We start from the raw sequence: 1,153,433 nt of genomic DNA, 5'->3' as shown, positions 1-1,153,433 counted from the left end.
AGTAGAAAGAACCCGTTTACCCAGATGCACACTTCCTAGCACAGACTTGTCACTGCAGCGAAAATCATATAAACAAAGATGTGGGCAACAAGTTTTTTGGAAATGTTCCTATCTCTTCTATGCCTTTAGTTACACATGGATGGAAATGTTTGAGGCAACTTACAGCGTCAAACCATTACCAGGATGGATTCTCCTTTTTGAACATGGAATGAAAGGTTAAGCAATAAGAAATTTGGCAAGTCTTCTCGGCCAATCTCCTTCAACAATCTGTTTCAAAAGGCCTTTCGTTGTCTATGCTCTGCTTTCAACTCACCACTTGTTTGCAAGTGAAGACACACAATTGTGAGAGTTGAGATAAGGTTCCTGCTGTGTGCACCTTCCTCAAAGTCAACTGAGGTAAAAAAAAAAAACAGAAACAATACTGTCTGTCAATCTGAGGTGCTGCAGACCAGTGACACAGAGGCAGCTGTGCCCAGGCAGCAGAGATTTAATTTAGAACTAGGAGCACTTAGAGAAATGTTAAGCAGTCTTCCTGAGTCACAAATTGTTTTCTCTGAAATGATCCAACAAAATACTTTGTATCCTTAACTGTGGCTTTTTAGACCCTTTACCCAGCAACCTAAGTGCTTTGGGTATGTTACAACAGCAAATTGACAGGTACTACACACCTTTAAAGACTTTTAAATATCAAATCACTTCCACAAGACCAGCTCCAAAGCTTTTATGCAAACACTTCAGAATGTGTGTGTTTAGTGTGGCAGACACAGTGCTATCACTTGGTTTGAGAATACCAATGTAATTTCCTCCCTTCCGAGTGTATGCTTTAGACATAGATGGTTCACATAAATGTTTGTGGAAGGCTTGGTTCCTGAGCAATAACATACTGGAGAGTAGTCAGTTGGTGCATCATCGCTTGTGGCATTTATGGCTAAATCAAAACTGCTGAGCTGAGCAGTGGTTTCCGTTCTGTGTAGTGTAATAATGCAGATGCAGAAGACAACCACCGCCTAAAAATCATCCTCACGCTGGTCTCCAGGGACACACATTCATTTTCCATAGGTATGACTCGGCATCATGGTAGAACTTGTAGACATTTATTAATTCAAAGAAAACATATATGTGTATATGTGTGTGTATGTGTATATGTGTATTTTATGATACAACTAGCTTTTAAATGAGTTGATACAATGGACTGATCAAGATAAAATTATTTAGGAGCCTCTCTGTGAGTTCCAAGTTCATTTACAGTTACAAGTGTAAAGCCTAATTAACCTTAATTGATGGGAATCCTATCATTATACATAGGCTGTGCTTCTGCGCTTTCTGAAGGCCTGACAGCCAGAGCTGTGTAGGTGTAGGGTATAATGCTACCGCATTGTCAAAACCCCAGCAGGATAAACTGAGATCACGGAATTGACATCAATCCCAACTGAGCAAACAGAGTTGAGTCTAAGAAAAGTCTGAATTGTGACTAAATCTGTTACTTCCCAGCCCTATTTTCATCAACCCAAGCCCACCCCCAAATTACTCAGGATTTGAGACTATCATTTTTTTTATGTTAAGCTCTGACATCTCACTCTTAACTGGTTCTTTCCCATCAGCAAATAAGTGCCTACATTTCTCTCCCGTAAAATACTAAAATTCATAAATGTGAATTTTTGTATTGACTTCCTATGTCTTCTAGCAAATATTGGATCACTTTCTTCACAACAAAACATCTCCAAAGGCATTTCTATAGTTCCTGAATACATATCATTTCCTCCCAATCGCTCCTCAGTCCAGTGACCTTTGTGTGGTAAATCCAAAAAGTATTTTTAGTACCTATCTTTCTATATATCGCTTTGATATCTATCCTTGATAGTCACACCCCCCCATTTTTCCCTTTTATTGCAAGCCCTCCTGCCCTCAGCTTCCATAATTTCCAAGTTCCCTAAAGCGAGTCATTCCTGCTCTGTATCTTTTATGTGATCCAACTTCTCTGCCAGATCTTTAAATATCGGCTTGGTCTGGATTCTTTGCTTTTTAGATATAATAATACCCCCTCAGGTGATATCATTTATATTGACTTAATTTAGACTTTGATCATTACTCTACAATAATCTTATCAATTTATATCTCAAGCTCTAGGTGTTTTTCTGAGCACAATTTAACACCTCTAAAAGATGTTTAAAGATACCTCAGAAGCTGTCATCAATAAATCAACAAACAAGTGTTGGCGAGGATGTGGAGAAAAGGGAACCCTCATGCACTGTTGGTGGAATGCAGACTGGTACAGCCACTATAGAAAGCAGCATAGAATTACCACAGAAAATTAAAAATGGACTTGCCTTGCCTGGCTGGTGTGGCTCAGTGGTTGAGTGTCGACCCATGCATGAAGAGGTCACAGGTTCGATTCCTGGTCAGGGCATATGCCCACGTTATGGGCCTGATCCCCAGTGGGGGGCATGCAGGAGGTGGCCAATCGATGTTCTCTTTCATTGATGTTTCTCTCGCCCTTTCACTTCCTCTCTATCTGTCTCTAAAGAATCAATAAAGAAAAAAATTTTAAAAAAAGAAAAAAAATTTTAAAAAAGAAAGAAAGACTTGCCTTACCCAGAAATTTTATTTCTGGAAATTTATCTAAAGAAACTCAAAACACCAGTTCGAAAGAATATATCCACCCCTATGTTCACTGCAGCATTATTTACAATAGCCAAGATTTGGAAGCTGCCCAAGTGTCCGTCAGTAGATATAAAAAATATATCTGTGGTACATTTACACAATGGAATACTACTAAGCCATTAAACAAAAATTTCACCCTTTGCGACAGCATAGATGGACCTGTGAAATAAGCCAGTCAGAGAAAAATAAGTACTATATGCTTTCACTCAGAATATAATGAATGAACTGAACTTACAAGCAAAATAAAGACAGATTCACAGGGAGCAGGCTGACAGCTGTGCTGGGGGCTTCAGGTAGGCTGGCTGGATGGGTGAGCGAAGGGATTCAGCAGAAAAGAAAAAACAAGAGAGAAAAAACTCATGGACACCAACAACCCATGTGGTGATTGTCAGAGGGAGGGGAGGGGGATGGGGAGGAGGGTATGAGGGGAATAGTGGTGATGGAAGACTTGACCTCGGGTGGTAAATATAAAATACAGTTACAGATGATGTGTTGTGGATTTGTGAACCCGAGGTTTATATAATTTTGTTAACCAGTGTCACCCCAATAAGTTCAATAGAAAGAAAAAAAGAATACCTCAGAACTACACCAAACTCATGACCTGCCGCACCCCTACCTCCATCACCAGTACCCGTAATTGCACTCTAATCTTCTTTCCTGTCTTATTGAATGGTATCACTTCATTAAGTTGCATGCACCAAATATTTAAGCATTGTACATAACACACCCTGCCTTATTTCTTAAACAACTCAACATCTAATTTGGTTAATTTTTGACTAGAGAAATAGATCCACTTCTTCCTACCTCTACCAAATCTTGCCTGGTCTCTCTGCCCTCGCTCTTTTTTTATTGAATTTATTAGAATGAGACTGGTTAACAAAATTATACATGTTTCAGGTGCACAATTCTACAACACATCACCTGTACACTGTACTGTGCGTTGACCACCCCAAGTGAAAGCCCACCATCACCATTCTGCCCTCTTTGCCTCCCTCCAGTCCATTCTCCATTTTGCAACCAGGATGATATTTTCAAAATGCAAGTTCAATAACGTCATCCTTGGCTGACAACCCTTCAGGGGGTTTCAGTTAGTTTGTAAAACATCTTTTCCATCTTCTAAAACGCCATTCTCTCCATTCCCTCTCTCAGCATCCCCAGTTGCTGTCTGTTCTCCAGGCATGTTAACCTTCTTCCACACCCTCCAGAAGACACGTTTCCTCCTTCCAGAGGACAGGCTGCTCCCCTAACCGAAGTGCTCTTCACCAAGACACATCATTGTCACTATTGAATTCTCACTCAACTGTTATATCTTAGTGCATACCTCAGTTAGTTTCATATATCACTTATATCGCTTTTTTTTTGTTTGTTTGTTTTTTATCCTCACCCGAGGACATTTTTCCATTTTTTGTACAGATAGAGTGGGAGGGAGAGAGAGAAAGAGAGAGAGAGAGAGGGAAACATCAATGTGAAAGGGACACATCGAGTGACTGCCACCGCACGATCAACCAGGGCCGGGGACAAACTGCAACCGAGGTACATGCCCTTAGCGGGAACCGAACCCGGGTCTCTCCAGACCGCAGGCCGACGCTCCAACCACTGAGCCAAACCGGCCAGGGCTTATATCACTTTTTAAAACTAAATCTTCCCAGCACAGACCAAGCTTTATGGTACCCTGACCTTCCTTTCAAGGCAATTCTCAGAGTTGTGATTTTAAACTGTCCCTACAACCCCTTTACTGCCTAAAACATATTGTAAATGAAAACATAAATAATTAATCAATTAATGAGTACCAGGTACTGAGGTGGCAATAGAAATTTTAAGATAAATGACTCCTAGTTTCTGCTCTCCTTGCTAATGGGAAAGTAACCTAGGCAAATAATTAAAGGCATAATGCAGCATGATATTTTAATAAGAAAATGCACCAGACAAGTGTGTGGACAGGAAGATCCAATTATTTCTATCTGGAAGGAAGAATTCAAGAGGCTTCAAAGGAAAGCTGGAGTTTGCGCCAAACTTTGAAGGATGATCCAGAGTTTGTGAGGTAAAGACACTAAAAAAAAAAAAAGGATGTCCTGGGCAAACAACATAAACAAAGTCAAAAAGGTACTGGCCTGCATGTCAGGCCAACGGACTTAGCATAAATGCTTCAGGAGGTCCAGAACATGAAGGGTAGGGAACGGAATGAGGCAAAGAGCTGGACTGGGATAAAATTTCCAGGATATAAAACTATATGCAAAGAACTTCAGATCACACTTTTCCTGAACACAGTAGGCTCCCTTTCTCTCCCTTTCTCCTTTGGGAGATATGAGGTACTCGCTACACCCCCCAAATAATGGGTAATAATGTAGAGAGTAGAGTGGAGAGAGGTAGCAGTATAAGAGTCAGAGAGACCAACAGATACTTATTACAATCATCCAGTGGAGTTGTATGTAATTCGAGTGGCAAAAATAGAATGTTGAGAGACTTTTGAAGGTGTGATCGATATAATCTGGTGACCAACTGGAATGTGCCGCAGTAATATAATTTTTTTTAAAAAAGGGAGACGAAAGATGTCTCACTTGGGTGGCAGTGGATTACAAGAGCACTTACTGAGACAAGGGAAAAAACGCACTGTGTAGATGAACACCACATTTTCCTGCCTTTGTGGAGCATGCAGTCTAAACAAAGAAAGACATGGTACCACTACCTCTACCATGATAACAACATGCAGGAAATCCTTATTTGTCTTCGCAGCTGGAGAGAGAGGGCATCTGAACAAGAGCCCATCATTTGTTCAAGAAATATTTTAATGAATCAGCGTAGAGTCTGTGCTGACAACTAGAATTTGCAGAATGGAGAACTAACTACATGGGATTTTAATCCACCACAGGACGGAAACCGAGGCAATTGGGGGGGTTGGAGAAAGACTGAAACAGAGGGAGACAAAATGACTGGCACCAAAGGAGAGATGGCCAGTGGGTATCGGGCAGTGAAATATTTGTGTTATGTGTGGGGTAGAACTCTTCCTCTGTCTGTCTTATAAAGTCTTCCAAAACTTTCGCATGTCTTTCTAATGCCTTCTTTGAAAGGAATGCAGAGGGGTGCCCAGGGTTTTCTCATTCTTGATGCATGGAAAAATCAAAGGACAGCTATGTGTGGGTTGCACTGGAATTTAAAAGCCTTATAAAGAGTATAAAACAATTCATAGAACCATAGCAGCGTAGGAGGATAAAGCTCCTGTTTGAGACTTTCTGATCTGGAAGAGGACTTTCCATGGAAAAGGGTAAAGCACGAGGAAAGGCATAACATGGTAAGTAATCTGAGATGATTAATGATGGAAAGGGTGAAAGAGGAGAGTAGTGGGAAATAAATAAAATAATAATTTCAGACCAAAATTTTCAGTTCAAATGTAGAGTCTACATTCAATCTTTCCCAGTAGCACTTAAGAGCAGATTTACACTACTGCTATCTAGTTCCTATAAACATTTTACCCTGATTTCTTAAAAAATTGCACAAGCAATAAAATGATGACCACATATGAGGCAAACAGAAGTTCATCAGGCCTCATGACTCTATTGTTGAAAAAAAAAAAGGTTTGAACTTGCAAAAATCTCATAAATATACCACTAAAGAAAATTATAAGACAGTGCAAGAAGATACAACCATATACATGAGATCATCGTGCCCTCATTGCATGGACAACAGCACTAATTACTTCCTGTAATATTTTCATAAAGAAAGTCATGTGCTTGCTAAAAAATCAATGCTTAATAATTAAAAGATAGGCTGCCTCTTAGCCGAGGCATATGCAGTAGGAGTTGTAGTAAGAGTATTTGCAATTGTGGATTTCCTCTCCCTTCACTCAGATTTGTGGCTAATGCTGGTGTCTGCTTAGACTTCCAGCTCAGGGCCAGAGTGCGGTCTCATTCACCTCACCGGGGAGATGAGCAAATATGCATGACCAATCCTGTAAAGCTCTTTAAAAAGACATAAAGATTTGTATCATTACATTTCCATTATTCCTTAACAATTATTAAAACAAAAGAATGCCTACTGTAAATGGCTCAGTGGACCTTGTGTTTCCTTCCTCTGCATCTGTAATGAATCGAACAGATTTTACATTTTCAACAAATCAATTGCCTATCCCCTAACCTATGTTATTGTTCACTTAGAGAAGATGAAACATTTACTCTTTTGGGCAAGGTATGATGACACATTGAATAAATTCAGGGTTTTCATGCAAAGTATTCATTGACTCTAGTGAAACAGAAACATACCACTAAATATTAAAGTTAAATTAGCCAAAGAATTCATTATTTAAAAAATTCTGTTTCTCACAGTTTAATTTTAAAGCCCGAGATTATGAGCACATCTATAGTTCTTTCTGCATACAAAACAGATTTAAGGGAAAAGCATTGTTCTATCCACAATTCTCTCAAAAATAAATCTCTTTAGCTCTTTTTCTAGACATCGAAAAGAATGTTGTTACTATTTCCTCTTCTCTATAGCCTGGCACAGGACCTCCTGGCCACTGTAAGCATTTTGACAGTTACAACACATTGAATCTAGAGCCATTCAAACCTCCTTGGTGAAAGTGACTTAGGTAATTACGTAGGAATGTTTCTCCCAAATTTCCTTTTGGACCTTCTCTAGCTCACACTAAGATAAGTTGTCCTTTAGACTCATTTTACTAACATTACTTAACCATGTTAAGGAAAATCACTTTCAGAAAGAATTGGTTCAACCTACCAACCCTGTGGGAAGTCATTTAGTGTGCCTGTCAGACCAGGCGAATCCTGGTTTGTTAAGTGCCTGTGGCCTAGTTTAAAACCTGAACACAATGAAAACAAACCACACCCCCATTACTAAATGTATTGCTGTCCCGAGACTGGCTAGCTCAAGTACCTGGGAGATAAATGGGAAGCTCACAACCCTTACCAACCCTTAATTTATCCTACAGTTAGAGCCAGACACTTGCAAAGACCACATGAAAAAATAATAATGAAACCTTCTTGAATGATGATTGGTTATCCCTGCTGCTATTTTTAATTCTCTTTATAAACTTATTTTTATTGCTATATCAAGATTTATGACTTCCAAGCAAAAATATATCTAACATTAAATGGCAGTGCTGTATTAAAAAAAAAAAAAAGCACTATAGCCTGGTTCACAGTGAGGCTGCATTAGTTCAGCAAATCTATCCAAGCACAAATCTTGATGTTTTGATGTGGCGCCCTATTTCTCAGTAGTAATATGTCAGTTCTCGTTAGGTACATAATAAAGTTTATTGCAAGACCTTTTAAGTCAGCAACCATTTTGACATAACCTGATATCAGGAGGAACAGCTGTTGCAAAGAAGTGATTCTCAAAGAAAATATAGATGTAATCAACCACTATTGAAGAAGAAAAAATTATAATATAAAAAATTTAGCAGACATAAATTTCCCTGTGTTTGGGGGTAGTTGGTTAACTATTCCAATTTCACAAATATTAGTAAGTGTCCGAATATAATCACCCATGTTCTATTAGCTAATGTTCCTTCAATCCCTCCTCCCACCACCTTCTGTAACACATTTTTGCAGTCATCCAAAATTCAGTGAAAATATTAACACACATTTTATTTATCACACCAAAAGCAAAATTGTGAAAAATTAAATAAAACTTAAAAGAGAGCTAGATGCAAAAGACTTTAACTTCAGAATCATAGTTTCTGGTGTTTGTTTTAAAAAAAGGTTTCTATCCTAACACCCTTAACTACATAGGTCCCTAAATATGTTTAAATAAATATAGCAAAAGACCATTAAATCACACAAACTATTATGAAAAATGTCCCACAAAAGACAAAAGTATAGGATTAAATGAAGATGGAAGGAGAGACCAAGGAGACATCACAAGTTATCTTCATAAAAACAATTGTGTTCACTGGTCTTTAATAAATATCAATATTTGTAATTATTTTTAAGTGTATACAATATAAAAATAGCACTTAAATCATAACTCTAAAAAGACTACTATGCATAAGCCAAGCAGAAAAAGACAAATACCACATGATCTCACTTATATACGGAATATAATGAACATAACAGTCTGAGGAATACAGTAGACCCAGAAACATGGAAGTAGGGCACAGACTGACATCCCTCAGAAGAGGGGTTGGGGGGGGGTGGGAAGAGATAAACCACAGAACTTATATGCATGTATGCATGACCAATGGACATGGACAACTAAGCCGGGGACAGGGCGGGGGTGGGGTGGGGAGGGGGGTGCCAATGGGGTAAAAAAGGTGAAATATCTGTAACCAAAAAATAAATAAAAAATTTAAAAAAAAAGACTACTATGCAAATAATTCTTACAAACTCTTTTTGTTATTTAAATTGAATGTAGTTTCTTCCTGACAAGTTTTTTTCAATTTGTGCCAGGCACTCTTATCAAATCAAACATGAATAGCTACCTTTAGTGTATCTTTTTTTTTTTTTTTTTAATTTTTTTCTTTATTGATTTTAGAGAGAGGAAGGGAGAGAGGGAGATAGATAGAAACATCGATCATCGATTGGCCACCTCCTGCATGCCCACCATTGAGGATCGGGCCCACAACCTGGGTATGCACCCTGACTGGGAATGGAACTGGCGACCTCTCAGTCCATGGGTCAATGTTCAACCTGTGAGTCACGCCGCCTGGGCTAGTGTATCTTATTTTATGTAAGATTAGGTAGAATATATTAATATGAGATGTACCAGAAAAAGAAAAAAAAAAAACTGCATTTGCTGAAATGGGCACACATGTGTGAATTAATTTATTGTGAATAAGAAGTCAGAACACCCAAAAATATTAGTCTGGTACCAATTATCAGTATAGGCTAAATAGATCACACAAGAAACCAGACAGCACCATCAGGAAGGGAAACTGTTCTCCTTGGCTAGTAACATTGTGTTGGAAACAGACATAGCAAAGCATTTTTACAGACATGAAGATACTGTCATACTCTAACAAAGACAGCATTGTAATTATGGCTGTTTTGTTTAATGCTTTTAATCTTTTTTAGGATTTTAATCTTTTGGTCTGTGCTGTCAAAATTATATTAGAAAGTTGAGTCAAACATAAACTAGTTGAGCATCATAGTAGTCACTGAGTAAAATATTTGTGTTTCTTCAACAACCACGAATAACTATTAAAAATTATCTCAATGGGTATCACTGTTCAGAAGATGTCTAACTCTCTACACCCAGGGAAATTTGACCATCCCTCTTTCTATCACATTCGAACTTCCTCCACAGAACATAGCACTTTATTGCACATCTTTATAAAGTTGTCTTATTTCACATGCCGTAATCATCTGGAGGGTGAGGACCTTGTCTTATGTAGCTTGGTACCCACTATGGCACATAACTGGATGTCCTAAATAAGAAATTTGTATTTCAATTTAATTTTTTTAATCCTCACCTGAGGTTATGTTAGTTTGTTTTTTAATTGATTTTTAGAGACAGAGGAAGGGGGAGAGAGAGAAACATTGATTGGTTGCCTCCCATATGCGACCTGACCAAGGATTGAACCCACAACCTAGGAATGTGCCCTGATCAGGAATCTAACCTGCAACCTTTTGCTATACCAGACAATGCTCCAATCAACTGAGCCACCCAGCCAAGGACTAAATCTAATTTTTAAATAACCAAAATGAGAAAAAGAAATAAAACCAGGATTTTACCAATATTTGTTTTGAAAAAAATCAAAGTTTGATTTTGTTGTTGCTGTTAATCCTCACCTGAGGATATTTTTCCATTGATTTTTAGATAGAGTGGAAGGGGAGGAGGAAGAGAGAGAGAGAAACATAGAAGTGAGAGAGGCTCATTGATTGGTTCCCTCTCATATGACCAGACTGGGGCTCATCAGTTGAACCCATGACCCTTCAGTACATGGTCCGATGTTATAACCACTGAGAAAAACCAACCAGGGCAAAGTTTGATCTTTAAATATGATCTTTTTCACTAGTATTTCTATAGTTCTAATAGTTAATATTGCAAAGCCTGTACCTTTAAATTCTGCCTGTATAATTAGCTCTCAGCAAGACACAGAACAAGTCACTCAACCTCTCTATCCCTTAGTTGTAAAAATGTTTCTAATTTTCTTTGGATGAAGGATAGGAGAAACCAACTATGAAGTAAATTATAATATAAAAGTTTATATAAAGATTAATGGGGAAGCCTGGCCAGTGTGGCTCAGTGGTTGAGTGTTGACCCGTGTACCAGGAGGTCACTGGTTTGATTCCTGGTCAGGGCGCATGCCCAGGTTATAGGTCTTATCCCCAGTAGGGGCATGCAGGAGGAGGCCAACCAATGTTCTCTCTCATCGATGTTTCTATCTCTCTTTCCCTCTCCTTTCTTCTCTCTTCAAAATCAATAAAGAAAAAAAGATTAGTAGGGAAGACTGATTTATTAAAAGCTATTATAATGAAATAAAATAACTCTGAATTCAACAGCAACTTATATTAGAAACAAAGCAGCTGCAGAAACAACTTTGAAGTTATATTAAATGCTATGTATCCTGAGAGCAGATCATCATTTGTATTTATTCTTGTAGCACCTGAATACATTTCTGAGATTACCTGTCTAATATGTCCTATGTTGTAATAATTAATAAATCATTGAAGTTATAAAGCTTATTTATTTTAAAATCCACAACTCTTAAATAAGACAATGAATTTATAAGCTAATAGAGTGATATTATTCAAAGTGAGATATATTTGGAGAGCTATAAAAAAAACAAGGTTCTGTGAGTTGCAAAGATTCTTTTGTCTGAAGACATCTTTTGTCCCTACCTTTTTATTTTGAAAAATAGTAAGCTTATGTAAAAATAGGAATCCTTTTATCTAGATTCATCAGTTGTTCATATTTTATCATAGTACTTTTTGTCTACACCACACACACGCATACACACACACACACACACAAACTTAAAAAAAAATTTCTTTTGCCTGAATCACTTGAAAGTAAGCCACACATACCATAATATTCACCTCTAAATACTGAATGACACCACTTTGTAAGTCCTAAGAAGCAAAAAACAAAGACTTTCTCCTACATAGTCACAATACCATTATCACACTCAAGAAACAAAACATTGATACAACAATAATAGCTAATATATATTTCTCAAATTATATGTGGAGAAAGATCAGTATTTCTTATGTTCAATCAATTGAGGAGCAATAGTTTAGCAAAATAAAATAAAAATGAGTTACTTAAAATTGAACAAGCACTTATATACCACAACAATGTGAAATTACTATAGAATTTTCTAATCGTTTACTCTCAATTTTGTTCTAAACTCTTTGTGGAACAATAAATATCAATTCACTGATTGGCACTGAGCTAAGGACCACACTTTGAGTAGCACTATTATGATACTGAGTAAATATTCAAATGTCCATAATTACTCAGCTAGTTACATTTATGATGTGAGCCATTCAAAAATCATCTTTTTATTCTCCTTTAATTACTAAAAGAGGCACTTCCTCTTTTTTCTTTTTTTGACTTTTATGACACTGACCTTTTTGAAGAATCCAGGCCAGTTGATTTGTAGAATGCCCCATAGTATGGTTTTGTTTGGAGTTACCTTATGATTATTTTTACTTTAAACTCTTTGGGTTGAAATATTATAATAGGTGAGTCTGTGCTCTTTCTTGTACATGATATTTAGAGGCATTTAATATTGGTTTGTCCCATTATGACATGTTACTTATATGAGTCTTTTCAAAGTAATTATTATATTCTAGATAAAGATGATAATTTTTAATTCTATCAATTTATTTATTAGTTGACATTCTTCTGTGAAGAAGACCTTTTCTTTGCCCCTCCAGCTCTTTATTTGGGGGGAAGTATTTCTGTGAACTCATAGATTCTTTAATTGTTTGTAATTTAATATGCTATATCCATTCTCACCATAATCCATTTTGAATTCAAATTGTTTGAAAATTGGCTGGTGAGAATTTCTTCAGGCCAGATCCTGTGTCGTAACATGTCCCCATAAAATGTGAGCACGTCCTCACTTTCTGATGGAATAAGGTATTCTATGTTTACTATGTTCTGTTTCTTCACCAAACCAAGAGCAAATCATTTCCACAATAACACCTGGTTTCTCTGAATAGTGGATGATATTTAGAAACCAATATCTGGGTATTAGGTGTGCTCATTACTATTGGATATTATACTTTTCAGGTAAGTACAAAGGAGCTGACGTGTTTTGTTTTGGTTTTTAATTCTCCTCTTACCATCTCAACCAGCACACACAAAAAATTGTTCACACATGGAAAAACTCAGTATGAATTCTTTTAGAAAATATTTTCTAGTGAGAACATTCTTGAATTAAAATGTAATTTGCTTTAAACATTTCAACACTTATAACTAGAGCTACATTGCTATACCTTTTAGAGGAAAAGTTTATTATGCATAAAGATAAAGATATAAAATATTGTTTAGATCTTTTCAAAAGTGCTATTTGCACACTTTCAAATGTCCCCAATGAGATGTAATGAATCTCTCCCTACAGTCTTAATAGGATGTTGTTTCTTAATATCCCATGATATATATTTTTATATATGTATATAAAACACTGTGTTTTATACTGTGAATATTAGTGGCTACTGCTCATCCAACATCTTACTAAATTTGAACCTTTGAAAAACATGTGTACTTAATTTCTCAAAGGATCTATTTTCTACCTGGAAATAGAAATAAGATTGTTTCTTTATAGGATTGATGAAAAGGATTGAATTTTCATAGAAAGACCTAACAAATTGAGATCTTAAGTCAATCAAAACTAGGGAAAATATTAAAAATCTGTTAGTGGTAATTTGCAGAAACCAAAAATGTTTAGAATCCTGAGAATGCAGGATTCAATCAAGGTCAACCTTTTTAAGCATAAGGCAGAAAACACATTTACATTTCTTGTCAAGTTAAGACATTTAGGCCTATTCATTAAGATATTTAAATATCCAAAGAGATTTTTTAAAATGAAGAATCTAATAAAGTGATCAGCTTGGGAAAACTGGCAGACTTCCATGATTTCATCAAGACAGCAGCTAAATTGGAGTTTTGTGTTACTTGACCACCAGACTCTTGAAATATGAAGCCTGGGACATGGTTTTTATTAATAAAAAATACGGAGTACAGTGTGGGACAATTAGTGAGTCTAAAGAACACCCTGGACGTCTGAAACCCCAGGCCACAGAGAGGCCAAGTTCTCACACAGTAGGAAACCGCAGCTACTGAGACAGTTATTTTCTTCCTGGAAGTAAACATCTTTCAAAAGGGATACATTTGGTATTAAATGTGGGCATGTTTAAAATTAAACACAGTGGAGGTCCTACTTTCAGTTCCAACATGGGAAGAGATTGGAATTTGTCACTCTTATTCTTAGAAAAAGACATCTGGACAAATTCCAAAGTAATTACTTTTTTTGAACTTACAAGAGAACTAAGGTTGTTGGACAAACTGCCATCCTGAAATCTGGAGAGACAAGTGCATCTAGAAAAACGCATCAACCAGAATCTACATGCCTGCGTCAAAGGCCAGTGGAGCCGTAAACTGGTGGGACCACTTAAAGGGTCCTTTTAACAGATCGCTGGAGTGTGGACTGGATGAAGACAGAAACTCCTGGTGGCCATAGTCCTAGGAGGGCATCCCTACTCCCTTGGAATCCACCTCCAGGAACTCCACCAGGTTCTCAAGGTGTTTTGAGGCTCTGGTCGTGGGAGAGAAAGGGTGATATTATAAAACAGGCCTTAAACTTTCTCCACATGAAGGCTAGTCTCCAGGGAAAAGAACCTGGACAAAGCAGAATGCTGAAAGTTTACCCCTGCTGGGAGAAAGAAATTCCTCCCATTTCATCTCCCTTTAGCCTTCTAGTCTCTGTCCAGTGGAGAGAAACATGGCCCATAAGGGAGAAGGCTGCGAAGGCTGCAGTGAGCACGGGGCTGTGGGGGTGAAGTGACACAGCCAAGGCACGAGCTCAGTCAACACTGAGATTCAATCAGCTTTAGCCTAAGGCGGGCAGAATAAAGAAATGTTAAAAATTAGAGCAGACATCACTAAAATTGAAAATAGAAAACCAATTGAAAAAAAAACTTCTTTGAAAAGATAAGTATAATTAATAAACCATTACCTATGCTAACCAAGACAGTAGAGAGAATACAGGGTTACCTATATTAGAAATTTAAAAAATATTCTAAGTGGATGTTAAAATCACAATATAAATAAATTTAGGACCACAAATTTTATCATTAGTCAAAACGGACCACTTCTTTTAAGATACACAAACTATCAAGAACCCCTCACACAAAAATAGGTAATCTGAATAGGTTCATATCTATTAAAGGTATAAAATCAGTCATCAGTGACATTCCAAAAGAGGAAACTTCAAACCCAGATGTTTTCACTCATGAGTTCAATTAAACATTTGATGGAGAAATAATATCAAGTCTTCACAATCAGTTCCAGAAAATAGAAGCAGTATAAATCCTCCCTAACTCACTCTATGAGGCCAGCATTACTTCAATACAAAACCAGATTAAAACATTATAAGAAGCTACTCTCTAAAATCAATGAAGAAGGATGGCGGTGGGCAGGACTCCAGGGAGGGTGAGTGTGTAAGAGAGTGGGTGAGTGTGTGAGAGAGTGTGAGTGGACTTGACAGTGGATGACCAAACCCGAGCAGTGCAGAGATGCAGAGCAGAAGGTTCCTGTGCTGTGGACGGAGCAGCCAGCTACCTCTGTAAGCGGCTTTTCAGGGTGCTTCTCCCTGTGCCGCAGGGAGGTCCCATCATTTTGGAAGATCCTGGGTCTTCCCTGGGAGGAGGCAGTGGGAGTGGCTGGGGCCCAGCAACCTGAGCCCACCAGTACACCTGGCACCATCAAACAAGTGGACACACTGTGTTAAAACAGAACTGAGCACAGTAGTGGAGCTCCCAAGGTGCCAGTCGCTGAAGCCGAGGACAGCCAGGAGCCCAGCATCATCTCCCACAGTAGCAGCTTTATCAGAGTCGAGATATACCCCCAGCAACAGAGGATGGGGAGCAGACATCCATCCCCAGGCAACAGAAGCACAGACCAGCAGTTGAGACCCATCACCAAAAACTACAGCAAAAGCTGAGCAGAAGTTGAGCCCCCTGGGGCAGCAGCACTCCCCAGCTCTCAGCTGCAGGACCTGAGGCTCCACAGAGGTCAGTGTGGTACAGTAGCTCAAAAGAGCAGTGGGAAGCCAGAGCCCAAGAGAGACTGGTGTGATCCAGCTGCCCGCCCGCAGGACCTACACAGTGCGGGGGCACCAGCGAGGCCTGTGTGACGCAGCAGGGACTGTGTGATCCAGTTACCCTTGGGACCTGCAGGATGCCGAAGCACCAGACAGGCCTGTGCTACCCACCCAGCAGGGACTGTGCAATCTAGTTACCCTCGAACCTGCACGGTGTAGGGGCACCAGAGAGGCCTGTGCAACCCAGCTTCCCACAAGATAGGCTTGAAGGATGAGAAAATGGAGGCAGAGTGAATGGAAGTTACACAGACTATCTCCCAGGACCAAACAGGAATTACAACTAAAATAAAGACAAATCCTCGCAGCAGGACAGGACGATTTAACCAGGGACACTGGTAGGATTGGAGGAGGCATGAGAGGTTGGCAGGCTAGGAGCCCACGGACAGCAGCAGTCTTAGCTGTGAGCAGCACCCTGAGGAATAAAGACCAAGCTAGCTCCACAGTGCAGAGAACCAAGAAGAGCGCTAAAATAGCCACAGCCACTCACCTGTGGCTATGACACTGGGAGGGCAGACAGGGTAGGAACTCTGTGGGGACACCTGGGATGTAGAGGGCACTCAAACTTTTTGCTGAGTTGCAGCCACAAAGGACAGTGGACAGTGTGCTCCATACTAGAGCTGTGGGGAAAAGCAGTAGTACCCCCCATCCCCAGGAGATTTAGCCTTTCCCAAGTAAGGCAAAGAAATACAAATTGAGGCTCATTAACAACCAGCATCTATACCACCCTCTGGAAATCCTCTTATGCAGAACTCCAGGGCTACATTCCCAGGCACTGGGTAACTAAGACTACCAGTCTCCAGGCAAAAACTAGAGGATAACTGAACCTTTCCTAGGCTTGAAAATCTACCCAAGAAAGTAAGACTTGACAGTGGCTCATCCTAATCCAACAGAGGGAGCCATAAACAGCAGAATACCAACACGCACAGGGAAAATTTGGCAGGCTCCAAAACCCACTGAGATAGCCAAAATGGTGAAACAAAGAAACAAATCCCAAATGCAAGAACAAGAGAACTCTATCAAAGATGGGATTAATGAAATGCAGTTACGCAAATTTTCAGAGGTAGAATTCAGAGCCATGATCTTGAGGAAGCTCAACAGCATGAGTAAGGACATCAGCACCATGAGTAAAGATATAGAAACATTGAAAACCAACCAAGTGGAAATGAAGAATGACATAGCAGAAATAAAGAACACATTGGAAGGACTAACCAGCAGAGTAGAGGAAGCTGAGGTCTGGATCAGTGAATTAGAAGACAGGATAGAAAAATCAACCAACCAGAAAACCAAAAGGAAAAAAACAATTAAAAAACTGGAAGATAGCTTAAGAGAACTGTGGGACAACTGGAAACGTAATAATATTCCCATCATAGGAGTCCCAGAAGAGGAAGAAAATGGGTAAGAGTTAGAGAATATATTTGAAGAAACAGTGACAGAAAACTTTCCTAATTTGATGAAGGAAGAAGGCATTCAAGTTCAAGAAGCACAGAGAGCCCCAAGTAAGAAGAACCCAAACAGGCCCACACCAAGACACATAGTAATTAAAATGCAAAAAATTAAAGACCGAGAGAATCCTAAAGGCAGCAAGAGATAAACAACAGGTTACCTACAAAGGAAATCCCATAAGGCTCTCAGATGACTTCTCAACAGAAACACTACAGGCCAGAAGGAAATGGCATGAAGTAATCAAAGTCATGAAAAACAAGAATCTGAATCCAAGACTACTCATTCCAGCAAGGCTATCATTCAAAATAGAAGGTCAAATAAAGAGCTGCCAAGACAAAAAAAAAAAAAGGCTAAGAGAATATATTAACACCACACCAGCACTGCAAGAAATGTTAAAAGGACTGCTGTGATTAGTAGAAGAAATAGGAGAAAAAATATAACCACACTAAACAAAAATGGCAATAAATAAGTAAATATCAATTATCACCTTAAATGCGAATGGTTTGAATGCTCTGATAAAAGGACACAGAATAGCTGACTGGATAAAAAAGCATGACTCACATATATGTTGTTTACAAGATACCCACCTCACAATAAAAGACTCACATAGGTTGGAAAGTGAAGGGATGGAAAAAATCTTTCAAGCAAATAGAAGGGTAAAAACAGCTGGGGTAGCAATACTCATATCTGATAAAGTAGATTTCAAAATGAAGGCCATAACTAGAGACAAAGAAGGCCACTACATAATATTGAAAGGATCTATCCAACAGAAAGATATAACCTTGGTAAACATATATGCACCCAACACAGGGGCACCAACATATATTAAAAATCTTCCAAAGGACTTTAAAGGATAAATCAACAGCAATACAATCATAGCAGGGGACTTCAACACTCCACTAACATCACTGGATAGATCTTCTACACAAAAAATTAATAAGGAAACACAGACTCTAAATGAAGCACTAGATCAAATCAATTTAATAGATATCTACAGAGAATTACACCCCAAAACTGCAAAATTCACATTCTTCTCAAGTGCACATAAGACATTCTCACAGATAGACAACATGTTAGGGCACAAACTAAGTCTCTACAAATTCAAGAAGATTGAAATTATATCAAGCACCTTCTCAGATCACAATGGCATGAAACTGGAAATCAATTGCAACAAGAACATGCAAAGACATTTAAAAACATGGAGGCTAAATAGCATGTTATTGAACAATGAATGGGTTACCATGGAGATCAAGGAAGAAATTAAAAACTCCCTGGAAACCAGTGATATTGAACACACAACAAAACAATATCTATGGGATGCAGCAAAAGCAGTTATGAGAGGGAAGTTCATAGCACTACAGCCCTACCTCAAGAAACAAGAAAAATTTTTAATAGAATATCTAACCTTAGAACTTAAAGAACTAGAAAGCAAACAAAAAGAAAACCCCAGAGCAACTAGAAGGAAAAAATTAGTAAGAGATCAGAGCAGAAATAAATGACATGCAGACCAAAAAAACAAATCAAAGCATCAATGAAACAAAGAGCTGGTTCTTTGAAAAGATAAACAAGATTGATGGACCCTTAGCTCGACTCACCAAGAAACAAAGAGAAAGAACCTAAATACACAAAATCAGAAATGAAAGAGGAGAAATAATAACTGACACCACAGAAATACAAAGGATCACTAGCAAATATTATAAACAACAGGACGGCAAAAATTTCAACAATCTAAGCAAAATGGACAACTTTCTAGAAACACATAGTCTCTTAAAACTTAACCAGGAAGAGATAGAAAACTTGAACAGACCAATAAGAACAAAAGAAATTGAAGATGTCATCAAGACTCTCCCAGCAAACTAAAACCCAGGCCCGGATGGCTTCATGGGGGAGTTTTACCGAACATTCAAAGAAGAACTAACACCCATTCTCCTCAAACTAGTTTAAAAAATTCAAGAAGAATTCTACCGACTTCCAAACTCGTTTTATAATGCCAGCATAATTCTAATTCCAAAACCAGAAAGACACTACAAAGAAAGAAAACTACAGGCAAATATCCCTGATGAACATAGATGCCAAAATCCTGAACAAAACACCAGCAAATCAGATCAAGCAATACATCAAAAAAATTATTCACCATGACCAAGTGGGATTCATCCCATGGATGCAAGGCTTGTATAATATTCACAAATCAATAAATGTGATACACCACATAAACAAAATGAAAGATAAAAACCATATGATCATATCAATAGAGCTCAAAAAGCATTCAACAAAATCCAGCATCCATTTCTGATAAAAACGCTCATCAGTGTGGGAATAGAGGCATCATATCTCGACATAATACAGGCATTATATGAAAGACCTACAGCCAACATCATACTCAATGGGCAAAAACTAAAAGCATTTCCCTTAAGAACAGGAACAAGGCAAGGATGCCCACTTTTGCCACTCTTATTTAACATAGTACTGGAAGTCTTAGCTACAGCAATCAGACAAGAAAAAAAAAAAAAAGACATCCAAATTACAAAGTAGGAAGTGAAACTGTCAGTATTCGCAGATGACACGATACTATACGTAGAAAAGACTCCTTCAAAAATTTGCTAGACATAATAAATGAATTTGGCAAAGTAGCAGAATACAAAATTAACATCAAGAAATTGATGGCATTCTTATACACCAATGATGAACTCACAGAGAGAGAAACAAAATAACAATCCCATTTATTATTGCGGTTAAAAAATTAAGATACGTAGAAATGAGCTTAACCAAAGAAATAAAGGACCTATTTACAGAAAACTACAGGTCATTAAAAAAAGAAATAGAGGAAGATATAAAAATGTGGACACACATATCTTGTTAATGGATTGGAAGAATTAACATCATTAAAATGTCCATATTACCCCAAGCAATCTATAGATTCAATGCAATCCCCATCTAAATACTAACGAGATACTTCACAGAACTAGAACAAATACTTCAAAAGTTTACACAAAACCAAAAAAAGACCTCAAATAGCCACAGCAATCTTGAAAAAGAAGAACAAATTTGGAGGGATCACATTACCAGATTTCAGGTTATACTACAAAGCCACTGTAATCAAAACAGACTGGTACTGGCACAAAAACAGGCACAAGAATAAATTCAAAATGAATAAAAGACTTAAATGTGACTCATGAATCCATAAAAATTCTGGAAAAAAATGTAGGCAACAAAATTTTAGACATCATATGCAGCAGAATTTTCACTGATACATCACCTATGGCAACAGAAACATCAGAGAAAATGAACACATGTGACTACATCAAACTCAAAAGCTTCTGCACAGCAAAAGAAACAACCACCAAAATGGAAAGGCAACCCACTCTATGAGAGAGCATCATTGCCAATGATACATCAGATAAGGGGTTCATTTCCAATATATAGAGAGTGCTTATACAGCTCAATGAAAGGAAGACAAAGAACCCAATTAAAAAATGGGCAGAGGAACTAAATAGACTCCTCTCCAAATAGGACATACAAATGGCTAAGAGACAAATGAAGAAATGCTCCACATGACTAATCATCAGAGAGATGCAAATTAAAACAACAATGAGGTATCACCTTACACCTGTCAGAATGGCTGCCATCAACAAATCATCAAACAACAAGTGTTGGGGAGGGTGTGGAAAAAAGGGGACTCTAGTGCACTGCTGGTGGGAATGCAGACTGGTGCTGCCACTATGGAAAACAATATGGTGTTACCTCAAAAAATTTACAATTGAACTTCCATTTGACCCAGTGATCCCACTTCTAGGAATATACCCTAAGATGCCTGAAACACCAATCAGAAAGAATATATGTACCGTAATGTCCATAGCAGAACGATTTACAATATCTAAGATCTGTAACAGCCCTAATGTCCATCAGTAGACGAATGGATAAGAACGTTGTGGTACATATACACAATGGAGTACTATGCAGCTGAAAGGAAGAAAGATCTCTTATCCTTTGAGATGACATGGAGGGACTTGGAGAGTATTATCCTAAGCGAAACAAGACAAGCAGAGAAAGACAAATATCACATGATCTCACTTATTTGTGGAATATAATGAACATAACAGTCTGAGGAACAGGGTAGTCCCAGAGATGTGGAAGTGGTGTACAGACTGACAAACCCCAGAATGGGGGGTGGGGGGGAGAGATAAACCACAGAACTTATATGCATGTATGCATGAACAATGGACATGGACAACAAAGCTGGGGACAGTGTCGGAGGGTGGAGGAGGGGGGTATCACTGAGAAAAAAGGAGAAATATCTGTAACAAAAATAAATTAATGAATTAAATTAAAAAATTATCAAATAATTTAAAAAGTTAAAAAAATAAAATAAATGATGAAAAGAATTTTAAATAGTAGAAGTGCTAGTCAAACAGGAACCCTTAAAAACAATTTTTTGCTTGTAAAAATGTCTACATTTCTAGTTTAAACATTTTTTTTCCTTTATTGATTTTAAAAAGAAAGGGAAGGAGAGGCAGAGAGACATAGAAACATCGATGAGAGAACATTGACTGCCCGCCTCCTGCATGCCGCCCATTGGGGATCAGGCCCACAACCTGGGCATGTGCTCTGCCCAGGAATCTAACTGGCAACCTCTTGGTGCATGGGTTGATTCTCAACCACTTAGTCACCCCAGCTGGGTAGGGTGTAGCATACTTTTCTTATATTAAATAATCAGCAGAGAACAAAGTAAAAATTTTCCATAATCATTATTCAGTAATAGCTTCTTCTATTAACATTTTGTTAGATATATATCCAAGTTTTAGTGCACACTCTTTTTTTCAACCACGAATGAGATTATATTATACACAGTAGTTTGTAACCTACTTACCATATTCTGCTGACTTTTCCTGCACACCATCATTCTATATTGCTATAAGGTATGCAATGGATAAAAAGAATCATAATTTGATTATTTTACTGAGGGAAATTTGAAATGCTTCCAATTTTTGCTATTATAAACAAAGTTACAATAAAAATAAATAAACAGATAGATAGATGATAGATAGATAGATAGATAGATAGATAGATAGATAGATAGATAGATAAAACATTATAAGAAGATCCTGGCTGGGTAGCTCAGCTAGTTGGAGCATTGTCCTGATAGACCAAGGTTGCAGGTTTAATCTCTGTTTGGGGCACCTATATGAAACAACCAATGAATGCATAAATAAGTAGAGCAACAAATCCATCACTCTCTCTCTCTTCCCCTTCCTCTCTCTCTCTCTCTCTGAAATCAATAATAATAAAAAACAATTATAAGAAAAGGCAAATACAGACCAGTATTTCCCATGAACAGAAAAACTCCTCAAGAAAGTATTAGCAAATCAATCCCAACAATATATATAAAGAGTTATATACCATTACCAAGCGGGATTTATTCCAGGTATGCAAGGCTAGTTTAACATTCGAAAGCCAATGTAATCTACATATTAATAGGATAGAGAAGAAAAATCTTGTGATCATATCAATTAATGCAGGGTAAAACACTTGACAAAATCCAACACCCATTCATGATAAAAAATACTCAGCAAACTATAAATAGATGAAAACACCTCCAATGTGATAAAAACCATCTACAAAAACTCTACAGCTAAAATAATACTTAAGGGTGAGGAACTGGATACTTTCCTCCTAAGACTGGGAAAAAGCAAGAATGTCTTTTTAATTCTCATTTCTCTAATAATTAGTAATTTTAAACATATTTTCATGTGTTTATTTGCCATTTATGTCTTCTTCAGTGAAATGTTCCATTCTGTTGCCCACTTTCTAATGGGATTGCTTGTTTTGTTGATGAGCTATTTCATGGGGTATTTTTTGTTATTGTTTTGAGCTTTTGTGCGGTTTTTTCCTTTGCTTTTGAGTTTAAAGTTCTTATATATATTCTAAATGTGAGTTCTTTGCCAAATAGATGACTTGAAAATATTTTCTCCCACTTGATAGCTTGTTTTTTTATTGTAATAATAGGGTCTTTCGTAGAGCAAAGTTTTTTAATTTTAATGAAGTCCAATTTATTGATGTTTTTTATGGATTGTGCTTTTGGTGTCACGTCTAAGAAGCTGTCACCTAACACTAAGCAATAAAGATTTTCTACTGTGTTATCTTCTAAAACATTTTTAGTTTATCTTTTACATTTAGGTCATAATAACCCATTTTGAGGTCAGTTTTGCATAACTTGTGAACTTAGCTGAAGAATCTTTTTTTGGATATTGATGTTCCTACACCATTTGTTAAAAAGTCTAATCTTTCTCCTTTGTAAAACAACAAACAACAACAACAACAACAACAAAACCCTGTAATTTCAATTTAACATGTGTAAACTTAATAATTAACTTTCCATTGAAAACCACAAGTCCCAAGCCATTATATGGCATATTGGAATATTTAAGAGAACTTAGTTTCACCTTATTTATCAGTTTAATTGTTTGAGTTAAAGAATATTGGGAAAGAGGAGTACTTTTTTCTACTTTTCCTTTTTATATTATCTTGTTTTCTGTTTTCTTTTTTCAGCGTTTTAGACACCTTTTGTCCTACTGAAAATAGGAACTGTATATATGTATTTAAGGTATACAACTTGATGTTTCGATTTTTAAGAACGTCAAAGGTTTCATTTGTTAGACAATTACTGTATTTTTAAAGGAAATCAATCATTTGAAATGTATAAATTCAATTTAAAATGTTGAAAAATAATTAACTAAAAGTGTAGGTGATATTATTAAAAGGTCTCTCAAAAGTAATTGCTAAATTTCTAGATATATCAATGTAATAATGATTTATACAAGCTGTATGTATATACTTAAAGATGAAGTATGTCTCTTGAATTATAAGTTTAGTAACTGAATAATAATTTTTAAAAGACAAAGTAACATATATTAAAATAACATAAAAATTATGGCAATATCAAATTCTGGAGATGATGCAGAGAAACTAAATCCTTCATACATTGCTATTGATAATGTAAAATGATACAACTACTCTGGAGATCAGTTCAGCAGTTTCTTACAAAACTAAGTATGTGTTTATCCTACAATGCAGCAATTCCACTCTTGGGTATTTATCTGAGAGAAGTGAAAACATATGGTCATAAAAAAACTCGCAGACAAATGCTTTTAGCAGATTTATTTGTAGTAGTTAAAAACTGAAAACAATCCAAATATTCTTCAGCAGGTGAATGGTTAACAAATTGTGATATAGCTATACCATGGAATACTATACAACAGTAAAATAGAAATGAACTATTGATAGATCCTACAACCTGGATGAATCTCAAAGGAATTATGCTATGTAAAAACCAGCCAATCTTAAAAGACAGCCCTGGCTGGTTTTGCTCAGCAGTATAGAACGTCAACCTGTGGACCAACGGGTCAAGGGTTCGAATCCAGTCAAGGGCACATGTCTCAGTTGTGGTTCGTCCCGACCCTGGTCAGGGTTGTGCAGGAGGCAACCAGTCCATGTATCCCTCTCACATCAATGTTTCTCTCTATCTCCTTTTCCCTCCCTCTCTTTCCCTCCCACTCCATCTGAAGATAAATAGAAAAAAACATATATCCTCAGGTGATGATTAAAAAAAAAGATTACATAAAGTTTCATTCATGAAATATTATTGAAATGACAAAATTATGGAGGTAGAGAACAGATTAATGGTTGCCATGAATTTGAGACTGATGGAATGAGAAGAAAGGGATGTGGTATGCCTAAAAAAAGGAAGCATGAAGAGTCCTTATAAGGCTGGGACTGTCTGTATTGTGACATGGTGGTAGTCACACAATCTACACACATGATACAACTGCATAGAACTAAATATATACATGCAAATGAGTGCATGCAAAACTTGTAAAATTTGAATAAGATTGATCGATTGTATCAGTGTTGATATCCTGGTTGTCTTACAGAACTCTAGATTTGCAAGGTGTTAACACTGTGAAGACAGGTGTTAAAACAAGAAGATAGGTGAAGGGTACCTAGAACTTCTGCATTATTCATTACAACTGCACATGAATTCGACAATTGAATTTCTAAAAACATAATTTAAAAAAGAGTAAATATATAAATAGTCCCTTATTTTACATTCACAAAAATATTTTGGGGCATCAAAAATACCTTACACTATCATAAAGATAAATAGAAATTGTTTAGAAACATGGATGAAAATACAGTATGCACTTAATAGATTGTATCTGCTTGCTGCTATTGCTATCACCATTATTATCATTAACTCAACATTAACTCAAATGCCTGATAGGTTTTCTGTAAATCTCTTCATGGCTAACTTCCTTACTTTATTTAGATATCTGAGAATTCTACCACAGAAAACATCACTTCTTTGACCAACCTGTCTCAAATAACCCTTCCCTATCTTTCCACCCTTTATTGCTCCCCACTACATTCCTTTCTTCTGATATATTTTATTCGTAGCACTTATTATCTTAAGAAGTATTGCATATATATGTGATTGATTGTTCATTCTTGACCCCCCCTTCTCCCTCCAAGGGCAAGCTGTAGGAGAAGGGTTTCATCTGTGTTTGTTCATTGTGCCATGCCCACTTCTTACAAAGTGTCTGACATGATAAAGGCTCTGGAACTACTTATTTAATAACTAAGTAAACAGTGTAATAAACCGATGAGTGAATGTTGACATTAAATTTAATGATGCAAAGATTAATTTTTCTCTCTAGTGTAAGTGATAGTTTCTGATGTGTGAGAAGGCTAGAGAAGATGTCTTAGAAATCTCTTTTCAAATGTTTTATTAAAATACTCATAAAAACTATTTTGATAAGAATTTTCTATGCACTCAACAACAACAACTCAAGGAAATGTGGAGTTCTTCTGGGGTTTGCCACAGTTCTCCCCATGCCTTATGCATGAGTCAGGACCCCTTTTGGAACCTGCTCTCTCAATTCCACTCCTTTTTCCCCTAGCTATTCAAGCTAACTAGTTTATGGAGTTCCAACTCTGAGGGTGAAAGTTCAGTTGCCTCAGACCCAATTTGCATTTTGCCTTCAGGTTTCATACAGAGTCTCTTACTTGATGTTTCTTTTTGCCTCTTTATACATGAACTCTGGAATTCATCAAGCTGCATACGTGTAAGTTTTCCCCTTTTTTTCTCCTCAGGATATCCACAAGTCTCTTTCTGTCTCCTGGAAAGAAGAAATAGCATTAAGAAATATCTACTGTACACCACCACTGGTTTAGAGGTGATACACACTAACTCTCTTTCTGCTTCAGCTCATAAAGGAACATCCTGTCACCCAGGTCCACTGTGAAATGATTTACAGCAACCCTCCCAATAAATCCATGTGTCTTCCTCTTCATTCAAGGATAAGCACGTAGAAAAAAATTTGCATAAGACCTGCAAGAGAAAGCAAATACCTATGTATTGAGTATTCTGAAAATGTTATATAAGTTTCAAGATGTAAGATGAGCTGAGGCTCCAACAGACAGTTTCCAGATAGCAAAGTTAAAGTAAAATAACTCCTACTTCAAATTACGCAGGGTGTGCAATGGTATGCAGGAAAACCCATCCTGTGACTCCTGGTGACCTTAAGCATATCAAAAGCTCTCAGAGAGGGATTTGGGGAGACTGTTGAGGAATACTATAAAATAGAAGGTACCCAAAAATAATGTCAATGTGATACTACCGGGAGTTGGCTCCCATCCTCTACCTAGCTCTCCATTCTCAAAATGGAGAGATGGGTAGTACATGAACGATTTCTGTTCATTTGTGACAGCATAGGGTCAGTTTTATATGATGTACGTTTCACTGTCATCACTTGATCTTAGCCAAAAGGCCGAGAAGCGATAAGTTTCACTGTCTTTACATCCTTAACAAAGATACTGTTTTTCATTAAACCCATAACAACACGACCTCACACACTTTATACATTTGAAATCTGGAACTGAAACACCCATTGCACACATTACAAGAGAAGAAAGACAACTTGGACTATCTACCAAGGCCACCAATTTAAGTCACAGAATCAAGCAGTACTTTCCTGTGCTCTCAATCTCTTCCTCCACTTAACCCCAGGCAGAGTGAAAAGCAGCTCATGAGCACAGGAAGAGGCCCCCATCTTCCACATTATGGGCCTCCAGACCAACGCAGGTTCAAGCTCCAGGAGGGAAGCCACAAAAATAAAGAGTTCCAATTATACAGAATTAGACATTGCAATTATTTAACTGAGACAGTGTCTGTGACTTGAAGTTTCTGTAGGACTGTGTCTTGAGCCTGCTGGAGTTTTCTTCCAGGAGCAGGAGAAGTTTACCTTGACTGAATGTGCAATGCAAGAAAATAAAATTGCCTTATGATCAAAATCCAGGCATCATGCCTATTCAACATACTGGCCACATATACATAATTTAATTTTCTCCTCACAGCATCTTTGAAAAGTAGGCATGTGACTCGTGCGACTGTGAAGGATGCACACTCAGAAGGCCCTCTGCTGCGTTTGACGCTCTGTTCTTGCTGGTCTGAAATTCTTAATAACTTTGGAACAAGGGAACCACATTTTCATTTTGCACTGAATCGCACAAATTATGTAATTGGTCCAGCAAAGAGATTTAAGGATAATGTCCATGTTCAACTTCTTGCCCTAGATTGAAGTCCTATGGTTTTAATTTTTTTTTAAATTGTTATACTGTATACATGCTTTATGCAATTTCCTGCATGTGTTTTATATTAAACCGTTTTTAAATGTTCAAAATAAATCTTTCTCCAGAAATAAATTTATGCTAAGAAATGGGAAAATATTTCATTTCTGACTTATGTTCTCAATGAGATATAAAAGCATGCTCCTATCAAATAGATAACAATCAAGAAAAGAATAAATCTAAATTTTTAAAACTTAACAATTGTAATGAAATTTCTATTGAAAGCACTAAATACACTTTGTGCAGCAGAAAAATAAATTTTCAAGATGAAAATAAGCTTGAGGTGTAATGTACAATTCAGAATGAGTACATATAAAAGTGAGAGAAGCCAATTGAAATGGAGGTTAAATGATAGATTTAAATTACAAATAATGGTCATCTCCAAAGAAGAAAAAAGAAATAGATCACAGTCAATTATAATAAAGAAATCTTTCCAGAATAGAAAAGAACCTGACACCAAGAGAAACTAAGAAGTATCATTGTGCTCATGCAAATTAAGCAATGTATTCCCTATTAACTTTATTATTTGAATTCCAATAAAATAAAAGTTACCTTGAAAACTTTGAGACTGGAAATAATGCATTCTTCCAAACATGAATGTATAATCAGAAAAGTTTCATTTGCTTGTTTGTTTTTCTGCTGAAAACAATGGGAAAATGTCTAAGTTTTGGCAGTGGGGGGAGAGAGGTGATACGATAGAAACTTAGCAGCCAGTCAGTGTGGCATCCATGGCTAGGAGCAGAATGGCAGCCTCAGAGCTATATTGTACTCAAATGCTTCTGTGAAAATATTACTTTAGCCTGGCCAGTGTGGCTCAGTGGATTGAGCAGCGTCCCCTGGACTGAGAGGTCTCAGTTCAATTCCTGGTCAGGGCACATGCCCGGGTTGCAGGCTCGATCCCCAGTAGTGGGAGTGCAGGAGGCAACTGATCAATGTTTCTCTCTCACATGTTGTTTCTCTCTCTCTCTCTAAAAAAAAAAAGAAAAAAAAATATATATAACTATATTACTATATTGTCCACTGGAAAATGAAAATAAATTTAAAACTTTATCATTGGAAAGTCATGGTAGAATAGAAAAGAACTAGCAGTAACTAACTAGTAAGAGAAAAAAACTTCAGAAATCACTTAAAATTATTAGGAGAAAGGTTGATGCTGATAAGTCTAAAATAATTGGTGTAATTATGGCAATTAACATAGGATACAAATGATAAAATATGCATTATTAAAAAACTTGTTTTTCCTTAAAGAGTAGGGTTTGCAACTCCAGGTTAACTTAATGAAAAGTACATAAATAAGTTAAGGAGGAGACACAGCAATAGTACCATATGGAAAATAAACTGGAGTGAAATTGTAATTTGCTGTTTTCATAAGGGCATCACAAATACATTAAGAAATCTGTTAAATTTGGCACAAATGCAGCTAAAATAAAATTCTCCATTTTCCAAATTATTCTAAAAGATAAATACATACAGAACATTTTGTGTGCAATAGAATACAAAAATTTAAAAGAAACATCTTGGTGAAAAGAGACATAATACCAACACAAGTCAGAGCCAGAAAAACAATTAGAATCAATTATAATAAAGTTAAATTTAAAATTAACCATGGGGTTTGAATGAAAATATACTCCAAACATTGAAATAGGATTAAATGACTATTCTTTCCAAGGAAATACAGTAGAAAATATAAGACAATCTGAAAAATTCTTTATTTTATTTTTTAATTTTTTTTTTCCTTTATTGATTTGAGAGAGAGAGGAAGTGAGAGGGAGAGAAAGATGAAAACATCAATGAGAGAGAACATTGACTGGCCGCCTCCTGCATGCCCCCCACTGGGGATCAGGCCCACAACCTGGGCATGTGTCCTGACTGGGAATCGAACCTGTGACCTCTTGGTGCATGGGTCGACATTCAACCATTGAGCCACACCGGCCAGACCTGGGAAATTTTTTAAAAACTATAATAACAGCTCAATCTTCTTGATGAACATGGGCTCTATAATTAGAAATAAAGTCATAGGGAACAGAGGAGAATCAAATACACAAAGCCCTAGATTGTTTTCTCTCCCTTTTGAACTACTTCATGGGAAGAACAGGCAGATATCAGCCACTACATTCCAAGGGTCTCTTTTTCTAAAAAAGTCTCTTCTGGACTAGAACACGTGCGGTCCCTCATCGGTACATGAATGTTCCCCGGCCCTCGGCCTGAGAACATTGGGCAGAGCTTCCCTCTGCTGCCTGGGAGCCACTGTGCCCCGAGGGCCCTCCATCCTGCCTACGTGAACAGGGAGATGCGGGACAATCTGCCTGTGCTAGAAAATATCCTCCCGTAAGCCCCGTGTTAAACATATCCTAATTTGCTAGCAATGTCGTCCATGATTGCTTTGCGCAATAAGGCTAGAAGCCCACAATTTATTATGCCAAAGGGCATTCATCTGAAGAGTGAAAAGTAGATTCAGTTTATAAAATTGATTAACACCGTATGTCACATAAAAAGGATAAATAAGACAAATTTGGATTATCCATTTAATGGGGTGGCAAAGTGGCACTTGATAACATATTATACCCATTTATATTTAAAACCCTTTAGAAAAGACAAGAAGGATGAGTTTGGAGTGTTTATTTCTAAACAACGTCTAAGAAGCTACTCAATGGGGAAAGTGCTAGTCTTTTACTTGCAAATCAGTACCAAAGGAAATTAGATTTTTATCTAATACAAAACTAATAATATTTAAGTAATTCTTATCAATCTCATAATTTATGAACCCCAAATAAATGAAACCATAAAGGCAAGAAGCCGGGACTGTTTCTGTCTGTTGCAGAAGTCATGATGTAGAAGCACCAGAAAAGCAACCAATTGAAAAATGGGATTCATAAAGGAAATTCAGCAAAGCAAAAGACTTAAAAATAGATGCAGGGAACATCAATTCCAATTCTATATGCCAAATTCAAGAATTCCCATTAGAAATAGCAACAAAAACTTAAGTAGAAATTATGCAAATGAGAAAAGTGAGTGATCTATAGGTATAAACTGTTTTAAAAATTTTTTTATATCTGTATCTAAGAAAAGAAGTATATCCATTATTCCTTTATATTTCTCAATAGTATTAGGATTTTAAATCTTCCAAAATTAATCCGAGGTTTCATGCAACTAGAATAAAAATGTAATGAGATCCATTTTAAATACTAAAGAAATAATTGAAATTCCATCTTTTAGAAACCAGGTAAAAACATCTGTGAAATTTTTCAAAAGAAAAATAGCAAGCCAGATACTTAAAATAAATTATATAGTTACAGTAATTAAAACACTGGTCTACTTGTCTACATGTAAGCACACTGAGTACTGCAACAGAGAAGGTGATGGAAAAGAAATTATATTACACATACAATTTTTAAAAAATAACAAATCAAGAAATGATAAAAGGATCATTCAATAAAGATCTAAAGAGGGAGGGGAATTTATGCATATCTTCAGTTCATACTGTACAACATAATTCATTTCTGATGAATCAAAATGTTAATTTTTAGTTAAAAAAACAACACATTAACCTCAATACTTATCCATTTTGAAAGAGGTTGATTTTCTAATTAAAGAAACATACAAAAAAGAGGAAATAATCTTATAATTAACTCCATAAAAATAAAAACTCTTGCATGTGAAAAAGTTAATAGAAACATTTTTATGTAAAAAAGTTAATAAAAACTAAAGTAAACAAAAGACTGAGTTCAAATAAAAGGCAATATCTTCATAAAGTTTATTATTGTTTTAATTGCTATTTATTGAATAACTACTGAGGTCAGCACTTTCTTACATGTTTACTGAACAGCTGTAATTCTACCCTGGTGCTTTTGGAATACTGTTTCATCATTTTACCATGTTTCTGTTAGTCTTAATATTTTTCTAGTCATTTCACATTTTGGAAAAGTATTTTTAATAAAAAATCAAGCATACTACACTTTTATTCTACAAAATTAATTTTAAAAGCACCAAGCCCCACTAGTTATCAAAGAAATGCAAGACAAAGTCACAATGAAAAGCATTTACCTGCCTTGCCTATTAAATTGACTTTTTTTTTTTTTAAAGAAAAGGTAACCCCCTAAAATTGGCTTCAGTAAAATAAAAATATTCTCTCTTTCATATTTAGTATCAGTGGAGGTTGGAATTACAATTAGGAGAGCAATTTATAGTTATAAACAATACTTATAAATTGCCAGAAAAAAATAACAATAAATCCATATTCTAAAAGCAGTCAAACGACTTTAAAATATGAAAAAGGCTGTTTAAAAAAATGTCTAAAGAGCCAATAGCACAGGAATAAGAAAGCAAATTATGGCACTCATACAAAGGAACTCAGTGCTATCATTAAGATGATGATTATGAAGATCACATAACAGCATGGAAATACTTAGGATAATTTTATCATAGGAAAACACAAATGCAAAGTGGAAAATGATACAAATAGTAGCAAAAGAACAAAATGGAAAGAAATGCACTAAATCAATTAACTAGTAGTTCATTTTGAACCAATGAAAAGAAAATCTAGTTTCTTTAAATGACGAGCAGTCTCTACTCGGTAATTAAAAGTCCCCAGTCCGATGTGTTAATGCACACTACACATTCCTCCCTCCCCCAGCTGGGCTGAGACCTGGAGGCTGGGGAGGAGGAAGGATTTCTTATCGCTATTTCCTGCTCCTCCTTCCCAGATTGCTAACAGGATTTAAGGCTCCTCTTGACAATGACATGCCCTCACCCTCTGAAGTGGTCCTCTTAGGTAGAACTTTTTAAAAAATAGACTTGATGTTTTAGAGCAGTTTAAGACTCAGACAAATTGAGAGGGAAGGTACAGAGTTCCAGTATCTCCTCTCCCACAGACATGCAAAACCTCCCCCGTTATGAATACCTACACTGACAATCATATAACCCAGAGTCCATACTGGGGACAGAAAGAGGCCACATGCTAACCTGACAAGCTCAGGGAAGGCCTGTGAGGCGTCCTTGCAAAATCAAAGACCTAAAGTAACCACAAAGGATGGTCTGAAATTAAAACTTTTTAACTAAAAGCAGATTGTGACAGGTAGTCACATCCTCGGCCGGCATCTTCCCTGACATAAGTCAATCTTTACCTTCACTTAGCCTGTCTGTTGTCTTTTCGTATCTATGATAACATGTCTTTGGAATGTCAAAGTACTTTTCCTTTTTCCGGACCCCTCAGAGTACAGGCACCACTCTGCAGAGACCACAGATCCCCGCATTGTTATTGAGTTAATTGTTGACTGTGAACTATCTTATACCCACCTATGTAAAGGTGTATGTGTCTATCATTTTACTTTTCACCTAATCCAGAGGTTTTCCCACTCTGCTTTCTCCCACCTCCCTAATCTATCACCAGTGGATTTCATGTAACCCCCGCATGTCTTCTATTTTGACTGTAATGTATAAAATAAGATGCAAAACTAATATTCTCTGGAGCGTTATCTCAATCTGTTGAGATTTTGCTTTCTGGCAGCTGACATCAGTTTTGGCTCAAAGAAACTCACAAAAATTCTTCACAGGTTTGAATGTGTCTTATGTTGATGATACGTTCCATTCAGTTCACTTTTGCTATTGTACATTCTATGAGTTTGGGAAAATGTATTATCACAGGTACCCACCATTGTAGTATTATATTAAGTAGTTTCACTGCCCTAAACATATTCTGTGCTCCACCTCGTCATATCTAACACCTGGTTAGGGAGCATTTTAACCAGTTCTTTCTCCCCTGTGGCCCTGTGTGGCCCAATGGAAATGCACACCCATCCTTTTTCCACAGGGACTGCGGTAACCAAAAGAGGCACTCGACTCCCTCCGCCTCCCTCTTGGGCTTAGATGAGAACTGAAGAGAGCCACCTAGGACACCCTGAGCTCCTAGAAGCCTACCTCTCTGGGATTGACAGGGAGGAGGCAGCAGTCTCTCCCCTCCCCTGGAGATATAGAGCCACACCTGTGTGGTGTCTCTCATCAAAATCACCTTCTCTCTTTCCGTTTTATTCACCCTCTTACATTCTTAAAATGGAAGATCCTAAAGGGCCTGACAGATTCTAAATGACCATTGTTATTTCCATGGTTAAAAATAAATTTATAAATAATAAAAACAAGAAAAAATAATTCATTCAAGAATCACAATGCCAAGATCCTTCTTCAACCCCTACTACTTATATGCCTTGATCGGTGTCTTTGAACTCATTGAGCTTATTTCCTCATCGGTAATAAGGGTAATACATAATAGTCAGTCTGTCTCTTCCATAGGAATTATAATAAACATAGAATTTGTTACTAGATGTTATAACATAAGCTACTCTTATTGCAACAGACTATTTCATAAACACAACTATTCCTATGTATTCTGTTTTCTTCTCTATACCTGTGAATTGCTTTGCTGTTCTAATTGGGGGAATGGTCAGAAGTGAAATAATCAGAAGTGAAAACCAAAGTCAAAATTTAATGTTACAACTTATTCATTAGACTTATCAAATTATCCACCAAGCATAAAACAAACAAAAACAAACAAACCCTGTTAATATTTGAGCAAAATTACAGCTTGTGGGAATTTTTTTTTTTAACCTCAATCAGTAAAATAAGATGTAAAGCCTCGGGAAATAAAGGCATGTTAAAGCTTTCTTTGAATAAGCACAAAAGACCTATATGTTGCTGGGTTTAGACACTTTAAAATCTGGTAAAATAAGTTTAGTGTTGAAAGAAACATTTTGTTGAAGATTACTGCTTTTATTTAGATTCAGATGAAATTGTTTACTTAAATTAGACAATCATTAATAATTAAAATGCTTTAAAATTAATAGTTCTTTAATTCATTTAATTTCATCAATTTCTTTCTTAAGAGTAATATCTCTGCAATTTTTATCAGTGGCAATTTATATGCACATTAGTAAGAATGATAATGGCAGCACTTCGTTCTAGGTTTTCCTAGGACGATTCCTTCAAACTGGGAATCCTTGAATTCAACCCAGTGAGGGAAGCGGAGAACAGAAGGAGTGGCAAAGGCTGCCCCCTGCTGGCTAACCCTGCACTTACTTTTCCTTATCATCCCTCTTCCCCCTATCTCCCTCTGCTCCCTAATAGATTTCCTCTAGGTATGAATATGATAATTCTTCCCTAAGGAAGGACCTCCTTCTGAAAGAATCTTTAATGCATTGAAAAGCAAAAGTTTGGGGGCAGAGGGACCTCTGGAATTCCTTGCCTATTCAAACCTCACGGGTGCTTTTCTGCTCTCCTAGCAGAGGGTCCATCCTGCTAAGCAAATGGACTTGCCTTGCTCAGCAGCATTCAGTCACACAGCATCACCCTGCCTTTCCGGCCAGCACTCTCACCTCCACAGCTTAAATATGAGTAAACACAGCATAATAAAACCAAGCAGCATTTTAATGTAGATTAAAATAAAGCAATATTTAAAGCCAATAATGGCACACCCTAAAGAAAGAATACTCCTTACATATTTTCTAATGGGAAAATTATATATATGTACATATACATATATGCACACATATATATATGCATATATCTTTTGAAGATACACATATCTTCAGAAATACATTAATAAAATAATTTTGAAATGTGAGTTGTTAAATTAAATAACTATAGGATTAATAATGAAGTGTGATATTTCAACAGAACATGGAAAAGTCTGTTTTGCAAAATTATATAATATTAATTTTAAACGTTGTCCAGAATCACCCTCATATCTTGTATGCAAGCACCCTGAGTGATAAAGTGACTTGTCCAAAGGACTTTGCAAAATCAGAACGAGAGGTATGTGTGTGTATGTTTTACCTAGGATCACACACCTCTTAGGTTTTGTTATAAAGCTTAATGGAACATATTTGTTGAAATTATTAACCTAAGACCTTACTGGGTCCAAAGTAACCAATACAAATCAAAAGAGATGATCAAGAGAAGGAGAGAAACTGTCAGCATCCCTGTACTGTTGACCCTATATTCCCCATATCATAACTGGTGACTTCATCTTGGTCCCTTCACTCCCTCAGGGTCCACTGCTCAGAAAATTGACATGAACTAGTGGGCCCCACACCCCCCTCAAGTGACAGTACCAGCTGTTTCTGCCATATTATTCACCTAATTGTTAAGTGTGGTTTACTGTTTCACTCTCCGCCCCTCACCCACTGTATCCCCAAATTCTGGCTAAGCAGATAGGTCACGGCCACTGTATTTTGGGATTGCCAAAACAAAGCTATCCAGATTCTGCTGAGAAATGATAAACCTCAGCTACAGAGTGGTGGTCCAACTGCCATTTCTGTAAATATTCAACTTCTTAGAGTGCTTGAGCCATGGGCTGCCTAAGCTTCCTGAGTGCCAGTGGGTAAAGGGCCACTGTGCTTTCTGCCCACACATTGCTATTCTACCCAGAAATTAAGATCACTTCTAGTACCTCCAGCTAGGGATTCTACTAAAAGGAAACTTTGGGTCCAGAGGGAGATTAATCTTCAGATACTGAGGAGAAGTTCAAGTCTCCCAGGGCAGTCTGAACTTCCCTGTTGATACAGGAGACATCGCCCAACACAGTACAGAGGCCTGATGAAGGGCTAATGCCCAGAGGGACTGTAAATGCATCGGCTCAGGATTCTACACTGAGTCTTTTCCCCGGGCCCCCCCAATCCTCCCCCTCCTACCCATCTTCCTCTCAGCCCTGGAGCCCAAGGAATAGTCTGACAGACGAACATTAACAAATTCCTTTGCTTAACTAAGTTTTTCATAGGATGATAATACAAAATTAAAATTCATGAGTAATAAACAGACATTTTAAGTAAATATTTTTCCATTTATATGTCAGATATGTTTTGAAATCCCTTTCGTTATTTACTTATGTATTCAGAAATTATGTACAAATATGTAAAATTATACATTGGGCAAACTAAGAGCAATTAAAAATACAACTATACCTGCATTTAATGTGTCACTATGGGAAGTAGAGGAACTCATATCTTAGGAGCTGGAACAGCCTGCCTGAGTTCACACACCAGCTCTACTGTTTGCTTGCACTTTGACCTGGGCAAGCTATTTAACTTACCTGAACCTGGTTGTTCTCATGTGTTATGTGCATAAAAAAATGTTTAGCACCCCACTTGACACAGTGTGAGCACTTTATAAATGTGTATACTACATTCCTAAAAGAAGATGATAGAGGAGGGTATTTCAATTAGAAAGAAAAGGTCGTAAGAAAACAATCCAAATGTCCTTCAACAAGAGAGTGATATAAAAAAAAAACAACTGCAACATCATACCATGGAGTACTACTCAGCAATGAAGAAGAATAAACTCTTGATATACACAACAATTAGAAAGATCTCAAGGGAGTAATACCTTCATGAAGCACCAATGAGGCCTTTCTAAGAGGGTAGGGGAGGGAAAGGGAGTAAAGTGTCTTTGGGTATAAAACGCAGCACAGGAGCTCCTTGTGATGCAGATGTTCTGTCTTGACTATGGTGGTGGTCACATAAATCTGCAGATGTGATAAAATTGCAGAGAACTAAATACACACATATGCACACAAATGAGTACATATAAAATGGATAAATCTGAATAATTATACATTGCATCAATGTCAGTTCCCTGGTTATGATCTTACAGTTATATAAGATGTCACCTTGGGGGGACTGAGTGAAAGGTCCATGGAATCTCCCTGTATATTATTTTGCATAACTGCATGTGAATCTACAGTTATCTCTTTAAAAACATTAAGAAAAATAACAATGCTGAAATAATTTTCTGGGGGGTTCTATAATTAAGTCATTCTGCCTTTGGTCTTTACTTGTTCAAGAAGGACACCTGAGAAAAATCTCCAAAAAATAAAAAAAATAATAATAATTATATTTGTAAAAAAATGTTTTTTTTAAAGTTATTGAAAATCCTTTAAAAATGTAAGCTTAGAATTGATAGACATATAATTTTCCAACTAGGTTTTTCCTTTGAAAAGAAAGGAGTAAAATTAGACATCCATTGACAATTTACTTTCAATCTATAAACTCGGTGTTTAGTGCTGACCTTTCTGATTTTCAGCAACCAAATAAAAAACTAGCTCATCCTGGACTCCTACAATCCAGGAGGAGTCTGAGATCAATTGTGCCTAGGTGCTCTACACACACACACACACACACACACACACACGCGGGTGCACACATGTACGCTCATGAACAAATAAAGGAAAGACAGCCAGAAGTGAGTAGGAAATGGGGCAGGAAACAGAGACATTTTGTTTGCAGATGTCTTTCCTGCCCTGTCCACCTGGTTTACTTACAGTGTCAGATATTTCTTCTACGGTCCTCACTTCCCCAAGTTATTTACCAGATTCTAAGACGAGGTTACCTAAGTCACCAGGGAAGGAAATGCTGACTGCTGGTGTTTACCTGAGTCACACAGGCCAGGCTCAATCAATGTATTTATAGTCCTGCATGTATTCTAGAGGGTCTGGCATTTGTCTCAATGCACTATTTTTTTTTGCATTATTAAATCTTCATTGATTTGTTTACAAGTTTTCCATCTCATCTATGACTCGCAAAAATTCTCTGTATTTCCTCAGCCTCCAGGAAGTCATTGATTCAAGCAACCATAGACAGGCTGGTGTTATAAATTCTCAAAGCCCCAACTGCCAACATCAGATTGCAATAAAATATTATGTACATCATAGTTGTACAGAAACTGTGAAGTTAGTTTAAAAAAATATTACTCTACGAAATATCAACTTTCAATTAGTGGAATTCAAATTATTTGTTAATACAGAGCTTTTTAAACTACTTGAGTTGAAGAACCAATTATAGACGGATACATCTGTACAATTCAATACAAATAAATTATTGGAAAAAGAAAAAGAAAAAGAAAAAACATGAAGACATAAGAAATACAACCCCCAAATTTTATTAAATGATAAAGAATTACTATATCAAATTGAGTTGAAGAACCAATTATAGACAGATACATCTGTACAATTCAATACAAATAAATTATTAGAAAAAAAACCATGAAGACATAAGAAATACAACCCCCAAATTTTATTAAATGATAAAGAATTACTATATCAAATTGCTGTAAAAAATTCTAAACACTTGCCCTGGCCGGTTTGGCTTAGCAGTTAGAGCACTGGCCTGAAAGACCAAAGAGTCTCAGGTTCTAGTCCAGTCAAGGGCATGTACCTCAGTTGTGGTTTGGTCCTTGGCCCTTGTCAGGGTCCTATAGGAGGCAACCAGTTGATGTGTCCCTCTCACATCGATGTTTCTCTCCCTCTTTCTCTCTCTTCTCTTTCTCCCCCCCCCACTCTGTCTGAAGATAAATGGAAAAATATTCTTGAGTGAGGATTAAAAAAAAATTCTATACACTTAACTCTCAATTTTTATACAAATTTCAGTATAAGTAGCTCATGAGCTGCCACTAGTGCACCAACCACATTTTGAGTAGCACTGAACTAAAGGACATCGTGTCATCTGCCATCCTTTCTCACTTCCTTAATCCTGGTCAATACTTGCTTTAAACCACCCTCTCCACTTTCTTTTCTCTGTTGCTGCTCTTGGCAGAGAAAGCCCCTGAGTCTACATGGTCCTCCACCTGCCTCACTTAAAAAACAAAATTAAAATGGGCAAGGCCAAATTTATTAAGCCTATTTGGCCTTTACTTTCTCAAGACTTAAAAGGACCCTGTAAGGTAAGAATTTTCTCAGGGAAATCAAAGTAAGTCAACTTGTAAGTAGCAAGACAAAAAAAAATCTTGATTATTATTTCAAAATGTGAATGTTCTCTGAATCACTTCTTTCTCCTACTGTAATGTTCTGAGATTATTGTGCGTATGCAAAGCGCTTTGGTAGGTAGTTATCTGCATTTTCTAATATAAAGCACTCAGTATATATTTTTAGATTTCCTTCCATTGCTATTTAATTATTTATGTGTATGTTTCTTTTCTCCCCCAAAGTGAGCATATTCTCTTTGAAGGTAGAGTTTGTCACTGTTTATATCTTCCACAGCATCTAGCACAGAACATAGATCAACATTCCATAAATATGGAATAAGGAAAACTAGGATCAGTTCTCTTATTGTTAGTTGAAACCTTACAGTGCATGATATAATATTTTTCAGAGAATAGATATAATACTTGGAAGTGAAAGGAATAGTACTTTCAATACAGAAATAAAAATATGACAACATAATTTTAACTCTCTTGGATTATTAAAAAGGTCTTAGAAACCAGTTTTTATTGTGTTGGCAAAATATATGTAAGAAAGAGGTTTATAGCTATTGGCTTTTTCCATCATCTGGATCATTGCAGTTATTTAGCAAAGTTTTTGAAGGCCCCTAAAGACAGGGCTGAATTTACCCCTGGTTAATAGAGACCTTTAGTCAATAACAAGAAGACCCCAGCTGTTTGACCAACCTCAAGAAGTGATGGATGACCCAAGATGGATGGTTTTCCAACGTACACTGCCATCTTGGACTTGCTTCTAGGTTGACAGATCCCGACATCTGCTTTAAACGCATTCTGCTTTTTATTGTGCCGAAGCCTCTTTAAACATTGCCTATGCGCACTGAAGCTTTTTCAAACAAATCAGAGCTTTTCATATCTCTAAAGCAGCTGTAAGGACTTTATATTTTCACAAAGGGAATAAAAGATGGAGTCTCTAAAGAATGGCTTATGGGAGTCTTTGGACTTACAAATAAAATGTCTTAATAAGCTTATTCATGTAAACAAAATAATGGGAAATTATAAAAACCCTGAAAATAATTTATTTTCTTGACCAGTATAATTATACAAATGGATTCTGTCTACTACTGTGGAGAAGAAAAATGAAAATAACAATAATTTTCTAAATCTCACATATTAGAAAATTATACTTAGGTTCCTAAGTAAGGCTCTAGGCACAATTTTAAAGGATCACGTTGACATATATTTATATAATTTTATTTTTTCTGCTAGTGTTCTAAGCAAACTTTAAAGTGCCAAACTGTAATATATACAAAGATGAGAGATAAGGTTGTTGAAAATCATGATAAACCTGTTCATCTTGATAATAGCCTCTTCATACATACTGAGTCCTGAGTAATCAATGAACATATATTTTGCTAGGTATTTAATTATAGGACATATTTAATCTTTACTCATAATATAGCTGGGAACAATTTTTGATATATTAACATAGTGAATTATTTTATTGATAAAACCATCCTCATTATTCGACCAATATTAATATGCTTCAGCAATAATTGACCATTAAATTTTATATTTTTGATGGGAATGGGAAACTTCTCAGTACATGACACATATATTCAGGAAATGTAAACATTTGAATTGATAACATAAAAATTTCTTTTAAGGCTCAACTAGTATTTGTAGACCATATAATGGTTAGCTATCCCTTTATCAGATCCAGATGTAGCTCTTTCAGAGATACATGTAGCATTATTTGATTCTGTTTCTTATTACATGGAAGTAGATACCTTGTGGCTAACTGGTACCCAATGGGTTTTCATAAGCATTTATCAACTGAATGACTAAATCAATGAATCAACGAATGAATGAACAAATAAATGAGTAAAGAGGTGAATAAATAACTAAATAAAAATACAAATAAAACTATGCCTGCCCTGGCCATTCTGATTCAGTGGTTAGAGCATTGATTTCCAGTCAAGGGCACGTACTTGGGTTGCAGGTTCCATCCAAGGACCTGGTCAGGGCTCCTTCCAGAGGCAACCGATTGATGTGCCTCTCTCACGTCAATATTCTCTCTCTCCCTCTTTCTCTCTCTCTCTCTCTCTCTCTCTCTCTCTCTCTCTCTCTCTCTCCTTCAGTTTTCTCATAAGTAGATAATAAGAGCATCTACCCATAAGCTTACCAAGAGAATTAAATAAGAACATACATGCAATGTGTTCAAGAAATGCCAGCTATTATTATAACAGAGCATCTATACTCTTCTGCTGAAAAACAGACATTCTAAAATTACATGGATGTTTCCAGGATCACTTGCCCTAAATTTGATCTGTGAATTAAGTACTTTCCTTTTTTAAATGTAATGTGGATCACAATTTTGTATTTAATTCTTGTTCTAGCCTTATTTTAGTCATGTTTATGGAGGGTGAGGGTGGAAGAACTATATGGAATAAACATCCCTTCCTTGAAAAACATGAGTCATTTATTCTGTATGGCAAGAATTCCGGCTTAGACACCCTTTCATTTGCCCTTTGCTTCTTCTTGCCATTCCCCCTCCCGCCCCCACCTTTTAATTTCTCCCCTTCCTGAAGGTTCTTGTGACCTCATGATGTTACTTCAATATAAAACAAGGAGATTAAAAGTAATTGTCACTAAAGTATTAAAGGGACATCATACCTCCCACAACATTTACATTTTAAAAGAGGGTTTTCTGTAATAGTCATGTTTAACATATTGCCTAAGTCTTGGCTAGTGACAGTTCAGTCACTGTGGTATCAGTTGCACGACAGAGAGAGGTAGGCTCGGGCTGCATCAGGCCGAGTACACCTTTGACAAAAGGCAAGAAAAGGGAACCTGAAAACGATGGACTAGAAAGTCATATCAACAGCAACGTAATAAAACAGGCCCAACGAGAGGAAATTTGTGACAATCGAGGATGATAGAATCATGTGCCATAAGCAGCATGGTTTTATAAAGAGCAAATCATGCCCGACACAATCAATAGCTCTTTTCAGCAGAATAACAAAATTAGAGGATGAAGGGAATCAGGTAAATGTTGCCATTTGCACTATCACAATGCATTTAAAATGGTCCCTGCGAGTATTAAATTCAACTGTAGATAAAACTGATTCAGCTATGAATGCTTTCTAAAAAGGCCTGAAAAAAATGCAAAATGTCATAGATAATGACAATGCAGGCCATTGTGGTGTGCTAGAGTTAATAAAGCTCATTCACAGCATTTCCTGAACTGATGAAAGGGGAAAAGTATATCAGAATTGTGTATAACACGCTTAGTGAATAACACATTTCATGGAACGCAATTAGGTGGATTTTAAAATACAATAGATCATCTAAAAGGAGCCTAGGTGATATCCCTGCAACAACCATCTCTTGACTCAAATACAACAGACTGAGCTGAGGGAAAAGCCCTCAGGACCAAGCATCAAGAAATCCTGGGTTGTGTGTTTGTTCATCGTCCCTAATTGCAGCCTTCCCTGACTCATTTGCTGTCTGGGCTTCGTTCCCACCCCGACTTTAAGACTTAATATGATATGACAGGAGCCTGATCGTGCCCACTGAATACATTGGCTTTTTGACCAGAACTTAATGGGACAAGTCTATAGACAGTTTTTCAACTCTGACACTCCTGTTCTTACTTAGCTAAGAACAAATGTAATCTCAGCCTTGGTTCAAAGACGCTTTCTTGGCCTGTAGTATGATCAGAGAAACAGAAGGAAGGGGGTGGAGGGTAATAAATAACAACAGAACAATGAAACACGAGTAATAATACAAATTTATAGAATGTTCTAGAATAACTCTTTTTTTTTTTTAAAGAGAGAGATTGTCAGAGAACTGGGTAAACTTTCCAAAGAGGCCACATTTGAATGGGGACCTGAAGGCCAGGAAGAGTAGGAGTGGGAATGAAGGTCGGTGCCACATAAACAGCAGGCACAGGAACTCTCCTCCCGGGTGTAATGAGAATAACTCCCACTCAGTCTAGCTCACAGTGCTGCTTTGAAGAGCAGATAGAATGACACACGTGACAGAATTTTGTAAAACATGATATAAATATTAAAGATTTAAATTGCATTACGAGCAGTTCCAAATTGCTTTGAAATGAAATTACCTGTAGGATAAAATCAGAGAGAGACTTAAGCCCAACATGAGCTTAAACAGAGCAGCAGCAGCAGCAGCATCACCCAGCTTTAGACCTCTCTAACTCTGCTTCTAAGGCACAAGTAGGGTAGGGCGATGCCCCATGCAGGGCAGAGGCTGGGCTTTGTTGTGGGTACACATACTCCAAAACAGAGCATGACTCACATGTGTGGGATGTGAAACCTCCTACAGATCAGCATGGATTTGCAGGCAGCAGCTGCCACTCACCTCCTCTGCAGTTATGTTCACCTCGAAGAGGGATGTCTCAGTGTATCTTCCTCTGCAGTTATGTTCACCTCGAAGAGGATGTCTCAGTGTATCTTCTTCTGCAGTTATTTCACCGTGAGGAGGGGAATCTCAGTGTATCTTCCTCTGCAGTTATTTCACCGTGAGGAGGGGAATCTCAGTGTATCTTCCTCTGCAGTTATTTCACCGTGAGGAGGGGAATCTCAGTGTATCTTCCTCTGCAGTTATTTCACCGTGAGGAGGGGAATCTCAGTGTATCTTCCTCTGCAGTTATTTCACCGTGAAGAGGGGAGTCTCAGTGTATCTTCCTCTGCAGTTATTTCACCGTGAAGAGGATGTCTCAGTGTATCTTCCTCTGCAGTTATGTTCACCTCGAAGAGGGATGTCTCAGTGTATCTTCCTCTGCAGTTATGTTCACCTCGAAGAGGATGTCTCAGTGTATCTTCCTCTGCAGTTATTTCACCATGAAGAGGGGAGTCTCAGTGTATCTTCCTCTGCAGTTATTTCACCGTGAAGAGGGGAGTCTCAGTGTATCTTCCTCTGCAGTTATTTCACCGTGAAGAGGGGAGTCTCAGTGTATCCTCCTTTGCGGTTATGTTCACTGCTCAGTGTTCCTATTGTTCAAGCTTAAGATCTCAGAATCACCTTTAACACCTTCACTAGGTGCTGTGATTTTTATTGTAACTCATCATGTTTTTTTTACTTATCTTTTCATTTCCTTTCATGCCAGCACCAACAAATCTACCTCCTTACTCGAACAGTTACAAGGTTCCCTACCTGGGGCTTCCATCAAACTATTGAGTGTCTCTCCCTCCTCCAGTTCATCTTCCATATCAACTTAGTGTATAAAATATTGCTTTTGTCCTCTTTCATTCTTATTAAAATTCATCAGCAACTCTCCATTGTTTACATCAGTGATTCTCAAACTTCACGGGCATGAAAATCATGTCTGATATTTGTTTAAAATGCAGATTCTAGTATGCTCTGTTGTATTCTGATTCAATACTGATGGTTCCTAGATTCTTTGTTTTTTAGCACACGAAAATTTGGTGTGAGTTCTATTAAGTGCTTTGAGAACAGTCCTAAGAATAGAGATCAGCTATTCTTAGGATATATGTCAGAATGCTAAATACCTGTTATCAAGTGTCATTAAGAGCCATTTATACATAATCACTTTATTGAGATATGATTATCAAAAATAGGAATATCATATATAAACTGTATATGTGCATAATGCATATCAATCTATCTTTTTATCTATCTACATTAATACATAGTACTATATAAATAAAGTTTCTGCTCCCCAAAGGGCTACTAACTGGTCCAAGAATATCTGTTGAAATGGCTCAAATTTAAAAATAAAAGATGCTAAATCTGGATAGTCATTTTCAAAGGGAGCTTGATTCATGGTCCTAAAACCTTACAGTTTAAATAAGTCTCAAAAAAATAACCTTTTGCCAGGAAAAGAGGGTTGTCTTCCTGAGGAGAGTTAAGTAATAAAATAACTTCTTATTTCCCCTTTTCTCCACAAGGTGAGGTTAGTAGGAATCAAACATTTAACTTACATCATCACACTCCACCCACCTGCCCCCAAACTGGAGACTGGTACCTATCTTTTTTCTGAAAGTAGCAAAGTGACCAAGCAGAAAATGTGCTCAATGTGGCCAGAAAAAAATCAGAAGAGAGTGAAACCGAGAGACACGCTACACAGAAACAGTTTACATTCCCAGAAAATAGCACTCAAGTATTCATGACGTTGACATGAGTCAAAAGGATGCCACATTTGGTAATTGGGAATACATCAACTTTCTAGTCACCAAAGAGAGTGATAAAAGCTTAGAAGCAAGAGGTTTTAAGTGGAGCAAAAGTAGGGTTACAGTTCTTCGTATGGGAAATAAGACAATAAATAAATAATAATACAAAAATTAACTCTGTGTTTTGTGTACTCACAACCTACTTTTGCCCCATCCTGTGTAGTCATCTGTGGAGAAAAGGGGAGAAAGACTGTGTCTGAAAGAGGTCACCAGACCAGTGAACTGAACCACCAAAGTCCTCAAGAAACCACCAAATGAACCCAATGAAAGATCTAGCATTTGGAGGCCTGCAGTCCAGAAAGGACCAACAGCTACACTGGGTAGACAACTGTATGGCAATCCCTGGAATAGACTGTCCCCTTCTCCATTCAGTGCCTGGGGCTGAGAGAAGCCTGTCCCTCTCTCTGGCCATCAGTTTTGAAAAACTTAATCTTCTCCAAAGTTGTATAGAACCTCTGCTCTGCCTGTTGGAGAGAAGGCATCAAAATGGAGAGTGGATAATAATATCTGAAGCTGACTGATCCACACTAGAAATCCTAAAGTGTTATGGAACTATAGTAACATTTATCAGAAGGTATGAAAATACAGTTAACTGGCAACTTTAGACATCTGTTTATGATAGTCTACTTTAAAAAAGGGGAGCACAAGATAAATTAAGGTAAAGCAAATATAATTCCCAAGTGCATATTAATAATTCTTTTCATTTTTGAATTATAATAAGTGCAGCATAGCCCAAAGAAATATGTTTTGGATTGGAACCAAAAACTTGATTCTAGCACCAACCAAAATATTTTTAAACTAGGTGAGTGATAGAAACATGATGCACCATAATTCTATATCTGTGAATTAAGTGTAGTAATTATTGCAGTACTCAACAAAAATAGGCCATAGAAACAAGTAAGATGTGTTATCACTCATAGTATTATTAGACTTTCCAAGTTCATTGTTCAACTCTCAGTTTTTGATAGATATATTAGAAGTAAAAATTCCATATAACACCAACTCTTATTTGACTACAGTAGTCCCTATTGCAGTTAATCCGTTCCAGACTCTATCAGTTGCACCTGGTGTTGAAGGATTCCTGGGGTGCTCGAATACATAGCCCTACAGTCCATACGTACAGTAATTTTAACTTTAATTGTAATACAGGGGTGTATAATTGACTCAGACAACTGAGCATGCACTGTATCATTTTCACTGTCTCAATCAATTTTTTAATGAATATATTTGGAAAAAAAACGCAATAGAGTGAAGCCGCGAAAGTCGAAGCACAAAGTGGCGAGGGACGACTGTAATTGAAAGTTTTTGCCAAGATCATCTCTTTCACAATGTTTTGGGGTGCTCATCTGAAACTGAAATCTAAAATTGATCACCCCAATGAATGAATTAAACTGTATGTTTTCTACATTTCCCTTCAGTTCTTAAGATTTCGTGATTCTCTTTTCCCTTTACTGTTGGAACAACTTGTATTAAAACAAGGATGAGCCTAGTCTAATTTTAGTTCCCTACCAGAACTGTTGAGAAGTAATATAATCAAATGGGAGCAGAAATCTATAAGGAGGAGACATAAGAGGCAAAAAGTTTAAAAGAAACAGATTGAAAAATCAGCTAAAGGAATAACCAAGAGTTAACTTTCTTTTCATCTTAGTCAATACAGTATTCTATTAGATATATTTCACGGACTGATTGGATTGCCTAAAACAAACAAAACCTTTGAGAATGATTACAGTTGAAGCTAAAATGTTTGTGGATAATGAGACAGGAGGTAAATGTCACCTTCTGATTCAGATACTATAGGAAGGGATCCGTAGTCTGAACTAAGATAACTGAAAACATTCACATTACCTGCTGAGAGCTTACCTGTCTAGAGAGGAAGAGTTCCTAGGAGTCAGTTTCTTGGCAACCTGGTGCCATGGTGTTCTCCACTTTTTACTGTTCCAGCAGATTGGGCTGAAGCATTGCTGCAACACATTATAACAATACAGCCCAATCCAGTGTTTGTGATATTATTCCATTCCCAGCAACTTAGTGTCTCTTGATTCATGGATAGATACTGGGTTATAAACAACTGGTATCACAAGGATTTTGATTTTGTCCATAAACACTAAATTGCCTATGTATGTAACCTAAATATCAAAGATAATGAAGAGACTGCTAAAGTAAGCAGTCAGGAAACAAGGGAGGCCAAAGAGAATTTCACATCAGAAACCTATTCACTTTCCCACCGAGGCCAAAGTAACCACGAATCATTTTAATTAATCTGCCATAAAATGTCACAGCCTAAATGAGTTCAAAGGATTTCAATTCAATCCATAGTACATCACAATACCACCAGAAACTAGAGTCAATGCCACAGCCTTAAATTTGAGAGACATGCAGATAAGAAGACAGGTGTGTGCATAAAAGAATAAAGTATAGTAGAAACCAATTACAGCAAAGTCATTTTTCTTCCATAAGAAAAAATTTTATTATAAAAAGAAAAATCACTACAATGAAGGGGACTGTGATTTCTCTAATAACTGAAGTATCTACATACTTTTCTTGATGAAATGAATTTCACTAAAGGTGAAGCATAAATTGTCCAGCTTGCCATGAATATTATAGTTCTGCTAAGAATTGTCCCACCTGCACTGAAAGATATATTCAGTACCTTGTGTCCTAAACAATCCAATGTAATTAATGGGGCACTTATAATTAATATGATGTTTTCATAGCTAAGATTAAATATGCAGATGGTTACAAAAGTCTGGGGTATATCTGGTTCCAAAATAAGAACCTGACAAAGCCTCTCTTTCTTGATTTGTTACTTAAATATTTGACAGGGTACAGAGATCTAGTATGTAATTTTGCAGGTGAACATCACCACCCATCTAGTCCTACTGTGGATAGCTTTATATTTCAGATCCACAGTACTTTTTCTACCCTCAGCACATTACTTTAGGTGGCAGCTGAACACTTAGGCACAGCAAAGATGTATTATTAGCAAAAAAAACCTGGCTTATTATTCAATTATCAATGGCTGATTGAACTCTCGAAGTCGACTAAGTATGGCTTTGATAGGTATGCAGCAGTTCTCAGAATGTTTTAAAATAGTAATATCACAAAATGAAGCTTTTCTGGATGATTTTTGTATTTGCTAAGTTGTATCTGTCTTTTTCGCATTGAATGTAACTAAGACCATAGTGTGTCCAAATGGACTTTAGGCTTTTGATATTTCAGGAGTGCTGATTCATTGTGTCTAAAATACAAAATAGATAAGGGAGGAAAATCTGCATTTGTTCCTTTTAATTAAAAAATGTGTCAGACAATACATTTTAGATAGTATTGAACTCAATAATAGGTTTATTATCACTACCATGAACTCAACTCAACATTGCTTGTGTGATCTTGGGAAAGTTTTCCCATTTTGGTTATAGAGACAGTGATAATGATCTTTCATAATATTTTCTAATGATTAAGTATGTCAGAGAGCCTAATACAGTTCCAGACCTAAAGCAGACATTCGTTGTGTTGGGTTTCTTTCCACTTTGAGTAAATATTTTCTTTTTTGTTTTTTACTTCATTCATCTTCTACTCATTTTCTTTCTTCCTTCCTAAAAATAAGGGTTTTCCTTTCATATCCTTAGATCCCAACACATTTAGAATATATAATTATCTAACAATAAGTACTTATCGAACACATCAATACAATATTGAGAATACAAAACGTGACCACTTCACAGTAAGGATCCCAGAGCCTTACTCTGATTTGATCTGTGTTTCCAGGTTTCATTTAATTTGAGAATCTCTTCCTGGCAAAAGAGACTAAAGATAGTTTTATTTGCAACCAAGAAAGTCTTCTATATTTTCTCTAAATTTTATTTTCAACTGGCCAAATTTTTTTTAGCTCATTTTTTTCTTTTTCTTTTTTTTTTTTTTTTATGAATTTTTATTTATTTTTTTGTTACAGATATTTTACCTTTTTACCCCATTGGCACCCCCCCCCTCCACCCTGTCCCCGGCTTAGTTGTCCATGTCCATTGGTCATGCATACATGCATATAAGTTCTGAGGTTTATCTCTTCCCACCCCCCCACACCCCATCCCCTCTTCTGAGGGATGTCAGTCTGTGCCCTACTTCCATGTGTCTGGGTCTACTGTATTCCTCAGACTGTTATGTTCATTATATTCCGTATATAAGTGAGATCATGTGGTATTTGTCTTTTTCTGCTTGGCTTCTTTCACTTAGGATAATACTTTCCAGGTCCCTCCATGTCGTCTCAAAGGATAAGAGATCTTTCTTTCTTACCGCTGCATAGTACTCCATTGTGTATATGTACCACAGCTTTTTGATCCATTCGTCTACTGGTAGACACTTGGGCTGTTTCCAGATCTTAGCTATTGTAAATAGTGCTGCTATGAACATGGGGGTACATATATTCTTCCTGATTGGTGTTTCAGGCTTCTTAGGGTATATTCCCAACAGTGGGATCACTGGGTCAAATGGAAGTTCAATTTTTAATTTTTTGAGGTAGCACCATATTGTTTTCCATAGCGGCTGCACCAGTCTGCATTCCCACCAGCAGTGTATTAGAGTTCCCTTTTCTCCACACCCTCGCCAACACTTGTTGTTTGATGATTTGTTGATGGCGGCCATTCTGACAGGTGTGAGGTGATACCTCATTGTTGTTTTAATTTGCATCTCTCGGATGATTAGTGATGTTGAGCATTTCTTCATATGTCTCTTGGCCATTTGTATGTCCTGTTTGGAGAGGTGTCTATTCAGCTCCTCTGCCCATTTTTTAATTAGGTTCTTTGTCTTCCTTTTGTGGAGTTGTATGAGCTCTCTGTATATATTGGAAATTAACCCCTTATCTGATACATCATTGGCAATGATGTTCTCCCATACAGTGGGTTGCCTTTCCATTTTGATGATCGTTTCTTTTGCTGTGCAGAAGCTTTTTAGTTTGATGTAGTCCCATGTGTTCATTTTCTCCTTTATTTCTGTTGCCTTAGGTGATGTATCAGTGAAAATTCTGCTCCGTATGATGTCCGAAATTTTGTTGCCTACATTTTCTTCTAGAATTTTTATGGATTCACGGGTCACATTTAAGTCTTTTATCCATTTTGAGTTTATTTTTGTGTATGGTGTAAGTTGATAGTCGAGTTTCATTTTTTTGCATGTAGCTGTCCAATTTTCCCAACACCATTTATTAAAGAGGCTGTCTTTACTCCACTGTATGCTCTTGCCACCTTTGTCAAATATTAATTGAGCGTATTGCCTTGGGTCCATTTCTGGGTTTTCAGTTCTGTTCCACTGGTCTATATGCCTGTTCTTGTGCCAGTACCAGGCTGTTTTGGTTACAGTCGCTTTGTAGTATAACCTGATATCTGGTAATGTGATCCCTCCAACTTTGTTTTTCTTTTTCAACATTGCTGTGGCTATTCGGGGTCTTTTTTGGTTCCATATGAACTTTTGAAGTATTTGTTCTAGTTCTATGAAATATGTCGTTGGTATTTTGATGGGGATTGCATTGAATCTATAGATTGCTTTGGGTAGTATGGACATTTTAATTATGTTAATTCTTCCAATCCATGAACAGGGTATGTTCTTCCACTTTTTTATATCTTCCTCTATTTCTTTTTTCAATGACCTGTAGTTTTCTGCAAATAGGTCCTTTACTTCTTTGGTTAAGTTTATTCCTAGGTATCGTAATTTTTTTGGAGCGATGGTAAATGGGATTGTTTTTTCAGTTTCTCTTTCTGTGAGTTCATCATTGATGTACAAGAATGCCGTCGATTTCTTGACGTTAATTTTGTATCCTGCTACTTTGCCAAATTCATTTATTAAGTCTAATAGATTTTTGATGGAGTCTTTAGGGTTTTCTATGTACAATATCATGTCATCTGCAAATAATGACAGTTTCACTTCCTCCTTTCCAATTTGGATCCCTTTTATTTTTTCTTCATGTCGGATTGCTGTGGCTAAGACTTCCAGTACAATGTTAAACAAGAGTGGCGAAAGTGGACATCCCTGTCTTGTTCCTGTTCTTAATGGAAATGTTTTTAGTTTCTGTCCATTGAGTATGATGTTGGCTGTAGGTCTTTCATATATGGCCTTTATTATGTCGAGATATGATCCCTCTATTCCTACATTGCCGAGCATTTTTATCAGAAATGGATGCTGGATTTTGTCAAATGCTTTTTCAGCATCTATTGATATGATCATGTGGTTTTTATTCTTCATTTTGTTTATGTGGTGTATCACGTTTATTGATTTGCGAATATTGTACCAGCCTTGCATCCCTGGAATGAATCCCACTTGGTCATGGTGAATAATTTTTTTGATGTATTTCTGGATCCGATTTGCTAGTATTTTGTTCAGGATTTTGGCATCTATGTTCATCAGGGATATTGGCCTGTAGTTTTCTTTCTTCGTAGTGTCTTTTTCTGGTTTTGGAATTAGAATTATGCTGGCCTCATAGAACGTGTTTGGAAGTCTTCCTTCTTCTTGAATTTTTTGAAATAGTTTGAGGAGAATGGGTGTTAGTTCTTTTTTGAATGTTCGGTAAAACTCCCCCGTGAAACCATCTGGGCCTGGGCTTTTGTTTGCTGGGAGAGTCTTGATTACCTCTTCAATTTCCTTAGTTGTTATTGGTCTGTTCAAGTTTTCTATCTCTTCCGGGAATAGTTTTGGGAGACTGTGTGTTTCTAGAAATTTGTCCATTTCGCTGAGATTGTCGAATTTGTTGCCATATAGTTGTTCATAGTAGTTGTTAACGATCTTTTGTATTTCCGTGGTGTTGGTTGTTACTTCTCCTCTTTCATTTCTGACTTTGTGTATTTGGGTTCTCTCTCTTTGTTTCTTGGTGAGTCTAGCTAAGGGTCCATCAATCTTGTTTATCTTTTCGAAAAACCAGCTCTTTGTTTCATTGATCCTTTGAATTGTTTTTTTGGTCTCTATGTCATTTATTTCTGCTCTGATCTTTACTATTTCCTTCCTTCTACTTGCTCTGGGGTTTTCTTTTTATTTGCTTTCTAATTCTTTAAGTTGTGAGGTTAGACAGTCAATTAGAAATTTTTCTTGTTTTTTGAGGTAGGCCTCTAGTGCTATGAACTTCCCTCTCAGAACTGCTTTCGCTGCATCCCATAGATTTTGTGTTGTTGTGTGTTCATTTTCATTGGTTTCCAGGAAGTTTTTGATTTCTTCCTTGATCTCCTCGGTGACCCATTCATTGTTTAATAACATGCTATTTAGCCTCCATGTGTTGAAATGTCTTTGCATGTTCTTGTTGCAATTGATTTCTAGTTTCATGCCATTGTGATCTGAGAAGATGCTTGATATGATTTCAATCTTCTTGAACTTGTAGAGATTTAGTTTGTGTCCTATCATGTGGTCTATCTTTGAGAATGTCCCATGTGCACTTGAGGAGAAGGTGAATTCTGTAGTTTTGTGGTGTAATTCTCTGTAGATATCTATTAAATCCATTTGGTCTAGTGCTTCATTTAGAGTCTCTGTTTCCTTGCTAATTTTTTGCCTAGAGGATCTATCCAGTGCTGTCAACGGGGTGTTGAAGTCCCCTGCTATGATTGTATTGTTGTCGATTTCTCCTTGGAAGTCCTCCAGAAGATTTTTAATATATTTTGGTGCTCCTATATTGGGTGCATATATGTTTATCAAGGTTATATCTTCCTGTTGGATAGATCCTTTCAATATTATGTAGTGGCCGTCTTTGTCTCTAGTTATGGTCTTCATTTTGAAATCTATTTTATCAGATATGAAAATTGCTACCCCAGCTTTTTTTTGCTTTCCATTTGCTTGGAAAACTTTTTTCCATCCCTTCACTTTCAACCTATGTGAGTCTTTTGTTGAGAGATGGGTCTCTTGTAAACAACATATAGATGAGTCATGCTTTCTTATCCAATCAGCTACTCTGTGTCTCTTTATGGGAGCATTCAATCCATTTACGTTTAAGGTGATTATTGATATGTACTTATTTATTGCCATTTTTGTTTAGTGTGGTTCTATTTTTGTTCCCATTTCTACTGCTAATTACAGCAGTCCTTTTAACATTTCTTGCAGTGCTGGCTTGGTGCTAATGTATTCCCTTAGCTTTTTTTTGTCTGGGAAGCTCTTTATTTGATCTTCTATTTTGAATGATAGCCTTGCTGGGTAGAGTAGTCTTGGATTCAGATTCTTGTTTTTCATGACTTTGATTACTTCATGCCATTCCCTTCTGGCCTGTAGTGTTTCTTGTGAGAAGTCAGCTGAGAGCCTTATGGGGTTCCCTTTGTAGGTAACCTGTTGCTTATCTCTTGCTGCTTTTAGGATTCTCTCTTTGTCTTTAATTTGTGGCATTTTAATTACTCTGTGTCTTGGTGTGGGCCTGTTTGGGTTCTTCTTACTTGGGACTCTCTGTGCTTCTTGAACTTGAATGCCTTCTTCCTTCACCAAATTAGGGAAGTTTTCTCTCACTATTTTTTTGAATATATTCTCTATCCCTTGCTCCTTTTCTTCTTCTTCGGGGACTCCTATGATGCGAATATTATTACGTTTCCAGTTGTCCCATAGTTCTCTTAAGCTGTCTTCCTGTTTTTTAACAGTTTTTTCCTTTTGTTTTTCTGATTGGTTGATTTTTTCTACCCTGTCTTCTAATTCACTGATCCGGTCCTCAGCTTCCCCTACTCTGCTTTTTAAACCTTCCAATGTGTTTTTCATTTCGGATATGTCATTTTTTATCTCTTCTTGTTGGTTTTTAATTTCCATTTGGCTTATTTTCAGTGTCTCTATGTCCTTACTCATGCTGTTCAGCTTCCTCAAGATCATGGCTCTGAATTCTAGCTCCGTTAACATGCCTAATTGCTCCACATTGATCTCATCTTCGGTGGAGGTGGTTTGCTCTTTCATTTGGCTTCTGTTTCTGTGTTTCACCATTTTAGCTATCACTCTGGGCTTTGGAGCCTGTCAAGTTCTCCCTGTGGGTGTTGGTGTTCTGCTGTTTGTGGCTCCCTCTCCTGTGTTTAGATGAGCGAGGGAGGACCCGCGTTGAACAACACCACTGTCAAGTCTTACTTTCCTGGTTAAAGCTGCCAGCCCAGGAAACGTACTGTTATTCTCTAGCTTTTTGCCTGGAAGCTAGCAGTCTAGGTTAATTGATGAGTTTTGGGTTGTCAGTTGATTGAAAAACTCCCTCTGGTGCTCAGCCAACGGGCTTTCACGAGGGTGGGGCAGATGCTGGTCCTTAGTGAGCCTCAATTAACACTTCAATGGCCCACAGGGTGGGGTTGGATCTCTGAGGGAGGGGCTGCTGCCTCTCCCCAGAGCCCTGGGAAGAAGCAATGTGGCCACCGTCCTGAGTGGCTGCACTCAGCCAAAGCTCCGAGAGCCCTCCAAACCCCGAGTGTCCCGACACAGTTCCAGTCCAGTCTGCCCTCCCTCTGCCGGAGCCCAAGGTGAGTGGCTGTGGCTGTTTTAGCCTCTGTCCCGGCTGTGCTGTGGGGCCGCCTGGGAGTGTAACCCGCGGGCGCCGCTTATAGCTAAGACCGCTGCCGAGCTGCCGACCGTGGGCTCCCAGCCCCGTCTCGCGCCTTCGCAAGCCTACCGGGATGGAGTCGGTGTCCCTCGTTGTATGGTCCTCGCAAGCTGCTTTTCTGTTGGTTTTTCCCGTCGATTTGTCTGTGTTATAGTTGTAATTCCAGTTTGGTTCTGGGAGACGGTCTGTGTAGCTCCGTTCACTCCGCCGCCATTTTTTCACCTCCTCATTTTTTTCTTTAGGTTACCTTATCATATGCAGCTAAGAGCAACAACATGACAGGTTCAACATTTGTCTGGAAATCATCTTGATCAAGTTTAAACACATGATAAATAGTATATATATTCCAAATTACCGCAGGCCACAATTTTAGCAAATATTTTGCGCTTGCATTACAAGGGTCATAATTTTTTTCAACTTCCTTATACCATTTTGTTGTAAATCAATACAACGTATTTTGGGATTTTGTTATGCCAACATTCTACTTCTAGGTATCAGTTTCCATATCACAAATTGCTGCATGTAAAGCACTTCAAAACATAGTAACTGAAAACAGCAACTATTCATTACTTCCACAAGTCTATGGGTGGCTGAGCATTTCTGCCACTCTAGTGTAGGCGTAGCTGAAATCACTCATGCATCTGCAGTCAGCTGGTGGGTTGCCTGGTCTATGATGAACCCATCTGGCACAGCTCAAGTGTCCTCCACCCCATGGCTTTCATAGTCTCTGAGTGGCTAGCTTGGGCTTGTTCTCATGGTGGCCACTGGATTACAGAGGGAGAGTGAAATGTGCAAGGCCTCATGAGGCCCAGGCTCAGAACTCACTTCTGCTATATTTTATTGCCCAAAGAAAATCAAAAAGCCAATCCAGCCCTGGCCGGTTTGGCTCGGCGGTTAGAGCGTCGGCCTGCAGGCCTGAGAGACCCGAGTTTGGTTCCCGCTAAGAGCGCGTACCTCGGCTGCAGTTTGTCCCCGGCCCTGGTCGGTTGTGCAGGTGGCAGCCACTCGATGTTTCCCTTTCACATCGATGTTTCCCTCTCTCTCTCTGTTCCTCTCTCTTCCCCCAACTCTACCTGAACAAAAAATGGAGAAATGTCCTCGGGTGAGGATAAAAAAAAAGCCAATCCATATACAAGAGACGGTGTCGGGTGGAGAATGCGGTGGATGTCAAAGATTCTGGGAAGATGGCAGAGGAGGAAGAGCCAGGAGTCTGTCTAGACAACAACTTCACTGGCAGAATCTGACTGATATAACTCTTTTTTAATTCTGAGTTCTGTTAAAGGCTCACAACTTCAGGAGAAAGGCAGAGAGGGTAAATTGTGGTTCATTTTGGTCAATTTCAGCTCTTAGGACGCTAGTAGTACCCACCTACCCCCAGCCATGTGGCATATATCTCTACACATGTTCCTGAAGCACCTTGCTCACAGCTTGTGAGAGCTAGGGTGAGAAATGTGAAAAGGAAATGAGCAAAACAATTCCATTTCTAATAGCATAACAAAAAATAAAATACTTAGGAATTACCCAAGGTTGTAAAAGACATACAATGATGCCCTGGCAGGTTTGGCTTAGTCGTTAGAGTGTCGGCCCATGGACCAAAGAGTCGTGGATTTGATTCCGGTCAACAGCACGTACCTCTGCTGTGGTTTGGCCCTGGCCCTGGTGGGGGTGAGTGTGGAAGGCAACCAGTCGATGTGTCTCTCTCACATCGATGTTTCTCTCTTTCTCCCTCTCTCTCTCTCTATCCCCCTCCCTCCCACTCTATCTGAAGATAAATAGAAAATTTTCTTTGGGTAAGGATTAAAAAAAAAAGAAGACATACAACGAAAACTAAAAAACAGAAAGAAATTAAGAGATAAACAAATGGACAGATGTTCCAGGTTCATAAATTGAAAGGTTTAATATTGTTAAAATGTCAGTATTACCTAAAGTGATCTAAAAATTCAGTACAATCTTTACCAAAAGCCCAATGACTTTTTGTAGAAATAGAAAAATCCATCCTAAAATTTAAATAGCCAGAACAGTCTTGAAGAAAAAGAACAAAATGGGAAGACTCCTGATTTTAAAACTTACTACAAAGCTACGGCAATGAAAATAGTGTGGTACTAGTATAAAGGCAGTCATATAGACCAATGGAATAAAGTAGAGAGCCCAGGAAAGAACAAAAAAATTCTAACATACAAGGCCAAATGATTTTTGACAAGGGTGCCAAGACCTTTTAATGGGGACAGCAGTCCTTTCAACAAATGGTGCTGGGAAATGGGATAGACACATGCAAAATAATGAAGTTAGACCCTGATCTACTAACATCATATACAAAAAATACCGCATAATTGATCAAGGACCTAAATGTAAGACTGTAAAACTTTTAGGAGAGAACAGAGTACAAAAGCTTCACAACACTGGCTTTGGCAATGATTGTTTTTGGATATGACTCCAAAGTAAGGAAACAAAAGAAAAAAATAGACAAATTGGACTTCATCAAATTAAAAAATTTAATCATAAGGCACCATCCACAGAATAAAAACACAACCCACAAAATGAGGGAAAATATTTTCGAATCATGTATTTCATAAGGGATTTATATCCAGAATATAGAGAGAACTGAAATTCAACAAAGGAAAACATCCCAGTTCAAAAATAGCCAAGTGACTTCAAACAACATTTTTCCTGGAAGATATACAAATGGCCAATAAACCCATGAAAAGACACTAGGAAAGTGCAAATCAAAACTACAGAGGTATGACTTCATACTTATTAGGATGGCTATTATTTTTAAAATGCATAAAATAGCCCAGTCAGTGTGGCAAAGTTGGTTGAGCATCATCCCATGGACTGAGGGACCCTGGTGCATGCTTGTGTTCGGGCTTGATCCCCAGTAGGGGGCATGCAGGAGGCAGCCAGTCAATGTTTCTCTCTCACATTGATGTTTCCATATCTCTCACCCTTTCTCTCTCTCTAAAAAATAAAAAATAATAATTTTTTTTTTTTAAGCAGAAAATAGCAAGCATTGGGAGGATGTGGAGAAACTGGAACCCTTGTGCACTATATGTGGGAATGTAAAATGGTACAGCCACTGGGCAAAACAGTGTGGTAGTTTTTCAAAAAATTAAAAATGGTATAACCATGTACTCAGTGATGCCAATTCTGTGTACATACCCAAAACAACTGAAAACAGGATCTCAAAGAGATCTTTATGTAGACATGTTCATGGCAGCATGATTCACAGTATTTAAAACATGGAGGTAACCTACATGTCCACCAGTAGATGAATGAATGAACAAAATGTGGTACATACACACAATAGAACATTATTCAGCCTTAAAAAGGAAGCAAATTCTGCAAAATGCTACAACATGGATGAACTCGGAGAACATTATGTTAAGGATTATAAGCCAGTCACCAGAAGATAAAAACTGTATGATTCCATTTATAGGTGGTATTTAGAGTAGGCAAAATAATAAAGACAAAAAACATAATGGTGGATCACAGGGGGCAGTGAGAGGGGAGAATGGGGAGCAATTGTTCAATAAGTATAGAGTTTGTTTTACAAGATAAAAAGAGTCATGGCAATGAATGGTGGAGATCACCGCACAAGATGAGTCCATCTTACATCACTGAACTGTGCCTTTAAAAACGATTAAGGTGGTAAATTTTATGTTACCTATTTTAACATAATTTTCAAAAGAGGTAGGGAAAGGATTCCACCTATTGTTAGAAAAATCTGAGAAGTCCCAGCACTCCCTCCTAGCCGAAGGACACAGCCCACAGACAATTCCCCAACTCCACTGCCTTCCCCAATCCTCTGCCTACCCAATGGGGGTAAGGAGAGGGTGGAGACGGGGAAACTGGAGTCTATGAGGACCGTGTTGACAATTATTGGGAATAGTGACAGATTCAGAGCTTGTGGAAAGCAGACCCAATTTTGGTGTTTTGTTTTAAACAATGCATTTCATTAGCATTCTTTGGACTCTGTAGGATAGAATTGCCAATTCTGAAGCAAAGGGAATATTCTCACTCTACACCCTATTGTTATAGTTTTAGTATATCATTCAACTTGATTGGGTAGATAAAGTTGTAATTTATTTTTGTGTATCACACAGACTTCTGGAAGGGTTAAGGACCAGAACTCAAGGGCGCACAGCTGGGAAGAGGCTGAGCTCACAACCAAACCCAAGTTATCTGATTTCAGGCAAGCAGCTCCATCATTTCTACATTCCACTCGAAGGGTGTGAGATTGGCAGTCAGGCTGGGAGGAAGAACTAGCATTGGTTTCTGAAAGCTGCATTTGCATAGCACTTAACATGAGATTTTTTAAAATAATCATAAAACCTCAACTGTCCAACTAAAAACATGGATGGAGGAGTTGTTAAAAGTCACGAAGAGAGCCCGGCCAGTGTTGCTCAGTGATTGAGCATCGACCCATGCACCAAGAGGTCGTCTGTTTGTTTCCAGGACAGGGCACATGTGCATATTGTGGGCCGATCCCCAGTGGGGAGCATGCAGGAGGCGGCCAATCAATGTTCTCTCTCAATGTTTCTGTCTATCCCTCTCCTTTCTCTCCCTGTAAAATCAATAAATTTTTAAAAATTATAAAGAGAGCTAATCACCACCTCCTCTCATCAAGCTAATACTTGGCAATGCCTTTGAGACAAATCTAGTGCTGTTCCCACTATGCAGCCTTCCTCCCCCTGCAGTGGGTGATATTGTGTCCTCCAAAAATAGGTGTTGATGTCTTAAACCCTGGGACTTGTAAATGTGACCTTATTTGGATATAGGATCTTTACAGATGTAATCAAATTAAGATAAAGTCATACTGGATAATGGTGGACACATTCAATATCTCGTGTCCTTATAAGAAGAAAAAAATTTTGGCACAAAGAGACACACGGGGACGTGTGACGACAGAGGAAGAGATAGAAGTGATTCCTCTGCAAGACTAGGATTGCCCGCAAACACCAGAAGCTGGGAGGCTGACAGAAAGGATCACCCTCAGACCTTCACAGAGAGCAGTAGACACCTTGATTTCAAACGTCTATCCTCCAGAACTGTGAGACAACAAACTTCTGTTGTTTTAAGTCGCCCTGTTTGTCGTCATTTGTTATAGTAGCCTTAGGGTATACCTTTCAACTTCTTCCAAATTTTTACAGATTCTTTCATGATAAATACTCCAGTGCACCCCTTGTATAATCAGATGCAGAGGAAAAGAGAGGCACACAGGTCAGCACTTTATATTTCTTAGAATGAAGAAGACGCGTGACAAGGAATCAGAGGAACAAAAAGCCTTTGCTTTAGACTATTGTTTTTTCTCCCTAATTCTCACAAAGGCCATCCCCTCACCCCCCACTTGAAGCTAATCTCAAATCTTCCAGCACAATTTTATGTGACCTTTACTTAAAGAACACCTCTGCTAGGCTCCCAGGCAACTGACTTTGTTCCAGCCCCGTGGGCTGTTGCAAAAGGCAGGTTTCACCGTGTTCCTTTCATTGTTCTGCTTGGGAATCTAAAACCTGTTCCCTCTAAAAAAAAAACCAACCTGAAAGTGTCAAGCAAGGCAATCGCAGAACCTATTTCATACGTGTTTGAGGTAAAAAGATGCAGGGAAGAAAAAGAAGAGAAGAAAATAGTCTGTTTATCTGAAAACTGTGTTTTTTCATGCTAAGGACTACATTTACAGAGCCAATTCATCACATCCACCAATAAAGTGGAAGCGAAGCATGTTTCTTCCACACAGGTTTTGACGCAGAAAGTGAGTATTTTATTGGCACTGGGTAATTTAAACTCACATAGTGGTGTCTGGAGTATATTAGCAGCACACCATGCAAAGACTAGATTGTTCGACAATTGGTGTACCAGAGGAAAGCAGTCCAACATAATTCAAGAAAAAGGCAAGAGCAAGAAGCGTGGGGAAGTCGCTTTATGTCAGACAAATATAGCTGTCATAAAGAGGATACTGATAAAACTTAAGGAACCTGGCAGTCAGTTTGCTAAATACTGGTGTATATGGCAGAGTTGTAGGCAATTCTGGAAATACTGATCCTACCACACATACACAACTGAACCCTCCTCAAATAATCTGTTGGATTCATTCTTCCTATTTTTCTTCATCTCTGTTATAACAGCATGCAATGGACACACACACACACACACACACAGGTATGTGCATATTTATTGCAATGAAAAACAAGGTTATTGTGGTTAAAAGTGTTGGCTCTTGTCTTTCTGGATTTGAATCCTAGGTTTATCATTTACTGCTGTGCAAACTTTATGTGTAAAATAGAGATGATATAGTTTATATCTCATATGTACTATTGTGATAAGCATTGAATAAGATAATGCATGAAAAATGCAGCCCAAGACACAGAATAAGTGGTTATTAAATGTCAGATATCATCATCACTATTATTATATGCATGCTTGTTATCAGTGGATGTCAATTCAACTAGAAGTATCTATAGGTTAGTATATACACTTAAGTGTTTATGAGCTTAAGGTAGGTTTGAAATTTGGGGAAATTATATGAATTTTTCCTTGAAAACACTGAATGCTGGTGAGGATATGAAGCAACAGGAACTCTCATTCTTTGCTAGTGGGAGTGCAAAATGGTACAGCCACTTCGGAAGACAGTTTGGTGGTTTCTTACAAAATTAAACATACTCTTACCATATGATCTGGCTGTACTACTTTTTAGTATTCACAAAAAATACATGAAAATGTATGCTCTCACAAAAAGACATGAAAATGTACGTGGATGTTTACAGCAGTTTCATTCACAATTGCAAAACTTGGAAGCAACCAAGATGTCCTTCAGTAGGTAAATGAATAAATAAACTGTGCTACATCCAGACAATGCAATATTGTTTGTTACAAAGAAGAAATGAGCTATCAAGACATGAAAAGACATGGAGGAGACTTAAGTGCATATTATTAAATGAAAGAAGCCAATCTGAAAAGGCTATGCGCCATATGTCTTCAACTACTATATACAACATTCTGGAAAACACAAAAGCATAGAGACAGTCAATGATTAGTGGTTGCCAGGGAGAGAGGCACAGGGATAAAGGGGCCCGACCACAGGAGATTTTTATGGCAATAAACTACTCTGTATGATACTGTAACAATGGATGTATGTCATCACATATTTGTCTGGACCCTGAGAATTCATGACACCAAGAGTGAACTCTAAAGTAAGCTGTGAAATTAGGGTGATGATAAAGTTTCAGTGTTGTTCATCAGTGTTAACAAATGTCCACTCTGGTGGGAGATGTCAGTCCTGGGGGAGGCTACGCATGTGTGAGGGCAGTTATGGGAAATCTCTGTATTTTCCATTCAATTTTGCTTTGAAAGTAAAACTCAGGAAAATGTCTCAGAGCCCAAATTTAATCAAACGGCCAATTAAATAGCAGAGAAAATCTGCTCAGTATTGACAAATCCTGTCACCTCGTCAACATGAATAAAACAGCATTGTCTCATCTACCCATTTAAGGACCATTTTATTCACATCGTGATGGATGGAATAACAAGTTAAAGGCAAAAGTTACCTAAAGACAAAGGTGTTGAGGGAGAGTAACAAATAGGTCACTGTTTTTACGGCATTACAGGTGGTACAGAGACACTAGGGCTGAGACAAACCCCAGCTTCCACTCCCTGACCTGCAGTAGAATCACCGGACTTCTCGGAGCCTCACAGGGCTGGTTGACTTTCATAGCAACTAGAAGCCAAGGTCTACAAGTGAGCAACTGCATGTTAAAGTGCTTTCTAATACTCATCAAAACTAGAAAATAATAGCATAGATCCTTATTAATCTCATTGTCACACATCACCTTAATATGGGGTAGAAAATAAATAAAACTAAAAATTCCTGTCAAGAAAGTTGTACTCTCCACTCCAGCCCATGGAAAGAAAGCCAATGAAGAAATGGTAACACGTGAGATGATCCAAGTGGTGTTTTGATGAGTTGTTGTTGCAGGTATGTATGGCCTTATTTTTATTGGGTCATATTTTTCTTCTTGTGAGTCAGAAGAGATCAGAAATAAAGCCTTACAGAATGTTTTTTCTTCTTGGAATTTACTACAGAAAAAATACATTAAAAAAACAACTTGTAGCATTTATAAACATGATTTTCTAACTATCAAGTCAGGCTTGTAGTGCCACAAATGAAGACCTGTACAAGAAGATGGTTGTTAAAACCTATCAGAAATGAATATTTTTTTCATGCAATAATGTTTGGCTTTGTTTTTAAAGTAACATTATACTTTTTCTGTTGATATTAGTGCACTACTCCTGCCCTCTGTCATAACTTCTCCCTGTGTGGTACATCCTACTATAGTTCAAAATAGTTTCTGCCTCTACCTGTACATTGATCACAGATTATAATTAAGTTTGTCTCTGTGATTTTCTTTGACCAAGAAAATGTAAATGAATGTGACATATGTTACTTCCAAATAGAAGCTATTAAGCCTTCACATAGTTCCACCATCTTCTCTTTCCTGACTTCCCAGGGAGAATGAAATCATAAAAGTTTCCATACTCCTAAGAAAAAAACTGTTCTGAAGCCATGTAAACAGGGAAACACCAGAATTCCTGACATACATTTAATCAGTCAATGGCAGTTCTACAGGCACAGTGATCAGTGGCACCTGCTCAGAAACATCAGACCAGCAGTGACAATTTTGCTTCTTGAAGTCATCCAGCAGGGAGTGGACTTGTGAAAGAAACATTCTCTGAGTGTCCCTCAGTCAGCAGCACCCTCCCAGGAGTGTCCACGCTGCCACAGCGCTGTCGGCACACCGCCATCCTGAAAGTCGCCCAGCCCCCAAGTCCCTTCCTTCCCAAAAGCTCTAAAAAAGGTTTCTTGCTTTCCTCAAAGAGTGTACACCTGAACCACACAGCTCTTCTGCAGTTACATAAGCAATAAATTCAATGTTAAGATTTGTATTTCAGATATAGAGTGATGGTCTCATCCTTTGACACATGAAATAAAAAAAAAAAAAAAGACCAGAGAAGGGCTACTCTGCCCATTTTGGTCCCTAATGAAGAGAATGTAGAGCAGAGCCACAGCGGACCCACACTGGACAAATATCACGAGAGAGCCGTTATTGGTGTAAGCCACTGAGATATCCAGGTGGTCAGTAAACAGAATGACTTAGACTACCCTGAATGATAGGGGCTGTAAGTATGAGTCGTGGCTACAGGAAATGACATGGAAGCTGTTGACATTTACCTCCCGACTCACCCCCACCATGAAGGATGAGTTTCCTCCTATGAAATCAGATGTCTTTTCCCTCATCTACTATGATCTGTATAATATCCACATTGCAGTGCAACATTTATTTTGAAATTTTATTTTATTTTATTACTTCATTAGAAAATTATTTTTTCTGTCAAATACATGATTTTAAAAGTTTTCTCCTGTGCAAGAAGACTTTGCCAAAAAAGTAACAACAATATGAATAAAAACTATACAGCAATATAAAGACAGGGCAACAAAAGAAATAATAGACTTCATAATACTTTATCTGGCCATACATTTTCAATTCTTAAGCAATTTCCCCCAAAAGACTCTGTATTAAGTTTTAAAATGAAAACAAATAAGGAAATTAAATTTGTCTTTAAAACATGTTAAACTTGCCCTGGCCGGTTTGGCTCAGCAGTTAGAGCGTCGGCCTGCAGTCCAGAGAGACCTGGGTTCGGTTCCCACTAAGGGCAGTTGCAGTTTGTCCCCAGCCCTGGTTGGGTCATATGCGTGGCAACCACTTGATGTGTCCCTTTCACGTCGATGTTTCTCTCTCTCTCTCTCTCTCTCTCTCTCTCTCTCTCTCTCTGTCTCTCTCTCTCTCTCCTCCCATTCTATCTACACAAGAAATGAAGAAAAAAAAAAACATGTTAAACTTTACTAGAAAGCATCTATTAGGAAGGGAAATATCATGTCTATATTTGCATCTCATCTGATATATGATTATTTTCAAATTTTGGTTTTATCTCATGGTATTCATTTTTTTAAATCTCCACCTGAGGATCACAGAATTCAGTTTGAAGGACAGTTAATCATAACAATTCAATTATCATAGAAACCCACTGAGTCATTTAACAAATATATGACAAGACCACAATTTATGTAAAATACAGGATAAACTGCTGTTAGTTTTTTTCAAAATAAATAAGACACAGAACTTACCTTCAGACCTACACATAGAAAGAAGAAAATTTAATGTATAATCATAATAAAACATGAACCTAATAAATGTCATCAGAGAGACAGAAATAAAATGTTATGCAAGATCTTAAGGATGAGAAATAGCAATTGAGAAAAATCAAAGAAGGACCATGGAGCAGATGCACTGAAACTGGGCCTTGAGCCCAGCTGGTGTGGCTCAGTGGTTGAGTGTTGACCCACCAAGAGGTTGCCAGTTCGATTCCCAGTCAGGGCACATGCCCAGGTTGTGGGCCCGATCCCCAGTGGGGGGCATGCAGCCAATCAATGGTCTCTCTCATCAATGTTTCCATCTCTTGCTCCCTCTCCCTTCCTCTCTCTCTAAAAATTAATTTAAAAAAATATACAATAAAAAAGAAAAAGAGCCCTGGCCAGTTTTGCTCAGTGGTTAGAGCATCAGCCTGCAGACCAGAGAGATCCAGGTTTGGTTGCCACTAAGGACACATACCTCGGTTGCGGTCTGTCCCTGGCCCCGGTTGGGGTCATGTGGGTGGCAACCAGTCAATGTGTCTCTCTCCCACTCTATCTGAAGATGAATGCTAAAATGTCCTCAGGTGAAGATTTCAAAAAAAACTGGGCCTTGAAATACAGGCAGGAAATACATACACGAGTCTGACTCGAATCCATACAAGCAAAGCAGAATCACTCACCCCTTTCTCATTGCTCTGATCTAGCAAGACAGCCCTCTTCCCCCGTCACGTGACTCATCCTTCCCCGATGTGTGTGAACAGTACTCTCTGAGACTGGGCTGGGGGGAAAGAGGCAGGTTCCATTTTAGGGTCTGCTCTCATTTCCCCCACTCACTTAGGCAGCATAATTTAATCCAACTACTCAAAAACAAGTCATCGTAAATTAGAGATTCCAAAGCATACTGGTCATTGGAAATTAATTCAAGATCTATACAGCTCTCTGAATTGTTGGCCTATGAGGGCCCAGCCTTGTCAATACCTTGAGTCAGAATCTTTCTCTAAGTAGACTACCTTCCTATATTTTATTTTTTTCTATATGGGTCAGAGCTTTAATCCAAAGCACTGAACTCCGGCCAGAGTGGTGAAAATTGTTAGTTAAGTAAATTTGATGGAGCAGCCGACTGATAAGGTTTGATTACAAGCCTCATAATTCACTGGGAAAAATTCATTAGTCGACATTTTCCCTGACACTCCCTTCCTGGTGACAGTCAAAGCACAGTTCTACAGGCCTTTCCTCCAATTACTTTTCTCACTTGAGAAATTCTGGGATGAAGGGATTAAAAGAAAAGCTAATCTTTTACCCCATATCTCAACTACAAACGTGGTAAAAACATGATTCAGGAAAAATCCCTGAAGTCATGATGAAATGTATAGCAGCACAAAAGCCACCTGAACCTTTTATTTTTTTGCAAAACAAAGACCTTAAAAAAACTCTCCTATTTAATTTTATTAAGCAATGTTAAAAGGCAATAGACTTCTAGCATACACAGGAATATAGTACATATATCATTTATATGCAGTTTTGCATAAATGATTTTTTTTCAGATTAATAGAATCAGAACTTTATGGTACTTTCAGAAAATCCCCACTTAACTCTAAGAATAGCCCTATAAAATAATAAAACTTAGGCTCAAATATGAAGTCTTTGCCATTTTACAGACATTCCTCAAACCTCTGACTTGGTGGAGTTAATATTATTGCCATCATTATTACTTAAAATAAATGGGGTAATGGCCATTTCCTGAGAAAAACAATAAATTAGCTAAGTGAGCCCATGAACAAAAATGTAGCTAAAGTCCCAATGTTTTAAAAAAGTGTTTTTGTAGGTTCCCTGGCTAAAAAAAGTCATTGAAACCAGCAGCCACTTTCCAGAAAGAGACAAACGCAGCCACTTCGTTCTCCACATCAGCTTTGCTGTTGGGCCAGCCCAGCAGGACAAAGACTGGCAATGACTCGAAGACCTCGGCCACAGAGCGAGACGCACCAGATGCCCCAGTTCACTAGTGGACAAGAGGTCACTTTCCACTCGTTTCCTCACCTAAAAATGGGAATCAAATCTCGCCCTAGAACTGCTCAAGCATCATGTTCAAGAATACACGTAGAAGTTCTCTGAAAACTATAAAACGTAAGAGGTCACTATTACACACTTTTATAAAGTCTGCATGAACTTGAGTTCCCTTATACGTGGCTCAGTGGCTAACCCCATGGATAAGTACTTCTAGACCACCTTGACATTGACCTTCCTGCCCCTACCCTCTCTTTTTCCCATCTTCCTGCCTGTAAAACTGAGTTGATCCCCACTAGTCAGTAATATCTCTGAAACACATAAATGTTTTAAAAGTTCTCTAAGAGACTCAGAGCAAACAGCAGACTGAAAATTCAAAGTGCTAGTAAGATTTTCATGACACTAAAGTATTACCACATCTCTCTGGAATTTGTAGGGCTTTTCTGTCCTTAGGATACAAGCAGAATAAATTGGCTATGGGTTACTGGGTCCTCGAGAACAGTTCCAAACAGCCCAAAATGCACACAGGCTGGGGCCAACACTGGATACTGAGCCTCAGAATTCTATTACAAGGTTGTTGGATGAGGATGTTTTTCCTACATACATAATGAATAAATTATTTCAGTCTTCCTGGCTGTTTTGAAATGAGACAGACCCTTAAACTTGCGGTAAGCAATTACTAAAAAACTGACAATCGGCACCAATAAAAAGATTCAGAATGGCCCCTTCTATAGCCGGGTACACTTAAGTGTGGAGGGAGGAGAAACTAATCTATGTTTCAATTAGTTCCCAGTGACTCCAGCAAGCTTCCATGGATTAATCAAATTCTGGCTTTTAGGGGGAAGGATTTACTTAAAATCAAATTGATCTGTTGTTCTCAGATTATCACTGGTAAATCTATATTTACTCTGCTTTAGGGCTTCTGAAGAGTAATAAATTGTCACCGCTCTGCAGTCTGCCTGAGTCTCAAGTCACACTTGAAATGAGTTTAATATTTAGAGCTCCTTCCAAAAGTACTGTTGCTTGCAGACAGTCGTAAACTTTCCAACAACAACAACAACAAAAACACAACAATCGTAGAGGCAAGATTTCATGAAGGCAGAGCCAGGTTGTAAATTTTCCTCTTGACTTTTGGGGACAAGAAAGTCAGTTTTACCACATGAAAGCAAAATTCAAATGAAAAGAGGGTGAGAGGTGAGGGCGGGGTGTACATACATGTGCGCGTGTGTGCGTGCGTATGCATGTGTGTGCATGTGTGTGTGTGTGTCGCAGAGGTCGGGATGGCATCTGACTGCTCTCTAAAGTCATATTTTGAGCCACTGTCATTCCCACTTAGAGGAGCATTTTCCCCAGACTCTGCCTTTCCCTTCCTTTGATGGACACTGACAACAGCCCCTTTGTTCGGAATAGAGTCTGCACGTGTCGCTTAGAAAAGCGTGCACATGCCTTTGTCTCCTTATCATCTCCAGGATTGTTGTTCTTTGTCCATCCTAGGATAAAAGCTCTGACAAATCTGATGTTTAAATACAGATTCTTGTATTTAAAGAGCAGCAGCATGGCTCTTCCGACCCAGAGAACTGGACGGCTCATTTGACATATCAAAAGAACCTTTGGGAGTGCAAGGGGTTAACCCAGTCTGACAGCCAAGCCAGGGGAAAGGAGGTGACTCCCAGATGCCAGTGCTAGCAAAATTAATCCTGGAGCTTAGCATCTGGATGCTTCACCTGCCAGGCGGGCCCCAGTAGGTCTTTTTCATCACTGGGCCAGATTAAAAGAGAATGATGAGCAGAAACAGTTCTGCACTACCAGTGACAAGAAGGAAAAAACGTCCTCCACTGAGAACAAACCTCCTGATTGCCCCCAGGTACTGATGTCCTGGAAACAGTGGACAGCAGCTCTGTGTTCTGTCCAGACACCACCTGAGCTGTCTGGCTGCTGGAGAAACACTCGGGAACATTGGGAGCCACGGGGTAGGGCAGACTGAACAAGTCCGAGCTGCTTTCAGGGTGCCACCTGTCAAGTTCTCACCTGAGCCGACAGGATTTTTAAGTGTGTTCTTTGTTTTTAGGCTGCTGGCAAATTTGTGAAGAACCTCTAACCCCCTGCCTTGTTTGTTTTGCACTTAACAGAAAATCAGACGTTTCCAAATCCATGTGTCCCCTTGATCTTTTTGTCTCGAGAAAAATTGTAAACTCCAGACTCCTCTTGTCTTCATAGGTGGCTCTCTTTATATTAAAAGACCAAGTATTTTTAACATGTATTAAATATTAGAAATACAGCTCTATTATCGGGGAATTGGCCAGAGCTGGACAAAAAGTGCTGCCCCCCAATCTGGATGCACGTGCTATGGGAGAGCAGAGGGCTGGGAAAGCAGGAAGGAGGGCCAGCGGTCCAGACCTCATTTGCAGGGCAAGAACCTCAAAGAAATAATGAGCTCCCAGGAGAGGTGGAGTTCTGATGTAGGGAATTGAATCCTTTTCCAACGCTTTCATAAGATGTATTTTTCTTTCTACGGCCAGATAAAGGTCCTTGTGGCATGGAGGAGAAGAAAGAAGGAAGAAGGTGGAGGCATTTGATTAAAAAAATGGAGGGGAATGATTTAGTGTTTTGCTTAGGTTTCAAGTAAGATTTCCTTCTAAAGTACCATGAGCAGTTTCAACAGTAAACATGTCTGTGAGTTCAAGAATAAACCTGGATGGAGATATGTATTCCCAAGAGCTGTTACTGGGGACAATATCATTCTCTTTAGCAAACACAGCTAAAAGCAGGTGGCCAAATAGGGCTTTCTAAATTAGATCTCTGAATATGAAACCATATTTTCCAAGCTTATGAGCTAATATTTTTTACAAATGGAATATCTAAACACTAATGTAAATTTCTTGAATTTGAGTGTGTCCTCTGAAAAAGAAATTTGGCAAGCCAAATTCCAAGTCTCAGATTCGTGTTCTCATAGCAAGATAGAATAATTATTTCTAAATGTGAATGTCAGAATCCTTATAACTGGTTGAATCTCAGCATGGTTAGTTGACTCTTCTACAGAAGTGACTTTTTAAAAAATCAACCTGTTCTTTGAGGAAATGACACCCTCCTCAACTTCTTCCCTCCTGCTCATTCCTACATGCAATTATTTTATCATTTTGGAAACTGTCCCAGTATGTCTTCTGAACAGCATGTTTTAAAGGTCAATAAAACCAAATTTAGAGAGGTCCTAACTAAAGTTTTGTTGACAATAGTTTTATTTCTTATAGGATCGACTACATACAGGGAAGCATTTGATGGAAGATTTCAAATATGGCAGAAGGTGAAGACTAAATAAAATAAGGGTCCTAGTTGCAAGCCATGGTTAGTTAGACAAAATTTTTGAGTTTCTATTTTCCCTTTTTGTGAAATAGATGAAATAGTTATAATACTTCATGACATATCTCTCTCGTTATGTCCTACAATGAGATACTCTTGAAAATGCAAAAAGTGATACAAATCTGTATTCCTATTAGGAATTAGTAATAACTAATGACAGTAAATATAAATAAGCAAGGCTTTTTTTTTTTTTTTTTTTTTTGAGGAAAAAAATGCTAGGTCTGGGGCAGGAGACACCTAGGAGATGTCTATTCTGGTGTGGCCATATGAGTTGATAAAATATTGAAATAATTCTCCACTGACTGATTAATTGCCACTTGCTCTAGTCCCTCGAGTGTCTCAGCACCCCCCTGAGATCTCCCAGGGCTCCATGTGAGTCAGAAATCACAGGACTAAGATTGGCAGGATCATGCTAAGGCCAGTGCCAGCCTTACCAGCACTTGACCTTTGTGTCTGCCTCATTGGAAACATTTCTGACCAACAAGGGTAGATCCCAGCTCCTTGCTTGCAGCTTACTTCCTGGTGTACCCAGAGTCATATTGCCAACATCTGCATATGTTCCTGTGATCAAATGGAATCACTCTTTCTACCCACTGCAAGATAATTCCCAGAAATACAAAAATGTAGCCAGAATGGGAAGTTTATCAAAATGTAATGCTCAACCTCAGGGGCATTAATTCAGATGTAGACAAGGTCTGAGCCTAAAGATCTGTGAGCAGTGACAAGGTTGTTGATTATTTATTCACTGTCTTTGGCAAAGGAATAACTAAAGATTGCTTCAATTACCCAGGAATTTACTCTCCAACTCACAGCAATAGAATGCAGTTAAACCAGGAAAGAGGTCCTCCAACACCAGCTGAACCATATTACAGAAAGGACATCTAAACACTAGGAATTTTATAGACTTGAAACACCAATAACACTTGCTTCTGGTTTAAAATCTGAGACAGCTCCAACAGCTAGCAAATGGACAGTGAGGCTAACGCAGGTGAAGCACCAGCACTGTTTGAAGACAAATATTATAGTAGGACACACTGCTCATTCAAGAAAAGAAAACAACCAAATCAAGCATGCTACGTATGAAAATCATTGCCCTTTAAAAAAAAAAGAGAGAGGATGTAACTTATAAAAATGCAAAAGAAAAACCATACTTTTGGGAAAAAGATCTACTATAGGAAATAGTAAAATACTAGATTCTTTTTAGCAGGAATCTGATTTTTATTCCCAATGAAATTGAAGAAAGCATGGACTTTGTGAAATAATATAGTGTTAACATTTAGATAGAATGGGAACTGACTGGATCAGGGAGCTTGATTTTTAAAAAGAAGAAAAGACTGTAATAATAAAAAAAACTGCAATAAAATGAAATTATTCTTTTAATATGTCTTTATTAAGAGCAAGAAAATCTCAGGATAAAAAGATAAACAATATATCAGAATCAATATTATAGAAAATTAAGTCAGTCCAATAGGCAACAAACTTAAGAAGCACTTCAAGAATGCAGGAAGTGCCGATTCACAAACTGGCTCCCACACACAGAGGGCAAAGAAAGGCTACAAAAAAAAGAAGCAGGTCCCTCCAGATTGGTAGGTGGCAGTTGTAATAAACAAAGGAACATGCAAAGCTTATCCTGGGCAACCACAAGATGAGTAGATCTCAGCCCTGGCCGGTTTGGCTCAGCGGTTAGAGCGTTGGCCTGCGGTCTGGAGAGACCCGGGTTCGGTTCCCGCTAAGGGCACGTACTTCGGTTGCAGTTTGTCCCCGGCCCTGGTCGGTCGTGTGGGTGGCAGCCACTCGATGTGTCCCTTTCACGTCGATGTTTCTCTCTCTCTCTCTCCCCCTCCCACTCTATCTGTACAAAAATTGCAAAAATGTCCTCAGGTGAGGATAAAAAAAAAAAAAAATAAAAAAATAAAAAAAAAAAAGATGAGTAGATCTCTGCACTAGCATGCCAGAATCTAAAAAGTTTGCAGTAGCCTTACCTGGGTTTGGTCATGCATTCAGTCCAGATGGTCTCAACACCACATTGCTCTCTCAAGGCTGCATCCTTGCAAATGGCTCCCACTGTAGAAACAGTAGGAAGAGCAAGAGTGTGCATTTCAAGGACGGGGAGCCTACATTACTCAGATCTAACTCTCTGGTCAGTTGAGGGTCATGGCCTCTTATGAGTACCTCCAACAGAAAGGCAAGAGAAGAAAAAGTATATCAGTAAAATGGAGAACAGAAAATAAAGATATAAGAAATGGATCATTGCCCTGGCTGGTTTGGCTCAGTAGTTAGAGCATTGACCCACAAACCAGAGAGGCCCACGTTTGGTTCCCACTAAGAGCACGTACCTCTGTTGCAGTTTGTTCCCAGACCTGATTATGGTCATCTGGGTGGCAACCCCTCAATGTGTCTCTCTCACATCGATGTTTCTCTCTCTCTCGTCCTCCCTCTATTCCTGAAGACGAAATCAAAAATGTCCTCAGGTGAGGATAAAAAAAGAGAAATAGATCCCTGGCCGGTTTGGCTCAGTGGTTAGAGCATCAGCCTGAGGTCCAGAGAGACCTGGGTTCGGTTCCCGCTAAGGGCACGTACCTTGGTTTCAGTTTGTCCCCGGCCCTGGTTGGTCATGCGGGTGGCAGCCATCCGATGTGTCCTTTTCACATCAATGTTTCTTTCTCTCTCTCCCTCCCACTCTATCTGAACAAAAAATGGAAAAATGTCCTCAGGTGAGGATTAAAAAAAAGAAAGAGAAATGGATAATTGATTTCTTGAAAAAAATAAATAAATAAAACACAACAATTATGAAATAATAAATAATAAATTATATAAAAGAGTAAAGCTTTCCCAACCAAGTAAAATGTTCTTATGTTTATCCAATAGAGTAAAACATCCCTAATCTTTTTTCTAAGTTATACAAGGGAACCTAGGAAACATCTCAAGAAAGACCTGAGGTCTTAGAGCAAAAGGCTTACCAATTTTTCATCACATTCTGGTGGAGTTATGAGTTTTCAAAAAAAAAAAAAAAAAGCCAATCATGCAATCCTAAGGCTGAGGACAAGACATACAGGATTTACCTCTCAGAAGAAAACTTCTGAAGCTGGCCCTGGGCTTCTCTACAGTATTAAAAGCTATGGGTTTTTTTGTTTGTTTGTTTTGTTTTTAAAAAGGTAAAACAAAACAACTTAATTATTTTGAAAAAGGAAAGAATTGCCACCAAACCCTGTGCTCAGCCAAGTTATCATTCAAGTGATATGACAGGAGAAAATTATTCTTTGTAATGTATAAGCTTACAAAGGATAACTCCTAGAGTTTATCCTGCAAACATTAACTGCCAAAAGATGAACCAAAATGAGAGCCAAGAAGTGAGCCTGTGGTATTAAGGGAGGCACTGAACTCACTCAGATGTGATAATAATTGTAAAACAAAAAATATATAAAAAATAATTTAGAAAGAATAACTACATGAAGTTAATATGCATTATTTTAACAATATCCATTCATTCAGAAGTCCCAGATCACATGAAAGAAACCTATGAAAGAATATGGGTAAAAAAGTAGGCACTTGGTGTAGCAGGAGGATTTCTGGTTCATTGACACTGATAATCTGCAGAATGTATGTTCGAATAGGCCATTTTTAAATTTTAAAACTAACTTCTAAAATATTCTTCTCAGGAATTTTTTCTTCCCAATTATAAAGCAAAATAAAAGTTAAAATGAACACATCACATGACAAAAAGATCAAAGAAAATTGTAAAAGAAGCAAAACATACAAACTACAAAATATAAAAATCTCCAAACGTAATGACAAAATCTAACATAACCTTTGTAAACACTTCTGTTAAAGTTAACTCTTACAAAACAGATCCTAGCAATAATAAGCCTTCCCAAAACAAAATAACAGAGAAATATTAAAAATAATATTTAGACAAAATGCAGCAGTCAAGCCCAAGGGGAAAAAAAGCCAGATTATTTTAATAACAGAAAAGTAGCCTTCAACAAAAACTAAAATATGCACAATCTTTTATTGGTATGAAGATACAATCTATAGTAATGATACTAAAGTAATAAATAACTACACTGTATAATAAAATATAAATTATATGAAGCAAAAACTATTCAAAATACAATGAGAAATAAATGGAAACAACAAGAGGTAGAGATTTTAATGCAATATTAATATACTTTAATATGTAAATAAGATTACAATTATATTAAAATATCCTAAACACTTCATATTTAACATATTTATATTGAACTCTATATGGAAGACAGAATACATACACTTTTTTTCAAGTGTCCAAAGAGCTTTTGCAAAAATAGTTAATATATAACTTATTAAAAAAGGTATAAATAAACAATCAAAAATTCAAGAAATTCCATGGTACACATTTTTTGAAACTAATACAAAAAATTTAAAAACCTACTAATTAACATTTAAATGTTAAACAAAAATGTCAACTGTTTCAAAAATGTATTAACCTCATAAATAGCATATATGAAAAAAATGAAAATAACAATTAGAGTCAAAATGTAAAGTACTATCAAATTACACACCAAACACCTGGAAAGTGGCCAAAGTTACTTAAAACACTATTGTTTTTATGTTAAATGATTTGCTATTTTAAAAAGCAGAGAGCCCTGGCTGGTTTGGCTCAGCTGTTGGAGTGTTGGCCCGCAGTCCAGAGAGACCCAGTTTGGTTCAGTTTCCCTGGGCTGCAGTTTGTCCCCGGCCCTGGTTGGGTTGTGTGGGAGGCAGCCACTCGATGTGTCCCTTTCACATCGATGTTTCTCTCTCTCTCTTCCTCTCTCTCCCTCCCACTCTATCTGAACAAAAACTGGAAAAATGTCCTCAGGTGAGAATAAAAATAAATAAATAAAAAATAAAAAAGCAAAGAAAGAAAGGAGAAAATATTAACTAAATCTTTAATTCTAAAAATTGGAGAGGAAGAACAGCAAAAAAAAATTAAAACAGTAGAAACAAATTCTTTTTTAAATGTAGACGTTAGCAATTAAAAAAAAAGTTAAAACAGAATTAATTAATCTAAAAAGTAGTTTTTAAAAAATTAATCAACTAAATTAATTTTTCAGAAAAAAGTTTTAAATAAAATTCTAATACACAAATTTAGAATGAGAAATTGTACACTGTACAATAGAGACATAATTAAAATTAATACCATATATTAAACCTATGCTGAAGCTCTGAAAATATCAATGAAACATGCATTTTTTCCTAAAAAAAAAATTAATTTTAAAATTGACCCTGAAGAGATAGAAATCATGAAAGGAATTTAAAATATAATTAGTGAATCACTCAGCCAAAATGTGCCAAATTAAAACAAGATATCATACTATATAAACCCCTCTGGTAAATATAAATACACAATTAGCTTTCCAGTTTATTTTAAAATTTTTTGCATAATCTTAACAACTAAATATAAAAATAGGCAAAATAGAAATTTAGGTCAACCTTACCTAGACATACACATATAAAAATTTTAAGTAAAATTTTACTTTATACTTTAAAAATTGTTCACTATTAATTCAAGATTTTTTATAATATAGTAAAAGCTTATTTTATATTGAAAAATCTGTTAAGACATCAAATAATTGAAAAGAAAAAAATAGTTATCAAAAGTTACCTCAGGGGTAACCAAAAAATGGCGGCGGAGTGAACAGAGCTACACAGACCGTCTCCCAGAACCAAACTGGAATTACAACTATAACACAGACAAATCAACGGGAAAAAGCAACAGAAAAGCAGCTTGTGAGGACCATACAACGAGGGACACTGATTCCATCCCGGTAGGCTTGCGAAGGCACGAGACGGGGCTGGGAGCCCACGGTCGGCAGCTCGGCAGCGGCCTCAGCTGGGAGCAGCGCCCACAGGTTACACTCGCAGGTGGCTCCACAGCGCAGAGCCGGACAGAGGCTGAAACAGCCACAGCCACTCACCTTGGGCTCTGGCAGAGGGAGGGCGGACTGGACTGGAACTGTGTGGGGACACTCGGGGTTTGGAGGGCGCTCAGAGCTTTGGCTGAGTGCAGCCACTCAGGACAGTGGCCACATTGCTCCTTCCCAGAGCTCTGAGGAGAGGCAGCAGCCCCTCCCTCGGAGATCCAACCCCACCCTGTGGGCCATTGAAGTGCTAATTGAGGCTCACTAACAACCAGCATCTGCCCCACCCTCCTGAAAGCCCCTTGGCTGAGCACCAGAGGGAGTTTTTCAGTCAACTGACAACCCAAAACTGATCAATTAACCTAGACTGCTAGCCTCCAGGCAAAAAGCTAGAGGATAACAGTACGTTTCCTGGGCTGGCAACTTTAACCAGGAAAGTAAGACTTGACAGTGGTGTTCAACGCGGGTCCTCCCTCGCTCATCTAAACACAGGAGAAGGAGCCACAAACAGCAGAACACCAACACCCACAGGGAGAACTTGACAGGCTCCAAAGCCCACAGTGATAGCCAAAATGGTGAAACACAGAAACAGAAGCCAAATGAAAGAGCAAGACACCTCCACCGAAGATGAGATCAATGTGGAGCAATTAGGCATGTTAACAGAGCTAGAATTCAGAGCCATGATCTTGAGGAAGCTGAACAGCATGAGTAAGGACATAGAGACACTGAAAATAAGCCAAATGGAAATTAAAAACCAACAAGAAGAGATAAAAAATGACATATCCGAAATGAAAAACACATTGGAAGGTTTAAAAAGCAGAGTAGGGGAAGCTGAGGACCGGATCAGTGAATTAGAAGACAGGGTAGAAAAAAATCAACCAATCAGAAAAACAAAAGGAAAAAACTATTAAAAAACAGGAAGACAGCTTAAGAGAACTATGGGACAACTGGAAACGTAATAATATTCACATCATAGGAGTCCCCAAAGAAGAAGAAAATGAGCAAGGGATAGAGAATATATTCAAAAAAATAGTGAGAGAAAACTTCCCTAATTTGGTGAAGGAAGAAGGCATTCAAGTTCAAGAAGCACAGAGAGTCCCAAGTAAGAAGAACCCAAACAGGCCCACACCAAGACACAGAGTAATTAAAATGCCACAAATTAAAGACAAAGAGAGAATCCTAAAAGCAGCAAGAGATAAGCAACAGGTTACCGACAAAGGGAACCCCATAAGGCTCTCAGCTGACTTCTCACAAGAAACACTACAGGCCAGAAGAGAATGGCATGAAGTAATCAAAGTCATGAAAAACAAGAATCTGAATCCAAGACTACTCTACCCAGCAAGGCTATCATTGAAAATAGAAGATCAAATAAAGAGCTTCCCAGACAAAAAAAAGGCTAAGGGAATACATTAGCACCAAACCAGCACTGCAAGAAATGTTAAAAGGACTGCTGTAATTAGCAGTAGAAATGGGAAGAAAAATAGAACCACACTAAACAAAAATGGCAATAAATAAGTACATATCAATAATCACCTTAAACGTAAATGGATTGAATGCTCCCATAAAGAGACACAGAGTAGCTGATTGGATAAGAAAGCATGACTCATCTATATGTTGTTTACAAGAGACCCACCTCTCAACAAAAGACTCACATAGGTTGAAAGTGAAGGGATGGAAAAAAATTTTCCAAGCAAATGGAAAGCAAAAAAAAGCTGGGGTAGCAATTCTCATATCTGATAAAATAGATTTCAAAATGAAGACCATAACTAGAGACAAAGACGGCCACTACATAATATTGAAAGGATCTATCCAACAGGAAGATATAACCTTGATAAACATATATGCACTCAATATAGGAGGACCAAAATATATTAAAAATCTTCTGGAGGACTTCCAGGGAGAAATCGACAACAATACAATCATAGCAGGGGACTTCAACACCCCGTTGACAGCACTGGATAGATCCTCTAGGCAAAAAATTAGCAAGGAAACAGAGACTCTAAATGAAGCACTAGACCAAATGGATTTAATAGATATCTACAGAGAATTACACCCCAAAACTACAGAATTCACCTTCTCCTCAAGTGCACATGGGACATTCTCAAAGATAGACCACATGATAGGACACAAACTAAATCTCTACAAGTTCAAGAAGATTGAAATCATATCAAGCATCTTCTCAGATCACAATGGCATAAAACTAGAAATCAATTGCAACAAGAACATGCAAAGACATTTCAACACATGGAGGCTAAATAGCATGTTATTAAACAATGAATGGGTCACCGAGGAGATCAAGGAAGAAATTAAAAACTTCCTGGAAACCAATGAAAATGAACACACAACAACACAAAATCTATGGGATGCAGCGAAAGCAGTTCTGAGAGGGAAGTTCATAGCACTACAGGCCTACCTCAAAAAACAGGAAAAATTTCTAATTGACTGTCTAACCTCACAACTTAAAGAATTAGAAAGCAAACAAAAAGAAAACCCCAGAGCAAGTAGAAGGAAGGAAATAGTAAAGATCAGAGCAGAAATAAATGACATAGAGACCAAAAAAACAATTCAAAGGATCAATGAAACAAAGAGCTGGTTTTTCGAAAAGATAAACAAGATTGATGGACCCTTAGCTAGACTCACTAAGAAACAAAGAGAGAGAACCCAAATAAAACAAAATCAGAAATGAAAGAGGAGAAGTAACAACCAACACCACGGAAATACAAAAGATCGTTAACAACTACTATGAACAACTATATGGCACCAAATTTGACAATCTAAGCGAAATGGACAAATTTCTAGAAACACACAGTCTCCCAAAACTATTCCCGGAAGAGATAGAAAACTTGAACAGACCAATAACACCTAAGGAAATTGAAGAGGTAATCAAGACTCTCCCAGCAAACAAAAGCCCAGGCCCAGATGGTTTCATGGGGGAGTTTTACCGAACATTCAAAAAAGAACTAACACCCATTCTCCTCAAACTATTTCAAAAAATTCAAGAAGGAAGACTTCCAAACACGTTCTATGAGGCCAGCATAATTCTAATTCCAAAACCAGATAAAGACACTACGAAGAAAGAAAACTATAGGCCAATATCCCTGATGAACATAGACGCCAAAATCCTGAACAAAATATTAGCAAATCGGATCCAGAAATACATCAAAAAAATTATTCACCATGACCAAGTGGGATTCATTCCGAGGATGCAAGGCTGGTACAATATTCGCAAATCAATAAACGTGATACACCACATAAACAAAATGAAGAATAAAAACCACATGATCATATCAATAGATGCTGAAAAAGCATTCGACAAAATCCAGCATCCATTTCTGATAAAAACACTCAGCAATGTGGGAATAGAGGGATCATATCTCAACATAATAAAGGCCATATATGAAAGACCTACAGCCAACATCATACTCAATGGACAGAAACTAAAAACATTTCCATTAAGAACAGGAACAAGACAGGGATGTCCACTTTCGCCACTCTTATTTAACATTGTACTGGAAGTCTTAGCCACAGCAATCAGACATGAAGCAAAAATAAAAGGGATCCAAATTGGAAAGGAGGAAGTGAAACTGTCATTATTTGCAGATGACATGATATTGTACATAGAAAACCCTCAAGACTCCATCAAAAATTTATTAGACTTAATAAATGAATTTGGCAAAGTAGCAGGATACAAAAATTAACGTCAAGAAATCGATGGCATTCTTGTACATCAATGATGAACTCACAGAAAGAGAAACTGAAAAAACAATCCCATTCACCATCGCTCCAAAAAAATTACGATACCTAGGAATAAACTTAACCAAAGAAGTAAAGGACCTATTTGCAGAAAACTACAGGTCATTGAAAAAAGAAATAGAGGAAGATATAAAGAAGTGGAAGCACATACCCTGTTCATGGATAGGAAGAATTAACATCATTAAAATGTCCATATTACCCAAAGCAATCTATAGCTTCAATGCAATCCCCATCAAAATACCAATGACATATTTCATAGAACTAGAACAAATACTTCAAAAGTTCATACGGAACCAAAAAAGACCCCGAATAGCCACAGCAATCTTGAAAAAGAATAACAAAGTAGGTGGGATCACAATACCAGATATCAGGTTATACTACAAAGCGACTGTAACCAAAACAGCCTGGTACTGGCACAAGAACAGGCATATAGACCAGTGGAACAGAACTGAAAACCCAGAAATGGACCCAAGGCAATACGCTCAATTAATATTTGACAAAGGTGGCAAGAGCATACAGTGGAGTAAAGACAGCCTCTTTAATAAATGGTGTTGGGAAAATTGGACAGCTACATGCAAAAAAATGAAACTAGACCATCAACTTACACCATACACCAAAATAAACTCAAAATGGATAAAAGACTTAAATGTGACCCGTGAATCCATAAAAATCCTAGAAGAAAATGTAGGCAACAAAATTTCGGACATCATACGGAGCAGAATTTTCACTGATACATCACCTAAGGCAACAGAAATAAAGGAGAAAATGAACACATGGGACTACATCAAACTAAAAAGCTTCTGCACAGCAAAAGAAACAACCATCAAAATGGAAAGGCAACCCACTGTATGGGAGAACATCATTGCCAATGATGTATCAGATAAGGGGTTAATTTCCAATATATATAGAGTGCTCATACAACTCCACAAAAGGAAGACAAAGAACCCAATTAAAAAATGGGCAGAGGAGCTGAATAGACACCTCTCCAAACAGGACATAGAAATGGCCAAGAGACATATGAAGAAATGCTCAACATCACTAAACATCAGAGAGATGCAAATTAAAACAACAATGAGGTATCACCTCACACCTGTCAGAATGGCCGCCATCAACAAAGCAACAAACAACAAGTGTTGGCGAGGGTGTGGAGAAAAGGGGACTCTAATACACTGTTGGTGGGAATGCAGACTGGTGCAGCCGCTATGGAAAACAATATGGTGCTACCTCAAAAAATTAAAAATTGAACTTCCATTTGACCCAGTGATCCCACTGCTGGGAATATACCCTAAGAAGCCTGAAACACCAATCACGAAGAATATATGTACCCCCATGTTCATAGCAGCACTATTTACAATAGCTAAGATCTGGAAACAGCCCAAGTGTCCACCAGTAGACGAATGAATAAAAAAGCAGTGGTACATATACACAATGGAGTACTATGCAGCGGTAAGAAAGAAAGATCTCTTATCCTTTGAGACGACATGGAGGGACCTGGAAAGTATTATCCTAAGTGAAAGAAGCCAAGCAGAAAAAGACAAATACCACATGATCTCACTTATATACGGAATATAATGAACATAACAGTCTGAGGAATACAGTAGACCCAGACACATGGAAGTAGGGCACAGACTGACATCCCTCAGAAGAGGGGATGGGGGGTGGGGGGGTGGGAAGAGGTAAACCACAGAACTTATAAGCATGACCAATGGACATGGACAACTAAGCTGGGGACAGGGTGGAGGGGGGGTGGGGTGGGGGGTGCCAATGGGGTAAAAAGGTAAAATATCTGTAACAAAAAAATAAATAAAAATTCATAAAAAAAAAAGTTACCTCAATACATAATAAAATGAATTTGAAAAAATTCTACATATATCCCCACATAGTAAGAAAAGAAGAAAAGGAAGGAGGAGGAGGAGGAGGAGGAGGAGGAGGAGGAGGAGTCCCCAGATCTAGAAAATCTCCAAAAGATCACAGAATTTTAGAGGACTCTGATACAAATTTGCTATGTTGTGGCACTACATATGGCTGCATTTTGAACTGAGACCAAATGACAACTGCAGAACCGCTCTATTTCATCAGCTGAAATTACTTGATTCAAACCAGAATCCTCATTCATAGCCACACAAAACTCTATCTTTATAAAGGCTTATTGTGGTAACACACATGGTTTGCTGCCTAAACCCCCCTCCATGGAAGAACTTGTTACCCAGATGCTTGGAGTGCTATAATCTGACAGCCTTCAGTTCTCAGACAGTTAGGGATTATCTCAACTGCAGAGAACAGCCCCATCCAATGTCACACCTTTCCTGAGATGGCCCACATTTAATGCAGGACTATAAAGTGCTGGAGTATAAAGGACCCAGCTCTGGATGGCTCTGAAGGCTGCTCTTGCCCTGGAGTTCCTTTGGGTTCAGCTACAGTAACCATTGGGACTATATTGTAGCACAGTGTCTTCCTCAGCCAAATCCTGCTTTCTTTCCTTTTATTTCACAGGGGTTTATCCCAAGATGCTCCTTAATAAACATCCTTCAAGCTAAAGTCTATCTCAGATCCATTCCCTAAGAACCCAAACTACAACATTAGAACATAATAGGGTTATCTTATTCGGTGTCTGGCCCTAATATTTGGGCCATTTCAGGGGTAGAGATCATTCTGGAGAATGAGTAAAGATTCTACTTTTGATGCATTGCTCTGAGCTTCAGTTTCTCATCTGTAAAATGGAGAAATCTAAGGGATTTCTAAGACCCCACATTACAAGATTTCCAAATATATATTAAGGATTTTAATAGTTATACACCCACTTAACTAATTTTCCAAACAACATAATAATATAATCACTCAGTGAAAACAGTCAAGTAGTTTGAGAATGAACATAGAATAGTTATTTAAGGAGCCAAAAGAATTAGTAGTGGTAATGAACATTATCTTCATTCATTCATCTACCAACTTATTTATTCATTAAGCCCTTATTCTGCACTATTATGTGATATGTTATAAAATTAGTGAGACATGGCCCCTACCCTCATGAAGAAAATGGATACCTAAAATACCATAACACTAACCTACTAAAATCATAAGGTTAGCAATAGAGTGCAGTGAGTTCTGTTCCACCATGGAAGAATACACTCAGCGCTAGCCGAGGGGCACAGAAATTGAAAGGGGTCCAGGAGGAAGAGATAATATATATAAAGACACAATCTCAAAAGCAAACAGGATGTTTGGAGAACACTACAAGTGGCTTAGTGTCTGAAGAGAGGGTCAGGATCAAAATCAGTAAGGATTAGGGAATCGGTTCAGGGGTCCAGTAGAGCAGTGGTAGCTGTGCGTCCTAGAGCCACCCTACTCTCCTCACATGTCCCCACTGTGATTCTCTAGACGTGGTGCGTGGACACGGAATCTGCAAGCCAGGTTGATAGGGTTGATTTGTAGATGGAGTCCACAAATGATACTTCAAGAAACACTGGAACCTTGGCGGGGTGGCTTAGCTGGTTGGAATGGCATCCCATGCACCAAAGGGTCATGTGTTTGATTTCCAGTCAGGGCACATGCCCGGGTTGCAGGTTTGATCCTTGGTCATGGTGGTACAGGTGATACCATTGTAATGAACCCAGTCATTAAATAACAGAAAGGAGCAAAGGGAAGCCCAGATTTTATACCTATGCCATTTGTGCAGCTTTGCCAGCTGCAAAGCCACCTATCCATTCCCCACAATTGATTGGGGAGGGGACTGAACGGGGTGGAGAGTTTAGAGATATGCCCAATAAAGTCTGGTGACATAGGAAAGGTACTTGCCTGTCACTCACACCTGAGAACAGGTCATTGGCCAGAGTAGGTGTGGCCACTGTAAATGTGGGAAGATTTGAAATACATAAGCTCCTGAACAAAAGAGTTCCCTCTCTTGCTTTCTTGTGCACTGGACTCCTGGCTCTCTTGTTGAAGGAGGTATGTTCCACGCGATTTGCCCACATGGCCCATAGCCACATGGAACCCACACACAATGGACTAATAACCTACAACCAGTCTGATGCTAAACCAGACACAACTCCACCATGGAAAGGAAACTCTGGACACTGGCTTTGCTTCTAGCTCTGCTAAAGCTCCAGCTGCACATCTTCCAAGACTGGTTTAAGGGAAATGGGATTTTGCAAACCCAGAGATATAATTCCACACAAATAAAGCTTCTGCCACATCTCATCCTCCTGTGGGGGCCTCCAGAAATGCTTATTCCTAGAACCCCACTCCCACTAGCATTGGAGAAAGGTCATTTCTCAGATAACACAGGGAGGCAAATGATCGATGTCTCTCTCTCTCTCTCTCTCTCTCTCTCTCTCTCTCCTCTCTAAAATCATATCCTCGGGAGAGGATTGAAAAAGAAGAAAAGAAACACTAGAAGTGCCTATATATTTCAATATTCCTGGAATAGCCTCACTTTTTACTTATTAACCCAGCATAATTAGCAATGATCTCACCATTTACCCTCAGATGTGTCCTTGTTTGATGGATAAAGGAGTAAAGTTAGTCTAGTCATATGTGTGTGCTATGGAGGTGCCCCCAGGATCACAGAGAAGGTCAAAGGATAATGAGTGGTCTAAGGCAGAGAGGCCTGTGCCCCTTCCTCTGATCTGGTTATATCTATGTTATTCATTGGGCCTTTTCTACAGAATAAGTTCTAGTACTTAAAAATGGAAATGAAATGGAAAATTATTGAGTGGTTTTAACATGCACTGACATGGTCCGATGGATGATGACTTGACGGAGACAGATCATTTGTTAGCTGTATAGACTATGAAGTAGGAGTATGGGCAATCAAAACAGACAGCTATTCAGCTGTCTAATGGAGGATCAATGGCGGCCCTAATTAATGAAATGAGAGGATGGGGAATAGCTGAGAAATTTCAAAATTGTCATGTCTTGGTAATTAGTTTTATGAGGGTGGGGTGAAAACTGTGGATAAGTTACGGATGACTCCCATGTGAACAGACGTCAGGAAAGAAGCGACCCCGGGATACATTGTGTGAATGTTCTGTATTTTAAGAGCTTAGGAAAATCTTCTACAAAGGTCAAAGAGGATTTAGTGAGAAAGGCCAAATCTCTTGCCTACATATACAATAATAACAGCATTTGATTCCATTTATAAAAATGTTCTATTTCATTAAACTTTACTAAGCATTTTTAGATTGTCAGACTATATCCAAAAAATAAAATTTTAATGCTCTGATCCAGAATTTCAATGGAGTCAAAAGTTACTAGTGTTACATATATAAGTGTTTAATCATAATTCTAAACCAGACGAACTCAGGATTTGGGGACTGAATATCATAATATTTTGAGGGGTGCCTTTTAAAAAACAGAATACCAAATTGGGTATAAAAATCTATTTTTACTTAGAAAAGAAAAATATAAATTGCAAGTTTTAAAAATACCACAAGCAAACCTAGAAAATATAAGATAATATTTTTATTAATTACCTGCGTAACCTATCCCTATAATATTTTCCCTTATAATTGGCTATATACTCTTTGATCACTTCTTCATAAGATAAGATTTTATGCCATTTTCTATTGTAGGGTTTCTCACATTTAGCAATGTTGTCGCAATTGACATTTCAAGCTGGGTAATTTTGGGGAGAGCAGGAGGACAGAAAGGGGGAAGCCGGCCCTGGCCGGTTTGGCTCAGCGGTTAGAGCGTCAGCCTGCGGTACAGAGAGACCCGGGTTCGGTTCCCACTAAGGGCACGTACCTCGGTTGCAGTTTGTCCCCGGCCCTGGTTGGTCGTGCGGGTGGCAGCCACTCAATGTGTCCCTTCACATCCATGTTTCGATGTTTCTCTCTCTCTTTCTTCCTCTCTCTCCCTCCAGCTCTATCTGAACAAAAAATGGAAAAATGTCCTCGGCCGAGGATTTAAAAAAAAAAAGGGGGGGGGGGAGCCGGCTCTCTTATGCATTGTAGGAATTTTCATCACCTCTCCAGCACCTACTCACTAGATGTTCCTAGCACCACCACCCCCACCCCCCACCCCCCATTGTGACCATTAAACATGTCTCCAGATATTATCAAATATTCCTTCTAAGGAAAGAATTAGGCCCAGTTGAGAATCACTGTTCTATAGAAAGAACAGAACGATAGTGTCTTAGTCTGCCCAGGCTGCCATAACAAAATACTACAGAAAATACTGGCTAGGAAACTAGACTGGCTGTCTTAACAGAAAGTTTTTTCTCACAATTCTGGAGGCTGGGAAGTCCAAGGTCAAGATTCTGGCAGGATTCTCTTCTGTGTCTGTGTCCTCATGTGGCAAGGGGGTAGAGATGGGTGAGCAAGCTCGCCAGTGTCTCTTATGAGAACACTAATCCTATCAACCCATTCTTAGGACCTCGTTTTATTCTGATCATCTTCTCGTAGGCTGTATCTCCAATTTGCAGCCACATGCTACAACATGCAAGTTTAGGCTGGGGACGGGGGGGACACACTTCAATCCATAGCAAGCAAATACTTCTTTTTCTCGAGTACGATTGTTCAAAAAATTGTGGGGTTTCTTTAGTATTCTTAAAAAGTTTCTATAAGCTTTACAACTCCTTATTGGTAATATGTAAAATGTTCGGATTGTTGTCATGCTTTAGATAATATCAAGTTTCTTTCATAAGTGGTCTATAAGATTATAGTACATTGCAAGTTTCCTGGAACAACAATTGGCTGTAATTACTCTTTGAATTAACGACACTGTTTACCAGTTTGTCACAGCCGTCCTCATTGCAGCGGCATATTATGAATTTGTTACTGTTGCCAATGTGAGTGTTTCATGTCACATCAGCAAAAAATTAATAAGAAATATGCACAGGTCTAGCCGGGCACAGCTCCTTCAGACAGGAGAACGAGCATAAGCAAAGGTCTGCCCCGGAAACGACACAGTGTTTGGATAGCGTCTAATACATAGGTAGGGCGGCAGTAAATGAGAACATTAGCAAAATGCTCCGTGTCAGGAGAGGAGGGGAGAAACATTGTCGAATGCTGACAAGTGGCCGAGATATAGTGGACCAAATCTGAGTGAAGGAATCAAAGGTTGGTGGATGGACCACTAGGCATATGAGAGGCAATGTAGTACAGTGTGAAAATCATTAACATCACTGTCAGCCAAACCTCAGTCCAGACAAAGGTCAGACACACGCTAGCTTGTGACACCTTCCACTTTGTCAGTTCATGTCCTTGGAGAGGCAAACACCCGGCTGGAATTAGATGTGTAAGAGATTTATTGAGGGAGATATCTGTGGAAGATAAAGAAGAAGGGGTACAGAAATATAGAGAACTTTTCAAACATGAAGAAGATCTGATACTTGTGAAAGGAATGAGGGAAGGAAGGAGAATTGGGTGGGAGAGACCTCAGACTGCAGTGCAACTCTGAGAAATCCTCACGCAGAGGTTACCCACGCTGCACTGGGCAGGCATGCCCCACTCCAGAACTCCTGCCAAGCTCAGCCACTGGCTGAGAGCAGCCTAGGGGGAGCGTGGCCTTGGCATTATGCTGCAATGGATCTGAAGGTGTAGCAGCTGGAGGAAGTGTGCCAACATGTTCTCTTGAAGGGACATCTGAGCTGAGCAACTTCAAGGCTGCCCCACTAGCCATGGCTTACTTCTAGAAGTGACTGGTAAACACACAAATCCATTCCAACACACCCAAACTAGATATCTCATTAACATTCTTCTTAGCCATATCCAAAAAAATGTCCTGGCCCTCTCCAGTGCCACCAGGCAAGAATAGAAATGTGACAGAGTGGAAATTGGAGTGAAAGTCATAGTGGTTTTCACTGGCTACGATTGAAATATCTTACCTTTGCAAATTTATAGAATCGTATGTCTATGTGAACACAATGATGGAGTCCGTGAGAGGATATTGGAAGGGGCCTATGCAAATGAAGACCCTGAAAGTTAAGATTCTTTAAATTCACATAAATCTACTCTTTCTAGAGATAGTAATGATGGAGACCTAGTCCGATTCCTAAATCCTAAAGCTCTCGGGTAACTAAAACTAGGATAGAATGAGTAGACCTTTGAAAATAGCAAAGCTGTCCCCTCCCTGTATAATCACCGAGTTCAGTGGGACAAGGGAGCTCTTATTTTTCAACTTGGGCCAGAGTCGATCTGCAAGGGTCCAATTCAAAGGCGAAGGGAGTTCAAGGTGGGGGCAGTTGTCAGTGTGAGGTGCATGCCAGCTCCTGATAAGGGACATCCCTATGGAACACAGTAAAACAAAAGAGATCAAAAGTGGGATCCAAAGCAGGAGAAAGGGCTGGCAGGGTCCAAAAGAGGAAGCCAGAGTGCTGGTCAATAGTTATGGCTAGCCTCTTCCTCTGTGACTTAAGGGAGAGGTAGAGGCTTGTGGAGAACACCAGGAAGCCAGACCTCCGAGTCAGCTGACTGACGTGATTGGTGCACAGAGAAAACGAGCAAGCTAGACTGTGAATTCACTATCCCCAGAGGTCACTGGTGGGGCAGGAGCTGCAGAAACAGTATCCCAAGTTACCCATTGCCTCAGGAATTGAGCACAGGAAGACAGGCCTTTATTACCCACGCGCAGGCAGAACAGGGCAAGGAAGACAGGTAATGAATGGAAAATTACATCCATGCTGGGCAAGAGCCTCTATAAGGCATCCAAGCCTCCGAGTTCTTCACGTTCGAACCGCCATCTCCAAGCTGTCAAGACGCTAATAAAAAGAAAACCTAGCCAGGATGAGACCCTGCGAGGCATGGAAGAAAAGGGTTACCAGGGGAGAATAAAAACAACTATACTGTGTGTACACTCGCACATGCACCTCACTGGTACTAAATGAGATGCATGCAAGCCAGAAAATTATTTGGAGGAGAGATCAAGAGAAAAAAGCAGCATAATAAGAGAGAAATAGCACTGGGTTCCTCAGGAGGGTCACAGCCAAGTGGCCCTTTGCAATTATAGCATTTGTATAAAATCCAGGTTGAAGAAGCAAAACTGGCACATCTTAAAGTTTAAAAATCATTCTTCAGTCGAGTTCATTTGCTCCCCAGGTTTCCGGCTATGGGTCTTGTGTTTCCCCTAAAAAAAAATAATTTAGAAACTCTGAGTGGGCAGGAGGAATTAGGGCTTCTCTCTAGCTATAAATTATGTATCACCTTATTTCACTCTCTCTTTACCTTCATTGGGATGTTTCCAAATTGACAAAGAAACCTATTTACTGTTAATTGATTACCACTCTAAATTCATTGAGATTGCAGCAGTAACAAGCATCTCAAGTAGTTCAGCTGAGATTAGCTGTATCCCATCACAGGAGAGGAGGCAAATGTGGCTACGGCAGGTTCTCCTCCCTGACAGTGGACTTCCAATTGCAAGTGCACATGCTCCGAAATTCAATCTGACACTCTTAGTTTGTCTGAAGGACACGCTGACACGCAGAACTTCATCTTTGCAGCGCAAATGACGGTCAGTGGGAATTAAGTCAGGGAAAAAGAATCCTTACTTGTTCTATTATGTGTAAAAACTTACTAAAAATAGATAAGAATGCTTGATAACGTGTCTGTTGATAGCACTGGAAAAGGTTTTCCGTTTTATTCAATTCCCCAAATACAATAAGCATTACATTTTAAAGCAAATAAAATAAATGCAGCAGATCTAGGGTGATATGGGAAAAAGAGAAAATTCTACACACAAAAAAAATAAGCTCGAAGCAGACATTTTATTTCATAATATTTTTGCCAGAAATGAGTTGTTCATAATATTATCCAGTTAATAGTGAGGTTTTACTGTCGAAATTGCTTTCCCCTAAAATTGGAAATATTTCTTATCAAAGCCAAAGGTAATTATAAGAAAGCCTGATGTCAGCGGTTTATAAGAGTCATCAAAAAAATAGTTAAAATTAATATACTTAAGATTTTTGACTCAATCTACAAGAATGACAAGCTATACGACAAAAATTAACAATAATTTATTCATTCAACAAATATAACTTGAATTTCTAATTTGAGTCAGGCATTATTCTAAGCATAAGCAAATCTGAGAAAAAGCTCCTGGACCTCATGAATTACACAAGCAAGACGGGATGGAGGGGTGTGTGAGAAAACAATATACCTGCCATGCTAAGCAGGAACAAATGCTATGGAGAAAGGAGAGCTGAAGTATGGGGAGAGTGTTGCCATTTTACAAGGAGTGGTCAAGAAAGACTTTCTGACAAGGTGATATTTTAGCAGAAATGTTAAGCACGTGTAGAAAGAATCTCTTGTCTGTTTGGAGAAGACAGTTTTATGCAGAAAGAATAGCATGTTCAAAAGTCCTGAGATGACAGTTTGTTAGCATGTTTGAGGAATTAAAGGTGACCAGTGTGGCTAGAGCCAAGGGGGTGTGGGAGGAAAGCTGGCCATGATGCCAGAGTTCAGATCAAGCAGGACAAAGGATCTTACATTGTAAATGGACCAGTCTGGCTCCTCTGAAGAGAATGGGAACAAGGAGGAAAAGAGAAGGGGTGAGGGGGAGACTACTGAGGTTAATGAAGTGGTCCCTGCAAAAGATGTTCTTGGGAGGTGATCGTGAAGGGTGCAGCAATTCAAAGCTGGGACTGATATACATCTGGATGTCAACTTCCAAAGAGAAAGAAGAGTCAAGGATATATGAAGTTCGTGTCCTAAAGGCACAATTTGTTAAGAAGGAAAATACTATAAAGGAAGGTGCACAGATTTGAGGCAGAGAAATTAAGAGTTCTATTTTGGTCATATCAAAACTGAGATGACCAAATTAGATATCCAAACAAATGTGTGTGTGTGTGTGTGTGTGTGTGTGTGCGCGCGCGCACACGCGCCTTTCGCTGGTCATATTACCGAGTCATTGCGGCTGCTAGTACAAATTGAATCTGAATCACAGATTCTTAAAAAAATTCTGAGGAGGAGAAGCCTGGGGCACTCAGATGACTGAAGACTATTGAACTGAAGTAACTAAAATGCCACTAGCTGAATGATCTCAAGGTGTCAGAAACCTTTCGGAGACTCAGAAGTCTATCATCTCTAAAATAAAGAAGTAGGGCTCAATTCCATGAGTAAATGACTTAGTTCTTCCACATTCAAAGAGGAGATAAATCCTCCCAAACAATTTCCTTCTCAAACCAGAGGATATAATTCCTCCTTAACGGATAGAGCCCTGTGGGGGGAGCGGGGAGGCAGGATTTTCTAGATGATGCTAATTTTCTCCCTTGGAGATCAAGACTTGGTTTAAGGCCTAGGAGTTAAAGTTCAGAAAGGCCTGCCTTTGAAGAGTGGTACAAGAAGAGGAAGAAATGCCCAATGAGACCCAGCAAGTCCCAATCCTGGCCTTCTGGCAGGAGCTCCATAACCTCGCTCGGATCTCCAAGACTTTATTGAAGTGTCTTATTTATAAAAGAAACCAAACAGCACTTTTATCAAGAGTTGCTGGGAAGATATAATAAAGAATTTGAAATCATGTAACTTGGTATATAACAAGGGTCAACGGAGATCTAGAATATACTTGTGATTTAGAATATACATGTGATTTGGAACATACTCTGGTTGTTAGTTCCAGCTTTACTATTCCTATGCCCCCACTACACTCCACAACGTGAGGGGAGCTGGACAAGAACCAAGTCCTTTAGCATCAGGATTTGATTAGTTCAGGGAGTTGAATGAGTGAGCTCTAAATGATACGAATTAATTTACACAGTAGGGAAGCCAAAAGAACTACATTTCTAGCATCTACTATATGCAAGGTATTTTGTAAACATTGCTTGAATTAATCTCCATAACAAACATAACAAGGTAAATATTTTCATCCTATTCTCTAAATAAGGATTCCGAGGCTCTGAAAGGTTAAGTAATTCAAGCAACTCACACAGGATCGTGCAACCACTAATTGTTTCTCAGACACGCTTGATTCGGAAACCTCACATCACTCCATCACTTTGTCTCCCTCACGCTGCTCCGCACCCTGCCTCAGTTGCCTAGCGCTGTTTTGAAACGTGATGGTGAAACCAGGTCTCTAGACTAAGAATAGCCTGCGAACATGACCTGTCTAGACTTTTGCCTGTCTGTGCCTCTCTGTTCTCTAAGTCCCACCTGCCACTGTGCTCTGTCTGTCCCTGAGTTTTTATGATCAAAGCCCCTCTGTAAAACAATGTTATTCTTGATCAGTCACCTAAGTACGTCTCCAGCCAGCAGCCTGGTCTACAAATCTAGCTAGTGATCTCCTTTGCGTTTGTTATTCAACTTCGTAGAAACTTAAAGTCATCTTAAAGTTTTCCCTCTCAGTCACTCCTTACATCCATCACCAAGTTCTGTTGTTTCTATATCCAAAATATCTTTTCAATCCTTCTACTTTAATTTTTGTAATGATCCTCCTCCTCCAGGTCACCAATCACCTCTCACCAGGAGTTCTGCCATCGCTCCCTTACATTCTCCCTATTTCTCTCTTCCCCAACCCCAAACTATTCTCCACACAACAAAGTAAGATTTTTAAAACAGAAAGTAATTATGCGCCTTCCCCTTCCCTTAAAATAACTTCCGGAGTTGCCCACCACACTTTCAATATAATCCCTACCCTGTGTTTAGGTAACCTACACTCCCCACAAGCCTGCGGGACCTGGCTCTCTGTCACCCCCACTCTCCATGCACCAGCCATGGTGGCCTCCTTTCATTTCCAGAAGAAGCAAAGCTCCTTTCCCTCTGCGATGACACACTGCTTCCCCTCCTGCTCCAGTGCCCCGCTCCGCTCCTTCTGATCCTCCAGCCTCTGCCTTGTTACACTCACCTCCTGCTTTACGAGAAGTCACAATCTGCGATTACATATGGTTGGCTGACATGAGGAAGGAGAAGAGCCTTCCGGTGGAGGAAAGAGCAAATGCAACCACGTGCAAGGACTATAATCTGAAGTGGGAAAGAGCTCTGTGTATGAGAAACTGGAGGAAAACCTTTTAAAAGACAGCCTTTCTGTCTCCCTGCAAGACTGCAGACCCTGTCCATGGAGCCAGGACCATATCTGTCTTATTCCCCAATGCCCCAAGACTGATACACATAGTGCCTGATACACAGAGTTACCCGGTACACACGCGGGACACGACATATCGCCTTGGAAATCAAGTGTAACAGTCACTCTGGACATTACTGATTAGTTCTTAGTGGCCTAATCTCTTTTTCTCAACACCACAAAAAATATATTGCATTTTCCATAGAAACTTGTTTCTAACTACCTCACATACACATGGTTTATTTGTAGTCACTGATGCTTATCTGTGCATAATTTTGTTATCTTGGTTTAGACTTATCTGTCATTTAATGAATCCGTGACTCAATCCTCATCTCTACTGTGCTTCTCCCTCCATTTTGTCATCCATTGGCCATGGGATGATCTGAAATGTCATGTGGCCTCATTTTGAATGACATGTCACTCATACAAAAAAGTAGGCATTTTGGCTTCTTTGTCTGCTACCCTGAAGAAGGCCTTATCAATATTTTATCAACATTTACTGATGGTGTGATAAAAAAAAAAAACATAGCACCTAATAAGACTGACTTTTTATTTAATAAAACTTATTTCTAAAGGTTTGCATTTATTCAACCTAAAATGACTTATACAATAATATTTGCATTCATTTCCAAAAAGCCTCGGTAAGGACATATTACAAAGTGGTAAATAACACATTTTAGAATTATGCTAAATTAAGAAGAAATCCAGTCTGACTATTAAATAAGTTATTATTTCACATATATCTTCAGTGCTGCACGGAAGATATTATTACCCAAGTTTTACAAAAGAGAAAATTTAGGCTCACTAAGAGTAGGAAAATATTTCAGTGCCACAGAGGTAGTAAGTGGCAGAACCACCACTATAATCACAAACGAGTCAGTTTAATAAATGAAGATCGTTTTCAAGAAATTGTGTTTATGGGACCAGAAAGTAAGTAATGATATCTAGTTTTGAAAATGATCAGATTCATCATCCATCACTGCACTAATGCTGCAGAAAAACAACTCCAATATCTCAGTGGCTTAGTGCAATGACCATTTGTAATTTCATGGGTCTATGTGTCAACCACAGTTAGGTTGGTCTTGGCTGAGTTTCACGTAGATACCTCTGGGCTTCACCAGACTGCAGCTGAGGGTTAAATTAAGGTCTCTACATTTCTTCATCATTCTGAGGCAAGGACTACCTGGGCACGTGGCAGAAACACAAAAGACCAAACCCAGTGGCGGCACAGTTAAAGCTTGTGCTCGCTTTCACATTTCACTAGTGAAAGCAAGTCATGTGGTCAGGTCCAAAGTTAGGCAGGCAAGGAGTTATAGTCTCACCTAGCAGAATGTGTGAGCTACTACAAAATTACATACTAAAGGACATGAATGTATGAACCTGTAAAACAATGAGAGTGAAGAATTGGGAACAATTATACATGAAGAGAGCGAAGACTTGGGAATAATTATCCAATTATACATTATACTTCCAGCTTTTGAGTTCAAGAAGCAATCTTGGAGCTAAAATGAACAAATTAGATAAACCCTTTTAGTTCATTGACAGTAATGCTTATTCTGAGATGTGTGTTTTTATCAGAACTTAAAGATAAGCATATATAACCGTTTTGAGAATATTATGAAACAGAATATATCAAAATTAGAAGCTAGAAGTTCCAAAACTCCTATATAAAAAGAAAAATTAGCCCTGGCCAGTTTGGCTCAGCAGTTAGAGCGTCGGCCCGTGGACCAGATAGTTCGGGTTCAGTTCCCACTAAGGGCATGTATCTCAGCTGCAGTTTGTCCCTGGCACCAGTTGGGGTCATGTGGGTGGCAGCCAGTCATTGTGTCTCTCTCATGTCAATGTTTCTCTCTCTCTCTCTCTCTTCCTCCCTCTCTCCATCCTGCCCTATCTGAAAATAAATGAAAAAAGATGTCCTCAGATGAGGATTAAAAAAAAAGAAAAATTAATAGCAAGAATCACTTTTAAACATGTAATATCAATAGCCATTTACTACTAAAATTTATGATAAGGTGTCAGTTTATTTGTCTCACACGTAAGATGATATTAAAGATCAATGCAAAAATAATAAGATGCTATTTAATAAGATGGGCTAGAAGAACGTGTTCAATTTCATGAGTATAGAAAAGGCTGGAGAGATCCACGATGGCAACAGAGCAGGTGGATTACACTCACATCTCCCAGGACCAAATGGGAATTACAACCAAAATATAGAGCAAGCAACCTGAATAACCAGCTGAAGAGAAGGCTTATAACCAAAGATTTACAGAAAAAGCCACATCAAGACTGGTAGGAAGGGCAGAGACATGAAAAGGGCTGGCCCTGCTCCCACAGGCAGCAGCTGAGATTCTGGAGGAATAACTCAGCTGCAAAGGTTCTCCCTGCCCAGCCCAGAATACAAGAGCCGGGAAGAGGCACCCACAAGACATCTGGCTGTAAATAAGACACAGACACCCTCTTAAAGGGCCAGTGCACAAGATCCCATTCACAGCCACTCACCCTGGGCTCTGGCAGAGGGAGGGCAGAGCAGACAAGAGTCAAGTGAGGAAAGGCTGGGGTTTGTGGCTCCTAGGAGAGGGCTAAAGGAATACCCCCAGGATTCTTACACTAAGTTACTATCCCAACTGCAGGCACCATCTTTCTTGGAGGATGGGGGAAAGCAACAGCTCCCACTGTGGATCTACTGTAGCTCCACCCTGCGGAGCTTGTGCACTGCTGAGGAGGCAGCTGCCTGGGCCACAGGGTAGAGCTCTGGGCAGACTGAGCGGTTGTCAGAGGCTGAGCTGTGTGGCTTTGGGGCAGGGGCTATTCCCCACACTAGCTCATGAACCTGGAGCTTCCCCTTCATGGGAAATTTGCTAACCCATCCTCCAGGCTCCTGGTGGTCCTGCCCTGCTGAGGTCTGGGCAGAACTGGGAGAGACAGAGTTGTGTGGCCCTGGGGCAGAGTCACTCCCTGCACATTCCCCAAAGCCTGACCAACACCTCTGCTGCACGGAAGACCCACTTGCCCCATCCTTGTGACCACCACCACCACCCCCGCACTACTGAGATCAGGCTCCTGGCAGAATCAGGGACAAAGGGGGTTGTTTGGCTCCAGGATGAAGGCCACTTTTCCCTTGCCTGCCACACTGTTGCAGAACCCTCCCTTAACAAGGCAGTACATTGGAAACACAAGACCCAGCGATTTCACTAATGGGAATAGAGCCAAAGAACTCTGAAACACTAATTCAAAAAAATGTATGCACCCCTATGTTCATTGTAGCTTTACCTACAATAGCCAAGATTTGGCAGCAGCCCAAGTGCCCATCAGTAGATGAGTGAATATAAAAGTTGTGGTACAGCCTGGCCAGTGTGGCTCAGTGGTTGTGCATCAATCAACCCATGCACCAAGAGGTCGCCAGTTTAATTCCCGGTCAGAACACATGCCCAGGTTGTGGGCCTGATCTCCAGTGCAGACCATGCAGGAAGCAGCCAATTGATGTTCTCTCTCATCGATGTATCTGTCTCTCTCTCCCTTTTCCTTCCTCTCTTTCTTTAATATCAATTAAGAAAAAAAAAATCTGTGGTACGTTTACACCATGAAATTCTACTCAGCCATAAAAAGAAGGAAACCTTACCACAGATGGGCCTGGAGAATGTTCTGCTAAGTGAATTAAGTCAGTCAGGGCAAGATAAGTATAATATGATTTTACTTACATGTGGAATCTAGCAATCAAAACTAAAAAAAATAGAAACAGACTCATATATACCAAGCACAGACTAACAGCTATCAGAGGGACAGAGTATTGGGGTGAAAAAAAGGTAAAGGCATTAAGCAAAGAAAAAAATCATACACACACAAAACAGTATGGTGATTACCCGAGGGAAAAGGGGTTGAAGAGAGGTAAAAGAGGCTGAAAGGGGGTAAATGGTGATGGAAGGAGGCTTAACTTGAGTGATGAACATATAGTACAATTACAGATAACTATTAAAAAAGGAATTGTCTCAAAAAAACAAAAACAAAAGGCTAGAAAATATCTTGATAAAGTTATTCCTGTTACAGTGTCTCTGAAAAAAGTAAGAAAGCTACTATACAGGATGATTAAAGATCTTGGATAAAAATTTTAAATGCTAGAAATGAACTGAGAAAGAAGAAAACACAAATACAAAATCACTCAATTACTATCTTAGGGCAATTTTGTAATTTTATAAAAGTGGAACCATATCAATGATTCTTTAACAAACAAATATTAAGTTTTCTTTTAATAGCTTTTTCTTTTTTTTAAGTATGTTTTTATTTATTTTTTTAGAGAAATAGGAAGGGAGAGAGATAGAAACATCAATCACCTGCCTCCTGCACACCCCCTACTGAATATTGAACCTACAACCCATGCATATGCCCTGACCAGAAATCAAACCAAGACCTCTCAGTCCATGGGATGGCACTCAATCCACTGAGCCACACTGGCCAGATTGAATAGCTTTTTCTTGGGGCAAAAAATAAAAATTCAACTAACAGGAATGCTGAACTATTTATTTTTTTCTTTACCACAGATATATTTATATTTTAAATATTAAGAAATTATGGAGAGATTCCAAAATGGCAGTGGAGTAAATAGGAGCTACACAGAACATCTCCCAGGAACAAACTAGAATTACAACTAAAATAAGGACAAATTGTTGGGTAAAAGCAACAGAAAGGCAGCTTGCGAGGACCATATAACCAGAGACACTGAATAGACCCTGATAGAATTGCGAAGGTGCCAGAGGGGCACTGGGAGCCCATGGACAGCACTGGTCTTAGCTGTGAGCAGCACCCTCAGGGTTAACCTCCCAAGCCCACTCCACAGCATAGTGCTGGGACAGAGCACTAAAATAGCCATAACCACTCACATTGGGCTCCAACACAGGGAGGGCAGACTGGACTGGACCTGTGTGGGGACACTGGAAATTTGGAGGGTGCTCAGAGCTTTTGCTGAGTTGCACCCACACAGGACAGTGGTCATCTTACTCCTTCCCAAAGCTGGGGAGAGGCAGCAGCCCTTCCCTCGGATATTCAACCCCACCTAGTAGAGCATTGAAATGCAAATTGAGGCTCATTAACAACGAGCACCTGCCCCACTCTCAAGAAATCCCCTTACACTGATCACCTAAAGGAGCTTTTCATTCAACTGAGACCCCAAGGCTCTTCAAGTAACCTTGACTAATAGCCTCCAGGCAAAAAGCTAGAGGATAACTGAATCTATCCTGGGCTTGCAACTCTAACCAGGAAAGTAAGACTTGACAGTGGAGTCTAACGTAGGTCCTCCCACGATCATCCAAACCCAGTAGAGGAAACCACAAACAGCAGAACACCAACACACCCACAAGGAAAATTTGGCAGGCTCCAGAGCCCACTGAGATTGCCAAAATGGTGAAACAAAGAAACAAATTGCAAATGAAAGAACAAAAGACCTCTACCAAAGATGAGATAAATGAGGTGCAGTTAAGCAAGTTAACAGAGCTAGAATTCAGAGCCATGATCTTGAGGAAGCTCAATAGCATGAGTAAGAACATCAACACCATGAGTAAAGACATAGAAACATTGAAAATCAACCAACTGGAAATGAAAAATCACCAAGAAGAAATGAAAAATGACATAGCAGAAATAAAAAACACATTAGAAAGACTAACTGGCAAAGTAGAGAAAGCTGAGGACCAGATCAGTGATTTAGAAGACAGGGTAGAAAAAAATCAACTAATCAGAAAACCAAAAGGAAAAAACACTTAAAAAACCAGAAGACAGTTTAAGAGAACTGTGGGACAACTAGAAATGTAATAATAATCACATCATAGGAGTCCTCGAAGATGAATGAGCAAGGGTTAGAGAATATATTTAAAGAAATAGTGACAGAAAATTTCTCTAATTTGGTGAAGGAAGAAGGCATTTAAGTTCAAGAAGCACAGAGAGTCCTGGCCGGTTTGGCTCAATGGTAGAGCATCGGCCTGTGGTCCAGAGACACCCGGGTTTGGTTCCTGCTAAGGGCATGTACCTCGACTGCAGTTTGTCCCCGGCCCTGGTTGGTTGTGCGGGTGGTGACCACTCGATGTGTCCCTTTCACATCGATGTTTCTCTCTCTCTCTCTCTGTTCCTCTCTCTCCCTCCCACTCTACCTGAACAAAGAATGGAAAAATGTCCTCGGGTGAAGATGATAAAAAAAAAAAAAAAAGAAGAAGCACAGAGAGCCACAAGTAAAAAAATTCAAGGAGGCCCACACCAAGACACATAGTAATTAAAATGCCAAAATTTAAAGAGAGAGAGAATACTAAAGGCAGCAAGAGATATGCAAAAGGTTACCTGCAAAGAAACCCAGAAGTCTCTTAGCTGACTTCTCAACAGAAACACTACAGGTCAGAAGGGAATGGCATAAAGTAATCGAGGCCATGAAAAACAAGAATCTGAATCCAAGACTACTCTACCCAGGTAGGCTATCATTCAAAATAGAAGGTCAAATAAAGAGCTACCCACACCAAAATAAAAAAGGCTAAGGGAATACATTATCACCAAACCAGCACCGCAATAAATGTTAAAAGGTCTACTGTAATTAGCAGAAAAAATAGGAAAAAAAATAGAACCACACTAAACAAAAATGGCAATAAATAAGTACATATCAATTATCACCTTAAATGTAAATGGATTGAATGCTCTGTTAAAAACACACAGAGTAGCTGACTGGATAAGAAAGCATGACTCATCTATATGTTGTTTACAAGAGACCCACCTCACAACAAAAGACTAACATAGATTGAAAGTGAAAGGATAGAAAAAAATCTTCCAAGCAAACAGAAAAGAAAAAAAAGCTAGGGTAGCAATACACATATCTGATAAAGTAGATTTCAAAAGGAAGGCCATAACTAGAGACAAAGAAGGCCACTACATAATATTGAGAGGATCTACCCAACAGGAAGATATAACCCTGGTAAACAAATATGCACCCAATATAGAAGCACTAACATATATTAAAAATCTTCTGAAGGACTTCAAAGGAGAAATTGACAGCAATACAATCATAGAAGGGGACTTCAACACCTCGCTGACATCACTAGATAGATCCTCTAGACAAAAAATTAGCAAAGAAACAGAGACTCTAAATGAAGCACTAGACCTAATGGATTTAATAGATATCTACAGAGAATTACACCCCAAAACTATAGAAATCAGATTCTTCTCAAGTGCGCATGGGACATTCTCAAAGTTAGACCACATGTTAGGACACAAATTAAGTCTCTACAAATTCAAGAAGATTGAAATCTTATCAAGTGTTTTCTCAGATTACAATAGCACGAAACTAAATATCAATTGCAACAAGAACATGCAAAGACATTTGAACACATGGAGGCTAAATAGCATGTAATTAAACTGAATTACCAAGGAGATCATGGAAGTAATTAAAATCTTCCTGGAAACCAATGAAAATGAACACACAACTACACAAAACCTATGGGACATAGCAAAAGCAGTTCTGAGAGGGAAGTTCATAGCACTACAGGCCTACCTCAAGAAACAAGAAAAATTTCTAATAGATTATCTAACCTCACAACCTAAAGAACTAGAAAGCAAACAAAAAGAAAACCCCAGAGCAAGTAGAAGAAAGGAAATAGTAAAGATCAGAGCAGAAATAATTGACATAGAAACCAAAAAAAGACAAAAAAACAAACAAACAACAATTCAAAGGATCAATGAAACAAAGAGCTGGTTTTTCAAAAAGATAAACAAGATTGATGGACCCTTAGCTAGACTCACCAAGAAACAAAGAGAGAGAACCCAAATACACAACATCAGAAATGAAAGAGGAGAAGTAACAACTGATACCACAGAAATACAAAGGATTGTTAACAAATACTATGAACAACTATATGGCAACAAATTTGACAATCTAAGTGAAACGGACAAATTTCTAGAAACTCATCGTCTCCCAAAACTGGATCATAAAGTGATTGAAAACTTGAACAGACCAATAACAACTAAGGAAATTGAAGAGGTAATCAAGAGTCTCCCAGCAAACAAAAGCCCAGGCCCAGACAGCTTCACAAGGGAGTTTTACCAAACATTCAAAGAAGAACTAAGATCCATTTTCCTCAAACTATTTCAAAAAATTCAAGAAGAAGGAAGACTTCCAAACTCATTTTATGAGGCCAGCATAATTCTAATTCCAAAACCAGAAAAAGACACTACAAAGAAAGAAAACTACAGGCCAATATCCCTGATGGACATAGATGCCAAAACCTGAACAAAATACTACCAAATCGGACCAGCAATACATCAAAAATATTATTCACCATGACCACGTGTGATTCATCCCAAGGATGCAAGGATGGTACAGTATTTGCAAATCAATAAACGTGATACACCACATAAACAAAATGAAGAATAAAAACCGCATGATTATATCAGTAGATGCTGAAAAAGCATTCGACAAAATCCAGCATCCATTTCTGATAAAAACACTCAGCAATCTGGGGATAGAGGGATCATATCTAGACATAATAAAGGCCATATATGAAAGACCAACAGCCGACATCTTACTCAATGGGCAAATACTAAAAGCATTTCCCTTAAGAATAAGAAAAAGACAGGATGCCCACTTTCGCCACTCTTATTTAACATACAACTGGAAGTCTTAGCCACAGAAATTAGACATGAAGAAAAAATAAAAGGGATCCAAATTGGAAAGGAAGAAGTGAAACTGTCATTATTTGCAGATGACGTATTATACATAGAAAACCCTAAAGACTCCATCAAAATTTACTGGACTTGATGAATGCATTTGGCAAAGTAGCAGGATACAAAATTAATGTCAAGAAATTGATAGCATTCTTATACACCAATGACGAAGTCACAGAAAGAGAAACTAAAAAAACAATCCCATTTACCATTGTAGCAAAAACATTAAGATACCGAGGAATAAACTTAACCAAAGAATTAAAGGACCTATTTGCAGAAAACTACAACACATTGGGAAAAAAAATAGAGGAAGATATAAAAAAGTGAAAGCACATACCTTGTTCATGGATTGGAAGAATTAACATCATTAAAATGTCCATACTACCCAAAGCAATCTATAAATTCAATGCAATCCCCATCAAAATACCAATTACATATTTCACAGAATTAGAATACATACTTCAAAAGTTCACATGGAACCAAAAAAGACCCCGAATATCCACAACAATTTTGAAAAAGGACAAAGTAGGTGGAATCACAATACCGAATATCAGGTTATACTACAAAGCTACTGTAATCAAAACAGCCTGAAACTGGCACAAGAACTGGCATATAGACCAGTGGAATCGAACAGAGAACCCAGAAATGGACCCAAGACAATATGTTCAATTAATATTCGACAAAGAAGGCAAGAGCATACAATGGAGTAAAGACAGCATCTTTAATAAATGGTGTTGGGAAAACTGGATAGCCACATGCAAAAAAAAAAGAAACTAGACCATCAACTTACATCATACACAAGCGTAAACTCAAAGTGGATAAATAACTTAAATGTGACCCGTGAATCAACAAAAATCCTAGAAGAAAATGTAGGCAACAAAATTTTGGACGTCATACGCAGCAGAATTTTTACTGATACATCACCTAAGGCAACAGAAACAAAGGAGCAAATAAACACATGGGACTACATCAAACCCAAAAGCTTCTGTCCAGCAAAAGAAACAACCACCAAAATGGACAGGGAACCCACTGTATGGGAGAGCATAATTGCCAATGATACAGGAGTTAATTTCCAAAATATATAGAGTAATCATACAACTCAACAAAAGGAGGACAAAGAACCCAATTAAAAAATGGGCAGAGGAACTAAATAGACTCCTCTCCAAACAGGACACACAAATAGCCAAGAAACATATGAAGAAATGCTCAACATCACTAATCATCAGAGAGATGCAAATTAAAACAACAATGAGGTATCACCTCACACCTCAGAATGGCCACCATCAACAAATCATCAAACTATAAGTGTTGGCGAGGGTGTGGAGTAAAGGGGACTCTAGTACACTGCTGGTGGGAATGCAGACTGGTGCAGCCACTATGGAAAACACTGTGGTGTTGCCTCAAAAAATTAAAAATTGAATTTCCATTTGACCCAGTGATCTCACTTCTAGGAATATACCCTTAGAAGCCTGAAACATCAATCAGAAAGAATATATGTCCCCTCATGTTCATAGCAGCACTATTTACAATAGCTAAGATCTAGAAACAGCCCAAGTGTCCATTAGTAGATGAATGTTTAAAAAAGCAGTGGTACATATACACAGTGGAGTACTACACAGCTGTAAGAAAGAAAGATCTCTTATCCTTTGAGATTAAATGGAGGGACCTGGAAAGTATTATCCTAAGTGAAACAAGCCAAGCAGAAAACGACAAATACCACATGATCTCTCTTATTTGTGGAATATAATGAACATAACAGCCTGAGGAATAGGGTAGACCCAGAGACGGAGAAGTAGGGTACAGACTGACAACCCTAATAAGAGGGGGTGGTGGGAGGAGGGAAGAGATAAACCACAGAACTTATATGCATGTATGCATAACTAATGGACACGGACAACAAAGCCGAGAACGGGGTGGGGGGTGATGGGGAGGAGAGTGTCAATGGGGAAAAAGTATGAGAAACATCTGTAACAAAAATAAATTAATAAAAATAAAATAAAATAATTTAAAAATTGAAGAAAAAGAAATTCTAAATTTTTAAGAGGTGGAATCACTGTGCTATTTACCAATTGTTGAGCTTAGAAGTATATACCAATGCCCTGCTATAAAAGACAGAGAAATTAGTTTACTTCCAATTATTTCCCTCTCCTGACTTTTAGAAATTGTGTTCAATTACTTTGTTATGATTTAGAACACTTACATTTTCCTACCACCTCTCCCACTTGCTCAAGCCAGCCGTGATGACCCTCTTATTATTCCATATCCCTCCAAGATCATTCCTGCCTCAGGTTCCTTTTATTTATTCATTTCTTCTCCTGGCACATTCTGCCCCCAAATATTTGCCAGGCCGGCATCTTTTTGTCAGTTAGGTCTCAGTTCAAATGTCACCCATCAGAGAGGCCTCCCTGACCACCAATCCTCAAGATACTCAACATAGCACCCTGTTTTATTTTCTTTAGAGCATTTATCACAATCAGAAAGTCCCTTGTTCAGCACTTTATTTTCTGTCTTTCCACACCATCATGCAAATTCCATGACAGCAGAAATGATTTGTTTACCACTGCTATTGAGGGCTGTGACACTTTTGAGGAAATCTGTACTTTTCTCTGGATTGCAAAAGACATGTCAGGTCTCAGCAAACTCTCTTGTCTCAAGCTAGGCATCAAGATTTTGGGAGTTATACTTAATATTTTGCAGATTGGGGATGTTTTTCTATCCTCATTACACTGATGACAGTTTTTAAAGAGTTTACCTCTGTTTTCTTGTTGATTCCTGGCAATTTGCATTCTGCATGCACAGTAAATATTTTACTGTATTTGTGTAAGACTGAACTTAAAAGGCAGAGATGATGACGAAAGCTAAGCAGTGTGAACCACCACTGCCATGTGAGTTATAGATGCCATTGAGAGTCTAATAAAAGACACATCCCCTTCCCCCCATAAAAAAATAATAATAATAGGCAGACCTTTATTGGCAGACTTGTAAATGCAGTCCGCTACAGCCTATTCACAGACTCCTTTGAGAACCACGGATCACATATAAGAAACCCTGACTAAACGTGAATTTTAGGTCAGATTTCTCCACATCACCATTTTGAACCTCTCTCTTGCCATATACATAATAACATTTTTAAATCTAAATTATTTAAGCCAAAATAAATTCTGCCACACCCCACCAGGAATTATACATCTAATAATATCTATAACAATATGTTACTATTGGTAAAGTGTTAAGAACAGAGCCTGACACTTTTTGACCACTATATAAGTTTTTGACAAATATATTAAACAAATAAAACCATTTTAAAATAACCTTCACCCTTTTCTTAGCTGCTAAAGACATAGTAATATTACCTGGCATAATTAGTAGTGAAAAATATCATAGGCCCTGGTAACTATATTCCAAATGCCTAACATTAGTGGAAAAAAGAGCATGAACTAAGCTGACACAGAGCCACAGAGTGGTGGTGGTGGTGGTGGTGGTGGCGAGGAAGGGTTATGGCTCCGATGTCAAGGAGGAGCAACTCAGGCAGTAACTACCTAGATGTTTCTAAACCTTTCCAGTTCCCCAAGAGCAGGAGCTTCTGCATTTCTCAGTCCAGGGTCTCTGATTTCTTAGCTTTTCTTCCAAGCATCCATGATCATAGTGAGTACCATGGTCGCACGGAGATGAGGTAGGTACATTGATATTATAAAAGTAAGTGGTCAGCAGGACAAGGCCACCCTCTTATAGAGGCAACCTCATTAACCTATTTACATAAAAGTAGTATTCTTCTCATGAAGTACATACTTGTGGGACAAAAACCTTCAAAATTACTACCAGACTTTCCCCAAAGTGGAAGTAGTTAGGTGCCCCCCATTAAACATGTATATGTTTTTTTAAAATAATTATAATGCAACTACCATAAGGTAAAGGTCTTATTGCCCAGGCAACCAGGAATGGGGTAGCTCTTGTGAACAGGGCAACATTAATCAGGAACTTGAACTCCCTCTGGCCAGTCTCTCTTATTATTGACTACCCTCACACTTGGATTAAAGTACAGCTGAGTTATTTCTCTCCTAGTCTTGTTTCTTGTTCCACAGAGTCTGGATGACCTGCAGAGTTGTCCCTCTGACAGACCCTTCTTCCTCAACATCTCTCTACTTTTAAGAAATTTTAAAAATGTTATTCCACCCCCACCCCACCCCCACAAGCTCACTGTTGAGTTTCATCTTTAAAAAAAATTGCTTGGTTCACCTTTTTCACCTTGTATAACCACTATTAGAATATATTATTCTTGAAGAATAATGACACTCTATTATAATTCTCATACAATACTATATAAAATATCAAAACTTACAATTTCTTCTAAATCTACCCAGTGACATTCCCTTAAACTAACACCATTGCTGGATACAGAAGCACAGTTTTTGACCACTGTCGATAGATTTGCTCCTTTTCTTTGTTATGCTGTTTTCCACAGGCAAAAACCCCTGCAGCTTCTTCCAAGATGAGTGCATGTATCCCAGGTGACAGTCAAACTTTGACCATACCACCCAAACCAAAGGAGTCTTTTCTGTATATCCCTCAATCATGAGCATCTCATGTCCCCATGTGCCTACCCAGCCTTCTTACTGTCAGTCATTCAGAGTCACTGCACTAACACACAATAGACATAAATGGGATTTTTGTTGCCAAATGCACTAGAACTGGATTTTGCCTCAACCCAGTTTCCCCTTTAGCCCAGCTTTACACAAAACATTGGACCTCAATAATCCAGTCCAGAAAATCCATTTGACATTCTGCAACACTGTCAATCTCAATACAAGTGGTGCTCACACTACTAGTAGAAGACAAAATTATGTAGAAGAAGCCATCATGTTTAGTTACACACGAAACTCAGCAATGACCACACACACCATCCACCATATGTACATGTACTTCCTACATTCACAAAGACCCTACTAAAATATTGCAAAACCATATAGCTAAGACAGAGCCTTCATTTTCAATGGCATGTCCTACTCTGTTTATTCTTTCAGATCATCTGTTTGCTACCATTTTTATTCAATCAACACAGAAAACTAATGTGAGTATAAATGTACTCAGCCATGAAAAATAAATGCCCAACAGCCAATGTGGATTATGTATTAAGATGTGGGTTACATCAAGGCAGGTTATTTCTGTAGGGACTTCATCCCCACAAATCCTCTAGCATACATGGTGTTGCACAACAGATTGCTCTGTCAGGGCTTCTGCCTCTGAATTCCAGGTGTGCTCGATTTTGCATCTGCCTCTTCACAAATGCATCAGACTTGAACGGCAAACCATATGGCTTCCCTTACTGGACCTACTTTCGATTACAACTATGCACAAATTACAGTACAGAGGCTGTGCCACCTGAAAATGCCAAGAGTGAGTGGTGTTGGGTTGGGTGTGCAGAGTAACTCAACATGAATTTACAGCAGCTCTGAATTTATTTTCTGTTGCTTCCCAACTGACTCTGATCTATGGTATCTGGATAACAAATGTGCACATTTAGAATATTCTGTTCAGTTACAGCTATGTGCTAGGATTCAAAGAAGTTACAAATAGCCCTAAGTCCAAATACAGTAGTAACATGCAGTAATGGTGTCATTATCGGGCAATAATTCTATGCCTATCACTGAATCCCACTGGCAATAAAAATGATAGCCTGTAGCAAAATGGTCACTAACAGACGCTAGCAAGGGGTTAGCAAATTTCACTTAGTGCTATGATTGTATCTTCAATTAGCTTTGTGTGTAAATGTGAGTCCTTGTGCGTGTGTGTGTGTGTGTGTGTCGGTGTAAAAGTCCTAATGATACAGTTTGAATGCATGTGCCTGGCCACTAGTTCCCTGGCAAAGAAAAATTAAGTAAAACAAAACAGGAATGTTCATTTTTTAGAATCGTTTCCTGCTGTTGTCAGCCAACAAGTTATCATGAAGTGTGTTTTCACTGCAAGCGCTTCTTTTTATAACACAACCGTGGATCTCCAAACATTCCCTCAGGACAAGATGCTTCTCGAGCAGGGAACTCTCTGAAAGCCAAAAACACTGAAATGTTTCTATATAGTCCCTCAAGAAATGGAAAAGTGTTCAGAGAAGAAGATCTACTAGAAATGTTCAAGCAAGGAGAGAACAAAAATGTTTTAACCCTGCATATTCATGGAGCCTTTTGTTGAGATTGTTGATACATCCCTTTTCATCAAGAACTTACCATAAATACTGCTTGAGGCAATCTCAGATTATAAAGGTTTTCTTACTCAAGAAAAACAAAAATTTATGCTGCCTCATGGGCACTTTTATAAATTCTTTGTTTATTTTGCAAATAGCAAAATGTTGACAGAGAAAAATTGTAAAACATAGCCACAAATTAACATTATTTAACAACATTCAACCCCAAACTAATATGATGATTAACAAAAGGTTACAAACATTCAATACAAAAAGAAGCAAGAGACCTGGAAATTCAAAATTGGACCAAAGCTAGCACTCCTGGAAATGTTATTGTGCTGCTTATGTTTTTGTTTTCTTCAATTACATTCTACATTCAATTTTGCTTTGTATTGTTTTCAGGTGTACGGCATGGTGGTTAGACAATCATATACTTAACAAAGTGCTCCCATGATATTTCCAGTACCACACATAGTTATCACAATATCATTGACTATATTGCCTATGCTGTATATTACATCCCATGGCTTTTTAACTGCCAATCTGTACATCTCAATCCCTTCACCCTTTTCACTCAGTCTCCCAACCCCCTCCCCTCTGGCACCATCAATCTGTTCTGTGTATCTTTGAGTTTGTTTCTGTTTTATTTGTTCATTTATATTGTTCTTTAAATTTCACAGTGAAATCATATGGTATCTGTTTTCTCTGACTGTTAATCTAAGATTCAAAGTCATCTGAAGTTAAAAGCTTAGTCCTAAGCAAAGCAACAAATAACAGCTCCAAAGTTCACTCAGATCACTTGGCTTTCTCTGTTTCTCTTTACTTCCTAGTGTGTCGTGAGGTTGGCTGTATTTCAATGTTATTTACTTGTTATCAATTTAGGCAATTAATTCTACTGTCAAGAGCATCATATGCTTTCTTTCTTTGGGCCAATTGTATTGATTTAGTTTTTTCTTATTGGCAGATAAATTCAGCTTATATAACAGCAATTACCAAAGGGAACATTAACAAGATCCACAAGATATAAGGAGCTTGTTTAAGCCTCCTGGACTATTCTTAAAATATGACATTAAGACTATTTTTTAAATGTATGCAAAACAAAAATCTTACTGGCCTCACCTTGTTAATCTTGAATGCAATGTCACAATTCACAGTCTATAGGTATAGTATAACTTTAATAAGCACAGATTGTACCTTTATTAGAGCACCCAAATTTTTTTTAAATAACCACTTACATTGGAGGATCAAGGCTTGAGAGAAATTTATGACTCTCACCCAGGTAAAGTTGTAAGGGTCAGCAGTGCTAGTACTTCTGAAACTGGAAAGCACATAGAGTATTGCTTTGTGACAGGGTGAGATTTTCTCAGTATTAATCGATTCTATTTTTCTGCCTTACCTCTTGCAAATTTACTAATTATTATTAATTGTGCAGAAATAGACTGAACAGAATAGACTCTGACCATAGTGGTGATCAGAAAATAATGACTTAAACTAAAGGTCAAAAGAAGAAATTTGCTATTATGTTCATAATAATGGGTATTATTAAAGGTATTAACTATTAGCTCGTTTGCATTTGATAAGTGAGTGTTTACACCATGACTTAATATTAACCCATTCTAAAATTGCTAAATTTACCATTTATTTACCTGAGCAATTGTCTCTTTATTCACCTAGTTGTTTGAGAAGTCCTTCTAGCACTAGAACAAATAATCCAAAAATGTGTATAAAAACACAAAAGACTCCAAATAGCCACAGAAATCTTGAAAAAGAAAAACAAAATGGGAGGTATGCCACCACCTGATATCAAACTATACAACAAGGTCATAGTAATCAAAACAGCACAGTACTGACATAAAAATAGACAAATAGATTAATGGAACCAAATAGAGAGCTCAGAAATAAACTCACACCCATACAACCAGTTAATCTATGACACAGAAAGCAAGAATGTACAGTAGTATAAAGAAAGTCTATTCAATAAATGGTGTTGGGAAAATTGGACAAATACATGCAAGAAAAATAATAAAACTAGACTACCTTCTTGGATTATACATAAAAATAAACTCAAAATGGATTAAAAACTTAAATATAAGACCTGAAACCATATAACTCCTAGAAGAAAACACAGGCAGTAAAATCTTGGCTATTTCTCTTAGCAATATTTTTTTCTGATATATTTTCTTGGACAAAAGAAAAAATAAACAAATGAGACTACATCAAACTAAAAAGTTTTTTTCACAGGAATAAAAATTATCAATAAAATGAAAAGACAACCTACTGAATGGGAAGAAGATACATCTGATAAGGGGTTAATATCCAAAATTTATAAAGAACACAGACAACTCAGCACCAGAAAAACAAACAACCCAATGAAATAGTGGGCAGAAGACCTGAATAGCCACTTCTCCAAAGAATACAAACAGATGGACATATGAGAAGTTGCTCAACATCACTACTCTTCAGAGGAATGCAGATCAAAACCACAATGTCAGATTGGCTTTCATCAGTAAATCAAGAAACAACAACTGTTGGTAAAGATGTGGAGAAAGGGAACTCCTGTGGATTGTTGGTAAGAATGCTGATTGGTGTAACCACTATGGAAGAGTGTGAAGTTTTCTGAAACAATTAAAAATGGAATTGCCTTATGACCCAGTGATTCTACTTGAATATACCCAAAGAACCCCAAAACACAAATTTGAAAGAATATATTCACTCCCATGTTCATTGCAGCATTATATATTTACAATAGCCAGTATACGAGAGCAACCCAAGTGCCTATCAATAGGCAAATTGATTAAAACAAAACAAACAAACAAAAAAACCCTGTGGTACCTATATACAATGAAATAAAATCTTATCATTTGCAACAGTATGGATGAACATAAAGGGTATTATGTTAAGTGAAATAAGTCAGACGGAGAAAGGCAAATGCCGTATGATTTCACCCATATATGGAATCTAAAGAAAAAATAGAGAAATAAAATAGAAACAAACTCATAGATACAAAGAACAGATTGACAGTGGATGGAGGGGAGGAGGGTTTAAGGGCTGGGTGTGGCTATGGCCCCAAGTTTACACAATAAGATATAAACAGAAGTCAAATGACAACTGTGAATTTTTTTTCAAAGTCAGCTGTACAGTTGATGGGTTGGGAAATTGTACATCTGAAACCTGTATGATTTTGTTAACCACTGCCACCCCAATAAGTTCAGTTAAAAGGAAAAAAATGCTAATGCTCACCTTTTACCCTGTTTTTATTTGTTTCTTCTTCTGGAATGCTGATGTGATGACAGAAGCTGGACTAACCCTTCTAGACGATGAGGTGACTGTGTGAACGGAAGACACAAATAGGAACATGCCTCCTGGTGCCATACCAGCCCTGAACTGCTGGACCTTGATGTGAAAATAAGTATATTTCTGTATTGTCTAAGCTAGTGTTAATTTTTGTTTTATTCTGTTTTGTTTGTTTTACCTTTAAGAGCTGAACTAATCTTTTCCAAGGTGTGCTGACAGCCATGACCCCTGAAACTTCTGATAATTAGTTATTTTGATAGGCCTCGAGCGAGTAGCTGGCTCCTGTTTAGGAAAAGTAGCCAGGCTTACAAAAGTGTCCTTCCATCAATTATCTCCACCTTCCAAGGAAATGCATCTACCAGACTGCACTTCTAGGCTCTCTCTTTCATTGACTAATTCTGGTAAGAAACTGACTTGCACTGGCCATTTATCTATTAGGTGGAGTTGACTTGGGGAGGGTCACTGTTCATTCATGACCCAGTCTCTTGGCTCTATCTACCTGAAAATGATGGACATTTGCTGTTAACCTCCAAGCTACCAGGAAAGAATAAGGTAAGTCAGGTTCCTCCACCCTGCTTCTGCAACTGGGTAGATTAATTTAATATAGTGAGTTTGGAAGACAAAAACCCATTTTGGCAAAGCCAAACCCAATTCTGTAATTGCATGAAATGTGAATAGAGCAGTGGTATGAACCCCATTCTGCCCTGTTTGTGACTGTTACCAATTTAGACAGAGCCTTGAGAGAGGTGAGAGATGAGACTACCCCTGTAATGATATGCTGAGCTTCTCACAGTGTAGCAGTACAGGGTCAAATAAAAAACCTAAGGGACCTTTCATTCTCAAGTTTTATACATTTGTCTTATGATTCTATAGAAATTTCATAGAAAGAACATATTCATTTTTCTTCTTCTTCTTTGGGCCTGTGGTTTTAAAATACAGTAAAACAACACATAAAAGCATCATCAGTCCATATGTTAGTGACCTGAACTTGAGCACAAGCACCATGAAATATTACCATTTTCTATCCACTGAGCAGTGTCTGCGATGATGTTGAGAGGAACGTAATGCCCAGGGAAACAAGGGCAGGACTCCAGACAATTGGCAGTTTTTGGAAACATTGATAAAAGTTCTTAGATGTTCCCAACAAATGTTCCAGGGAACAAGCCTTACATAGCCAAGGGCAGTTAGATGTTTTCATGTCTCAGTAAATGGGGAATGAGGCCTGGACCATTGCACCAGTATCATCCTAACCTATGTTGCAGCCTGCGGCAAAAGGGAGAAAGCAGTTACTATCCTTGTGCTGTTTTATTTAAAAATTTAGCCCTGGCCGGATCGTCTCAACAGTTAGAGTATCAGCCCATGGACCAGAGTCATGGGTTGGATTCCTGGTCAAGGGCACATACCTCAGTTGTGGGTTCAATCCCTGGCCCTTGTCGGGTTACGTGGGAGGCAACCAATCCATGTGTGTCTCTCATATCTATGTTTTTCTCTCTCTCCCTTCCTCCTTCCCATTCTATCTAAAAAAATCAATGAAGGAATATAAACAAAACAAGCTGATGAACAAAATACACCCAGAGACATAGAAGTAGGGTTCAGACTGACAAACTTCAGGGTGGGGGAGGGAAGAGACAAACCACAGAACTTATATGCATGTATGCATAACCATGAACATAGACAACAATGCTGGGGATGGGGTTGGGGGGGAGTGGAAGGAGGGTGTCAATGGGGGAAAAACTACAAACATCTGTAACAAAAATAAATTAATAATAAAAAAAATTTTAAATCAATGGAAAAACATCCTCAAGTGAGGATTAAAAATCAATAAATAAAATTGTAATATTTTGTTCATCATAGACTTCTTGTGCTGATTTTTAATTAAATAATGCATTAAAATACTATTTATCTGGATTGCCAAGTATTTTAGCTTCACTTTAAATGTGGTATCCAAGACAAAGTGTATGAGGATAAAAAATTGGTCTTGGGGGTTTTCCACCTAGCCGTGGCTCCGCTTTCTCAAGTCTAGCACTGGCTCGCTCTGTGGCTTCTACCATGTTCATCTGCATTTCTGGCCCTTAGCACATCTGAAATGTTATACCAGCTGATGCTTCATTGCTTCACGTATCACTGGAAAAGCCTGTGCCATGCATGCTCCCTGAATAGTTGCCTTTGAATGACATCAAACAGTCTTGTTGTTGTCCTCAAAAACACAGACTCCCTCCCTTCACCTGGCAGGTTCATAAGCATTGGTCAAACCATCCCTGAGGTAGCAGCCACATCGTCACATCAACAAGGTACAAATCAGGTCACTAGTCAATGGTAAATTCATTGGCTGGATTTTTCTTCCTCTCAGAAAGGTGTATAGAACTACTAAAGCCTGCAGATACTTAATAAGAACCAGCATCTGTGCTTTGCCTGCTTTAAATTACACAGCTTCATCCTAGGGCTTCTTACATGCACTGATCCTTAAAGCATAGCCACAACAAAGCCTGGGCTGACATTTTTCTTCACCTCTGGCAACTGCTCAATGTTCTGTCTTATTTTATTTGGCTTTATTACTTGGCTGTTGGTTGGCCACCCTAAACGACCAGCCTGCAGCGACCGCAAACACGGTTTCCTTCCACGTGACCTGTGAGACCATTCTATCGATCCCCACACCCTCTGCTTTTTGGGGAGCACTAAGATGGGATGAGCTCCTTTCAAGGAGCCACACACAAACACTGACATGTACATGCCTCCTCCCAGGACGGATTCTGTCTGGACTGTTGAGATTCTTGCCAAAGAACAATGGGTAGCTTTGGGGATAAAAGCGTTTCCTAAATGTAAGATTACGCCTGGTAATAACCTCACGATGTTCGAAGTATCTCACAATTGCTGCCTGGTGGTGATTATAGGGTAGGCGCAGTGTGCTTAGTGGAAAGGTCCAGATTAGGCCTGGGAGGGAGGTAAGATGTCTGGCAGGACTGACATGCAATGAAAGATTTTAAAATCCTGCTTTCTCCAGCTTGACAATGAGCATAGTTAGAAAGGAACTTAATTGCACCATTTAAGATTAGGAAAGGTACGGGAGGAACAAAGTTATCAATCCCAAGCTTAAAATGCCATCGCACAATATGAGAACGAGTACTTATATGAATGGCGCAGCAAGAAAATTTAAAAACCAATAAAATGAAATACTTCTGCACACAGTGGAATTCAGTGCTGCAGGAGATCAGACTCAAATGCGGTAGCTGTATTTTAAAAGGAGGCTGAATAATTTTATGACCACTATAAAAGAAGAGACAGGCTTAAATTGCTGCAGGAGGTTAGAAATGAGGAAAAACGTCATAACTACAAAGGCGGTAAGACCCAGGAGTGGGCACAATCAGAGTATTTTGATTTGCCACATTTTTTTAGCTTCACCAGGATTTGTCCCTCTTATTAGCCAAAGCGGGAACCTGCTCAAGCCCACGACCTTTTGTTTTGGTCTGTGTCGTTCTACCATCTTTTGTTTTTCATTACCAAGGCATCTATCATGAACTCTCTGGTGATCCTATCCCTGAAATCCATGCCCACCAAAGTGATGGGCCAGATGCTGCTTACTTTGCACACAAATTCCTGAAACCTACTTATGCCTTCACTCCCTCCTCCACTTCAAATCACATTACAGCCCGGAGGAGTTACTGGGAGCAGACTCCAAACTGCACACAGAAATTCCATTAGATTTCAAATCAGTTGCCTTAACCTCTTATGCACCACAGACCACAATAATTTATCAGACCTTGCCAGTTGTACCACATTCTACCTCTCCCGGTTAGCTAACAATATGCCACTAGATAAATTAGGATTTTCATTCTGTTGTCTGTTCATTGCTTCACACTCTCCCCTCGATCATTTCTGGGTGGCAGTGACCCAACATAATCCCTTTCATTCGAGTAGCATTTAACAAGCTATAGTACATGTCTCTATGTACATCATGGATAATCACAGAAGATCACTATAGAAGTCAGGGTAGAGCAGACACTAATATCTCACTTTGAAAAATGAAAAATCAAGTCTCATTTCTGCTCACATGCTTGTATGTTTTGATTCCTGGTCCTTTTCAATATATAAGATGAGTTACTATAGCTAAGTAAACTGGTCATTTTATACACAAATCCCCCTCCTTTTTCTGCCACTTTACTTAAATGTCTACCACATATAGAATGATCTGCCTTTTCTTTCTAATTGTCTTAGCTCCTAGAATGCTACTGATTCCATAAAAACAACCTTTATTCACTTAAAATAATCTCATACCCTCAAGCAATGATTCCTAATACACACATTTCCCTAGGACTCTTTCCCTAGTCTTATGAAAAAGTATGTTCACATCCTTAAAATACCAAGGAATAGATAAAGTGAGTAAAATCCACAAGGTTACTCATTTTTATGCCTCACAAATTCTGCATCATCTTCCAGATGAGCGTTCATATTTTCATTCATTTTTTTTTCAAAAAATATTTAATTGCCTTCTATGTGCCCAGGCACTGAGAATATGTAGCAGAGAATAAGACTAACATTTCTGCCTTTGTTGAGTGTAGATTTTTGTGGGAAAGATAGACAGTAAACAACGTAACCAAGAAATTTATAGAGTTGTTAGATAGTCTAAAACATATAAATTTAGTAAAGATGGAAAGAAGTGTCAAGATGGAGGCAAGGAGATGGAGTTTAGATAAAGTGGTTTATTTAGATAAAGTGGTTATGTAAGGCTTCACTGAGAAAATGACTTGAGTGAAAATCAAGTAAAACAAAAGGGCTAGACATATGAATATTTGAGAAAAGACCATTCCAGATAAAGAAACAGCAAGTGCAAAGGCCCCGAGGTGGAGCTGTGCCTGTGTGTTTTAAGCAACAACAAAGAAGCCTATGTGATCAGAGTGGAATGAATGAAGACAATAGTGGGTGGTAGGAAGTAAAGTCAGAGAGGTGCCTGGATAACAATATAGAGCCCGGTGGGAGGCAGAGAGCCATGTGGGCAGAGAATGACAAGAACTAACTTATACTCTATAAGATCTATGGCTGCTTAGTTTAAAATAGTCCAAAAGGGGCAAGAGCAGAAGCAGAAAGATCAGTTAGGAGTCTATTGCCTTAATCTAGATAAGTGACTCGGGAGTTGTAATGAAGGTGAATGAGGTGAATTTAGGATATATTTTGAAAGGTAGAATCAGTAGAATTAGTGACAAATCATATGTAGAGTGCCAGGGAATGAGAAGGATTAAGGATAACACCAAGATTTTGGCCAAAGAAAGAAGGTAGGTAAATTTTCTATTAATAAAAATAAGAAAGACTTTTATACAAACAGATTTAGCAGTGAGGGAATATCAGCAGATCTATTTGGGAAGTGTTAAATGTGTGATGTTTATTAAACATCTCCATGGAACATCGAGTAAGCATTGCATATATGGAATATTTTAATGCATCTGAATATTGAATTTCTTAAAGAAGACATAAATATAGACATCATAAGTATGTTGATGGTATTTAAAATTATAAAACAGGATGAGATACCCTTGGGGGTGGGGGGAATGAATAGAAACAAGACAAGTTTAAGTGGGCCCTAGCACATTCCAAAATTTAGAAACTGGAGAGACAAAGAACATGGTAAAGATGTGTTTAGAACAGTAAACGGAAAGTTAGTAAATGTGTTGTCTTAGAAGTCAAGTGAAGAAAGTATTGCAAGATTATCTATGCAAGTGCTTCTGATAGGACAAGTAAAATGAAATCTGAGAAATAATCTTTAGACTTAGCAATAAGGAAATCATAGATGACCCTGATAAGCCTGGTTTCAGTGACATAGTGGGGCTGAAGGATGATCTGAGGGAGTTAAAAGAGAAAAAGAAAAAGAGTTACTGAAAATTGGAAGCCAGCAAACATAGATAACTCAAAAAAAAATGGGAAGATAACTAAAGGAGGAGGTGGGGTCAAGAGAGGGTATTTTTCTACTATTGGAAAAATTGTTTATAAGTATGTTTATAAGTTAATAAGTGAGCTAATCCAATAGAGTGGGAAATTGGTTAGCTAGAAAAGACAGGAAAAAATGGCTGGCATGTTGTCACAGAAGGACGAGGTCCCATCATTCATGAAGTTCTTGGCCTTAGCCAAGAATATCAAGTTCATTTACAGTCAAAGAGAAGGTAGAGAATATGGGTTAAGATGAAGATAGGCAATGAGGACATGGGGAAGTTTTTTCCGACTGCTTTCATTTTACCAGGGTAGAAAGTGGGGTTGTCAGGTGAGAGGGTGGGGTAGGGGAAGCTTCGGAGGATGGAAAGCACTAATGTAGAAGACTGGGAGAAGGTGTAGATTGGTAGGATGGCTGGCAGCATGAAGGTCTGCCTTGAAAGTAATGATCATGTGTTTGAAATGAAACCAATTATTTCGATGGTGCATTTTGTCACATTATGTCAGTTGCTGGGTTCAATCACAGAGATACTCAGATAGCTTATTTTAACGAAGGATCTGATTAAGCCAAGTGGATATAACAAAGGGAAATAGGACAAGGGAGTTTAGAGCATTTGCCATCAAAATAATATAATAATTAACTACAAATTATATGCATGAGAAGGGATTGGGAGAGGAGGTTAGGGACAGGGAAAATGAGATAGAAAAGGGAGTGTGATTGAAAAATTGTTGCAATCGACAAAATTGAGGGAGTAAGATGGGAAAGTGAGGATGCATGATAATCAGTTAATGGGATGTTTGAAATTGAAGAAACAGATGTGTATATGGGTAATTTAAAAACTCAAGATTATGGCTGAGGTCCAGTGAAGGCCAAGAAACTGAAAATTCAGAGTACTGACATGATCCTATACATGGATTTAGAAATCACTAAGATGTGACATGAGTAGTACTGGAGTGAGGAGCCATAAGCTAAAATCAAGGGATGACCGGCTGGCTACCCAAAGAGACAGATGGAGCTGTGGATGGTTGCAACAAGGGTGTATTGAATGATACTGCAGTCTCATGACAGAGGAGTAAAAAATAAGTGGTTTTAGGGAAGAGGAGGGTAAGAAGAAGAATCTGGAAGTTGTCAAAAGGAGAGAATTGTTGGTATGTTGTCACAGAAGGATGAGGTCCAATCAGTCATGGCGTTCTTGGCCTTAGCCAGGAATATCAAGTTAATTTACAGTCAAGTGAAGAAGCTGACCAATCCACCATTCTACAAGCACCAAGCACCGTGGAGGGGACACTGCCATGTTTGAGGGACCCCCAGGGGAAAGAACACCATCCCAGGAAAACAGGGCTTTAGTTAGACGAAAAGGGAAAGGAGCTTCCACAGAAGATGTTGAGGACATGGGGAGATTTATGCAAATCGACACTTGGTTTTAGAAAAGTTAAAATGGTTCGGGAAGCGAAAAGTAAGCAATGGGAAAGAGTGTGGAGTGATTTGGGTTCCTGGGCTTCTTTCAGCAACTGACTTGAACTGGCGTCAAGTGTATGAAGGGAGTACTTCTCAGGGCTCCACGCAATACAGTGGGTGTGAGCTCTCTCCTTTCGGAGGGGTTCTCATTCAGGCAAGTGAGCTCTTGCGCAGGAATTAAAGAGTTCTAGATTCCTAATGACAGAAACATGGAAAATTGCAGAGGGACAGTAGTATTCCTAAGACACAGCTACTCGCCTACACTCTGCTGCTGTGAGCCTGCGGAGAAGTGACTATCCCGAGCCCTCTGGCTCCTTCTTGACTTCTGTCAACAAGCCCTCTGGGCTGCAGAGACTGCCAAGGCAATACTGATGGCCCCTCCTGTCTCCACCTCCCTCTGCAGTGAAAGCCAAGGTCCTCCAAAGAAAGTAAAACCCTTCAGGAGGCTTAGGGAGTGTTTTAAAGGAAACCTTAATTATATACATCTGTTCTGTTAAAAAAAAAAGATATATGAAATATTTACCAAAAAAACAGTTTTCGAAGGAGGAAATATTGTGAGGCCCAGAGCCAGTGACACAGATGAATTTGGATTTCTACCCTGATATGGCTCCTTTGGTTATGAAAATGCCCTCTGAGAGTTAACACATGAAGCTCAACCTGAGGAAACTGGAGATAGCAGAAAACTCCTGAATGTCTCTCAGATAGGGTTGTTGAAAAACTAAAGATGACCAATTAAATTTGGATTTTAGGTAAACTATGAATGATTTTTTTAGGATAAGTATGTCCCATGCAATATTTTTATTTACTATACTTTTATTTGCTATATTTTACAATCTTATCCCTAAAGGAATCTTAGAAAATCAACAGAGATGGGCAATGGCTAGCCCTGGTCTGTCTTAGAGTGACAAACTTTGTGTGACTGTACCTCAGAAATAGAGGAAGGTTCTGAAGCCCCCTTCTCCCAACTTCCTCGTTCTAGGTTTCCCACGTCATCAACTGATGATGAAAAGAAACACAGAAAGCTGAAATAAGCCAACAGTCAACTAAGGTGTGCTTTCTGTACTTTGCCCCATGCACTCCATCATTCCCTGTATTCCTACAATTGTACACAATGGCTTAAGAAATGGAGATCTGGCAACCATCAGAAGGTGCTGTCAGATTTGTGGTTATCAGAGGCAGGTGGGGCATAGGTAAATTGGGTGAAAGTGGTCCAAAGGTGCAAACTTCCAGTTACATGGCAAATAACTTTTGGGGATGTGATGTACAACATGATGGCAATAGTTAACAACACTGTACTGTACATTTGAAAGTTGCTAATGCAGTAGATCTTAAAAGTTCTCATCACAAGGAAAAACATTGTAATTATGTGAGCTAATGGATGTTAACTAAACTCACTGTGTTAATTTGATTGATGATAGATAGATAGATAGATAGATAGATAGATAGATAATTGATAGATAGATAGATAGATAGATAGATAGATAGATAGATAGATAGATATATCATTGTTGTTCTGCCCTGGCTGCTTTGGCTCAACAGTTAGAGTATCAGCCCAAGGACCAAAGAGTCAAGGGTTTGATTCCCGATCAAGGGCACATTCTGCAGTTACAGGAGGCAACCAATCGATCTGTCTCTCTCATATCAAAGTCTCTCTCTCTCTCTCTCTCTCTCTCTCTCTCTCTCTCTATCTATCAAAAAATCAGTGGAAAAATATCTTTAGGTGAAGATAAAAAATAAAATAATAACAAAATAAACTATCAATTACATCTCAATTAAACTGAAAAAATAAACAAAGAAGGTGATGTCTAAAAGATTCCATAAGCATGAGACAAAAAGGAGACACCCTCAGGGACGGTCCCTGGGACAATCCCCCCACCCTTTTCCCTTGTGACCTTCCCTGCTGGGTCTCTGGCATAGCCCTAGATAAATACATGGCCTACATATTTTCTCTCTAATAGGCATTGAAGAAAAAGGAAAGATGAAAGATGGAAGAAATTTTTTCTAATGAAATGTTTTAAAATTCCTAATTTAAATATAAAGAACTTTAAAAAATACATGAAGCCTGCCACTTGTGTTTCTCTTTATTTAGAACAAAGATGATGCTCCCTGATTGCTGAAGGTCAGCAGTCGCCAGAGCACACCTGTGTCATAGACATAAGATGAGTCCAATGGGTGGTTGAAACTTGAAAGAAATGCAGTATATTAAAATCTACCATCAATCCAGTAGGGAAGAGCCAGCTGGATAAATCAGAATAGAGCTCAAATAATCACTCTATATGAACCTTCACAGTTATCCACATCCCTATCTCAAAAGCTAACACATTTCATGCTCTTTCTCATATTTAAATCTAGATAAGTAAATTTCCAATATCCTTTGAGGATGCAGCTGTTGTTTAACACCGTGATTTCATATTTATACCGCTCCCCTCATCATAGGATCTTAGATCATTTTACCAGCATAATTCAATATTAATAACCATTTTTTAAAATAAAAAAAACAATAATTTCAGCTACATTATTCTACTGGGCAACTAGTCAGGATCACATTTATTTTCCTGGGCATTTGGAAGCTGTTACTTTATCCTCAATGAGAAAAAACAACCAAATCTTCTGGTCCCCCAAAGGAAAGGCCAGCCAACAGGACAAAAGAGTGATATTTCCAAACAAACTATACTTGGGGGAACAGCTAGAAAACCATTTTGTATATTCCCAGAAAGGGGAAATGGCTTTGGAAAAGTGATGACAAACTATGACAACATTTATATAGGAAAGAAAACCAAGAGATTAGGCGACTTGTATAAATTTATATTTTTAGATTAATGTGGCAACTCCCCCAAAAGGTGACTATAAAAAAATCAACTTGGAAATGTGTTTTCCTTATGGAAGAATGATTGCACGCAGTCTCCTCTGTGAGCCCTGATCCTAGAACATGTTCCCCTCTCCCTGCAACCCCACACCTCACTCTACCCCACAAGGCAGCCAGGATGGTATTTGCATCACTGATACCTGATGTCTGATGCAGGGAATATTTGTTCCTAGAACCCCCCAGCAACCCCTTCTCATCTCACTGGATAAATCCGATCCCTCTTTATTTTTTTCACCTACACACCATTTACATGATTCCTTCTCCAGCCAGCTTCTCGGGCATGTACATATCCTTTTTCCCAGTCTTTAAATACAGGGCCATAAATAATGGGGCTTTGGCACAAAGTCCTAGTTCCTGAATCAGGGAATGACCTCTGAAAATGCATTGAAAATTGATGAAGAAAGGGGAGAAAGAACTCCAGGGGGGAAATGAGCAAGTGTGCAGATTCTGACCTGTAACTGATACTCAGTCCGGTGTGTGAAGATGAGCCATGAAACTTGGCAGAGTCTCACCAAATGCTAACAATGATTGTGAAGCAGTTCGGATAACTAGGATAGCTGTCTCATTAAATGACACTGTGCACGTCAAGCCCTTATAGCACAGTTTATTTTGGTTCATTTGCAGATTGAAATCTGGGTATTGCATCATTTCTCCCATTTTAAAAAGAAATCTCTTTTCGAAAGTTTGTTTTCTTTCCTTTATTTATTTTTTAATCATCCACACATCAAAAAGCATGTCATTTGTTCAAATCAGGTCACAAAGCTGAAGAAGCAACATGCTGGGAAGCACACTGAACACTGGACACGATCAGACACTGTGGGATTACTTAAGTTGCTCCAGAAAGAAACTGCATTTTCATGTCACAGTGGTCTAAGACGGATTTGGAACAAGACAAAGCAAGTAATAAGGATGTTTGTTGAATGTCATGAATCCTACTAAATCAATTAGTTGCTAAGACAGAAGAAGATTTTCTCTACCCTCTACCTCGCCCCCAGTGTTACAAAGGCCACCCGCTCTCAGGCCCAGGGGACTGGAGTGCTTGGCCAGCATTTAGCTGCTGCCGGAGGCTCATATATGGAAAATTACTCCGATTGTGACAGTGCAAGTTCAGATGGTGAGCATCATCGACGATACTGAACCTCTCTACTGTAATTCAGAGAAAGGCCCAAGTGTTTATCCTATTCTAAAGACACAATTAGCTGAGGTTTTTATCTCCACATCTGAAGAGTCTAAATCAGACAAGTGCCCAGTGAGCATCTCCGGCCAAGTAAAGGAGAATGCATTCCCACACTGGGCTGCTTTCTTTTTCTTTCCATTAACTGACTTTTTGAATAGGCAGCAATTAATCACTCTCCTCTGCCTACAAAGAAAATTAGAGTTTTGTACGCTAATGTGATGGGTATTTAGAGTAAAGAATCATCAACATAGGCAGCATCTTTAACATTAAAAAAAGAGCTTAGACAAAGTGTAGTGACCAAGCAATTTTCTATCTCCATAAAAAGGGTAATTTTAGCACAAATAATTTGTAAAAACAAGAAGGTTATTTAATCATCATTGGAGGGCTTAGAAGTACAAACAAATATTTTGTGAGTGATTTCATACATAAGACAAGTGCAAAGAACATACAGGGTGTTGTCCATTAGTTTTACTATGAAAGGCTATACTTAATCCAAGCATTCTTCCATCACACTGGATCTTTATGATGCTTTGTTTTGGAATTTAATTTAAAGATGAGAATGTATTCACTTACTAAATATTTGTCCCTTAAGGCTGAATGTGATTTTTGAAAACTTCCAAAATTTGTGTGGAAATTTGTTCTTCAAGTCTAATGAATGAGAGCCCCCAAAGTGACCACACTGAAATCAACACTCCTCAATGAATAGCATGTTTATCATATCCACTTAGTTAAGCAACATGTATTGACTGAGACATTACCATGTGCAAGTTTCCAAGATGGAGAGATACAAACAAGAATACACATGCACCCTCCCCATTAAGTTGTTTCAAGTCTACTGGGGAGAGAAAAATAGGTACTTGGACAATTACAGAACTCCTTAAAGGATTTATAAACAGAGTGCTCTGATAGTAACTACACAGCAATGATTAACTCCAACTAAACTGAACTATGAAAGGGTTGGTGGTGAAAGTTGGATTTGGGCTGGGAGTTGAGATGAGTAGGACTTCAACAGGGGAAATCAGTGAAAGATAGGAAAGGAAGTATTTGTTAAACAAATGTGATAACAAAACCACAGTACACAGGAAATGCAGAGCATAATTATGGTACTTCAGGTATCCTGTTGTGAGTATGTCAGAGTTACTTATAAAATATGAGACTAGGAAAGTAGAAAAGTTGGCACCAAGAAAGGTACATCTGCAACAAGTCCTCTAAATGTGTCCTTTCCAAGAGTTTGTTAACTAATGTTGACTCTTTGCATGCTCATATATACTTTAGAATTGTCTTATCAAGTTGCCCTGCCCAACTGTGAAACTTTGATTGGATGTTTAACATTCTAAATTATTTTGAAGAGATTTGACATTTTTACAATATTGTATTTTTCAGTCTATAAACACATGAACTGTCTTTCCCTTTATGTAGCTTTTCTTTAATTCTCCAGTAATATTTTATATCTTGTGCCTCAAGATTTTGCACATTTTAAAATATGTGTTTCTAGGTATTTCATTGTCTGATGCTATAATCAGGTAACTTTCTGAAAAATATATACTCTAACTAGATGACAGCATATAGAAATATAAGTAATCTGTAAATTTTAACCCTTGATACTGCAAATTTATTAAAATCACTTATTATTTCTAGTAAAGAAAAAAAAAGAAATGTACAATGGGATAGGGCCTTCGAAAGCATCCACTCTCCTGCTTTAAAGATGAAGAAACAAAAAGTATTTGTAAGGTCACAAAAATAACTAGGTCCAGGCAGAACTGAACTCAAATCTTCTGCCACTGAAACCAATTTCCTCTGCTCCACTCCATGTGCATGCTGACATCTCACTGTAGAAGGTGGCTCTTGTAAGCAGTAATGCGTTTCATATGATCAGATATGCATACACTAAAGAATACTCTGAAAGCAGTGAGAAGAAGCTGGGAAGAGAAAACCTGGTTTAAAAGCCTCTGCAGTCATCTGAGTTGGAAATAATGGAAGCCTGAACCAGAACTGTGATAACTGAAATAGAAATGAAGTGATGGACTCAAGTGTCATTTCAAGGATGAAATTGCTGCAACTTGGTGATGAGAGAGAGGAAAGAATTACAGATGATGATCAAGCTTTAGAGCCAGAGTGAAGGTGGATGTTACACCATCACCTGAGGAAGGAAAAGAGATGAAGAAAAAACCCAGAGGGATAAAATAGTTAACTCTGTACTTTCCTACCTGGGTGAAGAGGACTCAATCTCTCATTAGAAGCTGGAACCCAAAACTCTGCTCCAAGTTTATGGACCTGAGAGAATACATGCAAGGATCAGTGGCAGGTGGGGCCAAAACACCAACTTGATTAATGCCTTGATGAGGAGCACAACAAAAAGTAAGCTTGGGGCAATGTACTAGAGATGTACCAAGAGAACTTCAAATTTTTAGCGCAAATCAAGTGGGAAACAGAGCGATATATCTACAGAGCAGACCATGAGTCAATTTCCCAGTCAGCATTAAGGGCAACTTCACAACCTAGACGGAGACAGGATGCAGAGCCGAACCCCTCCCCATAAGAACAGATAGAGAAAAGGGAGGTCTTCTGTTTGTTTCTTGTGTTTGAAGACAGTAGCTCCACCCCATATTATATCCTTGTCCAATGGGTATCAAACTCTGATCCTGTTAAATTACCAATCCTCTCCCTCAAAGGAAACAGAGAAAGAAAGGCAGCAGCTTTCTTCCCACCATGCACCTGCAAAAAGCCAAACTTCTGCCAAAGTAAAAAGAACAGAAATCTTCCTTGTTCTCTGTCTTAAGTCAGAAACTTGGGAATCACCTTCTCCCATAACAGTCAACCAGTCGTCAAGTCCCATCAATTTTCAATTCTATCTCCTGAAAGCAACACAGCTCTGTTTCCACTTGCCCATCTCCATTGGTATTTTCTTCATATCTCCTCTAGACCAGTGCAGTCGAATCTCCCAAAGGATGTCTTACTCTCTGACTTTACCACCTTCCACTTCATTCTTTACAATGCTGAGAGATACTAAAATGCAATGTAATCACACTCTCCTCTCATTTAAAACTCCCCATGTGCTCCCAGTCAGCTCCAGGATAATATCCAAAAACTTGTCAGTGTTGAATTTATCAAAATTATTTGTTGTCTTTCTATCCTACTAAATTTGGCATTCTTTTATTGCAGGAACGTTTTCTACTTTATTTGTGTATTGGCAATGCCTGGCAATTAATCTAAGTATTCAAAAATATATTTTGACCTGTACAAAACTCTTCCACATCTGAATCTGCCTACTTCTCCAACTTTGTGTCCTGTCTCTCATAGCCCCTCCCATCCCTGCCTAACTTTCATGTACGTTCTAATTTTAGGTACACCAAGTTATTCACATGTGTTTGAGTATTTTTTGCTCTTTCTCCTCACTTTTGTACACTGTCTTTGAAGCTATTTTCTGTTTCTCTTTTCCAGCTAAATATATTTTCTATATATTACCTATATTTCAAAATAACAGCTCATGTCTCCTTTCCTCCAAATAGCCTTTCCTCCTCTTTATCGTTTCTTCTCATCCCATCACTGGGCCCAGACTGGGTAGAAGAGTCTTCACATAGCATCTATGCATATCTCTGACACTACATTTATGAAACTTATTTTTAATAGTAATTTATTTTCTTTCCATATTAACACGAAGTTCAATCAGGGTGGGCATGGGTCTTTATGTCTGGAAGTAGGATTCAGTAAATGAAGAAAAAAAGATAAAAGAAAAGAAGGAAGGAAGGAAGCAAGAAAGAGGGAGAGAAAGGGAGAAAGGAAGGAAGGAAAAGAGCAGAGAGAAATAAACAGAAAGAAAACTCAGTATTTTACATATTACATTTCTCAACAAAACAGTCATTGAGAAATGTCCAATAGATTCACAGCGTGGAGTGGACAGAAGGTCTCCCTGAGCATCTATTCTTCTGTCTTCTTGCTAATTATTTGTTTTACTAGACCTTCAGAAATAATTCAATACCTACAAGGTTCATTCTAAATTGTACTTTAAGTTGTTAGGAGAAAGAATAAAAACAAATCCTCTAGAAAAAGCCGTGTTTTTATTAAATATTTAACTTTATTCACTTTGGGTTAAGGCCTGTGGGGTTATGCAAGTCAGAAAAGGTCTACAATTAAAAGGTGAAACTATACAAAGAAAGTACGGTCAAATTTGATTATGTTTATAAAGTATTTTATAATTTCCTATCACTGAAAGAGTCTAATATAATGTCTGGTTGCTGCCTTCTCCCCAGGCAATTGCATTTCATGGTCATGGTCAAAATCATGAAGTACAACATTCCAAAAATTCACCTATTGTTTTTTTTTCTCTGATGACATTCAAAAGCCCTTCAAAAAATTCTTATGGGAATAAATAAAAATATAATCTTTTAAAAAGAAAACCATTATAGTTCATTAAGTTAAAAGCTGGAAGAAGAGCTTTAGGTGATAACAGATATTTATTAAGACCAATTTAGAGCAATACAAAAGTAAGTTGTAAGACAATAAGAAGTTTTATTCTGTAAAGGTTTACTGTTAGCACCTTTTAGAAGAAAGCAGAATAAAGGAAATTAAGGTTCTTCTCAGTGATGGCAAATGTGTAAGGAAGCTGCCAGCACTTCCACTCGGCATCTTCTTTGTCTTTTCCTCATTTGTTCTCAGTTACATGGAAAATCTATTTGATTAGGGCTCTTCATTTAGTCGATAAGTCTTTAATGAATGCCTATATATGAACATAATAATTAAGAAAACATATCCATTGCCTTGAAGCTTAGCAGGTAGATTTAAAATCAGTGATAAAGTCAATATGTGATGAAGGGCTAAGTTGAGGAAGCAGGTGAAAAGAAAAAATAGCTGATCTGGAAGACAGGACTTTAGTGAGGACTTCCAGGTGAAGGTCATTGCTAAACTGAGTTAATCTAGCAAAAGAGGGCAGCAGAACAATGGGAAGGAGTCAAAGAACAGAGAGGCTTTTTCCATCTCAGGGAAGAGCCTCTGTAAAAGCAAGAAAATGCATGTTTGGAAGGTGTTTACAAACATTTCAGTATCTTATAACATAGACTGTAATGAAAGAAGAGCTAAGAAATGAGGTTGAAAAGACAAACAGCAAGATCATGAAAAGTCTGATAGGACAAGGTAGAAGTTTGGAATGAATCCTGAGAGCTGTGGGTTGTCTGAAGAGTTTTAATTACATAGGCTGGATTTTAGAAAAACCACAAGATATTAGTGTGAAAAGAGATAAGACTGAAGACAGCCTGGAAATTGTTCCAATAACCTAGATAAGAGGTGATGATGGCTTAACCCAAGAGAGTCATACTGGTGTGAAAAGGAGTGGATAAATTGGAATGCTATTAAGGAGTATTTGATATGTAGGTGTGAGAATTTTAAAAGGAAGAAATTCCACCCTGGCCAGTTTGGCTCAGAGGTTGGAGAGTTTGCGTGCAGACCAGAGAGTCTCGGGTTCGGTTCCTGCTAAGGGCACATACCTCAGTTGCAGTTTGTCCCCAGCCCCAGTTGGGGTTTACGGGTGGCAACCAGTTGATGTGTCTCTCTCACATTGATGTTTCTCTCTCTCTCTTGCTCTCTCTCTCCCTCCTGCTGTATCTGAAGATAAATGCAAAAATGTCCTCAGGTGAGGATAAAAAAATAAAAAATAAATAAAAGGAAGAAATCCTCTCCAAGTTCTTTGTACCATGTCTTTTTTTTTTTAAACATAATCTATGAAACCTAAGCACTTATAGTGGCTAACATCCTATGAAGTTACCCAAGGTAGCTGTGTGGATTGCATCTAGTTATCTATATTACTGGTAGGGAGAAAAGAAATTTCCTGTACAATTAATATACATTTTTTATTACTCTAGAAAAGTGGAATATGCAACATTATATCCAAGTTTTTAATAAAAAAATACTTGAAAAGATAAGAACAATGACTGAAGTTATCACCTATATAAATTAGTAGTAGTTTATAAACCATACACAAATGCCTCCAGGATCTGATGTGTTTCTAAATGTAGTGTTCCAGTTTCTACTCAAAACAAAAAAAGTTTCCATTATTTCATATGAGTTTACAACCAATGATTGTTTATTGGAACCTACACTTCAAACTTCATATCTAATAATAAGCTGTTGGAATTTTATCCTCCAAAATCTGAGAATAGATTAAAATTCTTTTTACATCTGCAAGAAATTTATACAGAAAGTTTAGTTTCTGATTGAGACTTCTCAGCCAAAGATAAATGTAAGCAAATTTCAAAATGTTTCAAGTATCATCTATTCTTTTTACTATGTCAACCATGAGACAAAAAAAAAACAACTCTGTGACTTGATCAGAGAACAATACTGAAAATTACACATACCACCCTGATAAGTGTCCGAATGAAAGCAACATAGACTTCTGAGAAAAATAAATGCCATAGGGTATTAAAAATATCGTATGTAACAAGAAAGAAGAAGAGGCAAGGCAGTTGTTAATAAAAAAAAACAAACCCGCCCTGGTCAGTTTGGCTCAGCGGTTAGAGCGTTCGCCTGCGGTCCAGAGAGACCCGGGTTCGGTTCCCGCTAAGGGCATGTACCTCGGTTGCAGTTTGTCCCTGGCCCTGGTTGGTCGTGCGGGTGGCAGCCACTCGATGTGTCCCTTTCACATCGATGTTTCCCTCTCTCTCTCTTCCTCTCTCTCCTTCCCACTCTGTCTGTACAAAGGATGGAAAAATGTCCTCGGGTGAGGAAAAAAAACAAAAACAAAACAAAACAAACCCACAGCTCTGGCCAGTTTAGCTCAGTGGTTAGAGCGTCGGCCTGCAGTCCAGAGAGACCCAAGTTCAGTTCTCTCTCTCTTCCTCTCTCTCTCTCCTACTCTAGCTGAACAAAAAATGTCCTCGGGTGAGGATAAAAAAAAAAAGAGAGAGAAACCCCCACATAACAAACTAACTCATATATAACACTCAAGGAAATGTATTCTTTCTCGTTTCCTTTTCTGAATGGTCAAAAACACAAGTGCAGCCCTGGCCGGTTTGGCTCAGCAGTCAGAGTGGATTCGATTCTGGTCAAGACCACGTACCTCAGTTGCAGTTCAGTCTCCAGCTCTGATCTGAGTAGTGTGAGAGGCAACCACTGATGTGTCTCTCTCACACTGATATTTCTCTCTCTCCCTCCCACTCTGTCTGAAAATAAAAGAAGAAGTATCCTCGGGTGAGGATTAAAAAAAAAATACAAATCCAGTAAATGCATGTGATAGGTTTGGTCTTGGAAAAACAATATCCTAACATTTCAACCCTTGATTATAACCCAGAAGATAAGTGGCCAAACCAGAAAATTCTCTGTCCATTTACCACAAAACTGCGTAACACAAGGACTATTTTAAGTTTCTCTGCTAGTGTTCATTGTCACTACAGCTCTAAAGAAAGAAATTGCCTTAAATTTTTTAGATGAAACTGGAAAAAAAAAGAAAGAAATTGTAGATAGGTTAGAAGTTAGACAATTACCCCCTTTGACCTAGCACCCTACCTTGGATGAATGTTACCTTATGTGAAAAGAGCAACTTTGCAGATGTGATTAAGTTAAAGACCTTGAGATGGGAAGATGATCCTGGATTATCCCAGTGGGCCCTAAATACAATCATAGAGAAAGATTTACTACAGAAGAGGAAATGGTGATATGACCACAGAGGCAGAGAATGCAGTGATGTGGCCACAAGCCAAGGATCCCTGGAGTCACCAGAAGCTGAAAAAGAGAAGTAACAGATTCTCCCCTGGAACCTTCAGACGGAAATGGTCTTCCAACATCTTGATTTCAACCCAGTGATACTGATTACATCTTGATTTCAACCCAGTAATACTGATTTTGAACGTCCGGCCTCCAGAATTGTGAGAGAATTAATTTCTCCCATTTTAAGACACCAAGGTGGTGGTAACTTATTACAGCAGCCACAGATGCCTTGGGTAAAGCAGGGGGTAGAGAAATGTCTCATGACTTGCTTTGCGATTCAGCAATTCTACTCATTGAACTCACAGCCTTGGGCATGTAACCTCACAGAAGTTGAGCTTTAAGGCTTTAACTCAAAACAGCTGAACACAGGCAGTCTCCTGTGTACCCTTCTGTGGAATTCAGAAATTCAGCCTTCTGTGGAATCAGAACAGCCAAGCCCCACTCAATAACAGAGCTAGGTGCTGGGTAAGAGACTGCATCCCTGTCCATGCATTTACGGCTGCCAGTTGCCCCTGCAACCATTCTGGTAGCGCGTCAGTGTGTATGCCTCACCAGAGGGAGAAATCACAGGCCAAGTGTGGAGGGATGGGAAGGCTTCCTGAGAAGGTCCTCTTCTCTCGGGCCCAGCATTCATAAGCAATGTGACTTTGGGCAACTTGCTAACCTACTTCACAACAGTGTCACAGGGCAGCTTTGCAATTAATTCGGAAATGCCCTTTGGCCCACAAAAAATCCATTCAGCCTGTGAGATTTGTATCTCCCAGAGCTCCTGATTTGCATACCAGGAACCTCTCTGCCAAGGAAACAGGCGTCTGCCTGCAGTAAGTACAGGGGCAGAGTTCTCTTATAAACACTGGTTCCCTGCAAGGTCCAAATAACAACAAAAGGAAGGAAGAGGGAGACAATTATATCTGTTTCAGTCCCATTGACTAAATCCTATTTGACGTATTCTGATTCCATCTGCAAGCAGGTATACAGGCGTTCGTTTCCTTGGACACTGTGAGGCTAGGCAAATTGCGTTCAGATGCTTTTGGATCCTCAGGAAAAGGGCATTGTCTAAATCCAGGGAACTATTACGTGAAAGGGACAGCGCCTTTATCTCCCAGTCTTAATAAAGAACTGAGCATGAGTCCCATCAGACTGCTAGTTCAGACACCAAATTGACCCCTCTGGGAGCTGGGAAAGTCTCCGTCTCCTTCCGCCTTCTCTAGCGGCAATAAAAGAGCGCACGCTGAGGATTAACTAAAGTTCACAGACTGCCTTGAAGAGAAAAGTCTTGATTTAAGCGCTGAAAATTTATATTAGTAGAGGGGAAAGACTAGAAAATGGCAAAAGGAATGGAAAGTTATCATGAGAAATATAAATTGAAGCAAGGCTAAGGGAAAGATGAGAGGTCAGACGCAACAGGGTAGAAAGTAGGAAAGGTTGCCCCCCCAAAAGACTTCCTCCATGTGTGTTGGTTTGGGCATGCTCCCCAAGCCCTAAAGGGAAGCATATTCTTTAGGCAACAAAAGAATAACAATTCCAAGTAGAGAAAAGAGAGAAAGCAGCAATATAATACCAGGGAATAAGGAACAAAAAAGAGGACAAAGAAGAGAGGTTAAGGGAAGAGCCAAGAGCTGATAAAATAATAAGGAATGAAATTCCTAGAATCTATAGCAGGAGTTAGGAGAAGCGCCCTTTAGTCCCCAATTTATTTTATTTTATTTTTTGATTGATTTGAGAGACAGAGAAAGAAAGAAACATCAGGTACCTGAGTTGGTTAGAGCATTACCCAATGCTCCAGGATTGCAGTATGATCCCTGGTCAAAGCACATACAAGAGGCAACCAATGAATGCATAAATAGGTAGTCCCTAATTTATTTTAAAGTCAAGAATTGTTGCCTTGATTTTTTTAAAATCAGAGCTAACCCGTGCTATCAGCTTCCTGCTACAAAAACTAAATGGAAATATGGTATAGCCTCTTGGCATGTGGCAAAAATAAATATTTTGCTCACATTCAGAATTCCTAATATAAAATATGCTGACCACCAAAGCTGTATTTGCAAACAAAAAAGCAATTTGGCAGAATTCGTTTAAAAAGTTGAATGCAATTAAATTGTTTTCCAGACTCTTAGAGTCAATAAAATGGTTAGTTTTGTGTGTGTGTTTATCTGTTTGTTTGTTTATTTGCTTTAAATCTAAATCACACAAGCTTTACATAGATGTAGCTGAAAAGGGAGTCTACAATACATTTTAAAGTTCATCTAAATTGTTAGAGGCAAAGGTTGTTTTGGTTTTATAGAGAGACAATTCCAAAAGCCATCTCACAATTTTGTAAAAACCATGGCCCAAATCCATCAGATAATAGTTGTATCTCTCTTTGTGCTGTGAGGTATAATAGGGAGTGGAGAGAAAAGTGACAAAATTGGACTGCTCTAATTTCCCCAGCTCCTGTATGAGCAGATGTCAGGTTCCATGCCTGCTCTGTAGTGCTCTGTTACTTCAGGAGCACTCAGTTCTTGTCACCTTCAAATGGCTGATTAAACCATATTGCCTGTGTAGCATTTTAAGATATAAACATCTCATCTTTTAAATAGATGAGATGGACAGAGGCATTAATTATAATCCATTTAAGAAATAAGGAGCAGCCCGGCCAGTGTGGCTCAGTGGATTGAGCATTATCCCATGGACTGAAAGGTCCCAGTTCAATTCCAAGTCAGGACACATGCTGGGGTTGCAGGCTTGATCCCCAGTAGGGGACATGCATGAGGCAGCTGATTGATGTTTCTCTCTCATCAATATTTCTACCTTTTACCTTTCCTCTCTCCCTCTAAAAAAAAAAAATCAATAAAAAATATATTTTAAAGAAAAAAAGAAAGAAAGGGGATTTATTAATTAGGAATTACAAAACCGAAAAACATGGAAGTATCACAGAAACCAGCAACCTCCCTTAGGCCTGGAAATCAAGGGGAGATGTTGGGAATATTAAATTTAGGGCTGCATTGTCCAACATGGTAGTCACCAGTCACATTTGGCTTTTGAGCATTTGTAATGTCACTAATCTGAACTGAGATATGCAGAAATTGTAAAATACTAGATTTCAAAGACAAAATATGAAAAGTAAAATACCTCAATCATTTTTGTATTGATTACATGTTAAAATGATAATATTCTGGATAGTGTGGGTTAAATAACCTATTTATTTCACCTAGTTCTGTTTTATTTTTATAGTATGACTACTAGAAAACTTAAATGTTATATGACCTGTATTATTTTTCTATTGGACAGTGCTGGCTTACAGACTTGGAAGAAGGCTCGCTTGGGGCCAGGACCCAGCCTTTTGAGAAGGGTGCTGCAGGACGATGCTGGCGTGTGTGAGAGAGAATGGTGAGTCTGGTTGTGGGACTGTGAATATCAGCAAATTGGGGTCAGTTGCCACTGGAGCACCTGTCCCTGGAAGGTGAAGAAGTAGTGCTGTGGTGATGGCAACAAGGACAAGAGAAAACACTGGAAGTCTTTTTCTTCTCCCGCCTTGCAGTTTCCTTCCATTGCCCTCAATAGGCAAAGAGGGATCTAACTCTAAGGGAGAAATGTGATCTTCAGGGTCCCAGCCCCAGCTGTACAGAGCAGAATATAGAAAGGTGAGTTTCCAGCCATAAGAAAAGATGAAATACTGCCATTTCAAACAACAGGGATGGATCTTGAGAGTATCATGCTAAGGGAGATACATCAGACAGAAAAGTCAACAACCATACGATTTCCCTCTTATGTGAGATATAAAACTGAAAGCAACAAATGAACAAACAAGACAAGCAAACAAACAAATAAAATCGCATAGACACAGACAACAATTTGGTGGCTACCAGAGGAAAAGGGGGTGGAGTTGGGATTAAAGGGTGTCAATATGTGGTGACAGAAGGAGATTTGACTTTGGGTGGTGGGCATACAGTAGAATTATACACTTAAACCTATGTAATTTTACTAACTAATGCCACTCCAATAAATTTAATAAAAAATGATGAGTTTGATGTTGAAAGGCAAATAACTTAACCAGCACATACACACACACACGCACACACACACACATATACTTGTTGGCTGTCGGGCATGGTTTTAGATATTAGGGATGCCACCATGAACCAAAGTCCCTGTCTTTATACAGCTTTCATTCTAATGAGACAAGGCAAACAATAAACAGATACATAAACAAGATAATTCCAGAGAGTGATAAATGTTATGCAATTAAGAAAACAAAGTCATAGATTAGAGGGTGACAAGATGAGAGGATGAGGTTGGGCACGGCTTTAGATAATGATAGCAGCAAATGCCTTTCTGAGATGATATTTGAACTAAGGTCTGAATGAAGGATTGGAGAAGGCAGGAGAAGAAAGAGGGAGCATTCCAAGACTGAAGGAATAAAACATGCAAAATCTCTGAAAGACGAATGATCTGGAATTTTAGCTGAATCCTAATTGTAAGGAGGAAAGACGCTAACAGATGATTAAGACTGGATCATGTAGGGTCCCTGTAAATCATGGTTAAGTAATATGGATTTTAATTTAATTGCTATGGGAACCACTGTAGGATTTTAAGCAGGAAAGTGGTATGATTTGATTTGCATTTGTAAAAGGTCATTCTGGCTGCTGTGTAGAGGAATGGATTCTAGAGGGCATATGAGGGAGACCAGGAAATTACTGGTATACCCAGGTAAAAATGATGATGCCTGGGACTGTGGTTGAAGCAGTGGAAATGGTGAAAAGTGACTCAATACCCATTGAGATTGGGATAATTCATGTAATTTATCTGAGTAAATTTTCCAAATAGCGAACATACTTTAAACACAAAAATCATTTGAAAATATTCTCATTACTTTTCATGCAAGTGATTCAAAATTTTACAAAATATTTCTTGAACTTCTTCTACAGAACATTCCAACCAAATTTACAAACTGTTATTTTGACTCGGGGTCTGATTCTCCATTTTCACCTGTCATCTGACACATTCTCTGTCAATTTCTTGACTTCCTCAACTCCAATTACTCTCACTGCATATGTTAAAACTCTGCTTGTTTTGAGGCAAATCTTTATTAGAGTTAAAGATGATTTTCCAGATAATCTAATCCACACATTGACTATGCCATTCAAATAGAAGCTGCACCTGCCTAGCTCGGGTCATTATCTGCTGCCCCAGCCTGTCCATAAAGCCTGTGTTTACCAAGGCCCTCATTTAACCAAAATTATCTTTGCTTCTGAAACATCAGTCATATTTAGCTGCTGTGACCAACCAAGGTCAAAGTCAACATGATCCATACTTGCTAAAACTAAGTAACTAATCATTCAAACAACCTTACCTCTATATTACTTTAAATCCCAACTTCTAGTCCTTGTCTATTTTCAATGTTCACAGTCAATTCAGAAAAAATGCTGGGTTTTGAAAGGGCCAAGAAATGACCTTCTTTTCTTTCTCTCCCTAGATCTGAACAGAACTAGAAATTAAAGTATCTGTTACTGATGGATTTAAACTAGAAACTGTGGCTTGGATTTAAGACCACATGGCTTTTTAAATATGTCCTTCTGAACTGAACTGAACCTAACAAACTATAAACCTACCCTCTTCAATGAAATAGTGAAGGTGGAAATCAAATTAAAGAATAATGAAAAGCAAATAGAAGGTGAAGAAGTAGAGATAGAAAACAAGACTTGATAGTTCACAAAGTTGGGCAATGAAGAGGAATGGAAAAATTGAGCAGTAGTTGATGGGGATGTCAGATCAATGGAAGTCTCTGCTTTAATACAGAAAGTTGTGGAACATGTTTACATATGCATAGGGATAATCAAGGAAAGAGGGAAAGACTAAGGATGTCAGAAAAGGTGATTGAGAGTCAGTGGATGGGATTCAGAGCACCAGTAGAACTGACCTCCACAGTAACAGGTGGGAACATAACAGAGATGGGGGCAAATTACTTAGGTTCTTAGATTTAGTTCTAGGCAGATGGAGTTTTTATTCTGTTTTCTATTTTCTAAATGAAAAAAATGAAATGAGGTATCAGCTAAGAATGAGAAGGTGGGAGGTGTGAAGAGAGAGAAATTTTGAAATTAAAATCTTGCTGGGATACATATTTACTGAAGGAAAGAATTTCTGAGTAGTGCTGAAGGTCCATTTGAGGTGCGTGGTAATTTAAACCCAGTCATGTAACTTCCTCCAGCAATAGTCAGATACTCAGGGATACCCCAAGAAAAAGCTGGGTATGTGATCTCAAGTAAATATCGAATATTGCAGGGTCCAGATGGAGGAGAAAAAGAAAACTAAAGGAGTCAAAGGCATTTGCAAGAGCATGATTATATTAATTTATTCAGCAATAATCATCAAAATTCTAATATATGGCAAGAAGCAGTCAAAAATACCAGCTGAGCCCTGGCCAGTTTGGCTCAGCGGTTAGAGCGTCGGCCTGCGGTCCGGAGAGACCAGGGTTTGGTTCCTGCTAAGGGCACATACCTCTGTTGCAGTTTGTCCCCGGCCCTGGTTGGTCGTGTGGGTGGCAACCACTTGATGTGTCCCTTTCACGTCGATGTCTCTCTCTCTCTCTCTCTCTCTCTCTCTCTCTCTCTCTCTCTCTCTCCCTCCCTTCCCCTCCCACTCTATCTGAACAAAATATCAAAAAAAATTTCCTCGGGTGAGGATAAAAAAATAAAAAATGCCAGCTGAGATAGGAAGATATAGATACAGGCCACTATCTAGAGGTTGTACCAAAACTAGGTGCACATTTACATTTTTTCTTTAACCCATTTCTCTCTCTCTCTCTCTCTCTCTCTCTCTTTCTCTCTCTCAACCCCCCTCCCTTGCCACACACATACATTCTTTCTCTCTCTCTTTTTTTTATTTTTCTTGGAAAACAAACAATAAATGATAACATATATTTAGTACTTACCATGTAACAGGTACTATTCTAGGCACTTTCTTAAACAATTATCGATTCTCCTTATATCAATGCTATAAGAAAATCACTATTAGCCTCATTTTCAGATAAAAAAGAATATAAAGATATTAAGCAACTTATACAGATAACCACACCACATTCTAAACTACAGGCTGTAGAGCCCCTTGCTTCCACAAGTTAAGTCTTCAATACTTGGGGGGAAAAGAGAATATTTTTCATTAAAACATTTAAAATTTCTGATTTTCACTTTTACAACAAAATAACTTGTCCATTATCTGGAGATCCTTTTGAAAGAAATAAGAACTTCAAACTCTATTCTAAAATTGACTGAAATTATTATTCCAAGTTATCTAACTTTGAAAATCAAACGGTCTTGCCTATCCAAGTAATTATTTTGAAACACTCTTGTAGGTGATACATGTTGCAGAAAATATTTATGCTTTACCTAATATTTTCTACTTAAGAGAAGCCATGTGAACTTCTAAATCTGGGTCTGAAAAATAAACAGAAGTTTCCTCCTTAACTCCTCTTCCTTCCTTCCTTATTAATCAAACCAAGATAATTGTTCTGCCCTAGAAAACATCCAGTGACTAACAGATACTATTGTTGTTTTTTCCCTAAGAGAAACAAGACTTAAAACGGTATCCCATCCTATTCATCAAAAATCACAAAATTAGCAAGGAATGAGAGAACTCAAAATTTAAAACAAAGGTTGTGTAGGGGTGAAGGTTACTCACATTTTTAAAGCAAAAAATTTGGCAGGGAAGTGGGCAGTGTTCCCTTATTCCCTTGTTATCTAGAAAAACAAACGATTCTTAAACATGAATCATACAGAAGGCCCTTTGACTAGTTATATTTTTCAAAACTGCATTTTATCTGAATATAATCAACTATCACTATCTGAAAAGACAAATTCAGGTTATACAAACATAAAAAATGCACCATGCTTCCCGAACAGCAAAACTGATTGGTCATGCATGACATTTAGCCAGGTTTGGTAATCGCTATCATTTGTTGAGAATTTACTACATTTTAAGACAGAGGTTCTTAATCTTGGTTACACAGTAGAGTCACTGGAGACATTTTCTTTTAACTTTTTATTTTGAATTAATTTTAGACTCAGTTGCAGAAATAGTACAGAGAGTGCTCATATATCCCTCCCCTCCTTCCTACAACATCAGCCCCTTACATAGTACCGGGATCAAAACCAGGAAATTAACACTGGCACAATACTATTGACCAAATTAAAGACCCTATTCAAATTTTACCAATTTGCCTACTCATGTCCTTTTTTTAAAATTCAGGATTCCATTTAATTGGCATTTCTTCTTAGCCTTTTCTCATCTATGATATTTCTTCAGTCCTCTTTTGTCTTTCATAACTTTGATCCTTTTGAAGAGTACGAATCAATTATTTCATAGACTATTCTTCAATTTGGGTTTGTCTGGTGTTTTCTCATGGTCAGAATGAACGCATTTTTGTATGAATATTATAGAAGTGGTGTACTCTTTTCAATGCATTATATCAAGAAGTTCATAATACCAGTGTCTTATTCCTGGTGACACTAACTTTCATAACTTGATTATAGTCTGATCTTCTGGGTGTCTTTACTGTAAAGTTATTATTTTTCCCTTAATAATTAATACCTTAATACTTGAAAACTATAAAAAAAACTATAAAAAACTTGAAAAAATGTTTCTTAAACATTTTTACTAATTTTAACATCCATCAATAGGTCTTGTATAAAACGATTGTTACTGTGGTGTATTTGTCTGATAATAAGTTTCTATTTTTATATTTCCTTGTACATGTATTAATTGGAATTTAAAATGCTACTACCTAGGCCCCACCACAGACCAAGTAAATGAAAATTTACTAAGCATAATTACCCCTCATTCACCCAATATGACTAAAAATTAGGTATTATCCATTTTGAAATATGAATAAATTGATATTTGGAATGGCACAATAACAGCTTTTCATAGTAAGTATTGAAGCCAAGACGAAAACTCTGAGCTGCTTTTCTCCAAAATTCATGCGTTTTCCACTCTCCCATCCTCCCTCCTTTGAAATTCAATTTATTGTCCCCAGTGTCCAAAGTTGCCCTATTTAAAATCAACTCTTTCGACTAACTGCAGTCACCTGTACTTCTAGCCTAGATTTGTCCAGGTTTAGACATTTTTTCTTTCGACATCTACCTTTCTAAAGAGTAGCAAACAGAGATGCCAACCATTATTTGTCTTCCCCTGGGGAATAGATTGCTGCAGAACAATATGTTGGTGAAAGAAAAGGGTATATTATATACACATCAAATCATTTAGGTATTTCGGCTAATAGGCAACCTTTTTAAAGGCATGTAATCCAAATACTCTCTGAGGGAGTTAAGCTCCTCAGGCACTGAAACATTAAACTGTATACACAGAGTGATTAAGAGCCCAGCTTTGAAGCCAGGTAGACCTGAGTTATAGTCCAGCAAACCACTAAATTACCTTGAATCATTTTTTAACCTCTTTATGATTTGAATGGCTAGTTGATAAAGTGCAAATGTTAATACCAATTACACAAACTTCTTATGAGGTTTTAATGCACTCTTAGCACAAAGGTGTAAGCAATCAATAACTGAGCTTAAAAAAAAAACAAAAATCCCATAACTAAATTGCCTAACATCTGACAAGAGATCATTGTTTTTAAGGGAGTTTTTGGAGAAAAAAAAAAGAGTGAGGTAATTATGAAGGGTGTAGTGGGCACATATAAGGTTTTGGAACTGCCAGAGGGTGCATAAGGACCTGTGGAGAAAGGGATGGAGGAAATGGAGAGTTGAACTCTCACCCTGACTGATTCCTTGTGGTGGCAATCATCAAGCAGAGAGCAAGGTTGAAGGACCACCCAGTGGCAGAGTCTCTGCAGCTGTCCATCTGTAATGGCAAGCAGCTAAACCATCATGGAAATGTAGAGAAGAGTTTTCCTGGAATGCCTTTCAGGAAGGATACTATATGTGCAATTGAGATAAGATTTGTCTAGCCTGGCAGGTGTGCCTCAGTGGTTGTGTGTCAACCCATGCAGCAAGAGGTCATCAGTTCGATTCCCAGTCAGGGCACATGCCCAGGTTGTGGGCAAAATCTCCAGCTGGGGACAATGCAAGAGGTGGCCAATCGATGTTCTCTCTCATTAATGAGTTTCCATCTCTCCCTACCTCTCCCTTTCTCTCTAAAAATCAATAAAGAGAGGGAAATGGCTGTGGAGTGAATGGAAGCTACACAGACCATCTCCCAGAAACAAACTGGAATTACAACAAAAATAAAGACAAATCGTCAGGAAAAGGCAACCAAAAAGCAGCTTGGAGGACCACATAACCAGGGACACTGACTCAATCCTGGTAGGCTTGCAGAGACACGAGGGGGGCTGGGAGCCCAAAGTCGGCAGTGGCCTAGGCTGGATGCTGCGGCCTCAGCTGGGAGCTGCGGTGGCCTTGGATGCGAACTGCGGCCTCGGCCGGGAGCGATGGACTTAGCTGGGTGCGGCGCCCATGGGTTAAACTCCAAAGCTACTCCACAGGACAACCTGAGGGAGTTTTTCATTCAACTCAGAAACCAAGGTACTTCAGGTGACCTCTACAAATAGCCTCCAGGCAAAAAGCTAGAAGATAACTGGACCATTACCTGGGCTAGCAACTCTAACCAGAAAAGTAAGACTTGACAGTTGTGTTTAATGTGGGTACTCTGTGCCTCATCCAAACCCAGGAGAGGGAGCCACAAACAGCAGAACACCAACACCCATAGGGAAAATTTGGCAGCCTCCAAAGCCCACTGTAATAGCCGAAATGGTGAAACAAAGAAACAAAAGCCAAATAAAAGAACCAGAGACCTCTATCAAAGATGAGATAAATGAGGTGCAGTTAAGCAAGTTAACAGAACTAGAATTCAGAGCCATGATCTTGAGAAGTTCAACAGCATGTGTAAGGACATGAGCACCATGAGTAAAGACATAGAAATGCTGAGAATGAACCAGTTGGAAACTAAAAACCACCAAGGAGAAATGAAGAATGACATCTCAGAAATAAAGAACACATTGGAAGGTCTAAATAGCAGAGTAGAGGAAGCTGAGGACCGGATCAATGATTTAGAAGATACGGTAGAAAAAACCAACCAGTCAGAAAATCAAAAGGCGTAAACAATTAAAAAACAGGAAGACAGCTTAAGAGAACTGTGGGACAACTGGAAACATAATAACATTCGCATCATAGGAGTCCCCGAAGAAGAAGAAAATGAGCAAGGGTTAGAGAATATATTTGAAAATATAGTGACAGAAAACTTTCCTAATTTGGTGAAGGAAGAGGCATTCAAGTTCAATAAGCACATAGAGCCCCAATAAGAAGAACCCAAATAGGCCCACACCAAGACACATAATGATCACAGTGCCAAAAATTAAAGACAAAAAGAGAATCCTAAAAGCAGCAAGAGATAAGCAACAGGTTAACTACAAAGGAAACCCCATAAGGCTCTCAGCTGACTTCTCAACAAAAACACTACAAGCCAGAAGGGAATGGCATGATGTAATCAAGGTCATGAAAAACAAGAATCTGAATCCAAGACTACTCTACCCAGGTAGGCTATCATTCAAAATAGATGGTCAAATAAAGAGCTTCCCAGACAAAAAAAAAAAGGCTAAGGGAATATATTAGCACCAAACCAGCACTGCAAGAAATATTAAAAGGACTACTGTAATTAGCAGGAGAAATAGGAAGAAAAATAGATCCACACTAAACAAAAATGGCAATAAATAAATACATAGCAATAATCACCTTAAATGTAAATGCATTGAATGCTCCCATAAAAAGACACACAGTAGCTGATTGGATAAGAAAGCATGACTCATCTATAGGTTGTTTACAAGACTACCTCACAACAAAAGACACACATAGGTTGAAAGTGAAGGGATAGAAAAAAATCTTCCAAGCAAACAGAAAGGAAAAAAAAGCTGGAGGAGCAATACTCATATCTGATGAATTAGATTTCAAAATGAAGGCCATAACTAGAGAAAAAGAAGGCCACTACATAATATTAAAAAGAGCTATCCAACAGGAAGTTATAACCTTGATAAACATATATGCACCCAATATAGGAGCACCAAAATATATCAAAAATCTTCTGGAAGACTTCATAGGAGAAATCGAAAACAATACAATCATAGCAGGGGACTTCAACCCCACACTGACATCACTGGATAGATGCTCTAGACAAAAAATTAGCAAGGAAACAGAGACTCTAAATGAAGCACTAGACCAAATGGATTTAATAGATATCTACAGAGAATTACACCCCAAAACTACAGAATTCACATTCTTCTCCAGTGCACATGGGACATTCTCAAAGATAGACCACATGTTAGGACACAAACTAAGTCTCTACAAGTTCAAGAAGATTGAAATCGTATCAAGCATCTTCTCAGATCACAATGGCATGAAACTAGAAATCAATTGCAACAAGAACATGCAAAGACATTTGAACACATGGAAGATAAATAGAATGGTATTAAATAACGAATGGGTCAATGAGGAGATCAAGGAAGAAATTTAAAACTTCCTGGAATCCAATGAAAATGAACACACAACAACACAAAACCTATGGGATACAGTGAAAGCAGTTCTGAGAGGGAAGTTCATAGCACTACAGGCCTAAGTCAAAAAAGAAGAAAAATCTCTAATAGACTACCTAACCTCACAACTTAAAGAACTGGAAAGCAAACAAAAAGAAAACCCCAGAGCAAGTACAAGGAAGGAAGTAGTAAAGATCACAGCAGGAATTAATGACATAGAGTCCAAAAAAACAATTCAAAGGATCAATGAAACAAAGAGCTGGTTTTTTGAAAAGATAAACAAGATTGATGGACCATTAGCTACACTCACCAAGAAACAAAGAGAGAGAACCCAAATAAAACAAAATCAGAAATGAAAGAGGAGAAGTAACAACTGACACCACAGAAATACAAAAGATCGTCAACAACTACTATGAACAATTATATAGCAACAAATTCGACAATCTAAGAGAAATGGACAACTTTCTAGAAACACATAGACTCCCAAAACTGGACCAGGAAGAGATAGAAAACTTGAACAAACCAATAACAACAAAAGAAATTGAAAACGTAATCAAGCCTCTCCCAGCAAACAAAAGCCCAGGCCCGGATGGCTTCACGGGAAAGTTTTACCAAACATTCAAAAAAGAACTAACAAGCATTCTCCTCAAACTATTTCAAAAAATTCAAGAAGAAGGAAGACTTTCAAACTCGTTTTATGAGGCCAGCATAATTCTAATTCCAAAACCAGAAAAAGACATTACAAAGAAAGAATACTACAAGCCAATATCCCTGATGAACAGGACACCAAAATCCTGAACAAAATACTAGCAAATCGGATCCAGCAACACATAGAAAAAATTTATTCAACATGTTGAAGTGGGATTCATCCCAGGGATGCAAGGCTGGTACAATATTTGCAAATCAATAAATGTGATACACCACATAAACAAAATGAAGAATAAAAACCACATGATCATATCAATAGATACCGAAAAAGCCTTCAACAAAATCCAGCATCCGTTTCTGATAAAAACACTCAGCAATGTGGGAATAGAGGGATCATATCTAGCCATAATAAATGCCATATATGAAAGACCTACAGCCAACATTATACTCAATGGGCAGAAACTAAAAGCATTTCCCTTAAAAACAGGAACAAGACAGGGATGCCCACTTTTGCCACTCTTATTTAACATATTACTGAAAGTCTTAGCCACAGCAATCAGACAGGAAGAAAAAATGAAAGGAATCCAAATTGGAAAGGAGGAAGTGAAACTGTTATTATTTGCAGATGACATGATACTATACGTAGAAAACCCCAAAGACTCCATCAAAAATTTACTAGACTTTACTAGACTTAATAAATGAATTTGGCAAAGTAGCAGGATACAAAATTAATGTCAAGAAATTGACAGCATTCTTATACACCAATGATGAACTCACAGAAAGAGAAACTAAGAAAACAATCCCATTTACCATTGCCACAAAAAAAATTAAGATATCTAGGAATAAACTTAACCAAAGAAATAAAGAGGACCTATTCGCAGAAAACTACAGGCCATTGAAAAAAGAAATCGAGGAAGATATAAAAAAAGTGGAAGCACATACCTTGTTCATGGATTGGAAGAATTAACATCATTAAAATGTCCATACTACCCAAAGCAATCTATAGATTCAATGCAATCCCCATCAAAATACCAACGACATATTCACAGAACTAGAACAAATACTTCAAAAGTTCGTATGGAACCAAAAAAGACCTCAAATAGCCACAACAATCTTGAAAAAGAAGGACAAAGTAGGAGGGATCACATTACCAGATTTCAGGTAATACTACAAAGCCTCTGTAATTAAAACAGCCTGGTACTGGCACAAGAACAGGCAGATAGACCAGTGGAACAGAACAGAGAACCAAGAAATGGCAATATGCTCAATTAATATTTGACAAAGGTGGCAAGAGCATACAGTGGAGTAAAGACAGTCTCTTTAATAAATGGTGTTGGGAAAATTGGACAGCTACATGCAAAAAAAATGAAACTGGACCATCAACTTAACACCCTACACAAGAATGATCTCAAAATGGATACAAGACTTAAATGTGACTCATAAATCCATAAAAATCCTAGAAGAAAATGTACGCAACAAAATTTCAGACATCATACGCAGCAGAATTTTCACTGACACATCACCTAAGGCAACAGAAACAAAGGAGGAAATGAACACATGGGACTACATCAAACTAAAAAGCTTTTGCACAGCAAAAGATACAATCATGAAAATGGAGAGGCAGCCCACTGTATGGGAGAGCATAACTGCCAATGATATATCAGATAAGGGGTTAATTTCCAATATATATAGAGTACTCATACAACTCAACAAAAGGAAGACAAAGAACCCAATTAAAAAATGGGCCGAGGAATTAAATAGACACCTCTCCAAACAGGACATACAAATGGCTAAGAGACATATGAAGAAATACTCAACATCACTAATCATCAGAGAGATGCAAATTAAAACAACATTGAGGTATCACCTCACACTTGTCAGAAAGGCCACCATCAACAAATCATCAAACAACAAGTGTTGGTGAGGGTGTGGAGAAAAGGGAACTCCAGTACACTGCTGGTGGGAATGCAGACTGGTGCAGCCAGTATGGAAAACACTGTGGTGTTACCCCAGTGATCCCACTTCTAGGAATATATCCTAAGAAACCTGAAACACCAATCAGAAAGAATATATGTACCCCCTTGTTTGTAGCAGCACTATTTACAACAGCCCAAATGCCCATCAGTAGAACAATGGATAAAAAAAGCAGTGGTACATATACACAATGGAGTACTATGCAGTTGTAAGAAAGAAAGATCTCTTGTCCTTTGAGAAGACATAGTGGGACCTGGAAAGTGTCTTCCTAAGCAAAACAAGCCAAACAAAGAAAGACAAGTATCATATGATCTCACTTATTTGTGGAATATAATGAACATAACAGTCTGAGGAATGGGGTAGTCCCAGAGACGTGGAAGTGGAGTACAGACTGACTATCCCCAGAAGAGGGGATGGGTGGAGAGATAAACCACAGAACTTGTATGCCTGTTTGCATGAACAATGGACAGGGACAACAAAGCTGGGGAGGGGGTGGGAAAAAAAGGGGGGGAGGGGGAATCAGTGGGGGGAAAAGGAGAAACATTTGTAACAAAAATAAATTAATTAAGAAAAAATAAAATAAAATAAAAATCAATAAAGAAAAAAGAATTTAAAAAATAAATAGATTTGTCTTATTTCAGCTATTTCCATATACCTAGTGCCTAGAATACTGCCTAGATATAGTAACTGTTCAATGGAGTTTTTAGATTACTGGATACATAAAAATATTGATAAATGCAAAAGACCAGATTCAGAAGCTTAGCTACTAAAAGAAAGAAAAGTGTGCCCCATTATTTATAGGTTTTCTGTCTTGCTAAGAAGTGTAAACAAATTAGGGTGTGGCACAGATATTTTTTTAGCTCTATAGAGGGAAGCCAAGGGCCCAGCTAGCAGCTGCTCTCTTTGTCTCCCTCTTCTTCATTAAGGGCTCAACTCCTCTTCTAAATACTGAATGAATAAAGAAAAATAATTTTTTAAAGGATGCCACATTATAAACCTGCACAGGAAGTCTGAAAGTCTGCTTGACCTTGGCTATATGTCACCAAAAATTATATCTACTAAGAAAAGCAGTCATTGCTTGTCCAACTATGAAAATGTGAAATCGGGTGCCTGGGGCAAAGTTAGGAAGTCACTTTTTCTCCCTTTCATACTTAATGAGAGCACCCTGGGAAGCGTGCCTGGCTGAAGAACTATTTCCCAACCACAGCTGTAAATAGAGGTGGCCACTGAAAGAGAGGAGAGCTCCAGGGAAATGGTTTGCCACCTGCCCTTCGTAGTCCTGCCTGGAATGAAGATATGATGACTGCAGCTCCAAGAGCCAGCTTGTGATTTTAAGGCTGGTGAACAGAAAAATATAAGGCGACTGGGTCTCTTGTGATTTTCTGGAGTCATACGAGAGCCTATCTTGCGTCTTGATTTGTGTGGGAGAAGAATGTTCATCTCGTTTCAGTGACTGTAGTGAGGTCAGTATCCAAAACAATTTTAGTGCTGTGGCCCCATTAGATGAAGTGTGGGTACAGTTAAACCAGTAGTGACTAAATATGTGTACTTTGGAGGGAAACAAGATGCAAGCAGAAGCTTTAATTGACAGTTTTTGTTATTATTAACAGGACAGAAGAAAATACACTGCACAATTAAAACAAAAATACTTACCTTGAGAGAGAACACTGTTGGCCACTGCAGATTTAAATAACCAGGCTGTACTGCAGCAAGTATTTTTGTCAATAATTGGCACATTTCAATATTGAAAAGAATTATAAATCACCTAGTCCAATTTCCCATGTGATGCTCAGCTCTTCTCTAGATATTTAGGTAGAAGTCATCCAGCTTAGGCTTGGCTACATCGTGCGATGAATAACTCTCTACTTCCCACACCAGCCCATTTTTATCTTTGGACAGTTCTGTAAGTTAGCCTGTTGTTTTTGCATTGAGCTGAAAAATCTGTTTTTCTCTAGTTTCCATCTACTCTATTCTAGTTCTTATGTGTAGAGCTACATTCAATATATCCAAGCCCTGTTTTCAGTGGTAAATCTCCAATGATCACAATTCTCTTGGGACAGTCGCCCTTCCAAATCTTCATGCCACAAAATTATGCTGACCACGTTTCTGAACATGTTAAATCTATTTTCACAGAATCCAGGGGATATGTATGGCTGTACCTACTCTTTTCTTTCCTTGTTATCAGATACCTTGAAAGAATAGGACCATGTTCTCCCTAGTTTTACGTCTATTTTGCCAAAAATATTCTCTTGGTTACTCAAATACAGATACAAAGTAATCATTATTCCCAGATGCTTTCAATAACTCTGGGAGATATATTTTGAAATAAAGCAAATAAAGAACTTGTCATCATCAACAAAGATGTTGTACTATTAGCTGAAAGAGAGTCCCATTATATATCCCCCAATTCTTTAAATCCCCCTTCTTACTATATATTATACCCATGCAACTTGTATGACCTAAATCAGAAATAAATCATTTATTTCTTACATCAGGCAAAATAACATTTAGTACATCTTCACAGTAATATCACATCGGTCCTTTTACCTTTCATTCATACTCCAGTGATCTCTACTAAGTTTCTCTTATGATTTTTGAATTTATGAGCAGGCGTACATGATGTCAACACAGAATACCATTGTAAATTTCTCCACTAAATGAAAGTCTATTTCTATCCAATTGGATCTATTCTCCTATTATCATATTTCAAACAGACCTCACTCACCAAATGTTGTCAACACCAATGAGACATTTACTGTCCTTATGCTATGAAATTCACTTGTCTACCCAGTAAAATCAAATATATTGCGCTCATAGGATGTAATAGTAATTAAAATAAGTGTAATCTAAAATAGTTCTTTTTAGAATAAAACAAATGAAATTAAAATTTAGCTAACTAGCAAGGGCATTGTAAATTTAATCTGAAACAAATCTCTGGTATCTGGGTTTGGTACCTAAGGGCAGACCTGCCCTTAAGGCACTTCTGCAACTTTTTCCTGCTTCAAATTGGTGTTTGTCAAAGAGGCAACATGGAAATGGTCAGTTACCCTATCCCGGGAGAGCAGAAGTCATTTTTCAGGCTGGATTTTTAAGAGTATAAAGCCAGGTTCACAGTTTAGGAGAAACATAGTTTCTCATTCACAATCTGTCTTCCAGCTAAGCTATTCTATTACTGATATGAGGAAAGTACAGAGATTTAAAAAAAAAATAGTTTAAACTTCAAATTCCTCAAACCAATCTGTCAGAAAGGGGCAAAGTCCGACGCTGACATGTTGAAAAGAAGGGAGCGCTGACGATGACCACAGTGGTGCTATCAGTTTTTCACCCCGGAGCTGGCATGGATCAGCAGACGAGAGCTGGGTACTAGCGGTTAGTGCTGGTGATATTAGAGATAGATGTGCCCAGAGAGGCTCAGAGAAGTAGTAACCAGGCAGAGCTTGAAGTTGAGATAAAGCCTCTGCAAGCTCTGGGACTCATGTTATCTTCTGCTAAATGCTATGAGAGATTGTTTTTTAATTACATGTATTTTGAACAAGTCTTTCTTCTGGTCCCAGAAAGCTCCTGCTACAGGCAGAGGAGGAAGAGATGAGTGTTGTCTGTATGTTTACTCATGTCTTGCACTGCCCTTCCCTTTAGCATCCACTTTTCCTTCTCATTAACACAAACTAACAAACACGACATGTTAGACTATGCTACTGAGATACCATTTGGAATTCTCATTCATATGGAATGTAGTAAATAATTACTTAAATTGTACAACTATTATATGGACAGTAACATTCTTATTATTAACTTTATGGATTGGAGTTGATATTCTACATACGAAGTAAGGATAGGTTTCTTTTGTCTTCAAAATCTCCCAAAACTATGAGAGACAATAATACAGACAGTCAAACCTTGGTTCTCAAACATCATCCATCTCAAACAATTTGCTTCTCAATCCAACTACCTTTTCATGCTGATGCCTGTGTGATCAGGCATGCATCTCAGGCCACAGACAAAAAAAAATGTGTGAATATGAGTCAGTTTACTGCTGTTAACATCTCAGGAAATTGTGCTGTGAATATGTTCATGGTTTTTTGTTTGTTTTTGCTTTTGTTGCTGTTCATTATTATTATTAAATTTTCATTTTTACTGCATATTTCATTTCCTTTTGGTTAATTTTCATTTCTGTTTCATGTTTATTTTGTTTTTAAAGTGTTTATTTATAGATTAAACAGTACATTAGACATGTGCTGTATATAAGAAAGGTTAAAATGGAATCATTTGGGGTCTGGAATAAATTAATTTAATTTACATTATTTCTAATGGGAAAAATGATTTGGTTTTTGAACAGCCTTCCAGAACAAATTAAGTTTGAGAACCAAGGTTCCACTACAGAAATACCTAATACATAATCTTTACTGCGGCATGTGCCTGTAGAGATATCTAAAGAGCCCCAGAGGTTTAGATAAAGAAGGAATTAATTCTGAACTTAGAAACACCACAAGCAAAATGGCTATTACACCTTGAATGCTTATGTTTCCCCAAAATTTGTATGTTGAATACCTAATGTCTAATGTGATGGTATCAGAAGTCAGTGCCTTTGGGAGGTGCTTAGGTCATGAGTGAAGCCCTCGCAAATGGGATTAGGCTTTATAAGAAAGGCTCCAGAAAGATCTCTAGCCCTTTCTATTATGTGAGGACAGAGCAAGAAGGCGAGGGGCTATGAACTAGGAAGAGTACCCTCACCAGAGACATCCATGCCGATGCCTTGGTCTTGGGCTTTCCAGCCTCCAAAACAGTGAGAAATGCATTTTTGTTGTTCATAAGTCACCCAGCCTGTGGTATTTTGTTATAGCAGCCCAAACAGACTAAGGCAATGGCTAGTGGTGGAACAACCGCATTCAAACATGACCACAGTTAGCGCTGCTCTCAAGTTTACTGCTGGGCCATAGCCACATCATTTCACTGTGCATTAGTCTCTTCAACCATTAAATGAGAAAGGAAAAACGGCATTCTTGCCCAAAGTGCTCATATCCTCTGGAGATGAATCTGAGATGAACACATCAACAGACAGATCCCAAACCAAGCAAAATCATCACATTGTTCATGGACAGCTTCACAGCCCTCAGCATAGATGGAAGTGTCCCCACCTCCCTCCCAACTTGCCATTCTTTAGGACAGTCCCAGACACCGAAACTGTATCACCAAGCCAGAGTGAATCTAGATGTTCACACACAGCCAGTCTTAGAATAAGGTTAATTTGTGTTAGCAAACTGTCAAATAACCTGTCGTACCTAATTATTTTTCTTTACACATATTTTTTCCCCAATACAGTATAAAATAAATAACTAAACAGGGAGAGAGAAAAAATGTCTCCAGAATTGTGTGATAGCTGAACTTTCAAGGCTACATTTTGGCTAAATGAATAAAAGACTTGCAATTCTGAAAGACTTGTTATTGTTATTGTTTTTCTCTCTCTCTCTCTTTAAAGATACTGCACAGCAATAAAAATCATATAAATTCAAGGGCAAGTGCTTCATTCTTTGTAAACTTGAATCAGTAAGTTGATCCTTTTCACCCAGTATGTTTGCAATGCACAGAGAGATAAAATTTGATAAGTTCCTGGAAACATTACATCAGTACAGTGAGAGGTGTTAATAGAGCTTAGGCACTGAAAATGCATAAAACAAACCAAAAGGCAGAGGAAGCGATGAGGTTCCTATTGTAGTATATAAATTGCATTGTTGAAATGATGATTGATATTATAGTTTCTATTTCAAAAACTCCCTTTATATAACAGATCTATTGTCAAAATTGATAATAATGAAATACTTTCTCAAGAGTATACCTGCCCATAAATTATTTCTATAAAATTGTAGACATGAAAGAGTCATTTGAAATAATGGCATGTCTAAAAATGAGAGGTGGAGAGAGGGATTTAAAGGAAGAAAATGACACCAAAATATATCACCTTAAAATATTTTTTAGATACTCTGTATAAGGTGCTTCAATATAGTCAAAAGGGGCATGCAAGTTTGCATTATTCAGATTTATATAGCACTCCATATTTTTCAAGCATCATCCATGCATGAATTCCTAACAGTGTTCTTCATGGTTTCCAGATCACATATTCAATATTCATTCTCTCTCTCTCTCTCTCTCTCTCTCTCTCTCTCTCTCTCTCCAATAAGAAAATTAAGAAAGAAATGAGTTAAGAAACTTGCCTCAGCTCATACTGAATAAAGACAAGTTCTTGAACATCTAATTTGAGAATTTTCAAATATGATAAAAGGGATCATGTAATGTCCAACTTTTTAAAAAGGAAAGAGAGAGAGAGAGAAAATAAGAAAGATAAACAGGCCTTAGCCAGGGCTTGAACAAAATTTGTTCTTTTTACTTCTATCGGTTACAAAGAACAGAGGGGAATTTAGCTTACTTCAAGTGATAGGGATCACTTTCCGTTTCCAGTCCAACATGTAAAGAACTTGGAAGTTATCACTTCCATCCTCACAACAAGAAAATATCTGAACAAATTGAAAATCAACAGCTCTTCTTAAGTCCATTATAGCATTGAGATCACAGAGCCAGTCGCCATCCCCAAACCTGGAGAGACAAACAAATACAGGGAGTATAGCTTGGTGGGAGGAGAAACCTCGGCTAGAGGCAGCATCCACTAGAAATACCTAAATGGTAACTGACTAATTGCTGAAGAGTAAGAAGGGACTAGCTTGAGAAATAAAAACTCCTGGAGACCCAGCCTTGGGGGTCCTCCCACACTTTCATGAGTTTTATGTCCAGTAGCCCCACAGACTCTTACTGAGAAATCACAGAAAAAAATTACCTCCTGTTTCTAAAAGGGGAGGGGAAAAGTAACCCTTCTGAAATATTTCTGAAGCATTTTGCTCTCCTTAACAAGTACTCCCCTTAGGGAAAACTATTTTACCAGAGGCTACCTGACTTAGAGTTTTCCAGCATCTAACACAACTGAGTGAAGGGAAATACCCAATTCCAGCCCCCTCTGGCCATCTTGTCTCATTGAAGGGTGAAAGTGGACAAAACTTAGACATTATCACAGGACTGCAGAATGATCTCTCATCCTACATGCACGTGTTACCACCACATCGACTGAGCTACTGAACAATAACAGGGAATTACAGCCAAAAAAAAAAAAAAAAACCACAAAACAAACAAACAAATAAAAACTCTGCATGTCTCAGACCTCATTTACAAAGGAGTCTTTAAGGAAACCCAAAGACAGTAGAAAAGAAAATCAAGGACACCACAAAAAAATTTCCCTCTGAAAACTATAGCTAGAGCATATAGTAAACAGAGCCTAATACCTAGCCAGATGAATATAAAACCTCATGCTAACAGTCTCATTATATCGGCTCCTTTCACCCAACACATCATGTCTGGCAAAAAAAAAAAAAAAAAGATAAAACGTGCTATTTGGCAAAAAACACAGTCTGAAGAAAGAGAACAAGCATCAGAACCAGACTCGGATATGGCAGATATTTGAAAATTATCAGACCTGAGACTGCACCATATAAGAAGGTCTTTTATGGTAAAGGGGAACAACATACGAAAACAAATGGGTAATGTAAGCAGAGAGTGGTAACCCTAAGGCAGAATCAAAAGGAAATGCTAGAAATCAAAAACACTGTAACGGAAATGAATAATGCCTTTGAGGAGCTCCTTAGTAGACTGGATGAAGTCAAGGAAAGAATCAGTGAGTTTGAAGATATGTAGAAACTTCTCAAATTTAAAAGCAAACAGATTTTTTTTAAACTAAAAAAAAAAAGGAAAAGGAAAGGGGGAAGGGAGGGCAGGATGAGATAAACCAAAGACCTTCTATGCATATATGCATAACCAATGACACAGACAATGGTGTGGGGAAGGCAGGAGTGGGGAGAGATTGGGGAGGAGGGGATCAATGGGAAAAAATGGGGGGGGGGGCATCTGTAATACATACAACAATAAAAATGAGTTTAAATAAATAAATAAATAAAATACCCCAAACTGTGGGACAAATACAAAGATATAACATACATATACTAGGAATACCAGAACAAATAGAGCGAAAGGAACAGAAGAAATAAAGTGTTAATGGCTGAGAATCTTCAAGTTACGAAGATTTGTTGTGAGAGTACAAGGGGAAATTAGTGAGGGCAGGAAACCATCTTCAGCTGTCAAGAGGAAAGTTTCATGGAGGATTTGAATGCCTTTTGTCCAACTGTAGCAACTCTCCTGGTCACAGAACATAATCTAGCCATCACTATTCTCACAGGTAAATGCTGTACACCTGAGTGGGGTAGTCTGTTTTCTGACAACATTCTTTTTTCTTCTGTACCTAGAGTTCGTTGTTTACATGGCTTCTACCACCTGATACCTGCTGCTGTCTTTCTGTGGGTCTCTTAGCTTTGTGATCAATTTGTTATCTGTGTCCTTCTCTGTATGTCCCTCAATAAGAGAGAATTTGACTGGGTTCATAACCCTCCAGCATGAGCATCATTACTGGACAAAATCCCTTCATCAAACCACCTGACAGGCTGCTGGTCAGCCTGTAAGGTGCCATCTCCTGTTCCAGTCATCTCTGAGCCAAGCAGACAGATCTCATGGTGAAATGAATCAAGAGCAGGATGCCACTTGCTACTTCACCTCAGAAAGGACTATTAACAAGGTTGTCTCTCACTATGTTATGCATTTATCTGAATTATCAGGGATTTTAATAGCAAGTTGCAAAGGGTACTTAATTTCCCAAAGAAAATGGAAACTATGATTCAATGTATTCTTTTCTCCTTGACTTTCATTCATACAATCACCACCACTGATGGGGCGACAGGGAGTATGAAAGGTAACTCTACTCATGACAGTCCCAAGGTAAACGCTAAGGGTCTTTAGAACCAGGACCTGGCTGCCCCTGACTCAGAGAAGTCATAACAGACCAGGGCAGAAAGCAACAAAGAGTACAAAAATTGATCTGACATCCTCAAGATCAGCTATGCACATCCTGGATGATCCTATTCCCTGAGTTATGTCACTGTGTCACATGTCTCAAAATATTTTTGAGTATTATCTACTAAACATGTGGCTGGAAGAAGCAGAGAGGAAAAGATGTTTGTATTAAAACATAGGCGTGTGTGTGTGTGTGTGTGTGTGTGTAAGAGAGACAGAGAGAGAGAGAGAGAGAGAGAGAGAGAGAGAGAGATTCCTCTCAAGAGCACAATATGCTTGAAGAAATATATTTTTCATCTACCTGGTTTTGGTTTATGCTGTTCATTTCTGAAGCAGATAAAATCAACATAGTAAGAAAGCACAGCATTCTATGAGTGCTCATCTTCACTTGAATTTAACTTAAATATGGATGTCTTTTTCACTTGTTTTCAAAGAATCATATTCACCTAGCTTCTCTCTGTACATGTGACACAGCAGTGAGGGAAAGTCACCATGTGCCAGCATCATTCTTTTTAGTTCTTAACTGCGTTTGACCTTTGGGGCACCTTGCTCAGGGAGGAAGAGAGTGCTTTACTCTACTCCACATAAAGGGCTTGTATTCTGTGTGCCAAGGCTACAAGATGGAAGATTAGAACCCTGTTCTTGTTTAACTAATTCTTTCTGGACCTAGCATCAAAAGAGGTGCCATCATGCATCATATCTTCCCTATTATCTTTGTCCTCTGTGCATACCGTTTCTTGGCAAGAGATAGAGTACCACCTTTGGCTTTCCTAGTCGAGATCTATCTTTAAGAAATAGATGTAAAATGTGCAGCAGTACAGCGTTGCCTTTTTGCTAATCTTCTCTGGCCCCATGTCCCCTATATTCTGACTGCTACAAGGCTGTAATAAAAGCATTTTATCCTCATCTGTTCCTTAGGATCATTTTTTTTTTTTAGGGGAGAAGAAACAAGTATTTTCAATACTTTTTACCATAATACCTTTTCCTTACAAAAAAAATGTTGTGGTATCATGGTTCAATTTGAAGAAAATACCAAGATCATTTATTCATTCATTCATTAAATTGTATTCAGTATTTTAAGACTCAGATGGCCTTTATACATGTCTTTGGAAACTTAAAATGGTCAGACCTTTTTTCATGTTATTTATTTTTTTGTTAATCCTCACCCAAGAATATTTTTCCACTGATTTTTAGATAGAGTAGAAGGAAGGGAAGGAAAGAGAGAGAGAGAGAGAGAGAGAAGGAAACATCAATGTGAGAGAGATGCATCGACTGGTTGCCTCAGTGTTGGGGATCGACCCTACAACCCAGATACATGCCCTTCACAGAGAATCAAACCCACGACCCTTTGGTCTGCTAGCTGATGCTATAACCGATGAGCCAGGGTGACACTTTTTCCATTTTATAGATGAAGAAAGTAAGTCACAGAGAGGTTAGATGATTTATCTAAACTAAGAAATGTAGTATAATTGCAAAATGAGGTCATTTTTTCAGTCTGGTTTAGTGATAATCAGGGAAATAATTTCACATTTTCACACAATAGCTACGAATGTTACCATACTTCAGGGTCCTTGATGATTATAAATATATATATACACACATACACACACACTCTCTGAGAGAGATGATATATATATAGAAAGAGATAGATCTATATATATATCATAAATTCATGTAACATAATGCAACTGTTTTTACCTGTGACACATAATTTACTGTGAATTTACACTCAGTTTTCATTGAAAAGATGTTCAAAGTCAACTATATTCTTCACTATCAAAAAAAAAAAAAAAAAAGACTAGACTGTTCACTAAATTAAAAAAGAAAATTGACCAGGCTTGCTTTGTTCCCGCTCCTAGGGGCCTCTCATCCATGAATTAGCATTAATGAAGATGTGAGAGAGTGAACTCCCCATACCTGGAGACTAAAGAAAATGAGACATACATAGAGAGCTTCGTGTACATGCTGCATAACAGTATTTCTGAAGAGTAGTGAATTCTGTATTCAAACAGAGGTCAGCAAATAATTCCAGAGTGCCTGAGAGTTTGATATTTTCTTTTTAAGATGAGCTGCTCTGATGGTTGGAGGTATTCATTTCCCAGCTCCAACACAGTAGTCACATATGCAAACATGAACACAGCCTGCAGTCTCAATATAGATGAATTATTTCTGGCTGCCGGGAACCATGAGTGGGCTATGCTGATTCCATGGTAAACCCCAACCTTCCCTCACTCAGAGACAAAAGAAACACACATAAAACGCTAGTGCCCCAAACCACTGATATTCACATTGAATAGACTTTGCAAATAAAACTCTTTGAATTTACTTCCTATACTAAACATTAAAAACTAAAAAAAGAAATTCAAATATTGTTTTTTTTCACTAGCATATCACAAATGGCTAATTAGAAAAGATTTCTTTTACTAAATGATTTAGTACTTATGTCTGTTTTAACACTTGAAAGGTTACAGCTTCAGGAAAAAAGGAAAGAGCCTTAATTAAAGATTTAATTATTGAATATTCAGCTTTAATTGATGTTGCCCCGTGCTATTATTTTGCATGTTTGTAGATGTGTTATGTGACTCTGTTATCAGAATAACCAAAGAGAGAGACATTGACTACTGAGCCTTAAAAAGCGGGAGGGCTTCTGCCTGATCATATCCAGCCATTTAAGTTCAAGAATCATCTGAAGCGTGGTTTCCATGACAACAAGTCACTAATTGCAAACATAAAATAAAGTAAAAAATCAACCTTCCCTGAATTTGGCAGCTACAATGGATGATGTCTTTTTAAAACAAAAACAAAAACAAAAACAGTGAAATGGCACTTTTCCTTAGGGAAATTTGAAAGTCAATTTCCTGAAACCAAAAAGCCACTCCATTGAGGGATTAACCCTGGTCTGGTGAAGGTGTCAGCCTAAATCTGTCCAGATCTTTCGGGCTGTGATTTTCAACACTTCTGGTAGAGAAAAGGGGAGATGGTTTCGATGAGGAGTGTACAGTTTTTGCATCTTTGAACTACACAGCAGCTTAAAAGAGCTGCTGAGGCAGATGAATGAACCAAAGAAATGCTACCAAATACTGAATTTGAACATCCTTTAGACAAAGTGAGGGAAACACATTAAGAAAAGGTGAGTTAAAGCCTAAAATCGGGCACTTTGCATGGGGTCAGTCATCCGTGCTCAATAGTTAGCAAAGGTTGCTGGTTTCTCTGCCTGGCAGATTTTTAAAAAAAAAAACAAACAAACAAAAAGCAAATCCTTTGAGACTTGGAAACCTGTTCCACCAACACAATGGCACCATTCAAAATTCCCCAGTTTATGAACTGCAGCATATCATTTGTAAAAATTGCTTCAGCCTCAGCTACCTTTCAGCGGCTCTGTAAGTCTACTCACTGGGTCACTGGGAGTGAGCAAGAACATTTTGATAGATTCTGTTTCCATGACGATGAATTAACCAGTGCAAAGGGGGAGGTGTCGAAAGATCTGTATTCTGTAGAATACTCTCAACTGCTTGCCTGTTTTCATTTTTAGCCATTTAGTTCTCGTGGCTCTGTTCCAGGACGCTAATTTGCCAGTAGCTGTTTTTCCTACACAGATTACAGGAGTAATTCATCAGTGAATGTTTCACTCAGTGGTCCCATCTAATGTAAGGAAACATAAAAATGAATTTTTCCAATTATGCCTTTTTGTTTATTTAGGAAGAATCTAGTAAGCTGTTTTCCCCTTTCTTTCCTCACAATCTAGCTTTAGTGTTCTTATTCTCCCTTATTTATTGACCATTACCTTACACAGACTACAACTGCAATTTATAAGATGGTGGGATCCGCTTTTAAATACCAATAAATCCCCCAAAGGCAATGATTTTTGAATTTATGGGACTGAAACCCCAGAGGGGGACATAAAGAGAAAAAGAACCTTAAAACATGTAGGCCTCGCGTGTTACAACGAAACAAAGTGTTTAGGAGAAAAATTAAGAAAGCACTGGAGATTTTCCTAAATTACTTTAAATCAGCTGATTTATATACAATGGAATCAGTTTATGCTATTTCAACATGTATCCACTTCTAGAATTTAATGATAATACTACTATTTCCTTTGGGGGAGAAGGGGGGAAATAAAGTGATTCTTGTGGTTTTATTTTTCAAATGATAAAAAAATAGCAAACAGAACTAATCTATTTACGACAGAAAAAATAATGGATATGCAACTATTTTTCTGAGGTATAAAGTAAGGAAAATGTCTCCTCAAATATGTATTTCCAATCTAGCTTCCGTTTATATCTCAATGAGTAATTAATTTAGTTCATTTTAAAAACTGAGTCCAAATAATGGGTTTCCCACCCCCGTCTTTCTTTTCAGCTAAAACAAGACAAATTCCCAGTTTTCAAGTTTCAACTCTTTCTTCTGCCATTGTGTAGCCAAAAATGTAAAGGATACCTACAGTCTTTTCCAAATTTATTTATCCTCTGCTGAAAGCAGAAAATAATTTTACTGGCAGCTGTTCTAGACTGCCAACAACGAAACCGACCAGATGTCAGGAGAGTTGCAGAAGGTAAAGAAAACCATTTAACATGTATTATACCAAGTTCTGTCCATCAGAACTTCTTTTTAAATTTTTCAATAATTAGTAATGCAATAATATATTTTTCTGTTGAGAGCTGTTCTTCAGGTTTGTATTTGCTCTGAGAGCTTAATTTCTCCATCAAGAACAGAGAACATGCTCCCATTGAACAAAATATGGTAATTTTCTTTTCCTCCCTCTTTAACACATACACATTAATATTTATGCATCTCACAGAATGTCCGTGATTGAAAAATCAAAGTCATTGTTTTAACGAATAACCTCTACTTGTACGGCAGCCGATACCTATAAACCATTTGAAAAGAAAACGATGCCATTCTGAAACCGGTGTGTTGGTAGCCCCAAATCTGTTCATCTTGATTTAAAATCGCGAGGTCAACAGTGTTAGTTGACTGGCTGTGGATAAGGGGAAGTCAGATAAGATTTTTTGTTCACCTGCCATGTGTAACTCCCTCAGCTGCTCATTGGTAACGTGCATGGGTTCTGCTCACAGGGCCACGCTTTCACTCCTAGACCCGAGGTCGCTATGCAGGTGGCTGGCATTCAGTCTACACTGATGTTAATACTGTGAGAGCTCTTGGCCAGCTGTTGTCTGGGAAATAGAGAAGGTACCGTCCACCCAAGAGACGGCTGCCTTCACGCCAACGTGACCCGTGGCTGGCACCGGGCAGTGCTGGAGTCAGCTCGTTAATGCTAATGTCTCCAGTGAGATAGGATAAACAGCGGCTCTCAGTCCTGTAGATCGAGTGTCACAAAAATACTGTCAGGTTCAGTGGCTGATCATTAAAAATGACTACAAATGAGAAGAATAATGGCTTGCCGATCCACCCAAGTCAAGGTTGACATCTTTATGACACTATTTACAACTGCATAGATGTCTTCAGGCAAAGTGAGAGAGACATTTGACAAAGGAAATAATCATGAAACATCCTGAGTTGTGAGTTAAAATTGGTAAAAAAAAAAAACTAGAAACTCCAATAATTTTATTGTATAATACACATTAAATGGTGTATTCAACAAGTATTGCACATGTTATATAGACCACAATACACCTGTTAAAGTTGTTTTTAACATTGACAGAGCATTTCACAAATATCAGGTCAATAACTTTTTTATTAGAGAAAAATATGGAATTTGATTTAATATCTTCTCATTTTTTTAGATAACCTTTGATTTACAGAAAAGTTGCAGACAGTACAGAAAGTTTCTTTATACCCTTCTCTCAGTGTCCCCTAATGTAAACATCTTTCATAACCACAGTACATTAGGACAATAACATTTTAAAAGGCTTATTACTTTATGTATGAGCATAATACATATATAAATACATATCATAAATGTGATCACATTTAAACCACAGTGAAAAGGGATATTGAATGTATATCATAGAACAATATAAAGACTTACAAGGAAACATTTGTTTATAAATCTAAAGAACAGGTGTCTTCTAATATTTCCAAATCTGTTCCTGATAAGTTGTGTGAATAGTTTCTTAATCACACAGCTTTTTAATTTGCTGAGACCTCACGACTTAAATGAAATTTTCAATAAAATTTTTACCAAAGCTAAAAATGTTTATAATATAAAAAACTATTCTTTCTATATCTGTTTTACAACTTTATATTTTTATACCTATGATTTTAAAATGGTGTGTTTAGTATAAACAGTTTAAAGCACATACATGCTTTGATGTTGGAACTTTTTACCATTTTTTCCCCAGAAATAATACTGAGAAGTATAGCTTCAAGGGCAGCATGTTGGAGCAGAGATCTGATCAAATGTCCTGGCTCAGGATCCAACATTCCACTTTCCTACCCTGAATCTAATCCCATTGGCCACACATTGCTACCTATGGAATAAGAAGTGTGTGCCAACATCCAGTCTGATAGCTCGTGATATTTGTCACATGCCAAGAAAACATTTCCTAAAGGATATTCTGTGAATGAAAGCAATAATCCATGCAAGGCTAACTCCCATTTGTAAATCCCATAGAATTTTAACTTTTTGGAGAGATAATTGTTTTAAAAATCCCTTTTAGTAAAATAGATAGCTACCAATTCAGCGAGCTAGCTGACACAGTCAAGCACTCAAGAAATATTTATGGCGTATTCACTATGTCTTTGCCCCAAAGAGTTTAGAGTGTGTGTACAGAAGATCCATAGAGACAGAGTTAGAGAATTTAATCATTATAAAGCAGTGTGGAAAAGTAACTATAGAAAGGCAACGAGAATAATTGTATTGGAGGATTGTGGGAGGGTGGTCTCTAGGGAGAGAACAGTAAGGTTCAATGAAAACTTTCTGAATGAAATTATGGAAAGGCCATTCCATACAAAGAGACCACTGGACAAAAACAGAGGGGTGAAAATCAATGTGTTAGGTATAGACAACCCCGAACAGCTCAGTGTTGGATGAGTGCCCCGTGCAAGGCAGGTGGCAAAAACAAAGAGAAACAGAGACAGAGATAGGCAGGGGCACTTCAAGGACATCTCATAGTCATTGTTAACAACCTGTATGTTTTCTTGTCCTAATGACTTTTTGGGAGGTGAAGGCAGCAATCCTGATGAAAGAGAATGACAGTGACAGCAAATATTTGAGAAGATGATGAACTGAAAATATGTTTAGGAGTAGAGTTATCAGCACCTGGTGATTGATTGGGCATCTTGTGGAGATGAGAGATGGCAAAATTCTACATGATACACAAGCTCTACCTTGAACAAAAGATTGTGATGCCACCCATTAACTAAGAGAGGAGCCAATTTAGGGCGAACATGCTACAGAGTGTTTGTGGAACATTTCTACAGAGGTGCCCAGCTAGTAGCTGACTAGATGAGTCAGAAGCTCGGGGCAAAGACCTAAATTAAAGGCTTAGACTAGAAATCCACTGGTAAATGATGATGTCTGAAATCATAAGACTGGATAAGATTGCTCAAAGAACATAGAAAGTGAGATGAGTTGTGAATTGAAGGCCCAACTCTGGGGCACAATAATCATTTGAGATTAAAAGAAAAGTAGCCAAGAGAGGAAACAGCAAGGAGTTGAGCAGAGGTAGGAGGAGAATCCAGGACACATTAATAACATGGAGCCATAAAAGTAAAAAAAAGCAGCAGAGGGCTCCAGTGAGATTAAGGTGGGAAAATACAAATTAATCTCTCCCTCTGCCTCCCCCTACCTGAATACAAATCTACATCCTTAAACATGTTGCATGCTTTGACTTTTATGCTCAAGCTTTTTCTGTAAATGTGAACAAAATGAAAATGGAGCAATGGTAAACAGAGAAGAAAATTTAGCATTTCTTACAAGCATCTTTAAAAGACAACAGCCGGATCTCCTCTTAGAGAAATCTTTTTTGCGTTAAAAATCAGTAAAACCTGACTTCAGTAACCGGCATTAGGTCTCCTCTAATGCTGAAGTCAATAGCTCCTCTTGTAATGGTGTTATGGTTTAAGTATTGCTTCAGGCCTCTGCGAAACTTGAACATGGGATCAAAGAGATAAAAGTCACCTGGCTATATCACTTTCACTTTAGAGTCTGAAATTCTCAGGCTCTGTACATTCATCCAATGTGTCATTGATTGTTTTTAACAATCTTCTGCATGGTGTGTTTTGGAAGGTGTTTTTTTTTCCTCTTTTAATCTCCCTTCAGGGAAGCTGAAAAAAGCTGCTGGATGTGCATGAGTGTGGACCTGAAATCCTGGAAAGACAGCAAATGTGAGCACACATACAGATATTTTAAGCTATAACAAAATGTTTATGAAATTCTGGGATCCTGGCTTTCAAAATAATTATATATTGAGTGAAGACAGCATGGTATACAAAAGGATTCTAGCCCGGCTGGTGTGGCTCAGGGGACTGAGCGTCCTCCCATGGACTGAGAAGTCCCAATTTGATTCCCAGCCAGGTCACATGCTCGAGTTGCAGGCTCAATCCCCTGTAGAGTGCGTGCAGGAGGCAGCCGATGGATGTTTCTCTCTCACATTGATGTTTCCATCTCTCCCTTCTTTTCTCTCTTTAGAAAAATAATTAATTAATTTTTTTAAAAAAAAAGGAAGTAGCATGGCATAGTGGCGAAAACTGCAAGATTTATCCTCAGGTTGGTGTTCAAATTCTGACTATATCAGTTACTAATTATGTGACTTTGACAAAGTGACTTGACTACTCTGAGTTTCAGGTATATTTCTTATTGAAGAAGGAAAGTCAGATTGGCCACAGAAAATTCTCCCAAACTAAAAATTTTATTTTACTTTATGGTACTATATGCCAAGCACTGTTTTCAAGAGTAAGGATACTATAGTGAACTACCCTCCTGCGGCTTATAATAAAATAGGATAAGTAAAATATCATCTCAGATAGCAATAATCATGCCAGGGAAACAAATTCTGCCTGCGTAAGCTAATAGTGATCAGACAAAAGTGAGAGCTGGTAGGTCCTCTCAGGAGGTGCCATTTGAGGAGAGACCTGAAGGACATGAGTCAGTGATTCATGTGAATATCTGGGGAGGAATTTTCTAAGCAGAGAGAACAGCAAACAAAAAACATCCCAATCTAGATATGTACTCTGGTGAATCTGAGAAAAATCAGGGAGATCTGTGAGCCTGGTGCTCAGTGACTTATGAGTTAAATTTAAAAGATAAGGATTAACTCATACAGGAATAATGCCATGGTAGGATTTTGGATTTTATTTTGTGAAGGGAAGGCCCTGGACATTTTTTCTGAGTAGGGGTGTCATGATAAATTTATGTATTGAGAGGATCACATGGGGTTCTATGTGGAGAAGAGTCTTCACGGAACCAGCAGTAGATCCAGGATGACTGAGCAAAGGTATTTGCAATAGTTCAGGCAAGAGATGGTGGTGGCTTAAAATAGGAAGATGACACTTGGTAGCAGCTACAAGGGTTAGATTCATGCATTTGAAAATAGATTCAACATGGATCAAAAAGCTGTGGTACATATACACAATGGAATACTATGCAGCGGTAAGAAAGAAAGATCTCTTATCCTTTGAGACGACATGGAGGGACCTGGAAAGTATTATCCTAAGTGAAAGAAGCCAAGCAGAAAAAGACAAATACCACATGATCTCACTTATATACGGAATATAATGAACATAACAGTCTGAGGAATACAGTAGACCCAGACACATGGAAGTAGGGCACAGACTGACATCCCTCAGAAGAGGGGATGGGGGTGGGGGGGTGGGAAGAGATTAACCACAGAACTCATATGCATGTATGCATGACCAATGGACATGGACAACTAAGCCGGGGACAGGGTGGAGGGGGGGTGGGGAGGGGGGTGCCAATGGGGTAAAAAGGTAAAATATCTGTAACAAAAAAATAAAAAAATAAAAATAATTAAAAAAAAAAAAGAAAATAGATTCAACATAACTTCATACTGATTGAATGTAAGTTGTGAGAAGGAAAATAAGAATGATTCTAAAGTTTTGGGCAAAGTAACTTGGTGAATAGAAACAATAAGAAACAGGTAAGAAGAAAGGGGAAACTGTAAGAATTTAGTTAGAGATACTAATTACGTATCCATGGTGGGACTATTTGGTAGACCATTGGATATAAAGATATGCATTCAGGAAAGAGATCAAGAATGGATTTTAAAATATGAGCATTATCAAAGAATAAACATGTTTCAGCTATGGGGATAGAGTGAGATTCCTATAGGAGTGTATTAAAATAGAAAAGCAGTCCTGGGTCTGACCGTTAGGGGTCTCCAATATTTAGAGGTTAAGAAGATGAGGAAAATGCAGAAAAACTATGGGAAGGTATCTTATTAGAGTCAAGCAAATAAATTGCTTCAGGAGAGAAGGAATGGTATACTGTCATATACTACAGAGTGGATGAGTGAGATGAGGGCAACATTGACTATTGGCATTGGCATCACAGAGGACATTGGTGACCATGAGAAGAAAAGATTCAATGGACTGAGTTCAAGAAAAAATGAGGAATTCCAAAATGGTGGCAGAGTGAATGGAAGCTACACAGACCGTCTCCCAGGACCAAACTGGAATTACAACTAAAATAAAGACAAATAGCCAGGAAAAAGCAACAGAAAAGCAGCTTGCGAGGACCATATAACCAGGGACACTGAATCGATCTTGGTAGAATTGCAGAGGCGCGAGAGGGGGACTGGGAGCCCACAGAAAGCAGCGGTCTTAGCTGTGAGCAGAGCCCTTGAGGTTAAAATCCCAAGAGGCTCTACAGTGCAGAGCTGGGACAGATGCTAAAATAGCCACAGCCACTCACCTTGGGCTCTGGCAGAGGGAGGGCAGATGGGACTGGAACTATGTGAACACACTCAGGATTTGGAGGGTGCTCAGAGCTTTTGCTGAGTTGTGGCCATGCAGGACTATGGTCATCTTATTCCTTCCCAAGGCTCTGGGGACAGGCAGCGCCCCTCCCTCGATATTCAACCCCACCCAATGGGCCATTGAAATGCAAATTGAGTCACATTAACAACCAGCATCTGCCCCACCCTCAGACAATCCCCAACTCTGAACACCTGAGGGAGTTTTTCATTCAACTGAGAACCCAAGGCTCTTCAAGTAACTGCAACTAATAGCCTCCATGCAAAAAGCTAGAGGATAACTGAACCATTCCTGGGCTTGCAACTCTGCCCAGCAAAGTAAGACTTGACAGTGGTGTTTAACGTGGGTCCTCCCTCGCTCATCCAAACCAAGTAGAGGGAGCCTAAAACAGCAAACAACAACACCCACGGGGAAATTTTGGCAGGATCCAAAGCCCACTGTGATAGCCAAAATGGTGAAACAAAAAAACAAATCCCAAATGAAAGAACAAGAAACCTCTACTGAAGATGAGATAAATAAGGATCAGTTAAGCAAGCTAACAGAGCTAGAATTTAGAGCAATGACCTTGAGGAAGCTCAACAGCATGAGTAAGGACATCAACACCATGAGTAAAGACATAGAAATGTTGAAAATCAACCAACTGGAAATTAAAAACCACCAAGAAGAAATGAAGAATGATATAGCAGAAGTAAAGAACATATTGGAAAGACTAAACAGCAGAGTAGAGGAAGATGAAGACTGGATCAGTGAATTAGAAGACAGGGTAGAAAAAAATCAACCAATCAGAAAACCAAAAAGAAAAAATAATTTAAAAACAGGAACACAGCTTAAGAGAACTGTGGGACAACTGGAAACATAATAATATTTGCATCATAGGAGTCCCTGAAGAAGAAGAAAATGAACAAGGGTTAGAGAATATATTTGAAGAAATAGGGACAGAAAACTTCCCCAATTTGGTGAAAGAAGAAGGCATTCAAGTTCGAGAAGCACAGAGAGCCCAAAGTAAGAAGAACCCAAACAGGCCCACACCAAGACATATAGTAATTAAAATGCCAAAAATTATAGAAAAAGAGAGAATCCTAAAGGCAGCAAGAGATAAGGAACAGGTTATCTACAATGGAACTCCCATAAGGCTCTCAGCTGACTTCTCAACAGAAACACCACAGGACAGAAGGGAATGGCATGAAGTAATCAAGATCATAAAAAAAAAAAAGGATCTGAATCCAAGACTACTTTACCAAGCAAGGTTATTATTCAAATTAGAAGGTCAAATAAAGAGCTTCACAGACCAAAAAAAGGCTAAGGGAATACATTAGAACCAAACCAGCACTGCAAGAAATGTTAAAAGTTCTACTGTAATTAGTAGAAGAAATGGAAAGAAAAATAGAACCACACCAAACAAAAAATGGCAATAAATAAGTACATATCAATAAACTCCTTAAATGTAAATGGTTTGAATGCTCTGATAAAAAGACACAGAGTAGCTGACTGGATAAGAAAGCATGACTCACATATATTATTTTTACAAGACACCCACCTCGCAACAAAAGACTCACACATGTTGAAAGTGAAAGGATGGAAAAAAATCTTTGAAACAAACAGAAAGGAAAAGAAAGCTGGGATAGCAATACTAATATCTGATAAATTAGATTTCAAAATAAAAACCATAACCAGAGACAAAGAAAGCCACTACATAATATTGAAAGGATCTATCCAGCAGGAAGATACAATCTTGGAAAACATATATGCACCCAATATAGAAACACCAACATATATTAAAAATCTTCTGGAGGACTTCAAAGGAGAAATCAACAGCAACACAATCATAGCAGGGGACTTCAACACCCCACTGACATCACTAGATAGTTCCTTTAGACAAAAAAATTAGCAAGGAAACAGAGACTCTAAATGAAGCACTAAACCAAATGGATTTCATAGATATCTACATACAATTACACCACAACACTACAGAAATCACATTTTTCTCAAGTGAACATGGGACATTCTCAAAGACAGACCACATGTTAGAAACAAACAAAATCTCTACAAGTTCAAGAAGATTGAAATCATATCAAGCACCTTCTCAGAATACAATGGCATGAAACTAGAAATCAATTGCAACAAGAACATGCTAAGACATTTGAACACATGGGGGATAAATAGCATGTTATTAAACAATGAATGGGTTACCAATAAGAGCAAGGAAAAAACAAAAACTCCCTGGAAACCAATGAAAATGAACACACAACAGCAAAAAAACACAATGGGATGCAGTGAAAGCAGTTCTGAGTGGGAAGTTCATAGCACTACAGGCCTACCTTAAGAAGCAAGAAGAATCTCTAATAGACTATTTAACCTCACAACTTGAAGAACTAGACAGCAAACAAAAAGAAAACAATAGAGCAAGTTGAAGGAAGGAAATAGTAAAGATCAGAGCAGAAATAAATGGCTTAGAGATAAAAAAAAAAAAAAAAAAAAAAACAATTCAAAGGATCAATGAAAAAAAGAGCTGGTTCTTTGAAAAGATAAACTAGATTGATGGACCCTTAGCTAGACTCACCAAAAAACAAAGAGAGAGAACCCAAATACACAAAATCAGAAGTGAAAGAAGAGAAGTAACAACTAACACCACAGAAATACAAAAGATCATTAACAACTACTATGAACAATTCGTACTATGAACAACTACTATGGCAACAAAATCGACAATCTAAGCAAAATGGACAAATTTCTAGAAACACACAGTCTCCCAAAACTGACCGGAAAGAGATAGAAAACTTGAACAGACCAATAACAACTAAGGAATGTGAAGAGGTAATCAAGATTCTCCCAGCAAATAAAAGCCCAGGCCCGGATGGCTTCCCGGGGGAGTTTTACCGAACATTCAAAGAAGAACAAACACCCATACTCCTCAAACTATATCAAAAAACTCAAGAAGAAGGAGGACTTCCAAACTCGTTTTATGAGGCCGGCATAATTCTAATTCCAAAATCAGAAAAAGACACTACAAAGAAAGAAAACTACAGACCAATATCCCTGATGAACATAGATGTGAAAATCCTGAACAAAATACTACCAAATCGGATCCAGCAATACATCAAAAAAATTATTCACCATGATCAAGTTGGATTCATCCCAGGGATGCAAGACTGGTACAATATACACAAATCAATAAATGTGATACACCACATAAACAAAATGAAAATAAAAAAATATGACCATATCAATAGATGCTGAAAAAAGCATTTGACAAATCAAGCACCCATTTCTGATCAAAACACTCAGCAATCTGGGAATAGAGAAATCATATCTTGACATAATAAAGGCCATATATGAAAGACCTACAGCCAACATTATACTCAGTGGCCAGAAACTAAAAGCATTTCCCTTAACAACAGGAACAAGACAGGTATGCCCACTTCCACCACTCTTATTTAACATAGTACTGGAAGTCTTAGCCACAGCAATCAGACAGGAAGAAAAAATAAAAGGGATCCAAATTGAAAAGGAGGAAGTGAAACTGTCATTATCTGCAGATGACATATTATACATAGAAAACCCTAAAGACCCCATCAAAAATCTACTAGACTTAATAAATGAATTTTGCAATTAGCAGGATATAAAATTAATGTCAAAAAATTGATGGCATTCTTATATACCAATGATGAACTCACAGAAAGAGAAACTGAAAAAAACAACCCGATTTACCATTGCGGCAAAAAAAAATAAGATACCAAGGAAAAAGCTTAACCAAAGAAATAAAGGATCTATTTGCAGAAAACTTCGGGACTTTGAAAAAAGAAATAGAGGAAGACATAAAAAAGTGGGAGCACATACCTTGTTCATGGATTGGAAGAATTAACATCATTAAAATGTCCATATTACCCAAAGCAATCTATAGATTCAATGCAATCCCCATCAAAATACCAATGACATACTTCAGAGAACTAGAACAAATACTTCAAAAGTTCATATGGAACCAAAAGAGACCCCGAATAGCCACAGCAATCTTGAAAAAGAAGGACAAAGTCGGAGGGATCACATTACCAGATTTCAGGTTATACTGCAAAGCCACTGTAATCAAAACAGCCTGGTACTGGCACAAGAACAGGCATATAGACCAGTGGAACAGAACCGAGAACCCAGAAATGGACCCAAGACATTATGCTCAATTAATATTTGACAAAGGAGGCAAGAGCATATAATGGAGTAAAGACAGTCTCTTTAATAAATGGTGTTGGGAAAATTGGACAGCTACATGCAAAAAAAAATGAAACTGCACCATAAACTTACGCCATACACAAAAATAAACTCAAAATAAATAAAAGACGTAAATGTCACCTGTGAATCCATAAAAATCCTAGAAGAAAATGTAGGCAGCAAAATTTAAGACATCATACGCAGCAGAATTTTCACTGATACATCACCTAAGGCAACAGAAACAAAAGAGAAAATGAATCCATGGGACTGCATCAACTCAAAAGCTTCTGCACAGCAAAAGAAACAACCACCAAAATGGAAAGGCAGCCCATTCTATGGGAGAGCATCATTGCCAATGATACATCAGATAAGGGGTTAATTTCCAAAATATATAGAGTACTCATACAACGCAACAAAAGGAAAACAATGAATCCAATTAAAAAATGGGCAAAGGAGCTGAATAGATACCTCTCCAAATGGGACATACAAATGGCCAAGAGACATATGAAGAAATGTTTAACATCACTGATCATCAGAGAGATGCAAATTAAAACAACAATGAGGTATCACCTTACACCTGTCAGAATGGCCTCCATCAACAAATCATTAAACAACACGTGTTGGTGAGGGTGTGGAGAAAAGGGGACTCTAGTACACTGCTGGTGGGAATGCAGACTGGTGCAGCCACTATGGCAAACAATATGGTGTTACCTCAAAAAATTAAAAATTGAATTTCCATTTGACCCAGTGATCCCACTTCTAGGAATATACCCTAAAAAGCCTGAAACACCAATCAGGAAGAATATATGTCTCCCCATGTTCATAGCAGCACTAATTACAATAGCGAAGATCTGGAAACAGCCCAAGTGTCCTTCATTTGATGAATTGATAAAAAAGTAGTGGCACATATACACAATGGAGTACTATGCAGCTGTAAGAAAGAAAGATCTCTTATCCTTTGAGACGCCATGGAGGGACCTGGAAAGTATTATCCTAAGTGAAACAAGCCAAGCAGAGAAAGACAAATACCACATCATCTCACTTATTTGTGGAATATAATGAACCTAACAGTCTGAGGAATAGGGTAGACCCAGAGACGTGGAAGTAGAGTACAGACTGACAACCCTCAGAAGAGGAGGTGGTGGGGGAGGGAAGAGATAAACCACAGAACTTATATGCATGTACGCATAACCGATGGTCATGGACAACAAAGTCAGGGACGGGGTGGCAGGCATGGGGAGGCGGGTGTCAATGGGGTACAAAAGGAGAAACATCTGTAACAAAACTAAAATAAAAAATTTCACAGGAGAAAAAAAATAAATAAAATTTTTTTAAAAAATGAGAAGAGTGGAAGAGAAAATAGAAAAAAATAATTAACAGGTTTTTGTGAAAATTAAATAAGAAACTACATGGGAAGCATGTACCTCAATGTTTGGTACATTTAAAAATGCCAATGAATAGTTATAATTGCTATTTTCATTATTTTTATATAGCCATTGCTAATCATTTAAATATTAACTATATGCACAGACAGACCAAGAGAAATAATTACATATATGTGTGTTTATTTACACATTAATACTTTTAGTAAAAGTATTATCTCATTTTACCTCACAACATTCTCCTGGGGAAAAAATTGAGTTGTGTACATTTTTCTTTGTTTTATAACTAACAAGGCTTAGGCTGATAGCTTATGACCTACCCAAAGTCATATATAAAGCCAAAAATGAAACCAAGATACTAATGACACCTTACTTTTATTTTTTTCCAATGATAAAGAAGTCTATTTATGTCACCAAAGAGAAAATTGTACAATATCAGTAAGAATCTGATGTAAATATCTAACTTGAGTAATGAACACTCAAAATATATTTTTAATTTATAAAATACATACACATGTACTGTTAAACATCTTGCACAATTTGTTCTTTGTGGGCATGGTCAAATTTCCCAACTGACTGAGAAAATATTCTGCCATAAAGACAGATTGAACATATTTCTTCATAGAAATTATGTAAAGAAAGAGAAATGGCAAAACATTCATTTAAGCATACATTTAATGAATCAAAATATATTTTATTGTGCAATTATCCATACTGGGGACTGGGTTAGGTATTCAGGATATAAGAGGAAATAGAATAAGCTTGATTCCTGCTCCCTAGACATCTATAATCTAGTGAGAGATAATAATTAAAGTTGCAATTATTAACTTGTTAAATTATGACAAGTATATACAGGAAAGAAATGGGGAACCACAGCAGAAAAAAAACAAAACAAAACAGAACAACATAATAATTCAGTGTCACTGTATGAAATGACATAAGAAATGTCTGTCATCTATATAAAAGAGATAAGAAAATGTCTGGATCCTTTTGACAAACCAGGTATAATCACTTCCAGAAGTTTGGATGAAAAGAGACTCAAAAGTGACATGCATTCAAAAAGGCGCTTTGGTAATAGGTATGAAAGGGAAATTCTGTTGATTGTCTCTTCAGGAATCCATCTTTCTTGTTTCCAGGTTAATGAAAACAAGGATCAGTGTATTTTTTTTACATTTCCTTGTAAGAGGATACTGAGGCCAAAGGGAAACTTTAAAAGAAATAAGCATCAAACCATTGTGAAAGGCTTCCAAGATGTGTTAGCTGCTCCCAAGAGTCCAAGTAATCAACATGGAACCCTGCTTACTCCTAAGGGTCCAAAGTTTTCCATCCACAAAAGACTAGAGTTTTTTTGGAGCAGCAACCAATCCAAGTCCTTGGTATCTTCTGAGAAGCATGCACTTCCCCATTGATGAGAGAATGGCTGAAATAAATTGTTTGTCAACCTTCAAATCAGTTACTTCACATTCAAGTCATCTTTGTTAGTGACCAAATTAAGCCTTCTTGTTTTTCCAGTTCTCTGATCCCCAAACTGCTGGCTACTTGTTCTCACCAACCCATGCCCACTGTTCCTTTCCTCCCAAACCTTTCAACTGTGTTCTCTGGAATTCCATTCCGATTAACACATCTTCAAACTCTTCCTGAACACTCCATCTTCTACTTGGTTAAAACACAGAGGTTCTAATGTGAGGTCTATGAATTATGTTTCGAGGACTCAAAGATACACTTAAAAAGTTTAATGTTAAAGTTTTTTTCCTGTTATTTTAAAATGTTTCTGTTAAAAATAGTGTTGCTATATTATAAGGATATCTCTTACTACGAAAGTTCTAGGTTGCCTTGTATGTATGATCATGTAACATGCAATCAAATCATCAAAACCAGATTACAATGTCTAGAATTGTTTCCTATTGACAAAAATTAAATGAATGTCTCTGCCTTTTGAGTAAAGAGAACTATCATTGTTTAAGCATAAATTTGCAGAAAACTTTAAAGGAAATAAATTATAAGAATGCTTCCATATAATCTAGTTTTACTTTTATCTTTGAATTGGGGCACGGAAGCCACAATCTTTTTTGTGTTGAAAGCTTTCCATGAATGGAAGCATGAATCTAGCAAATATAAAGGTTTGCCTTGAATTTGTGGACTTTTTTTTTTTAAGGAAAGCATGTAAATTGGAAAGACTGGAACATTGCCAAAAATTAGCTGAACCAGAAATCAAGATCCATCTTTGATTCTTCAATGTCTTTCAGTCTTCTTTCTGCATCTCTTCACTTTCTAGCTCCCATAGATTGAACCCCTAAATATCCCTCAAACCCATCCACTTCTCCTTGTACCCACAGCCATCTTGTTCAAGCCAATATCATCTATTACTACAATTACTGCAATTTTGTCTGTGCCTTTGGTATTACTCCTCGCTAGCCTCAATTTTGCACTCAGCCCAGGTGATTCTTGTATTGCAAGACAAAGAGAAAAAAATCACTGAGATTGTTTTTGAAACTGCAACTATTTGGAAATTCTGGGAGAAAGATGCAGTGGAGGAAAAGCTGTATCGAGGTTGAGAAAAAACAAATAATCGCTTTGTTTATGGAAGACTAAAATTTTTGGAGTTAATTTATACTGTAACCACAAATATCATAAAGTAATGAAGAAGTCTTTTTGTTGACATGCTCTTGTTTGTTTGTTTGTTTGTTTGTTTGTTTGTTTAATGCTAAGTGATGTTAACTTGCTACCTATCTATCCAGAGAACAAAGTTATTCTTTTTTCTTTGAGGTTGGGATTCATGGGTAGTTGAGGTTCATAAAGGAAAGGAATTGGGCCCAGCCGGTGTGGCTCAGTGGTTGAGCATCAGCCCACACACCAAGAGGTCACCAGTTTGATTCCTGGTCAAGGCACATGCCCAGGTTGTGGGCCAAATCCCCAGTGGGGGGCATGCAGGAGGCAGCCAATCGATCTCTCTCATTGATTTTTCTCTCTCTCTCTGCCTCTCCCTTCTTCTGTCTCTAAAAGCAATAATGGGAAAAAATTCTTTTTAAAAAAGAGGAGTTGGGATTAAAGGCTCTGATCCAAGGAAGAACAGATTGCAGATTGTATCAATTTGTGGGATAGAGCCAAGGGAAGTCAGCAAGGATACATAGTGATAGATAATGACAAGTGAGCCGAGTTCCAAGCTTTCTTTTTCTACTCTTATTAAATCCTCTTTTCTACTTTCATGAATCCTCTTGTGAAAGCATCACATATTTAGGCAGTCAGTTTAGTATATCCCTAGAGAAGGAACTAAATAAGCTCTATTAATGCTTGAGACAAAGTAACATGGGGAGACGAGAGCAGCTTGCAAAGTGCCGATGGAAAGACCAGAAGTGTTCATGAGAAGCCTCAAGCAGGAGTTAGGAGCGAGCAGTGAAGGGCAGCAACTGAGAGAAACAGAAACCCTCCTTTTCTGGAGATGCTCAGAGAAAATTTTGTTCTCTGCACAGATAGATGGAACATTTGTTCAACACACTTATATTGTCAGTGCCTAAGACTCTTCTCGGTGCTGTGGATAATAGAAGTGAACCAGACTACCACAGCTCAGGCCTTGTGGAACATAGAGCCCTGTAGAAGAGAAAAAACAAATAAGCAGAAATTATGCCATATGCTAGTAAGAGCCAGGAAGAAAATAAAGCGAGGTGTAGGGGATATTAGCTACTGAGAGAGAACTCAGTGACATTTTATAAAAGGAGAAGAGGGACACCTTGTTAAGAAGATGACATTTGAGCAGAAATCTGAAGGAAGTTGTGAGTGATCAATACAGATGTCTGCAATAATAATGTTCTAAGCAGAGGGAATAAGTGGAAATGATGATGCTGGGGGGGGGGTGCTTGATATTTCTGATAGCATATTGAAGAACAAAGCTCCATGTGTCCATGTGACTCACTGATACCTCCATCAGTATATATTGGTGTCAAATATTGTTTTCCACTGAGAAAGTCACAACTTTATCAGAAATCAAACATAATTGATCAGTTTTTCTGAGGTTTCATCAAGAAAGAAAAGCAAAAGGTGAAATTCTTTATTTTTACATTTGAGTTTTCTGGTTTTCTACAGGACAAAACTTGAAGCATCTGATTAACATTAGAGCAAATATTTCACCTGTTGTTTTGTTTTGTTTTGTTTTGTTTTGTTTTGTTTTGTTTTGTGAGAAAAAGAGAGAAAAGGATAGTCAACTCCAATAACACTTTTTCAGAACAGAGTTTATTCATGATTTGCCTTATTTGGAAGCTGTGTTTGCTCACATTAATGTGATACATCTTTTCACTCAAACTCAAGGTCTATCACTGCAGGAGTATGTACATTTCTGGTCAACCTGATCACTGTTGAAGAGAATGTTGGAGGTAGAGCACTATGTAAATGCAATGTTAATGGCCCTAATCAAGTAACTCAGTTGGTTAGAGCATCATCTTGATATGTCAATGTTCCAGGTTCAATTCCCACTCAGGACACATACAGGAATCATCCAACAACCAATGAATGCATAAATAAGTAGATCAACACTTATATGTCTCTCTTTCTCACTCTCACCCACTTCCTCTCTCTCTCTCAAATCAATCCAATAAAATAATATAATGTTAATTATTTCCACAGTCTAGAATTAAGAATGGCAAAGCTTGAATGTCTCTGCAAGCAGAATGCTGCAAATACCTGGAAATTTAAAATCAAACAAACAAAGCCTTTTTGAACATTATTTCTACTCAAGTGAACTTAAGATCAAAACATGAATTCATTATACTTTTCTTGCTGGCACTGGTAGCATCCATGTCTTGGTCCTTCTTAAAGGTAGTTTCTTTGGTTTGAGTACTACAAAATGATGTTACATGAATTTAATACTCAACATGGAGAATTTGATGGTATCTGTAATTCCCCTCAGAAGCCCACCTTTATCTGACAGTGATCTATGAAAGAATCGATTCCACTTTCTGACTCAACCTTTTGAAGTCAGGGTATTCCATATTTCTTGACATCAAAATAAAGATAAATAATAAGGTAATCTTTGGACAGATGTTTTACACATCAAAGTCTAGTTATATTCCTTCCTTCCTTTCTTCCTTCCTTCCTTCCCTCCCTCTCTCCCTTCCTTCTTCTTACTTTCTCTCCTTTTTTGTGAATAAACCTTGCTTTTTTTTTTTGTGAAGGTTTGCTTTGAAGCACATTAAAATTTACTTTTAAAATCTGCATAACTTGGAATTGTGTCAATTTTTAAGGAAATGACCATTTGTTGTTTGCATGAAAAAGCAAGATTGAAAGATGCAATTATTTGTAGGAATTGATTTTACATTCTGTCTCTGAAAAGAAATCAATTTTCCATTCAATAGAATGCATTATATATAATTTTTGTGCATATGTATGTTTATCTGCAGTTTCCTGGGAACAAATTCTCAAATGCTTTTCAAAGGAATAAAAAAAAAAAAAGTAAAAGCCCACTGTCTTAAACTGAACCCTAGCTCTGCTCTGAAAACATTGCTTCCCCTCCTGCTCTATCCAGTAGAGTCTATTAATTTCCTTAACTTCACAAATCTCAGCATTGGGATATGGTCCCCAGTGCCACATCCAAATGGTTCCTTGCCCCCCATTGTGTAGCATGTTTATCCTCAGCATCACTATCCTCCACCAAATCCCTTTTACAGTTTTTGATTTGCTAAAAACTTCATGACCAAATTCACAGTCTTTCTCTCCATTCAAATACTCCCATATTCCCCAGAGAGTTGAGAGTACAGGTGGACAATAAAAGGGGACTCAAACATTCCTTTATTTTCATATTTTAATTCCCCACCATTCTAGTTCTGCTACCCGCATCCCATGGGTGGGCCCTGTTCCTTTGCCATCACTTGAAACGTTTGTGTCTGATTTCCTAATTTAAACATTAGACTCTAATAGCTGCAACTCCCGTCCTTCTAAGTCATTCACTCAGCTACCTATCCAATACTTGTAGCTGCAAACTAGCCCAACGGTTATAGCAAGGACTCTGGATTCAGAGACTCAAAGCTTAAGAGCAATTGTGCCATGCTCAAAATGTAGGAACATGAGCAAGGTTCTTAATCTCTCTAAACTTCTGCTTTTCTTCTTTTAGAAATAGTAGTTGTTGAGAGGATAATAGAATGCATAATATTTACCATGATGTCGCTGAGGAATTGTGCAAACACAGTACTTTTTATGATGGTTTGACTTTCTCTCTCCAGTCACTCGCACTTCTAATCTTTTTTCTTTATTAACCCACAGGCACACAAAAGAAGGCATATTACTTAGTATGCTATTGTTTGAACAGTGTAGCTGCTCAGAGAATAGTATTGTGAATGGCTGAATAAAGGTATGCTACCATAAATTTAAAGCCTCTAGCCTCTATGAGATGGAGGGTTTCCAGCAAGCTTCATTTCCTAGTTATCTTTCTCCTTTTCTCGAAAGCAGTTAGTATAAGCACTCTCCACCCTTCTCAAACATCACAGCTCACCTCATCACACCTAAATCTAGGGGTTTACCTTTTCTGCTCTCCCCCTCTCCTGACTTTCACTCTCAGCACTGAATCATGCCTGAATCTCTTCTGCCCAAATAAAAACAAAAGTGAAAACAAAACTATCCCTCAAAGTAAACTCCATCTTTTTTCTTGGAGTTATTACTCTCTTTGTCTCCTTTTTCCATAAAAAGTTCTTGAAAGAGTTGTCTAAACTCACAGTCTATATTTTCTCACCTCCCATTTATTCTTCAATACAATTTGCACCCTCACCAGACAATTGAAACTGCTCTTGCCAATGTTACTTGTTGCAAGAGAAGCTTGACATTTTCACAGCAATTGACATTTTGACCTCTAGACAGTTTTCTTGAATGCTTTCTTCCCTTGAGGTTTTTTTTTTTTTAAATAACAGCTTTATTGAGATGTAATTCACATGCCTCGAACTTCATCCTTTTACAGAGTGCAAGTGCAATAGTTTTTTGTATGTTCACAAAGTTGTGCATTAATCACCACTGTCTAATTTCAGAATATCTTATCATCTCCAAAAAAGAAGCCCTGTACCCATTATCCCCTGGCAATCATTAATCTACTCTCTGCCTCTGTGGGTTCACCTATTCTGTTCATTTTATGTAAATGGAATCATATATGTGGACTTTTGTATTAGGCTGCTTTCATTTAGCTTGTTTTGCGGGTTTATCCATATTGTAGCATGTATCAAAACCTAATTCCTTTTTATGGCTAAATAATATCCCATTGCATGGATTTGTCACATATTGCTCATCCATAATCAACTGATGCACACTGAGGTGTTTCCACTTTTTGGCTATTATGGACAATCCTGCAATGAACATTCATATACAAGTTTTCATGTGAACATGTTTTCAATTCTCTTATATACCTACAAGTGGAATTGTTGAGTTATGTGGTCACTCTATAAGCAACTTTTTGAGGAACTGCCAAACTGTTTTTCCAAAGTGGCTACACCAGCAATGTATGGGTTCCAATGTATCCACATTCTTGATCACATTTGCTATTATCCATCTTTTTAATTATAGGCATCCCAATTGGTATGAAGTGGTATGGATTTGCATTTCTCTCATTACTGATAATGTTGAACATCTTTTCATGCTGTTGTTAGCCATTTGTATATCTTCTTTGGAGAAACATCTATTTTCCCTTTCACTTTTACATGATCATATTTTATTGGTTTTCCTATGTAGGATCTTCTTTCTCTGCCCTTCCTTACTTTAAATATTGATGTTTCTTCATTATTCTACTCCAAATTCTGTCCCTGGTGACATCATCCATCCCAGATATTCATTAAAATCTAAAGGTCAAATATGCCCAGATCTCTACTTCCTGTTCAGTCCTCTCTCCAGAGACCCAGATTTGGCTATCTTACTGTCTACTACACATCTTCACCCATGCTCTGTAAACTTCTAAGACTGAACATAGTTAAACCTGAAATTATTGTTCTCTACCTAAACCCTACCCCATTCTTCCCAAGAAGAATGGTCCAACATTCAACAAATGACCCAAGCCAAAATCCTAGCTATCTTCTTCTCTTTACATAATCCTGCACATCTAAAATGTCCAAGTCCACCTTATCCTCTTTCTTAAATTCTTCTCTAAATAGGGTCCTCAAAGCTTTCCCCATTATCAGTGCTCTAAGTCAGTCCTGCTCATTAATTACCTGGACTTAGAACAAAGGCCTCTACTTCTTCCCACCAGTCTCTTCATATCAAACATGTATCCTTTGGCTCACACGCTTCATTATTTCTACTCTGAATTCTTGTGCTCCCTTAACACCATTCAGTGCCTCCTGCCAATATGAGCAGAGGCTGACATGTTTAAGGACTACATTTTTCAACCTACCTTCAATATGGTTTTCCATTCAGAATTTTCAAGCAGAATTATCTTCCAGGTTATAGACTGGAAATAAGTATGATGAAGAGGCAGCTCTTCTAAAAGCATGGGCAGGGAAGCTCATTGGTTATCCAGGTTTCATGGAGATCCTCATGCAAGGGCTCTTAACTTTGGCTGTGCATAAGTCACACCAGGAGAGGTTTTTTTGTTTTAATACTATAACTAGGCCTTGCTTCAGGTCAATTAAATACAGTCTCTGAAGAAGCAGATCAAGCATCAGTACCTTGTAAAGTACTCCAAGTGATTACAATGTCCAGCCAGATTTGCAAAAAAATCACTCAGGTGTCCCCCTACCTGGTCCCTAATTTTATGGTTGCCAAGCAGTAGCTCCAACCTCAGCAGCTTTCCTGAGTGTGGGCAAAGCAGTGTGGTTCTTGAGTAGGAGGTGGTGACCACAAACACAGTAGTCCCTTGGCCAGCCAGCATGGGAATGTGATTTGTGCAATTATTGTCTCTGGAAGCTCAGACTATAGCCAGCTTCTCCAGATCTTCCAACAATTCTGTAAGTTGCTTAATATCCTGTAATAAATCTTTTCCAGCTAAAACTGGCTAGAGATTGTTAAGTTGTATGCTACTGAACCCTGACGAATGCAGCTATCTAAAATTCAAGTCTGACCATGTCACATTCCTGCTTTAAATAATTAAATGGTTCACCCTTGTTCTTACATTAAATCTAAAATGCCTTTCAATGACTTACAAGGTCTTTTGTGATCTGGCACCTGCCTTAGTTAAGACATGTTAGAAATATGTATTTAAAATATTTTAGAAATGCATATTTTCATTAAAAAATTACACATGTGAGGCAGGAGGAAAATGGCGGTGGAGTAAATGGAATCTACACAGACAATCTCCCAGGACCAAACGGGAATTACAACTAAAATAAAGACAAATCTCTGAAAAAAAAGCAACAGAAAAGCAGTGGGACAGGACCATATAACCAGGGACACTGGTAGGATCTGCAGAGGTGCGAGATCTGTGGGCCGGGAGCCCACAGACAGCAGTGGTCTTGGCTGTGAGCAGTACCCTAGGGGATAAAATGCTAACCTTGTTCCACAGCGCAGAGAGCCAGAACAGAGCACTGGTTTGGCTACAGCGACTCACCTGGGGCTCCAGCAGAGGGAGGGCAGACTAGACTGGAACTCTGTGGGGACAACCAGGATTTGGAGGGCACTCAGAGTTTTTGCTGAGTTATGGCAACAAAGGACGGTGCCCAGCTTGCTCCTTCCCAGAGCTGCGAGGATACGTAGCAGCACCTCACTCAGAGATTCCGCCTTTTCCAGGTGAGGCAAAAAAAAATGCAAATTGAAGCTCATTAGCAACCAGCATCTGTCCCACCCACTTAAAATCCTCTTCCAGCAAAACACCAGGGCTACATTCCAAGGCACTGAGTAACTGAGACTACAAGCCTCCAGGAAAAAAGCTAGAAGATAAATGAACCTTTCCTGGGCTGGCAACTCTACCCAGAAAAGTAAGACTTGACAGTGGTGTTTAACGTGGGCCCACCCAGACCCATCCAAACCCAGTAGAGGGAGCCACAAACAGCAGAAAACCAATACCCACAGGGAAAATTTGGCAGGCTCCAAAACCCACTGAAATAGCCAATATGGTGAAACAAAGAAACAAATCCCAAATGAAAGAACATGAGAACTCTATGAAAGATGAGAGCAATGAAATGCAGTTAAGCAAATTATCAGAGGTAGAGTTCAGAGCCATGATCTTGAGGAAGCTCAACGCATGAGTAAGGACATCAGCACCATGAGTAAAGATATAGAAACATTGAAAACCAACCAAGTGGAAATGAGGGATGACATAGCAGAAATAAAGAACACATTGGAAGGACTAACGAGCAGAGTAGAAAAAGCTGAGGACCAGATCAGTGAATAAGAAGACAGGGTAGAAAAATCAACCAATCAGAAAACCAAAAGGAAAAAACAATTAAAAAACAGGAAGACAGCTTAAGAGAACTGTGGACAACTGGAAATGTAAAAACATTTGCATCATAGGAGTTCCCGAAGAGGAAGAAAATGGGCAAGGGTTAGAGAATATATTTGAAGAAATAGTGACAGAAAACTTTTCTAACTTGGTGAAGGAAGAAGGCATTCAAGTTCAAGAAGCACAGAGAGCCCCAAGTAAGAAGAAACCAAATAGGCACACACCAAGACAAATAGTAATTTTTATTTTTGATCCTCACCTGAGGATATTTTTTGCATCTATCCTCTGACAGAGTGGGAAGGAGAGAAGTGGGAAGAGAGAGAGAGAAACATCGATGTGAGAGAGACACATGGAATGGTTGCCACCCACATAACCCCAACGGAGGCAGGGGACAAACTGCAACCGAGGTACATGCCTGTAGTGGGAACTGAACCCAGAACTCTCTGGTCCATGAGCCGATGCTCTAACCACTGAGCAAAACCGGCCAGGGCAAGACACATAGTAATTAAAATGCCAAAAATTAAAGACAAAGAGAGAATACTAAAGGCAGCAAGAGATAAACAAGTTACCTACAAAGGAACCCCCATAAGGCTCTCAGCTGACTTCTCAACAGAAACACTACAGGCCAGAAGGAAGTGGCATGAAGTAATCAAGGTCATGAAAAACAAGGATCTGAATCCAAGACTACTCTATCCAGCAAGGCTATCATTCAAAATAGAAGGTCAAATAAAGAGCTTACCAGGTCAAATAAAGAGATTCCCAGGCAAAAAAAAAGGCTAAGGGAATATATTAACACCAAACCAGCACTGCAAGATATGCTAAAAGGACTGCTATAATTAGTAGAAGAAATAGGAAGAAAAATAGAACCAAACTAAACAAATATGGAAATAAATAAGTACATATCAATTAGCACCTTAAATGTGAATGGTATGAATGCTCAGATAAAAAGACACAGAGTAGCTGACTGGATAAGAAAGCATGACTCACATATATGTTGTTTACAAGAGACCCACCTCACAACAAAAGAAACAAACAAACATAAATAAATAATAGAATAGAATTGACACAGAAAAAAAAGAAAAATTAAACCTGTAAGAATTTATTAAAAGGGAATATTTGAACATATGGGTAAAATAGTGTATATAAATATACATCACTGCATTACTATTGTTTTGAAAACTGTAAACAACTTAGGTATCCATCAATAGGAGTCTAGTAAGAAGTATAATGGTATACTTATATAGTGAAATAATTTCAATTAATTAAATTAATCTCCAGGTGATAGTCTTGAAGTTTTTTAAACTTTATTCTCATTTCTCTATTTTCCCAAGAACATGTGTATGTGAATCAGGGGAAAAAAAAAAAATGAAGACCTTTGCATTTTAGAAGGAAGAATGTTATGGCCTTTCTGGTGGGGAGGAAGTGAAAGAAAATATTGTAAGGGCATAGCTGAACACAAATATCTTGAAGCAGTGTTTATTTGCTTTGCCAACAGGTTAAAAGTAAAAAAGAGCCCTAAACAAAGACATTAAAAGCAGACCTAAGAGAATAAGAAGAAATGATCAATACTTCTGCTATCTCCTTCTGCTTCCTTTGTATCCTTCTTGAATAGCATGTGTTATACCAAGAAGGAAAGCAATTTGGTATCGACGAATGCACATACTAATAAAAAATCATCAAAATATGTTCCCAGTACCAAACATGCAACAGGGACCCTAGCAGGAGCTTTGGACAACAGATAAATAGCACGATGACCTCATAGAGTCTCTGGTCTGGTTTCTTCAATAACCCTGTGTGATGGGAGTTCCTGCATTGCCACTTTACAGGTAGGGAAGTTGAAGCTCTAGAAAATTAAGTTCCTTGTTTAGGTCAGCATTATTCATAAATGCAGGCAAAGTAACTCAACCTGCTTTTTCTATTCTTCTACCTTCTTTTTCTATAGCAGCTTTATTTATTTAAAATTTTATTTTATTGTGGTAAGAACACTGAGATTTACCTCCTAACAAATTTTAGGTGTACAACACATTATTGTTAACCATCAATTCAATGTTGTATGGCAGATCTCATCTTGCCAACTGAAACTTTAATAACTCCTTTTTCCCCCCTCCCCCCAGCCCTTGGCAACCACCTGTCCATGAACTGATTCAGTGAATTTGCCTATAATGTATACCTCATGCAAGTGGAATCATGCAGTGCTTGTTTTTCTGTGACGGGCTTATTATTTCACTTAGCATAATGTTCTCCAGATCCATCCCTGTTGACATATACCGCCGAATTTCCCTGTGCAAGGCTGAAATGAACCACATTTTCTTTATCCATTCATCTGTCAATGGACATTTAGGTTGTTTGCACATCTTGACTCTTTTGAATAGTGCTACAATAAGCATGGGAATGTTAGTATATCTTTAAGATCCAATTTCAATTCTTTTGCATAAGTACTCAGAAGTAGAATTGCTAGGTTATATGGTAGTTCTACTTTTAATTTCTTCAGAAACTTCTATGCTGTTTTCCATGGAAGCTGCATCAGAGGTGAAAGATTTGGGTATTAAAAATTATAAAACATTGATGAGAGAATTTAAAGAAGACACAAACAAATGTTAAGATATTCCATCCCGGTGAGTTGGGAGATTTAATATTGTTACAAAACCTATACTACTGCTCTGGCCGGTTTGGCTCAGCAGTTAGAGCATTGGCCCGCAGACCCAGACAGGCCTGGGTTCGGTTCCTGCTAAGGGCACGTACCTCGGTTTCAGTTTGTCCCCAGCCCCAGGGTCATGTAGATGGTGTCTCTCTCATATTTATGTTTCTCTCTCTCTCTTCCTTCTTCTCTCCCTCCCACTCTATATCTCAAGATGAAGTGCAAAAATGTCCTTGGATGAGGATTAAAAAAAAAACAAAAAACACCCTGGCCAGTTTGGCTCAGCGGTTGGAGTGTCAGCCTGCTGACCAGAGAGTCCCGGGTTTGGTTCCTGCTAGGGGAACATACCAAAAACAAAAAACAAAAAACCCTATACTACCCAAGATCTCAATGGCACTTTTTCAGATATACAAAAAACAGTTCTACAATTCATATGGAACTACAAATAACAAACGAACAAAAAAAACATGACTACCCAAATCTGCTGAGAAAGAGGAACAAAGCTGGAGGTATCACACATCCTTAATTTAAAATTATTACAAAGCTACAGTAACCTGAGCTCTGAAACGCAAATGCACAGAAACATCCCAGATCTCAATGCCAGGTCTACAGGTGGAGGGATGAGGGCGGGGGGATGAGAGAGAGGGATGGGAAGAGCTGAGGGGAGAGAAGAACAAAGCAGGACACTCTCGGGGAATAGCATAAAAACTCAGAGGTCCCATGAATCACATCTAATAAAGGCATCTAATAATTTGAAGATAAATATGCCTGTTATAAGCGAAAATGGTGTTCAACACAGTGTGTGTATGCGCACGTGCATTCGTGCTGAGAGGAGGAAAACTTTCTGTGGGTTCTGAGAAAGACCGTTCTACACAGGGCTGACAAATGTCACTGTCTCCTCTTCCTGCCTATACTGATCACTTGTCATTGAGAAATTCAATGTATAGTAAATTTCTACTTTGAAAATATGAAACTTTTGCAGAAGCAAATAGTAAATATAAAAAAAAATGGGAGTACTGGCCTTCAATTTCTTTCCCTCTCTTACCACCTGCATCTTTTCTCTGGAGGTGACTCTGGGGAACACTGGCATTGTTTCTCCATGTGAGAAGATCCATGCCCAGAGCAGAGCTCCCTTCTCAGTCTTTAAGAAACCATTTAGCCCTGGCCAGTTTGGCTCAGCGGTTAGAGCGTCAGCCTGCGGTCCGGAGAGACCCGGGTTCGGTTCCCGCTAAGGGCACGTACTTTGGTTGCACGTACTTTGTCCCCGGCCCTGGTTGGTCGTGCGGGTGGCAGCCACTCGATGTATCCCTTCACATCGATGTTTCTCTCTCTCTCTCCCTTCCTCTCTCTCCCTCCCACTCTATCTGTACAAAAAATGGAAAAATATCCTCCGGTGAGGATAAAAAAAAAAAAAAAAAAAAACATTTTAAAGAAGTGCACACAGGTTCATCATGGACATGGAAGTTTCTTATAGCATTGCTGATCATTTTTAAATGGAGGTGGGGAGAAGGCCCATGAATAGAAGTGTTCCTGAACAAATCTTCAATCATGAAAGAGCTAGAACTTGGGACAAGAAGCAGTGACCAGTGTGGCTCAGTGGACTGAGTGCCGCTCCATGGGCACGTGCCTGGGTTGCAGGCTCGATCCCCAGTGGGGGACGAGCAGGAAGCTGATCAATGTTGCCTTCTCACATTAATGTTTCTATCTATCTCCCACTTCCTCTTTCTCTAAAAAAATAAAATCAGTAAAAACATTAAATAAATATATTGCCTAAAAGTTTAAATGTAATAACTAATGATATATTTTTTTAAAGAAAAAAAAAAAAAAAAAGGAGGAAGTAGACTTAGAACGAAAATGTTAGAAATGACTCTCTAACCTCCCTTCCTCATTAGGGTTTTGGGAGTTTCTGGGACATGCCTTTTTACCCCAAACAGTTAACAACAGTGCTCTTTACCCCAATCATTAAGGGGAACTGGAAAAAGGAGAGTTCTAGAAGAAGTGCAGTGACAATGCACCAGACAGGGTAAAAAGTAAATGACCCACATGAATTGAAGGAGGCCAACAGAATAAAACCATGCTAGTAATATATTTAAGTTATTTTTGCTACTGCCTCTGATTCAACCCAAAATTTTCATGCTCTCTCCCTTCCTGCTATCACCTCAAAGGCTGGTCTGAAATCAATCATTTGCAGCCTAGTGGGATGTGTTTCAGAGCCCATGTAGATCTGGCTGAATCACTCAGGGGTCTATTCCCAGAAGCTCCTGGACTAGAGAAATACGTATAGCTAAAGTATTTAGTATACTTGTGTAGTGGCATTGCTTTCTGCTGTTTCCACTATTTTAGATATGTTTATTTCAAGTATATGGTTCTCCACTACAAAGGGTCAATTGCGTTTTTGTGGATTAGCATTGCAACACAATAATTTTTTAATTTCGTTCAGTGGGGGGATATGACCCAAATTTCAAAATTATTTAACATCCATAGTTTCAGAAAAGCAATCAGTTTCTAAATGTGCATTGTGTGGATGGAAAATTAGAGATTAAAGCTAGTTAAATGCCACACAGTGCACTTGAAGAGACATACCTGCCTTTGGAGCAGGGGTCTGAGTATCATTGCTGAAGGGAGTGAGAAACCACTGAGGTCATGAGGAAGAGTGACAAAGCCAAAGTCACACTTACAGGAAATCAATTTATTGGTGATGCGGAGAAGGAGCATGAAGGATGGAAGTGGGGGCAAGCAAATTAGAAAGCTCCTGATGTGTGCAAGTCACTAAACTGAATATTCCACACATCTGACCTCTCTTAATCATCATGAAAATACCTTGCCATAGATATTCTGACCTTCTCTTCACAGGTGAGAGACTGGAGGCTCAAGGAAATAGAACGGCTCTCCCAGTATCACATTGCTATTAAACATCACTGCTAATTTGAAGGAAGAGGAGTACAGAACAAATTTATGACTTCCTGGGAAGGAAGATCCATTACTTTGATGATCCTCTCCCTGGAACAGTGCTGCCAATTTGGCTGATCACTGGAAACATCTGCAGTGCTTTTTAGAATACCGAATCCTGCATTCCACACCGGAAGAATTCTGAGGATCGGTCCGGCTTGGGAACCTCTGCTGTCATCCAGATGACCTGCTAGTCATTTTACCGAAAAAGAAACTAAGTCCGAGGGATGATTAATTCAGCATTAGACCTATTAAATGTGAGACGGTGGCAGGGCACCCAGTAGAATCTCTGCATAATTCAGCTGGAGATATGAGAACAGAGCTAGGAAGAAATGTCAGAACTAGAGGAATAAATGTTGGCTTTATCTGCATGGAGGTGATAGTTGGAATCATGAAAGGTCTTCCAGGAAGAAATAGAGGGGGAAATGAACAGAGGCTGAGGGAAGAGCTTTCATAAATATCCACAGAGGTAGAATGGGAGAGGGATGAAACAGGCTGGCATGACTGGGTAGTACTGTATTCAAACAGAAGCAGAACCAGAAAGATAAACTTCCACAGAAGCCAAATGAGAGCAGTGTGATTCTATAATCATCGAGGGTAATATGCACTAGGAAAAAAGTCTGGATTCAATAACTGAGAAGTTACTGGTGAATTCTGAGAGTATTATCTGGGGAGAAGGCAGACAACAGGGAGTTGATGAGGTTAGTGAGAAAAGGAAGGAAGCAGATACAAGATTCAGAGGAGTCTGGCTACGAATGAAGGGAAGAAATAGCAGCATCTAGATCAATAAGGTCAATGGAAGATGTTTTAATTGCTATGTCGTTGGAGTATTGGCCTAACACTAAGTAAGTAGGAAAGCATAATAATTTATTTTAACTGTGAAACAATTTACCCAAACCCAGAAACAGCCACCAAACTTAAGATTCATGGACACTTTTTGTCTGTGTGATTGAAGGAAGTATACTTTATTCTCTGGGAAAAGGTCTGGGTATATGTCCCAGATATGAAAGACTGTACTTCTCCAGAGATGCTGATCAGGGCTCTGCTCCCTGGATGCTGCCCTGGCGAATGAGGCCATCTTGGAATAAAGAGCCCATGCTCCATGCTCTTCTTCCTCCATCAGCTAAACCAGAATTTTGGTGTCTTGTTGGGCCTGGGGTCAGCATATCCAAGACATTGAGAACATATATACTCTCATAGAGCCCTCTTCTTGATGTGTGGTCAGCTGAAATGAGGGAAGATTTTAAATTCAAGTTTAGTTTTTCTTTTTGTTTTCTTTTTTTGTATTTCTTTCGCATCAAACTTTATTATTTTTATTTTCTTGAATTTATTGGGGTTTGTGTTGATGATGGGGTAGGAGAGCTGAAAGTGTCAGGGCTTTAGACCTCTGGATCATGTGCGCCAGTCCAGCTTCCCAGAATGCTTCAAAGTTGAGGTCTGCCCCAAGTCAAGTTAGCAAATATGACAACACTCCCCACCCCACCCCCCTTTCCATTACTTTTTACTTGCATATCTCCCACATTGGGAACAATGACTTTGGTCTGAAATAGAATTCAGATATTACTGATGCCCATTGTGGCCACCCAAAGCCCACCCAATTTCCAAGGCTAGAGTTCTACATGGGAAATCAACACCTGATGTCTATAGCAGAAAAGACAAATCAAGTCAAACTCAACAGGGAAAACTAAGATTCCAATCACATAGAGGCCATATACCAACAACTGCCAACTAACTTTTATTCAATGGCCCCATTTATCAGGGAGAATGGAAAGCACCACATGGGGATGGCATCACTTTCTACTGCCAGACCCTTAAAACTGCCTGAACCCTTCTATCCTCCTCCCCATTTCTCTCCTCTTACTAACAGAATGGTCCTTTCTCCTACTTTAGGTCAATCCATTTACTCACACTTTGAATTTTATCCTTCCTGCCTTCCTATGTACATTTCTCTTTCTTCTAGCATAACTTGTTGATTATGCCTCTTTGTCTTATGTCTTCATCTCCTCCCTCTCAACTGGATCCTTTTTTATTTTTATAACTGCCCAAGCCTCTGTCAAAATATTAAAAACCATCTGTAGGCCACCCCCTCAGGTTACCATCTAACCCTCACCTTCAAAGCCAGATTTCTCAGTACAGAGGTCTGGCCTTATTGGTCTTATGCTGCTATCAGCCTCTCTAACTTTTCCAACAGGCTTTCAGCCCATCACCCCACTGAAGAACACCTTGGTTCTCATTGTGGTCAACCTAACTTGAGCCTGACTCAATTGCAATTTTCATTTTTCATCCTAATTGATCTCTTAGAAATAATCAATGTTGTTAGTCACTCCCTCACTCTAGAAACTCTCATTTCCTGGCCTGAGTAACATGACCTGCATTTTCCTGTTTCATTTTATTAGTTGGTTTATTTCTTCTTAATCTTCCTTCCTGATCTATCTTCCTTACCTTGGTTATTAGTATTTGGTTACTGGTAGCATCATTTCCAAGCCCTTTTCTCTCTCTCTGGAGAGTCAATGACTATCTATATATGTACAAGTGACCCTCATTGTATACATTCACTCTAGTTCTCGCCTCTGGCTTCTAGTCCTAGAAACCTAAATTCCTACTTAAAACTTCTATTAGACTCTCCAAGGTTGTCATGCTCCCAAATGAATCCAAGATCTTCTCTCATTCCAAATCTGGTTTTCTTAGTGTTCCTTCTTTCACTGAATGTCATTTGTACAATGCAGAAGTATGTGTCACATTAAAGACCCACATGTAATTCATGTATAAGCCCTGAGACTTAACCTGACTATTTCTGAAATTCATCTATTTCTCTTCATTCCTGCAGCTATGCTCCCAGAACAAATGACTATCATCTTGCCTTTGCACTACTGTACTTGACCCTTAACTGTTTGCTTACATCTACTCTTGACTCTTTCCAATTGGTTCTCTACAATGCAATCAATGTGATATTTAAAATATATTATCACCCTCTAACTTAACATTCTTTAGTATTTTTCCAAGGCTCTTAAGATCTTACAAGGCCATGGATAACTTGGAACATGCTTACTTCTCCAGCCTCATCTCACACACTCTTCCTTTGATTGCTCAACACAGACTACACCAACCTTTCCATTTTTGCTTACAGTCTTTCTTCTTCCTGGAATAAATCTCTCTCTCTCTCTCTCTCTCTCTCTCTCTCTCTCTCTCACACACACACACACACACACACACACACACACACACACAACTTCTCTTAGTTACTCCACCACACTCTTCCTAAACATTCACATGAACAAATTCTTACAGGAAACCTTCACTAACCTACTCTCCATTTGGCTGTCCCCCCATCCCATTATACCTTCTCATAGCACAATGCACCTTTCCTTTATAAATATTATATATTTATTTGAGTTTATATGACTCTTTTCCTCTCTTGCTATACCGTAAGCTCCCTAAGATAGTATTCCCAACACTAAACAGGGTTTGCTCCATGATAACCACAATTATTTATTGAATTCAATATGCTAAATTTAACCAAGAAGCTATAAACAGGATTAAGGTTAAAGTTCACAAATGAAAGTTAAGGATCACATTGAGGTCAGACTACAGAAGAGGTAGTCCTGGGGTTCTGCAGCACACAGTTAATGCTTCGTAGATGTGCAGGTGAGACAGTCAGCCTCAAAGGAGAGGAGTCAAGGCAGACATCTTGCCATCTCATAGAACTGTTATAAAAATTAAAGTATGTTTGGAAAAGTGTTTTATAAACTTTAATAGCTGTTGTTCATAGATTTTGTTTAAGCCTATATAATTTAATATAAGTTTCATGAAGGCAAAGAAAGTCTTTAATTCACAGTTCTAACCACAGTGCTTAGAAAAATGCCTGATGTATAGTAGATGCTCACTAATGGCTTGTCAATGAATAAAATGATTCTCTCTCATATTAAAATAAGTTAAATTAGTAGAATATTTTGTTGAATGATTGAATCCTATTCTCTGAACTGTTAGGCTGTCCTTAGAGAAATTTGAGTTAAAGGTTCTAAAAAATAAGATAGAGTCATATAAATAAAATGGTTTTTAAAACTTAAGATGGTAGAACACACAAATGATCCCTTCAAGATAAGTTCAAGACCTATGTCCCTAGTTAATTGCTCTTAATTCTTTAAATCAACTTGGGTGTCACCTCCAGAAAGCCTGTCTTGACTCCCAGTGAGAAGTACTCACCACATCCTGAACTTCTCTAGCATTGTAGAATTATCTTTTTCATAGCACGTTTCCTACTGTTTTGAAATTCACATGTCTTTCCTACCAGTCTTTAAGTTCCATTAGGTCAATGAAATTGTCTTATGTTTCTAATGGTTGCTAATTCTAACATAGTATGTGGCACTTAGTAGATGCTAAATAAGTTTTTGTTGAAGTGAACTGAGTTCTTGAAGATTTTCATTGATGGTATCAATTTTATAACCTGATTCACTCATGCATTAGCTTTCAGCTAGTTTTTCAGCTAATCCCTGTTCATACCTGGAAGAAATAATAACATATCATTTTTCATAAAAACTTTTTGGACCACTTTCAAGGAACCAAATGTCATTTTAAAAGAATTCTGATCAATACTAGCTTAAATTAGATATCAGAAAATCCAATGCATACATAAGTGTTTGCAGTATTTATACAAAGCTAAACTCAACAGTTTTGTCCAATTCTTTTCCTTCATTTAGCATGACATTTTAGCTGATATTCCTGAACTGCTGGGAAAAGCAAATGCATTTCTATTAGACTCAGCATTCCCCCTTGAGATTCTGCCAACAGGTGTTTAAGCTTCTTCATTCTATGTACACTTTCCCTACTTGCTCTATTACAAGAACTAGAGTTCTTTATTAAAGAATTTACTGTGATTGCTGTAAAGACTGGATCTACTTAAATAAATAAGGTTCTTCCAGATTACATACAGAATAAAAATGTAAGACCCAACTCTCTCCAGTATTGTATAACGTGTGGTCAATAAACAGAATGCTGGTGTTTTCTTTCCAATATCTTCACTCAGCTCTGAAATTTGGGGAGAGGGATGGTACTCAAGGAACATGTCATTAAATTCAGAAGTCTCCATATTCCAAACACTAAGAAATATCACATTGTAAGAATTTTTCCTTCCAAATCTGACATATCAGCAAGTCCATGTATTCCAGATACTTTCTTTAGTAAACATATAACTTGTATTACCCAACTGTGCAACTGCCATGTATTTTTAATGCAGCACAATTCACAGAGAGCTGTCTTAGAGAAACAAACAGTTGGAAAGTATACAAATGATTTATTTCTCTGAGTAGGCACCTCCCCAGAAGGAAATACACTGCAATATTTTTAAGACCTGTGGTTTATCTTTGGAAAAGAGGAGTAAAGGTAGAATCGTTTTTCTGCAGTCTTAAACTGGCATTCTAGATATATTTGCAAAAATATTTATTCTCATTTTTTTTAAAGTTGGCTTTGCTACATACTAATTTTGAACTCTCCTGATATTGCTTTATTATTTCCCCAAGAATTTTGTATTATATATTGCTAGACACACACACACACACACACACACACACACACACATTTTATTCCCCTGGTTGATTTCAATTGTACTCATTATCTCCCGTTCTTTTTCCTTTCCCACTTTTCTTGCCCCAGCAGAATGAACATTCTAACACGTTTTCTTTGGGGTTAACCAAAAGAACATCCCCAACAATTACTGCTCTGCAGCAGCCCCTGCTGGTAAAAGACATCATCCCATGTATCTGTCTCTTCCTAGCTGTGCTTGTCAAGACTGATGATCAGTTCCCAGCAAACCATGCCACTGTCTAGCTTCAAGCGAACTGCAGGTTCAGCAGACCTGGACCAGGCTGCCTACCGTCTGCAAGGTAACAACTCTTCCTTTCAATGTGGAAAGAAAGCGTCAAAAAAATGCATAATTTTTAGGAGTCTTTTTTTCCAAACTCAAATTGGAGATTTTAGTCAAATTTTCATCAAAAAACAGAAGTCATATTACAGAGATAATAATTCTCCTCACAGCCCCATCAAACCCTCCTAGCTCTATTTTCCCTCCTCATCCTAACTGATACATTTAAAATCCCTTAGCTGATATTCCCTGCTCAGCAAAACAAAAGCCCAACAGAGTGTCAAACAGCCTCCACTAAAGACAGCCTCAGTGGTGAGCCAAACTCCAAGTAAGTGGTATTTTCCCTCCCCCAAAAACCTTCAATTATCTATATCTGTTTATCTGTATCACACCTATCTATATCTATATCGTATTTCTTTATTGTCCTTGTTTCTAGCACACATCAGAAAAAAAGGGATTTGAAATTGTTTGTGACTAAAATGATAAAAAGGAAAACAATACAGCAAAACATAGAGCACCTGAAAATCTTCAGTTGAAGCACAAGTTGTGACATGATGTCAAAGAGGCATTCTTTTCCCAGAGCCGGTGTGGTATTAAATTATGCTGGTGCTGACTGCTCTTCCAAGGACTGCTGATAGATGCTCAGGAGAGGATAATCTTCCTTTCTGGTTGACCTTAAAAGCTGTCTTACCCCAGGCCTTTAAACGTTCAAACGTGAACATAAAACATTTTTACTTTGATCCCAGAAAAAAATAAATTCTCCACCTGTTCTCTTTGGTTGTTGCTTATCATCTGCCCATGTGTGTAGAAAAAATATATGTTCGTATATATAAATAGATGGATGTATAGATATATTAATTCTCGGCTGAAGAATAAATGCATTTATCATTCAAGTTGACAGAGCTAAAGTGGAAAACACCCAAGTGATTGAATTTGTTTTGCTATCCACCCATGAAAATTCCCTGTAGTGGAAAGAAAATAGAGCAGGCAGGTTATAATAATAGAATATATCTATTTTTCCTTGCATTTATCATTATATTTAAGCCAATCTTCCCAAATAGTATGCAATGTATACATTTATAGTAGGGGTACAATTCCTGCAGCACTGAGTTGAGTGGGGAGAAAAGCAGCGGAACTCGTCCACATGGACGTGAGTCATGTAACAGAAAACAAGATGTTGATTGGGAGAAATAAAAGAGACAAGAACAATGGAGGACAGGAAACAGGACACAGAAGACAAACCAATTTAAAGATTGGGCGTATGTGGCTATTTTGGTATCAGGAAATCTATCTTTAAAAGGAAGGGTGAATAACCCTGCAACAATGGGAGATACATTGTGTTTTGTGTGCAATCTCAACAGGAATATGTCTTCAAAAGAGTAACCTTGGGGCTACTTCTAATTCAAATTTGATGCACAGTGTAATTTTATTTAATAGAGAATAATACCACCAGGTGTGCCAGTCACCAAGAATCTATTAACCAAACCAGTGATTCCAGACAGATCTGGTTATAATGGTTTGCTGTCTTCTCACTGAGCAATATCACAGAATGGGCTAACCAGGGCCCCCAAGGCCAGCTATGCATGATTGGTGACAGTAGTGCCTATTTTAGTGAAAGAGAATCATCCAAAGCCTTTTTTATTTTTCTATTTGAAAACCAAAGTTGACCCCAAAAGGCCATCTTGATATTATGACAAAGCAACAAAATCCTGGTTGATCTAGTAGAAACCTCTTAGGCAAAACTGCTAATAGTTGCACCTGTTAAAGAAAATAAAGAAATAAAAACAAAACTATGTTTCCTCAATACAAAAGAAACACTTTCAAGTGTGACAAGGGACTTTGACTTACACAAACCTTGACTTAAAGAATCAGTGTGCAGATGAGAAGCTGTTAAGTCGTCTGACCTTCTTCTGCACTCTATCTGGCAAACACTCACAAAAATACTACCCAAGAAATATCACTCTCATAAAGCAATACAAAAAAGTCGCTAATGTATCACCATATCTGGCAAGGGTAGAATTTATTCATTGTTAATGAATTACCAATAGAAGTATATTTATATGCTTTTGTGCAAAAAAAAGAAAGAGTAAGGTTTCATTATACCAATGGGTATGGACTCCTTTGACAACCTTCTTGGCAGCGATTATAAAAGCAGAATCTTGGGGGGAAATGTCACGAGGGCCCAGCTTATTAAATTCTGTAAATCACAAGGCTTGTCTGTAAATGCCGAGCACTGCAGCTGATTTAGTCGTTGGCCTAGAAACTCTGCTGTTAGGACCATTAAACAGGTCCAGAGTTTAAGTTGCACAGTAAATCATACTCAAAAGAAACAGACAGAAATTTTGCCTCATGTTTTCAGTCTGTAAAGTGCAACCTGGCTGCATGGCCGCAGCCCTTCGAGATGGTATCAGATTTTCAGTGAGGCGTTGAGCCTGTGCACCTGGGACTCTTGTGGAGTTCTGTGCATTTTAATATCAAAAATGGAGGACCAAATAAAACTAGGCTTTTCCTATTTGAAAAATCTTCACAGCTGGAATACATAGAACCAATATTCTTTTTAGGTTATGCCTCTTTCAACAAATAGCTATCGTTAGAAATAGCAAGGGCAATGCAGTTGATTGTTTAAAAATAAAGGGCTGTCATTGTGATATTTTTTTCTTAATAGAAATGCCCATAGCAACTATGACTGAAGGACCCCTTCAGGGGACACAAATAAATGAGGCCATGAAGAGAGCTAAGTCATATGTCAAAGAAACTTGATTCAGTTAATCATTTTTTGTTGTAATTCTGTTGTAAAACTTTCTAAAGCTTTGTTTCTGTTGAGATGTAAACTTTTAGCTGGTAATTTAGAGCCTACTCAGTTATTTAATGATATATTAATGTTTTAAATCAAGTTTTTTTCATACAAGATTACACTTCTGAAAGTTTTTAATGGCCAATTTATCAATAGCTGTTTCATAAAAATTGAGAAAGGAATTCTCTTCTGAAATATAGAGACTAGTGGAAAATAATTTTGAGTATGCAATATATCATTGTGTTTATATTTTGATAAAGCATTATATTCTTTAACTGTTTGCATAGTTATAAAGACATTTAATTTCATATATATATAATTGCCCCCAATTATACTTACATAATCTAGAAGTATGTTTTTAAGTCATCATAAAAAAATGTTTTTAAAAACTATGCAATTCAACATCATTTCTAGGACAGAATCCCACATATGGTAGACACTCGATAAATGTTGGCTGATGAGAAGCACGATTCTGCCCATTCTACAGACTTTGTAAACATAAAATCCTGACTTAGTTTTCCATGATGAAATAGCCTAAGCCAATTGACTTGGGCAATTTATATCTATGAAGCTTACTTCAGGGGGAAAAAAAACTGTCCATCATTTATTGAGCTCTTCCTATTGTTCCCCAAGATTCTGCAAACCTAGTACTTCAAAGTGTAATGCAACAGAACATAGCTTGCTTAAATTTATTATATATTTTCATTTTTTATGTTAAAACGCACAAATCTAGTTTGGAGGATACGATTAAAATGTAGTTTGATATCAATAGGAGGAAAAGGCGGAAGTCAATACTGTGAGAGCTAATAAAGACAAATGTTCTCTGATTCACCAGGGAAGAAATAATGGATGAAAAATTGAATATAATTCAACAGTGTAACACTGTCACCAAAAGGCAAATACTATATTGGATTGCATTAATAGACATATCATGTAAAACAAGCAAGGTAATTTTTCAGCAGTGGCTGTTCTCAACACTATTGGTTAAGACAAAATTAGAAAAGTGCCTGTACTTTGGGGCACAATCATTGCACAAAATGTCACATCAGTTCACATGAGAACAAACCCAAAGAAAAATTAGTTAGTTAATGTAGATGGAGATACATAGGTAGGTAGATACAAGGTTTAAAATACAAGGTTCAAATACAAGGTTTAAAAAACCAGATTAGCTTTCAGGGATTAAAAGAACTAAGTTTATGTCCAGTCTAAAGCAAAGCCACCTGGCCGATGTGGCTCAGGAGGTCACCCATGCACCAGGAGGTCACCAGTTCGATTCCTGGTCAGGGCACATGCCCAGGTTGTGGGCCAATTCCCCGGGGGGCGGGGGGACATGCAGGAGGCGGCCAATCGCTCTCTCATTGATGTTCTCTCTCATCGATGTTTCTCTCTTTTCTCCTGCTCCCTTCCTCTCTCTCTAAAATCAATAAAGAAAAAAAAAATTTTAAAGCAAAGCTAAATAAGAGAGAACATAAGTACTGTAAAACCAATGTATAAAGGGAAAAAATCTAAAAAAAAAGATAGGGACCAGTTGCTTTTATTGGGCAGTGATAGAACCAACAACAGATTCCAATTGTTTTAAACAATGATTTACATTAGATAGACAGGCATGCAATGATTCAATGGTATGTCTGGGATCCTAGTCATTGGATGTATTCAAAATAATCAGTATATTCAGCCTTCAAAAGTGATTTGGATTACCGAGTACATGGTTGAAGACACTGTCAAACACTTACAATTGTTCTGTTGTCTGTATAATATGACATCTAGCCAGATTACCTATGAAAGGAGAAAAATTGAAATAAACAGCTGGGGAAATTTAGCTTGAAGTCATAGACTCCAGGAATCACGGAATCTCTACTTTGTCATAAATAAATGATTTCAGAATTAAAAGGGAAAGTTAGCTAATTTTACTGAGGACATGCTATTTCCTAGCACTGTCCTGTACTTTCTACTTATAACATTTTATTTACTACACAAACAGTCATGAGAGCCATGTACTATTAGCTCCATTTTATAAATGAGAAACGGAGGTACAGGTGTTGCTGGTGGGAGTGGGGTTCTTGTGGTGTGGAAAAGCACTTCCAGGGTCCCACAGGAGAGGATGAGGTCTGGTAGCAAGGTTTATTTAGGAAGCAAAACTAAAGGAGTCTCCAATGTTTCCAATGTCCCATCTCTGTCCCCCATACCTTGGAAAATCAGGGCCAGAATAGAATCAATGCCCAGAGACCCTGTGCCATGTTAAGGGCTGGTCCCAGTCCAGCATTCCACTCGAGTGTCCCAGCTGCAAACCTAGTTTCGCTGCTGACTAAGGCTCCCACCTGGAGCCTGCGATCGCGTCCCGCAGCCCTGGTCTGCTAAGGCCACAAGGCTCTGGAGGGGGAATAGGCGAGCTTGGGGCTAGAGTGGGTCACAAGCAAGAGAAAGGAGAGCTTTGTTCTCCTGATTTCTAACCAGGAGCTTTTTCAAAATAATTAGCTTCCCGAGTTTTCGCAGGCTTGTGTTGTGGTCCACCCTGTGACGAATGATCCCTTTCCAAGGTTAGATGGACAGGCCACTGTGGTCAAGCAGCACCCCCTGTGCTATTTTAGCTTTAGTGCCCATGTCTGCCGACTCCCCCCACCCACCCACACAATCTGCTAGCAGAGTGGGGAAGGGAGGGGTGCTGACCCTCTTGGAGGACAACGCTATGATCCCCGGGGTGTGAGGCTGCAGCTTCCTGGTGATGCAAACAGGCCTCTGCTTCCCAGCTGACCATGCTCAACGAAGTCTGACTGCCCTGCTCTCTTGCCCTGACGTTTAGTAACCAGCTCCTGACGGTAACATAGGGAGGTTAAGTCCTTTCACCCACAGTTAGGATCTTGAACTCTACAGGTCCAACTGTAGGGCATAGTAGGCTTATTCTGTCCTTTAGTTACCTGGAAATATACCACAAAGTTGACTGGAACCAGTAGGATGAGCTAGATGACAGCTTCAGTATCACTATAATTACAATTGGTAACTAAAGAAGCCACCTTTTGATGCAGGAGGAGAAAATTAAACTTGGAATACGGAAAATTTTACATTTAATGAATGACATTAACACCAGAACACATATTGTGAAAGGCTAAAAAAATATTCTCTCAAGAGACTTCCTAAAATTCTAAATAGTTTAGATTTTCATCTTTTGTGATGATATTATGAATTTTTTTCTGAATACAGAGTATTACATTAAATTCTCCTAAACTCTTTTATAGCATATGATTTACATAAATCATAATATTGCATTGGAAACATCACACTAGGGGACTTCTAAGGGAATATTTAATTTCTGTATAATATAGATTAATTTCATTAATAGAGGCAGCTGGCTACATAATCATATCCCCAAATTTTGCATCTCTTGGGTCTCGTTGAAAAAACAGGCAGTCAAAAATGGGAATAGGAAAGTAATCTAGGACGTGGTCATGATTATGACAATTACCTCAATTGTATCACTTTTCATATAAGCATACCAAATGCAGAAACAGTATTCAAAGATGTATTCATGATATAAAAAAAAATGTGTAGCTCCAAAACAGCTCTTGCATTCATGTTGCTGCTTATAAAATCCAATGATTAGAAATAATTTCCTCTTGCCCTTATAGCTTCTAGATATTTTAAATATATTTTGATATTCTGTTTCTCTCTCTCTCTCTCTCTCACTCTCACTCTCTCATTGAAAGCATTTTATTTCTGACCAGGGTAATAATGATCCTAGAGTTGATACAAGACTTCCACTTTCAACTTTGACCTTCATTACCTATTTGAACTTGTGTACAGTAACAGCATTTCCACTGGGGAGGTGGGGGAGAGGGTGTGTCCCTACCTGTGCCTTACTGCTCTTCCCCACTATCTAAGGGTCTTTAAGGGCATGCAGAACAACATCACATGCTTTCATAATTTGTGTATAAAACTGAAAAATAAATGATCATTCCCTTTCTGCTCAATAAATATTTTCATTAAACTCTTACATTGGAGATAAAAGTTTTTGTTTAATACAACTTTCAATTCTCATAAAATACTGGTGAATTTGTGCATTTGACACTAGAGTGGTTTTTCTGGATTCTAGATCCTGGGCCTTTTCCAGAAAAAAAGTAGTACTGTTTATGTAAGACACCAGTTCTTCACTGTTTTTCACTGAATATTCACTAATTTACCAAGCACTGTTCACACCTAGAAAGATCCAGGTCAGGAATGGTTCAAACACTGCGCCTGCGGCTTCCTCACTACATATATAAATGGACAACCCTGTACCTATTTCTGCATGTTTAATGGGAACAGTGTCTGTTATGTTTCAGAATGACTATGAAGGTTGGAGATCAAATCAAATTCCCAAAGCATCTTGCACAGAGCAGATACGTAATACGTGGTGACCTTTAAGATTGTGCTTTTAATCTAATGGAAGCCAAAGAGGAGAGCAAATGAAGACAGTGGATTCTTACACAGAAAACCTGGAAGCTGAGGCTGGAAGAGTCTCCGCCGGGCTCCATTCCCGTGGCCGCCTCTGTGCCCTCAGGACCTGTACAGTGATCAGTGGTGCCAAGAGGACAGGGGCCCAGACCCCACACTTCTTCCATCAGAGAGTCTCAGCATGTATTTATTTGGTGTCCTGGACTTTCAAATAAAATTTTATTTGATAAAATTTTTTTTAGTAAAATAACCTTGGAAGCTACTTGAGACATTTAAAAATCACACAGATTTTTTTTAAATATCTTGAGTTGAAATAATAAAAGATAAAAATGTACAAAAAATTTTTCATTAAGTTCAGGTGTCTCTAATGTTAGAAGGAAAAACATCCTGCATATTTTAAGAGTTAAAGGGATGCAAAATTCTATCAAGAGGTGTCGCCATCTGAGAGAGAACTATAGAATAATCTGACTTTTGGAGTATATGAGTAGCTGTGGCTTTAAGTTATGAAGTCCCTGACACACACAATTTATAGGTCAGTCCATCCTACCCACACCACAGACAAAGCATCAGTTGCTTCCTGACCAGAACTTCTGATCATTCATTTCAGCAGTCAACTGCAAAGGCAACCAAAAACATCATTCTTGAGAAAGCCACCCTAAAGATTGTTTGAGGCAACAAAATTGCACACCAAGAGAAAACACTGTTTAAGCTATGCAGATTTAGAACCGAATATAGGATATTAAGACATTCATTCACTCACTCACTCAAAAGTACCTATTAGTTATATGCTAGGCATTAGGTACTGTTCTGGACACTGTGTATACATCAATGAGCAGAACAGAAAATGTCTCTACCTTTGTAAACTTTGTCTTCTAGTCAACAGATAAATACCATAAACAATATATGAGTAGAGTTGATGGTTCCAGTGCCCTGTTTGCATTTCTTCCACATTTATTGGTTGAGGGCTATGGTAAACAACTACAACTCTGCCTGAACACCTGTAGCACACCCTTCTGACACTCAGTGAAAGTCAGAAATGAGTGTTGACATCCTGAAGACAGCCCTCAATCAGTGACAGGAGAGGTACTGACAGGCACCTACCTCAGCTTCTTCTCCTCTCAGTGGGACGCAATTGATCCTCCGTTGTCCACAGAAAAATGTGTGTAATAACTGACCACTCCCTGACTCACTACCTCACCCACCAACCTGCTCTTCTTGAGGTCACCTCCAAAATAAACCACTTGTACTCAAATGTTGTCTCAGGATCTGATTCTAGGAGAAGGTGTCTGCTTCTTGGCAATAAGTACATTATATAGTGTGTCAAAAGGTGATACTATAAAAAAATTCACAGCACATTAAGAAGAATCCAGATTAGAAGGCAAGGGGCAAGGTGGTGAGAGGCATTTGAACAAAGACTTAAAGGAGATACAAAGATAAACCAGGGGTATGTTCGGAGAGAGCTAATACAGAAGCCCTGAAGCAGGAGTATGCCTGGTGTATGCAGGACTTAAAATTTGTTTTCTTTACTGATATTAAAGAGAGAGAGAGAGAGAGAGAGAGATCGATGAAAGAGAACATCGACTGGTCACCTCCTGTGTGCTCCCCACTGGGGATCAGGCCCACAACCTGGGCATGTGCCCTGACCAGGAAACGAACTGTCCACCTCTTGGTGCATGGGTCGACGCACAACCACTGAGCCACACCGGCCGGGATGTATGCAGGACTTTAAAGGAATCCACTGTGGTTGTAATGGAGTGAGTAAAGGAGGGTATGAAGGATTGTAATAGAGTACATGAAGTAGAATCTGAGATACAAGAGAGGCAACAGTTGTTGGGAGGTATTAAAAATTTTATAAGGTCTTATAAAGACCTTGGATGTTAGTGACATGAAAGGATTTGAGCTGATGAGAGACATACCCTGCCACATTTTAAAAGCTTCTGTTTTTAGTTACTGTGTTGATAAAGGACTATAGGAGGTCAAAAATAAAAGTAGAGAGACCGCCCTGGCCAGTTTGGCTCAGTGGTTAGAGCGTCGGCCTGCGGTCCGGAGAGACCCGGGTTCGGTTCCCGCTAAGGGCACGTACTTCGGTTGCAGTTTGTCCCCGGCCCTGGTTGGTCATGTGGGTGGCAGCCACTCGATGTGTCCCTTCACGTCGATGTTTCTCTCTCTCTCTCCCTTCCTCTCTCTCCCTCCCACTCTGTCTGTACAAAAAATGGAAAAATATCCTCGGGTGAGGATTAAAAAAAAAAAAAAAAAAAAAAAAAGTAGAGAGACCAGTTGGAAATTTATTATAAAAATACAGCCTAGCTGGTGTGGCTCAGTGGTTGAGCATTGATCCATGCACCAAGAGGTCACCGGTTTGATTCCTGGTTGTGGGCTCGATCCCCAGTGGGGGGGGGTGGGGGAGAGGCATGGAGGAAGCAGCCAGTCAATGTTCTTTCTCATCGATGTTTCTATCTCTCTCTCTCTCTTCCGTCCTCCCTCTTCAAAATCAATAAAGAAAAAAAAAAATACATGTAAGAGTCAATCAATGAATAAGTGAATAAAGTTTTGTGTTTACATGCAATGGAATATGATTTGCCCATAAAAAAGCATGAAGAACTGATATATGCTATGACATAAATGAACCTTGAAAATATTATGCAAAGTGAAAAAAGCCAGACACAAAACTTTACATATTCTAGTATTCCATTCATGTGGTATATCCAGAATATCCAAATCCATAAAGACAGAAAGCAGATTAGTGGTTTCCAAGAGTTGAGGGAAAGGAAATCTAGAACAAACTTTTAATAGGTATGGCGTTTTATTTTGAAATGATGAAAATATTTTGAAACTAGACAGAAATGGTGAATGCACAACATAGTGAATATATTAAATACCACTGAATTATTTACTTTAAAATGGTTAATTTTATGTTATATGAATTTCACCTCAGTTTTTAAAAATCTAAATATATATTTACATTCATACACACACACTCACACACACACACACACACACACACACACACACAAGTGATGGTAGTGGTTGGGACCAGAGGGCTAGTGATGAAGGTAATAAGAGTAATAAGATTATAACCCAGGTCAATTTGGATCAGTGATTACAGTGTTGGCCCCAGGACCAAAGGGTATTGAGCTCGATTCCTGGTCAAGGACACTTAACCTGGGTTGCAGGTTCAATCCCTGGCCCTGGCTGAGGTCGTGGAGGAAGCAACTATTCAATGTGTCTCTCTCACATAGGTGTTTCTCTCTCTCTTTCTCTCTTTCTCCCTCCTCCCTTCCACTCTATCTAAAAATCAATTAAAAAAATATTCTTGGGTGAGGATTAAATACAAAAAAGAGTAGTAAGATTCTAGACACATTTTATAGGTAGAGTCAAGAGGATTTCAGAACAAAATGTCAGTGTAAAGAATCAAATATTTCTCTAAAGTTTAGGGCTTGAATAACTCTAAGAATGAAATTGCCATTTATAGATACAAGAAGATTACAATTGGAGCATATTTAAGGTAGAAAATCAAGAATTCAGGTTTGAATGTTAAGTTTGAGATTAATACATTAACTTATTAGACAGTTAAGCGGTCTCTGGGAAGTCCAGCATTAACAGCAAAGATTTAGGCTACAATCAAACTCATTTAATTATTATTTCAGTATCAATAGATCAGTTAATATTTGGTATTTTAAATGTGTTAAGTCTAAAAGAATTCTTCTTATTAGATGAATATTGTAATTCTGAATTAAAATGTGTAACCATAATTTAAATATATTGATGGTTTTAAGTAGAATTTTAGCTTTTATTTAGTATCAGATCATTTAAAAGAACTTACTTTCCCATATTTGTAGTTTTAATTTATTAGAGTCATAAGAAATGATTAAATTATAGACTTGTCAATTATATCAATGACACAGTTAATAAGAAAATATTTAATGTATTGATAAAGTTTAAAAAATGTAAAGGTAAAAAAAAAAAAAATGGCGGTGGAGTGAATGGAGCTACACAGACCATCTCCCAGGACCAAACTGGATTTACAATGAAAATAAAGGCAAATTGTCAGGAAGGGGCAACCGAAGGACACCTTGGAGGACCACATAACCAGGGACACCGACTCAATCCCGGTAGGCTTGCGAAGACGCGAGAGGGGGCCAGGAGACATGGTCCGCAGCGGCCTGGGCTGGGACCAGCGGCCTGGGCTGGGACCTGGGGACTCAGCGGGAAGCTGCACCCTCGGCTGGGACCTGCTGCGGCCTGGGCTGGGACCAGCAGATCTGCTGGGACCAGGGAACTCAGTGGGAAGTTGCTGCCGCCTCAGCTGCGACAACAGCTGAGTCCAGCGAACTCGGCTGCGTGCTAAGTCTTCGGCTGGTGCCACACGGACTTGGCTGGGACCAGGGGACTTGGTGGGAAGCTGCTGCCACCTCGGCTGAGTCACGCTACTGCGGCTGAGTCCTGTGGCTTCAGTTGAGTGCTATGCCCCTGGCTGGTGCCACAGCCATGGCTGCCCTTGGCTGGAAGCAGTGCGCTCGGGTTAAAACTCCCAGGCGTCTCCACGACGCAGAGTCTAGACAGAGGCTTAATTGGCAGCAACCACTCACCTTGGGCTCCGGCAGAGGGAAGGCAGACTGGACTGAAATTGTGTGGGGACATTCGGGTTTTGGAGGGTGCTCAGAGCTTTTGCTGAGTGCAGCCACATAGGACTGTGGTCATCTTACTCTTTCCCAGGGCTCTGGGGAGAGGCGGCAGCCCCTCCCTCAGAAATTCAACTGCACCTGGTGGCCATTGAAATGCTAATTGAGGCCCATTAACAATCAGCAGCTACCCCACCCTCAGGAAATCCTCTTACAGTGAGCACCTGAGGGAGTTTTTCAGGCAACTCAGAAACCAAGGTTGTTCAGGTGACCTCTACTAATAGCCTCCAGGCAAAAAAACGCTAGAGGATAACTACCATTCCCTGGGCTAGCAACAATAACCAGAAAAGCTAAGACTTGACAGTGGTGTTTAAAGTGGGTCCTCCCTGCCTTATCCAAACCCAGGAGAGGGAACCACAAACAGCAGAACACCAACACCCACAGGGAAAATTTGGCAGACTCCAAAGCCCCCTGTGATAGCCAAAATGGTGAAAAACAGAAAGAAAAGCCAAAAGAAAGCACGAGAGACCTCTATCAAAGATGAGATAAATGATGTGCAATTAAACAAGTTAACAGAACTAAAATTTACAACCATGATGTTGAGGAAGCTCAACAGCATGTGTAAGGACATGAGCACCATCAGTAAAGACATAGAAATGTTGAAAATCAACCAGTTGGAAATTAAAAACCACCAAGAAGAAATAAAAAATGACATATCAGAAATGAAAAACACATTGGAAGGTCTAAAAAGCAGAGTAGGGAAAACTGAGGACTGGATCAGTGAATTAGAAGATAGGTTAGAAAAAAAATCAACCAATCAGAAAACCAAAAGGAAAAAACAATTACAAAACAGGTAGACAGCTTAAGAGAACTGTGGGACAACTGGAAACATAATAATATTCACATCATAGCAGTCCCTGAAGAAGAAGAAAATGAGCAAGGGTTAGAGAATATATTCAAAGAAATAATGACAGAAAACTTTCCTAATTTGGTGAAGGAAGAAGGCATTCAAGTTCAAGAAGCACAAAGAGCCCCAAGTAAGAAGAACACAAACAGGCCCACACCAAGACACATAGTAATCAAAATGCCAAAAATTCAAGACAAAGAGAGAATCCTAAAAGCAGCAAGAGATAAGCAACAGGTTACCTACAAAGGAAACCCCATAAGGCTCTCAGCTGTTTTCTCACAAGAAATGCTACAGACCAGAAGGGAATGACATGAAGAAATCAAGGTCATGAAAAACAAAGATCTGAATCCAAGACTACTCTACCCAGCAAGGCTATCATTCAAAATAGAAGGTCAAATAAAGAGCTTCCCAGACAAAAAAAAAGGCTAAGGGAATACATTAGCACCAAACCAGCACTGCAAGAAATGTTAAAAGGACTGCTGTAATTAGCAGGAGAAATGGGAAGAAAAATAGAACCACACTAAACAAAAATGGCAATAAATAAGTACATATTAATAATCACCTTAAATGTAAATGGATTGAATGCTCCCATAAAAAGACACATTCGCTGATTAGATAAGAAAGCATGACTCATCTATATGTTGTTTACAAGAGACCCACCTCAAAACAAAAGACTCACATAGATTGAAAGTGAAGGGATGGAAAAAAATCTTCCAAGCAAATGGAAAGGAAAAAAAAAGCTGAGGTAGCAATACTCATATCTGATAAAATAGATTTCAAAATGAAGGCTATAACTAGAGACAAAGAAGGCCACTACATAATATTGAAAGGATCTGTCCAACAGGAAGATATTACCTTGATAAACATATATGCACTCAATATAGGAGCACCAAAATATATTAAAAATCTTCTGGAGGACTTCAAAGGAGAAATCAATAGCAATACAATTATAACAGGGGACTTCAACACCCCGCTGACATCACTGGATAGATCCTCTACACAAAAATTTAGCATGAAAACAGACTCTAAATGAAGCACTAGACCAAATGGATTTAATAGATATCTACAGAGAATTACACCCCAAAACTACAGAATTCACATTCTTCTCAAGTGAACATGGGACATTCTGAAAGATAGATCACATGTTAGGACACAAACTAAGTCTCTACAAGTTCAAGAAGACTGAAATCATATCAAGCATCTTCTCAGATCACAATGGCATGAAACTAGAAATCAATTGCAAGAACATACAAAGACATTTGAACACATGGAAGCTAAATAGCATGTTATTAAACAATGAATGGGTCACCGAGGAGATCAAGGAAGAAATCAAAAACTTCATGGAAACCAATGAAAATGAAGACACAACAACACAAAATCAATGGAATGTAGCGAAAGCAGCTCTGAGAGCAAAGTTCATATCACTACAGGCCTACATCAAAAACCCGAAAAATCTCTAAAAGGTTATCTAACCTCACAACTTAAATAACTAGAGAGCAAACAAAAAGAAAACCCCACAGCAAGTAGAAGGAAGAAAATAGTAAAGATCAGAGCAGAAATAAATGACAGAGACCAAAAAAACAATTCAAAGGATCAATGAAACAAAGAGTTGGTTTTCGAAAAGATAAACAAGATTGATGGACCCTTAGATAGACTCACCAAGAAACAAAGAGAGAGAACCCAAATACATAAAATCAGAAATGAATGAGGAGAGGTAACAACTGACACCACAGAAATACAAAAGATCATTAACAACTACTATGAACAATTATATGGCAACAAATTCGACAATCTAAGCAAAATGGACAACTTTCTAGAAACACATAGTCTCCCAAAACTGGATCAGGAAGAGACAGAAAACTTGAACAGACCCGTAACAACAGAAGAAACTGAAGATGTAATCAAGACTCTCCCAGCAAACAAAAGCCCAGGCCCAGATGGCTTAACTGGGAAGTTTTACCAAACATTCAAAGAAAAACTAATACGCATTCTCCTCAAACTATTTCAAAAAATTCAAGAAGAAGGAAGACTTTCAAACGTATTTTATGAAGTCAGCATAATTCTAATTCCAAAACCAGAAAAAGACACTACAAAGAAAGAAAACTACAAGCCAATACCCTGATGAACATAGATGCCAAAATCCTGAACAAAATACTAGCAAATCAAATCCAGCAATACACCAAAAAAATTATTCACCATGACCAAGTGGGATTCATCCCAGGGATGCAAGGCTGGTACAATATTCGCAAATCAATAAATGTGATACAACACATAAATAAAACGAAGAATAAAAACCACATGATTATATCAATAGATGCCAAAAAAACCTTCAACAAAATCCAGTATCCATTTCTGATAAAAATGCTCAGCAGTGTGGGAATAGAGGGATCATATCTAGACATAATAAATGCCATATATGAAAGACCTACAGCCCACATCATACTCAATGGGCAAAAATTAAAGCATTTCCCTTAAGAACAGGAACAAGGCAAGGATGCCCACTTTTGCCACTCTTATTTAATATAGTACTGGAAGTCTTAGCCACAGCAATCAGACAGGAAGAAAAAATGAAAGGGATCCAAATTGGAAAGGAAGAAGTGAAATTGTTATTATTTGCAGATGACATGATACTATACGTAGAAAACCCCAAATACTCCATCAAAAGTTTACTAGACTTAATAAATAAATTTGGCAAAGTAGCAGGATACAAAATTAACTTCACAAATTCGATGGCATTCCTATACACCAATGATGAACTCACAGAAAGAGAAACCAAGAAAACAATCCCATTTACCATTGCGGCAAAAAAAATTAAGATACCTAGGAATAAACTTAACCAAAGAAATAAAGGACCTAGTTGCAGAAAACTACAGGTCATTGAAAAAAGAAATAGAGGAAGATATAAAAAAGTGGAAGCACTTTTCATGGATAGGGAGAATTAACATCATTAAAATGTCCATATTACCCAAAGCAATCTATAGATTTAATGCAATCCCCATAAAAATACCAACAGCATACTTCACAGAATTAGAACAAGTACTTCAAAAGTTCATATGGAACCAAAAAAGACCCCAAATAGCCACAGCAATCTTGAAAAGGAAGAACAAAGTTGGAGAGATCACATTACCAGATTTCAGGTTATACTACAAAGCCACTGTAATCAAAACAGCCTGGTACTGGCACAAGAACAAGCATATAGACCATTGGAACAGAACAGGGAACCCAGAAATGGACCCAAGGCAATATGCTCAATTAATATTTGACAAAGGTGGCAAGAGCATACAGTGGAATAAGGACAGCTTCTTTAATAAATGGTGCTGGGAAAATTGGACAGCTACTTGCAGAAAAATGCAACTAGACCATCAACTTACACCCTACACAAGAATAAACTCAAAATAGATAAAAGACTTAAATGTGACTCATGAATCCATAAAAATCCTAGAAGAAAATGTACGCAACAAAATTTCAGACATCATACGCAGCAGATTTTCACTGATACATCACCTAAGGCAATAGAAACAAAGGAGAAAATGAACACATGGGACTACATCAAACTAAAAAGCTTCTGCACAGCAAAAGATACAATCATCAAAACGGAAAGGCTACCCACTGTATGGGAGACCATAATTGCCAATGATATATCAGATAAGTGGTTAATTTCCAATATATATAGAGTGCTCATACAACTCAACGAAAGGAAGACAAAGAACCCAATTAATAAATGGGCAGAGGAACTAAATAGACACCTCTCCAAACAGGACATACAAATGGCTAAGAGACATATGAAGAAATGCTCATCATCACTAATCATCAGAGAGATGCAAATTAAAAAATAATGAGGTATCACCTCACACCTCTCAGAATTGCCGCCATCAACAAATCATCAAACAACAAGTGTGGGCGAGGGTGTGGAGAAAAGGGGACTCTAGTGCACTGCTGGTGGGAATGCAGACTGGTGCAGCCACTATGGAAAACAATATGGTGTTACCTCAAAAAATTAAAAATTGAACTTCCATTTGACCCAGTGATCCCACTTCTAGGAATATACCCTAAGAAGCCTGAAACACCAATCAGAAAGAATATATGTACCCCCATGTTTATAGCAGCACTATTTACAATAGCTAAGATCTGGAAACAGCCCAAGTGTCTATCAGTAGACGAATGGATAAAAAAGCAGTGGTACATATACACAATGGAGTACTACGCAGCTATAAGAAAGAAAGACCTCTTATCCTTTGAGACTACATGGAGGGACCTGGAAAGTATCATCCTAAGTGAAACAAGCCAAACAGAGAAAGACAAGTTTTATATGATCTCACTTATCTGTGGAATATAATGAACATAACAGTCTGAGTAATGGGGTAGTCCCACAGACGTGGAAGTGGGGTACAGACTGACAATCCCCAGAAGAGGAGGTGATAGGGGAGAGATAAACCATAGAACTTATATGCATGTATGCATGAACAGTGGACATGGACAACAAACTGGGGAAAGGGCAGGGAGGGAGGGGAGGGGGGAATCAGTGGGGGGAAAAGGAGAAACATCTGTAACAAAAATTAATTAATAATAAAAAAAAAAATTTAAAGGTGTAGATATACTTGCAAACAGACCCAAATGTTACTCAAACTTTCTTAAATATTATTGTAAACTTATAAACATATAGTAAGTTTTGAAAAGTGAACCAAAAAGCTTAAAGAAGAGTAGGAATTTTAAATCTCTAATTTTAATCAATTCACTATTAGTCTGTAAAAGCAAGTTAACTACTGAATGGTCTTTTTACATACAAAACTGCTCCCAAAGGCATCAACAAACTCACTTAATACCTTGCTCTGATGAAAAATGAAGAGATTAAATGTCTACTATCTAATCAAGCATATTTCTGGAAAACCAGAGAAATCAAATTGCTACTTAAAATTACAAAGCCTACATTTACAGGTATTTCTTGGTATTACTCATGCCTAAGGTGACCTGTGGTTTAATTGTGAGTTATTTTGGAACTCTTGGCATTCTATGTTCAATATCAAGTTATTTAGAAAAATGTTTGGAGGCCCCTCTTGCTAAGGTACTTGATGCCTTTTATTATTGTTGTGGTTGTATTGACTATTCAACACAATGGATACAAGAATCTAATCCAATGTATATATGGCACAATGCTGCTCACTGGGGAGTAACAGAGTTGCCGATATATCCCATGTGTCTCCATCAAGGCTACAGCAGGTACTGTCAGAGAACAGCGGGGAGAATTTACATTTGGAGGTGTAAAAGAAACCACCCTCATTTTTTTTCTAATTCATTACCATATCTGAATAGAAGCCACAAAAATTTTAAATATTGAGAAAAATCAAGAGAAACAAAACTCTGCTGATTAAAACTTTTAAAAAATATTGTGCAGACTTCCGGTCAAGATGGTGGTGTTGGTAAATACAGTATCGCGTCCTCCCACAACCACATTAAAGTTACAACTAAAGTAGAGAAAAAACATCATTCAGAACCGCCTGTAATCAAGCTGAATGGAAGTCCTACAGCTACTGTTTGCCCCACCCTGGTGATTCCCTGAGGCCCCGCCCCACCCAACTTTCAGGCCTACCCAAGCTGTTGCCAGTTGCTTTACCATAGAATTGGCCTGTCTTGGATCCTGCTTAGGTTTTCCTAAATTATCTCAAACAAGCAGCATCTGGTCTCAGCTAGCCTCATACCTCTCGTTAAGTAATACATAGAAATAAACACAGGGAGGCAGCCAAAATGAGGAGACAAAGAAACAGGTCCCAAATGAAAGAACAGAATAAAAACCCCAGGAAAATAACTAAGAGAAATGGAGATAAGCAACTAACAGATGCTGAGTTCAAAACACTGCTTATAAGGATGCTCAATGGATTTAGTGAGAACCTCAGTGAACTTAGTGAGGGCCTCAAGAGCATAAAATCAGACCAGTCAGAAATGAAGGAGGCACTAACTGGAATAAAGAATAATTTACACAGATTCAGTAGTAGAGTAGGTAAAGCCAAGAAGCAAACCATCAATGTGGAATATAAGGAAGCAAAAAACATCCAATCAGAGCAGCAAAAAGAAAAAAGAATCCAAAAAAAATGAGAACAGTGTAAAGAGCCTCTGGGACAACTTCAAGCGTGCCAACATTTGCATCTTGGGGGTGCCAGAAGGAGAAGAGACAGAACAAAAAAGTCGAAAACCTATTTGAAACAATAATGGCAGAAAACTTCCCTAACTTGGTGAAGGAAACAGACATACAAGTCCAGCAAGCACAGAGAGTCCCAAACAAGATGAACCCCAAGAGGCCCTCGCCAAGACACACCATCATCAAAATGCAAAAGGTTCAAGACAAAGAGAGAATCTTAAAAGTAGCAAGAGAAAAGCAGTTAGTTACCTACAAGGGAGTTCCCATAAGATTGTCAGTTGATTCCTCAAAAGAAACTTTGTAGACCAGAAGGGAGTGGCAAGAATTCAGAGTGATGAAACGCAAGAACCTACAACCAAGATTACTCTATCCTGCAAAGCTGTCATTTAGAATCGATGGTCATATAAAGAGTTTTCCATACAAGGAAAAGCTAAAGGAGTTCATCACCACCAAGCAATTATTATATGAAATGTTGAAGGGTTTTCTTGAAGAAAAAGATAAAAAATATGAATAAACAAAATGGCAATGAATATATATATATCTATCGACAATTGAATCTACAAACAAAATGAACAAGCAGAATAGAAACATTTTCATAGATATAGAGAACATTTTGTTGGTTGCCGGATGAGAAGGAGGTGGGGGGAATGGGTGAAAAAAGTGAAGGGATTAAGAAGTACAAATTGGTTGTTAGACTGACAAACCTCAAAGAAAAGGGGGTTTGGGGGTGGGAAGAAATAAACCAAAAAATTTATGTGCATATATACGCATAAGCAATGGACACAGAAAAGGCAGTGTGGGAAAAGGCAGAGGGGGACAGGAGTGGGTAGGAGGGGGTCAAAGGTGGAGAAATGAGGAACATCTGTAATACATTCAACAATAAAGATAAAAAAAATTTTTTTTAATTAAAAAATATTGTGCATAAGTAATACTGAGCTTTATTGGTTTGAAGCCATTTCTAATTTATAGCCTACTCTGAATATGACAAGTGGAGTGTCGTTGTGTTTTTCTTTTAAGGATATTTCTTTTAAGGATCTAAGGCATCTGAAATTCTTAGTTACTCACATAAGCAGAATGTATTTGGGTGGAGTTGATAATGAATTATTTATGAGGCTGGATGGAAGTGAAGTAAGGTAGAGTAGTGACATGAAAGTAGAAAATCAGTGTGAGCAGCTGAAATTTCCAGCCAAGCTTTCTACATTAGTTTAATTCATTGGGTAATTCTTCACATCCTTCCGAATTTTATCTTTTGAGGAAAAATGATTATCACAGAAAAAAAAAATAACATTTAAGAGCTACTTAACCAATGAAAAGTATAACATAAGCTACAAAGCAAGATAACTTATTAAATAATGGTCTAATATGTCATTTCTGGCCCAACCCATTTAAATACTTTATTTGTCTATTTCTGAATCTTTAACTATAAACAGTGTGTTTTTCTCCCTGCAAAAAAAGTTCTTACCAATTTCACAAATTCTTTTTTTCTAAAACTGAAAAAATACCAAAAATGTTTAAAAAAAAAAATCAAAACTTCCCTCAGATTCACTACCCAAGTCAACATTTTACTGTATCCTTTCCAAGCTTTTTTCTGCATGTATAGAAACAGATTTGTGACAGTGAGTTTGAGATCATGTTTTCCCTTAGGTTAGCATTCTTTTCTTCCTGGGGATACTGTATTTGGGGGCATTTTCCCAAATCTATAAACACTAGAAGTGTCACCCAGGCACTGCTATGAGTGGAATAAATCTGTTTCTTCGTTTATCATCCTGTCCAAGGCTCAATTTTCCCAGATGAAGGTGTCTGATTGGGTGAGCTGTCCTTGAAAATGCTGGAGGTAAGAAGAAGGCTCCGGAGTTAGGAGCCTACAAGGATGTTTTGGATCTCTAGAGAGAAAGCAAGCACGTGGCCTTAGCTTCCAGCTGAGTGGGCATGACATGAAGAAGAAGTTCCCTAAAAGGAATCAGGGTGCTCTTAGGAAGAGGGAAATAAATGCTAGACTGCAAGCTCCATGGGGGCAGAAATCTTTAATTTTTTTATTTCCAAATGCTACATATAACTAGTACTTAATAAGTATTTATTATACAAATTGAATTGGGTAGGTGAAGGAAGGAAGGAAGGAAGGAAGGAAGGAAGGAAGGAAGGAAGGAAGGAAGGAAGGAAGGAAGGAGAGGGAGGGAGGGAGGGAGGGAAAAATAAATAAAAGACAAGAGAAAAAAATACAAAGGACTAAATTCAGGGTAAATGTTATCTTAATAAAGGAAGAGTCAAACTTGGTGACACTTTTTCTTTTCAATATGAATACAGAGTGACTTTAAAGCAGTGTAATCAATTTCCTTGGATGGCTTGCATGTTGGCTTTGAAGCCAGTTTTCAAAAGGAAGCTCTAAAATGATCTTAAACAATGGCAGTAATATTGGTGTAATACAAAGCTTCCCTATGGAGGCACTTTAAAGGACTCATTTGGATGTTTAAGTCCTGCAATGTAGGCTTTTAAAAAAAATCATTTGTGATCATACATTGCATATGTGCTATAAACTAATTGGTTAAGGAAAGTAATATAAGGAAATAAGAAAACTAAGAGACAAGCAGGAAGAAAATCACTCCAAACATGGGAGGCTTAATAAAATTTACAGATCAAATGTAATTTTGGAGGACTAAATTATTTTTTATACACATTTGCAAGGCCCACTAAAAGCTATACTAATAGTTACCATATATCTAATACTATGTCTAAGACATGTTACATTAAATTATCTATAATGTTCATAGCGACCACCCTGCTAAATATATATCAATGCTACAAATGTATAGGTATTGAATCTGAAGGTCAGAAAATTTGAATTGCTTAAAACCATGCAGTAACGTAAGACAAAGCCATGATTTGAACCAGTCTGCTCAAGGCCAATCCCTGGGTGTGATACTGAATGCAATACTCTCTAAAAAACAGAAGAAAAATTAAGGCAGTGTTCTCCTCTAAGACACAAATTGATAAGTATATGTATTACTTACCTACATCCAAAATATCCTCACACAAATCATTTAATATATCTTCTAAATGACGCTAAACTCAAGTAAACATTTTATGTTATCAAACCTGTCTTTTAAACCCATTTTACTATTTTAAAAATCTAATTGCAAGGCCAAACATCATGAAACATTACCACATAGATGGAGAGTGATAAACTTCTATCAAATGAAATTAAGTTTTGTTACTTTAGAATTTGATTCACATTTGCACCAAATTCTTATCTTATGGGGAAAAAAGTCTTGTTTTCTCTAATGACCAAGAAATAGGCCTGTAGATACCCCTTGTAAGGACTCCTCCATGGCAGAATATCAGTATGAAAAAGTAATAAAAGAGAGCTCACGAGGATCTAAAAAGTTTATGGAAAGAACAACTTCTTCATAATGAGAGTTTCCAGATCACAAAGTAGAAAGAAGAAATCCAACTATAAATCTATATTCAGAGTACAGCAGGGGAAATAGGATATGAGATCATTTTTGCCTTACTTTTGAGCAGCACAGATCTTATGAACTGAGGTGGAAGCTATTCAATAACATTTATTGTACTGCCTAGTTCAGTGCCTTCCACGGATGGGCAGTCAATAAATCTTATCTGGAGTTGATATGTATGCAGTGATAATCAGTCTACCACAGCACAGCAATTTGGGGGAGAATATTGTCTGTAGTGAGGTTTAGCCTTTTGAAGTAAAATAATAAAAGGCAGAGCAAAGACCAGATGTGAAAGTATTCAAAAAAGAAATTAAGGTTTAGCCAATATTTGCATTAGCACTGGCAATCCAATTCAGAAAAGTAAATGCATTTTCAAAAAAAAAAAAATTGGAAACATATTTTGGTAAATGTAAGGAACAGCATTAAAATTATATGTGATTCTGCCCTCCATCTTCACCAATCAACATGTTTATTATTTAAATAGTAAAGACATAGATGCAGAAAAAAATCTGACCTTCATTTCAGGGCAGAGTAGGATCAATTATACACCAAAATGTTTTTTTTTACCTATGTTTCTTGAATTGTACATATAATAAATTAACAAATTATAAACCCTCTCCCTAGAGCAGTGCTTCTCAACCCTCCTAACGCCGCAACCCTTTAATGCAGTTCCTCATGTTTTGGTGACCCCCAACCATAAAATTACTTTCGTTGCTACTTCGTAACTATAATTTCGCTACTGTTATGTCTTAGGTGACCCCTGTGAAAGGGTCGTTTGACCCCCAAAGGGGTCACGAAGAACAGGTTGAGAACCGCTGCCCTTGAGATTTTCCACACAATAAGTCAAACTAAGTAATTTTATACAGTGATTTAATGCTTTGGTTCAACTACATAAAATAATTTAAGCATAAAAAATGTAGGTTGATTTTCAGTTGAGAATCTTTATTTTTCTAGAATGTATTAAAATCCAGTATCTTATTACACACACATACCCCAAGGCACTCTCTGTGGACACTTAGGTAGGGACATGTAAGCTGGTCTTATGTCTAAGAAAAACACATACACACACACACACACACACACACACACACAAGCAAGCTGTGCTGGCAGTTAATGTAAAAAAAAATCTGTACTTTTTTCATATGAACAATTTATATATTCCATACATTTCGTATGGAATTTTAAAACAATAGAAATTTAAATGATTCTTTTTCTATCTAAAAAAGAACATTAGCTTAGAGAATGACTGTGGAAAAGAATAATTCGAGAAGAAAAGAAAAAAGCTAATGAAGCTATCTATGACAGCATTTCTCTAAAGGTGGCATGTAGACTTATTTCACTCCTTTAACCATCAAGTTATCTTACATGTATGTTTTAGAAGCTGTTAACATATCTTAGACTACAGGATAATAAGGCAAAGTTAAAAATACAAACAACCAAAGCTGAATCTGTCACCTGAACAGTCCATCTCTCACTCGATGTTTGAACGCTCAACAAGAAGAACGCGTCACAGCTGACAGAACATGTTAGAAACCCAGAAAAGAAGAAGTCATTCACTACAAACTTCAGGTGACCCCACCACTAAAATATTTTCCATGTGAAGGTCTAATTTTAGTTTTCTTATACTTGCCCATGTCCTCCTTCCTTTCCATTCATAAACCCAGTTTGCAATTCTATGGCTGGCATAATTCCATCTAACATTTCAGCAGTCAGCTAGGAAGAGTAGCTTTTATACCTGATCTTTCCTTCTAGAGAAACTTGAGAAGAAGAAAACCCAGTCTGTTTAGTTAGCAGAGACAATGGAACCTAAAATACAGATGGTTCTTTTTCACAATTGGAGGGGATGTGTAGAGGATTCAAGCAACAGAAATGTAGGAAGCAAAATGGTCCCAGGAGCAGCCATCAGCCAAACAAGCAGAAAGGATAAACTAAAAATAAGAGTGACTTCCTTTCTCTGGGGGTTCTCACTTGACACAAACTACTCTCTGCGTCCAACTTCATCTCTGAGTTCCTTCTGCAAGGAAGTCTATTGTCACTATTTACACGAACAAAGTTGACAGTAAATCTTCACAAGCAGACAATTGAAACCTTGGCAGCAGGTCACTCTGACAGCTTGGAGAGAACAAAACCAACCTCCACGTTTCACCGAGACCAAGTTCAAATAAATTATGGGGTTTGTTTTTGTGCAAACCTATTGTACTCCACCCAACACCACACACAGAAACACACACCAATTTGTAAATTATGAATTTGTCACACTTTTCTCATTAAGCCTTGTATAAGCACATGTATAAGCACACACACGTGGTAATAGAGAGGGAGAGAAAGCACGATAGCAAAACCCACAGAGAACCCCCCAAAATATAGACATTTATTTTATTCTTTGTAATGTTCAAGTACTTAAAAATTTTATTAAATAAGAATATACCCCACTCAGGACAAAAACAAGTTTCATGTTAGCACTGGCGGGGGGTGGGGGTGGTCTTTCAGACTAGGATTATATATGAACCTGATTGAATGGGTGACAGTATAATAAGTATAAACCAAGCCGTGATCAAATTTAGGAAGGACAAGGTGAAGGCAAGACAAGGCGTCCAGCAAGAACTTATTAAAAATCCACTCTTCATCTATTTAACATTTCTAAGTATTTAGCCACCCCCTAAAGTATTCTAAGTTCAAGCTTTGCTTTCAGTGAGTTCACAGATAACTTTGTGCTGGTGGCCAATATTGTCACATCTGGGGATCAGGCGACAGGAATCAGAAAACCAGGCTGAAGGGAACAGGGAGGAGAGTACCTGGGCGCAGTGATGGAGCCCTCGGGCAGCGGACCCGCTTAGCTCTGCAGAGCCGCGCTCGGCCTGAATTCAGGAGAACTCGCGCATCACAGAGGGGGGACTGAAGCTGACGAAAACCATACACAATCTGGCTTATCTCCCCATCAGCACCCATACCCCCTATATCACCCCATCATCACTCCCATCTTTGTACATTTCTTCTCAAACACCTTATCTTAGTACAAAAAGACTTCTGAGCTCGTTCCTTCTGAACACCACCTGCCATTTCTCTGCTCTCTCTTTGTATCACAGCCAAATTCAGACCTGCCCGTGCAACACGCTCTTTCGTGCTTCCGTGTTTCTACCCGAGCCTCTGTTTGATGAGTTTTCACATATGCGGGCATCGCGCCAACAGCTCAATGTGAATCGCTTATAAGACTCCTGTGAAAAAGCTACAGGGATTATTACTATTTCACACACAAGGAAACAGAGGCTTACTTACCCAATAATTCACAGTCATACATGGACTTGAGGGTCAAAGCCCTGAAATCTGCCTGCAAATTCTATTTCATTAACCATGACACATCCTCTATCTTTTTAACGAAATGATATTCCAAACTTTTCCTTACTCCATAATTTGACTTAGAAGCTGTTCCCTATTTGTCCTAAACAGCGTGCCCATTCCTCTATCACAGTGCATATCATGCCTTCTGCGTTGATTAATTTACTTGATTTTTGTTCCTCCAGCATCTAGAATAAGCCCACAAGCCCCTTATACTCCCTAACGCAGCCCAGTGCCTAGTAGTTGAAAGGTGTTCAATAAAAGTTTGTTGACTCACCCAGGGATAGATAAATGTTATTTGGCTATGAAATTATGGGCAGTGGGAGGATTAAAATATGTTATCTGACTTCCAGTTGTTCTTCTTCTAATGCACCATACTGGCTCCCAGCTAATCATGAATAAATGTCTTAACCCCACCTACCAAGTGCAGTCATGCACTGCTTACCCAGGGGGCTAGGTTCTGAGAAATGCAGGATTGGGCGATTTTGTTGGGCGAACAACTGCAGAGTGTAGGTACACAACGTAGATGGTATAGCCTGCTACTTACCGTAACTGTACTCCGTTTTCATGAGACTGGTGTGCGTAGATTTGTTTACACCAGGACCACTGCGCACACGTGCTAATAGTTGTAACATTTTTTTTTAATTTTTGTAATTCAAGTGCCCGGCTTAAGCTTTGCCAAGGTATGTACTTCAAAGAGGCATTCACTCTGAAGAAGGCTCTCTGAATAAACACATCACCAGCCACATGACTAGGTAAGGAGTGAAGCCGCCTGCCCCCACTGAGCCTCCTTAGACACATTGACTGGTTGCCAACCTCATGACTCCAACCCAGGGCTGGGGACAAATTGCAACCGAGGTAACGTGCCCTAGCGGGAATGAACCCAGGCCTCTCTGGGCCGCAGCCAGCGCTCTAACTGCTGAGCCAAACTGGCCAGGGCCAGTCTTGTATTTTCAATTCACCAATACAGAGTGAGCCTGCAAAACCTTAGGCCCCCACCCTGAACCCCATCAAAAGCAGAACCCCAGATCCATGATCTTTCTCTTTCCACACCTACAACCACACTGTGTGCCTTTGGGTGTCTTGTAGGCTCCAGGCCTGTAAGTAATAAACTTATTTTTTTCAAGGTTTCCTAATGATTATTGCTAATGGATGTCTTGCAATGATCATAAGAGCCAGAAGGGTCACTCCACTTGAAACATTGGTTTAGAACTGAGAGATGTCTAGGGGAATTTCACTGGGTGCGGGTGAGTGCCCCCAGGCATTTCTAGCCAATAGCATTACTATGGATAGGATGAGACAGCACAAAACAGTAATGCGTTGTATGAACACGTTGTTACGACAGCAAGTTACCATGGCTACGACATTATGGCGGCTGTGATAGCTATGAGGTCGTTAGGCAACAGGAATTTTTCAACTCCATTATGATCTTATGGAGCCACCTTCATATGTGTGGTCCATTGTCGACTGAAATATCCTCATGCTGCACATGATTAGAAATAAGATTAATAATTCTGTCATCCTTGCCCTGTCCGGTTTGGCTCAGCAGTTAGAGTGTCGGCCTGTGGACCAGAGTCCCGGGTTCAGTTCCCACTAGGGGCATGTACCTCGGTTGTGGTTTGTCCCCAACCCTGGTAGGGGTTGTGTAGGTGGCATCCAGTTGATGTGTCTCTCTCACATAGATGTTTCTCTCTCTTCCTCCCTCTCTTTCTGAAGATAAATGCAAGAATGTCCTCTAGTGAGGATAAAAAAAAAATTCTGTCATCCTTGAATTAGGATAATGAGAGGACCAGAATTAAAATCTATTATTTCCTGTCTCTGACATACATTAGGAGCTCAACAAGTATTTGTTGAATGAATAAGCCTGGTCCTGGCAGGTAGTTCCTACCTCCGGTGTTCTTTGTTATTTGTAGACGCAGGTTGACACTGAGCATTTTATACTCTAGAACATTGCTACTCAAATTGTGATTTGTGGACCAGCAGGATGGGCATTACCAGAAAGCTAGTTAAAAATGCAGAATCCCAGGTTTCAGCCCAAGTCTACTAAATCAGAATTTGCATTTTATCAAGACCCCCAGTGAAGCCCTACTTTTGAGAAGCACTAGTCTAGAATATATGTTTCATACAAAGATGTGGTTTCCATCCAAGGGTCTTACATTTAAAGTTTTGGAGAAAAAGTATCCCAGTTATAAACTACAGTAGATTAACACCATAAAAACAATGTCAATGCAAAGAAAGGACAGCACTACAGTAAAATAAAAAATAGTGTGGTAAAGTTCTGGTGGGGGGGGCTGGGTGGAGGGGATCAATGGGGGAAAAAGAGGAGACATCTGTAATATGTTCAACAATAATGACAAATTAAATAAATAATAAAATAAAGCAATATTTCAAGGAGTTCTTAGGCAGAGAGCGCAGAGCTTTCAATAAGGGTGCAATCAGCAAAAGGCTGATAGTGAGCTCACTGCCCAGCACACCTACATTTAAATCATAATGAAAACAGCCCTGGCCAGTTTGGCTCAGCGGTTAGAGCGTTGGCCTGCATTCCAGAGAGACCCGGGTTCTGTTCCCACTAAGGGCACGTACCTCGGTTTCAGTTTGTCCCCGGCCCTGGTTGGGTTATGCGGGTGGCAGCCACTCGATGTGTCCCTTTCACGTTGATGTTTTTCTTTCTCTCTCTCTTCCTCTCTCTCCCTCCTGCTCTATCTGAACAAAAAAATAGAAAAAAATGTCCTCGGGTGAGGATAAAAAAAAAAAAATTATAATGAAAACAGACCTCAGCAAAATCCATGCGATTGGCTCCATGTTATAATTCAAAGAGAAGATTTTTATAGTAGACAAAGAAACAGGATCTGGAGGTAAATGGGCTGAGTTCAAATCCCAGCTCAATCACCAACAAGCTCAATGACCTTGGGACATCGGATAGATACCTGGCTTAAACCTCAGTTCTTCTTTGGAAAATGGGACCATAAAGTACCTCACTTACAGAGTTTCTATGAGCCTGAGATGAAACAATGCCTGCAAAGCACTTAGTGGAGCATCTGACACAAGTAAGTGCTCAGTGAAAATAATAATTTTATAATCATTCTTGCAATATGTAAGCAGTTGGCTTATTTTGGCCTGATAGACTTGGTTGGTGGCCTGGATTGACCCACCCCTATATCTACCTCCCCATCCCAAAATGTGGCTGCTTATCTCCAGATCAGAGCCCATAGCTAAGATGCCATTAACCATACCCCCCCCCCCCCCCAATCTTGTATAAAAATGTATGTAGAAGAATCTGGCATATTTCTTAGAAAATGTTTACCATTTTTATCAGAGTTTCAAAGGCATTGTTGACCTCAAGAAGGCTAATAATCACTGTCCTAAATGAGGTGGGGCAGCATGGTTCAGAACATGTAGTCACAACAGACTTGAATTCCAGTCCTGACTTCACAGTTGAGTGATTTCCCTAAAGGTGTCTTTTTTTTTTTTTTTAAGTAGGGATAATAACACTACCTTAATAGTATGTCATGGGGGGAATTGTGTAACTTTCAAATGAGATGCTGTATGAAATGGTACTCTGTCATTGTAAAGAGCTTCCAGATGTTAGCAACAGCTGTCTTTATTAGTGACTTCTCAATTGTCTTCTCCCACAGCAGAATGTACCCACTCTCTCCAAGGAACACTTTTCTCAGGAAACACCCCTTTGAGAGCTACAGGTGAGGCAAGCTGGCCAGGAGGCCTCGGTGCCCATCACTAGTGCCCCTGTAATGTTTACGAGGACCCAGCTGGTTGAGTGTTGGGATAGGGACACAGCAGCAGGAGGACTGGTTACAGAGAAATGTGACTCAGGCAGTAAGAGGTGACAGTGGCGGCTATGGGCGGTTCTACTGTGACCTCTGGACAGATGTCTGAGGCAGGCATGTCTAGATGTCTTCCAGCCGGCTGAACTCTCTTTAGCAATGCACTTCCAGGCCGGCTTCCCAGCAAAAGTTGAGTGGAATACAGAATTCTGAAGTCAAAAGAGTCTGCTCCTTTCATGAAAAGAGGTCAAAACAGAGTAGTATAAAGAGAGGGAGGAAAAAAACATTCTCCACGAGCAGTTCAGGACATAAGCCTGACTTTGAACCTAGACATTTCCACTCTGTAATCAAGTGGATTGTCGGGGAGCCAGACGCATATAGCTGAGGTACAAGTGAAAATGAGACTGTGATGGGTGTGATAACAGCTCCACACCCATGGCACTTCTGTCTCGGGGTACACTTGTGCGTCAGGTGCATCTGCCAGCAGCTTTCTTGCCTTTCAAGCAGGAATCGAGCTGGAAGACGGAATAAAGGGAACTTTCAGGAATTTACATTTTTGTATATGCCAGGACAACAGCGGGATAGCCCCGTGCCAAGGGCACAAAGAAAACTTCAGAGTTTTTATAAGTGTGTTAACAGTCTTCATCATGTGCTTGAACAATCCATTCCAATCAATTCGTCTTTCTCGGCTGGCGTTTCTTTTGAATTAAAAAAGAAGAAGGAAGGCAGCCTCGGTCTTCCCCTTATCGCTTTCAAATCAGAAACAAGGATATTAAATCAGTTCCTGAAGAAGTGACATAGGAAAGCTATTTAAGATTTCAAATTCTTGATGATGTGGAAAAAGAGGGTGATGTTGGGCATTTCCTGCCTCTGTTTAGAATGAAAGCATTGTACGTGTTCTCCCATGACCATATTTAACGGATTTCCTACGTCCTTACATTTGCTCACATTTTCTTCTCTTTGAGCTTTGCTGCTTGAACAGTGCCTGTAATGAGAGGAAACATATTTGTCTTTCATAACTGTCAGAGATGACAGGGAAGCAAAATGGATGTGGGAGGTGTTGTTTGGCTTCTAATTAACGAGGGTTTTCAAGTATTTGTTTAAAGAAAACAAGAAGACATTCAAAGGGTTGGAATCTATTGCCCTTTTCAATGTTTACCTTTAAGGAAAAAAAAAGATAAATTTGTATGTAAAGAAACGACTGTGTGTGCAGTTCAACAGAAATGATAGAGATAGCTAGAAATAAAATATGAAAAAAAATTAAACCATCCAGGTACCATAAAGCAATGCATAGCTGAAGGTGTCTTATTACTTTGTATTATACCTTCTCATTCTGAATAACTACTGTTATAGAATATGAATCATGGATGCTTAATAATAGAAATAACCACAGTCAGATGCCAGATCAAGAAGAAAGATCTGCACTTTGAAAAAAATAACTTTCTTAATGTTCGTGCCACATAAACGTTCAGGGCTTATGCTCTGAAAGGAATCCTGCAGAGGGGAAATATTGAGAAAAACAGTTTTGAGCAAAAGAAGAAGAGGGGGTTGCAAAGCTAGTTATAAGTCTGGCTCTCTCCCAGTCGAAGTAAACGACACTATGAAAGTACAGCCAGGCCTCGCTCTGTGTGTGAATACCACCACACACTGACACCCCTCCTGGTTGCCTGGTAGCAGCTGGCAGAATTCAATGTGCAGTGTGTCCATCCATCAAAAATACCTACTGAAATGTCTAAAGAGAAGAGAGCTCTGAATCACACACCTTAAGAGAATTTTAAAAAACGACTCATTTCTCAAAGACAAAAAGCTAAACATGAAAAGAATATTATCTCTACAAGGTAACTTAGCAACAAATAGAAGGTATTATTATTGCAAAGTGCAATGTATTAATTAACAGTGCAATGTCAAGAAGTAAAGGAATGCCCAGTGATAGTGTTCAGTAAGTACTATAAAAAAAAAAAAAAAAACAGAATACACTTATGATAAGGATGTAGATTCATCTATTTATGCCTTCCTGAAAGAGGGGAGTTTTTAGCTGATGAGAAATTATGGAGAACAGGTGAACGGAATGTGTTGTTCAAAGATACCATATCAGAATGTAATCAGCCACAAGTAACAACAACAAAATAATAGAGAGCAATTCAAATCAATGGAGATTTCTTTGTCTCACACAACAAAAACTCTGGAGATAGGCAGCTACTGGTATTAGTTCTACAGTTTCAAAAGATAAGAGCTGAAATTTCTGTTATTTTCTTGGCCCTCCCTCTTGATCACAAAATGGCTGCTATAGCTCCAGTTATCATAACTTCATTCAAGGCGCGCACACACACACACACGCATGCAAAGGAAGCAAAGAAAGAACAAAGGGAGGACAGAAGGTAGGAGTGGGGAATAAAAGGATGAATAGGTAGGACTCTTGGTGTATGTAGTAAATGGCACTTTTATTAGAAATAGAAGAAGCCTTCCCCAAGTCCATTTCCCCTGTAGGCTTCTTTTTGCATCTCACTGGCCAAAACTGTTTCTCTTGGCCACACAAGGAATCTGATAAGGCGAGCCTTGAGTTTTTCTAGTCTCCAGAATGACTAACAGAAAGAGGTTGGAGAGGCCTGATAATCTACCAAGGGTCAGTGCCTGCCACAATTGGATGGACAAATGAGAGAAAATATAGTTGATGCAGAAATTTATGTGAGGGACTGAAACTATTTGGGTGGTATTTTGAAAGATTTTACAAAGCACACACACACACACACACACACACACACACACACACACAGGAGCCCACAAGCAAAGAAGTAAATTGTGGGTAGCAATAACATCTAGCATGTCTTGTTTACAAAAACATTCACACCTTTATAATACACTTTCACACTTTTATGCACTGGAAAATTTCCACCCGTGAAAGAAGAGCAGCAATCTCTGAAACAGGATTTGGCAGGAATTCGCCATGCTGCCTGAAGTTCTCTGACACAGGTTAAGCAAGAAAAGAGAAACCACTTTCACCAGAGCAAAACTACAAAAATGAGTTATAAGAACAGAATACATTTACTTAGAGAAAACTCCCAGTGTAGCGCCACATTTCACCCTGGCTCTTCTCTGGTCTGTGATCAAACAAGTGACATCTGTTTTATGTAGCACCGAGGCACTTTGTCTTGTTTGTGGATGTTTTATTCATTTGCGTGCACACTCTGCTGGGTACCCATGTCCTGTTACCTGGAGTGGGGGGGATGAAAGGGCCGCTGCTCTCTAGTCAGTGAAGTCTTCCGCGTTGGGTCTCTTCAAGCTCCCTGCAGGGTGATCTAAAGTGTTACTATCCTGATTTGAAAGGTGATCAGTCTGCGGGTTACAGAAATAAAGTTAGGAGGCTGAAAAGGAGCACCTAGTGGAGGAGCAGCCTGGCACTAAACCCAGCCCATGGTATTTCCTGGGCTCCACACTGCCTCCAGAATTTTTTTTTTCTTTTTTTAAAAAATATTTTTTCTCTATTGATTCTAGAAAGAGGAAAGGAGAGAGAAAGAGAGAAACACCGATAAGGGAGAATATTGATTGGCATGTCCTAACTGGGCATCGGGCCCACAACCTGGGCATGTGCCCTGACCGGGAATCGACCTGGAGACCTCTTGGTGCATGGGTCGCCGCTCAACCACTGAGCCACACCGGCCGGGCCTGACTCCAGAATTCTAAGGGACTAGCCAACCACTCCAGCAACTAGCATAACTGCTGAATCATGTTAGATATTGAATAAGCGAATAAAACCAATTCTACTTGAGCCTCCAAAAGGAGAGTAAAAAACCAATGACATACTTTCCACCTCTGAGGACACCAGTTCAGTTTGATTCAAACCATCCTGGTCATCCGCAAGCCTTTCTGTGGCTCAGGGAAAGTAACTACCTTGGACAACCCAGGTGTGTTGGCAAGTCCCTAACTATGTGGAGGACAGGGAGGCGAGAAGGTCCTGTGGAACGAGTGAGGGCTTGAAACCAAACAGTGCTGAGGGCAGCACCTAGTTCTATCTGTTCCAAACCATTGTCCTCAGCCGGCGGGTAGAATGCTCCGAACCTTCTTTCCTCTCGTGTACAGGAGGGTTGTATGCCTACCCGGTCGAGGTAATGTGTAGAAAGCACCTCGTGCACGGGGCTGGTGCTGTACGAGGAGAGCAAACAGCGCGGTGGGAGCCCTCTGTAAGCACCGCGGTCTCACCATGACGACCTCCTTGGGCCCAGGACTTCCCAAAGAAGGATAAAGGAAATGGACCCAACAGGACAGTTCCCCAGGCCCCCGTCAGCCCAGTACAAGGCAACCAATGCTCAGCGCTGCCTGAGAAAAAGCACATTAATATAGTCCCAGGGGTGTCTGAGCACACAGAAATGCAGTAGAGAGAGGGTAGCCATGATTAGAACTGTTTAGAGAATATAAAGATGAAACGGAGACCCAAAAGAACATAAAAACAGAGTGGTCAGGAGGTATGAAGAAAGTCAGAAAAACAAACCGAAAAAAAAAAGATGTGCTTGAAGGATCAAATGTTTCACCATTAAAGAAGTGAGGTTTTAGCGCCTTTTAAAAAGCTTTTGAATATCAAAAAATTATGCTATTACCAACAGTGCAGTGGAGTGGAAATTGCTAGTGGTAACTAGGAATGAGTGGGTAGGCAGGAAAGCCACAGGTGAGCCCAATTTGGGATGGATACAAGGCTCAAACAATGGTTTGGAGGGGACTGTTCTGCGGGACTTGTTCTAGAACACGGTGTCTCAACCTCATCACTATTGATGTTTCGGGCTAGATCATTATTTTGTTGTAGGGGCATTATAGACATTTTAGCAGCATCTCTGGCCTCTACTCACTGGAGGCTGGTAGCCCCTCCTGCCCCCAAGTCACGACCATCAAAAATGTCTTTAGACATTGCCAAATGTCCTTGGGAGCGTGGGATGTGTGGCAAAATCCATCTTGGTCGAAAACCACTGCTTGAATGCAGAGAACTCTGTATGTTTTAAACCACAAGGGAAGAAATATATAAATAGTTTCAATTTTTTGTCATGTCAAGCTTTTCTATTTCATATCAATATTGAGGGAAAGTGCCAAAATTTCAAGTGGTAAACAGAAAAGGGAAAAAATAGCAATAACTGTCAACTTGAGGGGACGGGAATCATCAGCTGTTTGTTTTTATTTTTCTGTGCAATAATAAAAGTAAAGATAACTTTGGGGGAAAGCCTTGGCCTTCACTGTAATTTTATTTCATTTTAGTATTTGATCAACTTAAGAATAAGGAGTCTCTATTTACAAAATAGTAAAGTTCATAATAGTTGGAAAGCAAGTTTCCAGCCAAGGGTTTTGAAAGAATTCGATAGGCTTACAACACCTTTACTGTGTGGATGGAAAGAAGAAATGGATGTGACAAGAAGTCTTTATAGCCTTAGCTTGTCTTCTGGCTTTTTTAGACATGATGCATTTGGACTCTTGCAATGGTTCCTACCTCCCAGCTCTCGTGCAGTATGAAAGCTTTGGCATTCAGTCATGAAATACTGCACCCCAGTTGCTCCTATTTTTTAAAAGATTCTGCAGAGTTGATATTAGTATAGTTTAATGTTTTAGGCAGGAGTTCAAAAAATAAATAACTCAAGCCCATATCTTTACTTAGTCACATATTAAAGAAATATAATTTATAATAAACATCTGCTTTCCACTAATAGAGTAACAGAAGGCAAAGAAAATTGGGCGTGAGAAATGACATACACTCATGCATATATCTAATTAAACCCTAGAAGAATAGCTGAGTGATTTTTTTTTATATCAGTCCAAGAATTAATAACACTCAAGTCAGTGTCAGGTATTATAAAAATGCTATCTTAAATATAATGACCTGGTCCACTGGTAATACCTGTTAAGATCTCTCAGTTTATAGAAAGTTCTTTGAAGTACATGCTGAGGTGATGCTATAGGAAAACAAAGCAACTGGTCAGCTCTGAAGAGTGGGAAATCAATAAAATCGATTATTTGGCATTGTAACCACACCTCTTCAAAAAAGGTGATCACATTTAATTTTCACTTTCCAATTGTTTGCTTTAAATTGCTTTGATAAGAACTTGTAGGAAATTACTACAGAGATTGCTCTGTGTTATCATTACACCAAAATACATAATGCTTATATTTTCTTCTGTCTCTTATCAAATTTGTCCCTGAAGAAATAATGGGTATTTGAAAAAGTAATTGCTGGATAAGGACTTTAATTTTAAAAATAGCCATTAGATTAAAACCAATAAACTATAGTGTAGAGCATGTTGCAAATGAGGTCAAACTCTTGAATTAATTCTGTAATAAGCTGTTTATTTTGGTTTGGTTCCATGACTATAGATTAAAGCTTCAACCCAGGCCAGCCAAATCAAAACCACAGCTGTTAATCCAAAGGGGACTACTCTCTAGTGTTAATGGATCAACTCAAACCTATGACCATTACTGGAAAAACAACTCAAGAGTATATAGATCCTCCCTAAAATATCACCCATTAATGGGGGGGGACCACATATCTTGTTTTTGTGGTTGATCAATAATGCTACTTTCATTTAGGGGGAGAAAAAAATATGTGTGCCATTTTGAATTTCAATAAACAAAGGAAAATTCTACAACTGGCTTGAACTCAACCTGAGATTTTTACTTACCAAGTATCTGTGCCTTTCCATAAATTAGCAAGGCCAATCTGTAGACATGGCCTATAGATTCACAGTTCAGTTATAGTACTGTTATTAAATGAGATTTAAAGTGCAGTTTGCTTAAGTGATAACTCATATTATGGGGTTCTAATTGGAAAGAAAGTTATAATAGGGTAGGAAGATGGAGCATTCATAGTCTACAGAATAAAGTTCCAAATGGCCAACAAAACCTTGACTGAAAACAATGAAAATCAATATTCCATTCCATATTTTCAATACTATAGTGCCAGATATCTGACACCCAAATACTTGAGTCTTTTTAAACTTTTATTTATTGATTTGAGAGAGAGAGAGAGAGAGAGAGAGAAAGGGAAAGAATGAGAGAGAGAGAGAGATTGTTTTTCCACCTATTTATGTATTCATTGGTTGTTTCTTGCATGTGACCTGACCAGGCATCGAACCACAGCCTTGGCATATCAGGATGATGCTCTAACCAACAGAGCTACCCACCCAGGGCCAAAACTTTAGTCTTTTTTTTTTTAATCTTTACCGGAGGACATTTTTGCATTTATCTTGAGATAGAGTAAGAGGGAGAGAGGAAGGAAGAGAGAGAGAAACATCTATGTGAGAGAGACACATCGAGGGGTAGCCACCAACACAACCCCAGCCAGGGCCGGGGACAAACTGCAACCGAGGTACGTGCCCTTAGTGGGAACCGAACCCAGGCCTCTCTGGTCCGCAGGCCAATGCTCTAACAGCTGAGCTAAAACAGCCAAAGCTAAAACTTTCATCTTAAAACAAGCTGACAGAATGCTGAAATGTTACTGATACTAAAACAGTATGTTATGTTTTGAATGCTGCAAAAGGCTGATGATAAAAATAGAAAAGAAGCTTTTCGTGTTGATTAGAAAACATCTTACAGATGACTTCAGTTTTTGATAATTTTGCAAAAAAATGGAAGCCATAGTATCTCATCTCTGAAGTCTTATAGTTGCTCAACCTTCACGTTAATGTTATGAAAATGAGATTAAATAACAAGAACACAGGTTGATATTAAGGATTTCTTTTTTAAAGCAGTCTTAGCATCTATACAGCTTCAACCAAATTTCTCAATTTACTACATTTGCATCTTTCATGCTTACCATAATTGATGTTTAAAATATTTAACTCAAGGCAATAGAAGAGTCTGAAAAGTCAATCTGAGTTTAATATACCTTGTTTATTAAAGCATAAAACTTGAAAATACATTTTCAAAAGCTTATTCAAAGGTATGATTGAAGTAAAGAAACTGAAGTCAGAATGATAGATGGGTAATCACATGGCTGAGGTTCAGCCATGCCCGAAAACCGAGCTGTAACCAAATATTTATAGTTCTTCTATAGAGCTCCTTTTAGTCAAGCTACCTAAATTTGCTCTTTATCTGTATGTCTCAACCTGCCTATGGGTGTAGGTGGGAAGGGATGGGAGCGGATTAATGGAGAGGACATGCCAAAGTGCAAAACTACACATAGTTCCCCTTAAATAGATTCTGACTGTAAGTCAGAGGACGATCCAGAGTAGATCTTTGTAATAAGATCTCAGCCCATGGACAACACTTTGAGGAATGTTGCAGCCTTCTGCATAACATTTGAGAAGTCTTGCTTTGCATCCTTCATACTCTCTTTCCAACTACTCTCACAGACTCCTCCTTCCTTCTTACCACTCCATGGGGTTATCCTTCCAGGTTCTGCCTCCAAAATCTTCTCCTTGCCTCTCTCTCCCACCATTTCCTTTCATTGGACTTGATGCTTTGAATTGTCCTTTACCTCTTGAAACTGCGCTTGCTTGATGTGAAGACTGTAGTTGCCCTGCAGATGCAAAATTCTGCGAAGTATCCTTCCTTCAGCCAACCTGCCACCAGCTGGTGACATTCTTACTTTGAAAAAGGCAGAGTGGTGTCGTACAAAGAACATGGCCATTGGAGTTGGGTGACTGAAATTTGCCTCTTGATGCTGCTGTTTCTGACGGAGGATACATGGAAATTCATTCTATGCTCTGAGCTCCAGTTTCCTCATCTATACAATGATTTAAATAGCATCTACTGCTTAGGGCTTTAGTTTGGGTTAAATGAGATACTGCCTGTCAAAAGAATCTTTGAAAATTATAATTTTCTATTTAGATATTAGACTATTAGATAAAAATATTTGAATATTTTTGCAAAGCAAGTGGAAAATCTGCCAATGGTCATCTTGAAATTCTCATTTCATACAAAAGAAAATAATGAAACATCTAGCTTCTTTTCCATGCAGTGTGAAATGTATAATCCCTTAAGAGTAATTTGGTTCTTTAGACATCAATAATGCCAAATCTTTAATGATCCAGAAACCAACTTTTCTGGCTATTTTCCATTTTTGCACCCCTTCCTGCCTACTGCTGCCCTGTTTTGATGTCCAGCAGGTGGCTCCCACGGACTACATCTCCTAAGCTCCTGCTGGCTGCCTTCTGGGTGGGGCTGGCCAACAGAAGTACCAGCAGAAGATGGTTGGCAGGAGAGAGTCGGGGTATTTCTTCCCTGCTCATTCCATTTCCATGCACATCTGTGGTGGCAACTGTGTCCATTCACTGTGACCACAGTTCCAGTGCTCACTGGGCTTCAGTAGTACCATTTTCTCCCCTCAGCCCCTCGGCCCTGGGTGCGGTGACCATGTCTTCTGGCTTGCAGTCCTCGAGTGGAGCACCTCACCATCCTTCATGAATTCCCCTATGTTTGCAGTCCCCATACCTCTGTACATTATCCTTTTTGAAAGTCTTCTCATTTGAACCATCTAAAGTGAATTCTGTTTCCTGCAGGGACCCTGATAGGTATACCACTATAGCTATAGGCCAACTACATGCATGAAATTTTTGAAGAAGAACATGAATTTTAGTTCACATTTATGATTAGGGTTTTTGGTCATTGTAAATTATTTTCCATTGTCCTATTCTTAGTTATAAGCAGGCATTGTGGCTAATGCTGAATCATTTGCCTGAAGTGGCATGGTAAAAAAAAAAAAAGATTTTTTGCTCTGAAGCTAAATAGAAACACTCTCCTAAAAAAAAATCTCTCTGAATTTTCAGTTTTTAAAATTTTTATTTATTGATGAGAAAGACAGAGAGAGAAATGTCAATTTGTTGTTCCAGTTATTTATACATCCATTGGTTGATTCTTGTATGTGCCCTGACCCAGGATCAAACCCACAACTTTGTAGTATCAGGATGATGCTCCAGCCAACTGAGCTGCGCAGCCAAGGCTGTCTGAAGTTTCTTGTTACCTTGGGGTATTTTGGCTTTGGGGTGTCTTTCCGTTCTTTGTTTAAATGATGCATGACATTTATCCAGTGGAAGGGTGGTCTTGTTTCCTGTGACTGAGGTGGGGTGTGAAATGATTTTTTTAAAAATAAATGTTTATAACTTTTTAATGTTGATTAAACTCCATCAATATTTTTATTGAAAAAAAAATAAAGAAGTTATTAACATTAGAAAATAGGCTATCTTAATTACACAGTAACTTTTTCCCAATGGTTTTCTTAATATTTATATATTAACATCATAATCGCTCAATACAATTTATATAATATGAAGCCATAATTGTGAAAAAAAATTCCATTAAAATATCTCCATCCTCCAGACAGACTCAGCACGCCGGAACGGCTCGCGGGGAGCCAGCTTCAGGATTCCATACGAGGCCAGAAACTGTGGCACGGCCGACCAGGCCAGGTAAGTAATACACCTTTCATAAAAGAGCCAAGCAAATACTCACGGAAACAGGAAAGTCTCTGTAGGGTAAATGTCCACTCAGGCAATTATTAAAATATGGATTATGGAACATTCTCTTTTCTCGTTTTCTCTAGGCTTGCCCTTTTAATAAAAACAAAAGTAAATCAAACATGTGTACACAAAGACACAGAATACCATCTAGCAACTTCAGGTCCGCTGTTTTAATTGACAAACGGTGTATTTTAGAGTTGAGAAATGACATCTTGAGACACCTTCATTCTGTCTGGGTGTCACGGCTGATACTGGCCTGTGTCGGGCATGCTCAGAACAATACGTGCTGTTCTGATGCCTGGATATTATAGGTGCAGCAGTAACTAGCTTGCAGACCTTCAAAGTGCAGGAACGATTTCAACCTTAATAACTCCAGTGGCATTTTTCAATTTTCCAGGCTGCCAGTCAAATGAATGCATGTCTGGGAAGAAGAAGAGACAAGAAAGGGAAAAGATCAGCCTCTGAGATCCATGATATAAACACCATTGGCTAAAATGGATCATGTGTCAGAAAACAAACATGGGTAGCAACAGCCTTCTCAGCACTGAGCACAAATGTTAGAACAAAGATCCTAGTGGAGAAAATGGAGCTTCGGGGTCGCCTGACTGAAATCCACTGGGCATGTTAATCATGCTTGGTTTTGTCTTCCTCTTGGCTGAAAGAAACCCAGCTGTCTCCTCCTGATCTTCAAACTCATTAACCCAAGAGGTGGTTCTTTAAAAACATGCATTGTCTTTCCTAGTGAGAAAGGATTTCAGAAAACGGAAGTGAGCAAACAGAACTCGTGGGACGGCCCCTTCCTCACTTTCCAGCCCTTCCCCAGGTTTCCTTTATCCATCAGGAAATTAGAAACGTTTCTCCAGGAGGTGAAGGACTAATTACAGATAACTCTAAGGAAGCTAAGATGACTTCTATTGCCAAAAGGGCAAAATACAAATAATAGGCAGAAGGAGTTTGCTGGAAAGAGGAAGTCATCGTGCAGATGGCTCCCTCCACTTTGACGTTGCTTCTTGTATTTCCAGCAATCCAACACTTTCAAGTTTTCTTTCAAAGCGAGTCTCGAGCCCGAGCTTTTCCGCGCAGTGCTTCTCCCTGAACGTTTGTGCCAGCGCCGGGCATTCCGGAAATAAGACAAGGCATCACTCATTTCTGGAGGAAGAGTCCTTGAACGTAAGAGGAAAAACTACAGGTCTGCTGGTTCTGTCAGAAAGCACCAGTCAGAGTCCGAGAGTTTTAGAAGTGTCACCAGGACACTGCCAAGGGTTTGCTGACTTCAGGAGCTGCTTAACCTTTCGGATCCTTTTTCATTAGCTTATCTGTTTACCTATTCATTTATTCATTCAAGAAATATGTATCATGTAGGTATTATGTGCAGAATCCTGTGACAGACGCTAAAGAGAAATGAAAGATAAATGCAGTCCCAAAACATATATCTTCCTAAGGCAGAGTCTGCCCCACCTTAAACTAACTCATTTCTTGTCTGCAAGAGTGGTCCACCTGGCCTCCTTTACCCATCCAAACCCTCTCACCCACTCTCTGCACTGCCCCGAAGCCACTGATATTTCCAAATTCGGCTCCCCTGTGACATCCATTATTTGAAACCTTCCCCTTACTACAGGATAAAGACCAACATTTTAACTTTCTTTAACATTTTTTTCTTTATTGATTTTAGAGAGAGGAAGGGGGAGAGAGAGAGATAGAAACATCGATGAGAGAGAACATCGACTGGCTGCCTCCTGCATGTCCCCACTAGGGATCTGACCCACAACCTGGGCATGTGCCCTGACTGGGAATCAACTGGCGACCTCTTGGTGCACGGGTCGGCGCTCAACCACTGAGCCACATGGGCCGGGCAAAGACCAACATTTTTAAATGGTGCACAAGGTCCTAGGAAACCTTGGCTTGGTCTTCATTTTCAGGCTCATTTTGCACCATTCTTCCATTATATGCTGAGCTGCTTCCATTCTGGCTTTATTATTTTTTTAATAAACTTGTAACTTGCCATAATCTCAGATATGCAGAAAAGGTGCATAGAGAATAGAGCGTTCTTGCACACTGCTCACCCAGTTTCAGTTTACTGACCTCCATTACTGTGACATGTTTGTCAAAACTTGGAAAACAACGTTGGTATATTACTGTTAACTGAACTCCATACATTATTCAGATTCCACCAGTTTTTCTATTAGTGTGCTTTTTCTGTTTCCAGATCCAATCACCCTGGCTTTCTGTCAGTGTTCAGTCCCATCATGCAGTCATTATGCATTCCACTGCATTGCTGAACACGTTCGTCTATCCTCACTCTTCCAGCTTAGCCCTCTTTGCTCTGTGGTTTGGACTCATTGTTTAAATCTCGGCTCAAAAGCTACTTCCTTACAGGAGCCTCTCTGAAATCTGAGTCTAGTCTGTGTGCCCTTCCTTTGTAGGAATTTTTTATCATACCCTCTTGATGAGATTACTTAATTTTGTTCCTATATGCAACTAGACTAAGGGCCATGAAAGCAGAAAGCCTGTCTGGTGTTTCTAATCATTGTATCCTCCACGACTTAGCATCGTTAGTGTGTAGTATATAATAGGTACTCAAGGAATGTGTTGGGTTAGTAAATAAATGATGAATAAAAGAGTGAAAGAGAAGAGTTGAGTGATAATAGGAGAAAGCTCGTTACAGAACATTATAATCAGTAATCAGACAATCACAGGGCTTCAGATGAAGATCAAAGTAAGGGATGTAATTAGAGAAAAACTTAAATGAAAATAGAGTGGGACTTTACCTGGACCTTTTACTCATGCGATTAACAATACTGAGTACTTTCTACGTGCTAAGCCCTCAAAGTGTTCATTTTAAGCATGAAAATGATATGATCAGTGTGACGTGTTGTAAAAACAAAGGAGTGATATGGAAGATAGATTGGGACAGAAAGAACCTAGAAATTTTAAAAAGCAGTTAAGGTAATAATCTATCTATCCAAGAAGTACTGAGACCTTAAACTAAGGCACGGGTAGTAAAGATAAGGAAATACTGAGGAGGCTGATTCAACAAGGACTTGGGGGCTCTGAATAATTGAAGACGAAATTCCCAGTAGGTGAAACAGCAACAAGAACGAGGGTTAAAAATTAGCCTGGATATTTGGAATACAGTGAGAATACTCCCATGAAGTAAAGGGCTCATCATAGAAGCAGTGAAATAGAGACTTGGATAGATGAATTCTGCTTTTAAGAAGTCAAGGAGATTAGACTTTATTCTATTAGTGGTGAGTCATTAAGCAATAATGACATGACAAAAGTGAGTATAGAATCGGGAGAATTTAGACAGAGATGCACTGAGAAGCTGCGGATGAAACCCAAGCGCTTGCTGTAGACAGCTACCATCAGAAATATCAAGCAGTGACAGACCTACAGCACTTCCTGAAAGAGGTCCATTTATGAGCACCCAATGTGGTATCTACAGTACCTCATCTTCCATCGCTTTAGTTGATTTCCTTTTTTCGTGGACAAAACATCCTGGAACACTAGTAGATTTGAATATCCATCAATATCCTTGGAGAACCTTTTATATGCCAAGTACATGGAGCATACATAAATTATGAACACATATGATGTGGTCTTTGAACTATTTTTTTTTTTTTTACTCTTATCAGCTTTCAGGAGAAGTCACTATATGTGGTATATATCTGTGGTCATCATCCTACATGATGGCCTCTATGGTCTCCATTGGGTAGCATCCACACATGGTGTAGTTTCCTCCTACCTTGCATCATGCTTGGTCCGTGAGAACAATGACATAAAGCAGAAGTAACGGTTTATCATTTCACAGAGTATATTGTAAAAGATTGCATCTTCTGTCTTGGCTTCCTGTCGCTCTCAGATCACTCGCTCCGGGGGCAAGCCAGCTGCTGTGTCAGGAGGACATTCACACTGCCCCTGAACGGCACCTGTGGTGAGGAAGGGAGGCCTCTGACAACAGCCGGTAGAAACTGGGGCTGCCAGCAACCACATGCAGAGCTTGGAGATGGGTTCTCCAGCTCCCGTCAGGCCTTGATAAGACTGCAGCTATTGCCAGTAGCTTGATTGCAGCTTGAGACCACGAGCCAGAACCACCCAGCTGAGCTGCTCCTGGTTTCCTGCCCCACAAAACCTGTGAGAGATAATAAAGGTTTGTTGTTTCAAACGGCTACATTTGGGGGTAATTTGTTACACAGCGATAGATAACCACAACAACTTCATACTACTAAACATTAAAAATTAGCAAGGACATTATGTTCCCATCTTTGTCCTAGCTGCTAAGAAGTACAAGCCAACCAGGCTGGTGTGGCTCAGTGGTTGAGCGTCGACCCATGCACCAAGAGGTTATTGGATTGATTCCCAGTCAGGGCACATGCCCAGGTTGTGGGTCCAATCCCCAGTGGGGGACATGCAGGAGGCAGCCAATTGATGCTCTCCCTCACTGATGTTTCTATCTCTCTCTCTTCCTCTCTCTCTAAAGTCAATAAAATAAAAAACTTTTTTTAAAGAAGTACAAGCCAAATAATCTTGATTTTGGTTGTTTTTCTCAGTCTAGAGTTCTTAGTTTTTCTTCCTTCCCCCTCCCTTTATTTTTTGTCTTCTAATGATTTGGGTCTCAGTCTACCTACTCACTTATTGTAAAAATCCTTGACATGTTCTTGGAAATAGATGGGAGATAAAAGAATAAAAGGGAAAGGAGTGCACATTAGATGGGATCCCAGCCCCCCTCGGAGAGATCACAATCTCATTGAGATGAAAAGGGAGCAAGGACTGTGTCACAGTCCATTGCAAGTGTTCAGCCACGTAGACATTGCTATTAGAATTCAAAGAAAAGGTAAAAGTTGTGTTATAGGTCAAGTTCCCCAGAACCAAGCCCTGACATAAGATTTGCATTATGAAAGTGCTTTCAAAATAGCTGCTATGGGAATGAGGAAAGCAGGACAGGGAAGGGGAAGAAGTCAAGCTAAGGTAATATTTTATAGTCTTACAGAAGATCCTACATAGAATGTCTGGAATATAAATTAATCCTTCAGAGCTTGTCCAAGAAAGAGGTGATGAGTTACCATACTTCAAACCACTCACTCGTTGGCCAAGAGCCTCAGAAGGACAGGCAGGCTCCAGGCACAACGGCTCTCTGCAGGGCTTCTTGAGCATGCAGACCAGTGGCTGTAGCAGTCTGAGGAAAGTCCTCCAAAAAATGCTGCAGGTGTCTGTTCAGAAGAAAGAGCACACTTAAACCAAGCTAAAGCACACCGAAATGGTGAAGAGATCTGAAGGCATCTGCATAGACTAGCCAAGGTCTGCTCTATTAGGGAAATGTCCATTCAAGGAGATGATTCTTCGCCTAAAAAGGGCCTTTCAGGATATGTAGAATTGGAATAGACATAAAGGTAAAATTGTTTTACAGAATCTAAATGAGACGACTAACCAATTACAAAATTAGCAGAACCTCTCAGGCACTTTAGCATGATTTGATATTTAACTTAGTCTCTTAATTTTATTTCTAATCCCAAGGAGGGTTCTTGAATCCATCTCTTATTTGAGTTATTAAAACATAATCATTTGTCTTTGGAAAAGAGGTAGTGGGAGGTTTAAAATAATCTCACGTGTCTTCCAAACCTCAGCAATGCTATTTTTCATCCATTCTGATTGTAAAATACAAATGCAGCACAAAACCCTGAGCTTGATCTTGAATAAAAAGAAAAACTGGTGGAAAAGGATGAGGCCCACCCAAGTGTTTTAAGATTCCCTCTTCTATTATCAGCATTACTCCCCGGTTGCTGAAATTTGGAAACCATTTTAAGTACAAGCTATTTTATAATCTCTCTCTCTCTCTCTCTCTCTTCTTCTTCTTCTTCTTCTTCTTTTTAGAATTTATCACTGACGAGCAAAGTGTGGTAATAGCTTTCCCTCGCATACGTGCTTTAGGATTTAGTCTAACTTGATCTGAAGTTGAGCATAAAGGTATAAATCATTAAGCCCTTGTTTGCCTGATCAAGAGCCTATCTTTCAGAAAAAGCAGGTATCCAGGGGCTGCCGTTCACAGAAGCTCTATTTTCTGGCTTTCCATCAGGGTTGCAGACACTACTCCCCAGAGATTCATCAACCTCCAAACAAAGATGGAAGGCAGGTCAATGACACCCAGATCTGCAGCTTCAGCAGCTTCTGAAGTTTCTAGCTAGAAAAAAATAAAATAAAATAAAAAAAGAGAGCGTGTGAGTGAAAAAGAAAAATACACATACACACACACACACGCGCGCGCAATCTCAAAGAAACTTTAACAAATGGTCTCAGAATTCATAGGTTACATTCTGCAAAAAAGACTATGAGAACCTATAACAACCAAGTCTCCAGCACTATAGTGATGGACTACCAACCAGCCTATATGGATACTGGTCATTATCGTTTTATTAGTTACACTAGTCCACTTTTGTGTGCTATTCTATCATTTTGACAAAAGGATTTATTCATGATATCTTTTATCATGTTATCATGACTTAAATGTGGAAAAAAACAATACTGAAAGTTCTGTAGTCTGTGACCACTGCCTTCCATTTAAATATTTCTATTTCAATTTGTCCTCAGATAGCCTTGTACTTTGGCAACACCAATTTACATCACAAAATGATAGAATCCCCATCTGTTATAGAAACCACGGCATTGAAGGTTATTGCTCATGTTATAGGTGAGAAAGCTGAGATTCAGAGAGGTTAAATAAACCCACTTAAGGCCACCCGAAGCCTAGAGTAGAAGCCCTGTCTCTATCCAAAGCTGTTCCAGTTATACTACGGTTCAACTAAAAAGGTTACAGACAAATTTAAACTCCAAAGTGATGTAGGAGATTTAAAGACTCTTTCAAGAGTGAAACAAAACACAATGAAACATGGAGAAATGAAAGGCAAAACTCTGTTGATTCAACTCCAGCTGGGACAGGGCCACACAGGGGATGGATGAGGAAGAGCAAGGGGGAGGGGGAGGGGGAGGGGGAGGAGTGGTCAATTTGCAGCAAGGTGGGTAGAGTTAGCTAGAGTTTGGGGCTTCCCTAGATTGGTTAATTTGAAGAATTCCTGTTTCCAGGCTTGGGGCTATCCCAGTAGTCTGGTATTCCGGCCCTGGAGTGATGAGGGTGAGTGCACAGTAGCCCTAATGTGGGAGCATCTTAATGTCAATGGTTGAGTTGTGGACTTAACCAGCTATTCTGAGAAAGAGAATGACCAGCCTTTAGCCATGGCTGTAAATTGGGTGAAGACAGCATCTCCAAAAAATGACATTGCAAGTGCTTATGGATAAACAGTGTTTGACCTATGCCAAATCTCTAACACTCGTAGAAGGAGCTGTGAAAAAGAAAATTGAACAATACCATTAAGAAACAAAAGAGCCCTGGCCGGTTTGGCTCAGCGATTAGAGCGTCCGCCTGCGGTCCGGAGATACCCGGGTTCAGTTCCCGCTAAGGGCATGTACCTCAGTTGCAGTTTGTCCCTGGCCCTGGTTGGTCGTGCAGGTGGCAGCCACTCGATGTGTCCCTTTCACATCGATGTTTTCCTCTCTCTCCCTCCCACTCTGTCTGTACAAAAAATGGAAAAATGTCCTCGAATGAGGATAAAAAAAAAAAAGAAAAGAAACAAAAGAGCAGCCCGGCCAGTGTGGCTCAGTGGTTGAGCGTTGACCCATAGACCAAGAGATTGCCAGTTCAGTTCCCAGTCATGGCACATGCCCAGGTTGTGGACTAAATCCCCACTGGGGGGCATGCAGGAGGCAGTCAATCAGTGTCTTTCTCATCGATGTTTCTATCTCTCTCTCCCTCTCCCTCTAATAATAAAAAGAAAAAAACGAAACAAAACAAAACAAAAGAGCACCCTGGTTGCCCTGGCTCAGCAGTTATAGCGTCGGTCCATGGACCAATGAGTCATGGGTTCAATTCTGATCAAGGGCACGTACCTTGGTTGCAGTTTGTCCCCAGCACTCCTCAGATTGTTTGGGAGGCAACCAGTCAATGTGTCCGTTTCATATCAATGTTTCTCTCTCTCTCTCCCCCCGCCCCCCACTGCCTTCCACTCTATCTGATGGTAAATGGAAAAATATCCTTGGGTGAGGATTTAAAAAGAAGAAGAAAAAAGAGCTGGGGTTGAGCCCCTCTGCCATGATTTTGCTCTGTCACTTTAGGTAAGTGATGTAACTTCCTCTGTACCCCAGGCTCTCCATCCATGCATGGAGAATTCACATAACTTACCTCACAAGATTACTATGGAGATTAAATATAATAATTTACCTCTAACAAATACACTTAGTTCGTATGTTTATATAAAAGAAGATTAAAACAAAGAAATTTTTACCTTAATTGCAGATACCATGCAAATGTAATGATATCAAAATATTTTTAAAGGACCATATTCTTATCACTACATATACATGCAAGCCTAGTTCTCAGGGAGCATCTTTTTCTTACCAAACAGACAGAGATATAAATTTTGGAGTCTTGATATAATAGATCAAGATCAATCCTTCCAATGTGTTATGTTCTATGGCCTCAAAATAATAAACTGCCAAGACAATATCATGCATCATATTAGTGGCAGATTATCCAGGGAAACTCGCAAGGAGAAGAACTCACAGCTCACAGACAGCTGTTAGGTTTCCTGCTTTGTTTTCTCTTCCTGCTTTGAAAAGTCCTGAGTTTTACAGAGTAAGAAAACTCTTAAAATATAATACTCTGGAAAATATATGTTTCATGAAAACACTTCAAATTCTTAGAAACAGAAAATTTCACATTTATCAGGGGTAAACCAAGATAAAAATAAATCCTTATGGATTAGAAGGGCTACTTTGGGGACAAAGATTGATGAGGGGAATCAATAAATGGGAGGGAGCCTGAGCATAAAATATTTAGAATTATTTCCCAGATGTTCAGAACTTCTCAATGATCCTCAGTTCATTTTTTTTTTTTTTTCAGGAATACAGTTCTTTTAATATCAATACAAGAAATTCAAATTGGCCCCACCATTGACTCTTTCCCTCTCTTCCCTTGTCAGAAAGGGGTGGTACAGCAGCTCCCTGAGGAAGGAAAAGGCCTATCTGTTATAACCTTACTTACATTCTGTCACAAGTCTAAAAGGAGTTCCAGGAAGAACTCATACATTCCCACGAGATAGGATTCCGTATGTGTATCCTTTCTCCACTGAAACAAGAACACTAGTGAATGATTCAACTATATAGTTTTTCAGAGCTTTATATAGTATTTTTAAAATGCTTATGAAGCAATGACTCGAACAGTCCATTTTCAGACAGAAATTTCCAGTTGCTACTCACAAATCACAAATAGCTAAGAAGTGCATAAAAGCTCTCGTAAGGTGTTTTCTTGTCTGTGGGGTACCCTTAAAACTCCTGAGAGCCTCTTACTACCCTACCCCAAGTGCATCTATCTCTTACCAGTAAGCTGCCTACAAGAACTTGCCTCTTGTATCAGTGGCCAAAATATGTCACACATCCACCATAAATCAGCCACTGGTGAGGAAAATTGAACAGAAACCTTTGGCTTAAACAAATCCGGGTTTATTGCTGAATCATGTGGAAAGGGAGGGCACTGAACACATCAGGTCCTAAAATGCCAATGGGTAGGAACCCAACAGGGTCTGTTAGCACTGCCATTTCTTGAGCATGGCTCTTAGCATTTAATCCAGCATCTTATTCAATCCTCCAATATCCATGAGGTATTTCTTACTATCCTCATTTAACATTGCAGAAAGGATCACTGAAATGACCAATAGATGAATCATGTGCCCAATGTCACGGAGCCAGAAACTACAGCTAGGTTTGTCTGATTGCAAAATGCCTGCAATTACCCGGCGTGCTGAACTTTGAGCTAAGAATGTCAGCCTCTATCATTTCTGTTGGACTATCACAACGAGTGGCTATTGAATCCTCCATTCGTTTTTCTTGGACGTCCCTGGCAAATAACAGATGAAAGATACTGAGCTCAGACCCGTTTTAGTGATCCCAAATGCAACTCAGTCAAATCCACCGATGTTGACATTGTTCAACAAAACGGCCATACGGAGAAACAGAGAGACCGAGAGGCTTGCCACGAAGTGCTGAGAACAATGGAGATATTAAAAGGCGATACCAAAATACCATTGATTCGCTGGAGAAAATGTTCCTGTTCTGATCCTCACACGCTGATACTACAGATGGACTCGGCTTAGCGGAGGCACGCTCTGTGCTTCAGATGTTTGCTTAAGCAGCACCGGGGTGCTCAGCAATAGTTGCCATGCCAACCAGCCCCGGGACTATATATACATTCATGACCAGGGCTTATTCTTGGAGCTTTGTTACCTCTCTCAAAAGTTTGAATCCCCTATTGCTAAACTGCTTGCATCTGTGCATTACAGACGCTGTTAGGCAGCCTCCTTTCCTCCAGCCGCTGAGAAACCCAAGGGGAGGTTTGCAGCCTGTGCTGAGCCACCTTTGACGTCACAGTATTAGAGTCAGTGACCAGACTGTCCTGAAGATTGGGTCTTTGGATGATAAAGGGCAGTGCCTTTTGTCATCTATTAACTGTCACGTGTGTGCATTTCCACAGAAGTTCTCAGAGGAGAAAAGAAAGCACGCTTTTCAGATGCATGATTATCATGCTTTTTCAATGTCCTTACCGCGTTTTTAATGGGACACATTTCAGAATAGCGTCAGCCCACAAATTTGCCCAATCAATCCACCTCAGGTCTCCTGCTAGAGCGGCATTCAAATAAACCTGTAATGTTGAAAGCTGAACAGAGAAAGCTCTTTAATTACCTTTTCTCCTGTTTATGTTACTTTGATGGCTTTTGTTCAAATGCATCTGAATGTTCAGTCTGTTTATTTTATAATTATTGGATGACTACATGCAGCACTGCCATTTCAATTAGATTTTGATGGCTGATAAAATCATCACTGACAGGGAGTGCACAAATGAATTTGGGAAAACCAGATTAGTGATGTTTGTGTTGTTGCATTTAAATAAAACAAAACGACCTGGTAGCTCTATGATCAAATCTGAAATTTTAGCTATAAAGGAAGAAAATGCAGCTCTGTGAGAAATCAGGTGTTCAACAGAGAAGCTGTTTCCTGTTGAGACATCATTTTAAATCCTAAAGTATGAAGCCACTTCTTCATACAGATTATAAAACCAAAAACAATTATATAATCTCTCCTAACAAGAGGTTTTCAGCTAGACAGATTGCTTTAAAGTAAAAAGAAAAGCAAGGTCTAAATACTGATAATGCATGCTAAATCCATTTAAATTAATAAGGCAGAAAGAACATGGTGATAAAGCTTGAGGGGTTAAGACTTTAAGTTCACCCAAAAGATCAATACCTAGGGAAGGAGAAAACTTGGAAACATTTCCATCTCCAGTCAGCAGCTGAAATGTATATGGCAGATGAGGCAGAGAAGAAACAGACAGGCTGTTTTTTCAGGAACAGACCCTGCTGGAACAGGGCTCAGGCTTGTTTTGTTATCAGTGTAACAACTGTGCGAATGACAATCTTTAAGTGCTAAAATATTTGCAAAAAGTAATAGAAATCTGCTGTTTCTCCCAAGTTGTTAAAGCAAAGCTGGAGAGTTGAAACAAAACAGAACCATGTATAGTCAGCCAAACTGAAGAGAAAGTGACATCCTCCCGGCATGCCCCACCATCCACACTGGGTGTCTGCGCTGGACCACAGCAACACAGCCTCCCCGTTTGGAAGGTGTTGCCCATACAGCTGGCCCGCAGCAGAGCTGGGATGAGGACTCAGGAGTGACTCCAATCTCTTTGCTTCACCATTTGACAAAGGCAGGTTATGTAGTTTGATTTCATCCTGTACAACATTCTCGTATGGAATCGGTCTCCTCTTTGCTGCCCCTCACCCTCCTCCTTCAGCTGAACTTGAGGTCTTCACCAGGAAAGTTCAACCATGGTAGAAGTAAGACAACACCTACGGTCTACATATTCACAGATAATCTGATGTTACATAAAACAAAACCCAGAGTGGTTGGCTATTCTTCTCATCTTTCATTGGCTGTTTTGATAGATAATTCCAGCTCACAACCATATATAGTGCTTTCTGTGTGTCAGGCATGTCTCTAAGTACTTTATAGAGAATAACTCATTTAATCATTACAACCTGAAATGTTGCATACTCTTACTTCCATCACCCCCATCTTACAGATAGGGGGCAAGGGGTCAGAAAGATCTCTCAGCTACTAAATAAAAAAGCCAGATTCTGACCTAGGCAACCTTGCTCCAGAGTCCACACTTGCCTGACAGTACTTACCAGGTTGCGAGGATAACGGAGTGTGCCTAGGATTGTACAGTGTGCACACACACGTGCTGCTCACATCGAATTGCATATCTCTGGCCCACTGAACAGTGAAACAAAATTGCTTTTCTGTTATCTGTTGTTTTTCATGATTATTACTACTGATAATTGGCTTCATAAAAATTGTTTTTAATTGTTAGTAAATGTATAGGATTGCTAACATATTTCTGTCACGACTTTATGAGTAATCTATTTATACCTTGTTTCATAAGTAAATTGCCTATATCCTCGACTTTCACACTAAAGGAGACAGCTCTGTGAAAATAATACCTGCCTATAGCTTTCCATACTGCATTCCAAAAGCCTACAGCATTTCATTATGTCCTCAATGCAAGTCCAAGAAGTAACGTAGGTGTCATTTACTGCACGTGAAAGGGCAAAGAACCAGACATGGGAAAATCAAAGATAATCGTCGGTAGGATAAATTCTGAAAATTACAAGAGGAGGAAGGAAAAACAATGGAAGCAGTGGCCAAAGAAAGTCCAGCTTGCTTACCCATACCAATTGTTGAACAAGTCAGACATGCTGCTAAGATCCTGGGGAGGTTGAAAGGAGGCCTATGATCCAAGAAGTATCAGTCACTGTGCTCTGGACTGCGGAAGGTACATAAAAGGGAGAAACCAAACTTGATCACCTTAAAGAGCTTACACTTTAAAGAAGAGAGAGATGTAGATAAGTCGATATACATAGGCACGAGATTTCACTAAGCTCCATCTTATCGCCCAGTAAATAATTGAAATTTTTTTTTCATCTTCCCACTCTAATAGATGACCATTGTGTGATTAGTGTTAAATAAATTAATAAAATTATTACTGAGAAAAGACTAAATAGCATGATGAAGAACCTTTTTTTTTCTTTATTGATTTTTAGAGAAAGGGGAAGGGAGAGGGAGAGAGATAGAAACATCGATAAGAGAGAACACCAATTGGCTGCCTCCTGCATGCCCCCCACTGGGGATCGGGCCACAACCTGGGCATGTGCCCTGACCAGGAATCGAACTGACCTCTTGGTGCATGGGTCGATGCTCAACCACTGAGCCACACCGGTCGGGCATGATGAAGATTCTTGAAATGGACGGAGAGGACTTTGTTTTGATGAGGAGCACAATGCTGTAGCCTGAGGACCTGGTGTCATCCAGTTGCTGCTGAAAGTGAGAGGTCATTTTAAAGGTTTCCATTGTGTGCACATAGGAAGAGGATCTGAAATGAACAGTGGTGATGGAGTTTGAGAGGAGTATGTTCTTACCCAGCAAGTCTAAGAAGTTAGGAAAAATAAGGACTGTAAACTCTTGGTTTCTTGTTCAGCAGTGAGGCGGGTTAGAGAAAAGGAATGCTTTAACATGATAAAAATTCAATACTGTATTTCAAATATGAAGAAAACTTCCTTTATCGGTTATGATCTTAGTTTTTATACTGACGATAAATGTGGCTTATTCATCAACTCTCCTAATTGACGTCTCCTTCCCTCCATACTCTTCACTAAAACTACACATTTACAGTAACAGAAGAAAACAAAGCAAACCCTCATGTACTGGGCTGGGGCATACATGAGAGAGTTCACTGGAGAAAAGACAGAGAGCTTTTCACATGGTACAAGAGAACCAGACAGACACTCCACCAAAAGTACCCAGAAGCATGCCAAGGGGTTATTTCAAGGGCAGGACTATAATAGAGACTTTTCTGCTTTGAATTTCCATGCCATATGACAGTTGACCTTAACGTAGCCTATAGGTAAATTATCATTCTGAACCTGAGAACACAGAAAAAGTTACACATCTTTTCAGAATTTTGTTATGCACAGATAAACTTTTTTTCATTTTTTATCCCTCACCTGGGGATACCTTTCTATTTATCATCAGATAGAGTAAGAGGGAGGGAGAGAGAGAGACATAGAGAAACATCGATGTGATAGAGCCACATCGACTGGTTTCCTCTTGCATGACCTGACCAAGGCTGGGGACAAACCACAACCAAGGTACGTGCCCGTGGCTGGAATTGAACCCACGAATCATTGGTCCGTGGGCCGATGCTCTAACCGCTAAGCCAAACCGGCCAAGGCATGCACAGATAAACTTTTAAATCTTACTGTTCAGCAGTGTACGGCCTTAAGACAGTATGCCAGTTTCTCTGGGAGTCTGTTTGTTCATCTGTAAAAGATGGGGTTGAATTGGGAAGTGATATAAACTCCAGGGAGATCAGCAAAAACTCTGTGATGCCAAGCACTGGGTCTAGGTGGCCTGTAACACATGTGTCTCACTGGTGTGATTCACTCAAGCTGTTCCTTCATCCTGGGATCAAGGGAGTCCGTCCGGTAAACAAGACCACTGTCCAATACTTAAACACTCAAACACTTATTTTGCCATATTATGACTAGCATTTTGTTTATCAAAAAGCATGCATTTCTGCTTCTCATCAAATACAGTACTTTCTTCACGCTGAATTTTCAGAAAGAAGAAGAATGGAGAATTTTCAGAAGGAAGAAAGATAGCTCATATTCTGTTTCATGTCAGTTTCATCTTTAAAGTCACACGTTCATTTAACATGACATATTGGTAATCACGCTGAAAAATCTGTAGGAAAAAATAAGCAAGTAGTTCGGTTCTCTATCCTCCTACCTCTTCTGTTAGAGGGGAGCATCTCTTCCAGGTCTGAAACCATCACAATCAAAATGCAAGGTCTCACAAACCCACTTTTCAGAGTTTAGAGACTAGCCCTTCTTGAGAGCGTGTTTCTTGCCTCTCCTTCCTGCACTGATTGCTCTGCCTGCAATTTAGGCCCCTCCCTGCTCCATAGTCTTTCCACTCGCTTTGCTTGCTTGGTGTTCTCCCTGCCCTCCACATCTCTCCTGTGATTACCCTGGCCTCTGAGGCTCTCGCCAAGCTGCCTCTGTCACTCTGTCATCCTTCTCTTCTATGCTGGTAACCCTTTCCCTGCCCTCCTCTGCTCCCCGCCACTGCCTGCGTGATCTTCCTGGCCTCTGTATCTCTTCCTATGACCCCTCTCTTTGTTTTCCTCTGAGATTCCTCTGCCCTTGCTGGCTTCCTCAGCTTCCTTTAGAGCTCAGAAAACCTCAAAAGGTTCAGAGATTAATTTTAGTTTGGATAAGCACCCAACCTTGGGACTGCTGACGTCCGTTCTTTACTGGAAATCTTTGGATCTAAAATCTCATGGGGACGGTCTGCCTTATAAAAGTTCAAGCACTTGGAGTTTTATCAAGAGAATAATTTCCGTTCAAACGCTGGCCTTGCTGCTTCTTGTTTTGGGTGAGGCGAAAGAAGTTAGCCACTGTTTCCTGTGTCTAGTTTATGTTCCTTCATTTCACATGGACTACACATGATTAGAAAACCCACTATGCTCAGCACAGAGAGAGGACTCGGGCAAGTATTTTTTATTCATTCAGTACAGATTTATCGAATGCCTACTATGTGCTGGAAAAACAGGGAGTAGACTTCATTTCAATCTCCATCAAAAGCTATAGATTTATTTTCCATAAATACATTTTATAGACTGAATACTTTCTATGACTTTAAACTAGATTGGAAATGCCAAAATGCTATTGCATAGGTCTCCCTATCACTCTGGTTTCACAGTCCAGAATTTAACTTAAAGATTAGATATTGTTATTTACTTCCTGTTACCTTAAAACATGTATTGCTGCCCTGGCCGGTTTGGCTCAGCAGTTAGTGCATTGGTCTGGGCACCGAAGGGTCACGGGTTCGATTCCAGTCAGGGACACATATGTACCTGGGTTGCAAGTTCACTCCTCAGCCCCAGTTAGGTTCATGCAGGAGGCAACCAATTGATATGTCTCTCACATCAGTGTTTCTCTCTATCTCCCTTCCTCCCTCCCTTCCACTCAATCTAAAAACAAATGGAAAAATATCCTCGGGTGAGGATTAAGCAAAAAAAAAAAAAAAAAAAGGAATTGCTATTATCCCTATTACAGAGCAGTTTAGGGGTGTGTTTTTTTTTTTCTTTTTATTGAATCTGTTGGGGTGACTCTGGTTAACAAAATTATACATGTTTCAGGTGGACAGTTCTATAGCACATCATCTGTATACTATACTGTGTATTCACAGTCAAGTCTTTGTCTATCACCATTTATTCCCCCTATACCCTCCACCTCCTCCCCTAGCAATCATCACACTGCTTTTAAATCCAATGTTTTCACTGATTCTTCCTTTCCAGGTCAAGTACAATGTCCAGGATTATGAGTCCATACCATAAAGATTAAAAGATGAACAGTATAGTGAAGGTAATTCTTTTTGCTTGATGTCTCCATCCAATATTTAGTACATTTCTTTGTTCAGCTTTTACTTTCACATTTCTTAGGAAAATTGGAAAACTGAATTTCTATAGTTAACATGAAGCCAGAGTGCATAATTTGAAAGTATTTGAAATGTTGAGTCAAAAGCTAAGCTCTACCTTCTATTCTACTAGAATCTGAGCATTGGTTCTTCATCCCTTTGTTATAGGAGTCCCACACTGAAGGTTCATGGGCCATGTCTGCCAAAAGATGTGTTTTATTTGCCTGTAAAATATTTTGTAAATCTGAACATAGATTCTCTAGCAGACTGACAATCTCTACTTTGTCATACTCACCAGTAATTCTGTTGTTACATATTTGTTCCACTTCACACATTTATATTACTCACCTAGTTCCATAGACATTTGGATTGATGACTCCTAAGTTGAGTATAAAGTTGGGTCCAAGTGGGAGATGAGATATGGAAGGAAATAAACTTTTGATGATAGTTCAGTATATCCTAACAATAGGTTTATTTGAAATGTAGTGAAGAAATGCAAACTTTGGTTAAGGTGCCCTCTCCCACACTTTCCTCATGTGGATGAATAGGTAAAATGAACAAAAGAAAGGAAGCCATTCTCTTTTCTTAAATTCTCAAGAGAGACTTCCACAGTCTTTGGAATGAGTGAAACTGTACACTTAGAAGAATTTGCTTCTTTAATAGACACTAGCAGGAATATGTACTTTCTCCCAAATATGAGGATATTACTTTTCAGTGCTACATTTGGTTCAAGGATCACGAAAATCATATATTATATATTTGTTGTTGTTAATCCTCATCTGAGGATTTTTTTTTTCATTGATTTTTAAAGAAAGTGGCAGAGAGAAAGAGAGAAACATTGATGTGAGATGGATGCACTGGTTGGTTTTCCCCTTCATGCACCTGATCAGGGCTGGGGAATCAAACCTACAACCCAGGTACGTGCCTTTGACCAGAAATCCAACCCAAGACCCTTCAGTGTGGGCAAGAAAATAATATTTATACATAATCCCTTAAACAAAATTGCATAGATTATATAGATCATCTTTTATGGTGTGGTGAGGAAATCCTAGTACAAAAGAGGGGTGTGATTGCAAGGATTTGCCCATGTCCTCAATTCTGGCAGGACTCTACCTATGTGGAAATGTCTAGACTAGAGAGATTACTTCTATGCATGCTCTGTGTAGCCATCTCATTTGAACTCTGTATCAGCATCTTAAATTGTGTGTCTAGTTTGGAAGAGGGCAAGGTACTGAGCCCTTGGGCTGTCCTTTCCCCATACGAGTGTCTTTGTTCACCTAGGAGATCTGGGAAATACTAGATAGTCTATGCTAACAAAGTGACTTACAGTGGGAGCCTTCGTGGTGTCAGTTCAACCTATGGAAGGGCTGGAAGCTAAGGTCAGCCATGTGGATGGTCAACCATGCTTATGGGACTTAGCAAAAAAAAAAAACCTCTGAACTCCGAGGATCGGATAAACTTCCCTGGTTGGCAACACCGTGTGTGTATTGTCATGCATCCTTGTTGAAAGAAACGAGGACTGTTCAACAACTCCTCTGGGAGAGAGCCACTGGCCCACTGGCAGCTCCATGTTCTGTCTCCTGGACCCTGTCCGATGCCACTCTTACCTCTGCTGATTTTTCCTGCGTCCTTTCACTGCAGTAAGCCGTAGCCATGAGTAGAACAGCTTTTCTGAGTTTCATATGTCTGTCTAGGGAATGACTGCACCCTGGGATTGTCTTGAGGATCTCTGAAGTTGCAGTTAATGCCAGAAGTGAGGGTGATCTTGGGGACTTTTGAAATTGCAGGTAGAGAGTGGTAGAGGGAAGGACATCTGTAATTCTCTAAAATTCCTCAATGGCTTTCTGAGAGTTCTATCCCTACAAAGCCGACTATTGTCAGAAGACAGTCTCTTCAGACAGTCAGCCTTTATCCAGCTCAGAGAAAGGGGCCTGAGCATCCAAGAAGGGTAGTCCGAGGTTTTAAGCAACAATAAATGGATTATTCTCCATTTATCCGATCTAAGCTCCACCAAGAGAGAGAAAGGAAAGCCAGCCAACTCACCTCTCATTCATTCTCAGCGTCTTATTCAGTAAATTTTATTAAACTTGCTTCTTATTGTTATCTCATTAAGGAAAAAGATAATTACAATATTAACGTCTTGCTTCCTAACACTTAGTAACGTCACGAGCATTTAACTTCACACTTAAAAGCAATGGGTACCAATGTATCTGACACCTATTATTCAAATGCAAATCTCATAGTGATGCTGAAAACTCAATTTCTTTTTACTTCTGACTACAAAGAACAGATGGCATTTTCAGTGAACTGATCTCAAATTGCCTGTGGGACTGGAGGGGGAAAATGCAGGTATGCGTACAGCTCCACCTTAGAAAGTAACAAATTATATTTGGAAAATTATACATCTAGAGTAATTCCACCCATGATACTAATAACATGTGTCAAACGCTGGAAAAGCTTCTCCAGTTCCTATTGCTTTCTTTCTTAGTATAAGGCTCCAAGCCCTGGAGCAGAAATCTAGGATGCCCAGTGGCACACACCCAGTATCTCTTCCATACAGTAATCACAGGACACACCAGGGGAACACGGGATCGACAAGAGGGTTGCTGCTGTTCCTATTCCAATTGCTTACTGAAAGATTACCAAATACCTGTCACTGTGCTGAGCATAAACATTATGTCTTTTAATCCTCCCTGGAGGGAGAAGATGCTATTCTTCCCATTTCACAGAGATGAGGAATCCAAAGTTTGGAGAGGTTAAGGGACCTATTCAAGATCACAAAGCTAGCAACAGTCACGTCAGCATTCCCCGGCTCTGTTCACCGAAAAAAAAAATGTTTCAATCTCAACAAATTCAGTGTTTTGGTTAATTATAGAGTTTGATTATAGCAATGTATCCTATCTATCATTAATGGGTTGCTAATTTTCAAAGAATTAAAGTCCAGTAAAAGATTCTTAAGACTAGAAGTATTAATGCCCTAGCCAGTTTGGCTCAACGGTGAGAACGTCAGCCCGCCGACCAGAGTCCTGGGTTCGGTTCCTGCTAAGGGCACGTACCTCGGTTGCGGTTTGGCCCCAGCCCTGGTTGGGGTCATGTGGGTGTCAGCCTCTCAATGTATCTCTCTCTCATTGATGTTTTTCTCTCTCTCTCTTCTCCCCTCTCTCCCTCCCGCTTAAAAAAAAAAAAAAAAAGATTCTTAAGACTAAAAGTACTAATTCCCTGACCAGTTTGGCTCAACAGTGAGAGCGTCAGCCTGCGGACCAAAGAGTCATGGGTTTAATTCGGGTCAAGGGCACGTACCTCGGTTGCGGTTCAGTCCCCAGCCCTCGTCAGGATCGTGCAAGAGGCACCCAACTGATGTCTCTCTCTCACCTCAATGTTTCTCTCCCACCCCCCCATCACTCCCCACTCTATCTGAGAATAAATGAAAAAACATCCTCGAGTAAGGATTTTTTAAAAAAGACTAAAAGTACTAAAATTATACAGAATCTAATCAAGTTTTTCTTGGATGCTTCCGATGATACTTGAAGCCCTTGTAACGCCTTCGGTGCATCGCCCTGCAGAAGAGTGACTGTGCTAATGAAGTGTAGGTCAGACAAATAACAGATAGATCAGCTTCCACTTACATGTAATCACTACCCTGATTCTCGTAAACACTTTGTTCATGAAGCAGCGATCTACTAACTTTTTTTTCACTTCAAGTTAACAAATCTTGATCTCATGCTTTCTTTTCGCCCAGCCCTGCGGTAAGCTCTGGGCAGCAGTAACAAGTGTGATCTAATTCCTGTCCTTAAGGAGGACACATTCTGACTTTGGAACACTGCATTATCCCCCTTGCGGCAGAATGACCTTGTCAATATTTAATTGGCTGTAAGTGGAATATTAACAGCAGCAGATCTACATTGAAAAAACTACAACTGGTGTGCCCGCTGACGAGATCAAGTGACTACCTCTTCTCTCCTCTCTTTCATGGCATTTTTTTTTTAATAAGCTATAATTACCTCGCATGTCATCCAAGCTGTTTTTTTGGAACTCTCCACCATACACACATACACTCCCACACTTTGGTAAATCAATCCTTTGGGGGTGGTGTTTGTGGTGTTACCTGGCATCTGTCACTGGTCCATATTCACAGAGATTTGCAAACATCTCCCTCATGACTCTTGGACGGGAACAAAGGGGGAGGAAGGGCGGAGAAGAGCATAACCTTCTCTTTGGCAGATGTCTAGGAAAAGGAGACTCTTTATGAGATCACTGCATCAAAGGGAAGTAAGAAGTTTCCAGGCTGCCAGTCACAAAGCCACCAAAAACTCACTTTTAATGAAAAAAGAAACTGGTAACTCCTGCACTGTTGTAAAATACTTACCAAAGACACCTTCCCTGCTAAGTGCCATTCATTTCGGGAGTGAAATGCTTTAACAGAGACAAATGCTCAGGGCAACTGGGAACCAGAAGTGTGTGGTTCAACTATCCCTAAAGGGGAGTAAAGGTGTCTCTTTCCTTGACAGCTACCCCTCTCAGTGACTGTGCAGTCAGCCCTGTCTGGCACCAGTGAAAATCAGCCTCCCAGCAGATTCTCCGCCATCTATCTGCCTTATGACTACCAGCCTACAGTCAAAACACCTTGAATGCTTCAGATCCGCAACGCTCCCAAGGGTTATCTTTTCACGGCAATTAGAAGATCCATGGAAAGAAAAATCTTTCCTTTACCACTTGGCTTCTATTTCCAAATTTAGTGGAAGAGAACATTCAAAAAACATTACTTCCTGGTTGGTTTGTTTTTTCCTTCCGCTTGGTGCTGTTTTAGTACCCACAGCCAGAAGCCATGGAAGTTGAGGGAGTGACAAATGACCCTCAGAACACTTGGGTTTCCAAAAAATCAGCAGCGATATTATTCAACTGACAAGAAGAAAAAAGAGAAATGAAAACAAACAAAAAAAATAAGCTCAAGTTTTGGCCCTAGGGCTCCACCAGGTATCTGCCAATTTATTCACCCTGAAATCTACAGATTCCCGATTGAAGCATTTTCATTTTTTAAAATGATCTCTTTACTTTGTTGGGATGTTAGTGGTTACTATTTGAAAGTTTTCTTGCACAGAGCTAAAAAGACAGCTAAGATAATGGCTCAAGATCTGTGAGGGAAGTAGAGAAGTTTTAGTCTTGACTCACCTGGATTAGTGGAGTACAGGTCAGTAAACCAAGATCTACTCTTCCTAAATGTATCCATCTTCTATAAGAAAAAAAAAAAAAAAAGTAGGCAAATTTGACTTTTTTTTTTTTCCATTCAAAACACATGACTGGGATGGAATACAACCAAAAGATGTCTTACTAACCCATTTGGTTTCTAGTTATGACCAAAACTAAAAGCCTTGTTCACCAGTTCAGTCCAGAACCTGAAAACTGAGATAATTACTTGGTATCTTTATACATAGTCTAAAAAGTCTTGTGAGCAGTGGTGTGGATGTTAGCAATAGCTTTTTAACATCAGGGTAGTATTGCCCTCCCCACAATGTCCTCTTTCCTGGTGACTCCCTGGTAATTTTTGTCTAGTTCCCATCCTTGAATGATTCCTCTAGGTTTGGATTAATCAACTTCTGAGCCTCTTCAATTCAGATCCACATTAATCAGATTTATAGCTCTACTCATTTTCCTAAGCACATACTTAAAGAGATCATCAGCTCAGATACAAATAATGCCTCTGAACAATTGTATTTTTCTTTTGTCAGTTATAGTTTGCATTCAGTATTATTTTATATTACTTTCAGGGGTACAGCATAGTTGTTAGACAATCATATACTTAACAAACTATTCCCCCTCATATTTCCAGACCCCAGCAGCATACATAGTTATTATAATATTATTGACTATATTCCCTATGCTGAACTTTACATCCCCATGACTATTTTGTAAACTACCAATTTGTATTTCTTAATCCCTTTGATAGGGGGAAGAGCACGTAATAAGAATAGAACCACAGTTGTTTAATGATTATTCACCTTACTGACTATAGATAAGAGGTTTTCTTGTAGACCCTGGGAAACTGGAGGATGAAACAAGGCTGTAAAAAGATAAGACGCCTCAGAGCCCAGATGTATCCATTCACTCAGAAAAGAAAATACATTTTGAGAACAGACCAAGGACAGGATATGCTTTGATTTGGTTGCTGTGCCTGGCCCTGACCCGCCCCTGTCCTGGAGTTTGCCTCAGGAATGCTGATCATTCTCCACTGCCAGGAATGGGCTGAGCTCTCTGTAACATGAAAGATTAGCCACCTTATTATCAGACTTGGAGCTCCTGAAGGCCAGACTGCATATCCTCCCCTCCCCTCCCCTCTTTCCTGTTACAGTCACAGCTCGCAGCTGCACATAGTTATCTTCTCCCTCACCCGTATATACTCAGCCAACTGGCGAGGGGTGTCAGAGCAGAATTCTGAGGATGACCCACTGCTCTCCCCATACTGCCAACATTATTAGAATAAATGCTCAAACATGATTCAATTTGGCTTAAGTAGTGACAGGTGGCCTTGGACCTGTTGTGTCCAATATCACCTTCACCTTTTTCACCCAATCCCCCAAACCCCATGCCCTCCGTATTTAAAAATACATGAAAGGTGAAACAAAAGTTTCCTGGTTAAAGCAGGAATTGGCCTAGTTTCAACCAAAAACATTCACACTATACTACACCTATGTTCCAAGAACAGTTTGTTAATTATTTAAAGATATTTAAAAGTGCAATAAGCCCTGGTCGGTTTGGCTCAGCAGTTGGAGCGTTGGCCTACAGTCCAGAGAGACCCGGGTTTGGTTCCCGTTATGAGCACGTACCTCGGTTGCAGTTTGTCCCTGGCCCTGATTGGGTCATGTGGATGGCAACCACTCGATGTGTCCCTTTCACATCAATGTTTCTCTGTCCCTCTCCCCTTCCCACTCAATCTGAACAAACAATGGAAAAATGGCCCTGGCCGGTTTGGCTCAGCGGTTACAGCGTCGGCCTGCGGTCCTGAGAGACCCGGGTTCGGTTCCCGCTAAGGGCGCGTACCTCGGTTGCAGTTTGTCCCCGGCCCTGGTCGGTTGTGCGGGTGGCAGCCACTTGATGTGTTCCTTTCACATCGATGTTTCTCTCTCTCTCTCTGTTCCTCTCTCTCCCTTCCACTCTACCTGAACAAAAAATGGAAAAATGTCCTCGGGTGAGGATTAAAAAAAAAATTTTTTTTTAAATGGAAAAATGTCTTTGGGCAAGGATAAAAATAAATAAATAAAAATGCAATAGTTATTCTATAGCATCTTAAGATAGATATCAATCTCTTCCATTCAAAATTAAACTTAAATTGACTTTATAATCAATACTTATCTTTTTTTTTGTTTTTTGTTAGATGTTTTTGGAGACAAAGTATTTCTCTATGTTGCAAATAAGAGTCTTAGTTGCATGAAGAATTTCTACTGTCAGAATCTGGATCAAAGAAAGAAGCATGATACATTTTTTTAAAACTGAAAAGTGAGAGAAAGATCTCAAGTATATGGGTTTTACATATCAACTCTCAGTTCAGAGTGCTGGAACAGCAAATGGTGTTTTCCCAGCCTCCAGTTTCCTGTTGCACTTGCTGGGGTTCTCTCATTAGCAGTATCATGAAGCTGGAAGTGAGCTCCATGGAAGGTACTGATGCTTTGAACTCAACAGACTTCTAAAGGGCAAAATTTTACCCCAGGGTTCCAATTAGAACCTTAGACTGATTACTTGCATTTATAGACCTCCTGTCTAAATCTTAGCTTTCCTTATCACTAGATTGATGTTTCTTCGCTAGATGATTGATTGTTGGAGCATTTTGGTAGATCCTCCTCTCTATTGCTTTTGGGAAAGCTCCAATGGCTTTGCTTTAGCAAACAGAGAAAATGCGTGTGAGTGTGAGCTCTAGAGCTAGCCTGCCTCGATTTATAACCAACAGCAAAAATTACCAGTAGTGTCACCTTGAGCAAGGTGCTAATCCTCTCAAAGTCTTAGTTTCTTTACACACTAAATATAAATACTTAACAATACTGGCCTTAAGGAGTTGCTTTGAAGATTAACTAAGCTGCCTAAAACATTACAACACTATATTAAGTACTCAAAATATAGGATATTATAAGTTATTATTATTATATTATTATATAGTACATATGTATATTATTATCTTTTTCTGGTTCACTGGAGTCTCATGAGGTGTAACAGAAATTTTATCATAATCTAACATGCCCTTGAAATATATAATATGTACTCTTTTTGGTACAGAACCTTTAAAGATACAGTATCTGTAGCAAATACTGTAATGCCCTGTTAATATCCTTTTTGTGTGTCTTAGGTTACTTAGTATACAAAAACACCTGCTTGATGCAAGCACTAGAGTGATGAGAAGACCCTCAGCCCATGATCAGGGTCATTCAGGAGCCTCGAGTGTTAAGGCCTCTCAGAATCTTCAACCAATGACGAATGAGGAGTTGATAGATAAATATCACTGCTTCCTTGGTCGTCAGTTGGAATAAATGAGATGTATTCTCACTGCCTTCCAGAGTTCCCTTCAGGGGCTAAGCTCCAGATATCCTCAGAGATACCTGACTCAGAGTGTCTTCATTTCCTTTCTTGATTCACTTTCTCACTCTCCCAATATTTCCTGGGATGACCCCCAAACACATCACTTACACTTGAATTCTTGTCTCAGAGTCAGCTTCTGGTGAATCCAAACCAAGACACCTCTTAATAAATACATTATAGCCATGTTTTCATTCAATGAATGTGGAAACAAATGGTTCCTTTCCGGTTGAGGACCTAGAAAAGTGATTGACTTGTTTTAGAGGCTGTACAGTATGTATATATGTACATTTGTATATCTCCTTCTAATCGAAATCACAGTGGAGCTCAACAAGCCATTCTGCCTTTCTACTCCACCTTGAAAAAGTGTATCCATTTCTCTGAGAGGTTCCTTTACAATATGGGCCTTAGGTCTTCCTCCTCTCTTCCCTTCTTAAGAAATTGACCTCATATCAGCAGCTGGAACCAAACCAGATAGCAGCTTTGCATGGGGGAGGAGGGAAGGAAAAGAAGTAGCACATAGGGTAGTAGAAGCTAAGCAGGATGAGGAGAGTGGAGGGGGCCAGGGTCGAAGGCCTAGAATGACATGTTGGACGCTGAGTACAGCACATCCAGCATGCAGGTCATGGTCTCTAGCTACTATTTGCTACTGAAAGGAACCAGGGCTGATTCCAGAATCGAGGCTGGGAAACTTCAAGATGAGCCTGAAATACCTTATGCCAGAATGAAAAAAACTCTTCAGGTAATGATAGGGATGTGTCAAAAGGGTGCAGAGGCCATCTTGAAAGGACTCCTATAGGTCAAAGCTGGAGCATCAAAAGAAAAAGTATAGTAACAAAGTATAACCATAGAACAAAATAGAAATTAAATGCGATGAAAAACAATATATTTACAAAATTTTAAAGGACCTCCCACACAAAATACTTCTTAATTACAAGGAAGAGGGGGAAGTAACTTTACTGAGAGGACACCTGGCAAATATTACCTTACTCAACTGACCAAACTTAGTATCACTAATAAAGGAACAAATCAAAGTTGTGAAGCAACACCTGATAGGACACAATAGCTTAACCACTGTGCTATTCCTACTGAAGGTATATAACATGAAAATAATCATGAGGAAACATCAGTAAACTAAAAAATTGAGGGATATTCCACAAAAGAGCGGACATTCAAAAAGCTCATAAAAGTTGAGGAAGAACTGAGAAACTTTTCTAAACTGAAGGAGACTAAAAGATAAGATGGCAAAGGGCAGCACTTGATTCTGGCCTGAATTCTTTCTATAATGGACATTATGGGGAAACTTAACTGGGGGTTGAGAATTAGATAGCAGAAATGTTAATTTTCTAGTTTTGATGAATACAATTTTGTTATATTGAAAAAGACTTTGTATATAGGAAATACATGGAAAAGTATCATGTCGGCCACTTACTCTCAAATGGTGCAGGGGAAAAAACCAGGTGTATTTGCCCTACTCTTAAATTTTTTTGTATATTTGAATTTTTTCTAATTTGGTACCTGAAGAAAATACCTACAGATGCTGATATTTCCAGATCACTCCCCCCCACAAAAAAAATCAGTTAACCACTAGAAGACCCCTGTCAACAAGCTCTATCAACAAAACAAAACACAGGTTTCATCAGGATTTCAGTGCCTCACACTGAAGGTAAAATGGTCCACCAATGATCAGCCAACTCTTGAGGAAGGCTGACAAACATGCCAGTACAAGCAAGTAAAGGAAAAACATATTCAAAAGAAAAATATGCAAAGGAAAAAAAGAGCATTGTTGTTGTTGTTTAAACAATGTTTGTGGAGCAATCACAGGGTTGCCACAAAGTGCCCACCTGCAATAGTAGATGTTTTTTGAATGAACTCTTCCATTTTCAGCACAAATTTTTATTTTTCTCATGTGCTTCCGAACATATGCTCTCATGTTAATGGATGAAATTCACTAAAGCAATCTCTAAAAACTGTTCTTGCTTTTTTAAATCCTCACCCAAGGGTATTTTCCATTTATCTTCAGACAAAGTGCAAGGGAAAAAGAAAGAGAGAGAGAGAAACATCACAACCGAGGTATGTACCCTTGACTGGAATGGAACCTGTGACTCTTTGATCTGCAGGCTGACTAACTGCTGAGTCAAACTGGCCGGGGCTTTGAAAACTGTTTTCAAGAGATGTGACGGAGTTGAAAATCATGAATCAAACCCGAGTAGTAGTTTACTACCTAGGCTTTAGAATCAGACAGACTTGGGTCTGAATCATGATCGACCCACCATATTGGATCTTCTCCCTGATTTCGTTTTTCTCATCGGTAAAACAGGGATAATGCCTACCTTCACTGCATAGTGGTGAAGAGTAAATGAGGTCATGTTCATAACTTTGCGTAGCACATAAAAGATCTCATTAAATGGTGCTATTGATAGTATTATTATTCACCATTAGTTTCTCATGATCTCAAGATATATAGGACGTCCTTCTGGAAGAGGCCCTAAGATCATCATTTGTTTCCATCATGTTCTGTCCAAGAATGTCTATGGTGCGTGTCTTCTGATTACTACATTCTATCCACGACATTCATCCCACCAACTAGCACCTATGCCCTGGTTTCCTAGTTATTAAACCATTGTCTTCCAGCATCAAACCTGTATTCTCTGTTCTGTTTGGTAACACTAAGGCTGAGTCTCTAAAATCCTTCCTTCTTATTCACCAGTGGCTCCCTTTTAGTCTGTGCCACAAAGGGGCGTAAGAAGGAGGCCGTTCATTCCTATTTGCAACCTGCTCAGATTTTCGTTTTCTGTTGTTGCTTTACTCTAGCAACCCTTCTTCACCCTGACAGTAGTGGTTTGTGCCAGTGTAGCATAGCAGTTGATACCAGTTCACAACACTTCAAGAACCAACCTCCTCACCCCCCTCAGGGGGCAGCTCTGCAGAGACTCTTCTCCAAGCCACTCAGTGCTAAAATTCCAACCTCTTCTCTTCTCTCTCTTACAGCCTCAGAGTGTTCATTTCTTCAGTAACTATTAACAATAGGTATTGAATAATTCTTTATTTTTACTTCTCTCTGTTAAAATCCCAGATGCATATTTTACCTCCTGACCAGACTCTGAGTGATACACATGGTTGTGCATGTTTCTTAGATTCCTCTTTAGACTATTCCAAAATCCCCTCTGTGAATAATTTTGTACCCAAGTTTAGTCAATTCTTTAACATCCTATTAGTTATGGGCATTTCTAAAGTAACTTTGATCTACATGACTGTTCATGCTAATCAGTGTTCTTGTCAAAGGAACACTTGTTACCACATCTGATCTTTCCATTCATGTCTGCTGGCCCCTCAGAGATAGACCAATTTGCTTGTACTTGGCTGCCACCAACCATTTTCCTTCACTTCTTACCTCCCAGTGAGATCACCTATAACGGTTCTTAACTCTGGCTTGTAGCATAGCAGAGAACATAGCTAAAACCAACCATAGTAGGCAGAGGTATTCAGACCTATGTATGTACCATACCTATATCACTTACTCTGATTCTCCATTTCTGCCATCCCCAGGCCCCTCTAAAGAGGTCATCATTATTTTCCTCAAACATCATTTTCATCTGAGCTCTCCCTTCCTCCAGAATCTACACTGACTCCTTATTGCCTACCAGATCAAGTCAATACTTCTAAGTGAGACCCTGGGTCTCATTAGGATGGTTTCAGCCAATTAGACTGACTATATTTTATAGTCTTGAACAGATTTTTCCATTTTGTAGATCTGATTTTTTTTTTAGGAAAGAACTAGTACTAGAAGTAGATCTACTAGGGAAATGGAATGCCTGGGAAGCTGGTCCATGGCTCAGCCCGTCTCACAGCAAACAGTCTGAAATGTGGTTCACTGGGGAGAGGGCAGACAGGGAGCCAGAGTCTCCATATTACTTGATAGAGACAAAGAGGGAATCCCTCTAGAAATGGAACAAGCTTTTTGGAAGAACTTGAAGTTATCCTCACCCCAGTTACATACTCAGGAGGATCTGCAGGCCAGGAAATCTTTGCTCTCTGACCCTGAGCATTGCTATGCCCCTACATAGAAGGCCATTTATGCACAATAAATTGAATCCTTTGGCTACGATAAAGGAATTGCAATACTTTCCTTGTCTCATTTGGTATTTCCATCAATCACACATACCCAGCAGATAAATTACCACAAAATACTTTTTTTAAATGTCTATTTAATAAATCTATAATGGCTATATTCCCTAATCAAACAATGATACACATTAATTGACTGTATGGTCATTCTTCTGATTTTATTATATGTTATCTATAAGAAAAATTACCTGTGCATAATTTATAGAATTTAAAGAGATGGTTCAGGCTATTTCTATATAACCCTAAATAGCCAGATAAATAACCTACGAAAGGAAAACATTAGGATGTGTAAACATATTTTTTTTTTTTTGGTACGTGCTCCTAGCGGGAACTGAACCCCGGACTCTTTGGTCCACAGGCCGATGCTCCAAACAGCCAGGGCTGGGTAAACATATTTACATATTTTTAGTGTTCCATTTACTTTTTACTTGGTTAATTATAATTTTGCTTTAATGTTAAATATTATGTTTAGGTTTTTCTTATAAGTTGACTTGGTACTAAATTATCCTTATTTTTGATGTGTCTGTCATGACTTTTTAAACATATTTACTGGCATTCATTCCGTTTCAATGTTTCTCCTCAGTTACACTCTTGCCATTTCCTCGATTATGGCTGTTTCATGATTAGGATGTAGCCTATTTCAACTTTTCACTCTCTTCATTTCCCAAGGATTTATGTCCTTAACTTAGGTTGATTTCTTACTTAGTGTTATAAACTTCTCTGATTTCCAAAATCTATAAAAATATGGAGTGCAAAATAAGGGATATAATCAAAAGAAAGTTTCTGTTACCTGATTTCACACGCGCAAAAAAGACGCAGGCTTGATGAACAAGGCAGGAGGGTGGTACAGCCTCTTCAGACCCGTCAGTGGTACACACTCTGAGCTTCACATATGCCTCATTTTGAGCTATTTTTAAATGTTTACTTCTTCCCATGAAATGAAATGAAAAATGTTTACTATTCATATGTCACTGAGACAAGGAGTTGATTCATACTTGAATGTGAAGAACATGCTTCCGTTGATGAATCATCTGGAGGTGGTAAATGTAAGTAGCTATGTCTTTATTTTTGTATAAATGTGCTTTAACTCACACTGCTGGCTGGACTTCGTGTTCAACCTCATTTTCTAGGATGCCCTAAGAAAAATAACTCTCACTTAGAAATAAATAAATATATGACAAACAATGGCACTTATTTCTGTGTATCTCTCTTTGGAACTCATCATACCTCATAGGTTGAATTTAAATACATTTCCTGATGACTAAAATACAATTCATTCCAGAAGTTTGTTGGTACTTGTTCCCCTCTAACACATCTTTGTGCACTTAGAATCAAGTCCAAATTTGTTTACCCTGATCAACAAGGCCCTGTCTGATCTGCCCCCTGTCCGCCCACTCCCATCAACTACTACTCTTTTTTTTTCTTTATTGATTTCAGAAAGAGAGGAAGGGAAAGGGAGAGAGAGAGAAACGTCCATGAGAGAGAACATCAACTGGCTGCCCACTGAGGATCAAGCCCACAACCTGGGCATGTGCCACACCGGCCAGGCCAATTATTACTCCTTTTGCTTAATATATCTGAGCCATACCAGTCCTCATATTACGTGACTGGCAAGGCTCGTTTCTCAGAACCCTTGCATTTGCTATTTCCTCTGCCAGGAAGATTGTTCCCCCAGCTCTTTGAATGGCCAGCTCCTTCTCCTCATTAATGTCTTACCACAAACACCACCTCCTCAGAGACGTCTTCTCTAAACATCCTAACTAATCCCTACTTCATTGCCCTGGACCATAGCATGTATCTGGTATCTGATACATATATCATATATTTACTTGTTGTCTGTCATGGGATGAGTTCTTGGATGGCCTCATTCTCCCCTGGGCCTTCTCCTCCATCCTGACAAAATCTGTCCTTAGAGTATCTCCAGGTCTTTGGTTTCTTCTCCTGCTCTCTGCTTCTCCTGCTCGCTGGAACTGAAGTCTGCCTAAAATCCTAAACTGTTTATGTTTGGCCCTGATCCCTGTCTTTCTCCCACCAGCACCCTCTGACTTAGAACTATGCAGCTCCCTCTACCCTCATGCCTTATTTTCACAGAGGGACCCACCTAAAACTTCTTATCTTTAAGGAATTATTGGTTTTATTGCTATACTCACTATATCAGAATCTTTGGCTCCAACCTAGGAATTTTGATTGAACACTCACCTCCTTCAGGAAGAGGCTGAACAAGAAGACTCTTCTCTTATTCCTAGAGACTATAAGTTCTCTTGATTCCCTAGTATTCCTCGATGCTTGTAAGAACATCATGTCTGGAAATAAATGATTTTCCATTAATCTTATTGGACACCAAACTATGATTCATGTAGCTTAATGCAGATAACACATGGTACAGTGAGATGGTTAATAGCATGAGTCTGGGTTTAATCCAGGCTGTACTATTTATTAGCTGTGTGACACTGCAAACATTTATCAAGTCTCTGAGCCTTATTCTCCTAAGTATAAAATGAGGGTAATAAAGGTATCTTCCTGAAAAGGTTGTGAAACTTCAGTGAGATATGCACAGTGTTTGTATCTGTGCCAGCTATGTTCGCACATGATTTGTGGAGAAGAGAATGATGCCACTCTATGGGTGGTGATGTGTAATGTGTGACAAAATTACATTTTCACTTTTCTTTTGGCCCAGCATGGCACCATCGTGAAAAGAATGACAAGTATCTCCATAAACTGATACAAAGGGATTTCTATGATATATACTAAGTGGAAAAAAGCAGATGCAGAATATTTTATATATATATATATATATATAATCTTTATTATAAGACAGAAATTCAGAAATACATATGTATCTATTTACATATATAGAGACACACATACACGCACATATATACAAACATTATATACCTATACACATATATATTTATTAGTAACCTATTTGCTTATTCTTCTCAAAATAAAAAAATGAAAACAAAGCAGAAACAAATGAAAATGCTTACCCATAGGGGTGGTTGGGAACCCAGAGAAAGGTAGAAATAAAAGTAAGAGTTCTGCCCTGGCCGGTTTGGCTCAGCAGTTAGAGCATCAGCCTGCGGTCCAGAAAGACCCAGGTTTGGTTCCCACTAAGGGCATGTACCTCGGTTGCAGTTTGTCCCTGGCCCTGCGCTCTCTCTCTCTCTCTCTCTCTCTCTCTCTCTCTCTTCCTCTCTTTCCCTCCCACTCTATCTGAACAAAAAATGGAAAAATGTCATCGGGTGAGGTTAAAAAAATAATAATAAATTAATAAAAAAAAAGTGAGAGTTCTCCGAGTAAAACATTTTAATGTCGTTTTGCTTTTTGAGCCATGTAAATGTTTTACATATTTAAAAATCAAATTTAAATGTGAAAGGATTTAGCAAAATCAAACCCCAAAATTGAATGCAAACTGAAACAAAGAAACCTAACCACACATCAACTTGACGATATAACCCTACAGAAAAGTAGTAGGTTTTAAACACAGTAATCGTACCACAGACTAGGTGGAACCTTAGCAGGAAAATGCAAATGGTAGGACTTTTCTAGGGCACCTGTCCTGGAAGCTTCACAAATATTGATGCTGCAATAAGCAAACCAGACAGGTGGGTGCTGCTCCGGATGAATAGATACCAAAGAGACAAGATAACTAAGTATGATATGTGATTCTTCCTTGGATCTTGAGTTCAACAAAAGAATGGCTATAAAGGACATTATTGGGACATTGGGCAGAATTTGGACTGTACGTTACCATATATTGCTACGTCCATGTTAAGTTCTGTGTATATGATCCTGATAGGGTGTCTCTGCTCTTAGAAGATACATGGGGAAGCATTTAGAGATGAACTATTTGGATTCTACATGAAACCTGCTTTCAGAGAGAGAGAGAGAGAACTAATGTGCCACATGTTTATATCACTCTGTCAACTAGTCTGTAGGTTTACAATTTCTCAAAATAAAAGTTCAGAGGTAATCCCCCAAACAAACAAACTGAAAAAGATCTGTGCCTGCTAGCTATTAATGTCTCTGACTCTCCCATTCGGAGAGTCTGTGAGAAGAAGACCCAAAATAAGTACATATGGCTGATAAATAAAAAAGAAACCGTGTGCTGGGATCTATTTGCAGCCTATCGAAGCATGCCAGTTGATACTTATTCGTTTTCCAAAGTGTGTGCCCAAACAAATAAAATTGCCTCCAGTTTCAAAAACGTCAGTGAGACTGTCTGTAAGCTTGCCTGGAAAGAAGCAGTTAAATCTTAGCCTTATTTTACCTTCATATTTAGTGACGTGCCTTGGCAGAAACTCAAAGGGAGTAGAGCTCCAGCCAAACGCTGGGGTAAAACGCAGACGACACTGTGTCTCGCTCTCCTGAATTACGCTGGGGGGCACGCCGCTGCTTCCCACCTGCCCGGCTCCATTGTGGTGGGGGAGCAGCAGGGCAGGAGGCAGAGCCCTGGGGAGTCGGGCCTGTATTATTTCAGATTTTAAATACGGAGAGAGAGACGGACACCTTGCTCCCGGATCAGGGAGTGGGAACTATAATTTACAATAGATGCGGCTCACCTTTTCTGGGGAGCATTTAAAGATCTATAGGACCTTCCTTTTAGATTCCTGATACACAATTGACCTAACAAAACACCTTTAGACACTTCTAAATCATAGACTTTTAAAAAATCTTTTTCCAAGATATATAATATTTGCCCCACAAAATGATGAAATGACAATTTGCCACATACTGGCCTTCTGTATTCGTTTCTTTCTAGGCTTAAAAGCCTATTTCATTTCTATTGCAGGATTCTGTCCAGGTATATACAGACACCCTTTGTAACTGGTTAAAAGCTACAGAAAAGCTCTATTGAAACAAAATGCTGCTCATCTCCTGATGCATGCCAGGAGGAATAAATCCTACAAAAACACCTAACACGCACACACACACACACACACACACACACAGTTCTAGAGTTACTACTGGGTTGCATTAGCTGACAAGGTAGAGATGATTACATTTATAGATTGTTTTTTTTCCTTTTATAGAGGCACAATCTACATGCAGCTGAAGTATTGTGCATTATCACCACTGGAGTTTGAATTCCGCTAATGAGAATTAACAGCAAAAGGAAGGTTTCTTACGAGGCGTTTGGTCTTGGTCCTGTACATGAGCCATAAAATAAAGCAGCTTTGCTTCCTTTTGGGGCCACAGCACTAATTTGCAAATGTATGTACAAATATATTTCAAGATTCCATTTTGGCATCCATAAAGATATTAAAATGCGTATCTCTTTAAAGCATGCACCCTAAGCTAATTATGAAGTTGAAAGCTATTAATACCAAGCTATCATTATAAAATAATACCTTCTATTTGCAGAGTGTTTTCTATACCTCTGTGCTTCAAAGCACAGCCACCAACATAATCTCACTTAATCCTGGGACCTCTGTGAAGTAAATTGTGTGGTTAATCTTTGCATTGTGTAGTTAAAACAACTGAACAAGACATGATCATTCTCAGGACTGAAACTTTATGTCCACCAATTATCAGAATGTAAAAACCCTGACAGAGAAAGACAGAAGAACCAGAGAGGCTCAGTTCTGTCACTTACTAGCTGTGTGACCCTGAACAAATGACCAAACTTCTCTGAGCCTCAATTTCCTCAGCTGCAAAATAAGGGAGATAATACCTCTTAAGGAATTAATAAATTTATAAATAAATTTATAAGAAACAACACTCAAAAAATGATAGCTATTTATTCATTCATGCATTCAACAACTATGTTAGTGTTTCTAGCAGTTGACGAGGAAGACAGTTCTAGAGGAGGCAAGCAATCTAAGTGTACTGTTAAGATACAGTGCCACTATTTACGATAGCTAAGATCTGGAAACAGCCTAAATTTCCATCAGTAGACGAATGGATAAAAAAGCTGCGGTACATATACACAATGGAGTACTATGCAGCTGTAAGAAAAAAAGATCTCTTATCTTTTAAGACGACATGGAGGGACCTAGAAAGTATTATTCTAAGCAAAACAAGCCAAGCAGAGAAACACAAATATCACATGATCTCACTTATTTGTGGAATATAACGAACATAACAGTCTGAGGAACGGGGTAGTCCTGGAAGTGAGGTACAGACTGACAATCCCCTGAAGAGGGGGTGGGGGGAGAGATAAACCACAGAACTTATATGCATGTATGCATGACCAATGGACATAGACAACAAAGCTGGGGACAGGGTTGGGAGGGAGCGAGAGGAGGATGTCAATGGGGGAAAAAGAAGAAACACCTGTAACAAAAATAAATACATTAATTAATTTTTTAAAAAAAGAGACAGTGCCAGCCTCCATGAAGCCCACAGACTTGAAGCACAGCAGACATTTAGATAAACCATTGGAATGTAGTGTGATATTGAGGAAAGCAGTCCAGGGCCAGCATGCACAGCCGTGAAGGTTTTCCCCTGCACAACCTAGGGGGCGACATCTATGTCATGATACAGGTGAGTGATGATACCCCCAGAGTTGTGAACTAGCCCACTTGAGAAGCCATACACAGCAACCCTCATGGCAGCAGAAAAAGTTTGATCAGTTCTTCATAGAGGTGGTATTTAATCTAGGTCATTCCAGGAAACAGAAACAGCGCACGAAACTCTGTGAGATGAGTATTGAATTGTGAGGCCACCATTGCCACAGTAGATGATGTGCGTGTATAACAGAAAAACAAAACTGATAAAAGAGACATGTGGTGAGGGGCTTTGTAAACCATGCCAAATATTTTGTACTTGAGCAAAATAAAGTGCTTTAGTGCAAGTGGGTGATTGCTATATTTGCCACACCTTGTCCACTTCCCAACAGCCCCTAGCTTCCATTTGGAGATAGTTCTGGGGGTTGTCTAATCAGAATAAAATGCAAAAATGTTACTGATGATGCTGAGACAACTGTAGGGGTTGCACTGGGGATAAGGGTGGTGGGGGGCAGCTTTCAAATAAAGCCAACACCCTGGCAGGCAGGCCGGAGAGAGAGGAAGGAACCAGTCTCCTGATAACTGTACTGAAGCCCGGGGCCCAATCTTTTCTAAAGTCCACCTGCTTTGGAACCTTCAGTAATGCAAACCAATGAAATTCTGTTTATCATTTAATCCAATTTTAGTTGTGTTTTCTTTTACTTTTAACCAAAGAATTTTTAACAGTTACAGGTGCCAATAAAAGACTCTAAGCAAAGAAGTAGCATAACTGTATATACATTTTATAAAAATACTGATGGCAGTAACTGTGAAGAAGACATACTGGAAGAGGCCAGAAGTCAGTACAATATAGGCTGTTGCCAAAGTCTAAACAAGAAGGGAAGACACACAAAAAAATAAACTTTATATCCTGAGTTGCAAAATAATTTTTATAATTTGATCTTGTTTTATTTTTGTGCCTATGTGTCATTTCACACTTTAATATATACATACACACACACACACACACACACACACATATACATATATATGTATTCAGACAGAATTTTTTAAAGTGAGAATTGTTAGTTGTATAATTAAAGAAACAACATTTAAGCAAGTATGACCACGTGACATAGTCTGTTGCCTTGAATGGAAAGGAAAAATTAGAAAGACATTTAGAAGTAAATGTATAGAAAACCATCCTTTTAGGAATAGTTCTAGCCCCACCTCCTGCATGACCCTTGTCCAGTATGCTCTTCTTCCTTTTACTTCCTAGCATGCTCATTCTCTGGATAATAAGACTGGATAATCATTCAGTCTTCCCACATTCTGCCTTGTTCTGAGGGTTAACTTTTCATAATTGTATATCCTCCAAATGGTTATAATCTCCAGGAATCTTGGTTTATGCTTTGTTGTAGCTACACTCCTCCTGGCTTGGTGTTTTGTACATAGTCATTATTCAAATACCCGCTGGTTAGCTGAGTGTTCTTCCCAGTACACAGCACTGCCCTCCCTACTTCCTGCTCCCCTACCCAGCCTAGCTCTTGACTTAGCATAGAGAAGTGGGCCTGGAAACCCCCGGAGGGTTGGGAAAACTCTGAACTGCAGTGCTCGAAATACGCTTTCAGGTTCTAGTTTTAGTTCTGCTCTGTGTCACCAAATGGCTTTGGGAAAGTCTCAGCCTCTCTGGGCCTGTTTTTTTTACCTATAAATACTTTCACAGAAATATTTGGAGGAGTCAAAGTAGTCAAAACCTGTGGTGCACAGAAGGAAAAAGTAGGCTGATACAAAAAGATGACACTGGGAAGGAAATCACATGGCAGCTGGATGATAGTTAACGTATCTTCTTGAAAAAGAGCAACTGATGCCCTGGCCAGTTTGGCTCAGGTGTTAGAACATCAGCTCGCAGACTGAAAGGCCATGGGTTTGATTCCCAGTCAAGGGCATATACCTGGGTTGTGGATTTGATCCCCGGCCCCAGTCGGTGTCATGTGGGAGGCAATCAATCAATGTATTCTCTCACATTGATGTTTCTCTCTTTCCCTTCCTCTCTCCCTTCCCTCCCTCCCTTCCCTCCCTCCCTTCCACTCTGTCTAAAAATCAATGGGAAAATATCCTTGGGTAAAGATTTTTTTTAAAAAAAGAAAGAAAGACAAAGTAAAATGGATGAAGACATCCATTTGAGAAAACCAGTAAGACAGGAAGATGTAATTAATGTGACTTTGCACCAGAACCCATGATCCAAGCAAATAAACTATCCTCAAGTAAATAGAACAAATGTAACAAACAGGCTTGATCCAGCTGTGTTTTCAATGTTAAGATCATTTATTCATAAATGTTCAGTGAGTGTATATATTTATAAAACACTGTGGTCAGCCCTGGCCAGTTTGGCTCAGCGGTTAGAGCATCCACCTGCGGTCCGGAGAGACCCGGGTTCAGTTCCCGCTAAGGGCATGTACCTCGGTTGCAGTTTGTCCCCAGCCCTGGTTGGTCGTGCGGGTGGCAGCCACTCGATGTGTCCCTTTCACGTCGATGTTTCTCTCTCTCTCTCTCTCTCTTCCTCTCTCTCCCTCCCACTCTATCTGTACAAAAAAATGGAAAAATGTCCTCGGGTGAGAAAAAAACACACACACTGTGGTCAGTTTTGAGTAGAGAGTTATAAACAAGATAACCATGAATCTTCCCTAATGAAGCTCAAGTTCTAGTGAAGGATAAAAACTAGTAAATAATCAGTGGTGATACAGTATGATGAATGGACTCAGATGGTACCACTCACATCATAGTCAAGGTAATTGGCATCGCTCAAGCACATTTTCACAAACTACGAAGGGAGTGATACTCTAGATAAGAAATATAATGCTTGTTAGGGACTGAATGCTTGTATCTCCCCCAAATTTATATGTGCAACCCAAGCCTCTAATGTAACAGTATTTAGAGATAGAGCCTTTATGAAAGTAATTAAAGTTAAATGAGGTGATAATATTGTCCGCATATGGAAAGACATGAGTGGAAAGAGCTCACTCTCTTTCACTCTGCCCTGTGAGTGCGCAGCAAGAAGGTGGCCATCTAATGAGCCAGGAAGAGTAGCCTCACCAGAAATCCACCTGCGGGCACCTTGATATCAGACTTCCAGGCTCCAGAACTGGGAGAAAATAAATTTCTGTTCTTTAAGCCACCGAGTCCGTGGTGTTTCATTGTGTCAGCCTTAGAAGGCTCATCGGAACACCTAATCCAATCTTAGTTTCATAGAGGTCCTCCCAAGAGAAATAAAGTGTAATCCTATATCCAAAGAATAAGAGTGCACGAGTCAAAGGGAGAGCTGGAAGAGGGGCTCTCAGGGAAGGTGCTGAGTGGAAATTGTTTCCCAGGCAAAGAGAAGAGCAGATGTAAGAAAGAACAAGACACTTTCACACTGAGAGGTCATGAAGTGTTGAGGGCACAGTACATGAAAAGATTAGTCAGGGAGGATTACAATAGGTCTTTCATAAACCTATATGAGAAGTTTGGATTTTACCCTGAGTTTCATAAAAATGCTATAATATTCCTAAAATAGTAAAAGTTAATAATAACTGGATTTATTTGTTCTAACTATCTGGAGGGAAATTTCCACTTTTGAAGCTTTTCAAACATTTTTCTCAGCACCCCTAGCTTGGCCCTCAGTGACATTTGTTTGATCAGTGATGGGTTTAGGCTTTTTCTGAGGATATCATGATCCTCGTCTTACTATAATTCTATGATTACAGATCAGGGTAGCTTGTTGTTGTTGTTGTTGTTGTTGTTTTTAATGATGTCTTACTGACACAGTAAGAGAGCATTTCTCTAAACAATCTATGTAACTCTGCCCTAAAATTCAGGTTTACATTCAGATTGCCTCCTACAACTCAGCTCTTGAATCACCAGACTAGTCAACATGGTGCTGGATTTGTGAAGATCAAGTTTCAACCAATCACTGGCCTCCAGAGCAATTCTGCATATTCTCACAGCTCCTGGAAGCTACATCCTTGGATGAGCATCACCACAGAGGCTTCACATCATTCGTTCTACTGGACGATAATAGCTAGATGTCAGAGTGTGAAATAATGTATTGTTCAGGGATCCACAGAGCCTGTCAGGTCAAGTTCTCCTTTTGGGGGAACTTTGAATTATTTTGTGAACTCCCGTAATAGCACTACACCACATTTGGTCTTCAGGAAAACAGATTTTGAAAACAAGAGTTCATGGACCTTGACAGCCAGGATCTTTAGCTACGTCCTTCCAGCCACCCAAGCACGGGATATAGTAACACTTTGACCCCAGGATCCTTGCTCCACCTCCAAAGTCCTCCCACAACACTATGAACTCACAACTGTTGGGAGTCTGCTGCCTGCTGGGCATACCTTAGTCTCAGCATTTGGGAAAGAGAGCTAGCTCTCCAAAATCTTTAAAATCATTTTCATACTGTCCATTTCTTTCATGTGAATCTGGCTCATAAGAAATACCTCAGTGTGATAAAACTAAGAACTAGACCTATAGAATGTGTAACACCATAACCCAAGCCTCAGATTGACAAGGTGAGCAAACGCCTACCCACACCTGGCGCCATTACTAATTGCAGCTGGCAGCAAGACGTCATTTGGAGGAGAGATGTTTCTGCAACCAATGATCTTTGAGCAGCCTGTTCAGGAGTGCCAGTCTAAGACCTCAACAAGAGAGTCTTCGCAAGAAAGCAAGGAGGCCTTCAACTTGCTTCAGAGACAGAGCCCTGTCATTCAACCTAGCTGAAATTTCAAAGGAAGATCAGATAGTACAGGCCTAGAGGACCAGCTCACTTGAATTCTTTACCATTCTTTGTGTAAAGATTGGACTCCTGCGGTAGCTTTGGTCAAGTCATTGGGTCCACTTTATGTAGAAATAATATTAAACACCTATCTAGCCAGAATAACTATTATCACCTTGAGTACTATTCTTCTAGTACCTCTCTGCTAGGTACTCCTCTTCCTCTGGATCAGCAGATCTAGAGGCAGAGATTTGCAGGCAGTTTTATTGGGGAATGCAGCTCGGACCAACGTGTGCAAGGAAGTGAAGGAAACAGATTTAGGGTAGAGGAAGAAGAACAACTGGGATGTAGTCACACAGAGGTAGATCCTACAGGCAGCTCTTACGCTACTATGGTCCTTTAGAGTTGCCCCAAATTAAGGCATGGGGGCTAGGGCTTTATATTTCTAAATCGGCAGGTTATATTAGGTGAGAGCTGCTCCAGGAGACAGTTATGACCTTGAGCAAGGCAGCTCCCATAGGCAGAAGCAATTTCTGGTGAAGGACTCAATTTTGAGTCTTCAGCAGTGACACTCTCAAAATCTGGGGTATGGGTGTCTCAAACCAGAAAGGGGATATGGGTGGTACCCCACAGCATCCACCATACCCTCTCACTCCAATAATGTGAAGAGCAGCCCCGGGGGTGGAGAGAGTCTGCCTTGGGGTTATTTGGCCACCTTTCTCTCTTGTTAGGTCAGCACACCCCTTTCTTTCCTTCTCCCTCCTAAATTCTGATGGGAATGCTCCAAGGGGACTTCTGTTTCCATTTCAACAAGTGTCTGACTGAGACAAGCAGCTTAGGCCGAGGGTCTTACGGTTTTAAGTTCTGGAGTGCTTTGGTAGGTTTAACTGTATTATGTGTGGGTTTTTTTTTTAAGGTAAATTTCTAATACATGCTTCTAACTTCTCATGCTTGCTTTTAATTGCAAATGCACAGTATTCCAGCTACATTCAGATGGATCAATTTTTTTGCCCACTATCCAAGAAGCCTTCTTTCTAACCATTGTTTTCTATGGGAAAATGTATATTGAGTCCCAAATACTCAGCTCAAAAGAAGTCTTGGAACAGTGCCCAGATGGAGACTGCCACCAGGTAATGGCTGCAATGAGCGCGTTACAACTGTCAAACCCTTCAAACTCACATAAGGAGAGCACCGGCCCACTGCAAGCTGGAGTTGCCTTTTAGCTGTGCCTAGCACAGACTGATGCTGGAGAGCCAAGGTATTGTTTTCATCGATTTTTTTATTTCTTAAAACATAAATCTGTGCCCGGGCTGGTGTTGCTCAGCAGTTAGAGCATCGGCCCTCAGACCAAAGGATCTTGGGTTCGATTCCCAGTCACGGGCACGTACCTGGGGTGCAGGTTTGATCCCTGGCTCCATTCGGATCATGTGGGAGGTAGCCAATCAATGTGTGTCTCTCACCTCAATGTTTCTCTCTTTCTCCCTCCCTTCTACTCTATCTAAGAATTAATGAAAAAATATCTTCAGATGAGGATTGATAAAAATAAATAAATAAGTAAGTAAATCCAGGACTGTGGTAGGCAGTTAGACAGACATGAGCAGAGCAAGAAGGATGGGCCAGGTATAGAAGGTCATCAGGGCAGAAAGCCCTAGGTGCCCAGCAATGGACAAAACTGAGAAAACAGGGACCTCATCCCCAGGGTAACCTTTTCTTCCCCAGCACGTCATTGATCACATCATGTGGGTTAGATGCCCTATTAGAGGGGGAGCAAAGAAAGGGGAGGGAGAATAACCCTTTAGCATTAAGCCCCCAGGACAATAAGACTGACCAGCATCAAATACATGTAGGCCTCAGTTCTGTTTCAACTCCAGGCCCAGAAAAGCAATAAAATCAGACAAGCAACACTATGGTTGACCCGGGGACCAGATGCATTGATGAATGACCCTCTGCCCTGGTGCTGACCAATCAGTAGAGACCACTACTCTGAAAGGACATACCTGGAAAGCTGATAAATAGTCTATTGGGACCCTTCCCTGAGACCTCTGGATAAATACTGGCAGCACTGAGCACCCAGCCTGGCTCGCTCCTGAGCACGCCCACAGCTCTCCCTTCCCCTCCCCCAGGCATGTTTTCCTTGCCCCTCTCTCTCTCCTAAGCTCCAAAGGCCCTTCTTTTGCCTCTGTAACTTGTTTCCTGAGCCCATTTCTTCACGGGCTCACTTCTTCTACTTCTGTGATATTCTAAATAAACTTTTCTCTTGTAGTTTGAGTCTTGGCTCTGAATTCTTTCTTAGCTAGAACACAAGTACCGAGGTTGCTGAACCAAGGTCCTGTCTGACCGCACCAGTCTTACACCTGGAGCCATTTCACCGCCACCAGCACCACACACTCCAAAACAAGGTAGGCTGTTTCAAGAGCGCGCACATTTCAATGGAATCACACTTCATATCTGGAACAAGCAAGCACATTTTGCTTAAGCAGCTCAGCTGTCGTTACAAACAGGATCTGGTCACAGCGTCCTCTCTGCCTAGCTTCATCCCTGTTTACTGGAAAGGAAGCTGGCAGTGACTTAGCCCCCAGTCAGGGACCGGGTCTGAGGCAGGCAGCTGGCGAAAGCAGGGCCTTCCACAGCCTTTGGCTCCCACCCCTGCCTGGACTCCCTCCCAGCAGCCTGAAATACCACATTAACTCTCCTTGGTTCTTTTACCTGTGAAACAGGCTGAAAACAGCCTTTTCCAGAAAGATTCATTTATTGATCAAAGAAAAACCCACCCTCAAGGGGGATTCAGTGCAGTTTCTAAGAAGTGACTTACTTTCTTCCTCAAAGGGATCAGTATTTCTGATGTTTGCAGCCCTCTCCTTCTCCTGACAGCAGTGTTAGCAATCACACCAGCTCTCGCTTGGCACAGTGGCACCACTCAGTAAAGCCCAGTGTAGGAGATGTGCCCAGTGCAATATTGCCAGTTAAATAAGTACTGTTCATTACCTCCCAAAAGTCAAGGAGTTTAAAATCCCGTCAAGGCATCCCAGGAGAGGAAGATTATGTGATTTACATGTGAAAGTACCCCTGCGGTTTGATTTGCATAGCAAAGACTTTGGGGTACAGAAACAAAGGATCACTGTGCATACCAGTAGTGAGATTGGCATAGAGCATTCAGTTTTCCGACTGCACAGCAAACCACCCTGCACCTTGACCACACACATTGAGCTTATAGGATTTGACAATTTCTCATCTACACTGTAAGGAAAGAGGTTGGGGAGTTGAGGTGAGGAATAAGGTTTACTAGGAAGTCTGTCTTGTCTTCTTAAGCACAATAATCAATCTTTTCTTAAATGTCTTCCCTCCTCCCACTACCATTTTGCTTTTTCTGTTTGATATTCATTCTAAGGTGGAAATATTCTGCTTGATATCCTGGGAGAGTCCAGCTACAACCATTTGGAAAACAGGAGAACTCCAGTGAAAGCCCAGTGACTATCTTATTGAAACTTCCTGGGCCCGGTGAGACCTCCCCAGTTCTATCTACAAAAGCACTTTGGTCTCAAGCTCCTGAACTGGCCTCTGGGAATTTATAAAACTAGTTGAGCTTTTCTGTTTTCATGGCCTCCAGTCCTCTTCCAAATGGCCGTTATAGCCATTTACCTGATTGGCCTTCATTGAATGATAATGAGAGATGAACCTGAGCCACGCAGACCTGGTGATTCTGGAGCTCACCTGTCCTATAATGGACACTGATATAGTAGGCAGTTAGACAGATATGTGGAGATTAGCCACGATAGGCCATGTACAAAACATCATCAGGGCAGAAAGCCCCGGGTGCCTAGCAACAGGCAAAACTGAGAAAACAAGTATTGGATGGTGAGCCCTCAACCCAGGCTGACCTTTCCTCTCCTAGTATATCACTGATCATAAGACCTTCCCCTTACCTTTCATCCTCTGGTATATTGCTACTCATATGGTAGAACCCCCTCCTCAACCCCCAGAGAAGAAACAAGGGGGCTGGAAAATAGCCTCATAGGACTACCATTTAAGCCCATGCATGACCAATCTCTTAAGCACTAAACCCTCAGGACAATGAGGTTCTGACCCGAATCAAATAATCTTGGGAACAAAGCCTTAGGTTCTGTTGACCACAGACAAAGAGTTTTGGTCAAACTAGAGATAACATCTAAGTTTCTGTTGTGTTACAACTCTAGGCCCAGAAAAGCAGTAAAACCAGATGCCATGGCTATATCAAGATCAGCTTCACTGACTAATGACACCCTGCCCTGGTGCCAATCAATCTGTAGAGTCCATGACCCTAAAAAGACACACCTGGAAAGCTGATGAATATTCTATTGATATTCCTCCCCTGAGAACTCCCCTAAAATCCCGCTTTTAGAGAACAGAAAAAACTCTTAAAATGAAGGACCCGGTGCATGCTCTCTCACTCTCTTGAACACTGCCCACACTTTTCTTCCCCCCTTTGTTCCCTCAAGATGTGTACCTTGCTTTCTTTCGCAAGTTCCAAGGACCCTTCTTTTGCCTCTATAATTTGTTTCTTAAGCCCATGCAGCCCAGATGGCTCACTTCCTCCACCTCTGTGACCGTCTAAATAAATTTCTTATGACAGAGTTCTTGGCTCTGAATTTTTGTAGGCAAACTCATGAACTGAGGTCTAACTCTGCCATCAACAGAAACTACCTTCAGAAGTCTAGGTTGAAGAGCCAGAGGTCACTGGGTAAACACAGATTCAGAACAAATGGTGTCATTGGTGTTCTCAAGGGGCTTATCTGTCAGTCAAGGGTGCCAGAATGAGTTGTTCTTCTATGCTCATCCACAGTTGATATTTTATGTTCTTAAATGAATCAAACAAGGGCCCTGCCATCAAGGGTTCCCAATCTCTGTGGAAATAAAGAAATGGGAGAATAAAGGAGCAGCTGGGTGGTCAGGGACAGCGTCTTCGAGAAGGAGATGCCTAAGCCAGAACTGAAGGACCTCTAGGAGATATAATTAGGTAGAGCATACTCAAAGCCAAATCGGGTTAGATAGGGTCATATTAACCCTAACCAATTGTCATGCTTGGCCCACGTTTTTGACTCCTTGCAGACTCTTTATTATTTCCTCCTCCTTCCTATCTTTTCTCCACAACACTTAGTAACTTCAGCTATGTTAATGTTACCACAGAGAAACTTCATTTCTTTTTTGTTGTTGTTGTAATCATTCTTATTTTAATATAATTACCAACTGTATAAATTGAATTTAAAAGTATGTAAGATGAATGGACCTAAATTATTAAGAAAATTAAGACTTAAATGTGTAAACTTGAATACATTGAATATTAATTTAAATAAAAATATCTTTAAATAATATCTACCGACAAAACTCAAGTTGGACATTAACTATCTTAAATAATAGCCTATTTTTTGGTGGCTATTCAGGGTCTTTTTTGGTTCCATATGAACTTTTGAAGTATTTGTTCTAGTTCTGTGAAATATGTCGTTGGTATTTTGAGGGGGATTGCATTGAATCTATAGATTGCTTTGGGTAGTATGGACATTTTAATGATGTTAATTCTTCCAATCCATGAACAAGGTATGTGCTTTCACTTTTTTATATCTTCCTCTATTCTTTTGTGCAAAAGGTCCTTTACATCTTTGTTAAGTTTATTCCTAGGTATCTTAATTTTGCCGCGACGGTAAATGAGATCGTTTTTTCAGTTTCTCATTCTGTGAGTTCATCATTGGTGTATAAGAATGCCGTCCAGTGCTTCATTTAGAGTCTCTGTTTCCTTGCTAATTTTTTGTCTAGAGGATCTATCCAGTGATATCAGCGGGGCGTTGAAGTCCCCTGCTATGATTGTATTCTGTTGATTACTCCTTTGCAGTTTTCCAGAACATTTTTAATATATTTTGGTGCTCCTATATTGGGTGCATTTATGTTTATCAAGGTTATATCTTCCTGTTGGATAGATCCTTTCAAGATTATGTAGCGGCCTTCTTTGTCTCTAGTTATGGCCTTCATTTTGAAATCCACTTTATCAGATATGAGTACTGCTACCCCAGCTTTTTTTTTTCTTTCCATTTTCTTGGAAGATTTTTTTCCATCCCTTCGCTTTCAACCTTTGTGAGTCTTTTGTTGTGAGGTGGATCTCTTGTAAACAACATATAGATGAGTCATGCTTTCTTATCCAGTCAGCTACTCTGTGTCCTTTTATCAGAGCATTCAATTCATTTACATTTAAGGTGATTATTGATATGTACTTATTTATTGCCATGTTTGTTTAGTGTGATTCTATTTTTCTTCCTATTTCTTCCACTAATTACAGCAGTCCTTTCAGCATATCTTGCAGTGCTGGTTTGGTGTTAATATATTCCCTTAGCCTTTTTTTTTTTTTTTTCCTGGGAAGCTCTTTATTTGACCTTCTATTTTGAATGATAGCCTTGCTGGGTAGAGTAGTCTTGGATTCAGATCCTTGTTTTTCATGACCTTGATTACTTTATGCCATTCCCTTCTGGCCTATAGTGTTTCTGTTGAGAAGTCAGCTGAGAGCCTTATGGGTTTCCATTGTAGGTAACCTGTTGTTTATTTCTTGTTGCCTTTAGGATTCTCTCTTTGTCTTTAATTTTTGGCATTTTGATTACTATGTGTCTTGGTATGGGCCTGTTTGGGTTCTTCTTACTTGGGGCTCTCTGTGCTTCTTGAACTTGAATGCCTTCTTCCTTCACCAAATTAGGGAAGTTTTCTGTCACTATTCAAATATATTCTCTAACCCTTGCTCATTTTCTTCTTTTTTGGGGACTCCTATGATGAGAACATTATCACGTTTCCAGTTGTCCCACAGTTCTCTTAAGCTGTCTACCTGTTTTTTAATTGTTTTTTCCTTTTGGTTTTCTGATTGGTTGATTTTTTTCTACCCTGTCTTCTAATTCACTGATCCAGTCCTCAGTTTCCTCTACTCTGCTATTTTAGACCTTCCAATGTGTTCTTTATTTCTGATACGTCATTCTTCATTTCTTCTTGGTGGTTTTTAATTTCCAATTGGTTGATTTTCAACATTTCTATGTCTTTACTCATAGTGTTGATGCCCTTACTCATGCTGTTGAGCTTCCTCAAGATCATGGCTCTGAATTCTAGCTCTCTTAACTTGCTTAACCACACCTCATTTATCTCATCTTCAGTAGAGGTCTCTTGTTCTTTCATTTGGGATTTGTTTCTTTGTTTCACCATTTTGGCTATCTCAGTGGGTTTTGGTGCCTGCCAAATTTTCCCTGTGGGTGTTGGTGTTCTGCTGTTTGTGGCTCCCTCTCCTGGGTTTGGATGAGTGTGGGAGGACCCACGTTAAACACCACTGTCAAGTCTTACTTTGCTGGGCAGAGTTGCAAGCCCAGGAATGGTTCAGTTATCCTCTAGCTTTTTGTCTTGAGGCTATTAGTCGTGGGTACTTGAAGAGCCTTGGGTTCTCAATTGAATGAAAAACTCCCTCAGGTGTTCAGTTTAAGGGGATTTCCCGAGGGTGGGGCAGATGCTGATTGGTAAGGAGCCTCAATTTGCATTTAAATAGCCACCAAGTGGGGTTGAATCTCTGAGGGAGGGGCTGCCGCCTCTCCCCAGAGCCTTGGAAAGGAGTAAGATGGCCACATTTCTGCATGGTCACAGCTCAGCAAAAGCTCTGAGCACACTCCAAACCCCGAGTGTCCCCACACAGTTCCAGTCCAGTTGCCCACCCTCTGCCAGAGCCCAAGGTTAATGGCTGTGGCTATTTTAGTGTCTGTCCAAGCTCTGTGCTGTGGAGCCACTTGGGAGTTTAACCCCATGGTGCTGCTCACAGCTAAGACCACTGCCGTCTGTGGGCTCCCAGCCCCGCCCCCCTTGCACCTCTGCAATCCTACCAGGATCGAGTCAGTGTCCCTGGTTATATGGTCCTCACATGCTGCTTTTCTGTTGCTTTTTCCCAAAGATTTGTCTTTATTTTAGTTGTAATTACAATTTGGTCCTGAGAGATGATCTGTGTAGCTTCCATTCACTCCGCCACCATTTTGGAATCCACTTTATTTCTTTAATATGACCTTTCCCCTTTCTTTTTAATTCAAACTGGCTTCACCCAGCACCTTCACTCACCTGCCTCCTTCTCCCTTGCATGTCCACTCCCTTAATCATTAAACCCTCCAGACAATAAAGTTCTGATCAGGAACAAATAATCTTAGGAACAAAGCCTCAAGTCTGTTGACCTCAGAGACAGAGTTTCAGTCAAACTAGAGATAACATCTAGTCCCCAGTTATGTTTTGGCTCCAAGCCCAGAAAAGCAATATCAGTGGGACAAGTAAACCCAGACAAAGCAACCCCATGGCTGACATCGGGACCAAATGCACTGATCAACTCCGACCTTAGCACCAACCAACCAGTAGAGACAATGACTCTGACCAAGACCCTAACTCACCATGAATAAGCACTTCTTCCCTACATAACCCCACTGGAAGCCATGGGGGAGCCAGGTCTTTGAGTAATTTGCTCACTTATGTCTCTGGAGTGGGCCACTTCCGAAAAATAAACCCTTACTATCCTTGCTGTAAGCTCCTGTTCATATGTTATTGGGCTTTGATGCCCACAGGCACACAGACCCCTTTAGTCTGGTAACATTAACATTAAGCAAGTGATAACTTTTTGAGAAATACTCTCAAACTGATACTGTTTCTTTCCTGTGTATCTGGTCCCATTGATAGTGCTTCCTAATTATTCTGAGAATATCTTTTGCTCTCAATCCCCTGTTCCCCTAATGCACTTTCTGAAACACACACACACACCCCAAAAATGTATTTATTTGTATCCTGTTTCTTCCTTCACTCATGTAATATTGACTGAGCAGCACCTAATGAAAAGGACACTGGTTAGGAAATTTGGACAATTGGGTTTATATCCTAACTTTGCCACATCTCTTATCTGAGCAAGTCTCCTAATTTCTCTGCAATCAAGTTTTCTCCTTTCTAGAATGGACTGGATGAGCAAGAACCATTAAGATCTGTTCCAGGCCCAACATAAGAGAAATTGATAAGACAGTCTAATGCACAGTCATATCAGACAAACTAACAACAGGAATGTGGGTCTGAAGGCTAAGGTGAGAGTGTTCCAGAAATCTCACCTGTTTTGTCACTTGTCACTTTAAGAGTTTGTCACTTAACAGCTCTGGGCCAGTCTCTATGCCTTTAAAAGAGGAATATCAACAAATGGGTCTGAGGGCTGTTGGGAGATTTCAATATAGCACTCTAGGGGAACAGCACTTTGCAAATTATAAATATAATTTATAACTAATGTGTTAACTCAGGTGAGATTGAAATTCCAGGTGCTATTAGCAGGATGATGTGGAACAATCCTTTAACTCATTGCTTTTCAGGTTGGCATTGGGGGGGGGGGGGGGGGCAGGGATGAGTTTTGTCCTATCCTCAGGGGACATTTGGCAAAGCTTGAGATGTTTTTGAGTATCACAGCTAGCAGCAGGGGAGAGGTACTCCTGACATTTATAGGAGAGATGCCAGGGATCTGATAAATGTTCTTCAAAACACATGATACTCCCCACAACAAAGAATTACCCTGCTCAATTCTAAACCTAACACTCAAATTTTATCCTAAATAATTGTCTTCCCCAGGGAGAAGACAGGTGCAGTGAGTATGGACCAGCAGTACCCAGTTCCCATGAACACCTACATTTCCAAAGAGTCCTGTGGTCCCGTGACAAAGCTCCAGCCCAAACCAGCCCCCCTCAGAAATTTCATCACCAAGCTCTTAGCTACAGGGATTTGGAAGGAGGCTGTCATGACTAAAATGTACCATAACTGAAAGTGCAGAAAGGTCATAAGCTGGTTAATAATGCTAGAAAATGTGTGCTCTTTTTATTGGGGTGGGGGAGGAAAGTCAGATCCCTGAAACACATTTTCTGTGTATAATTCAGCAATGGGAGCTGGGGGAAAAATGTAGGAAGAACACACAAGCATCAATTTTACTGTGGGGCTGAACTCATTGATGCTGGGCTATCCTATCCCCCACACACAGGAAGTGGGTAGCTCATTCTCTCTGGAAATTTACTAATCTAAAGGTCTGCTATGAACATACGATGCCAGGGGATAATGTATCTGCTATAATTAATATTTCTATTAGTGATTTATTTAAAATAATGTGCGGTCACTAGTCAGGTGTTACAGAGTTTGAGGTGTGAGTTGTTCTGCTGGGTATCCATCAAGCAGTCGCTCTGGAAACACTTCTTGCTATCCAGGCTGAACAGTGAATGTGATTTGGTAAGATGGATAGTGGGTTCAGAGATTCCAACAGCGTTCAACACCTTAGATGGAGAAAAATAAATTATGAGACCAGAAGCTCTTCTTTCTTTTTAAGTAACAATGTTTTGGTCCCAAGAAACTAAATAACGTTGAACACATTTGTATTACTTCTCACCATTGTGCCATCAGGGATGTTACAATAAAGGGGGAGACAGAATTGTAACTAAAGGAAGCTTTCAAGGTAAGAGTGAGGCAGGAAAGTTAGAAGAGGAAACAAAGGCCTCGGGCTCTACTTCTCCCCTTTCCCTCCCTGCTGGAACATCCCGGAGGTCACTTACACCGACCACCTGTTCCCTTGCTCCCCCCTCCCCATGTTCCTGTAGTTGAGACAAAAACCAGTCTCAACCAGATTCAGCAGCCATACTGACTTAAAAGTGACCAAGAGAGCCACTATAATATCTTTATAATAGATTTGCATTGAGGTTTGGGGACCACTCCACCCCCAGAATCGCCATGAAAGTTCTGGGAAGACCAAAACCAGAACTGGACAAGAGGCACGAGGACGAGCCACCAGTGGCAGAAGCTGAGGACCACCCTACCCACCCACCCTTGCCTACGTTTAATAAAAACCACCCACTCAGGCCTCATCGGGGCATCTCATTCTCTGAGGTCAGCCACTCTCACTTTTTGAGTGCATACTTTTTCCATAAATTTACTGTCCTTTGTTAAATTTTTCTGTCTTTTTTTTTTTTTTATCATCCTCACCCGAGGACATTTTTCCATTCTTTGTTCAGGTAGAGTGGGAGGGAGAGAGAGGAACAGAGAGAGAGAGAAACATCGATGTGAAAGGGACACATCGAGTGGTCGCCACCCGCACAACCAACCAGGGCCGGGGACAAACTGCAACCGAGGTACGTGCCCTTAGCAAGAACCGAACCCGGGTCTCTCCGGACCACAGGCCGATGCTCTACTGCTGAGCCAAACCAGCCAGGGCAATTTTTCTGTCTTGATCTTGAATCCTTCCTTGTGGGGTGACAGGAGCTTCCCCAGGTGTTGCCAGCATCAGAACCAGAACTTACAACCTTTGAGTTATTTAAAACTCGTGCCAACAATTCTGACAATGCACCAGTCACCCTCTCTACACTCTCTCCTTACGCTTGACGGTGTCTTATTCCATGTCATGCCAATATGTTCTCCGGAAGGCTTTTTGAATAACAGCAATTTTGTAGGCGAGGGTATTTCAACACTGCATCATTTTGTCGTGACTTGTCATGTTCAGACCAGGTTTCTGGCTGGAGAGTGGTGTTAAGGTCACTGAATCCTGACACCTCTGACCTGAACTGAGAGCTCTTTCCTTTACCCTCTTGACATGCTCGTGGGCGCAGGGGCCGGCGCTGTCCGCTGAGAGGAGAGCTGGGCAGTGGAACCACGTGGTGGAGGCGAAACCCTTGTAAAACACCGAGCAAAGGAGCAGTAATTATAAGGTGAACTAAGGTTACTACGCCTGAGAACTTGCTCAGTGGCATTGACAACACCTTCAGAAACCCAGATTTTGTAGGGCATCGGTAATTGTAGTCTCTTTGAGAAAAAGTAGCTGATTAAGGTATATGCAGATAATATTCCAGATTTTTTCTGTGTCTGAAAATAAATTTAGCACTTTCAAAAATGGCATAAAATCTGGCAGGTCAGCAAAGCACCATTTTGAAATAACTATTACAATGAGCAGAGTGGTGCCTGCAGCCTTTACCCCATTTCAAAAATTGTTCCTATAATTAGGGGATAAAACCTTTTGATAAAACCCTAAGAATAATGTAGGTCATAGAAGAATCCAACTATTTGGGGCCTGCTTTATTCTGTGTACTGCCCCTAATCCTTCCGTGAACTCTGAAATTTAACTAATTAGCACTTTATTGTAATAAATTCTTTACAGTCATTATTCCCCTTTCATCCTCAGACATGTACACACACATGCACATTTTTTCTGTAGAGTTCACTTTTGAGGTTTCTGGTTAAAGACAGCCCCAGCTTCAGAAAGGGTTCCTTGTTTGATGCAGGAGAGGAATAGAAGGGTGAACGGCTCAGGGGGTGTCGTCTCAGAACCTGTAGGTTAGGTTCCTTTAGGATATGTGTGCACGGGAATGGCTGGAGGTAGAAAAAGCAGGATTTTTTCTCTACAGATTTGTATATGTTGAAACAGAAGCAGAAATTCTCCGTAGTGTCTAGGTTGGTGGATCTTAAATAAGTGGCTTAGGAACTTTATCTGGGAAAACAGTATTCCTGGTAGGATCACGGATAGCAGGTGGCATTGTTGGCATGATTGGCACAGAAGAGCCTCAAAACCAAGCCTCTAGGATATCAATCCCCAGAATGACACAGCGCTACAGGGAGAAATGTCATTTTAGTAGAACCAGTGCTTATTCAAAAATATTTCCAGAGGCTATGCATGCTTCAAGGAGTATAGACTAAACATATTTTCTTTCCCATAATGAGGAAAATGCACCAGTCACAGTGCTGGAGCAGCTGGGACAAAGAAAGCTCACCAAGCCCTAGCCGGTTTGGCTCAGTGGTTGGAGTGTCGGCCGGCGGACCAGAGAGTCCCAGGTTCGGTTCCCGCCAGGGGCACGTACCAAAAAAAAAAAAAAAAATTTGCCCTGGCTGGTTTGGCTCAGTGGTTAGAGCGTCGGCCTGCGGTCCTGAGAGACCCGGGTTTGGTTCCCGCTAAGGGCGCGTACCTCGGTTGCAGTTTGTCCCCGGCCCTGGTCGGTTGTGCGGGTGGCAGCCACTCGATGTGTTCCTTTCACATCGATGTTTCTCTCTCTCTCTGTTCCTCTCTCTCCCTCCCACTCTACCTGAACAAAAAATGGAAAAATGTCCTCGGGTGAGGATAAAAAAAAAAAAAAAGAAAGAAAGCTCACCAAGACGTGGGCAAATACTTATAAGGTCCCCAGGCATAGTTTGTGGTCCCTGTTAGAAAGTGAGGGATTCTGGGAGGAGGGTGGCAGCAAATATCCCTATGGTGATTGTCTCAGAACGTGAAGAAAACAATGTCTCTGAAACCAGAGCTTCCCAGGATATGTTGCCTCACACTTGCTTAGGTTTTACATTGAAAATAATGAACTAAGTGAAATAAGCCAATCAGAGAAAGACAAATATCACATGATCTCACTTATTTGTGGAATATCATGACTAAAACAAGCTGATGAACAAAATAGACCCAGAGACATAGTAGTAGGGTCTATTAGTAGTAGGGTAATAGAAGTAGTAGTAGTACACAGATTGACAAACCTCAGAAGGAGAGCTGGGGAAAGGAAGAGATAAATCAAAGAACGTATATGTATGTAAGCATAACCAATGGACATGGACAACAATTTGGCGGGGATCTGGGGTAGGGATAGGGAGGAGGGTGTCAATGGGGGAAAAAGATAAAACATCTGTAACAAAAATAAATTAATAGCCCTGGCCGGTTTGGCTCAGCGGTTAGAGCGTTGGCCTGTGGTCCAGAGAGACCCGGGTTCGGTTCCCGCTAAGGGCATGCACCTCGGTTGCAGTTTGTCCCCGGCCCTGGTCAGTTGTGCGGGTGGCAGCCACTCGATGTGTCCCTTTCATGTCGATGTTTCTCTCTCTCTCTCTCTCTCTCTTCCTCTCTCTCCCTCCCGCTCTGTCTGAAAAAAAAAATTGAAAAATGTCCTCGGGTGAGGATAAAAATAATAAATTAATTAATAAAAAAAAATAATAATAAATTATATGCCATTTGGCACAAAAGCACTTTAAAATAGAATTAAACAAGCTTAATAAACATGAAAGGTCCAAAAGGTATAGAATTAATTGTGTTCCTTTTGCTAGTAACTTATCCTTTGTTTCTCAAACCTGAAATTTTCATATAGGTCAAAAGGAAGACTGTTAACAAAATACCTAACGAATCTATAAATATACATATTCTGGGATAACACTTGTTTACTTTCCTCAGTCCTCACTCTGATATTAAGTCTAAGTGACACCTGTACACTCCTAGTGAAATGTGCAAGATAAAACAATGTTTAATAAATGTCTCAGGCTTATCTGAGAACAGTCACCCTTTTCCACTGCCTTTTCATTTACTGCATTTTTTCACTTAAGGAACGCCATATCTGAACAATTCATTTTAAAAATACACAGAGCTTTGTAGGTGGCTGATCTTAGATGGTGCCCGAGATTCATCTTCGTATCAGGCTTAATCTGTGTGGCCTTCCGGTCCCGACGCCTCCGCAGCCTGGAATGGAAGGTACTCACCTAGGAAACAAAAATGGGTCTTTCAGTTTTCCCAGAAGGTGCATTCTCAGCACGAATGTTTCCATGCATTGTTTCTATCCTGTTGACTATAACCCTATTACCTTAAATGGGAACGGATGTTAGTATGTTGTGAAAGGCTAATCTTCATCTTCGAAATTTTATTTAGATCATTATACATGAATACCTAAAGATAAATACAGGGCTAAAGAACAGAATACAAGAGCATGGAAAAAATTCCGAAATAGCTTATTTTTGCTATGCACTTTATCTTCTGGAAGTCGAAGCAACAAACTTTGCCAAAAATTGATTGGGAATTAATTAGAAAATTCTCTGACCTAAGTCAAATAATAAATTATGAGAACATAAAATTTTTTTTCATACATTGCAAAACTGTACTTTCCTGGTGATATCTGTTTTATTATGCAGCGTTATTTACATTCTTAATGGGTTCTATTCTAATTGACAGCATTTTATATACAATTTTAGTTAAATTCTACTTATAAGGACACTTAGGATTCCCCACATATACAGTTTTATTTTTAAAAATCCAGTCTTGGATACACTGCCCCAGAAGGACTTACCATGCCAAATTTTTGGGGAAGTTAACCAAATAATGGCGCATATTTTTAGTATGAGTAAAGTGAATGATAATGCCATCACAGAGAGACTTTTCCAAGGTTCCAGGGCAAGTGTTCTCCTATGAGGCTGTGGTCTTAGATGTCCACCAAAGGCCGTTCATTATTCAAGGCCAAGAAAGATCAATAAGGCCATAAAGGCAACAGGGTGTGACAATTATTTTGAAAGGACATTGAATTTAGTTACCAAAAACTCGAATGGCCTTCATTAGAGAACATCTGACACGGGAAATTTTAAAGCAAGCTTCAGTAAGAGAAAGCGCCCAGGACAGGCCACACGTTATACTGGCCATCCTGGGCAGGAGTCCATTTTTCTGCCTCGAGACTCGTATCTCAAACCCACCACCCGTAAGATTCCAGCTCAGTACCCCATCACGGTCTTGATTTTTGAGCTCTTAAGAAAAGATTTTGAGACTTGGAATATGTCAAATCATTAAAGAGAAGTTCAGAATGTCATAGTGGGTTGTTGCTATTTAGCCATGCTGTTGTCAGTGTGAGGTAGTGGCAATTCAAATAAAGGCTGAAGGTATTTTTTCTCACCTGCTCTCTGTAGGGACTCATCTATCCAGTAAAAGTACTCATGAAGAACATAAGATAAATATCACAGCAATATTTACATGGTGGAGAATTATGTCAAAGAAGTTGACTTTTTTATAATTAAAAAGAGACCTGAGCTCCGCCAGTGTGGCTCAGTGGTTGAGCATCCACCCATGCACCAAGAGGTCGCCGGTTCAATTCCCAGTCAGGGCACATGCCCAGGTTGTGGGCCAAATCCCCAGTGGGGGGCATGCAGGAGGCGGCCAATTGATGTTCTCTCTCATCGATGTTTTTATCTCTCTTTCCCTCTCCCTTCCTCTCTCTCTTTAAAAAAAAGGGGGGGGCCTGAGATATCTGATACAACTTTCTCATTTTACAGATGAAAATAATAAAATTTGGCGAAGCTGAATGCTTCTTTCTAAGTGCACACAGAAAGGCAGCAGGAGGCTGTTCTGCTGGCAGGAGGAGGGCTTTGGAATTGTACTGCTGGGGTGGGCATTCCATCTCCTCCACCCCCCGGTTATGTGGCCTAGGATGTTTCTCAATCTTCCTTTGCTTCAAATTTTTTAGTCTGTGAAATGGACATAATAATAGGAGAGGGGAAACACTCTTATTCAGTGTAATAAACATCAGTGGAAGTAGTGCTTTATTAAATTATACACTTTTAACCTAAAACATATACCTATCTTTCATGTAGGGCCAAGGTCTTCCCTTTGACTATGGGCCCACCAACTGGGTTTCCAGTTTTCCATGAAGGTTCTATTTCTGCAAAGTAAAGCAAAAAATTATAAAGACACTACGAGACAATCCAAACACAAAATTCTTTTAGATTTTTTTTTTCAATCTCTAAATTTGTTGTTGTTGTCTTACCTGTACCTAATCAACAACATTTATATAAATATATTGAGTCCTTCCAATGTATTCAAGTTAGTTTTATAAAAAGAATGTTTTTTTCCCCTATTGGGATTCTTATGTTACTGAATTGTGTTATATTTAATAAAAATATGTAATTGTGCCCTGGCCGGTTTGGCTCAGCGGTTAGAGCGTTGGCCTGCGGTACAGAGAGACCCGGGTTCGGTTCCCGCTAAGGGCACGTACTTCGGTTGCAGTTTGTCCCCGGCCCTGGTTGGTCATGCCGGTGGCAGCCACTCGATGTGTCCCTTCACATCGATGTTTCTCTCTCTCTCTCTTCCTCTCTCTCCCTCCCGCTCTGTCTGAACAAAAAATGCAAAAATGTCCTCGGGTGAGGATAAAAAAAAAAAAATATGTAATTGTTTTAACAAGTGCAACTGGTATAATCAGATTTCGGTCCAAACAACTCTGACTCTTGATGACATACACCTTGACTTAGATGAGCAAGGGTGAGGGGCTTCCTGGAGATGTGCATAGGTCAGTGGGCCGTGCAGGAGAAATAGGGAAAGCTGAGTGACCTTTTCAATCCTGGTGCTTAAGGAAGCTTCCACTGAAAGCTCCCAGGATAGTATCAACCCATGCCAGCTATTAATATACTAGTTTGGAACTCATTTGTCCTGCTTCTTGTCAGGAGATAGATAGATATTTGTAGATAGATAGTATTATTTTTTCTACACATTTTTTTTTTCACATTGACATTCAAAATTAACTTTGATCCTCTTCTTAGCGTCATTGATAAAAATTACTAGTGGATGAAATTATATTCCCAGTGTTTGTTACAATAGTAAAGAGTGGCGATCGATTCTAGAGTGATGCTAAATATAGTCTCCACAATATATATTATTTTTTAAAATATTTTTCTTTCTCTTTTTTTTCCCACAGTTAAGGTGCATTTTGTCTAAAAGTCAAATGCTATATTACACTGATTCTAATACAGGCCGACTTTATTGCATTTCCCTTTATTGTGCTTCACAGCTGCTGTGATTTTTGCAAATGGAAGGCAAAGCCCTCCACCAGCAAAAAGATTATGGCATGCTTTATCGCAATAATCACTTTATTGTGTGGTCTGGAACCCAACCCACAAGATCTCTGAGGTACGACTGTCTGCATATTTTCCCACACATTAGTATCTTTGAAATCTGGATGTCTTCTTACTATCTATGACATCTTACAATTACGGTGGACCAGGTGGCAGTCGTCACATAATGATGCTGCCTGCAAATGTATACTCCTTCAAGGCACCAACAACAGGATCCTGACATGACAGCAATTTGGAAGAGAATCGCAGAATCCAGAGATCGGTCATTTGAGGCCTGCTGCATCAGCAGTGAGCTCAAAGGCACAGAGACCACTGCTGTAGAGAGTAAAACAAGCACCGACAATTTTGAGTTGAGGTCATTCAAAAAGATTTGCAGTTTTAGGCATAACATACAATTCATTCCACCTATATTTTTGTTTTTCATGTATTCACAGGCATGATGCATGATTTTTTCAATATGACAAATAAATATAAATATCTGTTCATTAATATAATATAAAGATTATAATGATTCCTGACAATAGTGGAGAAACTAGTACCAAAATAGCACCTCCACCATAAACAAGCATAGTAATGGGTCAAATATGAGGCAACTCAATAGCCAGTGTGTTCAGGCATTGGACCACCAGCAGTGTCGGTTGTGACACCTGAGAAAAGGAACTCATTATAGGAGTCTCGTGACTGCTCACCTGTCTAACTGGGGATGAATCCTGAGCTGGAATCCAACTAGAGCATGGCAGTCCATTGGAGCTGAGGAGGCAGAGATCAGAGTCAGGGCAGCTGAAGCAGCTGGAATCTACATAGTCAGGACCCCAGAGATGCAAGCTGCACAGAGAGGGGACCCCAAAAGTTTGAGAGGGGCTTCCCCATGAGTCCTTGGCTGAGGACTATGCTGTGCATGGTCAGATTGAAACCACACAAGGCTTACCAAAGAATGACTACTGCAGGGTTCAACATGGAAAAGAGACGTTAGTAGTCAAGCAGCACTCATTAAAATGTCATTAACGCCTTGGATATTCTCTCAAGGAAACAAGAAGCTGCTTCTTGTAAATAAAGACCATGATCTGCTCCATATCCACCCAAACAAAACCCTGACAAAATCTGCAGAAAGACAAAGTTCAGAGATTTGAGTTTCATCAAATTAGAGGCAGTTAGAAAACATCTAGTCTTTTCAAGTATCTACCTTAGCAAGCATATAACTAAGGCTACGTTTACAAAATGCAAAGTGATCAATTAATAATTGAACTGCCTACTAACAAAATCAAAATCTCTGAGTGTCTACAACGTACTATCAAAATGACTGGGCATACACTAAAATCCATTAAGAAACAAGAAAATGTGAATCATGTTCAGTAAAAAAATTATCAAAAGAAACCATTCCCAAGATGACTCACGTCAAATTTAGCAAATAAAGATTTTAAAGCAACTACTATAAAAATTTTCAAAGAACTAAAGAAAAGTGTAGAGGAAAGTATAGGTGGTTGTAATAAGTGAATAGATAATAAATCTCAGCAAAAATAAATGAATAAAATGTAAACTGCAAAACTGAAAATAAAATAAGCCACATGAGAAAACGAGTTCAACAGCATATTAGAGATGGAGAGAGTTACAGAGTTTGAAGATATATGAAGAGAAATCATTCAACCTCAAAAGCAGAGAAGTCTTAGGTATTAAAATTGGGAAATGAAAAGTAGATGGTAAATATAGATAGAAGAAAGAACAAAAAACAGAACAAAAGGAAGGAATGAAGCAGGGAAGGAAGAGGAAGGGAGGAAGGGAAAAGGGTGTAAAGATTGGAAATAAAAAATGGAGAGGTGGAATTGTCTCTATTTTTAGACACTGTGATTTTCTCTGTATAAAAATCTTAAGGAGTACACAAAAAAAAATCTGAAATTAATAAGTAAATTTGGCTAGATCATGGGGTAAAAGTTGTATACACAAAAATCAATTGTATTTCTATATACTAGAAAAAATATCAGAAAATGAAGCTTAAGATAAATGAATGTATTTAATTTAAAAACTGCAGGATCACAATAAAAATTGCAAAGACTTAACAAGAGAAATTTAAAAAGACTAACTGGAGAGCCCTGGCCAGTGTGGCTCAGGCGGTAGAGTGTCAGCCTTGGGACTTGAGGGGGGAGGAGTCAATTCCCAGCCAAGGGCACATACCTGGGTAGCAGAGTCAATTCCCTACCCCAGTCAGGGTCATGTGAGAGCAACCAATCAATGTATCTCTCTCATATCTATGTTTCTCTCTCCCTCCCTTTTTCCCACTCTCTCTAAAAATCAATGGAAAAATATCCTTGGGTGAGGATTAACCAAAAAAAAAAAAAGACTAACTGGAGAGAGCTATACAATATTACAGGTTCATAACCTGCAAAGATTGATATTAAGATGTCTATTCTCCCTAAATTTGGCCTATAGATTTAAGAAATCCTTGTCAAAATCACAGCAGTAGAAATTAATACTTTCATTTTCATCGATGTCTCTCCTCCCCCTACCTCCATCCTCCCATTCTATCTGAAGATAAATGGAAAAAATATCCTAGGGTGAGGATTTAAAAAAGAAAAATAGATCATAGTAATAGAGTCCAAAAAACATACACACACACACACACACACACACACACACACATATGACCAATGGATTTTTGACAAAAGTTCCAGTGTACTCTAATAACGAAATATATTAATTTCATCAAATGGTGTTGACACCACTAGATATCTATATGAAAAAAAATCTCAACATCAGTCTTACACCATAAACAAAATTAATTTAATATCAATCACGACTGAATATAAAAATAAAAAAACATACAACTTCTGGAAGAAAATATAGGAGAAAGTTTTGTAAACTTGAAATAGGCAAAGATTTCTTAAACAGCATACAAAAAGCACTAACAATAAAAACAATTGATTAGTTGGACTTGATCAAAATTTAAAATCTCTGACAGGGCTGGGATTAGGGTGAGGCAAGCAAAGTCGAATCGGGCAAGTTCAGAGTCAGATTCTGCCTTTATTTAAGTCTGATACTCTGTATTTTGTCCATTGTGATTTTTTACATTAATATCAATTTTTAATATTGAATTAAAATATTACTTAACTTGATTGTTCAGGTTTTTTGGGGTTTTTTTTTTTTTTTTTTTTTTTGGCATTTCTCTATCTTGTGCTTGAGGCATTTGGCTTACTTTTCTCACCCTAGTCCTCGCTCCGATCCCATTCTTGCGAAGTTCTGAACTCTGACCTGAAGCGTGGGACCAGCAGGCTCTGCTTGGGTTCTCCCTTCCTGCTCTGTCCCATGAACATGCTTTTCACTCAGCAAACTAGGACAATTAAAGAAGACGCCTCATTTGTTTTTCTTTTCTCGGGAATCACTATCATGTTCTACCCAGGGTCCAGTGACTGAGCATCCTTTCTCCTATGTTTTGTCTAGTTTTGTGCCCCATCATTCCTGGAAGCAGAGATACTCGCCAGCGCTGTGCAATGTATTTTTATCTCTAGTTTTTGTAGTTTTGACATTTGGTTACAATGATAAGCTCCTTGATATATTTTGACTTATATGTGTTTGGAAGAGAAGGTTATCAAAGTTGTTTTTAAAGTATTATAATCTTTTTATTTTTTTAATTCTCACTCGAGGATATTTTTCCATTGATTTTCCGAGAGAGGGGGAGGGAGGGAAGGAGGCAGATAGAGAGAGAGGGAGAGACCAATGTGAGAGAGCCACACTGATTGGTTGCCTCCCACATGACCCTGACTGGGGCCAGGAATTGAACCTGCAACTGAGGTACGTGCCCTTAACCGGAATTGAACCCATGACTGTTTGGTCTGATGACCAATACTCTAACTGCTGAGGCAAACTAGTCAGGGCTAAAAGTATTATAATCTTTAAATATTGACCATTTATTTTTAGTATGCTGATTTTTTAAATTGATCTTAGAGGAAGGGAAGGAGGTAGAAAGAGAGACAGACAGAGAAAGAAACACCAATATGAGAGAGAGACGTTGATAATAATCAGTTGCCTCACTCATGTGTCCTGACCACAGATAGAACCTGTAACCTGGGTAAGTGCCCTGACCAAGGAATCAAACCCACGAACCGACAGGTGGTAAACGACACTCCAATCAACTGAGCCACACCGGCCAGGGCTATGATGGTTTTTTTAAGTCTAAAGATACTTGGTAATTACTTCTAAAACTACCATGGGAAGTACAGTAAAGTTATATAAAGTGTGCAAGTGTGTGACCCATGACTGTAACACAATTCATGATGAAAGATTCGGGAAGTTGCTGGGTTTCTTGACTGACAATGAAATTATTTCCATCTCAATGATTTGTGGACATATAGTCCATTTGTGTATGAGAGAGACTAGAGATATGGAGAACTTTTAATAAATTCAGTTTACTTTTCTCTTTTGCTACATCAACTTGGAAAGATGTTTTATCTTCACTTCTCAGTCCAGGGATAAGGTGTAAGTTCCAGGAGAATGGACTAGGCTCCGAGGTGGAAGGTCAGTTGCTCTGACTGCAGGTCGCTGGGCTAGAGAATCAGGAGATGGGGTGGAAATGATGAAGAGGCAGAATGAAGGCTCATGTTCATGGCAATGGAGAAACCAGCCACTGTAAGAGGGTTTGGTGTAGAGAGAAAGAGGCCAGAGGCAGCAGCTTCGTACATACTCAGCTTTGAGAGTGGACAGAACACTCTTTTAACCCAACAACTACTGACTCTCCATTAGTGGGCACTTAGATCCTTTGTCCAGAGGAGAGATCCTCTTCATTCTGTTGGAGTCAACAGCATAGCGTACATTTACTAAGAGAGAGCAGTGATCGTCCAACAAAAATAATTTGTATTCATAAACTATGTCCCTAGAGGCATAAGACATTATTCAGATTAGTTTAGATTAAGAAAATTATCTTCTTACTTCCCCTTACTGACCAAACCTAGAATAATAAGCTTTGGCTACTTCTAGTATTGCTGCAGCATGTGTTTATTGCACACAAATGAGAAAGAAACTGCCATTCAACAAGGTATAAAGGCCCATTTATTTTTAAAACAACTCCATGTTCTCTTCTCCCTGCTGAGGCTGACAGCCACCTGCCAATTGTGACACATTTTGTGATATGGACAGAGGAAGCTAGACAAAGATCACCAAATGTTCCCTTCCCAACAAATGGCAAAACATATCATGAAACAGAATCACATAAACCAGTGACCAATGAATGGGTCTGGGCTACGAAAGCAGCCGTATCTCCTCTTTGACAACTGTTTTAAGCTTGGAATGAATTCAGCACTTCCTGCCCCCATGGCTACAGCTGTCTTCCCCCAGGCTATAAACAGAGGGCTCCATGGTGGAATGTTGAGTTTGGAAAAGACTGATACAAGACTCCCAACTTACAGATGAGCTAACCGAGGCCCGCAGAAGCTATATGACTTGCACAAAATCAGCATCTAGTCAGAGATATATTACTCATACATGTATCTAGTTATTATAGTGAGTGATGCCTTTCTTGCTTGCTTTATCTCAGCCACACAGTTTAAGGAGGTCTATTTTTACCCAAACTATGAAATTAGTTTGCAAACATGACAAAGCTCTGGGGCTAAATTCGTAGGCAATTGCTGGAGATAATGCAAAGAAACTTAAAATAATCTGCACTATCAGCTATGTCTTTGCTGCTAGACTCTGTGGTTTGGCTGATGCTGGGTGCTCTGATATCTGGGGCCTAAGTGTTGAAGTCAGACATGACAGACCACTTGGGCTTCTTCACTTGGTGGCAAGAGGATTCCAAAGAAGCAAGAGCAAAAGATGCAAGTCCCCTTGGGTCTCCCACAGCATCCAGTCCAACATATTATTTTGGACAACAAAAGTCAAAGGTCCACACAGATACAAATGATGGAGAAAGGGGGGCTTTGTCTCTTCGTAGGAAGAGCTATGAAGAGTTTGTGACCGTTTTTAAACCATCACTTCTCCATATCTCGGCAGCCTAGTATCTAGTTATAGAAATATATCATAAGTATAAATAGCCACAAGGCATAGCATTACTGAAAGCTAGAATGTGTCAGGCCTGTTTCCAATGCTTTTATATATAGCATCTAACTTAACATTTATTATAATCCTATGAATTATCAGGAGTGAAAATAGGTTTTCTTATCAGAGATGGCTAAATTATAGCACATAAAAGCTTGAGTAATTTGCTTAAGGTTTGAGTGTATTGAAGCAGAATTCAGACCCAAGCAGTGAAATTCTAAATCTCAGTTCCTTGAACTCCACATTTTATACAATGCATAGAAAGGATATTGCACTAGTTGTCCATTGCTGTCACAATATATTGTCACAGACTGAGTGGCTTAAAACAACACAAATTTCTTATCTCCGTGTTATAGTTCAGAATTCTACTTGGGTTGGCTTGGCTGTCTCTGTTTCAGGTTTCACCAAGCCAAAATCAAGCCTGGGCTTTTATTGGGAAGTTCTGGGAAGAATCTGCTTCCTAGCTCATCAGTTGTTGGCAGAATTCAGTTCCTTACAGTTGAAGGCCTGGGGTCTCATTCTCTTGCTGGCTGTTAGCTGGGACCACCTTTAGCTCCTGGAAACCTCTCTCTAGTTCTCGCATGTGGGCCCCTAGATCCCAAAGCCAGCAACGGTGTGTCAAGTCTTTCTGAGACGTGGAATCTCATTTTCCCTTCTGTCACACCTCATCTGCCTTCTCTTCTGCCACTTCTCTCTGACTGCAACCAGAGAGAGTTCTCTGCTTTTGAGGACGCTTGTCATTACATTGAGACCACCAGGGGGTCTGAGATAACCTCCCTATTTTAAGGTCTGTAACTTTAATTATACCTATCAAGTCTCTATTGCCCTGTATTGTAACACATCAGAAATTCCAGGGATTAAGTCATGGACATCTTTGTAGGTCATTTTGCCTACCACAGATATTAAGTACTGTTGGAGTTTAGAGAAAAATGAGATCTTGAGGGCTGGGAGGTTAGAAAGTGTTTGGGGATGTAAAACAAGAACTGGCTTTTAGGAGATGCATAAGAGGTGCTCTTTATGTTGGGAAGGAAGAACTAAATGCCCATCAGGGATGCTACTCCAGTAAATAACAAGAATTGCAAAAGTAAGTACCCATGGGAAAGTATACGGCATTTGTGGTAAATGATAATGATGGATTCATGGAACAATTGGTAGGGGAACAGATTAAGGTCAGCTTGTGGGGAACCATAAATGCCACATAGAGGAATTTGGGTTTTATTCTACAGGCAACAGGAAGTCTTTTTTGTTGTTGTTAATCTTCACCAGAGATTCTTTTTTCAATTGATTTGTAGAGAGAGTGGAAGGGAGGGAGGGAGGGGAAGAGAGAGAGAGAGAGAGAGAGAGAGAGAGAGAGCACAAGAGAGGGAGAGAAACATCAATGTGGGAGAGACCCATTGATTGGTTGCCTCCCACACATGCTCCAACCTGAGCCAGAGATCAATCCTGCAACCCAAGTATGTGTCATTGACCTGGAATCAAACCAGAGACCCTTTGGTGCATGGGCCGATACTCTAACCATTGAGCTACTCCGGTCAGGGCAAGAAGTCATTATTTTTTAGTAAAGAAGTAAAAAACACAATGATCTTCCAGCAAAACAAATGCAATGAGTTATATAAGAAAGAGAGAAGTGAGGAGAACAGGGAGATGGCCAGATACATTGGGGAGCTATTATAATAATCCAGTGGTGCAATAAAAAGGGTGGACAGAAAGGAATAGAAATTGGCAAGAGACCCCAGGAAGAAACAGCTGCACTGTAGGACTGACTGCGTGTTGAGCGTGAAAGAGGAAAATGATCTGAGACCGGGGGTCCGGAGGGACAGGATGGGATCGACTGCAAAGAGAAAGCCTGAGTCAGGTGAAGCATTGAACATGATTCTGCCCTAACAGGGAGCAGTTACAGCTGGCAGCCTGCTCAGCCTTGGTGTCCTGCCATCTTCCCACTTAGGGTGAGAAATGGACTCCCCACAAAGCAGGCACCTTGCCCAAGTCTCCCTGACTTCGAAAACCACAACTCCAGGCACAGAAAAACAGAGACACTTTTCCCTCCTGAAAAGTTCCTTTTAATATTCAGAGTTATTTTCCAAACAGTGGTTTAATTAGTGTTTTTAATTTCTATACTTAATGAAAAATTCACAGCTCCACGGTTGCTTCTGAGAATTCCACGTATAAGGGTGGTGGTGGTGTTTTTTGTTGTTGTTGTTGTTGTTGTTGTTGTTTTCTTCTTTTTGTTTTTTTTCTAAATAAGATTTTTATAGACTCAAAAATCTTCTGAATTTTAATGTTGGGGGCATCTCTGCATCTCAGAACTGATGTATATAATAATAATTTTAAAATCACCAACTATACCACAGTCTGGATTAAGAGATCACTGTCGAAGGCACTTGGTGATAAACATTCTTTGGCAGGTCTGGGATTTATAGGGGCCATCCTCAAAGTGACCATGTAAATGGGGACATATTGACAACCTACCCCTTAAAGGCAGAGCAAAAAGGATTTATATGCTTCAACCACAGCTCCCTTGGGAACTCAACAAGGGCCTTATTTTGTTTCTTTTTTAATAGCTCCTCTTGGGCACTTTATGGACCAGTTCTCTCCTCTCAAGTGTCTGATCCCAAGACATAAATTAATTTTAGATGCACCCTTTATCCATCATGTCTGCTAAGGCAATATTCACTATTTGTTTTGGTTGCCATAGAGATAATTGACTTCCTGCCATGGCAGGAGTCTTGTTTGGGGGTGTAAAGGGGGTTTAGGTCCAGGGATTCTTTAATTTTCACACAGTGAGAAAAGCCATTTCATCAATGGAGCATTTGTAAACATCTCCCACTTTTAACTGGAATTCTTTTTATCACCTTGTGAAAAGTCCCTTTTTATTTTCCATCACTTCCCTTTTTAAGGTTTAACCTTGACTCTTTGAAGTGCTGACTAAAACCACAGCAAAGGGGGTAACAGTCCATTTACTACTGTTTTGTCAGATGGCTGGGCACAGTCTCCCAGCAGAATATTATCTGGAAAAAACAGCCGAAGAACCTGAGAAAATGGTGGACTATAGAATTCTATGCAGGTGGAGGAAGAGGCTACATTTTATCAGAGCAAGGAACACTTGGAATACCAATACGTAAAATCTCTGTCCCGTGACTGGCAGGCGCTGAAGACTGGGTCCCTCTGGGGTTTAGGTACCAGTTCTGATACTGACAAAGGCAATTGTTGGATTCTCCTATAAACTGTTAGAACAGCAACCTGAAAGCTCTTTTCAAGTACAATGAGAAATATGTATTTTTAAAAAATCAGTTTTTAAAACATTTTCTTTTAGGTATATAAATAATAAAATGCTAAAATATATTATACACATTACCTCTTACCTTCCATATTTTGACTACTGCCGATCATGAACATTTTCTTAACAAATTATACAAAGACCTTAAAAGGCATTTTAAAACATAACTACCAGAACGATATCATAGTTGCTGCACTCAACAAATTTGATTTGTGAGAATCATATAAGTTACAGTACGTCTACACATATATTTACAACACCAAAAAATCCCATAGCAGTTATCCACAGAGCTAATATGTTTGCTAAAATATTTTTTTTGTTGCAGATCAGAAAAGCTTTTACCCAAAGAAAAAAATTAAATCAATGATCAGAATAAAAGTCCTAAGGAGCAGTAATAGTGAACAAAACTCTAAGAACCTACTCCAGTTCTTTAAAGTGCACAGCACAAAATCAATTTGCAATGACCCCGAGAAGCAGCCGTCCTCGCCACATGACAACAAAAGAAATAGCGGATGGAAACAAATTAAAGGAGGTTCTTGAAAGTCGTTTGTGCCTTCCCAAGATTTCAGGGCTTTGTGAGCTATGAAACTTTTCAAGGAAGCTCTTAGAATATTTACCAATATCATTATATATTCTTAAGTAATGGCTTTTAGGCTGACCCTAGAAGTTCACGATTCGCTTTCTGGTTCTACTTTCGTTCTCATTATTTGTGTATTTCACAAATGTTTGTTAAAGGTCACAGCATGAACATAGCACTGTACTAGGCAATGGAGGGGAAAATAATAATTGATGCAACCTAGAGAGTCACAGGGTAAGTATAACAGAAGGTGGATAATTGGGTGTATGTGTCCAGAAGAAAAGAAATGCCAGGGAAATCCAAAGTGAAAGGGACGGCTCCGCTCTTCCCCTACTTCCGCTCATTTAACATTAACCATACCCAAAGAGGGAAGGCCCCATGATACATCTGTTCGCTGATGAGAGAGCCACACTTTAACAAGTTGTTGATCTAGAACAGAGGCTAGATTTGACCCCAGCTCTCTCTGATCACTAACCCAAGCACTAAACTACTAACCTATGATGTTTCCTTAGTTCAAGTATTATATTTGGCTTTCATGATGACATCTTAGCTGGACCAGGAAAGATTTTAACAGGTGTAGGAAGGGGAAAAACATTCCAGAGGAGCAAAAGAATACACGAAGGCCCGCGCATGAGGCCCGGGGATGATGCAAATAATAGCTAAATCTTACACAGCACTCACTTGGTGCTGGACGTTATTCTAAGTGCATTCTATATATTGACTTATTGCATCCTCACAGGTCATCCTCATTCTCCCACAACAAGAGGCACTGTTATCATTCCCTCTGTATAAATGAGGAAACTAGGCTCACAGAGATCAAGTAACTTGCCTAAAAGCAAAGCTAGTCAATGGAAGAGAGCACCCACGCCGCGCTCTCGGGCCGGAGCCTCTGCGCCTACGCTCTCCTGACCGGCAATCGCTGCCTCCCCAGAGGCCTGTGCAATGCAGTGGGCAGGGCAAGGCCAGGCAGCTTGTGGCCACGCTGAGAAGGGCCTTCAATCACCTTCTCTAGGCTTTGAGGAGCCTTTTTAAAATTTGTTCTTTCCTTATTTTTTTCTTGAGCAGGGATAAACTAAGTTCAGCTTTGTGCTTTAGAAAGATAACCTTGGAGCAAAAAGGAACATGGATTGGACGGGATAAAAATTGAGGGCACTTTTTAAAAAAATAAAAATATATTTATTAATAATCTTCCACATACATACATACTACCATACCACACACATATACTACACACAAGCACACATACATCCCATACCCCGAACATACACATTAATATGTATATCTCACATACACATACATACATCAAACACACACAGACATACACTCCAAACACATATTCATACATGCATTTTTCATCACAGGCACATACTTATACCATACACATCATATTCAACACTCACATACCACAAGCACACATATGTGCATATACACACATGCCACGCACATGTATATGCATACATGTACACATGCCATACATAAACCACACACACATTCACAGCACATACACACTGACACACACTTACATACTCCTTCCCTGGCTTCTATCATGAGGCGAATGCGCTCAGAAAGGCAGTGCTCACTAAGATCTCCGTATCATTTATTTTCCACTCTCTGAACACACAGTGGGCGTTGTCAGGAATCCGGAGCCTGTAGCAAAGGAATGTTGCAAATCTCCTTTATCTTCTGTTTCTAATGACCTGACATTAAAAAGACTTTTTGTTCTCCAGATTAATTTAGTTCTTTTCTGAGGTCAATTTGCATGCCAAGGAGACCATCTTGAAAGACCTTTACAGGGCCTTGGGCGGCACCGTCCTCCGCTGCTACAAATGACATCCTGGTCACTTATGTCTTAAATGAAGAAAAAAACAATACATTTCATTTGTTACTTAGAAACTGTCTGTGTGGAGCCTGAACAAAGTCAGTGTACAAATTGAGACCGTAATTCTAGCCTGCCACTGAGTATATGTGGACTAAATTATGCAATTTCCTTTAGGTCTAATTTGCTACATGTCTTTGTATAATAGACACACAAGCACAATATTCATCACTTATAGGAATAATACATCTGTATCTAAACAAAATAGAAACATTTATTCTTTAATCAAGAAACGGCCACCTAGATGGTAAATTATATTCATGCCGTGGTTCATGCTTGTCACATTTTTTAAGCCTTCAGGAAATTCTGGTAAGCAAAACATTTTTGAGCACACACGATTTAAGTTTCACTTAGGGACCGTGAAAAATACATTCTTTAGAACTCACACAGGACATTTACAGGAAATATGGTCCATGAGATACAGAGTCTCTGTTCTGAACGGAAGATTACATTTTCATATTTTAAGGTCAAATTACATCAGTTTCTTTCCAGTAAAAAAAAAAAAAAAAGGCATCCTACTAGAATGTTAATATCTTTAAAACCTCTGAGACTCAATATTGTGATCTCTCAGATAATTTACTGAGGGGAGAGTGATGGGCTGCAGCTGTCAGTACCCAGAGTTTTGCTTAAGAGAAATGGATTTCCAGAATAAACCCCCTGCAGGGACAATTCCATCGACCATCCTTCCTTTGGAGAACCTATGTTTAAGGTGGAAGAAAAAAACCCCAACTTGGGTCAACATGGAGCTTTCATCCTTCATTTTAAGTATAGCTAATTTGAGCCACTATGATGACTTAGGACCTTGACCAGTGTATGACTATATGAAATCATTTTATTGAATCAACAACCGAGGTGGTTTCTTTTTGTTTCATTCACTCTCCCCTTTCCATGTTGCCTGCAGAAACTGCATGCAAAACACACTCAGGCCCTGGCCGGTTTGGCTTAGCAGTTAGAACGTCGGCCTGCGGTCCAGGGAGACCCATGTTCGGTTTCCGCTAAGGGCACGTACCTCAGTTGCAGTTTGTCCCCGGCCCTGGTTGGGTCGTGCTGGAGGCACACTTGATGTGTCCCTTTCACGTCAATGTTTCTCTATCCCCACCTCTCTCTTCCTCTCTCTCCCTCCCACTCTATCTGAACAAAAAATAGGAAAATGTCCTCAGGTGAGGATTTAAAAAAAAACAAACATACCCAGTAAACATTTACTGAGCTCTCACTCTGCTCGGTGCATAATGAGACATAAAATTGCAGGAAACTTCATATTTGCCCTCAGTAAGCCTGAAGTCCAACACAAAGGATAAGACACATACAGGAATATCTAAAAACACCAGCACAGTTGCACGGGTGAGCAGGGCGCTGCAAACTACTTTAGGAATGCAGTTTGCAGGAATGCAGAGCTGGCAGAGACCCACCAGACGGCCAGCTAAATAAGACATATGCATAATCCCAACAATGGGCGGTGTGATTCCCATTTCAGGGACATAAAGTTTAAGTCTGTTGAGGGACTTTTGACGGCAGTGGCAGATGTTTGAGACCCTGTGCTGGAAATAGGGAGAGTTAATGACTACAGGTGGTTATCATACCAAAATGACAAACAACAATAACAAAAAGTCCATAAAAACCTGAGTGGCTTCTGTTAGATGTGTTGGCAAACTTTCAAACACTGAACAAGGTTGCTCGTAAATTATCTTCCAAGTTGATTTCCTTTTTCTCTGCATGCTAGTGAAATGCTTTAATGAACATCGCCACCTCCTCAGTGGAATTGGGAGTTAGTGATCTTTGTGAAAAACAGGTGAGGTTGTTGCTCAAGGACGTCCTAGTGTTTCTGCTCAAGAGATACAGCTGTAAACACACAAAGCCCCTGGTGGGTTTGGGACCCATTTTTCGGGTCAGTGGACAGTTTTTCAAGTGGGATTTTGTGGAAGACTCTATCAGAGAGTCCTGGAGCCTCCTTCTGAGCAGTCACACACACCCTTCCTTCGCCCCTTGGCACCTGCAACTAAAATTTCCTGCACAGAATTGCATTCATATCTATAATGGAGAAGAGTCTAATTGGATCAGAGGCATCCCTGACTGCCCACACCTGTCAGAAAAGGCTCCATTGTTAATATTTCCGCTAAAGTCTGAGCAGCCTAGAGCCTGTAGGTTAAGAAAAACCATTATCAAAATTGCCAGCCGACAGAGGAAATAGCAATCTCTACCATTTCTGGAACACCTATCATGTTCCAGAGCCTTACATACATAATAATTCTGTAGGGTTAGCTATTATTATTCCTTTTTTATAGGCTTCCAAAGACTAAATAATTTGCCCAAGGTCACACATACAGCAAGTGGTAAGACTTTCTGAAACCAGACCATTGCTCGTCTCTGTTCTGGGATTGGAAATATAACCACAAGTGAATTATAAATTTCAATTTAAGCAACATAAAAATATGGTAATCAACTAGGTATAGCTATATTAGGCTAACCCTGGAGAAATTAAACAAAACCCTTGGGCAGCCCAGACCATACTATTCTAGGTTGGAAGAGGTCGAGGAAGGGGTTCCCCAAGAGACACCATAATCTTCTCCAAATTATAGAATACCCTGCTCCAGAGACCAGTATTTTGGAGCCCTGCTCAATCTCTCATGAGACAGTAATTTCATAGTCAACAAAAACCTCTCAGAATCCTAAAATGAAGCTTGATGATCTGTCTACTCATACATAGTGCCTACTGAAGTATACTCCATCAAAGTCTGAACCCAAGCAGGTTATAAGTACATGATCTTTCCAATAAGCAGTCAATGCAAAAAGAGAAATTTAAAATCAAACATGGACATTCAAAATTGCTGTGCTATCCTTTGGGAAATAAATGTTTCTTATTCAAAAATGAGTGAAGTCTCATGAGCTTGAAATAGGCTCACACCAACATATTGGGATGAATAGAAGTGAAAGATGAAAAGATCTGTCCTAAAGAATAATCATCTTACACTCTCCTACTACTTAGAACTTCAAATGGAGTGCATCCTAGATTAGGCCAATTTCCCAGCATCTAATACAAAACACCCTCTCATTTCTCCTTTTCTTTTTTCTTTCCCCTTGTGGTGGTCTCTGTGGAGTTGTTCTATTCAAAGAAGGATACGTTATGTGGAATGGAGTGAGATGAAAAAGCAATTAATTCTTTCAATCATGCATTTCACTAATATCTGAGTATCTACTTTGTACACTGCTGGGGATATTATTCAGTCAACATTGGATATAATATTGGATATTATATTAGTCAATACTCCCTGCTCTGGTGGAGCTAACACTCTAGTGAGATAAAAGATGAGAAAAAGGATGAATAAGTAAAATATATTGTGTATTAAATAATAAGTGCTAAGGAAAACAATTAAATCAAGGTAGATGAGAAATGTCTGGGGTGCGATTTTAAGTGAGGTGATGTAATATGGAAGCACATGTAATCCATGCAAAGACTCCAAATTGGCAGCAGTAGCCTAATCCTGGTAGAAAGACCTACTCAGTTGGTATTAGGTTCCCGGGGCTGTAACAAAATGCCACAAACTGGGCAACTTGAAAAACAGAAAGTTATTGTTTCACACATCTTAAGCCTACAAGTCTGAAATCAAGGTGTCCACAGGGCTGATCCCCCTGCAGGCTGTCAGAGAACCTGACCCATGCCTCTCTCCTGGCTTCTGGTAGCTTCAGCGGTCCCTTGGCTTGTAGACAGCGTTCTCCGTGTCTCCACATCATCTTCCCTCTGTGTCCATACGCCTTTTTTTTTTTTATAAGGACACCAGTCATATTGCATTAGGGTCCACCCTAATGACCTACTTCATTTTAATTTGGTCACTGTAAAAATCCTATTTCCATATAAGGTCACATGCACAGGTACTGGGGTTTAAGACTTCAACATGTTTTAGGAGGGACACAATTCAACCCATAAGAGTCGGTGAGTAAGAACTGTTTTTTTTTAAAAATTAAGTCCCGACAATACCACTTGGAGAGCAGAATCATTAAAGGGGTTGATTGCTCTCATCAGGGAATGGTGATGAGGCCTGATTCTATATTTAATAAAGGCTAATTTCAGCCCTACAAACATTCATAATGAATTATTTAAAGTGAGCTGGCATAAATATACCTTACTGAACACAGATGTTGTCTTCTGTTGCTGCTGGATTTGGCTACAGCATGAGAAAGGAATTAGTGATCTCTCAGGGACCAGCGCAGCAGAAAATTGGACAGGCAAAGGTCTCCTTAGCCCACCTGTGGCAACTGCACACACACTGGGCTAGTACCTGTGCAAGTAGCAGCCAGCAGCTCCTCCCCCGCTCCTAATAAGCACATTTTCTTTTCACAAAGGGCAGAGAATATTATCGAGCTAAATTTTTCCCTCTGCCAACAAGTTAGGGCTAATGTGCACCATGTGGATCAAGCTGATCACATAAATTAAGGCTTTAAAGCACACTATCTGAGCATTTCCCAACTGAACATTACTTTTCTGTATAAATTAAAAATGTCTAAGAGGGGGTTTATTAGAAGGAGACTATCAAAGCTTTTTATGCTTTCTCTTTTGATCTATATAATTTTCAAAAAGTGTTAGACATATCATGATTTCTAGCACAACTGGAATTTTAAATCTAAGAATGAGAAGAAAAGAAAGACAAAGAGAAAAGACATGATTTTGAAGCTATGTCTGTTTCACCGCAATTAGTCATTAAGCAGAGGAAATGAATTTTGGTAAAAACCCTGCATTATCTAACACTTTATCGATGAGAAATCTCCAGAAAAAAAACATTTCTAATATCTTCCAACACAAATCTTCCATCTCTTAACCACAGGACTACAAGAAGGTTGTTATTTCCTTTCTTACCGGTTTGGGGAAATGAGAGAAAATTACATCTTTGCATCAGTGATCTTTTTCAAACAATAGTGATTTACATATCAATCTCCTGATTATTAAATATTATCTATGTGATTTTCTACCCCATCTAACAGAAAAAAATTTAATTGCCGATGATATTTTAGCAATACTAAGTAGTTTGAATTTATGTAAAGCCTTGGAGATCTAAGTCCTTTCAAGGGATGCTTGTGGGTCACTGAGCCAGAACAGATCTGAAGTGGTCATTTATATCTGAGCTCTGTCTTGAAGTATGTCAATATTAAAATGTCAATTATTGGGAGACCTTTCCAGTTCTATTCGCTAAGAAGTTAATCCATGTGAGACAAAGGTACAGTGCCTCCTCGGTTTGGGGAGATTAGCAATAGCAAACATATCGTTCATAATGTGTCCAGTTTGGTGGCCATGTAAAGTGGTAGAAGGGCAATTCCAGCACCTTTCCTTGTCCGAATGGGAACTAGGGAGAAGTAAGGGTCCTTTCTTTTGAAAGATTAATCCACCAAGTTACTGGACCGCAGAATATTCAAAAGATAGAGAGGCAGGTATATTAGTTCGCTAGGACTACCCTAACAAAGGGCCACAGACTGCATGGCTCGAACAACAAAAACTTATTCTCCCACAGTGCTGGAAACTGGGAGTCCAAGAGCAAGGTGATGGCAGGGTCAGTTTCCTCTGGAGGTCATAAAGGAAGGGTCTCCCCCAAGCCCTTCCCTTTGGCTTATACATGGCCACCTTCTTGCTGTGTCCTTACATGGTCTTGCCTTTGTGCATACATATCCCTGGTCTCCATCCCTGTGATCTAATCTGTTCTACGAACTTCAACAAAACTGAATAGGGCTCACCCCAAAGCCTTTAACTTAATCACTCAATCACCTCTTTAAAGGCCTTACCTCCAAATACTGTCACACTCTGAGATCCTGTCGGGGGGGGGGGAACCTTAACATAAGAATTATGAAGGTACACAATTCAGCCCATAACAGGAGCAAGGTGTGAACCATCTATTAAGCTCAGTGCTCATAATTCCCCTGTTCGTGAAGTTTTTCACTTTCTCCCGCTTGAAGCATAAATACAGATGCCATTGTATTCAACTGTACAGTTACCTCTGTGCGATCCACCTGAATGGGAGGAGAATTAGCAAAACACGGACAGTGAAGGCAGCACTGCCAGCCCCCCTCCTGCTCTTGAAAGGAAGAGGACATGGTTCTACAAACAATGCCCTGTGAATTACGGAAGTCAACGCTTTAAAAACTTCTGACTAGAATATGGGATCTACTGGTAGATTTCATAGTCTTGCCTAGCAGTGTCTGGTATAATTCAGAGCTATTGGATTAATGCATTTTTAGGTAAGGTGGCAGCCATCATACTCCTTGCTTATATCTCTAAGGGCAGAGATGTGTCATGTGCACTAGATTTCTCCAGTTCCCGGCACGGTTGTAGATACATAGTAATTAGGACCTGTTGGATAAGTGAATATATCTTTTTCTTTAGAGGAAACTCTAGTACTAGCAGGGTCATAGGTGAGGAAAGTTATATGCTTCCAAAATCACTGCCTTTGGCTTTTCTGAGTGATCTGATTCAGATTTTCTGCCCGTTCTAGCTAGAGAAAGGTATTCGATCTTATTGTAAACCATGGTCTATCATTCTTTTGTTGTTTTGTTTTCCTCCCATTGCTCTATACAGTCTAGTTAAGGAGACAACTCTAAACATGATTGACTTCCTATTGATTCAGTTTGCTTCCTGTTAGAGTAGTCTGCATCCCAGTCAGGGGAGGGTCTTCACAGGAGGGCAGCTGTAACGGCACAGGTGCCTTTTATATTTAATATAGCACAGAGTAGTTTCTGCTTCCACTATTTAAATTGTATATTGGAGCCCTGGCCGGTTTATCTCAGCCATTAGAGCATCAGCCTGAGGTCATAGAGACCCGGGTTCGGTTCCCGCCAAAGGCATGTACCTTGGTTGCAGTTTGTTCCTGGCCCTGGTTGGGTCGTGCGGGTGGCGGTCACCCGATGTGTCCCTTTCACGTCGATGTTTCTCTCTTTCTCTTCCTCTCTCTCCCTCCCACACAATCTCAATAAAAAATGGAAAAATGTCCTCAGGCGAGGAAAAAAAAATTTTTTTTAATTGTACATTGGAGCCCAGGCGATGTGGCTCGATGGTTGAGCGTCTACCCACGCACCAAGTGATCACCAGTGGATTCCTGGTCAGGGCACATGCCCAGGTTGAGGGCCAAATCCCCAGTGGGAGGCATGCAGGAGGTGGACAATCAGTGTTCTCTCTCATTGACGTTTCTATGTCTCTCTCCCTCTCCCTTCCTCTCTGTCTAAAAGATCAATAAATAAAAAACATTTTTTAATAAATAAATTGTACACTGGTACAGCCACTATAGAAAACAGTACGAAGATTCATCAAGACATTAAAAATAGAGCTGTCAAAGGACCCCAGCAATACAACTTTGGGTAGTTATTTGAAGAAAGCAAAAACACTAATTCAAAAAGATATATACATCCTGATGTTCATTTATAATAGCTAAGATATGAAAGCAATCTGGGTGCCCATCGATAGATAAATGAATAAAGAAAATATGACATATATATGTACATACATATACATATATATACACATACAATCAAAAAGGAACCAAATATTACCATTTGTGACAATATCAATGGACTTAGAATTATGCTAAGTGAAATAAGTCAGACAGAGAAAGACAAATACCACATGCTCTCAGTTATATGTGGAATCTAAAGAACAAAATAAATCAACAAATAAAACTGAATCAGACGCAAAGAAACAGAGAACGAGGTGATGGCTGCCAAAGGGGAGAGCGGGGTGGGTCAGTGCATGAAAAAAACAAATCTGCATGATCCATTTCATTACATTTCTTGATGAAGTGACCCACACACAAAGTGTCCTCCTAATTGGTGGGTGAACAAGTGCTCACTTGCATCGCGTGACTGAAAGGAGACCGTGTCCACGAGCATTTTTTGTGGTCTATGCAGAGAGTCTGTGTAAAGTCTGAAACCCTGCAGCGTCCTGTTTCCTAGGGTCAGGACTCTGCTGCTCCCCTCATTTGTCAAGTTTCCCAGGAAAAGAAGTGCGGAACAAGCATGAGAGTTGTCTCCCAACCGCAAGAGGAATCTCAGTATCAAGACTGCTTCCCTTCGTCCTCCCCTCCCCCCACTCCTAGAAGTGAAGGTCATTCCTCTTTGCTGGAAGACGGAAGGCCCCTGGCCTGTGGGGTAGCAGGGTGGAGAAGACAGAATAAGCTGCCAAGTTGAAAGCTTGAAGGCTGTTCCTAAAAGCTCCACTCTCATTCTCAGACTGTAGATTATCCAAAGGGAAAATTTAACTCAACCAAAAAATGTGTTCAGCTCCATGAAGCTGCAGATGTTATAAACGGACTCTTTCCTAAAGAGCACCAAACCTTGAACTCTCCCTGCTGGAGAGGAGCCGATCTTCACGGATAACTGTGTATTACTGGACATTAAGAGGGAAGGTGAACTCTGTCCTCTCCTCATAAAATGCTTTTATTTTATTTTGCCTTTTCCCTTCCTCTTCCACCGAGCTCACAATGTTTGTAAGTACCAGCTTCGACTCTGGAGATGGGAAATCTGATGCCGTCAGCACAAGTTGAACAAAATGAAAAGGGAAAAAAACCGACACCCATCTGGACTTCCATATGCTCTGCAGCCAAGAGGCTAATATAATTCCTTGAATGTTCGTTATAAAGCAATGTGATATGGATAACTGCTATGCACTGAGCTTATTTAGACAAGTGTTCTTTCTACTCAATAAACCTTTGAAAGGATTAAAGTACAATCACTCCCAATTATCATCCCATAAGTTCTTCCCTTCCCATCTGAGTTTTGAGCAGACCCTACTATTGGGTCCCTGTTTACACCCGTTTGATTCTCTGTCCACTGAAAAGTGACCGAGTGTAATGAGATGATATGACATTCAGGGAACGCTGAGAAGCTTAATCTGAGAGGCGTGCTGGGTGCATGGCCAGGCAGGGGACTGCTGAGAGATGTCCCAAAGAGACAGCAGCCAGATTGCAAATGACCATATAGGCTATGGTATGGACTTCACCTCTGAGCATCAGGAAGCCTTTGCAGTAACGTGATGATTGTATTTTAAAGAAATAATTCCAGTGACAGTATGTACAGTGTGCGCAAGAAAAGAAAACAGATAAGGAGGGACCCAATTTGGTGAGTTTGCCATGGTCCAGCAGAGAAAGGATGACAGACACACTAAGGCAACCCCAGGAGGGATGGAGAAGAAGAACCAGGTTCAATGTTGTGGTCAGATTTATACACTGGGAAAACTTACTCCTTCTCTTCCAAGAAACAAGGCAAAAGTGAACTCCCTGAGGAATCTTTGGGATTTTTGCAGCCTCAAATAAAAGGGAACGATATTAGGGAGACTTATAGTGTGCTTGTTGGAGAATACTATAAAGAAAGGAGGGGGGGCAGAATCTTAAAGTTATACACCTTCTTTATCTTATAGGAGCACTAGTCATTACTCAGCTTAACATGTAAGTTGCTTCCTTATTGTTTTTAAAAGCCATAGTTTTCTGTATCTTAATTTATTCTTTTTTGCTGAATATAAAAATGCCCTTGATTTCTGTTCCTTTTCATTTTTTCCTAATGCTGCCCGAGATTTTCACCTCGGAAAGCTCCAGTTACAGCCTTGACCACCGGCCTTTAGTACACTTCATAATGAAATTAAAATGCAATGGATTTAAACAATCTAGTCTAAATGTTTCTGGGTCCTCTTTTATAGACATCCTTTAAAGTTGGAGACCATTATAAAAAGGGGGGGGGGGTATTTTGCAAGATATTTTCTCCCTAAAAATTTAGCCCTTATGCTAAAATCTAGTCAAAACTACTGTTACCTGAAAAGAACAGAAAAGACCAGTGACTCAGCATGCAGCATTAGGACGTGAATAGTCATAATATAATTTACGAAGATTGCACGAGGCTAACAGTCTCCACTGTTCTACATTTGGGATAATTGTGTGCTCCAAAGACTTTCACCTGTTAGGACAGAGGGAGCGCTGTTTTGTAGGTCAGCAGGTTCAGGGTCGTCCTTCAGCAGCAACTTCAGAAAAGCCCAGGGTGTGATGGGAGCTGGATGACCGCACCCACCTCAGCAGAGCTTGGTGTGCCGGTGCTCAGGTACCCACAGCCCAGGTCCAGAATCTTAGACCGAGGTAGGTGGAAGAGAGTGTGAGACTTGTTTTGAAAGCGTTAACCATTTTGAAAGGACCGGGTGTGAGATGGGGGAGCGGGTATCACCTTGTATCCTCACTGCAGTTTCATGGGAAGCCTGGACACAAGCTCACTTTGTCAGCAGATGTTTCCTAGTTGTAGCTGTTTTTCTCTCTGTTCTGAAAATGACCAAAGGTTAAAAGAGAACTGTGTTGGTTGGGCCACAAGCTGGAGCCTGTATCCCACTAACGTGGGAGAGACCAGATCAGAAGCCCTCACCTGTTGTCAGGATGGGCTGCGGAGAGACAGCTCTAGGGAAGTAAACAAGCTTGTCAGTTCTCTAAGAGAGCAGCAGACCACCTGTCACTCTACGGCAGAGCACTTAGTTTTTAATTTTATCCCAAAGACATGAAAACAGGCATTCAATACCACCTCTCATTTCTCTTAAGTGACACAATGGAACTGAGATTTTCTGAGTTCCAGGGGGAAAAAAATGTAATCAGAGTAAGTGAAATAAGGAGAAAAAAATTAAGGCAGAAGCATCCAACAGCTGCTCACTCAGGGCCAGGTTTTCAATGAGTCTTCGTAATTGTGTCTGCAAGTCTTTAACGGCAGCTCCCATCTTCACCAGTGTAAGCCCACATTTCAAAAGCAAATTGGATACCTGCATGAACAAGTAGGCAGTTAGGCAGCTAATTGCTGTTTGCAATTCAATTACCTAATTACTGTGGGCAAGTGTAGGGTGTTTGTGCAAGCAAACAGTCCCACCCACAAATATTGCAGGTTTGATTAAGAAGGCTTAGGTGCAAAAATCCATGTTCACTGCTAGTGCTTAATAGGCTCAATAATTTTCCTGGAGAAAAGTCTGCTGAAGCAGATCTCACAAACCTCTCCCCAAGTCAAGAGGAGGCTACCCTGAAACTTTGTCTTTGCTGCTCAAAGTCTGGGAGCTTATTTGCAAGGTGGAATCTCTAGCCCCATTTCACCACTGAATTAAAATCTGTATTATAACAAGATGCCCATGTAATTCGTATGCACCTTTATGTTTGAGAAGCACCTGCTAAAGAGCTACTCAAGAACCCAGGCTGCTGTAAGCTCCAAATTATGTAGAGCTAGCTCTGTGCGGGGGTTGTCCTTGAAGACCTTCCTTTAAAATGAGAGCAAGGCAGGTAGAAGGAGATGACCCACTGTTTTTCAGCCACAATGAATAAGCTTGATGCTTTAAGAGAAATCCTAAATAGGTGATCCTTTCGGAATGAATTCTAAAAATGCTAATACTGAAAGTACTCAGCATGTACCCTAGGAGAGAACAAAGATGAGGTAGTTGGCTACCTCCCTAAAGACTCCACAGCATCCACACATCATTTAAGGAACATTCACCGCTCATCTAGGATCCGTTCCACTGGTGATATTTGTCTCCATCTGGGACTACATGTTCAGCAGCTAAATCACTGGGTGAATGTCCTCAACCAGGACTTTGGGGCCAATTAATCAGTACAGTCTGCCTCCACAGAACCACAGTACAAGAGGACTCTACTTTGGGGTCTCTGCCAATCTCTACAGAGACAGCCCACAGTGATCACAGTGATGCATTTACCCAAACATTTCTGAGAGGATGACTGTGCAGCCTCAGGGAGAGGCATTTTCTACTCCCAAACAGACTGTTTCAACCACCTCATCAATCTCGCTCACTTCGCACGGTGCGGGAACCTGAGCGCAGTGCCATTTTAAGCGAAATGGTGCAGTTTATCTTCATGATATAGAGGAAAAGCACTGTACTGGAATCAGGGACCTGATCCCCCCACTAACCACCTGTGTGGCCTCAGGCATGGCATGTAAGGCTCAGTCTCCTCATCTGTAAAATGAAAAGATTGAATTGGATGGTTTCCTAAGTCCCTTCCACTTCCTACAATAATTTGTCATTTTCCTTCTGCATGTGGGCTCACCGCTCCACGTACACCTCCAGCTACCAAGACACCCCCACATAGCATAGTAGGCCCTCTGGTTCAGGCAACACCCCAGTGTGGGACTTTTCCTCTGTCTCTTATCTCCTACTGTGTAGCTCATCCAACTCAGAGCTTCCTTCAGCTAACTGTCCCATTGGCAAGCTGTAAAATATTAGCAACTGACTGCAATGTATTAACCTCCCCATGGAGTATTTAGATTTGAATAGGAAATTCTTGTCTTAGCACAGAGGACTCAATTTCTAATGATGAAAATTTTAACTTGTTTTCCTAATAAAAAAAACAATGGCATTTTTATAAGTAGTCAGTGCACTGATCATGAGGCTACAAAACACAACTGAAACACAAAAGGATGAACTCACTTGCCCAAAGAGATGTTGCTAGCATTAGAACTAAAATGTCCTGAATCTCAACACTGTAAGGTTCATCTTTTTATTGTTATTATTACAAAGGCAACTGCAGTTTGAAATAAGTGCTGGTCAATCAATATGGTCATTGACTTTGTCTCCCAAAAGGTCAAGCGTAGACAAGATCTCAGACAGAAAACGGATGTCATTTCAGGATTTCTTCTGCAAGGAGAAAGAGAAAGTATTTTTTATAATAATGCTTTATCCAAGATTGTTATCCAAGCTAAAGTTGGTGGCTCTTAAACAAAATCAACCATTCAACAACCCAAAGGGAAAAGTCGTATTGCTGGGACCACAGATTATTACAGGAGACGACGGATCAAGGGAGGGAAGAGGATGCTCATTGGGGTCAACAACTCTGCATGTTTGGATGAGACTAGACTAGATTCTCTCTAAGTGTGTCTCATACTCCAAAAGTTCTTTGAAAAACATGTGCCAGGTGAGAAGAATGAATCAACTCCACAATGAAGTGTAGTAGGACTAAGTAACAGGTCTGACTTGCGGATCCACACGGGCAATGGCACAAGGACAGCATGGAGTGAAGACGTGTTCAGGAGCTCTACTGATTCTGTCCACTAATTCTAATCAAAGTCCCTAATGACTTTGAAAGGGTTCATCGGAATTCAAGCAGAATTAACATATGTTCATTTTAATGTAGAGTGAGGAAAATTAATCTGCTTGGTTAGATCACATCGAGAGTGTTGCACTCTGTTTTTATAGCACATTTGAGAAGCATGTGGACAACTGGCAGTGGCTGGGATGGTGAAGAGACTCTGAGCTTTGTCATGTAAGGAGTGATGAAATGCCTCAGAATATTTAATCCGAGGGGTTAAATAAAGCCGACGTAACCTGATGAATACTTGAAGGGCTATCATTTTCGGGTGGGGTTGGCACTATTTTATGTAGTCCTGGTAAGCGGAGCAGGGCCAGTGCAAAGGAGGGGCCAAGGAGTGACTTCTGAGCCCTCAGGAACACCCACAGGCAGAACGAGTGACCTCAGGAGGTCACTTGTCACAGCACTTCAAGCCTTTCTGTTTGCCCTTCTTTGGAAAAGATCCAAGCATCAGATGACCCTGACCATTCCTACCCAATGAAGAGTCTCTGAAAGCAAGAAAGAAGCTGGGTGAGAAGAGAAAGCCAAGATGAGCAAATGTCAAGTGTTTATTGCTGCTTTAAATGAAATGATTCCTGTCTAGGCAATAGCACTAAATCATTCATTTTTACAGGGGGATATTTTTAGTCTATTTTGTTAACATACTTAGAAGGCACTTCTACAGCTGGAAGACAATTAAGGCACTTTGGATGTCACTGATATAACAAGAGTATTGCCTATTAGTAAGTTATTTTGTTGGTGGTAGTGGTGGTGAGGTACAAATATTTCAAACTTGTTTTCTTTCTTTCTTTCTTTTTTTTTTTTTAATCCTCACCCGAGGATATTTTTCTATCTACCTTCAGATAGAGTGAGTGAGTGTGTGTGTGTGTAAGAAAGAGAGAGAGAGAGAGAAATGTGAGAGACACACACCGATTGGCTGCTTCCCACACAGCCCAAGAGCAAACTGCAACCGAGGTGCATGCCCTTGACCAGAATAGAACCTGTGGCTCTTTGGTTCGTGGGCTGATGCCAAACTGGCCAAAGCAAAAACTCTTTTTCTTTTCTGTACCTAATATGGTCATCCCTAGGTATCTATGGGAGATTGGTTCCAGGACACCCCTATGGATACTAAAATCTGAGGATGTTCAAGTCCTTTATATAAAATGGTATAGAAATTGCATATAGTCTACGCACATCCTCCCATTTCTAATTTACCTAGATCATCTATGGATTACTTATAAAACCTAATACAATGTAAATGTTATATAAATAGATGTCATACTGTATTGTTTATGGATAAACTTTCTGGAATTTTTTTTGTTTAACATTTTGATTGCTATTAGCAGGATCTACAGATGAGGAACCCATGGATACAGAGTGCCAACTGTATGTAAATTCACTCCTTGTGCCTTTGTTAAGGTTGTCATATCTCATTAGCAAATTTTATTTTTACCTGACTGGTTAAAAATGCATCATGATAATGGTCGCTCTTTCGTGAAGAAGAAAGATGTCTTTGCTGTGTATTCATTCTAGCTTTCTTTGTTGCTGCTAGTGTAACTATAACTTATTACGATGTGATTGTCTTCAGTAGGGTGACCATCTGTGTCATTAATACAAATGCAAAACAAAATCTGTTTCTTTTGGCTTCTTTATAACCCCCTCCCAAATCCAGTGATCATTTATTTTGATTTGCCCAAGAGGTATGAACTGTCTCTTAATTTTAAGAATCTCCCTTTTGAGAGTGCTTGAAGTTCACCTTTTCACTATAGACACAAGAAAAATTACTAAAACTCTGGCGATACACATTGTAATCACCTATGCATATGTCCACAGCTATTAATTAGCAAAGGCATTGAAATAATCAAAGAAAAATATTTATAACAGAAAACCATTTCTCTATAGTTTAAAACTATAGTCTGTTTTAAAATTATATCACCCCAATAAAAACCTTGAAACACACAGAAGAAAAGTATGTTCATCTACAAAAGAGTGATCACTTTTTCATAATTAAAACAATAAGCTACTAACTAACCTTTTACTATTTGGAGTAAGGAGCAGTGATGTTTGGACAGTTAAGGGACAAAATGAGGCCCCCATATAATAGAAAGTAAGGACCAGAGACTATAAGAATGTTGGAGAAAGAATACAAAGGAGATGTGAAAACATCAGAAGCCATTTTTACCTCCCTTTCAGTTTTGCCTGGGTTATAGTAAAGCCAATTGCCAAAGAAAATGGTTATGCCAGCTCTTACCTCAGCAGGAGGTGGAAACAGTCAGCTTCTAATAGGAGCCCTGGGCCATTCTGGACCAGTAAGAATAGGAACCTCTTCCCTCTCAAAGGCCTCTAAGGGCCACACGGTCCCTCAGTAACTCTTCAGAGCCTTCCAAGAGAAGTCCATTGATTGACTGGTCTCAGAGAGTTCAATCTATTAACTGATGGGATTCGACACTCATGGCTTCCTCTTGATCACTACTATTTCTCCCAAGTGTCTGACACATGTTAGAAGCCTGGGGAGGAAGCAGGAAAGTCCTCAACAAATAAGCCACGCAACAAAGTTTATTTTCCTAAGTTTCAGAAGCTATTGGCTTTTACTGGGCCTCCTCCCACCAATGATTTACACTTGTTATTTGATTTGATTTCCAGGACACGCCATGAGTTAAGAAGAGCGGATGTCATATTTACCAACTAACAAATAAAGACATTTAGGCAAGGAGAAATCAAGACTACTATTTGTTAGTATCACTCAACTGTGATCAGTCATTAAAAGGCCATATGAAGATGGACAAAACTGGAGTTAGAACCCAGGGGCCCAAATCCCAAATTTAATGCTCTTTGGCCAAATCAACTGCTCTCTCCCAATGCTATTTAATTCCTTTTGAGAGGAAAAGCTACAGCAGTTCCAGGAACCCTCTGTTATGTGTTCTGATGAGTGAAGCCCACAAGAAAGTCAGAATTTGAAAGTTTGGAAGGCAAGTCAACAATTACATGAATTATAATAGACATTCATAGAAGAGGCTGTGGGAGCCCAGTGGAAAAAACTCTTCATTTTGTTGAGGATGTCCAATGCCATAATATTTGAGCTACTTCTTAAAATGCAGGCGTTCCCAAAACAGGAAAGAAGGAAGAAACATTCTGGCAGGAGGAATGGGTAAATAAAGGCACAGAAATATGTCAGCAGGTGGCCTTCTAAAGGAATGGTTACTGATTTAGAGACATTACGTTGGGGCTGGGTTGGGAAGAGGCCTATATGCTTAGGCTAATGAAGTGGGAATTAGCCCTATGAGCCAAGAGAAGCTGTGGAAGGCTTCCCTAGAAATAGTGAGTCAAGACTGTTTCCAGTACCTATTAAGAGCAGAGTACCATATGGCAGACACCTTTCTACTGTCATGCTGACTAGAATTGAAAACAGCAAGGCTCCTTTCGCTTATTCTGACATCACCATTTCACCTCCCCTTCTACACTATCCAGGAGGCATCTAATGTAATTGAACATCCAGAGCAAGTTCTGTGCTTGCAGTGAATGGAGTCATTCATTCTGGCTACAGGATCTTCATTATAATTGCACGGAGTTTTCATTGTGGGCCATATTATAAGGGTGTCCTCAGTGCTGGCACAAGGATAACTGCCTGGTAGAGCCAACTGCAAATGTCGTGTCCAGCTTTTATGCACAAAGTAAATAAGAGCTTCAGAAAAAAATCAGCACCCATTATCATTGTGATTCATCTTCTTCCCATCAGCACCAGGATGTCTCAGATTCCATTGTCTAGTACAAGGTTGAAGGGTAGGGGTTGTCACTGTGGAGTCAGGGGCTCTCCTCTGAGGCTCCAGCCACAGACAGTCACTTTGCATTCTGACAGTCGAGCCAAGGTCTTCCCCAATGAAGGCTGAAAAAGCCTTTATGAAACAGAATAGGAACCCCAGAGCCTACTGCTCCCTGCAGGTATAGAAGCAGGGAACAGGAGAAGCTGACTGTAATTTTCCTTTTCTGCGGTGACAGAGCAAGGAGAATTGTCACGGACATGAAGAGAGAAAACGGGATATCTTTATGCTGAGCTACTAAATTCAATGGCAGCTGAAAACCACAGAAGGTAAGTTCACATAAAACACCATTTGTCATTTCACCTGTATGTTCAAGAACCTCAGGTGTAAGGATGTTTAAAATACAGACTTCTCATCTGTAGACAGAGAGCAATTATCTTACCAGAAACCTTGGGGCTAAACTATGGGGCCCTGAGTGCCTGCCTCTGTGAGGATCCAATCAGAAAAGCAATTTATTGTAGGGATTTGACTTGCAAAGTTGAGGGAGGGAGTAAGTAGACTTTGCAAGATTGAGGTCTTGGCATCTGATGCAGGAGCTTGATGTCTGCAAGGCAGGCACCCCAGGACGGGAAGATGGCTAAAAAGTGGGGAGAGAGAAGCTAGAACCCTTGTAGAGCCTCCCACTGCCTCCTGCAGGAAAAAGATGGATCCTTTGCCAAAGGATAAGCACACACTGGGCCCAAAAGCCAAAGAAGTGGAAAGAGGATGCAGGAGAAGAGGGAGCTGCTGTTGTCCCAGCTGCTTCCTAGACCGATGAGGTTGTGAGCACATGAGCACCAACATGTGTGAGCTACCCCGCCCTAAGCTTCTGAGCTAAAAACAATAATTCAGCTGTAGCTATTACAGCTGTGCCCCCCCCCCCCAAAAAAACTTGTACAAAAATGACTCCTGTGACCCACCTTAATCAAATACAAACAGGGAAGGGAATTCTGCAATTGCAGCCCAGTCTAATCAACATGTTGTGAAAGACCTTTAGAATTAACATCATAACTCTGACTGGAAGGTAGATGGCATGTAGGCATTGTGTTCATTCTTTTTTCTTCTTTCTTTTTTTATTGATTTTTAGAGAGAGAGGAAGGGGGGGAGAGAGAGAGAGAGAAATCAGTGAGAGGGAACATCAGTTAGCCGCCTCCTGCATGCCCTCCACTGGGGATTGGGCCCACAGCCTGGGCATGTACCCTGACCAGGAATCGAACTGGTGACCTCTTGGTGAATAGATCGACACTCAACCACTGAGCCAACCAGCCAGGCTGTGTTCATTCTTAGGGCTGCTGTAACAAAGTACCGCAAACTGGGTAGCTTAAAACAACAGAAATTTGCCCTGGCCAGGTAGTTCGGTTGGTTAGAGCATCGTCCCCATATACCAAGGTTGCAGGTTCAATCCCCGATCAGGGCACATACAAGAATCAACCAATGAGTGCTTAAATAAGTGGGACAACAAATCAATGTTTCTCTCTCTTTCTTCATCTCTCTCTAAAACTTGATCAATAAAGAAAAAACAGAAAGTTATTCTCTCATAGTACTAGAGGCTAGAAATCCAAGTCAAAGTGTCAGTGGAACATGTTTCCTCCGAAGGTCGGTTGAAGCCTTGCTGCATCCAAGGCTGGTGGCTGTCAGCACTCATGTGTGTCCCTCAGCTTGTAGCATCACAGCGCCTATCTCTACCTCTGTCTCTGCATGGCCTTCTTCCTGAGTTTCTGGGGGTCTTCTTATGGGCATGCCATTCAAACTGGATTTAGTGCTCACCCTAATTCAGTATGACCTCATCCTAATGTAACTAATTACATCTGCAAAGGCCTTTTTTCTAAATAAAGTCACATTCTGAGTTTTGCACAGATATACATTTTGTGGGGAACACTATTCAATCTAGTGCAAGTGTCATAAGGGAAAATGTAGACCAGGAAATAAATAGAAATCTTAGAACAGAGGATTCAACCAAGAAAGTAGCAGTTATAAAAGCAGCAGCCTCACTCCAAAGAATTGTGTGTTCGGGAATGTAGTTAGGATTCCAGTTGGCCCCTAAATCTGTTGACCTTAGAATGCAGGCATATCTAAAAAACTGGAAAACATGCATTTACTGTTTTCCCATTTTCTCTCATTCGTTTCCTCATGGGACATGTCATATCCTGTTAGTCAAAAGAGAAAAATTGAAGCTCAGAGAGATTAAATAATATGCCCTCAAGGTTATACATTCAGGAAGCAGTGGGGCTGGAACTTGAATTCAGGACCATCAGTGTCAATAGGACATCTTCTTTTATTACCCGTACTATGGAACAATGAATAATACTTGCTGAAGTGAATAAATATTAACAAACTTCTTCAGGCCATCTCTTCCTCATCTTTCACTGCCTATATTAACCATTGCTTCTTCTCTGAAGACTACCCTAACTTTGCTGAACAACGTGAGTTCCTTCTCTACTCTCTCACTTTTTTTTTAAAGTCACAATTCCACTATTGCACTCATTTTATATTATAGTATATCTGTTTCCTGCCTTATGTGCAGGGACCATGCCTTATCATTGCAGTATCCTGTGCCCAGCCCAGTCCTTGGTACATATTAGAAACACAGACCGAATTGATCAAAGATCTCCAGAGGAGAAGCATCACTTTCTAAAAATTTCCAGAGAGGTTCTGTCTATATACACCCCCAATTGTCTCTCTTATGTCAAGTGAAATACTTTTCCTTCAATACAAATGTCTTACTCCTCTTCTCTTTTCTGAAGACGTATGAAATGCTAGTCTTGAAGACTTCAGAAAAAGTGGCAGGTAATTTTATGTATCTAGTTTTCATTTCCTGGTTAATAGTTTCAATTCCATAAGCTAATTTTATGATAGTTGTTGAAAACCTGTCATCTATACTTACACACACACATAAATACTTTTCATTTCATTTTTGTGTATAGATCATTTCATAACCTAAGGAATCCGGATTCACCCCAGCCATGATTTTTTTTCTATTTCTCCCCATGTGTCGTCTTCCTTTCCTGCTACTTTGTACATACCTTGAGGAACAAGCATCTGCCTTCATAAGACACTCAGTAGCTTCCAGGAAAACAGATCACCATGAAAACCATACCAAAGAGAGGGAAAAGGCAAGGCAGGAGTTACTGGGAGTCACCACCTGACTTGAGACGTCCTGATTCCCCTCGGCCCTTCAGCAACTAAATCCCATCCTTATTTACTTATTTATCTAGTGCCCTTCCATTTGATCAGTCCTGTGTTATCCACAATAGGAGCTACAAAGTCAGAAAGGGCCATGTCTCTTAGCTCATATTTAGCTCTTATTTTCTTAAATGCTTCAGTCCATGCCCAGTGATGTCCTAGGTCCTGGCCACTCACAGTGTGGTCTCCAGACCAGCAACAGCAGCAGCACCCAGGAGCCTGCTAGAAAAGCAGAATTCCTGGCCCTCCACAGACCTAGTATATCAGAATCTACATCTTGACACGTTTTCTGGTTGATTCATAGGTACATTAATTTTTGAGATGCACATCTCGAGATAATTGAAGGCAACTGTGAGTGAGAGGAAATTATCATAGATTGGCATCAGAAGACCTAGGCTGCAATCCTGGATCTGCCGTACAAACCTTGGTTCTCGACGTCTCCCGTCTCAAACAGTTTGGTTCTTAGCCTGGCAAATATTTCATGCTAATATCTGTATGACGATGATCAGTCACATGTCTCTCAGGTGACACATGAAGGAGAGAAGCTCGGAGTGGGAGACTGTTTACTTCACAGCTCAGGAAATTGTGCTGTGAATATTTTTGTTTTTGTTGCTTATTATTATTATTAACTCTTCATTTTTTACTCTACATTTCATGTCCTTTTTGTTTTTAAAGTGTTTATAGATTGAACGATTTCTTAGACATGTGCTGTATTTAAGAAAGATTACAACTGGGTATCATTTTGGGGGGTTTGGAACGAATTCATTCAATTTACATTATTTCTAATGGGGAAAACTGCTTCCGTTTTTTAACAGCCTGTGGAACAAATTAAGTTCGAGAACCGAGGTTCCACTCTATTTCTAACTCTGTGGCTTTGGGGAAAATTACTTGGTATTTCTGACCCTCAATTTCCTCAACGGTATATGTAAACTATAAGGTAACCTATGTGCTATTTGCATCAGATTTTTAAGTCCTACCCACTGAATGAGAATTTCTCAGAGACTTACATTTTTAGCAAGCTTCCCATGTGGTTCTTATGCACATTTTTATTTAAGGATCTCTATGGTCAGTACATACGGGGAACAATATTTTCTGTTTTGACATCACTGCTGGTGATGTGAGGGTCAGTGTCGGTAACACAGTAAGGGAGAGCAGCGATTTGAAAGGTTCGCTTCCCGCCCTGGCCGGTTTGGCTCAGCGGTTAGAGCGTCGGCCTGCGGTACAGAGAGACCTGGGTTCGGTTCCCGCTAAGGGCACGTACTTCGGTTGCAGTTTGTCCCCGGCCCTGGTTGGTCGTGTGGGTGGCAGCCACTCGATGTGTCCCTTCACGTCGATGTTTCTCTCTCTCTCCCCTTCCTCTCTCTCCCTCCCACTCTATCTGTACAAAAAATGGAAAAATATCCTCGGGTGAGGATAAAAAAAAAAAAAAAGAAAAAAGAAAGGTTCGCTTCCCTAGTTGCCACACACACTGTATTTTGTCTTCCTTCCGTGGCCTCCATCGTACATAAAGGTGTGTTCACCTTTCCCGAAACTGAATCATAGCCGCAGGATTGCTCCTTGGGATAACCGTCAAGACTGGCAATCATTCTCAAACATTCTACCAAGACAAAGAAGCATGCTGCCTAGCGAGTTATTATTATTACCAGTGGCTATTTATTGCTTTTCTGATTTGTCTAAGAATACCAGAAAGGTTTCCAGGGAGATGTTGCTTCCCACTTTCTACTTCACAAGATGTTTCCACACCTGGCAGTTAAATAAAGCGCCGAAAGCCAAATGCTTCCTTCTCACTGCTGCGCAAGCTTTCTAGATCAAAGGCATTTCCTCGGCGGTCCTGTACCATGAAGTCGGGGAGAAATATGACGGAAATCGACATCCGGTGGGCCTCTCCCATGTGCCAGGCACGGTTCTAGTTGTTTTCCGACTATTGATTCAGAAAATCCTCCTGTCATCCTAGGAGGCAAAGTCTTTTTCTTGGTTTACAGGTAATATTGAGAAGGAGCACTGAACACATTACATACTGTTTGAATGCAGAGGTTTTATTCTGGGCTTTAATTAATTCATTGGAGTCTCTTACATATATGTACAGTTCATTCACCATCTAATCTCACCCATGATTCTCAGCCTTCCAGAATCACACAACTTCATCATGAAACTGTATTTAGTACTTGCTGTGTTCTCCTGGCCCTTGGTAGGCAGGCTGACCGAAGGTTACACAGGTATAAAGGACGGTAATGCCTGTGGAGACTGCCTCGCTCCTGCCTTAGCGTGAGTTCGTACAAATGAACGTGCTGACACCACGTGAGATGAAACAAGAAAGATGCTATCAGGAGAGGGCTCTGGGAATTTGCAAAGAAAGGAGCCCTGGTATCTGGCTGAGGGGGACAGACAAGGCTTGGAAAGGATCTTAATGTGTCAAGATGGAGGTTTGAGCACTTGCAAAAGAAAAATCAAATAAGCAAAGTTCCAGAAACAAGGCAATTCGGGGTTAATAAAACAAATCGGAGTAGCACCATTTGTTTGCAGCCCAGCAGAGAAGCAGGAGAGACCTGGGAAGAGGAGATGTATCATGGAAAGCCTTGAATGTCAAGCCAAAGAGTGTGTCATATACTCTGAAGGCTTTGGAACAGGAGAGCATTTGATAAGAGCTGCACTTTAAAAGTCCCTGTAGCAGCACCCAGGGTGCTTGGAGGAGAAAAGGAGATGAGATGCTGGGAAGAGGGCCATTGCCACACCAACACTGCTGAATCCGTGAGAGTGGAAAGGTCCCGATTTGATGAACCTTCATAGAGCATATCGCATGCACCTTGCCAGAGACTGAGCATCAGTAGGAAGGAGGGCAGCACACATATTAACAAGAGGTTGGGCTAGGAGGCCACCTGTAATCCTTGATGTCACCCAGAACCACAGTCATACTCTAGTTCTGTTATCTAACCTCTGTGAGTCTGAAACCTTATCTGTAACAAGAGAAAAGTGACATAACAGGGCTGTTGTGAGGATGATTGATTAAACTTGCAAAGTGTCTCGTCCAGAATGCTCCGGGTACCGTGGCTTCCTCCTCTCTCTTTGTCCTTACTCATCCAAGTATGGTACGTGGACCAGCAGCAGAGGCATTACCCAGAAACAGGTGACAAATGTAGACCCTCAGGCCCCACCCAAGTCCTACTGAATCAGAATCTTCATTTTGATATGATTAGCAAAGATTTCAATGCACACTAAAGTTTGGGGAGCATTACCCTGTGTAATTGTCCTGGAATGCTCCCCCTCCAGGTCCCCCAGCTTCTCAGTGACACCTGGGCCTTGACACCCCTATTCTTTCCCTCATGTCCCATTCCCCAAGAAGTGGAGAAAAGAGAAAAATGAAGGAAAAAAAAAAAAAAACATGTTAGAGCCTAGAAGAATATCCTATGACTATAACATAACAACACTACTGTTTTTTCTTTTGTTAAAACTGTCACTAGAAGCCGTTTTAAAAACAGTTCTAAAAAGTGATTGAAGAAAAATGACTTCCAAAGACAAATTCAGTTGGCAGTTTTCCTGCTATGTTTGTGGGGACTGGGGACTGTCTCATTTTGTTGGCACACCTATAGTCAAGCTTTTAGAATGACTGATGAAGAGAAAAGACAGTTGTCTACTGACAGCAGTCATCCAGTGTTATAGGGCAACAAGCAGGACCTGTGGCTGAGAGGGAAGAACCTTTGGTTTTGTGGATAAAGGATCAAACTCAGTCCTGAATGCGTGTGCCGTTGGCCACCGTTCAAACCAGAGTTTTAGGCTCTTGACACCGTGAAGCAAGAACATGGAACCAGATCAAAGGATAGAGAATTCTCCACAAGTAAGCGTTAGTTCAGGCTCTGCCAAGGTAGGCGTTCTCTGCATAACATCCCCAAGCAGGGAAGCTGCTAAACTGGCGAGCCCACAGCTCAAGGCAGCAAAAACAGACAAGCTGACTCCAAGCAGAGAGGACAGCACCGTAATCTCCAAGGTTCATGCTCGCAAAGGTGCATTCAAGATTAGAACATGAGAGCCACGAGAAAAACAGCCCTGGATCAACTCCTTGGAAATTCATCCAACATGAGCCCAGGTCTCCCCACTAGAATCACCCTTAACATACTTCTTAAATCCACCTTGGAATACCTTACTGACTCTCCTCACCCAGAAAAGAATCTGACAGAATATCCCCTGATTTTATTTCAGTACAAATAAGTGAGAAATACACAAATTTTAAAGCATACGCAGTTGACTGGATCATCTGCCACGTTTAACATAATTTCACATTTTTAGCAACAGCCCCATTATAATAGAGAATGAAGAACTAGGGTATGACTAACACTCTTCACTACATCCCAGCTTTTCTGAGTAAATTAAGAGCTACCTTCTGAGTGTCGGTGATGTCAATAATGATAACTAATTCCCATATATTATTCTCTGCCACAGATTAATCTTACAAAATATTACTGTAAAGGTGGTAATTCCCACCTTACAGATGTTGAAACTGAGGCAGAGAGAGATTACTGTCTTGTCCAAGGACACACAGCTGATAAAAGATCAACTTAACTATCCTATTTATATCTTTTTCACCCCAAAGTCCTATCCACTAATTCGCATTGCCTCCACTAAGTCACTTTTCCTTACTGTACCTAGTCTGCTCAACTGTAATATAAGGATGGTCTTCCTTATTCTTTTCTGCCTTGACAATCTTTGATCCTGTGACCTTCAACTTTTCCATTTATGTGATGGTTAATTTTATGTGTCAACTTGGCTAGGTTTCCAATTGTTTGGCTAAAATTAGTCTAGATGATGCAGTGAAGGTATTTTTTAGATGTGATTAACATTTACAGTCAGTTGGCTTTAAGTAAAAGAGATTATCCTCAATAATGTAGGTGGGCTAGTCTAGCCTGTGTGGCTCAGTGGTTGAGCATTGACCCATGCACCAAGAGGTCATTGGTTCGATTCCTGGTCAGAGCACATGCCCAGGTTGTGGGCCCAATCCCCAGTGGGGGACATGCAGGAGGTAGCCAATCGATGTTCTCTCTCATTCATGTTTCTATCTCTCTTTCCCTCTCCCTTCCTCTCTCTCTAAAATCAATAAAGGAAAAAATAATAATAATGTAGGTGGGCTTTATTCAATCAGTTTAAAGCCTTAAGAGAAAACCAAATTTCACAGAGAAAAGTAATTGTGCTGCAAGATTATAACATAGAAACCCTGCCAAGTTTCCAGTCTTCCAGTCTACCCTACTGATTTCAGACTCAAGACTGCAAAATCAGTTCTCACCTGAGTTCCCAGTATAACAGCCCGCCCTATAGAGTTCAGACTTGTCAGCCCCACAGTCTTGGGAGGCAGTTTCTTAAAAGGAAAAAAAAATATATATATATATATATACATATACATATATATGTGTGTGTGTGTGTGTACACACATACACACACACACATTTATTCTTGTTGGTTTTGTTTCTCTGGAGAACATTCAGTGATAACAGTTGATGAGAGATCATTTGTAGATTTTAAATACAGTGTTTTACAATCATTTGTCTTAGTGTACTAAACACAATCAAAGCAGATACACAGAAGAGTGACCTAAGCAACATGGCAGAATTAATCTGCTGGCAGCTTGATCTTGGGCTTCTTAGACTTCAAAACTGTAAGACAGGAATTCCTGTGTTGACACGCCACCCAGTCTGTGGTAATTTGTTACAGTAATCTGGGTAGATTAAGATAAGGGACAAAAGAACTACAAAACAGAAAACAATAAAATGGCAACAGTAATTCCTTCTATATCCATAATTACTTTAAATGTAAATACATTAAACTCCTCAATTAAAATATAGAATAGCTAATAAAATAAAAACCAAAAACAAAATCTAATCCTGTGTTGTCCACGAGACTTGTCCTAGATTTAGCGGCACACGGTCTGACAGCGGCAGAACGGAGAAACACATGCTATGCCAATGGGCGCCGGACAGAGTGCCCATACTTATATCAGACAAAATAGACTTTAAGTCAAAACTATAAAGTGTCTTATCCTTTGAGACGACATGGAGGGACCTCCAGAGTATTATGCTAAGGAAAACAAGCCAATCAGAGAAAGACAAATACCACATGATCTCACTTATTTTTGGAATATAATGAATAAGGTTGGCTGATGAATGAGATAGACCCAGAGACATAGAAAGGAGTATGGTTCAGACTGAGAAACCTCAGAGGAGGGGGGTGGAGGAGGGTGGAAGAGATGAACCAAAGAACTTATATGCATGTATGCATAACCAATGGACATAGACAACAATGCTGGGGGCAGGGTGGAATGGGGAGGAGGGTGTGGAGGAGGATGTCTAGGGGGGGAAAGAAGAAACATCTGTACCAAAAATAAATTAATAAAAAATTAGAAAAAATTATAAAGTGGAAAAAATAAAAAGCTACAGTAATTAAAACAGTATGATACTAGCACAAGACAGACATATAAACCAATGGACTAGAATAGAGAGCCCAGAAATAAACCCATGCATATGCAGGCAACAGATCTTTGACGAGGGTGCCAAGAACACACAATGAAAAATGAATTAATCTCCTCAATAAATGGTATTGAGAAAACTGGATATCCACAGGCCAAAGAATAAAATGGACCCTTATATTTTACCATATGCAAAAACAAACTCAAAATGAGTTAATGACTTCAATTTAAGTCCTAAGACTGAAAATCTTCTAGAAGAAAACACAGGGGAAAGTGTCATGACATTGGTCTTGGCAATGACTTATTGGATATGGCACCTAAAGCCCAGGCAAGAAAGGGGAAAATCAGTGGGACCACGCCAGACAGAAGCTCTGCACAGTGGAGGAAACGGTCAACAGAGTGAAGGGGAAACTTATGGAATGGGAGAGGATGTTGCCAAACTGTATATCTCATAAAGAATTAGTATGCAAAATATCTTACAACGCCTACAACTCAACAGCAAAACAAATCACCTGATTTTAAAATAGGCAAAAGAGTCCTGGAGGTTTGTCTCAGTGGATAGAGCAACAGCTCATGGGCCAAAGAGTCTCAGGTTCAATTCTGGTCAAGGGCATGTACCTTGGTTGCGGTTCAGTCCCTGATTAGGGTCGCAACCAATTGATGTGTCTCTCTCTCTCCCTCTCTCCCTCTCTCCTTCTCTCCCTCTCTCTCTCTCTCCCTCTCTCTCTCTTTCTCTCTTTATCCCCCCTCCCTCCCTCCCACTCTATCTGAAGATAATGGAAAAATGTCCTCAGATGAGGATTAAAAATTAATAATAATAAAAATAAAGAAAATGGGCAAAAGACATAGACATTTCTGCAAAGAAAACGTACAAGTCACCAACAGTTATATGAAAAGATGCTCAACATCACTAATCAGCAAAGAAATGCAAATCAAAACCACAATCAGGTATCACTTTGTACCTATTAGGATGATCATGATAAAAGTAAATAAATAAATAACGGAAAGTTACAGGCATTCATGAGAATGTGGAGAACTTGGAGCCCTTAGGCAATGTTAGGAGGAATGTAAAATGGCACAGCCATTACACAGAACAGTATAGAGGTCATTAAACGCATTAAAAATAGAACTACCGCATGAGGCCGCAGTGCCACTTCTGAATATTTACCCAAAAACTATTGAAATCAGAATCTCCAAGAGATACATGTACTCCCTTCAGTACAGCATTGTTTACAATCACCAAGAGAGAGAAACATAAATGCCCATCGACTAATGACTAGGTTTACATAATGCGACCTATACAGATAATGGAGTAGTATTCAGACTTAAAAAGTGAAGGGATTCTGTCATTTGCTACAACATGGATGAACCTTGAGGACAGTATGCTAATTGAAATAGGCAAGTTCCAAAAGGAGAAATAGTGCACAATTCCATTTATAGGAGGCAAGTTCACTAAGGTAGTGAAACTCATCAAACCAGAAAGCAAATGGTGGCTACCAGGGACAGGTGGGAGGGGAAAGCTGGGAGTTGCAGTTTAATCACATAACCTTTCAGTCATGCAAGGTCACAGGGTCCTGCTGCTCCGCTCTACAATGTTGTGCTTATGGTTACCAACACTGTAAGGTGCGCTTAAAGTGTAGTGAAGAGGTTAAATCTTGTGTGTTTTTTCCTACAACTTCTTAAAAAGTACATACGTTACAATTGAAAAGAAAGCTATGTTAGGAAGGAATTATAAAATATATAATTTTGCTTCTACACCTATGGCCAGCCACAGTCAAAACCATTTTTTGGTTTTGTTAAAAATATATTTTCAAATTTTCCATAGTAACTCCCTCATTATTCTTAGGATGTTTTTCTTTAAGGGTGTCCTAACTCTATTATTTTTCATTTTCTTCTTGTCCTAAATCTAAATGTTTTATTTAGTATTTGTCCATGCCCTTAAGAATCTCCATGTGCCTTTTCTTCCCTGTGCTATAAAACTTCTTAAATGGCTCTGAGACTTTATCATGCTATAAACTAGTAAAATTCCTTGGTATTGACCAGCAGATTGATGATCCTTAAACTTCATTATGAAATAACCAATTTAGTCAGCAAGGTGGTTATCCCGTCAGATTTTATTCTCTTGCCTATACTTTTCACTTCACCTCGCCCTTGCCTCTCAAAATGCCTGAAGTTAGGTTCAATTTACCTGTGCTATCCACGTGTAGCTACTTATATTTAAATTTAAATTAATTACAATTTTGTAACATTGAAACTTCAGTGTCCCGGTCTCCCTGGCTACATTTTCATTGCTCCGTAGCCAGTGTGGCCAGTGGCTACTGAACTGAGCAGTGCAGATCAGACCAGTTTCATCACTGGGGAACGTTCCCTTAGACTGGTATTCTAGGTTCTCCCCTCACCCTCCAAAATCCCCACCCTGGTTGGCATATTAGCAGGACATTAGCCTCTAAGTAAATTTCACTTGTCTCATCTGAAAAGAGAGAACAACATTTCTGACTCAGGAAAGAGAACTGACCCCGATTACCTTTGAGGTTCCTTCCCAGTGTGATAGCCTCGTTTTTATGAATCCACTAAGACTTGACCCTCGGTCAGAAAGATAACTCCATTAGAATAATGTTTCTCTGGAAAAAATCAAATTTGAATTACATCATCTCAACTCACAGCCTCTTTGCCAAGAATATAACCTACTTAAGTATGGGAACTGCATTCTAACCTCACAAATTACTTGCTGGGTCCAATATGGCAGGTGGTACTTACACTGTTTAGTTTTTTGTTTTTTGTTTTTTTCACACCCCAAGAGGCCTTGAAAACACTGTGATAAGAGAACTGGCCTCGCTAGGAAGGGTCAAGCGTTTCTGTAAGACATCTGGGAAGCAGAAAACTCATTTAAAAATGCAAACTACATAGTCCTATAAGTAATTAATTGAGGAACATAAGCTGTATTTGAACTAAAACGGAACCTTTGATTACACCGAATGTCTAGTGGATGATTAATGTATAAAGTGTTTGCTGTTTACTAAACAAGGGATTTGTCTTTTCTTTACCATCTGAGAAATCTTGTTTGAAACACTTAGTTTCAGATTCATGATCATTTCTTTGGCACTTACTGGACTGTTAAATTGAATTCATGCTGTCCTTCCACATTTCCCAGCCTGCTCAGGAAGTATGGGGATGGGAGCTGATGAGCAAGGCCTGGACATGATTCCACATCCATTGTGTTCGTGGTTATTACTGCACGTCAGCCCTGCACACGGCTCTAGCACCAGGACCAAGATAAAGGGTGAACAGTGTTCTCTGCTGCTTGGGCAACTTTCCTTCCACATCTCAAACAGAAATTTCCTAACTTGGGGTATTATATACTTTCACTGAAAACTTTGTTGAGATCATCACTTGATCTCACAAACCCAGATATGTTGGAATGACAATAATTCCCAGCACAAGATATAATAGAAAAGGTATTCATACCACCCTGCCCTCCCTTGATTTCCTGAGCAGGGAAAATGAACTGGGGGAGGGTTGAGTAATTCTCTCCATTCTTTCACTAATCTTCCTGATCTTCTCTTGAACCAACTCAATGTTGTTGTGTTATTCTTGGTTTCTCACCTCATGAAAAATTAGAAATTTATAGGCAAATTCAGGAACCAATGGTTTTTATCCTGATATAAGTAAAATTGTATAAATACATGCTTTTTTTTTTTTTCTCCTAGGAGAAATTAATAGCTTTCATGAGATTTGGAAATGGTAATGATCCCGAAGAGATTAAAAAGTACCAATTTTGGTGGACTAGAAATGTAGTCGTTGGGGAGGGGAAAATCTTCCTTCCTAGTTCCTTAGTCTAGTTTCAGAATTCAATTGACATCAGAACGTTTAACAGGAGAAAATCAAGTTTAATTTTGTCAGTGACCCAGCCAGCAGTTTTTATAGTTTTTAAACAAAGAAACAATAAATTTGTGCAGAATTGACAGGATAAAATAATTTAGCCTTGGGGATTTAGTGAAGAATCTAAGCAGGGTTTGTTTACAGTCTTCTAGGCCCTGAGTTCTTTATCTCTGGTGATAATGATATCTCTTTACCTCCTGGTACAGGGAGGGTACCTTTCATATGAGAGATTTATTTCCTGCTTTCTGGCCAGAAGATGGTCAGGATGTCCTTTTAGCACTAGCTATTTCTTAAGTAACTTTAATTAAAAATACAATCGTCCCTTGTTTATCGAAGTTAATCCATTTCAGACTCTAGCGGTTGCACCTGGTGTTGAAGGATTCCTGGGGTGCTCGAATACATAGGCCTACAGTCCATATGTACAGTAATTTTAATTTTAATTGTAATACAGGGGTGTATAATCAACTCAGACAACCGAGCACAGGCTGTATTTTCACTGTCTCGATCAACTTTTCAATGAATATATTTGAAAAAAACGTGATACAGTGAAGCCGCGAAAGTTGAAGCGCGAAGTAGCGAGGGACGACTATAATCAATATGCCAAAGTGGCATATTTGGGACAGTCTGACTTGAACCCCATCACAGTCAAGTCACCAGTGAGGTTATTGCTTCTGCCACTAGTAGGGGCCAGCCACTGGGTACAATGGAGTGGCCAGATCTCTGCAGGAAGAAGCAGAATTTGAATTCTAAAGCCAAGAGCCCCTCTCTCATCCCCAACTTTTAATACTTGAGAAGTGATCAGTGACATGGATGACAGACTTTACATGCTGAAAGACTGGTGATATGTCAGAAAGTGAGCCGTTAATGACACCCACCACTTTTCGTTGCACGCAATTGATAAACATTCAAGCAATCGATACATATTCTTTTCTTTCTTTTTCCTTTTAAATGTTTTTCTTTATTGATTTTAGAGAGAGAGAAAAGGAGAGGGAGAGATAGAAACATCAATGAGATAGAACATCAATTGGCTGCCTCCTGCATGGCCCCCACTGGGATCAGGCCCACAACCTGGGCATGTGCCCTGACTGGGAATTGAACCAGCAACCTCTTGGTGCATGGGTCGATGCTCAACACTGAACCACAACAGCCAGGATCGATACACATTCTTCCATTTAATATCAGTAATCCTTCAAGTGCGTATGATTTATCCCATTATGGAATGAGAATACTGAGACTTAAATTAGCTCAATAATTTGTTCAAAATAACAAAGCTAACACATTTCAGCCCCAGATTTACAGCCCAGATCACTCCGATTCAAAAAGCTTGTTCATTAATATTGCCCAGCAAGGAATGTCTTTCAATTCTTCTATCATCCCACCTAACACTGAAAAGGTAGCATACCTTATGTATCTTCAGGCAGGGGAAAATAAAGCTAATTTTAGAAGTTAATGAGAAAGGATTAAGGTACTTCCTGTTAGACAGTCAACACTAGCGACTTTCATTAGCAACAATGAAAACCAGCTTGTAGGTTTCACAAAGGAAGCAGCCTCGGCTTCTTTTGTGACTCTCGGCTGGGTTGCCCCTTTAAGAAGCTTAGCCGGCATAGTCACATTCATAGATCCTCTAAATCAGAACCTTTGAAGAAAGATACCCAGGAGCGATCCCTAACTACCAAGGTGTAAGACATACCCTCTCAGGAAAGAACACTGAAGAGGTTTATCTGAATGCCAGTTCAGCTCTTCAAGCAAAAGCCATCTAGAGAAGTGATTTTACACGATTTGTGAATTTTATCCAATTCCAGCAAACTATTGTTGGCACCGTTCTATGCTGGAGTTGTGCAGTATGCTGCAGAGGAAGCAGAGACGTATCGAATGTGACTGCTGTACCCGGGGGTTCACTGTTCATCAGGACAGACAGACACACTCAATATATGTGGTCTGGCAGATACTAGTGAGCTGCAAAATCGCTTTCCAACCAAAATGTAAGTGAGCAGGATAGGGAGAGAGTGATTGTAATGGGTGGGTGGGATAGAGACAATCTGAGAGAGGCTGGTGGAAAGTGTGAGCTCTTTGGGTAAACAAAAGCAAGTAAGACATTGATAGGGACTAATGTCCCAAAAGCATAGAAGAAGAGGGTGTGTGTGTATCTGGGAAGACAATATTAACCTGGAAAGGCCGAAGAGTCAAGTACATCTGGAACACCAAGAATATACAGGGCATTGAGCCTGGGAAGAGGGTCAGAAGTTAAGTGGGCATCCCCTGGGCCCCTGCAACTCAAAGAGGATTCAAAGGAAGAGCGGTCTTGGAAACACCTGAAAACTTGTTAGTCATGCAGAAGCCCACCCACCGCATCAGAATCTTTATTTTTACAAGATCCTCAGGAGATTCATACATACATTATGGTTTCAGAAATACTGCTGAGGACAATGGGAGCCACTGAAGGCTTCTAGGGGAGAGGAGAAATCTGATCTTTGCTGTGCATGGGAGATGCTACTTTACGGAGCAGTATGGAGGGCACACAATACAGCCATTTGATTGATGAGCAGTTATTCAGTACCCACCTTCTTTATAAAAATAGGAACAGTTGTTTTCTGCAATGGTGATTATTAAATGATAGTCCTGTCGTCATAGCTCTATCACATTTGGCTTTCAGGTAACTTGGATATTAATATTTTTTAATGCAGTGTATTCATTGAATGAGAAAATGAAGTTGTTGCCAAAAAGAAACATATGTTTTACTTTAATTCGCTATCTGGAATTTGTAGGATCATGCTATTTGAGTGTTAGATGGTTCCATTTTTTCAGTGCTATCTGAAATCTGCTAGCCGATGACCCTGTGAGATAATGTTCATCAGGCAGGCTCATGGTCCTAATTCCAGAAGAGTGAATAGCAACTCTTACACCCTCTCACATTCCCTAAACACCCATTTTGAGATAGCCAGGATAATTTTCTTCATTTCCTGCCCAGACAGCTGTGGAGTGTCGTAATTCATTGTTAGACAGCTGTAGCAATCCCCTTTAGAAAAGATACATCTTGTCAAGGATGCGGTTTTTCTCAAATATTTAGTTTACTTTTTAAACACTAATGTGCCCACCAGATGTACAAATAGCATAGCCTTAGAAGCCTTAAAGCGAGGCCCCATATCCCTGCCTGGAGGTCAGTGCTGTAAATACCCTCCCCAGGTTGCTTATAATCTCCACTGCTTCAGCGGACAGTCCAACCCACTCCTATTGTACAATCCTCTGGACTTCTGCAAATCACTCCTTTCTAGCTGAGGGAAGCTCAACCCTCTCCTATAAGCAGATAAGAAAATGCCACACATCTAGAAGGTGAGTAGCTTCCCATTTTAATCCTCAATTATCTCCTTTTTCCACATCCATAAAACAGCCTTGCTGTCTTCTGATCTTTACTATGAAACTGGTGAGAGTAGAGGAAGAGCTGAAAGAAGATAAAATCGGTGTGTGTGTGCGCGCGCGCGTGCAAGCACATACACATGCATAGTCGTGTGGGAGGAAGACAGAAACAACCACATAAAAATAGAAAATGACCTCGAATGACAGTGAGGGAGACAGGACTTGGAAGATTTCAGGGAGCAGAGATGATTAAAGTGAGCAGGCATGTCAGGTGAAGGGGAAGAGGTTAGAACACTTAGATAATTCAGAAAACGCTGGACATTAAGTCAAGGGAGGTTTGTTATTATGCCACGTCCTATAATTTAAAAATCGTAATCACAAACAGGACACATATGAGGAAAGCTTTTCTACTGTTAAATGACTTCTTCTACTTTCACAATAACCTCTTATTTGGTACTATTTTAATTTTTTAAGGCACCTTGGAGTTGGCAAAATGGGTCCAGAGACAATTAATGTCTTTCTAGTTTCTTCTGTGAAATTGGTGTTTAATGGCTATGGGGCGAGTTTCTCTAAATAAAAATTCCATTTTCCTCATTTATATTTTAATTATTTAAATTTTGTTTAACAAGTAAAGCTCCTTTCTAAAATCAGCCACAAACTCTCTTCCCTGAGGTAGACAGGAGACCACCTTTGTTCATTGGTGCACCCTGGAAGTCCATGGGAACCAGGCGGCAAAAGTCAACTGGCTCAATGCAGTCAACAGCCTCCCTGGGCCTTTGAACACCTATCACAGATTCGGAGCTTTGCCAGGCAGAGGCTGCAAGAAGACAAGCATAAAGCCCTGTCTCACAAAGATTACATATTATGAGAGAGACAGTCAAGGAAAGGGTAGTTATAACACAGGTTTGTCAGTATAACAGGGGCAGCTACTGATAGGAGGTCAGGAAAAGCTTCTTCACCAATTGGGGAAAAATCCCTCCAAAAGTTCATTGTTCTTAGAAGTTCATTCTCTTGGAGGCTTTTGGTAGACCTGGAAATGCTCAGGCAGAGTCAACCGGCTCTGAAAGCTTGACTAAAGAATGTCAAGTTCAGCCCTGGCTGGTTTGGCTCAGCAGTTGGAGCGTCGGCCTGCGGTCCGGAGAGACCTGGGTTCGGTTCCCGCTAAGGGCACGTACCTCGGTTGCAGTTTGTCCTCGGCCCTGGTTGGTCGTGCGGGTGGTGGCCACTCGATGTGTCCCTTTCGCGTCGATGTTTCTCTCTCTCTCTCTCTTCCTCTCTCTCCCTCCCAGGCTACCTGAACAAAAAAAAAAAAAAAAAAAAAGAATGTCAAGTTCAGTTGTCATAGACATGCACAAGTTGAGTTACCCCAGCACCGCATGCCAAATTCAAAAAGGGGCAAAACCTGTCATCAAGATGACTCCTGTGGCATCATAGAAAGTTCTGTGTACCAAAATGTTGTAGGCAGTTTGTTTATGAGGAAAGACCAGTTAGTCAGGGTTACAGCACCAGCAAGCAGCTTAGAATGAACAAAGACCCCAAACTTAACTGCCCGGGTTTTGAATACTGCTCTCCCATCTACGAGGTATTTGACCTTGGCCTGGCCAGGTGGCTCAGTGGTTTAGAGCATCATCCTGTACAACAAAAGATTGCAGGTTTGATTACCGGTCAGGGCACATATCTAGGTTGAAGTTTTGATCCCTGGTCAGGGTATGTACAGGAGGCAACAGATCGATGTTTCTGTCTAATATTGATATATCAGTTTCTCTCTCTCTCTTTCTTTCTCTCTCCCTTCTTCTCTCTGTTAAACTCAATAAAAACATATTTTCAGATGAGGATTTAAAAAAGACAGAGAGAGATTTAACCTCCTTTAGCTCAACCTCTCTCTATACCACAGTTTCCTCATCTGAAAAATGGGGGCGTTATTAGCACCTACTTCACAGAATTGTTATGAGGAGTAATTTAATTAATTTTGTATATTTTTTAGAATAGTGCTAGCCCTCAGTAAGTGCTTTGAAAAGGTTTTATTAAATAAAAGTCAATATTATGAGCCCCCTATTCAATGTCTATCAAGACAGTGTGGATGAACCATAATTTATTCTAGGTAGTATCTGCTTTTTCTAGGAATGAGATAAACTTTCTATGGGAAAGTTCATCTGAATAAAGCAGCCTTCATGTCTACAAAAAAAGATCTACTCAGATTATATTCAAATAGAATAGCTCCATGTTCCCATTCCCCCACCCCAGTTATAGCATAATGAATGGGTACACCTCCCCAAGGGGCTCTTGCCACAGTGAGTCCCATCATCTCCCCTGTTGCAGGAAATGGATTTTCAGGGAATCCAAGATGGCAGCAGAGCAGGTGGAAGCAACACTCACCTCCTCCCAGGACCAAACTGGAATTACAACTAAAGTATAGAGCAATCAACCTGAATAAACAACTAAAAACTAGCTAAAGATGAGTTTTATAACCAAGGATTTACTAATGAAGCCACATTGAGACTGGCAGGAAGGGCAAAGACGGGAAAAGCCTGGCCCTCCTCCTATGAGCTGCAGCTCAGGTTCTGGACAAATAAGTCATCTGCAGAGGTTCTGTCTGCGAAGCATAGTGTCTCAACCCCAAACCTGGCTCCCACCCAGAGCAGCAGAGCTGGGAAGAGGTACCCACAGTACATTTAGCTGTGAAAATCAGCAGGGATTCTGTCTGCCAAGGAGAGACAAAAGTCTGCTAGAGACATAAGTGCCCTCTTAAAGGACCATTGCACAAAACCTTGTTTTCAGCCACTCACCCTGGGTTCTGGTGAAGGGAGGGCAGAGCAGACTAAAGTCTCATGAGGAGTACGGGGGTGTGTGGCTCTGAACGGACAGATGCCAGGACACTTGTGATCAGTCACTCTCCCACACTGTAGACACAATCTTTCTTGGGTAGAGCACTCCTCTCCATATGGCATTAGCCTGGGGGAAAGCAATAACTCCACACTCTGACTCCCTCTTACCCCACCCTGCAGAGTTTGTGCCCTGTTGAGGAGTCAGCTGCCTGGGCTGGGGTGAGGAGGTCTGGGCAGACTCAGGGGGTGTGAGTATCTGAGTGGTATGGCTATGGGGTGAGGGCTGTTTCACTCACTTTTCTGTGAACCTGTCTGGTACCTTCTCCTCATAGAAGACCCACTCACCCCACTCCCCAGGCTCCTAGAGGCCCCAACCTCCCAACTGCTGGTGGCTTCTCCCTTAGGAGGTCTGTATAGAATCCAGGACAGACTGAGTTGTGTGGCTCTGGGATGGAGACCAGTCCCCCCACCTTCACCCAAGCCTGACCAGCACCTCCCCCTCATGGGAGATCCACTAGCCCCATCCTCCCAACTCTGGTTGCCCCACCCTGCTGAGATCAAGCTCCTGGCAAAATCTGGGACAGACTGAGTTGTATGGCTCTAGGATGGAGGCCATTTTTCTCTCACATACCCGAGCAGAGTAGAGCCCTCCCTTCAAACAGCCAAATCTTGGTCTGTTTGGGCCTGAGAAACTCTGCTGACCTCACCCTGACAATTCCCTGAAACCCCCATTCCACAGCAAAGGTGTGCAGCTAGACTTGGTAGACCCTGGGACATTTGTTGAGTGACTTAGACCCAGCAGTGGCACCGAGTTTGAACCTATATCAATCTGGTGAACACCACATGCCCCTACCTGGTGACTCACTAACAAACTACCTCATGCAACTCAAGCACCACCAGAAACTCTTTCAGTGACTGAGCCCAACAGGCAAATGACAGGCGGAGGCAGGTGGAGATGGATCTTGGGGTACCATAGACATTTTGTTGACCTGTCCCTGGGCCCAGTGCTGGTAAAAGCCACACTCACTGTGCAGTTTGGTCCTTCCTGTACACATCCAGGCCCAGCAGAGACAGCCACAAACTGTGGGTCGCTTATAGTTACAAATAGGTTGCCAGGACCAGTCACAGGCAGTGTTCGATATTGACCTACAGCAGAGTCCCTCCCAAAAGGCCCCAGAACCAACACACCCAGTGGCCAGCTTCAGATAACATCAGAGCAGGGTCCACTAAGCTTCACAAGTGGCACATCCAAAGGAATATCTCCAAAGGCACCAGGCCCTGCTGAGGTGAATTTTGCTTTGTGTGGTTAGCATCTGCATAGCAGCTCATACACTCTGGTCAGAGTTGATCTTCACAGTCATCCAGCCTGAGAATAGATCCAACTCACAAATGGGCCAAGATTCAATTACAACAGGAGGGCCCACATAACACACACAAGGCACATTCCTGGAGCACCCAGCTCAGGTGATCAAGGAAACTATCCTGTAGATCCCACAGAATACCTACTACATAAGGCACCCTACCAAGACTGGGAGTCAGAGCAGATTTATCAAATACATAGAAGCAAACACAAAGAGGTAACCAAAATTTTGAGAGAAATAAACATGCCCCAAATAAAAGAAACTGGAGAAATCTTCTGAAAAATAGTTAAATGAATGAAGGCAAGCAATTTATCAGATATAGAGTTTAAAAGAAATGGTAATAAGGATGCTCAAGGAACTTATTGAGAACTACAACATGAAAAAAAACATAGAGCTCATAAAAAAAAGAACCAGTCAGAAATGAACCACACAATATCTGAAATGTAGAATACACTAGAAGAAAGAAACAACAACAGTAAATTGGATGAAGCAGAGGATCAAATTAGTGATTTGGAAGACAATGTGGAAGAAAACACCCAATCAGAGCAACAAATAGAAAAAATAATTTTAAAAAATGAAGACAGTTTAAGAGACCATCAGGATAATATAAAACATAATAATATTTGTATCATAGAGTTACCAGAAGGAGAAGAGAGAGAGAGCAAGCAATTGAGAACCTATTTGAATAAATAATGACCAAAAACTTCCCTAACCTGGTGAAGGCAAAGAAACACATGAGTCCAGAAAGCACAGAGTGTCCCAAACAAGATGAACCCAAAGAGATCCACACCAAGATACATCATAGTTTAAATGGCAAATGTTAAAGACAAACAGAATGTTAAAATCCACAAGAGAAACATAGTTAACTATGTTTACAAGGGAGTTCCCATAAGGCTGTCAGCTGATTTCTCAACAGAAACATTTCAAGGCAGAAAAGATTGGCATAAAATATTCAAAATGATGGAAACCAAGGACCTACAACAAAGACTACTTTACCCAACAAGGTTATCCTTGTGTGTGTGTGTGTGTGTGTGTGTGTGTTAGGTGCCCCTAGCGGGAACCAAACCCAGGACTCTCTGGTCCACAGGCTGACACTGAACCGCTGAACTAAACTGGCCAGGACAAGTTTATCTTCTTTTTTTGTTTTAATCCTCACCAAGGACATTTTTTTGTTTTTTGTTCAGATAGAGTGGGAGGGAGAGAGAGAGAGAGAGAAACATCAATGTGAAAGGGACACATCGAGTGGTTGCCACCTGCACAACCCAACCAGGGCCGAGGACAAACTGCAACCAAGGTACATGCCCTTAGTGAGAACCAAACTCAGGACTCTCTGGACCGCAGGCCAATGCTCTGACCGCTGAGCCAAACCGGCCAGGGCAAGGTTATCATTTTCACGTGAAGGAGAAATAAAGAGCTTCCAAGACAAGAAGCTAAAGGAGTTCATTACCACAAAACCAGTGTTACAAGAATGTGAAAATGTTTTGGAGAAGAAAGAAGGAGGAGGAGAAGGAGGTAGTGGAGGAGGAGGAGGAGGAGGAGAAGGAAGAAGGGGAAGGAGGGGAAGAAGGGGAAGGAGGGGAAGAGGAAGGAAGAGGAAGAAAGAATTAAATAGAGAAATATATTTAAAAGAATAAAATGGCAATAAATACATACCTATCAATAATCACTTTAAATGTAAATGGATTAAATGTTCCAATCAAAAGACATAGGGTAGCTGAATAGATAAGAAAACAAAACCCGTATATATGCTGTCTACAAGAGACTCTCCTCAGAATGAAAGATATACACAGACTAAAAGTAAAGAGATATAAAAAAGATATTTTATGCAATTAAAAATGAAAAACATCTGGGGTAGCAATACTTGTATCAGACAAAATAGACTTTAAAACAAAGGCGATAGTAAGAACAAAAAAGGATACTACATAATGATAAAGGGAGCAATCTAACAAGAGGATATAACCTTTGCAAACACTTAGACAACCAACATAGGAGTACCTAAATATGTAAAGCAAATGTTTATGGACATAAAGTGTAAGATAGACAGTAATACAGTCATAGCAGGGAATTTTAACACCCCACTGACATCATGGATAGATCTTCCAGAGAGATAATCAACAAAGAAATGGTACCCTTAAATGGCAAACTAGACCAGATGGATTTAATTGATATCTTTAGAGCATTTCACCCCAAAGCAGCAGAATATACATCCTTTTCAAGTGTACATGGGACATTTTCTAAAATAGACCACATGTTAGGACACAAAACAAGTCTCAGTAAATTTCAGAAGATTGAGATGATGTCAAGCATCTTCTCTAATCATAATGGCATGAAACTAGAAAGCAATCACAAGGAAGAAACTGGAAAACACACAAAGACATATTACTAAACATTGAATGGCTTAGCCATGAGATCAAGGAAGAAATCAAAAGATACCTTGACACAAATGAAAATGAGAACACAACCACCTGAAATCTATGAGACACAGTGAAACAGTCTTAAGAGAGGGATTCATACCATTATAGGCCTACCTCGTGATGCGAGAAAAATTTCAAATAAACAATGTAACTTTACGTTTAAAGGAACTAGAAAAAGAACAACAAACAAAGCTCAAAGTGAGTAGAAGGAATAAAATATTGACGATCAGGCCAGAAACAAACAAAATAGAGTCTAGAGAAGAATACAAAAGATCAATGAAACAAATAGCTGATTCTTTAAAAAGATAAACAAGATTGATGAAACTTTAGCCAGACTCATAAAGAAAAAGAGAGGACCTAAAAAAATAAAATCAGAAACAAAAGAGAAAAAATAATAACCAACACCAAAGAAATAAAAAGGTTTATAAGAAAATATTATGAACAACTATATGCCAACAAATAGGACAACCTGAGCTAAATGGATAAATTTCTAGAAACATACCATCTTCCAAAACTAAATCAGGAAAATCAGAGAACCTGAATAGATAGATTACAACTAGTGAAACTGAAGCAGCAAAGAAAAAATACTCCCGGCAAACAAAAGTCCTGGACCAAATGGCTTCATGGGTGAATTTTACCAAACATTCAAAGAAGAACTAACACCTATCCTTCTCAAACTATTTCAAAAAATTCAAGAAGAGGAAAGATTCTCAAGCTCATGTTAGGAAACAAGAATTATCCTAATTCCAAATCCAGAGAAAGGCACTCCAAAGAAAGGAAATTATAGGCCAATATCCCTGATGAACATTTTTGATAAAAACTCTCAGCAAAGTGGGACTAAAGAGCATACCTCAATATGATAAAGGCCATGTATGACAAACCTATAGCCAACATCATACTCAATGGACAAAAATGAAAAGTATTTCATTTAAGAGCAGGAACAAGACAGGGATGTCTGCTTTCACCATTGTTATTCAACATAGTCCTGGAAGTCCTAGCCATTGCAATCAGACAAGAAGAAGAAATAAAAGGCATCCAAAATGGAAAGAAGGAAGTAAAATTCATTATTTGCAGATGACCTGATACTGTATATAGAGTACCCAAAGATTCCACAGAAAAAATCTACCAGAACTGATAATGAATTCAGTAAAGTAGCAGAATATAAAATAAATATTCAGAAATCAGCCATAAAAAAGGAGGAAATCTTACCTTTGGTGACAGCATAGATGGATCCGGAGAGTATTATGCTAAGTGAAATAGGCCAGTCAGAGAAAGACAAGTAACATATATGTGGAATCTAATGAACAAAATAAACTACAAACAAAATAGAAACAGTCTCATAGATACAGAGAACAGACTGACAGCTGTCAGAGGGGAGGAATTTGAGGGTGTGCTTGTTGAAAAAGTAAAGGGATTAAGCAAAGAAAGAAAATACTCAGAAAACAGTATGGTGATTACCAGAGGTAAAGGGGGATGGGAGGAGAGTGAAGAGTGATAGGGGAAATATAAGGTGATGGAAGGAGACTTGACTTGGAGTGATAAACACACAATACAATATATAAATGATGTATTATAGAATTGTACACCTGAGACCTATATAATGTTGTTAAGCAATGTTATCCCAATAAATTCAATAAAAGTTTAAAAATAAAATCAATTACAACTGAAAGGTAAATTTTAACACAGAAACAAATTCAAATTTATCTGCAGTGATATTGGAGAAGTGACAAGAAACTTTTTGAGAACCTCTAGATCAGCAGTTCTCAACCTGGGGGTCATGACCCCTTTGGGGGTTGAATGATCCTTTCACAGGGGTCACCTAAGACCATCGGAAAACAAAATTACAGTTATGAAGTAGCAACGAAAATAATTTTATGGTTGGGGGTCACCAAAACATGAGGAACTGTATTAAAGGGTCATGGCATTAGGAAGGTTGAGAGCCACTGTTCTGAATAATAAACTATCTTTAAAAATAAATGAATATGCCAGGCTGGTGTGGCTCAGTGGTTGAGCATCAACCCATGCATCAAGAGGTCACTGGTTCAATTCCCAGTCAGGGCACATGCCCAAGTTGTGGGCCTGATCCCCAGTGGGGGGCATGCGGGAGATAGCCAATTGATGCTCTCTCCTATTGATGTTTCTATCTCTCTTTCCCTCTCCCTCCCTGTCTCTCTAAAATCAATAAAGAAAAAAAATTAATAAAAATAAATAAATAAATAAATAAAATAGATATTCAACTAAAAGTAAGAGTTAATCCCATATTAAAGAAATAGAGATTCCAGTATCTGATAACAAATTAACACTACACTCTAGTCATATGCTTTTATATATCTCTTCTCTGGAATTCAATATTGAATTTAATTACCTTGATTGGCTTTTTTTTTTCCTTTCTGATTATAAAATTGATTTTCATAAATCTACTTTCTTTATTGTTCTCCACAAAAATTAACAAATTAACAAACAGCCATCCTACTATAGGCCTTTTTTTTTTTTTTTTTTTTTTTTAGTTAATAGATTTTAGAGAGAGAGGAAGGAAGAGGAAAAGAGAGATAGAAACATCGATGAGAGAACATCAATTAGCTGCCTTTTGCATGCCCCCCACTGGGGATCAGGCCCACAACCTGGGCATGTGCCCTGACCAGGAATTGAACCAGTGACTTCTTGGTACATGGGTCAATGCTCAACCACTGGGCCACATCAGCCAGGCTAGGCCATTTATTTTTTAATTTTTCTTTTTTTTTTATCCTCACCCAAGGACATTTTTGCATTTATCTTCAGATAGAGTGGGAAGGAGAGAGGGAGGGAGGGAGGGAGGGAGGGAGGGAGGGAGGGGGAGAGAGAGAGAGAGAGAGAGAGAAACATCTATGTGAGAGAGACACATCAAGGGGTTGCCACCCACACGATCCCAACCAGGGCCGGGGACAAACTGCAACCGAGGTACATGCCCTTAGCGGGAACCGAACCTGGGACTCTCTGGTCCGAGGGCCAACACTCTAACCACTGAGCCAAACCAGTTAGGGATAGGCCATTTATTTTTAAAAAGTAATTACACTTAGGCATACACATTATCGCTATACTGACAGACTTCTACAAAACTAATTTCCCCATCCTCTTATCAGAGGTCTGTACTGAAGCGGCGGCCACAAGAAACTATTAATAAGCTGCCCAGGGCAAGTGAATTCCAGGAAGCGCAGTTGGCTGCCTGTAAGACTTTACACAGACATTCCAAGTCCCAAAAGTCTTTCTTTTCCAAAATTTAATAATTAGCCTTTTCCTTAAGCTCTGGACCAAAAAAAGAAAAGGAAAGGACAAAAGCTTCTTTAGAAGGACATTAGGATTATATTACCCTACTTTGTCAGGCAGCTTAATAAGTGTCCCACTGAGAGGGTCAGAAGCTGGCAGTCCCTCTCAGCCTCACAGCAGATAAAAATTCCACTGATATGTACTTGAGTCTCCGACCTGCAAGTTAACACTCCCTGTTTTTCCAGACAGCCATTCTCCTGAGTACAGGCTGACAATCATGTCAAATGGGGCTGGGACCTGACCACCAGCTTCATTTTCAATTGTGAGTAAAATCAGGATTTGAAGCCAGGTCTCTGAAGATCAGGCGCAATGACATGAACTTGGTCCCCTAATAAATCACAGCTGAAGCTGGTGTTCAGGAGAGCAAATGCTATATGATGCTGCTGGCTAGATGAATTCCATTACGGTCTCGCCTGTCCTCTTCTGCCTCGGCTTAAAACTTTCAAAGAAGTTTAATCAGTTTTCAAAACTCCATGTTTATCCTTTGTTTAAAAGCATTTTTTTTTTTTTACTTTTGTTGTTCTTTTGGGAAATCATCTTCCAGATGGCTTCGGAGGAGGGGGGGTGGTGTGCAGAAAATTATGTATTTTATATTTATTCTGAGGGCTGTGGACTCTCACAGGAGCAAAGTTGAGAGCAAAACTTGTTGTTGTTTTATTGTTAATCCTCACTCAAGGATATTTTTTCATTGATTTTTAGAGAGAGTGGAAGGGAGGGAGGCAGCAAGAGAGAGAGAGAGAGAGAAACATCAATGTGAGAGAGACACATCAACCTGTTGCCTCCAGCATGACCCCAACTGGGTCCAGGGATCAAACCAGCAACCCAGGATATGGATCGCCCTGGCCCCTGTGGCTCAGGTGGTTGGGCACGGTCCCACGCACTGAAAGGCTGAGGACTTATTTTCCAGTAGGGGGCATGCAAGAGGCAGCCAATCAATGTTTCACTCTCACATTGATATTTCTCTCTTTCTCTCCCTCTCCTTTCCTCTCTCTCTAAAAATTAATTTTTAAAAATCTTTTAAAATAAAAAAGTATTATATGTGGATCCAGGAATTCTGAGTGAAGAAAGAAGAAAAAACATTTCAAGTCAGTTTTGAAGAGCAAAATTTACATATCTAGTCATTTTTGAAGTATTTTTAATATTTTATGTTTTCTATATGGAAAGTGTGGAAATAAATAATAATTCCAGAAAATTACAATTTACCTTCTGAATTCAGTTTTAGTGAAGCAGGTGATAATTCAGAAAGCATTATCAGTAAATATCAGAACATCACAGAAATACTGATTCTTTTTTGCCTCTATGTTCTTCTGAGCAAATTTAAAATGGGCCAAATGGTATAAATTCCGCATTTAAACCTACAAAGTACAAATATTTTTTTCTGATTCTTAATGCAACAATGTGTACTCACAAAGAAAAATCAATTTGTCAACCTTGCGTGTACATGACATTTTTCATTTCCACACTTGCTGAAGAGAAATGCAGACAATGTGCACTGTGGAATGAAGTGACATTTGATGAATTGTGATTTTTTTTTTCATTTACCACCTTAGTCACATTTAAAATTTCTATTTCAAATATTTTATGACTAAGCCTTCCCTACGTATTTGAAAACCAACCAGTAAAATTACTTGCAAAGAAGCAAAATGTTCACCTACTCACATCTCTCTTTTAAGCCTGTTGTCAAAATGATGCATCTAATGGCATCAGAAAGCTGAACAAGTAGAAAACACAAGCTCTTTGGGCAATATTTTACAAATTTATCCAAGTTTTTGCTTGCCCTAAACTGACTTCTTTTAACGCCGGACTCATGCCTCTAAGACCCAGTTCCTCCTTAGTTTCATGACCACGTTATGCTAACTGCTGAATTAGAAGTAGTTAGTTTAATTTCACATCATTCAAGGATCAGGTTTATCTTTGAAAGGCATAGTTTGTCATGGATGGTCATGTCTTCTATGTTTTGAATATTCCCTTAGTTATATCTTGCAAATTGAAAAGTGGGTTTGATTGCCTTCCAAGTAGCTTTATTATACGAATAAACCCATTACTCAGCTTCCCTGATGTGGGGGGAACAATAAGGACCTCAATCCATTCTGACTTCAAGTGTTCCACACCCCAGAAAATAAGGGTCTGTTTCAACACCAGGCCTGTGTAACCTCCATGCCAGACCCTGGTCATGACTTCATTTGCTTCTTGAAAAAATGCCCTGCAGGACTGGTCATCGTATTACCATTTTCTAGTTGAAGAAACTGAGACTCAGAGAGCTTCAGAAGAGTCAAGTTCACTTAGCTTTCAGGAATGTAAATCTAAACTATCTGTGTCCAACCTGGATTCCGGCAGCTGAGTCATCTTGCTTCTGTTTCTGGCCACAAGCAAAATACAGCGGTCAAGATCTGAAGGCTGGCTTCAGATTACACCTCTGCCCCTTCCCAGGTGTGGCACTTTGGAAAAAGAATTTAAGCATGAAATAATGTGAGGCTAGAGATGGCCATGTCCCATAAGATGTTTGTGGGGATTAGAAAGTATGTGGAAAGCACTGTGCCCTGGGCTTTCCACACATGTACCTAAGTGTTCACTAACACAGGGGCTGTCAGAGCCCGGCCAGTCCCAAACTGTAAGATACTCCGAGTCACAGAGAGTGTGCTCAAGGCATTCCTAGAGTCAAAATCCAGGTTTTCATTCATCCAGGGCTTTAACAATCCTAATTGATGAAAATACCATTATTAAAAGCTTACCATTGCCAGGCACAGTGATAAGCACCCTTTACACACCATCACCACTGATTCTCACAATCATGCAATGAACTAGAAAGTAACCCTGTGTTGTGGTTGACAAGCCAAGGATTAGCAGTGGTTTTACATGAAGCCAATTAGTTCTACAAAGGAGAACAGATGTGAACCCAGGCGGGCACCAGAGCCTACGCTGTGACTAGAGTTCTGTGAACCACTCCGATTTTCTCTGTGGCGGTGTTGCCGTGAGATGCCTGAATTAAGCTGTTTTGTTTGCTTCTTTCTGTTGGTTACATTAAAGGGATAGAAGGCAAACATTTTTACTCATCTCCTAGGAAATTTGAGGATTGAGATCTCCTTGCCCTCCAAGAAAGGGAAATGAGTGGATCAGTTGCTAAAATGTTGGGTTTTGAGGATGCTGAGCCTACTGTTGGGCAATCCACTGTGCAAGAACAAAAGGAAAACGGGGTGTCCGGAGAGCTGGAATCCCTCTGAGAGAGAAGGGGGACTTTCAGTCCAAAGGAAGTGGCTGGGAAGGAGGAGGTGGATAAGAAGACTTCACAGGGACATGAGCCTCATCCCAGAAAAGTCAACTTCTCAAAGGACAACCCCAAAGGGCCTGGGCGAAAGACAATGAGCAAATGTGGATAAGAGCGGAACCTCCAACTCCAGCTGCCTCGGATCAAAGGGCAATTCCACCATTTACTAGTTCCGTGACATTGACGAGTGACTTCCCCTCCATGCTACTCAATCACTACCTCAGAATTCTCCCCTGTGAAATAGGAAAAATATTCGCATCTACCTTTCGGGGTCTGAGGATGAAACAAGTCGATACCTGTTCAGCCATGAGAACAGTGACTGGCTCATAGTATGTGCTTAGTATTTGTTATTTACACAGTACTTGAGAGCTCTGGCGTTGGGTGGAGCTCTGTCATCCCAGGCCCAAGCAGAAGCCTTTGTCATGGTTTGAACCCCCACCTGTGCTGACACCAGCAGATTCTCCTGTTGGGGCTCAGGAATCATTTATTCCAGAAGAATCCAACAGTGCACTGTGCTCTCCCAGTGGGAACTCCTGACTGGGCCACAGAACCCTGCCCTGCCCCTTCCAAATGCCACAGGAGGGCCACTGTCATTCCAAGATCAGGAAGCCTCTAAGTCAGAATCCAACTGATTCACAACCAGAACCCCAATTCCCCTTCTTTCTGCCTGACCCCATGTATTTCTATTTTGCTCACTTCCTTTATTTGTAAAATAAAAACACCATCCACCTCACAGGATTGTTATGACTAGTAAATAAGACAACAAATAAAAAGCTGCTAGCGTAGTGCCTGATGCGTATTAAGTCATTTTTTAAAAAAATCTTTCCTTTCTTCTTTCCTTGTGCTAAAGACAGCACTTACTAAAACTGTTAAGAAACTAATGGTTTAAGGTAAAAAGCCTAATGAAAAGCAGAGAATTGATTCTATCATTAAGACACTGTGCTGCCTATATCCTATCTATTGATTTAAATCCCCCCCCACAAATGCTTATTTTTCATAATGTAGATGGGTCTGAATGACTTTCATATAGAAATAAAATAAGAAGAAGAATAGTATTAGTCATTAATGATATCTAACCAGATTTATAAGAACATTGGCTTCTGTTTAATAAAAACATCTCTGGTTTTCTCTTTTGGGTACATCTCTTTCTCTTTTTTCCCTAAAAAACAAAATCATAATTTACTCCTGTGTGTTACAAAGAGACTTGCTCTGTAGCATTAAATTCATTTTAGCTCACACCACACAAGGAGGCATTCTGAAGGTGCTTTTTCATTGTTAAATGAACACCTATGTGGCGTTGCCCAAAGTAGAGAAGATAAAGGCACTTTGAGGAATAAAAGCGGAAAAAGCACTAGCCTATACATTAATCAGATTAAATGTATTAGTGGATAGAGATCTGCGATTTGTTTGCTACACCCCCTGTGTGACAACATGATGAAGCTAATGAGGGCAACTCCTGGAGCGGGCCCGTGATTTAAAGGCCGATATGCTAGAAGCACAGGCTCCCTTGAAGTCCCGTTTATGATGCTACACCTAACTCTCGGCAGGACAGCTAATTCCTCACACCAATCAGCCCACTGCGAGAAATGCTGAGGAGGGGAAAAATATCCCTGCTGCACACTTCCCTGTCTTTCCCCGGACGCTAAATCTTCACACAGAAATAATTTGCAAGCACAGCCATCTCGGGGATTCGATGAATTTTCCCGACTACCTCCCTTTGTACCTTCAATCCTAGAGGGGTGCTCCGAGCAGACAGGAAATGTGACCCAGGAGTGTGGCGGCATATTTGTGGCTTGTTTCAGGAAGATGAGTGCCTCTCAGCCTCCTCTGGTTGAACTCACACATTCCACCTTGGAAGAGTTTTGAACAGTCCTGGGATCTTTGTTCTCAGGATGTTGAGTAAACAGCCCTTGGGGACAAAAATAGGCTCTCTGCATAAATCTCTTCAGGGATCCAACAGGCCGTTGATATTCTTCCATCGTGGCTTTTTTTTTTAAATCCTTACTCAAGGATACTTTTATATTTATCTTCAGACAGAGTGGGAGGGAGAGAGGAAGAGAGAGAGAGAAACATCAATGTGAGAGAGACACATTGATTGGTTGCCACCTGTACAACCCCAACTGGGGCCGGGGACCAACCACAACCGAGGTACGTGCCCTTGACCGGAATCGAACCCGGGACTCTTTGGTCTGCAGGCCAACTCTCTAACCACTGGGCCAAACCGGCCAGGCCCCATCTTAGCTTTTTAGGCAGGATTCCTTGTTACCAACCGGTAATCAGTCCTAATCTAGGTTATGCTTCAGGAAGCTATCTCAGTGATCACATGCTGGTTAATAGGGTGAATATGATACATGCACACAGCTCTCAAATTAGTTCTAATTTTTCTCTTTCTGTAGGAAATGTCATTGACAGCATTCTCAAGGAAATAGATGGGAAATATGTGGCTATTCCACACAAATATCTATATGTCATTGGACTTCACCTAAATGAACCCGGACATAGACAATGTATCTGTATTAGCCGATAATAACCCTCACTCATTTCTTTCTTACTGAGATAGGATTTCAGACTAGGGGGTCAGCGATGATGAAACTACAGGGTTTTTGGACTGAAACTGACATCAGGAAGCACAAACATGTGCGCAGCTGCCACTAGCCAATGTGGAAAATGTGGGTGCATCGCCACCCCAGCCCTGAGTGGGTGCAGCCCTGGGGGCCCAGAGCCTGTAGAGCAGAATGGGGGTCTGGACTGCAGACCCGCCTGTGACCCCGGTTGGGTGCTATGTGTTTCACAAGCAGCGCAGTCACAGAAAGCTGCAGCCCTTCCTGTACCCGGCGCCCCTTCCCCAGGGGAATGAAAGAGGCATCAGTGATGGGTTGTTGCTTGTTAATAGGGACTGCCTACAACTGAATCTTTAAAAAAGTGGTCTCTGCCTTGTCCTTGTGGTGATTCAAGTGGGAGTGAAAGGTCCTCCCATCCATGGCATAAAATCAAGCAAAAAAATAATCGCCACATCTCTTGCCAACCTTGTCTCCTTGACTGGGGGAGAATCGCACGCAGAGGGCATGCTCACTTGGCCCCTTGTATCAGCAGCAAACCAGCCTCTACTTCACTGCTAGGTGAATGCATTAGGATATTTATCAACAATGGAAAGCTCTACCTCCTCAATACCCCGATACGCGAGCAGCCTGCATGGGCATGACTGTAGTTTATAACCCAATGTAACATATGGATGATTACATCCACTACACGTTACACGCTACAGGAATGGCTTTAGTTCACAGTCCAATGTCGTGTATGACCGGTTATATTTTTTAAATACATAGGATGAATTTTATCTTTTCAAACGGAAATTCCAACACATTACCCTTCCTAAACAAAACACACAAAAAGGTCCTAACCAGGGAAAAAAATGAAAACCTACCCAAATAATTTTTTGGAACTTCCTCTTTATCTGCTCCATTTCTCTTTCTGCCCCCATCCTCCCGTAGTCTGTTATTGCCAGCGAGTAAACACAAATGCTGAAGCGAGAACAAAAGGGAAACAGAAACATATATTTATGTAAACTTGTATTGATTCAACTAGGAGGAAACCCCACAGCTTTCAAGGTCTGAGTCACAAATCATTATGATCAGAAATGCTGATGTGCTAGGAATGCACAAGTGCTTTTGCTTGTCATCACGGCTCGGGCCTGCTGCAGAAAGAGAGTTAAGCTGGGTAACATTAAACATAGTTTTAAGCCTCCATTTATCAGGTGATATCTTGGAAAAGGGAGGACACCGTGGCCGTGAGTCCAGGCCTGTACCTGTAGCTCCAAGTGCAGTCGCTGACGGACCCACCTTGGGGAAAATCAGAGGGGGGTCACATCACCTTTCCAAACATGAGAAAACTCTGTTCTTCCCAAGATGACCTGAAATGTTCTAATTATTGGTTATTCCCTCTGGTTGGTGATGTAGCCAACAAGCACGTAGAGTTCAGTGAACCCACAAGCGCACAGCTGTTAGCTTTGACTTGTGGCCAAAACTAAAATTGGATCAGAATATACCCAGACAAGTGTAAAGGCTTCTGTTTAAAGTGGCTATTTTCTAAGTCAGATCCACCACTTTGAAACTGAGAGAAATGAATCCTTTTCTAAAATGTCTGAATCAAAGCAAGGTCAGCGTCTTGAAGACAGGATGTCAACAGATTACCCACGCAGGAGCGTCTCCCAGAGAAGGCACCGCCTCATGCCCGCGGGCTGTCCGTAGTCTACCTGCTTTGTTAACCTGTTTTTCTGTTTTGGAAACAACTTTCTGATTTGGGAATGGTGGCTCTGTTTATTTGGTCCGTTCGTGATGCACAACATTGAAGAACCGCACACTGCCGGGAGCCTCGCGAGCCAGCCGGCTGCTGCACGGACCAGGGCCTCGGGCCATTAGCATCAGAGGCTCTCATCTGGCAGGAGGAGGGCAGAAAGAAACAGCAGTCTCACTTTGGGTTTGAGTCAGTGATTCTGCCCTTTGAATTTCCACTAAGAATGACATGAACAAATACCTCACTTTTATAGGAAGCAAAGGGACTGGTAAGAAATAGCTCGTAGGAGAAGCAGGGGGAAAATCACCCTTCCTGTTTCTTACACAAACACTGTGTGCCTGTGCTAATCTGGCAATCTATCTTACAATCACCGCGCAGTGCAGAGCAAGGAAGCAATCCACACAGCAATAGTGCTCCTCTGAGCTTTTCATAGCTTGATGCCTATTGAGGCTGCTTATATTGTACCAGCAGGTGGGTATAAAATAGCAGATTCTGAGCCTACAGAGCAGTGTCCCAGGGTAGAAGAGGAGATGATTTTTTTTCCAGTAGAGTGAATATGCATATCAATGTACCTGGATGGAGAGCTGGTTCCCCGCGAGCTGTCGTCAACAGCAAATCTGTCTGTACTTCCATCTCAAGTGGTCTGTTTCAGCGGTAACAAGGCTTATGGAGCAAGGGTTTGAAAAGCCTGCCTCTCTTGATTCTGGTGCGCTTACAGATCACGTCCGCAGTGCAGACAGCCCTGAGCCTAGTATCAACGTTCGTTCATTCCCAAACTCTCCCTGAACTCTTCACTTCCAGTAACGGTAAAATCACACCAGTTTTAAAGGCCTTTCAATGCCACACATGCAGACATTGTAAGAGCTACACGCGTGACGGGCTGTTCTCAAATACTGTATCGCTAAGGCCATCACCCTCATAATTGGTGTCGACTTCATACCCAGTGGACAGGGATAGTTATCAGAAGCCCATTGAACAAATGGATGGGATGTTTCAAACCTATGAGCATCAAGCCTCTCCCTAAATAACAAGAAGTGACAGCTGAAATAGTGCTTAACTGAATTGGTTTTAAAACGTGAAATGGGTTTTAAAAGTAGCACTGCTGACCTGGCCGGTGGCTCGATTAGTTGGAGCATCATCCTGTACAGCAAAAGGCTGCGGGTTTGAACCCTGGTCAGTCCACATACCTAGGTTGTGGGTTCGATCCCCAATTGGAGCATGTGTGGGAGGCAACCAATCAATGTTTCTCTCTCTCTTCTCTCAATCTTGATCTCAATCTTGCTCTCTCCCTTCCTAGCTTTTTAAAATCAATAAAAACATATCCTTGAGTGAGGATTAAAAAAAGGCAACACTGCCTTGGTACTGGGTGTGAATGAGGCTTAGTATGAAATATCACAGGAGGGGAAATTCCTGTCAAAGCTGCACTCCTGCTTTTTCCCATGTAAAACAACTGCATGGCTCTGGACAGTACTGGAAAGGACTAAGCTGCGTGGGCAGCAGATGGGTGGGTGGCCAAGGCTAAGTGAAACCTAGAGTTTCAGTGAACTTCACAAGCTGCGTATTGAGACTGATGCTTGTAACACTTCCAGGTTGTTGTTTATCAGGTTCTTTGTTACCTACAGTGACCAAGGCACACTGTGCCTGCCACCTTCTTTCCTTCCTTCCCCCAAATAGTATGTTTCCTGCTACTGACTATCTGATTTCTTACCCTCTCTCCACCTGATTCATGACTTTCTTATAATTCCCTAACACTGGGGTCAGCAAACGCTTTCTGTAACAGTCCAGAGAGTAAATAGGCTAAAAGTCTACAAGCATCTAGTCTCTGTCACAACTACTTTGCCATTGTAGCAGGAAGCCAGCCACAGGCAATACACAAATAAATGGGGCAGCTGGGTTCCAATAAATCTTTGTTTACAGAGGTAGGTGGGGGCCAGAGTTAGCCCATAGCCATAGTTTACAGACTCCTTCTCTAAGATAGTTTATCTTGAATAAAGTCAACCCTTGAAATGACTGTGAATTTTCAGTTCTTTTCCCAAATTTTGATAACCTTTTGTGGTAGATTGTTAAAGTAATGCCCACTCGCCCCACCCCACCCCACTCCATTTGTTTATACCTTTCACTATCCGTGCCTGTGGGTATTTTCCTCCCGTACTGACTCTTTTTTTTTTGCATTTATCTTTAGATAGAGTGGGAGGGAGAGAGGGGGGAACACAGAGAGAGAGAGAGAGAGAGAACCATCGATGTGAGAGAGACTCATCGACTGGTCACCACCCACACAACCCCAGCCGGGGCCGGGGACAAACTGCAACTGAGGTACATGCCCTTAGCGGGGACCAAACCCGGGACTCTGGTCCACGGGACAATGCTCTAACCACTGAGCCAAACTGGTCAGGACCATACTGACTCTTAAAGGCTGAATTGAGACCCTCCAAAATTCTATAAAAGTCCCAACTCCCAGTACCTCCAGATGTAACCTTTTTTTTTTTTAATCCTTACCTCAGGACATTTTTCCATTTTTTTTGTTCAGATAGAGTGGGAGGGTGAGAGAGGAAGAGAGAGAGAGAGAGACATCAACATGAAAGGGACACATCGAGTGGCTGCCACCCACACAACCCATCCAGGGCTGGGGACAAACTGCAACTGAGGTACGCACCCTTAGCGGAACCAAACCCGGGTCTCTCTGGACCGCAGGCTGATGCTCTAACCACTGAGCCAAACTGGCAAGGGCCGGATGTGACCATATTTCAAGACAAGGTCTTTACATTAAAATGTGACCACTGGGGTGGAGCTCTGATCCAATGTGATTGGTATCCTTATAAGAAGAAGAGACACAGGGATGCACACATAGAGAAAAGACCATGTGAAGAGGCAGCAAAAGGAAAGTCATCTGCAAGACAGAGAGGCCTCAGAAGAAATCAAACTTGCTCACACCTTGATCTTGAACTTCCAGCCTCCAGAACTGTGAGAAAACAAATTCCTGTTGCTTAATCCACCCAGGTTGTGATGTTTTGTTATGGCAGCCTAGCAAACTAATCCACTGGGCCAAATACGTGACTTGTTTGGGCCAGTGGGCAGTAGCAAATATGACACAAACAGAGGCTTGAAAATTGTCCCTTGCTGCTCTTGAGACCCTGGCCAGCAACCCTGTGAACAAGTCTGGGCTAATCTGCTCGATGGGAAGAAACACATGGCCTGTCATCTCAGCACCCCAGCTGACAAGGTGAACCCCAGAGGCAGCTGCCCAGCTGACACACAGCTGGTCACAAATGCATGAGAGAACCCCACTGAGCTCAACAGAAGAACCACAGAGCCGAGACCGTCCAAATTGCTGACTCATGGAAGAGTGCTGGGGGTTGTTGGTGACACACAATAAGTAACTGCTGTACCTCCTGACCACTTCCCATGTCTTCTCCACCCCACCACTCAGACCGACCCCTTCGTCTCCCGCTCACTGGGCCACTTCAAAGCCGCACTCCATTTTTCAGGCCTTTCATACCCTCTGCACAGCATCTGGTAGTTCAGCCCAGCGCTGTATCCAGCCAGGACACAGCTCTCTACTCGGTGGGTGTGTTCATTTTCTATTGCTGTGATAACAAATTACCACAAACGTAACAGCTCATAACAACACACATTCATCCTCTCACAGTTCTGTAGGCCAGAAGTTTAACATGGGTCTCAGGTTAACATTCAGGCTGTATCAAGGTTCCGGCAGGGCTGTGTTCCTTTACCGGAGCCACTAGGAGAGGCTCTGTTTCCTTGCTCATGCATATTGTGGGCAGAACCCAGGTCCTTTCTGCTTTAGGACTGACATCTCTGTTTCCTTGCTGGCTGTCAGCTAAAGGCTTCTATAGGCCACCCACATGGCATAGTTCATGGTTCCCTTCTTTCATCTTCAACGCCAGCAAAGCAGATTCAAGTTTGCACTTAGGATCTCTCCTGCATCTTCACCTGTTGTCTTTTTCTGACTGCAGTGGGGAGAATGTCCATGTGATTAGCTTGGGCCCACCCTGATCATCCAAGATCATCTCCCCATCTCAAAGTCCATAACCTTCACCATGTCTGCAAAGTCCCTTTTACCATAATCACATAGACTATTTACAGGTTCCGGGAATTAGGGTGTAGACAGTTGGGGGAAGAGGTATCCATTATTCTGCCTACTCCAGTTGGCAGCTTGTAATGAAATTGGAGACTGTAGTTTTTAGCAGTATTTAGTTACAATGAGAATTGTTTTGAAGGCCAAGTCACACTCTCGGTGTAGCCAGCTCCCCACCACAACCACGATCACAGTCTGTCCAGTCCTTCTCCATTGTCTGGAATCACCACTCTTTTTTATTGTAGTCTTCACTCATATCTCTACGTACCCCTCCTTCGGCACAGCACTTCTTCATACTTAGTTGTAAATTAGGGTAGGTGGACTATGAGTCCCTGAATATGAGGTTTTCAAGAGTAGTGTCTGAGATCCCTTTTGTCACTGTCTTGGGCAAATGAACTCTGACAGGTAGTTGTTTTTCTATCCCAACTGCTTCAATCTTGAAGAAGTCGTTAAGCTTACACCTAAGATTGTGTTCAGGAAAAATGCGAGTGTTCTCAGCAATGTCGTCGGTTCCTACTCCTCTCTACTTAGAATTTTGCAAACTGGTTACAGCAGTCTATTAAAGCTACCAGGACCCATTTTATATCAGTTCGGATGACGTCGGCCACAAGTTAAAGGAACCCTGATTGAAACTGGCATACACAATAGGAAAAATTGCTATTTCACATTACAGGAAGCACAGATACAGATCAGACTTCAGGACTAGTTAATGCGGTGGCTCAGAAAAATAACCAAGATCCAAACTGTGTGCTCTCTGCCCCGCCCTTCCTGGTGTCCTCGAGCTGGTGGCGAAGCGTCTGCCATTCTTCCTGGCATCACGTCCAAGTATACCAACTACCAGAGGAAGAGAGATGGTCTCTTCCTGTGTCTCTGTCTTTGTTGTGAGGAAACGTTGTCCTGCGAGTTCCTCAGCAGACATCCCCTCTGGTTTCATCGACAGAACTGACCTAATTTTAAAACAAGACAAGGGAAGGAGAAGAGGTCACTTTCATCAAGCCCTTCCTTGATCACCCTTTGAAAATAGCAACAGTTCCCCGACACTGTCTTCTCGCATTTCCTTCGGTCGCCAACTCTAGCCCAGCCCCAGTCTTGTTTATGTCCTCGGCTTTTATCCCCATATGTTTTGTCTGGTTATTTGTACATTTTCTTTCTACATGCACTATAACATCAACGTATTGTGTGAGGGATTTGGAACTTTTTTATTTACTGAAAACGATTCCTGGCACATAATAGACATCTCTCAATATTTACTAAATAAATGAACAAGGGATACCCCTTGAACCAATCAGACCCTAAGAGCTAGAGGTAAGTTCCCTTCAGTGGGAAGGGCAGGTTACTGAACAAAATTAAGCTTCTGTTAAGAGTAGATGGGGGGCCCTGGCCAGTTTGGTTCAGCGGTTAGAGCGTCGGCCTGCGGTCCTGAGGGACCCGAGTTCGGTTCCCGCTAGGGGCGTGTACCTCGGTTGTAGTTTGTCCTCGGCCTTGGTCAGTTGTGCGGGTGGCAGCCACTCAATGTGTTCCTTTCACATTGATGTTTCTCTCTCTCTCTCTGTTCCTCTCTCTCCCTCCCACTCTACCTGAACAAAAAATAAAAATAAAATAATTTAAATGGTCTTCACTTTATTTAAAAAAAAAAAAAAAAGAGTAGATGGGGGTTGTGAATATTGGACAGTCAACGAACATCTTCATTCTTTTTTTTTTCCTCACCCGAGGACATTTTTGCATTTGTCTCCAGAGCGGGAGGGAGATAGCAAGGAAGAGAGATTGAGAAACATTGATGTGAGAGAGACACATCGCGTGGTTGCCACCCACACAGCCCCAACTGGGGCAGGGGACAAACTGCATCTGAGGCATGTGCCCTTAGTGGGAACCAAACCTGGGACTCTCTGGTCTGTGGGCCAACACTCTAACCACTGAGCCAAACTGGCCAGGGCAACATTTTCATTCTTAGTCCAATTTCCCCACTACCACCACCACTAGTATTGGCCTGGGATTACTTGGAGAAGACAGAGAGTTAGTGTTACCGAATCTTAAAGAGTTTTACTGGTCTCAGGTAATCTTCCAAGGAGTCCTGGAGCAAGGACCAGACATGTAGAAACTTCTCTTCACAGCCTCATCCTTGCTCTCACCCTATCATCACTGCCGGTGGAAGGAAAGGATGGTGATGCTATGAAGTCCAGTGGCTTTATTTAATCCTTTGCTAGTCCTATATTTGTAATCCTTTATATAATTTATCCTCATAATTCTAAGAAAGCAATTTACCTAGAGTTTATTTAATAATAAGAAGGGGGTTTATCTTGTAAATAATCAAGATAATCTAAAGCAATTAGTTGAAGCAATAAATGAAAGCCATTAGGCTGGTGTCTGGCTATTCAGACTACTCTACCTGGGGGAGGCTGAGCAGAGCTTGGAGAAAAGCAGCAGGTGACCATCTTCCTCATAATTAACATCCGAGTTCTGTAGCATAATTTATAATGTTGCTCATCACGTTCTGCTTTCAGAGTTCTGGAGCACCCCAAGGTAGAAGGCACTCGCTCTCTCAGCCTCTCTCGGAGACCCCTCTCTCACAGAGGAGTCAATATATTTATGCAAAGGGGTGCAGATTGGCACCCTGTTTGTGCAGTCCTAGAAACCCCATCCCACTCCCATTCCAAAGGACCTTTCTTTATCCTTGGGAAGAAAACAAGGGGACGATGGGGTGTGTTCATCCCTAATCATGACAGTAGAACGATCCTGCTACCGCCACTATGACCCCACCCCACCCAGGCTCCAGAGTCTTCTTCCTGTTTGAAACTATTCTGCTTAAATTATGCTGGGCTTCCCTCAGTGCACAAGAGTCTCTTAGCCCCTTAGACATTACCCCCCTGAGCCATTGCCATCTGGTCCCTCCTGGGCTCTGCTCCTTCAGGGGACAACTCCCCTTCCCACTTCCCAGCGTGACCAAAGGCAACTTCTGCCCAATTTCCTCTGCGGGATCCCCAAGCTCCATCTTGGAGTTCCTTATGGTCTCCAGGGGCATGACCCTTTATAGGCACGCTCTGAGAAACCCCTAATGATAATCCAATGTTTCATTATTTTCTTAATTGAATTGTTTCATCTTTCGCTGTTAAGAGTTTCTTCAGGTTGCCTCCTGTGTCTTCATAGACTGTACTGTTTATTTCTTTAGCACTTTCTTGAACCCCAAGATGATCCAAGTAAATCTTATATTTCCTTTGCCACACCCCAGGAATCAGTCACCTCTTTATGAAGCTTTGGTTTTTTTTATTAAAGAATAGTGTTTAAAAACCAAGACCTGGGTGCCAGGTATACCCATCGCTCTTATAGTGGCATTGCCTCTGGGTCCTCTCGGCAGACAGAGCTAGGAAGTGCCTGTGTGTACAAACCCATGCATACCTACAAAAATCTATATTTTTGTATCTTTCGAACTGTATGTATATCAAAGTCCATGAGTTTATACTGATATCTCTGATTGCAGGCCAACACCACAGGTTTCATGTTAGCCTTCCCTTTTTCCTTATTTGCAATATCATTGTTCCAATAGTGTGAAACCTAGCTTCCTATCTATTTTATTATCAATTATATTTATTATATAAGTGAATATATAATCTTCTTTGTTCATTGTAGTGTGTGTGTGTGTATGTGTATATATACATATATATATATGTATGTATATATATATATATATATATGTGTGTGTGTATATATATATAATGAAGTGTTTCAAGATTTCTAAATCATGCCCCTGTGAGAGACACATTTACTAACTGGATAACAGTACTTTTATACAGCTATTTTTGTCGTTAGTCTCATAGTACTCAGTCAAAATTCTGTTTTACAAAGTTACTCAGGTTCACTTTTTTGTAGCAATAAGATTCTTGATTCTGAGGGCTTCTTCAAGCAGCAGTATCTCTCTACATTGTCAGGAGACCACCTTAACCATATGCAAATGACCCTAAAGCATTGGGTTTTAACATCATGATCCCTTTTTCCTAGAGGACAGGCACACACAAGCACACCTTTAAGGTTCTACTTTTAGATCCTTCGCCTAAATAAGTGTCAACAATATATTGTGCCAGATCTTTAAATATCTCCTTTACAAGATTAAACCTCTTCATTAAAAAAGGAAAATGGGCTTGACTCTTGTATAGATTGTATTTATGCTTTATTATTTTTCTATACAATACTTTGGGTGCCTGGGGTGATCATTATAAATTTCTTTTTATTACTTTAAATTTGTATTACCCCCTTAAGTGGTATATTGAATTGCTATAGTTCACAACCTCCAGCCATAAAATACAAAGCAATAAAATCTTCTAATTAATGCACACATATGCAAAGTTTGTAATTAAATGCAAAGCTATAATTGGGCCCAGCGCCCCATCTAACAGGAAACAGCACTAGCAATGAACTAGGGTGGGAAAAGAAGAGCTGGAATTCTCAACATTGAAGTCCAGTGGTTCTTTACAGTAATTTAAAGAAAAAAAAAAAAACATTATTCCAGATTTGAGGGAGAAGAAATACCCATAAAACCAGTAAGGAGAAAATCTGTCCCAATTTATCAATACATAGGAGGATAAGTTCTATTATACTCATGACACACTAAGTGGGGGGAGACCACAGCTAATTTATGAGTGTGATCGTAAGGAAATAAGCTCATCTGCTGACTATAAGCTGCCCACGCATATTCCTACGTACAGCCAACACAGGCGTGCACACACCCCTCCACTGCTGGGAGCTTTCAATCTCCGCTGCCTTCTGAGTTTTTGTTCTGCCATTTTCTACATAAATACAGGGTTGGCAAAAGTAGGTTTACAGTTGTTCGTGTGGAAAATAATACAAGAAATAATAATACAAGAATAAACTCTGTGTTTTGATTACCGTACACCTTCTTTTGCCCACCCTGCATTAGGCCTCTTGCTGGAAAGGCAGTTCTATCTTTGCCTACAAGTATTTCCAATGAAAATACCAAATGACCCACACATGCGCTTTTCATAAATAACTTGTTTCCAAATTCTAAAAAATGAATGATAATAGTTTAGGAGTTCTCACTTTTACATGAAAAGGAGAAACCCACATTATTGTGTTGTATTAATTTAAGGACATAACTAGGCAAAGTTGCTTCTTTCCTGGTCTTCTGATTAAACGTGGTCATTCCTTCTACACAGTTATCCAAACCAGAGCCTAGAAATCATCTCATTCCTCACTTTCTCTCTGCACTGAGGCACGTGAATCCATCACCAAGTCCTGTAAGTTCTATCTCCAAAATGCAGCATAAATTCTTCCACACTTTGAGCTACTAGTATCACAATCCCACTCCAACCCACTGTTATCAATTAGCTGGACCACTGCATCTTTTCTTATATTACAGCCAAAGTGAGTGATCTCTTACAAATATAAACTAGTCATACTACTCCTTTGTTTAAAGAAGGTAAAATGCTTCCCATTTTTTGACGGATGATAAGCTATGCTGCCCTGGTCTCTTTTGGGGACCCACCTTGCCCTATACTTCACCTCATTCTCTGAACTCAGGTCTATAATTATCCTTTGATTTCTGGGACGTTTCTTTTCTGCTCAAAGCCTTTACCTGTTCTTCCCATTTTACACCTGGTTAATTCCTACCCATCATTTATATCTCAACTCAAATGTCACTTCCTCTAAGAAATACTCCCTAATTCCCCATATAACAAGGCAGGGTCCCTTGTATCTATTCTTAAAGCACAATAGAATTTTTTTTTCATAGCACTGATCATAGTTGAATTTTTACATTTATTTGGGAAATAATTTAATTACTTATGTTTCTTCCCCCACTGGACTATAAAGAATTGTCTACCTGAGTTCCCTGTAGTATCCATAGCACCAAGTAGAATAAATGCCTGACAGGTGATTAATAAATAATTATTGAATGAATAGTGGATAGAAAGAAAATAGCCTAGATCCTGGCAGAGTAGCTCAGTTGGTCAGAGAGTGTCATCCTGATATGTCAAGGTTGTGGGTTCAATCGCTGGTCAGGGCACATACAAGGATCAGACAATGAATGCATGAATAAATGGAACAACAAATCAATGTTTCTCTCTCTGTCTCTTTCTCCCTTCCTCTCTCTAAAATAAATAAATAAAAATTAAAAATAAATAAGTAAATGCTTTATAAAAAAAAAGAAAAAGAAAGAAATAGCCTGGATATATGGAGCTTTCACTTTTGTCTTCTTTATCAACCATTAACAGCAGGTGGAATAAAAATCTTGTCAGTGCACATGAATCTCCTATTGCGATCCCTTAAGTTCTGCTGAGCTCAAGACAGATGGAAACCCTGCAGCAGCCTCACAGAATGGCTCTCAGATATGACCTGCATACAAAGCAGAGAGTAGGAGACTGCTCCAGGACAGGGAGTCAGCAGCCAGTTGACATCCATAAAATATAAGACTAGCAGCTCTGGCTTTGACCCTCTTAGGTCCAGTAAAACAAGGTAAAGATGTAGAGAAGGGATATGCTAATTTCTTGGAATTATTCCAGAAAATTTGAATATATGACCATTTATCAGCCTCTGTATTACCTGATAGTACGCTGTCATCTTTTCGATCTCAAAGAGCAGGAGACTAAATGTTTCAACATTGATTTTTCTTCTTTCTGCCATTTCCAGGTGACATAATTTTAGTGAGATAAAAAAATAAGGGTAATGCTTTCTGACCCTTTCTTTTCTAGCTCCCACAAAAATATCACATCTCCATGGAACATGGAGGCAGGAGGGTGACTCACCTGGAAAGGAGACATGCCATCTCTGGGAAGGAGTCTAGGGCCAAACATGCCCAGGGTGTGTGTTGAAGGTTTGCCTGCTCTGGACACGAGCAATATGCAGGGACCTGGTCAGGGGTGGGCTGAGCACCATGAAGACTTTCCAGGTGGCAGAATTCTAGGCATCATGTGGTGACTGAGGCATAGACGATGAAAGATGCCAGAGGTAGGATCCAATGCTAAGGAAAGGGATAGTGGGAACCAGGCAAGTAAATCAAGGTCCATGGCCAACCAAGTAGTTTGTAAATTGAGGGAGAAGAGCAACTGAGAAATAAAGAGGATAGGAAGATGACCAGGCCAGCTCTCCCCCTCCCTTATTACAATCCATTGTCCTTGTATCTTATTGTAATTCTATCTGCAGTCTCTTAATAGGTCATTTTCTGGGTTTTTTTTCCCCCCTTGGATGAACCTGCCAAAAAAAATTCCAACCCTAGGTCAATAACCACCTACCTTCCCATTCAAATACCTAGTCTGGTGAGAATGTACCTCAGGAGAAAATTATCCTAATTAATAATTTATGACCCCCCTCTCCTCCAATGTGAGCTCCCAGTGCACCCTGTCGCCTTTCCCAAGATCCCATTCAAAAATGTTAATATCTGAGTAGACTCATTTGAACTGTCTCCTCTCCCATCAGGTACCATTCCCACTTTGACTCTCTGCCAACTGTACCTTCTAGTCTATTCTATTTTATTATTTTATTTATTTTTGTTAATCCTCACCCGAGGATATTTTTTTAATTGATTTTTAGAGAGAGTGGACGAGAGGGCGGAAGGATAGGGGGGGAGAGAGAGAGAGAGAGAGAGATATTAATGTGAGAGAAAGAGAGAGAGAGACATCGATGTGAGAGAGACACATTTATTGGTTATCTCCTGCATGTGCCCCAACTGGGGCCAGGGATTGGACCTGCGACCTTTTGATGTGCTGGCCAGTGCTCTAACCAGTAAGCTACACTGGCCAGGGCTGTACCTTCTATTTTATATAGAGAATAAAAGCCATTGAGCAACAAAGACCTCAACCTCCAACCACGACCCTAGGAACTGAATAGGTGTCTGGATATTTGCTTTTATCCTTCCTACCGCAGAAGAAGTGGTGGCTCTTCTCTCCCAAGGGCTCAGCACCCCCACATGCACAGAGGATCACATTCTATCCACGTCCTCAGAGAACTTGCTCCATCAATTCCATTCCCCCTTCCTTTCCTGTCCTCAACTTCTCCCTTGCTACTTACTCTTAGCAAGTAAGTCTCTCCCTTTTTAAAATAACCAAGTTATCACTTTAATTAAGATTCCTACTTTGTCACCTTCTCCTCACTTGGCACCACTGAAACAACTGTCACCAAACTAACAACAACCTGATGGACACTTGACTGTCATTACGTCACTCACTGCATTTGACTCTCCCGGCCACTTTTTCTTCTCTCGGCTTTTGGGACGCCAATCTCTCCTCTCTTTGTTCCCTCGTAGTATCTTTGCTGACTTCTCTTCTCTTACTCCCTTTCTCTTCTTCTTATATTACATATAAAATCTCATCCACATCAACATTGTCAACCACTTTTAAACAGAACACTTTCAAATAGCAACCACGAGCTTCCCAGTTCCAGACTACCTGTCCAAGTGTCCACTGAGAGTTTCTGTTTGAAAATCCCAAAACCATCTTTAAGTAATCACATTCCAACTTGAATAAATCTGCTTCCTCACAAAAATGCTGTTTTATACATCTTGTGTCTGAAAGCTTCTCAGTTCACCCCTAGTCACCTAAACCAGGAACCTGAGAATCTATCTAGATTCATGCCTATGCATTGTCCTTACACCCAATTAGTCAGCAAATACTAGTGACTCTCCTTTTTAAATATTTCTTAACAGCTCTACTCATGTCTATCTCCACTTTTACTATGGTTAGACTTTCATTGTTCATTTTCTGAAATGTAGCGCCGGACTCCTAACTCACCTCATTGTCTCGACTCTGCTCCCCCTTAAATATATCCTCCAGAGTTCTTCTCCGCTTTTATTCCTTTAAAGACATACTCTAAGGAAAATAACACAACCTCCTAGCATGTCATGCAAATGATTCACAATCTAAAGAACACGATTACTTTCCTGAATAATAAGTATGTTATTTGCATATTAATAATACCTACTGCATAAGGTTTTGGGGAGGCATAAATGAGTTAATACTTATGAAATGTTTAGAAGAGTGTCTCATACAAAGAGAGTGCTCAAGAAATTAGATAATATCCTAATAAGGACTCAATAAATTCTCAGTAAATAAGCTAATGAAACTCAGATACTCAGCAGAAGGTTTGGTGATTTGCATGCCAGGATTGTGTAGGGACATAGAAAGCTTAGTATGTACGACACAGTAGCCTTCAGATGCCACATTAACGGGGAAGGAACTACTACTAATGTGTTGCCAGTGAGAGCCCTCAATGGTTCAAAGACCACATTCCTGGTATTTGCAACCCACATGGGGTAGGCAGAGAGGTTTGGGATAAAAAAAAACACATTAACTGTGAGATCCTTTTGTTTCTTATTTTTATTTCTGTTGGAAATGACTCATTTGCATGTTCTTCTCTGCTTTTTCACTTGTTTGAAATCTTTGCATATAGACGCCTACAGGGTATGGACTGGATTGCACTCCATGGAAACTCAGCTTCTAACTGAAGTTCTCTGGTAACTGATCATGAGAAGATGGTCAAATGATGACAATGAAGATGCTAGTCCCTTCGCCCCGCTATGTTTCGTAAACTTGGTGAATGAGGCTTGGAACCTCAAGGAAGATTTTACATGAAAATACGGTCATTTGGCAGGGTCCCAGGTGGTAGATCCTGTCTTTGAGGCAGCACTGACGTTTTGCCAAGGCCATCTCTGTGCTTTTTCACAACCTGCAGGACATGCCTGAACTTCCATTAATGATCTGTGGTTCTTACTTATCTAAACCAGGCTGCCAAGCTGCTTATGTTAGTCTCCTGTACCGTTTGTGGGCAGTGAGCTTCTCATGTTCCAAACATATCTCTTTCAACTTGAAAGGGGTCACTCTGGGGTACCTGGACGGAATGGAGGAAGCTCCTTTTGAACAACCATGAGATATAATGGCAAACACTTCATGTCCTCCCAAATCTCTCACTGAGGCAGGATACAACCGCAACTTTCAACACAAAGACCACAAACCACTGCCAATAACGAGGAACATGCAGGTGGGCCAAAGTAAGTGTACAGTTGTGAGTGACATTCTTTTCAGTTAATGAAACTATTGTAATAAGTGTAACCTGCATAGCTTTTTCATTCGAACAACTGTATTTTATACTTCAGTAATTATGGTGAGAAAAGTGCATTTAAAAAAAAAAGAGAGAAATGAGCAATTACATTTTAGACATTTTCAGTGTTCTTACTCTTTCCTGTTCTAGGATTCAGAAAGGATTGTGTCACACAATTAATAATCTACCTAAACATATAAAGCAAATAAAAGGTGATTCATGTACAGTACACTGGAAGCCTGGCACAGAGTGACTATAATAAATGGTCATCATTGATGTTATCATTATCATCGTTTTGATCACCATCTCCCCTAGCACACTGAGGATATAACCAGAAAACAGAGCCAACCATAAGCATATCTTTGATTTAGGTGATAGAGCTATAGATAGATATAGATGAAGGGCTTTTGCATTTATCACAACATCACATTTCCTTCGGAGCCCTTTGAGGTAGGGAAGGTAATATAATTATCCTAATTTTACATACAGGGATGCGGGCACTAAAAGAAGTGGATCAACACCCTCCCTCCCCCGTTCCCCCATGGAAGTCAGTAGAAGAAGCGAGCCTGCAATTCTGTCTTTCCGATTCCTAGCTTCTTGAGGTTGAGGAATAGAGATGGTTGGGGGACAGGGATGCAAGGGAGGTGCAGGGATGAGAGACAGTATTTTAGGAAGCTGTTTTCCAGGTTATCTGTGTCCCTCAGAAAGACTGAAAAGTACAGAGCTGTCAAACAAATGCTTTTTATTGTGGGTGTGATGTATATAATTTACCCCTTTACTTTGTTTTCACCCCCCATGAATTAATTGTAAGTAAGCACTAGCCTACATTCATGATTTGTCATTTATTGTACCAGCATAAAAAGTCAGAACACAGCACTATAGTCTACAAAGGCTCAAATTTGTCTTTGAATTTATTATACTTGTTCTGAAGGAGAAGTGAGATTCTGACAAGCATGAGTTGATTTCCCATTATGTTTCCTGGCTTCTTGGCTCAATAAGTAGACTTTCAACAGCGCCAAACATACGTTGACTGCCCTGCATCACCCAAGGTATGCTGGAGGCCTTGGGAGACCATATGTTAGGCATCAGACATGTGTTAAAAAAGAGCTGGTCATATTTCTGAAACGCATTTCCATAGCGTAGCTTCAGCAGTGCTAGAATTAGCCCTGTAACTCAGCATGTTTAATTCATGCTTATTTACATTTGAATCTGTGAACTTTTCCGTGAAGTATTCGCAATCGCACTTCCATTGTAGTAGTCATTCTTGCTGAATTTTTCTGTGCTTTCAACACAAATGTCCGTGTCTTGTGAAATTCCACAGTTGTGCTATTCACTGCCACTTTTCATCCAGCCATGAATCGACATAATTTGATGATAGCTGTACAATTAGGAAAATACCGTGGAGTAGACGTCTTCCACGTGAGCCTAGTGCTAAGCATTATTGTAATGAAGACAGGAAAAAGTCGTGCAGTTGGCAGCCAACCTGAATTCAACAGAACATGAAGTCATTTAGTTGAATCGAAAGTGTTAGCACTGGCCCTGGCTGGTTTAGTTCAGTGGTTAGAGTGACGGCCTTCAGACCGAAGAGTCTCCAGTTCAATTCCCAGTCAAGGGCAGGTATCTGGGTTGCAGGTTTGATCCCTGACCCTGGTCAGGGTCATGCAGAAGGCAGCCAATGGATGTGTCTCTCTCACATCAATGTTTCTCTCTCTTTCCATCTCTCACCCTCCCTTCCTTCCATTCTATCTAAAAAATCAGTGGGAAAATATCCTCAGGTTAGGATTAACAAAAAAAGAAAACAAAACACAAAAAAAGAAAGTGTTAGCCCTGGGTTTTTCTACTTTAGCAATAGAAACTACGTACAGATTAGAGCAGTTTCGGGAAGGACGGCCTCCATAGTTGCTTTTACACAGAGCTGGCAATGCTACCAGATCTACCCAGCATTTCATATCCCCTCAGCCCTCTCTCCAAACCCCGTGTGATTGCCTCCACGTTTCAATCAGGTCCTACGAAGCCCCATGTCAGAAAGTCATAGTGTCACGGCGAAAGAAGTTACAGATTATCTAATGCCTCACATTTATTTTATACATGAGAGACTCAGACCCAAGTCTGGGGCTTATTTATTTATTTACTTTTTAATATCACAGCTGTACAACAACGGACTGGAACTGGAATCAGGTTTCCCAACACCCAGGCCAGGAAATGGTTTCCGCATGTACCAGAGCACATCTCAGCGGTGGCAGCTGAATGTGACATTCCAGCCTGACACTGCTCCTCTGTGAGGAATGGAACACCTAAGGCCCAAGCTGTGTTTCCCTCCCCACCCGGAGACCACCCTGCTACTCTGGCTTTATGCCTGAGAACCTCACCGTGAGAAGGTTCTTCCTTGGATTTAAACCTTTGGGTTCCCATAAAATGGAAATAATGTATTAAATAGCAGAGGCTGGAACCTGAAATGGACCAAGTAATCCTTTGCGTGGATTTAAAGTCAGCAATCAGGGCCTGAATGAATGAGACCAAAAAGAGATGTTTGATGGAGGTAACTGATGCAATGGGAAGAGGGAGAAGACATTGGGCATGGGGAGGAACCATGTGGGTACCTGAAATCTGAAGGTCTGGACACCACACAAGCTTCAGAGGGGCAGAAATGAGGGACTATAATAGGTTGGGAAATGGAGAGGAAGAGACTCTTATAAAAGCATTGGAGCCCTGGCTGGTTTGGTTCAGCGGTTAGAGCGTTGGCCTGCGGTCCAGAGAGACCCGGGTTCGGTTCCTGCTAAGGGCATGTACCTCGGTTGCAGTTTGTCCCCAGCCCTGGTTGGGTTGTGTGGGTGGCAGCCACTCGATGTGTCCCTTTCATGTGGATGTTTCTCCCTCTCTCTCTCTCCCCCTCCCACTCTATCTGAACAAAATATAGAAAAATGTTCAAGGGTGAGGATAAAAAATAAAAATAAAAAAGCATTGGAGTGAGTGATAGCCATATACTGGAACCCATGAATAATGACCAATGACCAATATTTCCTTCTTTGGAGAAAAATATCTGCATGCAGCATTTTCCTTTTTCATTCTTTCCTACTCGGAAAAGATAAGAAAGTTTCTGCTTTCATCTTAAGCACTCTTGCCTAAGGTTTTTTTCTGGGCATATATTACCTGCGGGTAGTCAATTCCTTAGCCAGAATGTTCATGGTTTTAGAAAATCTACTCAGTTCAGACAGCAGGGAGGAAGCTCCAAAATAAACCATCCTCCTCCCATCCTTTCACTTTAATGCTACTTCAAGAGGCCTTCGTCAGTTTTGAAGTCCACAGAATACAGGAAAAAATCGTGAGCCACTAAGTAGCAACACCTCAGCGTCCCTCCCCTTTTTTCTGCCTGCATAATTTAAACCTGCTGGGTGGGCCAAGATGATTGTGGTGACACTGAGGGGCTCTAGGCTCAGTGCCTTGTCCTGCTTGCTTGCTTGCTTTCTCTCTTTCTCTCTTTCTCTTTCTCTCTTTCTTTCCTTTTTTTTCTTTCTTTCCTTCTTTCTTTCTTTCTTTTTCTCTCTCTTTTGTCTTTCTTTCTTTCTCTCTTTCTTTCTTTCTTTTTTTCTACTTGTTTAGTTATTGTTGAAAGTATTACAGATGTCCCCCTTTTGTTCCCATTGACCTCTTCCACCCCACTCCAACCCCTCTCCTGCTTTCCCCACCCTAATGTCTGTGTCCATTGGTTGTGCATATAGGCATATGAGTTCTTTGGTTTATCTCTTCTCACCCCTCCCACTGCCCATCCCTCTGAGGTTTGTCAGTCTGTTCCCTACTTCCATGATTCTGGATCTCTTTCGGTTATCAGCTTATTTTGTTTATTATGTTCCACAAATAAGTGAGATCATGTGGTGCTTGTCTTTCTCTGACTGGCTTACTTCACTTAGCATAATATTCTCCAGGTCCCTCTATGTCATTTCAAAGGGTAAGAGATCTCTCTTTCTTACAGCTGCGTAGTATTCCATTGTGTAATATAACACGACTTTTTATCCACTCATCTGCTGATGGGCACTTGGGCTGTTTCCAAATCTTAGCTATTGTAAATAGCACTGCTATGAACATAGGGGTGCATATATTCTTCCTGATTGGTGTTTCAGGCTTCTTAGGATATATTCAAAGAAGTGGGATCACTGGATCAAATGGCAGTTCCATTTCTAATTTTTTGAGGAAACACCATATTGTTTTCCACAGTGGGTGCAACAGTCTGCATTCCCACTAGCAGTGTGCGAGGGTACTCTTTTCTCCACATTCTTGCCTGCATTTGTTGTTTGACTTTGTGACGGCCACCATTCTGACAGGCATGACTTAATATCTGATAGTCATTTTTATTTGCATCTCTCTGATGATAAGAGATGTTGAGCATTTTTTCATATATCTCCTGACCCTTTGTATGTCCTGTTTGTAGAAGTGTCTATTGAGGTCCTCTGACCATTTTTTAATATGAATACTCTATATATTTTGGATATTAACCCCTTATCCAATGTATTGTTGGCAATATGTTCTCCCAGAGAGTGGGTTCCCTTTTCATTTTGATGCTGGTTTATTTTGCCATGCAGAAGCTTTTTAGTTTTATGTAGTCCCATTTATTAATTCTTTTCTTTGTTTCTCTTACCCTACGTGATGTATCAGTGAAAATTCTACTACATATGATGTCTGAGATTTTTCTGCTTACATTTTCTTCTAGGAATTTTATGCTTTCATGAGATACATTTAAGTATTTTACCCATTTTGAGTTTATTCTTGTATATGGTGGTCTAATTTCATTTGTTTGCATATAGTTATTCAATTTTCCCAGCACCATTTATTGAAGAGACTATCTTTTCTCCATTGTATGCTCTTGCCTCCTTTGTCGAATATTAATTATGTATACTGTCTTGGGTTGATATCTGGGTTCTCTCTTCTGTTTCATTGATCTATATGCCTCTTCTTGTGCCAGTACCAGGCTATTTTGATTATGATGTCTTTGTAGTATAACTTGATATCTGGTATTGTGATCTCCTCCATGCTGTTCTTCTTTTTCAAGATTGCTGTGACTATTTGGGTATTATATGATTCCATATAAACTTTTGGAGTATTTGTTCTAGATCTGTGACATATGCCATTGGTACTTTAATAGGGATTGCACTGAACCTGTAGATTATTTTGAATAGTATGGACATTTTATTGATGTTGATTTTTCCGTGAATATGGAATATGTTTCCACATTTTTATATCCTCCTCTATTTATTTTTTCAATGTCCAGCCGATTTCTGAGAACAGGACTTTTACCTCCTTGGTTAAGTTAATTCCTAGGTTTCTTTCTTTCTTTCTTTCTTTCTTTCTTTCTTTCTTTCTTTCTTTCTTTCTTTCTTTATTGTTGCAACGGTAAGTGGAATTGTTTTTGTTCATTGACATTTCTGAGTGTTCATTATTGGTGCATAAGAATGTCATCAATTTCTGGATGTTAATTTTGTATCCTGCCACTTTGCCAAATTCATTTATTAAATCAAGTAGATTTTTAATAGAGTTTTTAGGGTTTCCTATGTACAATGTCATGTTATCTGCAAATAATGACAGTTTCACTGCCTCCTTTCTGATTTAGATCCCTTTTATTTTTTCTTCTTGTCTAATTGCTGTGGCTAAGACTTCCAGTACTATGTTAAATAAGAGTGGGGAAAGTGGGCATCCCTGTCTTGTTCCTGTTCTTAAGGGAAATGCTTTTAGGTTTTGCCCATTGAGTATGATGTTGGCTGTGGGTTTTTCACATATGGCCTTTATTGTGTTGAGGTATGATCCCTCTATTCCCACATTGCTGAGCATTTTTGTCAGAAATGGGTGCTGGATTTTGTTAAATGCTTTTTTAGCATCTATTGATATGATCATGTGGCTTTTATCTTTCATTTTATGCGGTGTATCACATTTATTGATTTGTAAATATTGTACTGGCCTTGCATCCCTGGGATGAATCCCATTTGGTCATGTGAATAATTTTTTTAATGTATCACTGGATCTGATTTGCTAATATTTTGTTAGGAATTTTGACGTCTATGTTCATCGTGGATGTTGGCCTGTAGTTTTCTTTCTTTGTAGTGTCTTTATATGGTTTCAGAATTAGAATTATGCTGGCCTCATAAAATGAGTTTGGAAGTCTTTCTTCTTCTTGAATTTTTTGGCATAGTCTGAGAAGAAAGGATGTTAGTTCTTCTTCAAATGTTCGGTAAAACTCCCCCATGAAGACATCCAGGCCAAAGCTTTGTTTTTGCTGGTAGTTCATTATTACATCTTCAATTTCGTTAGTTGTTATTGGTTTGTTCAAGTTTTCTGTTGCCTCTAAGTTCAGTTTTGGGAGGTGTGATTCTAGAAATTTGTCCATTTAGCCTAGGTTGTCCAATTTGTTGGAGTACAATTGTTCATAGTATTTTCTAATAATCCTTTGTATGTCTGTGGTGTCAGTTATTATTTCTCCTCTTTTGTTTTTGGTTTTGTTTATTTGGGTTCTCTCTCTTTGTTTCTTGGCAAGTTTGGCTTAAAGTTCATCACTCTTGTTTATCTTTTCAAAGAAACAGCTCTTTGTTTTATTTCTCTTTTGAATTGTTTTGTTGTTGTTGTTTTGTCTCTATGTTGTTTATTTCCACTCTTACCTTTACTATTTCTTTCCTGCTACTTGCTCTGGGTTTTTCTTTTTGTTTACTTTCTAGTTCTTTAAATTGTAGAGTTATATAGTCTATTAGAAGTTTTTCTTGTTTCCTGAGGTGGGCCTGTAGTGCTTGAACTTCCCTCTCAGAACTGCTTTTGCTGCAGCCCATAGCTTTTGTGTTGTCATGTGTTCATTTTTATTTATTTTCAGAAAGTTTTGTATTTCTTCCTTGATCTCCCTGGTAACACATTTATTGTTTAATAACATGTTATTTAGCCTCCATGTGTTTGAATGTTTTTTAGTGTTTTTATTGTATTTATTTTCTAGTTTCATGCCATTGTGATCTGAGAAGATGCTTGATATGATTTCAATCTTCTTGAACTTGTAGAGACTTAGTTTGTGTCCTAACATGTGGTCTCTCTTTGAGAATGTCCCATGTGCACTTGAGAAGAATGTGAATTATGCAGTTTTGGGGTGTAATTCTCTGTAGATATCTATTAAATACATTTGAGCTAGTGCACCATTCTGTTTCCTTGTTAATTTTTTGTCTAGAGGATCAATCAAGTGATGTCAGTGGGGTGTTGAAGTCCCCTGCTATGATTGTATTGCTGTTGATTTCTCCTTTGAAGTCCTCCAGAAGTTTTTAAATATTATTCTGGTGCTTCTATATTGGATGCATATATGTTTACCAAAGTTATATTCTCCTATTGGATAGATTCTTTCAATAGTATGTAGTGACCTTCTTTGTCTCTAGTTATGGCCTTCATTTTGAAGTGTATTTCATCAGATATGATTATTGCTACCCCTCTTGTCCTGCTTTAAATAGTTGAGAATATAATGGGGTAGGCAACTTCCATTGAGAGATAACCCCTCTTGGGACAAGATGTTACATTTACAGGCCACCTTCTGCTGTGTCTAAGTCTACAAATGAGGCACTGTGTCAGTCAATGGGAGTATAGAGAAAAACCCAGAAACAAAGGTCCTATTGTCCAAAACGTCCAACCCAATGAAGGAGAAGGGGCATCTGTGTGGATAGCCAACAATAATATCAAGATAAGTCCATGAGAGAGAAAAGGAGAGGAAGGGAATGCAGAAGAGACCTGAGAGAGAAGTTATAGGATTTCTTTCTTTCAGTAGATGATACCAGTTAAGTGAGCATTGTCTTCTTAGTATAGTGCTACGATTCATATACATTTTCTTATTTGATTGCATGTGACTTTACATTTCCAGGAAAACACTGTAATAATTAATAATTGTCTCCAAAGACTTACCTCTAGGAAAAGTAACTGAGCAAATATACATCACTTAAGGATGGCAAAGGAAAGCCTGTGATTGGACAATTATGAGTCAATGGCAGAAATTCTGACTTATAGCTTTTCCCTCTAGGAACATTACCTGCCATTTCACCATCATGGCTTTGCATGTCTCCTAATATCTGGCACAGCACCCTATTCCTTTGTTGTTTTGACTTGGATTGTAACTTCTTGCATCCTGAGTGACTGCATTTTTGCTATTAGCAGGTGACCAAATTCTTACCCTTCAATTTGTCTGCAACTCAAGTGCCCAACGTGCTTAACTGAACAAGAGCCACCATGGACTTTTGGCTGATTTGTACTAAATAGGTACAGCCATAAAAACACTCCCCTTTCCCTTCACATGCCCAAGAGTTCCTCCATGTGCAGAGTCACCCAAAAGTACAGAGAGCACACATGAAGTAGAGAGATTAGTGAAGCAAAGGTGTCGGGAAGTGGTAGAGGACAAGGAAACAACAGTACTTGTCATGCTGAAGACATTGTCACCCAGGGCTGGCCAAATCTTAGTCTGCCAGCTTTGAAAATGCTGGCCACAACATGCCCTTGGTTTGCCAAGATAAGAGATTCTATTGTAGAACTCTCTCTAGGTTCAGGGAAATGATTATTAACTGTGGTTTCCACAGCCTAGGATTATGCCAGGTGGAACAAAACATGGACTTGAATCTGTTTGATCTGAAATGTCAAATTGGGCCTAAACACTTCCTAGTGCTCTAATAGCTGCTGGGAGAGCCAAGTTCTTGATGCCTTAGACCTTCTGCTCTCAACTCAGCATTTTCTTTTCCATTTCCTCATTAATTAGAATTCTTTGCAAGAGAGAGAATAATTGCTCACTATTATGCGTGCTCAACAGACCATTTTCAAGGCTTTACCCACAACTCAGTGATTAGACCTCAGTCGGCATGCCTTCTGGTAACTCTCACTTAGCCCTTCACACTTGCTGAGTAGACAATAGTCAATCCTGTGGTTCTGAGACTGGGAAAATATTAGGCCTCCTTTCAACTTTAATCTCTGTGCCTACAGAGCTCTGAGCAGGGGACACCAATGATGAGTCTTCCTCCTGGGACCAAAGCAGGATGCAACTCACTTGCATAAAAGAGCCAGAGAAAGTCCTCCAGAGGCACGTGGAAAACAGGCCTGAGCAACACCAGGCCACGTTAGAAAGCGGGGCACAGCCAAACTGGCAACAAGGACCCTCAAGTATGAAGTGGGTTGGTTTGCACAGAGCCAGAGGAGCACGAGGGCATCACCCCTCCAGCGGGGCACTCATGGTGTATGTGCTGTGTGCTGCAGGCTCGACGGTGGCGTGTCTGCCACTCATTGCCATCCGGAGTGCGGCAGTCACGTATGGGAGGTCACTAAACCAACAAAACACACACATTCATTACCTTAGTCTGTCACTTAGCTCTGTCTACATTTTCTGAAATCAGAAGGATTAGTTTCCAAGAGTAAAGAGAATCTGTGTAACTAAGCTCTCAAGGAATAGCAAACATTGTGTAATAAAGAATCTGACTCCATTTGATGTTTGAACTCAGACAGCTTTCAAGCCCCCCACCCCCATCCCACATCAGCGCAAGCTAATAAGTCAACTCTGTGCAGTGAGTTCAAAACCCACACGAGCCACAGTGCTGTCCCAAGATACCTTCCCCTGGACACAGCCTCCTAACCTCAAACTCTTTCTCCTCTCAAGCCATTTTTGGACCAGTTTGAACCTTTCTATTTTCTCCCCAGAGAGCCTCATCACACCCTCAAGTGTAATGTCATCACAACCAAATTTGACCATTGCATTAGAGTGAAATTGATTTTAAAAACTTGACCTGCCCTGGCGGGGTTTGCTCAGTGGTTAGAGCATTGGCCCCCAGACCAATGAGACCTGGCTTTGATTCCGGGCAAGGGCATGTACCTCAGTTGCGGTTCGTCCCTGGCCCTGATGAGGGTCACACAGGAAGCAACCAGTCGATGTGTCTCTCTCACATCGATGTTTCCGTCTCTCTCTTCGTCTCTCCCTCCCTCCTAATCTGTGTAAAGATAAATCTCCTTGGGTGAAGATAAAAAAAAAAAAAAAAAAAAACTTGACCTGGGGAGATTTCCAGATATATTCTTAAGTGCAGAAAACAATTTGTACGACAACGTGGATGGTATGATTTCATTTATATAAAATTATATTTATAATAAACTAAAGCCTAATAAGCCAGGTCATTCCTGGGCAGGGGAGTGGGGAAGGTTGAAAAGTTACCTTCTTGTTTTTTATCTTTGTACATATAGGAGGCAAGTCATTTATCATAGATATATTGGTGTGTTGTCTGTCTAAGGCACTACCAAACATAAATACAATAAAACAAAATAAAATATGAAGTTTAAGGTCTTTTTTTAAAACGGAATTATAAATAGTTTTACTCACCACACAGGCAGAAACTTTATTTTGGGGTCCCCCACATTGATGGGGAAATGAGAAAAAGGGCACTCTCCACATTGCCAGTGAGTCATAAAAAGAAAAAAAAGATACATAAATAATCAAATAATTTGACCTAATTTTTAAATGACCTAACAGTAATTTCATTTCTAGGGATCAATCTTAAGGAACAAATTAGCAATGTGCACAGTAAGCTATATATAAGAACCCCTATCACATTTTTAAAGTGAATATTTATTTCTATCAGTGGAATATATGCACATATTTTAAACATGAAGTAGGTTATAAGGCTTACGGTGAACATAGCTGGCCCCGACCCAATATCCCCTAAGCCTATTCCTTAGCTTCCACCTCTTTTCTCTCTTTGATAGGTTTCTTCTGATGTGTAACTGCACATTTTTATTTTTCAATTACAGTTGCCACAATGCCATATTTTTAAATAGTGTGCTTTTCCTGCTGCTTCTTGATTCATCAGTTTTAGACATTATGTATGAATCTTATTGTTACAGGTGTGGAGACCTCCATCTCTATCTGTTGCTAGGGGGAGTGGGCTTCTTGTGATATTCTAAGAAAATTCCTTTTCTCGGGAGAATGAGATATTGTACAAAGCTTTATTTATGTGGAATTAAAGCCCTGATTTTCCAAGGGCCCCTCTCCCTTTGTCCCGCAATAATGAAGTGCAGCTGTGACTTCAGCATAGCTACAATCAGAGCCAGTGTCAGAGATTCCCTTCCATGTTGGAGCGTGTCCAGTCTAGGATAGTTTGTGTTCCTGCTGCAGTCCATTAATCCACTGTGTGTGGGGTCCACATGGCCTATGGAGGGAACCTGGGCCAGTGCACAGCCAAAGGAACCAGAGAGCCAAGAGCCACAAGAGCAAGCCAAGAAAGAGAGCTCTTTTGTTTGGGGAATTATGTATCCCCAGATTTCCACAGGCTTGCAATTGCCCTGTCCATTCTGGCCAATGATCTCTGTTTCCAGTTTGACTGACAGGTACCTTCCCTAGTCACCATAACTTCACTACACAAATGTCTATCTCCCCTTAGTTAGACCCCTTCTCCCAGTGTCTGTAAGGAATGGGCTGGAGTGTGCACTTGCAGCTTTTGCCGCTTCCTGTAGAAGCTGCCCAAATAACCATGCCTATAATTTGGCCTTCCCTTTGTTCCTTTCCTGTAATTAATAACTAGCTCATTACAATGTCATCAGTGTTATGGTGGCTGAGACTTCAACTCTTCCATGTCATCATCCCCAGTCATCCTTACCTCCTGTCCCCTCTCCTTCCCAATATTGTTAAATCACAATCTTGATTTTCTATTATTATATCTACGCAAATACAGTAAAACCTTTGTATAACAGACTAACATGGGTGAAGGGGCGATCTTTAAAACTTATATGTCCATTACACAATAAAGTAAGTTTTTTCTAATGTGTATGTTAAAAAATTGACAAATTAGTTAGTGTGTCTGTTTTTACTTACATAGATATGTTTGCGGAATTACAGTCACATATGTATGAAAAGTTTAATTTCACAGAAACATTTTCTATATGTATTACTCTAATTTTGAATGTATACTGAGAAGGTCTAGTAAATATGCACATTCACCAGTCACTACGAGTAAACATATGCTCATGCTGGAGTGTGGCTTAGCGCAGGTGGGAACACCAGCCTACACATGTTAAAACTGCTGCAGAAAGTCACTCCACGTGACAACAGAACCAATGTCCACGCATGATGCAGTGTAATCGTGTGCTAATCATTTGCCGAGCATTGTTTACAAGCAGTGACTCTTGGATTCAATTATGTAGACTATAGTTGTAGATAGGTAATTTTTATTTATGCCTGCAATATTACTACAGTGTTTATTTTTCCCAACATATGGCTTATTTGCTAAAATATGTTAAAAATAGGAGACTGAAAATGGTGGCGGAGTGAATGGAAGATACACAGACCATCTCCCAGGACCAAACTGGAATTACAATGAAAATAAAGACAAATCGTCAGAAAAAGGCAACCGAAAAGCAGCTTGGAGGACCATGTAACCAGGGACACTGACTCAATCCTAGTAGGCTTGCGAAGACGCGAGAGGAAACCGGGAGCCCACGGTCTGCAGGGGCCTGGGCTGGGAGCTGCAGTGGCCTCGGCTGGGACCTGCAGCCTTGGCTGGGAACTGCAGCAGCCTTGGCTGGGAACGAGGACTTAACTGGGAGCAGTGCCCACAGCTGGGAGCAGCGCCCTCGGGTTAAAGTCCCAAGCGGCTCCACAGCACAGAGCCGGGACAGAGGCTAAATTAGCAGCAGCCACTCACCTTGGGCTCCGGCAGAGAGAGGGCAGACTGGATTGGAACTGTGTGGGGAAACTCGGGATTTGGAGGGCGCTCAAAGCTTTTGCTGAGTTGCAGCCATGCAGGACTGGGGTCATCTTACTCCTTTCCAGGGCCCTGGGGAGAGGAGGCCTCCCCTCCATCGAAGATTCAACCCCACCCAGTAGCCATTAAAATGCTAATTGAGGACCATTAACAACCAGCATCAGCCCCAACATCGGGAAATCCTCTTACACTGAGCACCTGAGGGAGTTTTTCATTCAACTCAGAAACCCAGGTTCTTTAGGTGACCACTACTAATAGCCTCCAGGCAAAAAAGCTAGAGGATAACTACCATTCCCTGGGCTACAAACTCTAACCAGGAAAGTAAGACTTGACAGTGGTGTTTAAAGTGGGTCCTCCCACATTCATCCAAACCCAAGAGAGGGAGCCACAAACAGCAGAATACCAACACCCACAGGGAAAATTTGGCAGGCTCCAAAGCTCACTGCGATAGCCAAAATGGTGAAACACAGAAACAAAAGCCAAATGAAAGAACAAGAGACCTCTACTGAAGATGAGATAAATGAGGTGCAGTTAAGCAAGTTAACAGAACTAGAATTCAGAGCCATGATCTTGAGGAAGCTCAACAGCATGTGTAAGGACATGAGCACCATGAGTAAAGACATAGAAATGTTGAAAATCAACCAGTTGGAAATTAAAAACCACCAAGAAGAAATGAAGAGTAACATATCAGAAATGAAAAACACATTGGAAAGTCTAAATAGCAGAGTAGAGGAAGCTGAGGACTGGATCAGTGAATTAGAAGATAGGGTAGAAATAATCAACCAATCAGAAAACCAAAAGGAAAAACACAATTAAAAAACAGGAAAACAGCTTAAGAGAACTGTGGGACAACTGGAAACATAATAACATTTGCATCATAGGAGGCCCGGAAGAAGAAGAAAATGAGCAAGGGCTAGAGAACATATCTGAAGACGTAGTGACAGAACACTTCCCTAATTTGGTGAAGGAAGAAGGCATTCAAGTTCAAGAAGCACAGAGTAAGAAGAACCCAAACAGGCCCACACTAAGACACATAGTAATCAAAGTACCAAAAATTAAAGACAAAGAGAGAATCCTAAAAGCAGCAAGAGAGAAGCAACAGGTTACTTACAAAGGAAACCCTATAAGGCCCTCAGCTGACTTCTCAACAGAAACACTACAGGCCAGAAGGGAATGGCGTGAGGTAATCAAGGTCATGAAAAACAAGGATCTGAATTCAAGATGACTCTACCCAGCAAGGCTATCATTCAAAATAGAAGGTCAAATAAAGAGTTTCCCATAAAAAAATAAAAAAAATAAAAAAAAGGCTAAGGGAATATATTAACACCAAACCAGCACTGCAAGATATGCTAAAAGGATTGCTGTAATTAGTAGAAGAAATAGAAAGAAAAATAGAACCACACTAAACAAACATGGCAATAAATAAATACATATCAATAATCTCCTTAAATGTAAATGAATTGAATGCTCTGATAAAAAGACACAAAGTAGCTAACTGGATAAGAAAGCATGACTCATCTATATGTTGTTTACAAGAGACCCACCTCACAACAAAAGACTCACATAGGTTGAAAGTGAAGGGATGGAAAAAATCTTCCAAGCAAACTGAAATGAAAAAAAAAAAAGCTGCAGTGGCAATACTCATATCTGATAAAACAGATTTCAAAATGAAGGCCATAACTAGAGACAAAAAAGGCCATTACATAATATTGAAAGGAACTATCCAACAGATATAACCTTCCATATAGGAAGATATAACCTTGATAAACATATATGCACCCAATATACGAGCACCAAAATATATCAAAAATCTTCTGGAGGACTTCAAAGGAGAAATCGATGGCAATACAATCATAGCAGGGAACTTCAACACCCCGGTTAAGTCACTGGATAGATCCTCTACACAAAAATTTAGCAAGGAAACAGAGACTCTAAATGAAGCACGAGACCAAATGGATTTACTAGATATCTACAGAGAATTACACCCCAAAACTACAGAATTCACATTCTTCTCAAGTGCACATGGGACATTCTCAAAGATAGACCACATGATAGGACACAAACTAAATCTCTACAAGTTCAAGAAGACTTAAATCATATAAAGCATCTTCTCAGATCACAAGGGCATGAAACTAGAAATCAATTGCAACAAAAACATGCAAAGACATTTGAACACATGTAAGCTAAATAGCATGTTATTAAACAATGAATGGATTACCAAAGAGATCAAGGAAGAAATTAAAAACTTCCTGGAAACCAAGGAAAAGGAAGACACAACAACACAAAATCTATGGGATGCAGCGGAAGCAGTTCTGAGAGGGAAGTTCATAGCAATACATGCCTACCTCAAAAACCAAGAAAAATCTCTAATAGACTATTTAACCTCACAACTTAAAGAACTGGAGAGAAAAGAAAAAGAAAACCCCAGAGCACGTAGAAGGAAGGAAATAGTAAAGATCAGAGCAGAAATAAACAACATAGAGTCCAAAAAAACAATTCAAAGGATCAATGAAACAAAGAGCTGGTTTTTCAAAAAGACAAACAAGATTGATGGACCCTTAGCTAGACTCACCAAGAAACAAAGAGAGAGAACCCAAATACACAAAATCAGAAATGAAAGAGGAGAAGTAAAAACTGACACCACAGAAATACAAAAGATTGTTAACAACTACTGTGAACAATTATATGGCAACAAATTTGACAATCTAAGTGAAGTGCGCAAATTTCTAGAAACACGTAGTCTCTCATAACTGGACCAGGAAGAGATAGAAAACTTGAACAGACCAATAGCAACAGAAGAAATTGAATATGTAATCAAGACTCTCCCAGCAAACAAAAGCCCAGGCCCGGATGGCTCACAGGGGAGTTTTACCAAACATTCAAAGAAGAACTAACACCCATTCTCCTCAAACTATTTCAAAAAATTCAAAAAGAAGTAAGACTTCCAAACTCGTTTTATGAAGCCAGCATAATTCTAATTCCAAAACCAGAAAAAGACACTACAAAGAAAGAAAACTACAGGCCAATATCTCTGATGAACATAGATGCCAAAATCCTGAACAAAATACTAGCAAATCAAACCCAGCAATACACCAAAAAAATTATTCACCATGACCAAGTGGAATTCATCTCAGGGATGCAAGGCTGGTACAATACTTGCAAATCAATAAACGTGATACACCACATAAATAAAATGAAGATTAAAAACCACATGATCATATCAATAGATGCCGAAAAAGCCTTCGACAAAATCCAGCATCTATTTTTGAAAAAAACACTCAGCAATGTGGGAATAGAGGGATCATATCTTGACAGAATAGAGGCCATATATGAACGACTTACAGCCAATATCACACTCAATTGGCAAAAACTAAAAGCATTTTTCTTAAGAACAGGAACAAGGCAAGAATGCCCACTTTCACCACTCTTATTTAACATAGTACTGGAAGTCTTAGCCACAGCAATCAGACAGAACGAAAAAATAAAAGGCATCTAAATTGGAAAGGAGGAAATGAAACTGTCATTATTCGCAGATGACATGATACTATACATAGAAAACACCAAAGACTCCATCAAAAATTTACTAGACTTAATAAATGAATTTGAAAAATAGCAGGATACAAAATTAACATCAATAAATTGATGGCATTCTTATACACCAATGATGAACTCATAGAGAAACTAAGAAAACAATCCTATTTACCATTGCGGCAAAAAAATTAAGATACCTAGGAATAAACTTAACCAAAGAAATAAAGGACCTATTCGCAGAAAACTACAGGTCATTGAAAAAAGAAATAGAGGAAGATATAAAAAAGTGGAAGCACATACCCTGTTCATGGATTGGAAGAATTAACATCATTAAAATGTCCATATTACCCAAAGCAATCTATAGATTCAAAGCAATCCCCATCAAAATACCAATGACCTTCTTCACCAAACTAGAACAAATACTTCAAAAGTTCATATGGAACCAAAAAAGACCTCGAATAGCCACAGCAATATTGAAAAAGAAGAACAAAGTTGGAGGGATCACATTTCCAGATTTCAGGTTATACTACAAAGCCACTGTAATCAAAACAGCCTGGTACTGGTACAAGAACAGGGATATAGACCAGTGGAACAGAACAGAGAACCCAGAAATGGACCCAAGGCAATATGCTCAATTAATATTTGACAAAGGTGGCAAGAGCATACAGTGGAGTAAGGACAGCCTCTTTAATAAATGGTGTTGGGAAAATTGGACAGCTACATGCAAAAAAATGAAACTAGACCATCAACTTACACCATACACAGGAATAAACTCAAAACAGATAAAAGACTTAAATGTGACTCATGAATCCATAAAAATCCTAGAAGAAAATGTACACAACAAAATTTCAGACATCATACACAGCAGAATTTTCACTGATATATCACCTAAGGCAATAGAAACAAAGGAGAAAATGAACACATGGGATTACATCAAACTCAAAAGCTTCTGCACAGCGAAAGATACAATCATCAAAACGGAAAGGCTACCCACTGTATGGGAGACCATAATTGCCAATGATATATCAGATAAGGAGTTAATTTCCAATATATATAGCGTACTCATACAACTCAACAAAAGGAAGACAAAGAACCCGATTAAAAAATGGGCAGAGGAACTAAATAGACACCTCTCCAAACAGGATATACAAATGGCTAAGAGACATATGAAGAAATGCTCAACATCACTAATCATCAGAGAGATGCAAATTAAAACAACAATGAGGTATCACCTCACACCTGTCAGAATGGCCGCCATCAACAAATCATCAAACAACAAGTGTTGGCGAGGGTGTGGAGAAAAGGGGACTCCAGTACACTGCTGGTGGGAATGCAGACTGGTGCAGCCACTATGGAAAACAATATGGTGTTACCTCAAAAAATTAAAAATTGAACTTCCATTTGACCCAGTGATCCCACTTCTAGGAATATACCCTAAGAAGTCTGAAACACCAATCAGAAAGAATGTATGTACCCCCATGCTTGTAGCAGCACTATTTACAATAGCTAAGATCTGGAAACAGCCCAAGTGTCCATCAGTAGACGAATGGATAAAAAAGCTGTGGTAGATATATACAATGGAGTACTACACCGGTGTTAAGAAAGAAAGATCTCTTATTCTTTGGGACTACATGGAGGGACCTGGAAAATATTATCCTAAGCGAAACACACCAAACAGAGAAAGACAAGTATCATATGATCTTACTTATTTGTGGAATATAATGAACATAACAGTCTGAGGAATGGGGTAGCCCCAAAGATGTGGAAGTGGGGTACAGACTGACAACCCCCTGAAGAGGGGGTGGTGGGGGAGAGATAAACCACAGAACTTATATACATGTATGCATAAACAATGGACATGGACAACAAAGCTGGGGACAGGGCAGGGAGGGAGGGTAGGGGGGAATCAGTTGTGGGGGGAGAAACATCTGTAACAAAAATAAATTAATTAATTTTAAAAAATAACAGTGAATTAATAACATAAAATAAGCTTTTAATTTCATTACAAGCAAATCTTGATTTAAGCATTTAAAATTGTTCACATATGACATATGGACTGGAAATTTTTTCTGTTCAATCAGATGTTCGTTAAATCAAGGTGTGCAAAATCGAGGATTTACTGTATTGTATTGCATTGAGTCAAAAAGTGTGCTACAATTACTTTTCTTTCTTGTACATTAGTCTTCCTAAAGGTAATCACTGCTTCTTCTTTCCTATGTAAGTCTTGCTACGATTTTCCTAGTGTTTCCTGATGTTTAGCTAGATCAAATCGGCAGTCTCTTCTCCCAGAAACAGGCTAGGGCTTCCCTTTCTTTCTTTTATTTTTGTGTGTTAGATAGAAAAGCTATCTATCCTCTTTCTTTGTTTCCTCTCTACTTTGTTTGCACCTTCCAGCATCCTTCCAGGAAGGAAAACAACAAAGATCCTTTTCTAAAAGTATTTGCATGTCTAGGACATCTTTTATTATTTCTCTTATAATTTTCTCATCTTTTTTTTTTATGTCCCTCTTATTTGCTTGATGTTAGACTTTTCAAATTGGCCTAATTTCCTTTTCTTTCTTCCATTTTCTGCCTCCTTTTGTTCTTGTACTATTTTCTAAGAGTTCCTAAACTTCTTCCTCCAATAGTTTTATTAAATTTTGTATCCTCCGATCGTATTTCTAATTCTAAGGGCTCTTTCTAATCCCTTGCTTTTTTAAACAGACGCGTGTGTTTGTTTTATGGGTGTAGTATCTTTTACGGCTCTGAAGATATTAAATATAGATTTTTGTTTGTTTTCTTTTGCATTGCCTGTTTTTTATAGGTCTCCTATTATTTGTTCGTTTGTTTTTCTCTTGGATGTTGGATGAGTTCCTCAAATACACAGTAATGCTTGGCTGAACATTCACATTTAAGGCTGACGATCCCCAAGTTGCTAATTGGAAGCTCAGGGTTGATGAGTGTGACTTTCCTGCAGCAGAAGTGTGGTGCACGTGGACATGACCTGTCGACCTCTGACCTGAACGGGATGATGTTTAGCTCTGAGATAAACAAGGCTTTTGGTACGAGAGATGTCAGTATCTGGAGATCCCTTTTTGTAGAAGTGTTAGTTTTTCCGAAAATTCTCTAATTCCCTGTGGGATGCCAGGGAATTTGGTGAAGAGGCATCATACACCAGGCTGTTGGCATTCTAGAAAAGTAGGGCAGCGGGGAGACCGCTGAGGATCCCAAAGATGAAGACATTTCAACAGCCCTGCTCTCATCTCGTTGCTCCACCCCCTGCCCCTCCCGCCTTCCGTGGGACCACTGCAAGGACTAACCTAGTGTTACTGTGAGAGGGGAACAAATCGACAGAAGGGGCAGGTGAAATGTACAGCCTGAAGGAACTGTTATGTTACTGAGAGGGTGTGCATGGGGCTGGAGCCTTCTGCAAGACCAGTGTAGTTTATTGACACTTAAGATTTCCTAAAGATGAATCCTACTCTTAGGACTAACTCTGCCAACATAAGGAGATAAAATGTTGTAAGCTGGATAAAAAGTACCAGGCAGCAGCCTCCACAGAGCTATATTGCTCCAATAAATTTTCCTGCTAGCTGGTCTGAAGCTTACTGTTTCTGCGTATTGAATTTCAGCCTATTTTTATAGGCATGCATTCCTGTAAAGACATTTATTACAGAGCTGATTATGAAGAGTAGCTGTAGAAAATGAATTATGCAAAGTAAAGATCTTGTGGTCTTAATAAATATACTTGTTAACAAATATGCAGCAAAGAAACAACAGGCCAAGAGCGGCCACCCTAGAAATGACTGCTTATTATTAGAAGAAATAAACCGTGTCATTTGGTAAACCTATGCAAAATATGTCCTGCAACCCAAGCCGATGATAAATGTTCAGCCCGTGAGGTCTTTACCTTGTGTGACCAACGAGAGGGAATGAAGAGTCTCTCTGCCCTCTTCCTAAACTTTTGGTTCAAGTAAGAATCTTGTCAGGATCAAAGAGAAACTCACCTCTTCAGCTGTCTTGGTACCTTCTTCAAAGGGATCAGGAGAAGCATCCAGAAGGAAAATTCAAAGATGGCTTTGGAATGATCTGCAGGATTTGGGGTGCTTGTTACGTGTATCTCCCACCTTACAGGTGATGATTTCTTACTGTAGCAAACTGAAATGCTGCCTCACTGAGCTTCTCTGAACATGTGAAAAGTTTTATAATGTACAATCCCAGGAATGTAGGATTAGTACAAACTCCAATGGACATTACATAGCAATGCAAACATTTATTAGATACAGTGCCGCATATGTACCCATGCATATATCTACCCATGTCTACCAAAGTCTGTGTGTTATGGCTACCATAGTGTTTAAATTATCCTATAAAAACTCCTCTAGTCCTCAAGATTATAAATAGTTCCCCCTACTGTTATACCTACTTATTTATATGTCCATCTCTCTTCTAGACTCTTAATTAAGAGGGCATGGATGGGGCATCACCCACCATTATATACCCTGCCCAGTGCTTCACAGAGCTGCTTACATAGCAGCTCAAAAACCCGTGCTGTGTGAAGGACTGGCACACAACGTCCTTATCAAAAGCTCCTCACAAAGCTTCACTTCTCACTTGGCTTCTACATCATCTAGGATAAATACAGCGGTAGAAGGGAAGACATAGAGGGGGTAAGGATCAAATCGTCAGATGAATTTGACCCTTTTTATGTATCTAATCCTGTTTTGGGGGAACTCAAAGATTAAAATCACAACTCTACCTAATTAAATGTTTTGAAAGAAACATAAATGGATACAATTACTTTAGCAAACAGTTTAGCACTATCTTTTAAAGTTTAATGAGCGACTTCCGGTCAAGATGGCGGGTAGGTAAACGCGGTATCAAGTCCTCCCACAACCACATCAAAGTTACAACTAAACTACAGAACAACCACCATTCAAAACCGCCTGAAATCAAGCTGAATGGAAGTCCTTCAACTATGGAATTAAAGCAGCAGCCACATCCAGACTGGTAGGAGGGGCGGAGGCGGACAGGCTGGTCCCACACCCACGTGTGGTGGATAAAAATCAGGAGGCTCCCGCGGCTGGGAAGGTCCTTCCTGAGGACTGAGGGGTCCCCGTCCCACACCAGGTGCCCTGCTCAGGGTTCCAGTGCCAGGAAGAGAATCCCCATAACTTCTGGCTGGAAAAACCAGCAGGAACTGAGGCTCAGGGAAGCTGAAGCGGCTGGAGCCCCAGGCAGCTCCTTAAAGGACTCGCGCATGAACTTATCGGACTCTCTCCCTCTAAGCTTGGAGGGGAGGCAGCTCGAGGGGCACCAGAGACATACAGGGAAGAACTGAGCTGTTTGGCACTGGAGCGAGGACTGGAGAGGGGGCTTTCTCCAGGACAGAGGTGCTGTCAGAGGCCTTTGTTCCTTTGGTGAGCCCTGCCCTGGGGCTGCAGACAGTCACCATATCTGGGACTCCAGCAACCTGGCTCACACTGGTAGCCCCGCCCTGGTGACTCCCAGAGGCCCCACCCCACCCTGCCCCACCCAACTTTCAGGCCCACCCAAGCTGTTGCCACTTACTTAATCATAGGATTGGCCTGTCTTGGATCCTGCTTCAGGTTTTCCTAAATTCTTTCAAACGAGCAGCATCTGGTCTCAGCTAGCCCCATACCTCTCGTTAAGTAATACACAGAAACAAACACAAGGAGACAGCCAAAATGAGGAGACAAAGAAACAGGTCCCAAATTAAAGAACAGAACAAAACCCTAGGAAAAGAACTAAGCGAAATGGAGATAAGCAACCTAACAGATGCTGAGTTCAAAATACTGCTTATAAGGATGCTCAATGAACTTAGTGAGAACCTCAGTGAACTTAGGGAGGGCCTCAAGAGCATAAAAAAGGACCAGTTAGAAATCATGGATGCACAGTTAGAATTGAAGGAGGCATTAACTGAAATAAAGAATAATTTACACAGCTTCAATAATAGAGTACGTAAATCCAAGGAGCAAACCATCGATTTGGAATATAAGGAAGCAAAAAAATGCCCAATCAGAACAGCAAAAAGAAAAAAGAATCCAAAAAAATGAGGATAGTGTAAGGAACCTCTGGGACAACTTCAAGCGTGACAACATTCGCATCTTGGGGGTGCCAGAAGGAGAAGAGCGAGAAGAAGAAATCGAAAACCTGTTTGAAACAATAATGGCAGAAAACTTTCCTAACTTGGTGAAGGAAACAGACATACAAATCCAGGAAGTACAGAGAGTCCCAAACAAGATGAACCCCACGAGGCCCTCGCCAATACACATCATCATCAAAATGCAAAAGGTTCAAGACAAAGAGAGAATCTTAAAAGCAGCAAGAGAAAGGCAGCTAGTTACCTACAAGGGAGTTCCCATAAGGCTGTCAGCTGATTTCTCAAAAGAAACTTTGCAGGCCAGAAGGGAGTGGCCAGAAATATTCAGAGTGATGAAAAGCAAGAACCTACAACCAAGATTACTCTATCCTGCAAAGCTGTCATTTAGAATCAATGGCCATATAAAGAGGTTCCCAGACAAGAAAAAGTTAAAGGAGTTCATCACCACCAAAATGTTATTATATGAAACGTTGAAGGGTCTTTTTGAAGAAAAAGATAAAATATATGAACAAACAAAATGGCAATGAATACATATCTATCAACAATGGAATCTACAAATAAAATGAACAGGTAGAACAGAAACATTCTCATAGATACAGAAAACATTTTGTTGGTTGCCAGTTGGGAGGGGGGTTGGGGGAATGGGTGAAAAAGATGAAGAGATTAAGAAGTATAAATGCACTGCTAGACTGAAAAACCTCGAAGGGAAAGGGGTTGGGGGGGTGGGAAGAAATAAACCAAAGAACTTATATGCATAACCAATGGACACAGACAATAGTGTGGGAAAAGGCGGGAGGGGGGCGGTAGTGGGGAGGAGGGGGTCAATGGGGGACAAATGTGGAACATCTGTAATACATTTTACATTCAACAATAAAGATTTTTAAAAATAAATAAATAAAGTTTAATGAGCACAGTCTGCAACCCAGCAAGTCCATTCTCCCACTCTCGGGGAACTCTCACACAGAGGGACATGCACAGAAATGTTTACTGTAGCTTTGTTTAGAACACCTGAGAAATGGGATCACATCATGTCGATTGATAAGGGAATATGGAAATAATGGACTGGTGAGGGAGCAGAAATGAATTAAAGCTATATCCAGCAACAAGGCTGAATCTTAAAACATGTAATGGTTACTATTACATGCAGCTACTATGCTATGGTGCCCAGTTGTTTAGGCTAGAGGTTGCTGTTGAGATACTTTTCAGATGTGATTTAAAATCTATAATCAGTAGACTTTAATGAAAGCAGACTGTCTTCCATAATGTGGGTGGACATCGCCCAATCAGTTGAAGGACTTAAGAGAAAAGATTGAGTTTTTTTGAAGAAGGAATCTTTTTCTTTGTTTGCTTTTTGGTTAAACCTCATCCAAGAATATTTTTCCACTAGTTTTTAGAGAGTGGAAGAGAGGGGGGAGACCGAAAAATGGCGGCGGAGTGAACGGAGCTACACAGACCGTCTTCCAGGACCAAACTGGAATTACAACTATAACACAGACAAATCGACGGGGAAAAGCAACAGAAAAGCAGCTTGCGAGGACCATACAACGAGAGACACTGACTCCATCCCGGTAGGCTTGCGAAGGCGCGAGACGGGGCCGGGGGCCCACGGTCGGCAGCTCGGCAGCAGCCTTAGCTAGGAGCAGCGCCCTCGGGTCACACTCCCAGGCGGCCCCACAGCGCAGCTGGGACAGAGGCTGAAACAGCCACAGCCACTCACCTTGGGCTCCGGCGGAGGGAGGGCAGACAGGACTGGAACTGTGTCGGGACACTCGGGATCTGGAGGGCGCTCAGAGCTTTGGCGGAGTGCAGCCACTCAGGACGGTGGCCGTATTGCTCCTTCCCAGGGTTCTGAGGAGAGGCAGCAGCCCCTCACTCGGAGATCCAACCCCACCCTGTGGGCCATTGAAGTGCTAATTGAGGCTCACTAACAACCAGCATCTGCCCCACCCTCGTGAAAGCCCCTTGGTTGAGCACCAGAGGGAGTTTTTCAATCAACTGACAACCCAAAACTCATCAAGTAACCTAGACTGCTAGCCTCCGGGCAAAATGCTAGAGGATAACAGTACCTTTCCTGGGCTGGCAACTTTAACCAGGAAAGTAAGACTTGACAGTGGTGTTCAACGTGGGTCCTCCCTCGCTCATCTAAACCCAGGAGAGGGAGCCACAAACAGCAGAACACCAACACCCACAGGGAGAACTTGACAGGCTCCAAAGCCCACAGTAATAGCCAAAATGGTGAAAAACAGAAACAGAAGCCAAATGAAAGAGCAAGAGACTCCACTGAAGATGAGATCAATGTGGAGCAATTAGGCATGTTAACAGAGCTAGAATTCAGAGCCATGATCTTGAGGAAGCTGAACAGCATGAGTAAGGACATAGAGACACTGAAAATAAGCCAATTGGAAATTAAAAACCAACAAGAAGAGATAAAAACTGACATATCCGAAATGAAAAACACATTGGAAGGTTTAAAAAGCAGAGTAGGGGAAGCTGAGGACCGGATCAGTGAATTAGAAGACAGGGTAGAAAAAATCAACCAATCAGAAAAACAAAAGGAAAAAACTATTAAAAAACAGGAAGACAGCTTAAGAGAACTATGGGACACCTGGAAACGTAATAATATTCGCATCATAGGAGTCCCCGAAGAAGAAGAAAATGAGCAAGGGATAGAGAGTATATTCAAAAAAATAGTGAGAGAAAACTTCCCTAATTTGGTGAAGGAAGAAGGCATTCAAGTTCAAGAAGCACAGAGAGTCCCAAGTAAGAAGAACCCAAACAGGCCCACACCAAGACACATAGTAATTAAAATGCCACAAATTAAAGACAAAGAGAGAATCCTAAAAGCAGCAAGAGATAAGCAACAGGTTACCTACAAAGGGAACCCCATAAGGCTCTCAGCTGACTTCTCACAAGAAACACTACAGGCCAGAAGAGAATGGCATGAAGTAATCAAAGTCATAAAAAAACAAGAATCTGAATCCAAGACTACTCTACCCAGCAAGACTATCATTCAAAATAGAAGATCAAATAAAGAGCTTCCCAGACAAAAAAAGGCTAAGGGAATACATTAGCACCAAACCAGCACTGCAAGAAATGTTAAAAGGACTGCTGTAATTAGCAGTAGAAATGGAAAGAAAAAGAGAACCACACTAGACAAAAATGGCAATAAATAAGTACATATCAATAATCACCTTAAACGTAAATGGATTGAATGCTCCCATAAAGAGACACAGAGTAGCTGATTGGATAAGAAAGCATGACTCATCTATATGTTGTTTACAAGAGACCCACCTCTCAACAAAAGACTCACATAGGTTGAAAGTGAAGGGATGGAAAAAAATTTTCCAAGCAAATGGAAAGCAAAAAAAAGCTGGGGTAGCAATTCTCATATCTGATAAAATAGATTTCAAAACAAAGACCATAACTAGAGACAAAGACGGCCACTACATAATATTGAAAGGATCTATCCAACAGGAAGATATAACCTTGATAAACATATATGCACCCAATATAAGAGCACCAAAATATATTAAAAATCTTCTGGAGGACTTCCAAGGAGAAATCGACAACAATACAATCATAGCAGGGGACTTCAACACCCCGTTGACGGCACTAGATAGATCCTCTAGGCAAAAAATTAGCAAGGAAACAGAGACTCTAAATGAAGCACTAGACCAAATGGATTTAATAGATATCTACAGAGAATTACACCCCAAAACTACAGAATACACATTCTTCTCAAGTACACATGGGACATTCTCAAAGATAGACCACATGATAGGACACAAACTAAATCTCTACAAGTTCAAGAAGATTGAAATCATATCAAGCATCTTCTCAGATCACAATGGCATGAAACTAGAAATCAATTGCAACAAGAACATGCAAAGACATTTCAACACATGGAGGCTAAATAGCATGTTATTAAACAACGAATGGGTCACCGAGGAGATCAAGGAAGAAATTAAAAACTTCCTGGAAACCAATGAAAATGAACACACAAGAACACAAAATCTATGGGATGCAGCGAAAGCAGTTCTGAGAGGGAAGTTCATAGCACTACAGGCCTACCTCAAAAACCAAGAAAAATTTCTAATTGACTGTCTAACCTCACAACTTAAAGAATTAGAAAGCAAACAAAAAGAAAACCCCAGAGCAAGTAGAAGGAAGGAAATAGTAAAGATCAGAGCAGAAATAAATGACATAGAGACTAAAAAAACAATTCTAAGGATCAATGAAACAAAGAGCTGGTTTTTCGAAAAGATAAACAAGATTGATGGACCCTTAGCTAGACTCACCAAGAAACAAAGAGAGAGAACCCAAATACACAAAATCAGAAATGAAAGAGGAGAAGTAACAACCAACACCATGGAAATACAAAAGATCGTTAACAACTACTATGAACAACTATATGGCAACAAATTCGACAATCTCAGCGAAATGGACAAATTTCTAGAAACACACAGTCTCCCAAAACTATTCCCGGAAGAGATAGAAAACTTGAACAGACCAATAACAACTAAGGAAATTGAAGAGGTAATCAAGACTCTCCCAGCAAACAAAAGCCCAGGCCCAGATGGTTTCACGGGGGAGTTTTACCGAACATTCAAAAAAGAACTAACACCCATTCTCCTCAAACTATTTCAAAAAATTCAAGAAGAAGGAAGACTTCCAAACACGTTCTATGAGGCCAGCATAATTCTAATTCCAAAACCAGAAAAAGACACTACGAAGAAAGAAAACTACAGGCCAATATCCCTGATGAACATAGACGCCAAAATCCTGAACAAAATATTAGCAAATCAGATCCAGAAATACATCAAAAAAATTATTCACCATGACCAAGTGGGATTCATTCCAGAGATGCAAGGCTGGTACAATATTCGCAAATCAATAAACGTGATACACCACATAAACAAAATGAAGAATAAAAACCACATGATCATATCAATAGATGCTGAAAAAGCATTCGACAAAATCCAGCATCCATTTCTGATAAAAATTAAGAACAGGAACAAAACAGGGATGTCCACTTTCACCACTCTTATTTAACATTGTACTGGAAGTCCTAGCCACAGCAATCAGACATGAAGAAAAAATAAAAGGGATCCAAATTGGAAAGGAGGAAGTGAAACTGTCATTATTTGCAGATGACATGATATTGTACATAGAAAACCCTAAAGACTCCATCAAAAATCTATTAGACTTAATAAATGAATTTGGCAAAGTAGCAGGATACAAAATTAACGTCAAGAAATCGACGGCATTCTTGTACATCAATGATGAACTCACAGAAAGAGAAACTGAAAAAACAATCCCATTTACCATCGCTCCAAAAAAATTACGATACCTAGGAATAAACTTAACCAAAGAAGTAAAGGACCTATTTGCAGAAAACTACAGGTCATTGAAAAAAGAAATAGAGGAAGATATAAAAAAGTGGAAGCACATACCCTGTTCATGGATTGGAAGAATTAACATCATTAAAATGTCCATACTACCCAAAGCAATCTATAGATTCAATGCAATCCCCATCAAAATACCAACGACATATTTCATAGAACTAGAACAAATACTTCAAAAGTTCATATGGAACCAAAAAAGACCCCGAATAGCCACAGCAATCTTGAAAAAGAAGAACAAAGTAGGTGGGATCACAATACCAGATATCAGGTTATACTACAAAGCGACTGTAACAAAAACAGCCTGGTACTGGCACAAGAAAAGGCATATAGACCAGTGGAACAGAACTGAAAACCCAGAAATGGACCCAAGGCAATACGCTCAATTAATATTTGACAAAGGTGGCAAGAGCATACAGTGGAGTAAAGACAGCCTCTTTAATAAATGGTGTTGGGAAAATTGGACAGCTACATGCAAAAAAATGAAACTAGACCATCAACTTACACCATACACAAAAATAAACTCAAAATGGATAAAAGACTTAAATGTGACCTGTGAATCCATAAAAATTCTAGAAGAAAATGTAGGCAACAAAATTTCGGACATCATACGGAGCAGAATTTTCACTGATACATCACCTAAGGCAACAGAAATAAAGGAGAAAATGAACACATGGGACTACATCAAACTAAAAAGCTTCTGCACAGCAAAAGAAACAATCATCAAAATGGAAAGGCAACCCACTGTATGGGAGAACATCATTGCCAATGATGTATCAGATAAGGGGTTAATTTCCAATATATATAGAGTGCTCCTACAACTCCACAAAAGGAAGACAAAGAACCCAATTAAAAAATGGGCAGAGGAGCTGAATAGACACCTCTCCAAACAGGACATACAAATGGCCAAGAGACATATGAAGAAATGCTCAACATCACTAATCATCAGAGAGATGCAAATTAAAACAACAATGAGGTATCACCTCACACCTGTCAGAATGGCCGCCATCAACAAATCATCAAACAACAAGTGTTGGCGAGGGTGTGGAGAAAAGGGGTCTCTAATACACTGCTGGTGGGAATGCAGACTGGTGCAGCCACTATGGAAAACAATATGGTGCTACCTCAAAAAATTAAAAATTGAACTTCCATTTGACCCAGTGATCCCACTGCTGGGAATATACCCTAAGAAGCCTGAAACACCAATCAGGAAGAATATATGTACCCCCATGTTCATAGCAGCACTATTTACAATAGCTAAGATCTGGAAACAGCCCAAGTGTCCACCAGTAGACGAATGGATAAAAAAGCTGTGGTACATATACACAATGGAGTACTATGCAGCGGTAAGAAAGAAAGATCTCTTATCCTTTGAGACGACATGGAGGGACCTGGAAAGTATTATCCTAAGTGAAAGAAGCCAAGCAGAAAAAGACAAATACCACATGATCTCACTTATATACAGAATATAATGAACATAACAGTCTGAGGAATACAGTAGACCCAGACACATGGAAGTAGGGCACAGACTGACATCCCTCAGAAGAGGGGATGGGGGGCGGGGAGGGTGGGAAGAGATAAACCACAGAACTTATATGCATGTATGCATGACCAATGGACATGGACAACTAAGCCGGGGACAGGGTGGAGGGGGGGTGGGGTGGGGGTGCCAATGGGGTAAAAAGGTAAAATATCTGTAACAAAAAAATAAATAAAAATTCACTATAAAAAAAAAAAAAGAGAGAGTGGAAGAGAGGGAGGGAGTGAGGGGGGGGGGAGAGAGAGAGAAATATCTATATGATAGAGACACATAGATTGGTTGCCTCTCACATGACCCCAACCAGGGTCAGAGCTGAAACCTGCAACCTAGGCACGTGCCCTTGACCAGGAGTCAAATCCAAGACCCTCTGGTCTGCAGGCCAACGCTATAACTGCTGAGCCAAACCAGCCAGGGCATGAAGAAGGAATTCTGAGACTACAACATAGAAACTCTATCTGAGTTTTCATTCTCAACAAGAAGAAATGTTTAGGGATATATACATATGTGGAAAATTATTGTTTCTATTATCCTCACCCAAAAATATGTTTATTGACTTTTCTAAGGGAGACAGAGAAACATTGATGTGAGAGAAAAACATCAATCAGTTGCCTCTCGTATGCATCGCAATTCGGGTTCAAACCTGTAACCCAGGTATGTACCCTGACCAGGAATCAAACCTACAACCTTTTGGTGTATGGGATGATGCTGCAATCAACTGAGCCACCCAACCAGGGCTGGACAAATTATTTTTACAAAGTAAAGGATAAGCTGCACCTAAGTGAGTTCCCAGTGCCTCTGTGCAGATGTAGGAGCTCAGGCATCTCTTTCTGGGGGGTCTTAATAATATTCTTTAGTTCTTACATAGGATGGCATGCTTATGGGTATCTATATTATATTTTATATGTATATTAAATGTATTTCTTTTATAAAGCAAATATTTTACAATTAAGACTTTTTCAGTAACAAATCTCAGAGGCACCTGTATAAAAGAATATTGTGCGGAGGAGCTCCTTTTGTTGGCTTAGCCACCGTTTCTAACATAAAATATTACTTCCTAGAAGCCTCTCTCTCTGTGTTCCTTTTTCTGTAGTAACACTCTTTCCTCTTTTATCCCGGTCTCACTTGTACTTTTCACAGCTTCTAATCCATTAACCACTCTGACATATGGATTTAAGTGCCCTTCATATTACTCTCTGCTGGACTCAAGTTCTCCAGGTCAGATTTTCCCAGCTCTGTTTCATATTGAGTAGCTTTCCCTGTAACCTTTATTTTCCAGCCGGTCCCCTGGCTGCGGTGCCATCTCCCTCACGCGCGTCCTTCCCGGCCTCTGAACTCCGTCCAGAGAGAGGACAGCATCCGCTGTGGAACCCTTAGGCTCCCATGACGTCTCCTCGGAACCTTGTTCTTTGGGTTAAGTAACTTGGTTTGGTCCAAAGTTTGCACCTGTTCCCCTAAATTTCTTTCCTTTAATTCTCTCTTTGACCTTCTCTAATCCGGCTTTTACCCATTGCGCTCTGCGGAAACACAAAGCTGCCAATTACGTCCTCCTCGGGGGCAAGCCTCCAGGCCCTCTTGCCAGCCTCAGCGCCCGGACCGCGCCGCTGCCTGTGATCTTGAAACCTTTTCTCCTGGAGTCGGTTGGGAACTCCCGAGGCCCGGCAGAAAGCGCCCTTGCCTACAGCGTGGAGGCGCCTGTGCACAGCTGGCCATTGTGCGCACTGCGAAGCAGCTCCGGCAGGAGGGGAGCCGAGACTCCGACTTTCCTTTGAAAGGACTGACGGCACAGGCTGAAGTGAGTGAAGAAGGAAAAGAGCTGCCGACTGATAAGAAAATGCAGAATTTCCTCCAGATCATTGTGGTAGAACTTGATATGACAAATAGTGGTAGAACTTGAAAATTTTGAAAGAATATAAAGTGGGTCCAAAGTTCACGGTAATTAATTCTCTCCGTTTTTGTCCTTGCTTTTTAAGGTTCTGAGCAGCATGTTTGGGTTTTAGTTTTGTAACTAAATATGATAACTAAGTATATCCAGACTTTTTTTTTTTTTTTTTTTTTGAGTGGTTTTTATTTAGGTTTAGAAAGAGCTAGAAAAAAATCATGGCTTCTCTAAAATTATACTTTGAAAAAATAATCTTCCTTTATGACCTTTCCTGTAATTTATTATACTTTAAGATAGGGTGCATTATCTATAATATCGTTGTTTAAATTTGAGTTGATAGTCTGCACCTAGACATTCAAGATAGCCTCTCACAATGCATCTCCAATTAGCACTGTTGATTTATCTCTATGATTTCCTAAACTTTAGCTAAACAAGACTGTTTTCTCCCTTCACTGTCCCACCTCCCTCTCTCTGCTCCTGGAGCTTTCTGGTTTTGTTTGCTTGTGTTTACCCGAGTTAAAGACCCCTTGCTCTCTCATTTTCATTGGTCAAAATGCCTGTCATTATTTGACCAGGGCAGTACACAGTCTATACCCTCTCTGACCTTATTTTCTTTTGCTTTATGTATTTTCTGTATAATTCTTTATCATTTTACTTGGAAATAATTTCAAACTCACAAAAAAAGTTGCAAAAATAATACAGAGCATAATACCCCTTACACAGGCACATAACTTTTAACATTTGCAATATTTGTTGTCTCTTCCTTTCTTGTATGTGTATGTTATGTATAATATTTCTCTCCCGGACTTCTTTAGAGTAGGTTGCATTTATCATGCCCATTTATTCCTCAACATCTCAGTATGTATTTCCTAATAATAAAGCTATGATTTTATGTAACCATAGTACAATTACCAAATTCAAGAAATTCAATATGGCCCTGGCCAGTTTGCCTCAGTGGCTGGAGCATCGGCCTGCAGACCAATGAGTCATGAGTTTGATTCAGGTCAAGGGCATGTACCTTGGTTGTGGTTTGTCCCTGGCCCTGGTTGGAGTCGTGTGGGAGGCAACCAGTCAGTGTGTCTTTCTCACATTGATGTTTCTCTCTCTCTCTCTCTCTCTCTCTCTCTCTTTCTCTCTCTCCCTTCCTCCTTCCCACTCTCTTTGAAGATAAATAGAGAAATACCCTCAGATGAGAATTTAAAAAATTCAATATGAATATGATATATCTTATCTAAGCAGTCCATATTCCAATTTATTAAATTATTCTAATAAAGTCCTCTATCACTTTTTTTTTACCTCCAGGGCAGGATCCAGTCTAAGAGAACATATTGCATTTAGATTACACTTAATCTAAGTCATGTCATTAGTTGTCATCTCATTGCAACTATAAGCAATCTGAAGGTAGTCATATTAGGAACATATAACATCCTGCTCTTCAGCACACTCTTCCCCCTAGATTTAGCATCCGTTGATAATTCTTGCCCAAATAAATAAACATGATAACTGAAAAATTATCATTACTCCATCCACATTTATTTGTCTAAAAGTTCCTTTAAGAAAGATCCCTCCCTCTTCCAGTTTCATTTACTACCAAATTATCAATACAGACTTGTAGATTCCTATTTTATTCAATGGGTCACAGTTCTTATATATTTTGTTGCTTAAAATTGTCCTGGGTATGGCCATGAAAGTCTCTTCAATCTGGCTTCTGTATGCTTCTGTTTAGTCCATGCATTTTTTTAAGTCACTTCCTTACATATTGACACAACAAGATGGTCTAGGCTCATCTTGTACTTTCCCTAAACCACCCCTGCAGCCAGCTCTATTTTAGTACCTGCCATACACCATGCACTCCTCGAGGCTTCATAGATAGGGTGATGAGAAAAACTCAACATTGTCTTTTTCCTAATGGAACTTACAGTCAACTAGGTGGGATGAACATTAATCTTTTTCTTTCCCAGTATCTCACAATCATCCATTCTATCCCTATGTGGTGAAGTACACGAATTTCTCACAAATTGGATTGCATGTTTATTGAATGAGTCTTAAGTTAGTTCCTGGTTATCCCCAAATTCCTCTGTTATCTAAAGTGAGGGCAAGATGATCGTGTAGACCTGTAAGAAGTAACTCTGAGTCTGAAGTTGTCTTCAACCAGCAGAGAAGGTTGCTGCAGAGAGCTCTGTCCTGGGATGGGCGTGCACCTCAGTGTCTCCTGCTCACTGGCTGCAGTACAGACTTGCTGGGCACAAAGCTGGTGGGAAGACTCGCCTGACAAGAACATAGGGCATTGGACTGACACTTTAAGGAGGAGTCAGTAATGCACAGGTCAGATATCTAGCTTAATCACGAACAGTATTGTTGAAAAGCCACAACTTCTTCAGTCTCGTATTATGGGATTCTCCATCAGGCTACCTGTGCTTCAGCCACTATGGCTTCCTTTCCATTCCTGGGAAAAGCCAAGATCCATCTCATTGCAGGATCTCTGTGCTCCTCTCCATACTATCCTCATCTTTCAGATGAAAGGAGCCATCTCTGACCATCCCACCAAGGTCCCTCAGCCTGTTCATTCTTTAAACATGACCGTTAAAGCTTGCAATACAGAACCTGGTGGGGAGCTTGGATTTTTATTCAAGAGCAGTAAATTCTGGAAGAAGAAGGAGGAGGAGGAGACAAAGACAAACAATTATGATGTTTAAGGTAATTGACTATAGATGTACTCTCTCACTTGAGCTAAAAACGTAACAACCTAGATGAAAATGTTAGTACTCCCATCTCTATAGCATAGTAGACTTACTTGCAATCTGAAAACCTAGAAATAAACAAACCATTGCACACAGATACAAAATAAACAAGATGTCCCATGGTGAGGCTTTAAGCAGAACCTCCTGTCTTATTTAGGGATGCAACTTCCTGCTTTGGTCATGCTGTTTGAAAGTATTAGTGTGACTGTTAGGTACACCTCAGGGACTTTTGAGAATGTAATTGACAACATTTAATATAGATGAAATGTGAATGTTTTTCATACCCAGTTGTGCAAAGCTAAATGCACAAGGGCAGGTGACTGAAAAAGTTTGTGTTAGTAATGCTTCATTTCGAAGACCTTTCTCTCCATAACTCTACAAACCTTTATCAGGAAAGTGGTACGAAGCAGCAAAATATCCCAGAAGAAATGTTGTCCTAAAGAAATTTAAGCATCTGAATTTTTGGAACTTAAAATCTTGGGGAAAAAAATGTAATCAACCATTCTGTAAATTAGATGACAAAATAATCAAGTTTCTATTGCTTTATTCACTAACAGATAAAAAAAAAAGTATCTATAATCAAGATTAGAGAGATTTTCTCCCTAAAAATTAATTAATAAAGAAAAAGTTGATGTAAGATGTTTTTAAATTTTTTCAGATTATAAAATTCACATTAAAATTGAGTATGTTAAGTTGAAAAAAGAATAAAATAAATTTGCTACAATCCCATCACCCAATTATACTAATAACTTACTATTTTGACATGCAAATGAGAGAATCGGGGTCAAACTATAAAGAGAATTCTATATTCTGACTTTTATAATTATTTTCTATTTTGAGCATTTCTCCTTGTCATTAAAGAATCTTCAAAACTGTGATTTTAGTGCCTACATGTTATCTTGGCATACACATACACCTGATTTATTCAACAACTTCCTGGTTTGGGGGACACGTAGATTGTTTTCCAATTTTTAGTCAAAATGAATAATGTGGATTTTGATTTTTTTAAAAATGTCAGATTGACTACCTACACGTTAGTCCTCTGCTTCCCCAAATCCTATTAAAATATCAGTAAAAGGGCATTAATCCACAAGGAAAAAGAGAGTTCAAGGGGAGACCTCAGCAAATTAAAGATGGAAGATTTCAATATATTTTTTGAAAGCTAGAAAGAAAATAGAGTAGATTAACTGGTTTAGAAGACAAAAAAAAGCTTGTAGAGAAGGTTCTAATGAGAAGCCAACCAATTGACCCTAGCAAATTCTGAGAGGCTCCACCCTTGGAAACATCTTGCAATTCCTTACCTGTAGATCAACTTTCTTAAACATCCCTCTCTTTGCAATACCCAGTCAAGAATGACAACACATTTCTAACCTGGATCAAGTTAAGAATGAATACATTCTCAAAGGGCCACTTGAAGAAAATGCTAGATCAAGTGGAACCCTTGGTCAGAAGAGAGAATATACTGGTTGGCACTGGTTATTTGCGGAGGATCCTTTAATGGAAAGTTGGAAGTAGAAAGTAGGCACATTCTGTTTTGTGATTTTTCCTTCCTTCACCAATTCTCATTCTCCATCCCTCTGTCCAGTTTCTCATGAGTTCTATTTTGAGTTACAAAGCTCCAATTTGCCTTTTAGGATATTTAATACTTATTCCATGCTACTACTCTCTGATATTCCATTTCAGTAGACCCCATTTCTAAGCCCACTGCTCTCCTTGCATGAAATGTAGGACATATTTTATAATATATTTATAGATAACACATCTCAATTTATTCAGTACATACGTTGAAAATCTTTAAATGTAATTTATTGAGTCATAAGTCAATTTATGTGACTGATAATAGCCCAGCTTGCACTAGTGAGCTTAATAAAAGCTTCTAATGATAGAATACATGGTTCTTATCATGTTCAAATCTGGGTGCTTGGTTTTTGACACTTTTCCTTGGTGTAGATAACACCACGCTTGAAGGCTTTCCAACTCCCTGCTATCACAGCTCTTCTATTACTGCATTTATCACTTCACATTGTAACTGTTTGTTCACAGAACTGTCTCACGCACTAGCCTATGAGATCACTGAGGTCAGAAACTGTACTGCCATCCCTTCATCACATATTTTTGAGCACCTGCTACGTATCACACAGTGTGATAGGAATAGCAAATACAATGATTAGCAAGTTAAACATGATTTATTTAGGCAAACACAGTGTGGTCTGAACCCCAAATTGGTATATTAGTTAGCTGTGACCATAGTCATGTATAACAAGCCACCCCACAACTCAGGAGCTTACAAAAACAAGCATGTGTTCTCCTGACCACGGGTCTGCAGGCTCTCTATAGTTTGTTTGATGTAGGCTGGGTTCCTGTGGGAGGTTCTGCTTCAGGCTGAAGGTTGGCTGGTCCTCTCTCCTCACTGATTTGGGTTCAGGTATAAGATACCTGTGTCCACTCTGGGGCAGAGGTTTCTCAGATCACGTTCTCCTCATGGTGGATCCCTGGCACACAAAATGTCAAATACACTAAATCCATTAGCTTTTCATTGACCAAAGCAAGTCACCCAACCAGGCTCAACATCAGTACAGCAGGAAAGGGGCCATTGTGGGAGGGTACTGCCATGTTACAGAGTCAAGTGTAGATGTATACTTATAATCGTATTTGCAAAATAGTCCAGCCGGTGTGGTTCAGTGGTTGAGCATCGACCCATGCACCAAGAGGTCCCTGGTTTGATTCCCAGTCAGGGTACATGCCCAGGTTGTGGGCCCAATCCCCAGTGGGGAGCATGTAGGAAGCGGCCAATCGATGTTCTTTCTCATTGATGTTTCTATCTCTCTCCCTTCCTCTCTCTCTAAAAATCAATAAATTTTTTAAAAATTGCAAAATATCATTCAATCTACCATTAGTATTTAGTTACAGCTGAGTATCATACTCTCTACTCCTGCTCCTTTTTAATCACTCATCAAGAGTATCATTAACTTATTTAGTATTTCTCTCTCTGCTCTTCTGTAAGCTCCATAAAGCCAGAGATCTTGCCTGGTTTGTTCATAATTATTCACCAAATTATCCATATGCATAGTAAATGCTCAATAAACTAGTTTTGCATTAAATCAAATAAGTAAGAGTCATGCTGGGGAAGTTCAGGGAACTAATAGATCGTGTGGAACAGGGATTCCTCACATTAACTGCTAACTGGGATCACCTGGGGGAACTTGACAAACTCTTTCTGCCTGTGCCTCACCCGGACCAATTAGAGCAGAAACTTCTAGTTTTGACTTCTGAAGCGGAGACGGGCGTGTTTCGGATGCATACCAGGTGATTCTAATATGTAGTTGGGGGATAAGATAGATCACTGATCTGGGGACCGCCTCACTTGGATTTGGCAGTCAGGGGAGACTTGGGGAAGGAAGCGGCATTTAAGCAAAGACGACTCCTCCACTGACAAGTAGGCTTTGGCCTGGCGGGGGGCGGCGGGGGGGCGGCGGGGGGGCGGCGGGGGGCGGCGGGGGGCTGGGAGGTGGCTGGGAGCAGAGATTTTCAGCAGAGGGAAGAGAGCTGCTTCACTGTGGTCTGGATCAGTGAGTGGTGTGAGGTGAGCTAACAAAAGTCGCTCTGGGCAGAAGTCTTAGGTGAAATGACCAGGAACGCTGAGGATTTAGGGGGAAAGCCTTCCCAACCAGGAAACAGAGGTTTCTCCGAAAGGGCTCTGCCCCACCGCAGTAATCCCCCTGGCTGCTTGCCAAGGTGAGGCTTTTGTGAGCGAAGCTCTGCCTGCCTGGAGTCTGGCTGCTGTGGTCGCGGTGCTGGGCTGCCAGCCCTCTCCTGCCGGCGGGACTGTGCAGGGCCATCTAACTTCTCCGGTATGGAGATCGCCCCTCACAACGTTTGTGTGCATGACGACTGCCGAGCTACATTCTAACAGGGGGCCAGCATGCTGTTGTTTCCAGGTACCAAAGTAAGAAATATCACACCAAGAACATTTCGGCTTTTTAAACAATTTCTCTTCAGGACAGACTTCATGCGGTTCAATATGCTCCCAATACAGATCCATATGATGAAGCCATTTCTTTTTTTTCTTCTTTTTTTTATCAATAAAAGCTTGTTGCTCTTGTCAGAATGATGTACTTCCTTGCATTCAATAATGAGAAATGTTTATCCATAATGTTTTATGCCTTGTCTTAACAGGAAGCTTAGAGCTAAACTGGCAGAATTCAGTATTTGCCCGGATTTGCCGTTTAATTCTCTTCCCACCTCTCCCATTTTAATTCTTCACGTTTCTCTGTCACCGTTCCACTCACCACGTGTCTTCGAGGATAATCTACCCGAAATACCTTTTTGAAGCAAGAAGATTACAGATCACCAGGTAAAGTACTCAAAACACACTAGATGCTGAGGCCAGTAAGACTCATTGCCTGGCAGGAATTTTCAGTCTACTAAATATTCGGAGAAGAATTTAGCAAATAAGTATAGTAATAAAAGGCTTATTTTTTAGGCTTCAAATTACTTCGACAATGGGTCTAACGCTAAAAATGTATTTCTATGCATTATATCTTAACATCAAAGTTATAACCTTTTTCTTTTTTTTTTACTTAAAAATTCTTCCGCCCTGGCCGGTTTGGCTCAGCAGTTAGAGCATCGGCCCACAGACCAGAGAGTCCCAGGTTTGATTCCCACTGGGGGCAGTACCTCAGTTGCAGTTTGTCCCCAGCCCCAGTTGGGTTCGTGTGGGTGGCAACCAGATGTGTCTCTCTCACATCGATGTTTCTCTCTTTCTCCCTCTCTCCCTCCCGTTCTATCTGAAGATAAATGCAAAAATGTCCTCCTGTGAGGATAAAAAAGTAAATAAAAAATTCTTCCAACTAGATACAGTATATTCTTTTCTGGAAAGACATATATCTGCGGATATATATATACACGTACATATACACACACACACATATACAAAGGTAGCAGTAGTTAATGTTACCAATATATTATTGTAAATGTTGGCGAATATGAAATGTTACTTGTAGCAGTTCCAATGGGAAGGTATATGGGCACTAACATTGAAATAGTAAATGCATAAATAATTGCTGCCTGCTGCCTTTTGCAGCTTTTCAGAGAAAATAGTAAAATAAGTAAAATCAAGTGATTGTTGAGCCCTGTCATTTTGCAACAAAAATATCTAAGAAGACTGAACACCCAGCTCCAAGGAAGTTATGACTACAGATTCAATAAACTAACAAGTGGAAACTTTCAAAAAAAAAGAAAAATTAGGTCATTCTAGATTCTAACACTAGAGTTGGACTCTAATCTACCTCTTTCTAATAAAAAGAGTAATTTTTTTAAGCCTTTTAAAAAATATTCCACTTCTCAGTTCTACCTACTGAATCCAATTAGCAACTTGATTACCTCATTTTATTAACATCTATTAATCTTGAAAAACATATTCCTGCCAGTCTATTGATCCTTTCTGGTCTGTATTTATAAGGGGGGAAACTTATTTCTATTTACTAACGTGAAACAAAAAAAAGTTTAAGGCAAGACACTCAGCATGGAAAACTCGAGGACGTTTACCCAAATGAGCAGTTACAAAGAGCTGATGCATCCAGATTGCACTGGTAAACGGAGCCATTATCGGCCAGTCAAGAGAGTAAATGCTAATTGTAATGGACTTTTGTCAAAATTATACTTTATCTTAAATTTAATTTCTGATTTATGTCATTCTCCGTAAAGTAATTCTGAAAACTTGAAGCTTATTGTATTTAGTTTCTGCTAATGGGAGGCTGACAAGGTTTAAATAACATTCTGTACTTAGTATTTGAATATCAGGTTCAATATGCCTGTTGGTACATAAGGGACTGATGTTTACTAAGTCAGCCCCCACCTGCCCCAGACTTCCAGTGACATACTCAAAGTATCAGTGAATCAAGATTGACAGGTCTTGACCCCAACCATATTTCTAGAAAACACCACAAACATTTGTCTCCTGAGGCAGTATCCTTTACAGCTGCCTGTAGAAATATTTATAATGCATTGCAGAGTGCCTTGATCATTTTGTTCAACAAGTGCTGTATTTCCCAGATGGGGGAAGAATGAAAGTTCAGGTTGTTTTTATTTGATTACAAGTCTCCAGTGAACTGTTCTATGATTGTTCCTTACACACCCATTCCGATTCCTTGGGACAAACACAGGAACTGCGGGAGTCAGATCAATCACATGGTTTTCAGAAGAAGCTGGAAAGTTTCCGAGCCTCCAGCTTCTATGGGTGTAGAAAAATCCCGCCTGACCCTTCTATCATGTCAGACAATTGCATAACAGAAGCTTGTGCTAAGCACAGCTTTCTCTTTCTCCAATCAATCTCAATCAATCTCTCTCTTCCCTCCCTGGCTTCCTTTCTTATTCTATTTATAACTATCTGGTTGGCATTTACCTTTATAGAAAATTTTGCCTAGATAATTCACACCCTTTGGGGAAAATAAAACTGCAAAATGCCAGGTTCTAAACTAAGACATTTACAGAAGAGAATCGAATAATTTCCTATAGTTATTCTTCTCAGCGTGGTATGGAAATGCATTCAGTAGTCTAATTTTCTTTTTCTTCTCATTGCCAGAATTATTTATTGCTGAAAATTGAGCAGGTGTATTATAGTTATTTTTCTTTTGATTGGTTTAAAAATTCAGTTTGATCGGAATCTTAAAGAAAAAAATTCCCACAGAGTTTAAATGTGGTTGGTTTGCAAAGGCAGCAGAGGGATTTGAAGAGAACAGATCTGATGAAAAAGAAAAAGGTTTTAGCGTTTTTCAACTGACCAGAGTGGAATCAATGAAAAGCAGGAAATCTCAGAAGGACACTGCAACAAAGTAAAAAGGGTTTATAAAAAAATACATGACCATTCTGAGAGTGGTATGGGAAAGGATAAGGTGATACTTTTTATCTGAGATTATAATGAAAAGACCAGCATTACAGATTTGATACCTCTATGGGACTCCAACTTTTCCATACCAAAAATAACTAGACTTCCATTCCTGGCTAAACATTTTGAAAAGATGTGGAATATGGAATTTATATATAGTTTATTACATCGCAGTTTGTGGAAAAACAATGTATAATAAGGATCAGGGTGATGAAGAACAGTCCCCACAAATTCAAAATCTTCATCAGTGAAGATTTCCTAGGCTGTGACTATCTATAGATGTGAAATGAGCAGGTGAGGGCACCATCTATTCATTGTTACTATCTTTGGAGATAGTTCTGCAGTCAGTTCTGTAGCCATGACTATTGTCAACAGCCGGAGTGAATATGAGCAAACAGCAGCATGCCCTGAGGGGGAAACACGGGAAACAGAGGCCAGGCTTTCCCTGCCTCTTAGCTCTTCCGCCCCCAGCCCTGTGATGTGCTATAGAGAGAAGCCCCATAAATTCCCTCTTTGTTTTTTCAGCTTTCAACAGGAATAACAAGATTCATCTATCTACTACCCCACTGGCTTGTTATGACTATCAAATGATATTTTTTAAAAAGGTAAAAGAACTTTAGAAAAGATTTAAAGCACTTAAAAGCATAAGGCATTTGGTAGTATTTGCTGATCAGTAGTGCCAGAGATCATTCTTACATCCGCTTACGGCTCAGATTTCATAGCAATTTATTCCAGAGATACTATTTTTATTATTTTCCAAGCTTCATCTTAACACGTTCCTACTTTCTTTTCTTTTTTGTAATTCCTCACCTGAGAATATTTTTCCACTTATCAGACAGAGTGGGAGGGAGGGAGAGAGAGAGAGAGAGAGAAACATCGACGTGACAGAGCCACACCGACTGGCTGCCTCCCCCACGACCCGACCAGAGTTGGGAACAAACCACAACCCAGGTACATGCCCTAGACCGGAATCGAACCTGAGACTCATTGGTCTGCAGGTCCATGCTCTTACTACTGAGCCAAACCGACCAAGGCAACATGTTCGTACTTTAAAAATAGTAGTTGAGATCGTTTTTGTGGAGACTTGTCTTTTGTTCTTATTTTGCTCTAAATGGGAAAGCCCTATTGGAAAGACTTTGATTTTTTTACAGAGGCAAATTTTAAACCCCTTCTTTTTTTTTTTTTTTTATCCTCACCCGAGGATATTTTTCCATTTTTTGTACAGATAGAATGGGAGGGAGAGAGAGAAACATCGACGTGAAGGGACACATCGAGTGGCTGCCACCAGCACGACCAACCAGGGCCGGGGACAAACTGCAACCGAAGCACGCGCCCTTAGCGGGAACCGAACCCGGGTCTCTCCGGACCGCAGGCCAATGCTCTAACCGCTGAGCCAAACTGGCCAGGGCTTAAACCCCTTCTTAAATACTTCAGTGGTGATAGCAACAACAGTATTAACACTAATTGCATTGATAAAGGCCTTGATTTCCCTAAGGGTTATGTCAAATGCATATTGCAGTTTCAAAAAGATAGAGCCATACTTCCTGGGAAATGCCAGCTGTCCTCAGACAGGTCCCCACCGGGAGGGAGCGCCTTGGTGTGGTTACCAGGGATCTGGGTCATGGGCGTGGAGGTTGGAAATCTAGTGCTCAGTACATCCAGAGGTAATCAGGTCCAGGGACTTCACTCAGACCAACCCAGCTCACAACTCTGATGTTAAGAATTCAGAATGCAAAGTTATTCTTTTACAGTAAAACAAAAACCACTCTCTGGGTAGTTCTGGGTAGAACTGTGTTCACCAGGAGGTTGCTTGATGGGTGTGGAATCAGAGGTTATTGCTAAACTCCGTGGCTACTGTGGTGAAGTCACCAGAGTCCTGTGGGGTGTCTAGGCTGCCCAGGCCAGGTCCTTGGGCTCATGTTTCAGGAAACCCAATCTTCTGGACAGAGCTGAGATGGAAAGTTCATCTGTGCCCCCTTTGACCTGCCATGTTGTGAACCAATCAGCTTTCAGATGAAGCCATTTGTTTTCTTTTGCCACACAAGTACTTTTCCTTTAACTTTAGCATAGGAGACATTCTGTCTCATTAAGGTCATTGGATATCTTTGCTCTGATGTAGTAAATGTGTGTTTCATAGAAACGCGTGGAGGGTAATCTTTCCAGGTTCTTGGGTTGTACTTCACTGGGGCTCTGGATAACATCAGCAGCAATTCTTTTTCACATTTTCCTGAGCTTGTTCTACACTCAGACTGCTGGGTCTTTGAACGTGATTTGGTCTAGAATGCTCACCATACTCAATAAATCTCTATAAAACTTTCAGTACCACTTAAAAGTCTGTTCCTCTGCGCCCCGTGGGTAGGCACAGACCAGTGTTCATTAAAACAGCTTCATCACCAAACTCTTACACTGTAGGGCTTCAGTCGCTTTGCTGGTATAGCCCTTCCCACCAGTGGAGGAAAAAAAGGAATGAGCGTCCTCCTCATTTTGCAAGAGTGACGAAGCAGGAATTCATTTTTAAGGAACCATTCTAATTTCATAGGTCCATAGTAGCTATGGGGCCTCCTCTTGGCTAGGAGGGATTTATTTAATCAAACAACAACAAAGTTGTTGCATTTTTTTTTTAAAGTTGCATATTTAGCAAATAAAAAAACATTGTTGCTAATCACTGTAATACTTTGAGATTCAAGCAACAGCCCCAGCAGGCTACATTTGTAATTGCAGCTAACATTTGCTGAGTGCTTACTAAATCCTAGGCAGGGTATTAAGCATTTTGCATGGATTATTTCATTGAATTCTCAGTGACCTTATGATGTAGGTGGCTTAATTATCTCCATTTTATCAATAGGGAGACTAACAGTAAGAACAGACAGATGGTAGGAGGTAGAGGCAGGACATAAATCTGCTGGTGAAACCTGAAACTGTGGTGACAAAGGAGTATACCATCATCAAAAGTTTTTGTATTTCCCATGATACTTGTCACGATAGTACACCTGCACGATGGATCTAGGTGTTCCAAAATTGCCAAGCAAGATCTGGGCAAAGAGAGTTGGGAATTATGCAAACAGACTTGGTCGATAGAAGAATTGTGACAGGTGTTCCTCAGATCAGCATGGTTCCCAGCAGACAACGTTCTCAGCTGCCACAGAGCCATAAACAGCTCAGGGATCTACTGGTCAGTGCTCTGAGCTGTCCAAGAGAATGTCGCACAACTGGGAAGTATTGAGATTTGAACTAAATAAAAGCTGTTTGTGTCCTACAAAGACATAATTCAAAAAACAATTTTCTTGCTCGGCCAGTGTGGCTCAGTGGATTGAGCATCGTCCCATGGACTGAGAGGTCCTGGTTTGATTCCTGGTCAGGGCACCTGCCTGGGTTTCGGTGACCCCCAGTAGGGGGCGTGCCGGAGGCAGTTGATCAAAGTTTCTCTCCCTTCCTCTCTCTAAAAACATCAATTAAAAACACTTTTTAAAATTGTCTAATATGTTTAAGAACATCCGTTTTCTTATAATTTCCAGAATATTAGATATTTGCTGGTTGTGTATATGCACATTTTTTACTTCCAGGCCTATGTGGTGATATCATTATACCCCTGAGAGCCCAAAAGAGAAAAACTTCTGCCTCACCCAGTACTCACAGTGTTAGATATAGCCATATTGTTTTTCCTTTTAGAAAATCCAAGACAGAGTTTTGATCATTAATGGACCACAATCCCTGAATGTATTACCATATGTTCATTAATAGTATCTTCATATACGACTTGCTCATCCAGAGGAAGCTGTTGTGTAGGTGGATCACTACCAGCTCCCACTCAGCAGGCTCTACTATCTAACCACAACCATTGCTCACAGTATCCTCTCCATTCAAAAACTTGTTTAGCACCTACCACATGCTGACCACTTTCCTGCCAACCCTTATGTTTTAAGTTTTAAAAAGGTACCCAAGCACTGAAAAATCATCTGGTCAGAGTACAAAATTTAGATCCATGCTTAATATGTATATGAAATGTCATTTCATCCAATAAATACTCTGTGTGCTTTGGACAGGGAAGGATATGCCTTTTAGAATCAGAAGGCTCTCAACCTTTGAAACTGGTGATCGTGTCTCTCTTCCTCATCTATCTTTCTCCAAATCTATTTCCAAGTCACTGTCTCTCATCCCTACATACATACACACACTTAATCAAAGCAGATCTGTAGAGAAGCTACTCGAATGGCTACTCCATCATTAGGTTCTATTACTGCACAGCGACTTATGGCTATAATAGGATTTCCCCCACCTTTGATTAATGCTTGTTCAACCACTCTCACTCTTGCCTACCCAAGAAACTTTCCTGGGAGAGGAAACACAATTACACCTTCTTTTACAATGATCCAGCAGAGAAAATGAGATTGCCCAGCACATTCCGGCTTCTGTTCATCCGAGCCTCCTGCTCCCTCTTGAGAAAGGCTGGGAAATGAGCTGCCAGCTACAACATTCTGAAGAGTGTCACAATTACAACTTTTCATTGGTGCTCCTAGTGACAGTACTTCTGACCTAAGACAACTGAGACACACAGATGTACTCCTGAGTCTGCTCATTAGCCTAATGAGGATGGAGTCAGGCATGGAGTTAATTTGACTAATTTAATCAGCATGCCCTTCGATGTGTCTACTGGGAGAACACCAAAGTGACGGAGACAAACACAGAAACACACAGAGGAGAGGAATTTACTGAGCTGTGCCTGTGATTAGGCAAAAGCCACTGTTTGAAAACATAATAGAATCAAAGCTGGAAAAAACCTTAATGATTGCTTAATACAGTCACGTCCTGTTATAAGGTCTAATTAGGTTAAAAAATCATCATAAAAAATTATTGTAAAATGAGTCATACATGGGAAATTATTTTATAAGTTGTAAATGGCTAAGTGTATGCATATATAAAATGTTGTTAAATTTTTACCCAAAACAACATGAAAGGATAATTTAAATAATGGATACATTGTTATATATTTTCATAGAATAAATATGATAAATTTCTCCCTCCCCTCCAAAGAACTCTAATTCTTTTGCTGTGTGGAAATACTTCAAACTAGTCATCTGATGAGGATGCAGTTTGAAATTGTTATAAAATTTTTTTTACCAAATTCGTCCTGTTCTTAAAGATTCTAGAAAAATAAAGCATTGATGAGTATTATTTGATGATGAATATAAATTTTGCTTTTTAGGGACTTCAGTTAATTCTTGGTGCAGATGATTTATGTTTTTGATTAGTGGTTTTGATTTCTCTAAATTTCCACCTTAAAATGAGTGCCATAAAATGTCTATTTAATGTTGGCAGTACTTCTGACAGCATGCCTTGATCTTACAATTGGAGATTAAGCCACAATTACTCATCAGATTCAGTAATTCTAAGAGAGTTGATTGAGGGTTTTTTCTGGACAATGGAATGTCATTTGCATTGATTATTTTATTATATTAATTTTCTCATCACTTTTCCTTTTTTTTTTTTTTTTTCATTTGAACACTATTAAGAAAGTTTTTTCTACAGGCTCGGGCCTAAGGGGATAAAAACTAAAATGAATGTGTTTCTTTAAAAATAAAAGGAAGAACTAAAGAGATTACATGGATACTAAGCCATCTAGCCTATAAATTGGTCCTGTTCTCTTTTTTTTTTTTTTTGATGATACTTTGTGGAATTAAAACAAGATGAAATTTATATTTTGAGGGTAAGTCTTAAAAAATGGACCTTTTGTTATGCCCCTTCTATTTGAATGATCTTGCTGCTGTTCCAACTATCAGACCAGACAATATATAAGGCTCCTTTTCTGTAAGTTTTCTTTTTTTTTTTTTTTCCTTTTTTAATTTTTTATTTATTTTTTTGTTACAGATATTTGACCTTTTTTACCCCATTGGCACCCCCTCCCCATGCCCACCCCGCCCCGCCCCGGCTTAGTTGTCCAAGTCCATTGATCATGCATACATGCATATAAGTTCTGCGGTTTATCTCATCCCACCACCCCACCCCCTCTTCTGAGGGATGTCAGTCTGTGCCCTACTTCTATGTGTCTGGGTCTACTGTATTCCTCAGACTGTTATGTTCATTATATACCGTACATAAGTGAGATCATGTGGTATTTGTCTTTTTCTGCTTGGCTTCTTTCACTTAGGATAATACTTTCCAGGTCCCTCCATGTCGTCTCAAAGGATAAGAGATCTTTCTTTCTTACCGCTGCATAGTACTCCATTGTGTATATGTACCACTGCTTTTTTATCCATTCATCTACTGATGGACACTTGGGCTGTTTCCAGATCTTAGCTATTGTAAATAGCGCTGCTATGAACTTGGGGGTACATATATTCTTCCTGATTGGTACTTCAGGCTTCTTAGGGTATATTCCTAGAAGTGGGATCACAGGGTCAAATGGAAGTTCAATTTTTAATTTTTTGAGGTAACACCATATTGTTTTCCACAGCGGCTGCACCAGTCTGCATTCCCACCAGCCGTGTACTAGAGTCCCCTTTTCTCCACACCCTCGCCAACACTTGTTGTTTGATGATTTGTTGATGGTGGCCATTCTGACAGGTGTGAGGTGATACCTCATTGTTGTTTTAATTTGCATCTCTCTGATGATTAGTGATGTTGAGCATTTCTTCATATGTCTCTTGGCCATTTGTATGTCCAGTTTGGAGAGGTGTCTATTCAGCTCCTCTGCCCATTTTTTAATTGGGTTCTTTGTCTTCCTTTTGTGGAGTTGTATGAGCACTCTATATATATATTGGAAATTAACCCCTTATCTGATACATCATTGGCAATTATGCTCTCCCATAGAGTGGGTTGCTCCATTTTGGTGGTTAATTCTTTTGCTGTGCAGAAGCTTTTTAGTTTGATGTAGTCCCATGTGTTCATTTTTTCCTTTGTTTCTGTTGCCTTAGGTGATGTATCAGTGAAAATTCTACTCCGTATGATGTCCGAAATTTTGTTGCCTACATTTTCTTCAAGAATTTTTATGGATTCACGGGTCACATTTAAGTCTTTTATCCATTTCGAGTTTATTCTTGTGTATGGTGTAAGTTGATGGTCTAGTTTCATTTTTTTGCATGTAGCTGTCCAATTTTCCCAACACCATTTATTAAAGAGGCTGTCTTTACTCCACTGTATGCTCTTGCCACCTTTCTCAAATATTAATTGAGCGTATTGCCTTGGGTCCATTTCTGGGTTTTCAGTTCTGATCCACTGGTCTATATGCCTGTTCTTGTGCCAGTACCAGGCTGTTTGGGTTATAGTCACTTTGTAGTATAACCTGATATCTGGTATTGTGATCCCACCTAGTTTGTTCTTCTTTTTCAAGATTGCTGTGGCTATTTGGGGTCTTTTTTGGTTCCATATGAACTTTTGAAGTATTTGTTCTAGTTCTATGAAATATGTCGTTGGTATTTTGATGGGGATTGCATTGAATCTATAGATTGCTTTGGGTAGTATGGACATTTTAATGATGTTAATTCTTCCAATCCATGAACAGGGTATGTGCTTCCACTTTTTTTATATCTTCCTCTATTTCTTTTTTCAATGACCTGTAGTTTTCTGCAAATAGGTCCTTTACTTCTTTGGTTAAGTTTATTCCTAGGTATTTTAATTTTTTTGGCGCAATAGTAAATGGGATTGTTTTTTCAGTTTCTCTTTCTGTGAGTTCATCATTGGTGTACAAGAATGCCGTCGATTTCTTGATGTTAATTTTGTATCCTGCTACTTTGCCAAATTCGTTTATTAAGTCTAGTAGATTTTTGATGGAGTCTTTAGGGTTTTCTATGTATAATATCATGTCATCTGCAAATAATGACAGTTTCACTTCCTCCTTTCCAATTTGGATCCCTTTTATTTTTTCTTCATGTCTGATTGCTGTTGCTTAGACTTCCAGTACAATGTTAAATAAGAGTGGCGAAAGTGGACATCCCTGTCTTGTTCCTGTTCTTAATGGAAATGTTTTTAGTTTCTGTCCTTTGAGTATGATGTTGGCTGTAGGTCTTTCATATATGGCCTTTATTATGTCGAGATATGATCCCTCTATTCCCACATTGCTGAGCGTTTTTATCAGAAATGGATGCTGGATTTTGTCAAAGGCTTTTTCAGCATCTATTGATATGATCATGTGGTTTTTATTCTTCATTTTGTTTATGTGGTGTATCACATTTATTGATTTGCGAATATTGTACCAGCCTTGCATCCCTGGAATGAATCCCACTTGGTCATGGTGAATAATTTTTTTGATGTATTTCTGGATCCGATTTGCTAATATTTTGTTCAGGATTTTGGCGTCTATGTTCATCTGGGATACTGGCCTGTAGTTTTCTTTCTTCGTAGTGTCTTTTTCTGGTTTTGGAATTAGAATTATGCTGGCCACATAGAACGTGTTTGGAAGTCTTCCTTCTTCTTGAATTTTTTGAAATAGTTTGAAGAGAATGGGTGTTAGTTCTTTTTTGAATGTTTGGTAAAAGTCCCCCGTGACGCCATCTGGGCCTGGGCTTTTGTTTGCTGGGAGATTTTTGATTACCTGTTCAATTTCCTTAGTTGTTATTGGTCTGTTCAAGTTTTCTATCTCTTCCGGGTCTAGTTTTGGGAGTCTGTGTGTTTCTAGAAATTTGTCCATTTTGCTTAGATTGTTGAATTTGTTGCCATATAGTTGTTCATAGTAGTTGTTAACGATCTTTTGTATTTCTGTGGTGTTGGTTGTTAGTTCTCCTCTTTCATTTCTGATTTTGTGTATTTGGGTTCTCTCTCTTTGTTTCTTGGTGAGTCTAGCTAAAGGTCCATCAATCTTGTTTATCTTTTCAAAAAACCAGCTCTTCATTGATCCTTTGAATTGGTTTTTTGGTCTCTATGTCATTTATTTCTGCTCTGATCTTTACTATTTCCTTCCTTCTACGTGCTCTGGGGTTTTCTTTTTGTTTGCTTTCTAATTCTTTAAGTTGTGAGGTTAGACAGTCAATTAGAAATTTTTCTTGTTTTTTGAGGTAGGCCTGTAGTGCTATGAACTTCCCTTTCAGAACTGCTTTCGCTGCATCCCATAGATTTTGTGTTGTTGTGTGTTCATTTTCATTGGTTTCCAGGAATTTTTTAATTTCTTCCTTGATCTCCTCGGTGACCCATTCATTGTTTAATAACATGCTATTTAGCCTCCATGTGTTGAAATCTCTTTGCATGTTCTTGTTGCAATTGATTTGTAGTTTCATGCCATTGTGATCTGAGAAGATGCTTGATATGATTTCAATCTTCTTGAACTTGTAGAGATTTAGTTTGTGTCCTATCATGTAGTCTATCTTTGAGAATGTCCCATGTGCACTTGAGAAGAATATGTATTCTGTAGTTTTGGGGTGGAACTCTCTGTAGATATCTATTAAATCCATTTGGTCTAGTGCTTCATTTAGAGTCTCTGTTTCCTTGCTAATTTTTTGCCTAGAGGATAGATATCCAGTGCTGTCAATGGGGTGTTGAAGTCCCCTGCTATGATCATATTGTTGTCGATTTTTCCTTGGAAGTCCTCCAGAAGATTTTTAATATATTTTGGTGCTCCTATATTGGGTGCATATATGTTTATCAAGGTTGTATCTTCCTGTTGGATAGATCTTTCAATATTATGTAGTAGCCTTCTTTGTCTCTAGTTATGGTCTTTGTTTTGAAATCTATTTTATCAGATATGAGAATTGCTACCCCAGCTTTTTTTTTCCTTTCCATTTGCTTGGAAAATTTTCTTCCATCCCTTCACTTTCAACCTATGTGAGTCTTTTGTTGTGAGGTGGGTCTCTTGTAAACAACATATAGATGAGTCATGCTTTCTTATCCAATCAGCTACTCTGTGTCTCTTTTATGGGAGCATTCAATCCATTTACATTTAAGGTGATTATTGATATGTACTTATTTATTGCCATTTTTGTTTAGGTTCCATTTTTCTTCCCATTTCTACTACTAATTACAGCTGTCCTTTTAACATTTCTTGCAGTGTTGGTTTGGTGCTAATGTATTCCCTTAGCTTTTTTTTTGTCTGGGAAGCTCTTTATTTGACCTTCTATTTTGAATGATAACCTAGCTGGGTAGAGTAGTCTTGGATTCAGATTCTTGTTTTTTTATGACTTTGATTACTTCATGCCATTCCCTTCTGGCCTGTAGTGTTTCTTGTGAGAAGTCAACTGAAAGCCTTATGTGGTTTCCTTTGTAGGTAACCTGTTGCTTATCTCTTGCTGCTTTTAGGATTCTCTCTTTGTCTTTAATTTGTGGCATTTTAATTACTATGTGTCTTGGTATGGGCCTGTTTGGGTTCTTCTTACTTGGGACTCTCTGTGCTTCTTGAACTTGAATGCCTTCTTCCTTCTCCAAATTAGGGAAGTTTTCTGTCACTATTTTTTTGAATATATTCTCTATCCCTTGCTCATTTTCTTCTTCTTCGGGGACTCCTATGATGCGAATATTATTACATTTGCAGTTGTCCCACAGTTCTCTTAAGCTGTCTTCCTGTTTTTTAATAGTTTTTTCCTTTTGTTTTTCTGATTGGTTGATTTTTCCTACCCTGTCCTCTAATTCACTGATCCGGTCCTCAGCTTCCTCTACTCTGCTTTTTAAACCTTCCAATGTGTTTTTCATTTCTGATATGTCATTTTTTATCTCTTCTTGTTGGTTTTTAATTTCCAATTGGCTTATTTTCAGTGTCTCTATGTCCTTACTCATGTTGTTCAGCTTCCTCAAGATCATGGCTCTGAATTCTAGCTCTGTTAACATGCCTAATTTCTCCACATTGATCTCATCTTCGGTGGAGGTGTCTTGCTCTTTCATTTGGCTTCTGTTTCTGTGTTTCACCATTTTGGCTATCACTGTGGGCTTTAGAGCCTGTCAAGTTCTCCCTGTGGGTGTTGGTGTTCTGCTGTTTGTGGCTCCCTCTCCTATGTTTAGATGAGCGAGGGAGGACCCACGTTAAACACCACTGTCAAGTCTTACTTTCCTGGTTAAAGTTGCCAGCCCAGGAAAGGTACTGTTATCCTCTAGTTTTTTGCCTGAGGCTAGCAGTCTAGGTTACTTGATGAGTTTTGGGTTGTCAGTTGATTGAAAAACTCCCTCAGGTGCTCAGCACAAGGGGCTTTCACGAGGGTGGGGCAGATGCTGGTTGTTAGTGAGCCTCAATTAGCACTTCAATGGCCCACAGGGTGGGGTTGGATCTCCTAGGGAGGGGCTGCTCCCTCTCCCCAGAGCCCTGGGAAGGAGCAATGTGGCCACCATCCTGGGTGGCTGGCACTCCACAAATGCTCTGGCTGCCCTACAAATCCCGAGTGTCCCCACACAGTTCCAGTCCAGTCTGCCCTCCCTCTGCCGGAGCCCAAGGTGCGTGGCTGTGGCTGTTTTAGCCTCTGTCCAGACTCTGCACTGTGGAGCCGCCTGGGAGTGTAACCCGAGGGCGCTGCTCCCAGCTAAGGCCACTGCCGAGCTGCCAACCGTGGGCCCCCAACCCCCGTCTCGTGCCTTCGCAAGCCTACCGGGATCGAGTCGGTTTCCCTGGTTATATTGTCCTCGCAAGCTGCTTTTCTGTTGTTTTTTCCCGTCAATTTGTCTGCGTTATAGTTGTAATTCCAGTTTGGTTCTGGGAGACGGTCTGTGTAGCTCCGTTCACTCCACCGCCATTTTTCAATCCTTGACTTGATTCTCTCTGTAAGTTTTCTTAAAACAGCTTTTCTCTCTTTATTTAATTATTGGAGATGTTATGTATACTGGGTGTAAAGTTTATACTCTTGTAAGAGAGAGAGACTAAATAAATAAACATGATTATAAAACATAAGTGCAATACGGGAAAAAAGTGTGCTCAATGAGAGAAGAGAGGGGACAACTTAGTGTACATGTATATGTACATGTATATATATGGGGAGGAGAGCATGGTCAAGGACGGCCTCTCTGAGAAATGTAAAGTATTAGTGCAAGTTTAGACTTGTAGAGGAGGGGGATGATGGACTTGGCAAAAGTAGCAGCATATGCAAACTATCCTGAAGCAGGAAAGACCTTGGTGGGTTCAAGGACACCCACCAAGGTCAGCGCAACTAGAGTCAAGGAGGAAGTGGAACAAGATGAGGCTGGAGAGAAGGCCAGTGTCTAGATCGGAGTAGCTGAGGAACAAATGGGGAGTTAAGATAGGATGGTGGTGGATTGAATGCAGGATTGCATTCCTCTGCTTCCTTCCCAAACCCATTGCAAAATGGCAAACAAAATAATTCTTTTATAAAAGGTATAAACCCCCAAGAACAGAAAGAGATGCAGAGGAGACCTTGATATCAAAACTCTGGAGTCTGCAAAGCACGTGAGCTAATGGCAATCAATTTGTCAAATCTGAGAAAGTCTGAAGTGGGGAACGCTAAGAATTTGCCCAATTTACCAAGTTACCTCTAGAAGAAGGGTACAGGGGAGGCTAAAAACAGAATTGGCGGAAAGTTCATCCAAAGAGCACTTAGACTTTGTAGCAGTCAGAAAAGAATTCAATACAGAGAATTCACAGCTTATAAAACTGTTGGAGGAACTAGAGAGAAGTGCAGGTCAGAGAAAGCCACCACTATTTCTCAGATTTTGTCATCTTTTAGAGATTCAAGAAGCTGCAGGAACTTCAGGAAACCTCCAAAGATGATTGTAGCTTCTGAAACATCATAGCTGGTGATTTGCAAGGAAGTCCTCCGAGGCTGCCGCAAAATCTCATGTTTGCTAAAGTCTACAAAATTGCCCCCAGCTGCCAGAGGGGCAATTTTTCATGCCTTCCAAACTTGTAGGTGTGTCTCTCATTGTCAAACTTAAATCCAGAGCTTGACCAGCAAGTAATTCTAGGGACTTCGTTTCTGGGCTTCTCACTCCCGCAATGCAATCAAGAGCGTAGACAAGTCCTGAGGGCAGGAGGAACAGAGGTTACTGGAGCTGAGTGGCCGTCCACCAGTCAGCACAGAGCCCCTCCCAGATTATCAACAAGAAATATGAAAATCGGAGCCCAAATAAGAACGAGTGAAAAACATGGAAGACAGAGGCTACAAAGGGAAAAAAAAAATGTCGAAAAATAATAAAATTATGATCAACTATTCTCAGAGAGAAAGGAAACTATATTAAAACAAGAACAGAAAGCTATTTTGAGGGGCAGGGGAATTAAAATATGATAGCATAACCAAAGGCTAATGAAAACTTGAGAAAATTGTTACCAAAAAATCCCCAAAATTAGAGTAAGAAGGTTTAAAATAAGAAAAACAGGAGAGGAAAAAATAGAGGATGATTCAAATATTATAAGCTTCAAAAATAAAGAACTTGGGAAGTTATTATGGAGAAAAATAAATTATAGTAAGAATTACATCCCACAAAAGAACACTGTGCTCAACCCAATGAATAAACATGGACCAAGACAACATTAAAACATTAGGGACAAAAATCTTACAAACTTTTAAAAAGGAAACTAAACCCAGGACTTATATCAAGAATTGGGGAACTTTTTCTATAAAAAGCCAGACCGTAAAGGTTTAAAATTTTTAAGGCCATACAATGTCTGTCAAAACTATTCAACTCTGCTGTTGTGGTATGAAACCAGCCATAGACAGAATGTGATAGAATGAGCATGGCTGTGTTTCAATAAAACTTTATTAACAGCCTGACTGAGTAGTTTAGCTGGTTAGAGTGTCATCCAGATATGCCAAATTTGCAGGTTTGATCCCCAGTCAGGACGCATACAAGAATCAACTAATGAATGCATAAATACCTAGAACAACAAATCTATGTTTCTCCCTCTCTCTCTTCCCTTCCTCACTAAGAAAAAAGAAAAAAAAAAAAACATCTTTATTACAGAATAGGCAGTATGCTGGATTTGGCCCATAGGCTATAGTTTGCCCATAGGCAATAGTTTGATGTATATTAAAAAAATCAAGAATGGAAATGACACCAGACTTGCTATAAACAGACTGAAGAATAGATGGCAGTTGCTCAATGTTGGTAAAATTCTGAAGAAAAAATATTTTTAATCTAGAATTCTATTGCCAGTCAAATTATCAAATAAAAATGAGGAGTGAATAAGGTTTGAAAAAACTTGACCTTCCGACTTTGCATTCCCTTTCTCTGGAATCTGACAGTAGGCGTCATCAAAATGAGAAAGAAAATTAACCAGCCAAGGAAACAAATTGATTATTATTCATTCCCAAAGAAAGACAAATTTGTGCAGGAAAAAAATTAATCATTGATCACTGTATGACTCAATTCTGATACTGGCCTCACAGTCACAATAAACACTATATTGATCTAGTCAAATTTATAGAAGAATTACATTGAAAATATGGAGAGAAGGCATAGCAGTGTGTAATACAGCGGTGTTTTAATGGAAAAGAAAGCTAAAACTTTGTCTCCCAAAGTAGGAAATCAAAAGATAATAGATAAAACTTAAATTGTAAAACTAAGGGCTACAAACATTTAATTTAGGTGTTTAGAGGCAAATACTAAACAGATCAATTGCAAAAGTCAAATATGGTTGCTCTTGGATGAGAGGTGGCAGAAATCATTTTAAAAGTCTTATAAAACAGTTTGATTCTTTAAAACTATATGCATGTATAAACTTTAATTAAAAAAAAAATTAAAACTTTGAAAGATTCCAAGATGGCTGCAGAGAAGGTAGAATCTGCACCCACCTGTTTCTGCCCCAAACGAGATTTACAGCTAAATTACTGAGCAATCGACCTGAACAACCAACTGAAGGCTATCTGATCTGAAATATTATAACCAAGGATTAAAGAAGAAGCCACATAGAGACAGGTAAGATGTGTGGAGATGCGGAAAGGGCTAACCCCCAAAACCTGGTGTGGTGGTGGCTGAGAAGCCAGAAAGAGATTGTGGCTACAAAACTTCCTCCTCCTAGGAGCGTGGAGGCTCAACCCCATGCAGGGATCCCCAACCCAGAGCAACAGAGAAGGGAAGAGGAGCTCATGTAGCTCAGTCTTCCTGGGAGACTCAGACTACACCCTTCCAGGCAAAGAGCACTCCTGTAGTTGCTGCACCAGCTTGGGAAGTTCACAGTCCAGACTCAGGTCCTGCAGAGGGATCTGCTGGCTACATACAGTAGTGACTTTAAGGGGCCCTTTTTTTTCTGGGGAGGCTGGTGACAGGGACCCAGACAGTGACTAATGGAAAGGAGGAAGTAAAATTGTCATTTGCAGATGACATAATATTGTACATAGAAAACTCTAAAGACTCCACAAAAAAAAAAAAAAAAAAAAAAAACTACTAGATCAAATACACGAATTTGACAGAGTATCAGGATACAAAACTAGTATTCAGAAATTGGTGAAATTTTTATATCCCAAAAATGAACTGTCAGAAAGAGAAACTAAGAAAACAATCCCATTTACTATTGCAACCAAAAAAGTAAGGTACCTAGGAGTAAATTTAACCAAGGAGGTAAAAGATCTGTACTCACAAAACTAAAGGACATTGAAGAAAGAAATGGAGGAGGATACAAATAAGTGGAAGCATATACCATGTTCATGGATTGGAAGAATTTACATCATCAAAATATCCATACCACCCAAGGCAATCTCTCATAGCAATATTTTGGCTGAAACATCTCCTAGGATGAGGGAAACAAAGGAAAAAATAAATGGTAATACATCAAACTTCTGCACAGCAAAGGAAACCATCAACAAAATGAGAAGAGAACTTGTATGGGAAAACATATTTGCCAATGATACATCTGATAAGGGGTAATTTCAAAATATATAAAGAACTTATACAACTTAAAACAGGAAAACAAACAATCCAGGTAAAAAATGGGCAAAGGCCCTGGCCAACATGGCTTGGTTGGGCATCATGCTGTGCACTAAAAGATTGTCAGTTCGATTCCCGGTTAGGGCACATGCCTGAGTTGTGGGCTCAATCCTCAGTAGAGGGTGTGCAGAAGGCAGCCAATCAATGTTTCACTCTCACATTGATGTTTCTCTATCTCTCTTCCTCTCTCTCTCCTCTCAAAAAAAAAAAAAAAGGCAAAGGACCTGAATAGAAACTTCTCCAAAGAGGACATACAGAGGCCAATAGACATGAAAAAATGCTCGCAGTCACTGATCAACAGAAAGATGCAAATTAAAACCACAGTGAGATATCACTTTACACCTGCCAGAATGGCTACCATCAATAAATCACCAACAACAAGTGCTGGCGAGGATGTCGAGAAAAGGAAACTCTAGTGCACTGTTGGTGGGAATGCAGATTGGTGCAGCCACTGTGGAAAATTTTTTGAGTTTTCTCAAAAAATTAAAAATGGAACTACCTTCGACCCAGCAACACCACTTCTGGGAATATAGCCTAAGAATCCCAAAACACCGTTCTGAAAGAATATATGCATCCCTATGTTCATAGCATTATTTATAATAGCCAGGATGTGGAGACAGCCCAAGTGCCTGTCAGCAGATGAGTTGATAAAACAGTTATGGTACATGTACACAATGGAATAAAAAGAACTCTAAACCTTTTATGACACCATGGGTGGACCTGGAGATTGTTATGCTAAGTGAAGTAAGCCAGTCAGAGAAAGACAAATACTATGTGATCTCACACATATGTGGGATCTAATGCCTAAAATAAACCGACAAAATAGAAACAGAAGCATAGATACATGAAACAGACTGACAGCTGTCAAGGGGGCTGGATGAAAGAAGGTGAAGGGATTAGCCGTAGAACATATATGCATCACCATAGACACAGACAACAGGGTGGTGATGGCCAGAGGGAAGGGGGCTTGGGTCTGGGTGGAGGTGGGCAAAGGCGAGTAAAACGGGGGACATCTGTAATCGTGTCAACAATAAAAATTCTTTTGAAAATAAAATAACTTAAGGATAATGAATAGCTTTCCATCAACAGGAAAATAACCAAATGGCATATTTAACTAATGGATTTTGTGTAGCTCTTAAAGGAATCAGATGGGGCTTTTATGCTTTACGATGAATAAAGCTCAATTATTATGCTGAACAAAAAACAAAAAACGCACAGAAAGAGATACAGAATATGATAGACTTATAAAAATTTTAAAAACATGAACAGCAATACTATATTTTATTTACACACACACGCACTGAGGAATGAGACTTGCCTGTGGAAAATACACAGCCGACGGAGAATGCCGTCACCTCCTGGAGGAAGGACCAGAGATCAGAGCAGTCTAGGAAGTGCTTCCACTCCAGAGGCTTATTTCTCCAAAAATGTCTACTAAGTAAATGAGGTGAACCAGTTGAGTTAGACAAAGCAGAAAGAACTTCGAGGTGAAAGGGAAGGAAAACTTTAAAATCAGAGATCCGTTCCACTTCTGAAAACACTTGTTCCCAGCATGTAGGCTCTTTCTTCCCCTTCCCTCCATTTCGTTTTTGTTGTTTTGTGTGTCGTGTTTGTTTTGTTTTTCCATCAGCATTTCACCATGTTCTTGGGGTGACTATATCTCTCCCCCGTTACAGTCCTACTTGGTCAACCTTCTTGAGAGAGCTTGAGGATTTGTTATATACGAGGCTTCCGTTTCCTTACCTCCCACCCACTTTTTCTTTTAAAGTGTTTTGTTGTTGTTGTTGTTGTTTGTTTTAGTAACAAAGCTCCAGTAGGAGCGATTCTGAGTAAAACATGGTATTATAAATGAAAATTGTTTCCTACCTCAGCCCACCATGCAGTCGAAAGGGGGAGCTAGAGAGCACAGTGCAATTTTATCATTAAACATAGTGAGAAATCAGGACGTAGCTATTTCCAGGATTGGTTCAGGCATGCAAAAAATGTCATCGGGAGCCAGACTCCTACAGTGGCATCCAGGGAGCATTGACTCAGTCCTTAGATTTGTCCCTATGCAGTTCCATGGGAACTGCCACAATCCTAAGTATCTGCTTGAAGAAGAGACAAAGGTGTTTTCTCCCATGAAAATTGTTTTATTACAGAGGGAATCTTTCTTCGTAACTAAAGCAAACATTCTGTCAGGTTAGAGTCACCAGGGTTGAGTCACATGCTCATGTAGGTGCAGAAGGGGTAGAAAAATGAGAATCTGGAATTTTCTGTCTTTAGAGGGGAAGGTGGGTTCTGCCGGCAAGCAAGTGGAAGTTTGTCGTGGCTGTTAGTAGGCAGTCAGCAATGCTTACCACTCACCTTTTGTTCCCTGGAACATCCACTAGAGAGCCCAGCGGATGAAGCCATACTCGGCATAAGCGGCAGCATAAACCACAAGGAGAGGTGGTATTAAATGGAAGTCTCAGTAGTGCCCAGTGGACACAATGGTGCCCGGTGCCCAACAGACTTTTTGAGTCCAGCACAGGGAGGGACCTCAGCTTCACTGTGCAATATGAAAACCGTTATCCACATGTGGCTCTTTAAATTACAGTGAAATAAAATTTAAAATTCCCTTTTATAGTCACAGTAACCACATTTCAGAGTACACCAGTTGCTACGGTATTAGACATTGCAGATCAATAACATCCCCACCTTTACGGAAAGTTTATTGGACAGTGCTGAGCCAGAGCAAGGAAAGAACTGCCTAAGTGACAAGTCCACATTTGTAAGAATAAGATGAAGTTGTAGCTCGTCTGCAGGCATCTCCAGGGATGCCTGGAGCCATGCTACAGAACTGTAGCCCAGACAGCAATGAATACACGAGCTGATGATGTATAATGTGCTGCTTAAAGCCCAAAACTTTCCTGGAGGCACCAGGTACCAGCTTGTCTGCATTGTTTAGTGAAAATGTACAGATTGATGGTCCCCACCTGGTTCACTTGGTCATTCAGCCTGATGTTGGCTGTGTGATCTGTGATGTGTAAAAGGCCTCCATGCAAACTTGTGCCTCTCGTCCCAGAGACGGATCTCTTGTCATGTTGATGGGCCGTGGGCTGAGAGGAAGCACACTCTGTAACTGAGAGAGGACGCTGGAAGCTGCGCCCTGGTGTTCTAGGCCGTGGTGATGTTGCTTTGTGCTTTCTCGCTCTGGTCCTGTATGTTCTTTTCTTGTGATAAATCTTACTGAGTATACCTTGTTAGAGTCCTGCCAGTTATCTGATCCTGGGTGATTGCTGCACCCCATGGTGGCCAGTCTGACTTGGTCATTAACAAACAAAACACCCTCTGGATACTGCTAGAAACAACTAGGTTGGACTTTACAAGGCTTGGGAGGTCCCACACTAGCAGGTATCAGCAAGAAACACCAAGATACATGTAAGATGTTGTTGTTTTTCATTCTTACATGTCAGAAGGAAGTTATAAATGAAGTGATATAGTCTGGCACAAATATAAGATTGTTTGTGTTCAAGTCCTTAGAAGGATAATTTTATTCCCTAGACCTCAATTTTCTCTTCTGTAAAATGGAAAGTGTTGCAGAATTGACATCATAGGACGGCTTCAGGGTTGATTCATATAATACATGTGATAAGTAAGTACAATGCTGAGCATGTCGTAAGAACCCAATAAATGTGATCTCTTATTATTATTCTCTCCAAATAAAGACCTTTATGAAATACAAACACTTTTCTTTTTTATCCTCACCCGAGGACATTTTTGCATTTATCTTCAGATAGAGGGGGAGGGAGAGAGGGAGGAAGAGAAAGAAAGAAACATCAATGTGAGAGAGACACATCGAATGGCTGACACCCACACAGCCCCAGTTGGGGCTGGGGACAAACTGCAACCGAGGTACGTGCCCTTAGTGGGAACTGAACCCAGGACTCTCTGGTCCACGGGCCAATGCTCTAACCACTGAGTCAAACCGGCCCGGGCAAATGCAAACACTTACAACAAACTGAGTAATGGATTGCCTGACAGATCTCAGTGTCTAAGATTTTATTTTTTTTATTTTTTTTTATCCTCACCCGAGGATATTTTTCCATTTTTTGTACAGATAGAGTGGGAGGGAGAGAGAGGAAGGGAGAGAGAGAAACATCGACGTGAAGGGACACATCGAGTGGCTGCCACCCACACGGCCAACCAGGGCCGGGGACAAACTGCAACCGAAGTACGTGCCCTTAGCGGGAACCGAACCCGGGTCTCTCCGACGCTCTAACCGCTGAGCCAAACTGGCCAGGGCTAAGATTTTATTTTATCCAGCAACATTGTCTCACTTTCCACTTTTACGTCTATTTTGTTCTCCTTTAAATTATATCTTACATAAACACACTACATCTGAGTAGCATGCTACTTCTTCTAACTCTAAATAGAGTAATATTTTCATATGCTCTATTGACGAACTTAGCTTTTATTTAAAAATTCTACATTGTTATTCCCTGCATGGCTCTTCCTCAGTAGGAAAATTATGAATGAAATTGTTAGGTCACTAACTCAAATTCCTTCTCCTGGTGATTAATCATGGTTTCTAATCCCAGTGGTAAGCAACGTCTTTCTGGCAGTCTTCTGGTATTAATCCTCCCTTTATAGGGGGATTTTACAGCTAGTAAAGGGTAGAACTGAGGCTCACATCTGATCAGACCCATAGAAGTGTTGAAGCTGTAAGAATATATAGATGATGTGGTTCTTTTGGAGGGGAATATCATTTGTAATCCAAACAAAGAGATTGTGAGGAGACAAAAAATTTAAAGAAATTTATGGAACAATGCTGGAGGAGAGGCACATGTTATACCATCAAAGAACTTGAACTCTTCCTTGCACTTGTCCTCTGCAAGGTTCTTTAAACCACATGAAACCAAAATCCACTCACAATAACTCAAGTAAAAGGGTGATTTATTGCTGGGTGATCTCAAAGAAGACGAGGAAATATGGGTGAGTCTCATGTAAACTAGAATTGGAAAGTGACATGGTGTTAGGGACCGAGACAGGCACTTAATCTCTCCCTTTCATGATGACAAGTTCTCTAATCTCACCTCTCTTCTTCCTCTGAATTCCTCGCCGTCTTACCTGGTCTGCTTGGCATGCATATCTGAACATGGCCCAACACAGACTGACTCTTTTGTTTTTTAAGATTGCTTATTGATTTGAGAGAGAGAGAAAGATTGATATGAGAGTGAAGCATTGATTGGCTGCTTCCTACATGCCCCCTACTGGGGATCAAGCCCGAAACCTGGGCATGTGCCCTGACCAGGAATCGAACCAGCAGCCTTCCAGTGTGTGGGATGATGCCCAACAAACCGGGCCACACTGGCCAGGCCAGCCTGACTCATAACACTAGGTCCGTTACTTTGTCTGACCAGCATTGTGTCTCTCTTCTGTCAGGCAGCACCCTCCTTACCAAATCATCCATCTGCAATATTCGCTTTTGGCTCAGAAACTCATCTGCTGTTCATCGGTTTTGCTGGAGGTTTGTGAGCACCCGGAGTCTAGCGCTGACCTTTGGGGGCTGTAAGCAAGTAAGTACTTCCAAACATATCTTTTATATATATACATGCATCCATGTTAAAAGTTTAAGGACCCTGCGAGGGCGGTCATGTAAGGCTGGGAGGTATGTACCCAGTATGTAGTAGGAACAAGAGCTCCGTCAGCCTCATGGTGGCAGATACTCATGTGGACTGAAGCTCTAGGAAGTCTGCGTAGAGGAGGTAAATGTGAATGGTACCTTAAAGAATGGGTAGGGTGTGACAATGTGGAAGGAAGCTGAAAGGGTGTGAGGTAGGAAATGCTAAGGTGCAGTCAAGGGAAGTAGAGCATTTGAACCAGAGCAGGGTTCCAGAACAGGTGCCATACAAGATAGGGTGGTAAAGGGCAGGTTGTGGGCTCACTGGGGGGGGGGGGGAGTCCTGCAGCCTGTAGTATAGAGAATGGATCTGGTTCTAGAGGCCAATGGGGATAAGACTTGGTTTTAAAATATTTTCTATTTGGGGTCCATGGGGAGAACTTTTGCTATGGGAGCTATTTGAAGAGGGTCGTGCATGGTCCCAGGTTGGAAAAAGAAAAAAGGTAATATAGCATATTCTACTTCTGAGGTCCCATCCTTAGGAAAGTGTAAAGATGAAGACCAAGATTTATGAATCAATATATTCATGGTAGCACTACAAATAACACAAAAACCTGAAAATAATTTAAACACCTAACAGCATGAGATTCATTAATAAATTATGTATATCCAGATGTTGTGTCATTAGAAAGAATGTTCCCAAAGAATATTTAGTGAAGGGGGGGGGGAGCAGAGCTGCACATTGTACAGAAATGTGAAATTCAAGGACAAGGCTAATGTTTATGTATATGGTATTGCCTACAACTTACACCTTTCTTTCAAAATTTTTATAAGTCAATTTCTATTTCTTAAACAGAGGATATTAATCTTATTAACATTTTTGACAAAGATGTATTACAGCAAGCAAACATTTGTATCTGCTATATATGTTAAGATAGATGCTAAGTTGCTGTAACAAAAAGATATAAAAAATGCAATGGCTTGAATAAGACAGAGACTTGTTTCTGTCTTACGCAGTCCTCTGGCTGGTGCAGGCTTGTTGAGTAGCTTCACTTTGCAAGGTCCTTCAGGGAATCCGGTTTCTTACACCTTGGTTCTCCATCTTCCTCTAAGTTGTTGTTTTTTTAACTTCACAATCAAAGCTGAGTCAGTGCTGTGCCCCTGTTCTCATCTACAGGAAGGAGGAAAGAGAGCAACAAGTTCACACAACTTATTTTAAGGATGCGGAGAAAAAGTTGCCCACATCACCTCTGTCCATATTCCACTAGTGACAGTTGGCCGCGTGGTCACACCCAGCTGTAAGGCAAGCTCGGAAGGCGTGTGGGAGGAAGTGCGCTCTGTGACTTAAAGGAGGAGAGAAGAAATACTTGGGGACAATAATCTCTTCCAAATCTGCTAGAACACAGTAGCCCTCAGGAGTCCTTTATTAACTGTTCCCCAAAAGTCCAAGGGTTTTTTGTCCTTATGTCAGCAGTGGAAACTCTGCGATTGGTAGTAGACCAGTCACCTGATTTGTGTGTGTGCCAAGTGACCTTGAGTGGGCTCCTGGTGACCCCATGAATGAGTGACATGCAGTGTCCTGTGCTTAGCAGTCCTGCTCAGCTCCTGGAAACTCATGCCTCTAGCTTCCTTGATGGAGGCAATGCATCTCGTGTTTGATCTTCCTCTTCTCCTGCCACCTTCTATTGCATTATCATCTTTCCCAAAGAACCGTGCCTTCTCATGGGTCCCTGAGGTAGGACAGCTTCTATTTTGTCATGTTTGCCTCCAGCAGTGATGTTTTGGGCTTAATTGGTCTAGGATCTACTTGTTCATCTTTCTGATGGTCCAAGGTATTCATAGCTCTTCCCTAACACCATATTTCAAATGAATCATTTTTTGTTTTTGTTTTTTACCTATCAGCCTCTTTACTGTCCAATTTTCACATTTGTACATAGTAATTGGGAATTAGCCTTGGTCTCTAATGACACTTCATTGCTCTCAGTGAACTTTCCCAATTCTTCCATTGCTGCCCTTTTAAGTTTCTGCCTTCTCCAGATTTATTGGCTTCAGTTTACATCTGAATTGATGACTGATGCAAACTCTTGAACAATTTTAGTGTTTTCATTGTCGATATTGACGTGTATTTCTTCTGTCGTCATGATTTTTTGTCTTCTTGTTTCAACTGCAGTTCTACTTGGGCACTTTTCCCTTTGATTTTCATCAGAAATCATTTCGAGTCTGCTACTTTCAGGCAGTAAAGTGGCGTCATCTGCATATCTTAAGATATTGACATTTCTTCCACCAATTTTCCACTCCTCTTCCTTCTGAGTCTTGTCTAGTTTTTTTGTATGTGTTCTGCATACAGATTAAACAGAGAGGGAGGTGAAATGCACCCTTGCTGACCCCTTTGCCTGGAGGAAACCATTATGTCTCTCCGTATTCTGAACTGACAGTGGTTTCCTGTCCACAACACCAGATACACATCAGGACACTTACGTGCACTGCTCATAGAGCAACTAGATAATCAGATACAGCTAGAGTATAACTCCGATCACTTACAGGTGGGGGAAAGTAACTGTATTCCTCTATTTTCTTTAAATCTATTTAATCTTACCCTAACCCCCAAGCCCTCTGACTGGCAAGACATTCACCCTTGGGTGGCACTGGACTTCTCTCCCGGAGTGCATCAAGGTCTTCTACTGAGTCCTGTCTGTTGTCAGTGCACGTGAGGTGTGGGTCCTCTACATGCCCAAGGGCATCGGGCACCGGAGCATTTCTGAGATGACAGATACTGGACACAGGTCTTACCTCTGGGTTCCCTCTGCCATCAATGTCCTCCCCAGATCTGCAGGCAGGCCCTCCAGATCTGTTTTGACCTTCCCCATTTTGTTTCAGTTTTTTTGTTTTTTTTTTCCTTTATTGATTTTAGAAAGAGAGAAAGGGAGAGGGAGAGAAAGATAGAAACATCGATGAGATAGGACATCAATTGGCCGCCTCCTGCATGCCCCCCACTGGGGATCAGACCCACAACCTGGGCATGTGTCCCGACCAGGAATCGAACAGGTGACCTCTTGGTGCATTGGTTGATGCTCAACCACTGAACCACACCGGCCAGACGACCTTCCCCATTTTGTGTAAACTTCTCTTCTCTCCCTCAGTAATGTTCAGGACAATACTGTGTAAAGCTGAGGTCCAGACTAACATGACACATGACAGAAAATGCCTTAGCCTTAAGCAGCTTTCTGTCTTCCGCCCTGCAAGATGTCTACCTGCTCCAAGTGGAAGAAGAGGGGGAAAAGGCAGACAAACCGCAGACTCACTTGTAGGGACTGTCCTGCCCCCAGCTTGCTGGGTTGTGCACGGCAGGACCAGAGCACACGAGACATGAACTCTCTCTTCTGATTCACAGAACCTTTTCCTTTCTGCTTGGTTCTCAGTTTTTGGTCAGATCTTGGAGAGTTGAAAGGTAGCTAACCTGCATCTAATAACCTGTATCTGTGTCTGAGTTTCTCAAACGTAAGAAAAAAGGAGAGTGGCAAGAAAAAAAAATGTGAAAAAGGGAATGCTTATTTATTTAACTGCTGCACCTACAAAGTTTGCCGTTTAAAAGGAAGGAGCCGGCAGGGTATATAAAGCTTGGCGAGCATTTATTTATTACCCGAGCCTGGGCCAGCAGAGGGGGCGGAGCAGAGTAGGGAGCCTGAGCAGAACAGATAAGAAGAGAGAAGGAGGGAAAATATAAATTCCACCCAAATCCCCACCAGGACAAGACAGTGGGCTGCTTTCTTCAGGCAGCTTTCTACCCACCCACCTCCTGAGAGAATACCTCTCTCTCTCTCTCTCGAATCTCTCTCTCGAATCTCTCTCTCGAATCTCTCTCTCTCTCGAATCTCTCTCTCTCTCGAATCTCTCTCTCTCTCTCCAAATCAGTTTTTTGAGAATCGCATCTCTTATTCCTCAGTTCTTTGCCTGACTTCCCAAATATCAACATTTCAAATTTTTAGAAATATTTGACATTTTTTCCTGTCAATTTAACACAAGCCAGCGATTTTTTTTTTTTTTTAATTTAAGAAAACTCTCTTTAACACAGTGAAAACATGACAAAAAGCAGCCTGTAACCCCGTCTTTGCCGGGGTGCAGGCTGCCTCTTGGCAGATGTTTGGGAGGCCTCGGAGGTGGAGCAGACAAGGAGAGCGTCTTAATAGCCTGTGTCAGGGAAAACTTTCTCTGCATCTTCACTTCGTCCTGCAGATGAAGCCTGGTAGCAACTTTCCAAGATGCTACAATGGACATTCTTACCGTGATCTTGCAGAGACAGCAAATGCTACTTAAATGAAGTTTACAGATAATGCCAAATTAAGAGCTGTTGCTAATACCACTCGAGACAACATAGTAATAAATAAACCTGGTTAAAAATACAGAGAAGAAGAAGAAAAAAAAGGAGGAAAAACAACACGTCTGAGAGCATATTTTCTTTTTTATATAGAGCTTCCAGGACCCTCATAAGGGAACCTAATCTAGGGTAAATATGAAGACTTTGCCTTAAGGAGAGAAGAAATCCCATGTCTTTTTCTCCCCACTCTAATGGAACGGAAGTCAGAAATAATGAAATTGAGCATGGCATTATTTCAGCAATATCAGGACATTTTTTTTTCCCCACAAAAGCCATTAGATCTAAGCAATAGGTGCAAAAAACATGCTTCCAAAACCTTCCATTCTGTGGGGAAGAGGAGAAGTAATGAGAAGGACTGTGCGGTAGTTTGAGAGAAGCATTAGCACATCAGTGAGCAAAGAGCAGGGACTGGGGCTCAGTAGCACCAGCAGAGACCCCTGGGAATGTGTTACCAGCAAGAAGGAAGATTCATGATTTCCAGAACATCTTCCAGTCCTGGAAAAGATGACTCCATTCATATGGGAAATGCTTGCAAAATATCCCTGACCCATTTTCTTAGTGACCTCTAAGAATTCCTTCTCCTGTGAAACAGCAGGTTGGTGGTTACCAGAGGCAGAAGCTGGGGGAAGTGGATAGAGATGGTTAAATGGACAAACTTCCAGTTATACAGTAAATACATTCTGTGCAATATAATGGGCAGCATGGTGAATATGGTTTACAATGTGTACTGTATGGTATATTTTAAAGGTGCTAATAGATCGTACATGTTCTCATTAAAAGCAAAAATATTTGGCCCTGGCCAGTTTGGCTCAACAGCTAGAATGTTGGCCTGAAGACCAAAGAGTCGCAGGTTCAAGTCCGGTCAAGGGCACGTACCTCGGTTGTGGTTAGGTCCCAGTCCTGGTCCGGTCATGCAGGAGGCAACCTGTCGATGTGTCTCTCTCACATCAATGTTTCTCTCTCTCTTCCTCTCTCCCTTCCTCTCCCTTTCTCCCTTCTCTCCCTCCCTCCTACTCTATCTGAAGATAAATGGAAAATTATCCTCAAGTGAGGATTCAAACAAAAAAGAAAAAAAAAATTGTAACTATGTGAAGTGATGGAGGTTAACTAAATTTGGTGTGATCATTTCACCATTTATACATACATTATTATGTTGCACCTCTTAAATGTATATACTGTTATATGTCAATTATATCTCAGTAAAATTGAGGGGAGAAAAGGGACAGAAGAATGGGCTAAGGTTAAGCTTCCAGGAGCAACGCTCATGGAAATGGTCACCATTGCCATCAGCAGCAAAGTCTCTGCCATGTGCAGGTGCTGCCATTCCTGCACCTGCCCTGCCCACGCGGCGTGACCGTGGCTGCCTTCGGCACTCACACCACCGCTGTGCCGGAGTTGGCCAAGCAGCACTGCTGACAGTGTGGCCGCATTCCTGGACAGCCGTAGTCTCCTGTGAGCTGGGTGCCCGCTTCCTCTTGCGTTGCTTTTTGAACCGGTCTCATGTGTCTGTTCAGCGGGACCCAGGTCACTGCCTGTGTTCTCACTGCAAGGGGAGCTGGGGAGAGGGGTGTCATGACTTCCAAATTGGGGTGGCAGGACTCAGGCTGAATATTCTGTCAAACACAGAAAGGGTTTCAAGGGATGCTGGGCATCCGAAACTATGACCAATGTCTACTGGAAGATTTGGCTCCCAAACACTAACATATTTAAGATTAAATAGCAACATATTAAGCAACTATGGAGCACAAAATACTGCCACCTAATAGATATCTTGTGGGAGCCACCTGCCAAAGAGACAAAGTCTGACCTGGCAACTGCCTTCAAGTCCAAATGCAAGGTCTTTAAGTCAGTTCGCTTCCTCCTCCACATCTTGACAATTCCCTCTGGACTGTCTTTAACCTCTACACTATTTTGTACACTTTACTCACTCTGAATAAAATAGGAAGTCTATAGTAGAGAAAGAAATGTTAAATAAAGTGTACAAATATATGCACCAAACAGCAAGGAAGAAATATGAGTAAATGCATCAGTTCTTATTTCTGAACTGGTCACAAGGTTATAGCAGTATTTTTTTTTATTTTCTTCTTCTTCTACACATCTCATGTCTCCATTGTCATAAGCCAGTATCCCAGTAGGTCAGGATTTTTTACCTGTTTGGGAGAACCCAAATTTCATTCTCAAAATGGATAAGCCCTTGGTGATCTTTCCCGTAGAGGGTCACTGTGTTTTTTTTATCTTTATCACTGGATGAGGAAAAACTAGGCGACATCTCAGAGAGTTCCCTGGATTCCATGTAGAATCCTCCCTGTCACCATCATGTAACAACAACCATCAATAACAAGGATCGACCGCCTCAGTTAACATGGGATCCCTATTGTTGCCTGTTTTCCAGAAGCAAGAGGAATACGATGGCCAGGCAGTAATCTCAGCTTCCAACACTTTCGCATCTCCTAACAATAGAAACATTTCTCTCTTGGTTTCTGGCACCCTTAAACCAGGAGAGTCCAAAGACACAAAAAGAGAAAATAAAGGTTGTTGAGGTTATAGGGCTGTAATAGTGAGATATGCCATGCCCACTCCCACCCCCTGGATTTCAGGACCCCTGTTTCCCAGCTATAGGAAAACAGTACCAGATACTGGCCACTGGTTTAGTCAAACCAACGTCATGTAGACTAGCACACAGATTGCACAAGGAGCAGGTACCCAATGCATCTGGAAGTGAGTTTTCAATGGATCATCCCACTGAGATCTCAGGCCACCTGCTTCTGGATGGCAGGGTACACAGTGGAACTGTTAACAGCAAATGGCACCAGATGGTAGACCTCAGTCCTTGAGTTTTGGGTAAGAAAAAATTTGGAGCCAAGTCTCAAATACAAGCAAAAGTTTATTTAGGAAGTCACAGGGGTAGAAGAAGTGAGCCATGGAAGAAGTGAGCCAGCTAGGCTGTATGGGCTCAGGAAATAAGTTACAGAGGTAAAAGAAGGGCTCTTGGAGCTTAGGAGAAAGAAAGCTGAGGTATGCGCCTTGAGGGGAAAAAAGGTGAGGAAATGGGGGCAGGGGAGAGAGAGAGAGGGACAGATAGAGATTGGGAGAGAGAGAGAGAGAACTGAGTTCTTCATCTTAAAAGGTTTTATCTGTTTCCAAAGGTGGGGATTTTAGGGGAGGTCTCAGGGGGTGATCTCAATGGAATATTCATCAGCTTTCCAGGTGTATCCTTTCAGGGTTGTGGACTCTACTGATTGGTCAGTGCAAGGACAAGGGGTCATTAGTAATCACAGCTGGTCCTGATGTCAGCCATGATGTTGTCCCTCCTGGCCCTTGCTGCTTGTCTGGGCCTGGAGATGAAGCACACCAAGACCTAGATGTTATCTCTAGTTTGACCAAAACTCTGTATCTGTGGTCAACAAACCCAAGGCTTTGTTAAGATTATTTGATGCAGGCCAGAACCTCGTGTCCTGAGGGCTTAATGCCTGAAGGAGTGGTAGTGCAAGGGCTTGAATGGGAGTCCCATGAAGCTGTTCTCTGGCCCCCTTGTTCCTCTTCCAAGGGTGTCTACCACATGACTCGTGACAAGCTAGGGGAAGAAAGGCCAGAGGAGGTCCAAACTACATGACCATCAATATGAAAGGTCAGGGGGTCTAAACCGCATGGATGTGGTAGTCAGACAGACACAAGCAGAGCAAGGACAATGGGCCAGGTACAGAAGGTCACCAGGGTGGAAAGCCCTGAGTGCCCAGCAAAGGAAAATTGTAGAGTGGGACCTCGTCCCCAGACTGACCTTTCCTCCCCTAGCATATCACTGGTCGCACGGTTTAGACCCCTGACCTTTCCTCCCTAGAATTAACATCTAGGCCTCAGTTGTATTTCAATTCTAGGCCCAGAAAAGCAGCAAAATTAGACAAGTGGCCCCACGGGTAAACTCGGGCCCAGCCACACTGACTAATGACACCCTGCCCTAGCACCCGCCAATCAATCAATGGAGACCCAATCCTGAAAGAACATACCTGGAAAGCTACTGGATATTCTATTGCGATCTTCCCCTGGGACCTCCCCTAAAATCTCTATTCTTAAAACCCTTGGGACAGAGGACCCAGCATGAATTCCCTCCCAGGAGCATGCCCCATGCTTTTCCCTTCCCCCTCTCCCTCCCTCCCACACACATTACTATTACCTTCCTCACTTCCAGACTCCAAAGGGCCCTTCCTTCATCTCCATAACTTTCCTAAGTTATGGTTTCCTAAGCCAATTTCTTGTACAAATTACTTCTTTTGCTACTGTGATTTTCCAAATAAATGTTCTCTTATCGTTTGGGTCTTGGCTCTGAATTCTTTCTTGGCCAGAACTCAAGTACCGAGGTTGCCGAGCCCAGGTCTGGTCTGACCCCAGGGCTCTAACACCTGGTGCCGTTTCCCCGCTTATAACCTGGTCAGCAATATGCGAGGGAGGAAAGGTCACCCTGAGGGTGAGGTCTCGCTCTGGTTTTGCCTGCTGGGAGGCGCCCAGGGCCTTCCGCCCCTGCAAGCTTCCTCACCTCGCCTATCGTTCCTACCCTGCTGATGCCTCACAGCTACTACAGAACCAGTGACTCCCATGGCATAAGCGCGTTGGTCATGTCTTTTGCTCTGAAATGAATCCTCTCTTCTGTAAGTTCTGGCCCTAGCTCAGGCCTTAGAAAAGGCAATCTCACATGTCTCTGTGGGTGGCCCTTGGGGTCTAGCTCCATGTTGTTCTCTTTACCCTGTTCCAGTCAGTTTGGGGAGTCAGAGAACATGACTCCCAAGATTTCTCAGAATCACACAGCAGTCACAAAGAACTCATTCCAGCCCACAACAGAGTCCTGAGAGACCAGATTCATGGCAGATTCTTTTTTTTTTTTATCCTCACCCGAGGACATTTGTTTTGTTTTTTGTTCAGATAAAGTGGGAGGGAGGGAGAGGAAGAGAGAGAGAGAGAAACATCGACGTGAAAGGGACACATCAAATGGTTGCCACCCGCATGACTCAACCAGGGCTGGGGACAAACTGCAACCGAGGTACATGCCCTTGGCGGGAACCGAACCAGGCCAACGCTCTAACCACTGAGCAACACCGGCCAGGACTCATGGCAGATTCTAACTTCCTTTCTCTCCCTCCTCTTCCCGCCTCCCTCCCACTCCCTCCAGTTATTTCTTATCCCTCTCTCTCTTCTTTTAGCCTTTTTTAGTCTTCTGTTTATTCTCTGCTTTTTTCTTCATCCATCTTCTCCTCATTCTTTCTTCTTCTTTTTAACTTTGCACACTCTTCATTATTTTTATAGTTTCAGTCACCTGCTACCTGACCCAAATGGGGAGACGCCCAGTCCTTACCTAAATTCCCCACGGCAACTTTTGTCCCACTCAATTCTCGGGCATACTATGTCATAGAAAATGTAGCACATGCAGAAATAGAGGGGAAAAAATCTTGAGATTATTACACTTCATTATTCTTCCTAGCGTAAAGACATCAATCTTTCTCATTTGTCTAAAGGTTCAAGCTTTGATTCCTTCAAATCAGGGGAAATGTTTGCAAATTCCCTCATACAATCTTTACAAATTTTCAGGTACAATCTCTATCTGAGATCTTTTTTTTCCCCCCAAATAAAAATCCTCTTTTACATCCATAGTCTTATTAGAAAATTGTGTTTTAACCAAGCACTTGATAAGCTTTTAATCTGTTGCATACTTTCGTTTGTTTTATCATGTTAGATTTAAGCATATATTTTTAAGAACAGTACTTTTAATCGCTTTGGGTATTTTTTCTTGTATCTGTGCTGTTGGGTTATTGTTGTTTTACTCTTTTCTAAGTTGTGTTGACAATTTTTATTTTCTGACTTTGATCTTTAGTAAAAGATCTATGATAAAAGTAATCATTATTTCTGTAATCTGACATCTTTCAAAGCTTTGAAGCCCAGGCTCCAATGTTCTCTATTGACTGTCAAACATCTATTTTTACTAATAATATGGTTTTATGGAAAAGATAAAGAATGGCTTAAAACTTCAGTGAGGATTTTCCAATTGAGTCATAAATGGGGATGTAAAAAAGGAAAAACAATTTATTGCAAATAGCATGGGAGTAGAAATAGTCTAAAATGGAAGGACATTTTCTAAGAATAAAATAAATAGTTGGAACACACACACACATACATAAACATACACATTCTCTCTGGGGTCATGATTTTTTATCTCTTTGGGTCTCGGATCCCTTTAAGAACCTACATAAAGCTATAGAATTTCTCCCCAGAAAGAAACACAGTCATACAAAGTCCATGGATCCCATGTTAAGAACCCGTCTCCAAGAAATAAGATTAGACAATTATTCCCAGTCAAACTACCCTCTTGCCTTTGTTCTGCATCAAACCCCAAGTTGTTGAAACTTAATATTCATCCCGGAGTAGATGTGAAGTCAGGACCACCTGTGGTTTCACATTCTATCCATCACAACAGAGCAGGAAAAGAAAGAGTGAGTGAGGAGAGCGTGAATGGATGCAGGTGCAATCCATCATGGCTGTGACTGTGTACAACCACTGTGGTCCAAAGTTTGGAGAAAGGCATTCCAGTCAGAAGAGAAGGCCTGAGAAAAGGGGGGGTGTGAAGTATCCTGTTGTATGTGGCAAATTACCTGTGTGAAGGGGCAGTGAAGAGGTGGATCTTTCCACGGGGGGGGGGGGGGGGAGGCTGTTATTGTATGTAATGTTTGGCACTTGGACTTAACCTGGTGGAGAGAGGGTTTTGAACAGTAGAGTAACTGTCTGGCTTTGACTGTTAGGGAGATCGCCCTGGCCAAAGTGTGAGGGGTGCATCTGAAGAGAACAAGCCAGAGTGCTGGAGGCAGCAACACCGTGGGAGGTGTTGGCAGAAGTCCAGGACAAAGGTGACCAGAGACTGAAGTAAGGCAGTGATAGTAGACACAGCAAGAGGAGAAAGAGAAAAAGGAAAAAAACAAACAAACTTAAAAACATGCAGGAAAAAAAACCCAGCAGAACTTAGTAATGGAGTGGAGATGAGAGGTGATGTAAATGAAAAAGCCAATGTGCCATCCTTCCCAGGGGACTTACGTTTTATGAGAATTCAAATATAGAATGAATGGCGGTAGCATCCTGGGACCACCCCACTCATGGCTTTGGGTGGTCTTGTGCTGAGGACACAGCGCCAGGACCTTTTGCTTCTACTAAGTGACATCCAAGGCCAAAGTCAAGAAGCAAAAATATTTGGGGGAATGGAGTAAAGAACGGGACTCACAAAGAGATTTATAATCCTACAAACGTCCTTGTAGTCTCCTAAGTCACACACACACTCTCTCTCTGAGCCCAAGAACAGAGTGCCCGCCAGCACCATGCATATACAGTTGTTTGTCCAGGATTCTTGCACCACATCAAATGCACCCACTTGGCCTCCAAATGCCTGAAGTATGTTTTCTTTGATTTCCAAAATACATTCTTTCATGTTGAAAAATTGCTCCTGAAACTGCTTACACTAGTAAAATCACAGCATATGAGTCATAAGCCCAATTCTACTGCACTGAAGTGTGACTCTATTTATAGCTGATATATTTTGGGGGTATTTTCTAACTCCTAGTGAGTTCCTTTTTTCTCTCTCCTTCAGGTCAATGGCAAATGAAAGATAGAAAGAACCAAAAAGGAAAAGTGTGTATGAAAGTAGTCTGAATTAATGATAACTACGTATGGTCATATCAGGGTCCTTCACTTACCTACCTTTTCTCCATCAAGCTCGGACTAGGTGGTGGTGTCAACAGGTGGCTACTGAGGGGGTTTCAGCTTCACCCCACTCCCCTAATAATTTCCATGAATGCTTCCTTTAAGCAATCTATATAAAATCACAAGAAAAATAGAACTAAAACCATGTAATAAGTCTCCCACGTCCCCATCACCAAACAGCTCACTCTTCCTAAACCCCTTGTGGGTGGTTGAATGTCAGCAATTTTACCTGCTTCAATTTCTTTTGTAAATTCTGGAGCCGCTCATGTCCAGAATGTGTCCCTTTCTGAGATCATAGGGAAACAAGAAACCGTCTAAGCCATCCTTTCTGCCAATGTCACCTGCTGTACACCTCGGCAAACCCCCAGTCCCTCCTCCTTATAGTTAGTGTTGGGTTGAAAAAGAAATGACAAGGAATTCAGAAAAACTGAGGGGTTTGCTTCCCTCCTCTAACTTCCCAGGACTGCCCCACCTGGGTCCCAGTGTCTGCACCGGGCAGGATGAGGGGAGAAAATGTTTTCCTCATGCTCGACCTTGGGCTGACACCCAAAGCGCTCTCCTGGTCTCCTAAGAAGTTCCCTCCCTCCTGCATATAGAGGGAAAACACAAATGTTACAAAACGTGGCCACCAAGAGAAAACTAAAAAGTTTAAACTCTGGAGACACCACTGGAAAAATTCATATCTGACTTTAATAATCAATAACTTCTGTTGGCACGCGGCTATCACCGCACCCACGGCACTCCTGCGACTGCGAAACAATCGAGCTATCATTTGTATTTATGTGACCAGGAGGACTTTGTATTTGATGATTTTAAAAGATGCATGGACTCAGCTCTGTTTAATTTTGATATATTGGTCTATTATCTATAAGAGGCCATTGGCTAAATTGTACTATTCACACGAGGGACTATGATGGAAATTTATCAGAATGATAGAGAAATATTCAGATTTCGGTTTTCTTCAACGGTAACATTTGAGACTATAAGCAAATTGTGCTTCCAAACAGCCATCAGAACTGGATTTAAGAGGACCTCATTGTACAACAAATGCATTATTAAAATAGTTTTTTATGCCGCGTTAAAAGAAGCAGCTTGGCAGCTGAGGAAGCAGGAGCGGTTGGGTCTGCAGAATCACAGCAGACAAAGCTGCAGTCTCGCGATCAAATCCAGCCAGCCTGAAGGCCCCTCACACCCACTGAAGGAAATTGGTGTTTCTTAACTAAGCAGAGTTATTTACATGTTTATTTTGTTTCAGTAGTGCTATAGCTGTTTAGCTTCCTCACTGTTAATGCAATCTAGACAGGTCACTTCAGTCCCTGGGCCTTCCTTCATTCAGCATCTATGGATTGAGTGTCTCGGTGTAGTAGTGATTGTGATAGACATGGATTTCCAAAGAAAATACTCATGGTCCACTAAGTGACCACTGCCCTTAGGCATCGGACAGTCTAGAGAGAAAATACATGATATGCTGACTGATGGAACACGCTAGTGTTCCTCTTGAAGGAGGTAAGCAGAGGCAGGGCAATTCCTGATTGCCAGTGGGGATTTCAGTAGGATCAAAGAAAGGTGTTGTGTAAAGCTGAGTCCCAATGAGTACATTTCCCTCTCAATGTCATTGTGACGATATCCTTTTTTTTTTTTAACTCAGCTTTATTGTTGAATATATTACAGATATTCCCCCCGTATTTTCCCCATTGGCCCCCTCCTCTCCAATCCTGCCCCCCTCCTTCCTTCCCCACACTATTGTTGACATCCATTGGTTATGCATATATGCATAGAAGTTCTTTGGTTTATCTCATCCCGCCCTCCCGTCCCCCTTCCCTTTGAGGTTCATCCGTCTAACAATCAATTTGTACTTGTCAATTTCTTTATCTTTTTCACCCAGCCCTCCAGCCCCCACCCATCTGGCAAGCAACAAAAAGTTCTCTGTATCTATGAGTCTGTTTCTGTTCTGCTTGCTCATTTTGTTTGTAGATTCAGTTGTTGATAGATATGTATTAATTGCCATTTTATTGTCCATATTTTTGTTCTTCTCCTTCAAGATGACCCTTCAACATTTCATACAATACTGGTTTGGTGGTGATGAACTTCTTCAGCTTTTTCTTGTCTGGGAAACTCTTGATTTGTCCATCGATTCTAAATGATAGTTTTACAGGATAGAGTGATCTTGGTTGTAGGTCATTGCTTTTCATCACCTTGACTATCTCTTGCTACTCCTTTGTGTTCTGCAAATTTTCATTTGAGAAATCATCTGACAGTCTTATGGGAGCTCCTCTGTAGGTAACGAACTGTTTTTCTCTTGCTGCTTTTAAGATTCTCTCTTTGTATTTAACCTTTGGCATTTTGATGATGATGTGTCTTGGTGTGGACCTCTTTGGGTTCATCTTGTTTGGGACTCTCTATGCTTCCTGGACTTGTATGTTTGTCTCCTTCACCAAGTTTGAGAAGTTTTCTGTCATTATTGTTTCAAATAGGTTTTCAATTTCTTGTTCTGTCTCTTCTCTTCTGGCACCTTTATGATGTGAATGTTGACACACTTGAAGTTGTCCCAGAGGCTGCTTACACTATCCTCATTTTTTTTTTTTCTTTCTTTTTTCTTTTTGCTGTTCTGATTGGGTGTTTTTTTGCTTCCTTATATTCCAAATCGATGGTTTGCCTCTTGGCTTTACCTACTCTACTATTGATTCCCTTTAAATTATTCTTTATTTTAGATAGTGCATCCTTCATTTCTGACTGGTCCTTTTTTATGTTATTGATGTTCTCACAAAGTTCCTTGGAGTTTCTTAAGTTCCTTGAAGGTCTCACTAAGTTACTTGAATGTCTCACCAAGTTCCTTGAGCAACCTTATAACCAGTGTTTTGAACTCTGCATCTGGTTGTATTTGAGTCTTGATTGCTGATGGCAGGTCAATAGGAGGGTTGATCAGCTGCAAGGACTGGCTGTGCCCACTGACCACTGGCCTCTGAGTACCTTGGAGGATCAGCTGTGTAAGGGCCCACCGCACAGAGCAAGATTTACTTCATCAGTGCTCTGGTACCCACTGAGTCCACTCATTGAGTGTGTCACTTGTGGAGGTGGTTGGGTGGTGGTGCTTCGATGTGGTCTGAAGCGGTCCATTGGGTGTGCTGGCTCTGGGGAAAGGTCAACCTCTGCCTGTGATCTATCCAGGGCCACCTGGCATAAGCTAAAAAGTGATCTGCAGATGGCTGCTGCTTGTGCTGGGCTTGGAGGTGCCCAGGAAAAGCCAAGTTGTGAACCAAGGCTGGTTCCTTCTAGTGTCAGGCCTAAGGCTAGGTATGGGGCTCGCTGAGACCAGATTCTGCTTGTTTGAAAGAATTTAGGAAAATCTGACGCAGGATCCAAGACAGGCCAATCCTATGGTAAATCCACTGGAAACAGCTTGGGTGGGCCTAAAAGTTGGGTGGGGCAGGGCCTCAAGGAATCACAAGGGCGGGGCCAACAGTGTGAGCCAGGTTGCTGGAGTCTCAGATATGGCGGCTGTCTGCCGCCCCAGGGAAGGGCTCACCAAAGGAACAAAGGCCTCCGTCTGCATGTCTGTCCAGGAGAAAGCCACCTCTCCAGCCCTCATCCTGAGGCCAAACAGCCCCTCAAGCTGCCTCCCCGCCAAGCTTAGAGAGAGCGAGTCTGAGTAAGTCTGTGCGCAGGCCCTTTAAGAGGAGCTGCCTGGGGCTCCAGAAACCTCAGCCTCCCTCAGCCTCAGATCCCACTGGTTTTACAGCCAGGATTTCTCTTCCTGGCACTGGAAACTTGAGCTGGGCACCTGGTGTGGGAGGGGAACCCCTTACTCCTCAGGGAGAACCTTCCTAGCCGAGGTGTCTCTCCTAATTTTTATCCACCACACGTGGGTGTGGGACCAGCCCGTCCACCTCTGCCCCCCCTACCAGTCTCAATGTGGCTGCTTCTTTAATTTCATAGTTGTAGGACTTCCATTCAGCTCAGTGTCAGGCAGTTCTGAATGATGGTTGTATTCTAGTTTAGTTGTAATTTTGATGTGGTTGTGGGAGGAGGCGATACTGCATTTACCTACACTGCCACCTTGACCAGAAGTCTCGGGACCATATCCTCTTAAGGAGCAGGGTATATGTCTGTGATTGTTTCAAGGCTTGGTATGGGTTTGTAGTAAATTATGCCGGGTTTGATCAGTGACATGCATATTCAGGTTGCTAATCTTGGTGAACCAAGAGAATTCAACTCATTGTAAGCAACAGGAGGGAGTTAAAATGTGTAAGAGTTAGGGTCAGGAGGTCAGGCGCCGACTTTCAGCTCTGCCCCTCCCTGCCTATTGGGGCCTGGAAAAATCACTCTAGTTCTAAGGATCCCTGATGTCTTCTGTTGTGAAGCATTAATTGAATATTTGAAAGTCACTGGAAGCCTACATTTTTATTGCTTAGTGTGAAGCTGAGCATTTGCTCACCTACTCGAACTGGATACCTTTAAATGATGGCAGCTATGGAGTATTTTGTTGCCTTTGTCACAGAGCCAGATGGAGAATCTGCCTGTGCAAGGCCACATAGTTGGGCTGATGAAGTGGATTTTGTTGTCTTTGTGCAATGGATATTGGGAACTAAAGGTCCACCCATTTTGTGGATATACACTGAGCATGTGCCATGGGTCCTGGAACACAATGGAAGCAAGGCAGAGAGACTCCCTTCCTTTCCCTGCAAACATTAGCAGGAAGAGCTTCTGGAATTTAGGTCAAGGAGTTCAAATATCTTCTAGTAGCAGAATGCATAGCGTGCAGCTAGTATCCTTAAACACTACATCTAAAGTGATCTTAGACTCCATAGAGAAGAACTTCCCCATTTTTCATAAGGGGAAACCGACACTGGACATTTAATCTTTCCCAAGTCGCTCAGAGTGCCAGTGATATTTTTCATTTATTTAACAAAGAATTAAGCTATAGACTTTTTTTTTTTTTAGGTACTGGGAAAAAAACAACAGTAAACAAAAAACTCGCAAAGCTTATAGTCTAATGGGAAACACAGACAAGTAAACATGATTTGATAAGCATTATGATCCAGAAACCCATTTGAGAGGCATGTCAGAGAAGGTTTACTTGAGGGAACCAAGTCTAGGCTGGGCTCTAAGGGATGAGTAGGAGGCATGGAGCTAGGACTGGGAATCTGAATTTAGGATTCAACCCCCTTCCACAAGCAAGTACTGTCGTGACCAGCTGGGTCTAGCTGCTCAGTGGGGTTTGGGGAATATTCCTAGAGGAGATTTGCCAGCTGCCAGCCATGTCTGACACAAAGGGTCAGCTAACTACTGAGAATCTTTCTCCGGGTTCATTCTGTCCCGGCTTCCATGGATGTGTGGGGAGAATAATGAGATAGAAGGAGCTTGTCCAGCTGAGCTGAGCAGACCTGGGTTCAATCCCAGCTCTGACAATGACTATGGCTGTGACCCCCGGGCAAAGCCTCTCTGAACCTCATACTTCACAGCTGTGAAGTGGGGGTGGGGGGGAACACCTTCTTAATAAAGTTTTTGAGTCTTTAATAAAATGTGAACATACATCAGCCAGAGCCTCCAGCAGCCAGGCCAACGAAGAGCACACAGAGAGCAACTTGGAAGGGTAGAGCAGCTGTAACACATAGAATCGTAGGCTTCTCGTCAGGGGTGACTCTGACTGTGCAAAGGAGATGGTACATTCAAGGTCTCTAAACACCAAGAAACGGTCTTCTGTTCTGCTTCTCTGCCTTCTTATCATCGATTTAAGTTATCATAAACTTCCTTTTTTTTTAATACATATATAATGTACCACAGTTTGATATTTTTGTTATAATACAGTAATTATTACTCAGTTACCTTAAACTACAAACTAAATAATATATATACAGGGTGGGGTGAAAGTAGGTTTACAGTTGTTCATATGGTAAATAATACAATAATTAATAGTAATGCAAGAATAAATTCTGTTTTGTGTACTCACAACTGTAAACCTACTTTTGCCCCACCCTGCATATAAAACACATTAAACCAGTGCAACAATAACAAAATGATCCAAAATATATAAAACTAAATTATTATAAACTTTCTTCTTGCTTTACCTCAAGTCCATTAAACGATATCTCTTTAAAGCCTTCATCCCAAGCTCATCACTACTATATGCTTACTGAGAAAAGCTCAAAATAAAACTCAATGTTCAGATTTACTGATTAGAATCCATTCACTCAGCTATAACATGTGGAAAGAAACATAATTCCTCTTGTCTTGTTCTCCTAGCATAAATTAATTATAGTTTATTCAAAGGAAATTTTAAAGAAGGGCCTAATCAAATTGTAAATATAGGCTTGGGCATGTTTTAAATAAGAGCATGGAGCACTCCAACTTATTCCCTGCTTCAGAGGGGTCCATGGAGGGTGGAGGGGGCTGATACAATGCCTGCCTGTGGTTTCTAACACATACAATTTTACTCTGGATTTTCAGAAACATTGATGTTGTCAATTCCTTCTTTCCTACTCAAGGATGTTCTCTACCATCAGCTTTCAGTTGCTGATATCTACAGTGTGAATGGTCCCTATCCAATAGATCTTAATTCTAGCTGCGAAGAATCCGAAGGCTTTCTCAAACTGCAGTCCATCTGCAAGTCCTTCTGCCTCCTTTCTTCTCCAAAGCCAGCGTTAGCCACGCAAGTCAGGCTCCTCACATGACAAGGGAAGCACAGGGCAGCGCTGTTAGCCCGGAAAGCGTCATCATGTGATTCCATTCATCCAATCATCGAGCGACCTTCGTGCCTTCAGCTCGTTGCAGACCTTTATCATTGGGCGACTATCCCATGTAACTTGAATGAAGAGAGTCAAAATTTCAGAAATAAGTAAGAGTGCACAAAAAGGAATATATAGTCATTCTCACCAACATGAAACAAGGCAATACTAAGTTTTCGAATTCAGCATGTGCTCTGGTATTTCTCACGACTTCTCGGTTAAGTTTTCACCAAATACACAGACGATCTAACAGTTGTGGGAAGAGGCACACGTCCTAGGTTCTTACTGTCACCTCACTTCTCTGGTTCCCTCTCGCACCCCCACGCCCACATGCTAGAGCAGTGATCTGTACACGGATGGTCAATCTGGGACGCTCACAACCCTAGGAATATATAAAGGCTTTCCAAGCGTCTGGAGATTTCTACGGTTTTGTTTTCTTTAGCATTTTTTAAAAATTGAGATATCATTGACATAACATTATATTAGTTTTAGGCATAAAATATAATGATTCAGTATTTGTATATATTACAAAAGGCTTACAACAGTAAGTCTAGTTACCATACAATGCCATACAAAATTACCCCCAAAAGCCCTGGCCGGTTTGGCTCAGTGGTTAGAGCATTGGCCTGTGGTCCAGAGAGACCCGGGTTCGGTTCCCGCTAAGGGCACGTACCTCGGTTGCAGTGTGTCCCCAGCCCTGGTTGGGTCATGTGGGTGGCAACCACTCGATGTGTCCCTTTCACGTTGATGTCTCTCTCTCTCTCTCTCTCTCCCTCCCTCCCTCCCTCCCTCCCTCCCACTCTATGTGAACAAAATATCGGAAAAAAAAAAAATGTCCTCGGGTAAAGATTTAAAAAAATTACCCCCAAAAAAATTTTCTTGTGATGAGAATTATTAAGATGTACTCTCTTGGCAACTTTAAAATATGCACAATATTATTACTAACATTGATGTGAGAGAGACACATCGACTGGTTGTCACCCATACACCCCCAACCAGGGCTGGAGACAAACTGCAGCTGAGCTACGTGCCCTTAGCGGGAACCGAACCTGGGACTCCGGTCCGCAGGCCGATGCTCTAACTGCTGAGCCAAACCGGCCAGGGCCAGCAAAGCATTATTAACTCTCGTCACCGCGCTGCGGTAGGTTTATGTCTAGATTGCGTCCGCCTCTCCTAGCCACTTCGACGCGGTCCTTCTCTCATCCATCCAATGCCCAGGGGTCCCTTAGCCAGTTTTCAGGTTTCTCGCAGAGGAAGTTTTTCTACCTGGTGCCTGGGGGAGGAGGTGAGCTCAGGATGCTCCTATGTCACCGTCTTGAATCAAACACCCCCTACAGTTTTAAGAATATCAGTTTATAGGTTTTCAAGCTCCACTCATAAGTTTTCCTGAAAAGGGTTTGTCTGAGAGTACACCTGAGTTCATCAAGAGCCTCTTTCTCAATTCACTAAAAATTAACCCTGGCTTCACTCCCCAACCCCAATGTGAACATTGTCAGGGTGCCAAAAAAAAAACAAAAAAGGTGAGAGTACTTCCTTTTATGACTACTCAAGACACTGTAAGCTCTCAGGGCTTCCAGTCATTCCTTCTATTTTATATGACCTGATAAAAATGAAAGTGGGCATTAAAAATGAAAAATGTGGGTCCCTGTATGGATGTTCTAAATGCAGATATACAATAAAGTGGGGCCAGTGGTAATAAAAATAAAAATGAAATAAAGCAGAAGTAACGATAACTTTTGTTTAATGACTTTATTTTTCTATCCCCTGACTACTATCAAATAATTAATTATTCATGAGAGAGAATCTACTGAAAACAAGGCACAAAGAACATCTGTGGAAAATACTGAACACTAAAAATGGTCCCTTTTTATGTATTTAAATGTAAGCACTTCCTTTAAGCTATTCTCAGTGCTCACTATACGGCATGTTATCAGCTGGGAAAAAGCAACTTCCATCAGCCAAAAATAAAGAACCTTCCGTCAGCCAGACAGTATGGGTCAGTGAGGCAGATCTTTTCAATGTAAGTGGAAGGTTTCTGGGACTCCACATTTTTCAAGATAACTTAGATAAAATCCACAGATAAACTCCTGTGTGATTTCTTTCTGGATTTGGTGTGTGTTCTTAAATAAGGTAGTTAAGCCTATTTTATCTAGTCATCCCTTGAAATACTTATTCTAATCTTAATTTTATTTAAAGTTTAACATTTTCACTCCTTATTAATAAAATATAATAGTATGCTAGTTGCCAGACTGATTCAATCGTATACCTAAAAACCAACTTATTGGCACATTTATTTAATTTAAAGTGAAGTTAGAGAGATTTGCAATTCTAGGATAAGATGGAGTCAACACACTTCTCTATATTGCTTCTACTAAGTACAAATAGAAACTCTGGACATTATATAAAAAACAAACAAGACTCAAAAGTGGAGCGAAGAAGGCAGACCAGTGAAGAACCTTGAGGCCTGCAGAAGAGCATAGCAATGAAATTCTGGTTTTCCTGTTTGCCTTACATATCCTGGACTGGGTGTTAAGCCCAACAATCCAGGAACACCAATAAGTACAGGGAAAAAGTTGCCCCAAAAGCCTGCTCTTTCTAACCAAAGGACCAGGAATAGGCTGCCTAGCAAGAGAGAAAAATTTCAGACAATAACTGCCCTTCTCTACCACACAACATGGTAAACACTGAGGCCAGACCCCACCAGCACAGGCCCAGTGGGGAGGTCAGTCTGCCATCTCATCAGGCCGTAAGTTGTGTCTCTCTACTGTCAGAGAACGCTAAGAAGAGAGTCAAGACTTTCACCACCACCCGGTGGTAGGGAGAGCTCCCCGAGGCCCCCTGGGAATCCTAAACGTCCTTCCCTGCCCAACAGTCACGAGGCTTCCTCTCTGGAATGTTAATGGAACCTGGACATCTAACCCCACCTGACAGCAACTGGATAATATTTACCTCCTTCCACCAACATGGTGTCAGAAGAGGTCAACTAAAGGATTTAAATAAAATCCAGAGTCTCATAAAATAAAACCCAAATCTCCCAAATTTGGCAAAAGATATGTCTACATACACAAAAACCTGTACAAACCTTAAATAGAATAAACCCAGACATTCAATTTAACATAATCAAACTTCTGAAAATTAAAGAAAAAATTTGAAAGCAGCCAGAAAGAAACACCTCACCTATAAAGGGGGCTAAGGGTTTTGGGTAGATCTAATGATAAATTTTTCATCAGAAAACATGGAAATCATGAAGAAATGATGAAATGTTCTCTAAGTGCTGTGAAAAAATAAGTATCCAACCAGAATCTTATATATAGCACAAGTATCCTTCAGTAATGAACAGAAAATTAAGACATTCCCTGAAGAAGGAAAGCTAAGAGAACATTGTCACCAGCAACCCTACCTTAAAAGGATTGCTAAAGGAATTTCTTGAAACAAAAAGGAAATGAAAAAAGGAAACAAAATATTGGATCATTATTAAAGGAGAAAGAACAATGGAAAGAATAAGAATGTGTAGATACAATAGGCTTTCTTCTTCGGAGTTTTCTAAAAATGATTTTTGATGATTGAAGCAAAAATAATATTCTCTGATGTAGTTATCCGTGAATGTAGAGGAAATATTTAAGATAATTATAATCCAAATGGGGAAGGGTTAAGGGTAAGTGAGATTCTCCTTCAGTCAATTCACTCAAACTGATCAGATGGAAATAATAGTAGACTGTATAAGTTATGTATATGCAATGTAATACCTAGAGTACACTGGAAAAAAAAAAACTACACAAAGATATACACTCAAAAGCACTACAGATAAATCAAAATAGAATTCTAAAATATATTTATGAAAACATCAGGGAGGCGGAAAACAAAAACAATACATGAATATATATTTCTCATAAGTGACATGGAACTAAACACACACGTTGAACCAAGGTCAGTTTCCGGGTTTTGTTACGTAAGTTATAGCCATTGGGGGAAACTAGGTGAATCGTACTTGAGGTCTCTCTCTACTGGCTTTGCAATTTTCTGGGAATCTATAAAGATCTCAAAATAGGTTTAATTTTTTTTTAATGAAGTCAAACATCTTCTAAAATGAAGTAAGTCTAATTTAGTTGATTTGTTTGACAATGTCTCCTTGCTTTCTAAGTAAACTTTGATGATCATTAAGGAGCTAAATTTTCTACTCTAAGCTTTAAATTTAAAACTATTAAAGCCACATGACAAATAAAAGTATTTTATCAAACATATATTATTGACAAAAGTATAATAGAATTAACAATGTATTTATTTTCCCTCTTCTTTCTGAATGTATATTAGGTTTGGGAAAACAGGGTGTTTATAAATTTAAAGTTAATAGGTACAATTAATTATCATTCAGTAAATCTGATAGAGCCTTGTATACTGTACTTTCCTGAAATTAGAAACTCAAGTTCAAAGAGACAAGGGGAAATTGTAAATGTTTTCTAATTTAACAGTTTAATCATATACTTTTAAATGGGATGATAGTGGATATTAAGTTATTATGGTATTTGGATCCCATTGGATACATTTAAATGAATGATATAATAGTTTCATATTTAAATGCTAGTATTTACAAAATGCTAGAAATTGCATCTTTTGCAATTATTTAAACTTATGATGAAAAATATTTGAAGTCAGTTTTAGAATGTTTGGGAGGGCAAATAGGCAAAAACCATTTGTAGACCATATACATAAGCCCAGCGTCTCCCAGAACAAACCTTTTCTCCCGCTGTCCCAGACCACGGTGGATGCTGACCATCTACTCAGACCACATGGCTACATCGCCACTCACACTGGATTCCTAAGGTTCAACTCCTCTCCTATTTGCACTTCTGTCAAAGTCACTACCCCACCCTTCCTAGAGCCAGCCTGAGAGTCAGTGATTCTGGTATGGAAACAGTAGGCTTTCAATGCCAACCTAAACAGAGTGAATGGGAGGAGTTAGTCAAGGAGGTTTTGTGTCTGAAGGACATTTGACCTAGGACTGCTTCTGACCCATTTGTTCTTTACAAATGTTTAGTTTGCTTTATAAGAAATACTATAAAAATCTTGTATATTCCAGACACACTGCTTCATGCTGGGGGACTATATATATATTTAGTTGGCTTTTAAGAAGCTCAAGCTAATAGATTTCAAACAAATAAATGAAATATAGAAGGTACAATAGTAGAATATACAGAAATACTTTATTTTTATCAAAGCTAAGATCTCATGGCTTATGAAATGTACCATTATTTTATGTTCTATTAAGGAACACTACTTCTGTCTAAATAACACAATGCTTTCTTATCACTTAGAACCTTTATTTTATACTTATTGAAGGAATCTTTTAAACTTATTTACATGTAGCATTTTATCATATTGTATATACATTAAAAGGAAAATGTAAGTAAATAAAGGTGTTCCTGAAACTTCTTTGAATTCAGTTTGTCTTTCTAATATTTTTTTGCATCAGAAATTTTTTTTTTTTTTTTTTTTTTATCCTCACCCGAGGATATTTTTCCATTTTTTGTACAGATAGAGCGGGAGGGAGAGAGAGAGAGAAACATCGACATGAAGGGACACATCGAGTGGCTGCCACCCGCACGACCAACCAGGGCCGGGGACAAACTGCAACCGAAGTACGTGCCCTTAGCGGGAACCGAACCCGGGTCTCTCTGGACCGCAGGCCGACGCTCTAACCGCTGAGCCAAACTGGCCAGGGCAGAAATTTTTATGTCTATGTATTTCAATATAGCATGTGATTTTTTTTACAAGTTATTCATATTTTTTATGCAAGTATCCTCATGTCTTGGTGAAAACCTTTTTTTTTGACCTTATGGAGAAGTTGTCAACAAAAGATTTCAAACAATTAAGACTCATTCATGATCCTTCTTTGAAAGTCTTCCTTAAATAGTCTGTTGACAGAGAGGAGTTGAGTTGTTCAGTCATCCTTCCATAGATAATAACCAGATAATGTCCATGAAATAACATCCATGTGATGACGGCTTCCTGGCCACTAGTGACCATAAGGTATCAGTCATAATAAAAAGCATCTTGATTTCAGAAATACGATGTAGGGGGGAAATACTGTTTTAGAATGATTTGATTTACTATGGTGGCATGAAGGAAAGACTGGTTATTTTCTCTGGGATGATCTGGCTTGATTCTCAGAGAAGGTCGTACCTGAACATGTTTTATGTTTGTTATTTTATGCTGCATAGGCCTCCAGAGGGAGGGGGGAATTGGCAGACAGGAAGCAACAGGGCACACTTTTGTATAAATGAGATAATGAGAGCTTAAGATGATCCTGGAAGTCATAAGGAACCTATATCTCAAAACAGGATGCCTGGACTCTGCTACTATGAGCCACTAAAATATTAAAACAATGTTAAGATTTGACTAAAAAAAAAGATGCTTGAGTTGCCTGGTAAAGGAGATATTTAAGGGATGTATTGCCAGAGAATAAGGAAAACAAGAAAGAGAACTTCTGGTGGTAAAACCAGAGATCATGTGAGTCACTGTTAAGACACTGCAAACCTCCCAGCTGTCCTATACAGAGCCAAAGCAGCATCCACGTCCATGATGCCTTGCAGCCCAGGCTCCAGTGCAGTTCTGAGTAGATGGAAGGGGCAGAGAGAATTTGACCTTTTAGATCTCAACTAAGTCTATCAGAGAAGAGAAAATTATTGCTGAAGCAGATTTCCCCATATTCAACCCAAGCATGTATTGGATACTTACAACCAAGTGAAGAGCTTTTTAAGTGTTCTCCAGTGCGAGGTTAGCATAGGAGCTAGATAAAGTTCTTGTTCTCCAGAAAATAAAGACTCAATTATCACTTGCTGACAGGGAGATAATAGGTAGGTAGGTAGGTCGGTCGGTAGGTAGGTAGGTAGGTATAGAGGACTGGAGGGAGAGAGGGGAGGGAGGGAGGACTTAAAAAAGAACCAATACTTCAAATAGGAGATGCCATTTATACTTTGAAACTTTAAGAGTTTTAATAGATAATACAAGAAGATATCTAAAATAGCTTTATTTCCACACAGGATGAAGTTCTGTTAAATTTCTTTGCCTTCTACATCTTTACCCCATTTTATTCACTCATTGAGGATTAGCATTAGGATTTACTCCATTCTCTCCTCCATTTCCAAGATTCCAGTGTTACATGTTAGTTCTTTTTATATCATTCCATAGGTTCTTGAAGATTCATTCAACTTTTCAATCTTTTTTCTATTCAGACTGAATAATTTTTATTAATTATATCAAGTTTACGAATTTTCATCTGTCATTTACATTCTACTATTAAATCTAATCAGTATTTTTTTTTAAATTTTAGATATTGGATTTTCAGTTCCAGAATATCCAAATTGTTCTTCATTTTCTATGTCTAGATTGCCTATGTTTTTACTTATTGCCAACATTTCCCTTTATGTCCTTAAGGATAGCTAAATAGTTGCTTTAAAATCTGTCTCCTAATTCTTTTTTTATTTTATTTTTTGTTTTTCAGTTTTTGGCGGGGGGGGGGGGTTGTTTTGTTTTGTTTTGTTTTTAATTCCTCATCCAAGGTCATGCTTAGATAGAGGAAAGGAAAGAGCAAAGAAAACAAAAAAAAACATTGATGTGAGAGAGAAACATCAACCGGTTGCCTTCTGTACATGCCCAGGTGGGATACTGAACCCACAGCCCAGATATGTGCTCTGACCAGGAATTGAACCAGCAGCCTTTCAGGGAAGGACGATGCTCAACCACTGAGCCTCTCCAGCTGGGCTCTGTCTCCTAATTCTAACATCTTGCTCTCTTCAGAGTGTATCTTTACTCTTGAGAATCAGTTATCTTTCTGTTTCTTTGAATTTCGAGTTATTTGGGATTGTATCCTCAACATCGAATGTTACGTTTTAGAGACTGATTTTTTTTATAATCCTCTGAAGAGTGCAGCTTTTCTGACTTAGAAAGCAGTTATTTTACTGGACTCAAACTGAACACTGTCTCTTGGGCAACACCTTAAAGTTCAGTTTAGTTCTTTGATCTGTGGCTGGAGCCTGGACCTGTAGGCCTGGTTTGACAGCTAGCCTGGGATTTGGGGCAGAGATGATAACAGGACCTGGAGCGCTCCCTCTCCAACTCTCTGGTATTTTCTCTTCATTTGCCAGTAGCTATGGTTGCCCCCAATTCTGTCCTTTGGTTCTCTAGGCCAGAATATTTGAGAATTTTCTTTCAGAGTTTTAGTAACATCTTGGTGCCAGCGACATCCTGTCCTCAGACTAAATAATATTGAAAAACAAGCAATTCATCTACTTGGTTCCCTTTTTTTAGTGTCAACCCCTCTGTAGGATCTGCCTGCTTTTGTTCACTCTTCAGTGCCTTTAGGTCATTTGTTTTTCTCAATTTTGTCCAGAATTTAGAATTGTTATCAGCAGGAGGTGAGTAAGGTTCAGTAGGAGTTGCTCAACTACACAGGAAGGAAAAGTCAGATTACGACTAATCCTAATTATGATTTGTAATTACTTACTGAGCCTTTGCTCTGTACCAGAACTGTGTCTTAAACAAACAAACAAAAAAACCCATTATCTCATTTAATCCTACGAGAATCCCAGAAGGAAGGGACTGTTGGTATTTACCTGTTACTGTTAAGGAAATGGAAGTTGAAAAAGGCTGGAGGTTACACGCCAGATTCGATCCAAATGTTGTAGAGTCCAAAGTCCACACTCTTAATTTACTCCTTTAAGGAAAAAAATTAGCTTTCACTCCCAAAGGTGCCCTGAGGCACCAAAGACTGCCCTAGGCAGGATTCTTAGTGAAGCCAACTTTAAACTAGATGATTGTAGGTGCTTAAGATTTCCGGTTCTTTCTCACTTGAAGCAGTCAGTCTTTCCCAAATTTGGCTTATCATAAGAATCACCTGAGGGGACTCTCTGGCTACAGATCACAGAGTTTGTAAATTTGTCTCCAGAAGTAGAGGCTGAAAATCCAAATATTTCACAGGGACTCCAGATGATCCAATATTCTTCCCAGTTTGCAAACACTTACTTAGAGCAATGAGCACCTACTACCCAAACACTTGAATCACAATTCTGCATTTCCCGGTATAACTGATAGTATTAAGAAATGCTAATTATTACCTACAGCTTACCTCAGGCCTGGCAGGCTTTTTCTAAGTATTTCCCGGGTATTATCTCCTTTAATCCCCTCACAGACCTGTAGTCCGCACTGTTTTTATGATGCAGTTTACTTCCTTACGCACAGGACCCCTGTTTAAGCAGGCTGACTGGGTCTAGGACCACTCTTGGTCACTGCACTATTCTGTTTCCACTTGTCCGATGTGCCACAACCATTCCTGAAAAGTTCAGGTAAACCTGTGGCCAAGGGGCGCCCTGTCCCAAGGGCCCAAGAATAAAAAGTTTAACTCAGCCTGGAATGAGCCTCTTTTCTCTGTCAGAGCCCATTGAAGCTTTGGCATGCACTTTGGGCAGCTCCAGAAGGTCCTGCTACTTCGATTCCTTTCAGCAGGAAGAGTGCAGAAGAGTAGGAAGCAGCTTGGAGAGCTCCGCCCGCTGATTCACATCACGGTTCTAGTTAAGTCCACACATAGACCGGAGCAGTCCCTGTGCTGGGGGCCAGTGCAGCAGCCGCTGAGGAGTTGACAGTGTAAGGAAGGAGGAAGATGATAAGTAAGAATGTCAGCTATTGCAAATCGACCTACTGACCATATGCACAATTCTTAGGGTCTCTTATAGATTGGAGCCACTAAAGAAGTTTGACGTGGAGAGAGTCAGCTGCTTCCTTACACCACCTTATGCTGAAAGCAAGCCTCAGATCACTAGATGTTTATTAAATAAAAGTTTATTAGCAAAGCAAGTATTTAAAAAAAAAAAAACTTCATGTGACTTCTGTAGACTGGAGAAGGCCTCCAGTCTCTTGCTTTCAGATGCTTTGACCACTAATTTTGCGTGAAAGGCTCCTTTTCTAGGGCAATGCCAAGTTTCCAGAGGCAGGTTTCTGTCACCTTGGTGGCCTGGCTTTGTGGCTACAAACCAGACCTTTTACGTGCAATACCTAAGGGTAGAATCACAAGCCTTGCTGGATTTTTATACCCTATTTATGCCATTTATTAAACATTCATTGTATACTAAGTACTTTAATTTCACCAGTGACAGCTCATTTCTAATATTCCCTACATTAAGCAATAAGCTACCTTTTATGCAAATAGAAACCTATTTCTGATATAAACTATGCTAATTAGAAACAATCTGTTGTTGATGGAGATGTGGATAACAGGAGGCCTGCGAGAGCTGCTCCTGGAGCCTGGTCCTTTCTCATAGAGTGCTGTCTGACCCCTCAGCTGTACTTGATTAGCATACTAGCCGACCATGCCCTGATTGTGCTTTCTAAATTAATCCCTGGGTGTTCGCTTAACCTAAGTTTTACATTCTATAATATGGTAATGCTAAAGAACGTTAAAGAAAATTGTGTTATAGAACGAGAGAGGGTCTCGTCTCCCCAGTTGCTTGTGGGAGTGGGGTTCTCGGGGTACCCCTGGAATAAGCATTTCTGGAGACCTTCATGGGAGGATGAGATATGGTAGAAAGCTTTATTTCCATGGTATTACATCTCTGGGTTTTCAAAGTCCCATTCCTTTGGCCTAGTCATAGAAGAAGTGTAGCTGGGGCTTCAGTAGAGCTAAAATCAGAACCAGTGTCCAGACTTTCCTTTGCATGTTGGAGCCGCATCCATCCAGCATCAGGCTAGCTTAGCGGTGTTTTCCCGCTGCAATGCATTAGTCCAGTCCACTGCACTAGCGGGGCCTACATGGCTGTGGGCCATAGGGGCAAATGCAAGAGAACCAAGAGGGTGTACCCCAAGCAACAAGAAGAGCCCAAGAGAGAAGAGCAACAAGAAAGTGAACTTCTTTGTTTAGAGGATTGTATATTCCCCAGTGTTTGCACTCTTGAAGTGGCCACGCCCACTCTGGCCAACCATCTCTCTCCAGGTTTGACTGACAGCAAGCATGTTCCCTAGTCCCCCCAGCTTTACAGGGCATGCATCTATCTTTTCTGTGCTGGACACCTTCCCCCAGCTCTGCAGAGAATGGGCCAGGGTCCCCTGGGGAGTGTGACATTGCAGCTTCCTGGTGAAGCTGCCCAAATGACATGCATATAATGTTTGGCCTTCCCTTTGCTCCTTTCCTATTATTAATAACTAGCTAATTACAATGGTATCTGTTGCAGACACTGTATCAACAACAAATAAGAAACTCGAAATCATGTTAAGTGCTAGAAAGGAATCCCATACAGGGTGTTCTGGCGCAAATGAGAAGGGAAACCAGTATCCTCTCGCCAGGGCCCCGAGACCAGAGGAAGACAGGTTTCAGGAGCCAGAGATCACTTCTCCTGCTTTCCCATCCATCTTTCTGCCTCAGTTGTCCAGAAGTCTAAGTAGGGCCAAGCAGAGAATGTGTAGGGAGGTGTAGAGAACAGGAATCATCAAAGTGAGTCAGAAGGGACAAATCACTTTAGTGTCAGGATTCAACAGAAAAGCTACCTGCAAACACCCCAACGTGTCCCTTCCTCAGTCATCAGCAGAGGGAGCAGAGTGTCTCAGTGGTGCTCAGACACCTGGACTCCCTCTCCTCGGAGTGCATACAGTTCTAGACCCGAAGAGCCCAGTTCCCCTCACTTACCAACTCCACACTGTTCTAACTGCTGCCTGCTCCTCTGTCTCTCCTAAACATCTTCTTGTCTACTAATACTTCTCTAGGAAAGTGATATCCGTCCGGTCTCATACACTTTCCAACACAACTTCTCATCCGCTTTCTAGTTCCTAAGTGATGACAACTTGTAGATTCTGTTCATTTTTGTGCTTCAATTTATGGGGTGGCGGGGCTTTTTTTTTACAAGAAAAAAAGTTTTATGTTTTGTTTTGCATGCATTATACAGAGAAATCAAGCAATATGTCAAAGAAGAAATAAAGCAAACATTACCTTGAATCCTACAACCCACAGAACCACTGCTAGCAAACTAATTCTTAAATATCTCACTACCAATAAAATATCTTACAACTACATACATTTGTATAATTTTACATAAATAGGACTTCATTATACAGGTTAGCTATATTGTAGCCATAATTTTAACACAACTTTTGGCTTGCTCCCACATTCACATTCTAATATTATCATAAACAAACATGTATACATATATGGAAGAGTTGTCATTTTTTTAAATAAAAACATGCTATATAGTACTCCCTTCATCTTTCTTTTATCACTTAACAACGCATCATGAAAATTTCTCCAAGGCAATAATTTAAATTTTATTTACTTTTTTGTTTATTTTATTTAATTTTGTTAATTTTCACCCAAGGATATTTTCCCTTTAATTTCTAAATAGAGTAGAAGGGAGGGGGAGGGAGGGGAGAGAAGGAAAGAAAGAAACATCAACGCGAGAGAGACACATCGATTGGCTGCCTCCCACACAATCCCAGGGCCAACGACTAACCTGCAACCCAGGCACATGCCCCGGGCTGGGAATCAACCCAGAGACCCCTAAGGCTGTGGGCCAATGCTCTAACCACTGAGAAAAACCAGACAGGGCAAATTTATTTACTTTTTTAAATGTCAGCATAATATTCCATTGTATAGATTACCGGAGTTGAACTGTTTCCTTAAGGATGATCATTCACTTTATTTCTAAAGTTTTATTTTTGCTTTCGTTTTTACTACAAACAATATGTGAATACTTATGAATTTACATATATCCTTTATCGACTGGACACTTTTATTTTTTTTACTATATTTACAGGAAAAAATCTGCAGGCAATTAAGGATTGCTTTAAATTTTTTCCACTACTACAAATAAGACCTCAGCGAACATTCTAGTCTATATCTCTGATTGTTTCCTTAGGTTAAATTCCTAAGAGTTAAATTAATGAATAATGTAGAACATTTTTAAGATTCTTAATGCATAGTGCCAAATTTTCTCTAGCAAGGTTGTGGTTGTAGTCTTTTCAATCTTTCTAGCAGGGTATGAGACAGCTTATTTTATAGTCTCTTCCCTAGTAGACATGATTCTTATCAGATCTTCAGTAACTCTGATTCCTAAGAGTATCCTAATTATAACCATCACTGTGTGTGTCCACATCTCTTGCCAGGTCCTAAAAATGTTTACATTGGGCTGGCAGTTCATTTTTTATTTTTATTTTTTAGGTGGCACTCTTTGTGGAGTATCTTCAATAACTTCTGGAACAAAAGGAACTTTCTTTTACTCCGGGGCAGTTTCACTGTTGCTGATTACAAACTGTATCTCAATGCAGCCTCTAACTTTATCTTTCAAGGTAGACAAATTTTATTTCTTGAGGTTTATAGCACTGATGGATATAAACTACACTGATGGGAATGTCTATTTGACAAAGGACAGGCAATATTAAGCTGGAAGAGGCTTAAAGTCTTTATTTCTTCAAGACCTTTGCTCTTCAAGCACTCTGGAAACTAAGCATCCATGAGAATGCATCTATCTCAATGACTCTCAAACCAAATGTCCATCAGAACCACCAAAAGCGTTTGTTAAAACACCTGTTGATAACCCCCAACCCCAGTTTCTGATTCAGTAGGTCTGGACAGGCTTCAAGAATCGTCATTTCTAACAAGTTCGCAGGTGAAGCTCACGGTGCTTGTTTCATTAGCAACACTTGAGAACCACGGAGCTACCCTACCCTGACCACTTGTTTTGATAATAGAACCGAGTATTTACTAGACCTCACCACAAAGTTCTATTACTTCTCTATAGAATATTCTTCTTTTTATTGGTTCTGTCCTCTGTGACAGGAGAGAAGAGCTGGTCAGCACCTACCTCATTATAACCTCCTTCATCCTTGAAGAAAAATATTACGTTTTCCTCATTTTCTTTTCACCTATCTGCAGCCCTGATTCCCTTAGCCTTTCCTCATAATCATATATCCAACCTGCTCATCATTTTTATTGCTCTTCCTTGAAGTTCATTTTAAATTTCCACTCTGCCCCTACCCTACTCCTGTCCTCACCGGAATTAATAAGAGTTTATGAGGGGAAGGGAATGTGCTAACATAACCCTTGAATGCATAACTTTTGGGGCTCTCCCTATCACTGTGTCTGGCCATGATATTTTCTTTTAAGTAATTTCATAGAAATTGGTGCTCTATGATTTTTTTTTTCCTCAGCTTTGTAGTTTAAAGACATGACTGTTACACAAATAGAAAATAGTGGTCACTCTCTTTATGTTTATTTAAACATAATCAGTTGTATATTTTAGTACAATAAATATGCCTCTCTTTAGTTCACAAATGTTTATTGAACAGCTAGAATATGCCAGGCACCATGAATACCATAGCTAGTGAACGTGGCATTACCTTTGGCCAAGTCAACCTGCTTAGTCAGATCCTAACAGTCTGAGACTATCAGAAATATTTCCACTACTCATCACAGTTGGCTAAAAGATTCAGTATAGCAACCCAAACATCATTTTAGCCTCTTCTGAATCCACTATGATCATACAAGACTGAACCTAGCTGATGGTCAACCTTACATTATCTACAAAGAAGTCAAATTTCTATACCTCACATGAGCTTATTATTAAAAAAGTATCCTTTCTGTGTGTCTTCAGGGTGTGTTCTGAACCGGCATATTCAGTTTCATGCTGTCGTGAGTAGCTCTTATTAGTCACAAAACTATGTCTGAAAAGGTCTTGGTCCTCACATGGGGTAAGGAGAGAGGGGTCTCTTATAAGAACACTAATTCCATTCATGAGAGCTGTACCTTCATGACTTAAGTACCTTGCAAAGGTCCCATGTCCGAATACCATCACATTGGGCATTTTAGCATTGGATTTCATTTTGGAGTTGGGGTGAGAGGGAGCAGGGACAAACCAGCCTGTAGCAGAAACATTTTTTGCAAGTTACCAGATCATTTTCCCGTGCCCTGAACTATTCTGTGCTGTGAGGCAGCAGGAATTGCACGGTGGACCGCACTGTGCGTTCTTGGCTCTCTGCCTGCAGGTTAGGGTACCAGATGGTTCAAGGAGCCAGGTAGCTCTCTTCTGAGGTTAGCTTGCACAGTTGTGTCTGCATACGGGTTGTTTGCTCCTCTTTCCACCAGTTGCTCTGACTGCTGATGAGTGAGTTTTGACTCCTAATGCCCAACAAAATCACTGTGTTGGACCTATCTCACATGGACAACCACACAATATTCTAACATGGGACAAATATGAGTTTTATGGTCGCTTGAGTCTCCTTCCAGGAAAGACCGTGGAAAAGAGAGGGATCTGCAGGCAGTTAGGGACTGGTGGGAGTGCTCTGACCTCACAGTGGGTCCCAGACATCATGGTAGCTGATGCCAGTTGGCGGCTTCTGAGAACTTGAAGAAAATGAGACTTGATTTCCACTGAGAAAGACACACCAGGGCCCCATGTCCTTAGGGGCTGTGCTGATGCTGTCCTTTCTGCTCATTCCTTCCAGACGCACATGGGCCACCCAGCAGGGAAGCGAGGCAGGAAGAGCTCAGCGGTGTTTAAATTTCACACCCTCCAAATGATTTTGAAAATGTATAAACAAATAAAGTGCTAGTGAATGAGATTCAACAGCACAGTAACATAATAACTCACCATCATCGAGCTTAATTTGTACAGGACATTTGTTAATATACCATTTAAAAGTCAAAAGAGTAGGAAATATTATAGGATAATCTCAGTACATTCTGAATAGGCATTTGATAAAAATCAACTCCCATTGATAGAAAGAGAAGATTATTTTCCCATAATGATGAGTACCTATCTCAAGCCAAATGATAATCCCATACTCAGTGGTAAAAAAACAAACAAACAACAACTATAAGCTTTTGCATTAAAATCTGCATTAGAAAAGGATGCCTACTCTGCATGAGCCAACCCTTGTTAGCATCAACTTACCCCTCTTTCCTTCCTATTACTTGCCTCCTCCACCCAGAAAACCCAAGTCCCCTTTCCTCTGCTTAATATAAGATAGTCAAACTTCAGTCATTCAGCCTCTTCCCGGGGTCTCATCTCATCGGTCATCCTATGTGTTTTCTCTTGTTAAATATATATATATTTGTTTGTTTGTTTGTTTGTTTGTTTAATCCTCACCTGAGGATACTTTTTCCATTTATCTTCACATAGAGTGGGAGGGAGGGAGGGACGGGGAGAGAGAGAGAGAGAGAGAGACATCGATGTGAGAGAGACACATCAACTGGTTGCCTTACGCATGACCCTGACCAGGGCTGGGGATAAACCCCAACCAAGGTACGTGACCTTGACCGGAATGGGACCCACGACTCTGGTTCCCAGGCTGACCCTCTAACCATTGAGCCAAACTGGCCAGGCCATGTTTTGGTTTTTTATCAGTGTGGCTCTAGGGGCCCAGCCATTGACCCTAGGAGGGTAAATGAAGTTTTTTCTTCCTAAAAATGAACCTATTAAGTTTACAGAACAATCCTAAGGGAATTATGACTAAATGAAGAGGTTTACTAACTAAACAGAGTACAATTTCAATGTCTTCCAAAATAACATAGCTTGAATACAGTTTCAATTAAAGTAGCCATGAAAAAATGTAAGTTGACAGAAGTAATCCTAAATTTAGTCTGAAAACAGGAAAGACAACACTAGCCAAGACAATCTTGAAAAAGATGAATAATAAAGGAAGTCTTTCTTTAACAGATGTTTAAACCTGCAGAGCTACCGTGATTTTTCAAGTGTCTGATTTTGGAAGAAGATTCAGGTAAAATAATAGAACCACAAATTTATAGTATAAGGAATAAAATATTCAATAAATGATTTGGTGAAATTAGTAATTTAAAAAATAATCCATTTGTAATCTAACTTTATAGATACAGTTTTAAAATTAAACATAATAATATAAATGTTTCTCCAAAGGTTAAAATAGAATTACCCTAAGACCCAGAAACTACACTCTAAGGTATACAAAATAATTAAAATAATTAAAAGCAGTCATCCAAACAAATACTTATATACAAATGTTCATAACAGCACTATTCACAATAGCCAAATGTGCAGCCGTGGATAAATGCATAAACAAAAATACAGTACATCTTGTAATGAAATATTATTCATATAAAGGATTAAAGTAGTTGTACATGTTCCAAGGTGGATGAACCTCAAAAACATTATACTAAGTGAAAGAAGCCAGACAGAAAAGGTCACATATTGTGTGGTTTCATTTATATAAAATATTCAGAATAAGGAAATCCCTAGAGGAAAAAGGTTTCTGGGGCCGGGGCAAGTAGGAAATGAGAAGTGATTTCTTAATGGGGTTGGGGTCTCCTCTGGGAGTGATCAAATGCTTTGGAACTAGCTGGAGGTAATGGTCATACAACACTGTGACTACACAAAAGGTCATTTTCAAATGGTTAATTGAATTATGTAAATGTTACCTCAATACAAATGTAAATAAATAAATAAAATCCCAGAAGAAAATGTGACTGTACATCTGTACATTCTCTAAACTCTGTATTTGGAGAGTTTTCTAACTATAAAAGCATGAAAGAAATGAGGAAAAGACGGACTTTCTGTGAAAACATTTAAAATGTGGTGAGTCAAATTAAATAATAAAACTGTAGGTGCCATACAGACATGATTCTCAAGGGATACAAGAGGCATTATGTCCTTAAGGCAGCCCTTCCCCATTCATAACTCTTCCCTGCTTCTCAACCATGGCTAGGAAAGTCGGCACCTCTTGTTAGCCTGATGTGCAGCCCCAGCTGAAAGAGTATCAGACATGCACATAAAATTGCTGTTTTGCACCTGCCAGCAGCATGAAATCAGCCTTAGTATAGGGTATGAAGACATTATTTATGCCCACAAAGTGCTGAATTTTAAAAAGGAGCAGATCATAGCAAAATTTGTCATAAGTCTTAATTTGGTTAATCTACAAACAGATTTTACTAGATATTTATTTAGATGCTCTGTGCAGATTGCTTTGTTTTATTTTGAAATTAAGTTTTCAGGTTGGCAGAGGAGATTTAAATACTTGAATTTTAGAAAAACAACAGTTTTGTTTGTTTGTTTGTTGTTTTTTGCTTAATATCTTTACCTTTTCTCACCCAGCCCTCTGACCGCTGTCAGTCTGTTCTCTAGCTATGAGTCTGTTTCTATTCTGTTTGCTAGTTTATTTTGATCATGAGTGAAATCATAAGGTACTTGTCTTTCTGTGACTGGCTTATTTCATTTAGCATAATAATTTCCAGGTCTATCCAGATTTCTTTCTTTATTATGGCCACAGTATTCCATGGTATAAATGTACCACAGCTTTTTTATCCACTCATCACTGATGGAAACTTGGGTGCTTCCAAATCTTGGCTATTGTAAATAACACTGCAATGAACATAGGGCTGCATATATGCTTTAGAATTAGTGTTTCAGGTTTCTTTGGGTGATCAGGCAATTCCATTGTTAATTTTTTAAGGCAACTCCATACTGCTTTCTACAGTAGCTGCAGCAGTCTGCATTCCCTGCACAAGGGTCCTCTTTTCGCCACATCCTCATCAACACTTGTTTTTGTTTTGTTTGATTTACTGATGATAGCCATTCTGACTCATGGACACAGACGGCAGCAGAGTGATTACCAGAGGGGAAGGAGGTTGGGAGGAGGTAGAAGAGGGCATTAAGGGGTAAATGGTGATGGAAGGAGACTTGACTTGGGCTGGTGAACACACACTACAATATACAGATGATATATGATAGAACTATACACCTGAAACCTATATAATTTTATTAACTAATGTCACCCCAATAAATTCAATTAAAATTTTTTTAAAAAGGAAGAAAAGCAGCAGCTTTTAACCTTTGTACTTCTCTTTTAAAAGCTAATTAGAAAATTAAATCCAAAAGGACTGATGTAACAATACCAGTCACTTGCTATTTTAGTGTCCTCTTCTGATTAGTCACTGGGATGAGACAGTCAAAGAAATGTTGAAAGATTTTAAAAAATAAGTTAGGAGTTCCACTATCTTTGTTAATATTAGAAACTTTATCGCTTGGAAAATTAAATCTGAACAGAAAAGTATTTTAGATTTTCATATCCCTCGTGGCTAAACGGTTTTTAAGATGTAGTATGCACTTGATCAGTTGGTAAACTTAGGAAATAATTCTTCATTCTGGTGTCAGCTGGAGCTCCAGAGCTGCCCTTATCTCTGTGGGTACCCTGGTATCCTGTGGCACTCACCGCAACCAGCTGGAGACCACTTGGGGGAAAAACACTGCAGCTTTTTTATTACCCCCAGAGGCATTTCCAGCTAAGAACTCTTGAAATGCTCGGGACATTCAAAATTCCCCTTTCCTTCAGCACAAAGTTCCATTACAGCTTTGACCCTTGACCTCTTAAATAACTTTAAAATAGCTCCTGACGCTGAGGTAATCTTTCTTCTCTCTTGTTTCGAATATGCCCAGGATCCTTTGGAATCCCATCCAGATGGAGAAACTGCCAGTGTGTGCCTCCTCTGTGAGTCTCCTGCGACTTAGCAGTCAGCCTCTCCATCTGATGGTCTTTCCCCCAAATACCAGTTGTGTAGAGCACACTTCTGGTCATTGGAATCCTCAAACACAAACAGTTTTTTTTTTCATTCAACAAATATTTTTAAGGGCCTGCTTTGTATTTTGCACTTTTCTAAGCATGGATGAGAAGATAGATTCAGGTCCTGAACTACTTAGGAGAGGCAGACGTGTAAATGAGTAATTTAAATAGTATGCTGTAGACACCAAGCAAGAAGCCCACAGAGGATGTAGATCACAGAGTTGTAATCCGGGGCACAGACGCAGGCTGAAATTCAAATGGTGTCCCCATTTCAGGGTGAAGGGAATGGTTTATTTTTTATGAGAAGGGAAATAATTACATGCACAGAAGAAAGGAATTTCTGCCGGTGTTGAGAACTGTTTTAGCAGTACAGGGCTGTTGACTTTCTAAGGGATGTCCGTAAGTGTCAGCTCCTGTGGTCAAGATGTCGGCTTGCTGTTGGCCTTACAAACACTTGTTTGGAGGACAGGGCTGCTCTGGCCCAGTCCAAAGGGTATTTTGTCCAGTTCAAACATTCCAAAGGTTCCAAGAGTGAGACGGGCGAGCAGTTCTTCTGCATTGGCTGTTCTGGCTCCGTTTCAGAATGGCTGCACTTACATCAACTTTTCACAAGGGGAGGAGAAGCCTACAAAGGCGGGTGGGCTTAATTCTGCCTCGAGGTGTGGGAGTCAGGGATCAAGTGGATCTTGAAAGGTAAATGTGTTTGCATATGGAAGGGGGGAAAGAGGAAAGAGCCTTCCTGACCACGGTAGCTAGCCTCCAAAGACAGTCACCATCGATTCCGTCCCTTCGCGTATGTACATGATGTTTCTCACACCAAGTGTGGGATCTAATTCCCCTATTTTTTAATGTGGGCTGATGCTAGTGACTGACTTCTGACTCGCAGAATATGACAGGGGTACACTGCGTGGCTTCCAGGGTTTGGACAGAAAGTCCATGCCACTTCTCTCTACTCTGTTTGCATGCTTGCTCTCAGCACCATGTTGTGAGAAAGCCCAGGCCACATGGGCAGGCTCATGGGAGAGACACCAAGGGCCCCCAGCTCTCGGCCCTGGCTGAGCTCCCAGCCCTCAGTCACTATGAATTGCCAAACACATGAAACCTTTGCGATGACTCCAGGCCCAGCCACCATTTGACTGCAACCTCATGAGAGAATACAAGCAAGAGCTGAGCTGAGCCCAACCTCTACCACCATGAAAGATAACAGTAGTAAATGACTGTTGTTTTAAGCCACATGTTTTGGGATGGTTTCTAACATAGCAGTAGATAAGTAGAACGCAGACAAAGGAGGAAACCTAAGTACAGGTGCAGGAACACTGAGCAATGGCCTGATTTTCAGCATCACAGGCTCACTAAGGCTGACAAAGTGGATAGGAGGAGGGCATGGCACAGGGCTGCAGGATCAGGGCAGGAGATGGTGACCACTGAGGCACATCACATGGTGTGGATTCCATCCTGTGAGCAATGCAGAAGCCCCTGAACAGGTCTTAGGAAGGGGAGGTTAGGGTGATCATAGCTGAGAAAGACCTTTGAGCATCAGTGTGCTGAAGGCTTGGGCACCTGGAGAATACTACAGTCATCCAGCAGGATAGGGTGAGGGACCTGAGCTCAGGCAGGAGCAGAGGTCATGAAGGGGAGTAAGCAGATTTACCATGCAAAGAAAGATAATCTATAGGATGTGGAGACTGCATTTGAGATTGAGGAGAAGGAGAAATTTTTTTTAAAAAACCCTCATTCATTCATTAAATTCTGATTGAGAACCTACTAAGTACCCAGAATGCTTTTGGGCCCCAAGGATAAAGGAATAAATTAAACATTCTGGAACCTAGTGAGTTTATATTCTAGTGAGAGAAAAACAAATGGGTTTAAGTGAATTTAAGACTCAATTTCCAGTTAATGTCCTTTCTATTATTTCAGCTTCTCATTTATCATTCAGTATATAGGAGAAGTGGACAATTTTCCAAAAAGTAAAATGAACTCCTTAATTTGACATTCTGATGATGAACCATGAAGCAGATTATCTGGGTCATGGAAAGAGTTCGGGACTTATTTTTTGATACTGTTAGACCCCTCATGGAAATGGGGGTCACATGAAGGTCAAAGGGGTTTTCTGGGTTGTTTATTATCGTCTTTGGTCCCAGAGACCATTGCCATGTAGCAAAAAGAAAGCAGGAAAACATGCTTCAGCCAGGAAGGAAGTGCTTCTCATGCGTTTTTCTACAATCAAGTACACATTTGTTATTTCACCAAATATCCACCATTCTGCTTGCTGGGTATGTTCCAGTGAAAAAGGGGGGAAAAATAACTCTCAATTCATTGGACTTCCATTGTGTTAGGGAAGACAGACAATAACTGGTGAAGAAACAACATAATAGCAGTATGTTAATTTCTTATTGCTGCAGTAACAAAACACTCTAAACTTATTGGCTAAAAACAAGGCGGATTTATTATCTTGCCATTCTGGAGAGCAGAGTCTGAGAATGGATCTTACAGGTTACAGAGTGTCAGCAAGACTGTGTTCCTTCTGAGAAGCGGTTTCCTTGCCACCTTGAGGCCACCTGCATTCTTCAGCTCATGGCCCCTTCCCACGATGGCATCACTGCGACCTCTGCTTATCTTGTCATATCTTCTCTGACTTTGATCTTTTTGCCTCCCTCTTATAAAGACTCTTATCTAACCCAGATAATCCCGGACGATCTCCTCATCTCAATATTCTTGATTTATCACATCTGCAAAGTCCCTTTTGCTATTTAAGGTAGCAAACACATGGACAGGTTCTGGGCATTAGGATGTGAACAACTTTAAAGACCATCATTTGGCTGATCACTGTCAAGTACCAGTCACTGCTATTAAGAAATGTAAAGCAGGGTGAGAAGATAAAAACTGTGACTGGGGTGAAAATATGTGAAAAATGAGGTCAGACATTACAGGGGTAAGATGGCAGGGTAGGTAAATGCAGAACTCTCTTACTCAGTAGGGATATCTTGGCTGTGGAGGTCCCTCCTGAGAAGCAAGGGGTCCCAGCCCCACACCAGACCTTCAGCCCAGGGTTCCAGTGCCAGGAAGAGAAATCCCTGCATCTAGGGGTTGTGGCTGAGTGACACGGAGGCTACTGGAGTCCCAGACTCTTCCTCCTAAAGTGTCCACGCTCAGACTCACCCCCACTGAGCTCCAATGTTGGGGCAGCAGCTTGAAAGGACCCTGCGACATATGGGGAGGAATTAACCTCTCTGGCATCAGGGCAAGAGCTAAAGGGGAGCAGCTTTCTCCTAGAAAATAGTCCTGGCAGGGGCCATTGTTCTTTTGCTGACCCCCCCCCCCACACACACACACACACACACACAGCCCACAGGCAGGCACCATATCTGAGTCTCCATCTACCTGGCTCACACTGTTTGCCCCACCCTGGTGATTCCCTGAGACCCCGCCCCACCCAAGCTCTTCCAAGCTGTTTCCAGTGGCTTTTACATATGAATGGTCTGTTTTGGCTCATGCTTCAAACTTTCCTAAAATCTCTCAAACAAGCATCAGCTGGCCTCAGTGTGCCCTGCATCTCTAGCTAAGTGGCCCCAGGTCTGGCACTAGCAGCAGCCCACCTTGGTTCACAGCTTGGCCTCTCATGGGCACCTCCAAGCCCAACACAAATAGCAGCCGTCTGCAGCTCTCTCTGTAGCTTGTACAAGGTGGCCCAAGGCAGGGCACAGTTACTGGCTGACTTGCGCCTCCTGGGAGTCTCCAGAGCCAGTATACCTGGTGGTCAGCTTCAGACCACACCAGATTACAACCCTACCACTGATACGAGTGACATTCTCAAGGGCAGACTCAGCACCAAAGCCCCACTGAAGTAGGTCCTGCTCCGTAGGGTCAGTTCCTACACAGCAGCTCTTTGACTGTAGTTACAGCTTGTCCTCACAGCCGATTGGCCTGGAGGTTAATCCCTCCCAGTGATGCCAACAGCCGTCAAGGCTCAACTGCAACAGGACAGTGCACACAGCCCACACAGGAGTACACCTGGGGTTCCCAGTTCAGGTGACTTGGGAGGCTGAAAATACTGAGCCCTACAGGACGCCTACGACACAAGACCACTCTACCAAGTCCAGGAGACATAGCAGCTCTACCTAATACATACAAACAAACACAGGGAAGTAGCTAAAATGTGTAGATAAAGAAACAATTTGCAAATAAAAGAACAGGAGAAATCTCCAGAAAAAGAGCTAAATGAAATGGAAGCAAGCAAACTACCAGATACAGAGTTCAAAAAAATAGTTGTAAGGATGCTCAAGGAACTTACTGAGAACTTCAAGAAACTTAGTGAGAACATCAACAACATAGAAAGGACCAAGCAGGCCCGGCCAGTGTGGCTCAATGGATTGAGCATCATCCCATGGATTGAGAGATCTCAGTTCAATTCCCAGTCAGGACACATGGCCAGGTTGCAGGTTTGATCCCAAGTTGGGGACATGCAAGAGGCAGTCAACTGATGTATCTCTTTCACATCAGTGTTTCTATCTTTCTCTCCCTTCCCCCTTCTCTCTAAAAAAATCAATAAAAACATAAAAAATAAAAAAGGACCAGTCAGGCTCTGGCCAGTTTTGCTGAGCAGTGGTTAGAGCATCAGCCTGTGACCAAAGGGTCACGGGTTTGATTCTGGTCAAGAGCACATACCTCAGTTGTGGTTTGGTCCCCAGCCCTGGTCAAGGCCCTATAGGAGGCAACCAATCGATGTATCTCTCTCACATTGATGTTTTTTTCCTCCCCATGGCCACCCCACCCTCTCTGACAATAAATGGAAAGAACTCCTCAGGTGAGGATTAAACAAAAAGGGGGATCAGTCAGAAATAAAGGATACCAACTGAAATGAAGAACTGTTCACAAGGAATCAACAGTAGAGTGGTGGACACCGAGAACCAAATCAAAGATTTGAAATATTAGGACGCAAAAAACGCCTAATCAGAACATCAGAAAGAAAAAATAATCTAAAAATATGAAGAAAGTGTAAGGAGATTCTGGGATAACTTCAAGCGTACCAACATTCACATCATGGGGGTGCCAGAAGGAGAACAGAGGGAGCAAGAAATTGAAAACCTATTTGAAAAAATGACAGAAAACTTCCCTTACGTAGAGAAAGAAATAGACATACAAGTTCAGGAAGCACAGAGTCCAAAACAAGATGAATCCAAAGAGGCCCGCATCAAGACAGATCATAATTGAAATGGCAAAGGTTAAAGACAAAGAATCTTAAAAGCATCAAGAGGAAAGCAGTTAGTTACCTACAAGAGAGGGTCCATAAAACTGTCAGCTGATTTCTCAATAGAAATATTGCTGGCCAGAAGGGAGTGGCAAGAAATATTCGAAGTGATGAAAAGTAGAGACCTGCAACCAAGATTACTCTACCCAGAAAAGTGATTATTTAGAATTAAAGTTCAGATAAAGAGCTTCCCAGACAAAAAAAAAAAAGCTAAAGGAGTGCATCACCACAAAACAAATATTACATTAAATGTTAAAGGGTCTTCTATAAGAAGAAGAAGAAGAAGAAGAAGAAGAAAGAGTAAAGATACAAACAATAAAATGGCAATAAATACATATCTATCAGTGATTGATTCTAAAAATCAAAATAAATGAACAAGCAGAATAGAAACAGACTATTAGATACAGAGAACAATTTGATGGTAGCCAGATGGGAGGGAGATTAGGAGGATGGGTGAAAAAAGTGAAGGATTAAGTACAAATTAGTAGTTCTAGTGTAGTCATGGGGATGTACAGTACAGCACAGGGAATATAGTCAATAATATTCTAATAACCATGTATGTTTTCAGATGGGTATGAGATTTTGGAGGATGATCACTTAATATGTTTTATAATGTCTAATCACTGGAGTGTACACCTGAAACTAGTGTAATATTGTATGTGGACTGTAATTGAAAAATAAAAAGTGATTTTATGAAAGAGGTCAAATAGGGAATCTGATTATATAGGTTCTATAAACTGTGATAATGACTCAGGATTTTATTCTCAGGGTGTTGGAAAAACTCTCAAGGAATGACTAGCCAGATAAAGCATGATGTGATTTACCATCTTGAAAGTTCACTTTAGATGCTGTGTGGAGAACAGTTTTAAGGAATTTTATTTGAAAGAGGAACAGAAAAAAAAAGTACCAAAGGACAATGTGTGGTCAAGGGAGATGTTTTGGGTGCTATTGTTTTGACTCATTTGATTACCTAGGAGCTACTTCAGCAAGTCTGGGTGCTGATGAGAATACAGTCGTCCCTCACCACTTCGCGCTTCGACTTTACGGCCTCACTCTATTGCATTTTTTCCAAATATATTCATTAAAAAGTTGATGGAGCCCTGGCCAGTTTGGCTCAGTGGTTGAGCGTCGGCCTGCTGACCAGAGAGTCCTGGGTTCGGTTCCCACTGGGGGCACGTACCACAAAAAAAAAAAAAGGTTGATCGAGACAGTAAAAATGATACATACAGCACACGCTCAGTTGTCTGAGTCAAGTATACACTCCTCTATTACAATTAAATTAAAATTACTGTACATATGGACTGTAGGCCTATGTATTCGAGCACCCCAGGAATCCTTCAATGCCAGGTGCAACCCCACTAGAGTCTGTAATGGATTAACCATGATGAACAAGGGACGGTTGTAGTCTGGTAAAGAAGAGAAATGCATGACACAGGAAGAGAATGGGGTAAAGGCAGAGGCAAAGTTTTTGGCTAGGCAAGAAGGCAATAGGATCCAGTGCCCATGAGGAGGGGTTGATCTTTGATAGAAACACAACATTCTTTCTTTGTTAGCAAGGATAAAGGGAGGGGATGGATTCAGGAAGACTAGTACATTGTACCTATTTCCCTGGTGGAAAAAGAAGCAAGGGCACTGCTACGTGTGGGGTGTTATAGGAGAGAAAAATAAGTGTGACATGTTCAAGAGAGTGAGTGAATGCATTGACTATGGAAATGTTGTAGATTTCCTGGGCAATATTGAAAGTCCCTTGAGACTTATAGTCATTAATAAAGCCAGCTGGGTTGTGTACATACTTTTTCCTTAGTTAGGACCAGCTGCTTGGGATGGAGAATGTGAAAAGCTGGATGTAATCAGGGTTAGAGTTTTGAATGTAAACACAATGGAGAGAGAAGGGGAGAAGGGATCAGATGGTGAGACCAGGGAGCAGTTATGAACATGGACTGTGGCATCCAAGTTGGATAAAGGAGGGAAGTGAGGGCATGGGGCCGTGGTGGACAGAGGTGCAATTGATAGAAGTTCTGGGAGTAAACACTTATTGGTATGGGGGGTTTAGAATAAACAAGCTAGAAAAATAGAAGCTAGTGATCAGAGTGGGATGTCTCAACTTGAGATTTTGGAGGAGATATACTGGGTAACTGAGCATGCTATGAGCTTGGATAACTAAAGTGCAATGGAAGATGAAATCATTGGAGGCAAGGCCATGCTTGTTAATATCCATATGTATATTAAAAACACAAAGGAAGATAACAGGAAACCTTCCAGTAACCCATGCCTAAATTCTTCTACTAACAAAGGCAAAAGATTGGAAGGATGGTAAGTGGTTATTAAAAGGAGTAAAAATAATGTAATCAAAGGCATGGGGGAGGGCAGGGAGAACAGGGGTCTGGAAGAGCGTTACCCGTTAGGCACCCTGGTCCATGGGGTGTTGGGAAAGAAAACAGTCATCGTCTGGGAGAACGGAAGGGCAAGCACGGGCCTTGGGGCTTTCTGTAAGAACCAGAAGATGAAAGGGACTTTGAAGTGAGGATTTAGGGGATTCTGCTGATGATACACCAGGAGCTCTACAGAAGATAGCTGCAAAGTTTAGGGGCTCAGAGGAATGGGAGCTTGGGTCAGGAGAGAACTGACCCAAGAGTCATGCTAATGCTTTCAGAAACTTGAGGTTTTAAAAATATATGTTTTTATTGATTTTAGAAAGAGGGAGGAAGAAGGGAGCAGGAGAGAGAGAGAAACATCAATGAGAGAGAACTATTATCAGCTGCCTCCTGCACGCCCGCTACTGGGGATCGAGCCCACAGCCCAGGCGTGTGCTCTGAGCAGGATTCAAACCAGAGACCTCTCAGTGCCTGGGGCGACGCTCAGTCCACTGAGCCACACTGGCCAGGGTGAGACTTGGGTTTTTTTTGGGCACTGGTCACAAAGGATGTAGGAAATCATGGGGTTAATCTGATGTTCTGTTAAGGCAGAAGTCACCAAGCCCTTTCTGTAAAGAGCCAGAGAGTAAACACTAGGCTTTGTGGAACATAAGCTCTGCACCACCACTGAGCTCTGCCCTTGCAGAGCCAACACCGTCCTGCCACAGACAATGGATACAGACATGCGAGTGGCTGATACGTCCTGGGGACTGTGATTCAGGCAGGCTCAGGGATAAAGCAGGGGCAAGTGGGTGGGAGGCGGGAGAAATAGTATTCTCACTGGCAGTTCATGTTATTCTAGGGCCCTCCATTGTGCCCACAGAGCGAGTGGGGGCGAGGTACTCGCCTCTGTGGCGTTTGGATGTCTGTGGCCCACCCAGACCTTGCTGGAGCCTCTTGGGTTTCAGTGAGAATAGTAGGTAAATGGTGTGGTCATCCTCCAAGACACGAATGATGAAGGAGAGCCATTTTTGAGGGAAAGATGATGACTTTTATTGCTGATGTTTACTTTGATGTATCTGTGAGCCATCCAAGTAGAGATTACCAAGGGTAGGTTAGATGGGACTAGGGAGATAGAAGACGTCTGGATGGAATGTGCACAGGAGGCCTGGTCATTGGGGGAGGGGTAAATGGAAGTCTTGCCCAGGCTCCAGGGGGAGATGATCTCCCTGGGAACATTTAAGGGCAGGCAGGGAGATTCAGATATAGCCCCCCCCCCCCCGAGTCCTGAGGTTTCCAGTTTTATATATTGATAAAAATCAATTCTATGCTTTTCGTATCCCGACCTCATTTAGTGCTGGCTAGGCACTAAGATTCTGAAGAGTATGAAGCAGAAAATTTCCACCAGATTAGATAAATGCACTACTTGCTTGAGGTTGTCTAACCAGGAAATGAGTTCCCGAAAAAGTCGGACTATTGCAGTTTCAGGACAGCGGGACTGATTAATGAGAGGGGGTTGAAATTCCCTCTCCCCTTTTGATGGCTCATTTTTCTGCCCATCATCACCTCTCGAAGAGGACAAAGAGATTAAAAAGGAGGTGATACGTAAATCATTTGACATTGCAGCCAATTAGCAGCTTCTGCGGAGAGAAGTAATGGAAACTGTTGCATCCGTGGGCTCCTCGGGTTGTCTCTCTCTCCGCCCTGAGAATGCGGAGGCAGGGTGAGGTGGTGGAAAAGTGATTTGCACTGGGAATTTGAAGACCTGGACTTGGGGTGGTTTTAGCACAGGCAGGACCTGTGACCGTGGGCTCGTCACTTAAACGCTCTGCGCCCCTGTTCTCACTTGTAAAGCGCCAACTGCCAAACATATGCCAGATACCTTGTGGACTCATTTCGTTTAATAATTTCTGCCTAACACAAGGTTGCTGTGAGAGCCACATAGAAAATGGATAGAAAACATTTTGTAAACCAGAAAGCAATAGACCAACATAAGGCACTGGCTACCACTATATTCATTTGTTTTCAGCGGCTCCGATTGCCATAAAAATAACAGTAGGTTTGCCTGTGCCTAAAAGCCGCATTTTCTCGGTTTAGTTTATTTATTTATTGTGTGTATGTGTGTGTGTGTGTGCGCGCGCGCACGTGCTGCCGTTTTTTTGTGGTTATTGTTTTTAGGTTAAGGAACTAAATCACCCAGTTATTGTTTGTGTTTTATACCAAAACTGCCAAGCTCAGAAAAGGGAAGTTCCAAAGTACTTACATGACCTGAGCCCCAGTCCTTACTCAGTTTGCTGTGACTTTTATAACCCACTGTCGGCTGCTCTTTCTGAAGCTCCCCTAAGCAAAGTAAAGGGTTTGGGAAAGGAATCCACGGGAAGGGGGGGGGGGGGGGGCTCTTTCCGGAACAAGCAGGCTCGGCGTTCGACCAGGATGGCGTTCCTGCGTTATAATTTACACCTGCACGTCATGCACTTCACTCACCACCTCTAATCATTGAGTACTCACCGTGTTCCCCACCGCGCCCTCTCTCTGCACCCCCACTCCTTCCGGTTCCCAACAAGACTGTTGCATTTTGAAAGTTGTTTCCTTGTGGAAAGGAGGCAGGTGGTTTGTAGTTCTTACTTTTGAGCCAAGTGTTTAAACTTTGCACCCAGTGGCCTGTCCAGTCTCCCATGCGGTTTCCACAGGTCCTGTTTACTGGAAATATCATAGGAAGTAATTTGTCCTAGGAAATCATTTTTGCTTAAAGACCTTACAATTCATGAGTCTGTGACTCCCATGTCACCTATTTTCACATAGCAGCTTCCAAGTTTGCTAAGCCGATTGGAGTGGAGACGAATGAGATCGTGGGCAGCCCACCTGATACTTGGAGGGCCTGGTCCGCGTTTGGGGTTCGCTGAAGACAAGGTCATCAGGACGGAGCTAGGAAGGAGTCAGCTTTGTTTCCTGGACGAGAAGTCCACTTCAGTCCTGCTCCTGTTTTGCTTTGTTCTTGCTTGTTGGTTTTTCTCCCCTTGCTGCAAAAAAAGAAATTCCCCCATAGTCCAGTTAGTCTGTCTTAGTATCTATTCTCTAACTTGGGACGGTCCTGGCTTCTTTCCGGAAAACAAGTAAAAAACTTCAGGAACGACAGAGATACCTGAGTGCTTTGCCTGCACGACCCGTTTGGAAATCTAAGCTGAGGACATCCAGGACATCATTTTGTCACAGGGACCTCCTCCGTCTGTGGTGTTTCCGAGTTATTTTCCCTTAGAAAGAAATGATGATAAATAGAGTCGTAGGAGTGTTTGCAACTGCATTTTGTTTGTGGTAAATAATGCATTCCTTTCGATAATATCCCCTCGTAAGCACCCATGTCACCTCACCCAGCCATCTCTACTGCGCAAAACTCCGACTTGGGAGATGACAGATTGGCATCCAAAATGCCCCAATTGTTAGAAAATATTTGATAAAGCTGAAGTCTGCCTCCATGTATTTTTTAGGCATTGGCCAATTTACTCTTTTCATAAATTATTACTGAGCATCTGCTGCATGCTCGGTACTGCTCCAGGTGCTGGTGATAAAACAATTGACGAGCAGCCCTGCCCTCCACAGGACCTTCGCAGATGCTAACAGCAAAGTCAGAATAAAAACCCGGGAGAGAGATTCGTTGGATAAAGTGATGGCTGATCTCAAGAAATAATCTGGACATGGCCAAGGGATTAAAATACATGAGTGATAAACAATCATACTTGGGTTGAGTCAGAGGGGTTTTGTTTTTTTTTTAAATTTTTTTTTCTTTATTGATTTTAGAGAGAGAGGAAGGGAGAGGGAGAGAGAGATAGAAACATTGATGAGGGAGAACACTGAATTGGCCACATCCTGCATGCTCCCCACTGGGGATCTGGCCCACAACCTGGGCATGTGCCCTGATCAGGAATCGAACTGGCGACCTCTTGGTGCAGGGGTGGAAGCTTGACCACTGAGCCACACTGGCCGGAAAGAGCTCTTTTTTTCTGTATTCACCAAAATACAATGACTAGAGAAGTTGAATAATTAATTAAATGTATTTACTCAGATATGAGACGTGTATTATCTGTGTGACGTTCCCTGCCTCGCACAACTTATGGCCCTTCCTTGCCCACTTCTCCTCAGTTTTCCCAGCTGCGAAAATGTCACCGTGTCCACTCAGTTGCCCACACCAGATTGTAGGAGTCATCTTCAAGTCTTCTCTTTCCTTCGACCTCAGACTTCCTCCAACATCTCAGACCCAAACACAGGACCTGGAAACAAACTTGGCCAACTCCAGAACATGCCCGGAAGCCACCCCAGCTTCCAGCATGACAGTCGCTCTCCACATCCAGGACATCATCTCCCAGGGCCCCCCAGTAACGGAGCCCCATTGGTCATCCCTGCGCCTACTCCCCCTTCCAGCGCCAACACATGCCATTCACTCCCGACTCAGTAGCCAGAGTAAACTTTTTAAAAACGGAAACCGGGCTGTGCTGAGTACCAGTGTCAAGTGTCTTCCCCTTGTACATGGAATACAATCCAAACTTCTTGCCCTGGGCTCTGAGGGCACATGTGATCTAGCTTTGCGCTTTCCCTCCAAGCTCAGCTCCTGCTCTCGCAGCCTGCCCTCAACCACACTGGCCTTTCTGAGCCTCATACTCACCGACGTCCTTCCCAACTTGGAGCCTTTATACAGGCGGGTCTGTCTAATCCACACAGCTGCCTCCCTCATCATCCAGGTCACAGCAGGAGTCACATCCTCGGCAGTCTTCGGGATTTCTCCCCCCAGCTCAGATCGTCACCACTTTAACTCTCTGCACCTCTTACACAGTCTGGGGGTTCCCTCTTTATTGTCTTATCTGTCCCCTCTGGAATGAAAGCCCCACATCTGGCTAGTCTGATCCATAACTATACGGCCTAGAACAGGGCTTGAGTCGTACCGAATGCGAACAGATATTTGTGGAATGAGGGATGGGTGTTGGTTAGAAAAGGAGCAGGAAGGAGCAGGGATGAGGAGCTGGCAGGAGAGGAGGTGAGGAGAAAAGGGGAGATGGAGAGATGTGGAGAGACATTGGCAGAGCAGGACGACTGAGAGCTAGAGAGAGAGTGGAGGGTCGAACTACTTTGAGACAGATTCTGAGGACCGAGACAGTTGAGTAGAACAGGAACAGAGAGTGGGGTGGGGAAAGGGCGGCGAGGTGAGGACCGAGGGCAGCACCAGACAGATCCCAGATTGAAATCCAAGCGAAGGAGTTTGTGCCATATCCTGTGGAAGCCAATTAAGGGTTTTAAGCAGGGGAGTGACAGGGGCAGATTTGTGTTTTGGAAAGATCACTACAGCTGCGGTGTGAGGAATGAATTAGAGGAGAGAAGACAGAAGAAAAATGACGTGAACGGAAAGGAATGGCCAATGTGGCAGTTTAAACAAAGGGGAGTCAGAAAGCAGGATTTGGCAGTGCTTTTCCAAGAGGCAGTAAATCTGAGGATCTGAGAATCCTCTGAGAGCGCAGGAAGTGTATAATGGTGGTTAAGAGTCTAGGCTTGGAGACACCCAGACCTGGGTTTAACCTCAGATCTATCACCCTGTAGTTGATGTGCTCTAGTACAAGTGAGCAGTTCTAAGCCACAATTTTCTCTTCTATAAAGTAGGAATAATAATCACAGGCATGTAAACTGCCTGTCTCTCTGCCGGTGATGCATGAGTCATAAGTCAGTATTAGTTCTATTATAATATCATTAGGTGCACTTTGTTATAGGCTTGGAAGATTCTAATAAGTCACCTCGTGACCTGGGTGAACTCCGCCTCAACAGCTTCTACCTTCTTTTAATAGGATTCTCTGCAAATCAAGAAACTCTGATTATTAACTTGACTTCCTACATACCTGATTTATTAGTATCCTGGCTGCCAATAAAGGCATAATTCCCAGTGAATAATAATAAGAATACTGTGTTTACAGTTACTCTCTTTTAAATTTCATTGGGTGAGTCGGTCCCCTGAACTTAATCATCTCAGGGAAAAACCAAATACCAAGAGGTGGGGCCTGCAAGGCTGCAGTCCGGCCCTGGCCCAGTGAGGTCACGCTGGGAGAGTGACCAGCGGGCTGCTCGTGCACCTAGTCACGCTTCTACTTACTATTTCCTGCTTTTCATCCCCTCCCTCCCCCAAATCTTCTCTTAAAAGGTGGACTTGCACATAGAATAAGAACTCGCGAGGGCTCCCTAGGAGTGGAGACCTTCAGATGGATGCGGGGCGGCCCCTGCCCAGACATCTGATGCGTTGTTCTTTGCATCTGCCTTTGGGAGGAGAGGCGACAGCTGCTAGAGACTTAATATTTTTAGAATTGGAACAGGCTCATTTAGAGGTAAATATTTTAAACAGGCCACCCATGCGTTGCATGAACTGCCCCTCATTGTGACATTATTACAAAGACTTCAACCCTTAGGGACTGGAAACCTTTTAACACTCTGTTGAGTCGATGGTCATCCCTCGGTTGATGGTCTGAGTTCTCTTCCCTCGGTGTAGATCAGGCTGCTGAGGCGGGTGATGTTTCAGTCATTTGAATGTCAGTCTAAAAGCCCGGAGATCTCCGCACATCGTCAGAGCCCAGGTCATTCACACTAGTGGGGGTTTCACTTCACAGCCCAGAGCCCTCCCGAGCGGCTGTCATCATGACCCTGAGGCCGCCCTTCACAGCCTCCCGACTCCACTCAACATCCTCTTTCAAGCGAACACAGAGCAGAGGCTGACCTTGTTCCATCAACCGCTGACTCTCACAGACCCAATTAATCTTTGGTTGCCAGTCAGGCTAACTCACATTCTTCCTCGAATACTATGAAATCTCACAGAGGGGACGCTTTTGGCTTCATTTGCTTCCATATGGGCTAAACTGTGGCTGACGTGGAGACAGCTGCCCTGGGGGATCATGGGAAGAGGCCTGCTGGCCGCAGGTGATTTCTTGCCTGAGTGTCTGGGTATGAGCTCTCACCCCTACTCCCTTTCCATTGCTTCTTAGGGCTCATTTCCAAAGATAAGAAATTCCTGGAATAATTCACCACTTGCCTCTGATCAGGGAGTCTGCCCTAAGATGGGTTCCATCAAGGATAATGGGGTGGATAAAAGCACTAAGGAAGGGATTGAGCATCTCCAGATGTATGAGGGCACTGGGTGCCTGCAAGTCGTGGGTGCCCAAGTGAGGGCACAGCATCATTCCGGAGTCACCGTATCTGGGTTTGTTCAAGATGATGGAACTACGTCACCTGGGTGAGATATTGTACCTCTCTGAAGGTATATACATCCAAGAGGTCGAGTGGTGGTCTGTGTGCAGAGGGCTTCCCATGGTGCCTACATGCTACATAGATGTGTTAGAACAGAGACAAGCACCACTCATTGTTAAACCAAACCTTGGCCAGACATAGCTTTGGTCAGGAACACAAAATCATGAATCAGTTGTTATTTCAACAAATACAGGGCAGAGGTCTTAGCGGTCAATAATCAGAACAGTCACAATATATTCCAATTACTGTAGAAAGATAACTGTTGTCTACATGAGATGTTCAGGTGACCACTGACCTGGATTTGATGAGCTTCTCACCCATGAGTAGAATGGAGACTGGCATGTGGGGTGCAAGACCTAATAAGGAAGAAGGTATTGCCCAGAGAGGGAGAAACTCGGGGGTAGGAAAGGTCATTGGTCCAGCACACTTTCCAGTAACAAGAACAACATCTCATCATACCCCCTGGGGTTCTGGGGTCCCAAGCTGTCCATTGTAGTAAATATCGGGGAATATATCTGGGTCTTGTGGTAGGCAGAATATCAGCCCCTACCCACAAATATGTCCAGATCCTAATTCCTGGAAACTGTGACTGTGTTAAATGACATGATAAGGGGAAATGACAACGTGAATGGCATTGAGGTCATTTATCAGCTCACCTGGAGATGGGCAGGATTATCCTGAATTACCCTGGTGGACCCAATTCAGTCCCATAGATCTGTAAAAGGAGCAGAGAAGGTCAGAGCGACAGCATAAGAAGGATGTCACCCACTGATGCTGCCACCGAAGACAGAGGAAGGGGGCCACAGGCAAGAAATGCAGACTACAGGAAGAGTCAAGGACACTCTCTCCTAGAGACCACAGAAGGAACACGGCCCTGCCCATTCCTCAGTAGTTGCCCAGTGAGGCCCACGTTGGACATGCAGTCTACAGAACTGTAAGAGAGTAAATGTGTGTTGTTTTAACCAAAAGCTAAAAGCTTCTCAAGCCCACACCTCACGGTGGCACCCCCGATGCCCAGGGACTGCAGGCATTCGGAAGTTCTCGGGGAGCAGCTGAACACCAAGGAAGAGCGTCCATTCTTGGAAGTCATCGTGAAACCTACCTCAGAGCCCTTCAGACCACGACTTCCGAAGAAGAAGTCAACATTCAGGAGGTTGTCAGGGAGCCGGCGAGGCGGCATTAGGAGAAGGAATTCAGAGACAAAATGTGTGCCCTCTCTCAAGTTTACCTTTGTTGTTCCAGAGAATAGCAGGGATTGAGAAGACTGTCATCTCGCAGCACAACTTGTCGTGTTCAAGATGGAGTAGTGGTATTAATGGAATTGCTTTGCTTTAGTGGGTTTAAGGCAAATCCTTAACATTATTTGCCTGCCGTTTTCTAAATTAAATTTATAAGAAATATTATGTATCCTGCTGTGTAGCGTGAAAGCTGTATTCTTGTAAAGGACTTATAATCATATTAAAAAGCTGGAGGGAGAAGCTTGCTCATGCCATCAAAGTCAAAATAAAAAATAGAGTCTTGCATTGTGCATTTTTATAATGGCATTACCTTTCGGGGTACAGAACGCCACAAAGGGCTCCACTGACAGTGTTGCGTTAATCCTCGGCACATCCCTGGTGGGGAGGTATATTTTTATCTGCGCTCGGCATATGGGAAAACTGAGGCACAGGGAGCCGGCTGCCGGTGAGTTGACAGCCAGCGCGCACCAGACTCCAGGCTCGTGGCCTGAAGACGGTGTGCACCATTCACCAGTCGGCCGTCATCCTTCGAACCTACCTTCCTGCAGGTACAGACATGGCTCCGGGAGGACTTCTGCGTGGCTCCAATTTTATTTTCAAGTTCCTTAAGAAAAAAATCCTATAACTAGATTTTGTTAATTCCACGACATCTGCTTAATATACTTATGAATTTGTCATCTGGCGCTGTGGGATGGAGTGGGAGGGTTCAGAGCGAGGGCATTTTCGCAGTTAGTGGGAAATGCGGATGCTCTGGGGAAAGCCAGACAGGCACACAGTTTGGGGGGCTGTGGCAAAGCTGTGTCGTAAGTTGGGAGCTCCCCACAGGAGCCCGTCCACCAAAAAGCACACATTTCTGAGACCAGGGAATTCCAGCCCTTTCAGGAAGTCATGTTTCTTGGGTACAGAGGTTACTCCCCTTCTTCTGTAGACTTAGATTTTATCTTGGCACTTAAGTCTCTGCCTTGCATGCTCTCAGCTAACTCTGTGCCCCAGGATTGAGTATCTTGAAACTTACAGTCCCTGAAAATCCTACCCCTTCCCTGTGCCCTTGCAGGAGGGGACCCAGATCTCATCTGCTCTGTGATTCCTCGGTTGTGTGTCCCGGAGTGATACACTGATGGCTCGAGCAGCTTACAAACAACGTAGGTAAATAAAATAATGTTTTGAGCCCTGGATGGTTTGGCTCAACAGCTAGCGCATTGGCCTGTGGGCCAAAAGGTCTCAGGTTTGATTCCCAGACAAGGGCATGTACCTGGGTTGCAGGTTCAATCCCCGGTCCTGGTCAGGGTCATGTGGGATACAACCAATCAATGTGTCTCTCACATCGATGTTTCTCCCTCTCTCTCCCTCTCCCTCCCTCCCTTCCTCCTTCCCTTCCACTCTACCTAAAAAATCAATGGAAAAATATCCCCAGGTGAGGATCAACAACAACAATGGTCTGAGCACCTGCTATGTGTGGGCATCAGTCTCTATGTGCCACTCTTGTGGCCTCATTAGAATTAGGCTGCCCAGTCCAGGTCTGACAGGACTTACCTACCTGCATTTGACCACCATATGGTGCTCCCTCCACTCTCCCGGGCTGTATGAGTTCTCCGTGTGTCCTGTGTGCATGGACTCTGCTGCCAGATTCCCTCCCAGCAGTGATATGCTCAGTGTCATAGGCTGTTCGCATCTTCCTTAAATATTTCACCCTGGAGTCTGATAAGTGTGCCCCTATCTCTCTTAACGTAAGAGTTTGCTATCCTCAATAACCTCCAATAAATATATTAAGGATTTTACTTCTAGTTCTTCATCCCGGGAATTTATTAAAAACAGATAGTCAATGTATTTGGGTAATTAATACTGTCTATTCTTTTCCTTCCTGCTCTCATATGCTGTGTGTATCATTAGTGTGTTGCAAAGGCTCAGCTGTTCTATGATCTATTTATACAAGTACTTGATTAACTAGCTACATAGAAGCACGTTTCAGCACAAAGTTTCCATTCTAGGAACAAGACTAACAATGGGGAGATAAGGGGCTTATTCTGCCTGTTCCCTTCTGGACAGTGTAGTCTTAGACAGTGTTGGTTATTCACAGGGTATCTGAAGCCACGTGGAGTGTTTCCCAGACTGGCCGCAGAGCCCCGGTCACGTCCCCTCGCATCACTCCGTTCCAGTAGACTCCGATGGCTTCATGCTGCCGGGCTCTCTGCCTGAGAGTTTCATTCCATTTGCACTAAAGAATCTGAATCTTCAAAAAAAAAAAAAAAAAAAAAAAAATTATTGAAAAGCACGAACCTAGACAAACGTATTTCCCCATCCTGGAGTCCCATCCGTGTCGGTTTCCTATTGCTGCGATAACAAATTGCCACCAACTTGAAGACAACAGAAATTTAGTTTCTCGTAATTCTGGAGGCCGGACTCTAAAATCAAGGTGTCAGCAGGGCCAGGCTCCCTCCAGTCTCTGGGGGGGAGGCTTCCTTGCATCCTTCGGTGTTCGGTGGCTCCGGGCACTCCTTGGTTTTCGGCATCATGATTCCAACGTGCTTCTGTCCTCACGTGGCCTTCTCCACTGCATTTGTCTTTTAGAACACAGTTCTCATTGCATTTAGGGCTCATGCAGATAATCCAGGATGGTCTGATCTTGAGATCTTTAATGATGTCTGCAAAAAAACTTTTTTTTTTCCCCAAATAAGGTCATACTCACCGGTTCTTGGATTTAGGACCTGGACATATTTTGGCGGAAGCCACCATTCAACCTGTTACATCCTCCACAGTGTCTCTGGCCAACAGCATATGGTCACGGCTCCCACTTGTAATGATTAGCAAGTCCTTCCCTCACAGGTGATTCCATTTTGTCTCAACTCTAATTTTATAAAGGTTAGTCTTCATGTTGTACAATACTCTGCCCAAATCAGCTCCCTATAACTTTCCCCCACCAGCCCTGCTTCTGCCTAAGGAGATAGCTAGGGGAAATTCAGTTCCTCTCCAGTGAAACTAATGAACAGGAAACATTATGGGCCAGAGAAATATGGAAGTTTATGAATTCAGAGCTATGTGGACAAGAAATTCAACTGAATTCATTAATTATTTACTGTGTGGACACTGCTCTGAGCTGTGAGTGGATGGTGCAGACGACTCTAAGATGGATAAGGGAGGCCACATGTTACCGTCTAGCGGGGCAACGGGACATGCTCACACAGAACTACATTGCACAGTATTATTCAAATAAGTATAACTCCAGGTCAAAGGCAGTGAAGGTCACACTCAAAAGACTGCCCAGTGGTTTTTCATGAAAAAGGGGGAAAAAATCCCACTCGTAGTACAGTCTTCAAAGCCCCTCCTGGTTGGGTGTGTGCTGCCCTTCAGCCTTGCATGCGGTCCTCCGTGCCCTGGATCGGCACCAGCCACGTTTGCCCACATTCAGTTCCTCGCGCGCCCAGCTCTGTTCTATCCAGGGCCATCCCAGTAGCTCCTCTCTGAGCCCAGAATGTTCTGATCCAATTCTTTGCTCATCGTGTAAGTCTCTGCCTCCAAGAGGACTCTTCTGATTCTCTCTTTTAAAGTAGGTCTATTTTCATATTCTCCTATAGCACCTTTACTTCTCTTCATACCATTCACTGCAGTTTGTAATCAGACACCTCGGTGTGTGATTCTTTATTCCGTGTGGATCTTGGCCATCGGATAGCCAGCTTCATTGGGGCCATTATTTCTCACAGTGCCCCCATGGCCGGGGTTAGAGATGTTCGAGCAAAACGCTCGCCGAACTCATGGTTCCATGAAGAACGAGTGAAGGCGACTGGATCAATGTTTCCCTGAAGAAGAGGACATTTGGGGAGAATGGTGAAGGAATTGCGGAGATGGGCAGGAAAGATCCCAGGAGAGCGAAGAACATAAAAATGTGGAGTTTGCGACTTACTGTTTGGAACGTGGCAAATAATAGAGTTTGGTTTTAACACTTTAAGAAAATGTTCAGGGCAGGGAGCAGTAAGCTTTTTTCCACAAAGGGCTGAAGAGGGACTATTTCGGGCTCTGTAGGCATGTGGCCTCTGCTGTCCCTGCTGAACCCTGCCACTGCGGCGTGAGAGCCGACAGTGTGGCTGTGGCTGTGTTCTAACAACACTGCATCTGCAGAAGCAGGTGCCAGCCCAGATTTGACTCATGGTTTGCAGTTTGCTGGCCCTGGACCCTGGCAGTGATGAGAAGAGTAGAATTAATTGGGGGCGGTGCCTCACCCTTAATGCTAAGCCATGGAGCTGATAGCTTCCTAGAGAAGTAATAGGGAGCCATGGCAAGCTTTTGGAAAAAGAAGGTACGTGATTAAAGTGATTTTTTTAGTGTGATTACTCTGACAGCACCCTGTGGTGAACTACATCAGACAGGAGCATCAGGAGTCTTTGTAACAGTCCAGGTAAGAGACATGAGCCTCACCGGAAAAGGTTGAACGCGAAGAGGTAAGGGGATTTGAAACAAAGCTCTGTTGTTTTCATCCTAGTATCAGAAAATGGAGTAGGGCTAGTCAAGAAGAAATTGAAGGGTAGGAGGAGGACTAGTATTGGCGTTGGAGAGAAATGGTCAGTTGAATTGCCACATGTGCAGCTGATCCGGAGGACATACAGTGGGGTGTCCAACAGACGAGAGAAAACGCGGGATTCAAGGGAAGAATCTGTGTTGTGGATGCAACTTGGGTGACAGGCTGAGAGAGAGGAGAGAGGGAAGTCATGGTGTCCGAGAACAGCCCTTGGAGGTGATCTTCATTGGACAGTGAGTGGAAAAAAGCTTTAGCAAGTGACCTGGGACAGCAGAGGACCCCAGGAGGCCAGAGTCTCAAGAAGGAGAGGTGAAATCAGGCCCCAACAAACCCATCTCCAGACAGCAAACAAAAAGCAAACGTTTGTGGAATGATTAAATATATATATATCCACAACATGGTGCCTTAACTAAAATTAGCCAGAGGGGCTGACCTTAAGGTCGGTGCCGCCCTGTTCTGTTCAGGAAGCCGCATCCCCAGGAGTGGGATAGGAAGGAGACCTGTGTTCTATGTTCTTTCTTTGTCCTGGGCAGGCTCACATACTTCCAGTGACCTGAAAAAATTCAATAATCTGTTCATTGGCTCGAGTCTCTCCCTGAGACTCTGTGATGGGTGATTCATCAGAGCGGCCAGGGCCAGCGCAGGGCACTCTCTGCATTTCCTTCGATGCCCTGATGCCAAAGCACATTCTCGGGACTGAAGGCCAGTGTTTCTATGGGAAACAACGGCTTGCGGTTCACACCCCCTGTTGGCATGTAATAGGGGAGATGATGGAGACGACTGCAATAAGACAGAGGGCTGAGTGCCCAGGGCAGCACATGTCTGTGGCTGGGGGGAAGGCTGTCCTTTGTGTGTTCTCATTGCTATTGTGCTCCCTGGAGGAGTATTCATCCTTCAGCACAAAGGCCCGGGATCCTTCTTGGCCATGGGTAACCTCTGGAGGAAAAATGCCCCTCCACAGAGGGCTGACGAAGGCTGATTTCACTGGGTGTTTCACTTTCCACTCTGGGTTGGAGGCATCTGCCCACAGATGCGTGTGGTTTGCCCAGCAGAGAAATTGGAGGAAGAAGAGAGCTGTGATCCCTAACAACCCTCCTGGAAGGGGCCCAGCTGGTTCTCCCCTGCTGTGCTCTGCATTCTGTCCAGGTGCTCTTGAGTTTGAACTACTGTGTGTAAGTTTCTGTGGATGCTCTTTGTGGGAAGATTTACCGTTTTGCATTTCTTGGAAGAAAAAATAAAAACTTCGGAGGCCTCTTTGGGGATTTTACAATCAGAAAGTAGAAAATTGCATTTCAGAGTTGAAGCTAATGAGAGATCATCCTGTAATAGATGGGATGTAAGCCTGTGTCTGTGGAGCGAGGGGATGGAGGAAGCAATCCGCTTGCTGCTTTTCTCTGTCACCAGAGAAGTTTCGACTTTGCCATCTGACAAGGGAGGTTTGCAGCCTAGAGCACGTCCAACGGAAAGGGAGAATCAACTGTTACCAATTCAGGTAACAAGACACCTGATTTTCACCAAGTCATCTGGATACAGGATAATGAGTCCGTTATTTCTCTAGAATGGCTTTGAATAGAGTTTCTCTGTGAATACATTTCAAATGTTAACAACACTACAGTGTTGCAAATATGAAAGCTACCAGGCCATGAATCCAGCTGTGCTCATCCTCCCCCACTCGCCTCTCCAGATCCATTTTCTGGCTGTCTCTGTGTGGCAGGAGGCGGGCCTTCATGAAGCTTTTTGTTTTCTCGCCTCCATTGGGTTCATCGAATAAGAAGCACCAGTAGATCAGAGGATAAGATGAGAGAAGTCAGGGGACATATCACCCTGCCCCTTTCTACTCCTTCTATTTCCTGCCAGGTTTGGGCGGTGGCTGTGTTCTGCCACAAGATGCCTCTCATGGGCTCCGGACACAGGCTCTCTCCCTTGGCCCTGCAGGCTCCGGAGGGCTAAGGACTCCCCACTGCTTGTCCCTGGGTGATTCTCCATCTCCTGCTGGTTCCCTCACATCCCTGGAAGTAGTCCTTTTATTAACCTCTCTTCAGTGGATACCATTGTAATTAATTAGTTATTAATAACAGGAAAGGAGCAAAGGGAAGGTCAGACATTATAAGCATGTTCCCTGCAAAACACCAGGGGAGGGAACCACATTGGGAAGATAGGCGCATGCCCAGAAAAGTTGGGGAGACATAGGGAATGTATGTGCCTGTCAATCACACCTGGGGACAGAGATGGTTGGCCAGAATGGGCGTGGCCATTGCAGGGGCACAGAGATTTGGAATACATAAGCCCTGAACAAAGGAATTTGCTCTCTTGTGCTCAGCTCTTGTGCTCTTGGGACTCCTGTTCGGGAAGTGCTCTCCTAGTTCCCTTGCAATCGCCCCTGTGGCCCAAGGCCATGAGGACCCCACACACAGTGGACGAATGGATTGCAGCCAGCCTGATGCTGAACAGGCCCGGCTCTAACATGGAAAGGAAAGTCTAGACATTGGCTCTAATTCTGGCCCTATTGAAACCCCAGCTACACTTCTTCTATGACTGGACTAAGGGAAATGGGACTTTGCAAATCCATACTTCAACAGAAATAAAGCTTTCAGCTATACTCCCGTGGGGGGCTCTGGAAATGCTTATTCCAGTGGCTCCCCAAGAAGCCCACTTCCACAAACACCGGGGAAAGAGGAAGCACACTGCTCTGCATTAACACGATGAAACCTTTTAAGGGTGTTTCCTGACTGCTCCCTGAAGGAAACTGCAGCCATATTATTTTAAACTTTTTTTTTTCTTTATTGATCTTAGAGAGAGAGGAAGGGAAAGAGAGAGGGAGAGAGAAGTAGAAACATTGATGAGAGAGAACATCAATTGGCTGCCTCCTGCATGCCCCCCACTGGGGATTGGGCCCACAACCTGGGCATGCGTCCTGACCAGGAATCAAACCAATAACCTCTTGGTGCATGGGTCGACACTAAACCACTGAGCCACACCGGCTGGGCTGCAGCCGTATCTTAATGATATTCTTTGTAAAATATTTAAAGGGTAGTATGGAAATAACCATGTGTCAAAAATTTAACAGGCATATAAGGAAATTTGAAGAAATAATTGTACATTTTGTCAGGAAGAAAAATATTCAAAAATATAGTCAGGAAATTTCTGGAAAAGAACTAAAAGCAAAAGTGATGAATGAGCTCTCAATCTATGATTATCGGACTAACAAACACTGCGCTTCACCAAATGAAACACACTAAGCTAGTGTGAGGGTGGAAGCCAGATCCGTTAAATAATAAAGAGCCCAGAAATCCACACGAAGACATTCCACACTATTTAGGAATGCAGTTTGTGAAAATGGTAGTATTTCTAATCACTAAGGAAAATAATGATTATTTTAATAAAGGGAGTTAGGGTAATTGACCAGCTATTTGTAAGAAATCAAAAAGGTAGAGTCCCAACCTCATTGTTCACATCACAACAAATTATTAAAGATTTTAATGGGGGAAAAAAGTCAAACACGAAAAACATTAGAAGAACACATATTTGAATATTTTAATAATCTTGGAGCAAGTGTATAGGTCTAAGTATGCCAAGAAAATAGAAAATACTGAACGATGCATGATCAATTGTAATGTAAATATAAAATTATACTTCAGAGAATATATATGAGGAAGTAATATTGACAAAACTTTAGTTACTGACAATATTATGGAATAGCCTAAAAATTTTTTCCTGCTGAAAACTACTAAAATGCTGGATAAAATATTTTAAAACTTTTTATATGTATTACTAAACTGGGATAACAAAAAAGGAGTTTGCAGCAGTCAGCATGAGATCAAAGTAGCATCCTGTGAGATACGTGACAATTGAAACAGTTTCACTCTGAGAGTGTTTGTCAGGCCTGGTGACACATATCTTCTCTCTTTGGTGGTTGTACAGGGGAAAGGGGACAAGATAAAACAAAGGCCTGCACTGGGACCCCAAAGATTGTACCTTTATTGTACGGGTGAGTAAGCACTGAGCCCCTATGCATGGAGATCGGGAAACTTGCTGTGGCCACCTGAGCAATGAATGAACAGGTCTATTTCCACTGAATGGAAATATCCTCCCCGGAAGTTTTGCCAGCCTTTCTGGGGCTCTGCAGCCAGAGTTCTGATTATTGGGTGTAGTTGGACCAAGAAACCTCCGGCAGTGGCCCCGGAAAACTGGCAGACGCACGTGCAGATGCTCTCAGACATGCGACATCCCTGAAGGAAACAGCAGGCCTCAAATAACCTTCAGAGAGAATGTTCCAAAGATAGTAAGCTCATAGTAAAAAATAAAGGGAACACGACACCAGAAGCAAGAGCCAGCAGATGCAAACTGGCCAAGTGTTTTAGCTATCAGAATTATCAGATACAAACTATAAAATAACATAATTTGAGATGTAGAGCTAAATACAAGGGAAGCTTAGAAATATGAGAAAGAAATAAGAGACTATCAGAAGCGACCAAGCAGGCTTGGAAAAGAAGCAAATGTATTTCTAAAATGAACCATATAATTGTTAATATTAAAAGCTCAGTGGGTGGGTTAAATGGAAGATTAGACACAGCTGGAGAGAAATTAGTATCCTGGAAGATAGATTGGAAGAAATTTTCCCGAGTATCGCATAAGAGTGTTAAAAAGAACTTTAAAAAGCACGGTTAGGAGACATAGAAGACAGACAAAGTCTTGTACATACCTAATAGGAGTTCCAAAAGATATAAAAGAGAAAAGAAACAATACTCAGTGAGGAAATGGCCAGAATTTTCCAGACTGTGAAGAGACAACGAAGCTCAAATTCAGGAAATTCAATAAATCTTAAAAAAATAAATAAATAAACACAGAGCCATACCTAGATTGGTCATAGTGAAACAGCAGAATCAAAAAGATAAAAACATTTAAAAGCAGTCAATGGGAAAATTGAGATTACCTCTAAAAAAACAGCTGTTAGACTGGCAATCAATGTCTCAATGGCAACAATGTAACTTGTGAAATATCATCACCATTGTGCTGTAAGAACACAGGCAAACATAAAATCTATCTTTCAAGAATGAGAATGCAATAAAGAGAACAATTAAACAAAAATCAAAAGAGTTCACTACCAATAGATTCTCACTAAGAGAAATTCTAACGGTAGATACAAAATGATTTCAGGAGGGTTTGAGATGAAGAAATAAACAGCAAAGATACTGGTAAATATAAGAAAATAGGAAAAAATGGTGTAAACCAGTGATAACAATGTGTAATTGATGGCGTTAAAAAAGACTGATGTAAAATATTGGACCACTTAAGCTTGCAGTTTTTAAGGGTCTTGATGTTACAGTATTTAAGGAGCTTCTGTTATTTGGAAGAATGTGAAATAATAGGGAAAAAAAAATGTTGGTCTTTGCCCTCAGTTTCTGGCATAGAGCTCCTAACCCTTGTAATTACTGAGTGATAGAAGCACCAGGAGCATTTCTTCTTTTAATATTCGGTCAACCTGTCCCCCACACAGGGCAGCTTCTAAAACCCTTGTGGATTCCTAGGTGATGAGAGCACTCCAGGTAGATTTCTGGATAACTCGTGGATGGGGACTAATGGCCGGAAAGACCAAGCCATGATTAGAGGCTTGGAAGATTCGGCCCCAATGCCCCATCCTCCAGAAGAGTGAGAGGGGCTAGAAATGAAGATAACAATTGACCATTCCTATGTGAGAAAACCTCCATATAAAGTCCTAGTAGCTGGGGGTTTGGAGAGCCTTCAGATGACTAACACTTCACACCAGGAGGGTGATGCTCCCCAACTGGTGGGAGCAAGGAGGACCTATGCTCAGGAGTCTCTCAGACCTTGCCCTGTGTGTCTCTTCGTCTGTATCCTTTACCATGTCCTTTACCAGACTGGTTAACCTAAGTGTTTCCTCAAGTCCGGGAGCTGCTCCAGCGAATTAATCAAACCCAAAGGAGGGCGTCTTTGAAACATCTGATTTATAGCAGATCAGAAGCACAGATGACAACTTGGTCTTGCAGATGGCATCTGAGAGAGAGAGAGAGAGAGAGAGAGAGCGCACATGTGTGTGTGTGTGGGGGGGGGGGGGAAGCAGTATTATGGGACAGAGCCCCTAACCTGTGGGATCTGACAGTCTGTGGATAAATAATGTTAGAATGGACTTAAACTATAGGACACCCAGCTGGTGTCTGATTTTTGCTTGTGGTTGTGGGGAGAACTCCACACATTGTGTGACCAGAAGTGTCACGAGGGAAGTGTTCTGTACGAGGAGTAAAGGAGATACACAGGAGAAAAAGTAGCAGGATAGACCTGGGTTTCTCCCTACACGGGAAGGAAAAAAAAACAAGTTTTTTTCATTACAAAGAGTAATAAAAGTAATTCACTTCAGACTTTTACAGTTAAACTGTCAAAATAACTAGGGAAACTACTAAAAGAATAGCGTATAACCTCCAAACTTGTAGAAGAGATAAAGTGTGAAAAGTTGGGGGTGGAGTAAGACTAAAATGCATCGTTTAATATAGATTAATTAAGATTGTTTAAGTGTGATATATATTCATGTATATGGAAAATCCACTAAAAAAAGTGAGAGGACAGTGAACCCAAATTCAGAAAGCCCGTGTCAGGAGGCTGGACACCACGCGTGGCTACTCTGCATGGCCTCCGCCAGCCTGGGGTCAGTGGTGTCATCGCAGGATAGCCCAGAGCAGAGCGCTCCTGGGTACTTGAGGGACAGTTCTCAGCAACACCTTCAGGAACGGAAGGGTCAGTGGTGAAGCTGGAGCCCAGCCGGTGTGGCTCAGTGGCTGAGCATCGACTCAGGCACCAAGAGGTCACTGGTTTGATTCCCGGTCAGGGACATGCCCAGGTTGTGGGCCCGATTCCCCGTGGGGCATGCAGGAGGGCAGCCAGTCGGTGTTCTCTCTCATCAATGTTTCCATCTCTCCAAACAATAAAGAAAAAAAAGATGGAGAAAAACATGGATTAAGAGCCCAGAGCCTCCCCTGGGTTCTCTGGCACCTCTTGTACGTGCTCCTGGAGCCATGAGAAGCAGCCCCCGGCACGCCTGTGACAGCACGTCCACGGCCAGAGACGTGTTACCTCCTATCACAGCATCTCTCAGAGAGAAATAAAGGCACAGGATAGTTCTTTGTCTAAAACAACAACCAGAAAACTAATTTAATTCCCAAGGTGTTAGTAGTGACCTTTAGTGAAATTGGACGTATTTTTTATTTTTTTTATATTTGTATTTATGATATTTACCTAAAGAAACCAGGATAGGTGTAAAAACTAAATGTATCTGACTGAGGAACGCAACAAAGGGAGTTTTCTGTGACCTGAAAAGACTCATGTTTGTATTTCCCTAGATGTTGCCCTGAAAATATATTTTTTTTATGGTTTCTAGTGTTCTGAGTTTCCTAAGGTAGGTTGTGCTTGTAAACTATAAAGGCCCATATATGCTATCTTTATCAGTATTTTTCCTTTGGGTCAGTTAGTATTTAGTAATCATTCTTCCCTTGTGATATTATTTTAATAAAACACTGTGTAATTCATGGTGTCACATAATTCTTTGTCAGCTTATAATAGAGGACCTGTGTGTTGGGCTTTCTGTAATTAATGCATGTAAACTATATCTGTATAGATATATATATAAATTTTTAGGTCTTCTAACTACTATCCTATTTATTATTTTCTCCTTATTGCCCAAACGGCTCCCCCCTCCCCCCTCCCCCCTCCCGTCCCTCCCTCCCCCCCCCCACACACACATGTGTACACACTTCCCAGCTATTTTATTTTCATCGATGGCATCATCATTGTTCCAATTTCTTGGGCCAGGAGACATGTTTTCCCCCTGTCTTGTCTGCATATGACTAACTGTACAATATTAAATTTAAAAACGTTTCTCCAACCCTGGCTTGTTTGGCTCAGTGGTTACACGTCAGCCCGCGGATCAATGAGTCGAGGGTTTGATTCCGGTCAAGGGCACGTACCTTGGTCGCGGTTCATCCCTGGCTGGGTGGGATGCAACCAGTCGATGTGGCTCTATCACATTGACGTTTCTCTTTGTCTCCCTCTCTCCCTCCCTCCCTCCTACTTTATCTGATAATAGGTAGAAAAATATCCTCATATCCTCAAGTCAGAATAAAAAAGAAAAAAATAGTAATAAAATCATTTCTCCAGTAAATAATATTTGTCAAAGTAGAAACGGAGATCAGAGAAGCGGCTGTGGTGAAGACTGTCGGCTTTTCCTTGGGGCCACTGCTGGACTAGGTCTAGCTCTCAGCTTTCCTCACAGAGAGGAGTCTGGTTCTCAGCCGCAGAACCTCAGCACAGTGATGCTGCTCCCAGGCTCCCAGGAAAATCTCTCTTGTCCCCTCTGTTTTCCTTCAGGCTGCCTGCCTCTCACTCTTCCCCACCTTGGGCAACCACGAAGCCACATGCTGAAATGATAGAACTACCACCAGCCTGGGCTCTGAATGGTGGTATGAAGCACTTTGCCCCACGCCAACCTCAAACTCTCCAGAGGAGAGATCTGGGGAGCTGGGAGTAACTGCTCGCTCGCGGAGCCAGGAGCCTTTGGATCCATTGCTTCCATCGTCTTGCCTACTCGAACATAGTGGCAAATTCTCAAGAGCTGCTCATAATGACCTGTGAATGAACATTTTTTCCTCTATTGGCTTTTTCTCAAGTCCTTTTTAGATGAATCCTTAAACACCATGTGGTGTGGCACCCACGAATGTCAGATTTACCTCATTAGTTAGTTTGATCTCCTGGGTGTGAAACTGTCCGTCTTTTCACGCCGCGTTGTCACAGGCAGACGCGGAGGGGACATCTCAGCCCAAAGTGAAGCAGAGCAGTCTCTGCCGCTGGAGCTATTTAGTTGGTTGCCGTTCCAGATGGGAATGTGATCTGGAAGCTGAACCCGCAATCTTAGGAGTGCAAAAATAGCAGCAACCAGTCTTCTGTTTAGAGGAAACCAAAGCTTTACGACGACGAGAGTTACAACAAGGACAACAGAAACAGGAGTGCCATTCTGGAAGAGGCTGCAGAAATTCCCGAAGCGCTCCTGTTCCGGTCACTCCTCCTGAGCCTGTCTGCGCTGCTCCATGGGTGCAGGTGAGCTGTTTATTTACATCCAACACATCTGACTCCAGGAGCTTTGAGAAATTACAGGTATTTTCTAAAGCTTTTCTGGAAGTGGTACTGCGGGCCTTACACATGGTACACTCAGGCAGATGCCTCCAGATACATCACCCACGTCTCCGCCAAATCCCTGCATTGCCGCAAAGACCCTTCTCCCGTGGTGATCACTTTCCATCTCCTCCTCTCTCCTCTCCCTCCTTTTGCTAGTCCCTCTCTCCTTTTCAGTGTGGCTCCTGCTACCCCAGTCTACAGCTTCTCCAGATATTCCACTCTTCCCTCCACTCTTCCCTCCACACCTCAACCTCCATGGACGGACCAGGGAAAGCACCACGGGGCTGGAAGGAGAGAGGCTGTGAATTCTTATGTGTTCATGTTTTGTCCCGATCATAATGATTGGGAAGCTTATCGGACTGTATTGATCACATGATTCTTCTCTTTCTACTGTTTAGGAAGAAGCTATTAGTTTTCCAACAGCCCCATAGCCCTGCACTGAATGAATTGCGAAGGTTTTAGGGAAAGGCAAGGTCCAGCAATTGATGGTAGGCTTTGATCTCTACCAATATCAGTTATTAGTTTTGGGACGCTAATGCTCCAGTTCGTTGACATACGTGGTTGAGAGTCATGTGATTTATTTCCCTCTTAATCAGCACTCTAGCTACAGCGTTCCCAGAAAAGGAGTTCTCTAAGGCTTACCTGTCCTTCACGTGATCTTCAAGGACAGGCCTTTTGCCTGGAGTTTTCCTGAAGCAAAGCAATAGGAGCACCTGCCCAGCTCTTCAAGGTCAGTGGTTCTGCCCACATCCTTGCTCTGCAAACAAAATGATGGTGATGACCTAGCACTGAGATGTCTACATCCCATCAGAACCAGGGCCTGTAGCAGGGTGGCTTCTGTGAGCCCGTGAGAACAGAATAGGAGAGGTCTGACTGTCCTGTTTGGCCCCAAAATAATGCTAGTGATTTTTTTTTTTTTTTTAAACTAGAAAGAGTGGAGACTCTGGCCCAGTCCCTGTTACTTGTGCTGAGCCCCCAGGGACATTCCCTGCCATCTGCCGCCAGGACCAAGGCTGTGGCGAGGCCGGCCTGTGACTGCAGGGTGCAGTCCCGCCAAGAGCCTCCAGGGGACTTGGAGGAGCAGTGCTCAGTGCTCAGGGTCCTGGGGCTGCACAGGATGCCAGAGGGCCAGAGAGGAAGGTCCCAGGGGGAGAGGGAGGGAATGTGGCCCCGGGGCTCTGCTTTTCTTAGCATCTGAGGGTGGGGTGTCTAGGATTTCATGGGTTCACTCTGTTTTGGCAAACTTAAAGCATATCGGTGAAAATTAAGGTGTAGAGAGAAGTGGGGTTACCCAAGTTGTCAGTTATCAAGGTTACCCAGGGCTTTCTAAAAGGGAACTTCATGGACGGGGCTGTCTGGCGTGTTTTTCTGATTGTGTAGCTGGCAATATGTTTATTAGGGATGGATGTCTTGCAATGAAAAGCTTCGTGTCAGGTGCTTACACTGCATTGGACGTATTGAGACCGAAAGTCCCCTGAGCTAGGAGCCCAGAATCCAAGTGCTACATAATCTGCTCGTTTCACCGACAGGAACAAAGGGCCCTGAACTGGAACTTGGGATTCTCAGGGCTGATGTTTTCACTGCCTTTTCATCTGGCCTGAACCCGCGGGTGGCTGGCAGCCCACCTGGCACCTCATTCCCGGGTCCTCTGCCACACATCGCTGCCTACTGGGTCTCTGGTCCCGCTGGAAACTTCAGGCCATCTACCGTCATTTCCTTGGTGACCTTTATAGTTGTCAAACGCGCTTATGATCTTTTTTTTCCCTCCAGTCCTTTACCCCTGGAGTGAAGTAAGGCTACGCATGAATCAACTTGGTTTCCCAGACACTTGGCTTTGAGCGTCTTTTGTGGTTCTTGGCTGTCTAACAGCCACGCGTTCGGGGCTCCCTGCGCTATCAGAGTTCATCGTGCCGGCAGAGGCGCACGGCCTGAGCTCGTGTAGATACAAGTCCAGGCCTGTTCTGGTAGCTTCTCTTGGGCTTACTTGACTTTGGTGAGATCACATTAAAGTTTCATGTGGGCTGGGTGTGTAAATTTGATGTAACATAAATTAGTTGGCCGATCTGTGTATTTTTGCTCTATTGTTAGAAAATTACTGACTCTGAGAAGCTCCGTAGTGGCTATAACCTTGCCTGCATGGATCCTATAGGCAGAACACCGCTGTTAGTGTTTGTCAGGAAAGTATGCATGGAGAAAAACTAAAACAAGAGCAGAGTTCTCTAAAAAATCAGACAATGTGGCTATTTTTACATATTCTTATTTTTCTCCCCATCGTTTCTAGAAAATGTGCATCCCACAGTGGTGTGGGTGATCTAATGGTGTTTGTACCAGTCGTGTTAAAGTGAGAGTCACATGCTTAATCTCAAACTCTGTGATTATTTTCTAAAATAATCACATGAAAGCACATAGTGAAAACGTACCAAGTAGGACGGTGGGGTGCCGGCCTTAAATACCAAGACAATTCAGTGCAGTCTAATTTTTGTCATGATTATTAATAACAAATGTTCACCTTAGAAAACCTGAAATATAGCAATCTTGATATATGTAAAACTAATAAAAACTTGAAGCCTAATGTAACTATATTTTGCTTTTATGAAGAGGAAACAAAACTTAAGGAGGGATGATACCATAAGTAATTATTGGTGATTTGCCTTTTGTAGTTGACTCAGCAAAATTTATATAACTCATGGTCAAATTGAAAAAAGATTCCAACAGTTTAGAAAAATACATGAGTGTGTGTTGCAGAGGAAGGAGTATGCGGGCTAGATTAGTTAGCTCCCCTCAACCTCAGACCTACTCTGTTTCTCCAAATGGAAATTCCGTGCTGATCCCCTCTTCAAAGCCTCTGTACCTGCTGTCCCCTCGACCTGGCCCTGTCTCTGCCGGTTTTTGCTGAAGCCCATCCCTGGGCTTCAACTTAAGTTGCAACCCCGGAGAGCTTCCCGGACTCGCCATCAGCTCAGCGAGCCTCCTGGACTCTCATCCCTAACACCTGTGCTTCCTGTACGACAAGCACACTTCCTCTGTGTTTACCTTCCGGGGTGGGTTATACACCCCTCAAGGGTGGGGACTTTAGATCCCCGGTAGTTAGCATAGCCCCTGGCATTCGTGAATGAATGAGTGTGTGCTAAGGATTGACATCGGAACAGCTTGTGACAAAATCTTGCATCGGATTGCTATTTTACGTACATTAGAAGGACTCAGGTGGAAGGGTTAGAGTTGTCCAAGAATAAACTTAGATTGTTCTCTAATGGATTCTTTGGTCTCCATTCACTGAACAGAGTTTTCATTAATTATTTTCACGGTTCCAGAAGATTGTGTTGAGCGTTACACCACATATCATACAGGACACTGATGCAGTTAACAAAACATAGCCCTTTCTCTTCATGGGCAAAGTAGATCATGGATTTATATGCTGCTAGATATGTGTGCTAAGAATAATGTTGGCAACTTTTATCTTTAGGAGGACTGAACTGTGGGAACAAAATGGATGGACAGATAGAATTCGTATACTGGAATACTTTAGTAATAACACACAAATTGCTATTTATTTGCCTTAAAACCTGCAGTTATTTATTTGTCAGTATTGCTAGTTACAGAATAAAAAAAGCATATACCTATGGGAGGCCAATACTAAGTTCCATTCGTCCACAAAGACTCTCTTAGTTCCGATATAATTGGAACATTACTTGCCTCGTAGACAAATGATGAAATGCAGAAATCTCTCAAAATATGTTATTCCAAAATGCACAGCTTACTACTCATCAAAGGTGTGAACTTGATGAGTGGACTAGTCTCCTAAAAACTTCACACATTCTGAATTTGTTAAAAAAAAACCACACACACACAAAACTCAAATGCACTCAGATTTCTGGATATTTAAAAAGTCTATTTTAAACAAAGTGGTTGTTTGGCAAAAAAAATAAACCTCCTCAGAGTTAGGACTTATGTATGATGCTTCTGTTTCCTCCCGAATTCATGAAGAAAGGAAGGAAGGAGAAAAGGAGGCCAAGGGGAAACAAAAATGATGAACATTGTTATTTTGCAGAGAGGCTAATGGTTGGGGAAGAACTCAGCTCTGGTACACACCATACTTACAGAAATCTCACGAGTCTTCAGCGCACAGAGGTCTTGACAAGCTGTTCATCTGTGCAGGGAGCAGAGGGGGGAGGATGGCCACTCTCACAGGACCGGAGTCCCTGGCAGCTCCTGGTCATTCTGACCAACTCTGGCAGCAGTGTTCACGTTCAAATTTATTCTCCTCAATTTTATATGTATGATTATTTGACAATACCGTACTCAAAGAGAAGTAGTGACAACAGAAATTCAGATTTAAAAAATATTTCTAAAAGTGATCCATTTTCATCTTCGGTATATCGGTATCAGAGGTTCTGGGCACTCGCAGCATTTTGCAACAACCTAATGAAACTGAGTGGGGGGGTCACCTATAAATGCAACTACAAAACTGCCTGCAAAAGCACGGGGCAGGCAACGTGCTTGATCCTTCACCCCGGGGCTTCCCAGGACCCAGTTGAGAATTGTGCAGGGAGCCAGCACGCTTACGATGGTGGGGACTGGGGTTTTGGAATGCCTAGATTTAATCCTGAGGTCACTCTGCTGGCTGTGTGACCGTGTACTTAACCTGTGTGCTCATTAGTTTCTTCACTGGCGTAACGGCTCCAATAGCAACCCCTCTTCATGAGGTTGTTATACACATAAAGTGAAGTAAGACACAGAATGTGCTTAGACCAGTGCCTGGCGTGTGTGTAGCCCGTTACTGAATGTTTTCCGCGCCGATTTCCGTATGCTGGCCATGAGCTGCTTTTCCTCAGACTGCAGCAGCACACCAGATCCTCAGCAGGCGTTCTTCCCCACTCGGCTTTTCCCTCTCCAGACCCCTTCTCTCTAGAATGGGGCTGATTGATTTCCGTTGCAAGACCTGGTGCAGGTACGTGAATAAACCAGGGCAGTTATTGTGTCCCTCAGCAAGACACACAAGCAGAGTGTGTGCTGGCTTGAAGGTGGTAATCCCCAAGGCTAGGGTGCTCACTTATGGTTCCATAAAGTCACAGAACGCAGATTCTAAGAGTGATAAGTCCTTCAGTGTCATGTATACCAACTTTCTACCCGAGCAATAGATCCTTCATTCCTTCCCATCAAACGGAGACTGGCCTCTGCTTGCCTAGGTGACCTGGTGAGGGAGGCTGTGTGATGGGGGAAGGAGGACAAAGGGCAAGGAGACGTGAGGGGCTCATGTCACCCCTCAGATGGAGAATAGGGGCCCTGAATGAGATGACTTCTAATGTCTCTCATAAGACCTTGCTTGGATTCGAAGATGCAATGACTTCATAACTTTGAAGGTCAACCTCTCTCATCAGTGGGCAGTTAAAATGCTTTTCCATATATCCTAGCTCTGCCCACTGGAGAATAAGTTCATGATCTTTTTCTTACAAATCTTCTAAGGATTTAGGGTCGCTGTCCTGTCCTTTGAGTCCTGTCTCCCTCCCAGCCCTCACCGTGGGCCTCCTTTCCTGCACCGCTCAGCAATGCTCCTCGGGTCTCTGGTTCCTTGTTCTGTGTTCACCTACCTGCCTGCACTGTGCGTGGCCTCTGCCCACCACACCCTCGGTCAGGGCACCGCCAGCCCGCTGGTGAGTGAGTAGCTGCTGTGTAGCATCCCATAGTGTATAGAAAAGGAGCCACGTGCCCACATCAATCAGGACATCAAACCCAGGGCCCAGTGGGCTCTCCTGTACTATTTTCTGATGACAGCAGACAGTTCAGGTGAGGCCTGGTGTCTTGTCTCTGAGGTTTGGGAAGGACCACACGCCCAGGTGAACTTCGTGGATGTCGGAGTTCATTCTGGGACGGAGCAGTGGCTGCGGCTGGCCTCTGTAGGGTACCTGCAGTTCCTCAGAACATGCTGTCATCCCCCAGGAGCTGCCTCACCAGCCCCCCCTCGAGCTGTGGGCATGTTCTCCCGGGAGGCTCAGAGCTGCTGTGTCTTAACGCGATGTCTTCCTAGTTCTCACTGCCTCGATCTCCCCCTTCACTTTGTACTCAGAGCTTCGTAAAATCTTTTCCAAGTCGCATCTGGTCTCAACTCCATAAGGGGAGATGGAGAAAAGGGACTTTGGTTCATGCTCCAACCTCGGCATTAAAGGGGCAAGTGTCTCGGCCGGAGGACAGGTGGCTGGTGTTCAGAGGAACCGGGGGAAGGTGTGATTCGGGGTTCAGGTCAATGAGTGAGCACAGGCTCCTTCGGCTGCGGCTCCTCAGTTCCCCGTTAGTAGATTTTCAACCCTTGTAGGACAGATGTAAGGGAAAATGAAATGCAAAGCCTTAGGGAAGTCACCCTTGGCGGTAACCATCCATTCAAAGAATGAAAAGGAGGCTCAGGTACAGAGGAGGAGAAACCATAAGGAGAGCGAAAGCCAGCTTCTCAGAAACAATGTGCCGTATCAAAATCCACTCCCCCCCTGGCGCTGTATGGGGCGTGCCCGAAGGATGCTCCCCCTAGGCGCAGCTGCCCGCCTGACCCGGGCATCTGGTCTCCCCGGGCGTGGCTGCCATTCCCACGGGCCACCCCTCTCTTCCTGCTTCGCTGTGTCCTTGAGGTATGGCCGGTCTTATGTAAGTGGGCTCTCCTTCGCCGCCTCAAACAGAAACTGTTCGGTTTGCCTGGAGAATATGTTAAAAACTCCCTTTCTGGAGGATTCGGGAGCAAGTCCCTGAGAGGCCACTCTCCAGGGACTGCCAGGATGGGGGACTCAGCGTCGAAAAGTGGGTGGTAAACGGCTGCGCTTGGTACGTGCATGTTTCCTGTAACATCGGGGACCCCAGCAGCTACTGAGGAGGGAAGCCGGACACCCCGAGGTCCTTTCGTCTCTGAGACCTTCGGTGTTCAGCTCATAAAATGAGACATAACGTTTGATCAATGGCGGCAGTAAACGTTCTGCAGGAAACGTGGAGCGACTGCCAGGACCCCTGGACCGACATTCTTACAAAGATTTTAAAAGTCAGACTTGTTTTCTCCAGGTCAGCGTCTCTGATGTTGGGGAGAGGCCGTGGAAGGAGGGGGGCAGTGGATACAAGCTGTAACTCAGGAGGGTCAGGCAGGAAGGTCAGGCAGGACAGAATGATATGTGAGGTCACGTTAGAAATTCCACCAGGTTCCTTTGGGAGTCATCAAGGTGCCTAATTCTCGTCCTTGCCAAACATCCTGTAATAGCACGACAAGGTTTTATTTATCATCACAGTCAAATTGGACTCAGGCTCTGGGCAGGTCACAGGTGTGGGGTGGCCGGCACGGCTCAGCATCATCGGATGGCTCTTGTTAGGTCATCGAGGAGGGGAAGGGGGTCGATGTGAGACCCTCCAAAGGCAAGGCCGTGTTTTCTCTGACTGGAGAGGCACCTGTTTGCTTTTATTAGGTAACTATGTAGTTGGTTTTACACTGAGAGGGCCAATTATTTGTGTCTGACAAAAGGGAAGGAAAGAAATAACTTGTTCTAAAAATCAAGCTTCCCTCAGAGATCGGGTACTTTAATGATGGGGTCCAAATTTCTGTTGCCGAATTTTGATGCATTTTATTTTAAATTTATCTTTATTGTTGAAAATATTACAAATGTCACCCCCTTTTCACCCATTGACTCCCTCCTCCCACACCCTCCCCTCCCCCAGAGAGTACTTTATACATACATAGCCTTGAAGTTATTACAAAAGATGTAAATAGACATTTCCATATTATTAGTATATATTCATACCTATTTGCCTTTATAAATGTTACCAAGTGTATTAAGTTAAATATATATATGTATATATCTATGATTAAACTATTGTGTTGTGGGTTTTTTTTGTTTGTTTGTTTGTTTGTTTTGATGCAAAGATAGACCTTTTCCACCACCAGCAGCCAAGTCCGTGAAAAGAAACATTTTGGGGAGAAATGTTTTGGGGAGAAATAATTTGTTGGCACATCCCTATCTGAGGACTTGATCCTTCCCAGGGACTAATTCACCAGAATGCTTGTTTCAGTCTGTTCGATTATTCATTATAGTTTCCACTGCAGGCCTCCTGTTTGACCATCAATTACACCCAGGCAGAGTATTCATAAAATATCAATATTAGATTCTCACTACAGATTCATCTTTAAAATAAAATTTAATCAACCATGCTTCAAAAAGGAGAAAAGGGAAATTTTTAGAAATAGGTTTATAATCCAAATATAACAAGGAATAAAAATGCTAAGAGAAAAATGGAAAGCCACAAATTGTAGATACAATGAAATAAAAAAAAAAATTAAGTGACATCAGAGAGATTACTAAATGCTTCAGAAGGCTGTTACGTAAAAAAAAAAAAAAAAAAAAAATGAATAAGCTGCCCTGAAGAGATAATCCAAAAATTTGGCTTTCAACTCCTTTATCAGAATGCCTTTAAAAGAAAATTAGATTTCAAATATGAAATGTACAATGATGTGGATCTGTGGGAACATGGAGAATGTTGGTGCCGATAATTGTAAGGAGGCACTATCTAGAGCTTTTAAAATATTTTTGTTCAATGGCTGGAGTTTAAAAATGGATAGCAAAAGGGCGGGGGGTGCATCATGTTAAGGTTTCCTGAAAAGAAAAGAAAAACAAGATTCCTTTTAAGTTCTTGCAGTTGGAGATACATGATCTACTTAAGCGACTGGGGACAAAGAGGCCTGTACAGCTAAAGGAATCGAGGACACAGCTCACTTTCCTTCTGCCTCGAAGCCGTTCCCCACCCTGCTTGGACCCTTTGCCTTCTGCCCTTTTCAAAAGGCACAGTTCTGTCCACGAATGTTGAGTTTGTATAGGTTGCGGTTCTGTTATTTTCCTTTGGTGAAGAGGTTTGGCTTCCGTTCTGCAATGCCGTCCAGCCTGGGTGTTGGCAGCCGCACGCTCTGCTAGCAGGAGCGCTGAGAGCAGCCGGTGGCCTTTGGCCCTGGGACACCTCCTGAGAGCACTCCTGACGGCGGCCTGCAGGCTTCCTCTGAGCCATTCACCAGACGAATGACTGCTGAGCCGCCGCCAGCCACCCTGCCTGGATCTCCACACTTTTCATAGTTAATATGAAGAAAAAAATATAGATGCCACTTCTTACAAATTTGTCTATCAAATTAGCAGTTTATTAGGATATAGGACTTTTCAAAAGGTAGTCTGCGTACAGAAGGTTGCCACAGAACGAGTCCCCAAACGCGCTCGCAGGCCACGTGTGCTTACCCGTGAGAGAGAGTTTAATTAATAAGATGAAATATAGCACAGATATGTTATGGCCTGAAAAATGTAGTTTCTAAGTACATAACTAGTCAGCTCAGATCTACGTTGGATTATGATATTTTAAAGTGAGAATGAATCGGCCCAGGAAGTGAAGGCTGTTCAGAGCAGTTTGTCCGAAAACAAATCGTTTTCCCATTAGAGATCATGCAGACTGAGTTCATCCGGTCCAGACCCCGCGGTACTCCCTGTTTTAATCATTCTCAGTTTCCTGTGGTCCTTGTTTCCTGAGCACTTTCACCCCCTTAGCAACATCAGCGCTCTTGGTGGCCCCTTTATGTTTAAACATTATGCTAATCGTCGATTTCACCAGGCCCTCCTCGCCAGCCCGATCTGACACGTAAACACTTCTATCGCACTTCGCAGTTATTTCTTTTTCTTTTTTTTATCCTCACCCAAGAACATTTTTCCATTTTTGTTCAGTTAGAGAAGGAGGAAGGAAAGGAGGGAGAGAGAGAAACATTGATGTGAAAGGGACACATCGAGTGGCTGCCTGCCGCACAGCCCCAACCAAGGTCCGGGATGAATCACAACCGGTGTATGTGCCCTTGATCTGAATCGAACCCGAGACTCATTGATCCGAGGGCCAAGGCGCTAACCACTGACCCAAACCCATCAGGGCTCAGTTATTTCGTTTTTAAGCTCTATTGTTGTTCTCACAACTTTTCTTTTCACTTTGCTGCTATCACTAACCTTCTAGGACCCATGGTGACTTACTTAACAATAATAATAAGCAGCAACAAAAGCAAGAAAACATGAAAATATTCACAGCACAGTTTCCTGAGATGTTGTCAGTGCAGAGTTTAGTGGTGAACTGACTCCTACTCACGCCCTCCCTTTTTTGTTGCCTGACGTGGGTGACTGATCACACAGGTGTCAGCATGAAAGGGTTGTTGGGTCAAGAATCTCAGTGGTTAGAGCATTGGCCTGTGGACCAGAGAGACCTGGGTCCGGTTCTCGCTAAGGGCACGTACCTCAGATGCCATTTGTCCCCGGTCTGGTTGAGGTCGTGCGGGTGGCGGCCAGTTGATGTGTCTCTCTCACATCGATGTTTCTCTCTCTCTCCCCGCCTCTCTCCCTCTCACTATATCTGAAGATAAAAAAAAAAAATTGTCCTCGAGTGAGGATAAAAAAAAAAAAGAAGAATCAAAGTTTTGTTCGACAACTGAGACATTTTTGGGTTTTTTTTGGTACACTCAAATGATAAAGAGTATATATACATATATGATTAGATTGCTTTATTTTTATTTTTCAGAAGCAGGATGTTTTTTATTTTTCCATTTTTCTAAATTTGTTTTCAATTACAGTTGACATATATCATTATATTTGTTTCAGGAGTGTAACACAGTGATTATAAATGTATACAACTTGTGAAGTGTTAACCCTGATAAGTCTAGTACCAGCTGACACCATATATAGTTATTCCAATATTACTGACTATATTCCTTATGCTGTACTTTATTTACATCCCCATGACTACTTTGTAACTACCAATTTGTACTTCTTAAATCCTTCACCCTTTTACCCACCCACTTCCCAACCCTCCCTCCTGTCAGGTGACCATCAATTTATTCTGTGTCTCTGAGTTTGTTTTCTGTTTGTTTATTTTGTATTTTACATTCCAAATATAAGTGGAATCATAAGGTATTTGCCTTTCTCTGCTTGACTTATTTCCCTCAGCATAATACCCTCTAGGTCCATCCATGCTGTCACAAATGGCAAGATTTCCTTCTTTTTATGACTGAGTAATGTTGTATTGCATGTATGTACCATATCGTTTTTTATCCATTCATCTATTGATCACACTTGGGTTGCTTACATATTTTGGCTGCTGTAAATATATCTTTTTGAATTAGTGTTGTGTATGTCTTGGGACAAATACCCAGAAGTATTATTGCTGAGTCATTTTTAATTTTTTGAGGAACCTCTATACTGTTTTCCACTATAGCTGCACCAATTTTCAATCCATCAACAGTGCATGAGGGTTTCCTTTTTTCCACATCCTCACCAACACGTGTTTATTGATTCATTGATGATAGCCGTCCTGACAGACATGAGGTGATAGCTCATTGTGTTTTCAATTTCAATTTCCCTTCTTGTTAGTGATGTTGAGCATCTTTTCATATGTCTATTGGCCATATCTATATCCTCTTTGGAGAAATATCTATTCAGGTCCTCTACTCATTTTATAATTGAATTGGATTTTTGTGTGTTTTTTCTTTTTTTGGTGTTAAATTGCATGAATTCCTTATATTATTTAAATGTTAACCCCTTATCAGATGTATCATTGGCAAATATCTTCCAATCTGTAGGTTTCCTTTGCTGTGCAAAAACTTTACAGTTTGATGTAGTTACATTTATTTTTTCTTTTGTTTCTCTTGTCCAATGAGATATATCAGAAAAACAATATTGCTAAGAGAAGTGTCAGAGATTTAACTGCCTATGTTTTCTTCTAGGAGTTTTACGATTTTGGGTGTTACATTTAAGTCTTTAATCCATTTTAACTTTATTCTTGTATATGGTGCGACAAAGTAGTCTAGTTTCATTTTTTTTACATGTATCTGTCCAGTTTTCCTAACATTATTTATTGGAGAGACTATCTTTACCCTATTATATATTCTTGCCCCCATTGTCATAGATTAATTGACCATATAGGTGTGGGTTTATTTCTGGGCTCTCATTTTGTTTCATTGATCAGTATGTCTGTTTTTATGTCAGTACTATGTTCTTTTGATTACTATAGCCTTGTAGTATATAGCAGCATAATATCTCCAATTTGTTATTCTTTCTCCAGATTGCTTTGGCTCTTTGGATCTTTTGTGGTACCATATAAATTTTAGGATTATTTACTTAATCTAGCTCTGTGAAATATGCCATTTGTATTTTGATAGGGATTGCATTGACTCTACAGAATGCTTTGAGTGGTATGGGCATTTCAATGAGGGTAATTCTTGCTCTCCATGAGCACATTGCGTGCTTCCATACTTGTATCTTCTTCAGCTTCTTTCTTCTCATAGTTTTCCAAGTACAGGCCTTTTATCTTCTTGGTAAAATTTATTTCTAGGTATTTTCTTCTTTTTTGATGCAATTGTAAATGGGGTTGTTTTTATAATTTCTCTGATAGTTTGTTATTGGGGTATAGAAATGCAACCAAGCCATGGCTGGTTTGGTTCAGTGGTTAGTACGTTGGCCTGCAGACCAGAGAGTCACGAGTTTGATTCCTGGTCAAGGGCATGTACCTTGATTACAGGTTTGATTCCCAGCCCTGGTAGGGGTTGTACGGGAGGCAACCAATTTCTGAATATTAATTTTGTATCCTGCTACTTTATTGAACTCATTAACTACTTAAAATATATATTTTTTGGTGGCATCTTTAGGGCTCTCTCTATATAGTATCATGTCATTTGTAAATAAATAAAAGTGATGACAGTGGACATCGTTGATTGTTACTTATTTAAAAAAGCTTTCAAGTTTTTACCAATGAGTATAATATTAGCTGTGGGTTTGTCATATATGGCTGTTATGTTGAGACGTGTCTCTAACTACACTTGGCTGATTTTTTTTTATCATAAATGGATGCTGGATTTGTCAAAATTTTTTTCTGCACCTATTGATACGATCATATGATTTTTATCCTTCATTTTATGTGGCATATCATGATGATTTGTGAATATTAAACAAATTTTGCATACCAGGAATAAATACCACTTGATCATGGTGTAGAATCATTTTAATGTATTGCTGAATTTGTCTTGCTAATATTTTGTTGAGGATTTTTGCATCTATGTTCATCAGGAATAGTCACCTGTAATTCTCTTTTAATAGTGTCTTTGTCTGGTGTTGGTATCAGGTAAAGCTGACCTCATAAAAAGAGCTTGGGAGCTCTCTCCTCTTCAGTTTTTAAAAATAGTTTGAGAAGGATTGGTATTCTTCCTGAATGTTTGGTAATATTCACCTGTGAAGCCCTCTGATCCAGAACATCTGTTTGTTGGGAGTTTTTTTGTTTTTTATTACTGATTTGATTTTGTTAATAGTCTTGGTCTGTTCAGATTTTCTGTCTCTTCCTAATTCAGTCTTGGAAGATTGTATGTTTCCAAAAATTTACCCATTTTTTCCAGGTTGTCCAGTTTGTTGGCAAACAGTGTTTATAGTACTTTCTTATAATCCTTTGTATTTCTGTGGTCTTGGTTGTGACTTCTCTTTCATGTTTGATTTTATCTATTTGGGCCCTCTCTCTTTTTTCCTTGATGAGTCTGACTAAAATTTTATCAATTTTGTTTATCTTTTCAAAGAACCAGCTCTTAGTTTCATTCATCTTTTCTATTTTTTTTTTTTTTTAGACTATTTCATTTATTTCCACTCTGATCTTTATTATTGCCTGCCTCCTACTCACTTTGGGCTTTGTTGTTTGTTCTTTTATAGTTCCTTTCAGTGTAAGATTAGACAGTTTAATATTTTTCTTATTTCTCAAGGTAAGCCTGTATTGCTATAAGTTTTCCTCTTAGGACTGCTTTCGCTGTGTCCAATAAAGTTTGGGTTGTTGTGTTTTCATTTTTATTTTTCTCAAGGTATCTTTTGATTTCATCCTTGATCTCATTGTTAACCCATTCCTTGTTTAGTAGCATGTTATTAGCCTTCATGTATTTGTGTGCTTTTAGTGTTCTTGTAATTGATTTCTCGTTTCATACCACTTGTGACCAGAGAAGATGCTAGATATGATATCAATCTTTAAAAATTTATTAGATTTGTTTTGTGGCCTACACTATGATCTGTTCTGGAAAATGTTCCACGTGCACTGGAAAATAATGTATATTCTGCTGCTTTGGGGTGAAATGTTCTAAGAAATGTCAATTAAACCCACCTGATCTATATGTGTTGTTTAAGGCTGCTGTATCCCCTTTTGAAATTTTGTCTGGATGATCTATCCGTTCATGTCAGTGGGGTGTTCAAGTCCACTACTATGACTGTATTACTGTTGATTTTTTCCTTTATGTTCATCAATAATTGCTTTATATATTTAGGTGCTCCTACACTGGGTGCATAACAGTTTAAAGGGTTGTAATCTCTTGTTGAATTGATCCCTTTTATCATTATAAAATGTACTTCTTTTTTTCTTATTATAGTCTTTGTTTTAAGGTCTATTTTGTCTGATAGAAGTATTACTATCCCAACTCTGTTTTTGTCACTTCTATGTTTATGAAATATCTTTTTCCATCCTTTAAGTCTGTGTGTATCTTTCAATCTGAAGTGGTTCTCTTGTAGGCAAAATTTGTATGGGTCTTGTTTTCTTATCAGTTTAACTACCCTATGTCTTTTGATTGGAGCATTTAATTTATTTACATTTATGGTCATTATTAATGGATATGTAGTTATTGCCATTTTATTAGTATTTTTTAAATCTTTTTGTTCTTCTTAAGTCCTTTTAACATGTCTTATAATACTGGTTTGATGATGACAAACTCCTTTAGACACTTCTTGTCTGGGAAACTCTTTATCTCTACTTCAATTCTATATGATAGCCTTGCTGGGTAGAGTAATCTTGGTTGTAGGTCCTTGCTTTTTATCAGCTGAATATGACTTATAAATCCCTTCTGGCCTGCAAAGTTTCTGCTGAGAAATTAACTGACAGTTATGGGAGCTCCCATGTAGGTAACTAACTGCTTTCCGTTTGCTACTTTTAATATTCTCTCTTTTAACCTTTGGCATCTTAATTATGGTGTGTGTTTGTAGGGGCCTCTTTAGGTGCATCTTGTTTGGGACTCTCTGTACTTCCTAGACTTGTATATCTATTTCATTTACCAGGTTAGGGAAGTTTTCAGACATTATTTTTTTCAAATAGGGTTTCAAACCCTTGCTTTCCTCTTCTCCTTCTGGTATCACCACATTGTCAATGTTATGTTTAGGTACCCTAAACTATCCCCATTTTATTTTATTCCTTTTGCTGTTCAGATTGGCTATTTACCACTACCTTGACTCCCAGATTACTGATTTGATTCTCTGCTTCATCTAATGTGTTGTTAATTCCTGTAATGTATTCTTCATTTCAGTTATTATATATTTTTTTCATTTCTGACAAATTCTTTTTCATAGTTTCTATTTGTTGAAGTTCTCATTGAGTTCATCCATTTTTTCCCTAAGTTCATTGAGCATCTTTATAACCAATGTTTTGAAATCTGTATCTAGTAGAATACTTTTCTCCATTTTGTTTAGTTCATTTTCTGGAGTTTTGTTCCTACTTTTTCATTTGGAACATGTTTTTATTTTTGTTTTCTTCTCATTCGGGATGACTCCCCGTGTCTGTTTCTGGGTATTAGGTAGATTTATGCCTTCCAGTCTTGGCAGAGTGCCTTATGGCGAAGGTGTCCTGTGGGGGCCCACTGGTGCAGTCTCCATGGTCACCTGAGCCAGGTGCTCCAGGAGTGTCTCCTATGCCAGGTGTAGGTGCCCTTCTGTTGTAGTTGAGCTTTGATTGCTGTTGGAATGTCAGTGGGTGGGATTAACACTCAGGCTGACTGGCTGTAAGGGCTGGCAGTGACTACAATCCTTGTAAAATGTTTTAATTGATTTTTTTAGTGAGAGAGACGAAAGGAGAGAGAAATAGAAACATCGATATGAGAGAGAAATATCGATGGGCTGCCTTCTGCATGCCCCTGACCAAGGATCAAGCCCCAGCCCAGGCATGTGTCCTGACCAGGAATCAAACTGAGACCTCTCAGTCCATGGGATGATGCTCAATCCAGTGAGCCACACTGGTCAGGCAGTGGAAATACTATTGTGTGGGGACTCATCCCAAGGAGTGGGAATTCCTTTAACAAGGCAATGGAGCCTGCCAGGTCTGCCCATTGGGTGTGTTTGTGGTGCTGGTTGTTTGTTGCTCTGGTATGGTCTGAAGCTGGCCACTGGGTATGTTAGTTCGGGGCTTCTGAGGAGGGCTCCTTGGAAGGACAAGTTCAGCTGCTGTGTTGCCTGTCCCAGGGTCACCCTGTAGCAGTCACAAAGTGGCTGCAGTTGGTTGCCAGCTATACTGGCTTAAGAGGCACCTAGGAAAGGCTATGCTGCAAACCTAGACTGGCCACACTAGTGGCCGGCTTGGGGCCACTTAGCAAGTGGTACAAGGCATGCCAAGGCCAGCTGCTGCTTGTTTGGGGTTTATGGACCTTTGAGAAAATTTATGAAAGTCTGCAGCACCAGCTGAGTCTGGCCACTTGTGTGGAAATTCACTGAAAGAAGTCTGAGCTAGGTGGGCAAATTGGGTGAGGTGGGGTGTGGGGATCACAATGGCGAGGCAAGCAGTGTTCAAGAGGATCAGTGTCTGCCAGCAGTTCTGTCCTGGAGAGTTGACCTGACCCCTGACCGTCCAGCCCTCACCTGAAACGAAAAAATCCCGTTCCTCCCAGTGTGTTCCTGGTGCTTTTCAAGATGCAGCCCCCGTGCTGGAGATCAGAGGGAGAGTTCATGAGTGAAGGAGTCTATGCTTGGGCCCATCAGCCCCGCAGTGCCCAGGGCCCTGGCAGGACATTGTCTTACTGGGACAGTCCCTGCTGGTTTTCACAGCCAGTCAGTATAGGGGCTCCTCTTCTCGGAACTGATGCCCCAGGCTATGGAGCCAAGTTTGAGGCTGGCACCCCTTGCTCCTTAAGCGGGACGTCCATAGCCGATACCCCTGATTTTTTGTACCAAATAGTCACCTACTGATTCTTAGTCACTACACTGTGGGTGTGGGACCAACCTGCTCCTCCGCTCCACCCCTCCCACCAGTCTCTGTAGGACTTCTTTATGTCCTTAGTTCTAGGAATTCTGTTCAGCTAGTGTGCAGGTGGTCCTCAATGGTTGTTCTATAATTTGGTTGTAATTCTGATGTGGTTGTGAGAAGAGGCGTCCAGCATTTCCTGCTCCACCATCGTGACTAGAAGTCTCTGTTTCCCTTATTTTTAAATTACACAGATTGGGAAAACTTGTTAGCTGCAGGTCTTTGCTCTGGGACAGCTCAGAGATCACTTAGTTGTCTCTGCGTTTTTGCCAAATTCTCTACAGCGGCCTGAGAGAAAGAGGGGGGCCTGGTGGGGGTTTGTCACCAGCCTGGGTAGAACGTCTTCACAAGGGCGCTGAGCTCTGTCCGATGCTTTGAGGTGGCCTTTTATCTGCTAAAGCAAATGAGCAAACTGTTTGCTCAGAAACACAAATTGTACCTATTTGCCCTCAAGTTAAAGGTCATTAATATAGTTTTAATTTCTAGTTGGCTAAAGGAATATTACTAATTTAAAAAGCCTAATTCTATCCTTCTATCCCCTTGTTGAACAGACATTATCAAGGAAATGACAGAAAATGATAGGCTTTTTAGTTGGCACTCACCTGTCAGTGCTTGTGTTTGCTCTTCCTGTCTAGTCTTCCCATTCAGGCCACTCAGAACAGCTCCCGCCAGCGAGTCAGGGGGAGATGTGGGCCCCGACCTGCAGGGGGCAGCCGCTGCGCTGGCCCCAGGCCCTCCTGCTAGAAAGCTGTCCTTCAGGTCCTGCAGACAGATGCTCTGGACGCTGACCGCTCTGATCGGTGACTTCCCTGCCTGCACCCGGGGGGTCTGCCATCTTCACTTTCTCTTATTCGCCAGGCTGCTTCTCCCTGATGGCTGCTTCTCCCTGATGGCCACTCTTCAGCTCCAACCTGGTGTTTACCTCCCACCTGGTGTGCCCAAACTACCTGGTTGAATTTCGGTTGTGTTTCTGAAAAGCCCTCGTCTTTGCACATTCATGTTAAGAACGGATCATCAGACTTCTTTCATTTAACTTCTCTCCTCCCTGTTAAGGTTCCTGTCTGCCTACATGTGGAAATCTCTTTTCTTGAGTTTTAAGAGTTGTGTTCAGGAAAACAGGAGGTGTAATGGGAGGGCAAAACGTACATTTCAGCAATACACACAAGAACAATTTATTGCCACACTGGCTATGGATAACACTGTTCCCCAATGTCTATAAACAGGCCTGGTTCATAGTTCTAATTAATTAACTTTATTAAGTTGGAGCTGAAAGGAGGTGGCAACTTAAACAAGGCAATAAAAAGCAGCGGACCTCGCAGACTCGTTCCATATAACTGCTTTCTAACGGAAGGTAAGAGCCGTCACTCACTTATTGCAGGTAATAAAGCAAAACAGATGCTCAGAGAGACCGCACAGCCCAGTCTGGTTCCAGCTTCTCCACGGGATAGGCTAACGACAAAAAAGAAAGGAGCGACTTGCCCTGGCCAGTTTGGCTCAGCGGTTAGAGCGTCGGCCTGTGGTCCGGAGAGACCCGGGTTCGGTTCCCACTAAGGGCACGTACTTCGGTTGCAGTTTGTCCCCGGCCCTGGTTGGTCGTGCGGGTGGCAGCCACTCGATGTGTCCCTTTCACGTCGATGTTTCTCTCTCTCTCTCCCTTCCTCTCTCTCCCTCCCACTCTATCTGTACAAAAAATGGAAAAGTGTCCTCAGGTGAGGATTAAAAAAAAAAAAAAAAAAAAAGAAAGGAGCGACTTTTCTCATTTAGTGCAAGTACAAGTTTATTTTCTTTGATACAGAATTAATAAAGTTAATTTGATGCCCCAAATGAAGTACAATTGTAACTTCAGCATAAGAAAACTTCCCTTGAAACATGTCTTCAGATCTTTGTTGAAGTTATTGATTGTCGGATCAAACAAACTGCAGTTTCAAGTTTGTTCACAGAAATAACATCGTTACTTGGGAAGTTTCAGTGGCAATTGAAACAGTCATAATGCAGGGGTGCGTGGGGGCAGGGTGCGGTGTGCTCTCAGCAGCACTGTAATGTCATATATGTCCAGCTTACACAAATCTTGTGCATTTTGCAAGAGTGCATACGTTCTTATCACATCATTTTTGGAAATGTGCTGAATGGTCTTACAGTTTTCCTGCAGATCTAATTAACATGAATTCAATGATGGTAGGGGGTTTATCAACCATTTCCTCATAGCTCTGTTATATTCAGTTCTTTGTTCTTGATACTATGCTAGTATCATGTAGATCCCAATTCAGGAGAAATCTGGGCCTATATAAATAAATAATAGATATGTAGCAAGACCTGAGGTTGAAGATTTGACATTCATTAATGTTGGAAATAATAAAGTAAAAATTACAGTTAACTTAGAAGGATGGTATTTTCTTAAGGATACATTGCTGAACACATGGCCACCTACCTGTTCTTTAAAGCATTATGTATAATTTAACCAACAAATATAAAACACATGAATACCAGGTGACCAAAAAACATTGAAGCCATTACAATCTTGAATAAGTCACAACCTCAAGTACATAGAAAAGCACAGCAATCATGTAGTCAGCTTTATTTTTCTAACAGATATCATAATTTAAAATTATATAAAGTAACTTACATAAAAAGCTTTTTTTTTTTTTCCCCAAGTGTTATAGCTCAGAGATGGCTTTATATTTGGCTTAATCATTTTTTTTTTTTTTTTTTACCAGTTTAATTTATAAAGCTCGTAATCTTGCCAGCAGGGCTTCAACTTCAGGAATGGATTCGCTTTTAGAAACAGAGCCAAGAAGTTCCATTTCCTTTTTTCTGTTGCTCTCTGCGTTGCGGGCTTCCTGCTTCCCAGCTGCCTTGATCCTCCCTGCAGACGCGTGAGTGTCTGGATTATAATTAAGCTCCTTGATGACTGCAGTCCTTGTCGAGTTGCAATTGATACTGTGGTGTGGACGTGACCCTTCCGTCAACTGCACTCTCTGATTGTCTGCAGTAAGGGAGAAGCATAAAATGTATCAGTGTGATGAGCAAGGACCATGCAGATTACAAAATATAATTTTAAAATAGTTATTCTTAATAAACAAGTCCTGTTAGATATATTAAACTAACAACATTTAACAGGGAAGACAGATTTAAAATAAACATGCAGAGGTTAAGAATAAACAGAAATATAAACAGTCATTTCATTAGCACTTATGCTTCTTTCATTCTTCTTCTTTGCCTGAAATGCCCATCACTCCGTTATCATCAAAGCTTGCTTCGGTATTTCACTCAGGCCTCTGCTCAAATGCCATGTAAAGAGAGAGAGGTCTTCCCTGACCATCCATCTAAAATGACACTCACTCCTCCCATCACAGTATCTCCTTATCCCCTCATTTTTCCCTGCACTGAACTCAGAACCACGGACGCAACCCATGCTTGTTGATGTGTCCACCCTCTCTCTCTATTAGGATGTGGGCTCTGGGATGGCAGGGACACTGTTCAGAATACTGCTGCCACCTCAGTGGCTAAAATGGCCCTGGAGCAAAGTAGGTGTTCAGTACCGATACACTGGGCGAAGAAATGATTTCCACACTCTATGACCCAAGATAAGCATCAGTTTGAATAATAATGAGATTCAGTTCCTTTTTGAACAAAACCAAGGTGTTTTTTTTTCTTTCTTTTCTTTATTGACATTAGAAAGATAGAGGAAGATAAGGAAGAGAAACATTGATGAGAGAGAACACTGACTGCCCGCCCACAACCGGGGCATGTGCCCTGACCGGGAATCGAACCAGCAACCTCTTGGTGCATGGGTCAACGCTCGACCACTGAGCCACACTGGCAAGGCATGGAGAAAAGTTTTTACAGGAATTTAAAAAGTCAATGATTTTTCTCTAAAAGAAATATTGAATTTGGCAGGCAAATTGTTAAAACTTCCTAGCAAAAGAGAATTGTCATAATTTAATTGTTAAATATATACACATGTATACATACTGACATGCACACACAATTTTATTTTAAAAAAATTATCTTTATTGTTGAAAGGATTACAGATGTCCCCTTTCCCCCCCCCGTTGACGCTCTCCTCCCCCCATATTCACCGCACTATTGTCTATGTCCATATATGCATAAGTTCTTTAGTTTATCTCTTCCTCCCTTCCCCCTGCCCCGTCCCTCTGAGATTCGTCAGTCTGCTCCTTGCTTCCATGTCTCTGGATCTATTTTGTTCATCAGTTTATTATGCTCATTAGATTCCATATATAAGATCATGTGATACTTGTCTCTCTCTGACTGGCTTATTTCACTTAGCATAATACTCCTATTTTCTCTTATTGGTAAGTGGTGACAGCGATGCTCACTTATTAAGGCTGCAAGGAATGAATGCAATAGCTAATGACCAAATGGCACTGGCTGGCTGACTTTCCCAAAGAACACGAGATTTTCCTTTAATTAACTGACTCTCACACTGCACGGTCTTATGAGTGATCTCTCTCATAGGCCTCAAACTGTGAAAAAACAGACACCCTCAATATTCATGTAACCTTGAACGGGGCTTGAAATGGCTTCAACAAACTTGACTTGACATTTAAAGTTTTTTGGTTATTCGCTGAGAGATGTTCCATTACCCCAACAGTAATGACTCCGGAGCACAGGCAGTCACTCATGACAGTGTGTTTTATGTGAGTGCTGAAAATTCCGACCGAAAACAGCTTGTACAGGAGAAGGTGGCTGCTGAGGATATTTACTGCACTGTCACTCCTGGCCAGGGTCTTCCGGTGATGGATGAGCATTTTACACACTTTCCCGGACAACCTCAACACATTTCAGAACTATGATCACCCTTTAGCTGTTGGAAGCAAATACTTTTCCTATCACCTTCTCTATCTTCCTACTCTGAGTGGGTAATTGTTACTCAGAACCAGAAGCTACCAGAGCAGTCCGTGCTCTGGCCTCTAAGGTGCGTGTCCTGACAGTAAAGGGCAGAGTGGACAGGGGTTCCTGTAGGTACATGGCCACACACACTGACTTATTTCCTAGCACCCACCCTTCGTCCCAAAATGTGCTTGAAAACCGCATTGGTTGCAAAGTGCAAATTTTTAGTCAGCTTACTGCTCCTTTACCCAGATGTTCCTGTCTTGTCTTGTCATTTCACTTGTCAGTGACTCTATTATGATGACATCTACAATCACTCAGTTTATTCTGCTACTGGGCAGCTCCAGTCAAACATCTGATGGCAGGGAAGAGATTAAATGGGCCAACATGTGGGTCTATTATATATATATGTTAGCCTGTACCTTCTATGGCTATCAGTTCAACTCCACATGTGACAAAGTCAGAAGAACATGGGATTTTTAAGGTCGATCTCGGTTGAAATCTGAGCTCTACCACTTGGCTTTCAGGGGTTACGTAATCTGTTTGGATTTCAGGGTCTAATAATCAGCCTCACAGAGCAGCTGTGAAAATTAAAGAAGATAATGTGGGTGAAACCTAATTTAAGATACAGTACTTGCCTTTTCCTTCCTCCTTTGAAAGCTTTTCAAGGGAGGCATCTACCACCCGAGACTCAGGGCTTTGTCAGATGCTCCAACCTTTCTGACTCACTGGTGACCATAACAGTCTGGGCTGAAATACCACTTTATTAATGGCTTGTACTTATATAGCACCTTTATTTATAAAGCATTTGTCGCACTTTAAGCATTACCACCCTCATTTTATGGATTGAGAAGTAAAAGCAGGAGGCTAGGTCATCGCTCAGACTTACTTACCACGTAAATCAGTGCCAGAAGTCAAATGCTGTCTGCAGAGATACTGAGGGTATCTTCAAGACATCTGAAAAGCTTTCTGCCAAAGAAAAGTGCTAAGTAATTCAAAGCTAAGTGTCATAATACCAATGTCCTGTACTTAATACCAAAATGCTTTCTTTATACTTGATCTTAGCCCAAAAGCTGAGAAGTGATTTTAAATATACATATATATATGTATGTGTGTGTGTGTGTGTATATATATATATTTTTTCTTTATTGATGTTAGAGAGGAAGGGAGAGGGAAAGAGAGAGAGAACATTGATTGGCTGCCTCCTGCATGCCCCCCACTGGGTATCAGGCCCACAACCTGGGCATGTGCCTGACTGGGAATTGAACCGTTGACCTCTTGGTGTAGGGGCAGACGCTCAATCCATCGAGCCACACCAGCCTGGTCAAGAATTGATTTTCAAAAGGCTTTCTGAACATTTAATCCCCCCCATGACTTTGGAGAGCAGGCACTACACCTGTGCAAACTACCTTAGCACACAGTATGTCCAAGGTCACACACGAACTCCTTCCTTTTCTGGTCTTGCTGAAATTCATGACTATGAACTTCAAGAACAACCATAATCCCACGACAAGCCCCTACTCTACACGCTCCTCCGTTCTCCTAGAGAACTATTTCACATCTCCTCTCTTTCCAAACCCCAGCACGATCTCCTCCACTCCCACTGAACTTGCTCACGAAGCAAAGGGAGAGAAGTGACCGGCACACACACCGCCCCCCTCGGTGAGACCCCGCTCCGCCCAGCCCGAGGATGGCTCACCGTGAGCACCACCCCCCCGCTTCCGTGTATGTCCCAGGACATCCCTCTGCCCAGTTCGCAAAGGCTTCCTTCTTCATGTGACCATGCTCTTCCGCACACAAGTGTGTTGTAGTGACCCAAACCCTGAGAGAGAGAAACATTCTGACCCCACACCCTGCTCCGTCTACTGCTGCAGCTACTGTCTGCAGGGCCAAACCTCAGAACTGCCCTGACCTCCTGTCTCAGTTCCTCTCTTCCCATTTTTCTCTTGAACCCACTCTAATCTTGCTTTTGACCCTTTCTTCTTCTGAGGCCGCTCCTGTCAAGGTCACTAATAGACTGCGAGTTGCTAAAAACAAGGATGTGTCTATCCACTCGGATATTTTGGGCTTCCTTTACCTGACCTATTGCAGAGCCAAGGATGAAATGCCCAGCAGAGCCTGGGTTTTCTTTTGGAAGTTTGCTCTTTGAGCTTCCTCCGAGGCCAAGGTGGGTAACAGTGGGCGGGCTGATGCAGGCAAGGGTGGTCTAGCCTTCTGAGAAAACTCCACAGACAGCTGTGAGCGTGCTTAGGGACAAAGAATAAGAGAAAACCAAGCCGGTATTGAACTCCTCCGTGGTTTCAGGTGGAGAGACTTTCATGAGCAGCAACAGACAAGACGAGATAAAAAGAGGCCATTCCTGAGACCACTGAGGAAATAAAAAAGAGAGCACACATGGGCTTCTTTAACAATGAGCTCACAGCTCTGTGAGAAATTTCTCCAGCCCTCACAATTCTCTCTCAGCATCCCAACAGCCCCATCCAGGTCCCCAGTCATGGGAGATCCACAATGTAGGATGGAGGGACTCACATTTTAAATTGTGAAGCAGAGAAATGAAGTTGGGTTAGAGGCTTCCATCCCACTACAGCTAGAGAAAATGTTTACCATTAGGGGAAAGTCGCTGTTATATAAAAATATTATTGTAATATTGGTTCAAGGCCAGGTGTCTTTTGCTATTACTATTATTATAAAAGTCCCATGTTGGTGGCTTCAATGTGGGCTGAACCAGAGACCCAAATTCCATGTATTTACTGCAATTAAAACGTGCAATTCATTTCTAGAAGGTTCATTTCAAACCTGCAGGAGATGCCACAACCCTGTACATTGGAACGGACTCCATATAGGTGCTCAGAGGCATGAAATCCATTGTAATTTCAGGCCAGTGGGCTTGTCCTTCTCATAAAGAATCAGACAGTTCCATACAAAATGACATACTTTGGACACATGAACTCTTTCAATCAAAGATAGGACTGGGGTATCAAGAAAAAGAGACGCATTTTCTATTTCCCATCAACTCAAAAATATATCAATAGTTTTTAAAATGGAAACTAAAATTATTAAGGCAAAGTAGTATGACAGTTTAACTCTCCAAAGAGAGAAAGTGCTATTATTTTATGAGTGGACTCCAAGGCTGCTATACCCTCACCCCCTCTCCTAAGATGTTACAGCTGATGTCTGTGAAGAGAAGTGTGATCTCCCTAGGTCTACTGCCAATATCCAGGGCCACTGGTGATCGGCAAGGCTCAGCTGATATTTTTAGTACCAGGTCACTACAGGTCACTAAGGGAATCCAATCCACACATCTTGCATTTACATTTCTGTAGAAATAAACAGGGTGAGAATACACGCTATTTTCCTTTAACAGAGAAACACCGCTTATTTCAGCCTATTTCCTACAATGAGTCCTACTAAAAGAATTGGTGCTGGAGTCCTCCCACAGGTTTGGTTTCGTTTCCCTCTGAAAATCCATGGAAAGTTGAATGGCTCTTAAATACAGAGAACTCACTGGACTTAAACATGAGAACAGAAGCCTTAAACTACACCAACTGTTGGATCACACATGGTCTTTGCAGACTATAGACATGGATGACGAAGAAAGGTTAAAAAAAAAAAAAAAAAAAAGAACCAAATAAGACAGAAAACCAGAAAAATTGTTGACAAAAAAAGTAAATATGAATATCCGTGGCTTGGCATCAAATGAGGAAATAGTTCAGCCAACAGTCACGCTTCCTGAGCACCGCCAAGGCCGACAGCCCTGGGGAAAACCCTTTCAGCTGCAGAAATACCAGGTACGATTCAGGAAGCGGCATCATTCCTTTAAGTCAGTATTGATCCCCCATCACATTGTGGTTCTAATGGGCGTGAGCTTCTTAGAAGTGCCAACTCTCAGATGAAATATAAAATTGAGCTCCTGCCTTTTGTGGTCCGTGGTGAGCCGGTGGCAGCTTTGACAGGAGGAAGACACAGCTCTGGTGTCCTCAGCGGACGGCATGGACTCAGTCCTGAACGTTGCTCTCTCCTTACAATCCTTCACCTTTTGCTCCAGACTATTACTTCGACCTACTAAGTAGCTGTTTGTTTCACCCCAGCAATGACTTCACTTTGGTGAGGGGGAAAAAATGACCCATAAATATAATTTTTAAAGCACTACTGGGTCTACATGATAGTAAAGCGTGTGACAAATATATGTTTTTAATCTATGCAATAACGGAAGTTAGTGCCGGCCGCCAGCAGCCCCTCTCCCTGTGGTTTTCCTTACTGTTGATTTACTGATGCTATAAATAACTGTCTTCCCTTAGCTTCATTTTCTGTTTCTTTTCCCGTTTATACTGAGAGTGTGTAAAAATGATAAAAAGAGCAAAAGGGCATTTTGTATACAGTTACCAAGAAACTCTTATTGAACCCATATGTAAAAACAAAACAATTATTTCCCCAATTTGAACAAAACAGACAAAGCAGAGGATGATAAATAAAAGGTATGTGTGGGTCAGCTTTAGCTCAAGCGGTTTCTTCCTCATGGCAGACATCAGTAAACTATCTCTGACTAGAGGAAATACCTGATAATTAGACCGGAACTTTTGCTTTCTTTTTGCAGAGTCATCATACATACAATTCTGTTCAGTCCTGTTCTATATCACTGCCAGTTTGCAGTTTCTTGTGCTGGGCTCCTAACTGACCACAGAGCTAAAAGGAGCTGGGGTGTCCAGGGTGAGTCTAGCCCATTTCCTCCAAAGGGAACAGCAATGTAAACCCTTCCGTTCAACTACTTATCTTTCTGATTTACTTTGTATGACCTGAGTTGAATGCTCTTCTTGGTGTTGGCTTTCCTCTTTCTCACGTTTCTACCCAGTTATCAGCAAATTCTCAGGTGGCTTTCATGCGTACCTCTGTGTTGAAACTGCTCCCTACAAAGTTACCAGACACCTCAAAAATCCTAAACTCAAATGGAATTTACTCATGTCTCATTTTCTCTTGCATTTGCACACTTTATAGAAAGTGTGTAATACAAAATTTGGTTAGTCTTTTTCTGGGAGGCTGCCACTAAACTCTTGGAGTGTCTTTGCTATTCATGGTGGGCCCCTAGAGAGAGTACGGTAATAAGTGAGTAAGGATGGGGAGGGTCCCATCAGAAAGACCAATCATGACTAGATGGTGTGAGGTGGAGATGGAGTTCGATCATGTGGCCCATTAGTCATGCCTCAGTAACAAATTCTCAGTATCAACTCTGGACACCAAGTATCAGGTGAGTTTTCCTGGGTGGTAACACATATTGTCACACACGGATGTCCTGGGGGAGAGGGGCAGTGTATCCTTGAGGACAAGAGAGGCTTCGTGTCTGGGACCCTCCCAGACCTCACCCTACATGTGGTCTCTCTCTGGCTGGTTCTGGCTTGTGTCCTTTCAATATAATAAAGCTGTAATAGTAAGTGCAGTGCTTTCCCGATCTCTTGGAGTCACTGGAGCAAATTCTCAAACCCGAGGAGATAGTAATACCCTGCCCCCAATTTGTAGTCAGCTGATTAAAAGTGAGGGTAGACCGGGAGCCCCCAAACCTGCAGCTCGTGTCCGAAGTAAGGGCAGACTTCAGAGTACTGTGATGGGTGAAAACTTGGCCTAACTCTGGGCAGCTGGTGTCGAGTAATTACAGAATGTTATTCACAACTTTGAATGTCATTACATAATTAATATTAATATATTGCCTGTATATAAGGGTATTCTACAAATGCAAACACTCCTCATACATGCACTCAATTGATTCTGGTGACACCGTGAGAAAGATGACACGCTATGCACCTCGTTTTCCTCCGCTGGAGAAGCAGACCCAACCTCAGGCAGAGCCGAGCCAGCGCCCAGTCCTGGGCCCTGGGTGGAGTGCGCTCGCGGAGAACCACGGCCATGCTCACGCTTCTCCTTTCTGAGGCCCACGTGTCGCCAGCTCCCATCACGCATTCTACCTTCCAAACCCTCCCAGACACGACCCGCTCTCCGCGTGGCCACTTCACCCGTGGCCCCCTCCATTTCTGTCCGCCCTCCGTTCTTTTGCCCGAGATCTCACAGCTGCAGCCATCCTCCCGGGAGGGGGCTCCCACATCTGCACCCCAGCCCGATGGGGGAGCTTCCACACTGCGCCCTCCTCAGCCTCCTGACGCTCTTGTAGCCCAGCACCCAAACTACACATTTTCACACCAAACTTTCACATCCAAAGCAGTTTCCTTTTCATGCTTAAACCAACCATAGCTTCTGTGTACCAGTCCTGCTGTCTGTTACTGACACAGTCTCAGCTCACTCCGCCCTTGTGGCCACCAGTGTGACTTGGCGGCTATTAAGTAGGTATGTCTAAAGGATGCAATTGCCTGTCAGCCGATATGCGACATAGTAAATAACCTGGTAAGTTGATCTGGTGGTATAAGAGGAAGAGGGTGGGAAAAGAACACAGGAATATGGTTTGATATTACAGTGATTAAATAGATACTATATATATGTATCATCCTTATCTATGGAAAACCCTTAACATGTTACTTTTAATTTTTTTCCAACAACCCTAAAAGATAGCTACTAACGCCTCTGCCTAATGCAGAGGGAAGCTGAGGCCACTCTGGGGCAGAGGGTCAGGCTGGCAAACACACACACTGTGAAACAGAGGGCACCTGACATTTGAGAGGTTTAGGGAAAGGCCAATTCCTAGTGTTAATGACTAGGAAATTCTACTGGAAAATAAGCAGCTAAACAAATACTATAGGATCTAAACCTTTTTCCTGAGTCCATTTGTAAGCAGCATCTTTTACTGTGCTTTCATCTATTTTCCTTACTTCCTAATTCAACACTTGTTAGATATTTCCAATGTACAGATGTTTCTTCTGAATGAGTAACATGCTATTTCAACTTCATTTCACTTTGATTCACAGAATCATCAAATGCAGAATCATGCAAACTCAGGACTGGAAAGAGCCTTAGTTACTTGGTAGAACCATCTTTCCGAAGCTTAAACTCCATGTATTCAGCATCCTGTCAAATGGTTGTCTAGCCTAAGTTTCAAGACCTCAAAAGGCAATATATTCCTCCTTTGCACAGCTCTAATACTACTTAAAAGGTTTTTTATTTTATATTTTTCTAGAATTTGTTTCCCTGAAGTATTAGACATTGGTCCTACTCATTTTTCCCATTAGGGCTGGATTGAGTCTAATTCCTCTTCCACTCACCACCCCTTTAACTGTTTAAAGAAATATTACACTCCCCAAATCTTCTCTTTGCCAAGCCAAATAGCCACAATTTCTACAGTGCCTCCTTGAAGTGATGGTTAAGTCAGTTCATTAATTAATTCAATGAGTGGTTAGCCACCAAGCTGGGTGCTGAGTCCTTGAGACATTTAGGGTCTGTCATTTCTGTTAAAAACATGCTAAATCATATTCATTTAGTAGTTTGAAATCCTGGGAAGAACCAAACCCAACTAGTGTATTCAGTACCAGAAAACAGCAGCATTATATGCTGATAGAATCCTTTCGAATTCAACCTTTAAAAAATTCCCATGTACACTTAATACCCGAGTTTGGTTTTCAGTATATGCCTAATAAAAATCTGCTTAAAACAATGTTTATATTCATTAGAGAATTCAAACCTGGGACACATGTGTAATGAAGACCATGTTAAATTCAAATAATTTTATGTATGACTATATACAGAGAAATGTCCCTTTACTTCTCCTAGCTTGTCACTAAATATATATTATGTTAGCCATATCTAAAAGACAGGAACATGTTCAAGGAGTAAGAAAAACTAATACCCATCTAACTCTAATCTAACTTGCTAGATCCTAAGCTCCATGAAGGCAAGGATCTTTCTGTTTTATTCACTGCTGTGTCCTCACATAACATCACTGATAGGTTCTTGACACTGCAACTCTGAGCGAAACACGTGTGGTGAAATGACATATAATGAAACCCTAGGCTAAATGATATAAACAAGGCGTAAGTTCCTAAAGCATATTTCTGGTCACAGAAACACCACAAAACTTCTAAGTAAGAACCAAAACACTTATAATACTGAACATTGAAAAAATGTTAGCTATACACATATTTAAGAAAGACTAATAAAAACAAGGAAGAGAATTGTTTCCTAATCGCTTATTCCAGTTCAGGGTCATGCTGGCCAGAGCTCACCCTGGCAGTTCAGGTCCCAAGGGGGGTGCCTACCCTGGACAAGATGCCCTTCCATCACAGGGCCCCTCACACACTCACACTGGGGCCAGGTAAACACACCCATTCACCTAATGTGCACATCTCTGGGATGTGGGCAGGAACCTGAGTACCTATTAACAAAATCAGTTATTACAGAAGGAAAATGCTTTTCCGACATTAGGTTATTAGCTACACAAAAAACAAGAACAAATGTAATGTTCCAAAATGTAGCATTTCATTGTGATTTTGTTTTATAAAAAGAGGAGGGAACAGTTGTACATTCCTAGGTAACCTGGATTTATAAAGTTTTTGTGAATGGTAAAACAGACAATGGCTAAAGCTAAAAATACAATCTTGAGGTAACTAAAGCTGTAATCAGTAAACTCGCAGCAAACAAAAGCCCAGGCCCAGCCAGCTTCACAGGGGAGTTTTACCAAACATTCAAAGAAGGACTAACACCTATTCTCCCCAAACTATTAAAAAAAAATTCAAGGAGGAGGAAGACTTCCAAGCTCTTTTTATGAGGCCAGCATAATTCTAATTCCAAAACCAGATAAAGACACTACAAAGAAAGAAAACTGTAGGCCAAAATCCCTGATGAACATAGATGCCAAAATCCTCAACAACATATTAGCAAATCAGATCCATCAGTATATTTAAAACATTATTCACCATGACTATGTGGGATTTATCCCAGGGATAGAAAGTTAGTACAATATTTGCAAATCAATAAATGTGATAGACCACATAAACAAAATGAAATATAAAAATCACACAATCCTACCAATAGATGCTGAAAACGCATTTGACAAAATTCAGCACCTATTTCTGAAAAAACAACAACAACAACAACAACAAAACTCAGCAATGTGGGAATAGAGGGATCATATCTCGACATAATAAAGGCCATATATAAAAAACTTACAGCCAATACATTACTCAATGGCAAAAAATAAAAGCATTTCCTGTAAGAAAAGGAACACGACAGGGATGTCTGCTTTCACCACTTTTATTCAACACAGCACTGGAAGTCTAAGCGACAGTGATCAGACAAGAAAAAATACAAGGCATCCAAATTGGAGAGAAAGAAGTGAAATTATCATTATTTGCAGATGACATGATATTGTACATAAAAAACCCTAAAGATTCCACCAAATAATGACTAGATTTAATAAGTGAATTCAGCAAAGTGAATAAGTGAATTCATCCAGAAATTGACTGCATTTTTATACACCAATCATGAACACTCAGAAAAGGAAACTAAAAACAATTTCATTTACCATTGTAACAAAATATTTATGATATTTAGGAATAAACTTAACTAAGGAGGTAAAAGACCCGTTCTCAGAAAACTACAGGACATCAAAAAAAGAAATAGAGGACGACATTAAAAAGTAGAAGCATATGCCATGTTCATGGATTGGAAGAATCAACATCATTAAAATGTCCATACTACCCCAAACAATACCTATTAAAATACCAACAGCATATTTCACAGATCTAGAACAAATACTCCAGAAGTTTATATGGAACCAAAAAAAGACCCTGAATAGTCACAGCAATCTTGAAAAAGATGAACAAAGTTGAAGGGATCACAATATCAGTTATCAGGTTATACTACAAAGCCACTGTAAACAAAACAGCCTGGTAATGGCACAAGAACAGGCATATTGTTCAATGGAACAGAACAGGGGACCCAGAAATCAACCCAAGACATTATGCTCAGTTAATATTTGACAAAGAAGGCAAGAGCGTACAATAGAGTAAAGAGAGTCTCTTCAATAAATGGTGTTGGGAAAATTGGACAGGGACATGAAAAAAGAAAAAAAAAGAAACTAGACCACCAACTTTATCCATACACAAGAATAAACTCAAAATGGACAAAAGTCTTTAAATGTGACTTGTGAAACTGTAAACATCCTAGAAGAAAATGTAGGTAGCAAAATCTCATACATCACATGTAGCAGAATTTTCACCGATACATCACCAAGGGCAAGAGAAACAAAGGAAAAAAATTAAATGAGACTATATTAATTTAAAAAGCTTCTTCATGGCAAAAGAAACCAGCATCAAAATGAAAAGGGGACCCACTATATGGGAGAACATATCTGCCAATGATACATCGAATAAGGGGTTGATATAGAAAATATATAAAGTACTCATACAACTCAACAAAAGGAAGACAGACAATCCAATTAAAAAATGGGCAAAAGACCTAAATAGACACTTCTCCAAAGATAATATACAAATGGCCAAGTAACATAAGAAAAAATGCTCAACGTCACTAATCATCAAAGAGATGCAAATTAAAACAACTATGAGGTATCACCTCATACCTGCAGAATGACCTCAACAAATCATCAAACAACAAGTGCTGGCGAGGGTGTGGAGAAAAGGGTACCCTAGCACAGTGCTGGTGGTACTACAGACTGGTGCAGCCACTATGAAAAACAATATGGTGTTGCCTCAAAAAATTAAAAATAAAACTGCCATTTTAAAAATTTTTTTTATTTTTTATCTTCTAATCATTTTTGTTACAGATGTTTCTCCTTTTCCCCTCACTGATTTCCCCCCTCCCCACCCTGTCCCCAGCTTTGTTGTCCATGTCCATTGTTCATGCATATAAATTCTGTGGTTTATCTCTCCCCCCCACTTCCATGTCTCTGGGATTACCCCATTCCTCAGACTGTTATGTTCATTATATTCCACAAATAAGTGAGATTATATGATACTTGTCTTTCTCTGTTTGGTGTGTTTCGCTTAGGATAATACTTTCCAGGTCCCTCCATGTCGTCTCAAAGGAAAAGAGATCTTTCTTTCTTACCGCTGCATAGTACTCTATTGTGTATATATGTACCACAGCTTTTTTATCCATTCGTCCACTGATGGACATTTGGGCTGTTTCCAGATCTTAACTATTGTAAATAGTGCTGCTACAAACATGGGGGAACATATATTCTTTCTGATTGGTGTGTCAGGCTTCCTGGGGTATGTTCCTAGAAGTGGTATCACTGGGTCAAATGGAAGCTCAATTTTTAATTTTTTGAGGTAACACCATATTGTTTTCCATAGTGGTTGCACCAGTCTGCATTCCCACCAGCAGTGTACTAGAGTCCCCTTTTCTCCACACCCTTGCCAACATTTGTTTGATGATTTGTTGATGGCGGCCATTCTGACAGGTGTGAGGTGATACCTCATTGTTGTTTTAATTTGCATCTCTCTGATGATTAGTGATGATGAGCATTTCTTCGTATGTCTCTTAGCCATTTGTATGTCCTGTTTGAAGAAGTGTCTATTTAGTTCCTCTGCCCATTTTTTTTTTTTTTTTATCCTCACCCGAGGGCATTTTTCCATTTTTTGTACAGATAGAGTGGGAGGGAGAGAGAGAGGAAGAGACAGAGAGAGAGAAACATCAATGTGAAAGGGACACATCGAGTGGCTGCCACCGCACGACCAACCAGGGCTGGGGACAAACTGCAACCGAAGTACGTGCCCTTAGCGGGAACTGAACCCGGGTCTCTCCGGACCACAGGCCGACGCTCTAACGGCTGAGCCAAACCGGCCAGGGCCCTCTGCCCATTTTTTTATTGGGTTCTTTGTCTTCCTTTTGTGGAGTTGTATGAGCATTCTATATATTTTGGAAATTAACCCCTTATCTGATGTATTGTTGGCCATTATGCTCTCCCATACAGTGAGTGGACTGCCTTTCAATTTTGGTGGTTGTTTCTTTTGCTGTGCAGTGAAACTGCCATTTGACCCAGTGATCCCACTACTAGGAATATATTCTAAGAAGCCTGAAACACTAATCAGAAAGAATATATGTACCCCTATGTTCATAGCAGCACTATTTACAATAGCTAAGATCTGGAAACAGCCCAAGTGCCCATCAGTAGATGAGTGGATAGAAAAGCTGTGGCACATATACACATTGGAGTACTATGCAGCTATAAGAAAGAAAGATATCTTACTCTTTGAGATGACAGGGAGTGACCTGGAGAGTATTATGCTAAGCGAAACAAGCCAGTCAGAGAAAGACAAGCACCTAGTGATCTCACTTATTTGTGGAATACAATGAACACAATAAGCTGTCAAACAAATAGATTCAGAGACATGAAAGTAGAGAACAGACTGACAAACCTCAGAGGGAAGGGGGATGGGGCGGGGTGGGAAGAGAAAAACCAAAGAACTTATATGCAAATAGGCATAATCAATGGACACAGACAACAATGTGGTAATAGGAGGGAGGGCAAGGGTGGGGGGGGCATATGTAATCCTTTCAACAGTAAAGACATATATATATATATATAAAATACAGTCGTGAAAGGTGAATGGTAATAATGGCATGCCCACAGTTGCTCCTGTCTCTGTTGGCCACCTAAGCAGAGGAAGACCAGGCTACCATTCTGAGACTCTTCCACTTGTACTTCATAGTTGTATACACACTGTAGTGAGTCAGTGAAAATTAGAAAGCTCTAACATTAAATGTGACTCTCCTCCTTTCCAAAAGGAGATTGGCCTTTATTTCTCGCCATTCTCCTATTCAAATTGGAACCTAGGTGCACAGAGCTGCCACGGTTAGAAGCTAATAGACCTGCCTTTTGGGATTGCTCTATTCACAGCCCAGCAGCATTTTCTTGTACTAAATTGATGGTACCAGGTCTCATTATGAAATCTGAAACTACTTCTAAGATTTTGGTTTTGTATATTTCTAGAAAATGAGTTAAAAAAATAAAAAAGTCTGGCTGGAGTCAAAGCCATTACCTTAAAGCGAGCTGCTCAGGCCAGGACACCACTGCCTCCTGCAGTCAGGCTGAGGGAAGTGAGGGCCTCCCAGGCCTCACTCTGCCACAGACTCTCAGACCACTGGCCTGCTTCCTCTCAAGTACAGTTTTGCATACCATGACCTGGGGTCATAGCCTAGAAGACAAGCTGATCTTTTCTGGGTTTCCCTGAACTCTTTCCCTGCTTAAACTACTAGATACACGACAAAAATATAGCAAACACCCTGAGGATGGATCTTATCCACTCAAAAAGGAGAGAGGGAGCCCTGGCCAGTTTCCTCAGTGGTTAGAGCATCGGCCTGCGGACCAGAGACCCAGGTTCAGTTTCCACTAAGGGCACCTACCTTGGTTGCACGGGATGGAAACCAGTTGGTATGTTTCTCTCACATCAATGTTTCTCTCTCCCCCTCCCACTCTATCTGAAAATGGATGCAAAAATGTCCTCGGGTGAGGATAAAAAAAAAAAAAAGAGAGAGAGAGGGAGAGAGTCGTTTTAAATTTACAAAATAACATTTGTTCTTTTAAAATTCCTTTTGTTATTAAGATTTTAATGTTTCTCTTCCCGCTTTCCCTATAAAGATTTACCACATAATATCTGTAAGAGAAAAATATATGATTTTTAAATCTTGTAAGCAGTTTTCTCCTAAATAAAAAAATAGTAACAAATATAAGTTAAAATAATATGTAGGAAATATAACAATTCATTATATCAGAGAAATGTTTAAAAGGTTTAAGTTATGTTTCCAAAATATGGAAGGAGTATATGAGAATTTAGGGTAAACACGGGTGGGCAAAAAGAGGTTTACAGTTGTTCATACGGAAAAATACAAATGAATAAATGATAACACAAAAATAAACTGTTTCTCATACTCACAACTGTAAACCTATTTTTGCCCCCCCCCAAAACTATTCATTTCTAGAACTAGTATATTTATTTGGGTGCTGGTTGTCGAGTCTGTCTGTGCTCAAACTGCAATATGACTTCTGATGGTTTTGTCTGAGTCAAAGAATATCGATCCACATGTTAAAGGGGAAGTTTTGATTCGTAAAATAAGTCATGCAAAGAGGACCCTTCTTAGAACCTGTTCCCTTTTAGTGAGGAAACTGTAAAAGGAATAGGTCAATGTTACTTCAGTTAGTTTATTGTAAATAAAACACTATGTTTGGTTAACAGGCTGCACTGAGATCTCTGAAAAATTGGTTTCTGCAAACAACTCAGTTTTAATGCAGCCTAGGCCGCGCCCGTGCTTCCGGAGGCCCTACAGACCACAGTCAGGTTGGAACACACATTTCCCTCTTTCTGTTTACTGCTATAGATTCCTGCCTCAGGCTTCTCTATCTGGCCAGCGGGGACTGTTTCCTCAAAGACCTGCTTCTACTCATCTTCCTAGGGCTTTGGAGTACCTCCTGTCTCTATGGTAACATGAAACACAAAGCACTAGAAATGTACCATACAATCAGCAGAAAAGAAAAATTAGAGTGCAGTATTCTTGGTAAGCTAAAGAAGGTGCTGACTGCAGGAAAATGGACAGAGGACAAGATGTTGCAAAAGTCAGTTGTCCATTTCTTGTATATTCTCTTAAAAGAGTTACAGTGTTAACTCAGAAGAAGCCTTAAAGTATATGGAACTTTATAATCTACATGGTATTTGAAATTTAAAAAAATAAATTACTGGGGATCCACAGTAACTGTAAATGTCCAGCAATTTATGGTTAACAAAATTATGGAGATGCAAGTTCTCAGCTGATTAAGATACAAAGTATGTAAAAAATTAAATAACATATTTCAATACAGCTTATGTTAAAGACAAAGGAAATTATGTTACTATCACAGGACACAATGTTCTTTTTTTAAAAAAACTCAACCTTAAGATAATATAAATGTTCTTAGTCTTTTGCAATTTGGGCATCATATAAAATGTAGTGTCTACGTTTATTTAGTTCAGTGGCTCAGTATAATCAGAGAGTTTATGTCCCAAACCCCTAACTTACGATGAATAGATAATATATTTCAAGCACCTAAACTCACAGACAACAATATTGGCTCTGAACTCTGTTCTTTGAGGCAATACCCCAATAATTAGCCTGGAAGAAATTTAGGGGAGCTAATCTTATACACTCACCTGTAGAACTCTATTATTAGGATCTGAGGATTTCTTTCCATAGCCTTAGTTTTTGTCTTTTTGTTTTTAAACTCACCAAATGAGGTGCAGTTATAAGCTCTAGCCACTAGAGGTCAGACACACCTGTCACCAATCATTTAAGTGGCATTACAGTACCTTGAATGACTTCTAGTCACTTAAAAAATATGGAACATAAACGTTATTTTACAACTATTACAATACAATAATAGTATGTTTGCTAATTAATTATTCTTTCCCAAAACTCTTTTGCAATGCTACTCCTTTCTATACATGCTCTCATTTAATTGGAAAAGGAAAGAAATCATTGCAATTAATGGACCCTACAAATTTCCAGTTAATGGAATCCTCCATGACATACAAAGGCCTCTTCTGGAGCAGAACAAAGTGATGTGTTCTGCGGTTTTCCCAAGTCCACTGGAAAATCTAACATTCATGGACCTTCCAATAGGAACCATCTTATTTCTCTAATGGAATTACCTTGTATCTATTTTCTCTTGGATTACACAATCTTCTTACATGTTTATAGCCCCACTTACCACAGTAAAAAATAACTATAATGGGGGGGTTCTTTATCTGTCCAATGAGGTTTACTATGTGACAAACCAAAAATAATGTTAAAAAATTTTTTTTCAACTATGACACAATCCACGAAGATGGAACTCAGAAATAGTATATTCACTTTCTTACCATCTTATTATTACAATTAATAAAGTTACAATTAATACAATAAGGGTCCCCCCATTTAAATTTTTGCTTTATAAATGACTAATAATAAAACAATACCAATGTGTTTGAGCTCTTCTAAGTGCCTTTTACATGAACTTCCATCCAGCCTAAAGGAGTGTGGTTTTTATCTATTGCACAGAGGAGGGAGGGTAGGCTCTGAGGAGGCAAGTTATGGTGAAGTGTGAATTCAAGTCCAAGTCCCCTAATTCAGTTCTGGTCTCCAAACTATACCACTGATATCTGGCTTAAAAGATGAATTATAGATGCTGAAAAGAAGCAGACAGAATTCCTATATTAGCACAAAGGGAACTATGTGATCCTTTATTTTTTACTGATATTATTCCTGACAAATGCCTTAAAGCTGGTTGAGCTCTCTAGTTAAACAGACCAGGAACATATTTTCCAGGGCTTTTGACTGTACCGTATAAAGTACTGCCTATGCTTAAAATGCAATATAACTAGTTATTTATAGAAGCAGCAAAATCCATTACCAAGATTCACTAGTACATTAGAAAACACCAAAAGCTAGTTTGTGATGGTCCCCCGGATGCACAGGGGAAATGTTCCAAGATCCCAAATCACAGACAGTACTGTAGCCTGTGTATACTGTTTTTCTGTACATACATTCCTGTGATAAAGTTTAATTCACAAATTAGGCACAGTAAAAGATTAACAACAATAAAATAGAACAATTATAATAATATACTATGATACACATTATGTGAATGACTCTGGGGCTATTATTAAGGAGAAAATAAGAGTTACTTGAACACAAGCACCGCAGTACTGAGTGAGTCTGGTATCGGAGCCAGCTAAGTGACTGACGTCCCTAGACAGCGAGGCTGCACCGCGCGAGGGAGCGACTCACAGGCAGAGTGGAACGGGGTAGGATTTCACCCCACTACTCACAGTGGCAGGCAATTTAAAACTTAAAAATTATTTTGGAGATATTCCATTTAGTATTTTTTGACTGCAGTTGACCATGGGTAACTGAGACCGTGGATAACTGAAACCACGGAAAACTGTGGGCAAGGTGGCAACTACTGTATTTTGACATTAGACATAAAAACTACATCTTCATTAACACTCTCCAATTTCTACCAAGTAGAGTCCAGTTATAATTTTTTTTTTTAAAAAGAGCTAACCACAAATGCCTCTATCAAGGATACATTTTTAGAGAGAAGATGGAAGAGGAGGAGGAAGGCTACATTTTTAAAATTTTGAGGACATTTCTCTCACTAGTAATCCCTGCTTGAAGAAACTTTTTTTTTTGGAAATGGAGTAATTCCTGAAGCGAAGACATGTTTTAACTGGTTTCATTTCACTCATGCAGTACACTCCATGTGTAATACCACCCCTCTATTCCTGTGGTAATCATTGTGCTAATCTGTGATCCTCCAACCTCCTCAAAGGCTGACTGCTCAAAGGCTGTGCTGCCACTTGCCAGTGTACTTTCTCCCATGCTGAGCACCCTGGTCCACTTAGTGTGGTGTGCTTTGTGTCCCTGCTACATGCTAGAGTTGAGTGACAAGACCATGGATTCCTCAGAGCAGGGTCTGTGTTCTTCTTGGGCCTTGTGGTGTTACAAGCCGTACTTTACACGCAGATGTCATAATCCTAAGAGTCTACAATCAAGAGGGCAGCGACTATATTTAACAATTTCTGGGCATACTGTAGATACGAGCTGGAAAATGAGTTCAGTCACTTCTGCTAAGTGTGTACAGTGCCACGCTGTGGTCAGTGTTGGGACAGAGCAGAGAATGAGCAGACATGGGTCCTGCCTTCAGGAAGCTTACAGTCTAATAACATCACTGTATTTACATCTACAGAGATATCTGCTTATCTTCCCTCCATAACAAGAGAAATGGCAGGGCTGCTCAAAGTGTTTTTAGTAGTCAATTATGCCCCTCTCTCTCTTTTTTGTTAATCTTCACTTGAGGATATTTTTTCCACTGATTTTTAGATGGAGTGGAAGGGAAGAAGGAAGAAACGGGGGACGGGGAGGGAGGTAATATTGATGTCGAGAGAGACACATCCACTGGTTGCCTCCCGCATGAACCCCAACTGGGGCCCAGAATCAAACCTGCAACCCAGGTATATGCCCTTAACTGGGAATCGAACCCGCAATCCTTTGGTGTGCGGGCCAACACTCTTGACCACTGAACCACACTGGCAGGGCATGCCTCTCACTATTTTTTTATTTTTCCATTTTTTGTTCAGATAGAGCGGGAGGGAGAGAGAGGAAGAGAGAGAGAGAAACACTGACATGAAAGGGACACACCGAGTGGCTGCCACCCACATGACCAACCAGGGCAGGGGACAAACCGCAACCGAGGCATGCGCCCCTAGCGGGAACTGAACCCGGGTCTCTCTGGACCACAGGCCGATGCTCTAACCACTGAAAAAACTGGCTAGGGCGCCTCTCACTTTTTAATGCATTACTGGATTTGGTATCAGTCATGGATTTAGAAAAATTAGGATCTATGCCTCTTAAATAATGAACAGACATGCTGAGTCCTGTGGGTGTGTTAGATTAAAACAATGTCTGAGACTGGAGAGGTGTCATTTGTAGCAGCAGATGATGACAGAAGGGAACAACAGTCATCGAAGGTAAAAGGGCCTATTTAGGAATCTTCTAGGGAGAACTAATGAATTAGGCCATAGGGGGACAGGCCGAAAGGCAGGAGACAGGGAGGGAACTATGTAGAAATGCAGGTATGAAGCTGATCGAACCAGGAACAGTTCAAGAAGGATGAATTAGGCAGGATTGGGAGAGTAATGCATGAAGAAAGAAACGGGTCTGTAATCAGAAGCCCTGGATTTGAGACGCTTCTGCCCCAGATGCAGGTGAGAAGAGGGGCCGCCTCCGCTGTTCCGCACTGTGTTCATGTTCTATTACTCTTGTCGCCAGTGTCACATTCCAGGGAGAAGACAGTCTGAATTCATCCTTCTACTGGGCGTCTCTTAAGAGACTGGTGTTCCAGTTTCTACGATCATTCTGAAACCGGTCAAAGAGCTTTGGCACAAGAAGTCCATTCCAGGGAACTGTCCTTAACCCCACCCCATACTCCTGTCGTTCATTCTCCTCCACACCCCGTTCTTTTCCTTCATCACACTTACCATAAGCATAATGTGCTCTTGGTTTTGCTGCTGTGACCACTGGAGAGAACTATGATGATCGCTTTAGGCAAATCAGTCCCTTTAGTGGGAAGCAAGTCTAGCTTTACTCCCCTTCCTTGCTGTCTCTGCAGATTTGGTTCCACTGAGCTAGCTGCCACAGCACCACCTTTTTGTTACCAAGCTCTATGCTCATTGATTTGTTTGTTCTTTGGATTTACATGAAAGGGAATCAAATGCAATTTCTCCTGACTAATCTGGTTAGTTGCTAATGCTACATTTGGGACTACTTAGATCAGGGGTGCTCTATCATGGGGTTAGATTATATCCAAAAGGAAGCACTGTATGGGTTTCTTCTTAGCTCTGTCATTCACATTTCACAGCCTACAGTGATTCTCTTAATCTCTACAGATAGCAGCACCTTTCTTTGTTTGCTGGGGATGATTCAATAAGCTAAACCTACAAAAAATGTGAAGACAAAAACAAGATCTAGGAAAGCTTTTGATGAGTACAGATCACCATGCGAAGGTGAGGCCACCAGGCGAAGGCGAGGCCACCAGGCGAAGGTGAGGCCACCAGGCGAAGGTGAGGTGTGCACACGATGTCCTCTCAGCACACATCTTGAAAGCCGCTGTTTGGGCTCCATTGCTAATGGTTCTGGCAGGTAGATTAGTAACAGACGCTCCAAAAATCATAGAGCTCTGAGTGAAAAACAGAACCATGAATGCTTTTAAGAGTAATTAATCTAGATATCTCTTCTAATGTCAAAATGTAAATAAAAGCAAAAACTTCATTTCTATTATTTTCAATGTAATCTATCACATCAGCCAACAAACTTACACTTACAAGTAGTTATTAAATTCACAGGCAAAGTGATCAATCCAGTGATGTCCATTTATTTGTTAATTTGCTGGGGATAAGGTGGGTGGATATCCAGATTCTGAATATACCTCATGAGAATGGCAGCTGTAATATTTATGAATTACAGGTCTTTGCCATTTAAAACAAATTGATTTCTTTCTCTTAAAGCATGATAACAGCAACACATTTAAAATCAAATGTGAGGATTTCAGGGCATCTAAGATTATTTTTAAAAATTGTGGAAATCTGTTTTTTTTTTGGGCGGGGGGCACACGGGGGTAGAAGAATCTTTTTTCTGAGCCAGAGAAACATTTCACATTTTCCTAAAATGTCGGTGCTTTTCTAAGTGACTTCCTTCTAGTCACAACTTCCAATATCTTAAAAGAGACACATCTGTGACTTTTTTTCAGTAATAACTAATGCATTATGTTCATGAATACACTGGGAATGAGGAAACAAGACTAGGGAGAACCATGGAAATCTCCGGTTAAGGAACGTAAGCCCTCCGGTTCTCCGTGGCCATGCACCGCAGGTCAGAGCAGGTGCTGGTGTGGACCACCACGCCCGCAGCACCCACTCAGCCCTCCTGTGAGGCGGTCACTGCTTATCTCCCTCTGCCGACAAGGAAATTGCTCAGAAGTTAAGTGGCTCGCCCCAGTGGCAGAGCTGAGAGGCAGATGCAGGGTGAAAACTTGGGTGTCCTGTTGCCATATTCTCTCGGTTGCAAACCAGCTGTCTGGCAGAAGGGTGTTCTCTCCTTGGAGAAGAGATAATGCAGAGATGGAAAAGTGGTATTGCTGGTGGTTGTATAGAACAAAAACACACCCAGAATATGTTAGGGCAACAGAAGATCTAAGCAGCTATACGGTTAAAGAGTTTGTAATAACAGTTTGAATGATAAAAATATAAAAAATAAATGTTTATCATACAAAGTCTTATGTGGAATCTCTTTGGGGACTGATACATACGTTGATATTTCTGTGTTTCTCCTTTATTTGGTTTTAATCTGAGATAAATGAAAATCTACATGGAAATTTCAGTCACCAAGAGCTGCAAGTCCCCACACTGAATGTGCCACCACCTGGGCCTGTCTATCAGGCCTTTAGGCTCAGATTCGTGAGTCACAAAATGAACATTTTTCTGAGATCCTTTTCTATTGGAAAGTTCTTTGATTCTATGAAGAAAATAAAATACTAAAAATAATGTGATAAATATTTTCTAGCAGCATCTCCCAGAGGAGGAAAAAGTCGATAAGCCACAGAAAACATGAAGCTCAGCCACTCATCCTTCTGGAGCAGGAGCAGGAGCAGGTGGACCCTCGTTCAGACAGGACGATCACACAGCACCTCTGGCTGGCGATGTGCCCCTGCTCCCCGCCTGACTCCTGCCCGAGTAATGTCACGTCTGCTCGTGAATCTTCTACTGCAAGGATGCGTCACGGAGGATCTTCTACTGCAAGGAACATTCACATCAATGTTCCACTTGAAAAAGAAACAAAAAAGTCAACTCCCAGGTAGGAGCACTAGGGTCTGAACGGACAGGAAGGGAAACGATGGAGCACCTGGAGCTCTTCAGGAGGAAAGTGCTGCTCTTTAGCAAATTCGAGGATATTTTCCCATTAGGATGATGTGAAAAATGTTTTCACTGACAAAACAGGGCATTCGTTTTTAACAAACAGAATATCTGCACTTAACACACTGTCTATTGCTTCTTGGAAACTGTGACTTGAAGCGAAACGATATAAAAATAAACCAATTTTTCCATAAGCTAATTGATATAAGCAAGAGATCAGTTCCTATGGCATATTTCTGGCCACAAAAACATCACCAAACTGCTAAAGTCAGTCCCCAAACATGTCTAATATTAAAATAAAATAAATGTGAGATATACGTACATTAAAAAGATGAACAAAAACATGGCCGTGATTTTGCATCCCACTTACTCCCATCAGGGTCGGGATTGGCTGGAGCCTCACCGAGCAGCTCAGGGCTCCAGGCGGCACCCACCCTGGGCCAGATGCCCTTTCATCACAGGGCCACTCACAGCCACACCCACAGGCACCCCCACTGGTGTGATCCAGACACGCCCATTCACCCAATCGGCACATCTTCGGGATGTGGCAGGAAATCGGAGAACCAGTAGAAAACCCACATGGATGGGAAAACGTGCAAACTCCACAGACAGTGGCCTCAACAGAAAATCTTTTTTTTTCCTCATCAATATTGTAACAGAAGAACGTTGAACAAAACGACATTATTCTAGGACCTGCTGTACTTCTCCTTTGTAGACATTGACTTTGTTGCAGCAAATACCGTGTGTGATTTACTCTGGGCTAGAGGTACAGAAAGTTTTGCAGAAAATAAGAAGCCTTTGCCTGGTTTGTGCCAGAGGTTTGCCACAGTCTGCACACCTAGGGTGAGCACATTCCAAAGCAGGTCCTGGCATCACACATCCTCAGGCGAAACCATGTGCACCAAAGCACTGCAGAAACAGCCTTCAGAAGGGAACGGAGCAGTGGCACAACAATGAAAACATTGCAAAGACCAGAATCTTTCATGATCTTCCACAAGTGATGGTATGAAACACAGTAACAACTGCAGAGCCGTGGGGGTGGTGGGGGGTCCGTGTAAAAGCACCATCTACCTCTGTCTGCTCTCACTTGAGCTTCCCCATAAAGAGTGAGTCTAGACCAAGAGGCAGTATTAAAAACAAAAGGTTAGAGATCATCATGGGACATTAATTATGCAAAAGAAGGCAAACTGAATTTAATCAGAAGCAGCAGACAGGGTGCAGGGAGAATCTCCTCTTTTTGACAGAAGCAGTTAGGAAAACATTTATGGTAATACCGCAGCATCTGCTGATTACAGTCAAAGCTGCAGGACACCAGCGTTAAATCACTGAGCCATCCTGACAGCTCCTGGGTGCTCCAGTCATATCGAACTGCAATTTACAGTGAAATTCATCCAAGTCTGAAAATCAACCATGTTGAAACCAGAGAGAAATAACTTAGTTTGGACTTTCACAAAACTGGGGGTCTAGTATAAGAATCTGTCCTCAAAAATTACATTTTTAAAAAGAACACAGGAATTTCAGATCAATTGATGGTACCTTGTGATCAATCAAGTTTTGAAATTTATAAAAGAAGTAAAAATTTATTAAGTCAAAATATAGAAAATAGAGTTTTAACTCTTTTGACAAAAATTCAGGACAAAATCTGACATCTCTTAGTACTTTCAAGTGATATCTAAAAGATTCAAAGAGTAATTAAGTAGAATAATGATTTTTAAACAATCAACTTGGTTGCTAAGCAAATGTAGGTTAAAGAAAAGCGCAGAGAAATAAAGAACCATAATGCAGTATGATGTTAGGGTGACTGTCCTACGAATGCCCCCAAAGGACATGCAGTAACCTCACCAGGGAACCGCCGACATGGTAACTAAAATAATGAAATTCTATAGCTACTCATACATAAAACTTTCATACTTAGGTGCTTCTGTGGGATTTCTTGTGGTCAAAAACACACTGATGTTCACATTTAAATCTCTAAATGACACAAGCCCAGAGAACAAAAGACTGTGTGAAAGTCTTCTGAGATTAAAATTCACAAAAGTAAATGTCTCCTATGTTATCCAAAATCAACACTGAAGATTTTCTTCCCCCAGTTGCTCTGGGAGTTCAACTGAGTATTATTCATAACATGAGAGATTAAATAAAGAAGGAAACAAAAACTTGAAAATGCTGAATTTTGAAGGAAGCCATTGAAACTGGTCACAGGGGATGGCTTCTATTGCTGCCTTATTCTCAGCTAGATAAACTGTTTAAAATATGCTTGCTACAGTTAATCACTAACACAGGATTCATCTGCAATTTTAAAATCTGATCTTTTAAATTTGATTTCTTTTCCCAAACACATAAAAAATGTCTGCAGACTTCTCTTTATAGACATAACCCATTGATGGTAAAAATGCAACTGGTTAATCAAAACCACTCACAAAAACTAATAAAAACTGAAAAGGTAAAAAAAAAAAAAAAGAATCAGTTGAAAACTTCAACTTAAATAAGTCAATATGCAATTGAATAATGAATCAATGAATGTTTATTGAGCAACTGTACATATAAGCTGCAGATCTAGACACCAGTAAGAAGTGTAAGGTACTGTTGCCGGTCTGAAAGGGACCTTGGCTCACTTTTAGTGCTACGGATGCGCCGAATGGGTGTGCACACTCTGCATGCGGTAGGACTGCAGAGGGGCGAGGTCTACCTAGAAACAGTTGAGGTCAAGGCAGGCTTCACAATGGCACAGTCTCAGTTGAGCTTTGTAGGAACAGCAGGACTTAAGACAATTCAGAAACAATTTCCTATCTAAGGAAAAATCTATGACAAAAGCTCAAAGGTCCCACCCTGTAGATGGATGTATGATTCAGGACAAGCAACACACATGTAGATGAACATAAAGACAGCACATAACATGGATCATGTAATACTAACATTTTTAGCATCAAATTGTGTTGAATTTCACACGGAAGATGTTTTAGTAATGGAGTTGGACCCAATAACAACTGTTTCCATAGATGGAGTGACATGTTTATTCCGTAGTAGGTCCCCTCAGGCCCAGAAGGAAAGCAATGATTGAGGGAGAAACAAATGTGCACCCAGTTACAGCAAGACAAAGGTCCCAAGAACTCAAGACTCTTCCAGAAAAGATTCCTCAAAGGCCACACGTTTTCTGAGGAAGTTTAAGTATCAGGCTGAAAATAAAGAGGGCTGGCTTGGCGGCCTGAAGAGGCATTCCAGTCAGTCTGAGCGGGGCCTGCAGGCCAGCAGGCTGAGCAGGCCACATTCTGACCCTCCCACAGGGAAGGAAGGAAGGAAGGAGGGAAGGAAAGGAGGGAGGGTGGGAGGAAGGAGCGAGGAAACGGGGAAGTGCAGGTGGTGTGGTGAAAACGGATGAAGGAACTAAAATGAGTTGCACTAAAATCAACGTGTTCATGAAGTTTGCAAAGCAGGATGCCAGGGAAGAGGCCAGTAAAGCAATGGCAAGAAGACTTGAGGCAAATCAGAAACGAAAAAATGTCAACCCGTGAAAGAAGAGCGAGCTAAAAGCTGTGAAATGTCGTTGACCGCAGTACTGCCTGCTAGCATCATTTCGGTTCAGTACCTGATTTCCATGCGAACCCTTGCCTTGAAGAATGTATGTAAGCTTGTTCTTATAATCTCTCTGAACCAGAGTGGATTTATTTACATATCCATTTAGGATCCATGCAGCTTTTTTTTGCTGTCTTTTAAAAATTATTAGCTCATAAACATTTGCATATTGGTTTATGGAACTTATTTATGCTCCTCTCTCATATACACACACATACCCCCCCACCATTTTTACTATTGAACTTTTCACTATTGAAAAAAACTGAGTAGTCAAAGGCAAACATGGTGCTTAATCAAGAATCAATTTTGATTAGAAAGTTAGCTGGAGCACGTATCCATTGCACCAGAATCAACTGAGAAATTCTTAGGCTAATTGTGGAGGGAGCATCTCTCTTCATGGGAGAAACCAGAATTCTGAGTAAGGAACAAGACTCTTTTTCTGCAAGTCTGGAAGAAGACACTACGTTAGAGAAGTTAGTTTCTATGCAGATTTTGATGCTGGGAACAAGTTGATTTTAAGGTGGACATATTCAGCAGACTTAGGAAAAAATTTTACCAAGCAGTAAGGATATAAAGTATGCAAATGGAGCTTGAAAGAAACTAATCATAGAAAATTGAATAAATTTAGACCATATTTATTACCCCTCCAGGACATTTTTGATCCCACCAAAGTTACCACTCTGTCGAAATAATGTTAAGTACAGACATTCAGATGAAAAGACCTGGAAGGTCACCTAATCTAAATGTCACTTTGCCCGAGAGGAAACTAAGGCCCAGAAAGATCAATTCACGTCTTCCAGAGCTGTTCGCTGTGGTGCAAGGACAACATGGTGGGTGTCCAGCTCCCAGGCTCTGGGGTCAGGCCAAGTGGGGTGTAAACCCCAACTCTGCTACTTATTTTCACTCCATTAAATGTTCATAATTCAGTTTAATTTTTCTGTGGGTACTTTATTATTTTTTATTTTATTTTATTTTTTTATCCTCACCCAAGGACATTTTTCCATTTTTTGTTCAGATAGAGTGGGAGGGAGAGAGAGGAAGAGAGAGAGAGAGAAACATCGATGTGAAGGGACACATCAAGTGGCTGCCACCCGCACGACCAACCAGGGCTGGGGAAAAACTGCAACCGAGGTACGTGCCCTTAGCGGGAACCAAACCCGGGTCTCTCTGTACCACAGGCCGACGCTCTAACCACTGAGCCAAACTGGCCAGGGCTGTACTTTATATTTTTAATTTTTCTTTATTGTTTAGAGAGAGAGAGAGAGAGGAAAAAGGAGAGAGATAGAAACACTAACGAGAGAAAACATCGATTGGCCGTCTCCTGTATGTCCCCCACTGGGAATTTGTCCCACAACTTGCGTAAGTACGCTGACCAGAAATTGAACTGGCAACTTCTTCTTCTTCTTTTGTTTTTTATCCTCACCCGAGGATATTTTTCCATTTTTTGTACAGATAGAGTGGGAGGGAGAGAGAGGAAGGGAGAGAGAGAGAGAAACATCGACGTGAAGGGACACATCGAGTGGCTGCCACCCGCACGACCAACCAGGGCCAACCAGGGCCGGGGACAAACTGCAACCGAAGTACGTGCCCTTAGCGGGAACCGAACCTGGGTCTCTCCAGACCGCAGGCCGACGCTCTAACCGCTGAGCCAAACTAGCCAGGGCGAACTGGCAACTTCTTGGTGCATGGGTTTGGCCATACGGGCTGGGCTCTGTGGGTACTTTAAACCATCATACACATTGCGTTTGTATAGCACTCTATAGGTCTCAATGTGTAATTATACCTATTACCTCATTTTTTCTTCAGGGGAGCAGGCAAGAAATGCCAAGTTGAGGGGGACATGTAGAAACTCAGGCATAGTAAAGTCAAGTGATTCATAAGGCAGGTCAGTGACAAAGCTTGGTCTACCGCCAGTGATCTTGCTCTTGCTGCTCCATCACGTTATGCCGGCACATTGGTACAATTGGCCCTGGATTGCAGTTTCTATACAGAAGAGGAATTGTATTTACTTAATGTAATGAAAACACTGCACATTTGTAACAGTGTTACTTTCTGCTATTTTTCATTACAACTGCGTAGTATTTAAGCTACATTATGGGTTAAATAGACTCTTGAGGGCTAGCCTGGTAACGTAACCACCATTTATAATGTTGTTTCTGTGGGAAACTGCTTTGAGTTCCAAAACAACTGATGTAAAAATTAACTTTGGGAATACAAGCAGTTTCCAAGTAGAAGACTGTCTGTCAGACATTCCATGTAATTGGTTACTTAATTCGCGTCCTGAAGCACCAATAATGGATTGCCCACCCGCACCCACCAGGGCTGGGGATGCAGGCATGAAGAAAGTCTTAGACCCTGCGGCACTCATTTCTAGCAGGGAGAAGCATATTATTAAAACAAATAAATTATAAATAAGTGCTAAAGCAGAGCTATGGGGAAAACTGCTGCAGGAGCAAAGAGGACAGAGCAACTGGGCCTCCAAAGAACTGGCTGTGGAAATAACATCTGTGTGGTGTCTTGACAAGTGACTACAAGCCTGTCAAGTAAGAAAGGGAGGACAGCATCTCAGGCAGACACAAAATACCAGGATGTGAACGGGCCTGGTGTGTTTGAGGAAGTAAAAGCAGGAATACTGGAGGAAGGACTTGGGCTATGAACTTTCAGATGCTCTTTAGTCATAAAACATTTAAGTAATTGCTGGAGAAAGAACTAATGAGGAAAGGGTCAAAATAGTGTGCTGTGTAAGCCAACTCAGTCCATGTTGGAGCATCTTAAACTAGCTTATCTTCTTTTCCAAAGGAAAGAGGATGACTAGATCAATTACCCCAAATGAAAGATGAGAATTGCTGCTTATTCATTGCATGAGTATTGTTTTAATCTCCATGTGTCATGATTTTTTTTTTCTTGCTGAACTATATAAAATCTAAGCTTATAAAAGTCTGCCTCATGGATGTTAGTGTTTTAGCGAGTATGGGACAGAATTAGTACAAAATAAGAATGGCACATTTCAATGGTTTCCTTATGCTTGCTTCTGTTAAATCATCATCTTTTTTACTATAAGAAATCATCTCACCGTAAACACATGCTTCAGGAAAATTCAGAATCAAAGTTCATCTGACATTTCAGCCTGTACAAAGATCAATTTTAGTTAATGCATGTAGAACTAGAAACATAAGCAAAAGAAGGAAGCAAAGCTAGAGGAAGAGAAAGAAGAAAACCAAGAAGAAAAGAATGTTTCAGCTCAAGTACATTTTAAATTTAGGGGGAACTTTTTATATTCAACTACATCACCTATTTGCAGATGGCTGACCGAGGGTGTTCAGGAGTAAGTAAACTGTATTTTTTCATGTGTAACATAAATGAAAAGATCCAGTCTGTTGATCCTTTGTAAACATTAGTTAAAAATAATCCTGACCCTTCAGTGTAAAGCTTATGCAATGTACACACTGGGACTAAAATACTTCATTTAGCCTAAGACAAGTTAAAAAGGATTTTAAAAAGTCAAGTATAGAATTTAGAATGTAGAACACCACGGCTGTAGTTGCTAGTATTCTCTGTTCTATGCTTCTGATAACTAAAAATAGAATGAAACTCCCACCCCCAATCTTACTTGGTACAGGTCCCTCATAGCTTTGATAAATTATTAATGGATTTGTTCTTTCTCTTTCTCTCTCTCTTTCCTATTTTTTTCATCCTCACCCAAGGATATTTTTCTATTTATATTCAGATAGAGTGGGAGGGAGGGAGAAGGGAGAGAGAGAAACATTGACATGAGAGACACATATTGACTGGCTGCCTCCTGCATGACCCTGACCAGGGCCGGGGACGAACCACAACCGAGGAATGTGCCCTTGGCCGAATCGAACCAGCGACTCATTGGTCCATGGGCCAACAACGCTCTACTGCTGAGCCAAACTGGCCAGGGCTTTTTCTTTCCTTTTTAGAGAAAAGAATATTGGCTTTCATACTTGAAGTCATAGCTATTTGTCTGAATCCTGAGAATTTATTCATGAAATTGGGTGAGAAAAAAGAGGGCTGAGGTTTAGGACTAGAGCTAGTAAGAGGGTACAAATGGTAAAGAATTGTGAATTTGGAGCCAAAGAGGTCACTTAGGGAAGCAGTGTCTAGTTGTGCCCCCCTTCAGCTGGCCCCCATACACCCTCGGCCTCCTCCTCCCAGCAGCTCTACATTCTTGCCTGTGTCTGAAATCCTGGGCATGGCTCGTGACTACAGCTCATCTTCTGTGAACCAGAGAGTACTGGAGCCCAAGCTTCCCTTTATTTTGCTTCAGGTTGACAATACTGTAGTGGCAGAGGGCTAGAGAGGTCAGGAAACATGCTCTAGATGGATGGGCAGGGCACTCTTTCATGTACCACCCACCCCACCCCCGTCATTATCCTTCTACCCCACAAGGCCTGTGGAAATCAGTCTGTGTACCTCCTGTGCACATAACCTCTCCTTGATTTCATGGTTTTCAAGCTCTCAGTTACTCCCTGAGAATTATTTTGGTCTAATTTACCTGTCAAAAATGTGAAACACTGATTATAATAAAATTGTCTTTCCTCTGACTCCAACTTTTTCTTTAATCACAGAGCTTACACACTACTGGGAGAGGCAGGCATTAAACAAATAAACAAATATGTAATTATAACGTGTAAATGCAATGCAGGAAAAGTGAAGGGTGCAATCATGAAGTGTAATGAGGACTTGAGCTAAGTTTTAGAGGAAAGACAGTTGAAGGAAAGCTTCTAGGAGAAAACAGCATCCGAGACCAGAAAGACAGAGTTCTCGGCAAGCCAGCCTTGGCAGGGGAAGAGCATTCAGGCAGAAGGAACAGCATGAAGCCCTGGGTGGAAGGCTCTTCTGGGTGGAATGCAGTGACCAAAGGTAAGGGTGACTCAACTGAGACTGGGAAGGTGGGAAATGTTATTCCAAGAGCCAAGGAAAGCCACTAAAAATGATTAACCAGGTGTATGGCCTGGCCAGATATGCATCTCTCTGATGCTCCTGGTATACAAATCAGTTTTAAAAGAATATGTCATTAGTCCAAAGAATGGAGAAAGTTATCAGTGAAAATCTTTCGCTCCCATTTGCAAAAACCATAAAAGTAGAAGCTCTTAATAGTCTTTATGTGGTATTGTGGTACCAGAGACTATAAAGAATCCCAGCATTGCAATCTAACATGAAAACAAATTGCAGAAGATAGTACACTACCCCAATTTAGGAAAGATTAACAAAGTTTATATAAAATTCACGAGGCACGGGAATTTCTTCAAAAGAGTGAAAAATTTTTATAAAAAGACAAAGAAAATTGTTACAAAGTCGCACGCCAGGTTTTAGTTTCTTATGTGAACGATGAACTTGAAGCCATAGATTATACTAGACATTGTATTTTCTAATCTGAATTTTAAGTGGCCTTCATAATCCTCATTTTAAAAGTAATGCAAAAAGTGAATTTTCAAGGACATAGTCTATGAAATAAATTATGAAATAATCTGTTTAGTATACAAATGGTAAGTTTTTATAAAGCAAAATCCTAGTAACACTGAAATTTTCAACTAAATTGATTTTTCAAATAAGGGACTTTTTGTGATCCTGAGTTATTCTTGTGGTGTATGTATAAGCCAACGTTTCCAAAAACTCCAACTTCAATTTGTTTACCATTATAAAGAAAGCACAGATGAGTCTCTATTAAATTGCTTTTAGCTTTGAAATTAGTATTAATAACCAATAATCAACCTCAATCATACTAAAAAATAATTCTTGAAATACATCTAATCAAGGTAACAAACAGGGAATCCAAAAAACTCAAGAAAATTGTGCATGACCCCAACCCTCACCGAACACCCAAGATCCACCTGTTATAGGAATTGAGAATTTCTTTTATTCCCAGAATAAGTGTGTGAGGTTGATAACACTTTGATTTTGGTCTAGTTTACCAGAAAGGAAGCTATGTCATTCTTCATCTGTAGCATAATTCTTAAAAGAATTTAAAAATCTGTGTCAAGAAAGTTATCTAATACATTGAAGAAAAGCATATTTTCATAGTCTAAAGTTGAATTTGTTTCTTGGTTTGATACTTTAACAACTGAAGAAGAGAAGTAACTGATTCAGCTAATTTTTATAGCTTCTAAACTACTTGACTGTTAAAATAAATAATGCTCTTGGGATGCCTACATTTCTGCTTAATAAAGTAAATTAACCTTAATATAGCATCTTGGTGAACACAAGACGTTAGTAAATACTTGCTGTGTTCCTGATTGTCGGGAAAATGTTATTAAAAACAAAGACAGAGTAAAGCATGTTATAGTTCCAGAGTGGAATAAAGTTTAGACACTCGAATACCTGGTACTCAGTGTGGATCTCTCAGTGACTGACAGGGCCAGGGAACAGAATACTCACAGGTTCGAGTGCTGCCAAAAGGTGATGAAGCACAAAGGACGCAACCACCTGGGGAACAAAATCCACCTGTCTCACTGAATTGAGTTGAAAATAATTTTTAACTCGTTAGTGAAACCCTCATGTAAAATGCATCTGATGAATAATTTACGAAGACTATTTCTATGAGCATCATAAGGCGCTGTAGCTGATAAAGATAAGTATGCTCATCATCCCTCTCTCTTGGAGCCACTGCCACAGCTTCCAGTGAACACTGTGTAGGTTACTCGTTCGGCTTCATCGTGCCTGGGTCTTGACTCGAAACACAGGATCCCCACAGATACAACGTGGCCAGTCCCCTGGAACATCCCCTTCAGAGGGAAGAGGGGGCGAGAGGAAATATTCTGGGTGTAACGGATACGGACCAGGTGAGCACAGATGTCCTCCCTCAGAGATGCTCACGATGGTGCTGTTCTCATCAGCCCTGATGCTGATGCTTGGTGCCCACTAGAGCTGGGAGAGGAAAGCCAGGGGGATCACACTAAGCCTGCATTCTCTTTCCTGGAACTTGCTTTTGCAAATTAACTGTTTTCGAGAGGGACCGCTGCTGCAATATATCCAGGTGATTCCCCCTTTTCTGATAGTTACAAGGTAAAGGGAGCCTATTAAATGAGAAAATGCAATGCGGGTGAAGCACAGAGCCCAGTACTCCACGTGCAAGAGTCACTCCACAATCAGTAGTTCCCACGACTGGCCACTCCCCCTTCTCCTGGGCACCAGAACACTGTAACAGCCAAGTTCCCAGCAGAGGAGAGTGGAGGACAATCAGGCAAATTATCTGTGAATAAGTGAACTGTCAATACACAACCCAGCTGGATGCCCGATTTTGATACTGAACTGAGCACTTACTCTTTCTGAAGACTAAAAGATGTACTTAAGGAGTTAGTACGACTCTTTTAACCAGAATGAGAGTGTTCCAACAAAAGATCATGGAGTAGTGGAATAAAACGACCTTATCTAAAAAAGAATGACACGTCAAGCTGAATCAAGCAATTAAAAAGATATGCGCTGGTACCTTTTCTTCTAATCTATGAAAAAATGTCTTTAAAAGAAATTCTTTGTTCCAGCACCAAAACCTTGCAATGTGGTTATCTTTAAAAAATCAAACAAAAGGCAGAAACTAAGACAGACATCCCCATCTTCCAAACAGAAGAAAACAGATTACAAAATCCTGACTAAAGAGGCTTGAAAGGTAAGGCGGCCGCTTCATCTGCCATTCAAAATAATTCCGCTAAGTGCAGAATCGCAGTCACTAGTTTCCATTCAGATGAGATGGTTCCTTGATCTTATGCTTTTTGGCGGAGCTCAAGCAAGATAATCTACTAAATATCAAAATGGCATATTATTTAAATTAACAATCACTTTTTTTTTAAGAAATAGCTTAATGGCATTCATATCCATCTGAATTGATGTTTGAACATTAAACAACAAGTGGTTATTAATGGCACAATAATATAATATAAAATTTAGAGCAACTGGAAAACCTGTCAGTTGATTTGATTATCACTTGAGATCAGGCGGTTATGTCTTGGAGACCACGCCATGTTCCCGTGCGTCGCGAACCTGTTACCACGCCGTGAGGACAAGTGCCTGCCACGGAGTGCTATGCTTCCCATTACAGCGGCTCATTCATATTCATAATGCAATCTGTGATGTGGATGCCATCATTTTAGATCTCACTGTTATTTCAAACTAATCCATAACTGAGCAAAAGGCAGGATGTTGACAGAAGTTAATGTGGGTTTTACGCTATTTACAATTGCTTTCTAATCTACTAGATGGCTGTGAAAATTGATGCACTGTTAGGAGGGCTTTCATATACCAGCACCACAGATAAAGAGCTGTTGGGATGCAGTGATCTCCATAATCGAAACAAAATTTCCTCCAGTGCCTTATGTCTTCTCTCTTTGCATGTGATAAGGAGACTCCCGATTTTATGTAAATGATTAATAAGGAAACCAAAAACATCTTCTCATTTTATTTACTGAGATGTATTTGCTTTGCCTTCAGAAAGTAAATCTAAGTAAACTTGTAATTCTATCTTATCTATAAAATAAATGAATTATATTTCAAATGAATTCATTCCAAAGCTCTGGATCACTGAACTTGACCAGGACTTGACTAGTATATGGTATATCAAGGGCTATGTGACCTAAAGATAGTTGTAAAAATTCAGACACATCAACATGGAGTGTTAACAACGGGGCCTCCTCTCCATGCTCTGCACTGTCCTCCACATGCCGACAGCACGGGACGGAGGGCAGGAAGGGTTTTCAAAGGAGGGTTGGAGCCCATGTAGCAGCATCCATAATTATTATATACATATTTGACACATGTAGTATATGTTAATATATTATACATGTCATATATATTTTATTTAAACATCACACCGACAGACAATGTGTGAGCATCAGCATCTGTAGCTACCAGGAGGCCGTGCTGCCCCTTGGTCTGTGACACTTATGACCAAACATGTGGCAGATTGAAGAGGCATCCCCTCTTCAGAGACTGTGAGGACTGGGAGCTGGGCGTGCATGTCTACACAGGCTATGAAAAAGAGCAGCTGTTGATAAAAGCAAAGAACTACTAGTGTTCATGATGTTTAAAAACAACTTTAAATCATCCAACTAATTATCAACTACTTGTTTACTGTGCTAATGGTTTTATATTTCCAAGAAAGGGGTTAGAAACAGTGAATAATTAAGCTTTCATTCTAAGATGTTAATTGTGCTTGCAAACAATGGTTGCTGCTACAGAAAATTTTGTTTGTACGAAATAATGCTCTTAGCTTTTTTATTTTTTTAAATCCTCACCCAAGGATACTTTTTCCATTGATTTTTAGAGAGTGGAGGGTGGGGAAGAGGGAGAAAGGGGGAGGGAGAGGGAGGGAGGGGAGAGAGTAAGAGAGAGAGAGAGATCAAATGCTTCCTGCAAGTGCTGCATCTGGGGCAGGGGATCAAACCCTCAACCCATGTACATGCCCTTGACCAGCAATCAAACGCACAACCCTTTGGTGCTTCAGCCAATGCTCTAACCACTGGGCCATGCTGGCCAGGGCCTGGCTTTTTTTCCTTACTAATATTTTAAATTCCGGTAGTCAGAGAAAGGAAAACTCTGTAATGTACTAGCAAGAATTAAACACTCAGGAAAAGTTCAATCAATACACATGCCCAATTGTGCATAAACCAAAGAATAATTATTTTATAACTACTGAAATAGGGGCAACATCCTTTCAAAGATCTGTCTTCTTCCTTTTTATACTTATCAATACATTTCATGCTCTTATTATTTTTCTCCCTATGACAAGTTATTGCATTGACATTTATAAAGTACATCGTTAAGAAAATTAAATAATTGGTTGTCTGATTACAATTTCACTCTGAGCTTAATGTGTGGTTTTAAAGTCTTTTCCCGTCTGCTGTCTCTGATTCCCTGTGGTAAATTGGTCTTCTCAAGGTTTTAAAATAACTTAAAATGATGTTTTTTTCCCTAATGAAGAAACACAAAACTATTTTTATTGCCTCAAAACAAACAGAAGGAGACAAACAAAAGAATTAACAATAAACCTTTATGACAACCTGCTATATCTGGAAACCAGAACTTTAGAACACAGCGGTTGCTGAAGCGACTTGAATATGAAAATAATATTTAATGATACTAAAGGTAACAAAGCGCCCACAAACATCCCTTTCACTCGTCTTTTCAAAATCTCTGTTGTACAAATATATGGAGCAAATGTGCAAAAGACAAGTGTTGCTAAATTAGTGCATGAAAAAGTGTTGTAATTGCATATCTTGACAAAAGAAATAGCATAATACATCATATTCCTGCCTTTGTAAAAAACAGGAAGTAAGCAATATTCTTATTTCATAAATCAGCTTGAAGGGGTTTATGTCCTATGATAACGTGAACTCCACGAGGCGAGGATTAATAGGTCTAAGGGAATTAGGAGGGCATGGTGCAGCGGCTCCCGACAGCTGCTCGTGAGGCAACACGAAATATAAATAATTCCTGGAGCTAAATTTATACAAGTTTAAAATGACTATCATGTCTTCTTTTTGTGATGTTAAAATATTATTAAAAATAAAATATAGGTGACTGCAAAGGATCGTCTTTTATACCCACGTATTCTACATTTCGGTACTGGACCCCTATTATGGGTGGGGCTCTGTCCTAGGAGGAGCAGGCAGCGGAGTTGACCAGGTCCCTGGCCTCATGGAGCTCGCCTCCTGGGGCGAGGCGGGAGGTGGCCCACGAGAGAGGAATAAGTTGATACATCATATGTGAGAGGGTGGTCAGCACACTGGAGAATAAGGCAGGGTAAAGGAGCTGAGGGTTGGGTGCTTTCTGATAAAGGGAAAACGGAGCAGAGAGACCGCGGGAACACATGGAGTGAGCATGCATGCATTCTGGAAGGAAAATGTTCCTGGAATAAGAAACAGCAAGTAGACACCGATGTGTTATAGGAACAGCAAAGAACCTGGAACAGCTGAAGAGTGAGCCAGGGCAGGGGCAGAAGTGAGGTCAGAGCGAGGTGCACAGATGGACTGACCATGCTGGGCTCGGGGCTCTTACTCCACTGGAGGGTTTTGAGAAGTGCCATCTAATGGGACCTACACTGCAACAACTCACCCTGGCGGCTATATCCAGAGCAGACCAGAAGACGACAGGGTGGGAGCTAGGAGGTCAGTTACGAGCCCATAACCCAGGTGAGAGTGGATGGGACTAGACTGCTCTTCCCAGAGAGATCCAGGGAAAACGTGAGGTGCTGCTACAACAGCCATCATTTCAGTACTGACTTTCTAATTTCTTTCCCAGTGTCCCACTTTTTTCAGAAACGCTTTGAGGCAGAGACTCGTCTCAGTTCCAGGTTTTCATTAGAAAGTGATTTCAGTCCTTCGGTCCACCTTACTTTGTAGCTGGATTTTCCCCAGGACTTCCTTACAGCTCAGGGACTTTGAACAGTTTGGCGTTTGGAAGCAGAATTAGAATGATGGCTTTGCTTGGATTTTCTAATCTCTCAATTGGGTGGGAAGAGCTATTTTTTCCAAACTTCTTGGTGTATCCTTACTGCTCCTAAAGACATACTGCTCCTTCACATCTTCTACCCTGAATCCTCTTTCTCCTCCAAGCCCACACACTATCTCTGTCGCCCTTCAAGTAGCCTAAGGAGCTCACTGTCCTATGGTGTCAGCCTTAGGCTTGAGGCTGCAAACATTACACCTCTATGCGAAACACTGTTCTTGGAGGCACATTTCCGTTTCTACCCGTCTATAGAACATTGCTGCCTTCTTCTTTCCTCCTCTTCCTTCACCCCCCCTAACTGCTGATGTCTAACTACAAACTAATTTTCTCCTGGAGAGAAGAACCCATCCTTGTTCCTTACATTCCCTATTTTGTGTAGTGGTACCATCATTTTCCGCGCTTAGCTCATTGTTTCTACCCTCCAGGAGGAAAGAGGGGAGAAACTAGCAATTCTAATTCTAGCATATCTCTCTGCCTTTTGTCCAGCAATCACTCAGTCAGGAATGTTTGTGCCAGTAGCCCGATATTTCTGTGGTGGGAATGTGTGGAGAGCCCTGGAAAAGTGCATCCAAGGCACACACACATTCCTGTTAGGCCACGCAATATTTTTGCCAACAAACATCCCCAAAGAATGTGATGTCAGAGGGTGTGGCGGACACCGTGCTCACCCAGTATCCCAGGTGGCTTCCTACATCTGTCCAGACTGCTTTGCAATTAGGCTGGAGCCACGTGAGAGGCTCTGGCCTCAGTGTGAGTTGATGTCACAGATGGGATGAGGCAGTTAAGAGTCAAAGTGTCCCCTCCATCCCACTTCCCTTCAGCAGGGATGTGATCTTTCAGAGGATGTAACTGCATGACGGTGACCCATAGTAGACCTCATGGGGGAGAGAGAAGAATCTTGACCAAGTTAAGCTGATGAGATTCCAGGGTTTGCCTGATGTGACGATTCGTCCTCACTACCCTGACTAGCACAGATCGCTTGGTTATCCTAGTTAAAGCGACCTTAAATGTGACATAGGTTACTTTAGTACTTCTGTCATTCTGAAGTTTGTCAAAAATCTTAATTACCATTAATCTTTCCTTCCAGTACCATCCTTAGGATATAAGTACAGAAATGCATTTACTCTTTAACGAAAGCTTTCCAAATCAAGTTTCAAGAATGTGTATCTGTTATTCTAGTATTGGAGGATTTGGTAAGTCTCTTAACATAATATCAATTCTCTGTTAAAAAATATATATGTGATTTATATTTGTGTGTGGGTAGACACACATACACATGTCCATTTTACAGCGCGCTCTCTCTCAGCCTTTGCTGTCTAGTCCAAAAACATCATATATTTAAAAGTGTATCTTAAATTTTAAAAAAATAATAAAAATAAAATAAAATAAAAATGTATCTTGTCCTCTGTTCTTTTTAGTTGCTTCATTCCACTGTACTTATCATGAGGTGTATCAGATGTACAGATAATAATAAGTGTTTGCAATAGCCATATAAGTCTGAGCTTTTTTGCGTAAAATTTTGACTGAAGGTCACACTGGATGTCCCCTCACAGCCATCTCCGAAATCCGCTTCCCACAGTCTGAATGGGGACCCCGAGTCTTCCATGGCGTGGGGGCTGGGGGTGGAGAGCCGTCCCGTCACAGCAAAGCTGCCTGCTCACCTACCTCCCCCGGTCTCTATGTGTTTCCAGTATATAGGACCCAGTTTATAAGTGAAGCTCAAAAAACGTTTGTTGACGCACTGAATGAATGGAATGAGAAAAATTATTTCTGAACTTTTTGAAGCTAATTCAAGACCACTACCTTGACACATGACTTCTTATTTAGGGATTATGAGCTTCTTCCTAGGGAACGTTTCATACCTTTAATCAGATTTTCAGAAATCGGGTGCCCTTCAAAACCAGTAAAAAACTACTGCCTTTAAGTCATACATGTACACAGACAGACAGACACACACACACACACACACACACACTGGATTTTCAAATACACCAGTGATATATCATTGCATTTGCCCATTTCAAATTCAACGGCCCACCGCACAGAGAGGCATGAATCTTTCCCGAGGATGCTCACCAATGTATTGACTCTTTCCACTAGAAAGCTTTGCTTTCTCTAAAACCTGATATTTGACCAAGTACTGGCTTTCTCCAGGTTATTTGTAAAAGTGTTAAGTAAGCCTAGAGCTAATATCAACCCATGAAGAAACCTAGCTCTTAAACTTTTCAACCTTTTCTTCTTACTGTTTGTTTTCCTTTTCTAAGATCTTTTACCATAATTAAGCCTTTCATCTAATCTTAGAAAATGAACACTCATATTTATTTTCCCATTTGGCTATAGCAATTATATTTTTACATACCTTTGGGCAGAAAGATAATATATAACCACCAGGCATCCTTAATTTTAAAACTTTCACTTGTCAGAGGAGCACATGCCTTATCCTTCTAAGGTATCTTCCTATCATCTAACATACAATACACTAAAGAATGAGCCATTTATACTTTTAAAAAATCCATGCTTAACTCATCAATTATGGTTATTTTCAATGTTTCAAACAGAAAACTAAATGTAAGAAATATGGAAATGAATAATTGTATTGGTTTTCTTGCTAGGTGTGGAAAAGTTATTTAAAAATTTTATGCCACTAGAACTTAATCATATTCAAGGGACTACAAACCAACCTCAAAGCAAACACACACCTTCCGTGACTCCACACTACATTAGTGACACATTTATAAGAAGGCACGACATGACTTTATCTTAGAAAATTAAAAAAAAAAAATTATATCAGTAGAAAAAACAAAGCTAATTTTAAGCCTTGAAGACTCTCCACTCTAGTATGATGTCAATATACAAAACATGAAAATATATATTCTTTATATCTAGATAAACGTCAAGAAGTCTATCAAGGCTTTACGTGATGTGGACTCCATTTGCTTCTCTGACTTAATCTTCAGTCTCCCAGCTAATTCCTCCAACACACTAGTCTCCTTTACGTTTTCTAAACATGCCAGCACTGATTTTGTATCCTGCAACTTTACTGTATTTATTCACTGTTTCTAATAGTTTTTTTGTACGAGTCTTTAGAATCATCTGCAAAACATGACACTTTTACTTTTTCCTTCCGAATCTGGATGCCTTTTATCCCTTTCTCTTGCCCGACTGCTCTGGCTAGGACGTCCAGTGCTATGTTGAACAAGAGTGGTGAGAGTGGGCATCCTTGTCTTGTTCCTGATCACAGAGGAAAAGCTGTCATTTTTCACCATGGAGTATGACATTAGCTGAGGGTTTGTCATATGTGGCCTTTATTATGTTGAGGTACTTTCCTTCTATTCCCATTTTATTGTGTTTTAATCATAAATGAATGTTGTATCTGATCAAATACTTTTTCTGCATCTACTGATAAGAACGTATGATTCTTATCCTTTAATTGTTAATGTGGTGTATTACAATGATCAATTTGCATATGTTGAACCATCCTTGTGTCCCTGGAATGAACACCACTTGATCGTGATGTGTTATTCTTTTAATGTATTGTTGTATTCAATTTGCTAGTATTTTAAGATCTTTGTATCTGTATTCATAAGAGATATTCGTCTGTAATTTGCAAACAGCTTCAACAAGGGGTTAATATCCAAAATATATAAAGAACTCATAAAACTCAATACCAAACAAGAAATCCAATTAAAAAATGGGCAGAGGACCTGAACAGACACTTCTCCTAAGAAGACATATAAAAGGCCAGGAGATATATGAACAGATGCTCAACTTCACTAGCCATTAGGGAAATGCAAATCAAAACTACAATGAGATACCACCTCACAACTGTTAGCAGGGTTATTATCAACAAAACAGGTAATAATATGTGTTGAAGGGGTTGTGCAGAAAAAGGAATCCTCCTTCACTGCTGGTGGGAATGAAAACTGGTACAGCCATTGTAAAACAGTATGCAGGTTCCTCAAAAAATTAAAAATAGAATTACCATGTAACCCAGCAACCCCTCTTTTGGGTTATCTATCCCAAAATACTGAAAACATTTATTCACAAAAATATATGCATTCCTATGTGCATTGCAGTATTATTCACAGTGACCAAGACATGGAAACAACCAAAGTGCCCTTTGATAGATGACTGGATAACAATGTGATACATATATACTATGGAATACTACTCAGCCATAAGAAAGGATGAAATACTGACCTTTTGTGACATGAATAGACCATGAGAATATCATGCTAACTGAAATAAGACAGTCAGAAAAAGCTAAGAACCATATATTTTCACTCATATGTGGGATATAAAACAGAAACTCTCAGACACAGAAAACAGTATGGTGGCTACCAGAGGGAAGGGGGTGCTAAAGGGTAAAGGGGGCCAAATCTATGGTGACGAAAGATGACTTCGCTTTGGGTGGTGGGCACATAATGCAATATACAGATCACGTAGCACAGAAATGTATACTTGAATCATGTAATCTTATTAACCGATATCATCGCAATAAATTTAATAAAACCATTTTAAAAAATTAAAAATACCAGCATACTCCTGCTTCAGGGCACTGTTTTTAACCTCCTTCCCTCACCTATCTACAAGGCTCACGTACTCCACCAACCTCCTTCACGTCTATCCTCAAATACTGCCCAGTGGTCAAGCCTTCCCTCACTGTTTTATTTAAAACTGTGTACCTCCTGCTGCCCCCTGCCACCTACTGCGCATTCTCTATCGCCTTCCCTCCTTCCCTCTGGGATTCCAGTTACAGACACAGAAACCTGAGCTGCCCAGTATGGGAGCCAAAGCCACTGGCGACGCATCACTTGAAACAGGAGTCCAAACTGAGATGTGGTGAACTGGAAAACACATCGATTTCTAAGACTTTACATGGAGAAAAGAAAGAAAGTATCTGCTTAATAATACTGTCACATTAATTACTTTGAGTTCATTGAGCTAAACATAGTATTAAAGTTAATTTCAAATACTTAAGTTTCATATGTATCCTACAGGCATGTCTATGAGACAGCACTGTTAAACCTCTTCAGGTAGCTCATGTCTACTCACCTTCTGTTTTGCCCCTCCGCCCCGGTGCTTCTGATTGGATGTTTCCTTCCAGTTCACCAATCTTGTTTTCTGTTGGTCTAAATTGGTATTTTACCTATCCATTTAATTTCATATTTTATATTTTTAAATTCTAAAATTTCCATTTTATTCGTTTCATAAATTCTAATTTCTCCCGTAAAACACTCCATCCTCTCATTATTTTATTTTTCTTTTCCTGAAACTTTTAATCACAATTAAAGCCCTTGTCCAATAACTGTAGTGTCTGGATCATCTACATATCTATTTCTTGTGTGTGTGTGTAACACACATGCACGTGTGTTAGTTCATATATCCAATCTCTTGATATGCCTAGAAATGTTTTATTGAAATCTGGACATTATGTATATACTGAAAAACAAGACAAAACAAAAACCACAGAATGCCCCAGGAAAGGAGGGCTCACACTGTCCCCTCCTTTATCCAGCAGAGCCTAAGTTGACCCCAGGCGAAGCTGCACGTTTACTAGGCCTCCGGCTGCTCTGATTTGCCCCCTGTTCCTAGGGCACAGCCCTCTAGGGTTTTGAGTGATTGCCTGGCAGGTTATTTTCTCAACAAAATGTGTTTTGCTTGGACTTTTAGTTTTGTGCAACTCCTCATCACTCACAGCTTCAGGAGACAGTCAACAACATGCAGAGAAACTACCTCTGCGCTGAGACCCTGCCATCTCCCTTTCTGCCACTGCAGCCCCTCACGACTGCCGAAACTTGGCTGGTTCTGCTGCTCCCAAGAAGCTGCCCACTTCCTGGGGCCACGTTCCAGCCTCCAGCCTCCAGCCTCCAGCCTCCAGCCTCCAGCCTCCGCCTCCGCCTCCGCAGGGCGGCACACCTCCCAGTGCAGGCACACATCTGAGCTGCTGGAGTCGGCAAGGCACGCTTCTCTCTTCTCACCGCTAGCAGGGACCGGTCTGCCCCCAGCTCCCTCCCCTCCCCCAGGAGCACACGTGTGCTTGTTCTTTTCCATGGAGCATTTCACCACCTATGTTTCTTATTTACTTAGTTTATCATCTTCTTTTTTCAGTAGAATGTTTCCTTCAGGAAGCCTGGGAGTTTTTGTCTATTTTTTCATATCTGTATCCTCAGTTCTCAAAAAAAAGTGGAAAGAATAAAAAAATAAATTTATAACCAGTGCATGGAAAGAAAAGCGGATAAAAGTGATTCTTCAGTAAAGGCAGACTGACTTATCTACCTAAGAAACAGATGTTTATTTAACCACCATTTACTGGCCCCTTACCACGTGCCAAACAGCAGCTTAAGAATTGGGTGTTCAAAAATGAACACAACATATTCCCTACCCCCCAAAATCAGACTAGTAAAATATAGATTTTTTTAAGTACTTTCTTGACTCTGACAAGAGAGCAGCGATAGATTTTAGACACGAGACCCAGCAGTAACCACCCCTGACCAGCTCCTGTGGAAGTTGCTCTGGCTCCCTTGCTGCCTGGTCCTGCTGGAACCGCACCACCTTTCCTAGGACTGCCTAGGGCCTGCAGCCTTTTTGTTCTCAACGGTGGGGAAGAAAAAGAAAAAAAAAATTCCCCTTAAAAGTAGATTTGACTTTTGAAAAGACTCAGAAGCCCTTTGGAGTGACGTGTGATTAAAAAAGAAACTCATATAGCCAATCCCGGTCAATGGAGAAGACTGCAGTGAATGGGTTCTCTCTTTGTGTGATTTGTAAGCTGGCTCTGAAGGAAATTTCAGGAAACTGAAAAATTTTTAATAAAAATAATGTTGAAATAAGTATTTCAGTGTTCTGTTTCACTATTTTAGTCCTATAGTTAGAAGGGTAATTTTCAGAGTATACAATGCCCACTGACAGGCAAGACTTCAAGAATACCTGAAAGAAAAACTAGCATATTAAGAATACAGAGATGTACTTGGGAATTGTTATGGTAAATGAAATTATTTAGATTTTGCAAAGCTGGTATTTCACAGCTCAGGATGCCACACTTTTCTGTGCTAACGTTATTAAGCAGGTCTTTAATAGCAAACAATTCTACTTCCTGTTTTTATGACACTGAACTGAGTCCATAATGCATCACAGTTTTCCTCATGTACTGTTGCGACCCACTTAAAAAGATACATGAATGTATATATGTTTTACATCTGATAGTCCAGAATCACCTTCAAACTTAAGCTTATGAACATATAAAATAAGAACCAACAGTAAAAGAATCACCAGTTGAGGAGTTACTAGTTCAAACAGGGAAGAAACAAAAGAGAAACATTAAGAACATGAAGAAAATACAAACTACGAAACCAAAAGCTGGCCGCAAATAATGGTGATTGAGTCAATCTAATAAATTTCTTAATATACTTTGCAAAATGTTGTGATATTTTTCTTTATAAACAGTTAGAAAACCCAAAATAAACAGACACTAAGAAGTGTCCACAAGCCATAAACTACCACTTTGGGAGGCTACTCCTTTTGTTATCTAGATTCCCGAACAAAATAAGATTCAATGGTGAGCTATCCGCCACTATTAAGAAATAAAGTAACCCCACCCCCACCCCGAGAGGTCACCTTTTTTCCTTCTCCTTTTCCTCCTGTTAGTCATTTTCAGTTACTATTGATAATCTAGTTATATTAGCACTTTTAGATAGCAAAGATAGTAAAATTGATTTCTTCAAATTGAAACTACCAATAAATAAGTGTTAATATTTTATATTAACCACACATATTTCTATTGAAATATTTTGAGTGAGAAGAATTGACACACATATGAATGTAAGGAAGTTATTATAATTATATATTAACAGTTATTGTGGCAATAATTCTGGAAAATGGTTATATCCATCTGTCTGAGAAAACAGACTTTAACACAAAGCGAAGTCGTATTCATTATGTGAAAGAACCTAGTAGATTAGAACCGAGTAGTAAAGCCAGTTGAATGTGTTTCTGCCAAGCTCCAAGTTTAAGTTTTAATGCATTTAAAAATGTTTCTGGTCTCAATACACTGGACCATTGCAAACCCCCCCCCCCCCCCCAACAAAGAGAACAATACCTTGAGGGGAAAAGCAATTAAAATATGGATTGACCAGCAATCAGTAATCATTACTTGGTATATTAAATGTAGCATGCTGGCACCTGGTTAACTAATTTAGAAACTGGTTAAATATCTGAAAATCGGGCTTCCTCAAGTTAAATGGGAAAGCTCAGAGGAAAATGGACTTCCTCACAGTTATCATGTATCATGAGTAAAACTGCAGAGTAAGACTTTAGAAAATCAAAATTGGGTGAACATACTAAAGGCAACTGGATTCACAGGTTTGAAGGAGAAAATCTGGTATTCCCTAGAAGAGCTGGTGATCCATTTTATATCAAGGTTTAATATTTCTGTGAGGTAGTTTAAATAAAAAGTACAATTTGAAAAAAAGCTTTTTATAAAATTCTTAAGCCAGAAAAGAAGAAAGGAAAATTAATCACTAAACCAGTGAGATGAGAACTGCCAACTCCTTTCTCTGGCATCCTTCCCCAACGTGAGGTCCATGTACTGCCCCCTCCGGGGTCTGCTGGGTGTCTCTGACAGGGTCTCTGACAGGGTCAGTCCCTCCACTCGCCTCCCGACCTCCCAACCTTTTGCTCCAGGACAACGCTCCAGTAATCCGCTCATTGTTTTCTAACATCATCCATTTCTCCGCATGTCATTAAACTGTTCACTTTAGCAAACAAACATGCTACTGATTCTCTCATCTTAAAAACAAATGTCCTTTCCTTGACTCCAATTCTTCTTCAAACCACTAATCTATTTCTCTCCTTTTACAGCTAACTTCCTTGAAAGAGTTATCTATAATCTCAGTTTCTAATTTCTCTTCCTCTGGAACCCATTTCAATCAGGTAATGGTCGTACCCACTGCGTCCAAACTATTTCTTGCCAAGGTCACCAGTCACATCCACAATGAGAAATCCAATGGTCACTTCTCAGTTCTCATCTTCCTTGACCTCTCATGCTGTACTGGGCATGGCTGCCACTGTTTCCTTCCTACGACTGCCTTCCTTTGGCTTCGAAGACATCAGCCTTGCTTGGTGTTTCTTCTCAGTGTTCTGGTGTGCCCTCCTCACCATCCTGAACCCTAACTGTTAGCCAGTGCCAGGGCTGAGTCCTTGAACGTTCTTTCTTACTTCCAAAGTAATCTACCTCAGTCTTATTGTTTAAATATCACTTGCCTACTAATAATTCCAAAATTTAGTCCTGGCCTGATTCTGGAACTCATTCAGTCAACCACAGAGCCACACCGGCCAGGCCATTTTCTGAATATTTTAAATCAGATGTATTATTTTATAATCCCTTCCACCGACCCCCCTCTATAAAAACCCAAGCAAAAACACTGCTTTTCTTCAGGATTAAAATGAAAGACTATTTAAAAGTGCATTTATTCAAAACACCTTTATTGACATGTAGGATTTTTCTTAACTGCTAGGTATGAAGGACATAAAAAAAAGAAACTTAAAATTATCACCTGATCTTCCATAACCATATATATACACTATATGGTATATATATTCAGGCATATAAAAATTAATTATAGGATACAGACTGACAATCCTCAGAAGAGGGGGTGGAGGGAAGGGAAAAAGGGAAAAAAAATAATTAAAATCCATGCATAAATGAATATACTCATGTGAAACAAAACAACACCCGGTAAAAAGTTTTGGAATGGCATATATCTTTTGTCCTCTCATATTTTAATGAATGACTTTTACTTTTGAGTGAGCCTGTAATTTTATAGACTCACTAGTTTAACATGATTTACTTTTATTAAGTTTGTCATTTTGAAAAATAACAGATTGACGACAGTTAAGGTAGAAAAGTTGTATTAAAAAAATACCATGGTATATCTGAAAACCTTTTATAACAGACTTCAAATAAAGGAAAAAGACCTTATTGTTACTTCAGTTGTACTTTTTACATTTAAAGGTAGTTAAAGATTGAAACAAATGCCAATGAAACTGAAATGTGAAAAAGGCAACTTAAAATATAGGAGTTGACTAGGGTATATTAATAAGATGATTCAACTCTCAAAAGTGCATAGAATCCAACTTCAATTGAATTTGAACTCAATTGTTGCTTATCCAGTTCCTGCTAAACAATCAAGAAGGAATGGCGAGCTGGCTCGGCTATGGCTGTGGTTGGAAGCACCGTGGGCTGGCTCTGTCCCTTCGCAGTGCTGTGAGCACGGGGGAACTCAGTTTCAGTTTCTCTGTAAAATGAAGGTAACACCAGTTCCCAGCTCAGGATTACTGATTACTGAGTGAGATGATATATCTAAATATCTTAGCTAGTCCACGATCTAGAAACTAAGGGCTTAAATGTTAGTTATTATTACCATTATATTTAATTTCTCAAACTTGTTAACCACCTTTGTTTTCCTAAGGCATTTTTTTCACCAAAGCTACTCAAGTGATCATGTAACAAAAATAATTAAGACTCAGAGAATATTCACACAGAGCTCTGAATTCTACCTGAAAGCTTTTAAACAACGCAGCTTATTACAGAGAACAAAGCCATACTTTGAAATCAGCCTGTTCTGTCAAAAAGACAGAAAGCTCGGAGGATGTAACTGAATGACTGTAATGCTCCCTGGCCAAGAAGCGAGGCTTTAACTTGCTCTTCAAAGTACATGCAAGTGAGCCTTGTTCTCGCCATTTTAACACAGACTTTCCACCCCTAAATTGACTTTCTGAAACAGTTAGATAATTGTATACTTTTAAGCCACTTTGTCAGTGTTCTTGAACTGTGAAAGTAATTTATGTTGAACTCATAAAATATACTGTCCAAGGTCCAAGTTTAAGTGAGGATGGTGATTTGTTTCCTAACAATAGAGGACAACTGAATTTAAAAACTCCTTTGTACTGGACAGTCCTTGAAGTGAGAGTCTTTCCTATCCACAGCCCTTCCAAGCAAAGCAGCCAAGGCGTTTTGTATGGATACAATCCACTGTCATCACCCCACAACTGTCAAGATCAGAACTCTCTATTCATTCCCACCACACTATTCCAGTGATTCCCTCTACTGCTCTTACAGCCAACACCATAACCACCACTAACCTCTTACCACCGCCACTAATGATGAATATGAAAACACTGATCCCTTCACTTGTGTCGCTCCATTTAATCCTCAAAACAACTTGAGATACGTCGCATCTATTTTACTGATGAGGAAATCAAGGCATAGAGAACTTAATTTTTGGCTCATGTTCATATATCTGATGAATGGGAAAGCCAGAATTTAGATCCATTTTAATAACCAGAAGGCATGTGTTCTCTCCATGGCTGAGTGTATCATTTGGCACAGAGTTAGTGCTAAAAAAAAAAATTGTTGAATAACTGGATAAGTAAAAGTTGTCATGCTTTGGGTCATATGGCAGTGGCAGAAGCTCACTGAACACCTGTCAGGAGATGCTGCCCAGTGGGACACTCTATACTTGATTTATCTAAGTTGCCTTGTAAATTCTTCTGTGGGACAATGAAACATAGAGAAGAAACACTAACGACGACAACCAGAGAGAAGGCAATGGGCTAGAACCCCTGAGTCAAGAAAACCAGTATGAATGTAAGCCCAATGGCAAAAGCCCTGCACCTGCTGGCAGACCGAGGTGCAGCATGAGGATGGCACAGCGTCCCGGGCAACGGCGGCATCCTGATTCTCCCTGTGGTCGACGCTGACATGCTCTTTCAAACCTTTTCTGGCTCCTCTTTCTCTAGCCAAGCAGTGATCCTTTTCTCAGGAGACTGTAGTCTCATCCAACAGCTCAGGTCAATAACTCCAGAGTCAGACGTCTGTTCCCCACACAATCATTTACCATGTTCTAGATGGTCTATCCTCCCTGCTTCATTCTGGTCCAAGCCAACACCTTCTTCTGTCGGACTCACTGCAGTTCTCTCATCACTGGTGTGCACCCACTCTAGTCCTGCCCTTCCTAACCCATTCTCCACACAGCTGGCTCCCATACACACCTTCTGCACCTCGCTTGGATTTATTCAGCTCTTACTGAACACCTCCCTTCTTTGGGGAAGCTCACCTTCAGAGTAAGACTGGTCCTCCTGTGACTGGGTCTTTTGTCATTCTCTCCTTTCTTACACTTATCACAATAAATAATTACTTGGTCATAAGTCTTTGTTTTTAGACCAGAGGCTCCCTGAAGACAATACTGTGTCAAGTACATTGCCTCACCCATAAGTGTACAATAAATATTTGCTTAATACTGCTGACTATTTCTTCACATAATACATCATCTGCAGTAACTTGAAGATGTTTTTTTAAACTAAAAGAAAATCTCAATACATAATCTGAAATGCATTTACAAATATTTCACAATTAACAGAACTAAAATCTAGCCCTGGCTGGTGTGGCGCAGTTGGTAGGAGCATCGTCCCATACACCAGAGTTCTGGGGGTGGGTAAGATCTCAGGTCAGGGCTCATACCCAGGTCACAGGTTCAATGCCCCATCGGGGCACACATGGGAAGCAATTGATCAATGTTTTTCTCTCTCTCTCCAAAATAATTTTAAACAGAGAACTAGCATCCAGCCCACCTCCATTGAGGACTGACATTTGCATATACTACGCAGAGGAACCTGGGATGGAGCGGAGGTGGGGAGCATACTCCACCTGGCATGCAGAGAAGCCACTAGTAATCTTTAAGCAGTGGAATGATCTGATCAGATCTGTGCTGGGTGGGAAGAACTTGGTGGCAGTGGCTGCATTAAGCCTTGAAGAGGGAAGAGCAACTGGGGAGCTGTGTGAACACCAAAGGTGAGGCTTTGTGGATAGTAGAGCCAGCCATCCACACAACCATCTGTTCTGGCCATTAAGTCTTTAAAAAGTCTGTTCAAGAACTTCTGACACAGATTCCAGAGAAGAGAGCCTGCCCCAGACCCAGAAGTCTTTGCTCATGGCTGTGTGTCGATGCGATGCCAGTTACCTCAGAGGCATATGAGTCTGTGAGCCCAACAACAGCCAAAAGGAGCAAAGGGGAACGTTAAAGAGTCCAAATCTTTGATGATACTGTTGCACCCTGAAATTAAGTTTTACTTAGAAGACAAATTTTAAGATATGAAACATATTTTAGTTGATTATTTTCACAGAGAAGGGAGAGGGAGAGGGAAGGACAGGGAGGGAGAGAGAGATCAATGCAAGAAACATGGATCAGTTTCATCCCACAGCGCCCTGACCAGGGATCAAATCCACAACCTTTCGGTGTTTGGGATGATGCTCAACCAACTGAGCCCACTGGCCAGAGCTGAAACATTTTTTAACAGATTTACTTTTTCTGTCCCTCTTTCTCTAATAAGATACTACATCCCCACTCGCTAAAGTTAGGATGTTCCAACTTCAAGTGAAAGATTACTTATTAAAGTGCCTACAATAAAAGGTGTATTTATTATGTCACTTATCAAGAAGTCAGCTTTTTTCACTTTCTATGGTGGCTGGCTGGGGCCCTCAGGGAGTTGGTGGGAATATGGAGAACACACACTTCCGTTTTCTCGCATGTAATATACAGCTCAATTTCATAAGAAAATTGTTTTGGTGAACAAAAATAAGTATGTTATGCATCCAAAATAAAAAAAACAACCACCTGCAATCAACTCCCCCTCCCTGCAATACAGTAAGAAAGCAGGGAGACAAATGAGGGCCAATAATGAAGTAAGTTTTATCTTTTAACCAAAATGTCTTATAAACTTATCTAAATTATAGATGCTTATTATGTGCTAGCAAGTAGGATAGACCCTCTTTATCCAGCTACATGCAGCCTATGGTTAGCTTCCTATCCTTCATTCATCCAACATTTACCATTTATTATATGACCATCTATTATCCAGATGTTAATGAGACATCATTTTCTCTGCCCTCAAAGAATTATTCAGTATTCACCTCAAGAAGTCACACATTATTTGCTTAGCAAAGTTCCCAAAACATGGTAGGTGATTAAATATTTGTCTAAAGCATTTGTTCTATAGCATTACATTTTTGAGGGTTCTAAAAAAACCCAATGAAGACAAAACTTCTGCACAAGGCATCTGCTTAGAGGAGGAAACAGACCACTAGCAGTTAAGAATTTTGAGCTTCGAAGGTTCTTACTAGATAGACATGAAACCCAGTCATTCATGTAAACCTCAAGACAATTATTAAAATAAGCAATCCTGTATGTCAGTAATCATAGTGAACTTTTAATCTCTAATTATCTCTACGGAGCACTAAACACATAACATGGATTTTTAGCAATGAAAAGAAAAATCAATAGTTCCTGAACTGGTATGTAGCAGGCACTAAGCCAAGTCTTTTTATACATACATTCATTTTCAGACTCATAACACCTTTTCACGGTTGGAATTATTATTCTAGTTTTACAGTGAGGAAACAGACTTAAAGGCCAAGGTCATGCTCTTGGTCACCTTCTCGACACCATCGTGCCTGTGGGGAGGGAAAAACTCATGCTAACTTTCCTCCCTTTAAAAAGAATATCACAGAACATAAACCACCCTAATAAGATTCTAAACCTTTATAGAAGGTACTATGGGACGTCCTTATAATTACACAGCTAAATTCCTCTTGTCCTGAAATCTATTTGAATAGCTCAAGAAGAAAATCTAATCTGTTTAGCAACTGACAATCCTTTCAAATTTTCAGAAATAGTAATAGTGTTTTATTCAAGGAAAAGCATTACAAATTGCAAACACCAAAGTGTTACTACTGGCCTAAATAAGACAGATTACCTTATCCTAGTTATAGCTAACTGTCCAGTGCTGAACAAATGAGCTTTATGTGATGCGCCTGTTAGACGGCAGCAGGCAGAAAGGAGATCACCGTAAGTTCCCAGAGTCACACGGTAATGTCTAGTAGCTGTCTACATCTCTTCCTGCTGCTGGGAACAGCTCTTTTTACAGCCATGGCTTTTGGCTCATGCTGGGTTTCTTTCTCTTCCCTGGAATACAGAAATGACCAAAGATGCTTTAGCAGTCAAACTGGACCCACAGGCAACCTTGAGATTAGAAGCTAAAAGATAAAGGTGGAGTATAAGACAGAGGGAGACAAGATGTGCTGCTCATTCTTTCCAACCTGGGCCCAGCAGAATGGCTTTCAAAGAAGGGTGGGGAGAGAATGGATGCCATTAACGAGGTGGGACTAGAAAACAAACCATTAGCACTCAGTTGATGGCAAGGCTTTGGGAAGTGAGCTTCATGCTCCTTGGGCACTTGGAGATCGAAGGAGATGGAAACTCCAGATGTGCACACTGACACAGGGCTCCACAGCTGTCTGGACCAAAGGAAGAGGGATGTCCTATCTTACACCATGTGTGGTTGCCCAGAAAACACAATGGGATGAAGATTCACCAAACGAGCTTTAAATGTTGGTGATCTATGTACCTGTTCAATACAGATGAGACTAACCACTGATTGTCAAATAACGTTATAAAACTGCAAACAAAAACGACAGGAGTCCAACTCCCTGATTGTGGAACGTTCATGCAAGAATCACACTGATGCGCTTAAACTGCAGTGAAGTATTTAAGTCAATAAAATTTTAGTTTTTATGTACCTGAATCTAATCCTAACCAACATGCCTTTTTTTTTTTTTTTTTTTTTTGCTGGGGAGGGCAAACTGGCTGGTTGGAGGACTGGGGGAAGAGAGAGATGTTTCATCATATTTTCTTTTGAAAATCTCCATTTGAGCGATGTGACTGCTTCTTGGCCTTTTGGCTAAGATCAAGTGTAGTATCAATTTGAGCCATGTGAATGTATGATTTACTCAAAATTAAATTATATTAATCAATTTAAAGAGACCAAAAAAATTAGTAAAATACCACATCAGAAAAACTAGAAGTTGTTATTGTTTATGAAAACATTTAAGCTTATCGTACTGAAAAAGTTCACAAATGCCCTGGCCAGTTTGGCTCAGCAGTTAGAGCATCGGCCTGCAGACAGAAAAGTCGTGGGTTCAATTCTGGTCAAGGCACACATACCTGGGTTTCGGTTAGGTCCCTGGCCTCGGTTGGGGTTGTGCAGGAGGCAGCTAATCGATGTGTCTCTCTTGTATCAATGTTTCTCTCTCTCTTTCTTTTTCCCTCCTACTCTATCTGAAGATAGATGGAAAAGTGTCTTTGGATGAGGATAAAAATAAATTAAAAAGTTCACAGCCCTGGCCGGTTTGGCTCAGCGGTTGGAGCGTCGGCCTGCGGTCCTGAGAGACCCGGGTTCGGTTCCCGCTAAGGGCGCGTGCCTCGGTTGCAGTTTGTCCCCGGCCCTGGTCGGTCGTGCGGGTGGCAACCACTCGATGTGTTCCTTTCACGTCGATGTTTCTCTCTCTCTCTCTCCCTCCCACTCTACCTGAACAAAAAGTGGAAAAATGTCCTCGGGTGAGGATAAAAAAAAAAAAAAAAAAAAAAGTTCACTAATACCTGTCAAGATAATTTACTAAATATGGGCAGTATGATATAAACCTGCAAAGAGCCCGGCTGGTGTGGCTCAGTGGTTGAGCGTCAACCCATGCACCAAGAGGTTACCAGTTGGATGCCCAGGTTGTGGGCCCAATCCCCAGTGGGGGGCATGCAGAAGGCAGCCAATTGATGTTCTCTCTCATCTATGTCTCTCTCTCTCTCTCCACCCCCCCTCCCTTCCTCACTCTCTCAAATCAATAAAGAGAAAAATTAAAAAAAAAAAAAATCTGCAAAGCTTTGAAGTTCATCAGGACAGGAACCACTGTGTTCTCTTTTGTAACACAAGCAACTGGTCTGGGATTCTGCATGTGGCTGGTGCTCGAAATGCTGGTTGAACAAATGAAATGTCATAAACTATGTCACTGCTGAAGTGTTCACCTCTGTACATGACTGACAATCATCTACAAAACAGTGAGTATGAGGAAGACTTTGGGCAAACACAGAGGAAAAAGATTGGCAGTTATCTAAGCTAGTAAGCAGACATTGTGGCCCATGATTTACCTGCCCAATAACTCACTTTCCCCTGCAAGCACTCACCAACTGACTAGCATATGTAACAACCTCACATGAAAGTTTAAAAGGTATTTATGTGGGGTTTAAAACTGCTATTAAAATATAGTTGGAACTTTGCCCTAATTCTCATCCTTTTTCTTTTTCTAATATTTTTATTTTTTAGTTAATGCTTACCCAAGGATATTAGTTCCATTGATTTTTAGAGAGAGTGGAAGGGAGGGAGGGAGGAGCAAGCGAGAGAGAGAGAGAGAAACATCAACATGAGACAGACACATCGATTGGTTGCCTCCTGCACACGTCCCAACTTGGGCCAAGGATCAAACCTGCAACCTAGGTACGTGCCCTGGACAGTGAACCAAACCTGTAACCCTTCACTATGTGGGCTGATGCTCTAACCACTGAACAATGGAAACAAGGGCTATTTTCTAATATTTTTAATCTAGTAAAGCAATGTCCCCACCCCCCAAAACTACAATTCACTAAATGTGTACTCGACTAAATATTCATACTAAAAAATTTTACACATTTATTTTTGTTGTTCTAGTAAAAAAAATCACTCATCTTCCCCAAAGAAATTGTTAACAATTATAACTAGCTTACGTGAAGATCTGATTAGCTCAAATGGAATTTGCAAGTATGTAAGGCCTTTTTACTGAGCACATGCGTGAAACTTTTAAAAGATTGATAGGAATGTGTAACTTCCTTTGCCAGTTTCATTTTTCATGTCTTGGCAACAAATGTTATTTTGATAAATAGAGATGATTTTTATTGCATTTATTACACTGTGACTTCTATGCAACTATGGCTCCTCAAGTAATATAAAAGGATGAACCACAGTTCAGTACTCAAGTTGTTAACTCATGTTTCTTTTAAAGCTATTTGTCAACATTTCCACGTCTGTGTAAGAATTAGATGAATTGAGGATATGGGTTTCTCTATGACCTACAAAATGAAAGTCTCGAGAAAAACAAATGGGTGTAATAGCCCTATAAATGTTTCTGTTCTATCACTAATTCTACCCTGTTTGCCTCTCACCATCGCCTTACGAACCTTTTCACTTTGCATCCATCTGACAGAATTACGGCAATGACAGTGGGAAAGATGGCTGTGTGTACACAGACCCAAACGGGAGGATTTGAGCATGCCCCACTTGGCATCAGTCAGGCCATAACAGCAGGTGAAAGAGGGAAGGAATTCCAGTCCCATCAGGTTACTCGCAAAGCAGAACCATTCAAGGTGGATCTGAAACTAGTCTCTGAGCCCCATAAAGTAATGGCCACACGGCACTGGCTGCAGGTGTCCTTCCAGGAGCTGGTCACCTGGCAGCAACACCAAGCTTCTTTGGCAAAAGATACATTTGATAATAACTTGTCAAAACGATGTCCATAAAACATCGAATGTATTATACCTGTCAAAAACTCTGGGCAAAGCCCTCAGGAATTCAAGACCAGGAAAAAATCTTGCCATTGTCTAAGAATTGTATATGACCTTATAGATGGAAATAATAACAATCTAACATAAAGGAGGTCCTCAGACATTTTTTCCAAAAGGCATCTGAGATCTTTATGACGCGGTCTTTATTGATTTTCCCCTTCAAATGGGACAGACAGATTAACAAGATGTGACTGTTACTTGTACACTAGGTTGTGTGTCCTGGTTAAGGTGGACTGACAGTCAGCGCCCACTTTAACCACCGACCGGAGTATTGTACTGGCTGGAAAACTAAAAACCATGTCAAAATCCTCTTGTAGTTTAGATGTTATTTGGTCTGGCCAGTCACCAAACTGATCAAGGTTAGGGAGTTGGCCCTGTTTTTTTTTTGTTTTATTTTGCTCACAAGAGTGACTTTGGAAGCACTTGCCTTTCTCTGATGCTGTCAGCAGAGTTCCCAGTAGCTGGTTACTAGCTTTGTGGGTACTGGAAGGCAGAAAGATGGGTGTCTGCCATGCTGGTATGGACCATAACAGGCACTGCAGTTCTGCAGCCGCCAGTGCCGGAAGCTTCCTGACGGGGCACGTGGGCAGGGGTGGCGCCGCGCCTGCGCAGTTCTGCAGCTGGCAGTGCCGGCCGCTTCCTGACGGGGCACGTGAGCAGGGGGGGCGCCGCGCCTGCGCAGTTCTGCAGCTGGCAGTGCCGGCAGCTTCCGGACGGGGCACGTGGGCAGGGGTGGCAGCTGAAGCAGGAGCTTCCCAGTTGAGCAGGCAGTTGCTGTGTCACAGAGGGGAGAACAACTGCCTTGGTGGCTTGCATAACAGTTTCTGATGTTGTTCATCGAGCTCAGTCTAGATCATTTCTTCAGTCCTCCCACAGTACTGTAATCCATCTGACACGTCATTATAAATACTTCTCTGCTTAAACTTGATTCCAGTTTTTGCAGCTAAACCCTGATCTATACATATGCCAGCGCATACACACCCTTCCCAGTAAACGGATCTCCGATCTAACAGAGGAGAACACCGGGTTCACAGCACTGCAAGGCAGTCAGGGATGAATGGTCGCCAAGGTCTGCTTTCCCTCACTCTAAGTGAAGATTTCGTCTTGGTGACACAGAGACATGTTCAAGGACAAGGAGAGGACAAGGTTTAAAATATTCCTTTGATTCGAAGTGTCCAGATTGTTGGTATAAGCACGTCCAGAATAATACCGAAGAGTTAAAACTCCAAGTATATAAAAAGGAACAGTAAGTACAGTAAGAACTGCACTTCTCAAAGTCCCAGAGAACCTACTTTTGGGGAAGGGGTCCTGGCAGCTGCAGCCCCATCAGCCCCTGCAGGCAATGGAGTTCTGAGACAGGCTCCATCTCTCCTGCTGTGCAGCCATTTCACGTACCACTGGATGCGATGTCTCTGCTATTTCAATTGGAAACTTAATTTAACTATACTGTGTGTGGGGGGATGTGTGTGTGCAGGAGGTGTCTTTTCCCACCAACCCAAAGCTCACTTGAAATATTCAAGTGTCTTATAAAAGTTTCTTTTTCGGCAGGGAGGGGTATTATACACTGTCTGAAAATTCTTTTGTTAAGTCTCTCTTTGCCTGAAAATCATGGTCTATCCCTATCGGCATCTCAACAAAAGTTAGAAAGAAAAAAAAAAAGACTATGATTGGCTGTCACTTTTTGCAATAAAAGGACAGTCCCCCATTACAGTTGGTGAGGCTTAACTTTAGACTGTGGGTAAGGTTGCCAGATTCAGCAAAACAAAATGAAAAATGAAGATATTTAGTTTAATTTGAATGAAGATAAATAATGACTAATTTTTCAGTATAAGAATGTCCCATGCAATGTTTGGGACATATTAATATTTAAAAAGTATTTGTGGGACTTACTGATATTAAAAAGTATTGATTGCTTATTGTAAATCAGATTTAACTGACAACCCTATATTTTACCTGACGGTGTGGTTGTGGACAAACCCTGGCACCAGCACAGAAGAGGGACCTTACTCCGCAGCCCCTCTGTCTGAGGATCGGAGACACCCACCTTCAGACAGAAGGAAAGAGCTAAGTGTGCGTCATTCACGACATTTTAAATAATGGGGAGTAAATAATAAATGAGGCTCTTCATTGGCCTCAGACTTTTCATATTTCCTGGATTTTGTTTCCTTGAATCCAGATCCAAGTATGTTCTTGTTTGAAGACACACTCCAAGTGTTGGCACCCTATAACCAGCTCTGTGTCCTTCTGTGCCCCTGGCCGTCAGGAAGCTCAAAAATAAATCATAGTACTGACTTTTCAGCTTCTTTTTCATCCATTAAAGACAAAAGCCACTTCAAATCTTTTAAAAAGGAGATGGCCATAAAACACTGGAATCAAATGAGCTGGCTTTCCTGTGTGGTAGTCATGAGTCGTTAGTGAAAGAAACAGTTCTATAATGTACACACAATAGAAGTCACATTCTTAATTTTTCCACCCGTGGGAGAAAAACACATAATTACTGTGCTCACCTTAACAAGTTTAGAACGTCACTATACAAGTTTTCAAACAGTGTGATGTCCTGCACTATGGCTGCGGTGACCAGTGCTGCCCCGGAGCAGAAAAGCCATCCAGAGATTCAGCGTCTACTTCCCAGGCCTGGCTCCGTAACACAGAGCAGTACTGAGCAATTTAGCGTTTCCATCTGTTAAAAGTGTTCTACTGCTAAAGGATGAGAAGTGAAAATGTGGCCAAGTTTTGAAATGTAATATATATCTGGAAAATAAAATAATTTGCAGCACAGTTAAGTTTTGCTCAAGTCTGGAAAGATAATATGAAAAATTCTCAGACTAGCAATTTGCTGACTAGAAAATCACTATTTTTTCCATCAGCCTAATATGGCAGTTGTTTTTCATAGGCAAAGAAAAGCTAAGGAAGACTTACAGTCTGCAGATAGTTGGCATAGCGTGGCAAAATTTAGCTGCTAGTTTCTTCTTATCCTTGTTACGCATTTTCCATATGGGACTTATTATTATCAATGAGAAGAAATAATAGAGGAACGCAGAAGCTGGAGGAAAGGTCCAGAATGGCATGCATTAACTGCTTGTCAACTGTGGTTTTCCTAATGAATTGCCCTGTTGCTCTGTATCTCACTGATTACAGTACAACAGCTTTCATTAGTCACTGCAAATAAGACTTAGTGCCACCTTATTTATATTCTATTGCAAATAATTAGCATTTCACATTAGAATCATCCAAGGCACTTCTGAACTTACAGCAAGATTATTTGACATCATCCAATACTTGATTCCATCCCAAACAAGCTTGAAAACAGATTCTGTGCTTTTTAGTTACAACAGTGTCACCAATGAGTTCTACCACAGCTTAAATCCCTGCCAATATTATAGCTGGGGATATCAAAACGCTGCAGTAATTAGACCTTGCAAGTCTGACTTCCCTAGTGGTACAACTGTCACAGAAGGGGAGGAATTGATATTCAAAGTTTATAATAACTCAAACCTCAACAATTATTGCTAGAATCTGAATGCGACCATTTTAAATGGCAGAAAGTAACTGAAGAAAAAAAACTTATTACAAAAGTGAAAGACAGAAAACATTACATGCTCTGATGACCAATGTTTTTCTCTGCTAAAAGTTCATGATTACTAATGAAATCTAAACCTAATCATTAACTTGGTGAGGAAGTCTTTTTTCTTTTAAACATAGCTGCCATGTTTAAAATTGTAAAACCTAGTCTATTACATAAATTAGGACTTCACTTTACAAGTGTATTATTCTATAATTAAATATATAGATTTACATATATTATTATTTGATATAACTAAATTTATGGAAAGCATTTTGGACAAAACCAGTTATTTCCATTTCTATGTGAACAGTGTGTGGATACAGACCTACATATGTACACACATATGTGCTGATGTTTTCTCCAGCATGCTCATACAAAACAGGAATCAGTAATTCTGATTTGTGTGAATAGAACTGATAGAACTAGATGACTTAACCCCAACACCTCAGGACAGGGCAATCCTCAGCCCAGCCAGTGGCTGGGTCCACAACATGTTCTCGGTTCTCTGCCTATGCCATGCTGGACTCTGTGTTCTGTGAGTAGCTCCTGACACCTGCTTCTGCAGCTCACAAGATAATTGAGCCTCTTGGTCCAGTAAATCAACTCAGAACTCCCCAGCCATTCACATACTTCTTCCACTTGGTCGTAGTCACAGATCCAGCCTGAATGTCTCCAGGTGGCTGATCTAGTGGCCCCTCACTTATAAGAGGAGTGATCTGTTGGACTCTTCCTACGTCATTACTTCAGTTTTTAACTGTCTTCACTAGCCAGGGTAAAAACAGGCAAGTGGGTGTTAAAATGCAATACAATAATAATGGAAAAATTAGCCTTAGGTGCCAAGAAGTAAATACAAACACATTAAAAATGAGAGTGTGTGGGACTGTTGGCTAAGAGCTCCCAGTGAACCTAGTAGAGATTAGAGGTGAGAAATCAATGATGATAATCAAATGTACTCAGTTGATAAGAGCTTTTCATACAAATTATCTTTTCTATAAAAAGATTAAAGACCTTCAAAGATATAGTCCCTCTCTCTCTCTCTCTCTCTCTCGCTCTCTCATACATTGTTTCATTCTTTATCATGTCTCACAATGGAGACAGTGAATTAGTTCTATCTGAAGAAACCTCTCCAAAAAAAAAGTAAACCTCTGTGGCTTTCTTGCAAGGTCACTGTGACCTACATGCAGCAATCAAGAGGTTTTTATTCTCCCCTGGCAACAGCTGGTGGACAAATTCAGAATACAGTTCCTCAGGGTTATAGGCTTTTATTTAGGAAGCTGGGAAGATAATTAGGACGCATAGAAAATAGTAAAAAATTACTTGATACCCAGGGAAGAGGACTGTTAGAACTTGTCTGGGCTGACACACATTCTGCCTCCTTCCCAAACGTCTGCCTAAAACGAACCGGGGAATTTAGAAGTCTTTTCCACAGGAGTCCTCAAGTAAAGAACGTGGACAAATGCATGAGTTTGAATCCTGTCTCAGCCATTTACTACCACTTTAACCTTGAGCAAGTTATTTAACTTTTCTGTGCCTGAAGTTCCTCAAATAGATATATGCAAAACACTGCCTAACTATAGTAGGAGTTACATAAACGTTGACTGCTGTTTCTATTGTTAGGAAGATATGATGTAGAGAAAATAAACCATTGTGAACTTGTGAACTTAAAAAGGGCATTTCTTGTCTAGTTTGTTATTAAAGAGGCCTGGTCTTAAGCAGCCAGGCCACCACCACGCATACAAGTTGACATGCAGCCCTCATGTCCACATTTGGTCTCTAATACGTCTCCATTACAGAGAACGAGTGTCTGTGAAGTTCTGCGGCAGGAAAAACCAGTCAACACAGGCCTGAGACATCTTGTTGCCAAATCGTAAGGACACACTAAAACATGCCTGGGTGGTTTCAAAAGGATACCGGAACTTGAAGAGGGCTCTTATTTGACAAGACTGACAATTCGGACATCAAAAATAACTAACTAACTAAATAAATAGAAGAGAAATTAGTCCTTGTGAGTCAAAATATATTCTAGTTTCTAGTTTATTGCTTCATATTTTAATATCTGGTAAGGTTAGAAACATACTGGTTATTCTTATTTTAATACTTTCCCTAGTTTTTGCTTCTATTTCTATTTAAATTTTAGAATTAGCTTATCTATTTCTAAGAAAAATTCTGTAGGCAATTTTATTATGACTTAATATTGACATATCTTTTTAACTAACACATAAGGAATTCCTAGACATAATTAAGAAAAAGACCAAATAATACACTAAAAACAAATAAAGAGTATGACATATACAAAAAAGAACCCAAATAGAACATCTAAGCACTGGAATATGATTTGAAGTGATTTCTCCTCATACTAGTTGTGGGTACATTGGTAAATTACTTAATGTCTTTTAATCTTACTCTGGCATCTATAAAACAGAACTAGCACCACCTGCTTCACAGGATGTTGTGATGATCAAATGAGAGACACACAGGAAACACTTAGCGCAGCTCCTGGCACCTAGTCAGTGCTCACTAAAGATGTGACAGTGTTACTGCTTTCAGCATAACCTCCAAACTCCTCACCTTCCCTACAAAGACCTGGCACTGTCTCCCCCACCAGCCCACCTGTCTAACTTTCCCATTCATTCTCCTTTGCCCTTGATTCATCACCTTCTCATCAATATCAGGCTTCTGTTAATTCTTCTGGCAAGCTCAGATCTTTTCTGACCCCATGCATTCACTATTGCTTATTCCTAGCTCCTTAGTTAGGACCTTCCAGGGCTGCCCTTCAATTTCTAGCTCAAATTTTACTTTCTAAGAAAGGCTTCTGCCGATGATCCCATCTTCTCATTTATTTCCTTCACAGCATTTACAATAAGCTGTTATTTCATCTATTTATTTACTTGGTTTTGCAAGAGAAGGTGGGCCTTATAAGAACCACAACGGCAGGTACAGCTAGAGCCCCAGCATCAAAAACCCGCTCCCAGGAGCTGCACAAGACACAGCTCCTGAGTGGATGTCTCAGAATTAAACTACAAGACACTGATGAAGAAAATGTAGATTTTATGTACAATAGCAAATCATATTTGCAGCTTAAATGTTTAACTCTGATTAATGTCTCATAAAGTTCAAAAGAAAATCCAATCGTATAATTATATTAAGAAAGACTATTCGGAACACTGAGATAAGCAACAGTACAACAAGAACAAAAAATGCCATTCTGATAAATATTAAGCAATCTAATTAGACAACCACCATACCTACTTCTGTACAACATTTCTGACCTGCAAATTGTGCCTTCCACAGGAGAGGCAGCTCTGTAATTACCCCAATCACCACAGTTAGAAAGCTTAGAAAGAGAATGAGCCAGTAAATCAATATAAAAGACATAATTGCCATATTCAAAGATCATATGAGGCTGCTTGTTATGCACAGGCTAATATAGTTATTTAAAAAAGGGAAAACAGCAAGAAAAACCAAAAAGTCAGGTTGTTTCGATTTTCATAGCTGAAATGAATATGTTTGTACGTACATTTAGAAAGATTTCTAGCTTATTTTCTGCTAGTTTCACTTGAATTTAAAGGTTTTTAACATCTAGATGGTCTCCACTGATCATCTGGCAGCGTCCTGGTGTCTGTGTCCTGGAAATCTGTTACTATGAGAACTGATTCACGGTGCTACACTATGTGAATCTTCGTGGGATATTAGATTTAGAACAATGAGAGTATAATGTGCTTTCTATAGCCAAAGTGAATTAACAAACTCCAACTCTGACCCTCAGTGTTCTGTAAAATTTGATTTGTCATGATTTATTTACTAAACAAAATGCTATTATAAAACATCTTCCCAAAAGGCCCTTTTCTGGAAAAAAATACATACATACATATATATATATATACACATATATATATATATACACACACACACACATACATATATATATATGGAGTCCCTTCAGAATATAGTTCTAATAATATTTTATGCCTGACTGGTGTGGCTCAGTGAACTGAGTGTTGTCCCATGGACAGAGAGGCCCCAGTTCAATTCCTGATCAGGGCACATGCCCATTTGTGGGCTCAATCCCCAGTAGGGGGCGTGCATGAGGCAGCTGATCCCTGTTTCTCACATTGATTGATGTTTCTATCTCTCTCTAAAAAAAAGTTTATTTATAGAGTTTTTTAATTTATCCATATTCTCATTAGTGTAATCTAAGTATTTATGTGCAGTTCTATTTGTTATAAGTTGGTCTTAAGGAGGTTGCTATTAATGATATTTATTATAATAATTTAATATATTTAATTGTGTTTGTCCTATTTACATTTCAGTCTATAAATTCCTTGAAGGCTTAGAGCTTAATTTCTGTTACTTCTTAATAGGAGACTGTGGTGCATGCATTATTATTATTGTTGTTGTTATTATTGTTATTTTTTTGGACAAAGGGTACCTCTCAGTTTTAGTTTCTTAATCTATAAAATAAAAAAAAATTAGACTAGAATAGTATTTTCTAAACATCAGATTTTTATCCCTCAAAACTGGAATCATATATTCTTTTTTAACGGAATATAGATTAGAACAGATTGCATTACAAAAGAAAACAGACTACATCACATGAAGCAAAGGTACAAATTGGGAAACTGTTGTTTTCCGGTTTTAGGCAGGTATGTGTGCAGCGACATGTAGTGAGTCTTGGTGGATTATGTTTTTCTAAGTGTGGGCTGAAGTCAAAGAAGTTTGAAAACCACCAGGATAGAAGATCTTCAGTTTACTTAAGATCTAAATTATATAATTTCTAAGGCACTCAGATGTTAACCTTTCTTCTTATATCATCGTTCATTAAGAATTATTAGTGAATTACATGCAATTTTATCCAAAGGAGACTAGTAAGAAAATTCTAACAGATAAGCACATTAGTGAATAAGAAAATGTTCATTACTGAGTAAAACTTGGAAGAAATAATTTTTGGCCATTTCTTTTTCTTGAAACAAACAACAAAGCCAGAACATACTTTCCATAAAAATTTTCCACTTAAAACACTACAATCTAAGTATAACTACTGAGAAGATAATAAAGTGTCTTATTGTGTAACTAGTATATCCAAAATCTTATTCTAATGTTTGAATTTAAATTATCCTGGATGATTTCTGGAAGAGCCCTTATAAAAGATAAAGATATAGCTTTTGATAAATTCATTACAGGTAAAGTTTAATACTGGAGATATGAAGATTCAATCGTACTTACGTCTTCAGTACCTTCATGATCACAGCCTTTAGGTTTCTAACATGTTTGCTTAGGAAAAGGCAACCCAAGCACATCTTCACCCCCATTTTTTTCAACCACCAACCTCAAAAGGTTAAAACACTTTCCAGAGGGCACATGTGTGGCCTATCATATGTCACTTCCTATTCAGTGCCAATCACAGGCACTACTAAAGGAGCACAGGGTCCTTTCAACCCAGCTTCCAGACAGCACGCGCTTGTCTATGAGCCGGTGAGAGGAAACGTTTTCCTTATCTGGCACAGATCAGAATCCATTTGTGTCAGAAAGCTTTCTCGTGGAAACCAAGTTGCCACCACACACACACACACACACACACACACACACACACACACGCTTGCCCAAGGAATACATACATGCATTCGGAAATCTGGTTTGATTTAGATAACAATGAGGCATGATCTAGTTGGTAACTCTAACCTTCTGTTATGTTTAGTTTGTCAAGTTGCTTGATTTAATGAAAAAACTTATTCGTATTCTTCACACTCAAGAATCAACGTCATAAATGAAGGTGGATTAGATATCTGGTTCTTAACTTCTCCCTTTCTGTGCTCCCTCTTAAAATGCACATTCCCACCACGTGACTTAGTAATGGAAATGATATATAATATGTGATGTTCTGCATTCAACTAAATATCTTAGGTATTATTCAGTGCATTATAGAGTCTTGGGGGCGAAAAACTGGAAAGCCAGGCTAATCCTACAAAAGGCACCATAAAGCCGGACTGTTAAAAACAAAAACCTCCCCTGGCCGGTTTGGTTCAGTGGTTAGAGCGTCGGCCTGCGGTCCTGAGAGACCCGGGTTTGGTTCCCGCTAAGGGCACGTACCTCGGTTGCAGTTTGTCCCTGGCCCTGGTTGGTTGTGCGGGTGGCAGCCACTCGATGTGTTCCTTTCACATCGATGTTTCTCTCTCTCTCTCTCTGTTCCTCTCTCTCCCTCCCGCTCTACCTGAACAAAAAATGGAAAAATGTCCTCGGGTGAGGATAAAAAAAAAACAAAAACAAAAAAACCTAATTTTCTCTTTTTTTTCAACAGCATCATCTCATATCAGAAGTTACTGTTTCTAAATTATTGAATTCGTGAGTAAATCTGCCCCTTCAAATCATCTGACTTTGCCTCTGAGGAGTCATGTCACTTCCTCTTCATGTCAATGTCATGCATGGCTGAGTTGCCGTATCTGCTTTGGCCACTAAAGCTCGAGTCATTCGGAGCCATCAAATCAATTATAACAGCGGCTGCTGTCTTACACGGACAACCAGTGATTGATAACAAAACCTGTTTGCTTTCAGTTTGCATCTGAAGCAACAAGCCAGTCCCTGCCTACTCTCACCGGCATTTGCTATAAATCAAGAGCAAGTCCACGTGTGGAAAGGGACTCGAGAGGCTTGAGTCCATCTGGTTGCATTTTATTTTCAAATTTTAAAAATATAATTATTCAGCAAGACTAATGCCAAAAGAGTATTTCCTGAAGTGTCTAATAATACATGTAATCTCATAATTCAACAGCACATCATGTTCCTATTCTTTAATGCAAGTTCTAAAGTGAATGATTAAAATAACACTAGGGCTTTGAAAGAAAATTTTACACTCTGAAATTCTGCAAATTTATATTTAGTAGTGAAAAATGCATTTCCTTTCAGATTATTTCAGATAAATGTAATGCTTTACATTGTCACAAAACTTCTGGAAAAAGATCTTTTTTTCCTAATCATTAGTCATTACAAAAATGAAAATAAAAGTTTAATGTAATATTAAACAAATATTAGTCAATAAGCAGTGAATATTAATTGTATGTCGAAGATTAATCTGCAGAAATAATATAGAATTTTCTGAAGAAGTTATTACTTAGACAGACCAGCGTACTTTAAATATTTTGTGAGTTGATTAACACCTTAGTCGTTTGCAGAAAAAGGAAACACCACCAATCTAATTTACAGAATTTGAAGAACACTTGCAGAATTTTTAACACCTTACTACACAATTTTCAATATAAAAAAATACTGAATCTACTCTATGTTCTAAGCTGAACCAAGCATCAGGCGCATGACAATGAATGAAATGCAGGCACTGGCACCGCAGGTAAACAGAGCAGACCCAAAACCAAGGAGGTGGCTGCAGCCACAGAACATAAGAGACCACCACAGTGAGTAATGAAGTAACGGTTCCACCAGCTCCAAACTCCAACACGTGTGCTCACAAAGCTTGAATTAAGTCTCAGTTCAGCTTACTAGCTGTGTGATCTAATAGTCTCTTAACCTCACCTTTTTCTTTTTATTAATTGATTTTGATAGAGAGAGAGAGAGAGAGAGAGAGAGAGAGAGAGAGAGAAAGAGAGATTTGTTGTTTCACTTATTTGTGCATTCTTTGGTTGGTTCTTGTATGTGCCCTGACCGGGGATCAAACCCACAACCTTGGCATATCAGGACAATACTCTAACCAACTGAGCTTCTTGGCCAGTGCCAATGTCACCTTTTTTTTTTTTTGGGATAGATTTATCTGGAAATGGTGGGCATGAGTTCAACATTCGCTCATCTGTACAAGAAAACCCTGGGCACAGGGGTAGTTGCTCATTAGTTTCACTTCTCCTTTACAGATTCTTACCTTCTAAGCTTAGTTACCATCCTCAGAGGTATACAAGACCAAACTCCCTCATTTAAAATGTAAAATGACTGATTTATAGAATTCCCTGGGCAGAGGTGGTACCCATGGTAACAATAGCCTGGGGTCCATTTAATAAAGATCTTGTTCAAGAAGGTGGCCAGCCAAAGTGAGGGGACCACAGCAGTAGAGAAGGTGTGGGTGAATGGGGTGGGGAGAGCTGGAGAGACCAGCCGAAGGAGAGAGCAGCCTCCAGGGAGACTGGCCAGACCTGGAGCCTGCTGACTTGCCAAAGCAAAACCTAAACTGCTTAAGAATTGTCTTATTCACCTTTAGCTTCCTTCCTTCCTCCTTGTGCTGGGGGTTAGGAGGGGTTATTACTCTAGGTAGGCCCCAGGTAAGATAGATTTGACCTACTGTTAAATACTAAGACTACTAAAAAGAAAACAAGCACCAGAGAATCTATTCTTCAACATTTTGTGATTAAATGCTATAATCCCATTAATCGTTCCAAATATTTTTTTGAGTGGCACCACTTTAAAAATCTACTCCTTTATATAATAGCTTGCAACACCCATAAGGGAATTCTGTAGATCAAATCCATTCTGCATCTGTTCCAATAACCATTACAGACTGATCTGAATTGTATCTTCATAAATTTTAGATAGTTTGACCATTGTATATATTACCCATATGCCTCTTTTGTGTACCAAAATATTTTCACCAACACACTATCTGTCCACAAAAACTTAGCTGTGTTTACAACCAATGGTTTTCCCACTTCTGGAAGCTTTTTCTTTAAGTAGTAGCAAAGCAATACAATTTCATGTATTAAGAACATTTCAGGGGTAAAGTTTAAACGCTCTCCCTACTGGCCTCTCATCTCTCCTGACTATGTTGTAAGGATCTATCCCTTTTGCTTAGGTCCAAATTATTAAAATTAACAACTGTTTGTAGAGAGGGATTAGTAAAGGGATTTGAAGTTCTGAATTTGCATTTCGTTAAGAATGTGATCCTCTAGAATAATGTGCTGTACAAAATAATCACATTTCATCTACTGAATTTTAATTTGGTTTTTGAATGCATTTAGTATTCTCATACTGAACTGCTGGAGACTGCATGGTCTAGGAGAAAAACCACATCAGATGCAAGAATTAGATATTCTTTACTCCGTATGGAGCAATGTGAGCCGGTCAGTTAACTACCCTTAAGTACCCAATTTCTCACTTGGTAATGAGGAATACTAATATCAGCATGTGTACTCACAGTGCTATTCTGAGGATCAAATGGCAATGTCAACAGTACCAGGAGCATCAGAAGTATAGTAGCTTCTGTAGCCCTTCATGTCTATAAGTATTACTCTGGGCCAGGCACTCTGGGAAAAACGTTTAAATACAGAACTCATTTAGTACCACCTGACACAATGTACAAAGTACATTTCTTTTATGGATTAAAAACAAAACAAAACAGGCACAGACAGATTCTTAAAAATTACGTCAATATCAAAGCTGGGATTTGAACCCAGGTCTGCTTTTCCTCATGCATACTGTCTCACCAAAATGCTATGCTAACTCTTGTTAAGCACCACAAAAATGTAGCACAGGACACGAGAGAATACGTGCTGATTATGACTCTGTGGCAGACATGCACCATGCACATTTTCAATGCTGTACAGACGCTCGTTTTACCTTAGTCAAGCGTAGATTGCAAAATCATTTCAGAATATTCTTTCCTTAGGAAATACAGTCTTGTCTACAAACAATTAAGATAAACTGTAAGGATAGAATTTAAGAGATACTTATTTTGGAGTTAGAAAAATCTGAGTTACAATCCATCTTTATTGTACTGTACATGTAAGACCACAAACAAATGATTTCACCTCTCTACACCTTGGAAATGGGAAGAGTCTTCTTGCCTCAGAGAGTGAAGATAAGTACACAGTGCCTGTCACATAGACAGCACTCGGTAAATGGTATCTGCTAATATTAATTACAGAGATAGCACTAATGACATTTAATTAGCCTGTGTGCTGGGATTTCCCATAGGCTAAGTCTAACACCATGTACCAAAGCCATCTATAATTTGTAAAATGAGCAAACAAAGGATATTTAAGCAGTACACAAAAATGCCATGAAAAAAAAGTAAAGGCAAGTTAAATTCTAGCTTAGGTACCTTGGGGAAAACTTCATCAAGTTGTACATAAAGGGTCAAGAAACTTATAACGAGCTAGTATTAGATAACTTGTCTCACTTTTTTACAATATAGAATCATTTGAACTATATTAGAGATACAACACATTTACCCCGCCCCCATCCCCATATTTTTCAGTCGAGAGTGAGGGGATGAGGAGTCAGGCATGACAGAAAGAGATGAACAGAGAAGGTGCAGCCCAAGAGCACGGAGGACATTTTCTCAAAGAGCTGACAGCAGGAATGGCTCAAGGAACCCACACCCAGGCCTGCGGAGGGAGGGAGACCATGGCGACGATGAGCACAGAGGTGAGGCCGAGAGGTGACCTGGAGTTAGGAAAGCAAGGCAACTGGGTATTTCCTGTGCCCACCAGCCATTTAGTCACCTTCACCGTTTAACCAGCTGTCATTCCTGACAAGAGAACATGATAAACTTAAATGAAACTTTAAAATTAAGTAGGTGCAATTTAAAAGAAAGAGAATGGTACAAGTTAGGAGAGTAGAAATATACAGGGAAGTTTTTTTCTTTAAATTTCCTCTCATCCTAGAGATATCTTTGGGGGTGTATGCAGGAGACACAAATATACAAAGAGAAAATGTGAGTACATATCCCTAAAAGGGAAAGAAACAGTCTGATAACACTTATGCTGTTGTACTACTTATTTAAATTTTTTCTCATACCTACATAATAAAAATATTATGGATTTAAGTGTACTTCAGAGACAAGAATACTAATGCAAGGTACAGCTCTAAGTACTGCTAGCAATAAGTGAATGGACTTGCAAAATGTGACTTACAAGAGATACAGTTCACTCTATAATGCCAAACGGTTTATATAATCTTAAATAAATTAAAAATTATTAGGTAGACTAATAAATAAAATCTATAGGCCAATTCAAGTATAGCTAATATAGCAATAGTAAAAGTTTATAAAATAAAGTCACATAAGTTCCAGAATTTGATCTATTTAATTATTATTCAACATTAACACAATTTAGAAATAGCAAAAAAAAAAAGATGTCTGTGGAAATTACTTGTATCCTAATCACATTCACAGTTTCTTATCTGATTTATCATGAGTAGTGCCTCAAATGACATACTATTTTTCTGCCTTCTCTATGATGTTTCAATATAAGTGTGCAATAAAGATTATATAAATTAAGAAAATATATAGATACATATAAAGCCAAGAGTAAACCATTTTCAAATACTTAAGCTGTAGTCTTTTTTGGCAGATTGTATTTAAAGTTAGAAAATAGGTATTGTAAAAATTAGAAATTAAGGACTTAAAATGTTTTTGTATGCAGATCATGCATTATTAAATCTGTGATAAGAAAGGTAGAAAGTATTATTCTTTAAATATATATACGTAAGATGGGCAGTTGGCGTTTAATGAACACAGAGTTTTATTTGGGGACATGAAGAAGTTCTGCAGGTGGATACTGGTGATGGTTGTATGAATGTATTTAATGCCATTCAGCTGTGCAGTTAAAAATGGTTATAATGACAAATGTTATGCTATGGATATATTACCATAGTAAAAAGTGTAAATATGTAAGAAAAGAGATGAAAAATACAAAACAAAGGCATGAGTAAAAAAGTATTTTTAAAAAAGATTAAATACTTCATATTCTAGATGGCAACACTAAATAAGGAAGGTTAAAACATCTTTTAGAAGAAAACAATATATTCATAGTCTAGAGGTCAGCAAAGGTTTCTTAAATAGGACACTAAAAGTGTTAACCAGAAAAGTAAAGGCTAATTAATTGGACCACATTACAACTAAGGTCTTTTATTTAGAAAAACACCACTAAAAAAGGGAAAGGGCAAGCTACAGAGCGGGAGAAGATATTTGTTACATATATCCACCAAAGAACTTGCATCCAGAATATACCAAGAACTTCTTGAGTTAATACAAAAAAGACAACCCAAGAGAAAAATGGACAAAAGACTTGATCAGGCACTTCATAAGAGAGATTACACATTAAAGGAAATACAAATTAAAGGACCCACTGTAATACTAATACACACAAACAGAATGATTAAAATAAAAAAGAATTGAAAAGAATGACAATACCAAGTGTTGAGATATGAAGCAACTGTAATTTCATGCACTGATGATAAAAGAATAAATTGGTGAGATTTCTTTGAAAAATCTTCTGGTAGAATTCATGTAAACTAAACATAAACATACCCTGTGATCCAGCAATTCCACTTCTAGTTGTATACTTGACAGAAATGCATACTTATGTATACCACGACATGTTTGAGAATGTTCATAAGTAATACCCCTCAGAACAGCTTCAGGCTAGGAACAAAGCAAATGTTTCAACAGCAGATTGGACAAATTATACACTATTCAAATAGTGGAATATTAGACAGCAATAAATATTAGCAAACAGTTGTTATGTATAACATCATAATCGAATCAAACAGACATGTTGAGTGAATCAAGGCAAATTCCAAAGAGAACAGACTGTGATATTCCATTTATATAAAGGTTCAAAACAAAGCAAAGGTAAGCAAAAGTAAGTGATAGTCTTAGAAGGTACAGAATAGTTATCCTTGGGAAGTGAGGGAGGAGGTAAGGAGACGAGCTAGTGACTGAAAGGGGAGAGAAAATCGGGCATCTGGGGGTAATGGTGACGTTCAATTCTTTGGTTATGTGTGGAGTTATATGACATGTTCATTTTGAGAAAATACATTGAACACAGTTGAACCTTGAACAACAAAGGTTTGAAAAGCATAAGTCCACTTATATGCATTTTTTTTTCAATTGGTAATTTGAAAAAACTCACAGAAAATCTGCATGGTCTAAAACAGATGATACAGATATGTACAGTATAATAAATATATTTTCTCTTGCTTATGATTTTAACATTTTCTTCTCTTCTCTCTAGCTAACTTTATTATAAGAATATAGTAGGTAATATATGTAACATACAAATTATGTGTTAATCAGCTGTTATCACTACAGCTTTGGTCAATAGTAGGCTGTAAACAGTTAAGTTTTTGGGGAGCCAAAAGTTATACATGAATTTGACAATGTAGGGTGGAAAGGTTGGCACACCCAACTCCATGTTGTTCAACTATATTATTATGATTTGTGCACTTTTCTGCATTATGTCGTATTAAGTTAAAAAGTTAAAAAATAACAGAACTATTAAAACTAAAACCAGAAAAAAAATTAAATGAAAACAAAAAGCCTCAATTTTACATGAAAACTAGAAAGGATCATACACACTAACAGGCATATCTTCAAAATGCTGAAGCAGAAACTAGCACTTGCTAGCACATACCCTTGCAGATTTCCAGCAGAAATACTAGAAATCTAAAAAACACAGATTTTCCTAAAAGTAAGTTTCAGAGCCTGGAAAGGTATCTGATTAAAGGAAGTGGTTGGGGCAGGAAAGAGATGGAACCAAACACTGCACACGATACATGTACAGAATGTAGGCTGAAGAGAAATAGTGATGACATGTCACCCTCACAGCCCAGGGTGATAGCAACAAGCAAACAAGTAAGACCATGAGGTTCAGTTATAAAAAGCCAGTGTCTTAAGTGCCAAACTACCTGGACACCAAAAAGTATGAGAAAATCCAGGGCAATAAAAAGAAAATATTTGAAGACTTTAATCTCCACTTGAGACTATACAAACTCACTCTCACCACCCACCCACCTCAATCTCTCCCCATAGAGTGTTCAGCAATAATTAAAAATCAGGAGGAGAGTTTAAGGGAGTTTTGGGACAATATAAAATGTAACAATATTCACATCATAGGGGTACCAGAAGGAGAAGACTCAGAGAAAGGAATAGAGAACCTGTTTGAAGAAATTATGACAGAAACTTCCCTAAATTGGTGAAGAAAAAAGTCACGCTAGTCCAGGAAACACAGAGAGTCCCAAGCAAGATAAACTCCAAAAGACTCACAGCTACACACATCATAATTAAAATGGCAAACATTAAAGACAAAGAAATACTCTTAAACAAAGCAAGAGAAAGACAGAAAGTTACCTACTAGGGAGCTCCCATTATGACAGCTGATTTCTCAATAGAAACACTGCAGGTCAGAAGGAACTGGCATGAAGTAGACAAAGTAATGAAAGGCAAGGGTCTGAATCCAAGATTACTCTATCCAGCAAGGCTATCATTCAAAATTGAAGGTGAAATAAGGAGCTTCACAGACAAAAAAAAGCTGAAGGAATTTACTACCACCAAACTAGCACTGCAAGAAATGCTACAGGGATTGTTGTAAAAGAAGAAATAGAGAGAGCGAGAGGAACACAGGCATAAAATAAAAATGGCAACTAATAAGTATGTAACAATAATAACCTTAAATGTAAATGGCTTAAATGCTCCAATCAAAAGACATAGGGTAGCTGACTGGATAAGAAAACATGACCCATATATATGCTGTCTACAAGAGACCCACCTCACAACAAAAGACTCACAAGGATGAAAGTGAAGGTATGAAAAAAAAATTTCCAGGCAAATGGAAATGAAAAAAGAAGCTGGTGTAACAACACTCATATCTGATAAGATACACTTCAAAACAAGGAATATAATAAGAGACAAAGAAGGTCATTACATAATATTAAAGGGATCAATCCAACAAGAGAATATAACCCTGGTAAACATGTATGCATCAGATAAGGAAGCACCAAAATATAGTTAAAAACTTCTGGAGGACTTTAAGGGAAGGATCAATAGCAATACTATCATAGTGGGTGACTTTAACACTCCACTGACACCACTGGATAGATCTTCTAGACAAAAAATTAACAAGAAAACAGAGTCCTTAAATGATAAACTAGATCAGTTGGACTTAGTTGATATTTACAGATCATTTCACCCCAAAGCTGCAGAATATACATTCTTCTCAAGTGCACATGGGACATTCTCAAAGACAAACCACATGTTAGGACACAAAGTAAGTCTCTACAAATTCAAGAAGATTGAAATCATATCAAGCATCTTCTAAAATCACAATGGCATGAAACTAGAAATAAATTACAATAAAAACACTCAAACACATGGAGGCCAAATAGCATGTTGTTAAACAATGAATGGGTTACCAATGAGATCAAGAAAGAAATCAAAAACTTCCTGTAAACTAATGAAAATGAACACACAACAATAAAACAATCTATGGGACACAGCAAAAGCAGTCCTGAGAGGGAAGTTCATAGCAATGCAGGCCTACCTCAAGAAACAAGAAAAATGTCTAATTAACTATCTGACCCAACAACTTAAAGACTTAGAAAGAGAACAAAAAGAAAAACCTAGTTAGTAAAAGAAAGGAAATAATAAAGATCAGGGCAGAAATAAATGACATACAGACTGAAAAAAAAAAAAAAAAAAATACAAAAGATCAATGAAACCAAGAGCTGGTTCTCTGAAAAGATAAACCAGATTGATCAACCTTTAGTCAGACTCACCAAGAAACAAAGAAAGAACACAAATTAATAAAATCAGAAATGAAAGAGGGGAAGTAACAATGGACACCACAGAAATACAAAGGGCTGTAAGAAAATATTATGAACAATTATATGCCAACAAATCTGACAACCTAGGTGAAATGGAAAAATTCTTAGAATCATATACTATTCAAAAACTCAACTGGGGAGAATTAGAAAACCTGAGCAGATCAATAACAATTAAATAAATAAAAGAAGCAATCAATAAATTCCCAGCAAACAAAAGCCCTGGTCTGGACGGCTGCACGGGGGAGTTTTACTGAATATTCAAAGAACTATCGTCTATTCTCCTCAAACTATTCCAAAAAATTCAAGTGGAAGAAAGATTTCCAAGTTCTTTTTATGAGACCAGCATAATACTAATCCCAAAACCAGATAAAGACCCTACAAAGAAAGGAAATTACATGCTAATATCTCTGATGAACACAGATGCCAGAATCCTCAACAAAATTTTAGCAAATTGAATCCAGCAATATATTAAAAAAATTATACACCATGACCAAGTGAGATTTATCCCAGGGATGCAAGACTGGTACAATATTCATAAATTAATCAATGTGATATACCACATAAACAAAATGAAAGATAAAAATCATAATATCTTATGAATAGATGGTAAAAAAGCCATCCATAAATAGTAATCTAACCAGCAAGCAATCTGAGTATAGATGTTAAATGGAGGAACAAAAGACCAAGGAAAAGAATGTATACAAAGAACAGATTAAGATATTTCTACTCTACACTCAAGGTCACGTTTTTATTTGATTCTATCACGCTTTCTGTTTGTATTTAGGCAGCTCTGACAATCCACCCTTCAATGGTGAATTCAAAGGACTCATCAGAACTGAAGAAATGGTAGCTTTTTGAGGTGGATATTCTCAGAGAGGGCATTCAGATTTTTAATCTTAATGAAATGTTGGAACGTGAAGTAAAGAGGCAACACTGCCAGAAGATAAAAGAACAGCACACTTTGCAAGTGTGGGGTGGGGAATGTGGATGGCCTGCCAGTGGTGAGACCAGGAAGGGCTGGAATGTGGCCAGACTGCAAACCAGATGAGCCTGGGAGGTTCAAGCAGGATCATGTGGGAGTTTCCACTCGAATCTACTGGAATGTACAAAGAGCATGAACATATTTGTATTTTTGGGTGACCTCTTTTGCAGAGTATGAAGGAATGGATTGGATGGAAGGAAAACGGGAGGGAGGGAGAGTGATCAGGGCCCAACTGAAATAAAACCATCTAGTGGACTGCAAGAAGACAGGGGCATGCAAAGGGAGGAAGGCAGATTTGAGCAATCTTAGGGAGATGGGGAATAAATTGTACCTGGTGACGTATGCGGTGTGTATGTGGTAGTGGTGGTGATGAGGCAGGGGAGGAGGTTTCCAGTATGGGAAAGGAAATCAAGTGTAGGTGGAACACAGCCGGTGTGGCTCAGTGGTTGAGCATTGACCCATGCACCAAGAGGTCACCGGTTCCATTCCTGGTCAGGGCACATGCCCAGGTTGTGGGCCCAATTCCCAGTGGGGGGCATGCAGGAGGCAGCCAATCGATGTTCTCTCTCATCGATGTTGCTCTCTCTCTCTCCTTTTCCCCTCCTCTCTCTCTCAAATCAATAAAAAAAAAAAAAGAGTAGGTGGAGTTGGAGTTAGGAGGTGGGTGCCTGAGGGACAGCACCCAAGGAGACAATGCTCCCACCCTTGCCTTACCCCCTCACAGGTCTGCATGACAGCCCAAACTGAGAGTGCCATGAAAAAGTATGAAGTTTCCTTTTCTGCACATTTTAAAGAAAAAGTGGCCACTTATCTTTCTGTAATGGCTATTCACAGATCTACTGCAGGTTTTCGTCTAGCCTTTTGATTCTATGACAACTGTCTTTTTCAGAGTCATATAGAGATGCTTGGGGAATTAATGGGATATTTGTAAAGCATTTTCATTTCCTTTAAAGTTTTTATTTACAATCCATTTACATACATTTAAATGCAGCTAGAAAAGCATATTTAAATTCAATTTCCTTCGAAATTGCCAAGGGACTGCAACAGTGAGAATAAAAAAAGCACTTTCTTTAATAGAGGAAAAATGTCTACACACCACAGGTGTCACTGTCGCTCCCTTGTCTGAACACACACATACACACATGTGCGTGCACACACACATACGCTCATCTAAAACTGTGCAGAACATGCTATTTCTATACTGTTTATGTTAGGATCAACTCTATTTTCTCTGGTAAATGTTTATACTGCTAAAACCACCATGAATGCTGGTTACAAGGATAGTCCATTTTGAGAAAATACATTGAACTCTATTTAGTCTTAAAATTTGTGCATTTTCTGCATGTATGTAATAAATCATTAATATAAAAAAAAAAAACAAAAATAAAATCCAACTTTTAAAGACGATAATAAGTCTGATGCCAGATAAAGATGTAATACCCAATATTTGGACTGATGATACCAACTGATTAAAAAAATATCATCTAAGGCCAGATGACATTATGGGTAGAAATAATAATAATCACTAAGCTTATTGGATACATACTATCTGCCAGGCACTCTGCTAAGCATGAGGAAATTCACAATGAAGAAGCTGGCCCTGCACTCCAGTAGTTCATAGTCCAGTGAGAGACAACTCCATCAACAACTAACCAACTAATAATAGAGGCAAAGCATTCTATTATAGCTGCACAGAGCAGCAGGGATTATTTTTCTTTGAACAGGAGGATTGGGACAGGAGTGGCCTGGAAGGTGACATCTGAAAGAGAGCTTTGGACCTGAGAGTGCGCCTGGACAAAGGAGAAAAAGGATCTCAGAGGGAATGACCCAAGATGTGGAGAGACTAAAGCATTTCAGTTAAGAATGACTGAAGTGGAGTCTGTGGACAACTTGTGAGACTCCGAGCCCTTTTGTTCAGGAAAGGTTTCTTGCTGCAGTTGCTTTCATAAGAACCAACAACATGAGCCTGCCAGGAAGGAAGGGTTTAAAACTTAGTTACTTTTTTGTCTTTCTCTCTCCTCCAGCTTTAACACACAGCCTGAGGTTTGTAAGCATGCTTAACGAGAACAAAGCAAGAAAATGAAAGAGAAGGCAGAAAAGAAGGGAGACAGGACCCAAACCCAACATGGCAGGGCTGAGACTATTTCAGGTGTGAATATTGCTTAACCTAGGGGTTAGTGGTCTTTTGAAAACAGAATGCCAAAGGTTTTCACAATTTCTTATGGTGCATCTGGAGAGTGATACTTCCAGCAGCGGGGAAGCAAAATAGTGGGGACAGGTAGTACTGCAGACAAGTTGCTCCAGGCCTACAATGATTTTAGTGGCTAGAGAAATAGATTTACTAATGGCTGGGTATGTACAATAAAGATATTCCTTGCTTAACTGAGAATCACCTGCAAGCAAATAGTTAAGAGTTCCCAAGTGTATGTAATATATGAAGTAAAACAAGTTGCACACATAAACGTAGGCTAAATAAAGTTGTCATTCATTATAATCCCATTAACCAGCAGCCTGGACTTGGCACAGACAATGAGTTGCTATTAGCTAGGGAACAGCAGGCTGGACCTAGAGTTGTTCTCCTCAGCTCCAGAGAAATTGTCACCAGCAAACTGATTAAAAATGAGTGCATACAATCTTTGGACACTTTAGGACTCTCTAAAAATTATTTATTTTTTTAAATTATCTTTATTCTTGAGAGTATTACAGATGCCTCCACCCCTTTTTCCAAATTGACCCCTTCACCCTGCTCCCGCCCCCACCCAGGCGTTCACAGGACAATGGTCTGTGTCCATGGGGTATGCATATAAATTTGGTTAATCTGTCCCCCCATCCTTTCTCTCTGAGATTCCTCAGTCTGTTCCCTGATTAAAAAAAAAAAGTCTCATGAAGTTTCAGACATTTATGTTTGTTCTGTTTATTTGACAGCTTAAATGTTAAAAGTATTATTTTAAGCTCTAAATAAATAGTCTGGGAGGATAGGGATTGAAAATGAATCTTTCCAATCACTGATTGATGAAGTCACAATTTTTTGTTTTTCTTTAACAAATTTTTATACCTTAAAAACAGTAGTTCTGTCCATGTTCTACATTATTTTAAACTTATTTTCAGTCAATAATACATTATATCATGTTCGTTGTATATTTTCTTTATATTCAAATATTTAAAATATTTCCTTTTTAGAGAAAAACAAATATAAAAAAAAAATAACCAAAAAGAAAAACATAAGCCAGGTGGTTCTGAATATTCCTGGAATAGACATCAAGATTTTAAGCCTTGTTGTCACACTAAAACCTGGTATTAAAAAGTGGGAAATATTACTCCAGATCATTGTTTCCAAAATGCTCTGCTTGCATCCAGGGACATCTCAGGGACACAATAATCTCTTGGGGAATTTGTTTATAAACAGTTCCTGAGCACCCACCCCCAAAAGTTTTGATTCTGTAGATCTGGAATGAGGCATATACAACTACTTTTCAAAGAAGCTGCCTGGTTGATTATGACAAACAGCAAGGTTTGGAACCACTGATAGTTTTTCTCATTACGCATAATTTATCATTGAAATGGACCTCATAATTGGCTTGACTAATCATCTTCATGCGATGACTGACAAAGAGAAAAATAAATTTAAGTTTTAAAAGTTGAAAACTTGAACTGTTGTACCTAAAAGTTATAAAATCATGCAGAGATGCAAAAATGTATGAGTATATAATCAGTAGTTGGAAACATTAGTTTTTAATGAGCTTTCTTAGGAGCAAATCGCTTAATGCTGGGTACAATTAAAAATAATTCAGATAAAATTACGAAACTGTGTAGATGACAAATTTGGTTGAAATAACTAATAATAAATAACAATCATAAAAGCGAATCAAACGGTAAAACACAGAAATGCAATCTAATAGGTCGCTAAGGTGACCTATGTTAGCAATTACCAATATGTGGGGGGAAGTCAACACCATGAACTGTTGAGGCACACATGTTTAAGGAGAGAAATGCAGATAATGTCCTGGGGACTCCGGCAGAGATCAAGAGCAACTGGATCTTCTAATAAATATCCATATAAGGTACAGATTTTTTGAACAGATATTTAAATCAGCCAGCTTCCATCTATGCATTATTAGAATGGGTCATCAACCTTCGGGGGGGGGGGGGGAATCATAGTAGGACTTAGCTCCTTCAAGCTTCCTCTATTTAAAAGTAGGGACAAGGAGTGAGTGGTTTGAGCAGGGATGAAAATAGAATTTTAAAATTCAGGTCACTCACTCCCATTTTCCCAGTGGGGTCTGGCTTAAAAGAAACCTGAAGCGGAAAGGGAGGGCCATCCGACTTGATGAGCATCAGACAACATCTCTTGGATTGCTCGAGTTACACCATCCTGTAGATATCCTCTCTCCTCAGCAACTGTCTCACATTTCAATGGAATGTGACTTACTTCCTGTCATCTTAGGAAGTGATTATGCTGCCATCCTAATGAGACTGAGGGTAGGCAGGCAACCAGTTTGTCCCCTGGATTCCTTTTCCTCATGGTCAACTCTTCCTTCGCAGGTGACAGTCCTTGTGTAAGTCTCACTCCAATCAAGGAAATGATTCAAAAAGCCTGTGGATAGTCAGCGTCCACCAGACATTACCTGGGAATGCTTTAGTTTGTCGTGGCCCAAGTGAACTAAGCTAGCCAGATGTTGGGCATGTTGCCTCACTGAAAGCAAAGGCCTACAAAGCATCCAGTAAGACAAACCGGGCTGCAGATTTTTACACTGAAGGCCATGGCTGTGATTCTGTCCCCAGAAGAAAGTTGGTGGGGCACTTAAACCGCACATAGCTGGCTTTCCTGGTGAGGTTTATATTGATATTATGGGCTTTCTGAGCCCTCCTTGACACCCGAGCACTCTTCATCCCATGTTCAGGTCTTAGGCCCTTCATCTCTTTGGCCATTAAGGAGAAGCATGCTGGCGGAATGAGGATGGACTGTCTACTCTTATTTCTCCAGAGGGCCACTGTGTGGTCTGATAATGATGGAAATCTATTCTGCCAGTTTTCCTCCAGCCCACTGCTAAGTTTTCTGTTCACACAAATTCTCTCTGCCAAGGAAAAACGGATGTGCATCCTCATGGTGAGGATATTTTAAACTTCCCTTGTTTTCACAACCCTATGGGGGACCTAATCATTTGAGGGGACTGGAAGCCATGGTTGGTGGTCAATTTGACAGTAACTTGATCTCTGTTGACTAAGGAATTGAATATTTCTTACCTTTTAGAGCACTTTTCTCATTTACTACACTGAGAACAGTGTTTTAGAAGTATAGCCAAATATATTACAATTGAGGGTTTAATAAAAATAACCTTTTAAAGTATTCCAAGGGCTTATTAAGAAATATCTGATACCTCGCATATAAAATTCATAAATAAAACACATATCATATTTAGAATATAGTATTTGCTATACATATAATTTATAGGTATTTTTTGTCTTAATTAAAAATATAAAAACAGTAGGTCTTGGAAAATTTCAACAAATAGATTTTAATTCTTTTCTCCTTGGAATTTATGGACTGAGTATCTATTTTAATCAATGAGATGGGACTAATTTGTTTGGTGTTTGAAGCATGCAAATGACTTATGATCACTCTCATCAGAAGCTAATTTCTTTCTCGGTAGTGAATGATACTCTGGTAACTGTCTCCCTGGAAAGAGGAGGACAAGTGATAAAAACATTAAATATACATGGAGTTCTATCAAGGAAAAAGAAATCACACTGAATTGAAAGGCTTTCTTTCAACCTGCACAGTAAGAGGAAGCTGTAGTTATGACTGGGCCATCCTTATGCCAGTGTTGACCATTTCAATACAAACAAACATAAAGCTATGTTGAGGGCTAGCTGGATAGAACAAGCCTAAAATACTAGTTCCTCTGAATTTTAAGAACATTTCAGCCAGGAAACACCTTCAGGCATATATATTAAATTTATACCTAAAAAATGACCTTGAAATTTATTAGTATATTTACACAGTCCCTGGTTTTAAAAACCTCATGAACTTGACCACTTTTATGGGTGAAAACACTTTTAAAGGTTAAATGTAATAGTAGCTCCTGTGTTTTCTCTTACCATTATAATTTCTCTTACCATTAATTTCTTTCTTCCCCAAGTACCTAGAGCAATTAGGCTTTATAACAAATTACAACTTGCTAGGTTTAAGAACATTCTCTCAAATTAAATGAGCATAAAAGACCATACAGTTGGTAGATACCACTTTGTCATTTATTTTTCAAAAGGGGTCTGTTCTCATTTATGCTGAGTTGATTTTCAGTTTCAACTAATTTCTGGCAGTTAAATCATAAGTCTCTAAAAATAAGGGATTATAAAGAGAGAAAGGAGTTACCAGTGCAAACTGAATCTAACACCTATGTGAATTACAATGGGCAGGTTCTAATCAAATGACTATTTGCACCTTAGGCCACAGTAACATTGTTTCAGAAGGAAATAAAAGAATCATTGATTTCTCTCCTACAGCCTCTGGGCATCCCAGTATGGAGCTTAGCCTGGATAAACAGTTGTTATGATATGCCTAGCACCTACCTCTGAGGGACTGGTGTCAAATTAATCTCCACGTCATCAGTACCTTCTCAACAGGTTTTAAACAGTCTTCTCTTTCCCTCTCAGTCCCAGATCAACAGTTGTCAGGGTCTGAGTCAAGCTGTGCTTCTGCCCACATTGTGGCACTGTCAGCCCTCGCCTGCTCGGATGATTTTTAGCAGTGCAGGCGGATGCCTTCAGCAGCAATGCTTTTGGGGGCACTCCGTGCTGTTCACCCAGAGTCTCTGGCTGCTCTACAACTGTGCTAGTTAAGGGATCAACAGAAGGAACAACAAATGGCTACAATTAGCATTCGCCCTGCTCCCGCAAAAGAATTTCATTGCTATGGCAACGGGAGTTGCCCGGACAACATAGGGCTTTGGCTGAGAACAGTGTACTGTATTATACCAAGTATGGAACAAAATACCCGGGGATCAGGCTCTCGATTCACGGCACAAAGATCTCTGCCATCATATTTAAGTTTAGTTAACAAGAACTGATTTCTTAATTTTGTGAGCCAAGCTTCTGGCTGTTAATAGTCTGAAACAAAAGATCATTATTGATCCATTCTTTTAAAATTCCAATAAAATAATTAGAGTGATTAAATTAGATTCCTCTTAACTTGATTTTCCCATTTCCTACCATAGGAGGCATCCCTTACTTTTATTGCTGCAAATGTTATTTTCAAATCCATTTTTTTCCCTCTATCAGTTGCTCCGATATAAATGTATATGGTCCGTGAAAAATTAACATTCCTTAAACCTGGAGGGTGAACCAAGCTCTAGATGTTTATAATTGTATGAAGGAGGGAGCAACAATGTCTAAGCAATTTATATCAAGAAGTACAATCTTACAGGTCTTCTAAATCATTTCAAATCAAGCAGGAGCGTATTTATCTCACTTTTTTGAAGTAAATTTTTAAAATGTCTTGAAATTGATTTGGTAGTAGGACAAGTAAAATGGAAAAACTAATCTAAATGACTTAAAAATAAGCTGCCTTGGCTACCACTGGTAGAGCTGCCTTGGCTCTGCAGTCGAGCTACAAACTGGATCTGCGCTGCTCGCAGCCACGTAAACCACGTAAACCGTTCCGTGGCTCTGATCCAGGGGCACTTCTTAATGAGCAGGACGGGGATATGCTCGTGCAGCACGGGACAAGGAGGCTAGTTGGCATAATTTGGCAGATGACGATCTTCTTTCCTAAAATTTTCAAAACTCAAATAGTTCTAGAGTACAGTCTCCTTCCCAGCCAACTTCCTTGTCAGCACAGGACCAGATATTATCATCTATTATAACTGTTCACATGTATTAAATGCATAGTGCTTTGCACAGTTTGTTCAATTCAGTTTTCACAAATACCCTACATGGTGGGCATCCGATCTGCCCATTGACAGACGATGGAACCCAGGTGCAAAGAGATGCAGTACCTCCTGGCACAGAGGAGCAGAGCTGGGATTCCAGACTGAGTCCACCCTGGTCTCTCCTTTCCTTCAGCCATAGTGTTAGCGTGACTTCACAACTAGTAATAATGCCGTCATTTTAAACCACGGTCTCCTTTGAGAATAACAGTAAGTACAAATACTATAATAAAAAAAGTCTAAATAAAAAAAAAGTAGTAGATATGATAAGCATAATAATGCTCAATTTGATTACATTTTATAAATAATTTTCTGGGGATGTGGGTGAGTTGCGGGGAGGGGGAGGTGAAGAGAGAAAGAACTGAACTTTCACTGAGCATATTAGCTAGTATTGGTTTTGGTATAAACATACGTCTATATAATCTGACCAGAAATTGCATCCCTTTACTTACGTAGACATTTATTTTCATTTTGTAACAGATCTTTAAAAAAGAAACACTTTTCTATAGGAAGTAGCCATTTGTGAAAAGTAAGACTTACTGTCTGGCAGAAACAATACTGGGAAGCCTTTTAGACGTTACCTGGACACCACAGCTGGTTAATACTGGCCAAACCAGGTCAGGGAACGAAATAATGTTTTGATGGATAGACAAATAAACATGACTAAGTCTAATTTTAGTCCAATCTAATGGTGAAGGGCAAATATTACAAGACTTTCCAGGAATTTCAATATCTGAGGTTTTTATTTTCATGAATGTCTAGATACTTATTTATGTAATTCTAATTTATGAAAACAAGAGTTTTTGTAAATTGTCAAACTTCAGACCAAACGCAGTACAAAGTTTTTTTTATGACTCCAGATGCTATGGAAATGCAAGCCTGCAAAATATAGTATTTCATCAAATTGATCGCTTGGGACTCAAAACTGCATTACATGGGGGAAATGACTTCATCTGAACATGTCTGAGCAGTGGCCGCAGTGAGATTTTTGAGATAGAAAACAAAGGTGTAAAATGAGAGGGAAGAAAAGCAAAGATCCCCTACAACACTGCCTGATGGCCAGTATTTTCCAAATAATTCCTACATTTTAATCATAATTAAACTTGTCATTTTCAATGAAATAAAACAGTATAAAGGTATGTGAAGAGAAACTCCAGTACAGTTGTAACTTCTATCCAATTTGGTATAAACACATTTCATGTACTTACAGATATTTCAGCATAATAGAAGCAAATTGTAAAACTGCCCACCGATATGTTAAGACCAAACAAGAAAGCACTCCAAAAACTGTCAAGTGCTATAAATTTCACCAAAAAAGTGTTAGTTTTTATAGTCTCAAAGAGATCACTCTTGATGTGTATTTATTTTAAGTAAACCAATGGGGAAGAGGAGACAGAGTATATAAATTGCCTATCTTTCTAACCCATCCCTTCCCATTGATCTCTATTTCTAACACCCTCACCCAGTCCATTTATAGCCTCTTTATTCTGAAACACCTTCTTTTGAGCTATTTAATTAATTTAAATACATGCTAAAATCAAGAAGAAATAAAAAAGCCGCTCTGCCGATTTTCCCATTTATTCTGTCACAAACCAGGAAGTCAAACACAGCTCCAGTCTCCGCCGTATCGCTCTGGACTCTAATTCTGATATTTTTGAGTACATCTTCCATTCCAGAAAATGTAATTTCCTGATTCCATTCAAAGATTGGCAATTTATTGAAGTGATTTAGAGAATGGAGTTTGCTGTCACAGATCTGGGTTCAATTCCTGGCTCTGTCATTTATCAGCTTTATGATTTTGGGCAAGTTACTTAACCTTTCTAAGCTTCAGTTTGAGACCATGTAAATCATGCTCTCAATAATGCCTGACAAGTGGTCAAATACTGGCTACTATATTCTTTTTGGAATCTTATTTTTCTAGAAAAGATGTCCACTCCTTTCACTCCATATGTCTGGGGCAATCTATTCTCTGTTTCTACTATTTAGCAATGATCAACTTGTAGACGAAGTCCCGAGTTTGAGTTCTGACTCTGTCGTTTAGTAGCTGTAGTTATCTGCAAAAGCACACTTTCTTTTTCAAAAAAATATTTTTTCTTTATTGATTTTCGAGAGAGAGGAAGGGAGAGGGAGAGAGAGATAGAAACATCAATGGCAGAGAACATCGACTGGCCGCCTCCTGCATACCCCCACTGAGGATCGGGCCCACAACCTGGGCATGTGCCCTCACTGGGAATCAACCCAGTGACCTCTTAGTGCATGGGTCGACGCTCAATCCACTGAGCCACACTGGCTGGGCCAAAAGCACACTTTTCAATAATAATCATGGCACACTGAGAATGAAAATCTAAACTCTGCTTACAGAAAAACATGCTTAAAGTTGTAAAAACCAAAGGTTCCAGATTAATCTCATTAGTCAATAAAGACAGATTCCAGACCACTAATTCTTATGTCACTTGGATTATTAGTCCTGTTAAACCAAACCTAAAACTCCTATCAATTCCTCAGTTGACTCGATTTATTTATTTGAATTATTGATATTTGTTGGACTCTGTTAAGAATATTCCCTAAATTATTGGATTTAAGTCCTTAAACAAACAAAGGCAGGAATGATTAAGATCCCTTTTTATGGATGCCAAAACCAAGGCACAAGGATCAAGTAGCTTGCTCAAGGTTCCACAGCTAGTAAGTAGCGGCTGCTCTTTTCTCTATTCTGTATAAGCCACAGCTAGTTCATTCCATTCCATTATCTATATGACTTACATTTTCAATGTTTAATTTTTATGTTTAAATGCTTATAATATGTTCTGTGCTGTTTATGCAGTTCATATTGTACACAGATTTTCCTTAGAGTTAAAACTGCTTGGAGTCAGATCCAGCACTTATTTCCAACTATGTAGAAGTCACAGAATTTGATTCAATACCACACAACTTCTAAACACTAAATAAATGTGCATTGATAGAAGAAAATGTTCAGGACCAAGGCAAAGTCAAGGCAGCGTCAGAAATAATTTGCAATAAAATTATAAAATATTGAAACTTAATGAGCACAGTCTCAATTAGGAAATTGAAAATCTGCTCATTAAATTTGCAGATGATATTTATTTGAGCAGGGGTTAAACACTTCAGAAAAAAAAGAATTTAAAATGACCTTGATAGATTAGAGAAATGGTTCATCAAAAACAGATAAAGTCTAATTAAGAGAAGAACAAAATGGCATATTTAAGAACCAAAAACATAGCCCACAGGTAAAATCTAGGAATGAGTACCTAGACACATTGATGGGGGACAAAAAGGAAAGAAAAAAGAAACCCAAGCCACAATGAAAATACCCTATTATCTATTGGCAATATGGACTATTTTTCTATCTATGGGTGGCTTACAATTCTGGCTGAACAATGGAATCACAAGGGGAATTTAAAAAATATACAGTGTCTAGGTCCCATCATGAATCAGTTAAATTAGAATATGTGGAATAAGGCTCCATACTAATGCTATTTAAAAACTCTCTAGGTGTGCCTAATATGGTCAAGGTTCAGAACCAGAAGTCATACCTTTTATATCTACATGAAGAGCCTTGTGAAAATAACAACGACTATTATTACATATAAGATAGTGGGATAGATGGTTCACAAAAAGAAACTATTTAATTAAACATAATATTAATCAATCATAATTTGAAATACTCAGAAGAAACAAGTGATCTCGATCTGAGGTTCTCAGAGTGTGGTTCCTCTATGAGCATTATCATTTATGAGAAATGCATATTTTGTGTCCCCCACAAACTTATTGAATCACTAACTAGAGGTTGGGTCTAGCAACCTGCGTTTCTATAAGCCTCCTGGGATGATTCTGAAAGATGTTAAATTGAGAACCAGGGCTCTAAGTAAGCTTAAGGAGCCAACTTATTTTTGTTTTCTTGTATCATCTGTTTTCTCTTCTAATTTTACAGGATTATTATATTCCTTCTTTTATAAGCCATCCCAAACTATATAAATTATAAATATTAAAAAATTTAGCAAACTGATCACAATGTACAAATATCTTCACTGTTGAAATATCTCTTATTTGAAATGAACTCATGCGGAAAATTCATTGAAAAGAAATCTGTTACAATTGGTGTTAAAATCATCTGGAAGATCAGCTGGGAGCTCAGTTTCTTTACTTTCCAGCTGACTCTTCTGGTATCAAAGAGACTGTGTTTAGTCACCAGCGTTTTGACAGATCTATTAAGCTGCTGCCCAATGACCTGCAACCCTGGGGAGGAAGGTACCTACCAGTCCATGGAGATTCCAACCTTCCTTTGCCAGGTATGTGCCACTGGGATTCAGTTTGGCTCTGACTCCCACCCTCCATTTCCATCTCATTACTCCAATACACCAAGAGTTGACTTTGTTTATTATTAATAGCCAAAATATATGAATAAAACCAACTGCTGGCCTGGCAGCATTGAAAACTCATCACAAATAAACAGCAATAGCCCTGGCTGGTTTGGCTCAGCGGTTAGAGCGTTGGCCTGCGGTCCAGAGAGACCCTGGTTCGGTTCCCACTAAGGGCACGTACCTCGGTTGCAGTTTGTCCCCGGCCCTGGTTGGGTCGTGTGGGTGGCAACCACTTGATGTGTCTCTTTCACGTGATGCTTCTCTCTCTCTTTCTCTCCTACTCTATCTGAATAAAAATGTGGAAAAATGTCCTTGGGTGAGGATTAAAAACAAAACAAACAAAAGAACCCCACAGCAATAATTGCTCCTACTGAAGAAATAAGATAGAGGAGATAACATGAAAGTTGATGCTTTTTCCTTAATGGATGACATAGTTTGATAAGAAATACTAAGCAAGTTTCTCTACCTGCCCACTCGTTCAGTTCTCCCTGACCTTCACACTTTGTCAGTTAAAATAAACAATGTTAAAAAATACAATTTCACAGCTAATTAAAAATAGAAAACAAGACATCATTTTGTCTGATAAAAATTTCGAAACAGCTAGTGCAGTTGAGGGTTTGAGGGATGGACACTGCCCACTGGTGGCTAGTAGGAGTATAATTTAGCATACTGAAGGGATTACTTCACCTACCCAAGTCATTGTGACAGTATATAAAAACCCTAAAAACTGTTCATATCTGTGATCTTATGCTGAAAAAATACTGCTATTTATTATAATGGTAAAAAATTTAAAAGCATCTAAAGGTCAAACCCTGGGGAAGTTGGTTAAATAAGGGATGGCCCAACCTTACTACAGATACTATATATCAATTAAAACACTGTTAAGAGGAATTCATGTTATATGAAAAATACTCATAACAAAGTTACTATAACAAAGTTACAGCATGTCTGAATTTGAATGTGTGGTATGTATGTTAAAAATTAGAAAAATCAATGCCAATAATGTTTACATAAGCTATGGGTAAACTTTATTTTCTCCTTTATACTTTTTTTGTATTTTAAAAATAGTATACTATTAATAGATGTTTACATCAGAAAACTTAAAGACATTTGTTTTAAACAAACTCATTGTTTACTTTACTTTTGATGAGTATATTTGATTCCAAATGGTAGTTCAATTGGCTCAAATGTAGCAGTCGAAATAGACTAGATATGAAAATGTCATATTTTAGATCTTGACTATAAATGTTTATAAAAATAGACATTCAATCTAAAAAAAGAGAGAGGGGGTATAAAGCATAAAATACTAAAAACTACCTAATACCACATTTCATAGATGAAGAAACATGGTAAGTGATGAACAGGAACATACTAATTCCATAGAATAGCATCAACATTTTAAAAATGAGCAGCTTCTACTTCATATTAACACTTTATAAATTTAAAACTACTTTAATTAATATATTGCAAATTTGACTTTGGAAGACACTATAGTTTTTTTTGAGAGAGATGAAAGTCAACTTCTAGGAGAAACATACATTTATTCACTTAATATGGATCTAACTCATCAACAATAGACTCAGATGCTTGGGGTATTGTAAATATTAAGATTTTTTTCTTTGGTAATAGACTATGTATTTAAAAGTAGTTTATAAAGAAGCCACTCAAATTTTACCATGTATAGTTATTCCTCGCCACTTTGCACTTCGACATTCATGGCTTCACTCTATTGAGGTTTTTTCAAATATATTCATTAAAAAGTTGATCGAGACAGTGAAAATGATACAGCCCATATGCTCGGTTGTCTGAGTCAATTATTCACCCCTGTATTACAATTAAAATTAAGATTACTGTACATATGGACTGTAGGCCTATGTATTCAAGCACCCTGGGAATCCTTAACGCTAGGTGCAACCGCTAGAGTCTGAAAGGGATTAACCGTGACAAACGAGGGACGACTGTAATTAAATGTAAATGTGCTATACGTTTGTACGCTTGCCAGTTCACCTGGTTTATGTTTGTGAACTATAAGTTGAGCCAACATTTCATGACAATAATTTACTAGGTACAAGCAATATTTTCCAATGAACAGGAAGTACTGGGGCTTAATGGTATTGACATCAGACTCAGAGCTGGGAGGCCGGACCTCAAGACTCAGTTATGCGATCATGTGTCTCATTCTTTCATGTATTCACACATTCACTCATTCAATCATTCATTCATTTAACAAATGGTTTTCTGAAGTCTACTGTATGACACAGTCTTCTTTTCTAGAATAACATTCTTGGAGTGTCTGCAGTTCTGCTAGAGAAGCTAGAGGGGCCCTGGATTGCTATCGTATGACAATAAGGAGGAAAAGACAAGGGACAGGTGCAGGTGCACCAAAGGGAATTCAACAGAAGAGGGAAAGCTGAAAGCAGATTCCACAACATGCTTGCTCTTATTTTTTTTTTTTCTTAAATCTTTATTGCTGAATGTATTACAGATGTTCCTCATTGTTCCCCCATTGACCTCCTGCCCACTCCCACCCCCTTCCCGCCTTTTCCCACACTATTGTCTGTGTCCATTGGTTATGCATATAAGTTCTTTGGTTTATTTCTTCCACCCCCTCAACCCCTTTCCCTTTGAGGTTTGTCAGTCTAGCAATGAATTTGTACTACTTTTTTTGTTTTTTTATGTTTTTTTATCCTCACCTGAGGACATTTTCTCATTTTTTTGTTCAGGTAGAGGGGGAGGGAGAGAGAGGAACAGAGAGAGATAGAGAAACATCGATGTGAAAGGAACACATCGAGCGGCTGCCACCGCACGACCGACCAGGGCCGGGGACAAACTGCAACCGAGGTACGCGCCCTTAGCGGAAACCGAACCCGGGTCTCTCAGGACTGCAGGTCGACGCTCTAACTGCTGAGCCAAAACGGCCAGGGCTGAATTTGTACTTCTTAATCCCTTCACCTATTTCACCCATTCCCCCAACCCCCCTCCCATCTGGCAACCAACAAAATGTTCTCTGTATCTGAGAATGTTTCTGTTCTACCTGTTCATTTTCTTTGTAGATTCCATTGTTGATAGATATGTATTCATTGCCATTTTGTTTGTTCATACATTTTATCTTTTTCTTCAAAAAGACCCCTCATCATTTCATATAATAACGGTTTGGTGGTGATGAACTCCTTTAACTTTTTCTTGTCTGGGAAACTCTTTATATGGCCATCGATTCTAAATGACAGCTTTGCAGCATAGAGTAATCTTGGTTGTAGGTTCTTGGTTTTCATCACTCTGAATATTTCTTGCCACTCCCCTCTGGCCTGCAAAGTTTCTTTTGAGAAATCAGCTGAGAGCATTATGGGAACTCCCTTTTAGGTAACTAGCTGCCTTTCTCTTGCTGCTTTTAAGATTCTCTCTTTGTCTTGAACCTTTTGCATTTTGATGATGATGTGTCTTGGTGTGGGCCTCTTGGGGTTCATCTTGTTTGGGACTCTCTGTACTTCCTGGGCTTGTATGTCTGTTTCGTTCACCAAGTTAGGAAAGTTTTCTGCCATTATTGTTTCAAACAGGTTTTCGGTTTCTTGTTCTCTCTCTTCTCCTTCTGGCACCCCCAAGATGCAAATGTTGGCATGCTTGAAGTTGTCCCAGAGGCTCCTTACACTATCCTCATTTTTTTGGATTCTTTTTTCTTTTTGCTATTCTGATTGGGAATTTTTTGCTTCCTTATATTCCAAATCAATGGTTTGCTTCTTGAATTTACGTACTCTACTATTGAAAATGTGTAAATTATTCTTTATTTCAGTTAATGCCTCCTTCATTTGTGACTGTGCATCCATCATTTCTGACTGGTCCTTTTTTATGCTCTTGAGGCCCTCCCGTAGTTCACTGAGGTTCTCACTAAGTCATTGAGCATCCTTATAAGAAGTATTTTGAACTCAGCATCTGTTAGGTTGCTTATCTCCATTTCGCTTAGTTCTTTTCTTGGGGTTTTGTTCTGTTCTTTCATTTGGGACCTGTTTCTTTGTCTCCTCATTTTGGCTGCCTCCCTGTGTTTGTTTCTATGTATTACTAAACAAGAGGTATGGGACTATCTGAGACCAGATGCTGCTTGTTTGAAAGAATTTAGGAAAACCTGAAGCAGGATCCAAGACAGGCCAATCCTATGGTTAAGCAACAGGCAACAGCTTGGGTGGGCCTGAAAGTTGGGTGGGGCGGGGCTGGGCCTCAGGGAGTCAGCAGGGCGGGGCTACCAGTGTGAGCCAGGTTGCTGGAGTCCCAGATATGGCTTCTGTCTGCCCCCCCCCCCCCCCCCCCCTGGGAAGGGCTCACCAAAGGAACAAAGGCCTCTGACAGCACGTTTGTCCTGCAGAAAGCCCCCTCTCCAGCCCTCGCTCCAGTGCCAAACAGCTCAGTTCTTCCCTGTGTGTCTCTGGTGCCCCTCGAGCTGCCTCCCCTCCAAGCTTAGAGGGAGAGAGTCCGATAAGTCCGTGCGCGGGCCCTTTAGGGAGCTGCCTGGGGCTCCAGCCGCTTCAGCCTCCCTGAGCCTCAGTTCCTGCTGGTTTTTCCAGCCAGAAGTTATGGGGACTTCTCTTCCTGGCACTGGAACCCTGAGCGGGGCACCTGGTGTGGGACGGGGACCCCTCAGTCCTCAGGAAGGACCTTCCCAGCCGAGGTGTCCTCCTGATTTTTATCCGCCACACGTGGGTGTGGGACCAGCCTGTCCGCCTGCGCCCCTCCTACCAGTCTGGATGTGGCTGCTGCTTTAATTTCGTAGTTGTAGGACTTCTATTCAGCTTGATTTCAGGCAGTTTTGAATGATGGTTATTCTGTAGTTTAGTTGTAACTTTGATGTTGTTGTGGGAGGACGCGATACCGTGGTTACCTACGCCGCCATCTTGACCGGAAGTCCTATTTTTTTTTTTCTTCAATACTCACCTGAGAATATTTTTCCATTTATCTTCACATAGAGTAGGAGGGAGGGAGGGCAGGAGGGGGAGAGAGAGAAACATTGATGTGAGCGAGACACATCAACTGGCCAGGGACTGAACTGTAACTGAAGTACATGCCCTTGATTGCAATCAAACCCATGACTGACCCATTGACTGGTTGCCTCCTGCATGACCCCAACCAAGGCCAGGGATGAACCCCAACCAAGGTACGTGCCCTTGGCTGGAATCGAACCCACGACTCAATGATCCGGTGGCCGATGCTCTACTGCTGAGCCAAACTTGCTCTTTTTAACACATACTATTGCCCAGACACTTCATTCTAAGGTCTCTTACTGGAATATCCGAGCGATGTGGCGTATTACGTTACTATAAAGTGATGCACAGTCTTCCCTTTAATTAGCAGTTGGACGTAAGTGTTATAATAAAGTTCTAAATTGTGTCAAATCTATTCTCATTATGAAAAGTATCTGAACCAAATGGAAAAATAGGCAAAACACTTAAACAGGCACTTCATATAATAGGATATTCAAAACCCAAGAAACTTATGAAAAGGTATTCAAATGACTCATAGGGGAAATGCACATCAAAACCACAATTAGGTATCCCCTCAGAACTGTTGAAACAAAACTCTCATACATAGCTGATGGAAGTATAAATGGGAACAATCATTTTGGAAAACTGTTGGGTGACATCTACTAAACTGAACATATGCAAACCCAGTGAAACTATTACACCGAAGGTCTTTACATGAAAGAACCAGAGACGTATCAGAATCACATATATTATTTGTAATAGCCCAAATTTAGAAACAAGGTAAGTATCTACCAACAAAATAAAAAAAAAATTGACATACATATACAGTGAAATACTAAATAAAATAAGAAAGAACAAATTACAACTTTACACAACAACATGATACAAGGTGTATGACTCCGCTTCTAAAAAGGACAAAGTAAGACTGGTCTACGCTGCATGGGGTGTGACCTTAGGAAAGGGAGGAGCTAGAAGAGGCTTCTGGGTTCCTAACACTGTTTTTTGATCTGGGTACTGGTTACATAGGTAAATTCACTCAATGAACACTCATATACTTTGAGGAATTGTGTACTCTTCTAGATTTATGTTTTCTTTAGTATACAGTTTACATTTAAAATGGGGGAAGAAGCAAAACTAGTCTAAGGACTGCTTAAACACCACAAACCACTCCATGCAATACACAGTGCCAAGTAATTTAGTAAAATAAAGAGCAAAGGCTTTGCTGAGGCGATAATTTGTACATCGATAGACTTTTATTCCTAATTTGATAGTAGGAGTGTTTGGTATTTCTTGAAAGAAGACAGTAACAGGGTTAAAGATCTTAGTGTGACACTGTACAGGGATTCCAGAGAGGATCAGAGAGCCATGTCGTAGAGGAACACGGGGCTAATCTGGGCCTACGACATGGGAAAAACAGACAGGCATGGACCTAAGTGCATAGGAATTACCACAAGGAGAGTCTACTAGGAAGCGCAACTGTCTTTAAAACAAATACGTAGCAGACACAGTGTTAATTTCTAGGAAATTAGTTTCTACAACATAGTGCTTGGAGTTACCGACTTTCTTTATTTCATTCCATTACTGAATATATTTTTTTCTTACCCTGAGCAGACGGGGTGTTTTTATGCTTAGGTGAAGAGGGGAACGGAGATCAGCAAAGGAAGGGAACGAAGGTTAATAGGATGGAGAGTAACAGCCATGTCCAGTTCCCAGCAAGTGAGTAGCAAACAGAAAGACCAGCGTGTAAGAAGTGATGAAAACCTTGAGGCTTATGAGAGCGGATGCCAGCAGAGGCTGCCAGCGCAGCGCAGACCAGGAGAGCGTCTCGGGCAGTGCTGCTCCGCCCTGGGAGGCTGCCCTGGACGGCCCTTCATTTATTTCTGTCTGCACATTCGAAACAGAGCACCACTATCATCGCTTGAGAAGGTGTCTGATGACAGATCACAATGAATTTTGACAGATCCTTTTCTCTATCTTTTCTCCCCTCCTTTGGGACATGAGAAAGATTAGAAAAATGTATGAAAATATGCTTTACATCCAGTGATAAAATATATTTTAGATTATAAATAAAACCTGTTTATGGTTTATCAAATTTCAGCTTAAGAACTCCTTGGGCTAACTATATTAACAAGGAGTAGGTAACAGAACTGATAAAATCGCCTGGGTTGTGTCTTATATTTGTTGTTTTGAAGTTCTATGGATTTTGAGTTATTGGCTTGTCAGAACTAAAATGCAACAAGATGTTAATAACATTCTTAATGTTAAATTTAAACAGTATTTCTTGGTTCATCCTTCAATATGGATAAGTTGGTAAAGAAGGATTTTGTTTTTATTTGCACATTATATTAGCACTTTCCTGTTCCTTAAGTGCTTTAATGGGTAAAGTATTCACACATAATTTAATAAGCCTAAACATCGTATTTCATACACAAAAACACTGCCAGAATTTTTTGAGGCTGCTATAATGGACTAGGTGAGGGTATATAAAATTGTATATGAGGCAAACAGTGATACATTGTCACTTTCTTTAGGATGTTTCAATGTTTCTCTATTTCATTATTCCTGTAGAAATGGGAGATAGCGCCTTTGACTAATTAACCAAAAGAGGTTGCAAGCATAATTAGTTAAATGATAATGTACATAGCATTTAATGATCATTACCATTTATTCTAATACCACTGCTAATAAATGGTGAAACTGTTTAAGCCCAGTGCTGCCACATCACAACAATGTCATCATGGCAACAGTAATAGCTTCTAATTTACTTGGGAGTCAATGGGACATTCAGCTTTCTTTATTTTTTTATTTTTTTATTTTTTAATCCTCACCCGAGGACATTTTTCCATTTTTTGTTCAGATAGAGCGGGAGGGAAAGAGAGGGGGAGAGAGAGAGAAACATCGACGTGAAAGGGACACATCGAGTGGCTGCCACCCGCACAACCGACCAGGGCCGGGGACAAACTGCAACCGAGGTACGTGCCCTTAGCGGGAACCGAACCCGGGTCTCTCCGGACCGCAGGCCGACGCTCTAACCGCTGAGCCAAACCGGCCAGGGCGACATTCAGCTTTCTTAATGCACATTAGTGCTTTCTTCAATAAATGTATAGACTCCTTTAAAGTAGAAAAATATTTAATACTTATCTCCTTACCTAGACTATATAACAACTGGTCATACAACAAGGGGGCCACCATCCCCCTCCAAATCTCAAATAGGTCCACCTATACTAGCTATGCCCTTGGCTTTCAGGAAGCCAGTGTGATGTATTAGGACACTAACTTACAAAAGAGCCACTGATTATAACGTTAATGTTTCAAAATGCCAATTTCATCCCATTCTCTTGCTTTCAAAGGATTCAGTTTAGTCATCAAGTTCTTATGCAGCCCTGCAAGGCTACTTTTCCTCTAAAAGGAAGAGAATAAAAAAGGAGTGGTACTTGATTTCCTCTGTTAATACTCATTTCCATCATTATTTTCTTTCACATTAAGGATGGCAAGGGAAGAAAATATTGCTATCTGCTCCACAGTCACTGGCCAATATTATCTACAGAACACATACAAAAGGTTGGACAAATGTCCATTCCATTTGAAGAAGCATATTTATTACACTGAGCTAGAGGCACCACCACTACTACCTCTCATCATCGCCTGCCACTCAAGGAATGCACATTAAAGACCACTTCAGTTCCTAGATCACATAACAGTGAGAGGCTGAGAGCTGAAACAGAGAGGAGTCCCCGTTAGGTTCATATACAGTATTGGGGGAGAGAAAAGGAAAAGGATAAATAAGAAATAAAAGTACAATCAGTGTATTTTAGGAGAGGAGATAGCTAATAAATTAAACTGACTTCTGGCTCTATCTTAATAGGGATAAACTAACTTGTTCTAGGAGATGTCTTCCTATCATGATCACCTACCTATTGCCAATTAAAACCTTTAATATTGCCAAACTTTAATTTTCTTTAAAGTTTTGGTACTTTATATAAAAATCCAAAAGTCCTCCAGTAAAATATAGCAGACCCTGGTCCCAGACTCTGCCTTATCTATGTTTCTCTCCTGTTACTTGATTGACCAATTGTAGACATAACTTACTGATCCCCATTATGACAGATGGAAGCTTAATTTCCTCCCAACCTGGGTTTCTCCAAAAGGCTGCTCGCAACCTAGCTTCCTCCAAAGCTGAGAGAGAGGAAGAAAGCGGGACAGAACACCCAAGATGGAAGCCACAGTATCTTTTGTAACCTAGTATCAGATGTGACACACTATTATTTCGCCTTATTCAACTTGTTACAGACTAACCCTGGACAGGTTTTGGGAGTGATGACATAAGGATGTGAACAACAGGGGGCAGAGATCATTTGGGGCGGGGGGGGGGGGGCACATCTAGGAGTCTGGCTACCACAGCACTTATATTATTATTATTGTAAACAGCACACTAAGCTATGTCATATTCAAGGAGTATACTATGATTAGGCACACCGCACTTCACTGTGTTTCCCTTTATTGCACTCTGCAGATAACACGTCTTCAAACTGAAGGCTTGTGGCTGCATCGAGCAAGTCTATTGGCTCCATTTACCCAACAGGCTCATATGATGGTCAGCAATTTTTAATAAAGTATTTTTTAACTAAGGTATTTAGATACGATGGTATTGCACACTTAAAGACTACAGAATAGAATAAATGTAATTTTTATATGCACTTGGCAACCAAAAATTCATGTGACTTACTTTCTTGTGATTTGCTGTCTGGTGTGTGGTTTGGAACCAAACCCAGAACCCATGATATATATCTACTACCTATCTATCTAATTCTATGTTCATCATTGAAATCTTTGATATCACTGCAATTATTAATTATGGTGTTACTCCCCACATTTTCTCTGTTTACTAAGAGTTTCTTTGGCTGATTTGTTTTTTTCTTTTTTCATGTTGAACGTTTTCCTCACAGGTCAGCTGATGAATCTGCACACACGTTAGTATCTAAGTACCAATGTGGTACGAGTGAGCAGGCTTCTGTGTGGGATGCTGGATGTTTGGAGGGCAGGGGGTCCAAATGCCAGAATCTGAAGACCCGTTCTCTCGACCTTCAGAGGAGTACTTTGTGATTTGCTTGGAGTACAGGCTTGGCTCCTACGTTCTAAGGACTAAGTGGTGGGAGGGAGCCAGAAGAGGATTTTGTCACTTGTTGCTTTTTTTTCCCTGGAAGACATTCCTCTGTGTTCACATAATCCCTGTTCTCAGTGGTACGCCTCATCCCTGGCTTGTAGTGCCATTCTAGAACATCACAATTCTTCCCGACAATAGACCTCTCCTCTCCTGGCAGGAGGAGGAAAGGGAGGGAGAAAACAGCAGCAGAATGGTCACAAGTCTGGACTTCAGAGCCACACCACCTGGATGGAGGCCGAGCCCCTTTACCATCCCTCCGTTTCCGCTCTGTGCCACGTTGGTTCTGCCAGCTGCTCCTGGACCTGCCATCCTGAGCCCTTCTGTGGACCTGTGAGGAGTAACTCAGTCTGTTTCTCTTTGGAGTCCCCTGCTGTTATGGGTTGAACTGTGTCCCCCAAAACATATGTTGTAGTCCCCACTCCTGGTTGTTGTGAATGTACACTTATTTGGAAATAGGGTCTTTGCAGATGTAATCAACTTAAGGTGGGGGACACTACACAACAGAGGGAGCCCTAACCAAATGTCTTGTGTCCCCAAGAGAATAGACACAGAAGAATGTCACGTGTAGGTGAAGTCAGAGATGAGTAATGCAGCTGCATGTCAAGGGACACCAAGGTCTGCCAGCCACCAGAGAAAGAAAGGGACAACTCTCCCTCCAGAAAGGACTAACCTGGCCAACACCTTGATTTCAGATGTCCAGTGTGCAGAACTGTGAGAGAATACTTTTCTGTTGTCTAAGCCCGCTGGTCTGTGCTGATCTGCTGTGGGAGCCTCAGAAAGGAATACCCCTGCATTCTGTCTTCCTCCTGCCTGCACCACCTTCCTCTCTGTCTGTCTTTACACGATCCAGGATCAAGATGTCTTGATTTCATAGAAGTTGAGATTAGTATTTGTTACTCCTCTTTTAGGCTTTGTGGTAAGAGGTGGGGGTGGGGGTTGGAGAGGTAAAAATATCTTTGTTAATTTTAAAACCAAAAGTCTTTATAGTCTTCTGATTTTTCACCTTTTTTCTTCTAAACTAATTCATACCACTTAATGCACTTTAAGTGCAATATAGAAAATCTTCATTATAAGAAAATTAATTTCAACCTTTCATTATCATACCCATTCTGCACACCACTGCCGGTTCGCTAGAGAATTTACAGTAACTTTCTATTGACAGTGCATCATGGAAGGATGGTGGAGAAGGGACAAGAATGAGGAGGAATGAACATATATTATTGAACGTTGTGTATATCCACTTAATTCCAGGTATTTTAGTAGCATACTCTCACATACTTTCATTTAATCTTACAAACAGTCCATGAAGCACATAGGATAACTTCTCTTTTTCCAGCTGAAGAAAAGAAAATTCAGAGGTGACATAACTTGCTAGGGTCACCCTGTTAGTAAATCAAGAAGCCAAACCAAGACCTGTTCACATCTAAAGCCCAAAGTAACTCCACTCTCCTTTTCAAGGTCAGACTGCTTGGCCAGATCATTCAAATTTTCTATAAACAGGATTCAAAAATCTGGCTGGTTTTATGCTTTCATAAAAAGTCAGTCAATAAGGACTGGTATTTTTAAAGTGACTATTGTATGCCAGTCAGGAACTTTGCAAAACTTTTTTAATACTGACAACAATCTTTTTTTTTTTTTATCCTCACCCGAGGATATTTTTCCATTTTTTGTACAGATAGAGTGGGAGGGAGAGAGAGGAAGGGAGAGAGAGTGAGAAACATTGACCTGAAGGGACACATCGAGTGGCTGCCACCCACACGACCAACCAGGGCCGGGGACAAACTGCAACCGAAGTACGTGCCCTTAGCGGGAACCGAACCTGGGTCTCTCCGGACCGCAGGCCGACGCTCTAACCGCTGAGCCAAACCGGCCAGGGCCTGACAACAATCTTAAAAAGTAGTTACTGTATCTGTGGCTATTCCCAACTGACCTTTAGTGAGGGCAAATAAAATAAAAATATAAAAATAAATCGAATGCCACCTTGGAAATAATGAGTTTAGCCCCGAGTGTTGCTCTGTGCAAAGCGATCTCACACGTGACATGGTTGGCACAGGCCTGGGACACCAGCTGCACCAGGGTCACCACCGCCCTGCTCCGCGCTCCTCACTCAGACGGTGCTCACACACGCGCCTCACGCAAGGCGTTCCAACAGGGCATCCACTGTTTCGCCGATGAACACTATGCTACTTTAAAATATGAACTATCCTATTAAAATGGGATGATTCTGCCTGGCAGGTGTTCTACAGCACACTCTGGCTCCCTTCTTCCAAAATGAGCACTATGGTTCCATTTGGACATGAGTTTTTGGTACCTTTAGGCTCTCGGGGAGCCAACTGCTCTTTGTCACAGAACCTAGGAAGCACCTCAGTGACTTTTCTTCCCTTCAGACTTTAGAGACTGCTAACATTACACAACAGTCTCCCTTTTCCGCTGGTGATTGCTGCAGAAATTATTTTGCAGTTCCCTCTCAATCCCTAGAAGAGATATGCCCTCTCCTTGCTCTTGGCTCCCTTCTCCACCCAGAGGCCACCATGTCCAGGAGGAGACCTTTTGTCCTAGTTCACAGAGAAACGATGTTATCAGGTGAACCCTCTTACTCAACATTGGCATCTACTTCTCTTTCTTCTCCCTGTCTGGTTCTCCACGTTGTGCTATCCCAGCCCATCCCTCAGGGACCTCGCCCTAACTACTGCCCCACTAAGTATTATCCCTCCCCTCCAGAGTGCCTTCCCTTCAGAATACAAGGATAGTACAGCCAATGTCTCCCACAAGGCAAAGAAACATGACCCACTACTCATCAGACGGTCCCCAAGCCAATCCGTGCCCATGTGCTCCCCATCCTTCCCGTACCTGAGGCCAGTGGCTTTGCTGACTCCTCCTTCCTGGGCCCCTCATTCCTTACTGCTCCTTCCAAGCTGCACGGCCCAGCAAAGTGTGCACACCTTCCAGCTGGGACATCCAGGAAGACTAATGACCATCCTGGCCCGGTGAGGCCGTGCCCTCCCTGCACCCTACGTGAAGCTCCACTGTAGCACCATGTCACTGAACCATGCCTGTTTATCCTAAACAATGTGTCACTAAAACTGTACATCTGCCAATCATGTGCCACGTTTTCCACATCTGTGATTATATCAGTGAAAGTTTAGTTCTCAAATGACAAACAATTGCAGTAAAAGTAGCTTTCTTTTAAGGATATACATATATAACAAACCAGCCATCAGATGGCAAAATCAGTAATTATTGTTTAGCCTCTTTTTTTCGAGGGAGGGGTGGTGATAAAATCAGTAGATCCCTTTTACTAGTAACAACAAAAAACCCAAACAAAAATCTAAATCAAAAGCACAGAGCTCAAGGGACTTCTCAAGTCATTTATCCACTGACTCCAGATAAACCCAATTCTGAACCTACCCTACAAGCAAAGGAAGAAATTTAGAGAGAGCCAAAAATATAAAAGATATAGTAATTATAGTCTACTACAGACAAATAGAACAAGAAACATATTAATCAAAACAACTATTTCAGGGAAGCGAAGGACCTGACTTTCCTTACTTAATAGTTCTTTATCTCCTTTTCACTCATTTTGGTACCAGCATTCAGCTGTGAATGCTCATTAACTGAAAGTCATTTGCTATTTCTTGCATAAATGATCTTTTAAAACAACTTGAAGTCCTCACTACTTAAGACTTTTCTAACCTGTTCATGCTTAAGGGCCTGAACGGCAATGCGACAGAAGCAGGAGGTTGTCCTGCCCTGAGCATCCACTGGAAGGCCTGCTCCTCGACCCACAGGGCATCCTCGGGAAGGCAGGAGCCTGCTGCGTTCTTCCCTCCTTCTGCTTGACTACACAGTAAATAGGAGAGACTGGTGTTTGAATAAAATGCAAAAATCACGCAAACTGTTTTACATTCCTGGCCTAGAAAAGTCTCCTTAAAAACATTTAAGTCTTTTGACAGTTACAGGTAGCATTTGATTCTGCTTGAAAGCACAAGTGTAAGGGTGTCAAAAACAATTAGTGTTTTAATAACTCCCTTTTTCAGGTTAGTTGGCAGGCACAAAGAGAGAGAGAACAAAAGAATATTCTCAAGAAAATAAGCCAATGACATTTAGCAAAATCATATCATTTTACTATATTATTCCTATGCTCTTTCTACTCTAAAAGAGAATACAGTTTAAAGAAATGAAAATGCAGGCTGTCAATATTCACTACTCTGACAGGTAAGGTTTCCTAGTCAAGGAGCGCATTCACTTTGCGGTCACTGTTTCCAAAGAAGCCTTAAGGCAGCCAGTCCTCAGCAGACACCATTGAAAACCCCACAAATTTCATAATCCTGCCTCAAGACAAATTCTTGCTGTTTGGGGAAAAGGTAGGTTAAGAAATAAGGAAGCCAAGACCGAGTGGTTGGGGGGAGGTGTTATGTGTGAAGTTTTGATACATCAACAAGGCCTGTTTTGTGTGCCTCTCTTAGAGTTACTTTGTGGCGAAATAAGCTACTTCAAAAATATCTAATAGCTTCACATTTAATTCTGACTTCAAATCTTAGAGTGGCAAAGCCGCTGTGCCTGGAGGCAACACAATCTTATTGCTATAAAAATCTCTCAAAGCTCCAGACAGAAGTGAGAGAATAAAAATAGATAATCAAATCCAAATCAAGGCTATTAAGAATTGATTTAATGTAAAGATAATAGAGCAAAATTTTGTTTAGGTTATGGATATTCGCTAAAATGTGTAATCCTTGTTTGCCTAAAATTTTGATTATGTTTTATCTTATTTTGTCACAGTTAAATAGTTTTATCATTAGGGATTTTAATTGCATATAGTTTATAGAATTTTTTCTGATTACCCTATATCCATCTCACTGAGAAAAAAAAAAAATCACTCTACTACTTAATGAAAAGAACCATCTAATGAGGATGCAATCACATTACAGGGAGATGCATGTAAGGTGTGAAATCTTTGTCACACACATTTTATAGTATCTACATGGAGTACAGGGGAAGGGGTGTCCTGGAGAGAGCAGAGAGAGCGACAGCAGTCACTCAGTGGTACTAATGTACAGAGAAAGGGGAAAAAAAAAAATGAGAAAAACCAACTCCTTGAAAGTCTTCTTTTTTTTAAATAAAGTCTCCATTATTATTACCCACCCCCCATTTCCTCATCTTTTTTTCTGCCTCTCACTCACTTCTTCATTCATCTAGGTGCAATCCTAAAGTTTAGCCCTTGATTTACCATTCTCTGGATTTCTCTGGACCGTAGGCCGACGCTATAACCGCTGAGCCAAACCGGCCAGGGCTACCATTCTCTGGATTTCAAGATTTTCCTTTAGGTAACTCATTTGTTCACGCAGTCTTAGCGACCGTCTGTGAGGGACTCACCCGGAGCTACAGACCTGCTCCCTTCCTCAAACCGCACCAGCTCTTTGAGTCTGTCCTGACCCCTTGTCAGCATCAAGGTGGCTATAAAGTCCTGTCGATTCTCTCCTCTCTCGTAAAGTTGTCACTTCAGTTCCATACAAACTGCTCAGACCTGTCATACTCTTTTTTTTTTTTTTTTAATAAAAGATATTTAATGATTTTTAGAGAAAGAGGAAGGGAGAGGGAGAGGGGAACATCAATGTGAGAGTGAATCAGGCCTCGGCTGCCTCCTGCACGCCCCCTCCAGGGAATCGAACTAGCAACCTTTCTCGCGGGACGATGCCCAACCACTGAGGCACGCCAGCCAGGGCAGACCTGTCATTTTCTTGCTCAGAAGCCTCAATAATCCAAATCCTTGGTCTGGCATCAGACTCGGTATACTTTCCCCCTAGCTGGTCCTTTATTTTCAGTTAAGCCAGTTTATTTGGTAACACCCAAATAAAGTGTAAACTTTATAAAAATGCATTAATAAATACTTAGATTATCTTGACTTAAAAAGAAATTTTATTATATTCTACAGACTACTGAAAATCTTTAAGTCTGGAATGCACTGTGTTGAGTAAAGAAATGAGATAATGCCCCGCATTCATTAGCAGATACTTTGTTTTATTTATTGTTGTGGAGTTTTGCTAAATTAAGCAAGGGAAAACATTTTAACTCATAAGTAACCTTCCATATCTAAGGTCCGAATAATCCAATCAAGATTAGACTGCACCCTCCACATTTGATCTCACAACCTTTTCAAGCCTAGACCGGTGATGATCAAGTCTCTCCCCTTCAGGGAGGAGATGATGGGGGCAATTGTGTTCACAGCCTGAGCTTCAGCAATAGGCATATATCCCACTTATTTGGGCGATATTGAGAGACCAGACTTTGCTCAATATACATTAATTGTTCCAGTCAAGCCTAAACCTAAACATGTCTGTTTGTTCAATACATTCTTAATGAACATCCTCATGTCAGGCCCTAGCCCACTAAGCACTGGGGTACAGAAGTGCACCAGACAGACACGGTCCTCTCCTGCCTTGCCCCCACCCTGAAGGTGAGACAGACATTGAATAACAACGTGTTTAGGGAAACGACTATTGCAAAATGGGGAAGAGCGGGGTGCTGATAAGAGCACTATAATAGCGAATAACATGCAAATACACGAGCACATAGTTTCCTGGGTCAGAAGGGGCTCAGAAAGGACCTCTGCAGAAGGTCCTCACCTGCTGCTGCTTCCTTGGCCAACCCTGTCCTCAGGTTTTTGGCCTCATTTGTACTCATCTCTCAAAACTCAGCTTGGATTCCAGGTCCTTCTAGAAGTCAGGTCTGAACTGGTCTTTCAGACTTCCTGATAGTCCCCAAATTCTCTATGTTACCCCTAACTCCGCATTAAGGAAATACATAGGAATGAGAAGTATTACTCATGTACCTTCCAACTAGATGGTGGAATCTTAGAGGGTATCTCTACATCTCAAGTGCCTAGCAAATGTTTAATTAATTTTGCTAAGTTAATGAATGGAGATGTAGCAAGGAAAACTACCAAACACTTGATTTCTACCTAAACCTTAACAGGCAAAACAAAAGATAAACAGGCAAAGGTTAAACAAAGGTACTTTTGCTAGAGGTCTGGAGCCAGCACAAAGCTGGGTCACCCAGTGTGTACAATTTCTGTGTTTTTGAAACCCACAGAAGTTACGATGCTTGATACCACCTTTTGCCAAAATATATATGTACCAGGGTCACAGAGGATACCTTACCAGGATTTTCTAATTCTAAAATAAAACATGCCATCTATATTTCTAAATCTGTATTTGTAATCTACATAAATCATCTACCATCTTTCTAAAAGAGTACACATTTATTTAAATTAATATAGATGTTTTAATATAGTGTTTATTAAAGGAATAAAAAGTGGTAATAATTCCAGAGGTTGGTACATCCCTGTAATCCAGCCTCAGACAAGAAAAAGAGTGCTACCTAGTGGTTCAACCTGGGAATAAGAGACTCGACACACCAGAGGCTTGAAACCTCAGAGAGGGTGTATCTCAATAGTCCAACCGTATGTCATGAGAAACAGATGCAAACATGTGGCTCATGGGCTCAAGGACGGGACAACAGGTGCTGGTTGGAGCAGGTGCATTCAGAGCATGACATGGCAGAGAGATGGAGAACCAGATGGGCCTACATTTGAAATATGACTGTAGGATCTTAAGCAAACCATCAGACCTGTTTAATCCTTGGTTATTTGCAACTATAAAATGGAGATAAAAATACTGACTAGTTGATAAGAGTACTGGAAAGATTCAATGGGATATGTATAAAACATTCAGCGTAAAGCTTGGCATTTAGTAACTATGCAGAAAATCTTATAGATCTTTTAAAAATAGTTTATGACATAATATTAACTACTATGTATTTGTAGAAAATATAAGTATCAAACACTCGTTTTGTTTAAGTACATGAAAGCAAATTAAAAAGCAAAAGGTTTTACGTGTTACATTTCAATCATATAGTTTAGTTTCAATGAAAACAAGTAATTTTTAGAAATAAATTACAAATAAACTCTGAAATATCATCTTTTTGTAAAAATAATTATAATCCTTGTTGCAATGAATATACTTTCCTTACTGTATTCTTCATTTTTCAACATCCAGTTTGATAAATCTATCTTTATACACATAGTTCTTAAAGATTAATTTGGTTATTTGGATTTTGTTCTCACTTGCTTACAAATGTGAAGAAAACACACAGCAGAAATATCAATAAAAAAGTAAGTTTCAAAAACATGTCAATCCACTACATTTATATTACAACAGAGAATTTGATATTTGTGTTTACAACTCCTTTGGCTTGCTGCATAACCCACTGGCCAAATGATCACAACAGCCTTAAGACTTAAGACAGTGCATCTCAGCTCTAGTACTAGAGATAGAAATGCTATGCTCATCTGCTTTTACAAAATGGATGGAAATATCACAATTTATATGTAATTATACAAGGGCCTTTGTAGCCTGAACACTTTCCTAACACGACAGTCACAAAAGGACCCGGTCCCTGAGGCCAGTGCATAAATGTATCTTAAATAATGCTCCCTACAGTACACCCAAATTAGTTATTAAAAATTAAGCGTAGCAGGCGGACATGTATGCCATTATAATCATATCATGGCTATTGTGTTGGCTATGGCCCTTTAATGACGTACAATGTGGGCTCAATTGTTATTTTATATATTTTACTACTAACAACAAATCATCAAAGTACTCATATGTAATCAAAAAAGAAACGTGATGGAAATCAGAACTGCGTTCTGGCCATAGTTGTGTCAGTGATGAGCTGTGTAGTTGGAGAAGTTTTTAGCCCGTGCTTCCGTGTATTCATCTGTGAAACAAAACCATCTCGAAGGGCCGGGAAAACACTGTCCTCCATAGTCTGCCATTATTTCGTATGTCACAATGACTCTAAACCATACACCTCAAATTAGAAATTAACTATCCACAATAAATTACTCTGATTAGATACAATTCCTTTTTCCTCCTGTTAGAGAAGGCAAAACAATAATGAAATCATATTGTTGGAAAAAAGCCAAAATATCTACATAAAATTCTGCTGCAGGGATTGACCTTTTCTCTTATTTATTAAGCATCTACCATATGCACCTTACCTTGAGCAGGAGGGATCTGTACAGCTATTAAGAGATCATTATATACATGTCTTTTCCTTATATACCTCATCATTTTTAGGCTCTCTTAAAAATTTGACACGTTTCTCTACTAAGTCACACATGAGTACTAGAACTTAACTACTTAACTCATCTGCACCCAAAACAACCCTTGAATGCAATCTGTCAAGTATTTTTCCATTTATGAAGCTGGTGAATTTGGTAACACTCTCACACTAAGTGAACGGCAATCACAACGGATGAATTTGTTTTTGACTAAAGAAGGTAAGCAGAACCCCATAATACGTAACAGCGAGACAAGGGAACCAAAGTAAATAAAACCCAATCAACATAAACTGGCACCCCGAGACTGGGTTGCAGGAGTTGGTTAGGGATTTCTGAAAGGACTCAATCTCATAAACACCAGAGACTAAATGAACTCACCTTCTTTTTAGTGATGCTAGCACATCCATCCATAATATCACATGAAGCTCGTCTGTATTAATGACTTTGCCAAAAAGTTGGGTCACAGTATTTTAAACTGTACTAGCAATTACGGCAGAATAAAAACAGTAACAGATTCAACATTTCAAATTGTATCTTGATGTAAAGTAAATCCACTACTTAAAATAGTAGTATGAGAGCACAATGCTTTGGACTATTCTGGACAACACTGATCAGAAAGGTAAGGTAACTGCAAATAATAATTTAAAAAAACATTCACTGAAGACCTGAAAAAAGAACCCTAGACACCAGCTCAAGGCTGTACCATCAGGAGGCAGAATCTGAGTATACAATCTCATACCAAATGTGCAGACCCACACATTTTACACTTATAGTTTTGGTGAAACTTGAGAACTTCACAGCAGCCTGCTAAAATCACAGATCGACAGGATAAAAGTGGATAAGAAGAATGTGCAATTTATGAATACTGTTTATTACCATGGTTACAAACTTTCAGAACAGGCCTCTGAGACATTGGACTGAGACTCTGCCGAATATCTGTTAAAACAAAAACATAAAAGAAACTTAATACAGAGGTCTGTTCATCTCAGGAACTGTAACAGTACTTTTTTCCCAAGGTTACGTATTTCTGGAAGCAATAATGTTGTGACTTTTACTTCCCATTTAATTATGCCACTGTAAACTCCACTGGGATCCAGTACATATGGTTCTTCAGCTAAGACTTGTCACACTGATCAGGATTTCCCAGGTTCAGTGCATTGATTTGTAATGTGCTGACACGGGCCAACTGGAATGCTTCTCTTTCTGACATTTGTCATCAAGGGAAGGATTAAGAAAACTCAGGCAACTTCTGAAGAGTTGCTGCCCACGGCACTACATTCTTGACACATGACTTTAAAAGAATTAAAAAATATAAAAGGGTTGCTCTCTGTGCGAGTTCCCTAGAAAATAACATGAAACAAGTATAATGTTCACCTTTTGGCTTTGGTGTCCTTTTCCTTCGGTCGCGGAAGGCAGCCCCGGACTGCAAGGCCTCCAGCAGACTGTCCATCACTCCCGTCTCATCACCCTCTGTGGAGAGAGCAGATTCTGTCAGCCCGTGGGGTTACCATAGCAATGTCAAGCACACACAGAAACAGTGATGGTAGGGGCAAGGAGATCGGATGCTAGGACTAAGCCAGCAATTTCAAAATATGATAGTTTACCTCTCTCATAAATCAAATATCTCTTAATGAAATCTGTCTCATTAGTGCCTGTATTCCTGTCTACTGAAGAGGACCAGGCTCCACTGACTCATTTCATAGCGCTGCTTTTATAGTCTGGGGGCACAATAACTTTAGAGGGAATGTGGTCCTCATCACATCCTTGTCTCAGGTGATCATAAACAACATTTCCCTTGTAGAAATGGGTTATGTTCAAAGCAGCAGCTTCTGTTCTAAAATCAGCCAGGTGTGGGAGTGCTTTTGTTGGTGTTATTGATATTCTGCTGTCTAAACTTATTGTACAAAATTGTATCTCCTTGCTCACTTTTGAGAACGTGCTTCCAACGGCCAATTCTTCACATCGGAGGATAATCGTACCCTAACTTAAGGTGACACACAACTATCACTACACATTTCCACAGAATGCATGACACATTCTTCTCCTACGACGAAAGCGAATGGAGGATCTCACACTTCAGGGTTGCGCCACACCGTGATTAGTTCAGGGCGGCATTCTGTCCATGATTAACGATGCCGTCGCAGGGCCAATTCTCTCTGCTAATACCAGATTTTCTTGTAATCATAGCTATTTATAGTTGTCAATGCTAAATATTATTTAAAGAAAGCAGGAAAAAAGCTTCAACAATACTGCTGGCCCAGCTGAAAAACAAAGCGACACCAAAGATTTTTTCTGTCCCTGAGAGTTTACTTGCAGGCATTCTCTAGGAAATTGTATGGCTGGTATGTAGTTACATCTAAAGAAATAGAAAACTATTTTCCTCTGGAAATTTTATTTATTTATTTTTGAGATGTAATCCCTTGATAGGGAAAAGATGACAAGTAAATACAGTAGAATGCAAATAAAACATCTACCGTTTACATACATGTATAAATATAAATATGCACTGATCCCTTTTCCACCTGGTTCTGATTCATGTTTTTAGAAAAGTACTAAACCTAAAAAAGTGGGTGAACCCTAGTCAGTTTGGCTGGGCAGTTGGAGCATTAGCCCACAGACGGGAGGGTCTTGGGTTCGATTCCTGGTCAAGGGCACGTACTTGTGTTGCAGGTTTGATCCCCGGCCCTGGTCGGGGTCGTGCAGGAGGCAACCAATCAATGTCTCTCTCTCACATGGATGTTTCTCTCCCCCACTTCTCTTCCCCTCCCTCCCTTCCACTCTATCTAAAAATCAATGGAAAAATATTCTGAGGATTGACCCCCACCACAAAACCATAAAAAAAAAATTAAGTAGAAATATGCATTGGCCCCCTTTTCATCTTGTTCTAATTCATGTTTTTAGAAAAGTACCAAACCTTGAAGATGTAATTTAAAAGTGGGTGAGCCTTGGCTGGTGTGAGTCGGTATGCAAGTTGGCCTTTGCACCTAAGGGTTTCAGGTTCAATTCCTGGTCAAGGGCATGTACCTGGGTTGCAGGTTTGATCCCCCGCCCAGATGGGGCATATTCGTGAAGCAATCCATTGATGTATCTCACATTAATGGTTCTTTCTCTCCCCCCCCCACCCTCCCTCCCACTTTCTCTAAAAAAAATAAATCAATGGAAAAAGTATCATCTAGCGAGGATTAACAAAAACAAAAACAAACCAAATAAAGATGGGTGATAAATAGAGCATTTGGTGATTGTTAATTTATATGTGAATTTAATTCTAAGGTGGTTTGATGGCCATTTTAATTAAAATGCATTAAATAGTTCAGACATTTTAATTAATAACTACCTAGCTAACTTTGAAAATTTACACTCAAACTCAACTGTATTTTTCCTAAAAGAACTACAGAAAATTCCAAGTATTTAAGGTTTTGAATATATTTCACTAGTAAAAGGAAACATCTTACAAATCTAAAAATGTTAAGAAAACAAGCGTGAAATAACTAGCATACATTTTAGGAAGGGAAACTACTTGGCCCCTAGGAGCCCAGAAGTAATGACAATGCGATACCGTCACAATACTGATTACGTAATGGGGAAAGAGTGAAAGGGAAGACCAGACAACACAGGCATGCCATTTGTACAGCTTCACCAGGAAGCTTGCAGTTACCACTCCAGGTCTATTCCCTGCTGATCCATGGGGGAAGAGAGTTGAGGAGGAGGCGCAGTAAGGTCTAAGGGATGTGGGAGGTGCCTACCTGTCCGTCACACCAAGGAGAGAGTCAGTGGGCAGAAGAGGCCATGGCAAGCATGTGAAAGCTGAATATGTCATCTCCTTGTTCTCCCTCTCCCTCGCTGCCTGCACCTGACTCCAGGTTGTGGGGCTCCCGTGCCCTGCATGCACCCACATGGATCACGGCCACGTGGACTCCATACAATGAATGATGGACTGAATCTAGCCTGATGCCTTGTCTGGACACTGACACATTATGGAGAGGACACTTTGGACTCTGGCCCTATTTCGAACTTTTCTAAACCCACAACTTCCCCTGTTCTAGGACCGTACTGAGGGAACCAGGATGCTACAATCTCAGAAATGTAATTCCATGCCAATAAAAACCATTCATTTTCCAGTGGGGGCTTCTGAATATGCTTAGTCCAAATGCACCCCAACAATCTCCTGCCCACAAGTCCTGCAGGGATCATGCGCCTTCATCCCTCCAGCAACAAATGCATTAGCAATGTGCACACCTAGCCTTTGGAACTTGGTGTCTAAATATCATTACTCACTAGCGGGAACCAGAAGACTTAGAGAAATGGCTGATTTGGGGCTGAGACCAAGTCATTGTGAAGTGGGCCAGGAACACACTGTTGTACCAGAAATCAGGCTCAAAGACAGTGAGGCATGGGCCAAAGGGCAGAGGAGCTGGACTGAATGGTAGCATTAGACAAACACAGGACAGTTTGAGCACTAAGTAATAATGGAATGGATTAGTATACACATAAAAAAGAAAAGAAGGATGCATCCATATTGATACTAAAATATTAAAAAATAAGCATGGAGCAAGAGAAAGCTCTTCTTTAAAGAAGACTGTGAACTAGTAGGTGTCAAAGATATAAAGAAGACTGAGTTCCATTAATACAAGGGGACAGATTTGAGGGAAATAGGAAATCCACCGTATCACAACTCAGCAAGAACTGATTCGGGTAGAAATCATCAATGGTTACAAACACTGGCGTGCGGAAGGCTGACGAGGAACAGAACATGGAGAAACCTGGCAGACAGCAGCTTGCCCAAAGAATCAAATTTGACATCACAACGAGGGGACCCACTGACAACTGCCGTCTGAAAGGATGCGCTGAGGCAGACACATAGCCTGTGTAATCGTTTGCACAGAAATGCTTAACCTGGATCTACATGGGAGGAAACGTCCAGACAAATCCTGAGAGAGAAACGTTCTGTGAAACAATGGACCTGAGTTATTTTCTTTTTCTAAAAAAAAATGTTAATTTTTTAAATGAATTTTTAAATAATTCAATTAGTTTACTTTCAGTATTCTTTTGTGTTGGGTTCAGGTGTACAGCAAAGTGGTTAGAACACTTTGCAAAGTGTTCCCCTTGATATTTCCAGGACCCGCGTGGCGCCATACATACTTATCACATTATTATTGACTATATTCCCTATGCTGTACTTTACATCCCTGTGACTATTTGTAACTACCAATATGTACTGCTTAATCCTTTCACCTCTTACCCCCAGACCCCCAACCTCCCTCCCCTCTGGCAATCATTGTGGTGTCTGTGTCTGTTTCAATTTTGTTTGTTCGTTTATTTTGTTCTTTATATTCCACATAAGTGCAATCATATTGGCCTGAGTTCTTAAACATCATCAAAATCAATGGCCAAGAGAAAAATAACGACAAGGTTAGAGAATTGTCTAGACTAAAGATCAAAGACGTGACAAGTAAATGGAACACAATCTTTGATCAGCTCTCAAAAAGTGAAAAGGTTATAAATGACATTACTGAGATAACTGGAGAAATTTTAAAATGCACTGGATGTTAAAGAATTACACTGCACCCATGTTAAGACACCTGAGTATAATCACGACAGACACGGTAATCCCTCTGCTCTCGGGAGATGGAGGCTGACACTGTTCACACTGTTTACTTGACAGTTTCTACCCCCGCGGACTATGAGTTCACTGGGGGCAGGGACTGCGGTGTGCACTTATCTTTAATGCCTAGAACAATGCTAGTATCACATAGAAAGTGCTCATGAAGACATGCTGACTACATTCACAAATGTGGCACAACGTGGTTAGCTGGAGGAACATCATGAAAGAGAATGAAGAACACGGGCGAAGACGGGGCCGGGAAACGGTAGGAGCATATTCCACCACCGCGTAAACAACACGCAGCTTTGTTTCCTCTTTCCCCCGGGTCTCACACATCCATTCAGTTGACAAACTTTGTTGATGTGCACTCCAAGTATCTCATTAATTGATCCACTGTTCCGTTCTCTGACTAAACTCTGTGTGTCAGTGGTCCAGAAGTGAATTATTTTTCACCTGAAATACCGCCTGAGTTGCCTGGGGTCACACTGCCTCCAGTTTCTCCCGATTTCGAATTCCTCTCATACAGTACTGATAAGGCCCAAAGGAGAGAAATAATCTTCAATCCCCAAGTCACAGATTTTTAATCTCTCTCACTTCCCACCACATAAAGTCCCATCGCTTTCACTGCTCCCAACACTGATTCTAATTGCTCTTCTAATCTTATCTCTCACTTCCAACATCACAACCTGTTCTTCAGCTGAAGGCAACTGCCTGTGATTCTTCACAAACTCTCTCTCCTGTCCATCACTCTCTACCTGGAACCTCCACCTCTGCTCTTGTCCCCCAGAGCGGATGGCTTTTCTGGGCCTTCACGCCCACACGTGTAGTGAGAAGAATACCTAAGAACACCTGCATTCTAGTTCGAGCTCTCAACAAACTACCCGTGTGACACCACGCTGGTATCATAACCATCTCTGACATGTGTAATAGAGATAAGACCTGTCTAGTGCTAATGAGAGGATCAGGTGAGGTAACAGAAATAAAAGTACATGGTAAATTCTAGGTGATATTAAAATACAGAGAAATAAATTCAAAAACAAACTTCACAGTGCTTTAGGAAGTTTATGAAATGTCTGCTTATTATGTTTCAAGCACTGTTTTACATGCATCATAAATTAAATGAATATTTTATAGTGCCCTTGATTATGTCCTTAGTAAAGAACATAATATATAACATCATTTCTAAGGGAAAGTCTAATAGAAAGCACAGGTAGAGTCTTAAAATAATCCAATGTTTAAGATGAATAGATACAATGCAGGTGCTTTTCTGAATGTTAAAAATGCATTTAGAATGTTCCTTCCACACATGTTCACTGAGGGCCTACCACACACCAGGACTAAGGGTACCTAGACACCAAGAGTTAACAACTGTTTTCTGCTCTCAAGCAAAGAAGGGTGGTAGGCATGGGAGGGATCCATATGAACTACTAGAGATGGGCGGCTTCCTAGAGACTGGAGTCACCACTGGAGGCACTGGGTGGGGGTGGGGGGTGTCAGTGTGCCTGGCAGAGAGAGGAGCAGGCACAAAGGCGAAAGATGTGAGTAAAAACAAAAGTGAGGGACGTCTTTCTAATACAAACCAGAGAAATGAGAATTAGCCATATTCTATTGTAGACTAGAATTCAATTTCTCTACCTACAAGTCAATTTATATTAAAAATATTTATAGCCTCTCTCCTGCTGTGAAAACTCTTTTAAATAAATAGACTAAATGCAATATGCATTGCTATGTCTGAATAACGTAGCACCTGGTTGAATTTGTAAGTGGTCTTTTTAAAATCCAGTGTCATGGGACACAGAGATGAGAGAGTTGAGGATATTTCTAAAGTAAAATCAATAGGATGAGGGCACAGACAGGGCGTGAAGTTGCTAAGAAGCAAGTCAGACAGGTCTGAGGTCTTTGGGCCGATAATTGGAGAAGGGAAAATTTAAAAATAATATTGAGTTTCGTGGGGGACAGGTACTGGAGAAGACAATGAGTTTCCTTCTGGACAGGTGAGTGCAAGGTGCTAGCAGAGACCTCCGGATAACTTCTGGAAGTAAGTTGAAAATTCTGGCCTCAAATTCAGACAAAAATTTGGGTAGTATTTTTGAAACTCATTTTCATATTACAATAAAACAAACAAACAAACAAACAAACAAACAAACAAAAAACTCATTCAGAACAATGGACCAGACCCTGAGAAAGGCTGTGGAAATAACAGTTAAGACTTTGTCTGCCTCATAGGTGTTGGCAAACGCTGGAAGTGCACATGACTGAATCCAGAGAAGCAGCATTTTGAGAACCACCTAAATATAGGGAGCAGGAGAAAAAAGATAAGGCAGTGAGATGGTAGGAATGTTCTTTCTTTTATTACATTTTCCCTGAGCCAAGGTACCACAGTGAAATTGCAGATAATTGTGGACACAAAGAAGATCCTCAAAGGTTCTATAAGCACTCATTCTTAGAAAGCTACGGGAAGGTGTAACTTTTGCAAAACAAGAAAGAAAAGTAAGAAAAAGTAAAACATGAGATCCAGAGAAAAGGAGGGGACGAAACGGCAAAATGGCAGAAAGAATTCCAGCATGTCACTGTGTCCCCGGCCTGGGCGGCCAGTCAGATCGCCTGGGAGAAAATGGGGCTGGAGGAGAGAACAGTTGCCAAGGAACTGAAAGCAAATCAGCTGTGTTGGACCATTTGCCAAAATAATCGCTGCTTCTTTCACAGACCTGTCAGCGTGTTTGGAGAAAACAGTGACAGGTGTACACAAATACTAGGCAAATGAATAAAACTTAGAAATAGCATTGTTGTCCAATAGGAAACAATCTTGGAAGGCTGAGGAATGAATGTTCCTCAACCTGCAACACTACAAACACTGGCTACTCTTTTGACCATCAAATGTGATACAATTACAGTGTGAAGTCAGCAGGGGTAAAGGAGTAGGGGTGTATCAGGCAAGTACAAATAGGGAGAGGGCATAAGGGAACTAAGTCTTCACTTCTCAGGAACTTGGCAATGTCTAAAATTGACAAATAATAATCTAAGCATATTATCTAGAAATAAGGAAGAAGTAAAATGGGGTGGGGTGGCTAAGAATTAAAAGTGGTTAGTTGCCTCTGGGAATTGGGGAGGTGTTGAGAGGGGTGAAGAAGATGATATTTTATTATGCAATGAGCTGACTGTATTTCATTTAGGCATTTGCAAACATTATGTTAATACAAAGTAACTTTAAAAAATTCCTGAGAGGAAAGACAATGGAGGAAGAGGGGGAGGAAGAAGATGAAGATGAGGAGGAGAAACAGGAGGACAGGAGGATGAAGAGGAGGAAAAGGAGGGAGGGGCAGGAGAAAATAAAGGAAGAGGTTGATTCTTGACCTGCACTGTTCGCCTCTGGTAAGGGGACGAGCTAACAAATGGAACACCACCACATCGTGGGTATTACAGTAGAGATCTCAGCCCAGAAAGGACACCTGGTATGGGGCCCAGGGAGAAGGCACAGCAGTCACAGGCCTCCTGGATAATTGACTTAAAGAGTTTTAGGTTTGCCAGAGCTTCCTGAAGAGGGAGGGTCCTGCTGAGCTCATGGAAGTTGTCCAAGGCGGGGTTCTGAGGATGTGAAACTCTGGGTTCTCGAACTCAGGTGTAGGAATGCAGAGCAGGGTACCAGTGTGGGGAGTGCTGGGAGGTGATGCTGAAAAGGCAGGTAGGGGCCAAGCACCAAGCACTGAATATGCCAGGCTACGGAGTTTGGCTGTTATCTTTAAGGGAGTCATTAACTTGCTTTGAGCTAGAAAGTAATATGGTCAAATTTCTACTTTAGAAAGATTGTATGAAAAGAGACAAGACAGAGGGCAAGGAATACAAGGAGATAGCAGGTGTAGTGATTGAAACGTAGACAAAATGTGAACAGGGCCCATATGAGAACAGAAGTGGCGACAGTGAAGAGAGAAAGGAGGAAGGACAGAACACTCCTGGTCTGGGTGCATGTATTAAAAAATGAAGTTGAGGCTAATCTCCAGGCTTGGCCACTGGACGTATGTTGATATTATTCACCAGGTACTGAATCATTTTTGTTTAGGGGCTGAAGGGGGCTGAGCCTGGAGAGGAATTCAGTTTGGGATATGTTAAATTGGGATGTCCATGAGATATCCAGCTGCAGGTGACTCAAGGTGGCCAGAAAGCTGGTGGATTCACAGACTTAAAATGTGGGGGAGAGGAACTGCCTATACGGATGGGCTTAACACAGGAGCATGTCGGTCATACTCGATGCTATGCAAAAGTGGGTACGCACAGTGAAACGTAGAAAACACAAGTTTTGAATTCAAACAACCTGGATTTAGATACTGGCTTTTCAATTTGCAATTATGGTGACTTTAGGCAAATTACTTAACCTTATGAACCTTCATTTTTCCCCTTCAACTTTAATGTGTGAATAATAATAGCACCTACTTCACAAGGTTATTGGGAGGGTTAAAGGAGATACAATCATGTGCAATGCTTAAGGGCGCCTGGCACCGGGTAAGAACTTAGCAAGTGCACCTTTGCTGTGGTTAGTGAAGGCTATGACTGCAGGGCACGAGATCTCCTAGGAAGAGTGTGTGCAGCGATAAAAAAAAAAAAGAGCTGAGGTTAAGCTACACAGCAAACTAACACATGAAGGGGGTTTTAGGAAGAAGTGACTGTTCTCCACCTGCAACCTACTTCCAGTCTGAATCTTGCACATGGTTTCAGAGCTCCCTTTACTCCCGTTGTCTCCTGACACGCCTTTTAGTCTCAGCACTTAAAACATTTTTTATTCAAGTATAACTGACATTTTATTAGTTTCAGGTATACAACCTAATTTGACATTTGTATATACTCCAAAATGATCACCACAATAAGACTAGTTACTATTTGTAAATAGGCAAAGTTATAAAAAAATTTTTTTGTTGTTGAGTTCATCAACAAAAGACTTTCGAATTTGCAATATAATATGATTGAGTCTAGTTACCATTCTGTACATTACACCTGCACATGACATTTATTTTGTACCTGGAAGTCTGTGCCTCTTTCCCTTTCACTCATTTTGCTCACCCCCCTCCCCTACTGGCAATCACCAATCTGCTCTCTGTGTCGATAATTGTTGTTTGGTTTCATTAGTATTTTTTTGTTTTTATTTTCTTTTGATTACACAAGTAAATGAAATCATACAGTATTTATCTTTCATTGTCTGACTTACTTCTCTTAGCTTACTATATGTCGCCACTTTTTCTTTTAAACTTTTTTTTTTTTTAATCCTCACCCAAGGATATTTTTCTATTTATCTTCAGATAGAGTGGGAGGGAGGGAGAGAGAGAAACACCAATGTGAGAAAGACACATCGACTAGCAGCCTCCCATACAACCCAGACCAGAGCCAGAGTTGAACTGCACCAAGGTTATGTGCCCTTGACCAGAATCAAACCTGCAGGCTGACACTAACTGCTGAGCCAAAGAAGCCAGGGCACTTTTTTTAATTTTTAATTTTTTTTTCTTTATTGATTTTAGAGAGAGAAAAAAGGAGAGGGAGAGATAGAAACATTGATGAGAGAGAACATCAGCTGGCTGCCTCCTACATGCCTCCCACTGGAGATCAGGCCCACAACCTAGGCATATGCCCTGACCGGGAATCAAACCAGCGACTTCTTGGTGCATGGGTCCACACTCAACCACTGAGCCACACTGGCCAGGCTGGCCACTTTTTCTATGATTTCAGTAGTAGTAAGAGACATAAGGATAACCACTTAGAATTTGGAGTGGGGCAGGGAAGGAATGCTGTTTCACCAATTATTGAAAGTGTGCACTAAGTTAATAGGCTCATGGTTTATTCCAAATCCTTCTAAAAGAAACATGAGATAGTTGTCCTAACAAAATTATATAAATTCCTGCTCTATGCTGCTGATTACTGACCTTCTAGCAACCAGGCTGCATTTGCTTTCCTTGGTAACCTAGTTCAACCTGTAATCTTCTAGAACAAAGTTCAAAATACAACTTACACCAGACAGCAAATAAGTCTTTGAACTTGTATTAATCTAGATATGAAAATAGAAATTTGAGTTTGAGGAGTTAGAAAGCTTACTTTCATTGGGATTTAACTGATACCACGATAACTAGAACAATTCTTTTTTTATCCTGTAATGAAATAACTGGCTCAACCATAAGTAGAATTTTATATTAAAAACAACATTTTTATATTTTTTTCTCTACCAGTCTTCATTATTTGCATAGCTCAAATTAAATATTTTTCCTGTTAAAAGTTAGAAGGAAAAAAAAAAGAATCTTGTACAAAGAGAAGTTTTATTCCCCTTGAAACAGAACAACTGAAAGCAAAATCAAGGAGTCAAAATGCTGGTCTTAAATCTTGTCTCTCACTCACCAGCTGTGTGCCATTTCCTTACCTATAAGATGGACATAATAAAAGCATCTACCTCCAAAGCAGTTGTGAGGATTAAGTAAGTTAATGTACGTACAGAGCTTAGAATAGTGCCTCACACGTGGTGAGGCCTCAATAAACATGAGCTACTATTTTTAATATTATGATGACCATTCTTTTTCACTAACATGGCACATGTTGCTGACTGGCCAATGTAACATGTCCACTCTCTTTTTTTTTTAATCCTCACCCGAAGACATTTTTCCATCTTTTGTTCAGGTAGAGTGGGAGGGAGAGAGAAGAACAGAGAGAGAGAAACATCTATGTGAAAGGAACACATCGAGTGGCTGCCACCCACACAACCGACCAGGCCGGGGACAAACTGCAACCGAGGTACGTGCCCTTAGCGGGAACCGAACCCGGGTCTCTCAGGACCGCAGGCCGACGCTCTAACCGCTGAGCCAAACCGGCCAGGGCAACATGTCCACTCTCTTATCTACTTCCACTACAGAGGCTGGAAAAATGAAAACCTCATTTTGAGGCTCCCTTGCAGCGAAGCTGTGGTGGAGGGTGGAGAGCATGTAATAGCATTTCTGGCCAGTAAAGCAAAGGTGGACATCTGCTATGGTGTTTCTAGGCATAGGAGAGGCATAGATCAGTCTGGCCGGGGTGGCTCAGTGGTTAAGCGTCGACCCATGCACCGAGGTCACTGGTTGTGGGCCAAATCCCCAGTGGGGGGCATCCAGGAGGTGGTCGATCTATGTTCTCTCTCATCAATGTTTCTCTCTCCCTCCCTCTCACTTCCTCTCTCTCTAAAATCAACAAAGAATTATAAATAAATAAATAAATAAATAAAAAAGAAGAGTCATTGATCAATAACTTCTCTCCCTCTTCTTCTTCTCTTAAATATCTACTGGAGCTGTGATGACTGTCACATATTGCTACCCTCTTCCTGCTGTCTTGAATATGCTTGGACCTGTGACGATCACCTTTTAATTCTCAGCACAGTCAACAGGATTATTCTTTCAGTTGCGATATAAGGCTGTGTTTTCAAAGCTTGAGTGAAAAATATTTTACAGGTATATTTGAATATAAAATAATAGTTTTCATACTATTTGTTATATTATATAGAAGTTAGAATATAATTTCATGCCTTACAGTAAACAGAGTTATAGAGATACTAACATAAAAGATTTTTCTTATATAAATTCTCTAGTCTTAAAAAAAAAAACCCATTATTGGATGTGATGTATAAAGCATTGTACTATTTTAATTATATAAACAACCAGAAAAAAGTGGTGATATAAATACACTGTTACAAATCATACTATATTGTTATTAATTTTAATTTTTCAAATTTCTTTTGATTTTGATTCTGTTGTAAGAAAATGATTCTGGCATCATACACAGGTTAACTCATGAAGATATAGAACTTTCCTTCTTCTGGAATCTTTTATTAAAGTTCTTTCATTTAAAAAACTAATGTAAACAATGGGCAAAATTCTAAAAATAAGTTGTCTGTTCATTTACTTCTCCTCTCAAAAAATTATAAAATTACTTTTGGAATGTAAACATCCTTAAGGCACAAGATGTAAAAGTATCCATATAATCAATGAATTAGTTTGTCATAAAATATTTTAGCAAAAACTTAGATTGTATTCAAAAGACATCCCATATTTAAAAAATAAAAACAAAACTTCAACAAGATAAACAGAATTTCCCAAAGTATATACCACAGAAAGCTCGTCCCACGAGAAGCTCGTGTGTGTGTGTGTGTGTGTGTGCGCGCGCGCGCACACGCACGTATTGTGGGAAAAGTGGAGTGGTTCTGTGGTCAAATAAGCTTGGAAAATAATGCATAGTATATACTGCTTTTGATAATTAACATCCAATACACATGAAAACTCAATTCATGATACATAATAAAAAATATTCAATAACTGCTGGGTTGGTGGTAATTTATTTGAATCCCACGCTGCTATTCACACCAAAATAAATTCCAAGTGGATCAAATATTTCAACATTAAAATACTAAATGGCAAAAGTATAGCAGACAATATGGAAAAGTATATTTTTCAATAGTTGTGGAATAAAAAGATCTTCTTAAGAAAAATCTAATTACCCAAAGGTTACACAGATTGTATTATACTAAATATCTACAAATCAAAAGAATAATAAGAACAAATTGTACACATAAACAATGAAAGGAAAAACGAGAAAAAATATTAGACATGTAGGTATTCTCTAAGACTGATTTTTAAAAAATAAAGAACATTATGGCTCAGTAAGAAGATGGCCAGGAAATTAAAAACAAAACAACAACAAAAGGCCCCCCCCCAAATCAATATGTTCAGAAAACCCATCATAAAAATAAATGAGACTTTTATACAAAGAATATAATCCTTAACCTTACTCATAATTAAAGACATGCCAAATGCATTGAGAGATCTTTTTTCACCTATCAGCATAACAATATTAAAAATTTAGAACAGTGATACAGGTTAGAAAACAGGTCATTCCACACATTGTTGATGAAAATATAAAACAGATGCAACCTCTTTGGAATGCAATCTAGCAATCTGTATCCAAAATAAAATTGAATATACCATTTGATAAAGTAATATCTTAAAGAAAATTATTTTGCTTATAACTCATATGTATGCAAGGGCATATGTACAAGGATGTTCATTACAGTGTTGTTTATAATAACAGGATTGAAAACGACCTAAAACCCCATCTGTAAGAGATAGACCAAATAAACTATGATATTTATATACTAAAATATGTTGAGATGTGAAAAAATAATGAAGCATATCTAAATTGTTGATATAGACCACCTCTAAAATATCAAAAGTGAGAAAAGCTAGTCACTTATTTTATCAATGGGACGCTGGACACAGACCTTTCTATGACCCCTCATAGCTATTAGCTACAAAGCAAAGGATATGTTTTCTGACTTCCTGCTTAGTTAGCAACTACTCCACCATATGGTACTGAAGAAAGGCATTACTTACTAAATTCTTTCTGTGTTAAAGACTGTTAACATGTCTCCCATGTAAGTATTGAAGTGCCCGGATCTATCTGCTTGTTCCTGGTGACCTACCCTAACGATCACTAAATACAGCCACATTTAAAAACCAGCCTCGACTCACTGGCAAAAAATGAGCTGCCAAGTTGTTCCTGGGAGTCACATAAGGTCGAGGGTGCCTTCAGTTGCAAAAGCACAGAATGTCAGGGGGAAAATGTATCTATTTAAATATATGTGTAGATGTGAAGTGATAATGACATTGAACAGGATGTGACTCTCACACACAGTGAACACCCACAACCCTCTAATCAAAGAGGAATTCAGAGAGGAAAAGGTCAATTACAGGGCACACCACCACCCGTCCCAGAAGCCGCAGCACTTGTCGCCCACCAGAACTTCACTTCACTCTGAGACATACGCCTGGCAGTGCTGAAGCTTGGCAACCACTTACTTCCTGTTGAAAATATATTAGGATATGTTTTAGAGTTGCTTTAGAATTGTTACATATAGGTAAAAATTTGTGAAGAAGATTTTTCATGCCTTTGTTTCTCATAAAGTTTTGAAAAATAGAAATGATTTCAGGTACAGACAATGAAAATGCTTAATTCAATACCAAGAATCCAAAAGAGGGGAGGGTGAACTAGGGAAGTAGCGACTTTACAGGAACCTTCTCTCAGGAGCAGTTGAGATGAATGGACTTGCGGCCACGAGGAGCCGCCCTCAGTGAGTGGTACCTGGGACAGTGACAGGCGCCCATGGGGACACCAATACTCAAGCTCTGACAGCAGCATATGGAGCACACGGGAGGAAGGGGCGAAAAGGTCAGGAAGGGAGGCCGACGGAGCTTGGATTCAAGGCTGAAAACTGCCCTGGAATGTATTTGAAAGGTGTGAAATAATCAGATTGTACTTCACTCTGATTAAAGCTGACATAGTGTGAAGGTGTCAACCCCGGGTGACTGGGGAAATGGCGGTATCATTAACCCAGAATAAGAACATGAAAATCAGGCTTTACGTGGAACATGATGTTAAGTGTTAGATGAATTGATCTGGAGGTGCTAACAGAATAGTCGAATGGTTTTGTCCAAGTAGTTGGAAATATGAAACTATAAAGTCTGTAATTAAATCCTACAAGTGTGCACTAGGAATATGTGTCAGGCACAGAAAACAGCCTCGGCCCTGTTCTCATGGGACTTACAGTCTCAGGGTGATTTCAACACATAATCTATGACGAATGTTCCAAAAAGAAAGCAGACTGCTATGAAACTTCCCAGTAAAGAGGCAGTAGGCTCGTTCAAGGTATGGCTGCTCAGTGATCACTTTAGGGGTTATTCTTTGATACCGTATTTGTACTTATATTTCTGAACTGTTTTATCTGTACTTTAATTAGAAATGTGTGGATTAGCATTTGGGTACCAAGAATGCTTGTAGTGAAGCACCACCTCACTGCTACTGACTCTGCCCAAAGTAATCTTATTACATTCAAGTTCTGGGTTCATTTCTAATATAAATTTGTGGTTCAAAGTATTAAGTGTTCATTATTTTTCAGATCATTTCAAAGGGGAATACAGATTTATTCTGCACAAATATGGCATTCCCTCCCACCCCTTCCCAATCAGATGCAAAAATTGTGGCATTAATATTACAAATTGAAGAAATTTGAAATGCTTAGAATAACAGCAACATATTTTTGAAAGAAAGGAAGTCAGCAAAAATAATAAGGCAAATCTGAATGAGTGGAAAGTAAGAAAAGGAACTGGCATATGCTTCCGGAGAAAGCAAATAACACAGAAAAGAAATGAAAATGGGAGACAACTGAACTTTCCACGAACTCATTAACAACTGCAAAGAAACTGAAGGCAAAAATGTGCTGAACTCTCAAGAGAAAAATGGAAGACTTTTCTCTCCACTACATAAAGCTGACAAAATGAATGCAGAAGCCCCCAAATAAAAACTGAGTTTGAGAACAATTTTATTTATAAAAGAGGAATGCATGAGAAAAAGAACAAAAATCTAAATTTGCATTAAGATATATGAAGAACCATCACTTTGATCGAGTGCCTGTTTGCTAGGGTCTGAGGTACCTACATTTTCTAATCTAATTCTCACTTGAACTCTGCAAGGTAGCTACGATCAGATCCATACTAAGCCAGGAAACCTGGAGGCCAAGGATGTAAGGTGACGTGCCCACAGCCCTACAAAGGGTCGGCAGCAGATGGAGATTTGAATCAGTATCTTTTGGATTCTAAAGCTCACATTCTGCCCTGGTCAGTTTGGCTCGGCAGTTGGAGCGTCAGCCTGACGTCCAGAGTAACCCGGGTCCAGTTCCCATTGAGGGCACATGCCTCAGTTGCAGTTTGTCCCCGGCCCTGGTTGGGTCATGTGGGTGGCAACCACTCGATGTGTCCCTTTCATATTGATGTTTCTCTCTCTCTCTCCCCCCCCCCCCCGAACAAAAAATGGAAAAATGTTCTCAGGTGAGGATAAAAAATGAAAGAAAATAAAGCTCACATTCTGTTAGTAGACTCCTCATACAGAGTGGTATATGATAACTGAGAAGTGTTCAGGTCCTTAGCTTTGCTGACTTGTACATAAAGGTATTTTAGTAAATGCTTCCTGGTACAAAAAGACAATCGATGGCTTTCATAGCTAGGCACTTAACCAACAAGCACAGGTTAGGTTTCCTCAAATGCATGGGGGCCAGATTCCTCTCCTCAAAACCTGGCAATGAGATTGTCATAGAAAGGCCAGAAACATCTCTCTCCGAGGACCAGGAGCATCTGAAAATACAAGACTCTTCAGTCTGCAATGGCCTCCTGGTTCCCCCTATGCAGCATACCTTGTTTATTATGCTTCATTTTATTTGCAGATACTGTGCTTTCATCAACATCAAGGCAAGACCCTCAACCAGCAAAAACATTACAACTCGCTGAAGGCTCAACTGATGGTTAACATTTTTTAACAATAAAGTATTTTTTACTTAAGTTAGGTATATTGTATTTCTAGATATAATGCTATTGCACTTAATAGATGATAGCATAGTGTAGCCATAGCTTTTATATGCACTAAGAAACCAAAACAATCTGTGTGACTTGCTTTATTGTGGTGGTCTGCAGCGAACCCCCAACATCGCTGAGGCATGCCTGCACGGGCTGAAATCTCGAGGCCTGCCAACCAGTCTCACTATCATTCTCAAACACCTGGTTTTTATTTCCTCCAGCACTTATTAGCATAAACGACTTCTGTACTATCTCAATGTTTTCAGTGAACATTCCTTTCACTATTTTAGTTGAAAACAGGCTCTGCCTGAAAGCTGGAGAAATGATGTCCACTGCCCCTTCTAGTAGCTCTCATACAAGGCCTGCGGGTAAGGGCGAGGGGGGAGTTTCTGTCTTCTCCCGATCTTTACTGCTGCATCAGGTTATCCGCCCCTCCCCACCCCCCCAAGTAAAAAGCACGTTCTTTTCAGACACACACCATTCGGTTATACCTCCGCCATTCTTCTAGGTCAATGTCATCTAATAATACACTGATCTCACTTCTTATTAAAAACAGACTTGGCCATCTGATTCAGTCTTCCTTCAAGTCAAGTCCTGCATTAATTCAATTCTACGTGAACAATTAATCCAACAGCAAATCCTCTCAGTTCTTTGACCTCCCTCATTTCCAGGGACCAATGTTTTCTCTCTACTTTCTATGACTCACTCGTGTCCATAATCTGAACTTGGCCATCACCCGCAATTGTTTTATTTTACTTCCTATAACTTAAATTCCTACAAGCAATTCTCTGACTCCTGTCCAGGTTCGTCCCTTTCCCCTTCCTTCTCTCTCATTAGTCCTGACATTTGTCCATGGAAATCTCCAATGCCCTGCTCCATTTTCTTGCCTATCTAGCTTACACCGTGTGGTTCATCACATTGATGGCTAACAAGCCAGTATCTTACTTCCCTCCTCCAGTGATGTTCTTTAAAAAACTTTTTTTCCTTATTGATATTTGAGAGAGAGGCAGGAAGAGGGAGAAAGAGATAGAAACATCGATGAGAAAGAATATCAACTGGCTGCCTCCTGCATGCCCCTCCACTGGAGATTTGGCCCACAACCTGGGCATGTGCCCTGACCGGGAATCAAACCTGCAACTTCTTGTTGCATGGGTTGATGCTCAACCACTGAGCCACACTGGCCAGGCTCCACTGATGTTCTTTCTCAGAGGCCTGGTGAAACATAAATGAACGCATATTCCGCCTTCTTGTCACTACATCAGCTGCTAAGTAGTACTGGTGAAAAATAATTCTGCAGGATCACAGTTGCAGACATCAATTGGTTTCTTAATACCATCCAACATTCCACACCAGGAGGCTATCCCTCCCACTTCCAAAGAGGCTGTTTCAGTGCTTCCTCACTCCCCTCAAGCCTCTCAACCACTGCCGCCCGGCCTCAGCGGAGGACTGCCTCCATTTCAGGTAGAGAATAGGGGCTACCTGATGAAACACCCTTCACTTCCTAGCATCAAATCTAAAATCAGCCTTTCCCTCCTTCCCACCCATCACAATAGCACAGCCAGGCTGCTGCTTTCCAAGACCTTTCCTCCACCCTTGCGAGGATCTGACCCTCTGCACTCTGCCCTGCTGCCCTTGGACCTCGCTCTTCTCTCCCAACGTCTCCTTTCTTATTCCTCCCAATCTACATGTAAACAAACCAAAACACCTAGTTTGTCCTCCCTGACTCCTTCAATTTCCTCTCATTAGAACCCTTTTCCTACACCTGTCTCATTTCCCATACTCACTTATCAACCCTCTACCCTCTCCTGTAAGCTGAGGTCAATGGGACAATTGTCAGTCTGTTATGTGATCACTTGGCAGCATTTGACAATGTCCCACATCTTCTGCTTTGAAATGGTCTCTTCCCTGGGTCTCACAATACAAGAATATTGTGGTTCCCCTGTCACTTTCCATGGTGACACCTTTTCAAGCTCTCTTCCTGGCTCCTCCTCCTCTGTGCACAGTCACCCCACTCCTCACATTCTCCATCAGCCACCCATTAATTCCCATAGCTTTGTATGCTGGGAACACCAGGTTTATTATCACCAGCACAAGCTCTACTCCTGGGCCTTGACTGCAGTGACCAGCAGTCCCTGTTTGCCAATGACTAAGTGGTCTCCTTGGAACACAGGACTTCCAGTGCTAAAAGCAGGAAAGTCTTGGGCAAACTAGGACGAGTTGGTCACCCTGGCCCAATCACTCGTTTCACATTACTCAGGTGTCCTACAGGTACCTCAAATGTAACATCTACAAAACTGAATTCATCACCATCCCCCTCAAACTTCTCCCTCCTCCAGCATTCCCTATCTCAGTAAACGGCTCTACCTGTTCAAGCCAGAAGGCAAGCAGGCATAGAAGAATCTCTGTATCTCAACACACTAAGCTCCCTGTAGCTTTACTTCCTGCGGAAGTATCGAATAAGATTCTTATATAACCTGGTAGCACTTAAAAATTCTCCTCAAGGCCCAGCTGGTGTGGCTCAATGGTTCAGCGTCAACCCATGCACCAAGAGGTCACCAGTTCAATTCCCGGTCAGGGCACATGCCTAGATTGTGGGCCCAACCCCAGTGAGAGGCATGCAGGAGATGGCCAACTGATGTTCTCTCTCATCAATATTTCTATCTCCCTCTCCCTTCCTTTCTCTCTAAAAATCAATAAAGAAAAAAATTTTTTTAAATCCTCAATGAAAAACAATATAAACTAATGTATCATTTATCTGAAAAGTTACAGATCTATTCGATAGCTCCAGCGGTGCAAGATTTTTTCTTCAGTGCCATTCTTCTACCATTCAAGTTCTTGACAATAATTTTGACTTCTACTCAATCCACTATTAAATTTCTTCTTTATAACACCTTGGAATATTTGTTTATAACATGTTGTTATGGGATGCTTAAATTTTCTTTCCAATAAGCTGAAATAAAGAAGTGTTCCTCCAGTACGGAAATGCTGAAAAACAACTTGGATTAGCTTATGATTGCCTCAGCCTGACAAGTGGACATTCTGTAGGTTACCGGGCAACAGAAAGGATGCTCTCCCAAGTTCATTCTGCAAATGGTCTGTGGACCGCAGCTACCTCCACATGGTTCCTGGCTCCGGGTGCCCTCTACCAAATATTGCCTTTCAAACGGCCTGGATAAGTGAAGCACAGCCCAGTGCACAAAGGAGAATGAATGAAAGTTTTAGACAAAGAAACCGCAAGACAAGAGCAAAACCCAAGACTCTTTAGACCAAAGAAAATAAGACAAAGAAGTTAACTTCATGGCACTTGGTTTATCATATTTACAGCTCAACTGCATTCAGTATGAGACAGTAGGTAGGCTGACATTACAATGACAAACTGGGTATTAAATTACGGAGAACATTATCTGAAAAGAAATGATTGTTAACAGAGGACCAGACTCCACGAGAAATGGTGTCCCTTCCTTCCTCTCAAATATAAGGAGATTTTCTCTTCTGATCCTGAGAGGTTAGTTGAAGTGGGTGGCTTGCTGTGGTTTCACAACTTGAAACTTGTTATTAGACATGTAGCTGCAAACAATACGAACAGTTCTCCATTGCTCAGTATATTTATCTTAGTTTGTGTTTCCTATTTTCATCCTCTGGCCAGCCATCTTGTGACCACATATGTACATATCAGTGTTCTCACCAGGGTGTGTGCATCAATAAGAGGAGAAGCTGAAATTAGATTAACAGCTGTGGTAAAACGTCCAAAGAGAAAAAAGATGGAAACTAGCTAAAATGAGAGGTTCACACATTGTGAGAGAATCTAAATTATCGATGTCCCTAGTTCTGCGGATAACTGAGAGTCAGCTGTGCACACATCTGTGGGTGTTTATAAACATTTACCATCTGTGAGAAGCTCATGGGTTATAAATGATGAGCTAATTAGTGAAATGCTAGTCATTCCTAATGACAGTTGTTATGGATAAAGGTTTTATCCAGGTTAAACTGAACTCAGAACCCTGTTGATCACTGGAGGCCACTCTAACTTTTATTACAAGACTAAGGAGCTACACTATGTCACACATTAAAGACTCATTAGGACTACATCAGCCTACTAGTTTATGCATGTTAATGAGCCCTACTCTTAACAGACTGAAGTGCTAATCAGGTATTTATCTGGGAAAATTAGAAGTTGTCAATCTGTAAAAAGTTCACCTAATTCTGTTATATATGACACATTTATTTCTGTTTTACATAATACTAAACTTATTTCATTCAAATAATTAAGAAAGCATAGATAGCAAACTAGTAATTGACATAAGAGACAAGTCATTAATGAAAAGGTGTGTTCATAAACATACATACATACCTGCATACATATGCATTCCCCTAAGTCCCACATATCATAAACTTTTTCTAAACCCATTTCTCTTTCACTGATCAAAAATACACTGGGGAAAATATTCCAAACAGGTTAACTTTCAAATAAATTTGTCCTATAGTCGAATAGAAAGCAAAAACAATGACAAAAAGAAAAAACACCCAAAAAACAAAAATTGCACGTGGATGGAGACTCACATTTACTGCGAAATTAAAAGTACCTTATAATAATATAGTTTTTAATACAGGACAGTGCTATAGAATGAGTGAACGAGGACCTAAACAAATTCTGACTGCTTAGGCTCTAACACCACATGCTTTTTACCTACCTAACAGACCACTCAATGCTACCCAGCACTGCTTGTATTCCAAGAGCATAACAATGCTGTCCAAGACATCGAGAATTTTCGCAAGTGAAAAAAACTGTTACCTAAAATGTCACTTCTTATCACAATTCCTATCCTCCCATCCTTGCTTTATTTTATTCTCCTTAAAACTTACTAAATTCTAACACTATATATTTACCTTAAATGCTGTTTGTCTTCTCCATCAGGTTTAGCCCACAAGGGCAGAGAAGTTTGTTTTGTTTTCTGCTCTATCCCCAGGAACTATCCTCAATAGATATTTGTTGAATGAAGGAAACATTTTGATAGAAAAGATTTTCTTTCCCTCATTACTGTAATAATTCCATTAAGAATTTTTCAATAAAAAAGTTATAAACTTTTTGTTAGAAATTTAAAATCACAAGAGCAAATAACACAGTCTTGGAAATCCTTTTGGGATGCTCGGTAAGGTGTGATTAATGCCTTCAAGAAGAACAAAGTACTGACTAGAACATATCACATGTGCCAGGGAAACAAACACGAAAGCAAGTTCCACAACAAGAATTCCAGAGCCCGAAGGCTGGGCCGATTCCACCGCTACTGGAAGGTTCTCCCACAGCTGGGTGATGGGGTGTATTTCTGTCTTACCTTTCCCGTATCCCAGCCTCACTCTCCAGGAGGGGCCAACTCCAGCTTACCCTCACGAGCAAACGTGATTTGGTTTCTAATATCCAGTGACAAAAGAATGCCTAAAATATCTTTGTTAACAAAGGTTTTTTCCTTTAAGAAAAAAGCTAACACGTATGTGCAGTTGTGTTTCATACTCTATGCCAGGCCCCTTTCAGTTGATCAATTATCCCCCAGATGTAAAATTGGAGATGCAAAATATATGTATCCGAAAGCTGGTATAGATATTATCCACCCATCATGAATGTTTCTCCCATCCTCCCCACATCCAATCAGCTACAAAGCCCATTGGGACTGTTCTCCCCACATCCAATCAGCTACAAAACCCATTGGGACTACTTCAAAACTGCCTTTCAAATCTACCCTGTCTTCTTTCTCAGGACATCCTTATTCAGGCCTTTGGCATTTCTGTCCTGCAGAATTGCAGCAGTCTCCTAATTGGTCTCATTCCTTCTGCTCTCCCCACCTCCTCTAACCCACTGCAGTTTTAGCATCCAAGTCATCTCTCTCAAAGACGACATCACTGCTCTGCTGAAGGCCCTTGGGGTGTGCCTACAGCACGGAGCAAAACCCCTAAACAGAGCACTCTCCCACCTTCCAATTTAGCCTCATCTCTTCCTACAGCTCTACCCAAAGATCACTCCAAGGATGCTACGTTATTTGTTGCTGGCCATTTCATGCTTCTGTGTCTTAATTTACTCATCCAAGCATGGAAGCCCTGGATCATTTAGCTGTGTTCGATTGGTATCCACCTAATTCAAGATTCTGCGTTTCAAAGGACCAGTCAAGGTCTGAGCACTACTACTCAGGTGCCAACTCACCCTCCCTTCCTAATGGGAAAGCAGACGGATCATACACAATACAGAAACTATCTGCATAGGAAAGAATGCACACTGCATTCTTGGATTACAAGTGGAAAGGGTGACCCTAGCTGGTGGCAGAGAGCGGGAAGGGAGGAAATTCCACCAGTGTAGGAGTCCTGCACACAGCTCCTCATTCCGGGGGATTCCCACGGAGCCCCAGGGAGTGGAATCCAAGAGTGGGAGTGTCTTGTGCCCAGCTTCCAGAACTTGGAGAGTGGCAGATGCACTGATGATGTCCATGCAGATGTATCATGCGCAGCTGAGCGGGGCCAGCAGGCTGCAGACCTCTCCCTCCCCCTTCCTTCGGGCACAGGCTGGGGAGAAGTCTGCACAGAGAAAGTGCAAATTCAAGTGAAGAACACGCATACATTTTTGAGGCTCATCAATGTCAGGGACAGAGATGATATCTAAGAAAAATCTAACAGATCTCCCAGGTTACGAGTCAAGAGCAAAACAGACATCCCCTTTTCAGAAGTGGACTGGAGGAATCATGGCAAAGTAGAGAGGCTGCTTCAGGCCCAGAAAGGGTGAACCTAGAAGAGGGCACGCCCTTAGAAGTGAGCCCCAAGCCGGCCTTCAAGCTTGGGGTTCATTTTAGGGAGAAGGAAAAGAAGAAGAGAAATAGGAAGGGAATTTCCAATATAAATAACTGAATTCCACACAGAAATTACTGAGTTAAATCAGAGGGAGGGAGAGGGAGAGGAGGAGAAAACTGGATTTTTTTTTTTTACACTGTTCAGAGTCAGACATTAAATGGCATTTATAGAAGTAGTTACATCTTTGCACACCTGAGTTTGCTGTCATGACTGTGAAATACCTATTTGTTACCAATTGCATAAGAGGACATAAAACAAATTTGACAGATGCCATATCTTGTCCCAGGACTGGGCCAATTTACTTTTCAGGGAGTCTACTCAAATAGAATATGTACAAATTAAGGAATTTTTGTTCCACAGACATGAATTCCATAAATACTTTATAAGTGCTTATTGAACACCTGCTGTGGAAAGATACTATATTAAAACCAGCAGCTCAAAAAAAGATTTATTTTTTAAACATGGCTAATTTTGTATAAATGAATTTTATTTTTGTAAGATTTATTCATTGAAAAATAATGGTATGTTTAATTTTCATGTATAAGTAAGCAAACTTTTTATAGCCGAGTCAGAACATTAACTGAAATATTTAAAATAACTACAGATGTTTCATGTCATTTTCTTCTCTTTTTTTTTTTTTTGGAATTTATAAAAGATGAATATCATTTAATAAATCTTTATGCCAAAGAGGTCTCTGATAAGTTTCTAGGAGGATCTTTAAATTCTCAAAACTTTTGATTTCTATTTTCAAAATTAACTGACCTCAAATTGGAGCAGGTTAAAAGCATGCCCGCACACTCTAAGCCTTGGTTAGCTAAACTGCAACACTCAGATGGAAATTTTTATATCTTTAAGAGTTCCTCAGATTCTGACAATGCTCCCCACTGTTGGAGATATTTCTCCCTTCTCCTCTTCCCTTCTCCCTTTGAGACTTGATGAATGGTGACTGAGTAATTATTCTGGTTCTATTACATCACAGTGCAATGTTTTAGGAATAGGATGGTGCCAACCATAAAATGGAAATTTTCTCATGGGAAAGAGAAAAGATTTGCAAAACAACACTTCTTCCCAGCTTCCTGCAGCGAAGAAACACATCTTAAACTCCCCACTATGCCTCCAAATATAACCTTAGGCATTTTATGTTCAACCCCATAATTTAGGAGCCAGCTCTTCCTCGGACGGCAATGCTGTGCATTTAAAGAGTCTGTCAGAGCAGGATATGCCCAAACCCCGGTTTCCTGGTACTAGGTCCTTCAGGATCCCATAGATGGTCTCTAAAGGCTGCCGTCTATGGGGAAGGTGAGCAGCAGAGTTTTTGGCAAAGATTAAAAATGTTTCCAATTATTGTAAATATATTTTAATCTACTAAAATTAGAGTACACAGCAAAATGATAGAATAATCTATTCAAAACTTTAAATTTACTTTCTGACTAATGTGTTATTTATCCAATAAAACTAGTCCATGCATTAAAGAAATAGTGAGTGACTGTCAGAGGGGAGTGGGGAATGGGGGACTGGATGATAGAAGGTGAAGGGATTAGCCAAAGAACATATATGCATAACACACAGACAAGTGTGATGATGGCCAGAGGGAAGGGGTGCAGGGGCCTGGTGGAGGAGGCCAAGGGAGGGGGGGATAGAGACATCTGTAATAGTGTCAACAATAAAAATAATGCAAAAAATGAAAAATAAAGAAATAGTGAGTGACCAGTATCAAAAGGCACTTTGCTTTTATTAAGAGAAAAACATCTCTGTTCCATTAAAAAATATTTTTAAAAATACCTTTATCCATGTGAATTCAACAGAAAATACAATTTAATTAGCATCAAGAATATCCATTGGAAATGGGACCATAATTGCAATTCGACAGCAATAGAATCAATACTTCTAAAAGATATGTAATGCCCGGCCAGTGTGGCTCAGTGGTTGAGCATCAACCCATGCACCAAGAGGTCACTGGTTCGATTCCTGGTCAGAGCACATGCCCGGGTTGTGGGCCAAATCCTCAGTGGAGGGCATGCAGGAAGCAACCAATTGATGTTCTCTCTCATTGATGTTTCTCTCTCTCCGTCTCCCTTCCATTTCTCTAAAATCAATAAAGAAAAAAATACTTTAAAAAAAGGTATGTGAAGTGCAATGAAAACACTGCCTTTCTGGGCTTCCAAATTAAGATAGTCGTGAACCAAAGTGTTCTTGATTTTATGACATTTGAAGGCTACTTTGCAGTTAGGTTAAAAAGAGGAACTGTCAAACATGTAAAATCTTCAGAACTAACAGCAAGTCAGAGAATCTAAGTTGGAATGATTTGGGGGGAACTATCCAGCTTCCTAATGCAGTTGTCCTTCATACAACACTCTTGAGAGTTGGTGACGGAGCCTCTGATTCAACAATAATTTGACAAAAATGTTTCTACTTTGCAAGAGTTCTTGCCTGAATATCACTAATAGTTTAAAAATAAACACTAAAAGATTATATTGAATTAAAATGGTCACTTCTACCCATTAATGATAATTATTGGTGGAAGTTTTATTGTGACAGTTCCCTCTAGCCAGGCAATGGTCTCCCAAGAATTGCTCATTCCAAAAACAGTCTTCTGTTTTCTGTTATTACACTAGTCTGTCAAAGTCTTCCTGCCTTGGAGCATCCTCGCCTGTGTTAAGTCTGTCCTCGATGTTTAACTCTGTTAATATTATGCTGTTTCTAATTTTCTTGAAGAACACTGGATACTGAGGAAGGAAGCTATCCAGGAAACAATATTTTAAAATCCGATTACAAAATAATGTCTAATTTCATCTGAACACAAATGGCTATTTATGCCATTTTCAAGTAACACATAAATATTCAATTTGTTTAATTTTCCCACTCTGCCCTAGGGTATATTTATTCATCATCAAAAGCCAAATACTACTGAGTTCCTTTTTCACTAGGCAAGATAATCACTTTAGACTTTGAGCAACCTCCATGACCGAGTTCAGTAGCACTGAATGGATTTCCTTCAATTTTAAGGATTTAATGTCAAAATGACCAGAAACAGGAAGAGAAAAGAGACAGCCTATTAATAAAAAATAAATAAAAATCTGGCTCACCCCATGAACTTTTGACACATTGATATTTTCATCTCAAAAGATATACAAACAATAGACCAGAAACCCTGGGAACTGGAAGCAGGGATAAAAGGAAGGAGCACAATGGCTGGTTCCGACTAGTCACTGCGACAATCGGCAGCCAGGCGCTTGCCAGCGTTTCAAAAGTTCAACTGCAAAACTTTCCCTTTCAAATTAATAGAATCTAAAAATCAGACAGTCTCTGCTATTAGAAATGTGCTGAAAGATTAATTTTTCCCTAACAATTACCATTACCTTTAATCAATAATTTTCCCAACACAGATCAGTCATTTTGCAAATGCATGCTTTGGCTACAGGAAGACAAGAAAAAAATCAGAGCAGTTTTTTAGTTTTAAACTAAACTCTGTGTTATAAAAACCAAAGAATGATCTCTATAAATTATTGATCTACATCAGGAGTTGACAAACTTTCTGTCAAGGACCAGAGAGCAAATATTTTGGGCTTTGTGGAGCATACGGTCAGTGTCCCAACCACTGAGCTCTGCCTTGGCACCAAACAGCTAAGACAATACAGGTAAAGAATCGGGTGTTGCTCTTTTCTAGCACAAGTTTATTTACAGAAACAGGTGCAGGCTAACTTGGCTCGAGGGCTGCAGTGCAATCTATATTTTTCTTTACTCATAAATATCAATACTCCAAACTAAACGCAAAATGAAAAAGATGTCATTTGACCAGTTACATTTTTAGCAACTGTTTGACAAATCTTAAGTGGCTTCTCTGGTATTGACTATGTGTACACAGAATGCTAGGTTCTATAAGAAAAAGACGGCATCAAGTCATACTCTTGAAAAATGTACACAATCTATTAGAAGCATAAGACCAGAGCAAATGAAGTGAGTATTAATGAACTATTCCATACATAAGACTACAATGGTTTATAAGAAAGGTACTGTCTATTATCAAGGATACATATTAAGAAGATATTTTGAAGAATGCAAGAATTGAACTAAATCATATTTTGTTATACTCAGTTAAAAATGAGAGAATAGGTTTTTATGGCAAAGAGAACACCGGAAATAAATGTGCAGAAGTAGGAATGACTGACTGAGCTTGTGGATGGCGTAACCAGTTCAACGGAGGCAGAGTCAGTCCCTGAGAAGTGCAGGTCCCTAGTCTCTTATCCATAACCTCTGCGTCAGATACTTCGGAATCCATTTTTCAGACTGCAGAAAATTTTAAAAGGTGAATATACTCTAAATCTTCACACACCCAGAGCAACCAGGGGCAACATCCTCTAATTAAACGTATTATTATTTCTGCAGCATTAATATTCACCTTTGATGGACCCTTCTATCAGTTCAGGTCAGGTTTGGCATCAAATGCATTTGGGCACTAAAGTTACTGAAATAAATCCTGGTTTTCAGAACAGTTTGCATTTTTTAATTGCAAAAGGGGGGTAGACATAAAGTGGATTTATTTAGCTGTCCTGAGGCACTAAGCAATCCTGTGTTTGTGCAATTTTGTCTGCTTGGTTGTTACAGTTTTTTGACTAGCACCAATAAGTATTGGGCTTTAGGGATGGCATAAATTTCACCTCTTTTTTTAAACTGTAGTATAATTTTTTTAAAAAGTGTTGGACTAGATTCTATGAGGGTGCCAAGAAGGTTCAAAAGTGTATCTTTCTTTGGCTTTAAATCAATTGGAGGGCACTAGAGGCCCCTGTTTCTCAGGGTAAATGCTAAAACATAGAGCTACATAGTATTTAAAGACTATGTGTTAGATAATAGTGATGTGGTTAAGTTTCTTAAAAGCTAGAGAGATTTATGCTTATGTATGAAAATAAAACAATACTCCTTGTCTATCTCGGAAAATAAAAGAATAATTTCCCATCAAATACAAGCAATTCCACACAAAACTGGCCATCTGGCATGGAGGGCTCCTCAAGACAGCATCCACAGGTTTGAAATACGCCATGTAAATAAGCACCGATTAGGGGGACAACGCCCGGAGCGGTATTCAATGCTGTACACAAAGAAGATGACACTGTGATTGAGTTCTCAATTGTAATGTAACAGATGTATCTGATGTTATCAAAGTTATAGCATTCTCCGAATTGTAATAACATCAAAAGAGCTGAATGGTATCATTTCTGCCCAAGAATGTGAACAGGGTGAACTTATTTATGCTTGGTAACAGAGAAGTTATAAATAAATAATACTCGGAGTAATCTATGCTACACCATAAAGATTTGAATTATTTTGTCACACATAAAATTTGATAATTAGCATTTCATCTTCCACTCCAAAACAAATTTAAACAAAAAGTGGAGTCTATTTTTTATTCGTCATATAGATAATATTATTATATAATATTCATAAGGTAGGCAATGAAAAGCCATTTTGAAATGGCTTTTAAATATGGATTAAACAGTAACTAGTAAGTGTGAGGATGTATCATGAAGATGGTTAACCAAGAGTGATACACATTACTTAACAAGGTAAAAAAAAAAAAAAAAGAAGGAGGAGGAAAAAATAATCACGGTTTCAAGATATGTTGTGCTGTAGAAGGCTGAGACCCATCTCTCCTAATATCCCACTTTTGGGGCTTTTGGATGAAGACAGAGGATAATGTATGAGCCTTGCACAGCTACACACAGAAGACAAGTGTTCACACAAAGGCTGGGCTCTGAATGAGTTTTCACAATTCAAGCTGTATAATTCCAGTGAAAGACATGCCTATACACACGTAAAAAGCTGTATAAACTATTTGTGAGACTTTTGGAAAAAGTTCTCACCAGTCACCCCTGATACTGACTTATGGAATCTCAGTCTCTTACTAACATAAAAAAAAAAAAAAAAAAAAATGAAACCCAAAACACTAATTTGAAAGAATACATGCATCTCTGTGCCCACTGCAGCATTATTTAGAATAGCCAAGCTATGGAAGTAACCCAAATGCCCATTAATAGACAAATGGATAAAAAAGCTGTGGTGCATACATGCAATGGAATATTACTCGGCTGTGAAAAGGAATGAAATCTTAGCATTTGTGACAATATGGGTGGACCTAGAGGGTATTACGCTCAGTGAAAAAAGTTAGAGAAAGACAAATACCATAGGATTCACTTAGATGTTGAATCTAAAGAACAAAATAAATGAACAAAGTTGAAACAGACTCATAGACACAAAAGCAAACTGGTGGTTGCCAGAGGGGAAGAGGGTTGAAGAACTGGGTAAAAGAGGTGAAGAGATTAAAAAGTACAAATTGGGCCAGGATGGTGTGGCTCAGTGGTTGAGCGTTGACCCATGCACCAAGAGGTCACCAGATTGATTCCTGGTCAGGGCACATGCCCAGGTTGTGGGCCCCAACCCCAGTGGGGGGGGATACAAGAGGCAGCAAATCGATGTTCTCTCTCATTGATGGTTCTCTCCCTCTACCTTCCCCTCTCTCTAAAATCAACAAAGAAAAATTATATATAAAAAAAATACAAATTTGTAGTAAAAAAAAAAGTGATGGATCTGCAAAGTGCAGCATAGGGCACATCGTCGATAATGTTGTGATAACTGTGTGGTGTCAGATGGGTAGTGGAAGTATCAGAGGGAACACTTTGTAGAGTATATGATTGTCTAACCACTATGCTGTACTGTTGAAACCAATACAAAATATTACTGAAAGCAAACTGTAACTAAAAAATTAACATTAAAATACAAAAGATACTTTTACATGGTGGATCTGGTGGTACTGGTGGAATGTCTGTGGACATTTGTTCTCAAATACGACACACTAAGGTGTTCGTGCCCCTTCCCCAAACTAGTATATTTTAAAGTCCCTGGTTCCTTAACTTCTATTCTGGGTCAAACGATAAAAAATACTGAAGACATTTCCAATCTCTTCAGAACTGTTGAGCTCTGTTGGGCCTCAAACTACTCAGACCATAGAAAAATCCCTCCTTCGCCCTGGCCAGTTTGGCTCAGCGGTTGGAGTGTCGGCCTGCGGTCCTGAGAGACCCGGGTTCGGTTCCTGCTAAGGGCATGTACCACGGTTGCAGTTTGTCCCCGGCTCTGGTCAGTCGTGCGGGTGGCAGCCACTCAATGTGTCCCTTTCACATCGATGTTTCTCTCTCTCTCTCTCTCTGTTCCTCTCTCTCCCTCCCACTCTACCTGAACAAAAAATGGAAAAAATGTCCTCGGGTGAGGATGAAAAAAAAAAAAGAAAAAAAAAGAAAAATCCCTCCTTCAAGAGGGGTGGTCTGATGTTATGGTACTAGGTCTTGGCACTGGAATAAACAAATCACTGAATAAGCTAAAGAATCAAAATGGAACCTGAACCAGGATAGGAAAGACTTCCTAATTTGGCAATCCTTCCAAAACTTCCCAAAGGTTTCCAGGGAAGATAATTCTCAACTTCATACATAGGTATAGTCTAGTGCCAGTTACCAATCAATAAAATAAGTTTTGGTCCTTTTCCCCTGCACTATGGTTAAATCATCAGTAGTGAAGGAATAATAGCACAGTAGTAAAAAATATGACCTCTGGTCAGAAAACTTGAGTATTGGCTTCTTTGCTAGCTAAATCTGTGACCATGTACAAAATAATTAAACAGTTCTTAGATAAAAATAGTCTTAAGTTTGTTATAAGCATTACATGCAATAATTAACACATGTGGAGCTTGGCAAATAACATGTGATCGATGGTGGTGGCAGAAATATTATGAGTAATTGTTGTTATGATTGGTAGTAGTAGTAGTAGTAATAGTATTACTATTCCAAAAAAGGTGGGGGCAAGAAGAGAGAAATATATCAAAGCCAATGCAATTTAATTTTTTATATTCTTCTAAATAGAGAAATTATTAAAACCACTGGCCTATTTATGTGCATCCATTGCCAATAATGCTAGAAAACTGAAAGCACTACTGAATAAAACTAGAATATGCACAATTATGGAAAATAATCTAAGTTTTATGTTATCTGAAGAGGACAGGGTAATTGTCAAAGCCTTTATGAAAGTAAGTATACGCATTAATTGCTATCTGTTGAGACTGGCAGACATTCCCAAGTAGTATTTATGTAATATGCATTTCCTCTAAAATGGAGGCCTAATTGCTCAGTTATTCTAAATTGCAGAATGAAAAACAAAGGAGCCGTTTTGGCCATGTGGGTAAACAACAGATTTCTAAAAGCTAATTATCTTTTTTATTTAATAGACTGAAGTTGCACCAAATGAGACATTTAAATCTAATAAATAATAAACAAATTGCAACCTAAAGACTAAAATATAGAAGCTGCTCATATAGTTTTTATTGCTCCATTAAATAAACTCTTATTTACTTCCCCCACAAAACATAATTATACAACACTGGGTCCATTCAAGGCCATTCTGATGTGCTATTTAAAAATTATGTGAATCAACTTACATACTCAGGAAGTCTTAAAGCATAATATTTGAATTCTATTATCAAACGCCCTATTCGTTTCCATGATTAAGAAACAGAAATGCAGTTTTAGAAACCTTGTACTCGATCACATAAAATCGCTATTACTATTTGTCTTACTAGAAATGATTGCATATAAGGATAACTATGCACTTTAAAGAAATAAATACTAGTGTCTATGCTTACTAATTTCTACATCAGATATTTAATAACTTTGGGTATCTTCAATATCAAAATAATTCAAATTTAAACATCAACCTCAGAAAATGTATTCAAAAGTCACATACCAATTAAATAAAGACATCAAGAAAATGTAGTTAATTTGCTTGTTTATTTAATGTAATATCAAATGATTCAACATACGTAGCCAAAACTGTATATCTGAATACTTAAGAAACCTTCAGGCTTATCATTTTTAGAGAAAACAAAAATGCCCTTTTAATGCTATAACATGATAGCATGAGATGCTGTGCTTTCCTAGTTTTTCTGCTTAAAAGGATTTTTAATGCTTCATTTTTCTTCTTAGGGAAATTTAGCCCACTAATCTATCTTTTATTTTCACTCTATTAACAAAAGTCGCATTCCGAAATAACAGTGAAAATAAATAGTAGACTTGAAAGCAGTTGCCTGCCTTCTTGCCCAAGGCAAGTCATGCTTGATGACGGACAGGAAAGAGCAGGGATTTAGTTTCCTCCACTCCCGTAGGGGGTGACAGGTAAACTGAAACATCTGTGAACAGATGCAGTTCTCACTGCACGGTAAAAATACTGAAGCCATGAGAAATGGAGAAGGGTGCACCCTGTGGCAATATGGCCGGATTATATATATGAAGATATTTCTCTTCCTCATTTAAGGACGCATGTCTAAATACAAAAATTAGATGAAACAAAAAGTTCCTGGTCCAGAAAAGTGACAAAACAAGAGTAAATTCAACAATTCACCTTCCACATTTTTTTAAGGATCGAAAAGCTAGGCTGACAACTTCTACGAAGATAAGAGCAGTACAGCTGACTCTTGAACAACAGTAGGTTTGATTGGGGTGGGTCCACTTACAGGCGGATTTATTTTTTCAATAAATGCCTGGACTGCTTGCAGTTAGTGGTTGGGAGTGCGCTGACGCAGAGCCACCTGTACGCACTGATCTGCGCCACTTTTCATAGGGAAGGTGAGCATTCGTGGACACTGTTATCTGTGGAGGTCCTGGAACCAGAGCCCTGTAGATACTGAGGGACAACTAAGTTTTTGGGGAGTCAAAAATTACAAGTGCAGTCCATGAACAGGGTATGTGCTTCCACTTTTTTTATTTCTTCCTCTATTTCTTTTTTCAATGACCTGTAGTTTTCTGCAAATAGGTCCTTTACTTCTTTGGTTAAGTTTATTCCTAGGTATCGTAATTTTTTTGGCGCGATGGTAAATGGGATTGTTTTTTCAGTTTCTCTTTCTGTGAGTTCAAGCAGAAAAAGACAAATACCACATGATCCCACTTATATACGGAATATAATGAACATAACAGTCTGAGGAATACAGTAGACCCAGACACATGGAAGTAGGGCACAGACTGACATCCCTCAGAAGAGGGGATGGGGGATGGGGGGTGGGAAGAGATAAACCACAGAACTTATATGCATGTATGCATGACCAATGGACATGGACAACTAAGCCGGGGACAGGGTGGAGGGGGGGTGGGGTGGGGGGAGTGCCAATGGGGCAAAAAGGTAAAATATCTGTAACAAAAAAATAAAAATTCATAAAAAAAAAAAAATTACAAGTGCATTTTCGACTGCATGGGGGTTGGGCTGTAATTCTGGGGTTGTTCAAGGGTCAATTGTACCATGTTCTTACTAAAATGACTGTTTTAAAAAAAATCAATCTCTAAGTAGTTTTATATAACCAATTTTTAAATTAGTATGTTTGGTACACATTAATATTCTCCTTAGTTTTCTAAGACCAAATTTCATTGTCACCACTCGCCACCCCAGCTAGTCCCCATCTCCATCTCATTATCCTGTCTTATGTTGTAGAACTTTTTTATAATTTGTAATTATCTTATAGATGTTGTCCCTATATATGTCTCGTCTGATTCACTCCTTAGAATTTTGTTATATTTTTCATAGGGTGTTTTTTTTGTTTTTTAATGTTTTCATTGATTTTTTAGAAAGAGGAAGGGAGAGAGAGATAGCATCATCGATGTGACAGAGAAACAGATCAGCTGCCTCCTGCACACCCCCCTACTGGGGATCAAACCCACAACGTAGGTATGTGCCCTGACCAGGAATTAAACCTGTCACCTTTCAGTATATGGGACTACACTCCAACTGAGCCACCTGGCCAGAGCTATTCAAATATTTTTTAAAAGAGAGAAAATGTTTCAAAGATCGCTTCCTACATACATCACAGCTTCCTGTTGTATCAAATGTTGTCTCCTCCTTTATCAAGTGACTTTAATTAAATATATTAAAATATTCCCACATAATATATAGTGTTTATTTTAAAGACATTATTTTAAAGTATTTATTGAATATAATTTATATAAATCAATGTTACCGAGACTATCCTTTGATTAACAAATAACATAATAGAAACCTTCCCTTTAAAGCATTTTAAAAATAAAAAAATATTCAAATCTATTTAAATAATTAAGAATAGAAAAGTAACAACCTCAACATAAACGTACCTATCTAAAACCAACACAAACCAATTATTAACCATAATTGATGGTTAAATATTAGAAGTTTTGGTAAAATTCAGAAATAAGTCCTAGTATATTAAAATCTATGTTAAATATATGAATGACTAAGAGTTATAATAAATGGAACAAAATAGTATTATAAAAAACTAAAACTAGAAAAAAATTGAAATGTATATGAAATTGATGGAATGACTTTCTAAACTTAAAGATGATTTTAAAAAATCACAAAAGCAAATATTATAAGAAAACATATAACAAAAATGAAACACTTTTATATGTCATAACAGAAAAATAAAAAGCCAAATTGAGAAAACATAGTTAAAAGGTAAATATCAATATGTAATGAGCTAATTTGTGTAAATCAATAGGAAAAAAGACTAAGACAACACAACTAAAAAAAGTACAGACTATAAACACCTGAAAAATGTCCAACCTCCTCAGCAGTAATCAAAGAAATGCAAATTAAGCCATAACACAACTTTTTAATCTATTAAATTAACAAAAGTCTTAAAAAATTAGAATACTCAACCAAGGCACATTTATAAACTAATATTAAAAGTTGGTGAAATTAGAATAATACTTTTGGAAGTCAATTTGGCAACAGGTATTAAAAGCCTTAAAGATATCTATCCTTTTCTATTGTGCATCCTAATAATGATATTTGTCAATTAATTGTGCATAAATGCATTTATCACATTGAATAGATGGAAATAACTTGTCCTACGACCACATTACTAGCTAACGCAAGTTCACTTTCATATGACATATCTAGTGATGCGATGACACAGATATTAAGAATCACAGTTAAGAACAACACGAAATTGCATATTCACTAGGATTACATAGCTGTTATTAAGAGGTAGAATAGAACATTTTAAAACTGAAAGAAAAATGTTCCAAAATATTAGCAGTAATTCTTTGGATAGGAGGATTATGGGGTGAAGGTTTGAAGATCTACTTTTTTTTTTAATCCTCACCTGAGGACATTTTTCCATTTTTTGTTCAAATAGAGTGGGAGGGAGGATGGGAGGGAGAGAGGGGGGGAGAGAGCGAGAGGGGGGGGGAGAGAGAGAGAGAGAGAGAAACATCGACGCAAAAGGGACACATTGAGTGGCTGCCACCCGCACAACCCAACCAGGGCCGGGGACAAACTGCAACCGAGGCATGCGCCCTTAGCGGGAACCGAACCAGGGTCTCTCTGGACCATGGGCCGATGCTCTAACCACTGAGCAAAACTGGCCAGGGCTAAATATCTACTATTTTTTAGGTGTTTTCTATAATACAAAAGTATTATATTAAAATTGGAAAAACAAAACTTATTTACTCATAAAATTGGAACTTTTAATCAAGAGAAACATAAATTTAATAAAGTCATTATTAAGATTATATTGGATTTGAAGTTTCATGAAAAAGCTTGCTTCCTATCAGGCTTTGACTTTCTAGACGGATGGAACACAACTGCTGAGAGGCTGTGTGCTAGATCCTCAGGCAAAACCCACAACAGACAATACAGCCAATGCCAGGGAGCCGTCCAGATGACTCTTTAACCAACACTAAATGAGCGAATGTTCAAATACCAGAATGTCTGGTAAACTGGACAGTAATAGGTCATTTCAAAATGACTTTCAGAACCAAATTCTAAACCTTTCTGATCCCCATTTTTGTTTACACGTTAAGATATTTCTCAGAACACTTTGAATTTCAAGTGTACTCTTAAAGAAACTGTGTTTAGTTGATTTTTTTTCCCTTCTGGAAGAAACGTGTGTGATATGTTAAGGTACTCAGCTTGCTTTATTAAAGATAAAATATGTCTGTAAAAATAAAAGGAGAGAAGGCAAGAAGGCATCTCTGTGTACCCCCAGGGAAACCTTAGGTGAATCTGCAACCCTGAACTGTAAGCTATGGTAATTTAGCAGTGAAGTTGAGAGATTTTAATTAAAGGCTCTGCAGTCCTTACTGGCTTAGAGGTAGAAGAGGCAGAATTTTCAGGGGGTGAAATATAACTATAATTTACTTAATTCTTTTGCTTCTAAATTTATGGTATCTCTGGAAAGCGGTAAGTTTGCTATTTTTTCTTCTTAACTTTTTCCAAGAGGTTTTTTTTAAAAAATTAAATTTATTGGGATGACATTGGTTAATAGGATATGGGTTTCAAGTGCACATTTCTATGATACATGATCTGTATATTGCGTTGTGTGAATACCACCCAAAGTCAAATTTTAAAATATCCCAAGATAGTGAAACTAGTGCAGTAAACATACTCTTCCCTCCAAATACCCATCACCCAACTTGAGTCATTATTACATACAGCCAATTATTACATACAACCAATTAAATACAGCCAGTCTTGTTTCATCTACAAACCCACCTACTTTCCAGTTACACTAGACTGTTTTGACTGAAATCCTAAACAGTACCATTTCACCTATAAAATTTCAATCTCTAAAAGATACTTAGAAACATATTCACAACATTGTCATGTCTATAAGAGAATAAAAATTCATATTTTTCAGACTGTTTTCCTACATGTGTTTGGATTGGAATATACAAGGGGGGGCAAAAATTGGTTTACAGTTGTAAGTGAAACAGTTTATTCTTGTATCATCATTTATTAATTATTATTATTTCCCATACAACTGTGACCCTACTTTTGCCTCACCCTATACTTCAGTTCCATATTAAATCTCTTTTAATCATTAAGTTTCCCCCATTACTTTTTCCTCCCTTAATACAGTATTTTGTTGAAGAAACAGGATTACTTGGCTTGTAGAGTTTTACAGTTTCCTAGAGTTATTTATTAACTGACATAAATTATTACCGATTGTTGAAATAGTCAAAGAAATGTGAATATCTGGAACTACAGGATACCATAAAACCGAAATCACCTACAACCAAAGTTAGAATGAAAACACTAATAGTTAGTTGGGGGAAAACCACTACAAAAATGAATTAATCTACAATGTAGCAATACAAATAAGTAACCATATCTTCCTTTTTCACCAAAGTATATTAAACTACTAATAAAGTAACCAGTATACGTCTTAATGGTACAGAGTATAAACAGCAAATATGACAGTACTCACCAGTCTTCATTTCTAACAAGCGCTTTTTCTTTTGCTGGCGTTCACGTCTTTCTTTCTCTGCCAATTCTTGGGCTATTCTGGCACGTTTTTGTTTTTCCTCTGCTTCTCTTTTTTTAACATTTTCCTTTATTGCTTGCTATAAGAAATTAATTTTGAAAAAATGATCAATTTTAACCACAGTGGTTCCACAAAGAAAATGGAAAATTATTAATCTGTAGAACTGTAATTAAATATCTTTAAAATAATTACTTATTATATTAGTAACACAGTCTTTTAAAAGTTCATCACAAGAATCCTTGTTAAATGTCATGTATCTATAAATACAACTGTTATGTTTTGTTTTTTGGGTTTTTTTATCCTCACCCGAGGACATTTTTGCATCTATCTTCAGATAGAGAGAGATAGGGAGGAAGAGGCAGAGAAACATCGATGTGAAAGAGACACATTGAGTTGTTGCCACCCACATGACCACAACCGGGGCCAGGGACAAACTGCAACCAAGGTACGTGCCCTTAGCAGGAACCGAACCCGGACTCTCCAGTCCACAGGCCTACGCTCTAACTGCTCAGCCAAACCGGCCGGGGCACAAATGTTATGTTTAAAGCACCTGTATCTCAGAGGAATCAGCTAGGAGAAGGAAGACAGAAACTAAAAATAAAAACCATTTAATTTACAAACAAAACTTTTTTTCTATATATCCTTCCAAAAGAATATCTAGTAAATGTATTAGAGTCTCCCACACCTCCTCTGCTAAGTAAACTACTGAATACAAATAAAATTGTTAAACAAATAATAAAAAGAACTGAAATTCTGTAATGGGTCCTTTATACCACAATCGTTTAACAATTTTTCTCACATAGAGAGAAGTACCATAAGAACAACTAAAGAAATATTTGGCACTTTAAACTCAAACCCTTTGACAGTTCATCAAAATGATTAACACCATGTAAACCATAAAAAGATCTCAACAGATATGTGATTAGTTAATTTCTTATTTTCTAAGTTTTATACAAATCAGGAAATGCCTCTCCTGTGACATTAGTGGGAATTAGCAGGTAAACATGGACTTTTTCTAAGTGCCCACAAACAGCATGGCATCGTACCAATAAAACCAAACAGGTTATCTAATTGCAAGCTTATCATTAACAGTATTAAACAGAAAAAGATATAATTAAACTTTAACAAGTAAGTGGCTTATCTTATTTTGGGGAAGACATTAATTTCCCCCTTTTTAACCCTAGAAAAAGTGCAAGTTTTTCATTAGAAATCAAATAATACAGTTTAATATTATTAACCAAAACAAAGAAAGGAAAAGTACAAGGGAAAAACAGAGAAACAAAAAGCATAGAGCAGAGAGAATATTAATTCAACCATCCATCCATCCATCCATCCATCCATCCATCCATCCATCCATCCAATAAACACTGAGAGACTAAGCAGTAAGTGGTATTATTTAAAGACGAGATAAAGTACAGCTGTAAAACATGTTTACATTCTGTGTGATGGGATGGGGCAGAAGGCAAAGACAAGCAATAAACAATAAAAACTCTGATAAATACAGCACTATAAAAAAACAGAGATATGAGAAAATGTCTGGGAGCTACTTTACAGGAGGCTGTCAGTAAGGCCTCACCCGCTGATTTGACTCATGCTGAACTCTGAATGGTAAGGAGCTGGCTAGGTGACGATCTGAGGAAAGAACAAATTAAAGGCTGTGGTAGGTTTGAGAGGTAGGGGACCAGTGTAGTGGTATGAGGTGACGTCAGGAGAACTGCTGAGCCTGATCAGTCAGCATTCATGGTCTTCTAGGCCAGTTGGATTTTCTTTTATGGAAAGGAAAACAATTGCAGATTTAAGGGAGAGAGTATAAGACAAAGTACGCTAAGATATAAGTACTAATCAAGCACATATGTTTAAACTATCTTTCCAAAGATATTTGTATAATGAAGAGTCTTGGGAGATGGAGGTAGCCGTCTGCCTCTCAAGCAAATGGATTTATGTTTGCTGTCCAGCATGGTAAACTGGGGAGAAGGCAGGACAGTCTTATTAACTCTCAGAAAAGATTGGGTTCTCTAAGTTCAGGATTGTTCTCTAGTGACACAAACTCTAAGCATGTAGGTATTAAACTTGGCCCTCTTAACATTGCCCTGTGGAAATCTGGGCTCAGGAATCTACAAAATTGTTTACTCTGGCTATTGCTATTACTGCAATAAACTGTTCTTTGTCTCTGACACCACAGTCTTGTGTCTTCTGCCAACATCCATGGAATACTGGCAGGCTAACACAATAAATTCTTATAGTCTTCACAGGTCATGACATATTAACACATTATTTCTGCTCAGCTATAAAATACCAGCTGCTGCCTAGCCAGTGTGGCTCAGTGTATTGAGAGCATCGTCCCATAGACTGAGAGGTCCTGGTTTGATTCCTGGTCAGGGCACATGCCTGGGTTGCAGGCTTGATCCCCAGCAGGAGGTGTGCAGGAGTCAGTGATCAATGTTTCTCTCTCTCTCTCCCTTCCCCTCTCCCTGCAAAATTAATAAAAACATATTTAAAAAAAATAAAATAAAATACCAGCTGCAATAATGTGTACTCCCTCCAATCTGCAAAATGAATTCTATATTCTCCATTCTGGCACAAAATAGTTAAGTATTTGTTCACTACAATAAGAGGAGTAAGAGGCAGAGGCAAGATTTGAAAGCTAGCTATGATCTATGATTTTCCACCATATTGCTTTATGTTATGATAGCATATGTTAAATGCTAGCTATAAGACAACAGCTCCTATAAAAAGCAACATAAGATAGGAAGATAGGAGAAGTCAACATAAAAAACATCAGTGTGGTCTCAAAGACAAGTGTGTATCTGTATGTGTGCACACATGTGCACCCATGTATGTATGTGTAAGGGAGAGGTGTAGGAAGAGTGGACTGTGGTGGAAAAAAAGGTAAACAAACATTCAGAAATCAAAATTGTATTTCTTGCTTGAGGGAAATGAATAAAAGGAAATGGCAATAGATAAAAAATATATATATCATGTAGCTTATTTATAAAACTTATTAAAGTATAAAATTCTCTGATGTGAATTTTCCACTTTAATGACTGGATGCATTTCAATGAGAACATTTAATATACTACCTATTACCAGATATAATTGCCACAACTTTTTAGTATTCCACTGGGCAATAAAAAGTCAAAATTACTTCCCAGGACCCATAAAAATAATGTTTATATTTAGAAATAAGGTCTGAAGTAGTTCTTAAAGCCATTTTGTTTTATGGAAAATGCACTATTGATTTTCATTTAAAAGCCTATCTCATTTAAAACATATCTTATTCTGACATTATAACTATTAGGAGAAGAATTTAGCTGGAAAAATACCAACAAACAGCATAGAAACAGGTATTTAGTCTAAAACTAATATTCCAGTTCAAACAGGAATTTGAGATTTTCTTTTATTCTAAATGTTGAGAAGAAAAAATAGCCTAAAATAGAAATGCTGAATAGTTTTAAAACCACATTATTCCAAAAACAATTGCCTCTTAGTTACTTTCATTTTAAATTCAAAGCCAGAAGAAAAAAGTTAAGGGTGAGCCATACATAATTAGGTATAAGACATTGATTTTTTAAATCATCTTATTCTTGACCTGGTTTTCTATTTATTCAGCTGGCAAATAAATTGCACTGCTACCAACTACTTTCAGCTCTGCGACACCAGAAGAAATTCTCTGCCTGCTTGCACAGCGCCCCAGACATCACCTGCCACGTGCTCGTGTCGGAAAGTTCTGCGGGCTTACCCGTCTGCAGCAGCAACTGTCAACCGGTGGGCTGCAAGGATTTAAACAGGCAATACCTGACTATTTAGTCAGGGGCACTGACCTTTTTTCCCTTAGATTGTCAAATAAAAAAAATGACAACAGTCAACACAATAGCCATCTGTTGTGAATGAATAAAAATCATATCAATTGTTTTGTGTCAGATTGGCAAAAAATGTTTTTGGTGTGCCGCAGAATTTTAGTCATTAGTTTATGTGTGCCATGAGATGAAAAAGGCTGAAAATAGCTGGTCTACAGCAACGATCAGAGGGTTTTCAAACTTCAGTCAGTTTTGACTGTTCACTTCAAAGACATAACCAATAATTTATCTGAGTTCCTAAGGCTTACATGCTTTTTATGATAATAGCACATTCCATAATATCTATATTAAAAATACATAGGCATGCTAACAAATATATAGTATACAAAAATCTATAAAGAGGTTAACAAATGTGTGTGTGTATTCTGGAAATAAAAGACATAAGCTCACAATTATTCCCCACCTATAATTTATGTTTTCAACATAACTAATATAACAAGAATTCACCACTCTAGTTAAAATATACATTATAGCATTACATATTTTATCTCAAATGACCCACAGCCAGCAAATTTAAATGTGTGTGTGTGTGTGTGTGTGTGTGTGTGTTTAAGCGCACAAAATTTATATCTGGGAGAATGTAATCTTCCATTGTGATTATCATAAACATTATCATTGAGTGTTTTGAAAACTGCGTCACCCTTATAAAGTTCTATGACTTGCTTTTCTCACTCAACATTGTTGCTAAGACTCAACCATATTTTAATGTATAAACTGCACCTCACTGTCATTGCTTTAAATATGAAATCATGTTTTATTATTTACTCTCTGTCAGTACAATTTGGGTTGTTTCCAATTTTGGACTATCATAAACGATACAGCTACAAACATTTTTTGTACATGTCTACCTGAGTATATGAGTGTGGAGTTTTTTAATGGTTCATCCCATCAGTTGGTTCTTAAATCCGTTTAGAAACTGGTGACAGTCACTCTTCAAGTGAAAGAGGATAGAGCACTTTGGAACGTAACACATGCAGTAAGGGTAGGTAGGTAGTGTTGGTTGATGATTTTGAGACACATTCTAAATGTGGGTTATGGTCCAAGTTTGAAAACCACTGCTCTCTAGGACAGGAGTAAAACAAAAGGAGAGGTTTGTCTTCCTTCTTACTAGATGACGTCAATGTCTTTGCAAAGTGGCTATGCCAATGGATCCTTTACCATCAATGCGGGATCATAGCACACATGCCACCAAACGTCACCCTCAGTCTCCTATCTATCTGGCAGAGATATAATGCTGTCCAATCATGCTTTTAACGTACACTTCCTATTCTGTGAAATGCCCTTCATATCTTTTACTCATTTTTCCATTCGGTTGTTCATCATGTTTGTAATGATTTGTAGTTCTTTAAATATGCCAGATACTAATCTTTTGTTAGTTTTGTGTTTTATCAGTACATCCTGGATTGTAACTGTCATTGTACATTTTTTATGTTCTTTCACTAAATGGAAGTTCTGAAATTTACAAAGTCAAAAATATTTTTCATTCTGCTGGTACATTTTATATCTTATTTAAAGAAGTTCTTCTTTAAAGACAAAAGCTCTAATTCAAAGACAAAGCTCTTCTTTTATATCTTCTTCTTCAAGTTTTAAAGATGCTGTTCTGCTCTCATTTCAGGCTGTACTCTATCCGAAATTAATGCTTTTGAATGGTATGAAATGGGGATACAATTTACTTTTTTCATATGGGAAACTACTAGCTGACGCATTACCATTTCACTACTAGCCGACCCTTCCCCACTGATCTGCACAGCCACCTCTTCTAAATTTCAAGGGGCCATAATATGTGTTGAACTTTTAGAGCTGATTTACTCAATTTGGTCAAGATATCCATGTTTGTACCAGTAACACTCTGTCTTAATTATCATAGCTTCTGTTTTATCTTTCTTCTTGAGAAATCTTCACTATTCTTGGGCATCTGTCCTCTATATTTCAAAACATAATTACTGAGGTTTTTGAAAAGGCCTATTAGGATTTTGAACAGAATTACTCTGATTCTGTAGATTACAGAGAACTGATATCTTTACAATATTGAGTCTCTCTATTCATGAATGTCTTATGGCTCTCCATTAACTTGGGTCTTTTTTAAGTCTTTCAAATAAATGAATTTTTAAAATTCTGTTCAGGTTTTAGACATTTTAAGTCTTTCTTGTTCCATTTCTCCCACTAAAGTTTGGAATTTTTACTGGATATCCTCTTAATGGGCATTCTAGTAATCTTATCACATAAATTAACAAATTAACAAGGCCTTTCTTCCCCTTTGTATAATAAGAAAACATAAATTAACAAACTGAAAAATAAAACATCTGAACTAGCAATATCTCTTTCAATTTATTTAACAAAGTTGTCCAATAATTACGCTGTCTCTTCTTTCTACAAAACAAGCTACCCATTGTTTTACTTTATATTTTATTCTTTACATTTAGTTTCATGGTGGGTATGCCTTCTTGTCTCTCAAACCTTTCTCTTGGGGGTGAAATACTGTTTCTTTAAATACATTCTTCAGAGCAGTTTTCAGCAAACTATAGTCCTCAGTGGGCTGACCTGTTATGGTAAATAGAGTATTATTGGAACATAACCACACCCACTCATTTACATGCTGCCTATGGCTGCTTTTGCATTACTACAATACAGCTGAGTAGTTGCAACAGACTGTAGGGCCTACAAAGTTGAAATACAGTAGTCCCTCGCCACTTCACTTTGACTTTCGTGGCTTCACTCTATCGCAGTTTTCTCAAATATAGTCATTAAAAAGTTGAGATGGTGAAAATGAGACAGCGCACGCTGGCTGTCTGAGTCAATTATACACCTCTGTATTAAAATTAAAATTACTGTATGTATGAACTTTAGGTCTATGTATTCGAGCACCCCTGCAAATCCTTCAATGCCAACTGTAACCGCTTGACCACTCCTTGTGTGTGGGCAATAACTTTTTTCCAAAAAATCTGGTGTGGTGAAACCAAGTCAATCAGAGTGTACTGTTCACTGATTGGATATCCTATCCTATACTCTTCCTATCCTGGCCACTGACTGGCTCAGCCTCATGCAAATTCATTTCTCTCATACACGCTTCTACATCACAACGCATTGGAAACATCTTTGCTCCTGTGTTTGCGATTTCTGAGAACACACAAATGATGTTGCATTGCGGTTCTGGAATGCACTTGATGGAGCGATAGAACCCTACAAAAGCCTCCTCACACATATGAAAAGATAGTGCCAGCAACTTCCTATCCCGAGGTTCTTCAGCTGTGCACCCAGACACCCACTGCCTACTCCTAGTACTCCTTCAGCGGAGAAAGACGAAACACACCTGCTGAAGATACTGCACAACCTGAAGACTCTCCTACTGAGGTCGTGCCTTCAGAGGAGCAGTGACCTTGCTCTCCTTTGCTGTGCAGTACATCTCTTCATCTTCATGGCTTCATCATCGAACAAGCTGCACTATTTTCATAGGTTAGTGGTTGTGTGTAAGAACTGTGTGTGTAATTAAATGTACAATAATGATATTTGTAACATCTATTATGTCTTATTTTCTCTTATTTTGTCTAATATATTGGGTAACACGAGTGTAATGGTGACTAAAGGGTGTTATTTCATGTCTAGAGGGCTCTAAAAATGTTAAAAAAAACATATTTAGAAGATCATAGACAGGTTTTTCTATGCTCTAACTGTAAAAATATTCGGTTTATAAATAAATAATCCTACTTTGTGGAAATTCATTTATCACAGTAGAGTCTGGAACTGATTAACCATGATAAACGAGGGCCAACTGTATTTACTAGCTGGCCGGTTAAAGAGTTTGCATTAGAAGATCCTTTAACAGAGGTACATTTGTGGAAAACATCCTGATCTGTTTATTCGCAAATAGTTTCATTTTGCCCTTATTCCATCAAGTGCTTTTGCTGAGTACTCTAAATGGGAAGAACTGGTTTATTTCCTCAACCCTTAAAGATCTCTTTCTTTTGGCTTCTACTTTTGCTGATGAGAAATCACTTACATTAATGATCATAGTTTCATTACAATACTTTTCAAGTCAATTTTATTCTATTTACCTGACTTGGAATAGGTTGTACTTCCAGATTCTTGATTTGGAAAATTTGCGGTCATCCATTTTAATAGTATCTTTCATTCATTCTTTTGAGTTGATCCTTCTGAGACTTTCACTACACAAGTGGTGGGCTTTCCCATCCTGCCCTCTACGTTTCTCAACAAGTGTTTTACACTGCTAATTTCATTGTCTCTCTGGACTGCATTTCTTTAGATCTATTGTTCAATTCACCATTTTTATTCTTCGACTGATTATAATCATTGTTTAATTTCAATCACTGTTCTTTCATTTCCTTAAGTCCAATTTGGTGGACTGTCAAAGTGCTTGGTCATCTTTGGTGGTCTCCTTTTCTTTCTCTTTTTAATTTCATCTGTTAAACATTTCACAAATTATTTCATATCTAGAGTCTTGTGGGTTTTCTATCTATTGCTTCGTTTTGTTTTTTTTGTCCTGATCATTTCACCATTCAACCCCTTGTTTCTCTCTGTTTGTTGATTGGGGTTAAGTGCTCTTACTTGATTAAACTTAATATGTGAGAATCTTGAGGACCTAAGTAATGGTCTTCTGCACAGAGCTTTGGATTTGATTCCGTAATCAAGATCATTTCTAACTGGACAAGTTTACTTTCCTTTTGTCCTAGGCTTGTCTTATTTAGTGTATTCACTCTGGCATCCCAGGGCAAGCCTGGCTTTCTCCTTTGTGTGCCATGCTCGACATGCAAGTTTCTGCTTTGTTCTTTTTCTCTTAACTGGGTGTGCCTTGGAAATTTTCCTTAATTTTCTCATACGACAGTTATATTTTAAAATAGTTTGTTGTGCCTGGCCAGTGTGCCTCAGTGGACTGAACGTCATCTCATGGACTGAGAGGTCCTGATTTGAACCTGGGTCAGGGCCCATGCCTGGGTTGCGTGATCGATCCCCTGTAGGGGGAGTGCAGGAGGCTGCAGATCGATGTTTCTTTCTAAAAAAAATCAATAAAAATATACTTGGAAAAAAAAGTTTGTTGTACTGTTGTGGGATGGACCTTTAAGAGTCTCTATTACCATACTGTGATAAGCAGTCCTCTGAGGGTGCTCTTGCAGAAAGCTGACCAATATGTAGATCTTTAATTCTTAAACACTTTTGTATAACATGGCAGTTCCATACACCATATATTTTTCTGGGTATCTTATATGTGTGTGTTTCAGGATCCAAAGGTAAACACTTTAACATTGGAAAGACATATAAGGACAGTCCTGGCAAGCACCAAAAAAATTTGTTCAATATTCAATCAAGAATGTACATACAGTAAGTATGATATTTCACTATTTTCAGATATTTTTTAAAAATCTATATGAGTTCATCACTGCACATTAGAAAGAAAGTACAGTGGTCAGGAGGAGGAAAGCTGAAGTACATTATCTTTGAATCTTCACCTGGCACGAAACAGCTGTGTGACTTGTGTCTCGGTTTCCTCTTCCATAAAAAGGGCAAAATAGTACCCATTTTATGAGGATATTATAAGAATTAAATTAATTAATACATGTAAATGATTTATAGAACTGCCAACACATAGTAAGCCCTATATAAATTTAACAATTTTTATTTTAATTACTATTATATTATTACTAATTTATATATTTTTCATTATTACTCATATCATTAATCAAGTGCCTCAAACACATGACTATTTATCCAGCAACAAATCAAGAAAAAGCCACTTTCTAGCATGCATCAATCATATGTGAATCTATTACACTGGAAGTGCCAATTCATAGTTCCTATAAGAATATACCTGCTTTCCATTCCAAGATGTTGGAATACAACTGTACAATGAATTAGCAGCAAGTACTGTTGTCAAAGTATGCAGCCAACACAGCTGGATTGCTGGTCAGGGAAAGTACACAGGTGATTAAATATGAAAGGCAAGATGTACTCTTGACCTCAAGCCTAGCTATGCACCTCTAAAGAGAAGAGAGAGACTGTTTTCTTCCCCCAAAGTATTGCTTGCACTTAAAATTAAACATTCCAGATAAATTAACTTAAAATACTGCCTAATGATACAATTAATGGTTGTTTTATTTTCCCCCAAAAAAGATTAAAATATAAAAAATTAGTGTGCATTTTCCTCTCCGAAAAACAAACAAAAACCTTAATAGTCTATATTCCAAATATGCTTACTTGAAGAATACATTCATTTTTATTTTATAACACTAATAAAATATTAAAATAAAAGAATAAAACCCAAGTAGACTCGCACAGATCCTGATTTTTTTTATCATACTTCATCTCTATCGCTGGGTCTCAGCCTATTTAAATACTGCCATCTATACGACTCAACGTTTTTCAATATATGATAATATCCTGTACATTTTTGTAACTGAGATAACTAGTGAGGATTTTATTATATGAAAAATAATGTTGAAAAGCTTATAAATGTTTTCTTGTTCAGAGATTTATTTCTTTCAACATTAATGGATATTTAAGTAATGTAAGCCAAAAATCTCTTTAGTACTTTTTCCTTTTTTACTAAACGCAAAAATCTTTTCTTCTTGACTCAGTATTCAATTTTTCTCTCAAGTCTCTATAATAATATTAGACACCAAATTTTTTTTTAATCCTCACCCTAGGATATTTTTTTCCATTTTTTGTTCAGCTAGAGTGGGAGGGAGAGAGAGAGAGAAACATCGATGTGAAAGGGACACATCCAGTGGTTGCCACCCGCACAACCCAACCAGGGCCAGGGACAAACTGCAACTGAGGTACGTGCCCTTAGTGGGAACCAAACCCGGGTCTCTCTGGACCACAGGCTGATGCTCTAACCGCTGAGCCAAACCAGCCAGGGATTAGACACCAAATATAAATCCGCATGATTTCCAGGACGATGGATGTTAGATAATGATTACACAGCTAATTTTCTCAAAGTAAATAACCACGTAAGAGTTCAACCCATTCCCACTAACTGCTTTGTTAGAAGCTGACTTCACCGTGAGATAAGAAAGACAACACTCAACCACACTAAGTGACTGCTTTCTAAAAATTCCGGATGACAGTATTTTCAGGAAGGAATAGAAAATATGTTTTATAAACCTTAAAAATGTATGCCTGCACATACATAGTCCTATACTGGAACATAAAAGAAATTTTTTTTAAATAATTAATATCTGTCTTTAAGAATATTAAAAAAATATGTGATCTACTTGTCAGTTTTCCATTAAAAGTATTTTCTTTAGTAACTAAACATAAAATTTCCCTCCACATACAAAAAATGACTATAAACTGGATTATAACTACTTCATGGAAAATACGTTTATTCTTAGAAACTCCTATTTGCCAAATTACAAGGTAGAAGCTCTGGAAAGAAATCTAGATGATATACAAATTAATCAAATTAATTTCTCTGGTATCACCAAATCCAATAAAAAACATGATATACTACTATACATTGGCACAAATCATTCATTACATTAACATCCACTACACGGTGTTGTGAATTAGACATTTTATCATGGTCAGACTTATGAAAACGGGACACTACCCTTTGAGAGTGTCCCAAAGGATGTGCAGCTGCAGATGATTAAACTGTTTCCGTTTCAAGTTGCTCCTTACTGTAAAGTCAGGCTCAGATGAAACAACAAATTACTTATCAGCCCATTAGGGACTTACCGTTTTCGACCCTTCATCACTATACTGTAAGTTTGTTTGCAATTCCTTCAAATAACTTTGTGAAGTTCTCAAATAAATGAGATATTTCAACTTATCCAATAACTTCTTTAATAGATAAAGCATGAAATATTCACAATTAAGGTTTCCCCAAGTAGAACTTGATTTTCCATTAAATGTGTTCTGAAGTGATATACTATACAATTATTCTTTTCACCTCTCATTTGTGAGGCTAAAGGCACAGGTAGGCACAAAATGGCAGCTACAAGGAACATGTTCTGAGGTACGTGTGGTGACGGCAGGATTTTTTAGCTACTGCTGATCACCTCTTCAAGGAAAACATCCAACTAAGGCCCCAAAATATTCCACATGAACCTGCTAATGTTTAAAACATAACAAGATATAGCCTTAAGCCAATAGCATTTTTTTTCCTGTCCTTCACAATGTGGAGACCAATATATCAGAGATGCAAAGAATATGCCATTTTATTCATTTTTGTTTGTAGCATCCAAGTTCAGTGTTTTTGTTTTGTTTTTTTTAGTTACATGGATTAACCTACTTATGATTATGTATTAGTTGACTTTTCTCTTTGTTATCACCATCCTCATTATTGTATTAGAATAATCCAGTTTTACCTTTTGCTATATTATTTCAGTGAACAAACAAAATACTTACAATGTAAAAGAGAAATACAAATTGCCAGTCATTTAGTCACACAGAACCCGTCAGTCAAATGCATGTATTATCCCATTGAGCAATGCATAGTAAGACTACATCTTATCACTAAAGAGAAAATTAAGCCAATTAGTCAAGGTGTGTTTTTTATTGTGAAAAGCCTAAACAATAAAGGTTAGATAAACCTACCCATTAATTTTCAAGTTGTATACCCAGAATATTCAGCATCTGGAATTGATCTAATTTCTTAAATAAACAGACAGCAAGGACAAGAAGGAAACAAGATCCTAGGTTTAGAATATTTCTTTTGTTCTAGGTTTGGAGCTTTATACCTCCTAGAACGATCTCAGAATAACAATGATGCCAATGAAAACAACTTTCAAGTCATAAGCTCACCAGAATAGACAAGGATAGAAGGTGTGTTCTATATAATTACATAAATTGACTCAAAATCCAACCACAGGATTTTTTTAGTTTTCTCTGATAACCTAAGTCAAACTACAAAAATTAGGAAATACACAGAAAATGCTTAGTGCTTTGGAGTTCCTGTTAGTCTCCTAGTTGGTCTACATAGCAGTCCTCAGAAATTACATTTAGAGTCAACAAGCATCAAATTTATATATTTAAATGATTTTGCAAAAAGAGTTTCATCCTCGCTGTCTTCTTTATAAAAAAAAAGCACAGTAAAAATACCCTCTCATTGGATGAATTCATTTTTGTTTGACAAATCACCACTTTAGTCTGAGTAATCAGAAGAAGAATAAACTGTATTTGATCAACACAGCAAGATTAAATGTTATAATTGATTTTACATTTGTTCACTGCACAGTGTTATTTCAATTGTATGAACCAAAAATCAACTTAAAGTCTGCAAACAGCATGAATGACAATTCCTTAACCAGATAAAACATAACTAACACATTTGGAGAAGTAATCTAAAGACAGACTATTGATGAAAAACAGGTAGCCATTTATTTAGTTCAAAGTATTCTATATGAAAGCACAAAACAAAAATAAAATACTTAAAACATTGCCTTGTTATAATGAGTTGGGAAAGGCAGAAATTACTATACTTCTATTCTTTGTAGATAGCTAACTTGTTTTGAGAGTATATGTATATTGTCATTTGATCATCAAATTGTTACATCTCTAAGAAACACATGTGGCTAATACAGCAAACGGAGGCACAGTAATATAGGTAACTTGTCCCAGTAGTATCACCCAGGTGTTCTGATGTCAGAGCCTGTACCCTCGGACACTGCTCTTTCAAATGAGGTAACAGTGAAACATCATATAAAAATCAAACAACAAAGAGGATGAAGCTGTTGCTGCCAGAATTCATAAATCACTAAAGATTTGAAGAAATAAAAATCCTTTCTTTGTCATTATACATAATTGAGATGGGAGGCATATATGTGGGAAACAAAGTTTAGGGAGGAACGAACTGGACTTTATGGACTAGAAAATAACTGCAAAGTTTAACACTTTTATATATCTAAACCTAAGGGGAAAAAAGAAAAAAAAAAGACAACATAAGGCTCCCACTTTGTGTGAACAAAGTAAACCCCTTTGAGGCAGGTTGCTTTCTGTTGCCCTGGAAAGCCTAGCCCTAAAGTGGGGTAACCGGATATGCAGGGTCTTAGGAACTATAAAGATGTTCCCTAATCATTTTTAGTACTTTAATAAAAAGTACACAAACCAAAAAGACTGGCATCTTTTGTGTAATCACATCAATTCTATTTGGGAATATATGCAATGATAAACTCAGAGGATCTATATAGCAGTTACATATCTAATTAAAACAAAAAAAATTGTATGATCTTAATGTATATAATTTGGCAGAGAAACTGTTTTCAAATATGTTATCTAAAGAGGAAAAATAACAACGGAGTCCTAAGAGGTGAAAGTATTCAGAAGGATTTCTCTAAAATGAGATTGTTAAGCAAAATAAATAAGGTGTCAGATAAAATTTGCTTAGCAAAAGAACTTTCAATGATAAAAAAGGAAGCATCACCAGGATAAGAAATAAGAGTGCTAAAGGAGAAACCATGTAATTCAGGTCTATGTGAGCAAAAGCAGTTTAAACAAAATTCTATGAATATGAGTGGGAAGGGGGAACCTGGACATACATTATGCTTCAAGGCCATGGTGACCAATGAGACACAAAAACTAGGTTTATACTCAAAGGACAGACATCAATATGCTATAGCTGTTGGGTAAAATAAAGAGAAAGTGTACCTCGCAAGACCCAACAAAAATCTCATAGTGAGTTCAATTCACCCTGTAGAAGAAGAAGGTCTCTATTGATAAAAGGTACATTAGTAATGGCATGTAACAATGAGTCTAAAACCAGTCACAAGTGGAAAGCAATGATAACTGTTATGCAACACTATACAACTGAAGGCATGAATCTCATTTGGTGAAGCCTGATGCTTGGCAGGCCCCCAGTGTACTCAGCCTATGTAGGGAGGTCAGGTATTTCCACCTACTACCTCCATTTGAACTTTATGCTTCACACGAGTCCTGCAGGAAATAAAAATCTATTACAGAAAGGTGCCGACTCTTTACCCCTCACCTTAACCCACTCCCACCATTAATCGGCCTCTAACTTTAAAAGAGAACATTTTAGGCTTTGAAATAAAAGCAGACCAGCAAGCATTCTTCTATCACGAGTCCATCAATATAAAGTTATTAGATCAAAGAGGAAATAAAGTATGCCTTGTGCCGATTCCCTCTAGTAAGTTATTAAGAAAACAAAAACTTTAAAAAATTTACACTTTGAGTTTTCTTACAAATGCTCTGAGCAGTAATGAATTAGAAATGTTAAAAAAAACAAAAATGTCAAAGCTTTGCAGCTGGGCGGTCTCTATTAAAACCCTAGCCTCTACCGATGCAGCAGGGCCTATGCCAAGGCATGGCGGTCCCTGCTCTGCAGTCACGTTAACCTCATGGGTAACGTGCCATCTCTCTCAAAATGGCGTGAAGGCCAAGTGAGACACATGTAAAGTACTAGCACAGGGACTAGCAAGAAGCAATCAGTGGTCATTGTTTTTTTGGTTCTGTCCTGTCCCTACGATCATGCTGCCTAGATTGTTGAAACAATGATGACAAATCAAGTCCCAGTTGAGAAATCCCAACAAGAAAAGGGTGCTAACCTGCTGTCAGAATGAGGAGCTCTTCCTCAGAGGAAGCTCCGAGATCATGAAACCTATCATCTTGGTCTGTATAGCTTGAGGCTGCAGACTGAAAAGGATATTCCTTCTTCAGCTATTATAAAAAGGCAGACAAAGAGAGAGAGACCAGCTATATCTATACAAATTAGTTGTGAGATCCCTAGTAACACCAGTGAGAGATTTTATTAATCAGTTAAAATGATATTAAAGGGCTTTGAATAAAAGAGGACCAGTCTTTAAGTGCTAAGTTTAAAATCTGGGGCAATCATAAAACAAATATTGTTGGATAAATTATTCACACACTAAATTACTATTAAAAGTAAAAGTGACCACATTTTGGGGGTAAGGAGTTAAGTGTCAAGTTGGTCCTGTAAGTCTATTAAATGTAACTCCTATTTACAATAGAAGTTAATAGAGTTCATCCCTACATTACACAGACTCTAGAACCAGACTCCCCTGGTTAGCATCTCAGCTGTCATTTGCTAGCTGTGTAACAACAAGCAAGTCACAACCTTTCTAAGACTCAGTTGTCTTATCTTTTAAATGGACACAATAACTGTATACATACCACATCTGTTTGTTGTTAAGGATTAAGTGAATGAATACGGTGCCAGGCACCTGGTTGGTACTATGGGCTAGCTATTAAAGCATATCACTCATTGTAGATGAGAACATCAGATACCTAATAAATTGATCTATTTATTGTATCCTACTAATTACAGAGACACAAAGGCAAACAAGGCAGACACAGGTCTTAACTAGATGAGTGACGTGCAAGCAAGGACCAGAAAGGTACATCCAATAACGTGGCCAGGAAACATGGAGGGAGTGCTCCCCCTGGGCAGGGGCAGGGAACAGCAAGTAGAGTGGCCGGGACTTGAGAGGAAACAGTCCATGCAAGGCAGGTGTGGAGGAAAGACAGGTTCCCAGCTTCTTACAGGTAACACAAAACGGATTGCCACTTTACGGTAAATTATGCTCATTCATGAGCAGGAGTATTACTAAGTGCCAGTGGATGAAGTAACAATACAAACATATTTAATCACTATTTTCTTAAAAATGAAATATACTTTTTGCAGCCCGTGCCAGTTTGGCTCAGCAGTTAGAGCGTCAGTCTGTGGTCTAGAGAGACCCGGGTTCGGTTCCGGCTAAGGGCATATACCTCGGTTGCAGTTTGTCCCCGGCCCTGGCTGGAGTCATGTGGGTGGCAGCCAATGTGTTTCTCTCACATCGATGTTTCTCTCTCTCTTCCTCTCTCTTTCTCTCTTGCTGTATCTGAAGATGAATGCAAAAAGTGTCCTTGGGTGAGGATAAAATATATATACTTTTTGCATATTATATTAATGTGCTTTCCAGAACAGACCTTCATAGTGGCTCACTAAAGTTAACCTGGTTTTCTAAGTTGAATAGTGATAAAATTAAATAGCAACCTAAGAGATCAGAAAATTTTGAATAAACAAGATATTCATTTGTGAATAATTTCCAATAACATTGACACTGTGGTGTTTTTAAAGACACAGTATCTAAAATTCAAGCAGTATAACCATACTCACCAGGAAGAAAGGAAGAATAAAATGGGTACAAAACTGTACTTCCCTTCCAGTCTTTTTTATGCTTATTTTTATTCTAAAGAAAAATTTCTTATCTAAATTAACTATTTACATAAAAAATGTTTTTATTTTATCCTCACCCGAGGACATTTTTTTGCATTTATCTTCAGATAGAGCAGGAGGGAGAGAGGGGGGAAGAGAGAGAGAAACATCCATGTGAGAGAGACACACCAATTGGCTGCCATACACATGACCCCAACTGGGGCGGGGACAAACTGCAACTGAGGTATGTGCCCTTAGTGGAAACCGAACCCGGGACTCTCTGGTCGATGGGCAGATGCTCCAACCGCTGAGCCAAAACAGCCAGGGCTAAAAAATGTTTTAAAAAATATTTAGCTCTAATGATTTTAATTTAGTACAGGGTGTATATGAGTGAGTGGGTGTGCTAATAGCTACTTCCAGGGCTCATCTGAACTCTGAAAATAGGCAGTTACCCACCTCTTCTGAAGCCTTCTTCATTCATATGCTTACTTTCTCCCTCTGCCCACCACTTAGTAACGGAAATGCCAAGTTAACCACCGAATGCCTGAACCCTCTAATCCTACCAGATTTTAGGATGACTGAGAATTAGACCTTGATTCAAATCCCAAGTCAATCACTTACAATATGGTCTCATTCGAAAACCCTCAAATGCCAGTGTCTTATTTATGAAATACAACACAGGCGATAGAAGATGGGAGGCAGCATGACACAGCATTTCAGAGCACAGGCTCCAGAGGAAGACTGTACGGGTTCAGATTCCAGTTGTACCATTTTATAACTATGTCACCTTGAGCTAGGTATGTTCTATCTCTGTGCCTCAGTTTCTTCATTTGCCACAAAGAGATGGTAACAGTGTAAGCTGGATAATTATTATGAAGATTGGCTGATGATATATATGTAAGGCATTTGGGAAAATGTCTGATTCATAGAAAATACTCAATATACAATGGATATTATTTCATATATGTACGTTATAAATTTATGCATAATTGTGTCAGGGGTCCCCAAGTCAAGCCTCGAGTTTGAAAAAATTTTAGAAGTGCTTACAGAACTCAGAAAAGCTGTTTTATCCACTGCTATAGCTTATTACAGCAAAAGGATACAGAATAAAATCATACTGTCCTCTCTCCCAATGGAGTTTGATTTCTCCAGCAATGCTGTCTGACAACACATGAAGCATATTGCCAACCAGGGCAGCGTAACCAAGTCGCAGTGTCAGGACTGTTCACGGGGGAGGTCAGTCATGTAGGCGTGGACTTCCTGCATGAGTGATCTCATGCAGTCTCCAGCGCCCCACAGAGGGCCAACTGACACAGTGTAGCCCAGTCCCTCAGGTGAACAAAACAGGTATTCACTATAAATCACATTTTTAGCATAAACTATCTAGCTTGGTCCTAGTTATACCAAGACACCCTCGCCAAGTAGGATATGCCAAGGTCTTGAAGGTGATCTCTCAGGACTCAGGCGAGGACCAGAGGTTTCTTTGGAATGCTCAGGATTTGAGAACCTCAAGCTTGCTGAGTTAACCCTTTACTGAATAATATTTTATTAAGCAACTACTATGTGCCAAAAGCTATGATAAATGTTTACCATGTATTATCTCATTTAATATTTAAATACTCTTATGAGAAAGAAATCAACAACCCCTTTTACAAATATGAAAACTGAGTCTCAGGAAGTTAAATAGTGTTCATGGTCACTTAACAAGTATGCAATCCAAACCTCCTTCAGACTGCAAAGCCTTTGTTACTTCCACTAAGTTATGTTGCCTCATAAAACATTATAAAAATTAAAATATTAAACATATCATTCAGTACAATACACAAATAGGCACATAATATTTTATTATTACACTTCCGGCATAAATATATAATTTAAAGAATCACTTTGAATTTGTGGAGGAGAGAAACTAGACCTATAAGCAAAATGTGTATTTAATGTAAACAGACTAGTTTTCCTTTAAAATACTGACTTTTATTAAAAGGCTATCTAATTATAGCCAAGTGATGATAACCAAATACAATAAATGCAGCAATAAAGTTTTCCTGAGATTAAAAAAAAAAGCTCTTTAAATCCAACAACTTTTCTCCTTTACACTTAAAAACGTTTTAATTCCTACAAACATTTGCTGAAATACAGAAATGACTTACCCATCTATTAAGAATAACATTTTTTTCTTTGCAGAAATGTATCACCAGTTCCCTAGGGAGGCAACAATGCCTTCTCATTTTAATGTGTGGTTTTTTTTCCCCCATCTAATCAGCTAATACTTTTCAAAAGATCTTTTTAATGCCTAAATGAAAGGATTCCACATCAAAGACCTGACCTCCCTATTAAAGTATCTGAAGGAAACCCTAGGAATGTGAAATCCATTCAAAGGCGAACTGCAGGCAGCTTATTGTGCAGTGCATTAAGAAAAGAAAAGGGGGAAAGGTTTCATAAGAGCTGCACAGAATTTGGTAAAATTATACCACAAAACTACAAATTGATCATAAGTATAAAGAAACAAATTCATAGCCAAAAACTTATTACAAATGTGCTCTGCAATCAGCCAGGAGGGGAGTCTCTATGAAAAACTTCAGAATTTGTCACATTTTCAATCAAAATTTCTGATTACAGTTCAATGTTGGGAAGGCCAAAAGGGGAATAAACCATACATTTCTCAATAGATTTAAAATATGAAATTTTAGAGCTAACTTGCAGCATTAGAAAAGGTAGGTTTTACTAGACAACAGGCGTGGAATGAAGTAATGAAGTAAACACAGTAATAGGTGAGATAATATAAATACAAATACTTAAAAAAATTTTTTAAATGTTAACATACCATGAATGTGGCTCTGAAGTTATTTAAGTCCGTCAAAAAGTCTTCCACAGACACCTTCTTCACGTCAATGGCATAGTATCCCATGATGCTCTGGTATAGCTTTTCCATGTTTTCATGTAACTGTGAAAGCTTCACATATTGCTCCTTTGCACTGATAACAAAGCTGTATATTATAGTCAAGGAATTCCAAAGTTTCAAAGTAATGTTTTAGAAAACAAAACTAAGTCCAATTTTCCAATGTAATTGTTAGCTACCATTACACATCTCCAAAACACCAAAATAACCTCTATAAGTCACCTACTCTTACAATTCAATCTGTATACTATACAGTGATGAAAACTTAAATTCAATTTCTAATGAACTATGGCTAAATTATCAGAAAAAATTAAATACACATTGAATATTTGTCTTTTACAATTGAATTCAAATAAAATTTTCTTCCAATTTGGCTATCTATATTATACAGATCATAAAATATGATTTAAAATTCTAGTTCAGCAGATGCAACTGAGTATTTTCAACAGTACTGAAATCAGTAACCTAGGTATTAAGCACAGGAGTTAAACTAGATGACCTGGGGTCAATTCTAGCTCCTACAGTTGGTAGTACCCTGCCTGTGGGCAAATGCTTCACCTCTCTGTGCCAAAATTTCCCCACTTATAAAATGATAATAATAATAATATCACCTATCTTAACATGGCTGTTGTGAGGACTAAATGAACTAATACATAGTTCTTAGAAAACTGAAGGGAATTTAGAATACATATAAATTCTTGTTATTTTAGCCCTAGCTGGTTTTGCTAAGTGGTTACAGTGTCAGCCTGCAGATCAAAGGGTCGAGGGTTTGATTTAAGTCAAGGGCACGTACCTGGGTTGCAGGTTGGATCCCCCGCCCTGGTAGGGGTCGTTTCGGAGGCAACCAATCTATGTCTCTCTCTCACATTGATGTTTCTCTCGCTCTCTCTCTCTGCCCCCTACCCCACTTCCCTCCCTCCCTTCCACTCATTAAAAATCAATGAAAAAATATCCTCAAGTGAGGATTAATAAAAACAACAACTGGGGTATTTTACTGCCCACTTATTCATTTTAAGCTTCATTTAAGGTTGCAAAAGTAACCAAAAAGAAATTTTTAAGAGTTACATTTAAGACTTCTCATATTACATGAGTAAATTCATGTTTCAACTTATCCTTCAAAAACTAGTAGTTTGTCCTATGTGTTACCCGATTTCAAAGTACTAGTATACACACACACAAAGATATTCTCTCACTCATTTATGACAACTCAGTTCAAAGCACACTGAGACTGAGAAGACTTGAGGTGAATGTGGTAGGGGCACCAGAACACATCTTCTCAACAAAACAGGGAAGGACTCCTTTGTGAGTGATGCAGTGCTGATGCCGTCAGAGACACAGTCACCACGGTCTGAGAATATGACCCTGTTAGAGCGTCAGTCGGAACTGTCTATGGTTCCTTTAAACTGAGGCATTTAAATGAATGGAACATACAGAATCAAACTTACTCAATTCATCTTATCATCTCTAGCACAGAAGGATAAACAGATATCAGCACACTCACTTTTTCTTTTTTTTTAAATGCCAGTAACAGGAATAACTAGATTCAGACTCAGAGAAGCAATCCAAAAATGGAATGTTTATATCTAAAAAGAAAAATTTTCCACAACTTCAAAAAGATGCAGTTCCTCTAGTCAGAGATTCCCCAGTGGAGGATAAAATAAGGCAAATGATCCACGCCCTTCACTTTGAGAAAAAAATAAAAAACAAAAAGACCAGCCCTGGCCGATTTGGCTCAGCAGTTAGAGCGTCGGCCTGTGATCCAGAGAGACCCGGGTTCGGTTCCTACTAAGGGCATGTACCTCGGTTGCAGTTTGTCCCTGGCCCTGGCTGGGTCGTGTGGGTGGCAGCCACTTGATGTGTCCCTTTCACATCGATGTTTCTCTCTCTCTCTCTGTTCCTCTCTCTCCCTCCCACTCTGTCTGAACAAAAAATGGAAAAATGTCCTCGGGTGAGGATTAAAAAAAAAAAAGGCAAGACCAAGGATGAAAGAGGCAGCACTGCTGCCAGATGGGCCATGAATCTGGGGGTACAGAAGAATTCCAGCTATCAGAGCTCAGCCTCCCACAAGGAGCCGTGGCAGCCCTGCCAACCACAGCCATGGGAACCATGTCACGGGCCACAGTCGCCTATTGCTCTTCTAAGTCTGTTGTTTTTCATACTAGGTGCACGCTTGCTCGCTCGCGCACTCTCTCTCTCTATATATATATACATACGTATACACGCACACACACATATAAGTATGTGTGTACAGTATTTTAGGATATATGGAATCTGAATTCTAAAGCAAGGGCTAAACTTTTTTTAATGATCTTAAGAAAAATCTATAGATCTTTTTGTGGCTCAGTTTATATCCAAATGAACAGCAAAATGCTTCATTATACTTTCTAGAATCTAGATCATAATACTACCAGTGGCTAATGCATTTATGTGTGATATCATTTTTTAATTCTTAGATGAGCAACAAAAATTTCTTGTAATTAGTCACATCACAAAAACATAGGGAATTATAACAACATAATCACACAGAACAGGTTTCCATATACTTTGTCTTGTGAAATATCCATTCGTAAAATGTTGTAGGTAAAATGAACTGACGTAAATAAAAACCGTATTTGACATGCATTGAGAAACTATCATTAGATGGAACATATGGTGATTCATTTGTAAAGTGAAATAATTCCTTTAATAAGTTCAGAAATCAACACTGGTTTAGCTATTCAATCTATAAACTTTCACCTAAAATTATTTATGTCCCAGGTAGAGACTGTATCCATATGGATTATTTATATAGTATTCTTAATTCCTGTCTAAAAAAGAAACTGTTTTCTGCTTTTGCAGGTACAAACCTACCATTCAAGGATTCATTACATTCTTCCTCTTCCACGAAGCTTTCTTCTCTACGGCGATGTGGGATAATTTTTTCCACTGAATATATATAGCATTTGTAGTCTTATCATACTCATCTGTAATGATGCTGTGAATTTTCCCTTCTAATCCAATTCCCTAGTAGTGCTTTGTTCTCGCCCCATTTTGGGGACATGGTCACCCCTGTCAGCCCCTTCTCTAAATGCTGATCCAACCTTCCTAGTTGTATTAAATCTAATCATCCACAATTACATTGGTGCCAATTACTTATTTCACCCTGGTGTCATCATTTCTGAACTTTGGTGAGAAGGGTAAGAGGTCTCAAAATTTTGGTGAAAGTCTTCTCAAAATTCTGATGAAATATGCACATACATGCATTCCTATACACAAACAATCTCCATGTAATGTTAAGAGCTAAGAGAGTCCCTGTTCAGTAGTTATCCTGACAATAGATTACCCTATTTTTGTGGGTGTTTCTAATTGTATGGCTCTACAGCTACTACTTTTCTGCCTCCATCACTGCTTACAAGTCGCTGAGCTTTAAAATTGGCACTTCACAAATCCCAGTAACTTTATTCTAATGCCTGGACATATGTCTATTCTCAAGAATCAATTTGGTAAATAGGTTAAGTTAAAGTTGTAAGTATTATCCAATAACATTTTTTAGATTTTCAGACACAAATCAAAAGTTAATGAATTATTTAGAATATGCCGGGGCATACTTAATCAAAACAGTATAATTCTATTAGAGAGTATGATGGGGAAGAAGAAGAAGAGTCGAAATCATGAAAATTATGTGGTCTTGTTCTAAAACTGGAGAGCCTTTATAAGTTAACTTTTTAATAACTGTTATCTATAAAGCTATTTGCTTCCAAGGAAAATAAAGTAGAGCTTTGAATAACTGGAATTACCAACAAGAATGATAAAACTCTGATTAAACTGAAACAGTTTTAGAAATAGCCAAATTCTTAGAAGTTTAAAATGACTGTCTGATAAGCTGGAATAAATGGTTACATTAATGAGTCGCCCTATGTCATTATTGATGGGCTACTCATTAAGAGATGGTGAAACACTCAGACAAAACAATCATCATCATCATCATCATCCAAAAGAAAAACAAACGTAGGTGTTCTTGTGCCAACGGTTAACCTGTAGATAAACTCATGCCCATCTTCATAGTAGTAAGGCTTTATTCCTCCCCCCCGCCTGTTAAAAAAGTCCTATATTTATATTAGAAAAATAGGTGAGCTTCTCAACAAAATAAATATTTTATAAAGCTCATTACAAAATTATTGATATTTATCTGCTCACTTAATGTTTCTGTGAAATCTACTTTCTATTCCTTCACCTGGACAAAGGCCAAATTCTCATGAATTTCTACACGAAACACTGTAACCCTCTCATTTGAAAGGGAGGTTGACACATGCTGAACTACTAACACTTAGTGTGGGCCAACTAAGTAGCAAGGCTAAGGTTTGGGATTCAGCTCCTGGTCAACAAGTATAGCTCATTCCCAAACTATCTGGAATTAATACATTCTCCATTTATCCTTATGTCTTGCCTTCATTATTTTCAGTTCCCACAAAAGATGTCTATTACTCCTATAACACATCTGATAAGGACCAGCTTCAATCAGTCATACATGTCCAATACCTTCTATACATCTTCTTAAGTACCCAGGATCCAGCCAGCCGGCCAGCCAGCCAATCTGTAAGTATTCACTGAACTCCTCTGTATTCCCCTCTTCTAGGCAAACAGTAGTTAATAGGATATGCAAAGTCCCTGCTTTTGTGAAACCTACATTCTACAGTCTAGGAACAGATAAAAAAAAAAATGACTGAGATATTCTGACAGTGATAGTATGATGAAGAAAACATTCAGTGATGTTATACAGAGTGACAGACCACTTTATGCGGGACAGTCAGGGAAGCCCTGGCGAAGAAGGGATACTGACTGAGTAATTCAAACAGCAGCGAGTGCTAAGTTGCGCAGCAACGTTTGTGAATGTGGTAAGACTTCAGAGAAGAAAAAGATCAATATACATTTGAAGATTTGCACAGGATGAGGAGCAGGATATTTTAACCCAAGTCTTACAAGTTTGCTAAGAATAATGCCCTACGTACTTCGGTTGCAGTTTGTCCCCGGCCGTGGTTGGTCGTGCGGGTGGCAGCCACTCGATGTGTCCCTTCACATCGATGTTTCTCTCTCTCTCTCCTTCCTCTCTCTCCCTCTCACTCTATCTGTACAAAAAATGGAAAAATATCCTCGGGTGAGGATAAAAAAAAAAAAAAAAAAAAGAATAATGCCCTAGTCGGTTTGGCTCAGCGGTTAGAGCGTCGGCCTGTGGTCCAGAGAGACCGGGGTTCAGTTCCCGCTAAGGGCATGCACCTCAGTTGCAGTCTATCCCTGGCCCTGGTTGGGGTTGTGCGGAGATAGCCACTCGATGTGTTCCTTTCACGTCGATGTTTCTCTCTCTCTCTCACTCCCCCCCCACCCCCTACTCTATCTGAACAAAAATGGAAAAATGTCCTCAGGTAAAGATAAAAAAAAAATGAATGAGTTAAATGAACACAGGAAGGGAGAAAGAAAGGAGGAGAAAGAAGACTAACTTAAGAGAAGAGAAAAAAATCTGCTCTTGCCCTGGCCAGTTTGGCTCAGCGGTTAGAGCACGGGCCTGCGGTCCGGAGAGACCCAGGTTCGGATTCTGCTAAGGGCACGTACCTCGGTTACAGTTTGTCCCCGGTCCTGGTTGGGTTGTGTGGGTGGCAATCACTCGATGTGTCCCTTTCACATTGATGTTTCTCTCTCTCTCTCCCTCCCATTCTATCTGAACAAAAAATGGAAAAGTGTCCTCAGGTGAGAGGAAAAAAAAAAAATCTGCTGTTACAACTGACCCAATTACCAATTACCCAACGTCCCACTCCCGTAAATGGACCATGAATTATACAAGTTTACATTTCATCCATTCCATGCCTCTGTTTTACTTCCTACAGTTCAGTGAAATAAAAATGTACTGAATTCCTTCACCTAAAAATTGCTGTATTGAATGTAGTGCTGGATATAGATGACTTTCACTCAAGGAATTTATTGAGACAGTTTTAGCATCTACATAGTCATTTCAGAAGTGACTAAAACATTGCTAAATAGTGGAACAATAAAAAAGAAAATGTAAAAATTAAGCGGGATTGCAATGAAGAAATTTAAAGATTGATAACATAAGAATCAAGTACCTTGTAACAATAGTTGTGATAAATATAAAAACATGAATGTCTAGCAAAATTATTTTTTTCTAAGAGACTAGGGAAAGGAGTTAGGAAGAGAGGGAAACAGAAAGATTAAGGCTTGTTCAAGGAGAATTTTAAGGGTAATATTCTAAGATCTATTTTCCTCTTAAAATAAGGAAGATTCCAGAATTTGAAGGTCGAAAGAAAGGAACAAGCACTGCATGACACAAATCCTGGCGTTTTCTTAATTTTCTCACTGGTAAGAATTTACAGTGTGTGTACACCTCACATATATTAGTTTGATATAACAATATTAATGACCCTACCTCAAATTTATGTTATGCATTTTTCAAGCAAATATTTACAATGGAACTGTTCAACTCTATGTTTCTGAGCAGGTTTAGCAACTGGAAAGTAACATCATTATTACTAAAAGTCAGTGTGATATGTGTGAAATATTTGAGCATGCCTTTTAAAGGATGTACTAAATTCACATTTTTTAAAATAGTGAGAAGTATATGTAAAGAAAGAACATGTAATGAAAAAATAAAAATACAATATACTGTAATTGAATGCTATTAGTAATATTTCCTATAACAACAGAATTATATAATTTAAGACAATTTGACTAACAGATTATTTAACAGTTCACTAAATTATGATTGTTTATATTAAATATCTAGTTGTAAAAATTCATCCTTAACAACTTGGATAATATACTTATTCTCCCAGAATTGGCTGACAAATCAAACATATGATATGTGCTTCAACTAATAAACTCTAAAATTTAAAACAAAATTTGAGCATTAATAACCCAAACTTTAGTTATATATATATATATATATATATATATATATATATTTGATAATCTTCAATGGAAGATATTTTTCCATTCATTTTTAGAATGGAAGGGAGGGAGGGAGGGAGGGAAGGAGGGGAGAGAAACATCAGTGTGAGAGAAAAACATAGATTGGTTGCCTCCTGCACAAGCCCCACCGGGATCAGGGATTGAACCTGCAACCCAGGTATGTGCCCTTGACTGAGAATCAAACCCGAGACCCTTTGGTCCATGGGTGGACACCCTAACTGCTAAGTCAAATGAGACAGGGCATTAAATATATTTTTATCTGTTGTGTGTTTTCATTTCCAAATTCTTCCATTTTCTAAGATCCAAGAAGCTCGCAATTTGCCATTTTAATAAGATCTGTATAAATGCATTTAATATTCAACATCTGATTTGTTGTCAGTCCTAATTAAAGTCAACAAAGCTTTGCAATGAATGAATTTAATTTCTTCGAAACTAGTATGTCTGAGAGGAAAAGCAAACGTGTGCAATCTAATCTCAGCAAAGAATATTTATGATCATAAGCTTTTGTCAATAGCAAAGTGCACCAACTGTTCAGATATCTGACTTCCAAGAGATACATGAATGCTAATCAGTTCATTAGAGGCTTGTAGGTTGTGATATTTAGCGACAGGATGTAGTAGCTTTCATGTCCATGGAGTATAATTGTACTCAGAATAAAAAATTGTTGCCAACAAAGCACCATCCTTCCTGTGTCTGATTTCCTGCTCACTGCTCTTTAGGAGCTGCATACCTTTCAAGAAGCCGACATCATTCAACTTTTTGCGTCATACAAATACAAGTATTGTTAGGTCCTGAGATCATCTGCTGAGCATGACTCTTCAACCTTTCCTCTAAGCCCAGAAATTCATCTTGGGTTCTATGTTCTAGAAACCTGACCTTCATAATTAACACACTCACAATGTATTACCAGACACTGTATGCAAGCAAAACCTTTCCTAAAACGCTTTCTATCTGTGGGGAACAATAATAAGTACTTCAATTAATAGTACTTAATGTTTAAAATAAACTGGAATATATGACTATTTTAACATGATAAAATGATTGAGGAAAAAGCTAAGAAAGGTGAAACTAAGGTAACTCTGCAATAACAAATTTAGTTTTAAAAACACTATGTTGCCAAATGAGACGGTACTATAAAATATATTTTCGATAAATAAATACAGATCTCATTTTTAGCTTTAAAAAGACAGCCACCTCCAGTGCAGTGCTAACGGGGGCCTGCCTCATAAAGGGAAGTGGACAGGTAGGAAAGACAGGAAACAGACATACCAGCCAGCACTCATTCCCGCCGGAGTGCATTTTGTGGTGTTTCTCAAAAGATACAGTCAAGAAAGCTAACGTTGAACTAATTCACAATTAAGCTGAAAGCATATACAAGAAAATCTATGACAAGCCAAATAATAATTCTGTGATTTGCCAAATCTCAGGGGAGAAGCGATAGAAAGAGGAAAAGTAGTTATTTTATTTCAAGTAACTCAGTTTAAAATAAAATATTAGGAGTGTCTATTTTTAAGTGCTCATTTTAAAAGTGGGTTATACTTTCATGTAGAATTCTGAAGTCCATATGGGATTTTAATAATGCATACTAGTAATACTTTAACACAAAATATATCAGTCTCTAATTTCATAGAATGGTTTGCAAAGCAACTCAACATCAGTTTCAGGAAATAAAGTTTATTATTTCAATTACTCATTAGAGACTGAGTCACAAAGTTAGTGAAACCAAAGATAATTGAATTCAAAAGAAACCTAACTTAATCAAGACATAAGCCTCATACTATTAATTTCATATATGTACATGTGTATATATACATATACATATATTCGCCAATTTTATTTTAGGATTGGAGAATATCTACACAAGTAGTGATTGTAACAAATTCAATTTTGACTTTGGAACTATGTATTATTTCTAAAGAAAATAGTGAAGTTTCTGGAACATGAGTCAATTTTTCATATATACCATACCAATCCCTGAAACTGTGCTGACTAGTTACACCAGTTTATAGTCTTTATCCTGAAACATTTTAAAATATCTCAATCACATCATGATGTTAGAGTCAAACTTCCTCAAATTGAGGTTTCATATCCTTTCAATCTACCATGAACTTCAAAGGGAAATAAGGCATGTGGAAGGGAAAAGAGAAAAAATATTATCCAAATTGATAACAAGGAAGGAAAAAATGGAAATCAACAGAATACATTTCTGTATTGTTCATGATAAACACTTTGATACATTTCCTTGTAAGAAGGTAAAGAGTGAACCTACAATTTAGAACTACAGAATGATCTCTGGTTATGTGAGTGTACTTAAAATGTTAAATAATTTGTAATTCTAGTTGACTAGTAATTTAAGTTATTGAGATATCAAAAGGATATGGACATCTTTGTCACAAACTTATCGTGCGTGTCCTCAGGAGGGGGAAAGGTTTCCAAATCTCGCTCAAGCTGTTGAAGCTGCCTTCCCATCTGCTTCAAATTCTTTTCCAGCATTTCTACAGAGACTGAAAGAAAGCATATTAAATGCTTTGAAAGGATAAAATTATAATACAGAAAAGGTAAAACACTCTAGAAAAATTTTTGTGAAAAACCTTACGATAAAAAGTAAAATTTGTTATAATAAAGGAAAAGTAAATTTCAGTAAAGTTGTTAAAACTTTCAATTTTTAAATCCTGAAATAAAAAAAATTTATTAAGCATCTTGAAGACATTAGATGAACTAGCCCGGCTGGTGTGGCTCAATGGATTGAGCGTCATCACATGGACTGAGAGGTCCCGGTTGATTCCTGGTCAGGGCACATGCCTGGGTTGTGGGCTTGACCTCCAGTAGGGGGTGTGCAGGAGGCAGCCGATCTATGTCTCTCTCTCACATGGATGTTTCTATCTCTCTCTCCCTAAAAAAAAGAAAAAAGACATTGGATGAAATTTAGAGTAAACCATACTTAGGAAATATGTTTAAAATTAAAATTCTTCACTTCTATTTACCACAACAAAAATGATCAGTGTATTCAGATAGAGAGGCAAAGAAGAACTGTTTTTAAAATTAAACCTATTTCAATATAATTGAACGTTTTTCAAAACCATAGTCTCTAGAGGGAGCACGAATCCATGAAGAAGAGGAGGGAACATGCTCTCCATTGTCCAAGAGGATCTACCACAGGAATGAAAGGTATCAGAGGCTGCTGGAGTAACATGTGGAACAAATATCAAGCTTTCTCTATGGTACCCTGAGCAAAATGTGGTGATTAACAAATAAAGATCTTCCCTCTTGGGCAAAGGTGCCTCATGGTGCACAGGCAGGAGCAGGTGGAGAAGCAGGGTGCTAAGGCACCATCAGGGTGTACTCGCCAACCAGTAGGTCTGACATTAAGTATCACTTCCTAATATCTTTGCATAGACAATTATAGACAACATTAGGAAAAAGAATTAACAGTATGCAAAGAAGACAGTATGGCTCAAATCAACTTTTTGGATATTTACTTTAGGTTCAAAAAAAATTTACATAAAATTTCTTTGGATTCCCACTAGTACAAATTATAGAAAATGATATTAAAAATGCATATACTAATTCTAAGTATACTACCATTTTCAGGCTTCAAATTAATCCAGAGGACGAGGTGCAAGTCAGGTTTTTGAGGATGGGAATATTCTCAAAAGCAACTTAACTGCCCAACCAAATGGGATGTATTAAAAAAAAAAAAAAAATCATGGTTTACAATCCTGATTCAGCAGAATGGAATAGAAGGCAGGCATGAAAAATGTATAAGAACATGGAGATTTTTTATTTTTGTTTTTTAAACAATCTGCATACAAAATAACAGTTGCTATTCTAACCTATTAATAGCTGTTAAGAAAACTGTAACAGCCCGGGCCAATGTGGCTCAGTGGCTGAGCATCGACCCATGCACCAAGAGGTCGTCAGTTCCATTCCAGGTCGGGGCACAGGCCAGGTTGTGGGCTTGATCCCCAGTTGGGGGTATGCAGGAGGCAGCTGATTGCTGTAGATGTTTCTCTCTCCCCCGCCTCCTCCCTCTCTAAAATCAATTAAAATAAACATATTTAAGAAAACTATAACATATTTTGTTGTAAACACAATTAGCAAGCTAATTCATAGATACAGTTTACTGAGTCCAGTGACGACTCTTCAGAGAGCCACACACAATGGTTGTTTTTGCCTACAGTGACGATACTTGCACCTTTGGCTCCCACTGTAGTGAAACCACTCTGAAGTTATACTGGGGCACAGTTTTTTGCTACTCAAGTTTCTCCTTCCTGTGATCCTTAAAATTGAGACAGTAACTCAGAAAAGAGAGTGCATAAAGTATTTTTAACACGACAGTATTTAGTGTATTAACAGAATCGATTGAACTCACATCCCCAATATAGCTTGCTGTAAGTATGTGTTTAGAAGAGTTTATAAGCCAATACAACCACTTTGTGCTATGAATTAATTTTAATAAAAAAGGAAGTGTATTAGTTGCATGATAATAGTAGCAGTTATAATGGTCGTAATAGTGATAATGATAGTAATAGCAGCTAAAATTTACTAAGTATATATGTCTGGCAGGTACTATCTTACGTATTCTGCATTAATTTTTACATCCTCATCAGGAATTATGCTGTATCATTATTATCTCCACTTTATAGATGACAAAACTAGAGCTGAGTGTGGGTGAAGTACAAGTTCAACAATTGAAAAGCGGTAAAGCCAGAATGTGAACTCAAGGAGTTTAATTCTAGACTTTATTTTTAACCATTTAGCTGTACAGAAATTATTAATTCCAGACATGATTTTCCTTTTACAACTCCTATCCACCTATCTAAAACAACATTTAAATACAGATATAGTTTTCACATAATATCTTTTTTTTTTTTTTTGTATATTCTTGCTAGTGCACTACCAAGTCATCCACATATGGTTAAATGGAGAATACACCCAAGCATATCAGATGGAGGGATGACAGATGAATATGATACTATATATTTTTAAGTGAACATTTAAATATAATGTGGTAACACACCATTGAACAAAACCACATACTTAAAATATGATTTAGTCTGTTGATCCAATTTTATTATGCATACTCAAGTCTGAGAAAGATCTAGAGAAAGGCCTAGTAAAAGTCTGAGGGATCCCATGTAACAAAAAGCACAAGGCAAACACTGGGAAGGAACACAGTTGAACTGTTTTCCTCTGTCACAAACAACTTCATTATTCCAATACCCATCACTTCAATTCTCCAACACCAACTGAGTATCTTCCAATTCAACTCAATTCAGACACTACCTGGAGTTAGCACAGACCCCACAGGTTTAAGAACTCAGTCCACAATAAAGCCCTCACTTCACACAATAGTTACAAGTCCCAAGGACCACCCATACTTCCAACAAACTGGCTATAAACCCAGATGTTTCCACGGCTCCTCCCTCTTACTTTCCATAATTTGCTAGGATGACTCAACAGAATGCAGGAAAGTGAAGACTGTAACTCAGGAATGGACAAATTGAAGACATGCAGAGGGTAAGGGATGGGGGCAAGGGATGGGAGCAAGGGCTGGTGGTATACAGCCTCATTCCCTGTCCAGGTACAACCCGCCCAGTATATCAGTGTGCTCACCAAAACAGAAGCTCCCTCTGTCTGGTTGCTGCAGAGTTCTTATTCAAGCTTCATTACATAGGCATGATTGATTAAATCATTGTTCTTTATTGACTACGCTCAATCTCCAGCCCCGCTCCCCTCCCTGGAGGTCAGAGAATAAACTGCAATTCTAACCTTCTAACCACATGGCTGGTAGCTCTGGCAACTCCAATTCTGAAACATCTTGGGTCCCCCTTCCCACTCTCTGTAAGGGAATCCTCTCATTGGCATACAAAAGACACTATTATTTAAGAAACTCTAAAAGTTTTAGGAGCTCTATGTCAGAAACCAGAAAAAAGATCAAACACTTATTTTTTACTAGACCATGCAGATATAAAGTGTGTGTGTCTGGTCAGAGGGCAGAACTCCAGGACCTATGAGAAAGTGTAAGAGAAGTCCATTTTTAAAAAAAATCATCACCCTAGGATATCTTTCTATTTATCTTCAGCCAGAAAGAGAGAGGGAGAGGGAAGGATGGGGAGAGGGGAGAAACATTGATTTGAGAAAGATACATCGAGTGGCTGCTTCCCACACAACCCCAACCAGGGCCAGGGACCAAACAACAACTGAGGTCCGTGTCCTTAGCAGAATCGAAACTCTTTGGACCGAGGGCCAATGCTCTAACCGCTGAGCCCAACCGGCCAGGGTGAGAAGTCCATTTGTGACTCATGAGTTGTCATCCTCAGAGCTACCAGCCTGGGCTGCCCCAGGAGGAGGCAGGTGCTTGTAACCGAACATGGAGCATCTGGTGAGTGAGCACTTCAGTGGGGTGAGAGAAGGGCTTAGGATTCAGATGAAAGGCTTCTGATCCTTTGAGCCTTTTCCACTTCTTGGTAGGCTGTGGGTCAGTAAGTACCTCCTATCATTGTGATAGTGATTGAAAGCACATTCTCAATGACTCAGTTTCCACATCAGTGAAATGGGAAGAATCCCACCACATGTTTTTACCTCACAGATATTTCATAAAAGCTCAAAGGTAATAACATAGGATGAATTTTTTTAAAATAGACTGCACTATGCAGTGTTACTCTTATTCTCAGAACTCAGTAAGAAATGAAGAGCTTAACAACTGAAATAAGTAATATTAGAGCCAAAGCAAAAGGAAATCATCACCATCATCATGGTAGGAGCAGTGTTGTGGAAGTCAGGCTAAGAAGAAAAGTTGCGAATTTCAAGAGTAAAGTATTAGGGATGTCTGCCACATAGTTAAACATTTAAGGTTGACATAAAAAGTAAGCCGCTTTGAAAAGTGGTTCTGTGGCTACTCTACAAGTGGAAACCCCACTACACTATGACCTGCACCTCATCAGCAACCTCCCAGTGCATTCCTTCTACATAATACATAAGAGGACTTAAGTCCAGTTTACCAACTTTTCACTGTTGGTTTTTATTTATTTTTTGTTAATCCTCACTCGAGGATATTTTTCCATTGATTTTTAGATATAGTGGAAGGGAGGAAGAGTGAGAGGGAGAAACATCAGTGAGAGAGAGACATCAACTGGTTGCCTCCAGCACAACCCCAACAAGGGCCAGGGATTGAACCTGCAACCCGGGTGCATGCCTTGACCAGAATCAAACCCGCAACCCTTTGGTCCACGGACCAATGCTCTAACCGCTGAACAAAACCACACAGGGCTTGCTGTTGGTTTTTAAATACTGACCAAAGAACCCCTGGAAAAGAGAAAGGCAGGTGCAAATTCTAGGCTAATAATTTATAATCTAATGTTTGGGGAAACCTAAAGTTACCCTGAAGAACATTTAAAAGTTTCCTTAATATTTTTCTTTTTCAGCAAGGATATTTCCACAGCCAGCCCCTTTATATATCTTCAAAGATAATTTCAACCACATTTTTCCACGTGTCAAGTTCTTTGCGGTCAGTGACTGTATTTTTTTAAAATTAGAAATCCAAACTACAGCAGAGACTTTTAAATTGTACACCCTCAAAGAAGTGTTAATTTACTGGTGTGTCTATATGTGACCTGTGCATGAATTTTATCTTTCAACTTTGTCATGTTTCTTGACCAAGAAATTAATCTTATTTGTTTATTCCATTTCATTATTTAGAAGAAAAAAAATAGCCATCATCAAACAGGGTTGAATAGATTATTTCAAGGCAATTCCAACTTTTGCATTTCACTCAGTTTATATTCAGACAGATGTGTTGTTTCTGTACCCTTACACTTCACGTGTCTCTGCCCCCAACCATGTCTGTACCTCAGTAGGGAGCATAACCACATTGTTGTTCCTGTGCTAGGAACCTGCCAATCTTGACCTTCTCTCTCCTGCAACCCTCGGATCCAAACAATCATGATACCTCCTGCATTTTACTTGACAAATAGCACCTAATTCCTTGCTTGGCTGCACACTATTCAAGTCAGCTGGAACCCTAACTCTTCCCTGATCTCTGGTCTCCTGTTTTTCTCCAGGGCCTTCTCCACACTGCACATGGGGGTTTCCTGATAAACACTCATGTAAAGATGCCCCTTCCCTGCTTTAAACTAGCCAGGAAACCGTTTACATGACATCCCAGCTCCACCCACAATCTGGCTCGGCTCTACTCGGGATTCAGCCACGTTTACTTCCCAGTTTACTTCCACAACATCCTGATTGTACTTTCCCTCTCCCTCCATTCTATACCTGACATGGAAACAATGTCTGTCGGCCTCACCCACGCCATCAGTCACTCCTACTCAGACCTTCTAGCAAGAGGAAAAACTCCAGCCAGCCCCTGGTGAGCTGCCCTCCTACCCTGCATGCCTGGTGATGAGCTCATCCTTGCAACTACTACACTCTATCACTTTTATTTTTTTCATGTGTCTTCTTTTCCCAATTCACTGGAAATTCCTTAAGGGAAGATGCCATTATTTTATTCATCTGTGTATTTTCAGTTACATAATGTAGTGCAGGCACTCAAATGTTTGTTGAAGGAATACATTCTGGATTTAACTTTAACTTCTTGAGGTAAAAGCATTAAAACTGAAATAGGGAAATACAACAGATTAAATATCTAGAACCTTAAAACATAAGACACAGACTTGTCTCCTTGTTTTTATGATAATTATATATTAGACGTGTTAAATAGGTTTCAAATAAAAATTAAAATCACAACTATAAATATTTAAGTTTAAAGCAATCACGAATATAGGCTTTCTGTAATATGACGGCTTCTATGATTTACCAGGTTAAAATTTCAAATAAGAAAGGAGAGGAGCGATTACTACACACTAAGTAATCTTTGTAATTAAATAACAACCGTCTGTGAATATGTCCTGGAGTTGCTGGTTATTGTTTCATAACAAGCTTAGAAAGAATATCTTTCACTCTCTTTTTATCCTCACTAGAGGACATTTTTGCATTTATCTTCAGATAGAGCGGGAAGGAGGAAGGGAGAGAGAGAGAGAGAAACATTATGTGAGACTGGTTGCCACCACATGACCCCAACCGGGGCCAAGGACCAACTGCAACCAAGGTACGTGCCCTTAGCAATAACCGAACCCAGGACTCTCTGGTCCACGGGCTGATTCTCTAACTGCTGAGCAAAACTGGCCAGGGCATTTTTAAAAAAAATTTTTTTTCTTTATTGATTTTAAAGAGAGAGGAAGGGAAAGGGAGAGAAAAACAAAAACATCGATAAGAGAAAGACACTGATTGGTCGTCTCCTGCGTACCCCTCACTGGTGATCGGGCCCACAACCTGGGCATGTGCCCTGACCAGGAATCGAACCTCTTGGTGCATGGGTCGACACTCAACCACCGAGCCACACTGTCTGGGCTCATTCACTCTTAAGTATCATGACATATTCCAGAAAAATTGATTTCTTTAAAGAATTCTTAACAACAACGTATTACCACAAAAGAATGTAAACATTCAACCTAAATTGACCTCCCTACACTTATCAACACAACTGTTTTGTGTGGGAAACGAGAGGCTACAGCATTTCAGACTTATAAAAAAAATAATTTTTCCTAAATGATTGTAATAATAAAGGCATTTTTATAAAACTTAAAAATATTTTAAAAATACAAGTTAGAAATAATAAATGGGATGAACAAAAATTTCAGTAGCATTACATAATTCTTACTATTAAGCAGGCCTAATACAAAATCTAAGTTCTAGAATACCATTATAAAAACCATTATGATTTTGAAAATATTTAAAATTGAAACAAGATGATAAAAAAGCACAAACTCAAAATAAATTGCAGCTTAGTTCTAACAGAAGGTCAATGCAAAGAAGCAATGCTGAGCCAGCATCCGGTTACGCCCACCCAGTGACACGCCGTCCTCTGCTGAGCGATTTCCTTCTTCCCTTTGTCCTGATTACTGCATTCTCCAATTAAGTTACTGCACTCTGCAGTGAGGGGTCTGCCGTCCTGCTACCACCACCCTGCAGGAGAGCTGCCTGTGTTTGCTACGGAACTGGAGAGACGTGCGGTGGACAGCCAGCAAAGGAAACGGTGGGCACCGCCGATGGAAGAGTGCCCGTCAATGCTGCTGTCCCACTGCATTCACGCTGGAGAGAAATAAGCAGCCTTGGCTTCCTCAACTATGAAGGGGTTTAAAGGCAAAACAGCTTTTTTGAAGAGAAAACAGTATTAGTGAGAGAAGCCTATCTAATAGAAATCATGTTTACCTATAATGGTGTGAGAATTCCTTGTTATAAAAAAGATGTTCAAGAACAAGGTAAATGTTAATTAAACAAAGGAGGTCCATAACAGCTGTTTGTAACAGCATTCAAAATGTTCCCTCAGGATAACGGTTTTGTGTGTATGTATATGGCAGGGAGGTGTTACTGGTTTCAATGTGTTCCCAGTGAATACTAAGTATGGACTGACAGACTTGCAAATTATGAGATGAATTTTCATATATGGCTACTGGAGGGAGACACTGCAGCCTAACACGTCCTGAACCGCACATCTCTGGACCTGAAAAATTGCACTGTTTTTCTCCTGTCTAGAACATTGCTCCTATATCTCAGTCGATGACTGTGTTATGATTCCTCTCTTTCTCTCATATTCCACACACCAATCATATTGGAAAACCCGTTGACTCTACCTTCAATGTAGGCTCATTGTCTAAATTGTTCTCACCACACTTGCTACCACCTCCTGGCCCAAGTCAACATTTTCTCTCCCCAGCATCGAGTGGTTTCAGCGCTTCTGCCATTGTTCCTCTACATCCCGCCCAACATAACAGCCAAAGCAATCCTTTGAAAATACAAGTCAAGTCAAATGTCAGTCTTCTGCTCAAAACCCTTCCAATGGCTTCCTACCTCAGAGTAAAAGCAAATCCTTACAAAGGACAATCGTGTCCTATAGGATGCCTGTCACCTTTCTGACCTTACCTCCTATTACACACGCCCTTCCTCCCTCTGTTCTAGACTCACGCCCACATCTAGGGTCTGTGCATTCGCTCTTTTCTCCGCCGAGGGTCTCTCTCCGAATACTCGGATACCTCACATCCTGTCACCTCCCTCAAGCTTTGCACAGAGGCCACCTTCTCTACAGGGCCTCTCTGTCCACTCAACATCAAGGCCAAAAGCCCTTTCTGACATAATACACACTGACTGCTTTCTCTGGTTTATATTCTGTATCCATAACCTAAACTGTAAGCTTCAAGAGAGCAGAGACTTTTCCTTGAGTTCATGTACTCTCTCCAGTACCCCAGATGGGGCAGAAGAGATATTAAATAAACAAATTCTGAAATAATGAATAAATGAATCTTATTTAAGACACTGTTATTTTTTTTTTCTGTCACTCAAAGTCAAGTCAAATCCTTTCTAATACTAGTGTCTAGGACAGTCTCCACTGTAGCAAGAGCTCAATAAATGTTTTGGAAAGAGTTCTTTCCAAAAACATTTCAAAACATATCAAAAACTAGAAATGAGCACTAGTTCTTTTTTCCTTAAAATATGCAGTTTGACAAATAGCTGCTGACAAACTGCCATCAGGGTGATATGTATGTAACAAAAGCGTCTCCCGAGTGATCAATTTCAAATCTATACTTAAAGATGACCTCTTCTGAGAGGTGCAAGACATTTTCTTCAGGTTCTCCTATGAAGGTGAGTAAAACATCTTTTTAGATGTTCCTATCACTTATATCATTTATCTTACATGTGAGTTCATATTTCCAAATGGCACTCCTTAATAATTCTGGGCTGATAAATTCGTTTTTTAAATAACATGCAAACACTTCCATTAAAAAATAACCTCCAAGTCGTTGAAGAGTTGCTAGAAGACTGGTTGTTTTTAAAAGGTTATTTAGTAGTAGAACCCCTTTTTCAAATAAAGGTTATTTAGTAATAGAAACCCTTTTTCAAAAGAAATCTTATATCAAAGTTCAAATTATGAAATAAAATAGTGTGTCAGGCTGAAGCACATGCGGGAGAACAGAACTCATTTCCGAACTCCATGCCCCATGCTCGGATGTCCACCTGCTGAAGAGGCAGTGAGGTGCATTTATGATTTGTGCAATTTCCTATAAGGAGACCATTCTCTAATTTTTAGCAAAGTGCAAAATTTTTCAGTAACATAAATCTATAAAGTTCTTGGCCTTGTATTCTAAAGCTTGCTTAAGTCTCAGGTAAGATACAGTTGGAATGTGTTTAGACAATGTTTGAGAATATATATTAAAATTCTATAATGTGTTACTCAGAGATGCATGTTTACCTGCACATTTATTGACATCACAGGCAGGTAGGTCCATGTCACCAAGATATAATCACTGAAAAATAACAGCAACAACAACTACAACACATGTAGAGAATATCTGTACATTGCTTACTAGATAATGTTCAAACTCTGACTATTTATATTATTAACCTATATAATCCTCATTACAAATGTCTGACTTAAGCACAATTATACAATCCCCATTATGTAAAAAGAACTAAGTCCCAGAGAGAAGAAGAAAGTCATCCAAGATTATACCTCTATCAACAGGCAGAGCTAGGGTTTAAATTCCAATTTTCTAGCTTTAGAGTAATAACAGCCTCTCCCACAATACAATACCTCTAACAATCTAACTGGAATCATGTTCTCATTTTGCCCACTGAAATTATTTACTGGAGTTATTGTAATTGTCACTGTCAATAAAAAGTCCTTAAATTCAGAGGAATGTTCTAAATTTTGGTTTTAACTGCTTTAATATTTGCATATGATGTAAGAAAAGGGTGTTCCACAAGCTCATCGACAACAACTGTCAAACCAAAAAGTTTCACGACATAATGAGATGTTTGCTATGTATACCTATCAGTGTAATTTCCCTCAGCTGTTTCATAATACTCAAAGATGATAATACTACTCCCATTCATTATGGGACTGATAACAAGGATGGCTGTACTGAGTTGAATATTATTCCCCCAAAATCCATGTCTACCCAGCAACTCAGAACATGACTTATCTGGAAGTAGGATCTTTGCAGAGAAAATCTTGTAAAGATCTTGTGATATCATCCTGGATTTAGGGTGGCCCTTAAATCAAATGACCTATGTCCTTGTGAGGAGAGGTAAGGACACAGAGAAACAAAGAAGGCAATATGAAATGGGGCAGAAAAATGCCAAGGGTTGCTAGTAGCCACAAGGAGCTAAGAGAGAGGCGTTGTATCGTTCCTCCCTGAGAGCCTCCAGAAGGAACCAATGCTACCAACACTTTGATTTCTAACTTCCGTATTCCTCAACAGTCAGAGAATAAGCATGTTGGTTAAGGCCACCTCGTGTGCGGTAATAAGTTATGGCAGCCCTACAAAACTAATATAACTACCACTTCAAAATTCTGTAGGCTGCATAAACACAGCCTAGTTCTGGGGATCAGTTGGCAATTCCACCTGCTGCATCTGATTAACTCCACGCCTCTTCACCCATCAGGTCCCATGTCAGCCTCATGAGCAATGAGAAGCAGCAGACTGCCATCCATATGTTTGTTCCACTGCTTAGGTTTGTCTGTGGTACACAGATTTGCCCTGTTGAGCTACCCTTCAGATGCTCTTTCTGAAATTCTCTTTCCTCTACCTTGTCTGTAATCTCCCACGTCATGCTGCACACCAGTGTAGTAAACGCTACTTTGCAGACAGAGAGTAAGAGAGCTGAGACCTTGGCCGTCACTGCTGATCCTGTCCTTGGCTTGATGTCACCATGGCTTGTGGGTGACACTGATGGAACTGAGTAGCTATTTCAAGCCTGTAGCTGGCCAGATGCTGCAAACACTGTAAAATGTTAGTTTCTCACAAAGATTAATGCTGTATTGATGCCACTTTCCGTCTGCCAACCTCCAAAAAGATAGAGTGGTCTTCCTGATGTGGTTTTCTTCATCATCATCTACCAGCCCAAGCAGCAGCCGACTCATGAAACGTTCCTACCTCAGAATTGCAAAAAACATCTTTAAGTGCAAAAGGTTTCTCCCTGCCCAGCATTCTTTTATGTCAGTCCACAGAATCCTTCATCCTTCTAGGGATTTTGGTCATGTTCTTTCTATATTCCATTCTGCTGCTTTCCAAAACAGTTCATATTTGTACTAAACAATATTGCATGAAAGTCTCCAGTTTCAGCTTCTAGTGCCAACTCTACATAGATAATCCCTGAAAATGAACTGGCAGGGAGTGCAAATTGCGGACAATCTGGAACGCGCGGCTCCTCAGTCTCAGTGCACTATAAGCATTTTCCTGACTCCTGTAATTACCTTGTGAACAGCCCAGCCATATTTCATACCATTTCATGCTAAAAGTGCTAATTTCACAAATAATGTGCAAAACCATGTGTGAACTGCATTTTTATAAGTTTATCTTTTTTATACTTGGCTTGCAATAATATAAAAATTAAGGTTCCTAGGTATATTTATTAGGTAGCTACAGATTGTCAGATGAGATCATCAAGGCCTAACTACACAGAAGTCATAGACTAGCTTTACAGACACGGCTTTGTTACTCTCCCCTCTACCTGGGAAACCAGTGCTACCCCGCTAGGAAATACCAAATGTCCACACTATTTCCATAGATATTGAAAAAAAAAAAAAGGACAAAGCCATCTAGCCATTTCTCCCCTTTTGGAAAAGTGTAGAAAAGATGATTCAGTGTAACTAGCCTTTATCAGACACTTGCTTATAATAAAATTAGAACTATTATATTAGCAAAACAGGGATACGTGGCAAATAAATACACACTGGCATATAGTAACAGAAAAGGAAAAAAATAGCATATCCCAGTATAAATGAGTGCATTCTAAAATAAAATTTGGAGCTGCCATAGATCTAACCCTGAAATGAAATGTAAATATTCATGAATATATTTATTAAGAATGTCTCAATGTTTGCTTATACATGTACTCATTTATGTGTCATGTCTATTCAAAAACGGAACTGAAACATATTTGTAATTATCTAAAATCATGTAATAACTCATAGTTTATACAAGAATCTTTGATATTCCTTAATTGATTACTAGCAAAAGAGCATTCAGCACAGCAGGTCTATGACTGTTTCTTCAACCAATGTGATAAAGTAAAAAGTCATTCAGTATAGGCTACTACTCTATTCTGTAGCCAAAAAAACTCTAAGCAAGAAAAATTAGTGCATTAGTATGCTCGGGCTGCCATCACAAAACAGAACAGACTGGGCAGCTTAATCAACAAAAACCCATTTTCAAAGCTCTAGAGTCCAAGAGGAGGTTGTCAGTAGGTATGGTTTGTTCTCAAGACTCTCTCCTTGGTTTGCAGATGGCCACCTCCCCAGTGTCCTCACAGGGTCTGTCTTCTGTGCGTGCTCATCCAGGGTGTGTCTCTGAGTCCAGACTGCCTCTTCTCATAAGGTGACTAGTCAGGCTGAATCAGGGCCCACCCCAAAGGCCTCTTTTTAACAGAATCACCTCTAAAAGCCCTATCTCCACATATAGTCATTTTCTGAGGCTTAGGAATTCAATGTTTTGGAACAGAATTCAGTCCAAGACATCATATATGTTTTTGCTCTTCACTGACAATTCAATTAAAGCAATATCCTACATGGTTGTCTTCTCTAACAAAACTATTTTAATATAAATGCCTCCTACCAGCAACAATGTATCCTATCAAATTATTTTACTATAATGGAAGAGACCTACACTAATATATATTTTCAAAAACTTCAATATCCTACAAGTGATATGAAACATGAAATGAATTGCCTCACAAAATTATGAGGCCCTAACCTATAACCTTCATGACATAACAGTTCCACTAAGACAACATTACTTATGTGTTAATTTGTTGTACAATAAATATTTTAGTGCATTGACAATATATATTTAAAATATAAAATGCAATTGAATTAATAATACTGAGTATTCAAAATATGTATATCAAACTAACAAATTTTAATTGGGATTTTTGGAAGTCTGTCGCATAAGCAGGTTAATGGAAGCCTTTGAAATGCTTTCTGCTTGTTACAGCAGATGAATTTGGAATTTTCAAACACTATGCAGTTTCCAGGTGGCAGCCACCTGGAAATTAAGTGTTCTAAGTGTTCACAGTAGGTGAATAAAAGGTAAACATTTGGTATTTAGTGAGGCATTTATCATAAAATGTTGGAAAGTCACAAGGAATTGGAAACTGGGAGATGTATTTGAGTAGACAAATATTTGGGTCAGACCAAGAAATTACTAGCTAAAAGCAAACAAATAAAGCCTTAAAAGCAGAGAGTAAAAAATGGAGAGAGAAAAAAATTGTATATATATCAAAGAATACTCCTGAAAGCTAAAAATGTGGAAACAGAAAAAAACAAAAATAAAAACGGACGAGCATTAAATCCAGTCTGATAATACATCGAACACTGTCCTTTGTCTAGAGGTTAATTACATTCCCAGAAGTTCCTGGAATGGTCTCTAGTATACAGTAGGAGTTCTTAAATAGTGGTCTAGTATTTTCTGGGAAACCTCTAAATTTATCCTTAAGGGCAAAATACATAGAAACTTTGGTGAGTTTCCCAGTAAGGACCCAGAAAAAGCACTAAAGAAAAGGTGACATTTACTCTGTCACCTGATGAAGGACAGAACTAGACAACATTCGAGGCCACAGCTGCTGCTTCCCATAGATTTACCTTAGAAACTACCACACAGCTCTCAGCTGAGATGCTGAAAGGCTCTAAAAAGAAGGGCAGATGAGAAAGAGGAATCGAAGGGGGAACTATTATGTCATGAAGGTAAGTAGGATTTTCTCATGTCATTAAATCCTGGGAAGGAGAGGTTAAGGGTGTAAGAATCAAGAGCCATCTTCTACTGCACATTGTGATTTACAAAGTGGGATGTGGCTGGAGATGGCAAGTAAGCTGTTGGATATGCAATTGCGAGGCTTAGAAGGAAAGTGTTGGATATAAATTTGTAAGACATTTACTTTATGAAGGTATTTAAGCCCTTGGGAACTAAAGAGATCACCCGAGGAGAAGCTATAGGGAGAAAAAAGAGAAGGGCTCAGCATTAGGCAAATGATAACAGCAACACGGAGAGAGAGGCTGCGTGAAAGGAGAGGAGGTCAGGGATACTGACTGCAAGAGGAGGAGCCAGCTGAGGCAGACACCAGATATGAGGGAGGGAGCTTGAGCTGCATGAAGACACAGAAACTATACCTTAGGTCAGTAGCAAGACAGGAGCACAGTTTCTGGCACAGACTAATCATACAACTATGCTTGTTTTTTTTTTTTAATTAATTTATTTTTGTTACAGATGTTTCTCCTTTTATCCCCATTGACACCCTCCTTCCCATCCTCCCCACCCTGTCCCCAGCTTTGTTGTCCATGTCCATCGATTATGCGTACATGCATATAAGTTCTGTGGTTTATCTCTTCCCTCACCTCCCACCCCCTGTTCTGAGGGTTGTCAGTCTGTACCCCACTTCCACATCTCTGGGTCTACCCTGTTCCTCAGACTATTATGTTCATTACATTCCACAAATACGTGAGATCATATGATACTTGTTAAATGAATAAGTGAATAAGTTACAGAGTGAACTAGCATGGCATTTCTAGAATTCAGAGTTGACTATCTAGGGAATAATGGAAATATATGCTAGAGCTATAACCCTGAAAAAGAGCTGAACAAGGTCACACTGTAAACTTACCTTTGTTTCATTTTAATACATGCTAAGAAACCCCACAGTTTTGTCATATTCTCTACTCATTAATAATATACCATTCCAATGTAATAATGAAACAGGGTGTGTGAAATAATCCATAAAACCTTCGTAGATTAGAGTTCATTAATTTCACCTGTTTAGACACGGGAAAATGTACTCAACCCCGAGAAGTCTGGAAAGGAAAGAACTATCACAATGGTATACAGAAATAAATCGTGACCCGAAACCCTTTCACAGAAACACAACACATAAGCTGTAAGCTATTATCTCTTACAAAAGAAGCAGCCCTAATGAAGTAGATTTTTGAAAATTGTCATACGGGTAAGCTCATTAGTTGCAACGAAAGTTCCCCCTGCTGATCCAGGAGTACCTAATGGCCAAGATTTGTTATATCTCAAAAACAAAGGTACTTTTTATAATTCATGTGATAGCTCACTGAGTTTTCAAATCTGGAAATTTTTAAATAATGATATACAATAAAAGAGCATTGAAATTCTCCAAAGCAAACTGACTTATTTCATCCAAAACATCACATTTATTCCTCTAAAAATTGTTCATTAATAGGGTAATACAAGCATAAAAAGAAATTAGGCTCAACAATCACTGACACTATAAAAAATTATCTCAGTGATGGCTATTCCATTTCAAATATGGAGCTGGCTGCTCCCTGTGAAACACATTAAGGGTATCTGCTGACCCATCTGCATATGCATTTCTCTACTATAACAGATGGAAACTAAACCCCCCCAGGTCCCGACTGCCCCATAGAAACACCAGGAAAGAAAACAAACAGGAGAATCTAATTACCAAGTTACAACTCTGCAAGCCCTTATGAAAGTTAAATATATTTCAAAAGCAAAAAAAAAAATCATAATATTTGTACAGAATTTTAAGTACAATCAAATGAGTCATGATAGATAAATTATATTTCAAAAACTTGATTTAAAGGCAAAAACTGCTAGAATACAAATTCCATGATAAGAAATGCAACTGAAAAATAAGTATGTTCAGGCTTACTGTTCAGTTTCAGAACAGTTGGAAAGATGGTGAAGTGATCAGAAATACAAAATGCTATTAGCAGAAAATGTTTGTACTATTTTAATTCTTGCTAAATACTTAATATGGGCACAAGCTATTAACTACTCAACTACCTTTTTTGCTAGAAAAAAAAATCTACTCTATATTTCAAGGCACTTTGCACCACTTTTTCATTCACCACTCAAGTTTAATGTTCATCAAGAACACCCATTTTCAATTCTTTTTCATCCCATTTATTCAGATTTTACTCCAAATTTCAAAAATCTCATTTTAGAAAAGCTACCTTCCCTAAGGTAAAGAACCACTTAAAAACTACTTGAGTATCCCTGAGTTATATTTAATGTTTTATTCTCTATGCCTTTTGGCCCTATCTCCCACTGTTTAATATTTTCATTTTTAAATTTCACACACATACACAATATCTTCTTCTACCAAGAACATTTTAAGGTAAAGTAAGAGCAAAGGAAGTAATTCATATCATTAGAGCATGGGAGGCAGGAGTGAAGGGTAAAGCTAAAAGTTTAGTTTGGTCTTAAAAATCCAGACCAGTATTTCCCCCTCCCCGCAACCAGGTTGTATAAGATACATACTTCAAGGAAACATACATCTCAGGAAAATGTGTTCAAGACCATCTCAAGTAATCACACGCCATTCTGCAGATAATGGGCTACAATACCCTTTTTATAGAAGAAAAAACAATTTAAAGGTAGGGAATGATAAAAGTGATTTTTTTTTTTTTAATTTAAGAAGGAATATTCAGTATGATATGAAAAAAATACATATCCTTCTTAGGTTGACAAGTTTGAATTTTAAGAAAGAAATAAACAGACTACTAATGACCAGTGTTCAACACACAAAAAAAGTACAGATAATCCACCATTTCAAGTGAGTTGTCTTTCAAAATATATATCATACATTACTAATGACCAGTGTTCAACACACAAAAAAAGTACAGATAATCCACCATTTCAAGTGAGTTGTCTTTCAAAATATATATCATACATTTGTGTATATTCATACAAATGTACATTCATAAATTGGCTGTTGGGAGCCAATGAAAGTTTTGCCCCCCATAGGATCAACGTGATAGGCAAATAAAAATTGGGTTCTTTAGATGGTCAAAAATTTACATTTGATCATATTATAACCAAGTCCTAATAATGGTCCTATCTTTTCTATGACCCTTTGTAATGATCTAAATCCACAGTCGGGCTAGAAGCAGGTTATCAATGTGAGCAGAGGGAGGAGTGAACTGAGTCTCGGGAAGTTTGGTGTCACTGGGTGGGAGAAAGCTGGCTCCGCCCACAAGGTGGGTGGATACATATTTAGGACTCTCATTAATAGGGAATACTGCCTATGACTGCCTGGCTCAGACACATAGTACACCCGGTGCTTGTGAATGACACTGAATGAGGGAGCATGACGCTGGCCACCAGTGCGGCAGACTTCGCAGCTGAGGTGGCGCTGGCAGGTATTCATTCAAAAGGTTTAAACTACAAAACATCTGATTTTTTGGAATATAGGGCCTCATGTTCTAATCAAATTAAACTCAACAAAAATAATGACAATTCATAAAACAAATGTTCCGTGCGACTCCTATTTTTAAAGTGACGTATCCAGTATGAAAACACTGTGACAAAGTGTCAAGCATACTCCAATAAAAGGCACTGATTACTTTCTGTCTTTAAGAAATGAAGACCCAGAGGAGTGAAATATTTTCTATAAAAGCACAAACCTTTGCTCGCTTTGTCCAAATGTTCCAAATCGTCCACAAATTTCAGGATATCGGGGTACTTTTCTTCACATATTCCCACCAGAAAATGAAGCAGTGTTGTTTTCTGATCTGCTGATTTTGTGTCTTTTAGCTAAATAGGATGAGAGGGAGAAAAGCAATCAAACATATTTTGATAATCTGCCTATTTAAATAATGTTAATACTGTATTTTGTAGATCAGAATAAAAGAGATGTAAAATTAGTTAATTCTATTTTTGAAAAGCAAATATTGAAATAGTTGAAAAACTACTCTTTACATATTGTTGTTAGGTCAAAGCCATTAAAATTAATTGAAAAGAAGGAATAAGTATAATCCAATCTAGTTATGTGACATTTTATGGGGGAAAAAATATATGGTAAGTACCTAGAGAAGTCAACAAAATAGTGGCACCTACAACTGCTACGTTTGATCATGTTTCCATTTGGTGAGTGCTAGAGACTACAGGGTTGGAGATACAGCAGTCGGCAGTCATTCCTCAACAGCTGCTTAGTGGGGGGAGGGGGGGGACAGAAAATATGTCCTTACCCTGGTGTGACAAATAGTACAGTAAAACTAATCACAAAGTACATTTAGGAGGACATGGTATCTAAATCGAACACTGGTAAGAGGAAGTTGTATGGGGTTAAGGAAGGGAAGAAAAAGTCAAAGGCTCAAGATCATGTGCAGAAGAGCAGCTTTTGCAAAAGGCCATAGACGAGGAAGAAAATGGCACATCTGAGGAGACTGAATGACTCCAAAATATAAGTGTGTGTCAGGGAGTGCAAAAAGGTAGAACAAAAAGATATAAATCTGGAAAGACAGAAAAATAAAGAAAATAAGAAGAAAGGTAGGTCATGCAATGGAAATAGGATTTTGATCCCTAAGAATCTGGAGTTTTTAAACAGAGGAGAGATGACCAGATGTACATTTTAGAAAGCTCCCTGCAGGGTAGTGTGGAGAAAAGATTGGAGTGAGGGTAATAACAGAAGCAGAAAGAGTAATTTAAAGAGCTGTGGCAATAATCCAGGCAGGGAAAATGACAGCCTGAGCTGAGATAATGCTTTGGGAATAGAGATAATGGGACAGAGTGGACCTGAAACCCAGGTGCCATTAACTGAGACAAGACAGAAAGGATGAGGACAGATTTGGGTGGGGTGGGCAATGAAAAAAAAAATCGCTTTGGTTATGAACAAGTTGAGTTTGAAGTTTTAAGTACATCTAAGTGGAAATGTCCAAAAAGCACGTGGATTTATATAGGTGTAGAACAGTGGTTCTCAACCTTTTTTCATTACTACCAGCTAAACTGCTTTTTAAGAAAAATTTCCCCCTAATCGTTTGCACTCATGGAATTTTTAAAGCCCAGGTACACTGTCTATGTTTATGTAATATATGCATATCCATGTTTTAGACATAACAACAGTAAGATATTTTTTGCTCACCAAAAACACTTTTTTTTTTTTTTTATCCCTTTGAAGGTGATAAAACTGTTGACAAACTCTTGAGAATTCCTCAGGGAGGTCAGAACTTGAGAGGAATGAACTGATTTAAGAACACCAGTTTGTGAGCTGTTAGCCCCTAAAGCTAAAAAGTTGATGAAATAAACTTGAATAGGTATACAAAATGAAGAGAAGAACAGGGGCCTGCAGACCAGGATGGACTCATCCTAATCTGAAATGGACAAGGAATGCAATCAGAAAGGAGATGTGCTTAAGCTAAAATCTAAGCAACGAATAGGGAGTCTGTTTGGGTTGTGTAGTCATTAGGATAAGTGTTGGAGGTGAACACAGGACAAACAGGTGATCTGGTAGTGTCCCTTACCACTGAGTAATCATTCTGAATAGATACTCATACAAGAGGAAAAAATTACTCTGCATACTAGGATTTAATTACAGCTGGAAATTCTTGGCCTACCTAACTGGAGACAGCCCTATTTACTTGCTTTCTTTCCAACAATTTCCCACTTTAAAATATGTATGTGTGAGTATGCATATAAATATATACCCCCATATGTGATACTTTTACTAATTCCACCATCACTAAATATTATATCACTATAAAAAGATAAATATGTTAATATACAACAGAAGAACAGAGTGATTCTGTGCCATCATGAATTATTAACACACACAACTTATTAATGCAAAAACTAGCATACTCCTATAAGCATACAGCTACTTTTCTAGATAGCCTGACTTTCACACGATTACCCATGTACTAGGTTCAAATGCTACACTGACCTATTCAATACACAAACCAATGCTGAATCACTATGTTGTACACCTGAAAGTAATATAATACTGTATGCCAACTATAATTTAAAAGGAGTTAAAGGATGGTTCCTGGTCTTTAAAAACTGTATCAACATTTAATCCATTATTTAATGCCTTTTAAAAGGAACAGATATCCCAATATCCAACTGTTTGAAAGCATATACTTCAAAAAATGACTCAAATACTAGCTAGATTAATGCTCACTAATATGTGTGGTTGACCTGATAATGTTAAAACATGTCCTTAAGTAGTCACATAGTCTTGGGCAAGTCACTGGATCTTAGTTTTCACACAAGTGAAATAAGAATATGGACAAGACAGAGAAAGAAAACTTATTCATATTCTACTCCAATAGTATTAAGTATGTATTCTAGTGGACTTAGTGTTAGCAGACATGGCAAAATCTACTTTAAAACAATACTGGATAAAAATGAACAAACCTAGTTAAAATCTTGGTTCAGAAATTATTTTGCATGTTTGGGCCACTTAGAATCTGTCTATGAGTTTCAGTTGTTACATATGCTGAGAATGTTATTCCAATTTCTAAACATTACCTTTCAACCATATAATTTCATTCACATTATCTATCATCTTAAATGGATAAAGCCAGATTAAAAGTAGCAAACTTTCACAAATATAATAGTTTCCCCTTGTACAATAAAGAATCAGCATACAAACTGTCTTTTTTAAGCATTCTAGTAGCAAAGCTCTTTACTCCCCATCCCCATCCCCATCCTCTTTAAAGCAGTGACCAGCCTGGGAATTCTGTCCCTTCTGTGGACACTCAGCTGCTGACTGTAACCAGTTTACAGCCTTCCTCATCATGCTCCTTTCGTGTGAAACTGGACACACAGCCGATGTGGAACATTAAGACAAGCACCATCTACCGCTATACTTTGTAAAGCCTAGAAAAAGTGTTCCAGTACTATTTGTCATATAGCTAAAAAGCCAGCAACTGCTAGGATTAATATACCAAGAAATCTCTGTGATCCACAACCATCAACTGAATCAATCTTGATCTTTATTCATGAGCAATAAGAATTCAGAATTAGAATTCTGACAATACTATAGTTTATGTAGCATCTAAAAGTTTACTAAATGTTAAGTATGCAGGTCAAATACATTCATAAAGCTAACCACTAATTTATGGAGGAGGACGGTATCTTGGTTTTATTATTGAAAACATTAACAGACTAGCAAGTAGCATATTGGTAACATTTTAATATTAAAAAGTATATTCTTTTTAATATTAAAAAGTACAGTAAAAGGAAGCAGAATTCTCCTATCCTTCCAAAATCTGTATTTAACAATTGTGACACTAAATAAAAAATATCCTGCAAATTTCCAATAAATAAATCTGAAATTAAACCTAATACATAAGACATTCAGATAAGAAACACCAATAGAGCCCTGGTCAGTTTGGCTTAGCTGTTGGAATGTTGGCCCGCAGACTGAAGGGTGGTGAGTTTGATTCTGGTCAAGGGCTTGTACCTGGGTTGCAGGTTCAATCCCTGGTGAGGTAACCAATCGATGTGTCTCTCTCACATTGACGTTTCTCTCAATCCCCCTCCCTCCCTCTCCTCCACTGTTTCTAACAATCAATGGAGAAATATCCTCAGGTGAGAATTAACAAACAAAAGAAAGCACCACCAACAGAGACCATTTGTTGGTAATGCATGATGTCTCATTCAAACTACCATGTGGCTCTAAATCCCTGGGCAGACACTTCTGTTCAGGTCCTAACGTTCTCAGAAAATAATGCATAATGCTGTCAAGGTATTCTTCCTGCTGCAAATACTCTATTTCCTCCCTCCTTCCTCAAAATAACTTAAAAAAAAGAAGACTCCTTCCAACAGCATGAAAGATGTATTTTGACAACAAGATGTATTTGTCAAAATCGTTACCTACTTGCCTCTCAATGTTTTTTCACCTTTCTGAAAAACATTAACAGTGAAGAGGGCACACTGTATTTCTACTAGTTTCTCATATCAAATATCATCAGTAATTGAGCCAGAAGAGCCAGAAGCTTGGGAGATAGTGTTAATTTTGCTGAAGAGAAAGAACAATAGAACACATTCTAATACTAACTTTTGGAAAGACACTGAAACTAAAATATTTGCTTCAAATATTCATTTAGGTTTAAAAAAATGCTTCATTTGAATTTAACAGACATTGCTTGACAGGATTCTCTTTTGCATTATTGTCCAGAGATTTGTCTTCCTAGTGAGTAATCATCACTGTTTAGTAGAGTTTCTTATTTATATATTGTTTCTTTAAGGTATATTTAATGTGGCATAGATGTCAAATAAACAAAAAGATGGATGGACTTTCTTCAACCACTCTGTTCATTCCAGACAAAATAATGTTAAAAGCAGATCCTGTAATAAATCATAGCCTAGTTGTCAGTCTGGAGTAGTTCTTTGTTGCTACAATGCAAGGTTTTGGAATATTTCTAAGGTATTAAACACAAATTTGGATGACATTTAAAGAATATTCCATTGTTTCAGTCACAATAGAAAAATTCTTAAAATAAACTTTAATAACTTCTTGGTGATTTTCTTAATTCAAAAACTATAACCCTTTCCTCCTTGATAATAAAACGTATCTTAAGAGTATTGTTAAATTAGTAATTCTCTTCCCATTATGTTACTGTAATCTAAGTATGTGTTCAAACAGCACTGACTATTTTAGATGTTGCAGACATTGCTAACCACCAGAAAAATGATAAAATGATGAGCATCTGTAATGGCCCCATGAACATTCTATGAGACCCTGTGAACAGTGCTAATGCTGAGGATGAAAGCAGCAGCTCTATGATGTGGCACTTCCCATGAGACAGGGACTAGAAAAAAACATTATTATTCTGCTTAAAATACACAACATCCCGTCCGGCCGGTGTGGCTCAGTGGTTGAGCATCGACCCATGCACCAAGAGGTCTCCGGTTCAATTCCCTGTCAGGGCACATGCCCAGGTTGTGGGCCCAATCCCCAGTGGAGGGCATGCAGGAGGCAGCCAATCAATGTTCTCTCTCCTCGATGTTTCTATCTTCTCTCCTTCTCCCTACAACTCTCTCTAAAAATTAATAAAGAAAAAAATATTATTTAAAAAAAAATACACAACATCCCTATGAAAAAAGAACTATTATTATACCCATTATTAAGGAGAAAAAAAATAAAGACCTGCAAGATCATGTAGTGACCCCCCATGTCACACAGTGGCTATCTGGTAGAGCCAGGATTTACATCCATGTCTGGGTGAATTCAAACCACTACAAACACAAAAAGACTTTAAATGGATCTTATTATTATGCACCAAAAAAATAAAATTCTCAAAAACACGGTGTATAAAAACAGTAGTAAGACAAGAGCTTTAATTCAAGTTAAAATACTGAAGCTCTATAACTTGTAATCCTAAACCTGGAAAGCCTCTAACAATGGACTCATTGTACCTTCGGGTCATTTCTAGCTCTGAGAGTATGGCATTCTTTCTATCGTTTTATCTATTAAATTAATGAAATGCCACCTAAATCCTATAACTCAAGCGGCAAGTCTTTCCATATTGCTAATATATTAGCGCTGACAAAATATATGAATATGGTTTGATGAAGACATATCTGTAAAGTTTAATCTTCAACAGACTTAAACACATATACATAATATCATAGTTCACCTTAAATCCTTTGCAGAACAAAGTGATGTGTATATGTATAAAATAACATCTCTAAATATGTTAATGGTATCCCTATAAAACTGATCATGTAAATATGAACTTACAAAGAATATATCATATTTGCTCAGTTCAAAAAATCAATTTCACTAGAGAAACCAACCCACAATTATAGAATAGATAACATTTTCTGATATACATAAATACATTAAAAATAATCACCCCTTAATTAAATTTTTCAAAAAAAAACCACACCAGTATATCCCTCAAAATTAACAGAGTTAAAAATGTTAATATGAACAAAAAATGCTAAGCTGGAATTATCACAGCCATTTTTAATATATATAATAAAACTCAATGATTTCAAAGACAGATAGCGGTCAATCAATATTAGGTAAAATTGATAATTAGATACATTTGTGGCATTCATATACAAAAACTTTTATAGTTTTGCTTAATTTTCATATTAAAATGAGAATGAGGGTTGACACATTAACTAAGCAAAAAAATCCTATAAATAATATGGACTTTTATGATTAAAATAAACTGGTTTTTATCATATCCTCACAGATATATGTTTTCTAAAGTATATTTTTAATATATTTCTTTTGCATTTTAATGTACACAGAAAGTTCAACATAAAAAGCATTTTTGTGTTTTAGTAAAATTTCAGCTATTACATTATCTACTGGATTGTTCAGTGCTCTGCTTATTTATACTATCCTCTTAGTCAACAAAGGATTTAAAATAGTTCAATATCCTTTAGTTAATATAAATAAATGAATTTTTAAAAAATTCAGTAAAGTGGCAGAATACAAAATAAATACAAAGAAATCAGTTGCATTTTTATACACCAATAATGAACTACTAAAAAGGAACACTAGGAAAACAATCCCATTCACAATTTCTTAAAACAAAAACAAAAAAACTAGGAAAAAAATTAACCCAAGGATGTAAAAGACCTGTGTTCAAAAAATTATAAGACACTAAAGAAAGAAACTGAAAAAGATACAAATAAATGGAAGCATATACTGTGTTCATGGATAGGAAGAACTGACATCAATAAAACATCCATACTACTCAAAGCAATCTACAGATTCAAAGCAATTCCTAACCAGAGAACAACAGCACAGTAGAGCAAATATTCCAAAAATGTATAAGGAACCACAAAAGACCCCAAATAGCAACAGCAATCACAACAAAGAAAAACAAAGTTGGAGAAATAATACTACCTAATGCCAAACTATACTACAAGGTCACAGTAATCAAAATAGCATGCTAGAGCCCGAGCCAGTTTTGCTCATTGATTAGAGCATCAGCCTGTGGACTAAAGGGTTATGGGTTCAATTCTTGGTTAAACACACATACCTGGGTTCAGGTTCAATTCCCGGCCCAGGTCGGGGTTGTGTAGGAGGCAACCAGTCAATGTCTCTCTCTCTCACATCCATGTTTCTCTCTCTCTCTCATTCTCTCTCTCTCTCCTTCCTTCCCTCCCCCTCTTCCATTCTATCTAAATATCAATGAAAAAATAACCTCAGGTGAAGATTAACAAAACAAAGCAAAAAAAAATAGCATGCTACAAGCATAAAATCAAGCATATAGATGAATGGTACAATATAGAGAGCCCATAACTAAGTTCACGCTGTTTTGGTCAATTATATTTGACAAAGGATGCAAAAACATGCAATAGGGTAAAGATAGTCTGTTCAAGAAATGGTATTACAAAAACTGGACAGATCGGTGCAAAAAAATAAAACTAGAACACTTTCTTACAACACAGTCAAGAATAAACTAAAAATGGATTTAAGACTTAAATGTTAGACTTGAAATCATAAAAATCATAGAAGAAAACATAGTAAAATCTCAAACATTCCTTATTTTTTTCTGATATATTGCCTCAGTTCAGGGAAACAAAATAAAAGATACACAAAGGGCACTACATCAAACTACGAAAGTTTGCACAACAAAAGAAACCATCAACAAAATGAAAAGACAACCCAATGAATGGGAGAACATATTCACCAATGATACGTCTAATAAGGGCTTAATATCCAGAATTTATGAAGAACTAATACAGCTGAACACCAAAATAACAACAGCAACAACACACAAAAACAATCCAATTAAAAATGGGCAAAGGACCTAAATAAACAGGTCTTCAAAGGGGGCATACAGATGGCCAATAGACATATGAAAAGAGGCTCAACATCACTAATCATCAGAGAGATGCAAATTAAAACCACAAAGAAATATTACCTCACACCTGTCAAAATGCCTATCAATAATTAGTTAACAAACAACAAGTGTTAGGGAGGAGGTGGAGAAAAGGGAATTCTACTGCACTGCTGGTGGTAATGCAGATTGGTGCAGCCACTGTGGAGAGCTCTATGGAGTTACCTCAAAAAAGTAAAATCGGAACTGCCATTGACCCAGTGATTCTACATCTAGGAATATAGCTGAAGAAACCTGAAACACTAATTCAAAAGAATATATGCACCCCTATGTTCATCGCAGCACTATTTACAACAGCCAAGATTTGGAAACAGCCCAAATGCTCATTGGTAGATGAATGGATAAAAAAATGGTGGTGCAGCCCTGGCCGGTTTGGCTCAGCGGTTAGAGCGTCGGCCTGCGGTCCGGAGAGACCCGGGTTCGGTTCCCGGTAAGGGCATGTACCTCGGTTGCAGTTTGTCCCCGGCCCTGGTCGGTTGTGAGGGTGGCAGCCACTCGATGTGTTCCTTTCACGTCGATGTTTCTCTCTCTCCCTCCCACTCTATCTGAACAAAAAATGGAAAAATGTCCTCGGGTGAGGATAAAAACAAAAATAAAATAAAAAAATGGTGGTGCATTAACACAATGGAATACTTACTAACTGGCCATAAAAACTGAAGAAAATCTTACCCTTAGTGACAGCATGAATGGACCTGGAGAGCATTGCGCTAAGTGAAATAAGACAGTCAGAGAAAGACAAGTATGTGATTTCCCTCTTACGTGCAAGGTAATGAACAAAATAAACTAACAAACAAAACGGAAAGAGACTCATAGCTAGTGAACAGACTGATAGCTGTCAGACAAGATGAGGGTTACAGTGCTGGGTAAAGACGGTGAAAGAATTAAGGATAAAACTAACAACAAAAAACTAATGGGGGGAAATGATGATGAAAGGACACACTTGACTTGGGGTGGTGAACACACAATACAATGTGCAAATGATGTATTATAGAATTGTACACCTGAAACCTATATAATTTTTTAAACAATGTTACCCCAATAAACTCAATAACAATTAAATTTTAAAAAGAAAAAATTATATAGAACGGTTTCAACTCTACCAAAAAAATAAAAAATACATCAAAAACTGAGCAGAAAACAAGTTCCCATATACTCTCTCCACACTCACATATTCCTCTACTAGTAACATTTTACATTAGTCTGTTATATTTGTTACAATTGATGTATCCATACTGATAAATTATTAACTAAGATCCACCGTTTACTTTAGGGCATTCCCTCTTTGTGTTCTAGTAAGACGTTTTTTGACAAATGAATAATGTTGCCTCTGCCATTTCAGTGCCATACAAAATAGTTTCACATCCCTAAAAACTGTGTTCCACCTATTATTCTCTTCCTTCCTCCCTCTCCCCAACAACCCATGAAAACCCCTAATCTTTTTAATGTATTTATAATTTTGTCTTCTCCAGAATGTCATAAACAGTTAACCCTTGAACTTCACAGGAGTTAGTGGCATCCCCCCAATGCTGTCAGAAATCTAAATGTAACTTCTGACTCCCCAAAAACTTAACTATTAACATCCTACTGCTACTGTTATGACTTATTGATAACAATTAATATATTTGTATGTGTTATATACTGTACTCCTACAACAAAACTAGAAATATAAAGATCATAAAGAAGAAAAAATACGGTTACTCTATTTATTAAAAATTTTTCACATATTAGTGGACATGTGCAGTTCAAAACTCTTGTAAAAGGGTCAACTGGAGTTGGAATTGGAGTAGTTTTTTCAGACTGGCTTCTTTCACTTACCAAAATGCATTTAAGGTTCTACCATGTCTTTTCTTGCCTTGAGAGATCATTTCTTTGTATCACTGAATAATAACATAACCTATGAATGTATGCGTCTGTTTATACATTCGCCTATTAAAAGGCATGTTAGTTGCTTCCAAATTTGGGCATATATGAAGAAAGCTGCTACAAACATTTGTACACAGGTTTTCAACTCCTTTGGGTGTACATGAGTGTGAATACTGAATCTTACGTTAAAAGTGTATACCTTTAACTGCCAGTCTTCCAAAGTGACACTCCTTTCTGCAGTGAAGGAATGTTCCCGTCGCACCTTATCCTCCCTAGCATTTGGTGTTGTTAGTGTTTTGGATTTTTGCCATTGTAACAAGTGTACAGCTTTATCTCATTTTAGTTTGCAAATTCCTAATGACATCTTGTTACTGGAGGCTGCGGTTTTTAGCAGTGTCACTGGAAAAGGATTTCAGGAACACTTGTGAAGGAACAGCTTAGTGATGGCAGAGAGTGGGCAGGCTATAGGGTAGTGGCTGCCCTAAGGTCCTTGCTAAGGTTCCATGTATTTCCTTGGGTTTGGAAAAGAGCAGGCTTTCTTCCAAGCTATCCAACCTCTTTCCTGGCTTTTTCCTGGCCTGTGCAGGTGCTCTGCCCCTATCCAATCTCTTTCCTGGATTTTCCAGAATCTTGTGCCCTTTTGCAATCTGATTCTTTTTTTTTTTTTTTTTTTTATCCTCACCCGAGGACATTTTTCCATTTTTTGTTCAGACAGAGTGGGAGGGAGGGAGAGAAAGAGAAAGAGAAAGATCGACGTGAAAGGAATACATGGAGTGGTTGCCACCCGCACGACCCAACCAGGGCCAGGGACAAACTGCAACCAAGGTACGTGCCCTTAGCAGGAACAGAACTCTGGTCTCTCTGGACTGCAGGCTGACACTCTAACTGCTGAGCCAAACCGGCCAAGGCTCCAATCTGATTCTTTTCCCCAGACTAGTGCCCCTCCTCCTTGCATGGTTATCATTTTCACTTCTATGGTGCTGGCACTCAGCAAAGAAAAATTTCCCCTCCTACTCCCGCCCCATTAATCCTGTGGAGCTATGTTGGTACCACCCCCCACTCCCAGGGTGACTGTAAGACTGCCTTTCCTGCCTAGTCCACGAGTCAGGGTGTGGTCCTAAACCCTGTTATTCCCCAGGGTTGCCATTTCCCAACTTAATCAGGCTTAGTTTGCTCATTTCTTCTTTCTTAATAATTGTCTGTCTGCCTACTCTGACAATATGATGTTGAGTATGTTTTCATACATTTATTTGCCATTTGTAAATCTTTGGTGAGGTATCTACTCCAGTCTTTGTACCTTTTATTTTATTTTTTCTTTATTGATTTTAGAAAGAGAGGAAGGGAGAGGGAGAAAGAGATAGAGAACATCAAGTGGCTGCTTCATGCATGATCCTCACTGGAGATCGGGCCCAAAACCTGGGCATGTGTCCTGACTGGGAATCGAACCAGCAACCTCTTGGTGCATAGGTCAATGCTCAATCACTGAGCCACACCAGCCGGGTATTTGGACCATTTTTTAATTAGATTGTTTTCTTATTGTTCATTTTAAAGTTTTTCATAAATCTTTTTTATATAGGCCTTTATCAGATATTTGTTTTGCAAAGATTATCTCTCATTATGTGGTTTGTCTTTTGACCCTCTTAACTGTCTTTTCGCAGACCAGTTTTTAATTTATGAAGTCCAACTTTCCAATTTCTCCTTTATGGTTCATGCTTTTGATGTGTAACTTAAAAAGTCCTCATCATTGGCCTGTAGACCAATGAGTCTCAGGTTCGATTCTGGTCAAGGGCACATATCTTGGTTGCGGTTTGTCCCTGGCCCTGGTTGGGGTCATGTGGGAGGCAACCAGTTGATGTGTCTCTCTCACATCGATGTTTCTCTCTCTCAAAAAAAAAAGTCCTCATCAAACCCAAGATCACCTAGATATGCTCTTGTGTTATCTTCTACTAATTACTTAGTTTTGCATTTTGCACTTAGGTCTATTATCCATTTTAAGTTAATTTTGGGGAATAGTAAGGGGTCTGTGTCCAGATAAAATTTTTAGCATGTATCTATCCAGTCTCTCTAGCATCATTTCTTTAAAAAACTAGACTTTCTCCACTGAATTGTCTTTGGTCCTTTGTCAAGATTAGTTCACTATATCTGTGTGAGTCTACTTCTGGGTGCTCTATTCTGTTCCACTAATCTATTTGCCTTCTTTGTGGGGGGTAGGGGGCAATATCACAATGCTTTGATCACTATAGCTCTCTAGTAAGTGTTGAAGTCAGGTAAAGTGGGTCTTATCATTCCGTGCTTCTTCAGTGTTGTGTTGGTTATCGAGGGCCTTTTACATATCCATATAAACTTTACAACCAACTTGCCAACAACCAAACAATAACCTACTAGAATTTTGATTGGGGTTGCATTGAATCTATTGATCAGGTTGGAAATACCAGATATTTAACAATATTAAATATTCCTTTCCATAAACATAAAATATATACATTTTTATTAAGTATGTTTTGATTTCTTTTATCAAAGACCATTTTATTTCTTCCAATTCTATATACCTTTTATTTAATTTTCTAGTCTTATTGCATTAGCTAGTATTTCTAATAGTGTTCATCAAGAATGGTGAGAGGAGACATCCTTCCCTTGTTCCTTATCTTAGGGGAAAAACATTGTTTTTTTTACTATTAAATATTGATGATAGCTGTAGTTTTTGTAGGTATTCTTTATCAACTTGAGAAACTTCCCCTGTATTTCTAGTTTGTTGAATATTTATGTCATGAATAGGTACAGAATTTTTTATCAAATGAGTTTTCTGCATATTTGATATAATCAATTTTTCTTTCCTCTATAGTCTGTTGATGTGATGATGGATTACATTACTGATTTTCAAATGCTGAACTAGCCATTCATACCTAAAATACACCCCATTTAGTCATGTGTTATAGTATGTTTTATATATTATTGGTTTTGATTTGTAATATTTTGTTGATGACTTTTACACCTATGCTTATACGTGTACTATTAAGGTAAATTTTCCCTTATTGTAATGTCTTTGTCTGGTTTTGGTATACACCTATTTCATCACCATACTCTTCCCTGCCACCAAAGAATAAATGTACATAAATACCATTGGTAAGTATAGGTAAGTAATACTGTATGTTTTGCCTCTGATCCCAAAAATTTAAAAACAAGGTAGATCCTTGATAAAGGAGACCTAGACAGCAAGCCTCCTAGAGTATCAAAACTGGAACATCCCATTTAATTTTGGACTTTTCATTTACAATGTAAAAATCAGGGATGGCAAGTAAGACTTATCTTGGGTGCAATCTATGATTTGTAGTAGCTGTTGGTAAGCGAGTTGTTGACGGGGATTCTGAGGCTGTGTATTTGGGAGGGAGAAAGTGTGACAGATGAGCAATGCTTGCCACAAGAGCAGCTAGCTATAGCACACAAGCACTGTACTTGCTGATTGTGAGCAAAGCCATGTTATCTTTTATAATTCTATTAAAGTCTAATCCTAATTCACAATGTTTAATAGCAACTGAAAACCAAACAGAGGTAATGTGAATAAAATTGATCAAAAACACTAGTTAGTAAAGCCAATTAAATGTTTCTTGGAAAATGCCATACATTGAATGTGTTAATGAATGAGTCAAAGGGTTTAAGAATTCTAAATAGTTTCACGTTGCTTTGGAAGTCAGTATTTCAGTGATTTAATTGGCTAGATGTAAAATAAGAATGGCATTTGTTATCTGCAAGTCTTCAGCCAAAAACTGCTTTACTTTCAAAGGGTGCCAAAATTTACTAGTGTGATTTTGCCAAATTGATAATGAATAAAAATGTCTCTAAAGTTCTTCTAAAACACTGACTACAGATGGAACAATGAATGTGTTTGACAGTGGTCTTTCTTAAAAATAATTCCATAGCCCTGGCTGGTTTGACTCAATAGTTAGAGCATCAGCCCATGAATCGAAGGGTCACGGGTTCAATTCTGGTCAAGGGCACATACCTGGGTTGCAGGTTCGATCCCCAGTTTTGGTTGAGGTGGTGCTGTCGGCAACCAATCGATGTGTCTCTCTCACATCAATGTTTGTTTCTTTCTCTCTTCCCCGCCCCTCCCTTCCATTCTATCTGAAAATCCATGGAAAACTGTCCTCAGGTAAGGACTAAATAATAATAATAATAATAATTTAATAGAATGAAAAATCAAATTTTCACCAAAAAAGGTTCATAATATTAACCTGTGCGACTGTGACAGGTAGGCAAAGCAACAAATTGCCTGTAAAGGGGCAGATGTTATGTCTCCTGCTTTTTATAATCACTGCAAGTTTACCTGTACAAGGTAAAGCCCTGCAAAATAACTCAGAACACTGGCCATCCACTTATGTCCGTTTCACTATGTGCCTGAAATTCACATTCCTTTCACTCCTTTTTTTCATTTTCAGAATAGTGCTCAGCGTGGCAATAAAGAGAAGCTATAGTTTTTGGAAATATTTTCACCACTTATCCTAAAATGAAGTAGTAGAGTTGTTTCTTTTTTGTTTTGTTTTTGTATTGGCTAAGTTTTGCTTTCTTACATTTGTGGGTTGGTTCCAAACCACCAATCAAGGGTCTTCCATTCTGGAAAAAGTAAGGCAAAAGACAGACAGAGGCCTCCCAGTTCAGTCAGTGCATTAAAATCACCTGGGGCCTTTTTTAAAAATGCCAATAATCAGTATCCATATCCATACATGCCAGAATAATCTGATGTGGGGCTGACATAGGAGTATTTAATAGGTACTCCAGGCTGAGAATCAGCATATGACAAGAGGAGCCGTTCACAAGTTCGTGAATTCAATCACTGGAGGTGGTGGAGGCATTAAAGGAAAAAAAAAGAAAGAAAGAAAGAAAGAAAATTCAACATTTTGTTGTTGTTGTTTGGTAAAAAAACAATCTTCCCAATCACAATGTTGGCGAAGTTATTCAATTTTGGTCTGTGCTTGAGAAAGGAATATATAAAAGAAATCAAATAAAATGTTCATACACTGGAAAGGAGAACTTAGACAAAAATAAATCTTGCATACCAACCCCTGACATCACCTAACTCCCAACCCTACAGCCCCATAACTGTACCCTCTTTGATGACTTATCTTTCAGATGAACTCACCACATGGCCTGCTGGCACAGAGAATAAATAGTTCCTTACAAAGTGATACTGTGGATAAATTTATAGTAGATTCAATGGTTGTTTCTGCAACCCCACCCCCACCCCAATAACAGCACAAATACTGATAAAAAATTAGTTATCACATTCGGTAAACTCTTCCAAAATTTATATCTACTATTCTAATATAGAAAGTCAGTTTAATTACCTAGAACAAAGAGCTACATTTTATAGCTACATCATTCAGTTGTATTCACTGAGATGATCTGTTATTCAGAAATTACACATCTCATTAGACATTAGTAAACATTACTCAGCATGTTATAGTTAATGCATGTGGACTGATAACCTCAGTTTTTATATTTACAAGTTACATCTCATATATTTTAATATGGTTTTCAAGTTTGATGGTTAGGTCAACTCCTTCTTTTGCTAGATCTACTTGGGGAAAAAAGATCTTGGCCCTAACAAAAGGGTTTTTAGAGAACAAACTCCAATACCAACAACATACAATTTGTTTCTAGGTAGGCACTTTGGTTTGGCAAGCACCTACCATTTGTTGATGAAATTTCTAAGGATATATATTTGCATTTAATCAATAAAGCTCCTAAAAAATAATATAATCTCATTCTACCTATTATCGAGTTTTTATCTAAAGTCTAGTCTTATCTTTGAAGGAGTTTCATGAATGACAAGTAGTTCATCCACTGTCCTAAAATACTAGTCTAATGCTAATCCATTTCCCTGCCATCAGAAAGCAAGGTACTTATTCCATTTTACTTAAACTAAAAGTGGCATTACTGTAACTAAAGACCACATTTGTATCTTTCTTACTAGGAAGGTTCTCTTGGAGTGTCAAGCCCTAAGAGGCTTGAATATACAGTGATACCTCGGTTCTCGAACATAATTCGTTCCAGGAGGACGGTCGAGAACCAAATTGTTCGAGAACCGAAGCAATGAAACCCAATAGGAAATAATAGAAACTGGATTAACTCGTTCCAAGCCCCAGAAAATGCCTATTTACTGGCCTAATTTGTATATAATATGTAGACAAACATAAGTCTCAACAAGAAATAAAAGTGTACAGTATGTCTAAGGGTTAAATTCAGTGTAAAGCGTGACTCTCTCCACAAAGCGTGACTCTCTCTCTGCACTCACACTGATGACGCAAGCAAAGCGCGCTGGGCCGAATGAACGCCGTTCGGCTCAACTCGGCTCATCTCGGAAGTTCGAGTTCCAAATATTTGTTCGGATTCCAAGACAAAAGTTTCTCGAATCTCCTGGTCGAATACCGATTTGGTCGAAAGTCAAGGCGTTCGAGAACCGAGGTATCACTGTATGTATTTGTAGGGGGTGAGAAAGGGGGATAGAGGGTAGGGAGATCATTGTAATAGATTATTTTTTCAATTATCATTATTATTATTTTGTAAATATGTTTTTATTGTTTTCTTGTTTCTGAGAGAGAGAAGAAGGGAGAGAGAGAAATAGAAACATCAATGCAAGAGAGAAGCATCGATTGGCTGCCTCCTGCACACCCCTACTGGGGATAGAGCCCATAACCCAGGCATGTGCCCCAACCAGCACATGGAACGATGCTCAATCCACTGAGCCACGCCGGCTGGACTTCATTATTTATAAGAACACAGCTCCACACCTCATTTTTCCTTTGTAACAAAACACATGCAAAATTTCTTATCAAGTCCAGCTCTGGCTAATCAAAGAAACCACTACTTTTAGCTCAGAAAGTTTCATGTTTACCACCAGAGAGCCTCAAACCCATGCATTTACTTTAATTTTTATTTACATCTTAATACTAGATTCTAGTTTATGTTTACCTTAAATCTCATTTTTCACTTTTATATTTATTTATCACAGCCATATCAAATCTTTGGGACAAAAGTGGAAAAACCCTTTTCTCTCTCTGAACTCAGGAGTTATTTTAGTTAGCCATCACAATTATAAATGTATACACAGATAAAATATAGCTCCTAAAATTAAAATATAATGCATATGTAGTTCTAAATTCATATAATTATTCTAAACTATTCAAAGTTAATAATTTAACATGAATTTTCATGTACATTCCATAGTTGAACTAAATGTAAAAAGGACATTTATAAGTAAAAATTTTGGATATACACTATTAAATGTCACAAGATTACCCAGCATGTTTTAACAGATTAAAATATAAACCCCATCTTTCAACTTTCAAGTAAATTTGGAATTCCTTGTGTGGGGGCTTATAATCAAACCAAATGCTTTATACTCAGTGTGAAAATTCAATCACAACTGTCAAAGATCAAACTGCTACCTCTGATAATAAACCATCATGAGATATCATCTTGCTCAATATATGCTTTCAACTTGACATGTAGGCTAATAAAAAATATGAAGTTCTAGTATTTATTTTGTTTCTTGAACACAGAAGTCTCCTAAGAGGGATGATTAAAATATTCAGTCTCATTGCCTGAAAGTACAGTCAACTCTATCATCTAGAGACAGATTACCCGGTTTGCAGATTGACTACAATAAAATAGTAACAGCATGCATTGCGTTTGTAAAAGATTTTAAAATTACTATGCATCAATGACTGTATCTCAACATGAGATCATGTCTAGTTTCAACTACATAATAACTAAGTCACAACACTGCGTCTACTGTACTGTCTTTCATTCAACAGCTATTTATTGAATATTTACTATGTACCAAGCACTGCATTAGGCTATTCTGCCTTATTCATCAGATCTAACCTCTCCTCAACAACTCTTTTGAGGAAGGCATGAGGGAGGTCATGTGGTCAACTCCTTGGGAGTTGGCTGTAGTTTTGAGATGCAAAATCTAAAGACAAACAGCACCATGAAACATAAACTCCAGAAAATGTGTAGGTGTGAACCTCACTTCTCCCCCACCTTGCTCAGCATCCTGTTTTCTCTTCCTTTGCTTCCCCTGAACCTGGCAGTGTAGCTTCCCTTTGTCCTACAGCCTCCAAGTTCATTATCACCACCCCTAACAATTCCCTAGATGTTCCTTAAATGTGTGCACTTTCCTCCATCCCATCTCACTCTACCTCAAACCTCTCTGCTACTTTAGCTTGAACCACTGTCATCTCGAAGCACAAGGACTATCACGGAGTGGACACTCAAATATTTGCTAACCGAATAAGGCACATCCATCAGACATCCTTTAAGACACTGAGGTAAACAAGGGGAAGGAAACTCCAAACACAACCTGAACTCACTCCTTCTGAGCAACCACTTCACACATGTCGGTAGCACGGAGGAGTTGTCTTTGACCCCTTCCTTTTTTCCTTCACCTCACACTGCCATCCCTGTCATCTGCTCAGCCACATTTCCTGTCAGGCTCCTGGATCACAGCTCAGTCAGTGACGGAGCCTCTCCACTGTGGTCCTGTAACCAGCGCCGTCCAGAACTGTCTGTGGTGATGCAAATGTGCTGTTCGCTACCAGCATGTGTGGACACCGACTCACTTCAAGAATTACATCTTTAATTTGATTTAAATTTTAATTAATTTACATTTCAATAGACACATTTGGCTATTGGTGGCAGTACTGGACAGTGTAGCTTACTGTTTTCTATACTCCTAGCAGAATCATTTCCTACAAGATATCTGATAACATCACTTGCCTTGTAGAAATAACATGTCTCATAAAACCTTCACCATAAGGTGACATGTCCAGCTTTTCACGATCTAGACCAATTTACTATCACATTTCCATTTTCTCCTCTGCTCTCCCATTTAGGCTCTGACGATGCTGTAACCTTTTATACAAACTGTTGATTCTTGCTTTGAAAGCCTTTGCCTCTCAGGGAACATCCACTCACTCTTCCAAATCAGCTCAAATTCCTATTCCTCTCTGAATACTTAATTGCCCTCCCTTCTCTCTCTTAACTGGTGCCGTAACTTTTTGTATATAAGCTCCATTAAAACATTCGATCACAATGAATGATTTAAATGTTAAAAATGTAAGTTCCACGCATCTAGGTAAATGTTAATCACATATAATTAATGAAATGATCAAGTCTAGCATTCGGCACACGAGTAGTAGGCAAGCACTCTATAAATGTACAAAGTCTTCAATACATGTGTTAGAATGACATCATCCATGCTACAGAGCTTCACAGAATACAGAAGGCCAAGAAAGCAAGGAGAGGAAAATAAAATGACCGGGACGGGAGAGAGGAGAAGCTCACAAGGTGTGATACCAGTGGGAGACGGAGGTCGGGGAACTCACGGAAGAAAAGTCATGAAAGTACCAAGCAATTAACTATTCAGCAAACCCATAGCTAAAGCTGAACTTGTCTCTCACCTTCCCTTCCGAATTGGTAACAGCAATAATCAGATTCCTTAGTCAGGGAGGGGAGATGTTACCAGGTCAAGAACAAGAGAAAGCTGTTCTTGTGATGTGTAACTGAGAAGAATTTGTTATCAGCAGATCAATAAAGCACTATGACTGTGGCCCATCATTTAGGAAAGAGCTCTGTTACATAAAACATTGAACCCAGCAGGAAGAAAAATCTCCAAACTTACTCAATTTTCATACCCTCTAAAATTATATATAAATAGAAACATTTCAAAATCTGATTTATGTTTATTCCCCTTTATAAAAAGCAATCTCACTTTTCTCTCCCTTTAGTCTGTTTGCGAAAAAAAAAATGAATGCAAAAAAGTATTTAAATAGTTAAAGGTAGAAATTTTAGTGGCAATCTTAAGCAAGTCTCAATATATATGCAGGTAACAGAACTGAATAACTATTAGGTTTAAATAATATTTTGATGTTCCATTTCACTAGTTTGAGAAAGCACAGGTTTACAACATAATTTTGTTATTAAACAAAATCTTTCAGTAGGGTATGCAGATCACAGGAAATTAATATTTGGATTTAGTTCAGAGGTTGAGTAAATTAGCTGAGTTCACTATGGGTTTGGGTTCATGGTTCAGTTCAAGTTCTTGATAATAAGCACATCAAAATAAAAATATGTAAATAATGTAATCAGGGTTGACATTTTACATGTAAGTGTGCAAGCAAAAATATGGGCTTTAAAGAAAAAAACAAACAAACAAACAAACAAACAAACTCACTTTACAGAGAGAGCTAAGGTTAAATCCAAAGGTTTGAGCATTCCGGGAGCCGGCATTCATGTAGTTTCCCATTAGCAATACAAGTTCCAGCAACTTGCTAAAGCTTTTGCTCTTCTTTATCTCTTCGCAGGCAGTGCTGACAGCCATGATGTCAGGTTTGATGTTATTCACCTGCTCTTCAAACTGAAGCTTAAAGAGAATAGCACTGAGCCGCGGCCGCAGTCTCTTCACATTGCTCATCTGATTGAAAAGAAAATAGCAGATTTCCTTTAAAATGCATGGTATACTTTTGTACTGTAAGACTGCAAGTAATCTGGGATGATTTATTGGTATGACAGTACCAAAGAAGCAATATGTCCCCTAAAACTCACAGCACATAGCACAGAGAAAAGCCCTGCTTTGTTTTTCTGAGGAGTCCAGAGTTCTCTCTCAAAAACAATTTTTTTTAAAATCAATAATTTAGATGTTTAATGAAAAGAAAGATTTAATTAAATGATAAAGTTTAATTAAGTCATAAAGTACTTATTTTTTACAACTAATTTTTAAAAAGAAGATACAGAGGCAACAAATTAGAAAGCATTCATGTCATTAATTTTTTGTTCAAACCAAAACATGCTGGGTCATGTTTAGAACATACTCAGAAAGGTATAAAAAAAGAGTTTGTTTTTTCCAATAGCAATTGCTGTCCTCAGAAGTACTGCTGACTAACAATACATGTTAGATTGAGGGAGAGTAAATAGGTCCCAATTTGTACTAAATTGACTTTTTCAGCAACTCAGGAAAGCGGAATGACTCCTGACATACTAATCAGCAGAGCCGGGGTCAGGAAACCGGCAGAACAGGACACAGTAGTGCGAAGCCCCGAGTCCGCTGGGGACTCGGGGTTGCCCTGCTGGGAAGGTAGGGGGCTGAAAGTGTCCAAAAAGGGGGGGAGGCACAAAAGGGCCAGAGGGTCAGCGAGTTCTTGCCTTAAACTTACTCCTCATGTTCACACAACACATGTGAGGGAATAGCCACTTACCTGAAGGTTGAGGACATAAGTCATCTACTAAGCTATATATGAATTCCTTGATCAAATGTATTAGGAATTTGAGACTTAAAGCAGATTGATGGGGCAGTAACAGTACAACTCTTGAACTTCAACAACTATTATAAACGTCAAAAGCAGTTTGGGGCAAGGTCAGGAAAGAAATGATGACAAGAACATGACAGGGTTAAAATAGGGACTAGTTGGGCCAGTCACAGACCCATAAGGAAAGGGTAAAAAACAATGCCTCATGAGGTGCACAGGATGTTCGTTAAGGAGATAAAAAACTATCTGCTAATAATAACATAAATGATTGTTATTTAAAATACAATATGCCATACAAGAGCCTCAATTTATTAGATCTAATAGGATAAATACAGACACCGCTTTAATGATTAACAATATAACCCAGCATACTCATCTACACAGAACTGAGCAATAAAGAGACAGCTCTCAGTAGATACCTGAGAACACACCTTCAGATGGAGCAGATTTTTGCGACTGACACGTTTCTTAGCAAACAATATAAATATTCTAATTTACATTAGTACTCTCCCCAGGCACTTGACATGTGAAATGTTTATCTGTATGAAGGCAAGATTCTAAGAGCTCAACTAAAATATTTAATAAGAAGTTCCCTCTATAAAGTACTTTAAGGGATGTCTTAAAATTCTTTGACTTCAAGGAATGTCTTCAAATTCCTGTCTAGAGAAAATAATTTTCCCCCCTAGAAGTAAGTAACAAACAGTAAGCTCAAAAAAAGACATTTTATAAGTAAAAAGAAACATCACTAACTATGGTCTTATAAAATAAATTTAAGTTAGATAAAATTTTAGAAAGACAAAGTGAGGGCCTATTAGAATAATGTTTGGATATTGAACGTCTAGTGCACAAAATCGACTTAAGTGATGCCTACTTCTCATAAAGTAATTTCAAGGATCTTAAAATGCTCCCAAATGGACTTACTTCCTTGAAATTTTTATCCCTAAACACTGCAAATGGTAGATACTCATATCACTATATTGGATAGCCCATGGCACCTGTCTGCAGTCTGTGCCCTTACGAATACAAAGTTAGGTATTTAGCACTTTTTCAATAAACATAAAAAGGAATTCTCAGTATCCCATGCAAACCACTGGTGTTACAACATACATTAATTTTAACATATATAAGTGCAGTACTTTGTGCACAAAGAGAAAAAAAGACTGCTTAAATAGCTATATGATACCGCCCAAAATATGTTCAAGCTTTCCTGCTGACAAGCTAGCCATATGCAGCCACTATAAAGTAATTAATTTTCCTAGAAAAAAAGTATAACCTAGATTTGTATGAGTAATGAGTCTACCTGGCACTAGGGACAGGTACCTTGAAAAGACAGAGTAAGTCTATGATGTAATGCAGAGCAAAGTGCTATGTGTTCATGAAAAACCCTGACAGAGCAAAGTCAGGAAAGGTAACCAAACAACAGGTCTTGGACCCACAGCCTTGTAAATTAGATGTTCTTTTCATACTGCTCTTTCTTCCAAATTTAGAAAAGTTAGTATTTTGACTGATGTGAAATAAATATATTTGACTGATGATATTCCTGACCTGGAAAGGAACATGAGAGATAACTGGGGAGCTAGTTCAAGTCTTTAGTCCACTATTTAGCCTACTCTGACCCCATAAGGGCCAAATGGTTGACCCTTTTATTAAAAAAAAAAAAAAAAACAACTCAATAAAAGCTAATGTTCTGAGATCTAAACCTTGGGATCTATGGTAATAATAACAGGGCTCTTTTTCTTATTAATCTAATCAAAGTTTGTTTGTTCAAATGGAATTAAAAAAATAAGTTTCAAATATGGAAAAATACTTTTTTAAAAACCCTGAAGAATGGTTCCTTTTTCACATATTCTATCGACACTGGGGATTTGCATTTTGTTTGCTTGCTAAGGGACCTAAAACTCTGGCTTGGCTGACAAAAACTAAGCTGAATGCAAAAATGGAGAGCTAAAGCATAAAAATAATACTCCCAATGGTAATAGAAAGTCATTTAAAAAGAAAAGAAAGGAAGGGTTATAGTAAAAGTAACTTTAAGATAGTTAATAATTAGCCCAGCTGTGTGGTCAGTGGTTGAGTGTCCACCCATGCACTAAGAGGTCGCCGGTGAGATTCCTGGTTAGGGCACATGCCCAGGTTGTGGGCCAAATCCCCAGTGGGGGGCAGGCAGGAGGCGGCCAGTCGACGTTCTCTCTCATCTATGTTTCTATCTCTCTCTCCCTCTCCCTACCTCTCCCTCTAAAATCAATAAAGAAAAAAAAAAAAAAAAAAACTTTTAAAGATAGTTGTTAATTAGAATGTTAAAAGACATTATAATTTCATTTTTACAGAGGTATCCTTTAGATTTATCATTATACAATCTTAGCAATGACTGCAAACCCACAGCACCAAAATCTGACAATAATGAGTTACAATCTAAAGATTGATCTAAAGTCATAACAAAATAAAAGTATTTGACTTCATTGCTATTTTTGGAAGCAGGGAACGTCCTCCGGCAGTCTCCCCCCCACTGCCACAGAGGGCACACGCCAGATGAAGGAACCTTAAAAACAGTGACCAGGGAAAATCAAACAAGCAAATCCAGAACTCTATGGGTAATTTTTATTTCAAATTTTGTTTGTTGGCAACATGTGTTGTTGGAGCATGAACAAAATAAGATAAAAAGACTGTTAGAGAATCAATGCACCAACAAGTACTGACTGGGTGCCCCCGGGTGCTCCGGGAGGCACAGAGGCGGTGGGTACTGCCCTTACAGCACATTCCGTATCACTCTTTCCATCTTGAAGGGTAAAAAGTAGGAAATGTCCTCAGGGAGATGCAATCCCTCATGATCTCATTATGTTTTTCACATATAATTTTAACTTTACCCATTATTCTATGAAAAAAAACAACCCGAAATCAATTTGGCAATTTTATACTAACTATGCTTAATGCCATAGCTGGTTCTCTTTATGCAGTTTCTTTTATAAAGAACAGATTTTCAGGAACCAGTTTATTCACAACTTGCTGGGTTTCCCTGCTTCCTGCCGCAGACTTATTTAGGCTCACCTCAGAAGAAAGTTTAGTATATGCTCCATTTCTTTGTTACTCTTCCCTAAAGTCATTATAAAACTACTTAACCCTTCATTTAACTTTCAACCACTACAAGTAACTTACTGATTAAAAAGCTCCTCAGTTCAGTTTTAATTGACTTACTAGACCTTTACTTCATACATTCTGTAAATACATAATTATAAGGAAGGTTAAGTGACTGCTTCAAGGTCACATGCTGCCAATAAGTGTACAGTTCCACCCAGAGCATCACAATGTAGAAATTCACAACTAGAAACCGTCTGATACTCAAACTACTTCTCTGCTTTCTGATAAGAATAGACTTTAATTTCCCCCACAGTAGTTATTAGATAAAACACTATGGAGATGACCCTGCTGCGTGCTCTGCCTACTACTACTACATATTTCTTTCCCTCCTTCTTGGTATATCCAACTATCTCCCGTTTGTGCTGAAATTTTTATGTTTTTTCCAGATCCACTTTTGGTATCCCTTGTAAAATGGACCCTTCACTCATATTTCCACATCAGCTAAGTCTTCCGTACTCGGCAGAGAGGTGTGGTAAGCAAGGAGAATGTGAAAAAATAAATGCATCTTTGTGAAAGACAGGAGTAGAGAAAATGACAAAGGGGTAAGGGAGGAAAGTGACATCTAAGAAAGAAATGGGATCTGACAATAGAATTAAGACACTTAGGAAAAAGTTTTGAGCTTGATTTTGCTAATTAAACAAAGTGAAAAATATCTAACCGTTACCATTAGCTAGCCAATATTTTCATGATGTCCAGAATTCTCAGAGAAAAAAAAAACGTTCATTTTACTTCAAGAGAGGCATCAAAAACACAGCTATTCAAGTTCTTTATGCCTGGGAAGTGCTGAGAATATATATAAAAAAAAGTTTTAAAAATAAATGTACCCTTATGATATTATAACTCCTAAGCTGAAATTATTTTAAAAATCTGCACAGCAGCAAAGTACATATGGTATGCTTTTACAGGTTTTCATAGGAGCAAGGTAAAGCCAAGAATGATTAAAAAGAATTAACAGGATACAAATGTATATTCCTCCTGTTAGCCAAAAAATAAACAATTGGGCATAGACATCAGCTATTGCTATGTCTTTGTTTACAAATGCTGATCAACTCTGGACCACTAAGGATTTCACAGCAGGTCCAGGTGAGTTCTGTAGCTACTCAGGGTCTGCAAGGGCCAAAGCTAGACAGCAAGAGACTTACTTAATTTGGCAGTCTTAGCTAGTACTCCTAACACAAAAGTGGCGTATCTGATGAATTAAAAAGCTGGCATAAAACTCAGAACCATTCTGGTGTTTTAAATTCATTCATGTCTGCTTCCAGACACTCCCCACCCTCCCATAGGAAACCAGTGTTATTTCTATCATTGTAACTTAGTTTTGCCTGTTCTTGAAATTTGTATTAATGAAACTTCCAGTAAACACTTTTTGTGTCTGGCTTCTTTCATTCAACAAAATGACTTTGAGATTAATACACACACAGCGTGATTCAGTATTCTGTTCCTTTTTATTAACAAGCAATAATATTTCATTGCAAGAACACACCAAAATTTCTCTACTTACTTCCCTGTTGATAGTGGGTTGTGTTGAATAGGGACTTGAAAAATATGTTAAGCTCTACCCCCAGGTATCTGTTAATATGAACTTATTTGAAAATAGGGACTTTGCAGATGCAGTGAAGTTAAGGATCTCCAGAAGAGATCATGCTAGATTTAGAGTGAGCCCTAAATCCAATGACTGATGTCACTTCATTAGAAATGGTAGTGAGAGAAACAGACAGAAGGCAGCGATGTGAAGGAGGAGGTCGAGATGGAAGCAATGTTACAAGCTAAGAAATGCCAAGAACTGCAAGCAACTAGGAGAGAGGCCTGGAACAGATTCTTCCCCAGAGCCTCCAGAAGGAATCAGCCCTGCCAAAAGGTCTATTTAGGACTCTGGGCCTCCAGAAAATGCAAGAGAATAAATTCCTGTTGTTTTAAGACACCAAGGTTGTGGACATTTGTTCTGGTCATGTGTGAAATACAGGATATTAGGAAATTTGATATATGAGTCTTTGCATTTCTATTAAATATCTAAAAGATACAGTGTAAATGTATACTGAACTTTGTAAGTATAATGTCCCACTATTTTCCAAAGTGGTTTATACCATTTTATACCCTCATTTACTAATGTTCTGGTTTATTCCCTCATTGGTTATTCTGTGGGGTATGATGCAGAAGTTGAGATGCACTTTGGTTCATAGGATATTCAAAGTCTGCAGCACCACTGGATACAAGGAAGCTCCTTTTCCCACTCACTGGCTTTGATGTCTTTGTTGCAAATCATTTGTAGGTATCTCTGCGGATTGATTTCTAAACTTTCCAGAAAAAGTTTATTTGTATATATTTAAACCAAACCTTACTGCCTTGACATCAAATCAGTAGTCTAAGTCCTCCAAGTTTGTTCTTTCCCAAATCGATTTTGTCTATTTTAGGTCTTCCATATGCCATATGAACTTCTGTAACTTTTTTCAATTGCTACAATAAAACCCACTGGGATTTTGATTCAGAATGCGTATCATATGTCTATCAGGAATCTATAGATCATCTGAGGGAAAAATAAAATCTTAACAATATTGAGTCTTTCATTCTATGAGCATGGTAAATACCTCATTTACAACTTTAATTTCTCTCAGCAGTATCTTGGAGTTGTAAGTGTACAAAATCAGCACGTTTAGTGAAACGTATCCCTAAATGTTTTAAGTTTTTTTATGCTATTGTAAATAGTACTACTTTTTCAATATATATCATTGCTATAGAAGAAAAGAGAACTCATTCTGGTATACTGACAATCTTGCAACCTTGTTCAATTCAGTGGTTACTCCAACAAAGTTTACTGTAAATTACTTACGCATTCACATAGACAACTGGGTCATTTAAAAAAGTAGTGTACTTTCTGATTTATAATGTACAAGCTATTTCTTTTTCTTATTACACAGGTTAGAGTGTGCATTATAATGCTGAAAAGACGTGTTAAGAGTAGATATTCTTGCCAGGTTCCCAATCTTAAATGACAAAGATTTTAATTTTTTACCATTAAGTATGAGGTTAGTTCCTGTTTTCCATAGACATCCTTTATGAGGTTGAAGAAGTTTTCTTCTATTTCTAATAATTTTATTCATCATAAAGTAAAATTCTACCAAATGCTTTTTATTTTGCATCTATTTAGATATGATTTTTCTCCCATTTTTCGGGTAACATCCTTAACAATTTTTTTTAAGGAGAACCAATCTTATACCACTTGGTCATGATATACTCTCATTTTAATGAGTTGCAATATTAGATACAAAACTATTTTGTTGACAATTTTTACATACATGTTTATGTATAATATGAGTCTCTAATTTTCTGTGGTGAATTTCCTTCCTTAATTTCTGATATTGGAAACTTAAGAATTTGGTCTTCCTTTTCAATGTTTTCATTTTCATTCACTTCAAAATAATGTCTTCATAGACCCACAAGTAACTTAAAAGTATAATACACAATTTTCAAACAAAGACATGTTTCATTTTTTTACATTGAAACATACTCTGCAAAGTTTCAATGTTTTAAAAATTACTGAGATTCGCCCTGGCCGGTTTGGCTCAGCGGTTAGAGCGTCTGCCTGCGGTCCAGAGAGACCCGGGTTCGGTTCCCGCTAAGGGCATGTGCCTCGGTTGCAGTTTGTCCCCGGCCCTGGTCGGTCGTGCGGGAGTCAGCCACTCGATGTGTTCCTTTCACGTCGATGTTTCTCTCTCTCTCTCTGTTCCTCTCTCTCCCTCCCACTCTACCTGAACAAAAAATGGAAAAAAGTCCTCGGGTGAGGAAATAAATAAATAAATAAATAAATAAATAAATAAATAAATAAATAATAATAAATTACTGAGATTTATTTCATGTTCCTAGATGGTCTACCTTGGCAAACATTCCATAAATATTTGAAAAGAAAGTATATTATGTAGCTATTATGAAAACTGTTCTACAAATATCAATTCTAAGTCAGCTGTTAAAACTGTCTTGATTTTCAAAATATTTACTAATTGAGGGGGGGTGCTTTCCCTAGAATTTACTGAAAAAGAAGCATTTAAAGTTTCTTTATGATTGAGAAGTTATCTGTTCCTGCATTTAACGCTGCCAGTTTTGCTTCATGAATTTTGATGCTGTGCTATTAGAAGCATACATATTTAAGATGACTGTTTATTCCTGGTAAATTACTCCTTTTATCATTGTGTGATGTCACTCTTTATTCTCATATGCTTTGCCTTGAAATATTCATAACTATGCTACTTTTCTTATTTTTTTACTATTTGTTTTCCATTTGATCTTTTTACCTCTTTTATCTACTTGATTTTATATTAATCAAGCAATTTTTAATATTCCATTTTATTTTTTCTAATAAAATAAGATAATAAATAAGGGCTAATAAAATAAAATAATGCCTCTGAACTGTATCTCTTTTCATTATATGTTTTCTGAATGCTCTAAGACTAACAAAATACATCATTTTGCATTAGTCTATTTAGAGCTACTATTTAGTAAATATTGTGCCTCTGCATGTTTTTCATTTCCTGCCTCACTCTTGCAACATTTCACTCACATTTCACACCTTCTGATCCATTTCGTGTATGTAAAGTTACAGAAGCACAGTTCTATTTGTTGCACCCTGTTTGTGCAATTAATATCTTGTCTTGTACTTCCATGTACATTATAAAACCCATTCTGCATTGTTCTTTTTTAATCATCAGTTTTCTTTCTGTGAATCTGAGTTTCCATAAGGTATCATTTTCCTTTGACTTGAATTCAGGACAACCCTTAGCATTTCACGTGGGGTAGAGGTCTGATGGCCCCGAACTCTGTCAGGTTTCGCATCACTTAAAAATGTATTTTATTCTATTTTTGGAAGCTCATCTAATAAATAAAATATATTGAGTTTATAGGGTTTTTTAATTTCAACACCTTAAAATACATACTTTCTTTTGATTTCTGCTTTCCGTTATTTCTGCAAAGCCAGCGAAAGCTCTCGTCTTTGTTTTCCTATAGGTAACGTTCTCCACTTCTCTCTCCCCAGTTACTTTTACGATTTCCTCTTTATCTTTGGCTTTCAACAATTTGACCACGATGTGCCAAGGTGTCTTTCTCCTTGTATTTACCCTGGTCGGGTCTGCTGAGCTTCTTGAATGATAAATTGATGTTCTTCACTCAATCTGAAATTTCTTAGCCATTATTTTGTCCAATCCAATTACAGGTGCTTTAGACAGACTGGTATTATCCAACACTACCTGAGATTCTGATACTTTTTTTATACGGTCTTTTGTTCTTCTATTCTTAAAAAAATAATTTCTATAGATTGTTCAAATACACTGATTCTTCTGCTTCTGCAATGAACTTTTAAATCACTACACTAAATATTTCCATTCGGTTATGAAATTTTCACTTTGAAAACTTCGACATAGTAAATTTTTATAGTTTCCAGAAATTTCCCTGCAAACATTCCTTAATTAAGATCATGCTTTCCTTTAATTCCTTGAAGATAATTTCCTTTGGTTCTTAGAGCATATTAATAACATTGACATTAAAGTCTGCATGTAAAATCTAAAATCTGGGCCATTTTGAGTCTAGCTTAACATTTTCTCTGACAACATATCCCACTTTTTGTTCTTTACTTCTCAAATATTATAATGTAACAACTGCTAAGTTGTAATATTCCTTTTGAAGAACACTTACTCTTGTTTCAACAGGCAAATCGATCACTTAAATTCTACAGGCTTGAGTTGACCCTTAGTTGATGCAGCTCTGCAGAAAGTCAGAGGTGTCGCCCTAGTTCCTCCAACTTGGCAGGACTGTTTCCAAACTTTCTTCCCAGAGGAGCTTGCAGAGCCTGTTTCAGGTTTTGTTTGGGTGGCTCTAGTGTAGGAGATCTTTTAGGGTATGCTCTTCATTCCTACTGTACATACAACCTTTCCAGTTGTTTCAGTAAATGCCGAGTTAATGAGGTATTAAGACTTTTCTATTCTGGCAGGGTCAGAAATCCAATGCCTCCTAGGAATGCTGGACCTGTAAACAGTATCTCAGTTCCACTCTCACCTTGTAGCAGAGGCTATGTGGTAAATCTTGCTCAGCATGCCACCAACCCGGCCTCCAGACTAAAGGGCAAAGTCCACATGAACTAATGTTGTCCCTTTCTGCGCAAGCGCTTCCACTGTAACTCCCTGCCCTGCAGATTCCAGCTGTTTCAGCGCCACAAATTGTGATCTCCGCCTCCTCAGCTCTGAGAAATCACACCCTCTGCTTGAGATCCAGCTCGCTGCTATAACTGAAAACTTTCACCATACCTAAAACTGGTAATTCATGGAGTTTATGAGGTTTGCAGTTTTCCTCTTCCACTTTAAAACAGAACTCTTCCATATTTTGTCATTGTTAGTGGTTCACACCGCTTTCACTAAATTTATGCCTATTTCTTTTGTTGCTATAAATAAAAATTTTGAAACTTTATTATAATTTTAGATTTAAGAATACAAAAACCACTCTCTACCCAGATTAACCAATTGTTTCATTTTGTCCAATTTACTTTATCATATTCTCTCTTCTTCTCCATATAATATGGATATTATTTAATATAATATGTGTTATAAAGGAAAACATATATACATATTATACATACATATTTGGTTAAGGTGATATCTACCAGTTTTTCCAATAAAAAGTAACTATGTTTCCTTAATAATACACTAGTAATTTATAGAATGATGCTTTGAGACCATGTAAACCGTATGTATATAATCTATTTTCATCAACTATTCACTTTTGTGTGAATGGGGACAGCCTACTGAGTAGAATATTCATAGTATTTTACTCAACTTTTAAGAACACACTTTACAGACCCTTAACAGATGTCTTCAAGAATGAAACAAAATAAACCAGTCTATATACAACAATTACACCTTAAGCTACAGGTGGGATAAAATTGCCTAACACTATAGTAACTTAGTTCCATAAATCCAGTTACCCCCTTTCCATTTTGTTTCTAAAACAGTCTTGGAAAAGAACATGTAGGCCCATTTAATAAGATTTGCAGAATCCAGAAAATACTTCCCATGAACAAGATTAAACGTGGATAAAAAGAAACCTTAAAACAATGATGTTTGCAAAGTGATGGATCCTAAGAGACCTTTTTAGTTATAACTACAAAATGCTTTAGGCTCTATATCAAATGAATGATGCATGGCTAGTAATTAGTATGTGACTGTAATGATGTTTTGTTTTGTTTTCACAAATGAAACAAATTAAGCAGATTATGCCATAAAATTCCAATACTATATAGACAGTTTGAATAAAAAGCATAATTCCATACCAAAACAACACCACCCCTCAATTCCTATTATGGACTTAAATATCCCACTTTTTAGTTGTTCATATAGATTTAAAATCCCAATGAAAAAAAAGCAGAACCTAACATAATTTCCAAAAACTTAATTTCTAGTTCAACAATTCAAGCTGCCACATACACATTCTAAGTAATTTGTATGTAATGATTCAAAGTTAATTTTTAATATTAATAAACTGCTCCAATAACAAAGCATTCAGAAACTACTGCTAAAAGCAACTTCGAGACAAGGAGGCACCCAGAGCCCACAAACACCCGTGATCACCTCCACAGTGCCATCAGGGACAGGACTACGCTTCACATCTAACCATCAAACTGTGTGGCCAAATGAGCAAGTTGTCTCAACTATGAAATGGTAATGTCTGGAGTTATGTGAGAATCAGATATAATTATCCATTTATGTATCAAATATTTACTGAACACTTATTATGTGCCAAACATTGTTTCAGGCCATGGAGAGTCATATTGCAAATAAGATGGCAAGGACCTGTTCCAAATGAAGTACACTCTAAAGCAAGCAGACAGAGAATGGGAAAGAGAGAAACAATAAAACAGATGAGATCATTTTAGATCAGGGTAAGTGCTATGAGTAAGCAGAGTCATGTCAATAATGATGAGGGGACATCATTATGATGAGTGCTTCCGTGACAAAGTGGCATCTGGGCTAAAGCAAGGAAACAGCCCGAGTAACGCCAAACCTGAGGTGGGAACAGAAAATGAATATGGCTGAACAGAGTGGACAAAGAACAGAATGATAAAATATGAGGTTGAAGACAGAGAGACTAGACCATCTCACAAATTATAAAAAAAAACTGAAAACCATCAGAAGATCCTAAGGGAAATTCCCCTTCTGGTCAAGAATGCATTAATATGAACTGGACTTATCTCCTCTGCCTGAAACAAGTGTCCAGACTTCGGACCCAACTGGTGTGGGCAGTGGTGCCTGAGAAAGGGAGCAGGAAAGAGTGAGCCCTGTGTCGGCCCAGCTTACTGCCCGGAATTCCCAAACTGCAGCACACGGAGAAGGGAGCCAGGTGGAGCCAGGAAGCCTCCAGGAGTCGAGGAGAGGGAGGCGGGGGTCTGGCAATGCCACAGCAGGTGGAGTTCGGAGAGCACAGCACCAGAAAAGAGGAAGCTGCACAGACAGGAAGTTCTATCTTGCACAGAAAATTCTGAATCAGAAGACAGTGTGTCAACATGGTTAAAGTATTGAAATTTTTAAGAAGTCCACCTGTAATCTCATACCCACAAAAACACTTTTAAAAATGAAGATGAAAAATGACCTCCTTAGACATACAAAAAAATGAAAGAATTTATTAGGACTGGAAGAAATGTTACAGGCCAATTCTTCAGGTAGAATAAAGATAATTCTAGATAAACGACAAGATTTACACCAACAAGTGAAGAATACTGAAAATAGTATCTATTCATGTAGACACAAAAGACTGTTAAAACTTTTTTAAAAGATAACTGAGTTAAAATTAAGAATAACATATTAAGAGTTTTAAAGATGCTGTAACAAAATGTATGATAACACTGCCAAGTGCAAGAAGAGGTAAGCAGGAGTATATTGCCATAAGGCTTTCTACTACACATATAAGGAGTTATAACATTATTCGAAGGTAGTTCAAAATATATACTTTAAACTCTAAAGCAACCACCAGTAAAACAAAACAAGAATAATAGCCAGGAAGCCAACAAAACGATAAAACAAAGTAATTAAAATATTCCATCCAAAAAAAAACAAAACAAAACCATAGTATAGATGATAATAGAAAATTATCTAGAAATTTTATATTTCTAGATAAATAGAAAACAAATAGCAAGATGGTAGATTCAAACCCCACCACATGAATAACTACATTAAAAAGGAAATGGCCAAAACACTCCATTTAAAAGGCAGAGATAATCAGATTGGATTTTTTAAAAAAAAAACAAGACTCAACTGATATGCTGCCTATAACCATAGTATGATAAAAGGAAAAACACAGGCCCTGGTCACTTTTCTCAGTGGTTAGAGCATCAGCCCAAGGACCAAATGGTCGATTCCCGTCAAGGGTAGTACCTGGGTTGCAGGTTAGATCCCTGGCCCTGGTTGGGGTCGGGCAGGAAGCAACCAACTGATATATTTCTCTCACACCGATGTTTCTCTCTCCCTCCCCCTACCACTTCCACCCTATCTAAAAAAAAAGGAAAAAGACAAAAAAGATATACCAAGCTATCATTAATCAAAATAAAACTGGAGCAGATTAATATAACACAACATAAAATTTAAAAAAGACTAGCATATTTCAGCTTGGAATTGACAGTCTCATTTGTTTTACAGTACGAGGTCACTAGCTGCTGTGTGGGAAATGACAGTGCGTCCAGAACGTGAAGCCCGGAGCTGGAAACACCGAAGGTAATCAACCAATGGCAAATACAAATATACATACAGTTAAGAGGGGCTGGCCCAGCACTACCGCCTCTAACGTTTTATCTTTTCCCAACAGTATTGTTCTAAAACGAATACCCATACTTTATTCTACTTCGAAGTGGGCTTCGCCATTCATAGACGTGTATGAAACAAACACACTCTAGGCAAGGCAGTCCCTGCCTTTCAGAATTTCATTTAACAAAAGAGGGATTATGAGAAATCATTACAATACCAATTGTAACATGATACTTACACTCAAGAGCTACTTTGACTAACTTGCAAGAGGTTAATTATGACATGTTCAAGATTGATCAGTGGAGCAGGTAAAGATTAGTCCGTTACAGAGTGAAAGGGAATGTCAGAGCTGGGGGTAGGATGCAAACAAGACACAGAACACGGACCCGTAAGTCAGCCGCGGACCCGTCTGCCTGTCTCCAGGAGCAGGCCTCTCTAGTAGACATCACCGGAACGCCCGCCCTGCTGGCGGCTCAGTGGATGAGACGGAGACAAGTCCAGGCTGTCCAGTCACTGACCAGCTGCCTGGAAGCCTGGCAGTGACACCATCGAGCCCCATGTCCAGAAAAATGAAGGATTTGTCTCTAAGCAGAAGTGAGCCCTGGGCCATTTTAGGGTCACGTGGCAGTGGATGGCCATGGGAATAAACTTCTCTTTTTATTACTGTCATGCTTACACACAAGAGCTTTGACTTAGCCCAGAAGTGTGGGACGGGGCAGGCCCTTCCAGCAGGTGTGGGGCGGCCAGCATTTCTTCCTCTGGAGGAAATGGCCTGACATTTGCTATGGAGCGGGCCAACTGATGTGTACAGTGGTGGGGCATCACTTCTGATCTTCTGTAGTTTCTATTAAATGTGAACTGAGAAAAAAAATCAGGGCTTGAAATCTGAGGAGGCAGCGTTCGGGTAGTAGAGGTAAGAAAAAGTGTCATAGGAAAAATTCTCTACATTGTACATTCGTTTCTTCAAAAGTAGCAAAGAATAAAAGGGTCTTTTTCGGTAATGTTTGCTAACTAGATCATATTTTTAAAAAATAATAACTCTTCCCAAAATACTCTTAAATGGCCTTTAATTTCTCCTATGTCATTTTACAAAATCTTGCTCTTTCTGGCGCCAGAATATTAATGGCAAAGGTGTTTCTGTATTTATTCCAAACATAAACCCATTAAAAATGACAGCTCGCTGTGTTTCTTAGTATTGATTGTTTTCAGTTTTTATTCTCTGTTTCTACATAATGACAAATAAAATTCATTCAGGGACTTCTAAAAATAAATCAATGGCCTTTCAGAAATTCATTCAGTGTTTGAGTTCATGCTTCAGTTCAAGCCATTGATTTGGTGGGTGTGTTTTGGGAGCATTCAAATCAAATCACTGTGCTACATTTTCAGGCAAGTCCTCTGCCCTTCAGTAATAAAGTATGTCTATTGTTTTGTCCATAGATGCCAGAGGGGCCAGGTCTGTGACCTGCACTGTAGGCAGAATGGGAGAATGACATGGATACTGACTAAAGGTGTAGTAAGACAAAGGAAAGTCTGAAGGCCCCGTTCAAACAAGGGATATAACTAAGGATTGCAGTACAGCTAAGATCCACCATTAGGGAAAAATAGATGAAAAACCTGCATATGGGGGAGGATAAAGTTGGGGGAAAAGTAGTCTCAACTTGCAAGAGAGGTAGTTACTAGGGCCAGCAGTCAGAATCACAGATAGTTCCAACAGGGGTTATAAGAACCCACTAAGAAACAAGAGACGAGGAACACAGCAGACATAGCCCCTCCAAGACAAACACTTAGAAAAGTAAAGAAGCAAAAAAAAAGTGCATAAAGTAATAAAACGAGAAGAGAAAATAGCAGACAGACAATTAAACGGTAAAGGAAAGGACTGTTATGAGCTAACTGAACTATTTTTTTCTTTAAGTACATCCAAAATACAGAATGCTTCAAAAGACTCTGGGACAGAACTTAGGGAAAACATAAATAAAGACAGTCAAGGAAACCCATAGCATAAAGCTGCTAGATCCTTAAATCCCTTCAGAATATATAAGCATTCCATTGATCAGAATGATTTAGGGGCTTCACCGTGGCTAATGGGTCCAAGGGGACATACTTACAAAGCAAACATTGTTAAATAGGACTGAAAGACTCTACTTGCCCACAACATAAAACTTCAGTGATACCACACAGATTACGACAGGAAGAGACACATAACGTGACATAGACAAACAGAAAATAACAAACAGAATACTGGCCCTATCACAGATTCAGCAGAAAGCCATAAACTATGAGAACTCTTGAACATACGTATTAATATTTATACTAAATCATGACTAATGTATAGAAGTACATCACCTATCAATGGCTCAGCGCGCACGCGCGCACACACACATTGATTTTCCCAGCAGACGGGAATCTAGAAAACTATTACAGATGAGATAAATGATCTGGTAGTTGTGATACTGCTAGTACAAAAGTTAAAATCAGTTTTTCACCAAAGGGAAGAAAATCACTTTGGTTCCTATCCCAACCCTTAAATAAACATAATATGTGGACTTGGATACAACTTTGGCATCCTTGGTAAAGAAAGCAAAATAGCATTAATGACAGGTAACAGCCAAATTCAGAACAAGAAACTTGACCCAATATTAGGGAGAGAGAGAGAGGGAGGGGTGGGGGGGGGAGAGAGAGAGAGAGAGAGAGAGAGAATAAACGCATCTATCCTTTTAAAAGATCTAAGTTTGGTTTGGAAGATAAGAATGTTTAATGAAATATACAATTCAATACAAAATAAAAATATAGGCAGAGTAAAGATGGAAACAACAACAAAACCACAGACAAGTACTATAATGAACTAAACCAAAACACCACCACTCTCTGTACCAGGAGCCACAACACAAATTTAAGTTCAATAAAACATTACAGCCCTGAGCAGTGGTTAGAGCATCGTCCACCAACCAAAGGGTCTCAGTTTCAATTCCTGGTCAAGGGCACATATTTGGGTTGCAGATTTGATCCCTGGCCCCAATCAGGGTAGTGGGGGTGGCATCCAATTGATGTGTCTCTCACACTGATGTTTCTCTCTCTTTCTCTCTCTCTCTCCCCCTCTCTCCCTCCCTCCCTCCCTTTCTCCTCTCCACTCTATCTAAAAATCAATGGAAAAGTATCCTCGAGTGAGGACTAATAAAAAATAAAACATTACACAATTGATTCTGGATACACCAGGAAAGTTTTCAAGGGCTCTTGCCCTTAGCATCAGAATGCCTGCCAGTCCCCTGTCAGCCAGGAGACAGAAAATGAGGGAAAGGCTTGTCAAGTAGATCAGTCGTCAGGTCAAGTCAGCAGACGCGAGGCAGGCCATGCTCCAGGAACGCCTACACTTGCCAAGCTCTCCGAGGACAGGGCATTTCCCTCCCACTTTGGGCCCTCAATTTCCAGACATAAAAAATCATTAGTATTTGGTTTTTGCAAAGAAATGCAGGAACAGCACTGGCCCTGAGCAAAACCACATTGCTGGCTCAAGTGTCCTGCAGAGCCTTCCCTTTGCATCCACTGACCTTTCCCCACCTCTTATACAACCTCCATTTCTTAGCCAATAGGTTAAGAGTCTTATACTTTGAAACAAAACAATGTGGTCAAAACAAAATAAAATATGAAGTGTGGAATCAGAATCACACTTTGAATCCTTCCCTTTTTATTTATGAGGTATGTGTGGGCAGGGGAGTGAGGAGGGTTTTGGTTAAGTCACCAACTCTACGGGTTCCAGTTCTTGCAAACTTAACAGGCTGTTGCGAGGGATATATCAGATAAATGTATACAAACATACTATGTGAACTGTATGTCACTATACAAATTCAAATAATATAATCATCATGTAATCACTTGGCTCCTCTATCACTGTTCATTTGGTGCAATACTTAAGTCATTGACCTCAACTCCAAAATTAATCTCTCTCCCTGCTCCTATTATCTATCAAAAACCTGATCTTCTCCGTATAACAAGTCTCCAACACCATATTTAAAAACAATAATCAGACTGAACTAATGTCAAGTAAGATTTTAATCTTCTCTAGCTATCCCATTCCATGACATGATTTACAAGCAGAAAGCTAACCTGCTGGCTGTCTTGAAATATTTCAGATAGTTAAAATAAATTTGAAGGGTTGCTGGTTTTTGTTTTTGGTGGGGGAGACCATGAACACACTCCATAATAACCATCAGGCTGTCATTGTCTGTAATTGAGTGGTTTTCATGTCAGGAGATTCCTAGCTAAGGCTCAGGTCCTCAGTTTGATCTACCTCAAAGATCTAGAGGAAGAGAGCCCTTTAGTTCAAATTTCTGGCTCCAACATGTACAACAAACATCAGAACAAAGCTTATCCTGATCAGTTTTTCAGGAATTTTGTCTTGAACTCTTGAAGGTTATTTCCAGGAACAGAAACTAAACACTCCAGCACCATGTCTCAACCTAAGATCCAGAAGTCATCATAATTGATCATAATCGAAATGTCCATGAATCAGTTCTTATCTTTATGTCAAGCGCCTAACTCACCCCATTCAGCTGTTTTGTGTGACATTAAATTGTGTATATTTAACAGTCAAAGCACAAAAAGTCTGAAAGATGTTCAAAGGAGTTATTAATAAATAACTGTGGGGTGAATAAAATCATCGAGAAAGAGGAAGTTATGAAAAAACAAACAAACAAATGAGCCAGGAAAACAGTATCTGAGTAAGATACTTACTTAAGTGTTAGAAAAAATGGGACAAGAGCCAGGAAAGGAGCCAGGAAAGAAGCACAAGGAGCCAGAGGAGAGAAGCAGAAAGTACATAACGCTAACAGGGTGAAATGCTAACCACAAGTCAAGAGCACACGAGATGAAAGACACATGTTGGATCTGGAATTTTGACGCTGTCCATACACTAAGAGAATAACTCTAAGGCAGTGATGGGAGCAAAAGCACACACACCAAGAGGATTACAGAACAGGGAGACAAATTCTCAGTGTACGTTAGAAAAGTAACTGGATCACAACAGATGAGAAGAAAAACATTCAATATTAAAATATGATGATGACAGCAGCTATCACAACTGGGCACTTATTATTCACTCATGACTACATACATGGATGGTCTTCTCCTGGAAATATTACCACAACCTAATGAGGTAAAAAAATTAAAGTGCGGGGTGTTAAGAAATGTGCCCCAAAGTTTCAGAGCTAGTACATGGTAAGTTAATTCAAACCTAGGTCTAATTATGCAATAAAGAATATTCGAAGGAATGTGAAATACCAAGTTGTTTTAAGTCATATTTATGTTTCAATACTAAGAACATGCTCATTGTCAAGCCTCAGTAAGTAAAGAGCTAAATGGTTTGAGTTTTGCAGTATTTAAAATAAATCATCAAGTACCTTAGGGAAAGTTATTTATTCATTCAGATATTTGTTACATGCCAGGCATTGATGAAGATATTAGGAATTCATTAACAGATACCCAAAAGAATGATTCCTGCCATTACGGACATTCTTATGATAGATTCATGAATAGGTTAATGGACAGAACATAATACAGAAACGACAGAGATGATGAGTACTTGGGAGAAAAGTAAAGCAGGGAAGGGAAAAAGAAGTGCTAAAGGCAAGTGGAAACGCAGTCAAGTGCTCAGAGAGGAGCTCCACAGGTCGACATATGAAGCAAGACAGGAGGGAGAGGTGGGGGTGGGAGGAAGCCATTTGTATATCTGAAGGAAGCAAGGTCCAAGGACAGTCAACAGCAAATGTAAAATCCCCAAGAATGAGAAAGAGTGTAGAGGCCATGTGTTTAGAGCTAACCTTCTAGGGAAGAGAGGCAGGTGATGAGGCCCCAGCCCCCAGCCAGAGCCCTGAGCATGCAGAGTTCTGGGCAGATTCTGGCTCTGGTCCGAGGTGACAGCAGTGGAGGTCACAGGTAGAGACGAACATTTCTTACTTAAGTCTCTAGTTACTGCGTTACGAACAGACTGCGCTGAAGATAAAATGAGATAGATACTATTTCTTAATATTACCAAGTTCTGTCGCACATTTTACAGGCACGTCATATTAAAACACAAGCAAAACTGTGTACCTTTTGTCACAAAGGGGAAAAAAGTGGGAAAGATCGAGATAAATCAGTTGAAAATTCAACCTTTTTGAGAAACTTACTAGAGTTAGCAACTCAATGAAATAACAGATTATTCTGATGCTGTGCTTTCATTAGTTCTAATAAATTGAAGAATTTCAGTTACTTAATACAGCTTATATTCTACTAATTTCAAGGGAACAAAGGTAGCAAAGGCTCAGAGAGAATTCATTCTGAGTTCAATTCCACTATCCCCACCCCGGGCAGAGAACACAATTGCTAGTATGTTAGTGATTTTCCCCCTTAATGGTAGGATTTGATATTACTATTTTGAGGTAGATTTGAAGTCAATTAACTCAGTCCCTTGATTTAATGAGTTATTTTATCAAGGAATATGCCTGCACATTTTTGGCATTTTAACTCCATATCAGTTCATAATACAGGCACTATAAAATTATTATGATATATTAGAGATTATTCCACATTTTTATGAGCAAGGTTTGGAGACAAAATTAGATATTTCTTTCTTTCCACAAACACATATTCTCATCACCAATAGCTTCTTCCCAAAGGTCCCTGATGAATTAGCTCCTACAAATGCTAGTTGGTCCTTTCACCCCAGCTCATGCTTAGCTTCTGAAACAAACTGCAATAGTGTCATACTCTAAAATCACCTTGGACAATTCCCTGGACCACGGCTCACAGTTTTCCTCCGAGAGGTGGTAACCAGCAGTGAAAACAAACAAAACCTTGCTGACGATAGACTCCTCTCTAGAGAGAAGACTGAGAAAAACAGTAAGGTTTGCAGATTTCGCCTTGCCCTTCGCTGCCTCCTGTTACATTTCTAATTCACTCCCTTGGTGATCTCATCCACTCCACAGCTTTAAACGCCACCCGTGTGAGGAGGGCTCCCAAATTTATACACCCAGCCCCGAACCCCAAGCTTACTTTGTACATCCACTTGGATGTCTACAAACACTTGAAGTGATCTTCCCTCCCACAATCTGCTGCTTTTGCAAATCTGTTCCTCCTCTCTGTAAATGGAAACTCATCTTTCTAATTACACAGGCCAAGAACCTTGGAGTCACCCTTGCCTCCTCTCATACTCCCAGTCCCATCGATCAGAAATCCTGTCTTCCCTACCTTCAAAATTCTTGCGGAATCGGACCACTTCTCACAAGTGACAACGCCATTACACCTGCTTCTCACCGTAATTATTAGATCATTGTAGTAGCATGTTAAGTGGTCACGACTTCAATTTATGCCCCCACCCTACAACCTGTTCCTCACACAGCTGCCAAAATTCTCCTAAAGCATCAACCTGATCATTTCGCTTCTTTGTTTAAAGTGCTCCAATGGCTGACTTAGAATAATTAGAATAAGTCCCACGGGCCTCATGCCATGGCGGCAAAGCTATCTCTAACGTCATCTCTTCCCACTCTCCTCATTCACTCTGGCACAGCCACTGGCCTCAGTGTGCCAATCTCATCTGTCCCTCAAGGCCTCCGTGCTGTGGCCTCCTCAGGGCAGCCACACAGCTAACTAAAAGCATTCAGACTTGTGCTCAAATTTTACCTCTTCCGAGAGGCCTTCTGGAGCCATGTTAATCAAACACATAACACAGCCCCCACCCCACCATTTCCTGAGGAGTATATATTATTACTTGATTGCCTTTACTTTACATTTTTGATTATGTGTACATTATTACTGTACTGAACTAAACAATAAGGAGTAAACACATGTTCACTGCAATAAACTCAGAACCTAGAGCAATGCCCAGCACAGTCGGTGTTCAATAAATATTTGTAGAATGAATGAATCATTGCTGAAGCAAGGAAACAAGGTATTCAAATAAAATGTATCACAGAGTGATGTGGTTAGCAATGTACACTCAAGGTCTCAACTCATCCATAAACTATCTGGCAATCCAAGCGCCTAAACACCAAAAGGCTGAGGCCCACACTAAGGGAAAGATGCTACCTGGAATCATTTCCTCAGAATCACCTAATGAGAGCTCAAATCAACATAAGAACAGTTCTTAAATATTCTCAACTAAAATAAATAAATAGCCAGGCTGGTGAGGCTCAGTGGTTGAACATCGACCCATTCACCAAGAGGTCACCAGTTCAATTCCCGACATGCCCAGACTGTGGGCTAAATCCCCACTGGGGGGCATGCAAGAGCCGACCAATCAATGTTCTCTCTCATCAACGTTTTTATCTGTCTCTCCCTTTCCCTTCTTCTCTCTCTAAAAATCAGTAAAGGAAAAAGAAAATTAAAAATAAATAAACTCAATTTTTCAGCAGTGAAGCCATATTAAATTCAACCATAACAAAACTTCTAGTTTTCTATGAATTTCTTTGTATTTGGTTAAATCAGTAAATCTATTATACATTATATTACACTAACTGTTAGACATGTAAAGAAAAGATGTAAATGGCCTGTTAAGAGTCTTGTCAGAGTGTACCTCCAATGTATCATGTGTAGGAACAGCCAAGAAGAAACCTGTGAGGACTAAGATCTTCAGAGAAAATAAGAGGATGGGAAAGGTAAAGATATCTTTTAGCTGACAACTGATTTTAACTTCTTAAACCAACAAACTTTCAATGATTTAATTAAAAACTCAAATGGCATTGTGACTATTTCAACTTAGACTGAAGGCAGAAACCAGACCATAAAAAAATTATGAAAGTAATAAACGTTGGAAGAATTTCAGGCTACAAATCAATCATAATTGAAATCAAGCTAAATTAATAAGCCCTGAACTAGGTGAAAGGAAAACCATCTGTGCTAGTGAGCCTCTATTAGATCCTGGGTCCTAGAAGAAGCATGTGAAGAAAGTCGCAAAGCCATGTGACAAGAATAACTGAACAGCTGAGTGCTTAGGATCTTCAGAGAAGCAGACCTCTAAGATTTAAATAGCTAGGAACAGAGTTATAATAGTTTATTATTCTAAACAAATGTCCTCCCTGGGACCAGTACCAAAAGCAGTAGCAAGAGGCAAATAGAACTAGTTTCCAGCAGGAAAAACAGGCAAAATTTATGTCACTGACAGACAATATCAAAGATGAATTATTAAAGAGAAAAAGAAGTAGTAATTACAAGAAACCAAAACAGGTCTGAGAACTTATCTCACACTAACTCCATACCTTTGTTAAGTTTTAAAGTGATAACTCTGTGACATGTGATTGATTCTGTATCTGTACATTTGCAATGCACTTGAAATAATTAACACCTAAGGAATGAAAGATTTGAAGATGCTTAGTCTGAGAAAGTGATGGTTCAGTGCAGATAGTCTTGCAGGTCCCTTACTTATCTTGGCCAGTCTTTTCTGTAGCTATTTCAATAAGCCATCATTGTGAAACAAAATCACAATTTCCTCAACACTTTTTAGAAAATAAAACCACTGAGGCCAAAGTAGTATTGTATAGTGTACCTTGGTATTCACAGACAAACAAAATGGCCTTCTGAACTAAAAAAGGACCAAGGAAAAAGTCCAATGGAGGTGTGTTCTCAAAACAAAAGTAAACTGCTGACAAGTATACAGGTTAAATAGTAATTTTATAGGGTGGTTAAATTTCATTCTTTTTCTGAAGTATGAATTCAGACTTTTAAGCACAAAGCTGTTCGTTACTTGGTCTACTCTGAATTAGCCCATTCCCACACACAGATAAGTCAGTACTTAGAGATCATTTTAACAAAAATTAAAATGATTGCCTCAAAAATAATTAACATTTTTATTTTAAAAGGTGATTAAAAACATTTCAGCCCGGGCCGGTTTGGTGCAGTGTTTGGAGCGTCGGCCTGCAGTACTGAGAGACCCGGGTTCGGTTCCCGCTAAGGGCACGTACCTCGGTTGCAGTTTGTCCCCGGCCCTGGTTGGTCGTGCGGGTGGCAGCCACTCGATGTGTCCCTTCACATCGATGTTTTTCTCTCTCTCTCTTCCTCTCTCTCCCTCCCGCTCTATCTGAACAAAAAAAATGGAAAAATGTCCTCGGGTGAGGATTAAAAAAAACATTTCATTAGGACAATGAAGATACTCTGTATAATACCAATACTGTTGTAATAAACCTAGTCATTAATAACAGGGAAGAAGCAAGGGAAGGCCAAATATTATAGACATGCCATTGTGCAGCTTCGCCAGGAAGCTGCAGTTTACACTCCCCCAGGTCTATTCTGCAGATGGCTGGGGAAGAGACTCGATGAAGGGAGAATAGATCCATGCCCAATAAAGTCTGGGTGAAATAGGGAAGGTCCTTGCTCACCTGGGAACTGGTCACTGGCCAGAGCAGATGTGTGCACTGCAATCATGGGAAGAGTTGAGATACTGAATCTCTTAAATAGAGGAGTTCTCCATCTTGCTCTCTTGGCTCCTGTGCCCCTGGTTTCTCATGGGCTTTCACGCTCCTGCTCTCACCCACGTAGCCCACAGCCACATGGAGCCCGCACAGTGTACTGATGGACTGCAATTGGCCCGATGCTGTGCCAGACCAAATCCACCAGGGAAAGGAAGTTCTGGAGGCTGGCTTTGCTTCTAGCTCTACATCCAGAACTGGATTAGGGGAAATGAAACTTTGGAAACCCAGAGTTGTAATTCCATGGAAATAAAGTTTTCTACCACATCTCATCTTCCCATGGGAGCCTCCGGAAATGTTCATCCCAGTGGTATCCCAAGAAACCCACTCCCATTAGCAAAGGAGAAAGGCCATCTATGCATTTCTCCAATAATACAATCATGATAATGTACACACATCATTCTACATTTGTCCAAACCCACAGAATGTACAACACCAAAAGTGAACCCTAATGTACTCTGTGGACTCTAGGTAATCACTACTGTGTCAGTCTAGGATTTAAACCCAGAGCCTGTGCTCGCTGATCTCTAGAATACACAGTTTTTAAATACATATACAAAGATGTACATACAATTATTTTTTTAAAATACTGGGGAAAACAAATATGAACCGTCCTTCATTAGGAGAATAGTTAAAAGTCTTAGTAGGGACCATGAAATAACCACATAAATTTAAACCAGGACATCATGAAAATAATCTCCAAAACATATCTTATGATAAAAAGGTTTCAGAAAAATGTATTTTAAATGTGCATATGATATGCATACATTTGTAAATACAAAGAAAAAAGGATTAGAAGTCCAATACATGTTATAAAGGGTAACATATGGAATGCGGTGGGTAGTAGGATACAAGGAACTTCCAAATTGTAGTCAATATTTTTATATGTTATTTGAATATTTTACAAGAAGAATATTAGGGTTTACTTGAAAATGGGGCATTTTTAATGCAAAGAAATATGCATGAACTTCCTACATTTTTTGATTTTAAAAAAAGGAGGGCTCCACTGCACCAAGTTGAAAAGCCTGCCCTACAGTGACACCAAATGGTGGCAGATCAAAATGCAGCACACCAACAGGACACTTGTTCCATTTAACCTGCCTGCAAGGGTTTGATTCCTTTGAAGAACCGACAGTTTAACAGAATGAAATAATATAGAGACAAATACCCCAAAACCTATAATTTTTAATCAAAGTGTAGTGCACTAAGCTTCAAATGCAAATTATTAGGCCTTTTTCCAAACTTCAGCTAATCTTCTGATCCCAATGAATATTTTACATCTTATTTCTCACACAATTAAACCACCCCACAGTGAGCACAGTGGTTTTACTTGGTGGTTTAGTGATCAAAGAAACACTGTGAATATATTTTTTTAATGCCGTCATGCAACTAAAACCAGGTTCTACTCAATGGGAACCATCTTTGGTAAGCAGGCAATATTTTGGAGGGATGAATGAGGAGGTGCTGGGGCTGACAAGGGAAGGAAGGAATCCGAGAAAAGAGACAGACAACTAACTGACCTAATGAGTGATTTTCTGGGAAGTGTATTTGTCATTTCTTCATCTTATTAACAGAAAATTAAGTTGAATAAAGCATAAAGCTGTATCATGCCAAATATAAACTAATTTCTCAATAAAATTTTTGTCCTGCACTGTCCAAGGAAAATAATTTTTCAAATTAAGCAAATTAGTCAGTACTCAGTGTCCTTGGCCCAGACCTAACTGAACAAAAACAGCATGTAGACTGTCTCATTCATTACACGTCACACAAAAAGACACAGAGGTGGACACAACCTCCCAGAGCATTTCTCTAGAATTCCATTTGACCAGAACCCCTGGTCTAAAATTTCTGATGGGTTATTTTTCATATGCCAGATTCTCCCAAAACATGTAGGACATAGAAATATACTGTAATCAACTACAAAAACAAGCCACTAATATCATTAATGTTATAGGCCCTGAATTCATAACACTGGATATCAATTCTAAAGGTACCAGCCAGCAACCACCACCATGTCACCACTACTACTACACTACAATGTCTAACAGAACCATCTTGCTCTCTTGGCTCCTGTGCCCCTGGTTTCTCACGGGCTTTCACGCTCCTGCTCTCCTGCACTCACCCACATGGCCCACAGCCACATGGACCTCTAGGAACACTTGAGTCATGACCTGATCAGACTGGCTAATGTCCAAGTCATAAGGACAGCAAGGGTATTAGTTTAGAAAAGTACCTTAAAATTCTGAATTACTAAAAAAAAAAAAAAGGGGGGGGAGCAACTAAACTCTTAGTTTTATAAAAGTATCCATGTCTAGTACTCATGAATGAAGAATATTCCTTTAGAAATGGAGATGGTATCTGCATTAGAAATGTTTGGCTTCCAGCCCGGCCTGTATGGCTTGGTGAACTGAGCATTGTCCCACTGACTGAGAGGTCCCAGTTCAATTCCCGGGCAGGGTACATGCCCAGGTTGTGGGCTCGATCCCTGGTAGGGGTCATGCAGAGGCAGCTGATCAATGTTCTCACTCAAATTGATATTTCTCTCTCTCCCCCCCCCTTCTTTTCTTTCTAAAATGTCAATAAAGCATAGTTTTTAAAAACTTTGCTTCCAATTTCAAAAGAGAAATAAATAAAAGTGAATATGAAACTTCATATTACAGGAAACCTGGAGAGAATATAGACATTTCAAATGCCTTTGTGGTTGAAACAAAGCTTCAAGGACATACAATTTAATGGATATTGACATGATGTATATGTAAAGTAATACAAGGAAAAAAATAAAACATTTCTAATTTACATGTTGTATCTTATATATTCTACTGGTCTTTAACTGACTCTGGTTACTAGCATTCTGGATGTGTTACTTTTGCACCCCATCTTTCTATCAAAGACAAAATAATGTGAACAAATGCCAAAGTCCTGGTAAAGCTACTTTTGTATTCTTTTACATAATTTTTGTGTGGAATTAAAGCTGATTATATAATGCAGAAAACTGCAGGGACTCTATTATTGTATCATGGTATCCATTATTGTATCAAATTTGGGTGTATGTTTACATACAATACACCTGAGAAATCTTTAATTCATAAGAATTAAATTAATGGATAAAAGAAATAGTAAAACTCATCAGCAAGTAATACAATTGGAATTTTAACTGCTTTTTGTTAAAATAAATACAATGCTAGCAATCACAATATCAATCTATAGAATCTGAAATTGAAACAAAGCTAATCACAAGCCTATGATGAAAACACAAACTTTGGCCCTATCTGGGGGTACAAAAGCTATCTCCACCTTTGATGATTCCTTCTTTATGACTGTGATGATTTTTCAGGTTGAACTGATTAGTACCTTAAATCTAGGTTTAGTTCATCAGTAATTGCTTTTCTACAAAATAAAAGCCATATGAGAATCTATAGTCTATGTTAACAGCCCATCTTCGATAAGTGAATGAAACATCATTTCATTAAGTTTGTTACTTGAAACATGAAACTTGGTATTATGGGAATCTTTCAGAAAAATACATGATAATTATAATCAGTTTCCCAAACCTACCAAATTATTATATTATTTGTACAATGTTGATAAATTGAAAACATATCAGTCTAATAATTAGCAAACAATATTGAGTTTTTATCTACAGAGGTAAACAAAAAACTTTAGGCATTCCACATGCTTCTACACTTTTTTTCTTTTGTAATTCTCAAGTATTGTTTGGAATTTTTAGGTGGATTTCCCCTCTTTTGGGGGAAGGAAGAGTTAACAGTAGGGGGAGCTAAAATGAGAATGGTAAATACTTGAAATGGAAAAAGGCAACGGTAAAGAATATTACTATTTGACCATGTAATATAAAAAGTTTCACTTTTTCCTCAACTTTATTTCCCTTTTCCTCACCAGAACAGTATTTTAAAATGTTAGTACTACACAAACCAAAACTTAGACAGTGTGTTCCAGAACATTCACAATAAACAGATGATACAGCACTGTTCATATTGTCCATAGCAGATGTTTCCAACAGCATCACTCTTTTCACATTAAATTCCATTTGCAGTCAGGAATGACCTGTGATGGTATGAGCAGATTCAACGTCCATCACTGTCTTAAAAACAAAACTAGACCTCTAGTACTAGTACATGAAATATAATTATTTTAATATTCTGATCCCTAGGAGTACACTACTTACGAATTACAGGTCTTTGATTTGAACTTAAGTCTTTAAAGGAAGGCATAACCTGGTTATTTTTAACCTAAAATATCTGCTGGTTTGTGTTCATTCTTCTGTGACAATCGCTAGAACATGAGTATAGTTTTAAATCTTTTTGGTGATATGCAACATATTTGTTAAGTAGACATTTTTATATAAACTTGTGTTTAAAACTTAAGGTATGTGGGAAATATTTCGGACTTATAATTTTACATTTTATGATTTTCTTCAAGAGTCAATAAAATGGCCAAAGATCAAACCTCTACATAGTGTGTTGTTAAAATTTTAATGCCAATTATGCCTTATTCATTTATTCTCATACAGAAGACATTGCAAGAAGAATATTATATAGAAATTAAGAAAAAGACAAAGTGATCAGGTAATAGAAAATAAAGCAAGCAAGAAAATAAAAGTGGAGGAAAAACTAAAAAAGAGTACCCCAAAGAACTGGATAAAAAAATAAAAAGCATTTTTGTAAATATAATGCTAAAAAGTTTTAAATTCAGAATTAGAAGACTACAAATAAAGAAAACCCTTCTTGTTTCCATCTGTGTTCTGTTCAAAGTTTTATGAACCGGGGGACAGGAGGAAAGGAGGCACTGAGGGAGGGCAGAGTGAAATGGGCTTATGAAGAGACAGAAAGGAATTTAAAAACAAATGCCTACAAGTGAAATGTGGTGTGGAGACACAGTCCTCCAGTGAGTCCACCCAAACTTTCAAAGTTTTATCAAATGCAATTTCATCATGTCCCTGGTAATAACATAACTGAAGAAGGAAAACGACCAAGTAATCATACAATAATAAAAACTAAAACACTACTTTAAAGTATCATTATGATAAGAGTGTAACCAAACTCAAAATAATAATTTAATGATAGGAGAAAAGAGCAGGAGAAAGAAAGCTTGATAAAAATCTTAATTTTAAGTTGCAACACAGCTAATACATAACACTGGCAAGTCTTCTCACCTCTTCAGACCCCAACTTCTATAAATAGGAAGCTGGAACAAGATGATTATCAAGGTTTCTGAAGTTTTAAAAAATGTATTCATTTTTCAACCACATTGCCAAAAATAAAAAATAAAAAAAACCCTACAAAATCCTATTTCTAATTCCAGATGTAAAATATGAGAAGAACTGAAGTGAGTGATCGAAATGAGAAACTGAAGCTACTCTTGGCAATATGTTGGAATACAGAGCTCTAGAATTAATCATAATTTTCATTTTATATTTTGACATCAAATACAGAATATGAAAATCATGTTGATACTTTTTAAAGATTTCTTGGACTTCACTTAAGTCTAAAGTTTTAATGCATATTTTAAATCAAGATAATTTCCCATAAATATACTTAAGTTAAACAACAACAACAAAACGCACAGACATTAAAGGATTGTGTGTAACAATGATGTAAAAGCTTGACATTTTCTTTCCTGTTTTCCACAGTATTAAAATCCCCTCAAGAGAGAGTGAACACCCAGAGTACTCACCACAACAGCAAACTGCTCTGGTTCACATAAGTTGTAATAGTCACTCTTGAACTGAGACAATGAATTTAATTGTTGTTGATCAGGAAGATGCTTTATTAAGTTCTAAAAATTAAAACCAAAAGAAAATATCTTCAGTAAACGTGCTTCTTGAATTCTAGGTAAATTTATCAATAAACTCTGGGAAAAAAAAAATCAGTCAAGACATTAATGTTTAGTTTTATTTCTAGGTAACCTCCCTTTATACTCAGCCTTAAGCTGCATTCTCTGTATCTTGAAAGCAATTTTCTTCTTCTCTATCCAGAGTTATTATACATTCAAATCAAGCACTACTGAATGTTTATTTGATTAGCTTTATAATTGAGAAAGAAGAACTCAACCTATACCACAGAAACAGCTTTCTCACCTGGATAAATGTGATCAATTATATTTCAGCTTTAGGGAACTAAACATCAGAAATTTCAGGAGAAGCCAAACATATTTTAACACTTCACTCTCGGGAATAAAAGAAATTACCATATTGCTACTAAAAGGCAAGGAAAGGAATAGAGAAGAAATCAAGGAAATTATAATGAGAGTTCTTTTAAGATTTAACCAATATGAGTATGGTATTAATAATAAAAATGAAGATATCTCCAAAACAAAGTAATTCTGATGTGAAAGAAATCTGAAGAGGCACTGAAGACACAGAATGATAAACCATGCAGATAAAAGCATATACATATATGGGTGCTTTAGGGACTCCAGTGCCTGTGTTAACGCCCTTTGCCTGTGTGATCAGCAGTCCAGAAACCAGAGATTCATGTGGTCCTCTGACTCCCTTGTCCATGCACAGCCTTTCCAAAGCCACACACACCGACAAGAGAAACACTCCCAGTGGAGAAAGATCAAGGAAATACATATAATTATGCTTCCCTGTTTTTCCCTTGGAAAAAAACTATATAAATCCTCTATGTCAAAATATAATGGACTAGAATACTGTTATAACAAGTTAGCATACTGATAATAAAATTAAGAAAAAGAGAGTGGTTGGTGCTCACAATCCCATATTATAGAATCAGTATATTCTGTGCAAACCCAAATTCAAGTACAAATTTAAATTAAGCCTACATCATGCTACCCATATAAATGGGGAAATAAATCCCCAAAGGTGTTATTAGTTAAAAACAATGTTAGAGAATGTTATCTATCAAAGCACTTAGATCAAAGAACAAGTTTTTGACTCACTGTGTATCTCTGAACAAAAACTTGGTTGCCTGGCCAAAAACAAAAAGGGGCAATTTATGATCATCCCTAAAAAACACATTCACTATTAATACTACCAACTGAATAAAAACATGAAGGTAGTATATGATTTTCCCACAGAAACAGAACTTTCTCTTGTAGGACTGCCTGACATCAAAAGATCTGGTTATTTATATTTTCTTTTAATCATTCTGGTTGACAGCTGGATTATTTAAATTATTTATTACATTAGGCCTCTAAATTTCTTCAGCACTCTTAATATGACCATCCAATCCCCTTGAATATTTTTGGTTAATAAATAATTAAATTTTAATCTGTCATCAGAAATTTATTAACTTTTCACTTCATTATTTTTTGCTTCCCAAAGTAATAAAATGATTGTGATGTGTAAGAGCACAGGCCCAGCCTTCCTTTGTGTCCCCCTTTGCCATCCTCCCATACACTTCACAAGTCTTAAGTTCCCGTTAAACTAAACCCTTCACAGTTGTCAACCCCCCCCCCACACACACACACCCCTCCCCCGTTTTCCCCTCACAGCTCCGGGTTTTATTATTTCCAGAGTAACTGTCCCTCACTACATTACTCACAGAGCCCACAGAGCCCTCTGCCCTGTCCCACCATATTTAACCTTGAAGTGCCCTTATCTCTACACATACACATACCTAGCACTCCCCTAACACATTATGTAGTTCTATCACTACTGTAAATCAGCTATGTTTGTCTTGTATTTTAATTATACACACACACACATATAAAAATACATAACAATTTATATATATAAACATAATTTCCCTTGCCACACTATCAATTCCAAAAGGAATAAGTCTGTGTCTGATTGAGACCAGTACAGCTCCCTGCAAATGGTGGGAATACACACACACATGCACAGCTAAATAAATGAATAAAAGACTGATGGAACAAAGGTAAATGAGTAAAGAATGAGATGGAAAAATGACATCATGTTATGTATAGACAAATAAATATAAAATGAAATGATGACAGTGAAAAAAACCTACCAAGCAATGATCTTTACACAAAGCAATGCTCTTTCCATGCCCTGTTCAACATAGGCAACTCTTCACTTTACAATAAAAACATACTTTTAAAATTAAAAAATGAGACATCAAATACCATAAATTCTTATTTTTTGTTGAATATATGAAGACTTTGCTTATGTCCAAACTAAAGTTTTAGATTTGAATTCATAGGACTGGTTTTTTATTCAGTAAGTATGGTAGGCAGAATAATGAACCAAAACTCCCCGAGGGTGTCCACATCTTATCTCCAGAACCAGTGAATATATTAGGCTCACCTGACCTTAAAATAGGGGAACTATCCTGGATTATCTATCTGAATGTGCCCAGTGTAACTGTAAAGGCCTTTAAAAGTGGAAGAGGGAGACAGAACCATTAATGAGAGGGAGATAGAGCTATGAAAAAGAAACAGAGATGCAACATTGCTGCCTTCCAGGAGCCTAGGAAGGAGGCAGCCCTGCAGAGCTGGAAAAGACAAAAAACCAAAACCAAAAACAAAGTCTTCCCTAAAGCCTATGGAAAGAAATGCAAGCCTGCCAACACCTTCACTTTAGCAGAGTAAGGCCCAGGCCAGACTTCTGTTCTATGGAAACATAATACACATTCGTGTAATTTTAAGACACTAAATTTGTGGTAAATTGTTATAGCACTAATAGACAACTGATATATTAATAAATTACATGGAACTTAATGTTCTTGGAACACAAATTTCAATTGCATCTTTACATGACAAAAACCACATGATCATTCAAAACACTTGTGTAAGCAAGTTAAAAGCGACTCCATAAATATTTAACAAATGAAATATAAAAAATATAAACATGTATTAAGTAGAAAAATTTTCGTTAAGGGACTTAGAATCCATTAAAAACAAGGCACATACACAATCAACAACAACAACGATAAAATTCTAGTAAAAAGAAAGTGCTAGAAAAGAAGTAAACAAGAGTTGTCCCATTAGGTAGTTGATGTCTCAGAGACACAGCACAAATCACTAATGGGAAGAGAGGCAAAACTAAGAACGAGGCCTGAGATTACCATTTACTGATGAATTAAAATCTAGAATAATTGTAATTGCTTATTGACACTAACAAATAATCCTTGTTTTCTTTTTACTGCTAAAACATCATTTTCCTTCTATTATAGTAATAAAAGACAGTAAACTAAAGATATCATCCTCTTGCTATATAATTTGTGGTTTAATTATCCAACTTTAAATTCTATCTGGATATATATTATTGATGCTTTATGTGGAATTTGGCAAGTAACTTTGGCACTAGACTAGCATTCCTTAAATAATACTGAGAATAGAAATCATTTAAAAATCTTCCAGCCTTCTGAATGAATTCAGAATACTATCTGTACTACGCATAAGAGCACAAATGAGACCAGTGGGGACCATTAGCAAGGTTCCTCTAAATAGAGATAAATCTCCTCAATCTTATATTAACTAATAATACAACTTTAGAAGACATATAAGCCTAAGAAAAACACACTCTCAAAATATTATAGAAAATATATTTAAATGAACATATTACTAGTCTTAACTATAACAAAAACAAAAATGTAAAATTAAACAACCTGACATTCAGAAAACAGTCATTTAAAATAATTGAAATGTAATCATTTTGATAGCATTATATTTAGTTTGCAGCTAAGAGAACATTCACAGTTTTATCTCCTGGCAATGCAGAAGTTATGCTAAAACTAATTATGCAGCAATGATTTTCCAGTTGAATGATTTGGTTTAAGAATTTTGCTTCACTTACAGATTTATATTTACTGAGAAGCCTGCAATGAAATATTGGAACTTAAGCTCTCTGCCTCTTTGTTTACCTGGATCATAGACTCTGCCAACTGTGATTCATCCACTTCCAATATCATCATTTTGATTTCTTCATATGGCACCCGAAAAGAGCTCAGGAAGATTGCTAAAAGTTCACAATGAATATGATTAAAAAAAAGTTTGAGATGTAGTTCTGTATGTAAAATAAAAAATAATTCAAGTAATTCATAAAACATCTAATAAAATTAATGTGGAGGGAAACTTTCATTAGCACGTTATACTTCTCCAGTTTTAGACTTAGTGTTTAAACAACAGTCCTACATCATTATGCTGAGTTTGAGGTTGGTTTTTAATGATTAGTTATTAGCTTATCATAGAAATGGTGCCAATTTTCAAGTGATTAAAAATAAAATATGTTTGGCTCATTATAAAACTATCACATTATAAAAAAAAAAAAACCATAAAGCCCCAATATGTGCATGTAATATGTGTCTAAACACGTGTTATTAGTTTGTGTAAAATATCTTCTAGCACTACTAAACAGTTCAGAAAAAAAAATATTTTAAGTAAACTGCTAAGTAGGACATTGACATTTTACAAGTTATAATAATACTTCATTGTTCAGAAATACTACAGACATTGCCCTGGCCAGTTTGGCTCAGCGGTTAGAGCGTTGGCCTGCGGTCCGGGGAGACCCGGGTTCAGTTCCCGCTAAGGGCACGTACTTCGGTTGCAGTTTGTCCCCGGCCCTGGTTGGTCGTGCGGGTGTCAGCCACTCGATGTGTCCCTTCACGTCGATGTTTCTCTCTCTCTCTCCCTTCCTCTCTGCACAAAAAAATGGAAAAATATCCTCGGGTGAGGATAAAAAAAAAAAAAAAAAGAAATACTACAGACATTATGCCAGAGAACTAGCCTTTGCATGGAACTAAAGCTTAAATATGTAATATAGAAAACAAATTTTCATGGAAAACTGTACAGATAAATTATATGGGATAATATGTTATAACTGAGAATTCCAATATTACTTACTTCATTTGTGATACCTCATATATCTAGTATTAAAACACAGTGATCTTCTAAAAACTGAGATGCATTAGAATATTTCACAGCATGAGATTCGATGCTTTGCTGTTCCCCTTATTCCACTATTATCATGTCTCTTCTCTGCATGGACAGATGTCACTTCTTGAACAGGACTTACTAACCACTAGACCACTAATTTATTTTATATACTAAATTTATATCATTTTGTCAGTATTTTCAAATAAGGATACTATTTTCCATATGATCTACTTCTTTCTTAGAGGAAGGCTGTATTCAGATTCCTGATGATACCAAGTAGCATCTGCAGCTGAATAACAAAGACACCCATCTACGTTCTTATCACCAGCTTCATTCACATGTTTTGGACTCAAGCAGTCATAAGTCTAGAATAATAGTGCTATAAATTATATATAATATATGAATATGTAATCCTTAATATCCCCAAAACAAGTTGGAACAAAGGATTGAAATGATATTGCAATAAAGAGATTAATGGAATTACAAAAGGATAACTCCAAAGTAGACATTAGAAAGCACAAAAATATGATAACTAATATGCTCTTTAAAAGTAAATGACGAAACTCTGGCCAGTGTGGTTGAGCTGACTAGGCATCCTTCTACACACTGAGAAGTCATCGGTTTGGTTCCTGGTCAGGGCGCATGCCCAGGATGCAGGCTAAATCCCAGTTGGAGTGCCTGTGGGAAGCAGCCAATCAATGTTTCTCTCTCACTTTGATGTTTTTCTCTCTTCCCCTCTCCCTTCCTCTCTCTCTAAAATCAATTGTCTTTTAAAATAAGTATATATGGTCCGGCCATTGTGGCTCAGTGGTTGAGCGTCAGCCCATGCACCAAGAGGTCACCAGTTCAATCCCTGGTCAGAACACATGCCCAGGATGTGGGACCGATCCCCAGTGGGGGGCATGCAGGAGGCAGCCAATTGATGTTCTCCCTCATAGATGTTTCTATCTCTCTCTCCCTCTCCCATTCCCTCTCTCTAAAATCAATAAAGAAAAAATAAATAAAAGAAGCATATATGAAGAGAAAATATCAGAGAATTTTCCAGAATTACAGAGCCACAAAATATTAGATCAAGGAGGTTCAACAAATATAAAAAAAAAAAGGCCACACTAGATAGATCCCTGTAGAACATCAACCATTTGGGAGGTGTAGAGTGGGAATGCTGGAGCACTGCTGGGGAAGAGTAACTGGTACACCCAATGAATAGGTATACAGTCAGCCCTCGTTTATTGTGGTTACTCAGATCCAGACTCTACCAGGATAAATGAATTTCCACAAAGTAGGATTCTTTATTTATACAAGTCGTCCTTCACCACTTCGTGCTTCGACTTTCGTGGCTTCACTCTATCGCGGTTTTTTAAACATAGTACAGTATTGAAAAAAGCCATCAAATTGAAGCGCAAAGTGGCGAGGGATGACTGTACATTTAGAGCAGGGGTCACCACACTTTTTCTCTTAGGAGACACAACTAAATATTTTATGATTTGTGAGCCATACAGTCTCTGTCACAGCTACTGAACTCTGCTACTATAGCACAAAAGCAGCCATAAACAATGTGTAAATAAATGTGCTGTATGTTCCAATAAAACTTTGCTTCCAAAACAGGAAATGGACAAGATATAGCCAAAGGGCCACACCCTCTCTTAGTAACACCAAACACGGGAAACCCAAAGTCAGCCAAACATTGAATGAATAAAGTGTGACTTTCAAAATTTAATTTGCAGATAAACATACTTTATTCCTTTACTTTCTTTTACATTTACAAGTCATTCACTACTTCCAGGTATTACTCCATAATTAAAATAGTAAACACATTAAACACACATATTTAGAAAGACAAAACTATGGTCCAATAAATTCTTTTGTGAAAAACATTTGCTACAACTAAGAATAAAAAACAAAACAAAAGAATTTAAAATGCATAACACACTATTCAGAAGACAGCACAGACCTGATTTTTTAAAAATGTTTGTTATTGAGAATAATCTGAGACTCAATTAAAGCTTCCAAAAGACCCATTAAAATTAATATTTTTACTAACATGCATCTTATTCTTCAAAATGTGATTATATAGATCCCAAAGGGAACCTAAGTCAGTGAAGGAGTGTAAGTGTGCAGATTTCCGAACGAGTCACACATGTTTCCTGCAATGGAACTTATAAATATTTAAACCTTCATGTTAATTTGTAGATTCTTAGGTTCCTCCCTTTATGCCTCCTAATACCCCCTACAAAAAGTCTGGTAAAGCACAGGGACCCTGCAAACCTTCTGAGCCTTTTCTTGATCCATGAGTGGCTGGAATTCTATCTTTTATGCAGGGCTCAGAGTCTTTGCCAAAACCTTTATAAGTTCAATATACACTGAACCTAACCCACCTTTAAATATGTACCTGTTTACTTAAACAGGTAAATAAATGGGAGATTTTAGATGCTTTCCTCAAAATTCTATAAAATATTTCAGTTAAGAGAAATCTAAGAAAAATTATCTTAGCTTTATAAGTGACAAGACAGTCTTGTCACTATCATGAGACAATCTTCTCAGAATTCAGTATCTCAAAAGACTAAATTTCATAGACAAAAACCAGCTGTGAATCAAACTATAATTACAGTAAAGATTTTAAGGCTGCTAAAGCTTCTCAGAGCTTAAATCATAATACTTGCTGCAATCAGGGAGGGCAAGAATAATACTAGAATGGATTACCTCATAATGTGACAGTATAAATACTGGACCTTGTTATCTTATACTTTAAAACATGATTAACAATTAAATGAATAGATATATATCCTCTAACTAAAGCAAAAAAAACAGTATCCTGCTCTGTGATAATGTAATTTATTATTTCTAAATGTAAATAAATACAACATGTACCTTTTGGACATTTTCAAAATAAGCACTCTTATTCAAGTCATGAACTGCTACAGCCACCAAATTTCCCACTTACAATGTCAACACTGCTACCCACTAGGTGGGCTGTAGTAAAGACTAAAGAGCTGAATACACAGCAAGCACATAAAGGTAATCAATAATAACTATTACAATTAAATCTGAAATCCTATGTAGCACATGTTCTGTAATATATAAATAATGCAGATTCATAAATACAAAGAACTTTTTTTTAATAATTTATTTTTCTTACAGATGTTTTTCCTTTTTATCCCCATAGACACCCTCCTCCCCATTCCCCCGACCGCATCCCTGGCTTTGTTGCCCATATCCATCAATTATGCGTACATGCATATAAGTTCTGTGATTTATATCTTCCCGCCCAACCACCCCGTCTTCTGAGGGTTGTCAGTCTGTACACTACTTCGACGTCTCTGTTCCTCAGCATACCATGTTCATTACATTCCAGAAATAAGTGAGATCATGTGAAATTTGTCTTTCTCTGCTAGGCTTGTTTCACTTAAGATAATATTCTCCAGGTCCCTCCACGTCATCTCAAAGGATAAGAGATCTTTCTTTCTTAACACCTGCGTAGTTCTCCATTGTGTATACGTACCATTGCTTTTTTATACATTCGACTACTGAAGGATATTTGGGCTGTTTCCAGATATTAGCTATTGTAAACAGTGCTTCTGTGACCATGGGGGTGCATATTCTTTCTGATTGGTGTTTCAGGCTTCTTAGGGTATATTCCGAGAAGTGGGATCACTGGGTCAAATGGCAGATCATTTTTTAATTTTTTCAGGAAACACCATAGTGATTTCTATAGTGGCTGCACCAGTCTGCATTCCCACCAGCAGTGTACCAGAGTCCCCCTTTCTCGACACCCTCACCAACACTTGTTGTTTGATGATTTGTTGATGGTGGCCATTCTGACAGGTGTGAGGTGATACCTCATTGTTATTTTAATTTGCATCTCTCTGATGATTAGTGATGTTGAGCATTTCTTCATATGGCTCTTGGCCATTTGTATGTCTTGTTTGGAGAGGTGTCTACTTATCTTCCCTACTCATTTTTTAATTGGGTTCTTAGCCTTCCTTTTCGTGAGTTGTTTTTTTTTTTTATCCTCACCCGAGGACATTTTTCCATTTTTTGTTCAGGTAGAGTGGGAGGGAGAGAGAGGAACAGAGAGAGAGAGAGAGAAACATCGATGTGAAAGGAACACTGAGTGGCTTCCACCCGCACAACCGACCAGGGCCGGGGACAAACTGCAACCGAAGTACGCGCCCTTAGCGGGAACCGAACCCGGGTCTCTCAGGACCGCAGGCTGATGCTCTAACCGCTGAGCCAAACCGGCCAGGGCCCTTTTCGTGAGTTGTATTAGTACTCTATATATTTTGGAAATTAACCCCTTTTCTGATGTATCATTGGCAAATATGCTCTCCCATTAGTGGGTTCCCTTTCCATTTTGGTGGTTGTTTCTTTTGCTGTGCAGAAGCTTTTTAGTTTGATGTAGTCCCATGTATTCATTTTTTCCTTTGTTTCTGTTGCCTTAGGTGATGTATCACTGAAAATTCTGCTACGTATGATGTCTGAAATTTTGTTGCCTACATTTTGTTATAAAATTTTTATGAGACTTTCAGTGAAGATGGCGGTGTAGTTAAACATAGTATCACCTCCCCCCACAACCACATCAAAGTTACAACTAAACTACAGAACAACCATCATTCAAAACCGCCTGAAATCTAGCTGAATGGAAGTCCTATAACTACAGAATTAAAGAAGCTGCATCGAGAGTGTTAGGAGGGGCAGAGGCGCGATGGACTAGTCCCACACCCACATGTGGCTGATAAAAATCAGGAGGCTACCTCAGCTGGGAAGGTCCTCATGAGGACTGAGGGGTCCGTGTCCCACACCAGACGCCTTGCTCAGGGTTCCAGTGCCAGAAAGAGAAGTCCCCATAATTTATGGCTGGAAAAACCAGCGGAAACTGAGGCTCAGGGAAGCTGAAGAGGCTGGAGCCCCAGGCATCTCCTCTTAAAGGGCCTGCGCACAGACTTATCGGACTCACTGCCTTTAAGCTTGGAGGTGAGGCAGCTCAAGGGGCGCCAGAGACTTACAGGGAAGAACAGAGCTGTTTGGCATTGGAACTAGGGCTGGAGAGGGGTATTTCTCCAGGACAAACATGCTGTCACAGGCCTTTGTTCCTTTGGTGAGCCCTTCCCTGGAGCAGCAGACTGTGACAATATCTGGGACTCAAGCAACCTGGCTCACACTGGTAGCTCCGTCCTGGTGACTCCCTGAGGCCCTGCCCCACCCAACTTTCAGGCCCACCCAAGCTGTTGCCAGTTGCTTCACCATAGGATTGACCTGTCTTGGATCCTGCTTCAGGTGTTCCTAAATTCTATCAAACAAGCAGCATCTGGTCTCAGGTAGCCCCATACCGCTCATTAAGTAATACACAGAAACAAACACAGAGAGGCAGCCAAATGAGGAGACAGAGAAACAGGTCCCAAATGAAAGAACAGAAAAAAAAAACCAAGAAAAGAACTAAGCGAAATGGAGATAAGCAACCTAATAGATGCTGAGTTCAAAATACTGCTTATAAGGATGCTCAGTGAACTTAGTGAGCGCCTCAAGAGCATAAAAAAGGATTATTCAGAAATGATGGATGCATATTTAGAAACGAAGGAGGCTTTAACGGAAATAAAGAATAATTTGCACAGATTCAATAGTAGAGTACGAAAATCCAAGAAGCAAACCATTGATTTGGAATATAAGGAAGCAAAAAATGCCCAATCAGAACAGCAAAAAGAAAAAGGAATCCAAAAAAATGAGGATAGTGTAAGGAGCCTCTGGGACAACCTCAAGCGTGCCAACATTTGCATCTTGGGCGTGCCGGAAGGAGAAGAGAGAGAACAAGAAATCGAAAACCTGTTTGAAACAATCATGGCAGAAAACTTTCCTAACTTGGTGAAGGAAACAGACATACAAGTCCAGGAAGCACAGAGAGTCCCAAACAAGATGAACCCCAAGAGGCCCACACCAAGACACATCATCATCAAAATGAAAAAGGTTCAAGACAAAGAGAGAATCTTAAAAGCAGCAAGAGAAAAGCAGTTAGTTACCTACAAGGGACTTCCCATAAGGCTGTCAGCTGATTTCTCAAAAGAAACTTTGCAAGCCAGAAGGGAGTGGCAAGAACTATTCAGAGTGATGGAAAGCAAGAACCTACAACCAAGATTACTCTATCCTGCAGAGCTGTCATTTAGAATCGATGGCCATATAAAAAGTTTCCCAGACAACAAAAAGTTAAAGGAGTTCATCACCACCAAACCGTTATTATATGAAACGTTGAAGGGTCTTTTTGAAGAAAAAGATAAATATACGAACAAAAAAAATGGCAATGAATACATATCTATCAACAATGGAATCTACAAACAAAATGAACAAGCAGAACAGAAACATTCTCATAGATACAGAGAACATTTTGTTGGCTGCCAGATGGGAGGGAAGTTGGGGGAATGGGTGAAAAAAGTGAAAGAATTAAGGAGTACAAAGTCATTGCTAGAATGACAAACCTCAAAGGGAAAGGGGTTGGGGGGTGGAAAGAAATAAACCAAAGAACTTATATGCATAACCAATGGACACACACAATAGTATGGGAAAAGGTGGGAGGGGGGCGGGACAGGGGAGGAGGGAGTAAATGGGGGGAAAATGAGTAACATCTGTAATACAACAATAAATATTAAAAAAAAAAAAAAAGAATAAAATTTTTATGGATTCACGGGTCACATTTAAGTCTCTTATCCATTTTGAGTTTATTCTGTGTATCGTGGCAGTTGATGGTCTAGTTTCATTTTTTTGCATATAGCTGTCCAATATTCCCAACACCATTTATTAAAGAGGCTGTCTTTACTCCATTGTATGCTGTTGCCACCTTTGTCAAATATTAATTGAGCATAATGTCTTGGGTCCATTTCGGGTTCTCTGTTCCGTTCCACTGATCTATATGCCTGTTCTTGTGCCAGTAGCAGGCTGTTTTGATTACATTAGCTTTGTAGTATAATCTGATATCCGGTAATGTGATCCTACGTACTTTGTCCTGGTTCTTCAAGAGCTGTGGCTCCTCGGGTCTTTTTTGGTTCCATATGAACTTTTGAAGTATTTGTTCTAGTTCTGTGAAGTATGTCGTTGGTATTTTGATGGGGATTGCGTTGAATCTATAGATCGCTTTGGGTAATAAGGACATTTTAATGATGTTAATTCTTCCAATCCATCAACAAGGTATGTGCTTCCACTTTTTTATATCTTCCTCTATATAATTTTCAATGTCCTGTAGTTTTCTGCAAATAGGTCCTTTATTTCTTTGGTTAAGTTTATTCTTAGGTATCTTATTTTTTGCCGTGATGGTAAATAAGATTGTTTTTTCAGTTTCTCTTTCTGTGAGTTCATCATTGATGTATAAGAATGCCATCAATTTCTTGATGTTAATTTTGTATCCTGCTACTTTTCCAAATTCTTTTATTAAGTCTAGTAGATTTTTGATGGAGTCTTTGGGGTTTTCTATGAATAATATCATGTCATCTCCTAATAAGGACAGTTCCACTTCCTCCTTTCCAAGTTGGATCCCTTTTATTTTACTTCATATCTGATTGCTGTGGCTAAGACTTCCAGTACTATGTTAAATAAGAGTGGTAAAAGTGGGCATCCCTGACTTGTTCCTGTTTTTAAAGAAAATACTTTTAGTTTTTGCCCATTGAGTAGGATGTTGGCTGTACGTCTTTCATATATGGCCTTTATTATATCAAGATATGATCCCTCTATTCGTACATTGCTCAGCTTTTTTATCAGAAATGGGTGCTGGATTTTGTCAAATGCGCTCAGAACTGCTTTCGCTGCATCCCATAGATTTTGTGTTGTAGCGTGTTCATTTTCTTTGGTTTCTAGAAAGTTTTTAATTTCTTCCTTGATCTCCTCAGTAACATATTCATTGTTTAATAACATGCTATTTAGCCTCCATGTGTTCAAATGTCTTTGCATGTTCTTGTTGCAATTGATTTCTAGTTGCATGCCATTGTGATCTGAGAAGATGCTTGATATGATTTTAATCTTCTTGAACTTGTAGAGACTTAGTTTGTATCCTAACATGTGGTCTATCTTTGAGAATGTCCCATGTGCACTTGAGAAGAATGTGAAATCTCTCGTTTTGGGGTGTAATTCTCTGTAGATAATTATTAAATCCATTTGGTCTAGTGGTTCGTTTTCAATCTCTGTTTCCTTGCTGATCTGGTCCTCAGCTTCCTCTGGTCTGCTGTTGAGTCCTTCCAATGTGTTCTTTATTTCTGCTATGTAATTCTTCATTTCTTCTGGTGGTTTTTCATTTCCAATTGGTTAATTTTCAATGTTTCTATGTCTTTACTCATGGTGTTGATGTCCTTACTCACGCTGTTGAGCTTCCTCAAGGTCATGGGTCTAAACTCTATCTCTGTTAATTTGTATTTCATTTATCTCATCTTCATTTGGGATTTGTTTCTTTGTTTCACCATTTTCGCTATCTCAGTGGATTTTGGAGCCTGCCAAATTTTCCCTGTGGGTGTTGGTGTTCTGCTGTTTGTGGCTCCCTCTACTGAGTTTGGATGAGCGTGGGAGGACCCACGTTAGACACCACTGTCAAGTCACAAAGAACTTTTTGATGGTTGCCAGATGGGAGGGTGATTGGGGGGATGAGTGAAAAAGGTGAAGGAATTAAGAAGTACAAATTAGTTATTAGACTGACAAACATCGGAGGGAACTGGGGCTGCAGAAGAAATAAACCAAAGAACTTAGATGCATAACCAATGGACTCAAACAATAGTGTGGGGATGGTAGGAAGAGGGGTGGGAGGAGGGAGTCAATGGGGGAACAAAGGGGAAAATCTGTAATTCTTTCAACAATAAAGATAAATTGTAAAAAATAATAAAATAAAACAAACAAAAAATAAAAATAAAGGACTCTCTTCAACAAGTCACATATTCAACTTGAAGATGAGTATGTAAGCTAACATACCATGGCTGACCCATCTAAAAAGCACTCTACTCAAAATGTCATCTCTTCAGGACCCATAAAGAGGCTACTTACAGTCGAGACTAAGAATGCATGGCATAGCCATGTTTTAAGAAAATAACCATCTCTTTCACATCACAGAGCACAGAACTTTTTTATATTATCCAAGTTAATAATGCTTTAAACTGAGATGATGTTCCTTTAAGGGGAAAAATTCACTGAAATATCTGTATTATGTAATAATAACAAAAGTTATGATAGTCTAAGCACAAAATAAAAATGAAAAGTAATTTTTAATTCAGACTACCTGTCCACCCATATTTGAAAGACAGGGCTCTCTTGCTTTTTTTTTTTTTTTTAATAATTTTTTTTTGTTTATTGATTTTAGAGAGAGGGAGAGATAGAAACATCAATGAGAGAGAACATCAACTAGCCACCTCCTGCATGCCCCCAACTGGGGATTTGGCCTACTGGGGATTTGGCCTACAACCTGGGCATGTGCCCTGACTGGGAATCGAACCGGTGACCTCTTGGTGCATGGGTTGACACTCAACCACTGAGCCACACCAGCTGGACGAGGGCTCTCTTGCTTATGATCCTCCTACCAGGATGATGAAGAATGTTCTGATGGCCATTCTGGGTGAAGGGAAAGAGCACTGGAGTTTCTCACATCAGCAATTAAATGCTTCCCCACAAAAGTTCCCTCATCTCCACTTGCACTATCATTGGCCAAGCAAGTGACATGGTCGACACCTAACTTGAAAGAGGCAGGGATGTGCCATTACCTTGTGGCCAGAAATAAAGACCTATGAATTGACCAACAGCATTAATGCCTGCACACTATTACAGGGATCTCAGCAGCCTACATGGAAGAAAAGGAATGGCCCCCCATCGTAGTGACTGTAAAATGAAGGAGGTTCCAGAACTTCCACAACAGAAGTGTCAACTCTGCCCTTTGCACACATATCCTAACCCTCTCTTTAATCAATGGCACGGATCTTTATACTCGCAACAAAAAAAATTTGTTCATCCTTGCTAGAAGTTTATGTGAGGCAAGCAATAATTGAAAGCCAGGCTAAAACCCACGATCAATGTTCATGCCTCTAGGTTCTCCATGTTAAATCCCACTTGCACCATCAGAAAGTAACATACAGATGTCATCTGAGTTCCAAGCAGAACTATCTTTGATATGTTTAAGCATCAGTTACAAATGAGTTAGAAACAAAACTATTTGCCATTTTCTCCCGCAGTTATTCAGTCAGGAAGACAATTCAATACTAAGTATCTAGCTCCCTATAACAGTAATGAAATCTAAAATATTTCCAGTCAGTACTTCTGAGGAAAGGCTTTGAACTGTTCAGATGGAATAATGAAATTCATTTTACTCATCATTCCTTAATTCCATTAACATTCCAACCTCCTTTGTGTGTGATCAAGTGTTACAAACAATTGAGATTCAGAGATTTAAAAGAAATAATCCACTACGAAATGTATTTCAAAATATGTCATCAGTTACTTCCTTAATTCTATATATATAAATACTTAAAAAACAGAATTTAAAGAGTAGTTTTCTTTTCAATTATGGGAAATATATTTTCATCCTAAACCATTTTCTTAGTTTTATTTTATAACATGCGTTAATCTTTTGAAGAATTTAAACCATAAGTTGCTTAAAGTTACCTTTGAATATATTATGCAAATTTGTTTAAAAAATAAATATAAGTCATAAAGAAAATGTAATAATTTAAATCAACCACCTCCAGTGTGTATTGCTATTTTAATAGTATTAAAATCTTATACTCACAAAGATTCTGGGCAACTTTCGAATCTAGAAATTTAAGTTCTTTAATCTTTTTTTTAAGAGCTTTCTTCTCTTCAAAATCTTCCTCTTCTCTTCTCTCTGAAAAACCAAGGAAAGATCCATGTTAGGGGCAGTAAGACATTCACTGCTAAATGGCAGGATGTGAAACTTCTATCATCAAAGAATCTAAAAAAGATAGATACAAAGACTTGAAATCACAGTAATAAAATAATTAATTAGTAAATATCCCAAGACCTAAACTATTTCAGACTATGTGATATATTTAAAGGTCTACCAGGAAAAACAAAAACAAATCTAATGTACACTATGGAACCCAAAACCACTGAGTAAAAGAATTAATGTAGTTAGTTCATTTGAACATATAACATATATCTGTAACATCTATAACATCTATCTATACACTTGCACTTAGGATGGGTCAAGTTAGCGATAAGAGTGCTAACAATAAACAAGCACACAACTGTTTTATGTTTGACACACAATGCTTATTTAAAAATATAGCTCAAACAAAACTGGAATAGTAGACTTTGCAATCTGTTTTACAAATCTTTGAAAAATAATCAAATTTTGACACTGAGCCTATTTTGAGTGTTTTAAAGACAAAAAAAAAAAAAAAAAAAGCATTTAACCTCTCTGTCTTTGGTAACAACAACAATAGAATACATCATACTAAACAATACATGACCTGTAGTTATAGCACATTCTTTGAGAATCAAAGTTTAACAGCCTTCACCAATAAAGTGATCCCATCACCTTTTCTCTTGTGTCAATGGACAGACATTATAAAATTAGTCATCTTACAAAATTAAGATCTTGATGACAAAGAACAATGGAGTCAAGTCTTTAATTAGATATGTACAAATAAATCACTAATGTGGGAGAAAAATAACTTCGAAAACCACCTTCATATATGTAGGATGGCACATTATAAATATGTGATTTTTATATCAGTAAAGCATATAATTACGTGTTTCAGTACATAATGTGACACAGATCAAATGTCATAGTTTTCAAAATATTTATTAGCTAATTATCTCTGCATCATTTTATGAATCATCACCAATCATTCTCAATTGATTTGCATTACACTTTCATCCTATACCTGTTTCTCTGAGCTTCTACTTCTGTTGCATTTTTCTATGTATGAAACCTGTGCTACTACCACTCTGTCTTAAGCACTGGTAATTAATTAATACCTTATTAATTGGCTGTTCAAATGTTTCTTTTCTAAATTTTCACCTTTCTCATTCATTTCTTTTTCCATGCAAACTTAAAAGTAATTCAAAAGTTCCAAAAATAAAACCCATTTGAATTGTATTTTTTTTTTTTTTATTTTTATTTTTTTACCCTCACGAGGATATTTTTCCATTTTTTGTACAGATAGAGTGGGAGGGAGAGAGAGGAAGGAAGAGAGAGAGAGAAAAACATCAACGTGAAGGGACACATCGAGTGGCTGCCACCGGCACGACCAACCAGGGCCGGGGACAAACTGCAACCGAAGCACGTGCCCTTAGCGGGAACCGAACCCGGGTCTCTCCAGACCGCAGGCCGACACTCTAACCACTGAGCCAAACTGGCCAGGGCTGAATTGTATTTTAATTCCAAGGCATTTGTAAATAGATTTGGGAAATTTGATACGTCGACAATTTTCAAACTTTCCAATCATAAACATGACATGTGTGTATAATTATTCAACTTAACACAGGCAACATATATATTTATTGTTAATGTTAGGTGTCCTAAATACATCTAAATTATACTTTTAAGTATTTGAGAGTGGATACTGGTTAATTCTAGTTATCCCCACTATACACTGTAATTAGTTACTACTAGAATATAGAGACATTGCTGAATTTTATATACATGTTTTATAATCAGCTGTTTTACTTATTATTTCATTCAAATAATAAATATTTTTTTAAGCACCAACTAAAAGGGTCTGTGCTAGGAAATACAGAAATAACACTAGACAAAATAGAGACACCTCACCACACAGAATTTAAGAACCAACAGAGGTGAAGATGATGTAAATGGCAATCACAATACACAGATGCATCCTCAATGTTTTGGTAAGAACCACAGGAGAATAAAGAATAGCCCCTTGATCCATACTTGTCAGGGACAGTCTTCATGGAATAAACAATATCTAATCTAAAGCTTTCAAGAGAAAAGGAGATAGGCAGTTAAAAAGGATTGGGGTTGGAGAGAGAAAGGCCCAAACAATGGAAGGATAGTGTTTAAAGGTCGAAAAGATGCAAGAAAAATGAAGAACACAGGAAGAAGTGAGAATAATGAACAGAGAAAACTAAATGGAAATCAACTAATCAGTCCCCAGATCATGTAAGGCCTTGTAAACCAAATTAAGAATTCTAGAATTTATCCTCCAAGCACTGAGGAGCCCCTTATGGTTTAAGTATGTGAGAGACAGCAAAATAACTGCATTTTAGGAAAGACTCAGGCTTTTGACGGTAAATCAAAAGAGAGGAAAAAGCAATGGTGGAGGGCATGACAGAAGGGAGTGACGATAATCCAAGTGACAGTCAATGGCACTGTCACCCAAAGCAGCAACTGGGATGGAGAGAAGGGATGAGGACCACAGGAAGAATCCAGGCCTGAAGATCCAACTACCTACTCTCAACATCTCTACCTTGATGTCTTGTAGGCACCTTCAGTTTGACAGTCCAAAACCACACACACACACACACCCTCTCCACACCTACTTTTCCAAGAGTTTTCCTCATCTCAGAAAATGCTGTTGTTGCAATTTCTCAAGTCAAAAAACCTGAAGTCATCCTGCTTTCCCTCAAAACAACACTCAATCCCATCAGTGAACCCGGCCAATTCTAACTACAAAATACTAAAATATGCACTCCTCACCATCTCCCAGGCTACTACTTATCCCCTGCATTTGGCTACAGTCCTTTCTCACCTGAACCACAACTGCTTTCGAACTCCTCTCCCACTTCCAGGCTTGACCAGCTGCAGTCTCTTTACTACTACAATGCAGCAGAAGAAACCTGTTAAACCTTCATGGAAAAGCCTCCCTTACTGGGTTGTCCAGAACAGCAACTCCCAAAATGCCTCCTAACCCCTAAATTCCCTTATCACCATCATTTGCACCCTTTTTCCCTCTTCCAAAGCACTTCTCACATATTGTACATTTGATATTGACTCTCTTCTCCTATTAGAAAACAAGCCACTTAGAAGTAGAAACTGTTGTTCACTATTATATTCTTACCACCAAGAATAAGGCCCGGAACACAGCACAGTTGTTCAAAAAATGTCTGTTAGATGTATGTATGTATGTATGTATATATGTATGTATGTGTAGCTGTTTGTGTGTAGGTATATATAAATCTGAAAAATAAAAGAGAAAGAAGGGGGCACTTGGGTTGCTAAGTAACCAGGCAGATGACGATGACGTTTAATTCAAAACAAATGAGCAATAGGTTTGAACTAGTCCAATTTTAAACATCTTCAGTTTGAGAAGCTCTTATACATCCACATGGTCATGTAGGAGAGGCAACTGACGTATAGATTGGAGAAGAGAAATCTAGAATGAAGATACGTGTTATCAGTCCTGTTAGTTATTCTAGTCACTGTCATAGGTTACCCAGGTACCAGTAAATAACAACACATTTACCCTTATTGAGTATTTACACCTAGTCCATGACTTGATATATTGGTTAAAAGTTTCAGGGGAATGCTAATAAAATTCTTATTAGTGGTCTTTGTTTCCTTTGCCTGACCAAACGGCCATCCTCTACTTTTTAGAAAATGTATATATTTTATTTTCTTATCTTTATCACTTAGAGAAAGGCATATTCTAATTTTTTCATTAGTTATTTCTTAATTCCAGTATTGTTTCACTTTTTGAAACATTTTTTAGTCTACCTAAAGAAAAAAGTCAAAGAAACTAGTCAGCTTTCATTTTAACTAGCACTTACTGAGCACCTACTCGGCAATGCACTGAACACTTTCTGTTGCAATTTCTTGAATAATTATCATAATAATCATACCCCTACTACTATTATCATTGTACTAACAATGAGAAAAAGAATGCTTAGGTTAAGTAAATTTAAGCAACAGAACCAATAAAAGAATAAAGATCACTAGACTTTGATTCTAATATTCTTTCCATTAATTGTGAAATATATTAGGTGTCACATTAAAAAGAAAGTGTACCTAGCAATCTTGACCACTTCAACCTCCAAATTAGAGACAGAAGCAATTTTCATCAATTCTGCATTTTTATAAAAATGAAAATTAGACTCTTGCTGAGTTTAATGTATCAGCATACCAATAATGCAATGAAATTATGTTTTTCCCCTCTTCTCTGCTACCATACAGTAAAAGGATAGTTGGGTAAAGACAGAACATGAATAAAGTAATAAGAAGCAGTTTTCTAAGATGGAAAACAACAGGATTAACAAAAATAACCAAGGTAGAAATATGCTTTTATTGATATAAAATAATATTTAGATAGAGAAATAATATTTGAAAAAACTGCAGCCAGATAATAGACTGCCTCAAATCAGTGAAACCCAGTGACAATTTATATGCAAAGGTCACTGATAAAGCAGACTCTAAATGCTGGCAATGATGAGAGGATGCATTAAAGAGGAATAAGAATAAAGGAGGACGTTTAGAGGGAATAAAGTTTTTCACAAAATCCTATTTCAGCTACTCATGCTGACTGTATCTCTGAGAAATGCCAGAATTCAGGCTCAGAATCTAGACACTAAGGTCCTATATCCCCATATCCTGCCACATCCCAGCCACTGGATCGCACTGTAGCTTACATCCTTCATCTATGACCTGGGAACCCTGGCCCTTTAAGAGGAGTGGAGGGAATGGCCGGAACCCATACTTACCGTCCTGCGACCTTCCCCCACTTCCAGCGGTGAAAGAGACATGGGGACAAGAGTGCCTAACCACAACTCAGGAACCCACGGGACAGCACAGTTTAAGGTGTATCCCACCCACTGGTGGAGCTCCTCTTCTAAAGCCAGAACAAAACACACTAAAAACCAGATTTTTGCAAGGATAAGGTAAAACTCCGAATCATAAAACCAGGTTATGAGTGCCATCTATATTTGTGATCTGGCCATTTTGCCATTAGAGGTCGGTGTTGAATCTTACATCCTAGAGATGTTGTGTAAGGCTGCATTTTTCCAAGAGAAGATTAATGCTATTCAAAATGGTTCTGATCACCAATACAGCTTATTTCGCATGTTACAGGGCTTTATGTCAGAAGTCAAAGATGACTCCACTTTCTATGTTGCTCAGAGCCGTAAACTGACAAGTCCTTTTTAATTATTTTTCTTGTTATACTTTTTCTGTTTTCAGCGTTCTGAAAATAGCAGCAAAATTATATTTTAAAATTCTTTCAAAGTTTTGTTTCTTACTAAATTTTTTATTAAGATCATAATTCCCTGGTACACCTAATTCCAGTTCACTTTCCATTATATTTTCATCACAATGATTAAAAATGTAACCTTTTTTCAGGAACAAAATTCACATATATTTTATCATATAGTATTTCACTATTGCAAACATTCTAGAATATTCAGTTGTAAATTTGTAAGTATCTAGCAGAAGCACAAAAAGTAATACTTGTTTTCTCTTCCCATAATTGAGTACAGCCATTCCCCCTTATCCATGGATTCACTTTCCACGCTTCCAGCCACCTATAGTCAAAAGCAGTCCGAAATATTAAATGGAAAATTTGAGAAAATTCACAATTCCTAAGCTTTATATTATGTGCCGTCTGAGTACTTCACATCATCTCGTCACATAGGCCTTGTACCGTATCACAACATCGGGAGAGCCAGTGCAAGCTATTTTGAGAGAAAGATACACTACATTCACATAACTTATAACAGTATATTGTTCTAACTGTTCTATTTTAGTCATGTTGTTAATCTCTTACTGTGTCAAACTTGTAAATGAAACTATCACAGGTATGTATCTATAGGAAAACACATAGTACATATAGGGTTTGGTACTACTTGTGGTTTCAGGTATCCACTGGGAGTCCTGGAACATATCCCCTGCATGTAAGGGAGAATTACTGTATCAATGAATGAATGCTACTAATAATTGTTTATTCACTTTTTTTTTTAATCCTCACCAGAGGATATTTTTCTGTTTATCTTCAGATAGAGTGGGAGGAAGAGAGAGACGGAGAGAAAGGGAGAGAGAGAGAAAGATCAATGTGAGAGAGACACAATGACTGATTGCCTCCCACACGACCCCAACCAGGGACGGGAATGAACTGCAACCAAGGTACGTGCCCTTGACCAGAACTGAACCTGCGACTCATTGGTCCACGGGCCAACACTACCACTGAGCCAAACGGGTGAGGGCATTTATTCCATTTTTGTTGGTGCTTCCTGGTTAAATGTATTTAATATCAATGTTTTTAAAGTACTAAACATTAAAATTTTTTTCTGGTATTCAGTTAGCACAAATGCTATTAAATTTTACACGTTACATGTTTACAATAAATTATTTTGTTTATTAGATTGTTTGTACACTAGCCTTGAGAAAACAGAAGTATACTTGATTAAATAAGCATTCTCTATGACACTGATAAAAGCCAATAAAGTCAACTTAACCACAGAAATAACGCAGCATGAATCACATATTTAGGAAATGAAAACTGAGGCCTCATACAACCTTCAAATGGGGCAAGAGGTGAGGGCAAGGGGACATTTTTAACTAGAGATTGTTTGCATTAGCTGTGGTTATTTCTTTTCTTGCTTTCTAATCATTGAGGTTCTAAGAGACTAATTAAGAATGTTAAAATTTTATAGTGTCCAAACTTTAGAAGCAGAACTGTGCTGGAATATTCAGTTTAAATCACTTCAGTTGAGTGAGGAGGAGAACTAAGCATGGAGGAGAGGAGATACCTGCCCATGGTCACACAAAGGGCTTGGCTGTGACCCACTCCCAGTAAAGGGCACTGACCATCACACCAAGGCCCAGGGCAGCCTCTAGGGCAGGGAGTGTGCCTGAGGAAAGCACTGTGCAACCAAGCACACGAAGATAACCCCCAGCTCTGCACTGGCGCTTCATGGGATTTCCCTGCTGTGTTTGGTCTCCGCAGAATGAGTGGGAAGGTGAATGGACATGAAGGCGAAAAGAAAAACGCTTGGTCTCCTGAACATAATGAGCAGGATTTAAAGCTATGGGAAAACAATGACAACAAGACACTGTAATTTCACTCAGTTCTACCACTCACAGGGTGGCTCACTTGGCATGGGGTTCAGTTATTCAGCCACAGTGTGAACGCAATGTTCTTGGGAATTTGAAGGGTCCAAATTTGAGAATAGCCAAATGGCTGAGAAAGAAAAATAGATGTTAAGAGTTATACTATTGGTAGTTGGGATAGAAAATGGTCTCATAAAAGATTTAGGCAACTCAAAGGCAGAAAATATGGACTACATAGAAAGAAGTGAACACTTAAAATTAATTCTTTTTTAAATAGGCACTACTCTCTTGGCAAAATGTCAAAGTAAATGGTTTGGTATTGCAAACCAAAATTGTATAAATAGCTGTAGTCATATCTGATCTGTCAAATCTAGTTCTGATATTTCTAGGCACATAAATAAAGACTATGTACCTAACTACACAGAAAATAAACAGGAGAAATCAGCTATTTCTCTATGAAAATATTAATATATTACTGCCATAACTAATCATAGTATTTTCCTAGCAAAACAATGTCTGTCTGGCAATTCCAGGCTACAAATGATATAATATATAAGAGTAGCTGAAGCACTAAATAGAATTTTGTGGAATCGATTATTTCAATTATAGCAATCATCAAAAGTATAGCAAATAAATGCTTATTTATCTTTATGTGACATTCTATTTTAGTGGACAATGTCACAAATAGTTTTGAAGGACTTTTATCCACAGCTAAAGTCTTACAATGAATAGGAAGAAGATTTCACTATTTAACAAACCCTTAACTAGGACTGTATCTAGACTATTTTTAGCCATGACTATAAGTACAAAGGAATCAGATCACTAGGTATTTGGAATACACTCCATTAAAAAAAACTTTAAAAATATACCTCATAATGATAATGATTTCTACATAGTTGACCTAAAAGTATTTATTGCCCCATATCTTTATTCCTATATGAAATAACAAATTGGTGAATATATGTTATAAATATAAAACTGACATCCAAGGACCTCTGAAATCACAAAAATTAACAATTTTGCTCATCTCAAAAGTATTACCACGAGAAGCTAAAAGATATCAGAAAAACAGGAGTTCAAACCAAAGAAAATATCAAGAACCTTCAAATTCATACATTCAACAACTGTTTTAATTTAACAAGCTATGCACTGGGGATAGAAATAACCCTGAAACACTTAAGCCTATTGATCATGTATATCTTAGAGTTAACTATTATAACTAATTATAAATTAAGATAAACTTTGATTAAATGGGCCAAAGATATGAGGGGAAAGGTAAAGAAATCAGAAAAGAGTAAAAAAGTCAGCCAAAATAACAGTGAAGCCACCTGGCTGATGTGGCTCAGTGGTTGACCGTGGACCCATGCACTAAGAGGTTGCCAGTTCGATTCTAGGTCAGGGCACATACCCAGGTTGTGGGCCCAATCCCCAGTGGGGGGCATGCAAGAGGCGGCCGATCAATATTCTCTCATTACTTTCTATCTCTTTCTCCCTCTCTTTTCCTCTCCATAATCAATAAAGAAAAAAAAAATTTTAAAGAACAGTGAAGCTTATTTTCACACAATCTTTCTTGGCTCATCACAACTACGCCTACATTCCTACATTTTTTATTATGTATCCTCAAGATCTCCCCCCTTTAAGGACCTGCCCCTATGAATTCTTCCTGAATGTTGTTGTTTCCCAGTCATAAAATAATACATGTATTTATAAAAAATAATTTTTCCACCAACTATTGTTTTTGCCAGTACAACCTACTTCCTATATCCTTTGACGATATTAGAAAGTAGAAATATATATCTGCTTAAAAAATGACAAAGCAAAGACTCTAGAAGTCAATGCACGACATGCTAATGCATACACAGAGAGTGTCATGAAGGGCTGAAACCTATATGGAAAGAATGAGAACTCAATGTTCACTCCTAATTTAAAGGAGGATTTAATCCAAATGAAGACAGGTAATTTAGCATGCTGTAGAATGGAAAGACAATCAGCCAATGTATTAGTATTTGAACACACAGTGCAGAGCAACGTGGGAACAGAGTAACAATGAATTATATTAAATAACAGATAAAAAGCAATGCCGTATCAATAGTGAGCTGACCACCCCTGGTATGTCCGAATGTGGGAAAAACATAACTGAGTGTCATCAAAATAGTCAGAGTGATTCTTCAAAATTTGGTAGCAGAAATGTGATCAGACATAAAAATCACCGTTGTTCCAAAATACTGTGAAAGAAGTTCAGGTTTAAGAAGCAGAATTTTTCAATGACAGCATGTTTGAATTCTTCAGGATTTTGTATTTTTGCAAAAACTAATCAGAATGTGGAGCGTCAATGTGAATTTGTTATAATGTTAGAAAAATGAAGCTGTGGTATCCCGCCCCTAACATAAGAACCACCCACATGTCTCTATCTACGGGCTTTGCATTGACTTAGGAAAGGGGTATAAATAGCATCTGATTTTAAAAAAATGCTTTTATTTGTGTGTGTATGTGAGTGAAAGAGGAAGAGCTGTAGTCAATACCTAGGTATCTGTTTAATTCAATTCCACTTTTGTTACACAGCCTTTCCGGTAAGTAGTTATCCTTCCCCCTCAGGTTTTATGTTCTCACCTCTGATAGTTTCGTTGAAAATTCAAGTCATTTCCTTAATTTCTCAGTTATTGCATCTCTATTCCTCTGTGTTCTAGGATATTACCAGCTAGAGCTGGGGACCACTCTGGTCTCCAATTGGCTCACCTAATTGGAGCGTCACCATGTGCCTAGTCTGTTTCTAGAATCAAGTATTCTCCTCATTCTTTCCCACAACGACCTAACCATGGAACTTAAATTTAGCCCAAGTCAAGCACTCTGTCACTAGAGATATACAGTGAGAAAGTGAGGGTGTTCTTTTACATCAAAGGAAAATCTTGGCTCCTCTTTCCAAACTCTTCTTACCCCTCCACTTCACAAGATTAGACATGGGGTGTAGACCTCTCGCCTTTCATTTTCTTCCTAAATCGTCGGCGCAGGTAAGACACCCTGACATTTCCCAGGACTGGACCTGCCCCTCTCAGCTCTTTGGTCGTTGCCCCATATAGGCAGCTGGTGCATGGGTCAAGTACAGTACTGGGGGTTCTGGGCAAAAGGCCAGCCTTAGGCCTCATCCTCAAACCACTTATGCCAACACCAGAGAGTTATATTTGGTGTATTCAGAGAAAAGCCACGTTAACAATAAAATGGTTTTTATCTTTGCTGAGGATCCTAGTGCACATATCTTACCAAGGAAAAAAGGAGAGCTAAGCTGAAACAAGATTAAAAAAATCTCTGATGCTTTCCAGTCCCCGGAACCCCTACAAGAACTCCTATGAATTTAATATTTCCACCTCCTTCCCCATGGCCAAATTTAAAGTTACAGGCTTTTTATAAAATCATAATTTCCCAATGTCTTCCAGCCTGTCTCCCAAAAAACATATTACCTTTAGCATAGTAACCCAATGCGTTATTAAAAAGAAAAAAGAAAGTACTTAGCAGAACTATTCTGTGAAAGGGAAAGGGAGAAACCTTTCATTAAAGGGAATACAGTAGCCTAAATCTTATTAGAGAATCTCACTTTAAACCTAATTGCTTCACAATGATGTTGGGCCACCTGACACTTGAACAAGGCAGCATTAACATCTCAGTGGAGAGGCAACTTTACAGGAACTGAAATACCCCTTACTGTAAAGTATCCAAGTTTATTCATTAAAGACGCTCTAGTTTAAATGCTTCCTGAAAACTTCAGACAGTAAAAGTTACTGTTCAAAAGATATCCACCTAGGAGGTGACAATCTGCAATCCAAAGGCAGAACCCTCCCTAGACACCAATCCTGCTAGCACCTTAATCTTGGACTTTCAGTAAGAAAACAAATTTCTCTTATTAATAAAAAGAAAAAAAGGCATACACCAACAAGCCAATGCAGAACAGAAAATAAAACACGAAACAAAACAACACTTTTGACATCTAAGAACACCTATTAATTGGGGCTCTCTGGTGCATGTTAAAATTCTTAACCTTTAAAATGTTTTAACAAATCATTCCTATTCTTAAGACTATTTTACTTCATGCCAGAAACATCAAATTCACACATTAAATAATTACTGAGTTTCTGAACGTTCCAAATTCCTTTATGCCAATTAAAATAAATAACAGAACCCTGGCCGGTTTGGCTCAGCGGTGGTTAGAGCATCAGCCCTCGGACCAAAGAATCTCGGGTTCGATTCTGGTCAAGGGCACTTACCTCCAGTCAATGTGTCTCTCTCACTTCAATGTTTCTCTCTCTCTCTCTCTCTCTCTCTCTCCCTCCCTCCCTCCCTCCCTCCCTCCTCGGGTGAGAATTTAAAAAAATAAATAAATAACGGAAAATCACCTGATAAAAATCTCATTCTACAATAAGCAGACTGAAGCAGAGAAAGGCTGAGTCTAACAAGCAGACATCGGGATTCTGGAGTCCTGTTCTTCTGCTGATTCCACGTTGGCAATTTTACCATCCTGGCCATTCAGAGCCTACCTAGTTCAGCAATAGAAACTGCAACTGTGGTGACATGAGAACAGAATGGAGTTACAGGCAGGAGGAAGTGCATTCATTCCTACAGAGAAGGTTAGAGCCAGATAACAACTGGAGGTGATATCTGCAAATTAACTTTTTTTCTTTCCTGAGATTTTTCCCCATAGTCTTGCCATTTCAGGATCAATGACATTTATTTCCTCTGGGGAACAGATAACACTTAGAATAGGAGGCCATTCCTTAACACCGAGTATAAAATTATACGGCTGTTAATATCTACAGTGAGCCAAAAGCCTTGAAAGCTACATGGTCCAAATGCAAGAGATGGGTCCTTCCAAGAGGAAAAAAAGGAATGCATTTCCTTAACTGCAAAAAACAGCATAGGAGCCCACTCAGCAATGAAAAGAAAAGATGTGGAATATATGGTAAGGACAAACTCTTAGGCACAGGAAAGACAAAGAAGCTCTTGCACCAAGGGAGCATTTGCAGGGTATCAGAGGAGACAGGACCAGACTTTAGATCCAACTACTCAGGATATGCGCCCCACCCCTCCCACAGATAAACATGGACTGGAGGAGAAGGGCCTAGGCAGTGAAAGGAAACCAAAGAGGGTTTGGAACAGAGGGGCACTTGTGCCCGGGTCCTCTCTGGATCTCCACTGAAAGACTGCCTCCCGGTGGCCTTGTAGCAACAGGGCTCTGAAGAACAAGAATGGTGCTCGGCATGTTTAGGCACAAGTACACCTACAAAAGCGTCTCGTTCTGCTAGTGGTAAACAGAGGGTGTGCGTGCAGTAAAGGGTCCGTGGACAGTTTCAGAACTATGTGGTAGATTACATTAGACTTTCAAATGATTGAGAAAGTCACATTGGATATAAATGCCTTGAAATTCTAGTAGAAAAATATCTATATGAGCAGCAAATATTATACTTCAAATTTTAAAGACGGAGTCTGTGAGGTCTGCAAAAAGAAAAATATTTCTTCCCGATATGTACATATATGTCTTCCAAGAGGAAGACATATAAAGCATATATTTCTACTGACTCATATAATCCTTGACCTCAAATTATCAAATTTAAAATCTAACCCACCTATTGTGTCCTCTTTACTTAATTCCTTAAACACTCACAATGCTTTCTCAGCTTCTCCAAGCTGTTCCTTCCAAGCCTGAGGAAGATCCATGCAACTTTTCACTCCATCAATTACGTCTCTCCCTAAACTGGAGCAACATTCTTCCGGATAACCATTAAACAGGTCCTCTGCATTACAAATGGGTGTCCCTTTTCATCATCGGCACCATTTGGAATAATTAACTATCAAATGTATTGCTTTCTGAATGCAGTTTACTGAATTAATGAAACCCTGTGTATGTAATATACTTGACAAAAATTCCTTTCAGTTTGGAAAGCTAAGGTCATTTCTAAGCCATGACTCTTGGAAAATAAAATAAATGGCTCACAATTATGTTGACAAGGCAAATTCACCTTTTTACTTTTCAGTTAAACAATATACATATAAAATACGTAAGAATTTTTTTGGGAAAAAAGAAAAAAAAAACTAAACATACTGATCCAGCTAATTGTTCTTTTATTCTAGAATTGTTCTCCAGGACAAATAAATTACTTTTAAAATTTCATTGTAAAAAATTGAAACAATATACAAGTACATAACAAAGTGAAGGTGCCTTAAACATGGTACAACAAGTTTTCCCCAAAGAAAATTACTGGTAAGAATCGTTACTGCAGCCCTGGCCAGTTTTGGCTCGGCCGTTGGAGTGCTGGCCAGTGGACCAAAGGGCTGCAGGTTCAATTCCGGTCAAGGGCATTATACCTGGGTTGCAGGTTCAATCCATGGCCCCAGTTGGGGTTGTACGGGAGACAACCAATGGATATGTCTCTTTCACATCGATGTTTCTTTTTTTTTCTCTCTCTCTCTCTCCCTTCCACTATATCTAAAAATCAATAAAAATATTAAAAATAAAATGAACTTGTACTTAGTAGATATGTAACTGAGGCAGGGAGAACTGAACTGTCGAAGGTCATGTAACTTCCTAGCGGTGGATTCTAGACTAGAAACCAGCCTCTGAATTCTCGGCCACTGTCACTGCACCATATACCATTTTCTGGAGAGGACACCAGGGCAAAGAACCCTCCAGAGCAGTGACAACAACAGAGAGCTTCTTTGTTACCACAAGCAATCTTAAGTTGTTTCATTCATTCACTTATTCCTTCATTCATTCACTCACATAATCAGAAGCTACTGAGGATATTAATGGAAGAACATAAAAAAGTACAACATTGTCACTGTCCTTAAAAAATCTCAATTTAAATTGGAGCCGTAAGACACACAGAGATAAAATTATACTATCTACATAAAAAAAAAAGTTTTAGAGAATGCAGACATCTTTTGGTATCTCTTCAATCAAAAGACCAGCAAAAGAGTTGACTAAAAATAAATGTTTAATGAAAGGGACAATGCCAGCAAAAATGCCACACAAAAAAAAGACAGCTGAATAGATAGGATTTAGCTTACAAATTCCTTTTATCTCACGATTTAATTAAGAATAGAGCTATTTGTGTAGACTCTTTATAAAAGCAAACATTTACAAAAATCAGATTCCTTGCTTTGCCTCTAATATTTTACCTGTGTCCTGTTGGAAAAACATCAATTATTTCATCCTCAGTTTTCCCTTTCTGTAAAAACAATGAGTAAAAGCTACTTCATGGGACATCATGAGAATAAAGTAGAAAAATACATCCCATTGTAGGAGTTAGTTACATGTAAATAAAAAATCTTTCCCTGGGAGACTGAAAATAGCAGCGGAGTGAATGGAAGTTACGCAGACCATCTCCCAGGACCAAACTGGAATTACAACGAAAATAAAGACAAACTGTCAGGAAAAGGCAACCGAAAAGTACCGTGGAGGACCACATGACCAGGGACACTGACTCAATCCTGGTAGGCTTGCGAAGACGTGAGAGGGGGCTAGGAGCCCACGGTCCGCATTGGCCTAGGTTGGGAGCTGTGGCTGCCTCAGCTGGGACCTGAGCCCTCGGCTGGGACCTGCAGTGGCCTTGGCTGGGACCTGCGGATTTGGAGGGTGCCCAGACCTTTTGCTGAGTTGCAGCCACACAGCACTGAGGTCATCTTACTCCTTCCCAGGGCCATGGGGAGAGGCAGCTGCCCTGTCCTCAGAGATTCAACCCCACCTGGTGGCCATTGAAAGGCTAATCGAGGCTTACTAACAACCAACATCTGCCCTACCCTCGGGAAATCCTCTTACACTGAGCACCTGAGGGAGTTTTTCATTCCACCCAGAAACCAAGGTTCTTCAGGTGACCCCTACTAATAGCCTCCAGGCAAAAAAGCCAGAGGATAACTACAATTCCCTGGGCAAGCAACTCTAACCAGGAAAGTAAGACTTGACAGTGGTATTTAATGTGGGTCCTCCCTGCCTCATCCAAACCCAGGAGAGGGAGCCACAAACAGCAGAACAACAACACCCACAGGGAAAATTTGGCAGGCTCCAAAGCCCACCGTGATAGACAAAATGATGAAACACAGAAACAAAAGCCAAATGAAAGACCAAGAGACTTCTACCGAAGTTGAGATAAATAAGGTGCAGTTAAGCAAGTTAACAGAACTAGAATTCAGAGCCATGATCTTGAGGAAGCTCAACAGCATGTGTAAGGACATGAGCACCATGAGTAAAGACATAGAAATGTTGAAAATCAACCAGTTGGAAATTAAAAACCACCAAGAAGAAATGAAGAATGACATATCAGAAATAAAAAACACACAGGAAAGTCTAAACAGCAGAGTAGAGAAAGCTGAGGAACAGATCAGTGAATTAGAAGACAGGGTAGAAGAAATCAATCAATCACAAAAAAAAAATAATAATAATAATTTAAAAAAGAGGAAAACAGCTTAAGAGAACTATGGGACAACTGGAAACGTAATAACATTTGCATCATAGGAGTCCTCGAAGAAGAACAAAATGAGCAGGGGTTAAAGAATATATTTGAAGAAATAGTGACCGAAAGGAAGGAAGGAAGGCATTCAAGTTCAAGAAGCACACAGAGCCCCAAGTAAGCAGAACCCAAACAGGCCCAAACCAAGACACATAGTAATTCAGATGCCAAAAATTAAAGACAAAGAGAGAATCCTAAAAGCAGCAAGAGATAAGCAAATGGTTACTTACAACGGAAACCCCATAAGGCTCTCAGCTGACTTCTTAACAGAAACACTACAGTCCAGAAGAGAATGGCATAAGGTAATCAAGGTCATGAAAAATAAGGATCTGAATCCAAGACTACTCAACCCAGCAAGGCTATCATTCAAAATAGAAGGTCAAATAAAGAGCTTCACAGACAAAATAAAAAAAAAAGGCTAAGGGAATACATTAGCACGAAACCAGCACTGCAAAAAATTGTCAAAAGGACTGCTGTAATTAGTAGAAAAAATAGGAAGAAAAATATAACCACACTAAACAAAAATGGCAATAAATAAGTACATATCTATAATCACCTTAAATGTAAATAGATTGAATGTCCCCATAAAAAGACACAGAGTAGGTTATTGGATAAGAAAGCATGACTCATCTATATGTTGTTTGCAAGAGACCCACCCTCACAACAGAAGTCTCACATAGGTTGAAAGTGAAGGGATGGAAAAAATCTTCCAAACAAACGGAAAGTAAAAAAAAGCTGGGGTAGCAATACTCATATCTGATAAAATAGATTTCAACATGAAGGCCATAACTAGAGACAAAGAAGGCCACTACATAATATTGAAAGGATATATCCAACAGGAAGATATAAGCTTGATAAACACATATGCACCCAATATAGGAGCACCAAAATATATTAAAAATCTTCTGGAGGACGTGAAAGGAGAAACTGATAGAAATACAATCATAGCAGGGGACTTCAACACCACGCTGACACCACTGGATAGATCCTCAAGACAAAAAATTAGCAAGGAAACAGAGACTCTAAATGAAATACTAGACCAAATAGATTTAATAGATATCTACAGAGAATTACACCCCAAAACTACACAATTCACATTCTTCTCAAGTGCACATGAGACATTCTCAAAGACAGACCACATGTTAGGACACAAACTATGTCTCTACAAGTTCAAGAAGACTGAAATCATATCAAGCATCTTCTCAGATCACAATGGCATGCAAGTACAAATCAACTGCAACAAGAACATGCAAAGACATTTGAACACATGAAAGCTAAATACCATCATATTAAAGAATGAATGCGTTAACGAGGAGATCAAGGAAGAAATTAAAAACTTCCTGGAAACCAATGAAACTGAACACACAACAACACAAAATCTATGGGATGCAGTAAAAGCAATTCTGAGAGGGAAGTTCATAGCACTACATGCCTACCTCAAGAAACAAGGAAAATCTCTAACAGACTATCTAACCTCACAACTTAAAGAACTAGACAGCAAACAAAAAGAAAACCCCAGAGCAAGTAGAAGGAAATAGTAAAGGTGAGAGCAGAAATAAACGACATAGAGTCTAAAAAAACAATTCAAAGGATCAATGAAACAAAGAGCTGGTTTTTCGAAAAGATAAACAAGGTTGATAGACCCTTAGCTAGACTCGCCAAGAAACAAAGAAAGAGAACCCAAATACACAAAATCAGAAATGAAAGAGGAGAAGTTACAACTGACACCACAGAAATACAAAAGATTGTCAACAACTACTATGAACAATTATATGGCAACAAATTTGACAATCTAAGCGATATGGACAAATTTAGAGAAACACATTCATCTGCCAAAACTGGACCAGGAAGAGATAGAAAATTGAACAGACCAATAACTACAAAAGATATTGAAGATGTAATCAAGACTCTCCCAGCAAACAAAAGCCCAGGCCCAGATGGCTTCACAGGGGAGTTTTACCAAACATTCACAGAAGAACTAACACCCATTCTCCTCAAACTATTTCAAAAAATTAAGAGGAAGGAAGACTTCCAAACTCGTTTTATGAAGCCAGCATAATTCTAATTCCAAAACCAGAAAAAGACACTACAAAGAAAGAAAACTACAGGCCAATATCCCTGATGAACATAGATGCCAAAATCCTGAACAAAATACTAGCAAATCGGATCCAGCAATACATCAAAAAAATTATTCACCATGACCAAGTAGGATTCATCCCAGTGATGCAAGGCGGGTACAATATTCGCAAATCAATAAATGTGATATACCACATACATAAAATGAAGAATACAAATCACGGGATCATATCAATAGATGCCGAAAAAGCCTTCGACAAAATCCAGCATCCATTTCTGATAAAAACACTCAGCAATCTGGGAATAGAGGGATCATATCTTGACATAATAAAGGCCGTATGTGAAAGACCTACAGCCACCATCATACTCAATGGGCAAAAACTAAAAGAATTTCCTTTAAGAACAGTAACAAGGCAAGGAGGCCCACTTTCACCACTCTTATTTAACATAGTACTGGAAGTCTTAGCCACAGCAATCAGACAGGAAGAAAAAATAAAAGGGATCCAAATTGGAAAGGAGGAAGTGAAACTGTCATTATTAGCAGATGACATAATACTATACATAGAAAAACCCAAAGACTCCATCAAAAATTTACTAGACTTAATAAATTTGGAAAACTAGCAGGATACAAAAGTAACATCAAGAAATCGATGGCATTCTTATACACCAATGATGAACTCACAGAAAGAGAAACTAAAAAAAAATTCCACTTACCATTGCGGCAAAACAATTAAGATACCTAGGAATAAACTTAACCAAAGAAATAAGGGACCTATTTGCAGAAAACTACAGGTCATTGAAAAAAGAAATAGAGAAAGATATAAAAGAGTGGAAGCACATACCTTGTTCATGGATTGAAGGATTAACATCATTAAAATGTCCATACTACCCAAAGCAATCTATAGATTCAACGCAATCCCCATCAAAATACCAACGACATACTTCACAGAACTAGAACAAATACTTCAAAAGTTCATATGGAACCAAAAAAGACCCGAGGAGCCACAGCAATCTTGAAGAACCAGGACAAAGTACGTGGGATCACATTACTGGATATCAGGTTATACTACACAAAGCTAGTGTAATCAAAACATCCTGCTACTGGCACAAGAACAGGCATATAGACCAGTGGAACAGAACAGAGAACCCAGAAATGGACCCAAGGCAATGTGCTCAATTAATATTTGACAAAGGTGGCAAGAGCATACAGTGGAGTAAGGACAGCCTCTTTAATCAATGGTGTTGGGAAAATTGGACAGCTACATGCAAAAAAATGAAACCAGACCATCAACTTACACCCTACACAAGAATAAACTCAAAATGGATAAAAGACTTAAATGTGACTCATGAATCCATAAAAATCCTAGAAGCAACTGTAGGCAACAAAATTTCAGACATTATACACAGAATTTTCACCAATACATCACCTAAAGAAATAGAAACAAAGGAGAAAATGAACACATGGGACTACATCAAACTCAAAAGGTTCTGCACAGCAACAGATACAAGCATCAAAATGGAAAGGCTACCCACTGTATGGGAGAGCATAACTGCCAATGATATATCAGATAAGGGGTTAATTTCCAATATATAGAGAGTGCTCATACAACTCAACAAAAGGAAGACCACCCAATTAAAAAATGGACAGAGTAACTAAATAGACACCTCTCCAAACAGGACATATAAATGGCTAAAAGATATATGAAGAAATGCTAATATCAGTAATCATCAGAGAGATGCAAATTAAAACAACAATGAGGTATCACACCTGTCAGAACGGCCGCCATCAACAAATCATCAAACAAGTGTTGGCAAAGGTGTGGAGAAAAGGGGACTCTAGTACACTGCTGGTGGGAATGCAGACTGGTGCAGCCACTATGGAAAACAATATGGTGTTACCTCGAAAAGTTAAAAATTGAACTTCCATTTGACCCAGTGATCCCACTTCTAGGAATATACCCTAAGAAGCCTGAAACACTAATCAGAAAGAATATATGTACCCCCATGTTTGTAGCAGCACTATTTACAATAGCTAAGATCTGGAAAAAGCGCAAGTGTTCATCAGTAGACGAGTGGATAAAAAAGCAGTGGTACATATACACAATGGAGTACTACACGGGTGTTAAGAAGGAAAGATCTATTATCCTTTGAGACGAAATGGAGGGACATGGAAAGTATTATCCTAAGCTAAACAAGCCAAACAGAGAAAGACAAGTATAATATGATCTCACTTATTTGTGGAATATAATGAACATAACAGTCTGAGGAATGGGGTAGTACCAGAGACGTGGAAGTGGGGTACAGACTGACAATCCCCAGAAGAGGGGGTGTTGGGGGAGAGATAAACCACAGAACTTATATGCATGTGTGCATGAACAATCGACATAGACAACAAAGCTGGGGACAGGGCAGGGAAGGAGGGGGAGGGGGGAATCAATGGGGGGAGGAAAGGAGAAACATCTGTAACAAAAATAAATTAATTAAAAAAAATAATCTTTCCCTTCAAAAGATTTTCATTTACTTAATATTTAGGGAATGTTTCAAAAGGTCCATTCTCTCATGTGTTTAATCTTCCATCAGACCTTTTTATAACCTAATTTTCAGACTTTCCCTCAGTTAAAAGTCATTTATTTGAACTTCACTGAGGTCGGAGATCAGCAGGTTACCTTTTGGGGAATATTACTCAATAAAAAGGATCTGCCCTGCATTGTCGGACATCTTCTGATGCTATCTCAACGTCTCATCACATTTTGTACTCAACGTTTCTGTGAGGAAGAGAGCTCAGCATACTCCGGCGACCTCACTCACATGGCCACCACTCCAGGTGCCACGTACACTTGTGTGGCAACTGTTAGGTGCATGTGTTGTTGAAAATATAAACTTGCACCCTGGCCAGGTGGCTGCGTTGGTTGGAGTGTCACCTCCGCACACTAAAAAGGTGGTGGGTCACGCTCATACCCAGGTTGCAGATTCTATCTCTGTCAGGGTGCGTACCAGAGGCAACCAATTGATGTTTCTCTCATCAATAAAAATATATCCTCTGGTGAGGATTAAAAATAAATTAAAGAAATAATAAACTTGCATGTGATTTCTCAAGTTCCTATGGTGGAAGGAAGGAAAGAGAGCATGTTAACAGAAGTTTGGGTTATGACAGCATTTTACCATCTCAACCCCTAATGTCTTTGGTATTAAACTAAGCAAAAGGAGATGAAGAAAATATTGTTAGACAGAAGAAAACTGCTTTTTACTGTTTAGTTTGTAGCCTCTAAAATATGCTGATGCAAAAAAATTACAAAACAATCTTTGCATTTCATTTGGCCTCTTTGCTGGTATAGGTATGAAATGGATGTCTTTGAGGATATAGCTGATATGTCCAGTGTCTATCTCAAAGGGAAGGAATTTATTAAGAAATGATCTTTGCATTCTTGTGAATTTTCCTAATCTCATGATTTATTTCAGAATATGGCTATTTCTTAAGTAGAATCTTGGTAAAGGTAAAGACTTATAAAAATCCAAGTGAGAATGTGTGTTCTGCTTCTAATATTTTATCTGTCTAGGGTTTAGCAAGATCACCAAAGCTAAGACCAATAAAGTCATTTATATTCTTTGCCTTTAACAACTTTGTGAATATTTACATAATCTAGATAGCTTTGCCATTTTAAAACATTACACTTCATTTCAAACATGCTAGTCTACTATAACATTGATAGCAGACACAATTTATACAGCATTTGCTGTGTCATGCTCTCCTTTAATTGTTTTATTTGTATATTATGTGATTTCATTCTAATATGCTTTGGAGGATATACTGCTCTCTCAATTTTACAGGTGGAAAATCTGTGTCAAAGTGTCTGATATTAAGCACTGCGTGAGGTCATTAGCTGTTTTTAGGAAAGCTGGGATTCAAATCAGTATCCATTCACGATATAAGATTTCCATGTTTGTTTTTCCTATTTCGTTTTTGGAGTGTTCTGTACAATGCCAAGCACTTAGATGCTACTCAGATATGTTTGATTTGCCTTTAAGACTTCATTTTAATATTGTTTGAGACTTGCTTCTATTACTACATTCTTCTTCTTTCACACAGCATATACCCCTATTGTTCTCCTTTTGTGTCTTAGCTTCCCTTCTCCATTCTACATCTCTGAACCTCTATATATCATATGCTTACTGAATTGGATTATGTAGTTTAAAGATTTTTGAAAATGATGTTTGTTAAAGGCCTAGCATGGGGCTCAACATAAAATTATGGTCAATAAATTCTAGAAACTGTCTTCCCTCCCTTCTCTCTCTCTCCCTCTCTCTCTCTCTCTCTCTCTCTCTCTCTCTCTCTCTCTCTCTCTCTCTCATTGTTGAATCATGGTAATGCCATGGGAAAGCAGACATGAGAATGAATGCTTAGAATAATCCCTGCCTCCCTTCACATTTCTTTCCACTCTTGGTCTCCTTGTTTCTGTTATCTGCACAACAAGAAGTGTCAATGAAAACGGAAAGGTTGAAGGCCAGTGCGAAAATTCTCTAACAATCTTAGACACACCTGCTAGTTAATTCATTGGCAACAAATAACTTCTTTTTCTACTATATTTGCATTTTGTGGAAGCTTCTGACCCCACCAGAAGATACTTTTTCTTCACTGGATGTGCTTGAGGAGACTAAGTTTTGGGGGAAAGATTTTGCACACACACTAATTTGTAATAATTTATGTGCCCTTGAAAACCTGTGCAAGAAAATAACATTTTTATTTTGGGAATGTGATACTCATTTTGATTATACTAGAAGACTACCTTATTCAAAAGAAAGGAAGTTACAATTCACAAATGAAGACTCTTTTAGAGTAATTCTTTTAAACACTGACTAATTTCCGTACTTTCTATTAATTTGGAATTTTTTGTTTTGGGTTTGCTTCAGGAAAGGCTACATCTAACATGCATAGTCATTTTGGCATGAGGCACAAAGGTCAGTGACAAAGCCTGTGGGAAGCCAGATACATATTTCAATTATACCAGGTATAGAAAAAAGCCTACATTCACTCCGTAAATAATTGGGTGTCTATTTCTTCTTTATAAAAAAACCTATTGTAAAAACATAATAATGAGGCCAATCGAAGAAAAAGATGCATGGAGTTTCAGAGAAGCAAAAAGTAAAATAACATGTAGCTAGATTGCTCAGGAAAATCTTCATGCAGTAAAGAGTATTAGATGTGGGACTTGAAAATTAAATAGGGGATTAGATTAGAATGCATTTGTTTCCTCTCATTGCCATGAAAGGTCACTTACTACATATAAATATATGAATTAATATACACACATACACACAAAGTAATAAAATACACTTCTGAATAAGTTTTCTATAGAATATAAAGGAAAAGTTGAATATAAAATATAAATCCAGCCAGGCCGGTGTGGCTCAGTGATTGAGCATCGACCCATGCACCAAGAGGCCACCGGCTCAGTTCCCCATCAGGACACATGCCCAGGTTGTGGGCCCAATCTCCAGTGGGGGGTGTGCGGGAGGCGGCCTATCAATGATCTCTCTCATCGATGTTTCTCTCTCTCCCCTTCTCCTTTCCTCTCTAACTAAAAATTCAATAAAGAAATTTTTTTAAAACAAAAACATAAATCCAAAGGGCAAGAGCTTCCGTCATTCCCAGTCTTATTCTGCACGGGGCAGTTGAAGAACAAGATGGTTTAGTTCAAGAATTATCATCACCATGAACTCCTAGTGCATCTGTGAGATTCAAAACAAGCCAATCTTCACAGGGAAGCAGATTCATATCAATGGAATTTGGCAAGAGGAGTTAAGAGATTTTTTTGACTTCTACTACCATCCATGCTTTGCATGCAATGGGATTTTTGGTAGTTTATTTAAATATATTAATGAATAATTGGGTCAAAAACGATGATTTAATATTCATTTGTTTCATAAAAACTTTGACAGAAGAGAGAGGTAAGGTTACTAGAAAAAGCGTACCCTGCCCAGCCAGTGTGGCTCAGTGGTTGAGCATTGACCCATGCACCAAGAGGTCGCCGGTTTGATTCCCAGTCAGGACACACGCCCAGGTTGTGGGCCCAGTCCCCAGTGGGGGCATGCAGGAGGCAGCCAATCGATGTTCTCTCTTATTGATGTTTCTATCTCTCTCTCTCCCTCTCCTTTCCTCTCTCTCTAAAATCAATAAAGAATTTTTTAAAAATACTACATAAAGGCATGATTATCGTCTTGCTCGACACCATATCCCAGGAGCTAGGACAGTACCCTTCATCGGAAAGGCATCCAATATTAACTGTTCCCAGGCTGGCTGGCGGTCAGCTGGCTGGTCAGCTAGGCTGCACAATTTGCCATGACTGATTCAATAAAACCAGAGCCTCTGCTTACTGATGGCAGATAACTGCAGCCCTAGGTGCAGTATTAAGAAGTAGCGAGCCTTGAGGTAGTGTGATTTGTATATCCAATTTCACTCGCTGACAGAATGAAAGCCACAGGAGCACTAAGACTTAAGCACTGAATACAACAAGGATTACAGAGCTCCAAGTAGTAGTCTTTAAGCACCAAGCTGCTGGGCTGGGAGACAAGAAGGCCTCTTCTGCAGAGGACTATCGAGCTTACAGGAAAGATGTGAAAACCCGTGTCCTGAGGTTCAGTGGGTATTCCTCTCCTGTTTCCTTCAAAACCCAGGGGTAATGTTTGAGTATGTTCTAGAATTATGTTTAATTTTACCAGAAAAAAAATAAAAACCTATGAATTACATCTTAAAAAACAAGTTTTACACATTAAATTATGCTTACATAAAAAAATGAAGACTACTACCATGGCTTATTATTTTAAATTCTTACAGTTAAGTATGCAGTGAATTATAGAAAGCTGTCTCCATAGGGCACATATTGAGTAAGAAAAGGTTTCTCAGTGATTAACAAATAACTCAATTATGTCAAGTGGTGTTCTATTGGCAAAGGTCTTGAAGCTGACTTTGTTTTAGCCTTTAATTTTTCATCTATCAAATGACAAATGATGGCTATAGTGCCTACTAACTTTGTAATTCCATGCTTATTTATCATTTTTTCTATTTGTTATAAGATGCAAAACATTGTGATCCTCGTGTGTTGCTCTTTCAGCTAAAATAGGTTAAAATCAAGTATTTATATATATTTTACATTTTACAAGGCACAACATCCAGTTGGAACACCAAGTTATAAATTATTAATAATGAAGAAAATGCCCTGGCCAGTTTGGAGCATCGGCCCTCAGACCAGAGATTCCCAGGTTCGATTCCCGCTAAGGGCACATACCTACGTTGCAGTTTGTCCCCAGCCCCGGATGAGGTTGTGTAGGTGGCAACCACTTGATATGTCTCTCTCACATCGATGTTTCTCGCTCTTTCTTCCTCCCTACTACTCTATCTGAAGATAGATGCAAGTGTCCTCAGGTGAGGATAAAATAGTAATAATAATAAGGGAGAAAATGGTGAGAAAAAAGCCTCATTAACCCTTAATACTGTTCCTTACACAGTCATTTCTTTAAAAACAATTTTTTAAAAATCCGTGCTCAATCTACAGCATGTGAAATGGCAAATTTTCAAAAATCAATTCAAAAATTTCTAAAGAATATATATATAGATTATTTTAATTATCATACAAATAACAAATGCTGGCAAAGCACCTGGGTCATCACTTAAAAATACATACAGATGGACATGAAGAGTAAGAACATATTGCTGATGAGTCCTGGCCCATGCTTATTGAACAGCTATTGTATAGAATATTTTAACTTGATCATACTTAAAACTGCAGTTACTATTCTAAAATCATAAGTACATGATGGACATGTTATTTAAAAAAACAAAAACTATACCACCACTACCACCCGGCACAACTTTAAAATAATGTGTAATACAAAGTGAGAATCTGGAAATCTGATACAATAGAAAAAAATGAAAATTGCAAAATAAAACTGATGATGCAGTGAGGAGCTACACCAGGGGTCAACAGCACTATGTCTATTATTCAGCTGAAACACAGAATTTGCCTTTACATACCATTTTAATGTTAAATCAAGAGCTGTCAATCAGCACCATTTGTTTGTAATCCCTCATCAGAACCCATTGCCTCAGTCAACATTCCCAGGAAAGAATGAGCAGAGCATATCTGCAACCACTTAACCTTCATCAACCAACATTCATGCATGCTCGTTAACATTTTTTTCATCCCACTTTCGAGCATGACACAGCTCAAACCGGAATAATAACTCACTGATAATTGTTCAAGACAACAGCTGGACAGGCACAGTGCAAAGGTGAACACTCTCATAGATTATGGGGTACAGTGATGCATTACAATTAGTATGAAGAGTAGTGTGCTCATGTTCAATAGTTTTACAACAACAAAAAATGTTAAAAAACGGTCCTTAGAAAAAACAGCAATCTCCTCTAACTTTAACTCTGTATGGCACACTGCCCAATTCCCTTTTAACATTTTAATACTTTCAAATAAACCATAGCAACCACTGACCTAAAAGACTGTACATTTCATGGATGGAAGCAATAGTTTTGATGTAGTATGGTCAGATATAGCCTAAACTTATTATCTAACTTAGAACTATCAAGTAGGAGGAGAACGTTTCAAATCTTTCTACAATTGTTTTGTATTAAATCTCATAAGATCATTATTGATTATTCAAAAAGGTGGTACTGAATACTATGCTTCAGAAAGTAAATCCAGAGACATAAATTAGTATCACTGAAGAAACCTGGAATGGTACCAATAAAAAAAGGACTCCTCGATATGGAAGGGAACATCAAGAAAACATCCAGTCCATTCATTAACAACTTTGACAGCTAACTCTACTTCTTTGCCATAATGCAATACAAAAGAAATAAAATTAATATGATAATGATAATAATAGTTGCCATTTATGAGGTAATTTGAATCAGGTATCATAGTAGGAATTCATTCAATAGACACTGTCTCTCAAGAGTTCTGTAAGTAGCTATTAACCCTCTTTTATAGAATAGGAAATTGAAGTTAACCTGAAAAAGACAGAAAATTCATCCAAAGTAAAAAAAATCATAGAGACAGGATTCCCACCAGGCACTCTAATTCCAAAGCTAAAGCTTTACTTTGTTTCTACATCCAAATATTGCTTCCATTTCCAATATTTCATGCCAACATTCTGGTTGCACAATTATTTGATTCTCCAGAATTAGTCCTCAAAGGTCTTGATCCCGGGATATAGCACTTAAAAGTCCATATTATTATTCTACGTGCAAGAAGCCTGATCATAACACTCATAAAATCTCTAGTCCCTAAAGTAGAGATTCTCTTTGACATCTTCCCCACACACACCTTTATTTCTCCCTCCACCCAGCTTAGATTTCCTAATCAAACTTCTAAGGGGAGTTCCTACTATACCCCTTCTCTGTCTTATTATTTGACCTTCAGTCACAAATGTCTTGGAGGTGGGTCACCAAACCCGAGGAAATACAAGGATCATTTTGCTAGTCCTACTTCAGGTCAGTAATCATTGTTGTAGGAAATCATTTAACCCACTTTGGGGTCCACTGTGATTTAATAATATAATCTGAAATAAAACCTCCATAATCTAACCCAGGGGTCAGCAAACTATAACCCAATGGGCCAGTTCTAGTCTGCCATGGGTTTTTGTAAATCAAGTATTATTGAAACACAGGCATGACACAGTTGACATAGAGTCTATGACTCTTTTGCATAAACAGCACAGATGAGTAGCTGTGACAGAGGCCACATGGGCCAAAACACTAAAATATTTACTATTAGCCCATTACAGAAAAGCTTTGCCAATCTACGAGATAACCTGTGGTGGAGATCCATACCAGATTTGCAAATACATAAAAATAAAACTCATTTATCTTCAGCCTAAAATCTACAGTCATGAGCCTAATTCACAGTATAAACCTCAATCATCCTATACTCTACAATTCTCTCCAAAGTCCACCAGCAAATGATTGTCTAAATGTGGTTGATTATACTTTTACAAATGATTCTTACCTTTTTTAAAAATGTTTTTATTGATTCTGAGAGAGAAGAAGGGAGAGAGAGATATAAACATCGATGAGAGAGACATTGATTGGCTGCCTCCTGCACAACCCCAATGGGGATTGAGTCCACACCTGAACTTGTGCCCTGACCAGGAATAGAACTGGTGTGACCTCTTGGTCTATGGGTCGACACTCAACCACTGAGCCTCACCTGCTGGGCTCTCTCATATCTTTCAAAGTCCTATGGAAGTAACCTAGATTCAGGACTCCATCTCCAATCCCCTGGGTAATTGCAGTAGTCTCTTAACTGGTATTCTAGTCTCTGAACCTGACCTACTACAACACAGAGCTGCCCAATACCGAACTTTCATGTTAAAGCATTTTATCAACCTATGCCCTTATTCAAAATATTTCAACATTTGTGACAGAATATAATTTATTTAATATTTAAAATAATATGTATAAATATGTATAAAAATTTAAATGCCTACATTTTGCATATAAAGACCTCCCTAATATGGACACAACTCTTTCCAGATTAATCTTCTAGTGACCTTGACCCATCTGTCTCTCCATTACCACAGAAGCTCAAACACACGCCATCATTACTCTTTAGCAATCGAGCTGACACATGTGCCCAAACATACAGGGCACAGCAAGTCAGTGCCTTTGTTCGCACTCCTGGCTCCCTCTCCCTGTGTGTCCATTTACTTGTCCACTCAACAGTCGTATCAAGCACCAATGAGCATCCAACACTGGTTTCAAGTAAGAGAATAAAGTAGGGAGAAGACATAGTTCTTCCCATGCAAAGATTATTGTCTAATAGGGGAAAAGGACATTAAACAAACACACAGGTAAGAATTTTGTTAGCATCACAAACCAGTGCTATAAATCAAAAATAATAAGCAATGCGAATTACAAAGGGACTTATCTTAATCTGGGAAGTCACAAGACATTTCTTGAAAGAAATGACACTGAACGCCAAGAAATGAAGTATCCATGGGGTCAGCAAGGTGAAGCTACCACCTTCATGAGGTCTTTTCTAATTACCTTAGTTAAAATCAACAGATTTTAAAATATGTGTAATAGTTGTCATATAATGACTATATGTAATACTATATGCAGTCAAGATATTATAAAAGCTACTTAACAACATGGCAAGCACGTATGAAAATAAGAAATCACACGAAATATGTAGGGTTATTGACACTGTTAATAAAACACAAATTTTGAAAGGATAAAAGAAAACGCAACCAAATCCTACAATGAATTCAAAGTAGGATAGCAAGTTTAGGGTGGTATTTTTTTCTTTCATCGTTTTCTAAACTTTCCTTAACATAATTATTGTAGAATAAATAATGTATAGCAGTTCAAATAGTTAAGTGAACTATCTTTACATGATTTTAATAAAAAGCATAAGTAATATTTTATGTGTACTGCACTACAAACACACATATACAGCTGAACAATGTGAGCTCAGAGGTGCCAAACAACCCCCTCAAACATGCAGCTGAAAATCAGCATATAACTTGACTCCCCCAAAACTTAACTGCACTTGATTCTTGGTATCCCCAGAGAAATTGGTTCCAGGACCCACCAGATAACAAAATCTGCAGATGCTCAAGTCCCTCATCTAAATTGGCCGTCCACGTTCACAGACCCAACAGCAGATAGGAAATACTTTTTTTGATCTGAGGTTGGTTGAATTCTCGAATGCAAAACCCAGGAATACAGGGGGCTACCTGTAACTTTATGGGAAAAAAATCTATGGGTAAGTTACACAGTTTAAACCCAGGTTGTTCAAAAGTCAACTGTAATACTTTATAGTTATAATACAGAATAACCGATAATACATTTATCTTTCATGTAAAATTGCAAGCTTCCCAATCATAATACCTTTGATCTCTGTATCACTATCCATTTAATAAATTTGTTCCCATATTATTTGTATCCTGAGGTTTCTCTACTTGATTAAAGCCTTTATTAGTCTCCATAGAAGGAGGAATAACCTACTTGATTTTCTTTGCTACATTTACATTTAATCAAACCTTTACCAAAGGATAGTTTTTAATAAACTTTACATTTGTTAGAGCTTAAAAAAAACACCTATTCAAAAGAGGAAAATCAGTGTTGGCAAGAATGTGAGAAATTGGAACCCTGTACATTGCTGTTGGGAATGTAAAATAATCCAGCTGTTATGGAAAACAGTTTGGCAGGTCCTCAAAAAAGCTCAACATATAAAGAAATCACACAGGGCTTGCACTCCCCTAAATCTATGCCCAAAAGAACTGAAAACAGGTACTCAAATGAATGCATGCACACACGTGTGTATAATACTTCACAACAGCCAAAGGGAGGAAGGAACTGACCAAATGTCCATGAAAAGAAGAATGGATAAACAAATCATGGTTTATACATGCAACAGAACATTATTCACCCCTTTAAAAAATGTAGTGTTGATACAAGCTACAATGTGGATGACCCTCAAAAATATTACCTTAAGTGAAAGAAGCCAGATATAAAAGGTTACAATTCAAGATTCTGTTTATATGGAACATCCAGCATAGATAAATTCACAGAGACAGAAAACAGACTGATGGTTGCCACGGTTGTGGGCGGGAGGGGGGGGGGGGGCGGGATAATGAGGAAAAACTTCTTAATGGGCATTAAGTTTTTCTTTTTTTTCTTTTTTTTACTCTGGACTGGTGTTTTGGAACTGGAAAGAGGTGGCTGTTGTACAACATGGTAAATATACTGTTGCTTTTAAATGGTTACCATTTTATATAATGTAATGTGAATTTCAGCTCAATACACACACACACACACACACTCTCTCTCTCTCTCTCTCTCTCTCTCTCTCTCACAATATCAACCACCAAGAAAAAAGCAATTTTCAGGAAAAACAATTATAAAATGTGTTAGAAACTGTATGCCAACAATTATTCCTGCTTTGCAGACAATAAATTAAGGTCTCTCCAACAATAACACAGATTTTACCTAAACTCTCCTCCTTACATTGAGTCTTGCTGTTAAAACAGAAAATACAATGAATTGTTTTAGAATCTATACCCTGAACCTACACCATTCTCAACAACCTTCATTATTCTCTAAGTTTTTTACCTAATTTACAAAACACCCTGTTACTCAGAACTAAAGTCATCAGTGGCTGAGTTAACTGCACTCTAGATCATTTAAATAATTATTCTCTCCTTCCAAAATTTCTATTTGCTGAAAATAAAAAGTAAGAAAGACAGTTTGCTGGAGGAGGCTGAAATTGTTATATTTCTGCTTTAAGGAATGAAAATCCATTCATTTATTCAGCAAACACTAATTTGGTGTCCACTATCTGGCAGGCATTCTTCTAGGTGTTTGAGATACATCAGCAAATGAAACAAACATCTCTCTCCTAAAGGAGTTAAAATTCCAATGGGGGCAGAGAGAGAAGGAGAAACATATACCTCGTAAATAAGTAATAAATAATACGTTAGAAGGTGATAAAAAACAACAACAACAAGGTTAAAGGGGAGTGGGGGTGGGGTCATGGAAAATGTGTCAGTATTGAATTGGGAGGTAAGTGCAGTGCCTCACTGAGAAGGCAACTTGTGAGTCAAGACTTGTGGTGCAAGGGGCTCATCAAGCAGATATCTAAAATACGAATATCCTGGACCAAGGCAGGAGTATATCTGGTACGTTGAGGTAGATCGTGGAGGCTTCCCAGTGTGGCCAAAGTGAAAACACTGAGGGGAAAAGAGGACGAAACAAAGTTTGAGAGCAGAGAAGCAGGAAGGAGAGGGGTTTCCTAAGGCTTCGGCATTCTCCCAGTACAGAGAGAGGGGGCTCGAGCACGTGAAGGCAGAAGAGACAACTCTGAAGGCCAGGTGTGGAATCCAGGCAAGCTCCCCAAGGCCTCACCTAGTGAAAGACACACTGTCAATAATGTGGTGGCAGCTCTCATGAGGAGTTTCCGAGGAGAGAACGAATGGGCAGGGCCGCAAATTAAAACATTCACAGTAACTGATGAAGACACAGGGAAAGGCAAGGAAATGCACAGCCAACCTAGTGAAAACGTAAACCAGAGTTACTACAGTGTCATATGTAGAACAGAAAAATAATAATACAGCTGGAAATATAAGTTGGACCTGACTGCAGAAGGCTACAAATGCCAGACAGAGCAGTCCATTTTCTTTTCCCTCTTTCAGAACATGTGCACACCTGGGATATGATAAATGTGATATTTGTAGGGGTGATAAATCTGAAGACAGCGCACATTACTGTCAAACAAAGAGAAGGCAATCGAGAAAACAATATGGAAGGTATTTAAGAAAAATAAAAAAGATTTGGACAACATATGTAATGAATGAAATGGCTATAACAGCTTTTAAAGTTTAAAGAACCAAAACAGATGTCATTGTGCTACACAGGTAGTCAGAGTGGCTGATAACAAGGTCATTTCCATACCAGTGCCTAAGGACCTCCACTGAGGCTCTCTCCAGCATGCTCTCCCGCCCTCCTTTGCTCCAGTGCCCCAAGGACACTGGGAAACCAGGTATGCATCCCGGAAGTTCCCGACTTTCTAATGATGCAGCCTTGGAGGCCAGGTTTTCAAGTACTCTGAGCCTCAGCCTCTTCCTGTTAAAATGGAACAAAGCAGGCACTCATTTTCCCTTTCACTGTGTAAGTCAGCTCCTTTCTCTCATTTCTCTCTTTTTTTCCCCCTAACAGCTGCTCTGGCCTTCTTACAACCCTAATATAATCAAGAATGAGAAATTTTGATTTATTGAGGTTGTAGGTTATGCTTGTTCATCAAGAACACATTCACGAAAATAGCTTTTTTGGTAAAGTACACCTCAGAGACACGAAAGTAGGCATGGGTGATCATGCTGCCTTCTCTGCACTCAACAATCCAGGTGAGTGAAAGAGATGCTAAAAAATAAAGCAGCAATCCAGTGATCAGTCAGTTTTGGATGATCTATTATGGATATTCTTTTGTATATACGTGTGTGTATATATACATATATGTCCATATATATAAACATAGGCAGTACACTCCACTGCAGGAGTCTTGCTACCACACTGACGCCACCCTTCTCTCAGCTACAGATATTGAAAACACCTGCTAAATCTCATAAAGCAGGTCATGGAAATACAAAAGGATTCGTCACTCTGGCCAGTTTGGCTCAGCGGTTAGAGCGTCGGCCTGCGCTCTAAAGACCCGGGTTCGGTTCCTGCTAAGGGCACGTACCTGGGTTGCAGTTTGTCCCTGGCCCGGGTTGGGTCCTGTGGGTGGCAACTACTCGATGTGTCCTTTCACGTCGATGTTTCTCTCTCTCTCTCTCTCCCACTCTATCTGGACAAAAAATGGAAAAATGTCCTCGGGTGAGAATAAAACAAAACAAAACAAAGGATTCGTCAATTGAAAAAGTTAATAAAAAAAAGGAGTAATTTGAAAATGGAACCATGCGCCCTGGCCAGTTTGGCTCAGCGGTTAGAGCGTCGGCCTGCAGTCCGGAGAGACCCGGGTTCGGTTCCCGCTAAGGGCACGTACTTCGGTTGCAGTTTGTCCCCGGCCCTGGTTGGTCGTGCGGGTGGCAGCCACTCGATGTGTCCCTTCACGTCGATGTTTCTCTCTCTCTCTCCCTTCCTCTCTCTCCCTCCCACTCTATCTGTACAAAAAATGGAAAAATATCCTCGGGCGAGGATTAAAAAAAAATAAAAAATAAAAAAAGAAAGAAAATGGAACCATGCAAAAGCTCTAAAGACTAATGCCCCTCATTTAAAAACAAACACCATTATCCCATTGGCTAGTTCAGCTCTTTTGGGGTAAATCTCATGCGATGGGAGCAGAGAGCCAACCTGCACCACTGTGACCTGTGAAACTCTGGAAAATAATTGGTTCTCTAATTGAAAAAAAAAAAAGAAGATTAAAGGAGGAAGAAGAACACTGCTTCAAGAACCAGTCCAGGGCAATATGATGATGGAAGAGTAGACTGTCAGACAACTAAGAGCTAACAATTTAATTAAAATAAATTGCTTATTTTGTGTGAAATGTGGTTGTATTTGATCTTTTGATGAATGTGATTTCCCTCAGTGATGAGATTTTTCCAATTAAAATACACTTTTTATATATATTGTAAATTATCCACTAAAATATGCAATTATAACAACATATTTTCCAGGTTGCAATGAAATTATATATTTATATCCATTTGTAGATGCATATTTGGTTTGAATAATAGTTGAACCAGGAAAAAGGCTCTCTTTCCAAAGTCTCTACCACATTAAAAAAAAGTATTTTGCAGATAAAAATATGTGTGAAACATCATAAAACAAGAATAACAGTCTGTATTTTAAAATATTTTTTAAAAAACCTTTAAGGTAAAAAAATTATTAAATTTTTCAACGAGTAATGTAGAAACAAATATCTTTCAAAAGTTAATAATGTATAAAATATAACATATTTCTTTTCCTAAATCAGAACGAGTCTCTTTCTTAAAATATACAGTAACAAGTAAAAGAACCAATTTGTTTTTAAATACTAATGGTTCTTTTCTTTTTTTAATATGTTTTTATTAACTTTTTTTAGGAAGAGAGAGACAGAAACATCAATGAGAACATCAACTGGCTGCCTCCTGCCTGCCCCCCTCTGAAAATTGGGCCCTAAACCTGGGCTTGTGCACTGACAAGGAATCAAACCAGTGACCTCTTGGTGCATGTGTCAATGCTCAACCACTGAGCTGCACCGGGTGGGCTAAATACTAATGGTTCTTTTTTAAAAAACAAACAAACAAAAAAAAAAAAAACCTTTATTTTTATTTTTTAAATTAATTAATTAATTTTTGTTACACTATGTTTCTTCCCCCCCCCCCCCCGATACTCCCCTCCACCTCTCTCCTCTCCCTGTCCCCAGCTTTGTTGTCCATGTTTACTGTTCATGCATACATGCATATAAGTTCTGTGGTTTACCGCCCCCCACTTTCTGGGGATTGTCTGTACCCCACTTCAATGTCTCTGGGACTACCCCACTGCTCAGACTGTTATGTTCACTATATTCCACAAATAAGTGAGATCATATGACACTTGTCTTTCTCTGTTTGGCTTGTTTCACTTAGGATGATACTTTCCAGATCCCTCCATGTTGTTTGTCTCAAAGGATGAGAGATCTTTCTTTCTTAACACCTGTGTAGTACTCCATTGTGTATATGTACCACTGCTTTTTTTATCCATTCGTCTACTGATGGACATTTGGGCTGTTTCCAGATCTTAGCTATTGTAAATAGTGCTGCTATGAACATGGGGGAACATATATTCTTTCTGATTGGTGTTTCAGGCTTCTTAGGGTATATTCCTAGAAGTGGGATCACTGGGTCAAATGGAAGTTCAATTTTTAATTTTTTGAGATAACACCACAGTGTCTTCCATAGTGGCTGCACCAGTCTGCATTCCCACCAGCAGTGTCCCCTTTTCTCCACTCCACACCCTCGCTAACACTTGTTTGATGATTTGTTGATAGCGGCCATTCTGACAGATGTGAGGTGATACCTCATTGTTGTTTTAATTTGCATCTTTCTGATGATTAGTGATGTTGAGCATTTCTTCATGTTTCTTGGCCATTTGTGTGTCCTGTTTGGAGAGGTGTCTATTTAGTTCCTCTAACCATTTTTTAATTGGGTTCTTTGTCTTCCTTTTGTTGAGCTGTGTGAGTACTCTATGTATTTTGGAAATTAACCCATTTTGTGATGTATCATTGGCAATTATGCTCTCCCATAGAGTGGATTTCCTTTCCATTTTGATGATTGTTTCTATCACTGTGCAGAAGCTTTTTAGTTTGATGTAGTTCCATGTGTTCATTTTCTCCTTTGTTTCGTGGGTGATATATCAGCAAAAATTCTGCTGCATATGATGTCTGAAATTTTGTTGCGTACATTTTCTTCTAAGATTTTTATGGATTCATGAGTCACATCTGTCTTTTATCCATTTTGAATTTATTCTTTTGTATGTTTATGGTCTACTTTCATTATTTTGCATGTAGCTGTCCAATTTTGCCAAAACCATTTATTAAAGAGGCTGTCTTTACTTCACTGTATGCTCTTGCCTCCCTTGTCAAACATTAATTGGGCATATTGTTTTTGGTCCATTTCTGGGTTCTCTATTCTATTCAATTGATCTATGTGCCTGTTCTTGTGCCAGTACCAGGCTGTTTTGATTACAGTGGCTTTGTAGTATAACCTGAAATCTGGTAATGTGATCCCCCAACTTTGTTCTTGTTTTTCAAGATTGCTATTTGAGGTGTTTTTTGGTTCCATATGAACTTTTGAAGTATTTGTTCTAGTTCTGTGATGTATGCCGTTGGTATTTTGATGGGAATTGCATTGAATCTATAGACTGCTTTGGGTAATATACGTTAGAAATAACGTTATTTCTTCCAATCCATGAACAAGGTATGTGCTTCTACTTTTTTATATCTTCCTATATATCTTTTTTCAATGTCCTGTAGTTTTCTGCAAATAGGTCCTTTATTTCTTTGGTTAAGTTTATTCCCAGGTTATCTTAATTTTTTTGCTGTGATGGTAAATGGGATATTTTTTTTGGTTTCTCTTTCTGTGAGTTCATCATTGGTGTATTAGAATGCTGTCGATTTCTTGATGTTAATTTTGTACCTTGCTACTTAGCCAAATTCATTTATTAAGTCTAGTAGATTTTTAATGGAGTCTGGGATTTTCTATGTATAATATCATGTCATCTGCAAATAGTGACAGTTTCACTTCCTCCTTTCCAATTTGGATCCCTTTTAATTTTTCTTCATGTCTGACTGCTGTGGCTAAGATTTCCAGTACTATGTTAAATAAGAGTGGCAAAAGTGGGCATCCTTGTCTTGTTCCTTTTCTTAGTTTTTTGCCCACTGAGTATGATGTTGGCTGTAGGTCTTTCATATATGGCCTTTATTATGTTGAGATATGATCCCTCTTTTCCCACATTGCTGACCATTTTTATCAGAAATAGGTGAATTTTGTCAGATGCTTTTTCAGCTTCTATTGATATGATCATATCTTTATCTTTCATTTTGTTTATGTGGTGTATCACATTTATTGATTTGCAAATATTGTACCAGCCTTGCATCCCTGGAATGAATCCCACTTGGTTATGGTGAATAATTTTTTTGATGTATTGCTGGATTCGATTTGCTAGTATTTTGTTCAGGATTTCGGCATTTATGTTCATCAAGGATATTGGCCTGTCGTTTTCTTTCTTTGTAGTGTCTTTTTATGGTTTTGGAATTAGAATTACGCTGGCCTCATAAAACGAGTTTGGAAGTCGTCCTTCTTGAATTAGGAGAATGGGTATTAGATCGTCTTTAAATGTTCAGTAAATGCTAATGGTTCTTTATCCTAGGTTTTTTTGGAGGGTATTTCTGGTTTAAAAAAAAATAAGACTATATGGTTAAAAATAAGTGGTTTGGAGCTAAGTAGGTTGGAGTGTTGTCCCTCACATTGAAAGGTTGCAGATTCAATTCCCAGTCAGGGTACATGGCTCGGTTGCGGTTCAGTCCTGGGGCGTGTTCAAGAGGCAGCCAACTGATATTTCTCCCTCACATTAATGTTTCTCTCTCTCTCTCTTTCCCTTCTTCTCTCTAAAATCTATAAACATGTCCTCCGGTGAGGATTGAAAAAAAAGGAAAAAAAAAAAAAAAGGAGAAAAATAATTTAATAATTTCCCAGAAAAAAAATTGAAATAGTATACATTACAAACTGTAAAATATACAGTAAATGATGATACTCATTGCAACATTAATCAACTATAGTATATTTGAATAATGAAGGGGAAAAACCGTTCCTGGACTTGGAAAGACATATAAGAATTTTTCCTAAAACTCCAGAAAGGCCTTTAACTGTGGTAACAAAAATATATGTTAATGTAACTTGTAAAGATCCAAACTCAATAAATAGTGAACAGGACAACTGATTTAAAAAGTTAAGTCAAAATGCCCCAGAACCCTAAAATGGCATTCCTGTCAAAGAAATGTGGGGCTAAAGGAAACTGACAATCGTGATGTGTGAACTGAACAGGGCCCAGTACCTCCAGACATGTTGAGATGTTACCGTACCCAGTGTACTAGCCCCACCCTCCTCTGCCAAAGATGTCTATGGACTAGTCCCTAGACCCTGATAATACCTTACCTTACATACAAAAGGGATCTTTTGCATGATTAAGATTAAAGATCCCAAAATTGGAAGATTAGCCTGAATTATCCAGGTGGGCCCAATTTAATCACATGAGCCTTTAAAAGGACCTTTACCGGCTTAGGCCAGTCTGCAGTCAAGGAAGTCCAGGGAGCAAGATGGCCTCTGAGGGTTCACCTCTCTCTGCTGACGTTGAAAATCAGAGGAAAAGGCCACAAACTGAGGAGTATGCATGACCTTGAGAAGGTAAAAAAGCAAGAAATAAATTCTCCCCTACAGCCCCATGTGTGAGCACAATGATTACTCCCCTTTGCTAGCTAAGCCATGCTGAAACTGGAGAGAAAGCTAAGAAAATGAACAAGCAGCTACCCAGAGTCCTGGCATCACTGGGATGTTGTTCATGAACTGAGACCACCAAAGACCAGACTTGTTTAAATCAATTTTAACTCGGTACTGTTTCCTGCAAATTTCTTCATAGAGTCAAAAGAAAAGACCGATTCATATACACTAATGCAGCACATAAAATTCCAAGGTATTCCGATCTTAGATTTGGGGGCTACAAATCATTCCAAGATAAATACTTTCTACTTCAAGAGTTTTGCACCCTAACCCGCCGTCACTTGACAAGCTATTAGAGAAGTAGAAATACCAATACTCATTTCCAATTAAGCTATAAACTAGAGACAGCTCTTTATGTATTTCCTTAATTTGTCACCAGTTTAGGAAACAAGAATCAGGCTGAAGCAAATGAAGTTCTTAATAGGTCAAAATGGTAAAATTTCAACAAATGTGTATGATTCACCAAAATAACTTCTTTACTTATACCACAATGATAGAGGAGAAAAAAAGTAAAAATTTTCATTCCTCTGAACCTTCTGCTAGCATGCTATGAGCATTAACAGTTATCAACCTTCCTGCAAACCCTGGGGAGAATTTCAGCCCTAAGCTCTACTGGCACTCGTATTTGCCTATCAACTAAAGGGTTCCTGCGCCTTAATGCATCCCAGTTCCCTAATTATATTAAGTCATCCATACCATCCTTACTGATCTTTGCAACTGTAAATAACTGAGAAAATAATGAATTATTAACAAGAACCAGTAAGGTTTCATAAAGAACTGAAGGAGCTCTTCAAGATCCCTCTCAAGTCATTAGCTCAATGCTCTAAAACTGAATCACACCAAAAAAAGCAAAACTAAGATGTTCAGTTTTTAAATTTCATATAATTGTTGGGAAGCAGCTCTATTCATGACTCATAAACTGACAGGGGAAAAAAATATTTAAAAAGATTTTTTGAAAGGAGGAAATAAAACCCCAAACAGGTCCTTACATTTATTCCCAATTCAACAGATCTCTCTCTACAGGAACTTAATAAATCATTGACAGTTAAGGCATACACAAAAATGAAAGACAAGGATATACAGAATAATCCTCTATGATTATTTTATAAAGTTAATGGTACATAAGTGACTATTAACAGGTCAGTTAACTCGGCAGTTTCATGGATTAGAAGGCTTCACCTGGAAGTCAGGCCAAAGTTGAAGGAGGTCACTGAACTTGTAACCACTGTGGAAGATTCAGAGATGATACATCAAACTTTACAAGTGGAAATAAGCCTGCATTCTCAAAACTTAAGTTCAGCTAATATTTCCTGAGCAACCACAATGAGCTGGGCACAGCCAAAGAGGCTTTAAAATATTCATTCCATAATCCTCATAATAACCTTGTGAGATGGGTGTTATGTCCCATTTTGTGGAGGAAAAAACTACAGCCATAAAAGCCAGGGTCACGTACTTGGATGGTGGACTCCATAGTCCCTCATTTCTCCTGTACACTCCACAGCATGGTGTTAGGATTTACAGCTCAAATACTTACAGAAGTGAACAGAGGTACCAAATGATGAAAGATGGTCTTAATAAAAAAAAAAGGCAAGTTTTTAAAGCCTTTAATATAAATTGTGGGATGAGGGTGAACTGCTATATGACAATGGTGAGGTGGTAGCAGATGAGAAGAAAATTATTTTAAATCAAAGAAGAGCACTTTAAATTAAACATAATAGGTTTTTTAATCAGGGAAGCAGTGTGGCAGAGCAGAAGGAGCTGTGGCTGTAGACTCACATCTGTATTCCGTTCAGCCCAACTTCACTTGGAGAGTGTAACTTTATCTTAAATATAAAATGGATACAGTATTTGCCTTGGTTCTTTCACAGTATTCACTGGGGGGGAGCAAATAAAATGATATAAATGAAGAAAACCTAACTGCTAAGAAAAAAAAGGGGGGGGGGCTCTTATTAATATCGTTGCTTTATCATTGTCTATTTTAAAAGTTTCATACTTTTTGAGATTTGATATATGCTTTTATTTAACAGTAGGCTGTTAAAGTGGATTAAAATATGAATGGCCTGATGTTGAAGCCACCATATAATTTTTTTCTAAATTGATCCCATTACAAATAATGTACTGGCCCTTGGAATTAAAATAAAAAACATATATATGGGGTTGGCAAGAACAGGTTTACAGTTGTCAGTATGTGAAACCCAGAGTTAAGCCCTGGCCAGTTTGGCTCAGCGGTTAGAGTATCGGCCAGCAGACCAGAGAGTCCCGGGTTCAGTTCCCACTAAGGGCATGTACCTCGGTTGCAGTTTGTCCCCGGCCCTGGTTGGGGTTTGTGGGTGGCAGCCACTCGATGTGTCTCACTCACATCGATGTGTCCCTCTCTCTCTTCTTCCCTCTCTCCCTGCTCTATCTGAAGATAAATGCAAAAGTGTCCTCAGGTGAGGATAAAAAACAAACAAACAAAAAAAAACAACCCAGAGTTAATAAAGCTATTGTAATAGTCATACCCTGTGTGCCTTTCTCCATGAGAACAGCTGCAGACCTACTTCTGCCCGCCCCTGTATGCCATAAGGCAGTAGTTGGTGCTGCCCTGACCTCCACCTCACTCCTACCACTGCATGACTCAGAAAGGCTATAGCAGGGTGCAATATCTTTATTGCCTTGGATCCCACTGGTAGTCAGAACAATTTTTAAATGCAAAAATATATAGGATTTCAATGGAAGCAAATGATACTCAAATTAAACTATCAAAATGCATTGAACACCAATTTATGAAACTAATAACATACATGCGTGGTAGCCAAGGAGATGCACTCTCAAATCTCCCTTCAGGAAGGCCTCAGTTCCCTCAGTTGCATGGAGTGCACTTAGCTGACAAACTCCAAGCTATTAGCACCCATGGGATCTTCCTGAGCTTTTGAGCCCAGGCACATTCTTCCTGGGCAGCCTCCAGCCAGTGACTGAGCACAGCAGAAGTACTACAGCCTGGCTCACACAGCCTCTCCGAGGCTCCCCTGACAGGCATTCTCTGCTCCAGAGCTCCCTCCAAGCCTAGCTGGCTGAGAATCTGTCCCATTTCCATCATAGCCTGAGGTTCTTCCTGCTCAGTCCTGCTTTCCCCTCCTTCATTTCACGTGCATTACCAGCCCCTGCCCCGAAAAAAACCCTCTTGCACTCTAGCATCTCAGCATCTGCCTCTGGAGGAGCCAATAAATGCAACACTTATTCATTAATGTAAGAAATATCAAGATCTAACTGCAGGTCTAATATGTACTCTAATTTAGAAGTAGTGATGAGTTTCAGTGATACTTGGATATACGTATCTGAAATGATTCCAATGTGGTACGAATGATATACAAGCTGCACAGGTAGAAATGGCATAGGTACTGCTGTGTTTCTTGCCTATACTTAGAAGAAAATGCTAAATTTCAATTAGAGGTTAGTGCAAGTGATGATGTCATTTTGTTTTTCCCCCTTATCCAAGTTCACAGACCTCAAATTAAGAATTCCTGAACTAGAGCGTGCCTGGCTTTGAAGTGGCCATTCTTTTAAAACACAGACATGTGCTGAGACAAGTTAAGGCTGTGATAACCAACGTCTCGACCTGGTGTTCTTCTTAGATGCCACAAAATTTATGTGAAAGCTTGTGTTAAATGCACAGAATATCCTACAAGGTATAAGGCCATACACCCAAATGATTTCACCTTGAGGGACAAAAAATACCCAGCTTACCTGAACACATGAGTATATAGATTACCTCAAAATCTAACTTAGGAAACTCAAGGTTATGAAATATATAATAAAGTTATTTTCATGCAGAAAGTTTTTTTTTCTGTTACAAAAGAATGTACTATACACCATTTAATATCAAATTGCCATAGCATATCATTCATCAAGAAGTCCCCTATATCTCCTAATGACTCTCCTGCCATGACCCCACTCCATTCCTGTGCTCCAAGCCTGGCAATTGGTGTGTGGAAAGGTGGGCATGGGGGGGGGGGGAGGCAGAGGGAGACACGAGGAAACGTGAAGAGCCAGATTTACAGATAGCATTTGAAGATTAAAATAGTGCATTCAGGAAGATGAGAGCCACATTTCTATTTTCAGATGAATAATGCTGTGTACTAATTAAGAGTGAGAGTGTTGAGAGAACATTATGCAGACAAGGCCCAGAGTAACTGTCTGAACTAGGGAAGTAACTTTGAACAACCACAGAGCAACAAGGAGAACGCTGGACAAAACAGAAGATACAGGAAATGAAAGAGAAATCCTGGGAGAAAAAGGTGTGTGATAACGGTGAAATGGAATGAATTTACAATTTTGTTTAAGGGACAACAGGTACAGGTGGACCTCTAAAACTGCTAGCAGAATTAAAATACCAAGGTGAACTTAGAACACTGAAGAGATACATACAGCATCCCCACTAGCCAGCGACTCGAGTTGAATCTACTGCCCTAGTATCATTCCTCTCTCCAGTGGAAGAAGGAAAAGAGACAGAAAAAATATGGCTGGTGTGGCTCAATGGTTGAGCATCAACTCGTGCACCATGAGGTTGCAGGTTCAATTCCCAGTCAGGGCACGTGCCCGGGTTGTGGGCAAAATTCCCAGTGGGGGGATGTAGAGGCGGCCAATCAATGTTCTCTCTCCCTCTCCCTTCCTCTCTCTCTCAAATCAATAAAGAAAAATTTTTTTAAAGAATTTTTTTAAAGAGAAAAAAGGAAAGGGAAAAAAAAGCTGTGTTTATGGGTACACCTCTCAAAACATACAAGTTCAATCCTCCTCCTTTTCTATCTGTAGCATCTGTACACTATACAAGAATTATACTCGTTTATAGGGACCTTCAAAATGCCAAAGATATTCGATGTAGCTAAAGCACGTAACTGAAGCATTTTGGGAACTTTAAAGTTGCCTGTGGCTCCAGGCTAAATAAACTCACTTTCTACAGCCTTTCTCTTTAGTTTCTATTTCTCTAAAAGCTTTCAGAATAAATTGTTATTCCTTCAGGAACCCAACATACAATATAATTGGTAACAATGAGATACTTCTAGTGGTGAAACAAGACATTCCTGACCTGCCTAATAATTCCTTAAGTCTTCTTTTGTTCTTTTGAAATTCAGACAAAAACCGAATGATAAATTCAGCCACAGACAAGAACCAAACAATAAATCCCTAGAGAAATATTTAATTCTCCACTGAATGACTTCCTCCCCAACATTTCCAAATTAGTGTTTGTCAAATGACTTTTCAGAAATCTTTAAGATGTGTAAGATATGCTACATCTATTTTGACATCATCTCTTTATTAACAGGCATTCCCAAGGAACATAGCTCTCTTTTAGAAATTATATCGTCCATCTAAATGTAGACTTGTGAGGTAGTTTAGTGTTTTTATACACTTTTGTTCTTATAGGAATAAATTGTGTTTCTGTTACAAAGCAACATCTTGAACACAGTCAAGTGCCTGGGATAATCCATAATTTATTCACTCTTTACCTCAATTCTTTGTCCACTGAACTATTATGATGTCAGAAATCTCAGCTTGATTTGTTTTTAAGTGCATAATCCATTAACAGTTTCCATATGCCACAACTGTTCAGTTGGGAAATATTTATAAACCAGTTTATTGGCTCTATCTGGCAAATATGACGCACCTGTTATAAAATGTGATTACTTTAGGAAGCTAACAATTGTGGAATCACATTTTCATAATAAATCAGTCTAACTGAATTAGACTATTCATATACTTTCAGAAAGCCCTTTAATCCCTATTAAGTTAACAGTTTGTGAATAATGAAAGTAATTAATATTAATTTTAGTTGATAAATCCAACACCAATAACCTGTTAGTATACTTTAATCCATTTTCCAACAGCCTGTAAAAATTAACCAACAGATGCTTCCAATCTGGTAAAAAATACACAGGCCATGAGCATCATTTTGATGATACCAAATGTTCAATACATGATGAATATTGTGATTAAATATTGAAGAGATATTACAATGTTCTTTTATAATCTTGTTAACACTTAACAGAAGCCAAAGACCATAAAATATGTCATTCTTTTCTAAAATCAAACCCAGCATGTATCGTTCCTCTCCTCATTGTTATTTTTCAACTAAGAACTTAATTGAGTCTGAGACTTCAAAGGCAACATGAGAACAGGGTACATGTCTGCCTTTCTCATTAGTGGCCCGACACACAATTATACCTAATAGGTATTTGTGGACGGAAAGAATGGTAGCCAAATACAGGAAAGAGAAAAAGTGGGATCAACAACTCAGAGAAAAATGAGAAAAAGTAACAGGTGATGGGGAAAAATGCCTACAGGTTATTTTCAGAAGAATTTAAAATAAACAAACAACTACCAAGCAAAATAGAGACAGACTCATAGGTAGAGAGCAGGCAGCCAGCTGGAGGTTGGGGTGAGGGTATGGAGGGGTGACAAAAAAGAGAGAGAGAGAAAAAGAGAGAACTCAGACACAGAAACAATGTGGTGGTGATGGGGTGGGGGGAGGGGGAAGAAAAAGAGGGCATAGAGGGGATAAATGGTGATGAAAAAAATAAAATATAAAAAGGTAAAATATCTCAAAAATTTAGAACTGAGACACAGAGAAACCAAAATGAGATACTTAAATATCAAAACAAGGTATAAAAAAAAAAAAAAAAGGATTCAACTGAATGAGGAACAAATGTTCATTTCCCAGGAAAAGACCAAGAGAGGGGTTCCTACTTTTAAAGGCATGACACGGGCACTTTCCCACTGAAGCAACGTTGTATGTCACAGGAAGATTAGTTTAGAAAACAAAATAACTAAAAGCAAAGTGATACAATGAAGAGCAAAATGAGTTAAGAGGAAATGCCCAAGCTCTCACCAAGAATATCTTGCAATATCTGTGAGTAGGTGGGGTAGTCTAGAATTCTGGGAGCCAGGCCTGTTTTGCATGACAAAACCCTCAGCAGAGATGTGGTCAAGATTAAACAGTGTAACATGAAAATGACCGGGCTCTGGGGCTGGGACGCCACAGGTGATCTACAGGTATTATTAGTCCTTCCTTTTCCTACTCTCAGGGTATGAGAGTTCTCAAACCTAACCACCTTAACCTAAAAGTCCCAGAAACCTGAAGCAATGCCTTCTGTAAGGAAAAAAGCCACACTACATAACAAAAAATAAGTAATATGTGAGAGAAATTTTCAAGGTTCTCTTTAAATGACTGAAGTCAGTTCTGTTTTTCATGCTACCTATTTGAAATGCTCAGGAAGCACAAAGGATTGGCATCTACCATTTTAAATGCCTGGGAAGGAACATGTGCCTTTGTAATCATAGAAATAGCCCTGGCTTTTGTTGTTTAATCCTTATCCAAGGATATGTTTTTATTGATTTTACTGATTTTTAAAGATAGAAGAAGGGAGAGAAAGGGAGACAGACAGACATCACTGTGAAAGAGAAAGAAACATGAATCGGTTGCTTCCCTTATGCACCCCGACTGGGGATTGAACCTGCAACCTAGGTAATGTGCCCTGACTGGCAATTGAATCTGAAACCTTTTGATGTACGGGACGATGCTCCAAGCAACTAAGCCACCCAACTGGGGCCTTTGTATTCTTCTTTTATTTTTATTTTTATTTTATTTATTTTATTGATTTTAGAGAGAGAGAAAGAAACATCAATCTGCTTACTCCTGTATGCCTCACATTGAGGATGGAGCCCAAAACCCGGGCATGTACCCCGACTGGGAAATCAAACCAATGACCTTTCAGTGCATGAGACGACGCTCAACCAACTGAGCCACAGTGGCCAGGGAGCTGTCTTCTTTTTAAACAAGATAAATTTAAACCTGTTTCTCAAATCCTACCCGCTACCCTCTGGCAACCACCAATCTCTATCCATGAGATTGATTTCTTTGTACTTTTTAGATTCTACATATAAGAGAGATCATATTATTTCATTTAGCATAATGCCCTTGAGGTCCATCCATAGTGTCACAAATGCCCTGCTTCTTGGTCAAAAGGGTTACTGCAAAAGAACCCCAGATATACCAGTTGCTCTAAAAACCTACTGATCATTGGTAATCTGAATCCTTTGTCCTTTCCTGCCAAGTTGTGAAGCAAACCAGTGATGAAAATCAACCAGCAGCCAATGCTTCTCCTTTCCCCTGCGTACTATGGAGTAGAGCAACTGTATTTCTACCTTGCACTGAACAATAAATAAATGACTAGCTTTAAATTTGAATTTTGCAGAAATTACTAAATTGATTCAAACAAAGTAGGCTTTGGAGACATGGGGGACTGGTAAATGGTAACATATGGACCTAATGCCTCAGCACCAGGCCATAAACAAAGACCACAACGAGCTAGCTACCTGCCCACCCCACCAGCCCTTGCATTCCGGACAACTTTCTTCTGTCTTCCTTTCTCATCTTTGCTAGAAAATATCTATACAAAATCTTGCTTTTCTGGAAGCAGCTATAAATAGCCCTATCAAAAAATAATAATAATTAACTACTAGTCATACCTAAATTAAGCACTATCCACTGAGGCCCCTCAAATAATGCTTACTAGGCCCCAAACATAGTCACCTTCACAGCTTGTCCCGTCGGCACTGTAATGTTAGCACTGCCCAGGGTTACAACCCTGGACTTTGCCATCTTTTCTATTCACCATGAAAATGCCACCCACAGTCACAGAAAACAGAAGGTAGCATTTAAAGTGAGAAAACAGAAGTCATAGGCCTCTGCCTGCCTCTTAGTCAAATGAAACAGAGATCCAGGGCACAGGAGAGAGTATATACAAAGACAGAGCAGGATGTGAGTATGGAATGTTCAGAAAATGCTCATCACTTCCTTAACCTTTACAACTGGTGTTAGATTGAGCAAATACATTGGTTTTTTTTTTCCTAACCTTGAATCTCAAGGCTAAAGTTAGATGACAAGAATATTTTAAAGGTCCAATTATTTCATTTAGGGCTAACACTACAGCTAAATTAAAGACAAGCTAACAAGTTTCCCTTTTGAGCCTCATTAATTAAGAAAGTAATCAGAGTAAAGATGGAAAAAAAAGGAGAGTAGGTGGGTGGTAGTATTACTTAAATAGCTTTCAGGTACCTCCATTTGCACCTACTAGGAAAGCAAAGGGAAAAGTAATCAATTCCAGATTATGAAATCTGAAATTCTGAAGTGTTTTACATATAAATACACATTTTAACTGCCATATATTTTCCTTGATTGCCTAAAGAGTACACTAATGTTATTCAAAGAAAACTGTGATTCTCTATAATCAAAAGGTAAATTAAGATCTGCTTACTTCACAAGATTTCCTAGGATAAGCTTGCTGGAAAAATTCCCCATTTTCAAAAACCAAAATATATCATTTTACTATTTTGGTCAAGACTAATGGCACTCAAAAATATGTGCTGAAGACTTTGGATTTACCATGCATGCTAGAAAACTATCTTAATTTACAATTTTTAGTGTATCTAACTTAAAATTCTTTTTTTTTAAGTTTCTAATTTACATTTACATTTTAAAAAGCATTTCAAAGGAATGTAAATGATTTTTTTTGCTATCGGCCAACATCCTTCCATGATCAAGGTAAAACAGAAATAGCATCTGGAATGGTGTCTAGCACACACTAGGTATTTTAAGAAATGAAGCCTTCCCATCTCCATTAGTACAACAGGTCCCCTCCAGCTCTCTCTGTGATGCATGAGCTCGGGCACAGGAGTAGCACAAATCTATGGGCTCCTTTCTGAAAATTAAAGGTAATTACTGATCCAAGATCTAACGTGTTATATAATACTTAAAAATTAACTTAACAGTATGTGTAAGTGGGTACCAGCCCTGAGACAAGTGCTTTTGGCCCATGAAATTAGATGAAATAAATTCAATTTTCAGACAGGAGTGATATCTAAATATAATTATTCTTACAAAAATCACACTGAACAAATAAAAGCTATCACAAAACAATTTGAAAAAACATTCCATTACTTTTAATGAAAAGATCTTATATAACCTACTCATACATTTCCATTTCACACTTTCAAAACATTCTTTAAAATTGATAGTTCCATGTCACGCGATTCATTAATTAAACTATTTGACAGTCACTGTACTATTAAATATTAAAATTTAACTAGAGAAAGGGTCACATTTTGGTTTTGTTTTTACTGTTCTTCACTGACAAAAAGGAATTCTCATGCCAAAAGTCTCTATGAAAATATCCTCCTTTATGAAAATCTAATTTAGAACATCTTCAAAACAGATATTATATAAAAATTTAAGTTTTGTATTAATCATTTGCATTTTAAAATTTGCTCATTTGATACCTAAACAAACTTTTCTTTTTAAAAATGTAATTTATTAAATCATTTATTTACCCATTAATAAAGAAATATGTAACACTCGTAAAATAGTGCTCTCTAGTAGTTAATATACAAAAAGTGGCAATGTTAAAATATTAAAATGAACAAATAACCAAGATGTTAAACTTACCTTTTTGTTGGCAACAAAATGTATTCTCAAGTTTACAAAGCAAATCCACACTTTCATACTTATTTTCATTTGCTTTTATCCAGAAACAGTTTTCAGTCATTTCATGAGGTCTGATCTGCAGTCAGAGAGAAGACGGAATCATAAATAGTGGGGTGTTTCATCTGTCCCAGCCCAGTCATTACGTTCAGACCCAGCGCCCCACAGCTGCCAGCCAATGTTTATGAAGTAATCCCCATATGATTTTTCTCCAAACTGTGTTCAATGAAATATGAGTTCTGCAGGAAGTTAAGCTTTTATTAAGGAAAAAGGAGGGGGGATTGAAGCTGAATAAAATGAAGTTTGTTTCTTCTCAATTACTTCTCAGAGTCTTTACTAATGCTCATGTGTACTATGCCTCTTCAAGTGCAGGATACATTACCCAGCACTTCCTGAGGTTATGTGACCAACTAACACTGACTCCCAGCAAATTTAAACCCAGAAAGCCTTAGTGGAGAACAAAGGACTTTGTCTCAACACTTTAAAAACAAACAAACAAAAACAGGCTATTTATTTAAAATCACTTTTAAACAGGGTTCCTACTGGAAATTATACATACATAAAAATTAAATTTTAATCTAGGTAATAATATGTTTACTTCCATTTATTTATTTATTTATTTATTTACCTTTAACCAGTTCAATCTTCTCATGTTATACATACATAAAAATTAAATTTTAATCTAGGTAATAATATGTTTACTTCCATTTATTTATTTATTTATTTACCTTTAACCAGTTCAATCTTCTCATGTTATACATACATAAAAATTAAATTTTAATCTAGGTAATAATATGTTTACTTCCATTTATTTATTTATTTATTTATTTATTTACTTACTTACTTACTTACTTACCTTTAACCAGTTCAATCTTCTCATGTTGATTTCGGGTTTAAATTCTTTCTTTGGTTTCAACCCAAATGGTAGGATAGGTGGGAGCGAGTTTCCTCCGCTGAGACATCCTAGGGGAGGTGGTGGAGGCACAGGACCACCAAATGGCAGGGGCATGCCAGGAAGCGGAGGAGGTGGAGGAGGTGGAGGAGGTGGAGGAGGTGGAGGCGGGGGCGGCGGGGGCGGAGCCACAGAAGGAGCAAGTGCTGGCTGCCCAGTTCCATTTTCTTTTGACAGGGGCAAAGAGGTACTGATATCAGCTGACAAGGCACCAAACTAGAGAAAGGAAGAAACAAATACATAACAAACATGACTAAGAACACTCTGCAGAACATATAAAGGTACATGTTCCTTAAAAATGATGTATTATCGCCCGCCCAGAGTGGATTAGTGGGTTGAGCATTGTCCTGTGCAATGACCGGTTGCTGGTTCGATTCCCTGTCAGGGTATAAACCTGGGTTGTGGGTTTGATCTTCAGTTGGGGCACATAAGGAAGGCAACTGATCAACGTTCTCTCACATCAATGACTCACTCTCTCTCTCTCTCTCTCTCTCTCTCTCTCTCTCACAGGTCCCTGGGTGAGGATTAAAAATAATGTATTATTTTAAACCAAAAATAAGTAAACATCAGTAATTTCATGTGATTTAACCTAAAAATTCTAGTGAAGTTTATTCCCAGTTAAGAATATAATTACAGCTTTTGTTTTCATAAAAGTGTTATTGAAAGAAACATGATTACCCGTTTTGAGGTAGCCATGACCATCCAGGTACAGATGGCCAAAAGGGAAATGGGTATATGGGTCTGAAGATTTAAAAATCAGCAGTTTCGCCCTGGCCGGTTTGGCTCAGCAGTTAGAGCGTCCGCCTGCGGTCCAGAGAGACTCGGGTTCGGTTCCCGCTAAGGGCATGCACCTTGGTTGCAGTTTGTCCCCGGCCCTGGTTGGTCGTGCGGGTGGCAGCCACTCGATGTGTCCCTTTCACATCGATGTTTCCCTCTCTCTCTCTTCCTCTCTCTCCCTCCCACTCTGTGCAAAAAATGGAAAAATGTCCTCAGATGAGGATTAAAAAATAAAATAAAAAATAAAAAAATAAAATAAAAATCAGCAGTTTCTAGGTGATGGCTGAAGCCATGGAAGTAGAGAAGTTCACCTAGAGGTGTACAGAGTATATACCATGAGGAAAAGCCTATGTACAGAATTATATACAACACTAGCATTTAAATAAGAAAGAAAGAAAAAAAAATCCAGAAAAAGACTTAACTAGTATTGCCACAGCATGCCATTGACCCCTGAGATAAAAAAAGTCTAAAATTCTTAGTAGGACCTCCAAAGACAGGGCCATCATCAGCAGGTCAAGTGACTTTCATATACAAGTCTATGTATTCGCCAACCTCATTTCCATTTCAGGGGCCTGCGCACATTATTGTCTCCACCGGGAACATCCGCTTCACCTGGCCATCTCCTACCTCTCCGTCTCAGCAACCATATCCCTTCCTCAGGAACCACTCACTTCACACTGATAGCACCCTGTTCTTCTCCTTGATTGCTCTTATCAAGTGTTTCATAACTACTGAAGGAATTATTTGCATGTATTTCTTTGATAAGTTCTAACCCCATTAGGGAAGGGACTATGCTTGTCTAACTACTCTTTCCCCAGCACCCAATGTTGTGACTAGCAAAGACAGCTTTGAAGAAATATGTGCAGGATAAATGAATTAAAGACAGGAAGAGAAAAAGGCAAACACAAGGGTCCTGAATCAAAAATGAAAGAGTGTGACCCCCAAAAAGGGTATTCTGCATCAAATGTCAGAGAAGAAAGGTAAATTGAGGAGTGAAAAAAAAGACAAATATGTCCACCGGTCACTTTTGTCCTTAATGTTTCCATGGCATGCCAAGAATTTAATAGATGCATTTTGACCGTTATAAAGAAGATCTGGGTTCATAAATAATTTTATGATATTATTATTTTCCTAATATAACTAACTTTAATCCTGAGCCTATACATACATACAAACTACCTTGCACATTTAATAAATACTAATAAGTCATCTAAAAAGTTGATTTCGATTGGCGACGGAGTGATAGAAGCTACATAGACCATCTCCCAGGACCAAACTGGAATTACAACTGAAAAATAAAAAGTTTTATGGTGTCCGGGACGATTTGGCTTAGTGGTAGAGCGGCATCCCACGGACCAAAAAGTCTCAGGTTCGATACTTCTGTTGAGGTTTGTCCCTGGCCCTGGCTAGGGTTATGCTGGTGGGAGGCAACCAGTCGATGTGTCCCTCTCATGTCCATGTTTCTCTCTCTCCCCCTCCCATTCTATCTGAAGATAAATAGAAAAATATCCCCAAGGTAAGGATTTAAATAAATAAATAAATAAATAAAGTTTTATGGCACAGTTATGAAAAATAGATCATTTATAAAAATGCCTGAAATTCCATCTGAGAACAGCACAAAGAAAAGTTGCATAAAATTTGAAACCACAAATCAAAGAACATGCCTTATCAAAATATGAAATATAAAGAAGAATCACATTAGTGTTATGCTGGGTTATTGTGATCTTAGATAGTACTTCCCTTTGAATGTTAAGAATGCATGTATTTTATACTCACACACAATATACATTTTGTAGTTAACTATTAACATCCTAAAACAAAGACATGGCTGAATTTCTGCTCTAAACTAGTTTATGTGATAGTATGATTGACTTGAATATACTGTTCATGAGGCCAGACACTGTGACTACCTTGGTCAACATTATATCCCCAAGATCTAAAACTGCTCGGTTAAATGACTAAATAAATGAAATAAAAAATAACAGAACAAATTTTATTCCTAACTTTCATAATCTGCATAGCTTTTATCAAAGAGAAGTATCTTAAGGCAAATGCAGAGATTTCATGAGAAACACACTTATTAATCCAAAGAATTTGTCAGTGGTTCAAAAATGAATACGGAAGCCAAACCTTTAAATCCCTAATTCCAGGCCTTCTTCTGATCGCCATAAAAACAGGTCATCATCGTCCACAATTTCATACAACATAGGACTAAATCTCAGTTTCAAAATGTAAAATTATTCTCCTTTCATATAAAAGCACATGTAGCAATAATGTAGCCAAAGATGGCAAAAGTTTTTTATAAACTGGAATTTCCTAGAGTACATTTATAAATAAGTAACCCTTCAAATGGGAGATATTAAAAATACAAGTCTTTAAATTTATATTAGCCCAGACCAGGAAAAACTAGTGATAAATATTTCAGCCATTGTCTATTACTCTATCTAAAATATAAAACACAATCAAATGTTACTTTTAATATGAGAGATGAGGGAGCCACCTGGGAAACACGAGAAAGTTCAATAAACTGTTGTCCCTCCTTTTTGTGCACTAAAGAAGAAAGACAATTGAGAATAATTTATTTGTAGATAGGAGCTTTTAATTTTTTGTTCTTAATCCTCATCTGACGATATGTTTATTGAATTTTAGAGAGGGAGAGAAAGGGAGGAAAAGGGAGAGGGAGGGAGAAAGGGGAGGGAGAAAGGGGAGAGAGAAACATGGACTGAATGAGTCCCAAATGTGCCCCAACTGGGGATCTAGCCCACAGCCCTTCAGTGTAGGGCACAACACTCCTCCACCCAACTGTGCAACCCAGCCAGGGCAGGAGCTATTCATTTTTTTTTTCACTGAACACTAATAGATATCTCTCTTTTAGGATATCCCAAACAGCCTCTGTAAGAAAACTATCCATTAAGTATTCAAAAGAAAACAGAATTGCCAATAATATAGGAAGTAGTATAACAATATACAAAATAGTATATCTGAGACTCTTTCAACATAACCATAAATTAGGATAAAAGAAAAATAGGAAAATGATACTAACAGCTCATCATCCTATGTACAAATCTACATGAAGAATGTTGGCTGTGACTATTCGACCTCCCACCTCCATCCATTTATGATATGTAGATGATATATTTATTGCTATCTAAAATGTTTTATGTGTAGAGGGTGTGTGAGCTATCAGCTTCATAATCCAGATTTGTTCTTTCTCCTTTTTCTGTCATGTTCTAAATCTGTTTACTTTTGGAAATTGAAAAATTATCAGAAAATGTTCTCATTCAGCTAGAGGTTATCTTTCACTGCAAGGTACCCATAAGGTGAAGGTTTGGAAAAATAAATAACTTGAACAATAATTTCCTGTAGTAGGATAAAGATCAATGATGAATGACAAATCTAAGATGAAAAGAATTTCTTATCCTGCATGCTTAATTACTTAGGCAACAGACATTACAAACAAAACCCAAACAAGACATAAGGAAGCAGATTGGTTAGTAAAAGTTTAGACATTCTTAAAAATGCAAGTTGAAAAAAAAAGTGAAAAAATGAGGGTTTTTTTTTTTTTTTGGTAAAAATAAACATAGAGAAGAAATACATATAAATACTATTATGAAAACATACAAATGAAATTAAAGTTTAAACATTTTGATGCTTTGAGGATATGGCATGACCTTTGCTCCCTTGGTAAGCTTTCAATACTCAAATTCACTCTGGGTAGATGGTATTTTACCTGAGATTTAAAAGCTTGTAATTCTGCTTGAAGTTCATTAATCTTTGCCTCCTTTTCCTGCAATTGGGCCTGAGTTTCTTGGTGGTTGGTAAACTCTTTTTCAAACTAAAAAGAAAAGTAATGAGAGAGAGAAATGGAAATGAAAAGCATTATTTATAGAGAAATATAACTCAATCATCTGTCAGTAGAACATAAACTTTTATGAAAGGAATGGTAGATTTTTGCTAAGTCACCCACAGCCTTTCTCGAAGTCCCACCAAATCATTTGTAGCGGAGCAGACAAAGCCAGAGATGGAGTCTGTGACCTCCTCTCTGCAGAGGAAACTGGCCCATAGTTATCTGCAACCCTGGTATTTTTCTTAAAAGTCCAGAAATATCATTGGTACTTTGTGTAAAATAATAGAGAGCAAAGCATTGTACTGAGTTCCCTGACCTCTACATACATACAAAAATGTATACTTGAAATTTACCTCAAGTTTATCAGTATGACTTAAAGAATTCCATTTTAATATTTTTGTTTATTAATAAGTAACTCTATTATATAAATGCATCAGTTACTTAGTTTTACTCTTATACCATCAGGAGATTTAAGGACCATGATGTAAGCTCTAACCTTCAACATTTTAAGAGAATAAAATCTGTCTTATTTATCATTAATCTGTTGGAAATTAATCTTTCCTAAATCCCTATTGGGAGGAAGGTAAACAGTAAAATGTGCTGAATCCAATGAGTTTTTAAATTTATATAGCCACTCATCACAATTTCCCATCTTGCATACCAATAGCTTACTAACATTATAACTGGAAACCTCTCCTAACAGAGGTGAATTTAAATAGGGTGCTGTCTCATAATCAGAAACAACTACTTGACTCTCTTTTAAAAATGGGGAAGGGGGTCAATCAGTTAAAAATAATGCAACTACTTCACATGTAGCCTGAAACTTTAAAATACAGTCAAACCTCAACAAGGAAAAGAACCTCAACAATGACATAGAACTCAACAGTTCACAAAGGGTTGTATGAATCTTATTCTGTCCTTAACACAGGAGCCAGTTACTAGTTGCTCCTCAGACAGCCAGTAAGTAAAAGATGTGAGATTAAAAGCCAGAGTGTGCGTTTGTGAAGTCTGAGTTATTTAGATGAAACTGCACTACCTTCCTATAACCAATGTTTAAATAATGCTTTACACTTTTTAATAGACTTTAGTTTTAAAGTAGTTTTAGGTTCACCACAAAATTAGGCAACAGTTTCAGAGATTCCCCATAAACTCCCTACCCCCACACATATATTGCCTCCCCCATGTTTTACAGTATTTAAAGCACAAAAATAAGCACTTTTGCATTTTATCACAAATACAACTATGAAATAAGAAATAGTATTACAATTCTCATTACAGGTTAAAAAAGAAAATCTCAAACTCATGGTCCTCTTACTCTAAACCTTGTGTCCCTACATAAAGATAACAGAAACTACTAGGAAAAAACATCCAAATATGCTTTACCTCTCCCAAACACCACCACCATTACTTCTCCTCCTCCTCCCCCTACTACTACTACTATAGAAACTCCAAAACACTCCTACTATGAATAGTTTTTAAAAGATATTAATCTTGCCCTGGCCGGTTTGGCTCAGCGGTTGGAGTGTCGGCCTACGGTCCAAAGAGACCCGGGTTCGGTTCCCACTAAGGGCATGTACCCTGGTTGCAGTTTGTCCCCGGCCCTGGTTGGTCATGTGGGTGGCAGCCACTCGATGTGTCCCTTTCACGTCGATGTTTCTCTCTCTCTTCCTCGCTCTCCCTCCCACTCTAGCTGAACAAAAAATGCAAAAATGTCCTCAGATGAGGATAGGAAAAAAAAAAAAAAGATATTAATCTTGCCCTGGCCAGTATGGCTCAATTGGTTAGAGAGCCGCTCTCTGCATGGAAGGGTTGCGGGTTCTATTCCTGCCCTGGGCACCTAGGCAGGTTACAGGTTTGCGTCTCAGGTGAGGTATGTACAGAAGGCAACCAATCACTGTTTCTCTCTCACATCTCTCTCTCTCTCTCATCAATGAAAAACATATTCTTGGGTGGGTTAAAAAAACAGATACTAATCTTAGACCTAACAAAATAACTAATGTACTAACCAAAGCACGCTTAGATGTCGGAGGAAACACAAAGCCTTCCTGTCACCCAGGGATTCCGTGGGAACTGGCTACGTCAACTGCCTTCAGGCCTCCGATGCACTATGAACCGCTCTGCCTTTCTGTCCTATGCCGTACTCCACATCAACTAACTGTAATCTTCTTTTTGCTTCAAAGCCAACTGCTTTAAAGAATGTTCTTATTCCACACTCACTTTTCTGACCTGCTGACCTTCATTCACTTCATCATCCACTACAACTTATCATTCTTTCACTCTAAAAACTGCAGCTTATCAAATCTCAAATTACCCGGACTTCTCTGAGCCTCATCTTGATTTCTCTACAGCTGTGGTAGGGTTTAAAGGTAACTAACTAAAATCAAATAAAGTTCAGTGTTCAGGTCTTCAGTCACATTAACCATTTTATAAGGGCACACCAGGCACACTTGGTTGATAGCTAGCTACCATGTTGAACAATAGAGATGATAAAACCTTATCATCATCCCTACTCCAAAGCATAAACAAACATCTCCCTTCCACTGCATGTTCCATTACAACACACTCTTCTGGTTGTCCTAATTCCGTGACTGCTCCTACCAGTTGTTTATGGGCTCCTAGTTTTCAATCCAAACCTTTAATGTTGCCACTGTATTACATTCCTTCCTCGCCCCTCTGCTGGGCTCACAGCTCATTTCTCATTGGATGCTCTCTTCCACAATCATATGCTTCAATCACCATACTTATATTGATGGCTTCCAAATCGTGGTCACTAGCTCAGATTCTCATCTGAATTCTAGACTGAACATTAGTCCATAAGTATATTTTCAACTGCTTAATGAACATTTTTTCAAGATAAACAAAACAAAAATGTTTTCAAAACCAATGTTATCTTCCTCTTACAGACTTTGTTGTTTTGAATATCGTTATTATTTCTAAAGGACAGCCCAAATGACATGCCTCCTTTGTCCTTAAACCTTCTTTTCTGGCTTCATTATGAAGGCCACATTCATTAACCTAGTATCTAAGAACCCTCTGGAAAATGGCCCCAGAGTACCTCCTCCCCACTATACAGTAAATAGCTAATAGCATGCCTGTGGTGTGTCCCTCAGAGTGGCAGGTGCTAAAGATACAGACTTAAACAGAATATGGTCATTGCTTTTAGCAAGCGTAGTATATGGTAACAAAGTAAAAGCAAACAAGCCAAAACCTATAAAAATTTCCAGCAATAGCCCTGGAAAGTTTGGTTCAGCAGTTGGAGTGTCGGCCTGCATTCCAGAGAGACCTGAGTTTGGTTCCCGCTAAGGGCACGTATCTTGGTTGCAGTTTGTCCCTGGCCCTGGTTGGGTTGTGCGGGTGGCAACCACTCAAAGTGTCCCTTTCACATCGATGTTTCTCTCTCTCTCTCCCTCTCCCTCTCCCTCCCTCCCACTCTATATGAACAAAAAACTGGAAAAGTGTCCTCAGAAGAGGATTAAAAAAAAATTTCCAGCAATAAAGACAGAAAGAGATGGTGAATGATTGCTGGAGGATGTTTGGCCTGAGGTTTGAAGAACTTGAATAGTTAGCTGAGAAGTGCAGCTAGCATTTCAATTAGAGGAACTATCATTAGATGACAATCAATCCCTTATAAGGGGCACAAAAGGAGGTGTGAGAACAAATTGCATGGGATGAAGCTGGAGATGTACAGAGATGGAATCGCTGAAAGGAGTTTTAAAACAAGCCAAAAAGTGTTTCCTTTTTCCTAAACAAAAACAATGGAGAACTATTAAAGTATTTATAATAAGCAAATAACAACCAGGTTTGCAGTTTGGAAACCCAACCAGCAACAAGTATGGAAGATGGACTGAAAGAGAAATACTAGAGGCATGGAAGCGAGTTTAGGGGCTACGGCAGTGACCCCAGTAAGAAATAAAGGCCTGCATGAATGAAGGTAGAAGACAGGATAATGAAAAGAAAATGAAGCAAAATGATTTTACAGAAATCAAATAGGTTAGTGTCCAACTGAATGAAGGAAGTGAGTGTGGTAACATGTATAAGATGACTATGGTGTTCTGTTGCTTTGCAAGCTCAAAACAAAGTATTATAATTTGATAGGAAAGATGAGGACATAAAATGCAAACTGTAAAGACCTCTTTAGGGCAAAGAAAGATAAATTTGGTATAGGAAATGTTAAGATTGAGATACCTATAAAAAAATTCAAATTTTATGCCCGGCTCCTTCTTGGTATCTCATTTTGATGCCTCATACTGATCCGTCAGAGCTCACATTAGCTATCACATCCTGGCCACCCAAGACTGGGTGAGGAGTATTTCCTATAGGCTTACACACCACAAAGGGTTTTCCTACCATAGTGATTATCACACTGTAATATAAACAATATCAAAACGACCCTGGCTGGTTTGGCTCAATGGTTATAGAGTGACCCACAGATTATAGGGTTGCAGATTCAATTCCCAGTCAAGGTCATGTACCTAGGTTATAGGTCTGATTCCTGGCCCCAGTAGGGGTCATGCAGGAGGCAACTAATCGATGCGTCTCTCTCACATCAATGTTTCTTTCTCTCTTTTTCTTTCTCTCTCTCCCTTCCTCCATCCCTCCTTCCCTTCTTCTCTATCTAAAAATCCATGAAAAAATATCCTCGGGTGAGGATTAACAACAACAAAAAAATCAAAACGTAGAAACACACACCTCATCAACCTGGCAGATCATTAATAGTGAAAATCTTTTCTATTTTACTCATCAACTTTCCAAAGCTTTATATTCATAATTAAACTCAATATATCTTTGTTGAATAAACTGTTGAGCCAATTCATGTCCAATCTTCCTTTATATGTTGAATAACTAAGTCACAATCCCCCAGCATCAAAAGCCTTTGAGAAGTCATTTTCTCAGTTCTCCTTCTGATGGCTGCTGAATGTTTACTGCCACATAGCAAGAAATTAAAAAATTAAATTCATGCCCTGGCCAATTTTGCTTGGTGGTTAGAGCATCAGCCTGCGGACCACAGAGTCCCGGGTTCAGTTCCCGCTCAGGGCACATATCTCAGTTGCAGTTTATCCCCGACCCCGGTTGGGGTCGTGTGGGTGGCAACCACTCGATGTGTCTCTCTCTCTCTTACTCCCTCTCTCTCTCCTGCTCTATCTGAAGATGAATGCAAAAATGTCCTCAGGTGAAGATAAAAAAAAACTTAAATTCTTATGAGTGTAAGAATTAAAAAGTCTTTTTCACAACATAAATATGTACACTATTATATTTCATAAGCATTAGGATCAGATTCAAAAGAATCAAGGACTATGTGGGGGAACAAATATAAAACCATCAAAATAACTAGCCATAATTAGTACACACGAAGAGAATTTAATAAATTAACTTGCCCATATTGAAAGTATCTGTATTATTTACCAAGGAGAAAAACATCTCAACTCTAACCTATAAGAGGATCAGATAAAATGTAAACGTTGCTTTAGCATTTTTATATCTACAGTCAAATCACAGTAGCCTTGGAAATAAAATGAATCTCCATTAAAAAATGTACTTTATAAAAACTGATATGATAGCCTTCTTCCCCAAAAAGAGCTACTAGAGCAATACTATGCTTACAATATTACACGCAAAATATGTCAAGAAACACAGTTAAGGTTGAGGCTCTGCTTCACTTCATTCCCTGGGGTAAATGTATTAGTGCATCTGTACAAGAAGGTTGACAACTCAATATCCTCTATGTACTTTCTGACATTTCTGGTCTTCATTTTTCAAATTTATGCACCAAAATAAAGAATGTGTCTAGCAGCTATGATAGCTTCCTGCCTAAAGCCAAGTATTTACATGTGTCCTTATAAAGCTATCAGAAAGAAGTTCTTGCTGATATATACAAAATGGAATGGCAGTAGAAATCTTTTATGGAGCAAACACTATTTTCTGAATATACCTAAGACACATAACTTCTGACTAAAAGGAGACAACTAACCTTGAACAAGGTCTTTCTTTTTTTACATCTAAAGCTTACAATTTTAAAACAATGTATGGAGAATGTTATCACGTTTAACACGACTCATATGAACTATATACCTCAAAATTATTATTAAGTCAAACCTACACTATCTGGGATACATCCAAATCAAGTACTTGAACATTTCCTACTACTTTCCCATGAGGAGTAAAAATTCTCAGCTGAGAATATAAAGTCAGCAGGGTGAGGGGTCCCCCAAGAGTTCAGACATCTATCAACTATTAACACTTATGACACTAAATTTAAATGACCCGTTGTTTACTTATTGTGAATATCATATTTACAGCTGTAACCCTAGCCTATAACCGAAGGCCTGAGATATAATACCCTCTCAGTGTTTGGTGAGTCCTGAGGATATCTTAGGAAATTGATAACGTTTTTCATAAGTTACTGCTAATTTATGAAAAAGTGCCTATCATTTGCAGTTATGTTTTATCTTAAAAGTTTATAAAAATGTACAGTTCTCTCAAAATTCATTTAGGACTAATATAAGAAAAATGTAGCCCTGGCCGGTTTGGCTCAGAGGTTAGAGCATCGGCCTACGGTCCAGAGAGACCCGGGTTCAGTTCCCACTAAGGGCACGTACCTCGGTTGCAGTTTGTCCCCAGCCCTGGTTGGTCATGCTGGTGGCAGCCACCTGATGTGTCCCTTTCACATCGATGTTTCTCTCTCTCTCTCTCTCTCTCTCTCTCTCTTCCTCTCTCTCCCTCCCACTCTATCTGAACAAAAAATGGAAAAATGTCCTCGGGTGAGGATAAAAAAAAAAAAAGAAAAATGTAGATTATTTGGCATGATACCTAACACACAGTAAATGTTCATTTAACCTATGTTTATCAAGATGGTAGTAGTAGTAATTATTATTATTTCTCCGATGTAAGAAGCCAGTCCTATGAATTCAAATCAGAGTTACTAACTAAAATGTGAAGAAAACAATAAAAAACCCCTCCCCACAAAGAGAGAGAGAGAAAGTCTAACAGGTATGTGCTAAGCAGAAATAAAAGTACAAAACACCATCTTAAAGAAAAGTGAGGAATGGGGGCTGGACGGTTAGCGATACTACTAATTGTCAATATCTGATACTTTTGATCTCTGAAAATGATAATTTTATATGGTTCAACCTGATATAAAATGAAGCAACTTTAATCAAAACAACCTTTCTCTTAAAAATTTTAGATATGATTTCAATCATCAATACCTAAATAATACGATTTCTTGAAAAATACACCAATCTTAAAAGTCTGACTCTATACATTTTGTTCATTCCTTCAGTCACAAAAAAAATTTTTTTTTAGTTCTTAGGCCAGAATTGTTCTAGGTGCTGGGATAGTGAATAAAGCAAACAAAAAACTCCTCATAAAATTTACACATTCATATATACACATGTAAATACATTAACAAACTATGTAACATGTAAGCTGATAATTGAAACAAAAGAAAAATAATAAAAGCAGCATAGAGAGGGTCAGCTTTGGGTGTGGAGAGCTAAAATTTGTAAATACAACTGCCTAGAAGCCCTCGTTGGAGGGTGGCACGTGTGCAAACACCTGGAAGAGGCAGAGGAGAAAGAGAAAACAAGCAGCCAGGTCTCTAAGGCACAGGCACACCTGCAGTGGTTCCCCCAACAGTTAGTCAAAGTTACTTACTTTCTTGTGAAATTCTGATGCTTTCTCTTCAGACTCTTCTACTTTTGCTTGATCTATGCAAATATCTAAAATTACAAAAACAGGAAATTTTAAATTGCAGTACTTCTCAAATTCATTATGACTTAAAAAGTTTAGAGAGAAAGAAAAAATCATTGAAAAGATTTAAAACAGTGCCAGTAATAAAATCAGCACAATGGAGAAACATATTACAATGTTGGAATGAAGAAGAATTTTCTAAGCATAAAAACAAAGCCATAAAACATAAAGGAAAAAACAAAACCTACCACAATTTTAAACTTCTATTAGACAAAAGGAGGAGGAAGTTCAACTGTAACATACAACACTCACAGGTTTCTATCATCAGTTCATAAATATTTTGAAGACAGAAGAGGATATCCAGCACAAGATGGGAAAATGGGCCGGAGTAATGAACAGAAATTTAAGAATAATAAAACTAAAAAATGCTAAAACATATGAATATTTGTCCTAATAATACAAATTTTACTGAGAAACAGCAAAGATTAAATGATCAATAATGCCAAACTTGGAGGTGGCTTAGAGAAACCAACTTGCCAATACAATAAAATTATAAATAAGAAATTTCACTAATGAGAAACTACGCAATAGGTACTAAAATTTAAAATATAAATTTTCTTTTACCCAGCAATTCTATTTCTAGAATTTTGTCTTTAAGGAGGAATATTCATTAAAATACTGTTTATGTTAGGCCCTGGCTAGGGCGTTTGGCTAGTGTGGATCAGTTGATTGAGGGTTGTCCCATGTACCAAAAAGTTGCTGGTTTGATTCCTAGTCAGGGCACATGCTCAGGTTGCAGGTTCGATCCACAGTGGGGTGCATATGGGAAGAAACATATCAATGTTTATCTCATACATTGATGTTTCTCTTTCTCTATCTCCCCTTCTCTAAAATCAGCAAAAGATATCCTCAGGTGAACATATAAAAATATAGTTAATGATAGAAAATAATATATTGACTACAAACGTGTGGGTTGATTTCTGGGCTCTCTATTATGTTCCATTGATCTATATGTCTATATGCCAGTACCATGCTGTTTTGATTACTAAGGGTTTGTAGTATAATATGATATCAGGTAGTGTGATTCCTCGACTTTTGTGCTGCTTCCTCAGTATTGCTGAGACTATTTGAGGTCTTTTATGGTTCCACATAAATCTTTGGAATATTTGTTCTAGTTCTGTGAAATACACCATTGGTATATTGTTAAAAATTGCATTGAATCTATAGATTGCTTTGGGTAGTATGGACATATTTTTTAATTGATTTATTGATTTTAGAGAGAGAGGAAGAAAGAGGGAGAGAGAGAGAGAGAAACATCGATGAGAGAGAACATCAACTGGCTGCCTCCTGCATACCCCTCACTGGGAATTTGGCCAACAACCTGGGCATGTGCCCTGACCAGGAACTGAACCAGCAACCTCTTGGTGCATGGATCGACACTCAACCACTAAGCCACACAGGCCGGACTAGCATAGACATTTTAATGATGCTAATTATTCCTATCCATGAGCATGATATATGCTTTCACTTATTTGCATCTTCTCCAGCTTCTTTCGTCAGTGTCATAATTTTCCGAGTACAGGTTTTTTTACATCCTTGGTTAAATTTATTTCTAGAAATTTTAATTTTTTTTAAGCAATTGTTAATGGAATACTATTCTTAGTTTCCCTTTCTAATAGTTCATTATTGGTGTATAAAAATAAAACTGCCCTGGCTGGTGTGGTTCAGTTGGTTGGGCATCGTCCAGTGCACCAAGAGCTTGTCAGTTCAATTCCAGTCAAGGCACAAGTCCAGGTTATGGGCTCAATCCCCAGTAAAGGGCATGCAGGAGAAAGCCAATCAATGTTACGCTCTCACATTGATGTTTCTCTCTCTCTCCCTCTACCTTCCTCTCTCTCAAATAAATAAATAAATAAATAAAGCAAGCAACTGATTTCTGGAGATTTTGTATCTTGCCACTTTACTAAATTCCTTTATGAGTTTTAACAGTTTTGGGGTTTTTTTGGTGAAATCTTTAGGGTTCTCTCTACACAGTAGCATGTCATCTGAAAATAATGACAGAATATTAAATTCAAAACCATAAAATTCCTAGAAGAAAACAAAACATAGGGAGTAAAATCTCAGACACTTCTTGTAACAATATTTTTCTGAAATATTGCCGTGAGCAAAGGAAACAAAAGAAAAAATGAACAAATGAGAGAATACATCAAACTAAAAAGATGTTGCACAGCAAAGAAACCATGAACAAAATGAAAAGACAACTCATTGAATGGGAGAACATATTCACCAATACTACATCTGATAAAGGCTTAATATCCAAAATTTATGAGGAGCTTATAAAACTCAACACCAAAAAAACAAACAATCCACTTACGAAATGGGCAAAGGACCTGAACAGACACTTCTCCAAAGAGGACATACAGATGGCCAATATACATATGAAAAAATGTTCAACATCACTAATCATTAGCGACACACAAATTGAAACCATAATGAGATATCACCTCACATCTGTCAGAATGGCTATCATCAATAAATTAACAAACAAGTGTTGGGAAGGATGTGGGAACCTTCGTTCTCTGTTGGTGAGGATGCAGATTGGTGCCGCCACTGTGGAAAATAATATGGAGTTTCCTCAAAAAATTAAAAATGGAACTATCTTATGACCCAGTAAGTCCACTTCTGGGACTATATCCAGAGAAACCCAAAACACTAATTCAAAAGAATATATGCACCGTTCATTGCAACGCTATTTACAATAGCCAAAATTTGGAAGCAGCCTAAATGCCCATTAGCGGATGAGTGGATAAAAAAATCTGTGCTACATTAAACAATGGAATACTACTCAGCCATAAAAATGAAGAAAATCTTACCCTTTGCAACAGTATGGTTGGACCTGGAGAGTATTATGCTAAGTGAAAAAATAAGCCAGTCAGACAAAAATAAGTACCATATGATTTCACTTACACGTGGAATCTTATGAACAAAATAAACTAACAAACAAAGTAGAGACAGACTCATGTACACAAAGAACAGAATGATAGCTGGTAAGGGTGAGGGACCTGGGTGAGAAGGGTGAAGAGATTAAACAAAGAAAAAAAGATTCATGGACACAGACTACAGTATGGTGATTGCCAGAGGGTAGAGGGTTGCGGGGAGGTAGAAGCAAGTAAAGAGGGGATAAATGATGAAGGAAGGAGACTTTACTGGGGTGGTGAACACACAATACAATATACAGATGATATATTATAGACTGTATTACCTGAAACCTATATAATTTTATTAACAAATGTCACCCCAATAAATTGTTTTTAAAAAAAGATAAAAGAACAACAACAACAATAAAAAAAGGACAGTTTGGTGCCATTGTCTTGAGTCATAACAAAGTGCTAGCAGTTTTACCCACCATTGGTTTGTATCAGGGCAAATATCAACACAGTAAAGAAGACAAAGAATGTCTTGATATTATTATGAAAATAGTTTAACTATGAGAATCCCCGGAAAGGGTACCAAGGACCTCAGAAGTCTACAGGCCCCACTATGAGAACAAATACTCTAGAACTAATCCAGGGTGTAAGAGACAGTAAGATATTTCTATTTAAATAATAGAGGAATACTCACCAACAAATTGACTCAAATCTAAATCTAGTCTTTTTCGATATGTGAAGTCTGGATCCATCCCATCTCTATGTAACACAATCTGAGATACACACTCATCGATTAATTTGAAGTACTGTTGCCTAAACCAAGGAAAAGATTAAGTGAACAATGAATTTATGAGTGTAAGTTTACATCAAAACAAAATATTTTGGTAAGCTTGATTTCAAGGTCAATCATTTACTTTGCATAGTTCAACAGCATAACAGATTTGACGTGGGAGCGGCAGTGAATACAGTTACTTTATCACTTTCCTCCTAATGATTTTAAGACATTGCATTTTTATAATCTTTTAGCAAATATAGTGTGCCTGAAAGAAGATTTTCTTACCAAAGTCAGAACCCTGACTTAATTATCAGGCAGTAAAAGAGAGAATATTAAGATAAAGTGAGATATGTGCTCAAAAGTACTCCTCATGAAGATCATCAACCAATCACTGTACCAAACTGAAGGAGCAACCATTATTTCATTTTATTAGTGAATTAATAATATTAATTCATTTTTCTAAAATATTCTCTGGAAGGTTCTTCAAACCACACAGTATACTGTTTTTAGAATGTATGTGGAAATGAATTAAAAACTGACATTGTAAATATGTACAATATCAAACAAATCTCTTACTCAAAAGAAAGCTAGAAAAATGTAGCGTAATAATTTTTGTCTAGAAATTAAAGTTTAACTAAAATGCCCAAAAGGGTTCATGTTGTCATTACAGTTCAGTGCAACTTACATGTGTAATAAGCTAAAGAACATCCCTTAAAACTCAAGCCAACACATGTGAAAGAAACAGCTAGAACATTTTATAAACAAAACCAAACTGAAGTAATAGACAGCATGGGCACTATTCTAACGAGGTACATCCTCCATCACCAGCTGCCCACCACCCCACAACTTATTTCTTCCCTCATGACATTTTGCACACTTTTCCTCTGCACACCTTCTTTACCAGGTATACGATGGCCTCTCTAGCCACTTGGGCTTCCCTTCCCTATGAACCATGAATTACTGCCCTTAACCTACTTACCCTACACCTAATAAATCCCACTCGTTAGATGCAATAAAACTTACTACAGCTTAACATTAGCAAAAAGACTAATGTTCATTAATTGTGAGAGTAAAAATATTCAAAACACTTTCTGGGTATAAACCAAATCATAAAGTTGTTATCAACTTCTTTCAAAAAATAACTTCCCATTCTCTAATATTTTAGCCATAATCACATTTACACTTAAGGTAAATATATTGCACACACATTTATATCTATCACATTTGAAGATTTAGATAATGTGGTCCATTCCTTTATACTCATTGAATGCTACCCTAATGCTGTTTTAATAATAAAAATATTTTAAATTACCACAAGCTACTTATGTCATTGAAATAAAAATCATTTGTTAACTATTTTCCCTCCTCCATACTCCAATAATGAGCTCATTTATAACGAAGCTAAAATGTTGTGCAAACATCTTTCAGCAAGGCAATATTAGCAAAGAATAATGTAAATGTGATTTCCAGAAATGTAAATTGAGAAAATAATCTTAGTGATATCAGTAAATTAATGAATATGTCAGAGGAAATTGGGAATACATTTAATTAAGAGATGAACACAAATTGTCATTATTTACTGATAAAAAGCCGTATCAGAGGATATTTTAAAGTCATATTCACTTTCTCTGTAATACTTATACAGGATATCAGAAATTATCTCCTATGCACATTCAACTAACATAGAATTCTGCACAGGGTAAGCCAATAATTATTTGTTACAGAACTGAATTTGATCTTCTACGCCACCTTCCAGTTTTCTTACTGCATTTGATTTTTCTTAGTTGGCAGGGGCTGCCTGGATATACATTTTTCAGTCAAATTCCATTGCAGCAATTTTCCTTATGTTCCACATGTGAAAGGGAACAAATATTCTCATTTCCTTATTCACTAATTATTTTAAATGAGATTATTTCGCATTCTGAAATCTATTTATTCCACACCTAATCTCTTTATTAAAATAACGAAACGAGGCTGGCCAATGTGGCTCAGTGGATTGAGTGCCATCCCATGGACTGAGAGGTCCTGGTTTGATTTCCGATCAGAGCACATGCCCAGGCTATGGGCTCAATCCCCAGTAGGGAGCATGCAGGAGGCAGCTGATAGATGTTTCTCACATCGCTGTTTCTCTCTCTCTCTCTCTCTCTCTCTCTCTCTCTCCTCCTCTCTCTCTAAAAAAATCAATAAAAACATACTTTTTTAAAAAATACAAAATGAATTATGTTTATTCATATCAATAATAGTTTAAAATGTTCACACTAAATAAAATATATTCAGATAATGGAAGATGTCTGAAAGATAAAATCCAGGTCCATTTGCTATAGTAATACCAAAAAGAAGGTAACAAGATTCCTAGAATTGTATACCAAAAAGAAGAAATTTTACTGTAATTAAATAAAACATGAACATATGACAAAATTTATGAAAACAGACATAATTCTGACTTAATATTATTATAAACTTATAACCTCTTTATAAGAACAAAAACAGCACAAGTAATGAGAATTTTGGATCATGGGAAAAACAGATGAAACTGTCTGGATGACACCAGTCATAGGAAGAACACTGCCTTCACAGGAAACGTAATCCCAACAAGGACCGAGGACCTGAGGCTTAGGAAGCCAACAAGAAAGCAACAAATTAAATTTCAGAGGGAAGTGGGATGGGGGGGTGGGGGGATGGGAAGAAATAAACCAAAGAACTTATAGGCACATATGCATAACCAATGGACATAAACAACAGTGCAATGAAGGCATGTGGGAAAAGGGGGCAGCATAGGAGCGAGGAGGAGGAGGGGGTCAGTGGGAGGGGAAGGGGATATCCGTAATATTTTCAACAATAAAGACGCTTTTTTTTTTAATTCCTCACTCGAGGATATTTTTCCACTTATTATCAGATAGAATGGGAGGGAGGGAGAGACAGACAGAGAAAAACATCGATGTGATAGAGCCACATGTATTGGTTGCCTCCTGCAGTACCTACCAGAGCCAGCAACAAACCACAACCAAGGTACGTGCCCTTGACCAGAATCGAACCCACGACTCATTGGTCTGTGGGCCAACACTCCCATACCTGAACCAAACCAGCCAGGGCAAGTTCCTTTTTTTTTTTTTATTTAATAAATAAAAGTAAAGCCATAAAAAAGAAAAAGAAGTGATACTCAGAAAATGACCAAAATAATCAAACATCAGTGTTGTTTCTGAAAGCAAACATCAGTGTTGAATTATTAAAAACTCAAAGGGCTTTTAAACAACTAGAGGTTGACAGAACCAAACATACAGGGATCAAGTAAAGGATGGGTTTACTGTAGAGAAAGTAGAAGTTTCAATTTCACTTTTAAGTAAATTTGGAATAAAAATATAATATCCTAATTAGCAGGGAACAGTCGGCCCTCATTTATCACAGTTAATCAGTTCCAGACTCTACCGTGATAAATGCATTTCCACAAAGTAGGATTCTTTATTTATGTGCAGACGTCCCTCGTCACTTCGCACTTCGAAAGCGAAAGCACGAAGTGGTGAGGGATGACTGTACCTATATTTTAAAATCTTATGTCATTAAAGTATTAGTATTGTGGTTAAATATTTAAACTGTTTTATTTTTAATAAAATGTTAGAAGAAAATGAAGCATTAAAACAGGTGACTAAACTCTTATTTTACAATACCAATGGGATTCCTCAATTCTGCAAACGAAGGGGGTATGATGGATAATCTGTACTCATCCCAAAGAAGCTAAGGCTTTAATGTTTTGACTCATTCTGTCCTCTTGTTAGGTACATCAAAAGGCCTAAAGTATACCCCTGACATCACCTAGAGGACAGGGCCTGAATAAGACATGTCTAGCAAATCTTTCTTGTTGAAATTAGAATAAGAAAAGACTTACTACCCACAGTATTTGAGAATTCAATTTTAGCAAAGCTAAATTGGTGGCAACATAAATGGTTTTATATTCAAAGATTTCAGCTTCCCTCATAACATAGTAATAAAAGCAAAAAGAGGATACTGAGAACATTTATTAAGCATACACCATGTGCCAGGTATTTGGCTAGAAATTTTACCCATGTTACTGTATTTCATTTCCACAGCAACCCAGGCATGTTAGGTGCTAGTATCCATATGTAAGTTACACAGAGGTAAGGTACAGGCAGGATAAACAACTTGTTAATAAGGTCAAAATGGTTAGGACATAAATGACTTGAAAGTAATTTGTCTTACTTTTCTGATACATTAGCAACATTAAACACACCTATATTATTAAGGCATTTTTATCCACTTAATAAAAGCAATGTTTAAGTTTTCTTCATGTAACTTATAAAGGTGAAACTCATCCTCATTCCTGCTGGCTCAGGACTAACCAGAAAAGATTACCCATGGCATGATAAACTAGTAGTCTGTTGCTAGTTCGCATTTTTATTCAGATGAAAAGTTGTAAACAAGAATCCACTGGAGCTTAAAAAAATAATAGTAATACCATTTTACCATCATCTATCTAAATACATGCCCAGAGGAACACATTCTATGAATTGGTATTATGAAAAAAATCTTAAAATTATTTGCTTGCCCGTATCAAACATCAGGTGACTTTCACAATTAATAGAATTTTATCAGTGAAATAAAACACTAGAATATAGCTTCCTCTTACCTTATAAAGGAGTCATTGCGAATCAGTAAAAGATGCTGAAGAATAGAAATAAAATATTTCTCTGCTCTTGTTTCCTTCACTGTGCTCCACACCATGTTGTAAACATCATACGCTTCAGTAAATTGATTAAGGAATATGTGGATTTATTTATCCTCTCCACTGAACTGAAATAATATGACACAGAATCTGCTCTGTAAGACTTCTAAAGATTATTGTGTGCCTTACCCTAAAATATGCATCATGCATACTCAACATAAGATCAAACACAGGTAGTTAGAACTGAGAGGAGAGGGAATTGTGTGCAATGACGACCTGACACTTCCTGGTTTTTCCTCTACAATTAACCCCAACCACCTCCCTCATCAGAGCCAAGAGGCTGCTGGCAGCCAGTGCTGTGGGCAGCTGGCTGTGATTACTCTACTGGGTTCTGGGGGTGCCCTGACCCAGAGAGTATTACCTACAAGGGAGAAGCCCCAGCGGAGGACAGGAAACTGGCGGATCTCTGAGAAGACACAGACATGTGCAGACCCACAGAGTTAACAAAGGCCCATATGAGTATGTACCCAGGATGTAGGGCAGGAGCTAATCAGTAGGCTATGGTCCCCTAATTTGTACTGCAGGAAACATCTGCGAGAGGGCAGGTGTCAAACATAAAAAGAAAAACAGAGATTACACACATACATAGATGAAACTAGTCTAACAGAATTCATTTATACGTTGTAACATCCATTTACTTATGCATGTATTCATAAAAATCACACATTAATTAACTAAAAAATATGAAAGTTTATACAATTATCCTTCTCCTTCATAAAGTTTGATGTTATATTGTTTATTTAGAAGTTTAATATTTTATGGGATAGAGGTTAGTTGGTTGGGATTTAGCAGTAATTGTACATATTTGTCTAGACTTCAGAACAAAAGGATATTCAAGTTCAGCTCTAATATCTTCCAGGCGATGGGAGAACTCAATCAAGTCTTCTTCCTTATGCTCATCAAAAACTTTAAGTTGGATATCCAAGCCATCATTCTTAATGCATTTCAAATTCTAGAGATACCAAGTAGAAATTAGGATGAACTTATTTCCCATAATGCAAAAAAGTTAAATGAAAACATAAACCAACCACTCAACTTGATTTATAGCATTCAAACATTTAAAGTGTTAAATATTCAAAAATCGTATCAAGTTTTAAAAAATAAATTTTAATATTCAAGCCTTTCTTCCCACAGACAAATTATTCCTGAAGGTAATTTATCTACATTTCCCCCTACTCAAGTACTCCTCTAATTTAAATATTAATAAGGAGACTTTAGGGCACTTACTGGCAATATCTCTTTCAACCCACAACGCATAAATTCATTTCTGATGTGAAGCCTGAAGTCCAAATCATCGGGAGATGTAACAAGGGCATTGATGAGCTGCATACATGCCACCTACAACAGATTACACAGCCAGAGTTAGACTTGGATTCCAACATTAAGAGAGAAAAAGTGTAATAGAACTAAAACATCAAGGTTTTGTTCCAAGCATTATCAAATATGTTCCTTCATGGGACAGTCTAGTAAAACAAAAATTCTTACGTAAAATATTTTAGTCAACAACAAATTATATAAGAATTATAGTTTCAGTGGAGTTTTTGATTTGTCAAGTAGTCAGAGGTTCTTGTGGGAGAGGAGAGATGGAGAAACATCAGGCATTGGCACTGTTCCATAAAAACTTGACTCTAACCAAGTTAAGAGCTTGTCCAAAATGTCATTTCATACATATACAACACAAACTGAACACATTCTAGCTATAAATTTCAAATAGATAACTAACATGTAAAATAGGATAGTAAAATAACTTTTTTTTCATCAAGAGAAATTCAAAGACCCAAAGACTTCAAAGTCATCAAGTGCTCCAAATGTCATTAATAGGGTTGATATAGGCAAAAAATATATTATGAACACTACGTAATTACTAAAAGTTTATTTACCAGGCAATGGTTCTTAACCTTTGGTAAAAATTCAAAACTACTGTATGCTACGACAAATGCATAAAGAAATAATATAGCTAACTATACTATTTAGTATATACTTAAATGATAAATATTAAAATTCACTGTAGTTTTTTCAGTTCTGGTTTAATACTCCAACTTTCAACCTCTCCATTTTTTTTTTAATCCTGGCCTAAAATATATCACTTACCATCTAAAATCCATATAATGGAAACAAGTGAGACAGATGGTCCCTAGAGAACCAAAAGTGTGCTTTGCTGCTGCTGTTATTTTTACAAGTCTACATTCTACCCAAGTCTAGCAAGAATGACAGGCCTACTGATCAAAGTTTAGCCTCATGCTGTTCCCTAAATTGTTCTTTCTCCATCCCTGAAGGCCAGGTTTATATGAATTTAAAATGTCATTTTTAGATTGAGACACCAATAGGGGTCTCACTCCCTGCTGGTTGAAATATCTAGTAATTGTTGTATTTTAAATCTAAATGTTAAAATCTGACCAGCATCCCAATACTGTCAAGCTTCTACTGTCAAAACTTAAGACTGTTAAAAGTGGGGGTGAGAAATGTGCCAGAAGAGAGTAGAAAGAAAAACATACTAAAAAAATTTTTAAAGAGTCAGTCTTTCCAGTATACATTCTCTGAACTGTAACCAGTTCATGTCAAAAGGTCAAGTTTCAAATGCTTTCTTTCCACTTCCATGCCAGCCATTACCTGGTACCACAAATGTTTTTCTCACCAATACTATATAATTTTAAAAGATCTCAAAGAGCATATAAATAATGTTTCAGTACATTCAGAGAAATTAAATCAGTCTTAGTCACCAGATTTCTGGAAAAGATGTAAATTAGAGAACATTCAACAAAGCCACAAAAATAAGTAACAAAAACTAGCAGCAAATATCACCTGAATGGAAAGTGGATATATGTAGAGAATTAACAGCAAGAAACTGAAGAGAAAAAAGAGAGAAGGAGCCCAGCCAGTGTGGCTCAGTGGTTGAGTGTCAACCCATACACCAAACCAAGAGGTCACTGGTTCATTTCCCAGTCAGGGCACATGCCCAGGTTGTGGGCCCGATCCCCAGTGGGGGGCATGCAGGATGCGGCCAATAGATGTTCTTTCTCATCCATGTTTCCATCTCTCTCTCCCTCTCCTTTCTTCTCTCTCTAAAATCAACAATGAAAAAAATGAAAAGGATAATACAACGTACGTCCAGGAAGCATTCTAAAAAGCAAGTCACCATAAAAGGAAACATAGGAAATTGATTTAAGTTTAAATGATCAATTTAGTTCTCTAAGAGTCCCTTCCCAATTCTAATAATAATTTGCCATCATGACCTATAATCACTCTTTGATTAATTTATATTTATATTAACTATGCAAACATGTCTATAAATATATACACATATATAGCAAAATATATTATTGCCTTACAGATAAAATATTCTATAATCAAGCTAAAGACCAAGGAGTTCATCCTACTTTTTTAACACGTATTGTTGTATCATATAATTTCATACTAATACAGCATACCAGCAGAACTTGGTGTCAAATCAATTCCAAGAGACACTAAAAAAGTACTGTGAACTAGTAAAGTGAACAAGCCATGTTGCCTGCCCAAATGAAGGTAAATAGTTACTGTGATTGAAAACATACTATATGATATGTCCAGTATATAATGGAAATATGTAAAATATATATAAATAAAAACAAGGACAGCTTAGTAACGGTACAGACTCGTAAGGATTAATAAGAAGACAGCCCGATGAAGAGGAGGACCAAGATGTTGCAAGCAGAGGAATTAACATTTTCAATGGCATGGGTTCTTTTGATGAATTACAAGAAAGTCAGATTTCCGAGGTAGTTTGTAGGGTGGGAAGGAGGAGAGCAGGGAAGAAGTCAGTGGGAATGAGGCTGGACAAAGAAACAGGACAGACGAGGCACCGCCTTGTGTGCCAAGTCAGAAAATTCGGATGCGACTAGGAATAGTGAAAATCATAAAGGATTTTATGCAAAGGAGAATCAGTAGTAGAGGCAATAGCTACAAGTTAAGAAGCTATTGTAGAAGTAACTCTGATGAGCAACAAGGGAGGGCTGGAACATTTGAAGTATAAAGAAGGAAAACAAAACCAGAGTGATTGACGAGGGGTTGAGGAAGAGGAAAATAATTCACAAGAGGCCTGATGCCTAAGTTATTCAAGTAAATAGGAGGTGGTACCATTAACAGAGATATAAAATCCAGGGAAAGAAACTAGTTTTAGAGAAAAACAGAAATAAATCCCAGTTTTTAAATTGTGAGATTGAAATGTACATTAGGAATCGTTCACTCATTAACAAAAATTAGTTCTTGGGTGCCTACCCTGTGTCACCTGAGGATATTAACAGAAATGCAAGAAAATAAGTGAGATGTTCATCAAAAAAAATTAATCACCATGCTCTGTTTGATGTTCCACAAATGTAGCGTATGATCTCCATTAATTTGCATTCTGCCATACTAACTGCTTCAAGAGCTGTTCTAGAACTGAGGAGAGTAAGAAAACAAGGAGCTTCTGCCCTCAAGATTAACTAAAGATTCTATCATTGGACATCAGACTATGGTTCACTTTCTGTTACATTATGTCATGCATTGCATTCCTTCAAAGCCTCTTTATTGGTACCTACTATGTACCAGACACTGCTCTTTGTGCCAGGAATACAGCTATTAAAAAAAGATAGAAATCACTATGAGAGAGGAGTCAAGATTTGAATCCAAGTTTTTGGACCTAGGCAAGTCAAAGAATGAAAGTGTCATTTATTAAGATAGGAAAGACCACGGGAGAAATGGGCTTGGGAAGAAAGATCAGGAGTTCATTTCTGAAGATGTACAATTGGAAGTACCTGTTAGTGATCTTTGCTGAAAAGAGTAGAGACGAGTGGATATAGGAGGATTCCAATTCAAGAGAGAGATTATCGCCCAGCTGGTGTGGCTCAGTGGTTGACCGTTGACCCATGCACCAAGAGGCTGAAAGTTCGATTCCCAATCAGGGCACATGTCCAGGTTATGGGCCAAATCCCCAGTGGGGGGCATGCAGGAGGCAACCAATCCATGTTCTTTCTTATCGATGTTTCCATCTCTCTCTCCCTCTCCCTTCCTCTCTCTCTAAAATCATTAAAAGGAAAAAAAATTTTTTTTAATAAAGAGATTACCATAGCAAAATATGTAAACACCGAGATCTCAGATGGATCATCTAGGGCCGAGTAGAGAGAGGAAAAAGGACACAGAGGAATGGATAGGGGCATTTCAATTGTAGGTTTCAATTTGCAGCTTGAGGAAATAAAGTAAAAAGCCAGCAGTGAAGTAGAAGAAAGGCAGACTCTCCACATAATTGGCATTCTGAAAGTATGGGATGCACATGTCTCAACAGGGAGAGTGATCAACCGAGTCAAATGCTCTAATCGGTCAAATAAGATGTCGAATCAATCACCACTGCATTTGCCAAATCGGTGACTGAAAAAGAATAGTTGCTGTCCCACGTGGAAAAACAGTTGCCTCCTCACATGTACCACATGCAACCAGTAAACAAAAACATACAGTTAAAATTGACTCTAAGTAGTCTCCTTATTCCAAATGCATCTGTATTCTTTACCTTTGGTTGCTTCTTAACCTTTGGTTTACACAAGACTATGTAAGACACTTCTCTTTAGGTATTAGATCACAGACTCAATTCTAATCATTTGAAAAGCAAATACAGTAAAGCTCATTTTGTTCCTCTTACATGAGAAAAGGTATTTCTAACATAACTTCTAGCTGGAAGGGTGTGTGTGTCCACCTCGAATTTAGGAGAGTTGAGGTGATTTCCTCAAGGGCAGAGATCAGACTGCAGATGTATGACAAGGACTGAGGCCGGCCAGCAAAGCCCACAGAGCCCAAGATCAGGGAAATGAGCAGCCAAATGGTAATTACGAAGAGACAAATGGCAGACATGCCGGAAACTAGAAGGTAAAGACACATAACAGGGGATAATAAAGTAGATAAACTGTACACAGAAATCTCAGATATTCAATAGGAAGAATACAGCTGTTCAAAGGCAACCTTAAGAACAAGGCAAATGATCAAAGGAAAGTCATTAGAAATAGAAAGAGGTTAACAGCAAAACAGAACATGCCAGCATCTGTATCATTTAATCAGCGAAGTAGCTTTCCACCCTTGAAAAGAAAGTGATGCTTCTTCATATGTGAATACATATCACCCCAATTTCCTCTAGTACACAATTAACTGTTATCACTATACTCAGCACAAATATGAGAAAACTAAACACTACACATCTTTAACATTTGGTTTCTTACCATTTTTGGACAAACAAGTTTAAGCACAAAATTCAAAATACACCAACAGGTGTGATGCCTGAGCGTCACCAGCCACACGCCTGCCCAATGTTCACAGGCTGCCAGGGCAGATGTTTTCTCCATGATTGTGCTAAAGGATCTGAGATGACATCTAACAAACAGCAAACCAAGTATCTTTAGAAAGCGCACTCTTTGGTCAACTTGTTCATCCTGAATCTAGACAGATGTTCTTACAAGTAAAATGATGACCCTACTACATTCAAAACATATTATATGCAGAAGCTAAATCCAGATTGGAAACAAGTACCAGTAAAGTACTTACAAATTCTATCAGAATCTGTGAATAATACTTATTAACTGGGCATAAAAGATATTGCTTAGACTGCTATTCATCTTTCCTAGAACCCTATAGCAGAAATCATCTGTCTTTTTCCACACAATCAAATTTCACACTTATCAAGTTAAAATGAATAAACGATGCTTATAGAGAAATACTTTATCTTCGGTGCAAATTTTTTAAATCCAGCAAATTTAAATTCACATACATTAATTCAGAATAAAAAGTAAACAGACTACATAAAGTAGACAAACACAGAAATAGTAAAGTACATCAGCACATAACAGGGAATAAACTTTAAACTACTCTGACTAACCATGAACTGGAATTAGAATAAAATGCACTAACAAACTGATAAAAAGAACTCACATACTGACAGTTTCCTTACAAACACAATGCTGGCATCTGCATTTCCAACTCCTGCTTGTATAAGAAATGGCCTTGATCATGACTTCAGTTGATGCAGATCACCCAACTACAGGAATGTGGCTAGCACTGGCCAGTATGCCAACATTAAAAATCCATACTGGACGAGCAAGGACACTCACAGCCTGCACATGTCCACAAGCCCCTCCCTGCTCTCTTTGTTCTGCTTTCCCTCCCCCTCCTTATGAAAACCTCTGCCTGCACTGAGATGTTAGGATGGTTTTGAAGGCATGAGCCTGCCATATTCTCAGGTTGTCAACACATGAATAAACCTCCTTCCTACTCAACTAGATGCTGTCTCTCCAGTTTGGCTTTCATGGCAGCAGGCACTACTGGAACTACTAGACACTTTCCCAGTTTCAAGTAGATCAAGTAGTATAATTTTATTTAGACTTCCAATAAAATGCTTTGTAAATGATAGATACAGTGAGAGAGCAAGTCAGAACTCAGAATAACTGCATATATCCCACACATTCAGGGGAAAAAAAACAAAAACACTACAGGACTCAAGGAGCTATAATTTACATGAGCAGGAATACTGGAAGAAAAAAAAAAAACCTGGATTTTTAAATATTTATTGAGACACTCCTGCTTAGACAGCATTAATTTCTTCTATTTCCTCCGATAAATTTTGTTGAAACTGCCTTTATTGGAATTTTCATAGGAAACATTAGCTGGCTTTAAATTGTGGAGTATAAGCTTCTTAAGGGCAGGCGTGTCTACATTTACCTTCACAGTTTTAATATCCAGTATAACCCAGTGTCCAACAGTCACTGCATAATTAACTGACTAGCTGCTTAATTATGAAATTTAGCATTTACCTTTGAGGCATGAGTTAAGTTTATTTTTCAGGTGGCATATTGTAGCCTAAGTGAAGAAATGAATTATGCAGACTCAGAAATTTGGCAGAAAATTCTAGACAAAAACGTTAACCACTAGTTTACACTTAGGTGTGCTCCATATGACAATGAGTTCATACTGGAATATTATTTTACTATGTCTTTAATGTCTATTAGCTTAATGACAGATTACTTACCAATGTAATTTAATAGGTTTGGTGTTTGATTCGTACTGATATATTAATCCTACTACTTCATCCAAATGATTTGACTATTATTTAATAAAAATAGTAGACAAAACAGAGAGGAATTAAATTGGTCTCTTCATCCTTCTGGAATATCCCAAAAATGGCCCTAAAAATTAACTCTTTAACATTCTCTGTATTCTTTTCACCTGTCATTAAATGTGAGAACAATTTATTTGAAATTGAAAATAACTTAAGCTAACAATTATTTTTTTTGTGATAGGAGGGGAGATACTTAAAACAAACAAACAAAAAAAACAGTAAATCAAAATATAATAATTATAAGAAAGACTTTATTGTGATCTCAGGCAAAATTAAACTTGGGAGCATTTTGAGCATTTAAGGGCCAAAGGAAATAAAAACAAACAGGAGCAAATAAATTTGGCTAAATCCACAAGGTATTTTACCTATGATTTGTTTCAATACAACTATCCAATGTCATACTTGTCTGATTATTGCCCAATGACAAATTTCAATGTACACTGGTATTATGTCAATTACGGTGATTTTTAATACTCTGTTTTTAATATTTTAATGAACCTAAACTGCTTATAAAATAGAAAAAATTCTAAATTTTTTAAATTAAAAATTACCAATTTTTTTCATTTCTGAGATGTAAAAAAAAAAAGAGAAGATCTAATCAAATTTTCAAAGATCTAGTCTGTAGTTGAACTCAATGAAATACACTAAAATTTAAGAGTTTTCTTTTAAAGAAAAATTTTAATTGTCTTGAGGTAGCCATCACAACACAATTCTCAATCTGTGACTATAGGTAACATAAATGAGGTAAAGAAATTAAGTAAAAACAAACAAAAAAATACCAACAAACAAAAATATCCCAAAATCTATAGATACAACAGTAAGGGGATTACCAGAGGCAAGGGGGGTTAGGCGGTAGTAGGCAGAAGAGGGTAAAGGAGGGATAAATGGTACTGGAAGGAAACTTGACTTGGGGTGTTGAACACACAATACAATATACAGATGATGTGTTACAGAACTGTATACCTGAAAATTTTATTAACCAATGTCACCTCAATAAATTCAATAGAAATAATAAATGAATAATCAACAACCCCAGCTGCTCCCCTCTGATATCCATCACAACATCTGAGCTGAAGCCACACTTCCCAGAGGCTGCTCCCAGCCAATGTCTGGACACAGCCAAGAATACTAAACAGGTGTAATCCCGGGATACTAAGAATTTTGGCTCAAGGATTCCCCAACTACCTTGCCAAGTTCTTCTAGAACTGCATGGCAGGCTAAGGCTTCCACCCAACCTTCCTTCCTTCCCTCCCTCCTGCTCTCCTTCACTAGGGGTCAGATCTGGTTTGAGTCTAACATCTCCCAGCCTCCCAGCTCCCTCCCCAGGTTCCCTCATAGGCACCTCCCCTATTCTCTTGGGTATCAAATCTCTTGCTCTCAGAGTTCCCAGAGTAACACAGCCTTGCTCCACAAAGCAAGTTCCAGCAAGAGTATCATTTTCAAATTGTCTGATTCATAAGTATTATGAATAAACCTTTGTATTTAACAGAACACTTTCACATTTTCCTGTTTTTCTCAAAACGTGAGCATCCTGTGCACTTGTAACTTGTAAGCATGGAATACCTGTCAAGACCACATGTATGTCAGATACCTGAATGCATTTGGAACACAATTTTCCTCTCATAACAGTTCCATAGATACCACAGGCTTGGATCATATTTCAGACTGTAGTTTCTAGGGAAAAATATAAAGTGGGCAAAAGGAGGTTTCCAGTTGTGAGCACACAAAACACAGTTTATTCTTGTATTTATTCATTACTGTATTATTTATATTACAACTGGAAACCTACCTTTGCCCACCCCTGTATATTGTAGGGTGCAGAAATATCTACCACAGGAATCCTAGAAGGATATTATCTATCTTCCCACTGTTTCAACATTATCGCTGTATCTTTTTTTTAATAAATTTTTTTCTTTATTGATTTTAAATAGAGAGGAAGAGGGAGAGACAGAAATATCAATGAGAGAGAACATCGACTGGCCGCCTCTTGCATGCCCCTCACTGGAGATCGGGCCCACAACCTGGACATGTGGCCTGACCAGAATCAAACTGGGTGCATGGGTCAATGCTCAGCCACTGAGCCGCACCGCCCGGGCTTATCACTAGATCTTAAGAAGCCAGTTGCACAAAGATGTGAATGTAGTTAATGCCACTGAACCATACCCTTTAAAAATAGTTAAAATGGCAATTTTTACATTAGGTGTATTTTACCACAATTTTTTTTAAAAAGAATAATACCTGTGTATTTTAACAATGGGTAAAAAAAATATGAGATAAGTTATTTCTGCTTAGTAAAATAGTAAAAATAAGTGATCCACAGAAGGACAACAAAAATCCTGCTAGTTATCAGTATCTCTATGCTAAATCAATTTTGGGAAACCTGGGGCCAATTCAACAAAAGGATTTAAGTATAATTTAAGTGAGTGAGCTCAGAAACTAAAGTTGCTACAGGTTCACAAAGCATCGAGACAAGAGAATAAGTTGGCCCCTCTAAGATACATCTTCCCATCTCTTCCCTTATTCATGTGTGTTCTCTGACATAACTAATTCTTCGTATCTCTGAGTAAGAACCTTTACAAACCATATTTTCACTTCAGTCAATAATCGACGTAGGAAAAATATTACATAGCATCCTATCAACTAAAATTAATGAAGGCTTCATTTAGTCAGTGTATATCACGGTACAAGTACAGAAACAACACAGGAGTATCCGATTGAAGGGAAAGCCAGGAAGGGGACACGAGGAGGTCCCATGTTCTGCTCCCAGTTGTAAGACAAGTTCTCCACAGGTCTCTCAACCCTTCTCCATATATTCTAAGTAGAGGCATTGATGGTCTTTCTGCCGGATGATCTTTTCAAGGATGCTTATAACTACCTTGAAACATAGAGACATGTCTTCTCACCAGAGCAGTGGGCAGTCATGCTCTCTGTCTAGTATGATAAGGAAGATATCTCTTTGGAGCAGAGGACAGGCATACTTACAGCCCACTGTAAAAGAGAAGGGCTCTCGAAACCCAAAAATCCTCTCCTATAGCACAACCTGCCATCTCTGCCACATCTTCAGACAGACCATCCAAAGCCAAAAACTGGACTCAGTCATTTCCAAAACTGAGAATCCTAAAGTTTATCAGCTGGAAGTTCGTGGTAAAAGCACTGTCACCCATAGCCTCCAACTAATAAAGGTCCCAACTGGGGAGACCCCCCCCAACAACTATAAACAACATTTTCCTTCCAGAAGCACCATGTGGAGAAGCCAGTCATTAACTTGCCTCTGTCTCCAAAAACACTGTGACTTGCACCTCAGAGGCAGTTATAAGAGATGCTGTTTAAGGAAACACTACCAGTGTGCCAGGCAGCACTCAGACCACTATAAAGCTCTCTCCAAACGGAGGCTATCCTTGGTTACTCTGGGAAGCCTCCTAAAGAGAAAACCGATCACTATTTCTATGCACCCTGCAGGCACTATTTATGAGAGTCACATAATTAGAACAGGTGGCAAGAAACGTGTCCCTGATTTTAGCTGAAATGATCAATGACACCACATAGCCCGGGAAGGTACTCAGGTCAGCATCAACTCACTGGCCAGACTGCTATGGATAAAAGAATTGCGGTAGACTTCCTCTTTGCTGAACAAGGGGAAGTCTGTGCAATCAGCAATACATCATTGTATACCTGAATTAATATCTCAGGCCAAGTGGAAAGATCAATAGAAAAAAATAAGAAGAAAGCCTCCTGGTGTTCTAAAGCAGACCGGGATGGTCCACAGAATTTGTTCAGCTGACAGGATCTGGGACCTGCAATGCAGAGTTGAGGTCAATATTGCACAACAGCTTCAATGTGTTGCTTGGAGTCCTGCTGACCAGCAGCCTTAATTAAATACTTTAGGAGACCAACTAAACAGATTACATCTCAGCCTATATAAATCAGAGTGATTTCTGCCCATGATATTAGAGTTGTCTTCCCTAAGCCCGTGGTTTCTCTCCTAAAACACAACACACTGCAACTGGAAACTGGGGCCGATGCAAAGCTGATACTGAAGCTATTGCTATTGCTGAAGTTAATAAAGTCCTCAGTTTTTTATCTAAGAATCTGTGTCTTCTAACAACACCCATAAAAACATGGTAGACTAACTTGTTAGTTTACAAGTGGTATCAAATGGCAGACCATTCATGTTCTTGACACTGCCCAGCTATGAGTTGAAGGGGACTAACCAGGAAGACACCATCGGAAATAGAAGGCACAGCAGGCATTCACGATGGGCCTGAGGGCAGAGTCACAGAAGGAAAGCCAAACACCCTACAATTCCCACACTTGTTTCCTTTCCTGACACATATCTACGGCAATTCAACCAGCCCTGTGACAGCAGCAAAGGTTCCAACAAACTCTTTAAAAGTTAGATAATGCTTCTGATGCTCTAGCAAAGTATGGCTCTAATAAGAGAAGAAAAGACACACACAGAAAGAAAAAGAGGAGAGAAATGAAAACAGCAGATAAAATCAAAGTGTAGCAAAAACTAGATACTGGCTCACCCAAAGCTTATTCCAACCCTTTTCTACTGAAAAAGACCTGGCCAACATGAGGGGACAAGTACATGTATGAAGAAAGGACCCTGTGAAGGAAGGTTTGGTCTCTGATGTCTGTCCTTAGTGTCTCGGGTGCTGACCAGAGCAGAATGTTGTGAGTGCTGTTTCCATGAGAACATCCCCGGGTGTTGTGTGGCATTTCTTCTGCATTGCTCTGGTTGAACACAGAAATTCTGTAACGTGCCCAGTACTGTTTCCTGCTTATATTACCTCAAATAGATTGTGTCGCTTAAAGCTGAAAACCTCATCTGATACACTTGAAAAAAATAAAAAACATTTATTTTAATTCCAATATTTATATTTGTATTTGTCCTTCTTTCCTGATGGTAAGACTCTCTAAGGCCTGAAAATACTTTTGAGTTATTTCTGATTCTCAGTTTTTCACTTCTTCACTATACTCCCCAGGGGGTGGGGGCAGAGCACCGCAGGGCTCCTTCCATCAGAGTCAGAGGCAATCAAATTATCTTCATTATTATCAGACTCAAGAAATCTAGCAATCCTCCTTTACAGAGTACTTTGTTATAAATACACTTTGCAAGAAAAAAGATAATTTTTCTTTATTTTAGTACCACCAATTTCCTCCCATTTAGATGCAGAGTTCTATTTTATTCAGCAACAAATAACTTTTATTTATGTATTTATTTATTTATTTATTTATTTATTTTAAATCCTTACCCTAGGATATTTTTCAATTGATTTTCAAATACAGTGGGAACAGAGAAGGGAGGGAGGGAGGAAGGAAGAAAGGAAGAGAGAGTAAAAGAGACACATGGATTGTTTGACTACCGCACAACCCAGTCAGGGTGGGGGATTGAACTTAAAATCGAGATACATGCCCTTGACTGGGAATCGAACCCACAACTCTTTGCTCCGCGGGCCAACACTCTAACTTCTGAGCCAAACAAGCCAGGGCACAACTTTTATTTTTAATTTGGTGATCTGTTAATATTACTCAAACTAGTATATTTTAATAAACGCAAATTATGGGCATTTAGCCCTGCTGATGTGGCTCAGTGATTGAGCGTTGACCCATGCACCAAGAGGTCGCCAATTTGATTCCTGGTCAGGGCACATGTCTAGGTTGTAAGCCCAATCCCCAGCAGGGGGGGCAAGCCAATCGATGTTCTCTCTCTTGATGTTTCTCTCTCTCTTTCCCTTTCTCTCTAAAATCAATAAAGAAAAAAATATTTTAAAAATTATGGGCACTTAGAGCAATAGCTTTATGAGAAAACTCATAACCAGCTAGCTTTAAAATATACTTTATTTTGTAAAAAAATTAGAAGCACCGAAAAGAAAGTATTTTTAGATATTACTAAAGTGCTGCTTGGTCATGTTAAACATAGTAGAGCACAATCAGCAATCCCAGAAAACAGAATCTACTTACTCCCCCTGCCCCCCCAAGTTAGCTCTCTAGAAAATGGGACCTCTTGCCCTGGCCAGTTTGGCTCAGCGGTCAGAGTGTCGGCCTGCGGTCCGGAGAGACCCGGGTTCGGTTCCCACTAAGGGCACGTACTTCGGTTGCAGTTTGCCCCCGGCCCTGGTTGGTCGTGCGGGTGCAGCCACTCTATGTGTCCCTTCACGTCGATGTTTCTCTCTCTCTCTCTCCCTTCTTCTCTCTCCCTCCCACTCTATCTGTACAAAAAATGGAAAATATCCTCGGGTGAGGATAAAAAAAAAAAAAAAGAAAATGGGACCTCTTTTAACTTAAACTGCCATTTCGTAGCTATTACACACATTAGGCTTCATAGTAACGTGAAATCTCAATTAAAGAGTAAAAACCCACAACAAAATGGTATGGAAAGTAAAAATTAACAACTGTGTCCATTGACCATATTCTTTGTTTTCTTTTTAATTTTTTTCTTTATTAATTTTTAGAGAGGAAGGGAGAAGGAGAGAGAGATGGAAACATCAATGAGAGAGACATCAATTGGCCTCCTCCTACAATGTTCCCCATTGGGGATTTGGCCCACAACCTGGGCATGTGCCCTGACCGGGAATCGAACCGGCAACTTCTTGGTGCATGGGTCTACGCTCAACCACTGAGCCACACTGGCCAGGCTTGGTGTTTATATTCCTAAGCAAGAGCATGCAAATTTAACCTGAACTTATCCAAAAAATGAAATCTCAATGAAAATTAAACTTTAAGAACAACATCAAGAAATTTATTTTAGTGCCTATAGGACATCAAAAAAAGAATACTACTACTACTCAAAAAATATATATATAGTTACTCAAAACTAAGGCAATTTGTTTCATTAAAGCAAATATAACCAGGCACCTATATCTTGGTAATAATTTCTCAAGAACTGAATCAAATACATAACTTCTACAACTATTAAAGGAAGATGCTGGGGCTAGCCCCCCACTCCCCTTACACTAAATATGGCAAATAAGCTGCCATTAAAAAGAAATCATCATAATTATCCATAGCTGCATTTTTCATAGTAGCTTAAGAGTAGAAACAACCCAAATGTCCACCATTGACAAAAGATAAACAAAATGTACTACACATCCACAGAGTAGAATGTTATCAGCAATAAAAACAGTTCTGATACATGTCATGAACATGGATGAACCCTGATGTTGTGCTAAGTGAATGAAGCCAGTCTCATGTCCAGAATGAGAAAATCTGGAGTAATGATTGCCTAGAGCTGGGAGAAAGGGGTAACAGGGGTAACGCAGGTGACAGCTCAGGGAGGAGGAATTTCTTTAGAGGTGATGAAAATGTTCTAAAATCGTGAAGGGTGTACAACTCCCTGAATAAACATAAAAACACTTAACTGTATACTTTTCAAAGTGTTAATTATATAATGTGAATTTCATCTCAATAAAGCTATTTAAAAAATTCACTTCAAAACTATATATATATATTTTAAATTTCTTCAAGTCTGTAATATCTTGCATTATATAGTACAATACCAAATCAGGAAACTGAAATTGGTATAATCTCCACAGAGCTTTCAGATTATACCTGTTTAACACTCATGTGTTCATATGGGTGTGCAGTTTTGTGAAGTTTTATCACATGTATAGATTTATATAACCATCACAATTAAAGCACACAATTGTTTTAATTACACAAGACTCACTCCTGCTATTTATTTATGGTCACATTCAACCCCTTCCCAGACCCCATTCCAAACCTTTGGCAACTATTAACCTGTTCTCCGTCTCTATAATGTGGTTATTTGAAGAAAGTTATATAAAAGGAATCATACGCAGTGGCTGACGTGGCTCAGCGGTTAGAGCGTCGGCCCACGGACCATAGAGTCCGGGTTCAGTTTCCACTAAGGGCACATACCTGGGTTGCAGTTTGTCCCCGGCCCCACTTGGGGTCATGTGGGTGGCAACTAGTCGATGTGTCTCTCTCACATTGATGTTTCTCTCTCTTCCTCACTCTCTCCTTCCTGCTCTATCTGAAGATAAATGCAAAAATGCCCTGGGGGGGGGGGGAGGGAAGGAAGGAAGGAAGGAAGGGAGGGAGGGAGGGAGGGAGAGAGGGAGGGAGGGAAGGAATCATACAATGTGAAACCTTTTAGAACTGGCATTTTTCAATTGGGATAAATTTTTTGGAGATTATGCAAGTTATATGTATCAATGGTTCGCTCCTTTCTGTTACTGAGTAGTTAGTATTCCACAGGATGGCTGCACCACAGCTGAACCTTTCACCTGTTCAAGAACATGTGGATTGTTTCCAGTCTGGGGTATGACAAATGCAGCTGCCATAAAAATTTGTACATGACTTTTTGGGGAAATAAGTTTTCATTAATCGGGGATATATGGCCAAGAGTTTAACTGCTGGGTTGTATAGTTAAATACCAAATTTAATATCAACATTGGTAATGTTCCTGCAAAAAAAAAAAAACAAGATCACTTTCAATCTCCACTCTCCATTGAATTTGTTTAATTTAACAAAATTACTTTTTAAAGATGGCTTTTACTCAACAATTCTGCTAAAGAACCAAGTACCACACTGGGCATTTTAAATACATTATCCTACATAATCCTTGCATCAAGAGTGAGGGCGGTATTGATATTACCTCCATCTCACAACTGAAAGAGCCGAGCTACAGACAAGGTTTGGGAAGTAATCCAGAGTCACACAGCCAGGGTATGGAGAGCTGGGACTTACACCCAAGCCTGCCTCACTCAGAAGTCTCTGCCTTTCATCACAAAACACTGCCCCTCCCACTTCTGTGATTAGACACAAAAAAAGCATTTATCCATATAAGAAAGTCTTCATTTAGGGGATCAAGTTTACATGTGACAATTATGTTTTATAATAAGATTTAAAAAAATTGGACATGATCTCTAATATGTTGCACAAATAATCAAAATATAATAATATACTGGTATTTGCACAAATATTATATATTGCAAAAGTAACATGAGTTACAGGAAGAAAGTTCACATAAAGTAATGTCAGTTTTTCTCTATGAAGTTTCTTTTGGGTTTACACTTCATTAGCCTTGTGGTGAATAGGAAACCTGGGGCAGATGAAAAGGAAGGGAAAGGAAGAAAAGGAGTTTAATGATGGATGGATTAAAAAACCCCAGCACACCAAGCAAGTGGAAGAGCAGGTGTCAGAGGTGAACAGCATCTCCTGGATCCTCTCTTCCAGGCCTTCCAATAAGTGAGGAGGGCCTCTTTCCCGAGGTTCCAGCACCTGGACCCAGGCAAAGGGACCATATATATGCTCACATCTTCACGCCTGCCTACTGCCCAAAGAAACAAATCACAACAGGATTGCTCACAGCCACTCACAAACACTGCCATCAGAAATGTCATCATCACAAACACCATCATCAGAAATGTCATAATAAACTTATTAATTTGACAGCTCCTAACATCTGCTTTTTTGTCAGAAATATTTTTATCAATGTTTCCTTAAATATATTCACACTTGATTATCAATGTTTGTAACAATTACAGGTGTAAATACTCGTCTCTTTTCGAAAAGAGAAATTAAATGAATATTCGTATGCAGCTTGGATACTATATAATGTTTAATTCTAAATTCTATATAATGTTTAATTTTAAATTGACTTTTTGAGAGCACTAAATTTTTTTTTAAATCTCTATGAGTATACTTTGTGCCTCATTATTAGTAATGTAAACTCCCAACTTTTCAGATATAAAAACTAATACAATAAGAAACCATAATGAGACTGCCAAAATTTCTTCAAAATGATAATAATCAACTTATGAGACTAACATAGAATAAACAATTTGTAGCACTATATAGTTTACACAGAAACCTACTAAGTCAACTTCTAGGAACGTAACCTACGGAATTAATTGCAGGTGTATATACTAAGTCGCATCTATAACATAAATCATGATTTAGAATAAATCAGAATTCTATACACTTCTTGATAATGCTATAAAACAGTAAATGGCACATAGGCCTTCATACTATAAACCAGTCAGAACTCAGTTACATAGCAATGTGTATGATACACATAAAACCTACTTGAAGTTGAAGGGAATTATGCCGAAGACCTTCCACAATAGAAGAAAATCTGTCGATTCTCTGTTCTTCTCCAGCTGACGTTAAAGCTTCTAAAACTTCTTCAAGGCTATTGGAAATTTAGGATTTACTAATTAAATTGCAAACAGTGAATAACCCAAATGGCACAATTCAATTACTTGAATTAATAAACTCTGAAGTCACTACTTCAGGGCAACCAATAACATTTTAAAAGTAGCTTGCTCAGTATGTATCAGCAGTTCACACAGCATGCATCAAGCACTGCTCTGAGCATGTTACACAATTTGATCCATTTATTCCTCATAACCCTGTGGTGATGTTTATTTATCAAGCATTTATACAGTGCTTACTACACATCAGGCACTATTTGAACCAGTTTACAAAGAGTAAACTCATTTTAATGTATATAATTCTATGAGGTAGGTATTATTGTTATCCCATATTACAGATTAGGCAACTGAGGCAGAAAAGGTTAAGCAATTTGTCTCACATCTACTAATGGCAGAGCAAGGATCTAAAACCAGAGAGTCTGTGTAGTAAGCACCACATAAATGCTTTTAACCACTACACTCTACTGCCTTTCCAATATAAGTATGTAAAGGTCTGGTAGCCAAAAATATGTAGTAAGAAATTATAATCAAATATTAAAAATAATAGGTATGCAAGAGCTATGCTTGCTCCTATTTTAAAAAATAGCTGTGGGCCCGGCCAGTTTGGCTCAGTGGTTGAGCATTGACCCATGCACCAGTTCAATTCCTGGTCAGGGCACATGCCCAGGTTGTGGGCCCGGTCCCCAGTGAGGGGCATACAGGAGGCAGCCAATCAATGTTTTCTCTCATAGATGTTTCTATTCCTCTCTCCCTCCCCTTCCTATCTCTCTCTAAAATCAATAAATGAAAATAAATAAATAAATAAAATAAAAAATTGCTGTGTCAACAGAAAGACCACGAATGCTATAAAAGCTCACAGTTTCATAGTTTGTAAACATAGACATGTAGTCCTAAGAGTTATTTACATCATCTTGAGTCCTATTCTGAAATTTAAATAAAATAAAAATAATATGGAACTAAGGAAAGAGGAAGGAAGGAGAATAAGAGGAAAAAGGACAAAAAAAGAAAAGGAGAAAAAAGAGGGGAAGAGAAGAGGAAAGGAAACAGAAAAGAGGAGAGGGAAGAAAAAGAAAAAGAGAAAGACAGAGGAAGAAGGGAAGCAAAGGAAGGAGGAAGATGCAGGAGGAGAGGGGAGAGAAAGGAAGGGAGACGGAACACAGGAAGTATCTTCCAGATCAACATCAAGTTCACTCTGGAAGGAAACCTGACTTGGCGATGAACACACACAATGTACAGATGATGTATTATAGATTTGTTACTTTATTAATCAATGGCATCCCAATAAATTTAAAACAATAACACCAACTTGACGTTCCCTCTTAGGTTTCTACACTAAACATGGCCTTTTTGAAATGGAAAACGGACAGTGCCGAGGCTGTGGTCTGTCTGTGTGCTGGGGCGGCAGCAGGACAGCTCAAGCACAGGCACCCTCTCCAGTTGCCTGTGGGGCAGTGGGGCAGGGCTGAGTGCTGCCTGATGACTCCCCAACTAGGGCCAAACGGAGTGTTTCCACCGTCACCAGGCACAGCACGGTCACCACAGGACACTTTCAAACGTGCGCAGGTTCCGCTTGCAGGGCCTGCCTATCTGAGAGGGCGATTTCTGTTTGTTCTTTTGGTTGTTTGGTTTTTAGATCTTTATTCTTTAAAAAAAAAAAAACTTTTTAAATGCTTCCTTATAAGAACCCCCAATCTTCTTTTTAAAAAAAGTTCATCTTTATAATTACCTTTTTTTAATATGTATGTAGGGATCTTTTAGTTAGGGACCTAACGTGTGAATAATGTATTTAAAAGCTTCAGTATACATTTTATGCTCAAGAACTGTTTCCGCAACCAATAAAATACAATTCCATATGTCACTTTCTAAATCTGCCTTACATACAGATTTTCAAATACTATGATATTTGCTTTTACAAGGGAATATACATGACCTACACTTTGAATTGATTCTATCTGAAAAAAAAAATCACATACGAAGCAGAACTCATTAGTATATTTTTCAAAGTCTTCATTTAGAATTTTTATTTAGGCCCTGAGTTCAGAACAGTTTAAAAAAATATGATGAAAATGTCAGTTTTTCACAGCCTGTATGAATCTAAATCAGTTGCTTAAGTATACTTCATTTACTTAAATTCTAGTCTAAAACAGAATGGATAATAAAAATATTAAATAAATCACCTTGTATGAAATCACTATATAATAAGAGATAAGCCGAGAAGACTCACATGCTCTCCTCCCCCACAATGCACACCGCGGACAGGAGCTTGACCACGTCTGTCATCATGCTGGGGTGCTCGGGGTCCATGGCTCTGGCCAGCAGAGAGAGACTCCGCTCGTCACTCATGATTCTTTCCAAGCCGTACTACAACAGCACGGAAATAAGATGTTGAATGTAAACAGCTAGTTTCAAAATTAGTGTCCTGAAGAAAATGTAGTTATTAAAAAAAGTTTATATTTTTACACTTAGTAAAGAATGTATACATTAAATAATGTATAACATCCTAAAAAAAATCATAGAAATATACATTTAACATCAAGAACTATGGGAATCAACCAAATACAAATAACCACTCAAAGGTGATTTTACAACAATACTGACTGATAAATATTAACACAGATAAATGGCCAACTGGAAAAAGACAAAAGCAGTGTAAAATATTGAGATTTCCCAACAGAAACATACAAAATGAAGAGTCAAATACTGAAGTGGACATAAGCCCTACGGATCCTTCCTGAGAAGGAAGGCTGGTGAGAGACACAGCACCACAAGTCTGTGCTCACTGTCCCAGAGGCAGGGACTGTGAACTACATGTGCAACGTGAAATTTACAAGCAAAAAGTAAAACTGGTCTTAACAGAACTATGTTAATATATTGAAAATATCATTTCAACATATGATCAAAATAACATTCACTGATGAGACATTTTACTTTTTTTCCTCCCTAAGTAATCAAAGTCTAGTATGTATTTTACACGTACAGCACACCTCAGCTCAGACTATCCCCATTGCACACCTCAGCTCAGACTAGCCCCAGTTCACACCTCAGCTCAGACTAGCCCCATTCTACAACTCAGTTCAGACTAGCCCCATTCTACAACTCAGTTCAGACTAGCCCCATTGCACACCTCAGCTCAGACTAGCCCCATTGCACACCTCAGCTCAGACTAGCCCCATTGCACACCTCAGCTCAGACTAGCCCCATTGCACACCTCAGGTCAGACTAGCCCCATTCTACGCCTCAGCTCATACTAGCCCCACTGCGCATCTCAGCTCACACCAGCCCCATTGCACACCTCACCTCAGACTAGCCCCATTTCAAGTGCTTAATAGCCATATACATATAGCAATCAAATTATATAGTATAGGCCCAGAGAGTAGCCCCTAGTTCATACATGGGCAGGAGCTAAAGATAACTTGGGCACATATCATATAGAAACTGCCATAAGGAGTAAATGTATTCTGATCAAAATGATATTTTATTATCACAAAGACAGTGTAGTTGTAAACCATTATAAAAAAAAAATGGGATGTTATGGGATAAGTACAAAATTGGATTGCTACTTCTAAGATGTCACACCCAATTAGTAGATAAGAAGTTATGTTAATGACTTAGCATTTTGATTTAAGAATGTATACATCTCATAAGGCCCCTTAACAAGCTATAGAAGTAGCAAATAACAATGAAGAGATTCAATAAAACACTATTTATCTACCATGCATCCCAGAGAATCCTCTACACTTCAGAGTCTAAAGAGTGAGAAATTGGTTGATTACAGTCACTTTTAGGTATTAAAAAGGGCCTTATCCCAATTATAAACTATGGCTTGCATTCAAACTTAGCACACTATGTAGATATATAAGTATCAAAGTTGAATCTGTAACAAGCTCACACCCAAATGTTTTGTGTTATGAAATTTTAGTTACAGCTTCCCCACTGTAAACGTCATTTAGATATAAAAGTCATCTATAAACTGTGCTGAGTGCTGCATTTGTTTCAGACTAAGATCTGGAGAACATGGGTACAAATGAGGAAGGACAAACAGAAGGATCAAAAAGCACCAGGATATGATTTTCAGAAAAACGTCTGTCTTGTTGATGATAGGGAGAAGTTTACAAAGACAACTAAACTGGCAAAAAGATGCTCATGTTTGTGATGTCCTGGGTTGTTTCATATCTGCCAACAAAGAATAACAAAACAGGCATGGGCCCGGCCGGTGTGGCTCAATGGTTGAGCATCGACCCATGCACCAAGAGGTTGCTGGTTCGATTCCTAATCAGGGCACATGCCCAGATTGTGGGCCTCTTCCTCAGAGGGGGGCCTGCAGAAGGCAGCCAATCCATGCTCTCTCATTGATTTCTCTCTCTCTCTCCCACTCCCTCCCTCCCTCTCCCTTCCTGTCTCTCTAAAATCAATAAAGAAAACATGTTTTAAAAAGCAGGCATAGGGCCAGAGACTACAATATGCCTTGACAGTCATTCCAGATAACTGTCAGAGGCTGATACAGTATCACTTAGATCCAATTAAAAAGTCAGTCAGTCCAGGATTACCAAGTAGCAAAGGATGGCTCTGCTCTAAGGAACCGAGGACTGAGAAGAGCTTGCCTCCAGCATTTCCCCCTCAGTCCCCCTCCCCGTAGTCAGTGCCTGCCCTTCTTGAAAGAGATTCCTATGGCTCCTGCAGCCACTCAAGGAATTTTCATCCTGCTTTCCTCCAAGTTACACCACCTACTTTCTCTGTCAAGCCCCAAACCATCACGTATGAAGGGTAGAATAGGAGGGTTCTCTGATCTCAGGGTTGTGACTATCATCCTGTGACTCCCCAAAGCTCCATCAAGGGCAGTGTTCTCTGATTTTGCTAATGTAAAAATGTGTAGTTATCATTTTAAGTTTGGAATGAAGACAGACTGTCACTAATCAGTATCTAGAACTAAAGCCAGAATCGCTGCCTACCTCTGGAAACTTACTCTCACTCAATTATTTAAGACACAAAGCAAAACAAAACAAAAACATGTTCCCTCTATGAGAGAGTCAACTTACCAGTGCTGGCATGTAAAGTGCATTAAATGAAGGCCTTTATAAGGCTAGAGGGGTGGTTGTAACAAATGCTTGAAGATCTAAGGATGTCTCCACTGAATATCAAAGACACACTCTGGATTATATGAAAACACATGTGTTCTAAACTGAGGGCCAATTGCCAGATTCCATCTGCATTCTACATGAGGCCCATTATTACCTAACAGATGGGATTTCAAGCCAATGAAGTAGTGTTAGGGGAAGGTTAGTACCTCTTGTACAGGATGCCCAACACCACAGGCATGCTGGTGACGAATGACTGACTCCCCAACCCCCACCCATACACCAGTGAGCTAATCCCAGTGGCAGAGTCATCGGGGAGAGGGGGCGGGCTTCAGACGCAAAGCACCCTTGCTGGGGGTGTACAACTCAAAGCCACAAACAAAAATTTTACTGACCGAAAGAAAGCCTCTCTTCTAATTACCGTTTAATTTAAATAAATTAACTTTTCATCCTGACTTTTATTTTCTAATATTCACAATCTTTTTCTATTTAAAAATATTAGTCTGCCCAATTTAGTGTTGTAAGAAATTCACTTTTATATATTATCAAATTTGCTCATTACTTATATAAATATTTACTAGCACAAAGTAAGGTACCATACTTTTTTCTCCTAAAGCACACTGTTCATTATTCAGGGACCCCTTATAAAGACTGCACAGAGAGACATAGGAAAATTCATCAACAGATCTTGAGAAAAAATTAAAACCTTTACCAAAAATTGTAGACAGTGTATAATACTAATTCCAAGTGTCAGTAACTTAATATTTCATGCTTATTAGCCCAGGTGATATCAATAAATACAAATAGCAATATATTCCAGCTCCACATATACAAACTGGAAGCAACACAATGTTATTATAAGGAGTTACATTATATTAATTAGAATATAAATGCAAAGTTTACTCTCTCTCCAATTCATTGTCACACCAAGGAGGAATATCACCTTTTTTTTATCCTCACCCGAGGACATTTTTCCAATTTTTGAACAGATAGAGTGGGAGGGAGAGAGAAGGAGAGAGAGAGAGAAACATCGATGTGAAGGGACACATCGAGTGGCTGCCACCCGCACGACCAACCAGGGCCGGGGACAAACTGCAACCGAGGTACGTGCGGGAACCGAACCCGGGTCTCTCCGGACCACAGGCTGATGCTCCAACCGCTGAGCCAAACCGGTCAGGGCAGGAATATCACCTTTAATATGTCATTTCACTTTAGCCATGAGATTCTTCTGAAATTCAAATTATGATCCACCTACCCCTCTAGTTAGAAAAACTGTTTCTGGGTTTTCTCTACTCTCAGACTTCCCAGCGCTGGTGAAATCTTCAATTGCTATATTGTCATTTAAAAAGGAGCCTCTAAAGCAGCACCACGTACTCACAGAGCAAAAAGCCCTCTCCCTCTCAGCAGTGTCTGATTCCTTATTCGTTTATCCTTAGAACATATTCTACAGAATGTCTAAAACCTACTTCTCCCAGAACAACAGGACTTGTGATTTCTGCATCAGATATTTTCCTTAAAAATCTTATTAGAAGGAAAAAGAGAGGAGAAAAATATTTCATTGGTTAAAAATAGAAAACTTAGCTCTACAAAATGCTGAAACATACATAAATAATTCAGTAAGATAAAAATAATTACAAAAAATAAATATTTTCTACACTGAGTAAAAATATGTAAGATAAATGTTAATAATTTAAATACCAGTACTTAAGTGTATAGTCCTCTAAAAATGAGAATACGGCAAAATATTAAAAATAAAACTAGTCAGAAAAACAGAGTTTTGCTGTAAAACACAAATTGTCGCCCAACCATTAAGTACAAGCTCCTCTCCTGCTGTCAGAGAGCAACTAAAACCCCTGTCACTGCTCGCACATCTGAGGTAGATGTGTTTAGACATTGGAGCTAAAGACATGGCACAGCATAGAGAAATTTCTCCAACTGACAGTATAAAAGACATACTGTTCAGAAAGTCTAACATCAGTAGAGAACTTCAAGTGTTTCTCTTGTCTAATGTGTCCTCTTTAACTATGCAAACTTTACAGACCGGTCACACTGCATTTGGGGTCAATAGTATTTGTATTAAGTATCCCTGCTCCATTTCTGGGACCTGATACATGTTTTTATTCCTTGCATTACAGAGTTAAATTTATAAACTATAAAAATTAAGTCTTTCCAACTTGATTCTTTGGTGATAAATATTACTGCAGACCATGTATGATTTCAAAGCTGATTCATGCTATAGTTTTGAAAATTAAAATGGAGCGGGGGGAGACTAGGAAAAGAGAAAGAGGGAAAAAGAAAGATGGAGGGAGGAAGGAAAGAAGGGAGAGAATTAATTACACATGAGGAGTTAAGCACCAGAAGAAGGTCTATTTATCCCCAAGTTGTGCTGGGAGATAGTTGTTTCTATACAAAACTAGAAGTCATACAATTCAGCACTTTTTCCTTTATGTACTAAACAGCATATTAAAGCAACACATCACTTCAGTATAAATTCTTTATTACATAACTCTAATTCTTAAGAATTCTAGAAGAATTAGTGAAGAAGAATACAATGAATTAACCATGTACATACCTGTGTATTCATCAAAGCCTTTAGACACTGTATGACTTTATGCTGATTCTTCTTTACAATGTTTTCTTGTCTGTATTGGCATAAAAGATATCAGTGTTAGAACTGTTTGGACATGCAAATGTAGCTTAAGTGAAAATAATTAGCTATACTTACATTTTGCTACTAATCAGTTTTTCCAAAATGTCCAGTAATAATCCAAGTCCCTCATGTCCAAAGCTTTCCACCCAACTGAAAAACAGGGAAAAGGTAGTTATACATTAAGTCAGCACTCTAAGTTTGAAATATTAGAATAATATTATCACAAGTATTTTACAGTTGTTATATTCTAATCATAAACACAATATAAAAATAGCACCTTGTACATATCATTCATGACTCATAGTCTTATTTCTGATAGAAAAAGCAAAAATGGGGTAAGCTAGGGGTGTGCATTCTTATAAATGTTAAGAATTTCCTAAGTTTCAAAATTCAATTGCTTTAAAAAAAAAAAAAAAAAAAATTTGTTATTTCTAAATTATTTTTTCTTTTATTGATTTCAGAGAGAAAGGAAGTGAGAGGGGGAGAGCGATAGAAACATTGATGAGAGAGAACATCGACTGGCCACCTCCTGCACGCCCCCTACTGTGGATTGGGCCCACAACCTGGGCATGTGCCCTGACCAGGAATCGAACCAACGACCTCTTAGTGCATGGGTCAATGTTCAACCACTGAGCCACGCCGGCCAGACTACATTGTTATTTTCATCCTGACCAAACCAATTCTATCTCTATTCCGTAATACCATAGATATAGTCACAGTATTGTATGTAATTAGGACATTACTGCCAATAGACAACGCTCACCTTGATTACAGAAGACCTACCTTTGTAGAAATATAATTTTTTCAGTGGTGATTTGGAAAGCCTAAGTCAATAAATAAAATGGTAACTATCTGTCTTCAAAAAAGTGGAGGAAATAAAAAAACGCATGTGTGTATATTTCTTTGTATTGGGGGTGTGTTTGTATGTATGATTTTGTGTCTATGTGTGTACCCTTTGAAAAATAAAATGTTAAAAACAAATGTCATCAATAACAACCAGCACATTATAAAGAATAAAAACAGGACTTCCGGTCAAGATGGCGGCGTAGGGAAACGCAGTATCGCGTTCTGCCACAACCACATCCAAGTTACAACAAAACTACAGAACAACCATCATCCAAAACCGCCTGAAATCAAGCTGAATGGAAGTCCTACAACTACGTAATTAAAAAAAAAAAAGCAGCTACATCCAGACCGGTAGGAGGGGCGGCGGCGCGAGGGGTGGCGGCGGCGGCGGCGGCGCGGAGGCGCGACGGGCTGGTCCCACACCCAAGTGTGGCGGATAAAAATCAGGAGGCTCCCGTGGCTGGGAAGGTCCTTCCTGAGGACTGAGGGGTCCCCGTCCCACACCAGGTGCCCCGCTCAGGTTTCCAGTGCCAGGAAGAGAAGTCCCCATAACTTCTGGCTGGAAAAACCAGCAGAAACTGAGGCTCAGGGAAGCTGACCTGGCTGGAGCCACAGGCAGCTCCCTAAAGGGCCCGCACATGGACTGGTCGGACTCTCTCCCTCTAAGCTCGGAGGGGAGGCAGCTCGAGGGGCACCAGAGACATACAGAAAAGAACTGAGCTGTTTGGCACTGGAGCGAGGGCTGGAGAGGGGGCTTTCTCGGGGACAAACGTGCTGTAAGAGGCCTTTGTTCCTTTGGTGAGCCCTTCCCTGGTTCGGCAGACAGAAGCCATATCTGGGACTCCAGCAACCTGGCTCACACTGGTAGCCCCGCCCTGCTGACTCCCTGAGGCCCCGCCCCACCCCGCCCCACACAACTTTCAAGCCCACCCAAGCTGTTGCTACTTGCTTAACCATAGGATTGGCCTGTCTTGGATCCTGCTTCAGGTTTTTCCTAAATTCTTTCAAACAAGCAGCATCGGGTCTCAGCGAGCCCCATACCTCTCATTAAGTAATACACAGAAACAAACACAGAGAGGCAGCCAAAATGAGGATACAAAGAAACAGGTCCCAAATGAAAGAACAGAACAAAACCCCAAGAAAAGAACTAAGCGAAATGGAGATAAGCAACCTAACAGATGCTGAGTTCAAAATACTGCTTATAAGGATGCTCAGTGAACTCAGTGAGGGCCTCAAGAGCATAAAAAAGTACCAGTCAGAAACGATCGCTGCACAGTTAGAAACGAAGGAGGCTTTAACTGAAATAAAGAATAATTTACATAGCTTCAATAATAGAGTACGTAAATCCAAGGAGCAAACCATCGATTTGGAATATAAGGAAGCAAAAAACGCCCAACCAGAACAGCAAAAAGAAAAAAGAATCCAAAAAAATGAGGATAGTGTAAGGAGCCTCTGGGACAACTTCAAGCGTGCCAACATTCGCATCTTGGGGGTGCCGGAAGGAGAAGAGAGAGAACAAGAAATCGAAAACCTGTTTGAAACAATAATGGCAGAAAACTTTCCTAACTTGGTGAAGGAAACAGACATACAAGTCCAGGAAGCACAGAGAGTCCCAAACAAGATGAACCCCAAGAGGCCCACACCAAGACACATCATCATCAAAATGCAAAAGGTTCAAGACAAAGAGAGAATCCTAAAAGCAGCAAGAGAAAGGCAGCTAGTTACCTACAAGGGAGTTCCCATTAGGCTGTCAGCTGATTTCTCAAAAGAAACTTTGCAGGCCAGAAGGGAGTGGCAAGAAATATTCAGAGTGATGAAAACCAAGAACCTACAACCAAAATTACTTTATCCTGCAAAGCTGTCATTTATAATCGATGGACATATAAAAACTTTCCCAGACAAGAAAAAGTTAAAGGAGTTCATCACTACCAAACCGTTATTATATGAAATGATGAAGGGTCTTTTTAAAGAAAAAGATAAAATGTTTGAACAAACAAAATGGCAATGAATACATATCTATCAACAATGGAATCTACAAACAAAATGAACAGGAAGAACAGAAACATTCTCATAGATACAGAGAACATTTTGTTGGTTGCCAGTTGGGAAAGGGGTTGGGGGAATGGATGAAAAAGGTGAAGGGATTAAGAAGCACAAATTCATTGCTAGACTGACAAACCTCAAAGGGAAAGGGGTTGGGGGGGTGGGAAGAAATAAACCAAAGAACTTATATGCATAACCAATGGACACAGACAATAGTTTGGGAAAAGGTGGGAGGGGGGCGGGAGTGGGGAGGAGGGGGTCAATGGGGGAAAAATGTGGAACATCTGTAATGCATTTTACATCCAACAATAAAGATGTGGAAAAAAAAAAAAAAAGAAAATGAAAAAAAAAAAGAATAAAAACAAGTTTAAACCATATAGCAGGATATAATACCATTTTCTTACTTAAGATGCAATATAACATATCCCATGAAAATAAGAGTAAGAACCAAATGCAACATTTTATTAAAAAACTAAAAATATTGTTTAAAAATTCACCTTCATTTGTATGCTTCTCTGAACACAGCTTAATCACCTTTAAATACTCAGAATTTGTGATTTTACCCCCTGCTCCACCAAAAAAAAAAACAACAATTTGCCATTTAGATTGGCAGACTCTTGTCAAGTTATTTTTATTCATCTCTTTGCTATAACTAATTCAAGAATGCAGTTAAACAGCAAAGATACTCCCCTAGAAAAGACTGAAGATCACTATCATAGTTATGGGGGGGGGGGGGGCTAAATCGAAGTTGGTGTTTCCCAACCAGAATGCTACTTCAAAAGTGAAGAGTTTACTTTACTCTGTAGTAGTACCAGCGACAGACATTACCTGGAGGCATTTCAATTCCTGCTTGCCTGTTTCGTGAAGACCCCTATGGCATCCTGCTTAACTGCTTGCCTTGCTGACTCCTAGTCTGCATTTATTCTTATTTCACATGCAGCAGGAAAGCTTGAAATCAAACACATAAGGAGGAATTTGAGATGTACTTGGGCTGCACTGAGATGTGTGGACATCAGGTCGCCCTGTGTCAGTACCTCACAGTGGGACTTCAGTGTTTTGTTCGAAATATATTTTCAACAATTTCGGTATTTGAAAGTATATCCATAAACATAGTCTAAAGCTAATATAGTGGTTTAGGACGATTCCTACTGATACCACCTGCAATCATTGTGAACAATAAAGTTACTACTTCTAAAATTGTCTTATACCAAAATACACAAATTTAAAATTATGTTAATATAACCAAAAGACTTTGTTGCATTTAACATCTGAGAGTTCATTACAAAATTCAGAAAGCATAGCAATCCAGGTAAATCAAGATACGTCCTCTGGTCTGAGCAATTAATAATAGAACATATGTATTTTTAAATTTTATCACCACTAATATAACTATGACTAGAATTGGGGCCCACAGAAGTTCTCAAATCATCCATTTCTAGATCCACTAGATACCTCTCTTCTACATTGTAGAATATAAATCATTAAAGTAAAACAATCCACTCATGTGTATTACATATCAACTAATTCCCTATAAAACAAAGTTGAATGTAAAGAGTCACCATACCTAATAACTTTATACTACACTCTTTTAGGTCATGGTGGGAAGTAATTTATCAGCAACCATAAAATCAGAGACGTTAGCAACAGTCTTATCAAAGACAGCTCACACTACATTTCATAAAACATCAAAAACAAGAAAAGTGGGACAGGGTGTGGAGAGTGGAAACTAGGATGCTTGATAACAAAAGAAACACTAAAATTTTTAAACATAAAAAGGAAGATGATAAAAGTACTCATTGAAAAAGTGATATTGAGCCCTGGCCGGTTTGGCTCAGCGGTTGGAGAGTCGGCCTGCAGACCAGAGAGTCCTGGGTTCGGTTCCCGCTAGGGGCATGTACCAAAAAAAAAAAGGTAATATTGAAACACCAATTAAGTAAGCATAAAGTCTCCCCATTTTCCTAAAACTTGCAAGGCCAACATACTGCTGTTCTAACAAGTTGTCACCCACAAACCCATTCTCTCAAAATCTTTGCCTCCACTCCTACTATTTTCAGCAATATTATTTTTAAGGATAGGGGCAAATATCAGTTCCTATCTCTTCTGGAAAAGATGTTCAAGTTAAAAAGGGATATTGAGTAGGCAGGCCTGTGGTCCTGACAGAAGTTTATTGAAATCCATAGCTTTCTACAAAAGTAAAAAATTTCTCATCATCAGCGTAAGAGGCAACCTGGAAAAAAAATTATCGACTGATCTATGAATGATCAATCTTCAAGAAACAAAATCTGTACTATTTATTCTGTGCCTGTCAGCACAGTACCATCAGACATTACGTGGCTTAACTATAAATTGCATTCATGGATGAATAAGCATTGTGCAAATGTTTTTTCTTCATGAATAGAAATGGCATAGAGATTAGGATGACATTTGTATTGGGAAAAAATTGCTTTAAAACAGCAAAAAGTAATGTGCTAAGTACTAATTTAACACAAAATCTACCTCTTAAAATTCTTTTACAGGAAATAGCAAACTCTTTCATTGTAATTGCTTCAGAGAAAATTCTAAATATATTACCATCTAGTGCTTCCTAGTAGGAGTCTCAATGTAAGAGAAAAAGAAGGGTGAAGAGGTAAAAGAAGAAGAAAAACAAAATGAAGAAGGAAAGTAGGTCTCTAGGATTAAATGTTCAAACCACCTTTAAAATGTTCAAAGCAGTTTAGGCTTACAATGCAGTTATTGCTTCCAGAGACTCAGGATGAAATCAAAAGTGTGCAAAGTGGTTTCCAAAGTAGTATTGGCTTCATGAAGCAAATACAGTCACCTCCTCAAACAGAAGAGGCAAGTCAGGACTCAGATTTACTCCACGGCCAAAGGAACAAAGCACCATCAGTGTATGTTTCCCACAGACTAAACTTCAAGTTATGAGCTCTCTTCCCAAATGTACCCTAAGGCAGGGAAAGACAAATGCATCATAGATTGTCAAAGCTGGAATAATGACCAGATCTGAAGGGCAATCTTACCTGACGCATACACCTGGAGAATAGGGACCATTTTTTATTTGTCTGTAAATCTCCAGCCCCTAGGACAGACTATACTAAATGAATGGTTTTAGAAGGAAGCTGGATCCCCTTCCCATTTTATATGGAAGGAAAGAAACACAGAGCGGTTAAGGTCACTGTGCTATCTTAGAAATAGCATCTAGATCTGCTGATGCTCATACCCTTCCTTACTTTACATCCACAGAAGAAGGCACAAAGAGACGACGTGTTCTATGCAGCATCAGTGAGCCTGCCTCAAACTTCATGCCAGGAACATCAATTCTGATTCTGAAACTGGTACGCATCCATACTGAACCAAGGATGATCAATCTGAAGACTGTCCTACATCACACTTTAGGACTTGACTAACTGCTGCTGGAAGGGTGATGCATCATTACTATTAAAACTCGAGTGTTCATTAACAAAGTCAGCCAGCCTTTAATAAGGGCTCACTGTGTGCTTGATACTGTACTACTACATATGAGAAACACAAAACAGAATAAAACATGTTCTCTGCCCTTGAAATGATCCCAGACTTGTGGTTGAAACAAATGTTGAGCAAAATTATTTCCATGGTATAATAAGTGTTATAATCATGGCGCTAAAAAAACAAAAAACAAACAGAAGGTACAGCATCTACCTCTTGGGAACAAAGCAGATGATATCTGACCGGAGTCTTGGAGAATAAGTCATGCAAAGGAACAGAGGTTTCCATGCAGGGAGAAATAATGAAAAAACATTAAATGTTAAATATGGCCCCTGTACTGAGCACCCACACAGGTGGCTGTATCAGAGCTAAAATGAAGCAGGTAGGTAGGAGCTTGATTTTGTAAAAACTATATTCAAAGCCACGGGTAATAGGAAGTCATTAAAGGATCAAATGTGTTAGGCAGACTAATCCCGCCTCTACCACCCTATCTTGGGGGAAAGCATTTAACCATTAAATGTAATATTAGCTGTAGGACTTTTGTAGATTTGCATTATCGAATTAAAAAAGTACCTCTCTATATTAGATTCCTAGATTTGCTGTAACAAAGTGGGTGATTTAAACAACAAAAATTTATTCTCGTAGTTCTGGAGACTACAAACCCAAAATCAAATTGTCAGCAGGGCCAGGCATCCTTAGAAACTCTGGATAAAATCCTTCCTTGCCTCTCCCCAGCTTCTGGTGGTAGCTATTAATACAGGATTCCCGTTCCTCTATCATTGAATGACATCCTGTGCCTCTTTTCTTACTATATTAGAATTTATTGGAATAAGAGCCCACCACACTCCCTTGTGACCTCATCCTTATTAATTATACCTGCAATGACCGTATTTTCAAAGAAGGTCACATTCCGAGGTGCTGGGTGTTAGGACTTATATAATTATTTCTGAGGAACACAATCCAATCCACATCTATTCCTGTTTTCCTGAGTTTTTATCATGAACAGGTGTTGAGTTTTATCAAATGCTTTGTCTGCATCATTTAATATGATCATGTGACTTTTCTTTCTTAGCCTTAATGATATACTCCATTACAATAAGAATTTTTGTGTCCGTATTCATGATGGACATTGGTCTGTAAGTTTGGGGATCTGGGGGTTTTCTGTTTTATTTTGACATTGCCTTTGTATGGCTTTGCTATCAGTACCATCTTCATAAAATAAATTATGAATTGTTCCCAGCTCTTGTAATTTCTGGAAGATACTATGTAGAACTGGCATTATTTTTTCTTTAAATATTTGGTAGACTACTTCAGTAAAATCATCTGTACTTGAAGTTATTTTAAGGAGTTTTAAAATAGTAATTCCATTTTCTTAATAGAGCACTATTCAAATTTTTTATTTCATATTGCGTGTGTTGTAGTACACTGTCCTTTTCAAAGACTTGGCCTTTTTCATCTAAGTTTGCAAATTTGAAGTTGTTTATAGTATTCCTTTATTACTCTATTAATGTGGGGTCTTTAGTGAAATTCCCTGTATCATTCCCAATACTGGTTTTTTTTTGGTGTCTTTTTGTTCATCAATATTAATAGGGTTTTGACAATTTTACTAATCTTTCTAGTTCCTTATTTCATTGATTTCCTCTCTTTTTCTGTTTTTAATTTAATTGATTTCTGATCTTATCTTTATTTCCTTTCTTCTTTCTTTAGGTTTATTTTGCTCTTCTTTTCCTAGAGTCGTAAGGTGATAGCTAAAATGATTAATTTAAGCCTTCCCATCTTTTCTAATGTATGTTTAGTGCTATAAATTTCCCTCTCAATACTGCTTTACATGTATCCCACAAAATTTGAAATATATTTTCATTTTCATTTAGTTCAGTGTATTTGTTCCCCCTTGACACTACTTCTTTGAGCCATGACTTATATAAAAGTGTGTAGTTTTCTTTTCAAATATTTGGAGACTTCTTGTTATCTTTGTTACTGACTTCTAGTTTGCGTGCATTGTGGTAAGAGAACACATTCAGTAAAATTTCAATTTTTTTCAATTTGGTAAGGTTTGCTTTAGAGCCCAGATTATGATCTACCTTGATATATGTTCTGTGGGAATAAGAAAATATGTATTTATTATTGTGAGATGATGTATTCTAAAAATAGGTATCTTTAGCGTTAAAGTGGCGTTGAGTTCTTCTATGTCTTGAATTATTTTCTATCTAGTTCTTTCAGTTGTTGACAGAGTACTGTGAAGTTTCCAAATCTAATTTTAGATTTATCTGTTTCTACTTTCAGTTCTATTATTTTTTGCATCATATATTTTGCACATTTGTGGTTTGACATGTTCACATTTAGGAGTGGTCTTTTTGATGTTGATTATTATATAATAACCAATCACTATCTTCTCTACTATGAAGTTTAAATTATATGATATTAGAATAGCTACAACTGCTTTCTTTAAAAAAAAAAAAAAGTGTTCACCCTGGCCAGTTTGGCTCAGCGGTTAGAGCATTGGCCTACGGTCCGGAGAGACCCAGGTTCGGATCCTGCTAAGGGCATGTACCTCGGTTGCAGTTTGTCCCCGGCCCTGGTTGGTCATGCAGGTGGCAGCCACTCGATGTGTCCCTTTCACATCGATGTTTCTCTCTCTCTCTCCCTCCCACTCTATCTGTACAAAAAATGGGAAAATGTCCTTGGGTGAAGATAAAAAAAAAAAAAAATAAAAAAAGTGTTCATTGATTTCAGAGAGAGGAAGGGAGAGGGAGAGAGAGAGAGAAACATCGATGAGAGAAAAACATCAATGGGCTGCACCCTACTGAGGATTGAGCCTGAAACCCAGCATGTGCCCCAACTAGGAATCAAATCACTGACCTCTTGGTGCATGGGACGAGGCTCAATCCACTGAGCCACACGGGCCAGGCTACAACTGCTTTCTTTGATCAATGTTTGCATGTTGTATCTTTCATCTATTTTTTACTTTTAATCTTCCTACATTATTTTTTAAATTTCTGATAAAGAGCATATCACTAAGTGATATTTTAATCCACTCTGCCAATCCCCTTTAATTGGCATATTTAAACAATTTACAATTAATGCAATTAATTGATATGTTAAGGCTTCAGCCTACCATTTATTTTTTGTTCTATATTCTTATCTTCTTTTTCCTGCCTTCTTTTGGTTTACTTAAACATGTTTTAGAATTCCATTTTGATTTAATTATTGTGTCTTTCATATACCTCTTCGTATAACTTTTTTAGTGGTTGTTCTCAGTATTACATGATAACATATCTCAGCTTATTGGTGTCATTTTACAAATTTGAGTGAATTGTAGAAATCTTGCCTTCTCATATGGATTGAATGGTGCCATTCATAATTCATTTGTTAAAGCTCAAATCCACAATGTTACAATATTTGACAAAAAAGCTTTAAAGAGGTAATTATGATTAAATGAGATCATAAGTATAGGGCTCTACTCCAGGAAGACCAGTGTCTTTATAAGACGAGGAAGAGACACCAGGATGCATGCCCAGAGAGGGAAGATCTTGTGAGGACACAGCGAGAGGTGGCCCATCTGCAAGCCCAGAAGAAGCCTAAGAAGAAACCAACCCTGCCAGCCTCCAAAATAGTGAGAAAACAAATTTCTGTTGTTTACACAACAAAGTCTGTAGTGTTTTGTTACAGAACCCCTAGCAAACTTATACATCTCCCCTTATCCTTCTCATTTATAATATAATTGTCTTAAGCATTTCCTCCATATACATTTAGAACCACATCAAATGGTGTTATAATTTTTGCTTCTACTATCAATCAACTTAGAAAATTCAAGAGAAGGAAAGCCTATTGTATGTACCCATATTTTTACTTTCTTCCTAGTATTTCAAGGTGCCTTCTTTTCTCATTTCCTTTCTATTATTTAGAAAATGTCCTTTAGTCATCCTTTTAGGGTAAGTTGGCCACAAATTCATCTGAGTATGTGTTGATTTCCTTTCATTCCTGGTGTTTTCACAGGACAAAAATATCTGAGCACACTGGCCTTTCCTGTCTTCATTTGGCCTCCATGATTCCTGATGAGAAAACCAATGTCATTTAAACTGTTTTTCTCCACAACTAGAGTGCCATCTCTTGCTGCTTTCAACATTTCTCTCTCTGTTTTTCGTTTTTAAAAGTTTGACTGTCATGTGTCATACTGTTTTTTAGGTGTATCCTGGTTTAACCTTGCTTCCTGTGACATTGCTCCAATGGAGGAAGGAGGGGAACCAACTGCCAGGTAGGTATACAAGGTCAAATTTCCCATTTGGCCTTCACTGACACCAGAGAGAGAAGGTTCTCTGTTACTGCTGAACATGGGTGGGAACCTGGGCTCCCTACCTGGCCTCCATGGTGCTCCCTGGTGGTGGGGCTGTATTGCTATGCTCACCATGTAACCTCCCCTGGCACTAGTGGGAAGGGAGGGAGGGAGAGGGTGATCTTGTTACCACTAGGTTGTGGTGACAGTTCTGACTCTCTACTAAGTCTCTGACACCACCCAGTAGGAAAAGGGAAGAACACTTCATCACTGCTGTCTGGAAGTCTATGTCCAGGCTCCCCCACTAGCTTTGATGGTGTGGGTAGAGATGGGGCCCCAGTTCTCTTCTGTGGTATTTGGGGAGCAGAGACTGGTGACTGTCAAAGTTTTCTGTCTTTCTGCCAGCACCATTCATGGTTCTTTGGCTTAAGAGAGCAGGCTTTTGAGGGGTCTTCTGCTTGTGTCTATTAGCATTTCTGGGTTGCCTACCTCTATCTCCAAATCTGGGATAAAAGAGGCAAAAAGAAAACCCCAAAAACTCACCACCATGTTGTTCGTGGGGTCCCAAGTTTCCTAGACTATGTGTTGTCTAGTATTTATTTCATATATAATATCTAGGTTATTGTAGTTGTGCTTAGCAGAAGAAACAGAAAATTGCATCTACCCCATCTTCCTGGAAACATAAGTCTGAAACGTCCACTGTTATCGGCAGAGGCTCTCAGCAAGATACCTAAGAAAAGGTAGTAACAATAGTAAAAGAAAAACCAAATAAAAAAACTGTAACAAATCCTAAGTGACAATTCTAAAAAGAGAACAGTTACTGCTGAAGTGAGGTAAAAAAAAAAAAAAAATGAATTCAGGAGCAGGTTAGAAAAAACGCTGTAGAAGCCAACTTCCAATTGCAGAAGAATAATAGAAGAAAAAGAATACTAAGGACATAATAGGAGATTAAAGAGTTGATGGGAGAAATCTGAAGGACCAAGAAGAGGTAAATAAAATAAACAATTGAAATAGTGTGTAATAAACACTATGACAAAAGCACACAAAGGATGCTGAAGGAGCTGATAAGACAGCTACTTACCAACCTAGCCTGGAGCTAGAAAACATCTCGAATTAAAGAAAACTATGCCTATAATCTTTTTTTTTTTTTTTTTTTTTTTTGTTCAGGTAGAGTGGGAGGGAGAGAGAGGAACAGAGAGAGAGAGAAACATCGATGTGAAGGGACGCATTGAGTGGCTGCCACCCGCACAACCGACCAGGGCCGGGGACAAACTGCAACCGAGGTACATGCCCTTAGCGGGAACCGAACCCGGGTCTCTCAGGACCGCAGGCCGACGCCCTAACCGCTGAACCAAACCGGCCAGGGCAATGCCTATAATCTTGACATGGAAAGAGACTAATACATCTTAAGGTTGAAAAGTAGAAATATTAATATATATTTTTTATTTTTGTTCAAAAATACATTTTTGTGCACATCAAGAAATGTGTGCATGTACATGTTTGTAAACAACACATTCTTAGTCATTTTCTACCTAATCAACTCATTCAATTACCTCCTGGTTTCCATTCCATGTATGAAACATGGACTAATACCCATGGCATAACGAACAGTCAAGACTAATGTTCTGCTGTCTCATACATTCATTTGCTTCTGCTCCCATCAAGAATCAGTTGGGTTCATTTCCAAACTGATTTTTGCCAGTTGCACTTATTACTAAAATTAGATAAATTAAGTAAAATTGCATAAACATATCATTGAGAATATATCATTAGGATACCATATCATTGGGAGAAGAATTTTTATAAGGACATTTCTTTTTCTTTATTGATATTAGAGAGGGAGAGAGGGAGAAACATCCATGAGAGAGAACATGGACTGGGCGCCCTTGCATGCCCCCCACTGGAGATTTGGCCCACAACTTGGGCATGTGCCCTGACTGGGAATCGAACCGATGACCCCTTGATGCATGGGTCAATGCTCAACCACTGAGCCACATCGGCTGGGCAAAAGAGGGCATTAAAGAAAATACATTTCTACAGTGAGATTACTTTGTAAGAGCTTCTACATTACTGTTTCACTTTAAAAATACTAATCCGAGGATAATGCATTATGAGTGTGGTTCACGCAATGAGCCTGTGCCTACTCCAGGAAAAAGTCTAGGCTCCACATCAAAGGCTCAAAAAACAAAAAACAAATGTTTATGTTTTGAATCCCCCCTACCAAAAATGTTTAGGGCATATTTGAGTCACTTATTTTATGATTTCTCACTTTTGTTTGTTTCTGTGTTTTTTTGAATCCTCATCCGAGGTTATTTTTCCATTGCTTTCTAGATAGAGTAGAAAGGAAAGAGGGAGAGAAATATCGACGTGAGAGAGACACACACCAATTGGTTGCCTCTCCCAGGACCGGGGATCAAACCCGCAACCCAGGTATGTGCCCTTGACCAGGAATCGGACCCACAACCCCTCGGTCTGCAGATCAACACTCCAACTGCTGAGCCAAACCAGCCAGGGCTATGATTGCTTGCTTTAACCAATTGTTTCAAATAAACAGCCAAGAGCTCTGGCTAGGTGACTTGGTCAGTTAGCATCATCCCATACACCAAAGGGTTTCAGGTTCAATTCCCAATCAGGGTACGTGTGGGAGACAATCTGATCACTGTTTCTCTCTCCACATCTCTCTCTCTCCCCCCCTCCCTCTCTCTAAAAATCAATAAAAATTATTTGGGGCGGGGTGAATAGCTCTGGACAGTTTTCTCAGTAGTTAGAGCGTCAGCCAGGGGACCAAATAGTCATGGGTTCGATTCCAGTCAAGGTCATGTACCCTGGCCCTGGTCTACTGCTCCCTCCCTTGCTCCCTCCCTCCCTCTCCCTCTCCCCCCCCCCCCTTCCCTCCTTCCCTGCCACTGTATCTGAAGATAAACAGAAAAATATCATCAGTTGAGGATTAAAAAAACAAAAATAGAAACAACCAACAGCATTAAACAAGAGGATTTCCTCAGTAGACGTGCACTTCCACTCAAGAAATTCTAGTGCCAAAGTGGGTGATATTATACTTTTTTTCTCTTCATTTTGCTATTGTGTATGATCTTACTTATTGTATTGTAATGAACCTACTCTTTTTGTAATAAGAAAAGTATTTTTTAATTACCCAAAATAACAATCTTACATAAACGCCTAGGGAAACAAAGTTATTTTGCTAAAAATCAATATAAGAAGCTTCTTGAAAGAGGAAAAAATATATCACTGGTCACATGTGACAAAGTAACAAATTTCATACCTTAAACTTAGAAGGTCAGCTTTAATACTCCATATAATATCCAGATGCAATTTACATTCCGCTGTCAGAGTAATATATCAGCAATGCTGAATATAATTATAGCTTATCTTAAGCTTTTATTTTCACCTGCTCTTAGCAAGGTGACTAAATACTTAGAATAAACCATTGGGGGTGCATACAAAGCAATCAACATGCCCTGTAGGACAAAACAAACATACACCAAGTCCCAATAGATGACTCATCCACAAAAACCATACTAAATTATACAGCCAGACAAGGAATTCAAGAAATAAATATTGTTCTCATTACAAAATAGGTCAAACTTCAAAATAAAACCATTAATATGTATACTTTCTAGAAACTGACTTTTAAAGAAATTATGTATTTAAAACTAGTCATTTATTCTCACTTCTAATATGAGATAAAACTTAACTACTCATAGCCTGCTAACTGCAAGATTTACAAATATGAAGTCGATTAACACAAATTTGATATGTTGTATGTAATACATACTGTACTATTAAAGTTAAAAAAATATTAAGATGAAATACATGTACATTACTACACATATCTACTTTTTAAAAATCCACATATAAGTGGACCCATGTAGTTCAAACACCTATTGTTCAAAATCAACTATAATTTGACAACCAGTATATGGAGAAAGAAAAAGTATGATCACATTGCCATCACCTGTCCCATGATCTGTTCCTACCCTACATACTTTACTATTACTGACCAATAGTGGCCCGATAGGTCAGATCAGCCCACAAACTTAAGTCCATAATTGGCCCTTAATTGTATCAAAGTCATTGCTAGACCTTCTCTCATAATGCTCCCCTCCACAGAACTGTCCGTCTTCCAAGGGCCAATTCAAGTTCCCTTCTTCTTCTTCGTACTGTCAATAATTTAAGTTTCTCCACTTGCTCACTGGGCTCCACACCCTTGACCCATTACTGCCCGTTTCTCTTTCTTTTTTAACAAGATCTCTCAAATTACTTCTTGACAAGTATGGTCAGTACTACTTCACCATCCATTCACTCAATCTCACTTCAATCTGGCTTCTGCCATCCAGACTTCAAAAAATTGCTTTTCTCAAGGTCACCACCAACACCCTCTTGCCAAGTCCGGCCGTACTGCTATCATGCACCACTTTTCAGTAGCATTCTGTGTAGTTTCCACCCTCTTCTTTTGAAACACTCTCTCTCTTGGGCTCAGATTTTCTGGGTTCTCCTGCTCCCTACTGGCCACTCCTCAATCTGTTTTCCTGGCTTCTGCTGCCTTTATGGACCATGGCTGGAGTTCCTCGGGCTTGTTCTGGGCATTCTACTATATCTTTCTATTATCTTCACACACACACACACACACACACACCACCCCAGGATCTCAGCCATTCTCTGGGCCTCATGTATAACCAACATATTAACAACAGATAAGCACCTCCTCATTTGTCCACTGAGCTACGAACTCACATATACAGCAGCTTGCTTGATATCGCAAACTGTGAAGCTCTAGACATATCCAATTTGACATGTTTAAAAGAGGTATTTTGGTTTTCTTGTTCAAAATGCAAGAAACCAGTAACAACAACCATCTTCTTCCATCCCAGTTAATGGCATTACTATCCACCTATTTGCTCAGGTCAAAAACCTAGGTGTCACTTTCAACTCATACCACACATTCAATCTATCAACATGTCCTACAAGTCTCTACCTCCAAGTCACCTGCAAAATCCACCCACTCCTCACCCCACCACCACTGCAGTCTTTACCCCAGCCATGCTCATTATTCCCATGACGCCTGCCATAACCTCCCTTCTCACCTGTCAACTCTTTCCTGCCCTTCAATCCATTCTCTTCATAGTAGTTTCTTTGAAACAGGTAAATTGAGAATATGTCATTTCTTGAATAAAACTCTTCATGGAATAAAAATCCCATCTCCTTACCATGACCTTTAAGACCCCTTACAGTCTGGCCACTGGCCACCTCTCTGATGGCTCCACCCTCCAGCCACAGTTTCCTGACCACAGGGTCTCTGCTGCCCAACATGGTGCTCAAGGCCTATGCTTCTATTAACTAGTTCCTTGCCTTTCCGTCTCCATCTTCACCACCTCAGAAAGACTTTCCTTTGTATCTAAATACTCTCTACCCACTACAATACGTGCCTTGTTTTTCCTTGACTAACGTGATTATATTTTTTGTTTTATTTACTTTTTTTTTTCTAAGTCTCTTTCCCATATGCTTCTTGTTACTGTGGTACCTAGCACAGGTATAGGTAGGTACCACATAGGTAGATTAACAAATACATCCTCTGCTTTACTCTAGGGGCATGTTATCCATACCACATACTGAAGGATCTAGCTAGATGGCAGCTGGGGTACCATTTGTTCTTTAACGCATGTTAGATGTTTCTCTTCAAATAAAATCTCAGTAATTTGAAGACAGGGAGAAGCCCTGTACCTCTTCTAGTCTTCCAACAGCGAGGTGTTTAAAGATGTGAAATACTTGACCTCCTAAAAAATGTACAGTACAGGTTCATACATTTTGCTTTATTTTATTCTTTAATTTTCCTATTCTCTTGTTACTATGTAAATCCATTTAACACATACTCTGTTTTTCTCTGCTGAGTCCCATAATAGAATTCCACAGCAACATATACTTGTCCTTCTTCTCAGAAATTCATAGCATGGTGGAGAGAGAAAGCAGCCATACCTAGCGAGACTTGAGAGGGCAAGGTCTCAAAACGGTTACACAAGGAAAATTACCTGACTTTTTGATCTCTAAAACTATGTTGTTCAAAGGCGTAGCCAATAGCAACATGGGGGTATTTACATTTAAACTCCATTCCCAAAGTCACCTTAACCACATTTCAAGTGCTCAATAACCACACATGGACTGCGCAGACACAGAACACCCCCATCACGACACAAGTTCTCTGGACTTATGCACGAATGAGCCTAATTTCTCTGGAGCCCCGCAAAGGCACGCCAGTGACCTCAGCGGATATAACCCTAATGGGGTATTTCTTGCCTGTTATCTTTTATGAATTTTAACATATGAAACATGTTTAACATATAAAAACTATACTTGTTTCTTTCTGACCTATATTACCCTGTAACAAAAAGCTAGAAATTCATTGCCCATATCGATAATTGACTTATACTCTGTAAGATTTTCTGAATCATAAAAATTAAGGCTTCCTTTTATTACCAATATATTATGCCTCTCTATGTATCAAGGCCTTTCTTTATGCAAAGGTATATATTTCCCTTTTTTTTCTTGTTGCCTTAAATATGTTTTCATTGATTTCACAGAAAGAAAGGGAAAGGGAAAGGGAGAAGAGTAGAAACAGGGATGAGAGAGATACATCAAGCAGCTGCCTCCTGCACGCCCCCTACTGGGGATCAAGCCTAAAACCTAGGCATGTCTCCTGACCCGGAATCAAACCAGTAACCTCCTGGTGCATGGGGCAACACCCAACCAACTGGGCCACACCAGCCAGGCAGTGTATATTTCTTTATATAGAGCTTTGTCAGGCAATACCAAGAAAAGGACTATTTTAAATCCTTTCCTTAATTTACCTAGCAATATTCTAACATAGTAACAAGGCCAAAAAAAAATTAGTCTAACGAACACACCGCAGAGAGTCTCTCCCTACATGTAGGGCACTAACCGACTGGGAGCTTCAGTGCCAGTGATACAGTATTTCTCCGCTGAGAATATGGACTGTGCTAAAGAAACCAAAGTATTCCGTAAATCACTCCACACTGATGGCTGTTACAGATTTCAACACATGAAAAGGCTTACATTCCCAGAACACACAATCATCATCGAAAAGAAGGGAAGTTCCTTATATTTCACCTTTATCTCCATGAGAAATTGTGTAACTACCAGTATTTTTCCCAAATTGTTATGGCATAACACTGTCTTTTGTTGTCTTTTAAACAGTAAATTAATCTCTTCAAATATTTAGTTTTCAGTCACATATTCTTACTTTTATATGACTATCAAACCACTGTATTTTTTAAATGAAGATTTAAGACCTTATGTTACATTGTGACTAACTTTACATTTTAATGATTTTTTAATAAAAATTAATCTTGGCTATTCAAACAATTTCTATTTTATTTTAAATAGGCTGAGAGATCTATATTTTAAAACAGATTTGGAACACTTTACACTTCTAGGACCTTCCAAGTCAAGGATAAATTGATCTACACAATTCTTACTCAACAGGTACAGAAAATATGTATTTCTCTGTTAAAAGCAATTACATTTCAATGTACTCTGATTATTAATTTTGCATTCAGAGTCAAAGCTTTTAAGATACAGGTAGAGTTCTTTGAAACCAAGTACTTATAATACATTTTACTACATCTATAAACCGAAACCAAGCCATACTATGAATGACAGTACACAAAAGACAGAGCCTCCTCCCAGAACAGTCAGTCTCCTAGAGAATCTCAGAAAAATAACACCAGCTGTGGAAGGACTGTGAGAGCACTGGAAAAAGATTAGCTTGCCCTTTAAAAATATCAAGTTAGTACTCCTTTGAAAACGTTAATAGCTATTTTCTTCCAGGGCATTTTTTCATTAATATTTCATTTACTTAAAATATTTTGGAAAGGAGATGAAAATAACCTAAAATTAGAGGGCATTTTCAACAATTATTTGTTTAATAAGCAATATCAAGTGTCATAAAAGTTACGGACCCTGAATGATAATTTAGACATGAATAATACAAGGTGTCTCCTAAGATATATGGCAGTGTCTAAATAAAGAAGTTAGAAAGAATATTAACATCCTACCTATACTTTTCGACTTCTTAATGTAAAACAACCAGGAAGAAAATGCTTTTAACAGGTAAAAGCCCATCTCTGTGAGGAAAATTCTGTTTAAGAAAATCTGCACCCGACTAATATTTGTAGCCCACCAAAGGGAGACGTTTGTGGCTTCTTGGTGTGTAGCCACCGCGCTGACTGCGACGCCCTGGCTACAGCAGCCACATTGGGACGCCATGGGCCGCAGCTCGGCACTGCCTGGCAAGACGCGCCTTCCCTCTCCTTTTCTATTCCTTAACAGCTGGCATGAAGCCTGCACCCTTAGCCTCATCTTTCCCAATCAGCATCCTCCATGAGATCATTCTTCGCTTCTCTCACGACTCTCTTGCTATGAATGTCCACTCAGCCTTTGAGGTTTTAAGAAATAATCCTTACTATTCTAGACTTGAATTCCTTTATCAAGTCTCACAGCCCTGGACTTACGTTGGAGAATAAGCAGTCACACTGTGTTGATGTCAAAGAAGACAGTGGTTACCTAGGATGAAGCTGCTCAGGCAGCAATGTCCAATAGGGCATTTTACAATGGCAGCAACAGTCCACGTGTGCTAATAAGACAGCCCCTCGCCACGTGGCTCTGTGGAGCACCTGAAATGTTTTTCTTCACTTAATCTTAAGTGCATTTAAATATTACCCAGCTCAGGAAAGAAAACTGGGAGCCACCTTCACCACTTGCCTCTCGGGCATTGCTGTCAAAGAGAAAGGCAAAGGAAGGAAAGGCAGAAGAAACACAAGAATGTAGATCACTTAGGAAAAGGTTTACTCCTCCTTCCCATTACAGAAATTTTCACTAGTACTATCACCATAAATCTGTACATAGTATTAATTCGCAAACATTTTCATAAAGACAATTCAAAAAACTATGTCTTACATCTTCTTAATGTAAAATTCTAAATCATGTCAAGGGAATAAAAACAAACTGGAACACATTATTAATAAGAACATATATTATCCTCCTCCTCTCATGTCTAACAAGGGAGAGGCTTTCTATTATATCCCCCAGAAAGGAACATGGAGGATTACTTCTGGTCACTCCCTGCACCTCATTATCTGAATATCCCCCAAGGATTGGTTTATCAAATCAGTGACAGCAGGAAAGGACACTGAGCACGTAGGACCCCAGCCTGCAGTTTCCTGTTCTCTCACCTGAGAAAACCTGCTAAGTTCATCAGTGAGAGGAGGAAAGACGCATCCTTCACATTCAAGTCCCATGTGCTTGTCAACCTGGCTTTGCCAGCAGCACAGCTGATTTTGAGCCTTATCTGACTTCTGGGTCTACTTCTTCAATGTATTCAGAACTCGAAGGCAAAAAGGGAATGTACAGTATCTCCACAAAAACTAGTATTTTACATGTGTATATGTGAAACAGGAGAGTAATTAAAGGAAATGGAATCAATGGTAAAGGATCTCTTTTCTGTGGAATTCAAGCATGAGTCATAAATAGAGAAAGCTCTTTGGAAGACAAAAGACACAGAAAAAATACCGAAGTAAGTATAGGAGCCAAGAGAGTGACCTTTTATTTAGCATGACTAAGTTGACAATTTCAAGATCTTCAAAGCAGAGTAGCCCATTCTTAGAAAGTCCTGACCTAATTCAAGATCCTGCAGCATATTATAAAACCACATTTCTTCACATCTATTAATCTAAGTGTGGGTCTCATTAACAATGTATTCGTGCTTGGCCTATTTCCTCTCAGTCCCCTTCGTCCCCTTTTTAATGTTCTGTTCTTCTCTCCAAGAGTGACCCTGTAGGCTGCAGTTCCCAGGCTGTGGAACCATGCTCACTACCAGGCGTGGCCAGTGAGATGTGTCCCCATGCCAGTTCCTGCCGTTCCACCCCAGCTGCTTCAACATTGTCTCTCCGTCTCTCCCTTCAATTTGGTTTCTCAGTCTTTCCATCACCTATTTAACCAATTTCTGGTATTAACTTTGTTTCTGAAAAATATGTAGAGTGCTCTTTGGTTTCTGTCTTCCTGTCAGGATTCTGACAATATGCACAATACACACATATACATATAGGTGAATATATAGTATGATTCTGGTTCCATCTCCAACTACTTCCTAGGAAAGCAACATCGGTGAGTCCAAGGAAAGCAGCAGAGAATTTTAGATCACAATGATCAAGCTTTAAAAAGAGGCCCAACAAAAAAAAACAAAACTAAATCACTTCATCACTACCAAACCAGTATTACAAGAAATGTTAAAGGATCTTCAAGAAAAAAAAAAAAAATCCAAAATATGAATAAATACATATCTATCAACAATTACTTTAAAAGTATATCAATTAAAAGCTCCAATACAGTGACTAAATGGATAATAGAACAAGACCCGTACATATGCTGTCTACAAGACATTCACTTCAGATTGAAAGACACACACAGACTAAAAGGGATAAAAAAAACACTCCATAAAAATGAAAACAGACAAGCAAGAAAAACTAGGGATAGCAATATTTATATCAGACAAAATAGACTTTAAAACAAAGGCTATAACAAGAGACAAAGAAGGATCCCACAATTCCACTTCTGGGTATTTATCTGAAGAAACTCAAAACACTAAATCGAAAAGACATGTGCATCCATATGTCCATAGCAGCAGCATCATTTATAATAGCCAAGATATGGAAACCACCTAAGTATCTCTCAATAGAGAAATGGATAAAGAAGTGGTATGTATACACACACACACACACACACACACACACACACAATGAAATTAAAACAAAAAAAGTGAATGATATTTTGCCATCTGAAACAATGTGACTAGATCTAGAGGGTATTGCGCCGAGTGAAATAAATCAGGCAGAGAAAGACAAATGCCATGTAATTTCACTAATGTGTGGAATCTAAAAAACAATATAAATGTCAAGCAGACCAGTGTCCCTTTCACGTCGATGTTTCTCTCTCTCTCTCTCTCTCTCTCTCTCTCTCTCTCTCTCTCTCTCTCTTCCTCTCTCTCCCTCCCACTCTATCTGAACAGAAAATGAAAAAATGTCCTTGGGTGACAATAAAAAAAAAAAGAAACAGACATCAAAATTACAACTAAATTATGATCAACCGTTCTTGAGAACCTGAAGACTAGCTGAACAGAATTCCTATAACTGAGGACATAAAGAAAAAGCCACAATGAGACTGGTAGGATAAACAGATGTGAAATGGGCTGGTCCCACACCCACGAGTGGTGGTTGAGAATTCAGCAGGACATCTCCGATGCAGAGCTCCCCACTGAGCAGCAAGGGTTCCTAGCCCCACACTGGTTCCCTAGCCCAGACCACCAGTGCCAGAAAGGAGAGTCTCCACAGGACTCGCATAGCTGTGAAAATCCTTATTGTGTAATATACAAACCCACACCAGAAACCTATCTAATCCTATTAACCAATGTCACCCCAATAAATTTAATTTAAAAAAATTCTAAAATGGCAACAAAGTGATTGGAAGCTACACAGAACATCTCCCAGAATCAAACTGGAATTACAACTAAAATAAAGACAAATCATCAGGAAAAACTAACAGCAAAACAGTTGGAGGGAACCCTTATAACCAGAGATGGAAAGAGGACACCAAATTGAGCCTGGTAAGAAATGCAAAAGCATGAGAGGGTGGGCTGGGAGCCCACGGACAGCAGCTGTTTAAGCTGTGAGCAGCTCCCTCGGGGTTAAAACCCCAAGCCAGCTCCACAGCACAGAGGGCCGGGACAGAGCACTAAATTAGCTAAAGCCACTCACCTTGGGCTCCAGAAAGGGAGGGAAGACTGAACTGAAACTATGTGGAGACTCGGGAGCTTAGAGACCTGGGAGGGCACTGGGAGTTTTCTGCTGAATCATTCCCTCATAGGACAGTAGTCATCTTACTCAAAGAGCCCCTTCCCAGAGTCCCAGAGAGAAGCAATAGCCCCTCCCTCAGGAATATATCACCACGCAACAAGGCCAAAAAAAAGTAAACTGAGACTAAATAAGAGCTAGACATGGCCATCAAGTATCTGCCCCTCCCACTAGAAATCATCTTACCCTGAACACCTATTGTATTTTTTCATTCAGCTGAGGGCTGCAACCCAAGGCTCATCAAGTAACTAACAGTGAGCAGGCAAAAGCTAGAGGAAAACTGAACTTTCAATAGGCCTGCAAATCTACCCAGGAAATTAGACTGGACAATGGTGTTTAACATGGGTCCTCCCAAACTTATCCAAACCCAGAAGAGGGAGTCACAGAACACCAACATCCACAGGGAAAATTTGGCAGGATCGAAAACCCACTGAGTCAGCCAAAATGGTAAAACAAAGAAACAAATCCCCAAATGAAAGAACAAGAGACCTCTATCAAAGATGAGATAAATGAGCCCTGGCCAGTTTGGGTCAGTGGTTAGAGCATCAGCCTGAGGTCCAGAGAGACCCCAGTTCGGTTCCCACTAAGGGCACGTACCTCGGTTGCAGTTTGTCCCGGTCCTGGTTGGTCGTGTGGGTGGCGGCCACTCGATATATCCCTTTCCCATCAATGTTTTTCTTTCTTTCTCTCTCTTTCTCTCTCTCTCTCGCTCTACCCCCCCCCCACTCTATCCGAACAAAACAAAACAAAAACTGTCCTTGGGCGAGGATAAAAAAAAAAAAAGATGAGATAAATGAAATGCAGTTAAGCAAGTTAACAGACCTAGAATTCAGAGCCATGATCTTGAGAAAGCTCAACAGCATGAGTAAGGACATCAACACCATGAGTCAAGACATAAAAACATTGAAAATCAACCAATTGGAAATGGAAAACCACCAAGAAGAAATGAAGAATGACATAGCAAAAATAAAGAACATATTGGAAGGACTAAACAGCAGACTAGAAGAAGCTGAGGACCGGATCAGTGAATTAGAAGACAGGGTAGAAAAAAGTCAACCAATCAGAAAACCAAAAGGAAAAAAATTTAAAAAACCGAAAGACAGATTAAGAGAACTGTGGGACAACTGGAAACATAATAACATTTGCATCATAGGAGTCCCACAAGAAAAACAAAATGAGAAAGGGTTGAAGAAATAGTGACAGAAAACTTCCCTAATTTGGTGAAGGAAGAAGGACAGAGAACCCCAAGTAAGAAGAACCCAAACAGGCCCACACCAAGACACATAGTACGTAATTAAAATGCCAAAAATTAAAGACAAAGAGAATCCTAAAGGCAGCAAGAGATAAGCAACAGGTTACCTACAAAGGAACCCCCATAAGGCTCTCAGCTGACTTCGAAACAGAAACACTACAGGCCTGAAGGGAATGCCATGAGATAATCAAGGTCATGAAAAATAAGGATCTGAATCCAAGACTACTCAACCCAGCAAGGCTATCATTCAAAATAGAAGGTCAAATATAGAGTTTCCCAGACAAAAAAAGGCTAAGGGAATACATTACCACCAAACCAGCACTGCATAAAATGTTAAAAGAACTGCTATAATTAGTAGAAGAAATAGAAAGAAAAATATAACCACAATAACAGCAACCAAGGTATGTGCCCTTGACCACAATCGAACCCGTGATTCATTGGTCTGTGGGCCAACACTCTGACCGCTGAGCCAAAACAGCCAGGGAAAAGTTTTTGTTATAGGAGCAGAAAAAAGAATAAATGTGTCTTCCAAATTAGTAAATGAGGAAAAATAAGAGATTAAAAGTCTATCCAAAAGAATTTAAGGATGAGGAAGAAGGAAAAGAATGAAGAATACAGAAAAGGAAGAAGGAGCAGAAGGAAGAGGGAGAGATGGGGGAATAATATGGAAAGGTAAACAGAATTAAAAATAAAATATCAGATATAAATTCTGAAATATTTTTAAATCAATGTAAAAAAATAAAACAGCAAGATAAAGACAAAGATTATCAGAAAGGATTTTTTAAAAGTGTTCAGATGTTAGATATTTCTAAAGTATAAGAAAAAATAAAAGGTATAAAAAATGATTCATTGTGATACAATGTGAGGAACTACACACACTGACATTCATAAATCTATAAAAAATAGAGAGAAAACCTCAAGTCACAGAAGAATACAGGGGAAATGATGTCATTTACAAAGAGTAGAACAGGACATCAAACCAATATATTAAGAATACATATATGGTGAAACTATAATAAAAAGAAAATAAAAGTGATAAGCCCAAAATTCAGGACAGTCGTCACCACAGGATAGTGGCAGAGGCTATATAGAATTAAAGAGGAATTCATGGAAGCTTTAAAGGTATAGGAAATATTCTATATCTTAGCTTAAATAAGTGAGTACTTGTTTGTTCTACTGTTACTGATAGCCTTTTTATATGTTTAATGTTTTATAAACTAATTTTTAAATAAGTCAAAGTATTAGTAACTTCAAAATTTTTGGTCTTAATATTTTTCTTCAGTTCATGCTATGGCAAAGAGTACATGATTGCACTGCTTGCCACAAGCTTTTCTCTTTCTTTCATCACACGTGTAGTACGTGGCACAAAACATACGTGGCGCAAAACATATGTCAACACCAATGTTAAGCTCCTACAGTGCCTTTGTGGTTTCAAGCTCAGAACGGGAAAAACTAGATTTCAAACATGACCCTGATTAAATGGAATACTGACACACTAAGGCTGCTTGCTCACTTGCTTTGCAGTAAACAAATATATTTAAACTGAAAATTTTTTAAACTGATTTTCTGTAAGTTACTTTTATTAATTTAATCAAGTTTAGTTCCAAAAGCTCAATAGAAATCTTTTAACAAAGGTAACTTTAGCGAGAAAATACTTCCAGTTCCAGTAAACTTCAAAATGCAAAAATATTTCTTGTAAACCTCTAAACATTAACCATGAGTAAAGGAAAATAATGCCTAAAATCACAAAACATAAAGACCTGATAAGACTGGATTTTCTGAGACAGAAGTCTGATCCTTGACAGCTGCATCAAATTGAGAAAATGAAGATGCATTCTATAATTACTTTGCTCTGTGCATAGATGGCTATGGACTAAAATGCTTGCTATCAATCATAATGATGTTAGTGTCTACCTTTTCACATTTCCACCTCAACGTGCTTGATAGCTTAAATGTAATTGCTGACTATGTCAAGATTCACTAAAAGTAATATTTGATAATTTGAAGAACTTTCTTCTCGGGTATTTCAAAAATAAAGCAATTTCGTCTTTTAGCACAGAGGTGTGTCACCAAGAATATTGAATAATCAATAGAACTTCAAACGGAAGAACTTTGTGATCTTCAAATCAACTCTTCATAAAAGGCTAATAATCTGGTCTATCATGCAATGGTTTCTACATAATTCACCATCCGGAGAGTAAAAGGCTGGCGGGGCTCCTAACGGCCAGGCAGAGCTTCAGCAGTTGATGAATGGCTCTAAAAACATTACTTATCAGCTGGCGGAAAGGGGTGGCGCCTCCTACCTTTTCCTTGATTTTTAATTTAAATAATCCTGATTCCAGCATTGGAGAGCTACCATAAATCAGTTCACTTGTTTCTTTTTCAACTCTATCTGCAGACATTACGGAATTCAACTCTAATTTTCTCAGTAATACCACAGATTGAACAATGATCTCAGACGCTTACAAAAATTAGAATTCCTTCTCTCTTGAAATTTAGTCACATACTGTGCATAAAAAGGGAAATAAGAAAAACTGACTTATCAGCAGATACATAACTGACAGCAAAATCTAAAGATTTAATCATAGGCATAATTTCAAGTTTCACATGTCCCTTTAAGTCATTCCTCTAATCGGAGCACTAGGCGCAGAAATGTTCTCGAGTATCTTCTCAATTTTCCATCTATGTAAGTGCTATTTCAGGGAAAACAAAAAAACTGTCTAATAAGATTTGCCATTCCTTTCTTTTAACAAGACTACTTTGTAGGGAACATACAAATCGCTTGTGGATTCCTCATATTTTAGAACTGGCCATTCTTGAACTATTTCCATAGTGTTTAGGTTTTTCAAAAATGTTTTTATTGATTTTAGAGAGAGAGGAAAGAAGAGGGAGAGAGAGAAACATCAACGGGAAAGAGAAACATGGATTGGCTGCCACCTGTGTACACCCTGACCTGGGACCAAACCTACAACCTGGGCATGTGCCCTGACCAGAAATCAAACTGAAAACCTTTTGGTGTACCGGATGATGCTCAATCAACAGAGCCACACCAGCCAGGGCTGAATTTTTTTTTTTTTAATTAGGTACAAAGGAAAGAGATATATACCATTATTCCCCAGTGTTTTTAGGTGAAATCACAAAAATAATTGTATCTGTTGTAATGTGCATGAATTTATACATAAAACCCTTCCTGTTGTTCTTTTGCTATTATATTCACTTATTCAAAAGACTAAGATTGAGAAGAAAAGGTATACTTTTAATTATATTGAAAAGCCATGAATATCTCCATTGCTCATGGCTTCCAGATAAACTGAGAAATCAGTGTATCTCCCCAATCAACCCCAAAATACCCTCTTCCTACATCAAACTCCACAGGAACAGTGCCTGGATCAGCTTTGCTATTTTCTTAAGCCCACATCTAATGTAGTACTATACTTGAAAAGTAGCAGGTGCTCAATAATTCTTTTACGAATGACTACATTTAACAGTTACAGAAAAAGTTAGAAACCAGGGCTTTTTATGTATGACTATACCTATAAATACATTCCTAATTCAACTTAGTTTTTAACAATAAGCAAGGTGAGACTCAAGAAGGCTAAAACCAAACATCATTGTTTCAATCCACAAATCTTGAGCGAGTACTTTCCATGTGCTAAGCACGGTCTAGTAAAGAGAGGTAAATAAGATATATGAAGTCCCTGGTCTCATGCACACTCTTGGTTTACAGTCTGGAGAACAAATTGAAAGTGGAAAAATATGAAAAAATAAAGATAAAGGTGAAATATAATAAAGATTCTTTGTTCACTCTTCATACTTCTTAGTTAAACCTCACTCACTTCCATGACTTAGCAGGTATGGTCCCTGTTTTAAATACTTGTACTGTCAAGGATTTTTTCACACTATAGTCTAACTATAGGAATGTCTAAAAAATAACAATCACAGAGGATATCTAAGAAATTCTTTTACATATTAACAACCAATCATAGTTTGCCATTCTATACAGGAATATACACCCTGGAATATACAGGGGTGGGCAAAAATAGGTTTAGTTGTTCGTAGGGAAAGAGACATGCAAGTTATGACTATTACTTGAATAATTGTGTTTCATGTACTCACAATTCTAAATTGTACTTTTGTCTGCCCTTGTATATATGTATATATATACACACACACACTCATACATACTTATCATGTAAATGCAGATATGTTCTTATGCAAAAATAAGCATTGACATACAATAAATAGTTAAAACTGATCTAGCTGAGACATTTGGAGCTGTGAAATTCTGATTCTATGACTGCTCAGATAACAATTTCATAATAATTTCTGCTTGAAAAATTTTAGGAATATGCTCAGCTAAAAAGTCTAAAAATTGATTTATAGACACCCTTATACTAATGTTCCCAGCCAGATACAGAACTCTCAGTTAAATCTGTATTCCAGAAAATCAATTTTTTTTAGTGCAAGCATAGCTAAAATTCAGATTTTACTGGGCATCCTGTATTCATATTTGCTAAATCTAACAACACAAACCTAACACAACCATTTTCAATAAAGGAAAACATAAACCAGTGGTATTTCTTGCTATGTCAAACAAGAATAGCCAATTGATATGCGATACCAAAATTCAGAGTGAAACTCAATCACATTAAATTTAGTAGTTTATGATCTTCACTGTTCTCTCTTAAAAATAACCTAAGTTTTTTTAAATTCTAAGGGAAAAAAAGGTGAGTTTTTAAAAGTCCATAGGCTATGTATTACTCAATAATAAATAATAAAAGTACAATTGAGACTAAATTTTTTCATGCATATAAATATTGTGTATTCAATTTTTACTTTAAACCAGTGGTTCTCAATCCCTTTAGGGGTCAAATGACCCTTTCACAAGGGTCACCTAAGACATAACAGTAGCGAAATTACAGTTCTGAAGTAGCAACAAAAATAATTTTATGGTTGGGGGGGTCACCACAACATGAGGAACTGTATTAAAGGGCAACTGCCTTAAATAGTTATTGAGGTATACTGGCTACTAACTATAGAAGAAAGTATTAAATTAAAATGACAGGTTAATAGTCACCATTTAATTTGTTAACATGCCCTGATGATGTTCAGACATAGGAATTACCTCACAGGATTACTAGTCAAAGATACACGCAGTGACTCCAGGCACGTGACAAGTCTTTCATCTGCAGACCCCATTTTCAGTTCATGGATGAATTCCTGAGGTGAAATCTGCCGATTCCTCTTAAGACTTCCCTGTAAAGTCATAAAAAATTTTGTAATTCATACTGTGTGAAAATTATCCATTAAAATAACAATTACATTAACCCGCCCCCCTCTCATATGAACGACTACACACAACTACTCAGAAAAATATTACTTTGAAAGGATGATTTCCTTACTTCTGCCCATAAATCTATAAATTCATAACCCAAGGCATCCACAAAAGATAGTAACAATATCAAAAGGTTTGCAAATTAAAATTACTTTTTCAAATAAAAAATATGAAAAATAAAGCGTATAACATAGAAAATATTTTAAAATATAGTAATATGTTTTAAGCACCCTTTAAAAGCAAAATTCAATACAAGATTCAATAAAATATTATGAATATCCCAAGCAACACAAAAAGCCTGAGATTTTACCCTACATATAAGATAAATTAGCCTGTTACTGTTTCATGGATGCTGAGAGAACACTCAAGAATCCTAAAGTAGAGTCAAACATTTTCTTATGCATATATTGGTTCCCCAACCCACCAACTAGCTCAGTGATGGTGCTGGACCAATGATGGAAGCCTACACGCGCTGTGCATGGCATCACTTGGAAAGAACACTGAGCTTGGGGGATTCATAATATTTTTTTACAGTGAACAGTAGTAATAAGCCTGCTCATTATCCATAGACAAACATAACTTCACTTCTAAGGCTCCTCATTCAAATGCAAGGCTGAAAAATGGCCTGGGTAAAGATCATTCATTCAGTCCTTGAATTCTTGGCATAACAAGAAAAAACTACACAATGATCTTCAGGGCCCGTGACAGACTGCCTCACCCAATGATAAAATTCTCTCATAAAAATTTGTATTCAGAATATTTACAAACTCCTACAAATCAATATTAATAACACAAACAGTCCAATCAAAAAAACAAGATATATGAATGGCCAATGATCACATGAAATGATGTTCACAATCATTTATCAACAGGCAAATGCAAATTAAACAGTAAACTAACACTACACACTCCCTGGAATGGTGAGGATGTGAAGCACCTAGACCACTCCTACCTGGCTGGTGGAGATGCACCATGGCGGTGCCCCGCTGCAAAAGAGTTTGCCAGTTTCTTTAAACCTAAATATACCTTGACTATAGGACACAGCAATTACACAACTACGTGTTAAGCATGAGGGATAAAGAAATATATCCATTCCAAAATGGCGGCAGAGGGAATGGAAGCTACACAAACCATCTCCCAGGACCAAACTGGAATTACAGCTAAAACAGAAAAATCGATGGAAAAAAGCAACAGAAACACAGCTTGCAAGGACCATATAACCAGGGACACTGAACTGACCCTGGTAGGATTGTGCAGGCGCGAGATAGGGGCTGGGAGCCCATCAACAGCAGCAGTCTTAGCTGTGAGCAACACCCTCAGGTTAAACTCCCAAGTGGCTCCACAGCACAGAGCCGGGACAGATGCTAAAATAGCCACCATCACTCACACTGGTCTCTGGTAGAGGGAGGGTGGACTGGACTGGAACTGTGTGGGGACACTCGGGATTTGGAGGGTGCTCAGAGCTTTTGCTGAGTTGTACTCACACAGGACGGTGGCCATCTTACTCATTCCCAGGGCTCTGGAGAGAGACTGTAGCCCCGCCCTAGGAGATTCAACCCTACTAAGTGGTCCATTGAAATGCAAATTGAGGCTCATTGAAAACCAGTGTTTTCTCCTCCCTCAGGAAATCACTTTACTCTGAACACCCCAGGGAGTTTTTCATTCTACTTACAACCCAAGACTCTTCAAATAACCACTACTAATAGCCAACAAGCAAAAAGCTGGAGGATAACTAAACCTTACCTGGGCTTCCAACTCTACCCAGGAAAGTAAGACTTGACACTGGTGTTTAACGTGGGTCCTCCCACACTCATTCAAACCAAGTAGAGGGAGCCACAAACAGCAGAACACCAACACTCACAGGAAAAAATTGGCAGGATCCAAAGACCACTGAGATAGCCAAAATGATGAAACAAAGACACAAATCCCAAATGAAAGAACAAGAGACCTCTACCGAAGATGAGATAAATTAAATGCAGTTAGGCAAGTTAACAGACATAGAATTCAGAGCCATGATCTTGAGGAAGCTTAACAGCATGAGTAAGGGCATCAACACCATGAGTAAAGACATAAGAAAATTGAAAATCAACCAATTGAAAATAAAAACCACCAAGAAAAAATGAAGAATGATACAGCAGAAATAAAGAAAACACTTGAAGGATTAAACAGCAGACTAGAGAAAGCTGAGGACTGGATCAGTGAATTAGACAGCAGGGTAGAAAACCAATCAAAAACCAATCAGATACCCAAAAGGAAAAAAACAATTAAGAAACATGAACACAGCGTAAGAGAACTGTGGGACAACTGCAAAATTAATAATACTTGATTCACAGAAGTCCCCAAAGAAGAAAATGAGCAAGGATTAGAGAATATATTTGAAGAAATAGTGACAGAAAACTACCTTAATTTGGTGAAAGAAGAAGGCATTCAAGTTCAAGAAGCACAGTAAGGCCCAAGTAAGAAGAACCCAAACAGGCCCACACCAAGACACATAGTAACTCAAATGCCAAAAAATAAAGACAAAAAAGAATCCTACAGGCAGCAAGAGATAAGCAACAACTCACCTACAAAGGAACCCCCATAACGCTATCATCTGACTTTTCAACAGAAACACTACAGGCCAGAAGGGAATGCCATGAGATAATCAAGGTCATGAAAAAACAGGGATCTGAATCCAAGACTACTCTATCCAGCAAGGCTATCATTCAAAATAGAAGATCAAATAAAGAGCTTCCCAGACAGAAAAAAAAAAGATTAAGGGAATACATTAGCACCAACCCAGCACTGCATAAAATGTTAAAAGGATTGCTGTAATTACTAGAAGAAATAGAAAGAAAAATAGAAGCACACTAAACAAAAATGGCAATAAATAAGTACATATCAATAATCACCTTAAATGTAAATGGTTTGAATGCTCCCATAAAGAGACACAGAGTAGCTGATTGGATAAGAAAGCATGACTCATAGGATTGGATAAGAAAGCATGACTCATAGATGTTGTTTAAAAGAGACCCATAGGTTGAAAGTGAAGGGATGAAAAAAAAATCTTCCACGCAAAAGGAAAGGAAAAAAGAGCTGGGGTAGCAATACTCATATGTGATAAAATAGATTTCAAAAAGAAGGCCATAACTACAGAAAAAGAAGGCCACTACATAATATTGAAAGGATCTATCCAACAGGAAGATATAACCTTTGTAAACATATATGCACCCAATATAGGAACACCAAAATATATGAATAATCTTTTGGAGGACTTCAACACCCCGCTGACATCACTGAATAGATCCTCTAAACAAAAAATTAGCAAGAAAACAGACTCTAAATGAAGCACAAGACCAAATGGACTTAATAGATATCTACAGAAAATTACCCCCAAAACTACAGAATTCACATTCTTCTCAAGTGCACATGGGACATTCTCAAAGATAGACCACATGTTAGGACACAAACTAAGTCTCTACAAGGTTAAGAAGACTGAAATCATATCAAGCATCTTCTCAGATCACAATGGCATGCAACTACAAATCAACTGCAACAAGAATATGCAAAGACATTTGAACACATGGAAGCTAAATAGCATGTTATTAAACAATGAATGGGTTACAATAGAGAGCAAAAAAAATTTATTTTAATTCCTGGAAATCAATGAAAATGAACACACAACAACACAAAATCTATGGGATGCAGTGAAAGTTCTGAGAGGGAAGTTCATAGCACTACAGGCCTACCTCAAGAAACAAGGAAAATTTCGAATAGACTATCTAACCTCACAACTCAAAGAACTAAAAAGCAAACAAAAAGAAAACCCCAGAGTAAGTAGAAGGAAGGAAATAGTAAAGATCAGTGTAGAAATAAATGACACAGAGACCAAAAAAACAATTCAAAGGATCAAAGAAAAAAACAGCTGGCTTTTTGAAAAGATAAACAAGATTGATGGACCCTTAGCTACACTCACCAAGAAACAAAGAGAACCCAAATACACAAAGCAGAAATGAAAGAGAAGTAACTGACACCACAGAAATACAAAAGATAGTTAACAGATACTACGAACAATTCTATGGCAACAAATTCGACAATCTAAGTGAAATGTACAAATTTCTAAAAACATAGTCTCCCAAAACTGAACCAGAAAGAGATAGAAAACTTGAACAGACAAACAACAACAGAAGAAATTGAAGATGTAATCAAGACTCTCCCAGGAAACAAAAACCCTTGCCCGGATGGCTTCACAGGGGAGTTTTACCGAACATTCAAAGAAGAACAAATACCCATTCTCCTCAAACTATTTCAAAAAATTCAAGAAGGAGGAAGACTTCCAAACTCATTTTATGAGGCCAGAATAATTCTAGTTCCAAAACCAGAAAAAGACACTACAAAGAAAGAAAACTACAGGCCAATATCCCTGATGAACACAGATGCCAAAATCCTGAACAAAATACTAGCAAATCGAATGCAGCAATACATCATAAAAATTATTCACCATGACCAAGTGGGATTCATCCCAGGGATGCAAGGCTGGTACAATACAATACTCACAAATCAATAAATGTGGTTCACCACATAAACAAAATGAAGGATTAATAAACCACATGATCATATTAATAGATGCTGAAAAAGCATTCGACAAAATCCAGCACCCATTTCTGATAAAAACACTCAGCAATGTGGGAATAGAGGGATCATATCTCGACATAATAAAGGGCATATATGAAAGACCTACAGCCAACCTCATACTCAATGGGCAAAAACTAAAAGCATTTCCCTTAAGAACAGGAACAAGACAGGGATGCCCACTTTCCCCACTCTTATTTAACATAGTACTGGAAGTCTTAGCCACAGCAATCAGACAGGAAGAAAAAATAAAAGGGATCGAAACTGGACAGGAGGAAGTGAAACTGTCACTATTTGCAGATGACATGATATTATACATAGAAAACCCTGAAGACTCCATCAAAAATCTACTAGACTTAATAAATGAATTTGGCAAAGTAGCAGAATACAAAATTAACGTCAAGAAGTCAATGGCATTCTTATACACCAGTGATGAAGTCACAGAAAGACAAACTAAAAAAAAAACCCATTTACCATTGTGGCAAAAAAATTAAGGTACTTAGGAATAAACTTAACAAAGAAGTAAAGAACCTATTTGCAGAAAACTACAGGACATTGTAAAAAGAAATAGAGGAATATATAAAAAAGTGGAAGCACATACTTTGTTCATGAAATTGCAAGAAGTAACATCATTAAAATGTCCATATTACCCAAAGTAATCTATAGATTCAGTGCAATATCCATCAAAATACCAACAATGTATTTCACAGAACTAGAACAAATACAGTGATACCTCGGTTCTCGAACATAATTCGTTCCAGGAGGACGGTCGAGAACCAAATTGTTCGAGAACCGAAGCAATGAAACCCAATAGGAAAGCGTGACTCCACAAAGCGTGACTCTCTCTCTGCACTCACACTGATGACGCAAGCAAGGCGCGCTGGGCCGAATGAACGCCATTCGGCTCAACTCGGCTCATCTCGGAAGTTCGAGTTCCAAATATTTGTTCGGATTCTGAGACAAAAGTTTCTCGAATCCCGATTTGGTCGAAAACCGAGGCGTTCGAGAACCGAGGTATCACTGTACTTCAAAATTTCATATGGAACCAGAATAGCCAAAGCAATCTTAAAAAAGCAAGACAAAGTTGGTGGGATCACAATACCGGATATCAGGTTATATTACATAGCTACTATACTCAAAACAGTCTGGTACTGGCACAAGAACAGGCATACAGACCAGTGGAACAGAACAGAGAACCCAGAAATGGACCCAAGACATTATGCTCAATTAATAGTTGACAAAGGAGGCAAGAGCATACAATGGAGTAAAAAGAGCCTCTTTAATAAGTGGTGTTGGGAAAATTGGACAACTACATGTAAAAAAAAAAAAAAATAATAATTAATCTAGACCACCAACTTACACCATACACAAGAATAAACTCAAAATGGATAAAAGACTTAAATGTGACCCGTGAATCCATAAAATTCCTAGAAGAAAATGTAGGCAACAAAATTTCAGACATCTTACACAGCAAAATTATCACTGATACATCACCTAAGGCAACAGAAACAAAGGAGAAAATGAACACATGGAATTACATCAAACTCAAAAGCTTCTGCACAGCAAAAGAAACAACCATCAGAATGGAAAGGGAACCCACTGTATGGGAGAGCACCATTGCCAATGACATATCAGATAAGGGGTTAATTTCCAATACATATCGAGTGCTCATACAACTCAACAAAAAAAAAAAAGACAAAGATCCCAATTAAAAAATGAACAGAGGAGCTAAACAGACACCTCTCCAAACAGGACATACAAATAGCCAAGAGACATATGATGAAACACTCAACATCACTAATCACCAGAGAGATGTAAATTAAAACAACAATGAGGTATCATCTCACACCTGTCAAAATGGCTGCGATCAACAAATCATCAAACAAGTGTTGGCGAGGGTGTGAAGAAAAGGGGACTCTAGTACACTGCTGCTGGTGGGAACGCAGACTGGTGCAGCCACTATGGAAAACAATATGGTGTTACCTCAAAAAATTAAAAATTGAACTTCCATTTGATCCAGTGACCCCACTTCTAGGAATATACCCTAAGAAGCCTGAAACACCAACCAGAAAGAATATATGTACCCCCATGTTCATAGCAGCACTATTTACAACAGCTAAGATCTGGATATAGCCCAAGTATCCATCAGTAGATGAATGGATAAAAAGGTAGTGGTACATATACACAATGGAGTACTATGCAGCTGTAAGAAAGAAAGATCTCTTATCCTTTGAGACAACATGGAGAGATCTGGAAAGTATTATCCTAAGTGAAACAAGCCAAGCAGAGAAAGACAAATATTACATGATCTCACTTACTTTTGGAATATAATGAACATAACAGTCTGAGGAATGGGGTAGTCCCAGAGTCGTGGAAGTAGGGTACAGACTGACAACCCTCAGAAGAGGAGATGGTGGGGGTAAAGAGGAGATAAACCACAGAACTTTTATGCATGTATGCATAAGCAATGGACACAACACAAAGCTGGGGGTGGGGAAAAGGAAGGGTGTCAATGGGGGAAAAAAAGGAGAAATATCTGTAACAGAAATAAATTAATAAAAAAATTAAAAAGTTAAAAAAAAAGAAATATATTCATACAATGTTCAGAACAGGTTTTTTTTTGTTTGTTTTTTTCTTTATTGATTTTAGAGAGAGAGAGAGAATATTGATTGGCCAACTCCTGCATGCCCCCCACTGGGGATTGGGCCCACAACCTGGGCATGTGCCCTGACCAGGAATCGAACTGGCAACCTCTTAGTGCATGGGTCAATGCTCAACCACTGAACCACACTGGCCGGGCCAGAACAGTTTTATTCATAATAGCCAAAGATTGTGAATAACCCAAGTATGATTCATCAAGTTTGGTTATATCCATACAATGGAATACTACATAGCAATAAAAAAAAAAAAAAAAAATGCCACCACTAAATATATAAATGAATAAATAAAAAATAAAAATAAAAAAAAAACTGTGCTGAGTCAAAGAAGTCAAACAAACAAAAGAGTACATAGTGTATGGTTCCATTTACATAAAAGACCAGGCCCAACCAGTCAATTCTTTCTCTAGGACCATTTTAGTTCAAGACATAGAAGCAGAGCTGTTCACTTTTTGTATGTTTGGTTGGAGGATGCAGTTAAAGGTGGACAACATTTTAAATGGGGCAAATAAATATTTTCTGATAAACACTAAGAAAAACAGACTAAATTCACTGACTAAAAATACCTCTTTATTTCAGTCCTATTAAGTTTTTCTAGCTTGAACAATTTATTAGGCAATAAATTGCCTAAAGGTCTCTGCATTTTCACCTAAGATTCCTGCCTCTCTCTCCCTCCCCTCTTACCCAACCCTCACCATCACAGATACATGCCTGCACAGGCCCACTCCTTGGTACCAGTTCAGATCTGGGCTGAAATGAACTCCTCAGGAACAGCCTTTTATGAACCACACAAATTGAGTCCCCCCTCAATGGATTCCCTGTTCAAAACACTCACCACTCTGTATCAAAATAACTTTAACATTTATTCATTAAAGGATGTATTGAGTACCTACTGTGTGTCAGACTGTTTAGATGATGTGGATAAACTGGTAAAAAATAAAGTCAAAGATGACTCCTAGGTTTTTGGTCTAAGCCAAATTAGGGTGCCATCTATCTGAATGGGAAGGTGAAAGAAGAGTGAGTGATAGGGAACACAGCTAATGAAAAGTTACAAGTTCAAGCAAATGAAAATTTTCTAAGAAAATACGATTTGAGCAGAGACCCAAGTAAAGAGGAGGAGACATGGGAAATCTGGGAGAAGGATATTCTAAGCAAACAGAAGAGCAAACACGAAGGCAGGAATGAACTCGGTATATTCAAAGGACGGCAAGGAACACACCTAAACCCAGTGAGCATGACACACCAGTGAGCATGACAGTTATAGATGGCAAGGACAGACAAAACAGGAAGGCTTCTGACCAGGGGTGGAAAAACCACCGTCTGAGTGCGTGCCAAATGTTTTTGTATGACTCTTGAGCTAATAATGCTTTTTAATTTTTTGAAATTTTATTAAAAAATAAAAACAGGAAACATGGGAGAAAAGGGAGGAGGAAGCAAAGCAGCAGCAACTGAGGCTCTATGGACACACAAAGCCTAAAATGTTTATGATCTGACCATTTAAGAAAAAGTTTGTGAGCCACTAATAAAGTCTTACAAACCACGGTAAGTACTTTAGGTTTTATTTGGAGTGAATGGAAAACTGTTAGACGGTATTAAGCATAGAAAAGATCTAATAAGATATTTTTTAAAAATTATTCGAAGTCCTGTGTGGCAACAAACTGTGAGTAGCAAAACATGAAACAAGGAGAAGAATTAGGCTAGTACAATGTTTGGTCACAAGCTGACAGGAGCCTGGTATAGGATGCCAGTGATGGGAGACAGGAGAGTTACTCAACAGGAAGGTGGATCAGACAAGATGTGCTGAAAGCTTGGATGTGAGGTATGAAAAAAATAAAATGTAAAGATGATGCCAAAGCTTTTTTTCTCAAGAACTAGATGAATGGTGTTACCATCTACTAATCACTGTGACCTTATCAATATCAGCTTGAGGGGTGGGTGGACTGGAGCTAAGCCTGGTTAGAACTTTAAAGGAAGAAGCAAGAAAAAGAATAAACCACTGTTGAAGAGATTTTCTATAAAGGGTAACAAGGAACTGGGGCAGTACCTGTGGTATGACTCGAGGGGGTGGGGGTCCCAGTTTGTATGCTGATGGGAATGACAAAGCAAAGGGAAGAAATTGATGGGTGGTTATAGATGCAGGAAAACAAACAAATGAACAAAAATGTCCTTGAATAGGTGACAGAGGATGTGCCGATAAGGCGGCCTTACACAGCTGCAGGAAAAGTGTATCACTGGAAGAGCAAAAGCAGAATCAAAGGGAACAGATTCAGGCAGAGAAATAGATCTGGTGATGAGAAACTGAGGTATGACAGATCTACTACCTCGATGTTCTCAGTGACAGAAGCCGCAATAAAATCAGCTAATAGTAAAACTGCAGAACTGGAGTCCGGCTGGTGTGGCTCAGGGGTTGAGCGTTGTTCCATGCACCAGGTCGTCTCCAGTTTGGTTCCCAGCCAGGGCACATACCTGTGCTGTGGGCTCCATCCCCAGTAAGGGGCATGCACAAAGCAGCCAATCAATGTTTCCCTCATCATCGATGTTTCTATCTCCCTCTTCCTCTCCCTCTCTCTATCTGAAATCAATAAAAACATACTTTTAAAAAAATGCAGAACTAGAGGTATGAAAAGATATGAAACCATTTTCAGAAAGTAAGGAAGCGCACTGACAAGGTCTGATATCTGTTAAGGTATGTGTTAAGTAAGAGCTCATAGGTCAACTGTAGTCATTCGGGAACTACCAGTCTCTGTGGCTACATGTTTCCTCCTAGATGCACGCTGTGCTAGGGTGCACATGCAAAGGGGCAGGAAGTTTAACCAAGGGCAGAGTTTATACGAAGAGATAGAAACTGATGGTTTATGCAAGACAACAAAGGACTGTGTGTCTATGCTCCACAAGGAGAGAAGTAAAGGCCTGGTGGAGGTGGGGAGACAGTCAACATAAAAAAAATGACAGTGAACCAATCAGCAGTTCTAAAAGGGTTGTAGAGGGTCGGCTTTAGCTCAAGCAGTTACTTCGTCATGGCTGACATTAATTAAAAGGGTTATAGAATTCTTAAAGTGGGAATACTGAGTACATAAGAAAGACAGATAATGCTCAGAGGTGGGATTTTACTATCCAAGATAAAGGGTGGTTGAGATTGGGTGGAATAACAAAGATCACTGGGAGTGCTAGCATCAAGGAAATCGGGTACGGAAAGGGGAGAGATCATCTGCGTAAATGATGAAGTTCTCAAGAATAATGGCAGTGGTGGAAGCAGGCAGAAAAGCATGAGGTAAGGAGCCAAATCTCCTAGGAGTAAGGAGTCTGTAAGTCCACACCAGCACCTCCTGTGACGCCTTCCTCTGCACTAGAACACACCTGCTGATGTCTGCTTCTGCTTAACTCATCACTATCCCCAAGCCTCCTGTAAAGTGCCTGGCATTCAATCAATCAATGAGGTTATAATAAAATGGAAGATATACATCAACCGAGGATTAAAACAAGAAAAAAAGTAAAAAAAAAAAAAATCTGAAAAAATAAATGCTTACTCAGAAAATATTTCCAAGAAAAGACGTAGGAAACAGACCAAATAATTGGGAAATTAGTTTTCAGCACAATTTCCCCTTTTATTATATTACTATCAAAATACAGGTATAAAAGACAGGAAATTGAGGGAGAAAATATTGTTACATGAGTAATCAGAAATATTCCTTTGAAGCACACCTCTTTCTGTGTTTCTTTCATTTTACACAACTATAAAGGAAGTGGGAAGTAGAGGGGAGAAGGGAAGGCCACGCACATCTGCGCATCTACACATCTACAAGTCCATTAGCACGAAGATGAAACTGTGTAGAGAGCTTTACCCCCTGTGGTATCAAACACATTACTGAGATAAGGATGTCTGCCTGACATCATGAAAATTAGAAGCGTATTTATCCGACATAATTTTTAAATCTTTTTTAATCCCTTAATAAATTTTATTCTAAAACACCAAATGCAGGACAGAAAGAAAAGTACATACATTACTCTTATCAGATTTTTTATTAAATAGATTTTAAGGTATAAAAGGTAACACTAGCTTTCATTACTTAGTTCCCTTTACCGTTTCTATTGCTCTAAAACCAAACATTCTTTCAGTAAAGGTAACAGTAACCATTTCCTTTGACACTTCCTAGAACAGTTGTTCTGTACCTGCCTCAATGCCTGCATGTCACCTCAGTTCAGGTTTAAGAATTGCTCAGTGTATGCGGCTTCACTGTTCTACCTTGTTTGCAGAGTAATTTCAAATACCATTTCCATGACAAATTAAAAATATACCATGCCTCAAGTTACCAGTGGAAGATACTGAAGAACTGACTTCTTTTCATTTTTTCAAATTGAATGATTTCTATGCAAGCATGAGGAATCCACCATTAAATGATGACCTCATTTTTAAAGCAATATATGTAAAAAGCTAAATCTAGAACATCTGTATGTTCTGCAGCACAATGACACAACATCATGTGCCTGTGAGTCCCAGCAGTGAACTTTTAGCCAATAGTATGCCTACATTTTTTGAGACATCACAGAAATCAGAGGTTATATTCTTAAACAATACCACAACTTACCATTCAACATCCTCAACCACAGGTAATAGTTCACGGTCTTTTAATCACACTTTAAAAATGCTGATTTTGGCTATGAAGTCAACATAAAGACCCAAAATATATAGCTTCTAGAGATGTAAAATTTTAAATATTGGAAGACTGGAAGAACAGGTTAAAACTACAAGTAATTTTTATATGAATTTAGTTACTAGACTCAAAATCCTTCTCTATAACATTCAGTTTATAATTTTTAGCATGTAAACAGCAGAGAACAGAAAAATCCCATCAACATAAAACCAAAATAGTCAAAAAGCTGGAGTCCTCAGTTATGAGAGAGTGAGTGGGTCCTCCTGCAAGGGTGTATGTGTCTATCTTTATGTCTATGGTATATGTTAGTAACTATAAATGAACTATCTCAGTTTCTTTTTTAGTCTTACAATTCCTGAATTCTTGGTACCTATTATTTAGGTGATGAGACTTGTGAAGATGAATAAGATGAAACAAAATGTAGAGCCTATTTAAAGATATAGTTTGCACTGATAATGACAATATTTTAAGAAAACAGCAGAGTCAGCGCTATTCAAAAACGAGGGTAAGCAGAGTTGCTGCCAAGGGGGTAATTATAATCTAAATTACTATCATGTATATTGCTATTAAAATGCAATGCGACAATTCTCTTACATTTTTCAAATGATTTCCAGCATTTCTCACGTCACTGATCAACAGAAACACTAAGCTGTCATTGCAATACGAATTACTTGTTTTCAGAACATTTACAACCCTAACAGATCTCCATCGCCAATAAAATTTGTTATTCAGAGACAATATTATGCAAACTCATAATAGAAACTATGAGTGATGTAAAGTGCTGCAGAAAGGTGCATTCACCAACAAAATAAAGTTTAGCAAAGAGTTCTCTTAAAAAGTTGCTTAGTATTTTTTTCATAAACATTTAATGAGCACTATTATGTACCAAGAGCTTGGGCTATAATTTTGGAGGCTGTTTTTAAAGTATATTAAAAATGGCATGTATTAAAACTTTAGGATTACCAAGTGCATTTTTACAAAGAAATATGGTAAAATATAGAAAAAATGCTGTTTTTCTTTCAGTTCCTAAAATATCTCTATAAAGGAAAAAAAAAAGATTAATCTAACATTAGTTTTAAACTCTTGCAACTCAATTTGAAATAATAACAGAAATTTCTATGTTTGAGGATTTTCACAACATACTACATTTCTCTTATTATCCATCAATACTTAACTAGCACTGATTTCCCTTCTATTCACAGGAAAGCTTTCCTGCACTGGCCCATTGCCATCAATAGACACCTGAACATGTAGACTATTTTATGTATTTAAGAATGGTTGCTTTAACTGCTGAATGCAATATCCTGGGTAACTTCTACCTGCTTACCATGACCAGAACTGAGGTGTTATTTTAGCTTTGAAGCCTTAAAAGTGATATACCATAACAGTTCAGTCACTGCTTCCCCCAAAGCCAGAGAATAGCAGTTCACTGAACGACGGTGAGCCATACACGAGCACGATGCATCAACTACAGCAAGCAGTCATAAGAATGAGGATATCGCCCTGGCCGGTTTGGCTCAGCAGTTGGAGCGTCGGCCTGCGGTACAGAGAGACCCGGGTTCGGTTCCCGCTAAGGGCATGTACCTCGGTTGCAGTTTGTCCCCGGCCCTGGTTGGTTGTGTGGGTGGCAGCCCCTCGATGCGTCCCTTCATATCAATGTTTCTCTCTCTCTCTCTATTCCTCTCTCTCCCTCCGGCTCTATCTGAACAAAAAATGGAAAAATGTCCACAGGTGAGGATAAAAAAAAAGAATGAGGATATCTCGGAATAGTATTTTTTAGAATATATTTTGAAGTGTAAACATTACAAAAGGATATATATATAGTACATTACCTTGTGTTTTCTTTAATGAAAGAAAAATGAGAAAATACACATTTTTTAATGTGTACAAAATGATGGAGAAAGAAGATAATACAAAATGTGAAATAAGACGCATATCTTTCAAGGGGTGGATGGAAACATGTTGAAGATGAGGAAGTAAAACACCTTAGAGAGCAGTGGTTCTCAACCTGTGGGTCATGACCCCTTTAGGGGTTAAATGACCCTTTCACAGGGGTCACTTAAGACCATCGGAAAACAGGTATTTCCGATGGCCTTAGGAACTGAGACATCGCTCCTCTATCCGTCTCCAGGTGGGTCTGCCCATATGCAGATACACCCACACACAACATGAGGAACTGTATTAAAGGGTCACCGCATTAAGAAGGTCAAGAACCATTGAGAAATGAGGGTGGGTGAGAATTCTCTGAATATACCTTTTGTGTAGTTTTGATGTTCAGAACTATGTCACTGTTTCATGTACTCAAAAAGAAAAATGTAACATCAAAAGGATGAGGAGAAATTCTAAAATGAAATAAATCTAAATCTAATGAATCTAACAGTATTTCAAATGAACAATGGCAGCAATAAACCCAAATATGAAAAGTGATCAGAATAAACTCCTGGTTTGGGTAAAAAAAAAAAGGGGGGGGGGTGGTGGTATTGAGAGAGAGAGAGAGAGAGAGAGAGAGAGAGACAGAGAGAGACAGAGAGAGACAGAGAGAGACACGGGGTGGGAGGGAAGCCCTGACCAGGTAGCTCACTTGGTTAGAGCATCATCCCAATACAATAAGGTTGCAGGAACTAGTTTGAAGGGGTTTCTATTGGCCAAACCTACAGAGATGGGAGTGGATGATTAAAGGACACAGTTTTTCCTTTGCTGTTGATGAAAATGTTCTGGAACTAGATGTTGGGAAGATAAATGCCAATAAATTGTACATTACAAAATGGTTAATGTGATGGATTTTATATTATGTAAATCTAACCACAATGAAAACATTTTAAAGAACATTTATAAAACAGAAAAAAAATAATGTGTAGTGTTAGAATTGGGACAGGAGTTATCTTGGGGAAGAGTGACTAGGACATTCAAGTTTGCCCGCACTGTCCTATTTCTCCAGCTGGGTACCAGTTACATGGGTGTGTTCACTCTGTGATAGCCTAGCTAGTACTGTATTAAAGATTTTTCAACTTTCTTATATGAATTTAAATTAAAAATATTTACAAAAACATTTTCAAATTTTCTAACTTTTTTATGCTTTATGCTATTTCTATGGTTAGACAGGTAACATTCTAATTGAATTCCTTTTATATCTTTAGGTTTTAAAACATGCCATTTAAAATATCTTATACGGGATAACATATATTTCCTTGCTGAAAAATAAAATTGAAAGAAATGTTTTACTGTGTAAAATAAGGCCATTTGATTTATTTTGCATCTTCAGTATACCTTTAGAACTGGAAAATGTTTAGTTCCATATGAAAAGCAAATCACACTTTAAAACTTAAAAAAAAAAAACCAAAGTTGGGGGTGGGATACTGATTAAATAAACACGTATATTCTAATTTGCCGGCCTCTACTTGATGGTTCAAGAAAAGATGAAGATTTATTTGGCAGATCCGAACAGATAGGAAAAAATGTGCTATGCTTTTAGTCATTGGTTCATCATCTACTTTATTGTATTGATTATGTTTATGTAAGAAGAAAAACCCCAATAAAATTTCATTGGATATTTACCAAAATAAAAAAATTTTAAGTCATTTAAGACCCAGAGAAAATGTAAATTTTGTGATGCCATTTCTGATTTCTGAAAGCAAAGTATATTGTACTCCTTTATGTGTTACAAATAAGAGGATGTTCAATAAATGATGGATCTTTGGCTAGCTCTAGTACAGAGTGCGATTCAGCTAATATCCTCATCTCCCTTCACACACAAAAAATAAAATAAATTTTTAAAAAAATTTTATAAAGGCAGGGTAAGGGGGGGGGGGGAGGTGGGGAAGAAAACACCAGCTGTCCCAGCCTTTAAAACTACGGAATTTGGCCCTGGCCGGTTTGGCTCAGCGGTTGGAGCGTCAGCCTGCGGTCCCGAGAGACCCGGGTTCGGTTGCCGCTAAGGGCACGTACCTCGGTTGCAGTTTGTCCCGGGCCCTGATTGGTCGTGCGGGTGGCAGCCACTCAATGTGTCACTTCACGTCGATGTTTCTCTCTCTCTCTCTTCCTCTCTCTCCCTCCCGCTCCATCTGAACAAAAAATGGAAGAATGTCCTCAGGTGAGGAGAGAAAAAAAAAACAAAAAACTACAGAATTTGCTTTTCAGTCCCTCCAGGTAACTGCACAATTATTTGCCTCCACAATTCTAAGTAGTACTTTCCAGTGTCACTGTCACACTTATATTATTATAAGACTGTCTTCTCGTTTCTCTTCTTTCTTTTTCTTGACTTATGAAGAAAACTACCTTGCATCTTCACATACACATGCTAGGCTACAAATCTAATCTGTGTATGTTAATAGAAAAGCTAAAAAAATACAACAGTATGAAATCCAATATACTTCAGATTATTCCTCATATAAATAACATTAACAGCTAAATTTGGATCCAAAACTAAATAGGAGAGAAGGAGAAAAAAAGGAACTCTGGGTCAGAAGCACATCCCACTGTGATCAGCTGTGGGACTTTGGCCTCTGGCTTCCTCACTCTATGATGACCACAGTGCTTTCGGAGCGGAGGAAGCTGCAAAACTGAAATACACTTGGAAGATGCCTGTATGATCTGATTTTGTGACAGGAGGCACAAATTCCCTTTTTCTTAATTTGCAGTTTTTAAAGCTGTGCAGTTGATAGGTCAAGGAAGAAAGGACCCATAGTCCACAGGGTACATTAGGGAAAATGCAACAAGAACCAAATTGATTAAAATGAGACGGAGCAATGCAAGTCCAACCAAAAGATGTTAATTGTTCATGTGTTTATGTTCATCCTCCTAGTGACTAATATACAAATATGAATTGGCAGAAACAGTCTCATACCTCTTTTCTATTTCCAAGAAGAAATGGCATTATTACATTCTAGATACTACATAAATGATTCTTAATAAATGAGAGTCAAGAAGGTAATCGACCTAAATTCACTTAACAACTACTATGTTCCTTCTAAGAGCATCCACAAATGTTAAGTTTAAAATTTTATAGTCGCATGGTAACAATTTTGTAAGTACATAATTTCTGGGATGTTCTATAAAACCTAGTTATGCATCTAACTAAAACAGTCAATAAAATATGTAAGTACCGCCTGGCCGGTGTGGCTCAGTGGTTGAGTGTGGACCCATGCATGCATCAAGAGGTCACTGGTTCGAATCCCAGTCAGGACACATGGCCAGGTTGTGGGCCAAATCCCCAGGGGGGGCATGTAGGAGTCGGCCAATTGATGTTCTCTCTCATCGATGTTTCTATCTTTTCCTCTCCCTTCCTCTCTCTCTAAAAATTAATAAAGACAAAAAATGTTTTTAAATGTGAGTACCTACTATGTACCAACCATTATGATGAATACTGGGACTCAAGAGCCCTGGCTAGGTGGCTCAGTTTGTTGGAACATCGTCCCATGGACCAAAGAAGTTGCAAGTTCAATTCCCAGTCAGGGCACATAAGGAAGGTAACCAATCGATGTTTCTTTCTCTCTCAAAAAAATAAAAATAAAAATTAGTAAACATATGCTCGGATTTAAAAAAAAAAAACGAGTAAAGCCCTGGCTGGTTTACTTCGGTGGTTAGAGCATCGGCCTGCGGTCCAGAGAGACCCTAGTTCAGTTTCCGCGGAGGGCACATACCTCGGTTGCAGTTTGTCCCTGGCCCTGGTTGGGTCATGCGAGAGGCAGCCACTCGATGTGTCCCTTTCACGTCGATGTTTCTCTTTCTCTCTCTTTCTCTCTCTTCCTCGCTCTCCCTCCCACTCTATCTGAACAAAAAATGGAAAATATGTCCTCGGGTGAGGATTAAAAAAAAGAAGAAGAAAAGAAAAAAAACAAGTAAGAGAAAGTTCTGCCAATGAGGTACTCATCATCAGGTGGGAAAGAGCATCTAAACAGCTTCAAGATGGAGCAGCCTGGATATAAACTCATCCTCAGTGAGCACAGGGAGGAGGTGCCAGCACCACCTGGGTCATCAGGGAAGGCTTCCCTGATTCAAGACCTTACAGGAGGGCAAATAGGAAATAAATAACACAGATGCTATGGGCCAAGGCACAGTGAGATGAAAGGGCCGGTACATTTTAGGAACCACGCGGCTACATTATAAGTGGTGTAGAGAGTGCAGAGAATAGAAACACAAAATACACAGAAACAGATCTAGAAGGCTCCTGCCTCATACCAAGGAAAGTCAGCGTTAACCCACAGATGACAGGAAGTCACTGCAGTACTGGAAACAAAGTACAAGAAGCTGCATGTCAGGAAGATACTGCCAGCAACAGGAAGGAAGATAGAAACATGAGCCTCTGAGGCAGCTTATGAGGTTAGAGACAAGGCCAGTGGAGGTGACCTTGTAAGAAAGAATTCATCTTCTCAGTTCTATTACAACCTTTAAAAAGGAAAAAGAAACAGCTGGGAAGAGTTACTAGAGGTGATCACAAAAGTGTGTTCAAGGAAACCTAACATGTCCTATCTCCAATGCACTTCAGAGACAAAATACAGGGAGAATCATTTCTCCTGTTAAGAGACACAAAGGAGCCCCTTTCTAACCATCCCATTCTTCTCATAATATTCAATATTCTACTAGGGAAAAACAGTTTTTCCAAAACTACCTTTCAACCTGATAGCTCACTGTTCTTTTTCATGGGAACTTCACTACAGACAAAGTGAACAGCTTCCCCACCCCATAAGCATAGCATGGTTTCCCCACCAACAGACATCTTTGCTGGTGATACCCACAGTCGTATACCTCCACACCCCTATCCGCAAATGGTAAATCCCACCTGTCCTACATTCACACCCAATGCCACCATCCCACTGAAACCTTTTCTAATCCCTTCCGCAGGAGGTAACTGTGACCTCCAAATCACCACTTCAAGTTTATTTCTGTGATTGTACTTCAATAATTTCTAGCTGGCTTCACTAACATATTTATATGTATTATGACTCCAACCATATTAAAAACTCCTTGGGAACAGGATAAATATTCGGCTCATCTTTACATGCATTCCAGAAAACAGGAACCCAAACCATTTAAGAAATCTTACAAATCCTACTTTAATCAAAACCACATTGGGGCAGTTGGTGAAAACAACCTAGCTACACTCATTCTTGCACTCAATAGTATTTGCTGAACATCTATTATATGCAGCCAATGTTCTACATGTTTAAAATAGTAAAATGAACTAAACTAGCAAAAATCCCTATTACAAAATGCACTTTTGGAATGTTTACCAATTTGGAAAGTCACTCTTTCCTTGCCAAAGTAGCTTCAGTATCATTACTTCTTAGACAGTGATCCAATATATTTCCTTTCAATTATTTCCTAAACCTTTCTCTTGGGAATCTACGAAGCAATGCCCCCCATGAACTACATGGATAAATAAGGATATTTGCCCTGAGAGACAAGAAGAACATGTCAGACTCTCAAGCTTTGTGCTGGGAAAGAATCTGGGCATATAGTAAAAAATAACTAATATAAAAATAAGTAACACAAAATCTTTGAGTTCCTAGACCTGGTCTTACATATTGGTTGATTGTCTCGTCTACTAAAACGTAGGCTACATAAGAGTAGGCACATGATCAGCTTTGTTCATTATAATATCCCTACTGCCTAAAACAGTGCCTGGCACAGAGCAATATTTATTTTTAATAAAATAAATGAATGAGATTAAACATTTCTATTAATTTGGGACATACAGTGCTATTATAATGACTCAAAGTAAAGATCACGACTTGAAGATCTGGCCTGTGTCAATCCATCAAAGTATTTTTCATCTCTGGATTTTATTGTAAAATATAATTTTCATAAATTCCCAGAGTACTTTATAAATAGGCTATCATCCCAGCCTGCCATTCCCTACAAATCATTATTTAATAGCAAAGTAAAATATAATATTTTTAATAAAACATCTTTATAAATAGACTAAGAACATTCACGTAGATAACAAATTTGCAGGAATATAATTTTAAGTGCAATTTCCATTCATTGATATGTATCCTAAGCAATAAGCCATTTATTAAGCACAGAAGTGAAGGGTTACCCTTGAAGCACTACCACCCTGAAATCTAATAATGGAAATGGAGTAACTCACATTTGGATTTTTTTAACAATGCAAAAAATTAAAATTTAAATATAAGAAAAGTAAATTAATTTGTATGTTATGTTACACAACTAATTCCAGATAAAAACAAGTAAAGCAATTAATTCTGAAGTGTATAAATCGTTTTCCCATTTTTACAGCCCATATCACAGGTTATGATTCATAATTAAATACAATGGCATTGCTGGAAATTGTTTAAAAATCACCTCTCAGGAAAACATCTTATTGGTAGTGTTTGCCAATCTACATAAAGCAATAACCCCAGATGGCTGATTACAAGAAACTACTGCAATGTTATTGAACGTGACAGAGAACTTGGCTCTAGAACACCACTGAAAAATACACTGTGCTAGACTAATTGGTGTTTGGTACATACTGTATTTATAAATTAGTGATTTATTCATCAATAACTTATTGCACATATGCTACATCCCAGGTTGGGATGGCGGCACAATAAAAATTACACAATCCCTGCTGATGGTGTCATTAGAGTTCTTATCAATATCAGAATGGCACAATGCCATATGAATTTCAAATTGCCTAAAAATCAAAGACAAACTGATACTTCTTTCATTTTCAGTTGGCATTAGCTTATATTCATTTTAGACTGCTCAACCATCGATCTCATTTCATCCCATCTCTTTTTTTTTTTTTTTTTTATCCTCACCCCGAGGAGGTTTTTCCAGTTTTTGTTCAGATAGAGCGGGAGGGAGAGAGAGGAACAGAGAGAGAGAGAGAAACATCGATGTGAAGGGACACATCGAGTGGCTGCCACCCGCACGACCAACCAGGGCCGGGGACAAACTACAACCGAGGTACGTGCCCTTAGCAGGAACCGAACCCGGGTCTCTCCAGACTGCAGGCCGACGCTCCAACCGCTGAGCCAAACCGGCCAGGGCATTTATTTTTTTATTTTATTTTTTTAGAGAGAGATGGAAGAAGAGAGAGAGAAACATTGATGTGAGAGAGACACATCGACTGGTTGCCACCCGCATGACCCCAACCAGGGCCGGGGACAAACTGCAACCGAGGTACGTGCCTTTAGCGGGAACCGAACCCGGGGCTCTCTGGTCCGCTGGCCGACGCTCTAACCGCTGAGCCAAATCGGCCAGGGCTCATCCCATCTCAATACAGGGGTGTGCAATACACTAGGTGTAGAGTTATGAGGATGTGAAACACAAGAGCGTACCCTTGTATTATTATTTATTTATTATTTTATTATTATTACTATCATTATTCTACTTTTGCCCGCCCCTGTATTAACAAGTTAACCTAACATAACAAGGTGAAAATGAATTAAGAGAGCTATATTCTTTTACATGTATGTAATCGATATTCTAGACAAGTTAAAAAATTATTTTCTTGCTGAAAGTTTGATTCTTTTTCAACTTACATCTTCCAATACCTTTATTCAACTGATATTTACCAAGTAAAAAACATATATCTATGGCCTAATATGTATATGTGTGTATATGCCTACACATGTAAATAGGAATACACATACATGATAAGTAGGCATATACATATACAGAAAATAGGCATATGCATCTCTTTATTCAACTCACATTTATTAAATGCCAGATAGGTAGATAGACAGACAGACAGATATAGATAGCAGATCCCTTGCTAGGGTAGAAAGACACAAAAGTGATTAAGATGTCATTACCTCAAGATTATTTCCTTTACAGTAAATCTATTTACCATCTTCAATTTATACCCAAAGGTTAGGATCTTCAAGGATTTAAAATAAGGTATTCTGAAATCCTTTAGTAATAATTTCTGTGTAACTAAACCTGTATTGCCCTTGTGATATGGTTCTCTTAAATTTTTAAACCTTTTAGTCATTTAGGTATAAATATGTACACACACACACTTTCCATACATCCATAAAAATGAAAAGTTTTACCGAGTTCTTCTATACCCATCCCATTGTAAGGCAACCCATGTATAAATCCCAGCATATATCTTTCCATATTTTAATCAATGCTCACATAATCACATGTGTATGTGCATGTATATAGACACATACATAATTATATAGGTAGAATTTGTTTAGGGGTATCATCTTACAATTTTCTGCACTTTGCTTTTCTCTGATTTTGACCTCAAGGAAGTTTCTCAATCTAGTATACCTCTAATTCATTCTTTTTAATAATGGCATAATTCTCCATGGTATACATAACCATTATTTATTGAACTGCTTTTTGTTTTCAGGTTTTTAGCACAGTAAATATTAATGAGCAAAACACATCATTGTGAATATGTCCTCATTTATTGGTGCCTTTATTTCTAAGTCATTGACTCCCAGGAGTGGAACACCTGGGTCAAAGAGCATGTATGTTTTTCTTTTTCACAGACATTTCTGATAGCTTTCCTAAAATACTGTATCATTTTACAGCAATTTATAAAGGTACATTTTCTCCACTAGAATAGTAAAAATATCTAATGGGTATAAGTTACTTTAATATGAATATATAACTACAAATTTTACATATGTATTTGTTTTTGAATTTATTCTTCTTGAAGTGTCATTTTCTCTTTTCGATCTTTTTCTCTTTTTCTAGTCAACTCATGAGAGTTCACTATAGAGTATAAATAGTAACCCTAAGTCAAGATCATGAGAAATAGTTTTAACCACATCTCGTCTTTTGCCTGTGCTTAGTCTGTTATACAAACAGTTTTAGCTTGTGTTTTAAACAGCTGAGTAGGCCTATGTTTTCTTTTACAGTTTCAACCTTTCATTTTTCTGATAGAAAGTTGTTCTGTAGTCAGAGAAGATAACAACAGTGTTCAGAGGCCAAGGGAAGAAGGGAGAGAAAGTCCTGACATTAGACCTTCATTCTACTCATCCCTTCTCATCCAGGTAGAAAAGTCATGAAAAGTCTTTTTGTGCTTGTTAATTCAAGCTGGACTTCTATTACAACTTGAAGACTTGACTAAATCTGTGATGTACTTACTCAACTGAATTAAGTTACACTGCAGTTTATATGCCAAGACCTGAAAATCAGTACTATATAAATCAGTTCACATTCTCATCACCCATTTCGCATTTCCTAAATCCTCACAGGTTTTAATTGAATTTATCTGAGGTAACATTGGTTAATAAAATTGTATAGGTTTCAGGGGTACAGTTCTATAATACATCTGCATATTATACAGTGTTTTCACCACCCCAAACTATGTCTACTACCATCACCATTTACCCCCCTTTCCCTCTGGTAATCACCATATTATTGTCTGTGCCTATGCAGACTTGGGTTTGTTCTTTTTGTTGTTGTTGTTTTGGGTGTGTTTTTTTTTGCTTAATCCCTTCATCACCTTTTCCCCCCAGCCCCCTCCAGCCTCCCCTCTGACAGCTGTCAGTCTGTTCTGTTACCTAGGAGTCTAAATCTCCACATGTTTATACAGAGAAACTATCACTACACAGTTTAAGGAAAATGAAATCTAATTATTTCTTAGTGCACAATAGGTAAAGCTTTTGAAATATATGTATAATTGACAGTATTATTTAAATCACTCCTAAGAACTATGATAATAATACACTTAGAGTTTCCATTTGACAAATTTGTCTTTTCTTTAACACATAATTTCACACAATTTTTATCCTTTTAATTTTTTATCTTTTTATACCATAAGTTAGGTAAGCGTCTCTTCCAGATACTGGGCCAGAAAGTTATGGATATGATGGCTAACTTATTTTTTTTAATCTTCACCCAAGGACATGCTTGGAGAGAGGGGAGGAGGGAGGAAAGGCAGAAACATCGATGTGTGAGAACAGCACGGATCAGATGCTTTCAGTAGCATAAACCCAGGTATGTGCCCTAAGCAGGAATCGAACCAGCAACCTTTCGGTGCACAGGACAACACTCAACCAACTGAACTACTTCAGCTGGGCTATGATGGGTAATTCTTAATTTTAGAAAGTATTTACAATTTACATGTTTGTTCTCACATTAAAACAAAGATTTCCTAAAGCTTTACTCCTATATAATTCTACCATTCCTGCACTAAAATTTAGAGAGAGATGAGAAATAAGAAGGTGAACTATATAACCACCATTTGGTAACCATGAGATAAGACAAAAAGTCAATGTTTTGCTGCCCCAAATGTCCTGTGCTGAGATCGTCTTGGCTTGGAGGAAAGAGAAATCAGACATGCAGGCTTACCATGCAGGCGAGCTAAGGAGGGTGCATCGAGAGAGCTCTCTGAATCTGGGGCAAAACAGATCCACGAACCCCTCTCGAGATCTCTGAGTAATTTTAATAAAGCTCACATTGAGCTGATCCAAACTTGACAAGCTCTTGTAACTTACTCCTTGAACTTTGGAAGCCACACTTGAAGGCAGCAACAGAGTCACTGAAGCATCAGGTGCTATTTGCAGCACCCACAAAACCAGATGCTGAGAAAGCCTCCAAACACCCCCTCCCAACAATGGCCACACACAAATCCAGAAGCAGAATGTGCCCTTAGTCCCCAGACTTCCTTCCCAGCCCACACCCCAGACTCAAAGCTATCCACACCCGCAGGCAGCATGAAGACAGGACGAGAGCTAGTGGTGTTTTGACATCTTCCCTTGATTCCCAGACTCATGGAAGGAAGTGCTTGCTTCATGTGAACCCCTCAAATCCACATGTTGCTTCTTTCTTTAAATGATTTCCTAGGCATGTACTGTAGCTTCTTACTTGATACTTGATCTGCTACTCACTTGCTCTTAAGCCTGTCCTTAACCTTGGGGTTACCTGAATTGGTGTCACTTGCCCGATAATGATAGTTTCGGCCTCTTCATCTCCGAAGAGAAGATTTGAAGTTTCTAAGTGGTCTCCTTCATCTTCCTTTTCTGTGCATTCTACTTGTCTCCTACCAGTCTATCCTGTGTCCCCTGGAGTTCTCGGCTTCCGTAGATGGGCCTCAGAGCTGACCATACGTTGACCTCTAAGGCCTACTGCTCTTTCTCAAACAACACAGATTCACTTTATCTTTGAGAGATGATGGGGAAGGGAGCAAGGGAGCTATCTATGTAAGACTACATTTTTACAAAGAGGGTTCTTACACTGAACAGAATTTAGGTCTTGAGAGAATGGAATATGAGTAAAAATACCTGAAATCTATCTTGAGGGTCCATTTGAGGTTGGAAAATATAAACAAATACTAACGCATTAAAAATAAGGCTGATACTTTAAATATTACTAGAAAAAAGAACCAATTGTTAGTATTGCTTTACCTAAGACATATGCCAGACACCACAAACTCAATAGCACCATGTAGCATTTCGTTTATTCTCCACAAACACCTTTGGAGGTTGACATTCTCAACCTCATTCCAGAATTGAAAAAAGTAATTAAAAAATGTTAACAACAGTAACCTCTGGTGAAAAAATTATGGTTTTCTTGTCTTCTTTTTGCTGTATATGTATGTTTCACAACGTTCATACATTACTTTTGAAAACATTAAGATGAAAATATGAAGTTTTCAACTAAATGACTTTGCAAGCAGAGATAATTGAGTGACATATCCTGATAAAGTAAGGAATCAAAGAATTTTTCAGAAATGGAAAGTAACTTAGATGTCATCAGATCTAGCCCCTAATTTTTCAGATTGAAAAAAAAATCAGTTTAGATAAATTCTAGGGCACAGAAAAATCACATGAAATATTTCAAATAAAAGTAATCCTTTTCACATATTTCCATGTAGTAATTTACCACTTCTGTGAGTCAATTCTCCAAGTGTCCTATATTTTTCATTTATTCTGGTATTGACAGCATCCAGCATTATAACACATAGGTAAATGCTTAATAAACACTATTTGGCAATGATCACAAACTGAACATTTACATTATTCATAGATTTAGCCAGATGTTTCCAAAACTTAAGTTCTGTAAATAAAAGTGATTATTAAATGAGTACCAATTTACTATAAGAATGTAAAATGCATCTGTGTGCTATTCCGAGTTACATTTCAAAGCTTTGGAAACAGCATACTATCAGGTCTGCTGATTTGTTTTTATTTTTCTAATTGAAATGTGGTTCATGTTATCAGGCCATCTGCACAAAGCAAAATGACTTGGTAAACAAGACAAAAATGGTATTTTGTTAGAAACAACATCCAGTTTTATTTCTGCTAAGAAGATATTGTAAAAAGATATTTTCTGGTATCAATGCTGAAAAGGCGGATGAATGAAGGCCCAGTAGGAACCGCCAGTTGCACTGGTTAGGTTGCCAGTAAGACCCAGAGTCTCACCCATTCACTCCCTAAAACAGCATCCGATGCTTTCTCGACATTGTGCCGCTGCCCATAATCTAGCACTTTACTATACACTTAGGGCCCATAGATCCTACTGTATTCTTCTCACCTGCTTATACATTTTGTCTCGACTAAATTGTGAGCTCCTTGAAGTACTAGAAACCTTGACTTGTTCACAATGGCTCCCCAAGTCTCCTGCACATAGAAGAAAGAATGGATCACAGTAGCCTAACATCGAGGAGCAGGAACTGAAGCTCAGCACAAACACCTCACCACATCCCAAAGTCAGACATGATCTAATAGATGGCTGCCCACCCTCTTCCTCTAGCTCTTCACCCCACTTCATCCTCTTCATTTTTTTTTTTAATTAAAAAAAAAAAAAAAGGCTTATCCTGAGAGCCCAGGTGGTGTGGCTCTGTGTTGAGCGTCGACCCATGCACCAAGAGGTCACTGGTTCAATTCCCAGTCAGGGCACATGCCCAGGTTGTGGGCCCGATCCCCAATGAGGGGCATGCAGGAGGCGGCCAATCGATGTGTGTTCTCTCTCTCTCTCTCCCTCTCTCTTTCTCATTCTCTCTCTCTCTCTTTCTACCTCTCCCTTCCTCTGTCTCTAAAATAAAGGGAAAAAATAGTTTATCCTGAGAAATACACAAAAACACCAATATCTAAAACTCATTCATAAGCCCACTTGTCCTTTTTGTTTTTTGTTTTTTGTGTTCTGGTAGAGTGGGAGGGACACATCGAGTGGCTGCCACCCGCACGACCAACCAGGGCCGGGGAAAAACTGCAACCGAGGTACACGCCCTTGGCGGGAACCGAACCCGGGCCTCTCGGGACCGCAGGTCGACGCTCTAACTGCTGAGCCAATCTGGTCAGGGCTCCTTTTTGTTTAAGTACAGGAGAAAATGGAAATTCTTGCCTCTGTTTCTCTAATCTTTGCCTGAAACAAACAGTATAAATGGTTTTTATAAACTTGGTGAGAATCTAGCAAGAGTTTTCCTTTAACTGGGGAGATACACTTAGGCACCTATTCATTCACATATACACAGATGTACTCACACGACATTCTTTAAACAAAAATTGGTTCGTACCATCCACATACTTCTATGTTGCTTTTCATATCAGCTAACTTTCCAAGTCATATGTAACATTCATTTTAATGGCTGTATTATCCATCACTGCATGAATATGTTGTGAATTACTTAATCACTTCTCTACTGATGGATATTTTGGTTGTTTTAAATTTGACATTTTACATAGTGCTACAAGAAACAACCTCATACACAGATCTTTACAAGTTCAAGCTACTGTTATAAAAATAGATTCAAAGTAGTGACACTGTTATATCAATAGCGTATACAAGTTTTTTATTTTGATAGATATTGCCAAATTATAATCCAAGAAGGTTGCTTTGCTGTATGTTTCTACATCCTCACCAAACACTTGCTGTCAGCAATCTTTTTTAGTCTTTCTACTCTGACAGTTGAAAAATGCTCTCCATACCTATTTTAATTTACATATTGAGATTGAACATGTTTTCAAAGAGCTGTTTGCCATTTGTATTTCTTCTTGGGTAAATTGCCCATATGCATTAAAATCTTTCCTATTGGGTTATTTATCTTTTTCCTAATGATTTGTGGGTGTTCTTTACACATTAGTTATATACAGCAAATATTTTCTTCCAGTTTTTTATTTCTTCTAACTTTGTTAATTCCCTCCCTCTCCCCATCACCATCCATATGGAGGAAGAGAAAAAGAGAGGGAGGAAAGGAGGCAGGAAGGAAGGAAGGAAGGAAGGAAGGAAGGAAGGAAGGAAGGAAGGAGGGAGGAAGGAAGGAAGGAAGGGAGGGAGGGAGGGAGGGACAGACAGACAATCATCGACCAGTTGCCTTCTGCATGCTCCCCAACTGGGGATGGGCAACCTAGGTATGTGCCCTGACTGGGAATCAAACCGCATTTTTTTTAAATCCTCACCCGAGGGCATTTTCCATTTTTTGTTCAGATAGAGTAGGAGGGAGAGAGAAGAGAGAGAGAGAGAAACATCGATGTGAAAGGGACACACTGAGTGGCTGCCTCCCCCACGACCCAACCATGGCTGGGGACAAACTGCAACTGAAGTACGTGCCCTTAGTGGGAACTGAACCCGGGTCTCTCTGCACCTCAGGCCGACGCTGTAACTGCTGAGCCAAACCGGTCAGGGCCAACCCACACCTTTTTAGTGTATGGGATGATGCTCTAAGCAACTGAGCCACCCAGCCAAGGTTAAAACTTCAATTTTAACTAACCTATAATTGCCCCCCACAGACAGGAAATTTATAGTGCCACACAGGACTGGGTCCTGCACCATTTTCCCACTGTTCTTCAGTTCCATGATCCCGCCTCATCAGGTTTCCCCAGGCACCTTCAGGGCTGAGGAGAGTGCGTTACAGTCACACTACGCTGCACCTGTCCTCTGGATATCCGTGGCTGAAATGCAAATGCTGTTGTCCTCTGCTTATGTGGGTTACTCTGAGAATCCCTTGCAGAGACCCAGCGCTCAGCCTTCCAAAGACCCTCTCCTGTTGGGATCACTGCATGTGCAGCTGGTCCCCTTGGACGAAACTCCCCCAGACAACTCAAAGTCTACACCCTTCTGGGAGGCCCACATCCAGTCAGTGTTCTGGCGCAAGCCAAACTTTTTCTCACGAAAGGTCTCATCCTTTCTCCTTGTTCTGCCACCACAGAAGCTCACACAGCCTCTTGCCTTTAGAGCCTACCATTTGCAGTATCCAGACCTGTGTCCCCAAATTGGAAGGGATCCAGTCAACCTCTGTGCGGTTCTCTCAAAGGTCCACTTATTGGCTCTACTCCCTCATGAAGATTTGGAGGTACTGACACTGTACAAAAACACGGCTCTCTCCAAAGAAAGCCTCTCTACCAGTGTTCCACTTTAAAAGTATCTGCGAACCTATTCTTCTAAGGCCTAGAAGTGAAGATGAGCTAACAGCAGCACAATCGGCTTCACAATCTATTTTCACGGCCATGCTGTTCTGGCACCTGCTATCCTCAGCCTCTGGACTTCTGCCAAAACTCTGACAAAACAGGAGAAGTCACATTTAATATTTCTGCTACCGAAACCTTAGTTTTACTGTTATAATAATTCTTTTTCAAAATCAAAACAACCTTAATATTTTAGCTGGATGACTCATCTTGAGTTAGTAAGGGTTTTTTCTCTCTCTCTATGACGTCTTATACTTTCTACATTTTCTGTAACAATGCATTACTTTGAAATGAGCAAAAAAAATGTTAAAAAATTGTTATACTTTAATACCTTTATTTAATATATTCTCAATTAGTTAAATTCTTAACTTGGGTTTTATTTATCTTTTTTTAAAAGCATTATACAAAAATGATTAATTAAAGCCATTTTATTCACTCATACATTTTGTGCTTATTCATTTGCATTAATGTATTTGAACTGTAATCAGATCTCACAAGAAAAGCATCCCTTCTACAGAACTGCTATATGGAAGCAGAGATCACATACCTTTTTCATGGAAGAACAAAGCAGTAAGATAGTAAGAAATTATTCAGTGTTGGTTGAAGACCACCTCATTAATACTCTATCTTTTTAAGTTTTATCTTTGATTTTAATAATTTTAAATTTGAGCATCTGAATAAATGAATGATACTTGGAATGTTACTTGATTACTAAACAAGTTGATCTTAGAATTTCTAATCATTTTGATTATGTAAACAACCTTTGTGTCCTAGGAAAATTCTCAAAAATGAGAAGGGAGAAATGTATAAAGATCATGAGCAATAAAAATAAAATACTCAGCAAGAAAATAAAATGAGCCCTGGCCAGTTTGGCTCAGTGGTTAGAGCATCGGCCTGCAGTCCGGAGAGACCCGGGTTCGGTTCCCGCTAAGGGCATGTACCTCGGTTGCAGTTTGTCCCCAGCCCTGGTTGGTCGTGCGGGTGGCAACCACTCGATGTGTCCCTTTCACGTCGATGTTTCTCTCTCTCTCTCTTCCTCTCTCTCCCTCCCACTCTATCTGGGCAAAAAATGGAAAAATGTCCTCGGGTGAGGATAAAAAAAAAGAAAAGAAAATGAGAACACCAGTTCCTATCAAATTATCCTCTAAAAGGTAACATGACAAGAAGTGAGTCTTGGGGGAAATACATTTTGCTAACCGTAAGATACCCCCAAATTATAATTAAGTTCAGACAATAAAATTAGGAAATATATCAAAATGTAACAGATAATGAGACTCCAATTAAAAGGTCCAAAGAGATTACACATGTACACTAAAATCAAGTGTTAACTCAAGATAAAATAAATTTATTTTAATTACTATAAAAAATATGGCCTGCTCTAGCCAGTGTGACTCAGTTGGTTGGGCATCATCCCAAGCACCAGGAGGTCACATGTTTGATTCCAAGTCAAGGGCACATACCAGGGTTGGGGGCTTGATTCCTGGTAGGGAATGTGCAGGAGGCAGCTGACCAATGTTGGGTTCTCACATCAATGTTTCTCTCTCTCTCCCTCCCCCTGCCTCTTTCTTCCAAAAAAAAAAAAAAATCAAAATCTATTCTTTAAAAAAAAAATAATAAGTATGGCCTCAGCAATTTCCGGGCACTCCAACATTAGTGAGCATGTGTCACAGGACGAGGTAGTCTACAAGGCTACCTGCAGAACCCAAAGTTCTTCAGAGAGACTACTCCCCAAGAAAGGGGGTGCCAGAAACATTAACACAAGCATAGAGTTTATGCTGCATCAGATAATCTCTTACTTCATGGAGCTTCTAGTGTATCACATTAATTCAATGGATAACTACATGAAGTATGAGAACAGTTAAAACAGTAAAAACCTATGATGTTATGGGCACACACCCCATTATCTTCATAGTGGATCCTCCAGCAAACCACATAAGCAACTCTCTATCATTTGGCTTCCTATATATATTAGCCTATAGAGAGAGAAGAGACTACAAAAGTTACTTTCTCCTTAAAAATATTTCTTATTTTCAATTAAAGTGATATTTGGATTTTTTTTTTAATCCTCACCGGAGGATATTTTTTCCATTTATCTTCAGATAGAGTGAGAATGGGAAGGGGGAGGGAGATGTGCGAGAGAGACACATCGATTGGTTACCTCCTAAATCACCCCAACCAGGGCCAGCGACTGAATCACAACCAAGGTACGTGCCCCTGACCAGAACCAAACCCGTGACTCCTTGATCCACAGGCCGATGCTCCAACCACTGAGCCAAACCAACCAGGGCTGGTATTTGGATTTTTATACACCCGTCTCTATTAGCTTAGTTTGCATACCTACTCACGAATGCATACTGAGTCTTCAAAGTGTTGACCAATCAAGTGTGTGAGACCTTCAGATCTGTCACTTGTGATCAATCATGAATTAACAAAGATAATATTGTCCTAAAGGAATCTATCTTGTCCAGATGACACGTTACCTCAATGCATGTCTTTGTGTCTTATTCTCCATGTACAAAACATGAACGCAAGCTAGGGCACACCAGTTCTTACTCAGGGCCCTGGGCACTAACCTAATACGCAGAGTGGCAATGCCAACATCAAACAGCAAATTCAAACTGATCCTTTGATTAAATGTGGCTAAATGGAGGACAGGAGCTGGTACAAAAGAAAAACCACTCAAGAACAAAAAAGGGCTTCAGGTGGGCAAGATGAAAGTCAACATGCACCCCAGGGAATTGCAATGCTTAACGCATGCTTGCTTGTGTTCCCAGAATTTTCTTGAATGGGTATGATGGATTCGGTTATAAGACAGAATAAAAATGGTGATTTCAAATTAAAAGGGTGTTTAAGATTAAGAGGCAGAAGTAAAATTTTTGAAAGAAACTAAAAAAATAAATTTTGAAGTTAAAAATTTATCTTAAAAAATTGCGCCAAGCCCAGAAAGCTTTTTAGTTCTTGTAAATAACAAGAACTAAATGTATAAGTTGTGTAAAAATATTTGAGTAAAAAAAAGAAGGCATGTTTAGCAGTCTGTCATAAATCTAGCATAGGTAAACTGTGATAATGAAACAGAAAAAGGGGAACCAAATAATTTCATTTGTGAATATGAGGTAAAAATGTCAAGTGAAATAGTAATACTTTAATTTATACATTGATATTGTCAATTCATATGATATATTAGAGATAAAATAATACATTAATCTATATATAAAATGAATAACAAATATGAGGAACTAATACAATAAACATGCTTATGATAAACATTTACTGGCTTAGTGGCATATATGATCAACTTTTTTAAATTAATAGGGTAAGTGATCTAAAATTGAATACTACTGATTACATTTCAAGAGGGCAAGTCAGAAGCTTCTGCTAACCATCTAGATTTACCATGGAAAAAGTCTGCATGAATGAAGCCAAGACAGTAAAACAGTGCTAAGAAATATAGAGAAGCTGGGTTCTCAGGTCTTCTGAGAAGCTAGATCTCAGCCTGTCTGAAGGCCATACACCCCAGGCCTACAAAGATGCAAGAGCCAATATGTTCCTATTTTCCTTTGAATCAGTTTGAGCTTAGTCAATCATTTCTAACTGAGGGTAGAACAATCAAATAGAAAAAAAAATTTTTTTAAGTTATAGAAAATTGTATTTTTAATGACCTCATTGGATAGAAAAAGAAAAGAAAAGAAAAATTCACCAAAGAGTGACTTGTATAAGGTGCTAAAAGACAGACATCCAATATCAGGCTTTCCATTATCGCATAACATACAGTGACAGATGCCAAAAGCACGCTGTAGGCTATACGGTTACACCTATGAACTGATCTCTATGAATGCCAAGAGTTGATTTTTCTGTACCCCAAATTGTTTATGAACTGTGATAATTGCTGTTCCTGTTAAAGTAAGCATATGAGAAAGAAAAGACTTGTTTCTGTGATAAATTACTTTAAAGCTTAGAAAAGACAAGATTAGAGTGAGTTGCTTTAAATAACTCATTTCCAAATTAGTATGGGTAAGATCATTGATAACATCACACTGTAAAACATCATACAAATCTCTTGTAAGTCTGAACGTAGAATGTTCTACAAGTATAAATTTTTAGTTGAATTAAAACATACAAATGGCGATCACAGATAAGGCTACATGCATATGCCTTATGTAGGAAACACCAAAGCAGGAGCCACTCAAAAAGGCTTTGCTCTATATCCAAGAGTGGCATGTGAATATATATTTTAAGTAGAAAAAATGCTGTATATACTATTTTTATAATGCCCAATTTTAATAATTTTTATCCAACTTTTTATTCTAATATGAACCTGAATTAAGAATACTTTTGCTGTAGCATCCATTCATCCAATCCCATTTTACAATTTTTAAACTTTGATAAGACTTGAACTTGAATACACCAAGATAACTTAAAAGATTTTATTTAATCATTGCCCTACGTCCCATTGTATAAGTTCCCACACAAACACTCCTAATTTTTTTTAAATATGCTTTTATTGATGTTTTAGAGAGAGAGGAAGGGAGAGAGCTAGAAACACTGATGAAACATCGATCGGCTGCCTCCTGCACGCCCCCTACTGGGGATCGAGTGCACAGCCCGAGCATGTACCCTGACTAGGAATGGAACTGTGACCTCTCAGTCCATGGGACAATGCTCAATCCACACCAGCCAGGCAACACTCCTAAAATTGTATTCCTCAGTAAACTGAGTCATAGGGAGGAATACTAAATTTTCTGAAATCACAAAGCTATAAGTTAACAAAGCTGAATTCTTAATTCTTGTGTGTGTGTGTGTATAAATCTGCCACGATGAGTAAAATAAGCTTTTACAAAATATTGTCAGTTTTAATTCAAATCTTCTAGAAAAATTTAATGCTTTTGTTCCTATTTCAAATCATTGATGTTACTACGCTTCAAATAATATTTCAATAATTTCCCTATTTAAAAAAGTAACTAAATAAAATTACATTTTTGTAACTTATTCCACTACCACATATATAATAAAGTCCTAAAGTCCATATCATTTTACAATGTGTAACAAAAATTGATGAATTTAATTACTTAATGTGCACGATCAATTTGAAATAAATTGAAAATGAACATACCATACACTCTACTTAATCTTGTTAGTGTCTTGATTCAGATTTCACTTTCTAATTTGCAACCCAATGGGCTATATTTTAATAACTAGAAAACTTCCTTTTACATTTCAGCAGTTTAAAGTCAAAGCAACTGAAAGTAGGCACAGTTCTACTAGGCAAAAGGTCTAACCTCAAGGGAAAAATACTCCTATGCTTTTATTATCTAAGCCAACTCATTGCTTGTTATACTCATTTTTTCTTCTTAAAAATAGGGATGAAATAACTCCCTGACTATAGAATAATTTTTAAATGAATTATAGGCACAAAAAGGAAGACATTGGTAGGCAAATAAAATAGCAAAGGAAATAATCACTCAGTCAATTCTAGTTGGTTGAGGATGGCAAGGAACTCCATACTTAAGACGAACAATACGTTTTTGTTCTAAGTAACACAACTAGGCATAAAGGGTCACAATTCACTTTTCACACTGCTGAAACATTTTTAAAAACAAGGTGACAGAAACTCTGATGCCTATGGACTCCATTTACATGGAGTACATCTCTGTAATTTTTTAAAATGCATTGATATTCAAATCTGAGAAACATGATTCTGAGCTCATCAGGCCTGCTTAATTGCACCAACATCTGCAATCAATTTAAATTCTTTAAGATAGTCTTTCACAGCGTTTGAAGTGATTTCATGCTGTGATAGATTTAACACACTCACTAATTTATAGACACACACAAGCAGCTGATACCTATTTTTCCAGGGGTGGGGTAAAGTACTGAAGGGCAGTCTAAATTTTCTCCCTATCACTGGGCTATAAAAAAGGATGCATTCTGCATAGCTTATTGAAATTATATGAGAAGATAACAGCACTGCACAAACATAATATAGAAATTAAGGCTAAAACCAGTGTTTTATTTAAATCTATTTGTTGGTCATGGACCATTAAGAGGTTTGATGAAAGTTTAAAGGTTAAACAGCAAAAACCCTGAGCTATCAGTTCAAGTTACATAGCAAAATGTCATTTCTTAATATATCACAATTTCTCCCCTGGAAGTCAATGGGGCGTGGGGACAAGCAAAAGGAAGAACGCTTTTTAACCAAAGACATGAATTGGCACAGAAGAAAAGACTGACATTCAGAATCAGACAACTAGAGGATATGGGCAGATGGCAACTGCAGTCTCCTACTTGAAACTCTCTAGATCCCCACAGAAAAATAAACAAAACAACTAAAAAGCAAATAGCAAAACCAAAATCCCAACAATATTGAGAGACAAGGTATAGGCATACCCTTGTTTCATTGTGCTTCACAGACTTATTCTTTTTTTTAAACAAGTTGAAGGTGCCCTGGCCAGTATGGCTCAGCAGTTAGAGCATCAGCCCACAAACCGCTGAGTTCAATTCTGGCCAAGGGCACATACCTCGGTTGCAGTTCCATCCCCAACCCTCAGTCGGGGTCCTGCGGGAGGCAGCTAGTGGATATATCCCTCTCACATTGATGTCTCTCTCTCTTTCCCTCTCTCTCTCTCTCTCTCTCTCTGCCCCCCCCCCCCACTCTATCTGAAGAAAATAGAAAAATATCCTCAGGTGAGGATTGGGAAAAAAAAATTGTAAGTTTGCAGCAATCCTGCCTTGAACAAGTCTATCTGCACCTTTTTTCCAACGGGCACAGATGACAGTCAGCATTTTTTAGCAATAAAGTATATTTTAATTAAGGTATATACATTGTTTCTTAGATATACTACTACTGTGCATTTAATAGACTACAGTATAATGTAAACATAACTTTTATATGCACTGGAAAACCAAACAACTCACATGATTTGCTTTATTACAATATTTGCTTTTTGCAGTGGTCTGGAACCAAACCTGCAATATGTAAGGTATGCTTGTATCTCCATGATCCTCAGAATACAAGCAGCTGGAGACAAACCACTAGTAGCCCTAGATCTGCACAGTATTAACGTCTGTGCATGAAGAAGCAGAAAAAGCAATCCAGTGTCTGATAAATATGAAAACAGGAGGAGAACTCCAAAACAACCCAGATATTCATTAGAAATCACAGGCCAGTTTGAGAAGAGCAGCTGACACTGCTGGAGTTTGGCCCACTCCACTTGCGAGTGCACAAAGAGGCAGAGAAATCTGAAAAGACCGCAGCGGTCTACGTCCTAAGAACGCCTAACACGGAGTTGCAGGGCTTCGTTCCAGGACAGGACCCCACTCTGCAGAGAAAGTGCTGAGTGAAATAAACAAAAAGCAGAACATTTCTACAGAAGATGAAAGGTGCCCACACAAACAAACCTACAGAACTTCCAATTTCAAAATGAGCTGAGACATTAAGAGGATATACAAGACATGGGGAAAAAATACTTAACCCAGAATTAGAAAAACTCAGAAAAGAGGTGAGAAAACTCAAGAAGAAATAAAATAAAAAATAATTTCAGAAATAGAAACTAAATTAGAATATAAGAAAAAACATAATAAATCATGTCAAGAGACTTATAAATGAACTTTTTTTTCAGTTAAAAGAAAAAGTAAGATAAATAGGATTTGAGAAAAAGTACCATATTGAAGATAAACAAAAATCCAACAGTTAATGGGATCCCTGAAGAAGAAAACCAAAGCAAGTACATAACGGAAGATTATACTGCTTATTTTATAATCCCAACTCACACTTCTAAATAAAAAGAACCAATAAGCTATAAGGAATAACAGTTATTTATCAGTAGTCCTTTTCACAGCAATGCTGATATATGTCATGCTATAAGAAAATGGGATACTATACATAAGATCCTAAGGGAAAAATCATGTGAACCAAACATTTTATAGCCACTGGTCAAATACTGGACAATTTGAGCTTTACCAAGAATAACTGTGATGCGCCAATTTAATTGACATTAAAAACAATTAATCACCTTCAGAGGACAATAAGGAACCAACTCAGTATCTTAAAAAGTGGCAAAAAAAAAAAAATCAAGTCATTTCCTATATCGTGAGGTGATCAGTATTTGAGGAACTGTCTCTTTATAAATGTATTCCAACTAATTAATGAAAATGAAATTCTAGAATTTTAATTATAAATCAAACAAAGTACCTCCTAATAACATCATAATATTTCCTAATGTCTAGCCACAGGGATCAAACCCAAGATGATCAAGTCTCTGGATCTAGCTGCCACTTTGCAGGAAATACAAAGGAAAGAGAAACGTGAATTCTACCATTCATATGCAACCAGCAAAAAACAGACTGTCCTGGATAAAATAAAGGAATGGATGGGAAACTGGAAGGTTAAAAAGCCTTTAAAGATATTCAAAATAAAATGTGTGTGTATGTATTATTCTCCCCACCGCCCCCAAAATTTTAAAATACAAGCAAGAATAAATTATGGTGTCTGGTGATATACTTCTGGATGATAAAACTATATAAAGCTCAGGGAAGCAATACCAATAAAAGTCAAGGCAGTAATTACTTATAAAGGGAGAAAAGGAGATTTGAGATGGAAAGGGTAAAAGGAAGGGCTTCCTGTGTCCTACGGTGGCTGGCAAGGCTCTGTTTACTGATCTGGGTGGTGTTCTCCTTATAATAATTCATTAAGCTACATACTTGTTTTGGGGAGTTTTCTATAACTGTGCTTTACTTTATGATAAAAATTTTTTTTTTTTTTTTTTTTAATCAGAAACCTTGTTTCTAGTTCTAGCTGCAGCACTATCTTGGGAAAGCCACACACTTCTGGGCCTATCCTCATTTGCAAAATGTAGAGACACTCTAAGATATACCAGACCTAATGTAAATAAAGAGTTCCAAAACTAAGAAAATGTCTACTAAATGAGAGAGAACAAAGCCATCCCTAACAAACATAATGCCAGAAAAATTTTAACTCGAAAACAATACAATAGAGCTTTCCCAAGAAAAAAAAAAAGAAAAAATGGCGGCGGAGTGAATGGAAGCTACACAGACCATCTCCCAGGACCAAACTGGATTTACAACGAAAATAAAGACAAATCTTCAGGAAGGACCAACCCAGAGGCAGCCTGGAGGACCACATAACCAGGGACACTGACTCAATCCTGGTAGGCTTGCGAAGAAGTGAGGGGGGCTGGGAGCCCCGCAGCAGCCTGGGCTGGGACTAGCGGCCTCTGTGGGAAGCTGCGCCCTCGGCTGGGTCCTGTGGCCTTGGGTGGGACCTGCTGCCCCCTCAGCTGTGTCCGGCAACCACGGCTGGGTCCTGTGACCTTGGCTGGGACCAGCAGCAGCCTCAGCTGGGTCCTGCGACCTCCGCTGGGTGCTACGCCCTCGGCTGGTGCCGCACTCGGCTGCCCTTAGCTGGGAGCAGCCCCCTCGGGTTAAAAGTCCCAGGCGGGGCCCTGGCCGGTTTGGCTCAGCGGTTGGAGCATCGGCCTGCAGTACAGAGAGACCCGGGTTCGGTTCCCGCTAAGGGCATGTACCTCGGTTGCAGTTTGTCCCCGGCCCTGGTTGGTCGTGTGGGTGGCAGCCACTCGATGTGTTCCTTCACGTCGATGTTTCTCTCTCTCTCTCCCTCTCTCTCCCTCCCGCTCTATCTGAACAAAAAATGGAAAAATGTCCTTGGGTGAGGATTAAAAAAAAAGTCCCAGGCGGCACCATGACGCAGAGTCTAGACAGAGGTTAAATTAGCAGCAGCCACTCACCTTGGGCTCCAGCAGAGGGAAAGCAGACTGGACTGGATCTGTGTGGGGACACTCAGGATTTGGAGGGTGCTCCAGAGCTTTTGCTGAGTGCAGTCATGCAGGACTGAGGTCATCTTACTCCTTCCCAGGGCCTTTCCTCTGAGAATAAACCCCACCCATTGACCATTGACATGCTAATTGAGGCCCATTATCAACCAGCATCTGCCCCAACCTTGGGAAATCCTCTTACACTGAGCACCTGAGGGAGTTGGTCAGTCAACTCAGAAACCAAGGTTCTTCAGGTGACCACTACTAATAGCCTCCAGGCAAGAAAGCTAGAGGATAACTACAATTCCCTGGGCTAGCAACTCTAACCAAGAAAGTTAAGACTTGACAGTGGTGTTTAAAGTGGGTCCTCCCTGCTTCATCCAAAGCCAGGAGAGGGAGCCACAAACAGCAGAACACCAACACCCACAGGGAAAATTTGGCAGGCTCCAAAGCCCACTGTGATAGACAAAATGGTGAAACACAGAAACAAAAGCCAAATGAAAGAACAAGAGACCTCTACTAACGATGAGATAAATGAAGTGCAGTTAAGCAAGTTAACAGAGAATTCAGAGCCATGATCTTGAGGAAGCTCAACAGCATGTGTAAAGAGATGAGCACCATGAGTAAAGACATAGAAATGCTGAAAATCAATAAGTTGGAAATTAAAAATCACCAAGAAGAAATTAAAATGACATATTAGAAATAAAAAACACATTGGAAAGTCTAAATACCAGAGCAGAGGAAGCAGAGGACCGGATGTGAATTAGAAGATAGAGTAGAAAAAATCCACAAATCAGAAAACGAAAAGGAAAAAATAATTAAAAAACAGGAAAACAGCTTAAGAGAACTGTGGGACAACTGAAAACATAATAACATTCGCATCATAGGAGTCCCCGAGGAAGAAGAAAATGACCAAGGGTTAGAGAACATATTTGAAGAAATACTGATAGAAAACTTCCCTAATTTGATAAAGGAAGAAGGTATTCAAGTTCAAGAAGCACAGGGAGCCCCAAGTAAGAAGAAACCAAACAAGCCCAAACCAAGACACATAGTAATTAAAATGCCACAAATTAAAGACAAAGAGAGAATCCTAAAAGCAGCAAGAGAGAAGCAACAGGTTACCTACAAAGGAAACCCCAAAAGGCTCTCAGCTGAGAAACAGAAACACTACAGGCCAGAAGGGAATGCCATGAGATAATCAAGGTCATGAAAAACAAGAATCTGAATCCAAGACTACTCTATCCAGCAAGGCTATCATTCAAAAATAGAAGGCCAAATAAAGAGCTTCACAAACAAAAAAAGGCTAAGGGAATACATTATCACCAGACCAACACTGCAAGAAATGTTAAAAGGACTGCTGTAATTAGCAGGAGAAATGGGAAGAAAAATAGAACCACACTAAACAAAAATGGCAATAAATAAGTACATATCAATAATCACCTTAAATGTAAATGGATCGAATGCTCCCATAAAAAGACAGAGTAGCTGATTGGATAAGAAAGCATGACTCATCTATATGTTGTTTACAAGAGACCCACCTCACAACAAAACACTCACATAGGTTGAAAGTGAAGGGATGGAAAAAAATCTTCCAAGCAAATGGAAAGAAAAAAAAAAAACCTGGGGTAGCAATACTCATATCTGACAAAATAGATTTCAAAATGAAGGCCATAACTAGAGACAAAGAAGGAAACTAAATAATATTGAAAGGATCTATCCAACAGGAAGATATAACCTTGATAAACATATATGCACCATATATAGGAGCACCAAAATATATTAAAAATCTTCTGGAGGACTTCAAAGGACAAACTGAGAGCAATACAATCACAGCAGGGGACTTCAACACCCAGCTGACATAATTGGATAGATCCTCTAGACACAAAATTAGCAAGGAAACAGAGACTCTAAATGAAGCACTAGACCAAATGGATTTAATAGATATCTACAGAGAATTACACCCCAAAACTACAGAATTCACATTCTTCTCAAGTGCACATGGGACATTCTCAAAGATAGACCACATGTTAGGACACAAACTAAGTCTCTACAAGTTCAAGAAGATTAAAATCAGATCAAGCATCTTCTCAGATCACAATGGCATGAAACGAGAAATCAATTGCAAGAAGAACATACAAAGACATTTGAACACTTGGAAGCTAAATAGCAAGTTATTAAACAATGAATGGGTTACCGAGGAGATCAAGGAAGTAATTGAAAACTTCCTGGAAACCAATGAAAATGAACACACAACAACACAAAATCTATGGGATGCAGAGAAAGCAGTTCTGAGAGGGAAATTCATAGTGCTACAGGCCTACCTCAAACAACAAGAAAAATCTCTAATAGACTACCTAACATCACAACTTAAAGAACTAGAGAGCAAACAAAAAGAAAACCCCAGAGCAAGTAGAAGGAAGGAAATAGTAAAGATCAGAGCAGAAATAAATGACATTGAGACCAAAAAAAACAATTCAAAGGATCAATGAAACAAACAGCTGGTTTTTCGAAAAGATAAACAAGATTGATGGACCCTTAGCTAGACTCACCAAGAAACAGAGAGAGAATCCAAATACAGAAAATTAGAAATGAAAGGGGAGAAGTAACAATGGATACCACAGAAATACAAATGATTGTTAACAACTACTATGAACAACTATATGGCAACAAATTCGACAATCTAAGCGAAATGAACAAATTTCTAGAAACACATAGTCTCCCAAAACTGGACCAGGACGAGATAGAAAATTTGAACAGACAAATAACAGAAGAAATTGAAGATGTAATCAAGACTCTCCCAGCAAACAAAAGCCCAGGCCCGGACGGCTTCACAGGGGAGTTTTACCGAACATTCAAAGAAGAACTAACACCCATTCTCCTCAAACTATTTCAAAAAATTCAAGAAGAAGGAAGACTTCCAAACACGTTCTATGAGGCCAGCATAATTCTAATTCCAAAACAAGAAAAAGACACTACAAAGAAAGAAAACTACAGGCCAATATCCCTGATGAACATAGATGCCAAAAACCTGAACAAAATACTAGCAAATCAGATCCAGCAATACACCAAAAAAATTATCCACCATGACCATGTGGGATTCGTCCCAGTGATGCAAGGCTGGCACAATATTTGCAAATCAATAAATGTGATAAACCACATAAATAAAATAAATAAAAACCACATGATCATATCAATAGATGCCGAAAAAGCCTTCGACAAACTCCAGCATCCATTTCTGATAAAAATGCTCAGCAATGTGGGAATGGAGGGATCATATCTAGACATAATAAAGGCCATATATGAAAGACCTACAGCCAACATCCCACTCAATGGGCAAAAACTAAAAGCATTTTCCTTAAGAACAGGAACAAGGCAAGGATGCCCACTTTCGCCACTCTTATTTAACATAGTACTGAAAGTCTTAGCCACAGCAATCAGACAGGAAGAAAAAATAAAAGGGATCCAAATGGGAAAGGAGGAAGTGAAATTGTCGTTATTTGCAGATGACGTGATACTATACGTAGAAAACCCCAAAGACTCCATCAAAAATTTACTAGACTTAATAAATTAATTTGGAAAAGTAGCAGGATACAAAATTAACATCAAGAAATTGATGGCATTCTTATACACCAATGATGAACTCACAGAAAGAGAAACTAAGAAAACTATCCAATTTACCATTGCGGCAAAAAAACTAAGATACCTAGGAATGAACTTAACCAAATAAATAGAGGACCTATTTGCAGAAACCTACAGGTCATTGAAAAAAAAAATAGAAGAAGATATAAAAAAGTGGAAGCACATACCCTGTTCATGGATTGGAAGAATTAACATCATTAAAATGTCCATACTACCCAAAGCAATCCCCATCAAAATATCAACGGCATACTTCACAGAATTAGAACAAGTACTTCAAAAGTTCATATGGAACCAAAAAAAAACCCAAATAGCCACAGTAATCTTGAAAAAGAAGAACAAAGTAGGTGGGATCACAATACCAGATATCAGGTTATACTACAAAGCGACTGTAACCAAAACAGCCTGGTACTGGCACAAGAACAGGCATATAGACCAGTGGAACAGAACAAAGAACCCAGAAATGGACCCAAGGCAATATGCTCAATTAATAATTGACAAAGGTGGCAAGAGCATACAGTGGAGTAAGGACAGCCTCTTTAATAAATGGTGTTGGGAAAATTGGACAGCTACATGCAGAAAAATGAAACTAGACCATCAACTTACACCATACACAAAAATAAACTCAAAATGGATAAAAGACTTAAATGTAACTCATGAATCCATAAAAATCCTAGAAGAAACTGTAGGCAACAAAATTTCAGACATCATACGCAGCAGAATTTTCACTGATACATCACCTAAGGCAATAGAAACAAAGGAGAAAATGAACACATGGGACTACATCAAACTCAAAAGCTTCTGCACAGCGAAAGATACAATCATCAAAACGGAAAGGCTACCCACTGTATGGGAGAGCATAACTGCCAATGATATATCAGATAAGGGGTTAATTTCCAATATATATAGAGTGCCCATACAACTCAACGAAAGGAAGACAAAGAACCCAATTAAAAAATGGACAGAGTAACTAAATAGACACCTCTCCAAACAGGACATACAAATGACTAAGAGACATATGAAGAAATGCTCAACATCACTAATCATCAGAGAGATGCAAATTAAGACAACCATGAGGTATCACCCCACACCTCTCAGAATGGCTGCCATCAACAAATCATCAAACAACAAGTGTTGGCGAGGGTGTGGAGAAAAGGGGACTCTAGTACACTGCTGGTGGGAATGCAGACTGGTGCAGCCACTATGAAAAACAATATGGTGTTACCTCAAAAAATTTAAAATTGAACTTCCATTTGACCCAATGATCCCACTTCTAGGAATATACCCTAAGAAGCCTGAAACACCAATCAGAAAGAATCTATGTACCCCCATGTTTGTAGCAGCACTATTTACAATAGCTAAGATCTGGAAATGGCCCAAGTGTCCATCAGTAGACAAATGGATAAAAAAGTTGTGGTAAATATATACAATGGAGTACTACGCAGCTGTAAGAAAGAAAGATCTCTTATCCTTTGACACTACATGGAGCGACCTGGAAAGTATCATCCTAAGTGAAACAAGCCAAACAGAGAAAGACAAGTATCATATGATCTCACTTATTTGTGGAACATAATGAACATAACAGTCTGAGGAATGGGGTAGTCCCAGAGATGTAGAAGTGGGGAACAGACTGACAATTCCCAGAAAAGGGGGTTGTGGGGGAGATATAAACCACAGAACCTATATGCATGTATGCATGAACAATGGACATGGACAACAAAGCTGGGGACAGGGCAGGGAGGGAGGGGGAAGGGGAAATCAGTGGGCTGAAAAGGAGAAACATCTGTAACAAAAATTAATTAATAAAAAATAAAATAAAATAAATTAAAAAATCAGGTGTACAGTGATATACAAGAGGTAGTCAACACAACAGACTCCCTGAACTTAATATTGGGTTATTTTGCTTTCCCACCTCAATAAATACCAAGGGCAGAACTCCTAGTTTACTTAATCTACCCTGTAAGACTTTTCAATGGTGAAATAATTTGAAAGTTAATTTAAAATAACTTTGTATTACATTAAGGGTAAGAAGCTATACCTACTCTTAAGGGTGGGGGGAAACCATTATTCTGCACTAGTTAGGAAATGGCAATAAATCAGGCAGCATGAAATTAGAAATGAATGCCTTTTGCACATCAAGATGATTAATCTATAAAGGATTTTTTACGTTTGTATAGAATTTATTCTATTTAGCAAGAAGTAAAAACTGAAAGGATGTCTCTTAAGTCAGTCTGAGTTAAGAGAGATTTAAGTTTACTACCGCCAACAAGGTGGGTGAATCAGACCACTGAATCTTTAAAACCAGGCATACTCAGTTCTCCTCCTTGCTAACGCTTGTTCTATCATTGGGCATATTTTTCCAAAACAGACCAGATTCTTCTATTTGTTACAGTAGACAGCCTCTCCCTTTGATTATTTCTACAAGTGGCCAAATGTCAGAGAATTTCTCAGTAACTACAGTATGCCATTTGAAGACTTATTTTGATGTTACACATATACCTACTAGCCTTGAATCCAGAAACCTGGTAACAATTTTATTAATAAATGTTCATCACTCTCAGCCTTTAAATTCTACCTCCTTCCACTATTTTGATTAATGAACGTTACAATAAAGGACATCTACTGATGTCTTGTTCAGCCCAACAGTCCTCACCCTTGACTGCACACTGGAGTCATGGAGAACTTTACAGAACACTGATACCTGGGTCCCATCTATAGGAATTCTGACTGACTTGTTAAGTGGTAGGACCCAGACATTGATTTTTAAAGTTCCTCAGATGATTCTAAGGGATATCAAGGCTGAGAACCATATTTCACCAATTACCTTTCCCCTTTGGTCACTGCAACGCAATTGTACATACGTCGCACTTTTCTCAATTTTTCATTTATTCCTTCAGAACTGTTGCTTCATTCAAGAAGTTCATTCCATATGGACAGTTTCTCATCGTTTTCATCTACATCATAACTACATGCTTGTTCTTTCTGGCATTTTCAAAGTTTTCACTACCTTTGCGGTTATCAGACATGACAAGTTAACCATCTAGAAAGTAAGCACGGGCATAAAAAAATATCTTAAAAGAAGGAACAATCCACATAACCAAGAGGACACAATCTCAGATGACCTGTACTGCCACAGCCGGTGTAAGCATCACTGACCAGGTCAAGCTGTAAAATTCTACTATGTTACTAGTAATAGAAAAACATGTCAGATATAGAAACATTGTTAAGTGCTATAATAAAAGAAAAGTTATTTTAAATTAGTATGAGAGTTTTAGAAGACCAAAAATACACAATTTTAATTTGAACCTCATATAACTTTTTCCTATTAAAAAAAGAAAAAGGGAAGAAAAGATGACTGCTTTCCTCCTCACCACCGGCCACCCGGACAGAAACACTCCACAGCACCAGCAACAACTCAACATGCTGCTGCTGCCCAGAAAAGACTCGTACGGAAGCCGGATGAATTTGAGCTGCTGGGAGATCATTTTAATTGCACATAAATAAAACCTGTCCTATATAGGCACAAATGGAAATTCAAGTACCGGACAGATTATTAGGAAATACTCTTAACAAGAAATTGGTTCATTGCCCTGAGGCTCTGAAATTTTCTCCTAGTCAGCAAGCAAGACCTGGAGATAAACAGGCAAAGTACCTTAAGCAAGGGCATTGTTGCTTCATTTGTCTCATGCCAAGTACCAGCCACAAATTTTATGTTAGAAGGGTGCTTTGATCGAATCCCTAACCTGAAATGGAAGACAAAAAATAGTCCACGTTAACCTTAATTAGCAAGAATGTGTAAAAGCGTCTGGGCTCCTCTACGTTTCCAATGATTAAAATATAAACCTTTTAAATTAAAGAAAACCAGTGATGAGAAGTGAAAAAATAAATAAACAAAAGAACAACTTGATTTACCTGCTTTCCAAATTCATATATAAAACTTAACTCTAGCCCTGGCCAATTTTTCTCAGTGGTTAGAGCGTCAGCCTGAGGTCCAGAGAGACCAGGGTTCGGTTCCCACTAGGGGCACATACCTCGGTTGCGGTTTGTCTGCGACCCTGGTTGGGACTCAATGTGTCCCTTTCACATCGATGTTTCTCTCTCTCTCTCTCTTCCTCTCTTTCCCTCCCACTCTATCTGAACAAAAAAATGGAAAAAATGTCCTTGGGCAAGGATCAAAAAAAAAAAAAAAAACTCAACTCTAAGAAAAATAGACACAAAGACATGAACATGCCCCCACTGTTATAACAATATTAGCAAACCGATACTAATACAAATGAACATTAGATTTTCTACCTATAGAAAATATACACAAATCTGAACATATGACTAATATTCTCTCAGAATACAGTTCTTTTCTGCCCTGGCCGGTGTGGTTCAGTGGGTAGAGCATCTGCCCACAGACCAAAGGGTCTGGGGTTCGATGTCCTGTCAAGGGCAAGTACTTGGGTTGCAGGCTTGATTCCTGGCTGACCAGGTCGGTTAGGGTGTACAGGAGGCAACCAATTGATGTGTGTCTCTCACATGAATGCCCCCCCCTCCTTTCCACTCTCTCTAAAAATCAAAGCAAAAACTATCCTCAGGTGAGGATTAACAGTTTTTTCTGACCAGCATACGCCTAGAAGAACGATACCGCAGAAAACCAGGTCCTCCATATTTGAGAACATCATGTCCTACTGAGCTAGAACTGGTACCATGGTAACACCTTTCAAAATGCTTTTAAGCACTACGTGTACATACATATATGTGTGCACACGCGCGCACACACACATATGTAATCCTAAACTTATGAACTTAACTTTTTTAAGTTAATTTTAACTTAAAATGTAGACCATTAATAAAATGATAAGCAAGTCAACGAATGGGAGGTAATATTTGCAATACTGTCTGACAAGTCTTGTATCCAGAAAACTCCAAGGACCTTTACAACTCAGTAATTTACAGAAAGGTCAAGGCTTGCTCAGGTCAGTGAGCTCAATGCAAATTGAAGCTGCTGCTCAGCCCACGAGGTGCCCCACAGGGCTGCTCCAATCCTAGGGATCTGCCCAAGAGAAATGAGAACGAGTCACAGAAAATGGGCACAAGAGTGTGCACAACCTTGGTCATGCGTGCCAACCCCCAGAAACCCCCAGTTCCATCTGAGGCTGGGCCAGCACCTGTGGCTCATCCCCAGCAGTGAGTGGTGATGCAGGAGCCCAAACCGGACAGGAGGGGCAGGCACCATTCAGCTCCACTACAAGGCCTCAAGTAAGGGGTGGTGGCAAAATCCAGAGTGCTTGCCTAGAGGGGGTCAGGTCTGGAAAGATTTAAGAGGTTTCCGTCAGCTCTAGTGGCCATGACAAGTCAGCACAGACCACTTGTTTCTCACAGTTGGGGAAAGGAGGGGAGGGGGTCCAAGTCTATTTAATAGAGCCTCTGCCAGCCAAACAGAAATGTTCACACTCTGCTGGGAACAAATGCTCTGACACCCTTTCCTATCTCTGTGTACAATGACTTTTCCCAGAGCTTCTGTTCCCAGGCATGACAGCACCTACGGCAAGTCAAGGCTCCTCCGTCTCTTTTCCCTGGGATTAAAATAAGCTTGCAGCCGTCACTTGGCAATAAGGTTAGCTGTGGCCTCTCCTGGGTGTGTGAGCTGGGTCGGGGGTCTCTCCCCTCTGATCAGGGCACCGATCCCACAGTGGCCCACCCTCTTGACCTCATGTCACCCTAACCACTTCCCAACAGCCCCACCTCCACCCTCACACAGGGTCAGGGCTTCATCTTATGGACTTGGAGACACAAATATTCAGCCTGCAACATGAGGGCACCTTCAGGGACGACAGTCATGTTTTCTACCATGATGCGTGTGTAGGTTACACAGCTGGACATATTTGTAAAAACTGGTCCAACAGGACTATGCTTGTCACTGTATGGGTATTACGCCTCAAAGCCAACTGAATCCATGTGATTCGTTTTCTATTCTGACCGTCTTATTGGAGCCAAAAAGCTAAATAATGGGGTAAAACAATTTCTACAAGCTAATGAGAAATTTGGTGAGAATTTAAATTGAACTATATGTTATTTCAAACTATATGTTCCTTCCTTAGAAGAACTGGTTTCAGTGAAGAAATGTCTTCAGGTCATGGTGATTCTAAACAAGTCAAGAACACAGGGAACCGGGTGGAATGATTTCGGCCAGTCGGTCAGGATTAGGCGCTGGCAGGACAACTATGTGCTCAGGCTCCCCAGCAGGAAGGTTTGCCTGAGCAACCACCAGGAGCAGGGGGACCACACAAACACCCTCTGCCTTCACAACACTGTGGCTGGAGGGGTGTCCAGCAGCAGCTTGTTCCAAGAGGGCTGACCTTTCTGTCTCTCCCGCTGTTGAGCACAACATGAAAGGGCCCCTGGATGTACACCCATCCGTGGAGGTTCCCACTGGTCATCTTCTAAGCCAGCAAAGGGAGCCAATGGGAAAAGCCACTCTCTAAGAAAAACTGTTGAGGTCCTACTAACGCATACTTACTTCTTCATCTAAAAACCCCATCCTGGGCTGAGCAAGAAAACAAACGCTGTCACCAGTCTGAATGGACGTAAAGGACACACACTGTGCAACACTCTGGTGCCAGCACACCTGAGCAGGTATGGGCCTTGGAGTACAACTGAAGGCTCTGAGTGCCAGGCAACCATGAAAGGCATCCGTGCTGTGGTGAGCACAGGTCCTTCTTAAATGATTCACAGCTCACCTTGAACAAGGAAGGGTTGGCTGGACCTGGTAGGGGCTCGGGGCCCTGGAGATGCTGCTGTGGACCAGCCCCTCGAGTGAGCACCTGCAGAGACATCCATTTGCTCTGCTTTTGGGAGGAATTCGTGGGGGCGGAACAGAGGTGGGGTATGCACATGCCAGGAAAAGAAGCTTTCTGTATAATCCAGACTCTACTTCCTTCTACAAGCTTCCCCGTACCCTTGGAGTTCCTCTTTCATACCTCCAGCCCTCCAGATGAACTCAATTTAGACTCAGTCATTTTATCATACTGCTTAAAAAACTTGTTACAGTCTTTCTATATACCTTTTAAAGTAATGTTCTATAATATTGATATAACGTTATTTCTTATTAAAGAAGTCTAAGCAAGAACTACAGAAATAATTAAGCTCTCAAGGAGTGAAATGAGACAGGATCCAAACTTTTCCAGTGCAGGCAGTCACTTCGCTGCGGACCAGACTGACTAGGAAAGAAAAACTGTTCAAAGCAAAGTCAAAGGAAGCCAGCAAACTTCAGGAGCACTTATAAAAGAGAAAGTCTGCTTCTTTCATTGGAAAAAGACGTGAAAAAAAGGAAAAAAACTAAACATAAATAGGAAATAAAGGACATCCTAATTAAGAAACTTAGATATCAGCCCACTTAAAATACTCATGTTACTTGCAGCTGTGACACAGATTCCAATGATGGCGGGGGGGGGGGGGGCATGAAACCTATAAAAGATTTTAATTTCCAGCTAGTACAGAGGAACTATAAGTATACTTTTTTTTTTTTTTTTTTTTTTTTTTTTTTAAGAGTAGGAGGGAGAGGGGGGAAGGGGGGGAGAGAGAGAGAGAGAAACATCGACGTGGAAGGGACACATTGAGTGGCTGCCACCCACACAACCCAACCAGGGCCGGGGACAAACTACAACCGAGGTACGTACATGCCCTTAGCGGGAACCGAACCCGGGTCTCTCTGGACCGCAGGCTGACGCTCTAACCGCTGAGCCAAACCAGCCAGGGCTAAGTATACCTTTTACAGAGAAATTTCTAAAGCAATTTATCCACCTCTAATGGGCCAACCAAAAGAAAAAACAGACTACAGGCTGACAGGTAGCAGTCCAGTGGTAATCTGTATAGAAATCAACAGCCTGGATAGTCTCATCATCTTGTGTATAAAAACTATTGGCAAAAAAGAAAAAGACAACCCCAAAAGCACTGATAAGCAAATGCTTATCTCCACTGAATGGTTCTTGGAGACACTGTAAAGGCCTGAAAACTGTATAGCAAAATCAAAATTTCCATAAAAACTCTTAAGTTTCTCTTTCCCTGAAACTCCACCCTCACAAAGGACCAGACCTCTTTCTGGTTCTCCCATCCTCTTTCTCAAACTCAGCCTCCCTGACTGCATCTTCCATCCTCCTCATCCACTCTGAGCCTCCTCCTCCTTCCAGGGGTTTGCTTTCCCTCTCTGGGATCTGAGTTTTGGCTTCTCAGGACTCCTTCAGTTTTGCACTGCCACAGACTATCCTGTAAAAGCCTAAAAGTGGAACAAACAGAAGAGTCTTCTTGACAGAAAAAAAGGAAAAAGCAAAGAGAATGTTTTCTTCACTTTAAAATGGGGTGGAGGGGGCAGGCATTGCACTGATGAAGATCCTGCCCTCTCGGGTGTCCCTGTGAACACGCTCATGAACTGTGTGTAAACTAGTCCACGGCTTTCTGTTAACCTGTCCTGGGAGACCTGCACATTGCCCAGACTTGTAAATCTAGCCAGACCCAGTTCACCCTAAACCCAACACAAGCACCCACAAGAAAATAAACACTGGTATCATGGACATAGGACTTGATAAAGCAAAACCAAGAAAAGGAATACTTTTCCTGGCAGTTTAGTGTTAGCATGAAGGCAGCAACTCTATTAGGACATAGCTCCTAAGTCTGGCTTGTCCACGCACAGCACAAGAATTTCGACTACAAAAATCATTGTTTAGTGATAACTGCAAAGTTGCTTTAAGAATTTTAAGGGAAGCCCTGGCCAGTTTGGCTCAGCGGTTAGAGCGTCAGCCTGCGGTCCGCAGAGACCCGGGTTCGGTTCCCGCTAAGGGCACGTACTTCGGTTGCAGTTTGTCCCCGGCCCTGGTTGGTCGTGCGGGTAGCAGCCACTCGATGTGTCCCTTCACATCGATGTTTCTCTCTCTCTCTCCCTTCCTCTCTCTCCCTCCCGCTCTATCTGTACAAAAAATGGAAAAATGTCCTCGGGTGAGGATAAAAAAAAAAGAATTTTAAGGGAAGAGCTCAGCCGCTGTGGCTAAGTGTTTGAGCATTGACCCATGCACCAAGAGGTCACCGGTTCAATTCCGGGTCAGGGCACATGCCAGGTTGTGGGCCCAATCCCCAGCAGGGGCATGCAGGAGGCGGCCAATCAATGTTCTCTCTCATCGATGTTTCTATCTCTCTTTCCCTCTCCCTTCCTCTCTAATAAAATAAAGAAATAAAGAAATAAAGAAATAAATAAATAACTTTTTTTTTTTAAAGAATTTTAAGGGAAGCTCTTAAATTTTAAGGGCACCTCGGAGGCGGTCGGCTGCTTCGGGATGAAGCTGAACATCTTTCCCAGCCACTGGCTGCCAGAAACTCATTGAAGTGGACGATGAACGCAAACTTCGAACCTTTGATGAGAAGCGTACGGCCACAGAAGTTGCTGCTGACGCCCTGGGTGAAGAATGGAAGGGCTATGTGGTTCGAATCAGTGGTGGGAATGACAAACAAGGTTTCCCCATGAAGCAGGGCATCTTGACCCATGGCCGTGTCCGCCTGCTCCCGAGTAAGGGGCATTCCTGCTATAGACCAAGGAGGACAGGAGAGAGGAAGCGCAAATCTGTTCGGGGCTGCAGTGTGGATGCCAATCTCAGTGTTCTCAATTTGGTCATTGTAAAAAAAAAGGGGGGGGAGAATATATTCCTGTTCTCACTGATACTACTGTGTCTCCTCGCCTGGGTCCCAAGAGAGCTAGCAGAATCCGAAAACTTTTCAATCTCTCTAAAGAAGATGATGTCCGCCAACATGTTGTGAGGAAGCCCCTAAACAAAGAAGGTAAGAAACCTAGGACTAAAGCACCCAAGATTCAGCGCCTTGTTACTCCACATGTCCTGCAACACAAACGTCGGCGTATTGCTCTGAAGAAACTACCTACTAAGAAAAATAAGGAAGGGCCTGCAGAATACGCTAAACTTTTGGCTGAGAGAATGAAGGAGGCTAAAGAAAAGCGCAGGAACAGATGGCCAAGAGACGCAGGCTGTCCTCTCCAAGAGCTTCTACCTCGAAGTCTGAGTCCAGTCAAAAATGAGCTTTTCTAAGAGTAACAAATAAATACGAAACATAAAAAAACAAACAAACAAACAAAAAAAAACAGAATTTTAAGGGAAGAAAAGGAGTAAAAATAATAAATCTCAATAAAGAATGAGAACTACTCTGTTAGATTAAGCATTATTAGATACATTTATATGCTAGCTCTATGTATTAAATTCTGGTTCCCTTCCATTTAGAAAATAGGGAACACTCTTAGGTAAGTTTTGGCTTAAGAGATCCTCTTCTGTCACAGAATTTTCTTACACTGTTCAGAACTGTGAATTCACTTCTATTTGGACTATCACGTTACATCCTACTTTCAAGGTCCATACCACTAATTGCAGAATAGTGTTAGCCTCTAGCCAGTAATCAAACAAAAGTAAAATCTGTATAATTCTTTTTGAAAGAAGTTTTCTCCAATAAGCTTGCTGCTAAACATCTGAGGCTATTCATTTACCAAGAAATGCCCACAGGACCAGGTAGTACCTCTCTCATTTATGCTCTGAGTATATAGGGTGAGGGGAGGGTCTTTCAAGATGCTCCTTTGGATGGACAGAGTAATTTCCAGACTGAATTAGAGATAAAGAGAGATCCTGCATAGGCAAAAGTGTATCTGGATGCTATATCAAGATGTTTACAGCAACAAAGCAAAAACCCAGCTTAAAACTGCTTAAAGGAGACGCATCATCTCATGTAACAGAAGGGTCTGGAGCAGGACTGCATCGGACCAGAGCAGCAGCTCCAAGATGCCTCATCCCAAGCAACCCACATCCGCTCACAAGCATGGTCAATGGCAGGAAAAGGTGGCTTTCCTGCTCTGGATTCTTTCACGATGGAGAGAAACCTTTCTCACAAGTCCGGAGCAGGCCCGGCCCCCAGACTGGACTGGACTGGCCTAAGCTGGGTCACATGTCCATGCCCTAGGAAGTTAGAAAAATGCAAGCCTGGCATTCACAGCCTCTACACATGATACCCACTTAATAGTAATATTTTAATAGTAAAATAGTAAAATTTTAATAGTAATCTTTAACTGAAGAAATTCAGTTTTAATATTTGGTTACCTAAATTGAAACTCACCAAGGTCTTCAATAATCAACTAACTTGATTTTTCTCCCTCTCTTCTAAAAACCAGCCTTATCTACTTTACTGCTACTTTGAGACTTAACATTTCTAAAGTTTTTTTAAATCAACTAGGCATCAGTACTGTTTTCCAAAAAAATTATATTAATGCACCCTGGCCAGTATGGTTCAGTTGTTTGGGCATTGTCCCGTGCACCAAAAGGTTGCCAGTTCAATTCCAGGTCAGGGCACATGTCAGGGTTGCAGGCTGCATCTCCAGAAGGGGGCATACAGGAGGCAGCCGATTGATGTTTCTCCCACATCAATGTTTCTCTCTCCCCCCCCTCCCCTCCCTTCCTCTCAAAAATCAATAAAAACATATTTCAAAACAAACTGTACGAATGCACACCCACAAAAGAGAAGCTCAAAGCAAATTCTAAGGCTAAAATGATAACAAAAGTATCTCAAACAATCTACGGATGAATTTTTATTGTTTTTCTCAGAGAAACTCTCTGAGTACTCATTAACCTAAATATACTGGCATGACAAAGTCCATATCCTCGAGTTAATAAAATGTGTTTCTACTTCCAGAGCAAAAATAGATGACTGGTCAGCCCGAACTTTCTGCAGCGTTAAACATCTGCCAGATTATTCACAACCCTCCTAGGAAAAGCTATGATCCACACACACTAATTAAATGAGCCAATGCTTTAATCATATTTTAAATAACTAATCTATTTCAATCCTGATAATCTAATTAACTAATTCTGGTAAATAAATTCCAACCTTAGTCCAAAATGATTAGAGGATTAAAGTTTAAAATTAGTGAATGCAAAATGAAATAGATCCACTATCATGAAGTTCAAAATGGTTTGTTCTATTAAAAAGTCTGTTTATTACCTGAAATTCAAGAATTAAAATGTGAGGCTTTCTAAAGCAACTCTAATAGTGTATCCCTTGTAATTATATTAAGTGAATTCATGCTTGTTGGATTTAAAATTCCCAAACAGGGTCCTCTTCCCTGATTACTCTATATAAAACAGTTATACCATCTCCATCCCTTTCCTTGCTATTTTTTCCACATCACATTTCACCTATTACATGCCTTTATGTGTTGTCTTATGTTGCTCTTATGTTGCTCCATAAGACACATGATGTTGCTCCATAAGACACATGATAAATTATCTGGGCACTCCATCTCCAGGGCCTCACGTACAGATACTTAATTTGTGTGATGGGTAAACAAATGAATGTCTTAGAAGTGTAAACTCATTAACAGTAAAATTGCATTTTTACTGATGTACATACATTTACTTATATTTTTAATTATGGTATGATAATTTCAACAGCACAAACAATAAAGAAATCACAAAGAAAAATAAAAAACAAACAATTGCTACTACTACTAATGCTACCACCACATAGGCACCAGTTATAAAATCTGCCCTGGCTGGGTGGCTCAGTTGGATGGAGTATCATCCCCTGCACCAAAAGGTAGTGGATTCGATCCCTGGTCAGGGCATGTGCAGGAGGCAGTCAATTGATGTTTCTCTAACACTGATGTTTCTCTCTCTCTCTTTCCTCCCATTCTCCCTCCCTCCCTCCAAGATCAATTAAAAAAAGAAAAAAAAGCCCTGGCCGATTTGGCTCAGCAGTCAGAGCTTCGGCCTGCGGTTTGAAGAGATCCGGGTTCGGTTCCCGCTAGGGGCACATGCCTCAGTTGCAGTTTGTCCCTGGCCCTGGTTGGGTCATGCGAGAGGCAGCCACTCGATGTGTCCCTTTCACATCGATGTTTCTCTCTCTGTCTCTTCCTCTCTCCCCCTCCCACTCTATCTGAACAACAAATGGAAAAATGTCCTAGGGTGAGGATTAAAAAAAAGAAAAGAAAAATCAATAAGCATATCCTCGGGTGAGGATTAAAAAGTAATAATAAAATAAATAAAATCTGTTATGTTTTAATCATGAAATAAACAACATAATTCTAACATCAAGTTTACGTGGATATTAGTGTCATCTTATGAACGAGGAAATTGAGGATCAGGGAGATATAGTCAGGTGCCCCAGTGAAATGGAAGATAAATAAATTGATCTAAAACATAAGAGCTCTGACTCCTAATGCAAATTTGTGATATCCAAGTATCATTTAGGGACAAAGGCAATTTGTATCACAATAGCAGGTACAGAGCCCATCTATATAAAGAGCTGAAATAACAGTACTCGGTGATTTCTACAACTAAACATTAGGCTGCTTAAACATGAGGCATGTTTAAAAATTAAGTATCACTTGAGTCTGTCTTCCACAAGAAATACCATAGAGTCACTGACTGGACTAGCAAATAAATGGAGTTAAAGTATAAGTAACTTATATTCATTTAACCCAGCTTTATAAAGTATCCAGTGAAAACTACAGTATGTTATTTTCCCCTAATCCAGTTCTATCTTCAGTTCAGCCAAAATCATTTTGTATAGTCTTTCTACCAATTGCATCTTCATTAGCTTCCATTTTATATTTTTCATCTAACCTATTTATTTACAATTTTCATATGGCTGGTCAAGCTCATTTGTTGGTCCATGAAATGAATGTAACTGATTATGTACCAATTATGGTTTCTTAGACATTTGGCCAGTATTCCCACCCATATATTCCCTGTTCCCTAGAAAACTGGTAGCCAGGTAAAGGCTAAGGGCTCCTCCTTTCAATGTCTACATTTTTAACTTGTTACAAGATAAGTGTCTCCATAGAAAACCTCACATTAAAGATACGCCTCTAAGCCACTATAATGTATCCTGATTTAGGCAGTTAGAGTAAAATCAGTCTCACTTTTCTATAATACAAATATTATCCCAATTTATAAGTGACATAAAAATCAATAACCATCTTAATTCACTATCAAGAAAAGTTGTCTTACAGTAAATAAGCTAACTAATCACAGTGTTTCTTAATGCAAGTGGCTAAAACACAAAGTAGTTTAAAAGTTGTAAGATGAGTTCTACTTTTAAATTAAACAATCTTATAGTTCTCGTGCCTTTAATTATACACTCAAAAGCCCTCTGATTCCAGTGGCCCACACACTTAAGCACTTCATTAGACAAATGCATTGTTTTTCATACCACCACATGTTTTGGCCATATTTTTCCACTTGACAGTTTTACTTACTGTCTTGGAAGCAGCATTAATGTACTGCATCACCATTTCTTTTTTGATACTGAAGTCCTTTTCCCGCAATGGTGCCTTCTTATCTTCATTTAAATTCATATCTTCCTGGAAAACACAATTAAAAAGCCTCATTTTAGAATCTAAGTGGAGCAGCCACTCTACATACACTAGGAACGTAAAATCAATAATTTGTGACTACAGCAGCATTAATTGTTTTGGGATGATTTACGTGTAGTTCTGCCTAGAGGAGAGAGAAAAAGAGCTGAGGTACACAGAAGCAAGTATTCTAGATCATCTTCAGAGGCAAACACTTACCAAAACAGCTTTTTGAATTCACAGCAGGCTGGTAAAATTATATTCTCATCGCTATAGGTAATTACACAGTTGAAGATCCTGCCTTTCATAAAGTCATTAGAATTAATAATTTCAAAATGTGTGTGTGGGTGGGTGTGTGTACATACACGTACATATTTACAACAGCTGTACCTGAAGCTATCTTACACCATACTGAGAGAGCTGTTTCATGTATCAAAAATTAAAAGGTGAATAAGCCAACCACTTTTCAGATTTTGATAGCTACAAGCACCTATTATCAAATACCTAGTACTGATTCCCTGAACAGGTGAAGCATTCTACAGTTTTAAGTGTCTCCTCTCCATCCCATCTAAAATATTTATTAACTGCTTTAACTTTACTCAGTGTTCTAAATTATATTTAAAAAATTACACATATAGCCCTGGCCCGTGTGGCTCAGCAGTTAGAGCGTCAGCCCTCATACCAAAGAGTCTCTGGTCCGATTTCCAGTCAAGGGCACGCACCTTAGTTGTGGATTTGATCCCCGGCCCCGGTTGGGATCGTTCGGGAGGCAACCAATCAATGTGTCTTTCTCACATCAATGTGTCTTTCTCACATCAATGTGTCTTTCTCACATCAATGTGTCTTTCTCACATCAATGTTTCTCTCCCTCCCTCCCTCCCTCCTACCCTATCTTAAAAAAAAAAAAAAATCAATAGAAAAATATCCTCAGGTGAGGATTTAAAAAAAAAATTACACTTATAAAAAGAGGTACCACCTAACATTGATCAAGCACTATTTAAAACATGGGTTTATGTGACCTGGGTACTACTACAGACATAACCCTCACTAAAAATGCAAGTCAAGTATATCCACATAAATATAAGAACTGTCACCAGGATTGAATTAAACTGCTGAAGTAAGAGTCTGTTCTGGTAGAGGAAAGGAGCCTAAGACAGAAGAGGCAGAGGACAGCTCCACCAGGTTTCCTCCTGATCTTAGCCCTGAGTCATTTGCAATACACAAGATAAAACACCTGAATATATATAAATTCCATATCCACCCAGAAAGGGGACCATAAAATTCAGAACTTTGGATCACCTATGAAGTCCAGCAAGTTAAATTTCTTCCAAGTTTTATAAGGGTGCTACAATTCATCACACACCAAAGTTTATGCCTTTAGCTGACTCAGGTTTTGGCTACCAAACCATTCAAGCACTTAAAAGTCAAAATTCCCTTCATTGCACCTTGATATAAATATTTAAGATCTTATAAGCTGTTCCATTTGACACTCCAATAAAAGATAGTAATTAGTAATGTCTCTCTTGGCTGTTCTAAGTTAGTAATATCGTATTATGTGAATAATGGTTTGTTTTGTTCTTTTTTTCCCTCTAAGCCAGTGATTCTCAACAGGCCTTTAACACCACTAAGGAAGTATTTTGAAAATGTCTGAGGGCATTTTGGTTGTCACTGTGACTGAGGTGATGGTACTAAGATCTGCAGGAGGAAGATGGCTAGATTGTATGCAACACATGGGCTAATCCTACACAACAAAATAAATAAATAAAAGTAAAATAAAAACCTTGTCCTGTCTCCAAAAGACAGATAGGCACTCTTATTTAAAATAAAAAAAGAACGCCCTGGCCAGTTTGGCTCAGCAGTTAGATCATTGGCCCACAGACCAAAAACTCACGGGTTTGACTCCTGGTCAAGGGCACATACCTAGGGTGCAGGTTTGATCCCCCGCCTCAGTAGGAGATGTTCGGGAGACAACCAACCAGTCTCTTTCACATTGATGTTTCTCTCTCTCCCTCCCAACCTACCTCTCTGTATAAAAATCAATGGGAAAATATCCTTGGGTGAGGACTAAAAAAAAAGAGAGAATCATAATTATCTAAGCCTAAACACTAATTCAGTGGAATCAGATGTTAAAATAGAATTCATATGTAAATTGTCACACATTAAATACATCTTATTGTATGGTTTTAATATACATTGGAGTTTCCAAGAATCCAACTACTATTCTATAAATTACAATAACACATTTTTTGGGGGGGAGTCTTTTCCTTTTTCTTTTTAGTTTTACCAATACTTGAGCTCTACTGCTGAAATGCAGGTGTGCCAGGACAACACTGCTTTGACATCGAATCAGCAGAACAGCATTCCTCTATCAACCTGCACTGCAGCTGCTGTGCTCAGAGGGCCTGAGGAGATTCAAGAATGTGACTGTTGTGCCTTCTTGAGTAGTCATGGCCAACTGTTTATACCGAAATACACAGTGTTTTATTATACAGTGCACTGAGGCATTATATTGGTTTTTTATTTTAAGTATAAAAAATAAGCTATTTATAAATATTTTCACTGGGGAAAAAAACTAATAGGGAAGTTGGTGAATAATTATTATAAAAAGTGGGAGAACTAAGAACACTGAGAACCTGTTTTAAATTATTCACTTTATTTTTCTTCTTATTTGTCTGATAACCAAACATGACCTAGCCTCCTTAGCCAGCAAATTAAAATAGTTTATAGATACAGAATACTAAAAAACAGAAAACCCATTAATCATGGCTAAAATAAAAGAAAAATTTCAAGATAGAAAGAAAAAAAGGCCACTGCTTTGTGGAAAGGCATCTTCGAGATGACATGAGCTTATACACCAAAGGTGTGTATTTGGAATTGAGCAAGAGAACCAGAGCTCCCCCAACCTCTTTCCTCTGGATCATCTGACCTCTCTTATCTAAATATGGCACTCACCTTCATGATAAAAGTGTGATGACAGTCCCTGTTTAAAAACAAAGACGAAACAAACACAACATGATACTATTAAGAAGTTTGGCCCAGCCGGTGTGGCTCAGTGGTTGAGCGTCAACCCATGCACCAAGAGGTCGCCGGTTCAATTCCCGGTCAGGGCACATGCCCAGGTTGTGGGCCTGATCCCCAGTGGGGGACATGCAAGAGGTGGCCAGTCAATGTTGTCTCTCATCGATGTTTCTCTCTCTCCTCCTCCTTTCCCCTCTCTCTCTAAAATCAATAAAGGAAAAAATAAAAAAGTTTGGAATCAACTACGTAACAGTACAAACCTTCAGGAGCATTCATGAGCTATGTAACACAGAGTCATCCTCCACATGTCCAGGAGGAGACAGCACTGGAAAGTGTAAGAAAACTCTGCCCTTCACAAAAAGAAAAGGAAGTATGGAAACAATGGAAAGAAAAAAAAGTGTGTGTGTGTGTGTGTGTGTGTGTGTGTGTGTACGAATGTATGTCTAGAGGGTGCAAATATTCTTAGAATAGATTTTGAACTTCTATCTATAAAGAGAAGGAATAAAAGAAGAAAATCCTGTAAGGCGTTGGCACTAAACTTCCAGGGGTGACAAACACCTTAGGAAATATACTGAAAGCTTTTCCTAGAAAATGTATATCATCCATGTTTCATGTTTCATGTTTCAATTCCAGAGGAGTAAAGCTAAGCATCTTCTAAGGCTATCTCACAAACGGGAGTTGGGGCATCAGGGGAAGTCACACATCGTCATTTAATAACTCCATGCCTTAAGCAAAAAATCTTCAACATGAGAGTCTAAGAATAGCGCATAGTCTAAGTTCCATATATTACACAACAGAAAAGGCAGGGTCACAGAAATGAAATGACTGTTCAGACCTAGCTGTTTTTAGAAACTCGAGAACAGGAGCCCAGATTCCCTATCTAGTGATGTTTCCAGATGATCCTAATGGGTCCACTGTGAGCAAGTCATCAATTTTCACATTACTTCTGCTAAAAGTGACCATATCGTATCTCTATTGTCTTAGATTCAGTTTCCTAGAGGTGGGCTTGAGACAGAGATTTGGGTGCTGGTGATTAATAGAGGAGGTGCTCTCAGGATGAGGGGAGTGAAAGAAGCAAGGGACATTTCAAAGTGTGGCTCAGCAGGATTCTCACTTCAGCCTGAACTGTACTACAGTCAGTCCCATCTGGAGGGACACCCCCAAGTAAGTTTTCATTAGCTGCAGACACAAGTTCCCTGGGGCCAAATCTCTGGATAAAGGAACAGCAATCAACCATTAGAAGCCAACACTCATCACGGGGGTATGCATGCACCACCTTGGGGAGGGCTCCGGGAGGGAAACCAATAGTACCCACAACACCATTTGAAATAACTTACTTTATATTATAATAATACTTCTTTCTAAGCAGAACACAGAAACCGACATATATGGCCAAAACAAGCAATCTATAAACCACTGTGTGTTACCCAATTCTTCCATTCACACATGTCAGGACACCTACTACACTGCATAAGTATAAAATGATACTGAAGCTGCAGATTACAAAAAAGCTCTGGATAAAACAGAAAATGGCGGCGGAGTGAACGGAGCTACACAGACCTTCTCCCAGAACCAAACTGGAATTACAACTATAACACAGACAAATCGACGGGAAAAAGCAACAGAAAAGCAACTTGGAGGACCATATAACAAGGGACACTGACTCCATGCTGGTAGGCTTGCGAAGGCGCGAGACCAGGGCTGGGAGCCCACGGTCAGCAGCTCTGCAGCGGCCTTAGCTGGGAGCAGCGCCCTCCGGTTACACTCCCAGGCGGCTCCACAGCGCAGAGCCGGACAGAGGCTGAAACAGACACAGCCACTCACCTTGGGCTCCGGCAGAGGGAGGGCAGACTGGACTGGAACTGTGTCGGGACACTCGGGATTTGTAGGGCACCCAGAGCGTTTGCGGAGTGCCAGCCACATTGCTCCTTCCCATGGCTTTGAGGAGAGGCAGCAGCCCCTCCCTCAGAGATCCAACCCCACCCTGTGGGCCATTGAAGTGCTAATTAAGGCTCACTAACAACCAGCATCTGCCCCACCCTCGGGAAAGCCCCTAGGCTGAGCACCAGAGGGAGTTTTTCAATCAACTGACAACCCAAAACTCTTCAAGTAACCTCGACTGCTACCCTCAGGCAAAAGCTAGAGGATAACAGTACCTTTCCTGGGCTGGAAACTTTAACCAGGAAAGTAAGACTTGACAGGGGTGTTTAATGTGGGTCCTCCCTCGCTCATCTAAACATAGGAGAGGGAGCCACAAACAGCAGAACACCAACACCCACACGGAAAACTTGACAGGCTCCAAAGCCCACAGTGATAGCCAAAATGGTGAAACACAGAAACAGAGGCCAAATCAAAGAGGAAGAGACCTCCACTGAAGATGAGATCAATGTGGAGGAATTAGACATGTTAACAAAGCTAGAATTCAGAGCCATGATCTTGAGGAAGCTGAACAGCATGAGTAAGGACATAGAGACACTGAAAATAAGCCAATTGGAAATTAAAAACCATCAAGAAGAGATAAAAAATGACATATCAGAAATGAAAAACACATTGGAAGGTTTAAAAAGCAGAGTAGAGGAAGCTGAGGACCGGATCAGTGAATTAGAAGAGAGGGTAGAAAAAAAATCAACGAATCAGAAAAACAAAAGAAAAAAACTATTAAAAAACAGGAAGACAGCTTAAGAGAACTGTGGGACAACTGGAAACGTAATAATATTCACATCATAGGAGTCCCCGAAGAAGAATAAAATGAGCAAGGGATAGGGAATATATTCAAAAAAATAGTGACAGAAAACTTCCCTAATTTGGTGAAGAAAGAAGGCATTCAAGTTCAAGAAGCACAGAGAGTCCCAAGTAAGAAGAACCCAAAAAGGCCCACACCAAGACACATAGTAATTAAAATGCCACAAATTAAAGACAAAGAGAGAATCCTAAAAGCAGCAAGAGATAAGCAACAGGTTACCTACAAAGGAAACCCCATAAGGCTCTCAGCTGACTACTCACAAGAAACACTACAGGCCAGAAGGGAATGAGTAATCAAAGTCATGAAAAACAAAATCTGAATCCAAGACTACTCTACCCAGCTAGGCTATCATTCAAAATAGAAGGTCAAATAAAGAGCTTCCCAGACAAAAAAGGGCTAAGGGAATACATTAGCACCAAACCAGCACTGCAAGAAATGTTAAAAGGACTGCTGTAATGAGCAGTAGAAATGGGAAGAAAAATGGAACCACACTAAACAAAAATGGCAACAAATAAGTACATATCAATAATCACCTTAAATGTAAATGGATCGAATGCTCCCATAAAAAGACACAGAGTAGCTGATTGGATAAGAAAGCATGACTCACCTATATGTTGTTTGCAAGAGACCCACCTCACAAAAAAGACTCACATAGGCTGAAAGTGAAGGGATGGAAAAAAATTTTCCAAGTAAATGGAAAGGATAAAAAAGCTGGGGTAGCAATTCTCATATCTGATAAAATAGATTTCAAAACGAAGACCATAACTAGAGACAAAGACGGTCACTACATAATATTGAAAGGATCTATCCAACAGGAAGATATAACCTTGATAAACATATATGCACCATATATAGGAGCACCAAAATATATTAAAAATCTTCTGGAGGACTTCCAAGGAAAAATTGACAACAATACAATCATCGCAGGGGACTTCAACACCCCGTTGACAGCACTGGATAGATCCTCTAGACAAAAAATTAGCAAGGAAACAGAGACTCTAAATGAAGCACTAGACCAAATGAATTTATTAGATATCTACAGAGAATTACACCCCAAAACTACAGAATACACATTCTTCTCAAGTGCACATGGGACATTCTCAAAGATAGACCACATGATAGGACACAAACTAAATCTCTACAAGTTCAAGAAGATTGAAATCATATCAAGCATCTTCTCAGATCACAATGGCATGAAACTAGAAATCAATTGCAACAAGAACATGCAAAGACATTTCAACACATGGAGGCTAAATAGCATGTTATTAAATAATAAATGGGTCAACGAGGAGATCAAGGAAGAAATTAAAAACTTCCTGGAAACCAATGAAAATGAACACACGACAACACAAAATCTATGGGATGCAGAGAAAGCAGTTCTGAGAGGGAAGTTCATAGCACTACAGGCCTACCTCAAAAAACAAGAAAAATTTCTAATTGACTGTCTAACCTCACAACTTAAAGAATTAGAAAGCAAAAAAAAGAAAACCCCAGAACAAGTAAAAGGAAGGAAACAGTAAAGATCAGAGCAGAAATAAGTGACATAGAGACCAAAAAAAAAAAACAATTCAAAGGATCAATGAAACAAAGAGCTGGTTTTTTGAGAAAATAAACAAGATTGATGGACCTTTAGCTAGACTCACCAAGAAACAAAGAGAGAGAACCCAAATACACAAAATCAGAAATGAAAGAGAAGTAACAACCAACACCACGGAAATACAAAAGATCGTTAACAACTACTATGAACAACTATATGCAACACATTCGACAATCTAAGCGAAATGGACAAATTTCTAGAAACACACAGACTCCCAAAACTGGACCCGGAAGAGATAGAAAACTTGAACAGACCAAAAACAACTAAGGAAATTGAAGAGGTAATCAAGACTCTCCCAGCAAAAAAAAGCCCAGGCCCAGATGGCTTCACCGGGGAGTTTTACCGAACATTCAAAAAAGAACTAACACCCATTCTCCTCAAACTATTTCCAAAAATTCAAGAAGAAGGAAGACTTCCAAACATGTTCTATGAGGCCAGCATAATTCTAATTCCAAAACCAGAAAAAGACACTACGAAGAAAGAAAACTACAGGCCAATATCCCTGATGAACATAGACGCAAAAATCCTGAACAAAATATTAGCAAATCGGATCCAGAAATACATCAAAAAAATTATTCACCATGACCAAGTGGGATTCATTCCAGGGATGCAAGGCTGGTACAATATTCGCAAATCAATAAATGTGATACACCACATAAACAAAATGAAGAATAAAAACCACATGATCATATCAATAGATGCTGAAAAAGCATTTGACAAAATCCAGCATCCATTTCTGATAAAAACGCTCAGCAATGTGGGAATAGAGGGATCATATCTCGACATAATAAAGGCCATATATGAAAGACCTACAGCCAACATCATACTCAATGGACAGAAACTAAAAACATTCCCATTAAGAACAGGAACAAGACAGAAATGTCCACTTTCACCACTCTTATTAACATTGTACTGGAAGTCTTAGCCACAGCAATCAGACATGAAGAAAAAATAAAAGGGATCCAAATTGGAAAGGAGGAAGTGAAACTGTCATTATTTGCAGATGACATGATATTATACATAGAAAACCCTAAAGACTCCATCAAAAATCTACTGGACTTAATAAATGAATTTGGCAAAGTAGCAGGATACAAAATTAACGTCAAGAATCGACAGCATTCTTGTACACCAATGATGAACTCACAGAAAGAGAAACTGAAAAAACAATCCCATTTACCATCGCGCCAAAAAAATTAAGATACCTAGGAATAAACTTAACCAAAGAAGTAAAGGACCTATTTGCAGAAAACTACAGGTCATTGAAAAAAGAAAGAGAGGAAGATATAGAAAAGTGGAAGCACATACCTTGTTCATGGATTGGAAGAATTAACATCATTAAAATGTCCATACTACCCAAAGCAATCTATAGATTCAGCGCAATCCCCATCAAAATACCAACGACATATTTCATAGAACTAGAACAAATACTTCAAAAGTTCATATGGAACCAAAAAAGACCCCGAATAGCCACAGCAATCTTGAAAAAGAAGAACAAAGTAGGTGGGATCACAATACCAGATATCAGGTTACAAAGTGACTATAACCAAAACAGCCTGGTACTGGCACAAGAACAGGCATATAGACCAGTGGAACAGAACTGAAAACCCAGAAATGGACCCAAGGCAATACGCTCAATTAATATTTGACAAAGGAGGCAAGAGCATACAGTGGAGTAAAGACAGCCTCTTTAATAAATGGTGTTGGGAAAATTGGACAGCTACATGCAGAAAAATGAAACTAGACCATCAACTTACACCATACACAAAAATAAACTCAAAATGGATAAAAGACTTAAATGTGACCCGTGAATCCATAAAAATTCTAGAAGAAAATGTAGGCAACAAAATTTCGGACATCATTCGGAGCAGAATTTTCACTGATACATCACCTAAGGCAACAGAAACAAAGGAAAAAATGAACACATGGGACTACATCAAACTAAAAAGCTTCTGCACAGCAAAAGAAACAATCATCAAAATGGAAAGGCAACCCACTGTATGGGAGAACATCATTCCCAATGATGTATCAGACAAGGGGTTAATTTCCAATATATATAGAGTGCTCATACAACTCCACAAAAGGAAGACAAAGAACCCAATTAAAAAATGGGCAGAGAAGCTGAATAGACACCTCTCCAAACAGGACATACAAATGGCCAAGAGATATATGAAGAAATGCTCAACATCACTAATCATCAGAGAGATGCAAATTAAAACAACAATGAGGCATCACCTCACACCTGTCAGAATAGCCGCCATCAACAAATCATCAAACAACAAGTGTTGGCGAGGGCGTGGAGGAAAGAGTACTCTAATACACTGCTGGTGGGAATGCAGACTGGTGCAGCCGCTGTGGAAAACAATATTGTGTTACCTCAAAAAATTAAAACTTGAACTTCCATTTGACCCAGTGATCCCACTTCTAGGAATATACCCTAAGAAGCCTGAAACACCAATCAGGAAGAATATATGTACCCCCATGTTCATAGCAGCACTATTTACAATAGCTAAGATCTGGAAACTGCCCAAATGTCCATCAGTAGACGAATGGATAAAAAAGCAGTGGTACATATACACAATGGAGTACTATGCAGCGGTAAGAAAGAAAGATCTCTTATCCTTTGAGACGACATGGAGGGACCTGGAAAGTATTATCCTAAGTGAAAGAAGCCAAGCAGAAAAAGACAAATACCACATGATCTCACTTATATACAGAATATAATGAACATAACAGTCTGAGGAATACAGTAGACCCAGAAACATGGAAGTAGGGCACAGACTGACATCCCTCAGAAGAGGGCTTGGGGGGTGGTGGGAAGAGATAAACCACAGAACTTATATGCATGTATGCATGATCAATGGACTTGGACAACTAAGCCGGGGACGGGGCGGGGTGGGGGTGGGGAGGGGGGAGCCAATGGGGTAAAAAAGGTAAAATATCTGTAACAAAAAAATAAATAAAAAATTTAAAAATAAATAAATAAAATAGCTCTGAAATTGCAGTTTACCTCAACGTAGCAGTATATTGATATATGTATACAACTCATTAAATATATATCAAGAAAATAATAGAACACACAACTGAATAGCGTCTGATGAGTAATTTGAAAGAGATCAATATTTCAGTAGGATTGAGAAATAAATATCTACTCTTTAAATAGAAAAATAAAATCTTATCAGCTGGCTATTCAACAATATTATCTCACTCAAAAATATTTGAGAAGTCATCAAATCAAAACTTTAGTTTCTGTCTGTCTGAAGAGTAAGTGTTTGTATTGTTCAAGTTCTAATACCTTAACATAGATTGTGAAGTAACTCTTTTTCTATTTAATTTATTGGGGTGACATGGGTCAATAAAATTATATAGGATTCAGGTGTACAATTCTATAATATATCTGTATATTGTATATTGTGGGTTCACCACCCCAGTCAAGTCTCCTTCTACCACCATTTATTCCCCTTTAGTCTCTTCTACCTCCCTCCACCCTCTTTCCCATATTGTTGTCTATGTCTATGAGTTTAATATTTTTGGTTTTATTTTTGGTGTTTTGCTTAATCCTCTCACCTTTTTCATCCAGCCCCTCCCACCTCCTCCCCTCTGACAGTTGTCAATCTGTTCCATGTATCCATGCTTGTTTCTATTTGGTTCATCAGTTTATTTTGTTCATTAGATTCCGCACATAAGTGAGATCATATGGTATGTCTTTTGCTGACTGGCTTATTTCACTTAGCATACTTTCCAGGTCCATCCACACTGTTGAAAAAGGTTAAGATGTCCTTCTCTTTTACAGCTGAGTAGTATTTCATTGTGTAAATATGCCACAGCTTTTTTATCCACTCATCTACTGATGGGCACTTGGGTGGCTTCCAAATCTGTGCTATTGTAAATAACGCTGCAATGAACATAGGGGTGCATATGTTCTTTCGAATTAATGTTTCAGGTTTCTTCTAATAAATTCCCAGATGTGGAATCGCTGGGTCACAAGGCAGTTCCATTTTTAATTTTTTTGAGGTAACACCACACTGCTTTCTACAGTGGCTATACCAATCTGAATGAATTTCTATCGGTATAGATAAGCTAACAGTGACTGCTAATTTTAAACTATGTTTTTAATTTTTGTCTAGTAGTCATCAGTCCTATAGTCATAATAGCTGTTTTCTTGTTATCTTTGTAGTAGTTTGAGATACAGTGTTTAGGCTCAGTCCAAGGTTATTTTACCCTGTTTTAACTTTGAAAGGTTTGAAGATTTAAGACTTACAAGGCAACTCCTCTGGGATGACAGTTCCAGTTCCATTTTAAAGTGGCTCTGTTCAGCCCTGGCCAGTTTGGCTCAGTTGTTAGAGCACTGGCCCGCGGACCAGAGAGACCCAGGTTTGATTCCTGTTAAGGGCACGTACCACAGTTGCAGTTTGTCCCTGGTCATGGTTGGGGTCGTGTGGGTGGTAACCAGTCAATGTATCAATCTCACATCGATGTTTCTCTCTCTCTCTTCCCACCTCTCTTCCTCCTGCTCTATCTGAAGATAAATGCAAAAATGTCCTTGGGTGAAGATAAAAAATAAATAAAGTGGCTCTGTTCAAATTATTTTTTGCATATATATGTCTATCAAATCACCACATTGAATTCCTTAAGCTTACACAATGTTTTATGTCCACTATATCCCAATAAAGCAGAAAAATAAAAAGAAAATGAGTTCAGTGTCTGGCTTGTTAAGGTTTAGAATATTTTAGAGAGATGGTAGCTGTTCTGTAGAAGGCACAGCAAGGTATCAGAATATAGAGGACATTCTACAACATGAAAGGGTTCTAATGCTCCAGCAGAAGTGTGCAGGGAACCAAAGTAAATAAAGAAAAGACAAGATGGCCAAAGGCAATACTCAGAGCAAATAAAAGGACAGATAGGAATAGGAAAAGAAACCTGGAAAGTAAACTGGTTAAGAATTGGCCAGAAAGCAGAAAAATCAGGGCCAGGAAAGAAGTGTTATGGTGTCCAAAGAAATAAGAAAGCCCCGGCCAGTGTGGCTCAGTAATGTGGAGCATTACCCTTACACTAGAAGATGGAGGGTTCGATTCCTGGTCAGGGCACATATCTAGGTTGCAGGTTCAGTCCAATCAATGTTTCTCTTTCTCTCTCTCTCCTTCACTCTCTCTCTTTCTTTGAGAAAGAAAGAAAAAAAGGAAATGCAAAGAAGAGGGAATGGTCAGCAGTGTTACATGTTGCATTACATGTTGCACATAGCATCTGATGAATAGAAAGCCACTTAGAGAATATCTGTAAGAAAACAATTGCAAAAATTAAAAGCTGTAAATAGAGCCTGAGTAAACTCCTCTTTAAGAAAATAGACTCTGAAGGTTCAAGATAAAGGACAAGAGCTAGGGGCAAAGGACACACTAACTATCCATGGACAGGAAGGATGTGGATCCTAGGAAAGAAGCAGGCCTGGGCCATCTTAGAGGTACTGTATCCCAAAGGTGACTCCAGCAGAGGAATGGGGTCATGGAAGGCTGGGGCAGAAGGCCAGACAGAGATGTCATCACTGACAAGGGAACTGTAGGTAAGACTGAGAAGATGGGGACCACAAAGACACCACAGGAGCAAAGAATTGGGATTTGTAGTCTCCTACACCTCTGTCAGGCAAAAGGGACTTTTCAGATATTAAGGTTACAAACTTTAAAATCCCTAAGGAAATGATTTTGGATTATCTGGGCAAACCTAATCTAATACATGAGCCCTTAAAAGCAGGCAAGAGATGCCACAAAAGGGGAAGTCAGAGATTCTAAGCTTGAGATGGATTTGATGCATCTGAGATAAAGGGGCCCACATGAAGGACAGGAGAGAGCCTCTGGAAGCTAAGGCAGCCCCCAGGTGACAGTCAGTAAGGAAACTGGGACCTCAGTCCTACAACAGCAAGGAACTGCCAGCATGAACTTGAAAGAGGATTTTTCCCAGAGGCTCTCTAATAACAGCCCTGATATTTGAGCCTGATTTCAGCCTTGTAAAAGCTAGAGAAACAAGGTGAGCCAACCTGGACTTGTGGCCAACTGAACTGTGAGACAATCGTGTTTATTGTTTGTTTGTATTTAAAGAAATTTGGGAAGGGGAAGCAGCTTTCTTCCCCTCCCCACCCCCTTATTGATTTGAGAGAGAAAGGAAGGGAGAGGGAGAGAGAAATGGAAACATCAATGAGAGAGAACATTGACTGCCTGCCTCCTGCATGCCCCCCTACTAGGGATTGGGCCCACAACCTGGGCATGTGCCCTGACCGGGAGTTGAACTGGTAACCTCTTGGTGCATGAGGCAACACACAACCACAGAGCCATACAAGTGGGATGTCAGCGTTGTTTTAAGTCACCAAATCTGCAGCTATTGTTTCAGCAGCAATAAAAAATACAACCCCAAAGGGCATAGATGCCAGATTACAAAGACCCAAACACCATGGGCCAGCAACTGTCTTCTTGTTCCTCCCCGCCTCACCTCCAATCGAATACTAGAGGAGGCATTCAGTCTAGAAAGTAGAGCAATTTGGAGAAACACAGAAAAGGCCAAACTCCCCCAAAGCAGCCCATACTGGAGACTAAATGGAGCAGGCTTGAAAGGGGAAAAAAAAGAAGCTTTCTTGGGATGAAAATTAAGTTATTTACGTTCAACTAAGGCTTTTGTTATCTGAAAGTGAACAGAAAGCTCTGAGACCTGCCTGGGATTTTATCCCGGGACAGAAAAGAAGAAGCCAAGAGGACTGGTTTAAAGAGGCAACAAACAGGTGGAATACACAAGTCATTCCTACTTGTACCTACAATGTTCACCTCATTTAAAAAAGTTACACATATCTACAATGAGTTCAAGAGTAACTACTGAAATCTGACTCCCAGAAATCAGAGTTTTATATACAATGATGTCCACACATCTATTTCACATAACTACGTCCACAGAGAAACCAATATGAGTTCTCAGGTAAAACTTCTGCTTCCACCAAAAGAAAAATGGGAGAAAAAGCCCTTAAGTATAACTAAAAATTCATCGCTGCTTTGTAAAAAGCACACTGAAACTATTACCCAGAGACCAAGTAAATAAATTCCCTAAGTAAGTAGATGAATACCAATGTTGAAGTATTACACAGTACTTCATATTCATCAAGTATCAAATCAGCACACTGTCTTCAAAAGGACTATCTTGAGGAGGGAAAAGAGGTTCTTCAAAATGAAGTTTTTATTTCCTATAAAAATTATTTAAATACCTTTGATAATGTTAAATAAAAATTCTAAAAGTTGCACAATGCCAAAACAAAGAATCTAGATGCAAATTCTAAATGGTATGAAACCTCTGTAGGTGCAGATGCCAAAAGATTAAAGAAGCAAATTATTAAATGTTCCTTCATCAAAAGAGTTTTTTTTTTTGTTTTCATTTTAATTTTTTTTCTTTGTTTTAGAGAGAGAGGTAGAGAGAGATAGAAGCACTGATGAGAGAGAACATCGACTGGCCGCCTCCTGCATGCCCCCCTCTGGGGATTGGGCCCACAACCTGGGCATGTGCCCTGACTGGGAATCGAACCCATGACCTCCTGGTGCATGGGTCGATGCTCAACCACTGAGCCACACCGGCGGGGCAAAAGAGTTTTTATTAATAAAAATACCCCCAATAGGTGCAAAACAAAAATCAAACCAAACCTAAATCTTGCATTTTCCACAGACATAAGAAACAACTCTAAATTTGTCAAAAATGTGGTGCTCTGAAAAACCTGAGAAGTCTCACTAATCCATATTTAAGGAAGAAAAAAGACCTTCCTCATCTTCAGAATCATCAGCAGGTCTCCCCTACGATGTACTGTGATATGATCAAGGAATCAGAAAGGAAAGGAAAGAACCTATTCCTCATTTTGGGAAATAAATGTTTATTATGGAATGTCACTGAGATTACGCAGTTATTTTGAGTTCCTCATTTTTGAAAAAGAACTTGGTTGTGACAAACTCATTCATTAGCAAATTGGGCAGCCCTGAGAAAGCAACAATTTTATATTCTGCTTAGTAAAGTGAATTTGATTGCAAAAGATCTTCTGCCAGCAGAGATTTGTTTAAGATTTAACAAGTGATCTGGCCCAGTTATTAAATACGTATTCTGTAAACACTTTTGAAATGTCAATATCCATCTGCCCTCTACATACTATTAAAATTGATACTCTCAGCCAGGACAAGGGTTAAGACTAACAGAAAAACACTTTCAAAGTAATTATGTTCAGACAGAATACCATAAACTATATTCAGTACTTTCCAGGTAGCTGCTGAAAGGCTTGTGGTGATAAAATGTGACCCCCGTCATTGTCTAACATCAACAGCCTACCTGCTCTACTTACTCACATAAAACCAGCCATTATGATTAAAAGGGGTAAAAGTATTTATCTTTATAAGATAGTCACAAGTAAACCATGAAAGTCTCCTTCCAGAGTCTCACAAATGATTTAGGTGAGTGGTTCCACATTATGATGCATGGATGAAGGGGGAGGAAAGGATACTTGACCATCATGAGTCCTCCAAGACAGTACTGTGGAGAGATACCTTTACACAAGCCTCATTGGAGGAAAAAAAAAAAAAAAAAAGATACCAGTTTTTGTTCTAGGCTGAAATTATATCAACTCATGGTGGCAAGAGTGAATAAAGAGGTATACAGGCGTGGTGAACTAAAACCAAAATCAGCACTTCATCAAGAATTGACATAAGTTCCCAAGCCTAGGGTTCATGCAAAACAATACTAATGAAATGTATGTTCAGTAATGAAAAGTTAGGAGCCACTAATACTAATGAAAAACACCACAGAGATTCCAACACAGCAGCAGGCAGGACCAACGTGACGGTGAGCCTGTGAGAGTGTGCGCGGGTGTGAGTGTGGGTGGGCAGCTGCCTATCAGCGAGGGAACCAAGGATGCGCCATTAGGGCTCTCTGGGCAGAGGGAGCTGCCAGCAGCAGAAGCATGCTCCCCAGCCAGTGCTTCTCCCTGCTCAGAAAGTTTGGTATTTTGGAAGATCCATAAGGTCCTCTAGCAAGGAGGCTGCAGGAAACTGCAGAGACCTAAGCCACATATAGACACTACCAGCCCCAACACCTGTCCACTGGCAGCAGGGTGCCCCATCACCCCGGGTGCCACCAGCAACAGAGAGCCACTGACCTACTTGCTACACTGCAGCAAAGAACCCCCAGTCCCAATGCAGGGGCTGAGAGCCACTAGTGCCCCAGAACCCTGGACAGGATCCCAGATCCAGGGTGCACGACCCACCCGTCCACACAACCCTGGACACATGACCTGCTCCTGGGACCCAACCTGCACCACCTAGCCCTGGAACACCAGACCAATAAAACAGGGAGACAAAGAAATGACCCCCAAATTAAAGAAAAGGAGGAATCTCCAGAAAAGTAACTAAATGAAATGGAGGCAAGCGACATATCAGATAAAGAATTCAAAGCACTCATTATAAGGGTGAGAATGGTTATAAGGGTAAGAATTACAAGCAACTCATTAAGAATTATAAAGAACTCAGTGAAAACTACACATGCATGAAAAAGAAGGCAGACGCTATGAACAAAAGTCAAGTGGAAATGAAGAATGACATAGCTGATATAAAAATACCCTGGAAGGATTCAATAGTAGATTAGAAGAAACTGAAGACTGAATCAGCGAGTTAGAACACAAGATGGAAAAAAAAGACCCAACTAGAGTAGCAAATGGGGGGAAAAAAAAAAAAAAAGCATAAGGTTAAGGGAGCTTTGGGACAACACAAAACATAACATTCACATCATAGAGGTACCAGAGGGAGAAGAATCAGAGAAAGGAATAGAGAACCTGTTTGAAGAAATAATGACAGAAAACTTCCCTAATCTGGTAAAGGAAAAAGTCACACAAGTGCAGGTAAACACAGAGAGTTGCAAGCAAGGTGAACCCAAAAAGACCCACAGCTAGACACATAATTAAAATGGCAAAAGTTAAAGACAAAGAAAGTATCTTAAAGGCAGCAAGAGCCCTGGCCAGTTTGGCTCAGCGGTTAGAGCGTTGGCCTGCGGTCCGGAGAGACCCGGGTTCGGTTCCCACTAAGGGCACGTACTTCGGTTGCAGTTTGTCCCCGGCCCTGGTTGGTCGTGCGGGTGGCAGCCACTCGATGTGTCCCTTCACGTCGATGTTTCTCTCTCTCTCTCTCCCTCCCTCTCTCTCCCTCCCACTCTATCTGTACAAAAAAAAATGGAAAAATGTCCTCGGGTAAGGATAAAAAAAACAAAACAAAAAAAGGCAGCAAGAGACAGTCAAAAGGTTACTTACAAAGGACCTCCCATTAGACGGTCAGCTGATTTTTCAATAGAAACATTACAGGCCAGAAGGGATTGGCATGAAATGCACAAAATAATGAAAAGCAAGGGTCTGAACCCAAGATTACTCTATCCACCAAGGCTATCACTCAAAATTGAAGGGGAAATAATGAGCTTCTCACACAAAAAAAAACACATAGTTTACTGCCACCAAACCAACACTGGAATAACTTCTAAAGGGACAGCTGTAAAAAGAAATAGGGGGGGGGGGTCACAGGTATAAAACATAAAAATGGCAACAAATAAGTACCTTTCAACAATAACCTTAAATATAAATGGCTTAAATGCTCCAATCAAAAGACATAAGGTAGCCGAATGGATAGGAAAACATGACCTAGATATATGCCGTCTAAAAGAGACCCACCTCAGAACAAAAGACTCTCACAGGATGAAAGTGAAGGGATGAAAAAAAGTTTTCCATGCAAATGGAAACAAACAAAAAAAAGGCAGGGATAGCAATACTCATATCTGATCAAATAGACTTCAAAATGAAGGACAGAATAAGAGACAAAAAAAGGTCATTAAAAAATATTAAAGGGATCAATCCATCAAGAGGATGTAACCCTGGTAAATATGCACCCAATACAGGAGCACCAAAATATATCGAAAAACTTGTGGAGGACTTCAAGGGAGAGATACACAGCAATACAATCATAGCAGGGGACTTTAACACCCCGCTGACACCACTGCTTAGATCACCTAAACAAAAATTTAACAAGGAAACAGAGACTGTAAACAACGCACTACATCAGATGGATTTAATAGACATTTACAGAACATTTCATCCCAAAGTTGCAGAACATACATTCTTCTCAAGTGCACATGGGACATTCTCAAAGACAGCCCACATGGTAGGATACAGACTAAGTCTCCATAAGCTCCAGAAGATTGAAATCATATCAAGCATCTTCTCCGATCACAATGGCATGAAACTAGAAACCAATTACCAAAAAAAAACACTAAAAAACATTCAAACACATAGAACCTAAATAGCATGTTATTAAACAAGGAATTGGTTATCAATGAGATCAAGGAAGAAATCAAAACTTTCTGGAAACTAAAATGGGGAGACAAAGAAATAACTCCCAAATGAAAGAAAAAGAGTAATCGCCAGAAAAGGAACTAAATGAAAAGGAAGCAAGCGATATATCAGATAAAGAATTCAAAATAGCCCTGGCCGGTTTGGCTCAGCGGTTAGAGCATCGCCCTGCCGTCTGGAGAGACCCGGGTTCGGTTCCTGCTAAGGGCATGTACCTCGGGTGTAGTTTGTGCCCAGCCCTGGTTGGGTTGTGCGGGTGGCAGCCACTCAATGTGTCCCTTTCACATCAATGTCTGTCTGTCTCTCTCTCTCTCTCTCTCTTTCTCTCTCTCTCTCTCTCTCTCCCCCCAACTCTATCTGAACAAAAAAAATGGGAAAATGTCCTCAGGTGAGGTTAAAATAAAAAAAAAAAGAATTCAAAGTAATGGTTATAACACAAAATTTATGGAACACAGCAAAAGGAGTCCTGAGAAGTAAGTTGATAGCATTACAGGCCTACCTCAAGAAACAAGAAACATTTCTAATAAAATATCCAATTCTACAACTTAAAGACTCAGAAAGAGAACAAAATGAAAAACTCAGAGTAAGGAGAAGGAAAAAAATAAAGATCAGAATGGAAAAAAATGACAAAGACCAAAGAGACAATACAAATGATCAACGAAACCATAAGCTGGTTCTCGGAAAAGATAAACAAGATCAATCAACCTTTAGTCAGACTCACCAAGAAGCAAAGAGGACCCAAATAAATAAAATCAGAAATGAAAGAGTAACAACTGATACCATAGAAATACAAAGGCTTGTAAGAAAATACTATGAACGATTACATGCCAATAAATTGAACAACCTAGGTGAAATGGACGAATTCCTAGAGTCACACAGTCTCCCAAAATTAAACTGGGAAAAGTCAGACAACCTGAACAGTCCAATGACTCAGGAAATTGAAGTGGTAATCAATAAACTCCCAGCAAACAAATGCCCAGGTCCAGACAACTTCACAAGACAGTTTTACCAACCACTCAAAGAACTAGCAGCTACTCTCCTCAAACTATTTCAAAAATTCAAGAAGGAAGATTTCCAAGCTCTTTTTATGAGACCAACATAATCCTAATTCCAAAACCAGACAAAGACACTACAAAGAAAGAAAATTACAGGCCAATATTCCTGATGAACACTGATGCCAAAATCCTCAACAAAATATTAGCAAATCAGACTCAGTAAAACGTTAAAAAAATTATTCACCACGACCAAGTAGGAATCATCCCAGGGATGCAAGGCTGGTACAATATTCACAAATCAATAAATGTAACAGACCACATTAACAAAATGAAAGATAAAAACATATAATCATATCAATAAATGCTGAAAAAGCATTTGACAAAATCCCATTTCTGATAAAACCACTCAGCAAAGTGAGAATAGAGGGATATGTCGACATAATAAAGGCCATATAAGAAAAATCTAAGCCAACATCATACTCAGTGGGCAAAAACTAAAAGCATTTCCCTTACAACAAGAACAAGACAAGGATGTCCACTTTCACCACTCTTATTTAACAGAGTACTGGAAGTGTTAGCCACAGTAATCAGACAAGAAAAATAAAAGGGATCCAAATTGGCAAGGAAGAAATGAAACTCATTATTTGCAGGTGACATGATATTGTATATAGAAAATCCTCAAGACTCCATCAAAAAACCTACTAGATTTAATAAATGAATTTGGCAAAGTAGCAGAATACAAGATTAACATCCATAAATCAATAGAATTCTTATACACCAATAATGAATATCTAGAAAGGGAAACTTAAAAAAAAAAATCCCACTTAACATTGCAACAATAAAAATTAAATATCTAGGAATAAACTTAATCAAGGAGGAAAAAGACCTGTTCTCAGAAAAGTACAGGACATTGAAAAAAGAAATAGAGGAAGATATAAAAAAGTGGAAACATATACCATGTTCATGGATTGGACAAATCAACATTAAAATGTCCATACCACCAAAAGCAATCTATGGATTCAATGCAATCCCTATTAGAATACCAATAACACATTTCACAGATCTAGAACACTCAAAAATTTTATATGGAACCATAAAAGACCCCAAATAGCCAAAGCAATCTTAAAAAAGAAGAACAAAGTAGAAGGGATCACAGTACCAAATATCAGGTTATACTACAAAGCCATCGTAATTAAAACAGCCTGATACTAGCACAAAAATAGGCATATATATCAGTGGAACAGAACAGAGAATCTAGAAATCAACCCAAGACATTATGCTCAATTAATATTTGAACAAAGGAGGCAAGAGCCTACAATGGAGAAAGGACAGTCTCTTTAATAAATGGTGTTGGAAGAATTAGACAGATATGTGCAAAAAAAAATGAAATTAGAACAGCAACTTAACACCATACACAAGAATAAACTCAAAATGAATAAAAGACTTAAATGCAAGTCATGAAACCATAAAAATTCCAGAAGAAAAGACAGGCAGCAAAATTTCAGATATCACACGTCACACCAAAACATTGCGTAGGGCAAGAGAAACAAAGGAAAAATAAATAAATGGGACTACATCAAACTAAAAAGCTTCTGCATGGCAAAAGAAACTAACATCAAAATGAAAAGGGAAACCACTCTTTGGGAGAACATATTTGCCAAAAATACATCGGATAAGGGTTAACATCCAAAAGATATAAAGTACTCATATAGCTCAACAAAAGGAAGATAAACAATCCAATTAAAAAATGGGTAAAGGACCTAAATAGACACTTCTCCAAAAAGGACATACATAAGGCCCAGAGACATATGAAAAAATACTCGCCCTGGCCAGTTTGGCTCAGCGGTTAGAGCGTTGGCCTGCGGTCTGGAGAGACCCGGGTTCGGTTCCCGCTAAGGGCACGTACTTCGGTTGCAGTTTGTCCCCGGCCCTGGTTGGTCGTGCGGGTGGCAGCCACTCGATGTGTCCCTTCACGTCGATGTTTCTCCCTCTCTCTCTCTCCCTCCCTCCCACGCTATCTGTACAAAAAAATGGAAAAATATCCTCGGGTAAGGATAAAAAAAAAAATACTCAATGTCACTCATCATCACAAAGATGCAAATTAACATAACTATGAGGTATCACCTCATACTTGCCAGAATGGCTGCCATCAACAAATCATCAAACAACAAGTGTTGGTGAGGGTGTGGAGAAAAGGGGACTCTAGCACACTGCTGATGGGAATGCAGCCACTATGGAAAATAGGGTATTTCCTCAAAAAATTAAAAATAGAACTGCCATTTGACCCAATGATCCCACTTCTTGGGATATATACTAAGAAGCCTGAAACACCAATCAGAAAGAAAATATGCACCCCTATGTTTATAACAGTGCTATTTACAATAGCTAAGATCTGGAAACAGCCCAAGTGCCCATCAGTAGATGAGTGGATAAAAAAGCTGTGGTACATATACACAACACAGCACTAGGCAGCTGTAAGAAAGAAAGATCTCTTATCCTTTGAGACGACATGGAGGGACCTGCAGAGTATTATGCTGAGCGAAGTAAGCTAGTTGGAAAAAGACAAGTACCACTTATTTAAGGAACATCATGAACAAAATAAGCTGACAATCAAAATAGATCCAGAGACATGGAAGTAGGGAAGAGACTGATAAACTTTAGAGGAAAGGGGGGTGGAGTGGGAAGAGATAAACCAAAGAACTTATTTGTGTAAATGCATAACCAATGAACACACACAATAATATGGGGAAGGCAGGAAGGGGGTGGAAGTAGAGAAGAGGGGGTTAATGGTGGGGAGAACATCTGTAATACTCTCAACAATAAAGATTTTTTTAAAAAAGAAAGAAGGAAAACATTACTTCACATGGAGGCACCAGCTATTAAATAGAGCAGAGGGTGTGAATCAAAAGAAATAGCTTTTGGTGCAGCCACTGGTTAAAAAAAAAACAACCCCATGAAGACAAACTAGGCATTCTTTCCTTCTGAGGTCTTCTGAAGGCCCATGAGCAACACAGAACACAAATACTTGTGGATGGAAAGAAAATAAGGCAGTATATTGGTAAATATATATGCTGATTCCAGCTGAATAATGAAAAGACCAGCTATTAACTTTTTTCTCAAATTCCAAGCACATCTTATACCCTACCCTAAATAGGTGAATGCATTAATTTCCCCCCAAAACGAACGCTGTCAAAACCAATAGGTATGCCCTGGCCAGTTTGGCTCAGCGGTTAGAGCGTCGGCCTGTGGTCCGGAGAGACCCGGGTTCGGTTCCCGCTAAGGGCACGTACTTCGGTTGCAGTTTGTCCCCGGCCCTGGTCGGTCGTGTGGGTGGCAGCCACTCGATGTGTCCCTTCACGTCGATGTTTCTCTCTCTCTCTCCCTCCCACTCTATCTGTACAAAAAATGGAAAAATATCTTCGGGTGAGGATAAAAAAAAAAAAACCAATAGGTATAATTGATATATACAAAATAAATCATGGCCCTGGCCGGTTTTGTTCAGTGGTTAGAGCGTCAGCCTGTGGCCCAGAGAGACCCAGGTTCGGTTCCCGCTAAGGGCGCATATCTCGGTTGCAGTTTGTCCCCGGCCCTGGTTGGTCGTGCAGGTGACAGCCACTCGATATGTCCCTTTCACATCAATGTTTCTCTTTCTCTCTCTCTCTCTCTCTCTCTCTCTCTCCCACTCTATCTGAACAAACAAATGTCCTCAGGTGAGGAAATAAATAAATAAATAAATAAGCTGAAATAATATACAACTCCTCAGAATGGCATAAAAAATTCCTTCATAATATGCCCCTAATATTCATTCTAGTCTAATTTTTCCAGCCTCTCAATGCACCTCCATCATGAGCTATTTGAAGTACACTTCTGTCTTTGCTCATGGCTATTTCCCCATCTCAAAAGAATGCCCCTTCCCTCTGCCATCCAAACCCTGTCCTAAGTTAAGACCTGTCTCCAGTCCACCCTCTCTACCAGATTTCCCTAAACTACTATGATTTCCTTTCCATTCTGGTTTCCCCTGAAGCTAATGAGGTATCTCAAAAATTAAAGTAGTATGTTCCCAGTTTGAACTTATAAATACCTTAATCATTAAATACTACCTTCTGACATTTTCTACTCAATTTTTCATGTTTGTTTTGAATCCTAAGAGATAAGCAACTTGAGAGTAGAAACTATATATGTAAACAATCTCTTTATATAAAATTAGCATTCATTTGTGGTAAACGGTCTGAATACATTTAACGTATTTGGGCTGATGGTCAAATTTGTTCGGCCAGCGGGAAAGCCAAGAGCTGAGTCTATGTCAGAGAAGCCCCATCATTTGGAACCAGGCGTCTCGGCCATCACAGGCACACCTCAAAATAAGTGTGTTCAAGTCTCTACAGATATATCTACCGCAGGACTGTAAGAACCCGGTTATCCTGAGACCCAAGAAAGAAAGAAAACAAGTCAAGTCAACAAATCAACATACTTAACAACGCACACAGCAGGGCACTGTGATCATCATTTAAAATGTATATGAGCCCAAACAGACCACTTAGGTAATATAGTCAAGACAAAATGTTATCATTTGATACTTTAGAGTATTTATGGTTTTATGTATCCTGTATACAACAAGAAAAAAAACAGTATGACACTTTTCTTCACCTTCTTATTTTCGTCATCTTACAGCTTCTTCTATGCCCAAAGCGCCATCTTAAATGATATTAGAAACCACTCTATGGAATATGAGTTCCAAATACATTAGTGTTCCTAAAACATGACCAAAAGCTAAGGCTTTTACATCAAACAACATTTCATAAGAATCAAAATTCTTACCATCATCTTTTCGAAAAGTTCCAAGACTTCATTCTCTGACCGTGGCTTCAGAAGGTTTTCCGCCACCTCTGAAGAACAATCACTGCTCGCAAACGCAGTTTTCAGGTTGGAAAGTGGAGGCCTCTCTTTCTTGCTCCCTGGAATTTTTATGCTGGCAAATTTGTCCAGCTACAAAGAAAGAATAATATAGCACCTATGTAAATATTTCCTTCTGAATATTTATCTACTCCCCAAAACAAATAAATGGTCAATCACATTATCAATCTGATTTTATCAGAAGGCATTAAGCACTGGAATCTTTAAAATAAATAAATGTGTGTGTGTGTGTGTGTGTGTGTGTGTAAAAAGTTTGTAGTAACTATTCTGTCTAAAGCAGAAGAGAAATCAGAAAACCTCAAAAGACTCCTTCTAATCTTAAAATTATAGAATTGAGATTCTAATGTCAGGTGACCTTTGCTTTACAGATTATCAATCTAAGCAGTTTCACAAAAGTAATTTAGCTAATTTAGTAGTTGGCAAACAAACTATTACTCAGTTTCCTGGCCCTCAACCCACTGGTCCAGAGCCCTTTTCACAGTGCATACTATACTTGGGAGGGTGTGAATTGGTGTGATTTAGGAATTTTAAGAATTCTACTTATACCTCTATGGTTTGTTGGCCTAATAAACACACTTCTCTTTACTGGGGCTGGTCTGTATTTGAACTCCAGGCATAACTACAGAGTAGGGTGTCTACAGCCTCAAGGAATAAAACCGAATTTTTGTTTTTTGGATCTCTTCTACAATTAGATCATGGAATAGTTTTGCTGATATTTGAAATGTATATTAGTTTGCAAAGCTAATTATTTATTTATTTTGAATTTTACAAATTCTATTTCTCACAAAGAACTCAGATTCATACAATGTTTCAAATGATAAGAGGCGAAGTCTTAACTATTGAAATTAGAACTATACTTAAAAGCACAATGATTCTGTGAACTGTTCACCATAGCTGTGTACATTAAGCTCCTGGTATTGCCATAATATGGAGAGTACACAGACTGCCATATTGATTACGGCAGTCACTAGCCACACGTAGCTATTTTGACACAGATTAAATTAAAAATCCAGTTCCTTAGCTGCACTAGCCACGTAGCAAGTGTTCAAGAGCCGCATGTGGCTAGTGGCTCCCATATAGGTCAAAGCACATATAGAACATTTCTAGCCCAGCCGGTGTGGCTCACTGGTTGAGCATCGACCCATGCACCAAGAGGTTGCCAGTTCAATTCCCGGTCAGGACACATGCCCAGGTGGTGGGCCCAATCCCCAGTGCAGAGCATGCAGGAGGCGGCCAGTCAGTGTTCTCTCTCATCGATATTTCTTTCTCTCTCTCTCTCTCTCTCTCTCTCTCTCTCTCCCCCCCCCCACTTCCTCTATCTAAAAATCAATAAAGGAAAAAAAAAATTTTTTATTAAAAACATTTCTATCATCACAGAAATGAAGTATGAAAAATACAATATTTAATGACCCATTAAAGAAATATGGACCTGAAATTCTCAGCTTAAAAGAACAAGTCACTTCACTAACAAAACAATGTCTTCAAATAATGATACAAAGATAGTAATGCTTATCTTTCAAAATAGGTCTTTACATGAAGATAATGCCTAGGAAAAATACTAAATACTATACTCACACATGGCCCATGTAACATGACCTAAACATTAAAGCACTAAGAACATGACAGCTTCCAGTAGGATTTAGATAGTCACAAGACACCACTGCTCTCACCCTGACGACCAAAACAAGCCACAAAAACTACAAAACTGTCATAGCTGTTGACTTCAACCCATCAGGGAGCTGAGGACACAAAACCTCTAACTATCAAGAAGTAAAAGGCTGCTTTCATCACTGACAAACAGCTGAAAAGTAGTTAAGGATAAAGAAAAACCAAGTTTTTAATGAACTACTATTGCCAGGAGCAGGGGTACCGGCACGAGAGACTAGAATTCCAAGGAGCTCCAATCACAAAGTCCCAGCCAGGGAGCAAGTCTGCACCCCACTACCAGCTCCTCCCCTTATCTCCATGGGGTAGCATGCCAGTGGGTGGGGAGGGTAGGAAAGCTGAACAAGATGCTCCCTGAGGCATGAGAGGTCTATCCCAGTGGAAAGCTGCCCTCGGGAGTCTCTTGCTCAAACATATGACTTGACAGGAATCCCAGTAACACATTCTAGGCCTTTAGAACATACAGGGTAGCTGTCATCATGTCAGAGGGAGATTTCCTAAAGAAACAGAGCCAGAAATGGAACTGAAACAAACACAAAAAAAACCTCTACCATAACCCTACAAATGGGCATCAGGACTTTAATCCAAAATTACCTATGTTCTGAAAGCTAGTAGTTCAGTTGCAAAGCCAAAAAAACAAATAGCTAGAATCTCGTTACTGCTCGGATCCCAAGCCCGTAAATCATTTGAGGCCACAAATGAGCTGAATAAAAGTAAAGCAGCAAGGAAGCCAAACCCAGCTCCACCAGAGAGCGCACTGACTCAGCCCCATTCTAACAAGCTAAAAGAAGGGCATGACCTTTCTTTGGAAGCAAATATTATTTAATCCCTACTATAATTTTTTTTAAATGGCCACTATACAATCAAATATTGCGAGACGCACAAAGGTCAAGAAAACGTGTCCCCTAGTCAAAAGAAGCAGACCCAGAGATGGCCCAGATGGTGGAATAACCAGACAGACTATTTAAAATAAGATTTATAAAAATAACAAAGGATATAAAGGATAAAGGATTTAATGAAAAGAGTGGACACCATGCATGAGAGATGGGGAATTTCAGCAAGGTCATGGAAGCTTACTTTTAATGTCTTTTAGAATAAAAAATGTATCAGAAGTGAAGAATTCATTTGATGGGCTTAATAGAACCTAAATATTGCTAAGGAAAGAACTGGCGAACCTAAACACAGATCAAGAAAAATATCAAAACTGAAACAAAGAGAAAAAAAGGAAAGAAAGAACATAGCAACAAAGTTCTGTGATACAATATGAAATATTGTAACACAAGTGTAATGGGGCCCAGAAGACAGAGTGAGAAGTGGTACAGAAAACATATTTTAGGAGGTTGGTTCTAATTGATTAAAAAATAATAATAAAAGAGCTACCTAGGCACCTCCTAGTCAAACTGTTGAAAATTAAAAATACTTAATATTTTTTCCTTATTAAAGGAAAATAAAGGGCAAATCATAAAAATGCAGGCAGAGAAATGAAGACATTATGTGTACATGAGAAAAATGATACAAATGATAACTCATTTCTCACCAGGAACAATGGCGACAAAAGACAATGGAATAGCATCTTTAAAGTACCCAAACAAAAATACTGTCATCCTGAGATTTTATGACCAGTGAGAATACCTTTCATAAATAGAAGCAAAATAAAGACATTTTCAGACACACAAAAGTTGAGAGAATCGGTCTCCAGCAGACCTATATTACAAAAATGTCAAAAGAAGTTTTCGAGGTCAACAAGAAAATACCAAACGGAATTCCAGATTTACAAAATGAAATGAAGAACCTCGGAGGGGTCTTCTGTTTGATGTTGGCAATACAAAAAAAAAATGAGCTATTTAGGACATAAATAACTAACAACCCAGTAAAGGAGACAAGCACATACACAGGTAATTATATAGCTATATAGAAAACACAGCAAGTATACAATGTACTATACAGTAGTGGCAGAGAAAAGGGACCTCTAACTCAGCAAAATAAACATGCTCTACTTTGGCATAACCCAGAAACATAAAATTGTCTTCCGGTCAATATATTTCCAGGAGTTACTGTCCTTATGTACATCGGTACCCCCAACTCTTCATATTCGTTTCAAAAAACCAGGAGACACCAAAAAACCTGTTTTTAAGACGTGAGACTGGTTACTCCACCTGTCTTCTGAATTACCACTTCACTGTCATCACTTAAGTAACATCAATCCCTCAGCGTAAAATCTATGCTGACTCCTCTTCACATACCACAAAAGTGTAACTTGATTAATATGCTTAACTTATGACATGAAATTAAGCAAAACATCATTAATACAACATCAATATTATAAATGTAAACATGTCAATGAACAGGAATAGTAAGCTTAAGCAATTCACAAATTGATTTTGTGATTCCAAAACTTAATGGTTCCATCAGTGGTAGAAGAAATAAAATTTTTAGCTTCCACCAAAAAAACAAAAACAACCTTTCTTTAAAAAAAAATTGTTAAATGTCACAGAAATGACAATGGCTAATATTTGCTGAGTCTCTTCTATATGCTGGGTACTGTGCTAAGAGCTTGAGCTGCAGCATCAGGCTGAAAGCATCTGTGTCCTCCTTACAATGAGGAAACTGCATGTCTAAATAATAAAGGACAAGCTCCAAACCATTTATACATTAAAATTTCATAGTAGTTGATATATAAAATAGCATAAAGGGGGGTGGGGGGGAGGGGGAATCAACCTATTATGTTTCTACTAGAATTGCATTTGTATCAATAAACAATATCAGAATTTATATAACAATAATAAAATAGAATTAGCATACCTCCCCCATAGGCTTGGCACTTAAACTCTGGGGAAGGCTGGATTTTATCCAAGTGGAAAAACAAATTTGCACATTACCACTAGCATAGCTAGCTACAGGCAAGATAGGATAAATTAGCATATCCTTCTTCTAGCTTCTACATCTTCAAAGGTCCAAATAGTAAAACGAGATACAAAAGATCAGTGTTTCATAATTTCATTACAATGCTTTTATCTATTTTCCCTGATTTGAAGGCATTAAAGAGAAAATAAGGAAGGAGCCATAGGAGAAAAATAAATATAATTCTTCCTCCTATACTAGAACAGTAAATTGAATTTGTTGAACACCTCAGGCTTAAAGTAAGTGTTCCCAGGTATGTAATGCTCTATTGAGCACTACAGGTAGATGTTGTGTAATCAAGACACTCCTACAAAGCTAGGTGCAAAGTGAATTTTACTATCAAATCATTTAAAATGTTCTAAAAAATTTTTTGAAAGGATGACACTGTCTCCACTTATAAATGAAAAAAAAATCATTAATTTATGTTTCATAGAACTGCACATACTATTTGCTTAAAGCAAGGCACAATAGAACATAAAAGCAAACTTTTAAAATACTGTTGTACGTAAAAACACAATAGAAATCCACATCATACTGACGGTAAATGGTTGTTATTTTGTCTTTGGCAATGTGGTTGGAAGTATGTCTTTTACAATGTGTGCACTTGTGTAGCTAGTTTTAGTTTTATTTAAAATTCTTCTCTCAAAGATGAGCTAGAAACAACCCAAACTCATGAAGAACATAAACAATTTGCCTTTGTTGAAGAATTGGTTAAACACACAGAAAGAAGACTGAGGGAATTCTATTATAATGCTATTTAGAGGTAGTACACCATACTTAATTAATATGGCTACAGCTGTGTCTGGGGTGTTCTGAGTTTTATAAATTAATATCACTTATCTTCAGGGGAAGTTAAATGAGCACCCTACTGAGTATTATCTCACACTGGTAATCAGTAATGACAGTTTAAATAAAATTAATTAAACAAAAAACAGGCTCTTATAAACTATCTAGATTTTTAGCTATAACATAACGCAGTAACAGTGAAAATACAATTTTTAACTCTTAAAACATTTTAAATACTAACAGAAGTACTTTTTCACTTAAAGCAAAAGGAAGATATACTTATTCATCTTTTTGTTCTAATGTATCTTTATTTTTGAAAGTATTACAGATGCCCCCCTTTTGTCCACCACTGACCCCCTCGACCCCGCTCCTGCCACCCCCATGCCTTCACCACACTATTACCTGTGTCCATGGGTTATACATACATGCATATAACTTTTTTGGTTAATCTCTTCCCACCCATCCTGCCTCTCCCCTTCCCTCTGAGATTCATCAGTCTGTGGCACACTTTCCTGTCTCTGGATCTATTTTGTCTGTCAGTTTATTTTGTTCATTAAATTCCACATATAAGTGAGATCATGTGATACTTGTCTTTCTCTGACTGGCTTATTTCACTTAGCATAATACTCTCCAGGTCCCTCCATGCTGTCTCAAAGGGTACAAGATCCTTCTTTTTAATAGCTGCATAGTATTCCATTCACCTTACAACTTGAAAAGTCTGGGAAACTCTGTATGATCGTAAACACATTTCCTTAGAACCCTGAAGGTAATAGGTATTTTCATGCAATCAAAAAGAATTATTAAGCAAATAAAGTTCAATGTAATTACAGAATCAATTTTTTATAAATGTATAGCTGAAATCCAGAAAAAAAATTATTGGAATTATCAATTTCCATGCAATCTTATACTATATTTAAGTGAAGAGGAAAAACGTTAACAGCTTAAATAGCTTTACCTTTTAATTAGCTGTATTACTAAGCAAGCAGCTTGGTGACTAAATACGTGGCTCTGGAGTTTGACTTCCGCATCCTGCCTAGCCTCTTGCTTGCTGTGTTACCCTAACCAAGCTACTTAAACCTTTGACAATAGTATCTGTCACAGTGCACTGTTCATAGTAAATAAAACTGCTCTTGACCCTTCCACCTGGGGCTACACGCCTGGAATGCCTGGGCTGGCCACTCAGCGTAGCACACATGCACCCATTCTGTCACAGCAAGTTTATTCCCCTTTTCTGTCCTTTCAGAGGACTTAAGAAAGCCTGTAATTATTTCATTTATTTTATAATTGTTGACTCTCTCCCATTAAAATGTAAGTGTCATGCTCCACAAACCATCAACCATCTTAGTCACTGTGGAAGCCAGTCTCTAAAATGGCAGATAGACGTTCACCACCTGAGGGGAAAATGTATGATAAAGAACTAATTAAAAATTAAGGTAAAATACTATAAACACCTCCAAGAAAATCAGCCATGTGAATTAGCAACAATAGGAACGAGTGATTTATTCTAGGGAGGAGAATGAACCTCAAGAGAGGCTGTGGAAAGAGGGTACGTCAGGGAACCCTGTGAGGCTGACAGGAGTGAGAATTACAGCAGACGGCCCGTTACCAGCTAAAGAGTATGCTTGCCTGTTGCACAGTATCTACTAAAATGCTACTGACATCACTGGTACAAAGACATGATAGTGGGGGAATTGGCCATTCATTGTTTCAGGTGTGAAAAGCTAACCATCCCACCCACAGACCACAATCTGATCACTCAGTGACAATCCCCACCAACCCACCTACTCCCGCATCCTAACTCAATATTCCTAAATGTTACAAATGGACTTTTCCAGCTTTAAGTTTGTTGTAACGCTATTATAAAAAGTTCCATAGTTAGAGGCGTCTTTGAAAATTTAACACTTCCTGCAATTTCTTAAAAACACCTATTTACAATAATTTGTTCACATTTAAGATTTCATATAGTATTTTAATACTAAATAAACATAATTATGCTCTAAAAGTACAGCATAGAAAATACAGTCAATAATATTGTAATCTATGTAGGGTGCCAGGTGGGAACTGGAAATATCTTGGGGAACACTCAGCAGAGGAACTGAGCCCACCCAGCAGTGATTGGCACCAGCTTGCCAGTTACAAGGGAGCCTCCCTGGACAGAGGTTCTCCACCCCATCAAAGCTTCACATGGCTGAGGCCTGAACCAATGTCTTAAGGACAGTCTCACAAAGATCTCAAAACCCGATTCATCCTGCTAAGATGCTTCCAAATTTTTGACCCAAAAAACTGTGAAATGTTAAGTGTTTATTACTGTTTTAAGCCACTAAGTTTTGGGATAATTTAGTATATGGCAACAGATGACTAATACAGAGATCCTCACAGAATACTTTTAAATGCCCAAAATTACAAAGAAAACTAAATAAAATGGGGTTATAAAAATATGTTTAAATAATTGTAATATAGTAATATATATTCATCTTCATGAATGTGTTACATAACAAGAGGTAAAAAAAAAAAAGTCTAATTTCAACAGTGTTGAATGTAAACCCTATTTTGAAATATCTTCATTAACTACAATATGTTTTTAAAACATCTGTGATTTCAGTGGTGATAAAGTCATAGGCAAATCCTACTGGGGGGGGGAGGGAATACCACTATTCCTATGTTTTAAAAATACTAAATTTCACTTAAAGGTTAATGAAAATAAAAAATGTAATATTTTCCTGTTCAAGTTCAAGGATTCAAAGGCACCACAGATCCTACCACAAACCCTTTGGCGGTCCATGAACACCAGGTTAAGAACCCCTGGTAGGTAGATGTGGAATAGTACCAGAAATAGTGGTGGAGAAGAAGAAAGTAACTCAAGTTCTAATGCCTTCAATGACTCAGTGGGAGGGACAGGAAAACCTACAGTTAAGACCAACTAGGAGAAATGCACAGAAATGCTTAAAAAGGGCTAGAAGCATTTGAAGAAAGAAGATACCAGGAAAGTAAAACCTTCAAAAAACATCTAGGTTTCTATAAAGCAAGAAGGAAAGCAAACAATCAAAGTGACAGGCTTTGAGATCCGAAGGGCAAAGTAGGAGGGTTTGGGAGGCTGGGGGAGTAGAGAGAGAACGTCAGATGAGAAGAAAAAGCAGACCTGCACAGGGAGAGAAGCCTCTAGGTGCTTGCTGATGATGTGTATTCATTATGATTTCTGATGTTGATGCAGGTCAGCAGGAAAGTGAGTTGAACTGTAGTAACTAATAAAAATTAATAAGGAAATATAAATCATCAAACCATGTGGACTGTATCTTAATTCATCTCCTCTGTCCCTACTGCCACTACCCTAGTTCAGGCCACGTGGATAATTGCTGCAGTCTCCTAAATTGCCTCTCTATCTTCACTGCCTGTCTACCCCTACAGTCCCTGGAGCTGTTCTCTATGCTGACATAATTCTGATCTTCATGTCCCACATTCCTGTGCTCAAAACCCTTCAACCTTTACTCAGAGGATGACATTCAAATATCTTAACACTGCTCAAAGTTCATCCTAATGGGAATCTCACTTCCTCTCCAGACTACCTCTTCACCATTCCACCACCCTTACATTCAATGACCTAAATGTAATGAGTAACCTAGTCTCCTAAATGTGCCAATGCTGTTTCTTGTGCCTAGAACCCATTCACATCCACAACTCATGTTCCACCCACTTAATCTAGAGAATTTCAACTCAATCTTTAGCTCTCCATTTGAGCTACATGTCATGTAGGAGACTTCCTGACTCAAGACAGATTCTGCAGACCTAGGGCTTGCTCGCTTACAGAATAGTATGTATACTACTCTGAAACTGCCTCGTATCATAGATATTTACTCAAATAGGGTGTAAGTCCTTGAGAACAGAAATTGTTCTTTCATTCACTAAACCATTCCTAGAACATAGCATGGTCCTAAGTATGTAGTGTGCCTTCTTTTAATATTTGTTAAGTAAATTAATGAATTAATAAAGCTTTCTATCTTCCATAGCTGGGACAGATGCCACTACTTCTTGCCTTCTAAGTCCTTCTCAACAATATCGGGAAGAATGCCAGGTGTTATGACTTTTATATATTCAATAAGAAAACCAAGACTCTTCCAACACCGATCAAAGAGCAGCCCACTTCACTAACAACAAGCATGAATTTCTGTTGTAATACCCTAGAGTAAGATAGTCAGGAAAACCTCCACTCAAAGGAAAAGAGCACAAAGTCATTTAATTTTTTTTTCTTTTATTTATTTTAGGGAGAGAGGAAGTGAGAGGGAAAGAGAGATAGAAACACTGATGAGAGAGAACATTGATTGGCCGTCTCTTGCATGCCCCCCACTAGGGATTGGGCCCACAACCTTGAGCATGTATCCTGACCGGGAATCGAAGTGGTACCCTCTTGATGCATGGGTCGACGCTCAACCACTGAGCCACACCAGCCAGCCAAAGCCTTTTTTTTTTTAAGTCAAAAAAGTTTAAGTTCTATCTACCCACATCTACTCAAAGTATAATGATAAATGAATATATTCAAATATTACAGAATGCTATACTTAAAAGCAAATATAAATTAGCTCTATAAATGACTACTACAGTTTATTTTTAAAAAATAGACCAATAGTACCTATTCATGAAAATGTTTCAGAGACATCAACAATTGCTTTCTATTTGCCAATCTCGCACTTCCACTAGGAATCCATTCAGTTGACATCCAGGAAGTAAAATTGTTAGAGAAAAAAGTTACTGTCCCCGTGCCAGCCTAGATTCCAACTCGTCCTCCAAAATTCAGCTGAAGTCACCTTCTCCAGGAAGTTGTCCCCAAGACTGAAGTTGACCTTATGACTCCACTGAACCCCATGCGCTATTGTTCCAGCCCCATCATACTGCACTCAAATGTGTCGTGGCTGTGTACACATCTGTGTCCGCACTGTCCCCAGAGGAGAGAAAGTCTTATTCATCATTGTATCCCTAGAATAGTACTAGGCACTCAATAAATGTTTAATGAATGAATGGAAAGGATGAATAAACAAGTCTGCACACCCTACTACATCTTAGTATATTCAACACTGAGAGCTCTTGATCTTATTCCCAAGTTTGTACTGATTTGAAGAGAAGCTCTCTAAACTATTTCATAAATATTTAAAGATCCTAAGATAGTACTTAAGTGTTACTACTGAAAATCTAAGTACAGGAAGTTCTAATTAACTCATATTAATGGGTTCAGAAAGGCCCACCTGACTTAGTGAATAGTTTAAATTTTATAGAACTTGTTTTGATGTATTTTACCACATATATTCAGTTGTCCCAGTCCATACTGTCTGTCTACTTCACACAGAAAAAAGTATATTTTGAGTATACAGTTCTACAAGAAAATTGTGGAAAATATTATCATTGATTTTCACTTACCAAAAAAATATAGTAAGTTCATAAAAATGCAAAATGAACTTAAATTATAGTATAAAAGCTTTATATCCTACCAGGCCAATAATATATTATTTCAAATAAATATTCTAAGTTGAGCTCTTTTTTAAAGCTAATGATTTGTTTTATTAACTGACTTAAAAGTTAGGCACATGTTCATAACAAAATTCCTTTCTTTTCTTTATATATGTATGATGTTGAATTTAGCATATATACAAGACAAATCGCATCTAGGTACAGGAAGAGTCTGCAGGTAGACAAGACCAGTCCTGTTAGGCACGTTCACCTGGAGAACTCATCTCTCTGCATGAACCAATCTCACAGAAAACACCCAGGAATGTGCTGGAGTTTTCTGGTAGCCGCTAGTTATACGGAGTGAGTCCAGAGGCCCACAGAGAACAGGGACAGCTTCTGAAAGCACTCGCCAGAACCCACGGCCAGACCAGGTGACATCCTCAGTGGCTCTAGGACCCCATTCACCATGGGGAACTCTAAGGGGCACCAGGGAAGCCTACACTCTTATCTGGGAGCAGACTGCAGTTGCTAGATCTGTGAAGGTGTTTCCATACAGTCTTTCCATGCCTTTGCCATTTAAATAACCTCATATCCTTTACCTGTTGCCATCTCAGTGACACACATCACTATTCCTTTGGGATAAACCTTTCTCAGTTATGTTAACTAGAAATATTCAAAATAGTTCATTTCTTATCAGAGAAAACTTCTTAGATACAGTGTCTTTACAATTATCTCTCTCTCAGGATTAAAATCAACGGCTAAGATATACTTTTTCCTCGTCAGTTTAAAGATCAGAAGTCTCATAGAGATGGCCTTAAGGAAAAAAGAAAAAATAACAAGACACACTTTGAGATTTAACACTGGCACTCTCGGTGGAGACTGAAACAGCACTTAGGTGGCAGTATGACTCACCTTTAAAGATCCTGTTCTCTGGGGCCAGTCGCCAGAGCTTCCTGGCTGCCCCGTGACTTGCAACAAGTTACTTAACCTCTGTTGGCTCAGTTTCTCCATCTTTCAAAACAGGAATAATGCGTACTCAGAGGCTTGCTTGAAAAATTAAATGTGCTTATAAAGGTAACATTCGGAACACGGCTAATAATTGCATGGTCCTTACTATCACTTCACACGTCTTCTCCCAATCAGCATGTTTTTACATTCTCTAAGTAAATTCTCTAAACAACTTACCTCACATCTTTCTATTCCCTAGAAGGTTCCTGCATGTTGGTGAGAAACATATATCTAATTAGAGAAGCAGGCTCCTACCACAGAGGCCTCATGTGCCATGTTAAAGAGCTTGGGCTTGATCTATAGATAACAGGTGCAATTAAGCAGTTTCCAACCGGGTAAAATATGGTCAGAGATGCAATTTACACAAGTCACTCTGGTTGCTGTGCAGAAAGATGGCATTTTTTAGAGAACAAAAGAAAGTTGTGAATCCGAACAAGAAATAATAAAGAACTATTGCTCAAATAGAAGGAATTCAGAGAAGAAAACAGATTCAAGAAATAATAAGAAAAGAAACATTAGAGCCCGACTGGTGTGGCTCAGGGGCCGAGTGTTGAACCATGCACCAAGAGGTCACCAGTTCGATCCCTGGTCAGGGCACATACCCAGGTTGTGGGCCCGATCCCCAGTGGGGGGGCGTGCAGCAGGTGGCCAGTTAATGTTCTCTCTCATCAATGTTTCTTTCTCTCTCTTTTTCCCTTCTTCTCTCTCCAAAATCAATAAAGAAAAAAAAAATTTTTTTTACAAAAGGAAACATTAGAAGGGTGAAGCTACCTTTTAGGAGAACAGAGAAATAAAAACAAGTGTAAGAGAAAAGTGAAGGGTTAAATTTTGGGGCATGTAGAGTTTCAAGTACAGAGGAGACATCCATCCATACCAAGGCATTTAGAAGCTAATGCAGTAACGTCTCAACTTGAAGAAAAGGTCATAGACAGAGCTATAGACTAAGTTGATTACCCAGATCAGGCACTGTATACAGAGGAGAGCAGTGGCTTTAGGAAAGAAACCTGAGAAATAATAGTTCAATAGGCAAAGGAAACACACACACAAGAGAGATAGAAAAGGAAAGGTCAGAGGGATATGAAACCAATAGCCAATAAAATCTTCATTTTTCAAACAGGAAGGAGAAAACTGGATCAAGCAGAGCAGAGAATCCGGTAAATTTCCAAAGACTAAAAACTAATGAATATCACTTAGGATAAAAATGGTCATTGCATAATAATAAAAGATTCATAACAATCCTAAATGTATATACACTTGATTGAAAGCTTCAAAAAAATGAAGCAAAAAACTGACAGAAGTGAAAAGATAATTTTAAAACCCTAAATTATATTTGGAGACTTCAACACTTCTCTTTCAATAATTGTCAGAACATACAGGCAGAAAAATCAGAAATATAGAAGATGTGAACAACACTATCAACCAACTTGACCTACTTACTATTGACAGACCAGTTTTAACAAATACAGTGCACATGGAACATTCACCAAGAGGGACCACATTCTCAGACCGAAGGCAAGATTCAAAAATGAAAAGGACTGAAACCACACAAACTATGAGCTCTGGCCAAGGGAATTAAATTACAAATCAGTAATAGAAAGATATCAGGAAACTCAAGTATTTGAAAATTAAACAACATGTACCTAAATAACCAAAGGATCAAAGAAAAAAAAAACCCACAGGAAATTAGAAATCAGAAAATGACACCGTAGCTCTCTGAGGGAAATTTATAGCATAAAATTCGTATATCAGACAACAAAAGTCTCAAATCAATTATTTAGGCTTCCACCTTAAGAAACAAATAGAGCCCTGGCCGGTTTGGCTCAGCGGTTAGAGCGTCGGCCTGCGGTCCTGAGAGACCTGGGTTCGGTTCCCGCTAAGGGCGCGTACCTCAGTTGCAGTTGTCCCTGGCCCTGGTGGGTTGTGCGGGTGGCAGCCACTCGATGTGTTCCTTTCACATCGATGTTTCTCTCTCTCTCTCTGTCCCTCTCTCTCCCTCCCACTCTACCTGAACAAAGAATGGAAAAATGTCCTCAGGTGAGGATAAAAAAAAAAAAAAAGAAAGAAACAAATAGAATAAAGCAAGAGGAAGGAAATAATAAAGATAAAATAAATGAAAACTAAAGAACTATAAAGAAAATGTCTGAAACCAAATGCTTGTTCTTTTGAAAGATCAGTAAAATTGGCAAACCTCTAGTCATACTAATGGGGGGGGGCGGGCAGTGAGGTGAGGGGGGACAAAGCACAAACTATCACTATCAGGACAGGAAAAGAAGATGATCAACACAGATCCTACATTTAAAGGACAAGAAAATATTACAAACAACTCATGTAATTCAACAACACAGATATGAACAAATTCCTTGAAAGGCAATGAAACAGGATCTCAGAAATGCCTCTATTGCTACATAGGCCACTGTCTGTTTTTCTAGCTAGAACAGTGAACTATCTGTGGGTCATGAAATCAATGGAGTGGATTGGATCACTTTTTTTTCTTGTTTTTCTTTTCTTTTTAATGGAATGGAGAGGAGCGCAGTGGAATGGAAAAGACTGGAAAGGAAAAGATCCAAGTTTATTATGCTTAGAAACATTAAATACTGTTTCTTAAAACATGTTTCAGCTGAGAGAGAATTTGTATGTATGTGTGTGCCGGGCTACAAAATAAAATGTATTTCTTACTGTGGGTCCTAGTCAACGTCTGAAAACCAGTGCTGACAGGCCAAACAAGGAATTACAAGAGCAACACTGAAGTCAGTGGGAAAAAATAAGAGACCATCAGTAGGAGCACTGTACTTCCAACAAGTGGTTGTGAGGAAGGGACAAGTAGGAGAAAAAGCAAGGCAAACCCAACTCCTGGACAGCAGAAATACTCAGTGGACACTGAGATGAACACTCAGCATTGTGATGTCCTCATTCAATTTCTTCCAGCTTGCCTGTTCAAACGTGTCTTCCCTCCTATCCTCCCCCTAAGCTTTTATCTCTACAAGGAAAGCTTTCTTTTCAACCCAGCTATAACAATGGAAGGTGGTCAACTCAAGGACTTTTTTCATCTTTGTATTACCTTTGCGCCTTGGGCTGCACTTTATCCATAGTGGATGCTCAGATATTTATGGAATGTACACTGTTTAAAACATTAACTCTGGCCCTGGCTGGTGTGACCCAGCTGGCTGGGTGTCATCCCATGCAATGAAAAACTGCCAGTTTGATACCCCGGTCAGGGCACATGCCTGGGTTTTGGGCTTAATTTCCAGTAGGGAACATGCAGGAGGAAGGAGATCTCTGTTCTGCTCTCATATAGATGTTTCTCTCTCCCTCTCCCTTCCTCTGAGAATAAACAAACACATATTAACTCTGCCTAGGGACCTCATGCTATTGTACTACTTCATTCTTTTAATCAGTGTCCTGTGAAATTAAATTCTGATAGAAAAAAAACTTTAAAAGGTGAAGTACTTTCGCAGTCCTTTAACGAAGCAACATAAAGAAATGGGTTTTTAATATTAATGCTTCCAAGGATGTTTCTTTTTAATGTTTCTAAAAACCCTGTTATTCAGATGTATGACCACTGCAGGCGCCACACTTAGATGCCTTCTCTCAAGTTCTGCCCAAAAGGCTATTCACATTAAGATGTTCTAGATTGAAAGCACACACGCAACAGTTGTGGTGGTGACAACCTTTAGTTAGAAAACAAATGCCAGCATACATGGACGCACCACTCAGAAGCAATGCTCCCCAGAGCTCTAACTCACCAGAAATAGTTTAAAGAGCTCTCAAATTATCCAGCTGTCCTGCCCGCCTCACAGCTCTGCACTGACCTAAAACACACCTGCCCTGTAGGCCTCAATTACAAACGCGTCACACCACCTCGCTCTCTGTCCATCAGGAAGTATTTTTAAAAGGGGTTAAAAGGGGACAGAACTAAATGCCACAGTTCAGCCTACTTGGGCTTAAGTAAAACACACCAAAACCCTATGAGAAAGGCAGAAGGTGTAATTAGTCATTCCTTACAAATAAGCGAATATATAATGGATCTGCCAAGGTCACAGAGCTAAGAAGTGGTGAAATTCTGTCTTTCAATAAGTCATTTGATTCCAAATCCAATGCTCCTTCCACACAGCATCCAATCAACAGTGAGTAAGAAAACCCTTACTTGTCAGTGTCTCCTGTTCAAGGCAGCTATGCTTATTCTCTAAGCTCCACAACCACGGTCCAACGCCCACACCAGACTCTGTCCATCCTTTTCTGGGCTCAAGCCTTGGCCACTCAAAAGCCAGGCTAAATAAAGCACAGATCAGAAGAGAACAACAGGGAGAGCTGGGGAGAGGGCGGTTCAGCCAGTGAGTCAATGTGAAGAGGGAGAACAAGCAAATCAGGAGAGACGGTCATGTGTACTCCTAAGCTGAAGGCAGGGGCAGGCAACAGGCAGCGATCGGGCCGGCAGTCAGAAAGACTGACAGCAGGTCCCTCTCAAAGCTTCTCTACCCTGTACAACAGCAAGACTAGCCCTGGCTGGTTTGGCTCAGCAGTTAGAGTGTCAGCCCTTGGACCAAAGGGTCTCAGATTCGATTCCAAGTAAAGGGCATGTACCTGGGTTGTGAGTTCGATCCCCAGCCCTAGTTGAGGTCATGCAGCAGGCAGCCAATCGATGGGTCTCTCTCATGTTGACATTACTCGCTCACTCTCTCTCCCTCTCTTCTTCCCTTCCGCTCTATCTAAAATCAGTGGAAAACTATCCTTGGGTAAGGATTAAAAAAAAAAAAAGACCCCATCTCTGGGAAGCCTGACCTGGGCCCAGCCTGCACAGATCTAAGAATCCACAATACCATGCAGGTTATCAAAACAGTGCTTCATTCTTTCAGTCCCTCAACAAAGAACTTATGAAAATGCTTAGCAAGTGCCAGAGAACATGCCTGGAAATATTACTAACATATTGTCTCCATCTTCAAAAGCTTTCAGCTGAGAAAGACAGATCATAAACGATGTGCTGCCTTGATAAAAACATGCACAGGGCACTACATAACAACCCAAAAGCTCGGACCTTACCACAGCCAGCTGCAAGGATGAGGGGGGAGGGGAGGAACCAACACAGGATGGAGAAAGATGAAGAAAGTCTTCACTGAGGGGAACCCATCTATTAATGTAAAGTCAGAGCAAGAGGGCTCCTAGGGTAGCCTGTTAAGCAACTCCGTAGACGTGACTGTTTCCAGAGAGTATGGGCTGCACTGTGCTAGGACAGTCCTTTCATAAGGGTATAACAAAGGCAAGAGCACTGAGTGAACGCGGGGAAAATATAGACTGCCCATAAAATGGAAACAAACCTCAAAAATATCACCGCAGAGCATACTGTTCATCAAGAGAAAGGAAGTACTGATATATGTTTCAACCTGGATGAACCTCGAAAACATTATGCTAAGTAAAAACTTCAGTCACAAAAGATGACATATCATACGACTCCATTTATATGAAGTATTCAGAAGAGGCAAATCAAGAGATAGAAAGCAGACTGGCGACTGCCTAGGGCTGGGGGAGATGGAGGTAACTGGGAAGGGACTGTTTACTGGTATGAAGTTTCCTTTTGGGTGATGAAAATGTTCTACAATTGATTGTGGTGATGGCTTCACAACTCTGCGAATATACTAAAAACCACTGAAATGTATGCTGTAAATGGATGAAATATATGGTATGTGAATTATAGCTCAATAAGGCTGTTACAAACATACCACTGTATTCCCATAAAAGTTCAAACATCAAAACTGCAGATGGTTTTATTACCGGCCTTAAGAAGCCATTTGAAAGCTAAGTTGGCAGAGGAAATGCATGGGTTTGGGCTAAATGGAACAAGATTCAAACCACGGCTGCACAACTTGCCAGCTGCACACACTTGAGAGAGCTACCAACTCACCCTGTTAGCCTCAGTGCACGCAGGGGTGAAATGAGGACATGAGCCGCGCAGGGTGAGGAAGTCTAGACATAACTTGCATAAGTGCTCTATATTGCTACCATTGTCTAAATACTATCACTTGAGAAATAAATGTCATGCTGGAAAGTTTAAATACCCTTTTCTTAGATATAATACACAGGAATAAAACATAGAAACCTAATTCAATTTTTTAAAATCTGCATGTCGCCCGGCCAAAGTGGCTTACTGGTTGAGTATCAACCCATGCACCAAAAGGTTGCCAGTTCAATTACTGGTCAGGGCACATGCCCAGGTTGTGGGCCCAAACCACAATTGGGCGCATGCAGGAGGCAGCCAATTAATGTTCTCTCTCATCCATGTTTCTATCTCTCCTTCCCCCTTCCTCTCTATCTCTAATATCAATAAAGAAAAAATAAAATAAAAAAATAATAAAATCTGCATGTCAAGATCTATGTCTCATTCACATTTGCATATGCACCTTGCCCTAATATGGTTAAGTGTCTGAGGTGGTACTTTGGATTATCAGGGGTGCTAAACATTTTCTGAATGCTTATTATGTTTTAAGCACTCTGTTTCCTATTTGATACCAGGTGAATGTGAATTCAAAACTTGATCAGTAGAGTGAAATGCTTTGTCCTCTATATCATGCGAATATATTTTTGGTGTTACTGTTTATTTGGGTCTTGCTCTTGCTGTTACTCCTTTACCATTAACCAAGAATTATATTCAAAAAGAGTTATCAGAATAATCTACTTGAATATACAAGAATCTGTAAGGGTGCTATGAAGTGTTAATTACTTATATGGTCTATTATTTTCAAAATGCAGAACATACACTAAGGCTGCCGGGTTCTCGTTATTTTTTTCAGTAAAATTTTTTAAAATACATGGTTTTTATTCTAGTCTTTTTTAATTAGCAACTACATATTTCTGAAAAGCTGGCATGTCTTTAGCTATTATATTTTACCACTTTTTGAAGTATGAGAGCTGATTTAAATGATTCAAGGTTGACTAACAATCTGTAATTACAAATTTTTTTAACTAACATATCAACTAGTCCCTTTTGCTATTTAAAAGCAAAAGTTTAATGTATTTTACCAGTTCTGCCTCTTATGTTAGCGCAACAAAAGCAGTCCATTTCCAAGCGTGCAGGTTCTAGCAGTCTGTTAGCACAGCATGCCACCATCACACAGTTAGTTCAAATTCACAGCACAGGAACACTGAGAATAATCTTACCATGTCATCTGTCAGCGTCTTAATATTTAAATGCTGCAAATGAAAAAAAAAAAAAACAAAAAAACAATCCCATCAATAATTTATAACAGCTTTGAAAAATTTTAGCTAATAGAGTACATTTAAAATTCTACAGTGCTAAGTTGAATGTAATTAAATTCCTGGCAGTCTAATAAAAATGCATTATATATTGTTTTAATCACTTTCTTGATAAGATGGGCAAAAGTTGCCCTGAATGTGTTAATACCAAATGTTTCCTAAAATTTCTCATATTTTCAAACCAAATTAGAAACCTAACTGTGGTACAATTAATATATTCTCCCAAGTAACAATATTATCATTAAGTATATAAACGTAGAACACAACAGATATAAAGATTTAAATCTACGCCCAGCTAGTGTGACTCAGTGGATTGAGTGTCTTGAGCGTCATCCCATGCACTGAGAGGTTGCTGGTTCTATTCCCGGTCAGGGTACATGCCCAGGTTGCGCGCTCAATCCTCAGTATGGCAGCCAATCAATGTTTCTCTCCCTCTCCCCCTCTCCCTTCCTATCTAAAATGTCAATTAAAGATTTTTAAAAAAAGATTTAAATCTAATTTTCTGAAATTTGTTTCTATTATAAAACAGTGAAACTTTAAATCTGCCATTAGCATGCAGCACAGTAGATAATGAAGTACTTTGCTGGCTTAATTAACTTAAACAATTCTAGAAACAAGGAAGAGAATACTACAAGTATCTGCATCTTTAACATCAGTTTGATTTATCACTAGTGGTGACAGTAGACACTTTCAATTTCGTTGTTAGCTTCTTTGAGGACCCTTTTGCTGATTTCCTTGCTAGACAAACATAAGGCCACTTTAGAAAAGGAATAAATTAGTTTCCTGCAAAGTTTTGTTCAAACAAAAAAGTATTTAGGAGAAAAAAAACAAATCTAAGTTTTATAAATTCCGGAGTCGGGAAAGATTTTGCATCCCAGTAGCTAGAATCAATTTCCAGTTCCCCTTCCTCTTATTCATTGTGGCATTGGGTCTTACCAGGGCAGAAACAGGATCAAGTGTATTTCCTAAATAGAAAATCAGATGTATGTACTATTTTGTGTAGTATAGAAGAATGTGTTAGCAATGAGTACACCTTTACACTCATGAATCTACCTTAATGATGATCCAGATTAACACTGTTACAATGTAGTACACCCAGTATGGCTCAATGGTTAAGCACCTACCCATGTACCAAGAGGTCACTAGTTCAATTCCAGGTCAAGGGCACATGCCCAGGTTGTGGGCTCAATCCCCAACAGGGGGCATGCAGGAGGCAGCTGACTGATGTTTCTCTCTCAGTGTTTCTCTCTCTCTCCCCTTCTCCCTTCCTCTCCCTCTAAAATCAATAAAAACCTGTTGTTTTTTTTAAACCTTCCAAAAACTATTACAGTGTAAATCACTATCCCAGATTCTCTTCAGCCTTTCACCAAGATGTTCCTTCATCTGGTACAGAAAAAAAAAAAAAAGCTAAATAAATGACCACACCATTCGCCACCTGCCACACCACTAAGCTCCAGACTGAATTACCTGTTACATTAGGAACAAAGAAGTAATAATACTGGATTAAAAAAGGGTTAGCATTTAATTCTGGGCTACAGAATTTGCTTTTAACCACCACTATCTGTAGTCCTTGAAATGAAAATGCATGCCCAAAGGTCCTTAAGAGTGGGTGTGGACCAGGGCAGGACTGAAATATCTAAGGACTTATGGTCCCAGTCTCATCCAAGAGACCATTACTAGAATTAAACCCAATTCTACCCCAAGTTCACAGAAAAAAGAACAGTGGAAAGTGCATAGGGGGTCCCTTCCTCCAAATGCCTGCTTTCCTGCCAAGAGAGATTTCCAGCCCATTGCATTTGGAGAACCACACCTCTCTTATTCTCCAACCAGTGTTATCACCCAACCACAACCCCATCACACCTCAATGGGTCACTTCAAGGTTCTCCGACAAGAGAAATATAGCCGACATCTGACAATAGCATGCTAGGTGGCCTAATGCTTAAAACCTAAGGCCAAAGGAAAAGTATCAAGCTGAAATTCTATTTAGAATAGTATGCCGCCACAAAGAGAAAACATGGCCTTACACAAGTGATACGTTCCCAAATCCCAATTTGAGCTGCCTGAGGAAAATGTCATAAAAGTTATGGCAAACAGAGAGAAAGATCGTGAAAATAGACAATTTTAACAGAAGTGAGAGTAGAGCCCATGCAAGATTTATGAGCTGAAGATACAGAGAGTAAATTCCAGACCAAAAGTAGGGAATGTAAGTTGTATAATGAAAAATCCAGAAGATGTAAATGTCCAGGAACATTATTTTTAAATACCTTTGAAGGCCTAAAGTTGCACAGCCTTTTAACTGAGAGTTGGACTCATAACATTCAGAAAAAAGAGCAAGGAGTGACTCGTGTAGAAACAAAACACATAAGGTGTTTTTGTTTTTTTTTCCAGCCATGGCTTTTTTATATTTTTAAATGGCCTGACTTTTAAAAGAACTCAATTTGTTAAATGCTTGACTTGTGTTTTTAAAACTATATAGGCACATACATAATCCCCATTACGATCTACATGATCTTTCACAAAAAAGAACATGTGCTGCATTTCAACAGAATTATAATGCAGGGGTAGCTTACATGAAAAAATAAGGACTCAAAGGAATGTAAGTGTGGGAAGTTTAACGTCTGAGAGAAAAGCAAGGAGCTCCAGTCACGATTCCTTCTCGGGAGAACACTTACCTACGGATTCCCACCGCCAGCACGGGAAGCCAGGAGGGAAGGAAATGACAGCAAATTCAAGGACCGTAACAGAACTGGAGATACTGCCTGACAGAGCAAATGACTGAAAACTATCTAAAAATCCAGGTTTCTATATCAAAACTTTCAAGTCAGAATAAGTTTGACTTCAAGATTTAGCTTCCAAAAAATAGATGACATCGCTATTTGTTTACACACATGCAATCTGAAAGAAACCACTAAAAAAAATGTTTTGAATAGCTCTATGCATGAGTAATTTACAATAAAAACTGAAATGTCCGATCACATTCCACCTCAAACATGACCGAAAGAAGAAGAAACAAACACTAAATACTTACTGAAAGAATGTAAAGGTCGTGTCAAATGGCACCCTTTTGTGGGATGTCTGAATGCTAATGTTAATTCAAGTTTACCTGCCACACCACTAAGCTCCAGACTGAATTGCCTGTTACATTAGGAACAAAGAAGTAATAATACTGGATTAAAAAAGGGTTAGCATTTAATTCTGGGCTATAGAATTTGCTTTTAACCAACACTATCTGTAGTCCAACCTGTTTAAATTATAGACTCCTAGACAGCAGAGGGAGTAGATGGCTGATATAAAATCCTCAATTCTGTGAGGCTCTGGCCTTTTGTAACTACAACAGTGATATCCTTAATTTAAAAATGAAAAAAACCATTATAAAAAATTACTGCTTTTATACTGGTACTTGAGGTACTGTTTAAATGTCTGGAAAACCAAGACACTGAAATGAAATATGCCTGTTTTACAGCCATGCTCTTGACTTCTGGCTGGGGAAACAGGAATTGCACGCATCAATCCAGTTCACGAGTAGCAATTGCCAATATCCACACCAAGAAGGAAACAGAAACAGAAACTTGACTATTAAGTGGAAGCAAATAGAAATGCTTTTAAAAAAATACTAACAATGCCCGGCCGGTGTGGTTCAGTGGATAGAGCGTCGTCCCACGGACTTAGAGGTTCCAGTCAGGGCACATGCCCAAGTTGTGGGCTCGACCCCCAGTAGGAGGCAGGCCAATTGATGTTCTCTCTCATCCATGTCGCTTTCTCCCTCTCCCCCTCTCTCTAAAATAAAGAAAGAAAAAGATATTTAAAAAAAAAAAAAGCGCATTATGGCTCTTGCCCTATCCCTAACTTTTTAGAGCCAAATTCACCCTACTTCCCATTTCTATTATATTTCTCTACTTACAAATTGTATTTTCTCCCTAAAAAGTAAGGAGCACCACATATAGATATGTTTTCTGCTAATGACAGTTCCTAGGATGAATGATCAAGAGGAGCACTCTGGAATTGAAAGAGCAAGTCTTTATAGATTTTTTTCTTCTAAAGAACATAGGATCCCCTCCCAAAAAAGGGCAGAAATACAGAACATAGATCTCTATATTCCCATCAAAACCTTTACTGAAGACAGTACACACTGTCAAAAATTGATCTGGAGCTTCAAAAGCACTGTGCTAAATGCTGTACATATGAAGAGGTATGAAGCAACAATCCCGCCTCCATCCACTTAGTGTACAAGCAAAAGTTCACAAGTATGTAACAAAGACCAGATAAATTAACACAGAGCAAGATACAAACCCCTGGGATGCACATGCAATGAAAAAGAGTCCGAACTGTAGCAAGTTCTACATTTTCTCTCATCGGTTAGCACATTTGAACCAGCAGGGAGCAAAAGATCTGTCCACTGACATCAAGTGCATGACAGCCACCACCAGGTGTCCAGATCGCAGGCCTGGATCACTGTCATAGAGCCAAATACTGGTAATAATTTTAAATAGTTTTAGCTGTTGTAATTCCATTAAATTTATATCTTTTAACTGGGTCATTATGAGAAATTAGCAACAAGAGAAAACCCTATAAGATTAAAGCTTCTGAACTCACTTGACTCAGACCCAATTTTCATAAACTAGACCTTCTAGACCAGCTAGCTGGTTAGTGGGCACAAAAACAGACCAAGATTATCTTTGTAAAAGTAAATTACAGGACCTCGGCTTCCCAAGATTCTGATTTAGTAAGTGTAAGGTAAGGCTTAGGAACCTGCTGCATGTTTAAGGGGCCCTACAGCGAGCCCAGGACCAAGAGAAACAGGCTCCACACACCACCCCCCACCAACCATTAAACATTCCTTCAGCCTACACACACACACACACACACACACACACACACACACACCACCCCCCACCAACCATTAAACATTCCTTCAGCCTACACACACACACACACACACACACACACACGAATTTCTCACCATATGACCCACTCTAAAACCGGTATCCCTGAAACGAACTAAATAAAGGGTACAAATAAGTGTATAAGAGGATTTCAAAGAAGTGCGAGTCCAGGAGCTGGTACAGTTGGGACAGGGTTAGTGCCATGAAGTGACAGGCACCATTCAGTACTGTTGAATTCTCTTAAAACAATTGCTGGCATCTAGGATGAACTACCAATTACATCATTTATTCAAATGCTCGGTCTATCTCTGAGATACAGTATTTCAATCTCATAAGCATATGCTTAGACCCTAAGTATTGAAGATTGCTCATGATATCCAACCATGACATACCTGTTTGCTTGTCAAAATGAGTCAGTGATCGGTTACTTACTGACAAAACAAAGTTATACCTTAAGGGGAAAAAAGCAAGGATCAGTCTTCTCTTAATCATAATCTCTGGTAATGATAGTATGTTAAAGTGTTGCTCACACCTGTGTTGAAGTCCAGATTATTCCTCTCCACCACTACACTTATGAATATGTATTTTGACCTAATAACATCTCTGGTCCACACACCTGTTTTTATTTTAATGTGAATACCAATTATAAAGATGGTAGAAATGTAAATAAAATGACATTACTACTAACCATCACACTAAATACACCTACAGAGTCTACCTAAGGGTCATCTCCCAGGCAATTACACAACACACATGGATGTGAAAATATTCAAGGGCTCCAGATTTAACACTTCAGAAGGGTCCAAAAATAATACTGACACTTTCCTAGCACTGAGGATAAGAGTAGAGCTGGCTCTTTGATGCCATAGAAAAAAAGCTTTTTAGTATACTGGCTCTTCATGCAGTCATTTGTTTAATCTTAGGTGAAGAAAAGTGAGAGAGGAGATGTTAGGTACAGTGGAGAATTAGAAAAAGCCCTCCAGCTTCTTTTAATCTGTCCATTTATTCAAAGCCATAATCCTGCCTATGTCAGAAAGATAAACACCTGTCTATTATCCATTATCCAAGGCTTCTCTACTCTCAAGACCTCCCACCCAGCCCAGCAGGTGTGGCTCAGTGGTTGGGCATCGACCCATGCACCAAGAAGTCACCAGTTCAGTTTAGGGCACATGCCCAGGTTGTGGGCCAGGCCCCCAGTGGGGGGTATGTAGGAGGCGCCAATCGATGTTCTCTCTCATCAACGTTTCTATCTCTCTTTCCTTTCCTCTCTCTCTCAAATCCACAAAAAAATAAAATAAAAATAAAAACTCTTAGGAAAAAAGGAAAAAAGCCCTGGCTGGTCTGGCTCTGCAGTAGAGCGTCAGCCCAAGGATCAAAGAGTTACGCGAGTTCAATTCCAGTCAAGGGCATGTACCTAGGTTGCAGTTCGGTCCCTGGCCCTACTCGGGGTCATGCGGGAGGCAACCAGTCGATGTGTCTCTCTCACATTGGTGTCTCTCTCCCCTGCACGCCCCCACTCTGTCTGAAGATAAAAGTATCCTCAGATGAGGATTAAAAAAAAGACCCCCCTTCCCCATAATTCCTTCTTTGGACAAGGAGAGTCATCATGAAAGATTAGCTTTCAGGGGAGGCAACATTCAAACATCAAAAGAAATGAAAAGAAGATTCATTTCTAAGAGAACATGAAGTTTTCAAAAGGCTGAAGCATAACCATGTCTTCTGCTAGAAAACAACCACCTCTTTAAAAAACCAGTTATCAAATTGTTACTTGGAACTCTCACCTAGATTATACATCACAGGCGCTGGGTACCTAACAAGTCATTTTCTTCTTTTCTGTCAATAAACTCATTCAATGATAAGATAAAATTAAATAGAAATCATAATGGCTAATTTTGGTAACACAGCTTTAATACCTATTTTAAGATGTTTTCTTCAGCTCTTCTAGTTCTTTTCACCTATACTACTAGAATAAAAACTTTTCTCCAATGGACCCAGGAAAAAGCCATTTAAATCTTTAAACAGCTTTACTAGTATATTTAGTTCTAGACCTTTTTCATCATCCGGAGAAGACTAGAAAGTATTTCAAGTATTAGCTGTAGAAAGATTTTAAATAGTCCCTGGTCATCCAGAATCACCTTGAAGCTTATCCAAATTACTAGATTATTTCTGAAAGTGCCTCAGCCCCTAGATATCTTGTCCAAGACGCAAATTTAGACTGAATATCTCGGAGATTAATAGAGCACTTCTCTTCATTTCATATATATTTGAGAAGGATTTTATTTGTTTACATTTTAGCATCACCATAATGAAAGTGAATTTGGTTAAGCCTTTTTAGAGAACAAATTGTTTTGAAAATCCTATGTTCACATTCTTTAACCTAGTAAATCTAATTCTAGATCCTATACTTAGAAAACAGGAAATACAACGAAAGGTTTATATACAAATATGTATCACTACAGTATTATTTTATATTGCTAGAATTGTAATCAACCTAAAATTTCCCAGACTATAAAACAGAGTAAATAAGTTATAGTCCTGCCATATGAACTATAATGACATAGGAAAATGCTTACAAAACAATGTTACATGAAAAAGTTGTATTTAAAATAGCAATGCGCAATATAATTCTAACTTCATTAATACAGAAATGAAATAAATAAGACAAAAACCATTGTTAATTTTACACAGCTAGATTGTGGGATTTAGAGCAATTTTTTTCCACATACTCCTGTATTTTCCCAGTTGTCTAGAATGAATAAATTTATTTTTATAACAAGAAAAGCTTTTTACATTACTATGGGTAATACTTTTCACACCAAGCAGAAAATATAGATTAGTTCCTTTTCAAAAAACAAAAGTATGTACTAGCATAAGAACTAAAAATAAAAAGCATTTATTAATGCTATGAACAGACTATTTTAATAGGCTGGATTTTTTAATGCATATTTTCAGGTGTCAGAATACATTAAGCACATTACTCCATCGTTTTCTAATTCACATATATAAATTAACCAATCTCAAAAAGCTCCTTGGTTTTGTGAATTATTGATGTTGTCACCTGCTACAGACTTAATTCCAAGAAAAATATACGAATCACTATATAGCAAGCACAAATCCTTCTGACACAAATTCAATTTCTGTGGCAACAATAAAATACTGACTTAGCTTTATTTTCTATTTTATGACAATTATTAATGGCAGAGATAAAAGAAATCTAACATTTTTCTTTATTGTAAATGTAAACGATCTCATGTGGAGAAAATTAAGGTAAATACCACTCACTTGATAACCTCTTTATGCAGATGAGGACATGATACCAAAATACAAAAAATAAAATGTAAGACTTATGATTTTTCAATCAAGGCCTAGTCTCATAATCCAATTATGTTTCCTGCTGCGCAAGGCAAGTTAATAACCGTGAAGGAGACGTGGGATAAGCACCCTAACAGAGGCATTCAATAGTGACTAGAAGGAAAGGCAGAGTCTCTGCTTGCTAATTACATACGCTTAAATACATGCTAATTAACATTACAGCAATGATCTAAGACTAAAGTCAAATTAATGTTTAACCATGATTTGGGCAAGTTATAATACAGAATTTGTTCTTACAGAGTAAGATTCCTAAAACATTCATTCAACAAATATTTATTCAACATTACTATGTTCTTGACAAAGGAAACAAATAAATAAATAAAACAAAGATTTCTGTCCTAAAGGAAGCTGTCTGTTCCTGGGGAGACAGACAATAAACACACTAAGTAAGTCGGAGAGGCTGTTAGGTGATGAGTGCTCTGCTGAGAATGAGAAGCAGCGCAGGGTCATGAGGAGAGCGGGTCTGCAGGCTGCAATTTTAAATGTGGGGAATTGGGGTCGGCATAGGCCTGACTGAGAAAGTGGCGTCTGAAAGTGGACTAAGTTGGTAGCTGGGGGACAAGAACAGTCACAACAAAGGCCATGGGGCAGGGGCATTCTGCCCTGTTGAAGGGTCCAGGAAGCTAGTGCAATGCAAAACACAGGGAAGAGGAAGCAGTGGCAAGTCCCTCCCAGCATTTTAAGGACATGGGCTTTTAGTCTTCTCGACTGGAATTGTCACAAGTGTTTAAGTATGCAAACGCGTTATGAATAATCAACTTAAGCAGTAATAATAGTTGAATCTGCACATTATACAAGATACACCAAAGGAAAGGAAAGCAATGGGTCTATTCTCAAATAACCCTTTTCCTGCAGGGCCCTTTAAGAGGCTGGTTTGGTTAAACTGCCAGGAGTCCTTCATAGGAAAGTATTAGAAATACTCCCAAAACACTATAAAGCTCACAAGGGCAATTTCCAGACAAACTAGTTAATACTATTGCAGTAACAAACCTATTTTTTGAAATATAGAATTAGTCCGGGGTGGGGGTAGGGTAGAAGGGGTGGAAGAAATAACGAAGCATGTTTAGAGAAGAAGGTGAGAAAAAATCATTAATTACAACATAATCCCTCAGACCCCTCAGAAGTATGAGGGTCAGCCCTAAGGAGTCCTCCGACAGGCCTCTACATACAAATTGTATAGGGGCCCACAGGTCAGAGCCACAGGGACCCTCTCAAACAGCACCTCCTTTTTGCCCTTTCTCTTCCAAGACTTCCTAAGCAATCCCCAGGTTAAACCCACCTACCATGTTTGTATTTCAGTCCCCAGTCCCTCCCCTCTCAAACCCTGTGCTCAGGCTGTTTCTGTTACCCTACACAGCCACTTACTCAGTTTTCAAAAGCTGCTTGCTTCAGGAAGGTTCTCCAATTCTCCCTGACCTCAGGCATGGGTCTCCTGTGATGCTTATATTCTGGCTTGCCTTTACTGGGTGGAGGCAAACTGCCTGGGTACTGGGATCAAACTCACCTGGATGAGAACCCAGCTCTAACTCTGATCAGCTGTGTGACCTTGCACACTTGAATCTTCTGAGTCTCCGCATCCTGTCTATACCAGAATAGAAAGTACCTGCCCCACAGGCTTGTTAGGAGCCTTCACTGAGCAGGCCTGGTGAAGGACACAACATACTTCACCTGGTAGTGAAGCAGCTTTAACAAAGGTAGTCTCCGTCCTTCCCGATAACATCCCCACAGGCGCCACCTGACTCAGGTCACTCCTAGGCTCCTCAAGGCCACCCCCAACAGTCTCCTCCAGCTTGCGCACTGGGCTCACTCTCTAATCCACTTAAGTCCATTTATAACTGATGTCAATGTATACAGGTCTCCCCCTTGGGCTTGTGCTGTTGGAGGGCAGGAATTTCTGTAAGGTCACTGCCAGCAGCTCTATTTTGCTGGGTATCAATCATATTGGACCATCCTCTTTCACATACTCGTCCCTCCTTTTTCTTTGGGGCCCAGATACTGGGGCCGAGAACTCCAAGCAGTGGCAGTTTCCCGTCTCCATCCCAGACCCAGCACACTGCCTGGGCCTCGAGAGACTGACAGCTGAGATGTGAGGTAGGTAGACGAATTGGTACTGCATATACAAATTCATAGGAAGGGTGGATCAACCTTCATCACCATCAAGAAATAAAAATAACACCTCTGTCCGCCCATAGTTCTTTTGTTTACAATTCCCTAGGATCACTGATCAGTTTGTCTTTCTTTTTTCTTTTCAATGTGGCAGGGACCTTGTTCCCCTTATCTTTGAACACCTAGACTACCACAATGCAGGGGACATTTTAGGCAGGTGGTTTCCAACCTGACTACATAAGAGAACTATCTGAAGAGTTTTGTTTTCTTTTTCTAATACAGATTCCTAAATAAAATCCCACCAAATGAATCAGAATGCCCAGAGGAGGGGCCTACCATAAATACTTCTACAGTTGCCCTAGGTGACCCTAATATGCAGGCAGGGTTAAAAAACACTCAACTAGGTCAGCTACAGGCATAGCTCATCTTATTGTTCTTCGCTTCACTGTGCTTTATAGATGTGTTTTTTACAAAGTGAAGGCAAGACCCTCCACCAGCAAAAGAATATTATGACCCACCTTACTGTAGAACTCGCTTCATTTCGGTGGTCTGAGACCAAACCCGTAATATCTCTGCATGCCTGTATTATAAACTCAGTCTCGCCTGGCCGGTGTGGCTCAGTGGTTGAGCGTCAACCCATGCACCAAGAGGTCGCCAGTTCAATTCCCAGTCAGGGCACATGCCCAGGTTGTGGGCCATATCCTCGGGGGGGGGGGGGGCATACAGGAGACGGTCAATTGATGTTCTCTCTCATAGATGTTTCTATCTCTCCCTCCTTCTCCCTTCCTCTCTTTCTGAAATCAATAAAGAAAAAGAAAATTTTTTAATGGAGTCTCCTGGTACCAAGTCTATCATCAAATAATCTCCAAACACTCACATGGGTAGATATGGTGGACACCTGATGACTCTCCTGCCTCGTGTACACTAGTGCTTCTCTACGGCATAGCCTGGGCCCAGCAGTCTTCAATGTCCTTTGTGACCCAGCCCTGGCCACAGCTGATATGAGCAGAGCTCAACACTCAAACCCAAGCAGAGCCAATCAGCTGCTCACTTCCCCAGAAAACAGATTTGGGATTCAGAGGTGAGAATCAGGATCTGCTGTTGCGTAGACTAGGCACATATGCACGTGCAGAATGTGAGGCTCCGGACTTGGTTGTGTGAGGACCGAAGCAGAAGCTGCATTTTGCAGAGATAAAACAGTAGGAAAGTGCCCAGGGAGAAGCAAAGCAAGGCTGCAGGACCCCAGAAAAGAGAATAAGAAAAGCAGTCAGCTTTCAGTTCTTGGCTGTAATCTCTCATGAGGACCAGACACACTTACTGCACTTGATCCTGGAAGATATTCCTGTATACCTTTACAATTGCCCTTTGCAATCTTAAACTAGCAATTGTATGGGGTGTGTTCCTTTAAGCCAAATAGGTCTTCATTGAGACATAACCCAAGATGCAAAATGGGTCCCTAGGTAGTCCTCCTCACTATCATTACTATCACCATATACTGAGCACTTACCATAATTACTAAAACACCCAGCAATCCTATAAATTATCCATTATCCCCAACTTAGAGATCAGGATACCGAATGCCATAGAAGTAATTTACCAATGTAGTGAGTAGCCAGGCTGGAAATGAAGCTGAGCCACTGCGACTCCCAAACCCAGGCTCAATCCCCTTCCCTTCCCTCATCCCCACTGCCCACAGCACAGGGAGGAAGACTAACACAGTGCAAATGAAGCCGTTCCTGACTTGTTCAGGAGGCAAAGAAATTTGGAAATTAATCAAATCACCACTAAGTGTTCTTGCATTATTTGATTACCACTTTTTATCACTACTCTGCTCAAATTGGTTTGTTACTAAAAATAAATCAAAAGGATGACTTTATATTTACAAAGGTACCATCTGCCAAGGGTTGAAAAAGGGCACAATTGCAGCTCTTACAGCAGTCCCAGTACTATGCATAAAGTGTCATTACATTTTACATTTCTTTTTAGAAATATTAACCAAGCAGGATATGGTTATTGAGCATCTAAGTTAACCAGACATCAAACTAAGCCTGGCAAATAAAGACCTACAAAACACAGCACTTGTCCTGAAGGCGTTTACCATCCAAAATGTTCTAGAGGAAAAAATAAATAAATAGCCTGTGCCCCTTATTTTTCCCCTTTCTGGTGATTCAAAAAAAATATAACAAAATAAACTGTCTGCTGGGGCTACACATATTGAAACATACACGGGTTCCTCACCCAATGCTGTCCTTTGCACTCATCATCCAAAGGAATCGGGACAGATAAATCCTTGAACAGGATTAGATACAGAACAACCCAATACAGTACCAAACTCCCACTGTGTCATCTGATGACACAGTGAAATTCCAACACACAACCTTCTATGTCACAGTCAGGCTTTGCACACACATTTCTGTAATCACGCTGCAAGCTCAAACAACTGCAGCCCACACTGCCCTGGGCAATCGTCTTCCAGCAGTGCCAAAGGAGACTTTAGCAGTGACTCTCTAGCAATAACCCAAGAATACAGGGGTGGGCAAAAGCAGGTTTCCAGTTGCACGCATGCAAAATAATGTTTATTCTTGCGTTAGTATAACCATAACCTGTAAGTCTTTCCCATATGAACAATTGTAAACCTACTTTTGTTCACCTCTGTATTTTTAAAGGACTTCTAAGAATACATAGTTTTGTGTTGATTACTGCACTATTCAAGGCCACTAACAAAGCAAGTCACAGGGTTATGGGGAAGCCAGCAACTAAGGGCCACAGGCATGGGTGGCATCCAATGACCCTAATAATCTAGTATGAATTACTGAAGACTACAGATCTTGCAAGGACAGGAAGACAAGTCTCCTGAACCTCTCTCTCTTTTTTTAACTGAGATATAATTGACATATAATGTTGTGTAAGTTTAAGGTGCATGTGTTGATTTCATATTGCCACTGTAGCTTTAGCTAACACTTCCCATAATTATCATTTTTTGTGAGTGTGATGAGAACATTTAAGGTCTCGTCTCTTAGTAATTTTGAAGTATATAATACAGTACCGTTGACTATAATCACTATTCTGTACATTAGATCCCCAGAATTTATTCATCTTCTAGACGCAAGTTTGACCCTTTAACAACATCTCCCCAATCCCCCACCCCATCAGCCCCAGGTAACCAATATGCTTTCTGCTTCTACAAGTTTGGCTTTTTTAGACTCCATATATAAGTGATATCCTATACTTGTCTTTCTCTGTCTGCCTTCTCTCACTAAGCATAATGTCCACAAGGTCTATCCACGTTGTCAAAAATGACAGGATTTACTTCTTTCTTGTGGCTAAATAATATTCTTCTGTGTGTGTGTGTACATCCTCTTTATACATTCTTCTGTTGATAAACATATAGGTTTTTTACCATATCTTGGCTATTGTGAACAATGCTACAATAAACATGGGAGTGCAGATAACTTTTGAGATCCATTTTCATTTATTTTGGATATATACCCAAAAGTGGAATTGCTAGATCATGGTAATTCTATTTAATTTCTGAAGTGCCTCCCTACTGTTTTCCATAGTGACTATACCAATTTACAATCCTATCAACAGTGCACAAGGAGTCCCTTTACTCCACATCCTCTGGCACTGATCTCTCAACTTTTTTTTTTTTTTTTTTAATCTATTGTTGAATGTATTACAGATGTTCCTCATTTTTCCCCCATTGACCCCCTGCTACCCACTCCCACCCCTCTCCTGCCTTTTCCCAGCCTGTTGTCTGTGTCCATTGATTATGCATATAAGTTCTTTGATATTTCTTCCCACCCCCCAATCCCCTTCCCTTTGAGGTTTGTCAGTTAGCAACCAATCTGTTCTTCTTAATCCCTTCACCTTTTTCACCCATTCCCCTAATCCCCCTCCCATCTGGCAACTAACAAAATGTTCTCTGTATCTACAAGAGAATGTTTCTGTTCTTCCTGTTCATTTTGTTTGTAGATTCCATTGTCGATAGATATGTATTCATTGCCATTTTGTTTGTTCATATATTTTATCTTTTTCTTCAAAAAGACCCTTCAACATTTCATATAATAACGGTTTGGTGGTGATGAACTCCTTTAACTTTTTCTTGTCTGGGAAAGTCTTTATATGGCCATCGATTCTAAATGACAGCTTTGCAGGATAGAGTAATCTTGGTCGTAGGTTCTTGCTTTTCATCACTCTAAATATTTCTTGCCACTCTCTTCTGGCCTGCAAAGTTTCTTTTGAGAAATCAGCTGACAGTCTTGTGGGAACTCCCTTGTAGGTAACTAACTGCTTTTCTCTTGCTGCTTGTAAGATTCTCTCTTTGTCTTGAACCTTTTGCATTTTGATGATGATGTGTCTTGGCGAGGGCCTCTTGGAGTTCATCTTGTTTGAGACTCTCTGTGCTTCCTGGACTTTTATGTGTTTCCTTCACCAAGTTAGGGAAGTTTTCCGCCATTAGTGTTTCAAATAGGTTTTCCATTTCTTGTTCTCTCTTCTCCTTCTGGCACCCCTATGATGCGAATGTTGGCACACTTGAAGTTGGCCCAGAGGCCCCTTACACTATCCTCATTTTTTTGGATTCTTTTTTCTTTTTGTTGTTCTGATTGGGTGTTTTATGCTTCCTGATATTCCAAATCGATGGTCTGCTTCTTGACTTTACCTACTCTACTACTGAATCTCTGTAAATTATTCTTTATTTCAGTTAGTGCCTCCTTCATTTCTGACTGTGCATCCTTCATTTCTGACTGGTCCTTTTTTATGCTCTTGAGGCCCTCACTAAGTTCACTGAGCATCCTTATAAGCAGTATTTTGAACTCAGCATCTGTTAGGTTGCTTATCTCCATTTCGCTTAGTTCTTTTCCTGGAGATTTTTTCTGTTCTTTCATTTGGGACCTGTTTCTTTGTCTCCTCATTTTGGCTGCCTCCCTGCATTTGTTTCTATGTATTACTTAACGAGAGGTATGGGCTAGCTGAGACCAGATGCTGCTTGTTTGAAAGAATTTAGGAAAACCTGAAGCAGGATCCAAGACAGGTCAATCCTATGGTGAAACAACTGGCAACAGCTTGGGTGGGCCTGAAGGTTGGGTGGGGCGGGGCCTCAGGGAATCACCAGGGCGGGGCAACCAGTACGAGCCAGGTTGCTTGAGTCCCAGATATAGCGGCTGTCTGCCACCCAAGGGAAGGGTTCGCCAAAGCGACAAAGGCCTCTGATAGCACGTTTGTCCTGGAGAAAGCCCCTTCTCCAGTGCCAAACCACTCAGTTCTTCCCTGTATGTCTCTGGTGCCCCTCAAGCTGCCTCTCCAAGCTTAGAGGGAGAGAGTCTGAGTAAATCTGTGCGTGGGCCCTTTAAGAGGAGCTGCCTGGGGCTAGAGCCACCTCAGCCTCCCTGTGCCTCAGTTCCCGCTGCTTTTTCCAGCCAGAAGTTATGGGGACTTCTCTTCCTGGCACTGGAACCCTGAGTGGGACGCCTGGTGTGGGATGGGGACCCCTCAGTCCTCAGGGAGGACCTTCCCAGCCGAGGTATCCTCCTGATTTTTATGCACCACACGTGGGTGTGGGACCAGCCCATCCATCTCTGCCCCTCCTACCAGTCTCGATGTGGCTGCTACTTTAATTCCATAGTTGTAGGACTTCCATTCAGCGCAATTTCAGGAAGTTCTAAATGCTGGTTGTTCTGTAGTTTAGTTGTAACTTTGATGTGGTTGTGGGAGGATGCGATACCGCAGTTACCTACACTGCCATCTTGACCGGAAGTCCAGGAGTGCTCAACTTCTTTTTTGTTGTTGTTGTTTTTCATCCTCACCTGAGGACATTTTTCCATTTTTTGTACAGATAGAGTGGGAGGGAGAGAGAGGAAAAGAGAGAGAGAGAGAGAGAGAGAGAGAGAGAAACATCGACGTGAAAGGGACACATCGAGTGGCTGCCACCCGCACGACCAACCAGGGCCGGGGACAAACTGCAACCGAGGTACATGCCCTTAGCAGGAACCGAACCCGGGTCTCTCCGGACCGCAGGCCAATGCTCTAACCGCTGAGCCAAACCGGCCAGGGCTCAACTTCTTGATGATAGTTATTCTAACAGGTGTGATCCCATGCCTGTTTCTGTCATCCTGTTGTTGTTTTGCTCAAAAATCTATCACTGGGGGCAGCTTCAGAGGCTATGAAAGTGCACCATCTTTGCTGGAATAGTCTGTGTGTGTTATCCGGCAGGGGTAAGTGGTCACATCATTGGTAGGCAGACTGATTTACAGGTGAAGACTCTGAGGACCACACTCAGTGCCTTTCAACATGAATGTAGGCCAAAGTCTACCATTAGCCACCAGCCACTTTTAGCTATTTTAATTAATTCAAATTACAAATTTAGCTTTTTGGCAGCATTAGCCACATGGAGATAGGGACTATCAACTTAAACACAGCAGAACAGAATATTTCCACCATCCCAGAAAGTTCTTTTGAACAGCACTGATCTAGACAGTAACAAAAGCTAAAAAAATGAATGAACTCATGCGAAAAGGGGGTATTAAGTGAAAACAGAAAAAAATCAGAGATAGTACTTGGTTGGGAACATTAATTTGAAAGAGTGAGAAGAGGAATAAGCAAAGATCAAAAGAGAAGATCACATGGCAAAAATTTCAAGAAATGATGATGGATCAGTCTAATACTGTGAAGACATCAAGTAAGATGAAGCTTGACTATCAGCCACTGGGTTGGCAATGACTGACCTGCTAAAGCAATTCCAATGGAATGACAGAGCAAAGGCAAAGCTGAGGAGCCCATGGGGAATGGCTGAATCCCTCCTTGAGGAGTGCACCTACCCTTTGCCAGTGCCATCATGATAGCTGCAACAAGCCAAGACCTGTTTAGTACTTATGTGTTAACCCCCATTATAATACATTGATCATTATATCTAACCTAATATTCCCATTTCACAGACAAAGAAAGAAAACGCAAAAGTAATTTTCCAAGGTCACACAGCTATCAAATACAGAGCCAGGATTTAAATTCTGATTAACTGCAGAATCTGAGTTCTTAAAGATTGTACCACTTGGACTTCCTGGAAACACTGCACACTTGTTGATTCACATGCCTCTTTCTCCATACCAGACTGAATGTGAGCCTCTCAAAGCCAAGGATCCAATTGTATCGACCTCTGCCATGCTTGATATAAAGAGCATTCAAATATTTATTGAGTAAATTAAAATAACTGCTGTAAAGAATTTGGCTAAAAGGGTGAAGAGAAAGTTGGAGAGGAAGCTTATTTGTTTTTGCTGCTGCTTTTCTGTTATACTGGAAGACATTAGAGCATTCATATAGGAAGGAGACAGTAAAGAGAGAAACATTCCTAATGGTATGGGACTGGGTCAAGAACAGTGGTAAAGGGATTAGCCTTGAACAGAAAAAAGACATTTCTTTTATGGATATTGGAGGATAAAAGATGAAGAGTTGCAGATATAGAATATCACAGCCGCAACAGCAGGAAATTGAGCAAGTTCAAGCAATATGGCCTTTATTTTCTCTCTGAACAAGGTGTCAAAGTAAGTGCTAAGAGTCAGGATATCCATCTCTGAGATCTTTTAAGTGAATGCTGTGGTACGTTCCCGTGTGGGTACAAAGTGAGTGCTTTATACATACACACAGAATATCATTAAAGGATACAACAAAAACAATAGAAGTGATCATTGCCTATGCACGGGAAAAGCCTGAATCAGTAGTCTGGGCTGTAAGGGAGGCTTAGTGAATTTCACTCTGTACTCTTAACAGTGTTGAGCTTTTTAAGAGGTGCATACATTACTTTTTCAATTTAAAAAACAATTTACAACAAAAAGGAATCAGGCCCATAGAGAAAGTAAAGAGGGATAACAGTTTAGCCTAAATGCTGAGTGAAATGAAAAAGGAGGCAACCAAATAACTAGTTCAAAGTGGGCTCCAGTGCCAGACTGTGTTTATATCCATCATTCCCTATTGGCAGCTGGGGCACCTCAGGGAAGTTCCCAAACCTCTCTCCCTGCCTCTGTTCCATCATGTGAAACACAAGGGCGTTGGGAGAACCTGCCTCAAAGCACTGTGTTAGGAGTAAGAGACTAAAAATGTGCCTAGCCCACTGTGAGAGCTGGGTAAATGTAGCTATTGGGATGATGATTAATATCCAGAGCTTTGAGGACACAGCTAAGCAGCAGGCCCATGGATACCCCATGTCAAAGGGCATCAGTTCACAGAGCTGGGAGGGGTTTCCACCGGGACGCAGCAGCGTGGTTCAGCCACAGAGAAACCTGTCAAGTGGCTCCAGGCTTGGAGATCTGAGGCAAATGGATAAGGAGGCCAGGGGTTCTATTATTCATTTATAATCTACCTATGCCAGCTTGAGGAGGCAAGAAACAGGAAGGAATCCTAGGTCAAAAGAAGATCAGGGTTACTCTTGGGTTTATATGGGTTTAGTGTGGAACGAATGTTGTCAGCAGGAGGCTAAGAGAGAAAGAAAGAGGCAAGGTCAAGGGGCTGGGGGTCTGTGATCAGGGACCAAACCCTTTTTGTGTTCCCCATTCTAATTAAGGTCTGTCCCACCCTGGCCAGTTTGTCTCAACAGTTGGAGCGTCAGTCCATGGACCAAAGAGTTGCAGGTTCGATTCTGGTCAAGGGTACATATCTTGGCTGCAGTTCATCCCCGGCCCCAGTTGGGGTCGTACGGGAGGCAGCCAATCCATGTGTCTCTCTCACATCGATGTTTCTCTCTCTCTCTCTCTCTCTCTCTCTCTCTCTCTCTCTCTCTCATCCTTTCCCTCCCTCCCTCTCACTCTATCTGAAGATAAATGGAAAAATATCCTCGGGTGCGAATTAAAAAAAAAAATTAAGGTCTGTCCCGAGACACAAATCAATGCAGGTGTCCAGCAGGAAGGGAGGGATTTGGGGGTGGAGGGAAGTGAGAAGCAGGAGAAGAAAGATCACAGTGCTGTCAATAACTGAGATCCAGTCACATCCCCTTCAAGATGACCAACTCTAGAGAATTCAACACTACAGAGATGGGATCTCCCCTACTGTAGTGTCCACAAAAGAATAACACTAATGCCCTGGCCGGTTTGGCTCAGCGGTTAGAGCATCGGCCTGCAGTCCGGAGAGACCTGGGTTTGGTTCCCGCTAAGGGCATGTACCTCGGTTGCAGTTTGTCCCCGGCCCTGGTTGGTCGTGCGGGTGGCAGCCACTCGATGTGTCCCTTTCACTTCGATGTTTCTCTCTCTCTCTCTCTCTCTTCCTCTCTCTCCCTCCCACTCTACCTGAACAAAGAATGGAAAAATGTCCTCGGGTGAGGATAACAAAAAAAAAGAAGAAGAAAAACAATAAAAAAAGAGTAACACTAATAATAGCTGTCACACTACTAGGCACTGTGCTCAAGCTACTGTTACCTCAACTAATCCCCACGACAATCTCTAAGCATTGATACTGTGATTCTCTATTCCATTTCACAGATTGAAAAACTGAGGCACAGAAGTTAATTTGCCCAAGGACATACAGCCATATTTGAATTCAGACCAAGCCCTTTTTATCACAGTAATTAGGGGTGGGGCTCCAAAGCCACATTGCCAGGCCCCTGGAGGAGCTTGAGTTGGCAGGTTTAGTTCTCAAATGACCCAGATATATATAATTCATGCCCTTACCCACCACCACTGAAATATTTTTTAAAAAGAAATAGACATTTAAGGCATATCAATAACATTTAAATTTAAATTAATCATTAATAGACTGATTAATGAACCAGGGGGTGTAAGGTTGCAAGAGTAATTTTACATAATTTTCAATTAGTCAAGCATTCACATTCCTACTATAAGATCAAGGCTATACCAGACACCACCGAGAGAGAAAGTGACTTCCAAAAGCTTACAGCCACATGCATAAAGCAACTGAAAGTAGGTTCAAGACAACATATTAAGGGGGAGAAGGGTGTCAATAGGGGAAAAAGGAGGAACATCTATAATATTTTCAACAATAAAGAGAGAAAAAAAACTCATGCTTCAATGAGTCTAAAAAAAAAATAGGTAACATATTAATAAGAACAAACTAGGCTAAGTTAGAACATGGTTTTAATTGAAGACCGTCACCTTCTATAAAGAAATGAAACTGTCATACTGAATTCCTGATTGCAGATTATATGCATTGTATTTTTCATGTTCATTTCTCAGGCTGTCAAAATTTTCACTAGAAATGAATTGTAATTGCCATCATGAATTGCATTCTACCGGAGGTTTAGATAAACAAAAACAGTTTAATACTATGGTACAGTCCATAATTAATGTCACCAATTTGCAAATCCTAGTTAAAAACTCAATGCTACGGAGTTTCATTTTATGATGCCTAAATAAACAGCCCACCTCAGCAAAATGTAGCAATTACAAAATAAACTCCCCACATCCTGAGAAGATACTTCATAATAAAATCAGCCAAATAAATGCAATATTATGAATCTTACAATTAGACTAACCCATGTATCTTACTAAGAATTTCAAGAAATTCTACACCATAAATTCAAAAGAGTCATGCACTTTTTTTTTTAACTTCCAGAATGACCTGGATTAGCAATAATTTCCTTGAAGAGAGCTGAATAGGCAGTTAGCCATCTTTAACCCAAGGTGGTCTGACTCCTGGATATACCCTAGTCTCTGAGCAAACAGAATGCCCTTAGAACATATTTGAAAAGACTAAGTTTCAATGCATTTAAGATGGGCTATGGTGCTTAAAGACGGAGAGATAGAAAGATACTGGATATTAATTCCATTCACAGATATATTTTTAGAGAAAAGAGACAGATATAACTGGAACAACTACAACAACAACAAACTTTTTTAAAAAAGCATTCTTAGTCCTTCCCTCAAAAAAAATGAAAAGCAAAGATTACAAGGAAATATATAGATAGGAAGGATAAAAAATGAACATTTCAACAGGATTTATGAAATCTCATTTCTGAAGCTTATTGTTGAGTACATGGTATTCTATATATCCTTTGTGTAATAAAATAAATTTTAAAAGATTGCAAGAAAAAATGTTTATCCTTAGAAAACTATTTGGAAATAAAGTATTTTGAAGCACATTGATACATCCTAAATAGTTACTAATCATTTTAATCCATTACTAGACAAAGGACTGAAGGTACAAAACCTTTGCCTGGTTCAAATACTCTTCTTCATTTAAGTCATCTCCAGATTCCTCAAAATGAGGCCTGCAGAGCCTTTCAACAGACTCTCCAATTGTATATGACTTTTTCCATTGTGAATTTTTCCAGAATTATCTTAAACATTAGAAGTAAAGTAAGCATATTCTGGACAATCTGAATGACCACTCTACAACCCTGCTCCGGCAGGCACTTTGGGTGGCCACACTGGGTGTACACCAATATGGCAACAGATGAAGGCCAAACAACATGAACTTCATGCCACATAGGTTTTTACAAGCCTCCTCCACTTAGGAAGTATTCAGTCCCAAATGGCTGTTCATAATTCCAAAATGACACTATTCAAGGAACTATGTTCCCAGAGCTATGGAAACTTAAGAGAAAATGAATATAAACAGACGCTTGTAGTCTTTACTCAGATTCTTTCTGTTCTTTTTCACAATTTCATACAATTTGCTAAAAAAAAGTTTACATATGGCTATTTTCTTTTTATCATAAACAGCCTGGTAAGAGTTCATAGTCTTCACCCAGAGCCTCAAGTCAAGACCTTGTGAAAAAGGCAGGTGATGCTCAATGACAGGCCTCTCCCAACAGCGTGGGTGGGGCTGAGTGTCTGCATTAATCACTCTGTACTTAGCTTCCTCAGCCTCTGGGATTCCATTTCCAACCAAGAGTCAAGATGACAAAAAGGAAAATAGCAAACCATACACATATCTTTCCACTAATAAATCGAACAATAACTTAATTTCAACCAAACATCATCAATCACATTAAATTTATGTTACTGTTCATTTGAATATTATTGACCCTACAGTTTTGTTTTAGAGTTTACATGTAAATCTGTTTTGGTTTTACAGTTGTAAAAAGCCATAAACATAGAGAGTTATATGTAGTTTTATGTCTATATATACATCTATATGTTATATTATCTTATTATCATTCAAGTCCACACTGAAGTATCACAGAATTTTTTTTTTCTAAGTTTGAGGTTGTTTCCTTTGTAGGTTTCTTTTTGTGAGTCTCATTGGTAAGCAATTCCATAGTTGTATGATCTTCATCAGGATAAGAACTGAGAACAGAATGACTCTGCCTCTGCCACACCATGAGGAAAAAGCCTGGCCCAATTAAGACTTTCCAGTATAAAAAAAGTTATTCAAATGTTCAATGTAGTACACCCAATGCCCTAAAATCTAGAGAAAAATTATACTACTATTACTACTAATGACAACAACAACAACAATAATCCTATAAATGGCAAATATTTACATACAGTTTACAACGAGCCAGGTACTATTCTAGGCCCATCACATTAACTTTTAATCGTCCCAACAACCCCATTTACACATGAGGAAATATAGGCACAGAGAGTGGTTAAGTAGTTTGCCCAAGTTCACAGGGCTAATAAGTGACACAGCTAGGATTCAAGCCCTAAAAGGTGTGCAAGTCACTGCTCACTAATGTTATTCACAATGCCTCTTCTACATAAAAAAAACAAAAAAACAAAAAAAAAACAAAAAAAAAACTGTAAGAAAGAATGGCAGTGGGTCTTTTTCAGAATAAAATCTATGGCAAGCACTTCCAAACAGTTTTCATTAATTAGCTAGTAACCTGAATATTCCAGCATCAAAACTTAACGTACTGAAACCCTTAAATTCTCCCCTAAGTTAATAATAATGATTTTATCAGCTATCTGAGAAAATTACTCCCAATGGTAAGGTATTTCAATGCCACCATGCTGCTCATGATAGAAAAGTTACCTTTGTAGATCCTGTTCAAAGAATGCTTATGCTTTGATCTTTAATATCCCATGAAGTAAAAGGTTATGCTTAATCTATATTTTATAGATCTAAAAGTCAAATTCGTTTCTGGGGTAAACAAGAAGAGTGTGGTGGTAAGCATATTCCATAGCATTCATTTCACTCCTAGTTTGGAGGATACTATGTGCTGAGTTAAAGACAATCACATTAGTATAATACATAGCAGTTTTTTGGTTGCATTATTCTGCAAGCATAAACAAGTTATACACATGTTAATTTACATTGTATATAAAAGGCCAATTTTAAATCCGATTTATAAGGTAATAAATATATAAAAATTCTAGGACACAGCAATAAAGTTATGCCATAAAATAGAGTTAATTCAAGACAACAATAATAAAAGCATGACAAATTTTAGCATTCTACCAACTACACAAAGGTGCTTCAGGTAACATCTGTTCAGAAGCAATTGCTACAAGACAGACTAGATGAGATGCAAGGTTACACAGTGTAATAAATGTATGTCAGTTTGCTTGCTTCATAATTAAAGACACGAGTCTGAAAAAGCAATTAAGTCTTGCTATAAATCTAAAACAATCATCCCTATTTCCACCCTCTTTTAACCCACTAAAAAAGAGATCCAGAGTGATACAAAAGTAATAAGTATTATATATCATCTACTGTCAACAGCTAACTGTACTCCCCAAAACACACTTGATAGAATTTGTTTCTTTTGAAAAAACCATATACAAAAAAATTTTATATTCTCTGTTAGGAAGGGTAAAGTAAAAAAGTCTGGGATAATTCAGAGTAATTTACTTAGAAGACTGGCCTGAATAAAATAATTTAACCTGAATAGTAGTTCAGTGGGTTGGAACATCATCCTGTGCACCAAAAGGTTGCGGGTTCGATTCCAGTCAGGGCACATATCTGTTATGGATTCGATCCCCAGTAGAGGCATGTATGGGAGGCAACTGATCAATGTTTCTCTCTCACACTCTCTCCCTCTTTCTATCCCCCTCCCTCCCTTCTTCTCTCTCTAAAATCAATAAACATATCTTCAAGTGACAATAAAAATAATAATTTTACCTTATGAAGGTTTCAGTGTTTAATGGGTTAGGTAGAATTTCACATGAATAAAACTCAGGTGCCTAACGCCTTCAACTAAGAACACTACCTTCAATCTTGACTCTTTAACTCTAGGACAACTGAAAACATCACTTCAGCTGCAGACTCAGTGACATAAATTCAAAAAAGAGCGTACACACATCACTTCCATCTTTTCTCAGTTTTCTAGCAACTATGAAAATGATACAGCAGACCAAGGTGAGTGAAGGTTCTAACTGTTATTCCAGAGGACTGAGCTGTGGTTATCTTATACTCCCCCAAATCACAAACCTTCCTAAGTAAACTACCACAAGAAAGAGATTTGAATGAATCTATTAATCCAAACCTTTCAACGTGGTCACCCTCACGGCTATTCCTGTTGTTTGTTTGCTATGGCTGTTAATACAAATTATTACAAATTTGATGGCTTGAAACAAAAACGCAGCCCCTCAGTTCTAGAGGACAAAAGTCCAAAATCAGGTTCATCAAGCTGAAATCAAAGTGTCTCCCTCTGGAGGCTCCATGAGAGAATGGTTCCTTGTCCTGTCCAGCTTCTGATGGCTGCCAGCCTTCCTTGGCTTGTGGCTGCATCACCTTCTCCACTGCCTCCCTCTTATAAGGATACACATGTTGTCATTCAGGGCCCATCCTGATAATCCAAGATAATCTCGTCATTATTAACACCTTAATTTAATTATACCTGCAAAGTCCTTTTTTGGGAACAGTGACAAGTTCTGGAGATTAGGATGTGAATACTTTTGGGGGTAGGGGTCATTATTCAGCCTGCCTCAGCTACCTCCAAATAAACCCAAAGCAAGTAGGCGAGCATGCGCTCATCTCTTCCGGCCTACCCTGATTTCAACTATACTCACGTTCTCAGTACAGTAAGCAAAAGTTCTCCAACTTAACTCTTCCTCCTCACAACCAGCCTATAATCAGGAAACTGCTAGTTCTGTATTCGTTAAAGGCATTACTAACTACTGTTAATGGTTCCTGAGAAAAGCAGTAGAGATTAAAACTCCCTCCCAATAGCATGGGAGAGCAAAGACAGCTTGCCTGGTTCAAACCCCAGTCTCACCAACTGGCAGCTGTGTGACCTGAAGCAATTTACCTCTGCACCTGATTTTCCTATCTAGCAAACAAGGCTAATAATACTATCTACTTCATAGGGTTGTTGTAAGTATCAGAGGAGTTGACATTTATAAAGCATCTAGAACAGTGCTTGGCTCACTCATAACTTATTACCAATGATGGCCAAACACTAAAGACACACAAATAGTAATGGACAGGGTGAAAAATCTCTCGCACCCCAAACTGAGGGTACTGTAATGACATAATTAAACAATTAACAATTTATTAGATGAAAACCATTAGATTAAATGAGAGATTTACACTAAAGTCTCTAAGAACTTTTAAAGAATATTCCTCTTAAGAAGAGCTACTCTGCCAAGTCAGATTACTAAATGTACAGGCCTCCTTTCAAGACACTGGCCCGCATCCTAGAGATGAAGACTTCTCCAGAAGCCACCTATCCTGCTCTCACCCTGGATCGGAGGCCACCCACCACTGCATGTACCGTGTGTTTCTAACAATAGTGGGAGGGAGGAACAGAGTGCCCAGTATCCCTGAAAGGCAACTGCTTTGTTTTGTTCTAGGAGGGAAACAGGACTCAGGTCCAGGTGTGGCCTAGGGCAGGTACCAAGTTTAATGATACTACTAAATTCTGTCTGCTTTTACAAAGTCTTCACCCAGGTACCTGCCTTGTCCTCCCAGCCTCCTGTTTATATCCTGTCTCCTAGCAACTATTCCAGTATTTCAATGCTCACCACTTACCATATTTTCTACAGAAGCCAAGTTGGTTAGTTCACACATAGCCCAAAAGCAGTTGATTCATTGCACAGCCAAACTATCACACATTTACAACAAATTAATTTCTACTATTTACACACATCCATGAAGAGTGGTTCTATAGTATAAACTTTTATACGCAATTCAAAAGTAACTTGAGGCCCACAACCACACATTCAGTAGAAAACAAAGATGTATCTGCTTTATCAGGGCTCAAAGTAAACCAGGGTTTCAGTGGACACCAGAACTCCTGCATTCTTAAACTAAGACAGGAGCAAGAGGCCAGCTTACCACTCAGTTCCATGGCCAGCTTGCAGCTTTGAGGAGTATGCAAAATACCAAACATCTAAATTACCCCTACTCCAGTCACATCACCGACCTACATTTGTCCTACTCAAGAGCAGCTGCCCCAGGCAACTAGGTGTCCTAAAGACTAGATGATCTGAAGAGATTCAGGCTAACCAAAGCAAGAGAACCGACTTTTCATCCAGCAGTACAGCAAACTGAACCACAGAACGATCACTTTTTGAGGCATTCCTGAGATATCATGAGGAAGGATGGTTTCTAAAGATCACCCTCCATCCCAAAAACAAGAGTAACTAGGCTGGGAATGACAGCAGTGAGAAGTAGGCACACCAGGGAGAGCTGTTCAGAAGGCATCTTGAAATTGCAATACTGAGCCTTGGACCAGGAACAGAGTTAGAGCAAAGACTGAAACTCCAGGCCCCCTAAGTCCTAGTTCAATAGGGAGGTAGTCTCGGATCAGTGGCACCCCCAGGCTTCTGGGTGAAACAAACTTAAATAAACTGGAGAGAAACATGCCAATTAGGCCTCCTGTAAAATAGGTTAAGATGAAGCAATTAACTTACAAAGATCAACAAGCACAGGGGAGAGAGCAAGTCATCACTCAGCGCAAGTCAATGTAGACAGTCCAAAGATGGCAAATACCAGGACTCTCAAATAAGGAAGAAGAAGAGCCAAGTAAGAACTGCCCAAAGAAAAAAAGAATAAGAAACAGAACTACCAAGAATGACCAGGCAGATTTGAAAAAGAAGCAAATGGAATTTATAGAAATAAAAAATAAATGATAAACTTAAACAGTCAAAACAAGTTAGACAGTAGATTAGACATAGCTGATGACAAAATTAGTGAAATAGAAAATATATCTAAAGAAATAACTGTAACAAAGAAAATTATAACCCACCCCACCATTCTTTTGACATTGTTTCTGTAAGTGCTGACTCGGACTAATATGTAGCTTGTAGATAAACAGTATGTTTGTATAAGAACCTAGAAACTAACTTTAGAACATACAAATCCCGACCTTCAATCATCCCAGCTCCAGGAGATTTTCTGACCTTCTACCACAGAACTAGGATGAAGTAGAACCAGGATGATGCATACCAGACCCCAGACCATCACTTGACCAATTTTGAGGTCCTTATTGGAATGGACTGTGTTGGCTTGCATGTAGAGAACTTTTCAACTCTCTCTCCTTGATTTCTTTGTTCTTTCCCTCTCCCTCCTTATAAAAACCTCTGCCTGCACTGAGATGTTGAGATGGGGCTTGTGACAAGAGTCTCCCATCTCCTACAGTGACGAGCACTTGAATAAAACCTCTTTCTTCTTCACCAGTATCTGTCTTATGAGTTTGGTTTTCGTGGCAGGAGGCGGTGGAACCTTGGTTCTGGTTACATTACCATAAAAGCAAGAATCTAAATTAGTTTCAGAGATTACAAAGGGTCTAAATTACTTCTAAATTAATTATGAAGCCATGGTTCAAGTAAGACTCCTATCTAAAAACACAGTATTTTAGATGTGTTTATTAGTTTTAAGCTTAAAAGTATTGTTTTATTGTGTTCTTCTTTACAATAACCCTTTCCACACACCTAAGAAATAAAAAAACTGCACAGACTAGAACCAAAATTATCTGATATTAATCAAGGTTTTGTTTTCATTACATCCTGGCTCCAAATGAGTCACAGAAACGTATACCTTGTGTATTCTGGCAGCACAGGAGTCAGAGACAAAATAGAATGACATTTATAACCCAGAAAGTAAACTGTAAAAGGAAGAATAGTAATTGCCCCAGTGGATTCTTCTCAAATTGGGTAGAATGTTTCATTGCCAATGTAACCCTATCCTATTTATTCTTCAACTCTGTCAAGATAACTGTCAACATATTTGATTGACATTCCTATGGGCATCTTGATGCTTAATTCAGCATGATTAATCCATGTTGTCTCACATTTTCAGTATTCTTATACATCGCAGAGCTCTGCTCCCAGTTTTACTCAATTATCACTTTTAATTGTTACACTTGCCAGTTCACTGCTCTTTCACAAGTCTTTATTCTCTTAATCTGTGTATCCTAATTTAAATTCCTAATGATTTATTTGTTCACACAAGGCACAGCCTGTATAGTAAAATTTCACCTATGACTAAAACAAATGTTTTTCCATACTCCTAAGTAAAACGGAGGGATCTGTACTAACTTCAATTCTGTTGATTTCAACCCAAATTTATCAATACCCCATATAACTTATTTACACAGACACACACACCAACTATCATCACTGCCAATTCTTCCACTAGTTTATACCAACAAAAAGATTTACAAGGCACTAATCATGACACTTCCCTTAGGGTTTAACGTGACTAAAGGAAGCAATCCAAATAGCAAGTTTCAAAAACTTGGACTCCTTTCCAATCTAAACATAACATTCCTTAGCAATGACCACATGGCGCCGCCCAAATTTCAAAACTAGCTGTTTCGACTTGGAAAATTATATCTACCTTAAAAAGTATTTCTTGGATTAAAATATTAAGCAGAAAATAACACTAAAATATTAAACAAAAAAAAGATACTTGGAAAATTATATCTACTTTTAAAAAGGTTTTCTTGGATTAAAACGTTAAGCAGAAAGTAATACCTAAAAGTTCATTTTGCTATGTCTCATAATCTCAGATGCTGGGGGTATGGGCAGAAATACGACTTAAAAAATGCAATATCCACCTGGGTGACGTCAGGACACAGGTACACAATCTGGGGTAACACAATGATCAGTGTGTCAGAGGATCCAAACAGAAATGGACCGTGTCGTCGTAAAAAGACTGGCAGCTCTGGAAACCTAGAGCAAAATCTAGCCCCCCAGGCCCTGCGGACCCACCTACTTCGAAGAAATGGAAGGACACGGGGACCTGAGCCGCAGCTCGGGCAGCCAGGCGAGCGCTTCCCAACCCAGCCCCGCGTGAAACTTACAAACTTGGGGCGTTTTTCTCCAGTCACCTCGGGGACGCCGCGCGGCGGAGGGTGCTGGGGGCCCTTCCTGCGCGGCACCCTGCTCTCCCGGCAGCCGCGGAGCGAGGCCGAGGAGGGGTAGGGGGCGCCGGCGGCGGAGCCCTGCGCCGGAGGGTGCAGCCGAGGCCGGTGCCGATCCATCTGCCCCGCAGCTCCCGGGGACGGAATGAAGGAGGCCGCTGGGCAAGTCTCAAGCGAGACTGTAAGGATCCCGCGCCGCTGGCCTGCAGGTTCCGCCGCCAACGTCTACTGCCAGGCTCGGCCAAACCGCTTCAGCCCTGCCGCCGCCAACAGATCCGAAAACTCCCGCCACCGCCGACTCCGGGACCCGCCAATCCCACGCCGCTAGGTCACGGACACGCCCGGGGTCCGCCCCTTCCGGGCACAAAGAAATGCCATTGGCTGTGCCGTCCGCTCATTTGACCACTCGTCTCTTCTGCGGGTTGAGGCTGCTCACCTTAAGGGCACAGGGTGGAATCGGTTTGGGAAGCGCAGAGAGGCGGACCCAGGTCACGAGTCTGCGTTTATCTGGAATTATGAGAACGGGTTCCTGTTAACCTGGAGGGCAGGCGAGACCCGTGCTGCACTATTTGAGCAGCTCTGGAATGTGAAAGCTCCTGATAACCTCTTTGCAGGTCGGGGGAGGCCCTGTGCGAGGGCCACTGGTTAAAGTAGTTCAAGGATCTGTGCTTGAAGAGGTGCTAGGCGAGAGAGAACGACAGCGCCCCCAACGCTAAAAAAAAATGAAATAAAATAAATGCTTTATGGACGTATTTACTGAGCGACCTGTGAGTGCCTAGGTGCACAGAGTCCTCTTGGGTAGAAGAGGGGTCCACCAAAGATCAGAAAGTGCTACGTCAGCCCTTATGGAGCTGACAGTTCAGTGTGGTTCCCAAACCCTTATAACAAAATAATGTGAATGATAAAGCAGTTGTTTTAAAAGTTCATTGAGAGCAAAGATGGAAGATATTAAATTCAAGGAACAGATCTGGAGGGTGAAAGGAAGAATGCATAAACTTTAGGCAGAAAAGAATGGTGGGATAATCAAAAGGCATTCCAGGCAGGAGCATGGCCAAGAGAGGTCAAGAGCAGAGAGTTGAAAAACCTTCCAGGTCATATAATGAAGGGCCTTGGGCTGAAACCATGCTGAAGAATTTGTTGTGTATGCCCAATGTCAAATTACAAGGCTAAATCAGTTCTTCCATTCATCTGTGTGCTTTTTCCCCCATTTAAAAGTCATTCTTTATTTTGACCTCTTTCCTGACGTTGTCCAACTCCTGATTACCTGGAGGTGTTGTGGGCAAAGATCCTGGTAAACATACAGTACCGATTTGGGTTCAGGAAACAACCCTAGCAACTCTGGGGATAATGAGACAAAGGTCCAGAAAATAGGACTTAGTTCCAACTAAGTCTTGACACTACAGTTTTGATTTGTTTTATGTTTATTCGTTTTTACTGTACCAGACTTTCTATGCCAGTCTCTGACCTCAAAAAGTATCTAATCTTTAGGAGAAAGTCCAGGAGTACAGCAAGGCCAAGAGTATTGTGAGCAGTTCCTAATGTCTTGATGACTCTTAGACCCAAATGCAAATTTTATCCCTGTCATTTACTAGCTATGTGATGTTGGAGATGATGTTAAACTTTCTTTGCCTTTCCAGCTGAAAAAGGGGGATGATAATAATAATAATAACAATGCCTAACAAAGAGTGGTATTGTCAGGCTTCAGTGAGATAGCATATGTAAAGTTCTTAGAAATGTCTGGTTTCAGCCCAAGGCCCTTCATTATATGACCTGGAAGTGTTTTTCAACTCTCTGCTCCCACCAGAGACCACCAGGGGGAACACATGTAGTTGAACAAGTGGAGTTTGTTACTCACAGGGAATGAGGACATGCACTATGGGGAACCATGGGCTTTCTTCGTAGGAGGGTGCTAAAGCGGATTTAAAGGATGTGGACTTTGGTTAGGTGATTTTGGAAAACCCCTCAGAAGCAGAGTGGGGAGGGTTACCCTGGATTCTGGTGCTATGAGATATGGGGACAATTCAATGATTGGGTATCTTAATAAATCTTATCTAGAAGGATGGCAAGCTAAAAAAGGAGGCTAAAGGTATGACTGACAAAGCAGCCGCAGTCATTCATTGTATCAGGGACAAGGGGGTGTTTGGTATCTTGTAATTTGCACATTGACCTTGTTATTGTCTGTACTTAGACAAAGTTAATTGTCTTGTTCTGTCTCACTTCGCACAGTCAGAGTGACCTTATCTGGTGCTGGTGTTCTGTAAGGTTCTTTATGTCCATGAGGAGAACAACAAGGCCCAGCTGTGAGTGTCAGGCTAGCTTCTAAAACCACCGAGGCTCTTAGCTGTAAGTGTCAAACTAGTTCCCCAATGTCAAGGACTGCTCTTTTCTTTCTCGTGTCCTAAGCATGCAGAAGGTACTAAACATAAATAAGCAGGAGCTATTATAATTTACCTACTTCCAGAGAGGAAAGGAAGAAAAAGTAAGAAATTAGAGCTAAAATTTTACAGTTAAAGTAACTAAAAATGTTTTATGTATTAAAAGGGAAAGATGTGAAGTCTAACAAACTGTTAACATGTATTTAATCTCAGTGGTAATCATTTAGCATCTATTATTTTCTGTTTATTGAAAATGTTTCATATCAACTTTTTAACAAAATACACAAATTAACAGAAATATAAGAACTTCAGAGATAGCTTCCTTAAGTCCTCTATCAACGTAGGAAACCTTCAAACCTGTGAAGAATTTTTGTGTTTGAGCCTAACTGATGACAATTGTTGGGAAGCAAAATCTCGACAGATTGAGATAATGCTCCAGAGAAAGGCAGTTCTGCACCTCATTTTATACATTGCAATCAAAAGAGGAGGCATAAGGGGGTTACATGAAATCCACTGGTGATAGATTAGGGAGGTGGGAGAAAGCAAAGCGGGGAAATCTCTGGGATTGGACGAAAAGTAAAATGACAGACACATCTTTTACGTAGGTGGGTACAGGATAGTTCACAGTCAAAAGTTAACAACAATGCGGGGATCTGTGGTCTCTGCAGAGTGGTGCCTGTGCTCTGAGGGCTCCAGAAAAAGAAAAATTACTTTGCCATTCCAAAGACATGGTATTGTAGATGCAAAAAGACAATAGACAGGCTGAGTTAAGGTAAAGACTGACCTTAGTCAGGGAAGATGCTGGTCTAGGACATGACTACCTGACATAAACTGCTTTTAGTTAAAAAAAAAAAAAAAATCCTTTGTGGTTTCTTTAGGTCTCTGAGTTTGCAAGGCCACCACCCAGGCCTCCCCTGAGCTTGTCAGGTTTAGTATGTGGCCCCTTTTTGTCCATACTTCCTATTCCTTCAGAAAAATCTTAGTGTAAACTACTGATAGCTCAGTAATGGCATTGAGACCACAAGGAGCTATCAAATTCATGTAAGAAAAAAATGAAATAATTTCCTTTCAGGATGCCTTTAAATTTTATTTTATTTTTATTTGGAGTAATAAAATCTGTTCCCTCCGCTCCACCCTTTCTTCCCACTTTCTTTTGTCTCTCTTATCGCATACATTTCTCTTCTCAAAGCAATACAGAGGCAAGAAGTAGCAACAAGGAAATCCACTGCATTTTCCTCTTTAAGTTACAGGTCAAACTGCAGAAGCAGTTCTTCATCATGCGTGCTTTCCAAGTGGTCAGTGGATTAACACAAGAACCATGTAATTACAAGCCTAATTCATACCTAATTGATTTAACATCACCACTTTCACCATTGGTTTAGCACCTGACTGCAGCAGAGGTGCAGCTCACTCTACACAAATTCTATAGCATTTTGTACTTAATGACAAGGTGTTAGAATAATTACCTGGCTTTGCACTCTCCGTCCAAACCCTCAGTGACAGAAAATAATAGTGTTGCTTGCCCTACCAGATTTGAGGCATGGCTCCTTCTACCCTCTCTACATGAGTGTCTGTCTTCGTTAAAATTGCAGCTGTTTTACATTATAATGTTACATGGGAAGGAGCAAATTATATGTATAAAATGATCATTAGTATGGTTCCATAATGTATATGTCTACACCAGGGTTTCTAAACCTTACCATTAACATATGGACCTGGATAATTATTTGTTGGAGGTGGAAGTGGGGGGCTGTCCTGTGCCTTTTGGGATGTGTAGCAGCATTTGTGACCTTTACCCAAGGTATCTTGGGTAACTACATTGTCCAGGTAATAATGACTCTTACCCTAGATATCACCCCAAATTTTCCCAATATCCCCAAATATCCCTGAAGGGTATATTTCATTGTATTTTATGGATATACCATGTTTTGTGTATCCATTCAGCAGTTGATAGACATTTGGGTTGTTTTCACCTTTTTGTCGAGAGCATTGGGAATGGCACCAAGTGTTAGACCTGTGGGGTCAGACTGGATCGAGCTCAACAACCTTAGTGCTTGAGTTCTGGCTAGGAAAGAATTCAGAGCCAGGACTCAAACTATAAGAGAACACTTATTTAGAAAATCACAGAGGTGGCCCTGGCCAGTTTGGCTCAGTGGTTAGAGCGTCAGCCTGCGGTCCAGAGAGACCCGGGTTTGGTTCCCACTAAGAGCACGTACCTCGGTTGCAGTTTGTCCCCGGCCCTGGCTGGTTGTGCGGGTGGCAGCCACTCGATGTGTCCCTTTCACATCGATGTCTCTCTCTCTCTCTCTCTCTCTCTCTTCCTCTCCCTCCCTCCCACTCTATCTGAACAAAAAATAGAAAAATGTCCTCGGGTGAGGATAAAAAGAAAAAGAAAATCACAGAGGTGGAAGAAGTGAGTGGTAAAAGAAATTGGTTTAGGAGCCCTGGCCAGTTTGGCTCAGCGGTTAGAGCATCGGCCTGCGGTCCAGAGAGATCCGGGTTCGGTTGCTGCTAAGGGAATGTACCTTGGTTGCAGTTTGTCCCCGGCCCTGGTTGGGTTGTGAGGATGGCAACCACTCGATGTGTCCCTTTCACGTCGGTGTTTCTCTCTCTCTCTCTCTCTCTCTCTCTCTCTCTCTCTCTCTCTCTCTCACACTCTATCTGAACAAAATATCAAAAAACAAAAAGAAAAAGAAATTGGTTTAGGAAACCAGTTACAGGGCCCTTGGAGCTTAAAAGGGAGGAAGATAAAGGTGATGTGCCTGATAGGATGGGGAGGGGAAAGGCAGGGGCGTGCTCCTGGGAGAGAGAGCACTCTGGGTTCTCCTCCTAAGGGTTTTAAGGGTGGGGATTTTAGGGGAGGTCCCAGGGGTGGATCCCAACAGAATAGTCATCAGTTTCCAGGTGTGTAGTCACCACTGATTGATTGGTTGGTGCCAGGGCAGGGGGTCATTATTCAATGCAGCTGGTCCTGAGATCAGCTGTGGCGGGTTTTGTTGCTTTTACTAGGCCCAGAGATAAAGTACAGCTAAGGCCTAGATGTTATCTCTAGGGAGGAATGGTCAGAAGGTCCAAACCGCATGACCAGAGATATGCTAGGGGAGGGAAGGTCACCCTGGGGACAAAGTCTCACCCTACAATTATCTGTTGCTAGGTATCCAGGGCACTTCACCCTGGTGACCTTCTGTACCTAATCTTTCCCAGCTGCCTACCACATTTTGACTATTATGAATAATGCTGCCATAAATGTTCACATACAAATTTTTGTATGAACAGAAATATTCACTTCTCTTCCCAGGCCGGTATGGCTAAGTGGTTGAGTGTCGACCCATGCACCAAGAGGTTACCAGTTCAATTCCCAGTCAGGGCACATGCCCAGATTGTGGGCTCGATCTCCAGTGGGGGGCATGCAGGAGGTGGCCAACCGATGTTCTCTCTCATCGATGTTTCTCTCTCTCTCTTCCTCTCCCTTCCTCTCTTTCTAACATCAATAAAGAAAAAAAATTTTTATTTAAATATTCACTTCTCTTCAATCTATGCACAGAAGAGGAATAGCTGGGTCATATGGTAACTGTGAGGAAATGCCAGACTTGTCCCAAGTGACTGCACCATTTTACATTCCCTACAGCATGGCATGAAGGTTCCGGTTTCACTATCCTCACCAACAATTACTTTTACAAAAAAAAAACTTTATTGTTTTTTTAGAGAGAGAGGGAGAGAAATTTTGATGGGGAATCCAGCCCACAACTTGGGTATGTACCCTGACCAGCAACCCAGCAACCTTTCTTTGCACTAGACAGCAATACCCAACCCGCTGAGCCACACCAGCCAGGGCCTACCTGACATTTTAAATCTAGCCCTGTCAATGGCTGTGAAGTGATATCCCAAGGTGGTTTTGATTTGCCATCTACTTTTTGTAAATAAAATATCATTGGCCTGTAACTCTGCCTATTCTTTTACATACTGCCCATAGCTGCATTTGCTTTACTACTATAGAGTTGTAGTTACAACGGCGACCTATGGCCTGCAAAGCATAAAATGCCTGCTCTCTGGTCTTCTACAGAAAACTGTTTTCTGACCCCTGCTAAGTGATTGTTTCCCCTGGATGTGTAACAATTACTCGTGTTTGTTTATTTCTTTTCATTCTTCTTTGTTTTCTTTTGTTTTGTTTTTTAGTGACAGTTGTACTGTAGTAAGAAACAAATATTAATTTTAGACAAATGTTCACAATAGAGCTAAGCACGTCCCTTCGCAATATTACACATTCACACAGCCTTTAACACTTTTTAAAAAAAAATCTAATTAGTTCTGGCCAGTTTGGGTCCCGGGTTCGGTTCCTGCAAAGGGCACATACCTCAGTTGCGGTTTGTCCCTGGCCCAGTTGGGGTCGTATGGGTGGCAATCAATTGATGTGTCTCTCTCACATCAATATTTCTCTCTCTCTCTCTCTCTCTCTCTCTCTCTCTCTCTCTCTCTCTCTCTCTCTCCCTCTCTCCCTCCAGCTCTATCTGAAGATAAATGCAAAAATGTCCTCAAGTGAGGATTAAAAAAATCTGATTAACAAGGTCAAGAAGTTCTTGCCACTATAATAAGTCACTGTGGACAACAAAGATGATTTAAAGCAAAATGAAAACCAAAATTATTATATGGCTATGTAATTCTTCTTAAGATACATTTAGGTAATTTGTGCTCTGTGTTTTTTTCTCCATGGTTTTATGCTGTAAGTTCACATAGAAATTCTTCATAGGGAATATAATTAGTATAACACAGTTTAATGTCATGGTTAATAATTTCCCAGAGTGTTTTGATTAGAAAGTTAATCTGCCCATGTTTGTAGATGATAGAGCCATTTAAAGAAGAACAGGAATATTTCTATTAGTGTGAGACACGTAACTAAGGTTAAATTGAAAGTGTTATATGGCTCTACAAGATTGCACTCCCAATCTTTGAAATAAATAGCAAAAAGAAATTAAGTAATTATTAAGACTATTGTCAGATTTACAGTTTAATTCCTTCATATTAAAGCACAATTACTAATGCCTCAATATAATTTGCTGAGTCACTTGAATAATAATTTGTCTGATAATAGTTAATAGTAACCATGTCACTCAAAGCTAAAAATACATGTAAATAAGCTGGAAGAATTCTATAGTGCCCAATAGAGAAATTCAATTTTTATTTTTCTTTCATCCAGGTCTCTCTCTTATCACCATATAAATTTCCCTTTTTATCCTCCCGTGAATTGCTGTGTTCTGGACATTTCATGAAATCAAATAGTACAGAAAATTTGTCTTTACTGAGATCTCTCCTAAAGGTATTCATTTGTGTGCATAATATGCTATGTTCTAATTCTTTTTTTTTTTTCCTTTATAGATTTTTCAAGAAAGAGGAAGGGAGAGGGAGAGAGAGATAGAAACATCGATTGGCCGCCTCCTGCGTGTCCCCACTGGGGATTTGGCCCACAACCTGGGCACATGCCCTGACTGGGAATCGAACTGGCGACCTCTTGGTTCATGGGTCTACGCTCAACCAGTGAGCCACTGGAGGGGCTGTGTTCTAATTCGTTAGTTGAACCCATCTTCATACAATAGACTAAAACCTGTTTTGTCAATTTGGTGTGATTAACACCTTGATGTCTCTATTATATATGAAAGGGTAATGTATAATTAGTTGCAATATTTAGCAAAGTAAGCATTCGTATCATTTTGCTGATGATGACTGCAATATTTCCAATTCTGGTGAAATCAAGCTCTGTCTATACACTGCCCTGAAACTGTGGTCATAAGTCACCAGAGAATTTTATGCGTCAGATCTTTATTCTCAACCCTTGACAATCTTTTCATTTGCTGCTGTTGAGTACAGTATCCTTTTTTATTCATTTTTATTGATATATAATTGATGTAAAACATTATGTTAGTTTCAGGTGTATAACCTAAATTTGATATTTGTATATGTTGCAAAATGAACACCACAATAAGTCTATTTACCATCTGTCGCCATACATAAATTTTTTTTTCTTGTGATGAGTATCCTTGAACATCTCTTCTCATTTATTTCCCTCGTCTTCTCTCCAGGCATTCTTTGCCTGACCTCTGCTCAGGACATGTTTCTCTTCTCCGTCTCCTAGGGTGACAGCATGTCTCCCCCTGTGGTATGCCTGAAGGCATAAAGCCTGATTCAGTTCCACTTTGTGGCTGACTTCCAAATAATAAAATGACGGGAGGCGTTAAAGCGTACACCTTACAAGCTTGCCTCGGTTTACTCATCTGCAAAATGAAGAGGTTAAATTGTGTTCCTCAGACATTCAAGCTAAGATGCTCAGAGCTCTAAACTTTCATATCAGTACCTCAAGGGCCTCTGCAGAAAGGAGAGAAAAGGCATCAGAAATGGGATGATTCTAGACCCTCTCCCTAGCAACACTTAAACCAACACTGCTTTTATCTGTTTGTATATATTATTGCTGACATGGGGTTTTGTGGGAAACAAGAATTCTACAGCCCTAGTTGGTGTGGCTCAGTTGGTTGGAGCATCATCCCATACACGGAAAGGTCACAGGTTCAATTCCAGGCAACAGGAGGCAACTGCTGGATGTTTCTCTCTCTCTCTCTCTCTCTCTCTCTCTCTCTCTCTCTTTCTCTCTCTCTCAAAAATCAATACAAAGATATCCTCAGGTGAGACTTAAAAAAAAACAACATTCTGCAAAAAAGGAAAAATTTTATTAAGTGAAATGGGATCTAAATCAATGTTTAATCTTTTTTTTATTATCACCCCTTATTGAGTTTTTGTAGACATTTTCCCTAATTTCCGCCATGCCGTAAAATTTTAATACTTTAGATATACTGTATATTTGTTTAACTACTATATGTATATCAGTCCTTTACATAAAAAGTGACTATTTGCCCTGGCCGGTTTGGCTCAGCCGTTAGAGCATCAGCCTGTGGACCGGAGAGTCCCGGGTTCGGTTCCCGCTAGGGGCATGTACCTTGGTTGCAGTTTGTCCCGGCCCCGGTTGGGGTTGTGTGGGTGGCAGCCAGTCGATGTGTCTCTCTTACATTGATGTTTCTCTCTCTCTCTGCTCCCCTCTCTCCTTCCCGCTCTATCTGAAGATAAATGAAAAAAAAAAAAAAATGTTCTCAGGTGAGAATAAAAAAAACAGTGACTATTTTTTACCCCCTAAGAACCCATTTTCATACTTTTGACATGGGGCACTAAGGGTGATAGCAGCTTCCCTCCCATGCTTGTAATGCTCTAAATAACTGAGTGACTTTGAGCTACTTATTTATCCTCTGAGAATCTCTATTGTCATTTACAAAACAGGAAAAATAATTTATAAGCATATTATCAAGATTAATTAAGGTAACATATGAAAGGGTTCTAGCAAAAGTGCTTCTTGATGCATTAATATATGCTCAATAAATGTTCATTTTCCTTCTCCTTGAAAGTCCCATCCAATCTGACATTCAATGAAGTGACAATTCTGCTTGGATATTCCCAGTTTAAACATTAAAAAAACAAAACTCTCACAATCCCAGTCTCAACTGCCCACGTTCCAGATAGAAAGCTTGAAAGTTCTCTTTGACTTTTTTCTTCTCTTTAACAATTGCGCCCAACTCGAGGTAGTATAGGGTACAAAGTGCATGCCCCCAATATCTGGAAAAGGAGGAGCCAAAGAAGGTTGCCCTTCTGAGAAGTGAACTAATTAAATTAGCACAGGTTGGGAAGTTGTTGGGTCTTTTTCTGGGATAAAAGATAAGCTTTACTTCATGAGTATGTTAATTCATATGGAGAAAAATATCATCAACGTTTGGCAGTCAAAATTAGAAAGGAGAAAACGTGGTTATCCCACAGATCCCTCAAATTCAACACATACAAAAGTGAACTCAGCATTTTTCTTGTCACATCTGCCTCTCACCTGGAAGCTCCCCTCAGTCAATAGCAACAAGACCTACCCAGTCACCTCACAGAAGTGTGCTCCATTTCACATCCAGCCTCAAAATCCTGCCAACTCCTTCTCCTCGATAACTCTCAAATCCACTCTGTCTGTACCATTGCCCGGCCTGAGACCAGGCTCTGCCCCCGTTCACCCTCGCGGCTGAACCAGCCTCCAACTGCATTCTCAGACCCACTCTGGTCCCTGCACACATTCTCCCTGCAGCTGCCACAAACATTTCTGAACAGGTTATCTGAGAGTCTAGTTGCTCCCCAGGTTTAAAATCCAGCTACTCCGCTTCCCACCCCTCCAAAGGAACAAGAGGGAAAAGCTGTCAAGCAGAAACTACCACAAACCAATGTAGCAATATTGCCTTACTAGAGAACTGGGAGCAGAATAACATTTTGAGTTGCTTGATGTTATAAATGTTTGCCTTCTGTTGACCCTAAAAGAAACAAACTCGACCTAGAGTAGGGAATGGAGTGACCCTTGAGTTTAGCAAGCTTTTAGTACACTTAGCCAGTCACCCACACTTGGTGGAGACTTTTCTCTGCACTTTAAGATGTTTACTTTTTCTTCCGGAACGTGAAGAAGAGATCTGCATTTTAATAAGTAGAGAATTCACTCGGTTTATATTCAGTGTCGAAATTTTTTGATTAGTTTTTATAAACAATTTCTTTGGGAACACTGTTTAATGTCTCGGTACTATTCTACTATTCCCATAATTAGGAAGCCCAATTCAGGGTTCTGTATTGTTTAAATTTTGATATATTTCTTTTCTTCACTTTCCTACTTTTAATTTTACCGCAAAATTTCTTTAAAATTCTGCAATTTAGACCTATATTGCCATCTCTCTTTCTTTTCTCTTCCAATAAATCTTTTCTTTTACCTTAGGTTGTATCTTCAAAAAGAATTTTCCAAGAAATTTCTTTTCTTAAAGGCAAATGCTGGAGCCTAATTATCATCTCACCATATGGTTTCCCTTCTCTCTTCTTTATTCCTCAAAACTATCACACAGTTCTTCAGTTGCTACAGAAATTCATCTGACCTCCTCCCATTATGTCTGCATACCTCTGAACTTGCCATCTGTTGTTGTCCTTGAGGTGGTTACTAAATCCTGAATTCATTTTAAGGTCTTGCCATTTCTATAACTCTATTTCTCACCTCTCTCAGTGATATGATTCCCGAAACTTAATTTCTACTTCTTACTAACAGGAGGGAGTGAACTGTTGCAAACAAAAGAAAACATCCTCTGATCATTTTCACCATGACAAGGGAAAGTGGCACCTTACCTATTTTCTGAATAGTGGTCTTGAGCAATGATACATTACTCTGGCAAAGGAAGAAGTGGGGGATGCTGGAAAGAGGACTCCAGTACACCATTGTCATGTTCAAGTCCTCGGGGATGATGAACACCCAGGGGACTCTAGCCCAGAATGTGTTTGACAGATAAAACCACAAGACTATAGAACTAAGTGTTAGCCTTCCATCGAACCACTGTTAAACATTCATGTTCAGGAATAGTGTATTTACTTTTAGTAACAAGGTGACCAAATGTTTTTTGAAATTAAGCAGTAGTTGAGTTCGACTTAACTTTCTAGACTGAGGCTTCAGAAGACAGGACCTCATTCCAATGTTTCAGAATGTGAAGTAACTGATCTTTTACGTCTAATTGCTACATGCGATCTCATGCATGTTGACCATGTCTTCCCTTAGCCTTCACTTTTTCCGTTGAAAGCGTTCCTGTCTTGGAGTTCTGTTTCCACGAGCTGCACCCAATCCCTTCAGTTGTTTTGGTTGATCATAGACGGATATTTCTCAACTTCCGTGTATCTCTACTAACATATGGTGGCCAGCACCACAAACAATTTCAGATGTAGATAAATCATGCTTTTATAGGGCAGTGGGATACTGAGATGTTCCCATTACCAGATGAGTGGTTGACGTATTAGTGGCCCAGTAGTGCTAGTCAAAATAGAAAACTACTTATACTAATATATTGCATGCAAAAGCACTTTATAAACTGAAAATCATCCTAAAAATATAAATTATAATTTATATATATTTTATTTTCTCTTTTAAAAACATTATATATTTAGCACTGGCTGATTTGGCTCCGCGGTTGGAGCGTCGGCCCACGGACCAAGAGTTGCAGGTTTGATTCTGGCCAAGGACACATACCTTGGTTGTGATTGGGTCCCTGGCCCTGGTCGGGGTCATGCAGGAGGCAACCAATCGATGTGTCCCTCTCACATCCATGTTTCTCCCTCTCTCCTCTTCCCACTCTGTCTAAAGATAAATGGAAACGTATCCTCAGGTGAGGATAAAAACAAAATCCATTATATATATTTTTTTAATTTTAATTTTAATTTTTTGCATTTATTTTCAGATAGAGCAGGAGGGAGAGAGAGAGAAACATCGACATGAGAGAGACACATTGACTGGCTGCCACCCACACGACCCAAACCAGGGCCAGGGACAAACTGCAACCGAGGTACGTGCCCTTAGTGGGAACCGAACCCGGGAATCTCTGGTCCGCGGGTTAATGCTCTAACCACTGAGCCAAACCAACCAGGGCCAACCCATTATATTTTAAACATTTATATTATGTATTAAAATATATACTAGACCCTGTCCACTGTGGCTCAGTTGGTTGGAGCATCGTCCCATGCACCAAAATGTCACAGGTTCAGTTCCCAGTAGGAGCACACACATGTGGGTTGCGAGTTTGATCCCCAGTTGGGGTACATACAGGAGGCAACTGATTGATGTTCCTCCCTCACATGGCTGTTTCCCTCTCTCTCTCTCTCTCCCCTCCTCTCTCTCTGAAATAAATTAAAAATAAATAAAAAAATATTAGGAACTGTTAACATTTTAAATTTATATTTATATATTTAATATAATTTAATACTACATACTAAAATAGATATAAGATTTTTTATATATATATATATTAGGGATTGTTAACATTTTTCATTCCAGGGACTATCTAATTGATGCTGTAAAATAGCCGAAAGCAGATGGCAGGAACACAGCATCAGTGTTAAAACTGTGTCATACCCCATTCACAAGGAAATAAGGTACCCTTCACAGGGAATCGGGTTGAAGCCACCACAGCCTGGGCAGTGGTAGAAGGTGCCGGTTTGGACATATGTTTGCCAGAACTGTTTCCATTACAAGTCACACATTCTCAACACAACCTGGCTTAAGCACCGAAGGACATTTTATTTTCCCACAAAGCAGAGAAAAATACTAAAGCAATTCACATACTCTCAGAAGCTGGACTTGAAGATCAGGACTAGCTACATAATTTGGGAAGTAAAAACAGCACTGTGCCTTGTTTAAAATTATTAAGGATTTCAAGACTGCTACAACAGAGCATTAAACCCTATGCCAAGGCCCTCCTATGCTGCATCCCCATGGAGCTGGTCCTGCTAGTGACTCAAGTCAACTGGGACCTTCCTTCTGTCTTTCTTCCCCACATCTCATATCCACTTTTCTCTGTTTTCCTCGTTCTCTCCTACTGCAGTGGCTTAGCCAGTTTTCTTTGTTAATTCAGGCAAATGAAGTCTCAGAGAGGTCTCTGATGGGTCAGGCCTAAATGAAATGCCTAGGTTTCTGAGGCGGGGGACTAGGCAGGGAAAAGGTGAAGTCACACCAGTGTGATGATAAGATGGATAGATATAGCCAGTCCACAAGGAATCGGTGGGGACTTCCTCAAAAGAAATTGGGATGCTCTTACCAGAAATTGGGACAAAACAGTATCCTGAGCAAGAAAAACTGCAATTATCACATAAAACCCACTGCGTTTGACTTGGTAAATCTTTCTGACCCACAGATGTGAAGACGAAATGAGATGATTAATATGACATTATAGACTTTCAATAAATATTCGTTTCTTTTACATTTCCTAATGTTAGTGTGAAATCCAGGGTATAAAAAACCTTATCCTTGCCCTGGTCGGTTTGGCTCAGCGGTTGGAGCGTCGGCCTGCGGTACAGAGAGACCCGGGTTCGGTTCCCGCTAAGGGCATGTACCTCGGTTGCAGTTTGTCCCCGGCCCTGGTTGGTTGTGCGGGTGGCAGCCACTCGATGTGTCCCTTCACGTCGATGTTTCTCTCTCTCTCTCTTCCTCTCTCTCCCTCCCGCTCTGTCTGAACAAAAAATGCAAAAATGTCCTCCGGTGAGGATAAAAAAATAAAAATAAAAACCTTATCCTTAATTTAAGATAGTGATACAGTTTTCAAATTTATATATAAACTGCACAGTGATTCTGATTGGCTCTAAACCTTTTCTCCAAAACCCACATGCAGAATGGTTGACAGAAGACTGAAGAACGAATGTCAGGACAAGTGACAAGAAACGTGTTCATAATATGAAGACTATGACTCTGTCCCAGAGCTGCTTTGCACAGGTAGAGACAGTGCACATTATTTGTAAAGATTTGATCTGTTCCTTCATTCCCCTCAGCAATGATACACAAAGCTCTTCTAAACATTTGGAATTAGCAAGAAAGAATTTTTAAAAATTTACCCGATATAACTTTCCTACGAATCCTAGGGCAAACCCTTTTATAGACATTTCCTACTGGCCATCACCTATTCAGGTATCTAGTCTGTTTTATGTCTGTGCCTTTCTCATTCAACTCGTTGAACTATATCCCCAAGTTCCATTTCCTTTACACATGGGTGTACTGGTTACACCTAGCCCGTGTGTTATTGGAAGTTTATTGAAGAATAGAAAGAGGCTCTCCATAACCTCAGAGAGGAGGGCATTAACTTTCATTTCAAAGACGAGCTGAATGAGGGACTCATTGTAAACAAGAGAATCAGTAAAAGAAAAATATAAACAGAATCAACATTTTGCTTTCACTCCATAGTAACATGGAGAAGTGGCCCATCACCAATATAAACAGCCAGTCTTCATTAAAGCTAAACATTTTGACAATTATCTACCTAACTACCTTGATTCTCTTCTCTGCTTTATTTTTATTAATATGGACTATACCTTCAAAATTAAATTTGTGACTAAAACTATTTCTAATCACGGTAAATGATTAGTATGTTTTGTGTGTGGTTGCAAAATATATTATGTAACCAAAAATATAAACTTTTTTATATACACTGATTCATGGAACCTCCTCTGTCTATATTTAATCCTTTTTTCCCATGAAGCAGGCATGTTAAAAGTGAAATATATGCTCTATCTCCACCCCCTGCCCCCAACACACACACACACACACACACACACACACACACACACACACTCCCCTCTCCTCTTATTTTTTTATTTTGATTCTTACCCAAGGATATTTTTCCATTTATCTTCAGACAGAGTGGGAAGGAGAGAAAGGGAGAGAGAGAGAAACATCGACGTGAGAGGGACACATTGACTAGTTGCCTCCCGTAGGACCCTGACCAGGGCCAGGAACAAACTGCAACCGAAGTACGTGCCCTTGGCTGGAATCAAACCTGCAACTCATTGGTCCACAGGCCGACGCTCTAACGCTGAGCCAAACTGGCCAGGGCTCCCCTCTTTCTTTTAACTCTGAGTATTCAAAGGCTTTATAATAGCCCTGGAAAAGCAATAGTCATAGCTACAAGATGGATTTTCACATGCATTCAGAGATACCTGGGACCAAACAGTTTACTTGCATTAATTATCATGTATAAGATGAAACAACAAATGTTCTCTTACATGTGGTTTGCTAATTTACTTCATTATTTCTGTCTATTTACATGAGTCATTCTGAACATTAGTATTGAGAAAATGTAATAGAATCTTCTACTCCTCTTGGTAAATAAAATCTAATTTCTCATGTTAATATGTCATCTTTCAATACCAAAACTTAGAAGAATGCCTATTACCAAGCACAGCCTTACATCATGTACAAATAAAAAGTCTACATCATTCTTTAGCTCCTTGCAAAAATATCAAAATGCATTTGTCTAACAACAGCAACAAGAAAACAAACACAGCAGCTACCACACTCTCATGCTCTCCAAGGCATTTAACATCTATAAAAGGTTATTTGATCCTTACTCATAAATGCTGGCAAATTCAATCATTTCCCCCTCCCATATTCATGTACATTCACACATTCTCTGGAAGTCTGGAAATTTGCCCACAATTATATTTAAAGCCATGATTTAAATGTGACTAGTTTTGAAAAAAAAATGAATGATGTCTACTAAAATTACTCAACATCAAGCATGTTCTCAAAAACCTTTTAGATCAGGATCCATTTTTCTATTATGTCTGCCTAACACTAGTAATGCTAAAGTGCCTTGATCCACTTAAGAAAGAAACTGACATGGTTTTCCATTATATAATATAGCTGACCATAGAATATTTAAATTGGTTTCAAATTTTAGGTTAATGTTCTTACTGCTGTCCTGCTACTTACTTTAATTCATCTTAGTATTTTATGGTGTTAGACGTTACTGTCTGCATACTGATCACAGAAGTTTTATATGTAGTGCCTCCTTTCTCCTCATTAATGCTGCTACTAAACTTCACTTCTTAAAGAAAAATGATTATATTACATGCTATATATATATTTTAAAACAGATAATTATACTGTTGAATGATACTGCCCTGTGTGGTGCTTTAATTCTTCAGTGGTGTATAACTTAATTGTAAACACCCAGAGAATATGTACTAGGTTTACCATTTTTTTTAAATTATAAAGATGAAATAAATATGGTAATAAAAATCCAACATAACAGAAGATTATAAAGCACCAAATAAAAACCTCCCATTCTTTACTCCCATTTCTATTTGGCAAAGATAACCACATTTAGCTGTTTTTATTTCAAGTTTTACTGGTCATTACCTCCATAATACTGAATATTATATTTATGCCTTGTTTTTTGCAATTTATTGGTACTTGGCAGTATCAAGGGACTGTGAAAGATAAGAAAATTAGCTTTTTAAAATGTTTTTATTGATTTTTTAGAGTGACAGGAAGGGAGAGGGAGAGAGAGAGAGAAACATCGATGAGAGAGAAACATCAACATCAATTGGCTGCCTCCTGCTCAACCACCTTGCTGGGGATTGATCCCACAACCCCAGCAGGTGCCCTGACTACGCATCATACTGGAACATCTCAGTCCATGGAACAACACTCAATCCACTAAGCCACAACAGCTGGGCAAAATTAGCTTATTTTTACTCCTTCTTCTATCTTTTTCTCCCAATTTTTGTTAATTTAACTTTGATTTCTGTTCAATTAATTACCTTTATTTTTATTTACATTTATTGCCACAAATATTTTTACATTTATTATAAATATATAAATGTGATATGGTATATTTTGTCTTAGTGCAGTTTTCCGCCTAATTCTCCATTTCTCAATTTAGAAACACAGTCTCTAATATTAACAAGTTTTTACAGCCTATTAAGAATCCTTTGATATTTCTTCATGATTATATAATCATATAAAATGTAGACCTGCTTAATGGATAGAGAGTTTCAGTGTTGCAATATAAAAAAATTCTGGAGATCTGTTGTACAACAATGTAAATATACTTGACACTACTGAACAGCTCAGTTAAAAATTGTTAACATGGTCAATTTTGTTTTATATTTTTACATAATTAAAAAAAAAAACATTTAAAGATACACGATTAGTCCAGCTGGTGTGGCTCAGTGGTTGAGCATCGACCCATGCACTAAGAGGTGGCCAGTTCAATTCCTAGTCAGGGCATATGCCCAGGTTGTGGGCCAAATTCCCAGTAGGGGGCATGCAGGAGGCAGCCAATCGAAGTTCTCTCATTGATGTTTCTATCTCTCTCTCCCTCTCCCTTCCTCTCTCTCTAAAATCAATAAAGGAAAAAAGAAAATTTTAAAAAAAATACACATTTATATAATCGTACACGTGTTTACATATAAGAAGTCTTCTTTGCAAGTTTCTACATAAATAACTTTCATTTATCACAGTTTAGTTAAATAATACCAGTGCCCCAACAACATGGTCAGATTTCCGTTGCCATGGAATATAAACTGTGAATGATTGCATAAAGTACAAACTTCACCGCTAGCTGGTCAGTCTACAGATCACCATGTAAATAAACAAACATCTCGATCAGTGACTAATCATGTTACTTCCTTCAAAATCCGTTGATTAGTCACTGCACATGTTTTATTCAGTTCATGCACAGACAACAAAGCATGTAGTTGAGCAGCCTCCCTGTCTTCCAGTGATAAAACCACATGTTGCAAAAATAAGTAATCAAAACAGGGAAATGGGCAACAAAGATGAAAGTGCAGCAAAGACAAGAAAAGTGAGAATGCTGGACGTGAAATTAAATTGAACGTAAATGGAGTTATAAAAGAAAGAGCTAGCCGTGGGAATCCTGCCACCCTAGAGAGTCTTGATAGGCAACCAGAGGAACTTAAAGGAAGGTGAACTTATCAACATAAATGAAGAAAGTGATTGTGATGAAAAGCAGGAGATCCCTGAGGAAGTGACGCCAACAAAAAAAAACTTCACATTAAAGGCATTTCTGGAGATATTTCATAATATCAAAAGTGCAAAGGATAAAATGTCAGAAGCTGATTTAAACTTAGAAGTATGACAAGTCACCAAGGCATTGACTAGATACTTGTTCCATATTAGTCATCCCATGAGAAGAAGGCAACATCTTCCAACGATTTTTTAAATTGATTTTAGAGAGGGAGAGAGAGATAGAAACACCGATGAGAGAGAACATTGATTGGCCGCCTCCTGCATGCCTCCCGCTGGGGATTTGGTCCACAACCACAACCTGGGCATATGCCCTGACCGGGAATCGAACCAGCAACGTCTTGGTGCATGGGTCAATGCTCAACCACTGAGCCACACCAGCCGGGCCCGCCCAACTATTCTTAATAAGTTTGTTTTAATAAGCTTTTTTCAATTCCTAATGTTCCTAAGGTTTTAATTTACAATGTACTAAATAAATATTAGTTTTATAACTAATTTCTCTATACATTTATAACTAATTGAGGGTGAAAGAGATTTGAATGTTTTGACTAAATTTTTAAAAGATTTCAGAATAATCATAGTTTTTCTCCATTGCTTATTAAGATCAATTTGCATGATTTCAGCTTACATGGTCTTTCTTTTTGTTTGTTTGCTTGCATGATCTTTTTTAAGGTCTTACATGCAAATAATGATGCCTGTATAGGTATTTTTGGTCATTGTTCACTATGTAAAATCAAGATCATGTTACCTGCACTTTTCTACATTTTCCTTTCTCACACAACAGTTTGTTTTGTTTTGTTTTGTTTTTTTGTTGCAAACTCTAAATCAACTGGTATAATTTTAAAGGATTCTTTTTAAGCAGTTACAAATTTCATGATCTACAGGTACTATAATTTATCAAACCATTCCTTTATGAATGTGCATGAAAAATACTTTTAGTTTTATACCACAAGGTTCATTGCTTAAGTAAACATTCTGTACAAATATTCTTCAGTACTCTTTGATTTATTTCTATGTTATAGATTTCCAGGAATGGAATTGCTAGGTCAAAGTTACACTGTTTTTTAAAATTCTCTTAGCTATTTCCAGATAGATTACCAAAGGCTCTAACAATGCATATCTCTGTTCCTTGTAAGTAAGATAAGGTGAATGAAGCAAAGTAAAACAATTCCTTTTCCTTTGCATCTTCACCAGAAATAATTAGAGCTCTTAAATTGTTGCCAGTTAGTCAGATGGGATAAGATTATATCTCATTGTTAATTGAATTGGCTATTATTGACTATTAAAGAAATCAAACATAGTTTTACATTTGTTAGTCATTTGGATTTTTTTGTAAATAACCTTTTTATGTTCTTTACTCATTTTTAAATTGAGCTGTCATTTTCTTGTCCTTCTTGAGATCTCTGTACATTATAGATTAAATAGCCAATAAATTTTAAAAGAAAATGTAATTTGGATGGGGTCAGAACTTGCTTTACTAATTAGCTGAAATATGTATTTATCAAGTCACTAAGATTGGTACAGGAAGAGAAAAATGGATCAGCAGAACAAAATAGTCTTCAGAAATAAATCCAAGTATAATATTTCATTGCATTTGTTATATTTATTCACATAAGTGAGAAAATGATGGATTATTTGACAAATTTTACTGGCAAAACTGATTAGATACATGGGAAAGTAAAATTGGACCTATTTTAGACCAAAAAAAATGCATTTCATATGGTTAAAGTTATAAATGTAGAATTTTAAAGACATTCTTACACAAAAATCTAGTATACTGTCTGTGCAATCTATGGATAGGAAAACTTAAATTTCTGAAAGAAACGATGAGATACATTTGACATACTTAAAAAACTTTAAATTAAAACTTTTATATGGCAAAATTTATTTATAAAGTCAATAGAAAATGTACATATGTGTGTATACTTAAATATATATAGAAATATTTATATTCATTATTGCTGTATAATAAATTACTTATAATATTTGTATTATTTATTATCTATAATAATTAGATAACACAAAACAATGAAACAACAAACTTTACTATCTCATGGTTTCTTTGGGTCAGGAATGTGAGTGTGACTTGGCTGAATGCCTCTACTCAAGATTTCTCTCTCTCTCTTTTCTAAATATGTTTTTTATTGATTTTTTAGAGAGAGTGGAAGGAGGAGAGAGATAGAAACATGGATGTGAGAGAGAAACATTGATCAGCTGCCTCCTGCATGCACCCTACCAGGAATCAACAACAACCCAGGCATGTGCCCGGACTGGGAATCGAACCAAGACTTCTCAGTCCATGGAATAATGCTCAATCCACTAGCCACACTGGCCCGGCTAAGATTTCTCTTGAGGTTGCAGTCAAATACCCAGAACTTCAGCCTTGCCTGGAGCCTCATCTAAGGGGAAGAACCACTTTGCAGGCCTATCTGCAGGACTATCTCACAACCTGGTAGCTGAGCAATCCAAGACAGCACTCAAGGTCCAAGCCAAGGTCTCTTTTCATAACCTAATCTCAAGTGTCATTTTACCATTTCTGTTGTATTCTAGTACTTAGAACATAGTGAATAAACCTATCCCACAATCAAAGTGTGAAGATTACATAAAGATGTGAATACAAAAGACAGGGATTATTAGGGGCTACTTTAGAGGCTGTGAACCACACTATTTTACACTCATAATTTTAAATAAAATACCTACTTAAATCTTTCTTATTTCAACATTTTAGATGAAATCTCTCAACTACTATAAAATGAGGAAATTAGTTCCTTCCATCACTTGTTGGCAGCTCCCAACTGCCATTTGTATCAGTGAGACTACTGCGTTTACATTGTCAATGTTTATAACAATTATCTGAAAAATATAATTAAATCTTTTGACTGTCTTTGCTTTAAGTGAAGGAATAGGCAGGAAGCCTTCTTCTCACCCAGGTTTCAGTTTGAGGAAGAATGGCCTTCGAATTCTAGTAAACAACCCCCACACTAGACACTGTAGCCCTTCTCTGGCAGATTATTCCATCTGTTTTTAATCTGGGGATACAAATAAGAAAATGACACAGCTGATCTCTAGACTTCCCTTCACATAATCACCTCACTTTTTGTCCCACTTTCTATTCCCTATTTCTAAACTTCCCAATAGAGAATCCGAAGTCTCCCAGGATGTGGCAGGAAGCAGCCATGCTCACTTCCACCATAACTCTCTTGGGCAGGTTTTCGTCTGTAGATTATCCCACTCCAGGTTACTCATCACTGTGCTTTTATCTACTCTCTATCTTCTACAGATTCCTTAAGCTCTCTTATCTGTTGATGTTCACAAGCTTGTTTTTTTTATTATTTTATAAAGATATTTTCCTATGTACTACTTTACTAACATTTCAATAGAATTTTGGGATAAAAAGGGTGGTAAACCCTTTCTTAGCTTGCTATAGTGGAAAATAATTAATCCTATCTATCTACAAGACAGTTAGTAAAAGCTTATAGGGTAACTGAATTAATAAATAAATTAATGGTTTGAGGTGAGTGTGATTGCATTAGTTTTCTATTGCTACTAGACAAATTACCGCAAACCAAGCTTAGAACAACAGAAATTTATCTTACTGTTCTGGAAATCAGAAGTTCAGAATGGGTCTCTCCAGCCTAAAATTAAGGCATCGGTAGAGATACATTCCTTATGGGAGGCTCAAGGGAAGAATTCATATCTGTGCTCATGCCTTTGCTGTTGTGGACTAAGCTTCCCATTTGGTTGCTGTCTGTCAGCTGAAGGGTGGTCCCAGCTTCTAGACACCCCTGCACCCCTGGCCTCATGGCCCTCTTCCTTCACCTCAGACCCAGCAACAGCAGACCAAGTTCCTCTCATGCCTCCAGTTGTGCCCGCCTCTTTGTATGTCACTGTATCTCTCACTGATTCTTCAGTCTTCCCTTTCTGCTTTTAAGAGTCCACCTCAATAATTATCATTTCCCTATTTTAAAATTAGTTGATTAGCAACTCTAATTCCACTGCACCCCTCATTTTCTTTTGCCATGTAGGGTAACATATTCACAGATTCCAGGAATGAGGACATGGACACCTTTCAGTGGCCATTATTCTCCCTTCCACAGTGATCAATATCCATTGATCAATGCCATTTACCTGGAAAGGAAGTTGTCCAATTCTACTTAATTGGGAAAGGTTTATAGAAGACTATGGAAGAACTTCAGAAAGACTATGAAGAGGTGAGGCAGTATACTCGACTGAGAAGAGAAAGGTGTTATGTAAGTGGTAGTGAAAAGGAAAACACTAATTGTTAATTCTTAACATATAATCATGTATTATAAATCATATAATGTATAATCATACTTCTTATTATTAATTCTTAGTAACTCTTAATCATAATGTTAGAATAAAGAACTGGGGCCAGAATGTCCTATGTCTTAGGACATTCTACTTATTAGTAACTAAAATATTCTTATAGCAGAACTTAAAAATTTGTCTTGTTTACAAATTAAGGTAGATAGTTAACAAAAAGAAAGGCATATTACTGTGGGTAAAAATAGGTATAGAAAAAATGTGGTAGTATAATTTGCAAAGATGTTTCTATTTGCAGTAGAACTACAATGAACTGTGATATATCAAAACATGTTTCTGCAGAGAATGTATATATAAAGATAGTGAAAAATAATGGTTTACTGGACTATATTGAAAATAATAATTCTGTTATACAAAATTTAACTGTCCCCTAAAATTTGAAAACAAGCCCATTTATGATATCCTTGCTTCCACATTTCTAGTATGATAAAGCCAAATGTCATGATCTATACAGCAGTGAATATTGTTTTCTTCATCATAATATTATCCCTATTAATAAAGTTTGATAATGTTATTGCTAATGCATAGAGTCCAGAATAGAAGGAAACTTGGCAAATAAAAAAAGTTACTTTTTTACAATGGCTATAGATAACTTGTTCTATTTTACTTGGCATAAGAGAAAATATATTTTTAAAATATTTGTTTATTATTATACTATCATTTGTGTGAATAAACATATTAGTATTAGTCAATAAGTTTGCAGTTATATTGCATATTTCCATCTCTGTAAAAACTGTATCACTAATTGATACTCACTTCTAATGCCAGATAAAGTAAAGCTAAGGGATAGGTTCAGACATGCATTTAAAGGTGACTATCTGTCAGTGTTGCTGTACTATGTAGACAAATGTAAATAAGTATTATTCTGCTTTTACTGATGAACATTCAGGTGAATACAATTAACCCACAGGGGTAAGCTGACTATATGCAAAGTAGGTTTACAGTTGTAATATGTAAAACAAGTTTATTCTTGTATTATTGTTATTTATTAATTATTGTATTATATTCTATATGAACAACTGTAAACCTACTTTTACCCCCACCCTGTAAATAGTGCTTATTGAGGTGTCATATAGCTAAGAAATGTATCTTTAAAATGTCTAAATATGGCCCTGGCTGGTATGGTTCAGTTGGTTGGAGTGTCCTCCCATACTCCATAAGGTCATGGGTTTGATTCTGGTCAGGGATCATAACCCAGGTTGTGTGTTCCATCCCCAGCTGGGGTAGTGTGGGAGGCAGCATCAATATTCTCTCTCTCTCTCTCTCTCTCTCTCTCTTTTTCTCCTTCCCCTCTCTGGAATCAATCAAAAAAATAAAAATTAAAAAATAAATGCTTAGCCCTGGCCAGTTTGGCTCAGCGGTTGGAGCGTCAGCCTGCGGTCCAGAGAGACCCGGGTTCGGTTCCCGCTAAAGGCACGTACCTCGGTTGCAGTTTGTCCCCGGCCCTGGTTGGGTTGTGTGGGTGGCAACCACTCGATGTGTCTATCTCACGTTGATGTTTCTCTCTCTCTTTTTCCCACTCTATCTGAACAACAACAAAAAACAGGAAAAATGTCTCGGGTGAAGATATAAATAAATAAATAAATAAATAAATCCTCACCCGAGGATATTTTTCTATTTATCTTCAGATAGAGTGGGAGGGAGGGAGAAGGAGAGAAAAGGAGAGAGAGAATCATCGATGTGAGAGGGACACATTGACTGAATGCCTCCCGCAAGACCCCAACCAGGGTTGGGAACAAACCACATCAGAGCTATGTGCCCTTGGCCAGGATCAAACCAGTCATTCATTGGTCTTCGGGCTGAGGCTCTACCACCGAGCCAAACTGGCCTGGGTAGTCCTGGGATATTTTAAAGATTTAGATACAAGTTCTAATTCTTCCATGTCAGTTCTTCTCCTGAGCCTCATTTATCCTTCTATTAAATGAAATGTATTCAAACCTTTTGGGCCACATTCCTGGCGGAATTTGAATGAACAAAGAACCTATTAGGACACCAGCAGGAGAGTGTCAAAAGCATTTTAGATTTGGGAAGAAGAGTTAGGTCTTGAGTTGACATAAGGAGTGCGGTTTGTTTTTTGTGTTAAACTCTCTGTTTACTACTCTGATTTTCTGTTTGTTCTGTTTCCTCTAAAGCAGCTCCTCTTACTTTTGACTTTGCTGCTCTCAAAACTACTGCACACAGAAAATGTATTTTAAGACTATTGGCTTACTGTCTGTGTTAATTACGTCTCTTCACCCGTCTAGACCCACTATTCACTCTTCTTCATCCGGCTCTGTGTCCTAGGAGGTTGACCTGCATAGACTTCATCTGTGAACTCCCTTGCCCCCTAGTTTTCAGCTAAGAGAAGCCTTAATATGAGACTGGACAGAAGGAGGAGGATGAGCTTGAAGTACGAATTCTCCCATCTGTCTCCATGGCACAAGTTCTACATGGAGGCAATGATTACCCTGCAGAGGGTGAAAATTAGTACTTAGCCCCCCCCCAAAAAAAATGTCTTTTTAATATTTGGACTGTAATTTATTTATTTATTTATTTTAAATTTAATTTATTTTTTCTATTAACATTTATCCCCTCTATGTCCTCTTCCATCAAATTTTGTTTTTAGAGAGTTACAATGGTTAGTGGCTCTACAAAGGGAAACAGATATACAGTAAACCTGTGGTATTAAACTTCCATGGAGAGAGAGAAGACTAGGTATAAAAATTTCTAAGAAGCCTGCCAGGGCAGTGATAATGACACGTTGTCCTATAGAGTCACTATGACTTGACTGCATTCTCCTGCTCAAGGTCACAACTGCTCTAAACTATGATGAAGATAGCCCTGGACGGTTTGGCTCAGCGGTTAGAGCATCGGCCTGAGGTCCGGAGAGATCCGGGTTCGGTTCCCGCTAAGGGCACGTACCTCGGTTGCAGTTTGTCCCCGGCCCTGGTTGGTCGTGCGGGTAGCAGCCACTTGATGTGTCTCTTCACATCGATGTTTCTCTCTCTCTCTCCCTTCCTCTCTCTCCCTCCCACTCTATCTGTACAAAAAATGGAAAAATATCCTCGGGTGAGGATAAAATAAATAAATAAATAAATAAAATAAACTATGATGAAGATAGAAGGATCGGAAAGAGAGAGGGTAGGAGAGATTAAGAGATTCTCTTAAATAGCTTTATTCAAAAGTGAAAAAGAGAGAGAGAATTAAAGCTTCCAAATCTTAAATTTCCCCCCCAGATCAAAACTTTCTGTATAAATCAATTAACACCACATGTTATGATCCCTCACATAAAGAAGAGGGAGTTTTGATAAGTATTGATTTATGCAGAATGTGTTACAGTTTACATAGCTCATTCAGTGACATACTCTTATTTTTCTCTCAAAATTACTTTTTATATTACCATTTATAGATGAGGACACTAGACACAGATCACTTATGTAGTCCATCCAAGTTCATAGCTAGTAAATAACAGTACCAAGAGTTAAACATTGTTTAAAAATGGATTTTGTTTTTTCCATTTTAACAAGTCACCTCAAGTTGTTTGCTACTAAGTAAGTAGAAAGGAATCATGCACAAAGAAAAAGTCCAAATCCAAATGATCCTAAGAATGAATGATTATAGTCTTAAATTAGTTCTTTATCTTAAACGTCAGATTCTTAGGGTTTACCAACACATAGAGGACAATGTCTATCTTTTTAGGAATTTTTAAAGGATAGTGTGTTGATAAAATATAAATGTTTTATACAGCATTATAGATATATAAGCAGATATGGATGAGGAAAATTATTGACTCCGGTATAATAGTAGAGCTTTGACTATATAGTAATTCATGAAAAATAATCCCAAATAATCTAAGTGCTCAGAAAGAAAAAAATGTTTACAACCCAGAGGTATAGAGGAATTGTTCATCTAAGAGATTTTAGTATAAACCCAGTATATTTAACTCCTTTAGAAATGAGAACTCTATAGAACAAATGCCTTTAATTTATACCACTAAAAGATTTTTACAAATAAAATCTGTGTGGGAAATAAGACAATGACAAGGAAGCAAAGTGAGCACATTGAATGAGCCAAGACTTTAGTTGAAATGATATGTGTTTGTGAGTGAGAAAAACTTTCTAATAAGATTAAGGATTAACACTAATCAGTAGGGTGTTAAAATATATCAGGGGAAGGAAAAAAATGAAGTAAGTTTGCTAATACATGAGGACAAGCATGAAATTAATTATGTCTCTTAGATGCCTGTGACACTGAAATGGTTTGGTGTTTTTTTTGTTGTTTTTTTTTAAATCTCTCTTTAACAAGAATAATAAAATGGAATTTGTACAATTTAGAACTAACAAAGATTTTGTCAAAGTAACAACTAAAAACACACATGATAAAGAATTTCGGTATTCTGGACACACATAAATCAGTAGCCAAACATGACAAGCTAGTCAGAGATGAAAAGCAATTAGACACAGGGCTTATTGGGTCCCTTGTAGATATCATTGTTAAAGCTAGTGGATATCTTTAGAAATAATTTGTTGAAAAGAATTTTGCACTGCTGAAAAAAAAGGTCAGGGAACCAAAGCAGAGGGAATGATCATTTAGGAGATATATTGTTAACTATTAGCAAAATAGTGGTTTTACCATCACAGGAGAGAAACTACATCTCAGGAGGAAAGTTCCAAGAAAAATAAATAACAGCACCTTATCAAGATTAAAAAATAAAAAACCCTACTCTGAATGATCATTTTTATAGAATTGTCTAGAAAATGCCCAGTATTTCAACATTAATAATATTTTGTGCAGTCTGCCGAACTTTTTGTTGGAGAAAAATGAAGTTGATTTAGATAGAATGTGGTCAAGAGAAATAAAAGTTTTCTGAATGTCTGTAGTAAAGATTATAAAATAAAAATATATCAAATATTTTTCATACAAACTATTTTAATTTATTAGGGGAAAAACAGTAATTATGGACTGAACTTTTAACCAAAATGTTTTAGTAAAATCATAGTAAAGATTTCTAGCATTCCAGTTATATGACAGTTAGAAATACTAAATATATTTTTGAACCAGAAGTTATAATTTTAAAAAATAAATGAATCGAGCCTGGCCGGTGTGGCTCAGTGGTTGAGCGTTGACCCATGCACCAAGGGGTCACTGATTCGATTCCTGGTCATAGCACATGCCCAGGTTGTGGGTCCAATCCCCAATGGGAGGCATGCAGGAGGTGGCCAATCAATGTTTTCTCTCATTGATGTCTCTGTCTGTCTCTCACTCTTTCTTCCAAGAAAAAAGAAAATAAAGGCATTGCTTTTGCTCTTATCCATAGCTTAATAATTTTTAATATGTTTGTCTGTAAGATGAACTTGATAGAAATACATTATGGAAAATAACCTCAACAAATAAGAGTGTTAAAGTTGTAGTTATTTTTTCTCATGGTTGTGTAATATTCCACAGTATCTTTTACTTTGTTATTTTAAATAGGTACATTTAGGTTATCTGGAACATAATGATAATAATGTTTATATAGAGAATTATTTATTATTATCAATTCACAAAGAATTATTTTGAAGGAATTAATGATAATTGAAAAAAATCCCATGTTAAAATACTTTTACCTATACAACAATTATATGCATGGACTTGTCTTTTTTGCTTGACTCTACATACACTACACACACACACACACACACACACACACACACTTAAGAGACCCAAGAATAACAATGCATTGAAATAAAATACCAAGGCCATGACAATGATTTCAATTTTAAAGAATCCAAAATAAAGTTTGTGATCACAAAATACCAAATCACTGGTTAAATTCATTAACCCACACAAACAACTACTTGCTTAACTGCCAGTTAAATAGTCTGACTGAACTGACCATTCATTTTGGTCAAAATGTTTAATCTGGTAGTCTGGAGTAGACATTGTACCAGGATTCCCCTCTTGTTACTTCAGAGGATACATTTCCCTCAGAGAGACAAGATACACACCTACCTGACAAAGTAGACTAACCTTTAAGCTGACACAGAGATAATTCTTGTTTGCTCAACAGTGATCTGACTCTTAGCATCCAGGTCTGAATAACAAGAGGTTACATTGAAAGAAACTGTCTAGAGACTAAGTGTTCCGAATTCTCTTCAAAATTCAAACAACTCTGCAAGCAACAGAGTTGGCAGAAAAGAAAGTCTCAGGTGAATGGGTTCTAGAGAGTCTATTAGTTTATAGAGGAAAAAGATCTGAAATGTGAAACATAATTCATTTGTTACACTCTAGCCATTAAATGACTGTGCTTTCTTGGGGACAAGCTGTTATGAACATTACTGTATAACTTTAGAAAGTCATTCAATTATACCTGACAGCTTTTAAAGATCCCAAATCTTTAGTTAAATCACAGTAACTTTATTTATTTATTTGTTTGTTTATTTATTTATTATGAAATAAAGCCTATTGACATGTATTAATGAAATGTTTATACTTTTAAATGTTTCCACTGAATCTAAACATTCAGATATCAAATTCTGCAAATTACAAACAGCACTAAAATTAAGATCTGGAGTACCACCTAAATCAGAACATTTAAAGAATTATTGACATACTTGGCAATCTCATGGGAGCAGAGAAACAATAAAAGTAAAATAAAAAATAAAAATAAAATAAAAAGACAAGTGACAAGCATGGGGGAAATTTTTGTGATGGCTTATAAAGTGTAATCTGAAGACTACAGAGAAACATGAGCTAAGAATTTGATTAGTGAATGTGGAGAAAGAAGAAAAATGGCCAGTAAACATTTAAAAAAATGTTTAGTAAAAAAGAGTTAACCTGATTAATAATCAAAGGTATATAAAGTAAAATATCAATTTGATATTATTTTTGATCCATTGAATACACAGAAAAAATAAGACCTATAATTGAACAGAGTGTGGATAAACTAGGAACAATTAAAGAGATGATTCCTTTTTTATTTCAGCTAAAGTAATTTGGTAAGAAAGTTTCTAAACATAAAAAGTGCATACACTTTGATCTAGAAAGTCTGTTCCTAGGGTTTTTCATTAAAGAAATTATTTTATAACTGATCAAAGATGTATATACAATAATACAGTCAGCCCTCTGTATTTGAAGGTTTCACATTCATGGATCCAACCAACTGCAGATCAAAAATATATTTAAAATATTGCATTGTTGCTGATGTGTACCATATTAGTTAGGCCTATGACTATTGAGTCTATACTGAACATGTGAACTCTTTTTTGTTATTATTCCCTAAATAATAGTATAATAATTATTTATATAGTATTTATATTAGTTCAGGTATTATAAGAAATGTAGAGATAGATGATTGAAAGTATACAAGAGGATGTGATAGGTTATATGCAAATATGACACCATTTTATATAAGGGATTTGAGCATCTGCAGATTTTGATATCTTCATGAGGTCCTTGAAACCAACCACTCATAGATACACTGAGGGATGACTATATTCATTTTGGCATTTTTATACTACAAAAATTTGGCAACAATTACAGAAATGCAAATTAAAACCACAATGAGATATCACCTCATACCTGTCAGAATGGCTATCATCAACAAATCAACAACAAGTGCTGGTGAGGATGTGAAGAAAAGGGAGCCCTACTGCACTGCTGGTGGGAATGCAGACTGGTACAGTCACTATGGAAAATGGTATGGAGGTTCCTTAAGCATGGGTCAATGCTCAACCACTGAGCCACGCCAGTCGGGCCTCAAACAATTAAAAATGAAACAGCCATTTGACCCAGTAATCCCACTTCTAGGAATATATTTGAAGAATCCCAAAACATCAATCAAAAAGGATATATGCACCCCTATGTTCATAACAGCATTATTTACAATAGCTAATATCTGGAAACAGTCCAAGTGTCCATCAGTAGATGAATGGATAAAAAAGCTGTGGTACATTTACACAAGAGAATACAATGCAGTTGTCTCTTAGCCTTTGAGACAGCATGAATGGACCCAGAGACTATTATGCTAAATGAAATAAGCCAGTCAGAGAAAGACAAACATTACATGATCTCACTTATATGTGGAATCTAAGGAACAAAATAAACTGACAAGCAAAATAGAGCCACAGAAATGGAAGCATGGAACAGACTGACAGATCTCAGAGGGAAGGAGGCAAGGAGGGCAGGAAGAGATTAATCAAAGAATTTATATGTATATATGCATAGCCCATGGGCACAGACAATAGACAAATGAAGGCCTGGGTGGGATGGGAGATGGGTGGAGGGGGCAAATGGTGGAAAATGTGGGACATCTGTAATACTCTTAACAATAAATTAAATTTAATAAATGTCAATAAATAAGGAATTAGGTAAATAAATTGTGGAGTAACCATATAATAGAATATTATGCAGTCACTAAAAGTGTTTATGGAGATCTATATGAACAGGGCTATAATATAACTAGTGATATTAACCCAGGTTCCATCCCCACCAATCACTGAATCTATGTATTTATTGGCTCAAGAGGAAGACAAATATTACAGACATATATGTTAGTGAATGAAAACTTAAACAAGAAGCTTTAGGTTTGCAAGAGGTGAACTTTGTGAAAGATGTTGAGCTTAAAAAGTTTGGCTTTGCATATTAGAGGCCAAAGCCCTGTAGTGTTAAGAATAAATGGTAGGTTTGGAAAAATGATTGTCTAACTGGTTCTTTCCTCTTTCTGGGCAGGGAAACAGATTTTTTTTTTTCCAAAACAGAGACTAGAGTAATAGACTTGGCTGTTGCTGGCGGTCTCTGAGAAGGAATGTAGTTCTCTGTATCCCTGTTTGTCAAGAATTAAAGATGGGTGAGTAGGGACAACAGAAGTCCAATTTCTATTGGTGAAGGCACCAACTGAGGGACTACCTATGTTTTACTTCCCTAGGTATAGCCTAGGGACACTTCAGGCTTTTTAAAGGAAGTCTATGTTTGGTATTTATATTTATTCCTATTGCTGTTATAAAATTTCAGCAAAGTGAATGACTTAAGACAGTACAAATGTATTATCTTATAATTCTAGATATCAGAAGTCCCAAATTAGTCTGCATGAGCTTAAATCAAAGTGGTTGGAAGGGCTGCATTCTTTCTGAAAGCTTTAGGGGAGAATCTCTTCCTCGCCTCTTTTAGTTTCTGGAGGCTGCCTACTTTCCGTGTCTCATTGCCCCTCCATCTCTAAAACCAGCAGCGTAGCATCTTCTAGTCTCTCTCGCTTAGCTTCCATCATCATATTTCCTTTTCTGCCTCTGATGATCCTGCTTCCCTCTTATAAGGGCCTTGTGATTATATTGAGCCCACCAGGATAATCCAGTATAATCTTCATATTCAGATCTTTAACTTAATCGTATCTGCAAAAGGATATCATGTAAGGTAACAAGTTCCCAAGTTCTGGGGATGAGGGTGTGAATATCTCTTCGGGTAATTATTCAGTCTACGATAGCATGGTACCCTGGCAGTAGAATAGCAATGACTGTATTAGGTGTTTCAGCAGGTGGTCTCAAGGGCAACCTCAGTTTGGCATGGGGGCTCTCAGATTATTGGTCTCCATTCATCTTATTTCAAACACAGGGCCTCAGTTTGGCATGGGGGCAGCAGCTGAGAGGGCACAGATGGTATTATGGACTGAATGTTTGTGCCCCCTCCCCCAATTCATATGTGAAATTCTAACACCCACAGGTAGTGGTATCAGGAAATGGGGACTTTGGGAAGTGATTAGGTCATGCGGGTGGAGCCCTCATGAATGGAATTAGTGCCCTAATAAAGGAGACCACAGAGCTTCCTTGTCCCTCTGGAATGTGAGGACACCATGAGAAACCAGCCCTCTAAGAACCAGGAAGCGAGCTCTCACCAGACACCAAGCCTGCTGGTGCCTTGATCTGGGACTTACCAGCCTCCAGAACTGTGAGAAATAAATGTCTGTTATTTAAGCCACCCAACTTATGATACTTTGGTTATAACAGACTAAGACAGGTGGAATAGTGAGAAGACTTTAAGAGGTCCTGTGTTTGGAATAAGATGAATGGGGACTCTGTGATGTGACAGCCATATGTCAAGGAATGATCCCAACTCTCTAGAAGATGTAGTGAGAATGAAAGCTGTTGGCTGAAGGCCTGATAAAAGGCAGCACAGGACAAAGCAGCAGCATCAAGGAGCCAGCATGTCCCCTCTACTTCGCAGATGACTCCTAGCCTTTGCCGTGAATTGAAAAATTGCCCCAGATGAAGTGAAGGAGAAAAGAGAGTCCGCCACCATTTGGCCAGATGGTCTTTTCTACTATTTGTGGATGTTGAGAATAAATAAAGCAGTATCTTAGGTGTAGTTTTATACATCTTTTTTTTTTTTTTTTTTTAATCCTCACCCGAGGACATTTTTCCACTTTTTGTTCAGGTAGAGTGAGAGGGAGAGAGAGGAACAGAGAGAGAGAGAGAAACATCGATGTGAAAGGGACACATCGAGTGGCTGCCACCCGCACGACCAACCAGGGCCGGGGACAAACTGCAACCGAGGTACGTGCCCTTAGCGGGAACCGAACCCGGGTCTCTCTGGACTGCAGGCCGACGCTCTAACCGCTGAGCCAAACTGGCCAGGGCTAGTTTTATACATCTTAATAAATAGTTTGAAATTCAAAACTATAACATTTATTGATATGGAAAAGTCTAAATGTATTATTAAATGAAAAATTGCAGTATAAAACAGGATATGTCATTATCCCATTTTAATTGTGATATTTTATTTACATCTGTTTGTGCATAAAAAATGTCTTAAAGATTATATTCCTCATTAAACTTGTTTTTCTCTAGATGATTGCATGATGAGTAATTTTTTATACTTTTTTCTTTATGCTTATCCAATTTTAGATCTGTGCAATAGTTTATATAATAAGCATGTATTATTTCAATATTCAGTAAAAATAACAAAGCCATTTTCATGTTTCAAAAAACTATGGTAAAAGATACCATCATCTACTTTAGACAGTGGGGTGGTATGAAAAGAACATCAAACTTGATGCCAATGAAATAACATCAAGTGTCAGTTTTCCAGTTTACTAGTCATGTGACCTTGGGCAAGCCACCTACAATACCTGGGCCTGAAAAGTGGGGATAATCATGCTAGCTGTATTACCTCACGACAGTATCATGTGGAATGCACTAGGCTTGACATTTATTGTGTTATCTAATCCTCAAAACAACTCTTGATGTGGCTATTACTATTATCATTATCCCCAATGTGTAAAATCAAATATAGACAATATACATTGCAGCTCCTTGAAAAACAGGATATAAACCTAACCTATTCCTGCAATGTAATGAGGAAGAAATACTTGCAGTGCTCAGTGTAGAATATGGATGTCACCTATAAGCTCTTTAAACAATATATAGATAAATTGGTCTCCAGTATGAATATCAGCCTCCTTTAAGATGTTCAGGAATTTGGAGAGCTGTTATACACACACATATAATTTAAGTACTTAGCTATCATTAATTACCTAGTAGTCTGGTTAAGATGAGATATGTTATAATTTACGGATATAAGTGAGGAAACTGGTACTGGAAATATGGGCTGAACATAAAGCCATATAAAGTAAAAATATCTAGAAAAATTCTGTATAATATAAGTAGGAAAACTAGTACAAATTCACATTTCCTTATCTAAAATCTTTGAGGCTAGAAGTATTTTAGAATTCAGACATTTCTAGGTTTCAGGAAGATAATTTAATGCATATAACTCATGTAATATACTCATAGGTAATATAACATCCCCAACAAATCTGTGCTTTATAATCACACACATTATTATGTCTGCAGAGAAATGAATGAACATTCATACTAAGTAGAATAAACAGTCCTTAGACAGTCTTATATAAGTTCAAGTTTTGCTGCCAAATGAGTTTGTACCAACTTAGAGAAAACTTTTCCATTCAATTCAAGTCCGTAATGAGAAACAAGGTGCCTCCATCTCTTAGAGTTGTTTTGGGGTTTTCATTTGCTCTTCACTCTTCTGTTCTTGTTGATGTACTGAGAGAGGTTCATAGTTGTAGAAAGAGAGAATTCGAAGGCATAGCCTTGACTCTTATCGGAGGTGTCATTGCTAATGGCAATTAGCAAGTTGTCTATAGGAAGGAAAGTGCTTCCTACACAGCATCAATGTATAACCCCTAGATAAATAAAACATATCCATCTCACTGGAAGTAAAGAGTTGATAAACAGTTTCCTACGTTAAAGCTTTTAGAAGGCTTTAGTTTGTATGAAAACCCAACTCTTGACCTCCACTCTCTGAGTTCTTGCTAATGGTAATACTTAGTATCTATTTCAAGTTTTTATTACCTAGTTGCAATTAATTGTAATGTTGATACACTTAGTCAGGACTGTAGATGCTTTCATAATTATATGATTATGTGAGTAAGGTGAGTAAAGGGTACATTTATCCAAAACTTTGGGTAGAATGTGTTCATTAGCAACAGCTCAAGCATAAATGGTGACTTCAGGTTGGAGAAAAGTTTGTAAGCAGTGATTCATACATTTTTCTGAGTGTTTTCAACACTTAGAATATAATAATGGTTAGGCTATCCATGAGAATATAATAATAAGAAGAAAGTGTGCAGACAGTCTTTAAACCCTCCACCCCAAAATCTTCCAGCTCTTCTGTTGACCTAAATCCAACTATGATTGAAGAGAAGAAGAGGTTGCAGTATCTGTTAGACGATGAGGAAGGAGCGTCACAATTGCAGGCTAATAAAAAAAGTCAGTGTGGCCAATACACGGTGCACATTGTCACACCAGCATTTTGCTTGGTTAGTCATGGTTTTGTATAGTCACATCATTTCAGAATTTTGTTCTCTCTCTTTTCTCTTTCCCTTTACCCAGGGTGACTTTTCCATGGGCAAAGGCTAGGAATCATCTGGGCAGCACAGAAGGCAGGGCAGGATCCTCGATGATGCTCCTCTGTCCTACACTGCCTTTTATCTGCCCTTGGCTAGTAGCCTCTATTCTTGCTGCATGTGCTAAGAGGACTGGAACAGATGTTTGGTAGACTCTTTCAACAATATTAAAAGGGATGAATTATACTCCTACTAAGAATATAGAAACTGAGACCCAGAGAGGTTAGGTAACTTTTTTAAAATAAGGATCATGTAGACATAAATAATAGAGCCTGTAGCCATGGCTATTTCCAAAAAAAAAAAAAGAAATAGAATAACTTACGAAAAAGTGACTTTTATTTAATATACTGTCTAGTGCCCTGGCTTGTGTGACTTAGTTGGTTGAACATCATCCCATGCACCGAGAGGTCGCTGGTTCGATTCCCGGTCAGGCCACATGCCCAGGTTTCAGGGCTCCATCCCCGGTGGGGGTTGTGCAGGAGGAAGCTGATTGATGTTTCTCTCCCATGAATGTTTCTCTCCCTCCCTCTCCCTCTAATATCAATAAAAACATATTAAAAATATACATATTGTCTATTTGTATTTTAGTACTTCTATACAAGCTTCTAGTGATAGTTATACTTGATTAAACTGCATATATATATATATATATATATATATATATATACACATCATTCTGTGGGGATGCTTCTTAAAGGAATAAAATTTATGGGAATAGTGACATGCATGATCAGGAGAAATGGACTAAAGAAGAAGGGAAAACACAATGATTAAAACAAATGATGAAACTTTTTTCCCTCTATATAGTTAGCATGGACATTGTCCCTGCAGGTCTGGAAGGAAAAGACATTATATGTACATGCATCTAATGTGACAAGAGATTAGGAAATAATAATCTTCTAACGCAAATGGTAGTTTTGTTTCTGGTGACAGTGTAAAGAGCCAAGCAAAATCTTCTACACTAGACAGTTTATTTATTTTTTCTTTATTGATTTTAGAGGGGGGGGGGGAGAGATATAGATAGAAACATTGATGAGAAAGAACATCCATTGGTCTGCCACCTCCTGCATGTCCCCCAATGGGGATTGGGCCCACAACCTGGGCATGAGCCCTGACAGGGAATCAAACTGGCAACCTCTCAGTGCATGGGTCCATGCTCAACCACTGAGCCACACCAGCTGGGGTACACTGGACAGTTTCAATCATTTTATTATGGCAGACTTTAAGAGTGATTTGGTCCTGAGTCTGTGCTAGCAAAAATGCACTTTTGCGCCTCTGTGTGTTTCATTTGCTTTTTATGTATTTAAACTCATCCACCCACATTTACCCAACTTCGCACATATATAACCCAGGTGAAATATATGTGGAATAAAATTTTTCCAGATCCAATCACAAATTTCTCTCTCTTTCTCTCTCCATTGACAGAAAGTAGGGTTGCATGCCAGAATCCAGAAAAGAAAGTTAGAATATGATTCAAAGTGCCTTGTAGCCAAGAGGAAGTATTGGGGTATCAAGTGGGGACTAGTAGAATACTCTTTTTTTTTTTTATCCTCACCTGAAGACATTTTTGCACTTATCTTCGGATAGAGCAGGAGGGAGAGAGGGAGGAAGAGAGAGGGAGAAATATCAATGTGAGAGAGACACACCAAGTGGTTGCCACCCACATGACCCCAACCGGGGCTGGGGACAAACTGCAACCAACGTATGTGCTCTTAGTGGGAACCGAACCCGGGACTCTCCTGTCCATGGACTGATGCCAAACCAGCCAGGGCTAGTAGGGTAATCTTCTAGCCTCCATAGGTACAGCTGCTCATGTAGTCTGTTCCCTTTTGTGAGGTGTCCCTGACTCTGAACACAACTTACTGGGATGTCCTACTACTCGGCCCTCTTGGCTAATTTGTAGGAATGCATGTGGGTATATTAACAAGTGTATAATAAATCTAGCTATTATAAATATTTCTACATGGAAACAAATAATACATGTTTAATGGGGATGTGCAGGTATTGTGATAAGCCTGTGTGGAATGATAGTTATCTTAAAATCCTCTAATCAGACTGTATATGAACTGGTCTTCTTAATCAAATGTTTGACACTATAGAGGACTCATCAAGTCCTCTTCATTAGCTCTTCATTAGCATGGTAAACAGAATTAATTTTTTAATATACATATTAGTTAAATGGTTTGATTATCACTTTGGTGTCTTCTGGGGTTAAACAACAAATCAGAGGAGGCTGAATGTGAGGTTAAGCTGAGCATGTAGGTGTGGTTCTCAATGAGTCAAATTCACTAGATGGAACGAACCATCAGCAGGGACTCAGAAAGTGAATAAAACCTTATGGATCTAATGTCTAATATACAAGCCTAGTTTGATGTAGTAAAAACAAATAAATATGCAAGAAAATAAATCTTAAATTTGGTCTGGGCATCAAGGAATATAAATTTATTTCCAATTATACTTGTAGCCTCTTGTTTTCCCCCTGAAATACAGAATAATTTTGTATGTCAACAGGATAAAATTGTGACAAAATTATTATAAACAACAGTGTCTTTAAAACTTGACTTATTCTTCTTCTGACTAAAATACATTAATACATCTAGACAATGAAATATTACTAGATTAAAATATAGTGATCTGAGGGTTACTATTATTAAAAGCTCATTAAAATTGATAAGAAGACCACTGAGACTCTAATATGAAAATGAGCAAAGGACATGAACAAACAATATATACCAACAGAGATAATTAGCCAGAAAACATGGGAAAATGTTTAACTTTGTTAGTTTTCAAAGAAATAGAGGCTAAAATAATACTGTGTTAATACCATTTAAATGTAAAAGAAATTATATTCTGGTAAATTCTATTAAATGTTTAAAAGAGAATTAACTTTAATTCTTCAAAAATTCTTCTAAAAAATAGAAGAGGGAGGAACACTTCCCAGCTCATTCTATGGGTGCAGTATTACCCAGATACCAAAAATTGAACAAAAATATTACAAGAAAACTACACATCAATATCTCTTATGAATATAGATGCAAAAATCCTCAACAACACACTAGTAGATCAAGTCTTGTAACATATTTAAAAAGATTGCTTTGGCCAGTTTGGCTCAGCGATTAGAGTGTCAGCCTGCAGTCCAGAGAGACTTGGGTTCAGTTCCTGCTAAGGGCACGTATCTTGGTTGAAGTTTGTCCCCGGCCCTGGTTGGTCATGGGGGTGGTAGCCACTCACGTCGGTGGTAGTCACTCATGTGTCCCTTTCACGTCGATGTTTCTCTCTCTCTCTCTCTTCCTCTCTCTCTCTCCCACTCTATCTGAACAAAAAATGGAAAAATGTCCTCGGGTGAGGATTAAAAAAAAAAAAAAAAAGATCATACACCATGACCAAGTAAGTTTTATTCTAAGAATGCATGGGTAGTTCAACAAAAATCAATCATTGTAATATACCACATTAAAAAATAAAGGAAAAAACCACACATGAACACCTCAATACACACAGAAGAAACCAATTCCCTTCCAGGAGAAAAGCACCCAATAAACTAAAAATAAAAGAGAACTCCCTCAACCTAATAAAGGCACACTACAAAACCCCACAGCTAACATCACACTTAATGGTTAGATACTCTCCCCATGATCAGGGACATGACAAGCATATCCACCCTCACCATTGTTATTTGATATTGTACTAGGGGTACTAGTTTAAGCAAGTAGGAAAGTAAATTTTTTAAAAAGTCATTCAGATTGGAAAGGAAGAAGTAAAATTATCTGTATTTACACATGCCATAATCTTATATAGAAAATCTAAAGAAGTATGCCAAAAAACTATCAGAAGTAATAAATGAGTTTAGCAAAGTTGTAGGATATTGGATGATATGCAAAATCAACTATATTTCTATAGACTATCAATGAACAATCTGTAAATAATATTTTAAAAGCAATTACATTTGTGATCTCATCAAAAGAATAAAATTCTTAGGGATAAATTTAATAAAAATGTGTAAGACTTGTACACTTAAGACCAGAAGACATGGTTAAAAAAAATTAAACATGTCCTAAATAAATGACAATATATTTTATATTCATGGATTAGAAGATTTAACATTGTTAACATGCCAACACACCCCAAATTAACCTGCAGATTCACCACAATACGTATCAAAATCTCAGCTGCCCTTTTTTTTGGATAGAAATAGACAAGCTTGTTTTAAAATTCATATGGAAATCCAAGGGTCTTAGAATAGCCAAAACAATCTTGGAGGACAAAACTTCCTTGATTTTAAAATTTACTACAAAGGTACAGTAAACAAGACAGTGTTTGTTATTGGCATAAGTCATAGTAGAATTGAATTGAGAACCTAGAAATAAACCCTTACACTTAGGGTCCATTGATTTCAATAAGAATGCCAAGACAAGTCAAATTGGAGAAAGAGCAGCCTTTCAATCAATAGTGCTGGAACAACTGGACATCCACATACAAAAGATAAAAGTTGAACACTAATATACACAACAACGAACTCAAAATGGTTCATAGACCGAAATGCATGAGCAAAGACTATGAAACTCTTAGAAGAAAACATAGATGTAAATCTTTGTGACCTCAAATTAAGAAATAGTTTCTTAGACATGACACTAAAATAACAAATCACAAAAAGAATAAGTAAATAAGTTGGACTCCATCAAAATAAAAAATGTGCTTCAAAGGACACCATCAAAAAAGTTAAAAAGAAAATGCAAGGAATGGGAGATGTGGGGAAAGTGGGATCTTCATACATTGCTTGCAGGAGTGTAAAACAGTGTGCCACTTTCGGAAACAGTTTATCAGTTCTTCATAAAGTTGAACGTAGAGTTACTATAACCCAGCAGTTTTACTCTGACTTATGTAACATAAAATTTGAAACCTATCCGTACAAAAACTTGTATACAAATGCTTATAACAACATTATTTATAATAGCCAAAGAGTGGAAACAATCCAAATATCCATCAACTGATTAATCGATAAAAAAGAGTGTTATATCCATACAATGGAAAATTTTTTAGCCATAAAAATGAATGCAATACTGATTTATGCTGCAACATGGATGAACTTAAAAAAATCAGCCTCAGTGAAAGAAATCAGATATAGAAGATCACATATTATATGACTTCAGTTATGCACAATGCCCAGAATAGGCAAATCCATAAAAACAGAAAGCTGATTTGTTTTTTTATTTTTATTTAATTAATTTATTTATTTTTGTTACAGATGTTTCTCCTTTTCCCCCCACTGATTCCCCCCTCCCCCTCCCTCCCTGCCCTGTCCCCAGAAAGCTGATTAGTTTTTGCCAAGGGCTGAAAGGAGGGAAAATAGGGAGTGGGTGCTGATGGGTATGGGTGGTATGTGAATATCTCAATAAAGCTATAATTAAAAAAAAAATTATTTTGTGTTGGCAAGACTATGGTAAATTGGTAACATTATACATTGCTAGCAGCTTAGAAATCAGTGTAATATTTTTCTAAAGCAAATTTACCTACATGTTCCAAGGGCCACCCAGGTCTTCCCATCCAGTATCTCGTCCCTGAAATTTTAAACTGTGCTCAATATCGAAACAAAAAAAAAGCTACACCCTTGAAGATATTCATAACACCAAAAAACTAAAAACACATCAAATGCTTTACAAAGTGAGAATAAATAATAGTACATTAATTTAATATTTTTCAAAATTAGATGAATTGTTAAGTAAAAATGTTATAAATATAATTATATCTTTTGAAATTGTTTACATTATTTATACATATAGACAAAGGTGAAGAAAGAAAGTAGCTATGAGAAAACAAGTGATTTGTTAACATGCTATAATCATGGGATCCCACTCCTGTGTTTCCTGAATTAATTGTGTGAGGATTATAAATTAACTATAATATACTTTGCTATTATAATGCTGTTGTTCTAAAAATAACTTTTAAATATTTGAAGGAAGATTTCTGAATGTGCTTTTGGTTATATCTGGCATGTTCAGAAAGATGTGCAGACACTCTGGATGACTCCGATCAGAGGATACCGGGCGATCATAGCAACCCTGGAAGGGTCAGCTGAGTGCAGTGAGGAGGTGTGGAGCCCACCCTCTCTGCAGAGCAGCCTGCTGTGGTCGCCCTAGAAGAGCAACCAAACTGGGGGAGCCACTGGCCTCCCCAGGGACAAAGAGTGGGAATACAGACTGTTTGCATCCTGGAAAGGAAATCTGTAATGACAGGAAGGGTGGCCCTAAAGAACGCTCCTCATATAAATCAGAGACTGTAGCAAGTCACTGGATCTTGAAAAATATATTTTTAAAAATTCAGGTATAACATACTTTTACAATTTAAAAAATAAAAGCATACTATATATACATTTATACACAGGAAAGTAGACAAATCTTAAGCCTGCTGCTGGGTGAATATTGAAAGAAGTATAAATTAATTTTGCAACCTGGATCAAGACAGAACCCTCCTGGCAGCACCAGCCGGCTCTTGGTGCCACTGTCACTTTATACCCCTCCCCTACCAACAGCAGCCACTCCGTGACCCATCTCACCATAGATTACATTTGCTGCTCTCGAACTGGATAATTATTCGGCGTGCACTCTTTTGTGTCCCCTTTTCTCTTGCTCACCTGGGAGCGTCATTATGTCTGGGAGGTTCCTCCATGGCGTATGTACACATAGAGGGAATCCATACTTTTTCATTGCTGTGTAGTACTGTTACTGGATTTATAATCTCTGCAATCTGCTTCCTGCAGAACATATAAAACGATAGTGGATTTCATCTTACTTAAATTTCATTCTGGACAACGCCAGGGATGAGGTGGGGAGGATGGGGAGGAGGGTGTCAATGGGGTAAAAAAGGAAAAATATCTGTAACAAAAATAAAATTAAAAAAAAATAGGCATGCTGGATAGATAGGTATACACATGAAGAATAAAACAGCAACATGTTAAAAAAAAATTCATTCTGATGTTAAACATATACCTGACTAAATAATCTGTCTTAAGAGGAGGTGGTTTGAAATAATAAAAAAATATTCAGTTAAGAGCATTTGGTCTCCTAGGAGATCAGACTTAGTCAGGGGAGAGCTATCCCTTCTGAATAAATAAAATGGGCAGATGTTTGGGAAAATCTGTGGCATTGTATGGTAATCCTATGGAGAGGGTAGGCAGGGCCAGAAAGGAGAGGGATTGACCAGCTGGTCAAAACGGTGTACAAGGGAAATGTATAAGCCGGGAAGGGTTTGCAGGGAACACAGTGATCACACAGCCCTTCGGACTCTTCGGTTTGGACACATGAGGTGTGGTTCCAGTGGTCTCTTCTGTCCTACTATGAAGCCATCTCTCTTATTCCAGCCAGAAGATCGGGGTAGGTGCCAGTGGGAGTCATGAGAAAAAGCTTTTATTCCAGTCTGTCAGCAAGCTGTTTGCAAAGCCCAGGCTCCCAGACAGTAGCAGAGAGGCTTTGATCAGAAAAGGAGAATCGGTTCCTAAGAGCTGTAAACTGCATTTCAGACCTTGCTCTGTGAGGACATCAGAGGTTGGATTATGTCACATTATAACAGCAATAGTAGTAATAATGTTAGTAGTAAATAAGTCTGTTCTTATCTGATGGAGAGATCAAGGCAGGTGTTTTCTATGTCTGAGGCTGGTGACCTTCTCAGTGGTTCCTCACCGTCCCGCCCTCCGCATAGCCTTCTGTCTCTCCGGGCTTGGTGTACTGGATCTTTATTTCCTGAAAAGGTAAATAATTACTAACTTGTGCATCTATGGAAGATGCAGAATCAATATTGATGGACGTTTGCCTATCCAGCTTTCTGTTGACAGAATAATGTCTTTGTTTGTCATAATTAAATGTATTAAGATGTATAGAACATATTTTGAACAGTTAAATACTGTTACTTTCTCCATAATTAAGGTAAAACAAAATAATGTTCTGGTGTAAGCTAGCATTCTGTCACTAAGGTCCATGACTATAAGAGATCTCTAAAGGGCATTTTTATTTATTTATTTTTTTTATCCTCACCCGAGGACATTTTTCCATTTTTTGTACAGATAGAGTGGGAGGGAGAGAGAGGAAGGGAGAGAGAGAGAGAAACATCGACGTGAAGGGACACATCGAGTGGCTGCCACCCGCACGACCAACCAGGGCCGGGGACAAACTGCAACCGAAGTACGTGCCCTTAGCAGGAACCGAACCCGGGTCTCTCCGGACCGCAGGCTGTAAGGTGGGGGCAGAGAGCGGAAGGAGAGGGAGACGGATGAGGAGAGGAGATGACGAGAAACTCGACGTGAAGGGACACATCCGAGTGGCTGCCACCCAGCACGGACCACCCCATGGGCCGGGGGAACAAACTGCAACCGAGGTACGTGCCCTTAGCAGGAACTGAACCTGGGTCTCTCCGGACCGCAGGCCGACGCTCTAACCGCTGAGCCAAACTGGCCAGGGCTAAAGGGCATTTTTAAATGCTAAAAAAATTTATTTCTAATTCAAGTCATGTAGAGAATCTTAAAAAAAAAAAAGAGTTTCCCTTTGATGTTAGGCATAACCTTACATTAATATTGACTCCAAGAACCAAAAATTTGATTTAGAATTACTTAGAATGATGTTTTGCAAGAGTTTGGATGCCAAACTTGGAAGTCACGACGTACCTACTGAAGCAGCACGTAAACAATTACTATTGAGAAAGACTGATGAGGCCCTGACCAAAGAGGGTTCTTTTTGGTTTAGATAGAGAAAGTGCCCAATGTCAGGTAACATTAGATTAATTTGAGATCCAGAGAACATTTAGGTCAGGCCAGTAAATTTATCTTTATTTGCACTCTGAGCAAACTGTGCACCAGGTGTTGATTACTCTTGGACAGCACCTTCTGTTTATCTGGGAAGAGTTCATTGAGACATGAGTCTCCATTATATAGGTGTGACACCAAGTGATAGGAAGTTGGCAGGCCAAGCCTATATTGTGAGGGAACATGTTTTATAAGGAGAAAATGGTCATGATTAAGAGTTTCTTAGACAACATGTTGGTTAGACTCATGTTTAAATTATTTCTGGTTATAAGATAATCACCAGAGAAAATGTGTGGTCATCCTCCATGGAATTGTGCTTATTGTAGGTAAAATCATTCCTGACGCCCATCCCTCCTTTTCAGTGCCCGGTATACAATAACGCCAGCTGTCAATGCTGATGCAAGGGATGGAAACTCTATTTTTCTTTCTTCTACAGAAAACACAAAGATCTTCCCATGCAATCTTCTGGGCTATTGTCATACCATATGATTTATGTATTTCTTGTATGTTTCTTTCTTTTTAAATCTGGAAGTATATTCTTTTGTTTTATTGGGCTATTTATTCTCTTGACATCCTCAGATGTGAGTTAATGGAACCATGATAAAAGGATAGAGAAGTAGAACACACAAGCCTGATGGTATAGATTCAGGACTGCCTGACAGATTAGGGATGGCGAGGATAGGAACACAAGATAAAATCGCCTGATTCATGGGCTCTGGGATGGTCCAGATAAAACAGTGCTTGAAGGTTTCACTGTGCTGTGAGCGAAAAATAAATGCAGGAAAAATCGGGTTATGATTACAGGGATTAAGAAGAGACATTTATTTTCCTTTTATAAATTAATTTTGATACATACAATGTAAATGCTTAGTCTAAGACCAGAGCAAATTACTTTGCACTAAATGCTAAATGAGCATTTGATAGGTATTTATTAAATAAATTCAGGGAAAGGGGTTGATGAATGTGAGGCTGAGGAGACAGACATGTTTTGTTTTGTCTGCTTGGAAGAGCAGACACCCTCTTTCTGGCCATGCCCCATCCATGTGGCTAGGGTTGTAAGGTTTCACTATCCTGTAGATCTTGCTGGTCATTATTGGTGTAGAGATGAAAGCCCAAACTAAAATAATTCTAGTGCTTTCCCTCCACCACAATTGGCCCAGAGAAATATACTTCATACAAGCTGAACCAATTGGAGGATCTCCCCAGGACTTTTTCAAATTGGAGCCATTGAAAATCATAATAAAGCTAAAATAAGGTAAGTGTGAAAACTGCTGTTGGTTACTGTAACAAACTCAGGAGGAAATAAGTTTGACATGGTGATGTCAACCGATAGAGGAAGGAGAAGGAGAAGAGTCCTGACTACATTCGTCCCTGGGTCCAGTTGTCCTCAAGGCCCAGGTTTATCCCTGCCCCTTGTGAGATTTGGTCTCTTGAGCCAACTCTGCCCCCTCACCACAGCTCAGAGTCCTATCTAAGACATGGAATGATGAATGTAGAAGAAGAATTGGGCTGATTTGGGAGTAAGATGAGGTCAAGGATCATGTCTTTCATTCTGATAATCACAGTGCATAGTCCACACTTGGCCATCACTAACTGTATATAGTCATTCAAAATATAGTTGTTATCAGTCTGGGAGACATGCTAAGTGGTGAGAAAACAGAGAACGAGACAAATACAGTCCTTACCCTTAAGAAGCTTTCATTCAAGTAAAGAGCTCAGACAAGATAACTGTCAAAGGCAATAAACAATGATGCTTTTTTGATAGGAGAATATCTTAAATTGGGTTATCCGGTGACAAGTGCTGTATAGCCTAGCTAATCTAAATTTAAAAGGAAAGTGTTAGGTAATGGGCTATTTCCTGGAACAAGGGGGTGAACAGTAGCCTGACCTTTGGCAGGACAGGGACCAGGAATTAAAGCCATTGTCTACACAAGAGTTTTCTTTCTGACTCTCCTCTCTGCTTCTCTTAATTTTTTCCAAAGACTGACTTCTCTGCTCACTAATCTAAGTGCTGTTATAAAGCTGGTCACAGCTTCCAAGTACAAACCTTTCTGAAGAAGATAATTATATTGACAACAATTCCCCTGAGGAGGAATATCTAGTTTGAAAGTAATACCTTGATAAGCTGATTGGCTTAGTGAGTGAGCCCTCAGGGCATGCAAAAGTTGCAAAAGATGATTACTCTAAACTGCTATGCATAAAATGGGGAAGGATGAATGTGACCCAGAGACAGAGTCAGGAAGGAGAGGGAGAGGAGAGACTGAATGACCTCTCTCCCCTTCACCGCATTCAAGTAGACTAGTAGAGTCTACAAAAATGATCAGATAACCAAGATGATCAGATATTTTCATGGAAACTAGTGAGAACGCTAAATTCTGTCTGGGTTGCAGGAAAACAAAACAGTCCATGAATAGGTGAGGCTCACGGACAGCCAAGTTACAAAGTTAAAGGCTCAGCCACCTGGAGAGACCCTCTCAGTTCTTGAGGATTTCAAATCGCAGAAGAGACTTTGATTGGCTGATCTTGGGACTAGGCTGGTTGATAGGGAAGTGGGATTATATTGTACAAAATGGGTCCACATTTATGGGGGTGAAAGGGACAGTTAAAGGGATCCTTGTGAGTTGGTCAGGTGTTCTAAAAATTATTTAGTACAGGGAAGAAAAAGTGTCAAGGGACATACGAGAAGGTGTCTAGGCCAAGCTAAATGAGTGAAAGAATGAATGAATTAGACTTCCTTGGATGGTTTGGCAAAACTTGTGAAATATATTGGTGAATAAAAGGGGTTCTATGAAAAGTAACTTTATAGGGTGATTTGATCATAAACTCCTAACTGGGCAGGTCATGGTGGGTAGTCATGCCCAAGACCTATAACTTCTCTAGTGAAAGATTTTAAACCATCCCTGTCTTATTCATTGTTCTTGAGCATCTAGGTTAACACATCTTTGAAATAGCAGAATACCCTTCGAAGGGGGCATTGACCCTCTGTTGTAACCCAGGAGATCGACCAAACTCAGACGCCGAAATGGGGTTTAACAAAAGGAGTTTATTGAGCTAAGTCCACAGGCACCTGCAGTATGTCCCACACAGGAGTAACTGCGGCGGCGGAGAGCTAAAATGGCTCCTTTTTATAGGATTTTGTAAGGGGGGTTGCTACGTGTAAGCAAGTATGTTACAGAAGCGGAATTTAGCAGTTAGTTAATTACCTGTTACTCAGTTTCCCAGACATCTCAAAGGTCAAGATGTTTTCAATAGATTATCCCTGGCGCCGACCCCAGGATTACTCAAGGGTTAGTTATTACCCCAGGGTTAGCGATTACTTAGGGATTAGTTAGTGAAGAATGTTCTTCAGTAAATGAGTAAACTGACAACCCCTTTGGTTGTCGTGAAGGCCTCTGGGAGTTTGGGTCAATGGCACTGAGTTATAACACCTCAAGAGAGCACATAATCTTGTTAACCATCCTGTAATCCAGTCTCTGCCTTGCTTTTCCCCACCTCCCTGTAATCTTCCTTAAATTCCATCCTTAATTTAAAATGCATGCACGCACACACACACACACACACACACACAAGCTGCAAAACTGTTACTTTTCTGGAGTATTTGAGATCTTACTCCTGGCATATGTCATCAGTTTGGCTCAAATAAAATCTTATAAAAATTCTCTGCAGGTTTGGACTTTTCTCACATCAACATATATAAAGAAAGAAGACGCGGCTATGATGCAGTCAAAGTCAAGAGGAAGGAAAAGCCATAAAGTAGAGAGTAAGAAGAATCAGTGGTGGTAATAAGTAAAAACTGAGAGAGAGAGAGAGAGAGAGAGAGAGAGAGAGAAAGGCTGGGGGCCTGTTGATAAGGGGAAGGCAAATACAGTAATGAGATACTACTATGTTAGTAGCTGAATGCTGTTTCAGTTCTCCCTGTGGTCTGACTTTGAATACCCCAGGGTCTGTTATCCCCAAGGTCTGGTGGTTTGGCTTCTAGACTTTTTCTCTGTTTTTCCATACTTTCTAAACTTTTCTTATTTTCTTCAGTACCCTGAAAATAACTACCATAATTAAGATGCCCTGAGTACATTTATGATCCCAAGAATCTGAAAGAGCATAACAAAACAAGGAAGGAAGAAAGGAAGGAAGAGAGAAAGAGAAAAAAAGCAAGCAGAATCTAGGCTAGCACAAGCATTTTTATAATTGAGTAAGAAATAACTTCTTTCCGATTGCTGTTTCTTTCTCATAATTTCTGTTTTTCTTCCCATTTTCACTTCCTTATTCCCTATAATTCTTTAAAAAATTTTTTTTTTCTTTATTGATTTTTAGAGAGTGGAAGGGAGAAGGAGAGGGAGAGATAGAAACATCAATAGGAGAGAACATTGATTGGCCACCTCCTGCATGGCCCACAACCTGGGCATGTGCCCTGACCAGGAATCAAACTGGCAACCTTTTAGTGCATGGGTTGATGCTCAACCACTGAGACACACTGGCAGGGCCCCTATAATTCTTTACCTCTTAACCTCCAAATACAAAAATCTATCCTCCCATCATTCCCCTTTCTCTTTCTGTTTAGTTACACTTGACATATGCAAATTTGCCCTTACACAAATTATTACATCAGTTTAGAGATGTAGACGATATTGCATTATGTAGAGATAAATGCTGTGGATGGAAAGGGGCTGTAATAATCTAATAGAAAGTAACCTTAGAGGGTGATCTGATCATTCCTTCCTAACTGGGCAGGTCATAGTGCATAGTCATGCCTCCGGCCTATAACTTCCCTAGTGAAAGGTTACCCCTGCCTGAAGCAAATGATGCCCATTGTTTTTGTGAATCTAGGTTAATACAGTTTTGCTGTTGTTATTAATCCTAACCTGAGGATATTTTTTCCATTGGATTTTAGAGAGAGTGGAAGGGAGAGAGAGAGAAACATGGATGTGAAACACATTGATCAGTTGTCCCCTGTAGGAACCCTGACTGGGCCAGAGATCAAACCTGCAACCTAGGTACATGCCCTTGACTGAAACACGTGACCCTTCCATGCAAGGGCCCATGCTCTAACCACTTAGCACCCCGGTCAGGGCTAACACACTTTTGAAATGCCTGTTTTTCAGACCATCCCCAAGTGTAACCACCCTCAAGAGGGCACACATTCTTTTTTTTTTTTTTTTTCCTCACCCGAGGACATTTTTCCTTTTTTTTTGTACAGATAGAGTGGGAGGGAGAGAGAGGAAGAGATAGAGAGAGAGAAACATCGATGCGAAAGGGACACATCGAGCGGCTGCCACCGCACGACCAACCAGGGCCGGGGACAAACTGCAACCGAAGTACGTGCCCCTAGCGGGAACCGAACCCAGGTCTCTCTGGACCGCAGGCCGACGCTCTAACCGCTGAGCCAAACCGGCCAGGGCAGGGCCCACATTCTTGATAACCACCCTGTAATCCAATCAGGGAGATTTCCCTGTCTGGTTTTCTCCCTCAATCATACACTCTTCCTTACGGTCCCTCCTAAATACCAACGGTATAAGACAAACTGCAGACGGTCACTTCAGGAAGCATTTTTCTCTGTTGCTATCTTCCTTCCAGTTGTGCACTATGTTTGGCTCAAATAAACTCTTACAAAATTTTTCCACAGGTCTGGACATTTTTCCTTGGACAGCGCTAAGAAGCAAGGCCCCAAATAGCCCCCACTGGAAAAAGAACGAGGCTCTTCGTTTCCCGCCGCCTCCATCCCTGCATCACGGCAGCTGCAGGCACCCGACGGGTCCCTCCTGCAGCCGCAGGGTAGCCGCCGAAGGCTCCAGCTCTGCGTCCCTCTGCTGCAGCCGCGTCCTTTCCCTACACTTCCCAGCCGAGCGACCTTGGGCAAATCATGTAATCCCTCTAAGCTTCAATTTTCTAATCTACAAAGGTAGAATAATAAGTTTTCTTCTGTGGAATTATTATGAGAAATAAATCAGATAATCTTAGCATAATGCTCAGCCTGTAGTGAACACCTTTGCCAGTGAATGGAAAGCCTGATACTGCTCAGCCAAGGACAGGCTTCTCTCGTTCTTGACCTACAACTTAAGTGCTTTTTAACTTTTGAGTTACAGGTAAATAAAAAATAAGAAAGAAAGAAACAGACAGGAACAACTGGGGAGCCTCCATGGTAGAAAATGTGGTGCCAGGGGTTTCAGATCTAAAACTATTCTTTTTTCCCTAAGTGAGTCGGACTGATCTGAATGAATGTAGTGACAAAGTGAGCTTTGTGTTTCTGTGAAATGCATTTCTTGGTTTTGGCACAGCTCTCGAATTCTTTCCCAATCTCTTTCATTCTAGGTCTTTCTGGACTATGAAATGTGTGTGCATGGGTGGGGGGAGCATGCAAACTCAGCCTGGAGAAAGAAGAGGGAAGAGTAATAGTCAAGGATTGTAACCTACACATTCTCTCTCTAAAAACAAGTCCCTGCAGCCCTGGCTGGTGTGGCTCAGTTGGTTGAGCATCATCCCCTGCACCCAAAGGTCGCTGGTTCAATTCCAGGTCAGGGAACAAACCTAGGTTGCAGGTTCGATCCCCCTGTTGGGGTGCTTCCAGGAGGCAGCTGATGGATGTTTCTCTCTCACATCGATGTTTCTCTCTCCCCCACCCCCTAACATCAATTTAAAAAACAACAACCACACATATTATATATAGAAAACATGTTCCTGTAGAAACTCAGGTCAGATATCTTTAAACTACAGTCCAGTGGAATAAAACATTCTTCCTTCAGCTCTCTCATTGAATGGAGAATTTATCAGGCTGCATTTTACAAAATCTTCTTTTGTGGAAGTAGTGAGAGTCTCCGAACCATGTTCATATCCATAATAATGAAGCTAGATAAGGGTGCAGGACTCGATTCTGCCCATCAAAACAAACCATCCAAGCACCATGTGAAAAGCTTTGATAAGGCCCAGTGAGGATAGTTTATGCAGTTCATTTGTCATTGAATATGGTTTCATCCTTAGCGCAACATTTTTAAACAGCTTGATTTTTAAAAAAAAATCAATAGTCCTTGAGTGAGAATAATATCAGGACAACAATCTTCAATTTAATATTGAGAGCTTTTTTCCACATTTCTTTTAGCTTTAAGCCACGGGTTTGTATCATAGTCTGAATTCCAGCTGTGACTTTCCAAAGCTCACAGATTAATTCTTTCTTACTCTTGTCATGTAGCACAAGTACAGCCTCTGGTCTCTCTTACAGATGCTTTACAAACTTGGTATTTGAGATGAGAAAACTTAAAAAAAAATGTTTTTTCTTTATTTATTCTTAGAGAGAGAGGAAGGGAGAGGAAGAGAAAGATAGAAACATCAATGAGAGAGATCATCATTTGGCTGCCTCCTGCACGCCCCCCCCTGGGAATCTGGCCCACAACCTGGGCTTATGCCCTGACCGGAAATCAAACCGATGACCTCTTGGTGCATGGGTTGATGCTCAACCATTGAGCCACAATGGCTGGGCCGAGAAAACTCTTTTATCAAATAAAGTCTTACTCACTACCCAAAGGTAGAGTCGAACTGCTCAGGAAGTGTCTCCTACCTGGAAGATGATTGGAAACCTGTTGCACTATACCCCTAAATGCTTTGTTTGACCGGCAGACTTCATAGTCAGAAGAGAGAAGCAACCGAATGTAATTTGCTCACAAGAATGAAAATTCATGGAGTAGCATATCAATAGAAAATAATAATAATAATGTGTAATAACTACACCCACATAAGTTTGCATTACAGTGTGATGCTTTCTCACTAGAAATAGAAATGACCACAGGTTCAAGACTGCATTGCCAAGTGTGCCTACCCCACACTCCTGCAGGTGGGACGGGCTGAAGCTCTAGACTTATGTAGTTGGCTCTCCTGCCTCTCTTCCGAACGTGTCCTCCCAGTAACTAGAATTTGGACATGTCCTAGGTCCAGGCCTTTCGATCCCAAGGGACTGGTCTAAACACCAAGAATGTGGGTCCAGAGTACAGCCCATCTAGAAGAAACCTGTATCAGAGAGAGTACAAAGACACTCTCAATTACTCAGACTTTGACAAAACTGGGGACAGTGGCACTTTTCTTTTTTTTTTTTTAATCCTCACCCGAGGACATTTTTGCATTTTTTGTTCAGACAGAGCGGGAGGGAGAGAGAGGAAGAGAGAGAGAGAGAAACATCGATGTGAAGGGACACATCGAGTGGCTGCCACCCGCACGACCAACCAGGGCCGGGGACAAACCGCAACCGAGGTACATGCCCCTAGCGGGAACCGAACCCGGGTCTCTCTGTACCGCAGGCCGACGCTCCAACCACTGAGCCAAACCGGCCAGGGCGACAGTGGCACTTTTCTTCCAAGAACCGAACCCGGGTCTCTCTGTACCGCAGGCCGACGCTCCAACCGCTGAGCCAAACCGGCCAGGGCGACAGTGGCACTTTTCTTCCAACCCGGGCATGCCAAATCTTACTCTGCTAAAAGATCATAGAGGCATTACTTTGCACATAACAACCCCCTGTATTATTTTTGAGACTAACCATCTTTACAATGCACCCCCATTTTCCAACGCCAAACCTAGAGAGGAAAAACATTTCAAGTTCCTAAACGAAGTTACCCAGCAGAGCAGGAGAGTAGGGCAGACCCAGTAGCGTGGCCACATTCATACAGCTCAAAACTAGGTGAGTCAAAGCATCATGAGCTCTTCAGAGGATAAGACAGTCATGATAACATATTTTAGTCTCTTACCCTTGTGTTAAGAAGCTGATTTTCCCAAGTCTCTCAGTTTTTTTGTTATTATTCCTTCAATGCAAGCAGTCACCATTCTTCAGAGCACTGCTAGTCCTATAAACAGGTCTCTCTGCACATAATCCACTCCTTCCCAATAAGCTCAGTAAGAAGCAGTGATGCCAGAGCCGTATTGCACCCGCTCACGAAAGCTGATTGTGAAATGTTCAGGAATTTTGAAAGCCATCATTGAAAATTAAATTGTGTAAACTTAGAATAAAAATTTTTCTGAAATAATTAAGTCTCAATAACTTATCATTTTCTACTTATTTTACAACTATGTTTGCTCTTGAGATTACTTACATTCATTGTATCTCTAGGTGTAAATATCACATAATAGTGTGGTACGATGCAAATCTCCCATTCCACATTCAGTGATGTTCAGTTGGCAGCTTGCGATCAATCAATCATAGCAAGAGTATTTATACCATGGAAGTTGGTAAACACACAAAAAAGTAGGGTTTTTTTTAATTAAAATAATTTTTTTTTCTTTATTGATATTAGAGAGGAAGGGAGAGGGAGAGGGAGAGAGAGAGACAGAAACATCAATGAGCGAGAACATTGATTGGCCACCTCCCACATGCCCCCCACTGGGGATCAGGCCCACATGCTGGGCATATGCCCTTACCAGGAATCGAACTGGCGACCTCTTGGTACATGGGTCGACGCTCAACCACTGAGCCACACCAGCTGGGCTGGCTTTTTTATTTTTTGGAAAACCAGCTGTTAAATGTTTACCATCACACATTGGCAAGGAATGTTTGAATAGATGTCTATTTCTTTGTGTTACCAGACAACACAATTACTTAAGTTTACATGACATTTTGCCATCAACTAGCTATTTTTATACCATTGTGAACTCTGATACTCACAAGTGGATTCCCTTATTCTTTCTTTATCATCAGTGGAAATTGTAAACCAGCAGCAATAAAGAATTAAGTAAAGTTTCAACGAGAAATAAAAACAACGTCAATCAACTGTGTGGGTATCACTTTATACTGTTAGAAAAGTCATGAAGATATGAAACTCATAAATCTATTATATGAATATATGAGGCAGAGATGGAGAAAGAGCTGTCACAAGAGGAGGGATGTAAATTGTGCTATGTGACTTTGCAAGAAAGATGTACTAAAATAAGGAAACATACTGCATGGATTCATAATTTGGTAATAATGTGAGATCATTAGCAAGAGTCTGGGGTACTTTTGCTGGCAGTAAACAGTTCGTCACTACTAGAAAGAAGACATTACTGAGATATAGGGGTTAGATCGTAGAAGAATGACTTAGTGTACACCTAAGGGCTATTATCATATGTGCTCCTGTTCAAATCTCGGCCCATCTGAACGAGGGGTCCCTTGTGGGTACCTTTCTGCATAGTGTTCTTGAAGGGAAGTCTGAGCATTTCTGCTTTCCTGGAATCCAGGCCTGTCATACACGTGAGTCCCAGGCAGTGTCCCTCTCCACCTAAGTCCTATATCCCCAGTCCCCAGTACTTGCTCTAGAATTAAGCTCTCTCCAGGACGATTACTCCTGACAACTCTTCATTGGTGGATGAGATGTGTGTCTGTGTCAAATAGGCCTGGGATGAGGGTGAGAAAGTGGGGGAATTGCTTCTGGTGTAAAATTTAAGGGGCACCAAAAAACTTCACAAACAAGATAATATTGTAATGCAATGTTTTGAAAAATGAAAGTAATGCAAAAACCCACAATTTAGGAAATATTACATGTTTAAATAAGGATGGGATCCTAATTTAGTAAAAAGTGTGGGACTTCTCACTTGTAAACCAGTGGAATGCTATTGTTCCCATTTTCTCCTGTGAGAGTTTGCTCAGGTAGCTATTTCCTCTTTAGATTTTCAGCTTCCTCTTAAAAAAGGCTTCTCCAAAGCCTACAAAGTGTTCCAATTTCAACCACCTTTAAAACAAAATCAAAGCAAGAACTACCTCACCTCAATTGCCTTGATTCCCCCCTGACTAATACCCCGCTCAGGGCTTCCCTTTACATCAAAGTTTCTTGAAAAAAAATAATCAATACTCCGTATCTTCCTCTTCTCACCTCCCAGCGGGCATTTCCTCAATGGACAATGTTGACTATCTCTGTCTTCTTAAGAAATCTCTTCTTCTCTGACTTTGATGATACTATATTCCTACTACTTCTCCGCCTACTAACACACATTCCTTCTCAGTCATTTTGAAGACTCATTTCCATTTCTTTCTGCCCTTTCTTAAAATGCTGATAATCCTCAGGTGCTGACTCCAATCCTCTTCTCCCTTCACCCCACCCTCAGTGACCAAATCAACTCCCATGATATCACTGTCACAAAGAAGCACATGACTCTTCTGTCCAACTCCAATATATCCCCTGGGCTACAGAGTCCTATATAAACCACCCACCTCAAACTCGACATACCCAAATTGAAATCATTAGCCACCTCGCCAGTCTGATTTTCTTACACTATATATCTATTCAGGTTGCATGGCATTCAGAATCTAACAAAGAAGACTGGGGCCACTTTAAAAAAAAATTGAGATGTAATTGACATATAACATTGTACTTATTGTTGGTATGCAACATAGTGATTTGATATATGTATATACGATTGCCAAAATAAGTTTAGTTAAACATCCATCACCACCCATGGTTAAACATTTTTTTTTTCTTATGATGAACACTTTCAAGATCTACTCTCTAAGCAACTGTCAAATATACAATACAGTATTGTTAACTGTAGTCACCATGCTACACATTTTATCACTAGGACTTATGCATCTCATAACTGGAAGTCTGTACCCTTTGAACACCTTCTCCTAGCTCTCCTCCTCTCCCCCCACCAGTGTCCCTGGAAACTACCAGTTTTTCTTTGGATTCTCTATATAAGTGATCTCATATGATATTTGTCTTTCTCTGTCAGACTTATTTCACTTAGCATAATGTCCTCAAGGTCCATCCACATAGTCACAAATAGCAAGATTTGCTCTTTTATGGCTGAATTTTACATATCATATATCACATATATATTATGCATATGTACCATATATATGTGCATACCATTTCTATATACATAAACTTTTAAGACACGTATTTACCCATCAGTGGACATTTATTGGAGTCAGACTTGAGTCTTCCCTTTCCTCACTGGCTTAGGGCCATCTTGTAGATACCACCTCCCCCATCAATGGAGCTGCCTGCAGAGGGAGGCCCCTAAGGCTCCTCTTTGATATCTGCACCCAGAAACTATAGGATATCTGTGTTCCTGGAAAGACATCCCACCACAATCTACCCAGGATCACTCCATCATACTCTTCCTTTCTGCCTTCATCTGCTGCCTCTGTCCCTCCCACTCCCCCTGTGCGAGAAACTCCAGCCTTCTTATTTCCACCTGGTCCTTTCTTCGCCCGGATGCTCACATGACCCCCACCTTTCTTCATTCCGTTCTCGGCTGACACAAAACTGTCAGAGGAGCCTTCCCTGACCACCTAACACAAAAACGAAAACCCACTGTTCTATTCTCTAGGGCTCCTATCCTGCTTCATTTTTTCCAGAACACTTAGACACAACAGTGTTTGACATTTAGTAGCTAGATGCACAATAAATATTTGTTAAATGAATGAATGATTAATTCCTGTCACATCTACTTTAACATTTGTTGTCTCTATTAGTCCCCTCTTGCACACAATAAATATTGACTCAGCCCTTCTTTCTGTTTTTTATCCTCATCCGAGGACATTTTTGCACTTATGTTCAGATAGAGCAGGAGAGAGAGAGAGAGAGAGAGAGAGAGAGAGAGTGGGAACCGAACCCAGGACTCTCTGGTCCGGGGGCCGACACTTGAACTGCTGAGCCAAACAGGACAGGGTGACTCAGCCCTTCTTATGAGCCCAGCACAGTGCTGGGTGCTCACCGTTCTGCTGCTCCAGATCTCGTTGTCTCCAGCGCAGACTCTTACAATTGTCCCCTAACCGGTCCTGCTTGCAATCAAGCCTCCTTTTATCTGTTCTTCATGCTGCTGCTAGGTTATCTTTCCCACTTAGCTCAAATTGATAGTTTTTCTGTAAAGTCTTTCTCAATAATTTCAGTAGAATTACTTGACCTTCCTTTTGCCTCAATGTACCTGGTCACAGATGGTTACTTGCGGAACATACTTACACATCTGCCATGTTCTACTGGACTGCAAAACCAACGAGGGCAGCTACTATCATGTATTTGCCTCTAAATCTTATTCATCCTCACCATTTAACACAGGACCAGGGCTATCGTGAGTGTTTGGTCAATACAGGGGCGGGAAAAGGTAGGTTGACTGTTGAAATACAAATAAATAATTCAATATTTAATAAACAATAACACAAAAATAAACTCAGTGTTTTGTGTACTCACAGCTGTAAACCTACTTTTCCCTCCCCCTGTGTTTGTTGACTAGTGAAGTAACAGTGTATTCAGTGAATTATCTGTCTCCCTCAAGTAAACCCTGTGTCCTTGTCACATGCCCCCACCTGTTTTGAGCATTTCCTTACTTTCTGGCGCCACAACTTATTTCAGGCTCCTCTTGTATTTTCTTGCCTCAGCACTGGAATCAGCCAAAGAGATTTGGGTCCTTAGATGAGAGAATGATTTTAAAACAAAAACAAGATCTGAGTGCCACGTGGGCTGAATGCCGAGGTGTCACTGTTGCAGGCTCTTGTGGAGAGAAGAGATGAGAAATATGTGCATGCCCACACACACATACATTCCACACACACTCATTGACCTCTTTTTCTCAGTCCCTAAATTATATTAAAGACCACGATGAGTTCATATTGACACCTCTAATTCCAAGCCACCACCACAGGGTGCCTTCTAGCCGGCCTTGTTTCTCTCTCCAACACTGAGAAACCAGACTCTCATTGTCCACAATATATTTACTGATCTGCTCAGCTCTAGGATACACATAAAGACGTTATTGAACTGCTAACCAATACCCCAGTGACAAACACATTTAGTAACAATATTTCTGTACACTCGTTTTGTCTTTAGCCTCACAATAGTTTTCCAAAATGGTTGTTGTGTATACTCTATTTGGGGTTTCCTCTACTCCCTGATTCATTTGGACTATTTATTGAGTACGAATAACACTACTAATGGAATTCCCATGATCCCAGAAGCAGAGCTCAGAGGAGGGTCTGTCTCCCCTCGGCCCATTCTCCCGTTCTTTCCATGCAGTCCCTGCCCGTCTCCGCTAGGTAACCAATCTTCTCAGATCCGCTTTATCCTTCTGTGCTTCTGCTTGCAAAAATGAGACGCTATATGTGTATTTTCTCACACTATCGTACATATTCTATGATACTTTTTTGTACTTGACTTTTTTTACTTAAAAGCATATTTTGGAAATTAGTCTCGTTTTGGTTTTGTTTGGTTTTGTTTTGTCTTAATATGTTTTTATTGATTTTTTTAGAGAGAGATAGAAACATTGACGTGAGAGAGATACATCGATTGGCTGCCTCCTGTATGTGGAACGGACATCTCTCAGTCCATGGAACGACGCTCAATCCACTGAGCCATACCGGCTGGGCTGATCTCTCTGGTTTTTTTTAAAGCTACATAGTACTTCACTGTGTGGACATACCAAAGTTATTCAACCATTTTTTTAAAATATGTTTTTATTGACTTTAGAGAGGCAGAGAGAGAAAGAGAGAAACATTGATGTGAGAGAAAATCATCGATCAATTGCCTCCCATATGTGCCCCAATTGGGGATTGAACCCACAACCTAGGCATGTACCCTTGACTGGGAATGGAACCCATGACCTATGGTGCACAAAATGATGCCCAACCAACTGAGCCACACCGACCAGGGCTCAACCATTTTTGTATGCATGCGCAGTTAGTTAGGTTGTTTCAAATATTTTCCGGAGTAAATACTATTGAAATGAATAACTGGGTGTATGTATATTTTCATATTGTCGGAGATATAGTATCAATGTAAATTCTCTAGAAGTGAGATTATCAGGTCCAAAGGAAACTGACTATATAATATTGTTCAATATTACCACATTCCCCTCAACATGGTTTTACTAGTTTACTTTTTTTTAAATTAATTTATTTTTGTTACAGATGTTTCTTCTTTCCCCCCCATTGACAGCCTCCTCCCTTTACTAGTTTACTTCTTAGCAATGTATGAGAGTGACTGTTTCTCAATAGCCTGGCCAACAGAATACATTCTCATAATTTTTAATATCACCAGTCACACAGGTGAGAACTTGTCTCTCAGTGTTTTTTTAATTTGAATTTCTCTAATTTTGAATGAGAAACATATTATTAGACAGATTTTTGTATACTATGGACTCCTTTTTGTTTTAATCCTTACCTGAAGATATATTTTTATTGATTTTAAAGAGAGAGGAAGGGAGAGAAATCTTGATGTAAGAAAGAAATATCAGTTGGTTGCCTCCCATATGCAGCCCAACTGGGGATCAATCCCACAACCTAGGTATGTGCCCTGACCGGGAATTGAAAGCACAACCTTTCTGTTGTATGGACAAAACTCCAACCAACTGAGCCATCCAGCCAGGGCTCCAAGGATCATTTCGATGCCTTTTTGGTGAATTGTCGTTTGTGTCTTTCCCCCATTTTTCTACTCAGTTTTTGTTCCTCAGTTTTCAAACGGGCTGTTTAGGCATCTTTTTATGATGTATCACTTGTAATTCTATACACATTCTACTGCTCACATGATAAATTTTCATTTACCTTATATGGTTTTATTTAACTTACATATACGTTTTTTTTACTTAGTGAGAACAGACAAAAAATGTTTTTAAGAAAGAAGGTATATCAACTTGGCCATTCTATGACTGACACGCATTCTTATAAAAAGGAGGAAATAGCCTTATTATTCATTGCACTAGAGGTAATAAATAACTGGGAAGAATGAAGCAATGGAAAAAAGTACCAAAATGGAGAAGTACCTAGAGATTAAACAGCTTTACTAAGGTCGTATACCTAGTCAAAGGCTGCGCTGTGCAGCTTCTGGTTACTATTTAAAAGGCTTTTTAATATTTTCGTTAGTTCTAAGGAAGAACAAATGAAGAGTTTATTAAAGTTCACAGATGGTACTAAACAAGCTGTTTTCAACAAAAGAATGGTATATTTGGCCCAGCTGGTGTGGCTCAGTGGTTGAGGGTTGACCCATGAACCAAGAGGTCACTGGTTTGATTCCCAGTCAGGGCACATGCCCAGATTGTGGGTCCAATCCCCAGGCTGGGGGGTGGGGCATGCAGGAGGTGGCTGATTGATGTTCTCTCTCATCCATGTTTCTATCTCTCTCCCTCGGTCTCTAAAAACAATAAAGAAAATAGGATATTTGGAGCTAGCAAAGTTAGGAATGTGTGGGTAGACAGTCATGATGTGACCAATCTTAGAGAAAACATCTACTAATGTTCATTGGGGGGGAAAACTGATATTTCAAGTCAAAAGAAACACAAGGGGATAAAATTCCACAGTGTTTGGGAGCAATAAATGGACCTATTAGTAATCAATACAATAAAATCAAAGGTTTTTAATTTGAAAAAGCTTGTGAAATAAATAAATAATAATAATCAACTGCCTTAAGAAACAGTCATCCTCCACACCAGAGTTCACCAGTTACTTGTGTCTAGTGAAATTCAATCAGTCAACATGTTTTTTTGGGTCCATTATATTTTTTCTAACCTGCATTTGAATTCATTTAGGTCCTGCCACTCATTCCAGATTATTTTATATTCGGTAAATTTTACCCATTTAATTATCTCCGGTTTGTTGAGTCTCTTGTGTACTACAATGAACCTCCCCTCTTTTTAATGCCATTGCTTTGTTGAAGAAACTGGGGTAGAATGTGCTACATTCTGGATTTGACTGATTGCCTTGTTGTTGTACCATTCAACGTGATCTTTCATATCCACTATATTTCCTGGAAATTATGAGATAGATCTGAACCATGGGCTGGTAAACTTTTCTGGAAAGGGCCAGACAGTAAATATTTTAAGTTTTATGGTCTTATGTAAGCTCTCTGCCACAACTACTCTGCCATTGTAGCAAAAATGCAGCCATAGACAATCTGTAAATAAATGAGCATAGCTGCATTTCATTAAAAATGATCAAAACCAATGACAGTGTCAGTTGGGGCGAAAGGAATTGTTTGTGTGAAGACCTGGAAACAAGTGAGAATGTGTCATGTTCAAGGGACAAAGAAATTCAATGTGGTGGAGGGTGGAGTGGAAAAATGGTGGAATGAATGAAGGCCACCTGCCTTCAGTACCATTATCAGAGAACTCCAGCTCCTCCCTGGAGGCTTTGACTCAGCAAATTCCACCCTCCTTTTTATCTCCTGACAGTAAGTCATCTGCAGCATACCCACAGGTCAAACACCTACCAGCCATTTTACAGCCATGACAACATACAGAATTGTGGATCAGTCTCCTGAAAGGTGGGAAACAATATTGCAGCCATTTATCAAGTATTTATTGAGCACCTACTATGTGCCAAGTTCTATGCTAGGCACTCAGGAGCATGCTGATGAACAAAAACATAGAGTTTTTTCTCCTGGAGCATGTAGTCTAACAAGAAGAGGAAATACGTTATGGAAATAATTAAAACGAAACTGAATGATCTAAACTGAGCTAGGTGTTGTGTGTAAGAGGGGTGGTTTCTTGGACATAATATAACAAATGAACAGCTGTGGGAAAAGAGAAGGTTTTCTCGAGAAGTCTTTCTTCTATTCGAATTTCAATCTGCCCGTAGTCTTTTTGGAGAGCCCCTGACTAGACTGGAAATTTTCTCTCCTCATCACCACACCCTCATCAATAATAATTCTGGATAGGTGTCCCAGATCATAAGGGTAACAGGCCTTTGCTTTTCTCTCCAATTTACTGCTGTCAGGGGCTCAATTCTCCCAAAGTGTTGGCCTCCTTAGGATCCCAAAGTCCACAGCGTCAGTGTTTGTCTCTCTTCTATTTCAGTTCTTCCAAGGGCCCTGTAGCCTAGTCTGTCCCCTGGGATTTTAGCTAACACCGTCTCTCAGGCATGACGAGGCCCAGACACATCCATGAACCCAGTCGCTCAAGGGGTTCAATGCTACTTAAGAGACCAGATTGGTGACCAGGGTAATGTGTTAAAAATGAAAAAGAATCCACCAGATACGTGTCAGGACACAGAAATAGCAAAGAAAAGAAGGCCGCCCCCTTCTCCCCACTCTGTTTTCCTCCGCAGGCCAGCGTTAGACGTGGGGACTCCTTCTCCAAGGTCTCCCCGAATCGATTGCCGTCCCTTGATAACCAACTTCCCCAACTAGTTATTTCCCGTACACCGTTCAAACACTCAGCCAGCCTTGGCTTTTCCAGCTCCTCCTCCCGGTGGGCTTTCTGTGCCTTCCCTACCTGGACACTCCCGCTCAGCGATACATCCATCACTCCCTCTGTCACGGGTCCCAGCTCCCCTTTTCCTGGGCCCCAGCGGAGGAGTCGCCCCCCTCTCTGCTCCTGCAGCTCCTGCAGCTCCGGCGTAGGCCCAACTAGAGCACTGGCCACTTTACGTCGCTGTGCTGCTGTAGGTGTTTGCGGGTCTGTCTCCCCGACCAGACCTCGACTGCTTGAGGCCTGGCATAATTATGTTTTAGTCCTCTTCAGTCTGCAGTGCTTTGCAACACCTGCCACACAGTGGGTGCTGAGTGATAGTTAAATGATTTCATTAACTATAGTTCTTTGTCTCACCGGCGCATGTAGCACACATACCGAAAAGGTACATCTCTCGAAAGATTTCACACATTCTGCTAATGCCAAGGGGAAGCTAAAGCCGGTGGTTAAGTGAGCGTTTCCGTTTTTCAGCTGTGCAGTGGGAGGTCTTACCTCCCCAAGACTCAGAGGCACTGAGTAAAACGCTCAGGTTTTCCCCAAGCTGAGCCCGGGCCAACTGGGGGAAGTGCCACTCTTTATCAGTTTACCTCTTGCCTGGACCCTAAGGTTTTATTTATTTTAATTTTTTTATCCTCACCCAAGGACATTTTTTTTTTTTTTCCCATTTATCTTCAGATAGAGCGGGAGAGAGACAGGACGAAGAGAGAGAGGAATATTGACTGGCCGCCACCCACACAATCCCAGCTGGGGCCAGGGACAAACTGCAACAGAGGTACATGCCCTTAGCGGGAACTGAACCCAGACCTCTCTGGTCTGCAGGCTGACTCTCTAACCACTGAACCAAATCAGCCAGGGCCTGGGCCCTAAGGTTTTAAAATTGCAATGAGGAGTTGGTTTATGGGATGTCTCTTCCTCTTCTAGCAGGCAAATGTCAATAATGATTTGGATCTCATTGGATTGCATCTCAACTATGCAACTGGTCTATGAATTTGACCTTTCAGTTGCCAACAACCTGGATTCCTTAGGATGGGCAGATCAAGGAAATAACTTTCCTTCGGGAGAGAATAACGATAACAATAACACAAAATAGAGTCCCATATCCAGCTATGTCGGTGTCTTTCTAAAGTTCAACCTCCAGAAGGAAGGGTTTCTGCTGTTGTTTCCTTACGTGACAGCCGGAGCCTGTAAGCACTGTTGGTGGCAGAGAGAACTGTCTAGAAACAAACAAGAGAAACTGAAGATGAAACTGGGAATGTGAGCTCAGCGTATGCTTTGGTATTCTGCGGCCATAACAGCCTTTGCTCTTATGAAAGTACTGTGTGTGGTGTTCTTTCTCTGTGTAATGATTTCTGAAACTGTGTGACTTGTGGAATTTGCCTTTAAAAAAATGCAGAGAGTGTTTAATCACTCAGGGTGTGAGTAACCACATTCTGTTCAAGTATGCTTCCAGCCCTTGCTTGCCTCCTTATCAGAGACAGTACTCCAAACACTTGTCTCAATTTTCAGATCAAAGATGATGAAAAACAGATCTCTGAAGGGTTGAATTGCCTTCTGCATTTCTGTGCATCAGAAGAAAATACCTGTATCACTGGAAAGGGCTGAATTTTATTTTTAGTGCCTCATTTTTAGATTGTGAATTCTGCTCTGCTTTCTGCTTTGCTTATTTTTCACTCTGTCAATGTCATCTGCTTCATGAAACGTCTGTTAATTAATTATTCTCGTCTCAAGTTGTCTGCTGTGGCTCACTGTCAGGGTAAGAATTCCTATTAGTAAAATAGGGTTTGTCACTAAAGGGAAGTATCTTGGCTTATTTCAACGTGGATTTAACCAACAATCACCTTAATTGATTTCCCAGATAAATCTTTTTCTTTTTTCCTTTTGGTTTGTTTGTTTATATTTTCTTTGAAGTTGCACACAGCATGGCTTTTCTAAAAACAAACAGAAATTCAGAAGCATGAAAACACTAAATCTTACAAAAGCTGAGAAGTCTGATTGAGAAAGAATTCTAACATGGGAGAAGCCAAGACCACAACACAAAAAACAATAACAATTCCATTTACATTCTGCTCTGTGGGGGAATCTCCAAAAGACAGCTCCCAAAAACACATTATAAACTATGGGTAGTTTTGCATAGATTCCTCAGAGCCTGCTTGGGTTTTTATTAAAACAATGGAAGGCAAATGAAGGTAAATGAAATTATAAGAAATAGAAACAAGGTGAGTGATAAAATAAATAGATATGAATTTTCCAAAGGCAACCTTTAAAAACAATGGTAGATTTGCAACATTAAGCTATTTACCAAAGTGAATAGAATCAAACTTTCGTATGCTTTGGAGAACTATAACTTAGTCCTTTGGGAAGAAATTGAGCGATGAGAATTTACATATAGTTATACACTCTTTTTTCTTTTATCCTCACCTGAGGACATTTTTGCATTTATCTTCAGATAGAGCAGGAAAAAGTGTGGGGAGAGAGAGAGAGAAACGTTAATGTGAGAGAGACACGACCCCAACCAGGGCCGGGGACAAACTGTAACCGAGGTACATGCCCTTAGTGGGAACCGAACCCGGGACTCACTAGTCCACAGGCCGATGCTTTAACCACTGAGCCAAACTGGCCAGGGCTATACACTCTTTTTGATGTAATTCTTCAAGATCCAATTTGTACTCCTTTCCTAAGAATAAGGAATGAAAGTCATTCTTCTTTTAGTCCAGATACTAGGAATGTGATGTCTAGTCATTAAGACCCACCGCAGGTTATAGAAAAATCATTGAACTAAAGAACTCCAGGTTTTCATCCCAGATGTACTACTTTTGTGACTTGGAAAAATAAATAAATTTGACAAATATTCTTTTAGTACCTAGGTACTGTGCAAAGTGTTAGAAATACATTGGCGCTAGGAAAGATCCTTGACTTTCAAGACCTTTCTTCTTAGTGAGTAAGACTGACAGTAGAAAAGAACCACAATAAAGAACTATATGTGCAACAGTAAGAAATAGATGGTATGGGGATGGGAGCAGGAGGAGGCATTTCAAGAACTTCAAGCTTTGTTGGCTCTGAGGGACCCGACAAGGTGGGGCAAAAGATAAAGCTGGACTTTTAGGCAGGAAACACACTGGAGTTCTTTTAACATTAGAGTACGGACATGGGAATTTATCGTGTATCCAGTGATTCTCAAATTTTGATATGCAACAGAATTACTTGGGAGCACGTTAAAACACTCATGTCTGCCCTTAGTAATGGATCAGAAACTTCAGCGGCAGGACCAGGACATGAATGTTTTTGACAAGCTTCTCAGGTACTTCTAATGTACACAAAAGTTTGGGAAGAACTGGTGTAGTCAGTGGGGAGCCACCGAAGGCCCCGAGTAAGGGCATACACCAGATTTGTATTTTAGAAAGATCATTCTACCAAGAATGTAGATATTGAACTAGAAAAGTGTGAGCCTGGAGACAGGGAGACTCATTAAAAGACTATTTCCCCTGTGACCCGTGACCCAGCATTCCCTTTGGTATTTGTCTGAGAAAAACTCTGATACATGTACCTCGGGAGACAAGCCCGAGGATGTTCACAGCATGATGTACATAGTAGCAAAATAAGAGGAACAGTCCAATATCCACTAACAGGGGAATAGATAAATTGTGGTATCTTCCCACAACAAAATAGTCTACAATCGAGAAAATGATTAAGTCAAGTCCATGTGCAACGGGACAGGTGACTCTTACAGGGTTTTGAGAGTGAAAAAGCAAGTGGTGAAAGACCACTACTTGGTATACTACAAAATACCATTCGAATAGTTTTAAAATGAGCAAAATTAGGCAGTTTGTACATGCACACTGTTTTTTTTTTTTTTTTTAAACAAAGCAGAGAATAAAAACACACAATTCAGGATAGCATTTACCACTTGTAGAAGGGTTGACCGGTCAGGAGGAAGTACGTGAATAACTTCAATGGTGTTGGTAACGTTTTATTTCTTTAGTTGAGTGGTGAGTTAATGACTGTTGGTGTTGTGATTATATTTGAGTATATATATATCACAACTTATATTTGGTAACCATTCTACAAAGATGGCCTTCCAATGCATCATGCTTGTCGATATTCATGCTCTTGTGTATTCCCCTCCCACATTAAATCTGGGGGGTGTAATCAAGAGGATGCAGCAGGCCCTGGCTGGTGTGCCTCAGTTGGTTAGGCATTGTCCCCTGCACTAGGGGTTGCTGGGGGCGCATGCCTGGTTATGGGCTCGATTCCCAGTGGGGGGAATGCAGGAGGTGACGGCTGGATGTTTCACTCTCCTTCAATGTTTCTCTCTCTCTCCCTCACTCTCCCTTCCTGTCTCTCTAAAAATCAATTAAAAATCTTTAACACTGTTGTGGCTTCCAAACTAAGTCATAAGAAGCCTTGTAGCTGCCTCTTTGCTTCTTAGAATGCATGCTCTGGGGAAGCAAACCACCATGTAGGAAGTCTAGCCATACCAAGACCATCATACTGTAAGGAAGCCCAAGCTAGCCACATGCAGGGGCTGCAAGGAAACAGGGAGATGTCTTTTCAGCTATCCCAATTGAGGCACCAAATGTATGCATGAAGAAGCCATCATAGATATCCAGCACAGGGGAGCCTGCAGAGACTCCAGCCCAGCCACCAGTTAACTGCAACTACATGAGAAATCCCCAGTGGAAACTGTCCCGCTAAATTGAATCAATCCTCAGAACTGGGAGAAATAGTAATAAAGTACTCTTTAAGCCACAAAGTTTGAAGTGGTTTACTGTGCAATAGCTAACCAGAACATTATAAACAGGTTACATATATTCTCTTGTATGCATCAATTAGTATGATTAGTTTTCAAAAATGCAATTACCAAAATAATTAGTCAGAATCAGACATTTCTGGCTTTAAATCCTGGCTCTGCCACTCACAGGCTCTGTGGTCCTGAATGAGGCACTTACCTTCTCTAAGAATCTGTTTTTTTCATCTGAGAAATGGGGAAAAGAATAGCTCCTAATTCATAGGAATATTGAGAAGCTTAAGAAACATAGTCTGTACATCCTTTATCCAGGCAGAGGGTAAGAATTTAGTAAATTGTAGGAACCAGGCCAGACTCCACAAACCTGCTTCCTCTGGATCTAAGGAGGAAAGAAAAACGTTTTTGTAAATGAAGAGTGTGGATCATAGCTCAAACGCTTCTGTGAATACCAGTGGTGAACAGTAATTCTGCTGGAACAAGTGGGTATGAAATCTTTTCCCACTCTGCAGTTTTATGAAGATTCATTGCTTTCCTGTGGTTTGTTTCAGGTATAAAACATTTGAATTCAAGTTTCTCAGGGACTGGTTTCTCCGGTTATTTCTCTATTTTTAGCATGATCTTTGTCTTTGGTCTCCCTCTCCTGTGGCAATCCCCACATTGGGCCCTCTCATCTCATACCTGGTGTCAGCAAAACATAAAGGGGTAATTCAGTCAAACCAGTTGATGGTTGGTGAACGCATCTTATAGGAGGGCGGGGTATGGGAGGAGAAGCATGAAACTGAATGTTTGTTCTTTCTGCAGAGTAGGTGAAGTCTGGGAAGATAAGCTGGACAGGTGGCTTTAAGAAGCAATCTTGTTTCAGAGATGATTATAGTCTGGGAAAAGGTGACATATGACATTGTGTGTCCCATAAATATCCCAGAATGTAATGAAAAGCAGTTTTTGCCCTTTCACATTTAGCTTGGTCCACAGCAACACAATTCAGGAGGATTAACAACACCAGCCAGGAGGTAAGCATTGCTGTCCTGAAGAGCTTGTTGCCCGTGGAGCTTGTGACCATAAAACATCAACGGGATCGGCTGTGGGTGATCTGCAGGACAGCAGGCCTGGCATGGCCCAGCCTGCACAGCCTGCACAGGGGGCAGCCTTTTTATCTGCAGACCCTGGAGCTCACAGGATCAGAGGATGCCTTTCTTCTGTTCTCTGTACCCTCCAGGGCAGAGCAAAAGGGATGGGGGTGATAATCCAGCAGGATGCATTTGGGTTAGATGAGCTCCAGAGGTCTCTTTAAGGTCCAATTCGATGAACAGTATGTTATCTCTGAGAAGGAGTAGCATTCTAAAAAGGATTTGAATACATCCGAAAAAAAAATTATACTTATGAATTATTTGTTGAAACTTCATAAATGTCTGTACTTTAAATTGTTTTTTAGCCCCGCCAGAGGCTCGGTTAGTTGGAGTGTCATCCTGTGCAGCAAAAAGTTGCAGGTTTGATTTCCAGTCAGAGTACATACCTAGGTTGCAGGTTCAATCCTTGGTCGGGGTATGTATGGGAGGCAACATATTGATATCTCTTTCTCTCATATGGATGTTTCTCTCTCTCTCTCTTCCTAAAAAAAAAAAAAATCAATAAATACATATTCTCAGGTGAGGATTTAAAAAAAAAATTAACTGCAGTTAAATGTTCAAATTTGCTAGAGATCTACTGCAGAAATTTGGGTTTTATTTATTTACACATTTTTCTCTTTGCATATTCCTTCATTCTTCTACTGGAATTTGAAAAAATAAAAATAAAAGTAACTTTTTTTACAAGAAGTTCCTCCAGCCCTGGCCAGTTTGGCTCAGCAGTTGAGCGTCAGCCTGCGGACCAGAGAGTCCGGGTTCAGTTCCCGCTAGGGGCACGTACCACAAAAACAAACAAACAAACAAACAAACAAACAAGAAGTTCCTCCACTCTCAACAGTCCTAAATGTTAGAAGGCAAGGTGATGCCAGTGGTTAGAACCTCGAGGTAGGATTGTGGATACTTACCCAGCAAATTCTCATGTAGTTTAGCCATATTCAGTATATAGATAGTTGCGATTATTCTTGCTTTCCTTGAAGGAAAGTACATAGATTCACATCTCCACCTCATTGAGCTTTCCTAATACATTCCAGTGCATTGTATTTTTTTACATAATTTCAAATTTACAGAAAAATGATACAGTACAAACACATTTTTTTCCCCGCATCATTGAAGAGTAAATTGTTAACATGATGTCCCATAATCCCTAAATACTTTAGTTTAAAGGCAAGATAATTATCAAATCAGAAGATCAAAGTTGATATTTCACTGCCATCTAATCCTCAGACCCCATTAAAGTTTTGCCAACTGTGTCATTGCCATTGATGTTCTTTATAGAAAGAGGATTGGGTTTGAATCAAGTGTTGCATTTAGTTATGCACCTTTTTTTAGAGGGAGAGAGAGATGGAAACATCGATACGAGAGAGAAACATCAACTGGCTGCCTCCTGCACGCCCCCTACAGGAGATCAAGCCCAAAACCCAGGCATGTGCCCTGACCGGGAATCCAACTGGGACCTCTCAGTCCATGGGATGATGCTCAATGCACTGAGCCACACTGACCAGGCTACTTATGTATCTTTAGTTTCCTTCAGTTTAGAACAATTCCTGTCTTTCCTTGACTTTCATAATCCTGACACTTATGAAGATCACAGGTGAGTTTTTTTGTATGTTTTTATTAAATTTTTTTAGAGAGAGAGAAGAAGGTAGAGAGAGATAGAAACATTGATGTGAGGGAGAAACATTCATTGGCTGCCTCCTGCACTCTCCTTACTGGGTATCAAGCCCACAACCCCAGCACATACCCTGACTAGGAATTGAACTGGGACCTCTCAGTCCATGGGGATGCTCAATGCACTGAACCACACCGGTTAGTCAAGGTTTTTTAATAGAATGCCCTTCAGTTTTATTTTCTCATAATTAGATTCACATTGTGCATCTTCGGCAGAAATACCACAAAAGATATGTTGTGTTCTCATTGTATTCTATCAGATGGAATGTGATTTTGATTTATCTCGTTTGATGATATTTACTTAGATCATCTGATTCTAGTGGTGTCTGCCAGACTTGTCTGTAAAGTTACATTTCCCTTTTTAATTAATATTATGTGGGGAGATACTTTAAGACTATGTAAATGCCTTGTCCCTTATTTATTTGTTTATATTGGTATGGAGTTGTGGATTCCCATGTTATATATCACTATATTTATTTTGATACAGAAATTGCCCTATATTTAGCCAGTGGGATCCTCTTAGAGCTGCTTCCTGTGTTCGTTTCGCATGCTGCCATCCTTTCGGCATTTTCTTACTTTCTGGCACAACGATATGTTTCAGGCGGACCCTTTCCCTTGCTGCTCTGGCACCGGACCAGCCACTTCTCTAAGGAGCCTCGTTCCTTTCCACGCAGGATGGGAAGAGGAAACTTTCCGTGAAAGATTTGGTTGCTAGGTATGTTCCCATCCCTCTTAGCCCTTTTAAGCCCTTCATATTTTAAGAAATGATCCATTTGTTAAAATATGGCAAAAAGCTTTTCTCCAGGTTTTTCTTTTGAGTTTATGGTTATTTTGGCTATGCAAAAAATGATTGACCATATTGTGGTCCAATTTATCATTTTATTTTTCCTGTTTCAGCTTCTGAGATTTATATCTAACTCAGGTAGAGTTACAAAGATTTCTCCCTATTTTTTTCTTCTGGCACTTTCACAGCACATATTTTTAAGGAATCTTGAAGTGCACCCACTGTTACGTGGAGAGAATTTGGTGTTTTATTGGGAGAGCCTGCTCAATGCCACAGACTGACACACCATCTGAGGAAAACCAAGGCCAGATCCATTTTTTTAGAGATGTGGGTATTTTGTGATCCCCTTATCCAAAGTATTAGTTTTCTACCCTGTTTGAGCATTATCATTATGTTGGCAGCTTTTTATTTATTTTTTTAATCATATATTTTCTTCATTTTTTTTTTTTTTTAAGACAGAGAGGAGGGGAGAGGGAGAGAGATAGAAACATGAATGAGACAGAAACAATTGGCCACCTCCTGCATGCTCCTCACTGAGGATTAGGGCCACAACCTGGGCATGTACCTTGACTGGGAATCGAACCGGTGACCTCTTGGTGCATGGATTGATGCTCAACCACTGAGCCACACCAGCTGGGCTGTTGGCAGCTTTTAAAAACATATGTTTTTATTGACTTTTTGGAGAGAGTGGAAGGGAGAGGGAAAGACAGAGAAACATGGATATAAGAGAGAAATATCAATCAGTTGCCTCCCATATGTACCCTGACCAGGGATTGAACCTGCAACCTGGACATGTGCCCTGAGTGGGAGTCAAACCAGTGACCTTTTGGTGCATGGGATGATGCTCAGCCAACCGAGCCTCACCAGCCAGGGCTGTTGGCAGCTTTTACAAAACACACTGGTATCCAGTATCCACCCAACAAAATAATCAAATCTGGCCTTTGGGGACTGCTGGGTAAGAATGATTTTTAAAGCTCTACAGATGCTTCTAATGTGCTGCCAAGACTAGGACCACTGTTCCATCCTCACACCTGCCTAAAATTTTACCACTAGTGCCTGCTTCCTTTGGATTAGGTCATTCATTTTTGGTTATCTTCTTTAAAATCATAAATATTTTTCAAATATTTAACACTCACATTTTTAATAATTTAGTACTAATGAGTTTAGCAGACTTTTAAATCAAGATACAAGCATTAAAATTGTATATGTAAAGAAACTATACATTCAGCATGCCCCTGCCCTGTGCTCAGTGTGTGCAAGGAGGTGTCAGTTACCTAGACAAAGGTGATATAGTGTGAAAACAGGAAGAAGCTTTGTCATCAGAATGATTTAAAGAGGAACCTTAAAAAAATGACTCATTATATATGTGATTATGGGTAAGTTACTTAACTTCTCAGAACCTTAGTTTCCTTAGTTGCAGAAATGAGCCTAATAATAGTAGCTATTTCATGGGGTTGTTGTGAGAATTAGATTTTAAAGCCAAATTTCTTTACATGTACCTGACACATAGCAAAAACTCAGTAAATGGTTGCCTTTTAATTAAAAAAAAGAGCTCCTCTTACTTTTTCTAACCAGATACTTTTCTAGCCAATGGCACTTCTAATAGATAATTTCTGCATGAGCCAAGTTATAAATTGGCTTAAATTTGCTTATTCAGTGGCTTGTATATAATATTCAGTAATACCATTATTTTTCCAAGTGATTCCTTTTTTCTTTAAATAATTGTATATTTCAATTATAGTTGACATGCAATATTATATTAGTTTCAGGTGTACACCCCAGTGATTAGATATTATATAGCTTACTAAGTTATCACCCTAATAAATTTAGTAATATCTGACACCATAGTTATTACAATGTTATGGACTATAGTCCCTATGATGTACTTTATAGCTTTGTGACTATTCTGTAACTATCCATTTGTCCTGCTTATTGCATTCACCTTTTTTGCTCATCTCCCTAACACCTTTCCCATCTGAAAGAAGACCCTTCAGCCTGGATGGTTTGGCTCAGCAGTTAGAGCATCAGCCTGCGGTCCAGAAAGACCCGGGTTTGGTTCCCGCTAAGGGCACGTACCTCGGTTGCAGTTTGTCCCCGGCCCTCCACTCTATGTGTCCCTTTCACGTTCATGTTTCTCTCTCTCTCCCTCCCACTGTATCTGAACAAAAAATGGGAAAATGTCCTCAGGTGAGGATTAAAAAAAAAAAGAAGACCCTTTAACATCTTTTGTAATACTGGTATGGTGGCAATGAAGTCCTTTAGCTGTTTTGTGTCTGGGAAAGTCTTTATCTATCCATCAGTTCTAAATGATGGCTTTGTTGGGTAGAGTAATCTTGGCTATAGGTCCCTGTTTTTCATCACTTTGATTTCATACCAATCCCTTCTGTCCTGAAAAGTTTCTGTTGAGAAATCAACTGACTGTCTTATGGGAGCTCCCTGTAGGTAACTAACTGATTTTCTTGTAGGTAACTTGATGCTTTTAAGATTCTCTTTTTGTCTTTAATCTTTCACATTTTAATTATGATGTGTCCTGGTGTGGGCCTCTTTGGGTTCATTTTGTTTGGGACTCTCTGTGTTTCCTGGACTTGTATGTCTATTTCCTTTACCAAGTTACAGAAGATTTCCATCATTATTTTGCTTATTTATTTTTATCCTCACCCGAGGACATTTTTCCATTTTTTTGTACAGATAGAGTGGGAGGGAGAGAGAGGAAGAGATAGAGAGAGAGAAACATCGATGTGAAAGACACATCAAGTGGCTGCCACCGCACGACCAACCAGGGCCGGGGACAAACTGCAACCGAAATACGTGCCCCTAGCGGGAACCGAACCCTGTCTCTCCGGACCGCAGGCCGACGCTCTAACCGCTGAGCCAAACCGGCCAGGGGTCCATCATTATTTTTTACGTAGGTTATCAATTCCTCATTCTTTCTCTTCTCCTTCTGGCACCCTTATAATGCAACTGGTATGCTTGAAGTTGTCCCAGAAGTTCCTTATGCTGTCCTCATTTGGGGGAAATTTTTTTCTTTTTGCTCTTCTAATTGGGTGTTTTCTGCTTCCCTATCTTCTAAATCTCTGCTTTATCTACCCCACTGTTGATTCCCTATAATGTATTCTTCATTTCTGACTGTTTTTTTTTTTTGTATTGTTCTCTAGTTCTGTTTTTATGTTTACTATCTCTTTGTTTTATGTTCTTACTAAGTTCATCTACTCTTCCCCTAAGTTCATGAACATCCTTATAATCAGTATTTTGAACTCTACATCTAGTACATTGCTTGTCTCCATTTTGTTTAGTCTTTTTCTGAAATTTTGTTCTATTCTTTCATTTGGGTAATGTTTCTTTTTCTCTTAATTTTGACAGCCTCCTTTTGTTGGTTTCTACGTATGAGGTAGAGCTACTATGTCTCCTAGACTTGGTAGAGTGGATTTATGTAGTAGGTGTCCTGTAGGGTCCAGTGGCACAGGCTCCCCATTCACTTGAGCTGGGCACTCCAGGTGTGTCCCCACTATGTAGGCTATGTACACCCTTTTGTTGTTGTTGAGCCTTGATTACTGTTAGCATGTCAGTGGGATGGATTTACTCCAAGGTCGATCAGCTGCAAAGATTGGCTTTGACCATAGAACAACAGCTGTGCAGGACCTACCCCAAAGAGCAGGACTTACATCAAGGGGGTTATGGTGTCCACTGAAACCACCCCTTATGGGGGTGCCCCTGAGGCCTCCTGAAAGGTGTAAGCCAAGGTCATCCATTGCTTATGTGTTTCCTGGGGCCACCTAGCACGAGCTACAAAGCAACTTGCAGATGGCTACTACTTGTTTTAAGCTTAGAGGTACCCAGGAGAGGCCAAGCTGCAAACCAAGGCCAGCTGCTGTTGGTGCCATGCCCAGGTCCATTTAACAAGAGGTATGGGCATGTTGAGGCCAGATGCTGCTTGTTTGAGAAATTTTAGAAATGTCTGAAGCACGAGCCAAGACAGGCCATTGGTATGGAAAAGCCACTGGAAACACCTTGGGTGGGTGTTTCCACCCCAGTGGGTGAGGCAGCATCTCAGGGAATCACCAGGGCAGGGTGAACAGTGTTAGCCAGGTTGACGGAGACTCAGGTATGGTAACTGCCTTCTGTGGTAGGAGGGCTCAGAATAAGAGCAATAGTCTCTGCCAGCACTTCTGTCTGGGAGAAAGCTGCCCCTCCGGCTCTCGCCCTGAGGCCAGACAATCCAGTTCTTCCCTGTATGTTCCTGGTGCCCCAGCACTGGAGCTCAGAGCGAATGAGTCCAAATAAGTCCACGCTTGTACCCTTTTAGAGGAACGCTTGGGAGTCCAGCAGCCCTCTGTCTCACGCAGCCACTGTCCCCCCTGGTTTTTACAGCCAGAAGTTATGGAAACTTATCTTCCTGGCACTGGAAACTTGGGCTGGAGGGCCTGGTGTGGGGCTGGGACTCCTCACTCCCCAGGGGGGATCTCCACAGCTGAGCTATTCCTCCCAATTTTTATCTGCCACACGTGGGTGTGGGACCAGTCTCTTCAGCGTCTTTGCTTCTGCCCCTCCTACCAGGCTGTATGTGGCTTCTTCTTTATATCCTTAGTTGTAGGATTTCTGTTCAGCTAGATTTCAGGTGACTCTGAATGATGGATGTTCTGTAGCTTAGCTGCAATTTTGATATGGTTGTGGGAGGATGCGAGGACCTATCTGCCATCTTGACCAGAACTCAGTAATATCACACTTAACACTAATCTTGGCATAACAGTTTGTGTTGAGGCAAATTTCTTTCTCTCTTTCTTTTTTCTTGGTCAGTCTTCACCCAAGGATATTTTTTCCATGATTTTTTTTTTTTTAAGTGAGAGTGGAAGAGAGAGAGGAAGAGGAAGAGAGAGAGAAAGACAGAGAGAAACCTTGATTTGAGAGAGACACATTGATTGGTTGTCTCCTGCATGTGTCCCAACCAAGGGCCAGGGAATGAACCCACAACCCAGATATGTGCCCTTGACCGAGAATCAAACCAGCGACCCATCAGTTCACAGGCTGAAGCTCATTGAGCAACACTGGCCAGGGCAAGAGACACGTTATTTTAGTAATAAGCATGCATTTCTTAATTTCTAAGGAAAAGCTGGTAAAAAACAAAAACAAACAAAAACGACACTTCAAAGAAGTTACTTTTTAAATGATTAAATTACACAGTCTAATTAATAGATTGTATTGAGGTGATAATGAATCCAAAGTGGTAAATATGCTATGATTGCTTATTGCATCAAAACTCCATGGCTTTAACAGTTGTAGTATCATGTGTAAGTATCATTATTTTTGAAAAAGCGTGATGTGAAAACGTGAGTTGGTCATAAATGATACTGAATATAAAATTCATTATGGTATTTAAATTAGTATGTATATACATATTTCTTATTTTACCTGATGCATGTAAAGAATCAACCAACCTTATGACAGTTTGAAATAATAGATAAAGCATCTCAGAAATAAGTTCAGAATTATGTAGCCTGAGGCATGCACAATTTCCTGTACTGTCAAATAAATGAATATAAAGTGCATCTTTAATAAGTAGAAACAAAAACTGATAGCCCTTACAAAGGGGGATTCTCTTAAGCTTCATATATATACATATATATATTTATATATATTATTTATACATATATATTTCATATGTACATAAAAATCTATCAATAGTTATTTTATTTAAGAGAAATTGATGGTTCCAGTAAACTACATTTATATAGCAATCAATTATTTTTGTAGTGATCGTCAACAGGGAAATTTTGCTCTCATTAATCAGTTCCAAGGCACAGTCCATTGAAGGAGCTGATATTGATGCTCAAACCAGGCCACTGGTTGGACAGGTTGGGGAGAATATCAAACCTGTTTGTTTTTGGCTAGCAAATTTTTATTAAACCTTCATGGTGAGCTAGCTCTGTGTTAGGGACTGAGGTAACTCAGAGTTTGTATAATTGAATACAGGATATATAGAATATTACAGAGAAAAATGAAAATACTTTTACAGAACTAAAGGCAGATAGTATTTAAATGGATTGAAGTAGTCAAAGAAGGCTTTGTGAGATAACACTTGGCTTGTGTCTTGCAGCGTTCTTTACAATCGCCAAAATTTGGAAGCAGCCCAAGTGTCCATAAGTAGATGAGTAGATAAAAAAGCTGTGGTGCATTTGTACAATAGAATACTACTTGGCCATAAAAAATAAGAAAATCTTACCCTTTGTGACAGCAGTGATGGACCTGGAAAGCATTATGCTAAATGAAATAAGCTAGTCAGAGAAAGATAAGTACCATATGATTTCACTTATATGTGTAATGTAATGAACAAATTGAACTTCCAAGCTAAATAGATACAGACTCAGCAAGCAGACTGACAGCTGTTGAGGGGGCAGGGGTTGAGTGGAAGAACTGAGGGGAAAAAATTTATAGACACAGACAACTGTATGGTGATTGCTGGGAGGCAGGGGTGGGGGAAGGGATAGGCGGGTGGGGGAAGGGATAGGCGGGTAGGAGGATACATGGTGATGGATGAGACTTTACTCGGGGTGATGAACACACAATACAGTGTACAATGATGTGTTGTGGAATTGTGCACCTGAAACCTGTATAATTTTGTTAATAGTGTCACTCAATAAATTCAATAAAAAAGGAAAAAAATTAAATAGAAGTGGAGGAAAGAGGAGACTTTCTAGAAAGAACAATGGGTAGGTATAAACACAGACGTGGGAAAGCATGGAATGTGTTGGTTATTGCTATGTAACCAATCATTTCCCAGCTTAAAACGAAGCTATTTGCTATCACTTATTATTCTAAGGCTGGCTGGGTGGTTCTGCTGATCTAGGCCAGACTCAGTGGGTCTCAACTGGGCTTGCTGTCATCTGGGCTGCAGCCAACCAGAAGGGCAGCTCGGGGCTGGCTGGTCTAGAATAACTCACTTCCATGTGAGGCTTCCTGGCTGGTTTTGGCTGGCTATTGGCTCAATACCTAGGTTTGTCTCCACATTGCCACGCTCCAGCTGGCTGTCTGTGCTTGTTCTTCCCTCGTGGCAGGGGTACGAGAGCAGAAGCATGCCAATGCCTCTTGAGGCCTAGACTTAAACCTGGCACACTATTATTTTTTAAATATGTTTTTATTGACTTTTTTAGAGAGAGAGGAAGCAAGAGAGGTATAGAAACATCAATGTGAGAGAGAAACAGCAATTGGCTGCCTCCTGCACACTCCCTACTGGGGATCAAGTCCAAAGCCCGGGCATGTGCCCTGACTGGGAATCGAACTGGGACCTCTCAGTCCATGGGAGGATGCTCAATCCATTGAGCCACACCGGCCTGGCATGCACACTGTCATTTTTGCCACGTGGTGTTGGTCAAAACACATCAAAAAGCCAGATTAAAGTGGTAAGGAATTAGACTCCACCTCCTAAGAGGGGAGCTACTAAAGGTGTGGACCACAGGAAGTGGCTATTTTTGCAAAGGAGTCTCTCACATGGGCTAACCTCATTAAAGTACAGAAGTTATGAAAAGATAAGAAAATTGTGAAAATATGTTTTTAGGAAAATTAGCTTGGCAAGAGATCACACGCAAATTTGACAAGTCATAGAAAAGACTGAAGGAGATGGGGACTGTGTCAGTCATCCTGGCAAGAGATTTAAGGGCCATGTCTTAGTCCATTTGGGCTGCTATAACAAAATATCAGACTGGGTGGCTTATAAACAACATGAATTTTTTACTGGCATTTCTGAAGACTGGGAAGCACAAGATTAAGGCACCAGCATGGTCACTGACTGATGAAAACCGTCTTTCTGGTAGATGGCTAGCACTTTCTCTCTGTGTCCTCTGTGGCAGAAGGAGCGATGGAGCCCTGAGGTGTCTATAAAAGTATGAATCTCACTCACAAGGCCTCCACCCTCCTGACCTAAACACCTCTCAAAGGTCCCACCTCCTAATACTGTCACCTTTGGAGGTTAGGATTTCAACATATGACTTTTAGACCATAGCAGATTAGGTCAAGGATAGACAATGAATGGTAAGGATTTTTGTTTTGTTAAATGTAATCACCAAATAGGTGGTTCTGTTATGAGTGGATGTGGGGTGTCCACTGGTAGAAGTGGGGGATCCCTTTTCCCACTGGGTGCTGGGGGTTGGGTCCTTACAATATCTTGAGAAAAATAATTTTCTAAGACTCACATAGGAGAATGAGTGATTTTTATTTGTGTGGAATTATATCCCTCAGTTTGCAAAGTCCCATTTCCCTAGAACTAGTTCTGGAAGAGGTCCAGCTGGGATTCAGCAGAGCTAGAAGTAGAGCCAGTGTCCAGAGTATCCATTCCATGTTGAACTTGGGTCTGGCACAGCATCCGACCAGTTCCAGCCCATCAGTCAAGTGCATGTGGGGTTCACATGGCTGTGGGCCAGGAGGAGGAGTGCAGAGCACGAGAGTCCCGCATGCAGCCAGAGCAAGAGAGCAGGGCAGAGGGAGCTCCTTTGCTCAGGAGCTTAAACATCAACTCTTCCTGCGCTTGCAGTGGCCTCGCCTGTTGTGGCCAATGACCTGATGTTTCCAGGTGCAACAGAGGCAAGTATCTTCCCTGCATCACTCAGACTTTACTGGGCATGTGCTATTTGGCCTTCCTTTTGCTCCTTTTCTGTTAATTAGTAACTGGGTTCGTTACAATGATATCAGTTTCATTCCTTTGAAATATTTTGGAGCATTTTTGAATTGATCATGTCCCAGAGCTGTATATTTCTGCACTGTGTCTTTTGCTGTCTGTTCCTTTGGTCTGCAGCCTGTCCTGAGACTCTGGTGGGTCCTGAGTACACGGTGTTGTGCTGACTTCCCCAAACAGTACCATATCCAGCAAATCTGCTTGTGTGAGCACTTCAGGTACACATTCATCAGCATTCAACTGTTTGACAAACGAAAGCTTTTTTTTTTTTATGGTGTTTGCACTCTCTTGAGCTAAAAGAGTTTCCCAGAAGATTTGAAACAAATTCCAGTCTTGGTTTCTCAGATCTGTTTGCAACCTCAAGTATGCTTACTTTAAAACTGGACCTGTTAAGCACCTTGCTTCCTTCTTTTGTTGATGGGACCATCCAAACGTGAGATCATCAACTATGACCTGCCAAACATCATCATGTATTAACCTTAACTCTACTTACTTAGAGCAAAAGATGATGGTGTCATTGCTTCTAGCAACTCTAGACATCACAGTAGGTTAAAAAGAAAAAGCATGTTTATAAATGTCAGAAGACTTATGTGACAGCAAACTTCCATAAGAATTATAAATTTTAAAAAACATGCCATACTGATTTTTTAAAATACTTGATTTCTTTAGGAAGTCTCAGGAAAAAAATAATAATTTAGGTCTTGAAGACACCTTAAGAGGTCAGTCTGAGAATGCTTGTCTTAGGAGAGAAAAATCATTTCATACCAAGTAAAGATTTCAGATACTTATCATACTTCCCAAATTGATTTAAAAAATGTATTGCTTTAATAACTCAAAGTTCAATTGTTATTACCTTCCCTGATACTCTTTTCAAATGGCCACAGTGTTTTGTTCTAATGATTTTGCTTTTTCCAAAGACTTTAAATCTTCTATGCAAAGATTGAATTGCTTCCTATGAGAGGAGGAGGAGAGGATGAAATGCCTGGTGTGGAGCTCCGGAAAAACAAAGCATTCATCTCTATTTCTGTCTGTGAAGTTGTTTTAAGGTTAATAATTGGGAATTGCTCATTTTAAAGTCACATTGCATTAACAAACGACACATGCTTCCTGCTGATAGGATTTTCAGCCTGTCTAGAATTTATTATAATTTCATAAGAGAAAAATCTTAATAGCTCCGTGATCAAATGCATTATAAAATAATTTTAGAAAACCTAAGTATTTATAATTTTTCTAATTGTTTCTTGTAAATTCCACTTTCCCCTCTAGTACAGTTATGTTATCGGATTTGGAATTTTAAATTGCAGCTTTCCTTCATTTTACAACAGTATGATGAACGTTTTATCTTCCTTGGGAATTATTATTTCCAGAGGTAATAAGAACAGTCATCTGTTATATGGTCTGCATTTCTTGTTTTCTGTGCTTTTTGTTGTCAACCTAGCAAAATTAATTCAATTAATTCCCTAAATTTTAGAGACTATTATTAGACATCAATTAAGTATTCAGAAATGGGTATTTTATATAGTATTTTATAGTCTAATTTTCAAAGAAAGTAAGCCCATCTAGATTCATATATTTTATTGCTTAGTCTTCATAATACACCCTAATATCTTTTTTTTTTTTTTTTGGTAATCCCTACTGAGGACATTTTTGAATTTATCTTTAGATAGAGCTGGAGGGAAAGAGGGAGAAAGAGAGAGAAACATAGATGTGAGAGAGACACATGACCCCAACTGAGATAGGGGACAAACTGCAACCAAGGTACATACCCTTAGCGGACACCGGACCCGGGCCTCTCTGGTCTGCAGACCAATGCTCTAACCACTGAACAACCGGCCAGGACCACCCTAATATCTATTAATGTTGTCAATATTTTTTGTAGGAATCTAGTAAAAATTCAGTTATATATTTTGACTAAAACATTCATTGACCCTAGGCATTATTTTCCCATTTGTTTCTTTTTTTTTTTTTTTTTATCCTCACCCGAGGACATTTTTGCACTTTGTGTTCAGACAGAGCGGGAGGGAGAGAGAGGAAGAGAGAGAGAGAGAAACATCGATGCGAAGGGACACATCGAGTGGTTGCCACCCGCACAACCAACCAGGGCCGGGGACAAACTGCAACCGAGGTACGTGCCCTTAGCGGGAACCGAACCTGGGTCTCTCTGTACCGCAGGCCGACGCTCTAACCGCTGAGCCAAATCGGCCAGGGCCCCATTTGTTTCTTTATCTACATTTTCAAATAGGTCTAGGCACTGGTATATCCTCAAAACAAGAAAGAAAATCACATATCTGAAACAGATTGGTCACCAGTATGAAGTGCCTGACTGGTTGCCCATTTATGTTATGGTTTTATTATTAAAAAGATTTGGGGGGGCGGAATGATTTTTAAAAAGCTAACATGCACACAGTTGAACCATCAAATATAATAATACACAATAGTTCCTTGGCCCACTTCTCTGCCTCCAGCCTTACGCAACAGAGACAGTGACTTCTAGCTCAGCTCTTTTTAAGATGTTGGTAGATGATATCTCCAAGCCTCTCTTGCAATTAATTGCCATCAAGTTTTGAGTTCAGGCCAATGGAATATGAGCAAAAGTGATGTTAGCCACTTTCAGGCCTATCAAAATCTCCCATGAACTAGTTCTGGCTTTTAGCTGAATGGAGATGACTCTGAAACCTAGGAGAGCGGGCATCCTTGAATCACTGTTTGGTACTCCATGTGGGGGGTTGCCATATTGTTTTTCATGTGGTCTTCCAGCTATTTTTTACTCCAGCAAAAAGATCAAGTCATTCCTCACTGTGTGACTCTCGCCTAGTTATTACATAAGGAAATGCAAAAGCAGTTTCTAAAAATATGTCATAAAGTTTAATAAAATTTTGTCACAGGTTGAGTATTGCATGTCTTTAAATGTAGCTGAATAACAGTAAAGATTTGTTTTGTGGAGAAGCTTTGTTTTAAAAAGACTGGTATGGCTCAGTGGTTGAGTGTTGACCCATTCACCAAGAGGTCACTGATTCGATTCCCGGTTGTGGGCCCGATCACCAGTGGGGGCACGCAGGAGGCAGCCAATCAATGTTCTCTCTCATCACTGTTTCTATCTCTCTCTCCCTCTCCCTTTCTCTCTCTAAAAATAAATAAGAAATTTTAAAATAATTTTTTAAAAGTCTTGCTAATTGTGATGGTTTCTCTAATATTCCAAGGAACCATACATACTCATAGTGGGGGGTAGTTGCTAATATACTAGATGTAAACCTATACTGCAAATAGTCTTATTTATAATTTTGATTCATTTATATATATATATGTGTGTGTGTGTGTGTGTGTGTGTGTGTATATATATATATATATATATGTTTTTATTGATTCTTCAGAGAGAGAGGAAGGGAGAGAGAGATAGAAATATTGATGTGAGAGGGAAACATCAATCAGCTGCCTCCTACATGCCGCCTACTAGGGATCGAGCCCACAACCTGGGCACGTGTTCTGACCAGGAATCAAACCAGGACCTCTCAGTCCTTGGGATGCTGCTCAATCCACTGAGTCACACCAGCAGGACAATTTTGATTAATTTTTAACCAACTTGGAGTCAGATGTTGGAATCATTGTTTCTATGTCACTGTGTGGCCCCCAAGGGTTCATTTCAGGAGCAGTAGAAGTATTATCATTGCTACTTTATCATTCAGTTGTATTTATATTCCTAGTATTATTTTTAATCAGTGGTTTGTGTGTAGAAATCATTTTAAGTCACTTTTCCATTTTATGAAGAGCAATTAACATTAGATAATATAATCTAGATATCCACTGGACAATATATTGTAATTGTGGTATGTGGTCATAAGTGAAATTTGACATTGGACAAAAGGTGACTGCCTCCAAATTATTGCCCACCCCTCCAGGATAGCTTACACAGAACACGTGCCCAGTGTCCACTGGACAGACGGAGTGAAGGTACCAGAGTTCATCTGTACATTATGGTAGCAAAGTTTAATGTCCTAGCTTTTGATAACGGTGAGTTCTAACATTTCCTTCCCTCACTCCAGTGAAATGTTTCCATGTCCACTCTGGAGATGAGTGCACTCTAAACGCTTGCTGCTCACAGTGTGGTCCGTGGACCAACAGAATGAACATTATCTGTTAGAAATGTAGCATCTCAGACCTTCCCCAACCCTAGTGCATCAGAATCTGCATTTTAGCAAGATCCTCAGGGAAATCACATGTACATTATAATTTGAGAATCACTGGTCTAGGATAAATCTCTGCCTGGGGCCATAGAGCCTGGAGGCTGGCGTTCTGAGCATAGAGTAGGGCTTAAAGATCCATTCTTCTTGTTAAGTCTTCCATTTAATGCCCTTACTTTCAGTTCTGTACCTCACCATCATCAGTGGCTCTGTCCAGTGTCCCCTGTGTCCTCAACTTTAATCGGTCAATATCTTCAGAAATGAAATTTCCCTGGAGGCATCGTAAATTTTCAAGCCTGAGTATCACACACAGATTCTTTCTCCTTTTCTCTGCATGAACTTTCTTTCCCAGCCGTTTTCTTTTCTTAGTTCTGTTTTAAATTATTTATTTATTTGTTTAAATCCTCGCCCAAAGACAAGTTTCCATTGATTTTCAGAAAGAGAGGAAGTGGGCGTTGGGGGATGAGAGAGAAAGAGAGAGAGAGATTGATTGGTTGCCTCCCTCACGCATTCCAACCAGGGATCGAACCTGTAACCTAGGTATGTGCCCTGATCAGAAATCAAACCCACAAACGTTTTTTGTATAGAATGACACTTGAACCAACTGAGCCACCTAGCCAGGGTTTTCTTTCCTTTCCTTTCCTTTTGTCCTTTCAAGTACAAGTGGCAGTTTTGGGAACATTTTCTCTGGCCTGCCACCCTCTCCATTCCTCTACTACCACAAGCCCATAGAACAACAGAAGTGCCTCTTTGAGAGCACCCATTTCCCCCCATGCTTACCTCCATCTTTGCACAGGCCTTGGTCCTGGCTACTCTACCCTCTCTTCAAACGAACTGTAAGCACTTAATGGCCTTTGCTTCCCAGATACGTAGCAGGAGGTACATACAGGAGGCTCACAGTAAATATCTGTCAAATAATTGTGTCTGAACTGATCCGGAACCTTTAGCTACAGTGTGAGCACAGGAACCCTATGTGAGTGTCTTCAGTTATGCCCAACAGTATGGGGAACTTCTCCAGACTTATTCTGGGTGGAGTATGGGTTGAATTCCTGTGTTCCTTGTTTTCTGACTTGCTGCCTCCTATCAGACATAATTTCTCATCTTGGACCCCTTGGACAGAAGTCAGACTGCTCGCCTAACTTCTTAACATGGTCTTTCACAAAGCAAACACTTAAAAATTTAATGATGTCTAATTTCTCAGTTTTTTTCTTTTATGGATTATGCTTTGGTATCAATTCAAAGCAGTCTTTTTCTAGCCCATGTTATTAAAATTTTCAATGTTTTTTTTTTTTCTTTTCTTAAAAGTTTTATAGTTTTACATTTGAGTCTTTTTATTTGAATTATTTTTTTAAGTATGTTTTTTTAATTGATATTTTGGAGAGAGAGGAAGGAAGAGAGAGAGATAGAAACATTGATGTGAGAGAGAAACATCATTCGGCTGCCTCTTGCACGTCCCCTACTGGGAATCGAGCCTGCAACCTGGTATGTGCCTTGACAGGGAATTGAACTGGGACCTCTCAGTCCATGGGATGCCACTCAATCCACTGAGCCACACCAGCGAGGCTTGAGATCTTTTTTTTTTTTTTTTTTTTAACCCACAGATGTCCAATTCCTATAGCACTATTGTTGAATGGACTGTCTTTCTCCCATTGAATTGCATTTGCACCTTTGTCAAAAATCTATTGAGCATATTTGTGTGGATCTGTTTCTGGGTTCTCTGTTCTGTTCTATTGATCTGTTTGCCTATTCCTCCATCAATACCACAGAGTCTTGATTAATGTAGCTATATATCTTGACACAGAGCAGACTGATTCCTCCCACTTTATTTTGCTTTTACAAAATTGTTTTAGATGTTCTAGTTCCTTTGCTTATCCATATAAAATTATATATATATAAAATCTCCATTAAACTCTTGTGGGAATTTTGACAGGAATTGTGTCAAACCTGTATATCAGTTTGGTGAGAATTGACATTTTTACCATGTTGACTCTTCTAATCCATGAATGGCTATTTCTAGCCACTTATTCAGATCTTTGCATATTTTTAGCACACAAATCTTATACATAACTTGTTAGATTCACAGCTAAGTATTTCTTTATCTTTTTAAGCTATTTTACAGGCATTGTGTTTTTAATTTTAGTAACCACATGTTCATTGCTAGTATATAGAAATATAATTGATTATTGCATGTAGATATATCCTGCTACATTGCTGAATTCACTTATTGGTTCTAAAAGATTGTTTGGTAGAATCTGAAATTTTCTTTATAGGAAATCATGTCTCCTATAATAGTGATACTCTATTCCTTTTTTTCTGATCTGTATGCCTTTTATTTTCTTTCCTTGCCTTATTGTACTAGCACTAAGAAATTTTAGCACTATATTGAATAACAGCAGTGAAAGCAGACATTTTTGCAATGTACCATTACATATAATGTTAGTAGATATTCTTCCTCAGGTTGGATGAATTCCCCTTTATTCCTATTCATCATGAGTGGGTGTTGAATTTTGACAAATGATTGTTCTGCATTAATTGATTTGATCATGTTACTTTTTCTTTTTTTTAAAAAATTCTCACCTGAGGGTATTTTTCCATTTATTTTCAGATAGATAGCGAGAGTGAGAGCGAGAGAGAGAGGGAGAGAGAGATAGAGAGAGACATCGATTGGTTGCCTCCTGCATGACCCCAACCAGGGCTGGGGACTGAACCACCGCTGAGGTACATGCCCTTGGCTGGAATCAAACCCGAGACTCTTTGGTCCATGGGCCAATGCTCTAACTGCTGAGTCAAACTGGCCAGGGCTCTTCTTCTTTTTTATATTTATTTATTTATTTATTTATTTATTTATTTATTTATTTATTTATTTATTTAATTTGTTTTTGTTACATATGGTTCTCCTTTTCCCCCCATTGACACCCTCCTTTCTTTCTTCCCCGCCCCATCCCCAGCTTTGTTGTCTTTGTCCATTGGTCATGCACACATGCATATAGGTTCTGTGGTTTATCTATTCCCCCCATTCCCCATCCTCTGAGGTTTGTCAGTCTGTACCCCACCTTTATGTCTCTGGGTCTTTTGTTCATCAGTTTGTTTAGTTTATTATATTCCACAAATAAGTGAGATCATGTGATAATTGTCTTTCTCTGCTTGGATCGTTTTGTTCAGCATAATACTCTCCAGGTCCATCCATGTCATCTCAAAGGATAAAAGATCTTTCTTTGTTACAGCTGCATAGTACTCCATTGTGTACATGTACCACTGCTTTTTTATCCACTCATCTACTGATGAACATTTGGGCTGTTTCCATATCTTAGCTATTGTAAATAGTGCTGCTATGAACATGGGGATACATATATTCTTTCTGATTGGTGTTTCAGGTTTCTTAGGATATATTCCTAGAAGTGGGATCACTGGGTCAAATGGCAGTTCAATTTTTAACCTTTTGAGCTAACACCATAGTGTTTTTCATAGTGGCTGCACTAGTCTGCATTCCCACCAGCAGTGTACTAGAGTCCCCTTTTTTTCCACACCCTCGCCAACACTTGTTTGATGATTTGTTGATGGCGGCCATTCTGACAGGTGTAAGGTGATACCTTATAGTTGTTTTATCTCTTCTTCTTTTTTAAATATAGTGGGTTACATAGAATTTATTACATTGAATGATTTTCAAATATTGAACCAGTCCTGCATCCCTGGAATAAATCTCACGTGCTCATGGTATATAATTATTTTTTATATGTTGCTAAATTCTATTTGCTAATATTCTGTTAAAGATTTTTCATCTATATTCATGAGTGATATTGGAGTACAGTTTTCTTCCGTCTTTGTATGGTTTTGGTGTCAGAGTAATACTAGCTTCATAAAATGAATTGGGAAATGTTTTTTGCTCTTCTATCTTGTAGAAGAGATTGTGTGTAGAATTGGTGTTAATTTTTCTTTAAACTAATAAAATTCTTCAGTAGAACCACCTAGGATTGGGGATTTATTTTTTGGTAGATTTTTAAGATTATGCATTTAGTTCCCTTAACAGTTATAGTGCTGTTCAAATGACCTATTTAATACTGGATAAATGGTGGTAATTGGTGATTTGTGAGGAAGTGGTCTATTTCTTCTAAGTTGTCAAATTTATGTGTGTAAAGCTGTTTTTACTATTTTCTTATCATCTTTTGATATCAGCAGGATTTTTAGGGATAGCTTGTGTTTTATTCTTGATATGGGTAGTTTGTCTTCTCTTTTTCTTTGTCAGTGTTATTGATCTTTTCAAAGAACCAGTTCTTTGTTCTATTGATTTTCTCTATTGTTTTTCTGTTTTGAATTTTATTGGCTTTTGCTTTTGATTATTTCCTTCCTTCTGGTTGTTTAGGATTTATTTTGTTCTTCTTCCAGGTTCTTGAGGTGAGATGTTATATTAACTTGAGAGTGTTCCTTTTTATTACCATATGCTATTAGTGTTATAAATTTTCCTCCCAGTACTGCTTTAGCTGTGTCACAAAAATTATGGTATGTTTTATTTTTGTATTCATTCTGTACAATATATTTTTTTATTTTCACTTTCTCCTGACCTTCATTATTTTTGATGAGCAATTCACTGTCATGTGAATTATTTTTCCCCACTGGTAATGTGTCACTTTAATCTGGTTGTCATTTTTTATCAAGATTTTGTCTTTAACTTTAGTTTTCAGATGTTTAATGATGATGATCTTGTAATGGATTTCACTGGGCTTCACTCAGCTTCTTAAATCTATAAGTTTACGTCTCTTGCCAAATTTAGGCAGTTTCCAATTGTTATTTCTTTGAGTACTTTTTCAATCTCATCCTATTTTTCCTCTCCCCTGGGACTTGGATGATTCAAATGTTAGATCTTTTGTTGTTGTTCCCCAGGTCTCTGAGGCTCAGTTCATTTTACTTTTCAGTCTATTTTCTCTGTTGTTCAGATTGAATAATTTCTATTGCTACCTGACAGTTCACTGATTTTTTTTCTTTGTCCCTTCTTTCTACTGTTGTGACCTTTTTATTTTGGTAAATATATTTCACAGTTCTCAATTGTCCGTTTGGTTCATTTTACATCTTCTATTTCTTTCCTAAAGCATTCTATTTTTCACTCATTTCTAGAGTGCTGGAATTTTTATGATGGCTGCTTTGAAATCCCTGTCAGATAAGTCTCACATCTGGCCGATCAGTGTTGGAATCTATCAATAGTCTTTTGAAATTCAGTTTAAGATCTCGTTCTAAGTCTGGACTTTTTAAGTTTATTATGAGACTCTAGATCTTATTTAAACCTTTTATTTTAACTCTCTCTCTGACACTGCTCTCTCAGAGAAAGGGGAGGGTACCTCTTTATTATTGCCCGGTAGAGGTAACCTCAGTAGCCATCCTGCTTCTGTTGACACCTGTTAGGATCTTCATTACTGCTGGAGGGGTGGGACCTTCAGCTTCTCTTGTGTTTCCGTGGACACCATAGTGGAGATGGCCTAGACACTGCTGTTTGATGGTGTGAGTCCTGACGCTCCTATAGCCCTCCTCTGACACCACCCCAGCAGGGAGGGGGACAGGTGGTTCATTATAACTGGATGGAGATGGAACTTCAGACTTCCAAACACCACCTTGCACAGGATACTGTGGGGTGATCCATTTCTGGTTGGCAGAGATGAATGTCCTGACTTCCTACTTGGCCTTCTCAAGCATCATCATCCTAGTGGGGTGTTGGGGCACCTTATTATGGCTGTGTGTGAAGGGAAGTCTCAGCTCCTCACTCCACTCAGCCTTTGCCAGCATGGGTGGGGTTCGGACCACTGTCATTTCCATGGTGCTATCTTTTATTTTCTAAAAGTTTTCTGTCTAGTTGAACTGCCTTTTTCTGGTCCTTTGGCTAGAGAGAACAGGTCTTTGTTTTGGCAATTTTTCTTGCCCCACTGGTATTCCAACATCCTTGGCTTCTTCAACTCCATGTCTGGAATCTATGAGGCTAAAAACAAACAAAAACAAATGAAAAACATCACCTCTCTTTCTTTTCTCACATCCCAAAGTCTCTTATTGATCTGCCTTCTTCTCTCCAATTTCTATTATTTTCTTATGTTGTTTTATATATAATATCCAGGGTTTTTAAGTTGTATTTAACAGGACAACTAGGGAAACAATGTCTACTCTATCTTCTCAGAAGCAGAAGTCTACAAGGTTCAATTTTAAAACAAGAACATGGAAGCCTTGGGTAAGGGTGCACAGCTAGAAGTGGTATGGCCGAATCAGATTCCTGCTTTGTCAGCTCTTTATCCAGTGCTCTCACCTCTGCAAGAGTAAAATTTAGCCATCTGCCTTGAATTGTGATGGTGTAGAGACAGTGTCATGAGAAGTCTGTATGGACTCCCACTCTCTCCCAGCCACTCATTTTACTTTGTATTCCTTCAGAACCTCTGTATAGTTTTAGCTGCCTCACCATATCGCTGTCCACACAGTGGGTTCTGAATTCCCTCATATCAGCAGCTGAGAGGCAGCAATGTGAATTTAAGGCAGGGCAGGGGACTTACAGCTTCAGCCTAGCAAATGCTCTGTTTTTACTTAACTACACACTATTGGGCATAGATTTGGGGATGGTGGATGGAAACAGGAGGTGCTAAATCACCTCAAGCCCCCCCAAACACCACCTTGTATGAAACCGCAATGTGTTGATACGGCAGCCTCTCTTGGTTTTAATTAGTGTAGGACAAAGGTGGGATATTGTATTCAATATAAATCTGAGGTTATCTTTGGCATTGAAAGATTAAAGAAGACCTTAATTTTAAAAAATTGCTTATTTCCCCCCCTACCGTGGACATTAGGTGCACATTCCTATCTACATAAAAGCAGAATCTGTCATTTCTGAGTTCCACTTATCTTTGCATAAGTCTCAAGTATCAAAATTGATTTTTTAAAATGTTCATTTGAAAAACTGCAGAGATAAGATTCAAGGATGCTTGCTCTTAGAGAAGGATTATTTATTAAGAAAAATACTTGTCCTTTGAAAATTATTATCATAATTATCACTAAGAACCCAATTCTGTATTTCTTATTAAGGCAAAATCCCTATTGAGGCAAACACAAGAAGGCTGTTGATTGCGGTGGGATATCTGTCTGAATAGGGCTAAGTAATCAGCTTTGAAATGTCACTCAAAGAAATCGGCAGGGCAAAGGCTATTCCCTGGCAGATCAAAATACTTAAAAAAAATTGCCAAGGGTTTTACATTATCTTTGCATCAGTAATTATTCTAGAATACTCCAGAAGCAATATTTAGGACTCAAAGAAAAATTATATTGAACAGAGAAAGTGGCATAGAAGTCATATCAACTCGAATATGTTGAGACTCACTGAATGATTTACTCTCAAAGTTATTTTGTTCTAAACCACAATAGTGAGTAATTGTACTCAAGAGTCACCTGACCATGATGTTTATCAGTATCACTTCAGGAAAATTGGAGATCTGTATAGACCGTCCATTTCAGTCTTCATGTGCTAACATCCCTGTCTTTATCTGCAGGGCTTGACTCGCTTCCTTGGGGCCATGCGTGTGTTTTGTGAGAAAATAATGAGAATGCAAATTTAACTTAAATCACTTGAAAACATTAAAAATCTCAATACAATAGACACTTGACTTAATTTTTTTTCTTTATTGATTTTAGAGAGAGAGGAAGTGAGAGGGAGAGAGAGATAGAAACATTGATGAGAAAGAACATTGATTGGCCACCTCCTGCATGCCCACAACCTGGGCATATGCCCTGACCGGGAATTGAACCGGTGACCTCATGGTAAATGGATTGACGCTCAACCACTGAGCCACACTGGCTGGGCAACACTTGACATTTTGAAAGGTTACATTCCAAAACTTTTAATATTATTTAGACATGAAAATATTGCGATAGATTATAAAGTATGTCAAGTCCTAAAGTAGCTAACTATAGCTACTCACCACTGGATTTTCAGATATGAAGCAGTTGATTAGTTTCACTCACTTGCCGGGAATTTTGTGGAAAACTACTACTGTAATTGCCCTCAGCTCATTCAATTATTCATTTCTTCTCTCATTCTACAAATATTTATTGAAGGCCTAGTATGAGACAGGCACTGTACAAAGCTCTTTAGATAATAAAGAAAATACAATTCCTGTCATTAAGGTATTATCAGCCTAGTAGAAGGGGTAGTCAATAGACAAGTAAACAAAAAAATATATAAAATACAAGTTATAATCAATGCTTTGAAGGAAACAAACAGGGTAGAGTGATACATGGTACATTGCAGAAGTGAGCTCACTCACAATTGGTAGGCAGGGAAGACCTCCCTGAGGGAGTGGCATTTATTTATTTATTTATTTATCCTCAACCAAGGACATTTTTCCATTTTTTGTTCAGGGAGAGAAAGGAAGAGAGAGAGAGAGAGAGAGAGAGAGAGAGAGAGAGAGAGAGAGAAAGAGAGAGAGAGAGAGAGACATCGACGTGAAAGGGACACATCGAGTGGCTGCCACCCACACGACCAACCAGGGCCGGGGACAAACTGCAACCGAGGTACATGCCCCTAGCAGGAACCAAACCCGGGTCTCTCTGGACAGCAGGCCGACGCTCCAACCGCTGAGCCAAACCGGCCAGGGCAGGGAGTGGCATTTAAATGAAGAATTAAAACAGTCAGTTACATGAAAAGCAGGGAAAAGGGTATTCCCAGTAGAAGAACAGCATACATGAAGTCTCGGAAACTAGAAAGAGCAGGGGGCATTTGAATGGTAGAAAGAAGGTCAATGTGCCTGGAGAGAAGTAAGGAAGTTAGAGGGGTCAGGAAATGGGTGAATCGTGCCAGACAGGCAAGGACCAGATCATATAGGCCCTGTGTGAGCCATATGTCTCAGTCCATTCAAGCTGCTATCACAGAATATATAGACTGGGTGACTTAAACAACAAACATTTATCTCTCAGTTTTGGAGGCCGGGAAGTCCAAGATCAATGTGCTAGTGCAGTGTCTAGTGAGGGTCCATTTCCTGGTTCATGGAAGGCTGTCTTCTCGTTCCGTCTTGACATGGCAGAAGGGAGCATGAAAGCTCTCTGGAGTCTTTACAAGGGTACCAATCCCATTCATGAGGGTTCTACTCTCATGACCTAAGTACCCCCCACAAAGGTTCCACTTTTTTTTTTTTTTTTTTTAGAGAGAGGGAGAGACAGATAGAAACATTGATGAGAGAGAACATCAATGGGCTGCCTTCTGCATGCCCCCACTGAGGGTTTGGTCCATAACATGGGCATGTGCACTGCCCAGGAATCGAACTGGTGACCACTGGGTGCTTGGGTCAATGCTCAACCACTGAGCTACACAATATGGGTGGTCCCACCATTTATTTTTTATTTATTTATTTATTTTTAATTAATTAATTTTTGTTACAGATGTTTCTCCTTTTTCCTCCACGGTTTCTCCCCTCCTCCTCCATCCCTGCCCTGTCCCTAGCTTTGTTGTCCATGTCCATTGTTCATGCATACAAGCATATAAGTTCTGTGGTTTATCTCTTCCCCACCATCCCCTCTTCTGGAGATTGTCAGTCTGTACCCCACCTCCACGTCTCTGGGACTACCCCATTCCTCAGACTGTTATGTTCATTATATTCCACAAATAAGTGAGATCATGTGATACTTGTCTTTCTCTGTTTGGCTTGTTTCTCTTAGGATAATACTTTCCAGGTCCCTTCATGTCATCTCAAATGATAAGAGATCTTTCTTTCTTATGGCTGCATAGTACTCCTTTGTGTATATGTACAACTGCTTTTTTATCCATTCATCTACTGATGGACACTTGGGCTGTTTCCAGATCTTAGCTATTGTAAATAGTGCTGCTATGAACATGGGGTTACATATATTCTTTCTGATGGGTGTTTCAGGTTTCTTAGGGTATATTCCTAGAAGTGGGATCACTGGGTCAAATGGAAGTTCAATTTTTAACTTTTGAGCTAACACCATACTGTTTTTCATAGTGGCTGCACTAGTCTGCATTCCCACCAGCAGTGTACTAGAGTCCCCTTTTCTCCACACCCTCGCCAACACTTGTTGTTTGATGATTTGTTGATGGTGGCCATTCTGACAGGTGTGAGGTGATACCTCATTGTTGTTTTAATTTGCATCTCTCTGATGATTAATGATGTTGAGCATTTCTTCATATGTCTCTTGGCCATTTGTATGTCCTGTGTGGAGAGGTGTCTATTTAGTTCCTTTGCCCATTTTTTAATTGGGTTCTTTGTCTTCCTTTTGTTGAGTTGTGTGAGCACTCTCTATATATTGAAAATTAACCCCTTATCTGATATATCATTAGCAATAATGCTCTCATACAGTGGGTTGCCTTTCCATTTTGATGATTGTATCTTTTGCTGTGCAGAGCTTTTGAGTTTGATGTAGTCCCATGTGTTCACTTTCTCCTTTGCTTCTGTTGCCTTAGGTGATGGATCAGTCAAATTCTGCTGTGTATGATGTCTGAAATTTTGTTGCCTACAGTTTCTTCTAGGATTTTTATGAATTCATGAGTCACATTTAAGTCTTCTATCCATTTTAAGTTTATTCTTGTGTATGGTGTAAGTTGATGGTCTAGTTTCTTTTTTTTTTTTTTGCATGTAGCTGTCCAATTTTCCCAACACCATTTATTAAAGAGGCTGTCTTTACTCCACTGTATGCTCTTTTCCCTTTGTCAAATATTAATTGAGCATATTGCCTTGGGTCCATTTCTGGGTTCTCTGTTCTGTTCCACTGGTCTATATGCCTGTTCTTGTGACAGTACCAGGCTGTTTTGATTACAGTGGCTTTATAGTATAACCTGAAATCTGGTAATGTGATTCCTTCTACTTTGTTCTTCTTTTTCAAGATTGTTGTGGCTATTTGAGGTCTTTTTTGGTTCCATATGAACTTTTGAAGTATTTGTTCTCATTCTGTGGCTTATGTCATTGGTATTTTGATGAGGATTGCATTGAATTTGTAGATTGCTTTGGGTAGTATGGACATTTTAATGATGTTAATTCTTCCAATCCATGAACAAGGTATGTGCTTCCACTTTTTTATATCTTCCTCTATTTCTTTTTTCAATCACCTGTAGCTTTCTGCAAATAGGTCCTTTATTTATTTGGTTAAGTTTATTCCTAGGTATCTTAATTTTTTTGCCACAATGGTAAATGGGATTTTTTTTTTTAGTTTCCTTTTCTGTGAGTTCATCATTGGTGTATAAGAATGCCATTGATTTCTTGATGTTAATTTTATATTCTGCTACTTTGCCAAAATCTTTTATTAAGTCTAGTAAATTTTTGATGGAGTCTTTAGGGGTTTTCTACATATAGTATCATGTCATCTGTGAATAATGACAGCTTTACTTCCTCCTTTCCAGTTTGGATCCCTTTTAGTTTTCTCTTCCTGTCTGATTGCTGTGGCTAAGACTTCCAGTACTATTTTTAAAAAGAGTGGCGAAAATGGGCATCCTTATCTTGTATTTGTTCTTAAGGGAAGTGTTTTTAATTTTTGCCCATTGAGTATAATGTTGGCTGTAGGTCTTTCATATATGGCCCATATTATGTCAAGATATAATCTCTCTATTCCCAGATTGCTGAGCATTTTTATCAGAAATGGGTGCTAGATTTTGTTGGATGCTTTTTCAGCATCTATTGACATGATCATATGATTTTTATCGTTCATTTTGTTTATGTGGTGTATCACACTTATTGATTTGTAAATATTGTACCAGCCTTGCATCCCTGGAAAGAATCCTACTTGGTCATAGTGAATAATTTTTTTGATGTATTGCTGGATTCGATTTGCTGGTATTATGTTCAGGATTTTGGCGTCTACGTTCATCAGGGATATTGGTCTGTAGTTTTCTTTCTTTGTAGTGTCTTTTTCTGGTTTTGGAATTAAAATTATGCTGGCCTCATACAACGAGTTTGAAAGTCTTCCTTCTTCTTGAATTTTTTGAAATAGTTTGAGGAGAATGGGTATTAGTTTTACTTTGAATGTTTGGTAAAATTCCCCCATGAAGCCATCCAGGCCTGGGCTTTTGTTTGCTGGGAGAGTCTTGATTATCTCTTCAATTTCCTTAGTTGTTATTGGTCTGTTCAAGTTTTCTATTTTTTCCCAGTCCAGTTTTGGGGGACTATGTGTTTCTATAAATTTGTTCATTTCTCTTAGATTGTCGAATTTGTTGCCATATAATTGTTCATAGTAGCTGTTAATGATCTTTTGTATTTCTGTGGTGTCAGTTATTATTTCTCCTCTTTCATTTCTGATTTTGTGTATTTGGGTTCTCTCTCTTTGTTTCTTGGTGAGTCTAGCTAAGGGTCCATCAATCTTGTTTATCTTTCAAAGAACCAGCTCTTTGTTTCATTGATCCTTTGAATTGTTTTTTTGGTCTCCATGTCATTAATTTCTGCTCTGATCTTTACTATTTCCTTCCTTCTACTTGCTCTGGGGTTTTCTTTTTGTTTGCTCTCTAGTTCTTTAAGTTGTGAGGTTAGACATTCAATTAGAAATTTTTCTTGTTTCTTGAGGTAGGCCTGTAGTGCTATGAACTTCCCTCTCAGAACTGCTTTCGCTGCATCCCATAGATTTTGTGTTGTTGTGTGTTTATTTTCATTGGTTTCCAGGAAGTTTTTAATTTCTTCCTTGATCTCCATGGTAACCCATTCATTGTTCAATAACATGCTATTTAGCCTCCATGTTTTCAAATGTCTTTGCATGTTCTTGTTGCAGTTGATTTCTAGTTGCATGCCATTGTGATCTGAGAAGATGCTTGATATAATTTCAATCTAGTTGAACTTGTAGAGACTTAGTTTGTGCCCTAACATGTGGTCTATCTTTGACAATATCCCATGTGCACTTGAGAAGAATGTGAATTGTGCAGTTTTGGGGTGTAAGATTTCTGTAGATATCTATTAAATTCCTTTGATCTAGCACTTCAATTAGAGTCTGTTTCTTTTTTAATTTTTTGTCTAGAAGATCTATCCAGTGATGTCAGCAGGGTGTTGAAGTCCCCTGCTATGATTGTATTGCTGTTTATTTCTCCTTTGAAGTCCTCCAAAAGATTTTTAATATATATTGGTGCTCCTATATTGGCAGTCCCACCTTTTAATACCATCACATTAGGGGTTAGTATTTCAACGTATCAAATTTGGCGGGAGAGACATAAACATTCAGTCCATAACACCTTTGTAAGGAGTTTAGATTTTATTATTATGCAATAGGAAACCATTTAAAGGTTTTAATAGAAAAGTAACATGTTCATAGATCAGGTCAAACTTGTGGCAACCCAGAGAAGCCATTTTGCAGTAGGTGATAGAATCTACTTCTTAATTTTAAGGAAAAGCTGCTGGCAACAATTTATGGCAGGTGAAGATGACCTTTTTGTTGTTGTTGTAGGAAAACTGGTTTAAGGGGACATGAGTGTCAGTAGCTGGCAGAGAAGCCGACAAAATAGTCTGTGTGAGATGGAGGCTTAAGAGTAGGTGACAGTGGAGGAGACGCACAGGAGGAAGATTTGACATGCTTTGTCAGTATAGAAGTCGCAGAGATAGCCTGTTGATGTTGAGCAGCTAAAATGGTGCTAGTTGCTGAAGTGCAATCTGGTGAGGTGGGGTGGGGGTCACATGAAGAATACAGCTTTGGACTGACTTGTTGCATTTGAGATGCTGGCAGACCTCTGAGAGGAGATGGCTGGCAAGGACCTGCAAACCAGAACTTGAGGACAATTTGGGGGAGGGTACCCATTTGGTAGTTGGAGCACATAAATATATCATATAAAGCCATGGAAACTAAAGAGATCACCTAGAGATATAGTGATAAGAGAAAAAGTAAAGAGGGCTCAGGATGGAATTAGAGGTAAACAATTAGAGGTGAAAGAGGAAAAGGGGTCTTGAAGAGAATCTGAAGAGAATGCACTGGCAAAGAAATAAAAGGAAAATCAAAGAGTATGGAGTCAGTTCAGCAAAGACTTCAGGGGAGAAGAAGAAAAAAGTATGAAATGTCTACCACATTGAATGCTGATAAGAGACTCGTTCCTGACTTCAAAAAGCATGAACATCAAATCAAAATTAGATGTAGTTATCATCTTTGTTATTTCTCTTATTTTACCTGCTTACCTACAGAAATGACAACTGATTTCTGAGTCCCAAACATTGCCAAATCACGTACTTTTAAAAAAAGTCTGTCATCTTTTTTTATGAATTTTGATTCTCCCTGAATTCTTAAAGAATTCAGTGCTCTCCATATTGCTATTATATGCAGAATCAATAATCTTCAAAAGCCTCCACTTTCCAAATGTAAAACTGTTTTAGATGCAGTTTATTATCTTTTGAAAATTATCCATGTTCATTTAAAAACATATTAGCTCTCACCTTCAATGTATTTGAATTGTCATGTTGCAGGAGCCTTGGAATATTAAGCTTATCAGAAAGTTAGGGCAAGTTTTCCCTAGAGGGTGGAGGGTAGCTTTAAATTCAAAGTGGAAAAAAATACCATATCTTAAAATAGAAGCAACTTTTTTCTCTGTTTCACATTCTCTCAAGATATCCACAATCCTTTTTAAACTCTCTATTTATTATTAAATACAAGCAATTTAGCTCCTTTGTAAGGTTATGCAAATAACTCATCCAGAATTAGCATTTAACATGCAGTTCTTATATCGACTCAAATGTTTTGTATAAAGTTGTTTTAAAAAGATTCAAATCTTTATAATTAGGAAGGGAAAATATATTAATAGGAATAAAGGGATACTCTGCTAATCTCCCATATGTAAATTAGCTTATAATTTCCATCATTTACTTTAGAAGCAACAGAACAATGAAACTTTTATTCTTCAATATTGCTGTCCCTCTCCTGCTAGAGAGTATGTGCTTATACAAGGAATGCTAACTACTTTAGTTTTGTGGGAAAGAGGTGGTTGGGAATTTGTGAATGGGATTGAAGTTGATAGTCTATGTTTGGCAGCCTAAGGGATAGACTGCGATGCAAATGCTTTTGGGTTCTCATTGCAACTGGTTGATTTTCTTCTTTGCTAGGGTGGTCGGATCCACTCTGGCTCACCTGACCCTTCCTCCACAGTGTCTCCATCTCCTCCTTTCTTCCCAATCTTTATATAGAGGACATTACTCTAGAGTGTATGGGGAAACTGTTAACTCCCTGAAGGACTTTCTTTTTGCACTAGTTTCTAGCTTGGCCTTGGGAGATCAGGCAGGCAGCAGGTAGATATTGGTTGGATTCTCCAGTCTCAGTTGCCTTCTGGAGCTTGGCTTTTTTCTTTCAAGATTTCAGATGTGCATTGCACAGTCCTGGGAGTTTAGCGTAATTAGGGGAACTAGAATGGTGAAGGATTCAAAACCAAGTTGGACACAGAACCGTTAAAAGAACTAGGCTGTCACCCTGACCGGTTTGGTTCTGTGGTTAGAGTGTCAGCCCAGGGACCAGAGTCTCGAGTTTGATTTCGGCCAAAAGCATGTACCATGGTTGTTGTTTGGTCCCCCAGGGCTCTTTGGGAAGCAACCGATGGATGTGTGTCTCTCTCACATTGATGGTTTCTCTCTCTTTCTCTCTCTCTCTCTTTCTTTCCCTCTCTCTCACTCTGTCTGAAGATAAATGGACAAATATCCTTGGGTGAGGATTTAAAAAAAGGACTAGGCTGTTGAAACTGGAAGGGGAGAAGAGAACTCTGAAAAGATGTTAAGCACAAAATGGTTTTTAAAATGTTGCTTACAGTTGTAAAATGGTAGAACTAGAAAAATCAGTGAAATGTATAAGGGATTGACATTTCTCCTTCAACAAACATCTGCAAAACTTCCATATACCAGGCAGAGAGCTGGCAGAATAAACATAAGATAAAAATAGGCATTTATTGACTTAAGGGAAGTTACTTTCCAGTGGAGAAATAGACATGCAAGCAAACAATTATAACAAGTCATGATATACAACCGTAGAGGTATATATAGGGTTCAAAGAGGTAATAGGGGTTACCTGCCTATATCTGCCTGGGGGTGCAAAGGAAAGCTTAGATAACAGCCCACTTTTTTCTGTCCCCATTGCAATTGCCTCACCCCAAACTCCATTGTCTCTTCTAAACTTCTGCCCCTACCTCGGAACTGGTTTTCTGGCCTCCAGTCTGATGCTTCCTGTGGGGATGGGGGGTTGGTAGATGGACTATTTGTAACCTTGTGATATGCACGCTCGCAACCTGGCCAGCCTAGGATCAAAGTGTGTGTGGACAGACAGGTTTGACTGACAGACAGGAAGACCACCTTGCTTGCATTGTATGCTTCTTTTGCATGTGACTAAGATAAGTTTGCATTACTATGGCTCAAACACCACCTCGAGTAGACAAATGGGTGGTAGGACTCAAGAATGTCTGGGTTTGTTATTTTTTAGTTTTAAAGTCTTTTTCCGCTGTAAAAAGTGAGAGACAAGGCTAGGCTGTGTGGTTTGCAGAGGCGCCATCTCAAGGAAATAATTTACATAAATCCACTTGTAACGTGGGGGAAACAATCTGCAAATAAATGGGACTGCGTCCAAAGATCTGGAGCATTTGTTCCCTTGCAAAGCTCCGCTTCACTCCAACCAGTGTGTGCTTGTAGTTCATTGTTTTGCACTGATCCCCGCAGTCCGAGAGACGGCAGCTTCCATCTTTCATCCACATTGCAGTCAAGAGTCAATGTCCAGCTGCACAGTATTCCATTGTGTATATGTACCACAGCTTTTTTATTCACTCATCTATTGATGGGCACTTGGATGTTTCCAGATCTTAGCAATTATAAATAGTGCTGCTATGAATATAGGAGTACATATATTTTTTTTCTGATTGGTGTTTCAGGTTTCTTAGGATATATCCTAGGAGTGGGATCACTGGATCAAATAAAAATTAATTAATTAATTAAAAAGAGTCATGTTCCAAAAAAGAAACCTGATCATGTCATTTCCCCACTTAAAAGCCTTCAATAACTTTTCCTAACCACATAGTAAAACCCAAACCCTTTATCTGGCTTGTTAGGCACAAGTGGTCACCATTTCCATCTCTCATTTTGTCTCTGATTGTTCCCCACCATAAGCTCCAGTTACAATGACCAACTTGCCATTTTCCTGAGTCACTATTTCTTTCTGAGCCCTGGGCTCCTACACATGTGTGTTCTTTGCCTGCAACTAACTGTCCTGCTCTCAAAATTCACACATAGAGCTATACAGCAAGAAAGGTTCACACACACACACACACACACTGCCCTTTGCCCTGTTGACTCCTGTTCTTCCCTCTGGTCCACGACACCCCACGCCCCAGTGCTGGTTCTGCGGGTACACTCTTGTGTGGCACTGTCTGTAGGCACCTAATCAATGAGCTCTACTGCGCTGGCGGTTTCCTTTTTCACCCTTTTTACCAGGGGGAGTTTCTTGAGTGTAGGGAGTGTGTCTTATTCACCATTGTATTCCCAGACGCTAACACAGTTCTGAGTACACTGTTGAGGGCAACTAGATCTTTCTCAATAGATGAGTAGTAACAAAATACACTTTTGAACAATGTCATCCCCAAATGTCAGGTACACTCCCTGTCACTGGCAGCATCCAAATAAATGCTATACATCTCGGTGGAGTGACCGCTCCAAGAACTTGGAAAGTTTCTAAGGCTATGATGCTACGAATCTGTCTTACATGCTTTTTAGAAAGAGGCCACGTTTCTGTAAATAATCTATGAACCGTTTCCTACCTGTGGGCAGCAGGGACCAGGCTCCTTGACTCCTCTTCTGGACTGGGAACCCCTAATTCCCAGGTGAAAGGCGGAGAGCGCAGTCGCAGAACAAAATATTCCTCCACAGCATGAAGCCCGGTCTCGCCAGCTTCGTGACCGGCTGGGCGCGCCGCTGGAACCCAGGGCTGCTCGGCCCAGTTTAGGAGAATCGTGCTTTTGTTTCTCCCTTTCGCATCTTGTAAAAGGGCAAGAATTGCAGCATCCTCATAACAGATCCCAACCCGATCTTGCTCTTACTACTTCAGGGACTTCCAACCTTGCTTCTCTGCCTTGAGCGTTCTCTTGCCGCCAGAGCCGCCAGAGCCCGCACCGTCCGCAGCCTGGAAGGGGCAGGGAACGGACCCCGCTTCAACCCGCAGGCAAAGGCCGGCCAGAGCTGGTGTATCACCGGCCCTCAGGTGCTCACTGGGAGCCAGGTGTCTCCCCTGCGTCCCAGAGGTTCCTGGGGAGATCTGGCTCTCTCCAGTGAGAACTGACCTGACAATGCACCCTTCCTGTCTTCCTGCCTCGCTCCCTTTTCGCGGTTTCCTAGAGGAAATCCGCACTAAGACAACAGGCGCCAAGCACACTCCCTCTCCTCTTGGAGCCCGAAACTCTCTGAGAAGCCTAGGGCAGATGGGAATTACTACGAGGGGCCTTCCTCCTCCAGAGCGGTTATCAGGTCGGGCAGGTGGGAGATGGAGGATGGGCGCTGCCCAGAGGGCTCAGAAGCGGTTCAACCGTGGGCAGCTGGAGCCAAGTCCCACCAGGGGACTCTGGAAGCCAGGGCAGAACACCCGCGGGGCAGTTAGTTATGTCCCACCTCTGGTCAGTCTTTGCTTGAGCTGAGGTGGAGGAAGAAAGTCAATCGGCTGTGGATTGGCTACTAAAGAGAATCCTACCCTTTCTCACGTGTGTGTGTCTTATCAATTCGATTAGGCCAAAATGTTATAGAGTCTGAGCAGACTGTGGCTCAATATTTGCAAAGCTGTCCACAACCTTCGACTTGACCACATGATAAATAAAGCCAACAATTACAAAGCTCTTCTCTAAGAAGCGTTCCTTTCCATCCCTGACTTCGTGGCAGGGAGACAAGTCAGAGACCTCAGCTTTTACAGCTGGGGCCCCACCCCCAAGTTTACCCCAGAAGAAACTGAAGCCCAGGGAAGGGAAGTCAGGCGTCTCAGTTAGATAGGTTCTCCATTCCTAACCCAGCCTTTTCCACCAGATCCCACCACCTCACAAATAAGCCTGGATGGGTTCAATGGAATTTCATCCCTACCCTTGGGACTCTATTTTAGATAATTGTTCCTTTAAAAATATTTTGAAAAGATTTTTTTCAATTACAGTTTACATTCAATGTTGTTTTGTATTAGTTTGAGGTGTACGGCATAGTGGCTAGATAATCATATACTTTACAAAGGGTTCCCCCCAATATTTCTAGTCCCCACCTGGCACCATACATAGTTATTACAATATTATTGACTATATTCCCTGTGCTGTACTTTACATCCCCATGACTACTCGGTAACTACCAATTTGAAGTTCTCAATAGCTTCATCATTTTCACCCAGTCCCCCAACACCCTTCCCCTCTGGCAACTATCAGTCTGTAAGTTTGTTTTATTTTATTTTGTTCTTTAGTTTCCACATATAAATGAAATCATATGGTATCTGTCCTTCTGTGACTTCTTTCACTTAGCATAATGCCCTCTAGATCCATCCATGCTGTCGCAAACAGTACAATTTCATCTTTTATGGCCAAGTAATATTCCATTGTATACATGTACCACCACTTTTTTATTCATTCATCTATTGATGGGTACTTGGGTTGCTTCTATATCTTGGCTATTGTAAATAATGTTGCAATGATCACAGGTCTACATATATTCTTTTGAATTGGAGATTTGGTTTACAGATTTATATCCAGAAGTGGAATTCCTGCGTCAAAAGACAGTTCCATTTTTAATTTTTTGAGACCCCCCCTCCATACTGTTTCCCACAGTGGCTGCACCAATCTGCATTCCCACTAACAGTGCATGAGGGTTCCCTTTTCTTCACATCTTCACCAACACTTGTTGTTTGTTGATTTATTGATGATGGCCATTCTGACATGTATGAAGTTTAATCACATTGTGGTTTTAATTTGCATTTCTCAGATGATTCCTAATGTCAATCATTTTTTTATTTATTGGCCATCTGTATGTCCTCCTAGGAAAGGTGTCTATTCAGATCCTCTGCCCATTTTATTTATTTATTTTATTTATTTATTTATTTAATTTTTTATTGATTTTTTTGTTACAGATATTTTACCTTTTTTACCCCATTGGCACCCCCCTCCCCACCCCACTCCCGCCCCGTCCCCCGCTTAGTTGTCCATGTCCATTGGTCATGCATACATGCATATAAGTTCTGTGGTTTATCTCTTCCCACCCCTCCCCCACACCCTCTTCTGAGGGATGTCAGTCTGTGCCCTACTTCCATGTTTCTGGGTCTACTGTATTCCTCAGATTGTTATATTTATTATATTCCATATATAAGTGAGATCATGTGGTATTTGTCTTTTTCTGCTTGGCTTATTTCACTTAGGATAATACTTTCCAGGTCCCTCCATGTCGTCTCAAAGGATAAGAGATCTTTCTTTCTTATCACTGCATAGTACTCCATTGTGTATATGTACAACTGCTTTTTTATCCATTCGTCTACTGATGGACACTTGGGCTGTTTCCAGATCTTAGCTATTGTAAATAGTGCTGCTATGAACATGGGGGTACATATATTCTTCCTGATTGGTGTTTCAGGCTTCTTAGGGTACATTCCTAGAAGTGGGATCACTGGGTCAAATGGCAGTTCAATTTTTAATTTTTTGAGGTAACACCATATTGTTTTCCATAGCGGCTGCACCAATCTGCATTCCCACCAGCAGTGTATTAGAGTCCCGTTTTCTCCACACCCTCGCCAACACTTGTTGTTTGATGATTTGTTGATGGCGGCCATTCTGACAGGTGTGAGGTAATACCTCATTGTTGTTTTAATTTGCATCTCTCTGATGATTAGTGATGTTGAGCATTTCTTCATATGTCTCTTGGCCATTGTATGTCCTGTTTGGAGAGGTGTCTATTCAGCTCCTCTGCCCATTTTTTAATTGGGTTCTTTGTCTTCCTTTTGTTGAGTTGTATGAGCACTTTATATATATATTGGAAATTAACTCCTTATCTGATACATCATTGGCAATGATGTTCTCCCATACAGTGTGTTGCCTTTCCATTTTGATGATTGTTTCTTTTGCTGTGCAGAAGCTTTTTAGTTTGATGTAGTCCCATGTGTTCATTTTTTCTTTGTTTCTGTTGCCTTAGGTGATGTATCAGTGAAAATTCTGCTCCGTATGATGTCCAAAATTTTGTTGCCTACATTTTCTTCTAGAATTTTTATGGATTCACATTTAAGTCTTTTATCCATTTTGAGTTTATTCTTGTGTATGGTGTAAGTTGATGGTCTAGTTTCATTTTTTTGCATGTAGCTGTCCAATTTTCCCAACACCATTTATTAAAGAGGCTGTCTTTACTCCACTGTATGCTCTTGCCACCTTTGTCAAATATTAATTGAGTGTATTGCCTTGGGTCCATTTCTGGATTTTCAGTTCTGTTCCACTGGTCTATATGCCTGGTCTTGTGACAGGACCAGGCTCTTTTGATTACAGTCGCTTTGTACTATAAGGTGATATCTGGTATTGTGATCCCACCTACTTTGTTCTTCTTTTTCAAGATTGCTGTGGCTATTCGGGGTCTTTTTTGGTTCCATATGAACTTTTGAAGTATTTGTTCTAGTTCTATGAAATATGTCATTGGTATTTTGATGGGGATTGCATTGAATCTATAGATTGCTTTGGGTAGTATGGACATTTTAATTATGTTAATTCTTCCAATCCATGAACAGGGTATGTGCTTCCACTTTTCTATATCTTCCTCTATTTCTTTTTTCAATGACCTGTAGTTTTCTGCAAATAGGTCCTTTACTTCTTTGGTTAAGTTTATTCCTAGCTACCTTAATTTTTTTGGCGCAATGGTAAATGGGATTGTTTTTTCAGTTTCTCTTTCTGTGAGTTCATCATTGGTGTACAAGAATGACGTTGATTTCTTGACGTTAATTTTGTATCCTGCTACTTTGCCAAATTCACTTATTAAGTCCAGTAGATTTTTGATGGAGTCTTTAGGGTTTTCTATGTATAATATCATGTCATCTGCAAATAATGACAGTTTCACTTCCTCCTTTCCAATTTGGATCTCCTTTATTTTTTCTTCATGTCTGATTGCTGTGTCTAAGACTTCCAGTACAATGTTAAATAAGAGTGGCGAAAGTGGACATCCCTGTCTTGTTCCTGTTCTTAATGGAGATGTTTTTAGTTTCTGAGCGTTTTTATCAGAAATGGATGCTGGATTTTGTCAAATGGTTTTTCAGCATCTATTGATATGATCATGTGTTGTTGTTTTTTTTATCCTCACCCGAGGACATTTTTCCATTTTTTGTTCAGGTATTCCATTTTTTGTTCAGGTAGAGTGGGAGGGAGAGAGAGGAACAGAGAGAGAGAGAGAGAGAGAGAGAAACATCGATGTGAAAGGAACACATCGAGTAGCTGCCACCCGCACAACCGACCAGGGCTGGGGACAAATTGAAACCGAGGTACGCACCCTTAGCGGGAACCGAACCCGGGTCTCTCAGGACCGCAGGCCGACGCTCTAACCACTGAGCCAAACCGGCCAGGGCGATCATGTGGTTTTTATTCTTCATTTTGTTTATGTGCTGTATCACATTTATTGATTTGCGAATATTGTACCAGCCTTGCATCCCTGGAATGAATCCCACGTGGTCATGGTGAATAATTTTTTTTTTATGTATTTCTGTATCCGATTTGCTAATATTTTGTTCAGGATTTTGGCATCTATGTTCATCAGGGATATTGGCCTGTAGTTTTCTTTCTTCGTAGTGTCTTTTTCTGGTTTTGGAATTAGAATTGTGCTGGCCTCATAGAATGTGTTTGGAAGTCTTCCTTCTTCTTGAATTTTTTGAAATAGTTTGAGGAGAATGGGTGTTAGTTCTTTTTTGAATGTTCGGTAAAACTCCCCCGTGAAGCCATGTGGGCCGGGGCTTTTGTTTGCTGGGAGAGTCTTGATTACCTCTTCAATTTCCTTAGTTGTTATTGGTCTGTTCAAGTTTTCTATCTCTTCCGGGTCCAGTTTTGGGAGACTGTGAGTTTCTAGAAATTTGTCCATTTCGCTTAGATTGTCGAATTTGTTGCCATATAGTTGTTCATAGTAGTTGTTAACGATCTTTTGTATTTCCGTGGTGTTGGTTGTTACTTCTCCTGTTTCATTTCTGATTTTGTGTATTTGGGTTCTCTCTCTTTGTTTCTTGGTAAGTCTAGCTAAGGGTCCATCAATCTTGTTTATCTTTTCAAAAAAACAGCTCTTTTTTTCATTGATCCTTTGAATTGTTTTTTTTGGTCTCTATGTCATTTATTTCTGCTCTGATCTTTACTATTTCCTTCCTTCTACTTGCTCTGGGGTTTTCTTTTTGTTTGCTCTCTAGTTCTTTAAGTTGTGAGGTTAGACATTCAATTAGAAATTTTTCTTGTTTTTTGAGGTAGGCCTGTAGTGCTATGAACTTCCCTCTCAGAACTGCTTTCTCTGCATCCCATAGATTTTGTGTTGTCGTGTGTTCATTTTCATTGGTTTCCAGGAAGTTTTTAATTTCTTCCTTGATCTCCTCGGTGACCCATTCATTGTTTAATAACATGCTATTTAGCCTCCATGTGTTGAAATGTCTTTGCATGTTCTTGTTGCAGTTGAGTTCTAGTTTCATGCCATTGTGATCTGAGAAGATGCTTGATATGATTTCAATCTTCTTGAACTTGTAGAGATTTAGTTTGTGTCCTATCACGTTGTCTATCTTTGAGAATGTCCCAGGTGCACTTGAGAAGAATGTGTATTCTGTAGTTTTGGGGTGTAATTCTCTGTAGATATCTATTCAATCCATTTGGTCTAGTGCTTCACTTAGAGTCTCTGTTTCCTTGCTAATTTTTTGCCTAGAGGATCTATCCAGTGCTGACAACGGGGTGTTGAAGTCCCCTGCTATGATTGTATTGCTCTCAATTTCTCCTTGGAAGTCCTCCAGAAAATTTTTAATATATTTTGGTGCTCCTGTATTGGGTGCATATATGTTTATCAAGGTTATATCTTCCTGTTGGATAGATCCTTTCAATATTATGTAGTGGCCTTCTTTGTCTCTAGTTATGGTCTTCATTTTGAAATCTATTTTATCAGATATGAGAATTGCTACCCCAGCTTTTTTTACTTTCCATTTGCTTGGAAAATTTGTTTCCATCCCTTCACTTTCAACCTATGTGAGTCTTTTGTTGTGTGGTGGGTCTCTTGCAAATAACAGATAGATGAGTCATGCTTTCTTATCCAATTATTTCCTCTGTGTCTTTTTATGGGAGCATTCAATCCATTTACATTTAAGGTGATTATTGATATGTACTTATTTATTGCCATTTTTGTTTAGTGTGGTTCCATTTTTCTTCCCATTTCTACTGCTAATTACAGCAGTCCTTTTAACATTTCTTGCAGTGCTGGTTTGGTGCTAATGTATTCCCTTAGCCTTTTTTTTTTTTTTTTTTTTTTGTCTGTGAAGCTCTTTATTTGACCTTCTATTTTGAATGATAGCCTTGCTCGGTAGAGTAGTCTTGGATTCAGATTCTTGTTTGTCATGACTTTGATTACTTCATGCCATTCCCTTCTGGCCTGTAGTGTTTCTTGTGAGAAGTCAGCTGAGAGCCTTATGGGGTTTCCTTTGTAGGTAACCTGTTGCTTATCTCTTGCTGCTTTTAGGATTCTCTCTTTGTCTTTAATTTGTGGCATTTTAATTACTATGTGTCTTGGTGTGGGCCTGTTTGGGTTCTTCTTACTTGGGACTCTCTGTGCTTCTTGAACTTGAATGCCTTCTTCCTTCACCAAATTAGGGAAGTTTTCTGTCACTATTTTTTTGAATATATTCTCTATCCCTTGCTCATTTTCTTCTTCTTCGGGGACTCCTATGATGCGAATATTATTACGTTTCCAGTTGTCCCACAGTTCTCTCAAGCTGTCTTCCTGTTTTTTAATAGTTTTTTCCTTTTGTTTTTCTGATTGGTTGAATTTTTCTACCCTGTCTTCTAATTCACTGATCCGGTCCTCAGCTTCCTCTACTCTGCTTTTTAAACCTTCCAATGTATTTTTCATTTCTGATATGTCATGTTTTATCTCTTCTTGATGGTTTTTAATTTTCAATTGGCTTATTTTCAGTGTCTCTATGTCCTTACTCATGCTGTTCAGCTTCCTCAAGATCATGGCTCTGAATTCTAGCTCTGTTAATATGCCTAATTGCTCTACATTGATCTCATGTTCAGTGGAGGTCTCTTGCTCTTCATTTGGCTTCTGTTTCTGTGTTTCACCATTTTGACTATCACTGTGGGCTTTGGAGCCTGTCAAGTTTTTCCTGTGGGTGTTGGTGTTCTGCTGTCTGTGGCTCTCTCTCCTGGGTTTAGATGAGCGAGGGAGGACCCACGTTAAACACCCCTGTCACGACTTACTTTCCTGGTTAAAGTTGCCAGCCCAGGAAAGATACTGTTATCCTCTAGCTTTTTGCCTGGAGGCTAGCAGTCGAGGTTACTTGATGAGTTTTGGGTTGTCAGTTGATTGAAAATCTCCCTCTGGTGCTCAGCACAAGGGGATTTCCCAAGGGTGGGGCAGATACTGGTTGTTAATGAGCTTCAATTAGCACTTCAATGGCCCACAGGGTGGGGGTGGTTCTCCAAGGGAGGGGCTGCTGCCTCTCCCCAGAGCCCTGGGAAGGAGCAATATGGCCACCGTCCTGCGTGGCTGCACTCAGCAAAAGCTCTGAGGGCCCTCCAAATCCCGAGTGTCCCCACACAGTTCTAGTCCAGTCTGCCCTCCCTCTGCCGGAGCCCAAGGTGAGTGGCTGTGGCTCTTTCAGCCTCTGTCCGGCTCTGCGCTGTGGAGCCGCCTGGGAGTGTGACCCGAGGGCGCTGCTCCCAGCTGAGGCCGCTGCCGAGCTGCCGACGGTGGGCTCCCAGCCCCCCGTCTCGCGCCTTCGCAAGCCTACGGGGATCGAGTCAGTGTCCCTCGTTATATGGTCCTCGCAAGCTGCTTTTCTGTTGCTTTTTCCTGTTAATTGGTCTGTGTTATAGTTGTAATTCCAGTTTGGTTCTGGGAGACAGTCTGTGTAGCTCTGTTCACTCCGCCACCATTTTTTTCTCTCCCTCTGCCCATTGTAAAATTGAATTGTTTGAGGAGGGTTGTTGTGTTAATTTGTATGAGTTCTTTATAAATTATGGACATTAACCCCTTATCAGATATATCATTGACAAATATCTTCTTCCATTAAGTAGGTTGTCTTTTCATTTTGGTGATGGTTTCCTTGGCTGTGCAAAAGGTTTTTAGTTTGATGTAGTTTCATTTGTTCATTTTTTTCTTTTGTTTCCCTTGCCTGAGGAGATATCTCAGAAAAAAAAAAAATATTGCTAAAAGAAATAACAGTTGCCCTGGCCGGTTTGGCTCAGCAATTAGAGTGTTGGCCCGTGGACCAATGAATCGCGGGTTCAATTCCCATCAAGGGCACATACCTTGGTTGCAGTTTGTCCCGGCCTTGGTTGGGGTCATGTGGAGGCAGCCACTCGATATGTCCCTTTCATGTCGATATTTCACTCTCTCTCCCTTCCACTCTATCTGAACAAAAAATAAAATAAAAATAAAAATAAAATGTCCTCAGGTGAGGATAAAAAAAAAAAAAAAGAAAGAAATGAGAGATTTTTCTGCCTGTTTTCTTCTAGGTGTTTTATGGCTTCAAGTCTTACATTTAAGTATTTAATCCATTTTGAATGTGTTCTTGTAAGAACGTGGTCTAGTTTCTTTCTTTCTTTCTTTCTTTATTTATTTCTTTTTCTTTTTTGCATGTATATATCCAATTTTTCCAACACCATTTATTGAAAAGACTGTCTTTACCCCATTGTTTGTTCTTGCCTCCCTTGGCACATGTTATTAACTATATAGGCATGGGTTGTAGACCAGCTTTTCCCTTAGAGAATGAGTCTCTGTTGGAAAGACAACTCTGGTTGCAGCAAATCTGTGGTGTGATGGCCTTCAAGAGACTGTTTCATTTTTGGAGTCTTTTTTTATGCTTGGATAACCAGGAGAGAGGCCATAGGATGTGCTTTTCTCTAGAACACCGGGCCCCAGAGCATCAGCTAGGGTGAAGCTAGCACTGACATTCTTCTCCCAGGTGGTCAGGGTAGCAGTGACTCGGCCCTTCCCTGGATTCCTGTTGCAAGTCATGTCCACACCAACCTGCAGCTTCCCCTCCCCCCAAAACACTACTTCTATTTAGGCCGAGTTTTTGTCAGGAATGAGAAACTGTTGTTAAGTCTGCACGATTCGATCTCGTGTCAGTCGTAGAATCTTGAGTCCTCCTAGCAGAAGATAAGGTAGTTAGTTAATTTCACATCCTTACTTGGCAGCTCCGTGTGCTACCAGCATGCCCACGTTTGTTGGTGTTATGCAAAGAAGTCAGGTTATTTCAATTAACAAGACATTTGTTGTGGGGGGAAAAAAAACAAAATAAAACAAGGAATGAGAACAAGAAGTATTTCAGGGAATTAGGAAAAGGCTTAAAACTAGGCCTCATTGAGATGGGTTATGCAGACTAGTGCAGCCATCATGGAAAACAATATGGTGTTACCTCAAAAAATTAAAAATTGAACTGCCATTTGACCCAGTGATCCCACTTCTAAGAATATACCCTAAGAAGCCTGAAATACCCATCAGAAAGAATATATGTACCCCCATGTTCATAGCAGCACTATTTACAATAGCTAAGATCTGGAAACAGCCCAAATGTCCATCAGTAGACGAATGGATAAAAAAGCAGTGGTACATATACACAAAGGAGTACTATGCAGCCGTAAGAAAGAAAGATCTCTTATCCTTTGAGACGACATGGAGGGACCTGGAAAGTATTATCCTACGAGAAACAAGCCAAACAGAGAAAGACAAGTATCATATGATCACACTTATTTGTGGAATATAATGAACATAACAGTCTGAGGAATGGGGTAGTCCCAGAGACATGGAGGTGTGGTACAGACTGACATCCCTCAGAAGAGGGGGTGGGGGAGGGGTGGGAAGAGATAAACCACAGAACTTATATGCATGAACAGTGGACATGGACAACAAAGCTGGGGACAGAGTGAGGAGGAAGGGGAGGGGGAATCAGTGGGGTAAAAAGGAGAAACATCTGTAACAAAAATAAATTAATTAATTAAAAAAAAAAGATGGGTTATGTTCTGGTATTTTGTAATTGACATGACTTAGCTGCTTTATCCTCTTGTTTCTGAGGAATTTCTCTCTACATGCCCATCTTCTATTTTATGGCTCTGCCATGTTTAGAGTTTCTGCTCATTTATAACTTTTATTGCCACATAGCCTCCCAAACAGCCTTCTCTGTGCATTCTTTCACCTTCAACCCCTCTGCTAATTGCTCAGCTCTGTGTTTTGTTTTGTTTTTTTTCCGTTGACTTTTCTGAGAGAAAAATCTCATTGCCCTGCCTAATTAACATTGTGCCTTTCTGGACAAAGCGGTTGTGTCAAACCACCTAATAAACCTCTGGAGGGCCCATATATTTGCTGGCCTTTCATCACCTGCTCTAAGAGATGATGTGTTATATAACATGTTACATAAAATGCCTCAGGAACCATTTAGCTCTCCCTGCCTCTCTTGACCAGTGGCTGTGGGTGGGAGCTTTTTAGGAGAGTCAGTAAATTTCGGCCTGTCCAGTTCATACCTCAGAGATGAATACGGGGATGATGCTTCTTTTCTCCTTAGAAGTCTTCACTCTCAGTGCTTAGTATTCATGCATAGAATAAGTGATCTGGTGGCTTCCAGGCAAATAACAAATGGTGCTGATTCTTCTGACCACCTCCCCCAAAGATTCCAGACACCTCTTGAAAGGGACCTGGGTAGTCTAAAAAAGGAGAACATATTTAGATTCCTGCGTGCCCAACTTTATTTTATACAGTAACTTAGGGAGCAAAGAAAAAAATAGAGCCTGGGCCTCTTTGATCCAAATATTAAATGCATTTTGGTATGTGATTTAGTTTCAGAAAAAGAGGCTATTGACTACAAACCCTCCCCGTGGTGGTTTGGATATTGAAGAGGATGCACTGGTGTTCTGGCTATCTTTATGGATGAAGGTGGTCCTGAGTTGTGGGTGATTCATTCCTCGCTGTGCAGAGCACTTGGCATTACTAAATGAAGTTTAAATTGGAGAGACACTATACATTACACATGGAAAAAATTTGCATTTTAACATCTCCAGAATGCTATTAAATATCTCAGAAAGATTCATAAAGGAAAGTGTGTCCTAGAGCTTGAAATAGAAAGCGATTGGAAAAAGTAGAAATAGAGTTCCTATTTTTCAGAAAGGAGCCATATCATCCCATAAATCTTTGAAAAGAAGTTTTCCTGGGCTCTGCTCTAAGCATTCAAATGCTTCCCAGGAGCACCTTGACCTTAAATTAACATTTATAGAGTTTAGCTGACATCAAGCTTTGCAGTTTAATGGGAGGTTTAAAGTTGAAGAAGGTAAGTAGTCTAAATTGGTATTGTATATTAAGTTCTGAATAAGGATGCATTCCTACGACTACCACTATTTTCATTTATTTCCCCCTCTAGAACAATAATAACAATTGGCAAAATATATGAAATGCATTTTGTTTCATGAATAATACATTTTTATATGTTAACCTCATGGAAACAGAAACAGTTTAATCGTAACAGCAGCATTAATGCTGTCTTCTTAAGAAAGGGTATGTGTGACAAAATCTGCACTGTCCGACCTTGAAAATGTTTCCTGCGGAATCTGTGATTAAATGTGGGTCATAAGAAATATTAGCCAAGTGTTAAAATAATAAAGAGTCAGCTTTAAAAAATAAAGAAAAGATGAAAACATACAATGTTACCCATAGAGTCTGTCACAAATCAAATGAAAATGAGATATGTCCCATTCTGTTCAAACCAGGAGTACATTCTAAGTGAACACAGATGTCTGGAGAGAAATATATAAAGCATTAAGATGGTGTTTTAATCCTGTTAATGAGTTGCTCCTTGGTTGTATTGCAGATAAAAATGAGCTTCCAATGTATAGACACATATTTCTGTGCTGCATAAAGTACAATTTATAAATGCTTGGCATTAGCACACAAAGGAAAAGTTCATTTCTCCAAGTGTTTAGTCTGCTAGAATAAGAGTGATTTTGTGTCTGGGAAAGATGCTTTTGAAAGAGCAGGTTACTAGGACGACGAGCACTGCCTTTACAGTGGCAAAGTCTCTGGGGCCTGGCCAAGGGGAACAGCTCCCACCTCCTCCTCCCGCTGTGTTTTGGAGCATCATCCTCACAATGTTCTAAGTCCTCCTCTGGGGGCTGGGCCAGCCCAGAGCGGCAGTGCCATCCCAAGAGGTCCCCTGAGCCAGACCCCTCTGTGTGGCCCTGACTCCATTACTGCTCTTTGAGGTGTTCTCCAACCCTCTCCCCCAAATGTGGGGTCAGCCAGATGCTGTGAGGAGCTCCAGGACTCACATCAGGGAGGCCGTCCTGGAGCCCTAGGACCAGCTGCCAGTTCCCGGAGAGCAGCCTGGTGAGCGACTTATTCTTGCTTGAGGTTCAGTATTTCTTTTATAAGATTGTAAAGATTGGTGCTAAAAGCTGCTGAGGGAAATTCAAATAGTCTATAGAGACAGTAGCTCTTTGAAAAAAATATTTGCTCCTCCTCCCAAGGTAAGGGTCGCCCTCTGAGTAGTTATGATAGACAATAAGGATCACAATTGTAGCCAATTAAAAGAAGACAAGAACATTTTCCTTTCTTTTTTTTTTTTTTTAATCTTTATTGTTGAATGTAGAATGTGTTACAGATGTTCCACATTTTTTCCCCCACTGACTCCCTCCTCCCCACTCCCGCCTCCCTCCCGCCTTTTCCCACACTATTGTCTGTGTCCATTGGTTATGCATATAAGTTCTTTGGTTTATTTCTTCCCACCCCCCCAGCCCCTTTCCCTTTGAGCTTTGTCAGTTTAGCAACCAATTTGTACTTCTTAATCCCTTCACCTTTTTCACCCATTCCCCCAACCCCCTCCTATCTGGCAACCAACAAAATGTTCTCTGTATCTATGAGAATGTTTCTGTTCTATCTGTTCATTTTGTTGTAGATTCCATTGTTGATAGATATGTATTCATTGCCATTTTGTTTGTTCATATATTTTATCTTTTTCTTCAAAAAGACCCTTCATCATTTCATATAATAACGGTTTGGTGGTGATGAACTCCTTTAACTTTTTCTTGTCTGGGAAAGTCTTTATATGGCCATTGATTCTAAATGACAGCTTTGCAGGATAGAGTAATCTTGGTTGTAGGTTCTTGCTTTTCATCACTCTGAATATTTCTGGCCACTCCCTTCTGGCCTGCAAAGTTTCTTTTGAGAAATCAGCTGACAGCCTTATGGAAACTCCCTTGTAGGTAACTAGCTGCCTTTCTCTTGCTGCTTGTAAGATTCTCTCTTTGTCTTGAACCTTTTGCATTTTGATGATGATGTGTCTTGGTGTGGGCCTCTTGAGGTTCATCTTGTTTGGGACTCTCTGTGGTTCCTGGACTTGTATGTCTGTTTCCTTCACCAAGTTAGGAAAGTTTTCTGCCATGATTGTTTCCAACAGGTTTTCGATTTCTTGATGTCTCTCTTCTCCTTCCGGCACCCCCAAGATGCGAATGTTGGCACGCTTGAAGTTGTCCCAGAGGCTCCTTACACTATCCTCATTTTTTTGGATTCTTTTTTCTTTTTGCTGTTCTGATTAGGCGTTTTTTGCTTCCTTATATTCCAAATTGATGGTTTGCTTCTTGGATTTACGTACTCTATTATTGAATCTGTGTAAATTATTCTTTATTTCAGTTAATGCCTCCTTCAATTCTAACTGTGCATCCATCATTTCTGACTGGTTCTTTTTTATGCTCTTGAGGCCCTCACTGAGTTCATTTAGCATCCTTATAAGCAGTATTTTGAACTCAGCATCTGTTAGGTTGCTTATCTCCATTTCGCTTAGTTCTTTTCTTGGGGTTTTGTTCTGTTCTTTCATTTGGGACCTGTTTCTTTGTCTCCTCATTTTGGCTGCCTCCCTGTGTTTGTTTCAGTGTATTACTGAATGAGCGGTATGGGGCTAGCTGAGACCAGATGCTGCTCATTTGAAAGAATTTAGGAAAAACCTGAAGCAGGATCCAAGTCAGGCCAATCCTATGGTTAAGCAAGTGGCAACAGCTTGGGTGGGCCTGAAAGTTGGGTGGGGTGGGGTGGGGCCTCAGTGCGTCACCAGGGGGGGGCTACCAGTGTGAGCCAGGTTGCTGGAGTCCCAGGTATGGCGGCTCTTTGCTGCCCCAGGGACGGGCTCACCAAAGGAACAAAGGCCTCTGACAGCACGTTTGTCCTGGAGAAAGCCCCCTCTCCAGCCCTCGCTCCAGTGCCAAACAGCTCTTCCCTGTATGTCTCTGGTGCCCCTAGAGGTGCCTTCTCTCCGAGCTTAGAGGGAGAGAGTCTGATAAGTCCGTGCGCGGGCCCTTTAAGGAGCTGCCTGGGGCTCCAGCCGCTTCAGCTTCCCTGAGCCTCAGTTCCTGCTGGTTTTTCCAGCCAGAAGTTATGGGGACTTCTCTTCCTGGCACTGGAACCCTGAGCAGGGCACCTGGTGTGGGACGGGGACCCCTCAGTCCTCAGGGAGGACCTTCCCAGCCGAGGTTTCCTCCTGATTTTTATCCGCCACACGTGGGTGTGGGACCAGCCCGTCGCCAGTCGCCCGTCGCTCGTCGCCCTGCCGCCCCTCCGCCCCTCCGCCCCTCCGCCCCTCCTACCAGTCTCGATGCAGCTTCTTTAATTCCGTAGTTGTAGGACTTCCATTCAGCTTGATTTCAGGCGGTTTTCAATGGTGGTTGTTCTGTAGTTTTGTTGTAACTTGGATGTGGTTGTGGGAGGAGGCGATACTGCGTTTACCTACGCCGCCATCTTGACCGGAAGTCCCATTTTCCTTTCTTCAAAGGTGATAATATATCACTTACCCAAGAGCTAAGAAGTAAATTAGTTTTCTTCTTTTTGGTACATGCCCCTAGGGGGAACCAAACCCAGGACTCTCTGGTCCGCAGGCCAATGCTCTAACCACTGAGCCAAACCGGCCAGGACTAAATTAGTTCTTAGTAGTGATACATTTGGGAAAATAAGATGGTTTACAAAAATACTAAACTATAAAACAGGACCATTGACAGATACTTCCTTATAAAAATGTTCATCAGCATAGAGGGCCAAATCTCTCTTGTAGAGGCCACCTTGCTTTAACCCTGTTGGAGACCTTCGGCCCTAATCAGAATTCCCTTTATGCAGTGCCCTGGTCCCCTTGGTCTTGCTTCCTGTTGTAGCTGTGGCTACTGTAAACAGGTCTACACAAGCTTCGACCCATTTTATGCTGAAGGCAGCACTTCTCAGACCTGCTCCGGGCTTTCTGTGCTGTGGTGTGGGACACTTATGGCTTTGGAAGTGGGAGGGAGTTAACTCCCAATGGGCAGCACTCAACCAGAGGAGATCCAAGAGCCAATGAGTAAATGATTCTTGCTGTGATCCTCTGGGTGGACTGTTCTACTCAGCCACTCAGAAGT

The 1,153,433-nt window shown here is 39.3% G+C and overlaps 1 protein-coding gene, 1 long non-coding RNA gene and 2 pseudogenes across 9 annotated transcripts; 2 read left to right on the top strand and 2 right to left on the bottom strand.

The window, feature by feature from the left end:
• Positions 1 to 518,413: 518,413 nt before the first annotated feature.
• DIAPH3 (diaphanous related formin 3) lies at positions 518,414 to 1,006,249 on the bottom strand. 8 transcript variants are annotated; one of them, XM_036249888.1, is made up of 28 exons: positions 1,006,211 to 1,006,249; positions 998,966 to 999,064; positions 987,170 to 987,337; positions 962,517 to 962,621; positions 905,364 to 905,494; positions 876,502 to 876,576; positions 876,349 to 876,418; positions 870,926 to 871,062; positions 868,574 to 868,679; positions 851,635 to 851,745; positions 851,241 to 851,359; positions 850,312 to 850,428; positions 845,589 to 845,707; positions 841,932 to 841,996; positions 834,162 to 834,266; positions 829,559 to 829,870; positions 828,667 to 828,781; positions 779,863 to 779,958; positions 768,119 to 768,213; positions 764,007 to 764,108; positions 733,909 to 734,148; positions 713,625 to 713,754; positions 695,504 to 695,628; positions 686,093 to 686,257; positions 666,226 to 666,361; positions 628,506 to 628,601; positions 628,008 to 628,067; positions 518,414 to 518,737 (listed from the first exon to the last, which is right to left on the bottom strand). In XM_036249888.1, the coding sequence occupies exons 1-28, from the start codon at positions 1,006,211 to 1,006,213 to the stop codon at positions 518,475 to 518,477; spliced, it is 3,465 nt and encodes a 1,154-aa protein (XP_036105781.1). In that variant the 5' UTR covers positions 1,006,214 to 1,006,249; the 3' UTR covers positions 518,414 to 518,474. The 8 variants fall into 8 exon arrangements, 7 of the variants coding, with proteins under 7 accessions (XP_036105781.1, XP_036105782.1, XP_036105785.1 ...); XR_004958076.1 differs by lacking the exons at positions 518,414 to 518,737; positions 666,226 to 666,361; XM_036249889.1 differs by lacking the exons at positions 518,414 to 518,737; positions 628,008 to 628,067; positions 628,506 to 628,601 and adding an exon at positions 648,256 to 648,296.
• On the bottom strand, positions 571,835 to 588,680 carry LOC118622526. Its single transcript, XR_004958078.1, has 4 exons — positions 588,603 to 588,680; positions 578,411 to 578,534; positions 577,999 to 578,242; positions 571,835 to 572,032 (listed from the first exon to the last, which is right to left on the bottom strand). It is a non-coding gene; the product is annotated as an uncharacterized LOC118622526 (long non-coding RNA).
• LOC118623138 lies at positions 572,788 to 572,896 on the top strand (annotated as a pseudogene).
• Positions 957,547 to 958,298, top strand: LOC118622525 (annotated as a pseudogene).
• Positions 1,006,250 to 1,153,433: the final 147,184 nt, after the last annotated feature.

The sequence above is a fragment of the Molossus molossus genome, unplaced genomic scaffold (assembly GCF_014108415.1).
Source record: "Molossus molossus isolate mMolMol1 unplaced genomic scaffold, mMolMol1.p scaffold_m16_p_9, whole genome shotgun sequence".
Taxonomy (NCBI): Eukaryota; Metazoa; Chordata; class Mammalia; order Chiroptera; family Molossidae; genus Molossus; species Molossus molossus.
The sequence above is the reverse complement of the archived record's forward strand: the minus strand, read 5'-3'. Positions and strand labels throughout refer to the sequence as shown.

Bases quoted from the DNA above. Each gene is read 5' to 3' on its own strand.
- DIAPH3 (XM_036249888.1), bottom strand. The intron at 834,267-841,931 runs GTAAGTAACTTT...TTTTCTTTTTAG, and splicing joins CATCAGAATTTCACAAGAAA to TTTGAAAAAGAGTTTACCAA. The intron at 734,149-764,006 runs GTGAGTACTCTG...CTTTTCAATCAG, and splicing joins CAGAGCAGTTTGCTGTTGTG to ATGAGCAATGTGAAGAGACT.